This window comes from Hemicordylus capensis, chromosome 2 (genome assembly GCF_027244095.1).
Source record: "Hemicordylus capensis ecotype Gifberg chromosome 2, rHemCap1.1.pri, whole genome shotgun sequence".
NCBI lineage: Eukaryota > Metazoa > Chordata > Lepidosauria > Squamata > Cordylidae > Hemicordylus > Hemicordylus capensis.
This window is the reverse complement of record NC_069658.1, coordinates 300,752,611-301,906,043: the sequence shown is the minus strand read 5'-3', so window position 1 is coordinate 301,906,043 and position 1,153,433 is coordinate 300,752,611. Positions and strand designations below refer to the sequence as shown.

At 44.3% G+C, this 1,153,433-nt stretch overlaps 9 protein-coding genes and 5 long non-coding RNA genes across 33 annotated transcripts in view; 6 read left to right on the top strand and 8 right to left on the bottom strand.

The window, feature by feature from the left end:
- The window catches only part of SEC61A1 (SEC61 translocon subunit alpha 1), a 15,717-nt gene extending 1,603 nt beyond the window's left edge, over nucleotides 1-14,114 (bottom strand). Inside the window, exons 1-11 of one of the 2 annotated variants that reach the window (XM_053297817.1) lie at nucleotides 13,827-14,114; nucleotides 11,588-11,655; nucleotides 10,645-10,710; nucleotides 10,466-10,544; nucleotides 6,928-7,059; nucleotides 6,668-6,777; nucleotides 5,595-5,748; nucleotides 4,033-4,193; nucleotides 3,026-3,223; nucleotides 1,887-2,078; nucleotides 499-575 (exon numbers count right to left, since the gene is read on the bottom strand). In XM_053297817.1, coding sequence (XP_053153792.1) covers nucleotides 499-575; nucleotides 1,887-2,078; nucleotides 3,026-3,223; nucleotides 4,033-4,193; nucleotides 5,595-5,748; nucleotides 6,668-6,777; nucleotides 6,928-7,059; nucleotides 10,466-10,544; nucleotides 10,645-10,710; nucleotides 11,588-11,655; nucleotides 13,827-13,833 — 1,244 coding nt within the window. In that variant the 5' untranslated portion in view covers nucleotides 13,834-14,114. Of the gene's footprint in view, nucleotides 1-498; nucleotides 576-1,886; nucleotides 2,079-3,025; nucleotides 3,224-4,032; nucleotides 4,194-5,594; nucleotides 5,749-6,667; nucleotides 6,778-6,927; nucleotides 7,060-10,465; nucleotides 10,545-10,644; nucleotides 10,711-11,587; nucleotides 11,656-12,269; nucleotides 13,629-13,826 lie in introns of those variants that run through there. The other variant, XM_053297818.1, reaches the window with a different exon arrangement.
- Nucleotides 14,115-66,834: 52,720 nt separating this feature from the next.
- Nucleotides 66,835-137,829, bottom strand: KBTBD12 (kelch repeat and BTB domain containing 12). Of its 5 annotated transcripts, none has more exons than XM_053287882.1 (6): nucleotides 137,781-137,829; nucleotides 121,254-122,439; nucleotides 119,544-119,814; nucleotides 106,831-106,981; nucleotides 85,386-85,583; nucleotides 66,835-67,238 (listed from the first exon to the last, which is right to left on the bottom strand). In XM_053287882.1, the coding sequence occupies exons 2-6, from the start codon at nucleotides 122,321-122,323 to the stop codon at nucleotides 67,069-67,071; spliced, it is 1,860 nt and encodes a 619-aa protein (XP_053143857.1). In that variant the 5' UTR covers nucleotides 122,324-122,439; nucleotides 137,781-137,829; the 3' UTR covers nucleotides 66,835-67,068. The 5 variants fall into 5 exon arrangements, with proteins under 5 accessions (XP_053143857.1, XP_053143856.1, XP_053143855.1 ...); XM_053287881.1 differs by lacking the exon at nucleotides 137,781-137,829 and adding an exon at nucleotides 137,491-137,504; XM_053287880.1 differs by lacking the exon at nucleotides 137,781-137,829 and adding an exon at nucleotides 137,377-137,503.
- Nucleotides 137,830-162,286: 24,457 nt separating this feature from the next.
- LOC128343546 (uncharacterized) lies at nucleotides 162,287-166,382 on the bottom strand. Its single transcript, XR_008315581.1, has 2 exons — nucleotides 166,061-166,382; nucleotides 162,287-162,926 (listed from the first exon to the last, which is right to left on the bottom strand). It is a non-coding gene; the product is annotated as an uncharacterized LOC128343546 (long non-coding RNA).
- MGLL (monoglyceride lipase) lies at nucleotides 165,693-287,470 on the top strand. 3 transcript variants are annotated; one of them, XM_053292778.1, is made up of 8 exons: nucleotides 165,693-165,903; nucleotides 167,497-167,635; nucleotides 189,598-189,704; nucleotides 254,930-255,066; nucleotides 262,306-262,416; nucleotides 265,960-266,049; nucleotides 277,353-277,568; nucleotides 281,079-287,470. In XM_053292778.1, the coding sequence occupies exons 2-8, from the start codon at nucleotides 167,511-167,513 to the stop codon at nucleotides 281,202-281,204; spliced, it is 912 nt and encodes a 303-aa protein (XP_053148753.1). In that variant the 5' UTR covers nucleotides 165,693-165,903; nucleotides 167,497-167,510; the 3' UTR covers nucleotides 281,205-287,470. The 3 variants fall into 3 exon arrangements, with proteins under 3 accessions (XP_053148753.1, XP_053148754.1, XP_053148752.1); XM_053292777.1 differs by lacking the exon at nucleotides 165,693-165,903 and adding an exon at nucleotides 166,451-166,929; XM_053292779.1 differs by lacking the exons at nucleotides 165,693-165,903; nucleotides 262,306-262,416 and adding an exon at nucleotides 166,447-166,929.
- Nucleotides 287,471-313,380: 25,910 nt separating this feature from the next.
- On the bottom strand, nucleotides 313,381-368,443 carry ABTB1 (ankyrin repeat and BTB domain containing 1). Its single transcript, XM_053299671.1, has 12 exons — nucleotides 368,026-368,443; nucleotides 366,537-366,599; nucleotides 364,789-364,844; nucleotides 363,687-363,831; nucleotides 362,991-363,150; nucleotides 353,943-353,988; nucleotides 350,887-351,003; nucleotides 338,760-338,875; nucleotides 328,867-328,965; nucleotides 327,088-327,255; nucleotides 321,915-322,115; nucleotides 313,381-317,870 (listed from the first exon to the last, which is right to left on the bottom strand). The coding sequence occupies exons 1-12, from the start codon at nucleotides 368,079-368,081 to the stop codon at nucleotides 317,664-317,666; spliced, it is 1,434 nt and encodes a 477-aa protein (XP_053155646.1). The 5' UTR covers nucleotides 368,082-368,443; the 3' UTR covers nucleotides 313,381-317,663.
- Nucleotides 368,444-378,192: 9,749 nt separating this feature from the next.
- Nucleotides 378,193-448,668, bottom strand: PODXL2 (podocalyxin like 2). The gene is made up of 8 exons (XM_053293737.1): nucleotides 448,538-448,668; nucleotides 423,332-423,619; nucleotides 410,165-411,105; nucleotides 405,533-405,607; nucleotides 391,835-391,991; nucleotides 388,914-388,975; nucleotides 386,897-387,076; nucleotides 378,193-386,687 (listed from the first exon to the last, which is right to left on the bottom strand). Exons 1-8 carry the CDS (start codon nucleotides 448,581-448,583, stop codon nucleotides 386,478-386,480), a joined length of 1,959 nt encoding a protein of 652 aa, XP_053149712.1. The 5' UTR covers nucleotides 448,584-448,668; the 3' UTR covers nucleotides 378,193-386,477.
- LOC128344152 (uncharacterized) lies at nucleotides 386,597-404,235 on the top strand. Its single transcript, XR_008315698.1, has 3 exons — nucleotides 386,597-386,722; nucleotides 391,361-391,462; nucleotides 403,463-404,235. It is a non-coding gene; the product is annotated as an uncharacterized LOC128344152 (long non-coding RNA).
- LOC128344153 (uncharacterized) lies at nucleotides 448,654-460,789 on the top strand. Its single transcript, XR_008315699.1, has 3 exons — nucleotides 448,654-448,772; nucleotides 456,964-457,150; nucleotides 457,250-460,789. It is a non-coding gene; the product is annotated as an uncharacterized LOC128344153 (long non-coding RNA).
- Nucleotides 460,790-502,747: 41,958 nt separating this feature from the next.
- Nucleotides 502,748-527,700, bottom strand: MCM2 (minichromosome maintenance complex component 2). Its single transcript, XM_053297437.1, has 16 exons — nucleotides 527,550-527,700; nucleotides 526,588-526,778; nucleotides 524,180-524,355; nucleotides 522,889-523,152; nucleotides 520,547-520,766; nucleotides 517,864-518,071; nucleotides 516,868-517,002; nucleotides 515,364-515,555; nucleotides 514,626-514,719; nucleotides 513,083-513,333; nucleotides 512,460-512,586; nucleotides 511,916-512,028; nucleotides 511,283-511,525; nucleotides 509,942-510,124; nucleotides 505,847-506,002; nucleotides 502,748-503,666 (listed from the first exon to the last, which is right to left on the bottom strand). Exons 1-16 carry the CDS (start codon nucleotides 527,553-527,555, stop codon nucleotides 503,556-503,558), a joined length of 2,670 nt encoding a protein of 889 aa, XP_053153412.1. The 5' UTR covers nucleotides 527,556-527,700; the 3' UTR covers nucleotides 502,748-503,555.
- Nucleotides 527,701-527,710: 10 nt separating this feature from the next.
- Nucleotides 527,711-567,998, top strand: TPRA1 (transmembrane protein adipocyte associated 1). 3 transcript variants are annotated; one of them, XM_053297439.1, is made up of 12 exons: nucleotides 532,172-532,932; nucleotides 538,659-538,771; nucleotides 541,204-541,412; nucleotides 541,531-541,663; nucleotides 545,405-545,491; nucleotides 545,718-545,790; nucleotides 549,863-549,942; nucleotides 552,919-553,029; nucleotides 556,364-556,424; nucleotides 557,717-557,819; nucleotides 559,594-559,674; nucleotides 564,643-567,998. In XM_053297439.1, the coding sequence occupies exons 3-12, from the start codon at nucleotides 541,216-541,218 to the stop codon at nucleotides 564,875-564,877; spliced, it is 1,161 nt and encodes a 386-aa protein (XP_053153414.1). In that variant the 5' UTR covers nucleotides 532,172-532,932; nucleotides 538,659-538,771; nucleotides 541,204-541,215; the 3' UTR covers nucleotides 564,878-567,998. The 3 variants fall into 3 exon arrangements, with proteins under 3 accessions (XP_053153415.1, XP_053153414.1, XP_053153413.1); XM_053297440.1 differs by lacking the exons at nucleotides 532,172-532,932; nucleotides 538,659-538,771 and adding an exon at nucleotides 527,711-527,803; XM_053297438.1 differs by lacking the exon at nucleotides 538,659-538,771 and having other exon boundaries at nucleotides 532,175-532,932.
- A 4,940-nt stretch (nucleotides 567,999-572,938) lies between these two features.
- CHCHD6 (coiled-coil-helix-coiled-coil-helix domain containing 6) lies at nucleotides 572,939-893,636 on the top strand. Of its 3 annotated transcripts, XM_053301296.1 has the most exons (9): nucleotides 573,005-573,158; nucleotides 593,814-593,919; nucleotides 594,041-594,164; nucleotides 595,980-596,049; nucleotides 596,616-596,760; nucleotides 714,658-714,741; nucleotides 780,718-780,788; nucleotides 811,920-812,055; nucleotides 893,007-893,636. In XM_053301296.1, the coding sequence occupies exons 3-9, from the start codon at nucleotides 594,065-594,067 to the stop codon at nucleotides 893,028-893,030; spliced, it is 630 nt and encodes a 209-aa protein (XP_053157271.1). In that variant the 5' UTR covers nucleotides 573,005-573,158; nucleotides 593,814-593,919; nucleotides 594,041-594,064; the 3' UTR covers nucleotides 893,031-893,636. The 3 variants fall into 3 exon arrangements, with proteins under 3 accessions (XP_053157270.1, XP_053157269.1, XP_053157271.1); XM_053301295.1 differs by lacking the exons at nucleotides 593,814-593,919; nucleotides 893,007-893,636 and adding an exon at nucleotides 837,781-838,936 and having other exon boundaries at nucleotides 572,939-573,158; XM_053301294.1 differs by lacking the exon at nucleotides 593,814-593,919 and having other exon boundaries at nucleotides 572,941-573,158.
- Nucleotides 893,637-900,540: 6,904 nt separating this feature from the next.
- Nucleotides 900,541-998,260, bottom strand: LOC128341882 (uncharacterized). 2 transcript variants are annotated; one of them, XR_008314633.1, is made up of 6 exons: nucleotides 998,150-998,260; nucleotides 974,611-974,760; nucleotides 972,994-973,107; nucleotides 927,093-927,263; nucleotides 903,201-903,285; nucleotides 900,541-901,533 (listed from the first exon to the last, which is right to left on the bottom strand). It is a non-coding gene; the product is annotated as an uncharacterized LOC128341882 (long non-coding RNA). The 2 variants fall into 2 exon arrangements; XR_008314632.1 differs by lacking the exon at nucleotides 927,093-927,263.
- Nucleotides 998,261-1,092,317: 94,057 nt separating this feature from the next.
- PLXNA1 (plexin A1) overlaps nucleotides 1,092,318-1,153,433 on the top strand; it is a 423,385-nt gene continuing 362,269 nt past the window's right edge. The window contains exon 1 of one of the 7 annotated variants that reach the window (XM_053299219.1): nucleotides 1,092,318-1,092,587. The gene's annotated coding sequence lies outside the window, so the exon portion shown is untranslated. The other 6 variants (XM_053299225.1, XM_053299220.1, XM_053299222.1 and 3 more) reach the window with 6 other exon arrangements.
- LOC128346214 (uncharacterized) lies at nucleotides 1,107,606-1,152,462 on the bottom strand. Of its 2 annotated transcripts, XR_008316847.1 has the most exons (4): nucleotides 1,152,273-1,152,462; nucleotides 1,150,612-1,150,688; nucleotides 1,147,242-1,147,357; nucleotides 1,107,606-1,108,152 (listed from the first exon to the last, which is right to left on the bottom strand). It is a non-coding gene; the product is annotated as an uncharacterized LOC128346214 (long non-coding RNA). The 2 variants fall into 2 exon arrangements; XR_008316846.1 differs by lacking the exon at nucleotides 1,150,612-1,150,688.

Genomic DNA, 1,153,433 nt, shown 5'->3' with positions numbered 1-1,153,433 from the left:
TTGCACCTTCCCACTGAACACCCAGCTGCAAGCTTACAGGTTTGTTCGACCAGTCCCCCATGCTGTTTGAACTAGAAAACTGACTTAAGTGATCCCAGCACACCAGAATCAAACTGTGGGCTGATACTTGAGCGCCTGTCTACCAGCTCTGTGACAAAGGACTTTTGAAATGTACTGGGCAAGAACAGCCTATTTTTAAAGCACTGTAGAGATTTTCCTTTTATGTGTTTACATGTTTAGAGCAGCTCCTTAGGTATTCCCAACTCTAAACAAGAGTTGTCTTCTAAACTAGAAGCTCTTTCTTCCCAAAACTGAAAGTTGATATTCTCAGGAATGGTATATATAAGATTTACACAGATCCAAAGTCTCTATAGCATGCAGGAATCTACAATACTGAAAGGGCACTAAGCTAAGAAAACAACTTACTCCAGAGGGGTCAAACTGGAAACATACATAATTATGGTCTAACTTGGATCATACTGAATGCGTGTAACTCACCTGTTGAGTTCATGAACCATGGAAGTTTCTCTATGACCTCTCATCACCATCTGTTGCTCTTTTAGTTGTTTAGCAACCTGTAAGTCAAAACAACCAAGTAGAGACTTAGTTTATGTCAAGTTCAAGCAATAAAATTGCCTATGAATGAAAAGCATGGAATTCCAATGCTCGTTTTTAAGGGCTATTAAAATGCTATGAACTAGGCTTTCACAATAGCAGTTTAACAAGTAGTTCTAAAAACCAACTAGAGATGTGCACAAATTGGTTCAAACCCTGGCCAGCTCGAAGATGCGACAACAGGTAGGTAGGTAGGTGTGTGTGTGTGTGTGTGTGTGTGTGTGTGTGTGTGTGTGTGTCTGCCTGCCTTTAGGGGTGGGGGAGGATGCACTCTCTCTCGCACCCCCACCGTCTGTCTGCCTGGGAACTGTGCAGGGAACTGGGAACCGCCTGGGATGCACTCTCCCCTGCTGCATGATTTCCAAAAAGCCCATCTGGGCAGCAGCGTACCTCCCTGCTGCTACATTTATTGGATATACCCAGAAGTACTGAATGCACCTACGTGCATGTCATGTTCACACATGTTGGGTGTGCGCAACGTGGACAGGTGCATTCAGTACTTCTGGGTATATCTGGTAAATGTAGCAACGGGGTGGCAGGGAGGTACACTGCCACCCCGACGGGCTTTTCGGCAATCATGCTGTGGGGGGTGCATTCCTGCTGCCGTAGAACCGGCCCTCAATGGTTCTATGCACATCCCTAAAACCAACTTGAAAAGATACAAGATACATATGTTAATGAGAAACATATTTCTACATGCTGCAGACACAGGGCTGGCATCACGGATAGGTCAGGTGATGGGGAGAAGACATGTTTCCACTGGCCAAGCAGTGGAGATGTCCAATGACTCTGCAGTGGTGACAGCAGCTCTTTCTCCCCACCCCCCCACCCCCAAATGCAAGGGAGGTGCCCAGTAAGCTGGTGTTGAGCCTGGTGCAGGCTTTGTGCCCATGGAGAGCACAGAACTTTAGAACAATTCATAGGAATAAATGAACAATCACAGCTTCAAACTTTGCTAGATGCAAGCTCGCAGCTTATCCCTTTTGTCAATAGTTCGCTCAAAAAAAAAGAGAATTGTTCATTTATTCAGGCAAAGAATTACACCGAGTACGAGAGGTAATATGACACCGTAGTGATTTGGAATCAACAGGATCATGCTGGAATCCTCACCTTGTAATATTCCACTCCTACCATAAATCACTTTACATGTATTTAGTGCCAGCAGCATCCCAACTGCACTTTTTGCCAAGTGACAAAAGCAGGAAGAACAGTATAGTTCCCAGGCAGACAAATGAAACAAAAAAACTTTGGTACATATGTGATTTACTTACATCTTTGGCAGAGGAGCCAGAAACTTCAATCCAGGTTTTAGAGAAAAATGCACAGGAACCCAACATAAACACAATGTAAACAACTGCATGGACAGGGTCTTCCAACACCGAACCAAAAGACTCTGGAGGTGACAGATAATAGCAAAGTCCACCCACAGGGTAAGAACGGGCAGGACCTCCAGAGGAAGTATCCTAAAATGAAAGTGCATAATATTAATTATTAAGAGATATATCCCAAAATGCATAGCTATTATGCAGCTACCAATATGGTCACTTCCCGCCTCCCGACGTATGCTCACCCCTGCATGTATAAATACTACTTTTGGTCTACTGCAGGGTTTCTGTATGCATGTGGACAATGAAAGAAAATCAACCACAGCTCCTACAAGACCACCATATGATAGTCGTTCCATGCCAGACCAAACTTAATTTTTTAAGAAGTCGACAGTCAGTCTGCTAGACACTTGAGAACTTTTTTTGTTGACTAACAGTACATACATATTATAAATAATAAAAGCAAACAAGTGTATTTCAATAAGATCGTATCCTTCCCACATACTGGTTTGGGAAGACAAACTGGGAATTCCACCCCCCACCCACTTGCATATTACAGAAATCTGGCAACTTAGATAATCATGTATGCATGAGAATGTGTTGGGAAATTGGATGATTGGTAGATGCATCAGCATCACCCAAACCATTCCTGGATTCTCTTGACCCAGGAAATAATGGATGGGGAAGATTTCTGAAAATTTTAATTCTTTCCTATATTTGGCTGTCAGTTATGGCTGTATTTCTGAACATTTTGGCACTTGGCATTTTACATTGTTTTAACAGATCCTGAGCTTTGAAATGAGCCCACAGTTACTGCTGTAGGTTGCACACATCCCATTTTATGGCCAAAAAAAAGGTACACATTTTACAGAAAAAGTTATCTTGACTGTATTGGGTGGGCAGAGGGATATAGCCTATCACAGAGACAGAATTTTATCTCTGAAAAATATCAACAAAATCAATGCCCAATATATTCCCCATACACCACATTTTTAATCCCATGGAATTATTCATATGGGAGCTGGCAAGAAGACAAATCCATTTAGGCACTAGAACAAAGTACGTCATAAGTAACAGATACTTACAGACCAAGTACCCAGCAGGCTAACCAACAAGTTGCCACTGAAACGAGCAGAGAGCATCTGGGAGATCACATATAAGTTGGACACCAGTGCAGACTGAAGAATAATGGGGATATTGGAGGTGTAGAATAGTTTGATTGGGTAAGTATTGTATTGGCCACGATAACGTGCTGATTTTATAGGGAGGTCCACCCTGAAACCCTAAAGACAGCAAAGATGAGGGATTAATAGAAAAGCAGCGTACCACCTCTACCAGAGGCTCCTGGTAGCTTCAATAAAGTTATCAGGGGATGCTTTCTAGAAGTAAAGAAAATTAAATGCTTGGTGTAAAATAGCTATATCTTTTTAAGGTCAACACTAATTATAAACACATGATGGCACATGAACATGGTAGGCATAGCTGTCACAATGGAAAAAGATTTGCTGTCTCCAGACTAACATTGTATGCAACACAAAAACATTGGAGGGGCAACGTCTGTTGACCTCCCTGCTTTCTTCTGCAATCTACTGTGCCTCCTAAAAATATGGTCCCAAGGGTGCAAGGGACATAGTCTGGGGAAGCACTAGTCTGCAGAGGGAAGGTAAACCGGCAAACATAATCTCCTCCTTGGCACATGCAAACTTTTTTCCAGCACACATGTCAGTCTGGATGTCAGCCATTGTTAGCCAGTACAATTACCAATATCTTTCATCTTACAAGCATGCAATTCTGTTCTTGCTGAAATGAGGTTATGCTTGCAGAAACAAGATTGAGATAAAAATAGATTTTGGCAATGCTTAAAACCATTCATAGCTACTGATAATTTGAACCAAACATTTAAATACAATCTCAACCAGATTTGATTCTAACACACTTAAAAAAAAAGTTATTCAGAGTACGTTATACCTCTTATGTAAACATCTGCACTTCATATTTTGGTGGCATACTAATAATCATTTTGCTTCCAGAACATACATAAAGAACAAAACAAATGGTCTTGTCTTAAACACCATTTCACAATTCCACTTACCTGGAAGTAAATGACAACAGCAAAGACAAATATGGTAGCTATCAGGTTCATAAGGTTAGGGAGATTCTGACGGTAGAAAGCTTCCCGAAGAGCTCTGACTTTATCAGTACGAGTAGCCAGCAGATGAAACAGGGCAATAATGGCTCCTTCAAACTCCATGCCTTAAATAAGAATGTGTAGAACAGATGGTCAGCTGAAGGCAATTTGATGCTTCACTTATTACAATAAACCACAATTAAACAGTTTAAAAATTAGTTTTAATTAAAAGTCTGAGAATGACTTCAGGGTCTTTTTAAAAGCAATCAGAGATGGAGGAGCTTATTTTGACATGGAGCACATTCCAAAGCAAAGAAGGCCTGGTCCTGAGTTGCCAACAGAAAGTGTCAACCAAACCATAACCAAACCTACCCAGATGCAGGCAGCAGGGTTCATGACAAAGGAGGGAGCTCTCTAAAGTTCCTTGGACCCAAGTTGTTAAAGCTTTATAGGTAATAACCAGTAGTTCGCTTAGAAATATATTGGCAGCCAGTGTAATTCTTTTTGGTTATATGGTCCCTTTGGGTTGTCCCAGAAGCACTCCAAGAATAAGATTAATAAAACCTAATTGTCCCCATTGAGATATTCCTGTTTCTTACTCTTAACCATAAAACTAGAGCCAATTCACATAGGCGATATCCTCAATAGCTACAACCCTTCCTCAATCACACACCATACTTGAAGATCTGTTAACATCAGCCGATTTGTGCACAGATTGCAAAAGTCACTGCTGGCAGTATTTCAGAAGCCATTTTTCCAGCCACCATGATTACAGGAACTACTTTGCTACAAATGCAAATATGTCCCTCCAGCAGCTATGGCTGGTGTCTTCTGTGCATTTTTTATAGTGCGACATTTTTTTTGTTGAAAAGCATAACACAGCCACCACGCAACCCCAAGCAAACATGTGTAAGTGCAAGGCCAAGCTGCTCATATGTTGCAGAAATGGACATTGTGAACCAGTCTACATGCTGAAGTTTAGAAAAAACACTAATGGATATATAATAATGAATGGAGATTTTATTTATATGCATATGCAAGTAAAGAGAATTGACTGACAACCAGCATTTTGGCATATACTCAGAAGTCTCACAGATTTGAACTTCCTTACACACAAATGAGTTTAGAAATATACAATCCATTTCTGAAGTATAATTAAGAAAAGTAATGCCCTTCATTTTATCAACTCCCCCCAACATCTAGCCTTATGTAAGAAGACTGGAGTATTCTATCAGAGGGACCCAAGTGAATCACAAAAAGTAGATCTTGAACTGCATGAGTTGAATAATTATTCATTACTAATATATGATGAAATGAAACCATCCAGCAGTTCCACAGAAGCAGCCATCTTAAAACTTGCTTTGTTACAGAGAGGATCTATTTTTTTAAATCCTTAATTTTCTGTATAAGGAAGGCTTTGATTAAAGGTGCAAGTAAAAGGCATGCATTAACGCTTCCCCACTAAGTCAAATATTGTACTATATTACAAACACATTTCCACTCAGCAAGGAACTCAGATGCATTACCTCGGCCAGTGTTCACTGTGGTTGGGCTGAATGCTTTCCATACAATCGTCTCACAGATGTTAGTGGCAATGAAGAGGGAAATGCCAGAGCCAAGACCATAGCCCTTTTGCAACAGCTCATCCAGGAGAAGAACTATCAAACCAGCAACAAAAAGCTGGAAGAACAAATTGAGCGTTTTTCACTTCAAAGCAATCACTTACAAGGCACTATTAATATGCACCTGTGTTGCACTTCATCATGCGTGTCAAGCCATGGGCATTCCCATTTTACAGACAGGTAAAGAAGCCCAAGAACAGCTTTCCAACCTCAAGCAGCAAGTCGATGGCTGAGCAGATACCTGACCCTTCCTGGTCAGGGCAATTGTCAACTGAGCTACAATGGCTCAGTTACAAAGTGCCAAAATGGTAGCCCAGATGTGAAGGCCTAACATAGGAACTTAAATCATTTAAAGTGAAATCAGAGCTTAATAAGCATTAATACATCTCATCTACATATGTAGAAATGTTTCAAAGCAAAACTGCAACAAACCCTGCCTTACATATCAGCACACAGAAGTACTGCACTATTTCTTCTATTAATGTAACTGTCATGCTGTGTGAGATCAGAGGTTTATCTTGTTCTGAAGACCTCCCTTTGGAAGGACGGAACCATGCTCTGAAGCAGGCAAGCATAGCATCAGATGCTTGTTCCTTGCATCTAGCAATGGGTCCATTCCTGGTTATCATGACTAACAGCCATTACAGACCAATCTTCCATAAATTTATTCATATTATTTATATGGCATCTAGAGAGACTGTACTTGACTTAAATTAAATGACAGGCTCTGCCTGTAGGCTCACAATATATCCAGAGATATGACTCTCATGGGGAATACCGTGCCACCAGCTCCCTAATAATAGTGCCGCATAATGGCTGGCGAGAGTATTCAAGATTCTATTAATAATTGTTCAGGCAGATGTGGGGGAGGAGAAACACTTTGTAAGTAACTCTGGCTTAAACCTTTCCAAATGCAAGTGACTGTATAATTCCATGGTACAGTCTAAATGGCACTTCAGGGGCACAATATAAGTTACCTGAATGGTGATAAGCAGACAGATTCCCGCTCCCATCTCCGATGGGTCTCCATACATTCCAGTCATTACATAAACGATAGATTGACCAATGGTGATAATCATGCCAAATACTAGGAAATGAAGTCACAAGAAAAGACTGAATTAACCTAGGCTCCAATACTAAATTTCACAAGAGGAAACCATTCATATTGTCCATTGTCAATATCTGTAAAAGGCATTAGCCGACCTCAAACATAAGCTCTTCAGCATTTGCTACTTACATTTCTGTGCCCCATTGAAGAGTGCTCTGTCTTTTGGAGTATCTCCAACTTCAATTATTTTGGCACCAGCCAGCAACTGCATGATGAGACCAGATGTGACAATGGGAGAAATGCCCAGTTCCATCAGTGTTCCTATTGGATGTAGAAATCAGAATGACAGGCAGAAGTCATTCATCAGTTCATAAAAAAGAAAAAGCTTTATTCCCAGTGCCTCCCACCACATCACTGAATAGATAAATATATGTATTTGGCCATTTTTTGGCCTTTTGGCCAAGATCAAGTGTAGTGTATTTGGCCTTCTCTAGTCAACTGGGAGGAGGAAAAGCTTAAGAGATCTGTGGCTGAAGCTCCATGCCTGGCAATTTTCCAAGTGAGGCATCTTTATACATCATGCCTAAAAGCAATGCTAACTCAAGAAGCCTCACTACCTCATTCCTTAGAAGCAGCGGCCAATAACCAGACCAATGCATGGGGGTTATTTGTCACACAAGGTGTGCATGTGTACATGTGTGAGAGAAAGAGTCAGCAACCTCCCCTTCCTTTTGCAGCCACCTGTGCCCAGGAAGTCAAACCATTAAAGATTAGGGTTTGGTTCACGTTCAAACCAACCCACCCCTTAAACTCTCCAGTTCAGACACCAACTTTAATGTTATTTTAATGCTCCAAGTATTACACTCACACTACAGTAGTATAATATGATTATTCTTCTGCGGACAATTAGGAACTGTGATTCTTCCCTAGGCCTTTTTAAAAATCACATTACTCTGCTTGCAAACCTAAAATTTAAATAATCAAGCATGCAATATGTAATGATTTTTTAATATTTCTGGGAAGAAAAACCAGGCATTCTTTTGAACACTTGAAACAGATTTCAGCTATGCCATGTTTAAAGTTCATATTTGAACAATAGAATAAAATTGAGCACTGGGGTGAGTGTTTACAGAGAAAACACTAAGATAAGGAGTGCAAGCTACAGTTTCAAAAATAGTTAAGAGCTCCATGGCATAAACAAAATCTTGTTTAAATGACATTCAGAATCGCAATGAGCTAATAAATGAGCTAATTAGTCATTTTGTAAACATTTTACCTGTGCATGCTTCAAGCACACTTCTGTTATTTATATTATCGGGCAGGAAGCACATTTGTGTATTGTGAGCCTGGAAGTCCCTGATTCAGATTTTGCCTCAGCCATGAACTACTTTGTTAACCTTAGGAACATAGGAAGCACCCCCCCCCCCCGCTTACACTGAGTCAGACCATTGGTCCATCTAGTTCAGGATTGTCTGCACAGACTGGCAGTGCCTTCTCCAAGGTTGCAGGCAGGAGACTCTCTCAGCCCTATCTTGGAGATGCCAGGGAGGGAACTTGGAACCTTCTTGCTCTTTCCAGAGCAGCCCCATTCACTAAGGGGAATATCTTGCAGTGTTCACATGTAGTCTCCCTTTCAAATGCAAGCCAGCTACTGTCTCAGCCCACCCATATCAACAATATCAATCAATCAATTTATTACAGCCACAGGCCATACAGAGAACATACAAAGATTAAAACAAGATTAAAAGCAAAATATGCCAGCAGTAATATCATACATAATAATCAGGACAAAACAATAGCTCCTAAGAATTAGATCTTAAACAAGATCTTAGTCTAATAGCGACATAAAAGAATTTCGCCACCACCTTAGTAACCTCATTATCATGATCCTCAAGACAAAAATTCAAATAAAAGGAGTCAGCTCTTCCTGGGAATTGCTCTAACAGAGGGAATATGAGTTTTTTCCTAGTATCAGAATAAAGGGAGCAATATAACAGCACATGAGAAACTGTTTCAGGGAGGTCTGCACCACAAGGGCATAGGCCAAAATCTGACGATCCCTTATTAAATCTTTTTTCCAAAAGGGCTGAAGGTAGCACATTCATACGGGCCCTAGTGAAAGCTATCCTAAACTTTAAAAAGTGTAGGGAAGCTAAATATTTAGCACCTCTATTCCCCAAGCGGGGCACGATACCAAAAAATAGAGGAGAGCAGGTCCTATTTCCCCTAGAAACAAGATTCTGGTGTTCAATGTCATGAAGGTGTTGTATAAGTGTAACCTTCGCCTTCTCATTTCCCATGAGTAAAATTTCAGAAGGAGATAGACCCATTTGCAATATTTTGTTGACATATGACAGCCAAGGGCTAGGAAAGGAGTCTCTCCATAGAAACCAAAAATAGGAGGGCTCCTGAATATCCAAGCAAAGTTTAATCCATCTGGTGAAAGTAAGTTCCCATGCTTTAAAAAAATTAGTAAGGGATCCAGATTCCAAACATAATGCTGAATAAGGTACACATCTGGGTACCCCAAAGATAGCCCTAAGGAATAATGATTGAACTATTTTCATCTCTGATGTTACTCCCTGAATCCAAAGTGGGACGCCATAAAGTAACTGAGCTACAATCTTTGCTCGAAAAACTTGGAGAGCCATAGGTATATACTGGCCTCCTCTGGAGTAGTAGAATCGCAGAAGAGCGTTGAGAGTTTTATGAGCAATAGAGATAGAATACAATCTTTGAGATTTCCAGTTAAGATTATATTGGAAATGTATACCAAGGTATTTAAATTTATAAACCTACTCAATATTTTCCTTATTTACCACCCACTTATAAAGTTTCCTAGCTTTAGTGAAAATCAGGACCTTAGATTTCTCATAGTTAATAGATAAGTTATTGTCATTACAATAATGGGCAAAGGCTGCCAGCAATCTAAGGAGACCAAGACGGGTCTGGGACAATAACACCGCATCATCCGCATATAGCAACACTGGCACACGAATGTCGGCCAGTTTCGGGGTGTGTGAATCGACCATTTCTAAACACTGCACTAAATCATTGATAAAAAGATTAAACAATGAAGGGGCCAGAACACAATCCTGCCTGACCCCACGAGTGGCGGGGATTGAATCAATTAGAGCCCCATTGGGAGCATATCTGACTTGGATAGCAGAATTGACACAGAGCTGCATAATCAGGAACAACAATCTTTTGCCCATCAAGGATTTCCCAAGCTTGGACCACAATAATTCCCTAGGAATTAGATCGAATGCAGCTTTTAAATCCATAAAAGCTGTGAAAAGTCTACCTTTGAGAGCACTAGAGTATTTACATGCAAGGTGGTTCAAATCAACAATATAAGGGTAGTACTGACCTACACTACAAGTTTATGGTAAGGATTACTGAGATAAATGTGAAGTGCTTTGGATATTGGATAAAATGCACTATATAAATACCAAGCATTATTTTCTACCCATTTACATAATATATGAGAAAACAAAATCTTGTTTCTCAATTTCTGTATCGAGGCCATGACTGAGCAAAGGTTATGCACATTTAAGTCCCAGTGATTTTAATGTGAAAAGTTAAATATGTTTATAACTCTCTTTCACTGAAGCAAGGAGAATCGGCAAATTATTAAATCGTATAGAGGCACAATCCAGCCAATTCTGATACACAGAACAAAATCTTCTAGTAGATAGCAACATTTATTGCCAAGGAACACGCTTACCTCTGTTTGAAGCCAGGATTACTCTCATCCAGTAGAAAGGATCTGCTGAGTCCGATGACATAATACCAAAAAGGGGAATCTGAATTTCCAAGTAATAAAGAGTAGATAAGTAAATTCAACACAGATTTGGCTCTTTGTTTGTTTAAAACCAAAGGCTTGAAAGAGTATCATGAACATACCTGGCAGCAAACCAAAAATATGAAGAGGGTGATAGCAGTCCATAGCACCTTTTCTTTAAACTGGATCTACAGAAGAGGAGCAATATAAAGATAACTAATCTTAGGAATCATATTTCCTTTACTGGATTCTAGGTTTCAACAGCTCCACCAAACTTTTAATTGAAAGCAAGGAGAAATTAAACCCATGCAAAGAAAAAGCAGGACTGGGAATTCTGATGAAAAGGAACTGTATCCTCACAATTAAGTTTATCCTTTGTAGGACTAGCAGAGATACCAAGATAGCAGTCTTCATGTCAAATCACACATTCACCCAGACTCTGGAGGTAGGTATGTCTGCACAATTAACATGCAGTGTATCCAACACATTTCTCTATCTTCCCCAGCAGGGTAGGGGGCATGCTGGCAGTCTGAGGACAACCTGTCCACTGCTGCCCATGCACACATGTCGGCCACACCCTTTGTGTCGACATCAACATGGGAGGCATGGCCAGCACCCATAAAGGAAGACAAGGGGCTGTCTTCCACTTCTTCCCAACTGGCACTTCACTCGCTGGTTGGGTGTGGGAGGACAGGAGGGTGACCTAGGGGAGGGACGAGCGAGTGTTGTGCAGTGTTCCCTCTAATTTTTTTCATCTGTTTGTGGAATGAGTTTTGTTTGGGGCGGCAGTATCAAGGCAGTGTGTGCACATGTACATTCAGAGTGTGTCTTTCCTGATTCAACCTGAGTGGGATCTAAAGTTAATTGAGGGGCATCAAAAAACTTGTGAGCGGACGAATGTGCACATGCCTTATAGGGACACTGGTGTTGTGGTAGGAGCCCCCAACCCCGGGGACATTTGTTCACACACACACCCTTGTCCAATGGTATCTATGTCACTGATCCTTCCCCTTAGAATTAACTCTTGCAAATATTGCTAAACATGATTATGAGATTAATGCATACCTTTCTTTCTGGCTTTTGAATCTCAGGCAAGATAACACAGAAGGGCTTGATGACTTCAAGAAATTTAACTGCAAAGAAAAATATGAACTTTTTTTTAAAAAAGAAAAGCACATTTTGACTGACAAACCCATTGAATGTTTGCAATTTTGAATGAACCCAAGTTCAAGTCCTGCCTAATCCATGTAGGGACTGAGTAAATCAATTGTGCTCAGCCCCATTTCTGGTTTGAGTTGGCACAAGCGTATTTCCTGCCTCATTCATCTTCAAGACAATAATGGAATGTGAGTCACAACAATTACTCTGATTTGGGGTTTAATGGTATATGCATTTAGGCAGCTATTGGTTCAAGTCTCTTACTTCCAAACGAAATGGCTACCTCCATTAGAACTAATGTGTGGACCTATACCAGAGCTGTGAACACAAAAGCAGTCAGACAAAATGCTATCTTAGCACCTTTTTCTAAGTCAGAAGACTGGCATATTTAAAATCACACAAGTGTTAACCTTCATCCGCCCCCCATCCCCAACAGACTTTGTAAAGTTCCTCCAATATGCACATTGCTGATGTCAGCATTACTATGAAGCTCTACAGGCATTAAAACTAAAGCATCCCATTCAGATTATCCAGTGCCTATCATACAGTCATCCAATAAAAGTATGAAAACTGCTGCTAAATAACTTACTGAGTTCTGTTTTGTACCAGGAACAAAATATGGAAGTAGGAAGAACAGTAGAAATGAAACTACCAGCTCACAAGAAGCTGAGCAGCAACACTGAAACAAATCCTAATGAAACCTTATGAGGCAAATGAAAACCTTGAGCAGGAGTTCCATGAAAGCAGATTTCAGCAGGCCAATGAAATATGTTAGTACAGCACATCATAATAAAACAAATCTCAAAGTTTAAATAAAGAAGGCTGCAACACACACCAATGCTCAAACCCCACCTTTCACTACCCAGTAGAGAGAGACCAAAAGTACTACAATCCCAACCCAGAAACACACTGGGCAACAGTGATGTCTTTTTAAAAAAGGCACAAGATGAACCAGCACCACAGATCAGGCAGCTATTTTAAAAGAATCCTACTAGATAGCTTGGCTGGAGCTCATTGTGGTTTTTGTCAGACAACACTGCCTCTTTACCCATAAATTACAGGCACTGTATGCTAAGAAATATTCCTGTACTGGGAAGCAGAAGAAGAGCTTGCTTGTAAGGAGAGTGTTATTTTCCCACAAACTGTACTTAGATGTGTGTACACAAAACAACTGTTTCCATATATCTGTTCTACATAAGCTACATTTTAAAAATACTTAAGTCACAAGATGACTAGGGGGTTGAGTCAAGGCACTAGTCTCCCATCACACAACATATCACCTGTAACATGGGGATGTTGATAATATTGGTCTACCCGACTATTCTGTTGACAGTCCATGCAGACCTATTTAATTAACACTTACGAGCCACATAAATGAAACTACTACTGTTACATAGTTCTATGCTATGATCAGTCCTCAGTTCAGTGGACATAATCCCTCTACTTCTGAACTCTTAAGGCAAGGGCCCCATAGTCACAGGCCCACACTTGCAACTGATGCTGCCTTATACAGAGTCAGATCCATCTAGGTCAGGATTACCTTCACTGACTGGCAGCAAGCCTCCAGGATCTTCAGTCAGAGGTCTTTCCCAGCCCTACCTGGAGATGTTGGGAATTGAACTGAGGACCTTCTGCATGCAACACATATGCTCTACCACTGAGCTACAACCTGAACACCACATACATAGTTCTGCTCTTCTATGGAACCAGACCATTGGCCCATTTAGTGCAATATTGTCTACATATGATTGCCAAAGGTTCTCAGAGAGGGGTGTTTCCCAGCATTACCTGGAGATGCTGCCATGAATTTAAGCAGCAACTTCTGCATGCAAAGCATGTACTCGACCCCTGAGCTCCAGCCCTTCCTCAAGAGACACAATCTCCTCCTCCCTCCGATTCCTTGCACATTTCAAGCCAGGCGTTCCACACACCCTCCTCTGCCTCCCCCCCGCCGCCATTTCGCCTCCCGCCTCCTTCCTTCTTCCCGATTCCACCCATGGAGGCTCCCCTGCCTGAGCTGCCGCCTTCCTCACGCCCACTGGAAGACGGGCTCCTCTTCCTCCCTTCCCTCCCCACGACACGAACTGAACCACCGACTCGCTGCCCGCCATTCCAAGCGCCAACGTCGCGACCCGCAGACACTCACTCCCCATTTTGGCCGCCCTCGACGCGGAAAAGGGAAGGACGCAGCCGTAACACCAACTCCAGCTCCGTTCTCAAAGAGACACGTCAGTCGATCGAGCCTGCCCGGCCTCCTTCCGCTTCCTGCCACGCACTGGGGGCCGCTAACGAGCGAGCACATCTACGCAAGCCTCCTCCGAGGTTTCGTCCTCAATCGGCCCTTTCTCCCCAGGCAGGACTACAATTCCCAGCATCCTCTTAGGCCTGCAGGCGTTCTCCAAGATGAACGTTGGAGTGGTGCGTCACGATAGCACGTCCTTAGAGAAGAGCCCCGCAAGCCCTCTCCGCGACCGAGCTCTGCTTTGTGCTGCGGGCGGTGGAGCGGCTGCTTGCCTTGTGGGCGTGGTCCAGGCCTGGCTGCTTTGCTAGCGGCCTCTAGTGCTACGGGGTAGAAGAACGTGCCGAGCGATAGCCTTTTCCTTTGCCCTTGGCTTGCTGCTGTGTGAACTGCAGCTTGCTCAGCCGCCATTTTAAAGCATGCATAAAGCATAAAAAAAATCAGCTGCCCAGTCCAAATAGCCAAGATAACGAGCGTTACCCCACAATGGCTGCCTGTTCATAACTAGGGGGCATCATCATTTAATGATCCACGCAGATTGACTTTTATTAGAGAATGTTTAACATATGGTTTACAAAAGCAACAGTGAATAGAATTTCCCAATAAAACATGGCCGCGTACTAACGTATGTGTGGTTGCAATGGTAGCGTGAATGTACGCAAGTTCCTACGGGTTTGGGTAGAGTCCGGTTAAAAGAGTTCAGTGAGAGGAATGTCCAAAAGGTCCAAGGGAGGGACAGATCCCAGCCTCACCTTGCGTGTGGCCGGCAGGGCCGTGCCAGTCTTCTTCTGCCAATTGCAGCCTCTGGGCGTGGGTCCTTGACGGCGGAGGGTCTTCTCCAGGTCCAAGGGGGTCCTCCAGGGGTGTTGTCAGCAGGAGTTCCTGGTGTGGTCAGCCACTGTGCTGGCATGGTTCGTTTAGCATGCAGATATGTTATAGATCACGTTCCCGAGGCGGGAGGTTACATACATACGTACATACATACATGCAGGTCTATTTCATTCTGTGAGAAAACAGTTTATAGTTACAACAACTTACTCTGTTTCGTTTTCCACCCAAACCTTTTATCATTAGTTTATGAAATTCACTGACACCACGAGGTGTGGCACAGATAGTTTTAAAGAGGATTATTATTATTATTATTATTATTATTATTATTACAATTATATCCCGCTCTTCCTCCAAGGAGCCCAGAGTGGTGTACTACATACTTAGGTTTCTCCTCGCAACAACCCTGTGAAGTAGGTTAGGCTGAGAGAGAAGTGACTGGCCCAGAGTCACCCTGCTAGTATCATGGCTGAATGGGCATTTGAACTCGGGTCTCCCTGGTCCTAGTCCAGCACTCTAACCACTACACCACGCTGGCTCCACAATTAGGCAAATTAATGAAGGATAGGGATAACCAAATACTCTGTGGCAGTGTACCTCTTGAAATAAAGTTGCCCACTCTGATGGAAGGGAAGCCTAATCCTGGAGATCCCCTTCCCACCTAATCTCCAGGACTTCTTTCAATAATCAACTGGAAATTCATGCCAATTCCTGGATGATCTGGACCAATCCTGGAGCTTTTTTAGATGGTGACTTTACTTTGTGGGGCATGGGTGCATTCACATAACGGCCTATTTCCCCCAAAGTCCGTGCAATATTTCAGAGAGCACTTCACGATTCAAGTTTTTCCTTCCATATTGTAACCTAGCCCGATTTATATCTGGCGTAAAATAATCCTCATTTTGTGTCGGAGTATCTGTGTTGCCCTGAACGATCAGTAAAGCCTTCAGTTCGTCCCTGGGTCCGCCTTAAGCCAATCAAACAGACACAGTGGGAATCAATTAGAGGCTTGGTTTAATGCTCTGCAGAAGCAGGTAGACAAATGGGGCCCACGCTCCACATTGAATACAAATTGGTTATAGGTGCATCTTACATTTATACAGACAATCTGAATGATGCTGACATAGTATACGTGGCAGTAAAATGGTGGACTAAGTATCTAGTACGTATGCGAATGATTCATTGTTCATCTGGTGATCACTCCTTATTTGGTTACATCCTGTTTTATTAACTTCTCAGCAAAGAATGGTGAGAACCAAGTTTCTTTAGATACAATTTAGTGGAGAGAGATAATCATGTGAGGCCGTGTCCTTGAGCTGGCCTGAGCTGGGCTGGGGTTGCTTTAAGTTAGAATTAGGTTTTCTAAGCAAACTTGGAGATGCTTTGGTATTCTATGTAAAATGGAGTTACTTTGGTTTACTCAAACATGGTATTCTATGTAAAATGGAGTTACTTTGGTTTACTCAAACACATCAGTATCATGGCTGAATGGGCATTTGAACTCGGGTCTCCCTGGTCCTAGTCCAGCACTCTAACCACTACACCACGCTGGCTCCACAATTAGGCAAATTAATGAAGGATAGGGATAACCAAATACTCTGTGGCAGTGTACCTCTTGAAATAAAGTTGCCCACTCTGATGGAAGGGAAGCCTAATCCTGGAGATCCCCTTCCCACCTAATCTCCAGGACTTCTTTCAATAATCAACTGGAAATTCATGCCAATTCCTGGATGATCTGGACCAATCCTGGAGCTTTTTTAGATGGTGACTTTACTTTGTGGGGCATGGGTGCATTCACATAACGGCCTATTTCCCCCAAAGTCCGTGCAATATTTCAGAGAGCACTTCACGATTCAAGTTTTTCCTTCCATATTGTAACCTAGCCCGATTTATATCTGGCGTAAAATAATCCTCATTTTGTGTCGGAGTATCTGTGTTGCCCTGAACGATCAGTAAAGCCTTGCAGTTAACCTGTGGTAAAAGCAGTCTGAAAAAGCTCCTGGGAGTTATTCACACATGGCTTCATGCTGTGGGTAAATGTTGAGCAAAGCCACTTTGAATTACACTTGTGGCATTGAGGGATGCAGCCCCTCCCCTTTGTTCTTGGGTTTTCTTTTGGTGCAGGTTCACATCAGATACCTCCATGTTTTCCTTCTAGCCAATGGGGGGGGGAGAGATTTCTAAAGAGCTATATCTGCATTTCTAAAGAGAGTATCCTTCTTATCATGTTAATGACACTATGTCAATGCCTCTCCCTATTTGCTCCAGAAAAACTTGTTAAAAACTTGTTTAAAAAATGGAAATACATCAAGATAAGCTTGAATTTGGAAGACAAGGCCCGATTTGTGTGTGGAGTGATTCCAAGGATGTTGAATGGACTTCGGGGTAAGTACGTCTGGTGTGTGAATGCACACACTCTCTTCCGGAGGAGATTCGGGGTAACAGCCCTGTCTGTAAAGCCTCCTGGAGGAATGGCAACACTACTCTAAAAGCCAGTTACTTTGGGACAAACAATGAAGGAGGCCTGTTGCCTTCATGCCCTGCATTTGGGCTTCCCAAAAGCATCTGGATGGCCACCTTATGCAGGACTAGGCATAGGTGCAGCTATAATTGAGCAGATGGGTTCAAAGAACCCGGGCCCTCAAGATTCTGAGGGGCCCCCAGCCCCACCACTTCCTATTTTATTCATTATCTTCCTCACTCCAAGGGGCCATAGGGAGATGAGTGAACACAGGCCCCCTCTCCCCTAGCTACACCCTTGGGACTAGATGGAACTAGTAGTCCAGTCTGTGGCATTTGGGTCTGATTTGAGATGAGAGTTAAAATGCTTTACATTTCCACTCATGCTCTGAAAAGAATGGAAATTGCAAGGTAAGGTACCCATCTTAACTTCTGTGCCACGTAAGCTGTAAAGACTGTACAATTTGGTATAAATGATGGCTTTATAAATGAGGCTCCATGCACCCACAATTTGCCTTGGTCTTTCAGCTGGACATTGGGCTGGGGAGGGATGCATCTAGGCAGACATTTAACTGGGGCAGCTTCCCCATCACTTCCTAGAGATGCCCCTGATAAATTTCTGCCTGATGCATCTCTGATCAAGGCACAATGTGGTTATATTATATGCTAATATAATTAAGATGGGGGAGTTGTTTCAGCATTCTAACATTATAAGCTCTGCATTTTCTCTTGGTGATAAAATCTAAATTGTCAGCCCAAACTGCCTCAAAGTTTGCATGCATCAAAAGGGACTACATTTTTATTCAGAGATAAGTCCCAGATAAATAAACGGGGTTCCCCTCCTCAGAAGGGTTCCCCCCTTCTTTGCTTTGCTGAGGGGTTGGTAGGAGGGGGGGAGATAACCCACATTCTTGCCCAGGATCTCTGCTGGTCCTGATTCCTATGTGTATTTACGCAGAAGTAAGCTCCAGTAGAATCAGTGGACTTACTTCCTAGTAATTTATTCCAAGCTTTGCTGAGACACATTGCTTTTCCCTTTGGTGGGGGTGATGGGGTGTGCAAACTGGCTTGGTTAGAGCTAGGCTCGACGCTGAGCTGGCTTGGCTGGAAGGGTTTGAGTTCGAACTGGACCAGCCTCGGTTGGTCCATTCGAACTGAACCAGGCCTGGTTTGAACCGAGCCAGCTTGAAACTCCAGAAGTGAACCCTGTCCTGACTGACAGGCTGGTGAACTCCAGGGCTCAGCCAATCAGCACACCAAGTGGGTGGGACCTAGAGAGCTGTTGGGAGGAAGAAGGGTTTCTTTGTTAGAAGAAGCTGGCTGGAGGTGTAGAGGAGGACATGTGGCTATAAAGGTTGGCTGCAGAAAGATGGCTCTGCATGTCCTGGAAAGCCAGGAGAACAGGAAACTTGAGTTCGCAACCAGAGTTTGGCGAGTTCAATAAAAGGAAACCTGGGCTTTGGCTTCAGGAAGTTAGTCTAGAGAAAAGTTTTAGTCAGACTTTGCGTTAGACTTTCGGTTTCTTTGGTATGTGTTCTGTATATCCCTGATATTGTTCTGTGATTGCTTATCTGTACTGTAAGCTTTTAAGTGTGGTTTTGCATTTTCCTACAAACCTGTTCTTTGCAACTAGGTAACCGTGATTTTTAAAGTGTGCTGCCCCAACATCATTCAGGGTGCTTTTTGAAGTATTCTTGTAACCTCCTAAGTATTCTTAACTGTATATAAAAGCTGAGAAAGCCTCAGACAGAAGTAGTCTGTAGTACTGGAAATAAAGCTGTTTTTCTTTCTGTTCTTTTCTTTTACAAGCCTCTCGCAGTGGGTTTTTAACTCAGAAAAAAAGGGGGGTGAAAGGAGGTTTTACTCTGATGCAAACATCCCTCAGGTGGTCAACAGGTATCAGTTTTCTCACCACGTGCAGGCATGCATATGGAAGATTTTTGTACTTTTCTAATAGCAAAAGAAAGAAAGTTTCCCTGGGATTCCACCCCAAGCCCGCGGGGGTGGGTTATGCTCTGTCGATAGGCGGATGGTGGTGGCAGCCATTTTTGAACCTACCAAAAATTACAGGAAAGTTTTAAGAGAAGCCTTGCCAGAAAGCTCAGCGGGGATGAGTCAGCATTTTTCTTCCCCTCACATGAGCTTGCTCTGAGATAAAGTCTTTAATCTGTTACAAACACACATGGAGATTTTGTACAATCTAAACTAAATAGATTTATTGGTGAAGTACATTTGAGATAGGAAAGGAAGAGGACTGACTCCCCACAGGAGGACCTGAGGAGTCAAGGCAGGGGTCAGGTAACTCTATGAGGCAAGCAGGGACAGGTAAGGAGACTCACCACTTCTATTCCCAATGCCCCTAGTGGTCACTAGGACAGTTGGTGCAAAAGGTCGATGCACTGGAACTCCATCTCCAGCAACATGACTTTGCAGATGTGGGGAACATTATGGACAGGAATAACTCTGTTAGTGATGTTTGAAACAAAAACAAGAATAAAATTTTATTAAAGATGCTTTCTGAGGTTTGTGTACATTACTATTAAGTAGGGCTCTTAACTTGCTTAGTTACACTATTGATGTTGTCTCTTTTTAAAGAGCTTGGTTGTGTTTCACTCAGTACTTGCCCCTGGTGGTGCAGTGGTAAAACTGCCGCCCTGTAACCAGAAGGTTACAAGTTTGATCCTGACCAGGGGCTCAAGGTTGACTCAGCCTTCCATCCTTCCGAGGTCGGTAAAATGAGTACCCAGAATGTTGGGGGCAATATGCTAAATCATTGTAAACCGCTTAGAGAGCTCCGGCTATAAAGCGGTATATAAATGTAAGTGCTATTGCTAGTGCTATTGCTACTTAAAACTTTAATCCACTGCCTTCCTAGAACTGTCCTTTTTACCCAGTCCTTATCAGACTAAAGTTGTTCTTATGACCAACACCAGAGCGGGAAGGACAGGGCAGGGGGAAGGTAGGGTTCAACCTACCTTCCCTCCAGATGATTGCTCTGCTTGTCTTCGGCATACAAGCCACACGATCTGGATCTCTGGAGGCTGGGATGCAACACATTGGAGGATACCCCTGTGAGATGGGTGCTCTAGGTGCCTGTCTCTGTGTGCGCTTGGGCTGCTAGCAGCCCGAGCACATACATGATCCCGGCACTGTGGTTAAGGGTACATCACGCCCTCAACTTTGGCTAAAGCCTGTGCTTCAAAGTGGGGTTAGGCAGGTGGGTAGCACCAGGATCTGCACAGATCCTGGCGCTGCACACAAGCAGCCTAACCCATGCTTGGCTGCCCTAGCCTGGGTTAGGCTGCGCGTAAGAACAGCCTTGCTGTTATTCACCCTGTCTTTGTCACAGATGGTTTTTTATTCGTTAAGTCTAAAGCATCTCCCTTTTGAGACTGCTTCTCACCAGACCCAAAAATCCACTCTTCTCTCTCCACTATTAACTCCCAACTGTCACACTCTAACTGCCACTCGTGATTGAAAGCTTCACTGTGTTCCAAGCTAATTTACATTAAAATAGTTCTCCATGCATTATTTATTTATCTGATTGATCTGATTGATTGATAGACCACCCTTCCAAAAATGGCTCAGAATTTTATTGTATCAAGCAAGCAGGGAGAGGCGCTCCCAGCCAGTGATTCCATACACTGCTGACTGGGGATGCTCTGCCAGGGCTGATGGGCCCTGGCCTTGACATTGGCCCTGCCTCTGATATCTGATGTCCTGCCTGGAGAGGGTCCATTCGGTTGAAGAGTGCATTGGCTTGTCAGCTCAGGGGTGGGGCTTGCGGACATCCTATATAATAAAAGGCTAAGTGAGTGGCCGTGGCTTTGGAACGTTGGGGATCTGCGTCCCTGCCTCCCTGGGCTGTTCTGGGCCTGCGCGAAGCGCAGGCCCAGAAGAGCCCAAGGGACACAGGACCTCAGACACCAGTGTCCCACAGCCACGGGCGGCCATTAGCCGGTGTGTGGCGGCGGGGGAAAGTGAGGAGGCCGAGGCAACCAGAAGCGGCCGCCCTGAAAAAGGCGAGGGCAATGGCGGCGGGGGAAGACCGAGACGGGGGACAGGGAAGCTGGGCGAGGTGGCGGCGAAGCCGCCAACGAGGCCCCTGCCCGCTCACAGCCGCCGCCGCCGCCTGCTCACCCGCCCTCCCAGCTGCCCAAAATCACCTTCCCCGCTCCCCCCAAAAAAAGATTAAGGGCCAAAATGGCCCATGAGAAGGTCGCCGCCCCCGCCTATCGCCCTCCCAGCTGTTGAAGACCACCTTACCCGCTCCAGCCCGAGGGAAAAGAGAGGAGCTCACGAGCAGAGCTCCTCTCTGTGCTAAGTCACTGCTCAAACTGCCGCTATGGACGCAAAGGACGCCTATTGCGTCCATTGCGACAGTATAGGCAGCAGCTTAACACAGAGAATAGTTCTGTTTCCGAGTTCCTCTCTTCTCCTTCGGGCTGGAGCGGGTAAGGTGGGCTCCGGCAGCTGGGTGCGCGGGAGGGCGATAGGCGGGGGCGGCCTTCTCATGGGCGATAGGCGGGGGCGACCTTCTCATGGGCCATTTTGGCCGTTATTCATCCACCCACCCACCCAAAAAAAGTAAAAGCAAAATAAGGAAGAACAAAAACAGAGACAACAACAAAACAAAAAACAAAAAGAGAGAGGGGACGGGGGGGGGGGAAGAGACAGAAAGAGAGAGAGAGAGACAGAAAAGACGGGATAGAAAGCTAGCGCCCGTTATCATAACGGGCTTAAAAATACTAGTGTTTTATAAGGCCTGAACAGAAAGTATTCTTAACAGTACAAACTCTAGGTCAGGATAGTTATGAAACAAGTTGTCATGTGCCCTCCAGTCCCACTTCTCTGTAGGGATCTGCATGAACTGGCATTTGGACGGTTTGGCGGCAGGTGGGGGTTACCTTTAAGTAGCAGGGAGGGTGCCCGTCCCCCCGCACTTTCCCTCCACCTGCGCTGTCGTCAAAACTGCTGGCATGGGGCTGCTGCATACCTCCTTGCAGCCCCAGTCAGCGTCGTGCCAGACGTGGTCAGTGGGTACCCTCCCTGCTCCTTAAAGGTAACCCCCACCCCCCCGCCGATCCAGCTGGATGCTGGACCTTCGAACCGGTTCGGCAGTCCATAAAAGGGCTACCGAACTGGTTCGTGCACATCCCTACCTCTCTGAACAGTGAGAAGTTCAGGATTGGCTGTCCACACAATTACAGGATTACAGGCGGCAGGATCGGCCAGCCACACGATTACTGGCTCTGTCACAGAGCCCAGTAGGGGTGGTGGGGATCGGGGGCAGGGGCATCCTGGGGAGACCCCCAAAACCGGGAAGCTTGTTTTAGCCTCCTGGCGGAGGGTCTCCTTGTGAGTCGCCATGGTGTGGAGCCGCGCTGCAGCATCTCACAATTGGGTAAATGGGGTTAGCGCACTCTGCTAACCTCGTTTAAGGGGGGGGGGGACATTTTTGGAGGTTTGCTGACGCATGGCTCCCATTGCATGGCTCCCATTGCAGCACACGGCCGGGAGTAACTGGGCTAGGCTCCCTTAGCCTGATTTCTCCTGGTCGTGGGAATAGCCTCATCAGCTTGGCCTTTTCATTAACTGCTTTAGCTGGACAGCCAACTTAAAACAGCAAACTTGTAACATTACCTGCTTTGTCCAGCAGGCCTGTAACAATATATACATAAGAACTGATTTGCTGTATCAGTCAAAGTTCATTTAGTCTAGCATTCTGTCTCCAACAAAAGCTAATTTGAGGCTTCTGAGAAACCCCAAATCAGTACAAAATAGTTACAGGGATTCCTTGTAGGTCTTCTCTCCAGCACCTGGGCGTTTTTCAGACAGGGCTTTCAGCTTGCATCTCCTCCAGAATGGAGGGTGTGTGTTCACATATCGGCCAGATCTAACCCGAAGTCCCTGCGAGTTATCAGGGAGCACTTCACATATGATTCCGGTTTTTCATTGCACGGTAGTGTAGCCCGATTTATATCCAGGGTAAACAAATTCACTTTTTGCATCAGTTTTGGGGGCAACTTCGAACTCGAAGTAAAGCCGCACAGTAAACTCATAGTAAAGCCTGTTGTAAACTGGGAAGTTCTGCCCCTGAGCAGGAAGCAGCTGCCATGGCTTGTTGCCATTTATAGATAAGTCCTCCATACATATAGGGAGGTTTTCTTGGTGTTGACCCATAGAAAATTTGCCACATTTCAAGATGAGAATATTTGTAAGGCAAGAAACATTGGAAGTTGCGTGGGTTGGGGTGAGAGATTTGGATCTAGGGTGGAATAGCAATGTATGTACACCAGTTAATGAATTAGTCCAGTTCCTAATTTAAAAAATGTTAAGCTTGTTCTCATGACCCGAGCTGCCTGGGTTACTGTCATCTGGAGTGCTGGGAACCCTGGGGCCCTGGCTGCTCCATTCCTGGATAGTTCAACTTCTCTAACTGGTTTCTTTTTTACCAAGGTGGAACCAGGGGTGCAACTAGGCAATTTTGGAGCCCGGACCGCCCCTGCTGCGAGCCCCCCCACCAACCTACTTTAGCTGGGCTTCCCCCACAGTCCACCCCTGCCATTTTGAGCAGTGAGCCGGGGGAAAGAGTGGCTCCGCAGAGCGGCTGCTCGTGCAGCGCACACTGGGATGCAGGAGGACTTCCTCCTCCCAATCCCAGCTTAGGGCTTGATTGCAATGCTGACCATGTGGGCGTGCGGTGCAGCACACCCAAGACAGCCACTGCTCATGTGTGGGGAAGGCAGGCAAGCTTCTGCCTTCCCCCAGCCCTCTCCAGCCCCGCAGCAAAGGTCGTGAGAATGAGTTTTTAAATCTGGCTTGCAATGGCAAAGAAATGGGTAGTGGGGTTTGTGTGCTACCCTGAGATGTTCAAACCTAATCAGACCGTGGTATATTGAAGGTTGGCAGGACAGTAAAGCTTGCCCTGCTGCTGTCTTATTCCTGATAATTACACACGCATGCACACAGGTTTTCATTGGCCAGTTAACTCCTTTTTGTTTGTGTTGGCACCAGCGGATCCTTTGGCCAAGTATCTAGAGTCCCTCAATTTCATATCAATCCAATAAAAGGAAATCCAAACTCTTATCCATGTTGTATATGACTAGTGAAAGATAACTTTATTTCTCCTCAGGGAGCTCAGCTTGTCTTCCCACAGTGCCACAACTACTGTTTCTTCAAGTTGTGGCCCAGCAGATTGTTTATGCTAGTATCCCTTCTCTGGGAGAGAAGAATAGCTCATAAAAGCAGATTGTGCTATACATGGCCTCAAGCAGCTGTCAGATTTTGAAGGCTGTTGTTGGCTTTTGGAAATAATTCTCAACAAGTGAGGATTTTTGCTTTGTGGGCTCCTGTTTTAATAATTAGAATGACCTGGACAGCCAAGATCTCAACTGAGTGGTAATACCAGACTTGCATATATCACTACTTGTTCTGCCAACTCACTGGCCACTCATTATAGTCAACGTGTGGCCGAACATTGGGCTGACATGTAAACTTTTCACTCTTTTTCCTCCTACAAGCTTGCTTTGCTACAGGCTTTCTACAGGTTTGCTTTATATGGGCATGATTTTGTGGATTGATTGGACAGGGACTGTGTTAGAAAATCTCACCTGATCCCTTCCCAATGGCCTTTTCTTTTGGAGGTGTGGGGGAGGAAAGGCCTAGTGGGTTTGGGGGTTGAAATCACCGGAGTGTGCTCAAACAACCTCCACCCTGAACCAGTACCAGGGCTTTGTTTGGTCTGGGCTCAGGGGAATTACATAGCTGATCCAGCTTTCTTAACAGATCAGTTCTTGGAAAGTGATGCCTGGATATCTGATCTTCAAACCCCCCAACCCACCCCAGCTTGTAAGTAGTGTTTGTATGCTGCCAACCAGAGATTGCATATTTTTCTGGATTCTCATGACATGCCCTGTGAGCACATGTGCCGTGATAATCTTGGATTTACCAGTTACCCAGCATTGTTTTGATTGTGAGAATCAGCCCTATATCTCTTTTCCATTGTTGTCTAGGGAAGCTATTGAAGCTCTGAGCTATTGTTTGGGATTTGTTATGGACCAAATTAGGGTAAGAAAACGGAATTTTATCCAGGCAAGACAGAGATGCTCTCGGTCAAAAACTCCTGATCAGGAACTGGAATGCAACTTGTGCTGAGTGGGATAGCACTCTTGAAGGCACTCTTTCACAGTCATATCACCATTCAAGTATCAGGCCTTGAGGCTGGATATCCAGGTGGAAGCCAAAGGCAGGGATGTAATTGCCCAACTTAAGTTGGAGTATCAGCTGCTCCCATTCCTAGGAACCTGGCCTGGCCATGGTGGTCCTTGCCTTCATCACAAGAATTGCAATGCTCTCTGTGGGGCTGCCTCTGTAAGGTGTTTGGAAACTGCACTGGTCCAAAATGTTGCAACTAAGCTGCTGATTGGGGCAGGTTATAGGGAGCCTGTGGATCCCTTCCTGGAAGAAATACATTAGCTCCCAGTCCATTTCAGGGCACAATTCGGTGCTAATTTTGTTGGAGTTTGTGATTATTTTGCAAAGCACCAAGGAAGGTACCATTCCAGTTACAGAGTGCAGAGTTTAGTTGTTGCAGCTATTTAAGTAACATGCATAGAGATCACTGTAGAGAGTGTAAGTTAAATTGATTTATTGGTGAAGTACATTTGAGATAGGAAAGACCTATCCTATCTATCAGCTACATAATGAATAGGTAGGGAGAGAGAGAATATGTTTCCATCATCTTTCTAGGAGGAAAGGGAGAGGACTGACTCACTACAGGAAGTACCAGGGGAGTCAAAGCAGGGGTCATAGAGCAGAGGCAAGCAGGTACAGGTAAGGAGACCTTCACTAGCTACCTCTACTCCCAATGCCCCTAGTGGTCATTAAGATAGTTGGTGCCAAAGGTCGATGCACTGGATCTCCATCTCCAACAAATTTGAGACTGGGTTACCTGAAGGACGGCCTTCTCCCATATGAGAGATCGAGTATTAAGATATACTGGAGAGGGAGCAGATCTTTCTACATCCTCTGCATTTGGTCAGCATGTGATGTGCATCTAATGGGGACACAGGGGAGAGCCTTCTCTATAGATTTAGACAGATTTCAAATAATTCCTCTGCTGCAAATAAAATATTCCCCTTCTCAAGAGCTTGTCAGTTTCATGTAATGAAACTATGTAACTATTCCCATATAATTACATAGCTGATCCAGCTTTCTTAGCAGATCAGTTCTTGCAAAGCGATGCCTGGATATCTGCTCTTCAAACCACCACCACCACCCCACTTGTAAGTAGTGTTTGTATGCTGCCAACCAGAGATTGCATATTTTTCTGGATTCAGACAGCACCAAGGAGGAAGATGTTCTGGAGGCAGGAAGAAGTTGATCTCTTCCATTTCCTCCTTCCTCAGTAGGCCAACATGATGGAAAGGATAATGGGGAGTACCCTTTCCCCACTATGTCAATATATGAAGAAGTATTGGGTGCTGCCTCTGGTGGAGATCCAGAGGATGGCAGTCCAAGCCTGCTCAAAGTTCAAGTGGGTAAAGGCTGCACACCCAAGTCATGGAACTTCCTCTCAAGGGAAATACGCTTGGCTTTTCACTGCTAGGCTTATACTGTATCTCTGCTTTGCAATTGCCTTTAAAACAAACAAACATTTTTTTCTAAATTTGTGTTTTATCTGCTATTCTTTTCTGCAGTGATGTTTATACTGTTCTTATGAGTTTTTATCTTCTGTTTTTATTGCTAATATCTTAGTTTTTATTTTGTTTTACTGTTTCTATGTGATGTATATAGTTTATTTTAGTGTTATTTTATCAGGTTGTTAGCTGCATTGAATGCTTTAATATAAAATGAAAAGGTGGGATATACATGTTCATAATAGATAGATAGATAGATAGATAGATAGATAGATAGATAGATAGATAGATATGGACCATTCCTACCCCATCTGATCTCCCTTTCCCAGTTTGAATCATCAAACTGGGAAACACATGCACAGACCAAGTTATCAAAAGAATAAAGATGAGCTTGTGAGGTGTGGGCAACCCATTCTGAAAGTGGGCAACCCTGGAAACAAAGTGAAATATCGACACCTTTCTATAAACAATCCTTATTTTCTACGCTACCAGATTAGCCACAGTGGCTTAATAATCTTTATCTGGAGAATTCATGTTTTTGCTCACAGTGGGCCAGTTCAGACAATATGTGACCGGCCCACACAATTAGAAAGGGGATGTTTAGAGGGTGTACCCGTTATGATGTCTTCCATGGGGACGGATGCGGCTGTTAATCAGAATGGCTGCTCTACACACACTAAAGTACTTGTTTAAGCAGTTTTCATGGACAGCCTCACTCTTATGAAGCATGCCAGGAGAGCATTAAGACATCTGCAGAAGACAGCATAATGGGCATGCTCTTAGCACATCCCCTTTCTAATCATGTGGTCTGGTAAGATGTCATCTGAACGGACCCTTTGTAAATAGATTTTATCACACATGGAGGGATGTGGATCATACTAAACACATGCTCACCTTATAAAACTAAGCTTGCTTGCAATCCTATGCACACTTACATGGCAATAAGTCCAGTTGGACTTAACTGGGCTTATTTCTGAGTCAACTTGCATTGGATCATGCTGCACATAGGGTTGCTGACCCTCCAAGATTGGCCTGGAATCTCCATTAGATGACCTTAATTTCCAGGAAAGACTGAAAAGCAACCCTGGAAGTTTTAATTGCCTGATATTGTGAAAAATATTGGGGGGAAATACTAGCATCAGAGTTAGCAGCCCTAGCTTTACGAGAGATATTCTTGTCAGTGATTCTACTTCACTCTATAACATCCATGGCCTACCATAATTGCTGGGCACATTAAACATCTGACAAAATAAATATATTTTTGATTAATCATTGTCTAAGGTGGAATAATTATAGTAATCATCCTGCAGAATCTATTGCTCAATATTTGCAATGTGAGCATTGAATATTTATATGCACATACTTGCACTGATTATTTAATACAAAGGTCCTGGCAGTAATATTCAATTTAGCCACAAGGTGGGAGGACTGTTTAACTTATGAACCCATTGTACTTAAACTTTGCATGAAATATAAACAAGTGTTTGGCATTTGCAATTATTATCCTAATTATGGACTTACATGATAATGGCATCCAGGGATCCCAGCTAAAATCAGTTTCATTTTGTAAGAGCTTTTTGTACACATAATCCTCAGTGGACAAACAGCTTCTTCTGCAGAGGTATGGATCCTTGCCCCAAATCACCACAGCTAAGTTGTACAGAGAGATCTGCTTGCACAGAGCTCTTTATAGAGGAGTAGTCTGAGGGTGAGTTCACATGTAGCGCCAAAGCTGAGGTTCGGTGGAGTAGCTGGAGCCCTGGGGATGTGCATGCATCCTACTTGTGGTCCTGAGAAGCATATGCCGAGATTGGGCATGTCGTATGAAGCTACCATTCTTGGCATATTCTGCCATACTTGTGATATTTTACAAACCCTGTGTAAATCCTGCATGGAGCCAGAGATGCAAGTGCCAAAATACAGACACACTAAGGTCATTCACACAATCAAAAACTTTTTTATCCCGGTTTGGGAGCTATGTGTGCTTCCAATTTTTGTTTGGGTGGAAGCAAGGTAAGAGGAAACCTGGGTAGAAGTGATTGAATGGAAGCAAGGTAGGAGGAAAACCTGGGTAGCTTTTCCTCCTACCTTGCTTCCACACAATCACTTCTACCCAGGTTTTCTCCTATCTTGCTTCCCCACAAGCAAAAATTAGGAGCACACACAGCTCCCAAACTTGGGTAGCACAGGTTTTGATTGTGTTAATTACCTCACATTATTCTGTACTTGCAGAAAAGATTTTGTACACTTTTTTGTTTGTTTGTTTGTTTGCATCAACTATTGCAACAAGTGGATATTTATTTATTTATTTGGGTTAATCCAGGCCTCCTTCATTTACTCAGAGTTAATAGACAATGGGGCTATTCATATGACTGCATGGGCAGGTGGGAAGGCTGACCAACTCACCTTCCCCCCAGATGAGCAACCAAATGTTGCTTGGAGCGTGAAACACGCTCCCAGATGATCTGCACTGTGCCATGCAGCATGGAGCTATGGAGGCCAGGACCTCACATCCTAGCTTCCGGATACCTGACATGTGTGTGTGCATTTGGAGATTCATCTGGGAGACAGGTGCTCTAGGTACCTGTCTCTGTGTTCACTCAGGCTGAACGCAGCCCAAGCAAACACACAATCCTGGAGCCGGGGCTAATGGCACACTCGTGCTTTTAACCCTGGCTAAAAGCCGGGTTAAAATGCTGGGCTAGGCAGCGCTGCCCTGCTGAGATTGGGCCCGATCCCGGCAGTTTTCACATGCAGCCTAACTCAGGATGGCCTTCATTAGCCTGGGTTAGGCTGTGCATGAGAACAGCCTCAAGGAGTGCTCAGGGGATAACATGATCGGAGAGTGGGCTCAGATGGGGTGAGGGGAGGAAGCTGCGAAAAGCTTACCTCCCCCGCAGACAATCCTGTCCATGTTGCTGTGCGGCTGGATCGGAGGCCCCTGCGGCTTTCATAATGTACTGCATGAGTGCGCAGTGCGTAATGGGGAGCCTCCCGATGCCAGTTGGGAGGCTGTTTGTGTGTAGGAGCTGTGCAAAGCCGTGCGGCACTGACACACGAGCATTTAGCCCACTTGTTGAGCACCCTTGCACCCCAAACAGCGGACTCCGTAAGCGGGCTTGCTGCTGCACCATCTCCGGGAGCCACAAGGCTCCCAGTGCTACACACACCGAAAACCAGGCTGGGCTTCCTTAGCCAGGTTTTCGGTGTGCGTGTGAATAACTTCTTTCTGTGGTTATCTTTAAGGTTTGAAGCTGGGTAGCCTGGTTTGCAAACACTGGTTGAATGTATCCAGGGTTAATGTTAACCTAGATGCAGATATAATACTAAATTTAACACAGAAAAGGAAAAGGAAGGGGGAATTCATACAGGAGAGAAGGAGTTTGCAAAAAGTACTTCCAATCTCTTAACCTTGTTGAAGAGATTGGAAAATATTATGTCTGAACCAGGCAAATGTGTGGACCTGTTATTAATTCTAAACAATTTAGACCAGGACTGTCAAATTCCTGGCCCACTGGGCTCCATTGTCTGGCCCCCGAAACAGAGGTGTAGCTAGGGGAGAGGGGGCCTGTGTTTAGCCCTCTCCCCCGCAGCCTCTTGGAGTGAGGAAGATAATGAAGAAAATAGGGAGGAGTGGAGCTGGGGGCCCCTCAAGTGCTGGGTGGCCCGGGTTCTTTGAACCCATCTGCTCAATTATAGCTACACCCATGGGCAGAAAGCCAATCATCACCCTGGAAAAATTGACACCACTGCGGATAAGCCACAGCCAATAATCCCTGTCCGCTACCACTGTATTCCCATCTTCCACCCAAGCCTGCTATGCACCGAAGCAGGTAAAGGTACAGTCTTCCCATCAACTTCTCACTTGCTGTGCCAGCTGGATCCTTCTCCTCACTCCTCCAAGCTGTGCTCAGAAGTGGAAGCATAATTGGAGGGCTTTCTTCCTCCTCCCTGTTGTTACCACACTCCTCCCCCATCGGTCCTTCTGGCTCTTAAGCATGAAGCTGAAGTACAGCAGAGAAACATTTGCTGCTTGCCAGATCTGGGTTAGCCATGGGCTAGATTCTGGGACCATAATGGAATTGTTGGTTTCTGGGGTCCCCTTCCCTCCATTCCTTTGCATATATCAAAGCCTGAACCTTCCTGGGGAGTGGAATCTTTGCTTTGTGGTTGTTTGGTTTTTCCCCTTTGCATTTGTTGACCTGTATCACCAATGAAACTCTGGGACCCACTCTTTTATTTTATTGAAGTTATTTTTGTTTTAACCTTTGTTGTTTTATGTGTGACAAATCTTTTATTATTAATGTTTTAGTATTAACTTTTATTGACATATTATTTTTTGAAGTTATTTTTCTTTTCCTTTGTTATTTTATGTATGACAAATCTTTTATTAAATTTTATTACATAATCTTATTGAAGTTATTTCTGTTTTAGTTCTACATTTTATTTGACATTTCTTTATTACTGTTTTATTATTAATATAGAAATATATTAATATATAAATATGCTTTATTTGACACTTTATTATTATTATAGTATAAATATATTAATATAATACAAATATGCTAAATAAGTTAGTAAATAAATATGGTCATTTTTGGTTGGCACACTATGTGGGCGCCCATCCCCTGGAGGTGCGCTGGAATATCAAATCCATCTCCCCTCAACCTGCTTAAGTTTGACACCCCTGATTTAGACATTATTCTTTTAGGCTTACACTCTTCTCATTTGGAATCGTGAAGAGCAGCAGAAATTTACAAAGTGAATTTCCTGCCTGTTTTTAGAAGTAAAGCTGAAATCAGACCTGTTGTGCACAAAAGCTTTATTTTGCTGTTATCATATTCCACTTGGGCTCCTTGTGCTGTGTAAAATACCTCCCTGGGACACTCAGAAGCAACAAGCTTAATAAATAAAAAGCTGTATTGTATTTCTTCCAATCTCTCTCCAGTTCTTAAAAGACATTTGATATACTAATGTAGCTTATCTCCAGATTGTGCCAATATGGGCTAGAAAATATGTAATAGAAGACTTGCAATAACAGAACTTGATGTATCTCCTGGGCTTTCTTAACAGAAGTATTTATTTATTTATCTTTCATGAACAGGCCAATACAGTGTATCAATAGCAAAGGTTACTACAGGTTGGTTCAGGCAATTCAGGACACTTCGCAGAGCTGCAAAGATCAGTCCTGGAGGTCAAGTCAGTTGCTGACAACAGAGGCTTGATATTGGGTGTACCAGTTTAGAATTTCCAGGTTTTACCTCACGGCTTGTAGGGAAGTGCCAAAACGCAATTCAACATCTGAATCGCCAGCACAATCCCTTTAAAAACAAGGGCATGCACAGATGCCATGTGCATGCCAGCATCGCACTCAGAGGCAGCTGGGCGACGTCCCACTGGCACGTGAAGATATCCAGGAGGAGCGCCGGGATTACAGAAGTGGTGGTGAGTGCGAGGAGGAGCAGGTATGGACCTGCTGTCCTCATTAAAGGGGCTGTGGAAGCCCTCATTTTAAAATGATCATGCCAGCGATTAGGACGCTGAATCACATTTTGGCACATCCCTAACTGCTTGGTCTTTACATTGCTGTTGCTGCTGCTGTACAATCAAGTTGTAGGGCTGTGTGGCATAACTTGAACCTTTGTTGTATTCGTGCTTCTTAAAAGTGCTGGCTAATTAAACAGATGTATTAAACAAGTTTATATATAAAGTCCCTGGCAGGGTTCTTAATACAGGTCTGCAGCATGGTAAGGGTCAGGAAGAGAGAAATGCAGAAGTCTGGAGGTTGGGTTGTCTGTAAGGAGATCATGCTCAGACTTCATTCAGTATAGCTGAATAAAATACAAGGTATCAGTGCTGCTCCAGCACATGTATAGCCAAGGACCTGCAAGGTTGTCTTGTGCTAGATCATCCCCAGTATAAAGGATATAAAGTTCCTCCCAATCCTTCCTGCTGCTGCTTCATACGTTGTTGGAGCATTGATTGCAGAAGGTGTTGATCCAGCCATTAATTTTAATAGGTATTGAATCTTTTGTTGTGAATACTTAATTTCCATTTTACTGTTTTATTTCTTACTGTTTACTTACTGTCTTTACGTCTAGCTGTCCTGAAAGAAAGGCACTCTCTGTGCTCAGAGGCATTACTATCTTTAATATTAGTGGGCAAGTTCAGGAGTGAATTCTGACTTCAAAAACAATTTCTGGGCCTGAGCCATGAGAGCTATGGCTCAGGTTGAGCCCTGCTTCTGCACTTTGGATATTATACTGGCACAGTCATGCCGGTATAGTTAAGATGGAGAGGGTTCTCAACATTATGACAATATAAGCCCTCTATTCTATTGCTTATAAAATTAAAAGTATCCACTCAACCCTTCTGAAACCTTACACATATCAACTAGGGGACAAGGGACACCACCCCTCCAAATTGGTGCAAATCCATTGCAAAATGGCTGGGATACAGCAGTTTATTTATGTAATGCTTAAAAAGAGGGCTCAAAGTGTTGGTGACCCTTTCCCACCACAGATATGAGGCTATTCTTACGAACAGGCAAAACTGGGCTAAGGGAGGCTAGCCTGGTTTTGCCCGGTCGTGTGCTGCAACAGGAGCCATGCAGCTCCCGGTAGCAAGCCTCCCTAAATGCCCCTCCACTTAAACAAGGTTAGCGGAACGAGTAATGAAGACATTGAATTGATAACCCTAACTGGCTTCTGCCTTCTAGGATCAACCATCAACAGTAAAGGATCCAGCAGTCAAGAAATACGCTGTAGACTAGCACTTGGTAGGGTTGCAATGAAGGCCTTGGAAAGGATATTTAGATGCTGTGACATGTCTATACCTACAAAGATTAGAATCATTCGGACCATGGTTTTCCCAGTGACATCTATGGATGCGAAAGCTGGACTTTGAAGAAGCAAGACAGAAAAAGCATTGACGCTTTTGAGCTGTGGTGCTGGAGAAGACTTTTGAGGATACCATGGACAGCCAGGAAAACAAATAAATGGGTCATAGAACAAATCAATCCAAAATTTTCATTCAAGGCACAAATGACGAGGCTGAAACTATCATACTTCGTACATATTATGCGAAAACCCAGCTCCCTCAAGTAATCCATAATGCTGGGAAAAGTTGAAGGAAAGAGAAGAGAACGTCCAGCAGCAAGGTAGATGGACTCAATTACAACAGCAATGAATGCACCACTGAGAGAGCTTAAAGACCAAGTTGAAGACAGATCATCCTGGAGAGAATCTATCTATGCAGTCGCTAAGAGTCGACACCAACTTGACAGCACTTAATCAATTAATCAAAAGCCATTATCCTATCAACCATTTAAATGGAGGCCTGAGGCTTAATGGAGAGAATCTGATCCATCTATGCTCATAGGCTACATCACTTGTATACAACTCTTAAAACTTACTACTTTCTAGACAGACGAAAAAGAGACCGACACCAATAAGTATTATTTAAACATGTCACCATTTATTAAAAGAAGAGCTAGGTCCAAAAGAGCTCATATCAGCTCCCCTCAGCTCAAATGTAGCCAGAGAACAGGTCCTGGAAAGGTTGAGGGAGGGTTGCTGCTCAAGACCTGTGTGTACTGAGTGAAGGTAGGAGGGGGAGGGGGGGAGAAGATTTAAGGGCTCCTATAGGTTTCCAATTCCTATCCCTTAAAAGAGTTGGGATTTTAAGAACTGGGGAACTTTTGTTCTCCAAAGGGTTATAAAGCAGAGTATGAGTCACTATATATAGTAAAAAGGCACAATTCAGAGGGTTAAGGGCTACTATTTTAGTCAGATTGGCTTAAGGCCTATCACTATTTCAAGAGACAGCTCTGTTGATTACACCACCCTGAAGGAAATTAAATCAAGAAGCAGAACTGTGAGGTTTGTGGGAAATTTCTGGGAAGAGAATCTGAAGTTTTGGAAATGGAGTCTAAAGAAATTGTTAAGGTTTTACATCAGAGGTATAGTGCCTAAAAATGGGAAGACGTCACTTAGCCAGCATAGGCAAGATCAAACAGAGCATCAAATCAGATTTTCCTTTTAAAAACACTTGGAAATTCAGTAATCCTGAAACCTCCAGTTTAAGATGAGAGTTAAGATGCTTTACATTTTCACCCATGTGCTAAAGAAAATGGAAATTGCAAGTTAAGGTGCCTATCTTAATTTCTACGCCATAAAAGCTGTAAAGACTTTGTATAGTCTGTTATATGATGATGGCTTTAGAAATGAGGATCCATGTACCCACACTATGCCTTGTTCTTTGACTGAGGAAGGATGCATCCAGGCAGACATTTAACAGGTGCAGCTTCCCCAATCACTTCCTAGAGATGCCCCAGATCAATTTTTGCCTCGTGAATCTCTGATTATGGATGTGCGAACTGGCTCTACCTCGAGCCAATTCAACGTTGAGCCAGACCAGGTCCGGGATTCCAGCCATGCATGGCAGCCTCCAAAATGGCCACTGCCAGCTCAGAAAGGGCTGAAATGGCCCCCGAATGGGCCTTTTTAAGACCAGGAGAGGCTAGGGGGGAAGGGGAACTCCAGGAGTGCCCCCCACAGCAGCCACAGCAGCACCCCCTGAGGCCGCCGGAGGCGGTATGTTAAAAAAAAATCCCACACCCCTTGAGCCGGGTCCAGTTTGGACTCGAGCTGGACCAAGGCCCGACTCGACATGCACAGAACCAGACCAGGCCCAGTTTGGCTCGAGTTTAGTTCTTCTCGAGCTGATTCAGGTTTTCCAGTTTTGTGCACACCCCTGTCTCTTATCATATCAAGGTAAAATGTGGGTGCATGGAGCCTCATTTCTATAGTCATCATCATATACCAGACTGTACATAGTCTATACAGTTTATATGGTGTGGAAGTTAAGATGGGCACCTTAATCTGCAATTTCAATTCTTTTTAGGGCATGAGTGAAAATGTAAAGAATCTTAACTCTCATCGTAAACCGAAGGTTTTGGGATTACTGAATTCACACATACAACTAGTAGAAGGCAGAATAGACAAGTTACAACAGAAGCAGCAGAAGATGGTTGCAGAAATAATTGGCCTCATTTTCCACCCAGTCATTGTACTACCTCTTACTCTCTTTACTTGTGGTCATTAAAAAACACAAGAGGATGCTTTTCTTTCTCCTAGTCGTATGGGAAATGTTGTAAAAACAGACATGTACCAAGTTATATACTATTTAGGTTTTTCACCTATATGAGTACAAGGTCAAACTAATTTCTGAACAGGGATGTGCCATCTTTCTCAGCAAAATAGAGTTGCTAGCCAGCCATTAATATAAAATAGTGCATTATCTTCAGGGGGATGGAGAATAGGAAATTGTCTCTTTCCAAATGACCAGTCGAGTTGTTATTCACTGCGTAATTTGGCAACTTCCTTCATCTGAAAAGCTGCCCAGAGATGTAAGTTTGAGCGGGTATAAACTTGATAGATAGATAGATAGATAGATAGATAGGGGCATTATCTGAATATACTGAAAAGTGGATTATGTGTTTTTAAAAAAATTATTATTCTTTATACACACAGTCAGTCAGGTTAATAATAATAATAATAATAATAATAATAATAATAAAGTATGTATAAACCACCTTTCCTGTGCTTCAAGCAATGCATGACCATTTAAACCATGATAAAATCAAATAAAACAACATACAAAAAATGGTGTGAGGGCCACAGAATAGTAAGAGGGAAAATAAAAAATTGCACCGCTATGCACAATGCCTGTTTCAAGAAATGTGTTTTATATCCCTTCTGAATGGCTGCCAATGAGAGGCTGTAGAAGATCATTCTGTATCCCTGGGGCAACAAATATTGCCCTGCTTCTGGCTGCAACTGTGCTTACCTCACCTGGCAATGGAATCCAAAGCAAGGCCTGACTAGATGCACAGAGTAAGCATGCAGGAGAGGTGGTCCCTAAAGGTCTCAGATTAAATTATTCAAGCACATATTGATGCTTAGTAAATTTGAGGAAGTAATATAACTGGTTGATATGCTTTCAAATTCTGTTAATATTTCTATTCTTCTCTGACCAGGTTTTAATCAGATTGCTACACTAACCTCAAATTAATTATATAAGTAGCCTAATTAACATATCTCCCACCCTCCAAGACTACCACCATTTTGGCTAGAACAGATGATTTTTTTTGGAGCCCAGCAAACTTAATCTGATAGGAGTAATACAATCAGTCTCTTCTGTCGTCCAGTCCCCACTCCTACCCCCAAACAAGAAATGCAAACTTCTAGTAACTGGTTAACAGACATGTGATTCAGGTAGATGCCTCAAAGGAACTCTCAACCCTTGCTTTATCATTAAACTATATATCAGAAATAGTCATACTAGTATCAGAATATTGTTTATTTGTTTAAACTCAAATTGTGATAATGTAATGACAAAACTGACTTCACAGGACTTCAAGAACCCTGCATATGAAACTGACATATACTGAGTTAGACCATTGGTCCATCTAGCTCACTGCTGACTACTCTGGCTAGCACTAGCTTTCCAGGGGCTCGGCAAGGCATATTTACCTGTCCTGCCACAATCTAAGTTCCTTTTAATCCAGTAACAAAAAGTACTGAATTTAGTACCTTCTGTGAGGTCATTCGCATGAACAACCCTACAGTGGTAGGACAAGTATGGCTGGTTGTGTGTAGCGCTGGGATCACTCCCAATCCCAGTGTTCCACCTCTGGGTAGCCCTGCTTTTCTGTCTGAGTGAAAAGTGAGGTAGGAGGATGTGTGTGTGCCTCCTACCTCACACCTGGGTTATGTGCGCACTCGGGCTGCCAGCAGCCAGCCTTTCCATAGAGTCAGGAGAAGGAGTGGTCCAGCAGAAGGAACTTCCCCAATGCATTGTGTTGCTTGTGCAATGCATTGTGGGATTCCTTGTGGCCCAATTCCCTCCCCCCAGCTCCCACTCACCATTGTGCCACTTGGCTGGGAGAGCGGGTGTCAGAGCCCTGTTTGGTAGGTTCCTGTCTTCCACCTAGTGCTCCCCAGTTCCAGCCCCATTGATCGTGTGAATGTCCTTTCTATGTAAAACATATGCTGTACCTTTGACCCATGGCTGAGCCATGGTTCTGTCACAGCAGGTGAGGATACTATCCATTCATTTCACCTCAAACTCCCAAATTAATCTTTTCTGTAGAATCATGATTTGCAGCTAACTATGTTTCAATTTTAACTACGTGGAGAATCTGAGATCCCTTAAACTTCCTATGCTGTTAATTCCCAATCAGCATCATGTATACATATTATTCTCACTGTCTGCCTTTCATTGCACTAACTTAGCCCAAAATTTAAATCCAAAAATACTTTATTTTTGTAATTTTACTTTTATGTCCGAACTCTCTAATCGAGCAATCTTTACTGATTTTCAAGTTTCCTGGCCTTTGCTAACTGAGCCTTTTAAAGTGGAGATTCCATGTTCGAGGAAGTATAGCCTTTCCTAGTATTTTACCAAAAGAGCTCTGTGGAGAAAGTGCTGGGAAAGACTATATTCCCCAGCTCTCTCTGCACTCCTTCCAGGATGACACTCCATTTGCAGCCTTTGCATTATAGGAGCCCCATTGCCACTGGGGAAAATGCAGTCCTGTGTGGTGGGCGTAGTTGCCGCCATGGGATGGCAGGAGGGCTGTGCTGAGTATTTGGCTTTGGCTGAAGCTTTGCACAAGCCTAATAAACAGTTAATCAGAGAGCCACACTTAGAACTGATGGGAGCCACCACTGTCTTGCAGGCCTTGCAAGGAAGAACACTGTCCTTGTCCTTCCTTCTAGAGTGGTACTGGCAGTAGGATCCCTTCCTTGTAAAATTCCTCTGCAAAGCTGGTGAATCTGGCACAGTCCAGCCTTTTCTTTCCCTTTCTCCTCCAGCAAAATCGACACTATAGCCTTCTGCCAACAGCAAAATGAAATATTATGCTCTAATCTTCACCATTAGATGCATGCCTTCTCTGAAGGCTTTCTCAGGTGGGGAAGAAACTAAATTTACTCAAGGTCAAACTTATCATGATCTGGAAGATATTTTCAGATCTTCTGGTGCCTTTTTATTTGGCTGAATTGTAGTGTGTGGGTGTGATTTAGACTGAGTTTGTGGCACTGAAGAGAAGGGGGGGATATTAACTCTCCCCCCCCGCATTGTTTCCCTGACTTAAATTGTCTTTCCAAGCTGTTATTAGCACCAAAAAGACAAGTACAATATGGGTATCTTTTGCCCCACTCCCACTCCCCAACTTGGCTAATTACAGTATCCTAGAGGGGAAAGATATCTCTCCTTCCTCCATTGCTGTGTCCCCAGTCCACATTAATTCTCCCCACATGGCTACTTGTAATCAAAGAAAAAGAAGGGGTGTGATCATGGATCTCTCTTGGCACATAGTTTGGTCCTATTGTAAAGGTAAAGTGTGCCGTCAAGTTGATTTCAACTCCTGGCGCCCACAGAGCCCCGTGGTTTTCTTGGCTGGGCTTATTTCCTTAGTTCTGAGATGACAGAGACATGTGGGGAGCCTTATACATCTTAGGGGTATGACAGCTACTTTTTGTTGGATGTCCTCCAGCTTTCACAGCAGCTAATGGCAAAATGCTATTAATTTCAACTGGGATTGGCTCCGGTCTCCAGAGGGAGATGTATTTTTCAACTAGGTTCTGGAATTTCATCGTTCTTACAGCCAAACAGAAATAGTTGGTCCTAAAAAGCATGACTAACAATTTCTTTGGCTGCATGACTATGAAGATTTATTTTCCTGGTCATGACAGAGACCAGCTGATAAATACACACTGAGTACATTTTCCAAATTCACATGAAAGAAATACTTTAAATCCCTGATCTACTTTGGGTTAGGGAACTGACCAGCCAGAAATGCAGCTCTGAGAAAAATAAGCACATGTTCTTGCAGGCATTGCCAAATCACTTAGGATCTACACATAGAACAGTTTTCCTTCCAATAGAAAAAGTCTTCCAATTAAAAAATGGTCTTATAAACCATTTTACTACACCAAGAGTGAAAAGAACTGAGCAGTTAATGGTACAAATCACATTTCTTAGTGAGGGTCAAAACTTTTTTTTAACTTTAAAGCAGCCAGAGGGGGCTCCAAATCTGATGGGTGCAGTGATCCCAGGGAGGGAGTGTTTAACTAATTAACACAAATAAATTGTGAAAGCTTTCCCCCAGCATCATTTTCCCAATAAAATTTACCCCGCCATACCAAAGCTGGTGGGATAACTATTAACCCTTCTGAGGAAAAAATACAGGACATCTAGACATACATCTTCCACATCACATCCATTTATAAACTAGTTATGGATCCAAATGCAGCATTTCTTCACAAGGAAAAATGCTAGGTATGTTCCTCTCCCCTTGCCCCTTGTTAATTAATTTTGATGTTCTGTTTGTGTTTCCTAGAGGTTTAGGACAGGGAACAGTGCCAACCAATTGGACCAAAGCAAAATGTGGACAAGGTCAGGTAATATAAACATGTCAACATTTTCAGCATCTGAGTTTTGGAATTTTACAACAGACCAGTCTTACTGTGAAGTTTTCCCATAAGATCAACTATTTGGAGTTGGACTGTTCAGATTCTGCTGAGGCTTGACTGAGTGTGGTTGTGGCCAATACTAATAGGAACAGAATAACCTTTCACAATTTTTGAGTCATCAGTAAAGGAAAAGATAATAGAAAGGTACCAATCCTTTGCAACATCCCTCAGCCAAACCATAAAGAACCTATTCCCGCCCACCCCAGGATTGTAAAGTAGAGAGAGGGTGAGAATGAAAGGGATCCCCTGTTTGGGTAGCCCAAAGTTCACTTAATGAAAGAACACTGGAATCCTCAGTGAATGGTTTCGCACAGTCATTAAATAGGATGCTGCAATGTACAGCATCCTATTTAATGACTGTGCAGAACCATTCACTGAGGATTCCAGTGTGTCTAAAGAAACAATATAGAAGCTAAGGACATTTAAGGCTACAAACCTATAGTATGAACACTTACTTGGGAGTAAACCCATTGAACACATTGAGGCTTACATCCCAGTAAAAATGCATACTGTCAGCTGCACATGTGTTTACAACGGTGTCTCAGGGCTTACAGTAACACTGACTTGAAGATTACATCATGTTTGACTCTCTCTGGAATTCTCCTGCTTGCTAATTCAGTTGCTTGACCTGTTATTGTGAAAATAAACAAGGGGGGAGACCTTTAGGCTCTCTTCATCTGTTCCATTCCTTTTGCTGGCATTTTAAAATCCACATGAGTGTGACGAGAGCAGAACTGAACATTGCTTCAATCTGATCTTTCAATTGGCATGTGGCAGGATTTTTCATATCATCATTATTAATAATTGACATAGCACTTTAAAATGTGCTTAATCTTTATCTGTTTTTCCTCACAAAATCACAGAGAGGTAGGTCATTTTTATTCCATTTTTATGACAACACAACTAAGCAACCCATTGCATCTGTCTATGGATGCTGCTGGCCTTAGAACCAGATCTTCTGAGTGATACTTTAGCTATTGAAGCACACTGTGCTGGAATTGCACTTGTGCAATTCCTGATATCAATAGATAGGCCAATACAGTGTGAGAGCACAGAACATTCACAAACATTTCAGCACATCAGACAGGGTTATGTGTATATCATGATTCTGCAGGAATGCAGGAAAAGTACAGAATGTGTTAGTGACTGTAGAAATCAACTTCCTGAGAATCTCAGCCTTCATTAATTATATAATTAGTTATATAAGTATATATAATTTTATTATTGTTATTATTTATTTATTTATTTATTTATTTATTTTACATTTATATCCTGCTCTTCCTCCAAGGAGTCCAGTGCGGTGTACTACATACTTAAGTTTCTCCTCACAACAACCCTGTGAAGTAGGTTAGGCTGAGAGAGAAGTGACTGGCCCAGAGTCACTCAGCAAGTCTCATGGCTGAATGGGGATTTGAACTTGGGTCTCCCTGGTCCTAGTCCAGCATTCTAACCACTGCTAAAAGTAGATGAGCATCAATGACTGACATTTCAGAACTAAAGTGAGGAATAAGATTTTCAGTAGTTGGTCTTAAGTGTCCTTGTCTCCCAAATGCCTAAAGGTAAATTGTGCTGTCGAGTCGGTGTCAACTCTTGGTGACCAAAGAGCCCTGTGGTTGTCTTTGGTAGAATACAGGAGGGGTTTACCATTGCCATCTCCAGCGCAGTATGAGATGATGCCTTTCAGCATCTTCCTATATCGCTGCTGCCCAATATAGGTGTTTCCCATACAGGGGTGTAACTACCATTAGGCAAGTCACATGTGAAGTGAGTGCATGTGTGTATCAGCAAGGGGCCCATTTTAAAATTTTGTCTCTGGGCCCACTCCAGCCTCGTTACGCCCCTGTTCCCATAGTCTGGATAACATACCAGCGGGGATTCAAACCAGCAGCCTCTGGCTTGGTAGTCAAGCCATTTCCCCACTGTGCCACTAGGTGGCTTCCCAATGCTTAGCAACATCAAAATAAATTGTGCACATTAATAAAAATGCAGAATAAACTATCCAAAATAAGAAAGCACAGAAATTTGATTGAGTTACCTAATGCATGTACCACACAAGGCCCAGTCACACATTAAGTTCAACACTCATACGAGTGTATAGTGTACACAAATACACAGCTGTACATAGGTACAGTCATTCACATGTTATGCTGAACATAGGTACAGAAGTATACTTCCTATCTGTACCATGCATTTGAAGGGCCTGTATCCAGGTTCACTTTTAAAATGAACACAGGTACAGTCATTCACACAAACACATGTATGAGTGTACAGACATCTGTACACTTGTACAGCATAATGTCTGAATCGAGTTACAATATTGTTTTTCTAGACACAGTATTTGGATTATTTGGGTTCAGGATTTAAAAAAATTAAATACAGAGTATTTAATTCTCTGAGGGAAGAGAAGGATCCACTTTTAGTGAGTCATTTTTGCTGAAATTAGAATGTTACAGAGGGCCTAAGGAGAGGAGAAGCTGGGTGTGGGGCAGGATAAGGAGTGGAAAGCACGTAGAGAGGGATTCTGGGAAACTGACTGATAGTGAGGCTGTAGTCATGTGGCTGGAGGAAGAGGCTGGAGTAGTCAGTTGGCTAAGAACAGGGCTAGCGCTACCATGAAGCAGGTTGAAGCGGACTGCTTCAGATGGCAGAATGTGGGCCACTTTTCAGCGGTAGCATGGCAGCTCAGCCAGCAACACCCCCAGGACCTGCAGAGAAAGGAAGGCAGGCAGGAAAAATTGCACCACACTGCTTTTCCTTTCCCCTTCTTTATGAAAAAGGAAGGGAGGAGGAGAAAGAAGGAGAAAAGAGAAAGGGACGGGAGGGGTGCCATTTGGTGCTCTACTTTAGGCAGCCAAATGTCATGGGCCAGAACTGCTCGAGAATCTGAGGAAAGAATAGATTGAGGAGGTAGAAGCCTGGTGAAAAGGAAGACAGGGAGAACTGTGGAAAGAAGGGGCAGCTGTGTGGAAATCTCATGCAGGGCCCCATATAAGCAAAGGAGGAAACTATATGCTGTGCATGGGGGGCGGGGGGGAGGCACGAAAGAGGCTGGCCAGTTTGAAACTTTGCAGAAAGCCCAATATAAACAGGAGGTGCAGCATTGTAAGTAGCCAGGCGAGTGAACTTCAGAGGCTCCAGGAACCCAAGAGGCAGAAGGTTGCCCATCCCTGCAAGGGCTCCTCCTGTATCTCTTGAGAGTTACAAAGAGGGAGAATTCTGCCAGTTGTGACTTCTGCTGCATCACAATGACCCGACAAGTGGGCAGTGAGGGCCCTGATCAAAGGGCAAGGTGTGGTGGGGGATTCGTTTCACCTATCGATTGGAATTAACCAGCCCGTTCTTTGGCTGCAGGCTCCTGCTTTATTTTCTTTCAAGCTCTTGAGTTAACTCTCACATATGGTTCCATTTTTTCCTTGAAAGCAAGGAAACATCACAAAGTGGACACTTTTCTAATTAAGATCAAGCCTGTCTTGCTGCTGGCTAATCCTCTCTCTGTTTATTTTATTTCTGCAAACTGCAGGAAAAGAGGCCATTTCCCCCTCCTTTATTTTTATTCAAAGTTACTGACTACATTGCCTGTGTGCAGAAGGCTGGAGCTTGTAAGTCCTCCGAGCACTTGCAGTTTTCAGCCCATGTGACAGCACACCAAACATTAACAACTTATTTATTTATTTATTTATTTTATTACAGTTCTATACCGCCCAAAACTTGCATTTCTGGGCGGTTTGCAATTAAAATTTAAGACATCAAATCACTTAACAATTAAAATCATTTAAAACATTAAAACATTTAAAACCCAGTATTATTATTATTTTTTTTAAAATGTTTTTCTTTCTCTTTTTCTTTCTAGAACCATAGATCTAATTAAAAGCCAGGGTGAATAAATGCATCTTCAGTGCCTTTTCAACTTATACTTAAGCAAGGTCCAAGGAGAGGGCAGAATTCCCCAGGCGCTCTACTCTATTAACTTCAGTGAATAGGTCCCAGTGTATAATTCTTGAGACCTCACACCGTCTAATAAGCGTTCTTTGCGTAATGTCTAGGGCTCAGCAGCGGCCAGATTAGGAAGACTACAAACATATTCTACATGGGAGTCCTGTCACCAGCTGCTTTCCTAATCAAAGCCGAGGTGGTGTGTAGTCTAAATTCAGTTCAGGTATCAGCTAACCAATCACAGCTGCTGAGTTTCTACAGACCACCTTCTGTTTTCTGCTTGTTGCAAACTGTTGGTTCCTGCTACCTATGCATTCTTAAATGACATCATTTGCTATATGTGACATTATAAATGCACACACACACACACACAGAGTAACTCGCTAGCATGCTCACTGTGTTGTTCCTAGGTGTTAATAAATTAACATTTGCATCCAAATGAGGGTAGAGCAGGGCTGCTTATGTACACCCCATGTAGCCTGGATCAAACTGATGCAGGCTGAAATATAACATATGGGGGTGGGGTAGATCTGTTGGATTGGCTTTAGGGGTGCCATATTCCCACTGCTGGACTTTTGCAAGGCCATCTGTGATGCAGTTGTAGATATTGGCACCAAATTCTATCAACTTTTGGCCTTGCACAATAGATTAGATGTCCAGGCTGTTTATAGGTCAACCAAATGAAAACAGATGAACTAGAAAACCACCTTAAGCTGATAGATACTTTAATAATGCAAAGCAATTATGGATTGGTACATATGTAGTCACCAGCTTCAGCAGAGGGAAGAAGAGAAAAGAAGGGAGTGTTCCATCTGACCTTCTCTGCCCTGGAAGTCATCCTGCCCTGGAAGGCAGTGATCAGAGGCGTAACTATAGGGGGGGCAGGGGGGCACATGCCCCGGGCGCCATCTTTTCGGGTCACGTGGGGGGCGCTGCCATGACCAATTTTTTTTTTTTTTTTTGGTTTTTAACCAAAACATGTGTGTCAGTCAGATGTATGCTGGGGGTGGGGGCGGGGTGGGTGGGGCGCAATTTCAGTGCTTGCCCCGGGCGCCGTTTTCCCTAGTTACGCCTCTGCAGGGTTGTCACCAAAGGGGGTCGCCTCTTCAGGAACCAGAATGGCGAGGGCTCTACTCTGCTTGCTGGGAGTAATTTTAGCTGTTTAATTATGTGCCTGAGTGAGGATGTGGACCTGGGGAGAGCGGGGGTGGTTCAGTTAGGGTGGTTATGGGTAGGGGAAGGTATGACGTGGGGCCTCATTTACATCAGAAGATGGGGAGAGTGGTTCAACATCTTATTCTTATCCTTTCTTCTAGCTGTTCCCATAATAGGAGGGTTCTTGGCTGCTTTACCAGCCACCTAATGGCTCAGTGGGGAAATGACTTGATTAGCGAGCCAGAGGTTGCTGGTTCGAATCCCCTATATTGGGCAGCAGCAATATAGGAAGATGCTGAAAGGCATCATCTCATACTGCACCGGAGATGGCAAAGGTAAACCCCTCCTGTATTCTACCAAAGACAACCACAGGGCTCTGGTCGCCAGGAGCCGGCACTGGCTCGACAGCACACTTTACCTTTACCTTTGGCCTGCTGGTGCTGGTGTTTAATGCCAGGTCTGTCTAGGAGACAATCTCTGTCATCCACAATTCAGTTGTGGAGGAAGGGGCACACCTGGTTTGTATTATGGAAACCTGGGCGGGGGAGCTGGGAGAGATTAATCTTTCCCAGCTATGTCCACCTGGGTATTTAGTGCAGTATCAGAATAGCCTGTATGGCCAGGGTGGGGGTTATAAAAGCTCTATTCTCCTCCCTAGGTCCCCTGTCCAAGTGAATGCTGGTTTACAGTGTTTGTACCTGGTGTTGGGCTCTCGGAACAGAGTGGGGATTGTTTTGGTGTACTGCCCACCCTTCTGCCAGCTGTCTCCCTGCCTGATCTGACGGAGGTGGTCTTGGATTTAGTGTTGAGGACTCCCGGAATGATTGTTCTGGGTGACTTCAACATTCATGCTGCAGCTTCTTTGTTTGAAGTGGCTCAGGACTTCATGGCCGCTATGACAACCATGGGGCTGTCCCAATATGTTGTTGGCCCAGCACATGAATTGGGGCACGCTCTGGATCTGTTTTTTTCAACTGGACAGGAGTATGGTGATATGTAATCTATACCCTTGTCATGGTCAGATTACTTCCTTCTGAGGTTTAAAATCTCAGGGTCTACACTACTCAGCAAGGATTGGGGACCTATTAAAATGTTCCACCCCCAGAGACTGATGGACTCCAATGGATACCTGAGGGCTCTGGGGGATTTTCCAGCTGGTTTGGCAGGTGCTCCTGTTGAAGCTCTGGTTCCTCTTGGAATAGAAGGATGGCTTGGGCGGTTGACACGATCGCTCCCACGTGCCCTCTCCCACAAAGCAGAGCCTGTGCAGCACACTGATATACACCTGAGTTAAGGGCAATGAAACAAGCTGGGAGATGGCTGGAATGCAAGTGGAGGAAAACTCGGGATGAGTCTGCGCGAACACAGGTTAGAGCTCACTATCGAGCCTATTCTGTGGCAGTGATGGAACAGAATAAATGTTTTTCTTTCTTTTTCATCTACCATTGCATTCTCTCAATGTCATCCAGTGGGGCTTTCCCGAGTGGTGCAGGGACCTCTTGAAATCTGGCCCTGGGCAAGATGTATTAAACCCCTCGGTCACACACTATGACGCATTTGCACAGCACTCTGTGGGTAAAGTTGCTCGCATTCGCCATGAGTTGGACTCTACACTTGATGCAGGGTCATGGGGAGAAGTGTCCCCAGTGTAACACCTGGTCCAGTTTTGCTGGAGGACTTTCAATTATTGGTGCCCGAGGATATGGACAAGGTGTTTAGTTGAGTTCAGCCGACCACATTCGTGCTTGACCCTTGCCTTTCATGTCTTATTAAATCTAATAGGGAGGGAATCTTTCGCTGGGTCCAGCAGGTTCTAAATGCCTCAGTGAGAGAAGGAGTGGTCCCAACTTCATTGAAGGAAGCTATTGTTCGACCACTTCTAAAGAAACCCAGTCTGGACCCAGAGGATGTAAACAACTATAGGCCTGTGGCCTGTATTCCCTTCCTGGGAGAGATGCTTGAGTGTGTAGTGGCTGGCCAGCTCCAGACACTCTTGGAGGAAATGGATTATCTAGATCAGGCCTGCTCACCTTTGGCCCCCAGCTGTTTTTGTACTACAACTCCCAAAATCCCCAGCCACAGTGGCCAATAGCCAGGAATTATGGGAGCTGTAGGCCAACATCTGCAGGAAGGCCAAAGTTGAGCAGCCCTGATCTAGATCAATTTCAATCTGGCTTCAGGCCTGGCTTTGGAATAGAAACTGCTTTGGTTGCCCTGTGGGATGACCTGTGCAGCGGGGGGGGGGAGTGCACCCCTAGTAATTCTTTTGGATCTCTCAGTCACTTTTGATACCATTGACCATGGTATTTTTTTTTATTTTTTTTTTGATAGGCTGGCCGAGTTGGGTGTGGGACGCACTACTTGAAGTTGATTCTGCTCCTACCTGTCATGGCTCAGACTTCTGACTCAGAAGAGTCAGAGGAGGAACAAGAGGATTCGCCTGCTAGTGAGGGCTCAGAGGCACAGCAACAGGATTTGACAGGGAGACCAGACTCTGGATCTGAGGAATCGGAACAAGTGTCAGACATGAATCCTGATCAGCAGCAGGCTGATCAGGAGGAGGCTGGGATTTCACCTGTCTTGAGAAGACGTCTCAAGAGGAAAGCTCAGTGGGAGACACGCAGGAGCAGGAGATCACAAGAGAAGAAGCAGAAGTGCTGACTCAGGGAAGCCTGATTGGCTGCTGGTTCTCTTGAGCCATATATCAAGCAGTCTGTGATTTCCACCGATGCTGTTAGCAACTTTCGCTGACCGCGGACCGTGTTCTATTTTGAATTATCAACTTTTCCGAATTCCAGTTCGCCCTTGTTCCGTTAATTCCTTGCTCTGGTGTCCTTGTTCTTTTGCATTCCTTGCTCTGTTGTTTTCTTTTCAGTTATTACTCAGTTTTTGTTAGATGGGGTACCTAGTCCAGTTCAGGGGACTTGATTCATTTACTGTTTTCTCTGTGAGCCTTTTTGTTTTCCTTCATGCAGCGTTGCTGCTACTTTCTGTTAACTCACAGGGGGAGTGCTGAAGAGGGTTGTAAATCCTGTTGGGTTAGCCGAGCTAACAGATTCACGACACTACCTCAAGGCCCATTCCCAGAAAGTGGTGCTGGGGGATTACTGCTCAACCCCTTGGCAGTTGTGCTTTGGGGTTCCACAGGGTTCTGTTCTTTCCCCTATGCTGTTTAACATCTACATGAAACTGCTGGGAGAGGTCATCCAGATATTTGGCCTGAGGTGTCATCAGTATTCGGATGACACTCAGTTGTATCTCTGTTTTTCATCAGATGCAGGTGAGGTATCACATTTGGTGACTGTGCTGAATCAGTGCCTGGATAATGGACTGGATGAGGATGAACAAGTTGGGACTCAATCCAGACAAGACAGAAGTAGTGTTGGTCCGTAGTTCCTCTGCCTGGGTGAATTATGTCCAGCCTGTTCTAGATGGGGTTACACTCCCCCTGAAGGACCAGGTTCGCAGTCTGGGGGTGCTCATCAATCAAGCACTATCACTAGAGGCTCAAGGGGCCTCTGTGGCTTGGAGTGCCTTTTATCAGCTTTGGCTGATACCACAGCTGTGACCTTACCTGGATATAGCTTGACCACAGTTACTCACGCTCTGGCAACCTCTCGCTTAGATTACTGCAATGCATTGTATGTGGGGCTGCCTTTGAAAATGGTCCAGGAAGTGCGGCTGGTACAAAGTAGGGTTGCAAGATTATTAACTGGGATTGGATGTTTTGATCATACTATGCCAGTGCTTCGTCAGCTGCGCTGGCTCCCAGTTCATTTCTGGGCCCAATTCAAAGTGCTGTTTTTAACCTTTTAAAGCCCTAAATGGCTTGGGACTGGGTTACCTGAGAGAGCACCTTGCCCCATATGTCCCGACACGGACTTTAAGATCTTCTTTGGAGGCCATGTTCTAAGTGCCCCTACCAAACGAGGTGAGTTGGGTGGCTCCTAGGGAAAGGGCCTTTTTGGTGGTTGCACCCCATATATGGAATAGCCTCCTAAGTGAGGTTTGCCTGGCTTCATCACTTTGTTCTTTTAGATGCCAGGTAAATACCTTTTTGTTCACACAGCCTTCTAAATGTTGGTGTTTTAAATTTGAATTTTAAAATTGACTTTTAAAAGAGTTTTTAAATTGTTTTGTATTGTATTTTGTATTTTTAAAATATGTTTTGATTTCATGTGTTATGTGTTTTTACTTGACGTTTTAATGCTGTGTTGTGAGCCGCCCATAGAACAGTTTGTTATGAGGCGGCTAACAAATAAAGTTTATTATAATAACAACAACAACAACAACTGTTGTAAAAAGATCGCACAGACTGACTACAAACAAAGGCATGACAAGGTAGCAGGGATGATACACTGGAACATCTGCAAAAAATACAAGCTACCTGTAGCCAAAAATTGGTGGGACCATAAAATTGAAAAAGTTGTCAAAAATGAAGATGCAAAAATATTATGGGACTTCCGACTACAAACAGACAAACATCTGCCACACAATACACCAGATATAACTGTAGTCGAGAATAAAGAAAAACAAGTCAAAATAATCAACATAGCAATACCAGGGGATAGCAGAATAGAAGAAAAAGAAATAGAAAAAATCACCAAATACAAAGATCTACAAATTGAAATTGAAAGGCTGTGGCAGAAAAAGACCAAAATTATCCCAGTGGTAATTGGCGCCCTGGGTGCAGTTCCAAAAGACCTTGAAGAGCACCTCAACACCATAGGGGCCACAGAAATCACCATCGGCCAATTACAAAAAGCAGCTTTACTGGGAACAGCCTATATTCTGCGACGATATCTATAACAATTGACAAAATTCTGGCATCCCAGGTCCTTGGGAAGGACTCGATGTCTGGATAAAACAAACCAGTCAATAACACCTGTCTGACTGTGTAAATAAATAATATAATTAATAATAACAACATCTCTCTTTGGGGGGTGGCTTCTGAATGCTCATTGTATAAGTATTATGTGATAATGACTATTTTTATGATACGGTAGTTGTACTTTTTAGAGTCTTGGAACATAAGACTTTGCTTCTTTTAGGCTTATGTCTTGTAGAATTCATGCTCTCCTGAAGTTAGAGGGTATTATTAAATCATTCCATAAAACTCATATAAGGGATGGTATATACCATACAAGGAACTGAAGCCAAAGAAAATAAGGAAGGTGCACCAAAGGATGTGCGGTGTATGCTTTAGTTTCATAAACATCCCTTCCCACATTTGGAATGATACTAAAATGCTAAAAAGTCATCTCCAGCTGAGCGTGATGGGTGGTGAATGGCATCCTTTTGAAAATTGCTGGAAAATAATTTCTCAGGCTCACTTGAAATCCTGAAGGGACAACTCCCAGACATGTGAGGAAAGTGGTTTGGATTTCTGGCCTATTGGGCTTACAGCATTATGATCCATGAATGAAACTGCCAGTTGGCCCTCATAAGCAGCAGCACTGGATCCCTGAATACTGAAGAAGGCTGAGAGAGCAAGTGGACTGTAGCAATTAATTTGTGACCCCTCGTGAGCAGTATCGTATTGAAGGGATGGGATACAAATATTTTAAATAAATTTTGAAAATAAAATATGGGGGTGGGAAGTCTGACTTTCTAAGAGTTATCGTCTAGAAGGATTTATGGTAATGCCCTTTTTGTAGCCCAAAGTATGCATGTTGCATGTGGCACTGAGAATCTGGCAGCTGATCATCAGCAGAGAGAGCCGGTGAGGTGTAGTGGTTGGATTAGGGCTAGAAGACCCAGGTTTAAAACGCTACTCAGTTAAGAAGCTCACTGTGTGACCTTGGACCAGTCACCATCTCCTGGCCTAACCTACTTCTCAGGGATTGTTGTGAGGTTACCAAAAATGGGATGAAATGAATAAATATTGAGGACACACGCAAGCATACCCATGGCTGCAGCATAAATAGTTGCTAGTCATCTTGAATTGTCAAAAGGTAAGGCAAGATATAAATATTTTCAATGCATAACAATGTAAACTCAGGTAATGAAAATGTGATGAAGATTCCTAGGTCCCAGAAGTATGGCGGACACCTCTGGATTTGATTCTAAGTGGTGATCAGCATCTAGTTCAAGGAGTAAGCATTATTGAGCCACTTGGCACTAATAACTACCAACACACATGTAGATGAGGAAATCCACCCACTCCCCTCCAGCTCAGTAACATTTTATCAACCTGTATGTTCAAAAGAAACCACAAGATCCTAGTTTGATATCGGTCTTGGTCTGTATGCTACCTACCTGGAAGTATTTTGAACAAGGCTCAGGAAAATGTCACAATGCAAGCCTATATAATGTAGAAAGGGAAGCAGCACTGATTATCAAAGAAACTAAGGAAAGTGAAGCAACTTCGTCTTTGAAGGTCAATATAGCCTGAGTGAGAGCAGCATAGAAGACCAAAAGGCAGTACTTGATTAAAGGTTACATAGGAAGCTGCCATATACTGAGCCAGACCATTGGTCTATCTCGCTCAGTATTGTCTTCACAGACTGGCAGAATCTTCTGCAAGGTTGCAGGCAGGAATTTCTCTTGGCCCTATCTTGGAGAAGCCAGGGAGGGAACTTGAAACCTTCTGCTCTTCCCAGAGTGGCTCCATCCCCTGAGGGGAATATCTTACAGCTCTCACACATGTAGTCTCCCATTCATATGAAACCAGGGCAGACACTGCTTAGCTATGGAGACAAGTCATCCTTGCTACCACAAGACCAGCTCTCCTGGTCTTGGCCTTGGCAATAGTCTTGGCAATAGAGAGGTTCTGCCATACTCCATGCATGTAGATGTTTCTGTATGTGTGTAGAAAAAACACCCACGAACAGTAACTGCCTGCAACATATGACTCAAATCTATTCCATCATTGTTGGTGCTAATCCAAAAGGATTGAATATTGTTGGTGCTGATCCAAAAATATGGAATCCTAATGCATGTTCTTACTGCCAAACTAACAGAATTCACCTCACATAATTGCACTGTGATTTCTAGACTTCTATAATGCCGTCACAGGGAGGCTTTAAACCAGAACCAGTACCTACAGAACAACTTGCATTGCAAAGGAAATCTGATTCAGTAGAAGAGAACTCTCAGTGGATAGGGAATAGGCAATGGAGATGAAGGAAGGAAGTTGCCTAGCAGTGGCATTATCAGCAATTCAGGCTGCCCATGTGAGAATCCGTTTTCGGTAGGTAGTGATTATGGCTGGATGAGCAATCAGCCTTGTTTGTGCAAATGGAGATTCAGATGTCAAATGGCATAGCTGCTGCTGCAGACTACAGCTTGCTTATCTGCAAAAGTTACAGCAGCAGCTAATGACAAATGGCACATGTATGTTATTTTCAAGTTTAGTTGTACTTTGGCTGCCCCAAACAAGTGCAGCTTCTTGATACAAAGAAACACTTTATAATGTTTAATTCATTTCACACTTTTGCAGCACCATTAGCTATTTTTCCCCCCATTACTTTTTTTGGTTTTAATTTTTGGTTAACAAGAAACAAATGTCAGTATTTTAGGTAAATTAATATGCTTGCTTCGGTCTACTGAGTTTCATTAATAAAATGTTATTTAGGGCTTCTCACACAAATGACATAAAAATCATTGATAGTCATGTTGGTTCATGAGAAAAAATCCAGTAGCCACAGTTCTAGTAATACCTTATTAGGACCAACTAAAATTACATAAAACCTTAAGCAAACTTTCAAATTATCAATCGGGCAGAGAATAGCAGTAAAAGAGTAATATGAGAGTCTTCATATTTGAAAAGCTCAAGATTAATTGTAGGTGGTACACTAGGTAGAGAATCATTAGAAGCCAAACTGGTAGTATTACAGGAGCAGCCATTATGATAAATTATAGCTTCATTATAATTATATAATTATAATTATGTCCTATTATAACTATGGGGGAGCAGCCATTGTTGTCTCTGAACTGTAACTACTGAGCATCATGAATGGGAAGTAATTCCCTGAGGGCCTTGAACAAAGAGATCCAGGTAGTTTAGGTGGTGGTGGGATTCTTGCTCATCCCATTGACCTTGGAGGTGAAGACTCCCATCCTGTCTCTGATGCGTCTATAGTTAGGACGTGCATTGGCACTGGGGAATGGAATGAGGTTTCTGTTGTCAGATGTCGTGTCTGTGCCCACCAGTGTACTGACTGGCAGATTTCTCACAGTAAGTGAAGATGGATGGTTTGAGAGTCCATTTGTGGATTAAATTGCTGGAGGGACCAGTTCTGTAGTATCCAGGAATGTAGACACGCATGAGGAATGATGTGATTGTGGAGGCCATGTAGCCTAATAACTGTTGGATTGTTCAGGCCTGCTGATGCGCTGCTTGTGTTACTCTAGCGGCCAGGGGCGTATCTAGGGTAGGGCAGGCAGGGCACATGCCCTGGGCGCCACTTGAAGGGGGGCGCAAATTCTTAAAATTATTTTTTTTTTAAAGAAATGGCCACCAAAAACAAAATGGCCACTGCACATGCTCAAATGGCCTCTGTGAGGCCCTAGGTCATGCCAGGCCTTGCAGAGGCCATTTGAGCATGCACGGTGGCCATTTTGTTTTCAGCAGCCATTAAAAAAAAATTTTTAAAAATGGCCACAGCACATGCTCAAATGGTCTCTGCGAGGCCCTAGAGGCCAGCAGTGGGAGGGGTAACCTTTGCAGATGCCCCCTGCCCCTGGCCTATAGGTAGCACCCCAAAGGGGCTACAGGTAAAAAATAATACTTTAATATAATATGCCACTGTACACATATTCAGTTTGGCACTATGTACAGAGAATCAGGGCTTGTGAATACTGAGCTGAAGCTTATGAGCTAGGATGGTATTCATTTGCTCTTACTTTGCTTCTTGTGATAAGTGAGTTAAATATGGTGTCTTAATAATATGGCTATTAATGGTGAGTTTGTCTTTGAATCAGTGTGAAATCCTTAGTATTAAGGCCCACTGGGAGTTTCTTGCTCTCTTTCTCTCATTTTAACTGTCTTTCTGAAATATTAGAATATATTCTAAGCAGTGACACAGTTTACTCTGCATAGCCTTTAATTATTTTCAGAGTATCTGGGAAAAGCCAAATTCTCGATTTATTTTTAAAACTTATGTAATAGTGATGCTACAATGCATAGTAGAGAATTAGACAGGCACTTCTGTTTAGTTTTCCAAGTACACCTCCACATAGTATTTGGGTATTTCATGAGCCCCAGCATAGTGAAATTTGTAGTTTTCCAGCAATTTTTGGTCTGGCTACATCCGCTGCTAAATAGTTTTTGAAATTTTAAAAGATTAACGAGCTTGACATATTTTTCAGCTGATATTATAGTAAAGTTATCTGAAAGATGGGTGTCAGATGTTTGGACAGGGGGCGCAATTTCAGTGCTTGTCCTAGACACTATTTTCCCTAGATACGCTTCTGCTAGCGGCTAGAGTGTATATGGCCTGGATCCGTTGTTGAGGTAGGTAAATCATGGAATAGATCTAGAGTGGAAAAGGAGTCCTATGAACTCTATTCATCTGGTGAGGGGTGAATTGGACGTCTGTTGATTGATCTGGAGACCTAGGTGGGTGAGTAGGTCTAGGGTGGTTGTGACTGCTGCCCAGTCATCTAAGTACAGAAATAGTTGGGTGCTCTGTTGTTGTGGAAAGGCTACCACTGGGGCCATGCACTTCATAAATACTCTGGGAGCGGATACTAGGCCAAAGGGTAAGGATTTGAGTCAGTGTGTCCCTTCCAGCTTTGAAACGGAGGTATTTTCGGTGGTGGTAGTATGAATCCTTGAAGTCTAAAGAGACAAACCACATACCTTTCTGGAGAAGTGTGAAGATGATGGGAACCGTGACCATATGGAAACATTTTTGATACATTGTTTCAGTTCTCCGAGGTCCCAAGATTGGCCGGAAGCTGTCATCATTTTGAGGGATGATGAGTAAAAGCCCTCTTCTCAAGGTAGGGGCTGTGGGGATTGGCAGAGATAGAGGGGGGGTGCAGGAAAACTCTAGTGCACAGCCAGTCCTTATGATGGTGAGGACCCATGGATCTGTTGTGATGTTTTCCCATTTTTGACAATAGGGGGGTCCCTGTACTGGTCAAGAGACGATAGGCGGGTTCCTATACTGGTCAAAAGATCATAGTCGTGGTTTTTTTAGAGAAGGGGGTGGATGGTTAGAGTAGTGGTTAGTGGTTAGTGGTTAGAGTGCTGGACTAGGACCGGAGAGACCCCAGTTCAAATCCCCATTCAGCCATGATACTTGCTGGGTAACATTGGGCCAGTCACTTCTCTCTCAGCCTAACCTACTTCACAGGGTTGTTGTGAGAAGAAACTTAAAGTATGTAGTACACCGCTCTGGGCTCTTTAGAGGAAGAGCGGGATATAAATGTACAATGAATGAATGAATGAATGAATGAATGGTTTATGTTTTTGTGTTGAAGTCCTTTGTGTGTTGTAAGGCTGTCTCTTGGTGTACTGGGGGTGCCTTTGGCCTCAAAAGGAGCAATCTGAGGATGAGAATTGGGTAGCGGGTCTTGATGGTTGGTTGCAGGTCCACTGATTGAGTCTGCTGGTATGTAAGGTGGGCGTTTGATAACTCATGAAATGTGCTGTGTTCCCCAGTTTCTGGATTTTCTGTAAGGTACCGTCTGTTTTCTCCCACAAAAGGGCATCCCCATTGAAGGGTAGGTCCTCAATGTGGGAAAAGGCTTCATGGGTGAGTCCAAGGGACTGGAGCCAGGCATGTCACCCAATTGTGATAGATATGGCCATCACCTATCAGGCGCATTCAGCTGAGTGCTTTGCTGAGTATAGTTCTTGTTTAGCCAGGTGTATATCGTCTCCTTCAGGAAGACTTTGGCTGAGTCCTTCTTGTCCTGGGGAATGTGGTCTAAAAACAGGGCCAGCTTTTCCTGCAGGAAGTGGTTATACCTGGCATTATGAGCCTGGTAGTCTGCTATTTTGAAGTGAACCTTTCCAAAGGTGTCCAGTTTCTTGCCTTTGCAGTTAGCTGGTGTAGATGCTGAATGTATTCTGTTTTTGGAAACAGATGTTTCCACCACCAACAAATTGGGGGTGGGTGTTTCTGGAGGAACTTGCCCATTTCCTCTTGTTCTGTGAACACTATAAAAAAAATTCTAGGCGTTTGGTCGGTTGTGGTAGTGAGGACAGCTTCTGCCAACATGCTTTTGCAATTTCCATCAGCGCAGTATTAATGGGCAGAGAGATTAGGGAGCAGGCCTCAGTGTCAATGAGACCAAAGAGCAGGTCTAGTTCTCCCTTGCTTTGTTGTGATTGTTGGACTCCTAGGGAGGTCACCATTCTGGAAATGTAATTTGCATACAATTGATAGTCCTCAGCAGGGAAGCCTAACTTAGGGTCCACCATGAAATGGGGTGGGGTGGGGGGCAAAACCCCCCAAAATGTTATTTCTGAATGGGTGGATTGTCTTCTTCCTCACCCTCAGAGTCATGTGCTGAGCTAGATTCCTTCTCACTCTGATCTACAGGGGTAGGATCTGTGGGCATTGGATATGCCTGGTTTCTCAGGTTGCTGTGGTTCTAGTGGTTTCGGGACTGACAGTGAAGGCTGAGATCCTGGTCCTGGTGCTCTCAGGAGCGATAGTTGTGGGACAATTGGGCAATGAGGAAGTGCTATCAGCTTTGATCATGGTGCCTTCAGTTGCCTATGTGGGAGTGGTCTCTCTGGTTGAGTTTGAGATGGTTCTTTGGGGACTTGGAATATTTGTACAGAGGGCCTGGACAGTGATCTGGATCAGTCTGTATGCTGATGCTGGTGACTCCACTGTTGGTGGATAGGATATGGCTCTCGATACCGATCCGGTGATTTGTAGGAGTCGCGGTCCATCCTGTCATCAGGTTTGTTGGAATGATGATACGGACCTGCTTCCTGGTAATGTCTGTGATCTGGGCGTCTGTCCCAATTCCTGTAGTACTGTTCGGGATAATAACCCGTCTGTGGTCTGGATAGAAGTTGAGCGATAGTAGTTGAGTAGGGCAATATGGTCTGGCACGGGACTGATCATAAGGGTCCCTTCTTTGAACTGAGTTATTTGAGTGTGGAATGCCAGCTGTCGAAATATATAAAGAACAAATCAGAGGATGAGGTTGTTTCAATGTGGGAACCGTTTATACTTTATAATTCAGTGCATGGTTTAACGCCGCATCCGAGATTTGTTTTATCTTTGTAAATAAGGCTACAAGTTCTATATTTTTAACTCTGAGGTATATCCAACTACGTAGATATATTATCTAATGAAAGATTAGAATGAAATGATAAGAGCGGGAGAAGTAGAGTCCAAGTTGATATATTGGTTGGTTGTGAGATGTCTTATGTGCTTTCTTTTCTTTTTTTCTGTGAGTTAGTGTTTGTTTGTTTGTTTTTGATTTGTCTGAAATGAAATGAAATATATATATATATTTAAAGATATGATAGTCAAAGTCAACGGTACTGAGGTACTGGGTGTTGATGTTGAGGCAATTGGAGCCATAGGCTTGAGAGGAAGGCTATGAGATGGGCCCAAGGCCTGGGTGGCTGTGGCATTTGTTTTGTTTGGTAAGACTGTCCGTATAGGGAGCGAACCTGAGGACAGGGATTGAGGACACCACAAAGTTTCCTCCACCAAGCTCTGCATGGTGGCAGACTGTAAGCCACTTGACAGAACTGTAGTGCTTGTTCCCAGAGTGCAATCTGGAGGCCCTGTTTTTGTGAGCCTGTTTGGTAAATTTCAGGCAATGTGGGCACGTGTCTATGATGTGGGCCTCTCCAAGGCAGAACAAACAGTGGTTGTGCCTGTCGGTTGAGGGCAGTTTGGCTCCGCAATGTGAGCACTGCTTGAATGTTACCTTGTTGGCCATATGCCGGAATGGTGATACCCTGACACTGCCCTGGATTCAGTGGGGGTGGGGGACATGAAGGAAAAACAAAATGCAAAACTTGGAGGAACGGAACACTAAAGTAAAGGAAATGTAGTAAAAAGAGAAAAAGAGAGAGGGAAGAGAATAACTAAACCTTTTTTTGCGGCGGTGGTGGTGGGGAGCTTGGAGCAATCCCAAATGGTGTCGATCTGTCAGCGGATGAAGAAAGACTGAGGGAGGGAAAGCCGACACATGTGCATATCGGGAGGGGAGGGGCCAATGGTGGATTACCGCATAGCTAGTATAGGCGGCCGCCTACGGCAGCAAATCTTGAGGAGCGGCATCTTGGAGGGAAACTTTATATATACCGGTATATATATATATAAAAACCTTTATAGATGCTGCTGTGTAGCGGCGGAGGCGCCACCCACCTCCTAAACCATCACAGCAGTTGAGGTCAGGCACTGGCGGCGAAAGAGGTCCTCCCTCAAGCTCGGCTTCCTCACAAATGAGGCAGAGCAGGTGATTTCAGGCCTCTGCACATGCACGCGCAGGTTTGCCTATGGGCAGCCAAAAGATTAATCTGCCTCTGGGAGGGGATACTGCCAAAAGACCTAGAGAGAGAGAAAGAAGCTTGGAGAGATTCTTTCTGATGTGGTCCCTGCGCAGGCGCAGAGCCCAATCATGTAAAGCACAGAGACCACATCAAAGAACCAACATGAGTGCCAGGAAGAAGTTCAGCTTCTGCTGAACTCTTTTAATCTTCATCTTAAGACTGCTATAAACTGCAGACCCTTAGGGCTATAACACCAGGCCTGACTACTACCATCACCAACTTCTTTACCCTTTGCTGCCTGATAACCTTTCTGCGGCTTACCTTTCTGTGGCTTTCAATACTATTGACCATGGTAGCCTTCTATCTGGGGGATTTGGGAATAGGTGGCACTGCTTTGCCGTGGTTCCGTTCCTATTGCTCCGGTAGATTCCAGATGGTGTCGCTTGGAGATAGTTGAGAGCTATTGTATGGTGTCTCTCAGGGCTCCATCCTATCTTCGATGTTTTTCAACATCTACATGAAACCACTGGGTGAGATCATCAGATTTGTAGCTGGGTTTTATCAATATGTTGATGACACTCAAATCTATTTCTCCATGACATCATCATAAGGAAATGACATAACCCCCCTAAATGCCTGACTAAAGGCAGTAATGGACTGGATAAGGGAAAGTACATTGAAGCTGAATCCAAGCAAGATGGAGGTATTCATGGTAAGGGGTCATACTTCAAGGGATGCGATAGATCTTCCTGTTCTGGATGGTAGGGATGTGCATGGAACTGGCGGGGGGATGGCTTTAAGGGCGGGGGAGGATGCACTCCCCCCCCCCCCGCCATGTTTCCCCTGTCAGCGCACAATTCCCTAAGAGCCTGTTGGGGCAGCAGCGTACCTTCCTGCCACCCCGTTCCGACACTAACCAGATGCAACCGGAAGTAGTAGCTTCACCTGATGAGATGCACATGAGCACACAGCATGCACAGTCGCAGCTACTACTTCTGGTTACATCCAGTAAATGTTGGAACGGGGTGGCAGGGAGGTACACTGCTACCTCAATGGGCTTTTTAGGGAATCTTGCGCCGGTGGAGGAAATGTGCATCCTCCCCCACCCTTAAAGCCACCCCACCCCCGCCGTCGAACCTTCAAGCCAGCCAAGGTTTGAATCGGTTTGGAGGCTCGTAAAAGGGCCTCCAAACCAGTCCATGCACATCCCTACTGGATGGGATTGCACTCTCCCCAAAGGAACAGCTATGTAGCTTGTGAGTGCTTCTAAACCCAGCCCTCACTCTGGTTTCTCAGGTTGAGGCTATGGCCAGGAATGCTTTCTATCAGCTTCAGTTGATACAACTACTTCCATTCCTTGAAGATTGTGATCTCAGAACTGTGGTACACTCTCTGGTAACCTTTAGGCTTGACTACTGCAATGCACTCCATACGTGGAGCTGCTTTTGTATGTAGTTCAGAAACTCCAGTTGGTTCAAAATGCAGGGGCTAGATTGGTCTCTGGGGTGTGTCAGGGAGACCATATTAGGCCTGTTGTACAACAATTGCATTGCCTACCAATAGGTTTCCAGGCAAAATATAAAGTTCTGGTGATTACCTTTAAAGCCTAAATGGCTTAGCCTAGGAGAGCACCTTCTTCTGCATGATTCCTACTGCACATTGAGATCATCGAGAGAGGTCCATATCTGTATGCCGCCTGCTTATCTGGCAGTGACTCAGGAGCGGGCCTTCTTCATATTCACTCCTGGGATATGGAATGCGCTCCCTATAGACATTCATGGTTTAACATCTTTGCCACCCTTCAAAAGAGCTCTTAAGACACATTTTTTCAACCAGGCTTTTAGTAATCTTTGAACGTTTTAAAATTTAAAATTGCTGTTTTGAATAGTTTGTTTTATTTTGTTGTTCTTGTGCTTGTTTTTGTGAACTGCTTAGAGCCTTTGGGGTCAGGTGGTATACACATAAAATAAAATAAAATAAAATAAAATAATTCTGTGAATTATTATTTTAATTCTAAAATAAAATTCTGTGAATTATTATTTTAATTCTAAAATAAACTAAACAATTCTCCAGAACTCAAAAGCTTGTTTAAGATTTTGTGTCATTTTGGTTGGTATGACTTCATTTTGGTTGGTATGACTAGAATTTTAGCATAAATAAATGGTGGAGAAGAGTTCAATTAAAGCTACATCTAAAAGCCTGTCCCAACCTCACAACATGCTGTAACTCTTTAGTGTTACCAAGTAACATAGCCCAGGATAACAGCATGAAAGCACATTCTTCTTTTCTTGTAGCATAAGACTATAAAAATGATCTATGAAATAAAATTCACAAGACTTTCTGCATAAGCTACTGACTTTACTCTAGAAAATCAAATTCACACTGCAGTAGCTGTAGGCATGAAGATATTTAGCTCTTTTGAGGGCACACTTCAGCTCTAAGTAATTCTCAGTGCCAGAACAATCAAGGAGCACATCAGGATAGTATTACCAGCGAACTCATGAAAATGCCAGCAGTTTGCAAAGGTTCAGCAGAAAGAATTTGGGTCCGCACTATGCCTAACTACGAACCTTCTGTCTCATTTCTCCCTTCTCCAGTGTTGCTGCTATGTTGCTGCTACTGAATGAAAGGAGTGCCTTTCCCTCTAGCCTCTTCTGTTCACATAGATGTGCAATCTTTTGTTCTTCACAAAGCTTGTACCTAAGGAATGTTTTTAGTAACTATAGTGTGTAAAAGTTGATCTGTATCCTTAGAGCAGACAAAATTCCAAGAAATTTAAAAGCAATCCACTAATAAGAACAAAATGCCCCTGTCTGCAGCCATACTTACTTTACAACATTGGGCTGGTTGAAATTAGGCCGAGTGCCATGTCTGTGGCTGAAAACAACAGCCATGGAAACTGTGTTCCAGTATTCTGCTCCCCACCCCCAATACTTATTCTCATTTATTCTGTTCTCCTGCCAGGAGGGGTAGCCTTCCACAAGGCAAGGTGAGGCAGTCACCTCAGGTGTTGTGTGAGGAGGGAAAAGGGGGGGGTGTGGCAAGTGGCAATCCCTACCCTCAGTGTTCCCTCTGACAGGGATTCCCAGATGTTGCTAACTACAACTCCCAGAATCTCCCGCTACAATGCTTGGGGATTATGGGAGTTATAGTCAACAACATCTAGGAATCCCTGTTAGAGGGAACACTGCCTGCCACCTATGGGCCTCTCTGGTGCCACCAGCCTACTGGGGCATGCTTTTCATTTTCCCATCCTCACCCTGCAGGGGCATGTGCCCCTTCTCTCCACCCATCAATGCGAGTAAGAAATGACTCTGCTGCCACTGCCTGGCTTGGTGCATCATATGAGTATGTTCATCTGCTACCACCACTGCCTTGGCAGCATGGCCTGAGAAAGCTGAGCATCTGCCCACAGATTGAGAGTGGGGTGGCATCTCTCTCTATATATATTTCTCCTGGGTGTGCCATGGAATGTGCGTCCTGGTGCCCAGCTGATTGGCTGGGCAGCGGAGGCGCCTGATTGGCTGAAGCGCACCCAGGAGAATTGGTCGCCGTGGCAGGCCCGGAGGCAGAGGCGAGGTGGTGGCAGGCCCAGCTGCGGTGGCGAGGCTGTGGGCCCGGCGGCGGAGACAGGCCTGGCCGTGGAGGTGAGGCAGCGGCAGGCCCAGCCACGGAGGTGAGGCGGCGAGGTAATGGTGGGCCTGGCCCCAGCGGCAGCACTCAGCCCAGCCTCAGCAGCAGCACTCAGCCCTGCAGTCTGGGCCCGGCACGGGCCGGCAGAAGACTGAGGCAGAAGGTGGGGGGGGGTAGAGGTAGCCAGCCCCAAACAGCGCACAGATGCTCTGTATGGGGTCGGCTAGTTCTCATCTATTATCCTTTGCTTCAGGCAGAAAAATGTCTTGGGTCCCTCCTGCCTACCACACACACACACACTTCTAGCATCAGAAACTGCTTCAGCACCTCCAGTAATGACATATTTTTCTGAACGGCTTACCAAACTCCTTTGTCTCCGACAAGCTAGCCCTGTTTACATGTTATGTTCAACACTCACACAATCTGTGTACACTGTACAGAGTTACAAATCTGTACGCAGGTACAATTATGAACATGTTAAGCTGAACACAGGTACAGCAGTACCCTTGCTATCTGTAACACGCATTTGAGGAACCTTTACCCAGGTTCATTTTAAAAATGAATGCAAGTACAGTCATTCACAAAAAAGCGTGTACAGACATCTGAACACTGGTGCAATGTAATGTCTGAATCAGGAAACTGTTGCCATGAATTCTGTTAGAAAGTAAAGCACTCTCTGCAACCAAAATTATGCACATACAATTCTTTAATTTGCCTAATAACACCAGGTTCCAGTCAGTGGAGTTTCTTGATGCAATTCTTGACACCAGCATGGTGTAGTGGTTAGAGTGCTGGCCTAGGACTGGGGAGACCCGAGTTCAAATCCCCATTCAGCCATGAGACTTGCTGGGTGACTCTGGGCCAGTCACTTCTCTCTCAGCCTTACCTACTTCACAGGGTTGTTGTGAGGAGAAACTTAAGTATGTAGTACACCGCTCTGGGCTCCTTGGAGGAGAGCGGGATATAAAATGTAAAAATAAATTTTTTAAAAATTGGAAACAGATGTGATATTTTTCACGTTTCCCACCTCCACTTAAATAGGGGAGGACTGCTCTGGAGGGTCAGTTTCCTCAGGAGGAGGGAGCATTGGAAACTTTCTGAAATATCTGTTAATTCACAAATATACAGACTGAGCAGGTAAGCAAGAAGTAGGCAGCATCTTCCCTCAACATCCACAACAGCATTCCTGGTGTTCCAGTTTAGAACCGTTTTCTGTTGTCAAATTCACTTTCCCCCCTTTTCAGATCTTTTTACCCACAAAGCACACTTAGACAGGGCCAATCAGTTCCAGAGCTTCTTCCCTCCTTCCAGGTCAGTGGGTGTGAGTGGCCATATATGTGGCTGAGGTGATCTGCTCCCTTGATCAGCCATTAGAAAACATAGTTAAGTCTGGAAAGGAGATTGCTATTAGCATGGTGCCATGGAAACAAAATGCACCACTAATGAGAGCTGCCCCCTCCTTCCCCTGTTTTCTGGGGGGTGAGATAGTGAGTCAGATAAACAGAAAAAGGAGTACAAGAGAGGGAACAGAATGGGGGAACAATAGAGCAGAATATGAGCGACCATCACCTTGCTGAAATTTTTTTTGCAAGCCTATATGACAGTCATACAGGCCACATTTCCCAATGATTTGAAAGTAATGTAGGCAGTCTTTATTTAGAACTAACAGCCACAGTGACAGCAATAGGTAAACAGCCATATTTGCTTTAATGATGTAAGAACAAGTGTATAAAAATAACAATCTGCTTTGCTTTGCTTTGCTAAAGCTCAGCTGGGTTGTCACCTTGACTTCCACATCAAAAAAGCATTAAAAAAAAATCTTGACATCGAAAAGAACAAGTAAAAATAGTAGCTTTTATTGGGTACATTGGTAAGGAATTACTACCATTAGACCTTAAGGAGGTTTTTCTAGGAAGGCATAGGTGAAACAAGTTCCTAAATGCTGTTGATCAAGATAGTCCAACACCATTTATCACTCTCTGGGACCAACAAAGATAGTTACAACATCCCAATCTACCTTTAAAAGGCTGTGAAACATCTCAGTGGCCAGGTATCTTTTGCCTATAGCAGCAATGGGATTCAATATAATATCAGGAAGCATGACTCTGGACCATATGCTAACACTTTCTTTTCTTCCTAGTAATGTCAATATAGAGATGATACAATCCACATGTGAATATTTTGACTGTCAAATGCATCCTACCTACAGAGCACACAGGAAGAAAAGGGTTGAGTCACGAGGATCACAGCCTCACTCCTAGATTCATTCTTTCCCTTCTAGAAAAACACACACACTGATTCAACATGAGCACAGTACTCTCTATCAAGCAAGTTCTAGCACAGTTCCTGCTGCCTTTGTGTGTTTTATGAAACACTGATTGATATTTCAAGGTAAAGTTGATGAGTCATAAACAGAGCTAGGGGAAAACAGTCTTCTCCATCGCTCCTGCTGGAATTGCTGCAGAAAGAGTGATAAAAATGGGCAGGCTACATTTTACAGCCACCATGGGCGGGGGGGGGGGGATGCCACTAAAACCAGCATTAGACTTCACTCTCTTTGTGCCTTCATATCTGTGCTCTTCTCCCTTCTTCACTCTTTAATCTCCCTGACTGCACACTACCACTTTTTTCACACCTATGAATTGCATGGGTACAACTGATGCTATACCTACATTTACAACCCTCCCTCTTCTGTTTCTCTGGCCCAGTGAAAAACCTCAGGGTGAAGAGCAAGTGATGGTGGTCACAACAGAGCACCAGCACGCTTAAAGCGGTGGTGTCAGAGGCAAGACAAAAAGTCAGTCAAGAGGTGGATAATGGATCAAGAAGATCAACTTAGGAGAAACATTCTGAGAATCTTAAAATATTAGCTTCCTAAGGCTGAAAAGAAGATGGTTTTAAGTTTGGACACATTGAGAGGCCAAGCAACAAAATTAGTGAGAAATAGGACATAAGGCCTGACAAAGGGCACAAGGAGCATACAACCAATCCACGACTAAGGAAATATCATTACAGCTGCTGATGACATGCCTGCCTGCTGCTTGCAGAAGGCTTCCTTTATGCTCCATATTGCCAATCAGATTCCAAATTGGGCAGCTAGTTTGGGCACTTTCCAAATTAGCTGTTCAACAGCAGCAAAACGCTTCCGTTCAGGCAAATCACATTCAAAACATAAATAGCAAAGCACCCAGCAGGGGGAGCAGTCTTGCAAAAACCACCCCCCAAAAACAGCAACCTTTTTATGCCGGACATACATTTTATCAATAAATCACAGTGATTAAATCCGAAACAAGGCATCGGAAATGTGAATGGCGCCCTGCTGTCAGCGTAGGGATTGTTCTGTCAAAACATAGGAAGTGTGGAAGCACACTTCAGAGATACTCCATGACCCCGTTGCAAGGTCTAACCTGGAAAGTGCCTAGGAGCAAGAATGTGATCCCCTAGGACTTAAGGTAACCCAAAGCTTTGGTGGTTAAAGCTAGAACACCAACACAGAGTGTTAAGGGACCATGGCTGGAGATCAGATGCTGATATCGCCTTCCAAACTACCAACTGATATTATATGTGATCTAGCTGAGATGACACATCTGGATCCTTTTGGCTGTACACAGGATTTCAAGAAAGAAGGAGTGTTATCTCCAAAACTCCACCATCCACCTTTTGAACCAATTCTACCTGTTCATGAACCTAAAGCTATAGGTTGCCTTCCCTTCAGTCTACTAACAGATGAATGGGCTTGTACTGATTATTAGGGATGTGCACGAACCAGCGTTTGGAGGCAGGGGGTTACCTTTAAGAAGCAGAGAGGGTGCCCATCTCCCCCTGCTGCTTTCCCTTGACCAGCACTGTCTCCAAAAACACTGGTGTGGGGCTGCTGCATACCTCCTTGCAGCCCCAGTCAGCGTCATACCAGAACTGGCTGGTGCTCATGCACACATCACGTATGCACACCAGCCACTTCCGGCACGATGCTGACCAGGGCTGCAAAGAGAGATGCAGAAGGCCCGTGCCAGCGTTTTTGGAGACAGCGCTGGTGGGCGGGGAGCAGTGGGGGGGGATGGGCACCCTCCCTGCTCTTTAAATGTAATCTCCCCACCTCCCGGGAGTGCATGAACCCATTCCAGTACACTTCCTTACTGATTATATCAGTATAAAATGGAGAATCCAGAATGCAGAAATGTTTCTTAATTTTTTATGCACAAACTTATGCTTTAACCAAATGCTTTTACCAGCAGTGGTCCTGGCATCATTTTACTGGGTAAATTAAAGAGTTCATATACCTATATAAAGAGAAGCAACCGTTTAGCACCAAGGGCACTTTAATAAAGGGACTCACTGGACAAGGAGGATGACTGTTTCATCAACAAAACTTGAGTTTCCAGGCCATAAAGATATACAAAAAGAAATTCACTGTACTAAGGGCATGTTGTGGATTCATCTCTTAGGAGTCCAAGAGCCATTGCAAAGTGCAAACCAGTTATACAGGATTATCTGCTTTAAGCCCCTCATCTAAACTGCTAAGAAAATCTGTCTACCTATTGCTCCACTAGATCAGGAGGGGGAGGGATGAGATCTCGTGGGTTCAGTTGTGCGACAAGGCAGACATCATAGCTATCATGCATGAGGGCACGGACAGCCACAACGTTCCACTGGTTTTCCCAAGTGTCCAGTTCTAGGATCTCTTTGGTGATAACTTCATGCCGAGCTGCAACGAAAGAAATAAGGCAGACAAAATTCAAATGAGGCAAAAGAGTCTCTAAACCAATTTCTACCTCTGATGTAAGTAACAATTCCAAAGCTGTTTTGTGCTATTTATTTATTATTATTATTATTATTATTATTATTATTATTATTAAAAGTAGAGTCGACAGTTTGCAAATCACAGACAAGTGGACGCCATCTTGTTTAATGCAGCACGACAGCAGGGCAATTTGTGTAGGAACTCTTGTTAGTACTGTCCCAGCTTGGTCGAAACTAAAGACAAGTGGGATTTGCCACAAATTGTTACAGGATAACAAGGAGGAGGGTTGCTGGTCAGGGCTCCAGCCACCCTGGAGCGGACTTGTAGTGGTATTCAGGCCTTATGGGTGGGGGGAATTACACACGTTTCTTTCCCACTCCCTTAAGACCTTCTTTTACTGTGCTATATAGTGCTAAAGGGTCAGGTTTGGGGCTGGCTACTAGCATTTCATTGCTATATATGGGGGGGGGGGGGATGATTTTGAAGATGGCAAAGAGAAAATTTGTCCTTTTCCCTTTTCTTTCTCCATAAACATAAATGTACTGTATAGTGCAGGGAATGGATTTTTTAACCTCATGCTACACCCAGCCTTAATCCCTCCCATCAAGATCCTTGGTATATGCTGTTACAGTCATGAGCAGGTCAGTTTCCACCCCTTCTCCCTTTGCTCCACTTCTCCGCCCCCCCCCCGCTTTCAGCTGACACCCTGACATTCCATATCTCAACTTCAGTCAGCCTAAGAGTGACAGAAAGCCTCACACAGCCTGCCTGACCTCCATCCTTTAGGCCTCCCTTTTCCTCAGATAGACTTGAAAAAACTAGCTATGCAGGGAGTGATGGGGAGGCAGTGATGGGGAGCGCAGTGATGGGGAGGAGTGATGGGGATAGCTATGCAGGGGGTGATGGGGAGGCAGAAATCCAGGGTTTTTGTCTTAGCACAGCTGTGATTGGTAGCTTGTCACCACTCCACCCCTAAACAAACTTTAGCAGCAAATACAGGAATTCCCCCTTCCAGACAATGAGAGGAGTTATAGTTTGTTTTTTAAAAACAAACACACAAAAACTCTGTGGCCATTCCTCAGCATTCTATCATGTCCTAAAAGGCCAGGGCCATTGTTGAGGTTTTTAAACTTACTGATTCCCTGGGAACTGGACTTCCTGCCAATTGTGTGTCCCCACCCACAGGGTGCAGTCAAGTTGTGCTTGGTTTTTGTTTAGTCAGCAAAGTTCTGTGCACAGGCTTTCCCAGTAAATTACGGTAGATCTGCTGTGCACTGCTGTTCTCATATGCTGATGGGATCTGAGCTGTCGGTGACGGACCAGGAGAGGGATCTTGGGGTTGTGGTGGACAGCTCGTTGAAAGTGTCAACTCAATCTGCGGCAGCTGTGAAAAAGGCCAATTCCATGCTAAGGATCATTAGGAAGGGGATTGAAAATAAAACTGCTAATATTATAATGCCCTTATACAAAACTATGGTGCAGCCACATCTGGAGTACTGCGTACAATTCTGGTCAACACATCTAAAAAAGGACATTGCAGAACTGGAAAAGGTGCAGAAGAGGGCAACCAAGATGATCAGGGGCCTAGAGCACCTTTCTGCTGAGGCAAGGCTACAACAACTGGGGCTCTTTAGTTTAGAAAAAAGATGACTGTGGGGAGACATAATAGAGGTCTATAATCCTCATGGTGTGGAGAAAGTGGATAGAGAGAAATTCTTCTCCCTCTCACATAACACTAGAACCAGCTGTCATCCCATGAAATTGATTGCCAGGAAATCTAGGACACAGGAACATAGGAAACTGCCATATACTGAGTCAGACCATTGGTCTATCTAGCTCAGTATTGTCTTCACAGACTGGCAGTGGCTTCCCCAGGGTTGCAGGCAGGAATCCCTCTCAGCCCTATCTTGGAGAAGCCAGGGAGGGAACTTGAAACCTTCTGCTCTTCCCAGAGCGGCTTCATCCCCTGAGGGGAATATCTTGCAGTGCTCACACATCAAGTCTCCCATTCATATGCAACCAGGGCAGACCCTGCTTAGCTATGGGGACAAGCCATGCTTGCTACCACAAGACCAGCTCTCCAAATGGAAGTGCTTTTTCACATAACGCATAATCAACTAGTGGAATTCTCTGCCACAAGATGTGGTGATAGCCAACAACCTGGATGGCTTTAAGAGGAGTTTGGATAACTTCATGGAGGAGAAGTCTATCTTTGGCTACTAGTTGAAGGGCTATAGGCCACCTCCAGCCTCAAAGGAAGGATGCCTCTGAGTACCAGTTGCAGAGGAGTAACAGCAGGAGAGAGGGCATGTCCTCAACTCCTGCCTGTGGCTTCCAGTGGCATCTGGTGGGCCACTGTGCGAAACAGGATGCTGGACTAGATTGGCCTTGGGCCTGATCCAGCAGGGCTGTTCTTATGTTCTCATATATCCAATAGAAACGGGAGGGAGGGGAGCTGGTCCTGTGGTAGCAAGCATGAAGTGTCCCCTTTGCTAAGCAGGGCCCACCATGGTTTGCATTTGAATGGGAGACTACATGTGAGCACTGTAAAATAGTCCACTCAGGGGATGGGGCCGCTCTGAGAAGAGCATCTGCATGCTTGTATGCAGAAGGTCCCAAGTTCTCTCCCTGGCATCTCTAAGATAGGGCTGAGAGAAAGTGAAACTCCTGCCTGCAACTCTGGAGAAGCTGCTGCCAGTCTGTGTAGACAATACTGAGGTAGATGGAGCAATGGTCTGACTTGGTATAAGGCAGCTTCCTATGTTCCTATGAAACAAAGACTAATTAATCACATGTGCAGGGAGTTGCAAACCACACAGAAGTAAACAATACAAAGCTGGTGTTAATTTGGGAATAGATTCAGCAAGTTACATCTGCATTAACAAATAAATATGTGTGATAGCATAATGCCATCAACCTGATATGTTGTTGTTACAGATCAAACTAAGGGCATCTACACAGGCAAAGATTAATCAGTTTGTTTTAAATTTGCTCCAAACAGAAACCTACATAATCTGCAAGGTATGGTTTATGTATTTGCCACAGTCTCCCCTAGCAGTGGTATATGACACACACAAAAATGTAAGAAAGGCTAAGATGTGTTTTGAGTGTCATTTTGGAGGGTCCAGGCCCTCCAGGCTTTTGGAAAATGGGTGTTGTGGTCTATATTCATTCATTCATTCAATCATTCGATTACTTTACCACCCTCCCCCCGCAATGGCTCAGGGTGGTTTACATTAAAACAAAACAATTAAAACCAATTAACAATTAAAAACAGAAACTATAAAACACCATAAAACAATTAACAGTTAAAACATTCAAAATTCTTAAAAAAACCCTAGAAAACCAGGTTAAAAGTAAAGTGTGCCGTCAAGTCGATTTTGACTCTTGGAGCCCACAGAGCCCTGTGGTTTTCTTTGGTAGAATACAAGAGGGGTTCACCATTGCCTCCTCCCGTGGAGTATGAGATGATGCCTTCCAGCATCTTCCTATATCACTGCTGCCCAATATAGTAGCAGCGCTGGGGATTCGAACTGGCAACCTTCTGCTTGTTAGTCAAGCATTTCCCCACTGCACCATTATCAGCAAGTTAAAAACATTTACAAGAAATTAAAAACCCTGGAAGGCTCTCCTGAAGGCCAACAGTAAATTCAGATTATGGATTTCTGCAGGGAGTGTATTCTACAGCCGGGGAGTAGCTACAGAGAAGACCCGCCTCTGAGTCGCCACCAGACGTACCAGTGGTAACTGGAGACTGGTAACTAGTTAAGGAGACTGGTAACTGGTTAAGTTCATCCTCAGATGAACTTAACATGTAGTGGCAACACTTTTAAGCAGATCTCTTCTGCAGGGTGGGGACAACGTTACTAAAACATCTAGTGCCTCTCTTGCACTTTGTCTGTTTGGAACAACTGATGAATTTGGCAGGAGCTGTTAGAGTCAACTAATCTTGTTAAATCAAAGCCAGTCAGACAATAAGCAACTTTTAACCAAGGCTGAAAAATCTTATGAGAACAAAAGAGTCACCAAGCAAGAGAGAATTCTGTTTCTTTTTTTCTTCCCCCCCTTTTTTAAGACAGCAGGACGGATCGAGAGAAGAGCCATTTATTTTCTAGCATAGAAGCTCGGGGTTTTGACGCTTGTTAACAAAAGACTAGGTTTCTTCCAATAAATGAGAAATACTTTTCATTTCCTCTGTTTTCCCCCTTTTGATTTCAAAGTTAGCTTTTTTCAGTGGGAGACTTTAAGCTGAACTTCTATTACTATGAAAAGAAGATGTGGACAGTTTTTTCCCTCCTTTTCTGCACCCTCTGTTCTGAAGAATGTCTAGTCTAACTAAAACCTGAGGCTCAAGCAGAGTCATTTAATGGAAAAGGAGAACAACTATAACTCTGGGCTTTCACACATCACAAAGCAACAAAGCCTGGCTTCTCACTAAGAGTACACTCAGCAATGAACCACTGCCATGGCCAGTCCCAGCAAAGGTACTAGTCTGTTTATTGCATTCACATTTAACAATTTTAGGAGTTTATAAACATATATTTTGGCGAATACCTAAAAACATAGGCTGGAAGCACCAGGGCTTCTCATGAAGAGCTGGTGCTGCTGTGTTACAGGGTAGTGTAGCTCTGCTGTTCACACACCAGGGGTGGGGGATTTTGTCCCTCTCTCCTGCTCTTAACAATGCTCCTTGCAAGCCAGAAGTAGATCCCTGAGAGATGTGCAATCTCCTGCGGGCAGGAGTTAATCCAGAACACACCAGCAGCAGCAACACCTGAGAGCTCTCTACACAGCAGGCTTTACTGCGAGTTTTCTGCGAGCTCTACTGCAGAAAACTACTGCGAGCTCTACTGCAAACTCAAAATTATCCCAAAACCCCAATGCAAAAAGTAGATTATTTAATCCTGGATATAAATTGGGCTGCACTCTAATGTGCAGTGAAAAACCTGAAGTGTGTTTGAAGTGCTCCCCGATAGCTTGCAGAGACTTTGGGGTAAATCTGCCCAATATGTGAACGCACCGCCTCCATTCTGGAGGAGATGCGAGCTAAAGGGCTTTAAAAGCCCTGTGTGAAAAACTTCCTGGGCAACACCCATGCTTTGAGCACTGGTACTTCTTTAGACTGGGTGTCAACCAACATGTATAAATGGCCCCAGTGAACCATGGTAAATACCGTGTAGAGTTTCCATGGAATTTCATTGTTAAAAGAGGAAACCACTTACCAGGATCTGCCTGGGGCTTCTCTCCAACCTTCATTTGCAATTGCTTTTGATTTTTTGACACATGCCACCCTGCCAAATATTCCCCTGACTCAGGGGCGTAGCAAGGTTGGAGTGGGCCCAGAGACAAGATTTTAAAATGGCCCCCCTCCGCTCACTGAAGCTCAGCTCATAAAGTAAAGAAATCTTAAATGAGGCTGAATAGTGGTAACAAAAAGCATAGTAAAATTTATATATATCTCCTATGTGCCACAATACAACATCATCCGAAATTATGTTTTAAAAGGTTTTGTAAATTGTGGGTGATGCAAGTCATTTAATGGTACTAGAGAAAGACATGCTGTTCTGGTAGCTCCAGGTCTTAACACTCACATCAATTTCGGAGGATGAATACAACTGAAGGAAGCCCAGGCAGGTGTGTGGTTGGGGGAGTCAGTCATGTGACTTGCCTCTGGGGGGACCCCAAGGTGGTGGACCCCCAGACAACTGTCTCCCCTTGCCCTATTATAGTTATGCCCCTGCCCTGACTGACATTGTTTCCTTAACGTCATTGTATGTCTCTTACTGTATTTTGCAAACCAGTTCATACAGTACAATTTTTAAAAAAAAAATTTTACATTTATATCCTGCTCTTCCTCCAAGGAGCCCAGAGCAGTGTACTACAGACTTAAGTTTCTCTTTCACAACAACCCTGTGAAGTAGGTTAGGCTGAGGGAGAAGTGACTGGCCCAGAGTCACCCAGCTAGTATCATGGCTGAATGGGGATTTGAACTTGGGTCTCCCCGGTCCTAGTCTAGCACTCTAACCACTACACCACGCTGGCTCTTATTATACAAAATTATAGACCATTATACAAAAGTAGACAAGAAAAAGTGCTACTCTGCTGCTTTCCAAGCCCATTGGTTATCTTACTTTTTGGAATATCTGGAATAATGAAAGCACTAATTTCTCTGGCAGGGGATCTTTCTTTTTAAATCTTTTTTCATTTTGCATATGTACTGCTAAGCATATTTAGAAGTAAATTACATTGAAATCAGAAAGATTTAATCCCAAACAGATATGGTGAAGGTTGTGATGAAAGTCTCTTTAATACATAAACATATGATTGTATTTAAGGAGACAGTCCTATAAAATCTCAGATTTCTAAGACAATGCTTCATCCCTTTGAAATTTAGGAAGGTGATTTTTTTTTAAAGAATCATTTTATTAAAATGTAGATGGGGGATAAGAATGATATTCTATCTACATGTTTGGTCAGATATTACCAGGGGTATATTTTCAGACTGAAGATACAGCTCAGCTTACATATTCCTGTTTTGAATGTGTCTGATTTGGAACAAAACTCTATAGAAAAGATGCCCTCCAGAGATCCCTCTTGTTATGAAAAATATAGTGTTAATTATGATGCATGTTGTGTGTGGCTTCTTTTTAGCATTTTGGAGGCCAGAAATAATACTGAAATAACAGCCAAATGGTGCAGCCTTAGTGTTACAAACTCAAAGTAAAAATCTCAAAAAACTCCTTAATTAGGTGCAATTCAGGCGCGGCTCATGAACTCTCCTCCGGGGGTGGGGGCGGCGGGCGGCTTCTTTAAGGTAAACGGAGCTGGTGCTCCATGCTGCCCAGCAGCCCCCACAGCGGGGAATCACGTCTGCCACTCACCTGGATGCTGGCGGGGGCTCATGTCCGCGGGAGCCAGGTGAGTGGCGGAGGCGATTCCTCGCCACGGGGGCTGCTGGGCGGCATGGAGCACCAGCTCCGTTTACCTTAAAGAAGCCGCCCGCCACCACCCATCCCCCCGGAGGCACGTTCACGAGCCGCGTCTGGTGCAATTTTAAATGCTGAGTCTTTTCATGTGACAAGAAACATATCCAAGGCCATCAGTGAAATTGCTTCCATACAAATATTACAAGTGGGAAATAATGCTGAGTAGAGATTATATCTCTTTGGATTTTGGAAGGGGGAAAATGCCACTTCTTGCTTAGCTCCCATATAATTTTCCACCAAGTGTCATAAATACATATAATATGAAATCAGACATAGGCTTTATGATACTGTTGAATGTTAATAACAGTTGTATTTTTCCACAGAGACATAGGCAGGCTCCATTTTGGGCTGGCTTGCACAACAAATGGTCACATAAGTTTCCAGGAACAAACCATGTTTCTAAGGACTTTGTCATATGTTTCCTTTGTTTGATGCTCCCACAAGCTGTCATAAAGCTATATTCTGTCTCCATAGGACAGGATATATCTAGGTGGGAGAAATAATGAAATCTGATGCTCTGAAGCAAGGGGAAATGTAAGTGTGGAAGGACAAAGTGCGCAGGTTCTGAAAATTTTAAAAAATGAAAACAAGAACAAGATCCATGGCATGCTGAAAGCACTGCTGTGGGGAAATGAAGCCATGGTGCTGGTACTCACAGTTCTTGTTTGTATGGGTCAGAAGGACTCTTTGCATGGGTCCAGGGTCAAGGTGGGGGGGACACACCAGTACAAATTACTGGGGCCTGGCAGTCTGGAAGGGGGCCTGCCCTGCTGCCACCATGAGGCCGAACCACCGATCTTTAAAATAATTCTAGCCGCCATGTGCGTGGGCAGGGGGTGGGGGGTGAGCCAAGGAAAAAAAAACCTCATGGTGGCGGTGGCGGCAGGCAGAGCGGGAGTGAACACTTGAGCCTGACCGTCTAGCCCAGTGGCCCTTGAGAACTGTGAAGTGCTCCAGCGCGCCTGTGCAGTTTGAACTGAGTGTCAACACTCAATTCAAACTGCACAGGCATGCTGGAACGCCTCGCAGTTCTCAAGGGCCGCTGGATTGGACGGTCAGGCTCAGTGGCAGCTCCTGCTCCGCCCACCACCACTGCCACAGGGGGGTGCTTTACTCACCCCCCGCACATGGTGGCTAGAATTATTTTAAAGATCAGTGGTTTGGCCTTGTGGTGGCAGTAGCAGTGGTGGAGACGGGGGGCCCTCGTGGTGGGGGCCCAGAATTTTTTTTTCACCAGGGCCTGAACCTGCTCTTGGCAACCCTGCATGGGTCTGAAGGGCAGCTGGATATGGCTAAGCATCTATAGAGTTAAATCATTTTAAAAATATAAATATTTTAAAAATGCATAAAATGGCACATGGAAGAGGGAGGAAAATGGTGTCATTCACCATTAACTATTTCACAGGCATTATCCAATAGGTGCCTGTCTTGGAACCAACTCCCCAAAGTGAAGTAACTGTACTACTCCTGCTTTGGTGTAGACTAGGTGAGGCTTAAAATGGACCAACGTTTGTCCAGGTTCTCCGTTTTCATGCTTGTGCCTCTGTTCAAAAGGATAGTTACCTTTATTTTACCATTTAGTGAAAAACTAGCTAGGTTGTGGGGGTCTACAAAGCAGATGTAATATTGGGCTGATGTGAAATTTCAAAGCAGCCCAGCATGGAAATGGTGCTTTCAGAGTGGCACAAGTAGTACCCTGTTTTGTGTGATCACTGTTCTGTCCAGCACTAATAAGGACATTTACATACTTACTTATGTATTTCATTTATATACCACCCATTCAAAAATGACTCAGGGCAGTTCACACTATATATTTTTTATTTTCTATTAGAAGACGTCATTGCTTAATATTCCAAACCACCATATCACCAAAAGTACTCTGCTCAATCTTGTACCCTTTTGTTTGTTAAAGAGGAAGCTCTACCTGTGTGATCAGAAATTTCTCTCTTTAAGCATGAGCCTTATGTTCCAATGCATTTTAATACAAATCTTTTAATTAGATTTATCATTTTAATATTTTTAATGTTACGTTTTAAATGATTTTAATGTTAATGATTTTAACGTTTAAATGATTTTAATTGTTTAATTGATTTAATGTTTAAATGATTTTAATTGTAAACCGTCCAGAGATGCAAGTTTGGGGCAATGTAGAAATACGCAAAATAAAATAAAATAAAATAAAATAAAATAAAATAAAATAAAATAAATATTGCTATTCAGACATTACTTGGCTAGGTTTTGTTGTTACTGTTTATGATTCTTCATTCTGCTTGACTCAGTACTGTCCATTGCATGAAAAGGCTGGCAGCTTGCTTTAGGGTATTGTATAAATATTTAATCTGCTTTTCTTTTCTTTGAAATTGCATTCTATATGTGGTTAGAGTTCACAGTTATCCCTGTGGTCCGACATATCAATTGCTTGGGTGGAGGGTGGGGTAGCTTTCCCTGCTTTCTTCAGGAAGATACCATTTTCAATAAAAACAATTTGGAAGTTAAAAGTCTGACATCATAGCTTCCTTAAATCTCTAGCAAGGTGTCTGTATGTATTTTAGTACAACAGTAATAGAGCTGTCATGTAGTTTTTGATAAGTTCTTCTGGGGAATAGGCCTGCACAGTAGGAAATTGGGATCCTAGTGGTTAAAGCACCCAACAACTTCTTTTATTTGAGTTTTATTTGGTTTTATGCTAGATAAAGTCCTTCAAGCCCCTAAACTGTGATAAGGAACTAAATCCACAAGGCTGGAATTGTAATAAGTAGTTAGATACATTGGAGGTTAAATTACTCTCTTGTGTGCCATAGCCTCTAAGAAAAGCTGTGCTGTCTACAAAAACGTCCAGTTTGTTCTGATATGAGTTTTGATCGAAGCGGACAGAGAGAATAAATGACTTGACCAACATCAAACAGAAAGTCCGGGGCATACAGTATTTGGTAATGATACTCTTAGATCACTAAAGGCTATGAGATGTATGCAAATCTGTATGTGGCCAAGAGCCTCAACAGGAAGTTATTTACACATGGCTTCATGCTGTGGGGTAAATGTTGAGTGAAGCCACTTTGAAGCACACTCGCAACATTGAGGGAAGCAGCCTCTCCCCTCTGTTCTCGGGTTTTGTTTTAATGCAAGTTCACATGGCATGCTTCCATGTTTTCCTTCTAGCCAATGGTGGGGGGGGGAGCTTTCTAAAGAGCTACATCTGCATTTCTAAAGAGAGTATCCCTCTTATCATACTAGTGATGTGCACGGTCCGGAGAAGTCCGGACCAGCACCGAAGGGGGGCCTTGTTTTTAGGGCGGGGAGGGCTTGCTTAGCCCTCCCGCCTCCTTGCCCCCGCCAGCGCCCGTATTTAACAGTATAGGGGCGCTGGAAACCAGCCGCCCCCCCGCCGCCGCCGCCACCACGGCGAAATAACCCCCAAAGCCAGCCAGCCAGCCCTCCCTCCCTCCCAGCTAGCTGCCCGCCCGCCCACCCACCCACCCACTCGCTCACCCACTCACTGGATAAGAAACGAGAGGAGCTCCGGCACAGAGCTCCTCTCGTTCGGAAGGCCTCCTGCAGAATGGCGGCTTGCGCGCCGCAAAGCACGCTGTTCTCCGGAGGCCCGGTCTACCCGCCGGGAAAGGGCCGGGTAGACTGGGCCTCCGATCGCTGAGTAGACCGGGCCTCCGATCGCCGGAGGCCCGGTCTACTCAGCGATCGGAGGCCCGGTCTACCCGCCGGGAAAGGGCCGGGTAGACCGGGCCTCCGATCGCTGAGTAGACCGGGCCTCCGATCGCCGGAGGCCCGGTCTACTCAGCGATCGGCGGCCCGGTCTACCCGGCCCTTTCCCAGCGGGTAGACCGGGCCTCCGATCGCTGGGTAGACCAGGCCTCCGATCGCTGGAGGCCCGGTCTACTCAGCGATCGGAGGCCCGGTCTACCCGGCCCTTTCCCGGCGGGTAGACCGGGCCTCCGGAGAACGGCGTGCTTTGTGGCGCGCATGCGCGCAAGCCGCCATTCTGCAGGAGGCCTTCCGAACGAGAGGAGCTCTGTGCCGGAGCTCCTCTCGTTTCTTATCCAGTGAGCGGGTGAGCGAGCGGGTGGGTGGGTGGGTGGGCGGGCAGCTAGCTGGGAGGGAGGGAGGGCTGGCTGGCTTTGGGGGTTATTTCGCCGTGGTGGCGGCGGCGGCGGGGGGGCGGCTGGTTTCCAGCGCCCCTATACTGTTAAATACGGGCGCTGGCGGGGGCAAGGAGGCGGGAGGGCTAAGCAAGCCCTCCCGCCCTTAAAGGCATACCCCCCCACCCGGACCCGAACCAGGCAGGGCCGGACCGGTCCGGCAGTTCGGCCATTCTTTGGAATGGCCGCCGGACCGGTTCGGGCACACCGCTATATCATACTAATGATTCTACATGAATGCCTCTCCCTATTTGCTCTAGCGTTTTCAGAAAAAGTAGCTTAAAACCAGCATTTTAAAAACCTGGAAGTACACCAAGATAAGCTAGAATTTGCAAGATAAAGCCCGATTTGTGTGTGGGGTGGGTCCAAGGATCTCAAAGGGACTCTGGGGTAAGTTTGACTGGTGTCAGGGGCAGAGCCACCATTGGGCAAACGGGTTCAAAGAACCCGGGCCACGCCCAATCAAGGGCCACACCTCACGGCCCCGACATGCTCCCTGCGTCTGGCATCAGACGTGGGAGTGCTGGTTTAGCTGCCGAGCGGGGGCCACGCAGTCCCTGTTCGGGAATTAAATGGCCGTTGCGTTTGCAGCTCGGCCAGGAGCAGCTCTTCCCTGCCCCTTAGCCCAGGTTTGCAGAGCGAGCGCCGTGGCTACTTGTGAGTAGACCCCCGACTTGGAGGCTTAAAAGCAGCCTCCCAGCTTGGGGGCCTCCCCAGTATACCCTGCGCGCTCACGCAGGGCATACTGGGGCTTCCGGGGGCCGCGCGGCCCCCGAGCTCCCCAGCCCCCGCCGGCTCAGTCTCGGAGTCAGCCATCGTGTGGGCGGCTGATCCGGCCGCCCAGGGCTCCCTGTCCGCTCACCGCTAGGAACCGGGTCTCACTGATTGTGAGACCCGGTCCTATTTTTTTTTCTCTATAGGTCACTTTCCGACTTTTAAAAGCCTTGAAAGAAAAATTAAAGAATGAAAATGTTGCCTTAATGCCAACCTGAATCAATACAGAAAGGCAGCTACATCTCTGCTATGTAAATCATATTCTTTATCGACATACTAAGAGAGTATGCATGTGTGCCTAGTAAATAGTTCCTAAAACCTATAACATATTCATGTAACGGACATTATATAATGTTGTAATACATTTCATTCATATATGCATGCAAACTCCTGTCCATTTTTAAATGTGAGAGTTCTGTATTTTTAGACATGATCAAAGGTAGAGGAGGCTTATCTAGAAAAGATTTCATAACTATGTACTGCCTCATGTTTCCTGAAACTAGTGTTTGCTGTTTCCTTGAGTGGAGCATGTAAATGTGACCACTTGTGCCATGCAGGCACAGACCACCACTGTAATAGCTGTCAGCTTTTGAAGGTCTAGGGATGTAGCTTGGTACGGAAAGGCAATGGAACACATTAGCAAGAGGATTATGCTGCCACTCTGCAATGTCTGCCTTGGAGCTGCTAGGTGTATGGCAAGAGCTTAGCTGTACACTCCCTTGGAAAAACAAGGTAGCTCTTGCCCACTGCATAGCTCTGAATGTTCATTTAAAGAAGATTGCCTCTTGGGGCAGGCAAACCTATAAACTGTAATTGACACAAAGATCCTAATGCAAAACAGCATTGCCGAACCTCCCCACTGGTGGATTTAATATTTCTGAGAATTGGAGGACATCATTATTTGTGGCGCTGGGCTCTAATTGGGGAGGTGGAAGCAGAAAGGAGGAGTGGGAAGAGTTGTGCCAAAACAAAAAGACTGATTGCTCCTTGCCTTAATGTTATCATTCGCTCTATATTAGCAGAATCAGCACAGTGAATAAGGCAATCGCTGTTTTACTGCTTTAATGGGGAAATGATATAGATCCTTGGCTGATGTCAGAGCAAGTTGGAAAAGCGATTCAAGCAGGGTTATGTCAAGCTACTCACAATGAGCTCTCGTAATGCTTCATTTGTGTAATATCATGGGAAGACAGCAATTACTAACGGCAAGGAGGAGCCAATATTAAGCTGGAAACCAAGCACGAAAATTCATAGCTGCACTCTGACACTATGCTCAGTGGAAACCAAACCCCATACCTGCCTCAACCCCATATTACATGGAACCAAGAAGACAAGGATTGAAGAATAGAACAATATCGGACCTCTGAAAAGTATACAGTGTACTGTGCTTGACTGGCCAGCAAACTCGCCTGACCTGACCCCATAGAGAATCTATGGGGCATTGCCAAGAGAAGGATGAGAGACATGAGAAAAAACAATGCAGAATTGCTGAAGGCCGCTAATGAAGCATCCTGGTCTTCCATAATACCTCATCAGTGCCACAGGCTGATAGCATCCATGCCACGCCGCATTGAGGCAGTAATTGCTGCAAAAGGGGCCCAAACCAAGTACTGAATACATATGCATGCTTATACTTTTCAGAGGTCCGATATTGCTCTATTCTTCAATCCTTGTCTTCTTGGTTCCATGTAATATTCTAATTTTCTGAGATTGTGGATTTGGGGTTTTCATGAGCTGTACGCCATGATCATCACAATTATAACAAATTAAGGCTTGACTTATCTCACTTTGCATGTAATGCGTCTGTCTCATATATCAGTTTCACCTTTTAATTTGCATTACTGAAATTAATGGACTTTTGCACGATATTCTAATTTTCTGAGTTTCACCTGTATGCAGCTCTGAAAACAATGGGACTTGAGGAAGTAAAACTGTGGGTTGAGGTGAAGCCAGTGGCTGATATACCAGCAAGGATGCACTGGGCCTTTCCCAGATAGCAGGTTTGACTCTGGGATTAAGAGGGGTGAAATACTGTGAGTTATGTGGTATATAGGATATTTCGAATTTGCCCCAAAACTCAACGCAAAAAAGTGGATTTTTTACCCCAGACATAAATCAGGTTAAGCTCCAATGCACAATTAAAAACTCAAATCATGTATGGAGTGCTACCTGATAGCTTGCAGGGACTTTGACATAAATCTGGACAATATGTGAACACACACCTGCCTTTCCAAAGTAAAATTGTCATCTGGCAGGGTTTCTGGTGCAGCAAGAGATCTGCCAAACTATTTCCTAACTAACAGCAATGCAGCAGGGAAAGGGCTTTTTTTGACACCCTCCCCCTTCTCCAGGAAGCCCTCTGTGCCAACTGAAAATATGTCCCTGAATGCACAGCCGCTTCCTGGGGAAGAGGAGGGCATAAAGATTCCCTTCCCTATTGCACTGTCTGGTGCAATTAGTTGGGAGGTTCTGTTCGGCTCCTTTCTTACTGCACTGGCGCTTCCTTGCTCTGTAAGTCAGGTAATGTCAGCTTCCACAGGGGTCTGAGCTGGAGCTGGCCTTACCCTTTGAAAAGCCACTTGGGATTTTACAATAATAACAAGCTATCAATAATACATTTTAAATCAATACATAAGCTTAGAAGTAGCAGTCAAGGACTCTGGCCACAATTTATTGACTCCTAAATGAGTTATGTGTGCTCATCCTAACTTGGTCGTCTTGACTCTTGGGCCGCACTGATTTAGGACGTCACTACTACACATCTGTACTGCTCACATACAAGTTTTTCTTTCCCCTGAATTAGACTTATATTTTGCAATATTTTCTCCGAAACAGCTCTGAATGCTGAAAAAATTATCTTAGACCATTTATAAAAGGAAATGATGATGAAGGAAAAGGGGAGAGGAAACCGGAGGCTTTACAGACAGGGCTTCTACCCTGAATCTCCTTTGGAAGAGAATGTGTGCATTCACACACCAGCCAAACTTACCCTGAAGTCCCTTCGAGATCCTTGGACCCACCCCACACACAAATCAGGCTTTGTCTTGCAAATTCTAGCTTATCTCAGTATAATTCCGGGTTTTTGAAATGCTGGTTTTAAGCTACTTTTTCTGAAAACACATTGAGCAAATAGGGAGAGGCAATGATGTAGAATCATTAGCATGATAAGAGGGATACTCTCTTTAGAAATGCAGATATAGCTCTTCAGCAACAGGCGTCCTTTGGGCCCAAAGCACCAGTTCGGGCAGAGGCTTTGCAGAGAGAGGAGCTCTGTTTGCGACCTCCTCACTCCTTCTCAGAATCTGGTCTTTGATCGCCCGACTGACGCGGGCCGGGGTTGAGGAGGACTCGGGCAGCTGGGAGGGCGGGAGGGCTGGTGGCGGCGGCGGCAGCGGGAACTCCCAGGCAGAACTCTGGCGCTGGCCAGAGACGGAGGGAACGGGAGGTATGGGGGGGGGAAACGCTAGCGCCCGTTATTGTAACGGGCTAAAAAACACTAGTTTATTCATAAATGATCTAGAAGCAGGGGTAAGCAGCGATGTGGCCAAATTTGCAGATGATACCAAACTCTTCCGGGTAGTGAAATCCAGAACGGATTGTGAGCAGCTCCAAAAGGATCTCTCCAAACTGGGGGAGTGGGTGACAAAATGGCAAATGTGGTTCAGTGTTAGCAAGTGTAAAGTGATGCACATTGGGACGAAAAACCCCAACTTCAAGTATATGCTGATGGGATCTGAGCTGTCAGTGACGGACCAGGAGAGGGATCTTGGGGTTGTGGTGGACAGCTCGTTGAAAGTGTCGACTCAATGTGCGGCAGCTGTGAAAAAGGCAAATTCCATACTAGGGATCATTAGAAAGGGGATTGAAAATAAAATGGCTAACATTATAATGCCCTTTTACAAAACTATGGTGTGACCACACCTGGACTACTGCGTACAATTCTGGTCACCACATCTTTAAAAGGACATTGTTGAACTGGAGAAGGTACAGAAGAGGGCAACCAAGATTATCAGGGGCCTAGAGCACCTTTCTTATGAGGCAAGACTACAACACCTGGGGCTTTTTAGTTTCGAAAAAAGACGACTGCGAGGAGACATGATAGAGGTCTATAAAATCATGCATGGTGTGGAGAAAGTGGAGAGAGATAAATTCTTTTCCCTCTCACACAACACTAGAACCAGGGGTCACTCCATGAAATTGATTGCCAGGAGGTCTAGGACCAACAAACGGAAGTACTTTTTCACACAACGCATGATCCACTTGTGGAACTCTCTGTCACAGGATGTGGTGACAGCCAACAACCTGGATGGCTTTAAGAGGGGTTTGGATGACTTCATGGAGGAGAGGTCTATCAATGGCTACTAGTCAGAGGGCTGTGGGCCACCTCCAGCCTCAAAGGAAGGATGCCTCGAGTACCAGTTGCAGGGGATTAATGGCAGGTGAGAGGGCACGCCCTCAACTCCTGTCTGTGGCTTCAAGCGGCATCTGGTGGGCCACTGTGCGAAACAGGATGCTGGACTAGATGGGCCTTGTGCTTGATCCAGCAGGGCTGTTCTTATGTTCTATTAGCACTGATAGGTCTGTTCTGCATTTGGAGAGAAGAGGCAGAAGAAAAGTTGGGGCTTTTTCCCCCCTCACCCAGCAGCAGCTGGAGAAAGAGCCCCAGCTGTGAATGTAGGCATTCTGGGGTTTAAAAAAAAGTACATATGACACTCTATAGCCCCAAGGGACCATCAAGGATAAGGAGATCCTTCCATGATCCACCACTTGCCTTTGGGCTCTCTGGCCCTTAGTTTCCATACATCACAGGATCTCTTCCCAATCCTCAGCCTGCGCCATGTGAGGCCAGCACTTTTCTATGCCTCACTGAGGCTGGAGTGCAATGGGTGAATTGCTACGACACCAGCCATGCCAGTCACCACCAAAACTGCAATAGATATGCCATGGAAACACAATGATGTACATAAATAGTGCTTTAAAGCTATGCCGTTCCCGGGCTCATTGATAACAGATGAATATGCCTGTTGTGTTTATGATTGTTTTTATGGATTTTCTTTTTAATTTAAATAAGAATGGTGGGAGGAAAATTAGTTTAGAGTCCAGGATACAAGGCTTGACAATCAAGTGGAATGCCTGTGAAGCTCAGTGCAGTTAGAGCCACCACTGTGTGAAAGATGGACACATGTTTTGTAGTGTTCCTCAGCAAAGAATTGGGGAAGCAATTAACCTGACTTGACAGTCATTAATGGTGGATAATATATCTGCCTGTCTGCCATTTCCTTGTGAAAGGAACTGTAGCAACAGCTGCTGTATCTGCTGGGAATACATGTTTATGCGTACTTGATGCCAATGTGTATTTTTAAAAAACCCAACCAACCACCACAGTACTAAATGCGGTGGCTGACACCCTAACTATGAAACCATTGGTGCTACAGGAGAAACATCAGTGCAACACCAGTGTTTCTGAAGACTAACTGTACTGGTGTGTGTGTATGTTTGTGAATTTCAACAGCTTCCCCTTTGCGTAGCCTGATCATAAAGTATTACATAGGTTATGACATGGGTGGGGATTAGGAAAGAGGCTTGATGACTTTTCTTGTAGGATTGGGACCAACAGTTACAGAAGTGGGACATTTATCTGTGGACAATGTAATGTAATTGGGAACCTTACCAATAATGATAACTTAGTATACTTATATTCTGCACATATATAGTACTTACCTTCTTATCAAGCTTCCCATACATGCATCTGAACAGAAAAAGCAATCAATTATAATATCAAGGACAAGGATAGTGTATGCTGTGCTCTGGGAAGAAAAATAGGTCAAATATATTGCTGGTTTTAGTTAAATTGCTACAAGTCTACTCTACAATGATCCACATAAGGGCAAGTGAAGCCTAAACCTCCTCAGTTTGAAGTAAGCTGAGTGTAAGGGCAGGTGCACACCAAATTGCCACTCCCAAGGGTCAAATTATGGTGGCGACAGACCTGTGTATTTAAGTCCAGATCTGCCACAAAAATACTGGAGAGAGTAGAGTAGTTGTTGATTTAAGAAGCAAAAAGAGATTGTGGGTGAAGAGTGCAGAACACTATTTCTATTCTGAAGGGGTTCTGCGGTTGGTAGAATTCAGATGCCCAGCTGGCTCCTAATGCATATCACAAACACAGCCAGATTTTCTCTGGATACATCCAGTACCTGCTCCACGAAATCCCCCACAGATATAGAGCTTTCCTTCTACCGCACCAGCACAAGTAGAGTTGGTCCGCAAGGAAAGGAGGGGATATAGTATGGGAGGTCCATCTCTCCAAAAATTCCCATCAGGATTATAGATCTCCACAGCATCAAGGCATGTCCGTGCCTGTCCTCTGTCTCGACCAACACAGCCAATTCCCCCTGCAAAAGGAGACATACACATCAGTGAGGAGAGCAGAACAAACCAGGGAAATGCATTGTAGGACCAACACAGTCCTACAACTATCTGGATACTTTCTGCCAACTAGGGTTTCCTTGCTTTTGTTCCTGCCTCAACCTCATTTTAGCTTTAGGGTCTGATTTCCTCATCCCTTTACAAAAACAACAGTGCAACATCTGATCTATGTGCATTGGCTTGGGGGAGAGGAGAAGAAAATGGCCTTGGGGGAAATTCACACTGTTGTCCATCCCTTATACAAACTGGAAGGATATTAGTACATGAGCCAGCTGGGGTGGTGGGTACTATTTTGAGGAATGAATGCTCATTATGATTTTTGTTAAGGTCTACACCCCCAGAGATGAAATAGGTGCAATAATTTAAAAATAGGTGCAATAATTTTGAAAATAGGTGAAATAATAAAGATATGGGAAATAGGTGCAATCCAACAACATCTGGGGACCTAAGATCGGGAACTCCTGCTATAGCTCTACCATGGCCTCTCCTCTAAGGGAAATGACATGATCCAGGCTATATAATATCTCTATTCTCAGTCATATAAGAGTAAATAAAAATGCATTGCCTGCCAGAGAGAAAGATGTATATGTTGACGAGATCACATGGAAGCTGACTTAAAAATGGAAATTTGTGCCACAAATTCACCAAACTCTGATAGGCCTCCTCATTGTGATTCTGCTGCTGAACAAAAACGAACTCCACCAATTACCAGTTAATTGAGAGGTCTTAGTTGTGCATCTTGGTGTTGATTGGCTAGGACAGAACTGCAGTGTCCTAGAGGCACCCTTAGTTATGAGCTCACTTATGAGCTACAAATTTTGCACTCTGAAGTGTCAGCATTGTTATTGTTGTTCGGAGCAATATGTCCCATGGTGCATTTAGATTCTCGTAGGTGCTGCACACCTCATAACAAGAAAAGAAACAGATCCAAAGCCTAGTACATCCACAGCTCTAGCAACCCCCCTTTCTCCATGTTTATGGCAGATTCCAAAGTTGTCTTCCTGGATTTTGCTCCAGCAAGAGGTAAGGCATTGTATCTAGATTGCATCCTTTCTTATCCTTGTACAGTTAACTGTGTGTCTCATGGCCTGTTTCAACATTATGACAAAGATGCATTCAAAGTTATCTACAGTCAGCACTTGCCTTTGCAGGGGGGATAAATCAGTACTAGAATTGTGGAACAGAGCAGGAGGACCCTTAAGGAAACTGATAGGCCCAGCTTCCTGACTCCTCCCAGTTTTAGCCAAAGCATGCCCACGTAGACTTCTAAAGTCTTATTCACATTGAATATGTAACCCACATTGAATTTGTAACCTATTTAGCCATTTAGTTGGCTAAATGAGGGGGCCAGGCTTCCTCAGTGGTTCAAGCGCTGGGACAAATGCCAGCATAACACTTGTTATAGCCCTTTTCTTAAAATCCCTAGAACAGTAACCTGATCAAAACTGAGAGGTATATTAGAACTTCAGGTTAGAATCCACATTTTGACTGACTGTGGAACAGTGTCCTTTATTTTAACAAGGCTGTCCTTGAGCAGATGGGTTATGGATTGACGTGTTTCTAAATCCTTTTCCAATGAGCAGTTCTGGGTTTGCAATCCACAGTCTTTAAATTGCAGATATAAATGTATTGACATGACCCAGCAACAATTTTTGCATCCATATCGTTGGATACAATTCCATGTAATGAATACTGATAGTACAGTATTTCCATACCAAAGGGTGTGTGTGTGTGTGTGAGAGAGAGAGAGAGAGAGAGAGAGTGCAAGAGCGCAATTGTAAACATTAAATGACAGCTCAGATTGCCATAGGAGGACCAGATTTTCAACAGGCTCTCAAATATGTCCCTAAATTAGTAACACATTTTGGGTGAGAACAAAACAGATGCTTATTCAGTCTCCAGTCCTTAAATACTACAAGCCAGTGTTGTATGGCAAATGTAGTGAGGTAATTATCCAAACTTGACAAAGTTCTTTCTTACCAGAGAAAATAAAGATTTGTTTTAGGTGGCTTTATTAGGGACTTCCCTATGATGCAATTTTATTTTCTCTGCTCACAATGTGGCAATTTGCCACATAAACAGGCTCATTATAATTAAGTGGTTCAGCAGCATATGGTGGTCTTAGGACTTGATTCAAACCCAGATGACATAGAAATATTCCTGTTTATTTCTAGGCATCAGTTCAAGCTGCAATCACAGCCTCCAGCTATTATCTGTTTAATAGGTAGAGTGCTTTTTTTGAATACTATGCATATTTGTTTCTGGAGTATACTGAATTTGTACTCAACAAATTATCTACTACTAGCTTATCTACTAACTTTGCTTCTTTGGCAGACTCAGCATTCTCTGATTTTGGAACTGGATTCCACAGCTTGAGTAATATGTGCTACATTTTGAAGTTCTTTATATTTCTTTAATTTAGATGTGTGACCAAAAGAAGTACACAGTTATGAAACTGAGAACAATGTGACAGGGAGAGGTTAAAGTGTGAAGCCAATAATTGTAAATTATCGGATGTGGCTGGTTTTCAGATGGGTAAGAGAGTGATATTAAACGTTTTGGTTGCTGTGAAAATTATCCTGGCCTATTGCTGGAAATTGAATTATCTTTCCAAGGTAAAGTAATAGTTACTGAAAGCGCTTGAAATAGTGCATATGGATAAGCTTATAGATCTGGTCCATCAGAGGACTGAGCAAATAGAGCACACTTTTTCTATGTAATATTTTTCTTTTATTGTTTCTGGGAACCAATGCTGTGTGACTTACTCACAATGTATTTTTGTAAAGATGTATCTTTTCAATTGGTATATGAAAAGGGGGGGGGAATGTGAAGGTGTGGGGCTAGAGGTAGAACAATGTTCACTGACAAGAAATACTGTTTCCAAAAATCTTTAATGGGTCATACCACAAGCAGATTTGAACGTGACTTGTCCATTCGCTTTGCTGAGAACGTCAGGCTCTAGGACCTCTCCTGATGAACTACCACAGACACTAGGGGTCTGCACGAACGTTTTATGATGAACCAGTTCGCCTTGATAACAGACCAAACTGGAGGCAGCTTGGTCTGTGATCAAACCAAACCAGACTTGGTTCGGGCAAACTAGTTTGGCAGAATAAGGGGGCCAGGCAGGAGCAGTGAGTGAGTAAGCTGCTTACCTGGCCAGCGCGGCTACCAGCGCCATCATTCATCCTCCCTGCGGCCCCTAGCAGCATGCTCCCCTGACTTTTACTGAGCCACTGGCTCAGCAGTGGCTCAGTTATCGCCTTGGCGCATGCCTTGCACACTTGCGCATGCACGCGTGGAGGCCAGAACTAAGCCACTGAGCTTGGAGCTTGGATAAAATGGGGCGCAAGGAGAATAACTATATGTGCCCCCTGGAGGAGAAAGAGAGTGTGTGTGGGGGGGGTCATAATAAACAAACAGCCTCAAAGAACTTGGCGTTTGGGCCTTGTCTTTTCTCTGAGTCTCAGAGAGGCGCTTCATTTTTCTGAGCTACACTGTGACTGTCCTTGCCTAATCAGCTGGGGATTAGTCAGATGACCAAGAAGAAAAGCTCCTTAACAGTATCTCCCTACAACTGGCTGCAGCCATTCACATGCGCACTGCAGGCTAAGCACTCTCACACTCTGAGGCTGTTCTCACAAGTTGATTAGCCCACACTAGGGCAGCCTAGCCTGGGCTAGGTTTCTTGTGTGGAGCGCCGGGATCCATGCGAATCCTGGTGCTCCCACCCAGCCTCATACCACTTCAGAGCCGAGTTCTTAGCCAAGGTTAAGGGAGGAAGTGCCGGGCTGCCAGGCTTATGTGTCTCCTGAGCGCCACAGAGCTGAGGAGAGACAGAGATGGGCACCACCTAGAGTGCCCATCTGATGGGGAAATCCCCCAAGGCACCGTGTTCATCACGGAGTGCAGTGTGGGATAAGCAGAGGACAGGGGAATGAGTCTTGGGTTCTGTTGTTCCACGCTGCCAGGAGCAGCATGGATTGTCATCTGCGTTGCTCCCAGCAGTGCAGGCCATGTGGGTACACGGCTTGTGCTCAGGAAGCCTAAAGAGGGACTGACTGGGGGAATATAGATTGAACCCTGCCTTCCTACTCCCCACCCACCCCACCTCCCACCAGGTTGTGTGAATGGTCTTCTTCTTTAGGTGGCCACACCCTTGCTAATTAAATGTATACATTTTAAATGTATTTCTTGGTCCCTCACAGTGTTCCCTGTAAGAAGGAATCCCAAATATTGTTGAGCTCCCAGAATCCCTAGCTGCAGTGGGCTTTGGCTGGGGATGCTGGGAGTTGTAGTCAATGGCATCTGGGATTTTCTGTTAGAGGGAATACTGGTCCCTCACTTTGATGAGGCTGTTGGGGGAAAAGAGCAGCCTATCAGGAATGCTGTTAATTGTGTTTGACTGAATTCACTGCTTGGAATATGGAACACCATTTATTTTCCTAATCTCATTTGTCTTCATAGCAAGATAATATAACAGACAACACTAGCTCAATAATATTCCCATTTTACAAACAGGTGACTGAGAGATAGTGGCTTCCTAATGGCCAATGGGTAAATCCAGAATGGAGGTGTACATCCGTGAGCTGATCCAAAGGTCTGTGGAGCCCTAATGTATGCAAAGGACTTTTTTACATACCAGATTTAAACTGGTTTAAGAGTCATTTCTTTCCTGGGGACTGTAGCTCTGAGAAGGAAGGCAAGGGATCTCTAACAGAATGCCACTTCTTCAAACTTACATTCCCAGGATTCAGGGGAGGACGCCATGTTATTATGCTGTGCGTACCATGAGTGTTCATGTGCTTTCGCCTTTCAGCGTGCTGGGAAATTCCCTCCCCCATTGCATGGGGTGGCAGTTCATATCTGGGCTGTGTGTAAAGAAGCAGTTCAGATAAATTGGCCCCCTGCAATGAGAGAAAGGCACCCTGGGCTCTCTGGGAAGTGGGTAAGGATAGGTGTGCTCATGGTGCACACACATCCCTAACACATGGTGTGCCTGCAGACAAAGTATCACCCAGACTGGCCGAATGGCTGTACTGTGCAGATATTCCTATTTGCCCAAATGTGCGTAGGGGCTATATGCATGAATATGGATTGGCATATGCAAGTAACTGCTGTGTGTGCAATTTCCCAGGCTATCCAAAGCAGTCCTTTCTAAAAAGCCAAAACAAGCTTTTTTAAAAAATAAAGCCCTGCTGATCAGCTGTCTAGGACAGAAAACAAGAGGATAGATTCAGTCACTGTCTCTGCTTCCTTTTTCCCACCAAACAGTTGATCAGTAAGGTTTCAGCTTTTCAAAAATAGCTACGCTTGTGTAGCTCTGTGTCTACTGTATGCTTAATTGGACTGGAGCCATAGCAATCTCCAGGGTTGGGGACAACTACAAATATGCAGTATTAGCCATGCAATGAATCACATGATTAACAGGCATAGATCTCCATGTGCACATTGGAACCCATCCACTGAACTTGAATTTCAGAACATGGAAGCATCTTATGTTACAAGGGGCCATAATCTGAAGTATGGAAAGCCTATGCTGAGAAACCTGCTTTGGCAGGGCAGTCAAAAGCATCATGCCCTTGTGTGTTGTAACCCTGGGGATAGAGTTTGAATACCTTCTCATCACAAAACAAGAGTAATTTTTGTGAAATAGTGGGGAATAAACCAATTTCAGTAACTTTTCTAAACCTATAAAATGCATAGGTTTAGAAAAATAAATAGAAAGAAATATGCCCTTTCAAATAAGTCAAGAGTTAATGTTTCATTTACTTGAAAGCTGTACACCTCTGGGAAAGATATTCTGATTCTAAAACATCTGCTCGATTTCTGTGACCTAAATCTGCCATCCAGTTCAAGACACAGCCACTCCGCTCCCCAGTCCCAGCTCAATGCCTGGCAAATATGAAAGTGAAATCAGATGACGTGAATGTTTTAAATGGCCTCACTGTGCACTAGGGATGTGCACAAACCTGTTCGGAGGCCCTTTTACGGGCCTCCAAGCAGGGTCGAAAGACCGTCGGTTGGACCAGTTAGAAGATGCGGGGGGGGAGACCTTTAAGGACTGGGGAAGGTGTTCTCCCCTCCGCCCTGGCTGCGTTCCCCCCCACCGACGCTGCAGTTTAAAAGGGTCTGGCGGGGCAGCAGTGTACCTCCTTCCTCGGACCAGAAGTGACCAGAAGTACCCGGCGTGCATGTGCCCAACATGCACACCTGTGCCGGGTACTTCCAGTCACTTCCAGTCTGAGGAGGCAACGGGGCAGCAGGGAGGTAGGCTGCTGCCCCACTGAACCCTTTTAAACTACAGCCCTGGCGGGGGAAATGCAGTGGGTGGAGAGAGTAACCTCCCAGTCCTTCAAGGTATCCACCCTTCAGCCCCCCCAGCCCCCCCCCCCCCCCGCCGCCAGTTCCGTGCACATCCCTACTGTGCCCGGTCAGCAGTGATGAGCCAGCCCTTCACAAAAGTGACCTTGCAACGGTTTTTTCAGAACAATCAGAGTCCTGGTGCTGACTTAAAGCTGGACATCCAGCCTCTAGATACGGTTCCAATTACTTCATTGTACATGTATAAGCATTAGCTTAAAGTTCTTCAAACACTTCCAGAACCAGTAAGAAAAGCAGGTGACTACTCAAGGGAAAGACTGAGCTTTTGTTCCCATTAGGCTCTGCTCTGTTGCCATGGAAGCCGTCCAGCGTAAATCCTGATATTATCTTCAATGCCACATCACAAAGAACCCTGAATTGAATGTTCTTTCCAGCCTGCAACAAAGGGCCACACCCTCTCATGGATTACTGTGCTGACTATTTGAAAAATGTACCTGAGAGTATGTTTGTACCCAAGGATGTACATTTGTGACATCGCTGAACTTTTTCAGAAGATCAGTTAATAATAGCACATTTACTGTGGAGAATCCAGATGTCTTTTTTCAAAGTAATGCTTCTGGTGTGTAAATTATCGTATTTCTCTAGCATGCAAACAGCAACATGTTGTCTTTGGAAAAGCACCTTTTTCTCTCAACTAATGTGTCTGTCGTGATTATTAGTGCTGTGAAGAATGTGACTTACTATGTCAGCATCTCATGCCATCTTTTGGACTGTAGGTAAAGCAAAGTATAAGACACTGGGTAGCCACTGGCAAATCTTTAATAAAGTGCTGGAGTGAAGGTGTGAAACATTCCCATGCAAGCATACTGTTTGTTAGAGCACAGTATCTGTTAGGGCACAGTATCTCCGTGTCTCCTTCCTCTGTTAGGAGGAAGCATAGCAAGACAGCTCTTGAACCATAAGCACCTACCATATTATTTCACATTGCAATGAAATAATGCCACTGCTGAGATATGATAATCCCCATGGTAATGGGAAGTTATAAGTATATTATTATTATCCTCTATTATTTAATACTAGCTTTAATACACAGAGCAAGTGCACCTCTGCCAGCCCACTCCTTCCCCCCCACGCCCACTTCTCTCCCTCCTCCCGGCCCCCTTCTCCCCCCACCCCACTCGCGAGACTGTAGACCTGAAATGCTGATGCTACCAAAAACAATTAATAATAGTCTTTAAGGTGCCGCAAGACTCTTTGTTGTTTTTGCTGTAACTAACTAATACAGTTACAAGTTAGTGTAGAAACCATCTGAGAACATTCTTCAACATTTCCCCCTGGAAGAAACCCTGCCACAAAGCACCAGTGCTCTGTGAGATGTGCTGGTGCTACTGATGAGTTCCTGACTACCACAACACCATAACTCAGGGGCGGGGGACAGGATTTTGGCGACCTCTGTGTCATCTAAAATGAAGTCTCTGAGGGCTATGTTACCCTCAGGGACATATTTTTGGGTGGCATGAAGGACTTGGGGGAAGGGGGAGTTATCAAAACTCACACACACTCCTGCACAAGTACCCATGCTGAGCTAGTTGATCCCATACTTTTTAGAAAAAAGACTGATGGGAGACATGATGGAGGTCTATAAAATCATGCATGGTGTGGAGAAAGTTGATAGAGGAGGGAATTCCCCCCCTCCTCGCATAACACTATAACCAGGGGTGATCCCATGAAACTGATTGCCAAGAAACATGGGAACGACAAAAGGAAGTACTTTCCCCACACAAACCATAATTTACCTATGGTATTCTCTGCCACAAGATATGGTGACAGCAAACAGTTAACAGCCTGGATGGCTTTAAGAGGGGTTTAGATAAATTCATGGAGGACAGGTTTATCAATGGCTATAGGCCACCTCCAGCCTCAGAGGCAAGATGCCTCTAACCACCAGTTGCAGGGGAGCAACAGCAGGAGAGAGGGCATGCACATACCTCTTGTCTATGGATTTCCCAGAGGCATCTGGTGGTCCACTGTGTGAAAAAGGATGCTGGACTGGATGGGCCTTGGGCCTGATTCAGCAGGCTGTTCTTAGGTTCTTACTGGTACATCTCACAGAGCACAAGTGCTTGTGCTTTGTTAATTAGGATGATGCCCACGAAATCCTCTTCAAAATTTAGTTTCTCTTTAGGAAGAACCATAACATACTATTTGGATTTCAAATTTCCAGCTTCACTTTGAGTTCCTCCTCTGGAAGTAGATATCAGGAGAAGGATGAATCGTCTGATCACTGGCTCCTCCCAGTGCTTCTAGGTTTGTCCTTTCTATATTTTGAGAGAATTTCAATCCAAAGCATGCTTCTTAGTATCAGAAATACTTTCTTTTCCAGTGTGATGAATGAGCCCTTACATTAATTGTTTTCTCTGGAAAATAGTTCAAATGTCACAAAGCAACTACAGCAAACCAGCAGAGAAATTTTTGTGTTATCAAAGCTATTATTGCTTCAGTGATTTCTATATCATGCTTGGGCAGCTCAGCAATCAAAAGCACTGTCACTCTGCAAGTAATGAGTTTCATGGTTTTTAAATTTAACAAAGCTCTGCTTGTAAAATAGATCTTTAAAACAGGAAGGACACAATCATTGTTAAGAAATTGTGATTACACAACAGCGACAGATACAAGAACACAAGACAGTATCAGTTATATGATCTCAACAATCTCAGGATTTCTGTGAGGTGCACCTTGTGCCTTATGTTGTATGGATGGCCACTCTGCAACATGGATGCTACAAGTGAGTGTTGGTGGAACTCCAGAAGCAGGGTTCCCTCTAACAGGGAATCTCTGATGTTTTTGACTACAACTCCCATAATTCCCAACCAAAAGCCATTGCAGCTGGGGATGCTGGGAGTTGTAGTTAACCACATCTGGAATTCCCTGTTAGAGCATTTTCAGACAGCAGGCTTCACTGTGAGTTTACTGCGAATTAAACATTGCCCAAAAAAACCAATGCAAAAAGTGGATTTTTAAAAAATAAATCAGGGTACACTCTAATGTGCAATGAAAATCCTGAATCGTGTGTGAAGTGCTCCCCAACAACTCACAGGGACTTGGGGGTAAATCTGGCCAATATGTGAATACACACCTCCATTCTAGAGGAGATGTGAGCTAAAAGCCCTGTATGAAAAACACCCAGGGCATTTTTCACACAGCAGGCTTTACCACGGGTTCGAAGTTGCCTCCCAAAACTGACACAAAAAATGGATTTTTTTTTTACCCCGTATATAAATCAGGCTACACTCTAAAGCAAAATGAAAAACCCGAATCATGTGCTAAATGCTCACAGGGACTTTGGGGTAAATCTAGCCGATATGTGAATGCACACCAGCATTCCAGAGGAGATGCAAGCTAGAAGCCCTGTGTGGAAAAGCTCCTGGTAGAAGCATGAGAGCTTGTGTGTCTGGCTGTGGAGCAGCCCGTCCCTTCTGTCTGCTTTTATAGTACTGATACTGAGCAGCTGTCTACTTTCTTGCTCAGTAGACTAAAGGAGAAACCACCCACACAATATGGGTGGTGGACACATATGTACCATAGAAGGACATGACCTCAGGCTTTAGATGTGACATGTGGCACGCTAACAAAAAAATGCTCGCTGCCATTGTTGAACTGAGAAACAAACTGTGTCTCCATTGTGCTCCAGTCCAGTACACAGTCTCAGACAACTTTTCCAGCTTGACACAATAAACCAAAATGGAATTTTGCTTCTGAGTCACATCAACTGGCAAATGGCACACAGATCAGGAGGTCCTGTGGTTCCTGCCAAGTTCCCAGCAAACTAGCATAGTCAATTTTCATGTGGCTTTCTGAGGATGAGATCATGAGGTGGTGATGTATGCCCGCTTTCCAGTGGCAAGGAAGATGCAAGGGTGCAGCCAAAATCACTTTGCATATTATGCATGCTACATATTTTTCTCACTTGACTCTGTACTGTATTAAGGAATCCTATCAATGTTGGGTTTTGTTTTCCCACCTTTTGCTTCAGTATATGGTGACATGGGATAGTATTTGATTTAAAAGATTAGCAGGAACAGGGGTGGGGATGGTGAATATGACAGTAAGATATCGGGCACTGCATGTGTGTGTGTATAGTCCTGTTCACTCATTACAAAAACCACTGACATCATACCCAGATGATTGGCTCCTCCAGTGCTCCCTCTGATTGGCTGAGACACTGCTGTCTCTCAGGCGTGGCCGTTCATGGGGACCCCTCCTAGCCATTTCCAGTGGGGAACTACACCCAAGTTTTGAATCTGTGGCCATTTGTCCATGCACCCTGTGCTGTTCCACAGGGCTGCAGTTCTTTGTACAGCCTCTGTGTTCCTGGTGTATATGGCTGGGTCATTGGTGGGACAACTGTGAAATGACCTACACCACAACCAGCAACCTTTGGCCTCTTCAATCTAATGTATCCGTTCAAGACCAGCATTGACAAAAACTACAACGTTAATAAACGTTTTAAAATAACTCACCACTTGTCCATTCCCCACCTTGTTCTATATATGAAGCCTTATGCCATGTCATATGGAGACTATAATAACTTCATTAATTTCAATCACTGAGTTGTATTTTTACTAGTGCTTTATGTGGTGGTTGTTTTTTTTAAACAATGAGAAATGGGGGAAACTCACACAACGGAGTGCAGCAGTTCGTGAGCAAGCAAGAGAAATCTAATCTTTTTCTCATTCTGCCAAAATAATTCACTATTTAATTGATCTTTGGAATACACAATGGGTTTAATAGCTGTAATCTTTTATGTAACATTTCCCATCACTAGTCCTTAACAGCAGTCAAGCTGAGAGTCTTAGCATATACATTGCTCCCTTGTTTTTTGTAAACTGGCTCTGCATAACAGGCTTCATGTGGAAATAAAGGAGAACTAAAGACAGATCTGGCAAGAACTGAACTGGAAAAGCATTTCTATTTGTTATGATTGCTGCTTGGGCTATGAAAGCTGCTTGCTTGGAAGTAAATCCCACTAACATCAATAGGACTAATTCCCAAGTAGGACTGGAACATAAGATGTGTGCTAAACTACACAACTGATGTAACAACAAACCTCAGGTAGCAAGACATGAGTGGGGTAGGGAAGACTAGGAAAAGCAAACAGAGACCCTCATTAACATTTTCCTTCACTTTAATGCCAGGTTTTTCCTTTCTCCTGAAAGTGGTTAGGGTCCTCCTGAACTTTAAGGGAAACATTTCTTACAGCTCTTAATGTTTCAAATTTTGTTCTTGGTAAATCGTTGACTTCAGTGTCGGGCAAACGGAGCAGAACTTTGCTCATTACTTAACACTCTAAGGAACTCCTAATATAAAATGTAGTAATAGGTTTACTTTAGACATGGTATAATTTATTCAAAACAACCCTTCACACAAAAGCAATGAAGCTAAATAAAGTCTCTTCCCCCTTCCTCCCTATTCTAACTTTTCTTTCCAGAGAGATCCCTGGATACCATTTCAAATAAGTATTTTATGATGGAGATATTCAGAATTTAATTGAACCTCACTTAACTGCTTAAAACTTTAAAAAGAAGCTCTCAGCAAGAGCTCCAGGGAAAACTGGATTTTAATGAGGTGGAATTCCAGACTGAGGGGGATAAACAAAGATTCTTTGATTTCCAAATCTTTTCTAATAGGATTTCTTCTTTAATTCCTTCTGTATGTTCTTACTTATAAAAATCAGGGATTACATAACAAACAATGCAGCATGAATGCCCTTAATGGTGAGGCTATATCCGTTGCTGATGACTTATATTTCACAGATTGTCATTCCTTTGGAAGTGTTTGAGCTTGTGCCCTTGGCAAGGCCTATTCTAATTTGCCCACTGCTAGTAATGAGTTTTCACAGACTCAGCTGTGAAGGATTTTTGCCTCTTTTTTTAATGCAAGAGATTAAAATGCATGACCTCAAACAGTGCCTTTCCCCATCTGGTCTTCTTCCAGAAATGGCTCGATTCAATTGGCTCTGTCATTAGGAACACAATACCATTCTTTCTTGGGCTTCTGAACAAATATAGTTATGTTCCTGGGAAAATATGGAGAGAAAGAGCTAAGATCAGTCAAATAACTGTGAATAGGATAAAGGAACCTCAGGAAGTGCTCTTCGTTTCCTTCAAAAGATTACTTGCCATTTAAGGAGCAAGGCAGTCTCAAGGAATTTTAACAAATGCATGAAGACAGGAAATTTGATCAAAGACAGAGCATAGGTTCCCAATTAATAATGCTATCGTATACTACATAACCTAAGCTTGATTCTCACAAGAATTTAGGAACCGTCATATTGGATCAGGTTTACAGCCCGTCTATGCCAGTGCCTTATGGCCAAAAGAGAAATCAGACTAATCTTATGCACTTATTATACTGGCACAATTGTGCCAGTATAGTTAAGCTGGAGAGTGCTTTCAGCATTCCACCATTATAAGCCCTGAACATTCTGTTGCTTAAAAAAACAAAACCATTTGTCCAATCTGCCTGGCCACATTAACTAGAGGACAAGGGACACTGCCCCTGCAAATTTGGTGAAGATCCATTAGAATGTGGCTTAGATAGAGCAGTTTAAAGTTTTTCTCCTTTGAACAGGGGTTTAAAAGGTTGGCGACATATTTTTGGACTGAGGAAGTGCTACTAAAATGTAGTCCATTTGCATAGTTTCAGTCTTTAGACTGCATGCCAGAAAAGTGCTTTTTGTCGCCCTGGGACCCAATTGATTGTTATTTTACAACTGATCCTCAACATTGGGTTTTAAGAGGCCGAAAAATGCAGTTTTCGTGCTTAGCAAGTTTGAGGTTATAGTGCTGCCCACACAAAAAAAGCCCAGCCTCCAGGAATCCCTCAATCCAGGAATCCCATGCGAGGCGCATGGTGCATTTGGGGATTTCCCCACAAGCCAGGCACTCTCTGCACCTGGCTCTGTGTCTATCTGCTTGGCAGCCCAAGCAGAAACATGACTGGGAGCCCAAATAGAAGAGCATGCTTGCACCCTTTTACCTGAGTAAAACCCCCGGTGGGGCAGCACTGGGATCAGCCCCGATGCCAGCGCTTTACACACGAGCAGCCCTACCCTGGTAAGGCTGCACAAGCCCAGGTAGGGCAGCTCGTGTGAACAGCTTTCTAGTTTGGCAACAGTACATGTGAAAGGGATCTACAGTAAGTGCCTCAGTGGACCACTACCAGTTGAACATGAACCAGCAGTGCGATGCAGCTGCTAAGAAAGATAATGCAGACCAGGGCTGCATTAACCAAAGCATAGTGTCCTAATCACAAGCAGTAATAGCTCCACTCTATTCTGTGTGGGTCAGGGGACCGAAAACCAAGTCTTGTGAGAAATGGCTCCAGGAGCTGGGTGTATTTAACTTGGAAAAGAAAAGACGAAGGGGAGCCATATTAGCAGGCTTCTCTGAATGGCTGTCACATAGAAGAAGGGGCTGACTTGTTTTTTGTTGCTCCTGAGGGCAAGATTAGAACTAATAGGTTGAAATTACAAGGAAACAGACTCAGGCTGGACATTAGAAGCAATTTCCCAACGGTGAGAGCTGTTCAGCAGGGAAGCCGTCTGCCTTGTGCGCTAGTGGGCTCTCCTTCACTTGTGGGTTTCAAACAGAGGCTGCAAGTCATTTGTCAGGGACACGGTTAGGGATGGGCACGAACCGAGGTCCATGCACTGTTTCAGTGCAGGTTTAAGGACCTGCTCTCCTCTTTTAAAAAAGATCCAGCTTGCCACTCCCCTCTCCGCGGTGCTGAACCTGTACGTGAACCTAGGTTCGTGCACATCCCTAGACACTGTAGCAGTTTGTCTTTTAAAATTTATTTATTTGTTGCATTTATATCCCGCCCTATATGAAATCTCAGGGCAGTTTCCTGCACTGAGCAGAGTTTGAACAAAAAGACCTCCAAAGTCCCTTCGAACTCTAAAAATGTATTATTCCTTTTTACTTATTACACTTCTATTAGCACTAAACTGCCAAAGCAGCAAAAAAAAAAAAAAAAAAAAAAAGCTCCAACACCCAGGACTGTGGCAATCCACAGTTTCTCTTTTTTCCAAATCGGTGAAACATTTTAATGTCTCAAGGAACCATGGTTAAGGATGGGGCCGTATCTCAATGGCAGAGCATCTGCTTTGCATGCAGATGGACGCAGGTTCAATCCCTGACATCTCCAGGTAGGGCTGGCAGGGGGGACCTGCCTGAAACCTTGGAGAACTGCACTGGCGGTGTAGACAACACTGAGATGCATGGACCAATGGACTAAGCAGCTTCCTATGTTCCATGCAGGCGCGGGCCATGAACGCACCTCCGGGGGGCAGCGGGCGGCTTCTTTAAGTGTAAACGGAGCCGGTGCTCCGTGCCGCCCAGCAGCCCCCGCGGCGGGGAATCTCTTCTGCAACTTACCTGGTTCCCATGGAGACGAGCCCCCGCCAGCGGCCAGGTGAGTGGTGGAGGCGATTCCCCGCTGCGGGGGCTGCTGGGCGGCACAGAACACCAGCTCCGTTTACACTTAAAGAAGCCGCCCGCCACTGCCCCCTGGAGGCGCATTCACGGCCCGCATCTGGTTCCATGGTTCCCAGGAGCATCCTCCCAACAGCTACCAGTCTTCAGCCTGTCAGCTCCTGCTCTTGTGATTCTCACTTCCTCATCACTATCATATTTATTTATTTTTTATTTATTTTTGCATTTATATACCGCCTTTCATTAAAAAGATAACCCCAAGGCGGTTTACAAAAGTTAAAAACATACAATAAAAACACAATAAAAACATCATGTTAAAAGTACAAAAACATATAAAAACAGGCATAAAAACAACACAACAAATACAACAAATAGAAACACAGAGAAGCCGCAGTAGAAAACAATCATGTAAAAGCCTGGGTAAAAAGCCAAGTCTTTACAAGCTTTCTAAAAGCCGTGATGGAGTCCGAGGAACGAATGGCCACTGGGAGAGCATTCCAGAGTCTGGGGGCAGCAACAGAGAAGGCCCTGTCCCGAGTGCACGACAACCGGGCCTCCCTCATTGTCGGCACCCGGAGCAGGGCCCCTTCAGATGTCCTAGTCAAGCGGGCAACAACCCTTGGGAGCAGGCGGTCCCTCAAATACCCTGGGCCCAAACCGTTTAGGGCTTTCATCATATGCATGATGAAGAACTTCACAACCCTGGACAAGAATCTTTTCAGCTTTCTCTTTACAGTGTCATCACCCATCTGTCTGTCTAGCTAGTATTGCCTATAAAGAACAGCTGCAGTATGTGTTTTACATAACTCTACAGGAAACGTAGGCCGCCTCCCCCAGTCAGTGAGTGTGTGGCCCCCACTGCATGTTATATTTGCATGATAGTTCCCCAAGTCCCAGACAATAACACATTGAGGCTATTCTCACGATGGGGGGGGGGGGGGAACTGGGCTAAAGAAGCCCAGCCCAGTTTTTACCCATCGTGAGAACCAGTGGCCTTGCGAGCGAGCCTGGAGGTTCTCTGGGGGCTAGCCTGCCAAAGTAGCCCTCCCCTTAGCCCAGGTTAGCGGAGCATGTATTCCGCTAACCCGGGTTTTCTGATCATGTGCCGCCACGGCGCAGCTCTGTGCCATGGCGACACACGAGGAGACACCCGCCAGGAAGCTGCAAGCAGCCTCCCAGGTTCAGCGGTCTCTCCAGGATGACCTGCGTACTCGCGCAGGGCATCCTGGAACTTCCGGGGGCTGTGCAGCCCCCAATCCCCGCCACCCCTGTCAGCTCAATGACGGAGCTGGCAGTCATGTGGGCGGCTGATCCGGCTGCCCAGCTATGAGCGGCTGCTCGTCTGTGGAGAGAGAGGGGCCCCGCAGAACCCCCTCAGGCGCTTCACACCAATTGTGTGAAGCGCCTCAATATCTAATCTACAATACGTGGATAAGAAGATAAAGCCTTCCAGGAACCTTTACAAACAGGGCTTCTACCTCAAATCTCCTTCAGAAGAGAGTGTGTGCGTTCACACACCAGCCAAACTTATCCCGAAGTCCCTTCAAGATCCTTGGACCCACTCCATAATCAAATTGGGCTTTGTCTTGCGAATTCTAGCTTATCTTGAGGTATTTCCAGTTTTTTTTAAAAAATGCTGGTTTTAAGCTGCTTTTTCTGAAAACACCAGAGCAAATAGGGAGAGGCACTGATGTAGAATCATTAGCATGATAAGGATACTCTCTTTACAAATGCAGATGTACTCCTCCCCCCATGGGCTAGAAGGAAAGCATGTGAACTTGCATCAAAACAAAACCCGAGAGCAGAGGGGAGGGGCTGCTTCCCTCAATGCCGTGGGTGTACTTTGAAGTGGCTTCGCTCAACATTTGCCCCGCAGCATGAAGCCAGGTGTGAATAACTCCATATAGAGGACTAAGCACTTGCTGATATCCCCCTTTAAAACATCTGGGCAGATGCACATCCTAGTGAAAACAAGAAATGAAACAGTTTGTGACCACTGGAAAGCTTCCAACCTACTTTAAATATTAAACATTATTTCAAAATGGTTATACCACTATGAAATGTGACTTGAGGCAAAACTATGGCAATTTGTGGGGAGGCAGTTTGCAGCGGTGTGGGGGAAAATCACTACATCTGCAAGCCAAGCTTCTGCCATGAAGCAGCAGCATCAATAAACCTCAGCAAAAGTGCACCCTTTTCTTTAGTGCAATGTGCCACATTTTTCTTATGTGGTAGAATATTAGTGTCAGCAAATCAGGTCTTTTTCCTCTTCCCTTCTGAACATCAGTGTGGAAACACTTTGTTCCAATATGCTCTTCATCATGCAGAAGGCTGTCAATCTGCTTTGTCACCTATATCCAGAATAGCTCCTTTTATCTTCTCCACCTCTTGGAAGTCTTCAGGGGCTCCCCACCACCCACTCCTGCCTGCTAGTTTGTTCTCAGGCTACTTGTTCCTGAAAAGAACACGGAAACCCACTTTCATCAGCTCCTGACGATTGTCACTGCTACCTCTGCTGCTGCTTCTGTTTCCTAAGCACTTTGGTTTCTTGCCGCTTCAGAGGAATGGCATTCAACAGCATGTTATCACTTCAAGCAACTTCTGAAACTAACCATTCAAGGGTTTTTACAAACAACCAGTAGTCATCTTTCATTTGTGTAATTGTACCAGTTGGTAAAGGGACTGTTATCACTGGATATACATAAGGAGAAGGGTTGTCAGAAAGCTGGGCTTAGCCTGATCAGTGCAGGAGCGTTGACTGTCTTGTCAGAACATAAAAAGATCCCTGCTGGATCAGACCATCTAGCTCAGCACCCTGTTTCTACACAGTGACCAGCCTCACGCTGAACGCAAGGTCAGAATACATTCATTCATTCATTCATTCATTCATTCATTTTTACACTTATATCCGGCTCTTCCTCCAAGGAACTGAGATAAACATGGCTATGTTTATCCTCACAACAATCCTGTGTGGTAGGTTAGGCTGAGGATTAAGTGACTGGCCCAGAGTCACCCAGTTAGTTGAATGGGGATTTGAATTTGGGTCTTTCCAGTCTTAGTCCAGTACTCTAACCACTACGCGATGCTGGTCCCAAATGGCAAACCAAAAGGCAAAAAATAAGGGACACTTACAAAGATGCATGGTTACTTTATCCTGACTTTACATAGAACGAATAAGATGAAAACAAACATACATTCCAAAGTGTGGTTGAAGTGGTCTTCTGAACACACACATTCGCTGCATTCTGACATGTTATCAGGGCAGAGAATATGTTTTCAAATCACTTCCACCTCCATACTTTACAGTGTATGTCTGCTGTTCTCATAAGACTGCCTTCTGAAAGCTGTGATAGCAGTTCTTCTTACTTCTGTGTAAACATGGATTGGGATGCCTGTACGTTATTCTTGTAGGGGGGAAAGCCTCTTCTTTTCCTCCTAATCTTTACTTTTTCCTTTGGTTCTTACTTGAATTAGGCTGTGTCTCAGAGGCATATCTAGGGAAAATAGCGCCTAGGGCAAGCACTGAAATTGCGCCCCCTGTCCAAACATCTGACACCCATCTTTCAGATAACTTTACCATAATATCAGCTGAAAAATACAAGTCAGGCTCATCAGTCTTTTAATATTTCATAAACTATTTAGCAGTGGACGTAGCCAGACCAAAAAATGCTGGAAAACTACGAATTTCAGTATGCTGGGACTCATGAAATACCCAAATACTATGTGGAGGTGTGCTTGGAAAACTAAACAGAAGTGCCTGTGTAATTCTCTGCTATGCATTGTAGCATCACTATTACATACGTTTAAAAATAAATGGAGAATTTGACTTTTCCCAGATACTCTGAAAATAATTAAAGGATATGCAGAGTAAACTGTGTCACTGCTTGGGATATATTCTAGTCTTTCAGAAAGACAGTTAAAATGAGAGAAAGAGAGCAAGAAACTCCCAGTGGGCCTTAATACTAAGGATTTCACACTGATTCAAAGACAAACTCACCATTAATAGCGATATTATTAAGACATCACATTTAACTCTCTTATCACAAGAAGCAAAGTAAGAGCAAATGAATACAATCCTAGCACATAAGCTTCAGCTCAGTATTCACAAGCCCTGATTCTCTGTACATAGTGCCAAACTGAATATGTGTACAGTGACTTATATTATATTGATTTTTTTAAAAAAAAATTACCTGTAGCCCCTTTGGAGGGCTTCCTAAAGGCCATGAGGGGGTATGCAAAGGTTCACCCTCCCCCCGCTGTCCTCTAGGGCCCCACAGGGACCATTTGAGCATGTGCAGTGGCCATTTTAAAAAATATTTTTAAAAAAATGGCCACTGAAAACAAAATGGTCACCGTGCATGCTCAAATGACCTCTGCAAGGCCTGGCGCCCTCCTTCAAGTGGCACCCGTGGAATGTGCCCTACCTGCCCTACCCTAGATACGCCCCTGCTGTGTCTGCACCAACACTCATTGCATTTCATTTTCAGTCCCTCATTAGCTGGAAATATGCTTTGCATATTTCCCATACATGCACACTTCCCTTTCCTAGAAATGCACATTTGGAAATGTCTCTTCTTTGTTAACCAACATGAATTTGGGATATTATGTCTGTGCCCCCCACCCCCCACAACATAAGCAAAACCTTCCAATAATTTTTATGCAGTATACTGAAAAAGAAGATGGGAGGGGACTTTGGCATGATTGAGAAATGACTTGATTCTGGGATTATGAAAGAGCCATGTGTTTAGCTTTTGAAAGCAAACTAAATTAGTAATGTGTAAGGTGAGTGGGTGTAAATTCATATACAACATTTTTAGTTCTTACCCTTCCATAGACTCCAGTAGTTGAATGACATGGAACAGAACAATATCCAGTAAGAGAAACATTGTGAAGCTCATTCTGATGCATAAAGCACTAACACCTCTTTCATGAAATGCAAAATTTTGGATGAGAAAAACAGGAAATGAAGTGACAATTCCTACACAATGGGGCTATTCACATGACGACATGCACGGTAGGGTAGGCAGGGGTGGGTGGGAAAGAAGGCAGAGTTCAGCCCAGGGCCGTAGCTAAGGGAGAGGGGGTCTGTGTTCACCCCTCTCTCCGGAGGCCCCTTGGAGTGAAGGAGATAATGAAGAAAATAGGGAGGGGTGGAGTTGGGGGCCCCTCAGTTGTTGGGGAACCCGGGTTCTTTGAACCCATCCGCTCAATTATACCTACACCCTTGGTTCAACCTACCTTCCCCCAGATGACCGCTCTGAGCCCCTGTGATGTTCAAGCCTCGCACCCACACGACCAGCACTGCCAGGAGCAGCACAGATTACTACCCACTGGGTTTAGTGCCACAGCACTGCCGGGATCCAGGCTGCTTAGGTTTGGGTTTGGCTGCTCATGAGAACAGCCTCAGCATCTTGTTCTTGTAGAATGAGATTCCTTCTTTCGTGAATGTCAGCAGCAGATCATGTGAAAAACGGCTGGTGCTGACACAAACTGAAACTGAAGGCCAAGCATGGATGCTTCCTGTACTTCAGTTTTTGACTAGATTGGTATACCTCTAATGCAAATCCTGCCTATCCCTGTAGTCTGACAGACCCCTTAGCTTTGACCTGAATCTTGCCATTATCTAGTTCTACTTCATGGCCCGAATCTCAATACGCAGACCCAGATTCAATTGCATTTGCAGTTGGGACTACACACGTTAATTCTCCGTGACTTTTAGTTGCTTCCTTCCTCTTTCAGTCAGAAAGTCAGAATGTTTCCGATCATTAAAAATCCCTTGTTTCTTTTTTATTCTCCAAGATGCTTGATAAGAGCCCCTGGTGGCGCAGTGGTAAAACTGCCGCCCTGTAACCAGAAGGTTACAAGTTCGATCCTGACCAGGGGCTCAAGGTTGACTCAGCCTTCCATCCTTCCGAGGTCGGTAAAATGAGTACCCAGAATGTTGGGGGCAATATGCTAAATCATTGTAAACCGCTTAGAGAGCTCCGGCTATAGAGCGGTATATAAATGTAAGTGCTATTGCTAAGTGCTATAACAGAATTGCACCAAAATTCCCATTCAAAATGGAAATGAGTGATAATACCATTTGTAAGATTATCAGAGCTGGATTCTATACCTGTTTTGCCAATTCTCCTATACCTATTTTCTTATGACCCAAAAAGAAGGCTGAATCATTCTTTATTCTTAGATACCAATATGAGATTCTCATAAGGGAAACCCTTTAGGAAGGCTTTCTATTATTACTACCTAAGGGATCCTTTCCTTTTTGTTCCAGTGTATTTTCTTTAACCTACAATACCAAGAGAGAGGGTGAAATCCTTCATTTCATAGAGGCAAATTGCTGGGGAAAATAAAAAGTGGCCACCCTATCTGTTAAAAATCTGTTTGCTCTTACCCAGGACATAAATCTCATTGTTGACTACAGCTGTGCTGAAGCGGTATTTCGAGTACTTCATCGGTGTTCGCTCCGTCCATTTGTCTTGGCCTGGGTCATACTGAAACATTCTGTTGCTTAATCGATCAGGCTCATCGTCAGGAAGATCCATCTGTATGAAATATGACAGCCATATAATAATACAACATTTGGAGCCCTCTGAGCACGCCTGCATGCTATTAATCACAGAAGACAGCTGAGCAGATAAATAACATAAACACATCCATTATAGCTGTGAAGTGATTCATACTTACTAGGCTTTAACAGCACCCATGACTTGTGGCTGGGTACTATATTGTGGAAGGGACGTGAATAACAACACATTTATATTCTGCAGCAAGAGAGCTAAGCATTTGGGTAATAACAAACCATCTATGGACACAGCCTGACAGCACATGGATGGCTCTTTTTACAAGGCTTCTCTGAAGTCTAAAGTAGAAAGTAAAAACCTCTTTATTTTCCCTTGGAGATGGACTTTTGATTCCGTCTGTTAATTCAGGTGACCCACACATTTCCAAGAGGACCTTGGAGGGTTTGTCTAAGAAAAGGGCTTGTCGGATAGTTTATGAATTATATAAAGACATACAAAGTCGGCATATTTCTTTTTTATCTCTCTAATTTGCGCACACACGCGCACACACACATACACACACGTCGTTGTCAAGGAAGCAAGTTAACAAGGTCGTTTCTGGGGCAGGGAGAGCAGGTGGGGGTTGAAGGCAGGGTTGAACCTACCTTCCCCACAGAAGATGACTGATGTACTGTGTGCTGTGTGGCTCACACACCCACAAAATCCACGCTGCTCTGGGCAGCGTGGATCTCTGGAGGCCAGGAAAATGAAGCCCAGCCTCCCGATATCCCCTAATGCACCACGCGAGGAGCAAGGTGCCATTGAGGGATTTCCCCTCAAGCAGCCTGAGCAGACATGCGACCCCGGACCCAGGTAAAAGTTTGCGCTTCCCATGAGCAGTCCTACCGAGGTAGGGCTGCCCAAGCTTGGGTAGGGCTGCTTGTGTGAACAGCCTCTTAGTATGTTGTCTTAAATGGCTATCAAAGAGCAGATTTAGATGAGTTCTAGCTTTTTAACATGTTATCCTGATGTACTGGTGGAGCCTTGGTTGAACTCTTTCTGAGCCACTGCAGTGAAATAGTTAAGAAGAATGGTCTGTTTTAATGAACAAATAAGTAAGAGAGAATGAACTGTAAAGTCATTCATTTAAATTTCACCTCAACACCTGAGGCAAGCCACTTAGCCTCAACCTTCCATTTTTAATGTTGCCAGAACCTACCCAGACTCCAACCCAGAGGAAACCCTCAAGGGCGAAGAGGAGCATTCCCTGGTTGAGACCACTGGCCCTGACCAAAGTTCCCTAGAACCTTTAGACTCCAAGTAGCTGAGGCATGTTGCGCCTCCTTCAGTTGACTCCTTGGAGAAGCCCTGGGGACACAGTGCTCTTAATGGGGCTTATGTCCTATCCCTAAACCCTCTCAATTGCTTCCAGTACCCCAAGAGCAGTGATGACACTGTGCCAAGACTGAGCTCCAGCTCTGGAGGTGGAGTGCTTGCTTGGCTGCTTGGGGCCTCCCTCCCAATGGATCCAGGTCCAGATTTGGGCCAGTCTGAGATCCAGGAAGGTGCAGGGCTCTTGGTTGCTATAAAATCCCTCCATTCAGAGCTAGCTTTTTCTGAGTCAACAGCTCCTTCCTTGAGTTCTGCCTGGACCAAATCGAACACAGACAAATATGGGGATAATAATACTGACTACATTACAGGTCTATCACTGGGATTACTGAGATAATACATGTGAAGTGCAATTCCAGAGCAATTGGCATGTTAGAAGTCAGTTTTGGCCAGCTTATCAAGAAGTCCCCCCACCCAAGTCCTGCTATGCTGCCTCATCATGGTGGGGTGGTGGTGGTATTCCTGGGAGGGAAGAATGAAGTTCGCAGGGAGGTATACTCCCAGTAGGGTCACCCAAAGTGCTAGGGTCATCCCAGATGCCCAGCTAAAGCAGGCACCTATATTAGGCAGCAGCGATGTAGGAAGGTGCGATGTAGGAAGCTAAAGCAGGCACCTATACTAGGCAGCAGCGATGTAGGAAGGTGCTAGAGGCGGACAATCACTTCAGTGACAACAACAAAGGCATCATTTCAGACTGCGTGGGAGGAGGCAATGGTAAACCACTCCTGTATTTGACCAAGAAAACCACATGGATTGACAAAATAGAATGGTTGTTGATGTAGTGCCGGATGATGGGCCCCTAAGGTCGGATGGTACTCAACATGCTACTGAGGAAGAGCTGAGGATCTCTCAGAGTACTGATGACTAAAGCCATTTGGATGTATAGCAGCTGATGTTGCCATTCAGGAAAAGAAAATCCAAAGCTGCAAAGACAGAATTACAATGGGAATGTGGAATGTAAGAAGCATGAATATGGGAAAGCTCGACACAGTGAAAGGTGAAATGAATCAACTACAGATTGACATCTTGGGCATCAGTGAATTAAAATGGACTGGAATGGGACACTTTCAGTCAGAAAATCATACAATTTACTACTCAGAACACAAGAAACAAAGAAGGACTATGTTGCTTTCATAGTCAGGAATGATATAGCAATGACAGTACTTGGGTACAATGCAGTCAGTGACCCACTAATATCAATTAGATTTCATGGGCAACCCTTTAATGTGACAGTTCTTCAAGTCTATGCCCCAACGACTGATGCAGAAGAGGAGGAAGTTGATGAATTTTATGCTCAAGTTCAGTCTGAAATTGACAGAACATGCAAGCAAGATGCGATGCTGGTGGTTGGAGACTGGAATGCCAAAGTTGGAAAAGGTAAGGAGGAAAACACAGTCGGACTGTTTGGCCTAGGAAACAGAAATGAGGCAGGAGAACGACTTATTAGTTTCTGCCAAGCCAATGCTCTCTTCATTGCTAACACATTATTCATACAACCAAAGCGTATGAAGTCCTATACACATGGACTTCACCAGATGGAGTACATAGAAATCAAATTGATTACATTACTGATGCAAGGAGGTGGAAGAGCTCAGTTATAACAGCAACGACATGGCCAGGGGCCGATTGTGGAACAGATCACGAACTTCTCATGTGCAAGTTCCAAGTCAAGCTAAAGTGGAAAAACAAAGCTATCCAGCTTCCATGATATGATCTTGAGAATGTACCCACCATTTTCAAGGAAAACATCAGGAACTGCTTTGAAGTTCTGAACCTCATTGATAGGGAACCAGAGGAACTGTGGAATGAAATCAAAGAAGTTGTTAAGGAGGATGTGAAAAGAGACTGCCAAAGACCAAGCAACAGAAGAAAGCAAAATGGATGAACAGATGGTGGAAATTGTCCAGAAGTGGAGAGAAGCCAAAGTCAAGAAAGATAAAGACCTCTGGAAGGATCCTAATAGGGAATTTCAGAAAGCTGCTAGAAGAGACAAGGAGCAGTACTACAACAACATCTGTAAAGACCCTGAGGATGGAAATAGACATGGAAAAACAAGGAAGGTTTTCCAAAATATCTCTGAACTCAGAACGAGGTTCCAACCTCAAATTGGTATGTTAAGAGATGCCAAAGGACAGAGAGTAACTGATTCAGAGAAGGGCAGATGGAGATGGAAGGAGTATACTGAAAATCTGTACAGCAGGGACGTCAACATCCAAGATACTCTAGAAGATATCCCCTACTTGCAAGAATCTCTAGTATGGGAAAGTGAAATTAGATCAGCACTCCCGTCATTACCAAGTCAGAAGGCTACAGGAGTTGATGGAATAGCTACAGAAATATGGCAAGCAACGGAAGAAGAATTAGTCAAGGCTCTAACCAAATTATGCCAGCAAATTTGGAGAATGACACAATGGCCAACAGATTGGAAGAGGTCAGTCTACATACCCATACCAAAGAAAGGAGACTCAACAGATTGCGTAAACCATCACACAATATCCTTAATTTCACGTATTAGCAGATTAATGCTCAGGATCATCCAACACAGATTAGAGCCCTATGTGGAAAGGGAAATGCCCGATGTTCAAGCTGGTTTCAGAAAAGACGAGGAACAAGAGACATCATTGCTGATGCATGCTGGATAATTGAGAAAACCTAAGAATACAAAAAAGAAATCAATATGTGCTTTATTGACTATAGGAAAGCCTTTGATTGCGTCAACCATGTCAAGTTATGCAATATCCTTAGGAAAATGGGCATTCCGGAACATGTCATTGTTGTAATGAGAAACCTATACACAGGACAGGAAGCCACAGTCCAGACAGAACATGAGGAAACAAACTGGCTCCTGATTGACAAAGGAGTAAGACAAGGCTGTATAATTTCTCCGTATTTATTCAACTTATTTGCTGAACGTATACTGAGAGGCGCTGGATTGGAAGAAGATGAGCATGGTTTTAAAGTTGGAGGAAGAAACATCAAAAACTTGCACTATGCTGATGATACCACTCTGATAGCTGAGAATGCGGATGATCTGCAAGCTCTGGTAATGAAGGTCAAGGAGCACAGTGAAAAAATGGGACTACGACTAAATGTCAAGAAGACTAAACTAATGACAATGGGTACAGCAACCAGCCTCAGAATTGATAATGAAGACAGTGATAGATAGATACTTTATTTATGGCCAATGGCCAAAATACCTGGAAGACACTGAAGTGGTGGATAGCTTCTGCCTTTTAGGATCGACCACCAACTGTAAGGGATCCAGCAGTCAATAAATGCGCTGCAGACTAGCACTTGCTAGGGCTGCAATGAAGGCCTTGGAAAGGATATTTAGAAGCCGTGATGTGTCCACACCTACAAAGATTAGAATCATTCGGACAATGGTTTTCCCCGTGATAGTCTATGGATGCGAAAGCTGGACTTTGAAGTAGTAAGATAGAAGTATTGAGGCTTTTGAACTTTGGTGCTGGATAAGGCTTTTGAGGATACCATGGACAGCCAGGAAAACAAAGAAATGGATAATAGAACAAATCAATCCAGAATTTTCACTTGAGGCACAAATGAATAGGCTGAAACTATCATACTTCGGACCCATAATGCGAAGACCCAGCTCCCTTGAGAAGTCCATAATGCTGGGGAAAGTTGAAGAAAAGAGAACAAAATGACCAGCAGCAAGGTGGATGGACTCGATTACGACAACAATGAATGCACCACTGAGAGACCATAAAGGCCAAGTTGAGGACAGATCGTCCTAGATAGACCACATCTATCTATGTGGTCGCTAAGAGTCGACACCGACTTGACGGCACTTAATCAATCAATCAGTCAATCAATCAAGAAGGACACTGCATGAAAGCACTCTAAGGCCCAATTCTCATGTTACATTTTGTTCTGGCAAAGTTGTCATAACGGGTTTTCACCATGCCTACAATTTGGGAGCATTATATTTAACTGTACCCTCAAATGGTATGATATCGGCCACAAGTACTACCTTGGTGATCCCGGGCCCTAGGGATAGTAAACTGCAATCAATGAGAGCCAGGGCCTTCTCAGTGGTGGCCCCAGCTCTATGGAACGGTCTCCCAGATAATATCAGAGCTCTCCATGACCTGTTGGCTTTCCGTAAGGCATGTAAGACTGAAATGTTCCGTCGGGTGTTTGGTCACTGAGATAGCTGGTTGTAGAGTGATCTTGTAATCCATGGTTACTATGTCATGTGGAATGAGTACTGTATGGGGTTGGGGTTATGACATTATGTAAGATGTATTTTATAGAATTGTGTTGCTGTATATGTTATTGTTTGTAAGCCGCCCTGAGTCCTATGGGAGTAGGACGACATATAAATCTAACTAACTAACTAACTAACTAACTAACTAACTAACTAACTAACTAACTATATATATATATATATATATATATATATATATATATATATATATACATACCAACTCTCACAATTTAAAAACATATGCAGACACAATATTCACCACACAAAACTGACATAGTTGTTTTATCAAGTCAAAAAGTAATGTGAGAATCTAGTCTCAGTTTAGACACATTCCAATGTAAATTAGCTAGTTAGTGCTATAAGTCATGCTGTTGTGTTGTGCAGGGTGGAAAAAGCTCTCTTCCCCATCTTGGCAAATCCTCTTAGTAAATGGAGATAGTGAACACTAATAGGCAATTTGGCTGCACGTTGCCTGAGGCCACCTTGGAATATACAGTATCTTACCTGCAGGCAAAGTGGTGGAGAGAGCTGTTGAAACTGGTTTCTTCTGACTGAATCTAGGAGATTACTTGAAAAGAGCAGTTTGGGGTTGGATTTTGAGGGTCTACATCATTATAGCTGTGACACTACTGACTGTGTGCATGTTTTTTCATTCATATGTTACTTGCTCAATGTGTACACATGTAAGTAAAGAAATATGTACCTTACATTTGTAAGTAAAGAAATCACAATAGATACCTTGAATCTGAAGCACTTTCAGCACCAGAGTAAACTTACCCTGCTAATGGTGTAGTGGTTAGAATGTTGGACTAGGACCATGGAGACCTAAGTTCAAATCCCCATTCAGCCATGGAACTCACTGGGTTACTCTGGGCCATTCACATATCTCTTAGCCTAACCTACCTCACAGGGTTGTTGTGAGGGTAAAACATAACCATGTACAGTGCTCTGGGCTCCCTGGAGGAAGAGCAGGATATAAATGTAATAATAATAATAATAATTATTATTATTATTATTATTATTCTAGGAATGTCTCACTACTCATGGAAGGAGGAGCCTGACATAATATAAATACAGAAACTCACAAAATGTCAGCTCCATACAGACTAAATGATAGATTCTTATTTTCCATCTCAAGGCATGCAAGAATCCAGTTAGTGTTTTGCTACTCAACTAGTGAAAAATTTAAAAATGCAGCTAAGATTCAATCTTGTGTGATTGCAAGGTTAGGAGATTTTACTTTATGTAGGCTATAATATTGCCTTTTAAAAAATCACTACTCAAAAGCACATGGAAGATTTTGCTCTCTGTATAGAAAAAGTTACACCCACCTGATTGCATTTCAAGGTATTTTCAGGCATAAGGTAAATTTGACACCTGAACAGCATTCTCATTCTTTTCGTCTTCATGAAATGCATTCAAAAACATCTGCAGTTTTACTGCAGCTTTGAATCAATATTAGTATATATGTTTGTATGTATATGTTTTTACCACATTTTTATTTCCAGTCCTATGTGTCAAATGAACAACTGGAACTTATAAATAGGTTATTTCAATTAATCATCTCTGATTTGCTGTGAAATGAGAAATATTTATGGGTTGCAATTAACCTCTTGCTGCAAGCAAGGTCAGCATTATACGGACCATAAGAAGAACCCTGCTACATTAGAACATGGTCTGTCTAGTCCAGTATCCCAGAGGTGCCAGCCAGATGTTTACAGGAAGCCAACAAGGCCCACCTCACCTACCTCCCACTACCCAAATCTCCAAGCTGTTTAGTGCGGATCCAGATACCTGCTGGTGGACAAAGCCCAGTTCTATCTTCTATCAGATCCTGCCTCTTCACTCTCTTTTTCACCCAGGACTACTTGTTGCCAGCACTGCTGTTCTGCAGGCTCCCAGAAGCCCCTCTGCTTACGTCTGTGAATACAGGTGTGTAGCTCTCACTCTGAACGTGCTCAGAGCCTCACGGGATCATGGGCTCACTGTTTGTTGGCACATGGGAACAGGTCACTTAGCAGGCAGTGGGACAATCACACCCAGATTCACCAGCTATCAAGCAAATTGAAAGGGGTTTAGCCTCACGGCTTTCCCTCGATTGGGAATGTCTAAGCAGACCCAAGTTAGCTTCTCAGTTAACTTCAAGGTCTCTCTGCCCAGAGAGACTGTCCCTGTTACCTCCCTTCCTTGGTTACCTAAACTTATCATCTCAGCAGGGAACCAGATAGGGCACTGTGAACGCTGCTGCTCTCACCAACAAAAGGACTAACGGGCCATAGGAACTCAGCATTTTGCCTCAGTGCACATTTTGGGCTATAACTGGCCCTGGTTTCATGAGCCAGTGTGCTTCCTTTGGTCACTAAACCTTGGAGCTACCCGCTGTTTGGGAGATTGACCTGACATCTGCCATAACATCTGGCCGTGTCTTGCTCTTCGCGCCATTCCTGCTCTCACCCTCCAGATCAGCCCTCCTCACTGAACCAATCTGCCCAGCATGCCTCACTGCTATAAGAAGCTGGCTACACAAGACCAGACCCCTTTTGGATTTAGCCCTGCTACTAACCCCTGAACAGTGTTCGGTTCTCCGCTGCTTCCTCCCAACTCCTGGTCCGTTCCAGAGGAAAGAGCTCCTTCGGTTGCATCAGAGCCATAAGGAGTGAGGTAGTCTAATAAGCACTGCACCCCTCTGGGCCTCTCCCTCTCCCTGTTCTTCTTTCTCTAGCCAGCCTGGAGTTCAGTTAATTCAGACACCAAGCTCAAATTGCCTCTTTGCAAGTTACCTGGTTAACCTCTGGGATGTATTTTACTAATAACATTGCCATGATCAACTCTTTTTTCTGCTGTACCCCTAAATCCTTATATAAACCTCAACTTACTCTCTCTCAGTTTTCCACAGGACCAGAACTTTGCACAAATTTATTCTGATGTGGGACTACTCCACGCTACCTCACTAATTCCCCCACACAAGCCTGAACGCATTTAGGGGTGTTTCGCCAGTCACTCCAGAGCAACCACTAACATACTGGGCTGCTGCGCCACGAAGGAAACTGAAATTTAACTGCAGAAGATCATGCTTAAAGTGAGTTATGCAAACTTCTTTCTATCTAGGGAGATTTAGATCTGTGAGTTTTACTGGAGTCAAACAAAAGCAGTGTTAGAGCACATGGATCAAGCCGCATTCTAATACAGCTGTTGATAACCCAGATCCTGCTCCACAGATTCTCGGCCTGGGAAACCTGTTACTATTCTCTTTTAGGATGGTTTCGGATATTTTTTTCTAGGTGATTTGCACACTAGTATGGGGCTAGAACTAAAATATTTCACTACATTCAGAGTTCCTACCATGGCAAGTGTTCTACCTGCCCCACCCCACTATAGACACCCATGTATTCAACTTGGGCCTATAGAGCATGTGGGACTACGTTTACCAGCATTCTCCAGAGATCCTAGAGTGTAGCCAGTTTTTCCATTTAAATGCAGAACTTCAATCTTATTTTCCTATATTTCTCTACCAAAGTTTTTTCTTCGCCCCCTCAAAGAGTTTTCTTCTCCCTGTCCAAGGGTTTTCCCTCTCCCCCTACTGTTAAACAGTGTTTCTCTCTCCCTGAAGACATATTTTTCTTCCCCTCAAATGTCTTTCCTTTCCTTGCAAAACATTTATGTGAGGATAGAGTTGCTCCTCAAGGTTCCCCCCTGTCTGCACCCCTGCGCCCTTATCCTGGGGCAGTTGCCCAAAGAAGCCTTGCAATTTCCAGTTTCTCTCCTTTCATATGATAGAGGACTCCAGACATCTCTGTTCACCCAGAGACAACCTTCACCATCCTACTCCCGCAGTCTCCTTATTCTGCTCCCCTCAGCTGATAGGTAAGGAACATGGAGCCTGAAACAGCTCTGGCCCATTCTGTTCGAAGTCTCCTCAACATAGCTTGCAGCTCAAAATAGCTGATACAGTATGTTGATCTATAATCTGTTCTGGATGGAGTTTTGAGACTTCTGAAAGCATTTCTTCCTTGAAAAGCTTACAGTGGCAAATTGGTTGACTCTGTACAAAACCCTGTAATTTTTTGAAAAGACTTCCTAGAGTCACTGGATTAACTGTCAGGCAGAAGTGCTTTCAGACCTCACAAAATTGGCCTAGTGCCACTCTGTACATATGCTATGACAGCTAACAGTCTCATTCTGAAAGTTGCACTTTGGGTGGTGACCGTGGTGTATGTGTGCGTGTTTCTTCACTGCTGTTTACCTCCCATTGCCTCATTAAATGACCCACAGGTCTCCTGGTCTTATTCCTCCTGCATTAAAGGAGTGTTTATGCTGGTATAACTCTTCTGCATTATTTTTGTTCTGCATCAATGGGAGTAATGCAACAAAGCAAAAAGCTCTCTATTTCTCAAAATGCATTTCTGCCTTTTGAATTTGCATTTTTGTATTTTGAGTTCTTGCAGCTGAGTATTTATCATAGCAGAATAACCTCTTGTTTTATAGCTCCTTCCCTCATAGACACAAAGAAATCTTATGTAGATTTAACTAAAGGTTTATTCAAAAACAACTCCATTTTCTCCTCCTCCTTTCCCTCCCTTTTCATTTTTTGACTCCCCCCCCCAAAAGGATCCCCACTGGGACAAACTTCTCAACAACAAAACATACTAGATTACTAGATAGAATACACCTCTCTCAGGCAGAGGCATAACGGGGGGAAACAGCGCCCAGGGCAAGCTCTGCCCCTGAAATTGCGCCCCCCGCCCCCCCCCACACATACCTGCACCCCCCTGGGCTGGCCGGAGTGAGCACGGCGGTGGCGGGCGGCGGCAGATCGCGCGGCGGTGGGCGGCGGGCAGCGGCGGGAATGAGCGTGTCGGTGGCAGGCGGCGGCGGATCGCCCAATGTGGCAGTGGCGGGCGGCGGCGGATCGCCGAGTGCGGCGGTGGCGGGCGGCGGCAGATCGCCCAGTGCGGCAGAGCGATGCCAAGGCCTGCCGCCTGGCCCGGCATTGCTTCCCAACTGCGAGGCGCTTCTGCGCAGTTCATTCTATGAATGTTCATTCTATGAACTGCGCAGGCGCGCCTGTGCAGTTGGGAAGCAATGCCGGGCCAGGCGGCAGGCCTCGGCGTCGCTCTACTGCACTGGGCGATCCACTGCCGCCCGCCACCGCCGCACTGGGCGATCCGCTGCCGCCTGCCACCACCGTACTGGGTGATCTGCTGCCGCCTGCCACCACCACACTGGGCGATCCGCCGCCGCCCGCCACCAACACGCTCACTCCCGCCGCTGCCCGCCACCGCGACGCGCGATCCAGGGGGGGTCAGGGGGCATGCCACTTTTTGGTGCCCCCCCCACGTGACCCACCAGAGTGGCGCCCAGGGCACATGCCCTGCCTGCCCCCCCCTCGTTACGCCCCTGCTCTCAGGTTACAATCCTATGCATATATTATTAAGGAGGTTTTCTGCAAGACTAAGTAATTGTGCTTCCTGCTGCTGCTCTTCCAAATTTAGCACCCAAAACTGTGCAGAAACAATCCAAGACATTTCCGTGCCTGAGGCAAAAAATCTGAACAGCACTACTCCAAGTGATAAAACACAATGAACAAAGTAATTGACAATTTGCTGTCCACTCTCGCAGTCACAGGAGTGCCTACCATCACGGGGAGGGCTCTGCCCTCTTCAGACAAATCCCATTGTAACCATAAGCTGTGGGGCATGCACATGAGTGATGTGGCGGGGGCGGGACTTCCTCTCCCTTTTCCCCACTGTACATGGCTACAATGAGGTGAAATTATAACCTCTGAAATTGCCGATGGTTGTTATAATGAGGAAAGTGTGCACATAAAAATTTCCCTTTGGGGACAGGGATCCATCTTAATTAATTAATTAATTCCCCCCCCCTCTCTCTCTGTAAACCACTTTGGAAACTTTTGTTGAAAAACGGTATATAAATCTTTGCCGTATTCATAATTGGAAAACTTTGCTCTTCTAAGGGCTGGTTTGGATGATACTTCTACTGACCCAAGCACATGCAAGAAGGATATATACATGGGGAGGATGTGTGTGCTCACAGCACATAGACATCTGTATCATGTGAAGTGGGGTCAGTTGGAGAAGTATCATCCAGATTGGCCCTTATGATAATAGAGCCTTTGGAGTCAGGCAGTATATAAACTAAACTAAAACTAAAACACAAGGATCTGCATGTGGGGTTTTTGTTACTGAACTGGGAATCACATGCCTATTGTCAAACAGGATGCAGCCATTGGCAGTGCTGATCCCCAGTTTGGGAGGGCATAGAAAACCACCAAGGCGCCTCTTCCCCTCTCAAAAAGTGAAGAGCACAACAAGCCTTCAGTATTTGGGAGACTGTGCATTAAGAGCCTTATCTGGCACATCAGTTTTTGGACTCGGGTAGATCCCCCTTCATTGGTTTGCTTTTCTCCATTACAGAACTTATTATGTATATATCACATACAAATGAAGTATTTTTAATTCTAGCCAAATTATTCAGCATTTAGACAAAATATAACCATGTGTTTCTAGCACAGGCTTCTCATAATGGATGAATAGATGGGTGAACTCACTTTGTCTCATATAAATGGTGGTTGCTATTGTGTTTTAAATATACATTGATTTTTACAGACATCTGCGCACATGTATTTATGTGCATAGATACATAAAGCAAATATAATGATTAATTCAATATAAAAGAGCAATGAGACATAAACCTACAGGAAGAAGAACTTACCTACACATTTAAATGATAGAAAGTTAATCGTATAAAACTAGCCAAGAGAAAATACATCTTGCACTATTTTCTGCAGATAAGCAAACCAAGGGTTTTCTTGGTTTTCTAAACACAGAAACAAAAATTTTCTAAATACAGACAGAATAGCAAGCAATTAACATTGTTTTCTAAAATGCACACCCTGCCATAATAAGCACAAGTCATATAGGGGAAGTGCACCATATATGCTACAATGCTTAGCAATATCCTCACCTGTGGTGTCCAACCTCCCATTATGTACAGCCTGTTTTTCACTGTTACCACAGCATGACAGGCTAATGGCACTGGAAGAGGAGCCGTGGTTCTCCAGTTATCTTGCTCCATGGAGTACTTTTCCACACAGTTTGTGATGCGGTATTGGTTTTTCAGTTTCATTTGACCTCCTATGACATATAAGTCATTATGGATTGTGCCTAGAGCATATTGCTCACGAAACTGGACAGTACACAGACTTTGCCAAAAGTGATTTCCCCGGCTTTTGAACCTGTAAGAAAGCCTAATATTAGAATTGCCATAGATCATGGATGAATTCTTATAAATTTGTGTCTAATTTCTTTCCTCGTGTGTCATTTTATTTTTCAACAATGTAAAAATGGGCCAAAAGGGACATCAATTTTCAACAAACAGCAGACATGAGCAAACATTTGTCTTGAGTTGATTACATACATAACAGCTTTTGGCTTGCATGCCCGAAGTATATAAGCACACATCCTTGTGTGTGTTATATTTATACTGAGATTCAATATGAAAGGAAGTCTGACATTAACAAAAGTTAGGATAGGAAGTTGATAGCCTTCCTTTTTTAAAGCCCTTTCAAACATAATTGGGAGCCAACCTATAGCTACTATATCTCCCTTGCATTCTGTCTACTGGTGCTAAATTACACTTCCTCACCCCATAGTCCTACAGTTTTTTACCAGCACTTATCTTCTTTTAAAGAGGCAAACATGGAGTGAGTGGTATAAACATTCTTACAGCGCAGTCCTAAAAAGGGTTACTTTCTAATGGAATTCATATCCAAACAATTTTGCTCACAAGCTAAACAAGTTTGTTGAGCTTGGCTGAAGACTGAATAAAGTAGTTACAGTGCTACTTTATTCAGTAGTTATAATGCTATTGAGAAAGCTGAATACATAATACTGAACAGTTAAGCTTTGCAGTGCCCGTGACTAAATAGGGATAAAATAATCAAAGAGCTAGACAATGTGGTAGCCTATAGAATGCTTTGTGGTACATAGAGGGCACTCTAGCCCTGCCCATTATGTTAGCAATGATATGAATGGGCTAACAAATCCAGATTTAGGCCCCAACTGGAAGAAACTCCAGACTGTTACATATGCTTATGGGTAGGCAACCTTTGGCACTCTCTAGCTGTGGTTGAACTACAACTCCCATCACCCCCATCCACAATAAATTGCCTGGGGATGAATTCAGGGAAGAATTCATGGGGGACTGCCATAGAGCAATATGACTTGGTAATAAAAACGTAACCTGCCGGTTCCCATCACATCAGTGAAAGATAAGCAGCAGCAGCAGTAGTATCATTACTTAATAAGCTGGCATTGGTGAGGTGGTTATTAATTATAACTGTTGTTTCCTAAAAAATTATCTGGTGTGGCATTGAATTGGATACAGAGAGTTGCAGTTGTCCAAGGTCCATGACATTTAATCTCTTTTTCACCAGCATTACTACAAAACAATTGATCTGGGGGTAAAAGCCAAATAATTATGCGATCTGTTTGCCAACCTTTTAAATTAGGAAGAAAATTATAAGATTCAAGGAAGAGTTTTAGGCCCCATTGCATTAAATAATGACTGAAAAGGGATAGCTTTTACAGAGTTACTGCTATATACATATTGCAGTTTGAAAGGTTAGAGGGAGGCTGAGCTGTATTTAGTTTATTAAGGTGAGAGGATACAAACCTATAAATTTCAATATTCCTGGTCTTTTGTCTAGACATTTTGGCAGCACTTGCCTCACCCGCCACAATGATATCATTGTTCTCATTAACCACACCGGTGCATACGCATCCCAGACCTTCTCCATATTTTGGAGAGGAAATGAAGTAAGTCTTTTGTGTTGCAGGAGCATAACAGAAGCTGGCATCGGCATAGTTACCATGTCTTGATCTGACACCCTGGGAGTTATTGCCGATGCACAACAGAAGAGTCGTGGTCTCCATACCATAGCGGAGGCTGAGAGCAGGCTTGTTGGATTTCTTGATCATTTCTAATGCTTTCTCGATCATTTCACTGCACTGGGAATTACTCAGGAGCACCGTGTTCCGTTTTCGAGCTTCTACCAGGAACGAAGGGCTTACAAGTGCTAGCCTTACTTGCTTTAGGAGCTCCATTAGATGACCTGCACGTGGTTTCCTGCTGTGGTTAACCCATCTGAGGACTAAGTCCAAAATGCTCTCCTCCCTGGAGACATTAAGATCATCTGATCTGATCAGACTTAGCAACTGCTGTGCTTCAATCTCTAATATTTCTTCATGCAGGCTCACCTCTGCAAAGTGCTGATACAAAAATTTCCCAGCTTGATCAGACAACTCTTCTGCCCCAATGTGCTTTGCAAAGTAATAGATCCCCACACAGTTGGAAGCATCCATGTGGTCCATCATGTACTTCTGACACATGCTAGAAACATCTTCCATCTGCATGAAGTATGCAGTGATGGCCACACTCTGCACGTTGCAGTTAGTGAGGTAGAGTTCAGCAGTGTACATGTAGTGGAGCAGTATGGACACACTTTCTGCTGACATGTCATGTAGTGCCACTTCTTTCTGTGTGCATTCAATCAAGCCGCAGGTAAACATTGCTTTGAAATAGGGGCTGAAAGCAGCCAGCATAAGTTTGTGGCAAGGGAACTTTTCACCTTCAGCCACCAAGACTACATCAATCATTTCCATTAACTCTTTCATACTTTTGATTTGATCCAGTAAATTAAAGCTATGCCGCAGCTTTATTTTTCCCTCAGACGTGTAATCCATTGTAACGCTTTTGTATTGCTATTTTAAAATCTCCTGGGCTTGCTTCAGTTTTGAAAGGACTGTTTGCATGTCTGATTACTGATTACTTTCAATGATATGCCTTCATCATGATGTTTCTGGAAGGGAGGCAAGAAGAAGCATATAATGTTTTATACTTACAAATCTGACAATCAAATTTTACTGTTAGAGTCTAAAGACAGTAAATATTTTGAAAGCCTGAGTTATACATCTTTTATATATACTAAGGAGCACATACAGCATGTTCATTTTCCAGTTGAGCAAAAAATTGTGTTTTCTACCCTAGATTTTGATAACTGAATTAAATATACAGGTCGGGAATCCTTCCGCACTCCCGAAATCCGGAAAGCTCCAAAATCCAGACACCACGCTGGGGGGGGGGGAGGGGAGAGAATGCTTGTAGCTTCAACCTCCTCCAGTTTGCAAGAGCAATCGCTTATGGCCCCTAAACTTGCTGTTGTTGATTCCTCAGCTCATTAGCGATCCTTTTAGCTCTTCCCCTCAGGCTTTACTATCTGCCTTTTGTTTACCTTCCTCTTAAGCTTTGCTCCCAGCAGAGGGGAAGGAAAGGAAAGGGGGGGGGGGAGATGAAAGAAGGTGTTTGTTTTTTTAAAGGTATATATACACAAGAGTTTAGAAGATAATAGGGGCACACAGGAAACAGATGAGTAAATATCTAGCAGAATGAATACAAAAAAACAGGAATAGATGAGAAGAGAAAGAGAGAAATGTTGTCTAGGCTTCAGCAACTGAGAAGAGCCCTCCTTCGGGGCAGAGCCAAGCCAGTTTTGTGAATGAGATCGCACTGCCACTCACACGCTTCTCAAGCCAGTCCGAAAGAGGGGAAGGAGGGCTATAGTATAGTATATTAAATAAACCCTTTAAAAAAAACAACCAGTAACCTTTCATGCCCAAGATATCTCATTTATGAAAATATTCCAAAATCTGGTAAAATCCGAAATCTGGAACACCTCTGGTCCCAAGCAGTCCGGATAAAGGATTCTCGACCTATATCTTAATTTTACATCTGGAATTGATGTATTTTCAATATTTCAGTTGATTGTATTTATTAATATAAAGATTCTGATTTCAAAAAAATACACTAATGCACAGGTTCTCAGACTGTGGGAAAGCTCTCAGACCTCATGGGAGGTTGCAAACAACCTTAAAAGAATTTGGGCATCAGGAGGGAGCTGTCAGGAGGCAAGGGCATGTCTCTGAGGCATGGGGAAACTTGTCTCCCAAGATAAAAATATCTTCTGGCCTCTTGGCCAAAGAAGTACTGCTCCTGTGTCTGCCTCCTGTATCAAAATGTTTGAGAACTCATGCCCTAATCTTAACGTGAATGTTAACCGTTCATGGGGATGTTGAGTGAGTCCCAATATAAAAATCTGGAGTCTTTTGGAATCAAAAGACAAACTCTGCAGCCTTCATGTAATCTAAATTCATATTAGGTTTAGTAGAGCATCCACTAACCTACCTTTATGTCCAAGCCCGCTTAAAAACAAACCGATTTTTTCCTACTTAGCTTCCAAATCCACTGGACATTATGGCAAAAGAACGACAGGAAAAAAGACACCTTGAAAAAAACATTAACTGATGCTGCAACTTTACTTAGACATCTTGTATTTAATATGAATTGTCTTAATGTAAAATCTCAGTTAATTGATCTTTGTTGATTCTAAAGCCCAGGGGAATCAAGCCACAAGCTATATCTCCATTGTATGCACAGATAAAGACCTTTTGTTTGTGGATAGATAAACACCTGTCAAAACCTTAACATCAGATCTTTCCACAAGAATGTACTTCCCTCTAGTTTTGCTGTCTTTTGCAGTAATGAAAGAAGGTAGGGTTGCTATTTGCCCACAACCCCCCCCCCCCCGCCACCCGCCCAACAGTTTCTGGATACAAATTGCCAAAGAGCTATTAATACATGAAAATAAGCCTCCCACTGAGATAACATTTTGTTAATATTTTGCATCAGACATCTTTAATTGAGGGAGCTTCCTAGATAGAGCAGAGAGCTCAACAGCAAATGGAAAAAAGAAGGAAGAGTGCGAGAGGCAAGGAAATAAAAGATTTTTAAGAACATAAAAACAGCCCTGCTGGATCAGGCATAAGGCCTATCTAGTCCAGCACCCTGTTTCACACAGTGGCCCACCAGATGCCTCTGGGGAGCCCACAGGCAAGAGGTATATGCATGCCATCTCTCCTGCTGTTGCTCCCCTGCAACTGGTATTGAGAGGCATCGTGCCATGGGGCTGGAGGTGGCACCCAGCCACCAGAATAGTAGGGATGTGCACGGAACCACGGAGCTGCGGTCCAGCACAGGGGTTGGGGGAGGGTGTACTTACCCGTCCCACCACTTTTCCCCCATCAGTGCACATATTTTAGTAAGCATTTGGGGTGGCAGGGTACCTCCCGCCTACAACCCCACCCTCCTACCTACCTCCACTGTGAAAACTGTCCATTTATTCCTATCCTCTGTTTCCTGTCCTTCAACTAGTTACCAATTCACACATGTACTTGTCCCCTTATCCCATGACTGCTAAGTTTACTCAAGAGTCTTTGGTAGGGAACTTTATCAAAAGCGTTTTGGAAGTCCAAGTATACTATGTCAACTAGATCAACTTTATCCACATGCCTGTTGACACTCTCAAAGAATCCCAAAAGCTTAGTGAGGCAAGACCTGCCCTTGTAGAAGCCGTGCTGGTTCTTCTTCAGCAAGTCCTTTTGTTCTATATGTTTAACAGTTTTGTCCTTAAGTATGCTTTCCATCAATTTAACCGGCACCGAAGTTAAGCTGCTGAGCAGTGTGTAATTTCCCAGATCCCCCCTGGAGGCTTTACAGACAGGGCTTCTACCCAAATCTCCTTCAGAGGAGAGTGTGTGCATTCACACACCAGCCAAACTTATCCCAAAGTCCCTTCGAGATCCTTGGACCCACTCCACACACAAATTGGGCTTTGTCTTGAGAATTCTAGCTTATCTCGGTGTATTTCCAGGTTTTTAAAATGCTGTTTTTAAGCTACTTTTTCTGAAAATGCCAGAGCAAATAGGGAGAGGCACTGACTTAGAATCATTAGCATGATAAGAGGGATACTCTCTTTAGAAATGCAGATGTAGCTCTTTAGTAATCTCCCCCCCCCCCATTGGCTAGAAGGAAAACATGGAGGCATGTGATGTGAACTTGCAAAAACAAAAACTGAGAGCAGAGGGGAGGGGCTGCTTTCCTCAATGCTGCGAGTGTGATTCGAAGTGGCTTCGTTCAACCTTTACCCCTTTTTGAAAATTGGAGTTACATTGGCTACTTTCCAGTCCTCTGGTACAGAGCCTGATTGTAGGGACAAGTTACATATTTTTGCTAGAAGATCAGCAATTCACATTTGAGTTCCTTCAGAATTCTTGGGTGGATGCCATCTGGCCCTGGCGGTTTGTTAATTTTTAGTTTTTCGAGACAGTTTAGAACATCTTCCCTTGTCACCTCATATTGGCCCAGTTCTTCAACATCTAAACCTGAAGAGCTCAATTCTGGAGAGGATATATGGTCAGTATCCTCCACCATGAAGACAGATGCAAAGAGCTCATTCAGCTCTCTGCAATTTCTTTATCCTCCTTAATAATCCCTTTCACACCCTCATTATCTAAGGGTCCAACTGCCTCCCTGGCAGGTTTCCTACTTCTGATATATTTAAAGAAGTTTTTGTTATTCCCCTTGACACTTCTAGCTATATGCTCCTCAGATTCTCCTTTTGCATCCCTTATTGTCTCCTTGCATTTCATTTTCTCTTCATTTGGGCAGGACTTCCAATTTCAAAAGAAGTCTTCTTCCCTTCTATAGCTTCCCTGACTATGCTTGTTAGTGATGCTGGTGTCTTCCTGAACTTAGTGGTATGTTTCCTCCTTCTTGGTAAACATTCCAACTGAGCTACTAATATTGTGGTTTTAAATAAGTTCCATGCTTTCTGGAGTGATTTGACCCTCCTGACTTTCCCTTTCAAGTTCCTTTTTACCAGTCCCCTCATTTTTGCAAAGTTTCCACTTCTGAAGTTCAGCACATCTGTGTTGGACTTCCTTGACAATTCTCCACTTGCAAATATGCTGAATTGGATCACACTATGGTCACTGCTATCCAATGGTTCTGCAACTATGACATCTCTTACCAGGTCCTGGGCACCACTCAGGATTAAGCCCAAGGTCGCCTTTTCTCTGGTTGGTTCCACAACTAACTGTTCTAAGGCACAGTCATTTAGCATGTCTAGAAATTTGGCCTCTCTTTCATTACCTTAATGTGAATTTACCCAGTCTATGTGTGAGTAGTTGAAGACATTCATTATTACTGCCTTGTCTCTCTTTGATGCCTCTCTTGTATGCTTCTCCAAGTCTAGGTTACTCTCAGCATTTTGATCCGGAGGGTGATAGCACATCCCTATTAACACCTTTCCTTTTAGTCCTTGTAATGTTACCCATAATGATTGTGTGGAGGACTGTAGTCCACCTAGGTTTTTCAGCTTATTGGAATTTATCCCTTCTTTGATATATAGTGCTACTCCTCCCCCAATCCTCCCCTCCCTGTCCTTCTGTAGAGTTTATATCCAGGAATAACCATGTCCCTCTGGTTTTCACTCTTCCACCAGGTTTCTGTTACACCCATTATATCTATGTTTTCATTAGTAACCAAGCACTCCAGCTCACCCATCTTCACTCGGAGGCTTCTGGCATTGGTATATAGACACCTATACACCAAGTCCCCCACCTGGTTTTATTTTACTTATTTATTACATTCATAGACCACCTCATCCAAAGGCTCTGGGAGCACAACAAGTATCCCCCTTGCCATCATTTTCTTCTTCATCTTACTCTTATGGGCTAATAATAGCACACCCCATAAATAGATATTAATTGTGAGGCTAGAATGAGTGTGAAGCCATAGTATTTTATTCTTGGACAGTAAGGTTAGCATGGAGGACATTGGCTGCACTATTAAAGATGTGTGATCCAATTTCTGGGTAAAGTAAAACAAACAAACAAAGTCTGATTTGCCCCATGATGCTTTTGGTAATATGCAATCTAATACTATGCATATTTACTTGCAATTGTCCCACTGTGTTCAATGGGACTGACTCCCAAGTACATGTGCCTAGTATTGCAACCATGAGATATTAGTGTGGTTCTTCCTATGTGATCCCACCCCCTCCATGTGATTTTTATATTCATACATAAGGAGGAGCAGCAGATAAAGAAAGTTACTATGACTGAAAGAACATACTGGGAAAGGAATATGGTATATACTTTAGAATGGGGAGAGAAATCTGGGAATTGACCTTGTGAAAAAAAGTGTTTGCCCTCTTGGGTTCTCTCCCTGAGATTTAACTGTTGGACCCTCAGTTCTTCTTCAACTAAAACTACTGGATATTTATAACAGCAGTCCAAAGCAGATCTTTTACAACAACTATTTATTGCCCTGTACTTACTGGAAAAGCGCAGTGCATAGGCTGGTGCAGGGGTGGGGGGGGGGAGAGAAAGAAAAACAAGCACAACTCCCCTGAAGACCTATTTAGTTTGTAGTCCATTTGGGTCTAAGACTGTTCAGATCCCTGAGGAAATCATACTGGTCTGATCACTTACATGGACTTCTGCTGCAAAATGGAGACTGTTTTCCATTTTGCAGCTCTCTTACATGGGTTCAGTTCAAAATTACTGGCCCAGCATATGTCGAGAAAGAGAGGCCGTGCCAAGAGAGCACCTGTTGAGACATCCTCCATGAATGTACTGATACCCTCCTGGCTTGTCCCTTGTTCATCCAAATGGTCCCTAAACATGTAATTAAGAGACATGCTGGGAGGGCACTGGGATATCCATGGAGGACATTCCAATGGGCATGCTCTCAGTGCAGTCTTTCTTTTCTAACAGGGGCTGGGCTAGTATAGTTTGAACCAGTCTCAATTTTTTCTTATTCTAAGGACTTCTGGGTTGGAGGCAGTACATGACAAAAACCCTGAAACTTTGGATCAGATCACGAGACGGAGACCCTAGACCTAAACCAGAAGGTCTCATCCATCAAGGAACTGATGAAATTGGAAAGCTGATGGGAGCAGATTGTAGCTGATGTATAACAGAAGGGTTGCCATCACAGTATCAGCTCTTCCAAGCAAATGTAGAAGAACACCAAATACAATTCTGCACCTTTTTACAAATATTATGTGCTCCTATTAGTGTTGCCAACACTCCAGGATTGACCTAGGTCAAGAAATTGGCATACATTTCCAGATGAATGTTGGAAAGCAATACTGGAGATCTGAATGCTTGATATTGGAGGTGGAGGTGGGGAGACTGGAGAAGAAAAGGGGGGGGGACAGGACTCCAGGATGGGTGCCCCTTCAGTGTAGGGGTATTCCACAGCTCTTACACTCATCTTATAAATAAGACAAATTTTCAGACAGTCCGTACAAAATTCCAAAAACAGTAATACAGTCTCAGTTAAATGTACAAAAACTGGTCTCAGCTAAGAAGCGGAGGATGTGATTGTTAAAATTCAGTCCAGAATAAGTTAAGCCACATTATTGGCTAAGTCTGTGTGAGCAAAAGCCAGCTCAAAAGCAGAGTTAATATGGGTTTATAAATAGGTTGCATATTCTTGGAGAGTAAATGTCCCACATTTCTGCCCTCCTGCCAGTAGGGACATTTATGAGTCTGTGTTGCCTTCTGCTCAAGAATTCAATAGATTCCCTTCTGGCTTCCCTGTTGCTGGAGGCCTGCTCTCTGGGATTAAACGGAGAACAGAACAAGTAAAAGAGAATGGCAGTAAGGAAAGGTAGGGTTGGAATTAGGCTAGCATAAATATTCATAGGTAAGCTGAGAAGTTGGGTTTTTTTAAAGCACCTGACATGTATATGTAAAATTCTCTCTCTCTCTCTCTCTCTCTCTCTGTAATATTGCATTGCACAATATTGCACTGTGCTGCAACTCAAGGCGTGATATAGCCCCTCCATCCTGTTTCCATGGCAAATTGATGAAATAAGGCACAGCGTATTGGGAGGGACATTCTAATGAACAAAATAATATAATATAAAAATGATATTCTGTCAGGTGGTTTAGTAGATTAGAATTTTAGAACCAGTAAAGAAGAATGAGGCATCTTGCAATGGCAAGATTTGAGTCCTTTCTGTTAACTTATTATTATGTATAGCTCATGTTGTCCACAAGTACAGTTATGCCCATGTTAGGTTGCATGCAGGCACCGCAGTACACTTCCTATTTGTATACTGCACTAGTGGGCATCTGTACCCAGGTTTGCTTTTAAAATGAACACAGACAGCTGAACACAGATACAACATAATGCCCAAACAGACTCTAACAGTCATTGACAAAAACAGGTATGAGTGTGTGCAGACAACCAAATGCAGGTGCAACATTCTTCTCTGTCTCAAAAGGACTCACTATCTAAAAAGAAAACATTAAAAAAGAGACACCAGCAACAGCTCCTGGAGAGATGCTACACTGGGGCTGAAAAGGAACAGTTGCACCCTGCCCACCCACCCCCACCCCCACAAAACATAAGAGAGCCAACACTTTGAAAGGTATCTTTTTGCCCCATTAATTTAAGGTATTTATTCTTACTCTACCCCAAGTGTATTTCTTACAGAATAGCTGTGACTTAAACACACTCAGAAACATGTGCTATCTGGATAGATGGGATGGGATGGTGGTGGAAAGGAAGCTAGTGCACATGTGCCCAAACAAATGAAACTTTCTAAAAGGTATCTCCAAAGAAGCAACAAATCTGGGTAGTGATTTATCAGGGCCAAGTACTGTATCAGAAAATGTAGGGATTGTCTCTGATAACTAGGGACAGTTGATGTGTACGATTCTGCTGTTCAACCCACATTGAGAAGATATGCTGTGGAATACAAAATTGTAGATTCTACTTCTGTTTTACACAGGTGATTTGTTCCCTGTGTGCATGGTGTAGTCAAAGCAGAAAAAGAATGCTTGGCTAAATGCAAAATGGTTGTAAGAATTCACTCTAAGATTGGATTTGTTTTTACTCAATCCAGATAATTTCCATAACTGTGAGATATAATAATGCATTGTACAAGTCCTTAATTGTTTTACTTTCTCTCTCCCTGCTAACTCCTTGCTCAGTTGGGATACCATCATTTTCTTAATACACTTTTGCTAAGTCTCACCAGGTTTACAAAACCTGGGTTTAGTGTACTGAATATAAGCACTGGAAATAGCATTCAGCATTTTAATACACCAGAGAGAGAAAAGAAGGCTACAGTCTCCTTTTTTATTGCTTTTATTGGTTGCTCTTTGTATTCTGACAATGTTAATTTTGTTTTCTTTCTAGTGATTCTGTTTTAGTAATTATTAGGGTAGTTAACACAGCATGCTCTCACATTCTTTAACAAAACGCTAGCAGTTGTGCTTTGACAACATTCTGTACATCTGCACTCTAGAAACGCTGTTTGGAAATACTCATACCACTATGCAGAAATATCAAAAATATTTTAAGTAAAGGTAACACCAAAATCTCCTTTGGTGGCTGAGGCTAAGTAACTTTACAGGGACATGCAATCTGAAGGGTGAGCGGAACAAATGGCCCACGTCTGGCTATATGCAGAGTCATTTGCATTGTCCCTTCATCAAGGGGAAACATGTTTATTATGGAACAATCCTGAAACCAGTTGTCAATGAGCCAATTCAGATGATACTTTGTCCATCAGCCCTAGCACATGCAATATGGATATGTGTGTGCCATGAATATGTATGCCTTTCCCCTCCTTCTGTACCAGGATGTCTTCCCCTAATTGAGGCGAGGGGTGCTGTCCAAACCGCTTCTCTATGTGCACTACGACTACTAATTTAACTCCCCACCCTATGTGATTAAGGAAAGACACCCCAGCAGGCCAGAAAGGGGAAAGGACATGTGTGCTCCAGACATAGACTCATCCATAACGTGTGTTCTAGGGCTGGCAGACAAACTAACATCCAGACCAGCCCAATGCCATATATGAAAAGAGTATGAATTACTTCTGTGTTTAATCTTTCTGTCTACGAGAGAAGGATAGGGAACTCCTACTAACATCTTTTCTGGCCACTTACTCCTATGCTACAGAATCTTCTTCATACAAAGAGGGCAAGAAAATATTAGGGATGTCCATAAATTGATGTTTTTGAAAACAAATCACCCCTGATTTGTTTTGCATCCAAATCTACCCCCTCCAAATCACCCTAGATTTGATTTGTATTTGCTTTGATTTGATTCAGATTTGGACCGATCTGGACCACTGAACTTGGGGCCCCATGGGTGCCACCTACCACCCAAATTTCAAGGCAGTGGGACACTTGGTTGATTTTTAATGATTTTTTTAAAAGTTTTTACTTATTTTGAACATTTCCACCACAGAAAACAATGGGGATTTGAAGTTGCCATATCATAACCCTAACACAGACCCCCAGATTTCATTTTTTTTAAAGCTTAGCCCTTGTAGAAGTGGAGTTATGGAGCAAAATGTGCAGTAATTATTTTTGGAGTTTTGAATTATTTGGTGTATAATAACTTTTCCTCATAATGAATCCCTCTGAGGATTCAATGCACACCTTAATTTCTTCTGTTCATTTTGACTATCATTGGACAGTGCCAACTGTCAACTGCCATGTGTCAACTACACACACACACACTGGGGTACTCAGTTTATTTTTTAGGTATTTTTGAATGTTTAGATTCGTTGGTGTCTTCATTACACACCTTCATTTCTTCTGTCCATTTTGACCCCACTGCTTTGCAGATGGGGGTGGGGAACTAGTGGCATTCCATGTTCCAAGTACCCTACAATGGCAGTTGACAGTTGGCACTGTCGAAAAGACAGTTAAAATGAATAGAAGAAATGAAGGCGTGTAATGAATCCTCATAGGGATTCATTGAGAGAAAGTTATTATACACCAAAGAATCCAAACACTTGAAAAATAGTGACCACACATTTGCTCCATAGCTCTACTTCTACAAGGGTTAGAGCTTAGCTTAGCTTAGCTTAGCTTAGCTTAGCTTAGCTTAGCTTAGAAGAAGAAGAAGAAGAAGAAGAAGAAGAAGAAGAAGAAGAAGAAGAAGAAAGCTGCAGAGGCGTAACTATGGGGGGGCAGGGGGGGGCACGTGCCCCGGGCGCCATCTTTTCTGGTCACATGGGGGGCGCCGCCATGACCAAATTTTTAAATTTTTTTTAAAATTTTTGTTAATACAAATGTTTCCTGCTCAGTGCAGCAGTGATGCAGCAGTCAAGGGAGCGCATCGGTGCCCCCTTCCCCACGAGCGGTCCCTTCCGCACCGCCTGCACCCCCCCATTGCTTTGCTGGCGCCTGGCGGCCAGTCAGTGGCCTGGCTTGGTGGCGGCGGCGGGCGCTTGTGAGGAAAAACCTAAGGGGGGGCGTGGTGGGGGGGCGCCATTTCAGTGCTTGCCCCGGGCGCCATTTCCCCTAGTTACGCCTCTGGAAAGCTGGGAATCTAGGGGAATTAATAGGAGGGATCCAAATCTTGAGCTGATTCGAATTGAATCAGGCGCAATTCAATTTGTACCTGAATCTAGCCAATGGACAACAGGGGTAATTTGTTTTGTCTCCAAATCACCCGAATCAGCTAGATTCGGGTACAAATCGATTTGTACCCGAATCAATTTGCACATCCCTTCCGGTAGGTTTTGGAGATCAGGTAATTTTTAAAGCTAAAGTGTCAGGCAGAGCAATGGGCGGCAGCCTCTAAGTGGCTCAGGGCTCAAAGCCAGGACTGGGAGAGTCAGGCAGACAACCCAAAACCAGAGGGCAAAAAATGAAAGAGTCAGCGTCACACTAGGTGTTGGAAATGGGCCAGCTTACTGGACAAAAAGGCACCTTTTTAATGTGGTGATACTCTTTATTTAGCAGGGGGAGAGTAACTGGCCCTATCCACCCCCAGCACAGTACCTCCAGTGACTGTTGCTGGTGTCTATCTCATGTTTCTTTTTAGATTGTGAGCCCTTTGGGGACAGGGATCCATCTTATTTATTGTTTCTCTATGTAAAATGCATTAGAATTTTTTGTTGAAAAATGGTATATAAATATTTGTTGTTGCTGATTACATAAGGTGGGGCTTAGTCAGAACCTGAAGGTTCAAAAGCCTGCTGTAGTGTACCAGGCTGCCACCAGGGGCAGCAACATGCAAAGCCTCAGCCCATGACACAAAACAATAGAAGAGTAAGATTCAGAACATTATTCTAGCAGGTCGCCAGTCAGAGGCGCCAAACTATACTTTAGATAACATGAATTAGTTAGGACTGTTTTTCTTTGCCTGACTGGGGTGCACACCTATGATTAAACATCATTCCGATCAGTGTTCTCTCTAATTTTGTTCATCTGTGTGCAGAATAAGTTTTGTTCTGGGTGGCAGTATCAAGGCAGTGTGTGTGCATGTGCATTCAGAATGGGGCTTTCCCCAACCTGAGCGGGATCTAAAATTAACTGAGCAGACATCCAAATACTTGTGAGCGGGCGCACTTACACATGCCTTAGAGGGAACACTGATTCAGATCTGAAGGAAGCTTTTTGGTTCTTTATAAAGAAAACAGCACCATGGAAGAGACTTTTCATCTACTGTGAAACATTGGGTATGTTTTTGGCCATTGGAGTCTTCAGGATTTGATTAACCTTCAAAGATTTTGAGTGATCTGACACACTGAAGTGAGTTTATTGGCAGGAACCAGATCAGAGGAGCTGATACAGAGTTTTATTGATCTAATCTTAGAGAAGAATGAACTTTTCTCACACTGTCCTGATGATAAAGCTCAAGTGTAAACCATTCAGTGGACTAAAGTCTAAATGAAGATTCAACCTAAATTTCCTTCTTCGTTATTCATGAAGGCTTCAAGTGTCAAAGGGCATTTGATCAGCTCCTGACTTTATATAGATCTGCCTATAATTTTGAAATCAGTAGTAAAGTGCACTGATTTACAGTAATATTTACTGTGGTAGCAAACACCAGTGTAAGGATAATCTCACATATAATTAAAAAGCATATTAAAGATTTTCACTTTTTCATACTGTTGTTCCCAGTTTTCAAAGAGTGATTGTTTTTGAGCAGCTTTTGTTTCCATTAATTACTGTTTTAATTTACCTACTTCCCTAGACTAAACAAACAAACAAACAAACAAATAAAAATAATAGCAACATTGGATCCAATACACTGTCATTTTCTTATGACCATTATATATGTTTGTTTAACAGTCAAACATGTGGCGAATATTAGCATTTACCAGTAAACTTAAGATGGAATAGGCAAAAAATACATGCATTTGCCAATAAGTATCAAAGTCAGTTTAGTGTCTCCAGTAAATATTGAAATGCCATCCTCATTTTCACCATTTGCAGGTAAAAAATATTTATCATGATATGAGTATAAATGTCAAAAAGCAGATTCATTTCACAAAATCTATGATGTTTTTAATGTTTCTTTTATCTAGGGCTCACAAACTATGAGTGGATTCAGATAATCGGACACATGCAATATTTTAATTAAGGTTTATCTAATAAACCTGGATTGGTGCCATAGACAATTACCAAATTTTGATTCCCCCCTCCTTACCATACAGTATTTTTTTCAGGGCTTGCTCCTTCTCTTTAAGGAGAAGTTTGCCTCTAAGCTTGCCGCTCTCTCTGTGCAAGAGCCCTGCTCTTGCAAGAGTGGAGTTACTGAAACTACCACGAGTAAATCATGATTGTGGGTTCTGACATGCATCAAGACCATGGTTAGGACAAACAAACCAGCTTAAAACCTCAGGTTGTAGTTTTACTGTCTGAAATAAACCACTGTTTATTGAGTGAGTGGCACAGATTCAGACATATAAATTAACCACAGCTGGATGAAATAAACCATGGTTCCATGTGCTGTCTGAACTTGTATAGAAAAGAAGCTCCACCAATACCCAATTAATTAACACAAGTGCTACACAAATTTTGGCAGTGGTTCCTGAAAAGGAGCAATTCTGCAGCCACTTCCTCTCATTATCCTTGGTCGGAGAAATCTTACCACTGCATCAGATGTGGTTTTCTTTCCATGGGTAGTATTAGACATGTATATGTAACTTTAGACATTCTATCAGACTCTACTCACAGGTGATAACTGCATTTCAGCAATATAGCAACAACAACCAGGAGCGGAGCCACCACTGGGCGAACGGGTTCAAAGAACCTGGACCGGCACCAATCATGGACTGCACCTCGTGGCCCCGACACACACCCCGTGGGGGTGTTATTTCACTCCTAAACGGGGCCGCACAGCCCTGTTTGTCAATGAAATCAGCCCACACTGCATTGGCAACACAGGCTGGAGCGACTCTCCCTGCCTTTAAAGGCAGGGAGAGTCACGCCTGGCCTCGCTGCCAACGCAGCAGGACTGATCTCCCTCCCAAACGGGGCCATGTGGCCCCGTTTGGGAGGGAGATCAGCCTGCACTGCATTGGTAGCATGGTCGGAACAGATCTCCCTGCCTTTAAAGGCAGGGAGAGTCACTCCAGCCCGCACTGCCCAACGCAGCATGGGCCAATCTCCCTTCAAAACAGGGCCCCGCGGCCCCATTTGGGAGGGAGACCACGCCTCGCGTCTGATGTCAGATGCGAGGGTGGTCCTCTGCATGTGATGTCAGACATGGGGGGCAGGGCTAGGGGGCCATGGTGGTGGCCAAACACAGGCCGCCGCCAGCCTCGCTCCGCACCTGGCAACAAATATTTATATACTGCTTTTCAACAAACATTTCCAAAGTGGTTTACAAAGAGAAATAACAAATACATAAATAAGATGGATCCCTGTCTCCAAAGGGCTCACAAGCTAAAAAGAAACATACAAGATAGACACCAGCAACAGTCACTGTGTTGGTGGTGGATAGGGACCGTTACTCTACCCCTGCTAAATGAAGTAACCACGTTAAAAAGGTGCCTTTTTGCCTAGTTAGCAGGGGTTAAGTATGCATAAGTATAAATATGCATATCTTGCACATCAAGTGTAATCTCACAGTTTGCAGGAAGAAAGTACTTAAATTAAGTTCCATCATTAAATTAAGTTGAAGGGGTGAGTGGAGCAAGTGATGGGGCAAGTGGGAGAAGCCTTGAAAGGCTTACCTCCCCCGCAGACAAGCAGGTCCTTGCCTCTGGGTGGACAGATCGCCGATTCAGATGATCACCGGCTGCTGCTGGTTGCTCCGAGGGTCAGGGTGTTGGGACACCTCACCCCCCCTCCCCAGAGCTCCCATAATGTACTGTGCGAGAGCACGGTGAATTATGGGGATCCCCCCTCCTCTCCCCGAGTCTGCTAACCGCAGCTGCCACAGCTGCCAAACAATTAAAAAACAAGGGTAGGCAAGTGCTCACTTTCTTAGCCTTGTTTTGGAGGGAGGCTCCTCAAGCGGGTTTGCTGCTACGGTGCTGTCAAGATCGGGCCCGATCCCAGCAGTTCATGCATGTGTGCAAAACCAGGCTGGGCTATGTGAATAGCCTCATGGTTTCCCAGAAACTTCCCCGTCAAAGCAGCAATAGGTATTCACTTCAGTTTCTTGGATTGTCCGCGTCCCCCTTGTTAAAGTGTGTGGCACCAGGAACCCAGCTTTTTATATCTGGTGCAGGGTCTCCCTATTGTAACACTTCCTCAGCCTCATACAGACACACTGGTACTAATTTTGTCCTCCAGTGCAGGCATATAAATGTAAAAGACTATTTTGGGTAATTTAATATGCATCTTAAGTATGAGAGTCTAGACTGAATATTCCTAAGAATCTTCTAGCCATCTTTGCCTGCCATGTTAGATTCAAAGACCTCTATATGCAGACATTTTTGTCCCTGTAGAATAACAGGATACTCCTCTCTCTACAGCTCTAGAGGCCATGTTATGGCTTCTAGCCAAGTGTATAACCATCTCGCTGTCACTTAAAACTCAGCCCCAAAGCCAACCACTATCCTAAGCCTCACTTAAGTCCCCTCCTTTCTTATCCATTCCAAAAGCAGAAGCATATTTACCTTTTTTCCCCCCTGTTGTCCTTGATACTTCCGAACGTTTAGTACTTGGGGAAACCATATGGGAGGAGAAAAGAGGCACAAAGAGGGGCTAAAGGACAGAAAGAAAAGCAATACCTTCTGATGTCTCATGTGGATGGAGGAAAAGCCAGGAGATATAAATAGGCTTGGCTCAATAAAAATTGGCTTGGCTGCTCTGTGAGAGACCTGTATTAATATCACACAGAGGGGCACATTGGGACTCTGTGAGGCACTCACGGATTCCTGTAGGAGTTGGCATGTCGCTATAATAATAAATGTTGGGGACTCATTGGTGTGGGACATGACTCCTTATTGCCAAACCATATCACAGACTGCATGGATTTGCAAACATTTTCCCATTTAAAGATATTAGCCCCCATACTCACATGTTATGTGCAATGCACATACAGTCTGTGTTCAGTGAACACATAGATCTGCACACACAGTTATTCACACACCAGGCTGGCTAGGATTATATTTTGTCTGCTGCTGGCCCCCAGCACGTCCCCCTCCTGATGTGCTACATGACTTGCATAATTGTATGCTGGAGGGCTGTTCATCCAAATAACTTCTCTACATGTGTTGTAAACACTATTATTTATCACATCTGCTAGGGGACAAAGTATTGTCTGAACCAGCCTGCAACACACATATGGTAGTACACTTCCTATATGTACTCTGCATTTGAAGGGGTCTGTATCACTTTTAAAATGATTCACTTTTAAAATGAACACATGCACATATTTGGGGGTGAATGACTGTACATGTGTACAGATGCCTGTACACATATTTTATTTATTGATTTGATTTGATTTGATTTGATTTGATTTCTATATCGCTCTTCCAAAAATCGCTCAGGGAAGTTTACACAGAGAAATAACAAACAAATAAGATGGCTCCCTGTCCCCAAAGGATTCACAGTCTGAAAAGAAACACAAGACAGACACCAGCAACAGTCACTGGAGGTACTGTGCTGGGGGAGGGGGATAGGGCCAGTTACTCTCCTCCTGCTAAATAAAGAGAATCACCACATTAAAAGGTGCCTCTTTGCCAAGTAGCAAAGTTACAATTCAATGTCTGAATAGGACTACTATTTCAAGCCTTCTTCAGATGTGATAGAGCTCAGCGATGCTCAGGATTACAGTTTGGAAAGCAGGGAGGAAGTCCCGCCCTGGAGCTGTCACTCACCCCCTCCAGCTGGCTGCTCATGGTTATGGCTCTGTTTGTCTGAAGGGGGAAGTGCCATAACCATGATGGCTGACACTTCTATGGCGCTTCCCCCTTCAAATAAAGGGAGCCATAATCGTGAATGGCAGGCTGGAGGGGTTGAGTGACAGCTCTGGGGCAGGATTTCCTCCCTGCTTTCTGAGATGTAACCATGAGCACCACTGATATAACATCTGAAGAGGGCTGAAGAGGGCTTCAGTTAGAACTAGGACTAGGGACTGAGCTGTAGTAACAGGTGCAAATCACCCATGCTGTTGTGATAGTCTTACTGGGGAAGGATTTTACTACAAATTTTGCTGCTAGAGAGCTGGCGTTGCATATTTGCTAAGGGTCTGAACTACAAATCAGAACTTCTGTAGTGTGAATCTTGCCTCTGTCATAAACTCATCAAGCAGCTTTAGAGAAGCCATAACTTTTCAGCCTCATCTCCAAAGCTGCAATATGGGGTCTGAGCCTTGCAGGTTGTAAGGGTAAGGACGAGATAATATATGAAACGCTTTGAACACTGGAAAGCACTGTACAGAAGTATTATTAGTAAACTCACAGTCAGCATTTTAGTCTGGCTGGATTGAGAGCCAAGGGCCTGGATCCAGTGTTATGACCTCAGGAAACACTGCGTATATTGATTGCATTGTAAACTGTTCATCTGGAAAGGATGGGGGAGGTGGCAACTGAGTCACATATCTAAATAGTGTTGTGGCAATTTAAAGACTAATCTTTAAAATACATAAGACTTCTGCAACACATCTGCCCCTCTGGAATACCTAAACAAATGCTGAGGCTATTCTCATGAACACCCTAACCCAGCCTAGGGAAGCCCGGCCTGGGTTAGGCTGTGTGTGAGAACCGCCAGGATCGGGCCGGGCCCAATCCTGGCAGGCACCACCTAGCCTTGCTTTGTAGCCCAGTTCTTATCCCCAGTGGACTAAGCCCCAGTGGACACAGCGGTGGGTGCTTAGAGCGCCCGTCTCCCAAAGGAATCCCCCAATGCATCATGCCTGTTGCGTGGTGCATTGTGGGATCTCCGGAGGTTGGGACACATTGTACAGTGCAGGCGTGCAGCACAGATCATCTGGGAGTGTGGTCTATGCTCCCAGCAACTTTGCAGCCATTGTCTGGGGAGAAGGGGAGTTTGACCAGCCTTCCCCACCACAACCCGCCCACTGCCCTGCCCCACTTGCCTGGTCATATGAACAACCTCATTGTCTGATCTGTTTTAAGAGCTGACACATATCTTGTTCTTCTGTCTCCCCCTGCCCCACCTTTCCTTTGGAGAAACCCTGCTGCAGACCTGCATGAAGAGCCCTGCCAGGAAACTGCATTATAGCACCCTGTTCAACAAACTTGCTTAGTTACTGATGCCTGTGTGGAGCCTGAAAACAGTAAAAGATCCACAGACTGTACGCTCTCCACCTCAGTTGCCTTGCTTATGTAACTTTATAATGACCGTGTAAGTCTTTGAAAGAAAATGTTAGTTTCAAGATCTATTAATAAAAGAAGATTAAAAATCTATTCATAACTGGAGATTCAAAACGTTAAAGATCAGCTCTGAGGAATTAGCTGTGCAGACACAAAACCTAATTTTATCCCTTGATTCTCACAGGTGCAAGTCAGGAGTAATTCCAATGAAATTAATAAGCCAAATGCAGTGAGTAGAGTTCATTTACACCATCTGGCTCAGTTTAATAATGCCATGAAAACAGCAACAATAGCAGAGACCTTCATTTTGAAGCAAAAAAGCCAGGAGGGGGTAAAGAGTCTAAAGTTAGTCCCACTCAGTTTTTCTTCAAAAGGATACTTAGGTAGTTCTCATAATATTTAAGATCTTGAGGATCCTTCCTTTCATTCTTTTGTATTCAGTTGATTGACCTGTATAGGTTTTCAGAACATTGAAACTGAAATCTGTTTATCAAAATTTGTTCTTCATTTTGGCTTTGTTAAATTCCCTAGAAAGCTAGTAGAGAAAGCTCAAAAATTCTGGGTTGGAATTAATCTATTTTAGCTAATGATAGGTGCATGTTTTTTTGTGCCTGAATAGAGAGAGAATTAGACAAAATGGCAATATTATGTAACAAAAAGGAATGTGAAAAATATTTGTAGATTAGTCTTTCCACACTGCAAGTGGAATAGCCGTATTACGGTACTACGTTAGAAGTGGTGCTGTAGTTTAATCAAAATACCCAAATCTGATACATATATTTTGCTATAGACCACAATGACAGTGTCGGGGAAATGGGAATAAAATAAGACTTTTAGGCTTGAACTTGGGTTACCTCACACTCAGTGAGATTTTAAACCCTTTTCACTGGGCAACCAGCCATCACCATGCTGTTCCACAAACTGTTTCTGAAACTTCTTTCAGTTTAAAAAAATCACCTACCATGCAACAAGGGGAACTGCTTTTCAGAAAGTAAAGGCTCAAAGCCAGAGGCAGATCTTATCTATGGACAAACTGGGCAGTGCTCACCTTAAATTTCTCATTCTGCCATGTTTTCTCTGCCTCCATTTTGTGTGTCTACTGCCTCTCCCTCTGTTGTTCCCTTCTACTCTTGCTCGCAGCCTGCTGCTGCTTTAAGAGTTGTGAGGTGGACAACAGTAGCACCAACCTCAAAGAACAAATGGAAAGCCCCAGATCTTTTAAAATATTAATATTAATAAGATATTATTATGCATGCTCACTTTTGTTTTGCAAAGTGGGTGGTCCTAGGACCACCCTGTCAGAGGGTCTGGGCTGATTTACTCCTCAGGTAGCCAATCAGAGTGCCCAGAGGATGGGGAAGTCTTTTTCTTTTAACTACTCAGAAGAATCCAATCACCATTTTGGTTAGAGAGCAAGTAGGCTGGCTGGCTGTTATAAGTCTGATCTTTTGTGGGCTTCTTTGTTTGTGTTTGTTTGGAGGGGAGGAATGCAACCTCTGCTTTCTCTTCCTTGCTCTCTGATCTGTATGCAAAGCATTATGGCCCATTCCCAAAATGACATGCCATAAAATATTGGAAAGAACAGCAAACTTTAAGACTGTACTAATCAGATTAGAAACTGGCATAAGAAGTCGGAAAGTTATTTTAGGGTATGTGCATGGATTTCTGAGTCCAAACTGCTTTTCAAATAATTGCAGAAGTGGCTTTCCATGGGGGTGTTATGTACAGAAGGAATTGATTCTGTTGGAAGGAAAATAATTTTTAAAATCCATTAGCTATGCAGAGAGCTAACCAGGTTTTTATCTGGATTGTGGCCAATATCTGTAACATTAATATGTCCACTGGCGGGGTATGGTTCATTGGGCAATTATTAAGGAAGTGATCTCTATTTTAAAAAATTGCTTGCTAGGATGGACACCCAGGCTGAACACCATAGGCAGGCAAAGAGTGGCACCCAGCTGTTCAGTAGGCATGGAATAGGGAGAGGGTATCGCCATGCATCTTTGCTTTCCATGGTGTCCTCTAAGTTACAGGAGATGGTTCATAGCTGCAGCAAGCATTATTGAAAAACCTGTGATTATTCTATTTTGTATTATTGTATTTTTGAAATAGGCAAGCAGAGCTGCCCTTGTAACTTCAGAATGCATTTGTTCTCCACTTTTGTAGCTGATCTCTGCTTTACCTGTGGCTTATATAGACTTATTTACTTTTACATGTATAGCCTGTGCTTCCTCCAAGAAGCCCAGAGTGGTGCACATGGTTACATTTATCCTCCCAACAACCCTATGAGGAAGATTATGCTGAGAGATAAGTGTCTGTCACAGAGTCACCCAGTGACCCGGCTTTCTCTGTGTGTGTCCGTGTGTCCCCCACTATCAACTTCACAACGCCTGGACCAATATGAACCAAATCAGGTACAGTTGTAGGGACACCTCAATGGCGTAGTTTGTGATGATGTCATCGACCCCAATCCAAGATGGCAGATGCATGAATATTTGAGGCGCAAGAGATCTAACTTGTGGACCTCAATTTTAATGAAATTTAGTCCAGTTGTGTAGATAGTGAAAGGAAAGTTGCCTGATTAGTTCTTACTAGAACAACTTGATGAAATACTCAGGCAGACAGAGCTGCCCTGGTGACTTCAGGGTGCATTTACTCTCCACAGAAGCAGCCTTTTGTAGCTAGTCTGTGCTTTACTTGTGGCTTGTACCATTCCTTTCCTGTGTATGTGTACTTGTGTTTTATCCTGATACAAATCTACACACTACTGTAGTCCTGTTAAGCACTATAAAGCAACTGATGTTTTTCATATTTCTCTGTATCTCTGCTGATGTACAATTGAGATTTGTGTGCATGTTTGCATTTTGATCCCACTTAGCTGCAAATCTACACTTTGCCAGTCATTGTTAAGGCACCTGCCCAGTCCTGGCTCCACTTCTACAGCTGCCCACAATTGGCTATACCTCTCACTACCAGTGGCTCCACCCATCACCTGTCCTGCCTAGTGGCCCCAGTCCCAGGAACCTCCAGCCGCCACTACCCTAAGCCCCTTTTGGCTAGTAGTGCCAGTTCAGTCCATTGTTCCATGACACTATTATCAGGATGGAATAAGATGCATATACTTTTGTTGTCACTATCTGTAGTAGAAGTTTACAAGGCATCACTGCTGAAACATCCTAGACTTATTCACATAGTCATTTGAATCTAGGTTTAATTGAAGAGACTGTGTGAACCCATGCCATTATGGTTTATGGCCTGAGATTCCCACTTTGGCATGGGTTCCCACAATCGTGCTAATGTTGGTAACCCACTTTGTTTGTTTGTTTGTTTGTTTGTTTGTTTGTTTGTTTCATTTCTATATCACCTAGTATAGAAATCTCTAGGTGGTGTATAGATTAAAACATAATATAAAACAAAACATTTAAAATTCATAAAAACAGATAAAAATCACAATAGATATAAACACACATAAAAATATAAAATTTCAATTTCAATTAAAAGCCTAGGAAAACAGGTATGTCTTTAAGGTCCTCCTAAAAGCAAACAGAGAAGGAAATGCTTTTATTTCAGCAGGAAGCTCATTCCAAAGCCCTGGGGCAGCCACAGAGAAGGCCCGGTCCCAAGCTGCCACCAAACGAGTTGGCAGCAACCGTAACCAGACCTCTCCAGATGATCTTAATAGGCGACAGGATTCACAAAGAAGAAGGCACTCTCTTAAATACCCTGGATCTAAGCCATTAAGGGCCTTATAGGTAATAACCAGCACTTTGCATTTTGTTCAGAAACATATCAGCAGCCAGTGCAGTTCTTTTAGAATCGGTGTTATAATGTCCCTTTGGGTAAACCCAGAAACTAGTCTGGCTGCCGCATTCGGTATCAATTGTAGTTTCTGAACTACGTACAAAGGCAGCCCCACCTAGAGTGCATTGCAGTAATCAAGCCTGGAGGTTACCAACATATGTACCACCATGTTAAGGTCATTTGTCTCCAGAAATGGACGTATCTGGTGTATCAGCTGAAGCTGATAAAAAGCACTCCTGGCCACTGCCTCAACCTGAGAAACCAGGGAGAGTTTGGGATCCAGGAGCACACCCAGACTATGAACCTGATCTTTTAGGGGGAGTGTAACCCCATCCAAATCAGGCAGATCTAAACCATCTCTCGGATCCTGACCCCCTACAGACAGTACCTCTGTCTTGTTAGGATTCAACTTCAGCTTGTTATCTCTCATCCAGGCAAATATTGCCTCCAGGCAGGCACTTAGGGGGGGTCATGCCATTTCCTGATGAAGTTGGTATGGAGAAATCGATCTGGGTGTCATCAGCATATTGATAGCATCCCCAGACCAAACTTCCTGACGATCTTTCCCAGCAGTTTCATGTAGATGTTAAAAAGCATTGGAGACCGTATGGAGCCTTGTGGAACCTCACACTTTAGCTCTCATTTTTCAGAACAACAGTCTCCAAGTGACACCATCTGGAATCTTCCAGAGAGGCTTAGCCCACTCTCCCTGCCCACAAGCAGAATGTTTGCCCTGGGCAGTCGGATCGGCCATCCAAATGACTACCAGCTGCGTGACGGAGCCGGTAGGGGTGGCGGGTATCAGGGGCCACTTGGCCCCTAGAAGTCCCAAGATGCCCTGCAAGAGTCCGTGGGGCATCCTGGGGAGATCCCCGTTTTAGTCTCCTGGAGGGGGTCTGCTCACGAGTCACCGTGGTGTGGAGATGCACCACAGCTGACCCGAAAACCCTGGTTAGTAGAGCACTCACTCTGCTAACCTGGGTTAAGGGGAGGGTTTTTTAGGTGGGCTAGCCGCCAGAGAAGCACCGGGCTCGCCTGCAAGCCCCGTGGTTCTCATGACCTTTCAAATGCAGGCTGGGTTGCATTAGCCCGCTTTTGCGTGGTTGTGTGAGTAGCTTCATTGTGTACTTTGTTCTTGTGTACCCTTTTTGACTTGATAACACATTCTACTGTTTTTATTATCTTTTAGTTACTTTTCTCATTTGGATACTTTTGTGGTTTTTCTAGTACTTTTGAATCCACTTCATTTCCCCTTTTCTCCTTTGTATCTAGCTATATTTAAACCAGGGCTATACAATGCGAACATAGTCCACAGCCCATGCAGAGAGGCCTGCCAAGAGCTTGACAACCTGTCTGTTTTTGCAGTCCTGGGCAAGCATAAAAGGTGTCCCAAGTGGGGAGCCAGACATGGCAGGTGTGCTGTGTTTGAACTGTTGGTTCACAAACTCTGTAGCCATGATTTAAATGAAGCTTATGCTACTGTACAGCATTATTTCTCTATTAAACAGAACAATTGTTGTCCTAGCATTTAACAAGATTGTTTTATCTGCAAAGTTACTTTATTTATAAGGAGGGGTTTTTGCTGGGTTTTTGTTTTTGATCTCTTAGGGAGCATAAAGGTAAAGGTAAAGTGTGCCGTTGAGTCGGTTTCGACTCCTGGCAACCACAGAGCCCTATGGCTGTCTTTGGTAGAATAGGGATTACCATTGCCTCCTCCCATGCAGTATGACATGATGCCTTTCAGCATCTTCCTATATCGCTGCTGCCCGATATTGGTTTTTTCCCCAGACTATGGGAAACATACCAGCAGGGATTTGAACCAGCAACCTCTGGCTTGATAATCAAGTCATTTCCCCGCCATGCCATTAGGTGGCTTGCTCTTAGGGAGTGTACATGTATTTAACCATTCTATTAACTAATAAAATGCAGAAATATTCTGTTGTCCAAACACTGTAGCTAAATTCAGGCCAGCTGAGATACTAGGACCTTAACAGTCTTTATTGAATTGGATGTTAGTAGTGAATGTGTGCTTACTGAGTGTGCCTAATATAGTAACCAGCAGTCAATGTGAAAATGGCCATTTGTAATCTTTCCACCCCCATCCAAAATTTATTTGGACATACACAAAATTCTGTCTGATTTCATGGTAGTAATACTAAGATCCTCTGATATATTCAGCCAACAGCAACAAGAAGAAGAAGTTAGATACACTTAAACCCACTGAAATGAGTGGGCTTGTATCTAACTTGAATTGTGACCAAACTGTTGAAGATTCAGTGCTTACTATTAGATATGCGAGGAGGAGGAGAAAATAAAATAAATAAGACCAGCACAAATTAGATTGGGCCTGGCGGACCAATTGCTATGCTCCATAACATATCCTCTATATCAAAACCAAGGATCCAAGAACCAAAGATTAGGCCTGTGTCCATTTCAAGCTTCTCTGCCAGAGACTCTCGGGTCAGAGGTATGCTGAACTCTTAGTGAACTGGGATTATAAACTACTTTGTCATTGGTGAGAATGTACATTTGATTGATCTTCTGTGTGTAGAATCCAGAAGAAAGAGTTCTGGTATGCAAGGACAAGGCAGTGGAGCAGAATCAGAAATACTAACAGTTCACTGAAGTAGATATTATTTACAGAAAGGCAAGTGCAGTTTGCTTTCAGTGCTCTTGATGCTGGCTGTTTGTTAGCCCTGCCTCTACTCTTGGACTGGAATAAAAGTAACTAAAGCACCATTCAGAAGCTGGCCTGGATCAAGGAATGGTTTAACTAAAAACCACTACACTGTGTTCTATCCCCATCCTAGAAGCCTGCAGACAAATAATTGGCTTGTTAGTTCAAAGCGGTATGTATAACTCTCTACTTTTTGGTCCTCATTCCCACCACTGAGCATTGGCTCCTCCCCTTGGTAACCTTAAGATACCAAGGGGCGGAGCTCAGCAGTAAAGCACATGCCTTGCATACAGAAGGCCCCAAGTACAGTCTCTGGCATCTCCAGTTAAAGGATCTTTGGGAGAAAGGATGGGAAAGTCCTCTGCCTGAGATCTTGGAGAGCAGTTGATAGAGCAGATTGTACTAGACTAGGTAACCATTACCAATGGTCTGACTCGGTGAAAGGCAGTTTCATATGGGCACAATGCTGCAGAGCTTGTGACCCATTTCTTTTATCCCAGTACTGCTTTCATTACTAGCCCTATTCAAACATTATGTTGTACTTGCATTCACATGTCTGTACACACATACATGTTTTTGTGTGAATACTTGTTAGATTAAAACATATCCCAGTTGCATGTGCTCCTTTATGACTCCATAGTATTATATTCTCTCTGTGTGGGCAGGATAGAAATAAGGTCAAAGTAGGAGACAAATGTCACATTGTCACTTGCTCTCAAAAGAACTTAAGCGAAATTTACAGTGCTGCATTATTTCACACATACTTACACAATTTTAAAATAATAATAATGGAAGATGTACATTGCAGTGCAGGGGGAAGGAAGAACGCAATTGCACACATAGAAAAGACAGCTTCAAGGACTGGTGTTCCCAAAATTCTCTGATGGAATCTTTAATAAAACCCAGGCTTTTAATTAGATAATTAATTATATATTGTTTTAATAGTTTGATGGTTTTTAAAAGTTTTAAAGTTGTGTTAAATTTTATATTGTTGTAATGTTTTAACCATTTTATTTGTTGTTTTTACTGTATTGTTGTAAACTGTCCAGAGACTTGTGTTTTGGGCAGTATACAAATATGTCAAATAAATAAATAAATAAATAAATGAAATTATTTTTTTCGCTTTTTAAAATTTTTATTGGTTTTTACAATATCTTAACAATCCCGTTACATCTAATTAAGTAAATATAGACTTCCCACTCACCAATCTGCATGATTCTTTAACTATACAAGTCAACCATTGCTATAGTAATTCAAAATATATATCCTACACATTGCAAACTCGATTTTACTCTACCCAACCTGCTATTATTACTAAATTTCAAACCCTGCTGAAAAATCAATATTAGAAAAATAGTTCTTTAAGTATAGTAAGAATGGTTTCCAATCTTCTTTAAAAGATTCCAAGTTTTCATCCCTTATCAGTACTGTAAGTTTTGCCATCTCAGCATATTCCAAAATTTTTATCAACCAATCTTCTTTTGAGGGCATTTCATTGTCCTTCCATTTCTGCGCATATACTATTCTGGCCACCGTGGTTGCATACATAAAAAATGTTAAGTTTCTTCTGGAAAACTCTCCTTGCGTTATTCCCAGCAGGAAGGATTCTGGCCTCTTAGGAAATGTCATTTTAAAAATTTTCTTCAACTCATTATATATCATATCCCCAAAGGCCTTTGCCTACCCGCAAGACCAACACATATGAAAAAAAGTTCCTTCACAATGTCCACATTTCCAACATTTGTTTGGAACATTTTTATACATTAAAGCTAATTTTTTGGGTGTCAAATACCACCTGTACATCATCTTATAATAATTTTCTTTTAAAGTGCAGAGAACTTTAAATCCATTTTCCATAATTTTTCCCAAGCTGTCATATCTATATTATGACCCACATCTTGAGCCCATTTTATCATAGTCATTTAAACCACTTCATCTTGTCTCCTCCAAAAGCAACAGCTTATACATCTTAGAAACTAATTTTTCATCATTTTCACACAGCTCCTTCTCAAATCTCGACATTTGATCCTCAAATCCAACTTTTAAAGATCCTTCTTATAGATTTCATTTAACTGATGGTACTGAAACCAGTTACTAACCAAATTTTGTACTTCGATTAGGTTTTTTAATTTACAGCCCTTTTCTTGGAAACATAACAAATCCCTATAAGTACCCCATTCAGGTTGCGTATTTATCTTTTTACGTGCTAAAGCTTCAATCGGGGATAGCCATAATGGAGTTTTAGATTCCATCCATTTTTTATATTTTACCCACACTCTCATTAGGCTCCTTCTTACATAGTGATTAAGGAAATCTTTATGTACTTTACTTTTATCATACCACAGATATGAATGCCATCCAAACCTTCTATCGAATCCTTCCAAATCAAGTATTCTGGGATTTCTTAATGTTATCCATTCTTTTAACCATGTCAAACAAACAGCATCAAAATACAACCTTAAGTCTGGCAGGGTAAGACCACCTCTTTCTTTAGCATCTGTTAAATTTTTAAATTTAATTCTTGGGCTTTTCCCTTGCCAAACAAATTTGGTTATGTCCTTTTGCCATTGCTTGAAGCAAGTTAAGGTATTAATTATAGGAATAGTCTGAAAAAGAAACAGCATTTTAGGTAAAACATTCATCTTCACAACTGAAATTCTTCCCATTAAAGATAAGTTCATTCTAGTCCATCTTTGCAAGTCAGTTTTTACTGTATTCCATATTTTGATATAACTATTTAAAAACAACAAAGAGTTTTTGTTTGTCAACCAGGCGCCCAAGTATTTAAAAATGGAATTATTTCTTCATAAATCTGCTCAGCAAAACTGTGTGCAGCAGTGACCAAGAAAACACAGCCTACAGATTAAAAAAAGAATTTTGAAAACTAACGAAAGAGAGAGGGATTGATTCATGGTCCGGGGGGGGGGGCGGGAATCTAGTAAAATAAATAGCGCCTGTTGAGGGAAATCTATCAAACAAAATTCTTTGATACTGATGTGCTTTGAAAATAATCCAGTTGTTGATTTTTATAGAAGATGTAGTCCATGGCTGCAATCCAGCAAGGAACTATCTGCAGTCAGAAGTTGATGTTTGTGCATGGATTGTGCCTCGATGTGCATGCCAAAAGCTGCTAAAAGGATGGGAAACCTCTGTGCCCAGTGATTGTGTCATGAGATCTCAGAATTTCTGGGCAATCTCAATTAAATCACTGAGGTTAACCAGCAAGAACATCCTGGATGTGAGTACGCAGCGCAGGCAAGGTATCCTGCTGACTTTCCTTCTGCCTGGTGGCTTTTACTTCCTTGGGGATACAGTCCTTCTCTGGCCTTCCTTGGGTGTGTGGATGCTACCACTCTTGTTTTGTACAGTTCATTGGTCCTGCTGCGGGCTTCTGACTCCCTGCTGCTATAGTTTTCACAGAAACAGGTCAGCTCTGGAGAAAATGAGGAGGACATCATTACCCTCAGTGATGGTCTTTGAGAGCTGCTTTTTAACTGATTAAATTCCCAGCATGCCTGCAACACTTCTTCAGAAATTGGTGATAACAATTCTCAATATTTATAAACTTTCAAACATGGGCGAGTAGCCCTAGATACATTTCAGCTGTGTTTTTACCTGTGTTGAGGTTTTGTCAAGTTTATATTGTGCAGCTGTTGTCTTAACAGAAGAAAATATCAGTCCCTGGCTTGGAGAAATAGAAGAAACATAATTATGTTATGATGAGCTGGAAAAGAACACACAGAGAAAAATTGGAATGCAAAGCATGATGGATGGTACTTTTGTCAGTTGGGAAAGCAGTAAGAGAGAGCCAGGCTGTACAATAATAACCCTTCCTCAGTGATTGTGTCCAGTTTGGCTGCTGAAATAGGCAACATGCCATCCAGCCCAGAATTACCATTCCTTCCTCCCGCCTTTCATATTATCTGCGGCTCATAAAGTAGGCTATGTAGTCATCACTAGTAATAAAAATCAGAAATAGCATAAATAGGCACTATTGAAAAGCAAGGCTATGAATACTTTGGGAGAGAATGTATGTTTATTCATATGAATTTTATATTTCAAGGGTAATCTGCTTCTTTGTGGACAAATGAATAGCATGTTATGCTTTGAGCCTGGAGCTTTTAATTCCAAACGGCATCTTCCTGGGTAGTGTGACGATCCAAGCTTGCTTGACAAGGCTACAGACATTTCAAAGTATCCAAGTTCATTCTGGGATAGCTCAAAACCTACACAGTTTATCAATCCTACTTGTTATATATGGTGAGGCGATTCTCACAATCTCCCAAAAGCGGGCTAAGGGAGCCTAGCCCACTTTTGGGTGATTGTGTGCTGCAGCGGAAGCTGTGCAGCCCCGGTCCCCGTAGCCCCCACCGGCTCTGTGGCGGAGCCAGCAGTTGTGTGGGTGGCCGATCTGGCCACCCAGGGCTGCCTTGTGATCGTCTGCGGGGAGAACGGGCTAAGCCCACTCTCCCTGCAAACCTCCTTATGGCTCTTCACACTAATCGTGTGAAGAGCCTCATTGTTTACCTGTTACCTAGCTGGCAAAACTATGTGCTGTGCCCTGTGCATTGTGTATGCAGCAAATGGTTAATGGTTCCCCATTCGCCTTTAAAGAACTTCAGAAGAATGTCCAAATACTGGCCAGATTAACCCTGGAGAGGTGAGTTAGTCATTCTTCCCATAGTTATTCATCTGAATTAACATGGAAGATGGGAACCTTCTCTCTGAATGGGCTTTCTGTATTGGCTTTTCCAAGCCCTGCCTCTTCACAGTTGCTAGGACTCCTAGAACATTTATTAGTCCTGTAGGTGGCCACTCTTTCTCCAGTTTTAAGGTTTTAAAAGGAGATGAATAAGAATCTTTTTCTCTAGCCCTATTCACAAATTATATTCAATACATGTACAATCTGTCCACATAGCCTATTAACATGTTATGTTCAACACTCCGACAATAAGTATACAGGAAACAAAGATACAGCTCTGTACACAGGCAGAGCTATTTACACATTGAGGTTGTTCACAGTCACACAACCACACAAGGCTACCTGCCTTCCCTCAGACGACCAGAGCTTGATCAGGGCCCTGCCACCTGCGCGCCCACACAAGCGTATCAGTAGTGAGCCGGGTGCCAATCAGGAGCAGCGGGGAAGGAAGTTGGGCTGCTAGGTCTTCCACAATGCACGATGCAAGCAGTGTGGCACATTGGGAATGCTCAGTGCTGCCTGGCTGCCTCCTGCCCCCTCCAGCTTTATGAACAATGTGGTTGCTGGCAGCCCAGAAGCAGCTGCCAGCAGCACAACCACCAACACAACCAGCAAGTGAGGTTGTGCTTGTCCTCCTCTCTCCCTGTAAATCTGGGTTTGGAATCAGGGCTACCCGAGGGAGGAGTGGCGGGATCGAGAGTGATCCTGGGGCATCTCAGAACCTGCCCTACCTGGGCTAGTCCTGTCTTATCCCGGTAGGGCTGGTCGTGAGGATGACCATATCACGTTGAACACAGGTACAGCAGTACACTTTCTATCAGCACCATACATCAGTACCCAGGTTCACTTTTAAAATGAACAGAGGCACAGTCATCCACACAAACCCATATACCTGTGTACACACATCTGTACATCTGTACAACATAGTGAGGTCGTTCCCACGACCAGCCCTACAAGGATAGGACAGGGCTGCGCTTGATCCCTGTGGGCTCAGCCAGATCGAGCTGGTCATGTGCAGCACTGGCATCGCTCCTGATCCTGCCACTCCACCCCCACATAGCCCTGCTTTTCTACCTGGGCTGAAAGTGAGGTAGGAGGACACACGGGCATCTCCTACCTCATGCACAGGTCGTGTGGGCACTCAGACTGCCGACAGCTCCTTTTGGGCTGCCTGCAGCCATCCTTTCCATAGAGCCGGGGGCGGGGGGTGGGGAGCGGCCTGGCAGCAGGAACTTCCCCAATGCATCATGCTATTTGCATGGTGCTTTGAGGGGTTCCTGGTGGCCTGGCTCCCACTCGCTGCACTGCTCACCGCCATGCTCCTTATCTGGGCATGCAGGTGGCAGAACCCTGTTCGGACTTCAGTCATGTGGGGAGAAGGCGGGTAGGCTACTGCTTCCCTCCCCAGCCCCAGTGGTCATGTGAATGAATTTAAAGTCTGAACAGGGCTACAGTTATTCACACAGTATGTGCACACATACAGTAATATACTTCCTATCTGTACTCTGCATTTGAGGGGGCCTGTACCCAGGTTCATTTTTAAAATGAACACATATACAGTAGGCTTGTGCCCGAAACGTTTCGGAGGCCATTGTAAAGGCCTCCGAAACGTTTCAGCGCTGGGGCGGGATTAGGTGCTTTGGCACCAGCGAAGGTAGTACTTTAAGGGTGGGGGAGGGTGTACTCACCCCCTCCCTGCCGCGTTTCCCCCACCGGTGCTCTGCAAATTTCAAGCCCCTTGGGGCGGCAGCGTTCCTCCCTGCTGCCCTGTTCCCCCCATTGGCCGGAAGTGGCTGAAAGTTGCAAGCGCGCATGTGCCTGTCGTGCACGCGCCCGCCTGTCTGCTATGCGTGCACACACACGACGGGCGCACGCGCGCTCGCAACTTCCGGCCACTTTGGGCCGACGGGGGGAACAGGGCGGCAGGCAGGAACGCTGCCGCCCCGAGGGGCTTGAAATTTGCAGAGCGCTGGTGGGGGAAATGTGGCGGGGTGTGTGTGTGTGAGTACACCCTCCCCCGCCCTTAAAGTACTACCCCCGCCGGTGCCGAAGACCATTCGGGCACATCCCTAATATACAGCTATTCACACAGAAACAAGCACATGTGTACAGACACCTGTATGCATGTCCAACTACATATTGTGCAACAGTTGTGCAGTCAAAAACTTGTTGGATGCTTTGATGTGCCTTGAACAAAGGACTGCAGAACCTGGAACTGTTGAGCCCTGGTTGGCTAATTCAGTGCAAGCGAGGCCAGGAACAAGTAGCAGCCTGCTACTTTTAATCCTATATTGTTTTTCTGCTTTTTCTCTGTATTAGCATATTTGATGTAATCTGACTTTTGGCTAACAGGTGACTAGATTGTACCTAGGTTTTATATAGGAGACTGCCTAGATATTGGGGCTATTCACAGGACTTTCATAATGGGTGGGCTGGGGGGGGGAGAAAGCAGGGTTCAACCTACCTCCCCCCAGATGACCTCTCTGAGTCCCTATAGTGCGCAAGCTGTGCAACCATACGATAGTCATTAACACGGATGACTTTCCATGCTGCTTCGGGCAGCATGGATCAACAGAGGCCGGGACACTGTTATTCTGGCCTCTGGGTATCCCACAGTACTGCTCACTCATCGTCCCCACACCCACCACCCCGCTTCATATTCAGAGAATGTTTGAGAGAAGTTGAAAACAAGACTGTGACTGATGGCCGTGCTCCCAATGCTGATATGTCCACGGGCTATGTCCAGCAGCTGCACATTCAGTGTTTGTGTGAAAGGGCAGGTCCTTCCATATTGTGCTGAACACATGGCTGCTGGGGGGCACAGCTAGATGGTGCATTGGGGGGTTGTGGCCAGCAGTGCTGTCCCACCCCCACCCACCCCCTCTGCATGCTGACTATAGGTGTGGAGCCAGACTTGAGTATAGGGCATGTACCACTATAGGTTGCTCACTCTCTTGTATATCAGCCCACAGGACACTCTGCCATTAGTTTGAAAAAGCCATTCCCTCCCAGGAGTGTATACCACTAGCAGTCTTCTTTAGCTTATGCCCAGAATTGCTCATGGATCTTAAAGCATAGGAGAATCTCTCTTCATGTTACAGCTGCTCTCAGGGGAAACTGTTAGAATCCTAAAGGTCTCCCTCCCACAATTATTCCAACAGGCAGGGAAGGCTGAAGTGGCTTGATGAGGTGGTTCAGCCCTTGTTTTTTCCTCCTGTTCCAGACAAGAGAACAAGCACTGGCAAATCAAAGGAGAGAGAATAGCTCCACGCCTGAGGGAAGGGGGCCCATGCCATTGTCTTACGGCTGGGTTGAGTGTTTTGGAGTTTGTTTGTTTTTCAGCCTTCCGGTGTTTATTGGTGGGAGGGTGACCTTGAGGATTCTGAACATCCATCTCCAACTGTTTCCCATGAGAGCAGTCATATAGCATGTAACTAGTCTCTTCCTTTTCTCCATTGTGCAAAAGCAGCCAGCTGTGTGGCTCAAGGATTGCAAAGCACACATCATGGACAGCACATCACAGTATTGGAGCCAATAGTCATGAGTTGAGCAAGATTCATAAAGACTCACTGTGACATCAGAGGCCTGCAGGCTTCTAATCACATATAAAAACATACAGTTTTAAAGACTTTTTTTCCTTGTGAAATTATGCTGATGATCGCTGTCACCCAGCCCTGAATCTAAGTGACAGTCCACGTAATAAATGTAAATAAATGGAAAGATGTTTTGAAAAATCACCAAAGTGATTGACAGCTTCTTGGTATTCACAAGGCCCCGCCATGGTAACAGGGGAAATGTCACCAGAGAACAGATCTGTTGAACATGTTGTCTGTATCTACAATGCAGAGATTGAGTTCTGCCTTTAGGCACTTTCTTTAGGTCCTCCTCCGGTCTAGGAAACAGTGCTGCTGCCCCTCACAACCTTGTGACAGGGCAGTGGAGCTAACACTGCAACACAGGAAGCTTCTGCAGACTGAAAGACCCTGATGACAACAGGAACACAGGGAACGCACATGGCAGAGGAATGCTCCAAAAACAAATCCTGCAAGATGTCTGTGGATACCCTGCACAAAGAGAAGTTGTTATTCTGCCCTCTAGTGCCCAAACTTCAGCGTCTGCCTTTTCACTACAGTCCACTAAGCACCGCAGTAGCACAGCTTCATTCGTTTTAATTTGGCACATGCAGGAATCTCATCCAAGCCCTACTGAACAAATACAAAACAGTGTTGCCTGTTGGGCTGCATTATTTCACCAAAGTTGAATTCTAGCCTCTTAGGAAATGTGGGGTTTTGTTGTCTTTTTGTCATGGCAATTTAGAATCTAATTCAGATTTCTCTGAATATTTCCTGGAGTTTATTTTGGACTCCCGCCACTGGAAAATTATCTTGTTCAAGCCTCATTGAAATAAATGCAAACTATATAATAACTCAGTGCAGAGTTTTGTCAGGTGGATGCTTTAGGAAAGTATATTAAATGTATTGCCGACAAATTGCAGTGCAGGTGGTATTAATTTGTTTGTTTGTATACCACCCCAAACCTCTGTCTCTGGGCGGTTTACAGCAACACAAAACATTTTTTTTTAAATTAATTTGTTAATATTCCAGTTCCTTTTCTGTTCCTTGCAGAAAGGAATTGACTTGGTATTGATACTGGGCCCCCTGTCTGCACAACTAGTTTTCTGATTTTACAGTGGGTAGAAATGTCTTCTTTATGAGAGACTCTTTCCATGTATTCTTTTTGCTTCTGGTTTAGTGCCAGAGTGATAGTGTAGAAGACAGATATGTAGATGTGCAGTGCCATTAAACATCAGTCAGAGCTTTGCCATTGACTTCACTGTCTTCATTTAAGGGAGTTAACTACTTCCCAATAGGGATTCCCCCACATGTGTTTTTCGCTTAAGGTTAAGACATTGCACATTCACTGTACTTTGTTGCCAAGGACCACCCAGCATCTGTTTAACATAAACCATCACACTCACTGCACACTGTAGTCAAAGGCCACCCAACATCACTCTCGTGGTTCCTACACTGTGACTCCAGCCTCACTAATGAAGTGCAAGCAGTTGCCAAGTGAGGTGTGAGATCCTCTCTAGCTCCTCTGAGACCCAAATGTTTGTTTATGCTTGGAGTGGACCAGTGAATAGAGTGGTCACATGCTTCTGAGCATTTTCAGGATCCGTGCAATATTGTTCTGTGGCCATCCATACATGTTGATGGTACTGATGGGGGGTTCAGGAGGGACATCTCTCCTATTTCTTTGCAGTTTATTTTCTTCTCTAGAGTGGGTGTTTCAGGGTCTTTGATGGATTCCACAAGTGTGTATAGCACTGGGCCTTGAATAAGTGAGAGCTGGCAACAAGTGTTCTTCTGGTAAATGTGACACAAAATCCAAAATGGTTTTTGGACATTATCTTCTGTGGCCCAATTGCTCAACACAACAAAAAAACTCTTGGTTATATTTGTGGAAGCTCTAGGCATCCATCCTTGGTTATTGTCACACATTCCTCTCCATGAAGCAGAGTTCATATGGATCTTGGGGGTGTGTGCATAGGCTTCACGAGTAACACCAGAGGTGCTGAGAGTGACTGCAACTCTTAATCATTTTGGCCCATACCAGGGGTGTAGCTATAATTGAGTGGATGGGTTCAAAGAACCCGGGGGCCCAAGCTCTTGAGGATACCCCCCCCAGCTCCACCCCTCCCTATTTTATTCATGATCTTCCTCACTCTGAGGGGCCACTGGGGAGAGTGGCAAACACAGGCCCCCTCTCCTCGAGCTATGCCCCTGGCCCATACACTTGGCTGTGGGAATTGGCACTCCACGTAGTTTCAGGGTCCTAGTACCAGTGTGTCTTCCATCACAGCCTCTGATTGCCCCTTTGCTGTCTCTCATCAATCTCCAGCAGTCCTCTTGTCCAGAGGCTTGCTTGCTCTTTACTCCTCTTGGGAGATTTCCAGCTGGAGCAGGTAGCTGGCATTCTCCACCTTTGGCGGCCACACTGGTTTCCTGAAGTAAGGATAAGAGAGGGGCATGGGTCATGCCCTGCTCATGGACCCAAGGGTTTGGAGGCGTGCAACTGGATGGTCGGTCATTGCCCTTGCGGTCTCCCATTCATTGCTAGTTAGCTGACTACCCCTCAGGGGCTGGCATAGGAGGTCAAGGGTGGCCCTTTCATGAGGTAAGGTGAGGTGGTCACCTCAGGTAGTGGATTATTGGGGGGCCAGCAAAGCAGCAAGATCCCCCCTGGAGCTTTCCCAGACAGCAGGCTTTACCACGGGTTTTCTGTGACTTCGAAGTTGCCCCCCAAAACTGTTGCAAAAATTGGGTTTTTTAAACCCTGATATAAATTGGGCTGCACTCCTAATGCGTGATGAAAAACCCGAATTGTGTGTGAAGTGCTCCTTGATATCTTGCAAGGACTTTGGAGTAAATTTGGCCGATATGGGAACACACACCTCCATTCTGGAGGAGGTGCAAACTAAAAGCCGGGTGTGAAAAACCTCTTGGTGCTGCCATTGAAGCAGCTCTTGGGGACCAATCTGACCCTTTCAAGCTTCGCAAACAACACAGGGGAAAGAGAGAATGTGGCCGTCATACTCTTTGAATAGCTTAGAAGAAACAACCTTCCCTCTGCTGGCAACCTTCCCTCCATCTCACCTGCTGTGCCACTTTCAAGCTTACCATAGTTAGTTTTGAAAGGGGATGACCCCCACCATGGACATGGGGGAAAGCAGTAGTTTGGCACCTTGCCTCAGGCACCAGAATATCATGGGCTGCCCTTGTCGAAGATCCCCCACAACCTGCCATGGCTCTTCTCCACCTGTTGTCCTGCTGGCTGAGCCCCTAGGGATCAACCCAAAACTTAGTTCAGTCCTTAATGTCTATTCTCTCTTGTTGATTTTGGAATTGATACATGGGCTCCGAAAGCGTCCCCAGGAGTCTGGCTCTTGATTTCCCAGCCATCAAGTCAGTTTACATGTCATTGGAGCTGTCGGTGTTTTCTGCTTGCATGCTGATCCCTCTTCTTCATGCTTCATCACTCCTTGTTTCCAAGCATATTCTTGCCTTCCATTGTCTGCTGTTCATTCTCACTGTTTCCTGGTGCCATAATCAGAGGAATGCACAGCTCATTCTAACCAGTTTAGTTGTTGTCATCCTATCTTGATATTTTCCAGATTTGATGTATTGTTAATACTGCTACTTGCATTCTTCTTTTTCTCATTTCCATTGTCATCATCAGTGAAGCAAATCTTCATGAGCCTATTAAGCAGTTTTGCAAATGGCTTGGCACATGCATCTGATTAAATCCACTTTGCAAATCAAATTATCCTCTTGCAATTAAAGAAGCTGCTGCAGTGAACTAGAGCAGAAGGATCTTATAAAATCTATTTACCTGTGGCTGCCAAAAAGAAATAATCCTTTACAAACTCCTGCTGTGAAAGTGCAGTGACAAGCACAATTCTGTCTTCTCAACCATACCAGCTCATCCAGTGCCCCGCTCTTCACCATAGTCTTTCCTTGCTCTTATTAACTTGTGTTTCTCTTCATTTCTATTTCCTTCCACCGCTGGGAATCTCCCAGTTCCTGCTGTATAGTCCCATCTGACTATGTGCAGTTTTCGTTATTGTGCTAGAAGAAGATTTCCCTCCCCATCATTTAACCACTTAATAGCATGCCCACTTTGGTTCATTCATGCAAATATAAATGTAGTAAGAAATGTTCTTTGCATGCAAGAGGAGTTTGATCCCGGAAGATGCAGTGCAGTCGTAGGTAGTTCATCCTGACCTAGCAAAGCACTTAAGCACCTGCCTCACACACACAAGTGGGCCCCATTTGCATTGCACATGACTTCCCAGCAAATGGCAATCTTAGATATTTAGCTGGATCATCCAGGAGTTCTCTCATACACAAGCAACATCAAGCTCACAGCAAGGCAGGCCCCTCAATGCACAAATTACTTTTTCTAGATACACCATCTGAACTTGAGCTGTCAACAACTGAATCTGTAAAACACAAAATCATCCTCTTTTTTTTTTGCTTCTAATTCTTCTCTCTCTCTCCCCCTGCGCTGCCCTGATGGGTGGATATACAGCTCCATTGTCATTTTTATGGTTTCTCCATTGTCATTTTTATGGCTTCTCAAGGACAAACTCAGCACCCTCAGCAGGGCTAATAGCAGGTTCGTGTGGGACAATTTAGACTGGGGAAATGGTATGGAGGACAGGAGTTAAACACCCTCTTCTCCTGGCACTCCTGCTCTGATTAAATCCAGTCACTCTAGGCAGTTTTTATGCAAGAATCAAAATGTTGGGAAATCCAGTTATAGATTTCCTGCATAACTTGTAGTTTGGCCTTTCATATCAGATATAATCACTATCTTAGGCTGGCAGTTGTGTTTGTTGAGTCTGTACAAGCAGAGTGAGACATCTCTGCACTCCAGGAGTCTCAGAGGTCACATGATGAAAAAGTGCAAGTAATCTCCTAGTCCTCTTTGCTAGCTCTGAATGGCAACGTATATTTTCAAAATGAGCATTGCTAACTAACCTATATGATGTAGTTTTGAGTAAACACCCTCAAATGTACCATTAGGAATTTTTGAGACACCCAGAGATTGCACTGAAATTTCAGCATGTTAAGTAAATGATATAAAGAGGGCTACAGTACAAGATAGCAACCCTTCACTGCATCAGGAGATATCAGAAAGCTAGCTTGTGAGAGTCCAGTGCAGTGTAATAGTTAAGAGTGTGGGACTAGGACCAGTGAGACTCAGGTTCAAATCTCAACTCAGCCATGATGTGCATGCCTACCTCACAGGGTTGTTGTGAGGATAAGATGGAAAGGGGAGAGAACCATGTATGTCATCCTGAGCCCCTTAGAGGAAGGACAAGACAATAAGGAAGGTTTGTCATATTTTTCACCCAAATTTTTAAACTTGACTGTGGTTTTAAATTTTAAGGTTTTCATTTTTAATTTGTTTTATGTTGTAAACCAACCAGAGACAGAAGTTGGTATAGCCAGGAAATAGGAGTGCATCCCCCTTATAACTAAGTCAGAGGCCAATGTGCCTCTACAGCACATTTTACTTCTTTCTTTCTGTTTGTGAAGCACGGGGAGATAAAGAGGTAATTTGATTCACAAAGTAGGTATGGCCACCTTCCCCCAACTCAGTGTATTATGACATCAGCAGGAATTGAAATGATATTTCCATTATGATTCAGTGGAAACTCTCATGTGTGTAGCTGTTTGGGGAACCAGACTTTTGTGGATCATACCAAGAGGCACAAATTATGATCCAGTAATAAATATTATAAACATGCCACTTGTTCAAGGCTGTCATCTGACATGGTTTTGCCACGTGTGCTTCCACAAATTCCATAGAAAGATGAAAGAGTGAACTAGTCCAGCTGTTGTTGCTAACACAAAAATTCCCCATGCAGTTCTCAGCATGTTACCAATGCCAGTATTCATTCATTCATTCAATTTCTATACCGCCCTTCCAAAAGTGGCTCAGGGCGATTTACAGAGAGAGATAACATATACATAAGATGGAACCCTGTCCCCAAAGGGCTCACAATCTAAAAAGAAACATCAGATCGACACCAGCCACAGTCACTGGAGGTACTGTGCTGGGGGTGGATAGCGCCAGTTACTCTCCCCCTGCTAAATAAAGAGAATCGCCTCGTTAAAAAGGTGCCTCTTTGCCAAGTTAGCAGGGGTTAGCTAACCTGTATATTAAGACAGGAATATACATATATTAAGACAGGAAGCTGCCTTATACTCACTCTCACCACTTCTCAACTCAGCTGAATATTGTCTTCACTGACTGGCAGCAAAGCACACGTCTCTTCCAGCCTGTCCTGGATACGCTATTGATTCAGCTCGGGACCTTCTGCATGTAAAGCATGTGTCCCACTACCCCTGACCTACAGCCTCTTCTACAGTAGTCTGACTGGACACAGTTGGGACTCCTCAATCCTTCACTCAGGTAATTTTCTCAGGTGGCCGCTCTTATTTCAGGATTTCAACCAGTTGCCAGCCACCTGCTTCTCATTAATTTCTCCTACAATTATGTCAGAGAACAAAAGGTAAATCTGCAAGGAAATTAATCCAAACTATGCGAAGGTCGATTCTGCATTCTTTGTACCCCCAGGGTTTTCAAGGAAGGAAAGGTATATACAGGGCTATGCTGTTCTAGTATGTAGTAGCTAGGATCCCTTCACAAGGTGGGTTTTTATAGATCTGGAACTTATTACATTTTTATTTTTATACTGCAGGTGTTACATCTACCCCCAATGTAGAAAATGCATATGCAAAACACCTTCTGTCTCCCTGGTCCAGCTCCAACAAGAGCCTCACTCTTTTTTCCACCAGTGAACTGTTCTTTCACATTCTGCATTGCAGCAACAAAGCAGTTCACATGGCAGCTCCGTACCTGTAGTGTACAAGCACACAGTTCATATGCGATACACATGATTGCGTGACTTTATCCATGCTCAGCTCATACCTCTTTATGCAATGACCAGTAGCAATTCCATTGTGAGCAGGTTTATGTATAGGACAAGAGACATGCTATGATCCTGGAAAAAGGTCACTTTTGCAAAGTGTTTGCTCTGTTTTGTTTTCGGCACTTCTGGTTCAGCACACAACTTCTGAACCCAGGGAGCTGACATCTGCACTCACTCTTAGAACACCTGAGCAATGGTAGCTTTTCATATTAAGTAACAAACATTTTAGCCATTCATGGAAGCCTTACAGGTGGATCTCCAGGCTGTGGATGTTCAGTGCAAGGAATGAAGAAGGGTTAATTTCCAGGTCAGGGCTTGGAACTGACTCCTGGGTCATTATGCACATTCCTTTGTTTGCTCCTGTTAGTACAAGATAGGAACTCCTGACTTGACACATATTACAATCCAAAAGCATATATGCGCAAAAGTTGCTTTGACACATTTCCCTGACTTCCCTGAATGTGGAAGTCAAGACTTGCTCTGTTTTAAACAGTGCATCACAGTTACAACTGATTGGCAACAAGTGTCAAAGGCTCTTTTCCACGTTGCATTACAGCCCCTCTCCAACTGATAGATATTTTATTTACAACCCATGGTCAGCTTAGAAAACAATTTTTAAATGGTAGGATAAAGAAATCCTACAAAAGGTTAACAATTGCTAGAAAATGATAAAACATCAGTCACATACAGTACCAATCAAAGACTTAACTAGCAATTGCTAACAATAAATATAAATATAAACTAAAAATTCAGGAAGAACATACACATGAAATAAAAAACTGATGTAACCACATAGCATTAGAACAAAACTTCGCCACCTTATATGTTATGGATGGAGACTGATTCAACTGGAAACCTCACTCTTGCTTATTACAGAAGCCCATGGATTTCTAAGACTTTAGACTATATGGAAGCATGTAATTTTGCTTTCACAATTTATTTGTGAGTAAACAATCCCTTAATGTGATTTTATATAAACGATAAGAAAAGAGGGGAAATCTGCTTTTGATTTCTCTTCATAATTTATGTGGTCTGAGAGTGCTTTTTGCATTTGTTGTATTGTTGTTGATGTTAGCATTTTCATTTCCTCTCGCTGGCTTTTGTTCCCTCTTTGAAATCCACCTGGGCACAGTGCCTAGCGTTTCAAAAACTGTTTACTGCAGTTCTTAAGGTGCCAGAGGCTGTTAGACACTGATAGGTATCTGAAAGAAAAATTAAAGGGCTGCATTATGATAATGAAACAGAGAAGGCTTATCTACTCATATTTTCAGTAGGCTGTGCAAAACATTATCAAAATAAAATAATCAAAACAGAATAAAAGCATAATCAAACATTGTCCAATATTTCATTTTTATAGATCATTATACACATCTTAATGTGTGTAAAAAGATCTTTTAAAGTGCCAATTATACAGTGCATCCCCAGATTTAATCCAGAGATCTCCCTTTCATAGATATTGCATGTGGTCACTTCAGTGTCAAAACAGCTCAAAATGATCTCCCTTGGAACAGCTGAATCAACTAGCAGTTCATAGACAGAGTTAAACCAAAGTCAACTTGTATAGTTCTAGGAATGTTGATATTGGAGTAACCATTGCAGCAACTTTATAAGCATCTCTAATGAAGTACTGTATGTCCCAAACTAAAGGTGATAACTTATTAAACTGCTTGCACTGCCACTTTCCATATGGATGAAACATCAAAAGAGTGCTTTTAGTTAGTGTCTTGGGAGAATAATATCAAAAAGCGCAATCTTGTGAACTTTCCTTTAAACCTTCCAGGCCTTCCCCATTGCCCTTCCTAAGTGTTTCTTATATGTAGTACAATATAAGCCTCTTCTCGTGAGCAGTGAGAAGGGCTAGAGGGCAGGCTGTGGGGAAAGGCTGGTTCAACGTACCTTCTCCACAGACTAGCAGTTCTTCGCCCGCCCAGACAAGCCCCAGCTACTGCCAGTAGCTCTGAGGGTCGGGGTGCATTGCCTTGCGTTGCTCTACCCCTTGGAGCTCCAATAATGCACCGTGAGAGTACGCAGTGCATTATGGGGATCCCCCTCCCTGAGGGGCACAAGCAGCCACAGCTGACACACAGTCAGATAAATGGGGGGCTAGAAGAACGCTCACTCTCCTAACCCCCTTTAGAAGGGTGGCTCCACAAGCAGGTTTGCTGCTGTGGTGCCGCTGAGATCAGCCACACTCCTAGCGGTTCACACCCATGTGCAAAACCAGGCTAGGCTCCCTTAGCCCAGTTTTACACACGCGTGTGAATAGCCTCTGTGTTTAACTGGCAAATACCTAACAGTTTTCAGTGTACACTCCAGCTGTTCTGACCAATATGAGGCAACAATGGTTTTAAAAATCACCCTTTTCACCAATTTCTTTGAAATCTGGATGGTAGCAGGCACCCATTGGGGCACTACCACCTGACCCACTCTTCTGCCCCCAAACCCCCTTTTCTGTCCTGAATCTGCCCAAAAGACATGCCAACTTCAAAAATTCTTTTTAAAAATCACCTTTGCCCAATTTCTTTGAAATCTGGGTGGTAGCTTCCTTGCACCCATTGGGCACTACCACCCACCCCACTCTTGGCTTCGGGACCCTTTAAAAAAAATCCGAATCAATTCAGAAAATTCAGGTACAAATCGAATCTGAGGTGATGGGCAGATTCAGATCCAAAACAAATCGGGGGTGATTCAATTCGGATACAAATTGAAAGAAAAAATTGATTCATGTACATCTCTAATGGCAACTCTTTAGAGAGCATTCCCTAAACAGGATATCACAGTCCAAAAGGCTCTCTTCTGTTACCACCTAACCTCTGATGGCAGAGGTGCCTGGGAAAGGGCTTCTGACCACTTTATTAATGGTACGCTTAGCCCAGTACTGCCTGCTCCAACAGGCAGCATTTTCCTTTTCTGCATACAGTGCATGTCCCTCGTCACTGAGCTACAGCCAGGGCCAGTGTCAGGGACCAGGGTTGCTAGGAAGCTGCCAGGGGGCCCACTGCTGATCTTGGAGACCATCCTGTGCCCATAACCTTTGGGTGGTGGAGGATGATGGGGCAACTTTCCCAGGCCAACCCAGGTAGGAGGGATCCCATGGAGGGCCCCAGAATCCCAGCCCCAGCCCTGCTACAGTTCACTCCAGAGTATTCGTATGCCCTTATTACTGTTAAGTTCGCAGCCACAAACTACTTGAGATAATCCAAATAGTTTGTAGCAGAGTCAGTACTGGATCAGAAAACTTTTCCACAGTTTACACTACACTGTGCTAGCAACACCCTTGTTAGGAATGCCAAAAATTAAAAATAAAATAAAAACCCCTCATGCTGCTGGTGGCTTTACTATTACTAGTAATACTCATAACAACAATTCATCTGGAATCTGCTCAAAAACGGAGAAGCCCTCCCGGTAACAAGGAATACTGCCCTCGCCCCGTTCTGTAGAGTTGCTCCAGTTTGTCCAACTTCACCCAGCAGCAGAGGGAGGAAGCCCGGTGCTGGATTCATTTCCATGAGTCAGTATTTCCCAAACAAGCGCAAGTGAAAGAGGCGCCGCGAGTGCTCCGCTTCCCTTTCAGTCCTCGGCGAGCCGTGTGTGGTGGCGCCGTCCTGAAACGAGGAAGACCCCCCGCCCCAGTCGGCGGCACAGGGTCCCAGGCAGCTGCACTGTTCCAAGCGCGGATTCCCTGGCAAACCAGGCATGCTCCTCCTACACCCGACGACTCAAGGCGGGAGGTCGTGTGCGCGGCGACCACAAGCAGCAATGTGGCTGCCCGTTCCGAAGTGCAGGCGCTCCCCCATGACAGCCCCGCCATGGCCATGCCCAAGAGCCAGGGAGGCCGAGAGGTAGCGCGCCCCCCACTACGCCCCGGGCCACAGGTGCGCGCTGCGAGGCTGGCTGGCTGGCCCAAGACGCCGCCAGCTGCCTCCGTGGCTCCGCCCCCTCCCCCCAGTGCGCCTGCCCTGCCGGCCGGGGAAGGTATTTATTTCTTCTGCCCTAGAATAAACCTGCTAGCGCCTCAGCCGGTTCGCAATGCCTGTATGTGTGTGTGAATAGAGTGATCGGCTCCGCGCCTGGCACTACCACCAGCAACGCCACAAACGCTGCGCGTTCAGCACCTGGAAACAGCCCTCTGCCTCCACCACAACCACCCCTCTCCAAGGCAATGAGCGCCTAGATCCGGTACGGATCGCGCTGCGGAGGTCGCGGCTCCCTTTTTGAATCTTCTTCTTGCTGCTGCTGCTGCAAGCCAGGCTGGCAGACCTCCCCATTCGCCCCATCAAAACGTGCTCGTTGCGGAAGGAAGGCGGGGGTGGGTGGCGGCGGCGGCTTTATTTACCTCATTATTTATTCATTTCTCCGGAATCAGCCCGTGGTGCTCTTGGAAACCTGCGGTGCTTGAGCAGATCTTTCTACGGCTTGGGGAAGTCACCCGTGGGGGGCGGGGGCGGGGTGGGGTGTTTCCCCAACATAGATCTCAACGGAGATGCTCTCTCCTTACCCCACCCCGCTTTCTGCTGCTTCCCCCCTCCTCGCACAGTCGGTGACCAGAGGGAAAGTTCAGTGGCAAGCTGCGGCCAGCCAATCAGCCCGTCGGTAACAGGGGGAGAACTTTCAGTTCAAGTGGCTGTGTTCAAGGTGCCTTTGATGCCTCTTTTCCTCTCGGTGTGTGTGGTGTGTGTGTGCGCGCGCGCGCGCCCCAGCTCGCGTGTGTGCAACCGCTACTGGGAAACGGACTGTTGCTTTCCCGGCTCTTCATCATTCTCACCACCACTGCCACCGCCACCTTTCTTCCTCCTCCTCCTCCCACCCGTCTCTAGCCCACACATTTGCTTAAGAAAAAAAGTGATGAAATGAACAAGAAGTGGTAAATTAATGAAGACCAGTTTCCTGAGAGAGAGAGAGAGGGAGCCGTTGCAAAGCGGAGCGCGGGAGGGGGAGAGCTGAGAACTGAGCGCTGCCAGCCCAGCCCAGCCCCTGTAAAGCACAGGAGCTTGCAAGGAGTGGTGGGAAGTGAGCACTGCTGCTGGTCGTGGCTCAGCCTTTTGCCACGGCGGAGAATTGATCTCGGCTCTAGCCGGGTGCTGAATGTTAGGCAGGGTGTTCCTGCGGCTCGTCGCCGACATGCAAAGAGCTTTATCTGATTGCATTTGACTTGCAATGCCGGCTTCTCTTTGGAATGCAAAACCTTGCACAGGATGAAATCAGGTTTGTTACGACATTATCTTCTAAACGGGCTTTTTCCTCCCCAGTTCCGCAGATGTCAGAAAGGATCATAGCAACAAGGCAGTGTCAGTCACCTCATTACAGTGTCTCTTGTGCTGTTCTTTGAAGAGATTTTTTTTTTAAGGGGGAAATGATGAATCTTTTATGCAGCTGGCTTCTTGTAGCCATACAGGAGCATCACAATTTGCACTTGATTGCAGCTGAAATCCTTTAAAAAAAATAAGATCCGCTTCACTCAACTGATGGAAAATAAATACAGATGGGAAAGTAGGGAGGAAAATACAAGCTGTGATGAGGCGGTGTTGTGGGGTGCTTTTTCTCCCTTCCATCCTTGGAGCATTTTCTCCAAGAAAAATGTGAGTCTTCAATTTGCAAAGCACTTGCAAGGAGCAGATGAGATCCAGCCCAGGTTTGTGTATCTTTGGAAAGTGAAAGAGGTTCTTGGGTAGTATCAGTGGATTTCTGAATTCGCTCTCTTGGATGGGTCCTTCACCTTCTTTCCTGCTGTTTTGCTCAGAAGTGTGTCTTGTTTCTCCCCACACCTCACAGGTCACTCTTCCAGAATGCCAGAGGAAAGTTCCCCAAGGAGGACTCCTCAAAATGTCCCATATCGAGACATTCCACATATAGTCAACGCTGATGGGCAGTACCTTTTCTGTAGATACTGGAAGCCAGCAGCCACACCAAGGTGAGCACTAAGTGGTGCATTGTTGTGAGTGAATAACTAAGGCATCATTTGTTCCATTTCGCTCCTATTTGGACTACTCTAGGCCACCATAGTTGCACAACGGGGAAGTAACTTGCCTAGGGAGCAAGAGGTTGCTGGAATCCCCGCTGGTATGTTTCCCACTGTGGGAAACACCAATATTGGGCAGAAGTGATATAGGAAGATGCTGATGGTAGAACACCAAATGTGTTCTTTGAAGAACAGATCCTTGCTTCAAGCAGCTCCCAGTGCAAGGCATTTGTGCTGGAGTAGCTTTGTTTGTTGAAATATTGTGCTGGCAATGTGCTGGCATAGTTATTGGTAAGCTGTTCCTAAGTACTTGCATGCTGATGCAATAAATGAAAAGCTAGTTATAAATCATACAACCTCCTACTCATTAGAATAAGCCTTCTTGCATGAGTAAAAGTAACTCACATGAGTCTCAAGGGATTGTGCAATTCTGTTTTTTACACAATGAAACTAAATATCATGAAAAAAATACGTGGCTCATGCGTTTCAACATTTAAATAGGCATTCTAAGTGAACAGGTTGGCTTTAAAAACTATGTGAAGGTTTAGGCTGTGCAGTTCTTTCAATTATTTTTAGAACCAGCAAGTCAAAACTTCAGAGCCCTGTTTGAATGGCTATAAATCCCAGTTTAATGGCTTGGGTTTCACATACTGTACATAATTTTCCTCCTCCTAAGTTTACAGAGTCACTTAGATGACTTTTCCTCCTTAGCTTGGCTGTGGGTTTTGGATGAAACTCAGAACCCTGAAAGATACATTCTAGAATAATGGTTAAATTACCAACTAATCAGCCTTTTCAATAATCTCCTTTTCATAATCCCATACAAATAATAGCTTTTTACTTGGATCTTAGGCTTCAGTAAGCATGGATATTGTGTTCTGCATGGACTTAGCTTGTGGATTTTCCTCATTATTAGTTATTGCTCTCTTGTGCCTGTTAGAGTTGATACTGGCTTATTGTGTAAAAATGCTAGCTCTAGCTATGGAAAAGAGTTACGTACAGAAAAGAGTGAGAGTATTGTTCTATTCTTTGTCTTTTCTGCAAGTCAACAGGATAAGCTCTGTTTATTTTTGCAACGCAAGGTGAGAAATCCATTGTAGAAAATGGTTACCCAAGGAATAGTGGAAATTCAGCTTTCCTGTCTCAGTGAATTTTGTAGCTCTCCAACTTCAGGGGTTCAGAAGCTTTGTAAGATGTGCGAAATAACTGGTGCCAGGCTCAAGATAGGAATATAAACAGGGGCGGAGCCACCATTGGGCAAACAGGTTCAAAGAACCCGGGCCGCCAGTGGAAAAGGCTGCCAAAGCCCCATGGCTCGGGCTGCAGAGGCGCCCAGCGTGAACTCCCCCCTCCCACCCCTGGGCCGCAGAGAGCCCGGGCGAACTATCTGCTAGTTATTTCAGGCAGCGCAGACTGCCCGATAGAAAATTTTTCCCTTCCTCTCCCTCTCTGGAGGGAGAGAAAGGGGAAAACGTCCTCTCCGGCAGCTGATGCTGCCTGAAATGACGTGCTGAGAGCTCGTTCGGTCTCTCGGCAGCCCAGGCCATGCCCCCTTTGCATGTCAACTAGCAAATAGTTCACCCGGGCTCTCGGTGGCCCGGGCGTGGGAGGGGGGAGTTCACTCTGGGCTCCTCTGGTGCCCGAGCCATATTCCCATGCGTGTGATGTCACACACACGGGCAAACGTGGAGGGGGCCGCCGAGCAGGGCCGGCTCCGTTCCTGAATATAAAACTTGCATAGTGAGTGAGGACCAGTGATAAAGGATATTGTAGAACTGGAAAAGGTGCAGAAGAGGGCAACCAAAATGATCAGGGGCCTAGAGCACCTTCCTAATAAGGCTAGGCTAAAGCATCTGGGGCTCTTTACCTTGGAAAAGAGGCAACTGAGGGGAGACATGATGAAGGTGTATAAAATTATGAATGGAGTGGAGAGGGTGCACAGAGATAAATTTTTCTCCCTCTCTCACAACACTAGAACCAGGGGTCACCCCATGAAACTGAAGGTTGGGAAATTTAGGACCAACAAGAGGAAGTACTTTTTCACACCACACATAATTAATCTATGGAATTCTTTGTCATGAGATGTGGAGATGGCCACCAGCTTGGATGGCTTTAAAGAGGGCTTAGACAGATTCATGGAGGACAGGTCTATCAATGGCTACTAGTCTGGTGGCTGAGGGCCATCTCCAGCCTCAGAGGCATGATGCATCTAAATACCAGTTGTAGGGGAGCAACAGTAGGAGAGAGGGCATGCACATACCTCTTTCTTGTAGGCTCCCCAGAGGCATCTGGTGGGCCACTGTGTGAAACAGGATGCTGGACTAGATGGGCCTTGGGCCTGATCCAGCGGGACTGTTCTTATGATCCATCTAGCCTAATAACTTGTCTTCAACAGCAGTCATATAAAAGAAGAAGAGAAGCTACAGGGCAAATATGAATAAGTGTTCTTTTTGGTGGTCATTTTTAACATTCAAATTTGTTTATTTGTCTTCATGCTTTATGATCATTGGTTGATGCATCCCTTTAAACATGAAGACAGGTTACTAAGCTGGATGGACTGTTGATCTATGTGAAAGTTTTATTTTCTTCCTGGTTTCAGTTATTTAGCACATGATGTAAAGCTTGTGAACCACAGGCATTATTTGAAGATCCACCAAAACAATTCTTTGAGCAAAACATACTCCTTCCTGATTCTCTCAGGTTGTTGTCCTCAGGCACACAGTTTGTCAGATTGTTCATGAAAAGAATCCAACAGTGTAATTTTGTCTTTGTTTCAGAGCCTGCCTTAAGCTTCTGACCTTTTACCTAGATACAAAACCTGTACAGCCCTTGGGCTTTGTTCTCCTCAACACCCAACTACCAGGCCCTGAAATGGTACTTTTATATAATTTCAGTACCATAGATTTGGTACTTTAAACTGCTTTTTATAGGGTAAGCTAAGAATGTGTGTCCATTTCAGGGGCTAAATCCTAAGATTCCTGTATGAATCAGTGGACAAACCTAGCAAGATTTGGAGCTGTCTTTGAAGCTTATGTCTTGACCAGGCAGCGACCACTTGACGCATGTAGCAGCTCTGGCAAACCCAAAGGGAAAACGTACTGGCATTGCTTGTAACAAGAATTCTAGCATCAGCCAAAAGATTTCCTCTACTGAACAAATTCAGTATCAAAACAAGCTTCTTCTGTGAGACCAGCCTGTCACGTATTATAATGCTAATTAATCATTAACTGCCCACAGTGTTCTTCAGTGAGTTGCAGAATTGCGTTCTCCTTTCATGTTTAATTTCTTAGCAAATTAGTGGTGTTCACATAAGTCTTTGATCAGGAAATGAAAGGACAGTATGGCAGTGAAAGTTGAGAGCTTGGCATTTCATTCCTCCTGGTAGCTTGTCTGTTCTGAGCTCTGCACACACCAAGCGGTTAAATGAGAGCAAGATTGCCCTAGTTTTGTAACACCAAAGTAAATAGAATCAGTGCTGCTCACTTAAAAATGGCTCTTAAGTGTATGGAGCCATTTACATTTAGCCCCTGTTGTATTGTGGATATGGCTGTGTGAGAGGGAGATTGTAGGTTGCTGAGTAATTTGTCAACTGCATCTGACTTTCATGGGATGATCTTGAAATGCTTAGATAAGTGGAGGCCATGCCTGCCTAGCTGTCTTCCAAAGCATTCTTGGTGTCCCTGTTTAACGTTTAGAAGCTGCAGGGCTTTTGTCTAATTTAAAACAAGCAACAGCAATAATATGAAGCTTCCTAGAGTCACTGTTAATCTCATAGGATTTGAAAAATGGACGCGGGACAGTTACATTTCTATTAACTGTAACAAGGGCTTCACATTTCCCTTTCCCTCTTAAGTGCAGGGCTGGTCCACCTTTGGGAGCTGTGTGGGAAACTCAGAAGTTGCTAGATTTCAGACACTTCCTCTGACATGCTAACTTTTGAATTTTTCACACAGCAGCTGTTTCACACACAAACCTCACATGTGAAAATGAAGTGAGAAAGCCACTACATTCAAACTCACAAAGCCAATACACATGGATGTTCAGGAGTGTCCAGTTTGAGGACCTGCAGGTTTAACCTTCAGATGCCTCGCTCAGATAATTTTCCAGGTGCAGGCCTGATGGCGCTCTGTGTCCTAGAATTCCAGATCCTTCTTTCGGGTAAGCAGAATGAAACATTCTGGAAGAAACTACACAAAATGACACAATTTTGCTTAATTTATTCTGGATGTATCATTTGGGTGCTTTCAGAATTTGGAATGCAGAAGTAAGATGGAGGACAAGTAAGAGAGAGTGGTGTATGCTCTGTGGCATAGGAGTCAGAAGCCTTTGAGAGGCATCCAACGCTGTGCAGAATTTAAGAAGCCCCATCCCTGACTTGTCTGAGGCTCCTTTTATTCCTCAGTCAGACACAACGTGCGCCTTTTCAGCCTATTCTCCACAATTACAGGGACTAGAATCTTAAAAGACAAATGTTTTGATTGTGAAACCAAACTGTGTGTTGCATGATGCACACAGTTCTCCTACATAAATGGAGGTACATGGAGCTGAACATTCTCAGATCTCTCTGTCCTACATTCCTTTTGGCCCATCAAAGAAGATGCAGCTTAATAAAAATTATTTGTCACTTGGTGAAGCTTGCAGGGACTTTGGGGTACATTTGGCCAAAATGTGAATGCATCCCCTCCATTCCGGAGGACATGCAGGGTAAAAAGCCGGCTGTGGAAAACTTCTAGGGAGTGTTAGAGCTGAGTCGGGGGAAGGAAGAGCATTGGAAGGAGAGAAGAGACAGAGAAGTGTTAATACTGGGTCTGAAATGGGTAAAGTGTAGGTGAGTATATGGGCTCATTCTCACGACTGTTTTGAAGTGGATAGGAGCCCTGATGGAATATTATGTGGTATGCAGCACGTAATCACCATTTCTGTTGGGCTCTGCAAGCTCCACCAGAGCACTTCACGGCTGACAGTGAGTCTGCTGCTGAAATCTGCTGCTTCAAGTCCTGCCCCTCCATGGAAGATCTTCCAAGGGCTTGGATGCATTCCCAGCATCCTCTTCCCTGCCAGCAGACTGGAAAAGCTTCATGATGTCAGCAGCTGTCTTCCCATTGGCCACAAAGGAGCAGAAAGCTGATGCAGTCCTGCCAAAGCTGCTCAGACTTCAGGAGTATGGAATGTGCTTTGAGGGCTAGTGTGTCCATTGACACCAGCTGCTCTAGGCACAGCTCTCAGTGGTTGTCATGTAAATGAGGGTCTGGTGCATACAGGTAACCCAGGTGGGAGTCGCATGTGGGTTCTCACAACTGGATAGTCGGAGTAGGAGGGCACTGCTCTCTTCACCCTCATTACAATGCTGGGTACAAAATCTGGGTCACCCCGCCACAAGCATCCTGGGCTGGAGGGGGAAGTGTGGGTTCTCACAATCAGGGAAATCTGGGTAGCCCTCCTCCAACCCTGATTTTAGGGGTTGTGAGAATGTCCTATGTGTCTGCAGATTTGTTTTTCATGCAATACAAATACGAATACGACAAATATTTATATACTGCTTTTCAACAAAAGTTCCCAACATGGTTTACATAAATATAAACAGGCTGGCAAACCTGCACCTGCTGGGTGCCACACCCCTTCCAAACTCCCAGTGCATGCCACAAAGAAACATAGATAGTAGTAACACAGAGAGGAAAGCAAGGGTTGCTTTGGAGAAAGTGGATACCAAGCAATGGCACACTATTGGCATTTCCCCCAATATGTTAGAGTGCATGGATTTCTTTGGGGTGTTTCTCCACCTGTGCAAATGTCTAGGTTCCACCTACATAAGCTGTTAAACTTGTTGAACTTGATTTGTGGAAAATATGGCTAAAGTTCCTTTGTAGTGTAATAATATAATCTACTTAATGTGCAATATGGGTGGAGATAACATTGTTTTGCTGGTCATTGACCAAAATAAAGATGGGTTGTCTTATTGAGTTATTTATCATAACAAGAAGCAATGTTTGTTTGTTTTTAAGCAGAGGCCAAATCTCTAATAGCGAGATAGGTATTGTTATCTAATGTAATTAAAGCTATAGCTATGTGGTAAAAGAACAAGTTCAGAATAGTTCAGATTGTTTTGAAGATCAGGTTATTATTAATGCAAGAATGTAGTCGCTCTAACTACATTTAAAAACAAACACTACCCCACACAGTTGCAGATATTCAACCTTAGTTAAACCTGTTCTTTCCAATAAGGTCCTGAAATCTCTGGTTTGCTTTGTGAGCAGAGATATAGGCAATGAGCAGTAAAATACCGAGGTGAATATTCTCTCCTCCCATTTTGGCTGGAGTTCTGTTTTCCAGTATTTGTATGTCATAATGAATCAAGTGCTTCATAAATAGCTACAAATGTTGTGACCATTTTTGGTTGCATAAACCATCTGGTCTTCTGAGGTAAAAACATGCTTCTTTCTTCTGAAGATGTATCTCTGTTGCTTGTTATGTCTAGTCTTCTAAAATGAAGTATTACAGACCATTATGGAGAAAACCCAAATATTTTGAAAACTAGCACACCATTATAAGCAAATACCCCATTTAAGGGGAAAGTCCAGCTTAGGGTTTGCATGAGCAAGAGAGGATTGTTGCATTAGTTCTTTGAAGACTGAACTCTATATCTTATAATGTTTCTAGAGTGTTCTGAGTATTTTGTACATATTTTCAAATTGATTGTAAGCTGCTTGGGTCCTTGTGGGAAAGGTGGGATAAAAGTTTTATCCTATATAATAAGATCCCTGGTGTGCGTCCGTTTCTCGGCCGAAGGATGGTGTCTGCGTCCGTGTCTCCCTCGGCTGTTCTGGGCATGCATGGTGCGCGTGTGCAGAAGAGCCGAGCGAGACAAGGACGCAGGCGCCGGCCACCATGTTGGCCGGTTGGTCAGCCTGGCCGCGGGGAGGGCAGAGGTGGCGGCAACGGGACCGGCCAGGCCGCGGGGAGGGCAGAGGCGGCGGCAACGGGCGGCACTCTTGGCGGTGGGGGCGGAACCGGCCGCGGCGAGGCCAGAGGCGGCAAGTCCGGCCCGACCGCGAGAAGGACAGAGGCGGCGGCGGCAGGTCTGGCCCAACCACGGGGAGGGGGAAGACGGCGACAGTGGGCCCGGCCGCAGGAAGGACAGAGATGGCGGCGGCAGGTTCGGCAAACACAGCAATGGGCATCAATTTTCGAGAGACTAGCGCCCGTTATTTTAACGGGCTGAAAGATACTAGTAAATAAATAAATACTCCAGCTCAGAAGTTACATCTATTTTGGCTTTAAGAAGAAACGTGACAAGCACAAGTACACCTTTGCCCAGTTCAACAAGGCCAAGAGTCCTGTCCCCCTGTTTCCTCCCCTCAACCCCCTCTGACCATTCATTACATGAAGATGAGATACTGTTACTGGTGGTGGTAGAATTGGAGCCCCGAGGAAAACAAATACAGAGGGTGTTTATAATCTGAAAAGGCTTTATAGCTCAAGTTTTTCCTATGCTGATTTAAACTAGTATACTAAATAAATTGATCTGAAATGGTATGCTAAGTAAATACTTGTTCTAGGCCTGCTGAAATACCCTCAGATGAAACTGGTCATAGTACAGTAATACATGTCTTGTGAGGAGCAAATATTTGTGGGCACAGACTAACATTGACGTCAACACCCCAGTCTTTGTACACCTTGTTGACATGAATAGTTCCTGTTTAAGGCCAATCTCTCTCTCTCTCTCAGTATCTGTTTATTCATTTCCCCAGTGTTTCCACATTCCTCTGCACCATGGTGACTGCCTCATCAATTTTCAATAGGATACCTTTTTATGATTTGTTCCTAGTCCAAAGGGAGGGGAGAAAATAAACTAGCTTCAAATAAGAAGGTATCTTAAGGCCTGCTTCTCTTCTTGCTGTAGATGTAGTTCAGACAGCTTCATTAGCCTGATAATTTTTTCCAGTTGTCACAAGAATGCTCCATACAAACAAATCTGTCTTTGTTTTGCACTGGGGAAGCCCATGAAAGAAGGCAAACAAGCTGGTCATGAATAGTCACTCTTATTATTATTACTACATTATCCATTCTGTGTCTTTTGGATACCTGCATGTTTAGGGCCATGCTCAGTGCAAAACATTCTCTCTCTCTCTCTCTCTCTCTCTCTCTCTCTCTCTCTCTCTCTCTCTCTCATAAGAACCAATTTAATATACAACTTTAATAGGACTGACAGAAAACAAAATATGTCTACATACTTGAATGCTGCTTAGATAGTGAATGCTTGGAATGAGACACTTCCTCTGAAGTAAGCAAGCACAAATAGAATTCCAGAAAGGAGGGTGGGGAAATCCATATTCCACAGTATTAAAAAGAGCAAGTTGCTAGTGAACAATACATTTTGCAGAAACATAGCAAATATTTTCCTATAGACTGAAAAGAGTCAAAGTGGTGTTTGCAGTGATGAGGGAGTGAGATGTCTTTATTTAGTAATGTTCTTAGGGCTTATCCACTTCTTCTTACACATTTAAAAATGTTCAGCTTAATATTGCATCTCATACGTTCAACAGAACATTGCATCTCAGTCCAGTATTTGTTAACATCTACATGAAACTGCTGGGAGAGATCATCAGGAGGTTTGGTGAAATGTGTTATCAATATGTTGATGACACCAAGATCTATTTCTCCATACCAACTTAATCTGGAAATGGCATAACTCCTCTAAATGTTTGCCTGGAGGCGATAATGGGCTGGATGAGGGATAACAAACTGAAGTTGAATCCAAATAAGATGGAGGTACTGACTGTAGAGGGTTGGGACATGAGAGAAGGTTTAGATCTGCCTATTCTGGATGGGGTTACGTTCCCCCTGAAAGATCATGTATGTAGTCTGGGAGTGCTTCTGGATCCCGAACTCTCTCTCTGGTTTGTCAGGTTGAGGCAGTGGCCAGGAGCGCCTTTTTTCAGCTTTGGCTAATATGCCAGCTATGTCCATTTCTAGAGGTAAATGACCTTAAAACAGTGATACATGTGCTGGTAACCTCTAGGCTTGACTACTGTAATGCACTCTACATGGGGTTGCCTTTGTACGTAATCCGGAAACTATAACTGGTACAGAATGCAGCAGACAGATTGGTCTCTAGGTCAACCTGAAGGGGCCATATAACACTAACTTTAAAAGAATTGCATTGGCTGCCGATATGTTTCTGAGTGAAATACAAAGTGCTGGTTATTACCTATAAAGCCCTTAACAGCTTAGGTCCAAGAGAATGCCTTCTCTGTCATGAACCCTGTCACCTATTAAGATTATCTGGAGACGTCTGGTTATGGTTTCTGCTGGCTCTTTCAGCGACTCGTGATTGGGTTTTGTCTGTGGCTGTCCCAGGGCTCTGGAGTACACTCCCTCTTGAAATAAGAGCATCTCCTTCTCTGCTTGCTTTTAGGAAGAACCTCAGGAGGTATCTGTTTTCCCAGGCGTTTAACTGAAATTTTAAATTTTTAAATGTTTTTATCTGTTGAGATTGTTTTTTTACTTGTTTTATATTGTTTTACATTAACTATGTTTTAACTTTGTATGCTGCCTAGAGATGTCTGTATCAGGCGGTATAGAAATATGAGACACCATGGCCAAATTACAATAAATTGAATTATGTACTGTATATACTATTCTGGTTACAGAATTTGAGAGTTTTAGTTCAGAATTGCAGATTCTTTGTGAAATGTGATTTCCTTCTTTCATTAGGCTATCAAAGGGTTAATGACACTACAAGGATGGCTTGAACACAAGTCCCTAGTATTACAGATACTGGGCAGGGGATCATTGTAGCCAGATTCCACTTCTGATGTCCATGCAGGTTCAGACCGGCCCACAGGGCAACCGGGCATATTCCTGGTGTGCCCCACCTGCAGAGTGCCCCTGTGCCCCACCGCACGTGGCAGCAGTGAATACTCCCACTTTAAGCACCCATTCTGCTCAAAACCTGACACCCTCCCCACATACATTCCACTGCCCTCTCAGTGCCCCCCGTCCAGCCCTGTGTCCATATAGAAGTTGGAACTTCATGATCACAAGCTCTGTTTTCTGCATCTTTGTTAATAGAAGAGCTAAATAGCTACTTCAGAAGCCTGAAAAATATGTACAAGCTAGGATTCCAAATGCTTTCAAAAGATACTTTTTAACTGGGCTAACTGCTTTGGATAGAGTAGTTTAGCAAGGTCTTCTGGTCCTCAACCAAAAGTCCCTTCATATTATCTTATGGGGTTACTGGTCAAGTCTTCTCTGCCTCCATCTTGCCTATTCTTCTAGGTCTCCATCTTCAACGGGAAGATGGTGCTCATGGCTATGGCTTTCCCAGCTTTTTTGTTGTGGGGGGCCTATTACTGTTCTCTTCTCCTCACATAGCCCCACAAGGCCTTCCAGAGACATTATCTACCAAATGTACCTTTAAACCCTTCCTAGTGGTGACATGTTAGAGAGTCGAGGCGTAGAAGTGGAATTAGGTTGGCTATCTGCTGGGCCACCTTTGCACTGTCATGGATCAAGACTGTTCTACTCTAGTCCCAGGCCAAGTCTTTCTCTCAGAGGCAGTGAAACTGTACAGTTACGTTGAACTCATAAAGCAGATTAGTGTTATGAAATCCTGAAAGTTAAGAAAATACTATCGGTCATCACTACTTGGCCATGAGAAGCAACGAGAAGTCAGTGAAATTAAAGCCAGGATAGAAATGTGCTGATCATATTACTTCTATCAGTACACAACTAGTAATTAGGGATGTGCATGAACCGGTTCGAACCCCTGCCAGCTTGAAGGTTCAATGGCAGGGGGTGGCTTTAAGGACGGGATGGGTGCACTCCCCCCCCCCCGCGCCGTGTTTCCCCCACCGGTGCACAAATTCTCAAGAGCTCGTTGGGGCAGCAGTGTACCTCCCTGCCACCCCGTGCCGCTATTTACAGGATGCACCCGGAAGTAGGAACAGTGACTACACATGTCGCACACGCATGCAGTTGCTGTCCCTAATTCTGGGTACATCCAGTAAACGGTGGCAGGGAGGTATACTGCCATCCTGACAGGCTCTTAAGGACTTGTGCATCGGCGGGGGAAACGTGTGGTGGGGTAAGTGCACCCACTCCTGCCCTTAAAGCCACCCCCCCCGCTGTTGAACCAGCCCCCGCCAGTTCCGTGAACATCCCTACCAGTAATGTGGGTAGTGTATGTTATGCAAACTTTCGAAACTGGATTGTGTGAAATCCCAACAATAGAATGCTTCTGCTTTCATTCTGACCTGTTGCAAAAAATGAAACCAAGAATGGGAATGAATCTTATGAATCAACAGAAAAATGAAACTGGTCATAGTTTGACCTTGCCCATATAAAAGAGCTTAGCAATACCATTAGTGGAATAAAACCTGGGAGTGTATTAGCTTTCTGCCCATTTGTTCAGTTTACTTTGCTAATATCTCACAAACATCAGCAGTTTAGAGTATAGCGTTTTGTGGGACACTATAGCTTCAAAATCATTGCGTGGCGAATAACGGATGCTCTTTTTTGTTTTCTTTTGCAGAGACTTTGTAGCAGTAGCATCTCCACAAATGTGGTTTGGTAGCAGCTGCTTCTTCTGTGTTGCTAATGAGGCAATTTGCTGAGAGCACAGCAAATTGCCCATTTGCTTCTGTCCTCATATGTGTTTGTAAAATGCTTTCCATAAGGACAGTGACCTGTGAATGTTCTCATCTTATCTGTATCCTTTTCCTCCACCACCCTCCCAAGTGTGCAGATAGCACTGTACATAGTCAGGGGTTGGTTGTAAGGCTAGGGTCTCAGCCAGTGATGAAGAACCTCCAGCATTGCTGAAGTGAAGAATATTCAGGGGGTCAACCAATACCCTGAAAGACAGTTCCCATGCCAGTGTGATAGTCACCAGGCTGGTACAAATCCGGCTGGGAGATAGGCTGGGTTTTGTTGGGAGGGTAACATACTCCTCCACCCAAAGCCCCTGCACCTAACCTCAGATCATGAGCACTTGTCTCAGTGAGCATGGATCATATAGGCTAGGAGATTGTTCCCTTGGTTTCTGTGTCAGCCCTCTTCTTAGAGGGGTATAGCGAACAGTTGCCACTCGTCTTTCCAGACTAGAAACAAGACCATGTATGTGAAGCACTTTGAACACCCCTAAAGTGCTTCAGAAGAGCTATATTTTGGGGGGAATTTATTGTATTCTAATCCCCCCTTTCCCCAAAGAGCTCAGGGTAGCATACATTGTTTCTTCTTCAGCCCCACCCATTATCTCTTGTGAGGTAGGGCAGCCTGAGAGATGGTGTGTGTGTGTGTTTGTGTGTTCCAAGGTGGCCCACAGTGAGTGGTCAAATTCACTCCATTACTTTTGTGGCTGAGTGTGGATCATTGTTGTTCCGGGGTTGAACTGGTAAGGGACAATAGCATCTGTTCTGTCTCTCTGCCAGCTGTCCCAATGCTGATGTTCCGCAGAGGGACACAGTTTGCCACCACTGAATGCCCTTTTAGCCTGGGAGTAAGTTTCTCATTCTTAGATTCCTGCTGTGCCTCAGCTGGGGCTGGTCGGGCTGGGGATAAAGCACCCTGGGGCTCTCTGTGACTCCTTCCATGGCGAAAAATGGTAGAGAGCCCTAGTTGTAGGGTGGAAGCAAGGGGAGGGAAGGAGAGTCTGCTCCTTCCATTTGTCCTCCACCCATAATGACTCTTCATGGTTCCCCACTTTTCTGTGTTGCACTAATGAAGAACTCAGGGTTCCTATATGAGCACAATGTTATTGGGAGTGTAGAGGAAGTATCCGTGTATAGTGCAGATCCTGTAGATTTGAAGAACACACATACTGTACTTTAAAAGAAACCCCCAAAAGTATTTTTAAAAAGATCTAAACTAGCAGCTCAATTGCTGGCAACAGGGAAATGAACAGCTGTGTATAAAAAGAGCTGAACATTGCTAAAGTTCCTTAGAGATGGCTTATTGTTGAAGTCCACAAAGTGACTCAAAGTAATTTCTACTTTTCAGCTGGAAATAAATGCATGATGATACTGATCGAGTAGTGGAAGGAAATGAATTGCATTGTAAGGACAGGCCATTGGCTCAAGAACTCAGGCTTATTTTGAATTTCTTTTAATGCCTTATAGCAAATCCATTTGCAGAAAGATTTTGAACTCCATTAATGTGTTTAGATGGCAGCAGCCAGATAAGGAGAAGGTGCTAGATGAAAACAAATTACATTGTTTAAAGATAAGAAAGATTAGTAACCTCTTTTAAGAAAAGTCCCTGACCTAGCAAAATTAGAGGTGACTATATATCTTTTGTGTTTTCTGGGTTTTGAGGCTCAAAGGTGTTAAGTATGGTCCTATCTAAAACTGAGGAGCAGACGTAATTTGCTGGTCTATAAGTATTTTACAGGCTGCAAGAAAAGATTATAATATTTTTTTCCATTGTGCTTCAGTGCCACTTTAAAAGGCTTTAAACATGTCTGTCAAATGGCACAGAGATGTGGTATCTTCATTAAGGGAATGAAAAGCATCGAGGAAGCACTAAGTCATTAAACTCACCTGGAGAGATAAATATCTCGCTAACCTAGTGGTACATTTTTTAAATAAAGTAAAGTATGTCATCGAGTCGGTGTCAACTCCTGTAAACCACAGAGCCCTGTGGTTGTCTTTGGTAGATACAGGAGGGGTTTACCATTGCCGTCTCCCATGCAGTATGAGATGATGCCTTTCAGCATCTTTCCTATATCGCTGCTGCCCGATATAGGTGTTTCTCATAGTCTGGGAAACATACCAGCAGGGATTTGAACTGGCAACCTCTGGCTTGCTAATCAAGTCATTTCACTGCTGTGCCATTAGGTGGCTCCCATTTTTGAAATACATACTGAGAATTTTCATTTCACCCTCTCAAAGAATAGAGCAGGTCAACATTTACTTTAGCAAGGGTTGCTGTAAATGCAAAAAATACCTTGCATTGTAAACCAACATGTTTTCCTGTTTACTGAGAGAGCCTTGGGATACAGAGGACAACATGTTTTCCTCCAGTGGTTTACCATTGCACATGGGTTTGTACATAATTTGCACTTTCATAAATAATGATGGATTGGATAGCAAAACTAATTGCAGTTGATAGATGATTTCCCAGATGTGTGATTTCATTATGACAATGTTGCCTTCACATGTGAAAAAAAATGGACTCAGACTCTAAATGATGGACAAAGCAAATTAGATGTGCCTAAATCTCATTGAAAGAAGTGGGAGGTACAGCCCAACCTTGTGCATGTCCACTCAGAATTAAATCCCACTGAGTTCAATGGGACCTACTCCCAAGTAAGTAAGCATAGGATTGCTGACTTCAGCACTTAACTTCATAGTGAACAGCCCGATCCTAAACACACTTCATTGGAATTGAGTCTCATTGATGCCAGTGATGGAGCTTGATCCATTTTGGCAGCTCTGATTTTCAGTCATTCTTCCAACCACAACTGTCAGGATTTTACTTTTTGGGGAAAAGAAGACTTGGATTTTCAGATTCCAACAAAGACTGCTTTTTGTCCCTGGGACGTTAGAATCAACGCTAATACACTGAAAGGGTTTTGGTGTGTTTTTTGGGTTTTTTGTTTTTTTTGTTGGTGGGGTGGGGGGTGGGGTTGAAGCTGCTGAATTGTGCAACTTCACCTGATTAATCACTCAGTCGCCCAAGTGTAAACCCCAGACTCGGACTTGCCCACAGGGCAACAGGGCATATTCCTGGTGTGCCCTACTTGCCTGGTGCCCCTGCGCCCCAACTCCCACCCTTAATTACCACAACAACTGATGCAGAAGAAGAGGAAGTTGATGAGTTTTATGCTCAAGTTCAGTCTGAAATTGACAGAACATGCAAGCAAGATGCAATGCTGGTGGTTGGAGACTGGAATGCCAAAGTTGGAAAAGGTAAGGAGGAAAACACAGTTGGCCTATATGGCCTAGGAAGCAGAAATGAGGCAGGAGAACGACTTATTAGTTTCTGCCAAGCCAATGATCTCTTCATTGCTAACACATTATTCATACAACTAAAGCAGCGCCTATACACATGGACATCACCAGATAGAGTAAACAGAAATAAAATTGATTACATTATTGGTGCAACAAGATGAAAGAGCTCAGTTATAACAGCAAAAACATGGCGGGGGGCCAATTGTGGAACCAATCACAAACTGCTCATGTGCAAGTTCCAAGTCAAGCTAGAGCGGAAAAACAAAGCTATCCAGTTCCCATGATATGATCTTGAGAATGTACCCACCATTTTCAAGAAGAACATCAGGAACCGCTTTGAAGTTCTGAACCTCATTGATAGGGAACCAGAGGAACTGCAGAATGAAATCAAAGAAGTTGTTAAGGAGGATGTGAAAAGAGACTGCCAAAGACCAAGCAACAGAAGAAAGCAAAATGGATGAACAGACGATGGAAATTGTCCAGAAGTGGAGAGAAGGCAAAGTCAAGAAAGATAAAGACCTCTGGAAGGAACTTAATAGGGAATTTCAGAAAGCTGCTAGAAGAGACAAGAAGCAGTACTACAACAACATCTGTAAAGATGCTGAGGATGGAAATAGACAAGGAAAAAGAAGGCAAGATTAAATGATCTCTGAAATCAGAGGGAGGTTCCAACCTCAAATTGCTATGATAAGGGATGCCAAAGAACAGACAGTAACTGATTCAGAAAAGATCAAACAGAGATAGGAGTATACTGAAAATCTGTTCAGCAGGGGCGTCAACGTCCAAGATAATTGTCTAGAAGATATTACCTACTTGCAAGAACCTCTAGTACGGGAAAGTGAAGTTAGATCAGCACTCCGGTAATTTCCAGGTCAGAAGGCTACAGGAATTGGTGGAATAGCTACAGAAATATGGTAGGCAACAGAAGAAGAACCAGTCAAGGCTCTAACCTAACTATGCCAGCAAATTTGTAGAATAACAGTGGCCAACAGATTGGAAGAGGTCAGTCTACATACTAATACCAAAGAAAGGATAGTTAACAGATTGCGCAAACCATTGCACAATATCCTTTATTTCACATGCTAGCAAAATAATGCTCAGGATCATTCAACGCAGATTAGAGCCCTATGTGGAAAGGGAAATGACAGATGTTCAAGCTGGTTTCAGAAAAGGCTGAGGAACAAGAGACATCATTGCTGATGCATGCTGGATAATTGAGATAGCCAAAGAATACCAGGAAGAAGTCAATATGTGCTTTATTGACTACAGAAAAGCCTTTGATTGCATCGACCATGTCAAGTTATGGAATATCCTTAGGAAAATGGGCATCCCAGAACATCTCATAGTTGTCATGAGAAACCTATACAGAGGACAGGAAGCTCTAGTCCAGATGGAACAAGGTGAAACAGACTGGTTCCTGATCAGCAAAGGAGTAAGACAAGTCTGTATGCTTTCTCCTTCTTTATTCAATTTATATGCTGAACATATACTAAGAGAAGCTGGATTTGAAGAAGGTGAGTGCGGTTTTAAAGTTGGAGGAAGAAACATCAATAACCTGTGCTACACTGATGACACCACTCTGATAGCTAAGAATGCAGATGATCTGCAAGCTCTAGTAATGAAAGTTGAGGAGCACAGTGAAAAAATGGAACTATGATTAAATGTAAAGAAGACTAAACTAATGACAATGGGTACAGCAACTAGCCTCAGAACTGACAATGAAGACATTGAAGTGGTGGATAGCTTCTGCCTTTTAGAATCGACCATCAACAGTAAAGGATCCAGCAGTCAAGAAATACGTCACAGACTAGCACTTGGTAAGGTTGCAATGAAGGCCTTGGAAAGGATATTTAGATGCCATTATGTGTCTACACCTACAAAGACTAGAATTGTTCGGACAATGGTTTTTCCCATGAAACTCTATGGATGTGAAAGCTGGACTTTGAAGAAGCGAGATAGAAAAAGCATTAATGCTTTTGAACTTTGGTGCTGGAGAAGACTTTTGAGGATACCACGAACAGCCAGGAAAACAAACAAATGGATCATAGAACAAATCAATTCAGAATTTTCACTCGAGAAACAAATGACCAGGCTCAAACTATCATACTTCGGACACATTATGTGAAGTTAAGATGAAGGAAAGAGAAGATGAGGACGACCAGCAGCAAGGTGGATGGACTCGATTATGACAGCAGTGAATGCACCACTGAGAGACCTTAAAGGCCAAGTTGACGACAGATCATCCTGGAGATAATCTATCTATGTGGTTGCTTAGAGTTGACACCGACTTGACGGCACTTAATCAATCAATCGACTTCTTGTTGATTTCATTAGTATGTACATGTGCTTTATGTCCACTACTAATCATATTTTTTCTGAAATTTCAGTAATCCTGCATGGACATCTATCCATGTATTTTCTATTTAAATCACTGGGATGTATATGTATATAACTAAAGAATTATAATCATTATTATTACTCATGTAATTGTTATAATCATCTTCAATTGGATGTTGGATGCAGCATGGGCAGGCATAAAATTAGTAGTTCCGAAGTTGTTGGGACTTTTGCACAGTGCCTTTTATAATAAGCTATAATTTCTTTGCTTTCAGTGAAAGAGAGCACCCATAAAGAGTTCTCTCCTTTAAATGAATAACAGCTTGAGGCTTAAGCTAGAATCGGTTTTTTGGCATTGGTGTAGGTGTACATGTATGTTTTGGTTCAGCTGTTGCCAGCTATGTTACTAATGAAGTTTGATTTCCTTTTCTGTTTTCAGTTTGGGTGCAAAATGAATTCCCTTGTTCCCTGAGTTTTGATCACATATTAGAGACCTTTCCTCCACATTGCTGCTGGTTCTAGCTTGGTTCCATCTAGGGAGTGTTGTCTTTTGACTATGTCCTGTTAGTTCCCCCACACACACACATTTTGGCGTAAAGGGGTTTGGGTCTTGTTTATGTGGTTTTAGTGTAGTGCTCCTTGTGATGCACTAATATGAGGGTTGAACTACACGTGACATTAGAAGCATAATTAGAATTCCCTTCTTATTTTTTAGGGATGTGTGAACCGACTAGACCCAGGCCATGCAAATGGCCAGGGCACATGCACGGCGGCCTCCAAAATGGCCACCGCCACCGGAGAAAGGGTTGGAATGGCCCATAAATAGGCCAAAACAGCCCTTAGAAGAACAGGGGGAGGCAGGTGGGAGGAGAGGGAAGCAGTAGAGGACCTCCCCCACTCTGCACTGTGGCAGCACCCACCCACCCCGCAAGGCCACCAGACCCGGCAGTGAATATTTTAAAAAAATATTTATTTATTTATTTGCTTGCTTGCTTTAGAACCCCTGAACTGGCTTGAATTCAAGCTGAGCCAGGGGGGTTGTTTTGGGGCACAAAACCAAACCAGGCAAACTGGTTTGGTGCACACTCCTGTCTACCTTCCCTTTAAGATGCACGCGTGAGCACGTGCACACAGGACTCCAGACCCCCGTGCAGCTTTTTTCAGCAGGCGCTCACCATGCCGCTGCTGTAGCGTGCCGATCCTTCCTTTTATGTTTCCAGTTGCACAGCATGGGATGGCATGCAGGTGGAGGGGGAAAAGCTGAACTGAACCTTCTCCCCTCCCCTGCCTCAAGTCAGATCCTCCTTCCCTCCCCCCCCACCATATTGAACAGGGCCAAGCTGCTTCTTCCTTTCTGCCCTCCCACTGTGCTGCGCCCCAATGGCAAGCCTGAAGGGGAAGATGCTGCTGGCGAGCCACTCCTTCCTCCGCCCCTCCTGTGTGAGGAAGAGTGAGAAAACGAGGGAGGCTTTCTCCCAGCAAGGGAGAGAGGAAGGGAGGAAGTGGGGAGGGGGAGGAGGAGGAGGAAGAAGGAAAGTGGCTACTGAAATATCCTGGTGCCCAGTGCCCAATTCACAAAACAACCCTATTTTCCTGGCGTTTTCATTTTCTTTGCACTTCCCTGCCTCTCACTCAGTTCTCTTGCCCAGGCAGCGCCTCAGGGAGCAGTGGAACAAGTTGGGCTGGGGTGGGTGAGTGGGTAAGGCAGAGGGAGGCTGTTTCCAGTGCCCCTGCTGCAGCATCGCTTGGCGAGTCAGAGGTAGCGTGGGGAGGTGGCTGCATGCCTGGAGCTGGCCCCCAAAGCAGCAGCAGTAGTAACAAAGAGGGAGTGGCCCAGCAGTGCAGTAGTGGGATCCCCACCGCAGCGACCTTGTCCCTGCATGCTCCTTTGACTGAGCTTCCTCTCTTCTGGCGTGCTCTCCAGATTTCCCTCCCTGTCACCCAGGCCCTGGCTGCTTGGGCAGTTAAGGTGGAGTGGAATGAATGGAATGAGTGGAGGATAAAGTCGGGGGAAAGGGGGTTCTGCTTTTCTTCGACATGGTGTTGTTTTGTTATTAGCAATAGCAATAGCACTTACATTTATATACCGCTCTATAGCCGAAGCTCTCTAAGCGGTTTACAATGATTTAGCATATTGCCCCCAACATTCTGGGTACTCATTTTACCGACCTCGGAAGGATGGAAGGCTGAGTCAACCTTGAGCCCCTGGTCAGGATCGAACTTGTAACCTTCTGGTTACAGGGCGCCATTTTTCCACTGCGCCACCAGGGGCAGGGGCAGGGTATTGAAGCCAAACTCTTAAAATTCCATAAAGATAAAATTTATTCTGTCCGAGCTTTTCTGAAGGTAGTGTCTTCTTGAAATGGTGAATGCTTTTGACCTATGCATTAGGGCTCCTGCTTGCTGTACTCTATTCTCTTCTCTGCCGCTTATCAAAATTTGGTAATTCTTAGGGAATAGTGCTAGATTCCTTCAGTAGACAAGATCTGGAATTACTGGATCACTCTGAATTTTCTATTTCTGGAGAGGTTTAATTTTCAAACGGCATATGTCAGAAATGCTATTTTAGAATTATTTTAATTATTACAATGAAATCTTTCAGGTAGATAAGAGATTCTGGCATATGTGCCTATTCATAAGCTTAAATAATATGATTTATTAGTAGTAAATAATATGGCCTAGAAAAATACAGACTAACTCACTGTCATTCCTATTCTGGACTTCAGCTGTGTACATGTGTTAGGGATTATTAGGAATGGGAATGAAAATCAAACGGTCAGGATCATAATGCATTTATAGATATCTTTGACACAGTTGCATTCAGATTTGTGCCCCCACCTTATAAAGTGAGATGAGTGGCAACAAGGAACAGGACCTTCTTGGTTGTGATGCCTTGCCTCTGAAATGAGTCACCTTCTGTCATCCTTCCTTGATGACTTTTAGAAATACGTTTTGACTTGATTACTTTAAAAAGGAGCATGGAAAAACTGCTCTGTAATAAGTTGTAGAAAACAGCAGTCAAAAGATTGAAGCTCCTTCCCCGTTGTTAGGGCTGAGCAAAAGGTAGGGTGCAGCTGGAGCCGCGAGACAGCTGTTGGCTCAGGCAAAGCACAAAGCTCATTCTACTTGGGGATGGGGATCAGAGCCCATCCTGGTTGGAGAGAGCCAGAGAATTCTTTGTTAACTTGGAAGGTTGTGCAGCCCACAGTTCTGGTGGCTCACTACACAGGGCAGCCACCCCAAAAGCCAAGCGATCATGGTTCTACCTGTGCTGGCTCCTGACACCTACACACTGGGCGTTCTCCCTAAAGTCAATTGCTTCTTTCCAAGCACCAAATTAAGGTTGGCTTCTTCTGCTTCTTTGCTGCTCTCTCCTCATGTTTTCTGGCCCTAAAATGGCACCACAAGGTGATTTCCCCCTGCGTATTCTTATAGTAAAAACTTAAGCTAGAATATCTAGAAAAAAGCCAGAAAACAATTTACCATGTGAGAGCCCTTGCACAAGCAGAGCCACACTTGTTTGCATTGTTCATTTAAAATGCTTAGTACTGCATAATCGTGCCGCTGCTACTTCAGATACTCCATGTTATACAACACTGTCCTGTGCAATGTTAGTCATGCTTCTAGGCTTAATAAAATATCATTCTGCTCACTCACTTAAAGTTAGGCATGTTGTTGGCATGTCGGTTATAAATCTGTTTACTACTTTGGCTTTTGCAAGAAGGAGTTGCTGGGGTGTGTTAATACAGTCTGTAGCAACAGCCAGCACAGCGCCAGTTTTCAGGCTGTGCTCAGAGCTGTTTAAGCATAGTTCTAAGGGTGTTTTTTTTTTAAATGAGCATGATTCTGGCATGTGCAAGGGAAGCCTTTCATGTTGCATATACTGGTTTATTCTTGGAACGTGTCAGTTTTTAGAGAGTGTTGCCAACAGTGTCTCAACATCTGGAGATGAAAGGAACTGCAAAAGAACAAGCCCCATGGATTGTGGAGCCCTAAAGGGTCCAAAGGTCTGATGTGCTTCTTTGGCAGTGATGCTCACAATGCCTTGAAGATGACATGGTAAAACTGCAACAGATTCTCAGTAGAGTAGGCCTGGCCTTTGAAGGTGAACACAGACCACCATCCATTAATTGTGATCTGCCAGGTGCTTGACATCCCCACAGTTTTGGCAGACCCAGGCATGTGCAAAAACAAGAGATGGGCCGCCCGACACAGTTGGTGGTCTTCATTTGACTTGGGGAGTCACAGACTGTGCAGGCCTCCTGTACACATTTTCTCAAGTGTTTTGAATAGAGGAAGGGCCATTATACCGTAAGTTCCAAGCAGAGACCAATGAAAATAGAACCTAAGAGGTTCCAACCTCTGTTCCTAACAGAGCCTCTGCTAGATGATCTGGGGACATTTACATATGGATTCAATTCTTCAGCATCTCAGTGTGGTTACAATAAGCAGAGTTAAAATAAGTAAGTAACATTCAGGCTCTGATCCAGTTAACCTGATCTTTTTGATGCCCAGCATACTTGTAAATATCCATGTTGTTGTTTTGTTCTTTTTTAACCATAGCTTTTCTGTCTGTATGTCCCCTGGTTTCTAAGTTAATGCTTTCTATCTTGATGCTCCATTTAGAGGCCTCGTGTTTGTTGCTCACGGTGCTGGAGAACACTGCTGTCGCTATGATGACTTGGCCCAGATGCTGACAGGAATCAACTTTTTTGTATTTGCACATGATCACGGTGAGTGCCACTGAAAGAACAGTGCGTGGTTGAGATAGTAGCAGAATCATAAAGTCAGAAGCTCTTTCAGCCCTTAGAAAATAGAGGCAATACTTTAATTCTAGGTTAATATAAGACACCTGGTATGGCTTTGCCTGTCTACTTTATCTTGTTTGACTGTCAGATGTCAAATGAATGTGTGGTGCAATTGTTTATCGCCAAATCCAGATATGAGGAGAGATGTAGTGTTTACAGAGTGTTATACCAAGATGGAGCTATGTCTGTGTTGTGAAGGGTGGTGGTGGGGACATAAAATTTTCTCTAGAACGGAGTTAAAGTTTGCAAGAAACTTGAGCATTTTGACTTGGATTTCGATGAACCCATTTTTGTTGCATGTGTTCGCTCCTTTGTCTGGTTCCCCACGATTGCATCATGCTTGTAACTGTCCTGGGAAGGTGGAGTTTTGGGAAGAAGGAAGCTGGGTCTGTGTCAGAAGAGGAGCCCTTCTAGATCAGATCAAAGGGCCATCATGGCCAGCATCTTGTTTCCCAGAGTGACCAGATGCCTTTTGGGAGGCCTGCAAGCACGGTGTGAGAGCTGCAGCCCTTTCCTGCAACTGCTCCCTAGCAACTGCTCTTCGGAGGTATTCGGCCTCTGAACATGGAACTTCCATATAGCCTCCAGGGCTGATATCCACTGAGAGACCTATCCTCCACAAGACAGGCTTGTCCTGAAAAAAGCATTCTAGCTGTTAAATTGTCTAAAGGAAGAATATAGGGGGGGAAACACTTTGAAGAAACAGAAAAACGTGTCCTAGTAGATGGTTATCTTGCTTTGAGCAGCTGAAGAAGCAAAGCAAGCCCCCTCACTATTATTATTTTTCCATTTCTCCTTAAATCACATTCTTCCTCCAAGGAGCTCAGGGCATAAGAACATAAGAACAGCCCTGCTGGATCAGGCCCAAGGCCCATCTAGTCCAGCATCCTGTTTCGCACAGTGGCCCACCAGATGCCGCTGGAAGCCACAGGCAGGAGTTGAGGGCATGCCCTCTCCTGCCATTGCTCCCCTGCAACTGGTACTCAGAGGCACACCCTTGAGGCTGGAAGTGGCCCACAGCCCTCCGACTAGTAGCCATTGATAGACCTCTCCTCCATGAAGTCATCCAAACCCCTCTTAAAGCCATCCAGGTTGTTGGCTGTCACCACATCCTGTGGCAGAGAGTTCCACAAGTGGATCACGTGTTGTGTGAAAAAGTACTTCTGTTTGTTGGTCCTAGACCTCCTGGCAATCAATTTCATGGAGTGACCCCTGGTTCTAGTGTTGTGTGAGAGGGGAAAGAATCTCTCTCTCTCCACTTTCTCCACGCCATGCATGATTTTATAAACCTCTATCATGTCTCCCCGCAGTCGTCTTTTTTCTAAACTAAAAAGCCCCAGGTGTTGTAGTCTTGCCTCGTAAGAAAGGTGCTCTAGGCCCCTGATCATCTTGGTTGCCCTCTTCTGTACCTTCTCCAGTTTAACAATGTCCTTTTTAAGATGTGGTGACCCGAATTGTACGCAGTATTCCAAGTGTGGTCGCACCATAGTTTTGTATAAGGGCATTATAATGTTAGCCGTTTTATTTTCAATCCCCTTCCTAATGATCCCTAGCATGGAATTTGCCTTTTTCACAGCTGCCGCACATTGAATAGACACTTTCAACGAGCTGTCAATCACAACCCCAAGATCCCTTTCCTGGTCTGTCACTGACAGCTCAGATCCCATCAGCATATACTTGAAGTTGGGGTTTTTCGTCCCAATGTGCATCACTTTACACTTGCTAACATTGAACCGCATTTGCCATTTTGTCGCCCACTCCCCCAGTTTGGAGAGATCCTTTTGGAGCTGCTCACAATCCGTTTTGGATTTCACTACCCGGAAGAGTTTGGTATCATCTGCAAATTTGGCCACATCGCTGCTTACCCCTGCTTCTAGATCATTTATGAATAAATTAAAAAGCACTGGCCCCAGTACAGATCCCTGGGGGACCCCACTTCTTACTTCCCTCCATTGTGAAAACTCTCTATTTATACCTACCCTCTGTTTTCTGTCTTTCAACCTGTTAGCAATCCACACATGTACTTGTCCCTTTATTCCATGACAGCTAAGTTTCCTCAGGAGTCTTTGATGAGGAACTTTGTCAAAAGCTTTTTGGAAGTCCAGGTAGACTATGTCAACTGGATCACCTTTATCCACATACTTGTTGACACTCTCAAAGAAGTCCAAAAGGTTGGTGAGGCAAGATTTACCTTTGCGGAAGCCATGCTGGCTCACTCCCAGCAGTGCCTGTTCTTCTAGGTGCTTTACAATTTTATCCTTGAGGATGCTTTCCATCAATTTGCCTGGAACGGACGTTAGGCTAACCGGCCTGTAATTTCTCGGATCGCCCCTGGATCCCTTTTTGAAAATCGGTGTTACATTTGCTACTCTCCAGTCCTCTAGTACAGAGCCCGATTTCAGGGATAAGTTAAATATTTTAGCAAGGAGGTCGGCAATTTCACATTTGAGTTCCTTGAGGACTCTTGGATGGATGCCATCCGGCCCTGGTGATTTGTTAGCTTTCAGTTTTTCCAGACAGTTTAGAACATCTTCCCTTGTCACTTCTGTCAGACTCAGCTCTCTAGCCTCCATCCCTAAAAAGCCTGGTTCAGGAACAGGTATATGCTCAGTATCCTCTGCCGTGAAGACAGACGCAAAGAACTCATTCAGTTTCTCGGCAACCTCCATATCCTCCTTAATAATCCCTTTCACTCCCTCATTGTCTAATGGCCCAACCGCCTCCCTGGCAGGTTTCCTGCTTCTGATGTACTTAAAGAAGTTTTTGTTATTCCCCTTGATACTTTTGGCTAAATGTTCCTCAAACTCTCTTTTTGCCTCCCTTATTGTCACCTTGCATTTCTTTTGCCAGAGTTTGTGTTCCTTTCTGTTCTTTTCATTTGGACAGGCCTTCCAATTTTGGAAGGAAGTCTTCTTCCCTTTTATGGTTTCCATGACGGTACCCGTTAGCCATGCTGGCATCCTCCTGGACTTAGTGGTACCTTTCCTCCTTTTGGGTATACAATCTGACTGGGCTTCTAGTATTGTGGTTTTGAGTAAACGCCATGCACTCTGGAGCGAAGTGACTCTCCTGATTTTCCCCCTCAGCTTTCTTTTCACCATACTCCTCATTTTGGAGAAGTTTCCTCTTTTTAAATTTAAAATGTCTGTGTTAGACATCCTTGGTGATTCTCTCCCCGCATGTATGCTGAATTTGATGGCACTGTGGTCACTGTTCCCTAAAGGGTCGATGACACTGACATCACGCACCAGGTCCTGGGTGTCACTCAGAATTAGGTCCAAGGTCGCCTTCTCTCTGGTCGGTTCCATGACCAACTGTTCTAAGGCACAGTCATTTAGCGTATCTAGAAATTTGACCTCTTTGTCCTGACTTGAATGTGAATTTACCCAGTCTATGTGTGGGTAGTTGAAATCACCTATAATTACAGCCCTGCCTCTCCTTGACGCCTCCCTGATTTCCTCCTGCAACTCCCAGTCACTGTCGGCATTTTGATCCGGAGGGCGATAGCATGTCCCAAGTAGCACAATTCCTTTCCGGCCTTGTATAGTCACCCACAGGGTTTCTGTGGAGGACTCCAGTCAACCTAGGTTTTCTAGCTTGTTAGATTCTATCCCTTCTTTAACATACAGTGCTACCCCTCCTCCAAGGCGCCCCTCCCTGTCCTTTCTATAGAGTTTATACCCAGGGATAACAGTGTCCCACCGGTTCTCACTGTTCCACCATGTTTCTGTTATGCCCACTATGTCTATTTCTGCATTAGCAACCAAGCACTCCAGCTCACCCATCTTGGCTTGGAGGCTTCTGGCATTGGCATACAAGCACCTATACACTGAATCTTTCCCCTGATGTATGCTATTCCTTTGACCTGCTGGCACAGCCTCCCGTCTGCTCTTTATGCAGTTCTGCTCCGTCCCCATCTGTTTTATTTGAATTCTTTGCAGCCTCACACTTTAAAGGATGGCTTTTGCCAAACGGGATACTGCCCAGCTCCCATCGGCTGTTCCCCAGGTGTCATTTTAAAAGCTGCTCTGCAACCTTTTTGATTTTAAGCGCCAGCAGTCCAGTTCCATCTTGGTTCAAGTTCAGCCCGTCCCCTTTGTACAGGCCTTGCTTGCCCCAAAATGTGTCCCAGTGCCTAACAAATCTAAAGCCCTCCTCCCGGCACCAATGTCTCATCCACGCATTGAAACCCCTCAGCTCTGCCTGTCTCACTGTACTTGTGCGTGGAACAGGTAGCATTTCTGAGAATGCTACCTTGGGGGTCCTGGATTTCAAAATGCTACCTATCAGCCTAAATTTGGCTTCCAGGACCTCCCGACTGCATTTCCCCACATCGTTGGTGCCAACGTGCATCACGACAGCTGTCTCCTCCCCAGCACTGCCTAGGAGCCTGTCTAGACGCTGCGTAATGTCCGCAACCTTCGCACCAGGCAGGCAAGTCACCGTGTGGTCAACACGCGGGTCACAAACCCATCTCTCTATCCCCCTAATGATCGAATCACCAACTACAAGGAGGCCCCCACCCCCCAGAGGAGTATCCCCTGTGCGAGAGGATATGGGCTCATCGTCCACGGAAGGGGTCCCTTCTAAAGGAGCATTTCCCTCTTCCTCAGACCGATGTCCTCCTCGCCCAAGACCTTCATTCTCCTTGACAGCAGAGGAGCTACCAGCCCTGGAGTGGGATGCCTCTATCACATCCCTGAAGGTCTCATCCACATGCCTCTCTGTCTCCCTGAGCTTCTCCAGATCTGCCACCTTGGTCTCAAGGGAACGGATTTGTTCCCTGAGAGCCAGGAGCTCCTTGCACCGAGCACACACCCACGACTTCTGCCCTTTCATGGCAGTTCATGGTTCTTTCCTATTCTCACTGCCCTGCCCGCCTGTATCCCACAACCACTCTGTAAGGTAGGTTTGGCAGAGGCATAGTGATTGGCCTAGGCTAGGGTCACCCAGTCAGCTTCATGGCTGGGGATTTGGAACATGGTCTCACTGGTCCCAGTTCAGCACTCTAATTGGTACACCATACTGACTCTACATGCAACTGTTTCCTGTTTTTCTCCCAAGGAGAAAGATGATTAAGAATTTTCCTCTACACACCCAACTGCTTCCTTCCAAAGACAGAACGATTCAATTTGCTTTCTAAAACAAGCAGTTGAGAAGCAGTGGTTTTAGAGCCAACGCCTGCAATGTGCTTTCCCTTAAGCATTATACATTGGTACAAGAATGACCCACTCCCCATGCTTCCCCCTCCTCTTAGTTTTTTGACAGCTGGGCATTTTTTATGGGAAAGCCCCCAAATGTTTCTGCAAGTTTAAGGCAGGGACGTGCATTTCTAACCCATGTTTGTCTACCCAGGAAACCCCAATTACTTCATTAGGTTGCCTTATGCCAGAACCATGCAGCTTGACCAATTAAGCTCATAATTCCCCTTAATGACCATCTGGGAGTGTATACTTGGGCTGCATACAGGTTTGAATATATCTCCTCTCCCCACCCCATTTTAATGACACTTAATGGAGGCTATTATGCTTTGAATGGGATACACATTCTATTTCCTGGTCCATTAGAAACCTAAAAGCCTAAAGAAGCCTTTCGTTTTTGTCACTTCTTTGTCTTTAATAAGAATAGGTTGTTAAGCACAAGGATCTTGCCTATTGCACATAAAATTTATCTCCTTGATCAATGAGGGCTTGAAACTTGCTGCTTCTCTGAAATGAAAGATGATTTTTTTTTTCCTGAAGTTCTCACATTATTCAGTTAGCTGCACAAAACAATGTCCGAGACTTCTCAAGCCCAAAGCTAGTAGAGATGAGGAAAAATGCTCTGGACAGTGACTGACCTGCCTACTTTATTGTGCCTATTCATAGAGATCACACTCTTTAAAAAATCTTAAAGGCAGGACCTCCATGAAACTGATGCAAAGGTATCTGGCCTAATTTATCAGAAGCCTGAAATAATCACCTGGCTGCCACTTTGCTCATTTCAGAGCAAAACTAACTCACTGTATGTCAGTGCTATAACAAATTTCAATACAGTTAGCTGTTTTACATATTGCCAAGTGGTTGTCAAAAAGTGAGAAGAGATCGTGCTGTTAATGAGATATCAACAATCTATTCCTAGCATACAGTCCTTGTTGGATGGCCTTTAGCAAGGTTAAATGTAAGGGTACATCACGGTGAACTCCCCCACAGTTTAGCCTCTGCTCCAGTTATGATACTTGTAAAAGTCAGACAGGGAAGCTGCTCAGTTGCTGGACTGAGTATGCCTAGTGACTGCAACATGGCATCTTTTAAGGGCCTGCACGAGAATGCTGGGGCAGGAAGCTTCTTACACCAGACAATCCATCAGAGGCTTCATTTTCCTGAGGGGAAGATTTAGCTTTCAGAAATTTGGGGGAAGTTGCTTGAACCTCTATGCTGCCTCAGCAGGATTTTCATATTATTTTATTACGCACTTGATGGGTGGAAACAGGGAGTGCCCAAGTGGTAATTCTTGAGGCCCATGCTTGCTTCCAGGGAGTCGGACCTTCAAGCGACTTCAAGGAAGCCAACAGAAGTAGCGTGAAAAGGAGCCCCTTGTATGGAAATGTGCCAGTGGGGCAACAGACCTGTCCTGCTTTCTCCCTGCTGCTGAATAGCCTCAGCAACATAAAACTGCAAGGAACCATTCTGAAAAGCTCTGAGGGGCTTATGCGCTAACTTGAGGGGAAAGGGAAAGGAGCAGCACTCTGAATGGAGAGTAGTGGGGGAGGAAAGGTGGCACCGAAGAGAATAAGTGTTAGGGATGGGGTGATTAGAGCAGGAGCAACAGAAGGAAGATCTTGTGAAGATGGTATTGTGTGGCCCTTAGGGCAAACTCAGATGTTCGAAGGCTGTTGGAGGATATGTTTGTGCATACCAGAACTCCATGCTTGAACCATAGCATTTGTAACCTTCTTAGTGTATTGACTGGTCTGACTGCATGAGCAGTCTCCAGAACCAGCAGCTTCCAGGAATGTGCATGAATTCTTGCTGCATGATTGACTAGATCTCTGTGGTAAGTAGTATGCAAATGTTTTAGGCTCTTGTGGATCCACTGCCATGTGAAACCATTTTGGTGGCCTGTACATGGAGAGCGTAAGTTTTGCATTGACCTTTAAAGGAACATTGACTGCATTTGCATTGAACCAAGACATTTTGTGTAAATCTGAGGTTTCCAAGGTTCTTTGTACTTTAGGTTTGGGAGTGTTCTTGCTACTTGTGAGGCCTCTATCTTTATCCTTTTGGTTCTTTATCTTCTTCAGTTTGAAACATACATATTCCCAAGATGTATGCATTAAAGCAAAAATAGATGAGCACTTTATTGGAAAGAGTTACAGTGGAAAGAATGGCACATCTGGAAACTGGGGAAGAATAGAAGCAAATATGCTTGTATTGCACTGCACGATGAGACGTGTGTTCCATCTGTATCTCTTGAATATCTTTTTATGCTAGAGAATAATGGTCTTTTAGCCAAGAGTGATCATTTTCTTTAAAAAAAAAAACAACTCTCTGAGTTAACAATTTCCAAAATAGACTGCTAACAGTTTGCACCTGGTAAAGCTATTTCATTCAGTAATTTTTGTGAGTCAGGATGTATTATCAAGGCATTATACTCTTGTAGATGTTTTTGGATGTGTCACCAAAACCTTGTGTATAGTAAAAAGATTTTTCCCAAATTGACAAGTCACATAGAAGAAAATGGATCAAGACTGCTGCATTTTGTTGTGTGTGAGCTTTTACATTTAAAACACACACAAAAGGAGGAACATTTCTCTTTCACTTCTCACTATCTTGCTCACTTATGCATGAAGCTTCTTTTTATGTTTTTAAATATGGTTTCCAAAGTTCTGGGTTTCTTCTGAGGTTCATTGCAGTTTGGCAAAGTAAACGTTGCTTGGATGACTTTGTTCCTCACTTCCATATGTTCAAATATTTGGATTTATTTGAAGTTGAGCTTTGAGTTGGAATTTCTTTACATAATCACTGTTTCTCCTTTACAGCTGCAACATTCTTACAGCCCTTACATCACTGATATATTCTCTCAGAATTCTTCTACAATTTGGAGCCAATTCTGATGTAATATTTTCTGGGGGGTTTCTCCACCCTGCTCCACATGGAAGTTGGTACATTAAAGCACTTCCTTACAGGTGGCTACACTCCCTAATAGATACAAGTAACCATGTCACATCTAGGTTAGTCCGTTGTCCATTATGGACAATGTTACCCATTTTGACCTAGTTATTTATTTAATGTGTCTTAACACAGTTTTGAACATCAGAAGTTTCCAACAGGTATTTAAAACAATGCCTTCCAGGGGAGGTAGCAGCCACAAGATCAAGACTATGGCCCCCTTCCTCAGCACACACCATAGGGTGCCAGTCCCTCTCTCTCATGCATGCACATGCACATGGCTGCTCTTGAGTGAGGAAAACCAATAGTGCAGGGCCAAGCTATGGGCTTAATATAACAGATAGCTTGTCTGTCAGTGAGAAAAAGTTATCCCCCTTCTCCCTCCCCAGCACCCTCCATCCATTGTCCAGTGCTTCTACTTGGTTTATTTAGAACTTGTATGAACATTAGCTCTGAATTGCGCAGACAGTACACAGGCCTCCTAGCACTGCATTTTTCTTTATAACTCTGAAGCCCAAAATATAAGCGTTGTTTTCCATTCACTGCAATGCCACATCATAGGGAAAGGCGAGGCTGTTCCTTTGAAGAAAAAAAGAAAAATCCTGTCTTCACAGTCTTAAGAAGTTTGCAACTAAAGTATGTATTTCTTTCCCCCAGAGAGTTACCATACTGAGATTTGTCTTTTGCATTTCCTATGAAAGAACCCATCATTAATAAAGTCTTTTCTGTCTTAAAAAAAAATCCGCAGAAACAGTAGGAATTGTACATTTTAGAATATTTGGGATTTTTCAGCAAGGCTATAGTTTTGATCTTGAGACCTCTAAAGGGCCATTGTTGCAGAAAGCAGAGGAGCCTTTTTAATGATGTGTATATATAGCAGTTGAAAGGGCTGATTTACACGAGAAGATTGAAAGAACTAAATTTGTCCAAGCTGTGGGTGGTGAGAATAATGGCTAGATGTGTTTTGATGAATTGCAATTCTGGTATGGTCAGGTTGGCTTTATTACTTCAAGAAAAATGGAATAAGATGCTGTGACTAAAAGTGCAACATTTCTTAGTGCAGCAAGTGCCCCATTATCCAGACCTAAGTTGTCCAAGAAGGCATGTATTCACTACACTCTTTTTTTTATTCTGAAGTAATTAATATAAATACGTACTTGCTGCTGGGTTCTGTTTGCTCTAGTAAGGGTGATGTGGTTTAGCTTTCTCAAGTGCCCTGGGAATCCATTGTGCCATAGTAGTGGGTGAGGAATGGATATGTAGGGGCAACTGTATCATTGACTGAGAGCAGCCTGCTAGGCCACAAGACAGCTGGACTACAGAAGAGTAAAGCTTTATAGTCAATGTATCTGTCATAGAGACTTCTGGTATCCAGTTGGCCCTCTTAACTTTTGGGGGCAGACCATTTTTTCTAGTCCCTTATCCTGACAATAGCACAGAAAAGCAAGAACCTTTGTAGAATTCTGGAGGTCTAGTTATGGTTGCTAAATTGGTTCCGTAGAATCAAATACATAGGGTTCTGTTCAGATACTGTTCAGCCACCAGTTCTTTACGGGAACTTCCTTTTCCAGGTTGAACAGGATCATACCCTATGTATTTTATTCTATGGAACCGATATAGCAACCATAACTAGGCCTCCAGAATTCTGCAAAGGTTCTTGCCTTTCTGTGCTATTGTCAGGGAATTCCCTGTTCTCCATCATGGAATTCCCTGCCCTCTATTCCTCTCCAAACAGGCTCCTGAATCCCCACCGAAAGCCTTCCCTGAGGGTTTGGGGACTCTCAAGAACAGGATGGGACACAGGGAGCTGCAGAACAGTCCAAAATTGGGCAGAAGCACCTTGTGTGAGGGGGAGTCAAGAGTCTCTGCCAGGTTTGCCCAACTTTTGGCAATTCCCTGCATCTCCTGATGCCCCATTCCCAAAGATTCCCTGGTCCTCAGGAGAGGTCAGGAGTCTGCTATGGGAAAGAAACTTATTTCCACAAATGGTGAATAGGATCCAACATGTTGAATACATAAAGACAATGAGGTTGTTCACACAACCTCCTTTCCCGAGGCCGGGGAAGGCTGGAAGGGAGGCAGGCTCACTCCTGCCTTCCCCCACATGATCGCCATTCCCACCTGGCTCACTGCACTGTGCTCCCACATGAGTGCTGCTGTGGTGAGCAGCATGGCAAGAGAAAGGCTGGGGGAAGCACTCCTGGCCTCCAGAAAGCCCACAATGCACCGTGCTGCTCAAGCGGTGCATTGAAGGCATTCTAGAGGCCAGGGCGCCCCTTCCCCCAGCCTTTATGGTAGCTCAGGCTGCCAGCAGCCTGAATGGCGGGGGCTGCAGGCAGTTCATGCTGCCACATGACTGGGTGGTGGGGTAAGAGGGTGCACACACATCCTCTCACCTCACTTTTAGCCCAGGTAAAAAAACTAGGGCTACCTGGCTGGGCAGCACCAGGATCAGGCCTGATCCTGGCGCTTTGCACAAGCAGCCCTACCCATCCATGTAGGGCTGTGCAAGCCTGTGTATGGCTGCTCGTGTTAAGAGCCTTAGTGACTCTTAGTGATAAGAACAGTGGGAAATCCTTGTGCTTCCAACAGTCTTTAGCTGCGTTCCAGAAAGCCCTGCTACTGTACAGCCACCATTTTGGTTTTTTTGTGGGGCTCATGCATGAAACCTGACTGCATGAAATGATTCATTTCAGTAGTTCTGATGGCCATTAATACAAATGTCTTCTAAAAGGGAGTAGACAATTCCTGGAGGATAGGTCTTTCAGTGGCTGTTAGCTAGGATAGCTAAAAAGAATCCCTGTGTCCAGTGGCAGTGGGCATCCAGTTATCAGATACTGGAGAAAAAACTGCTTCCCCTTCATGCCTGGCTTGTAAGCTTCTGGGGGCATCTAACTGGCATTTGATGGAAACAGAATGCTGAATTAGATGAGCTTGGGTCTGATGCAACAGAACTGGATGGAGGATGTGCAACAACTGTGTTCAGATAAGCTCGGAACGGGTTGAGGGACCATCAAGGTTGGTGCCTGTGAAGGGAACAAGACACGAACATGAGAACCTGTTTTGTGTGAGATAATGAGGCTATTCTCACGAGCAGCCTAACCCAGGCTAGGACATCTCAGTGTGGAGTGTGGTGGTCATGTGTGGAGTGCCGTCGTGGTCATTCCCGATACCGGTGCTTCCGTTCCTGATCCTGGTGCTTCCTCCTCACCTAACCCAACCTTTAACCCCCAGTGGGGCCATGTGTGTGTGCAGGCTGAACCGGGCAGTAAGAGCAGCCAGCTGACGGAGGATCCCTCAATGCACCAGACTCCTTCTGTGATGCATTGAGGGATGCCAGAGGACTTACTCCGCCGGCTCCCTGCTCTGTCCCTCACTATGGCATGGCTCATGTGCCGTGCAAGCAGCAGAGCCCGAAAACACAAATTGGTTGTTTGCGAGGAGGCAGACAGGAGCCTGTCTTGCCCCCAGCCCTCCACCCCCAGCATTTTGGGTCGTGTGCACAACCTCAATGTGTTTCGTTCCTTGCTTGGAATATTAACCACAAGAATGTGATGAAAGCTTTCTGATCAGATGTCGACATGATTTTCCTCAGCATTACCCTTCCCTGCCCCCACACACCCCAATTGCGTGTTGCCCAAACATCATTTGCAGCTGAACTCACGTGCTGCTCTTCTGACCTAGTTTAAGGTGACTTGTGCCTCTCCAGGTTCTTAGACCCTGCTCAGTTTTGCCTGCTCTGGTTGCTGCCGCTGCTGTATCCAGCAAACTGATTGAACTGCATTCCGCAGAGCCTATTAAGGAAACCAAACCTTTGGTGCCTTGGATTAGATTTTGCAAGCACCATCCCCACAGGGTGAAGAAATATTTAATTCAGATTAGCCATGCTCTGACCTTTCTCTGCATCTCTTATGATCTTTGGGTCTAGATAGGGCCGCTGAAGCATGATTCAGGCCTTGCTTCGTGCCCTGCATCACAGCAGGATGGATTAATGAAGCAATAATGTAATCCTTAGTTCTTGCAGCTATTAGGAATCAAAGGGGGAGCTTCTAAACCATGCAGAGGTAATTAGAATATTTTATCAGCAAGGAAAGCTTTTAGATAGGTAATTCACAGGCGTGCTGGTTGTTTTATGAGAGCTGTGGAGCCATGCTGCCCTTTTGGGAATTCTCACCCATATCTCATCTACCTCCATGAAAAGGGGGAAAAGGCAGTCATAAACATTTTCCCCCTTTTGAGACAGATGACAAAGCAGGAGATCAGAAATAATGTCAGCCACCAATCTACAATGTCACCATGGGGAAATGTAATCTCCATCAATCTTTTTTTCTTAACCTGTGAAACTGGATGAAGCCAACTGTGGAGGGAGGGCAATTGTTTTTTGTTTTTAATGTAAAAAGCAGTCTGAAATGCTTTGTTTAGATGGTGAAAATGCAAAGCACACATCTTTATATTGTATTGCGCTGTGTTATACAATTGCTGCCAAGAAGAGCTAGAGACAGAAGGTCCCTCTACAATAACCAGGAACAAAATCCCATGAAAGGCTACCAGATGACTATACAGATTGAGCATAACTGGGTTGTCATTTTTCAAACTGTTTCACAAATGCAGGCATTCAAATCATGATGGCTCAGCAAAGCTCTGATATCCACTGGAGATTTGATATAAAATCTGAACAGACAGCATTTCCGTCTGTTATCCCTCCCCATTCCCATTCAGGGATGTTGCATTCACCTCTCTGTATGCAAGTGCTACCGTATTTTACGGACTATAAGACGCTACGGACTATAAGACGCACCTTAATTTTAATCCAGTTTTTCAGAGTTTTAACATATTAAACTGTTAAAACATATAAGACGCACCTGAATTTTGGCAGATATTTTTCGAGGAAAAAAGTGAGTCTTATAGTCCATAAAATACGGTATATGTTCCTTATGTACAGATATATCAAATATCTCCCAAACCAGGGCCTACTGAAGTGATGGTTCAGCCATAGGACAGTTTCATTGCAACTCTGAACTTTATCTGTCTCTCACTTTCAGTCTGCTTTCTTTGGATCTTATGAAGGCAGGATGACAGTGAATCTTGTAATAAGTGGAAACCAGCCAGTTATTAAAGAAAGTGGAGGCTGTTGATGATAGATGAATTGGAATTGAGCCTTCAACCAGACATATCCTTACATTATCCTTGATATGATCCAGTACTTGATATGATCTGGCTCAGTATAACACGATGTGTTCTCAGCACAAAAGCAGGTGCTCTCAAATAATTGCATTGCAGCAGAGATTAAAGTTTGGCTGGGACGCTGCCCAGAAGTATGCATTACCTCATTGACTTGAGTAGGGGGTATGTCCAAATGAATCATTTATGATCTGAGGCCAGTGGAGCCTTAGAGTCAAATTGCTGTTTGCTTCAAGTACCAAAAGGATATTTCAGTCCAGGAATTGCCCCAGTCACGCTCACCACTACTTTTTGTTATGACATACACCACAGAGGAGGTGGATACTTCCCTGAACTGGCTGAGAAGCTCTGAAAAGTACTCATCCCATGGAGGCATGGCCTCATGGACTCTAGTGAGATTTATCTGGGATCTTAAATGGCCAAGTACAAATGCTAATCATCCCTTGGTCCTGATCAATCTCCCTTTCCAACTTGGGCTTCTATATTTTGACTTGGCACTTTATGTATGTTTACACAGTAAATTGTTCTCTGAGGGAAGGCAGGATGCCTCTTTGTCTTAAGGAGGCTATTATTGGACCTTATTTGAAGAAACCTGCATTGAATCCCTCACAGTTAGCTAATTACAGACCTGTCTCTAATCTTGCTAGGTTAGGCAAGGTGATTGAGCAAGTGGTTGCTTCTCAGCTCCAGACACTTTTGGATGACACAGATTATTTAGATCCTTTCCAGACTGGCTTTCAGGTGGGTTATGGGGTTGAGACTACCTTGGTCGGCCTGATGGATGATCTCCAATTGGCGATCAACAGAGGGAATGTGACTGCTGATCCTTTTGGATCTCTCGGCGGCTTTCAATACCATTGACCATGGTATCCTGCTGGGTTGCTTGAAGGAGGTGGGATTGGGTGGCACTGTTTTACAGTGGTTCCGCTCCTACCTCTCTGGCAGATTCCAGGTGGTGTCACTTGGAGACTGTTCTGAAAAGCTAGAGCTAAAGTGTGGGGTTCCACAAGGCTCCATACTGTCTCCAATGCCTTTTAACATCTACATGAAACCGCTGGGAAAGATTGTCAGCAAGTTTGGTCTGGGATGCCATCAATATTCTGAAATAGATGCAGATCTATTTCTCCATACCAGCTTCATCAGGAAATGGCATTCATTTATCTAATTCCATACATAAGTAAATATTGACTTCCCGCTTGCCTATCTGCGTGGTTCACAATAACTATACATATAAACCATTGCTATAATAATTCAAAACATACATACTCCACAATACTACTCGATTTTACCCAACCCAACCTGCTGTTGTTACTATATTTCAAACCCTACTGAAGAGTCCACATTAAGAAAAATAATTCTTTAAGTAAAGCAAAAATGGTTCCCAATCTTCTTTAAAACATTCCAAATTTTTGTCTCTTATAATTGCTGTAAGATTTGCCATCTCAGCATATTCCAAAATTATTATCAACCAGTCTTCTTTCAAGGGCATTTTAGTGTCTTTCCATTTCTGCGCATATACTATCCTGGCCGCCGTGGCTGCATACATTAAAAATGCTAAATTTAGAAGAAATTTAAGAACGCTATGTAGGGGGTCGGGATCTGAGAGATGGCTTAGATCTGCCTGTTCTGGATGGGGTTACAGTCCCTCTAAAAGATCAGGTTGGGAGTGCTCCTGGATCCCAAACTCTTCCTGGTTTCTCAGGTTGTGGCTGTGGCCAGGAGTACTTTTTATCAGCTTCGGCTGATACGCCAGATAAGTCCATTTCTGGAGACAAATGAACTTAACATGGTGGTACATATGCTGGTAACCCCCAGGCTTGACTACTGTAATGCACTCTACATGGGGCTGCCTTTGTACGTAATCCAGAAACTATAACTGGTACAGAATGTGGCAGCCAGATTGGTCTCTGGGTTTACCCAAAGGGACCATATAACACCAATTCTAAAAGAACTGCACTGGCTGCTGATATGTTTCTGAATGAAATACAAAGTGCTGGTTATTACCTATAAAGCCCTTAACAGCTTAGGTCTAGGGTACTTAAGAGAGCGCCTTCTCTGTCGTGAACCCTGTCGCCTATTAATATCATCTGGATAGGTCTGGTTACAGTTGCCGCCAACTTGTTTGGTGATGACTTGGGATAGCCTTTCCTGTGGCTGCGCCAGGGCTTTGGAACACACTCCCTGCTGAAATAAGAGCATCTCCTTCTCTGACTGCTTTTAGGAGGACCCTGAAGACATATCTGTTTACCTAGGCTTTTAACTGAAATTTAAATTTTAGATTTTAATATGTTTTTATCTATTGTGATTTTTATCTGTCTTTATGAATTTTAAATATTCTATATTTTATATTATATTTTAATCTGCACACCGCCTAGGGATTTCTCTATTAGGTGGTATAGAAATTCAACAAATAAATAATGAATGAATTAATTAACAGTATTAACTAAAGTTTTGTGTAGAGGCATTTTAGCTTAAGGTTCAAATTGTCAATGAATTAGCTTAAGGCTTTGCTTGGGAAATGGCCAAGATATAGTTTTAAAGAGGAGAGAGGAGGGAGCAAGGAGATTTAAAGGGGATAGGAAATTAGTATTAACGGTTCTGATCTGTTGGTGTGTCAGGTAGACTTCCTTGCAGGGGGGAGGTAGAAGAAAAGCGGGAGGAAAAAAGGAGGGGGAGCAAAGGGCTACAACTCGAACCCTTGAGAACCAGCACGGCAAAGATCCTTGTGGAGTCTGATTCCAGTTCTGATCCTGTGACCATATGACTGGGCCAGGGGTATTTGTACTCGGGAACATATCCTGGAGGAAAATCACAAGTCAAGCGCCCTGACTGCAGGGGCTGAAACTCGCGTCTAACAAATAAATTCATGTTTACATGAACTAATCAAGTAGGTGTGCTTTTTAAGAAACAAAAGATGGAATGGCTGGTCTAGAAGTGTCTGCAGAGTACTACATGGGTGAACTCAAAAGCATTAAGAGACTGGGTAATCTCTTTCCAGAGAGAGAGAGAGAGGTTTCCTTTTCTGTTAAGGATCCTATCTTTGGGTCTTTCCCAGCTCATTAAGAAGGTGATAGGAGGCTGGAGATGTGCCACGCTTATCTGAGTAGCTGTGAAAGTGATTAGCGAAGCTAATCCCATTGCAAAGGGAGTTAGCTATTTCGCTTGTGGAGGTCTCTTTGACCCGAGTCTGCTCACTAGCTTCCTCCCTTTTTGCAAGAGAGGTCATGAGTGTCTCCCTGCGGTTGGTCGGTCATTTGTTATCCTGACCTTGGGTAGTGCTGCCCCATGTTTGCTTGTGCCAAGCAACCAAACAGTATATGTTGCCAAACATGGGCATGTGCAGAGTTCACGATCCCATGAGCTCAAGTGTCCAAGATGGAGGTTGCAGGCCTGCAACTCCAAATCACATAGAGGGGTGCTGTTTGCAGCCCCAAGGCAAACTGTCTCAATAAGAATGTGAACAGCACAGCATAACAGTACTGCTGGGTAGAGGCAGAATGCTATGAGTACTCTATGAAGTGAATGTGAGGATGCACCCCTAGATGGTGTTCCTGGAGAAGAGGCCTCTCTAGTCCTAATAACATTTTTTTTGCTAATGCTGCCAGCAGATTGCTCAGCCTCTGCCTGAGTAATCTCATCTGTTAATGGGTTTAATCTGTGTGTGCAAACCTGTTCATCATCACGTAGTGTTTCCTTTTTATGTACAAACTATTATTTATACCAAGGGAAAGGATGGCTAAGTTGGCCTTGATGCTGTTACACCCAATTGTAATAATAAGTATGCGCAACTGAAATAGTTGAATATTCTTTCCCTGTTTATTCTTGCCTTCATTTCCCTCCCCTTCTTCTGTTGTCTCCCTTGTGTCTATATGTAGGTTGCAGTGAGCTGTCCTCTCATTCCTTGTGAAGTGCCATATAAGTGGATGACACTTATTAATAATAATAATAATAATAATAATAATAATAATAATAATAAATGAATTTCTGAGCCTACTGAGTTTAGGTTGTGTTGAGGGGTATGAGGAGAAAAATTAAAGTCCCACACAGCAGAGTATGCTCTGGTGGTAAAGATGCTTAGCAATAGCAATAGCAATAGCACTTACATTTATATACCGCTCTATAGCTGGAAACTCTCTAAGCGGTTTAGAATGATTTAGCATATTGCCCCCCAACATTCTGGGTACTCATTAGCCCAGGAGATTATCTGGAGACAGTAGATTGAGTGCAAAAACAAATAAAGATTTATTAAGAAACTAAAGCATCACATACAAATAGAGAGCCACTGAACAACATACTCAAACAGGCACTAGGCTAGCCTTCAACAACAAGTGAACAATTCTGACTCCTTAATTGACAAAGAGAGACCTGTTAACATTTCATCATGCCTCTAGCGGCCCGAAGAGGTTATTGCGGTGCTAAGAGCAATGCTTTAGAATTTTCACTTCTAACAAGATGTTGTTATAAAATATAATAATGATGGCTGACATCTTAATTAACACTGTATGTCTGCAACTGTGCTCCCATTTCAGCAGAGTGGGCTATGGTGTGGGGGGGGTAGGGGGGGCAGCGATTTTTGCCAATCTTCCCTACCACCAGAAGGGCTCTATGCAACCTGCAAATATGTCCTTGAGGGTTGTTCAGCCTTCGGGGACATGGGTGCACAGAAATTCCCTCCACATGTGATCTCCTATGCTACTGAAGTAGGAGTACAGTCACAGTGGCCATGTAGCCTTTGCCTGCACATGCGCAGTGTTAATTAGGATGTCTGCTAGTCACAGCAACAATTTTTGTTTATAGTGACCACCTTGGGCACACGGAAGGTACAAGAGGTATTTTTCAAGGAATGCATTGCAGTGCCTTCTGCTGCCTGAGGATTCAGCTCAAAGTCACTGATGTAACTGTTGGATCAGAGGAGCCCTCTATACTCTCATCTAGCCTGTGTACATGTCAGTTTCTTACATCTGCTCACATGCCTCCCAACATTTCATGGATGATAATGGGAACACCAGAGTGGATGTGGGTGGGGGTTGGTAATCCAAGAGAATAAAGGCCAGCATTTAATGGGAGGGCATGATAGCAGCATTGATTGCATGACAGCAGTTCTGATCACCATACCTCAAAAAGGACAACTGGAAAAGGTGCAGAAGAGGGCAACCAAGATGATCAGGGGTCTAGAGCACCTTCCTTAAGAGGCAAGGCTACAGCCCCTGGGGCTTTTTAGTTTGGAAAAAAGGCTTCTGTGGTGGGAGAGAGACATGATAGAGGTCTATAACTTTATGCATTGAGTGGGTAGAGAAAAATTTTTCTCACACACACACACCACTAGAACCAGGGGTCATCCCATGAAACTGATTGCCAAGAAATTTAGGACTGATAAAAGGAAGTACTTTTTCACACAGTGCATAATTAACCTATGGAATTCTCTGCCATAAGATGTGGTGACAACCACCAGCTTGGATAGCTTTAAAAAGAACTTTGATAAATTCATGGAGGGCAAGTCTAGCAGTGGCTACTAGTTGGTGGCTATAGGCCACCTCCAGCCTCAGAGGCAATATGCCTCTAAATACCAGTTGCAGGGGAGCAACAGCAGGAGAGAGGGCATGCCCTCACCCCTTGCCTATGGACTTCCCAGAGGCATCTAGTGGACATGGTGGCCTGATCAAGCAAAGCTGTTCTTAGCATTTGTAAGGCACAACATTTTGAACAACAAGGGGTACCTGACAAAAGTATCCCTTGGGGGAGACTGATTATTAAGAACTCAGCTTTGATAGAATTGGGCCTTTAAACAATAACTGCTTGATTTTAAATCTAGCCTACCCCACTTCAGGAAACTCAGGAAGAGCATAGAAGTAATATGGCTGAATTCTCAGCCGCTGCCAAAAGGAAGAGATAGACTAGTGCTGATATTGAACTCAGTTGGAATGACTTCTCAGAAAACCTGCTTAGGACCAGCCTGCAAGTATAAGGAGGAAAGAAGCATACTGTGAATAAGGCACAACATTTAAATGAGGAGAGCTATCGTCATAATTTGTCAAGAACTCCAGGCTGTATTTCAGAAATGAGTTTCTTTGAGCCTTTTATTCAGATAATGTTAAGCAGATGTTCACCACTCTCATCTTCATAGTTCCAATATGCAACCCCACACTGCTGTGCTCCATCCCGATCCTGGGTGTTTCCTGTTACCTCTTCCCAGTACCAGCTGAGCACTGGAACTCTTTGCTTTTCCCATTGAAAGAAGCTGTATTTTGCTAGGTCATTCGGAAGATGTCGCAGTCATTCTTGAAGGCAGAAATCACCTGCAGATCTTTTTGCTCTGATAGAATCTTCATACACACACAAATGTGCCTTTTTCTCACTGTGTATAATGTTCCCATGAGGCTCAATGGAGCAACATTGTCAAGCCAAGAATCAGCTGGACCACACAGAACTAAAAATAAAAAGACAATGAAGCGGCAGATACAGCCTGTGCAGCTGACAGTGGAATGAATTCTCAGAAGACAGTCAAGCTTGAGAGTATTGACTTTACTCAGCATGTATTAGCTCCCCTCATTATTTTTGGCAGCAGGTTGAGGATTCAGTTCCAAGTTCCCTGCTGTAACTACTGGATCAGGAGAGCCTTTTATCCTCTTACCTAGCCTGGGGAGTGTGTGGATTCCTGAAATGCGCCCACATACCCTCCAGCATTTCACAGATGAAAACAGGGACACTCCCATGAGCATGTAGTGGGTGAATGGCAGAGAATGGATGGCTAGGGGTGGGCATGGCAATTGTGGGTTGCTCTGTGGTAACCTGGCTTTCTTTTGCCACTGTTTAATTTTCTACACCTTTTCCTGAACTGAACGCTATTTTATAGCTCTGGTTTGGAGAGGGTAATAATCCTAGGTGGGGGAAGGAAATTTGGTCTTATGGAATACTCTGCAAAGAGATGGCACTTTTATTGTCCAAAGCACATGAATTTTGATCTACACACCACACATTTTATAGTATTAGCAGGGCAATAAAAGGGCAACCATCTCATAAGAACAGCCCTGCTGGATCAGGCCCAAGGCCCATCTAGTCCAGCATTCTGTTCCACACAGTGGCCCACAAGGTGCCTCTGAGAAGCCTACAGGCAAGAGCTGAGTGCATTTCCTGCTGTTGCTCCTTTGCAACTGGTATTTTGAGGCCTCTCTCCTATTAGGTTGGAGGTGGCTTATAGCCCTCAGGCAAGTATCTTTGCTAGTCTTGTTCTCTATGAATTTATCTAAGCCCTCAAAGCCACCCAGGCTGTTGGTTGTCACCACATCTTGTGGCAGAGAATTCCATAGGTTACCCCCTTGCATTGATAACTCTGGGGTTTGAAAATGCCAGGGCTAATGTCAGACAAAGAATATATGATATGGAGCGACAAACTGACCAGGGCTTTATTCTTATTGGTGTCCATTTGGGCAACCAAATTCTGAGTTTTAATCCTGCTAGATATCTAAACTCAAAAACAGTGCCAAAATTCTGCAGAGCCTTGACGCAGACACATTGTAACACCCTACAATCCGTTCTGGAAGGGAGACATTTTTTTTAAAACTCTGCAAAGAAGGCAGTTGTCACTGCAACTTGGGAGATATCAAAATGACGGCATATGTGCTCCTTTATTGCCAATTTTATTGAGATATATGGCAGAAATATATAACCCTCTTTATTAGCTGTCATCCAGGTTCTATAGACTTCTTTTATCTCAATTATCTTTTAGCCGACCTGAACGATACAATATCTTATAATGTGGCTAAGTTCTGCTTAATAGCCAATAAGATTCATCAGGAGCTCATTAAGAACTCTATTTAGTTGTTCTGTTCTAATGTTTAACTACCATAGTACAGCCTTTATGGCTGGGCTTCTGTATGTAAGTATCATGATTATACTTGTCTGTGACTAATAAAAGAATTTAATTTAATAGGTTAATTATGCACTGTGCGAAAAGTACTTCCTTTTGTTGGTCCTACATTTCTTGGCAATCAGTTTAATGGGATGACCCCTGGTTCTAGTGTTATGTGAGAGGGATAAAAATTTCTCCCTATCCACGTTCTCCACACATAATTTTATAGACCTCTATCGTGTCTCCCTATAGTTGTCTTTTTTCTAAACTAAAAAGTTCCAGGTGTTGTAGTCTTGCCTCATAAGGAAGGTGCTCTAGTCCCCTGATCTTCTTGGTTGCCATCTTCTGCACCTTTTCCAGTTCTACAGTGTTCATTTTTGAGGTATGGTGACCAGAACTGTACACAGTACTCCAGGTGTGGCTGCACCATAGATTTGTATAAGGGCATTATGATATTTGCAATTTTATTTTCCATCCCCTTCCTAACGATTCCAAGCATGGAATTGGCCTTTTTAATAGCTGCCACACATTGTGTCGACACTTTCAACGAGATGACCACCATGACCCTAAGATCTCAAGAAAAGCAAGAGCAGCAAAATGAAAATGAGTCTAATAAAAATATACATTTAGGTAACAAAAGCAGTGCAGTTAATAAACTAAGCCTCAAAAAGATAACACTGGGAACTACCCTGCCATCTTCTAAGGGAATTTTAGCTGATCTGCTGGAAGAACTGAATTTCACTGCAAGCTAGCAGAGGAAGTCCCAGTAAAAGGAAGGGAGGGCCAACCCCTTTAGGATTGGGGATCACATATGATTCAGAATCTCCAGAGACCTTTTATTCTATAGAAAAGTTCACTAAAGGGAAACTTCAGTGTTTGTCATTTCTGTACTAGGTGTAAAATGGCCAAAGCCTTTCAAATGGAAGTCTAGTTGACCTATTTGTTTACTAAACAATAATATTTTTCTGTTGGCTATACATTAATCTATGTTGCTCATTGGCTTCTCCTTTCACATCTTTGAGATTCCTAACAGGTGGGGAACATAATGCTCTTTTCTCACCATGTGGATGTGTTGTAGTGTGTTATTAAACTTATTGGTCATTTACACATGCAAGTCACCTCTGACATGTATGAACTGGTTCAACACATATGTGTGAACCAGCCCCTATGAAACTGGAATCAGTAGTACTTAAATTTTGCTGTAACAGTAATGGAGTAGTCATGGAAATAACTGAAAGCTTGCCCAGCTGAAAGACAAAGAGGATTTACTTGGCATCATTCACTCTTTACTTCCCCTCTTCTTGTCCTTGCCTTTGGATGAATGTGGAGAGGGAGATTTTTTTGTAAAGAGAAGGAGCAAGATTACATGAGTCCGTGCAGAATACTGTGGTGCCAAAGGGGGGAGGGACAATGGAAAAAGAGTTGATCTTGTTTTGACACCCAATGCTGTGAAGCTTTGTTCTTGACCCAGTCAATACATATCCTGAAAGAGAAATAGGAAGTAGGTTCATTTTACACTTTCAAAATTGCTGCTGTAGGAGGAACAAGGCTTCACTGGTTTCTTAGGAAATTGTTTGCCTATTTTATTTTATTTTTTAAATTCAACTTTCGCGTAGCTTCTGTTTCATAGAACAGCCAAGACAGGGTCTGCTGTGAAGTTGGCCTGTTTTAACAGCAGCAGTGGGGGAAAGAAATGACAGATTGTTAGGTCTGGCTGGCCTGCTAGTGTTTTTTGATAATTATTCTGCTCTCAAGCATGCATATGGAGAGAGAGAGTCACGAGATTGTTCCGTGAGGTAAACTATCTCATCACCAGCTGTTACTTGGACATAGTCACAGTTCTGTTGGCTCTTACATGAGAGCCTTCAGAAGGTATCACACCCGATATCTGTAGAATGGGGAATACAACAACAAAAAGTGGGGGTGGAAGTGGAGAGAAGCCCCATGTTGGAAGGCATGGAGCGTTTTCCCCGTCGTGTTCTTGAGTGCAGTTCCTGGACTCCCAGGGTCAAAATCAGAGAAACACACACTTGCCTCATTAAGACAGGAGGGTATGAAAGGGAAGATCAAGTGGAAGTAGGCTTCACCCCATTCCATGATATTCCTATGGCTGCTATTAGAAAAAACACAAATATTCACAAATACGGTTCGGAAAGTCAGCTCCCAGCCTTCTGTTAGTTTAGCCCTCTGCATGAAACAGATAAAGAAATGGCCAAGAGAAGGCTAAATACAAGGAATGTATAAGATCTTCTTTGAAGCATTTAGAGCAAGCCTCCAGTTTAACTATTACAAGGCTGATTCAGATGATAGTTCCCAACCAGTCTTGGTTCCCGTGTGATTAAGTTGTGGACATGCTGGGAATGCACACATATCTCCCACCCCCGCCCTGCACACCATTCATTCATTGTATTGGAGCATGATTCCTCTGAACTGCCCCTTTCCACATGCTCCAAATATTGTTTTAAAATAATGTTTGTAGTGTCCCCAAATGACTCACAATCTAAAAAGAAACAATAGCCACCAGCAACAGCCATTGGAGGGATGCTGTGCTGGGCTTGGATAGGGCCACTTGCTCTCCCCCTGCTCAGTAAAGAAAATCACTTGTAAAAGGTGCCTCTTTGCTCCTGTTCCCCTGTTAGCAGGGGAACTGCTGGTATTCCTATCCACTTTCAGCCAGTATAATTAAAGCATCAGGTTGCACTGTCAAAGGTCTGTGTCCATTGTCTGGGTTGCAAAGTGACAGCCATGATTATAACCCGGTCAAGAAATCTGCTAACCTGCCTGTAGGCTGGTTCAGACTATACTTTCCAACTGTGCATTAAGACTCCCCCCGATACAAACTGCCCCTTTAATTATATAAAAGCAGTATATAAATATTTGTAGTAGTAGTAGTAAATCTTGCATACTGCTGTAACTCTAAGGAACAATGGCATCGTCACATTACATTGCTGCATCTTGTACAGTGCAGTCCTAGGCATGTTTATTCAGAAGTAAGAGGCACTCTGTTAAATTGAATTCACTCCTGTGGGACACAGAACATAGAGAACTGCCTTATACCCCGTCAGACCACTGGTCTATCTAGCTCAGTCATGTCTACCCAGACTAGCAACGGCTTCTCCAAGGTTGCAGGCAGGAGTCTCTCTCAGTCCTGTCTTGGAGATGCCAGGGAGGGAACTTGGAACCTTCTTCATGCAAGCATGTAGGTGCTCTTCCCAGAGGGGAGTATCTTACAGTGCTCACACATGTAGTCTCCCATTCAAATGCAAGCCACCAAGGCAGACCCTGCTTAATTAAGAGACAATTTCTTCTTGCTATCACATAGGGTTGCAGGCTGAGCCCATTTCTACACACTCATAGCCAGAGATTTAACCCGAACCTCTTGAATGTGAGATTGTCATTTTCCATCAAGCTACACACTCCACATGAGTCAGGCTGCATCCATATGAAGTAAGCCCCAGTGAACATGGTGAATACACAAGAGAAGGAAGGGGAATGGCAGTGGTGGGAAGACCAGTGTGGCTCTTGCTGCAGAACAAATGTATTTTAATTTTATTTATTTTACACATTTTTATTTATTTTACATATTTTTATACCACCCAAAACTTACATCTCTGGGCGGTTTACAACAAAAGCAAAAAGTTAAAACAAATAGCCTCCAAATCATCTTTCCCTGCCAGCTTTTGCCTTGCTGGCAGGCAGAGCCTCTTCTTCCAGTTGGAGGAAAAGCATGGTCTGCTTTGCTAAGAATGCTTTTGACTGCCTCCCTTCCTGAGCAGGCGTGAGCAGTGTGAGTATGATGTCACAGCCCAAATACAGTTTTATTATTCATGTGCTCCTTAGGCAGATCATCGTGCTCAGTAGTGGAGAGACTAAGCCAGAGAGTGAGTAGAAGTGCTGTTCTCTGTTGTTACTACATTTAAGCTGCAGCTCACTCCTCAGTTGATTGGGCCTCAAGCACCAGGAAGGGCCTTCCTCCAAAGCCCCACTCAAAACAGCAACAAGCTTGAAAGCCTCAAGTGGTGATTTGCAGGTTAAAGAAAAGAACCGTTGATAATTGAAACAGGCCGGCTTCCTTTGGCAGCAGAAAATTTGGCAAGTCTTACAGCAGTGGATTATCGTTAAGCAGACCCCCTTTTGTGTGATCTTTGATCACAGTGTAAGGCCAGATGGATTCCAGTTACTTTGGTGTGGTTCTTGCAGATAATAGTTCAGGGAGGAGTTGTCCAGTAGGATTGCTACTGACCAGGAAAAAACAACAATGATTTAACTTATTCTTGTGTCTTTACGAGTGGCTTGATCTACAAAAAAACAGCAAGTGAAGCTTTTCAAAACATGTAGATAAGCATTAGCATTGCTAATATCTATCGATTAACATCAGATTAATCTGATGTCAGCGACAAGAACCAGTAAAGTGTGGGCTTGGTGCAATCCTTTCATCTGCTCCTCCTGTGCTCACATAAGTTCTTCGCCCTGCTCCCAGCTCTTTGACCCAGGTGTTTACATTTGAGGCTGGTATTTGTTTTTCCACCCCAGAAACATGATGCAGCTCTGTCAGCAGTGTGCACAACATTCCCAGCCGCATTATGGTTGTAATGGTTCAGTAGGCTTTTTCCTTTAAAAGGCCAACAGGCGGTCCATAATAATATTTCTGTTTAATTTTATCTGCTGTATGTGTGCATTTTTTAAATTCCTTAGAGATGCACATTATTGGTGCATGCTGATTTGCTGTTCTTTCCATATGCAGACATAGCAACTGTCCTCTCTTCCTAAGAAGGGTAGTGTCCCTCTCTTGGTCCTTTTAGATCTCTCAGCGGCTTTTGACACTATTGATCATGCTATCCTTCTCGACTGTCTGCGTGGATTGGGTATCGGGGGCACTGTCTTACAGTGGTTCCATTTGTACCTTAGTAGGCGTGTCCAATTGGTATGCATTGAGGACAGGTGTTCTGACCCATGATCACTTCTTTATGGAGTTCCCCAGGATTCAGTTCTTGCCCCTATCCTTTTTAACATCTATATGAAGCCGCTGGGTCTGGTCATTTGCCAGTTTGGGATGAGATTCCATCAATACACTGATGATACTTAGCTGTACATTGCTATCCCAGACCATGCTGGGGATGCTGTTTCTGTGCTTGTTCGATGTCTGGAAGCTGTTAAGATCTGGATTACTCAAAATAAGCTCAGACTAAACCCCACTAAGACTGAGCTGCTCTTATTCAGCCCTCATACCGGCCAACAGTTGGATCTAAACCTTTTTTTTTTTTTGATGGGGTGGCACTGTCCCCAAAGGAGCTTGTCTGTGACTTGGGGGTTCTTTTGGACTCACGCCTCCTGCTTGAACAACAGGTGGAGGCTGCGGCTAGAAGTGCATTTGCCCAGCTTCATCTGGTTCGTCAATTACCCCCTTATCTTGATCGGCAGACACTAACGACAGTGACTCATGCCCTTGTCATCTCCTGCTTAGATTACTGTAATGCGCTTTACCTAGGGCTACCTTTGAAGATGATTGGGAAGCTTCAGTGGGTCCGGAATGCAGCAGCTCGCCTACTTATGGGTGCCAAAAGATATGATAGGGTAATACCTCTCCTGCAGTCGCTGCACTGGTTACCCATTTGCTTCCAAATTCAATTCAAAGTCCTGGTTCTTACCTTCAAAGCCTTGCGGGGCTTGGCACCTGTTTACCTACAGAATCGCCTCTCCCATCCAGTTACATCCCATCCTGTTAGATCATTTCATATGGCCTTTTTGTCGGTCCCTGATTTTCGAGAAGTTTGGAGTTCCAGGACCCGCAAAAGGGCTTTTTTGGTTGCTGCCCCACTTCTTTGTCATTCTCTTCCCCTTCAGATTCGTCTAGCCCCCCGCTCTACTGGTCTTTAAATCCTTACTGAAGACCCTTCTTTTCCGCCGGGCATATGCCTTGTAGTTTACTTTATTTCCTTTCCATTATCTATTTTAGTTTGTGCTTTTAATGTAATTTTTATTGTAATTTTTAATGTTACCTTACTTACATGTCATTGTATACCGCTTGGAGTGGGCAGTATATTAAATGCTTCTAATAGATAGATAGATAGATAGATAGATAGATGGATGGATCTCTTATCTTCATTTGGGTCAGCTTGACCATCACTGAGGTGTATGAAACCATGTTATTGGTAACTGAGAGTGTCCCAGAATTGTGCTTGTTGACTCATCACCAAACACTTTTCAATAAAGCGTGGATTCTTTCCAAGATAATTGATCAGTCTTGAAATGCTTAACTGCAGCTGGATTGTGCCCTGTGCCTTTTGCAAATGGTTTGCTTGCAGAACTTGAATTGCAGTTAAAAAAAAGACTCTTTCAAAGTTAGCAGGTATGGAAGTAAGAGTAAGATCTTTGTTTCTAGGAGGAAGGAAGCAGCAGAACCCTCCCCTTTCTTTTGCTTGTTATAGATTGACAATGAGGACATTCATTGTAGAATAGGGAGAGAGTCAAAGGCACTCCCTGCAGAACGGCTTTCCTATCTTTGTGCCTACTAATTTTGAGAGGTTCTCAAGGATTTGCCCCTTTGCTCATCAGAAATGACTACACATATATACAGATAAATTGCCTTTCCTGCTTGTAGTAGCTGAGAAACTTAGCAGGCAAGCTGATATCTTTTATTTACCAACAGAAAAAAGTAGGTCAAGTTAAAAGGATGTTGGTGTAGCTCATTCTCTGATACCTAAGCAGTAATACTTCTCTGCACCTTGTACAGGAGCGGTGCAGCCTTTTCAATTCCATTTAAAGGAAGATATGCAGCTTAAATGTTTGTGTCTTCCTTCACTTAGAAGCATGCTAAATACTTCTGACGTAGTCAGATCACTCTCTATAAAGCACTATGCGTACCGATAGTACTATAAAAGTAGTAATAATGGCCGACATCCTGATTAGCCTTGCATATGTGCAGCCAAAGGAAGCATGTGTGCAGCGGATGAGTTCCCATTTCAGCAGTGCGGGTGCTTGTGTACCCAGGGAGCAATTTCCACGTATCTCTCCTTCCCCTGGAAGCACTCTGTGCAACCCGCAAATATGTAACTGAGGGCTGTGCGACATCTTCAGAAAGAAAAGATGTGTGAGACCAAGACCTGTGTGTCAGTGTTTAATAATGTAGTATAGATCCTATTTCCTGTTGGCTACATTTGGCTGCATATAATTAAACTGAAAACTTTGAGATAGAAATTTCTATACTAGGACCAGTGCTTTTCAATTTATTAATAAATGATCTAGAAGCTGAGGTAAGCAGCAAGGTGGCCAGATTTGTAGCTGACACCAAACTCTTCCGGGTAGTGAAATCCAAAAGAGATTGCAAGGAGCTCCAAAAGGATCTCTCCAAACTGGGAGAGTGGGCAACAAAATGGCAAATGCAGTTCAATATTAGCAAGTGTAAAGTGATGCATATTGGGGCAAAAATCCCCAACTGCCCTTAATACGCTGATGGTGTCTGAGCTGTCGGCGACTGACCAGGAGAGAAATCCTGGGGTCATGGTGGACAGCTCATTTAAAGTATCAACTCAATGTGCCGCAGCTGTGAAAGAGGCCAATTCCATGCTTGGAATCATGGGGATTGAAAATAAAACTGCTAATATTATAATGCCCTTTACAAACTATGGTGTGGCCACATTTAGAGTATTGCAAACAGTTCTGGTCTAAGATGATCAGGGGTCTAGAGCACCTTCCTTATGAGGTAAGCCTACAACACCTGGGACCTTTTAGTTTAGAAAAAAGATGACTGAGGGGAGACATGATAGAGGTCTATAAAATCATGCGTGGTGTGGAGACAGTGGAGAGAGAGATATTTTTCTCCCTCTCTCATAACACTAGAACCAGAGGTCATCTGATGAAACTGATTGCCAAGAAATTTAGGACCAACAAATGGAAGTACTTTTTCATACAACGCATAATCAACCTATGGAATTCTCTGCCACAGGATGTGGGGTCTCCCTGCAGCCTGGATGGCTTTATGAGGGGCTTAGATAAATTCATGGAGGACAGTTCTATCAGTGTCTGCTGGTCTGGTGGCTATACACCAACTCCAGTCTCAGAAGTAAGATGCCTCTAAATACCAGTTGCAGGGGAGCAACAGTAGGAGAGAGGGCATGCTCTCAGCTCTTGCCTGTGGGCTTCCCAGAGGCATCTGGTGGACCACTGTGTGAAACAGAATGCTGGTCTAGATAGGCCTTGAGCCTGATCCAGCAGGGCTGTTCTTACGGTCTTATGAGAGGGGGGGAAACATGAACTGTCTAAAATATTGGCTCAAGATTGCAGCCTACCATTGTTCTGACAATCTTCTCTTCTTGGACTGCAGTAGGTATAAAAGTGTTTGGAGTTTTTTTCTTTATTGTTTATGAGGACATTATTTTTTCATAGCAACAGCATTTCATTAACATGATCAACAAACTGATTTCTCTTTTGTTTACTTGTCAAGAATGCCTGCTTTGAAAGATTGGTTTTAAAAAGGCAAATGCTGGTGTCTCCTCACACATAATACATCTTGACACATTTGTCCTTTTCACGTCAGGAAAACAGGTAGTTTGGGATCTAATCTGGTATGGAGTTGAGCTAAACTAAGCACACTTTGGAAAGCACTAGCTTTGCTAGAAATGGGGAGCTAAAGGAATCTGAAAGTGTACAAATACAAGGACCTGTATTTTCAATAACCAAAGGAGCAGAGCTCTATGCAGTAGACTACATAGACTGCATATTGTTCTTGTTGTTCTGCACAGACCGGTGCAACAGAATGTCCAGTTTAAAGCCATGCACACACCATTCAAAATTATAGTACTGTTGGTTTTTCACTGTGCTTATTCTAGTATAAGAATAAGAAAACTGAAAACTAATAGGTCTGGTTATGGCATTTCTAGAGCACAGCCAAATTTCTGAAGCTTTAACAGTGAATTAATTTGCAAAAGATCCCATCAAAATGTTTATGAGCAACATAAAGCAACTGATCATCTTATTTTATTTGTTTCCTGCTTTATAGCCTGAAGGGTTTTTTTAAAAAAATAAATAAATTGGAAAGCAGCTTACAAAAGACTCTCACAATAACGTTACATTAAATTATAGTATCAAGAACTGAAATAATGTGGTTTCCACATAGCCCTGGGATTATAAGTAGGCCTTGTGCACTGGTACCATGCAGAAGCAGGTGTTCCAAACTTGCACCTCTGTGTGGCAGCCAGCTCTCTAACAGACTCTGAGGAGGGTTCTGAGGCGCCCTTAAAAGAGTATGGAGTCCCGCTGCTGCCTTCTAGCGTCAGCTTGGAAGGTGTGTGGGGAGTGCTTGGAAGTGGAGTCCTTTCCAGGGCTTCCCACATTGAGCTCTATGGAGAAAGTGCTAGAAACCCTGGTACTAGCAAGGCTGTGTGCGTTTTTTGCCTTTGGCTGTTTGGAGCCGAATATTTGCACAGGCTTAATCATAAGACAGAATTTCTGCTCTTGTCCTTGATCTTCCCCAGACCCCCATCACGACTTGGTGTAACTTGTTGTTGGCCATTGCCTTCCAGGCAGGAGCTCCTGCTGAGGAGCTCCTCTGAGGCAAGGAGGTGAGGCTGAACAGTTGGAGCTAACTCAACCCATAATAGGGACAAGTCTTTGTGGTGATTGGCTAGTAAACACTGTCACTCAAGAGGAATTTAAGCTTACGAACCTCCTCTGGAGAGAGTTCCTAAGGGAAGGGCTTTGGAATTGAGTGAAAAGGTGGGTATAAAATTCAGATTCAGACAGGGATGGTTGAGGCTAGAGAGAGGATCTCTGGTTAGGGTTTCTAGAGCAGGACTGAGGGTGGAATTGGAAGGTTGATGGGTAGGTTTTACACACCAGGCATGACTTCTGTACAGCAAGCTTGACTATCAAATGTAAATGCTGGGATTGTATGGCCATTGCCCCTTCTCTGGCTGATGACTGGAGCCAGGGTGCTTTCCAGATTACCCGCTACAACTGTGGCAAAATGCTTCGGCTGGGCAGGATCGAATTAAAGACGATCCACAAAACCTACAATAGAAAATACAGCTACTTTTTTGCAACATTATAGACCTAAATCGCAGCGATAAAATCAGAAACAAGGCATCCGAAATGTGAAGGGCACCCTGCTGATAGCGTAGGGATTGCGGTGTCACAACACAGGAAGAACGGAAGCACACTTAGCAGATAGGTTTTGACGCTGTTGTAGGGGTTAACTGGAAAGTGCCCAGGCTGGTCTTCCTCTGTATGTTGAGTTCCCCTAACGGCAAGGACATACACTGCAGTAGAAGGGACAGTTCCATGCATGCAAAGGGATGTGTACACAAAATCTTTTCCTCCATAGAAGTGAATGAGCAAACTAGCTTGTGTAGTGAAGTGAGGGTTTACAGGGCTTTTGTTTTGTGTACTGGCGCAAGGGATGCACATTATTGGAGAAAATACAGTACTATTTTTTCATATGGCATTCATGGACATATGGCTCATTAAAAAGTGTTATCAGCATGATAATTTTCTTAATTTGTTTAGATATCACAAATGCATTTCCTTGTCTTAAGATTCATATGAAATGAAGGAAGGCACATGTACTTTCAAGCTGTGTGAACAACAGCTTCTAGAAACAGATCTAGTGGTTATGCATTGATTGATTGATTGATTTAATTTCATTTCATTTCTATACTGCCCTTCCAAAAATGGTTCAGGGCGTTTACATTAAAAACAACACTAAAATCAATTAACTGTTAAAATCGAAAACTGTAAAAACCACATAAAACCATTATTAAAATAATTAAAACAGTTCTTAAAACCCTGGAAAACCAGGCCAAACCTTTATGGATTAAAAACAGTTTAAAAACCCTGGAAGGCCAGGCCAAACAGATAGGTTTTAAGGACTCTCCTGAAGGTGTTGTGAACTACACCTGATTTCGCACTCTGTACATGCTCAGAGGGAAAGAGGCAAAGTCACATCATACACAAACTGAATTGGTTCTTGGAGATGGTGACCATGTAGGATCTGGGCGCGCAAACAGAGATAGAGAGAGACACACTCAGAAAGTTCAATGGGCTTTATTATAAAAAGTTGCTCATCAGAACAAAATAAAAACATGTTTCCGATTCAAAGTGTAGTGTAATGTGCCTAACTAACATATGTGTGTGCAATCAGTAATTACAGCTATCTAAAAATCTAACAAATCCTAATAAAGCATTTAGAGAGAAGCAGAGAAGGAAGAAGGAGGAAGGAGGGGGGGGCTTAAGAAGGGGGTAGCAGTGATTAGTAAGGAGGAGGAAAGTAGGGATCCAAGGCTTGTGAAGGCAGCATATTACCAGGATCAGAGGCTTGAGAGCGGTGGGGCTTTCAGCTGAAGGAGAGAGGCTGTAGCTGGGAACAGCAACTTGGGAGTGGTGGTCTGGCTTCTGGTGGTCAAGCAGACAGTTTGCTCAGAGCGAGGCAGAGAGTGAAGGTGCCATGGCTGGGGAAGTCTTGACTTCTCACTACGCAGTGGAAGTCACAGACAGCTCCTGTCCATGGGCAGAGTTCCTGCCTCTAGCTCCGCGGCTTGGGCAGCAAACTCTTGGATTACTCATGAGCAAGTCTTGCTTGTAGGCAGAAGATTGCGTGTAGGCACAAGACTGCTGCTCTCTGTTCAGTAAGCCTCATTCTTTATAGTTGTATCTTCCCTTGATCTCTCATAGAGTCTATTCAAATCTCCTCATCTTTTCCTGGGTCCCCAAAAGGGTGACAATGCTGTTACCTTCTGGATAATGTCTTTTAATTAGTCGGGATATTGTCCAGTCTAGAGAGATCTTAATCTCATCTTCTGTTAGCTGCTATCTTGAGGAGGGGACATTGCCCAAGGCAAATCTGCATCTCTGAGCTGCAAATGGGCATCTTCTCTTGTCCCAGATTTGCTAGACTCATCCCATGAGGTGTTAAGGTGTTAGTAAAGTAAGAATTAAAGTCTATAGGTGTTTTCTTTGTGTGCATTTACCTATGTTGAATTTCTATAGAGAACAATTGGGTATAGCAGAGCAATCATTAACAAAGATTAACATAGATTTCTTGAACAGGAAAGGGGAGATCAGCCCCTGGCCTCTTCCACAGACATTATCTGATAGTGAGTTACATTTTAGCATTTGGATTGTTCTGGCCTGGCTTTTGTGCTTCCTTGAGTACCCATTTCACAATACAATGCTGGATCACCTCTTCCTTCACAAAGCAGTTGAGATCTGGGTGTCAGTTCACCCTGAGTCCAGGCATTTAATTGAACTCTTAATATAAAATGAAATCAGACACAGGCCTGAATTCCATATACTAATGGGCCGGTACCTCTGGGTCTAATATGTTGGGGTGCCCCCAACAAAGGCCAATAGTGAACTCAGATTACGGATTTCTGCTGGGAGTGCATTCCACAGCCCAGGAGCAGCCAAAGAAAAGGTCCGCCTCTGAGTTGCCACCAGATGTATTGGTGGCAACTGAAGATGGACATCCTCAGATGACCTTAATGTGCAGTGGGGATAGTACTGAATTAGGTGCTCTCTAAGATAACTCAGACCTAAGCCGTTCAGGGCTTTAAAGGTAATAACCAGCATTTTGTTTTTTGCCTGGAAACATATTGGCAGCCAGTGCAGCTGTTTCAAAATGGGCATAATATGGTCTCTCCAAGTTGCCCCAGAGACCAATCTGGCTGTTGCATTTTGAATTAACTGAAGTTTCTGAACTACATACAAAGGCAGCCCCATGTAGAGCACACTGCAATAGTCAAACCTGGAGGTTACCATCTGATGCACCACTGTTTTGAGGTTGTTCTCTTCAAGGAATGGCCACAGCTGTCGAATCAGCTGAAGCTGATAGAAAGCACTCCTGGCCATAGCCTCCACCTGAGGCCTGGGTTCAGGAGTACTCCAAAGCTTTATACCTGTTCCTTCCGAGGGAGTGCAGCCCCATCCAGCGCAGGAAGATCTAACTCATCCCTCAGATTCTGAACCCCTACAATGAGCACCTCCATCTTGCTTGGATTCAATCTCAATTTATCTCTCATCCAGCCCATTACTGCCTGTAGGCAAGCATTTGACAGGTGTTTGATATAGGTGCTACTGTGTGGCTTTGTAAGTGGTTCCCCTCAGGGGGATGGAGCCACTGGGAAGGGAAAAAGGTTTCAAGTTCCCTCCCTGGCTTCTCCAAGATAGGGCTGAGAGAGATTCCTGCCTGCAACCTTGGAGAAGCTGCTGCCAGTCTGTGAAGACAATAATGAGCTAGATGGACCAATGGTCTGACTCAGTATATGGCAGCTTCCTACGTATGTTCCTATTTAGGGAATGAATGCCATTTCCTGATGATGGAGATGAAAAGGAGAAGTAGATTTGGGTGTCATAAGCATACTGATAACACCCAGCACCAAATCTCCTGATGACCTCACCTAGCGGTTTCATATACATATTAAAAAGCATTGGTGACAGAATGGAGCCCTGAGAGATTCCCTATAACAGCTCCCATTTTGAGGAGCAGCTGTCACCAAACTCCACCATCTGGAATCTACCTGAGAGGTAGGAGCGGGACCACTGCAAAGCTGTCCCTCCTATCCCCAACTCCTCCAGGCAATCCAGAAGGATAGGAACATAGGAACATAGAAAACTGCCATATACTGAGTCAGACCATTGGTCTATCTAGCTCAGTATTGTCTTCACAGACTGGCAGCAGCTTCTCCAAGGTTGCAGGCAGGAATCTCTCTCAGCCCTATCTTGGAGAAGCCAGGGAGGGAACTGGAAACCTTCTGCTCTTCCCAGAGCGGCTTCATCCCCTGAGGTCGATGGTATTGAACGCTGCTGAGAGATCCAAAAGAACCAGCAGAGTCACACTCCCTCTGTCGATTGCCCTGTAAAGGTCATCCATCAGGGCGACCAAGGCTATCTCAGTCCCATAGCCAGCTCTAAAGCCAGTTTGAAATGGGTCTAGATGATCAGTTTCTTCCAAAACCGCCTGGAGCTGGTCAGCCACCACTCTCTCAATCACCTTGCCCAACCAAGGGAGATTGGAGATTGGCCTGTAACTATCCATCGCTAAGGGGTCCATGGAAGGCTTCTTACGGAGCGGTCTAACCATTTCCTCCTTCAGACAAGGAGGCACCCTACCCTCCCTCAGTGATGCATTTGTGATAATAACCGGGCCACCTCCAACAATCTCCCTGCCAGATAGAAGCAGTCAAGTCGGACAAGGATCCAGAGAACAAATGGTTGGTTGCACCTTTTACTCATAGAATGTTTTTTACCTTGCAACACTGTATTTTCAGTCATTTCAAGATATGAATGTGCGATTCTTTTGTCTTGTAAAAGTAATATGAGAAGTGACCCTGTTTTATGTTTCGCTTTGGATATATTGCCCAGGCTCTCCTTAAGGCTTGGATTAGGGGCTTTCAGTTTTAACTTGTGGTGTAGCAGTTAGAGTGCTGGACTAGGACCAGGGAGACCCGAGTTCAAATTTCCGTTCAGCCATGATACTTGCTGGGTGACTCTGGGCCAGTCACTTCTCTCTCAGCCTAACCTACTTCACAGAGTTGTTGTGAGGAGAAACTTAAGTATGTAGTACACCGCTCTGGGCTCCTTGGAGGAAGAGGGGGATATAAAATATTTTATTATAATAATAATAATAATAATAATAATAATAATAATAATAATAATAATAATAATAAATGAAAGAAAAACAAGTTAAAATAATTGACATAGCAATACAAGGGGATAGCAGAATAGAAGAAAAAGAAATAGAAAAAATCACAAAATACAAAGATCTACAAATTGAAATTGAAAGGCTGTGGCAGAAAAAAACCAAAATAATCCCAGTGGTAATTGGCGCCCTGGGTGCAGTTCCAAAAGACCTTGAAGAGCACCTCAACACCATAGGGGTCACAGAAATCACCATCAGCCAATTACAAAAAGCAGCTTTACTGGGAACAGCCTATATTCTGCAACGATATCTATAACAACAACATTGACAATAAAATTCAGCCATCCCAGGTCCTTGGGAAGGACTCGATGTCTGGATAAAACAAACCAGTTAATAACACCTGTCTGACTGTGTAAACAAGATAATAATAATAATAATAATCTTAATGTGTTATGACAGAATCATCCAGTACCCAGGAGTGTAGTTCTGGACTCTACCTTTTGAATGATGCCTACACAAGCATCGGTCATGTGACCAACTTGTCACTTGAGGCCATAGAGGGGCTTGGGTTTCTTTTCAGACGTAGGTGATAAGGGCTGCAGAACATGCAGAACATGAACAGGCACTAAGAACAAATGCAATAAGAGCCAAAGTCGAAAAATCCACAACAAACAGCAAGTGCCGCCTTTGTATAGAAGCAGATGAAACCATGGACCACCTAATCAGCTGTTGTCAAAAAAGTGCACAGACTGACTACAAACAAAGGCATGACAAGGTAGCAGGGATGATACACTGGAACATCTGCAAAAAATACAAGCTACCTGTAGCCAAAAATTAATGGGTCCATAAAATTGAAAAAGTTGAAGAAAATGAAGATGTAAAAATATTATGGGACTTCCGACTACAAACAGACAAACATCTGCCACATAATACACCAGATATCACTGTAGTCGAGAAGAAAGAAAAACAAGTTAAAATAATCGACATAGCAATACCAGGGGATAGCAGAATAGAAGAAAAAGAAATAGAAAAAAATCACCAAAGATCTACCAATTGAAATGGAAAGGCTGTGGCAGAAAAAGACCCAAATAATCCCAGTGGTAATTGGCGCCCTGGGTGCAATTCCAAAAGACCTTGAAGAGCATCTCAACACCATAGGGGCCACAGAAATCACCACCAGCCAATTACAAAAAGCAGCTTTACTGGGAACAGCCTATATTCTGCGACGATATCTATAACAACAGCAACAACATTGACAATAAAATTCTGGCATCCCAGGTCCTTGGGAAGGACTCGATGTCTGGATAAAACAAACCAGTCAATAACACCTGTCTGACTGTGTAAAATAATAAATAAATAAATAAATAAAATAAAAGCTACCATATAAAATACAAATAAAACAGAGACATATACTAAAAACTGCTCACCTATTAAAAACGTAACTCTGGAGACCATAAGCATCAACTGGATAGTTTCGCTTATAGAAATATACATAATTATATAGATATGCTTCATATGTATATGACATATACATCATATCATATGTTTAAAGAGATATATATAATATGATTTTGTGGGGCTATTAATGTGACCTACTAGGTGGGCAGGTGGGGAGAAGGCTTTGCAAACCTTGCCTTTCCCCCCAGATGAGTGACCTGTCCTTGGTTGGAGCACGAATCGCGTCCCCACATGATCACCCAGCTCTGAGGCTGGGACTTGTTATCCCAGTCTCTGGGGATCCCATGGTGCACTGGGAGATTCCCCCAGGGGACTGGCGTTCTAGATGCCCGTCTCTGTGTCAGCGCGAGCTTCAAGCAGCTCACACTGATACACAATACCGGGAGCCAGGTTAAGGTTGCATTTGCACCCTTAACTTTGGCGAACAGCCGGGCTTTGGCTCTATCTTTAGCATTGCAGCACTGCTGGGAACCACGCGGATCCAGGTGATTCTCACGGGCGAGCAAGCCTGGGATTGGCAGCTTGTGAGAACAGCCTCTCTGTGTGTTTTTCATTTAATGATTCTCTGAGCAAGCCTCATGCTATTTATTTTAGGGATGTGCACAAATGGCTTTGGCGCCTCTGATTCGAGGCACCGAAACAATTCATGTTCCTGCAGCCAAAATGTTCTGGCTGGGGGTGAGCAGTCTCTTTAAGGAGCACGTAAGCGGGTCCTTACCTGCTCCTCCGCTCCCCTGCCGCCATGCTGGTTGCAGCACTGTGTTTCCTGAAAAACTGTGCGCAGTGTGCACAGTCACACAAATTGCATGTACGTGACAACAATGCGCGCAGGCTGCTGGGAACAGGGAAGCAGCCGCGCATGGTTTTTCAGGAGACACAGAGCTGCAACCAGAATGGCAGCAGAACAACAGGTAAGGACCCACTTATCTGCTCCTTAAAGTGACCACTTAACCCCAGCCCCCGTGTGCAGAAAGTATTTCGTGCACATGCCTAATTTATTTATTTATTTGCTGAAGGAAATGTAATGTACAAGCCAATACCTTTCCAGAAAGAACACTTCCACAAGGTGTAAAACATCTTTTCATAAAGTAATAGACAGAGAGATGTGAGGGACAGGGTTCCTCGTGTTGGAAGTGAAGGACTCTGAGCTGTCTCATGCCTCAGTGACATAGGGGGATGGACTAATGAGTCAGAGGGCTAGAGGGGTCAAGACATTGGTCATTCCTCCTCTCTACTGCTCTGACACTATCCCTTTGATATGTAGATTGCTACTCTCAGAGACTTCCTTCCTGCCTCCTTTCCTTCTTCTCTCTCCTCCCTAACACACACGCTTGCCTCTCTTTGCACCATGGATGCAGAGATCTGTCTGCTTCCAACTAGCTAGATAAGAGATATTATCTCTCCACTTTCCTATCTAGAATGGAGTTCTCCAATAAAGACTCCTCATATTGATTTGAAACTATGAACTGGCTCCAAGTTTCTTTTGCTCTTAGCAGACATGGATGCCTGGGCAGACTCCGCTGTGTTTTGCCTCTGTGCATTCTGCTGTAATAGAAGTGTATCTCTTACCAGGGAGAATTCCCAATACCTCGGACCGTCTACTTAGTATAAGTGATTTTAGTTAGTTATATGGGTGATATCGGGGCATCACTAGCATTAGACAAGGGGAGACAGTTGTCTGGGGGCCCCCACTGCCTCAAGGGCCCCCCACAGGCATGTCACATGACTCCCCATCCCCAACCCCCTTTTTCACCCCCTATGAATTAATATTGAGTGTCTTGGAGATTGGCACTTCAGCAGTAGCAGAGAGTCAAGAAAGGGTTAACTTTTCTCCCAGCCCTATTGGTTCTCTTGGCATCTTGTGCTCCTCCCCCGCTTGGAATTTGTATGGAACTGCAGAGCTCAGGAAGCTGGCTGTTGGCTTGCTGGTCTCCCTCCAAGAATGAAAGTAAGAAGACATTTTGTGAAAGTCAACCTTTTGCTGTTTGGTTGGTTGGTTGGTTGGTTGGTTGGTTGGTTGGTTTGTGTGTGATTTGTCCCTTGGTCAAGCTACCATGTTGCTCGTTCTCTCCCCACATCCCCATGAACCATGTGTGTGTGCTGTACATGTAAGAGGAGTCCCATCCTCTGTGTGTGTGTGAGAGAGAGAGTTCTTAAGCTTTTTTAAAACAAACAAAACATTTTCAAAGTATGCCAAACTATTCTAGTGCAAACTTGTAAGAAAAACCCTCCCCATCCCAACAGTATACCTTGTTGTGAAGAAATTACTGCAAAAGTATTAAAAGCTTTGAAAAGAATGGGGTGTCGGGATGCTCTGACAAAATGGATGTTTTTGTTTTTGTTCCTTTTTATTCCTGAAGTTTTATAGCTCTAATCTGGTCTCTCTCTCTGTTGCTTTCTGTCCCCCCCCCACCCTTATTAAAAATATTTATATGCTGCTTTTTTAGCAACAGAGTTCTCACAATGGCTTAAATAGCAAAATATGAGAAAATGGTTCTCTTAACATGTTTCCCCTTTTAAACATTACTACTTTTTTTTTGCTTTGTGCTTGTAGCATGCTCCCCCACCAAAAGTCTATTTTTGTACTGTGTGCCCTTGCTTCAAAATAAGGCTCTGCAAATCAGTTCACAAGAAACTCATTTTTAAATTGCACATGAAATGATTGGTTGTCTTTAAATTCTGCAAAATTGAGGTAACTCCATATATGACATTCTGCTGTCCTGTTTGAAAGCAAAATGGTAGCTTTTCTTTCTGTAGCCTATAGACACACTATTCAGTGTGTGTGTGTGTGTGTGTGTGTGTGTGTGTGTGTGTGTGTGTGTGTATCTACTGTACTCTGCTGAGATAACCAAGATTATAATATAATATAATATAATATAATATAATATAATATAATATAATATAATATAATATAATATAATATAATATAATATAATGTTATAAGTATAAAGGCTAAGGTTACTCTCCAATTCTGATCATCATTTAAAAAAAAAAATCTCAAAGGATAACCTTCTAAAGTCAAAGCTCTAACCATACCAGCAGATCACACACAGAGAGATGTAGGGAATTTATGGTTTTAGACAGGCATAACAGAAGGAAGTGGGAGCCTTTGGTTAGGAGACAATAGAATTTAGTTTAGCAGCTGAGCCAGTAGGACCAGACGATGCTCAGGCACCAGAGGATTCAGTGCACAAAGAAAGATGGTTGAACTACGCATTGATGAAAGTTGTCAAAGGACATGCTTTTCCCAGCGTCTTAATCAGCAGACATATTGCGCCCACACAGGTGCTTCAGTAATATGAAGCAATTACAGTAGGCCCCAGCAGAACAGACATGTATCTTATTTCCAAGCAAAATCAGGAACATACACACATCAGCTGCATTCCATTGCACTGTCACCTCCTCTTACATTTTCTCTGCCCTTACAAATACATCCCTCCTCTGTCTTCTCCTCGATTCTGTCCATCTTCTGCCCTTTGGTCAGAGACTACGTCCCTTCCATGTTCTGTAGTACAACCTACCATAATAGTGACATCAAATTTAATGTTAAATTGGGTTAGCCATAATAGGAAATAGCTTTTTAAAAAAATCTCTTATTTTACCCCATCTTCATCTCCCTCCCCTTAAAAACTTAAGAAGAGCCCTGCTGGTTCAGGACCAAGGCCCAACTAGTCCAGCATCCTGTTTCCCACTGTGGTCCACTAGATGCCACTTCAAAGCCCACAGGCAGGAGCTGAGAAGCATCCTACCTCTGAGGCTGGAGGTGGCCTACAGTCAGACTAGTAGCCATTGATAGACCTCTCTTCTATGAAGTTATCCAAACCCTTCCTAAAGCCATCTAGGTTGTAGGCTGTCACCACATCTTGTGGCAGAGAATTCCACAAGTTGATTATGTGTTGTGTGAAAAAGTACTTCCTTTTTCGTTCCTAAATTTCTTGGCAATCAATTTCATTGGAAGACCTCTGGTTCTACTGTTACGCGAGAGGGGAAAATTTTTCTTTCTATCCACTTTCTCCGCACCATGCATAATTTATCATGTCTCCCTGCAGTCGTCTTTTTTCTAAACTAAATAGTCCCAGGTGTTGTAGCCTTGCCTCATAAGGAAGGTGCTCTGGGCATCTTGGTGGACCTCTTCTGCAGCTTTTCCAGTTCTACAATGTCCTTCTTTGGTATGATGACCAGAATTGTACACATTACTCCAAGTTATCATAGTTTTGGATAAGGGCATTATTAGCAGTTTTATTTTCAGTTCCCTTCCTTATTATCCCTAGCATGGAATTGCCCCTTTTCACAGCTGCTGCACATTGCCCCTTTCTACAGGTGTTGCACATTGAATCAACACTTTCAATGAGTGTCCACCCCAATCCCAAGATCCCTCTCCTGGTTAGTCACTGACAACTCAGATCCCATCAGTGTATATGTGAAGTTGGGAGGGGGGTACCCCAATATCCATCACTTTATACTTGCCAACACTGAACCGCATTTGCCATTTTGTTACCCACACACCCAGTTTGGCGAGATCCTTTTGGAGCTCCTCACAATCTGTTCTGGATTTCACTACCCTAAACAATTTGGTTTAATCTGCAAATTTGGCCACCTCGCTGCTTACCCCAACTTCTAGATCATATGAATAAATAAAAATATACTGGTCCCAGTACAGATCCCTGGGGTACCCCACTTCTTAACTCCTTCCATTGTGAAAACTCTCCATTTATACCTACCCTCTGTTTCCTGTCCTTCAACAAATTAGCAATCCACACATGTACTTCTCCAGTGTTCCCTGTAACAGGGATTTCCAGATGTTATTGACTACAGCTCCCAGAATCTCCAGCTGCAGTGGTATTTGGTCGAGGATTCTGGAAATTGTAGTCAACAACATCTAGGAATCCCTGTTACAGGGAAAAGTATTCTTGTCCCCTTGTCCCATGACTGCTAGGTTTTCTCAGGAGTCTTTGATGAGGAACTTTGTCAAAAGCTTTTTGGAAGTCCAGGTATACTATGTCAACCAGATCACCTTTATCCACACACCTGTTGATACTCTCTCAAAAAAAAAAAAAACCTCCAAAAAGTTGATGAGGCAAGATTTGCAGAAGCCATGTTGGTTCTCCCCCAGCAGGGCCTGTTCCTCCTTGTGCTTTACAATTTTATCCTTGAAGATGCTTTCCATTAATTTGCTCAGAACAGACATTAAGTTAACTGGCCTGTGATTTCCTGGATTGCTCCTGGATCCCTTTTTTATAATTGGTGTTACATTGGCTACTTTCCAGTCCTCCAGTACAGAGCCTGATTGTAGGGATAAGTTATATGTTTCTGCAAGGAGGTCAGCAATTTCACATTTGAGTTCTTTGAGGACTCTTGGATGGATGCCATCCAGCCCTGGCAATTTGCTAGTTTTCAGTTTTTCCAGACAGTTTAGAACATCTTCTCTTGTCATCTCTATCTGACTCAGTTCTTTAGCCTCTGTTCCTGAGAAGCCTGGTTCAGGATCAGGTATACACTCAGTATCCTCTGCCATGAAGACAGATACAAGGAACTCATTTAGCTTCTCTGCAACCTCCATATCCTCCTTAATAATCCCTTTCACTCCCTCATTGTCTAATGGTCCAACCGCCTCCCTGACAGGTTTCCTGCTTCTGATGTATTTAAATAAGTTTTTGTTATTCCCCTTGATGCTTTTAGCTAAATGTTCTTCAAACTCTCTTTTTGCCTCCCTTATTGTCACCTTGCATTTATTTTGTCTGTGTTCCTTTCTGTTTTCCTCATTTGGGCAGGCCTTCCAATTTCGGAAGGAAGTCTTCTTCCCCTTTATAGCTTACTTGACTTTAACTTTTAGCCATGCTGGTATCCTCCCAGTCTTGGTCTTACCTTTGCTCCTTTCTGGTATACATTCTAAATGGGCTTCTACTTATTGTGGTTTTAAATAAAATGCATGCATTCTGGAGTGAAGTGACTCTCTTGATTTTCCCTTTCAGTTTTCTTTTCACCAAGCTCCTCATTTTAGAGAAGTTCCCTTTTCTGAAATTCAGAGTGTCTGTTTTAGACTCCCTTGGTGATACTCTCCTCTCATGTATGCTGAATTTGATCACACTATGATCACTGTTCCCAAAAGGAACACTGACACCATGCACCAGGTCCTGGGTGCCATTTGGGATTAAGTCCAAAATCACCTTCTCTCTGGTTGATCCCATGACCAACTGTTCTAGTCATTCAGCATATCTAGAAATTTGACCTCTTTGTTATTTACCTGACTGTGAATTTACCCAGTCCATGTGTGGGTAATTGAAGTCATCCATTATTACAGCCCTGCCTCTCCTTGACACCTCCCTGATTTCCTCCTACAACTCCCAGTCACTGTTAGCGTTTTGATCCGGAGGGCGATAGCATATCCCCAGAAGCACACTTCCTTTCAGGCCTTGTGTTGTCACCCACAGGGTTTCTGTGGAGGACTCCGGTCCTTCTAGATTTTCTAGCTTGTTAGATTCTATCTCTTCTTTAACATACAGTGCTACTCTACCTCCATGGTGCCCCTCCCTGTCCATTCTATAGAGTTTATATCCAGGGATAACAGTGTCCCATGGGTTCTCACTCTTCTACCATGTTTCTGTTATGCCCACTATATCTATTTCTGTGTTAGCAATCAAGCACTTCAGCTCACCCATCTTGGCTCAGAGGCTTCTGACATGGCATATACTGTAAGCACTTATGCGCTGAATATCCTCTTTCTTCTCCTGTGTTGTCTCTCCTTCCTTGTCTCTCCTGTGTTGAATTTTAGATTGTAAACTACTTATGTACATTTTAAACTCCTCTGGTGCTCCTCTCATATTTTGTAAAGTGCCATGTACATCGATGCTCTATTCAATCAATTAATGAATGAATACACTGTAGTGACTTTCAGCTGCTGTGATTCTATAAATGCAGTTCTGTTGCTATTTAGGAGTTAGTGTATATATTGTATTTATTTGCAGTGATAGAGGGAATATGATGAATATTTATATACTACTTTTCAACCAAAAAAGAAATTTATTCATATTTATATTTATATTTATTTATTTATTATTACACTTTTATACCACCCCAACTCGTGTCTCTGGGTGGTTCACAATGATAAAACAGTTAAAAACACATATAAAAACACATAAAAACAATTAAAAACTAACAATTTAAAAGTCAATCACAGAATTAAAAACCTATTAAAAAGCTGAAAAAGCCTGAGTAAAAAGATGGGTTTTTAAGCATTTTTAAAATACAAGATAGACACCAACAACAGCCTCTGGAGGGATGCTGTGCTGAGGATGGATAGGGCCAGTTGCTTATCCCTTGCTCAATAAAGAGAATCATCACTTAGCTCCTGTATATGGGAATCATACGTGTCTTTGGAAGGATTTGTGCATTTGTTTCTCTCTTCGTAACATGACAATACAGAATCAGGCTGTTATTCATGGATGCATGGACACAAGTCTCCAGTTGCCTTGGATTGGGTGTTCCAGTGGAAGCAGTATGTGGTCTGATGGGGCATAGAGAACATCATTTGCACTGAGAGTGATTTTGACATCAGTTCAAGCATCACATCAAACCATGATTAAGAAACCTTAATTATGGTTTGGCATACTGTCTGGATTGACAACCCCTGTGCAATGTAGTAACCCTTCATACATGCAAGTTGCACAAATAAAAAAATTGTGCATATGATGTTACTTGAGAGTAACCCCATTATTTCCCTTGAATTTATTCTTGTGTAAATGTTGCATAACTTATGGAGCTTGCGTGTATATGACATTACTAGACTGACATACCACTGTGCAGTATGTTAGCCAGTAATGGGGGAAAAGAAACACTACGGGTTAAAACAATCTATTGGGAACTATAGTTTCCATATGAAAGCTGGCTGCATTCATTCAATAAACAGTACTGAGTGAATTGCAGGGTTTTATCTGATTGTGAGTTGGTAGTTGTGGCAGAAGGAGTGTTTTGAACATGAGTTTGGCACACTTTGCATAAGAACACACGAAGCTGTCATATACCAAGTCAGACCATTACCTGGCAGAGGCTTTGGGGAGGAGGTTTTGGGCAGAAGTCTCTCCCAGCCCTACCTGGAGATGCTGCTGGGGCTTGGACCAGGGACCTTCTGCATGCAGCATGGATGCTCTACCCCTGAGCTACAGCCCCATCCCCATCGGGGATTTTTTTGTTTTGCAGAAAGGAATGCTAAACATTCAGGCCAGGTGGCTTGGGAGTAATCAAGCCACCTTAAGTGGCACAGCGGGGAAATGCTTGACTATCAAGCAGAAGGTTGCCGGTTCAGATCCCTGCTGGTACTATATTGGCCAGCAGTGATATAGGAAGATGCTGAAAGGTATCATCTCACACTGCGCGGGAGGAGGCAATGGTACACCCCGCCTGTATTCTACCAAAGACAATCACAGGGCTCTGTGGTCGCCAGGAGTGGACACCGACTCGGCACACTTTACCTTTTACCTTTAGGAGTAATCAAAGACAAATCTGTGATTTAACTCCCTCTCAAGTCCTATTCTCTGGCATATATACTAGAAGATTAGGAGAAGTACCATTGTTTCAAGATGAAAAGGAGCTCTGTGTTTTCTCTGGCTTAAAAAAAAATAAAAATCAAAGTATGAGTGGATTCCTCATTGTAAAATAAATCACAAGAGTTCTCCAGTGTACTTCTGCAACAAACCTTTCTTTCTTAAACTTGCATTTGTAGTAGTTCTCTTTGAAGGAAGAGTTATCAAACATATTGAAAACAATTCTCAAGCACAGTCAGTGAAATCCTATAGAAGAGCTGGAAATGCATGATTTGAAAAGAAATGCAAATATTTTCTAAGTAAGCTGTCATAAGTACCAAGTGGTAGATATTATTTCTCTCTGTCCTTTTGAAAAAACAACACTTTGTCTCAAATTATGTTTCTAGTCGCTCTAAAACTGCAAGATAACACTTTCTTTGACCTTTTTAAAGCTGCCTGTCCACCTCCCCCAGATATTCTAGATTGAAAATAACACAGATATATCTGTCATATCTTTGAAACCTGAGAGTTATGGTCATAATGAACTACTTATGTAAAGGTAAATCTTTCACCATGCCCATAACAGAACAGCACCATGTTGGCCACTTCAGAGCACTATGATTGGAATAAATGTTGCACTGTCAGCAGAGACATATTTCTTATCCACTCAACTATAAAGTAATCCACGTTAAAGAAAATTGGCAATGTGTCGCACCATACATGCTGAAGATGTTGCCTCATAACAGAATATCAGTTTGTTCAGACATAGCACCATGGTATGTGGTTAGGCTCCAAACCATGCCTGAGTTTTTGATGTGCAGGCAAACCATGGTTTTTGTGGTATTCTTTCCTCCTCCTTTCTGCCTTCCCCAAGTGTCAGTGAATGCTGTCCCAGAGAACAGCCTATGAGGGTGACACATATTCCAAACATTGATTCGTCCGTTCAAACGTAATATCAACACACAGTTTGCCCAAACTGTCTATTATATTAATTCTCTTGGGTGTGCCTTGGAATGTGTGTCCCAGAGCCCAGCTGATTGGCTGGGCGGCGGACGCGCTTGATTGGCTGAGGTGCACCCAGGAGGATTGGTTGCCACGGCGGCCGTCCGGCCGTGGAGGCCAGAGGTGGCGGGCTCTGCCTGGCCACAGAGGGGGGAAAGAAAGTGGGGGGAGGCAGAAATGGCAGTGGGGAGGAGAAGTGGCTTGGCCCAGAAGCAGAGACTGGAGCAGAAGGGGAGGGGAAGCGGTAACGGTCGGCCCCAAAGAGCGCACAGATGCTCTGTGCGGAGTCGGCTAGTAGTTTGAAAACCAGCTTCAAATAATGATTTCAAGTCTTGGTTTAGCGGCTTCTTGCAAACCAGGCTTGTCAGATGATGTTGGTTCAAAAAACAACAACCAGCAAACCATAGCTTGATTGTATGTTGAATCTATTTTTATAGCGGATGACTCAATCCGTTTGGAACCAAGCTTCCTAAATGAATTAAAAAGGCGCTGTTGAGAGATGGTAAGAAGTCTCATTCTTTAAAGTAGCTTTGCAAATAAGTTCACAAATCTTTCTAATTCATAAAAGGAATTGACCAGCCTACCTGTCCATACATAACCTGTGATAGTCACATACAGCACATTGCAGGCCAGAAATAAATAAAGAAGCTGTTCTTGTTGGAGATGAACTTCCAGTGCATCGACCTTTTGCACCAACTGTCCTAATGACCATTAAGGGCATTGGGAGTAGAGACAGTGCGTCAGGGTCTCCTTATTTGTCCCTACTCTATGACCCCTGAACTGACTCTGCAGCACTTCCTGTGCTGAGTCACAATCCTTCTGGAGAGCAGATGGAAACATCTCTCTCTCTCTCCTTACCTATGCACTATGTAGTCCTTTAGATTAGGTATAGGTCTTTCCTGTCTAGGTGTATTTAACCAATAAATGTTTAGTGTTTAGTCACATAAGGATCTCCATGTGTTTTCTCTAAAGAGCTGCAATATCCAAACCATCCTTTGCTACCTACTCTGTAACTGGAGTGTGTGCTCATTCCTTAGTGCTCTGCTGTTTTACCTATTGTGGGTAAAAATCAACAACCTCTAACAATTCTCTTCTAAGTTACAGTCTTCACTGCCTGGAGCGCATGCTTACTTAATACTTGCCATAGGTGACCAGACGAGTGGTTGTATTTCAGACCTGTGTTTGAGACAATTCTGAGGCAAACTGTTGAAGGAGCCTGGTGTAAAACCTGGACCTGAGTGGAAGTTCTAAAGGGAAAGTTGCCATAAGTTAGAGCTATAATGTCTCTGTTTTGTGGATTTCTGTTGGGTAAGGAATTTCAGTTATGTCTCAGCATGGCTCCATTCCCTGGCAGTTGGTGGTTCTTATCTATAAATCAGAATATCCCTGCTATAAATGCTTTCAGACCATGCCTGGGTCTTTGCCTAGGCTATAGTCAGACTCTGGTTCTTCCTATATATAACCATTTCCTGCTCTAAATGCTTTCAGACCAGACCTGGAGCTTTGTCTTGGCTAAGATTCTGATTCTTCCTATCTATAAATGCTTTCATGCCCGGCCTGGGTCTTTGCCTTAGCTACAGCCAGTCTCTGGTCTTGCCAGCTCATTTCTTATCTACCTCCTTGTGGCTTCCCTACATTTTGTTCCATCCCCCCCCAACCAGATTCCTCAGTTTAGACCCTTGCCTGCATTCAGCTCTACCTCTGTATTGATGTTCTGTCTTATTTTGATGTGAAACCACATTCTAAGCTCTTTTTAGATCCATTAATGGAGGACTTCATCCTGATCCTGGTCTTAATTATGCCAAGATTTGGACCTTCTGTCCTCTATATGCTTGGATGGCAATGACACAGCACTGACAGCCTCTGAATTTAAGAAAATATCATTAAATTCAGTGACACTAAGACATCCAAAGGGAAATTTTCTGCTCATGTTGCCTTTTACCAGGGGAAAGTGAGTGTGAGTGTGAGTGTGTGTGTGTGTGTCTAACTGTTCATAAATTTTAAAGGTTGGTGAAGAGCCACATGTGTTCCTGCTGAGAATTGCAAAATAAGTACACACACAGGAAGTGTACATACGCAATTGGGTGATCTCTGCTGTCATGATCAGAGGTTTGCACAGATCCAATAAATATATTTTAGAGCAAGGGTCCATGAGCAATACCATAAAACTTCTAGTGTGCCTCTTCTATGTGTTCTAGCCATTTATGTATACAGTACTCATGTGTAATCTGAAATAACTTCAAGGCACACAGATTCAGTGCACACATTTCATTGAAAGATGCGAAGTGTAAAGGCTGATATGCAATACTATTCCGACGTGTAATGTTTTCCACCCCTAAGGCTAGCTCTTGAAATTATTCCCATGGTTACATGCCCATGTAGTTCCACCACAATATTCCATCCATGCAACATATTCAGGGGAAGATCACACAAACTGACTCAATCCTGCCTTTTCTCAAAAGATAAGCTTTGAACAAGTTCTGAAAACTTGCTGTACATTCCAGCAAAATGTTTTCCTAAGTATACATTTCTGAGATTCTAAAAGATATCCAGCAGTTGCAAAACATTACATCAGTACAGTCTCATGGAGACATCAGTTGCCCTTGTTCAGCCTCACAAATTTCCTTTCTAATCTTCCTTGATTCTGTTCACTGAAAGAATTTGCTTTTCAGTTCAGTCTATAATGTTGCTGGTTGCAAGTGAACCTTGCAAATGACCTGTTATTCCGCAGTCTACTTGCTTTAAACATTTTCAGTGGAGACTTTTGCTGTTAGGAAAATAATTTAAGAAAAGATTGTGCATAGTTGCGGTTGATTACCTCAAGACTAAAACTGGCCCACCACATTGATGGGAGTAGGTACTGGCAGTTCTTCTTAAGCTGCTCTCACTGATGGGAATTAATGTCTCTTCTGACACTCAGGATCTTTCTTTTCTTTTTTTTTTAATCCTCAAAAAGAAAAGAAAAACTTGGATCAGATTTACCAGATGAGAGGTTTTCTGTTCCACAGCAAGAAGGCAGAAATTTTAGCCTAGAAAATTGCCTCTTTCCAATTATTCTTTTTCCCCCTACCAAGACAAGAAAACAATAATGTAAGTGTTGTGCAGGCAATGTTCTAAAAATATCTTGGCTCTCCAAAAATGTTTGCCTGGTGGGAGGAGATCCTTCTCAGTGTGTTGTACTGTTTTGTGTGAGGCGGGAGAAGAAAAAGAATCTCGTGAACACTGAAAGGAAATATTGAAGATGATTATGCAGGGGGGTGGGGGGAAGAGTGTGTTTCAGCAAAGAAACACCTGTAATATAAAAAATATAACTGATATAGTGGCCCCTTTGCAGAAAATGGAAGATAAGCCTGCCCAGGTTAATGAAGAAGAAGCCGCTCTGTGCTGACTTCCAGTGGCATCAGCAGCAGTGTGGTGGTGAACGCCAGTATGTGCACAAGGCTGCTTTGGCACACTTAGATTAAATGTGAATTAGAAGTGGCATGTTGAAAAACCAAATCCAGGCTGAATCTGTTGCATGTTGTAGGATTCTTAAGATTGGCTTGCCATGCATGGGCTGACTCAGCTGGAAGTCTGCATGGGCTGGCTTTTTACCATAACTGCCACAGGCTGAAATAGGCAAGAGAGTTGGGTGGAGATGGCTAGAACACATTCAGGGTGTAGCTTTCTGCACTAAGAACTGGTTACTGTATTGCACAATGGAGGGTGTGGGAAGTTTGCTACCTTCTGCTGACACCACACTCCAAGTTGGAAGCCAGCCCTGCAGATTGTTCAGCCCACTCTGGCCTTGCAGTTATTCCAGATAGCCAAATGGACTGGCAGGGGGCTGACAGGCTGAAACACTGCACGCATGAGAAGTGCAGGAGTGAAGGTGCTGATTTTCACATCTGCTCTGCTCAGTAAGAGCTGTGTGTATGTGGTCTTGCCCATGGGAAGCCGGAAGCCCGTCTGTCTGAATCTCAACCAGAGACTTACCTGGCCTGTGCAAGAGCAGGTCTGTTCCTGGTTTTCCTCAGCCTAGTTTCCCCCAAATCTAGGCTGGCATTGAGAGGATGAGGATTAAAGGGATGTTTGCTTGAAATATTGCTTGTATTTGTCTAAGGATGGAGCTGCTCTTTGGCCACTCAGAAAATTCAAGATGTTGACCTAATGGCACTGATGGTCCCCAACCCTAACCCCAGCACAGAACATAGGATGGGAGCTGCCTCATAGTCTTATACCGAGTCAGACCATTGATCCTTCTAGGTCAGTACTGTACTGCCTATGCTGACTGAGAACAATTCTCCAGCCATTACCATCAAGGATCTTTCCCAGCTCTCTTTGAAGATGCCAGGGACTGAACCTGGGACCTTCTACATGCAAAGCATGTGCTCTGCCTCTGAGCTGTGGCATCTCCCTTCCTCCACTGAGCTAAGGCTGGCTCCTAGTGCTGGAGCAAGAATGGCATTGGTTCTTGGAAACTAGCACCACATGGATCCTGTTTCTTTAAGTTTTTATTTTAATCACAAGTGGTTCCCCCCCCCTTTTTTTGGTACACGGCTTTGAGTATTTGTTAAATGTAGGATAGAAAATTGCAAGAATTTTGCTAGCAACTTCACATTGGATGAGATTTTTAATATCTCTGTCTTCTCTTCATTGTTAAAATACGGTTCCCAGATTGATACAGCAAGACAGTTCTCACAAGCAGCCTAACTCGGGCTAGGTTAGGCTGCTTGTGTGCAGTGCCAGGATGCGCATGGATCCCGCACTGCCCGCCTGCCTAACCCAGCTTTTAACCTCAGCCTTTTACTGAGGTTAAGGGTGCAAGCGTGCCCTTCACCCTGGTTCCAAGGTTGTGTGACAGCCCGAGCGGACACAGAGACGGGCACCTAGTGTGCCTTTCACACGGGGGTATCCCCCAATGCACCACACTCAGTGCGCAGTGCATTGTAGGATACATGAAGTGTCCCAGCCTCCAGAGATGGCACAGATTGCGTGGGAGTGTGTTCCGCTCTTCCCACCACCATCGAAGGATCATCGGGGGAGGGGGGGGAGATAAGATTGCCACTGCCTTCCCCCACCCTCTCTGCCTCCTGGATGTGTGCAAAGCCTTAGCATGTGTTCTTCTGTATGTGTCTATTTGCGATGCTTCCTGTGCTCACTAAGAGCACTATTGGCTTTGAAAATCCAACAGAATGCAGTTCTTTGTCTTTTCCGGATGTTGTCAATATGCCCCACCCTTTGCATTTCATCCTGCTTGGGACTGAAGATGGAATCAGCTATGTTTCTTGTTCCACAAATAATTAAACATCATGTATTTTGTTCATCCAGTGTTTCGTGTAACAGCTTCACTCACATAATAAACATTTACTAAATTAAAAAAACAAATCAGACACTTGATTTGTGTGTTTTTATTCTGTAGTGAATTATTTTGACATCACTTAAAATGAATATATGCAGACTTGATCCAGCTGAAACCAGTGACTAAGTTTCCATATCTCTCCTTGCTCCTCATCCTGTGAACTTCAGCTATCCCAACCTCTTTCTTAAATTGTGTATGTCCTCCATAGAGCCCAATGTCAATGTAATCCTAAGGAAATTGCACTCCGGTTTATCCAAACTGCTCATTATCCAAATATTTTGCATGGCTTCCAGGCCATCTGGGAAAGGGAGGTCATACTGTACATATGCATTTTACTTCTTTATTTAAACTTGAAGTAAACATCTGTACAAACAGTGGAAAAGCGGGAAGCAGGAAGTCATGTGTGCTGGATGAAATGTTTGGCTGGCAGTCAGTAGCAAGGGCCCCTTTCCCAGCTCTGGTCTGGTCATTTCATTCACTGAGTCCACTTTCTCCATATGTCTTTGAATTGACAAAATAGTTATTTTATGGAATATTTACAAGGAAATACAAATATTTACAAGGACAGCTCTTTTTGCTACTATTAACATCTCTAGGAAGTAAAGATGAAATATACTGTTCAGCAACCTTGGCTTTTTTTCCCTTGCTTTTTTTAGGAAGGTTCAGCTGGAAATCCAACAAAGATAATAGACTCCCTGTCTCTTATGCACTGTATGACATACTATGCAACAAGCCACGCTTCCAAGAGGAATGCATACTTGCTGCTGCCACGCCCACCAAGAACCCATCCACACATCTACATCTTCGAATGGTGAGGTTGCCCCTTGGCTCTGAAGCTGTGCGTCATCCCTGCTGAGCTGCTCCTGTCATGGGGGATAATGGCAGTAGCAGTGCAGCCGTGATGATGCACAGCTTTGGAGGCATGCAGCAGCCCCCATCGTTGGAAGCTGTGTGGACAGGCTCTTAGTTGATGCGGAAGCAGTGAGTGTGCATCCCTCTTGGCTGGGTGGCTTGCTGAGCAGTAGGTCAGCCATAGAAGTCTCCTGTTGGATTGAATCAAAGACCCCTTTTGTTCAGTATTCTTTTTCCAATGGTGGCCAACTAGGTGCTGCTAAATGATGCCCACAAGTAGAAAGTGAAGTTAACAGCTCTCCCTTGTTGTTTGTCCTCATCACTTGGAACTCATAGCTACCCTGGCTCTGAACATTTAGGTCTACCAGCAGTTATTACTATTAGCTATGTGTTACCTGGCTTCCATACATGTGTGCAGTCACTTTACATCAGCAAATGAAACCCATCTTTGTTCAAAACTACATGTTCTTTGTTGTTACTAAGTGGCATTTGGAAGATTACTTAATGTGGAGTAGTTTACCCTTTGAAAGGCAATATAACATTTTCTCTTACCCTGCTCGGAGCAAGAGCAGGCTATTCTGCAATGCACTGATAGCTGTTGCTACAACCGAGTGGTTTCTGAAAGGTCTCTAGTGGGAATCACAGAACAGTTTTCTGTCCTCACTCCAGGTTATTAAATCAATGGATTCTACAGCTGGTCTAAGTCTTGTCTTGCTGAAGGCCTCTTGTGACATAATTAATAAGTGTCCTCTTATATGTATGAATTCTACTTGGGAAGTTCTTTTTGACAGAAGTGATTAATTGTCTTGCTAGTGGTTCTTCCTTTTTTCAAAGCACAGCATTCAAGCCTTCATAGTGTTTCTTGAATGGAATAAGTTACCTGTTCTCAGCACCGCACGTTGAGTTCTTGCTGCTGCACCAGAATGCCTTAACTTAGACAATAGGATGTGAATTATTTCTCTTTATAAGTGTAACTGATGTTCTTCAAGTAGTCATCTGTGCAACTTCACATCCTGTTGGAGGGTGTAATTTACCTGTGATGAGTTGTTTAAAATTAATTTGCAGAGTAGCAAAGAAGCTAGCCACTCCAGTTACAGAGTAGTATGAAGAGTTTAGTTGTTGCAACTATTTAGAGAAGACACATGGAGATTCTTCGAATCAAATACTAAGTAGATTTATTGGTGAAGTACTGTTTAGATAGGAAAGACCTAATCCTAATCTATAGGCTACATAATGAATAGGTAGGGAGAGAGAGAGATGTTTCCATCTGCTCTCTAAGAGGAAAGGAAGGCATTCTGAATCTCACAGGAAATGCATGAGGAGTCCTATCAGGGGTCATAGAGTAGAGATAAAGCAGGGACAGGTAAGGAGACCCTCACTCACCACCTCTGCTCCCAATGCCCCTAGTGGTCATTAGGATAGTTGGTGCAAAAGGTTGATGCACTGGAACTCTATCTCCAACACATGCACATTCTTCCCTAAGCACATCCTAAAGGGCACTACCTGGTTGCTAGCAGTTAAAAGAACTAATCAAGGAAGTGCTTGCTCTGACTCTTTAGGGAGAGAGCTCCAAAAGGGGGAGGAGAGAGCCAATTCTCCACTAAAGCCCTAGAATTTTTTTGAAGCAGCTCTATGCAGGCACAGATCCCAAGTGAGTAACTGCACTGAGGAGCCCTTGAAGAGCATCAGTTACGGGTAAGCAGCCTGTCTTCCTTTGCACTTGATGATTGGCAGGTTGGCAGTAGATGTGTTAAACTCTATTATTATTATTCTCTTGTTTACACAGTCAGACAGGTGTTATTGACTGGTTTGTTTTATCCAGACATCGAGTCCTTCCCAAGGACCTGGGATGGCTGAATTTTATTGTCAATGTTGTTGCTGTTGTTATATATATCGTCGCAGAATATAGGCTGTTCCCAGTAAAGTTGCTTTTTGTAACTGGCTGATGGTGATTTCTGTGGCTGCTATGGTGTTGAGGTGCTCTTCAAGGTCTTTTGGAACTGCACCCAGGGTGCCAATTACCACTGGGATTATTTTGGTCTTTTTCTTCCACAGCCTTTCAATTTCAATTTGTAGATCTTTGTATTTGGTGATTTTTTCTATTTCTTTTTCTTCTATTCTGCTATCCCCTGGTATTGCTATATCGATTATTTTGACTTGTTTTTCTTTATTCTCGACTACAGTGATATCTGGTGTATTGTGTGGCAGATGTTTGTCTGTTTGTAGTCGGAAGTCCCGTAATATTTTTACATCTTCATTTTCGTCAACTTTTTCAATTTTATGGTCCCACTAATTTTTGGCTACAGGTAGCTTGTATTTTTTGCAGATGTTCCAGTGTATCATCCCTGCTACCTTGTCATGCCTTTGTTTGTAGTCAGTCTGTGTGATCTTTTTACAACAGCTGATTAGGTGGTCCACTGTTTCATCTGCTTCTTTACAAAGGCGGCACTTGCTGTTTGTTGCAGACTTTTCTACTTTTGCTCTTATTGCATTTGTTCTTAGTGCCTGTTCTTGTGCAGCCAGTATTAAACCCTCTGTTTCTTTCTTCAAGTTGCCATTCTTAAGCCACTGCCAGGTCTTGGTGATGTCTGATTTTCCACTTATATTCTGCAAATATTGACCATGCAGTGGCTTCTTTTTCCATTTTTCTGCTCGGTTCTTGACTTGTTCTTTCTTGTAGGCCTGTTTTGTTTCATTGGTGTTGTATAGTTTCTCGTTATTGACCATTTGAAGTGCATCTTCTTCACTGTCCCTTATATATTCTTCAATGCCTCTTTTTTCCTCCTCTACTGTTTGATGGACTTGCAGCATTCCTCTTCCACCTAATCTGCGAGGGAGGTATAGCCTATCGACATCACTGCGGGGGTGCAGAGCATGACTGATGGTCATGATTTTCCTGGTCTTACGATCTAGCATCTCTAGCTCTGCCTGGGTCCAGTCTGCTATTCCTGCAGTGTATCTGATAACAGGTATAGCCCAGGTGTTTATGGCTTGTATGGTGTTCCCGCAATTGAGTTTGGACTTGAGGATTTTTCTAACTCTCCTGATGTATTCACTTCCAATTTTTCTTTTAACTTCAGTGTGTGCAATGTTATCAGCCTGGAGAATACCCAAGTATTTGTAATGTTCTTTCTCTTTCAGGTTCTTGATGTTGCTTCCATTGGGTAGTTCTATTCCTTCTGTTTTTCTTATTTTCCCTCTGTTCATTATTAATGCAGCACACTTGTCTAGTCCAAACTCCATTGCTATATCGCTACTGAATATACGGACAGTGTTTAGCAGTGATTAAATTTCTGACTGGGACTTTCCATAAAACTTCAGATCGTCCATGTACAGCAGATGGTTGATTTGACTTGATGTTTTAGATGTTTGGTATCCGAGGCCTGTTTTGTTTAGTATTTGTGAAAGTGGGGTCATGGCGATTACAAACAACAGAGAGGATAGTGAGTCCCCTTGGAAAATGCCTCTTCTAATGCTAACCTGTCCAAGTGTCTCGCCATTGATTGTTAACTGTGTACTCCACATGCTCATTGCTTTTTTAATAAATATCTGAATGTTTTTGCTGACACCAGTTGTTTCTAAACATTTTAGTATCCATGTGTGAGGCAATGAATCGAAGGCTTTCTTGTAGTCAATCCATACAACACTTAGATTTGTTTTTCTTCTCTTGCAATTTTCTAAAATCATTTTGTCAATCAGCAGCTGGTCTTTTGTGCCTCTGGTGTTCGGGCAAGTTCCTTTCTGTTCAACTGGAAGCTGTTTGTTAGTTAAGAAGTGTTGCATCACTTCATCTGCTATTATTCCAGTTAATAATTTGAACATGGTTGGCAAGCAGGTTATCGGTCTATAATTACTTGGAACTGCACCTTTTGCTGGGTCTTTCATTAGGAGATGAGTTTTCCCAGTTGTTAGCCATTGTTCAATATCACCTCCTTGCAACATGTGATTGAACTGTTTTGATAGTTGTTTATGAAGGCTTGTTAGGTGTTTAAGCCAGAAGCCATGCAGTTCATCGTCGCCTGGCGGAGTCCAATTTTTAATTTTCTTTGCTCTTTCACTTATTAATTCTGGTGTAATTATTAGATCTTGCATTTGTTGGTTACATTTTTTGACCTCTTTCATACAGCCTGCTTTTTTATTATAATCTATTGGATTGTCCCATAATTTCCCCCAGAATTGCACTGTTTCTTCTTTATTTGGTGTTTCTACGTTTCTTGCAGTTTCTCCTTCTGTGCTTTGGTAGAAACGTCTCTGATTCGATTGGAATGGGAGATTCTGCCTGTGTTGTGTAATTCTGGCTTAGTATCTGATAATCTTCTTTGACACTGCTGTTATTTGCTGCTTTATTATTTCCAGGACTTCTCTAATTTTCCTTGAATCGAGGTGGTATTTTTGGATCAGATACTGTTTGGTGTTTTCATTCTTCAGCTTCTTGTCTTTCATATCTTTCAATTTACTAGCATCTGATCTGAGCCTGGAGATTTTATTTTCTAATCTAATCTTCCATTTAGGTGATGTACTGCTTTTTTTTTTTTTTTTTTACAGGTCCACTGATCTTATATCCGAGCTCTTGTGTTGTTATTGTTGCTGCACTGTACATTAGTTGGTTTGTTTCTTGCAAATTCTTGGTTGTTATTTCTGCAAGTGCAGCATTGACATCTTTTAATGCCTGAGCAAGTTGTTTTTTGGCAACTGTTTTTAGAGCTGGAAGTCGAACCCTGGTGGTTGTTTGGTTCATGTGCTCAGTTATTTTTTGCTTTAGTTTTTGTTGCTTTTCTGTTAAACGGCATTTGGATTTTTGAGGTGAAAGCAAAGGGGAGGTTGCCTGGTTTTGATTTTGAAACAGTTCAGCAACAGTGGCATTCTCTATTTCCAACACCTCCTCCACCTGCGCCTGAGCAACTTCTTCAGTTGGTAGTAATTCTTCTTCCATATCTTGACCCTGTGTTACTCTTTGCAGTTCTTCCAGCTCAACTCCTGTGAATACTTTATTTCTTATTATGAATCTTCTCTGGTCTGCTAGCCTTTGTTCTGTTATTTCTGTATCTGGATGCTTCTCTTTCCAAATTTGGTACATTCTTTTTAAATAACCTCTTCTAGTTGGACTAGACTTATAATAGCAGATCATTATTTCCTTCTTGGCATTTTCCGTATATTTTTTTCGGTTAAGCAACGTTTCTTCCAGTAACTTTGCTGTCTTCAGCCCTGGTTGCTCAACTGAAGATCCTGAGTCCTGTTGCCCACTTGCCACCAGATGTCCAGGGACTCCAGCACCTGGCACGGTCCTTGTTGACTCAGGCGACGACCGATCCGGTATAGATTTATTAAAGTTACGTCTCACCATATTATTGATAGGAGAGGCACTCTTTGTCTGGCTCCTCTGGGCGAGGCCTGTCCAGTATGGTTGGACCTCTGGCATAGCTCTCACCTTCCTCAGAGCATGCAAGCCCCACAACCACGCCAAGGTAGTGCCACACTGGGGGATGATGATGATGATGATGATGATGATGATGATGATGATGATTTTATTATTATTATATAAGGCTGTATATAAGGCTGTCTGTATATAAGGTGATACAGAGTAGCAGCAGGTCTGTCTGTGACGTTACATCTGTGTTGGCCTGTTCACATGTGATTGTTATCACCTAATGCTGCCAAGCAATGCATAGGCATGTATCAATCAGACCTGACTTGATCTCAGTTCAAGAACTCACTGGGTGAGTTCTTCACCCAGGAAGTTGTTTATGCTGTCTTGATGTGGCATTGTAGAATTAGAGTCCTGAGACAACTACGTTTGTCTACATAGACAAGCCATATCTCCTTGTTAATTAAGTGTCTTGATTTTTCTCTGTTGGGAAATTTCAGTCAGGAATTCTGTGATCAGCCCTGCTATTGTTTATTTAGATGCTAAAATCAGATCACACACAACCCAGTGTTGGGCATGCATTTAGTAGTAAGTTCTATTGAGCTCAGTGAGATTTTCTATTCAGCGTTCATAAGTTTGCAGCCTTATACCAAGAAGGAAGGTAGATCAGTTAAGATCCTCTGATCTTGCCTGAGGTTCCTGACTGCCCATCAACTCACGTCATCCTCTGATTTACTCCTTGAAGGTATGAATAAGAACTTGAAGTGAATCTAGGCCTTATTTACAATACAAACAGTACAAACTGATGTCAGTTGTATGTCACTTTAACAGCTTCCCCCAAAGTAACTTGGGAATAGTAGTTTGTTGAGATGCTGAAAATTATCTATAAGAAATACCTATTCCTCCCCCCCCCCCCAGAAACTACATATATTGGCCATTAGTTATTCCAGCAAAACTGATTTTGTAAATAGGCCATACGTTTGTTATATTTATACCCAACTTTTCAGCCAAGAACAGCTGCCAAAGTGGCAAACAATTCAAGTGTGCACAAAGATACAATTATAATATAGATGCACAAGGGTGTGTATGTATGATGGAATCTTCTGGTCCCTGGAAGTTAAGGACATAGTTGAGAGTCTAGGTTTTTCCCTCCAGATGGAAGGGGCTGGAGAGGCTGCAGATGGTAAACATGCCAGCCCACAGATTCCAATTCTCCATTGCAGTACACTAAAGAAGTTTTGTTTTGTTTTGTTTTGGCAAAGGGAAATTTGATGCTGAAAAACATGCACACAAACACCCCTCTCATGCTGGATCGTGTTTGATCATGCACAAGAACTGATTAAAAGGTAGCAGCATTTGTAGCTTATGAATGGTAACAATTGGTGCATTCTGGAGAAGTGCAACCACCAGGGAAGGAGAGAGAAGATCACTTACTGTAAAAGAAAGAGAGGTGACAGTGAGGCTGCTGAAGCTAGGAAGTGATAGAATGATCTGTCAGGTTTACCAGTAGAAGGCTCATCATCTAGTATGTATAATTAAACTAAAAAGAGGAAGGGGGGGCTCTAGCAATTAACTCTCTACTTGAGAACAATCTCAGAGGAAGAAGAGAGCTGGGCTATAGGTCCCACCAGTCCTTGGAAGCTGGATGGAACTTCACAGCCTCTGCATAACAAGATATTGAAGAGTGCTACTGCCATGTTCCCTTCTGAATTTAGATGCTAAAATTAGATTTGAAATGCTACTTATGAAGCAGTCACCCAGAGCTCCTTGTTTGACCGACGCTGTAAAGTGTTTTAATTGCAACTTCATCTTTTGGAGAGAGTATTCAAGTGCTGAATTTTGCTGTCATAACATAGCAATTTCTAAGATGCCAGAAACTACATATTTCAGGGCTGGCAAATCCTGCAAAAGGTACATTTGGGACTTCAGTGATGGTACAAATTGCTGCGGATTAAAACTGTGTGCTTCCGGCACATGTTATACTTTACTTGGGAGACTGTAGACCATTTACATGGATTTGAGAATGCAGCCAGAAATAACCCTCATTATTCAAGGTTTGTGAGTAACTACATATTCATCCACCTATAGTGAGTATATTGAACCACCTAATGGTGCAGCGGGAAAATGACTTGATTATCAAGCCAGAGGTTGCTGGTTCAAATCCCCGCTGCTATGTTTCCCAGACTATGGGAAACACCTATATCGGGCAGCAGCGATATAGGAAGATGCTGAAAGGCATCATCTCAGACTGCATGGGAGGAGGCAATGGTAGACCCCTCCTGTATTCTACCAACGAAAACCACAGGGCTCTGTGGTCAACACCAACAACCACAGGAGTCAACACCGACTTGATGGCACACTTTACCTTTATAGTGAGTATAAGGTCTACACAAGAGGTGAGAATGAGGTGGTAGAATACTGAGGCAGTAGGTGGACTAAACAACTTCAGGCTGAGGTGGGGAAATCCAGCTTTGAATGCTCCTCCACATAGATTACACCTTGCAAATAAAAAGCTAGCGGTGCAGGAAGGAATATTCCCTTTTCCTTTTTTCCTTTTTGGAGATAATTTAACATGTGGCAAAAGTGAAAAATGTGGTCCCCCCCCATGTGAAGTGTGAATTGACAGGTCATTCTAGCACCTCATTCCTTGGTGTGTGTAGACTAGGCCTAAGGCTTGACTCCAGGAGTGATGTAGGAAAATGGTGGTGGTTTTTTTTAAGTTCTTCTTTTAGGCCAGAAACTATTAGTCTAAATATGTGTCTAACTAGTCTAAAAGATGAAGGCTGGTGATATTTTGCTGTGATTGTAAGGTTCCCTTATCTGTGTATAGAACAATTGTGGGGGATGTCCATCCATGCTGTTGAAACAACACAAACTATCTAGCTTTGGGCTAATTGCTCCTTTAAAATGCCCTCCTTGAAGTTTCCGTTGCCCAGCGCAGTATAAGTTTTGAGCAGTAGGGTGGTACAGTAGTTTCATTACCGGACTGCTGCTGTTAAATTTAATTTCATCTGGTTTCTCTCTCTCTCTCTCTCTCTCTCTCTGTCACACACACACACACACACACACACACACACACACACACACACACACTTTTTCTTGATGCAAATTCATCAATGTGTGAAACAAAACCATCTAATAAGTGAGTGTGTGTGTGTGTGTGTGTGTGTGTGTGTGTGTGTGTGTTAGGAAAGAGGGAAGGACTTTGCTGCATTCATTTTGGAATTAATTTTAGAATTTATGAGCCGATCTGCATAAAAATCTGAAGTGCGGGCAAAAGAAATGCTGCACCAAATGTTCCTCTGACTGATGACAGAAATTGCTCAGTGCTCTGAATTCCACCCGCACCCCACGCCCTGCCAGCTTGGGTATTCAGCATTTTTCCCTTTGGGAATCAGAGCCACAATGAAGAAGCTGTAATTTTGGCTCAATAATATGGCACTGGGCCACCTATTCAGATCATTTTATCATCAGTGCCTATTGCTGTTCTAGTTCTGTTTCTTAAGGGATAATTATGAATTTCAATAGCCCAGTGAAGCACAGAATCCTTATCTGGCAATAGACATGTGGGGGAGGGCTAATAATTATTTTTCTATTTTTAATTGCATTGGGTCACATTCTTACAATTTGCAATCAGTTCTTATTCAGGCTGTGAACATAGGAAGGTTCCTACTGGTTCAGACCATAGATCCATCTTGTACAGCAACCTGTTCCCCACAGTGGCCAGGCAGCTGCTTCTTGGAAAACCACAACCAAGGCATGAAGTTAGGAGCCCTTCACCACTGTTCCTCCCCCAGCTGCTGGTATTCAGTGAAATATTGCCTCCAGACTGAAAGATAATGAGCTGGGTCTCACGATCAGTGAAACCCGGTTTGGGGAGCTCAGCGGGGAGAGCGGGCTAAGCCCACAATCACTGCAGACGGGATCAGGGTGGGAGCCCTGGGCAGCCAGATCGGCTGCTCACACGATTGCCAGCTCCGTAACGGAGCTGGCGGGGGCTGAGGAGTTCGGGGGCCGCGTGGCCTCCAGAAGCACCAGTATGCCCTGCGCAAGCGTGTAGGGCATACTGGAGAGACCCCTGAGTTGGGAGGCTGCTTTTCAGCCTCTCACCAGGGGTCTACTCATACGTAACCGTGGCGCGGAGCCGCACCGCAGCTACTCACAGTTTAAAAAACCAGATTTGCAGAGCGCTTGCTCTGCAAACCCGGTTTTAGGGGCAGGCTGCTTGAGCGGGTTATCCGCTTAAGAACCACCAGGCTCGCAGCTGAGCCCGGTGGTTCTCCCAATTGTAGAAAATCAGGCTAGTGGAGGCTAGCCCGATTTTCTACAATCATGTTAATAGCCTCTCTATGTCACTTTCTTAGCAAGTAGCCATGCATAGATTTGTTGGAGCTAGGACCCTGGCAGCATCAGGGTCTCCACTACAATGTCTCATAGTGACCACTGAGTGGGGTGGGTTAAGGTCATGGGTACAGATCACAGATTAAGGTCAAGTGCTGGACTCCTCCCCTCTTTGTTCTTCCAGTGTTAGTCTCCATTTTGTCTCTCCAGAGATTGCTTTGGTCTCTCTCTTCAGCCATGAGCTACAGCTGAAATAATCTGCACACTTTTTCATATTTGTTTGTAACCTTTTCTTTAAATACATCCTTGTAGTTCTTCAGTACTAAAGAACTGTCTCAAGACCTCTTGCTTTGCTGCTTTCTCACCAAACTAGTTTTGCTTTTCTCTTTGGGGACTGAACTGCCATTCTTCCCCTACAAGATTCTCTTTCTCCACAAATGTGCCTAATCCCTTTTTAGAGCCACTTTGTTTGTTTGTTAAATTTATAGAGTGCCCCATCCAAAGGCTCTGGGCGATGCACAACAAGTTTAAAAAGACAGAAAAACAAACACCATTTAAAACACACTGCTTAAAACAATTTAAAAACAATTCAAAACCATTTAAAACCAATTAAAATACTTTAAAACAATTTAAAAACCTGGGGGGGCAGGCCAAACAAGTAGGTTTTAAGGGCTCTGTTAAAGGCCAACAGCGAGCCTAAACTGCGGATATCTGCTGGGAGTGCATTCCGTAGACCAGAAGCAGCTACAGAGAAGGCCCAGTTCTGAGTCGCCACCAGACGTACCAATGGTAACTGGAGATGGACCTATCCATGTGATGGGGATCATACAGATCCCCATACACTTAAGCTACTATCTCTCACACCATCCTGTGGCAGGGAATTTTATAAATTATTTATATGTTTATGAGGAAGTACTTTCTTTGTCTGTCCTGAATTGAAAGAGAGGATAGAGGATTGGGTGTGTGTGTGTGTGATTCAGTTTCTCCACACATATTTCCTGTTCAGCTTTAGTCCTATTTTTTTCTAAGCTAAGAAGTCCTATGTGCTTTAACCTCTTGATCATTTTGGCTGCTCTTTACTGTACATTTTCCAGTGCTGTGATACTAATTTTGAGATGGGTGACTATACACAGCTGCACCATAGATTTTATATAAAGACTTTGCAATATTGTCCATCTTATTTTCAGTTCCTTTCCTAATAATAGTGTCAAATTTGCTTTTTTCACAGCTGCCACATACTGAGTTGGTCTTTTCATTGAGCTTGCCAGCACAACTCCAAAATCTCTTTGTCACTGTCAGTTTAGACCTTGTTGGTGTATACAGTATATGACGTTAGAGTGCTTTGTCCCAGTGTGCTTTTGCATTTTCGTTGAAGCTTCTGAGTTGCTGTTAGGAGGTTTTTAATTGATTCATTACTTTTTTTTTTAATCACTGAGGTTTTGTAGAGGGGGTGGGGAGAAAAGCATAAAAGTGGATAGGGATTCAATTTCAGTGGCTGGACTCCAGCAGATGAGATTCAGAAATGCTGTGTTTTATAGTCATGCATCTCTCATGATGGTTATTCCCCTAATACTCCCTTTCCCAGGTTAGGGCGAAATTACTGAAATTGACACGTTATCTTCCCAGCTTCTACTGATTATGTATTTCCTCTCTTTGTACTGCACACATCACCCTTTTGATCATTTCCTTAACTGTCAGGCATTTCCTCTACTCCAGTGTCCAGATTTGTATCAAAACAGCTGCTGTCTTTGAACCAGAAATAAACTTTTAACCTCTCCCAGTCTAATCCACATCTCCTTTCAAGCTAGATGTTCTAGTTACTGACAGTAGAATGTTGGGAGCCAGTAATTTTTATGTAATTCCTGGGGTAGGGATGTGTTTCTGTATGTGTGCATATATACAATGTTTGTGTAGTCATGATAACTGGCAGACATTCTGTCAGACTGCCAGTCACTGAGTTCCTTACTCTGAGCTGTGAAGAGGTGCATCCCAGTCCATCAAGGGAATCCACTCATGGATGCAGGTTTACACTCATGGCAGTCCTTCTGGACCTGTTAAAAACAGGGACTTGAACCCAGGTGTCCCCTTCCCCCTCCAGCAGCTCATCAGCACTGTCAACGTTAGCTAACTTTGACTGCAGCTTACATGTAATGATGATCTGTCTGGGCAAGGTGTGTAGGCAGATCATCTTTACATGTAAGCAGCACTCTTTGATCAGGACCAGAGTGGTCCAGCCTTTTGTTTATATCTTTGTATAGACCAGACAGATATTATGCCATAGGTCCTAACATGATTGTTGCAACACTAGATTATTGAACATTCTGTATATAGAGCTTTCTGTACATGAGCTACATATATAATCTTACATTTTCATTTATCAATGTAGCCCTGCCTAAAGCATCTTTACATGAAAGTTGTTACATCTGATGTAATAGGTTGCTTTTCCATTCCCCTCCACAGTTGGCCATGGGCAGAGTGAAGGAGACCGTATGGTTGTGTCAGACTTCCATGTGTTTGTCAGAGACAGCTTGCAGCACATTGACCTCATGAAGAAAGATCATCCAGGCCTCCCTCTGTTCCTTCTTGGGCACTCCATGGTAAGCATACTCAGCTATCCCTACTTGGCAAAATCTTAGCAACCTGTCAGATAGTAGAGGGCAGGTGTTGTTGTTTTTTTAATTTACTGTGACCTTTTCTGTCTCTTCCCTCCCTAACTTTAATTGTATGTATGTATGTATGTATGTATGTATGTATGTATGTATGTATGCTAAAAGCCATAATTGCGTTAGTCGTTTGTGAACAGACATAATTGTGAGAGATGAATAATGTGTTATACACACACCCCATATCTTATTTCCCCTTGAGCATCAAACAGCTGTCACACTGGAACTTCCAGAAATAGAACGTGGAAGCAAAATGTAAGTCCTCTCAAGCACTTTGTTTTTAAAAGGGAGGCTGTACCCACATGAAGCGTCTCAAGAGCTTGCCCGCAAGCCCTGCCCTGGTGATGATGTGCTCCGGAGCCTCACCCCCCTGCTAAACATACTTACAGTGTGTGTTTGTACAGCAGTAACACTGCAAGCATGAAGAGATTCTTTTCGTGATCTGGAAGTCTGGGGTGCCTATAGCCCTTGAAGAGACCTAGTGATGTCCTGGCTACTCTCTAGACCTCCCCATGGACACCACTCTTCCTAAAATATTAAGAAGCCAAACATTAGGATGGTCCATCCGAAAAGGCTGCTGGACCCAGTGGGATTTCAAAAGGCCTTGGAGGATTTTGACATTGGTGCGGCCGGTGATTCTGTCAATGCCCTGGTGGGAACCTGGAACAGAAACTCAACAGGGCAGTAGACACGATTGCTCCTAAGCGTCCCTTCCGACCTGCTGCAAAAAGGGCCCCTTGGTATACTGAGGAGCTGCGGGGGCTGAAGCGGTTGGGTAGGCGACTAGAGCGCAAGTGGAGGAGAACTCGGTTCGAATCTGACAGGATTCGGCATGTGACCCATTTGAAGGCTTATGCAGTGGGAGTACGCGCAGCAAAAAAGAGATCCTGGTCTGCGTGCATTGCGGCTGCAGGTTCACGCTCGGCGGAGCTATCCCGGGTTGTGAGGAGTTTGGTTTCGCCTCCTTCTACTTCCAATCAGTCCCCGGGGTTGCTCTGCTGTGATGCCTTTAATGGGTTCTTTGCGAATAAGATCTCCTGTATTTGGGCTGACTTGGACTCCACTATTTTTGCAAGGTCTATGGAGGAGGTGTCCAGCAATCCTTCTTGCAGTATTAGATTGGATCAGTTTCAATCTGTGACTCCTGAGGATGTGGACAAGCTGCTTGGGGCGGTGCGGCCTGCCACCTGTTCTCTGGATCCTTGCCCGACTTGGCTGCTTCTATCTAGTAGGGAGATTGTTGGAGATGGCCTAATTAATATCATAAATGCATCGCTGAGGGAGGGTAGGGTGCCCCCCTGCCTGAAGGAGGCAATGATTAGACCACTCTTAAAGAAGCCTTCCCTGGACCCCTTAGCGATGGACAGCTACAGGCCAATCTCCAATCTCCCTTGGTTGGGCAAGGTGATTGAGAGGGTGGTGGCTGACCAGCTCCAGGCAGTCTTGGAGGAAACTGATTATCTAGACCCATTTCAAACTGGCTTTAGAACGGGCTATGGAGTTGAGACAGCCTTGGTCGGCCTGATGGATGACCTTTACCAGGGAATCGACAGAGGGAGTGTGACTCTGCTGGTTCTTCTGGATCTCTCGGCGGCGTTCGATACCATCAACCATGGTATCCTTCTGGATCGCCTGGGGAAGTTGGGGATAGGGGGCACTGCTTTGCAGTGGTTCCGTTCCTATCTCTCGGGCAGATTCCAGATGGTGGAGCTTGGTGATAGATGCTCCTCAAAACGGGAGCTGTTTTATGGAGTCCCTCAGGGCTCCATTCCGTCACCAATGCTTTTTAACATCTACATGAAACCGCTGGGTGAGGTCATCAGGAGGTTTGGTGCTGGGTGTTATCAGTATGCTGATGACACCCAAATCTACTTCTCCTTTTCATCCCCAGAAAATGGCACTCATTCTCTAAATGCCTGCCTACAGGCAGTAATGGGCTGGATGAGGGAGAACAAATTGAAGCTGAATCCAAGCAAGATGGAGGTGCTCATTGTGGGGGTTCAGAATCTAAGGGGTGAGTTAGATCTTCCCGTGCCGGATGGGGTTAGACTCCCCCAGAAGGATCAGGTGCGTAGCTTGGGAGTACTCCTGGACCCAGGCCTCACCCTGGTATCTCAGGTGGAGGCCATGGCCAGGAGTGCTTTCTATCAGCTCCGGCTGATTCGACAGCTGCGCCCATTCCTCAAAGAGGATGACCTCAAAACAGTGGTGCATCAGCTGGTAACCTCCCGGCTTGACTATTGCAATGCGCTCTACGTGGGGCTGCCTTTGTACATACTCCGGAAACTTCAGTTAGTTCAGAATGCGGCAGCCAGATTGGTCTCTGGGGTAACCCAGAGAGACCATATGATGCCTGTTTTGAAACAGTTACACTGGCTGCCGATATGTTTCCGGGCAAAATACAAAGGGCTGGTTATTACCTTTAAAGCCCTGAATGGCTTGGGTCCAAGATATCTTAGAGAGCGCCTTCTTTTACATGATCCCCACCGCACGTTAAGGTCATCTGGGGAAGTCCATCTCCAGATACCACCAGTTCGTTTGGTGGCGACTCAGAGGCGGGCCTTCTCTGTAGCTGCTCCTGGGCTGTGGAATGCACTCCCAGCAGAAATTCGTAATCTCAATTCTTTACTGACCTTCAAGAGAGCCCTTAAAACCCATCTGTTTGGCCTGGCCTTTCAGGGTTTTTAATTTGTTTTAATTGTTTTAATGTTAACCTGGTTTTCAGGGTTTTAATTGGTTTGATTGTTTAATTGTTTAAGATGTTTTTAAATTGGTGTTTATATTTGTATTTTTGTTTTAATAGTTTTTAATGATTTCTGTTTTTTAATTGGAAACCGCCCTGAGCCAGCTTGGAAGGGCGGTATAAAAATCAAATCAAATCAATAAATAAAAGCATATTTTTTTGGTAAGTGTTTTATGCAAATTTAAACTTGTTACTTCCTGAACGGGGGCTGCTTGGGACTCTGATTTGGTTAAAACTATTATTGCCACCCTCTTATTGGCTGCAGCCCAGGAAGTAGCAAAAGGTCCATGCCTCACTTATGCAAGAGATGCTTTAAATGCATAAGGCCACAGGTTCAGTCTCTGGCATCTCCAGTTAACAAGGAGGATTAGGCAGCAAGTAATATGAAAGACCTCACTCTGCCTTAGACTCTGGAGAGTCTCTGCCAGTCAGTGCAGACAATACTGGACTAATGGTCCGACTTAGTATAAGAGTTTTATATATTAACTGACATAGGCGACACAATACGCATGACGGATCTGTGACTGTGTTCCTTTCCAGACCTTCTTTATTGCGTAAAATAAGATTAAAACATGAGAAAACAAACGTAAACACGTCCGCCTCAGTGTTCGATATTCCACTGTTTAAACCCATTCTTATGAAGTTTTAATTGTTTTGATAGTTTAATTGTTTTTTAAGTTGTTTTAAATTGGTATTTATATTTGTATCTCTGTTTTAATTGTTTTTAATGTTTCCTGTTTTAATTGTAAACCGCCCTGAGCCATTTCGGAAGGGCGGTATATAACTCAAATAAATAAATAAAATAAATAAATAAAATTCGCTCATACAGAAGCCTATGCACATATTATGTTCAGTGCATGTACAATTTGTGTGCAGTGAATGTACATACAAATCTGTATGCACATACAGTTATTCTCACTTTATGCTCAACGCTTGTGCAGCAGTACATTTCCTACTGTTACAGTACACATTCTATCTGTATCCTGCATTTCAGGGGGCCTGTCCCTAGATTCATTTCAAACAAAACCATGTATATACACATACAACAAATATTTATATACTGCTTTTCAACAAAAAGTTTCCAAAGTGGGTTGCATAGATATAAATAGATAAATAAAATGTATGCATGTAAAGACCTGAATGCATGTACAATGTACTTTATAAAGAGAGAGAGAGAAAGAATATACTAGCATAGGGCTCTAATAGAGTCCTAAATAACCTGCCAATGACCATTTTCAGGAGAAGAGATATACCCTATTCACCTGTCAAGTCCAGTCAAGGATTGGCTTTATTTATATGTGATGGTACAAGCAGTGATTTGCCAAGGAAACCCAGAATTAATTTCTGATCTATAAGCCAAAAGGGTCCATAGAATGCCATGCCGGGATGCTACCCTTGCCTCTTACCTCTCAATATAATTGCCCTTGTTTGGCACAGCTAAGCAAGGACGAAGAACAACTATCACTGGAAGGCTAATGGCCATTGCTACCTCAGTGGTAGGACTGGAGTAGAAACCCAGCACTGGTAGTCCTTTTCACAGGGAGAACGGGAAGGAAGGCTGCTTGCATTTACCTCCCTGGAGACGGCCAAGCAGGCCATCCTTGGTGTGCTTCCTGCACCCCAAATGAGGAGGGATCCGGGGCTGGAACTTATTATTCCAGCCTCTGGGCTTCCCATAGTGCAAGATATGGCATGGGGAGTGGAGGGACCCGCAAGGATCCCGCTGCTTCTTACAACCAGTCTAATCCTGCCCGGGCTGCCCCAGGCAGGGTTAGGCTGGTCGTGAGAACAGCCTCCTTGTCCAATAAGATCAGGTCGTTAGTTAATGGCCATGGATATATTCTACTCACCAAAAATGATGCCCCCTCTGTCTCTCTGGAATGCTACCATGCTATTGGCCATCTCCATTTCCCATGGCAATGTGCTGCAGAGACAATGATACACTGTGTGAAAATTCATTACCTAGACTCTACATTAAAGCTGAGCCAGGATTAATGATGGGAGTGCTTTGCAACTGGGGGGGTGTTCAAAATAAGAAATTCAGGTCTGGCTTGCAGTGGGGTTTGCCACCTGATGCTAACCAAGTGCCCCTCCCCAAAGGCAAAAAACATTCCTTTAAAGGGGGAGGAGGTAATCAGTGGTGGCAGGGAGGCAGAAAAAGCCTGGCAAAGACCGTCCGGAGCACTCAGGACTGTCCTTTCCATTCAAGAGGACGGAGCCAAGAAGGCCTCTCTTTTGTCACTAGCATATCTTCCTTGCCTCTCTTCTCAAATGTAAGTGAGTTTTTTGGACAAGAGGACTGAAATAATTGTTTTTTGAGGAGATTTTTTCATATTCTTTTTAAAAAGCAAATGATTTTCAGGGTGCGCTGAGGGGATTTTATCTATAACTAATCAGGAAGGAAGGATGTGTTCATTTGCATAAAGACAATTTCTGGTTTGAAACACATGGGATGTCTGTAAAACATGCTTCAAAATTCTTTTTGTAGTTTGCTTTTAAGATCTGTAGCAATAAACAAATTTTTTAATCCTTATCCAAGTAAAGTCATTTATTTATTTAAAAGTTTTTGAGCCACATTTCTGGTATCTTTAAAGGCAAATTCTCCTTACTGCTGCTGTCTAGAAACAGGATAGTGACTTCACAGCTCTATGGAAGATCACCAAGAATTTCCCCTGGCAACTAATTGTTGGTGATTACTGAGTACTTCTAGTTATGATCCAAAGCTGCGTCCACTCTTGAATGGGGCACAGTTTCAGTTATAAGAGAGGGATAGGCCAGAAGCAAGTTCATCACCCAGTTTCCTAGTTGTTAGAACTAGACTTTGGTTGTGCCGGCGGGGGGTGGGGGGTGGGGGGAGAAAATAACTGGAGACAATGCTTAAATGAAAAATACTTTCATGAAATGCCCTATCTCCTGCAGGACTTGGGGAGCAAGGAGTCTTCACTCCTGCCATTGTTATCAGGGCATTTCACTGGGGTAGATGCACAAGGGTGTTCTTGTACAAGTTGTGCAAGGGTATTCTTGACCTTGTGGAATATTTGACTGAGATCAAATGACAGATGGTCAGTTGGCCAGTGTCTTAACCCTTGTCAAACAGCATTATGACTAGTGCCGGTCACCCACATGCAGTGCAGTGGAATGTGGCTAGTTGTGCACCACATGTGCTAATGCATCAGTCTAACCCTGCCTGCACTGTTGTGGAATAGCCCTCTACTGCCACAACCTAAAGTTGCACAAGCACAGTTGCACGACACAAATCCATTATTTCCAATGGACGTTGCATCGTGCAACTGTGCTTGTGCAGTTGTATGTCTCAGCTGAACAGGGCTGTTCTGCAACAGCACAGGTGGGGGTTAGACACACACAGCAGCATGGGTGGTTCTCAACCCCCATTGCTATGACTACGACTATGGATATTTATATACCGATCTTCAACAAAGTTTCACTGTGCTGTATATGGGTGACTGTTTGCTTCTGAGAGAGAAAAATAACGTATCTTTAAAAAGAAACGTTAACAAATAGTTGACATTATTTGGTGATTTTAACTAGCTGACACACTATCCTGTTGTTTTAGTTTCCTCTTTGGCTACTTTAAAGAACCTGTCCGATTTAATCTCTCTCTCTCTCTCTCTTTCAAGTTATGTCATTCATTAATTTATCAGGTCTCTCTTGTTTACATAAATCTGTTTTACTCTGTTTTGATCTTGCCTCTTCTTCTCGCATACTTTTCTATAACATTCATTCTTACTTTTCTTACATATAGGCAACAACAGCCTAGCCTTTTGCAACTCCCCCTCCCACTACTGTTTTACCTTTTAGGTCGCATATGAAGTAAATTCTTCTTTTTGTGCTCACATTTTTGCTTTCACCTCTCTCTTCTAAGCACTGCATAACTAACTTTGCTTGATGTATGGGTTTATTTTGAACTTGATTTAATGATCACGTAATTGCTATGCACCAATTCACAGGATGACGTCCTTTGTACAGTTGTGCTTCTCGGCTGTTAAAGAAGCATTGGGGTGCCTTTTGAAGTACAATCATAAGCTGCTCTGCTGAGATTGGCAGGTGAATTGTACATGTGATCACCCTTGTATCCAATGATTTAAGAGCTGAGATTGCCAGCTTCACAGATACAATGATCACACAGCGGGGCTTCCAAAAAAAAAAAAACCCCCACCAAAAAACCGCTCATTCAACTCAAATGAAACCTGACCTAAATTTGACTCTTCCTGTGTGCAATTGAAAATTCAGGTTAACTGCTTTAGCTTGATTGTAGCTCATCACCAAAGCAAATTGGTAAATTTCCTGGGGCAGGAATCTTGTGTCTGTACCTGCCTGTGGAGTTCTTAGACTCTCCCTTTGCTCAGGTATTCCTCTACAGGTACTCATAACAAATGTCACTTAAAACACTGCTTGTTTTTTTGTTGCAGGGAGGAGCCATTGCCATCCTCACCGCGTCTGAAAGACCAAATGACTTTTCAGGCATGGTACTAATTTCTCCCTTAGTAGTTGCAAGCCCAGAGGCAGCGACACCAATAAAGGTAAAAATCCAAGGCATCAGTTAATTTCTGACATACTAGCTAAATGTCAGCTCAGCTTCAGAGTCTATTCCAGTCAAAAGCTTTTTCTTCCACCAGTCCTTCCCCAGTACATGTGGATTTGTACCAAAAAGGGAATGGATTTCAGACCCCTGTTAAGCAGGAAGGCTCATGGTCAGTGCATGTCACATGCAAAATTGGGTAGCAATGCACAGAAAAGTGGTTTTGGGGAGGTGTGAAATGGAACAGAGAAACAGGAGCAAAACCAAAACTCTTTCCCTTGCTGGTAACTTTTCCCTTGCAGCTCTCATAGGAACATAGGAAGCTGCCATACACTGAGTCAGATCATTGGTCCATCTAGCTCAGTATTATCTACACCAGGGGTTCTCAGTGTTGGGTCTCCAGAAGTTATTGGACTTCAGCTCCCATAATCCCTGCCCCAGTGGCCTTTGGTTGGGGATTATGGGAGTTGAAGTCCAATAACATCTGGGGACCCAACATTGAGAATCCCTGGTCTACACAGACTGGCAGCAGCTTCTCCAAGGTGGCAGGCAGGAATCTCTCTCAGCCCTATCTTGGAGATGCCAGGGAGGGAACTTGGAACCTTCTGCAATTCCCAGAGCGGCTCCATCCCCTAAGGGGAATATCTTACAGTGTTCATATATCAAGTCTCCCTTTCATATGCAACTAGGGTGTACCCTGCTTAGCTAAGGGGACAAGTCATGCTTACTACCACAAGACCAGCTCTGTTCCACTAGCTCTCCTTTCCCAGGCTAGTCAGTGATCACTTTCTTTGCATGCAGAAGGTTCCAGGTTCAGTCCTTGGCATCTCCTGAAAGGCCCCTGACTGAAACCTATGAAGAAATGCTGCCAGTCATTGTAGACACTACAGTACAGAGCCAATAGTTGACTTATTATAAGGCACCTTCAATATGCTTTCCCCTAACAAGGCTCCAGATGATATTTGCCTTTGCAGAGTCCCTGCATGAATGGGAGTCTGCTTTGCATTTATCATTCTGTCTGATAACAGAGATTCTATCAGCCTGGTTGGCATGATTGGTGTTTGAGCATGGGGGTAGGATTGGTTGATTTAGCTTAGCTTAGCTTTGTAATTTAGTCTCAGTATTGCATAACACCCGCTTTTAATTTATATAGATTGCACTGAATTGATGTATACATATAAGTTGGGCCTGAGATGTTTTGTCATAGGAGAAGTAGCAGCCAATCTTATAGCCAGTCCTGGATCTCTTAATGGAAGAAGCCTTTGCATGGCTTCTCCGCTACTTAGAGAGCCCTTTTCCACGATCAGGAGAAAGGGCTCAAAAGGGGCAAGGGGAGGAAGCCTCGAAATGCTTGCCTCCCACGCAGATGGTCTCCCTGCCATTGCCGCGTGGCGGATTGCCTGCCTAGACAACTGCCGGCTGCTCCTGACAGCACGGAGGCTTGGGGGCCGGGAGGAACCCTGGAACAAGTGTGCGGTGCATTATGGGCAGCCTCCCGACGCTGGCCAGAGGCGACATGCAGAGCTGCACAACACCGACACACGGTCAGTTAGTCGGGGTAAGAGCATGCCATTCCTTTAACCCTGGCTAACCGACAGGGCCCCTTACAAGGGTTGCTTCTGCACCACTGGTGGGAGCTACATGGCTCCCAGCAGTTTACACATGCAGCAAAGATCGGGCTTAGGCAACCAAGCCCAGTGTTGGCTGTGCATGTGAACAGCCCCAGAGTCTTTGTATTCAGAATGGGACGTTTTCTTAATCCTCATGAATGTGTCTACGCCCTGTTCTATGGTGCAGTGTGCATCAGCATCTTACTATGTACCATTAAGAAGATACGTTAAGGTGTTCTAAAATGAGCTGGGTCTACCAACGTGGTAGAATCCACTTTGCAACACTCAAAGCTTGTTAAGAGTCCGCTTCTCCCCCAAATTTGTATTTGATTACATGTTATAAAGAGACTTTGTAATGAAAATCCTGTTGTGTCACTGACTTCTGTTCCTCAGGAACTCAGTAAGGCCGTATTGAGATCTCATCACCTCAAGCCAGCACTAAGATCTGAGCTTAGACCAAGTAGAGCAGACAAACACTTTGAGGCTGTTCTCACACGCAGCCAAGACCGGGCTAAGGAAGCCAAGCCTGGTCTTGGCCGCTCGTAATAACCGCCGGCAGCCGTGCAGGGATCTCCAAAATGCACCATACACTTGACCCTCCATGCTGCCGAGGAATGCCGCTGGTGACCATTGTGTGCCCAGCAGGGACTAATGGATCATCTGCAGCGAAGGGAAGTTTTAGCATCCTTCCCCACCGCCCACCGTAATCGTGAGAAAGGGCTTTTTGTCTGCAAAGTAATATGCAAAAGCAAATCCAGAGAGAGCACACATGTGCCTTGATACCAGTGAAAACATCAACTGTGTCAAATGACTTCTAGTTAGGGGACCACACAGACATTCCTGAATGCACATTTATCACCAGTGTCTGCCTCTTGGTCTCAGTGGAGCTGAATGAAACTCATGAGGATTTGGTGCCAAAGAGTGCTCAGTTGACAGTGAGAATATGACTCACATTGCCTGTAAATGTTTCTAAAATTTGTGGATGCTTTGATTTTATCCTTTTATCTTTCCTTTAATGCAGTATAATTTTCTAGTCCATAGCATCTTTGATGCAAGAGAATTAGATAATGTTATGGGGCTGAATACATGTAATGGCTTCAAACCAGGGCACCCAGTTCATTTTGCAGGTAATATTTCTGGATAGATTGTGGCATTTAAATTGGCTAAATGACAAAGGCTTTTGTCATTTGATTATTTGGCTCTTTGGTTTTTTTGGCTATCGTCATTTTCAAGCGATGATCACTTAATTAGAAGGTAATTTTCAAAATATGAGAGGAGAGTTTTAAGTATTGGGCTTGATTGTGAAATGCTGTTAATGGGAGAAAAAAGACATTCCTCTTTCTCTGGCCAGCATCTTCATGCTCCGGCAACTCAGTGCTTTTGCCTTTTAACTCCCAGAGGGCAGGAGGGCAATAGATTTCCTTAATCAATGCATGCACATTTGTTCCTGATTGTTTGTGTCTCCCTGGAGAATGTACTTGTCAGTAAGAGTTGCAGCTTAGGCAACTACTCTAAATCACACAACTTGTGCTGTAGTAGCCTGAAAGAAGAAGGAAATGGTGATGGGAAGGGCAGCAGCAAACAAAATTGGGCTGCACCAAGGCATGAAAAGCTGGCTCAGGATCAGTTTCTTCATCAAGGACTCTGTCTCCCTTGTTATTTTGGTGTCAAGAAGAAATACGGGGGTCCTAAAGTTGGAAAAGGGAGCACAGTTGCATTGTGCTTGCCTTGTAAAATGGTTGTAGGGACCTTGTCTGTCTTTTTTGTGTGTGCTATATTTGGAGTAGACCTGTTTGACATTTAGGGCCAGATTCTGAGCTCCAGTAAAGTGATGGTACTGTGGCACAGCAACAAAGGACCTCAAACAGTTTTTGCCATCTAGTTGCTATAATTCTCTTCTTTACCATCCAAATAACTACATTCATCTCCCTTAGGTTTTTGCAGCTAAAGTGCTTAACTTTGTCCTGCCAAACCTGTCCCTGGGATCTATCGACCCAAATGTTGTTTCCCGGAATAAGAAAGAGGTGAGAATTTTATTGCTCCTGCAAATCATTGCAGTGTTTGTGCTGTTTCCCCAGTGCTGTCCTTGTGTTGTTACCTCATCAGTTGGACTGAACCAGTAGTGTCAAGTTATCTCTTGGTGCAAATGTATAAAATGCTATTAGAGAAAATGGAACATGCCTGCCTACAGACACAAAAGGAGAATTTATCTAGCCCGGGGTGGGCAGACTTGGCCCTCCAGTTGCTGAACTACAACTCCCATCATTCCCAGCCTCAGTTTATTGAAACTACAATTACCATCATCCCCAGTCACAATTTATTGTGTCTGACCAAGGTAGGAGCTGTTGTTCAACAACAGCCAGAGGGCCAAGTTTGCCCACCCCTGATCTGGCCTGAAGTGACTGCATCTCCAGATGCTTTGCACAATATTGTGAACTAGGGAAAATAAATTACAGATGATGGGTCTGAAAGAATCTATTTAATCAATATAGCTGAGGAACTGTCTGTACTCAAGGAACTCCACAAATCAGATATACATCAAACCTGCTCTGAAGCACAACTGACCCTAGCGGCCTGTGAAATACTCTATGTTTTATCTAGTTCCATATGCACTCTAGATAGGTGAGAGCTGGTGTAGTATAGTAGCAAAGAACCTGAACTGCCAATCAGGATTCCCCCAGTTTGAGTCTTGCCTCTGAAGACCATTGGAGTTTTGTGTGGAGTTTAGCAGGGAAGTGTGCAGGGGAGCTTGAAAGGAGGCCACTTGATCACAAGGAGACCAGTGGGAAGAGAAGGTAATTACTGCTTCCTTTTTCATATTATCGGGAAATAAAGTTTGAACTGTATAGCTGACAACTTCAGTTAAGACCTGACATTCAAATAAACAATCTCTAATACTCTAAAATGGTGTTTCTCAACCACACGTCTGTGGACCGGTGCCAGTCGGCAGTGGCCTCCACCGGCTCAAAATTGCTTGGCGGGGCGGGGCGGGGCGGGGGTTACTATTCCTGCTCAATGGGCAGAAGTCATGGATGTGTGCTCATTGCAAGGAGCTCCTGGCTTGCAGGGAACTAGATTGTTCCCTTGAAGCCAAGGTGGCTGATCTGGAGACGCTCAGGGAGGCAGAGAGGTAAGTTCACAAGACCTTTAGGGACATGGTAGAGGCATCCCACTTCCAGGCTGATGGCTTCTCTGCTGTCAAGGAGAATAAAGGCCTTGGGGAAGGACATCATTCTGAGGAAGAGAGAAATGCTCCCTTAGAAGCTCTCTTCTGCTAATGATGAGCCCATATCCACTCACACAGGGAATACTCCTCTGGGGAGGGGGGCACTCCTAGTAGTGGGCAATTTGATTATTAGGGGTTTAGAGAGATGGGTCTGTGACCCATGTGTAGACCACATGGTGACTTGCCTGTCTGGCCGGCGCGGAAGTTGTGGACTTCACCCGGAGTCTAGATAGACTGTTAGGCAGTGTTGGGGGGCGGGTGTCAGCTGTTGTGGTGCACCTCTGCACCAACAATGTTGGGAAATGCAGCCAGAAGGTCCTGGAAGCCAAATTTAGGCTGTTAGGTAGCATATTGAAGTACAGAACCCCCAAGGTAGCATTCTTGGAAATTTTACCTGTTCTACACACAGGGCCAGCAAGACAGGTAGAGCTGAGAGGTCTCAGTGCATGGATGAGACGGTGGTGCCGGGAAGTGGGGTTTAGATTTTTTTAGACACGGATACATTTTGGGTCAAGATGAGCCTGTACAAAAGGGACAGGCTCCACTTGAACCAAGATGGAACCAGATTACTGGCATTTAAAATAAAAAAGATCGCAGAGAAGCTTTTAAAATGACACCTCGGGGACAGCTGACAGGAGCTAGGCAGTATCAGGTTTGGCAAATACCACCCCTTAAGTTGCAAGGGTGTAAATGTTTCAGATAAAACAGAAGGGGACAGAGTAATACTAGATAAAGAGCAGACAGAAGGCTGTGCTAGATGGCCAAAGAGATCAAATGGCCAAAATAAAGATAGCACACACTAGGTAAGAAATTCAGCATATAAGTGTTTATATGCCAATGCCAGATGCCTCTGATCCAAGATGGGCAAGCTGGAGTGCTGAGTTGCTAATGAAAAATAGATATAGTGGGCATAACGGAAACATAGTGGAACAGTGAGAACTGGTGAGACACTGTTATCCCTGGATACCCTATACAAAGGACATGAAGGGGCAAATTGGAAGTGGAGTAGCACAGTATGTTAAAGAAGTGATAGAATCTAACCAGCTAGAAAACCTAGGAGGACCTGAGTCCTCAATAGAAACTCTATGGGTGACAATACAAGGCCTGAATAATAATATTCAAAAACAATGTGAGTGTTCACTATATGCAAGGTTTAATATCAGTGCTGTTTGTTGGCCATTTGCTCTGTAAGTGTCAATCAAGTGAAGACGGGAGGGTGAGGTTTGATCCAGAGGGCGGTAGCACATCCCTAGTACCATACTTCCTTTCAGGCCTGGTCACCACATCTAAAGAAGGAAATTGTAGAACTGGAAAAGGCGCAGAAGAGGGCAACCAAGATGATCTGGGATCTAGAGCACCTTCCTTATGAGGCAAGGCTACAACATCTGGGGCTATTTAGTTTAGAAAAAAGATGACTGCGGGGAGACATGATAGAGGTCTATAAAATCATGCACAGTGTGGAGAAAGTGGATAGAGAACCATTCTTCTCCCTCTCACATAACACTAGAAACCAGGGGTCACCCCATGAAATTGATTGCAAGGAAATCAACTTGTGGAATTCTCTGCCATTAGATGTGGTGACAGCCAACAACCTAGATGGCTTTAAGAGGGGTTTGGATAACTTTATGGAGGAGAGGTCTATCAATGGCTACTAGTTGGAGGGCTATAGGCCACCTCCAGTCTCTCTCTCTTTTTTAAGATTTCTAAAATGCTTTTATTATTAATATAAGTAAAAAACAGAAATGTTATATCTCTGAGATTTCGACAAAAATACAAGTTTACAAACAAGATCTTTTCCATCCAAGAAAAAAAAAAACCAATCATAAGAAAGATACAAAAGTAGTAATATTCTATATAAGAAGTAAAATATATGTAATTAACTAGCCACTCAGAATCCAAATCTAGGCATCCATATAGAATTTTGAGCCTCCCAGGAAACCAGCCGGACAGAGAGAGGAGAAGCAACGTTTCCACACAGGAAAACACTCGTTGTGTTCTGCAGTAAAAATACTTGTCACAAAAATTAAACTGAGAGGTTTTTTAGAAGGTCAAGGATCTTTTTCATCCCAACTTCTCTCTGAACAGCAAAAAAAAAAAAAAAAAAAGGTTCCATACAAAGTAATGAATGATTTATGCAGTGAATATAGGTTCCTTTAATTATGTTGTTCATTAAATTGATGGGCGAATGGAATCCTAAGTAATCTAAAAAGAATCCAAAAGTCTAGAGAAAAAAGCCCCAGAAATATTCAGTATTACTAGAAATCCTTATTCTGGTAGGTCAAGGGCATTGAAAAGCTTCTGTTATAAAGGCCATCTCTAGTCTCAAAGGCAGGATGCCTCTGAGTTCCAGTTGCAGGGGAGTAACAGCAGGAGGGAGGGCATGCCCTCAACTCCTGCCTGTAGGCTTCCAGCGGCATCTGGTGGGCTACTGTGTGAAACAGGATGCTTGGGCCTGAAAAGGATGCCTTGGGCCTGATCCAGCAGGGCTGTTCTTATGTTCTTACCATCAGTGCAGGTAGACTGTAATGACAATAGCAGCTACAGGCAAACCTCATTATCCACGGTTTCAGCATTTACGATTTCGTGTGTCTACTGTCAGGGAATGGGCACCTGACCCTTGGCATATGCAAAGAAGAAGAACAAGAGACTCGGCGTGTCCATGGGTCAGGGGTTGGCGACAGCCGTACTTGAAAAGGGAATCTGGCAAGGATTCCCCTTTACAAGTAAAGGGCTTAGGCTGAAGGAGAGCGAAGGGAAAGGAGGCAGAAAGGAGGGGAGGCGAGGGGCAGCTGCAGCAGCAGGGATTAGGTCGGAGGCGGAGCATTTTACCATCTAAAGTCACCGCAGATGATGAGAGAGATGGCCACAACAGCAGGGATTTCAGAGGAAGCCAATGGTGCGTTTTTCCTTTTAAAATCGCAGCGGAGGAGGCCGCAGAAGCAGGAATCATAGCAGGAGCAGCAGTCATCCCGTGGATGGCAGAAGTAGCAATTGAGACTCCTTCTCCCTCCAAGCCTCTCTTCCAACTGACTGTGCAGGCCGGTCTGGAGCCCACTTCTGGCCCCTCTGAGCACTCCCGCGTAGTAGTAAACCCAAGTAGGCCCTGTATTTTTCCAGCATGGCCAAAGCCTGTGCAAAATCAGTTGCTCTGTAGAAAAGCATCTCCTTGCTGCAGATATCCTCAGGAGTACAAGCTACAGTCCTGCATTTGCAGTCACTAGTAGCACCAAAGGTACTGGCCGTGGCTTCAGCACACTACAGTAGCTACTAAAAAAGTACACAGGAGTGGGGTGGGGGAGAAAAGTGAATAAAACAGCCCAGACTAGCAAAGGATTGCAAGAGAGAGTTGTAGTTTATTGTTAAGATCAACTGAATTGACAGGAAATGGCACCCTGAGGTTTTTAAAAAGCTGGAGAATGAAGCAATCATAGAGTACATACATTCCTATCAGCCTGCATTTCTCTCAGCTACACTGTATGTGTGTGTGGGATTTTTTGTTTTTTTCCCTAAGTTGATGACTGGCTAAGTAGACTACATCATAATGATTAATATGTATTGATGAAGTTCTTATGTTAGAAATGCTAAGTGAATGTCCAGCAACAAAGTACAAACAGGAATTTCACTAGTCGAGTAAAATTAAATATTTAACACACCTAACCTGTTGTATTTAATAGAGGGGACAACACAACAAGTTTTCAGGGGGGGAGGGGTGTATGGGGCTTAGTAGTAGAGCACATGGTCACCATATAGAATATCCCAGCTTCAGTCTTTGAAAGATCTCCTGGGACTTGTATGCACAGCAGTTTTTACCGCGAGTTTACAGGGAGGTTTTACTGTGAACTCAAAGTTGTCCCCTCAAAACTCTGCAATTAGTGTTGTTTTTTACCTCAGATATCAATAGGGCTACACTTTAACGTGCAATGAAAACCCCGAATTGTGTGTGAACTGTTCCCTGATAACTCGCAGGGACTTCGGGGTAAATCTAGCTGTTATGTGAATACACCTTTCCATTCCAGAGGAGATGAGAATGAAAGGGCTTCAAAAGCTCCAATGTGAAAAGTTTCCAGATATTGAGTCTGGCTGGGAAAGATCCCTATCTGAGACCCTGGAGAACCAGTGGTAGTTTAGAAGAAGATACAGCATTGAGCTTAATGGGCCAGCAGAATAACTCTATGAAAGGTGGCTTCTTATAAGTGCTCACACAGCTCAAATGTTAACATACAGCAATCTTCATGAGGCAGTGTTAATGTAGCAAATTTCTTCTAGCAGATATGTTCTCGGAGATCAGTTTGAAGGCTAACGGGGCGGAACTGCACATTATGTTTATTGTGTGCTTAAGATTGACAATTTCTTTTCTTTAACAAAAAGGAATCTCAAAAGGGTCTGATCCAGACTGGGACCATGGAGAAGAGGAGTTTACCCTTTCTCCTTCCCCTATACCATTTTCCTGCTTAAAATTGCCTCTCCGTGCAGTGGTTTGCTGCAAATAGTCACTTTGGGGGCAAATAGCAGTTTTTAGCAGGAAAACAGGGCAGGAGAAAATGGTTAATCCCTTCCCCTTGAACCCAATCTGGATTGGGACCCTCATAGCTGTTTTTCTTAAAAGAATTTGTCACTTAATCACAGCTCTTAATCATGCAGTTAAGTTGGGCTGTTGGTGGAACTAGAATATGCCTGGGATGGAGAAGGGAGACTGTCCATAGTTCCTCTAGCAGAGATGATGCACACCAGAGACATCTTTGTTTTGTATCTCTGTGCACTCCCCTGAACTACCCAAAAGTAGGATTTTTCCTACAATATGTCAACCTTTTCCATCATATGTTGGAAATGCCTTACAACTAAAAAATATTGGCGTACATACTTCGTAGTGCCCCACCAATCCAAGAGTACATAAACCATTGTCTCATCTGCTGACATCAGGTTTCTTCTGAAATGTGACCCATGAAAAGTCTAGCTATTTGACAGAAATAGATCCACAGCTCCTTAGTATCACCTACACTTAAAACCTGCAGAATACAAGTGCAGACTGTGCTGGGAACAGCCATTATTTACATGTTGAATATATTCATCTGCCAGACCAGTTTCTAGTCTCTATAAATATCGTTGGGCTGTCCTCCAAGAATTTCTTGACTTGTTTGTGTTCATAGCAGTTTCATTTTGTTAAGCAAGAACTGAAATGTAAATTGTGGATTTGAGACATTTTGTTTAATTTTTTTCTTGCTTGTAAAATCTGATGCACAACTCCAAATGTATCTCCCATTATGAGTGTAGTTTCAAAGAAGAGCAAGGCCCTTGGATATGTTCATCATCTGCTGTGTGTGACCCTTACTAAGGCTGCATTGTGCAAAGGCTGTACTTTTGGGGTCTTGCCTGCTTTGGAGAGCCTGTGGCCCCAGTCCTGCTCTATTTGCACACTCATTAATGGCCCTTAATCGTAACATGCATCCCACTAGCTAATTCTTGTGAAGAGGGGGGGAGGCTCCTGGAGGAGAGAGCATCCTCACACTCCTGCCTCTACCCTGACAACAGTATTGCCAGCCCATGTCAACGAGACTTTAAAGTGCTGCAGAAGCAGCAAGCACACCTGTCGCTTAGACAGGTGGCTCATTCAGTGGTATGTGAGCCACCTATCCTTCGATAATACCCTAAAAGGATATTTTTCATTTACCATGGATCACAGAGTGGACTGGGCAGCCCTGTCCATGATTATTTGAAACTAGCTTAACCCGCGCAGAGCATCTGCGTGCTAGTACTTGATTGCTCCTCTCACCCCCTTCCACAGCCCCCATCACCTCAGAGATCTCTCCACCTCGCCTGAACCACACTCCTGCTCTTCCTCCACTATCCGGTTGTTTCCATCCCACTCACCATTCTTGGTCACTCCTCCATCCCTTTACTCCATCCCCCTCACCCCTCTTGGTCACAGCTGCAGCGGTGCTGGTGCCTGTTGGCCAAGCTGCAGCCCCCTATCCCCAGAGACCTCCTCCTCCAAGCCCCACTCCTGCTCCTCCCCACAGGAACATCAGCAGCAGTGGTTGACCAGGCCCTTCCTCGCTGCTGCCACTGCCATGTCCGTTCGTTCCCTTCAAGTTACTGACAGGACTGGGACCGTGCCTTGCCTGCCTGCCTCCTTCCGCCAATGGCCTCAGTAGCTCCAAACAGCAGCAGTGGTTGACTGGACCCTTCCTTGCTGCCACCATGGCTGTTCGTTCCCCTCAGGCCACTGACAGGCTCGGGTCTGTCCCTTGCGCTTCTTTCTTTCTCTCTTCCCCTCCCTTCTTTCTTTCTCTCTCTCTCGCTCTCTCTCTCTCCTCTACTCACTCTTCCCCCTGTCTTTCTTCCCTTCCCTTCCCTTCATTTTCTTTCTTTCTCTCTCTCTCTCTCCCTTCCTGAGTTAACAGATCTTGTTTCCTCATCTAATTCTCACAGTGGCAGCTTCTTTCTCCTGAAGGGGCTCTTTCCTCCCTCATAACTCATTACTCCTCTCTTCGCAGACCCCTGCCCACTTTCCTTCTATATATATAGATTCCTCTCCTCTACAATCAAGAACATCTTCCGACCAGTAACAGTTGCATTCCAAATGACCTTAACCATCACAGGCTCCTCCTCCTTATCTGCATATGGAATCCCCACTGCCCAATCACCACGGTGCCACAGGCTTCTCCTCCCTATCTACATATGGAATCCCCACAGCCCAATCACCACGGTGCTTCTGCTCTCACAACCTCCTCCTCTACCCCTGCTAACTAACAAAGAGGCATCTTTCAAAGTGGTGATTCTTTTATATTTAGCAGGGGGAGAGCAACTGGCCCTATCCAACCCCAGCACAGCATCCCTCCAGTGGCTTTTGCTGGTATGTGCCATATGTTTCTTTTTAGCTTGTGAACCCTTTGGGGACAAGGGACAATCTTCTTTATATATTATTTATTTTTCTATGTAAACCGCTTTGAGAACTTTGGTTGACGAGCAGTATATAAATGTAGTAGTAGTAGTAGTAGTAGTAGTAGTAGTAGTATCTGCATATGGAATCCCCACTGCCCAATCACCATGGTTCTTCTGCTCTCACAGGCTCCTCCTCCCTGACTGCCTATCTGCATATGGAATCCCCACTGCCCAATCAGGAACTTCTGCTCATTCTTGTGAGAGCTGCCACACACGGGATTAGCAATGATTATGCCATACACACACACACACACACAAGCTTATCTGGCACAGAACATCTGCACTCTAGGGCTTTATTGCTCACTCACCCCCTCAGCCAGTCTCCCCTCAGCCAGTCCACCCAGTCTCCCCTCAGCCAGTCATCTCCCCTTACCCAGTCTCCCCTCAGACATTAAGCAATGGCATCCGTCGCCACCAGGTCTCCTCGTGATGAGAACAGCTGAGCCGTGGCTTCCCGTCCAGCCTACACAGATGGCTCTCAGTGCACTCCTATGCCCCAGCTCCACCATCCTCCTCACGAGGAGACTCAGCAGAACAGATGCCATTTCTCTATTTCTCTTCTTTCTTTCTTTGCCTCCTCCTCAACCTCCCACCCTTCTCAGCAGCAGCTGCCCTTCCATCAACTCTCTCTTGCCAGAACTCTCACAAGAGCTGCCACACACAGGATTAGCCACGGGTACATCTTAGAGAATTAGATAGATAGATAGATAGATAGATAGATAGATAGATAGATAGATAGATAGATATTTTGTATATTAGTCCTTCAATAGACAATGTTACCTTGATCCTTCAATATACGTTGCACTGTTCGGAATATACACTCTCCTTCCTTTCTTTTCCTCAAATCCCTCCCCATATACAAAGGAAATAAGCTCAGGAGAGCAGCAAAAACCACACTCACTAATTTTGATATCCTAGAACTCTAAACTGCATTGTAATTCACCTTCCAGACAAAATAAATGACAGCTGATCAAAATCTCAGAAGAACCTCCAATTGTTGGAATTATTTTTTTCTAATTCTTAATGTTCCCCAATAGCCACCATATTCACTTGGAACATACCACAAAATAAACATTTCATGTTGTCTTCATACCGTTGGCAAGGATTAATCTTGGGGCTGTTCAGAAGCAGCATTTGTGCAAGCAGCACTACTGCAGTTAGCCCACGGGCTGCAATGGAAACTGAGCAGCCCTAGCGTGCAGAGTTGCTTCTCTGAAGCACTGCACATCATGTAAGCCAGGAACTTCAGTTACCCTAACTTCACATGTACTCTTATGGGGTCTAACATGTCTCTGGATTACCAGCAAAGACATTTGGGGGACATAATGGAAACCTCTCTGCAAATATCGGCTGAATGTGCTACTGCAGTGAAAAAGGCAAATCCAGTGTTAGGCAAGGGCAATGCAATACAGAAAGGAGAGGGAAAGAAAATAGAACACAAATATCAATAATGCCATCATATACCTTTATGGGTAAACCAGGCTTTCATTTCTTCTGCCCCTGAATATTGTGTAGATAATATTGGAGTGGCAATTATCCTCAGTGCTGGAATTTGTTGTTTGTGGAGAGAATATCTTAAGAATTATTCTGCCCTGACAGGTAACCGAGGGCGACAGGAAGGCAAACCCAACATGCATATGAAGCTATAAAGAGAACTCTGAGCTGTGTTCATTGACATAAGGCAAAGGGAGGCAAAAAGAGAGTGTTAAGAAATGAATGCAGAAATGCAGGTGGACAGGAAAGACGGGACTTTTTAAGGTCTTACTGGTTTTTCTTACATCTCCCTCACAAAAAGGCTCCAAAAACTTTCCTCTACATCCTCTGATGTGAGCTACCTTCTTGACCATTTAAAGGTTTTTACTTTAATAAGAATCCAGAGACTGAAAATAGCTACCTAGTTTTCCCCTTTCTTTTCCTTGCTGTACAATTGCATTACATGTCCCCACCATTAATTTCCTGATAATGGTTGGTTTGAGGTTGCTTTGATACATGCTTGTAATCCTCCTTGCATTTCTGTGGGGTTTTTGTATCAGTATAAAACAGGATTGGGAAGAGAAAACAAAGAGAGAGAAAATCCACTTGTCCATCTCCTGCCATTTGTGGCTTTGTATGGGGGTGGCAAAGGGTGCACGTCATATGAATTTGTCTACATTATTTTACTCTGCGGGAAGAGAACGTCTGTCAATCCAGCCACCCACTACTTTGTGATTTTTCTTCCCCCAAGAGTTCTTCATCTGTTGCCTTTTAGTAGGAGAAGCAGCTCGATGCTTTATTGCCTTTGTATGGTGCTGTGTAACACAGCACCATACAAACAACCTGCAGTTTGTCTGCAGCCAGTTGCTAAGTAGCCAGAGGAGCCCAGTGCTTTTGTTTAAATTGGAGAAGAAAAGTCAAATGGGCCTGGGTGAAAATGTCACAGTGCACCCAGCTGCTACAAGAGAGAACTGACAGAATTGCAGGCACTTGCTTTGGTTGTTCCATTAGCCAAAGTTGGTTTTTGTTGTATACCCCTGTGAGCACATTTGCAGGAAGTCACTTCTTTCTAAATCAAAGTTTCCCCTCTGGAGAGTGGAGGAGGCGGGGAGAGGCAAGGTTTTGTACAGTTAAATGCACATAAAGAAATCAGTTGAAAGGTGCCTGGCTACTGTGAAAGAGAGGCTTTCGTGTCTCTAAAGTTTTCCCATAGAAGGTCCTTATGTCAATGAGGTTTTCCAGGGTTTTTTTAGCTGTTTGAATTGGTTTTATTCTGTTTTTATAGTTTTGATTTTAACTGTTAACTTGGTGTAATTGTTTTTATCTTCTTCTTGTAAACCGCCCAGAGCCATCTTGGAAGGGTGGTGTATGAACTTAATAAATAATAAATAATCATATAATCATATCACTTCGTGTATCTGCCCCAACAACAGACCTGTGCCCAAACTGGGCTTCCAGCACTTGCAGGATTCCCCAAGGCTATTGAGGCCCATGTCAGAAGTTGCTGAAGCAGTGTGGCTGCTGTCAAAACTGGGAACTTTGCAAGGCCCTAAGCACATGTGCATTAGAACAGCCTTCATGTCTAATAGAATGTCCTATCTTTAAAGCAAACTATACATCAGGGACTCATTAGGAGCTGGCATTTGCAGTGTAAAATGTTTCTGAAATGATATGCTATCCCAACAGGTTGACTCATACTCTTCAGATCCACTGGTTCACCATGGCGGCATGAAAGTCTCCTTTGTCATCCAACTGTTGAATGCCATTGCCAAAATAGAGCGCTGCCTCCCCAGACTGACTCTCCCCATCCTGGTGCTCCATGGCTCACCTGACAAACTCTGCGACATCAGAGGCTCTTATTTGCTGATGGATACTGCACCGAGTCAGGATAAAACGCTCAAGGTCATCTTGGGTTTTTTGCAGGGTCAGGGGGTTGTTGTTGATAGAGTTGTGAATTGCTCAATGACTCAGTCAGATTCCCTTCAAGCATTTGTGAAAACATTGCAAAGCAAAATGTCACTCTGAGTTAGAGTCCTGCCTGTATAGCTCTGTAACTTCTGCTGGCCCATATAGGGTAAAATCTGGGTTTTAGACCCAGTAGAGTCTTCAGCCTCTCTTGTAAATCCCATTGATGTCCATGGAACTTACTTCCAGGGAGGTGTGTCCAGATTATAAGCTAAAACTGCAACAGCCTTGGTTGCTGGAGTCAGGACCCACCTCTACACTCATTCCCTCTGTCAAGATGCATAGAGGATTTTCCAAAGCCCAAACTAACCAAATGCCATGCCATTTCTGCTCATTTCAAGAATGAACAGTAGATTAACTATTAACCTGTGAGTTAATCTCACACACAGCTGCAGGAACCAAACAAAAACATGGAAATAATAACTTCATGCACCAGTGGAGTAAGTTGCACAGGGCATTGCCAGGGCATCTTCCACTGTGTTTAAAAGTCCCAAACATGATTAAATATTCCCTGTGCTTCACTGGATTTTGAACTTAGTCCATCCTTGAATATACAGGATTTGGTACAGGATGAACTGGTGGAGAAAGAAAATGTGCACAATTTTTCTCCACATCAGAAAGTCTTTTACCAAAGAGCTGTGCATAGATGATGGAGTGAAATGCAGTATGCATAAAGAGGTGAACTTTTTGAGCACCTGTCACTGAAAACCAGTTTTAATGGAACTGATTAAGTTGAAAATTACAAAGTTGGCCTATTTTTACCTAGGAACAGAGAAAGTGTGGCAACATGGTATTGTACAGAGAAGATAAGTGTATATCAGAGATCTGGAAGTGAGGTTTAGGTATTCAGACTGGAAGATAATGTGGTTGGAATTAGTAATGAAAAACAAAGGGAAATAATAAATATCAAAGTTTATTCTGCGGACTTGAGAGAAGATTAATTTAAAATAATGATTGAATGGGGACGAAGCAACATAATACATATAGGTTAATGGCAAGAGGCCCATTCTACACACAGCATAGACAATGTGCAAGTCAAAATGGGGAGAAAGGTAGATATTGAAGAAATCATTGTGGTGGGGGGGGGGGCTGGAGGAAGATCTGGAAACAAAAACACATGGAAGAAAAGGAAGAGGAAAAATGGGCAATGTTTTTATATATTTATTTTAAAAGGGTATGCTGCCTTCTATAGGAATAAAACCAACACAGTTTACAAGAAGACAAAAACATGGTGAGAAATTGAAGTAAAAGCAAAACATAAAAAATAAAAGTAGCATTCAATTACAGATTAAACAAACAAACAAAAAGCAGAGCAGCAGAAACAAAAAAATAATCTCCCCAAGGGCTCAAACTACATTCAAAATCTGGTAGGCCCAAAAGTGATTAGGAACATAGGAAACTGCCATATACTGAGTCAGATCATTGGTCGATCTAGCTCAGTATTGTCTTCACAGACTGGCAGCAGCTTCTCCAAGCTTGCAGGCAGGAATCTCTCTCAGCCCTATCCTGGAGAAGCCAGGCAGGGAACTTGAAACCTTCTGCTCTTCCCAGGGCAGCTTCATCCCCTGAGGGGAATATCTTGCAGTGCTCAGACACCAAGTCTCCCATTCAGATGCAACCAGGGCAGACCCTGCTTAGCTATGGGGACAAGTCATGCTTGCTAGCACAAGACCAACTCTCCTAATGTCTAATCATTGTCAAATGATTAGACATTTGACAAACCAGCACTGGAGCCTGGTGGGCTCCCTGGGAAACCCATTCTACAATACTGACACCACAACTGAGAAGGCCCTGCTCCCAGCACTCACCACAATTCAGGGGGCCGAAGCATACGAAGCAGGGTCTCCAATGTTGAGCAGAGTGCATTGGGTCATTAGGGGAAATTTGACTTATTAAAACATGTTAATGTGCTAATTTCACAAATGCAGTTATATTTAAGCAGAATGATGGCCAAGGTTGCAAGAGGGTAGGGTCATCTTGTGTTAACGATATTCACTTGGAAATTGCACAGAGTCAGTTAAGACCAGGGATAAGGTTTAATACTCAGATGTAACGGCATGTATTACTGCTAGAGGTTCAGATTTTGTATTAGAAATGCAGCCTATCACAGACATGTAAATTGCCAGTCTTCTGGTCACTAATGTTGGGTAAAAATTGCCTTGCAGGGATTAGCAAGACACTTCCCTGCGGTTGTATTTTTTGTTTTATGTTGTTTTGTTTTCCTTGTTAATCAAAAATCATTAATATAGCTGTATGCTGTCAGATTATGCAATTTGGTTCTAATTGGTTAATAAAGTAAATCTGGATAAATTTGCATATGACTAAAACAAATGTTTTGAAAAATGCATTGCACCCCCAGGCCCCAATGAAGATAGGACACGCTTAGTTGGAGTTAAGGGCTACTTTATTATTGTGCAGCGATAACAAACTTGCAACGAGGTCCCTAACTAATCAGAGTGCGGGTACTCCTCCTGTGTGGTGGCCCCTCCTAGTGAAGGCCATCCTACACCAGGGCGAAGGGCCAGGTCCTGATTCGGTCAGGCTCTGTGTCCTGACTTCCTCTCACTGCGAGGCTTCCCCTGCTGACGGGGGAGTGGCCCGACCCACCCCAAACCCAAGCCACCAAAGCTCTGAACCGGTGAGTCGCACCCCCCCCCCCGAGTGGGGGCCATTCCCAGCCCTCTGGGCCACCAAAACCCTGAAGGGCTGTTCCTTGACCACCACCCCCGCAACTGGCCCTCCGGCCAAACACTGATACTGAATCTACCTACCCAACTCCCGCACTCTCCTGCCAAGTGACCAGTTGTTTTACGATGCCTGCCTACAACCCAACTCCTAAGCCTCAGTGAGAAGTAGGCAAAAAAAGCTTGCACCCCAAGCCAATCTGGCGTGACCCAGAAAATTCCTACTTGGCCCCCTCAGCAACCGGCTATCCCTCACTGAGAACTGGGAGGGTGGGTGGGTGCCCCGCTGCTGAGGGACTGAGTAAAATGGTGGCTGCTGGGCAAGTTCCTCCCCACCCCCCTCTCCTGGCTGGCCGGCCCTGGCCATGTGGAGGGGGCCAAGATGGTGGCCGCTGTGCCTGCTTCAGCGGCCGGAGGCACAATCCTGCTTCCCCTGCCTCACCGCGCGGGCGCAGGGGTGGGGAGTGGCATTCTTCCTTTGTATCTTAGAGGAGGTGACTCCCCTTCCCTCTCATGTAGTAGTACACACCAACTCAGAGGAAACATTTGAGTGAGAGGGAAGGGGAGTCACCTCCTCTAAGCTGGTCCCTGCCATCTGCAGTTTTCATAAACACTTATATTAAGAATGTTTTTACAACATTTTTTTTAAAGAGTGTAGTCTGATTAATTGTAGGTGCCTTCTTTGTCTATTTAAAAGATATAAATAGATCATTAATCAATTAAAGCTCTGGTCTTTTAATTTTCCTTTTCTTTCTGGTTGCAGGTGTATGAGGAGGCCTATCATGCTCTCCATAAAGAGCTTCCTGAGGTGACTATGTCTGTTCTTAAGGAAATACAGTCATGGATTGGTCAAAAACTTTCAGCAGCTGAAGGAGCCTGTTGCTCTTAAGAAAAGAAAAGCCACTTTGAGACCTTCTTAAATGATTGTTAGGATATTCTGGAAAGAGAAAGTTTTTTTCCCCCTTTAACCTACCTTTGGAGGAGGAAAGTTCTGTTAAAGGGACTCCTAAAACACGTTGTTTTTAAAGAAACATTCTTATGGCACGGGATGGGGGGTGGGGAGGGAACCATTCAGCCATTTAAAAAAAAGTTGTCCTCTTAGAGGAAGGAGCTGGGAGAGATATCGGTGCAGATTTCCTAGCTGTATGTGCTGCGTAAAGGGACTTCCTCAAATCCCTTTCAAAATCCACAGCACTCTCTACCCCTACCTTTTGTTTTCAAAGGAGTTCCTGAGGTGCTTAGGTAACTTTTATATTGCAATAATCTTTGGAATATTTAGAAGTTTGGCATCTTCCATGTCATTCCGTTTTTACTCTTGCCAGATTATAATTCCTCCCGCCTGCTAATAGGCCCAAAGGAAAGTTATTGCTAAATGAAGATGGAGTTAGAAGGGAAGCTGGGCTGGTGGTGGAGTTTTTCCACATGAAGGGAAAACTTGAAAGCTTCTGGATGAGGTCAGGCCAAATGGTCTCTCAGCCTTAGGGGTCGTGAACAAGCCAGAGCCCATTAGGCCACCATGAACAGCTTTGGACTCTGAAATGACATCGTTTAGAGCTGTTTCATAACCAGCCCCAGAACTGAGTCTACAGAGCAGAGGAATTAATGTAGAATAGTGTATCGAAATCTAAGCACACTAAAGATGCTGCTGCTTCCAAAAACCAAATTTTTCTTCTGTGCAAGAACTGTACTCTGTAAATAACATGTAGGGGCACTTTTCTTGTTAGTTGTGTTACTGGTAATTTAAGATGTAAAGTCAAAAGTTATATTTAAAAGAGAAATATTAAATATAATATATAATGTTTATATAAGTTGCTCAGATGTCTGGAGGTGGAAGGAAGCAGAGTAAGAACTTAATAGAGGGGCTGCTGTCCTTCACCTGCTGGCTCCTTAGAGTACTTCCAGACAGCACAAATTTTAACTTTTGCCATGTTTTAAACTGAGGGCTTAGTTTGGTGGATTTCAGGTGTGTGAAAGCAATTGCCATTTGAAAACAGGGAATAGCCAAGGGTTGCTTGTCCTTAACCTTGCCATTTAAACCCCTCTTCATGAGAAAGGACAGGACAGAAGCCACTTTTCTGCTAATGGCTAGCATTTTTCTCCTATTCCTTTGTTCCGCTCAAGTTTGGAAGGAAATTTGGGGAGTGAGAGAGAGAGACAAACCAAAGTAGCAAGAGGGGTATTCGGCCACAGACAAAGAGCTGGGGTAGGAAGGCCGTGGGTTCTCTGAGTGTTGCATATGGGGCCTTATAGCCTTGACTAGTAGAGCAAAAGTGGGAGATGCAGGCCAGAGGGTTGCGGTATGTACCTGGGGAGAAAATGTGTAGTGCTGTGGGTTGTGACAGGGAGAGCCAGCAGGTGTATGAAAGGTGGGGTGGGAGATATTGAGATATGCTTATAGGAATCTGGATTTGGTGTTTACTCGTGCCGGCAGGGCGTGGGGGTGGTTTGCAGGCAGCAGGGCAATTGAGTGGAATTTCTTCAGTGGGCTATCAGTCTTCACTAGGAGTAGCTGCTTGAGCAAGCCAGGTCACTGCACCAGGAAATCCTGAAGGAGCTGCCCAGGGCTAGTTGAGTATTTGCTATGCAGCTGTCAAACAGTGCTTCCAGGCAGCCCAAACCTGCCATGTTAATTGAAAGGCCCTCCACCCCCAGGTGTTATACAGTGCCTTTCACCATTGATCAGCCAGAAACATTGATTCTTTCCCCCTCATTAGCTGTAGAACAAGCCACAAAGCACTGTTGACCCACTCTCCTGTGTTGAGTGGAAGGGGAAATCTGTTTCTACTTATACCCTTATTCCAACTTTTCACTGAGAGCCCTCATGTGATTCTGCTACAAGAGTAAGTTGTTGGCCCTGCTTGGTCCATGCATATCATGTGTGAGAATATGTACCACTGTGACTTTAGGCTGCTTCAGAAAATGGGGATTTCCCATACAGAAAGCCCTTCCATCTATTTTACGAAGAAGAAGCTGCTATTAGCTCTGGCTTCCCAGAAAATAGCATGTGTGAAACTGGTATGTGAAATCAGCATGTGTGAAGATCTACGTGCAGTTCTCATACATTTTTGTATGTGTGCAGGAAATTTCCAATATTTGAAGCAGCCTTTATTACTAGGCAGCCAATAAGGATCAAATGTGAACTCTGAAGAGAGAGATGGTCTAGTGGATTCCTGAATAGAGTGACCATTCATAATAATTATTTTTACTGGCCTCCTTGCTCAGACACACCCCATATTTATGTGCCTAATAGATAAAAAGAATAGATTCCCTTCCCTTTTATGGGAAGCAGAAAGCACTTTGTTCAAAGGTCCACTGATGAATCCATTTCGCTGCTAGGAGATAGTCTGCAACCTTGTCGCTCAGATTCTGACTTAGGACCAAATGGCAGAGCTCAGCAAATGATCTTAGACACACTAGCAAGGCTAGTCCGTAACCCCAATAAACAGATTGTCAGACCTTTCACTTGTACAGTCATCCCTTGCCAGCTGCGAGGGTTATGTTCTCGCAAAACCCTGCGGTTGTCAAATTTTCAGTTAGCAAGCAATAGGAATCAATGGGAAATGGGGTTACAGGAACCGTGATCATGAAAGCACCTCAAAATCAAGGGGAAATGGTTAAAAATGGCTAAAAATGTTTTTTTTTAAATCCCTAAATATCACCAGGAGTCAGCAAGAGGAATGAGCAGATTTAACCTCTGGAAAAAAATTTAACACCCACCCCCCAAGTAACTCAAATGTACTTTATTAGTTCCACCCCACAGCACATGCAAAGAAATACAGCAGTAAAAACACAGCACCCTGCTCTCCCCAATTCCCCCCAACACATGCTGCACTGTGCAAAGTACAGATACTGTACTGTACGTGTGTACACTCTGTCTCTCGCGTGCGTGCACACACATACACAAGCACACACTTCTCTCTCACCTCCACTTCTCTTCTCTCCTCCATCTCTCTCTGTCTCTTTCCTCCACTTCTCTCCAATGACTCTCTCACCTCCACTTCCCTCTCCTCTCTTTCCCGCCTCTTGCCAGCAAAAATCACACTTCTCGCAAACAAAATCACATGAGAATTGTGGATACTTGAGTCGCGTTTGGCAAAACTGGTAGCAAAATCCCAGTAGCGGATACTCAAAACTGCAGTTGGGAAAACTACGCTAGGTGAGGGATGACCGTATTTTGCCAAGAGCTTCATCATTTTTTAAACTTGCATCTTATTGAGACTGTGCAAGCATACCCCAATCTGCCTATCAAGATTCTAATCATGACTTTGTATGTCATGCTAGCAACATGCATGTTGTACTAGAAAATGAAAACAACCTCCTGCCATAGGCATATGGGTATGACTCATACAGGTCAGGTGTCTTGCAGGAGCCAGATGTCTTTCACCTCATCTTCCAACTTTATATTTAGGTAAAACAAGACAGTATTCCTACAGCTGAGGTTTTGAGCTAGACCAGTGGTCTGTAAATCAAACCCACCCAGATTACAAGTTTCAGTTCCCGCCCCCAAAGCCTGTTCTTTTGGGAGCTGCGAAAGAGAACCTTCCCCCAATCAACAACAAACATCCCCGAATCTAACTAATTAGCTCTGATCTGTTCTCTAATAAGGGTGTGAGTGGCAGAGCTTAACACATTACAAGACCTCAGAAAGAGAAGCACTGTAGGAGTAACAGTTGCCTGATTTGAACAGACTTTTGCAACTTGTGTAGATTATCCAGACAAAAACACTTTACAGACTTGGTTTGGGCATTATGGGATACTTCCAGTACCTTATGACAAGGCCTGGATTAGCTCCCAGTTGCAGATTTTATAAGTCATTGCAACAGCACAGCAGAATGGTCCTAAAAGCTGGAGCAGTAGTAGCAGGGCAGCTATAACTGAGGTCTGTAGATTATTAAACTGGAAATTGAACTGTGGGAGGCCTGTTGTTGTGTATGGATGGCAGGAGGTAGGTCAGCTAGAGAAGTCCAATGAATGAGATACAGTACTGCCCCCTCACCTACTAATAGGATTCTTTGCTCGGTCCATGTGCTGAGGAAATAAGCATATTTCGAGGGTGTTGACTAGCAAAGGTGAAGACCCTTGTGTTGTTTTTAAGGCCTTAAAAGCATCATCTGATGTGCTGCATGCACAGCAATGGATGGCATAGAAATGGAAGCATGTGGGGTGGGTTGCGGTGCGGTGTAATATATTAGAAAGGCAATCATAGTGGAGATTATTCCAAAGATGTAAGCACTAGCTAAATTCTTCACCTATGCAAGTCAATTGGGAGTTTAGCTACAGTGAGAGAAATCTAGGTCAGTGCTACCTGCTTTAGAGAAAATATGAACAAGTGCTTTTAAGAAACTAACCCCTATATACATGCAAGGGCACTGCATTGCTGGTCCCTATTATATACATGGCCAGAGAAAGTTCCACATACAGTGCCTTTCAATAAGCTTGTCTAGAGAATGTGTCTGCTGTAACTCCTGAGCTGTGAAGCAATATATAAAGAAGAGAGGAGCACTAGAAATATATACATATTCAACTCCCAGCAAGGTCATGCAAGCAAGGAAGCAGTTTGAAAATCAGATGCTTTAGCACTGGGGAAACTAGAGCTGCTGTTTGATCATTTTGATAGACTTATCTGTAGGGATAATCCATTTGAGAGGGGGAGTTAGGGAGGTCTTGTTCCTCTTAAGAGCCTTGTAGCAGGCAGAAGCTGCCCCCTACTCCAAGGCTTCCCACAGAGACCTATTAGGCCTTTTTGCTGCCATGGAGCTTTTAAAGGAACAGGAGCCTCCTGCTGAACAGGAGTTGGCCACCTTACACCAAAAGGTTAATACTAACTTCTTTGATGTTGAAAAACAACAAAGGCTTACATTTTTAGCTAGTATAAAGTCCATAAAAGCTCATATGTTTAGCTGTACTTGCTGAAAACCATTGGCAGATCTAAAGCAAGATCCTCACGCTCTTTCAGCTGCAGTTAAGCCACAGTTTAAGCTTGTCCCTGTTGTCATGTTTGACTTCTCTGGTGTTCTAGAGAAGATCAGTCCATGAGTGACACCAGCAACAGCTTTAGGAACTGGAGGGTCTGCTACCGAAAAGAGAGGGCCATATCATAGATGCTCTGTCCTTAGCTGCCTGAGCTGTGGCATCTCTCGTCAGCAGTGTGATGGAGTTAAAAATGAAATGGTGGTGCTCATTTGGGCTTGGTTAGCTGAGATCAGACTACAAGAGTCTAACTTGGTCATCAGCATTAAAACAGCCAAAGGGCTTTGGGACTGCCCTACCTCAGGCCTGCACAACCTGTAACCCACCAAGGTGACTGCAGTCCAGCAATCATATACTGTAGCCTGCAGCCTGCTTGGCAACTTCCCTTTTTTACAATCCTAGACAAGCAACAAAACTTAGATTTTTTCCAGCCTCTGATGGACCACAATAATATGGCAGGTAAACTATATTTGGCTTGGTGGGTCACAAGCAGTGTTCCTTGTAACGGGTATTCCCAGATGTTGTTGGCTGCAATTCTCATCTCCAGCTCCAGTGACCTTTGGCTGGAGATGATGTGAACTATAGTCAACCTCTGGGAATCCCTGTTGCAGGAAACAATGGTCACAAGTTGTATAGGCCTGCCTTCTTAAGGCCCACCCATACTGGCAGCAGAAGAAAATTCATTACAAGAACCATCTACAAAGCTATACATAAAATAGATAAATGCACAGTTTTTGAATATCACAGTGAGCCTGTCTCAGATTCCAGACTGCTGTGCTGGGACCAACAGGGGATTTCCCTTTGAGATCATAGTTCCTTTATGACAGAGCAATAGTTGTCTGTAACTAATGTATATATCATCACCATCTGCACCAGGTATGGCATGACAACCACCCTACACATAACATGTCTTGCACACCGTTTTATAACCAGCCTGCTCTTTTTATATCTGTCACATTGCCACTTTGATGACATAATCTTATTAAGATAACTTATTTTTCCAAGTAATTTCTTAGCCACTGTATCTTCTTTCCTTTGTGGTCCAGCTCACTTAGTACTACACACTCACATACACACTGAAAACACCTGTACTTACAGCAAGGAGAATGTGTACAACTTAGGATTCTTTTGTGGGGGGAATACTATGTATATTGACGCTAATAATAAAGATATGTTTTCTGAGTACAGCATGACTGAGAGAATTTGTATTAATCAATTCATAGCAGCAGATGTGGAAAGCACACTTTGTAAACAAGAAATAACAGTGCTTTCAACCCATTGGATATTTGACCAGTACATCTCAATCTGAGAGAAAGCACATCATTAACTGAAGGAGTGTGAATTGAGGAGACCCTAAAAAATGAATGTTCAGGTTTTCTCTACATACAAAATGTTGTGGAGCTTTGGGAATGCAATAAGAAGCTTAAAACAGGACAGAGGCATTTTCATTCTCTCTTGTTCATGGTGCTGGATTGTGTCCAGCATAGGCTTTTTGTTTTCCTCACAAACAGATGCCATTTTGAAATACAGGGTGCAATTCTGCAAAGATAAAGTTTTTAGAACATGTTTTCATAGGGATGGAAAAAGCATGCGGGACAAGGGATAAATCCTAAAATGGCATTTCTCACAAATTTCATCTTTCTTCTAAGCTTATCAAACGTTCCATGTGCTCCCACAACATAGAAACAATAGATGACATACCAAGTAAGAATGCACCAGTGCAACAAGAAAGCAGCCTAAAAAAAACCTCAACTAACTGCAGTGGGGAAACAGGCAATTTCTGATACCCTTGCCTTCCCCAGAAAGCCCTCTGTGCCACCCAGAAATATGTCCCCAGGGGCCTGTGCAATCCTCAGGGACATATTTTGGGGAGGGGGGTCCTAGATGATCATGATGGAGGTAGCATTAGAATCTGCCTCATTAAAACAAGAAGGCAACCCCTCAAATTAGAAGTCGTTTAATCTGATCCAAACTGGCTATAGATGGCAATACATCCCACTATACCTTTGTGGAGTGTTGCAAGATTCACCACATGGAAAGAAGTGGAAAGCTGGGTCCATTAGTTCTACTTAGACCATCTTGTTAAATACTGAGGCCACCTCCATATATTTAGTAAGAAAGGCAACCACTTGTGTTCAAAGAAAGTCTCTTCACCCACCACATTTTTACATCTGGGAGTTATTTGCACATGGCTTCATGCTGTGGTAAATGCTGAGTAAGGCCAATTCGAATTACACTTGCGGTACTGAGGGAAGCAGCTCCTCCCCTCTGCTCTCGGATTTTGTTTTGGTGCAAGTTCAGGTCAAATGCCTCTGTGTTTTCCTTCTAGCAAATGGGGGGCAGAGATTTCTAAAAAGCTATATCTGCATTTCTAAAGAGAGTATCCCTGTTATGCTAATGATTCTATGTCAATGTCTCCGTATTTGCTCTGGCATTTTCAGAAAACGTTGCTTAAAACCAGCATTTTAAAAACCCGAAAATGCACCAAGATAAGCTAGAATTGGAGAGAGAAAGCCCAATATGTGTGTGGAGTGCTTCCAAGGATCTTGAAGGGACTTTGGGGTAGGTTTGACTGGTGTGTGAACGCACACACTCTCTTCTGAAGGAGATTCGGGGTAACAGCCCTGTCTGTAGAGCCTCCTGGCTCCTGCCAGGAATTAATCCTGATTTTCCCCAGAATTGTTGAGCTAAGAGGCAGCTAGCCAAGTCAGAGAGAGTTGCAAACTGCTAAAAGCAACATTCAGTTCCACTGTAAGGTAAAAGTGAGATGGAGGTGGGAGATAGTATCCCTAAGCAAATCCCAGCAAAATGCATGCACAGTTAGATCAAGCCAGCCCAGCTAAGATGCATGGTGAAATAGCAGAAGGGGCACTAAGTGCAGATAGTGCTAGTAATTTTAACCGTCACTCTATACTCTTAGTAAGGGGTAGTATGTAAGGTGAGAAGTGAAGCCAAAGTCAATTTACTGGGACATTTACTGTGACTTGAAATCTGATTGCTCGGCTTCAAAGGGATGTTGAGAAACCAGCTGCTGAGGAGAAGGGCAGAAACAACAGCATGGAGGGTATAACAACATAGAGGGAAGTTGGCACTAATTTTAGAAAGGACCAGGGGTGAATTTTGAAGGCAGCATAGATCCCTCTGTATCTTGTTTCATTTGTGCTGCAGCTCGCTCAGTACTGCACACTGGCATGCACCCACAAAATACCTGTCCCTGCAGTGAGACGAATCAGATGGAGGCTGTGATTTGTAAAGAACCATGCTTCATTGTACTCAAGCCAGAATTATGAATATGGATGTTTTATCATTTGATAGATCAGTTTCAGTATGTCTTATCCAATAGCTCTGAGATTATAGAACATGACCCAGATCTTGTCAGGCATTTCTGGTCTAGCAAGATGTTTTGAAATCATAGAGTCTAATTAATACCGCATGCTTGTTACAGCAAAACCAAACCCAGCCTCTTCTGTCAAACTTTGGTCCACAGTTCCCTACCATACTTCAATTACCACCTCAAAGTAAAATCCTTCTTCCATATACCACTGTAAAAGACAGGTTATAGGTAATGATGCAGTTTAGATGTCGGCACATGTTTCCAGCCTCCTTATGAACACCAAATACACTATACAGATATCTACACACACACACACCCAAAAATGTGGTGCTTAGTGTGGTTTTTTGATACATCCATTCCTTAATCCAGACCAGCTTTTAAGTAGTGCTATAGGGACAACTTGGTAGAGTCCTAGAGGGGGTGGGCGGGGCAAGAAAGCAGTCTGCATTGCTTTGCTGCATATACAGTCATTTTCGTCATTAAATTCTTAATGCTGTTAATTATATTTCACTGCCTAATCCTTGGGTGCTACAACCCTTTCCTCTCTGGATTCTACACTTAGGAAACTGTGGAAGACTTCCTTGTTTATGTGAACCTTGGGGATAAAGGAGATGCTGTCTGTCTTTTGAATAGCCTTGTGCTGCCATTCTGCGTTGCTTCTGGAATATTTTGTCTATGGTCACTTTCTTAGTTTTATTGCTATTGTTCATATTGGTTTTTAATTTATTTGAGCCTTGCTCAGCACCTTGGAATCTCTGGATGAAAAGTGGTATATAAATGCAAGTATTTAAAAATGCTCATTTATAAAGAGATTAGATTAGACCAAAGGTCCATCTAGTCCAATATTTATCTCCATTGGTGGCCAACCAGATGGCCTGGAAAGCCCACATCCAGGGTGTGATGATGACAGCAGTCAACCCCTGCTGTTTGTTCCCAGCATTTGGTACTCAGAATTCTACTTCATCTGAATGCAAAGTTTCATTTCTGAACTATCATTGCTAATGCACAATGATTGGCCTTCTCTCCACAAATTTGTCTAAGCTTTTTAACAGCCATCTAAACTAGCAGCCATCACCACATATGGGTTGATAAATTATGTAAGTTAATAAGATATTGCGGGGGTGGGGGGTGGAATTTCCTTTTGTTTGTTCTGAACCTACTACTGATTAATTCAGTTGGATCACCCTGGATTCTAGTATTACTACATACTTTTCTGTATTCATCATGCCATCCCCACTGTTCACAATCTTACAGCAATTTTGTTAAAACAGAGTTTAAAACCTTTAACACTGAAAACAATCCATTTTAAAACAATTTTTTTAGGGAAGATATTTCACCCTTACCCTGATCATGTTTTAGATAGGCTGTCAGAACTGTGCACCATAGATTTATAATAACCTTATGATCCTTGCTGTTTTATTTTTAGACTTCATCAGAAGAATATACACAGAGCTAGGATTTTTGTCCCAGCATGCCTCACTTACATTGGTGAAGCAAAGGGAAGGAAATTTTCCTTCCAATATCCTCTTGTTGTACATGTTTCTGCTGTTCAGGAGCAGGTGCAGAATAAAGATGGCAGAAATGATGCTCTAGGACAAAGAAGTTGCCTCAGGCAGCCCCAGCAATCCTAGGTGATTGCATACAGAAAAGGATAAGAATGGGTGGTGTTAGTGGACAAGGAATCCAATCAGAAGATCCCAGCAAGAGCTAGTTTTCCTATCAAACGTGTGTATTTTGGCTTGACAAACTTCACGGCTAGGCAGGACAGGTAAGAAGAGTTCGTTAAGCTCAGAAATTCCAGTATCTATCTGCTGTAAGGAAGAAGAGGACCTTTCACCTAGGATGGTAAAAGTGCTGAAACCCAGCCCTGTCATATTGGCATTTGTTTACACCCCACAGCATTGCAGAAGACTTTCACATTTGGCCTATTGGTCAAGAATGGCCAATGCAATTACATACCAGGTGGATCATATTTATGCCCTGAACATGACCCACCCAGACCTGGTATGTAATTGCGCCATGTTACTACTTTGTCATCTGATACACTTGTTAATTATTTTTTTTACACTGTCCATGGTAGCTCAAAATTCAGAACAATAAGAGCAATGCAGGCACAGAATAGAGCAATTTTGCTCTTTTTCTTTTTTTTGCAGGCAGTTTTTCTTAGACGTTAAGTTATCACCAAGACCACCTGGATGTCTGCAATCTGTTACAGAATATCTGTAATTGTAGATTCCTCTCCCTTTTATATAGAACAATAGTGGAACCACTCTACTTTCTTCAATTTAATTTTTGCTGAGGAGTTTTTACAAATCTCATCCCCAACATGCTATGAGGGTGGAGAACAGCTAGATGCATGTTAAGCACTATTTTGTCTATGTGGAGCTAGAGCAATAGCTGCTTTCAGCTGTCATCTTTTCAGGAGCAGAATAAGAAGAATGAACTTGCATCATCTTCTGTACACCCATGTCCTGAGCTAACCTGAACGCTCTGCCAGGGAAATGATGTCTTGCATTTGAAAGCACATCCTACAATGCCTCTGTAAATGCTTTTAAAGTTTAAGGAAACCTGGTCCTTAAAAAGCAATTCCAGGATCCATAAAATGGTTTGTAAAAAGTGCTTGCAAACCTCATGTTTATCCAGTGGCCAAATAGTGACAAATATCACTTCTTATTCCAGCACATCGTCTATTTATCTTCCTGCTTCCAATTTATGTTCTAATCTGATGTTCATAGGGGAGATTGAGTAGAAAGAAACATCCTCAGGAAGAATGTATGGACTCCAGCATTATTCTCAAAATACATGGGATGTTTTCCCCAAAGTCAATGAGAAAACCTGAAAGTACCCCCCAAATAATTATTCTAGCACTCCTCCAAACATTGTATGGAGGACTGGAAATGGGAAGGGTGATAAGAAGAAGAGAAACTACTAAAATATAGCTATACCTGGGGAAGTTGCAAGAAAATGCAAGCATATTTTCACATGCAGTTGTAAAAGAATACAGCAAGATTTAAAACAAAAATGTAACAAATGTTTTCGAGATGAACAGAATGGCTCATCACCAACCACAGATATATTATACTGTGGCATCCTTGTGCTAGAGGAGAAAGCTCAAGGGTACTGTTTGCATATCTGTTTATGCCAGTACTAATCCCCATGCCTTGATTCCATGTTGCTTTTGGAGGGTAGTCAAAGATGGCTGATGGCAAACTGTTCACAATGCTGTAACTTCATATTTAATACAGGTGCCAGGCTTTGTGGGAAGGTGAGGAGGGTGGTGGCAGGACAGAGTTTCTGTGCTTTAGCAGCTGCGTGACAAATATAAATTTGCAGGTGTAACTCTCCCCATCACAGCAGTCCAGGAAAAGCATCTGCCACTGTGTTTCTTCCTGTTATGAAGTTTTTAAAGGTCCAGAACTTAATTACAAGTTCAAATGTTCATGCAGCCACCATCTTGAATTGGGGTGGATGACATCATCACAAACTAGGGAGAATTGCTGGTCTTGTGGTAGCAAGCATAACTTGTCCCTTTAGCTAAGCAGGGTCCACCCTGGTTGCATTTGAATGGGAGACCACATGTGAGCATATTCCCCGTAGGGGATGGAGCCGCTCTGGGAATTGCAGAAGGTTCCAAGTTCCCTCCCTGGCATCTCCAAGATAGGGCTGAGAGAGATTCCTGCCTGCAACCTTGGAGAAGCTGCTGCCAGTCTATGCAGACAATACTGAGCAAGATGGACCAATGGTCTGACTCAGTATATGGCAGCTTCCTATGTCCCTATGTGTTTGAGGTGTCCCTATGACTGTCCCAAATTTGGTCCAAATCAGTTCCCACTTGCACCATCTTGAATCAGTGTGGATGTGAATCAGGGTGGCATCGTTACAAACTATGTCCTTGAGCCCTATCTGTCCCTACACATGTAGCAAATTTGGTTCAAATCGGTTAGGCGGTTCACAAGTTAGCCAGTTGAGCCTGAAATGTTCATGTGTCTGCCATCATGAATTGAGGTGGATGACATCATCACAAAACATGCCATTGAGGCATCCTTATGTGTCCCTATAGCTGTAGCAAATTTGGTTCAAATCAGTTAGGGAGTTCACCAGTTAGCTCACTTGCACCTCAAACGTTCATGCGGTCACCATCTTGGATCGGTGTGGATGACATCGTCACAAACTATGCCACTGAAGTGTCCTTATGTGTCTGTACCCAATTTGGTTCATATTGGTCCAGGCATTGATAGGGACCCACACACACTCTGAATGCCAGGTGATCTCACAAGCCTACTGGAAAGTAGGCAAACAATGGTAAGCCTACTTGATAAACACCTTTTCCCACCCTCACCCTAGTACAGGTGGCTCCTTTGTCCCTATCTGACCACATATTTCTGAAGCACAATTATTATAACCTCACTAAAAGCGCAGAGCAAGGGACATTGTTAACACACCTTTGAATGGATGCTAAGTATCCACTCCAGCCCACCAACCTGTGCTGTTCAAAATAGCTTTTCAAGAGCAGAGCTGCCTAAAGTGCATATGGGTGCAGCTGGAGTACAAGGGAAAACCATCAAACAAAAACATGCATTTCCAATCTTTTTTGCTACGGCTAGAGGGGGAAAGGGAGTGCAGGAAGGTCTTTTGTCAGAAAGAATAGGGAAGGCCCAAGCTGCTTCATTCTTTCCACATCAGCTTTCACTTCCATTTAGAGGAGAAATCCTGTGGAAAACAAACTAACAGGTTTCTCCAGGGTCAATGGCTTTCCAAGGTGCCACCACCTTTCTTGAAATATAAATGGAGACTGGAACAAACACAGCCCTTTGGCACTGCAGCCAAGGATTTGCACCACTGGGGGAGTGACACAAGATAGTTTGCCTGTGCCCATGGGATCCCCAGAAGCACAAGAAGGCCAGGCACTGGGGTCATTGGTATGCAAAGCTCTGCTGCCCCACTTTCCGGAGCCAGGCACGGCAGCAGCAGCACGCAGACAGGAAGGCATCTATGAATGGGGAAGGCTGTGTATTTGCTATCCTGGCTTTCTGCTTCCACAATGTTTGTTCCCTTTTTAGAGAGTGCTTGAGTGAGAGAGGGGTGTGTGAGACACAGAACGGCTAAGGCGTTGCTGACAGGATACACAGAGGCAGCTGACATTTTCCCAGGGTTGTCGCGAAGCAGCCTTTCCTGCCTGGCAGCTGTTTGGTGAGGCTTCCTTGGGAGCTCTCTCAGGACACAGCCTTGAAGGGACAGCTGCCCTTCTCACGGATAAGATGCCACAATCGGTGTCTTAAAAGCAACTGAGGTCAAAGGCTGAAGAAAGCATAGCTGCCTCTTTGGATGTCCCCACTTACCCCATCTCTGGGCCACTTGTTACAAGCCCAAACTGCGAATCCAGTCCCACTGACCAGTATTCTCAATAATTCTCTTCTTCAGCAGATAAGGGATGATTAAATCTAACAGAGAGAGAGACTCCCCTGCTGGACAGCTGTTTCTTTTGTGTATTTTAGCAACAAGCAGCATCTCCTGCAATAGCTTTTACTCACAAGACTAAAATGTCACAACATTTCTTACATTTCTATGCTGCCCTGTACAAAAAAGTCCCTAGGCGATTCACCATTGAAAAACCATTAAAACATTGGCACAATTAAAACAATTTTTAAAATAAAAATAAAAATGCTAAAACCCAAAGCTTTTAAACTATAAAATAAAAGCTTGGCTTGGAACAGGTTCCAATACTTCACCCAACTCACATATGTTCCTAAAGCAAAATAAGGCACTGTAGGTGTGAGACGCATAACAAAATAAGGGAGGGTGGTTAAATGTGGTCATTTCCAATGAACTAAACGGCAAATGGTTCAAAACCTAACACAGAGAGGGAAGATAGTAGATAAGGTCTCTAAATAGCCTGAAAAGCTCTGAGGAACCCAGGGTGTTTAAAGCCCTCACCCGCAGCCAGGGCTTGCTTGCTTCGGGTTTCAGGGGGCACTTGGCAACATTCCCTTCACATGCTCCTTCCTGGGTGAGTCCCAACAGAGTTGCTGTACTACCACCACATGAAAGCTATGAGCACAGAGGTGGTCTGATGCATCCGAAACGGGCTCTTCGGAGGGCCTTGGGCCTTGACATGCATCCAGTGATGCCAATCCTGCCTGTAAGCCTACATCCTACTCTTAGGCAGGCGTAATTCTGTGTGGGATCTGGTCACTAGAGTTCAACAGCAGGTGGGTTTAAAAAAAAAAGCATTCTGCCATTATCAAGGGTATTGCTTACTGTACAACTATTTGGAGAGCTGAATGTCTGTAACTCTTTGCCCATGTGGGGAGAATATGTGCATTCATCCTTGATGAGAAATCTGGCAGAGAAGAGAAATAGTAAAATTCTCAAGTGAGGAGATACTGTGCAGTATATGTGTGAACCAGCCCTAAGTGGCAACTCTGCCAAGCCTTTTGCAGTGACATAGAGCATGATGCATACGCCTGTGTCACTGCATTAATAAGTAATCATCACTCTCTGAAACTCAAGAAACACCTGTTTGAAGTGCCAAGTCTTGCCACCTCTCTGCTTTGGAAATTCTACAGTGAGCTCAGCAGTTCAAGAAAATCCAGTTGACATAGTATACCTGGACTTTTGACAAAGTTCCTGATGCACACTGGGACAAAAAACCCAACTTCAAGTATATGCTGATGGGATCGGAGCTGTCGGTGTCTGACCAGGAGAGGGATCTTGGGGTCATGGTGGACAGCTTGTTGAAAGTGTTGACTCAATGCGCGGCAGGTGTGAAAAAGGCCAATTCCATGCTAGGGATAATTAGGAAGGCGATTGAAAATAAAACTGCTAATATTACGACGCCCTTATAGAAAACTATGGTGCGGCCACACTTGGAGTACTACATACAGTTCTGATCACCATATCTTAAGAAGGACATTGTAGAACTGGAAAAGGTGCAGAAGAGGGCAACCATGATGACCAGGGGCCCGGAACACCCTCCTTATGAGGCAAGGCTACAACACCTGGGGCTCTTTACTTTGGAAAAGAGACATGATAGAGGAGGGGAGACATGATAGAGGTCTATAAAATCATGCATGGTGTGGAGAAAGTGGATAGAGAGAAATTCTTCTCCCTCTTACATAACACTAGAACCAGGTGTCAACCCATGTAATTGATTGCCAGGAAGTTATGGACCAACAAATGGAAGTACTTTTTCACACAAAGCATAATCAACTTGTGGAATTCTCTGCCACAAGATGTGGTGACAGCTAACAACCTGGATAGATTTAAGAGGAGTTTGGATAACATCATGGAGGAAAGGTCTATCAACAGCTACTAATCAGAGGGCTGTAGGCCACCTCCAGCCTCAGAAACAGGATGCCTCTGAATACTAGTTCCAGGGGAGTAACAGCAGGAAGTTATTCACACATGGCTTCATGCTGTGGGGTAAATGTTGAGCGAAGCCACTTCACATCACACTCGGGGCATTGAGGGAAGCAGCCCCTCCCCTCTGCTCTCGGGTTTTGCTTTTGATGCAAGTTCACATGTTTCCCTCTTGGTTTTCCTTCTAGCCAATGGGGTGGGGGAAGAGTACTAAAGAGCTATATCTGCATTTCTAAAGAGAATATCTTTCTTATCATGCTAATGATTCTACATCAGCACCTCTCCCTATTTATTTGCTCAGGTGTTTTCAGAAAAAGTAGCTTAAAACCAGCATTTTAAAAACCTGGAAATACGTTGAGATAAGCTAGAATTTGCAAGACAAAGCCCGATTTGCGTGTGGAGTGGGTCCAAGGATCTTGAAGGGACTTTGGGGTAAGTTTGGCTGGTGTGTGAACGCACACACTCTCTTCTGAAGGAGATTCGCTGTAGAAGCCTTGTCTGTAAAGCCTCCAAGAGAGAGAGGGCATGCTATCAATTCCTGCCTGTAGGCTCCCAGTGGCATCTGGTGGGCCACTGTGTGAAATAGGATGCTAGATGGGCCTTGGACCTGATCCAGCAGAGCTGTTCTTATGTTCTCTTTGAAGTCTGTGCCACCCAGCTTCATTATTAACCAATCACTCCAAAACCCAAAGATTTAGAGAAGTACGAGCAGATAAAATGAGATAAGAGGTAAGGGGGAAAGTGGAATCCTACCAGACACGGTTTAAAGCATATCCATCCTATTAAATCCTAGAAAATGTACTTGACATACAAATGCCATCTTTCCAATGGAGAACCATACATGAAGGCCATCTAACACAGCAGCAAGGGAATAGGCACACCACTGGTACCTGCATGGTTCAGAGGGACATATTCATTTTGCTGTTGCTCATCATGCAACACTTTAGCTGTCAACACTGCAAAACTTACAAGTGGGCAAGTTGTCTATGTACTGTCCATGATACAGGAACAGGGACTGCATCATTGTATAAGACACTCAGCATCGCATAACACAAGCAAGCATGGACACCACAAAGCATTCTAGAGATTTCAGTCAGTGCTGCCAGCCTAGAATGACTACTAGATGCAAAGAAAGCCAGGGCTTCTGTACCTTTAGTAGATAAGCAGAAGAAGAAATTTCCATCAGCAGGTGCAGCTTTCTCAGCACTGCAAGACACATTGCACCACACGCTGCACCAATTGAAACAGCCTCAACTGTTGAAGGCACAGGGGGATGCTTCACTGTGTTAGACAGCTACATTACTTTTAAAGATGTTTTGCATCCACTGTGAGCTGTATTGAAGATGATGTGAATGCATAGGTGGCCACTGGGAGCAAGGAGCAAGGAACCAAGTTATTTGAACCATCTGTGGATATGCCAGATATGCTCCTTTAGCAACAGAACATTCCCACAAAGAGGAATATGCTTGGCAGATGAAGCTGGATCTGCCATTAGTGAATGCATTTGTAACAGAGTTTGTGGAGAATAGAGTGTCATTTCTATGCAGTGCCTCTGAAGAATGTAACCAAAACACATTGGGCAGAACAGATTGCCATCTCGTTCATGTGCACATTTGGGGACAGGGAGCCATTTTGTTTAATTATTTATATTTAACATCTGGATGGACTCCCCTCCCCTCATTAAAAAAAAACCCCTATGAAACAAATTGGCTGGACTCAGCCACTAATATTCAATTTAAATAAGTGTGGCAGTGAAAGTGACTTGGTTTGAAATTGAGGAACTTGTGTAGAAAAGCAGTATATAAATATATTCATTGCATTTGTATCATGATCTCAAAACTGAGGCGCACTCCCTGGTAACTTCTTGGCTTGACTACTGCAATGTGTTGTACATGGGGCTGCTTTTGTATATCTTTCAGGATCTTCAGTTAGTTCAAAATGGTGCAGCCGGATTGGTCTCTGGGGTTTTTCAGAGAGACCATATTATGCCTGTTTTAAAAAACAGTTGCACCGGCTGCCGATATGCTTCCGGGTGAAATACAAAGTGCTGGTAATTACCTTTCAAGCCCTAAACAGCTTAGGACTGGGTTACCTGGGAGAGCATCTTCTTCAGCATGATCCCCACCACACTTTACGGTCATTGTGAGAAGTCCATCTCCAGCAGCTGCCAGCTTGCCTGGCAGCAGCTTGGGATCGGACCTTCCGTATAGCTGCTCCTGGACTCTGGAATGCACTCCCTATGGATATTAGAGGCTTAAGAGTTTTAGCAGCCTTTTAAAAAGCCCTAAAAACCATATATATTTTAGCCTGGTCATTAGTGAGTACTTACATGATTTTCAACTGGCTTAAAAAATTTTTATAAGTTATTTGCTTTTTAAATCAGTTTTTATATTTGTGAACTGCCTAGAGCCATCTGGGTAAGGTAGTATACAAATCAATCAAATCAAATCAAAAGAACATTGCCCCTGGACATATGGATAAAAGGTCACCATTGCTATTTGGCAACTCCGATATTAACCAGAGGTTTTGCGGCACTGTGCTCTACCACCAGAGCGCCGCTACTTGGCTGGGTGAGTTTACAGAGTCAGAGCTGCAACTTCATGAAATGTGAACTGTAATTAAGGCACTGGAGACTAATTTCAGGTCCTAATAGAACTAAATTTGGCAGTGGAGGCCCTTGAATATTTGGAAGAACTCCAGCCATCTGGATGGACTCCCCTCCTCTCATTAAAAACAACAACTATGAAACAAATTGTTTGGCTGGACACAGCCACTAATATTCAATTAAAATAAGTGTGGCAATGAAAGTGACTTGGTTTGAAATTGAATAGGACTTCAGCCTACAATTTCCTCAGCATCCAAAGGAAATAGCAACATCAGAGCAAAAAAGAATGCTGAAGATAAGGAGGTAAAATCAGACAGTTCATGCTACAAGAAGAACAGGACAACAGTAACGGATCTTTTAAATATTACTTTGGCTTTTAAATCTGTAGAAACATTTTATTCAAGATTCAACATTCTGGAAACACATATTTAGTTAATGTCAAGCATGCACATTAGAACTTTGTACTTCATTTTTAAATTTATTCTAGTTGTAATATTTGGGATGTTGAAAATCTGACTTTTTTTTTTTTTGGTAAGGAAGAAGTAGTGGTAGGGGTGACGAAGGAAGTTGCCTAGGAAAGGATAAGCTATAGATTAATGGGCAGGGTGGGAATCCTGAGGAGGTCAGAAGGCCTTCATCCTAATGACTAGTTTCCTTGCTGACTTTCAGACTTTTGGCACATTTTTCTACCTGCACACTTTTATTTGCAGCTATGAAGTCTCACAACTTTTCAGTTAAAACCAAGATTCTCAGGTGTTACCAGGTGTAGCGGATTTAAGCCCAGCCTTTGACTCAGAGCAAGCCCATATGGCGGCGGGGGGAGGGAATGCTGAATCATTCCCTCCATGTTTGCTCAGCATAGGCTGTCCTTTTAAAAACTGCTTCCTCAGTAGCTGAATTGCTGCCACCACACACTAATTATTACAGGGTTTTCCACCCCACCCCCCAGATCTGGGTGAATGTCCAGGGAGACCCTACTTCCCTTTTCTAAGGGAAAAGTCCAAAAACTATTCATGTGCATCCTACACATGATGAGCACACTTAGTAGAGTGAGTTGCTGAGCAATCAAACTTGAGACATGTTTGCACCTGAGTAAAACCCCTTTTCCTGAGTTAAAAATCTACTCAGATGCAGGTAAAATACAAAAAACAAAAAGAGAAGAAACTTTATTCAAAATACTACAGACTGCTTCTGTCTGAGGCTTTCTCAGCTTTTATTTACATATACACAAAACATTCAGTAGTTGCAAGAATACTTGAAAAAGCACCCTCAGATGATATTGGGCGGCACACTTTAAAAATCATGGTTCCTCAGTTGCAAAGAACATAAACGTAAGAAAATACACAAAAAAAACTCACCACCTTTGAGAGTCTACAGAGACTTTTGCAACTGGCTAGTTGGAAAGAAAGGGCATAGGCTCAGTTTCTCTTAGTTTGTTATGTTACAAATAAAAATACAATAAACCAGTTGTAAGGATTTGCAAAGCACAAAAAGAAATACATCTAACGCACTCTAACAAGCTGTTCCCTTATTAAACCCTTCAGAAGCCCAAAAGCCATAAGAACATAAGAACAGCCCTGCTGGATCAGGCCCAAGGCCCATCTAGTCCAGCATCCTGTTTCGCACAGTGGCCCACCAGATGCCGCTGGAAGCCACAGACAGGAGTTGAGGGCGTGCCCTCTCTCCTGCCATTACTCCCCCGCAACTGGTACTCAGAGGCACCCCGCCCCCGAGGCTGGAGGTGGCCCACAGCCCTCCGACTAAAAGCCATTGATATACCTCTCCTCCATGAAGTCATCCAAACCCCTCTTAAAGCCATCCAGGTTGTCGGCCGTCACCACATCCTGTGGCAGAGAGTTCCACAAGTGGATCACGCGTTGTGTGAAAAAGTACTTCCGTTTGTTGGTCCTAGACCTCCTGGCAATCAATTTCATGGAGTGACCCCTGGTTCTAGTGTTGTGTGAGAGGGAAAAGAATCTCTCTCTCTCCACTTTCTCCACGCCATGCATGATTTTATAGACCTCTATCATGTCTCCCCACAGTCGTCTTTTTTCTAAACTAAAAAGCCCCAGGTGTTGTAGTCTTGCCTCATAAGAAAGGTGCTCTAGGCCCCTGATCATCTTGGTTGCCCTCTTCTGTACCTTCTCCAGTTCAACAATGTCCTTTTTAAGATGTGGTGACCAGAATTGTACACAGTACTCCAAGTGTGGTCGCACCATAGTTTTGTATAAGGGCATTATAATGTTAGCCGTTTTATTTTCAATCCCCTTCCTAATGATCCCTAGCATGGAATTTGCCTTTTTCACAGCTGCCGCACATTGAGTCGACACTTTCAACGAGCTGTCCACCACAACCCCAAGATCCCTCTCCTGGTCCGTGACCGATCCCATTGACCGATCCGTGACTCGGATCCCATTAGCATATACTTGAAGTTGGGGTTTTTCATCCCAATGTGCATCACTTTACACTTGCTAACATTGAACCGCATTTGCCATTTTGTCGCCCACTCGCCCAGTTTGGAGAGATCCTTTTGGAGCTGCTCACAATCCGTTTTGGATTTCACTACCCGGAAGAGTTTGGTATCATCTGCAAATTTGGCCACATCGCTGCTTACCCCTGCTTCTAGATCATTTATGAATAAATTAAAAAGCACCAGTCCCAGTACAGATCCCTGGGGGACACCACTTCTTACTTCCCTCCATTGTGAAAACTCTCCATTTATCCCTACCCTCTGTTTCCTGTCTTTCAACCAGTTAGCAATCCACACCTGTACTTGTCCCTTTATCCCATGACAGCTAAGTTTCCTCAGGAGTCTTTGATGAGGAACTTTGTCAAAAGCTTTTTGGAAGTCCAGGTAGACTATGTCAACTGGATCACCTTTATCCACACACTTGTTGACACTCTCAAAGAAGTCCAAAAGGTTGGTGAGGCAAGATTTACCTTTGTGGAAGCCATGCTGGCTCACTCCCAGCAGGGCCTGTTCTTCTAGGTGCTTTACAATTTTATCCTTGAGGATGCTTTCCATCAATTTGCCCAGAACAGATGTTAGGCTAACCGGCCTGTAATTTCTCGGATCGCCCCGGATCGCTTTTTGAAAATTGGTGTTACATTTGCTACTCTCCAGTCCTCTGGTACAGAGCCCGATTTGAGGGATAAGTTAAATATTTTAGCAAGGAGGTCGGCAATTTCACATTTGAGTTCTTTGAGGACTCTTGGATGTATGCCATCCGGCCCTGGTGATTTGTTAGCTTTCAGTTTTTCCAGACAGTTTAGAACATCATCCCTTGTCACTTCTATCAGATTCAGCTCTCTAGCATCCATCCCTAAAAAGCCTGGTTTAGGAACAGGTATATGCTCAGTATCCTCTGCCGTGAAGACAGACGCAAATAACATTCAGTTTCTCTGCAACCTCCATATCCTCCTTAATACTCCTTTTCACTCCCTCATTGTCTAATGGCCCAACCGCCTCCCTGGCAGGTTTCCTGCTTCTGATGTACTTAAAGAAGTTTTTGTTATTCCCCTTGATACTTTTGGCTAAATGTTCCTCAAACTCTCTTTTTGCCTCCCTTATTGTCACCTTGCATTTCTTTTGCCAGAGTTTGTGTTCCTTTCTGTTCTCTTCATTTGGACAGGCCTTCCAATTTTGGAAGGAAGTCTTCTTCCCTTTTATGGCTTCCTTGACGGTACCCGTTAGCCATGCTGGCATCCTCCTGGACTTAGTGGTACCTTTCCTCCTTTTGGGTATACAATCTAACTGGGCTTCTAGTATTGTGGTTTTGAGTAAACTCCATGCACTCTGGAACGAAGTGACTCTCCTGATTTTCCCCCTCAGCTTTCTTTTTACCATACTTTCTTTTCACCATACTTTCTTTTCACCATACATTTTCACAAATGTTTCCTCTTTTGAAATTTAAAATGTCTGTGTTTGACATCCTTGGTGATTCTCTCCCTGCATGTATGCTGAATTTGATGGCACTGTGGTCACTGTTCCCTAAAGGGTCGATGACACTGACATCACGCACCAGGTCCTGGGTGTCACTCAGAATTAGATCCAAGGTCGCCTTCTCTCTGGTCGGTTCCATGACCAACTGTTCTAAGGCACAGTCATTTAGCGTATCTAGAAATTTGACCTCTTTGTCCTGACTTGAATGTGAATTTACCCAGTCTATGTGTGGGTAGTTGAAATCACCTATAATTACAGCCCTGCCTCTCCTTGACGCCTCCCTGATTTCCTCCTGCAACTCCCAGTCACTGTTGGCATTTTGATCCGGAGGGCGATAGCATGTCCCCAGTAGCATGATTCCTTTCCGGCCTTGTATAGTCACCCACAGGGTTTCTGTGGAGGACTCCAGTCCACCTAGGTTTTCTAGCTTGTTAGATTCTATCCCTTCTTTAACATACAGTGCTACCCCTCCTCCAAGGCGCCCCTCCCTGTCCTTTCTATAGAGTTTATACCCAGGGATAACAGTGTCCCACCGGTTCTCACTGTTCCACCATGTTTTTGTTATGCCCACTATGTCTATTTCTGCGTTAGCAACCAAGCACTCCAGCTCACCCATCTTGGCTCGGAGGCTTCTGGCATTGGCATACAAGCACTTATACACTGAAACTCTCCACTGATGTATGCTATTCTTTTCACTCTTTGACCTGCTGGCACAGCCTCCCATCTGCTCTTTATGCAGTTCTGCTCCATCCCCATCTGTTTTATTTGAATTCTTTGCACCCTCACACTTTAAAGGATGGCTTTTGCCAAACGGGATACTGCCCAGCTCCCATCGGCTGTTTCCCAGGTGTCATTTTAAAAGCTGCTCTGCAGCCTTTTTGATTTTAAGCGCCAGCAGTCTGGTCCATCTTGGTTCAAGTGCAGCCCGTCCCTTTTGTACAGGCCTTGCTTGCCCCCAAATGTGTCCCAGTGCCTAACAAATCTAAAGCCCTCCTCCCGGCACCAACGTCTCATCCACGCATTGAAACCCCTCAGCTCTGTCTGTCTCACTGTACTTGCGCATGGAACAGGTAGCATTTCTGAGAATGCTACCTTGGGGGTCCTGGACTTCAAAATGCTACCTATCAGCCTAAATTTGGCTTCCAGGACCTCCCGACTGCATTTCCCCACATCGTTGGTGCCAACGTGCACCACGACAGCTGTCTCCTCCCCAGCACTGCCTAAAAGCCTGTCTAGACGCTGCGTAATGTCCGCAACCTTCGCACCAGGCAGGCAAGTCACTGTGCGGTCAACACGCAGGTCACAAACCCATCTCTCTATCCCCCTAACGATCGAATCACCAACTACAAGGAGGCCCCCACCCCCCAGAGGAGTATCCCCTGGCTTCCTTCCCCCTTGAAACTCAACCCAAACCCCAGGAGTGATTTCAAGCTTCCTGTAATCCTGTCTCTCAAGGATTGGCTGATGTCCTCCCATGAGAGAATTCTTCAGGCTAGTTTTTGACCATGAGGCAGAAAAAGCTCCATTGCTGTTCCCCACTAAGCCTTCCACCTGTCCTCTCTCACCCCCCTCCTAGCTCCTTCCCTTCTGAGCACAAAGACACACTTCTCTTCCTGCCACAAGGCCCTCAAGGTCCTGCCCACCGTGTGCTGAGTGGCTGTTCTCTAGCCTGTCAGGACAGGGTTCACTTCCAGTTCATTCTTTAAGGTAAGGGAGGGTCGATTGCTACACCAGGTAATAAATTATAAAACCAGATTGTGTGCCTGTGCCTACAACCCTTCATTGCAGGGGATAGTAGACCTCAAACATTGGCTTCGAGGTCATTTAAACAGAAAACACTTTCCGTACAGGAAGGCTTCACCCATTTAAGGAGCTTCCCATCAAGGTGTGTGAAATTTGGCAGCTGCTCTTATCAAAATTAATCCGATAGTATTGTGTTACAGACTTGTTTGACAGGAAACACTGGCAGACAATCTGAGAGGGAAGAAAAAGTTTGACATGACAGAATGCTCAGGTGCAGTCTAAAGAAACGCAAAACATTTCCCTTTCCATACCTCAGGTCAAGAATTATATTAAGGTTTTGCCCAAGTCAAAGTCAAATCAGTCATCCCATATCAGCTTGGCTCTTCGGGTTGGCCTTTAATGGTGGCCGACTGTTGTTGATGTGCACTGTTCCTGCTTTCCCCACTTCCTCTATTATTAGTTGTATCTGCTGCGATACTGTTGGTATTTTTAGTGCTGCTTGGTTTGCTGTTCTCATTGGTTACATGGTTTTGATGGTTTGTTTTGCTTACTTTTTATTATTAGCCTCTTTGGTTCGCTTACAAGAAAATCAAGACATAGATAATTTAAAAATTAAAAATATATAACTTTTATTTTAAATAATTTATGCTTGCTATGTACAGATCATTTTGAATCACTTAAGTGTATTAATCTGCATGAAGCAACTTACAACGTGGATCAGGTAATTTTGGTGGTGGTGCAATCTCTATACTTACACAACATGAACTACAGTGAAGATAAATAATCCAATGCAACTAGTGTGCCACGAGTACATTAATTGCTTGCCCTTCATATGGAATATTGAAGGTGGCTTATGTGTCTCTCTGCTGGAGATTAAATTGGAGAACTGGACTTGCCACCTGTGAGCTTCAGGGTGATCGTAACAGACTTCCTCAAGAGCCACCAGGCCTCCTCTCAGCTGATCTGTGAATGCAGCCACACACAACACTTAAAAATCCTCACCTCTTCAGATCTATATGAGCTTTTGCTAAGAACACCATCTGAAAGTGAGGCCCAGTGATGTTCAGTACACCAAGGTAAGCATAGAGTGAAGGCCTGTGGCTATCAAGTGGCTCAGGCAATGATGCGCTAGATCTACATTTCCAGAAACAGCACACGGTGCAGCACTTGTGATTGTAGCACTTCAGAAGCAAATAGGAATAATCACATTTGAATGCCCCCTCCACATTTAATCTCTGTGCATAAAAATAAGCACCTAATGGAGAAAGCTAGTTTAAAATCCTGCTTGACCTACTAGGCCCTGATGTTTTTTTATTTGAGGAATAATTTTAATCATACAATTCCTACCCATTCTTTTGTGGTGCAACTCTGAAAGGGCTGTATCATATGCTTTTCTGAATGGGTAGATTGGCCCTAATACCCTGGCAACTTCTATCGTATTAGACAGTTAATTAACTTAGCACTATTAGGAGAAGGATGCTATCACCAATTACTGCTATTGTGGACCACCATCACATATTTAAGCTCATCACAAGACTAGGGTTTGCATTCCTGACATTATACAAACCTATATTTGAGAGAGCAAGAGCAAGAGAGAGCACATGTGTGTAAAGGTACACGCACATATGCATAGGTATGCATATGGACTTCATGCATCTGATGAAGTCAACTTGTTAGTCTTGAAGGCACCCTAAGACTCTTGGTTGTTTTCCTTACTGTTGAAGTAGGCATCTTGCCTGTGGATGTGCTGGGCACCCAAATAGGTGGAGGGAGCTGGGCCAGAATGCCCCACGCCCCCCGGCATGTATGATTAAAAAATAAACTGTCTGGAGCCAAGGGATCCACATGCATATTGCCCTTCTGGAGTCTCCAAGCTGTCTACAAAGCGAAACTCAGAAACACAAGCTCCTGGTCACATGAGGCTGGAACACAAGTAGAAGGAAGCTAACAGCCACTTCTGTCCCCTCTCCCCATCTTTTAAGTGACAAGGAAGCATAATTCTTTATAGCTTTAAGAACAAGCGAATAGGAAGAACTGGCCTTAAAGAAAGCGCACCCTTAGGTTTCTCCCTCCACCCAAGTATCTTTTAAACTGGACATTTCCTCTCCCATGCTCTTGCTATGCTAACATCTGAACAGCATAATTTTAACACCCCTGACTACAAAACATTTTGGCCCCAACTCAGCTCTAGTTGTGGGCAGCTGGTCACACCTCTAATCATCTGATTGCCCCAAGATGGGAAATGTGTATCTAAAAATGCATTTGGCCATTTCAGTGGGACCCAGAAGAGCGGCACAATGCAGATGGGGGATATGAATTAGACTGGGGGACTTTCTCAGCAGTGCTCCCTGCTGCACTGTTGCAGGCCAGGAGCACCGACATTAAGACAAAATGACATTAAGCTCTGCAGAACAGGCTTGCAATGGGACAGAGTTGGCCACTGATATTACCAGCTGCATAATCTACAACAGAGAACACCTTGCCTCCTCTTGCTATTTTTGGAATCTTGAGACTGCTACTCTTAAGCAGCCCCCTCTGGTTTGTTCATTTAATTATTCATGTTATTTTAATGCTGTTTCAACAAAGCCTTGGGGTGAAAGCTATGCAAATGAAAGTTCCTTTACCTACTTACCAAGCAAGCAAGTTGAGGACAGTAGTAGCATTGCTTTCTCTTTCAGTCATGCTTTCCCCACAGTAGTTTCACAACTTTGATGCTACTCGGAAGATGGATACTTATACTGAAAATGGAACAACTCAAACTTCCTAATTTTTAAAGCATTTGAGCAGAAGACCTAGGAGAACAATCTTTGTTTCAAGGCACTTTGTGAACTGAAAATGTGAATTAAGGAGAAGTACAAGAAGTGTCTGGACTTTTTTTATTTTCCTTGGACTTAAAAGGTTAACTTTATTTTATGACCTGTATATCCTTTCTTCCAAAATGGAACCCAAGACAATATACACAGCGTTTACAAGCAGTCACCTATTCAGTCACCGATGAAGCCTGATGCTTAGCTTCAGCAAGGGACCTATATCCTGCACCTTTAAGTGATGCCCTAGGCCCTTAGATATAGGCCAGAGATACAATTATAGTTAGAACAAGGGAATAAATCCTACAAACTTTCATGCAACAGAGGCAACCTACATAGACTCCCTTCTGGAGCTGAATTGCAACATTGTCCCTTTTTATAAGGGATCTTCATCAGTTTTAAATTTCACTTCCCAGCCCAAAACTGGCTGCAAAAGCAGCTCACAGTGACTGTAAAATGTTAAAACTAAAATTACAAGGAAGCAGGTTTAGCCTAGATGTCAGGACAATTTTCCCAACAGTGGAATCATCTGCCTCATGCAGTGATGGGCTTTCCTTCACTGGAGATTTTCCAAAAAGAAACTGGAGAGCCACTCTTCAGGAATGCTGTTGCAGATTCCCAAGTAGGGGTTTGGACTAGAAGCACTCCAATTTCATTTCCAATTTTATAATTCCATGAAAATCCAACTCAAAATGCTGAGTGGAGTGGATGGGGTGGGGTATGGGGGAGACAGATTCTCAACCAGTTCTGAGTCCAGGCATGATGGATTGCAGTTACTGTACTACTTCAGACTGCAGCCGGGAACAGCCTTTTGAATCTTCCCCCTTTCTGCAAATAGAAAAACTAGTACATCTAAGAACAATGTTTGAGCCCAGACTGCTCCCTGCTATGCTAAAGTAAAGCAGTGCCTTCGACTCCTGGCGACCACAGAGCCATGTGGTTTTCTTTGGAAGAATACAGAAGAGGAGTCTTAAAGATACAGTTCCCACTTCACCAGCAGTCTGAAGTAATATGCCCATTGTGTCACCTATGTGTAGGCTAGGCCTAAGATAAAGTAGGCAAGAGTTTCTAAGTTACTCTTTGAGAGGAGTTGTGAATTACAAAAGGATGCAAACTGAGAACAGCTACCGAGTCCAGAAAAAAGTCCTGAAAGTACCTTCACTTGTGCCTATCACAGAAAGCATTGCCAGAGAAACAGAAACGAGTTAGCAGAAAGTAGGCAATAACTAGGTTTGCAAATAAAACTACTCAGGTTGCAACTTAACTTTCTACAAACCTGAATGTGTTTTAAGCATCTCTTTTATATGCACCCAAATCTACAGGAGCAGAAATCTCTGTGTATTATCTAATCACAAACTATGAAAACTATGAAGACTAATCACAAACTATGGAAAATGAGGATAAGCCAAATATAGGGTCATGGCAAAAGTGGATTGTTCATGGCACACATACAGAACATACAGTTTGGAGAGTTGTGTTGCGTAAAATGAGAGCGGTTTGTTATATAGCTCTGCAGGGGTGGTGGACCTATTAGGATGGTCCATCCAAAAAGGCTGCTGGACCCAGTGGGATTTCAAAAGGCCTTGGAGGATTTTGACGTTGGTGCGGCTGGTGATTCTATCAATGCCCTGGTGGGAACCTGGAACAGGGAACTCAACAGGGCAGTAGACACGATTGCTCCTAAGTGTCCCTTCCAACCTGCTGCAAAAAGGTCCCCTTGGTATAGTGAGGAGCTGCGGGGGCTGAAGCGGTTGGGTAGGCGACTAGAGCGCAAGTGGAAGAGAACTTGGTTCGAATCTGACAGGATTCGGCATGTGACACATTTGAAGGCTTATGCAGTGGCAGTATACGCAGCAAAAATGAGATCCTGGTCTGCGTGCATTGCGGCTGCAGATTCATGCTCGGCGGAGCTATCCCAGGTTGTGAGGAGTTTGGTTTCTGCTCCTTCTGCTTCTAATTATTCCCTGGAGTTGCTCTCCTGTGGTGCCTTTAATGGGTTCTTTGCAAATAAGATCTCTTGTATTCGGGCCGGCTTGGACTCCACTATTTCTGCAAGGTCTATGGAGGATCCTTCTTGCAGTATTAGATTGGATCAGTTTCAATCTGTGACTCCTGAGAATGTGGACAAGCTGCTTGGGGCGGTGCGGCCTACTACATGTTCTCTGGATCCTTGCCCAACTTAGCTGCTTCTATCCAGCAGGGAAATTGTTGGAGATGGCCTAGTTAATATCATAAATGCATCGCTGAGGGAGGGTAAGGTGCCCCCCTGCCTGAAGGAGGCAATGGTTAGACCACTCTTAAAGAAACCTTCCCTGGACCCCTTAGCGATGGACAGCTACAGGCCAATCTCCAATCTCCCTTGGTTGGGCAAGGTGATTGAGAGGGTGGTGGCCGACCAGCTCCATGCAGTCTTGGAGGAAACTGATGATCTAGACCCATTTCAACCTGGCTTTAGAGCTGGCTATGGGGTTGAGACAGCCTTGGTCGGCCTGACGGATGACCTTGACCGGGTAATCGACAGAGGAAGTGTGACTCTGCTGGTTCTTCTGGATCTCTCTGTGGCGTTCGATACCATCAACCATGGTATCCTTCTGGATCGCCTGGGGGAGTTGGGGATAGGGGAAACTGCTTTGCAGTGGTTCTGTTTCTATCTCTCAGGTAGATTCCAGATGGTGGAGCTTGGTGACAGTTGCTCCTCAAAACAGGAGCTGTTATACGGAGTCCCTCAGGGCTTCATTCTGTCACCAATGCTTTTTAACATCTACATGAAAGCGCTGGGTGAGGTCATCAGGAGGTTTGGTGCTGGGTATGCTGATGACACCCAAATCTACTTCTCCTTTTCATCTTCAAGAAATGGCACTCATTCTCTAAATGCCTTCCTACAGGCAGTAATGGGCTGGATGAGGGAGAACAAATTGAAGCTGAATCCAAGCAAGACAGAGATGCCCATTGTGGAGGCTCAGAATCTGAGGGGTGAGTTAGATCTTCCTGTGCTAGATGGGGTTACACTCCCCCAGAAGGAGCAGGTGCGGAGCTTGGGAGTACCCCTGGACCCAGGCCTCACCCTGGTATCTCAGGTGGAAGCCATGGCCAGGAGTGCTTTCTATCAGCTCCGGCTGATTCGACAGCTGCGCCCATTCCTCAAAGAGGATGACCTCAAAACAGTGGTGCATCAGCTGGTAACCTCCCGGCTTGACTATTGCAATGCGCTCTACATGGGGCTGCCTTTGTACTTAGTCCGGAAACTTCAGTTAGTTCAGAATGCGGCAGCCAGACTGGTCTCTGGGGCAACCTAGAGAGACCATATGATGCCTGTTTTGAAACAGTTACACTGGCTGCCAATATGTTTCTGGGCAAAATACAAAGTGCTGGTTATTACCTTTAAAGCCCTGAATGGCTTGGGTCCAAGATATCTTAGAGAGCGCCTTCTTTTACATGATCCCCACCGCACGTTAAGGTCATTTGGGGAGGTCCGTCTCCAGTTTCCACTGGTTCGTTTGGTGGCGACTCAGAGGCGGGCCTTCTCTGTAGCTGCTCCTGGGCTGTGGAATGCACTCCCAGCAGAAATTCGTAATCTTAATTCTTTACTGTCCTTCAAGAGAGCCCTTAAAACCCATCTGTTTGGCCTGGCCTTTCAGGGTTTTTAATTTGTTTTAATTGTTTTAATGTTAACCTGGTTTTCAGGGTTTTAATTGGTTTGTTTAATTGTTTAAGATGTTTTTAAATTGGTGTTTATATTTGTATTTTTGTTTTAATAGTTTTTAATGATTTCTGTTTTTTAATTGGAAACCGCCCTGAGCCAGCTTGAAAGGGCGGTATAAAAATCAAATCAAATCAATAAATAAAAGCATATTTTTTTGGTAAGTGTTTTATGCAAATTTAAACTTGTTACTTCCTGAACGGGGGCTGCTTGGGACTCTGATTTGGTTAAAATTATTATTGCCACCCTCTTATTGGCTGCAGCCCAGGAAGTAGCAAAAGGTCCATGCCTCACTTATGCAAGAGATGCTTTAAATGCATAAGGCCACAGGTTCAGACTCTGGCATCTCCAGTTAACAAGGAGGATCAGGCAGCAAGTAATATGAAAGACCTCACTCTGCCTTAGACTCTGGAGAGTCTCTGCCAGTCAGTGCAGACAATACTGGACTAATGGTCCGACTTAGTATAAGAGTTTTATATATTAACTGACATAGGCGACACAATACGCATGACGGATCTGTGACTGTGTTCCTTTCCAGATCTTCTTTATTGCGTAAAATAAGATTAAAACATGAGAAAACAAACGTAAACACGTCAGCCTCAGTGTTCGATATTCCGCTGTTTAAACCCATTCTTATGAAGTATAAGAATGTGATTTAAAGAGTGGAATATCGAACACTGAGGCTGACGTGTTTACGTTTGTTTTCTCATGTTTTAATCTTATTTTACGCAATAAAGAAGGTCTGGAAAGGAACATAGTTTTATATATTCAAGAATGTTTTGCCACCAATTGTAAGGGACCAGCATAACCATATATTCCCAAAGTTTACTATCTGTGCTGCTATCTTCTCTATAGAGAATGCTCCCGAACAGTACTAGATAATCAGCAATAATACCTGTCTTACTATTCGCTGCTAGGTGAAGCTGTTTTAGTTTACCCTAGAATAATACAGAACAGCCAGTGTGGCTGTGTAGTAAAGTGCTATGCTTGGACCATGGTGATCTCGACTAAAGTTTCTTCACTGCCCTCCCTGTCATGATTTTCATTGCATAGGCAAATTTGCTCTTACAAACTAGCCTACCTCATTGGGTTGCTGTGAAGATAAAATAATTCCTCATATGCTGGGCAGGTGACAAAATACACAAATGCTGAAGAACAAAATATATCTCCAGAACTGTTCCTTACCACTAGTAGTACTTCAGATGTTTTCTCTGAAAGGACCAGTTAAATGCGATAAGATCTTGACACTCCTCCCCCAGACATTACCACAGAACAGTAGGTGTTGTGAGGTATTGTGAATTAAAGGGGTTGTGAAACAATGCAAATGTTGTCTAAGCATTATATTTCATGATTGTTCCCACAGCACAGAATTAAGCAGCGTCCAAGCTATCCCTGTAAAGCCTACACCACTGTCAGAACAAGCACACTCCCACTTGAAGGTGTCAGAGGAATAAGCGAAAAGGCATTTGTGCAGCATTTGACAGTACTGCACACACCATCATAACCACAGCTATTGTCTGGGAGAGGAGGGGTGAACTGCGGGCAGCAGACAACTCTCACAGCACTTACAATCACTAATGAAGGAACAGAGCACGCAAAACCAGTTTTAGTGAAATATACTCTTTATTGCTGCACACATGCTTATATATTAAGCTTTTAAATATATTATATTGCTGCTCTAAAAATCCTTACATTCTCTTTATTTTTAAAGAACAGCAAAGAAAGGGTGGAGCCAATGTAAACAAAATGGGATCATAAACAGCAAGAAAACATTACTCTTAAATTATCTTTTAATGCAATTATATCAATAGCCAAGATGAATAATTCAGTGTTAGAAATCCATTAAGAGAGAGAGAGAGAGTGTGTGTGTGTAGGTAGGTAATTTTTCACTGTATGTTACATGACTGCTAGTATCCGTTCTCCCTTGCCCTGCTTTGCAAAGGGCAAGGAATGAAATACTACCAGACAGTTGGAGTGATGGGACAATTCATCAAGCAACTGAATTCAGTGACATAGCTACTAAATGCAATCACATTGACAGCCCATTCTGAAGGTATGCAGCATACTTAACAATCTGAGCAGAGCTTTGTTAACTGGAAAAAGCAAAGACGACCATGACTTTTTATTCCTAGGAGTTGATTGGCGCTAAAGAGACAGACTTCATTTCAGTGGAATCCCTGTGCCATGGGATCCCAATGCCATGCTTTTTGTCATTAATTTTCTGTACCCATTTCATTTTTATTCTACTAGGTACATGGAAGAGAAAAATATTAGGGAGCTTCTTGGGATTTCTGTGCCAAAAATCAAGTATCCACGTAAACTCTAAAGGTGAATGCCCAGTGGTTTATTATGTAAAAACGTAAATGGATATAATGAAAAGGTAATATGGTCAATAGGAAGACAAAGGGACAGATTTAATCAACAGAGGAAGAATAAAGGTCATATGACCTCTCCAATATATTGTTCTGCGCAGGTTGCGAATATGACAAAAAATATGAAATGGAGATGATTTATACCTCGCCAGTCCAGATTTCCAGCATTCCAGCATCAAACTTGGTTTTTAAGACTGTCTCTAGTGAAATGCAGAAAACCAGAGCCTTGGCCAGGCCATTACTTTACTAACCCTTCATGACAGACTACTTCAACATGATTTTTGAATAAGCACCATTCCTTTAAGACAGTGGTTCCCAACCAGGGTTCCTCCAGATGTTGTGAGCTACAACTCCCAGCATCCCCAGCCACAATAAATTATCGCTGGGGATGATGGGAGTTGTAGTTCAGCAACATCTAGAGGAACCCTGGTTGGGAACTCCTGCTTTAAGAGGTGAGCCTTCCTTAGCACAAACTCAGGAGACAAGCTGGTATCAGAATCCTAAGCCACTAGGATCAATATAATGGCTTTATTTGTTAAACACTGTTTGGGCCCTTAATATCCCAACAATTTGCTTTACAGCTCTAGACTAGTTTACATGTTGTGAAGGGACAACACATCATCTTGCATGGGCTCAGGAGAGACTCATTTAGAGATGTAGCTTTGCCGCAAGATGCTCTGTGCATTCCAAAAGCAGAGACCAAAGCAGATCAAGTTTAGTTGCCTCAGCAGCCTTCAGGAAATCCCACTTGAAAGAGATTGCATAATACAGAAAACATGTAAGCCTCTGGAAATAGCCAAGATAGCACCAAAATGCATTCAGTTCCACAACTGTAATACTGTGGTGCCATGAGTGTCAAGCTGTAGCATCTGGGACACACAGAAAACGTCTACCTTCTCCACTGCATCTCAGCTCTGACATGAAGCATTTCATGGATACCAACACAGGTTTTGTTGATGGATCTCTTATCTTAGCAGCAGTACCTTCTATCTTAACAACAACTAGCTTCGGAAGAACCCTAACTGTCTACATGGTTGCATAATATCTATCACCTAAGACAGAACAAGAAACCAGATCAGAAGACAGGAAAGAACCCAGAACCCAGTATAAGCATCTCACTTCATTACAGCCTTGACCTTGGAAAGGGAAGCAAACAATTATTATCCTTACTTATTACTGTATGGAAATTTTAAGCAATGAGGCCCCAGTATCACAACTTTTATGCCTCCATTAGTGTTAGTCTACTAGTGTAATTGTAGTAACACTCTACAGCAGTATTTGCATAGGAACAATTATGATCCATATAACTAAAATAAGCCACTCTTTGCTGTTTCACTGTCCAATCTGTAGCTGCTAGCCCTTGGTTCTAGAGAAGCAACACATACAGAGCCCCTGCATGACCTTGGCCAGTGTTAAGATGTTCCCCACACTTCCTTGCTGCATTTTGAAAAATATTCCCCAGCCTCTCTGAATTCATCTTCTTCAGGGGGAGAATGCCCAAGTCTCAAAGAAGTGTTTGGTAGGAAAGCTTAGCAGAGCTTTCTGCATTAAAAATCCACTAAGGCACGGCAGCCCCAGGGGCCATACCATCATGAGTCTTTGCAACAAGCAGATGTGTTCTTAAATTCAGCAGCAGAAAGGGAAAAGAAGGAAAGAAATACTTGAAGTGAAACTGGAACAGACACTATGCAGCCTAGAGTGCCGTTCACGTCACACAGCACCATTTCAGTGGGGAAAGGGAAAGGGAACACACACTACACTATGGGCATTGGCTTGCTACTGCTTTCCTAGATTAAGGTCACCTAAAGCCTAGTCTCTATAGCAGGCTCCCTAGTTCCTACTAATGGGCAGTGCATCATCATGATGGGCTGATAGATGTTAATAGAGGGGTCCATAACTAAAATTAGCTGAGGGTATTTTGGTACCCTTGCCTTGCTCATTAGCAAGCAATATTCACCAGTCCAAAGGGGTCATCTATACAGAATGGGGTGCTGGTGGTGGCAGCACATGTTCCCCATTTGGAGCCCAGATAGGACTCCAGGGCTTTCTCCTACCTTTGTAACCAACCATAACCATCAGCGTGATATAGCCAATTACAGCCTCTGTTAAGGGTCCTAAGCAGACATTAGGAGAGAGAATGTGTGTGTGTGTAGAATGGGATTGTGCACCCTCTCGGAGAGCCATCCCTCCCTCCCATTTGCATAGGGACCTAAATGATATGCATAGAACCCCAACACACAGAAATCAGAACCAAATGGTCTGTAAGCGCCAGTGTTGCAGAACACAGACCATGCTGTTCAGGTCTAATGCAATTTGCTCGGGCCATAAACATTTATGCAAATGTGATATCAAAAGCTTGGATGTCGGGTGTGCTGAGGAGATGGAGCTGGTAAGCATGGCAACAATCCCTTCCCCTTCCCCCACTTAGAATACCAACATCTGCACAGGGCCAAGATCTGCTTCTGTTGCAAGATAAGTTTTCTTTCTTTTGCTGCATCTGCCCATCATAATTGGAATTATGCAAGCACTGACCCTCCCGCTTTTACACACTCCATGGATCTGAAGGTTTTATAGACAATTTCAGGTCATTTCTAAACCATCAAGACCTATGAAATCTAAATGACACTTATGCTTGCAGAGAACAGAAATGTAACTCAAGTTCTTGCTAAGCTTGCACATGTGAGTGACCCGTGTGAAAGCAGCAACACTGCAGTAGTAGTTAGCCAAGTGTGCCTGCACCCAAGACAAAAAGCCAAGCCATGCCATTTGATGGAGCACTGTATTCCTACAAGTATAGCAGAACAGAGAATTAAAAAAAAAAACTGCATGGAGAAGGAACATGAGCTTGCTGAAGACTATGGCAACAATCAGAAAACTAAAGTTCTGGTCTGCTCCAATGTTGAAAATCTGGAAGGTAAGGCTGTAGGATGAAGTAGACACAGCTGTTTTTACAAGGCAAGCAGCTGGCAAATGTAGCTACCATTGCTCAAAGTCAGTGTCCCTGAGGCTCCATAAAAGCGTCTTATCTCCCTGCTTACCCTACAAAATATGGATCATGAAACACAGGCTGATTTATTTCTAACTACCAACTAGCTTGAATTCACCTGCTTTAATTCTCCTTGCAAGCAGCAATGCTCTGCAGGTTGAACCAATGTTCACTAGGTATTTTTAGCATGCAACATTTGGCAGTATTGCAACACAACTGCAACAGAACATTCATTGTTGGGCTTGCAAATCACCCACCAGTGCCATCAGGAGCAAGCTGTGCTGCTTTGGGGGACCTGGTTCTTGGGAAAGAAAAATGAACCAACTTGCAATTGTTGGGATACCAATAAATCAGAAACTAAAACCATGCATAAGAGAGGAAGGGAACTGCAAAACAAAGGGGGTTGGGGGAGGAAGGGAACTGCAAAACTGAAGGAGGGAAAGAGGGCAATGGGGGCGGATATGAGGACAGCATGGAAAACAGAACTCTGACTGATTTGCCATGAAGTCACACAAGGAGATGTCCCAGATTAGCATTCAAGTCCTATGCTGGCCAGAAGATTATCCAGAGCTTCCAGTTTCTGGTTAGCTTCTTCAATGGCACTGTACGTTTGTACGTTGCTGGTTATGTGGAAACGGATGTCATCAACAAGAGGAATGGAGTCCGTCTCCTGCCGTTCCTCCACTGCCTCAGCACTTTCCTTCACCACCACCGCAAACTCTTCAAGCTCCACTAGCTAGGATGAAGAGGCAAGAGACGTAGTAAGGAAATCAGCAGAATGGTAAACACAGGAAAGCCCGTAGCATACAACATTCTGTTTTGCATGTAGATTTCACAATTGTGATAATAAAGAGAGAATGAATTCTGGATCAGAAGGCATAGTTTTGTTACAATACTTTTGTTTGTTTAAATATTGATAGGCTCTCTTCCACTCATGGAAGCCTTCAAAGTGGTATAGAATTCTATATATGATTGATAGACAGAGCCAGGTCAAATGCCTGATGGAATAAGAGCATTTCAGCAATCTGTCCCAATACTCCAATATGGGCACAAACTTCCAAAAAGATGCACATCAAAAATTATAATATTAGTTTCAGAACAGCGTGGGGGTGGGGCGCACCAGTATCAATAATGAAACACCATACATGAAAGGCCGTCTTTTCCACAATGAGGTCTAATTCAACTTTGCTCGACAAGGAGCAGGGAAGCAAGAGAGGCACATCTGAAAATTACAGCCTTGGATGTGAGCTACAATTCTGCCATAAAAACCTTGCAATCAAAAGGCTTCCATATGGGAACTGATTATCATGACTCTTATTGCATCCTCCAGACTGCTCTGCACAAAGCTGCCCTATCCATCCTCCAACCTCCCAGAATCACAGAACCATACAGAAAGCTTATGGGGCACAACATGCATGCAAGGACCGGCCTTGCAGCCATTATATTCCACACCCACTTTAATCAGAGCAAGATTAGGGATCATGGCATCAACTACTTCACTAGCTTTACTCTATTGTGGTTACCGATGCAATTCAAAGCTTAACACTTTCCATAGTGTCCCTAGAAGGCAGAAACAAGTTTTGCCACTGTTAAAAAATTGCAGACAGAAAATGGCCTATGTACAAAGTAAGATCAACCTACATTTCTAGATTCCAATACAAGTGCTTCATCTAAAAGCTAATACTAAAAGCTTCTTGTACTGGTATGACCAATATATAACAAATTCTCAGAATTCTCAACAGTGGAGAAGTGGAAAGCCTGCATTTTTGTTCATGGATCAGTTGGGGGTGTGTGTCAAGCTAATGACACAATCCCCTACTAAATGAGCAAAGAGGCAACTTTTTAGTGGTGATTCTCTTTATTGAGCAAGGAGAGAGCAACTGGCCCTATCCATCTCTAGCACAGCATCCCTCCAGTGGCTGTTGCTGGTGTCTATCTTATATTTCTTTTTTAAAGATGGTGAGCCCTTTGGCGAGTGAGAGCCATTTTATTTATTTATATCTATGTAAACTGCTTTGGGAAACTTTTGTTGAAAAGTGGTATATAAATATTTGTCATATTCATAATAAATTAGTGCTTATTTCTACTGGGAGGGAAAACAGAAATGGAGCTTTTTTAATAAGAGGAACTGTTCAGAAATTATTTTCTTCAGTGTGTTTTCACAGACAGGAATGAATTTCACACCTTTCTCAAAGCCTGGTAAGTAAAGAATCTTGCAGCTCATGTGGGAGTGCTAATTAGAGCCATTTATAAAAATCAGCGAATTGACTGGGCTCCAAAACCCCCAGCAGAAGCAGGATTGTGCCTGCCATGTGGTTCCATCCATATTACTACTGGATAAGTGTGAGGTGAGATGAAAAGGAGAGAGAGTCTACTCAGCTCTTTTTCTGGGGTCCTGAGCTATGTATTATTTCTGCATCTGAAAATCCCTTCATCCTGTTAAGTAACATTAAACAAGCATTGAGCTCAGATGAAATGGGAAATGAGGCTGTAGCTTGGACTCTGGGCCAGTCACTTCTCTCTCAGCCTAACCTACTTCACAGGGTTGTTGTGAGGAGAAACTCAAGTATGTAGTACACTGCTCTGGGCTCCTTGGAGGAAGAGCAGGATAATGTAAAAATAATAAATAAAAAATAAATAAAAATAAATATATACTGTGCACACTGAAGCGCTAGGAAAGAGCCCCATCTGACATCCTGAAGAGCCATTGCTAGATGGCATTCAGTATCTAGACCAGGGATTCTCAACATGTAGTTCCCCAGATGTTACTGGACTTCAGCTCCCATAATCCCCAGCCCCTGTGGCCTTTGGTTGGGAATTATGAGAGTTGAAGTCAAATTACATCTGAGGACCTACACGTTGAGCACCCCTGATCTAGACAATACTGAGCTAGATGAACCAATGGTCTGACTCAGTATAAAGCAGCTTCCTATGTACATAAGTACAGCCCTGCTAGATCAGGACTACCTAGTCCAGCATCTTGTTACACACAGTGGCCCACCAAATGCTTCCGAGAAGCCCACAGGCAAGAGGTGAAGGCATGCCCTCTCTCCTGCTGTTGCTATTCAGAGGGATCTTGCCTCCAAGGCTGGAGGTGGCCTATAGCAGGGATCCTCAATGTTGGGTCCCTAGATGTTCTTGGACTTCAACTCCCAGAATCCCCAGCCAAAGGCCACTGCAGCTGAGTATGCTGGGAGTTGAAGTCCAAGAACATCTGGGGGCCCAACGTTGAGGATCCCTGGCCTATAGCAACCAGACTAGTGGCCATTGATAGAGCTGTCCTCCATGAATTTGTCTAAGCCCCCTTTGAGGCCATCCAATTTCGTGGCCATCTCCACATCCCATGGGCAGAGAATTCCATAGATTAATTATGTGCTGTGTGGAAAAGTACTTAGGAACATAGGAAGCTGCCATATACTGGGTCAGACCATAGGTCCATCTAGCTCAGTATTGTCTACACAGACTGGCAGCAGCTTCTCCAAGTTTGCAGACAGGAATCTCTCTCAGCCCTATCTTGGAGATGCCAGGGAGGGAATTTGGAACCTTCTGCTCTTCCCAGAACAGCTCCATCCCCTGAGAGAAATGTCTTACAGTGTTCATACATCAAGTCACCCATTCATATGCAACCAGAGTGGACCCTGCTTAGCTAAGGGGACAATTCATGCTTGCTATACCACAAGAACAGCTCTCCTCTTGTCACTTTTGTTGGTCCTAAACACTTCCTTTTGTTGGTCCTAAATTTCCTGGCCTTCAGTTTCATGGGATGACCTCTGGTTCTAGTGTTGTGAAAGAGGGAGAAAAATTTCTCTCTGTCCACTCTATGCATAATTTTATACACCTCTATCATGTTTCCCAGTAGTCACCTCTTTCCCAAACTAAAAATCCCCAGATACTGTAGCCTTGCCTCATAAGGAAGGATGTACAATCACATGTTTCACAGAATTTGGCAGGTTTTGCAGAGATTTTCCTCTGAGTGGTCCTGCTTCATAAACAACATGTATGATTCATGTAACAGTGCAAGTGTTCAGAACACTTCATACACATTATTTCATACAACAGTCTTGTTTGGGAGGGTGACATTTATTCTTCTATGACAAGCATATTAAGACAATAGAGGCCTCCTGAAGGCCACCTAGTCAGCTCATGGTGAAGAGGAGGTTTAATACAATGGAGTTCTTGGCTTGTACTCTTGGCTGCTAGGCTACACTGTCTCTGACTCCACCCGTGCAGTCACCATCAAAGGGCTCACAATTGATATGGCTGTCACCAGGGATCCAACCAGTGTGGGCACTCCCTCCATGCCATTAGCTGCTTGCATGAAGCTGTGTCTATGAAGCTCATGCCGGTTTCAATTCATATTTCAAACCCCCTCATTCTGCAGGGAGTTTCCCTGATGTAGTTAAAACTGGCTTGAGCTACGTAGCTGCTAATTCACACAATTCTTACAGGAAACCATCCCACCAGAGGGATGTGTGGAGCACACCTAGCTCAGAGACAGATCTGTGACCCGCAGAAACTTGCAGATCCTTGGACTTGTCCCAAAGCCAGATGCACATATTAACTGGACCGAGAATAGCTTGTGAGAAAGCTTATCTTTCACTGTAACATGGGAAGTAGCTGACCACCTCACTCCTCGTACTCTTCATCATCATAAAGCCCAACTATTAAGAGTATAGGCAACCGCTTGCCTATCTGCTTTAAAGGTACCAGCTAGTGCTTCTATCTTCTATTTGTTGGTTGCCAAACACAGCCCATCCCTAGGGAGAGTTCCCCCCATTACCTTCTCGATGATCTTTGCCATGTACTCTGTGCACTGGTCTTCCAGCCGTGTCAGCTGGAACAGCTTTGCAACCTTCCAGATGTTGACAACACTGTCCTCATCGAGCACCTGGGCCAGGGTTCTCCCACACAGACGTTTGAGCCCAGGCAAGAGATACATGTCTGCGACGCAAAGCACCTCGTAGGCATTCTCAGGAGACAGCTGCTGGGGCAAAATAAATGGGCTCAGCGCCATCAAATCACACCCAATTGCAGTATCATCACTGGCCCAAGGGCTTGGGGATGATAAACTAGTTTAAAAGTGGTCTACACACACACACAAATCTACATGCACAAAGGTTCCTCTTCCTCTGTCTGTCTGTCTCACTCTCTCTCTCTCTCTCTCTCTCACACACACACACACACACACCCCTCTACCTTTAGCTGCTGAAATCTGGGCCAGCTAAAAAGGGGGATGGCAAGTGGAGTTGAGTTTACAGTATCACTTCTGAAAGATGTTCAGGCCTACAAAGGTTTTTAATTGTCAGTCTGTTACCAAGTACACCTTGCTAGGTGGATGTGAAGAGAGGTCCTGACAGTGCACAGAAGAGGTTGCTCTCACTGAGGTTGAAATCACTAAGAGGTTGCTCCCAGCTAGTTTTAGGATTTATAAGTGGACACAGGGAAGAAAGTGATCTGTTAAATACGCTGGAAATGGGCCACTGGTGGCAGCTGTTCTAGAAAGGGACAAACCTTCAGATCTATAGTCAGTTCATGGTGTGGCCAAGAGAGGATTCAGGTCCTAAAGCAGAATGTTGACCTATTTGCTAGCTTCAGCTGTTTACCTTAGGACAGATACTGATACTACTACTACTACTACGTCTTCTACATTTATATCCCACTCTTCCTCCAAGGAGCCCAGAATGGTGTACTTAGGTTTCTCCTCACAACAACCCTGTGAAGTAGGTTAGGCTGAAAGAGAAGTGACTGGCCCAGAGTCACCCAGCAAGTATAATGGCTGAATGGGGATTTGAACTCGGGTCTCCCTGGTCCTAGTCCAGCACTCTAACCACTGCACCACGCTGGCTCACTTGTCTGCTATTATCCAAACAGGATGCTGGACTAAATAGATCTTGAGCATGATCCAGCAGGGCTGTTCTTAAAGGCACGAGGTGTTCCCAGCCCTGTGTTTGCTATGCTAATGCAGCAGCATTTGAAGAGAAGAACCAGCCGACAGGTGTAGAGCCCCTAACTGTTTATCCTGTCTACCAACCAATCCACTTCTGTAAATGCTGCTCCACACAAAACACTGTTCAAGTTACTCAGTGGTAAGGGAAAGGCATTCGCTTTTATCCATGCCTGTTTTCCTGGACTGAACTGTGGCGCTGGAAAGGGATTGCCGGGCTAAATTCTGCTCCTTACTTAAGTAGATGAATGCAACTTTGTGAGCACTGCCCCTTGTGCGTAATGATTCTCATCTGTGTGCATTTTGGTGCTATATACCACCTGCAAATCTTTTGGTAAGTAATGAGCTTGAGAACAAGAATTCATGATCCACTCCAAAGTTCACCTCTATAACCTGAGATGGCACATGACAGCAAAACTCTTTGACAGCTATGCTTCCAACAGGAGCACTGTAAAAATCACACCATGGGTTTAAAATCCACACTTCCAAACTGGGTGAGTGCTTGCTTTGCAATGCAGATGCAACAGACAGCACTCTACCATTCTTCATTCATTCTCCCCTCTTCCAACACAACACAACACCCACTCCTCTGATCCCCACACCATCCATATACATGAAACATACTTTCAACCAATTCAGCCCCAGGAAATCCGGCTTAGTTTTTGCAAGATTCTCACAATGTTTAGAGTTCTCTGGTTTTGTTTGTTCCTTTCACCCACTCATCCAAGTACAAGGAAATACCAGAACTCCAAGACTTATCTGATCATGCTTTTCCACTATTCTTTGTCCCTGCAAATCTTCGATGTTCATTTTAATGGGGACCATGTGTCATTAACCTAAGTCTTATAAGCTGTTTTTCTGCTGTTCATGACTGAAACAGTAAAGCTGTGGTGTGTTTCTCACAATGGTTTGCTGAGTTTGGGTGTGTGTGTGTGTGTACGCACACACTGAATCAGAGGAGTGCCCCTCTGTTGTAGAAATGTTTGCAATATTTCTACTGAACTGGTACAAACTACAGTTGTACAGCACACTTGTACTAGCCACTGTATCAAAGTCTAGCTAGTTAACTCATACACAAAAGGCAGCCATTTAAAGGTATATTTGTACTACAGTATATCTTTACTAGAGAACAGTATGGATGTGCATGCCATCTACCACATCTACACCGTTAAGATATATCTGCCCAATATCCTCTACAGAGACAATCCATGGAAAGTGGTATAGGCACAAAACAGCTTGGTAGTGCAAAAACATGGCACTAGACTGCCGCGGGAAATACATCTTCAAAAAGGTGTTTGGCAAAAACTCTGCAAATCTGATCAGAGGCGCTCATACCCCAGGACTTTGGAGACCCAGCCCATGGCATTCAAGGTCCATGGATTGCATTGGCCTCCTGCTGCCACCCCACACACACCCTGCCGCACCGAACCACACTTATCTTACTTTATTTACTGTAGCTGCCAATGTGTGAGGCGGGGAGGTTGGGGGGTGAGCCGAGCAGGCCTCCCCCGCCCCATGGTGGCAGTGGCCGGAGCGGCCACTTGGCCTGCCTGCCTGCCTCTGTCCAGCGGTCCCTGCAAACTGTGAGGTGCTCCAGCATGCCTGTGCAGAAAGGAGCGCCTTGCAGTTTGCAAGGACAGGCAGGCCCAGCGGCCACCGCCGCCACCATGGGGCAGGGGGGGAGGCCTGCTCGACTCACCCCCCCACCCCACACATTGGCGGCTAAAGTAAAGTAAATAAAGTAAGATAACTGCGGTTTGGCGGGGCAGTGGCAGGGCAGGGCAGCAGCAGGAGGCCCCCCTAAATGCAGGGGAGCCTCTTGGCGGGGGGGGGGGGCATCGCGGCAAGGGCTATCTGGGCACCGGTTTTGCCTAGGTGCCTCCCTGAATGTGATGCCAGGTCTACTACTCTGTTCATTGTTGACATGTTCTAAAGAGAAAGGGTTTGCATTGTTCTACCCAAAATTCAACCCCAGTCCATTGCCACCATGATGAAAAACTTGCAAAACAAGAAAAATATACACAAGTTGTTCTAGTAAGAACTAATCTGCCTAATTTCTTTTCACTACCCCTACAACTGTAGCAAATTTGGTCCAAATCAGTCAGCCCAGTGGTTCCCAAACTGGGAGCCTCCAGATGTTGCTGAACTACAAATCCCATCAGCTCCAGCTACAATTTATTTTGGGTTGGGATGATGGGAGCTGTAGTTCAGCAACATCTGGAGGCTCCCAGTTTCGGAACCCCTGGGTTAGGCAGTTCACAAATGCGTTCACTTGGGCCTCAAACATTCATACATCCACCATCTTGAATTGGGGTGGATGACATCATTACAAGCTATGCCTTTGAGCTGTCCCTATGTGTCCCTACACCTGTAGCAAATTTGGTCCAAATCAGTTAGGTGGTTCACACTTGTGAACCACCTAACTCAGGGAAAGCCAGCCAATGCCTAAAATCCATTGGGAAAAGAAAGCGGCTGCTATTCTTCAGCAGTGGAAGCATTCCTGCTTTCCAGTGACCTCAGACAAGTGTAGTAGAATGGGATTGCTCAGTGCATGACAAAGATGAGATATCTACTTCACACTCAACCTGCTGCTGATGGAAGTCTGCAGTCAAAATTGCTCATGTGTAGTTGATAGAGTATTAACAAGATTCTGGTTTTATAGAAGGACCTTTTCTGCCATGCTCCTTTCTCCACCGGCTCTTTGCCATTCAAGTGCTCAGGTGACACTACAATGAACGACCAATGTTGACAGTTACAATACTTTCATTGCCTGGTGGAAAAAATTTGCATCACAGAAGATGCCAACAGGCGAATAACTATTCTGATAGCAATAGTAATCACCCTGCAGTTTCACATCTAGTATGTGTTTTTTTGAAAATTATCATTAGCAAACACTGCTATCACTCAGAAAACATCCTCAACACTTTCTTTGGAATCCTGTGCTGAAATATGTTACAACCACTCTGCAACATGTGCAGTGTTCACAATGCAGGATTCTGTCCCAATTAAGACATTTAGGAATAAGTTCAACAGCAACTTTGTTATGAATGTGACAATTCAGTGCACAAATATGGTAGGAAATATTTCACCCCTAGCCAACTAGTCATGTATTGGCAGCACCCTCTAGTGGCAAACTATGTGTTATCAGAATTATTCAGATGAGTACCCAGTTGGGAACAGAGCAAGATAGATAAATCACAATGCGCATACACCCCATTAATAAGAAAAGCATGTTAACTTAGAGGAGATATTTTTGACCTGAAAAAGCCACCACTGACATTTATGGATGGTTGCACTGCAATACTGGAGAAGTCCACTTCCAACTTCATGTAAAATGCACACAAGGAATTGGACAGGGTGCCCAAGGCTCATCAAAACAGTTAAAGAGAACACGGAAGTGATATTTAACATACATACAAGGAGCTCCTGCAGAACAATGAGGCTAACACCATGCAGTGAAACCCGAGTATGCTGCTGCATGTGCATAAAACCTTGCTGGCGCTGTTACAGAACACGATAGTTCTGCTCTGACTTACAGTTGCACAAAGGCATTGGAAATAATGGGCTTCATGCAACTGGTTTTGAGCAGCTCTAAGCTGGAGCAGAACCGTCCTGTTCCGCAACAGTGCCAGCAGGGTTTTTTCTTTTTCTTTCCCCATCTCCCCAACACCCGTATGGATGGTGCTGAACTGCCCAGACTTTGCTGTGTGGTGTGTCAACCAGTGACGACTAATAAGCAAGAGGGACTTTGCAAGGACTGGACAGTGAAAGAAAGACGAATTCTGTAGCCCATGCTTGAGACACCTGCAAGTGGTCAGGCTGCATTCATTAAAAGAAGCCCCCTCTGTCTATAGCCCTCTCCATATGCCTTTGCCAAGCCAACAAGCACCAGTGCCAAACAGTGTCAGTTCTCACCTGTCTAGGATATCTCAGGATGAGAGCAATCTGACTAGAATGAACATCCTGCAAACGCACTGCAATCAAAAAGGAGTGAGAAGTCTAGACTCACCTCCGTATCATCACTGTAGATGTAATAGAGAACTCGGATGAAAATCTCTTCTGAAATCTTATGAAGGGTCACAACGGGGATGCTGGGTTGGGTCTGCAACTCCTCACTCTCAGAGAAGTGGTCCTCTAGGAGGGCTTTGAAATAGTCACTGCGGCCACAGAAAAATGCCTGCAAATAAAAGGGGGAAAATAGGCCTGACAGAATGGAAAGCCATCTCCTTGGGTAAAGGCAGTGGTGGGGTTCAGTGACAGGTCTGGGAGCACCTCAGGCACAGCATTACAAGGCAAACACAAAAACAAAAACACACAAGCCCAAATTAACCCTAAAACTAACCTAGGCCCTTTTGGGTTTATCAAGATTTGGTCTGGCATGTATGACCTGACTCCACGTGATCAGGTATGTGTGTGCTGTGAGCACACATATCCTTCCCCACCCCTGGTGCAACAGGGGTCCCCTTCCCTAATCACGTGGGCAGGTGGTTCATCTGAACATCTCCCCTACACGTGGCTCAAATTTAGTATTTAGGCCACATGTAGAGGAGCAGTACGGATGAACCACCTGTTAAGAGAGCTGGAGGGGAGATTTCTTTGTCTAACCCAGCTGCAACAGAAGTGCACATGTAAGGAGAGTACTGCTAATTAATACTGTCTGGAGACATGGAGTTAAAGTTCTAAATTAAGTAGTTTATTTAGGAAATCCATGAGATAGATTAAGGCTTATATGCCTTTCTGCTAGCTGCATACAGAAAGAAGGGAAGGAGAAGGAGGAAGTCCCTCTCCAGGTGAGAGAATGAAACCTGAGACTATCAGTTTAACAAAGGTAGAGTAGAGAAAGCATAGCCAGAGGCAATGCCCTTACTGGCTCTCTCTACCTAACTGTTGTGAAGGGTCGATGCCATCAGGAGCTGTGTCTCAAACATCACCAGCCTATGTGATGTGGGGAGAGGACCCCTGTGCACCAGGAAGGGGTGGGGGAGACATGTACCCATGGCATGTACACATCCTTACTGCATGTTGGCAGCCAGTGGACAAAGTATAATCCTAACTTGCCCAATCCAATATCCAAAAAAGAGGAAATCAAAGCAGCAACACTCTCATAGTGAAGACTGAGTCACAGGATGAATTTCTGCAGCCATACACAAGTAGAAACTGCTAATCAGGATCACAGTGACTGGAAAGTCACCAGTTCAGCAGAGCTGGGACATACAGAAAAGCATGCAGTGACATTCTCATTCACAGACGGAAGCTTCACTTCATGCAGCTGCAGATCTATAATTGCTATTTTCAGTGTCACACAGTACTATAGCTGTATGACTGAGAAACGCAGCCACTGATAAACATTTAATATCCATCTGCCCTGAAAGGTATTGGAAATCCATTTAGCTCGACAACTTTGACACCTATCACAAAACTAAATGTGTTGGATTAAATTCCAAAAGAAGAATTATTTAATTACTAATGCACATTCCCTCAACAACGATTTTTCTACCATGCAGGTTAAAGGAGACTCTGATAAGAGCTAGCAAGTTAATGTTCTGCTACACCAGACATTACTTACTAGACAAAGACCTTGCATATGAATTGCAGTAGGGAAGATTGTGGGGATTGCCGTAGACATTTCCCCCCTGAATCTAGCTTAAAGGAGCAACAGGATACTTGTCAGTCTCTTTTAAAGACAGGGGAGTGTCACTCCACCCTTAGAAAACACACTGGTGAACTCTCTCATGTTGGAGGATGCAACTAAGGAGGAATGGTAGGTTAGGTTAATAGAAGTGCATACCTTGTGGCACAAGAAATTGTAGTTGGCCACCCGGAAACACACATCAGGACAGCTGCTGAAGTTGTCAGTGCTGTCAAATGGCAACTCTCCAAAACCTACCTAAATTAAATTTTTTAAAAAGTTATGTTAGGACTTCTTCTGCATTAGAATTTATCTAGCAAAAGCATGTTTTAAAATTATACCAGACACTGATATTATTTTGTATCTAAACAATAAATCCACAAAATCCTCAGTATTCTAATATCTGGGTGCTGAAGGACTGGCAATCTTCAAAATGTGTCAATAATTAACATTAACCAACCTTTGTAAAACAATCTGTGCCAAGAAAGAACCAATTTCTTTGACTAGGAGCAAAGAGCTTTACGGCCAATGAGAAGGGGAGGGGCAGGCATGCACTTTCAAGAAAGCAGATGTGAACACGGAAATGGAGTCCAATGAAGATTTCTTGCCACATGTCTTTAAACACACACTTGTCTCCCATTAATGTGTGAAGCAACCGAAGTCTGCTGCATACTGAATGCAATATCTGAAAGGGCACACATACACACCCATCTTTCCCCCTAATTAGGCAGCATTAAAATGTTCTACATGTGAGGAAATGGAAGCCACTTCACCCTCCTTTGGCAAGAAGGCAGTGACCATGTTCCAAGTTCAGAAAACATGTATTTTTATTTAAAATATTTCTATACTGCCCAAAACTTGCATCTCTGGGTGGTTTACAATTAAGCAATAATTGTATTGCTTAATTGTAAGCAATAGTTCCAAAGATTTCCAGTATGAAATGAAGAGTCAGGGGAAAGATGGTACTTTTGTATGCCTACAAATGCTAGCAGGCCAAATTGAGGTGCATCTAGGAAATATACAGTGCTTTAGAATATAGTTCAGCTGAAGACTTTTGTAACATAATGAATTAGCAAACAACATATTTTTCTAAACAGACTATAAGCAGCAGTTGTATTTTATCAGTAATAGCATTAGAAGTCTAGTAATTTTACTACACCTGCATTTTGATTCAGGGGTTTATTTATGTTAATCGGGGATGGGGGTGGGATAAGGGCAGAGAGTCAAATATGGCAAATTTTAAAGTGCCAAACTGAGCTTTTAGTTAAAGTTAAGTTTAAGTTCTCTTTAAGTTTTAAGGGGAAAGGGCAACAGGGGCGCATGGATTCTCTTCCATTTGTTAGGTGATTTCAGAGAACAACTTCTTTTCCAATATGATGTTCGTACTCAACATGTGGTAGGAATCAGTGGAACAAGGTTGTCTGAAGGCGGAGGGAGGCAATGCATAAGGGACTGCATATGCCAGCGCTTGTTGGATAAGCTGTGAACATCTTTTCTCCCCCTCACCTCCCACAGTTTCTAACATAAAATCTCACTTGTACAGTTTCCTGGCACAACATCAGAGACGCACATAGTACTTTACGGAAATAGGAGAAGCCAGTGCCCCTATTCCCCAAGCACTTGGTATCTAAGTTGTAGTAGCAATATGAACAGGTTAAAAAAGGGATGGGTAATAGCAGTGCTGTCTTGAGGGTGCTTACAGAAGACCTCGCTTCTTTTACATAGAAAGCTGCCTTAAACTGAGTCAGACCATCTAGCTCAGTATGTATTGCCTACTCCACTTGGCAGCAGCTCTCCAGGATTTCAGACAGGAGTCTGCTCTACTACAAAGGTACCCCCCGCCACACACCTCTCTGCTCAATATTCTAAGCTTTTTTTTTTCTGGAGGAAAACCCATCAAATTGAGGAAACTCATGAGGCCTCTTGACTTTGATCTGGGAGCTATGTGATCTGCAATGAACAGGTAATAAGATTCAGAAGGCTGCAGTACTTTAATAAAGACGAAAGAGAACAATTATGTATTAGCAAAGGTGGAATGGGCTAGTACAGTAGGAAAAAAGGAATCACTTGAAACCCATGGCAATGGCCATCAGTACCGAAAAAGGAATGCTGCCAGGAATAGAGAATGTCAAGATAAAATCTAGAGTTGAAAGGGTCTACATCTAATCCAATTTCCTGTTCAATGCAAGAAATTGAAAGTGTCCCCAACAGATGGCCACCTAGCTTCTGCCTGAAGAACTCCAGAGACAATCTACCCACCTGCCCAAGTAGTAGGTTCCACTGTCAAATTGCTCTTCCCATTAAGCAGTTTCTCCTAATGTTCAACTGAAGTCCAACCTCCAGTAACTTAAGCCCATTCGATCTAGTCCAGCCCTCTGGGTCAGCAAAGCCCTCTGCTTTGGGAAAACCTTTCCGATATTTGAAGAGTATTACCATGTCCCCATGCAATCTTCTTTTCTCGAAGCTAAACATACTCCATTCCTTCAACTTTTCCTGCTACGGCTTGTTTTCTAGCCCTGGCCATCTTCATTGCCCTCCTCTGAACCTGTTCTAATCCATCTACATCCTTTGTGAAGTGCATGAGGCAAATTATTAGTGAGCACACAGAAATGCCATTGATTCAAATGGCAAACAACTTTATGTCATCATCTACCTTCAAAGTCTAGCCACAGTACCTTTAACACATAGCTCCCTCAGACTGGACTGGCAAGGAGAGAGATCCCTAGAATTTGCCTTGAATTTGTACGGTCATAATTATGATTGGACATTACTGGATCTGGACTATGCAGCTTTAGGGTTTTTTGAGCCCTGTGCACTGGAACACCATCAAGAGTCATGGCAGCAGCTACTGGGGCTATTCACACAACTGTGCAGGCAGGAAGGCAGAGTTCAACCTACCTTCCCCCAGATGACTGATCTTCGTTTCTTTGGCATGTGAGCTACGCACCCACATGACCTGCACTTCTGGAAGCAGAGGCCAGGACTAGTTTTCCCAGTCTCCGGAGAGCCCACAAGGCACCATACGATGAGCACAGTGCTTTGCGGGAGGCGCCCATCTCTGTGTCTCCTCAGACTGTGTGCAGCCCAAGGAGACACGTGACCCTGGCAGCTGGGTTAAGGGAGCGCTCACTCTCTTAAACTTGTCTAGGAGCCAAGCTTGGCCGGGGTGGGGTGGGGGGGGGCAGGGTAAGGCTGGGCAGGAGCACTGGCATCTGTGTGGATCCAGGTGCTCCACACGAGCAGCCTAGCCCAGCATCATTATCTGGACACACAAAGACTTCATTGAATGTTTGCCCACCATCATTTCAGGGCATAGTCCTTTGGGGAAAATGCCCCCTAAGAAAGTCTCTTAGTGTTACCTTTTTCAGCATGGATCACAGCCACGGTCTCCCCCAGGCTGCTGCAGCTGCAGTGCCATTTCTTTCTCTGATCTCTCCTTTGAGTGGTTCTGCTGCAGATAGGGCTGCTTGCATGGTACTTTCCCTGCACCTCTGCCTCTCAGCATCCCTCTGTATTTTCTAACAGAGACAGAGTGTGCCAGCAAGCTGGAAGGGGGCTGCTTCCACAGTATTAGCTGCAATGGGTGCGCCTGATAAGGCGGTTTCCCTTCCTCTAGGTGAACACTCTCACCTCTTTCACACACCTACACACCCCACACTACTCAAAGGAGGAGGTGCTTTTCAGATCCTCAAAAATGTTTGCAAAAGTGGTTCTCTGTTTGAACTTAGCCCTCATGGATGCTTACCTCAGGACTCCCTCCCTCCCCCGCCCCACAGCTTTACCTAGGAGCACATCAGGAAAGACGCACTTCCCTTCTTTATGTTCTCATCTAGTAAAGGCCCAGTCTGGGTATCATGTACTGGTTAGGTCATCTGAATTCAGGCATTAATTGATCCTTTAATAAAATGGAATCAGACACAGGCCTGGGTTCCATATAATTCTGGGTTGGCAGCTCTGGGTTGAATGTTGGGGTCAGGTTGTCCCCAACAGGCTTGGCACATACTAGAGACAAGAGACCGCTTTATTAGTGGGAGTAGCTGGCAAGCACCAGCAAATGCGCATTGGGGATGAGATGGGAGCCAAAGCAAAGAGGGGGCCCACAGTGAGCCCATTCAGCATGCTGCAATACCGGGGCCTGGGTAGCTGCATCCCTTTACACTACCCTAACACTGCCTTCCTGACTTCCATTTTATAAGAAGGAACTTGGACTGTGCAGTACAAGTGCTGCAAATGAGTAGCAAATCTGCCCAGAGACATACGCAGGGTATCAATAAAAATAAAAATAAAATAAAATCCATTACATGCATACTGATTTACCCAACATTGTATAGCTGCAATACAGGGATAGGGGAGAAAGGAGAGAGCTGGTTTGGGATTTTTAGCACAGAATTCTATCACTGCAAAGCTTTTCTACTGCTGAGTTATGAAAAGCTGCTATACAATCCAGACTTATGCAGTCACTTAACTTCCTGGATTTTATACTATTTTGTAAATGAAGGCAGATGTATGGAAATTTACAGGGTGTTGGTTTTTAATTTAAAGGAGAGAGAAAAATGGCAAGTGAACTGTGGGAGAAGTAATCTAAATTTAGCCACAAAGGGAATATGGCTTGAGCTCAAGTGTTATTGGTTATACACAACTAATGTAATCAGTTCCATTTGTTGTCTAAAACTTAGGGGACAAATAGCAGCTTGCCTTCTTGTACCTGTTCATTATTGTTTTGCACAGAGGATTTTTTTTTTTAAACACACACACACAATTGGTGACTAATTTCAAGCAAACATGATAACCTGGATAGGTACCAAAGCCTCCTGAAATAAAGCTGTAAAGTACCTTGTACTTCTGAAGTGCCAGATATGCAGACTAATGCTTCAGCTAACATTTAGGAGGAAATATAAAAGAGTATTGTAGGGATAAAGAACCAGAGATAACTATAATCCTGTTAGAGAGAGGATTATACCTGACCTTATTTTGAGAAGAAGGGGTGGGGGTGCGATCTGAAGGCAGGTACAAATTAGACATTACCAATTGGTTATGCTGCACATGTTCCTTCTCCCATCCCCTTTACTTCTGGAGCACAATTCCTGTACTAGTCTTAACCATGGATCATCATGGTTCTTGTTTAGCCCAGTTTCAAACCATGTTTAAGCTTGGCAGAGGGGATTTGAATTCCCAAAGAGAGAGGGCAGAAAAGTGTATGTGATCCTGTCTTAACCATGGTTAACTTTTAGGCTGATAATGTTAGCCATGCTTAAGGATCATCATGGTTCTTGTTTAGTCCAGTTTCAAACCATGTTTAAGCTTGGCAGGGGGTATTTGGATTCCCAAAGAGAGAAGGGAGAAGAGTGCATGTGATCCTGTAGGACACCATGGACAGCCAGGAAAATAAACAAATGGATTATTGAACAAATCAATCCAGAATTTTCACTCAAGACACAGATGACCAGGCTCAAACTATCATACTTTGGACACATTATGCAAAAACACAGCTCCCTTGAGAAGTCCATAATGCTGGGAAAAGTTGAAGGAAAGAGAAGAAGACAACCAGCAGCAAGGTTGTGTTTGCACTATTGTGCAACTATTAAAACTATTTAAATAGTTACCTATTCAAATAGGTAAACTATTGTGTTTTAATAGTTTGATTTTAATTGTTAATTTGTTTTGTTTTTATCATGCTGTGAACCGCTCTGAGCCATTTCGGAAGGGCGGTATATAAATCTAATAAATAGATAAATAAATAAATAAATGTGGATGGACTTGATTACAACAGCAATGAATGCACCACAGAGAGACCTTAAAGGCCAAGTTGAAGACAGATCATCCTGGAGAGAATCTGTCTATGTGGCTGCTAAGTCGACACTGACTTGATGGCACTTAATCAATCAAGGGGAGAAGAAGGAGGAGGAATCTGAAGAATTTACTCATGGTATTTGGTTTCTCCCACTCCCTACCAAAGGAAGAAGAGAGACATGGAAGGAAACCATGAGTACAAAAGAGTGTAACTTTCCATTTGGCAGAAGGCATCTAGGAAAAGAAGATTCTCTCCATACTCACAAGGGCTGACACAGAGGTAATCCAATATATGTCAAATAAAATATCGAATGCAATAAAGTTCTCCTGCCTTAGGGTGAATTTGTTGCAAGAAGCTTATTTTAAGCAAGGAAACCAACAAGCTTTATTAAACTGCTCAGATTTAAAGCCCATAGGAACTCCTTAACATGAAGGCCATTTTAAAATGAGTTTACTTTTGTTCGGATCCAAAAGAAGCAGCAGCAATTTAAAAGGAAGAAAAATATGGAAAAGAGTTTACATAGAATTAAGCACACACAAACAAAAGAGGACTGAGAACCAAAATGCTGCTCAGTGTAACTGATGTGCAGTCACAAGGGGCATGCAGATGGGTATCATTACTTCACACAGCAAGTGTATTTATGCCTTCGTTTTCTCCCACACATTCTCACAAATGAAAAGGGACATCTTATGGACTCTGACATTTCCTTATGCAGATAAGTCTGAGCTCCACCAACATCTGAGACCAAACATATAACCATGTGGGAGGGTGGGGAGTACAAGTCCCCTTTTAAGATGCAAGAACATGCAACAAAAAGCTGACACACAAGAGCACTCACGCATCTACAATATACAACGTAAGTTGCAAGGGGCAAAATGGCCCTTACCACCATAAACAGCTACTATTCTGTGCCAGGGAACAAGAAGAGAGAGAGTTTAATCTACCACTGAGTTATGACAAACATCCAAAACCACGAATCCTATCCCTAGCATCAGAGCAAATTGGATCAGAAGGTCTAAACATAGAGCACACCCAGATATGACTCCAAGGCATAGCTGGTGCTCCCCCCACCAAATATTTCCCATTCCCCTATCTACCATACTGAAACTTTAAAGCAATGTGTCAGACAATACAATTATAATATATTATGGCCCTAGTTAAAAGGCCTCCATTGTTTAAAGAAGTCTCATTCACTCACTTCTCTACCCCCAGAACAAGTAACAGAAACTGGTGCACCCAGATAGGCAGGAGACTCCTCCAGCCTCCCAGGAGCTAGGCCAAGCCCTTAGCTTCCTTCCTAGCCAGGGACTGGGCTGAGTGAGACTATGCATGCACAGTAAGCTCTCCTGAAGATGTCAGCTGAGCTGGTACTGACCTCTCTTCATATCCCAGTCTTGGATAGGAAGAGACAACTAACCTGGAAATCCAAAGCAACAGCATTTTCTAAAAGGATTCTGGCCCATTTTCTGAACAAGTTTGAATATGTCAAACAAGCTTCATTAATGAAGTTCTGCCTTCACACAATCACAAGAACTCTGGTTTAAAAGTTAATCAGGATTAGTGAGCCCTGCAGAGCCAACTGTGAGAACCCAGAATTTCAGGGCAATCCTGGTCAAACTGTTCCAGTTAATCATCATTAACAAGGATAGATCAGATCCTGGTTATCTATCTTGATTAATTACAAGTTAATTATCCATCCCGGTTAGTAATTGTGATTAATTGGACCAGGATTGCCCTGAAATTCTGGGTTCTCAATCGACTCTGCAGGGCTCACTAACCCTAATTAACTTTTAAACCAGGATCCTTGTGAATGTGTGAAGGCAGCCAAGGTAAATAGACTAATGACTCTATAAGTATTCAATGTATAGCAAAATCCTCACTTCTCTAATAACATTCTCTGCCACTCTCTTCACCCCAACAACTAGTTCTAGATTCACTCCAGAATACACCCTTACCTTTTCATTTTTCCTAATATTGCCTCCAGTGTTCTCTAATTTTTTTCATCTGTGCACAGAATGAGTTTTGTTCTGGGCAGGAGTATCAAAGCAGTGTGTGCACATATGCATTCAGAATAGGGCCTTCCTGATTCAACCTGAGTGGGAACTAAAATTAACTGAGCGGATATTAAAAAAACTTGTGAGCGCAGGCATGTGTGCATGCGTTAGAGGTAACACTGATTGCCTCTATAGCATTAGGCACAAGAAACTACGTGTTTTCCTTAGAATGGAAAATAAGATGAAACCCTTGACAACCAAGTTGTAAAGTTGCAAAGTTATCTGAGCTAGCAATACTGCTAATTGCTAAGTGTGTGAGAGACTACATTTCTTGTGCTATTTGTGGTACATTTCTGAAAAGTGGAATAGAAAGGAAGGTTTGGTTAGACTGTCACATCTGGCCAAGAACTGAGCAGGTCAAATGCATGGTACTCCAGTGCAAGGGGGTCTAATCTTTGCTTGGCGAGAGACCATAGCATGTTGTATTACCATGTTTTCCCATAGGTATGAGCAAACCGAACATAAAAACAGAAGATGGCTGCTGTTCTGCATTAAAAATCAGGCACATACCATGCATTTACAAAAACCAGAAGCACTAGTGATGGATTAGGATAGGCATAAAGTAGGGTACCAGTTTTCCCTCTAACAGGTATTCCCAGATGTTGTTGACTACAAGCCCCAGCATCCCCAGCTGCAATAGCCTTTGCTTGGGGATTATGGGAGTTGTAGTCAACAACATCTGGGAATCCCTCTTACAGGGAACACTGTAGGGTATCATCAAAGGGAGAAGGAAAGAGAAAGAAGAAGATCAAAGTAGTGATAGAAAATGGAAGATTAGATCATTTTGAAAATGTAAATACCTTCCTAAGAGAAGACATAATTATCTATGGTTGCTGAAGATTAATTTTGAAACATGCTTGGGTAGTGGACCAATCTGCAACAAAAATTATATTTTCTAGCCAAGTTTCAAGATTTACTTCCCTTGTGTTTCTGCTTATCCTATCTACATGGCAAACTACAGAGAAACAACAGCTACACATGAATGGTGTAAACCAAACACGAGGGAGGGGAATCAGCTTTCTAGCATACTACCTTCTTTTGGAAGGGGGACCGTTCTCTCTTGATTCCAGATGTGCACCTAAAGCACAGAACAGTGTGAGAAGTTCCCATTCAGATATGTTCAAAGAGGATCACCTCTTATGTACAGCTACATGAATACATGAATGCTAAGGGGGTAAATCACCTGTAAGAAGGGAAGGGAGCAGAGAAGAGCAGGGCACCCAGCAGGACTAGGGCCTTCACACCACGGAAACAGGAACTGGCAAAGTTCAACAGTAACCGAGCGGCAATTATTAGGACATCAACAGGAAGTGGGCAGGCAGGGTACTTTGCTGAACCTGAACCATCCCAACAAAAACACAGATCAAGCTAAATAAATAGAAGGAACAAAGAGCAGAAGACCTCAAAAGGTATTTCAGCTCAGTTCTTTCTGACAGTTAACCCTGCTAATTGAGCAAAGAGGTACCTTTTAAAGTGGCGATTCTCTTAGCAGGAGAAGAACATCTGGCCCTATTTAACCTCAACACAATGTCTCTACAGTGGCTGTTGCTGGTGTCAATCTTGAGTTTCTTTTTAGACTGTGAGTCATTTGGGGACAAGGAACCATCTTATTTATTTATCTTTCTATGTAAATCACTTTGAAAACTTGTTGAAAAGTTCATAGAATATATGTATATTCTACAAAAATACATATTCGTGAAAACCAAAAGTGTCTTCCAGTTCCATACCATCTCAAAACAATAAGGTGCCTTCCCTTCTCTCCTTCATTGGTTCCAAGCTTGATAAACACCTCTTGTGTACAGATTCAATGCAGCACAGAATGCACTGCCTTCCTAATATGGTGGTTCCCAAATGCACATTTTTATTATTTTTAAACTATGCTGGTCTATGACCGTAATAAAGCTTGATTTGATTTGATTTTTTTTTAAAAGAAAACATCCAGGGATTTGATCTTTGCAAGGAAGGAACAATTTGGAAATGAAGGATCTTCCTTGCACGATTGAAGATATTTACTATGCAACACAAAGAGCTCACTCAGCCACCTGACAAGTAAGCATGTGCCACTCAGATAAGGAAGCAAGCAACAGTAAGTCCCAAAGTGAGCACAACAGAATACCACATATGATTACAGGGCCCCTGAAGGCTCAAACTGGAAGGCCCCCCAGCAAGGAAAGGGAAGCAAACAAAAACAAAAGAGAACTTCCTACCCTGAGTTCAGCTGGCAGGGCGCAGTCTGCTAGCAAAGCCAGGTCTTCCTGCAGCCGGGAGTTACCTGGGGGTTCAATCGTCAGCACCTTCACACAGGTCCCTGGCTTGGAAGAAACTGGGAGGAGGCAAAAACAAGCAAACAAAAAAAATCCAAAGTAGTATAGAACCTTGAACACTATAGACATTCTCTTTTTAAATAGTCATAAATTGAATTTATCTTCAAAAAAATTCAACATCTTTATGACAATAGTATAGAATGACCCAAATCGTCTCTCTTGCATGCAATTACTAGAACAATAAGCATAACAGAAAAGCTCTCTTCAAACACTGCAAGAGCTGGGGATGCAATATTGGCATACCGAGTTCCAAGGAAGTTGAGGCAAAACAGCCACACATGTGGCACATAAGGGATTGCTCCACTGTCTAAGTCACTTCAGGAGCAATATCCAGACAAAAGGCTTTCCTATGATTAACTATGAGGCTATACTGTGAGTTTGAATTTCTGCCCACAAAAGAGATGCAAAAAGTTGATTCTTTTACTCCGGACACAAATCAGGCTACGCTCCAATGTGCAATTAAAACCCCGAATCCTGTCTGGTATGCTCCACGATAGCTCGCAGGGACTTTGGGGTCAATCTGGCTGATATGTGAACATACACCCTGCATTCTGGAGGAGAAATGAGCTATAAGCCCCAGCTGGAAATGCTCCTCTTGGCAGGAAGCTGAAAGGCAGCTGGAACTCGAAAATGGTCCAAACACACACCGAGAGAAGCTATTCACACGGGCAGGCAAAACCAGGCTAAGGAAGCCCAACCCGGTTTTGTTGGTACGTGTGCAACGCCGGGATTGGATCTGATTCTGGCGGCACCTCAGCAGCAAACCTGCCCTTAGCAAGCACTCTTCTAACCCCATTTCTGTGATCGTCTGACAGCCATGGCTGCTCACAGCCGTAGCTGGCAGACGGCGGAGATCCTGGGCAATTTTGAGGAGGGGAGATCCCCATAATGCACCGTAAGTGCGAGATGCATTATTGGAGCTCGGGGGGCGGGGGAATGCTTCTCGGCACCCTGGCCCTGAGCTATCCGTAGCAGCCGGTAGTTGTCTGAGAGGGCGATCTGCCTGCCAAAGAGAACACTCTTGATTGTCTCTTTAGGGCTTCCTCCCTGCTAACCCTCTAGCCCTTTCTCATTGCTCATGAGAAAGGGCTCAGAATGTGGTTTGAGAGAGATGAGGAAGGAGCTTCCATTTCCTAAAAGAGGCCACTTTCCCAATTTGGGAACAATGTGAACTTCATATTTTAAAACACAACTAAAACTGTGATGAAGTAGATGCATAATATTTGAGACAGGGGTGTAGCTAGGGATTTGCAGAACCAGTCCAGGGGTTTGTGGGTTCAGTTCAGCAGTTCGGGGTCAAACCAACCCCCCCCCAGTTCCGTCTGGACTGGAGCCGAACCCCTGCACAAGTCCACATTTTTTTTAACCTTCAGCCCATTTGGGGGCCTTCCTGTAGGCTATGGGGGGTCCGCAAGGGTTCCCCCTCCCCCCGCCAGCCTCTCACATCACCACCGCGGCCCATCCAGAGCCTCTCTTCTGGCCCATTCGGGCCTCTGTAGATTGGCGCGGTGGCCATTTTGGAGGCCATCACACATGCGCAAATGGCCTCTGCAAGGCCTGGCATGGCCCAGGGCCTCGCAGAGACCATTTGTGCATGCACGGCAGCCATTTATTTATTTTTTAAAGATGGCCACAACTCATGCGCAAATGGTCTCTGTGGGGCCCAGGCCTCGCAGAGGCCATTTGCGCAAGTGCAGCGGCCTCCAAAATGGCCACTGTGCCGATCTACGGAAGCCTAAACAGGCCAGAAAAGAGGATCCGGATGGGCTGCGGCAGTGTTTGAGAGGCCAGCGGGGGGAGGGGGAACCTTCGCGGACTAACCCCCCCCCCCCGCGGCCAGGAAGCCCCTCTAAGTGGCTGAAGGTTAAAAAAATTAAAAAATTCACAAACCCCTCCCAGACCGAGGGGGTTCGAAGGGGTGCCGGTCCGGACCCAAACCAAACCAGGCCAGTCGGTTTTATGCACATCCCTAGGTTTAGCTAGGCGAGAAGAGGCCTGTGTTCACCTCTTTCTCCAGTGGCCCCTCAGAGTGAGAGAGATAATGAAGAAGTTAGGGAGGGGTGGATCTGGGAGGCCCTCAGGAGCTCAGATTCCTTGAACCCATCCGCTCAATTATAGCTACACCCCTGATTTGAGGCAGAAATAGTCACTTAGTGTTGCTCTTACATACTTGTGCACACGATAGCTTCACCTTGTAAACACTGCCTGTGCATTTGCAAGCTCTCTCTACAAGTAGAAGGCTAAGGTTTTTAAAATGAAAGCTAGGATTCTGCAGAAGAGAGTACCCAAGCAATTCTACTCACAGAAGACATGGTTTCAGTCTGAATTTTAAAGTGCCTTAAGGACAACAGTGTAGATTAGAATCAATGCAGCAGAAATGTTTAAGTATAATGAGTTGCATTTAGCAAAATGCCCTCTTGCCCGATCTACATGGCAGCTTAGTTTAATATATTGAGTTACTCAGGTGGTTCTTCTTTCAAATAAGGACCACCTGAGTAACTCAGTATATTGAGCTGCTGTGATCAAAACTAAATCATTGGTATGCATTTATGATGCAGTACTGATTCCAGCATATGATTATTATACCAAATTATTCCTGTGTCTCTTCCCTGCCTCAGCTTTCTACTGTGGTGGTCTTTATTTTAGGGAGCACTGTCTCTTTTGTTAACATTTAAAAAGAAATTGTACAAACTCGCTGTTCTAACACTTTAGGGACTAAGGGATTTATTGAAGTGTAAGCTTTTGTAGCCAATGACTAAATGATCAGTTCACAATTAAAAACTTTGGTTTACACTTCGGAGGCCAACAAGAAAGAGAAAAGCTATCCCTGTGCTGGTTTAACAAGCTAGTATTGCAGCAGAACCAGAACTAGTTTGAGAAGTGTGATTCAGTGGATTTAGAACTTCTCTTATTCCCCCACCTCCTCTGCACTCAGGTGACTCACACCACCAAGAGACATCACTGTTCTTGACATTTTACAGATTACAACACAGGGCTGTCATCATACGACTCCACTCCATGGCATGGTGGGCGAAAGGACACTGCCACTGTATAACTACTTCTCCAGAAAACAACACAGTCACCTGACATGCTCCAGGAAGCTAGCTGGTCTGACTACAGTGTTACCACAGATCCTAGTGGGATAGAGGAATCTACGTCTGCTAGCTGACAAAAAAAGCCACTCCTCTCACAAGGGGAGTGGTTTTTATGCCTTCCAAAATGATACACCATTACCACCAGCACATACCATCAGAAATTATAGCTTTTGTCACTTGAAATTTTGTTCCAATAAGATAGAGGGGGGAGGGATTTGCCCACACTTCTTCCTATGACTTCTCCAAATAGTCCCAGAAGGTGACAAAACTCCTTCCTTGTTCACATAATGGAGTGTTCACATAATGGAGGTTTTCATCTGGATCATAAAATGGTAAAGAGAACGTTTGGTGCTCACCGAAGTAGTAGGTAGGAAGATTAGATTTGTATGGCACAGCAAAACCTAGGTCATATTTGAGTGTGGCAAAGAGCATGTGAAGAGGGGTGATCCACGAAGCATTCCATACTTGAGCTTACCAAAAGACCCTGTGTAAACTTAGTAGTCATGGGATAAAATCACCGGCCCTCCTATGAATTAGTAACTGGTTAAAACTAGTAACAGTAAAGGGTATCATAATGCCCTTTTACAAATCTCTGGTGCCACATTTGGAATACTGCGTGCAGTTCTGGTTACCCCATCTCAGAAATATCGCAGAGCTAGAAAACGTTCAGAAAGGGCAACCAAATGATTAAGGTGCAGGAATACCTGCCCTACAAGGAAAGGCCATAGCATCTGAGCCTTTTTAGTTTAGGGAAATAGATTATTACTAGCTGACCCCGCACAGAGCATCTGTGCGGTCATGCCCTGAGCCTGTGGCATCCCACCCCCCCCAACTCTCACTCACCCTCTCCCCCACATCACAACTCTCTCGCTTGCCCTCCCCCTCTCTCTTGCCTGTGTCGGCCTGTCATTGTCCAACTGTCCTTCAGTCTCCATTTCTCCGCCGGCAGGTGCGGGCGGGCAATAGCAATGCTTTCTAAGGCGGCCAACCGCCAGCCGCTCCCTTCTGCCGAACTCGCTGGCGCTTGCTGATCTGGCCCAACGCAAACTCCCTCCCTCCAACCAACAGCCGACCCCAGCCAGCAAACTTCCTCCTGGCAGCGGGTGTGGCAGGCAGGCACTAACAACGGCCTCCCTGCTGCCCAACCGCTTTCTGCAGCACCCTCGTTCCAGCCTCAAGCTACTTGACGCGTTTTGAGGTGGTTAAAACCACCTCAAAACTGTGGGTGGGTGGTTAAAACCACCCACCCTCTTCTGCCGAATTCCCTGGTGCTTTATGTTGCAGCCCTCCACAAACTCTGTCCCAAGTCCCCAAACTCCCTGCTTCACGACCCCAGCTGGCAAACTCCCTGGCTTTCGCACTGCTCTCCGGCTGCTGCCTTCTCGCTTTCCGAACTCTCACGCTGTCAGCCAATCGCCTCCTCCTCCCTGTCAACCAATCGCCTCCTTTCTGCCAGGTCCCCCCACACGGCCTGTCTTGGAGAATTAATAATATAGATGGAGGATATGATGGAGGTTTATAATGCTATGTGGATTAGAAAAATCCCATCATTATTATGCATGATGTGGGCTAAATGGATTAGGAGAACACCGCCCCCACCCAACCATAATCCTAGAATTTGTGGCCACCCAGGTAAGTTGACTAACAGTAGTTCCAGAACAGACAAGAGAAAGTACTTTCTCACAGAACATATAGTTCATGGAATTCACTGCTACAAAACATGGTGACGGCTACTAACCTAGATAGCTTTAAAAGGGGGATTAGACAAGTTAATGAAGGAGAAATCTGTCAGTGGCTATTGGTAATGATAGGAATGTAGGAAACATAGGAAACTGCCATATACTGAGTCAGACCATTGGTCTATCTAGCTCAGTATTGTCTTCACAGACTGACAGTGGCTTCTCCAAGTTTGCAGGCAGGAATGTCTCTCAGCCCTATCCTGGAGAAGCCAGGCAGGGAACTTGAAACCTTCTGCTCTTCCCAGAGCAGCTTCATCCCCTGAGGGGAATATCTTGCAGTGCTCACACATCAAGTCTCCCATTCAGATGCAACCAGGGCAGACCCTGCTGAGCTATGGGGACAAGTCATGCTTGCTAGCACAAGACCAGCTCTCCTCTCCTGAGGATGATCCTATCAGGGGCATAGCTAGGGGAGAGGGGGCCCGTGTTCATCCCTCTCTTGGGCGGCCCCCCAGAGTGAGGGAGACAATGAAGAAAATAGGGAGGGAAGGAGCTAGAGGGCCCTCAGGAGCTGGGGGCCCGTGTTCTTTGAACCCTTTCATTCAATTATAGCTACGCCCCTGGATCCTATATGAAGCCTCCATATTTAGGTGCAGTATGCCACTGAATATCAGTTACTAGGCAACAAAAAGGAAGGACTACTGCTTTCAGGCTCTGCTTGTGGTTTTCCCCAGAACAAGATGCTGAGCTAGACTGATCCAGCAGAACTCTCCTTATACCCTTAATGTGGAGGTAACCACATACTTGGCTGGATCTCTGCATGACTAATAGCAAGTTGGGTTGCCATGTTCACCAAGGTGAATTAGCATCCTTTCCTCAGGTCTTGTAGCAGACAACTGCTCAGCGTAGTAAGATTTTGTTTTATTACAATCAACAGTCATTTTGTGGGTCCCATTTGGCACCAGATGTAGGGTAAAAAGATTTTAATGAACAGACAACAGAAACAGACAGACCTCATAGTGAGAAAATAGCCTACAAAATCTCATCAGCACAAGCAACTTTCATGAAAGGACAAAACTACTGCGCCAAAGACATGGCAGTTTGATTGTTGCAGTTTTGCCTCGAACCTTACAAAGCACTTTTACAAATAGTCCCACAGAGAAATAGGGAGCCTAGTGACAATTTAAAAGCAAAGGACATGTGTGCATGCAATTGCTCCAAAGGAGGACTGAAACAGCCTTTCTATCTAACCCAAGAGACTCTTAAAAGCAGTAAGAGAGGCATTTTTTGTTTGTTTTAAAGAACAGATCATCATCAAAGGGTTGCAAATCGAAAGCCAGCATCGTGTAGTGGCTAGAGTGCTGGACTAGGACCAGGGAGACCCAAGTTCAAATCCCCATTCAGCCATGATACTTGCTGGGTGATTCTGGGCCAGTCACTTCTCTCTCAGCCTAACCTACTTCACAGGGTTGTTGTGAGGAGAATCCTAAGTATGTAGCACACCGCTCTAGGCTCCTTGGAGGAAGAGTGGGATATAAAATGTAAATTTAAAAAATGTAAATAAAAAACACTTTGATTTGGAGCTTCCAGCTCATTTAGAAGATGGAAGTGTTACTACCTGTAAGTACATAGGTAACACACAAAGACATGCAAGCTGAAGAACAGAGCGTGAATAGAACAGCAGGAGGCTTCCAATGAATTTCCTCCCCACCTACCCCACACTGCATTATGTGTGGCATGTAGTTAATCTAGTAACCAGCAAAACAGTAAACAAACAATTTTTACTATGAGTTCTGTCCACTGTTGCAGAAATGTGGGGAAACAATATCTCCTGTGACAGGTTAAAAGATGCAGCTTGCTTTGACAGTGTGGTATAGATTTAAGGAGAAACAAGACTGTGTGGACCTCATGCCCAAGAGAGCAAAATTGCACTACTTAGATTTTTGAGAGGATTTTACACAAACATAAGTAAGGTCAAAACCAAACATTTGCTGGCAGAAGCAGCAGCAGCAAGATTAATCATTTCACATTTATGAAGGGCAAAGAAAACAGACACTACTTAAAAGAACTAGGAAGCAGCCATACTACTCGCAACATTAAACTTAGTACCAGCAGTATGCCAGATGCATGAAAGGGAGGGGGGGAGACACATGCCTCTGGGCTAGGTGGCCAGATTTGGCTTTTAAAAAGCCAAATTCTGGCTTACAGCCCATTTGACCCACGAGTATACCCCTTAGGTTCTGGCAACTTTGCCTGGGGCACCAGTTCAAAGCCAACTCCTCATCTAGTGGTGCTAAGGAGCTGTTCCTTTTCCGCACACAGGTTAGGGAAGATGAAGGGAGGTTAATGCATTTTGTCTAGCAACTGCAATTAACTTTCCTCTAGTTCTTTCAAACTGGCTGGCTAGGCCAGGGTCGAAGCTGAAGTTTAGTGCTAGAGATAGCAGAGACAGAGGAAATGCAGCGACTTGCTTCATACAAGGTGCTCTAGTCCCAGGGAACAGTCCTATCTCCCTTCCATCCTCACAACCACGGTTCCCTCTAACAAGGATTCCAAGATGTTGTTGACTACAACTCCCAGTATCCCCAACAGTAGTGGCCTTTGGCTGGGGATTCTGGGAGTTGTAGTCAACAACATCTGGGAATCCTTGTTAGAGGGAACATTGCTCACAACCCCCCTCTACCAAGCCCCTTCCCATGCCATCTCAAGGATGAGTGGATAACATGGATATCAACTGACCATAAGAAAAGCCCTGCTGGATCAGATCAACAGTCCATCAAGTCCAGCATCCCATTGTGACCAACAAGGTGCCTTGAAGAGCCTAGAAGCAAGACAAGTTGGCAAATAGCCCTGTCCTGGTGTTGCTTCTCAGCAGCTGGTATATACAGTAGAGCCATACTGCCTCTACATCTGGAGGCAGCGTATAGCTATAAGGACCAGCAATTATTGACAGATGTATTATTAACACCATCCATGTACAGAATGCTTTACCTAGAGTAAAGAGAAAGGTTCCTGTGCCAAAGGCTCACTATCTTCCACTTGTTCTCATTTATCCCTTCTCAAGGCTCTAAATACATCTGCTTGCTTGCATGCAGAAGTTGCCAAGTTCCCTACCTGATAGGGCAGAGAGAGCGAGAGAGAGAGAGAGAGAGAGAGAGAGAGCTGCCTGAAACCTTGGAGAAGCCACTGCCAGTCTGTGTGCAGGCAATACTGAGCTAGATGGACCAATGGTCTGACTCGATATAAGGCAGCTTTCCTAGGTTCCTACAAGAGCTAATTCAGCTGTCCCCTTCCCAGCTTACTTCCACACAAGCACTCATCAGGCACATGCACAAAACAAATGGGTTCCACTCAAACAAACCTTTCCTTTTTCTCCCCACGTGCAGGCACTCAGGTTGTTTACTGAACCAGGCAATAAGGATCCTATTAGTTGGTGGGCACCATAGGTTTACTGATTAACTCAGCTTTGCAGCCCAACATATGCTACTTGGATTCCAATTATTGATTGATTATGTGCCGTCAAGTCAGTGTCGACTCTTAGCGACCACATAGACAGATTCTCTCCAGGATTTGATAAATCAAATTCCAATTATACTTAAGTATAAATTCCCTACTGGGAATGCTACACTTTTTGATTCAAAAGAAAGAGAGGCTTGCTTGAAGGGAAAACCTTTTAGGAGAAAATTTAGCAAATCTTGATCTGAACTAAAAATGTAGCACCTGACATTTATACGAGCAATTACAAAACACTGATGGTAAGTCAGTAACCTCAAACTCTTGTGAGGTATTTCAGTATCATGGCAAACACTGTATCGAAAGGACAACAAGAGACACACAACATAATCCTTATCATGCCCCCAGATCTGCGTTTCTCTTTGAAGATACATTCACACCTAAAGCCTATCTGGGAGGGGGCACAGCTCTTCCCAAGCACAAGCTTTCAAGGATCCCAGTTAGGACTTCAGCTTTGGAGAGTTGCTGCCATTCAAGAATAGACAATACTGGGCTATATGGACCAATGGCCTCATACAGTACAAGACAGCTGTACAAGCAGCCTTAGACCTGCACTTACGGAATTGTTCAAATTTGCTCTAAATATAAGAGCAAATTTATTCTACAAAAATTTATCTCACCTCTCTCACATGATTCAAGACACTTAAAGATAAATGGTAACATGTGCTGTCAAGTCGATTTCAACTCCTGGCGCCCACAGAGCCCTGTGGTTTTCCTTGGTAGAATACAGGAGGGGTTCACCATTGCCTCCTCCCGTGGAGTATGAGATGATGCCTTTCAGCATCTTCCTATATCACTGCTGCCCAATATAGTGCCAGTGGGGATTTGAACAGGCAACCTTCTGTTTGTTAGTCAAGCATTGCCCTGCTGTGCCACTTAAGGTAGTTTCAAGTAGGGATGTGCATGGAACTGGTGGGGGCCGGTTTGACGGCGGTGGGAGGAAGACTTTAAGGGCAGGGGTGGGTGCACTTGCCCCCCACCCGCCACGTTTCCCCCGCCAGTGGGCAAGTCTTTAAGAGGCCATCGAGGCAGCAGCGTACCTCCCTGCTGCCCTGTGCCGCCATTTACCAGATGTAGCTGGAAGCAGGAATTCAGACTAAGGTCCATACACCCGGGCGCTGCACCTTTTAAAAGGGAGTACAGCAGGTCCTTACCTGCTCTCCGCTGTTCCATGCAGCTTCCTGCTGCAGCGTTGCTCCCCACAACAGCCTGTGCGTGGTGTCAGCACAAGCATGCACACGGCCTCCATGTGTGGACCCCATCTGCATGGTCACCATGCTGACCACGCAAATGGCCTCCATGCACGGAGGTCGTGTATGTGCCCGCACCAATGCCACACATGGGCTGTTGGGTGGAGTGATGCCACAGCAGGAAGCTACATGGAGTGGTGGAGCAGGTAAGGACCTGCAATACTCCCTTTAAATGTGCCACTTGGTACTCCCCTCCGTGGCACCTCAGAGCGCTGAACTGGTTCGGCCCTTGCCCGAACCAGTTTGGTGCCAGACCTGTGCACAAACCTCAGTTCGTGCACATCCTTAAAGTCTAGAGCAGGGGTTCCCAACCTGTGGTACTCCAGATGTTCCTGAACTACAATTCCCATCAGCCCCAGCTACAATTTGTTGTGGCTAGGGATTGTGGGAGTTGTAGTGGTTAGAGTGCTGGACTAGGACTGGGGAGACCCGAGTTCAAATCCCCATTCAGCCATGATACTAGCTGGGTGAGTCTGGGCCAGTCACGTCTCTCAGCCTAACCTACTTCACAGGGTTGTTGTGAAAGAGAAACTCAAGTATGTAGTATACCACTCTGGGCTCCTTGGAGGAAGAGTGGGATATAAATATAAAAATAAAATAAAATAAAAAAATAAATAAACCTCTAACCTAGAGAAATGTACCCTGAGATAGTTTTCTATAAGAGGTGGTATACACAGACATACAGTACATAAATCAGGGAGAGAAACGTCTTGAAATTCTAAATGTGTATAAATACTTCTTAATTTGTTTTGCCTTTAAAAGTAAAGTATGCCATCAAGTCGATTGCAACTCCTGGCACCCACAGAGCTCTGTTTTCTTTGGTAGAATACAGGAGCCTTTACTATTTACAAAAAAGGCTTTTCACAAATTTCATTCAATACAAGAAAAAAGCATCCAAAAGAAACAGACATTTATAATTTGCCCAAGGAACATCCTGAGTGCTATCAAACCATGCCGCCTAACCTACTGCTGTAAGTTTCTGGGTGCTACAGAACATTCCCATGAAAGAACAATGCAAGCTTCTTTCATTTGTGCCATGGGCCTGATGAGGAAAAACAACAGTAAATCATGTGGTAAGTGCATATAAGAAAGAAAAAATTAACTTTTATCTGCAGCCTGCCTTCATTTCCATTTGTGAATACTTTATCATTGGACGTTTCTGGGAATACGAGTCCATTGGCACCAATAACCTGAACCTCCAGTGAAGGAAGAACTGAAAGATTTTGCAATTATAGATAGATGCTAAAATATAATCAACTGTTACTAATTCAAGTAGATTTGTGGGTTTTGTGCAACTCATTATCCCTTTAACATGACAACAAAGTGATTTTGTATTACAAACCATCTGCATAGGAAATTAAATTGAAAGGTTCCAAATACATTTCTTGCAATAGTCATATAGGATTGCTTTTCTGTTAAAATATCTGTGCATCCCTGAATTGATCAAGCATCAACATGATGTATATCGTGATAGTGAACTGCACAATTAACTCTACAATACAATTGGATTATCAAATCCAATTCTTACCCTGCAGCAAGATTAACTGGACATGAGGCAAACAACACAAATGCCACCAAAGCATGTTCTGCAGCCCTTATCACCCACATCTGAAAAGAAACCCAAGCCCCTCTATGGCCTCAAGTGACAAGTTGGTCACATGGCCGATGCTTATGTAGGCATCATTCAAAAGGTAGAGTCTAGAACAGGCCTGCTCAACTTAGGCCCCACTGCAGTTTTTGGACTACAACTCCCATAATCCCCAGCCACAGTAAGCAGTAGCCAGGGATTGTGTGAGTTGTAGGCCAACATCTGCAGGAAGGCTGAAGTTGGGCAGCCCTGGTCTAGAACTACACTCCTGGTTGCTGGATGATTATGTCATGACACATTAAGAATATTATTATTATTATTATTATTATTATTACATTTATATCCCGCTCTTCCTCCAAGGAGCCCAGAGTGGTATACTACATACTTGAGTTTCTCTTTCACAACAACCCTGTGAAGTAGGTTAGGCTGAGAGACGTGACTGGCCCAGACTCACCCAGCTAGTATCATGGCTGAATGGGGATTTGAACTCGGGTCTCCCCGGTCCTAGTCCAGCACTCTAACCACTACACCACGCTGGTCTCATAGCAAGGACTTGTCTTGAGCTAACCACTCAATTGTTATATTGGAGATTGTCCTCCAGTATAAGCATAGTGCCCCAACTTAATTTTGCACACCAAGAACCATGTTTGCCACCCCACCAGAACTAGTTTTGATTCTGCACAGGACATGGAGCTGGCCTTCTGCTAATCACTGAACTTGATTGATTGAAAAATTATACAAGTTACTCACAGTCATGCTAAGTTTCCAAAACTCTAGACAGCAACCAAATTTGCTTTTGGCCATTTAGCATGATTCATTAAAACAAAAACAGTGGCTTGTTTCTCCCTTTCGTATAAAGAATGATAGTGCAATGGGGAGGCTTACCAAATTCATACACCTTTTTACACTTGGTTTCCAAATCATCAATGAGATCCTGTAGCCGGCACTGTTTGGCCAATCTTTTGCAGTCACTCACATATTCTACATCAATATCTAGACGACCTGCCGAAAAACAAAAGAGAAGCAGAAACAACATGCCCATTACCCTTTCAATCAGCACCCTTCACCACAGTTATTATTCACTAAGGTCTCTAAAAACAGCAGTATTACATTTAATCTCCAGCACCACCATGTGGCTTAAGGAAGCCTTGTGTTGGTATTCTCTAGAATGGCACACATGCAGCCAGCAAAGCTACTGGTCTTCTGCCACCACTTTTTCAGCTAGGATCATTGCATGATTTTATGGTTGTCATCTGCTGACTCTCTGCTTTTTATTACAGTAAGCTGTTTGTGTTTTTAACCTGATCTTAGCTGTCTTAAGTGGTTCAAAGTAAAACTAGGAAGGCAGGGTACAAGTATTCTTAATAAATATTTTTCAAAGATGTCACCTAAGATAATTCTAATCTTTTACTACTCTCTTTTGTAACTTTTTGTTTGTTTATCATAAATTATAAGTCACTGAGTGCACTGGCAAAAAGGCAGTATATAAATATGGTAAATAAAATACAGTTGTACATGCCCAGATATTAAAAGTGCCCCCCAAAAGATAACATGGAAAGTGTAACATACAAGTCTATTTCTTCTGCAACTAAATTGTTAACATTCACTCTCTTCCAGAGGATTAGCTTGCATATATCCCTCTGTTAAAAACATATGCATGTGTTACACTTTCCAGATCACCTCTTCAATTGCTTCAAGACACACTTGTGAACCCATGTGTTAAAGGAGTAAATAAATGGACAGCTGCTCTAGTAGTCAGGCTCATCTGTACTCTGCGTTCACATAATATCCAAAAAGATGTGGCCAGTATCTGGTGAAAGAAGAGGGCACATCCTTAAATTATGATTAAATACAAGTAGTAGTAAGTTTTCTGCTTACCCCAGTCCAGTGGGTAAGCAGAAATCCACAACGGATTGTGAGGAACTCCAAAAAGACCTCTCCAAACTGGAGGAGTTGGCGACAAAATGGCAAATGCAATTCAAATTAATCAAGTGTAAAGTGATGCACATTGGGACAAAAACTTATATGCTGATGGGATCCGAGTAGGGATGTGCCCAGAACCATTCTGGAGACAATGGGAGTGTTCTCTTAAGGGTGGGGGAGGATGCACTTATCCCTCCCACTGCATTTCTCCCACCAGCGCTCCATTGTATCAAAGCCCCTTGGGGCGGCAGCATAACTCCCTGCCGCCCCGTTGCCATCCTCGGCCACAAGTGGCTTGAAGTACTGGGCGTGCATGTGCCAGTTGTGTGCGTGCGCACCTGTCTGCTGTGCATGTGCGCACACACGATGCGTGCATGGGCGCCCGGTACTTCCGGCCAAGGATGGCAATGGGGCAGCAGGGAGGAATGCTGGCACCCCAAGGGGCTTTGATACAATGGAGCGCCAACGGGGGAAATGCGGCCCGCGGTGGAAATGAAACAAAGTTTGGAAATTTAGGACAGACAAGAGGAAGTACTTTTTCACACAAAGCATAATTAATCTATGGAATTCTTTGCCACGGGATGTGTTGATGGCCACCAGCTTGGATGGCTTTAAAAGGGGCTTAGACAGATTCATGGTGGACATGTCTATCAATGGCTACTAGTCTGGTGGCTGTGGGCCATCTCCAGCCTCAGGGACACAATGCCTCGCAATACCAGTTGCAGGGGAGCAACAGCAGAAGAGAGGGCATGCACATACCTCTTGCCTGTGCTGCCCAGGGGCATCTGGTGAGCCACTGTGTGAAACAGGATGCTGGACTATATGGGCCTTGTGCCTGATCCAGCAGGGCTGTTCTTAAGTTCAGTGTCAAAAGCATGTTAACTTATCACTATATATACTAACAGATTTGGGAAATGGGGAGGGATAGGAAGAATACTGCAAGGGTATATCCATGCTGGTTTTCCCAATCTTTCTTCACCGCCACCTTAATAAACAGGGTTGCAGGAACATGTCAGCCCGGCCTTTTCCTAGTGAGGAAATACACTGACAAATATTTTAGAATTCTGAATAAATGTTCCTTTAAAAAGGGGAAGGTGTGGTGTTATTTTTAAGCTTTTAAAAAATCACCCAAGACTTCTTATAGTGAAGTCCAAGAAAGTGTCTGGTTACAGAGACATCATGGCCCTTCACGCCACTGCATTCCATCTAAAACACTTGTACAAGCAACAGACCCAAAAGCTTGCGTTTTGGGTGGTATAGAAATGTATTAAATGAATGAATGAATGAATAAAAATAGCTGGGGGGGGCAGGGGGGAATTGCATTGCCTGGCCAATTTTTTTTTTAAATACACACATACTCTAGTAAAAGGGCTTGCAGTTTGCAAGCATATTAATGTCTTATCGCTTTGTGACTGTGGTTTTTTTTCCTAGTTCTGCAGTATCATCCCCCACGCTTTCTAATGGGAGAGTTCTTCCGCATTTTCTGGCACATTAATGGATTTTTACGGGGTTTGGGATTTTTGTGGTAGTGTGGCCGAGATCTATAACATACCTGAGAAAATTGCTTGTTTCCATATTTTGTGCTTTGGTCTGGGAGTTTTGTATCTGTGAGCAAGTCAGTGAGGCCCAAGCAGCTTTATATTATAGATGTTTGAAAAATATATTGTTACAGCAGAATCACCATGTTGAGGAACAGTGTCTGGATATTGCACAAATAAGATATATTTGTTCTGATATAAAGAGAGCATCTGGAAAGACCCTTAGAAACTTGGAGGAGGGCAAGGCAAAGAGGTTGGAACTTGTTTGCCTTTTACAAACAACTCCCCTGCGCCTCCAGCTATTATTCCCTGTCACCCCCACCCGCCGCAAATATCCTTTGCCACTTTAGTCCTTGCCAAAAGTTTTAACAATGTGAATACTTAGAACAGGAATATATAGAATTTAATCTGAGCGAGGACCTGCATTTAGATTGCACCAATGATAAATCTAAATATACCACAGCACATGACCAAATTTACCTGTATAGAGGTACTGCAGAAGGGAGCCAAAGGCGGCTGGGTTGATCTATATAAGGAATGAAATTGGTTATTTATAGAGAGGTCGCACAAATACCATTGTTTGAAACAAACACCGATATTAACCAGATCTAAACCAGAAGGCAAAGAGGGCCTATGAGATTCTGTGGTAGAACTGGCCTTGGGAGTGGTAAGCAATGAACAGTTTCTTCCCTCTTCCATAATAACAGCCCTTAGTTCACGACAAAATAAAATACTGTCACTCGATGCATAAATTAAATTGCAGAACTGACCATGAGATATGGCAATGGCCACTAGCTAACTTTTTTGTTTTAAAATGAGATTACTTGAGGAAAATTGATAGTTTCTAAACCCCTGCTAACTGAGCAAAGAGGCACCTTTTAAAGTGGTGATTTTCTTATATTTAGCAGGGGGAGAGCAACTGGCCCTCTCCAACCCCAGCACAGCATCACTCCAGTGGCTGTTGCTGGTATCTACCTTATGTTTCTTTTTAGACTGCGAGCCCTCTGGGGACAGGGGAACATCTTTTTAATGTATTATTTATTTTTCTATGTAAACTGCTTTGAGAATTTTGTTGAAGTGTGGTATATAAATATTTGTAGTAGTTTCTTTACTAGATCTGCAAGTAGCATCATCTAGAGATGATTTAGTGCCCACACTGAAATCTCACTATATTGCTCTGGATCAACATCTCAGAGATTGTCAAAATGCTCTGCAAGGCTATGATGTTAAGAAGCTGAGCAGTTTTAATATCTAGTACATCCTTAAGGCCAGATCTAATGCTTGTGCAGCAGAATAAGAATTGGAAAAGAGGCGACTACAGGGAGACATGATAGAGGTGTATAAAATTAGGCATGGAGCAGAGCAAGTGGATAGAGAAAATTTTCTCCCTCTCTCACAACACTAGAACCAGTGGGGGTGGGGTCATCCCATGTAACTCAAGGCTGGGAAATTTAGGAACAACAAAAGGATGTACTTTTCCACACAGTGCATCATTAGTTATGGAATTCTCTACCACAGAATGTGGTGATGGTCACGAGCTTGGATGGCTTTAAAATGGGCTTGGACAAATTCATGGAGGACAGGTCTATTAATGGCTTCTAGTCTGGTGGCTACAGGACACCTCCAGCCTCAGAGGCACGATGCCTTTCAATACCAGTTGCAGAGGACCAACAAAAGGAGAGATGGTATGCCCTCGACTCTTGTCTGTGGGCTTCTCAGAGGCATCTAGTGGGATACTATGTGAAACAAGATGCTTGAGTAGATAGGCCTTGGGCCTGATTCAGCAGGGCTTTTCTTATGTTCTTAATGTGGTAGAATGGACTGTGCCATTCAGTCTGAAATGGGAAATCACATTAAGTGTTCTGCATATAAAAAGTGTTTTTCCCCCAAATAGAAAGTTAGCATAGCAGTGAGAAGACTGACCAACATGCTAGTTTTACATTCAGATTGTTTTGGATTGTTTTGCTTTGGATTGATATACTGCCCTTCCAAAATGGCTCAGGGCAGTTTACAATTAAAACAAACCACTAAAACAGTAAAGAGCTAAAACAAATTAAACACAATATAACAACAATTAACAATTTAAAAACATTTTAAAACAACAATTAAATAATTACAGTGATTAAAAGTCCCAAAATCGGGTTAGAATATTAAAACCGATTTAAAAACCCTGGAAAGCCAGGCCAAATACGTTTTAAGGGCTCTCCTGAAGGCTAATAGAGAATTCAAATTGGGGATTTCCGCAGGGAGCGCATTCCACAGCCCCGGAGCAGCTATAGAGAAGGCCCACCTCTGAGTCGCCACCAGACAAGCTGGTAGTAACTGGAGACAAACCTCCTCAGATGGCCTTAATGTGCGGTGGGGATCACGCAGAAGAAGTGATGAGGCAGTTTTCCCTACAATCAGGCTCAGTACCAGAGGACTGGAAAGTAGCTAAAGTAACTCATTTTCAAAAAGAGATCTAGGAAACTATCGTTAGTTTAACTTCTGTGCTGGGTAAATTGATAAGGAAAAAACTGTTAAACATATAGAAGAAGAAGAGGCCTTGCTCAAGGAGAAACAGCATGGCTTCTGCAAAGGCAAGTCTTACCTCACTAACCTTTAGGAATTCTTTGAGAATAAAAAACTGAGCACATCCATCCCCTGCGAACTGAGCAAAGAAGCATCTTTTAAAAGTGATTATTCTCTTTACTGAGTATGGGGAGAGCAACTGGCCCGATCCATTCCCAAAAGAGAATCCCTCGATGGCTTTAGCTGGTGTCTGTCTTATGTTTCTTTTTTAGATTGTGAGCCCTTTGGGGACAGAGAGTCATTTTATTTATTTTTCTATCTATGTAAACCACTTTGGGAACTTTTGCTGAAAAGTGGTATATAGTTTGTTTGTTTGACGACCCATGGTCAGCTTACAAATCAATTACAGATAATAAAATACAGAAAATCCTGCAAAAGGTTAACAATTGCTAAATAGTAATAAAACATCAATCACATACAGTACCAATCAGAAACTTAACTAGCAATTGCTAACAATAAAAGTATGAATATAAGACTAAAAGTTCAGGGAGAACATACACATGAAATAAAATGCTGACGTAACCACATAACATTAGAGCAAAACTTCGCCACCTTATATATAACAGGTGGAAATTGATCTGCCCGAAGATAAGAAACACAAAAATCTTCTGAGCATCCTAGAAAAGGTACCAGACAGGGAGATATCAGGGAGCATCTTAGCTCTCTGTAAAACAGGCAGTGGAGCAATACATGTTGGATGGATTCAATCTCTCCATAGCCACAAGGGCAGATTCTATATTCCCTAGGTATTCTCTTCCCACAAGCACAGCCAATGGGAGCATATCATACCTTGCTCTAAAAAAACCCCTCAGATAGCGCGGGTTCTCTAAAGTATGCAAATAAGTAATGGGACCCCTAACAGCAATACATACACCCAACCTCCTTCTTGAGCATTCAGGGATCATAGAGAGCTCATGTTGATTTTCAATATCCAGGATTCTCTGCTTCAAGGCCAGTAGAGCTTGATTATGGCTCAGCAACACCAGATAATCCATGGAAAATCCCAGTGAAAGAATTGCCTGGGCCCATGAGGACTGAAAACCATCAGCCAAAATCACTGAGATCCATCCTTGAGGAAAGAAGTTTATCCTAAGCCAAAAGGCTAGGATCAGCATCCAAGCTCTGGCCTCAATTCTCAGAACACCCAGATCAACTCTCAACATCACAGAAGAAGCACATTTGGGTGCTCTCAAGATTGCCCTAAGAAATTTATTTTGTACAGCTTCCAGGGGTTTATAGGAAGTATAGGGGCCTAACTGCGCACCATACAATAGCTGATTCCTAGCTTTGGCTGCAAACAACTTGAGAGCTGCCGGTATAATCTCGCCTCCTCCAGTATAAAAAAACCTCCGTATAGCCAGGGAACTTCTCTGAGCCATCAAGGTTACATATTCCATATGAGCCTTCCAAGTCCCTCTGGCATGCAAGACACTCCGAGATATTTATAGGTATAAACCTGCTCAAGCTGATTATCTATCGACAAGCGTAATAGTCTGGGTCTTTCTCGCAAAGACCATAACCTTCGACTTCTGATAGTTAATGGAGAGATGGTTGGTTCTACAATAAAGAATGAGACGTTTCAAGGCTCTTCTAGGGCCAACTGGCAATCTGGCCATAATGGCAGCATCATCCGCAAACAATAATAGAAGCATACTTACTCCTGCAATAGACGGAGAATGAAAACTAGAGTCACGTAAACAAGGAGCAAGATCATCTATGTAAACCACTTTGGGAACTTTTGGTGAAAAGTGGTATAAAAATATTTGTTGTATTTGCAATGTCAACAGGTATGTGGATAAAGGTTGACTTAGTATCAAATTGGACTTCAAAAAGCATTAGACAAAGTTCCTCACCAAAGGCGTTTGAGTAAACCTAGCAGTCATGGAATAAGGAGGCAAGTGCATGTGTGAATTAGTAACTGGTTGAAGGAGAGGAAACAGAGGGTAGAAATACACAGACACTTTTTACAATGGGGGAAAGAAAAAAGTGGGGTCCCCCAGAGATCTGTATTGGGACAAGTGCTCTTTAACCTGTTCATAAATGATTTAGAAGTTGGGATAAGCAGTCAAGTGGCCAAATTTGCAGAGGACGCTAAACTATTTTTAGGGTAGTGAAATCCAGAACAGATTGTGAGGAGCTCCAAAAGGATCTCTCCAAACTGGGGGAGCAGGTGACAAAATGGCAAATGCGGTTCAATGTAAGCACGTGTAAAGAGATGCATATTGGGGCAAAAAACCCAACTTTACATAGACAGTGATGGGGTCTGAGCTGTCAGTGACTGAGCAGGAGAGATATAATGGGAGTCATGGTGGATAGCTTGCTGAAAGTGTCAACTTAGTGTGCAGCAGCTGTGAAAGGCATATTCCATGCTAGAGATCATCAGGTCAGGGAGTGAAAATAAAAATGCTAATATTATAATGCCCTTATACAAATCTATGATGCAGCTACATTTGGAGTACTGCGTACAGTTTGGGTCATCATGTCTTAAGAAGGACATTGTAGAACGGGAACAGGTGCAGAAGAGGGCAACCAAGATGATCAGGTGTCCAGAGCACCTTTCTTATGAGGCAGGACTACAGCATCTGGAGCTTTTTAGTTTGGAAAACAGGAGATTATGGGGAAACATTATAGAAGTGTATAAAATTATGTATGAAATAGTAGAGAGAGAGAAACTAGAATCAGGGGTCATCCCGTGAAACTGAAGGCCAGGAAATTTAGAACCAACAAAGAAAGTACTTTTTCACACAAAGCATAATTAATCCATGGAATTCTATGCCATGGGATGTGGTGATGGGCACTAGCTTGGATGGCTTTAAAAGAGGCTTGGATAAATTCATGGAGGAGGACAAGCCTATCAATGGCTACTAGTTTGGTGGCTATAGGCCATCTCCAGCCTCAGAGGCAAGATGCCTCTAAATAACAGTTGTAGGGGAGCAACAGCAAGGGAGTGGGCATGTCCTTACCTCTTTTTGCCTGTGGGCTTCTCAGAGGCATCTGGGGGGCCATTATGTGAAACAGGATGCAGGACTAGATAGGCCTTGGGCCTGATCCAAAAGGCTCTTCTTATGTTTAAAAAATGGCATCCTGTACCTGTAGTCTGAACTGTACAGTTCACTCTACGACCTCAGGATCCCTCCATCACATTCTGTTGCATGTGTAGACCAGCTCCTATATTTGTTATCGGAAACTCTAAGCAAGCATAGGTTGCTAAGCAGAGTTATCTATTCTGTTTTATATCAGAATAGATAATATATGGAGTCCTTTCCTCCAGTAAACTGCCTTTTCAAAAGGCAAGGTAGTATATAATTCCATTCAGAAAGCTCATCTTGGAAAGAATTAGGGCCATGGAAGTAGTGTTCCCTCTAACAGGAATTCCCAGATGTTGTTGACTACAACTCCCAGAATCCCCAGCTGCAATGGCTTTTGCTTGGGGGTTTTGGGAGTTGTAGTCAACAACATCTGGGAATCCCTGTTAGAGGGATCAGTGTATGAAAGAGAAAGGATTAGACATGCTTTAATGTGTTGTGTATTTCTAATCTATTAGGTTGTTGTTTCCCGTGTGCAGTATAAGCTTTCCTAATGTATTATGGCATACAGTATCTACTATGTATATTTATCTCTGTGCCTATACTGCATTGACTATTATTAGGTGGATGTTTTGTAATATGCCCTAGGAATGTTATATTTCTTTAATATCAAAAGGATAAAAATGGAGGGGGTTATATTTGGGAAGAATAGTCATGATACGCCCATTAGTTAAGATAGCTAAATGGAACCTAAATGGCACTATTTTCTCTCTCTATAGAAAAACACAGAGTTATATATGGTAGAAGACCAAGAGTCCATGTTTCAATAGAGAACTCAAGTGGTCTATCTAAAATAAGATAGTAGTTTCTACATACACTGAGAACTTCCTAGGTATTTAGAAGTATGTAAGTGTGTAAATTCCAGGACCTATGAAATATTGAGGGCTCTTGAGCCAGGGTGTCAGTGGGTGGTTTGGTTTTTTCAAAAGGAGAGGAAAATGAAGGAAGAAAGGGGGAGACAGGGAACTGGCCTGTTGAAGCAGCTTATAGTAAATATCCTGGAGGGGCATATGTACTGTGAGGTTAAAGCACTCCCCTTCCTGCTTTGCATACAGGGATGTTTTAAGAGAAAAAACAAGACATATTTTCTGTCCTTTCCTATCATCCAGTATGCCACCAGTGCTATAAAGCAAATTATTACTTCGTTTCAGGGCTAGTAGCCAGCTCCAAACCTAACTAGTGCTATATAGCACAGTATAGAGTCTAGTGCTACATAGCACAGCAGGGGAAGACCTCGAGTGAATGGGAAAGAAAAATTGTGTCATTTTTTTCAGCCTTCCCTTCTGAAATTCCCCTCTAGCTGCAAGGCCTGAACATCACTGCAAGGCTCTTGTTCCAAGCTGGCTGGAACCCTCTCCTCTTAGGAGCTGGGGATACATTGCAACATTGGTTGCAGGTCCCACTTGTACCTCCAAATACAAGATGCTGGGAAACAAGTAGTGAGAATAGCCATTGCATTCCAAATGCTGCTGGTGAGCGTGTAGAGGTATTTGGCTGGCTGCTGCTGTTAGGAACAGAACGCTGGGCTAGATGGGCCCTTCATTTGACTCAGTGTAGCAATTATGTTCTTCAGCAGTGAAAACTCCATGCAGGATTATAAAAACACCAGCTGTTGGCATTAATTTTATCATCATCATCCAAACCATTTGTTTGTTTTCTCTTTAGTACAGGTAATAAATACTTTCATCTATCAGAAATACATGGCCCTGTAACTATACCAGTTCATCTTGTATTCTCTCTTTTTAACCATTTCATATTCCAGATCTGAGCAATACAGACTGTTTTTTCAAGATAAGATAAGATCACAACACACAGCAATGCACTTTAAAAAAAATAACTGCAGTTGGGAAAATACCTGAATAGCTAGCCATCACATACTGTCTCGACAAAGGAGGAAACTAGAATGATTTTCACCCAATATTTACTTTGCAGGATGAAGCCCACAGCTTCTTTTAACTCTACTTCTATTCACCCAGGAAGTAGAAGTGAGTTTTGACTAAAAGTAAAGATGTCTCTAAAAGAATATAGCTCCTTCATGAGTAAATGTGCTGTGTGTGCAATTGGCACATGAGCAAGGTATTTCATGAGTGGCTGTGCACGCACACAAGCACATGTACTTATATACAAACTAGAGCTCAGACATGTAATGAACCATGACAAAGTAATGGAAGAGAGGGTTGTTGTAAGAAACCTGAAAGCTGCATCTTTCAAAGACACAAGTCAAATAGACTGCATAGAATTTTATAATGTTCGCACATAGGGGTGTGCAAGCCAGCTAGACACTGAGCCAGCTTGACTTCAAGCCATCCGGCCCAAGGGTGTTCAGGTTGAGATGAACCAGGTTTGGTTTGGCTCAAACCAGCTCAAAAATCACTGGTAAAGGGGAATCCAGTAAGGATGCCCCGTTACCAGTAAAGGAGGGGACCATGGGGGCTAAAGAAAAAGAGTTGGGGTGGAGGTGAAGTAAAAATTTACCTTCATTTGCCGGTGGCTGTGGCAGTCTCAGGGGTTGCAGCAGGGATTCCCCCCCCCCACCTTGCCAGAGTGGGAAAGCCCATTTTGGGCCTCTAAATGTGCACAACGCCAAAAGAAAATGGCCTCTGTGCAAAGGCCTTTTTTTTTTGCTGGTCTGCACATACAGAGGCCCAAACCTGTCCTGAATCAGGCCTGCCCACCCTGGTGGGGGTGGGGAGTCCCCACTGAAACCCTTAGGAGTGCCACAGCCACTGGCAAATGAAGGTAAATATTTACTTCACTCCCACCCCAACTCTTTTTCTTTAGGCCCCCTCTTGCCCCCTTCCCCTGCACTGGTAAAGGGGAATCCTTACCAGATTCCCCTTTACCAGTACGGCCTCGAACCCCACCCCACCCAGAACCAGGCTTGAATTTGAGCTAAAGCGGGCCCGGTATGGCAATGCACAAAACCGGACCCAGTTTCGAGTCCAGTTCAACTCAAACCAAACCGAGTTTTCTGGCTTTGTACACATCCCTACTCACACACATGTGCACACACACTGCAGATAAAGTTCTCTCATTACGTTTTTAGCCCTCCAGTAAATAACACAAGAAAGAAACTATAGCTACCACCCAAGGGCACTGCTCTGGAATTCTTAAGGAACATGGGCAGTATTTAGTGTGTGTGTGTTTGTTTGTTTTTTAAACATGTTGACTGACATCCAGACTACTGTGTGCATAGAAGAATGTTGTGTGCAAAATACGGGAAGGGCAATTTTTGATGATCAGGGGCTGCCTGTCGCTTCCGGATCTATATCGATCTCTCTCACAAGAGTGCTATCTCCCCCTCCTCCCTTTTAAAAATAACCTTAACAGTTATGAAGAAGAGTTTAATACACAAGTTCTAAGCCTCATTATTATCTGAACGAAAGGCTTTTTTCAAGTATATAATGTACAGAAAACCATTCCGTTAGTAGCGTGTTTAAATGAAACTAGCTTTATGACATGAAGGCTTTCAGAACATAAGCCTGTACTAGTGATTTCCTTTTAACTTTTACATCTGGTTAAGAATTCAAAAACCAACTAAAGGCATATTTGCAAGATATGTTTTTCAACAATCAGTTTTACTGCTAGATGTTCACCAACACTGATCAGTCCCACAGACTTAATAACTTCTCCTCAGCCCATGTTCTATCAACTTACATGGTAGATAAAGGTGGGTGAGGGGGCAAATGAAGAAGCAGTGCAGCAGGCCAAGATGGCACACTGACAGAAGTTTTGTGAGCATGGCCTTGCCCCAGTACCATATTGTTCACTTTCTTCATGGCACAGCTTCTTGCCCATCTTCCTCTGGCAAAATAGAAGTTACAAAAGCACCAGAAATATTCTAGGAAAATCAAAGCATAGGTCTTCTCACCAGTGGGTGTTTCAGTGCTACGACATTTTTCCCCTTCCACTTGGTCTCAAACATTTCTGCAAAATATGCACTTCGGGCACCAAGTATGCAGCGATGGGCACAGAAAGACTTCCCATGGACAATAAAGACAATGTCGCTTTGGTAACCCTGTTCCAGAAGTCTGCAAAGAAAACCACAAAGGCAGCTGTTGTAGAGAGAGCCCTAGGAGGATTGTGGAGAAAAGCCGGATTGGAGAGTTCCACATGCTGGAAGAACTGAACACCTGAAAGCACCTTGTTCTTGGATGGAGACTGAGCTAAAGCTTCACAGATATAAATAACATTGCATATATAACATACTTAATATTTTGAAGACCTTAAGTTGCTTCTCCATTAAAGTTGTTAATAGTTTTTTCTTGTAGATGGTAAATTGTGGCTAGTCAGTTTCAATAATACTTTGGATGGGGTATAAGAGGACAGGGGAAGAAGTTAAATACACATTAAGAACCCTTTTAGATTCGTATGCACTAACAAGGACAAACTTGTTACAGCAAACCTCTCCAAGACAAAACCACCTTTTGAAACAAAACCAAGCCGTCACTCATCCCAGTCACAAGGATGGAAGACCAATTGGAAAAGGGAGAAAGCACACCAGTGCTTAAAGACCCTCACCCCAGAAAGAATACTGTATTGCTGACATTAGGACATATCTGCCTACCGTTGAAGAAAGACATCGTAGTAGTCTCTCTTCATGCACTTTGCTGTGATCTGCTTGTACTCCTTTAACACCCGCCGGATAGCATCACTCAAGGCTCCATATAAACAACGCTCCCCATCAAAAGTGTTTGCTTCACATTTTGCACCTGTACATCAAAACCAATGTGTAATGAGATATGGAATCATATTATAAGTGTCACATAGGAACGCCTCTGTACAACTAAACAATAGACATACTATTTTCTTTTTTAACAAAATGAAACTAAAATTTTTCAGTGGAAGTGGAAACTCAGTCCTCACCACAAGCAGTTTCATATATTTTTCAGGTCTAAACAAGCGTTCATTAAACGAAGCTAATCTTCACTCATAATAATAAGTCTCTTCAAGTTTCTATATTGAGACAATTGCAAGGTTCTTCAGTGAAGGAAAACTGCTGCCCTAATGGTACCCACCAGCTTCAGCAATGTCTACAATATTTTACAAAGGAAGTTTCTGCTACACTCAGAAATAAAAAGGAATTCTTAAAAATACACTGCAAAAGTGTTGTTTAAATTAAAAAAACAGGAAAGGGGCAGAACCTTTCTAAAGAAGCCCAGGAACACCACATGTATGGGATGGGTGGCTGGAGGGGTTAAGACAATTTTCAATCTGTAATAGAATAAATTACACAAAGAAACTTTCCAAAATCTTGATATGAGTCTTCAACAATTGACATTTGCTTTTAGGTCCACAATAGTGCATAACATTCCATCTAGCTGACAAGGTGGTGTTGTTTTTTGGGTTTTTGTTTTTTTTTAAGTTTTCAGCACTGGCTAAAATCCAGTTCTCATACTGCTTTCAGAGTGGTACCAGAGTCCTCTGGAAGTCTAGTCCTGTAAACACCAGTGCCACAAGGGAGAGAGTCTTCCTTGAAAGAAATGTCAAACCATTTGATCAGCATAACCAGCAGATCCAAAATAACTGTGTCACTCCCGATCATTGCAGGACTATACGCTGATTATACTGTGATGCAGCTTCACAGTAACAATTTTACAGAACCACAGAGGAATAACTAGCCACATATACTGAACATACAGAAGAAAGAATATCAACTTCTCTCTTACCATTTGCTAGAAGATACTGTACAAGTTCCTCATGTCCACAGAGACAAGCATAATATCTGTCAAGAAGAGCAAGGAGGTCAGAAACACATCCTTTGAAGCAAAACATAATTGATTTACTGAATGAATATATAGTGTCCCCAAGAGCCCTCTTGTAGCATCAGCCTCACAATCTACTGCAGTGTCGAACTACGTAAGTATTACTTCCTAACAAGAAACTGATGTGGTGCTCTCCACAGTGTTCCAGTATTTTTGCTGTGACAAGGATTATAGCAACTCCAATCCTACCTGGAGGACAGGTCTTAAAACATGGTGCTCATCTCTGTTTCAGAATGCAGCAGCTAGGATTCTTGTGGGAATGTTTCTTGTTTGGGAGCCTGCAACTTCAATTCTGTTTCATCTGCACTGGCTGTTTGTTTCCAGGGGCATGTTATTGCTTTTCAAGCCCTAAATGGCCTGGGGTCAGGTTATTTGAAGGACCGCATCTCCCTGCATTGAACTGCCTCCTGCTCAATTCAGCTTCTGGGGCCTTGCTCTGCGTTCCTCTACCATCAGAAATCCATCTGGCTGCAATGTGCGAGAGGACCTTCTCAGTCATGGTGCCGCACTTGTGGAACTCTGTCCTGAGAGGGCTAGCTGGCCCCCTCACTCTGACATTTTGCCAGCTGGTAAAAACATGTCAGTTTCACCAAAACTTTATCATGGGGTGATGTGTTTTGTTTGCTGCTGCTTTGTATCTTATGGTTATACTGTACATAGTTAATAAAGTTATTATTATTATTACATTTATATCCCACTTTTCCTCCAAGGAGCCCAGAGCGGTCACTACATACTTGAGTTTTCTCCTCACAACAACCCTGTGAAGTAGGTTGGGCTGAGAGAGACGCGACTGGCCCAGAGTCACCCAGCTAGTATCATGGCTGAATGGGGATTCGAACTCAGGTCTCCCTGGTCCTAGTCCAGCACTCTAACCACTACACCACACTGGCTCTCTAAAATAAAATATAAAAAAACAAATCTAATTAAAAGTTTAATTCTTATTATGTCATTTTTATGGTTTTATATTGTTAAATGTTTTGTAAACCGCTTTGATGATTATTTTAATGAAAGGTGGTATATAAATTTAAAAATAAAATCAATAAATAAAAAGCATGCCAACCCTTCCGTAGTCTAACTGCTGCTCTGTCTTGATCTTTGTTATTTGATTATTGTTTTTCATAAAATGATTTTAATAGATTGGGAGCCACCTTAGGGGCATCTGTCAGGGCTATAAGACAGGATACAAATCCTCAGATAGATAAAATAAAAGAGCCCAAGAGCCTCTTCCCAACTTTCTTTTCCTAGGGACTAGAAAGTTGCCCAAGCTATAAGCTATTGTAACACACACACATCAGACAAGAAACTGAGACAGGCATCTAGCAAAGCTCTTTTAAAATGGTCTGGCAGACAGACACATGACTGGCACTGCCCATTTCTTTCTGAATTTTTCCAGTCACCTCCATACACCTTTTAAAGAGCATGAATAGGGGGGGGGGGGTGTCATTTTAAGCTGATGTCAAGATATCCCACTCCTCACACCAAAATGCATTCAAGCAGCCAGAGGTCTTGTTTCAATCCAGGTTTGCACTGGACTGCACTGAGTTCTAATCTGCCTGTATTATATTGCTGTGCGGCTAGGTGTCTTTTAAAGAACAGAAAATACTCAACAGAGCACAGTGGGAAAATGCCTGTCTCAAGGCTAAAGCACTCACAGAGGGGTACTATCCCATTTATCCCGGACATTGATCTCAACATCTCTCTGTTCAAGAAGGTATCTGAAAGAGAAACCAGAGGACAATTTTAACACAGAGAATTCATAAGAATTCATCCAGCCCACTTGCTCATTCACAGCTTCCCCACATCTGAACCCTTTCATGTAGCAAGACTGAAGAAATGCAATGACTTAAGTCTATTACCTCAGACCAGAAAACCAAAACCAGAGAGTTTCTTTTAGCTTGAGTTTGAACACCAACCTTTGGATAACTAACAGCACTTCTACTCCACTTGATTCCCTACAATTTTTCATTAAACAAACATATAGTATTGCCAATCCACACTGTATCATTCAAGACTGGAATTACCCCAGCAACTGTAGAAAGAAAGTGACAAACACAAGCAAGACTTTTCTTACCATATAATCATCATACATACATAGAGTGAGTAAAAGTGTAAATGAACCCTTTTCTTTGGATTGTTAAGAGTGTGCAATTCCCCCTTTCCAATACTGCAGAATGCATCTCCCTCTCTTTCTGTTTTTGCTTTATGAGGGTTTGTGACAAGAATACCCCCATCACACACACATAAACAAACAAGTCCATCCTCCCTAGATCAAGTTTATCCCATCAGTTATGTGGGAACAGGATATTGTATTTGTGGGATATCACGAGCACAACACTAAGAAAAAACACATTTTAAACAAACAACTGGGAAAGCTTTAAAAAGTACATAAATGAAATCAAATGCAGTTAAAATCTTAGGGGAACAATTTCAAATGGAAGGAATAACAACTTCTTCCAAAAAAGGAGAAAAAACCATAATCCTAAGAGACCATTTGCATCTCTCTCCCCCCCCAGCCCCCCCTCCCTGTGTTTTGGTTCTCTAGGGATATCTGAGGTAGTCAGCTGCTTCAGGACAGGAAGCTGAGCTGATAGCTGGGAAGAAGCCTAAGCTGTGCCACCCCCACCCCCCACCACAACTTTGCAAGACCTCTGGTTACAGGCATGAAGCAACATGACCAAGCAACAGAGCTTTGGGGTTAGGAGGCTGACCTCTGTTGCTTGGTCATGTTGCTTCATGCCTGTAACCAGAGGTCTTGCAAAGTTGTCGGGGGGGGGGGGAGGAAAAAACCAGCTTAGGCTTCTTCCCAGCTATCAGCTCAGCTTCCTGTTCTGAAGCAGCTGACTACCTCAGATATCCTAGTGAAACAGTATATACACAGAGAGAGAGAGAGAGACAAATGGTCTCTTAGGATTATGGGTCCCTCCCACTCTTTCTTGGAAGAAGTTGTGTCTCCTTTAAATTGAAGTTGTTCCCCTAATATGCTTAACTGTGTTCTCCTCTTGCCTGTGGTATATTCCCCAACTTAGAGCTTGGGTGGCCAGCTGGCCCAGCCTATGCCTACTCCTCGCCCGCAAGCCCCTCGCAGCTCTCTGTCCCAGGGGAGGCTTCTGCTCCCTTCTCCTGCCTGGGCCCGGGCCTCACCGCACACGGCAGACATCGCCTTTCTTGCAGCTGATGAAGAGGTCGCTGGTGTCCATGGCTCGGCGGAAGGCACCGCATTGACCTGGCCGGGGTGGGGGGGTGGGGCGAGGAAGACTTAGTGAGTAGAAGCCGAGCCGGGGGAAGGCAGCCCAGGAGACGCGGCGGGGGAGTCGGCGGTGCGGCAGCGAATGTCAACACGGCGGAGGGCCTGACACCAGCAAAGCCAGCCCCGCAGTGTCTCCCCGCCCTTCCTAGCAGAACCCAGCTGCACACAGGCCCGCCCCGGCTTTCTGCTCCGAGTCGGTGGCCTGTCTAGAATGCTGGGCGGGCTCTAGAGCTGAAGGGGGCGGGCAGCCACGCGAGAGGGCTGGCTCGGTTGGCCACCCAGCGCTGCCCATTGGCCAGCTGGAAGCCGTACGCGCCGGGCGGGATGCATAGCCGAGGCCCCCGACCTTGTGGTATTCCTGGTGTCTCCTCCTCGTCCCGCCCCGCTTTGGGCTCCGTCCGGCGCGTTTATTAGTCCGCAGTAGTTGTGGAGTGGTAAGCAGCACAGTCTTGCTGGAGGGATACTACTACTGAACTGGCCGTGTTCCTTTGATAGGAGGCGGGATGCCGCGCTTTGTTGTGTATCTTCGTTAGAGCTATTACTTTAATTTCAATACAAACGAAACAGCAGCTGTTCTTAGGGGACAATGAAGACATTCGGACCAGCAGCAAAGCGACGCCCCTTCTCTTTCCACCGCGAGCGCGGGGGGTGCGCCTGCTTTTCCCCCGCCGCGCGCGCCACGGGTGGCGGCCGAGCTGGGGTCTCTTCCCTTGTCGGGGAGGCTGCCGGGCCGGCGCGGGGTTGCTGCAGTGTCGGGGTGGGCGGGGCTGTCGCCCTTCACAGCTCCGCCCTCGTAATCGGGACTTTATCGTTGTAGTGCGCTAGGAGCAGCGTGTCTTCCCCACTGCATGGCAAGCCCCCACAACGGCAGAAGCGGCACCCGGTTTATGCTCTTTCAGATTCAGGCATGATCCCTACCATCTTCCCCACCCTCATTTTGCTTGCAGGTTCTTTTTCAGGTGCCCAGGAAAAGAGATTCTGTCCCCTGACTCCCAACCGCTCCCCCTCCTCCGGAGTCGGACAGAAGACCCACTCACAGTACCCCCCCCCCCCACACACACACCTGAACTTACTTTCTGGGTTGCCTTCGGTGCCGCCGCCACGCCAGGCTCCCCTCACGGCTCTCATTCCTCCTCTACCTTAGTTGCCCCCCAAATACAAGCTTTTGATTCACTAGCTTGGGGGCTTGAGAGTTCCGACATGCAGCTGGCAGCCGCAGACAGACCATCAACATTGCTCTGGGCAGATTGCAGCTAATAGCAGTGGAGAGTGCTGCATTTCACCAAGGAAGAATCAGGCTGGTCCATCGCTCTGATTATAGCAGGATCAGGCCTGGCTTGCCTCTGTCCAAGCAGCCATCTCTGCGGCACCGACGGGGGTTTTGAAGCCCTTTCATTCGCATTTCCTCCGGAATGGAGAAGGCGCGTTTACATGTCGGCTAGATTTACTCCGAAGTCCCTGTTATCGGGGAGTAGTTCACGCAAAATTCGGGTTTTTCACTGTATTATAGTGTAGCCCAATTTATATGGGGTTAAAAAACCAACTATTTGCCGCGGTTTCTTGGGACAACTTCGCGTGCGCAGTAAAGCTTCCCGATAAACTCGGAGTAAAACCTGCTGTGCGCAAAAGCCCCTGGCAAAAGTCAGTTGCTGGAGCGTAGAACAGATCGGGAAGTTCTCCTGACCCTATCGCCATCTGGGCTCCATTTCCCTCTTATCTGTGCTGCTTCAAACTGACTTCAGAGGCAGGCTGCCTGAATGGCTGATTTCTTGTTGCACCTGATAGCTAGTTCTCTCCTCCTCCTCTGGCTGCACCACAGGTTTCTTAAAGGTGGGGCGCGGGAGAGGAGTGGCCCATGGGCATCTGGAGTGGGAGCACTTGTCTTAACCCCCAGTGCGGTTTGCCAGGCGCTCCAGCCAGTGAGACAGGCAACAGGGCTGCCTCACAATGCCTCCGAGGGGCTGACCTTGGCACCCACCTAGCTTCCTGCAAGAGGAAGAGAGGGAAGTTGGAGGGGTCTAGACTTTCTTTTGTGGAAGAGATCTGCCCTGGAATTTGCTGTCAGGCTGCGTCCAGGAATATGTAACTAACAATGATGCCAACACATGTGCAGAGTGCCTCTTAAAATCACCATTAACTGCAGTGTGAGTTTATTTCATTACCATTAACTGCAGAGTACCCTTCCTTCCCCATACACTCACGATTAAAGAGCAAGGATTCAGAGCAGATGGTATCTTCCTTGGCAGGGCAGGGTGGGGTGATGGGAATCCATACCTAAACTTAAGTTGTGCTTCAGTTGTGTCAGGTGTCTCTGGAACCCCAGCTCAGGCCCACAGCCAGCTGGTGGTATGGCGTAGGGATGTGCGAAATGATTTGGGTACAAAATGATTTGTACCCAAATCTGGCCAATTTGGGTGATTTGTAGACAAAATAAATCACCCTTGACATCAATTGCCCAGATTCGGGTACAAAACAAATCACCCTCAATTCGAATCCCACTCTGGGCCACACTTGTGCCACCCCCCTGGGGAGTTATAACTAAGGCTGCTGAAATCCCCATTATTCCCTATGGGAAAAAGCTTAAAGATGCATAAACTTCAAAAATCATTTAAAAATCAGCCCTTTGCCCAATTTCTTTGAAATTTGGGTGGTAGCTTCCACCCATTGGGCACTACCACCCACCCCACTCTTTTAGCCCTGGGACCCTTTTTTCTTACCTGAATCCATTCGTATTTGGAAAATTAGGGTACAAATCGAATCTGGGGTGATTCAGGGGGGCAGATTCAGACCCAAATCGGGTGATTCAATTTGGGTACAAATCAAAATGAAAAAAAATCTATTCATGCACATCCCTAGCATGGTGTGTACCTGCCACATCAAAAAATTATCTTTCTTCCCCAGCCTCACTGACTGTTTTCACTGAACATTTTATAACCTGCCTCCCCTGACTTCTGCAATCCTCCCCCAAAATTTTTGGAAGCTGGTTACAGGCCTCCCCCAGATGAAGTACCATAAGATCAGAGTTTCCACCACCACCACCGCATCCCAAACTCTCCCCACACTTCTTAGCCAACCCCCTCTGCTCTGCCCTCACACCTCGGGTGGTTTTCCCTTTAGGAATGTGGGAGAGACTCAGGAAATACAGCTTCCATGGCTAGTCTAACCTGGTAATCCCACCTCTTCACAGATGCTGTTCCCTGCCTACTGCTCCACCTCACTCCATCCCCACTCCCAGGATCACTAGAGATGGTGGCAGGGAGAGTTCTTGTGTTCTTATGAGTTCTTCAGTGCCCCCCAATATCTCCCCCACACGCAGGAACATAGGAAGCTGCCATATACTGAGTCAGACCATTGGTCCATCTAGCTGAGTATTGTTTACACAGACTGGCAAAAGCTATCCAAGGAGTCTCTCTCTACCCTATGTGGAGATGCCAGGGAGGGAATGTGGAACCTAGTGCATGCAAGCATGCAGATACTCTTCTAAGGGCAGCCCCATCCCCTAAGGGAAATGTCTCACAGTGCTCACATGTAGTCTCCCATTCAAATGCACATGAGGGTGGATCCTGCTTAGCAGAGAGGACAATTCAGGCTTGCTACCACAAGACCAGATCTCCTCCCTGAATGCAGCAAATCAGGGCTACAGGCTCCTCATCAACCGAAGCCCTGCTGTGTCAAGGCAATATCTTTGCAGCCTGAAAAGGGGAATGCAGATTGATCAGTGAGAAGTCACAGTAGCTGAAAGAATTGCATCAGCCAGTTGGGGTGAGTTTTCAGTCTCCGGGATTGCAGTTTTCAGCTAACTTTATTTTTTAAAGAAAAACTATAACAGCTAAAGCAATTATCCTTCCTACCCACCCCATAAGGAGTGTACAGGTAACAGCTGGCAACACACTTCATTTTGAAATTTAGGGAAAATCCCCATTGGGATCCCCCATAGGTGATGGCTCAAGGCTCCCCCTGCGGCTTGTCTTTGCCAGCAGGCAGTACCACTAGAAACACGTAGTTCTGCTGCAGCAGGCAGCACCAGAAACACGTAGTTCTGGTAAGAACTAATCTGTCTACTTTCCTTTCACTATCTCTACAACTGGACTAAATTTGGTCCAAATCAGTTAGGCAGTTCACAAGTTAGCCTACTTGTGCCTCATACATGAAGCCATCTTGAACTGGGGTGGATGACATCACAAACTATGCCTTTGAGGTGTCCCTGTGTGTCCCTACAGCTGTCACAAATTTGGTTCAAATCATTTAGGCAGTCCACAAGTTAGCCCAGTTACACCTCAAATGTTCATGCCGTCACTATCTTAAATGGGGTGGATGACATCATCACAAACTATGCAATTAAGGTGTTCCTATGTGTCACTCACTACAACTGTACCAAATTTGGTTAAAATCGGTAAGATGGTCCACAAGTTAGTCCACTTCTGCCCCAAACGTTTACACATCCACCATCTTGAATCAGCGTGAATCACAAACTGTACTGTTGAGGAACTGTCATAAATCTCTTAGCTTGGCTAACCCAACAGGATTTACAACCCCCTTCAGCACTCCCCCTGTGAGTTAACAGAAAGTAGCAGTGAAGCTGCACAAAGGAAAACAAAAAGGCTCACAAAGTAAATAGTAAATGAATCAAGTCCCCCTGAACTGAACTAGGTACCCACCTCTAACAATAACTGAGTAATAACTGAAAAGAAAACAACAAAGCAAGGAATGAAAAAGCACAAAGGAAACCAGAGCAAAGAATTAACGGAACAAGAGCACAAAGCAGGAAAGAACAGAACAAGGGCAAACTGTTGAGAACTGTTGAGACAAGGGAAAAGTTGAGAATTGAGAAACACGGTCTACAGTCAGTGAAAGTTTCTAACAGCATCAGTAGAAAGCACAGACTGCTTGGTATATGGCTCAAGAGAACCAGCAGCCAATCAGGCTTCCCTGAGTCAGCACTTCTGCTTCCTCTCTTGTGATCGCCTGCGTGTCTCCTACTGAGCTTTCCTCTTGAGACGTCTTCTCAAGACAGGTGAAATCCCAACCTCCTCCTGATCAGCCTGCTGCTGATCAGGATTCATGTCTGACACCTGTTCCGATTCCTCAGCTCCAGAGTCTGGTCTCCCTGCCAAATCCTGTTGCTGTGCCTCTGAGCCCTCACTAGCAGGCAAATCCTCCAGTTCCTCCTCTGGCTCTTCTGAGTCAGAAGTCTGAGCCATGACAGATGTCCCTATGTTTACCTACAACTGTTCCAAATTTGGTTCAAATCAGATCGGTGGTTCACTTGTGCCTTTAATGTTTATACGACCGCAACCTGAAATTGGGGTGGGTGACATCTAGGGACCAGTGCTCCCTCTAACAGGGATTCCCAGACGTTGCTGACTACTGCTCCCAGAATCCCCAGATGCAATGGCTTCTGCTTAGGAATTATGGGAGTTGTAGTCAACATCTTGGAATCCCTGTTAGAGGGAACACTGCTAGAGATGTGCATTAACCCGTTTGGAGGCCCTTTTAAGTGCCTCCAAGCCAGTTTAAGCAACCAGCTGTTAGGGTGGTTCGAAGGGTGGGGTTGCACTTTAAGGGCAGGGGAGGATGCACTTACCCCTCCCTCCACTTTCCCCCCACTGGTGCTCCATTTTTCAAAGCTCCTTTGGGGAGGCAGCATACCTCCCTGCCGCCCTGTCCCCTCTTTGGCTGGAAGGACCAGGCACACACTGTGCTCATGCACATACACAACATGCGCACACACACCTGGTACTTCCAGGCAAAGAGGGAATTTGATAAAAATAATAATTGTTTATTCTCACCCAAATCCTTGATAATCTCAGAAGACAGTGGCACAATACAGCTTCAGGGTACAGGCAACATGTCCTAATAATAAGTCGGAGATCTAGATGTTTTAGCCAAAAGTTGTCTATCTGGTTTTTCCTTGTTTTTCTTCCTTCCTGCCCCCTTGTGTGTCTTCCTGTGTTACTACCCCACCCTTATATCTTGTCTTGGAGTCACTCCCTCAAATTTGTCCCCTTGTTTGTCTTGATATTGATTGGCCAGATGAATTCAGACTATTCTTGACCTATACCCTAATTTGCCAATTATTCTCAGACCATGATTTATGTAGAATTTGTGCAATTGATACAGGTATTTTTGTACTTTAGGTATTTTTATCAAAACCGTACATCAAAGGATGTATCATAAGAGAACCAGAAAGGGACTTCTGTAATTTATGCTCATCCTGTCAATATAAGTCATATCCTCTTGATCCCCTTGATGTAGGATCTCACCCACACCGGGAAAGCTGCCAAGGTGTACCTTGGTGTGGTTTCTGAAATGATTTTGACATATGAAAACTGTTTGAAAAACAAATTATATCTGAAAACAGACTGATAGGCACATTCTTGACTTTGCAGGCCCAGAAGCCTGGTTTTTCCTGAATCTCTTGTCTAGTAGACTGGTCAATTTGGCCATAGAAAATGCCCTTCCTCTATTCTTACAAGGTGAACGGGCAGGCGGGGGTGGGGAGAGAAAGTGGTGGCCAGGGGAGAGAGAGAGAAAGCAGCAGCCTGGGCGGGGGAGAGAAAGCGGCAGCTGGCGGGGGGAGAAAGTGGTGGCCGGAGGAAGGGAGGGAAGACCAGCAGAAGCGTGCGCCACCTCCAACCTGCTGCCTCCACTGCAGGCCAGCGAGAGAGTCCACGTTGCCTCCAACCAGTCTACTCGTGAGGAGGATGGTCAAGCAGGCATGGGAGAGGGCGGCAAAACCCCCTTCTTTGGGCCCGCTTGCCACCCAAATGACTGGTCAGGTCGAGAATGGGGGGAGGGCCGAGAATGAGGGAGGTGGGCAAGAATGGGGAAGAGCCAAGAGAGAAGGGGGAGGGAGGAGGGGGGAGGAGGGGGAGAAGAAAAGGGGGAAACTAGAGGCATAGATGGTCTGCGCTCAGGCCAGCTAGTTGTTATTAATGCTTAAAGTTTTTTACCTATCTACTTTGTATTGCTGGTCAGAGTCTGAAATAAAACTGAACTGAACTTAGGGCAATAGCCCTCTTGTATGTAAGGATTGGGCCCCAACCGTGACAGGAGTGATTCCTCCTCTTTCTCCATCTTCTGTACACCACAATCATGGCCTTTTCTCTTCTTTCTTCTTCACCTGCAGGATTTCTCAGTTGGACTTCACACCTCCATCGGCCTGGCTTGAGGGTATTTGCTGAAGACTGCCTTACAGCTTAAAATGTATAATTTAAGAGTATACTAACATTTAAATAAGGCCTTTCACAAAACCCTTTTGGGTGGGTGGGTTGGAGCGTTAGAGAGCTCCTACTCTAGTAGCAGACAAGCAGAATCTCTGGGTGGGTCAGCAATCCCAGGAAACAGACAATTAAGCCAGGACTGACATCCATTGCTGAAAACTGGCAGCTGGAAGCATGCAAAGTCCTCTAAAGATCTAACAGGCCTTCGCAGCATTCTTTGTAATGCCTGTAAACTGGAAAGTCTTGTTACATTAGCGCTGCCCTCTGATTGGCCACAAAGAAACAAGAGGTGAACCCAGCCCTTCTGAAGCTGCTCCATCATCAGGATCATAGGGTGTGCTTAGCAGAGTGGCACATCTATGATGGCAGCCTCTGTAGCCACAGCTCTCTATTGTTTCCAGTCCTGCTGTGGATCCTGCTCCATGCTAGAAAAGGTAAATGGATACACATTACCCGAAAAGCAAGGTAGGAGAGCTCTCCTCTGCTCCTGCCTTGGTTACGAGCGGGGTACAAAAGCTGGGCTACCCTACTTTGAGGAACCTGGGTTGAAGGCATTTTTGTGAGGTCACACAATAATGTAAACCAGGGGACAAGGTCTCCTCCTATGATGCTGATGATTGTGTGAACAGGCCTAGTGTTTAGTATTTCAGTTGGGTCTCTCAGATGTGTCTCTTTCTCCCTGTATCAAATGTAAACCTCTGGCTTGACTCTGTGAAGGTGGAAAAACAGCTACTTCATTCTCTCTGTGTTCCACTCCTCTCTTGATCAAATCCTTCCCACTTGTTTTCTCTTTCTGAATTTCACTGCTGCTCCCTCCAAATCTCCTATCTTCTTCTTGTTCACTTCTCTCTCTTCAGATAATCCCTCTCCTCAGAATAAACCCTACAGTAGCTCCTCCTGACCAAAAACATTCCACTAGTGGGCTGCATTCACAGCGTAATGACATAACAACAAAGTTATGAGTCTTATGCTCTTTGAAGTCTTTCACTGGGTGAGGGTTATTTTTTTAGTTTGTAAATAATTAAAATATTGCCCCACAAACACTTCCTGAACCAGGAGGAGAAAAATAAACTGCCCTGTATTATTCCCTCTTTCCTGTTGCTGGTGTAGGAGCGAGATAATGGCATGGAAAGAGACCATCCCCCTAGTGTGATTTGCAAGGCTGAGGGAGGATCCTTGCTGACAACCCTGCAGTCTAGTCAGTGAAATTATGCCCCTGCATTGCAGATGGCAGTGGTGGAGGTGCTGTGGAGAGACATTGAGGTCGTGTACATGACCTCACTGGGGAAGGCATGTGGGCTGTGTGGAAAGCAGGAGCTGACCTACCTTCCCTGGCAGATGAGTGAACGCCATCTTCCTTTCCACTGCACCATGCACCCACGTGAGTGGCAGCATAATGAAGGGAAACACTGGGAGCAGGAGCACTCCCCCGCCCCATCTTGCACTGCTCTTGTTAGAGCAGCTTCCGCACTCAAAGTGGCTGCTCCTTCCCCCCAGTTCGCTGCTAGAAATGCCAGCAGGCCGGAGGAAAGCCATTTAGCCCACCTGCAATCACCGGCCAAAATTAAGCGAGCCACAATTTCGCTTAACCTCAGCTAAACATTGGGGTTTAAGAGTGGGGCTTGGCATGGGGGCAGTACTGGGAGCAACCTTGCTTCTGGTGCCGCCTAACCCAGGCTGGGCTACCCTAGCCTGGTTTAAGCTGTGTGTGTGTGTGCATACCCTTAGTGTCTTAGGGCAACCCTGCAGAGTAATCCTGTTTTCTCCCCACTGCAGATTGGGAGGGAGTCACAACCAACCTATTTTATGATCTCCTCATTTGGGCTGGTGACTGAGGGGTTGTCCATTGCTTGATATTTCTTTATGCCCCACATGGAAGTCCTGCCCTTCCTCTGAGTAGTTCAGGATGGCATACCTGATGGCTGGCAACGCCACCTGCTCAAAAACACTCTGTTTAGATACATGTGGTAGGGCTGAGTTTGTGTACTGGACTCGGCCCAGAAAACTGCTTAATTAAGCTCTCTCAATCAAAGCCAGCCCTGCTTTTACATTTGGCAGAAATTGACAGGGAGGCAAAAGGTAAACCATCCAGTTGAAATGGTCTTAATTGGGCATGTCGTCATAGATGATGCTCTTCAGGTAGCATGAGGATTCACCTGACTCATATGCAGCAATCAGGTGAATGGGAAAACAGGGACACGTTGGCAGGTATGCATGTGATGTGACACCTTCAACATCACTAATGGGAGGAGGAAAGATGAGAGGGACTGTCATTCAAGCAACAAGTAAAGCATTAATTCTGTTGCCCTGTCTTTCAGCCCCAGATCTCTTAGTTGGTGCTAATTTGCAGACTTCTGCCCCTGTGAGAAACACAGCAATTGGGATAGTTCAGCATCTTAGTGCAGTTTAAGACATTCTATCGATTGTCATGCCAGGGCAGTGGGAGACTGAGCCCCTCAGTTGAGCATTTCTTGTCTTGAACTGTCATGCCTCGAGGCAACACACAGCCAACCCTAGACGCCTTGCATGATGTGAACATGGAAAACTTGCTCAGCTATGAAATGGACAAGTGACCTTAATCAAGTTGCCTAATCTATTTTACCAACCTAAAACATTATTCTCTGTCCCTTGGAGGAAGGGCATAATAGACATGTAACCAAGTGTCAGGTTCAGATGTTCTCTTGATTATTTCCAATGTGTCCTGTTGGGTCCCAGCACTAAAGCTCATGTAACAGCCAAGTATCATATATTCACACATATTCTACTAGCAACCCATTTGTTGAGACTGGGCTTCAACCAGGAATGTATGCTTAACAGAAAAGAATGGACACAAGGAAGTTCTGGGTTTTGACCAGAAACTTTATTTCAAAAAGTGCCACTGATGTCTAGGGAACATATGCTGGCAAGTAAAATGACAGAAAATAAAATAATCACCTTTTGCAGTATTTAAGACTTTCTTTAAGAAAAGAATCCTGGCTATGCATATTAAGGATACTTTCCAAATGAGGACTAACACTGTCAGACTGCTTAGAAACATAAGATGTGAGGACAAGAAGAAAAGTAATCATGCTTTCCAATTAAATATTTATAACAGGATCATCCAATCACATTTACTTTCAGTTTTATGAGTTGCTTCCCAGTCTCTTGTGCACACACTCTTCAGTTTTCTGTGGGCAATCTTTTAAAAACTCACCAAAAGATGCTATCCAGATACACTGATGGATCAGAACCCACCATCTGGGAATCACTGCAATAGTTTGAATATACACTTCACCCCATCCCTGCTCTCAATGCAATGCAGAAGTCTAGGAGCCAGGATGGTGAGGTTAACAATGGTATTAGAGCATACCATGAACATAAAATAAAAGGACTAGAATAGTATATTCTTCTAGATCAGTATTTCTCAGAAAGAAAAACACATGGTGTGTGTGTATACATATACACATATATATGATTCAAGTTAATCAGAGATCCACAGAAAGCCAATGTCCAAGGCTGATCTTGCCAACAGATATCTGTGTGAGAATCCATGCAAGCTCTCTAGCTGGGACAATCAGAGTTTTCTTCACCAAATGCTAAATTAAGTAAAGTGTACATTTTCTAAGCCAATACATCTGAAAGTCTAAGGCAGCCCAAATAGGACAGTGCTGACAATTATCAAATCCTTCTGAAATCTTCCTAATATATCTTCCTTGTAGGCAATAAGCTACAAATCTATGTGTACTTTTGTTTTTGCAAGGATGTGTTTCCTTAGGGCCTTTCCCCATCCCAGAACATTAAAACATACTGCAATCTATGTCCTGGTTTTCTCCTTTTTCCTGTCAGTTGTCATCCCCAAACTAGGAACAAGACTGAGTGTCGGTGGGTGTACTGTTTCCCTTTTTCTCTCTTGAGTAACAGTTAAGGCCACTTCATACATGTCATTACTTGAATGCAAGAAAAAAAAATGTCTACAATACCTGTACTGTTTTAAAAGGACACCTTTCTTTTTCACTGCACGTACATGAAGATCTGCAAGAAGCTGATCTTGGCCATAGTTTTCCTAGCTTACACATGGCAGGAGAGATGTGAGTGCACTTCTATACAACATGGTTCATGCTTTTTCCTATGTGCAAGTGAAAGCTGCTTTCAATATCGCCAATTTTCTACAGGAAGAGACTTCTGTGTAAGGAATTTTATGCAATGTAGACGAGTCATAGGATTACCCATGATGATCTAACACAGAGGCCTAGTTTTCGCTACTGTGGTGATAAACCTGCACCTCAACTTTAGACAACAGGCAGGCTCACATTTTTGAAAGCTCAGTGAATATACTATATATCCCTGCACACAGAAAATTACATGTCAGTTGTAGGCTAGGCTAGTATCTTCCCTGACATCTAGTTTTCTGGGTCTAGCTCCCCCCCACCCCTTTGGGATGTATTCCATCACAGGAGTTCCTGTCTGCAGCCAAAAGTAGTACTGTCCAAACAGATTTACTACCTTAGCTGCTGTTGGTGACAATTGGGGCTTTGTATGGAATTTCCTACATGCTAGTGTTATTACCTATGTAGCAAATTAGGTACACACCAAAGCTGCTTCTTCATGGATGATATTCTGTAGGAGAGGCTTGACTCCAGAACAGAGACTCACTATGGCAGTTTGTAAACCTATCCTGTACTGAGCCATATCCTGATTTTACTCTGGCTGTTCATTATAAATATTTGCTCACATCATTTAACTACTTCACAAAGCAAGTGTTTACAGAAAATGATCAAATGCAAGGAAAGACTGGAAAAGACAGTTGCTGTTAATGTTACTAGTACCCAGTGATCAATGGCTTCTACAAAGGAGAAGCTCCTTGTTTAATATAAGTTACAGCTACAAGAAAAGAGGATTTCAAGGACCAGAGAGTGGCATTGAAGATTGGATTTCAATATGTAGAGATGATCTAGTAGGCACTGAGAAGTACAGAATGTCATAATTCACTTTGAATCTTCAGTGAAGTCACTGGAATGTCTTTTTAAAAGAGAGTAAGCAAGACGATAGGAGAGTCCAGTAGACATAATCAGGCAAAGGATCACACCCTTGAGAAAGTATTTAAACATCTTACAGGGTTTCTCAACGTGTGGGTCCCCAGATGTTATTGGACTTCAACTCCCATAATCCCCAGCCCCAGCAGCCTTTGGTTGGGAATTATGGGAGCTGAAGTCCAATTACATCTGGGGACCCACACGTTGAGAATCCCTGATCTAGGAGGTGTTTTCTACTGTAAAGAAATCTATTACATACTCATGCCACTTTTAAGGGCACTTGGATTTGGCCCTCCGTTTTCTTCAGTCATATCCCTAAATTCCAAGCATGACCTAACTTCAGCTAGCCACTCCTATCAATGTTGAAAGTAGATCATCAGCAGAGTATGGATGCAATCCATCTCTCTTTGAGGTACATCATGACAATAACCCCAATTATTTTAATCAATTTTGATTGTGCCCTAGGTCCACTGGAATAGCGAGCTTTCCATCTTCCCTGAGGTAACGCTCTCCTGAATCTATGTGAAGAACACATGCTTGCTCTTTCTCCAAAATTCTTGGTTCTGAAGAGGGCATACTGGTTACTAACAAATAGCCCACACAATAGACCTTCCAATAAGGAGTACAAAATAATTATTTTTCTATAACTTTATAAATTCTTCTCTCCAGACCTTTTTATTGTGTAGATTAAAATAAAATTAAAAACTACAAATAAAGGTCAGATGTTTTGACGTACAGATGTCAACTTCAGTGTTCCATATCTCACTGTTTAAAATCCACACTCTTATATCCCAGTTATTCTCCCTAAATCTAATCAAGCACCTGAATGGCATGGGGGGTGGGGGAGAGATGGAGGGGAAGGTGGAAATTAATGACTCGCAGCTTTCCCTGCTTAACACTAACTGACAGAAAAATGGAGGTGGGGGGACTTTGCAGCATGGTGTTCTAGTTAGGCATTCTGTTAAATCAGGAACTATTTAAAGGTCCAGCAAGTTTTCCGCCTCTTCTCTACAGAAAATTCTGTATTGCTTAAAAGTTCACATACTTATGAATCAACAAAAGAAGCTAAAATGTATTGGTAGTATTATTCAGCAATGCTGCCTTTCCCCTACTTTCCATACAATCAGTGATGCAACCAAAAATATTCTATTATGGTTTCAAGGCTGCTTTTTCAGCCATTTGACTAAACATCCCAAATCATCACCGTACTCACAAGTTTAATTTCTAGATATCCTCTGGAAGTGTTATTCTGCAGGCATTTTAAATCCATTTGCACTAAACTGAGCCTTTTCTTCCTTCATAGTTTTCATTACAAAAGCTTCCTATGAGAAATTCTCACACTTCACTGTTCCGATGCAACTTGCCAGGGACCACCACTCAGGTATGAACCTAGTTTTCACATGAGAAAACTTAGGAGACAGTAACTCCTAAACATAATAGTTCTTTCCCCTATAAACATACTAACATTAGCAGACAACTGTACTTCCTTTGCTTTGTTATTTTCTTTCTCTCTCTCTCTCTCTCTGCAAGTGTCTTTAGCAGATGCAAAACACAAAAGAAATGTAGATTTTTGGTTATTGTAAATGTAAATAATTGGTTGTTAACTGTGGGTTAACTCATCTGGGGAGGGAGAGTGACAGACAAGAAAAACTATTTTTAGTTTTTCATTGAATTGGTTTTTCTCAGCCACCACCAGAGGTCAGTGTGGTTCAACATGCATGGCAAAGATGACCACAAACTTACCTCACTGAAGGGGAAATAAAGTAGTCCTCCAGTCCTTTCCTTGTAGGTTGATAATTTTAAGACAAACTCAGCCCTAAGTCTTATGGGGTGAAATTAAAGCCAAAGACAAATATATAGAACTAAAGAAAGATAATGCCAATGCAACAGATTCCTATCAACGTTTTACCTGAATTTTCATTCAATTAGTTAGTAATCAAAACAGAACTTGTGAAGCAACCTGGATTTGACTGTATCCAATGTCCACTATCCACTAAAGACATCATATTATTTTCCCCAAGACATTTCTGGAGGAATGCTTATTAGGTGCTGTAGACCAATCAAGTCCTTCTCATTCCCTTTCATTTGTCTACCTCCAGAGAAGGACAAGAATGTGCACAGACATCATCCTGCATGACAGTTAAGAAATCAGAACTGGCGACTTTTCCATAATAAAGCACCTTTCTTGTGAACAGCCCCCATGTGGTCAATTTTTAAAAATCCATTTTGTGGCTAAGTAGCTTGTCGCATTTAAAACAGCATTTAACCACTGATGAATAACTAGGAGACATCTCCATGTGATACTTTTTTCACATGATTACTAATCAGAATAAGTGTACTGGGATGGCAGCCAAATCATTTTTCATATTAAAGAAATTCACCTATGAACTAGGGGACCTAATATAAGGACCTCAACTGAAAGTTGTCAGCTTTTCTACATGATGTTCCATTTGTGTCGTACTTAAGCTCTAGATTATTTTAAGGGCCTTCTCCTCTCCCTCTGCCACCTCTATGAATGGTTGAAGTGTAAAAGAGTGAGGTAGAGAATCTCTCTGTAGCAAATAAGTTATTTTACGCAACACCATTTAAATCCAAATTAATATAGCATGTTCATGACTGCAGAGATGGTTTATCAACCACTACCTTAAAAAAAATTGTAAGCACTGTATTGCTGTTTATGAATAGTAACAAGAAAGTTCTGAATCAATCAGCCAGAACCTAAGCTTACTATAAAGAAGCTACTTGGGTCCAGTGTATATGGAATGGCAGCCACATGAAGGGCACTAAATTACTCCCTGCAGGAACTGTCTTCACTTGCCAAGCTGTTCACATGCAGCAGGCTGACGCACAGATTGAAGCATATAGACAAAGGTGTGTGGCGGCATGGAGAAGCATTCCTAATCCACAGCACAAATCACTATGGGGAGCAATTTAAAGCAAATTCCATGTACTGGCCATGTGGTGTACACTGGCCCAACATTTCAATCATGTATACAATTACTATGTGGACAAAGAGGCTTCAAGAAGATATATGGTTGGCCCTCCCCTGCACTAAACATGTTCAGCTGGTGGCTGTGAGAGGAACTCATTTTCTAAACACTATAACAGAAGGAGAATTCCATGAGACATGAAAGCAGGTGCAGGTCAGTGGGATTCCAGCTTGATATAAATAAATTGGGCAAATTATTTGAGACTGATCCTAAAAGTGGATAGAGCAAGAAAGTTAAAAATATCTAAGAACTAAATCCAGATTTAATATAGATTTAATAAATCCAGATTTAAACTATGCCAGCCATAGGACCAGAGTAGGAAAGAGGATGAATGGAAAATGGGTGTGTGTGTGTGATGGCAGAAGACTATCCCAGGAAGAATGAAGTGCCAGAAATGCAAAGCCCAAATGCGAGTTGAGGGAGGATACCTTCGCCGCAATCAGCTAGGTGTTAGCAGTTGTAGCTATAGAGGTATAGTTAATTTCCACAGCCTCTATCTTATTCAAGCCTTAAATGATCCTAATTCCAGTGTAACTTATATGGCACCTATTCACCCCTTATGCTGACTCCCCTGCTGTTTCTAAAACTAAGAAGAAAAAGTCACAGGTTGATTATAGGCTGAGTACTACACAAAAAGGAAAGAGCAAAATTGCAATATAACGCCGCCAATCCGACATATCATACGATTTAAGGGGATTTTGTCCTGCTTTGCCTCATCCTTAACATCCACTACCAGCCTAGAGCTTCTTGATCCATTCACAAGATTTTTGTGGCTGCTTGCTCTTAATATGTGAAACCAAAATGCACTGAGTATATTCTTTATTGTAAAAGAACTACAGATTATACCTGCATACACAAAGGATGTACATGCAAAATAATTCTACCCCTTCACTTAACTGCACAATCTACCTCCATGGTTAATGGAGAACTGTGCTATTTTCAAACCAGCTATATTTTGCCCCGAGGGTAGAAGGCAGCTGGCTGCAGAGTAGCACACAGACAGACATTCTGTAACACAACTTGGACAGGGAGCAAAGAATAGCCCAATGGAAAAAGGAAAGATAAATTTAGGGAGGTTGACAGGGTAATGGAAATGGAATGTAGGTTTTTTTTTTTAATGCAAGCAAATAAAAAACTACTGCAAAGAAGACAGTGACTCAGTGCTTTCCAAATCCCTGTTGGATAGGTCAAAATGGAAGGGCCCCATATTGAAGGAGAAAAGAAGTCGTTCAATAAAACAAATTAATCAGGGAGATTGTGAAAGGTCTTTAAAACAGGATAGATAAGCTCCAGTTAGAGATGGCTTAGGTGGCACAGGCCACCAAAAGGGAGGAAGTCCTGAAATGTAAAGTTTGCATAATCTGACTACTCCAGTTGGACTTTAGCTAGAGAAGTATGGTTATTATTAACTTTATCTTGTACATATGTACTTTTTAAAAAAGGCGTTAGCAGTATTTTGCTATGATATTTGTACAGTATTTATGTATGAAATTAAACTGCTTACAAGATTGCTCTAAGTCTGAAGGAGATCAGATTTCAGTTATCAGAGTGAGCTACAGATCAGATGTTAAGATATTTCGGTTACAAGTTCATTGCCAATCCTCATTAAATATACATGGTGTGCGTGTGTATGATGGTTCTCTTACAGACCAAACATTATTAATGGCAACTCAGTTCAGCTAGACAGGCAATAATAAAGCAGGCTGGCTGTTGTTTTCCAAAGTGAGACAAGGAATGGGAGTACTTGTATGTGCATAACATTCTGAGAGAAATGGAACAAAAAAGGTTCAGACCAATTATGAGTTTTGAATATAGACAGCTAAAATTCTGCATATGCAAGTGCTTTTTAAGAAGAGCTTCCAGAGAAGCCTGGGGCATTCAGGCTTGCCCAAGGCATGCCAAAGTCGTATTCATATGAAAGCTCTTGGGTCTAGTTCTGATCTTAAGGGTATTAATGAGCTAACCCTATTGTTACATTCTTCTATTCTTCACATGCAGCAGGGAAAACTAAATCAAAATTTATTCCAAAGATACAGAAGAGGAATTTAGGTTTTTCATCTCTTTCATTCAAGTTCAAACAAATAAGACCAGAGGCAGTAATCAGCTAAGTTGTTACCATAAATGCATTAACTAATGTGAGAGAGACTTCCCAGCCTGAGAAAACGCTTTTAGCTAGTCTCTCTCAAATGCCAGTCCAGGAGTCTTGTTGAGGCAATAGTAGGGATTCAGTCTATATTGGGAATAATTTTCTGAAGTCAGACCAACCAGATCAAGCTAGATTAGTGCTCGGCCAAATCAAGTTCTGCAGTTTCCATGACAAATTTTGGATTCATAAAATAAGTGTGTATTGCAAAAGATTGTAGTAAAGTAAGGTGATAATACAATCTATTCTGTTAGAACCTAAAGCTAGGGAACATTTGATCCCTGTGCAGAATTCATTTGCTCTGCCTAAACATAACCTTTCAGAGAAGTTTAAAAAAATGATCAGCTCACAAAAAACCCATTAGCCCAACCATTTGTACTTAAGTACAACATGACTGACAGCTTGAGCTGAAAGTATGGCAAGCTACTCACTAGACAGAACTGTTACTCATCCTGGATAACAGAGTGAATGGCAAATTGCTAAACTGTCCTACAACACTACATCCCAAGCCTAGACAAGAAAAATATGCACAGTTTTCCTCAGTGTTTCTCCTGCTGCATCTATCTTATGAGGCAGACTGTGAACCCAGCTCTTCCTGTGTGAAGCTGGCTTACTGCCTCCATGATGTCTCCATCATCCAATAAACACCACTCTGGGGCAATCCTAAGCTGTGATGCTTTTTATTTTCCAAACCTTGACCATCCTCAACTGCTACCAAAAAACTAGAGCAAGTGCATTTAAAAGTGATTAAAGCATTGGCGCTACTGACAGCAACACACAATCACGCCCCAACTCCCACCCACCCCCACCCCCCTCTACTCAGGGTGGCCCTTCTGGCTCCAGGACTGTGATGGTGCCTCAGGACCATGATGGGCAGATTCATTTGCAGCCTGGAAAGAAGCTCCTGAGGAGCCACCCTCACCATATGGCCCTTAAGTCAAGCAAGAGTACAGTCAGAAACATGAATTGTCTCCTCTTTTAAAGGTGCGTATCTTCTTCAAACACATCTCCCTCTTCACCCACCCGCTTGTTAATGAGGACATCCCAGCTCTCAGGTCCATTAACAGCTCCACCACCATTCACACTTGGCTTCTTCTCCTGCATTTCTGATTGGCTGTCGCTGGCTACATCCAAGGTGGGATTGTCATGGCAACCATTTTCAACAAAACGCAGCTCCTCACCATGTGACTGGAAGAAAAGAGGGGGAAACAGGAAGTAACAGGGTACATTCTTTTTAATTAATTTATTTGTTCATTCATTTAACATATTTATATACTGCCCAACACTTATGTATCTGGGTGATCTCTGAGAACTGACATCTCAGAGGAAAGATAAACAATCAGGAAGCACACCCCTCAAATATTCTCAGACAAATCAAATACCACAGAACTACATACCATATTCTTCATCTTGGGCAGGCGCCTCTGCCAACAATTGTAAATCAGTCCCATGATAATGATGACGACACAGATTGAACCAATAATGACCAGCACTACAAAGAGCTTCCCATAGTCACTGTGGGTCTGGCTGGGGCGTGATTGGCAACTCGATGTGGTTGTATAGTCCTGGATTCCAATCTAAAAACAAGTTGCAGAAATTGAATTGGAGCGTGCCCTCTTCAAACTTTCACATATTTATTAGGCAGCAAAGGATGCTCAAAACACATTTGACACATAGTGTAAATAGATTGACCCACTCTAGCAAATTGCCCTGTCCTCTCCACAACTTATAAAGGAGAAAAAATAACTATCTTCAAAAACACTTCAGAACTGTTTCAAAACTGTAAACTCATTTCTGCCATTTGAAAAGAGAATAAGAGAAGCATGAAGAGCTCCCTAGCCAACAAGGTCACCACAGAGACTGAATGAGAAAGCTGCCTTTAAACAAGGGAGCAGAAAGTCTTCATGCAAACAGCAGAGTGAGCAGAAATTATATCTTGGTTTATAATAAGAACATAAGAAGAATCTTGCTGGATCAGGCCCAAGGACAACCTGTCCCAACATCCTGTTTCCCACAGTGGCCCACCAGATGCCTCTGGTAAGCCCACAAAGATGAAGGTATGCCCCCTCACCTGCCATTGCTCCCCTGCAACTGGTATCGACATAGTGGGGCCAATCAAACGACCTACTGGGCAGGCGGGGGGAAAGCTTTGAAAACCTTGCCTTTCCCCCAGACAAGTGACCTGTCCTTGGGAGTGCAAAGTGTGCTCCCACATGATTAGCTCTGCTCCTTGCAAAGTAGAGCAAGGTGGATTGCTCTGAAACTGGGATCCGTTATCACAGCCTCTGGTATCCCACAGTGCATTGTGAGCAGAGTGTGATGCACTGGTGTATTCCCCCAGGGAATGGGCAATCTAGGCACCCATCTCTGGGTCAACATGAACTGCAAGCAGCCAGCACTGACACATGATCCCGGGAGTTGGGTGGTCCACATCACATCCCATGATAGCGACTTCCATAGATTAATTATACACTGTCTGAAGTACTTCCTTTTGTTGATCTTAAATTTCTTGCCAATCAATTTTATGGGATGGCCTCTGAACCTAAGAACAGCCCTGCTGGATGAGGGTCAAGGCCCATCTAGTCCAGCATACTGTCACACACAGTGGCCTAACAGATGCCTCCGAGAAGCCCATAGGCAGGGGGTGAGGGCTTGCCCTCCTGCTGTTGCTCGCTGGCAAGGTATTTAGCGGCATCTTGCCTCTGAGGCTGGAGTGGCCTGGTTCTAGTGTTGTAAAAAAGGGAGAAAAAACTTCTCCCTATTCACTTTCTCCATACCATGTATAATTGTATAAATCTTTATCATGTCTCCCCTTAGCTGCTTTTTCCATAAACTAAAAAGCGCCAAATGTTTTAGCCTTTCTTTGTAAGGAAGATCTTCTAAGTCCCTGATCATTTTTGTTGCCCTCTTCTGCATCTTTTCCAGTTCTATAATATCCTTTTTGAGATGTTGTAACCAGAGCTACACAGTATTTCAAATGTGACCACACCATAAATTTATGTTAAGGATTTTGTGATATTAACAGTTTTATTTTCATCATGCTTCAAAGAAGTCCACAGGCAACATTTGTAGAAAGTGAAAACTGGCATTGGTGTAGAAAGTTATCTGCATCCCTCATGCTCTTTTGCAAGGACATGCAGAATCCTAAGAGATTATAAAGGTAGTTCACACATAGCCCTCTAACCAAAACCCACAGAGGAAGGAGAGAATCCACCAATCAGTCACAACTAATAGAAACTGACATTTGGTGACTCAGCAGTTATCAGATAGGAAAGACAGAATTTCTGCTGGAAATTGCTGAGCTGTCAGTTTGCTGTCCTGGGCTCAGAGCCCAGCTAGTTTGGAGCTTGCAGCTAATTTTCCAGGTGGTCAATTTAATTACACTATCTGCTCCAGAACTGAATCAAGTCTTACCTCAGCTAAGCTCTTCCGCATGTAACCTAGTGCCAGGAGAACATCATTTGTTGGGATCACCCCTTGGAAAAAAAACATATTGGGCAGAAAAAACAAAAACAAAATAAGCACTTGTTCAGTATGCTCTGCTTTATATCACTAGCATGTCTAGAAAAATATCACATCTACATTAACGCAACAGTTACTGAGATCTTTCACACATTCAAAAACTGTTCTACCCGAGTTTGGGAGCTGTGTGTGCTCCTAATTTTTGGTTCTGTGGGAGCAAGGTTAGAGGAAAACCTGGGTAGAAGTGATTGTGTGGGAGCAAGGTAGGAAGAAACACTACCTAGGTTTTCTTCCTACCTTGCTTCCAACACAATCACTTCTGCCCAGGTTTTCCTCCTACCTTGCTTCCACACAACTGAAAATTGGGAACATACACAGCTTCCAAAACTGCGCAGAACACAGGTTTTGACTGTGTGGATGACATCACAGTATAATAAGGCAGGATATCCCTTTCATTCCTGGATGCTAGATCTGCTTCAGAATTTTAAAAAAACAAATTTTACAATAGCTTATGATGGGTGTATACAATGGCAAGTGCAGGAGAGCAATAGAATTTAGGAACCAAGGAAGTATGAAGTACACTCCCGCCCCCCAGCACCTTTCATTTTAAATCTGAACTACAGAATCTTCTGTTTTTCAACAATTGTCCCTATTCCCAAATCTGCCAAGATCTCTCAGCCATGACCTATCACCACACTAAAAAAATGGGTTCCTAGTGTAACTGATGGATGAAGCCACTATATGCTTATCAGCTTAACTTTCTTCCCAGATAGGAGACATCTGTATCAGTATCCCTACAATGAAGAGTTTAAAAATCAATTTGTCTGACCTCACATAGGGTGTTCTCCAATCAACCATGGGTAAACTTGGTGAATCCAGGCATCTAGAAGTGGTGTCCTCCATCTCTTTTTGTACCTCTTTTATACTTTCAAAGCAAGATCACCACTTTGTGGAGCAGAGATTATTTCAAGTCCCCAATACTGCCAAGGTGTACAACTAGACTCAGAGACTCACTTCTAGTAACTACCAAAGAGACTGGAACCGACACCAATTGCAGGCCCTGTTTCTCATCACAACAAGAGAGAGATGCCTCTTCTTGAGGGGTGCTGATATTAACATAGGTGACCGGAAAAGCACATGGATTCATACCAGCCATGCAGAAAGTCACCATTTAAAGAGTCAGATTATTTAATAATTACAGTGTTATGTTTTTATGATGCTCTTTACCATTTGTAAATCTCTAGAATTGACCCTAGGGACTTGTTCTCAAAGATGAAAGCAAAAACTCTATTAGACCATTCAGGGCTGTTCCCCAGGTAATTAGTTTAAAAAACAAGACATACTAGAACAGTAGTGTCACCATAAGTGGCGCAGTGGGGAAATGCTTGACTAACAAGCAGAAGGTTGCTGGTTCAAATCCCCACTGGTATGTTTCCCAGACTATGGGAAATGGTATGTTTCTGCTGGTATGTTTGCTGGTTTGCTGGAAACATATGCTGGTATGTTTCCCAGACTATGGGAAACACCTATATTGGGCAGCAGCGATATAGGAAGATGCAGAAAGGCATAATCTCATACTGCACAGGAGGAGGCAATGGTAAACCCCTCCTGCATTCTACCAAAGAAAACCACAGGGGCTCTGTGGGCACCAGCAGTCGAAATCGACTTGATGGCACACTTTACCTTTACCTTTAGTGTCTATCACAATGCTCTGCAACACTCTTCTCTAGAATATGGATAGTAATTCTTTTCCTTGCATAATTATTGGGAAAAGGTTGCCCAGTTACATCTTGGATGCAGGTTCAGATGAAACTTGGAACTTGCCAAAATAATGGGGACTCAACCAACATTCCTCCCCAATTTCCTTTAAATGGATAATGGATATTGCATGCACATAGCCTCTGGTTGCTAGAACTGAGGCCTAACCTAGCAACTAACAAACCACAATGAGAAAAAAGAAGCTGATTCCATTAGGCTGGAGAGACAAAACAGGCATGCCAATAAACACTTTCCTCCAGTCCAAGAAGCTGGTGCTCCTCCTGTGTAAAAGGGAGCTACCACTGCTGTGATTTGTGCTAGAAAATCCTGGGCCCTACTGCCATGGTGGCAGCATGACTGTGTGCTGTCTCCATGGAGACCAGAGTTGCTTGCTTCACTACTGCTGGGTCTGAGAAGTCACAGCAAGACAGCACACAGACACTCATCTCTGTGTATCATCTTTCCATGATAAACAGATAACCTCTCCCTGCTGACACCTCTGTTTTCTCCACTCATTTTGGGCGTGCATACCATTGAGTTGGTTTCACATGACTGGGGGAAACGTATTGCACATATACTGTATTCCAGAATCCATTTTGTCTATCTGTTTCTCTCTGTAACAATAGCTCTTTTAAATCCAGGGAATAGAGTTAAGAAATCTGGCTGGAAATGACATGAGTGTTTTGTGAACAGAAAGTCACATTCTGCTCCAGAAAAGGGACATCAAGGAAGACCTGGAGATAGTACGTAAACACTAACATGTGTAAAGATGTGCATATGTATGTGTGTCTATTGGGGTATGGTGATGCAGGAGAAGAGAGCAGAGCTAAATTAAACGTTGAAGGTCAGAAGATGAGATTCTAATGCAACAGGATAGGAGGATGGCAAAAGACCAAAGAGAGGAGTCATTGAAAAATGACCAAGGAGGAGAGTTACAATCAGTATACGAATGTTATGGCATTGACATTACACATGACACATTACAGAAGGAGCAGTGCAATGTACACCATGAGGGGAGGCTCACAGGAAAAAGACTGAAGTAATACAAAGCAGGGTCAGACACCCTTCAAAGCCCTTTACAGAAAAAAGTACTCTGCTTTTCCACAAGAACTTACCATCCTCTCCTGTTAAGGTCATTAGCAGGTGTTTGTCATTCTCATTGGGTTTGCTTAAGGAGATCAGCCACTGGCTCTGCCATCCATACTCATACCTGAAGAAAGCTTCATCCACCAGGGCCACCAACTGGGGGCCCCTCTCCAGGCGGAACTTCTCCTGAAACAAGGAGCACTTGTCAGTCTGTTAAACAGAAGCCTATGGATCCCATCAGTGCAGACTGTTTCTGTGCCTGCTAACAGAAAGCACCTGTGGTGTTACTGTAGGCTTTCAGGAAAAGAGACTCAGGGCCAAGTCCTAAAGGACATCAGAAAGTATCAGTGACAATTTGCAAACTGCCCTCTCTCCCTCCAATCCTTATTTTCTCCCCCAAAATCCTGCTGTTCAAAGACTTTCCTCTTATGCTCCCCAATAACCCAAATGCTTCCTTCACAAAGTTCACTTCCATCCAAGTTGCTGCCATTGAAAAAATCTAAATACAACTGCAATGGATAGTGCTATTTTTGCAGCCCTAAGCACACAACAATATATTTAACTAATTTCACAGGATTTTGTTACATAATTTGAAGTTTCTGTATGAAGAATTTGGACTTTCCCATTACATAATACCAAAATGGGAGAGTGTCACCTCAAAATTTATTTATTTTATTTTATTTATAAAAAAATGGCTCAGGTAGACGAAGAGCAATGGAGTTTTCCTCTTTGCAGTATCCTGCAACCTCAGCCCCCTGACAAAAATAAAGCATGGTATCACTGCTGGATATATAGCAATCTAGAGAATGGCCTAAAGGTGCCTGAAGTTAAGAACATAAGAACAGCCCTGCTGGATCAGGCCCAAGACCTATCTAGTCCAGATTCCTGTCTCACACAGTGGCCCACCAGATGCCTCTGGGAAGCCCACAAGTAAGAGGTGAGGGCATGCCCAATGGGCCTCTGAGTGTCTGGGTCATGACCCAAGTCATGCAGAGGCCCATTGGGCATGCACAGCGGCCTCTAAAATGGCTGCCACCATGGGGGTGAGGCCCGGAACGGGCCAAAGACCGCCTGAACAAGGTGATTTGATACATAATGGAGGCTGGCAGGGGAGCCTCCGAAGACACTCTACCCTCCGTGGCCTTGGAGAAACCCCCCCAAAGGGGGTGAGTAAAATTTTTTAGTGGTGTTTGGTTCTATATTGGACCATCGAACTGAACTGTTTGCACATCCCTAGCTGGCATGACAACCTCCAGTTAAACCAGTATGAGTATGCTGAAAACTGCCCAGTTCTCATGTACTCCCTCTCTGAGCTCCTTAGAGGATGGGAGATGTACTACTACCACCACCACCACTACTACTATTACTAATACTAATTACAACAACAATAATAAATTTATTGCTGAGACCAAGGAGCCTCAGCAGTTCTGCTCAAACTGCAGGTCAGAGATGCCCCCATGTTACACATCGCTTGGCAGCTCCATCCCCACTTTCCCACTTCTGCCTTTCTATTCTTGTTCAGTTGCCGTGCCAACCTAAAGGCCACCCAGATTATTAATACATGCTAGTGCCATTGGTTACTATGGCAACCTCAAGAACCCAGGGAAGGCATAGGCCTAATTGGAAATGACAAGGAGGAGTTAGGCCTGAGTCACAAAGGCCTATCAGCACCTTGAGGTTATGGATGTGGGCTGATGAAAACTTGTGTTACTAGAGCAAGTTACTAAACCTGACAGAAGGGGAATGTGAAGAGGAGGAAATGGATGTCAGACCACCCCAGGGCACAATCTCTGGACCACCCAGCTAGAATTGTGACAATAATGATAGCTACACAATAGACCAGAGTTCAGCATTCAAGAGAGTTCTACGGCATAGTAGGGAGACAGTGGAAAGTGTTCTGTGACAGGAAATGGAATACTTCCAGCCACATGAGTTGCCCAGAAAGACTTTTTTAAACCAATAGCATTTTTATTTTATTTATTTACATTTATATCCCGCTCTTCCTCCAAGGAGCCCAGAGCGGTGTACTGCACACTTGAGTTTCTCCTCACAACAACCCTGTGAAGTAGGTTAGGCTGAGAGAGAAGTGACTGGCCCAGACTCACCCAGCTAGTATCATGGCTGAATGGGGATTTGAACTCGGGTCTCCCCGGTCCTAGTCCAGCACTCTAACCACTACACCACGCTGGCTTTATTAACACATGTTAATAAATAAATAAGCAACAATCAAGGTGTCTTCCAACCCCACGGGGCCCAACTTCTGAGGACCAAGTGTAAAGGAGAAAATTGAATGAAGTACCCATGTACACAATTTGGCAGATGTGTCCTGCTCACGCTGCACACATGTCCTTATCCCGTGGAGCTGGGTCAGTGGACAAGTATTGTCCGAACTGGCCCAAGGAAAAACAGCAGCACAGCAATCTGGCCCGCTCCCTGTGGGTACAGTGCAGATCGGTACCAACTTGGGCCCAGTTCCCTCTGAGTGAAGTTGAGAAAGCAGATGGTAAATGAGCAGTAATAGAGGCTGATCCTTATGAGTGCCACTAATTCACTTGGGAGACAGGAGGTGGGGAAGCAACCAAGAAGCAACAACAGTTGTGAGAAAGGAGAGCTGCTGCCACCTCCTACTCTCCTGCTAGCCCAGAGTAAGACAGCCAGCAGCTGAGTGTGTAGGTGGCAGCAGCTGCTGCTGCTCACTGGGGGCTCTTTCTCACTTTGGTGGGTACATGAGTGTCAGGGGGGTGAGGAGAAGCAGTAGCAGCAACCTGCTTGCTCAGCCATCAGCTCTCACACTCAAAGCAAGGGAGCCAGCGATACATTCAGCAGGCAGCAGCCACTCTGTTTACCACTTGCTCACTCACCTCTCCCCTGTGGCCAGTTCCAACCATCACCCAGAGAGAGAGGGAGCGTGACACAAGCAAATGGCAGAGTTGTTGCGGAGATAGGGGGTCCACGAGGCTATCTTGCCCTAGATTCCCTCAAAACCTGGTGCTGGCATGGAGTTAAATTCAGTGTGGAGTCAGAACTTTGAGAAAATTTTAGCTTAGACCTCCTTGGAAGATAAGGAAGATAATAGCCAGCATCACTTCTTTGGGCCAATACAAAGTTGAAACATGTCCTCTTAAATGTTTTGGGCAATGATGGCAAATCAGCAGAGGTGTCCAATTCACCATCTGAGATGACCACATCATTGCAACTCATTAGCAGACTGGACCTATAGAAAATCTGAAATACATTTGACTAACTGAGATTTTTGTTTTTAATTTTAATGTTTAATGGTACCGTGTTAGGTCTATCATGAGTAATATAATTTGTCTAGTAGCAATATGTCCAGTAACACAGGAGCATTACTTAAAAGTATAGTGAACTTAAGAAACATTTTGAGATCATATCAAAATGTCCTAATAACTGTTGTAGGTGTGTAGATTATTAAAAAATTATTTTGATAGTTCTTCCCCCTAACTTCTCCATAAACATCCTTTCCAGTTGTATCTTGTCCCATGCTGGGTTCCTGGGAGCCCAGGGTCATAGGTGCCAGGAGACCAAACCAAAGCAGTAGGCTGGCAGGAAATAGAACAGAACCAGGGACTAGTTCTTAGAGCAAGTTCAGGATTTGGAGAGCTCCAACTTTAACAGCGATGAGGCTGAGTGCAAGGCAGATGTTGTTTCAGCCAGGGATTCTCAACGTTGGGTCCCCAGATGTTATTGGACTTCAACTCCCATAATCCCCAGCCCCTGTGGCCTTTGGTTAGGGATTATGGGAGTTGAAGTCCAATAACATCTGGGGACCCAACGTTGAGAATCCCTGATTTAAGCAAAAAGATTTCTGGCTCAGGTCTCTTGCTCCACCCACTCCCCTGCATGGGCTGTCAGATCTTTAATAGGCAGTGCCCTACTCCTCAGATGCTGGCTTCAGTGAGGTTATGGGGATTCCACTCTGGCAGGCTGTTCACAAGAAGAGTCTTGAGGATGCCAGTAGCGGTACTTTCTTTGGGTGCAGCAGAAGGGGTGGAACCAACAGGGCTGGGGCTTCCCATCCCAACTTGTCTTTTGAACCGCCTGAGTCCTTCCTCCACTGAGGGGCTTCTGGACCCAAGGTCACAACAAATTGTTTGCTAAGAGTAATTGCCAACCACCCTTTCTCCCAGTTCAGTGCAAAGCCACATTTCTTGAGTAATGCAGTTAAACAACTCAGTTATACAACTCATATTTCTGTGTTTAAATTATACTACATTGTGTTGATTTATGCTAACTGGAATCAATGTTTATTTTTCTTAAGAAAAACAAAATCTTACAACATATTTAAAGACTGATATAAAATGTCCCCTTCCCTGAAGCTATTTACTGTTCCAATGCAGAATATAAAGCATCAATCTAGATTTAAGAAAGCTGTCATCCTAATAAACTGTGAAGCTGCCTTGAGCAAGGAACTAAAGCAGGGGCATTCAGGCAATTTCAAACCTCAGGGATTTGAATTGCATTTTACATTTTCACTTACTTAACGATGACAAAAATTTTCTTTAAAAATTAGTTTGCGTAGGCTGAAAAATTAAGTTACTTTCCATTAGACAATTTTCTACTTTTCACTAGTGGACCAGGAATAATGAGTTGTGCAGTTTTAAACAGTAGCTGACATCCTGACTAAATTACTGGTCAAGTTAGTGATGACTAATTTGTCCTATGAATTTCAATTGGACTTTTGTTGAGTAATCTGGTCAGGATGTCAGAGAGTTTATACCATAAGTAGCTAACAGCGCCAGAGCTAAATACTAAGCTGTGGAAGCAAAATGTGCTGCCCAGAGTCCATCCATAGCCCCATCACCAGTACAGCAGTTTGTGCTACAGTGTGCATATGTGATCTTGCCTTCAGAAGACTTTGCAACTAATTGGACATCTTAACACAGTCCAAATGTGCACTATTTGGGAGCTTTTTCACCCCTTCCCCAACTCTTCCCAAAACAAACTGCAAAGGAGCCCAAGAACGTTTCAAAAGCTAGGAGTTTAATCAAAGATCTAGCAGGCCATAATCAAGCATGGCCAGCCACACCCTCAGGCTGTGCATATGTTATGCAGGCCTGAGATGGAGATGGTGACATAGAGTCCAAGTTCTCTGGTCACAAGTATCAAATGCCTACTGGGTATTATTTTATACTCCCCAGTGTGACATCACTGTAATTATCTTGAAAGGTCAACCACAGAGTTGCTTCTTATATTACCTTTTAAAGACACAAGAGCACCCTCTCAGCCATGGGTTTCTGAAGAGATGTGAGGAAGTGGGGAAGCAATACATTAAAACATTCCCAGAGTGGTGTATCTGCAACTTCCTTGTGGTCAGATCCCACAATGCTCTGGTAACATTTGATGAGTAAATCCTTGCTGCGATGAAGAGTGTTTTACTATTTTTTTCTACCTGATGTAGATCGATCATTTTAAATTGTGTAAGCCATAGAGGTCATTCACACAATCAAACACTGAGTTCTACCTGGCTTTGGGATCTGTGTGTGCTCCCAATTTTCGGTTGTGTGAAAGCAAGGTAGGAGGAAAACCTAGGCACTGAGCCCATTATCACGATTGAGTGAGAGGGCTAACAGGTGGGTGGGTGCTTAAACTTACCTTTCCTGCAGACAACCGCTCCTCCATTGCTGGGCATGCGCACATCACACACCCAGACAATCCTCCGCTGTCCCAGGCAGTGCAGAAGGTCGGGGGCCAGCACGCATCATCCCGGCCCCTGGAAATCCTATAATGCACCATGTGAGTGTATGGTGCATTGTGAAGAGATCCCCCCAGCACTGGCTGGGAGCCCCAAGTCTCTCAGCCCCAGCTGCAAGCAGCCGGCGCTGACAGACGATCAAGGAAACATGGTTAAGAGAGTGCTAGCTCCCTTAACCTCATTTAAGAGGTGGGGTCCTGAGGAGGATACACTGCTGGCCCGGGACTACCAGTGGTTTTTATGAGCAACCAAGACCAGGCTTGGCTTTCTTGGCCTGGTCTTGGCTGCACATGAGAACAGCCTCATCGTGTGGAAACAAGGTAGGAGGAAAACCTGGGTAGCTTTTCCTTCTACCTTGATTCCACACAATGACAGGTTGCTTACCTGTAACTTGGGTACTTCTAGTGGTCATCTGTGCTCTTACACAAATAGGCTTTGCACCTGTGCAGAGACCTTGTCGGAGCTTCTCCAAGCTAGATTCTCAGCTTTTTGGCGGTTGCCCCGCCCCCTCCGTATATATGCAGCTGCGCGAGCTTCCCTCCTCAGTCTTCTGAGTCTGCTTATCTGAAAGAGACTAGAGAGAGGAGAATGGGTGGGTGTGTAAGAGCAAAGATAACCACTAGAAGAACCCAAGTTACAGGTAAACAACCTGCCGTTCTTCGACATGGTCTCTGTGCTTTACATGAATGGACGCACAGCAAGCTGCACCCAGTGCCAATCTTACCTGGAGGTGGGTCTCAGGAGAAAATAGACTGCAACACTGCCCTGCTAAAGGCCTCATCTCTTTGGGCATGGACGCCCAGGGCATAGTATTGAATGAAGGAATGCTGGGAAGCCCATGTAGCAGCCTGGCAAACTACCTTTTGAGGGATTGAGCTGTCAAATGCCGTGGAAGCTGCAATGGCTGTATTGGAGTGTAGTGGAGTGAGCCCTGATAGATGGCGGTAGTGGTCTTTTTGCAACTTGATAGGCTAGCGTGATTGCACGCACTACCCACCGGGAAATCGTCTGTGATGTAGCCTGCCTGCCCTTATTAGGGCCCGAGTGTAGAATGAAGAGGAACTGGGACGTAGGCCACACAGCAGTTTGGTTCACATAATATGCCAACGCACAGCGGACGTCGAGGGAGTGGAGCCAACCTTGAGCATCATCCGAAGGATTGGGGGGAAAGACAGGTAAGGAAATAGGTTGTGAACTATGGAAAGAGGTGACCACTTTGGGTAGGAAAGCGATATCTGGTCTGAGAACCACCTTGTCTTTATGGAAGGTGAGGTAAGGAGAGTCCACTTGGAGGGCCCATCTGGCGGATGTGATGGCTGTGAGGAACGTGACTTTACAGGTGAGGAAGTCCAAGGCAATTGAGGCTAACGGCTCGAAGGGAGGTTGCATAAGCATGGATAGAACCAAGGTTAGGTCCTAGGCAGGGGCCATGATGGGCGGGTCCGGGTATAAGTGTGAGAGACCTTTGAGGAACTGTTTTATGAGTGGGTCCTAGAACCAAGACGGGGAGTTCACTGGGAAGTGTGCCACAATGGCCGCCAGGTGAACTTGTAGTGATGTTAGTTTGAGCCCCGTCTCCTTGAGAGTGAGGAGGTAGAAACACACGTTGGATGGAGACCTGTGAAGCAGGAATGTGCTGACCGTCCAGGAATTTTAGGAAGCGTGTCCACTTATGGCTGTATGATTTGATGGTGAACGGTTTACAGGCCACCGCCAGGACACACTGCAGGTCTACAGGAAGGGTGGTCTGATCTACCAAGCCTTGAGTTTCAGTTGAGGTAGGTCAGGGTGCAGAATGCATCCGGCTTGTTGAGTGAGGAGGTGAGGGATGTTCAAAGGTGCCTGTAGCAGTGTCTGGAGAGGTGGAGGAGGTGGGGGAACCAAGGCCTCCTGGGCCACCATGGTGTGATGAGGATGCAGTGTGGCCGATCCCGCATGATCTACACGAAGTAGCAGGGATATGGGTGGAAAGATGTAGGCCGAGAGGCCCACCCAAGAGATGGTGAACACATCATCCAGGGAGCGATGTCAGGCTCCTGCTTGGGGAAAAAACAGGTTGCACTGAGCGTTCGTCGCTGAGGCAAACAAATTGATCTGTGGGGTGAATCATAGATGGAACAGGTCTTCCAGCGTGGGACAGTGCATCTGCCACTCGTGTGAGGTTGTACCCTCTCTGCTGAGGGTGTCTACTGTCACACTGGCTGTACCCTGGATGTGAACTGCCATGGGTACGATGTTGTGTTGGATGCACCACGTCCAGAGTTCGATGGAAAGATGGAGTAGAGTCTGTGATGACATGCCCCTCTGGCAGTTGAGATACGCTTTCACTGTGGTATTGTCCATCTGTACAAAAACGGACAAATGGACTATGAGAGGTAGGAAGCTCCTGAGCGCCTTGAAGATGGCGAGATGCTCCAAATAGTTTATGTGATGTGACGATTCTTCCAGGGACCACAGACCTTGGAGGTGGTGATTCTGAGCGTGTGCGCCCCAACCTTCCATGGAGGCATCCATAGTGAGAGAACCAGGCAGAGGCCAAGGGAGAGGAACGGGGCACCCACGGTGAGATTGGCTGGGTTGTTCCACCAGAGCAGGAAGTTCAATGAATGAGGTGGGATTCGAAGAAGATGCCTGGCAGAGTCTGATTGTGGGTAGAATATGTGCAGGAACCAATGCTGGAGTGTCCAGGTCCTGAGGCGAGCATGGGGTAATACCTATGTTGTGTAGGCCATGTGCTCTAGCATCTGTTGTATGACCTGGGCTGACCGGTGAGGGTGCAGCAGTAGGCATGAAGAGAGGTCTAGAATGGCTTGAATTCGCCTGTCTGGAAGGAATATTTTTGCCTGAGCAGAGTCGAAGAGGATGCCCAAGAATTCTATCGTCCTTGTCGGAGAGAATTTGGACTTGCTGAGATTGACCTGAAGGCCCAAGGATGAGAGCAAGGCAATCGTTACCTCTAGGTCCTTCATAAGGGACTGCGGGTTGCTTGCTACTAAAAGCCAATCATCCGGAATTGGAATACCTGAATTCCTTGCTTTTAAAGGTGGGCAACAACCAGGGCCATGCATTTGGTAAAGACCCTGGGCACTGAGGCCAGACCAAATGGGAGTGCCTGGAACTGGTATGTGAAGACCGCTATCTGGAAGCAGAGGTGGCAGCGATGTTGGGGCTGAATGGTGATATGATAGTAGGCATTGTGTAGGTCGATGGAAACGAAACAGTGTCCCTTGTGGAGGAAAGAGAGGATTGTGGGAATAGTGACCATCCTGAATTGTCAGTAGGTGATGTGGTGGTTCAGTTTGTGAAGATCTAGGATGGGACTAAGGGAACCATCCATCTTCGGAACCATGAAGTACTTTGAGTGGAACCCAGGCATGTGAGGATTGCGAATGCGAACCAGTTCTGTGGCATCTTTGGTGAGCAAGGATTGGATCTCTGTGAGGAGTGCAGGAGTGGGTGATGTGGAGACCAGAGGATTGTATGGAGGTGAGGAAAATTCTATGGCTTAGCCAATTCTGATTATCGTCAGGACCTAAGACTCCGTGGATATGCGTTCCCAGGTGTGGATGAAGGGAGAGATCCTGGTGCCCCACCTGGGCCAAGGGGGAAGAGTTATTGTTAGGCTTGAGCCCGAAACGTTTCAGAGGCCATTATAGAGGCCTTCGGAACATTTCGGCTCCGGGGCCATTTCGGCACCAGCCGGGGGGGGGATCCTTTAAGGGGGGGAGTGTGCACTTACCCTTTCCGCCACTCCCCCCCCGCCGGCGCTCCATTTGTACCAAAATCCATGGGGTGGCACCGTACCTCCCTGCCACCCCTTCCCCCCTTCGTTGCCAAAAGTCGCCAGAAGTACTGGCTGTGCACGCGTGCCCGTCTGCTGTGCACGCACGCGCATGCAATGGGAGTGTGCGCAGCTGGTACTTCCGGCGACTTTTGACGACGAAAGGGGGACGGGGCGGCAGGGGGGTACACTGCCGCCCCATGGATTTCGGTACAACCCGAGTGCCAGTGGAGGGAAAGCGGCGGAAGGGGTAAGTGCACTCACCCCTGCCCTTAAGGAGCTACCCCCACTGCCGCCGAAACATGGCTGAGCCGTTTCGAGTTCAAGCCTAGTCATTTTCTCTTGGCAGGGGCCTGAGGTGGTCTAGAGTGCTGCTGCTGTGAGCGGTTGGAGGAGAAAGAGGAGCGCTTTTTGTAGGGCTGATAACGTGACGTCCGAAAGGACCACTCAGGTTGTTGATATTGTGTTTGGGAGCGTGGGAACTGCTGTTGTTGCCAGTGTTGAGGTCTATATGAGCAAAAGGATTGTTGAGGAAGACTCATGGAGTGAGCAGTGTTTCTGAGCCGCTGAATTTTTTGAAGGGTCTCATCAGTTTTGTCTCCAAAAAGGGCCTCACTCTCAAAGGGGAAGTCTTCAATACGAGATCTGGCTTCCAGGGTCAAGCTAGATAAGCGTAGCCATGCGTGCCTTCGGATTGCGAGCGAGGTAGCCATCACCTTGGCTGATCCTTCCGTGGTGTGCCGTATAGCGTGCAGCTCTTGTTTCGTAACTTGGGTGGCCTCAGCTAAGGTTTTCTCTCCCTGGGGGAGATGTTCAAGGAAAGGCGCTAAATGTTCCCAGAGGAAGGTCTGGCAGTGGGCATTATATGCCTGATAGTTAGCTATTTGCACCAACAGAGAGGAGATATAATACAGCCGTCTCCCAAATGCATAGAGCTTACTGCCCTCCTTATCTGGTGGTGTAGATGCTGGGCGTCCTCTGTTCTTTACTAATGAGGATTCTACCACCACGGAATTAGTAGACAGGTGTTGTCAGAGGAAAGCGTCCTCATTTTCATTAACAGCATGTACCCTGTAGAAGTTTTCTAATTTCTTATAGGTCTGAGGGAGGGAACAGGGTTTCTGCCAGCAGGCTTTAGTGATAGCAAGGATGGAGCCTTTAAATGGGAGCGAGACCAGGGGGCGAGTGTCCTCTTCAATGAGTCAGAAAAGCAGATCAGGGTCAGCTTTATCTTGCTGAAAGATCTGGACACCCATAGGTGATGCCATCTGAGATATGTAGTCTGCGTACAATTTGTAATCTTCGGAAGGTGAATTAGACCTGTTTTCAGAAACTAGCTCCTGTGGAGAGGAGCCTAAGGATGTCACCTCAGAGTGAGAGGAATCCAGTCCTGGTTCTTCAGTGTCTGAAGGATGTTCAGAAGAGTCCTCCTCCAATAGTGGAGGCGAAGGAGGCTCTTCCTGAATATTAGGAGCCGGTTTGGACCTGTAGTCCGGGAGTACAGTGGCAGTAGCCGTCTGGACAGGATGGTTCCGCAGCAGAACTCTAGGTGGCAGCAGCGAGGTGGTTAGAGGAGGAGGCAATAGTGGCCTCTCCGTGTGTACCAGGGGTCACATCAGTACCGAAGGTCTCGAATTCGTGTGTAGGGGCGATCAAGATCGATCCCTCGAATTCGACACCGCAACCAAGGCGCTCTGGGTAGATTGGTGCTGAGTCTGATCGCAGGAATCTCATTGGTTCCGATGATAGCTGTGCTTCGGGATCAAATGGTGGTGGCTCTGGCTGTAGGCCTGGTAGCCATAGGTGGGACGGTGTCTATCGTACTCACGGCTGTGGGAGGAGCACTGGTCGAATTCAACCTCGGAACTGTGCTCGGTCCACTGCGAATTATACAGCTGATCCTCCTCCTCTTCCGGGTCCGAGTACTGCTCAGATTCATATACAGGATCGTCCAGACCCGAGGGATACTCCAATTGGTTGTCGAGATCAAGAGCGGTCTCAGGTTCGAACGTCTTGGGTTCAGCAAGGGTGAGAATGGGAGCTTGTACTGGGTGGGACTAGCTTTTGCTTCTTCTTGGGAGGTGGAGGTGGGAGGGGTGGGAGCTTCCTTTTGGGAAGTCGCTCCGAGTCTGGCTCATGACGATTTTTCTTTTTCTTTTTTAGAGTCCAGACCATGGAGTTGGTAGTCTGAGTGGCCAGCTTCGATCCTGAGGTCAACGGGATCAAGATGTCTGCTGGTTCCAAAGCCAAGACTTGAGCCGTAGGCTCTGTAGGCAAGTCCGTCTCAGGCATCGAGATGGCCAGCCCCACAGGGGAAGAAACAGGCTGTGAGCCCAAGACGGGTGGGGAACCAGCAGCCGCCGTTTGCATGGCCTTAGCTGGAGCTAAAGATTTTGTTTTGGCAGAATGCGAGGACTTCAAAGCTTGCTCCCAAAGCCAAGACTTGAGTCTCAAGGCACGGTTTTTCCTGGCCTGTTTAGTAAACTTGGAGCAATGAGCACAGGACTCAACTTTGTGAGCCTCTCCGAGACAAAATAAGCAGTGGTCGTGCCCGACTGTAGAGGAAATCTTGGTGCTACAATGGACACACTGCTTGAATTTAGTGGTCTTGGCCACAGACTGTAAAAGAACGAAAAAATGCCAATCCCAAAGGGCAAGGCATGTGTGTGTGAGGGGAATACTGAGGAAGAAATAAAAATGCTAATGAAGGGGAGAGAAACTGTAAACTTAAATGAGGGAAGGAATACAATAAGGGTTAAGGAAGGGATAGATTTTACTTAGCAAAATCTAGCTCTGAGAAAACTCCAACCGTGTTGATCTGTCTGCGAATGGAGAAAGAATGAGGAGGGAAGCCTGTAGGAATGTGCACGGATCGGTTCGGAGGCCATTCTAAAGGCCTCCAGACCGGTCCGGTCACGGGGTGGTTTTGGTTCGGGTGGGGAGTTTGGGGGGTTCCATCAAGGGCGGGGGGGGGCTTTACTTACCCCTCCCGCGCTTTCCACACACTGCAGCTGTAATTATTCTAATAATCGCTCGTCCGTTGGCGGCTCCTCCGATGGCTCCTCCAGTTAAAAAAATGGCCGCCCCCTTGTAGTCCCGGCCCCCTGCTGCTGCCGCCCCCTTGAAACCCCCTCCCGCCCCCTTGAAGCCCCCTCCCGCCCCCTTAAATCTCGCCCCGGGCCCCGATCGATAACTTCAGAGGCGAGCGGCGGGGAGATATCCTCCCGCCCCCTTCCCTGCCGGGCTCAGGCTGCAAATGACTTTAGGAAGGCTTCTGCGCACGCAGAAGCCTTCCTAAAGTCATTTGCAGCCTGAGCCCGGCAGGGAAGGGAGCGGGAGGATATCTCCCCGCCGCCCGTTTCCCTGCTGGTCTGCAAAGGTAAAAGTACTTTTGCAAAAGTACTTTTACTTTTGCAAAAGTACTTTTACCTTTGCAGACCGGCAGGGAAACGGGCGGCGGGGAGATATCCTCCCGCTCCCTTCCCTGCCGGGCTCAGGCTGCAAATGACTTTAGGAAGGCTTCTGCGTGCGCAGAAGCCTTCCTAAAGTCATTTGCAGCCTGAGCCCGGCAGGGAAGGGGGCGGGAGGATATCTCCCCGCCGCTCGCCTCTGAAGTTATCGATCGGGGCCCGGGGCGAGATTTAAGGGGGAGGGAGGAGGCTTCAAGGGGGCGGGAGGGGGTTTCAAGGGGGCGGCAGCAGCAGGGGGCCGGGACTACAAGGGGGCGGCCATTTTTTTAACTGGAGGAGCCATCGGAGGAGCCGCCAACGGACGAGCGATTATTAGAATAATTACAGCTGCAGTGTGTGGAAAGCGCGGGAGGGGTAAGTAAAGCCCCCCCCCCGCCCTTGATGGAACCCCCCACCCCAGTGCCGGACCGCAGCTCTGCGGTTCCGTGCACACCCCTAGAAGCCTGCGCACCCGCATATATATGGAGGGGGCGGGGCTACCGCCAAACAACTGAGAATCTAGCTTGGGGAAACTCTGACGAGGTCTCTGCACAGGCGCAAAGCCCATTCGTGTAAAGCACAGAGACCATGTCGAAGAATCACTTCTATTCAGGTTCTCCTCTTACCTTGCTTCCACACAACCAAAAATTGGGAGCACACGTAGCTCTCAAACCCAGGTAGAACACGTTTTTGATTATGTAAATGGCCTCATAGTGCTTTTAGCTTTAAGGTTAGGAGGACAGAAATTTAGTAAATGACATACATTAAAAGCTAAGCCACTTACACAGTCAATGTTATCAGACATGTTCAGGATTATGTAGTTTTTGCCTGCCAAGTCGCTCCAATCTTTACAGGTCACCTGAAAAACAAGCAAAAAAAATAACTTGTTTAGTTAATTAGAATTAATCTGGAAGGAATGTGTGCCTGTCATTATGAGCATATAAAGCTGCCATATTCCATCAAACCTTTTGTCCTTCTTGGTCCAATACTGTCTGCTCTAACAGCATCTTTCCAAGGTCTCATGCTGAAAAATTAAGGAGGCTCAGGATGAAGGTAGACATATGAACAGGGGCAGGGGTGTGTGTGTGTGTGTGTGTGCTCATTTTGCTCTGTTCTCATCAACTTCACTCCTATAAACACACATGTACAGCCTGTAGCTCAAATCCTGTCTGCCTCTTCCCAACAATATGCTTCAGGCAGGCTTCTTAAAAAAGAAGGGAGGGGGGAAAAGAAGATCTACATGGATGTTTGATCAAACATTAGTCTGGCAATTTTTTTTAAAAAAAGCTGGTGTACATATTTACTATGTTCTAAACGCTTTTAAAGCTGTCCAAAGAGGGGAAGACATTAGCTTTTTGATCAACACAAGGGGCCAGTCAATCGATGCTGTGAAAATCAAGTTTCAGCTGAAAATCAGAACAGGTTCCCACTGAAGCCTACGAGAGAGTCTAAAATAGCAGTGAGTACATGCTTCCTCAGTGCCCAGTGGGGATAGCATTCACCCCAGGAGCAGACATAAATGCTACAGGAAGCCTGACTCACTCACACTTTTATTTATTTGCACCTATTATTATTGGTGCTTGGTTCCAGGCCTGGGGGCTGCCTCTAATGATCTGCACTCTGCAGCAGAGGAAGGGAGTCTGAGGGAGCTAGTCAGAGCCAAGAGACATAAAAGGAGGGTGGAGCCTCCACACAAGCGCAGAGACCAGGGCCCCTGCTGTGGCCCAGCCGGATGCTGGGTGGAGCACTGCCATCCCGTGCAGGATTATGGGCGGAGTGTGGCTTGCAGGTGCTGCTTACACACTGGTAAGCACCTGCTTATTACTCCCGAGGTGCCTCTTGCTGCCCCGCTCACCCCCCAGTGCTGCCCTCACCTGCCACTCCTGGCAAGAGAAAAATGACCATGTCTAATAGAAATCCGCTGCCGGGGTCTAGAGATTGGTTTCAGAAATGTGGTTCATGGTCCTGTCTTTAACTGAGGTTTGTTTGTTGGGTTCTAGAGACAGGGAGGCTGTTCTCACAAGCAGCTAAGTCTGGGCTTGGATGCCCCTGAGAACCACTGGGATCCACACAGATCCAGACGGTCCTGCAAGCGCCAAACCCAGCGCTGACGCCCAGCTCTTAGCCGAGGTTAAGGGCTCAAATGCACACTTAACCCAGCCGCCAGGATCGTATGTCAGAGCGTGGTGCATTGTTGGATACCCAGAGGCCAGGGCGCTTTGTCTCGACTCTCCAGAGATGGATTGTGTGGGAGCGCAGACGGTGCTCCCAGCAATATTCTGTCGATTCTCGGCGGGGGGGGAGGGGAGGCGAGTGAAGCAAAGCCTTCCACTCACCTGCCAGGTTGGGTGAACAACCGCAGGGTCTTTTGCTGACAGCGCCATAACTTGGGAAAAATCTCACTAGAAAGATATGGCTTGGTGGCTGGAAATTCTTATTCCACAAGGCCATTCAATTTTGCAATTTCAGTCAAAATTATTTATTTATTTATTTACATTTTTAGGCCTCCTTTTCTCTTTTGACTCCAAAACTACATACAAAGAATTAAAATATCAAAACAAAACAACATTTTAAAACAACATTAAAAAACAAAAAACACCACCACCACAAAACCCTATGTTACAGCTAAAACAGAATCAGGAGCAAATAAAACCACAACTATAACAGTGGCTAAAAAGTTATGCTGCTGTTTTTATTGTGTTTTTATAGGATTGTACTGTATGATCATTTTCCACCTGTTGCTTTGAGATATTGTTCTGCTTTATTATTTGTTAGTGTCCTTCAGCTTGTATCTGCCAGGAAGGGGTATTACAGATGGTTAAAATAAACAAAATACAAGGCCAAATTACTTGGCCAACAGAAATATCATAGCCCATTTCATCATTTTGAAAACAACGCAAGTGGCTCCTGTTCATCATGAACAGTTTGACACCTTCCTATTTTCTACCTCTTGATACAGATTGGGTTTTTTGTTTGTTTTATTTTGTTTAGGTTAGGTTCTATACCAAATAACCCTGGAAGCTCACAAAACCAAGTTTCCCTGAAGCTGACTTTAGGTTAAAGCCTGACATATATTTCTGTCAAAATTATTTTTCTAACCTATTACTATAGACTAAAATATGTCCACACAGGCATAACAATAACTCCATAGGGCTTGAAGTACAGTGAAGTGTCTTTGATGAGGAGGCTGGGAAATTAAAATGCATTAGAAACAAATGATGAGAATTCATTTCCCATAGCACGTAAAGTATATCTGTGGAAGAGAAAAGTGTTCCCTCCAATTGAAATGAAGAGCCTCTTATACATGAGTACCATCTACTGGATACTGGAGGAAGCAGCATAATAGTGCATTTCAGAGAACAAATCTCTGATGTGTACAGTGCAAGAGGTACACGGAGCAAAAGAAAAAGGAGAGGACCTCCCCATTCTTCAACCAGAAACTCAAAATGAGAATGTCATGGATCAGGACCTATCAGCACACTAGGGCGGGGTCAGACAGTGAGACCTCTGAGGATGAGGTTCCTGGTCCCCAGGAGTAGGGGTGTGCATGGATTGGTTTGCAGTTTCAGTTTGCCATGAACTGGGCCAGTTCAACCAGTTTGATTGCAAACCACTTCAAACCAGTTTGCACTGGCTTGTCAGTTCGACCGGTCAGTCTGACAGAACCAGTTTGTAGAGTGGCGATTCAGTCTGAATTCAGATCACTAACAGTCCATGCACACCCCTACCCAGGAGATACCTGCACAATAGGGATGTGCACAAATTGTGTTTTGAGATGCAATTTGGAACACATTCTCTGCCCCTTTAAAATGGAGGAGAGCAGGTGCATACCTGCTCCTCCACCACACGCCACCACTTCCTGAATTGGTGGTGCTCCTCCCAGCTATCTTCATACACCAGCAGCACTCTCCCCCAGATGCCCCCGTGTAATGCTGGCACACACATGGCCACTGCGCATGCGTGTGACAGTAACTGGGGGGAGTGCCACCGAAAAAGGAAGACGTGGCAAGTGGAGGAGCAGCAGGTATGCTCCTCCTCTTTTTTGAGGAGGAGCAGGGATCCTCCTCCTGGTCTGCTCTCCTCTCTTGTAAAGGTTCTGGGACTGTGCTGCAAATCACTGTTCAAGTCATGATTCGTGCACATCCCTACTGACTATGCTCTTTGCTTCCTCCTGTGTACTTCTTGTACGGATTTCTGGCTTCTGATCCTCAGCTTCCCCTGAATATGCTTTTTGCTTGCTCCTGAGAACTGATGTGTTTTGACTCCTGGTGTTTGACCTCCTGCTCTGTTGACTACGCTCTGTATAGTTCGACCTCCTGCTCTGTATAGTTATCCTTACCATACAGATATCAAAACCAGCATCCCTGTGGTGAATTTCTGATGTCTAGAAGTTCTTATAGCATGGATCAGTCTCACCACACTGCAAGCTATTGAACCCAGTGTTCCCTCTAAGTTGTGCACATGCGCTCAAACATTTTTAAATGTCTGCTCTGTTAATTTTAGATCCCACTCACGTTTAATCAGGAAGGTCCCATTTGGAATGCGTGTGCACACACACAGCCTTGATACTGCTGCCCAGACCCAAACTCATTCCGCTGACAGACAAAAAAAGTGAGAGAGAGAACACTGGTTGGACCCCCATTTTATACAGTTGGCAGGGATATAGCTCTTCGTGTGATGTAGCCAACCCAGCTGATAAGAACTTGTAAATGTTATAGTATGGTGAGGTGGAGAACTTATAATGAGGGACTGCATATTCTGTGGCATCCCCATGGTAAGAGTACTATTTGCAACAGATGTAAATAGAAAGCCTTGAAGTTGAACAAGCAGTATTTCCTGAAGTCTTCATGAAATGACCACATGCAGCACAGAACATTTCCCCTTTCTGAGTCACGGAAACTAGCAGGGCAACAATCCCTCTCAGTAATGTACGGTCTTTTCTTTAAGCATAACATGACACAAACCTCTCTTTGGATATGGTGTTTGTTCCCAAAGGTTCCTTAAATTCTCATTTGTACAGCCGATAAGCTAGTCCAAGAGGCAGCTGCATTTTTAAAGCAATGGCCTTCATTACTTAAATGTATCACTCTCGTGAGGATCATAATACTTCAGGGACTATGCTTTGAACATTTTTATTGCTTTATTTGCTTCATTGCTGAGTTGTATAGAATTTTGCAATTACTATTTTTTAATCTCAGCCCCTGACTATCTTTGTTTTACATTTCTGACTGATGTCTTTCATGGCCAAGAAAACACTGAGTGATTAAAACATTATTCAAGGGTGTTCATTCTTGCTTTAGCAAGGAGAAAGTATAAAATCACTTTATGCTACTTGTTATTTGTTACCTGTTCCCAACCTTTGAAACAGAATGGGTTATAACTATATATATATAGTTTATCACTCCTAGATCATTACCTCTGGCAAATTCCAGGGTACTCCTGTGGTCCTCACAGCCCCTCGAGTATCTCCAGTCTGTGGTTCAAAGCTCTGTCCCACTGCAGGTGTTGCGTTGACTGGCAGCTTTGTGCTGTTCCGCTTGGGAGTAGCAGTAGGAGCTGGCTTATCAGTCCAGTCCCAGAACCCCACTGAAGAGCTGGGGATTGGTGGGCTGCTTGGTATCCTGGAAACACTCTCAGTTACTTGGGTGCCATCCTCATGAGAGGTGGTTACTAGATCTTCCCTTGTCTGCTCCATTTCAGCTATTCTGGGGGCTTCTGTGGCCACTGTGGAATCTGCTTGCCCCAATCCAGCTCCTGCTGTGGACTTTAGCTTCTCCCCTCTTGTGGTGGTCTCCACTTCTCTTACATCAGCTCTCTCTGTGGCTATTGTTGCTATGATCTCCACTGGTCCCCCTCCTGCTCCTACTGTAGCCACTGGACTTGCTGAAGTAATCCTGATTGGGACCTCCGAGATATCCTGGGGTTCTTCAGGAGTGGCTGACAACATAGAGGACACAGGCAAGAGACTGGGTCCCATGCTGCTCCCGAGGTCAAAGCCAGAGGAAGCATGTTCAGGAGATGCTTCTTCCTCTTGCCTGTCTATAGTTACCTCAGTTACCTCAGTCACTTCCCTCATCCTGCTAGTCATTGTGGAGAAAAGAATGGAGTATAATGAGTCTTGACCAGCTGCTTCAGAAGATGTGACCTTTGATCCTGGGCTGCTCTGAGGAGCTCCCTTTGACTGGTTTATAGGAAGCAGTCCTTCCTCCTCCTCAAGGGCACTGGTGGAAGGTGTTTCAGAGTCAGGCTCAATAGAATCAGATAACTGGTGAAGAGGGGGCACTTCCCAATGGTCTTTGGCCTGAGTCCCATTTCCTTTAGGCAAGCCCTTCTGGGAGGCAAGTGGGATAGCATAATCTGAAAAGAAGTACAAGAGGTCCCATGAGCAAAGATGAGGAAATGGGAAAGTAACCTCTGGAATCTTCTTCCACACTTACCTCTACAGGACACTACACAGATGCAGAATATGCTAACTGGTCTACCATTCCACTCTTAAGTTTGCCTGCTGCCTCAAAATACTTCACAATTTTTTTCCTTTCAGTTCCTTGTATCTGAATTTCCACAGGCAGTTTTACCTTTGACTCACTTTCTTCAAATGTCTCTTCAAAGCACATTTATCTGCAAAGCTACACACTAGTTGAAATGATACATCCTCAACATATATGTGCAACTTTCATTCACCCAAATCAGGCATACTGTACTCATTTTTGTCTCTATGACATTCTTCTACTTTGTCTTATATACTCTTCAGAATAGAAATATATATATTTATGAAGCCCAACATACACTCATCATCATTTAAAAACTGATGTATTGCCAAACATTGATGTCTAGTAGGTTTAGAATCTGCATAATTTGGGCACTGATGCTATTGTATAAGCAGTAGTAGAAGAAAGATCCCAGGTAGGATCTATCTATCTATCTACCACATTTTTATACTTCCTGATATGTACATCTCTAGGCAGTGCACAAAATTTAAAATATTTAAAAGTCACAAATTAAAATACATGACAATAAAAACAACAGAATAAAATCATTATTAAAACAAGTTGTTAAAATTAATTCTGAGAAAACAGGACAGTCTTGAGGTTCTTCCTGAAAACAAACAGAGAAGAAGATGCTCTTATTTCAGCAGGGAGCATATTCCAAAGTCCTAGGGCAGCCACAGAGAAAGCCCAGTCCTGGGTCGCCACCAAATGAGCTGGTGGCAACCATAACCGGACCTCTCCAGAAGATCATAACAGGTGGCAAGGATTATGACAAAGGAGGTGCTCTCTCAAATAGCCTGGACCCAAGCTGTTAAGGGCTTTACAGATAATAACCAGCACTTTGTATTTCACATGGAAACATATTGGCAGCCAGGGCAGTTCTTTTAAAACTGGTGTTATGTGGTCCCTTTGTGTGGTCCCTTCGTGTTGTCCCAGAGACCAATCTGGCTGCCACATTCTGCACCAATTGTAATTTCCGGACTATGTACAAAAGCAGCCCCATGTAGAGTGCATTACAGTAGTCAAGCCTGGAGGTTACCAGCATATTTACCACTGTTTTAAGGTTAATCGCTTCTAGAAATGGACGTAGCTGATGTATCAGCTGAAGGTGATAAAAAGCGCTCCTGTCCACTGCCTCAACCTGAGAAACCAGGAAGAGCTTTGGGTCCAGGAGCATGCCCAAGCTACGTACCTGATCTTTCGGGGGAGTGTAACCCCATCCAGATCAGCCAGATCTAAGCCATCTCTCGAGTCTTGGCTGCACACAGTCAGTAACCCCATCTTATTTGGATTCAACTTCAGTTTGTTATCCCTCATCCAACCCATTACTGCCTCTAGGCAGGCATTCAGGGAAGATATGCCATTTCCTGATGAGGTTGGCACAGAGAAATAGATCTGGGTGTCATCAACATATTGATAACATGCAGCACCAAACCTCCTGACGATCTCTCCCAGCGGTTTCATGTAGATGTTAAAAAGCACTGGAGATAGTATGGAGCCTTGTGGAACTCCACACTTTAGTTCTCGCTTAGCAGATCAACAGTCCCCAAGCAACACCATCTAGAATCTGCCAGAGAGGTAGGAGTGGAACCACTGTAAAACAATGCTTAATGTATGATCTGGGGCTAGCCACAGCTTCAAAATACTTTGTTCCATCAAGGATTCTAGTGGTTTCAGTTTTTAAGAAGCCTTGCATGTGAGGACATGTACATTGTCCTAATGACCATAAACATTTCAAAAATTGAAATCTACCCTGCCCCGCAGGCTCCTCAAGCGGGAATTAATTACTAATCCCCCACCTGGAATCTAAAGGAAACAATAAAATGAGCTGAACTTGCAAGCAATATATTTTTGATTGTAATACACTCCATGAACATTCCATCTCTTGCTAAACATGTTTACTTCTTAGTAAACAATTATAAGGAGATCTTGGCCACGAGGAAGGGCACTGAGGGATAATATAGTACTTTAACAGATATGGGTGGAATCTCCATTTTAATTCCAGTTTCAGCTAATTAAAGAAATGACTCAGCAGTGCAAAGGGCTGTAGGATAGAAACAGTCCAAGAGATCTTAGGGCATGATTCCCATTCTATTGGTCCCTACTTGTGGAACCTTAAGACCTCTCCAGGGTCCATTTTTGCCAAGACACAAGTCTTCCAAGTGAAAATATGTGTGCTGTTCTATTGGTTAACTCTGTACTAACTTTAATATTTCATTATGCCTTAGAAGCAGCTCTGTGAACACCACAGATTTTTTCAGCTGACAAATGTACACACACAAACACACACAGTACCTTATCCAAGAATGTTTTGCCAATCCATGTCCCAAGGGTTTACTAACCCAGATCACAACTTTAATCCAAATTCTGCCCCAGCCAGTGCACAGATGAGATTTGTGCAGTAACTGTATCCTGTAAGCCTGCACCATAGTTCATTAATTCTGTACAAACTCTGGTTACTTGCTCTTCCACAAGCAAGAGGGTGAAAGGTTTCAGATTAATCAGGATGGGTAGAGGGTGGCCTGCTAAAATAAAGAGGCATTATCTGTGCCCAGTGAGAAGGGAACACAAAGGCGGATACAAAGATGACAGGTTAAAGACAAGGTGCAAGAGAACAATTTTGTTTTTTAGTTGCATCACTGCTTTGTTTGCAATCTGCCTGCTGTGCTTTTCAGGCCTGTAACCAACCTCAAAAAATAAATAAATTGGGGTGGGTGGGTGGGTGAGGGGGGGATTGCAGAAGTCAGAAGAGGCAGGTTATAAAATGTTCTGTGAAAACTGTCAGTGAGGCCAGGGAGGAAAGAGAATTTTTTGGTGCTGCATGCACACACCATGCCACCAGCTGTCTATGGGTCTGATGCTTTTGTAAGCCCACTTGTGCTCTAGTTTTCAATTTATAATGCATCCTCCCATTTGAGAATGAATTAAAACAAATATACAGAGTAAGAGAGAAATGGGCTACTGGCTAGGAAGATCTAGAGAAGGAAGATTCAAAAGGTAAGTCTAGCATCTTGTTTCTCCCTAGTTTTCCTCGACAGTGATCTATATACATGCAACAATACCTTCATCTTCCTTATAGCACTATAGCCAATACTACTTCGATTCAACTCATTCTGATCTGGAAGCCATCTTGCCCATTCTTATAACACATATGGGAGTCTACTGTGAGCAAACTGGTGGTAGAAAATGCATTGGGACAAGGGACTAGCACATAATCCATTTTATAAGCCTTTTGTGAGTATGTAGGTTTTCTTTTTTAAAAAGGTCATGGGCTCTTCACAGAATACACTATTTACATGTTTTATTAATATTTAGTCATTTACATTTGTATACTGTTATGGACCGTAGTCAATTTTTGGTGGGTGTTTGATCCAAAGTGGGCAAGGAGAGCTAAGTAGAGCCATTTTGTGCAGTCCAGGGGTGAGACTCTCTTTTTGCTGAGAAAAGGAAGACAACAAACACCTGTGCTTTGTGTATGTATGGCCTTCACTTCTTCCCTTCCAGTCAAAGCAACGAAATCACCAGCACTTGGCTTTTTGTTTTAAATTGGGAGGAGGGAAAGTGAGAGTGAAATTCTGAAACCCTGAAAGTGAGAGCAGACCCCTAGGGCTTGAAACAGTGAGTAGGAGCAGAAGGGAAAGATCTGAGTGGATACTAATGTGGCTTGGAGATATCAGAGATGGAAATATCAACTCTGCAGGCTCTTCTTTTAGTAAGACCCTCTGGACAGCGGGGGGCGGGGAGAGAGAATACTCTGTGAGGCTATACACACAATGGGAGAAAATTGGGCTAGCGAAGGCTAGCCTGATTTTCTCCCATCGTGAGAACCACCAGGCTCAGCTGTGAGCCCGGTGGTTCTTAAGCAGGTCACCCACTTAAGTAGTCCTGCCCTTAAACCGGGTTTGTGGAGCAAGTGCTCCGCAAACCCGGGTTTTCTAATCATGTGTTGCCGCGGAGCAGCTCCACACTGCAGCAACTCATGAGTAGACCCCCAACCGGGAGGCTCAAAAGCAGCCTTCTGGCTCGGGGGTCTCTACAGCATGCCCTGCACACTTGCGCAGGGCATGCTGGAACTTCCGGGGGCCGCACGGCCCCCAATCCCCCCAGCCCCCGCCGTCTCCATAACGGAGCCTGGAGTCGTCTGGGTGGCCGGTTTGGCCACCTGGAGCAGACTGACTGCTCGTGTGTGGAGAGAGCGGGCTAAGCCTTCTCCCCCCGCTAACGCTCCCGAGGTGGATCTCCTTGATCATGAGACCTGCCTCTTTATGTTGGAGCTTGTTTTTGTATGTTCTTTTGCTTACTGCATTTGCTACTGTTTCTTGTAACTGAAACCCTCTAATGAAGTGTGTGCCTTGATTTGATGTTAATGATTGAGTTTTGACGCCACTTGTTCATTTTGCAATAAAAGTTATATGAGGGGAGAAAAGAGTCCTACAATTGTTTGGACTTGGATTCGCTTAACCTAGGGCCATAGGGATTCACTTTGTTGGGCGAGAGGCCCAACAGGGATAAAATATATATTCTCGGCTGGCACGTATCTCCCCCACTCAAGGGTGTCAAATACAAGACAATACCACCCTTGGTTCTGGGATCCCAGAGTAGTGAACAAAATAAAAACAGTAAATAAAACAGCCATAAGATTCCATTAATTTTAATTAAGAAAACATCTTCGTTGCTGTGAACCCCACTGCCCACTGAGATCATCCAGAGAGGAGCATCTGCAGTTGTCACCAGCTCATCCAGGGACTACTCGGGGACAGGTCCTCTCTGTCACAACCCCAAGGCTTGGAATGCACTCCCTGCTGAAATAAGAGCCTTGCCATCTCTGACAGCTTTTTAAAAAATTCTCAAGATGCATTTATTCACCCAAGCCTTTTAACTTAAATTGTGGTTCTAAACTATTTTAAATGTTTTATTTAATGTGTCTTATATTGTTGTAAACCACCCAGAGATATGACTTAAATCATCACACTAAAAATCAACAAACAAGCTACAACCAACTATCTCCTGCTAACTTGGCCAAGAGGCACTTTTTAATGTGGTGATTCTCTTTATTTAGCAGGGGGAGAGTAACTGACCCTATCCACCCCTAGCACAGTACCTCCAGTGACAGTTGCTGGTTTCTATCTTGTGTTGCTTTTTAGATTGTGAGCCCTTTGGGGACAGGGATCCATCTTATTTATTTATAATTTCTCAATTTTGCCCTGGGCCATTTTTGGAAGGGCGGTATAGAAACTGAATAAATAAATAATAAATAAATAATAATAAACTATCATGGAAACAGAGGGAAGCTACTCATTAACCATGCTAATTTGCGTGCCGTATTTTTTATTTCATTCAACACATGTATGTTCAGCACACATCTGTGCACACACATACATACACACACACAGTTATTCACACATTATGTTCAATGCACACCATGTACAGTAGTATACTTACAAATCTGCAATGGCTTATACTCTGCAATTGACGGGATTCACTTTTAAAATGAACACAAAAACATGCATATGTTTACGGAGACCTATATGCACATACATAGCCCTTTCTCACGACCAGTGACATAGCCCTTTCTCACGACCAGCACTCGGAGGGTTTTCTTCATTTTTATGGCAATGACATGGAGGCCACCAAGTCAGAAAAGCTTCCACCTGAACCACACACAAGCTACAGGAGATGTAAGTGAGGGTACTGGAATAAGGCAAAAGCCACAAACAGTTGATGTCAGAGACTTGCTATTCTTATTGAGCCAACTTTGTAGAGCTTATTCATGCCAGTCTACAGTCTGTCAGAGGTTGGCACAGATCCTCTACACATGATGGTGTCAACTCAAAAATAAAAATTTTGGAAATTGCCCACCCTTACCTATCTAAGATAGGATAAACAAAATCCCATCACTGTAAAAAGGAGGATCATAGTGCTCCTTGTAAGAGAAGCAATCTGGCCATCATGGATTTATCCGATTAAACTGAGGGAAATCAAATTAACGAAGAATTGAATTACTGTTAAGTAGAAGCTGCTTAATAAAACTCTAGGCTTTTCCATCAAGAGAATGCTCATTTCTATTATGCTTAGATTCTGAAGTGAACCATAAACTTCATAAAATAATGCAAAGGCTCTATTGTCTACTCCCAATGTTCATTTGATCCTGGGGTGGTATATAATGATATTAATAGTGCATGGAGTGATAAAGAATGAGGATCATTTCTCACATGATACTCTCCTTACACAGAGGTATCTTTACCTAGGGAAATAATGTACACTGACAGTTGTATAGTATGGCAGAAGACTTTAGTGTGCAAGTACAATGAGTGAGGTGCATTGGGAGGAGACCCTGTGAGTTGGGTGCTCTAGGTGCCTGACTCTGAGTGCACTTGGGCTGCATGACCCCAGCCTTTGGGTTGAGGGTGCACTTGTGGTGAAGGCCCAGGGTAATCGTTGGGTTAGTGGGGGTGGAAATGATCCCGGTACTCCACACGAGCAGCCCAACCCAGGCTGGGCTGCGCTAGCCTGGACTGGGCTGCTTGTGTGAATAGCCTTTATGTGTTTCTTTCTAACAGATCCCCATGTAGGGAAAATGCCATGTGCAAAATGGAGTTGAAAATGGACGATAAGATGGTATTAAGGAAGCCGCATGCAATTACCACCGTTGGAATATAGCCAGTGTTCATGCTCTAATCCTGTGTTACAGGGTCTCCAATAGCAATGGGTGATTAGCACCTCTTTTTGAAGACTTCTCTGAAAGAAACATCTGTGTAACTAAAGCAGGGTCCCAATAGAACTTGTAACATTTGGCCACCAATGAGGAATTGTAGTGTTGTCCAACAAATACTGAGTATTTCTTAGAAATGTTACTGTACATTTAAAGCCAGGATACAAAAGAAGCAGTGATGACACACCAACAGTGCCCAGGCAGGGTGCTACTCAGCACTAAGCCTCTTATGTGCTGTATTTACAAGGTGCTTAATTTCATTAATGCTTTGGCTGAAAATGAGATTAAAAGATGTAAATTTGTTGTCAGTCTGCACACAAAAAGCAGATGCTTTTGGTACAAGACAGAGAGAAGGGAATGTTGCAGGAACCTATTAAATAGTGCAGAAACTTCTTATAATACATGAGAAGGAACACTCTCCCTCTTTACCATGCTCACAGCAGATTTGGAGCTAGTTTTAAAGGGTTTAAAATAAAAAGTACATGCAAGGATTAATGCAAGTCCATATATGCACACATTTGGTACTTTTTATAAATAACTTTGGAGTGAAATTGATTAGACCAAAGCTACTTGGGATGTGGTTGAGTCATTTTTACCACTCCATTGATATCTATGGGACATGGGAAAGCAGTTACAAAGAGGAACAAGGAAAACAGAGCAACAGCCTATCTCACCATCCTCTCCATTATGTTTTGTAATTATAAAAGCCACTGATTTTAAATCAGGGCTAGCACTACTACAATGAGAAGGGAGCAAGGAAGAATGAATCAATGCCAAATGTACCTGGAACAATCCTCTATACACAGCCACAGTTTCTCTGTGCTCTCTTCATTTCCATATTATAGCCCAGCACCCGCTTTGTCCAAGAATTTCTCACTGTAAGGGCCACACACATCTATACAGGGTGAATTCGTTCCAGAAGCCAAGATAATGCTCTCACTGAGAGCTTTGATAGATAGAGTCTCAGTGTGAAACAAAACCCAACCCAATATGTTAGGTGGACTTTGGTAGAGAGGAACAATAGATAATCAACCTTCTCTCTCATCTACTGCTCCTGAGTCTTGCCTGGACTAGGAGGCAAAGTACCAATACACCTATACAATAAAGTACACACTAAGCCCCATTCCTTATGTTGATCACCAACACTCATCCATCAGGGATACATGAGAGAACTGCCTCTTTTCTATATGCTTTACAATTGCAAAACAACAAACAAAAACCCCTTTCAACATGTGGTCTCATACAGTCCTACTCCCTCCATTTTCCGGTTATATGCTTACCTCTAGATTCAACAGAGGTCTCTGCCAGGTGAACTGCCTCCCTTATATTTTGTTACACTCATACCTTGCAGAAATTCATTGTGGACAAGTTTGAGAGCTCTTGGTCTAACTGAACACCGCCCCCGCCCCCCTTGCTGCGAGGTCAGTCTGGCTAATTCCTTTTGAGAGAGTATGGTTCCCTTCCCATCTAGCATATGGCTTGGATCACTTATTTCAGCCACCTGGATTGTGCTACTAACCTACTCCTTAAATTGTACAATCAGGTGCCCTCTTTGCTCTTGTTCTCTGCATACAGCATACTATAAATAGGACAATGTGGGCTAATCACCCTAGAGTAGTTTAAGCCTTAAACTTTTAAGGTATGGAGGATTCTGCCCTAGAGAAGGGTGAAGGCTACATAATCTTCCCATCATGATTTTACAATTCCACCATAAGTAGTGGGGGATTAAGTAGGCCCTTACAGTGCATGCCCACCATGGGACTGTATAGCACTATTTGTTATATGTAACATGTTTTCTAAAAGCATTCTCCCAGAGAGAGGGGAAAGAGCTCTTCTGCAAATGACACAGAGCTATTCAGCAGCACGGGGAGGGGGGGAGAAGACAGAGCCAGCGGATGATGACTCAGGGAGACTTAATCCCTCTCCCTTCTTGTGACGGAGGGTAGAATTGGGCTAGCTTCTCCCATCCACCACAGTCAAACAATGAGTTGTTTTATTTCTAGTGCATCTTTTCTTAAGGGAACTGAAAGCTGCTCATGTCTATGACCAACACATCATATAATAAATTATTTGCGTTAAAAGAACATAAATGGAACATGTAAAGTGGTCACACATTCTTATGAAATCCTTGTTTGAAATGCCCAACTCGGAACCATTTATTACATTATCACCTGTTGTAAGAGGACAGCAGCGGAATTCTCATTAAATTTTTGAACATAAATCAGCTTTCAACCTATGCAACAGCCAAGGAAATGAAATGTCACTATGCCATGGAGTTGGTACAAATGCAGTTTTTTGGATGTTGGAGGATTGGGAATGGGCTGCTGCACTTGTGTCCACCCTCTTAGCTTCATAGACATGTCTTAATGAGGAACAGGCTATGGAAGGGACTCCAGTAATTTTACTTTCTATAAACTAAATGATTCCTCCCTATGCTAATGTTCCATGTGGTTGCCATAACTTTTAAGATAGTTCTTATCCTGTGTAGTGACCACATGCATGCAGCACTTCCAGCACTTCTTCCTTCCCAGCATTCCCTTTGGCTATTGGTATCAGTCCATGGGGAAAAGAAGCAGGATAGAGTCAGGTTAGGAGCAATGGGGAGCCATTTTTCTACACGGGCCTTTATTCCAGTGTAGACTCATAGAGGAGAATATTTCCTATTGCGGCACTAATCTGTGGAGTTCCCTAACTTAGGACCTCTGCATGCTTTTAACCAATGTGGTCTACAGAAATGGGGGCCACTTTATAAGGTCCAATCTCTGTCCACCTCCCTCCCATCCCGCCAAGCATTTGCAATGGCAATAATCCAAGTCAGGAGGTGGGCAGGGCCTTTCCTCCCACCTGCTCCAACTTCTGCATCTGGGCAGGTGGCAATGACAGGAAGGGTTCTCTCACACCAGCCACCTTCCTGAAGAGCCAGGCCCATCTGCCTCCCCCCATCCTTTCACAGGCTGCAATTAACTTCAGAAGCCTAAAGAGTTTTTCCTGGGCCAGCCCTCCCTTTCAAGGATGCTGCCATTAGGGATGCTCTGAGCATGGTTCCTGGAAGAAAGGAATTTGCTTCAGGAGCTCTGTTGGTACTTTGGTTGTACTTTGCAGCCAACAAGTCATTCCAGATGTGGCTGACTTCCCACCAGGCCCAATCAGGTCTCACTTCAAAAAGCAAGAGAAGCAAGTGGCTGAATTGTGAAAAAGCAAGCAGGAAGCAACATGAAACAGAGAAATCAGCCTGTGAAAATTCAGAGAAGGAGATGGAGCAGCACAGCAAAGCCTGGAGAAACTGTCCCTGCACTGAGAACAATGGCACTTAATTGAAGGCAATTAAAGCCAAATAAATATCTGAGGTGCAGATGTTGTATACAAGGATGGAATACTCATCAGTTCTTCCTAAAGAACAAATGTTCTAAACCCTTCAATGTCCTGGTAGGTAAGAGGAAGGAGGGGTTTGGGAACGTTAGCAACCAAGCCATAAACACACTTAGAAATTATATGAGTAAGACAGACTTAGAGAACTGCAAGTCTTCATGTTACCTCCAACATAGCCTTTATCCCAGCAGGGGGCTCAGTCAGTAGTGATAAACAACTTGAAATACAATAGCTTTCTAGCTCCAGAATAGAGTAAGAATGGGCAGGTGCCTACTGAGAATGAGATAAAACACAGAAGGCAGCAGGGGAAAGAAAGAGGCTGAGGGTCAGCTTCTCACATTGTACTTAACATGCCCTGCCTGGAAATCAGACCAGGATTGTATAGGATAATCTTATAAGCTTAAAGGAAAACCTGAATATGCTCACCATTTTCCCCATCTTATCCTTCACTTAATGGGCATCTCAGAAGCATGCTCTTAAAGTCAAATGGAAGGTACTGAGGGAGAGGGAGAGTAGAGAACAGACACAAGGAATTTGGAGGACGTGGAATGAGATTTTGCAGCTGCTTCTGCCAAGTTCTAATGCAAGTGTTTCTGCCAAACAACTTGCGCGGATCAGTTGTTCCAAGGGTATCGCAAGAGACAGAAATTAAAAAGGTGATTAGTACTGATGATATTAATAACAATTCAGAAGGGTGTACAAAATTTATTTTCTGAGTTTTTCCAATTCAAAGGCTGTCCCGGAGGTCTGAGGTCCAGAGAAAAGAGAACAGTTTGGACATTTGGCACAAGAGAATTATTTAAAGGGGGAAATGCTGCCATTTTGTGCATAGCATCAACCTCCCGTTTCCCAATAAAAGAAAAAAGAAAAACCTACACCCAATGTTCCTACTGCTTTTTGAACACTGAAAAGGAAGCTCAGGGTTTACATACGTATCATTGGTGCATGAATAAGATAAGATTTCCTCTTGATCTTGGCCACCATCTTTGAAACTTTGCATCATGCATAAGGACGTATGTGATAAGAAGTTCTGAAAAGTACACTAGGCAGAAACCAAACTAAGGTAGTCATGACTAAATCCCATTGAAATTTATAGGACTTAAGTCAGTCATGACTAACTTATCTCATCTATTTTAATGGTGCTAATCATGACTAACTAGTCTGGATGCTGCCTTGCATATTTAGCATATTATATTTCTTTCTCCTGACGAAGAACTGCACTGAATGTTTTGGAGAATCATATGTGGATGGGGAGGGGAAAGTATGAATTAGGTGTCATTAAAATATTTATAAGCCACTTTTTGGTATAAAAATCTCCACATAGGCCTAGAAATGTACTAAAAAGGTCAGACTACTCCAAAGGCTCTCCTAAATAGGGCTGCCTTGGCCTGCTATATGAAGGCCAACAGAGAAGGAGTGGTGCAAGTTTTCCTGGCTAAGGATTTCCACAACTGTGGCACCACTTCAGAGAAGGTGCTGTCCCACATCACCGCCCACTATACTTCATTTTGAACAAGTTGAATGTTACAGACTTCTTTAAATGTAGAGTGCATTGCACTAATCTAATCTGGATATACAGCACAGGAAAACTGAATCAAAATATAAGGGCACCTCTTTCATCAAGTGTCTTTTCCATTTATAAGAAAAGGTAGCCCAACAGCTATACTCACCTTAATGTAGCCTTGTTCCCTTCAGTGGCAAGAGTCCCCTAACACCAAACCTTTCCATCTCAGCCCACCCTCCACTAATTTCTTTGCTTTTTATTTAGAAACTTTATTAAATATATGACAAATATAAAGCCCAATGTGCTTAATTAAACCATTTGAACTAATTTCCTGCTCATAGGAACCTTAAACATTTCTCACAGCCACTGAAGATACAATAGACACTAAAGTGAGGAAGTAGTTGAAAATTCAAGCCCATCCTTCCCTTGTCTAGTCTCACATCAAGGTAAAAGAATAGAGGCTCTTCCAATGAAAGCCTTCAAAGACAAAAACAGGATAAAATAGACTACCTGATGCTGGTCCCACATACAAACTGGAATCATTGTCTCCACCATCTTCCCAAAAATACTGGGACTGAAGGATCTTGGAATCTTCATTCTCCTCACTGGCAAAACCCGAACCAGGTGAGGCTTGTAGAGCACTGGGGACAAGGTCAGGCTCAGATACCTCCAAGTTGGTCTGTTCACTGGAATCCAGAGACTCCTGGTGGAACAGTGTTGTGAAGTCCACCAAAGAAGTTGAGCTTAGACCCTCAGTGCCATGGTCTTCTGACAAAGCAAGGTAAATGCACAAAGAACCTGCAAACAAGGAGAATCAGATCAGCTTTAGAGAATAAGATACACATGGGACCTGAAAGAAAGAAGTCAGAAAAGCTTTTGAAAATGGCCATAGGTTTCTTTGCCCTTAGGAAGAAACAATATTAGATTCAGCATGACTACATTATCCACAGCAACTGCACAATACATAGTGGTGAACTATCTGAGTAAGGATGTCATCATTCTCAGGAACCAATACAGTTTATCCACTGCTGGAAACATGAAAGATTGCTGCAACAGAAACAGAGCCTGCAAGGAAGACTTCTGAACTCCACATAGGAGATGGGTAACCGCACATTTACTGCACTAAAAAGCTATTGTCCAGAAAGGCATTAAGCCGTCTTTAGAGAGATGTTTAAAGGCTGCATATGAATGCAAAAATCCATATAATCAATCAATCAATCAATCAATCAATCAATGTCTCAGTGACAGACGTAGAGGTTCCCAATTTCCAGCTGCAATAGCAAAATGAATTGCCTGTTTATATTGATTTCATAGCCATATAGGTTGGAAAAATAGCCATCATTAAATGTAACACCTGCCAATGATCAAAGCTTCGGCATGTAAACCCTGTTGGCCTTTGAGTCAATATATAGTCCGTGAGAAATAACCTATTCTTTACCTTCTCCTTGGAGCTCCAAACAATGCTTCCCTGTCACAGGTTTTGTTGGTAACACTGGTTCACAGTGCTGCTAACAGAGTTTCTAAACTTACATAAAAACTTACAAAGCTTTGCTATTGTTCAAAATATATTATGTGTTAAAATACAGAGAAGAGGAACAACAATAAATAGAAAAGCTGCCTGAATTAAAATTAGGCAACTTGTTCTAGTAAGAACTAATCTGCCTACTTTCCTTTCACTATCCCTAGACCTGTAGCAAATTTGGTTCAAATCAGTTAGGCAGTTCACAAGCTAGCCTACTTACACTTCAAACGTTCATGCATCCACCATCTTGAAATGGGGTGAATGACATCATCACAAACTACACCCATGAGGTGAACCCTATGTGTCCCTACACCTGTAGTGAATTTGGTCCAAATCATTTCCCACTTGCACGTCAAGGGACTGCCATCTTGAATCAGGGTGGGTGGCATCATTACAAACTACACCTTGAGGTGTCCTTATGTGTCCCTATACCTGTAGCAAATTTTGTTCAAATTGGTTAGGCAGTTCACAAGGTAGTCCAATTGAACCTCAAAAGTTTACGCATCCATCTTCTTGAACTGAGGTGGATGACATCATCACAGACTATGCCATTGAGGTGTCCCTACGTGTCCCCACAACTGTACCTGATTTGGTTCATACTGGTCCAGCCATTGCGAAGTTGATGGGACAAACACACACACACAGAATGCCAGATGATCTCATAAGTCTACTGCAAAGTCTTCATGGTCTTATAGCAACTTTAACTCTCAACTATTCTGAACCTCTAGGTGCCACTATCTGAACAGATGTAAAAGGGGTGAATTGTCAGCAGCTGTCCAAGCTAGACAAACATAAAACCAGTTGGTACATATTAAAAATCAACACAGAGCAGCTGTGAGTGTAGGCATTGGTACCCAAAGCAATTTTTGCATTTCACATACATGTGAAAACACAAGAAAAAAATTACACACTTAATTATTTCTGGAAACGTTTGAGTCTTGCCTAATGTTTAGTCTGCAAGAGCCTTTGAACCAGATTGGCCTTATTTTTGGAAATCTTTAGTACCTCTGCTCTTCTGCTCCTCCCCACAGTGCTTCTCTGCTTAGATCAATAAAATAAAATTAGCTAAATGGAGATCAGCATAGACAAAAGTAAATACCAGAGACAGCAGAAGTATGACAGAAGCAAGCAGCACTGAAAGCAAAAGCACTGCAGCATAAAGCAGCCAACCAAGTCATCTCTGGGCATCCCAAGGGATGGACAAACTCACCAAGTGTTATTTGCACATGGCTGAGTCAGTCAGTCAGTCACTAAGGCCAAGACATCCCAAAATATGCCCCATTATAGAGGATGCAGCATGCCTTTGCAGGTCAGATTATATCCTGCTTGAACACTCTCTCTGAGCTCAGTCTACAAGGAAGATGAAGGAGAGAGAGGGGTGGGGGGGAGAGAGAGAGAACACAGTACTTTGTCTCGGATTTTTCTGTCCTTACACAGCAGCTGTCACTGAGCTATTATTAGCATTACAGCAGCATCCAGAGACCCCCAACTTTTGCTAGGGATTCTCTCTCTCTCTCTCTCTCTCTCTCTCTCTCTCTCTCTCTCTCTCTCTCTCTCCCACACACACACACACACACTCACTCACTACCCCCCCACCACACACACACTCTATACCCAAACAGTTTGATCCTATTCACCTGCTTTAGTCATAAATGTGCAAACAGCCACAACTGGTGGGATCCCTTCTGTGTTCAGCGAAGCAAAGCCATCAGCCACTCCCAACTTACCGAATTCTCAATATAAGAACTGATCTCCAAAAGGCCATAAAGCGCCACACCAAGCTTCCCTGCTGCCCAAGCTATGTAATTGCCCTTGAATTAAACATCTGCCCTGTGGCAAGGGCAGGGCCAGCTTACTTTCCCCGCAGATGGCCGCAGCAGCGTTGCTGGGCACACTCCCCGCACACCCAGCAGTGGGGAGGGTCGGGGACTGGAATGTGCTGCCCCGGCTCCCGGAAGTACCATGATGCACCACACGAGTGTGCACTGCATCATGGGGATCCTCCCTCCCCTTCCCAGGCTCCCCACAGTATGGCATGCAAAACCGGGTTGGGCTCCCTTAGCCCAGTTTTGCACATGTGTGTGAATAGCCTCAAAGTGTTTTGCATGTATCTTTAAAAACTGAAATGTGGAGAGCTAAGACCAGGTCAATAAGGTCTCAGGAAAGAGCCTTGGCCACAAGACAACTTTTCCTTGCCTCCCTGAAGTATTACCAGCGCTACTATAAATACAAGTTGAAATATTAATCTCCCAATACAAATACCTAGGAAAACAGCAGCAGAATTAGTTTCATAACTTTTGGTTAGATACATCTTTTCACTTCTGTACTAGAGGGACACCAATTGGAAATCTTGTTTTCAATATTTATTTAAGCCTGTAGTTAACATAAGAACAGCCCTGCTGGATCAGGCCCAAGGCCCATCTAGTCCAGCATCCTGTTTCACACAGTGGCCCACCAGTTCTCAACCTCTAATATAACAGGATTCCATTTTTTAAAACTAAAAAATACAGTACAGCCACATTTAGTCAGTCAAGAAGGAGTGGTTTACAAACCACCTGGATTAAACCATATTAGCATCAACTCTTACTCATCAATGTTTTATGGTTTCATGTTTTGAAAGTCAATATTCTAGATAAGCTAATAAGACTCTGTCTCCCCAAACATATCTTAGAAATAAGATTTCAGTGCAAGAGCAATTATGGACATGACCTCAAGAATTTCTGCTTCCAGTTAACCAGTCCCACTGGCACCAATTCAGATTTCAAGCTTTTCTTATTTCTCTTCTCCCCTGTGCATGCTCTGTAATAATCCTAACGCTTAATAAAACCAGTCATTTGTGATGAACCTGGCCTTCAGGAGAGCTAATCCCATTAGTGCAAGAGGTTAAGTTCCCAACAGTTTGTTTACCCTCATTTAACACAACTGTTTACCCAGTTTAAACCCTTTAAGATGCATGATCCTGTTTACCAGAATGGTCTACTATCCTTTGCAAAGATAAAATTACACCACCTGAAGAGTGAGCAGTTGTGATAGCACTCTGCTCATCAGGAACCCCTGACTATTTCAAGCGCTCCTGGAAGAATAAATATAAGGAAAGGCTAATACTAACTGCGGCAGAAAGTTTTATTTTGTAGAACTGCTTAGCTTGATGGATTTGAAAACCAAGATTCTTTATTCAAGAGTCACTGCTGAACTATAAAGTATATAATAAATTCCATGAGTGTAGTGTAAGTGCAACACAATCTTCTGATGTTCCATTTTTCAAATTTCCCATACAAGAAATATAGATAATTGTACTATTTGATAGTGCTGTCTATGGACAGCCAGGAAAACAAACAAATGGATCATAGAACAAATCAATCCAGAATTTTTTCACTCAAGGAACAAATGACCAGGCTCAATCATACTTTGGACACATTATGTGAACACCCAGTGTTCTTGAGAAGTCCATAATGCCAGAGTGAGCCAGTGTGGTGTAGTGGTTAGAGTGCTGGACGAGGACTGGGGAGAGTTCAAATCCCCATTCAGCCATGATACTTGCTGGATGACTCTGGGCCAGTCACATCTCTCTCAGCTTAGCCTACTTCACAGGGTTGTTGTGAGGAGAAACTTAACTATGTACTTAACTTAACTATGGGCTCCTTGGAGGAAGAGCGGAATAGAAATGTGAAAAATAAATAATTAAAATGCTGGGGAAAGTTGAAGGAAAAAGAAGACGATGATCAGCATCAAGGTGGATGGACTCAATTACGACAGCAATGAATGCACCGCGAGAGACCTAAAAGGCCAAGCTGAAGACAGATCATCCTGGAGAGAATCTATCTATGTGGTCACGAAGAATCGGCACCAACTTGATGGCACTTCGTTCGTCCATCCATCTTTATATAGCACTATCAATATGCAAAAATTAATGTGTAAAGATTCTCTTGCACAATCTTCATCCTCAGTTGCCACAAAGATCCTCTCCATTTTACAGATGAAGGCCAATAGCTGATAACGTGCCTGACAGTCATGGTCTGAGAATGGATTTGAACCCAGTTCAGGTCTATACTTTCCATTAGTCTACGTTTTTAATCTCCAATTCTGCATACTACTCCTATTCAAGAGAAACTGAATCATCCATCAGTTCCAACAAGTTTTCACCGGGAATAGAGATTCAGAGAATTTATTTAGACATTTATTGGTTATTCTTTTTAATGATCTTATTTAGACTCAAGTTGCCTTTTGGGGGGGGGGGCAGTTTAGAAATTCTACAAATAAAATGCGCCTTGACAAACTGAGCCGAGGAAGGCTTCCAGTCAAGTAAACTAACACTCTTCTGTTTCCTCAATGAGAGACTAGAGGACAAGGGCATAACAACAAGAGCTTTAGTCAGTGCAACGGCCATGTTCCCATGACAAAGCATACTCGCCCATTTTCTGCATGGAGTGCAAAAGCATCCCTTTTCCTCCTCTGGGAGAAAAAGCATCCAACACTATGAATATGCAAGTGGTATAGGGGCAAAGTTGGATGGACAAAGAACTCTCTCAGCTCAAGGGGAGGGTGTGGGATATATACTTCTCTTTGCTTGCCAATGCAGAATATAGTCAGGAAAGTCGATACAGATACAGAATTCTATATGAAACAGATAGACTGGTGACTAGGAAAAAGATTTGGCACTTGCTAATAACTATTCTGGGCCAGACCATTTCTGAAAGAGGAGGAAGCACTAGAGCTTCAGTTTTTAAGCAGAGATGTGCCAATGTGACAGATAAGACAACCAGACAAACTCCCCTGATATTACTTGTGATTATTATAGATCTTGTGTTTACACAGTATTCTTAACATGTTTTAATCCCTGTAGGAAGATCAGATTCTGAACTCCCGAGAACCAACCCAGCCAGCATGCTCAGCATGCAATCTTCCATAACAAATTTTGAGAAACTAGTCTAGATCCAGTGGTGCAGAAACACTCCTATCTGATTGCTGGGTGCCCACATCAACCGTTTACGTGTCAAGATAACCAGGTACCAGAAATTTTCCCAATTCTGACTGGTCACATTTAGCACAAAGAGAGAAGGCAGTCTCCCAACACTCTTCTCTATCAGTTCCTGCCTCCTATGTTCATGGATGTAAGAAATTTTCTGTTTTTAAACCTCCGGGTAGATTTGTATGGAAATAGCATACCCCATCCAAACCAAATAGTCTTTTAATTATTCTACTAGCAAGAACTATTTCTTAACAACAGCCTCCATTGAGTTGTTATGCCCATTTGAAGGTGTGAAAACCAAACATAAACCACAGGGACAAATTACTTTAAAGCCTGAGACTTCCCTGTCTGTCTCAGTCTGGGTTTCCCTTGCTAAGGGTCATAAGACCCTTTTCTAAGAAAGCATGTAACTAGAAATCTAGGCAGTCTCATGCATAAAACATAACTGCAATCTAGGTATCCATTACACAGAACTCACAACACATATAAGAAGCAAAACAAAGGATTACTGAAACGGGTTCCTGTTGTCTCTGCTTGGCTTGGGTGCAGTTTACAGGTTCCCCAGTCCTTTGTTCTGTATATCATAACAAATAATCTAAAAATGGTACTGATCACATGGTTTCTAGGCTACTCCTGACAAAGCAGCTCCAGCCCATCAATGTGTTTCTCATCCAAGCAGCAGTTAGAATCCAAGATGAAGAAGAAAGTTCCTAGCCCATATATATATATATTTTTTTTAATCTAAAATGTTCACCTTGCTATCAGACCAGCACACCTCCAGAACCCAGGGCCAAGAAGAGCTGGGCAAATCATGATGACATACTGAAGCTGAGTTTTCATACCTCTGCCAGGTAACAAAGCCTATTAAAAATTAAATGAGACTCTAACAGAGGGACAGGCACACTAGACAGAATACCCAACTGGTTTCCTGTGAAGGGATACTAATGGAATAGATATGACAACCCATTCACTAAGTGGTAGACAGCCGTAAAACAAAATAAATGCAGCAGACACGGATATTCCAGTTCTGCTGACCACACTGCTGGCACTCAGAATGGAGTTTTGCACCTTTAAAATGGAATCCGGTAATGTCAAACTGACCAAATCTTGGCAATCATGGCCAACATAGACCACGCTTATCATAGGGCCACCACAAAAAAAGCAGCCTGTGTGTGTGTGCCTGCCGAATTGCCTTCCTCCTATTTAAAAGTCCTATCACATCTCAGCTGGGAGGAGAAGATAGGAATGAGAGAAGCTTTATCACAGCTTTAGCAATTGTGGGAATAGCTCACAGAATTCAGCTTGTGAAAGTGGGTGCAGCTGAGGTCAGTCCCCCCTCCCCCCGCCGTAAAATAAGCTACCGGGCAATAAAAAGGAAATCAAATTCAAGCAATGAGAGCAAGAAGACTACAGCAGTAGGACTGTGGCCTGCTTTCTACACAGGATGGCCGTCAAAGAAAGGGAGGCTTGTTCCTCAGGCTAACAGCTGTGAGGAGGTGGGGGAGGCCCATTCCCTAGGGACAGCAGATGCAGGGTGTCCCCCAAGCAGTGGAATAGTAAAAGACTAAGAACAGAGTTCCGGGGAAACACTAGTCTGGCTGTGGAGCCAAAGTGAAGCCTGTCTGAAGGAACCACCTGTCAGGCAAAGGGACTGAACGAGTCAGGAGGCTTAAGGCGGGGGCCATGTGAGGGAACTGGACCGGGGGTGAAGTAGCAAGGGTTAGAGCCAGGAATTTAGTAAAGACCTCAAGAAGAGTCCCTCAGAATTAGAGAACAAAAGGGAAGAATAAGAGAAAGCAGGAAAAACCTGGTTGATTAGAAGGCAGTAGAAGGAATGCTAGTAGGTTGTGTACTTAGGAAAGACCTATGGGCCTAGAAGAGCTACACGTATGAGCAGCACAGCTACTCTAAGCGCTATGCAGAATAATTATATGAACTAAAACAGCACAGTGGCCTGGAAGGCTTCAGCACATAATGCTGAGAGCAAGGTTGAACTTCCCAGTGCTCAGCTGTCTGTGTTAATTCTTTTCCATTTTTGTACAATTAGGATTGCCCACCGTACAACCCTAAAACCGTAAAACCGCAAACAAGCAGCTGCTCAGGACTTCCTCCCTCACCCTCCTAGATCCTAGAGTGTAACTGCATTACACCCAGTGTACCACCAATACCACCATGTTTTCCTTTCCCCCAATTCCTCTTCCTACCCTATTTCTTAGAAGCCATCAACAAAAAATGGTATTTCTACAAATATTTATATGCCAAACTTTTCAACAAAAGTGCTCAAAGCAGTTTACATAGAAAAATAAATAATAAATAAGATGGTTCCCTGTCCCAAAAGGGCTCATAGTCTAAAGGAAATATAAGGTAAGACACCATCAACAACCACAGAAGTACTCATAGGGCTGGCTTCCGGGCAACAGTAATTGGTACAGATGATGGGTCCTGTCTGAGAGCTGAGCTGTATGGTCTATCAAGTGAAATAATAAAATACAGTCTTCCTAAAATATTGCAGCCTCCATTCGAAATCTGCTCAGGTATGTAATTTTTAGCCTACTTTCCAGTAGGCTTATGAGGTCACCCAGCATTTCGCGTTTCCATGTGTGTGCCCCACACCATCAACTTCGCAACGCCTGGACCAATATGAACTAAATCGGGTACGGTTGTAGGGACACATAGGGATGCTTCAATGGCGTAGTTTGTGATGAGGTCATCCACCCCAATTCAAGATGGTTGTCACATAAACATTTGAGGTGCAAGTGGGCTAACTTATGAACCGCCTAACCAATTTGAAACAATTATGCTAAAGCTATAGGGACACATAGGGATGCTCCAGTGGTGTTGTTTGTGATGATGTCATCCACCCCAATCCAAGATGGAGGAAGCATGAACATCTGATACACAAGTGTGCTAACATGTGGACTGTCCAACCAATGTGAACCAAATTTGGTACAGTTGTAGTAAATGACACACAGGGACACCTCAAAGGCATAGTTTGTGATGTCATCCACCCTGATTCAAGATGGCAGACACATAAACATTTGAGGCACAAGTCAGCTAACCTGTAAACCATCTAACTGATTTGAACCAAATTTGCTACAGTTGTAGGGACACATATGGATGCCCCAACGGTGTTGTTTGTGATGTTATCCACCCCGATCCAAGATGGTGGACATGTGAACTACTTAGGTGCAAGTGCACTAACTTGTGGTTTGTCTAACCAATTTGAACCAAATTTGGTACAGTTATAGTGAGTGACACACGGGGAGACCTCAATGGTGCAGTTTGTAATGATTTCATCCTCCCTGATCCAAGATGGTGGACATGTGAACATTTGAGGTGCAGAGGTCCAACTTGTGGACCTCAATTTGAACCAAATTTAGTCCAGTTGTAGGGATAGTGAAAGGAAAGTAGGCAGATTAGTTCTTACTAAAATGACTTGTTAAATATTTTATTTTATTCTTCCATTCTTTCTTTCAAATATGGAACTCGTTTCCTTAATATCCCAGAAACTTCTGGCTGTTCATTCACTGCTTCTAAACTAAAGCACAGCAGCTGAATGGCTGAACTTCCTCTCTACTGGGTATCCCCAGTAAAAATTGCTCCATGTCTGGCAAAAATTAGCCTCTTCCTATTGCTTGTTGGAATCAGTTTCCCAGACCTGTGAGACCATGTTCAGCCTGGATTTCTCTTACATTATTTCTGTTTCCAAATTTAAAAAAAGAAGCCATGTAACTGCCAACAACAACAGCAACAACAAAAGAGAATTTTTTTTAGATTATCTATATATGTAGTTGTTTACAAGAGTGGCAACTTTGCCAAAAATTAAGAGGTCATACAGTAAGCATTTCCCTTGAAAGAATTCTTCCCTCTATCCATAATGAGAGTTTACAAAACGCTAGCCTCAGCTACTGGATATCTGGGAAGCAGCAGGCTGAAAAATCTCATTTGGCTACAGGCTAATGAGCTACAGCTAATAATATAGCTAATAATAATTAGCTACAAGCGAATAACCCCCCTCCCAAACCGTGAAATGAGGATTTAAAACCTCTTTCTTCAGTGGAAGGTAGGAGCACTTTCATCATGGATGACTTATGCTGGACATCTTGCAGCTATGAAGGACCAGGAACTAATGCAGCCTTAAAGCCACGGACCTCACCGCTCTTGCCAGTGTCACAGAAACAGGAGGGTTACCTAAGTTCCCTCAGAAATGCATTTAAATGTCCACTCAAAGAAAATGATAAATATATTTCTGAGGGAGTTTAACAACCCATCATTTCAAAGCCCTTCTTGCAATTTCTAAGCAAGCACAAGGGCCTGAAGTTCTGATTCCATAAATATTTTTTTGAATTTTATCAATTCAATTTAACTTTTATAAATCCAATAAGCAGCCTAAAGGTAAATGAATTTGAAGAGCACGTGTGATTATTTATACATATCAGAAGCCTGGTAATAGATATTAATAAAAGGTATCAATTACAATGTTTCCTTTACTTCACAGCAAGATATTTTGCAATACATAAATGTTTATTCATTATTCAAAAGCTAAGAATCTGTCCTTGATCATGCTAACCGTAAGAAAGTGAAAAGATGTACAACTCCCATATATAAATAGCAGGGTACACTCCTGGGACCCAAAACGAACGGGACAGGGCCCAAATGGTCCTAAAAATAATTTAAATATAAGCCATTGAAATAACTGGACTTCCAGAATGATTTTTCCCCTCATGCACATCCCTAGTAAAGGGTATGCATGCACACACATACACCTGCTGCAGGAGGGGTTCAAAGTCTGGGGGTGCCTGAAGAGATGTGCAAAATTCCACCTTGTCTCAGCACCAGTGTTCCCTGTAACAAGGAATCCCAGATATCGTTGACTACAACTCCCAGCATCCCCACATGCCATGGCCTTTGACTGGGGATGCTAGGAGCTGTAGTCAGCAACATCTGGGATCACCTGTTAGAGCAGTGATTCTCAAACTTGTGTCCTCAGGTGTTATTGGACTTCAACTCCCATAATCCCCAGCCTCAGTGGCCTTTGGTTGGGGATTATGGGAGTTGAAGTCCAATAACACCTGAGGACCCAAGTTTGAGAATCACTGTGTTAGAGGGAACATGGCTCAGCACCTCCCTCCAACCCCCATCGGCCAACCACGCCCATTGCAGGGTTTAAAGGTGATGTAGGCCGAGATGAAGAGCCTTCTCTTCATCTCATCTTTGCAAGGCTTGAAAGGTCACAGCCCACTGCCACCACCTCTTTTGCCTCCTCATTCTGCTCCCCCCGTTCTCCCAAGGCATGATTTGCCCAGCCACCACTATTGCTGCTGTTTCTGCAGCAGCGGCCAGCTCCTCTGTTGTCATCTCCTCCTGGAAGAGGTAAATGAGGCGGCAAGTGCCGAAACTAGATTGTCTCCACATAATTTGTTTTCTCCATTTCTAGCTACAACATCTAGCTAGAGCAGGCTTGAAAGGGAAAACACCGATGGCTGGTGCCGCTCTTGCCTCGCTGCTCTGCTCTACGGGAGCATGCTCTGCTTGCTCACCCACTGCTGCCACTCATGCAACGGCTACCAGCCTCAACATCGTCATCTCCTTCCAGAAGAAGAAATGGAGGAGCCAGGAGCTGTGCTAGGGAAATGCTCCAGCTAGGACAAAGCACAGCCTCTTGTCTCCTTCATTTCCTCTCCAGGGAGGAGACGGCAGAGAAGCTGCTTGGATGGTGGCAGGAAGGCAGAACGAGCTCCAGGAGGTGGAGGAAAGGGGAAAGAGGAGGAAGGGCTGCAACAGTGGGCTGGCAACAGGCAGGTGGGGTGCTAGCCGTAGGAAAGAGCAGGGGAGAATGCCAGCACTTGCCACCACCCCCACACACTTGCCAACTGAGACAACTGTTCGCCTCACCTCATGAAAGGGCCATCCTTGCACTGCGGACATTGCTGGGGCTTCAGGGATGGCACAAAGTTACTTTCCCCTTAACTGGTGTTCCTACTAGACCTTACTGCTGGGGGAAATTCAGCTGCCCACACCTTTCTCTGTAAAAACTCCTGTATCATTGCTGCTCTGTGGATGTGTGTCCACCAGGGGTGTAGTTGAGGGGGGATGCGCAGAGACAGAGCGCCGGTGCTTCTTGGCTTCTCGGGCTGTGAGGGTGGGCTTGGCCATAGGGGCTATCAATTTTTTCTCCCATTTTCAAAAATCTTCACTTAAAAAGAAAGAAAAAGATAACCTATATAAAATTAACAAATACAAAACAAGCAAAACAGCTCACTATTTGCTTCTGCATCCCCTTGAATGACATCTTATACAAAGTTTAAATCACGACAGCATATCTCCCATCAAACAATAATTAGTATTATTAGTAACCAATGTAAAAGTGTTTGAGACCTTTAAGACCACTGTTCCCTCTAAAGCGTGCACACATGTGCATGCTCACAAGTTTTTGGATGTCCAATTTAGATCCCACTCAGGTTGAATCAGGAAGGCCCCATTCTGAGTGATACTTGATACTGGACAACATCCCTTGATACTGCCGCCCAGAACAAAACTCATTTCGCACAGAGATGAAAAAAATTAGAGGGACCACTGTTTCAGACCTAAAATGTTTAACAGCCCCCTCCATGGGGGCTATCATGAAGAGAGCCTACTCTTCCAAATTTGCAAGTACTCCACCAGTACTCACCCACCAGCACTGGACAGAGGCTCTATGCAGTTCATACTTCAATTTTTTTTCAGTGAAATTGACCAGGCTCCCTGCCATCTCTACAGCAAGCCCTGCTGTACTGTAAAACAAGTAATGTTGGAAGAATGGGCTTACACAGCATTACTTTGCAAATAACAAACCACATCTCCAAGCCAAGAGAGCCAATAGCACCACATCCTTTCAGCTTTCAAATTATTGTACTATTGCAGGGGTTCTCAACCTGTGGAATTCTAGATGTTGCTGAACTACAACTCCCATCACCCCCGTACTGTTCCCTCTAAGGCATGCACATGTGTGTGCAACTCACACATTTTCAGATGTCCGCTCAGTTCATTTTAGATCCCGCTCAGGTTGAATCAGGAAGGCCTCACTCTGAATGCCAGTGCGCACACATTGCTTTGATACTGCTGCCCAGAACAAAACTTGTTTTGCACACAGATGAAAAACAATTAGAAAGAACACTGACTCCCAGCCACAATAAATTGTAGCTGCGGTTGATGGGGGTTGTAGTTCAGCAACAGCTGGAGTAGCACAGGTTAGAAACCTCTGTACTATTGCATGACACTTGCAATGGAAGTTCCCTTCCCGCCACCTCACAAATCACTAAAAACTAGGTCGAGACCTGAGGGGGGGAAAGGGAATGCAGTGGTTTAGGAACAATGAATTTGGATTCTCAAAAATGCATGTGTAAGGAAATGTCAATACTGGAGAAAAAGGCTAGTGTGGGAACACTTGAGAATCAACTCCAACCTTTACCAGGAACTAGACAAAAACTACACCCTCCCAGCTTATGAACTAGAACAGGACAGCATCACAGCAACAAGTGTAAATCAGCTGCCCCAAATACATACAAATAAATAAGGCATTTCCTTGAAGAGTAAAAACGATGTCCTCTGGCAAATTCCTGCTACAGAGATATGTAGTACCAAAATAAAAACCATTCCGCCTAGGTCACAAAACAAAGAATGCGGGAAGAGCTGGCCTCATTGTTCAAGTCTGACCTCCTCATGAACAACAGATTTAGTGAAGACAGAGGCAGAGATTTGTCCATAGATGTTGGATCAGTGGCTGCCTGATAAATACGTACAAAAAGGAATGAGAGTGGAGGAGACAGCTACCTACTGCCATGCTAAGTGTGTATTGTTGGGGGCAGGATTCGGTATAAATGGACACAATCCATCGTGCTGTGTGTTACATGTTTTGACTACGCAGAGAAGCCATACAGGAAGACACAGTAGCCTGGAATAAAGTTGGCCCAAAATATTTGGGGGTTTGAGGATTAAAATCCAAATGCCACACCCACTGATGGCAATAAATAATAGTAATCTAAACAGACAGCTTATAGGTACTATTGTCCCTAAATAGTACCAAAAATCTATTGCATGAGGTGAAGTGTCCCGAGTGAAGACTCTCCAACAAGGGAGGAGGACAGAAGACTCCATGCCAACCTGTTTTTCTTTGTATCCAGATTCCATTTAAATGGTTCCCCATTTGTGTGCAAACGTTTGCCCAGCAGATGTTTTTCAAAAATAGGGAGCTAGGTCAAAAAACGGTCACTTATTGATAATCACTTAAGACAGCAGAACAATGATTGGCTAAGGCAAGCATCTGCCATTGGTGCCCCTTTCCTTATAGGCTGTCATTAAAAAAGTGCAGCTGGTAGACAAAGGCAGGGAGAGATATTGAGGAACTCCTGTTAACATAGTTTCAGCTCAGGGAGGAAAAGGAACAATGTGAGGGCAGGACAGAACTTAAAAGTTCTGAATAGCATGGAGAGAGTGATGCATTCTCAGACACATGAACTGATACTCAGATGGCCTTCGAAAGGATTAGACAAGTTTGGACAAGTTTGTGGAGGATAAGTCTGTCAGTGCCTATTAGCCATAATAATGAAGAATGACATCTCTGTGTTTAGAGGCAGTATGCTTCAGATTAAAAAAAAAAGCGGGGGGGGGGGGGGACGGGACGACAAATCATGGGATGGTTGTCACCATCTGCCCTGTTATCTTTCCAAGGTAGCTTGATACTGCTGGAGACAAAGTACTAGGCTAGATAGAGCTTTAGTCTGATCAAGCAAAGAAATTCCTATGTTCTTGCTAGCAGAAGACTGGAAAACTGGCTCAGAATAAGTGCTAAAAACAAACACATTGTCAGCCCACTATTATCTTTTCTCTGCTATTATCTGTGTGCTTTTGCAGAGAATTAGAGAGGGGTGGGAAGAGAGACATTTTTATCCCAGCTCAGATGGCACAGGAGGAGCACATTTAAACAGTGGGGGAAAGCAAAGGGGGGGGGGGAAATCAGGCTGTGTGGAAACTGGGTAGCTCCTTGCAAACATCCGCTCTGATCACTAAAAAAGGACAAAACTCTTCCTTTCACAGGGCTGTTGGAGGTTGGACAACATTTCACAAAAGAACAATTCTATTACAAGGATTATTTGAAAAACAGTCTAACAATCTCTGCCACTCTTATCCAGTTATTGTTTTCTGCAGCACACCACAGTTTGATCCTATAAAAACATTTGTGTCTGCACAAAATTTGTCCCATCATGATTTGTCACATCCCTTCTGCAAGAGCAAAGAAAGCGGGCAGCACACAAACAATGACCAAAAGAAAAAGTGTGTAGGTGTGTGAGCGTGTGTACATGCACATGCGCACCCACATCCACATGCAAGAGGGTGGAAACAAAGCTTCAAAAAACTGCATAGCAAGTGGAGCTTATTTTTAAAAAAATCCAGTTGCCCAATGCATTTCAGCATATGCCTCCTTTGGGTGCAAACAAAACGACTAAAAACTGCATCTATTATTCAATAAATATGAGAATGAAAATCAGTTAAAATGAATTGCTATTTGTGTGGTCTAAAATGAAACTACAGAATATGTTGAGTTTACACTGTTTAATATGCATTTATTCTGCAAAATAATTTTCTCTCCCTAATTTATAGGGGTGTTTTTTCTGTTTCATGTATTTTTATTTATTTGCCTCATTTTAGACAATATAAACAGCAAATAATTTTAACTGATTTTCATTCTCTAGTGTGGTATTTATTGAACAATTTAATATTGAGTGTGTATACACACATGCACACACACACAGTTTTAAAAATTGTTTAGTGCCCCTGAAGAAGGTATATGCCGAAACGTGCTAGGCAACAGAATGGTTTTCAATAAACCCCACGTTCCACACACCCGTCTGAAGCTTTGCTTCTACATTTTTTCATCTGCATTCCATCTGCAGGCAAAGCAGAAGCATGATAAGCCATTCTTCTTTACACAGAAGCAGCATGGTGTGAGACAATTCCAGGAACTCACATAGCTCCTGTACCCAAGCAAATATACCACTTAATGGGCCAACACAATTCCATCCACTAGTAGTACACATCCAATATGCAGATTAGACGCTCATCCAGAATGCAGGTTTGCACCAGGGCAAACACAATCTCAGTGGCTTTCACTGTGCACAAAGAGAGAGCGCAGCATCCTGATAGAACTCTTTTGTCCTTGTCCCAATGAGTGCTCCAGACCGTCTGAGCGTGGTGATTCCCCTACAGGAAATTAGTCCTGCACCCCTATATTTATTCCCCCCTCCTTTTGCTGCCAGTATCTAATTTATTAGTAGAACATTCTGAATGCAGGATTAGGAAGCCCAGCAGAGCAATCACTTCTAATTAGGGCTGCAGAAAACATAGGGGGAGGTCAGCATTCCTCTGGCACAGACCAAACCGTGAGAGAGGCAGGCACCCCACAGAGATTCTAGCACACCCACATTCCCAGGAACCCTGCATATTTTCTGGGCTAGTGGCAAAAAGGGGAAGCAAGTGCTAGCTTAATGACCCATGAAGAACGGCAGGGGACAATCACACACTGCAGCAGGTCATTGGAACTATCTTTGTGATAAACCTGTGCTTTTGTGGGATTATTGCCCAGTCTCTGTCAACCTATAGGACAAAGTTGCCAGCAGGTTTTTCCTATTGCTGTGTGGGAGAAAAAGCATCCTCATCTATCCACTTTTGACGCCAATGTCTATAAGCAGACATCCCAAATAAGGGAGAGGGCAGGGCAGAAAAGGGTATCTACTGATAGGAGTGATCTAGCACCCTTGCAGAAAAACAGCAGAGGGTTAGAACACTCCCTGCCAAGCCTTCAAAATGACCCATGGTGAGAGTTTTGCATGGATACATGCCACCAGGGACCATCTCTGACAGCAGAAGGCAGTGTGCAGGCTTTGGGCCTTGGGCTTGATGGGAAGGAAGAGGAGGGGGAAATAATACTTGCTGAGTGGAAACTGCTCAGCCAGCACAAGGAGCCACCAAGCAAGGGGACTTTAGGGGGCCAGTGCTGGTGTTAAGCCACAAATCCAGCCTCTGTTGCTCAGGGGTTTGCCACCAGTTAATACAGAGGAGAATGTGTGACAAGGAAGGATACACATGCTTGTGCAAGTGAAGAGTGCATAAGTGCCATTTGGTCTACTGGCCGCCTGTAGAGACAGAATGAGGCAGGTTCCCCATCCCAGCCATAGCTTGCTTCATTTGTGAATCTGACCGGACTATATTTAATGTCTGTGACAAACAAACATTATCATCTTGAGACAGCATATTTAAATTACCACTGAGAACTGGGAGCAAATTCACGCAGTCCCTAATTTCAGGACTACATAAACCATTATTCATACTTTTAGCTTGTTTCAATGCTCACATTTTGCCTATTTATCCATAACATCCAACTACACAGTTCCTCATTTCAGGCAGAAAGCAATAATGTATCCTCTGATCTTAACTGTCACCTACATATCTTTCCTCGGGGTATGAATACAGTTATTTAAACTGTTAGTTCCTATAATTAAAAGGAACATTTCCTTAGAAAGACTGACTGCATAGACTTCGCAGCCATCCCATTTTCCTAGGGTTGAACAGCTTAACAAGGAATTATTCAAGCAAACACACACACATACACACAACCCTGAAGGGAGGAAGATGCATTTGATGCCATCTGGAACTTGCAGTACCATATGAATGCAGAATCTAGAATGACCCAGGAAGGAGAACATTTTTCTTCTGTGAAATGACTTTGCAACTACAGTACTCATTCAAATAGATGGAACTAAATACTGACCTGGTTCAAACAGTCATTAGAATCTAGGTTTGATGTGGGTTACCAACGTTAGCATGACTCTGTGAACCCATGACAAGATGGTTTATGGCTCGAGATGAATCTGAGATTCCCACTATGGCATGGGTTCACACAATCATGCTAATGTCAGTAACTCACATTAAACCTAGATTCAAACAATTGTGTGAACCGGCCCCTGTGTAGGAAGACAGTCACACAAATGTTTTCCATACAGCTTAGCTGAGGAGCTTATGCTCTGATATGCCAACACCAATCAGGCTTCCAACCTTAAACACAGTCTGTAGCACATTCTGTCCTGAGTTCCCAAAGTAGCTCTTCCAAGGACATTTTCATTCCTGATCTACAGCTGCCCAGCAGTTTCAGAACTGCTTAGTCCCCAGAGTTAACTTGGGACTGGCCATCTATTGTAGCCAGGGCTGGACTGGGGGCACTGGGAGGGCGGTGAAATGTATGTGGGGAGGGCGCCAGGTTTTGAGCAGAATGGGTAATTAAGGGTGGGAGTCGGGGTGCAGGGGTGCCCCACAGGTGGGGCACACCGGGAATATGCCCTGTTGCCCTGTAGGCCAGGCCAAGCCTGATTGTAGCAAGATCACCCACCATCTCTCATGACCTCTATAGTGGAAAAAAAATCCATGTTCCCAGAGGTAGAAGGAAAAATTGTTCACTCTTTGATCCATCAGAATCTTCAGTGGTTATTAGCTAGCCTCAGAATTTAGCAGACACCAGATTGCAACTGCTGCCTCTCATCACCATAATATTATTTAGGAACCATTACCTGAATGAGCACGCTCAGGAGCTCCAAGGACCAATATCAATCTTGTGCCTGGCAGATGGAGCATCTCATTATGGGAATTCAAAGCACTACTTCTTTCTTTTGAAGAGAGGCACTTACCCTTGCTGGAGTGAAACTGGACAAACCATCCTACTTATTTTTACTTGATAGGGTTATGATGAAGCAGAAGCATTGTGATGATAATTTCTGAAAGAGCAACTGTGTTGGTCTGGTGTTGCAGAAATGCTAAGGCTACAAACTTAAGCCACCTTACTTGAGAGTAAGTCCCACTGAGAAAACAGTAAACATGGGTAGGACTGGGTGCTTATCCTGCAGGGCCACAATACATTAGTCTATTCTTAACCACACAGCTGGAAGGCAGTAACATCTGGAAGCTGACTGAAAATATTTTATCTAGGACATGGCTGTAGGAGGCAACCCAGCCATGCACATTGTATTACCCTACTTAGCAGAGGATGAAAAACAGAGTTTTGTTCATTGTTTTTTCATATATTGTTTCTGTTCATATATAGATTTTGTTCATATATATTTGTACTCTGTTTTATACATGTTGTGTCTTAAATTGTGTACATCGCCTAGATGTACATATCAGATGGTATATAAATATGATAAATAAATAATCATATGGAACAAAAAACAGTGATACTGGTTTTTGTGTTTTAATTTGCAAGTTAATAATCCTATGAGAAATCAGGACTAAGACCCCTAGAGCTATTGTGATGGACCAGCATGGGAGAAATGGTTACAACTTTGGAGAAGCCAGCAAGGAGACAATACACACAGCCCTCTTTCTACCATCCACTGTTGCTGCAGTGGTCTTGTTTATCTAGTCAGGCAGGGTCTGCTTTCCAAAAGGACGCTGCTTTCTCTGGGAAACTTTGGAATCTATTCAACGTGACCATCATATTCAAGAACTTGGAGACATTTCCCCATCTCAGTAAGATAGATCATAAGAATGGAACAGAGTTGCGAGAGACAACTTCTCTGATACACTAAAACTAGGAGTTCCCAATCTTGGGTATCCCCTGCCCACCGCAATGTTGTTGGACTACAACTGCAAAGGTTGGGAACCCATGCAAGGCAGGCATGGGACGACTCCTCCTTTACTTTCTGGCTGTCACTTATATAATCTCTACGTATTTCAAAGAGCAAAAGAGGCTAACTCTCTTCCTAACTGAGAGGTCTGCAGGGTAGGAGCAGGTGTGTTTCAATAGTAAAGTAAAGTTGTGCTGTCGAATCAGTGTTGACTCCTGGCAACCACAGAGCCCTGTGGTTGTCTTTGGTAGAATACAGGAGGGGTTTACCATTGTCATCTCCGGCACAGTATGAGATGATATCTTTCAGCACCTTCCTATATCGCTGCTGCCCAATATAGGTGTTTCCCATAGTCTGGGAAACATAGTCTGGGAAACATGTTTCCCATAGTCTGGGAAACATACCAGCAGGGATTTGAACCAGCAACCTTTTGCTCCCTAGGCAAGTTACTTCCCACTGCGCCATTAGGTGGCCGTTTCAATAATAGAGGTCTACTTAATTTGGAGAGAAAAATAGCACCAGGTTTTTTTGGGTGCAGTCTGAGGCTGAAATGAAATGCACAATTCTCTGTTTGCCTCCCTTCAGCCTAGCACAAGTCCTAAAAATGTATTTGGGGGTGAAAGAGAGAGGGAGCACATTCACTCAGCACTCCCTAGGCCCCAAGCTATTGCTGAAGCCGACGCCCAAGAAGCACCTTGCAGTGACTTCAGGGCTGAAGGACATAAGCAGCTAGCTCAACTTGCCCTTTGCTCCCAAAGACACTGTGGGGCTGGAGTGGTCAGGGGGTGAACATGGCCTGCCCTCTGAGCCAAGAGAAGACTCTGAGATAGCTTCAGAGCCAGAGGGGAGGTGGAGCAAGTTCACACTTATTCACCCCTGTACTCAAGACAGGGAGGGCAAGAGGAAGGAAGTCTTCTTCACTTTGCCCTGTCCCTCCCCATTTCTTTGCAGGTTTGTACTTATCATAGATATACCCACTTGTGAAGTCAAAGCTAGATTTGGATGTTAATGTTAGGTCTGTCGTCCCTCTACAACAGTTGTGGAGAGAAAAATGAGGTAGCAAAATAAAGCATTCAACACATAAGTAGGATAGATATGAAGAAAAATAATGGTTTTGCCAATAGGGGGGGCGGGGACAGCTTTAGAGACTTTTAAAAAGAAAACAAAAATCACGAGATAGCAGAGTTTAAAATATTATAATCTGCAACATACAACAGTTGTAAGAGCTCTGGCTTCAGCTAACTGAACAAGCCCCCTTGCATCAACCAATAGCTCAGCTGCAGAAGTGTTAGAGAACATTTATGAATACTCTTGACTGCTCAGAATGTTGGGGTGTTTTTTTTTTAAGTTTCAACAGGATAGGCCTAAAGAAATATAGGGTTTTTGATACGAAGGGGTTCAAAGAAAGAAAACAAGACTATTAAATAGTAGACAACTATCAGAGTGTGTGAATGACGTACATGGAAGTGTTGTGTGTATAGTCGTGCAAGTTCTGTGAATAGAAATGAGAGAGAGAGAATGAATATGCATGTGTGCTTGGAGGTGCTCCTATTCTAAACATTATTAAAAAGGACTTATACTAAATGGAAAAACATGCAGTCTATAAGCATTTGCACTGGGGCCTTATCAACTAATTGATAGTTGTGTGGGTTGCCTGATTCCTACATCCTTCTAGAACTTGCTGCTGCCTATGGAAAGAGCTGATTTCAACAACAACCAAACATTTATATACTGCTTTTCAACAAACATTCCCAAAGCAGTTTACATAGAGAAAACAATAAATTAATAAGACGGATCCCTGTCCTTTAAGTGGCACAGAGGGAAAATGCTTGTCTAACAAGCAGAAGGTTGCTGGTTCGAATCCCCTATGATATGAAACACCTATATCAGGCAGCAGCGATATAGGAAGATGCCGAAAGGCATCATCTCATACTGCGCGGGAGGAGGCAATGGTAAACCCCTCCTGTTTACAAGACAACCACAGGGTTCTGAGGGCGCCAGGAGTAGAAACCAACTTGACAGCACACTTTACTTTACTGTCCCCAAAGGGCTCACAGTATAAAAAGAAACAGAAGGTAGACACCACCAGCAGCCACTGGAAGGAAGCTGTGCTGGGACTGGATAGGGCCCGTTGCTCTCCCACTGCTAAATATAAGAGAATCACCACTTTAAAAGGTACCTCTTTGCTCAGTTAGCAGGGGCATTTCTCTCTTGTTTTAACCCATCCATCACCAGCTATTATTTGCAGGAAGTCTGAGAATGAAGAAATGCCTTTGCATTCACACAACAGCATCACAAATACTTTTAACAGTTGCATGTCCCCTCATATAGAAGAACTTTTCGATAGGAACCACTTCAGCTTATCCAGAGGTTTTGTTACAGTAGTCAAGAAGTGCCAGTCAGACAGAGATTGAGATGCTTTTCTGCAGAGCCAAGTTAGAAACTGCCCAAGGTCTGCTTGCAAGGATGCATGTCAAGAAACTATGTGCACAGAGAATCACCAAAAAACCTGATCATTTCTATAGTTCTTTGGTGTGGAAAGTGCTTTTTATTTCATCATCTCCTTCCTTCACACAACAGCCAGTGATTAAAACCACTGATGGTCCTGTTTTACAAATCGAGAGCTGACGCTAGAGATATGATGACTTACTAAATGCTATGGCCAAGAAAGAGAGACCCGGAATTTGGTTTTCAATGTCAAGGCTAAGTCACATAATATACCAATGTATATGAACACCAATTCATAGGGTTTCATCACACTACAGAGTCACACCAAGAAGCACAGGTTGGAGACAATGTAAATGGAAGAAGTTTAATGGTTCCCACTGAGTCCTAGGGTACCGAGGAAACAGTCTGCTTCCAGCAAGCTTATTGGTAAAGGTGAAGTGTGCCATCAAGTCAGTTTTGACTCCTAGCGCCCACAGAGCGCTGTGGTTTTCTTTGGTAGATAACAGGAGGGTTTTACCATTGCCTCCTGCTGAGCAGTATGAGATGATGCCTTTCAGCATCTTCCTGTATCGCTGCTGCATGAAATAAGTGTTTCCCATAGTCTGGGTGGGAAACATACCAGTGGGGATTTGAACCGACAACCTTCTGCTTGTTAGTCAAGCATTTCCCTGCTGCGCCACTTAAGGTGGTAAGCATGTTGGTAAAGTTCTGTGAATAAAAATCTGAAATCTGGAGTCACCAACAGCAGAGGATAGATATAATTGCCACATTGTGTCTCTTAATACATTCTAACTTTCTCCCATATAAGTGAATGGTTACAGCTTTCTCCTATGGAAAGCAAGAACAAACTGCACTTGGGGAATTGCCCTCGGCTTATCCAGGGTTCCAGGCAGGGGTCTTTCCCAGCCCTATCTGGAAATGCCAGGGATTGAACCTGGGACCTTCTGCATGCAAAGCAGATGCTCTGCCACTCAGCTACCCCCAGCTCCCTAACACAGCTTCCACTGGACTACAATGACTTATACTACCTCTTTGCAGAAGCAGCCTTTCACTGCAATCAGGAAGATGATGCAATTTACAAGCAGAGGGGCTATCTTTCCTCGTTACAATCCCATCATCCCCAGTCCAGAATGACCAGATGGCTGCCATTCTTCCAGACCCACTCCTACCAAATATTCATTTTTTAAAAACTTTTAAAGATCTAGTATTATGTTCTATTTTCACTACGTAATTTTAGTGTACAAACTGAAGTTGTTCACACTGCCTATTCTATCATTTCTTCTCTCTCTCTTCTACCTTCCCTCAGCTCTCTTCTATCTTTTTCTTTGTTTTCTTTAAAAAGAGGTATCCTTGTCTTTTAATATCTTCAATGAGATTATACAAAATTAGAAACTCAGGCCTCCTACCTATTCTAATTATAATTACTTCTGTACTTAAGCGGCTTTAATTAATACCCCATCCCCTTTTCAAATTTCAAGATTAGACTTTTTAATGCCAGAGATGCAAATTTTATGTCAGTCCACCATTCTGCCATATTTTTAGGAAAACTGAAACATTCTGACAGATGAAATCAAAAGACCCTGGGGGTCGGGGGAGGGAGAGAGAAAGGAAGTGGCTAGAGGTTAGTTCAAAAGATTTTGGACTGCCCTGCCCCTTGACAAAAATACAGCAGTATCCCACCTCAGCTATGGCATGCAAAAAGCAGGCTACAATCAGGGCCATCTTCAATATTCCCAAAGGTCACTTTGTGCATTCCTTTAAAAAAGTTATAACTATTAAAATATACAAAGCAATAACTACTTACAGAGTTCTTATATACATTAATATCCCAATTATATCCAATTTTCCAAAGTTGATAAAGAGGGCTACTTTCCCGCAAAAGTCTCCAATTGTCTAGCATCTCTCAAAGGGATGCATTTAGTTAACTACATTTCAGTCTCCAAATCTTCACTGTCACTTCACTGAAAGGATGGTTAGTTGAATCACATCAGTTCATAGCAATTACACTTTTTGTACTACAAGTACATTCCAGATTAGACTGCAATCTGCTAATAGCCACATGGGAAAACATACTTTCCCCAACATGATGTGTGAACAAGTGACCCTATTCCGCCATACTGCATGTGCCACTTGCGCACACACATGTTCTGTAGACCAGGTTCCACTTCCAGACTCATCCAAAGAGAGTTCTAAGCTAGCTAAACAAGCATACAACCTTTAGTGCAACCCAGGTCTCATGACTTCCCATTCCCATTGTAAAATAAGGCTTAAAATGGAATGCGCAAGAGGTTTATCCTCAGAACAGCCTTCTGAGACAGTTAATATAGGCATAAGTATTATATGGTATGACATGACAGAAATAAGCAGAAAGTTACTGAAATAGCAAAAGGGTTCAATAAAATACACAACTTCACTTTTAAAATGGCAATCTAGAATTGAAGAGTCTACTTTATTATTGTAAGAGGTGTGTGGGTGTGTGCATGTGAGTCTTCATTATGGGGGTGTGAACCAGCGTGTGTCATACGGATCACATAAGTTGGTTGTTTTTTTAACCTTATGATAATGGTGGGTTGGCACAAGAAACACCGCTGCTGCGATCAAAATGGACAAGTGGATATGAGGAACCCTCCTTCCATTTGTGTACCCTTCCACCGATAATAATAACAACAAATTGCCAAGATGCGTGCGTGCCCCCCCCCCCCGCAATGGTATAGCCCTAATGGACGCGAAAGGCAAGCCTTAGGAAAGGGCTGCGATTCCTAGTCTACCCTCCTCCATCTCAATACAAGCTAACCTGCTTCCATCTCTCTGCCCCAGAGCAGCTAAATGCTCAGAGATAGGAACCAGAAGGCCATCTAGCTGCTGCCGTTCGGACCAGATCAGTCACAGTCCCGCCGCCCCACATCTGTTCCTGAGGCTTTTGCTTTGCTGGAATCCCACATGCGGAAGGCGGCTGGACTGGAACCCACGCGGGGTCTTTCTTTGTCCAGGTTGCGTTACTGCATCTTCCCCAACAACTGATCCCACTTGACGTTCAGATAGACACATGTACTAGTTCGGGTTGATATCTTGGGTGTGTGTTTTAAATAATCCCTTTAAAATAAAACAAAAAATAAGAGACTCACCCCAGACCAGAAGCACCCTCAGTGCCCGGCGTGGCAAAGGCTTCATGATGCTTCCACCACCACCACTCCTACACTTCCCGTCCTCCTCCTCCTCTCCTCCTCCTCCTTCAGTCGGACCTGGTTTGTGCAGCTGCTGCCTGCGGGGCTCTGCCCCTCCTCGCCACAGAAAAGACCTCTTTCCCCTGCTGCTGCTGCAGTTCTGGCTCAGAATGCATCGCTCTCGCCCTCCCCGCAAGTGAGTTGCAACTTTCCCCAGCCTCCTCTTGGCTCTTCCTCCCTCCCTCCAGACTGATCCTTACTTTCCAGCTAGCTGCGGACGGGGTGCGAGCTGCGGACGGGGTGGCGGGGCCCGGGTGAGGCGGGGGGAGGAAGAGCGACGATGGCTTCTGTACTGCTCGATCAATGCATGGAAGGCTCTAGTCCAAAACCAGCAGGCAGAAGCAGCACCCAACCGTCAAGTGGATGCTGCTTAGCTCTGTTGGCTGCTTGCCCGGAGTCGATCAGCTCCCTTGCAAACCCGCCGTATGCATCTCTTTTTCCTGGGGTGAAAAATGGGAAGTAAAAGGAAGGGAGTGTCGGGGTGTGCAGGACCAAAAAATAAAAATGGGGGAGGCTTTTAATTTCCAGTTGCAGCGGCTTTGATTCGCCTCCTGAAGCTTCTAAATGCAACCACCTCTCCACGCCCCCCTCTGGTGTCTGAGGCTGCTGAGGATCTCCCCAGTTTCTAAGACGCTGAATTATAAATCGCATGCATTGCGCAGTGGTCTGCATTCCGGCCACTGCCCGGCTACAGCTTCCACCTGGGTCCTAAAGGGAGACGGTACCTGCGCTCACTTATTCCCTGACCAACCTGCGATGCAAAATGTGGGCGGAAACCCGGGGAGCACGACGGGAGATGGCTCACTGCTCTGTCCCACCAACACTTATTATTTTGTTTGTATAATTTCCCAAAGCACTTGACTATATTAGGCTGAAACCTGCTGCGGAAATGTATCTTTGGCATTTGTGAACGAACAAGTAGCTGATCAGATTCACACGACCCAGGTCCTAATTTGAGCCAGGGATAACAAGAGCTTAGCCTCAAAATCTATTTTCAGTGCCAGGGCTTAGCCCCGGAACATATGAAGTAACATCAATTATAGGACTAGCCATGCATTAAAGATTGTTAGCTGCTTACTCATCTGGTTTTTAAGCAGTTAATTAAGCAATTGGCTAAATGTACATATATTTGCATACAGGGGCGTAGCAAGGAGTGGGCCCTTGTCTCTGGAGTGGGCCCAGAAACAAGATTTTAAAATGCCCCCCCCCACCGCCCACTGTAGCTCAGCTCATGGAGTAAAGAAATCTTAAATGAGGCTGAAGTGGTAACAAAAAGCATTGTGTGTGTGTGTGTATACACACACACACACACCTACCTATGTGCCACAATAGATCATCCTAAATTATTTTTAAAAGGTTTTGTAAATTGTGGATGATGCAAGTCATTTAATGGTACTAGAAAAGACATGGAGGCTATTCACATGATGGGAGGAAATCGGAGGCTAGCCCGATTTCCTCCCATCATGAGAACCACCAGGCTCAGCTGTGAGCCCAGTTGTTCTTAAGCGGGTCACCCACTTAAGTAGCCCAGCAGTTAAAGCGGGTTTGCAGAGTGAACGCTCCACAAACCCAGTTTTTCTACTCATGAGTTGCCACGGTGTGGCTCCATGCCATGGCTACTCACAAGGAGACCCCTGACCGGGAGGCTGAAAAGCAGCTTCCCAGCTCGGGGGTCTCTCCAGCATGCCCTGCACACTCGCGCAGGGCATGCTGGAGCTTCCAGAGGCCACGCAACCCCCGAACTCCCCAGCCCCCACTGGCTCCATGACAGAAATGGCAGTCATGTGGGTGGCTCCTGCGGCTGCCCAGAGCAGACTGTCTTCTCGTCTGCGGGGAGAGCAGGCTTAGCCCGCTATCCTCGCAAACCCCCTCATGGCTCTTCTCACGGATTGTGAGAAGAGCCTCATAGTGTTCTGGTAGCTCCAAGTCTTAACACATCAATTTCGGAGGCTGAATACAACTGAAGGAAGCCCAGGCGGTGCGCAGCTGGGGGAGTCAGTCATGTGACTTGCCTCTGGGAGGGGGGCCCAAGGCAGTGGGCCCACAGATAACTGTCTCCCCTTGCCCTATTATAGTTACGCCCCTGTTTGCATATAACAAAATCTTCAATAAGTGTCTTTTTGAAGATATTGGAAGGGCACCGTGCCTCTAGTGTGAAAGACAAATGAAAAATTAACAAACAAAAACTGTAATGCATTTTCATTTGGGAATCTGGAATATAGAAAATTCTCTGCTGTGTTACACTAACACAAAGGCAGGCAAAATCCCTTCAAAAATTAGCAAGTCCAAATCCAAACAGTCGTGGGTAGATGATCCAGATTTGAAATTTGTTGATATACATTTCAAGTGAACGCTGTGAGCAATTGCTGCCACTGGTTGTTATTGCTAGCAGGAAAGTCATAGAGTAATGCCTGCCCTTGTTTGGACCATTATGAGATGGAACCCTTACCAGGACCATCTAACAGCTGGGCTGAAAGGAGAGGAAAAAGAACCTTGTAGAGAGATCCTGAAAGAAGGAACATTGAAAAAGCTTGCTGAAATGAGTTGAACAGAAGAAAGCTGAGAAAAGTTAGAGGAAGAGAAAGAAGCAACAGAATTGGCTGAGCTCAGAGTATATATGTCAGCTGACCAATACCTTGTTTTGTTCACCATGGAACAATCACACATGCATTCCACCCTAAAACAACTGAGTCTAAACAATTGCACAAAATCATTAACAGCTAGACTACACTTTCAAAATAATAATTTTATACAGTCCTGTTGGGAACTATACCACTCCAGACTACAGGTAGATGTTAGTATGCCTGAATGCTCCATGGTAGGGGGGATACCTCTGGATGTAGAAAATTAGCACAGGAGGGAGAAGGCAAGGCTTTTCCCTTAATGTGCTAGTTTTCTGAGAGCAGAGCTTAAAAAACAAAATATTTAGAGAGTTATGGTGGAATTAGTTCCACACACCCCACCCCAATCCAAATACCAAAATAGAATGCAGGAAACTCAGTTGAATTAAGAGGCTGCCTGCTTCTTGCAACTATAACTCACCTCTCCTTCCCCAAAGTCTTAATAACTGGTATATGCATCGCATACTATCCTTGGTTGCTGGCAAAGAGCTGCATATAAGGACAAAACATAAGAACAGCCCTGCTGGATCAGGCCCAAGACCTATCCAGTCCAGCAACCTGTTTCACACAGTGGCCCACCAGTTGCCTCTAAGAAGCCCACAGGCAAGAGGTGAGGGCATGTCCTCTCTCCTACTGTTGTTCCCCTGCAACAGGTATTCAGAGGCCTTTGAGTCTGGAGGTGGTCTATAGTCACCAGAGACTAGTAGCTATTGACAGTAGCCATCACACATAGACTGAGTCAATTCACAGTCAGGTAATGACAAAGAGGTCAAATTTCTAGATACGCTGAATGACTGTGCCCTAGAACAGTTGGTCTTAGAACCAACCAGAGAGAAGATGACCTTGGACTTAATCCTGAGTAGCAGGATTAATCCAGGACCTGGTGCATGATGTCAGTGTCATTGACCCTTTAGGGAACAGTGAACATAGTGCGATCAAATTCAGCATACATGCGGGGAAGGAAGTCTAAAACAGACACTCTGAATTTCAGAAGAGGAAACTTCTCCAAGATGAGGAGTATGGTGAAAAGAAAGCTGAAAGGGAAAATCAGGAGAGTCACTTCGCTCCAGAATGCATGGAGTTTATTCAAAACCACAATACTAGAAGCCCAGTTAGATTATATACCCAAAAGGAGGAAAGGTACCACTAAGTCCAGGAGGATGCCAGCATGGCTAACAGGTAAAATCAAAGAAGCAATGAAAGGGAAGAAGACTTCCTTCTGAAATTGGAAGGTCTGTCCAAATGAAGAGAACAGAAAGGAACACAAACTCTGGCAAAAGAAATGCAAGGTGACAATAAGGGAGGCAAAAAGAGAGTTTGAGGAACATTTAGCTAAAAGCATCAAGGGGAATAACAAAAATTTCTTTAAAGACATCAGATGTAGGAAACCTTCTAGGGAGGCAGTTGGACCATTAGACAATGAGGGAGTGAAAGGGATTATTAAGGAGGATATGGAGGTTGCAGAGAAGCTAAATGAGTTCCTTGCGACTGTCTTCATGGCAGAGGATACTGAGCATATACCTGTTCCTGAACCAGGCTTTTTAGGAATAGAGGCTAAAGAACTGAGTCAGACAGAAGTGACAAGAGATGATGTTCTAAACTATCTGGAAAAACTGAAAACTAGCAAATTGCCAGGGCCAGATGGCATCCATCCAAGAGTCCACAAAGAACTCAAATGTGAAATTGCCGACTTCCTTGTTAAAATATATAACTTATCCCTGCAATCAGGCTCTGTACTGAAGGACCGGGAAATAGCAAATGTAACACCGATTTTCAAAAAGGGATCCAGGAGCGATCCAGGAAATTACCGGCCATTTTAGCTTAATGTCCATTCCAGCAAATTGATGGAAAGCATCCTCAAGGATAAAATTGTAGAAGAACACATAGAAGAAAAAGTCCTGCTGGGAGAGAACCAGCATGGCTTCTACAGAGGTCATTCTTGCCTCAGAAACCTTTTGGAGTTCTTTGAGAGTGTTAACAAGTGTGTGGATCAAGGTGATTCACTTGACATAGTCTACCTGGACTTCCAAAAAGCTTTCGACAAAGTTCCTCATCAAAGACTCCTGAGGAAACTTAGGAGTCATGGAATAAGGGGACAAGTACATGTGTGGATTGCTAACTGGTTGAAGGACAGGAAACAGAGGGTAGGTATAAATGGAGAGTTTTCACAATGGAGGGAAGTAAGTAGTGGGGTCCCCCAGGGATCTGTACTGGGACCGGTGCTTTTTAATTTATTCATAAATGATCTAGAAGCAGGGGTAAGCAGCGATGTGGCCAAATTTGCAGATGATACCAAACTCTTCCGGGTAGTGAAATCCAAAACGGATTGTGAGCAGCTCCAAAAGGATCTCTCCAAACTGGGGGAGTGGGCGACAAAATGGCAAATGCGGTTCAATGTTAGCAAGTGTAAAGTGATGCACATTGGGATGAAAAACCCCAACTTCAAGTATATGCTGATGGGATCCGAGCTGTCGGTGACGGACCAGGAGAGGGATCTTGGGGTTGTGGTTGACAGCTTGTTGAAAGTGTCAACTCAATGTGCGGCAGCTGTGAAAAAGGCAAATTCCATGCTAGGGATCATTAGAAAGGGGATTGAAAATAAAACGGCTAATATTATAATGCCCTTTTACAAAATGATGGTACGGCCACACCTGGAGTACTGCATACAATTCTGGTCACTACATCTAAAAAAGGACATTGTAGAACTGGAAAATGTTCAGAAGAAGGCAACCAAGATGATCAGGGACCTAGAGCACCTTCCTTATGAGGCAAGGCTACAACACCTGGGGCTATTTAGTTTAGAAAAAAGATGACTGTGGGGAGACATGATAGAGGTCTATAAAATTATGCATGGTGTGGAGAAAATGGATAGAGATAAATTCTTCTCCCTCTCACATAACACTAGAACCAGGGGTCATCCCATGAAATTGATTACCAGAAAATTTAGGACCAGCAAACGGAGGTACGTTTTCACACAAAGCATAATCAACTTGTGGAATTCTCTGCCACAAGATGTGGTGACAGCCAACAACCTGGATGGCTTTAAGAAGGGTTTGGATAACTTTATGGAGGAGAGGTCTATCAACAGCTACTAGTCGGAGGACTATAGGCCACCTCCAGCCTCAAAGGCAAGATGCCTCTGAGTACCAGTTGCAGGGGAGTAACAGCAGGAGAGAGGGCATGCCCCCAACTCCTGCCTGTAGGCTTCCAGCGGCATCTGGTGGGCCACTGTGTGAAACAGGATGCTGGACAAGATGGACCTTGGACCTGATCCAGCAGGGCTGTTCTTATGTTCTTATGACATACTTGTCCTCCATAAATTTGTCCAAGCCCTTTCAAAACCATTCAAGCTAGTGGCCATCACCACTTCCCATGGCAGAGAATTCCATACATTAATTATGCACTGTGTGAAAAAGTACTTCCTTTTGGAAGTGCTACATTTCCCAGCCTGCAGTTTCATGGGACGACCCCTGGTACTAGTGTTATGAGAGAGGGAGCAAATTTTCTTGCTGTCCACTCTCTACTCCATGCATAATTTAATACACCTCTATCATGTTTCCCAGTAGTCACCTCTTTTCCAAACTAAAAATCCCCAGATGCTGTAGCCTTCCCTCATAAGGAAGGTGCTTCAGACCCCAAATCATCTTGGTTGCCCTCTTCTGCACCTTTTCCAGTTCTACATTGTCCTTCTTAGGATATGGTGACCAGAACTGCACGCAGTACTTCAAATGTGGCTGCACCATAGATTTGTTTAAGGGCATTATAATATTTGCATTTTTATTTTCAGTCCTCTTCCTAATTATCCTTAGCATGGAATTAGCCTTTACCCCAGCTGCCACCATGACCCCAAAATTTCTCTCCTGGTCAGTCAGCTCAGTGGTACATATGCTGGTAACCTCCAGATTGGATTACTGTAACACGCTCTATGTGGGGCTGCCCTTGTGTGTAGTCCAGAAACTACAGCTGGTTCAGAATGCAGCAGCCAGGTTGGTCTCTGGGTCATCTCGGAGACACTATATTACTCCTGTATTGAAAGATCTACACTGGCTGCCGATAAGTTTCCGGGCTAAATACAAGGTGCTGATTATAACCTATAAAGCCCTAAACGACTTGGGCCCTGGGTATTTAAGAGAACATCTTCTTCGTTATGAACCCCACCACTCATTGAGGTCATCAAGAGAGGTCCGTCTGCCGTTGCCACTGGTTCGTTTAGAGTACCCAGAATGTTGGGGGCAATATGCTAAATAATTGTAAACCGCTTAGAGAGCTCTGGCTATAGAGCGGTATATAAAAGTAAGTGCTATTGCTATTGCTATTGGCTACTTGGGGACGGGCCTTCTCTGCTGCTGCCCCAGAGCTTTGGAATGCGCTTCCTGCTGAAATAAGAGCCTCCTCATCTCTGACAACTTTTAAAAAGTCTTTAAAGATGCACCTATTCACCCAGGCTTTTAATTAAATATTGTTTTAACAGTTTTATCATAATATTAAAATGTTGTTTTAAAATTTTAAATTGTTCTAATGTTTTAACTTTTGCTATGTCTATTTTGTTTTAACTATTGTTTTAAGGGGAGGGGTTGTCATTTATTTTAACTAATGTTTTAGCTTTTTGTTTGTTTGTTGTAAACCACCCAGAGACACAAGTTTTGGGCAGTACAGAAGTGAGTTACATACATACATACATACATACATACATACATACAGCATAACTTTACACTTGCTTACATTGAACCACATTTGCCATTTTGTCGCCCATTCACCCACTTTGGAGAGATCCTTTAGGAGTTCCTTACAATCTGGATTTCACTACTCTAAATAGTTTAGTGTCATCTGCAAATCTGGCCACTTTGCTGGTTATCCCAACTTCTAAACCATATATGAACAAATTAAAGAGCACTGGTCCCAGTACAAATCCTTAGGGAACCCTATTTCTTACTTCCCTCCTTTGTTAAAACTGCCCATTTATTCCTACCCTCTGTTTCCTGTTCTTCAATCAGTTTCCAGTCTGCACACGAACCTGTCCTTTTATCCCATGCTAAGTTTCCTCAAGAGGCTTTGGTGGGGAACTTTGTCAAAAGCTTTTTTTATACTATGTCAACTGGATCATCTTTATCCACATGCCTATTGACCCTCTCAAAGAACTCCAAAAGGTTAGTGAGAAAAGACTTGCCCTTGCAGAAGCCATGCTGGTTCTCCTTCAGCAAGGCTTTTTCTTCTATATGTTTAACCATTTTGTCCTTAAGAAAGATTTCCATCAATTTACCCAGCATAGAAATTAAGCTAACCGACCTGTAATTTCCCGGATCCCCCTTGGATCCCTTTTTGAAAATCAGAGTTACATTAGCTACTCTCCAGCATGCTCTCTAACATATTGCATGCTGGTGAATAGCTACTGTAACTCTGATTTTCAAAAAGGGATCCAGGGGACTCATATAGACTCTAACATTCATATGATGTTAGAGTGCATACACTAGCTACAGGAAGGAATGGGGAGTTTGTGGGAGAGGAAGGAAGTTGGCTCTCTGTTGTATTCTGTCTAGCAGTCCTTTATGCTTTGTTAATTAGACATTTGTCCCAGTGGGGATCCTGTAGAGAGTGTTGGGGGTGGGGTGACAAAGGGAAAGGGAGAGAAAGGAGAAGGGGGGAATGGAGTTGTTTCTGGGATAAAGTCTTAGTTAAACAAACATAAGATTGCTTTTTATTTACAAGGGAAGCAGCTATAAAACATTTGGCGATGAGATTTTGAACCAGCTATGCATGTGAGTATGCAAAGCTTGTGCAGGTTCCTGCATCTTCATTTCTGTGCATCACTGGGCCTACATCCCTGAACTGCTGTATTCTACTATTGCTGCTGCTGGTTGTTTCTCCAGCTTCCTGACATGCACAACCCCTGAAGGTACTTTTTCCTTATCAATCCTGGACTCTGATGTTCACTGGACGCCCACTGCAGCATGTCTCATATTCCACCACCACTTTTTTTTCTTGTCCACCCCAGGAGAACCTGCTCTTCTCTGAGAACAATGGAGGCCCTATTTCTGCAATTACCTCCTCAACATACAGACCCCTGATTTTAGTCCAGCAAAGCAGAAGGCTATATTGCTTCAGTGCCTGGGCCCTGAAGGCCAGAGAATATATACTCATTTGCCCTTTCCTACCAACTTGGAAGGAGATGCCAACCCTTATGAAGCTGCTCTTCAAGCCTTAGATGATCATTTCAACCCTACTTTATTTATTTATCTACTATTATATCTACCTGATATAATCATCTCTAGGCAGTGTACAAAGTTAAAACACAACAAATGTAAAAACAATGTAAAACAGTTTAAATTCATAAAACAGATAAAAACAATCTCAGTAAATAAAAGTAATAAAATTTAAATTTCAGTTAAAAGCCTGGGAAAACAGGATCATCTTGAGAGTTACTTTGAATGTTATTGCTGAATGTTACAAGTTCTATTCTAGATCCAAACTACCTGGTGAATCTCTCGATCAGTATGTCACAACATTGCATGGCTTAAGTGTAGCCTGTGAGTTTGCCAACTTTACTGATGAAATGATCAGGGATCCAGTTGTTATGAAAACAAACAGCTCCAAACTGCATGAAAAACTGCTACTGGAGTGGAATCTTACAATGGATAAAGTCATAGAGATGGTTAGCAAGGTAGAAAAGGCTCTTCACTGTGCCAAATCCTTCTCTGTGGTGATTCCTGAAATCCAGGCTGTTCAGTCTAAATCCTTCTAATTCCAATCTTCTCATATGGCACTGTCCCAGAAAGTGGCAGCACAAGAAAGGAGGATCTACCTCTGCTACCAAAGTGGAGACTCTGCCCACAAAGCCAATTTTGCTCACTGTCCTGCATGGAAAGTCATGTGCAACAGGTGCAAGAAAAGACACTTTGCTAAGGTTAGCTAGTCTGTTGTCTGCGCCATTACTGCTTTACTATATGATGAGGATGGCAGATGAACCACTCCTGACAGCATTATAAGTGTGACAGACTCAAGGCCTGCTTCTCCACATTATCTAGTAAAATTTAATGGCCATGAAGGGCGGGTATTGGCTAATTTTGGTTCTCCGTACACTATCATTTCCCATTTTAACAAGAAACTCCTTACTATATCAGATCTGCACCTGCAGCCTTCAGACATCCACCCATAGGGATATGAAGGTACCCCTATTGCCATAAATGGATATTTCACTGCTGTCTGGGAATGCCAAGGAAGCACTGCAGAAGGGAAAGTGTATGTGTCAAGGAGTCTCAATATAGGGCTGGGAACATCAGAAAGGATAGTGTTAGACAGTTGGACCAAATAGCCCTGCCTGTGCAGACCTGTCTCAGCTGAGGAGGTTTGTTTTTGCAGCCCCAGATCTTCTGAAGCATCTGCTTGTTTGCAGCCTGATTGCTGTCCTATTCCACCTGTGCCTTCTACTGGAGAGCTTGATTTGTTCCACCTGTTCCTAAGGACCAGAGAACTCTTGTGAGAGGGGAGATTTCTGGAGCCCTTGGGAGCATGGATAGGAAGAAGACACACTGGAGGGGGAGCGAACAGTGGAGCTGGTGGACTGCCCGTAGGCGGCCTCCAAAGGGGGCTGGCTATTGGTGCTGGGCCTTCGGTGTGGGACTGGGGTCTGGGGGGAGGTTATATTAAGACGGAGTTGGGGGTTTTGGTTGATGTTTGTTAGTCCTTTTATTGGGTTGTGCCAGGCCTGTGTTTGGGCTCTCTTAGGCAGAGTGACGCGGGGGGTGCGCCCGGCAGCTCTGAGGCAGCTATTACTGTTGTGGTGGGGAACAGAAGAATTGGCGTTGGCAGAGCAGCTGGCCGTTACAGGGGAAGGGAAGCTAGTAATTTAGTAACTGATTCCACTTCCGGCTGCCCTGTCAGCTCTCTGGCCTCGGGGAGCAGTTCCAACTTCCCACAGAACCTAGCCTTGCTCTGCTACAATGCCCGGTTGGTTCAGAATAAGACAGAAATTATCCATGATTTGATCATGGAAGAGGGAGCTGACCTGGCTTGTATAACTGAGACCTGGATGTGGGATGCTAGTGACCCAGTTTGGGCCCAGCTTCTCCCACCGGATTACTCTGTTGTGGAGCAGGCTAGGGGAAGTGGGCGGGGTGTGTGTGGAGTGGCTGTAGTCCATAGAAAATGCAATACCTGTACAACACAACATGAGGAAAGTACCCATAGCATTGCACCAGCCACTTAAAGAGGAGCTTTCAAGACTAACGCATGCTGACATCATAGAACCTGTTGGTTCATGAGAGCAAAGAGGCACCTTTTAAAAGTGGTGATGCTCTTTATTTAGCAGGGGGAGAGCAACTGGCCCTATCCATCCCCAGCACAGCATCCCTCCAGTGGCTGTTGCTGGTGTCTGTCTTATTTTTCTCTTTTAGATTGCGAGCCCTTTGGGGACAGGCAGCCATTTTTTAAATTAAAAAAATCATTTATATATGTATGTATGTATTTATTTATTTATATCTATGTAAACTACTTTGGGAACTTTTGTTGAAAAGCAATATATAAACATTTGTCATATTCGTATTCATCAGAATGGGTCTCTCCCACTGTTTTTGTACGAAAATCAAGCAGTACACTTCGAATGTGCATAGATGTAAGAGATGTGAACTCCAACATGGTAGTGGATTGTCCTCCATTATCTAATATCAATGAAATGCTGCTTACTCTGAAAGAGGCCTCCATGTTCAAAACGTTGGACTTGTTTTCGGCCTATCATCAAATTCCTCTGCTCAAAAGTTCTCACAAATACACAACCTTCAACACCCCAGAGGGACTTTTTCAACTCAAAAGACTGCCCTTTGGATTAGCTTTTGCAGCTTCGGTGTTTCAAAGAATGATTCATGCAATTTTTGGAACTATGGATGGCATCACTTACTCTCAGACTGACATTTTAGTGTATGGAAAAACCATTGAGGAGCATGATGCTAAACTGACACAAGTCTTAAGAACACTCTGTTAACATGAACTTATTATCTCTGCAGAGAAATGTCAATTTTGCACACACTTGGTGACATACTTGGGACACACAATATCTCAGAGTGGCATACATCCCCAAACAGACTTGGTGCTGCCTGCAACCTTGGAGAAGCCGCTGCCAGTCTGTGAAAACAATACTGAGCTAGATAGACCAATGGTCTGACTCGGTATATGGCAGCAGGGGTGTAACTATAATAGGGCAAGGGGAGACAGTTGTCTGGGGGCCCACTGCCTTGGGGGGGCCCCAGAGGCAAGTCACATGACTGACTCCCCCAGCCGCGCACCTGCCCGGGCTTCCTTCAGTTGTATTCATCCTCCAAAACTGATGTGAGTGTTAAGACCTGGAGCTACCAGAACAGCATGTCTTTCTCGAGTACCATGAAATGACATGCATCATTCACAATTTACAAAACCTTTTAAAAAATAATTTAGGATGATGTTCTATTGTGGCACATAGGAGATATATAATAATAATAATAATAATTCAATTTCTGTATCGCCCTTCCAAAAATGGCTCAGGGTGGTTTACAAAGAGAAATAACAAATAAGATGGTAACAAAAAAAAATAAGTTTTTTGTTACCACTATTCAGCCTCATTTAAGCTTCAGTGGGGGGGGGGGATTTTAAAATCTTGTCTCTGGGCCCACAAATTGTAGGACACAATTTGCCTCAAAAGTTGTTCTATTGCATCTTTTAAAAAAAGAATGTAGCATTTAACTGGGATGCATCCTGCAAGGCTAATTTTCAGACTATCAAATTGGCCATTGCTGAAAGCCCTGTTTTCATTTCATTTGACATCAACAGGCAGACTTTTGTATCCACTTATGCTTCTGAATATGGTTTGGGTGCTGTCTTGACCCAGCAAAAAGGGGACAGTTGCCTTTGTTTCCAGAGCACTTACTGCTTCAGAGAAGATGTATTCTGTCATTGAAAAAAAAAAAACTCTAGCATGTTTCTGGGCATTGAAGCACTTCAGGACTTACTTGTGAAGCACTTCAAGACTTACATCTTCAGCCATACATGCACTTAGTGAGTGAGCAATCCCTTCTCAATGAGTTGGTGCTGATGACTGAACGTTTGGTGGTGCCAACCTCCTTACAAGCAAAAGTGATCAAAAGGTCACCTGGGCATGTGCTTGAGTAAAAGGCGAATCAGAGAGTTTCTGGTGGCCAGATATGGACAAAAACATTAAAGATATAATCCTGCACTGTATGGCTTGTGCTGTATCTGACAAGTCACAGAAGATTTTTACCACCCCCTTGACTCCAGTAGAATATCCCAATGGTCCCTGGGGAAAACTTGCTCTCTATATAATGGGGCCTTTTGATAACCAACCTACAAAACAAAGATTTGTTATAGTGATGGTGGATTATTATTCCAGGTGATCAGAAGTTTCATTTGCAGATAACATTAGTATAAAAAGGTGATCCAGTTCATGGCTGCAGTTTTTGCAAGAGAAGGTCTTCCCAAAGAACAAGTGACTGACAATGGGACACAGCTTGCCTCATTTGAAATGGAGTGATATTTGCATAACCATGGGATAAAACAAAATACTATTTCATTGTACCATCCTTGATGGAATGGCTTTGTGGAAATAATGAAGATATTAGAGAAATAAAGTTTACAACAGGATACTATGCAACAACTGCCCTGGAAAGAGGGAATCCATGAAACTATTTGCTTATCGAACTAGTCCTCATTCTACTACAGGAAGATCATCTTTTGAACTGCTGAGAGGATGCAAAACTGCCACCAAACTTACCCAGTGGCAACAACTGATAGGGTTTTCTGTGTCACCTCACCCTAAGGATACAGAGATTCATAATTGGGTAAGGCAGAAACAACAAAAATACAAATTGTATGTGGATCAGAAATGGGGTGCAAAACAGCGAACATTTCAAGTGGGGGACTTTGTTCAAGTACAGCTGCCTTATAAAGTGAGTAAGGGATGTTGTTCCAAATATTCTGGACCAAAACAAATAATTGAAATCCTAAGTGTGTTATATTGGATGATGGAAAGAAATGGAACAGTTCAAGACTTCCAAGCATTTGATCTTGCCTCCAGTTTTGACCTCACGGATTAGGCTGATGAAAGTGATGGACAATCCTCTGTACCAGAAAATCGTCTGTACCACTAACAGCTCCTGTGCCAGAAACCCCAAGAATTAGGAGAAGTGTGTGTGACAGGAGATCAACTAAAAGACTTCAAGACTTTGTCACCAAATTTCAATCAATTCAATTGTTTGTTATAAAGAGGAGGGATGTGTTGTATTCTATCTAGCCATCCTAATTTTATTTATTTATTGTTAAAAAAAATTATACTGCTTTTAATTAAAACAATCTCAAGGTGGTTTACAAAACATTTTTAAAAATATAGGACTATAAACATTACACAATAAAAATATTAGATTGGTGTCATGCCCAGTGGGGTCTCAGTGCCCCACAGTCTCGGAATCCTTGACCCCTTAACAGCAGGGCCTCAGAGTGCTTGAGGGGAGGGGGTCATCATTCATCCTTGTCCTCCTCCTCAGGGCTTTCTGGGTCACCATGACTGCCTCTCTCTGGAGGACTTCACCACTCGCCTTCATCTGCCCCCTCATCGTGGGCTGCCTGCTTTTTAAAAAGCTGCTGGCATCCCAGACATCCCTGGTATCTCCTGCCCCCTCCTACCAGGGCTCCTGCCTCCTTTATTAGCCTCTGAGCCCTCCCCCTTGTTCGCCCCTCCTTTCCCTGGGAGGCGCCTCTCTGATGTCAGCAGGAGGTGCCTCATCCTCAGCCTATTCACGTGGCCACCTGTTGGGATACTTCAGGGCGTTCGGCGTTTCTACCGCCCCTTCACCCTCACCCCAACATGAGGTCCGCGGCCTGAGGTGCAGGCTCTTCCGGTCTCAGGAACTCAGGCACCTCTTTGAGCCCAGTAGGTCTCTCTCTGTGGGGGCTTCCTGCTCTCCAACTTTGGCCTCTCCCTACAGGCCTCTCCCCCTTCTGCTGCTGTATAATTCTCTAAGAGTTTGGTAGCCACCTTCAGAGAGGCGATGCAGTTGTGGACGATCCATGCCCAAGCGTCTGTAGGGGGCCCCTGAGTCAGCTGTTCCAGGATCATATTTCCCATCAGGTGGGTCTCCCGGGCCAACTCTGGCTAAAGCCACTTTAACACTAGCTCCCGTAATTCTGCCACAAAGTCTCGGGGTCAGGTTCCCTTTACAAACTTCAAGGCCCTAAATTTTTGGTGGTAGGTTTCTTTAGTCACATCATAACGGTAGATGATGGCAGCCTTCACCTTCTCATCGTCGCCTACCTCCTTGGCCAGATGGACTGCATGGCCCCCTGGGCAAGTCGTGTCAAATACAGCCCCAGTATGATGGCCCATTGTGCTCTGGGCCATTTGGCTGCCTGGGTGGTTCGCTCGAATGTCATTAGGAATGCCTCTATATCGTCCTCAGGGCTTAGTTTAGTCAGGCAGTACATTGCAGCTATCCCACCTGTGGTCTCCCCTTGCCCGGCCATCAGAGGGGCTGGCTGGTGGGCGGCAATCTCCTCACTGAGCCCCCTTACAATTTCTGTATGGGCAGCTAGCTGCTGGCACATGAGGTTGTGGATTAATGGTTCCTGGCAATCTGTGAACCATTGCCCGAATTGGGTGATGTCCATGGGCACCGTACAGGTGGGGTTTGACATCCTGGTGATTTGCTTTGCTCCTTCCCTGCTTGCACCTCAGCGTACCTGGTCTGGCAGTTTGGCTGCTTCAGATCCCAGATGATCAGTCTCCGTGCCATACCACACAGTCTCGAAATCCTCATCCCCTTAACAGCAAGGCCTCAGAATGCTCAAGGGGAGGGGGTTAGCGTTATTCCTTGTCTTCCTCCTCAGGGCTGCCTGGGTCACTGTGACTGCCTCTCTCCGGAGGTCTTCACCACTCGCCTTAAAAGTTTAAAAAAACGTACACAATGAGACCATAAAATACAGAGCAGCAGCAACAAAATCAAAACTCATATGAAAGCCTGAGTAAAAAGCCAAGAATTCACTTGTTTTCTAAAAACTGTGATGGAGACTGAGGAGTGGATACCCACTGGGAGAGCATTCCAAAGTCTGGGGGCAATAACTGAGAAGGCCCTGTCCAGTGTGCACAACAGCTAAGCCTCCCTCATTGTTGGCACATAGAGTAGAGCCCCCTCCGATTACCTTATCAAGTGGGCAGAAACCCTTGGGAGAAGGTGGTCCCTCAGGTATCTAGGGCCCAAACCATTAAGGGCTTTAAAGATCAAAACCAGCATCTTCAACCCGGAAACAAATTGGCATCCAATGTAGCTCTTTCAAAATGGGTGTAATATTATCCCAACAGGCAGCTCTAGATAAAATCCTACCTGCCACATTTTGCATTAGCTGCAGTTTCTGAATATTCTTCAAGGGCAGCCCCACATAGAGTGTGTAACTGTAATCCAGCAATTATGTGACTAAGGTGACGGTAACTGTGGCCAGATCTGCCTTCTTGAGAATGGGACGCAGCTGGCACACTAGCCGAAGTTATGCAAAGGCACCTCTGACCACCTCTTCCACCTGAGCATTCAAAAACAGAGCCGGGTCCAGCAATACTCCCAAGCTACGTACTTGCTCTTTCAAAGGAGGGGCAAACCCCATCCAGAACCAGTAAAATCCCCTCCTTCCAGTTGGCTCTCCTACTAACCAATAGCACCTCCATAAATCTCAATTTATTCGTCCACATCCTGCCTCCAGCCCGTTCCAGGACATTCACTGCCTCCCTAGGATCAGGTGATGAGGAAAGAGAGAGCTGAGTGTCATCTGCATATTGCTGACAACTCAGTCCAAGTTCCTGGATGACCTCTCCCAGAGGTTTCATGTAGATGTTTAACAGCATGGGGGACGAAACCAAACCCTGTGGGACACTACAGGCCAATGGCCAAGGAGCCAAGCCATAGTCCCCCAGCAACACCTTCTGGACCCTCCCCCCCAAAAAGGACCAAAGCCACTCCAAAGCAGTACCTCCAATCCCTATACACGAGAGTTGGTTTGAGACCATGGTCAGTGGTATCCACGCTGCTGAGAGGTCTAGAAAAACCAACAGGGACACACTCCTCCTGTCAAGCTCCTGGTGTAGGTCATTCACTAGAGTGATCAAGGAAGTTTCAGTCCCATATCCAGGATGGAAGCCAGATTGAAAGGGGTCTAGATAATCCGTATCATCCAAAACCCTCTGTAGCTGGGACACCACCACATGCTCTATCACTTTTCCCAAAAAGGTTAGAAACAGGTCTAAAGTTCACTAGGTTGGAGGGATCAAGGGAGGGCTTTTAAAATAATCAACCAATAACTTTATTACGATATTTGACCAACATAAGGCAAGAAAACATAACACTGGCAGCTGTTGAAGGCTATTAAAATTGAGGGAGTATAAACAATAATAAGACTACAAGATTGCTAAATGGTTAGAGCCTATAAGGTCGTTGGCTGTCATAAGGCAGCCAAAGCAAAGAAACTGTAAGTACCATGAATCAGCAGTTACAGTATAACTATAGGAGGCTAAAAGGTTTTACACATAAAAAGAGATTAGAACTTTTAGTTAGAACTGGGCAAAACTGGTTTGCCCAGTTTGGCAAACTGAACCAGGAAAGGTTCGGTTTTGCCATGCAAACAGACCCCTTGGCTCAGCTCAAATTCGAGCTGGTTTGGGAGTTCTACATTTTTTAAAAAAGTTTTAAACATCTCCCTGCCTCTGGGGAGGTGCTGCCATGGGCATGGGTGGGTCTCCAGTGGTTCCCCCTCTCCCACCCCCCATTCTCTGAAGAGCCATTTCAGTCCATTTGGGGGGCATTCTGGACCTTTCTGACATGTTGGTGGCCATTTTGGAGGCTGCCACACATGTGCCCTGGCCATGACTCAGCCATGCAAATGTAACCAGTGGAGACGCCCCCCCGGAGCAGCAACCCCCAGAGCAGTGAGTTGTTAATTTTTTAAAAATAAACTTGTAGAACCCCTGAACCAGCCACGAGCCAGATCAGGGGGGTTCGGCTTGACCTTGAGCTGAACCAGGCCCGGTCTATATCTCAAGGGCAAACCCTCGAACTGGACCAATTCGATGACAAACCAGCACAAGGTTGAACCAGTTCACACATCCACCATTAGAACTGCATGGGTTAAAACTGTTAAAATTGTGGGATAGTTAAAATCTATAAGTAAAAGCCTATAGAATTTTAAAAAGTGACGGAAGAATTAAAATTGCAAACTAAAAAATTGCAAACGGTCCATCGATTATAGGTGGGGCTCTGTGCTGTATCAAGTCTAGTTAGCATTTACTGGCGGTTGTAGAGGGATTGCAGTCAGAGAGCAATAGGGAGATGAAGAATTGATCAGCGTGGCCAGATAACATAGTCAGTTGTGGGGCTGACAAAAAATTGTGGCTGGGGGTGATAGGAGTTGTAGTTCAGCAACAGCTGGAGAGCCAAGGTTGCCTTCACTGTATTTGGAGATCTATATTATGAAAAATAAATAAAACCCATAGTAGCCTGCAATGTGCAACCCCATTCTTCCCTTTCACAGATCCCGGATAATATATGATGTGGAATCCTAATCCTTAACTGTTTACAAGTCTATTACCAAAATAGCATGCATGATAATTTGAACACTGTCCACCATTGGTGTTATTCCAATCAAGCCTCCCCACTCAGAAACACTGCTTTTGTGCATATACATTGAATGCACTCTCTGCTGAATCAGATATCAGCTTCTGCTGGATGAAGACAACACTGACCTTGTGTGGCTTATCAGCTCTTTTGAGCCACAGCGAAAGTGCTTTCTGTCAGCTTCTTTCAGTTCAAAGTCTTCCAAGAGGCTGAATAAAAGAAAAATGAACTTATTAATGATAGCTGGAGCTGGTTGCACTGGCTAGGTACAGAGTTCTCAAAGTGTTTCCTCAAACAACTCAAAATAAAATAAACAAAGAAATAAACGTTTTTAATAAACTCTTTGCCTTGCAGTCTCATGTGACTATTTCTCCTAGAAGGAAAACGCAAACTGGTGCCAATGGGAGCTTTTCTTCCAGGCAAGTAGCACCTCTGGGAGGGATGATAGGGCCTGGAGCAGGGGCAAGCCCCACTCCCTAACACACAGTGGGTCTGATCCAGATCAGGGCCCTATGTAGCTATTCATCATCTGCAACTCAGTGAAGGAGAAGCCACACACCTCTTTTGCTGCCAGCTTCTTCCTGATGTCCAATTCCTTGGGGGATATTTACATCAGGCCTGCTACAGCTTTAAGGACCAGCAGTCACAGCCAGAAATCTATCCTGCCCCCCTTTTAAAAAATGTAAACTGCTTTAAGAAGCCTAGGCCTGACAGCTAGTATACAAATCAATCAAGTCATAACAACAATAATAGTTACGAGAGAGGAGGAGAAGGGGAGGGGGTCCATATGTAACGCCAAACTGGAGGTATAAGAGGCAGAGGTTGGAACTGCATTATGTCCGAACTCACAAAACTGCGGTTTCAGGCCAAAAGTGACCTCCAGTTTGCCACAGCAAAGTCCTATTTGCACCTTCAGTTTGCACAAAGGTTCGTGGCCAAGACCTGAGGTTTGACCTCCAAGGCATTATGTCCAACTTCGGATGCTGCCATAACTGTGGTTTCATGCCAAATTCCAAAGTGCAGTCATAGAGGCACCGCCGCAGACACGCCAGAGGACGTAGGCTGCTCCATACCTTTGGCGCCTCTCTTGTCCACCTCTCGGGGAACCAGCCCCACCCCTCCTGACACCTATGCTGCTATGGAGTTGCCAGGCATCAGGGATGCCACGACTCCCCATTGCAGCCTTGCCATCCTCTCAATGGGCATTCCCTGTCCCAACTCCGTCCCTTGTTATCCGCAGCAGGTAAGCAGGAGGGAAAGGGGATGACAGGACAGGCACTATGTGCTTTGTTCCCTGATAAGGAATCGACAGTGGTGTATGCCTACAAGCACAAGCACTCCAGGTAGCAACATAAGCAGGGCACCCCATCTCTTGATCTTTGCTGCCTCCTCCCTTACTTTCTTGAGGAATCTCTGAATCAAGGGCATCAGAGCGATGGTTGAGGCATATGGAAGACTACAAATAGAACATTTGTGCTGTAGAAAGAAATAATAATTGACTCTACACTTTGAGAATTCACCAGCGACTGAGGAAAGGTTTAGGATCAGGGTAACGGAGGACAACTGCCTGTTGTATTATATCCAATAATCTTTTGTCTTTAGTTGTTTGGACATTTGTCCCAATGGGGATCCTGTAGAGAGTTTGGGAGATAACTTAAAAAGGGAAAGGGAGGGAGAAGAGAAGGAGAAAATGAAGTTGTTAAATCTGCACAAGTTTTCTTTGTGTGAATGAGGGAAGCAGCTATAAAACACTGCCTTTTGTCCCTGCACACATACATCTCTCTGGCCCATAAAAACTTGCCTGTGTGTACAGCCTCTCTCTGATGTATACATTTCGTGGTCATGCGAGATGAGGCTGTCTCAGTGATGGCCCCCAATATGGAGATTCATCTGACTCCCTACTTGTTACATTTTTGCTAGGTTTATTCTGATGAGTCTTCTCTTATCTTTTGTTTTCTTGTTTTCAGTTGTTTATGCTGAGTTTTAATAATCTGTTTATACAATTCTCTAAGGCGTACTTGTGGCTGATCCCGTGTGTGGCAGCTCTTGCAAGAGTTTGTGAGCAGAAGCACCATGGTGGTTGGGCAGGGGAGATTCCATATGCAGATAGGGAGGAGGAGCCTGTGAGAGCAGAAGCACCATGGTGATTGGGCAGTGGGGATTCCATATGCAGATAGGGAAGAGGAGCCTGTGATAGTTAAGGTCAGTTGGAATGCAACTGTTACTTGTCGGAAGATCTTTTTGATTGTAGAGGAAAGGAATAGATAGATAGATCCAGATCCAGATCCAGATCCAGATCCAGATCCAGATCTAGATATAGATATAGATATAGATATAGATATAGATATAGATATAGATATAGATATAGATATAGATATAGATAGTGGGCAGGGTCTGAGAAGAGAGGGCTCGTGAAGGAGGAAAGAGCCCCTTCAGGAGAAGGAGGCTGCTGTTGTGTGAATTAGATGAGGAGACAAGATAAACAAGATCTATTAACTCAGGAGAAGAGAGAGAGAGAGAGAGAGAAGAAAGAGTAGAGGAGAGAGAAAAAGAAGAGAGGGGAAGAAGGAAGGGTGAGGGACGGGCCTGAGCCTGTCAGCAACCTGAGGGGAACGAGCGGCCATGGCAGCACCTATTGGCAGCAAGGAAGGGCCCAGTCAACCACTGCTGCTGTTGGGGTCTACCGAGGCCATTGGCGAAGGGAGGGAGGCAGGCAAATGACGGGCTCAGGCCTGTCAGCAGCCTGAGGGGAACGAACGGCCATGGTGGTGGCGGCAGCGAGGAAGGGCCCGGTCAACCGCTGCTGCTCCTGTGGAGAGGAGCAGGAGTGGGGCTCAGGTGAGGGTGGGGAGGTCTCTGGGGATAGGGGGCTGCAGCTTAGCCAACAGGGGTCAACAACGCTGCAGCCGTGACCAAGAGGGGTGAGGGGGATGGAGTAAAGCAATGGAAGAATGACCAAGAAGGGTGAGGGGGATGGAAGCAACCAGATGGAGGAGGAGGAGCAGGAGTGTAGCTCAGGTGAGGGTGGAGAGATCTCTGAGGTGAGGGGGGCTGTGGCAGGGGGTGAGGGGAACAATCAACTGCTAGCGTACAGATGCTCTGTGTGGGTTAAGCTTGTCCTAATTATTTTATTTCCCTATTCCAGGTGAATTTTACCTTGCACAGAGGTGAACTCTTCATTTCACCTGAAATGTTGTCCAGGTGAACAGTATTACACAGAGGTAATCAATACCAATGTAGGTGAAGTAGGAGGTTTTACAGACAAAACATCTATCAAACATTTAAAATGTTGACATTTTAGGACAACATCATGCTCCATTAACACTTTCATGGAATCAACCTCAAATTCAAGCAGCTACTTTAGAACATAACAATCAGAAAACAATATCCAGAACTATACTTATGGAGGCAGGGAGTGAGGGGAGCAATCAAGTACTAGTGTTAGTACTAGATACTCTGCGCCGGTTAAGCTAATTTTAATTATATCTTTATGGCTTTAAGGTCTGTTAGCTGCCTTAAATCTGTGATAGAAAAAGGCAGGATATGAACATTTTAAAATAAATAAAAGACCCTTTCTTCCAAACAAGGAAAACTAACAGTACTTTTTGGTCAAGATGGGAGATATCTTCAAAAACAAGACCACATTGTGGTCCATGCTTCAGTGGACCACAGTGAACTAAAGATAAAGCTAATGTATTCATTGTTTAAAAAACCCCAAAAAACCTGCTTTACAACTAGCAGGAAGCAGACATGTAACAGTCATAGTAAATGATACGGATCTACTAGTCCTTCTCTTGCATTACAGAAAAGTGATGCAGTCAGCAACATATGCAGGAAAACCTCATGACATTAGCAATAGGAATGGAGGAATACAAAATTATCCTTTTTGCTCATACTGTGAGTGGCTATGATACAACCAGCTCTATATTTGGAAAGAGTAAAACCTTGATATTCCATGTTCTTAGATATTCAAAAACTATGAAATTAGAATTAAAACACTGAGCAATTAAAATTAAAACAAACACATCGAGCACATCTCAGTTCAATATGGTCAATATGAAAAAAGCAATCAATACATTTACAAAACAATTGCATAAAAATGTTCACAATTACATTTGTTACAATTGCATTCACAATTGAATGATTCCTTCATTTTCAATAAAGCTTAACATCACACAATATAACTCTTTTGTCTATTGTTTTGTTGTTCCTAGAATTTGGATATTTAAAAGAAAATATTGCCCTAGGAAAATCTGAAATGTAAGTCAGTTATAAAGTGGCTGTCACTGCCATAACTGTACATACACTTGAGATGTTGTGCCTTGACCTACTTTGTAAGTTGTGATTTGCTGACATAGGTGTTAATATGGAATTGTGCTGTGTACATTCCTCCATGACAGTATACCTATATTTTGAAATGGTTTTTACTTCATCATCGTATTATATTTTGGGATGAACATGTAAATTATGTAAATCCTAATTCTACCTGAATGGAGGGGCTAAGACCCTAGAATGACAATTGGGTGGCTGAGGAGATATTTTGAGAGAGTGCAGAGATTTCATGTTGGAGGGAGGTTTTGTGTTAATACATTTAAGTCTATGTGATCTCATCATCAGTTCATCTGAGGTGGAGAGGAGATTAAGTTCAAAATGTTATTTGCCTAAATCCATTAGTTATCACAAAACAAAATAGAAATTATGATTAACATACAAACAGCTATCCTTGTGGCCAATGAAGTGGGGTGATGGGGAAGAAGAGAAGAGAAGAGAGAACTGTAGATTTAACTGTAGTTAAAGCCAGACTTAGATCAGCTGATCTCTAGTGCAATAGTCCCTTACATTGTGCATATTTTTGGCCAATTCCTAATGTAGCCACAGCAAATAATGAGATTTAGTAGGTAATATGTTTATCCCCCATCAGACAAAGACAATTTTAAAAATCTAATACCCTAGGACAAGTATGGAAACTGATTAAGAACCTTTCTCTGGGGGCTTTGTACAAAGGACAGTGCAACCAATAGTGGCAAATATATCACTTCTCCCTGGCAACATACCCAGAAGCACTGGTCTCAACAAGGGAATTTGCTGTTCAGGTAAGATGAAGACATGGTTTACAACCCCAGTTTTTAAAGGCCTTCCTTAATAGGTGGAATGTAAGAACTTGGAAGACCTCTTTCAAAATGTGATCAATCCTAATTATCCTGTACCATAAGGTGAAATTAGTGGTCCTCCAAGTCCATGTGAAAATCCCTATCAAACACTGGTTGGCATCCAGACTAATGAAGCCAGTTAGGGTTAGGGTCCCTGACTAACTGCAGCTGTGTGTGTGTGTGTGTGAGAGAGAGAATTTTGATGATTTCTCCCTGAAATGTCTCTAAGGCTGTGCAGCCCTTAAGGACATATTTTTGAGTGGCACAGAACATTTTCAGGGGAAGAGGAGAAAAAATTGGTGGAGCTGAGTTTGTTGAACTCCTCAGTAACATTGGTGCTTCTCCTATAGCACTGGTGCTTCATTCGTCTGAATGTCAGCCACTGCCTTTAATCATTTCCCCACAGTTATTACTTCCTAGCTCCTACTGTTCCATAAAGAGCAGAAGGGGTAATCGCTGAGCAACTAAGACATTTTCTTGTAATTAACTGAAAAGCAGTATTTTTCTTGAGAACTTTTCTTGAAAAGCAGTATAAGTCTCCCCACCCACCCTCCAAAAAACCTAAACACCCAGCAATGACAATGTCAACAGGTTCAACACTGGGAACTATTACACTTTGTTATTTTAAGTCTCCGAGTGTGTATTTGGAGTCAGTGTTCCCTCAAGGCATGTGCATGTGCTCATACACAGAAGTTTTTTGATGTCCTCTCACTTAATTTTAGATCCTGCTCAGATTGAATCAGGAAGGTCCCACTCTGAATATACATGTGCACATACTACCTTGATACTGCCACTCAGAACAAAACTCATTCTGCACACAGATGAAAAAATTTAGAGAGAACACTGTTTGGAGTACAATTATAAACCCGGTGAATCCCCACAAATATTATTATTTGCATCAATGTTTTCAGGATCCTGGAAGATAGGAAATGTGAGAAGGAGTTTATGTAAGTATTATAATCTAAGAAGTAATTATATGTTGGTTTGCTGGTTATCATAATACAGGTGAATCCCGTTATCTGTGGGGGTTCTGTTCTTCTCTACAACTGTGGATAATGGAACTGCAGATAACAAGGCATTGAGGCAATGGGACTTGGGAGGTCCCTGGAGGCCTGAAAAATGGTGGAAAACTGCAAAGAAAGAAAGAAAGAAAGAAAGAAAATAAAAAGAGAGTCCTAAATATGGGAGGTGGGGAGTGTCCTACCGCGGGTCTCCAGCAGTCCAGTAATGCCCCCTAAAAGTCCCAACTGCAACATTTCTCCATGGAAAAATCACAGAAATTTAAACAAAAACAAATGAACGGCAAAATCGCTACTTTCCTCAAAATGGTGGCCTCAGAGGTCATTTCCGACCACCCCGATATCACAGATATGCAGAAATTAACTCTCTCCTCCCCACCATGTTTACCGAGGTCAGGTGTCAATTGCTCAACTGCAGACATGCAGAACCTTGGATACAGGGACTGTGTATAGCGAGGTCCTTCTATAATCATCATACTTTATTGTATTTAGCCATATGCTCTCACAATATGTCAAAATTACAGTATGAACAAACTCTGTTCATCAAATCAATCAGTAATTGTAATAAAATCAGAACAAAAAAAGAATTATAATTCTTTAAAAAGGGATGTAACTGTTAAAATTTGTTAAGTAAAGAACCGTGCAGCCAATAGTTCCACAACAGTATCCTGAGGATGTTGCTGTGTCTGGGCATTGCAGGAAAGAAACAACAACCTAGGAAATGTTTCGTGCTTTGATCAACATACAAAGGACAGATGAGCAAATAGGGAATTACATCTTCCACCTGACTGCAACCAAAGATAGACTTCTACTCTGCCTGTGGGATGCCTAGATATCTTTCTTCAAGGTAAGCAGTAGGCATCACCTGACACCTAAGCTTGGTAACAGCCCTATAGATCTTGGGATACGTTAAGGTCTGAAACTAGAGTGCCATAGAATGGTTCTTCTTAATCTTAGAGGGCTGTGTGCTGGTTATTAGCAAAAGTTAAATCTTTTGGTTATTAAGTTATTCCTGGGTAAAATATATTCAATTTTTCTTTCTTGGTCTAAACATCAATGTGTAAGGAAGGGATTGCAGTGGGCGGGGGGGGGGGTGGAATCCTAAAGCATTTTCAGCTGAGGGTTTGTGTACCACAGTAATCCATTTGTGAAGTGTGGCTACAGAAGTATGAAGTTGCCAGAAACTGTCTTTTCTGTTTGGTAAAGTGTGCCATCAAGTCAGTTTTGACTCCTGGTGCCCACAGAGACCTGTGGTTTTCTTTTGGTAGAATACAGGAGAGGTTTACCATTGCCGCTTCCAAGCAGTATGAGATGATGCCTTTCAGCATCTTCCTATTTTGCTGCTGCCCAATATAACAGCAGCCCTTTAAGTTCTCAAGCACGAGATCTTTCTTAGCAATGCTATCTGGGAACCTTGTTGTTGAAAGTACCAGGGACTGAATCTGGGACTTTGTATTTGCAAAGCACACACTCTACCATTGATTTGACTGAGCACTCTTGACATACTTAATGTATGCAAGATTTAGTGGAAGTAGCAGCAACCCATCTCTTTTAACATGGTTTTAGATGGCAATGATCCTAGCATAAGTACTGGAATAGGGGCCAAGACAATTTTCTGTCCCAAACAGCTGTAGCTGCACAGCCCCAGATGTGGGCCTTAGCATCCTTCACATTCAGCATTGCAGGGGATTTTGGCGCATCTCTTAGCATGCAGCTTCATTACCATTACCATTACCATTACCATTACCATTACCATTACCATTACCATTACCACCACCCCGCCCAAAGATTGCTACCTCAAGCAATTACCTGGCAAAACTGTTGCTATCGCAGGGGAAGGGAAGGATTGCCCCTTAGAGACATTAAGGCCCCTTGCCTGAGTTTTCAGCTTTGATTTTAAACAATACAAAAATAAGCTTCTAAACTTTCTACTTGTGGAGACATAAGGAAAAGTCAGCTACTCAGTAAACAATGAATCTGCTTCTCCATTCCAGTGTTCTGTTTAAGGAACACAAAAACACGGGGATAACTGTCAGGTACTGGGCATTTATTTATAGTTTTATCAAATTCAAATCAGTACTATTACATACATGTAAACATATGAGACTACCTCTGTTTACGTTTTGCATTTCTCACCCCGTCACAACACTTCCTGCTGAAGCAGAATTCACCATGTATGTGTTGGATTCACCTTGTATTGGATTGTTCACCTTGGAGACCTGCTACAGACATGGGTATGGCCCAGCATTCAAATTCTGTCAGTTTCATTCAGCCGCAACACTGCTACAAGGTCCATTGCTTGGGACGGATGTGGTCCTGCCCTACTTGGAATTAGAGATGTGCACGAACTGGTTTGGGGACTCCTTTGGGAAGTGCCAAACTGGCTTGAGCACCCACAGCTGAACCCATTTGGCAGGGAGGGGAGCGGTTCCCTTAAGAAGTAGGTAAGCAGATCTCTACCCGCTCCGCTGCGACTCCACCACTTTTCCAGGTACGGCGCTCGCTCGACAAAAGGCTGCACGTGGCTGTGGCGCTGTTCCCTGCAGGCTGTTTGCGGCGTCGGTACACACATGATTGCCACACATGTGCGATGGCCATGTGCATGCTGACGCTTTGCGCAGGCTGCAGGGAACAGCTCCACAGCCAAGTGCAGCCTTTTGTCAAGCGAGCGCCACGTCCAGAAAAGTGGTGGGGTGGCAGCAGAGCAGGTAAGGACCTGCTTACCTACTTCTTAAGGGAACCACTGTCTGCCTCACCTGCGCCTGCACGAGCTGTTCGGGCACATCCCTACTTGCAACAGCCAAATGCAATCCTAAATCCAAAGCTGTTTGTTTTCCTTTTCCATTTTGTCTTGTGTTAAGGTGTTCTGTGCTTTTGGAAGAAGCACAAATCCAGTGCTCTCCACTGTGGCATCTCAAATGGCAACAATAGCCGTAGTCACTATGCTTCAATGGTGCCATAGATGTGGTGGCTTAGCTTCTTATGTTTTTGGCAAAACAGGAGGACAGAAGCCCTCCTAATTCCACACTTAATTTATGGATTGTTCTTGGCCCATTAAAAATATTTCTACATTAGTTGCCAGCTGTACCATCTGCAGAAATATGTTGATTTGACAGCTAGATGTCTTATGAGGTGAGCAAGTAAGATGCTGGCCAGACGTAACCTCACTGTGGTTTACTTAGCAAACGGACTTCTTCCTTGCTGTAAGAATGCAGCTCTCGGCTGAGCTTTAAAGCTCCCTGCGGAGTTTCAGTCCAAGGCTGTGGGTGTGCCAAGAGACAGCAAACACCATGGTCAAGCTTTTGCTCAGTGTTTAATGGAGATATTAAATCATAATCATAGCAGTAACAACTGCATAATTGATGAAAGATACAGTGTGGAGCTTATCAAGAAACTGGCAAAGAGTTGCTAAGCAGTAAGATTTGCATTGCAAGAAATGGGGGAAATGCTGGGAAGTTTGGCATGAGATCAGACTGCAGCTATGACATGCAACTGTACCATTCAGCTCCATGGTCAAAATAATTAAAACAAACACAGAGGGGAGGAAAGGCTATCAAAGAGAAGGTCAGAGATGAATGGAAGAAAAACCACCATGAGGACTGCAGTAGCTGAGAATGTGGGTTTGCCTTTTAGCATGTGGTGTATGGAGCAGCGGGGAAATGCTTGACTAACAAGCAGAAGGTTGCCGGTTTGAATCCCCGCTGGCACTATATTGGGCAGCAGCGATATAGGAAGATGCTGAAAGGCATCATCTCATACTGCATGGGAGGAGGCAATAGTAAACCCCTCTTGTATCCTACCAAAAGAAAACCACAGGGTTCTGTGGGCGCCAGGAGTCAAAATCAACTGGATGGCACACTTTACCTTTTCTGTGGTGCAGAGAGAAACAGGCAAGGTGTTAGGAAAGATGCAACAATGGTTAGCACACTTGAATGGGGTTAGGGAAGGAGAGGGAGGGAGGAGTCAAAGTCATCCCAAGGTTGTATGTCTGAAAGACAGATAAATTAATAGGATTCCCTACAGCAACAAATGTGTGAATGAGAGGGAAATGTCTTGGCAGAAAGATTTCCATAATATTTGCAAAATAGAGACAGAGACAGAGATAGAGACAGGGGCATGGCAAAGTTGTATTGAGCCCTGGGACAAAAAGTGAAGATGGGCCTCTGGACCCATTCATTCATTCATTCATTCATTCATTCATTCGATTTCATTTCTATACCGCCCTTCCGAAATGGCTCAGGACGGTTTACAATTAAAAACAGAAACCATTAAAACCAATAACAATTAGAACAGAAATATAAATATTAACACCAATTAAAAAACATCTTAAAAACAATTAAACTATCATAACAATTAAAACCCTGAAAACCAGGTTAGCATTAAAACAATTAAAACTAATTAAAAACCTTGAAAGGCCAGGCCAAACAGATGGGTTTTAAGCAGGGGCGAGCCACCATTGGGCGAAAGGGTTCAAAGAACCCAGGCCACCAATGGCGAAAAGCTGCTGAGAGAGCCCCGCCCTGTGTGGCTCGGGCTCCATAGGAGCCCAGAGCGAACTCCTCCCTTCCACGCCGGGGCCGCCAAGAGTCCTGGCGAACACTTGACCAATTACTTCAGGCAGCTCCGACTGCCCAATAGAGCGTTTTTCCCTTCCTTTCCCTCTCTGGAGGGAGAGAAAGGGGGAAAACATCCTATTAGGCAGCCGACCCTGCCTGAAATGATGCAACAAGAGCTCATTCGGGCTCTCGGCAGCCCAGGCCACGCCCCCTTGTCATGTGACTTTGTCATGTACAAGGGGGCGTGGCCTGGGCTGCCGAGAGCCCAAATGGGCTCTCGGCGCATCATTTCAGGCAGGGTCAGCTGCTTAGCGCCTAATAGGACATTTCCCCCTTCCTCTCCCTCCAGAGAGGGAGAGGAAGGGAAAAACATTCTTTAGGGCAGTCAGAGCTGCCTGAAATACGTGGCAGAGAGTTTTCCCGGACTCTCAGCGGCCCAGGAATGGGAGGAGGGAGTTCGTTCTGGGCTCCTACGGAGCCCAAGCCATGCCCCATGCGCATGATGTCACGCGCACGGGCATATTGGAAGGGGCCGCCGAGCAGAGCTAGACACAGACCGCAGCTCGGCTGGCAAAGCACCTGGTTTTAAGGGCTCTCTTGAAGGTTAGTAAAGAATTGAGATTATGAATTTCTGCTGGGAGTGCATTCCACAGCCCAGGAGCAGCCACAGAGAAGGCCTGCCTCTGAGTCGCCACCAAACGAACTGGTGGTAACTGGAGATGGACCTCCTCAGATGACCTTAACGTGCGGTGGAGATCATGTAAAAGAAGGCGCTCTCTAAGGTAACTCAGACCCAAGCCGTTCAGGGCTTTAAAGGTAATAACCAGCACTTTGTATTTTGCCCGGAAACATATCGGCAGCCAGTGCAATTGTTTCAAGACAGGCATAATATGGTCTCTCCAGGTTGCCCCAGAGACCAATCTGGCTGCGGCCTTCTGAACTAATTGAAGTTTCCAGACTATGTACAAAGGCAGCCCCACATAGAGTGCATTGCAATAGTCAAGCCAGGAGGTAACCAGCTGATGCACCACTGTTTTGAGGTCATCCTCTCCAAGGAATGGGCACAGCTGTCGAATCAGCCAAAGCTGATAGAAAGCACTCCTGGCCATGGCCTCCACCTGAGATACCAGGGTGAGGCCTGGGTCCAGGAGTACTCCCAAGCTACGCACCTGCTCCTTCTGGGGGAGTGTAACCCCATCCAGCACAGGAAGATCTAACTCACCCCTCAGATTCTGAACCCCCACAATGAGCACCTCCGTCTTGCTTGGATTCAGCTTCAATTTGTTCTCCCTCATCCAGCCCAATACTGCCTGTAGGCAGGCATTTAGAGAATGAGTGCCATTTCCTGAAGATGAAAAGGAGAAGTAGATTTGGGTGTCATCAGCATAGTGATAACACCCAGCACCAAACCTCCTGATGACCTCACCCAGCGGTTTCATGTAGATGTTAAAAAGCATTGGTGACAGAATGGAGCCCCGAGGGACTCCGTATAACAGCTCCCGTTTTGAGGAGCAACTGTCACCAAGTTCCACCATCTGGAATCTACCTGAGAGATAGGAACGGAACCACTGCAAAGCAGTTTCCCATATCCCCAACTCCCCCAGGCGATCCAGAACGATACCATGGTCAATAGTATCGAACGCCACCGAGAGATCCAGAAGAACCAGCAGAGTCACACTCCCTCTGTCGATTCCCCGGTCAAGGTCATCCGTCAGGCCGACCAAGCAGGGGCGTAACTATAATAGGGCAAGGAGAGACAGTTGTCTGGGGGGCCCCTGCCTTAGGGCCACCCCAGAGGCAAGTCACATGACTGACTCCCCCAGCTGCTCACCCATCCAGTTGTATTCATCCTCCGAAATTGATGTGAGTGTTAAGATCTGGAGCTACCAGAATATAGGGGTGTGTGTGTGTGTACACACACACATACACACACCTATATTCTGGTAGCTCCAGGTATATATATATATATGCTCTATTCACTCATTAAAATCTCACTCACCACTATTCACTCATTAAAATCTTGTCTCTGGGCGCACTCCAACCTTGCTACGCCCCTGCGACCAAGGCTGTCTCAACCCCATAGCCATCTCTAAAGCCAGTTTGAAATGGGTCTAGATCATCAGTTTCCTCCAAGACTGCTTGGAGCTGGTTGGCCACCACCCTCTCAATCATCTTGCCCAGCCAAGGGAGATTGGAGATTGGCCTATAATTATCCATCACTAAGGGGTCCAGGGAAGGCTTCTCTAAGAGCGGACTAACCATTGCCTCCTTCAGTCGGGGGGGGGGACCCTGCCCTCCCTCAGCAATGCATTTATGATATTAACTAGGCCACCTCCAATAGATGGTGGATTGTCATAGATTGAAACTGATCCAATCTAATACTGCAAGAGGGATTGCTGGACACCTCCTCCATAGACCTTGCAGAAATAGTGGAGTCCAAGTTGGCCCAAATGCAGGAGATCTTATTTGCAAAGAACCCATTAAAGGCATTAAAGTGGCCTTCTTCACCTTCCCCCCATATCTTTGCAGTAGAAGAGCAAGCTACCACCCAGCCAGCACCACTAACAAGTATCCACCCTTCTCAGGGGCCCAGGAATAATTGCCCCCCTCTCCATTCAATTGTAGCTACACCCTTAAGAGAAAGTGTGAAGAAATAGATTTCAGTACAGGTGGATCTTGTGATCTGCTGCCCCGACACCCATGGTTTCGCGTATCCGCGGTCAGGCTGTGTGCACCCGACTTCAGTATATGCGGTAAAACAATGGATTAAGATCCACGGATCCTAGGTGGCTAGAAATGATGTTCTGAGGTCATTTCCGGCCACCATTTTGCTTAAAGGAGCCATTTTGAGGCTCTTCTGTTAACCCCCCCACCCCCACACAATTATTCATGGAGAATTGGCCAAATTTGTGATTTGGGGGGCATGGCTTGCCAGCTGGAGACCTGGAGAGCATGGTACGTGGCTTAGGAACATAGGAAGCTGCCATATGCTGAGTCAGGCCATTGGTCCATCTAGCTCAGTATTGTCTGCACAGACTAGCAGCGGCTTCTCCAAGGTTGCAGGCAGGAATCTCTCTCTGCCCTATCTTGGAGCTTTTTTGTTATTATTTTCTCACATTTTAGCCTCTTTTTTTTTTTTTTTTTTTGCCCTCCAGAAACCTAAACCTCAGATCTCCATTCACTCAATGACTCATTATCTGTGGTTTCATTATCCATAGCTTCACCCAAGAATAGAATCCCTGCTGAGAATGAGGTCTACCTGCATAACAAAAGGGGCAGAAAAATTAATGAAAACTAAGGACAATTCCTAGATAGTAAGGAAAAACAGGATGTTATGGAGTGACCCCTGTAAGAACCTAGATAGAGCAGCAGAAATTAGATAACTTTGGGCACAGAGATGGAGCAGGAAAAAAGAAGATGGACCAGGGAAAGGCAGGATCATAGTATAGTGATCCTATCTCTTTTAATCTACATGAAAAGAGAAGAAGAATTCAAGGTGGATAGATTAGGAAGAGCAAGAGCAATGATTGTGTAAGAGCCCCTAGAGCTGGGTTAATTGTGACAGCATGTGCCAACACTGAGATAAGTTAAATTGTTGTGTACAGGAGACAGAGCCTTCTCTTTTTTGCCTACTGGCTCTAGAATAGGGATGTGCACGGAAGCGGTAGTGGTGGGGATAACTTTTAGGTCATGGGAGGATGCACTTACCTCCCTCCATACCACATTTCTCCCGCCGGTGCTTGGTTTCCTAAAAGTCCATCGGGGTGGCAGTGTACCTCCCTGCCGCTCCTTTTACCGTAAGTACTTGACGCGCCTGCGTGTGCTGGGCTCGCACACACACATGCACATCAAGTACTTCCGGAAAGGGGGGCAACGGAGTGGCAGGGAGTTTCGCTGCCGCCCCAATGGACTTTTAGGAAACCAAGCACCAGCGGGGGAAACATGGCGGGGGGTGGTGGTAGTGCATCCTCTCCCACCCTTAAAGGCAGACATCATTTACATCCCTACTCTGGAATGTCTACTCTTTGACATCTGTGGCTGATTTTTTTAAAAACCCCACAAATAAGACCTTTTTATTTGTTCAGGCTTCTACCCTTTAGGGGCTGCTGGGTCTCTCAGCTTTCCTGCGTCTGTCTATCTTTTTTATGCCCCCCCCTGCCACACTTTGGTGTTTTATGGTTTTTACTGTTTAACTAATTTGAAGGTTTTAAATGTGATGTTTATGGAGTTTTATTGTATTTTAACTTTTGTATACCACCTTGGGATGCCTTATAAAAGGCAGTATAAAAATTGATCGATTGATTGATCAATCATATAACTACAAAAATAATTGGAAATGTGCAAAAAGATGTCTTTTCACTCTTCATTTAACCTAAAAATAGTACTCCTGCAGAGGAGGAAAATGTTGGTTGGCCTCACACTTAGGCATACTAGTGTGGTGTATAACAGTATGATATAATCCATCAGTTTTCCTAGAGAAAGTGTGATTGCTTGTTTCACCCCCAGCAGATGGCAGAAATAAAGGAACTAAATCTATTTTCTTCCAATTTAATTTAAAACAAAAACATTTATTTTTGCAATAACCAATTAGATCCTTCTAACTTTTAGGCTACAGCTGGTATTTGGCTTGTATCAGTCACCCCAGGACCACTATACCTGTTGACACAACCACCCATGTGTCTCCAGGACAGTCACCTCAACTAATGTTCAGTATGTGAGTCACAGATAGAACTGGGTCTCACAATCAGTGAGACCCGGTTTTTGGAGTGTTTGCGGGGAGAGCGGGCTAAACCCGCTCTCCCCACACACGAGCGGGGAGGGAGCCGCCCACATGATGGCGATCACACAGGGCATACTGGGGAGACCCCCGGATCCGGGAGGCGGCTTTTCGCCTCCCTTCTGGGGGTCTACTCGTGAGTAGCCATGGTGCGGAGCCGCACCGCAGCTACTCACGATTGGAAAGCCCAGGTTTGCAGAGTGCTCGCTCCGCAAACTCGGGCTTTGGAGAGAGCTAAAAAAGCGGGCTAGCTGCTTGTAAGCCACCGGGCTCACCTGCGAGCCTGGTGGTTTACACGATCAGCCAAAATCAGGCTAGGATCTCCTGGCCCAATTTTGGCTGATCATGAGAATAGCCCCATAGTCTCTTAAGGCCATGTCTACTGTTGTGAACAGCTTGGCTGTCACTAACACAACTGTAGCCAATCAGGCTACTTCCTATTCGTTATCCATGAGATCACATGCATTCGAGAAAGAGGGGGAGAGAGAGAACAAGCATCCCACACAGACTATAATTTAAAGGGCTTTATTGAAACTAGGATTACATTCAGGCAATTAAGCATGCGGACATGCAAACAAAATACTTATTCATTGTAATGCATAGTTCTCAACAGCATTTTAAAATCATTCATCCTCACTGGAAACAGTTAACAGCTAAAAGCAACTTCTGCTCTGAGTACAGTGGAGATACATTCCTGTCTAGTCTGGGCTAGCGGCCAAACTTTGTCTTATCTCTACTGCTGCGTAGCAACAACCCAAAACAATTCCCACAACCCAGCTCTAGCAGCGAAAGGCTTTCCCTCCTACTTTTGCAAGCAGTTTAAGCAGTTTTTTAAAATCACCTCTTCTCCTCTTTAATACAGCTAACGAAGCTTAGCCATGGCAGTTATCTCCAGTTTTGTTCCCAAACAGCCCAAGGTTGCTCCAAACAGAAAGCAGAAAGCCACGCATAGTCTCTGAACTGAGAGTCCAAGGCAGAGAAAGGAAGGGGAGAAGAGAGTTCATTGCTGATGTAGAGAAATATGAGCCAAAGGCAAAGGGAATGAGAGGCAGAGGGATTGAGGGGGAAGAAAAGATGGTGGCCGGGAGCGCAGGCCGAGGCAGACTGCTGTTAGATCATCTAACATGGGCTGAGAGCAGCCCTCCTGGGAAGCAGAGAGTGAAAGGAGAGGAGACAGGATCAGAAAGATATGTTAGTACTGGAAAAATCTAGACTGAAGGCAGTCTCTAGATATAGTATTTACTGGTCCAAGCCGTCTGTATCTTCACAAGGCCATGGGAGGGGAGGAATAACCAGGCAGCTGTGGTATAGTGTCCAAGAATGGCTATGAGGCACAAGTTGCTTCAACAGCCTAAGATCCACATACTAATCCCAAGGCAGGATCAGGGGTCCCCCCCTGCCCAATAAGGCAGACATCCAACTTGCTGGGGTCTGCGTAGGGCTCTTCTCCTAGTGTGCTTGCCTCTCTCTCTTTGGGAGGGGTATATATGCCCCCTATATAACCTGATTTTGATTTGTCGTATCTCAAATCAAAAACAGTCAAATCAAATCTACTAAAGTCTCCATCCTAAGGTAAACAAATCCCTTGGTCTCCCATCATTCACTCTAGTGGGGTCCGGCTAGCATGATTACTGAATTCAGATGGCAACATCCTTGTTTATGCCTAGCTGGACCAGTCTGTGGTCAGTTCCCAAACTTTCATTGGTGCCTTCAATTCCAAGAAATGTTATTTAGAGATAGCATGCAAAGAATTGTTATTAGGAAATAGCATGTAAGAAATGTTATCAGGAGATATATAAAAGCAATTTAGCAGTTACTATGTGAAAGTATGTACTCCATATGCATACATGTACTGATATCTAAAATGTGGTTTTCTAAGACCTTCTAAATATGATTAACATAGCAAGTTTCAAGCTAGTTCTCATGATTGGCATCAGTATAGCACAATGCAAAACAACTCCAAGGCAGGACAGAGTAAATTTCCCTTCTCCTCAGACCTTGACTACAGAATAAACAACTCCATTTCAGTTACTTTGGCTCAGCAGAACCAAAGTTCACACTTCAGTTTCTTGCAAACCAGCCATTTTAGACACAGGCCTGAGCTTTACCTTTTGTAAAACTCTGCTGCTGGTCCCAGTCCCAGGGTGCTCACCACACTACACTCTCTGCAAGGAATTATCTTAACTATTTGGGGTTTCTCCCAAAGAAATACTGGCATTGTTGTAGTGTGAGGGTTCTTGAGCTCTTTTACAAATAATGATCAGTATAAAACTTCAGCATCAGGATTTTTTGGGCAGTTAGAGTACAGTTGTGAACACAGCCTAAAAGCAGTAAAGAAATACTTTTGTCTTATCTAAACTACCATTTAAATGGGGAGCAAACTGAGTTGGTAGCAGGCACGGCTCGTGAACGCACCTCCGGGGTGGTGGTGGCAGGTGGCTTCTTTAAGGTAAACTGAGCCAGTGCTCCGTGCCGCCCAGCAGCCCCCGCGGCGGGGAATCTCCTCCGTCACTCACCTGGTTCCTGCAGAGGTGAGCCCCCACCAGCGGCCAGGTGAGTGGCAGAGGCGATTCCCCGCCACAGGGGCTGCTGGGCAGCACAGAGCTCTGTTTACCTTAAAGAAGCCGCCCCGCCGCCCCGGAGGAGAGTTCACAAGCCGCGCCTGGTTGGTAGTGCAAACAGTTACAAAGTGAAGTATTTTACTGTAAAGATTGCTAGCTTTCCAGGAAAAACAAAAACCTGATCCAATCTTGTGCCTTTACCAGCAGCCTAAGGTCAGAAATCAGCAGGTTAAGCTTTTCAGAGCATGAAGATAAACATTATTGCCTGCCAACATCTGCACATTGAGTTGCTGTTAGAGTCACAGCTACTATGGCAAGTTGAACAGCTGGCAACCTTATTACTGAAGTTACTACTGGTGTAGATTGCTGCGGCTGTTTGAGAGCACAGATTGAATATGCTCTTATTTAAAATAGGTGTTTGTAGATGTAGCTGAAAGTAAGACAGTAATAAAATAATAATATTAAGGAGGAGGAAAAATAATGTGGGCCTACCCAATAGCCCGTTGAGTTGGATCAAGCATATACCATATTTACTTTCATAAAGATTGGCCCTAAACATGTTTTCGTATAAGTTGTACTCTGACCCCTGCTAACTACGCAAAGATGCCCCTTTGGAAGTGGTGGCTCTTATACTTATGTGGATAAATTTGTTGGTACCCTTACAGCTCATTGAAAAAGTGTTTTATGCCTCCTGAAAAGTGATTAAATGAAAAGCAATTGTTCCGTGTATACCTGCATGCCTTTGAGATGTCATCGGGTTTTGAGTGACAGTGGGCTCAATGGAAGAAGACCCAGAAGGACTCCACTGTTGAAAGAAAAACATTAAAAAGCCAGACCGGAATTTGCTAAAATGCATATTGACAAGCCACAATGCTTCTGGGAGAATGGACAGATGAGATAAAAATGGAGCTTTTTGGCAAGTCTCATCAGCTCTATGTCCACAGATGAAAAAAATGAAGATTTCAAAGAAAAGAACACCATACCTACTGTGAAACATGTAGGAGGATCGGTTATGTTTTGGGGCTGCTTTGCTGCATCTGGTATGGAGTGCCTTGAGTCTGTGCAGGGAACAATTAAATCTCAAGACTATCAAGACATTCTGGAGTGAAATGTACTGCTCAGTGTCAGAAAGCTCTGTCTCAGTCGCAGGTCATGGATCCTCCAACAGGATAATGACCGCAAACACACAGCTAAAAGCATCCAAGAATGGCTAAGAACAAAACATTGGGCTATTCTGAAGTGGCCTTCTATGAGCCCTGATTTGAATCCTATTGAACATCTATGGAAAGAACTGAAACATGCAGTCTGGAGAAGGCACCCTTCAAACCTGACACAGCTGGAACAGTTTGCTCAGGAAGAGTGAGCCAAACTACCTGTTGACAGGTGCAGAAGTCTCACTGAGAGCTACAGGAATCGCTTGTTTGCAGTGATTGCCTCTAAAGGTTGTGCAATAAATTATTAGGTTAAGGGTCCCATCATTTTTGTCCATGCCATTTTCATTTGTGTTATTATTTGAAATATTCTCTTGCATCAGAACTCTAAAGCAAAGTTTGATTTTTGTTAAATGTGGAATAAACAATGATGAGTGCCAATTACTTTGTCAGTTTCAGGTTATTTCAGAGACAATTGTGGGTTCTTCTTTTTTCGTGGAGGAGTACCAACACATTTGTCCACGTGTGTAGGTTGCTGCTGGTTTCTCCCTTGTGTTTTATATGCAAACTGTGAACCTTTTGGGCGCCTGGAACCATCTTCTCATTCCTTTTGTTATACAATGGCTCTGAAAACTTTTTTTTAATTAAACAACAGAATATAAATTATTCTAAATAATAAAATAACTTATCTCAGTGGGACTGTAGTAAATGCAACGAGGACTGCTACCTTGCATAGGAACATAGGAAGCTGCCATATACTGGGTCAGACCATAGGTCCATCTAGCTCAGTATTGTCTACACAGACTGGCAGCAGCTTCTCCAAGGTTGCAGACAGGAATCTCTCTCAGCCCTATCTTGGAGATGCCAGGGAAGGAACTTGGAAGGAACCTAGATGCTCTTCCCAGAGCAGCTACATCCCCTATCTTACAGTGCTCACATGTGGTCTCCCATTCAAATGCAACCAGGGCAGACCCTGCTTAGCTAAGGGGACAAGTCATGCTTGCTACCACAAGACCAGCAGATGTGAAGCTAGCTACAACCACCTCATTTAAATTATTGTCTTAAGTGTATCTAACTTTGTCATTGGAAACCTGTGCATGCACACTTCATTGGAAGTATGCTCCATTAGTTACAAGAGGCAGCAGCTAGATCTTTAGTGCAGCTGCACATGATTGTCAGGATTGCTCCTTGCATGCATGGAAGAGTTTCCAACAATGGAGAGGCATATTCGTGCAGGAAGACATCCCCCTAATCACTGTGGGACAGTAGCCCTTATGCTTCATAGCCTAGAGCAAGAGTTCCCAATGTTTAACAAGTGTACCCTTTCTGTTGCAAACCCTCAGCTCAGGTACCCGAGAGGGAGAGGGAGAGGGAGAGAGAGATGCATCCGTGCGTGCATGTCTGACTGCAGTGTGGGGAGGCAGGAAGGCTTCGAGTACACCTTGAAGCCCTTCAAGTACCCCTGTAGTACCCCATTGGGAACCCCTGACCTAGTGTGAGCCCTGCCAGCTTTGATGTGATGCAAAAGGAAACATCTTAGTTATCGCAACTGCAGTGATTAGAAAAGGTGACCAGCAAACCTAATATCACAACTCTAAAGATATGCAGTGGACTCCAGTTAAAACCTTCATGCTGCGTTCTCTGTAAGACAGCCTTTAAGTACGCTGCAGCTGGTAAGGTAGTACATACAAGTTCAAAGCTGCATCTTCTTTCAGTCACAGTTTGCTATTCTTCAAGCTGGAAGGTGCTGAATGCCTGAGATTTCTTGGAGCTAGACGTAGGCAGTTTATTTATTTATTTATTTATTTATTATTTGCCTGTGTAAACCGCCCTGAGCTATTTTTGGAAGGGTGGTATAGAAATTGGATAGATAGATAGATAGATAGATAGATAGATAGATAGATAGAGTACACATTTGTCCTGGCTATATAGAGGGTAAAGTGCCCACAGAAAGGAGGATGCCCCCTTTTCTAGTTTGTATAGACAGACCAATTTTGAAACCCATTTTCACTTTAAAGAGAGTGGAAATGAGTAATCAAATGATCATTCACATTAATTTCCAGACTTGAGAAGTCTTGTTAATGTTGACCTCAGTTGGTGAAAAACGGGGAAGAAGCATAGCTGAGGAAGCAACCATCTGTATATGTTAAAAGAATAAACGAGTATATAGAAATATCACCAATTGCTTTCCCTCCTTTGCTTGTGTAATTCTTTCCATAGTACTGCCAGAGACATATTTGACCTCCTGCTTAGGTTAAGAAAATACACACTTCCAGCCTGAGGTTCTGTCTGGGACAGACAAATCTTTTTTCTTTTTCATTTTATAGCCCGCTCTTCCTGTGAAGTAGGTTAGGCTGAGAGAGAGAAGTGACTGGCCCAGAGTCACCCAGCAAGTCTCATGGCTGAATGGGGATTTGAACTCAGGTCTCCCCGGTCCTAGTCCAGCACTCTAACCACTGCACCACACTGGCTTCCTACACAAGCACAGCCATGGCAGAACTACCAGCCTGTTACTCCCCAGTTCCAATATGCTTTACCTCACGGTTATGTTGGCTTTTTGGAGAATGTTCAAAAGATGAGAATTTCATGTGCAAGCTATGCATTGTGCTAATATAGGATAAGCACACTGAAGTGGGGGAAGAACTGGGAAGGCTAATTCTCAAGATGAGATTTCTCTAACAAGGAGTAAGTCTTTAGGAAAATGATTATTTTTGTAAGGTCGTGTTCTGTAAATTCATCCTGTGTCAGATGTTCTTATGTGTAGCTCTTGCCATTTTAAATGTTTGAATTGCTAACCCCTAGTTCACCAGGGCCCCCTACCACCTAATGGTGCAGTAGGAAATGACTTGACAAGCAAGCCAGAGGTTGCTGGTTCGAATCCACACAGGAATGTTTCTCAGACTATGGGAAACACCTATATTGGGCAGCAGCAATATAGGAAGATGCTGAAAGGCATCATCTCATACTGCGCAGGAGATGGCAATGGTAAACCCCTCCTGTATTCTACCAAAGACAATTGTAAACCACCCTGAGCCATTTTGGAAGGGCAGTATACAGGGGGGGGGGAAAAAACCCAAACAAACCCCCAAACCACAGGGCTCTGTGGTCACGAGGAGTCAACACTGACTCAGTGGCACACTTTACCTTAATCCACCAGAAGATGTATCGGAATCTCTGGCTATTTGATAATTCTTCAACTGCATGAATAGACCCATCTCTACTATTGATTGCCCAATAATGAAAATACATTGAACAAGCAAGAAAAATAATCTTGCATCCCCACTCTCCATAGAATGCACTACCATCTGAACGCAAGCGCAAAGGCACAATATGAAAGTTCTGTTCAGTGTTTTGAAATGGTGCCTTATGTCTAATATAACCATAATTCTGGAAATAAATCATCTAACATGGTTGGGGGTGGGGGAATGGAAAGATTTATTCTGCTTTATGAATTTGTCTCTGTCTCTCTCCCAGAATTATTAGCAGGCATTCAACCTGACTGTATCTGAAGGAGAGAGCAAGACCCACTTAACTAGCTCAGTTGAGACCAGTTGCCATTTGGCTATTGCTCTCTTCATTAGCAGCTATTGCACCTAGCTGGCTTTGAGGGAGAGATGAGGCAGCAAGGCCCACGGTGTTAGCTGCCATTTGACTCCACCTCCTTCCAAACCATCTCTAACGGAAGCCATTCTACTCGGTAGCATCTGAGGGAGGTGCTGTTTTTAATCTCTTTACAGTGTCCAAAACATTTTAGGTGTTTTATAAATCAGTAAAATTTTGCTGCAGCTCTGCTGTACCATAACTTGCTCAGCAACCCAAGTGAGCAAGAAGGGATTTAGTGAGTAGACCCCTAACACATGAAGGGAAGACTCTAAGAACTTGCTTTGGCTTGCAATATACAGGAAAAAAGATGAATACATTTTTGGATTATATTAAGGCCAGAAGATGGACAGGGAGAAGGACGCAGTTATCTTGGCCATTTCCTGGAAGGGAGCTGGCAGGTACTTACCGTGTTACTTCAGTGACTAAAAACTTCTTGAAGTATTCTGTATGAAAACAGACATGTCTCTGTGGAGTTTATGACTCAGGCCCCGAGTATGCATTTACTTTCATTCAAATCCCTCTGCCTTCTACTTTCGCTAAGAGAAATCCGGGTGGGGAAGTACGGAGCCAGGTCGACAGCCAGGGGCTCCTCCCTCCCTTCTCCTTTACATAGAGGGAGTGCTTTTCAGCTTTGTAGAAAGCAGAGGACTCTTCCATATTCTCATATGACTTCACTGACTCAAGATACTGCCGGTGGGAAAAAGCAGAGCACATATATGAATGGCAACTCTAATGCACACTTTTGTTAATGCGCACACACCAGCAACTGTTATCCAGAGAGATGTATAATATAGCTTCTATGCCAGATGGGGGTAAAATCCTTGAGCTCCAAAACTTTCATTTCAAGAAATCAGATCAAAAGTCACAGCCAATGTATACAGCACTACATTACACTAGCTGAGTTGCGGAGGAGGGAGAAGAAAACTCAGCTGTTATAGCAAACACACCAAACAGCTCCTGTCACTGTTAGTCAGCATCAGACAGCCAAAAGCCAATTTTAGTACAGATGCAATTCACTAATATGCAAGGCGGTACAGTCTTTCCAAATAAAGCATTTGCTTACTGCATCATGGAGAATAGGAGGTATTCCACCATTAAATATTTTATTAGCAACTTGCTGTGCTCCGGGAGACTGAAGGTAAGGGAACCACTGCCACTAGCATTACATATATTTAACAGTGTGCTAGATTGTATATCGGGATCTTATGGCACAGTGGTATTAGGCCATATTACACCATACAGAAAATGTTTCTTTCATCCACCCAGGTTTCCATCCAGTTAATATAAACACTTTCCTTGCTTCAGCACACCAGGTTCCAATAGTCTCAAAACAAGGCCCATGTTGATTCTGGGAGGAGGAGATATTTGGCCTGGGAGTTTGTAGTACACAACAGACAGGATATATGATTAATATTTTTATACTGCTTTTTCAAAGTTCCCAAAGCGCTTTACATAAATATAAATAAAATAGCTCCCTGTCCCCAAAGGGCTCACAATCTAAAAAAGAAACATAAGATAGACATCAGCAACAGCCACGGTGTGTGTGTGTTGTGCTGTGGATGGATAGGGCCTGTTGCTCACTCCTCATCTCCCCCTGCTGCCGCCCACCCCCCACAAATGAAGAGAATCACCACTTGGCAGAGCAAGAAAACAGAGAAATAAAAGGAAACTCTGACCCTGCACAGAGCATCTTTGCAGTCGTGCACTGAGTCTGTGGCACTCCACCCCCAACTCTCTTGCTTGCTCTCACCGCCCTCCACAACTCTCTCACCTGCCCCTGCAGCTCTCTTTCCCACTCTCGCTGCCCCTGCTCTCTCCTGCCCGCTCTCGCCCGCCCGTTCTCACCACCCCTGCTCTCTCCCCCAACTCTCTCGCTCTCCCCACAGCCCCCCCTCTTTCTCTCTCTCTGTCCTCTGTCTTTCTATCACTATCTCACAGTCCCTGCTTCCCCCTGCTGCCGCCAGGGACTGTCGCCCGCTCGCCTGACAGCCTCCGAGCTCCCTGCTGCTCCATGGTGCAGCTCAGCGGTTGTCTGTCACCTGCAGCCCCCAGAACCAACTGTGTCCAGCTCCTGAAGCCGCCTCCAAGCTCCCTGCCGCTTCACGGGGCCCTCGAGCCAACTGTCAAAACTGCTTTCCAGCCACCCCGCAAAACTCCCTGCTGCTCTGGAACTATCTCCCCATCAGCCAATCGCCTCCTTTCTGCCACGTCCCCACACATGGCCCGTCTTGGAGAATTAATAATATAGATAAATAGATTGAAGAGCTGACAGAATTAAGATGAGCACTGGAGACTAATCACCATTGCCAGACTGAAGTACAGAAGCTCCTTAGTGTATTTAGTTTTCTGTCCTGCCTTATCCTCAAAGGCTCAGAGTGGGTAATACATAAATAAAATAATTAAAAACAGGTTTATAGCTCATCACTTCCAGGCAGTGCTTGAATTCTGGAGAATAAGCAGGGTGGTGGTGGTACACAATTCCCATTCCCAAGACTCCCCCTAATTTTAGCCACATTATAAAAAGGTACATTGGTACTCACTGTGAAGGTGTCTTCTGGCTGGTGTAGAAGAGGTCACCCAAGCTTGGGATTACATCCCCCCACATGCTCCAAAAGGCAGGAAGTAGTCATACTTGAAGATCCTTAACCCAGTGTATGTGGGCGGATCTCCTCAGTGCTTAAAACAGCTCAAGCTACAGAATGAAAACCACAGAACATAACAGAGAATATACAACAATATACGAACAATAATGCAGAGAAAGACAGAAAAACTGTCCCTCTACAACCAGAACATCAGCTCCAGCCTAACACAACCCGGGCGGGCCTTGGATGACCTCTTCTATACCAACCAGAAGACACCTTCACGGTGAATACCAATGTACCTTTCTCGGCTGGTGTAGGTGGTCACCCAAGCTTGGGACATACCACAGCACCAACCATGGAGCACCAACCGCAGGAGGGAAAATACCCAAGCTGGAGCTACTGAGCTGGAAGGACCCATTGCAGGACCCTCCAACCAAATGCCGCTCTGGCAGCTTGATGTTCATCCCACTTGTAATGCCTTGAAAATGTAAAAGGCGACGACCAAGCAGCTGCCTTGCAAATCTCTTCAAGGGATGCCGGTGAAGATAACACAGCGGAAGTGGCTGCCGATGTAGTTGAGTGTGCCGTCATCTGGCCAGGCACCGGAAGTTTCTGGGCTTCATACACCGTAATGACCCATCAGACCCATCAGACCCAACACCGTAATGACCCAACAGACCCATCGAGCGATAATGGCTGTAGAGACCTTGCATCCCATCTTAGAAGCCTTAAAGGCCACAAAAAGAGCATCTGACTTACAAAAAACCTGCCTCCTGTCAATATATATCTTCAACGCCCACCTGACATCCAGACGGTGCCACTCCTTCTCTGCAGGGTGACGAGCATCCAGAAAAAAAGGAGATAATTAAATGTCTGCCTCACGATTAAACTGAGACTTTACCTTAGGGATCAACGAAGGATCCGGGATAAGTCTCACAGAGTCCTAAGAGAAAATACACAAATTACTCTTAACTGACAGAGCCTGCAATTCAGGAACCCTCCTGGCCGATGTTACAGCTACTAAAAAGGCCACCTTCCAGGACAAAATCTGCAATGACACAGATCAAAGTGGTTCAAATGGCGGAAACTGCAGACCCCGCAACACAATATGCAAATCACATGACGGAAAATGATGGCAGACCGGTGGAGACAACAAAGCTCCCCCCCCCCCCAGAACTTGCGTAGAAGAGGGTGCAGTGCCTGAACGAACAGTGATGAGGAAACAACATCTCGATCAAGCACGCTGCCTGGCGTTTAAGCGTGTTGGGTTTCAGACCCAGCGCAAGGCCAACCTGAAGAAAACCTAGTAATTCCCTCGACCTGCACTTGTCCAGCTGCAGGGAGTGCTTTGCTGTCCAACACAGAAAACTACGCCAAGTCGATTGGTAAATCTTGTTGGCTGAACACTTTCTAGACGCAAGGATGGTAAATCGGACCTTGACACAGCAGATCTGGATGGTCTGGCAATCTGAGTGGATGACCTATGGTCAAGTCGACGATCTTGGAAAACCAAGGTCCTCTGGGCCAAAAAGGCGCAATCAATATCAGGGATGCCCATGACCCCCGCAGCTTCCTGAGGCAATGGGAGAGCAGCGGCACTGGAGGAAATGCATACAGCAGACACGGAGGCCACGGCACCGATAGCGCATCCGACTCTTCTGCCCCCAGCATCGGAAAAACATGAGTAAAACCTCTGAATCTTGGCGTTCTATGCGAACAAGTCTATTTGGGGACACCCCAGCCGCTCTGACAGTCACCAAAATACTTGAGGGTGCAGGCCCCATTCTGCCAGCTGGGTCTCCTGTCATCTTAGCCAATCTGCCCGAATGTTGGAAATTCCATTTACATGATGGCCCAGAATGGATATTAAGTTGTTCTCCGCCCAATCCAACAACTCCACAGACTGAAGGAAAAGAGATCTCGACTTTGTCCCCCCTTGCCTGTTTATGTGTGCCTTGGTTGAGATATTGTCTGTACACACTAAGCTGTTCCTACCCTTCACCAAGGGCGTGAAGGCTTTTAGGGCCAGAAAGACAGCCCGCAGCTCAAGCCAGTTTATGCTATGGAGCGACGCCTCCACCGACCAAAGCCCCTGGGCAGAACTGTTCCAGCAGTGAGCCCCCCAGCCCGATAGGCTGGCATCCATCGTGACCATCACTCTTTCGGGTTCTATGAACAGCTTGCCCTTGTCTAGGTTCCCCGGGCCGTCCAACGAATCAACTCGCGAAGAAACACCTAGAGAGGAATGTTTTTGTCACGCTAGAGAGCAATCCTGTGCTGGTAAGGAAGGAAAGCCCACTGTAAATGGCGTAGATGAAACCTCACCCAAGGCACCGAGTCCATAGCCACCACCATGAGACCCAACAACCTTGCTAGATTAAGAAGGCTAGCCCACAGTCTCGAAGCAATCACACGAGCCAGTGACGATAAGACCTCCATCCGATCCTGTGGCAGAAACAGTTTGCCTACTGAGGGGTCCATTACCATGCCCAGATGACGAAGGCTCTGTGTGGGCATCAGGTGACTCTTGCCCACATTTATCAGAAACCCATGGGCACGTAACACAGACATTGTTCTGGACAGAGCCGATCGAACTGCCCCTTCTTAAGCAAGTTGTCGAGGTAACAATACAGGTGGACCCCCTCGGTGCATAAAGTGGCCACTAGAGGACTAGAACCTTCGTAAAAACTCGGGGGGCTGATGAGAGACCGAAAGGAAGGGCTCTGTACTGATAACGCCCCCCATGTGGCAGAAGCGGAGTATATGTCGACTGAGTGGATGAATGGGGATGTGTAAATAGGCCTCCTGGAGAAGCCATGTAGTCCCCCATCTGCAATGCCTCTGAGATGGTACAAAGGGTTTCCATCCTGAACCTCCTTTTTATCACAAAGCGGTTGACTGGGAGTAGGTTGAGAACTGCCCTGGCCACGTTGATGGATTCTTTCCAAACGGACCAAATGGCGGGCCCCCACTTTGCCTGAGTGGGAGTCAGGACTGCCGCTTGGGGCCCCGCTTCTGGTTTCCGAAAGACTGACGGTTCTGCTGATTGAACCCTCTGCCTGCCTTGGCCTCTAGATCTGTTCCACTGCGATCGAAAAGGCCTAAAAGGCTCCCTCTGACAAAACTGAGGTCTAAACGCCCTGAAGGTTTGCGTCAGTCTACGATTAAAACTCTTGTCCTCCTTCCTAGGGGCTGATGGCAGAGCCCTGCGCTTATCCTTAGTTTCAATGAGGACCTCTTTCAGGGCCTCATCCCCAATTAGCTTCCCCCTAGCATAGGGAACAGCAGCTAAATTAGCCCTAGACGTATTATCAACTTTCCAATATTTCAGCCATATGTTGCGTCTTGCCAGGACACCTGCACTAACCGCACATGCCGAGAATTAAACACTGTCCAGAGTAGCATCCACTGAAAAGGCGGCCGCCCTCTGCAGACGAAGTAGCTTACGCCGCATCTTAGAATGATCAGCGGGAGGGTCATTGGGTAACTCGTCGACCACAAGACCGATGCTCTAGACCAGGCTTCCCCAAACTGCGGTCCTCCAGATGTTGCTGAACTACAACTCCCAGCATCCCTAGCCACAATCTATTGTGGCTAGGGATGCTGGGAGTTGTAGTTCAGCAACATCTGGAGGGCCGCAGTTTGGGGAAGCCTGGTCTAGACACCAAGGATGCAGTGGTGTCAGCTCTGATGGCCATTGCTGAAGCCTCGTGGGTCCTGCGCACTGCAGATTCTGCTTCTCTGTTTCCTGGCTCCTTAAAAGAGAAGTCCCCATCCTTGGGTACCACTATGCTACTAAGTAGGGCCCCAAAGTGAGCATCCGTAAGTGGCACCTTCAGCAAGTCCAGAGTCTCCTCCTCAAAGTTGTACAATTTGCTAGCCAATACCAACATACGCTTTGGGAGTCGCAATAGCCGCCCATTCCTCCTTGATGGTATTAGTAAAGCCCTCAGGTATCAGTGATTTAATCTGCGATGCCTTAGCCTTAGGCAGCACCAAGGAGCCCTTGGACACAGGAGAGACCTGTTCCTCTGTAACTGGCTTCAGATCAAGCACAGCAATAGGCTGGTTAATTAGTGGCTGTTCCCGTCGCCTCCGTTCTGTCCTGGGCTGTTCCAGTCAGGACAGTCCTTCTCTGTGTGTCAGGGGGGCTATCTGAATCGCACCAGCCGCTCGCGGCCTCTCTCCCGCAGTGGTTTGGAGCTTCAGGGCTGAAATGTCATCCGAGTTGGCTCCTGAAATTGCGCGCCCAGAGAGGGGGGCTTCCTCCTCCCTCTCTGAGGATTCCGTGGTGCCAGCAGACTGCCGCGATGAGTGGGCTGCGGCTACCTCTCCTGCACCCGTCACTCACCCGCCTAAAAGGAAAAAGAGCAAGAAAAGCTCAAAAGACAAGCGGCCGGCAGCGCCCAAAGCGGTCAAGGGCAGCATTTCTAAAGCTCCCGTTTTGGCTGAGGGAGAGGGAAACCGGTTGGTCGTTCTCTCCAAGGGACCGAGCGATCCGTCGTCTTCTGTTGCACAAGTCTTTCCCGTCCCTGCCTCCCCACCCCGTTCACCGACTACGGAGCCTCCTGCCAAGCGCTTATGCCCCTCAGCGGGCTCCATTAGCGCAGATGCGCCTGAGGAGGAGATCCCTCCTAGCTTCGCCGTCCTTCTGCGGCGAGTTGTTGCGCAGGAATTCGGGAGGCTGCTTCCCGCCTTGGCGGGGCAACAGACTGGCGTGGCCGCCATTCTGGGCACGCGCGAAGCTGGAACAGTTGCTGCGGCCACCATTTTGGGCCCCTGGGAAGTAGGTGCGGCCAGTGCTCCCGTGCCAGCCGCCTGCCCCAGGGAAATCGGCCCTTCGATTTTGACCCCTTGCGTTCCGGGCAGCACTGTGCCTCGGAGTTTCCAGCCCCTCAGCCCTCCGTCCGGGGGGGGGGTGTCTTTCGGAGGACTCAGAGTCCGACAAGGAGGAGGGCGAGCTCTCGGGGGATGAGGAGGATAATGTTCCTAATCCGCAGGCCCCACACCGCCTGTTTTCGCCCTCTGATTTTCCGGTGCTTCTTCACAAAGCCCGTAAAACTTTAAGGCTGGGGGGAGTGGTTCCTATCCCACAAGATGCGTCCGAAGGGGACCCCGCTGTACTGCCGTCTTTAAAGACGCCCGAAGTGGTGGTGCCCTGTCCTCAACTCTTTTTAGATATCATTCACTCTGAGTGGGACCGTCCTACTGAAAGCAAGGGTCCTCCCCCTGGGGTTAAGCGTCTTTATACAAATGCTAAGGTTGTGATGGATAAGCTCCAGGTGCCTCCTGTGGATGCTGAAGTGGCAGCTCTGGTAACTGGCGCTGTCTTGCCCAGGGATGGGGATGAGGTTTTGCGTAATCATGATGATAAAAAAAATGTGACGCTGCCCTGCGCAGGTCTCATGAGGCCTCTTCCCTGGCTATGCGGGCTTCCATGGCTAATTCAATTTTTGCCCGTGCGTCAGTGCTTGGGGTTAAGGAGCTCCTTTCCCTGGTGCCCCCTGAGTTGCTGGCCCTGAGACAAGGCCTCAACAAATTGCACAAAGCCTCTGCCTTCATGGCCGATAGTTCCTTGGATGTGACACAGATGTCAGCTAGGGCTATGGCCTCAGATGTGACTGTCAGGCACCATTTATGCCTAAAGCATTGGAAAGTAGACCAGAAATCCAGATCCAATCTGGCTAATTCAGCATTTAAGGGGGGCAAGCTTTTGGGGGAAATCTTGGAACCTGTATTGATTGAGGGCAAGGATAAGAAAAAAGCAATGCCTTCTTCAGCGCAGCGTCAGGAACATAAGCAATTTACCTCTAATTCCTCTTCCTACAGGGGCTTCAGGTCCTCCTTTCGTTCCCGACAGGATAGGCAGGACAGATTCTCTTCCTGGAAAAAGCCACAGAATTCCTTTCGGGACAACGCTCAGCCGAGATTTCGTCAGTCCGGTCAACAGCAAAAGCCTGGATTCAAGCGCCCTGCGGCACAATGACTGTCCCCCGGAATCTCAGGTGGGAGGCAGGCTGCAGTTTTTCGCCCAGGCGTGGGCAGCGACTTGCATGGATGCCTGGGTTCGCCAGACCGTAGCTCAAGGTTACAGGTTGGACTTTCTCTTCCAACCTCCTGACCGCTTTCTGACGTCTCCATGCTCCCGTAAGCAAGACAAGCACACCCTGATGTTATCAGCCATCCGCCATCTGGCCGATATTCGGGCAATCGAACAGGTTCCTCCTGAGGAAGTAGGGTATGGCGTTTACTCTATTCTCTTCTTGGTGCCAAAGAAGAATGGGGAATGGAGAGCCATACTAGATCTCAAATTTGTGAACCGGTTCCTCCGAACACGGCGTTTCCGGATGGAGACCCTCTGCTCCATCTTGATGGCTCTTCAGGGGGGCAATTTCCTGTCCTCAGTGGACCTGAAGGAGGCCTACCTTCACGTCCCTATTCACCCCCAGGACAGGAAGTTCCTCCGGTTCGCCTATGCGGGGTCCCATTTTCAGTATCATGCCCTCCCCTTCGGTCTGTTGACTGCGCCACGCGTGTTCACCAAGATCATGGTGGCACTCGTGGCGCATTTGCGGACGAAGGGGATTCACCTGTATCTGTATTTGGACGATCTTTTAATAAGATCGCTGTCCTTCCAGAAGGCCTTGGGGGATGTGGAGGAGACCCTATCGGTTCTTCAAACTCACGGGTTCCTGGTGAATCTCCAAAAGAGCTCCCTTTCTCCTCAGAACCGGATCCAGCATCTCGGGGCCGTAATAGATTCCGTCAAGGGCACGGTTTCCCTAACGCAGGAGAGACGGCGGAGGCTGTCCTCCGCGTGTCGGAGGTCGCGTCTCCGCGCCCAGCCCGATGTTCTCACCCTGAGTCAGTTGCAGGGGATGATGGTATCAACCATAGGAATAGTTCCTTGGGCCCGTCTCCACTCCCGTCCGCTCCAGTGGTTGCTCCTGCCTCTTCAGGACTTGGCGTGCCAGTCCTGGTCCAGGGTCCGTCTGCCTTCCCAGGTTCGGAGATCTCTGGACTGCTGGTTATTGCCAGCTCTGAGCCGGGGTGTCTCCTTCCTACCTGTGAGCCGAATCCTGGTCACGACGGACGCCAGCCTGACAGGGTGGGGCGGTCATTGTCAAAACCAAGTGGCGCAGGGTCTCTGGTCTCCAGAAGAACAGCTCCAATCCATCAATTGGCTGGAACTCAGAGCGATTCGTTACTCTCTGATCCAATTTCTTCCCCTGATTCTCAGCTGTCACGTTCTGGTGAGGACCGACAGCGCGACGGCCAAAGCCCATGTCAACCACCAAGGGGGAACGAGGCACAACCCCTAATGCGCAAGGCCTCTGTGCTCCTGCACTGGGCAGAGAAGAACCTGAGTTCTCTGGAGGCAGCGCACGTCAGCGGAGTGTCCAACACGTTAGCAGACTGGCTCAGCCGGACGCAACTGGACCAAGCAGAATGGGTCTTAGATGAGCAGGTTTTTCAAGCAATCAAGGGAAAGTTCGGAAGTCCTCTGGTGGACTTGTTCGCAACACCAAAGAACGCCAATGTACCCAGGTTCTTCTCCAGGTACCCGTCGCTTGGGGCCGAGGGAATAGACGCTCTGCTAACGCCCTGGCCTCAAGGTCTTCTTTACGCCTTCCCTCCTCCGCCCATCCTTTCCCAAACTGTCACGAGTGGTCAGACAACGGGCGGAGATCATTCTGGTGGCTCCACATTGGCCGCGTCGCCCATGGTTCTCAGATCTGATCGCCTTATCTCTTGCTCCCCCAATGTCACTGGGCTGTCATCCCCATCTTTTGCACCAGGGACCGCTGTTCCATCTGGACCCTCGGTGGCTGAACCTCTATGCGTGGAGATTGAGCGGAGCACACTAGTTGCCTGTGGCTATTCTCCTGCGGTCCATGACACGATCCTCGCATCTAGAAGTCCGCCGACCCTCAGAATATACCAGTCCACCTGGCAGGCGTTTGTGACCTGGTGCGCTTTGGTCAGGGCCAACCCTCGGTCTGCTTCGGTCGGTCAGGTCCTGCGATTTTTGCAGGCCGGGTTGGATAAGGGGCTTAAGCCTGCCACTCTCAGACGGCAGATGTTCACCATATCCTCTACCCTTCAAGTTCCGGGTGTCCCTCCCTTGTCAGGACATCATCATATCCAAAGATTCCTTAAAGGAGCAGCAGCCATCAGGCCCCCTCCGATCCACTGTTTCCCTACATGGGACCTGAATTTAGTTCTCTGAGCACTAGTCAAGCCCCCCTTCGAACCATTGCGAACGGTTCCATTGCGGCTTCTCACCTTTAAGGTTTTGTTTTTAGTGGCCATTACCTCGGCCCATCGAGTATCTGACCTGGGAGCATTATCGGCCAGGAAGGAGTTGTGCCTGGTGTTCTCAGATTATGTCGTGTTACATACTGATCCTACTTACTTTCCTAAAGTTAATTCCCTATTTCACAGGTCCCAGGAGCTGATTCTTCCTTCCATTTGTCCTAAGCCCTCTTCCCCTAAAGAAAAAGAATGGCACACTCTGGATGTCTGCAAAGCAATTAGGATCTATCTGTGGTGTACTAAGGCGTTCAGGGTCACTGACTCACTGTTTGTTTCGTTCAGGGATTGCTCTCTGGGAAGGAAGGTGTCTACTTCTACGCTGGCGCGCTGGATCCCTAAGTGCACACGTCTGGCCTATGCGTCAGCCAAGGTAGCAGAGCCAGAGGGCATAACTGCTCATTCAACTCGCAGTGCTGCATCGTCCGCAGCCCTCGCTACTATGGCACCATTGGCTGATATCTGTAGGGCGGCCACCTGGGCCTCCCTCTCTACCTTTGTGAAATTCTATAAAATCCATGATTGGGCATGCTTCCTTTGGCAGGCGTGTCCTGCAGCGGGTAGTTCCTACGTAGGACCATACTCACGGCTTCCCGCCCCATGTCGTTAGCGGCTATGGTATGTCCCATAATGCTTCAGATGCCATCCTCTTCTGAGGGAGAATGAATTGTTGGCACTTACCTGAATGGTCATTCTCCCCAGAAGTATGGATGGCATCCGACCCACTCGCTCGTTCGTCTGTGGTTCTGTCCATTTCTTGCCTATTTCCATCCTTTGCCATTCCCTGTATATATGTGGGGAGGCTCTGCCCTTTTGGGGTCATTTGTTTACCTGACGGGAGGGCTTTTTCAGTGAGAGAAGTTTCATGATTCCTCTGTTTATCTGTTCAGACTGTTCGTTCGTGATATTTGTTCTGTTCTCTACTTGGCACTGTTCTCTTTTAGCTGGAGCATCGGAGAGCTAGTAATCGACTGAAGCTTGAGGGGATTGCCCCTCCCTCCTGGTAGGAGAGGAAAGCTCTCTGATTGGCCCTGTCTCGGAGCAGGAGGTCGTGTCAACCCATAATGCTTCGGATGCCATCCTCTTCTAAGGGAGAAGAACAGATATGAAATAATTTTTTTAAAATTTCTTTTTTCTTTAGTAACTAGAGAAAACTAATAGTAGTAGAATACCAGGTGAAGAATAGATTGGAAATAGTAAAAAATAATAGGAATATAACAGAAGAAAAGAAGAGGACTAGTAAACAAGGCCAGAGCCAGCGAGCTGTAATGCGAGCCTTCTGGAGCAAAGGCAGGAAGCAGAACTGGGGAGATCCGCCCACATGCACTGGGTTAAGGTTCTTCAAGTATGACTACTTCCTGCCTTTTGGAGCATGTGGGGGGATGTAATCCCAAGCTTGGGTGACCTCCTACACCAGCCGAGAATGCTATGATAGGGGCATAAACAGTAGCCAAGAGAGCTGCCACAGAAGATGAGGCAGCTTGGCCTCCTGCTATAATTGGAGCACTGCTTCCAGTAAATATTTGCTCATGTTTTATAGACTGGTAGAAAGCATTCAACTCTTAGTTTAACTCCCTTCCTAAAAATGCTGGAGGGAAATTGCTGCCTGGGTCTCTGATTCGATTTAGGGGGAAAGGGTAAGGATTTCCAGCCAAAAGAGACATAAAAATGGATTTGAGATTCACATGACCTATGGCAGGCTTTCAAGTATTTTTCCTTGATGAAGTAGGAGATGGGCACACAAAACACTCAGAGAAGGGGGGGGGGGAAGGATTCAAAATATGTATTGTGCAAAACTAAGCCAAATTGGCTGTACATAAAGGCAAGCAGTGAAGCAGTTTCATGCTACTCTTCAGTGATTCTTCCAGAGTATGAGAGTTGCAGCTGTGCATCATTTAAGTGCCCCTAATTCAGTCTTTGAAGAGGGAAGGCGGGGCTTTGACCTGTTTACTGACAGGCTTAATGGGCAGATCAACAATTTGTCTGAAACCTCAGGGGTGTGTGTGTGTGTGAGCGTGCTCTGTAGCAGACCAAAGGATGAGGTTCCCCATTCTAAAAAGAGGGTCACAACCATGTAACATATTTATAGCACCCCACCAAGAATTTCAAGATGGCTCCCTCTCATATTCTCTCAGAGAAGCACAGCCAATACAATGCTATTGCCTTTATTCACAGAAAGCTGCTGCAAAGCACTCATGTTTAGAAATGCAAACCTTCATCCCCCCCGCCATTTAAAACAAATCCCTCCTCTTTTTTCTAGGCAAATATAACAGCCTATAGAAAGGAGGAAAACAAAAGCTAGTTTCTAGCAGCCTCCAAAAGAAGCAATTTAAACCTTTCATACACAAACACATGAATTACTAAGTGCTGCATTACCCAACAACACTGGACTTAGTAGCAGCTTTAGAGGGAAGCTGCTCTTTTGCTTCTTCCCAATGTCTCAAGCTGAACCCACACATTTGAGGAAGATGCCTTTATTGCCTCCATATCTGGGAGACAATTAGCATGGTTTCTCCAGAGGGAAAAATGTCTGGGCTCTGCTTTGGACATTCTAAACAAAGTGTGGGGAGAGGAAGCACAATCCAATCACGCTTCCTCTCCCCAGTGCTTCTTTAGACTATCCAAAGCGACTCCTAGTTACAGAGGTTTCATCGATCTGACAAACGACTCTAACCGATATTCCCCCACCCATTGTTCTGCCCAGATCGGGCCAAATTTCTGACACAGGTCTAGCAAAAACACTATTTTCAGGTCTCATCCAAACAGGGTCAGCCACAATGAAACACAGTTCTGCATAATGAATAACTCAGGTCCATTCTATTCTATTCACAAGTAGAGCTTCCACATCTTTCCTGCTATGCTTGAAGGAATGGCATAGGAAGTTGTCTGGCACAACATCACTATGTGCAGCACAGTTCCAAATTCTTATTCTTTGCAGTTCCAGCAATCCATAGTCCTCAGAAGGCCTGCACAATCAGTTTTCGCTTCACATCACGGCTGAACCTGTTCATCTTGAACAACTCACTGTCATAGAAGGCAGAAAGGTTGTGGATGTTGATCTGGCGAGCCTAGGAGCAGGGAGGGGAGAGACAAGAGAAGCATCCTTCAGACTTTTCCCATACTGAGGCCTTAGTTTCATCACAAATATGGTACATTTCTCCATCTAGCACAAAATACAGGTTCAGAGTTGAAATGGACACATCGGCAGGGCTACAATAATTTTATTTGCTTGGTACCCATCTCATCTCCTCATACCCTGCCGTGAGTTGTTTCATCTATTTAAGAGGGCTGAGCACAGTTGTAGTTGAAAACAGGCACCTGCACTAACTGAGATCCAACGGGATGTACCCAATTAGTCTCTCTAAGCTTTCCTTAGAGCAAACCGATTCTAAAATAATTGCCTAATGAATCCAGTGGAAGGGGAAAACTGTCCTCTATTTATACAACAGTTTGATTTATTTAACATATTTCTATACTGTCCAAAACTTGCATCTCTGGGCAGTTTACAATTAAAATCATTTAAAACATCAAATCAATTAACAATTAAAATCATTTAAAACATTAAGACACATTTAAAACATTTAAAACCCAGTATTAAAATTATTATTTTATTATTTAAAACCATAAATCTAATTAAAAGCCTGGGTGAATAAATGTGTCTTCAGTGCCTTTTTAAAAGTTGCCAGAGATAGGGAGGCTCCTATTTCAACAGAGAGAGCATTCCAAAGTCCAGGGGCAGCAATGGAGAAGGCCTATTCCCGAGTAGCTGCCAGACGAATTGGCGGCACCCACAGACGAACCTCTCCAGATGATCCAGATGGTGGTGGGGCTCATGGCGAAGAAGACGTTCTCTTAAATACCCAGGGCCTAAGCTGTTTTGCAATTTACTTAGCAAAAACTGCTAAAGCAGCATTTGTAAAGGGCAACATCAGTCTTGCTTCTCTTGAAAGGCTTGTTTATGAAGAGCCTTCTACTGAAGTCTGTTTTAAAACAAGCAGGTTAAGCTACCTCTTGTTGGATGATTACTTGAGAGAGAAAATAATATGGCACTAACTCAGAAGCTTGCACACTTGTTCCATTAAACAATGTTTCATAGAGGGGGAAAATGCAAGTGTATAATAGGCTATTCATTAAACATACAGTATTTCAAAATAGTTGTGTAATGCACTGAGGAGCTGGGGTTTACAGTCTGAACAGGGCTATTATAACAACCAATTGTCCTTGATACTCAATTATGTTTCTCAGTTTTAATTCCTTAGATCAGGGCTTCTCAACCTGTGGGTCCCCAGATGTAATTAGACTTCAACTCCCATAATTCCCAACCAAAGGTCACTGGGGCTGGGGATTATGGGAGCTGAAGTCCAATAACATCTGGGGACCCACACGTTGAAAAGCCCTGCCTTAGATGTATTGGTGTAGTAGAGACCCTCCTCTTATATAAGAGGGAGTTTGGAATACTTACACCCTATATAGGTTTTGCAATAGGTTAACCTTGCTCCATAAATAGCTGAAAAAGTCAGCTCCCCTTCCATTTTACTGGCTGAAAAAAGTTCTAGGCAAGTAAGAGACCTTTAATTAGTGTGTCTAATTTTCCGAGATCAATCACACTTCTAAAAGTATTCTCCTCAAGTGGCACATGATACCAAATTCTTCCCTGATAATTCTACACAGCAGCATTCATTTATTATCTTCCCACGAGTACGATATAGTATTCGGCACCCAGTGACAGAAAAGGCACTATTAGAATCTCTCCAAATCCATTGTTTTCTGGAAAATATACCTATCCCCATAAGGCTGCTGCAAGTTCATTATACCCATTTCCAAAATGGCCTCCAGTTGTATTTGAACAGGTGGAACTGCTTAACTAATTCCTCTTCGAAACACCCAGACTGGAATAGAACAGGCTTGAAGAGATTAGTTTTTAATCAGGGTTGAGTTAAAATGTTTGTGAGAATGCCACCTTGTGGCAGCCAAATGAATGCATCATCAGTGGCTAGTTTTATACCTCACCTCTCTGTGTATATTTAGTGCTCCTGTTTGGGTGACGGATAAGCTTCAGTAGGTGTCCAACACACAAACAAGGTGTTGCAAGGGCTAAAGCAAAGCCAATTTTAGTGTCTCAAGCCTTCCTTCAGTACATTTGAACAAGTGCTCACAGCATGAGTTCACTTCAACTCTTAGGAGGTTGGGATGGGTAGGTTTAGGCTTCAAACGCAAATACATACAAGGGGAGAAAGATGCCCCATACCTTCTCAACTAAGTCTTTCTCTGGCACCTCAACGTTATCTTGCTGAGCCCCATAGCGATTCCTCTGATACATCACTTGCTCAGATACCAGCTGTTTCAAAACGAACAGTAGAAGCTCATTGTTATCCCGCCTGAAAGCGAGGTACCGGGCAAAAGTCTGTGAGGGAAAAATACAAAGCAAAGATTAAGAGACACACCAACACATCTAATAGTTGGGATAGGTGTGGGCAGGGAAGCAAGGCATATTCTGTTGCCCTCTCAGTCAACAAAACACTGAGGGAGATTATCCACTAGCCGTTACAAGAATCTCAACACAGTGCTATGTAACCCACCTCCAGGGGCTCAAATACCAAATTCTCAGCAAGAGAATTCTCAGAAGAGAATTTGCAGCACGAGTGGTCAGAAAGGGCTACTCGGTTATGGGGAGGAAGCCTGAAAGCACTTACTTCTCCACAGATGATCATTCCGCCATCCCTGGGTGGGCAAATCGATGAGCACCAGCTGCTGCCGGCAGCTCCAAGAGTCGGGGTGCCGGGATGCCCCCCACCCCCTGGAGCTCCAATAATGCACTGCATGAATCTGTGGTGCATTATGGGGATCCCTCCTCCCCATCCAAGCAGCCATGGCTGACATATAAGCAGCAAGACGGGGTTAGGAAAGCACTTGCTCTCCTAACCCTGTTTTGAGGGGCGGCTTCGTAGGCGGGTTGGCCACCGTGGGTTCCAGTGAGTGACATGCACATGCACAACCGGGCTGGGCTCCCTTAGCCTGGTTTTGCACACGTGTGTGAATAGCCTCACAATGTCCCAGGTCTAAACCATCATTTAAATACACAGCAACCACAAACGTCCTTCAAGCTGAGTCAAGACAGCTAGCAAGGCATCTATGTTTGTATGGCGGCTAGAGTAACATATGCATTTAATTGGAAGATTAATGATCTGCCTTCAGGGAGATTGGTTGATAGAGACTTTGGGTTGTGTGGAGATGGCAGAATTTACAATATGGACAAAGTGGAAATATTTCTTGTTGTATTTAAAGAATTATTTCATTAATATGGATCTTACAGCTGGTTTTGAAGTTTGAAATGCAGGCTGGGTAGACTAATGGTTTTCTTTGTCCTTTAAGTTTTAAATTTGTGGTTGGTTGTCTTCTATTAATATTATAAAAAGATGAAGTTTATAGTTGTTATTTCACAAAAGAGGTGCGCGGGAAGTCCAATTATGTTTTGTTATGTTTGTTATGGATGTTATGGTTATTATTGTTAAAAACCAATAAAAATTAAATATTAAAAAAAAAGACAGCTAGCAAGGGATACCAACTTCCATAAATTTAGACTGCTACCCTAAACAACTTACCCAGGACTAAGCCTCGCTGGATGTAAAGGAACTAACTCCCAAGGAAACATGTCAAGAAGGTTGCTCTAGGTAGCAGTCTCTCTGAATCATACTCCTATTTCAGTTTTCAGTGGGCCAGTTCAGACAAACACCCCGCTCTATGTACGAGGAGGACAGGACATGGTGAGAATGTGCCCACCCTGATGTAACTCAAGGGTGTGCTGGTGCAATCTCACCATGAGGTCTAATCAAGTGTGTGGGGTGTTAATCCAAACTACCCCTCTACTCAGGCTGTAAAACCCTGGATGTTCATTTGAACTGGCCCAGCCTGGGGCTAGGGAAATGAACGAACGGAGGTGCTGAAAAAACCTGTTTGTGCACGAGTTAGGTGCTGGTGCACAGGTTAGGCACCGCAAGGGGGCTGAAGGGGGGTGGGGGACAAGCAAGACCTTTAGAAGCAAACAGAACAGGTCCTTAGCTGCTCTCTGCCACCCCATGGAGCTGCTGCGATAACGCCCCTCCCAACCCCCAAGAGCCCATGTGCGGTGTCGGGATACCATCGGCATGGTGTTACTGACCATGCAAATGGTGTCTGCACATGCACAGACGCCATGGATGTACCAGTGCCGCGTGTGGGTTTTTTTTTTGGGGGGGGGAGTGTCGTCCCAGCAAGAAGCTGTATGAGGCAGCGAAGAGCAGGTAAGGACCTGCTCTACTCCCTTTTAAAAAGGTCCCGCTCACTGTTCTCCCCCCCCTGGCGGCACTGAACTGGTTTGGCCCTCACCCGAACTGGTTTGCCACCGAACCTGTGCATGAACCAAGGTTTGTGCACATTCCTGCCTGGGGCCAGCATCTCAGAGAACACTTCTTCGCATATGAGCTTTACCAGCTGTTAAAGTTATCTACGAGAGACCCTGTTCCAATACTCCTTAGCACAAGGTAAGAACTAGGAGGGTAAGGAGCATAGCCTTCTCAGTTTCAGCTCACTTCCTAGGGAGGCATGCCAGAGCTTTTATACTTTAAAATCTCCTAGTAAGCAGGCAAATGGTGTTTGTTTTTATTCCACTAGGGAAGTGATGTGGGTGGCAGTCTGCAGCGAGATTATTGGTGACTCCAGCAACTGCCACCACTGTTGCTAGCCTCTGCCTCCATGGCCCCCACCTCCTTCCTTATGCTCTCCTCACTGCTGGCAAAGAGCCAGGCTGTGGACTGATGATGTCACTGACCGGGGTGGAGGGAGCAAGGCAGGCTGAGAGAGGTGGGCAGGTGGCTGTGGAGGCAGGCGGTGTGAGGCTCTCCCAGTCCTGGCGCCACGCACAATCTTTCTTTACTGGCATCAGTGCAGGGGGCAGGCAGGCAGGCAACTGTGGAAGTGGGCAGTCCACAGCCCTGGCCCCATGAAGCAGCCTGTGTTCACTGTACACCATCGTCCAATGGTAGTTTCACTTGTTTTATTTGATTCCTACAATTCCAAGGAGGCTTGAATAGTAAAAATGAACATGGGCTTTTTTTGGAAGGAAAATTCATTTATAAAGGGCTAAAGTTCTTGTTCTCTCTTTCATATATATTAAACACACACACACACACACACACACACGTGAAGCAAGCAGTATTTATGAAGCTGCTTGACTCATGATTTCCCTGGAGTTGTGGCTAAAGTCAGTCAGTATAATTTTAACGAACAGTAAAAAAAGAGCAGTAACTCCAGCATAGCTTTTCCAGTGGTTGTTGCTGGTATTTCCCTTGTGACTTTTTAAAAGAATCCCTTTGGGATTGGGAATTATGTTTCCATTACTTTGCAAAGTGAATTGATTTGTGAACATTTTGTTGAAAAACAGTATATAAATATATTTCTTAAGGAAGTATAGTTCTGTCTCAGACAAAAGACAAGAGAAAGATATGAAAAATATGATTTAAGTAAAGGAAAAACAAGGACTTCTTTATTGTCCTAACTGTCCATGACAAAGATCTTTAATTGTTCTAAATGTTAGGCTCACACACCAAAAAGACATTCTGTTACTCACAAGAGTAACACCTTCAACATTCTGGAACATTGTTCTGCGCTCACCACTATAGCAAGACACTAATCCAGAGTAATCTGACTGCCCCATCTTTGTGTGCTACCAGGAGTGATCTAAAAGGGGCTATACACAAGATGACAGACCATCATCTTTCAGTCTCTAGTGTTTCTTATTCCTTGTCTCATAAGGTCATAGGAACATAGGAAACTGCCATATACTGAGTCAGACCATTGGTCTATCTAGCTCAGTATTGTCTTCACAGACTGGCAGCGGCTTCTCCAAGGTTGCTGGCAGGAATATCTCTCAGCCCTGTCTTGGAGGTGCTGCCAGGAAGGGAACTGGGAACCTTCTGCTCTTCCCAGAGCAGCTTCATCCCCTGAGGGGAATATCTTGCAGTGCTCACACATCAAGTCTCCCATTCAGATGCAACCAGGGCAGACTCTGCTTGGCTATGGGGACAAGTCATGCTTGCTACCACAAGACCAGCTCTCCTCTCCCCTTCAGGCTCCTGAAGGATAACTGGTACACCTGTCCTTCACTCCAATAGATATAAAGGTACATTGAACAAATGTTTGGGGATGACCCCCATGCTGGCCTTCTCCAGAGATGGTTATGACCACTGCATTTCAGGTCAACTGTGTTCCCAGCAAAACTGAAGTTCTGGAGGCATCAGTTGTGCATCTCACATGCTTTAAGAAGGACACCAGTCTAGCCAGTCCACAAATGCTAGAGCCCACATACCTTCCGCATGCTCCTCATGACACTGAACTTCTGTGTGTCAATGAAACTTTCCAGCATCACCCTGATGGCCATGTTGACATCATCCTCCACCACATAATCCCGCAGATGCATGCGGGCATGGGCCTCGGCCATTCGGATCACGGATTCAATATGACGCACTGTGATGGGGATACTCCCGGTTGCCTGCAGAAAGAAAGAAGCAACTCAACTGAAAAGAGCTTTCTCTGTGCCTGCTATGCATATTTAGTGCAGTTTTGGGAACTGTAAATTGGTGTACCGTTTTAAAAAACAACAACTCAGTAAAACCAATCCAACAGTAAAAACCAGGAACAACATAAAAGCGAAAAGTTGATGGTGAATAGGGACATATTAAAAACACTGGTTTAAAGACCTTAAAACAGTGGTACATATGCTGGTAACCTCCAGACTTGATTAATGTAATGCGCTCTTTGGTACAGAATGCGACAGCCAGATTGGTCTCTGGGACAACAGGAAGGGACCATATAACACCAGTTTTGAAAACTGCACTGGCTGTCAATATGTTTCGAGGGTGAAATACAAAGTGCTGGTTATTACCTATAAAGCCCTTAACGACTTGGCAACAGGTTATTTGAAAGCGCCTCCTTTGTCATGAACCCTCCCGCCTTTTACGATCTTCTGGAGAGGTCTGGTGGCAACTCAGGACCAGGCTTTCTCTGAGGCTGCGCCAGGGCTTTGGAATATGCTCCTCGCTGAAATAAGAGCACCTCCTTCTCTGTTTGTTTTCAGGAAGACCCTCAAGACTTTCCTGTTCTCGCAAGCTTTTAATTAGGATTTTAATAGTTTGTTTTATATTGTTTCTATCGTGTTTTATGTATTTTAACCTGTGATTTTAATGTTGAGATTTGTACACCGCCTAGAGATTTACATATCAGGTGGTATAAAAATATGACAAATAAATAAATACATAAATAATGAAAGAAGGAAACTGGTTAAGATAGCAGTGCAAGTCAAAGGCATCTTAACACAGAAGGAAGCCCCACCAAGTTCAGACTGCTTACTGTGTCAACAGCTAGGGAGACGCTGCCATCTGCAGGCAGATAACGTGCAGTGTAAACAGTACTCAGGCCTTTAGATTTACCAAATAGTCTCTTAAAAGGTGCATGACCTCCAGACAGGGTAGGAGACAACAGCTCGAATTGTACCACTTGTAAGATGTAAGGAGCAATAGCTCAAGGATACAACACACGCTTGTTATGTATTGGGACTCAGGCTCCATTTCCTGGCATCTTTCTAGTTAAAGCATTCAGAAAGCAAGAATGAACTCTGCCCTCCTCTTAACTTCCCACAGTGGTTGCTTACCATGGATTCTTTCCTGAGTTCACTGTACATCCTTGCCACTTTGTCCTGGTCCATCTGGTTGAGTTTTGGGTGGACTTTTTCCTTAGCATAGATAATGTACTTCTTTAAAATCTCCTGTGGTATGGGTTCTACACCATAAGTATTAGGAAGGATAATCTCTTGAGAATCTCCATTTACAACATCCTTGTTGTTGGGGTGATGTTTGATATGGCTACCAACAACAAATCGAGCCAGCATCTCATCCTGCAACAGATGATTGGAGAGAGGTCATTCACTGAGAGTGGTAATCCAAGGGTAACTTACAGTGGAAATACATCAGATAATTACATAAGAGAGTGTTCAAGTAAACTTGTGCACACGTCCCCAGTCTGAAGGTGTAGGGACAGCTTGACAAGACCTGGGATCTGTTGCTGTGGCCACACTTTTCAAATGTCCATGCCATGGACATGGAGGGGCAAGGGATCACCTTCCCTCCACAACAGCAGAAATATAGCTCCCAGATGACTAGAATACAGATGTCGGGGTGCAGGATCTCTCATTTTCCTTCTCCATGGTTTTTACTGTGCAAGATGGTAGCCAATTCACAAACCTAAAGCTTTGCTCAGGTACAAAATAATCTGCAAAGGCTCATACCTGAACAGGATCCACCGTGTCTCTGACCACACACAGGATATCAAACCGAGAGATGATGGGCTCAGTCAGATCAACGTTTTCTGAGAACGTCAAAGAGGGGTCATAGCGCCCACCTAGGATAAGGAAAGGATCCAGTTTAACAACAGCTGTTGGACACAGGCTTTCCGAATCAAATCTATACTTGCCCCTCCCATGACTTATATTTGTCTCATTCATCACAGGGATAATTTCTTTCTCCTGCCCCCAGGAGAAAGCGAAAAGTTGATGGTGAATAGGGACATATTAAAAACACTGGTTTAAAGACCTTAAAACAGTGGTACATATACTGGTAACCTCCAGACTTGATTACTGTAATGCGCTCTTTGGTACAGAATGCGACAGCCAGATTGGTCTCTGGGACAACAGGAAGGGACCATATAACACCAGTTATTAACTGGTGGCAGAATATCCAAAGAACAGGGAGCTGCAAAGCAACAGCATGCAGCAGTTTTCACAGCTATAGAAAAGTGAGGGCTTTTTATTCCCACAGTTCATCACCACATACCTATGGGGTTGGAAGCAGCAATAACAGTGCAGCGAGCTTGCAGAGATGTGACAATGCCAGCCTTTGAGATGGAGATACTCTGCTGCTCCATGGCTTCATGGATGCTGGTCCTGTCCTGATCATTCATCTGAAAAGAACACAAGAGACGTTCAAGCCCTGGCTGGCTGAATTATGCTTGTGCGCCCCAAAGCACCTCAGCCCTAAAAGGGACATCATCAGAAGTATCTGTGCTTAGCCAGGATTAGGGATTTTTGAGGGCAGGAAACGTCAGTCTGGTTTCAAGTATATTGTTCTCCAAGCACTCAGAAATGCAAGGTTTACTGCAGTTCAACATCATTGATCCATCTACTCTGAAACGCTTGCAGGTCCGATGAAAGAATCTTGCTTCCAGATCGCAGGTTCAAACCTGCAGTCAGGCAGGGCAGTGCACAACCGCAAGCCCAACACCTGTTGCACTCAACCCTCGCCTCAGCCTCCCCAGCCTCATCCTGCAGCTGCTGCTCTTCCCCTTGCCTGGCCTCACCACCCACCAGCTTGCCAAATGAAGAGATTCCAGCTGTTCTGCTTGAAGCTTATCCCAGACCTTGATCTAAACTTTGCCACGTGTCTAAATCAATGCTCACCTTATCGAACTCATCTATCAAGCACACCCCTCTGTCCGCCAGCACCAGGGCTCCTGCCTCCAAGGTCCATTCCTTGCTCACTGGATGCCGCTGCACATAGGCCGTCAGGCCAACAGCAGAAGCCCCCTGGCCAGTGGTGAAGATCGCTCTGCTGGATACTTTCTCCACATATTTGAGGAATTGAGACTTGGCTGTCCCAGGATCTCCACAAAGCAAGACGTTGATGTCACCACGGACTTTATGTTTTCCTCCTAATGAATACAAGACCAAATCGCACATATGCAAAGGTGAATCCAGCTAAATATCTGCCTTCCTGTAAGTGCCAGCACTGCACTCTGGAGAAGCACTGAGGCTCTACACATGATCAATATGTAAAGCCCCATGGGGTTGCGCGGGCAGAGCGGGCTTAGCCTGCTCTCCCCATGCACAAGCAGTTGCCCGCTTCAGCCATCCAGATGAGCAGCTGCTTCGGATGGGCACTCCCGTGCCCGGCCGCGGCTCTCCCTTGGAAGCTCCGGTGGAAGGGGAGCACTGACACACGATGCCCCAGAGCCCCAGGAGGGCACTGCGCAAGTACCTGGTGCCTTCCGGGAGTCCCCCCCACCCTCCACCCCTGTGTGTCAGCTGCGGCTGACATACAACCAAGCAAACAAGGTTAACAGAGCATTCGTTCTGTTAACCTCGTTTAAGGGGAGGGTTTTTTAAAGGTGCGTTAGCCACCATGGAACTACCTGGCCCGCCCACGAGTTCTCATGATGGGAGGAAACCGGGCTGGGCTCCCTTAGCCCGGTTTCCCCCCATCATGAGAATAGCCTCACGATGTTACTGAAGGGGACATGTTAAACAGAATGCAGAATGTTATGCTCCGCTGATGCCTCTCCATCCCACTCAAGAGCCATAGAGTATTTATTTTTACAAACCAATAACCAGAAGAACACAAGACGATCATAAAACAGGAACTGAAAAGATGCACTTGGGTGTTTTGATGATGGGGAGAGAAAGGATCTGTCCCCAGGCAGCTGATCTGCTCCTTAGTACAGAAGAGCATTTCTTACGAAACTCTGGGAATTTTAGGACAGATTCACATGTTGTAACATTTAGGAGGCAGGAGAACCTGTTGTGTCCTTCTGGTGGAAAGTCCAAAGCAGTGATTAATGACTGGCTTCTAAGCCATGAGATAGGTGGACTGCACAGGAAAAGGACAAAGGTAGGCACTTGATCTTTTCAAACAAAAATGTCTGAAGCTATACCTCCAATAAAACTCAACTGTAGAATGTTGGAGAGAATGTCTGCAGCAGCTGCTCATGTAAATGCAATATTGATTACACAGTTTCTTTGACAATTAGCTTGGGGTGTGAACATACTGGTTCAGGCATGAACTGGATAGGTTTGATCGGTTCAGCCTTGAACTGATTCATCAAACCAACCAGCCCAGCCAAACGGTTTGATCGAACCGGTTAGCATACTCCTGGTTCAGCCCAAATTCTGACCGAACCACCCCAACTGGTCTGTGCACATCCCTACAATTAACGTTTCTTCTTACCTGGGTTTTTGGGTTCTCCCCCAAAGAGAGCCAAGGCCAGACCCCGTTTGATGTCTTCATGTCCATAGATAGAAGGAGCAATGCTAGCAAAAATCTGAAAGCAAGAAGCACCAGTTTTCAGGTCATCTTTTGCATAGAATGGCTAGCACTGTATATGTAACATGGGAAAGAATCAAGTTACAGCAGAAAGCTACTCACAAGCTTCTAAAGATGTAGCTTTGGTTCCACCCAAACAGCAAAAGCCACATGCAGGAGGCAAGAAAGCGCATGCACTTAGGAACATAGGAAGCTGCCATATACCAAGTCAGACCATTGGTCTATCTAGCTCAATATTGTCTACACAGACTGACAGTGGCTTCTCCAAGGTTGCAGGCCAGAATCTCCCTCAGCCCTATCTTGGGAGAGAATGTGGGACCTAGATGCTCTTTCCAGAGCGGTTCCATCCCCTAAGGGGAATATCTTACAATGCTCACATGTAGTCTCCCATTCATATGCAACTAGGGCAGACTCTGCTTAGCTAAGGGGACAAGTCATGCATACTACCACAAGACCAGTAGACCAGTACCACAAGTCCAGTAGATATCAGCAACGATCACTGGGGATGGTTGTGTTGGGTAAGGTAGTCATATAGCATTCCTTCAAACAGGTTTTGGACAGATCTCTTATGGTTTAACATCATTTCCTGCTCTGGACTCACGAACAGACGGCTTGAAACAGGGTCTTTGGAAGCCAACTCACTTTCTCTCCAATCTGCTCATCTTTGGAAAGGCCCACAATGATCTTCATGTCCTCATCTGTGAGCTCCCCAACTGCCACCTTGTTGTCTTTCTTGGCAATATGGTTGGCCATGATCACTGTTGCAAATACTGGAAACCCATTGGCAGTGTTCAAAGAACCATCATAATTGTTATGGTATATTCCAGTTAGCTCCTGAAGGAAGAAGAAGAAAAGAAAGACATTCTTTAGCCCTAGGTAGCACAACAGCTCAGGGAGTTGCAGAAGTTAATGGAGGCAGACTTTGTTGGTATATGCATGCAAGTTGACATCATGTATGCACAAAGCAACTGTTTAGGGAATGTTGCTGGCTCTCTTAAATAAATTTAAATTAGCTCATCTGTGAAGAAGTTCTCTGAACCTTCGATTTGTGTGAACACCATTACTTTCTGTGGTGAACTGAGTTTACTTTCTGATTATATTTGTGGAAAGGAAAAAGGTAATTGTATTGCATACAGCACATTCATTCCTATAACTAATCTCTGTAATTTACTGCAAACACTAATGATTCTGATCAATGTAATACTTTTGGCACAATTGCCAAAGGCACAGTTCTGCTGCCAACAAAGCCCTAGGTTCTTTGATACTGAGAGTCTTCATTTCCAAGGAGCTTGAATGTAATGCTGAGTTGGCAGCCAGCATCTGCCGGACTGGCGCATGCATGCATGCATGCATGCGTATTTAGGAAAGGAACGGGTAACCCACCTTCCATTTTCTGTTGCATATTGTAATAGATAAAAAGCCTTCAGCTGCCATTCTGACAGACTGCAGAAAACTACATACTTTCCCCCCCAAGAAGCTATCTTATTTCTTCCAAGTCAATAAGAACCTCTTTCCCAGATTCTATAAATGGGACTAATTATGAGTCTATAAGATAGGTGTGTGTGTGTGTGTGTGTGTGTGTGTGTGTGTGTATGTGACTGATGACGTGTGTTTTCAGTCCAATACAAATCCAATTTAGAGCACAAAGCGGGGGTGGTGATGTCCCAGAAATTCCCCTGCCATCTGCTATCTTGGTTCCAGACAGCGGCCAAAATATACGCACCACCGCTTTAGACCTTAAGTTTTTACAGCCAGATACAAACCAAATTCACAACAGGTGGGAGGGGTCCTAGGGTATTCTAGCGGTGTATTTTTTCTCTAATCTGCTGCCATTCTGAAACAAGATGGTGACTGCTCACATTATAGCCACCACCCCTTTAGAACTCAGGAGTCTATAATCCAATACAAACCAAATTCACAGCATCTTGACAGGCATCTTTTCATTACAGTCCACCATACTGAAAAGGCCTGATTTCCAAGAATGGCGATAATACACTATCAAATGGATTTTATTCTAAACCTTTAATATGGCTTTGACGTTGGAGGAGGAGGAAAGCAGGCTCCATTAGCTCTGCTTAGAAGTACTTGTTAGGGTACTGTCAATGCTTCATTATCTTTTGCATTCCCCTCCCGGCATTGTACTTACAATCTCATCCCCTGGCTTGCAGCTGTCAACCAAGTCAGCAAGAAAAATGGCATCCTTTGAGCGAGGGAGCCTGCCAGCCGCCACTTTTCCAGGGCTCTCCTGGATTTTTATACGTTGGTAGTTCTGGTAGACTGTCTGGAAGAGGCAGCATGTGTTATTTGGCAAGTCAAAGGTGCAACAGAGCCTAAACTTATTATTTGCACAGGGTTACAAAACTGAATGGAAACCAAGTTCTAGAGTAGTCATTACAGATGTTAAAGGATGGGGTCAGTCTAATCAAGGAGGTGTTGCAAGAAAGCATCTTTGGTGGGATCACGAGAGACTTGTGAATGGGACATTCCCCGGTATTTATAAGACCACTGCCTTATAGACCGGATTCTTAATGGGAGAAAACAGTTCAAAGGATTTCTCCCATTTTGGACCTCACTATAAAAAGACTATCAAAATTTAATTCCTGTTTACAAGAACCAGCAGGGCTCCTTATGATTTAAAACAAGGCTGTTTAATCTTCTGCCCATGTGACAAGCCTCCAGAAGAGCTGGCATGTTAGTCTGTAGCTGCAAAGAGATAAGGGATGCTGTGGCACTTTGACTACCCAGAAAGATCACCTAATGTATGAACTTTCCTAGGCAACCTTGTTTGAAACCCTGGAGATGTTTGAAACCTTTGGAATTTATTTATGTATTGCATTTCTATACCATCTGGTATAGAAATATCTAAGGCGGTGTACAAAGTAAAACATAATATAAAACCATTTAAAATTCATAAAAACAGATAAAAATCACAGTAGATAAAAATACACATTAAAATTTAAAATTCTTTTGGTTGTTCTTGAGAATTTAACCCCACCCAACCCCTCTCCATTTTTTTAAAAAAGGCAAAAGCTAGGGATGATTAGAGTTCTAGTCCAATAACATCTGAAAATACATTGAATTCGAAGGTGAGATCATCATTCTATAAATTAAAAAAGGAAACCCTATCCCATGTATCACTTACCTCTTCCATGTTGATCTCAAAGGGTCCAGTAGATTGACACTCTGGGCAAGAGCCTGGTTTTACTTCCTGGTTCTGGGACTGGAAGAAAGGCCCCAGGATGAAACTGCACTTGCTACAATTGTACTTGACCATGCTGAGCTGGGGGAGGACTCCTGTGCAGCTCGTCACCACCCCACTCGTCCGGATCAGCTGGTTCAAATGTAACTGCCTAAGAGGAATGGTAAGAACAATGCTGAGATAGGCAAGAGTCTCTAGCTTCAGAAAGGGAGCCAGCGTGGTGTAGTAGTTAGAGTCCTGGACTAGGGCCGGGGGAGACCCGGGTTCAAATCCCCATTCAGCCATGAGACTAGCTGGGTGACTCTGGGCCAATCACTTCTCTCTCAGCCTAACCTACTTCACAGGGTTGTTGTGAGGAGGGACTCAAGTATGTAGTACACCGCTCTGGGCTCCTTGGAGGAAGAGCGGAATAGAAATGCAAAACAACAACAACAACAACAACTATCGTAGTCTATGGCTCCCAACAGTAAGATTGGAATAGGAATTTTGGAATAGGTACAGTGCCCTGATAGCAAACCCTAATGAAGCCAGTGGAAGCCAGCAGTGTTCTCTCAATTTCTTTAATCTGTGTGCAGAATGATGTTGTTGTTTTTTAATGGAAGCATCAAGGCAATGTGTGCACACATGCATTCAGGGTGGAAACTTCCTGATTCAATCTGAATGGGATCTAAAACTAACTGAGTGGGCATTAAAAAAAACCAACTTATGTTCAGGGACATAGCTAGGAGAGAGGGGGCCCGTGTTTGCCCCTCTCCCCAGCAGCCCCTTCGAGTGAGGGAGATAATGAAGAAAACAGGGAGGAGTGGAGCTGGATCGGGGGGGGGGGAGAGGTTCTTTGAACCCATCTGCTCGATGACAGTCATACCCCTGGAGCCACTCCAGCATGGCACCTTCTCTGCATGGGACCCACATGGCAGGAACCCATCCTTCAGGTCCTCTCTGTCCCATCATTGCCTCAGTACTAGGGGGAACAATACTGCCATAGGGAAGAGCTGCAGCAAGAACTCTTTCCATACAGCTCAAGTTTTCTAAAGTTCATGGTGCAAAAGAATCACACTGGACTCAAGCAGCTTCCACACTTAGGTGTTTGGAAGGTAACTGGAAAGAGAAAAGAACAGCTTGAAGCAGTCAAAACAAGCAGACTGTGGCTAAGAGTTTTAGCAGGAACAAGAACAATAACTACAATGGCATGGACAGGGGTGTGACTAGCGGAGAGGGGGCCCGTGTTCACCCCTCTCCCTGGTGGCCACTCGGAATGAGGAAGATAATGAAGTAAATAGGGAGGGGTGGAGCTGGGGGCCCTGGGTTCTTTGAACCCATCCCCTCATTTATAGTTACACCTTTGCTTGTGTGCATGTGCTCATGGAAGCCACCAGCACCTTTTCTAAGGGTAGGGACTGGGGGGAAAACTCTCAGATGCTGCCAAGGAAATAATATTCCCAGGTTCAATTTCAATATGTGTCTTCTCCATTGCAGCTGCAGTTTCAAAATTCCCACTCTTGCTTCTGCTTACTGACCTAGTAGCCTGTCTTCCAGGCTGCGATCTTCCAGGTCAACTGAGGGTCTCCAAAGGTTTGAATGCAGAAAGTTTGAGAAATATAGGGCTGGTTCAGAAGTTCCAGCAAACTATGGTGTCCGTGAACCTAAGAAGAAGCAAGCCTGCACTTCCCTCCCCTTTCCACCTAATCTGCAGCACAGACCTCAGATGCAAACCTCTTGGCTTGATAAACCATGGTACATGGTTGTCTAGACCCGAGAGCCCCAGTTTAAATATGGTTTACAAACTAGGATGTGAAACCTGGGTGGGGTGGGGAACCATAATTGAATCATGTGAGTCACATGCAGAAAACCCCGATTTTCAGTCCCTGGCATTTCCAGTTAAATGATTCCGAATAGCAGAGGTGGGCAAGACCCGACTGAGACTCTGGAGAGCTGTTGCCTGTCAGAACAGACAATTCTAGGCTAGATGGACCAATGGCCCGGCTCAGGATAAGGCAGCTTCAAGAAGACTTCCTCATTATTGTTTTTCATTCAGAAAAACAGATGTGCAATTTTAGCAACACCAAGAAACTAGAACTTTTAAGAAATCTCAAATTAGAATGCTAATTAAGGCTGCAATCCTACATACTTCCTTTGATGTAAATACTACTGAAACTAGCCTTATTTCTGAGCAAATTGTTACAGATAGAGTGCAAACATGAAATACTGAGATTCTTTTGTTTAGGAAGACTTAGTCCATGAGACAGAATTGCCATTTTAGCATTTATTCCACTTCTTCTTTGCATGCCCTGCCACTACGTTTTTCCTAGTGCCATCACTGAATGCTGACTTGCCACAGCTGATTAGGCAAGTGGACATTTACCAGCCTGGCATACAAGGGCTGTTCACACTAGCTAGCTTTATTTCATAACAATGCTTATCCTCTAAAGCAGAGATTCTCAAACTTGGGTCCCCAGATGTTCTACTACGACTCCCATCACCCCCTGCCACAATGCTAAAAAAAGCCATTGTGGCAGGGGATGATGTGAGTTGTAGTACACTATTACCTGGGGGTCCAAGTCTGAAAACCCCTGCTCTAGAGGCCACAGCAGGGCTGCCCATCACCAAAATCACACTGATTCCTCACCTAAGAGATCGCAGCTCCTCCACCAGAGGCAGATGTGAGATGCGGACATGGATTTCCTGAGCAATCCGGTCATACTTGGGGTACATAGCCAACACAACTTCTTTGGCTGCTTCATCAAAGATTTTCAGCATTTCAGCTGGGGCCTCAGGAAGAAAGTAGGCAAGGACATGTTCCCGGGCAGCCAGGTCTTCATAATTCACCACCAGGCTTTCCCTGTTCTCTGCAAAGAGATGTGAACTTTTGTCATGTTATGAACAATCCTACATACTTCTCCTTCCCACTGTTTTGTGTTTGTTTTTTTTTAAAGTTCACTGAGTGAACTATCACACCCATTGTGCTATGACCTGAAAAGCAACAGTAATGTTTATTCTTCCATTGTCCTGTAAATGTATAGCATGTGATAAGACCTAATTGTAGCAACAACGATATGAACTATTCTGAACATCAGCTGTAACATTTTCTACTTTCCTGGCCAGGAACTATAGAACCCTAAATCTACAATAGATAGAAAGATATAATAGATGTAATCATACTATATAATCATCTTTGAACAATGAAGTAGTGCATTTTTTTAACCAACCTCAATGCTGTCTTAGAAATGGTTCAACACAAACTATAGCCACTTTTAGACAATACACTACGAGACACACCTGCTTTTTACTCATTAAATACTGTAGATTGTTTTTGCTTTGCAAAGGAAATCCAAGAGCTACAGCCTGCTCTTAACAAACCTTCAGCTAGCATGTAAAACTATTAGTTCTGGTTTCTAGATCTGGATTCTTCATTGCAAGACCCAGGAGCCACTGGTAGCTCCCACTGACCCCAAGTGCGGCTTCTCAACTAGTTGCTTGTTAGGTCTGTGTGGAATATTGGGTTGAAGCAGAATATCATTATTTATTATTATTATTATTATTATTATTATTATTATTATTAAGTTTAATTTCTATACCACTTGACTCCAAAGACTCTAGGCGGTTTACAAATACTCCACATGGTCCCCTTGACTTCACACAGAGGCAACTGTTCCCACCAGGCAGTGCTGTGCCAGCACCAATGGGGCTTCTTTTTATCCTGTGAGATCATTTTTATTTGTTTTGTGAATTTCAACTTTTTTATATTGTTTTTACTTTTGTTGTATTTTTTCACTTTGTAAACTGCCTAGAGATGCATATATCAGGCAGTATAGAAATATAATAAAATAAATAATAACCTATCCAACTAATTTTTGAGCATGCAAAGCATTTAACGTGAATTCTTTTGATGCAATCTTTACAATCACCCTGAGTAAGATAAGGTAAACCAGTATTACTGTCCTTATTGCATCTGGGGAGCAAGGGAAAGTGGCTCATCGATGGCTACCTAATGAGTGTATGTCAGAAGTGCGATTCGAACAAGGGTAGTTTTGGTTGCAAAGCAGGTTTTTGGTTTTTTTAGCCCCTCAGCTATACCAGATCATAAACTATCAGTTAATGACCAAGTAAAGGTGAATGTTACCCAGAAAGTTATTCAATAATAAATGTAAGCTCATAGAATAATTTATCCATGGAACAGCAGAGAGGGAAGAAAAATTGAGAAGATGCATGTGCAACAGGCCTAGTTTAGACATAATAATAAACTACAGTTTAGCATAGTAAGGACAAGCAATGGTGAACCTGAAACCACATGATTCTCCCTCCTTTTTCCTATGACTTTGCACATTGGAAGGAGACTTCCACTTTCTGTTTTGAATAAACTGCTGTTTCCTGTTATATCTGAACTCGTGAAACTGCAGCTTATTGTGTGTGTAGTTAACAAAGCAATATCTGAAGCCACTGTTTGAGCCCAGTTGCTTTGAAACAGCCATAGTTTCCCAGCTGTGGGTGCACTTGGAAACTGCAGTTTGTTCAAAATAAAAAATGGAAGCTTCCGTTTCCTCCCTCTGACCCAACTGGACATGAATCTGAGGCTCACCAAGGCTTGTTCTCGTAATGCTAAACCATGGCTTGGCATGATGTCCGAGCCAGACCACCGTCACAGTCACCTATTCCATAAAGACCAGAGGAAAGTCCTAGTACCTCCCAGCAATAAGTACAAGGTGTATTGTGGTAAACAGATTTCCAAGTAGTGGGTTGGGATCCAACTGTGGTGCCAGGTGCCCTGTGAGGAAGTCACCCAGCCTCATTAATGAAACAGCTGGAAAGCACAATACAGGTGGGTTCTACATCAGAAAACAGGAAGATGGTGTGTGTGACTGAATAGTTTCAGTGTGGGTGAGGAAACAACCCTCTCCTCAAAGAAGCAATTGTTCAGAGTAGCCGGCTCTTCCCCGGCTGTTCTTGTCCTTCACTCCCACCCAGCTGTACCTTTGCACATGTCACTGATCCGCTCCTTAAAGACATTGTGGCCATGGTCATCCACATGAGTCTTCAAGAAGTTCTTGAAGCGGTGGTAGATCTCAAGACGAGGAGCTGCCATAGACACCCACTCCCTCACCGAGTGCCCCTTCATGTCTTCCAGGTTCTCAATGCTCTCAATCATGTCCTCATCCTCATCTTCTATGCCATCAGCAGCCCGCTCAGCTAGGCGCCTCTTCCGCAAAGGACGGTCCTCATCTTCATCATCACTCTCTAGAGTTTTATAGTGGAGGGGTGTGTGAGAGGAGAAGACAGATCAGATAATGAAATAATGCAGTTGATGATACTAGCACAACTTTTGCTTTCTTAAGGGGTATCAGATAGGGTGGACAGAGTTCAGACTTGGTCTCGAATTCTGGAACCTTGTGATCTACCAGTCAGTCAGGTGCAAAAGGGTGGATCGAGGACAAAGCCAGTTACCTACTACAACCCCTAAGAAGAATGCTGGGATGACCTGCATATAAGCACAAATCTACATTTGAGTTACTGCAGATCAGTGATTCTAACATAAAATTTTATAAACTGGTCAGCAGAGCAGCACAAAAGCCTGGTTAAAGGGAATCAACTAAAATTTCATTTTACAGGTGAGGACCTTGAGGCCAGGTATTAGCACAAGGCCAGCTGCAGCAGAGACTTCTGTTTCCCACCTGCAGTTGCTCAATCACTGGGAGTCAACAGTCCTTGCCAGTCTTCCCTCCAACAGGGATTCCCAGATGTTGACTACAACTCCCAGAATGCCCAGCTGCAATGGCTTTTGCTTGGGGATTCTGGGAGTTGTAGTCAACAACATCTGGGAATCCCTGTTAGAGGGAACACTGGCCCTTGCCAATCTGCTGCAAATCACCCATAGATCTGCCAATAGATACTGATCACACCTGGCTGCTCCCAATATATGACACAAGTGTGCATGCCAAGCGCTCACACAAAATCCTCTGCATGTAGATATACATAAAGGAGGACTTGGTCTCACACTTATCAGTTTTCCTCTCCTCTAATTAAGCCACTGAGACATACAGTTAGAGATCCAATTTCTGTGGCAAAATTTCCTAGTTCAAACAATGATCTTGTACTCGATATGAAACTAAAAGCCATGCCTTGCAGGCTTACAAAGGAGGCATGCCAGAGAAAGGCTGAGCAAGGTGAACCATACATTGGAGAAAAAGGCAACCAACATCTAGAGGTGTATTATACAGATACTGCATAGCAATCCATGAACAAGAAGCAGGCTTTAAAAACATACCATAAAGCAGACCACTCCGTATGCGGCCCAAACCACGATCCATCTCACGGTCCCTCTGTTTCATAGCTCGATCTGCTGCTTCCCTCTGGCTGGCAGTCAGTTCCTCTATATCTTCATCATCCATAGCCAAGCCCTCCGGTTCATAGACATCCAGCTCTGGAATGGGACGGTAGTCCCTAGATGCCCACACACATCAGTTAAGCAACTGCAGAGCATGAGTGAATTATCCGCTTATTGTGCCGTTCAGCAACAGGCAATAGGAGGCTCATCAGCTAAGCCAAGTTGTGAATTGTGTGCAGACCCTGGTGTTCCCGTTACAAGATAGTTTCCAAAAGCAGCCTGAATGGTACCATCTCCGTTCTATATAAAAAATGGCATCACAGAAACTGTATATCTGGCACTTATCACTTGGTCTTCAAAGTGTTCATGTATGTTCAATTGAAAGAATGTTAGCTTGCTACCATGAAATCTGCAATTTAAGTGTATGCCTAAAGCCTGTATGTGATTTCCAAGTTAACAGAGTTGGAAAATTTTCCTACAGTTCTCAGAGAGCAGAGACGTGTGCCTCCATGTGTCAGAAACCATGCTTAAAGAACTCAGCTGCATCACATATTGGCATGAGGACAGCTAATGGTTCACCCAAAAGAGCACATTTTCCAGAGATAACTCTTAAGTGTTTATACCCTCCCCACTCCTCAAGCAGGGTATCTGCAGATGCAGCCTCCTTCCCTGGGTAAAATACTTTAACTGATCACCTCCAGTTACTACTTGCCTAACTTCAGCAGTCCTTTGTCCATTCTCCCCACAGGCGCTCTCCCCCAGTGCTGCCTAATTTTGTTGTGCAATGACATGGACCATCCCTTCCAACAATCCCTTCTCTGTGCTGCCAAACAGCAGCTACTCTGGGCAATCACACAGAGGCCCCTTGCTTTTTAAGGGCCAGTTCTGACAAACTTGCCAACTACGTGTGGCAGGTTGTGGGGTTGCAGCTGCCTGCCTGGCCCACTGTTGCAATACCGTCTCACTCCAGGGCTGAGAGATGTCTGGATGTGAGAGTTTCAATTTCACAGTTTCTATACATAAGTCACCTTAAATGGCGCAGCAGGGAAATGCTTGACTAATAAACAGGTTGCTGGTTCAAATCCCCGCTGGTACAATATCAGGCAGCAGCGATGTAGGAAGTTGCGGAAAGGCATAATCTCATACTGCACGGGAGGAGGCAATGGCAAACCCCTCCTGTATTCTACCAAAAGAAAACCACAGGGCTCTGTGGGCACCAGGAGTCAAAATCGACTTGAGGGTACACTTTACCTTTTACACGTAAATTCAACACATGCAGGCTTGAATAACATGGCTGAGGGATTAGGTCTACACTTTGGATTTTTTCAAGCACTGGTGATGTGCAAGAGATACCACACAGACATGGATGTCTACCAGGATAGGCATTTGCTGTGGGCAGAGTGGACAAATGTGATTTTGTTCCCCACCACACAATCAAAGCTGACACCTTTGTCAGAATAGGCCTTTAAGAGAAGTTCTACACTTCTTTTGATTCCTGGGTTAGTGTGTGGGACATAAGTAGAACATTTAACAGTAGCATTTTTAACGTACAAGAATGAAAATAAAACCTAACCCTACAAAAAGATTTAAAACAAAAGGATGATAAGGCTGGTATGTACACAAATGAATTAAAAGAGATTCAGAAAGTTGCATCCAGGGGTTACCCCAAATGATATTTCCCAAACCCATGAGGAAAGAGAATGCAGATAGTTGGTATCAACTGGTATCGATTCCTAGACAACAGTACAATACAGATCCTCTGATCCAGCAAAAGGAATCTAAGCACAAGTAACCTTCCACATGTGTTGCCAATGCAGATGTGTATCTGGAAGCAAGTACCCATCATCACTGTGATGCTCACCTGGGCCCTAACAAATTGGCCGGATACATCTTTTGATGTGAATAGACACCTACATGTGCAGCCAAGGCTGCCAGATGTTACATGTTTTGAGCTGATCACAACTACAGCCAGATTGGGGACAATATTCAGAATCTGCACAGCAAAACATTACTAGAGAAGCCTGCCAATTCTTGGTTTACTTTCAGTAATAAACACTGATGAAAACAATGACACAGCTGCTATCATGCCAACAATCATCCATCCATATGATAAACACAAAACAATGAAAGATCCTCTATGATATTTCACCCTTCAAAATAAAGCCAGATTATTTAGTCATGTGCAGATAAATACAACATACTTGCATCTTAGAAGCCAAGGGTTCTAGGACAGCCCAGTTTGCCGTCATGCAAGCGTTCCAAGGTGTCACCTCTATTCTGCCTCCACAGAACCATCTTAAACACAAATGACATGTGAGCATCTAGCCAGAGCAGAGAAAGCCTCCTACCTTTCCATCCCTTCCCCAATCAGCTCCTCCCCATCTTCTTCCTCTTCATCAGGGAGCCCCTCAGCCCCCAGAAGTCCTTCAGATTCATCCTCAAAGGGGGGCAGATCTCTGCCTGGGCTGGAAGTGAAGGCATCTCCTCGCCGAGAGCTGCGTGGAGGGCTGGTGGCTGCATGGGACGACTCTGAAGAATCCTAAGGGAATGTCAGGTGACAAGTTAAGAAGTTACAGCAAATCAGGGGAAGAAGGCCCTTACAACAACACTACAGGAAACGTGGCCACTTTCGAAGCCATAGGCATGCAGAGTAGAAGTCAGACCGACAGAATGTTGGATCAAAGCAGAGCCGTGGTGGATTCTGTGAAAGAGAAGATTCTGCTCCTCAAAACTCAAAAACTGTAAGGAGAGCGAAGGGACATTCTGACAAGAGGGAAAGGAAAATTAGCATAAGCCCGATTTAATTATTATTGTACCCCGGGTGCACTGTACCCGGCTGGAGATCGAAACGGCGCGAGCGAGCCAGGCAGCTACATCTGCCGCCGTCAGAATTAACTCTGTCTCCTAGTTATGTTGCAACAGTATAGCGCTTGTCTCTGCAGGGAAAACAAACGCCGTTCGCCGAGAGCCGCCCGGGCCATGGCGTACATCCCCATGTTAACAAAATGCCCGCCCTCCATCCTGTAAGGAGAAGGGAGACTGTGCCTTTAAGAATAAAGTTCCCATCTGGATGACTGTGGAAAGGGTGCATTGCTAAGAGATATTTAAAACAAAGAACGCCTCTTTCTTCATCATGGTCTTGATTCTTAGAAGGCGAAGCTAAACACCACACAAACCCTTAGGAAAATGCTCAGAGTGGGGATGGGGCAACAAATCTAAACGGGGGAAAAGGAATCTCTGTCCTGAGCATGAACAATCTTTCTTAAAGTCACTAAAGAGGAGACGCCATCCGATTCCAGCAACTACTCACCGCCATCTCTGCTTCTTTCCAACTCGATTCAGGCTTTACAGCAACCCGACAAACTCCTCTAAACTAGAGCAGCCTACAGAGCCCGAATTTTCCGCGCGAAATGGAATCACGTGAGCAAAAAGCCCGCGAAAGCTCATGAATAATGACTGAACGACTGCTGAATATGCAGATAAGGCAACGAATAGCGGAGAGCGTACAATGCATATTAATCAGCACTGAATGACCAGGATGAAGGCTGAGAACCCAGACAAAAGGTGAATGAAGGTTCTTTTCCTCGCTTTTCTTGCCCTTGCCCTGCCGACAAGTGCGGCTTCGTCTAATTTAAGGGTTAACACCTGGCAAGACGGAGAAAGCATACCCCCGATTCCTATACGCGTTTATTCGGAAGTCCCACTAACGTCAGCTGGATGCTGCTGCGTAAACGTACATAGACAGGATCAGACTGTGTGTGTAACAGTACAGTTTAACAGCTTGATCCTTTACCCAGGTGCGCCTAAGCCATTGCTTTGCATGGACTGAAGTGCGCCTAACTCGTAAGAACATAAAAAAGACGTGCTGGATCAGGCCTAAGGCCTATCTAGTCCAGCATCCTGTTTCACACAGTGGCCCACTAGATGCTTTTGGAAGCCCACAGGGAAGAGGGGAGGGCATGCCCTCTCTCCTACCCTTGCTCCCCTGCAACAGGTATTTAGAGGCATCTGAGGCTGGAGATGGCTCACAGCCACCAGACCTGTCCTCCATGAATTTGTCCCAGTCCCTTTTAAAGCCATCGAAACTAGTAGCCATCACCACATCCTGTGGCAAATACTTCGACAGAATAAGTATGTGCTATGTGAAAAAGTACTTCCTCTTGTTGATCCAAAATTTCCCAACCTTCAGTTTCATGCGATGACCCCTGATTCTAGTGTTGTGAGAGATGAAGAAAAATGTATCCCTGTCTACCCTCTCCACTCCATGCATAATTTTATATACCTTGATCATGCCTCCCCTTAGTCACCTCAGCTCCTTTCCAAAGTAAAGAGCCCCAGATGCTGTAGCCTAGCCTCATAAAGAAGATGCTCCAGCCCCCTGGTCATTTCTTTCTTTCTTTCTTTCTTTCTTTCTTTCTTTCTTTCTTTCTTTCTTTCTTTCCCTCTTCAGCACCGTTTCCAGTTCTACAATATGCATCACTTTACACTTGCTTATACTGAACCCAATTTGCCTTTTTGCCGCCCACTTATCCAGTTTGGAGAGATCTTTTTGCAGCTCCTCACAATCTGTTTTGGATTTTACTACTTAGTCAAACTAAACTACTACATAGTTTAGTCAATATGTAAATATGGCCACCGCTGCTTACCCCAACTTCTAGGTCATTTAAGAACACGTTAAAGAGCACTCATCCCAGTACAGCTCCCTGGGGGACCCCACACATCCTACATCCCTCCATTGTGAAAACTGTCCATTTATTCCTACCCTCTGTTTCCTGTTCTTCAACCAGTTACCGCCCCACACATGAATCTGTCCCCTTATCCCATGATTGCTGTTTACTCAAGAGCTTTGAGTGGGGAACTGTGTCAAAAGCTTTTTGAAAGTCAAAGTATACTATGTCAACTAGATCACCTTTATCCACATGCCTGTTGACACTCTCAAAGAACTCCAAAAGATTAGTAAGGCAAGACTTGCCCTTGCAGAAAGCCATGCTGGTTCCCTTCAGCATGGCCTTTTCTTCTACATGTTTAACAATTTTGTCCTTAAGTATGTTTTCCATCAATTTACCTGACACTGAAGTTAAGCTGACTGACCTGTAATTTCCTGGATCCCGCTTGCACCCCCTTTTTGAAAATCAGAGTTGCATTAGCTACTTCCCCATCCTCTGGTACAGAACTTGATTGTAGGGACAAGTTACATATTTTTGCTAGGAGATCAATTTCACATTTGAGTTCCTTCAGAAATCTTGGATGGATGCCATCTGGCCCTGGAGATTTGCTAAATTTTAGTTTTTTCAAGAGAGTTTAGAACATCTTCCCTTGTCACCTCAAATTGGCCCAGTTCTACAGCCACTAAACCCGAGAAGCTCGATTCCGGAGAGGGTATATGGTCAGTATCGTCCGCTGTCAAGACAGATGCAAAGAACTCATTCAGGTTCTCTGCAATCTCCTTATCCTGCTTAATAATCCCTTTCATAATCTAAGGGTCCAACTGCCTCCCTGACAAGTTTTCTGCTTCTGATATATTTAAAGACATTTTTGTTATCCCCCTTGACACTTCTAGCTATATGCTCCTCAAACTCTCTCTTTGCATCCCTTATTGTGTCCTTGCATTTCTTTTGCAAGAGTTTGTGTTCCTTCCTGTTCTGTTCATTTGGGCAGGACTTCCAATTTCTGAAGAAAATCTTCTTCTCTTGTATAACTTCCCTGACTCTGCTTGTTAGCCATGTTGGCGTAGTCATGCTACTTGTTCACCTCCTGAACTTGATGGTAGGGATGTACACGCAACCAGTTCGGAGGCCCTTTATGGGCCTCTAAGCAGGTTCGAAGAACCGGCGATTCCGCTGGTTCAACAGCAGGGGGTGTTTTGCTTTAAGAGTGGGGGAGGGTCCACTTACCCTCCTGCTGCTTTCGCCCCACCAGTGACAGCGTCCATTGTTTGAATAGCCCATTGGGGTGGCAGCGTACCTCCCTGCCGTCCCGTTGCCCCTGTTTTCCAGATATGACTGGAAGTCACTGATGCACACCATGCGCACGCCCGTGCTGGTGTGCACAGGCGCATTGGCGACTTCTGGTCATATCTGGCAAATGGGGGCAAAAGGGTGGCAGGAATGTACACTTTTGCCCCAATGGGCTATTCAAACAACAGATGCCAGCGGGAGCGGTAAGTGCACCCTCCCCCGCTCTTAAAGCGCCACCCTGGCCACCTTCGAGCCTCCCTGCCATGGTTCCGTGCACATCCCTACTTGATGGTACCTTTCCTCCTTCTTGGTATACATTCCAACTGAGCTTCTAGTATTCTGGTTTCAAATATGCCCCATGCTTTCTGGAGTTATCTGATCCTCCTTTCTCACTTTCAGCTTCCTTTTTACCAGTCCCCTCATTTTTGAGAGGTTTCCTGTTCTGAAGTCCAAGGCATCTGTGTTGGACTTCCTTGACTATTCTCCACTTGCATATATGTTGAACAGGGTCAATGTTCCCCAGTGGATTTGCAACTCTGACATTCATTCATTCATTCGATTTCATTCATTCATTCATCTCGCAGCAGGTCCTGGGCACCACTCAGGATTAGGTCCAAGGTCCCCATATCTCTGGTTGGTTCCACGTCTAAATGTTCTAAGGCACAGTCAGTTAGCATGTCTAGAAAATTGGTTTCTCTTTCATCATCTGTATGTGAATTTACCCACTCTATGTGTAGGTAGTTGAAGTCACCCATTATTACTGCCCTGTCTCTCGTTTATGCCTCTCTTGTTTGCTTCTCCTCATAGAACTCATCATAGAATCAAGCTGAACTTTTGGAGGGGAAGCTGTTTTTGTGAGGCACTACCTTGAGAGCTCCCTTAGTGGGTCAAGAAGAGGCCGTTTACTATCTACTAAGTTTCTATTTAGTCTTGTGATTTGAAGGAAGTGTTCTCTATCATTAAAAAAATTCAATTTCCTGCTTTTAGCAATTTGAGACTTAGGTCAAAAACCCCTGTCCTGTATCTGAAAATTGCAAATCATCCGTGCAACCTGATCTGGTGCATTTTACACAGAAGAAAGCCTCCCTAAACCCCATGGGGGATGATGGAGCTTAATGTTAAGTGCACCTAGGATATTGCAGCCTTAATAAGTTTGTTAATAGCCCCACTGGTGGAACTATCTTCTGGCAGTGCCTTTAGTACCTTGTCACACTCTTGAATAAAATATTCCAAGTCAATGAGCTCTGCAAGTTAACCGTGTGAAAAAAGAACTTTGTTTTGTCAATTTTTAACTCACTTGCTTTGCTGCTGTGTTACGATATCATACCACCTGTCAAAGGATCCGAAGGAACCAAAAGAGCATCGAGTTCAGCCTCTTCCTCTCTTTTACATGGAAAGACTATTTCACATGACAGTCCCTTGCTGATTCAGACTACAGTCATTGTGGCACAACTGCCTAAGGAGCAAAAATAAATATGACCAAGCAAGTGAACCAAGCTGCAAATTTAACAGAAAGGTATAATTACAGCCTCTCTCAGATGTTTCTGGTACCAGTTGCTAGCATGTGTGGTATAGTGGTTAGAGTGATGCACTAGGAGCTGGGAGAACCAGGCCAGGTTCAAATTCCCACTCTGCTGTGAAGCTCACTGGGTGATTCTGGGCCAGTCACGATCTCTCAGTCTAATCTACTTCACAGGGTTGTTGTGAGGATGAATGGGGGTGGGGGAGAGTTCCTTGGAAGAAGGATGGGAAAGAAATGTAATTAAAACTGAACGACTGATATGCGTTGCAAGGATTTATACTTAAGATCACTGAATACGGATCAACCTGTTATGTTCATAACTATCAAAGTGATTAAGAATGGAGTTTTTTCTCCCTTACACGGTTGGGTGTGAAGTGGCGGTAAACACAGACCGAAGAGGCAATCGTTGTAGAATAATTATTCACATTTTGTATTAGTTTCGAAAAGAAAGTTGAACTTTGAATTTAACAACAAACTTGGGACAGAATTTAACAACAACCTTCTGGTCTCGCTGCATCAGTAAGCGAGTGCTTCGGATGGGATGGGGCTCGTGTGTAGATCGTAAGGATTTTTGTAACGTTTACAGCTGTATGATCAAAGAGCGTTCCCCACTTGGGGTCAGTAAGTGTGCCACGATACGACTCCTACAAAGGGACTGCGTGTAATTGTGCCTTTAAATCCGTGACATTCCTTCCCTTTGGTCCCGCCTCTCCGCTTCCTCGATTGGCTTTTTTGGTCCCCCTTCTTTCGCTTTTGAGTCCGGCTTCTTTATTTAGACGTCTCGTGGTTGGTTGAAAGATTTCGGCTTCAGGGATCGAGTCTCAATTCGTACATGGAGAGGGAAGAGAATAATCCTCCGCCTTCTCTTTTCTTCCGCGAGGTGGTTACACGTGCTTCCTCTACTGCAAAAACCAAAAAAAACCAAACTCCAGTCTGAGTGCTCCGTAGTCCACGGTACGCCGAGGAGAGCCGGCAAGCGGCGGGACTTTTTTTTGCGGCGGCGGCACAATAGGGCTTATTCACGACGCTCCCCCACACAGACAGCCTCCACCCCTTTTTGGACTTGGGACAGAATCTAGGTGGCTGCAGGATGGCCGGGCCGGAGTCACGAGAATGAGCCCGCGAGAGAGGAAGAGTCCCTGTGCCAGCCCGCGCAGGTGACAAGGAGGCTGCGGGAGCCAGTGGCGTCTCCAGTGGTGAGGGGCAAATATAAGGTAGGGAGCTCCCTTGCCCCAAATAACCTCTCACTAGCAGGGAAGGGGGTGTTGTTATTCCTAGGTCTCCTGGGGTGAGTTTCTTCGAAGTGTTGTCCTCCGGCATAGAAAATGAAGGGTCGCCACTCCTGTCGTGGCTGCTGTCCTGCTTTGAGACTCCCCTCACCGGCGCCGGCCTGCCAAGCAGCTCCCTTTTCTCTGGGAAGCGAAATCCTTAACTCTCTCTTCATCCCTTCCTCTCTAGTCAGCCCTGGTGGTGTTGATGCGATCGCCAAGTGGTCCTTATTACTTAAATACATAAATAACTGTCCCTTATTCTGAAACATTAGCGACTTCAAAATGATGGGAGTGTCCTTCTTTCTGAATACTGGACTCCCCCTGTCATGTTGATCCGATGGCTTTAGTATTGACCTGCTTGGCAGTTTCCTTTCCAGGGTGGGGGAGGAAGAGAGAGGGTTCTGAAGCGCTTTCCTTAAATACGGCCATGGCTTGGAAGGATTATTGTCACCACCCACCCCAAGGCCCCCTCACTATCAAGAACAGGTGGGCTTCTGGAAAGGCATGCCTCTCCCTCCCAATCTGCTCTTCTTACCTATGCAGTTTGTGTCCTTGGTGACTGCTGTGTATTAGAAATCCCCCACCTTCTCTGTAACTAGTGGCATCTACGTTCTGTTTCATTGTTTGAGAGTTTGGAAACTTCTAGTCCTGTTGTGCCTGTGCCCTTCCTCGTGCTGTTGCTGAATGGAGATTTCAGGTGTTGTGCTAATCAAGAGTTCTCGGTAGCCAGCAAGCCCCTTTTGTGTGTTAAAAAGTTAGCATTTCAAAAGGTTCTTGTGGTGGACAGCTGCAGAGGACATTTCAGAGAAGACAGATATTTGTTACCATGAAGACTGAGGGTGATGAGCTCTCTGTGTACAGTTAAAATCAATAATCGAAACGTTATTCTAGCCCACTGCGGTGACGGTGCTTCCCATGTGTTCAAAATTCCAATCCTCTGATGTGGTCAGGATACACTATTCAGGCATAGATCACTGTGTCTAAAGTTATGCTTGGCTGTTGAGCCTACTCTTGTTTCCCCCTCCACCCACTCATGGTAGTTATCTATAGAGGAGATGAGAAAGCCACCCCTCAATTTCCGCTCCTCTTCCTGTCTCCCTCTTACTCAAAAGGCTAATGTTCAAAAGCTCATGAGCAGAATTGCTCCTTGAAACCTTTCCTTGGCATCTCTCTACTGTTTGCTGGATCAGTTGTGTGAGCTAATTAGTATTACATTTTATAGCTGGTGTTTTGGAAGGGTGGGGAGAGGGGCGAATTGACAGACCAAACTGAGTTGCTCTGGCTTATTAAATCCTCAGAGTCCCAGTGGCCCAACATGACAGGAAGTATGATCATTATGACACTTGCATTAAAAATGTATGAGAGCTTCCAACACTCAGTATGATTAAGATTTTGACTGTGCAAGTGTTTTGTTGTACTGATTGCACTGCAGTCAAACCCTAGGTATTCATAATTATTAAGGGAAATCCTCTAAGCATGTTGTTGACAAATAGTTTATTGCCACGTGTGGAGAAGAAAAAAAAAACTTTCAGAGGGAATAAAGCTACAACATTAAGGAAGGACCCATTGTTGTAGTAGATTCCCAACATGTTGCATATATGAGGAGTATGAGAGCTCTGGGTGCTATATTTTAACCTACTTTGCCATGCTGCTGTTGAGATGTGAATTTTAGCTGAAGAAAATCTGGCATATTCAGAGCAAGCTTTTCCAAATAGTTTTATCACATGGATACCTGACTGCAACCCTATTCAGACATTGCATTGTATGTGCATTCAGATGTCTGTATGTGTGTTTATGTGAATGAATGTACATGCATTCATTTTAAAGTCAATATTTAAAATGAAAGGCCTCTTCATATGCAAATACAGGGAGAAGTGTACAAAGACAGGAAGTGTACTAATATGTGCGTGGAACATAATGTGCAAATAACTGTACATGTATATAGATTTGAATGCATGTACACAGTTCACACATTGTTCAGGTGTTGAACATAATGAGTGAATAGGGCTTCGTTGATAGGCAGTGCAATATGCACGCTGATACAGAACAGTCCATGCATTTCCCGGGGGCGGGGGGGGGATCCTGTTCACAACTTTTGAGTAGGTGTGTGTTGTATTGGAGGCCTTGGGTACCTAAATGCTGTATGTCAAGGGATCTGAAAATCTTTCAATAGCAAAACAGCGCTCAGAGGTTACATCTCTTGAGGTTCAGTCATATGTTGTCCAACATAACTCATTCAGCAACAGAAGATGCACTGCTCTTTTATTGTTGGTGTTGCTCACATTTATATCCTGCCCTTTCTCTAAGCCACTCAGAGTAGTATATATGGGATTTACTTACAAAAGCTGAGTCTGTTTACAGGCAAACAAAAAGGCATCTTCCCTGATGAAAATGCTGCTTGTGTATTGCTATTTCTTTTTACAATGTCATGGCTCTCAATGCTTGTTTGAAGTTTAAGGATCTGGTGACATGAACTGAACTGAACAGATGCTCATTGTTGTGAGGCTGAAAAATCCAGTCTCATGAGCTTGTTCTTGAGTAAAATGAGGAAGCAAAACTTCAGAGGGTTAGATAAAAGGCCTTTCTCTGTTTATGAGCATGACTGCTTATTTGCAGAGTACAGATAACTTAGTGCTGTATGTAGTCTCTTAAGCAAAGCTTTGTTGCATTTCTTAGAAGAAATGCCTCTCTTTACTAATCCCAGAGATTTACCTGTATAATTTTAAATTACATCAAGTATGTAAAAGTCAACATTTCACAAAACCTAAACTGTAATATTGTATTAGATTAGCCTTTATTTCCAGTACCTAACCTGAGCCTAGTTTAGGCCTGGATTCTGAAGTAATATTGAGAGCAACTGTGATCAGGGCGCCTCTTCTTTGCAAGGGAGTTACTGCATACAGCGTCGATATCTGTGAGTTGGGAAGGAGATTTAAGGGCAGATTGCAGAGGCATTGCTACCTTCCATTGATTAGTTGACTGAAGTGCATGGGTGGCTGCTTGTTTGGGTTAGTACTTTCCTTAGGAAAGGCAAGAAATACAGCCCATGTGTATTATGAAGGGGGCACCTTGGACATATATTGTTAATTGAAGGGGTGTATACAGAAAATTCAGGCAGTCATGTTGATCCATTAGAAGAAATCCAAACAGGGACAGTAGCATAATATATGATGATAGATCTACTGAAACTCACAAAACATTTCTGAGGCTTTTGTGCTTTTTGAGTTTCACAGAACACTTCTTCGGGCTTTAATTAAAAAAAAAAAGTGGGGGGGGAGGAGAAAATAATACTGCTGGATATACTTTATATTCTGAAGGTAGCAAATCAGAAAAGTTTTTGCAGAGTAGTTTCTTAATCTGTATCCAGTACAAAATATTATAGGATGCATCTAGTATACTGGGCCAAAAACACAATGGCCATTTTCCTTTTAAATATATGGAAACTGGGTGGTGTTCTATGTCTAGTGCTAAATGGAACTCTCAGATCTTTGGTATAAAATGTATGTATACAATATTTTATGTAGGCCTTAACTTTAAACTTCTTCCACTTCTGATTGCAACCTCTAGTGGTTGCTTTTCATTTTAAAAAGGACAAAGGTGTAAAAAGGAGTGGCTCGGCTGGGCTTCCGTATACTTGTTCAGCCAGCAATCCTGTGTGCTGCCACTACATGTGTCTTCTTGAGGTTTGACATGAAAAACCTCAAAAAAGAGCCTCGCCATCCCTGATAACTTTTTACAAGTCTCTAAAGACACATTTATCCATTCAAGCTTTTTAACTAGACTTGTGGTTTTCCATTGTTGTAAGGTTTTAATTTGCTTATGTTGCTGTAAACTGCCCAGAGACGGAGGTTTGGGGCAGTGTATAAATGAACCCCACCGCCCATTGAGATTGTCTGTAGAGGTTCACCTGCAGTTTCTTCTGGCTCGTCAGGTGCATATGTGTAGGGACAGGCCTTCTCTGTTGCTGCCCCAAAACTCTGGAATGTGTTTCTTGGGGTTCTTATTTTTAATCTGGTTTATGTTCTTGTAAACTGCCCAGAGATGGAAGTTTGGGGCGGTCTATAAATTTGAAAAAATAAAAAGATCTGTACCACACTTCCAGTGCATATTTAATCAGAAAAGTCCCTCTGTGCTTAGTGGGGCTTACTTCCTATTAAGTATGTTTTGATTGCTAGCTGCACATTCAGCACAGACTGGAACTTACTTCTGATTTATGTTTTTAAAGCGTTGTGTTGCTCATAAACTTCCCAGTGTCCAAATTTCAACTAATCACAGCTACGTTAATAGAGTTGTGAGTACAGTACATATTCTATATTTCTTGGCAGCACCTTGAATCTGGTGGAGTTTTGGGTTCTTGAGAATCCTGGATTTTAAAGATGTTTTTGATTCAAGATTTTGGCTCCTACCGTTGTGGAAAACAACCTACAGTAGTGGAAAGCCAGCAGTTAGATTCCTTGGAAGGCCACTTGGTGAATGGAAAAGAGCTGCACACCTGCCCAAGAAAGAGGGGGTAGGGAGGAACATGAATAAATGAGGGCAAGGGATTTTGGGGGGGGAATTTTTAATTTTTCAATCTGTTCTAATCTTTACGAATATTTGTTTTCAGAAAAATGGAACCTAAGATTGGAAAATAGGAAGCTGCCATATACTGAGTCAGACCCTATTGGTCTATCTAGCTCAGTATTTTCTTCACAGACTGGCAGTGGCTTTTCCAAGGTTGCAAGCAGGAATCTCTCTCAGCCCTATCTTGGAGATGACGCCAGGGAGGGGACCTTCTGTTCTTCCCAGAGTGGCTCCATCCCCTAAGGGGAATATCTTACAGTGCTCACACTTCTAATCTCCCTTTCATATGCAACCAGGGTGGACCCTGCTTAGCTAACAGGACAAGTCATGCTTGCTACCACAAGACCAGCTCTCTTCTCCCTAAAAATGAAAGAACACATAGGACGCTGTTATATACTGAGTCAGACCATTGGTCTATCTAGCTCAGTATTGTCTTCAGACTGGCAGTGACTTCTTCAAGGTTGCAGGCAGGAATCTCTCTCAGCCCTATCTTGGAGATACCAGAGAGGGAACTTGGAACTTTCTGCATGCAAGCAGGCAGATGCTCTTCCCAGAGCATCTCCATCCCCCGAGGGGAATATCTTACAGTACTCACACTTCTAGTCTCCCATTCATATGCAAGCAGGGTGGACCCTGCTTAGCTAAGGGGACAAGTTGTGCTTCCTTCCACAAGACCAGCTCTCCTGTACACACAAGATTGTAACCAAAGAAAAAACAAAATTAAAACAAGTTGCTATTTATTTAACATATTTGTATACTGCCCACTACCAAAGTCTCTGGGTGGTTCATAACAAAGTTTTTATATGAATGAGTATAGTACATAATAGTCCTATCTCTTGAAGATATTAAAATATTTCAAAACTTATTAGTAATAATAGCATTTTAAAAAGGTATTTCAGTATTAGCATTCTATACAAAATGCCTCACAGGTAAATGTAACAGTTTTACTAAAGAACAAAACCCATAAATTCTTATGCATTTTTAGATGTCACATCAATTTAAGTATCCTTCATTTTGGACCAGAGATACAAATAGTTTTCCAGTGTCTAGAGAGAACAGTATTTTACTTACAACAGATGATCTATCTATCTATATAATTCCCTAAGGTGTACCTGTGGCTAATCCCGTGTGTGGCAGCTCTCACGAGAGTTTACATGCAGAAGCACCATGGTGATGCGGCAGTGTGCCTTCTATATGCAGATAGGGAGGAGGAGTTAAGGTCAGTTGGAATGCAAATGTTACTGGTCAGAAGATGTTCTTGATTGTAGAGAAGAGATATCTGTCTGTATAAAAGGAAATGGGCAGGGGTCTGTGAAGAAAGGGGTCGTGAGGGAGGAAAGAGCCCCTTCAGGAGAGGGAGTCTGCCATTGTGTGAATTATGAGGAAACAAGATGAACAAGATCTGTTAATTCAGGAGGAGGAAGGGAGGAAGAGAGAAAGAAGGAAGGGTGAGGGATGGGCCTGAGGGGAATGAGCTGCCATGGAGGTGGTGTCAGTAAGGAAGGGCCCAGGGATGGGCCCGGGATGGTCAGTGGCCTGAGGGGAACAAGCAGCCGTGGTGGCAGCAGCGAGGAAGGGCCTGGTCAACCGCTGCTCCTGTGGGGAGGAGCAGAACTGGGGCTCGGGTGAGGAGATCTCTGGGGATAGGGGGCTGCAGCTTGGCTTATAGGTGCCAGCAACACTGCAGCCATGACCAAGAAAGGTGAGGGGGATGGAAGCAACGGGATGGAGGAGAAGGAACAGGAGTGCGGCTCAGGTGAGGGTGGAGAGATCTCTGAGGTGAGTGGGGCTGTGGAGGGGGAGAGGGGAGCAATCAAGTACTAGTGCACAGATGTTCTGTGTGGGTTAAGCTAGTTATAACTATTCTCTCAAAGGAGAAGAAACTCAAATGTTGTAATGCAGAATCTTTGTGACAGCCTAGCCCAATCAGTAGCTCTTACTAGTTCCTATATCTCATAATCTACCACACTAGTTTGTGAGGAAGGTAGTTGTGACATTAAGGGGCATTTGGGGCCTGCAGAGAGGATGTGGGAAGGAGGGAAATCACTTGCACTGACTCTCACTTGTGCAAGTACCATTGTAGATGCCACGCTATATTTTTAAAAGGCTCTTTAGCTACTGTTTTAGAAGGATTTGGCTAACATTAAGAGGAAGAGACTGGGCCTTTTGGGTTCACTGCCTAGAGACTTAACTAATTGCCCAGAGAAGTAAGTTGGGGCCAGGGGCCTATAATAGGGCAAGGGGAGACAGTTGTCTGGGGGCCCACTGCCTTGGGGGACCCCTCAGAGGCAAGTCACATGACTGACTCCCCCAGCTGCGCACCCGCCCGGGCTTCCTTCAGTTGTATTCATCCGCTGAAATTGATGTGAGTGTTAAGACCTGGAGCTACCAGAACAGCATGTCTTTCTCTAGTACCATTAAATGACTTGCATCGTCCACAATTTACAAAACCTTAGGATGATGTTCTATTGTGGCACATAGGTTATCTATCTATCTAAATTTTACTATGCTTTTTGTTACCACTATTCAGCCTCATTTAAGATTTCTTTACTTCATGAGCTGAGCTTCAGTGAGGGGGGTGCATTTTAAACTCTTGTCTCTGGGCCCACTCCAACCTTGCTATGCCCCTGGTTGGGGCGGTATATAAATAAATAGAATCCCCTCTAGCTTTCCTCCCCATAATCTGATCACTGACCAGACCCCCCAAATCATCTGCAAAAGTGGGAATGCATCCACATGCAAGTTGTTCAGAATTCAGAGTTTCTGAAGCAAATTTAGAGCATGTGACTTGGAGCTGTCTGATGCCGTCCTCATTTTTGCAAGAGATGAGAATAATTAGCTACCTAGCTAGACTATCTGGAGGCATTTCTGAGCCTGCTGCCCACCGTAGCACTATTCCAGTATCCTAAACAAATCCATTCAATTGTGGCTTCATAGAGCACTCTTGGTGACCAAGAGACATAGAATCTAGAAAACCAGAACTCCACATACAGTACATGAGTGGTGTAATAACCTGTTGGAACTCACACTGAGGAAATGTGTAATGTCTTGCAGAAAGAGAACACTAGGTAAACATGGGGGGCGGGAAATCTTACAACACTTTACTATTCTCCATCCTTGACTGCTGAACACTGTATGTTTACTTACCTGGGAAATGAGCAAAGTGACCTACAAATGAGAGCAGGAAGGTTGTTCATCCATTGTAATAAATAGCAAACATTGAAAAGGATGAGGCGCAGGGGAGGATCAATATTACAGTAGTTGAGCCCAGAACATTGGCTGTAGTTTTAAGTTTCCTGCTTTTCACCAGTAATTGTAACCAGCTACTAAATATGGGTGACGATTGGGGTAGGTGGGGGGCTACTGCTACCACTTGGCTGATTGAGACCACTGCTGAAAGGCTAAAAGAATGCCCAGGTGAACTTGATTTACCACTGCAGGGATGCATTTATTAGCTAATGGCTTTTCCCCCTTCCTGGCTGCCAGGTTCGCAGAACAATCATTGCAGTACTTCAGTGTTACAGGTTCTGACTAGGGTATCGTTTAAATTTGGGGATTAATACATCCTATTCTTTTATTCAGCTGCTTCATGTATAATGGCCTGAGGTAAATTTTGCTTTTTCCTCAGTATCTGTTGCCTCTCTTTTCCAGCACTCTGGCAGGATGTCCCCATTGGTGACTTCTGTGATGAGGTTCTCCATGTATGACAACAACACCAGCCCACCTGACACTACACTAGTGACTGCGTGGGATAATGTTACTTCTGTGCCCTTGACAACGGCCCACTTTGTTAATGACACCAACATTACTTTACCACACAAGTGCTTATTGTTGTTGTACGAGGACATTGGAACATCCAGGTGAGACACTGTTATGGGATGCTGTCTGTTCCTTCTCTTCAGAACGAAACTCTCGGTATGCTCCAATCTGGAACAACTGCATTTTAAAAACCGCTTTATCTCCCTATCTTATTTCTAGGGTTCGTTACTGGGACCTGCTGCTGCTGGTTCCCAATGTGCTTTTCTTTGCATTTCTTCTCTGGAAGCTGCCATCCGCCAGGGCCAAGATCCATGCCACCTCCAGTCCTATCTTTACTACCTTCTACATACTAGTGAGTAAAATCTCTACTTCTTGAGCAAGCCAAGGGGTATTGACACACTTTTGTCTTGCCTGCCTTAAGATCAGACACTTATGTATGTTCATGACATTCTGTGATAAATCTGTATGCTGGGATTTCTCATACTACTTTTGCACAGAAAAAGGATAACCTGGCCCAACTAGAAAACTGATCTGGAAGGTAATTGCAGTCTGCGTGATTCTCTCAACATCAGTATTGGGCAAGCGTTCTGCACTTGCTAAGCCTTCCAGCTGGTTAAAATATCTATTTCTGGATGCAACTGAAATTGGTTCTAGGCCTGTGGGAGCTAGCACATGATAGGGGTCCTCACGCCCAGATCTTAAAGAGCACAAAAACTGTGGAGTGCACTTTCAATAGGGAGGTCACCTACCCAAATAACAGCAATTTTCTTCCTCCATATGCTTCAACCTACCTGTCCCATCCCAAGCAGCCACACTTCATCATTGTCTGTCCCACTAATCTGCCAGGCTCTCTGCCTATATTCTGAGACAACCAGGTTTCATACTTCATAAATCCCTTTCCATATGAAGGTGGCTTTAATGCTTATGAGATGGGGTTAGTGGTTGAGTCCTGGCTAAGAGTCCTGGCTAAGATCTGAACTCCCCTAAAAGGTGTGGAAAATATTCAGGCTTAAAGTTGATAAGTGCCCTATTTATGTGTCTTGCTGTTTAACCTTTCAATCTACCTATCTATTATCGTGTTTAAAAATCAGTATTGGATTGTAGTTTTGATAGTGTAGCCTCTGACACCAGTTTGCTCACCTTGTTTAAATAAAGCTGTGAGGGTGTCCATAACCCACAGGTCCTAGGAGGTAGACTGAGAAGATGTTCCAGAAAGGACGACAACTACGATGGATATTTATATACCGCTTTTCAACAGAAGTTCCCAAAGTGGTTTACATAGAGAAATAAAAATAAATAAAGATGGATCCCTTTCCTCAAAGGGCTCACAATTTAAAAAGAAATATAAGATAGGTACCGGCAATAGCCACTGGAGGGATGCTGTGCTGGGGCAGAATAGGGCCAGTTGTGCTCCTGCTGAATAAAGATAATTGCCACTTTAAAAATATGCCCCTTCTGCTCTCTTACCAAGGAAGAACTGCAGGGCAAGGTGTCTAGAGGTAAGGTTTTTGGAGGTGTGGAATAGAATGGGCAATGGAATAAGAATCTGAAAGAAGGGTAGGTGAAATTGAAGGAAACTTCAGGAAAGGTTAGAGGAAGAAAGGAACTGCAGTACATAAGAACAGCCCTGCTGAATCAGGCCAAAGGCCCATCTAGTCCAGCATCCTGTTTCGCACAGTGGCCCACCAGATGCCGCTGGAAGCCACAGGCAGGAGTTGAGGGCATGCCCTCTCTCCTGCTGTTACTCCCCTGCAACTGGTACTCAGAGGCATTCTGTGGCTGGAGGTGGCCTATAGCCCTCAGACTAGTAGCTGTTGATAGACCTCTCCTCCATGAAGTTATCCAAACCCCTCTTAAAGCCATCCAGGTTGTTGACCGTCACCACATCTGGTGGCAGAGAATTCCACAAGTTGATTATGCGTTGTCTGAAAAAGTACTTCCGTTTGTTGGTCCTAGATTTCCTGGCAAACAATTCCATGGGATGACCCCTGGTTCTAGTGTTATGTGAGAAGGAGAAGATTTTCTCTCTATCCAGTTTCTTCACTTCATGCATGATTTTATAGACCTCTATCATGTCTCCCCGCAGTCATCTTTTTTTTCTAAACTAAAAAGCCCCAGGTGTTGTAGCCTTGCCTCATGAGGAAGGTGCTCTGGGCCCCTGATCATCTTGCTTGCCCTCTTCTGCACCTTTTCCAGTTCTACAATGTCCTCCTCTAGATGTGGTGACCAGAATTTTGCATATCATTTTGGAGTAGCCAGTCAATTCTTTAGCTGAAGATTTCTAGTTTCATTTGAAAATACAGAAGCAAATCCCTCTCCTCTTCCCCCACAAGGTAAAATGTACAAAGAAGCAGGGGGGAAACTTCTTATTTATCTAATGTGTAACAAGACATAAAGGCTATTCTCACAAGCAGCTGCAGCAGGGCAGGAGCGGGAAAACCTGTGTAGCGAGGCTCATGTAGAGCCTTGGGACTGCCCCCACCCCACTGCTCCAGATCAGGGCTATCTAGAAACAAAGCCCAACCTTTAACTTAGGTGGGACTTCACCCCAGTAACCTTACTGCAGCAGCCCCAATCATGTGTGCGATCTGGGCTGTGTGTTGCAGTTCCCAGCAGCCCGGCTTCCTAAATAACACAGAGTGCTGCTTGAAGAGTGGCTGGGAGCTGCAGCATTGCTGCAACAGCCTCTCGGCTTCCCATGCAATGCATTATGGGATACTGGAGGACTTCCTCCTCCAGATCGCAATTGTAGTAAGCTCCACCGAGCCGATCGTGTGGGCACGCGTTGTGGTGGAGCACTATAGCCATTATCTTTGTGTGGTGGAGGGCAGGTATACTCCTGCCTTCCCATCCAGTTGTGAGAATCGCCTTCTACTATGCAAGGTGAGGCATTTGAAGTGGCAGTGTGTGTGGGTCTTGTCTCGAAGCCTTTAAGTGCTGTCAGCAAAACAGCTTAATAGCAACCCTGGATGCATAGTATTCCCTGGTACTCTGAGAGAATAATGTGACAAGCCTGGTATCTTTGGTTTGTTCTGATACATCAGTGGAGAAACCCAGTATATTGGGGCTGGTGCAAAATGCAGTGGTCAGGGAGTTGCCTAACACCGTGATGTGTAAACAATGTATGCGATGTCAGGAAAGCAGCTGCTTATTTCAGGAGCTTTATCTTAGAGAGGAAGGGATTTTTTTTTTTAAACTGATACAGCAATGGAGGTGAAAACAGGATGTACAGTCAGAACAATCCTAGGACACTGGTACAATACAGGATATCCTCGCACACACAGATGGTTGTAAACTCTCATTTACTCTTTCTAGACAGGCTAAGAAGGATTCTGTAAGATGGTGCTAAAGCCTTGACAGTCTTGCTGAAACATTTACTTAACAATGTTATGTTCATCAGCTGAAGAAGACCTGTTTAGCCTGGTCTTCTGGAAAGCGGTGTATGTATTTCTACTGTCTGTACAGCATCTGTCAGTGGGATTAATATATCAGCCATAAAAAGGCCTGGTAGGCAGAGCTTGTTTCTGTTAAGATGAAAATAAAACACCTGTCTATTTCTCAAGGTGAATTGTTTGCTATTCATTTATTTTAAGACATTATTTGTCACCCTTCAAGAAATGTATTTCCGAAGTGACTTAGAAGTTAAAATAATAAAATACAATTTTAAAACATGAGAAAGTAGCATTAAAGCATTTCAGTAAAGAATATTAAAAGCCTGGGAAATAAAAACGTACTTTTGGCATCCTGTGAAGGGCTGTGTGATGTGGAGATCTATTTGATTTGGGGGGCCTGTCCTGCTGCTTCAGGGTGCTTCAGTTCAAAGTTCTGATTCTTAAGGGGGTGGTAATCTGATTCACACACACTTAAGCACTAAGACAGAAGAGATTGTATCAAGATGAGTCCATGGCATTGGAGACCAACCAACCACAGGCGCCCCCACTGGGGAAGGAACAAATGGAAGGTTACCTTAGTAAAAAAAACACCACATAGTGCCTACATATAAGTCTACAGAAAGTCTTCATGGACTGAAGATTTTAAATGCTCTAAAGGAAATTTATTTTCTGCAGCATAATTCCTTGTCGTTGTCTTCTAGGTATTTGTGGTAGCTGTGGTTGGGATTGCTCGGGCTGTTGTCTCCATGACTGTCAGTGCCTCTGCTGCTGCTACAGTTACTGACAAGGTGAGTCTAATATGATGTATAGTTTGACTCTAATCCTGACAGTGAATAGGAGCATACATACAAACAAACCAGTAAGGAATTTGGTAAGAAAGATTTCCTCCTTTCTGCAGAGAGATTTTGTGTGACAGGAAAGCTGTAGTGCCATTGTGCTAACTTCTTTTAGAGGTCCTATTCATCCTGCTGCTTTTTGACTTTGTGTGTCTCTGGCTTGTATATTCTTCTCTAGATCCTTTGGGAAATCACAAGATTCTTCCTTCTGGCTATTGAACTGAGCATGGTGATCCTGGGCCTTGCATTTGGTAAGAATTTCTCCTTGTGCTGCTTGTTACACGTATCCCCTTCCTTAACAAGATGGAGCATGGTGAATATGCCCTGCTTTTACGGGAAAGAGCAAATCCTGCCAGGTGCAAACAGGACTTCAGTTAGACATATTTAAGACTTGAGCTGCTGGGAGAAGTCCGAGTTTCTTTTAGGCCTCTGATTATACATAGGAATGTAAGAAGCTGCCTTATACTGAGTCAAGACCATTGGTCTATCTAGCTAGTATTGTCTACACAGATTGGCAGCGGCTTCTCCAAGGTTGCAGGCAGGAGTTTCTCTCGGCCCTGATTTGGAGATGCCAGGAAAGGAACTTAGTACCTTCTGAATGCGTGCATGCAGATGCTCTTCCCACAGCGTTTCCATTCCCTGAGGGGAATATCTTAGAGTGCTCACACATGTGTTCCATTCAGATGTAAACTAGGATGGACCCTGCTTAGCTAAGGGGACAATTCATGCTTGCTACCACAAGACTCCTCCCATGGCTCCTCCCATCTGTTTCCAGTATGCACACAGATGCAATGCTTTTGTCATGTCATTGTGGCCGAGGAAGGACAGTCAGGCACAGATGCATCTTAAAAACAACTAAGAGCATTTCCAGACAGTTTGCAGTGCTCTAATGTTACCCATTTGTTGCAGGGAATAAAAATGCATTCCTTGAAAACAACCTTTACGTTAGGAGGCTGTCTCCTCTTTCCAATTGGCAGGTGTCATCTATTCAGTAATATTTTATGGTCTGAAAGTGTCACCACCCCTAGATACAGTATGCTCTATTCTGTGATCCACTCCCCCGCCCCCTGTTATTTTATGAGCTCATTAGAAACTCTTAGATACCACTCAGTGTGGGAGTGCTCAAGTATCCTTTAATTTATGCCTATTGTGTGCATTCATGATATTTCATCCTATTGTGAACCTTTTCCTTTTAGCATATGCAGCAGCCTGATCATAAGCAGTGTCCTGAGTCAGACAACTGGTCAATCCAGCTCAGTATTTGTCTCTGCTGACTGACAGTAGCTCTCCAGATTTTCAGATAGATATTTCCCAGCCCTACCATTAGATGCCAAGGATTGAACTTGGGACCTTCTACTTGTAAAGCCTGTGCTCTACCCCTGAGCTACAACCCCTGCCCAGTTACAGCCTTTTTCTTCGTTTGTTGGGGGGGAAAGCTATGATCTCTGTCTTTGCATTTACATTCCCTGCAAAAGTGAAAATGGCAAACATCTGAATAAAAGAAATAAATTTCCTTGTAGAATGGCTGTATCCAATCAATTATATTGTTGTGCAGTTGGTGCTGGAGCAAATGCAGCATTAAAGGAACAGTCTTTTCTAAATGTCTGAACTCTTATTCCATCGAATATTCAAATTATCTGAGACTTGTTCTATATGATTTAGAATGCTGGCTGCACAAATGTATTATTTTAGAGAGGTGAGTGGTTAGACTTATAATATATATAATTTTAGATGTGGGGGAGCTCTTAACCTCCCCACTTGGTGTAGAGCTATATATTACAAGGAACCTGGGTCTTACACTGAAAAAGAGCACTCTTGTGTTGAATCCCCCACCTGATAATGTCTAGTACAACTTACCCTGAATCCTGATGTCCTTATGCCATGTGGGTTTTTTCCCCCCCTTACAGGCAGAGGTGCACCTAGATTTTTTTGGCACCTGGATGTGAGGCTATGGAGGCCGTTCCCCACTGCGGGGCCCCCCTTTATTTATTTTTTAGATATGCTGCTGTCCGACCCCTGCTGCTGCTGTCAGCTCCCGCTGCTATTTCCCCTTCACCGTCGCTCACCACTCACCCCCGGCAGTGGCTGTGGCTGCAGTGGGTGCAGGCGGGCCTCCCCAACTTGCAGACTGACTCCTCGGGCCTGCGACACTCCATAACTCCGCCTTGGGGTTTTCTTTTAATGAAAGGCGGTATAGAAATGTAAAAATAAAAATAAATAAATAAATAAATAACTCCTACTGCACATGCATGAGGCCCAAGGAGGCCAGCAGCGGTGAAGGGGAAATAACGGCCGGGGCGAGGCATCGGGGCTCTGGGGAGCCCCCCCCCCGAGCATTTGGAGGCCCCCTAAGAGGCATGAGGCCACGGACTCCCGCTCCGTGGTCTGTGCCTAAATGCACAGTGTAATGATAATGGTGGTTCCTAGGGATGTGCACGGAACTGGGCGGGGGGTGTTCGAAGGGGTGGGGGGTGTCGGACTTTAAGGGCAGAGGAGGGTACACGTATCCCTCCCCCCATTTTCCCTCTACCGGCGCTCGGTTCCTGTAAAATCCTTTGGGGTGGCAGTGTAGCTCCCTGCCACCCCTTCCCCTCTCCGTCCGGAAGTACCTGGTGCGCTTGTGCATGCCGCACGTGCGCACACATCACATTCACGCGTGAGCCTGTCCGATGTTCATGGGTGCCCGTGTGATGTGTGTGCGTGCATGCATGCCAGGTACTTATAGCCGAAGAGGGGAAGGGGCGGCAGAGAGGTATGCTGCTGCCCCAAAGGATTTTACAGTAACCGAGTGCCAGCAGGGAAAAAGCGGGTGGAGGGGTAGTGCATCCTCCCCTCCCCTTAAAGTCCAAACACCCTCCACCCTTTCAAACATTCAAACTGAACAGGTTTGTGCACATCCCTAGTAGTTCCCCCCCCCACCCCCATTATGAAGGGGGAGGAGAGCATTTGAAGCTGGGATACCATCTTGGTTGGCAGCCCTTTGTTCCTTGAAACAATTCTGCCTGAGATTGCACTATGTGAACATGTCCTTTCCTTGTGCCTGGAAAGGACCTGTCCAGGCACAAGCTGTTCTGCATTGTAAGGATTCACAGCTCGTTCAGGACATAGATGCTGGCTAGCTTAACTTTTCTGGTTCATTTATTCCAGTCAACAAAACATATTAACAGAGGTCGTCTTGGGAGTTTATCTAGAACTACCCATCTCAGTTGTTTCAGGGAAAGAAAGCAGATATATCCTCTCTTCCCAGTCACCTTAGTCTCCCTCTTTCAGCCAGAGGGTCCACTAACAATCCTCTGGATACTCCCAGTTCACCAGTCTCGCTCCCTAGCTAGCTCCCAACCTTGCTGTCCTATAGAGGCTGGGGTCACACACCTTCCCCAGGTGTAGCCTGCAAAGTCCCTCCACTAATGCTGCTGCTTGAGCGTCAGCTACTTTTCCTGTCTGTGCCTTCCAGTTCCCCAGCTGGGGCCTTGCTGCACTACGCACTGCCTACCTGTAACTCTTTAGCTAGAGTACAGTATGAGCTGCATGCTGCTTGCTCTTCAGAAGTTGGATCAGCAGCATTTAGATTGTCCTAATTGTTAAGGGTTAATAGGGCTACTATCTGATTCCTTGCTTCCCAGGCTGGGGTGACATCAAAAGATCCTTCTTAGTTTTTAGATATGTAATTATATCCATATAGTTTCCATGGCTAACAGAGATCAGCCCTTTCCAGTTTGGTGTTGATCCATGAACTGAAACAATAAATACTGAAGTTGCTTAAAAGACATGTGGAGGTTTTAGGAGAATAAACCCTACTATATAAATTGGGCTTGTTTAGTCTCTGCTGAGCCTGAATGAATGAAATTGGGGTTGTTCAGTCTCTGCTGAGCCTGAATGAATGCTAGGCATTCACCAGTGTAGTACTACAGAGAGTCTTGGTTGTTCTAAAGAATGTCAGCAGAGTCCTGACAGATCAGACCAAGGGTTCATCTAACCCAGCACTCTGTTTCCAAGAGTGGCTGATGAGGTGCTTTTGGGAAGGTCATTTGAAGAGCCACCTTGGTTCTTAATGGCTAGCTTATTCACAGAATCGGAGCATTCAGTTTTATTGAGCAGGACAGGAAAGGAAGAGTTGGCTTTCTGTTTTATAAACTGGTAGCACTGTGGTTTCATTTACTCAAGTGCTTTTGAAAGTGAGGCTGACGTTCTGGTTCAAAGGTGTGTAAACTCTGTAAGGGGAGGAACAGGCAAGTACATCTCTAGTTTTCTGTCATCTGCCACAAGGCCAAGAATCTTAGCCCATCAGGATAGTGACTCGTGATATGATCTTTGTTCATTCAGGTCATCTGGAGAGCAAATCAAGTGTCAAGCGTGTGTTGGCTATCACCACGGTACTGTCGCTGGCCTACTCTGTCACCCAGGTAAGCATGAAATGAAGTAGAAGCACCTGCCTTTCTGCTTTTTGTACTTGAGAGAAGGTGACCTCTTTGCTTAGAGACCTATAATGGAATGAGTAGAGAGAAAGATAAGGCAGGATATTTTACATTCTAAGGTGAATTGAGAGAGGAGGAGTCATCTTCAGAACTTAGCAGTGGGAGGCATTGACTTCTGTCGTTTTCACTGAACCTCTGTCTAGGTGGTGCCTTCTCTGGGGTGAAGGATATCCAGCACCTGCTGGTCTCATGCACTGTGGATCTTCAGCCCATTCCAATCTCATGTTTATGTGCACTGTAGATGAAAGGTGATTATGGGGCCTGTGCAGGCTAGGGATGTACACGAACCAGTTCAGAGGCCCTGATCTCTGGACTGGTATGGTGGGGGGGGGGGGCCACTGGCTTACCTTTAAGCAGGAGGGAGGGTGCTCACTCACACCCCGCGTTTTCCCCGCCAGCATTGTGCTGAAAATCTCTGGCATGGGGCAGCAGCGTACCCTCTTGCCACCTCGGTCAGTGTCAGAGCACTGACACTGCACATGTGCGCCAGTGCGCATGTGCACCAGCCACTTCTGGTGCAATAGGATCAAGGGGATATTCTCTTGCAAGAACTAAATTAACATGGTCAATTATCCCCTTCCAAAATGCAAATACTGGATAACTGTACAGCTTAGAAACAAGTGTAATAAACTCATTCTCCCCTCCCCTCACCTCCAGCAGTTATCAGATTCACTAATACCCAAATCATGGAATTTCACTAGTCCAATGTAAACAAATTTTGTTTGTTTGTTGAAAAAGCCTAAGCCTTGTATGATACTTTAGCAGCTTCACCAATAATCTTATTCCATTGGTATTGTGAAATAGCTCCATTTAGCTCTTTCAGAGTCAAGACAGCTGCATGGATTCTAACAAAATTATACAGCATATTATGAGCATGATTGGATCCTGGAATAGAATGATAAAATGTAATGATTTCTGAAATGTCAGATACACTAAGAGCACCAGGGCCAAACCATTTAGAGATTCTATGTTTTATCTGTATATATTGCCAGGCAGCACTAGGTTTTAAATTAAATTTGTCTTGTAACATATGAAACAGTTTAAAGACAGAAGTAGAAGATTTCAGTTTAGATAGACAGAAAATACTGTTATTGGCCCAGTTCAACCAGAATACGGGCCTGCCTCATAGTGATAAATCGTCATCTGTACGGACAAGACTGAAAATACAACAAAAATGTTCCTTCAAGTAGACCTTGTTGCAAGAATAGTTGGACTATACCAAGTAGAGTGTTTCAAATATTTAGAGCCTAATGTTGGTTGGCCAAAAAAAGGTGCCAGTTGCTGGGGCTCGATATTTGCTCATTGTGGAGCATCATGTAATTTGTTGCACTTTTTCCAGTACAAAGCTTGGAAAAAACCAAAACAAGAAAAGAGCTATGGTGTATTTGAAAATTGGGTAAATTGAAGCTCCCTTTCTTCAGGGGCAACTGCAGTTTTTTACAGGAAATTCTAGATTGCTTGCTTTCTCCCCATAAAAAGGATCTGAATAAAACATCATTTCTAAAATAATGAAGGGGAATACGTAGAGGCAGACAATGTAACAAATATATAAATTTAGGAGCAATATAAGGTTTGAGGAACTTAATTTTCTCCAAAAGCCTGAACTGGAGCTTTTCCCAGCACTTAAGGTCTGACTCAGTTTGCTTAAGAAATAGGTCCAAATTGATAGGAACAATGGTCTGAATTCCTTAGAAATTAGTGGGCCAAGATATTTAAAATGGCTATCATTCCATTTAAATCCCCACATATTGTTCTCCTTTTCTATAGTGGTAGAATCCAGCTTTGTGGGGAGCTCTAGTGTTCACAGAAACACCATCTACTATCCAGGTGTCTCTTAGACAGATGCAGAGAGCTGATAGCTACTGAGTAATATGTAGGGATGTTTCTATTTAAGACTATGTTGCTAAAATCTGGAGTTGCTGCACTTGTATTGGAGATGGTCCATCTACAATGGTCCAGCTTTATGCAGATACATCTTATCCATTTGCTTCCAGATACACTTTTTGTACATTAAGTTGGGTTTGCCTTTCCACTGGTAGAAGAGATTTATAGGCTAAAAGCAATATGGTGATAGGAATATGAGGCCTGATATCTTATATCCGACTGCTCTATCCCTTAGAAGTAAGTCCTACTGAATTCCATTGGAATTTATTTTCTAGCAAGTGCCTTTAGCATTGCCCCTTGAAGGCAATTTCAGCTCCTTTTCTTTTTGTCTCCATGCATATCCTGGAAATGCTTATCCAGAGTAAGAACAGTAGTGTACACACTCAATCACAGCTGTTACTTGGGATATCTATATAAATGAATGCTGTAATTAGTTGCAGGTGAAAAGGAAAAGCATTTGGGAATATCCCTTATGTTTGTAGTTGTAAGTACAGAAGGGTGAGTGAGAGAGTTAAGCCTAGAGGATGTCACAGTGTATACATTGTTGGGAGTGTAGTGGAGGAGATGTAAAACCAGGAGGAATCTAACAGAAGCTATAAAACACTGAGGATGTGTGTGGGGGCTCATGGAACACTTGTGGGTTGACAAGGGGCTGAGGAAGATGCAAAAAGGGACAGGGGTAGGGATGTGACATGGGTAGGAGCTTGCCCAGGAAGTGGAAGAGATCAACAATCAGTCCAAAGTTTGTATTGCACATTCTGCTGTGGTTGTCTTTTTGTTCTTCCTGTTCCTTGAGTCATTATAATTGCCTCTGCCCCAAACTCTAGAGCCATCATCTTTCCTCTTGAAATCATAGTATAGTAATGGGTAGTTCTTGGATATGTCAGTATTTCTGAATTGGTGTGCAATGTTGTGTTCTAAATAAGAACAAATGCCTCTTAATACTGCAGAAGTGGGGACATCTTTGTCAGAGGTCACATCCTGATAACCCCCTTACCTTTCTCTCCATCAACTTTTCAGGGAACACTGGAAATCCGTTATCCTGATGCCAGGCTCTCGGCAGAAGACTTCAATATCTATGGTCATGGAGGAAGGCACTTCTGGCTTGCAAGCTCCTGTTTTTTCTTTCTGGTAAGCATAAGGATGGCCCTTTTTGCTTAAATTGAGTAATATGGGTCAACGTATTGCTATTTCTTTAATAATCTATCATTGGGCTGATTCAGACGTAGCCATGTATCATTGTGACTCAGGCATGTTAATCATCTCGGGGAGAGTCCTGTGTTCTCTACCATCAGGTATGCTATCTGCCTTTTTTATGGCTGCTTGCCCCAGTCCAGATAACTGTTCTGTTTGGATGTGTTATGTGTTATGTTTGGATGTGTTTCAGCCACTGGGCAAAATGGTTGAAATAGATAAGATTTTCTCCTTCTCTCTTTGTTGGAATCAGGGATAAGTTCTGTTTTTGTGTCCCATGCTCTGAAACAACTTCTGCTACAACAAATATTTATATTTCAGGTTTGTTTGTTTTTTTAAAAAAATTAGAATACTATAGGAACATAGTAAGCTGCCTTATATTGAGTCAGACAGTTGGTCCATCTAGCTCAGTATTGTCTACACAGACCGGCAGTAGGTTCTCTAAGGTTGCAGGCAGGAATCTCTCCCAGCCCTATCTTGGAGATGCCAGGGAGGGAATCTAGGACATTTTGCATGCAAGCATGCAAATGCTCTTCCCAGAGCAGCCTCATCATCCCCTAAGGGGAATATCTTATGGTGCTCACATATAATTTCCCATTCAAATGTAAACTAGGGTGGACCCTGCTTAGCAAAGGGGACAATTCATGCTTGCTACCACAAGACCAACTCTCCTCTCCAGTTTGAGAGCTACTTAGAAATTACAACCCAGGAGAGAATCTTGTTGGCAAACTATGCACCTGTGCTTCTTACTTGACTGGGCTAAAAATACTAAGAAAAGGGGGAAAAAAACACTATGTGCTGAAACCATTCTTATAACGATAGATTTTTAAAGTCCTGAATGTTTCTTTGCCTGGAGTGTGACAGTGGCTCATTTGAAGAAGAGCCACAGGTGCTTGAGCTCTGACCTGGTGCCTTCTTCCTCTTCTATAATAACTGTGTGGGACTGACACAGGCAGGACATCTGGTGCAATATCAGTGGTGGGTTTCTCTTTCCAGTGCAAAGCGTGGGTAGTTACAGGTAGCCTCTTCCTTTTTTTTTTTTTTTTAATTTCCTCTGGAAGAGCAGTCTCGGTTTGTGGTGGTACAGCAAGGGCAGGCAAGGGCATTGGCATCCTTTGTTGCTGCATGTAGTAATGATGAGGGTAAAGAGGAAGCAGGCCTGTAGCCAGCCTAAAAATTTTGGGGTGGAATCACAAGAGGGTCAGGCTGCCCGCCTATTTTTATTTTATTTATTTATTTAATCATATTTCTATACTGCCTGATATGTACATCTCTGGGTGGTGTACAAAATTTAAAATATTTAAAATTTAGAAATTAAAAGATATAATAAAAACAATAGAATAAAATAGATATTAAAATAAGTTTCAAAATTATTAAAATTAATTCTAATTAAATACCTGCAAAAAAGGAGGGTTTTGAGGTTCCTCCTGAAAACAAACAGAAAAGGAGATGCTCAACCATGCCCATGTACATTCTGTACATACAGTCAGTCTCTCTCTCTCTCTCTCTCTCTCTGAGCCCCAGAAAAAGAGTCACACATCCCATCCCTATAGCCTTTCTTTTTGCTTTGCTAGCAGTAGCCTGCTGCCAGGATCCATCATGGGGAAAGGGAAAGACAGACATAGGCACACACTGACACACACCTACTCATACTACCTGCCTTACCTGTAATGCCCCCTCCCCCGCATAATGACTTGATATCAGTCAAGTCAAGAACACAGTCAGCCACTTGCCCAATATGCCCAGCTGAAGGGAAGAACTAGAAACTAGTCCCCTCTCCTCCTCTGTGTTCTGCTACTCTGAGCTGCAACTGCAGAGTCTCTCTCTCTCTCTCTCAGCAGCATCCGTTGTGTCGGTCATTTCCAGTCTCTCCCGCCATCTCTCTCAGCACCTCAAGCCAGCCTCGCTCACACTGGCCCTTGGAGGAGGCGTGTGGATGGGAGAAGACGGAAGCACAGCCTAGCAGTTGCTTGCTTGCTTGCTTGCTTGCTTGCTTGCTGGGAACGGAAGGAGGAGGAGTGGCTGGAGTGCTGGTGCAGCAGGCTATGAGGCAAGCGATTCTTCTCCCTCCTCAGCTGAGCTCCTGGTGGCTGCTGGGGAGGAAGAAGAATTTGTGGGGGAGGCAGGTGCACTCCATGCCACCATCTGGCTACGGGTCTGAGAGGAAGTGGTGAGGAGTCTTGTCAGAACAGGGGGTTGCTCAGCCCACTAGTTGGTGAGGTGCTCCAGCTGTGCTCTATGTGCTTCTATTTTCCTTCTGAGTGCTGCATCAGAGTCTCTAAAAAATGGACAGAGGGTGTGTGTTGATTATTTTCGTGGCTTTGGCTGATGCTTTAGCTATTGAACCATCATCACACTTCCTTGAATTTCATTTTGGCCCAGTTCATTCAAGAGCTCACAGATTTTCACATGTTTAGTTGTCTCTGCCACAAGTGGTGTTTTGTTTTTGTTTTGCTATTTGCACGTTGCCAGGTTTTTTGTTTATTTTTGGGTAGGGGGGAGGCATTCCTCAGCTATGCTGCCCATTTGGTATTAGTGTGTGGATGTCTTTCAACACCTCCCCCTTCTTTACCATAAGATTTTTGCTTGCAAAATGCCAAGCGTTTCTGTGGCACCTAAGAGGGCCTGAATACTATTTGGCTATTTCTGTGATTGTACATGTACAATAGATGAGGACTGAATTAGAATTGTCACACCAGGGGTATACATACCTAAGATCAAACACTTCTTAAAATTCTAGATTAGTAAGAATATCATTGTAATAATTGTGCTGTAACTATTTACCATATTCTTAAGAATATAGGAACAAACATTCAAAGTGTGGGGGGGAAGTTCATCCTTTAACAGTCCTTAACTATCCTAGTTGTGCATAGAAGCTGGAGGTACAATAGACTTAAACCTTTAGTCAGGTTGCAGGACCACAGCCTGTTTCGGGATTCAACCTTGGAAGGCTGGGGAGATGGGGCACTTCTGGGGATTATGTGTAGAGAGCTTCTCCCCATCACGGGAGCTATCACAATTGGTCCTTGCAAGACTGGGATTTGGGGTGAGAGTATTTTCCAGGGAAGAGGATATAATTCTTGGATACTTTTTAAGCCCTAACACTTCTCGCTGTGAGAGCAAGCACACAACTGCAGTAGTGTAAATGGAAAACCAAGCATATTCGCAGGCTAAAATGTTTTTGGAACATTTGCTGTTTGCTTATTATAAGTGCAACAGCAAAAACCGCCACTATTAATCCAGCTCATCTGCTGCTTTATTTTCTTAACAGATTTATTCATTTGTGGTGATGCTTCCAAAAACTCCATTGAAGGACCGCATTTCTCTGCCATGTAAGTGACTTCATGCTCTTCAAGCCACTATGATTTTAAAATAAGTTTTCATACAATAAAACAAACATTGTGGCCCCATGAATTCTGCTACTGTTAAGACTGCCTTGCATACCCCCACACCTGCTCCTTAAAAAGCCAGAAGTGCAGCTGTGATAGTACAGAATCCATTGGTTTCTGGCCTAGTAAGAGTCCTCCGCAGCCTGGAAATAGAATATTGCAGTAGCCAGTGAGAGGTGTGATCTCCTTCAGCATCAGTGCAATGTAGGGACTAGAGCAGGCCTGCTCAACTTAGGCCCCCCAGCTGTTTTTAGACTACAACTCCCATAATTCCCAGCCACTGTAGCCAATAGCCAGGGATTATGGAAGTTGTAGGCCAACATCTGCAGGAGGGACGAAGTTGAGCAGGCCTGGACTAGAGTGTTTGACAGGGATTGAGAAACTTAGGTTCAAATCCTCACTTGGCCATGGAGCTCACTGGGTGAGCTTGGGCCATTCACTCAGTTGGCCTAATCTACTTCCCAAGGTTGTTTAAAGGATAGAATGGGGGAGAAGAATAATTTACATTGCCTTTGAACTCCTTAGAATAAAAGTGGGATAAAATACATTTTTAAAAATAAGTTGGCCTCAGGGCAAGTGCTATTTGCCCCAGGCAGGAGAGTGGCTAATTGTCCCTCTGCATTTAAGGTAGGTTTTTCACTTGTATCTTTGTAAAGAAATGTTAGTAAGAAATGTGAGTCATTGCCAAATAGAATAGTGTTTGGACTAGCATCTTTGACACTTGCTGCACATATACATCTTCTGCAAAAGCAGATCTGGTCCTACAATATGAAATTTCCCCTGGAGCACTTATTGGATTTTCCTGGAAACCAGTTTCATATCCTGTAAGGACTGTGCTTGATGAGAGAGGCAATCATGCAATTTATATATGTGTTTGCACAAGATAACCTCTTCTTCCCTCCGTGTATGTTTTATGCTTCACACCAGAAATCTTGAGGGACAGTGGCATTCTTTATTAAGAGCTTCTTAAAATTTTATTAAGTGTGGTAGAAAGAATGAATAGACAGGTCTTGTCAGAATGGCTTACAACCTAGTAGATGCAACACGATAGGAAGAAAAAACTCATGTTTGTTAAAGCTACATAGTGAGCAGATGGAATGGCCATGGATGCAGAGCCCGCAGAACTTGTGCTTCAGTGCCCAAATGTGATTCTTCTACCAAATAATGCAGGGTATGTATAGTAGAAGGTATACATGGTCTTAGATTTAACCCTGCTGTCCTTGTCTCTTTTGTAGCAAGGAAGAGTTTCTACGTCTATGCTGGAATTCTTGCTGTGTTGAACCTGGTGCAGGGGCTGGGCAGTGCTCTACTCTGTGCAGGGATCATAGAAGGCTTATGGTATGTATTCTGAGGCTGGATAGACCTCTAACTTCCACTCTGACCTGTAAATGAGTTCTTTGCTTAGTAAGGACAAGGGCTGCCAACTACTTTGACTTGCTAATGTGTATCAGTAGTGATAGTTCTCAGACCTGCTGGGATACAAGAGCTCTACTCTAACCTCTGCATACTGGATAAGAAGCACTTTTAAAAGGTGGTGACTCCCTTTTGCATTGGGCGTCACATTTATATTTTGCATTGCAGGAGCAACTCGCCCAATTCAGCCCAGCTTAGTGTCTCTCCAGTGGCTGATACCTGTTTATGGGTGGTTTCTTTTTTGTATTGTGAGCCATTTAGAGGCAGGGAACCATTCTCTTACCCCATGTAAATTGCTTTGAAAACCATTTTTTGTTGAAAAGTGTCATATACATATTTTTAATAATACTTGTGTGTGTCCCCCTCCCACCACTTTCACCTGCTTATGTACCATCGCTATCTCCAGTTCCCCCCCTTTTTTTTTTTTGCTGCCCCATCTGGGATCGATAATCTCCTCTAGTGATGATCTGTTTCATGCCTACCTCCTGCCCTTCCTCTCTTCTGATGGAAGAGAGAGCTCTGAAGAGTTCCATTCCCAGGTTTCAGACCCTAATGTTTGTCTCTGCCTGCCTTCCATACCAAACGGTCAAGATTTAAGTGTTGATGAGCCATTGAGACTGTGCTTATGATCAGCTTACACTGGGCTAGGAAAGCCAAGCCTGGTCTCTACTGATCGTAAGAACTGCTGGGAACCATGCAGCTCCCAGCGGCAGCACGGTGCAAACCCCGTAGAGAGGCCACCCTCTTAAATGGGGTTGAGAGAGTTTGCGCTTTCTAAGACCTGCTTTTTAATCATCTGCCAGGCCCGGCTGCTTGCAGCTGGGGCTGGGAGATAGTGGGGCTTTTGGTTGGTGTTGGGGGGATCCTCATAATGCACTATGCACTCGTGCAATGCATTATGGGAGTTCATGGGGTGACACTATCCAGCCCCCGACCCTCCACACTGCCGGATACAGCCCGCAATCATCTGGGCAGGTGATCTGCCCACTCGTCAAAGACAGAGGGATTGTTTGCGAGGAGGTAAGTGCTAGCAGCCTTACATCTCACTCTCCCTCGAGCCCTTTCTCACTGATTGTGAGAAAGGGCTCATTGTGTTCTTGTGTCTTAAGAGCTTGCATGGCATCGGGGTATGTTCAGTGATGTACATGTTTGCTAGTGTCTGGGACTGCTTTTACTTTTCTTGTGGCAAGTAAAGAACCCTAAGGAGGTTTGAGTTATTCCACATTTGTTCATCACTACTGCCCAGGTGTCCTTTCAGCAGAGAAGTAATATGATGACTTGCAGCCAAGGGCATTTTTAAAACAAAGTTAGACACTTGTGTAGATCACATGGTACTGCAGAAAGAAACTGAAAACCTGCTGAGTTAGAAGGTGCATCCTCTTGACTAGCTAGCCTGTATGTGTGGCACCTTTTTGTCTTTGAGGAGTTACTAAAGCCCTTTTTGTTGTGAAGCATGCCAATGTTCAGAGAGTATTCATTCTGTCCTTGGGCACCAGGAGACTTGTGAGCCCTTGAAGAAATAAATTCCTGCCTTTACACTGAGACACTGTATTACTTTTCTAACCTTCTTGCCCTGGTGGCGCCTTTCTGGAGGAATGGTTCTTCTTCCTGGATATACCATTGTATGAGTTGCCTAGCAGAAATGATGCCTTCTAGGATTGGATTATAAATACCAGTCTTTCTCCTTGTTTCTTCACAGTTGTGTCGATGCCACCACCTTCCTCTATTTCAGCTTCTTTGCTCCTCTCATCTATGTGGCATTCCTGAAAAGCTTCTTTGGGTAAGTTGCCCATTAAAAAACAAAACAAAACCCCTCACAGAATACTGCTGTTAGGGGGGAAAAATGGTTAAGAGCTTTTTGTTCCAAAAGGGTTTTAGCTCTATAAGATGAAGTTTGTTTGACAGTATTTAATTGCTGCTGCATCTATCTGTCTATCTAAAAAGAGAGTTGGTGGTCACTTACTGGCCAAAAGCCTGGATAAAAATGGCAGTCTTCAATTTCCTCTTCATTTTCTGTTTTTAAATTTATTTATAAGACTTCTGCAAATCATATTGTTTTGCCTTGTGGCTAAAAGTAGAATACAAATAATATAAACTAGCTGAACTGGGCGCAGAGCATCTGTGCCTCTAGTTCTCTTCTCGGCTTTTCTCTCGCCCTTCCTGCCCAATGGCCGCCGCTTGGCTGTTCTCCTGGCTAGCAGTTTCTTTTCCGCACCTGCCTGTCCCCATCGCTATCCAGCAGCTACTCGCACGCTCTCATGAGAGCTGCCACACATGGGATTAGCAACAGGTACGTTTAAGTGAAGAAAATAACAACAACAACAAAAACAAACCAGTCAATAACACCTGTCTGACTGTGTAAACAAGAAATAATAATAACACACACACACACACAATGGAGGGAATAAGGTTTAAAGCAAGCATGCAGCTGGCAAGTTCCATTTGCATGTTACCAGATGGAAGTGGAAGTCATTGAATAGGAGGGGCTTATGGAAAAGTTCACTTTCTCATTTATCCACTGTGTGTGTGTGTGTTTCTCTCTCTCTCTCTCTCGCGCTCTCTGCTTTTTTTTTTTTAGCCTACTTTCCTTAAGGAAAGTAATCTTATGGAATCACCTGGCATTCTGTGTGTGTCTCCCCACTAACTTGGCAATGCCTGGACCAATATGAATCAAATTGGGTATAGTTGTAGGGTCACATAGGAACACCTCAAAGGCATAGTTTGTGATGATTTTATTTATTTATTTACAATATTTCTATACCACCCGAAACTTGCATCTTTGGGTGGTTTACAATTAAAATCATTTAAAACATCAAATCAATTAACAATTATATTATCCACCCTGATTTAAGATGGCAAACCAAGGGTGTAGCTATATTTGAGCAGATGGGTTCAAAGAACCTGAGCTCCCCACCTTCTGAGGAGCCCCCAGCTCCACTCCTCCCTGTTTTCTTCATTATCTCCCTCACTCTGAGGGTCTGCTGGGGAGAGGGTCGAACATGGGCCCCCTCTCCCCTAGTTATGCCCCTGTGGCGGATGTATGAATGTTTGGGGCGCAAGTGGGCTAACTTGTGAACTGACTAACTGATTTGGACCAAATTTAGTTTGGTTGTAGGGATAGTGATAGCAAACTAGGCAGATTAGTTTTCACCAGAACTTGTTTAAACATTTATTAAGTGACTCTGTTCCTCCATCTATGAAATGGGGATGGCATTTAACTTTATCACAGTGATCCAGAAAGATTAGATTCTTAATGTGTATACAAAACCTTACTAAATTCTGAACTGCTGAGAGTTTTTTCTGGATTACTGACAAAATAATTAATGCAAGATACTATGGAGGCAAGTAAATTTCTTTGCTCTTTTATTTTAGGAAGGGGTGTAGATGAAATGGTAAGCAGGAGAGCAGATTTCTGGATCCTCGGTTCAGGAGGTTTTTTTCTTTGAAAGAATAATCACCATCTCTCTCTTTCAGAAAGGCTATTGTAGTTGACTAATTATTGAGCTCAGAGTGCCACCATGTGGCTGCATAGGGGCAATATTGATCTTAACAGCAATACTTGCTGCCAGTAGTTCAGATGGTGCTTAAACTGTGAGGGCTGCAGTAGTTATTTCAGTGCCTCAAATGGCAGTACTCAAACTATGGATTTCAGCCTATATGCTCTGCATGTCTTTATGGGATAAGTATTGACTGTGCATTCTGCAAGGCCAGCTTTCAATTCAGCTTGGGATAAAGGCAGGAGGTATGCCAGAGAAAAATCTATGGGCACCTACTGTGTGTTTAATTAAGTACTGTACTTAGAATAAAGGATGCACACTTCGTGTAATTGGGGTTTTTTAGCTGAATGTGTGTGGGCGTGAATGTTGGTGCTTTCTTGCTTTTGTTTTTAAATGAACACAAGGTTCAAGTGTGTTGCTATATGTGGGATGCAGACAACTCCCTTCCAGCTTTCCAGGCTACCCCTTTTTCTACCCACTGTCCATGTCTGTGGAGATATGACTACATGATCAGAGTTTGCCTAGTTATAATGCTGAGGAGAAAGGCCCTCCTATTACCCAGCTGCCCCAGCCTTGTAGGAAAGGGATTTGCTCTTAAAGGAGCACACAGGTGAGAGGAGGCGGTTCCTTGGCAGTACAGTACCCAGTACCCAATACCATTACAAATGCAATGAATATTTATGTACCGCATTTCAACAGAAGTTCCCAAAGTGATCTACATAGATGTAAACAAGCCAATACACAAAATGGACCTCCAGCAGCTGACCTCCTTGTAGCTTTTCTCAACTGCTTTCCTCTCACCCAGGGCTCCAGGAACAGGAGGGACTCTGGCAGAGAGGAAAGCTGTTGGGGAGAGGTGCTGCAAAGAGATAAGCTGCGGGGTGGGGTGGGTGGGGGAGGAGGGCTCATCTCCTTCTAGCTCGAGCTGCTTGTCTCTCAGCCAGGATCCCTTCTAGTATTCGAGCTCTGGGTGGGAGAAAAACACTTTGAGAGGCACTGCAAAGAGGATGAGAAATAAGTCCACTCCCCTCAGCTCCATGCCCATCTTGCTTTTAAAGTTTGGTCCTGTAGCTCCACTTTCAGTGCAATCAGGCTCAGAAATGTTTAAATTCCGGGGTCTACAGAATGTCATGTGTAGTTTGTTGCTCATATGTACCCATGTACAACCCCTCTGGGGTGCTTAAAAAAAAAAAAAACCTTTAGCAGCAACCACGGACTCATTTCTAAGCATTTTTCTCTGCAACTAGGAAAGCTGGGAGCTTGCATTTACAAAGAGAAAGCAGAGGTTTTTAGGATGCTGGGTTCCATGTTGGCACCAGTTCCTCACAGGCACATGGAATGAACTGTCGTAACTGTAGCAAATAGATAGTATGGCACAGGTGTGGTAGGGGCATTAACACTGAGTAGATGAAACTGTAATGCTGTTTTATGTAGACACCCCCCCCCCCGCTACTGCCTGGGGATTGAAGAACTGAAAGGATACACATGCTGGCCTCTGCCACCAGCCAAAGGGCTAAGGACCACTGTGAGATTACATCCCATTCCTCCCAGGAAAAGCATTGTGGCACAGGAGGAGACCAGCCTGACTCCATCCTTTAGCCAGGGAAGGTGCTGTTGAAGAGAGGTTGCTTATCTCCCCCAGCAGAAAGAATGTTCTGCTCCCCCTGCCTGTAGAGGCAAGGGAAGCAGTCTGACCTCTGCTACTAGCTGAGTATTAAGGGTTGCTGGGATGTTTTTGTATTGTAAGCCGCCTTGGGGAGCATTTTGATTGGAAGGCGGGATCTCGGTCTTCAAATTAAATGTATCCAACATGTACCATCCACATTACAGGGACCCTTTTCATCCTGTGTTAATGGAATCCTAGAACCCAATCATAGAAGTAATATCTAACTGGGTCAGGCAGCAGGTCCTTGTAGGCCAGTGTTCTGTTTTCATTGTCAACCAGCTAGATGTCTCTAGAGACTGACAAGCAGGACCTGACTGTGATAGCCATTCCCAACATCTGATGTTCAGAGGTAAACTGCCTCTGAGCATGGAAGTTCCATTTAACCATTAAAACACTAGCAATGTTTAAACACAACAGCATTGCTGTTCTCCTCCTCCTCCCTATTTATTATCTGTTGAGTCCCATAATTGCACATGGTGTTTTACTTTTTTTTAACAAATTCAATTTTTATTGATTTTAACAATAGCAATATTATCATTCATTAAAAATACACACACACACACACACAAAAAGGTGGACTTCCCGCTCACATTTCTTCGTGAATCATCAACTATAAAATTTACCCTTGCTATAATAATAGTTCAAAACATAAGTTCAAACCCTTACAAACATAATTAATCTAACCAACCTGCGATTTATACTAAATTTCAAACCCTGCTGTCAAGTCCATAGTAGGAAAGTAATTCTTTAGATACAACAAAAATGGTTTCCAATCTTCTTTAAAACATTCCAAGTTTTGATCTCTTAATAGTGCTGTAAGTTTTGCCATTTCCGCATATTCCAAAATTTTTATCAGCCAGTCTTCTTTTGAAGGCAGTTCATTAGACTTCCATTTCTGTGCATATATAATTCTAGCCGCTGTGGAGGCATACATAAAAAATGTTAAATTGGTTGTAGAAATTGCACCTTGCGTTATTCCCAGCAGGAAGGATTCTGGCTTCTTAGGAAATGTCATTTAAAATATTTTCTTTAATTCATTATATATCATATCCCAATAGGCTTTAGCCTTCCCACAGGTCCACCACATATGAAAAAATGTGCCTTCAAAATGTCCACACTTCCAACATTTGTTTGAAACTTACAAATTCAATTGCACGTGGTGTTTTACTAGGGATTGTGGCCGATCCCAGCACTCCCTCGCCAGGTAGCCCAGGGTTTTTACCCAGGCTTTTACCTGGGGGAATGTGTGTGAGCTCAGCCAGGTTCCTAGCCAGGCAGCCCGAGCAGACACAGAGCTGGCTGCCCAGCTGAGGGGGAATCCCTCAATGTACTGTCCTCCTCGCATGGTGCGTTTATAGAAGTCTGGAGGCTGGGCTGCATTTCCCTGGTCTCCAGAACGCTGTGCTGCCAGGAGCAGTGTGGATCATGTGGGTGTGTGAGCTGCACAGCCCATGGAGCAAAGGGGAGGGGAGGTAGGAACGCCACCTTGGTTGAGAACTGGCCTTTAGCTCAGAAAAGTGTACTGCCTAGAAATATGCTTATCCCTCCCACCCCACTGCTTACAGCTTCCTTTTACTGATTTCAGGTCTGAGCCAAAGATCCTCTTCTCCTACAAATGCCAGGTGGATGAGCCTGAAGATGCTGATGTCCACCTCCCGCATGCCTATGGTGTGGCCAAGAAAGAAGGTGTGGATTCTAGCTTCTACTCCAGCACTCAGATTGACACTACAGCATACCTGGATGACATTGCTTCCATGCCCTATCATGTGGGCAGCATCAATAGCATTGATAGCGACCGCTGGAAAGCCATCAACTCCTAAGGCAACTCAGTTTCCTTTTTGAAGAATGCATCTCTCCTAGATCCCACAGATCCATCACAGTTTCCCCTCTGGAACCTTTCATGTGAATGTGTTGTCTTCTCTTTCACTTGAAGATTATTTTTTTAAAGTTTAAATCCAGTGTGGAACATAAAATCATGAACTATGGTCTTCCTGGAAGGACAGCTTTTTATCTGCACAAGAGAACAATCCAGATCAGCTTTATTTGAAAAAAATGTATAAGTGCTGAATCTCCGTGTTCTTGAACATTCCAAATATTCATGGTTGGACATGACTGCAGCCTTCCACTGGTGATAAAACACACATGCCATTGGAGTTTTGAGGGCTCCATGGAGCATATTTATAGCAATCAGTAGGATTGGATAGATGCATTATCGATATTCCATTTGGGGTTTTGGAAAGTTTGGAGCACATTCATGTTCTCAGCAAGCCTAAACTCCCAGCAATAACAGTGTTTGGAAAAGAAGCTGAAGGAGAATGGGACTGTTCCCTGTTAGATGGGTCACTGAAGTTTGGGGGGATTTGTAAGGAGAGAAAACTCTGGGTGCTTTTGATGGAAAGAGCAGTTTGGAGTGAATGACCGAATATTCCTAGAACTCCTCACAAGGAATTTGTAGTAAACATGTGAGTGATATAATATATATCCTTGATATTGTATGAGAGGGAAGAAAAAAAGCCAGCAGGGAAGGGTCTCTGTGGAACTTGTTGCTGTGCAACTGAACTACTGTAATTTGTTGACATGCAGCTGTGAGTTTCATACACTGAATTAAGACTAAATTTTAAAGATAAAGTTTAGCCAAGTGAGAGCTACAGAGAGGTGATTTGCTTTTTGGTGTCAGTAGAACTCCAGAGCAAATGGGACTAGAGATGAAAGAGTTAAAATGGACAGCTCCATGAAGTATTTCAAAAGATAGGGCAAGATAGAAGACCAGTTGGAAATGCTTTGGTAGCCTGTGTGTGAGGCTGTGGGTGATGTTTGGGATAGCACCTAAATGGAATACAGGGTTGCAGTGACTTGGACATCTAAGCTGGAGGCAGGCTGTTCATTGGATACGTTGTTGTGCTCTCCACTGTTCTATGTCATAGGCCTAGATGGATCATACTATTCAATACAGCTTTAGGACCTGGTGACACTTTCTTGCACCTAGCATGGAACTGATTAATCTCTTTTATACTGAAAAACATGACATACTTCTGTCAGAACTGACATCAGGACTTCAGAGGCTTGACTGTGGAATCAGTGCAGTAAAAAAAGTTGTTTTTTTTTAAAAAATAATAATTAATAAGGGTGCTCTTGGTGGGAGAAAGATCTAATACAGGGAATGGTATCATCCTGTAGACAGAAGAAGCAGAATTGGAGGGTTGGTTCTGAACCTGCTTTTGAAGCACATTCATTTTGTGTGCATGGCTTTTATCAGTATTGCTTTATTACTGCCTAGGTAAGTGAAAGATGCAAAAGTAGAAAGGAACATTTACCCTTGTGTAGAATAAGAACACCTGTATTTGAAATGAGGCTGGATAGGGGGTAAAACGGTGATTCAGAGTTCCAGATACTAGGGCAATGAAAGCAAAAACCCAAGAAACACACAGATTTCTCTTTTGCTGCTGCTGTTACTATTTTGTCATTTTAGTAACAAGTGGGCTAGATGTTGATAATAAGGCAGCCCTATAGCACCAATGCATGGATGACAGTTCTTTTGAAATTAGTAAGTCTTACTTTAAAGTCGACACATATAGGATTGAGGCACAAGCTGGGCAAATGCCCTGAGCTTTCCCCACTGTGTTTATGAACATCACTTCCTTCAATCAGCCTGAAGGTTCTACATCTGAGATTTCTGCCTGCCAGCTGCCCTTGGATTAGAAGACAGACGCCTTGATTATATTTTAAGATGGGTTTTAATTTTTTTTCTTTTTAAAGAAATGACATGATTGATTGCATCTCTATTTTGGATGAGTTGTTAATGCAGGTTGACAGAATTGTTGTGGTGGAGATGAGTACTTCCTCTTTAGTTTTGCTATTACCCAGATTCACCTTTTCTAATTTAATACCACACTCCTTTATCCAGATTTACTGCTGTGAGCAATGTTGCCACTTCTGTGGTGAGGTGTTTTACATACTGTGTGGCTTTAGCTTCGTTAGTGCTTATGGTGCCAGGCAGGGATGGGCTGGTAGACTCACTCTGCCTTTGCCTTGCTCCCAAACAACTTGTCATGTGGTGCCCTAGAAGACTGAACTCTGCAAGGGGCAGTTATAGGAGCTTTGAGGTATCCTTGGCTGCTGTAAGAACATCCTTGCCCCATATACAGTTCCTTTTCTTCTTTGTATTCTGTGAAAGTCAGGGATGCTCTGAAAGAAAGCAATACCCACTGGATGCAGGGCTTGAGGCCAAGTGGCAGTGATGTCATATAAGGTTAATTTATTTAAAATATATTTTTACTTAAAAGCATTATAGATGTTCTTTTGCATGGTGGTTAATGCTGTTAACCAGCCAGTGTAGGGACCCTTGGCAGCAAACCATTGTTGTCCCCTTAATTTCCTTGATTACCCACAGCTAAGTATAAGATTGTTTTCTACATTTATTCCATCAGCCTTGAGAAAAAGCAAAGAACCCTGAAGATGAAAATGGATTCTTTGGGCAATGTGTCTCGAGATGAGTCTGAATTTGGGTCATTATTTCCTCACAGCAATGAATCAAATGCTGTTCAGTCATTGGAGCTATGATAAACTCTTCCAGTATAGAATTCTCTTCTCCTTATCCTCTGACATTTTAAGCATCTCCTCTGTTCATCCCACATTGCCTTCTGCTGCTGAGAAGTACCTGCACTAAGTGAAGGGGGTTGTCTCCTTCCAAGCTTTGTCATTTTTGTGTGTGTGTATATAAGATGCCTCCATGGCCAGTACACAATATGGTCCATGAGTAGGGGTGTGTGTGTGAACATGCTGTGTGATGTTGGGAGATTAAAAACAGAGTTATGTATATTTTGTCTGTAAAATAAATGATGTTTGATATAAAAGGAAATATTCTTTCTCTCATGATAGGAGCTCTGTCTGTATTTTTGCTGTCTGTATTTTTGTTTCTAGAATTAAAGAAGACTGCCAACAGTGAGGTGACTTCATTATGAGGGAAAGAAAGGATCAATGGGATTTTCTCTCTCTTTGTATTTGGCTGGATTTTACAGTCCTGGATAGAACGGATCTTTTTTAGCAGTTCAGCATAATTGAGTTGCCTATCTGGCTACAAGGTAGATGGCCCTCAAGGGATTCCTATTCTTTCCCCCCCTTTAAGTATTTCTATATATGTAGCTCCAAGGTGATGTATCTTGGCTGCCTTGTAGCCTTCAGATTTTGCTGTCTGTTACCATCCTATAGTTTATAGAATAAAGCAGCTTTCCCATTTCTGTTTACTAATATTTACCCCATTGCTTCTCTCATAACTCTGCCTTGGGTATTCAATCTTGAATCAGAAAGGCAGGGTATAAGTTTTCTTAATACATAGTATAGTAAATCAGAATGAACTTTTTATATGCTCAGAATCATGAGATCCAGTTCCCAAGTAAGATAGTTTTGTGCCACACAAACTGGACTATTGAACAGGCAACTCAATATTGGATAGACTTTCAGTCCTTACCAATGATCTCTCATATATATATATATATATATATATATATATATATATATATATATATATATATATATATTTTAAAAAACAGGTAAAGTTGGAGAGCATTGTTATAAATGCATTCCAATCCTACATTTTCAGTCAGATGGATCACCCCCAATTGTTTGAGTGGGGGTGAGCCTGAATGAAGCCCCTTTGAGTTCATAGAACTAGTTCCATAATATTTGGATCTGGCTTTCCTCTTCAAGTAAATGGTTTGCTTTTTGGCTTTGCCATTGTATAGAGAGAAGAGCCAGAAATTAATTTCATAATTGCCCCCTTCATTCAGATATAATTCTGTTCTACAAAATGCATGTGGAGTATGCTACTAGGTAGCATAACACACCCAGCCCACAATGGTTTTACTTGTTCCAACTACAGGTTAGCAAACTTGCTTGTTCTGGAATGTATGCATTGAAAAAATAAAACTGAAAACTTGATTTAAATCTGTTTTAAATAAGGTGTATGGTTTTCTTTGGTGATTTAAAAAAATTAATCCCCCCCCCCCGGTGGGGGAGAGAGCCTTTTAAAAATATATCCAAATATACCTTTTTGAATCCAAATTGATGCCAAAGGACAGATAGTAACTGATTCAGAGAAGATCAAACAAAGATGGAAGGAGTATACTGAAAATCTGCACAGCAGAGACATCAACATCCAAGATACTCTAGAAGATATTCCCTACTTGCAAGAAACTCTAGTATGGGAAGATGAAGTTAGATGAGCACTCCGGTCATTACCAAGTTGGAAGGTTACAGGAATGGATGGAATAGCTACAGAAATATGGCAGGAAACAAAAGAAGAATTGGTCAAGGCTCTAACCAAACCATGCCAGCAAATTTGGAGAACGACACAGTGGCCAACAGATTGGGAGAGGTCAGTCTACATACCCATACCAAAGAAAGGAGACATAACAGACAATCGCATGATACCCTTAATTTCACATGCCAGCAAAATAATGCTCAGGATCATCCAATGCAGATTAGAGCCCTACACGGAAAGCAAAATGCAAGATGTTCAAGATGGTTTCAGAAAAGGCCGAAGAACAAGAGACATCATTGCAGATGCATGCTGGATAATTGAGAAAGCCAAAGAATACTAGAAATAAATCAATTTGTGCTTTTTTGACTTCAGAAAAGCCTTTGATTGCATCGACCATGTCAAGTTGTGGAATATCTTTAGGAAAATGGGTGTCCCAGAACACCTCTTGATCTCATGAGAAACCTATACAGAAGACAGGAAGCCACAGTCCAGATGCAACATGGTGAAGCAGACTGGTTCCAGATTGGCAAAGGAGTAAGACAAGGCTGTATACTTTCTCCTTTATTCAACGTATATGCTGAATATATACTGAGAGAAGCTGGAGTGGAAGATGAGTGTGGTTTTAAAGTTGGAGGAAGAAACTTCAATAACTTGTGCTATGCTGATGTCACCACTCTGATAGCTGAGAATGCGGATGATCTGCAAGCTCTAGTAATGAAAGTCAAGGCGCACAGTGAAAAAATGGGACTACAACTAAATGTAAAGAAGACTAAACTAATGACAACCGGTACAGCAACCAGCCTCTGAATTGACAATGAAGAACTTAAAGTGGTGGATAGCTTCTGCCTTTTAGGATCGGAGAGGAGAGCTTGGTCTTGTGGTAGTAAGCGTGACTTGTCCCCTTAGCTAAGCAGGGTCTGCCCTGGTTGCATCTGAATGGGAGACTAGAAGTGTGAGCACTGTAAGATATTCCCCTTAGGGGATGGAGCCGCTCTGGGAAGAGTAGAAGGTTTCAAGTTCCCTCCCTGGCTTCTCCAAGATAGGGCTGAGAGATTCCTGCCTGCAACCTTGGAGAAGCCACTGCCAGTCTGTGAAGACAATACTGAGCTAGACAGACCAATGGTCTGACTCAGTATATGGCAGCTTCCTATGTTCCTATGACCATCAACAGTAAACGATCCGGCAGTCAAGAAATATGCCACAGACTAGCACTTGGTAGGGTTGCAATGAAGGCCTTGGAAAGTATATTTAGGTGCCGTGAAATGTCTACACTTACAAAGATTAGAATAGTTCGGACCATGGTTTTCCCCGACACTCTATGGATGTGAAAGCTGGACTTTGAAGATGCAAGATAGAAAAAGCATTGACGCTTTTGAAGTTTGGTGCTGGAGAAGACTTTTGAGGATACCATGGACAGCCAGGAAAACAAACAAATGGGTCGTAGAACAAATGAATCCCAGAATTTTCACTCAAGGCACAAATGACCAGGCGCAAACTATCGTACTTCCATTCATTCTCTCTCTCTCTCTCTCTCTCTCTCTCTCTCTCTCTCTCTCTCTCTCTCTCTGTGTGTGTGTGTAAACCACCCTGAGTCATTTTTGGAAGGGTGGTATGGAAATAGAATAAATAATAAATAATAATAAATAATACTTTGGACACATTATGTGAAGACCCAGCTCCCTTGAGAAGTCCATAATACTGGGGAAAATTGAAGGAAAGAGAAGAACAGGACAACCAGCAGCCAGGTGGATGGGCTCAATTATGACAGCAGTGAATGCACCACTGAGAGACCTTAAAGGCCAAGTTGAAGGCAGATCATCTTGGAGAGAATCTTTCTATGTGGTCACTAAGAGTCGACATTGACTTGATGGCACTTAATCAATCAATCTATCTATCATGAATCCAAAGACACAGGGGTGTAACAAGGCTGGAGTGGGCCCAGAGACAAAAATTTAAAATGGGCCCCTCACTGACACACACACACACACACACACACACACTCTCTCTCTCTCTCTCTCTCTCTCTCGTCACAATACATAGTCATGTGACTTGCCTCTGGGGGCCCCCTTGAGCCATGGGGGCCCCCAGGCAGCCGCCTCCCCTTGCCTAATAGTAGTTACGCCCCTGCAAAGACATTTTATTTTATAATACTCTTTTGTGTTAAATAAACACTAGAGGATTTCCTTTTTGTAGCTGCTATGGTAATGCACACCAAAGTCCCTTTATAGAGGTAAAAAAAACCCCCTCACTAAACCTACAATTATCTGTTTAAAACATGAAACGGATAAGTGTTCTATTTTGCATTGGAGGTGGGTAGCCTTCATTACAGCATAACAAAACATTTGTGGTTTGGAAACACTCTGAAATTTTGAAAGTGCATTTTTATTTTGGTGCATTGGTGCAATTATAAAGGTGCTTTCCTATTTTGTTGCTAGGAGAATGGTATAAAGAAGGGAGGGCATAGTTTTGAGCAACTGTCACTGCTTCAGCATGGTGGTAAACTCCCTTCTCCCCATTCTGCATACTGGTAACAAACATTACAATTATTTTGTCTGGAATATGCAGGCTTCCTTCTTCAGGCTCATTTCAACATTTATCTACTCTGACAATTGCCAAACTTTGAGTCCATTTTAATTTCTCATTTTTAGTTGAAAAAGAAACTTTTGTCTAATTAAGATGTATCTCCCCACCACCCCCATGGCAGAGAAAGCCTCAAGTATTTATCTGGAAACTTACTATTGCTTCCAAACTGTCTCGGACAATTACTTGAATGACTAACAACATTAGGAATTTTCTTCTAGTAGGCAGCAAGCCTATATTCTACTCAGGACCTGTCATGAGAGCGGCTCTGCCTCCTATTAAGATCACTACTAGCAAACTAGTGCCATCTACTGGCTGGACATATTACAACATGATTTCCACACAGGACCTCCTTTTGTCAGCTACTGCCGTTTCTGCACAGAATGAAGAGGAGTAAGTAGGGTGGTCTCTGAGTCTTGTTCCTGGTTCTGCTCTGTTCGTAAATTCTGGGACTCTGCAAATGTTAGCGTAAGATAACTCTGCAGTCCGCTTCTGTGCTTGTCTGTTCAGAAATAGGTTTCCTGGGATTCAGTGGGGCTTACTCCCAAGTACCCAAAGGAATACAAGTACATCCCCAAAGGAATGCAGCTTTAGTTGGAGGAAGACTATAAACTTTACAGAAACAGCTATGCTTTTTGGAAGGCGTCAGCTCTTGCACAATGTTCCTGTTTTTCTTAAAACGCAAGATGAAACTTAGTGCAAAAATGTCGTGCAAAGTGGCGTGGGCAGATCAGAGTAGCAAAGGACAAGTCCTGAGCAGCAGCACATCCAAGGTCGGCACGGAATGAACTCCACCGCCTGCCCCTGTGAGGTGCAGCACTTGGCTCGTGGCAGCTGAAACAGAAGAACAACCCACTTCCTAGGCGAGGTCCAGCTTCAGACCCGGGAGGCAACAGGGAGCTGCTCCTGGGAGACGCGAAGTCCTTGCCCGTTTTGTCTCCGCCCAGTTGGGAGCCGCGTCTTTGACAGCGCTGCCTGGTCCAGGAAGACTACAGTTCCCAGCATACTCTGCGGCCGGCTTTCAACATCTGGCTGCGCTATTGGACGCGCCATCGGCGACCGCCAACCGGGCGCGAGTTTGTAGGCAGGTAAAGTGGAGCGTGGTGTATGTATCTTGACTTCTGCCCCATCCCGACTAGTGGGCTTTCCCCCTCAGTTATCCTGCTGGCGTTATGGGAGGCAATGGGAGCAGCCACCACGGCAGGAAGGTTTCCTTCGAGTTGGATGAGCATGAGCGAGTGCGGGTGTTGCAGGGAATCCGGGTAAGTACGGCTGGGAGCCTGAAGAAGGGTTGGAATGGAAGGGCTGGAGGGGGAGTCGAATGATCCCTGGGGGAGAAAAGCTGAAGTTTGAGGAGAGAAGATGGTGGTAGGCCTGGAGAGGCGGGCGTGTCTGGTTTTGGGGAGTGATGGGAGAAGTATCTGGGGAGCAGAGGGTTGCAAGATCTAGGGAATATGTGCAGTAAAGACTATTCTGAATGAGAGGCAATTAAACTGCCCTTAGGGTTGCAATAACGTGTGGGGAGGCGGGGCTGGTTAGGAAATGAGATTCTTTATTTGCTTTCACCAGTTCCTTCAGAATAATGTTTGGAGCCTTTTTAATATGGTAAATTTAATGTGACAATCTTTAAGGTTCTACAAGGTATTTTCTCACCCAAAGCTTTGAGAGCATCTTGTGGATTATGAAAGACTTGATGCCAGTGGCAAGTAGCCAATAGCTTCACCACTAATGAATATTTATTTAGCACTTTACTTGTACAAAGTACTTTCCAGTTCTCACCTATTCTTGCAACAATCCTGTGAGTAAAGGCTTTCATGATTTATAGATGTGGAAATGGAATCTGAGAATGGTTTTGTTCCACTGCCACACACATCCTGTGATGACTGAGACCCAGACTTGGATTGGACATAAGAACAGCCCTGCTGGATCAGGCCCAAGGCCCATCTAGTCCAGCATCCTGTTTCACACAGTGGCCCACCAGATGTCTCTGGGAAGCCCCCAGGCAAGAGGTATGTGCATGCCCTCTCTCCTTGTGTTGCTCCCCTGCAACTGGTATTGAGAGGCATCGTGCCACATACTGACCCAGTTCCAAACCCAGTATTATCCACTAGTTTAATCAAGGAAACAAAGTGCATTCTTTTTGCTAATTTTTAAAAAAAGTTCACGAAATGATGGGCCAGTAGAGGTCACCTCTCTTCTCCCTGTCATTAACAGCATAGGGGGAAGCACACAGCTATCAATTAAACTAAAGAACTGAAATTCCAAAAATGGTGCTGTCATATGGAGGTTGAGAGAGAGAAAGAAAAGACAGGACAACACAGTATGGAATCTTTTTCATTGATAACTTTTTATTTCAGTTTTTAAAACTTCTTGTGGTTTTAGCCTGGCATTTCAGCTTGTTTAACCTTATTAATTTTTTATTCTATATTATTAGATAATAGATAATTCTATATTATAACATTTTATTAATTTTGTAAGCTGCCCCAAGCAGTAGTGCACTGAAGGGGCAGGGTATAAATATTTTAAATAATAAATTTTCAATAAGTCCTCTTGATACTTCTGCAAGTGTGTTCCATATAGCGTCACATGTGCTATTTAGGACAAAGCTTATCAAACTTGGGTTCCCAGATGTTGTTGGACTACAATCCCCATCATCCTAAAGGCCTCTGGCTGGGGATGATGGGAGTTGTCAGTCAGTCATTTTTATTTCAGCCATTGACCAGAAACATTATCACAAACAACAACTTAATTTACATAAACTATAAGAAAATTTAGCCACTGAGTTAGATGAATTTCTTTAAAAAAAATTATTGTCACATTTTAATTACAAATACACTGAGTGACCAGGAAATGTCACAAGATAAGGCAAAATAAGATTTGTTGTTCAGTAGTCTCAATATCATCAGACCCACAAGGACAAAGTTGGATGCATAAGGAACCCCCCTGAACTTCCCATAAAGCACCGCTGTAGGGAGTGCGTTTAATCAAGCTAAGGATAGCACCCGCCTAAACTTAGAAAAGGTAATATTATTTAAATATGCAGCAGGTTTCGTGCTGAAAAGCTGATCTCCAAGGTATATACCTTTTGGGATTTTAGCAACTTCAAGCTGTAAATCAGTGTCAGAAATTCATTGTTTAATCAGCTTCCTAGCGCAGTCGTAGCCCAAACTAATAAGCATATCAGGTGAAAACCCATAATATTGGGATTTAGTTTTAACAAGACTCTTCCAAGTAGAGTCAAAATTATCAATTAATACCAAGGGGGCGCCTAATGACAGCATTTATCTATTTATCTATCTATCTATTTATTTATTTAAAATTTACTTATTCTTAAATTTATATACCGCCTTTCATTAAGAAAATCCCAAGGCGGTTTACAGCAAAATTTTAAAACAAGATTGTAAAAAAGACATAATTAAACTATTAAGCTAAAAACATAAAACAAATCTGGTTAAAGATTTAAAACACAAGCATAAAAGCAATACAGAGTACAAAGAGCAGCAGCAGAGACAATCATATAAAAGCCTGGGTAAAAAGCCATGATTTAACATGCTTTCTAAAAGCTGTGATGGAGACTGAGGAGCGAATAGCCACTGGGAGAGCATTCCAGAGTCTGGGGGCAGCAACAGAGAAGGCCCTGTCCTGCATGCATTACAACCAAGCCTCCCTCATTGTTGGCACCCAGAGCAGAGCCCCCTCAGATGACCTCATCAAGCGGGCAGCAACCCTTGGGAGCAGGTGGTCCCTCAGGTATCCCGGGCCCAAACCATTAAGGGCTTTAAAGGTCAAAACCAGCACCTTGAATTTGACCCGGAAACAAACTGGTAGCCAGTGCAACTCTTTCAAAATGGGTGTGATGTGCTCCCACCGGGCAGTTCCAGATAAAACCCTAGCTGCCGCATTTTGCACTAGCTGCAGTTTCCGGATATTCTTCAAGGGCAGCCCAACGTAGAGCGTGTTACAGTAATCCAGCCGTGACGTAACTAAGGCATGGGTAACTGTGGCCAGATCTGCCTTCTGGGGCATAGTGATAATAGGGGACTTTGGCAGTATTATCTATTAATGTAAACAGGGAAGCCAAGACAGGCACCCACAATCCAAATTTTGGCGTATAATCTCAATGTTAATCACTTCCCGGGGCTTTAGCAGGTTTGACTTGTTTTATCAGCTCTTCAATTTCTGTGCAAGAAACGGGGCCAGCTAGGCAAGGAGGAAATATCCACATCCAACCTATAATTTGAGGAATCCGACCCGTCTGTATAAAGAGTAGAAATGCCGCTCCCAGGCCTCATGTGGAACGAGGGAAGAGGGGACCAATGGAGATCTCGCCTGCAGTGTTGTCACCAGACACCAGAATCTGGACTGGTTTTTCAACTTAGCCACAGCAATCAATTCAGACCACTTTGCATGTGTGTGTTGTAGTCTCTTCAACTTTAATAACTTTTTATAAGATTGCTTCTTTAAGGAGAGGGCCTGGACTCCGGATATAAAATCACCCTCAACATAAGTTTAAAAAACTAAGATAAGCTCCTTTTTTGCTGTTCGGCACTCATGATCAAACCAGGGGTGCGAAAAAGTCCTATATCTCTGGCATGGTAATGGACGAGGTTTAGTAAGCAAGGGGGCAAGGAGGCTGATTAATTTGACATGTTGCTTTAACATAGGTGACTCATAAGGCCACGAGCCTGTCCTCCTGAGCGCCTCCCGAAGTATAAGAAGCTCATCAGCATTAAGAAATGATCTAGCCTGGTTTGATAATGGAATAGACCACTTCGTGGCTTGAAAAATAACATGGCAATCTGTATGAGGTGCTAACCTGCTTTCTGCCCTGGAAATATCTTCCCCAGCAATATACAAATGTAAAGGAAAGTGAGCACTCTTAGGATGGGTGATGACCCAGAAATTTCTTATAAGAGGTGCCAAACTGCGAGATACTGCAACATAATCTATTACTGAGGTCTAGAACCCGCCCAGTGAATGTACTCTGCGGGGAAGTCCCTAGGAACTACCCTGTTTAGGATATGTAAGTCCAAGTTATGGAGTAATCTTGAGAAATTTAAACCGTTGGCATTTAAACCGTTGGCATCTTTGGAACATTTAGCTAATAAGGGGAAGGGTGGCTCCACCACAGGAGGATGACAGTGAAATTTATCATAAAGATCATTATCGTCAACCCCAATGCGGGCATTGAAGTCTCCCACAAGAAGCAGATGATGGTTCACCTGAATTAGCGTCTCAGGATTGTGCCAAACCTCCATGGCTATCTCTTGGGGCCCTGTCGGAGGTATATAAACATTTATTAGGACTAGATCTAATTTCCCAAAATTAAGTAGAACAGCTAAAGCACATGAGTTGGGAGGGCCCAAAAGGGTTAACTTACACTGAAGAGTCTGGGAGACAAAAATTGCAAGACCACCCTTTGGTCTACCCCTACCACCCTCAGTTCTAGCCGGGGATAAAAAGGAAGTATAACCAGGAAGGGACGAGTCTCTCTTAACCCAAGTTTCCTCAAACATCAATATTTCATGACAGCTGATAAAAGCTAAAACATCTGGGTCACTTATTCTGTAGTTCAAGCTCGATGGGAGTTGTAGTCCAACAACATCTGGGGACCCAAGTTTGAGAATCTCTGATCTAGGGAAATAAATGTTGTCCATCTGGTGCTCAGGAAAAGCAGTATATCCACAACAGGATGTACTGACTGTACAGGAAGATCCTGAACTCCTGGACTCAAACAAATTGGACTGTAACTGCAAACCAATTCTTTTTCTCTAGCTTTCATCTTATGAGGCCTCAGATATTCTGCTTCCTAAACAACAAAAATAAAATTAATCGATAATGATACATCAGTGTGCATTTTAAGGAGCAGGCATGTATAGAACGGCACGTCCTAAATGGCAAACTGCTGATTATTGCTTGCAAACCCTAAACATTCAAATATGAGAGTGTCTAAAAGTAAACTCTTTATTTATCATAACTATTCTTTGGAGTTAAGCAATATTACTTGTATCAGTTGTAATCTGTGTTCCTCTAATTTTTTTTTTCATCTGTGTGCGGAAGGAATTTTGTTCTGAGTAGCAGTATCAAGACAGTATGTTTGCACATGCATTCAGAATGAGCTCTTCCGGATTCAACCCAGGGCTGGATTAAGCTAGTGCAGGGCTGTAGCATATGTTATAAAGGGGCCCTAAATTTTAAAAATGTACATAAATATCAAAATATAATTTACTTGCATAGTAAAGTAATTCATTGAGTCGTGAATGAATGAATAAAACAAATGAAAAAATATTCTTATTCAAATTCATCCCCAGAGTAAATCTTGCTCTGATAATAACAGCAGATGGTTTTTCCTTGGGTCGGCTTTTTAAAAAGCTAATATTTGAATGTACAATCAGTGGATAAGGCTATTAGCACCTTTCAGGCTACCATGGGCAGGGCAGTGGGACGTGGGCATCACCATCTCATCCAGCATTGTAAGGAAAGCGAGTGTGACAAGAAATTTCCAAGAACCAGGGGCAGATCCAGCAGGAAATTACAGGGGGTGCAACAATAATCCCTCCCATAAAAGACCCCCCCATATAAAATATTGGGGCTTGGATTTTATCTCTCTCTTGCAAATGCACTATGCTAGGGGGTGTCAAATTCAAATCTGGGGGGTGGGCCAGATTAGATTCTGATGCACCTCTGGGGAGCCACACATAGCCTTGCACCTGTCTCACATCACCTTCTGTCTTCCTCCTCCTCTCTGCTCTTTCTCTCATTCCTTTTTTTTTACACACATACACCCCCTTGCTTTGGTGGGGTGAGCGGGGAGAGTAGGCTAAGCCTGTTCTCCCCGCACATGAGCAGGGAGGGAGCCCTGGGCGGCTGGATTGGCCGCCTACATGATTGCTGGCTCTGTGACGGAGCCGGCGGGGGCCGGGGAGCTCGGGGGCCACGTGGTCCTCGGAAGCTCCAGTATGCCCTACATGAGTGCGTGGGGCATACTGGGGAGACCCCCAGAGCCAGGAGGCGGTTTTTCGCCTCACCTCCGGGGGTCACCTTGTGAGTAGCCATGGCACGAAGCTGAGCTGCAGCTACTCATGATCGGAAAGCCCGGGTTTGCAGAGTGCTCACTCGGCAAACCCGGGCTTTGGGGAGGGCTACAACAAGCAGGCTAGCTGCTTGTAAGCCACCCGGAAGCGGAGACTGGGGCAGAAGGTGGCGGGGAAGAGGTAACCGCCGGCCCCAAAGAGCGCACAGATGCTCTGTGTGGGGTCGGCTAGTTAAATATTAAAACTGTAAATCTCATAATTTTGGAAAAGAAAATTACGCTTTGATCAGAAGGGAGAGGGGGAAAGGATAAGGCATCATGGCTCCCTGACACCTGAGATTTATCAAGTCCAGATTTAACATCACCATCTTTTAAAAATATGTTGCAACCTTATACTTCGCTTTATTGCTCAGTGTCAGCCACCCACTCTCAGCTGCCCCCTCCCCACCATTCGCTCACTCTTACAATTACTCTTACAATTGAAGGCAACTTCTGTGTAAACACAGAGATGGAGCGATAGCTGCTATCCAAAAGCCACAGTGGAAAACCCCAACAATACGCTGATAATCTTTCCCTAAGCAGAGACATTATTGAATACAGGAGAAAGAAGAGTATGTTTTGTATGTACATGTTTTATTCTGGCGGTTTTAGATAGTAGTAAGCTGGCTGCCAGGTCTCACCTAGCAGCACAAATGACAGTGCCAACCTTGGTTCGTTTTCAAAACACTACCCTAAAAGTGTCAGCAGCAATACTACAGCTAAGGAAATAAAGGCTAAGAAACTGGAACTCAAAAATATGGAGCTTTGGGTAGGTATTTTAAGAGGCCTTCAACCCAAAACTGAATGGCCATTCGCAGGTATGGCAGGAAGCGGGGTGGCTGCCTTACCAAGAGTCTACCTGAGGGATTCTGAAGCAGGAATCAAAGGGTGCAATGCTATAGCTTCTGCTGATTCATACGAGTTAGCAAACCATGAAACCGCCTCTAACATGGCACAGGTGTTTGCAGGTTTGGGGAAAGGCCGAATACATTACGAATGGGGATAGATAGAGGGATAAGCTGATCACTCCAATAACTGGCAATCCTTCGACTCTGTGTTCTCCTTTACAGATTTTTCTACCCCTCTTTACCGCTTTCTGCCTCAAGTCAATATTATCTTTTTTTTTTTTAAGTCCCATTTTCTTTCTTTCACTCCTTCCTGCGCTTTACACGCGCTTCCAGCCCAATCCTCCTCCTCACCTCCACCACCTCCCCTTCGCTCTTCCTCTGCCTGGACTGTCTTTTTCCCCAGTGGGATGGCCTCTAAGAGCTCCTTCAGCCTACTGGCACTGATGGAGTGCACCGATTACTGCTGGCCCTACCCACCAAAAATCGTGGGAGGCCAAGAGGAAGGCAAGCAAGGTTGCGGCCACCACAGGGGGCCTCGCTGGTGCCGAATGGCCACAGCCCTGAACCCAGCCAAAAATGGCAGCGTGCGGGGACCGGGTGTGACTTGTGCCTTGACTCCCGCCAGCACAGCGGCGGTGATGGCGGCAGAGCAGGGACTGTGGACGCTCTTTGGTGCGGCTGTCTTCCTGCTCAGCTATGTGGCCAATAGCCCTGCTGCTGCGGAGTGCTGGTTTCTGTGACTGGCCTGTCCCATGTCCCTACTTCAAAGCGCTCCCTCGGAAGGGACCTCAACCACCTTCCTCAATGAGGAGCGAGGAGTGACTGCGGCCAAGGTGTGCTGTTTCTGGGAGCCTGCGATCGGCCTGCCCATGTGGCCAATTGGGACACCGGCGCTCCCTTCTCCTCAAGGCGCTCCAAAGTGCTGCTGACCCGCGCTGGGTAAAAATACCCTCAGCGCCAGTTTGGAACCTCACACATGGTTTTTTCCAGGGAGCGAGCAAAAAGCGCTCTCTCCCCTTGCCCAGCAACCGATAGAGCCAAGGGGACCTAATAACCCCTCGGGGGCAGGTGGCGAGGAGGCGGCCACGCACAGGCAATGCCTGGATTGCCCAGGGACTATTCTAACTACCTGTGGACCGGTAGTCCACTCTCCACGGACCGGCACCGGTCTGTGGACTGGCAGCTGAGAAACACCGGTCTATACAGTACAGAAAGAAAATCCACTAATTTGATTTCAAATAGGAAAGCAGAATGTCATATATGGAGTTACCCCAATTTCTTAGACTTTAAGGACAACCAATCATTTTCATGGGCAAGGGAGTTTCTTGTGATGTAATTTGCAAAGTCTTTTTTTGAAGCAAGTATACAAAAATAGACATTTGGTGGGGGAACATGTTACAAGCACAAAGCAAAACAAAACAGCAATGATTCAAAGGGGAAACATGTTGAGAGAGAACCATTTTCTCATATATTGCTATTTAAGCTATTTTGAGAACTCTATTGCTAAAAAAGTAGCATATAAGTATCTTTAATAAGTGGGGTAGGGGGGAGAAAGAAACACACAGAGACCAGATTAGAGCTATAAACAGCCATTTTGTCAGAGCGATTATTTTTTAAAGCTTTTAATACATTTGTACTGACTAATTTCCTCACAAGAAGGCGGAATGGGGAGGGCTTTTCTTACAAATTTGTACTAGAACAATTTTGGCATACTTTGAAAATGTTTTAAAAGAAGAAGCAGCTTAAAACTCACTTTCTCTCACACATGGGGTGACTTATCTCACATGTACACAAACGGTTTATGGGGGTGTTAGGGGAGAGAGAAACTAGGGCTGGAGAGCTGGTCTTGTGGCAGCAAGCATGACTTGTCCCCATAGCTAAGCAGGGTCTGCCCTGGTTGCATCTGATGGGAGACTTGATGTGTGAGCACTGCAAGATATTCCCCTCAGGGGATGAAGCCGCTCTGGGAAGAGCAGAAGGTTTCAAGTTCCCTTCCTGGCTTCTCCAAGATAGGGCTGAGAGAGACTCCTGCCTGCAACCTTGGAGAAGCCGCTGCCAGTCTGTGAAGACAATACTGAGCTAGGTAGACCAATGGTCTGACTCAGTATATGGCAGTTTCCTATGAAACACTTGACCAAGGGGAACAAATCACACACAAACAGAACAAACAGCAAAGGGTTGGCTTATACAAAATATTTTACTTTCCTTCTTCGAGCGAGACCAGCAGCGTCCTTGGCTTTGTAGTTACATACCAGTTCCAAGTGGGGGAGTTGCACAAGACTCCAGCAGAACCAATAAGGCTGGGAGAGGGTAGGACAGAATGAATGAAGCTGCAAGGGCTGGGTAACCAGTGAGCACCGCAATGGCTCTTTTCCCACCTAGGGTGGATTGCTGAAGCAGAGAGGTGAGATCTCCAGACACGAGAGGATATTATAGGAAGGAATAGAAGAAAAGCTTGCAATGCAGACATTTAATATGAGGCCCTTGAAAGTGTGGGGCCTGTAGCAAATGCTACCTTTGCTAATGGGTTAATGCGGCATAGATTCAACCTGAGCGGGATCTAAAACTAACTGAGCGGACATAAAAAAACCCCTTGTGATGCTACCTTTGCTAACGGGTTAATCCGACATAGATTCAAACTGAGCGGGATCTAAAACTAACTGAACGGACATTTAAAAAAAACCCTTGTGAGCACGTGCACGCCTTAGAGGCAACACTGGTTGTAATTGATTGATATCCATTGATTAATATCCACTTTCCCTTCTGCGTTCAGCACAAATGTACTAGCTAAGGGAACTCTTTTAAAGCCTAATAAGCTCTTAGTACATCAGGTCTCTGTGGTTGCCAGGAGTTGACACCGACTCAGTGGCACACTTTACCTTTACATGATCTGAAGGAGTAAACGGTGAATACTTGTAGCAGTTCTCATGCTGCAAATACTTCTGGCATGAGGACCAATCAAAGTATTGGATTAAATAGTACAAAAGAGAAACAAAAGAATAAGACTGCTGTCCTACATACCCTAACCTGGGAGTAAGTCCCAGTGAACACAGTAGGACCTCTCTCCTCTTTTCTCTACAGTTTTTACTACTTCCCCCCTGTTCTTTTTGCTTGCCTGTTTCTGATTAGACATGCAAAGGATTGCTCTGTTTTTTTTTAAAAAAAAAGTAAGGAAAAAGGCAGCGAAGAGAAGGCAGAGATGGGAAACAAAAGCTCTCTAACGACCGCAATACATTTGCTAGTCAAAAACCATTGAAAAATCCCTTGGAAGTATGGATTTAAGATCTGACACAATTATGAGCTTGCTACATATGAAACCCCAAATAGCATGATCCAGCCCCAAACTGGTGGTGGCTCTCCATGGTCTCATGCACAGCCCTTTTTCAGCCTTGTTTTTTAAGGTCTTTTAGTTGGAGATGCCAGGGATAGAATCTGTCATATAAAGCAAGTGCTCTAGTACAGAGCTATGGTAAACATTGAGAGTCTATACAGCAAGGCTGCACGGCTTTGGTTCTCCTATAACTCCCATAATCCTTGTCTATTGGCCACTGTGGCTGGGGATGATGGGAACTGCAGTACAAAAACAGCTGGAGGGCCCAAGTTTTGCAGCCCTGGTCTACATCAAGGAGGGCAACTTCTGTATCCCTAGAGAATTGCAATTAATTTCTGTTAAAGTATATCAATGCACTAGGTGCAAGATTTTTGTGTGGAATTCCTCCTGAGGTTTTTTCTCACCTGTTGCTACTTGTGTGCTTTCATATCTGCTGTTTTCTAGTGTGTGTGTTGCAGCAGGTTTGTTCCATATTGTAGTTTTTATTTGTAAGTTGCTGTTGCAGAAGAGCAAGATATCTGCTTTTTTCAAATAAGTAAATAAGATTCCCAATATGTGTTGAAATATAAAGGGTAATTTGTGTGTGAGAGTGAGAGTGAGAGTGTGTGTGTGGCAGCAGGGGAAGCTACAGTACAGGGAAGCTAATAGCTTGTTACTTTTATTTTGAAATAATATTCAAGAATGTATATTCAGACTCTGACTGTGCAGTGCCAGTGAGCTCCTTCTCCTTTTGAATAGCCACAAACTAGGGGTGTGCACGGTCCGGAATTCCCCCGGTCCGGCATGGGGGGGACTGTTACTTTAAGCTGGGGGGAGGTAGTACTTACCCCCCCCGCCGCCGCTTTTCCATACGTCATGCGCCAGCGACATAGACAAGCGCATGCGCTGCGAAACGAGCATGCGCGCCGCTGGCTCTACTCTCTTTAAGCCTTAAGGAACAACGACAGGGGCAGGGGCGGCAGGGAGGAACTCTGCCGCCCCAAGAAGATTTTTTAAAGGACCAGCGCCGGAGGGGGAAGAGTGGCGGGGGGGGGAGTACTACCCCCCCCCGGTTTAAAGTAACAGTCCCCCGCCCATCCGAACCTCCGGACCGGGGGAATTACGGACCAGTCCGGAGGGCTTTTAAATAGTGCCCGAACCAAAACCATGCACACTACTACCACAAACCTGTGTTCGCAGTTTGCTGTGAGTAACTGCACTCACTGATCCGGTTAGTTTGGGCCTTTCCTGACCCGAGAGCTCCCCTAGTGGTGGTGACTTTTGGTGTTGCCTCAGCAAGTACTGCTGATGTGAGGCCGTTCCTGTTTGTTAACAAATGTAATTGTAGGTGAAGTTTTTGGTAAATAATGAATCTTATCCTTTGTGCAACCATTTTGGTCACTTGAGTGTGGCAAAAGTGGCTGTACTAATATCACAGTCACCTTTTTAGATGGTGGTTGCCCTGACAGCACTGTAGAAGTCCCTCTCATTGAATATTTGTGCCATTATGTATCCAGGCCCTAATATCCTGGTTCTCTCAAAAATGTCTCCCTGCGTTTTTTACTTCTTTATTTTAGTAACTGTTTGTTCTCTGTCTTCCTAAGCTGCCTTTCCATAAAAAAGCAAGGGCTAGAATTTTCACTCACACACACACACACACACACACGCACACACACACACACACACGTATTGAATGTGTAGGGTGACTCTTAGAATTCTCTTTTGGATGTGAGAAAGCTAGGATTATCCTAAGAGCATATTTTTCTTTTATACTTCTTGTTTTCCATCTGAGGAAGTCTAGGCAACCTACAGTGATAAGTTTAGACACTTTCATTTTATACTAGCAGATATTTCTTTAATTGTAGAGGCTGTTATCATGAACAGCCAAGATGGGGCTAGGGAAGGTGTGCAGCTCTCGGCGGCAAACCTGGCTAAGAAGCTGGGCCCTTAAATGAAGTTAAGGGAATGAGTGCGCTCTGTACCCCCATCTAATTGACTGTGTGTCAGCGCTGGCTGCTTTCAGCTAGTGCTGAAACACTGATGGGTGCTGCCCCTCGCTGGGGGATCCCCACTCACGCAGTGTATTGAGGGATATCTGGGGGCCGGGATGACGCATCCCAGACCTTGCACCTCCACACTGCCAGGAGCAGTGGCAGAGCATCTGGGTGCACAGTCCATGCACCCAGCACCAACAGGATGATCATCTGCAGGGGAGGTAAACTTTCCAAGGCTTCCTCCCCGCTGCCCGGCTACTCTCACACTTGATTGTGAGAAATGCTCCATCGTATATTTATTTGGTGGTGTTGTCTTGCCAGTTTTGTTCTGTTTAAATTGCTATCCTTCCACAGTCGTAGAAATGGGTTATGGGGGGGTAGATTTCTAAATAATATTTTAATTTTTTTTCCTGCCAACATTTCTGAAGCAAATGTTTTATAGGGAATGTTCAGTTGCTAACTTCAGCCTTCTAATAATGTCAAAGAGATGGTGAAATGACAAATTTTAAGATCTGTTAAGGAATTCCTTTTACTTGTTATTCCTAAACTCATTTATATTTGGCCCGTCAGTAATTGGCTGTGTTCACACAATCACAGTGATCCTGGTTAAAGAGTTAACCAGGATAGCTGAGCCCTGCAGAGCTGATAATGAGAATCCAGAATTTCTGGAGAATCCTGGTTAAACTGCATTTAACCAAGATCTGAATTTTTGCCCAGAAATTCTGGGTTCTCACAGTCAGCTCTGCAGGGCTCAGCTTATTCTGGTTAACACTTTAACCAGGATTAATGTGATTGTGAGAACTATAGGCATGGTTTCCCTCAAGTACGTTTGCCATTGTTAGCCTATTTTCTTTAAGGAAAGTAAGGTTATGAGCTCATCTGGCTGTGTGTCTATGTCCCATCAACTTTGAAATTCTTGGACCAATATAAACCAAATTGGATACAGTTGTAGGGACACATAGAGACATCTCCAACAGCTTAGTTTGTGATGATGTCATGCATTCTGATTCAAGATGGTGGATGTGTAAATGTTTGAAGCCAAGTGGTCAAACTTGTGAACTGCCTAACCAATTTGAACCACACTTGCCACGGCTGCATTGACACATACAGCCTCAGTGGCGTAGTATGTAATGATGTCATTCAAGATGGTGGACACAAGTGGGCTAACTTATGGATCATCTAACCGATTTGAGTGACACATAGGGACACCTCAGTGGCACAGTTTATGCTGATGTCATCTTTGAGAAGAGGTGGTGTGGCTGTGGTCTGTAAGAACACTGTCTTCCTTATCAGGATCCCTGTTGAGGAATTGGCCTATATCGAGTGTACTTAAGCCTAGGGGGCAAGGATAGATTGGGACTGCTGATGGTGTACAGATAACCCCGTTGTTCAATGGAGTCCTAACTGAGCTGACAGACCTGGTTGCAGGATTGGCATTGGAGTTCCACAGAATATTGGTAGTGGGGGACTTCTGTGTTCACAATGGGACTGGCTTGTCAAAGGTGGCTCACACATAGTGACCATGGTAATTATGGGTCTATCCCAAGTGATCTCTGGACCGATGCATATTGCTGGTCACATGCTTGATTTGATCTTTTAATCTGATCAAGGTGGTGTTCCGTGGATGGGGACTCCTGTTATTTCCCCTTTGCCGTGGATGGACTACCAACTGGTTAAGATAGGACTTGCAATCACAACCCACCTCTAGGATGAAGCACTCATTAAGTTGGTCCACCCGAGAAGGTTTTTGGATCCAATAGGATTCCAGGAAGCCTTGGAAGGGTTTCAAGTTGGCTCTGCTGATGATTCTGTCGATGCTGTGGTGCAAACTTGCAATAATGAACTTGCTAGAGCTGTGGACACAATCACTCCTAAGCATCCTCTCCGGCCTGCTTATCAATTAGCCCTGAAGTATTTGGCAGAGCTGAAGCAGCAAGGTAGATGACTAGAGTGCAAATGGAGAAAGACTCAACTTAAATCTGGCAGGTTACAACGTAGGGTACATCTGAAGATCTATGCTCTGTCAATATGCACGACAAAGAAACAATTCTTTTCTGACCTCATTGCATCCGCAAGTTCATGTCTAGCGAAGTTGTCTAGGGTTGTGAGAGGGCTAGTATGAGCCCCCTCCCCCTTGAATCCAAATTTGGAACCATCGGTTACCCACTGTGATGCTTTTAATGATTTATTCACAGACAAAACCTCTCATATTCAGGCCAAAGTGGATTCTAGAAATATGGTAGAGTCTCTTATGGAGCTAACAGATGATCGGAGATAGTCTGGTAAATGTTCTCTGAGGGAGGGAGGGTAGTATGCCTTCTTGTCTTTAGGAGGCTATCATTAGACCATACTTGAAAAAACCTATATTGGACCCCTCAGAGTTAGGCAACTATAGGCCAATCTCTAATCTCCTGTGGTTTGGCAGGCTGACTGAGAGGGTGGTGACTTCTCAACACCAGACAGTCCTGGAGAAAACTGATTACCTATACCCATTTCAGACTGGCTTTTGGGCAGGCTATGGGGTTTAGACTGCCTTGGTTGGCCTGATCGTGATCTCTGATTAGGTATTGACAGAGGATGTATGATTCTGCTGATCCTTTTCAGTTTCTCAGCAGCTTTCAGTACCATCGACCATGGTATCCTGTGTCGCCTGAGGGAAGTGGGATTAGGTGGCAATGTTTTATAATCTACCTCTCGGGTGGATTCCAGATGGTGTCACTTGGAGACTTTTGCTCTGCAAAATGAGAATTACTGTATGGAGTTCCACAAGACTCTTTACTGTCTCCAGTGCTCTTTAACATCTATATGAAACTGCTGGGGAGGGATTATCAAGAGATTTGGTGCAGGGTGTTATCAATATAGTAAAGTGTTGTTGTAAAGTGGTGTTGTTTTTAAAAGTATTTTAATTGGTTTTAAATAGTTTTAATCATTTTTGAATTGTTTTTATATTGTTTTTAGCATTGTGTTTGAATTGAATTGTGGATTTTATGTCTTTTTAAAAAGTTTTTGTACACTGCCCAGAGCCTCTGGATGGGGCGGTTTATAAATGCAAATAAATAAATAAATAAATAAATACGCTGATGATGATGATGACGCTGATGACTCAGATCTATTTCTCCATATCAACCTCATCAGGAAATTGCATATCTTTACTAAATGCTTGCCTGGAGGTAGTAATAGGCTGGATGAGGGATAAATGCTGATTGTGGGGGTCAAGACCCCAGAGATAGTTTAGATCTGCCTGTACTGTATGGGATTGCACTCCCCCGGAAAGATCAGGTATGTAGCTTGGGAGTGCTCCTGGATCCAAGACTCTCTGGTTTCTCAGACAGAGGAAGTATCCAGGAATGCTTTTTATCAGTTTTGGCTGATTGGTCAGCTGTGCCTATTTCTGGAGGTAAATTACCTTAAAACAGTAGTACATATGCTGGTAATCCCCATGTTTAACTACATGGGGCTGCCTTTGTACATAATCCAGAAACTACAACTGGTACAGAATGCCTTCTCTGTGGTTGCCCCAGGGCTTTGCAACTCACTCCCTGTCAAAATAAGAGCTTCTTCATCTCTGATTGTTTTTCAAAAGACGCTTAAGAAACATCTCTTTGCTCAGTTTTAATTAAAACTAATTTTTAACTGTTTGTTTTGTTCTGTGCAAGTGTGTTTATTTTATTCTGTAATTTGGATCATGTACACTGCGTAGATATTTATATAACACTAGAGAGAGGAGATAAACAAGTGGATTAACTTGTGGACTGACTAACCAATTTGATCTGAATTGGGGTACAGTTGTAGTGAGTGACATATAGGGATAACTCAGTGGTGTAGTTTGTGATGATCATACACCCCAATTCACAGTGCTGGATTTATGATCATTTGAGGCGCAAGTGGGCTAACTTGTGAACTGCCTAACTTATTTGAACCAAATTTGCTACAGGTATAGGGACACATATGGATGGCATAGTTTGTGATGTCATCCACCACAATTCAAGATGATGGATGTGTGAACGTTTAAGATTGATGTGGGCTAACTTGTGAGGATGGTAATTATCAAGATTATAGTGAAAGGAAAGGAAGTAGATTAATTCTTACCAGAACGACTTTTTTTGGTATTCTATTATACTGGCACAATCGTGCCAGTGTAGTTAAGATTAGGAGTGTTTTCAACATTCCTCCATTATAAATCCTGAACATTGTATTGGTTATAGAATCAAAAGTATCCATTCAATCCCCATGGAATTGTGCACACATCAACTAGGGAGCAAGAGACACCACTCCTCCAAATTGCAAATTCAAATTTATAAATCTGTTGCAAAATGGCTGAGATCCAGCAGTTTAAGTTTTTAATTACTAAAAAGAGGTTTCAAAGTGCTGATGACATGTTTTCACAACAGATAATGCATATTTTAATTTAAAAAAAAATCTTTTTAGCATTCTCCCAAAATTCAGGTCCATACTGGACTGGTGCCTTTTGCTGGTTTGAAAAAAAATCAATCTAATGATTTTTGAGTAAATATTCCTGTATGTGATATTGGTTGCTGCACATGATTGGTTGATTGCCCTCAGTTCTTTATCTGAATCATGGTGTGTGGAGCTGTAGTTAAGAACAAGACCTCAGCCACCTTTGTATAGCGCTGAGGATGTCTTACATCGAAACATTTGCTATCTTGCTATTTTGCTACATCTGTGGTTTTGTTGTTAAGTTTTAAAGCTTTTTAATGTTTTCAACTTTTAACTTTCAATTGCGCATTAAAAAAAGGTCATTGAAAAAAGCATTGAGGTGTGGAAATGCATATCTCATCACCCTTATACTGTCTTATTTGAGTGAATATTGTTCAAAATCCATAACAGGGGAAATAACTAAGGGAAAATTAGCTAAGAGCATAACTGAGTCTGCCCACTGAGAATTCTGAAGTTGGGAGGGGCAAGTCCTGGCAATTTCTAGCGAGTGACTTCCTGGTTCTGAACGTAGGTGCCTGATAAGGATAGTCTATGAGCACTCTGGCACTTGTATAGTTAAACAACCTTTTCTCCCCATCACCTTTCCTTACATTTGTTTTCTCCCTTTTCTCCCCATCACCTTTCCTTACATTTGTTTTCTCCCTCTACCCCATTTCTCTCACCCCCACATAAGGGAGGAAGCAAAACCTCTCAGCAAAGCTTGGAATAAATTACTAGCAAGTCCATTGATTCAACTGGAGTTTACTTTTGAGTAAACACTCACAGGAATTGGGACCAGCAGAGATCCTACATGGGTTCTCTTTCCCTCCCTAGATGGCTCTTGAACATGAAGGTTTTTCATCAGAGCCAAACTGCCGGTCAGTATGGAAGCTTCACTTGGCCATACGTAAGAAATGAAACCTGCATATTCACAGGCAGTTTGGCTCTCATGCAGAACCTCCGTGTTCAAGGGCAGTCTACATCACAGTAATAGTTTGTTGGCACTGGGTGGGAATCGTTTCTGGGATTTCCTTGCTGCATTTCTTTGAAGCTTTCTGGAAGCATGTAGCTGAGCACTGTGAGAAAGAGGATGTTGGGCTGGAGTACACATGCCTTTTCCAGCAGCATTTCGATAACTGAACCTGCAAGTCTATGTGCACACCTAGAAGGAAGTAAACACCATTAACTTGCTTCCATATGATGAGGGAAGGGTTAATCCCTAAAAAATGGTGTCTGTGGAGGGAGAACTATGGAATGGTCCTCTTAAAAATGTGAGTGGAAAACAATGTAAAAATCGTGTGAGGAAAGCCCACCATGACCCCACTCAGCACACAGAGTGTTCTCAAATAATCTGATATTAGTCAAAGAATCCCACGGGGCATAAGTATATTTAAAACAAAAATGCCAATAATCCAGCCTCTCCTACTGAAATTAAAAGGACATGTTGAGGAATGCCTAATCTCCTTTTAATTTCAATGAGAGTCCTTTGAGTAAGCCATTATCCTATCGGAGATTAACCATTAAGTGGAAGCCTGAGACTTAAAGGGAAGAAAGCTACTCCGTCTATGCTCAGAGGCTATGTCACTTCTGTACAGGTTTTAAAAAAAGAGACAGATGCTAATAAGTACAGGAGAACCTTGTTGTTCGTGGACCAGCTATTTGCAGTTCCGCGTATTCGTGGGGTGTCACATTGACACCCTATTTCAGTATCTGCAGATATGAAAGGGTTAAAACCCACATATCAGTGGGTCCTAGAGGGCTGGAAGTGACCATGGAGGTCACTTCTGCCCACCATTATGTCTCAGGGTTGGCCCCTTTCCTTACAAAATGGCTGCTTTCCTTGCAAAAATTGACCTTTTAAAACTCCCCCCCCCTTGATTTTTTGTGGTTTTGTGGGGCATTTCGAGGCATTCTCTGGGCACATTGGGGGGACTCCTGGCAACATGCAGACCTTGTGGAACATGCCACAGTAAGTTTTGTTTTTTTTCTGGGTTTTTTTTTGCTATTTTTTGCATGGTTTCCCCCATTTTTCCTCCATCCTGGAACCTAACCCCCCTTTCCCCATAGCAATAATGACTCAATACCCGCAGTTCCGTTACTCGTGGCAGTAGCTGAGGAATGGAACCCCTGCAAGTAACGAGGTTCTTCTGTATCATTAAAAGATTCCACAACTTTATGAAAAGAAGAAGAGGAGCCAAGGCCAGAAAAGCTCATATCGGCTTCTCAGAGCTTTACTGTAACTAGAGAACAGGTCCTGTGGGAAGATGTGGGGAGGGCTGCTACTCAAGGCCTGCGTGTCCTGAGTGAAGGAAGGAGAAAAAGAAGACATAAGAACTCCTGTAGGTTTCCATCCCTTAAAAGAATTGGGGTTTCAAGGATTGTGTATGTAGGGGGCTTTTGTTCTCTAGGGGGTTCATAAAGCAGAGTATGAGTCACTATATATGGTAAAAAGGCGCAATTCAGGTAGGGGGTGTGACTTAGTTGAAGGTGTTATAATGTTTTTGATGTTCAACATCAGGAAGTTCTACCTTGTGGTTTGAGCTCATATGATTATATTATTTGGTAGGTAATTTATAAAATTTCAGTCGAAACAGAACTTTCACAACTTTACAGTTTGGATCTTGATTGCTCTGTTGAACTGAGTGGAGTGTTGCCAAATGTGCAGTTTAAGGAACTATGTGTTGTCAAAGAAAGAAAAAGAGATATGTGCTACTAAAGTGAGGGTGGTATTCTGTGAATTTGAAGATTGATTATGTGCCAAGCCCAATTATTGAGGCTTATGCTATTGGTCTGGAGTAATTTATGTCAAACAAGGCTTACGATACTACAATACCCTCCAAAGAATGCTGATCAAAACCAGCAGCTTTTCAATAGAAAGGAAAATTTTATCTTCCACTTACAGAGAGAGCTTCTGGTGGAGATAACTCCTACCAGAGATCCTTTCCTAATGTCACAGTTCTGCTAATTATAATTAAGATGGGGGAGTTATTTCAGCATTTTAACATTAAAAGCCCTGAATATTCTCTTGGTGATAAATTCTAAATAATCTGTCCTATCTGCCTGGAAGTTTGCAGGTATCAGCTAGGGGACACCACCCATTCAGATCTGGTGCAGAAAGTGGCTAAGCTGCAGCAGTTTAAGAACTGACCCTTAAACTCTAGGAAACAAGTGTTGGCTACTAGGGCTGTTCATTGGGCGCTGCAATCCCAATGAATCTGTAGCATCCCCTGGTGTAGTTCATTACAGTCCTGGTGCTGGGAGGGCCTCTTCTGCAGGAAGCAGAGCCCATGGGGCTGAGAATTTACATAGGGACATTGGAAAAACACATGGGGACATCTGGGAAGTGTACTTCCTTCCAGCGCTATTTCCATGGCTGCGGTGCTCACCCATGCTCTAAAAAAAAATAAAATAAAGGAAATTGCAGGTTAAAGTGCCCATCTTAACTTCCACGCCATATAAGCATAAAGACTTTGTACAGTCTGATACAGGAGGACCTTGTTACTTGTGGATTCAGCATCTGTGGTTTAGCATATCTGTGGTTGGGTAATTGACCTTGGAGGTCATACAGGGGGGGAGGGTTGATGGGTGGGGGGAGGGTTGATGGGTGGGGAGGGTTAATTTGCATTTCTGTGGCTTGGGAGTGGTTGGGAATGACCTTGGAGGTCATTTCTGGCCACAATATTTTGTTCAGGAGCCATTTGGCTCATTTTTAAAAAATTTTTTAAAAATGTGATTTCCTGCCAGAAAATGGTAGAATTGAGACTCTTGGGGAGCATTGTTGGACCACTGGGGACTTGAGGAGCATGGCAGGTAACTTTCCCCCATTTCTAGGGCAATTTTACCCGATTTTAAGATACTTTCTCACCTCTGGGAATCTAATCCCTGCAATTTCATAAAGATTCAGTATTCATGGTTTCATTGTCTTCGACAATTGCAGAGAATGAAACCCCGGCAAATACTGAGGTCCTCCTATATATGATGATGGTTTTAGAAATGAGGTTTCATGCACCCACACTTTGCCTTGATCTTTCAGTTGGCCATTGGGCTGGGGAAGGCAGCCATTTAAAAGGCTCCCTAATCACTTCACTTCCTAGAGATACCCCTGATGAATTTCTGCATGATGCATCTCTGATAAAGGCAAAGTGGGCGCATGGAGCCTCATTTCTAAAGCCACCAATATGTACCAGACTGTACAAAGTCTTTACAGCTTATATGGTGTGGTAGTTAAGTTAACTTGCAAATTCCATTCTTTTTAGGGCATGAGTGAAAACGTAAAGCATCAATACTCAACTTAAACCAAAGGTTTTTGGATTACTGATTTGAGGCATTGCATGACTTGTAACTTCCATATGAGAGATAAAGGTAATAATTTACAAATGATGATTATTTTTGACCTCACATAGGTAGTTTGCGGATCTGTCCAATTGCCTAAACACTGAAATTCCAATAGTTTTCACTTTTCCCTCCTTTTTATTTATGTAAGCTTTCTGAAGATGTAGTGAATCGCATGAAAGAACCTCACCAACTTAAAAGGGACCAACGATCACCATCTTCTTCTCCTTCATCCTTGTTGCAAGCTTCAGAAGGAAAATCTAAGTTGTCTACAGGTATGGTGTGTGTCTGCTGCTTGTGCTATGTAGGGTTTTTACATTATCTGTACCAATGACAGATGGCTGCCTGCCCTGTTTATAGTTCACTTGCATTTCATCAAGGGGTGGGCATTCAAAAAAAAAAATTAATTGCAGTAGTGCATGTTGTTTCTACTTGGAGGCGTACCTCTATACCACACAGGCTGGCCTATGACATTGCCCAGGTTCTGAACATAGTTGCCTTCTGAATAATTAAGTCCATTGACTTCAGTTGGGCTTGCAAATGGATAAAAGATTTGTAGCCTATAATTTAGCACAGTCTACTTGGAACCCATGCATTGTAATGGTTAGGAGAATGAGCTGTCACCTGAGAAGTTCCTGTTTCAAATCCCAGTTCAGCTATACTATTCACCAAGACAAAACCCCTTTTCTTTCAGCCTTTTCTGCCCACCCTGTTTTCTGCAACATGGGGATAATAAGGCCTGTCAACCTTGCATATAATATTCTCATTATTGTTTTGCTTTGGAAGGGCAAAACAATATGTGGAAATGAATACTAAGAGTTCTTTATACTCTGTCACTGGGCCATGATTCTGTGAAAGCATAACTTGTAAGAAGGTAGAGTTGTTGAAGCTGGTGCAATAAACGCTTGATTTTCTTGGTTTTTCTCTCTGAATGAATAATCTGACCCACTGATCTTCAGCTTGTGAGTTGGGACACAAAACTTGGTCACAGGCCAAGCTGGCAGGCTGCATCAAGGAGCAACTATCATTTTCCTGTGGCTTTTGAAAAAAATATTTTCATTTAAAAGAGAAGGGAAAAGAAAAGGTGAAGCAGAAAGAGGGGGATGAAAAGGGATAAGAAGAAGAAGGGGAAAAGAGAGAGAGAGAAAAGCAGGAAAGTGATAATATATAGTTAAAAACAGGGGGGGAAACCTAAAAGGAAGTCCCCATGCACAAAGTTGGGGTTAAAGTGGTTTTTAGTTCTGAAAAGGCTGAAGATGACTGAGCCACCTTGTCAGCACCTTCTTTACCCCCACTCTTTAGAACACCAACAATACCTGTGTTGTGTGTGCTTACAAGACTGTTGTAATGTCCCTTGCCGCATTTAGGGTAAATCTACTGTAACAATGCAGACTGTTATTTCTGGCTGTTTTCATTTTAGAAGAGTGGATATAAGTTGCCTGCTTCTTGGTGCTTGAGGAATGTACCACAGGCATGTAGTGTAGTCCTGTGTGTTCATGAGACAATTCCAGATGTTACCAGCTAGAAAGAAGTAAGGGAATTCTGATGGAGCTCAGCTGTTTCATTCGGTGCTTAATGACTTGTTGCAGTCTCCCCTGAATGGTTTCCTACCTAAGTCAGCTGGTTCTTGATTTCCTCTGTAGTGCCCAAATGTGCATTCTGGTCTCATTTGTCAATTGTCCCTTCAGGATCCTTATTCTTGTTTTAAGGGATCCAGAGTGATTTGTGGATTAGTGAATCAGCTCCTTACTGCCAGAAAGTTGTGTTATATGATAAATTAAATATGGTTCAAAATAAGATGATTGGTTTTACTCCCTAATGTCTCTTGTTGGTTTTCTGTACTTTGTAATGGCCTCTCTACTCTGAAGATGAGCAGTGCACAGCTTTCAAAATGTTTTAAGGCAGTGTAAGAGTTTCAGGAGCTGTATATTCAGCTTTGATGACGAATGTAATTGAGATTTCTTCTGTTTCTTTCTCTTTATCTGGCTCAGCTACTAGCTGAGATTTTGCCTGTTTACCCTTACAGCTCCCATTTTCATTAATATAAGAGATGGACTACTACTTCAATTTTCTTCTTTCCCCTTTTCCAGAGATCCACCCACCAACAGCTGATAACTTGGGTCGGAAGCCCTCTGAGGCAGAGGAGGATCTGTATAAGAGGTGGGATGCCCTTGCTTTATTGGATAGCCATCTAGGTTGCTTTGATCTTTTGAGAACCCACACACATGTTGTGTGCAATGCTGTTCCTTGGTGACTAGTGTTTTTCATGATGGAAAAGTATACACAGGAGACAGAGTTCATGATGCTGTGAATATATTTCACTTTTTGCTGCTTCCATGCTGCCACATTATGCAAGCCCATCCTTGAGGATAATGAAATATTTCTGCGTGCTGGCATTATTGATTACACAAATACTTAGGCATGTATGATTCATTATATGGATAGTTATCCCCTTTTATTCTCCTCCTTGGGTGGTCATTGACCAAACAATTGGAATAATTGGCCATGACTGAAATTTCCATTCCTTGCCTTTTGATTGGAGTTAGCATAAAATTAGCATACCCTCTTTCCTCTTTTTAATTTTATTATAAATAAAGCCCCTTGTGCTTCAGAAATTGCAGTGATTCCACGAGTTGGTAATTGTGCCAGGTAGATCACAGCTCTGTGTTGTTCTGGCCGCGAGAGCTGGGAGCCTGTAGCTGCTGACCACCACTTTTCTTCTACAGGTATGAACAAGAGCAGGCAATGGTTCAAGAGGAGCTGCTCCGCCTGGCCAAAAGAGAGCGGGAGGCAGCCCATGAGAGTCTGAACACAAGTCTTCAGCGGGAGAGAAGCAGCACCAATGAAGAGAAGCAGAAAACAGCCCAACTGGTGAGTGTAAAAAAGACCTACTGCACTAGCACATGTGCATGCTCTCTCTCCCCTTCTTTTCCCCTCCACCTGTGGTAAGATTTGTTGAAGGTCTTTTTCTTGCATGATATCAGCTCAGCATCACAGGATGTCCCAAAGAAGATCTGTTTCAATGTCTTTCCCTGTTCCTGAACCCAGTCCTGCCATTTCATTTTTCCCCAGAGCCATCTTTGCCAGTGCTGCCCCCTCTTCCTATTCCACACTTTCTCTATTGTTGTCAATTTCAGTGGTGGTAACAGCAGCACTTGGGACAAATATCCAGTCCTTCCAATTGAAGAGCCTGATGGGCTTATACCAGTAATTTGGTCCAGCAGAATTGGCCTTCCAAAAGAAGGACTTCCTAAAGAAGAAGGCCTTCCTAGAAGTGTGTGGGCTTTTTCATAAAAGCTCATGAATTATCAAATGGAGCAGGTTCATGGGTATATTACCTACATTTGGACAGAAAGCTGAAGACGACCTGAGAGTCAGTTTATACCCTTTCTTCAGATTCAAAACCTAGTGACAAAGTAGCAGTCAGGGTTAATTTCCTTGGTAGGTGCTTTGCAGTAGGATTGTTGCCTGATTAAAGCAGTGGGAATGGATTTGATGGCATGAGTTTTCGTTGATTGGTTAGTTAATAAATTGGTTAAATTTGCAAATGCAACAGTAGTTCTTAAAACAACATACTTTTTGTTTCAAGGGATGTGGTCATGTGTTGCAGCAAGTGACACATTACAGGAGGCATTCTTGCCCTTCTCTCCATCATTGGAAGGGATGCTTCTTTGAAGAGGCTGTTTGCCTGCTCCAGTCCATAGAAGTACTTTTATTAAGAATAACTTTTAAAAGTTACATATCTGCTGCCTGATTAATGGGAAGCATCTTTTTAGTCTGTCAAAATGTGTTTCATCTCACCAATTTAAATTTTGCAGCTCTACTTCACAACCCGTCCTTGATCAATATAACTAAAAATAGACTTAAAGCAGGAAGAAGAGCTTGATATTCTTTCTAATGCCTGTCTTGACTAATTTAGTAGGGAATAGTGATGGTAAAGGGTGGTCATGTTATAGGAGATATTATGCAGGTGTGGCAAAGGGCCAAAACAGATGTTTGGGACAGCCACTTGTTCATTAAATATGTCTTGCCCCATTCATCTATAAAGCTGGGGGTGGATTGGGGGAGTCTACTACTTCTACTGAAATGTGCAGAGGAAGGTAGTGAAACCTGTTTGCCATTTTAAAGTGGATTTTTCACAACCCAGCACTGAATAAAGTGAGGTGGTTAGGGAGAAAACTGCTTAAAATCAGCAGAGTGCAATGGGTGTGAAGGTGGGAGAGGGGTCAGATTTTGCTCTCCTTCCCCACATGTTTCTTTTAGTATACAAAGCAGACTCTCTCACCTCTGCTTAAAAGGTATGCTTGCCTCATTCACCTATAAACATGTTTGGTTTGCTTTGGACATCTCATTTGGCTTAAGAGAGAAAGAGACTGGCATTAAAGAGTTAACCAAAAGAAAAAAGGGAGTAAATGTCTGAGACAGGTGAAATGTGGGTGAGGCATCATACCTGGCAGCTGCAGTGTTAACTCTATTACCACCATGAAGGTGATAATTTTTTGTGTGAAATGTAATTATAAAGCCCTTGTAGAAAGACGCAGTGACTTATTGTTAAATCCACAAATTAAGCTTGCCTCAGAGATTACACTTAAGTAACCAAGAAGTGTTCTTGCTTGCCTCTTCTCTACGGAAGATTCTCTTTAAAAAGTAATGAGAAGAGGGCTCAAGAAGGAGGGACACATGCCTGCCTCTGGGAAGATTGTGAGTACTGTTGAACCATTTTGAGCACGATGGGAATAGCTGCACTGACCACAGAGATGGAGAGAATTCCAAACTTTGCTCATGACACAATGGCTGATAGGAGGAAAACGACTTAAAGTAGTCTCTCTGGAATTAAAAGAATATGTTAGGCAAATAATTTTCTTCATGTCAGCCATTTAGGTCATTCACACAGTAAAAAACTGTGAGGCTATTCCCACGATCAGCTGAAATCGGGCTAGGGGAGCCTAGCCTGATTTCGAATGATCGTGGCAGCCACCAGGCTTGCAGCCGAGCCCGGTTGCCTCCCAGCGACCCACCTAAGTACCCCTTCCTTTAAACTGGGTTTGAGGAGCAAGCGCTCCGCAAACCCGGTTTTAGTGATTGTGAGTAGCTGTGCTGCGGCTACTCACGAGTAGACTCCCCTGGAGGGGAGGCGAAAAACCACCTCCCAGCTCTGGGGGTCTCTCCAGTATGCCCTGCGCACTCGCGCAGGGCATACTGGAGCTTCCAGGGGCCATGCGGACCCTGAACTCCCCAGCCCCTGCCGGCTCCATCACAGAGCCATCAATCATGTGGGCAGCCGATCTGGCTGCCCAGGGCTCCTGCCCTGCTCGTTTGCGGGGAGAGCAGGCTTGGCCCGCTCTCCCCGCTTCCCTTCCCAAACCAGGTCTCACTAATCGTGAGACCCGGCTCTGTGTTATACCCGTGTTTGGGAGCTGTGTGTGCTCCCAATTATCAGTTGTGTGAAAGCAAGGTAGGAGAAAAATCTGGGTAGAAGTGATTGTGTTGGAAGCAAGGTAGGAGAAAAACCTAGGTAGCTTTTCCTCCTACCTTCCACACAATTGCTTCTACCCAGGTTTTCCTCCTACCTTGCTTCCACACAACCAAAATTTGGGAGAGCACACAGCTCCCAAACCCAGATAGAACAGTTTGGACTGGCAAAATAAGCACTTCTGAGTCATACGTGTAGCAGAGCAAGTAAATTCCCCTTCTTAGAACAAACAGAAGCTTTAGAATAATATCAGGAAGGAGTATTCTAGCAATCTTTAAAAAAAGAGGCCTTTTGTCAACACACAGTTCAACATTTTCAGAGAGCTGTAAAGACGCATTTTTTTAACCATTGGTATTTAAATGGTTAAAGTGTTATTTCAGAAATTTAAACTTTTAACTGATTTCATTTTTGGTTGTGAACCACCTTGAGTCATTTGGATTGTGTGGTGTACAAATAAAATAAGTAAATAAAATAAACATCTGGTGGAGAGGAACATGAGTACAAGTAGGTGAACTAGAGGTCCACAGTGTGAGAATTATCAAGCCAAACAGGCAAGCTACTTAGGTGGAGATTAGTAACACGTTCAAGGAGTTTTTGAACATTTCACTTGAAGATATAAACTCTCTTCTCACCCAGAACTCACAGTTAGCATGTACAGTATGTAGTACTTTTGAATGTTTTGCACACACACCCTCCGACTCAAAATAGGCTGTTTTGAGTATTTCAAGCTTGGAGCAGAACAACCCCCATTTTGATTGAAACGTTTTAATGTTCCAAGTGCCATTTTGGATACATGTCTTTCCCATGATTATTAGTTTTCTGGCACTGGCTCCCAATTGGCTTGTGATCTCCTTGCTTGTTGGTTAGCTTGTTAGCATAGAAATCAAGTGTTGTCATGGACAACTGTGCCCCCATTGGCTGGGGGGGTGGGAGAACGCTTTTGGAGGGAATTTCAAAATATATTCAAAGGAACTGGGAGGTAGAGAGAGCCCTCATAGTCTCTTGAAGAGGATACATCAGGAGGAGAGGCAGGAATCAAGGAAAGTTTGACTTTGTGGTTTTCTTTTCTCAGCACCGAGTATAATATGCTATGTTATTCCTGCTATAACTATCTGATTTTGCTGGATCTCAGATTGACAAAGGAAGTACAGGTGCCTTCCTTCCTTGAGTTGTGGTTTGTTTTGTTCGTGAGATAGTGTTGTGGTGATAAATGGACAGTGGCAGCTGTGTGTGTGTGTGTGTGTGTGTGTGTGTGTGATATTTCTCGATGATTGCTGTGATAAGCTCCGTGTCTGGCCTTGAGACTAATTTGTGCTTTACTCACTGCTCTGCAATCTGCATTCATTGCAAGATATACGCAGTCAAAAAGTGGCTAAAGTTGCTCTAGTTGAGCATATGGCAATGTTTGCTGCTAAGGGTGCTGTTGTGTGACAGCTGTTGCAGTGCTAGGAAGTAAGCAGCCATAATTGTGTGTGAGAGAGCAACAAGAGCCAGTGTGGTGTAGTGTTTAGAGTGCTGGACTAGGACTGGGGAGACCTGAGTTCAAATCCCCATTCAGCCATGAAACTAGCTGGGTGTCTCTGGGCCAGTCACTTCTCTCTCAGCCTAACCTACTTCACAGGGTTGTTGTGAAAGAGAAACTCAAGTATGTAGTACACCGCTCTGGGCTCCTTGGAGGAAGAGTGGGATATAAATGTAACCCCCCCCTGCAAAAAAACCCCCACATACTTGTGTCAATGATGTTACTACAGCGCAGGCACTATGGTTGGCAGTGGGTTCTGAATCGGGGATTCCTATTTGGCCATTTGGACTGTGTTTGAAATGTATGTTCTGTGTTGGGAGGAACAGATTCCCTTTTATGGTGTGCTTCTGCAGTCTTTTTCAAGGCAGGGTTGCAAAATGCATTGCAGTCTGAGTACAGCTTGTTCCGGCCACAGGGAACAATGGGGAAACTTGAAACACCACATTGTTCCCCATGGGTAGCTCCTTGGGACACCTAAGTGGGTTGTGTGGTAGGGCATGATGGGTGCTACCTACCACAAAAGAAATGAGCAAGTGGGCCATTTTTAACCATTTTCCCCAAACTCCCATAGGATCCACATAATGGGGTGTTTCAAGTTTCTCCATTGTTCCCTATGGCTGAAACACTCAAAACATTTTATGATTGATTGATTTGATTTGATTTGTATACCACCCTTCCAAAATGGCTCAGGGCAGTTTCCAATTAAAACAAACCACTAAAACAGTAAAGAGCTAAAACAAATTAAAAAACAACATAACAATTAACAATTTAAAAACAACAATTAAACAATTACAGTGATTAAAACCCCCGAAATTGGGTTTAGAATTTTAAAATAGACCCAATATTAAAACCCTCCAAATTTAGGAAGCTGAGAAAGCTTGGGTGAAAAGATGGGTTTTCAGGTGTTTTTTTAAAATTGCCAGAGATGGGGAGGATCGTATCTCAGCAGGGAGCGCATTCCACAATCTCGGGGCAGCGACCGAGAAGGCCCATTTCTGTGTAGCCACCAAATGGGTCGGTGGTAACTGGAGACGGACCTCCCCAGATGACTTCAATGGGTGGTGGGGCTCATAATGAAGAAGACGCTCTCTTGGATACCCAGGGCCTAAGCCATTTAGGGCTTTGTAAGTTATAACTAGCACTTTGTATTTTGTCCGGAAACCTATTGGCAGCCAGTGTAACTCCATCAGTAAAGGAGTAAAATGGTCTCTCCGAGATGACCCAGAGACCAACCTGGCTGCCGCCTTCTGAACCAACTGAAGTTTCCAGACTACGTACAAAGGTAGCCCCACGTAGAGCGCATTACAAAAGTCAAGTCTGGAGATTACCAACAGATGTATCACAGTTTTGAGGTCATTGATCTCGAGAAACGGGCGCAGCTGGCGTATCAGCTGATAGAAAGCACTCCTGGCCACCACCTCAAACTGAGAAACCAGGGAGAGGTGTGAATCCAGAAGTACTCCCAGACTGCGAACCTTTTCCTTTTGGGGAAGTGTGACCCCATCTAGAACAGGTAGATCAAAATCGTCTCTAGAGTTCTGACCCCGCACAATAAGTACCTCCGTCTTATTTTGGGTTTGTTCTGTTGAAACAACCTGTTCGACCAGTTGTTTGGTGGAACGTTTCGGCCATTTTGCATTGCACTTTGAGCTCAAAACAGAACGCAAAATCCAAAAGCTACAAAGTGAACAGTTATTTGGCTTTAATATCTGGGAAAGTGCCTTAACTTAATCTGTATTAACCAGGGCATTAACTGTAATCCAAATGGACTAATATGGATTTAAAAGTTCTCCTATTTGAGAATTCCTAATACAAATCAATCAGGTTTTATCTTCATTCAGAAAAAGCATTTTTAATCCTTATTAAACAGTCCGTGAATATTTCTTTATACTGAGTGTGGCTAGTAAAGTGACATTGAAATTAATGAAAACCAGAGGCATACATTATTCAGGCAAACTAATTCTAATATTGTTCAAATTGCAGTTCCAGACCCCCCGCAGTCTTCATCTAGGTTAGGCACTGACAATAGCTTTTTGGAGACTTGAAAGTTGTATTACAGGGCTGTCAGTGCCTGTGGTGTGCAATGTTCTCTTCTTCCATTGGTGTATGATGAGTTTTTAGTCAAACTGGTTTTGCAGGTTTTGATAGCAGTTCAAGCTGAGCCCTGGAAAAACTGAAAGAAGCCCCCGGAGGGATGGCCCAAACTGCTGTATACTTTTTGGTGTGGTTGTCAGTGTCTGTCAGCTAGGATATATGATGAGCAGCATGATTTTTTCCCTTTTCACCTCCGTGCTAGGAGTACACTTGGAAGAGCAGATTTTAACAAATATTATTTTTAATACATGAGATGAGTACACAAATGCCCATGTAGCTCCTTGAATACAAGTAAGGGGAAGTATATTTTTCATGGACCAAGCAGATCCTCGTCTAGAATAATTAGACCAGGATCTGCTTGGAATGAGCTTTAGTCAGTTTCACATCTTCCTTGAATTTGGGACTTGGGGTTGGCTCTACCTGAGGGGGAAAAACAGAGCAGCATTTTCTCCACAACAAGACATCTTGCCCCCATTACATTTATATAACTATCAAACTACCAATGCTTGGTTAGGGCTAGTGCCAATGCAATATGCCATTTTGGAGCCTGTTACTCCTGTTGGCATGGTAGCTTGATTGGCTGCCAGACCATTTCTGGGCAGAATTTAAAGTGCTGATTATGCCTTTAAAGCAGGGGTGGGGAACCTTGGCCCTCCAGTTGTTTTTGAACTACAACTCCCACCATCTCCAGCCACAATAATTGTTCCTCATTAACCAAAATTACTTTCAGGTCATACATCTCATCCTTGACAATAATGCCACTTTCATGCTTAACTGCTTAAATAAATGAGTAATTAATGTGTAAATAATTGATTCTCATTATGAGGTGTGATAATTGTGGCTGGGGATGATGGGAGTTGTAGTTCAATAATTGTGGCTGGGGATGATGGGAGTTGTAGTTCAAAAACAGCTGGAGGGCCAAGGTTCCTCACCCCTGCTTTAAAGCCTTAAATAGCTTGGAACCAGGATACCAAAAGGACTGTCTAGTTCTATCCTTCCACTGAACTCAGCAGGGGAAGCCCAAGTGCATGTCCTGCCACTGTTGAAGGTATGGTTGGCACTTGGCGGGCATGCAGGAGGTGGTCTTTGCTGTGATAGTTACCAGGCTCTGGACATCCCTACCTGGGGAGATTTGCCTTGCCCCCTCCCTCCCTTGTGGTTCCAGTGTCAGGTTAAAACACTCTTCTCTTGCCAAGCCAACGATTTCCCTGAGTTATACTCCTCTCTCTTTGGCACTGATGATGTTTTTTTAATCAGCTGTTTGTCTTGTGTTCTTGCGATTGATTGATGTTTAATTTGGTACTTTTTAATGTGTTACATTTTTGTGTATGTGTACACCACATACGTACATATGTGTATGCCTTCCTTTCTAATATGGAAGGGTGAGATATAAATGTTGAAAATAATTAGTAGTGCTCAGACACATTTCCTCTCCTGTGCTCCTCCAAGAGGAGGCAAGTGGCTTCCTCAGGGTACCTGTAAATAGCTGATCAGGCACAATCTGTTTTTTTGTCTTCTGTTCATTTCAGTGGGGCTTGTAAATATGTTCCCTGTGACTTGCCCTTCTGGATTTTAATATGGAAATGTGTCATTTTATTGTATTCTATCCTCCGCCACAAAAGATTCAGACATTATGTCTGAATCTGTCTACAAGTGTACAGATATCTGTACATGTGTTTTTGTGAACGACTGTGCCTGTGTTGATTTTAAAAGTGAACCCGGGTCCCTTCACATGCATCCTACAGATAGGAAGTGTACTGCTGTACCTGTGTTCACCACAGTATGTGAATGACTGTACCATGTACAGATATGTTATACGGGTGTTGAACACAACGTGTGAATGGGCTTAAAGTCTTGATATGTTTTTAAAGGAAGTATTCTTGATCCAGTTCCTATGCTGTCACTGCAGTGTAATGGTGGAGTGCAGTGGTGACATCTGTTATCTGTGGCAAGTTGTCATGCAAGATATTTTCATGCCAGTGCCACCCCTTCTTAAGAACCGCTGGTGTGAGGCTGTCCCACTTGATTCACCTTATGTGGTTGCTCGATAAAGGGAGTTACCACTGTGGTGTGAAGCCCTGCATATTGAAGACGGGTTTTAATGGCAACAATGCCACAGGTCTCGTTGTTCTGTCCCTAACAAGAATCCCATCTTGTTCTGTTACATCTTAAAATGTCGAGACTGACTCTACTGTTGGTTCTCCTTTTTAGGAAGTCTTCATGCTAAGGATCCTCTTCCTACCCCGCTATTGATCCCTCTTTTCATGCACATATCCTTTATCACATAGTGTAGGAGAGTATCCTCTGCATGGGTAATGCTCCATGAAGATAGGCATTATGCAAATCAGTAGGTATCCCAGAATGCTGTGGGAGGGAGACCCAGTTTGGTCCTATCTGGCTCCTGCTAACCAGTCTTGGAAAGCGCTCTTGATCTTCCTGCAATCCTTTGATTTCATAGATAGTCTTCTTCTACTCTTTTCTCTCCCCTTTTGCTTTAGCTATTTAGTCAGTGTGAGAAGGGAGCCTTTTAAAGATTACCCCCCCTGCCCTTAATTGGAAATCACAGCATTTACATGCGATCCGTACTGCACGTTCCACATTATATGCTTTTCTCCGTTTTTTCTTCACTAGGGGTGGTCAGTTCATACCTATGGCTCTCAGGGTGTTCCAAGCCAAAATTGTAGCTCAAATGCTCTTTGGGGCTCCACTATGGATTCAGGGGACACAGTCGGAGATGGAGTCTATTCAGATTTCTCAGAGCTACTTTTAGAGTGTCAAAATGTGTCTCCTATGGCACTTTGTGTCTGGAGTCGGGTTCCTATTCCATTGCCTGTTGGGCTTGGGAGCTTACAATAACTCGCCGGTTTAATTTTTGCCTTGGGTCTCAGGGTTTATTGTATATTCAACTTATGTGGAGGGACAACTTCCCTAACCCTTGGTTATCTGTGGTTACCAAAAAAGTGCTGAGTTTGGGGCTTTCTCCCTCCAGTTTATTGTCCCTGTGTTTTACCAGCGCCAAGGCTATCATGATCCAACATCTTAGAGACATTGAGTACCATCGCCTTGTCTCCTTAGCGAATAGATGCTGCTCTCTCATATATCTTAATATTTCCCTCCCTGCTCGAAATCATCCTGCTAAATATCTCTCCACGCTCCATCTGGTTAAATTGAGGTCAGCCTTTGCAAGAGCCAGGCTGAATGTTTTACCCTCTGCCTTGCTCCTTAGAAGGTTTTGCAAGGATTCCCCTGTTTCGGGGCTATGTTCTTGTGGAGAGGGCTGTTTAGAAACAGTTGCTCATGTGCTTTTGTACTGCCCTCTGTCCTGCGACTCAAGGAAAGAATTATTGACCCCTCAATTTTATCAGTTTCCAGGCAGGCCTGACTCATTTTATCTTAATTTATGTCTTGCTGATGTTAATGTGGGTATTACTGAACTGGTTGCTAAATTTTTATATGGGGCTATGAAATTGACCTCTCGTCATGGGGTTTCCTGAGGCTGATTGTGTATCTTTTAGTTATTTTATGCTGTATATATATCTATGGTAACAGTCTAAAGTTTTTAATTTTGTTTGACTTACGGCCATAAATAAAATGATTGATTGATTGATTGATTGATTTCATAGATTTTCTTCTCTCCCCCTTTTACTTTAGCTATTTAGTCAGTGTGAGAAGGGTCTTTTTAAGATTACCTCCCCCCGCCCTTTTCTTTTTAAAAGGAGGCAAATTCTGCCTCTGCTTTCTTGCTCACCAAGGGCCCAGAGCCATTGACCTGGACTCCCTGCTTTTGTCAGGGGTAGTCCCCATATTAAGGTTACTTGGGACTTTCCTCCCAACCTCCCCCCCGTAAGCAAAGGCAAGTGATGCGCCCTAGTAAAGCCTGCACTAAGATGCCTGATCTGCCAAAGGATCTGCCCAGCCAGTGTCACCTACTCCTGGGACAAAAGCCCAGCCTGCCACTTCATTTCCTCTTGCTGCCTTAACATTGTAGCCCACAGGAGTAATGCTGCATTAGGGGACATTTTGTGCAACCTGGCAGTCTGCAGTCGCCCCAGTTCAATCATTGCAAATCTGATGCCTCTGAGCCCACTATTCACTGCCCCCTCCTACCATATGAGCGTCCAACTGCATCCTCCACCTGCAATGTTTTGATGAACTTGGTCAGTGTGGGAGATGAGGAACGAGCAAACTGTGCCCTCACCATAGCTCTGTACGATCCTCAAGGTCAGGCAGCCATGTTGCTTGCTTCTCCTCACTCTCCCTTCCTTCACAAGGAAATGCTCCTCAGCAATAGGGATGTGCATGGAAACACAGAAGTGTGGTCCGGCACTGGGGGGAGTCTGTCTTTAAGGGGGGTGGTAGTACTTAACCCCCCCCCCCCACCGCTCTTCCCCCTCCGGCGCTGGTGCATTTAAAAATCTTCTTGGGGCAGCAGAGTTCCTCCCTGCCGCCCCTGCCCCCGTCATTGTCCTTTAAGCCTTAAACAGAGAAGAGCTAGCGGCGCGCATGCGCCCTTCGCGGCGCACGTGCTCATCTCCGCTGCTGGCGCGCGCACACCACATATATCATGTGGCGTGCGCGCGCCAGCAGCAGAGACGAGCACGCGTGCTGCGAAGGGCACATGCGCGCCGCTAGCTCTTCTCTGTTTAAGGCTTAAAGGACAACGACGGGGGCAGGGGCGGCAGGGAGGAACTCTGCTGCCCCAAGAAGATTTTTAAATGCACCAGCGCTGGAGGGGGAAGAGCGGCGGGGGGGGGGGAAGTGCCACCCCCCCCCAAAGAGAGACTCCACTGCCCTTCCGAACCTCCAGACCGCCGGAATGCCGAACCGGTCCGGAGGGCTTTTTAATTGTGCCCGAACCGAACCATGCACACTACTACTCAGCAATCTCTCTATTGGGATAAAGGAGAGTTTAAAAAAGCACATCTTGCCTCAAACTCCTAGTTCTGTCCAAGAACTAAGTACTGGACATCCCCTCCTATCCTCCCTAGGGGAATCCCTGGGTCTTGATAGGTCTTGATGGGTCTTGAAAGACCCACCACCCTCCCCTGATTCCAGCCTGGCTTGCACAGCCCTCCGTCAACATGAATGGGGCCACTTTTTGCCACATACCCCAGCTATGAACTGTAAAGGTGGAAATGCATAAAGAAACTAGAGATTCCTCTTCCCAGGTCAGAGGGCCAGTTCTCAGATCCTTTTTCAGTGGCCCACAGTGGGCCTAGGCTCAGAGCACTGATTACTACAGTCGTTCTACTCAGAGCCCCTCAACAGATTACTGCCTTCCACTCCCTCCCCCCACCCCTCACTGATTCACTCTGCCCACCTTGGTCACTTGCTTTCCTCCATCTATTATTTATTTATTTATTTATTTATTTGATTTGATTTGTATACCGCCCTTCCAGAATGGCTCAGGGCGGTTTACAATTAAAAGAAACCACTAAAACAATAAAGAGCTAAAACAAATTAAAAACAATATAACAACAATTAACAATTTAAAAACATTTTAAAACAGTTAAACAATTACAGTGATTAAAAGCCCCGAAATCGGGTTAGAATATTAAAACCGATTTAAAAACCCTGGAAAGCAAGGCCAAACAAATACGTTTTAAGGGCTCTCCTGAAGGCTAATAGGGAATTCAAATTACGGATTTCCGCAGGGAGCGCATTCCACAGCCCCGGAGCAGCTATAGAGAAGGCCCGCCTCTCAGTTGCCACCAGACGAGCTGGTGGTAACAGGAGACGAACCTCCTCAGATGACCTTAATGTGCGGTGGGGATCACGCAGAAGGCGCTCTCTAAGGTAACTTGGGCCTAAGCCGTTCAAGCTTTAAAGGTAATAACCAGCACTTTGTATTTTGCCCAGAAACATATTGGCAGCCAGTGCAATTGTTTCAAAATAGGTGTAATATGGTCTCTCCAGGTTACCCCAGAGACTAATCTGGCTGCCGCATTCTGAACTAATTGAAGTTTTCAAACTACGTACAAAGGCAGCCCCACGTAGAGCGCATTGCAATAGTCAAGCCAGGAGGTTACCAGCTGGTGCATCACTGTTTTGAGGTCATCCTCCTCAAGGAATGGGCGCAGCTGTCGAATCAGCCGAAGCTGATAGAAAGCACTCCTGGCCATGGCCTCCACCTGAGAGACCAGGGTGAGGCCTGGGTCCAGGAGTACTCCCAAGCTGCACACCTGCTCCTTCCGGGGGAGTGTAACCCCATCCAGCACAGGAAGATCTAACTCACTTCTCAGATTCTGAGCCCCCACAATAAGCACCTCCATCTTGCTTGGATTCATCTACTACAACCAGTTCTCTGATGCTTGAGAAGAGCCAGGCAGCTCTGGTTTCCCCCAGTACACGTTCCCTCACTCTGCAGGTCAGGTGCCCTCTTCAGGAAGCCTTGGGCTCTAGAGCATGATTTTGAATGTCATGCTCCTTGTTTCTTAGCAGTATTCCACCTATGGTGAGGATGAGCTTGCATCACCCATGGCTACTTCTTGATTTCTCCCAGTTATCATTGATCTCTTGTTCGATGGTGATTAGTGATCTGGATGCTGAACAATGTGAGGAGGCCCGAAGGAGCAGGCTTCCAGGTGCCTCGTATTGTGCATAGCGGCACACTGGGAAAGAATGACATGTCAGTGGACAGCCTATGGCTTCTCCTGAACTATTAGGAGTTGAAGGTCATGCTATGTATCATTGGAAAGGTTACATGGAGAAATCCTGTGCCCTTGCTGTACCAGTAATTTAGTTAATGCCCTTCTCTTGAACAGGCACTTCAGCTAGAGCAGCAATATTCTGTCTTCACATTCCCGCTTGCAGGTCATAAATCTGAATACAATGGCTGTATTTTAAAAACGATTTTGCTTTGATTGCGCTGAAAGCCGTTTGGCGTTTAATCTGTGTTCTTTACGGTTTTCATCCACTGACTTTTATTACTATTAGTATCTGTGTGAAGCGATGGTTCAGTCTTATTACCCTGTGTGCTTGCCTAGGATCGGAGAATAGACTGCAGACTAAAACCCATCAGGCTTCTGGGCATAATTAATTACTTATTTCATAAGAGGTCCTTTGCTTGAAAAACAGGCTGAAAAGTAAGCCAGAGAGGCACTGAGGTTTTATTAAGGGCTCTCTGTGTTGCAGAATCCTCTGCTGCTTTGGATGAACCAGAAAAAAGGTGCTTCAGGCTTCTTATCTTCTGCAGCATTGCCATGCAGAACACTCCTTTTGTGCCAGGTAAAGTGTGCTGTCAAGTCAGTTTTGACTCCGGGCGCCCACAGAGCCCTGTGGTTTTCTTTGGTAGAATACAGGAGTGGTTTACCGTTGCCGCCTCCTGCGCAGTATGAGATGCCAGGTACGCTGGCACAAACTCTTTGTAAAGGCACTAAGAGCAGTAGGCTTAGTCATGCTTGCGTGTCTACAATATTATTCACTTCCCCTGCCAGTTGGTAAGTGCTATTTACTTATTGTTAGATTTTTATACAGCCTTTCATTATAACAATTTCAAGGCAGTTTACAAAATAAAACTGTATAAAACTTTTATACAGTTCACAGTATAAAACTATAACAATCGCACAACAAAAGTAGTAATTTGGAATATAAAAATACAAATCTAATTAAAAGTTTTTTAAAAATATGTGAAAGGCAGAGTTTGTTCTTGTTAGTGCCTAGCAATGGAGATGCTTTACAGAAAATAAACAGAAGTAAGGACCTCTGTAGAAGGGGGAGGATGAAGGGACCCTGGGGAATCTACCATCCACTCTGGCACTAGGCCTTCTTAGGGTCTCCTTACATAGTGGCTCTGGGGAATCTTGTGAATGAAGGTACAGTATGAGATGCCAGTATGAGATGGTATGAGGTATGAGGCCAGCACCATGTCCCAATCACTCCCAGAACATGATCCCAGGCCCCTCTCAGAATCTCCTTGCCCCTATAGCCGTATTTGAGGCTGAAGGGTGGGGTTGAGCTTGCTTTCCCTTCTCTTTTGGCTCAGACACCATTGGGAGAAGCTTGCCTTGGGATGACCATGGTGAGTCTTGTTGATCTCCCGGGTCCAAGGCACTCTAATCTCTGGGTTTGGGACTTGGCGCAAGCTCACCCTTCAGCCCTGAGCCCAGAATGGCTAGTCAGACAACTTGATATTTTTCAACCAGCCATGGCTGACCATAGGTTGCATTCTTGTATTGCCAGAAATATTCGCAGGCAGCGCACACATGCATCCTTTAGCGTAGGGCAAATGTGTTAGGGTCCTTTAAAAAAAATAATAATAGCAAAAGTGTAAGATCATTACTGTGGGTAGCCCCTCGCCAACTCGGAATCCCCATGATCCTCACCATTTGCATCTGCACACTCAGAATGGAGTTCACAAATAGACTATCATTATTAGAGTCTAGCTGATAATAACTGGTTGACTGTGCTGTAATAATGACCATATACAAGTGGAATATGCTTGTGATATCTTTCCCGTTGAGAACTAAATGGTGTGGGATTCTGGCTATGTGCAAGATCATGTTCACTGGTAGGCAGCGCCTCTTCTAGTCCTGCCAGCTCTGTTCTGAGAGTGGATTTATTCCGTATGTTTGAACGATGTGTAGTGTAATAGAGCCCTGAAACGATCATCTTTATTATTAATTAATCTTTGGTGCCAAAACATGAAGGAGCAAAGCCCCTATCGATATTTTATTGGTTCATTTATTAAACCTGTATACTACCTGATTCCAAAGGCTCTAGGTGGTATGTGTATTGCAGATATGACTACATAGCACCAGCATTTGTTCTCTAATGAAGTATGGGGAGTTGTGACTCCATCGGAAGTTCATGTTCAGAGACAGTATGCTTCAGATTCTGGGGAGAAGAGATGAGGGAGGGTAGTTGCCTTTATGCCCAGCTTATGAGCTTTCCAGAGGCTTCTGACAGGTTATTATTGGGAACAGGATGCTGGATGCAACATCTGATCAAGCAGGAGTCTTTAAGCTTTTATGCACAGCTATCCCTCGCCAATGGCGCTTTTCCCAATTGCAGTTTTGAGTGTCCGCGACTGGGAAATTGTGACTGGTCTCGCTAACCGTGACCTGAGTATCCATGATTTATTGAGATTTTTTAGTGATTTGGTTCCCCCCCTCTATTTGGGGTGGGGTGTTCAGAGGTTCAATCCACTCATTCCTCTTGCTGACCATACCAACTTTTGGATGCCAAAAATCACCTGAAATCCCTTAAAATCATTAAGAATAAGCAAATTGAACCTCTGGAAAATTTTGGAACCCCCTCCCCCCAAAAAATTGCTTGAAGGCACTTTGGAACCCCCCACCCCCACTCAAAATCACTTCATATCATGAGATTTTGAGTGTATTTGGGGGGTTCAACAGATTTTATACAACACTTAGCAAGAATTAATACAATCAATGCTATAACTACCTTTTTAGCCAACTTTCCAGTAGGCTTATGAGATCACCCGGCATTCCATGTGTGTTTGTGTCCCCCCCGCCATCAACTTCACAATGCCTTGACCAATATGAACCAAATCAGGTACAGTTGTAGGGACATATAGGGCGTAGTTTCTGATGATGTCATCTACCCCAATCCAAGATGGCAAATGCGTGAACGTTTAAGGTGCATGTGGGCTAACGTGTGGGTTGTCTAACCTATTTGAACCAAATTAGGTATTGTTGTAGTGAGTGACACACAGGGAGACTTCGATGGCATTGTTAGTAATGATGTCATCCACCCCAATTCAAGATGAGCCGCGTAAACTTTTGAGGCGCAAGTGGGCTAATTTGTGAACAGCCTAACCAATTTGAACCAAATTTACTACAATTGTAAGGATGCATAGGGACACCTCAGTGGCATAATTGAGTATAAAAATAACCATGTACAACGCTCTGAGCTCCTTGGAGGAAGAGCAGGATATAAATGTAAAAAATAATAAATCTGTGATGATGTCATCCACTCTGATTCAAGTTGGTGGACGTGTGAACGTTTGAGGTGCAAGAGGTCTAACTTTTGAGCAACTAACCAGTTTGAACCAAATTTAGACAAAGGGATAGTGAAAGGAGAGTTGGCAGATTAGGTCTTACTAGAACAACTTGTGATGTGGGAAATTTTGAACACTTGGGAGCATCAAACATCAGTACTATATGAAACTGGAGAAAAACATATTGCAGGGAGATCGTGTGACTACCCAACCACCTTTTCCCTGGCAACGAAAAAGGAATGAAGCTTCTCCCACTTCTGCACCTCCCCACTGCCTGATTCCTGTCTCAAGCATGTGGGTAGCGACTTTTAATTAGAACAATTGGGAACATATCACAGGACATTTTTAGCAATCTAATTGTACATGCTGGGTTTTTGTGTGTGAAAAAGGGCAATGTTGTGAATATGGAATTTTAGTAGGTGTTGATAAATGGACAGAGTGTGGAAAATGTAGAGGAGACTTAATAGCCATACTGTTTAGCTCTTGTATTGCCTTCTTGAGTGTTCAGAGCACTCCACATACATTCTGAGAGCTGGTGTAGTGGCTAAGGGATTGAGTTATGAATTGGGAAGTTCAAATCTCACCTCTGCCATGAACTTTCTCACTGGCCTTAGGTAAGCCACTCCATGTCTCGGCCTCTGCTCCCCAGCTAATAATATTCACTCACCCTACAGGGTGGTTGTAAAGAATCACAACAAAACAATATATATGAAACACTTTGAACGCTCTAAAGGGCTAAATGCCAAAGTAGTGTTCCTCTTCGTAAGCCTTAGAACAACCCTGGTAATATAGCTCAGTAGTATTCTCCCCGGATTGCAGATGGGTGTGTGGGGGTGCGGATAGGGGCTGAGGTTGAGGCTGAGAAATGATGACTTGCCTTGGGCCACTGGTGAGTTCATGACTGAGGGTAGGGTTGGAATCTTGTGATTTTTCTTGTAGTCTTGGGTGTGGGTTGAGGGGGAGCTACACATGATGAGGGAAACCTTCCTACCTGCATGCTTCCCTTGTAAGGCTAATGCAGTGTGTGGGTGTTAGGAAGTGTGAGAGAAGGGTGTTTTAGCTGCCCCCCCCCATCCACTAATCCTTCCTTGCAAATGCTCCTTGACTGTTTCTTAATCATTCTTTTCCCCCTTAGCTGGCTCCTAAACCAGAAAAAAGCCCTCTGGGGGAACTTTTGCAGGGGAAACGTTTGCACAGGAGTGGCTAAATATCCCTTCTGCCAAATGATATTCTCTCTCTCGCTCGCTCGCTCGCATGCCTGCCCCACTCTCCCAGCCCCAACCCTAACCCTTTGTCTTGGCATATGCACGTTCAGAACATGTCTGCTGAGATAACCTGTAGCCTCTTTTATTAGCCATTATATTAGCTTATTTTGTCTGTTTTTGAGAGTGAAATTCAGCATGGAGTCTGGGTGCTGCTAGCATCTTGATTCACTGCCAGAATATACCTGCTTAATGATACCAATGCTGTACATTCATCATGAAGGTACTGTGACTTTAGGTGGCAAGGAATGGCCAAACCTGTTCCTGGAGCTTGAGAAGGAGGACCACTCTTTCTTGTGATTAGTTCCTTGATAGTCTCAGTTCTGAGAATTCCAAACATTGTTCTCAGTAGTCTTTCTACAGAATTCTGGTTTCTGTTTTGTTCTGCTTCCTGACCTTTTAAAAACTGTTCTCATGGTTTTGTTTTTAAAAAGCTCGTTAAAGGTAACCTGGAAAGCTGAGATGATCACTTAATCGTATGGTCGCTAGGATTGTGTCTACAATAATTAATACGGTGAGGCTTGCAATCTAATTTGGGAAGCATGCAGTAGTTTGTCTTATGCCCACTGTAGGTAGTTCAATCTCTGCCCAAACCCCGCTTTCCTGTTTGTGCTTAATGAGGATCTTCATTTCCTTTCCCTGCAGTTCCTTGGCTGTTTGAGTATGTTGCTTTGGCCCCTCCTGAAACTTGTGGAGCTGTTGAGCCTGCATAAGAGATCCAGTGTCAGTGGCAGTGGCATTTGAGGCCTAATGGTTTTAAGCAAAACCTTTGAAACAAATCACTGAAGGATGTGGGAGGGAGAGGAAATAAACGCGATTAAGCAAAGGCATCTCATTACAGCTCTAGAAAGGGAGGATTATAGCCTATAAAATAGGAAGATCTCATTTATGGAGGGGTGTACGGATGCCAGTGTTATCAGGATAGAAGGATAGCAAATAGAATAAATGAAATTAATACAATGAAAAGAAGCATTACCCGGATTTAAGAATTGGACTAATGTGATTTCTGTAAAGCCCTGAAGTTCTTATCTCATTTAATCCCTCAGGATAATGGCTTTGTCTGATTTATTGACCAAGAAAGTTCCCCTCATTCTTTCTTCTTTTTCACTTCCAAAAAAATTAATTTGGATGCAGGACAATTTCATAATTGTCCTGAGGGAAAGAGGGTGTTGTCACCTGTGAAAAGCAATTAGACGGAAGCACAGCTGTGGTGTCACTGGTGAGCAACACTTTCTTTTTAATGGATTGAGTGGTGGTGATTTCCTCCTTGTGTCTTCAGCTGTGGTTTGGCAGCTTGTCAGACAGAAATTTCTCTCCTGTGCTCAAGTAGCATTCCTAGGCTTCTGTTCTAGGAATCGGGGTACAACTATGCTTGGAAAACTGAGTTTGCTTTACAATATTTCAGAAACAATCAAATTAGGCTTTTTGAAAAGCTGGAAAGAAAGCTATAGCACTGTATGGACTACTGCCTGGAAATTGTAGTTCCTCTTACCGGATCTGTTTCAATGGGCTTGAAAATACCTAAAGTTTTGGAGTTGCAAAGAATTCTTCATTGGGCAGAATGGTAAGACAGCTGGCTATTGATGCGAGCAGAGCACATTTGGTGACAAAAGTGAATATCTTAATTTTTATGTGTAATGGGTTCACTGACTTAACCCTTTTCTACAGCCTGTGGTAGTTAAACATTTTCTCAATTGTTGAGTCTGTGGAGTCCACCTGTGGGTTCTGTGCTTGTATGGATCCAATCTCTGGGAACATTCTCAAGTTCTGACACTCCGGTCCTTGAAGAGAGGTTCCTGAGGGGTGAGGTGAACAGCTTCTTTCCCAGTTCTCTTCTGACTGCCATGACAGTCGCAGCTTGGAGAAGTTCTCTAGGGCGTTGTTTCCTCAATGGGCACTCTTGACTGTTGCTTCACTTTTCCGATCCTTGGCTGGTTAGGCACTTCTTATATTTTCATCTTCTATGTAGTTTAGTCATTGTCTCTGTAAGGAACTGACCCAGCCAGCTCACTCATTGGAAGGGATTATCGCTGAGTCACCCCTCCCTGTTACCTGGCGAGCTGACTGGGTTTATTATTAATTAAAAATAAAAGAAGAATCTCTGGTAGATTGTATCGCTGCCACCAATCGCTCCTTAGTTTTTTAGATTGTGAGCCCTTTGGGGACAGGGTACCATCTTATTTATGTGTTGTTTGTTTTTCTATGTAAACCGCTTGGAGAACTTTGGTTGAAAAGCGGTATATAAATATTCATAGTAAATAGTAGTAGTAAAAAAGTTTCTATCTAGAAGAGAACGATAAAACCTCCAGTCTCATCTTTACCTTGCTAGCAGGTAAACATTAAAATGTTGTTCCATACACACACACACACACACACACACACACACACACACACACACAAATGGGGCTGTAGCCGGCTGTTTGGGGGCATGTGGACTAGAGGTGCTCCCTCGCCCAACCCCAGAGTCAGTCAAACACTCTGAGGGGGCTTGTAAAAACAAAGAAAACAATTTATTGATATATGTATAAAAGAATAAGCCAGTTCAGGATTTCATGTGTAGCTGTTGCAAATAAAATTAGCTTAGTGGTTACAAGAGTATTCAAAATGCCCAGATGTTCTCAGGCGGTGCTTAATTTGTTAATTTCTAGACTGAAGTTGAAGATAGGTAATTGCAAAAGCAGATACTTGGGGATACAAAGCAACACACACAAAAGAAAACTTTTAACGCAAGTCTTACTAAAACACTTTCTCCTAATTCTAACCTTCTGAAGCCTTATGATTATTATGATTATTATGATTATTTTGATTTCTATACTGCCCTTCCAAAAATGGCTCAGGGCGGTTTACACAGAGAAATAACAAACAAATAAGATGGAACCCTGTCCCCAAAGGGCTCACATTCTAAACAGAAACATAAGATAGACACCAGCAACCGTCACTGGAAGTACTATGCTGGGGGTGGATAGGGCCTTGACTTCCTTCCCTTGGACCTCACCAGGACCTAGGTGAGACCAGGTGCGGCTTGTGAACTCTCCTCCCGCGGAGGCGAGCACCCGCCAGCGGCCAGGTGAGTGGCGGAGGCGATTCCCTGCCTTGGGGGCTGCTGGGTGGCACGGAGCACCAGCTCCATTTACCTTAAAGAAGCCGCCCCCTGCCCTGCCAGAAGAGAGTTCACAAGCTGCACCTGGGTGAGACCAATCCCTGAAAACTCTGACCCAGATTCTCATAGGGTGAGATTTGCAGAACTCGCCCTATGAGAATCTGGCAAGACTCCATTGTTCCCCTCTCACCTTGGCACACACTACTTCATCCCAGAAGACTCTCTGGAGCCCTCTAGTCCTGCCCACCTCGTCAACCAATTGGGTCATGACCTAGGGTCTCCAGTCTGTCAATCAAGGTCAACTCCCTTTTCCCATTTAACTCTATCAGTGCTGGCTGGCTGGCTGCCCACTACAATCTACATCTTGTTTTCTCTGTCTTCGTGTGCACATATAGTGCTGTGATTCATTCATTCATTCATTCATTCATTCATTTAACAAAGTGCTTTGGGTGTATGTGTAAAGTGTGTTTCATTTGTCTTAGTGAAGATCAAAAGTATATTTGTGCTCACTTTGCAAAAACACTTACCAGGCAGGCAACTGCTTCTCAAGCTTTGGAGCTTAACTATGGGAGAACTGGCAGCCACCATTTCAGACTGGCTCATGAATCCCAGTCTATTGAGTTCTGCTGATGATGCCAATTCTAATTTTCAGTGCAGTCTACAACTCCATTTTTTAACCTCCAACTCAAGTCTTCAACGGCCCAGTGCCTAAACAGGCCTCTAAAGAATGATTGAATACAGGCTGTTTTTATTCCCTTTACCCTTTTCAATATGTCATTCAAATGTAAGAAGTCAAAGAAATTCCACATCAGTGATACCACACACTTCGAATAATAATAATCACATAGTGTAATTTGCATATCTGGCACTCTACTAGTAATAATAAAGTTGTCCCTGTCTTAGTGAGTTCACAATCTAAACCATTGTGGCTAGGGATGATGGGAGTTGTACCCAATAACATCCAAGGACCCAAGGTTTGTGTGAACCCTGTGAGCTCATGGCCTGATGCAAATTGTGTCATCTTGTGTTCAAGACAAGATTTTTTCTTGTAGTAAGTACCTCAGCTAGATAGACTACCGAGTTATGTGCTCTTCATTACAATATATATTTTCTTTGTCTGCATAAAGGCAAGATTGCTATATGACCTGACCGTTTCCCCCACAAAGGTAGTATCTGAGTTTCATCTGTTTCAGCATTTTGTCCCATTTTTTCTCTGATCTACAGGACAAGAAGAAACTAAAGGAAAAGGAAAGGTTGTGCCGCCAAGTTGGTGTCGACTCCTGATGCCCACAGAGCCATGTGGTTTTCTTTGGTAGAATACAGGAGGGGTTTACCATTGCCTCCTCCCGTACAGTATGAGATTATGCCTTTCAGCACCTTCCTATATCGCTGCTGCCCGATATAGGAGTTTCCCATATTCTGGGAAACACATATTCTGGGAAATATTCCAGAATTCCCATATTCTGGTAAGCTCACCAGCGGGGATTCGAACCAAAAGCCTCCTGCTCTCTAGGTAGGTTACTTCCCCTACATTAGGTGGCTCAACCTTCCCCTACGTTAGGTGGCTCAACAAGAAATTAAAGTAAAGGTAAAGTTGCGCCATCGAGTTGGTATTGACTCCTGGTGACCACTGAGCCATGTGGTTTTGAGCCCTGTGGTTGTCTTTGGTAGAATACAGGAGGGGTTTACTATTGCCATCTCCAGCGCAGTATGAGATGATGCCTTTCAGCATCTTCCTGTATCGCAGCTGCCTGATACTGGTGTTTCTCATAGTCTGGGAAACATATCATCGGGGATTTGAACCGGCAACCTCATGCTCGCTAGGCACGTTATTTCCCCTCTGCGCCATTAGCCTTGTATAATTGAGGCATGCATATGCACTGGGCCTCAAAGTGGGTGGATGAGATTAGTAATAGGTAGCTTCTGGGTTGTCTGAATAGCTTTCAGGCCTTTGGACTTTCCTTCTAGCCAATACTGCAAATCTGATTGGCTGGCTAAGTGGAAGGTGTGGCCACACAATTTTCATTCTCTTTCTGAGTGCTCAGGGCTGCTTTTACTTTTTCTCCCATTAATTTCTCTCCAATTTCTTCTACCACAAAGCAGCCTCTCTTGCTCCTCTCCTGTAGCAAACCTCTACTGGAACTTGGGGGCTTTGGTATTAAAATACCTTATACTGTCAATGTGAATCTTGGTATAAGCTGCCATTTTATAATTTGGCTCCATCTCCCCAAGTTGCTTTTTTGTGTTGGTAGCACCAGAGGCGCTGGCAAGAATAATAAAAAGTAGCTCCCAGAAGCCTTAAGTTTGTCCACCCGTGCACTACATTATTAGAACTGAACAATTCAGGGAAGAGAGAAATGTTATCTGCTGTTCTGACCTTAAGAGAAGATTGAATAGGATGGTGGCTGGCTTCTGTGGCCACTTTATCTTATGAGCCAGCCAAGCAACTGATTCCTTCCAGATCAGGGGCCACTCTACCAGGGGAATGACTACATCCTCTGCTTTTTCAAGGGCTGTCTCCATTACCAAGTGTGAAGCTGCTACCTGGTCTACGCCTTCCATGTTCATCAAGTGCTGTATCTTGGGTGGGTGGGTGGTTGTGCAGGATTTGGCATAAGGGTCCTTCACATCTTTCCTTCCTTCCTTCCTTCCTTCCGACACTTGCACCTTCCTCCAGGTATGCCAGGTAGCCAATTGCTCATACAGGAGGGTGCATAGAGGCCACAAAGAAGAATATTTTATTTATTTATTTATTTATTTATTTATTTATTTATTTATTGATTTGATTTGATTTGATTTGATTTGATTTGATTTGATTTCTATACCGCCCTTCCAAAAATGGCTCAGGGTGGTTTACACAAAGAAATAATAAATAAATAAAATGGGTTGCTTATCTGTAACTGATGACGAAGGCATGTGCAGTTGCCCAACCCACCCTTCTTCCGTGCTGCAGGTGTTGCTTATTTCAGAGCACAGTCAAGCAAGAGGCGGCTCACTTTACCCTTAGAGGTGTGTATCAAGGACCTGCTTTCAAGGGAAGGGGAGAGCAGTCGTGTCCTCATCCTGCTCAGATGTTTAAAATGCTCCTGTTTAGAATACAGCAAGGAGGGCTCTTCTCTCCCTCCTTTTCCTCATTACATTTGCATGGAGTCATTCTTGCAGGATTGGGTCTAGTCCTATAACCATGATAACAGGGAAGCAGCTTTTCTTGTTCTTCTGTACAGTCCATTGGATTATTAATTATATTAATATTCTAAATTGAGGAAAGGGCTGTGGCTGTTGATGTGAGCATAAAAAACTGCTTGTGCTTGCACAATATTAATGAAAGGTATGAATTTTCTCTTCCCCCATAAGAAATATAGCATTCACATCCATTTAGCAAGGGGTTTCTCCATTAAGCAGAGCTCTTTATTTTGTGGGTAGAATAGAATAACTAAAGAATGGGTAAGAAGCTGGTTCAGCTTCTTTTAAGATGCTGCTGCAACCCACAATTTCTTCTGGACTGCTGACATTGTTAGGCAAATGGATGACTGTAGTATCTTTCCTGATTAATGGATTGTATGCTATTTGAAGTGCAGTATGGTCTGGAGGACCTGAAGAAGCTGTCAGCCTTAGGCTATGTGGGAATGAAGATGGGGAAAGTGAACTCCTGCCTCCTCCGATTATAGCAGCTGTATGAAGTTGCAGTTGGTGCTGGCGCATGGCTCCCTGGCTGGTAGTGACACGCTCTCCTCTGTGTTTTGCCAGTGAATGAGAAGAAAATCCCCTTGGGCAACTGCTGGGCATTGCTTCACCCAGCAGCTGTAATTTGGAAGTTGATTGATTCGCTAAATCTTTTGCCATTCTCACCAGCAACAATTACTTGCTCACTACTCAGTTATTTTGAACAGGTCAGAATTGGGTTTGGTTAACCGGTCCACAGCTTACTACTAAGATGTGTAAGATAAAGGGGTGCTCTGTGTGTGTGTGTGTGTGTGGGGGGGACTGTTGCTAGGTACTTAAAAGATCTGGGGTGTAGGCCCATGGGTGTCCTATTCTCTCCCTCTCTCTCCTCCCCACAACAGGGGCAAGCTGTAGGACTACTCACCACTGGTTCAGCTTTTGGACAGCTGGTACAGGGAATCTGGAGGGTTGCCAAGAGAAAGTGTCCAGGAATCGCCAGGAGTGGAGCAAAGAGTTACACCAGGACCACACAAATCTGTAAGCAGTAGGGCTGCTGTCTGGAGACTGGCCAGCTGGAGCACAGTCTCGGGATCCACCAAGTGATCAAGAACAAGGTGTACTAGAGCAGGGATTCTCAACACTGGGTCCCCAGATGTTATTGGACTTCAACTCCCATAATCCCCAGCACAAGTGGCCTTTGGTTGGGGATTATGGGAGTTGAAGTCCAATAACATCTGGGGACCCCTCCGTTGAGAATCCCTGTACTAGAGCATGGTCAAGTATAAGAGTTGATAAGAGTTGGGTTCTGGCCTGCTGAGGCAAGGTCAGGAGTCTTTTTGTTCTAGGTTGGGAGACAACAGCCTGGCAAGCTTTTGAACCAGCAACTGTGCTGGGCAAGAGCTAAGCTGAAATGAAAGCTAGTAGGCCCCCTGCCCTTCTTCTGACTCCTCAGGCTGTTATCAGTAGCACCTGCTTCTTCCTCTAGAGGAGATCCTCTGGAGGAGGCCTTTGTAGACTGAGCCATTGGGCTGCCAGGCACACACTCCTGCCTCAGTGCTGTCATTCAACCCAAGCGTGGCCCCAGCGCCTCTCCCCTGGGTACTGTTGAGGACAAGGGTGGCTCTCCTCCCCTGTTCCCTCTCAGGCGTGCACACGCTCAAAAGTTTTCTAATGTCCGCTCAGTTAATTTTAGATCCTGCTCAGGTTGAGTCAGGAAGGCCTCACCCGGAATGCATGTGTGCCCACAGTGCCTGGATACTGCCACTCAGAACAAAACTCATTCCGCACAGAGATGAAAAAAATTAGCGGGACCGCTGCTCACCTCTGGAGGAACATTCTGAGTGTACCCTCGCCCAAAGTGGAGCAGGGAGCAGGATCTGAGGGCAGCGTCTCTGCCCATTTGGGTTCTTCTGCAGGAATGCCCAGTGCAGGGGCTTTCTGACCAGTAGGAGCCTCCCACTCCCCATCAATGGGTTCCCTTTTGGACTTGGAGATGGTTTCATGAGTAGGCCCTGCACTGGGAATGACCCTTTTTCCTGGCTCTTCATCCAACTCATCCTCCCTGGAGACCCCAGTAGCCTCAGGGAGGTTCCTGACAACAGGGTCCTGGGTGCAAAGCACCCCCCCCCCCCGATGTTGATGATTAAACTTTTCCAGGTTTTTTGCAGCTGTTAATCACCAACCCCTAACAGAGCAAACTTTGCTAACTGAGCAAAGAGGCACTTTTAAAAAGTGGTGATTCTCTTTATTTAGCAGGGGGAGAGCAACTGGCCCTATCCAGCCCCAGCACAGCATCCCTCCAGTGGCTGTTGCTGGTGTCGATCTTATTGGTTAAAAAGCGGTATATAAATATTGGTCATCATTGCATCATCAAAGCATCCATCAATGTCAGGCAGCACGGAGGACCAGGGCACTACATAATTGATCTGGAGTATGTGCCCAGGTGGCCCTCAGAGGCGGGGAGAAGTAAAGGCACAGGGGATGCTTTCTGCAGTAGTTATAGGGACCCTTTCTTTGTACTTGCAGATGAGTATAAATCACTTTTTGTATAGTTATGACAAGAGAAAGTGCTTCTCTCGAACAACTGCATTGGACACAGAACTATGTCATTCCACTGAAAATCTAGTTAGTTGCAACTCTTAAAACTCCTTTCAGATTCATTGCAGAGCATAGGGGAATTGTATCCTTGAATGCAATAAGACAGCTTTGCAAGTAGGTCTACAGACGTTACCAGTCTACTTGCCCACACACATTTTTGTTAGTCATTTTTGGCACAGCCAGCCAAAAAAAGAAAGAAAGAAAGAAAGCAAAGACAAGAAAAAAAAAGACCAACTTGTCCAGTTTTCAAAAACTTCTCTGATTGGTTGCCTGGAGGTGATTCTTTCTTGCTACAGGCAACCAAATGAGTGGCTATTTATAAGTGTGCAATGATAGTAGGTTAGTGCAGAAGAAGAAGGTTATTGTGCTGGGGCGGAAGCCAGAGATGAGTAAGAGTGAGTGCACGATAACAAAGAGCATTTCCTATCAATCATGCACTAATGAGCTGTCCTTGGAGTTGTCCCGTTCTACCATGGGAGCAGAGAACATTTCAGTGTTCTTTGCATGCAGTCTCTTAAACATTTAGGGAATCTATTAGGATGAAAAGTGTTCAGGCAGTGCTAAATGAGTGTGCTACGGCAGGTTTTCCTTTTAGTACAAGAATGGTACTGTCAGCCCTCATTATTAGAGGGCTCTGGCGAAGGATGGTAGTGAACAACTTTTAGATCCATTAAAACAGTTTGATTGTCAAAGGAAGAACTTCTGGGGAAGGGGGAAAGTGTGAGGTGTGAGGATTGAACTTAAATACCGCCTTAATGTACTATAATTAACCTGTAAAATTAAAAACTCAGCATTTTTTCTCTTGCCCTAGGGAAAAGAAAAGGCATTATCTGGCTGAGGATAAGAGGCTGCCACTCCAACTGCCTCTGTGCTTTTAATTTTCCCAGCTACGAAGAGTGTGATTTGTCAGACATCTGTAGCAATCTCTCTTCTTTGCCTTGAAAAAAATCCTTCTGAGTTTTGCTGCTCTCATCTCCTTTTATCTCCTGACTCTGAAGGTTAATTTGTGTTTGGAGGGTTTGTGCAGATTTCAGCAGCTGATGGTCTCATGAGCTTCCAATTTTTATAGCTGCCTGGGCTGGAGGACATTATCGCTGGGCCTTTTTTCTTTCTTTCATTGTCCCCCCGCCCCCATAATTGCAAGGCTGGAACTGTCTGTGGAGCTGTCTCATTCCTGCTTTTGTTTCAAATCTGCTTTCTTTGCATGTATGTGCACCCACAATGTTTGCTGATATGTAGACTCTATCAACAGCTTAAAATACTAATGGGTACCCTAGTTCATTAGTGAGGAGTTGTAGTTTACTCTCGCCCTGCCTTATGGAAGCATTATTGCATCTTGGAATGAAATTTAATTTCTGCCATGTTTTACTTTATATTTTGCAGTTAATTTATTAGAATATTGTAGGGTTTTAACCAAGCAGATGTTCTGTGGATGGCTACACACATTATGGTCTTTCACTCTATGTTATTTTAGTATATCTCAAAAAGAGTTTTGGGCATGTTCGACTCTATAGATTTCATAAGCAGATACAAAGAAAAGATTTCTGGATTTCTGTGGGAAATCTCTCCTTGTCAGGCTGAGCCATAGGCAGTAGCCTCTGGGTGGTATAAGCCAGGACCTGGGACCAGGAGAGCCAGACCACCAGTTGGGGCCACAGATTTCAGCCAGGAGCCCAAAGTCGGGAGCACCAGAAATCAAGCCAAGTAAACAGTCGGAACTCAAGGGAAAGACAGTTCAAGGAAGTAAGCAGGAAACATACATCAGAAACACATACAAGGAGATCTTGACACTGAGGCAAAGCTGAGTTCAAGGCAGGAAGTTCTTATACAATTCCTGTTTTGGAAGAGAGCCCATGACTAGGTGGGATGAGAGGCTAGGATTCTGATGACTCCAAGACAGCTGCAGTACAACTGTTTGTCACAAGGGGGAGCCTCAACCTAGGCAGAATCTGGTAGATGTAATCACTGGGAGAAAAAACACAGTGCTGTAAAAGAAAAAGAAAAAAAGAAGAGTTCTGTGTGTCGCCCTGCTGCAAGGTGAGTCTGGCCTTCTCCCAGCTTCCTGTCTGAAATGACAGATGTGTGCAGCAATGAATTGAATGTGGGCTTAGCTTTCAGTCTTGCCCATCTTCCCATGCTTCAGAAAGTCTGCCTTTTAAAAGTATACCCCCCACCCCCTGTTCTGGGGATTGGCTAGCATCAATTCAGTCCTAGAATCAATGGAAGACTAGAATCAATGGATTGAAATTACAAGAACATCACAAGTGAGGGCATGACCTGATGAAGAGTATAACTGAAGCTTGGTAGGATGAGACTCATAACTGGAGTATAGTACTTTATAGCTTGTTGAAAAGGAATGGACTCAACACAGCGTGTGGAAGTTGCATTACATGTAAAGATGCAGCTGCACAGAAATCCATGAATCTTCGCATGAAAGCTCTGTTGAAATGTCTGGTAAAAATAGGAGTGAAATAAAAGCAATCAACTACTTGGCCAAGCAGACAACATATAGAGTGCTTTTCAAAACCAAGGTCTCAAACTTTCAAAGAGACATGCTGTAGTAGTAAAAGAGGATCTCAACTAGACATCAGCTGAAAGTCTTAACTCTGCTAAAAATTGGAGGTCCAGTATTTATTTTTTTACCTGTCTTGCTTCCAACTTCAGCTTCCAGAATGGGAGGAGAGCTGGTCTTGTGGTAGCAAGCATGACTTGTCCCCTTTGCTAAGCAGGGTCTGCCCTCATTTGCATATGAATGGGATACTACATGTGAGCACTGTAAGATATCCCCCTTAGGGGATGGGGCTGCTCTGGGAAGTCCAGAAGGTTCCAAGTTCCCTCCTTGGCATCTCCAAGATAGGGCTGAGAGAGACTCGTGCCTGCAACCTTTAAGAAGCTGCAGGCAGTCTGTGTAGACAATATTGAGCTAGATGAACCAATGGTCTGACTCTGTAAATGACAGCTTCCTATGTTCCTAAAGTGGGACAAGGGCTGCTTATCCTGAGCTTAATCCTCACCAACCGGGCAGAACTGGCTGATGAAGTGAAAATAGCAGGAACCCTCAGGGAAATTGATCAAATCCTCGATACCATGAATTCCAAGATAAGGAAAAACTTAAGAAGAAATGTCCTTTATTTTAGGAAAAACTGAAAAGGTGCTGAAGGAACTTCAGGAGGTGAACTTGGGAGTTGCTATCTATAATATCTGAGAACTCCCGGATAAAAGGTCTGGATCTTAAGGTAGTGGAAGTCTGGAGATGAGCAAATGTTTTCTTTATCATGATGGAGGAAAAGGAGCCACTGGGAAAGTACAGACTGGTCAGCTTGACATCATTTGGCATATCAATCTCTTTTTATAGAGGTACTAATTCAGTAGATCTACTACATGGGAATGCAGTGGACATACCGTATCTTGATAGAAGCAAAGCATTTTGTAGTCTTCTGTGATATCCTTGTTGACAAGATGGTAAAATTTGGTCTAGATGACACTACTGTTAGGTGGATTTGCAGGTGGTTGAACAACTGTACCCAACAAGTGCTCATTTAATGCCTCTATGCCAACCTGATGGGTAGGTATCAAGTGTCCTGTGCCTTGTTCTCTTCAGCATCTCCCAAGCTCTTTAATATCTACATGAAAAGGAGTGCTGTGCTGCTGCCTGGAAGTGGTTTAAAGCGATTCCACAGCAGCCCCATCGCTACACCATTGGGGCTGTGTTTTAAGTTGTGCAGCAGCCCTGGTGAATCCGTACCAAGGATAGAGGGCTGCCTGTCATGTTGGCCACTGTGTTCAGTTCTGGGCATTACACTTTAAGGAGGACACTGCTAAACTGGAATAGGTTCAGAGGAGAGCAATAAGCCAAGAAGGGTCCTGAAAACTAAATACTTTAAGGTGTGTTTGGAGAAGAGTAGACTAAGGGAACTATGAATATTTATATATCACTCTTAAACAGATACCAGCAACAGCTACTGGAGGGATGCTGTGCTGGGGCTGGATCAGGCCAATTGCTCTCCCCCTGCTGAATAGAAGAGAATCACCACTTTGAAAGGTGTCTTGTTACTCAGTCAGCAGGGGTGAAGGAGAGGGATATGAGTGACGGTCAGTCATGTTCTCCGCTGCTCCTGAGGGTAAGACTAGAATAGATTACAAGGAAGCAGATTTAGGTTAGGCATCAGGAGGACTTTCCTAACTGTATGGATTGTTAGACATTCTCTAAAGGTTTCCAAACAGAAGCTAGATGGTATTCTGTCAGCAATGCTGTAGCACTTTCCTGCACTGAGCAAGTGGTTGGACTAGAAGACCTCCAAGGTCCCTTCCCTTCCCAAATTCTATGATGGGCAACCACAGACTTGCAGAACCACTTTTTTCCGGCCTCAGCCCTAGAGAAAAATAGGTATGTTTTGGAGTGACCGCAGTTGGGTATTTGTGGATCACCACACTGCTCTAAAATGTTGTATCTTTTTTCACCTCCCTAATTAAGGAGCTCCTGATTAGGCTCTTCTGCTTAAACCTACGAGTGCATTTTGTGCTCTGGGCAACTGACACTCATAGCGTTAGCTAGACAGAGATACTCTGGTATCTTCTTTCGTGGAGAAATTCCAATGAGTTTTTATCTCTTTCTTGATTCCTGGTGGTTCAGGCCACATTTGCTAAATAATTTCCTCTTCTGACAAATATTATGTGAAAGTTATAAGACTGCTCAAGCCTCACTAGGACTGTGTCCTCAAACTCTTCTTTGGCTTACTGGCTTGTTCATTCTGACTGTTTTCCCTAATTAACAACCATCTTTGGGCTCTCTGACAAATCACATAGCAGTGCAGCCAGCCAATGGCTCTCTGATACACATTGTTGCACTCACACTTGACGTCACTGTATACTTTACACCTGAAAAGCAGTGTGTGTGAAGAGGCTCTAAATGCCCTCTGTGTTCTGTGAGAGGCCTCTACCAGACTTGCAATGAAACCATGCAACTTTACACTAGAGAGAGGTTTTCGGGTGTGATAGCTCTTACAAGAGAAGTTTGTGTGTGTGTTGGAATCTACAGGAAACAAATGTGTATGCGGTGAAACTTCTGTGGTGTGTGCTCCTTTCTAGGCTTTAGATGCAATCACATTTACAGCAAAGTTCTCCCACCTTCTGAAGGTGGAATAAAGCCAAGTCCTTCCAGCAAGCTCTGCCTATAGTCTATAGAGGAATTGTAAAGGTTGATGGCAATTACTCCATGCTTGGGGTGGGGCGGGGGGAGATAACTTTCCTCTGTCAACCCTGGTTAGGGAGAATATATGATGGGCTCACAAGAAAGATCAAACTGCATGTGCAATGAAAGGGGGGAAATATGTGTTTGAGGATTAAAGTAAGTTGACTTGAGGAGAAAATTCCACTTTAGGCTTTTCTCACTGTTAATTTTAAGCACAGACTATCATTCTGGCACAGCTGCCAAAGCTGGTGCCAGATACCTGCTCTTGTTTGCTGATCAAGTTTTTCTTATTAGCTTTTTGCTCTCTGCCTCCCTCTCAATTTCTCCCCCTGCCCAAGTTGTAAGATGGTTTTCTTGTGTGCGGTTCTGCCCCTCCCTCACTGGTGGTGTTATCAGGTGTGTGTGCGTGCACGTGCTTGGAGGGTGAGATTGCAAGCGGCACTGTTCTCTGGGATTCTAAGTATCAGACAATGTTTTACACTGCGTCCCATTCTCTAGCAGGCTGGTTGGACATGATGTTGGTGCCTTATCTTCATGCTGACACACACTGGACATTAATAGAAATACATTGCGGAGGCACATGTGTAGAATTTCAAACAGCCTCTCTAGCTGTTGCTTTAGATAGTCTATTGTGTGCTTAACCTCCTTGGGAGAAGTTTTGATGAGAAATGAATCTTAACTCTCTGGTGGCTGGGTGGCTTAAATCCCCCCTCCCCTACTAAACTTATTTTCTGACTAATTGCACAGGCATGCATAGGCATACTTCTATATGTATGTGTTTTGGAGTTTAAAGAGTCTACATCTTTCATTGTATGAGCAGCAGCTAGAATGATTTGCATTCACTTCAGGAAAGGGGTACGCATTCGTGAGGGAGGGCAGGGGCAATGTGGAAATTCTTACAGTCTCATCCGACATGTAAGGCATCTGCATTACATTTTGAGTACGTGCGTGTCTGTCTCGTGCAGGAAACCCACTTAGGACAAGACTCTGAAACTGGCTCCCTTACTCTTGGGGAAATAAACATGCATTTTAATCTGGACACTTCTATCTCATGTATTTTTATATATGGGAGTGTCTTGAGGGTATGTCCAGATAAGCATTTCCCCCATACTTCATCTTATTCCAGATTTATTCCCCACTGTGACAGTACTAGTCATAGAGTATTTCCGCTGCATATGAAATTCCTCTTGGAACTTGAGGTCTCAGAGAAGAGCACATTTTTAAAAAGTTAAGTACTGTATAGTGACAAAGAGGTGAGGCAGAGTCCAGGAAAGGTAATATAAGATTGGACAAAAAAAGGACTGGATAGGAGTAAAGAGAACACATGTATGGTGTTCCAGCTGTACATGTAACTTGGAACTTTGCTTGTACTGGAGGCTAGAATTCTGTCTGTGTTGCCTTCCATCATTTGATAAGAAAAACACTGGACTTCTGTTCTGCATTGATTTGAGACTGAATTCTTGTTTGGGTGCATGCCACATGTGTTTCATAGATCAGTAGCAGAATATTTCAAAGGTGCAATTTGGCTTTTATCAAGACAGAGGTGGCTTATAATGTGACCCATCAGTAATTTCTGGTCCTCATAAAATCTTTTAAAAGCTCTCTGCAAAGTTGAAAATTGGTGAATTTTCCTTTTACATATTTAGAATAATGATAGGAAGTCAGCGAGTACCTGTATCCATATAATATTAGGTGTTTTATAGTCCAGTAATGAAACGTTTGTTAGTGAAATTATAGTGCAAAAACTGTTCTACACCACTCAGTGTGCAGAGATTGGTCGGCATATATGTATGCTCATGTGCAAAATCTTCCCTTACAAACTCTTTGCAAAGCAGAGTGTGTTTAACACTAGTTTCAGTTGACCAGCTCACTTAAATGATGGAAGGGACAATGGAAACATTTATTTGTGTAGCTGGAAATCTTACTTCTTCCTTGCTACAATTAACATAACTCTCCCACAATGGGTGGACTGTACTCATGACCCTGCTTCTGGCTTTTCCTGCCTTATGCCATCTTTGGGGGCAGTCCTAGTTCTGTGCTCCATATTAGCTACAAACCAGCCCCACCTGCTCTGAACACAACTTTACGAGATCTTTCTCCTTGCTAGAAATGACTCCTTGTACTTAAACCTAAGCTCATCGTATATTCCCATTGTGAGGTTTGTCTCTCTCTTTTTAAAGTTGGATTACTTTAAAAAGGGTATCCAAGTTTCATCCTGACTAGAGACTAACAAGCATGGAAGACTTTTCTCATTACAGCCCCCCAGACGAGAAGTCTGTCTCTATGGCTTACTTGATACACTACCTCTCTATTGGCAGGAATGTCACTAGCAAGGTGTACACCATTTGCTAATAACTGGATGAAGACCCCACTAATTCATCTTGAGCAGAATCCTGAACATGGTTCACGGGTAGTGACGCGGTTCTTCTGGCCTTGATCCAGACTGGAACTGGTGATCTAAAGCTGCAGAGCTCTTTATCCCATTTGCAGCCACCTGAGCTATCCTGCCCCATTATTTTATTCAAAGAGATTTATAAGTAATTTGTGTGGGCAGCCATGCTTTACATGTCTGGAGCAAAGTCCCGAAAATTTGAAGCTGAATGTTTAATTTTCATGGTAATGATTCCAGCATGAAGAGTAACTTCTTCCATGTCCCAATTAAGGCAACACCATTAGCCATATCCTTGCTGCAATAATAAAATAAGTTTGTCATTACAGGTTTTTTTTCTGGTGTTAATGAGAAATCTGTTAAGGTGCCTCGAGGGAAGAAACGTTAATAGTCTGGGTTTCCTTTGTTAGGAGCCTGGACAAGGTTGGTGGATATATATGCTCCAGTTGTGCCGGGCGTCCTTCAAAGGACATGTAAAAGATACCGCTGGGAGAGTTCAGGGAGAGCTTGCTGGGTTGGTGGATAAGGTGAGCACCTGAAGGTGTCCCATATTTAGTCTGTCTAGCTAAGTATTGTCTACTTTGATTGGCAGCGATATTTCCCAGGCCTGCTGATCTGAGATATTTTAAGTGCACGTGCTCAAGGCTGAATCTGGGATCTTCTGCATGCAGAACATGTGCTGTGGCCTTCGCCATCCCACGAGTGGTTTACATCCTGTTTGATCCAGAATAAGCATGATAAGTATGTTCCTTATCCTGGTCAGATTCCAGGTGTGTGTGTGTGTGTGTGTGTGTGTGTGTGTGTGTGTGTGTGAGAGAGAGAGAGAGAGAGAGAACGCGTGAGAGTGTTCAGGTGACGATGGTTCTAAGACTGAAGATGAGAAAAGGTTGAATGTTATTCCTAAAAAACAACAAAAGAGTTTATCCCAGCACGTGCTTCCTCCAAGCTGCTTTTGTAAGAGAAGTTTGGTGGGTTGGCATCTGCAAAAAACAAAGGCATATGAATGTAAACTCTTGAGTGCTACACTTCTGTGGTGTTTTATTTGGTCCTATGCAGTTGGAAGCCTGCGGGTGTGGAGATTGGGAGTTAGGTATTCCTAAGAAGTGTTCTTGCTGCTGCCAGTGTGACCAGGAGCGAAGGAAGCAAGGTTCATGTTGTTCTTCAGCAGCTCTATAGAAGACTATATTTCAAAAGATGTGGTTTTCCTTTTCACTGCCTGACAAGCTGCACCTGCTGAATCTCCCTTCTACATCCATATCAGAGGTCCAGGAGCCATGTCCTTCTTGGTGACACTTACGGTGTCCAGATACAGTGTAAGCTTGTCTGATCACTGTTCTGTTCATCTTTCCTTGCATTGACAGAATGGAGCAAGAGCAGAGCCTGCCTCCTAGGCAACTAAAATTCTAATTGTGTTGCTTCTCTAATTTTCCTGCAGGTGTTGCCCTTGAGCTGTAGTGTTCCCACTCAAGGAGTTCAGCCCGTGTATTTCCTTTAGTTAACTAAAAGCTTCAGACTTGGACTAGAATCCGAACCAGCTCTTGCCCTTCTAAGAGGCTAGTGGGTTGGTATATGCTTGTCAAGTGTATAACTTGTTTGTTTAGACCTGTTCCATATAGATATCAGTAGAGTAAACTTCGGATGCTTACGACTGCTTCGCACACAGTGTTTTTCCTCTTTAGGAAAGGAAGAATGGGCACCTAATTATTTTTGAAATGCAGTACAAATTTTTTGTTTTGTTACCAGTATATTGGTTGGGAAATTAATAATAGTTTCTCAGCCCATGTGAATGTAACACAACAATAACTCGTGCATGTGTAATAACAAGTGAATGTGCATGTGTGTGTTCCTACATGCAGCTTAATTCCATGTAGGGGACAAACCTTTAGAACATAAGAATAGCCCTGCTGGATCAGGCCCAAGGCCCATCTAGTCCAGCATCCTGTTTCACACAGTGGCCCACCAGATGCTGCTGGAAGCCTACAGGCAGGAGTTGAGGGCATGCCATCCCTCCTGCTGTTACTCCCCTGCAACTGGTACTCAGAGGCATCCTTCCTTTGAGGCTGGTGGTGGCCCATAGCCCTCTGACTAGTAGCCGTTAGACTTGTTTTACATTTAATTCAGTTAATAGATGCAGTGCGAATCTTGTTTTGGGCCTCTAGTGAAGAGTTTTTTATGCTGGCTAACCTAAGAGCCTTTATTCCCCTTCCTAATCATCATCGTAATAGCATTTGTATAGTGCTTTTTTAATGTGTGAAATACTTTGTGTGTATTATTTTGATGCAATCTTTATATCCACTTGAAAGGTAATTGTTGATTTGCACCAGGGGAGATGAAGCTGAGTGGGAGGGGCTTGCCTAAGGCCTCCAAGTGAGTTCATAGGAGAGAACTGAACTGAAAGGTCCCGATTCACAGCTCAGTCTCTTGGCCCACTACATGACCAAGAGATCATGCAAGAAGATAGCTGCAGGGGAAACTGAAGTGGAGTCTGACAAGCAGGTGCTTGTACTGTCTGGATTTCCCACTAGGGGATTCTTAACCCTTTCAGTGAATCTCAGGTGGCTGGCTGGATTGATTTACAGTGTCTTGGCTATACTCTGAGACCAGCAGTGCACACCTTCAGTTTTCTCTGTATATGGTTTCCATGCAGGCTTTGAGCTCTGTCTGGAATCCAGCTCTTCCTGGTCACACCACTTAAAAGAAATGTATTGTGTTGTTCTTGAACTGAAGGATTTGACAAATGCTTCATTGGTGATGGATGTACCCTTTCCTGGTCTGATCTATTTTCTGATGTGTGCAGAATGTGGTTTGGTTTTTTTGGGGTCAAACTGAGATGTGTTCCACTGGGTGGCAGTAGAGTGATAATGTGGAGCTTTTGCTTGCCAGCCAAAGTATCTGAATTGCATCTCAGATCCTCTTGCATACCAATGAAGTACCTCAAAGGCTTGTCTGGTGCTTAGGGTAATATAGAATATGTCATATTTTTTTAGCCAAATGCAGGTTTGCTGGCAGTCTACCTTTCTCTTGTGCACTTGTGGGTCTAGAATAGGAATTAGAGACTTTGGTGTATCCTCCTTCCTGGTTTCCCCTCGTATTCATACTGCATCCCCCTCTTTGAATGCAGGACTCACCTAAGTAGTACAGGGTGCTAGAGTGGCAGCAGGAAAAAAGTTTACTAATTATCTTACTTGTCCAAATACTCTGAAATGCTTTTAGTTATTCCTAATGAATATGAATGTTGCTTATGATTTTTGGTATGAGTGTTATGGGTCTCTTTGCAAAGCAATTTTCCCCTAGGGGAAAATTGATGCAGGCAAATTGGTCCTCTGATCCTATTGGAGCTTGAGACTCCATGTCTCAACCATGTACCTGCTTCATAGCATCAGCAGTTGATTGTGTGTGAGCAATCATAGCTGGGTGACTGGGCAAGTTTGGAATCAACTTTCTAGTTGGCCAAGGTAGCAGCTGTATCATTGGACTGCCTGAGAGAGCTACACCTTGGTTGCTTCATCTATAACCCAGAGCAGGCCAACAGTTGGTTTTCATCTTACTAGGGCAGGCTGATAACAGCAACATTATTATTTTTTGTGGTGATGCATCCCACTTCTCACCCCTCTTTCCATTATTGATCTTGACTCTATCCCCTCCCATTTTCAACATGGCCGTTTTAGAACATTCTGTATGGACAGCAACAAAACATTGCTGTGAGCCACCTAGAGACTTCGGTAGTGAGCGGTATACTAAATCAATCAATCAATCAATCAATCTTGAATTTTGATGCATATGATGAGCCTTGTATCCACATCATGAAATAGGTGGCACTACGTTTGTGGGGGTGCAGGAGATTGGAAGCTTACAACCAAAACTTACAAGAGTTTACGAGCTGCCCAGACCCTTCCTGGTCTTTAATATTATTTTGCTCCCAGCTCAGACTTGCTAAGTGGCTCTCAAACTTTGTTGCAGTGAGTGTCACAAATTCAAAAGATCATTAAGAGTTCCCTAGATATAACAAAGACAGCGGATTTGTCTGGAAGTGTTAATACTTTCTCTGAGCCCTGGGGCAAATAAACTGACAAAACAAGGAAGGGGTCCTGGCAAAAGGATGGTTCTTAGGAAGCTGAAAGTGGTAAAGGGAGAAAGTTGGCCTTGTGATCCTGCCTCTAATTAGAAAATGAGTATTCTTTTTCTGTGTAAACTGCTTTGAAAACTCTCTTGAAAAGCGGTATATATATATAATGGTAGTAATAGATGACCTTTCACACTTTCAGCAGGCGATGTCAGGAAATGCTAGCATGCACAAAGTTCCAATCTAGGGAACAGAGAGAATGCAACATTATGTGAGTTCATGTTCACTAGGATATTGTATTGACAATATTAAAGATAAGAACTAAGGAGAAAAGGTTTCTGTAAAAAGACTTGCTTAGTTATATAGCTTCTAGTATAGCATATATAGAAGATAAAACATAAGACATCAAAATGTCCTACAGTGGGCTTTATATGAAAGACAATTTGAAGGAGCTTGTTCTTAATTCAAAATCTTACCCACAGCTTTTCCTGAAGCTGCAAAGAGTCAGGTGAGGTGCTGAAGAGCAACCTGATTCATTCATTCATTCATTCATTCAGTAAATTAGTATACTGCCCACTACCGAAATATCTAGGCAGTTTATAGCATAAAACAAACCAAGAATTTAACAAAAGATATAAAAACCAGATTAAAATATCCATAAAAACACCAACTAACTAAAAAGCTTGGCTGAAGAGATGTGTCTTTAGTTGTTTCATCAAAGGGATGGAGCAGCTCTAAACTCAGCAGGAAGTGCATTCCACAGTCCTGGGGCAACTACAGAAAAGGCACACTTTTGAGTCACCACCAGACAAGCTGGTGGCACCCTCAGACGAACCTCCCCTGAAGCTCTTAATAGGTGGTGGGGTTCATAATGAAGAAAGTGTTCTCTTAAATACCATGGGACCAAGCCATTAAGGGCTTTATAGATAACTAGTATTTTTAAGCCTGTTATAATAATGGGCGCTAGCCTTTTTTTGTTCCCCTTTAAGTGTTATTCATCTTTGTATGTGTGTGTGTGTGTGTGTGTGTGTTTTACCTGTCTGTCTGTTTCTCTCTCTGTGTTTCTTTCTCTTTTTCTCTTTATCTTTCTTTTCCTTTTTTTTCTTTTTTCTTTCCTCTCTCCCTTGTTCTGTTGTTGTTGTTGTTGTTTTGCTCTTCCTTTTCCCTTATTTCATTCTTACAGTCGGGCGAACTATAAGCATATTTTGCGAAGAAGAGAGGAGCTCGCGAACAGAGCTCCTCTCTCTGCAAAGCCTCTTCCCGAACTGGTGCTTTGGGCGCAAAGGACGCCTATTGCGTCCTTTGCGTCCATAGCGGCAGTTTGGGCAGTGGCTTTGCACAGAGAGGAGCTCTGTTCGCGAGCTCCTCTTTTCTTCACAAAATATGCTTTTAGTTTGCCCGACTGTCGCGGGCTGGATCGGGTAAGGAGGGCTCGGGTAGCTGGGAGGGCAGTCGGCGGCGGCGGCCGCGGAGGCATTCTCATGGGCCATTTTGGCCCTTAATCATTTGGGGGGGGTGAGGGGAAGGAGAAATCGGGCAGCTGGGAGGGCGGGAGAGCGGGTGGCGGTGGTGGCCGTGGCGGGAAACATTTGGGGCAAGGGCAATTTTGGGGCCAGGCAAGGGCCCCAAAGTCTTCGAGCCGCCTGTCCTTGGCGGCGCCGCCAGGCCTCGGTGGTGGCTTTGCCGCCACCTCGGTCGGCTTCCCCCGCCACCTCTTCCTCCCGCCCGGCTTCGGCAGCGCGGCCAGGCCTTGGCCATGGCTCCGCCGCCGCCTCGGGCGCGCCTCGGCCAGTTTCCCCCGCCGCCTCTTTCCCAGCTTTGCGGGGCTTCATCGGCTTCTTCGGGGCGGCCGCTTCTGGCCGCCCAACATGGCCACCGGGTGCTGGCGGTCGTGTCTCCCTCGATCTGTTCTGAGCATGCGCTTCGTGCATGCCCAGAACAGCCCAAGGAGACACGGACACACGCTTGGTTGTCCACGGACGGACACCACGGGTTTTATTATAGAGGATAATCAGCACTTTGTATGTCTCTATGGGACATCCTGGGGACCAATCTGGCAGCGGCATTCTGGACCGATTGCAGCTTCTGGATTATGTACAAAGGCAGCCCCACGTAGAGTGCATTGCAGTAGTCAAGTCTAGAGGTTACCAGCATGTACACCATTGTCTTAAAATCACTCACTTCCAAGAAGGAGCACAGTTGGCGAACCAATTGAAGCTGATAAAAATAGCAATAGCAATAGCAATAGCACTTACATTTATATACCGCTCTATAGCCAGAGCTCTCTAAGCGGTTTACAATGATGTAGCATATTGCCCCCAACATTCTGGGTACTCATTTTACCGACCTCGGAAGGATGGAAGGCTGAGTCAACCTTGAGCCCCTGGTCAGGATCGAACTTGTAACCTTCTGGTTACAGGGCGGCAGTTTTACCACTGCGCCACCAGGGGCTCTTACTCTAAAATCACTCCTAACCATTGCCTCTACCTGAGCAATGACTCCGGTGGCGGTATCGGGGAGAAGATTGAGTTCAGACGTACTTCCAAACTGCAAACCTGTTCCTTCTGGGGGAGTGTAAATTATGTTTTTTCATTTGAGTTTCTTTGTTCTAAATTTTCTCATGATTAAGCAAATATCATAACTTACATGTTTGCATTCCAGTCCTAACCCCTTATTAATAGAAAACAGGCCATCTTGTCTACATCTTCTTTTGTTTTGTTTTTACTCAACTCAGATATGTTGTTGTGTTTTATGTAGAGCCTTTTATGTAGAAATAAATTCCTTCATTAATCTTCATATTTGAGGAACAGAGAGAACAAATAGATAACTATTATAAAACATCTTGAAAAATACAATCATGGCGTTTCAGGTGAAAAGGTTACAGGTAAGAAGTCATTTTCTAGACCAGAGTTGAATCAAAAGGAAGGAGTAATCGTATTCTTAATACCCATGATAAAATAATGAAGCATACTTGATTCTACCTTTATATGGCTTGGCACTTTGCCTGCACCATTCCTATCAATGAAGGATGAAATTATTAAGGGGAGAAGCCCGACTCTTTTCTGGCAACTGTCTGTGCTTCTTTTCATCATCTTTAAAAAAGAAGCAGCAGAAGGTAGAAACCAGAATCAGCCACTGAAGGGTTGCTATGCTAGGGATTAATAGGACCAGTTCCTCTCCCCCTGCTAAATAAAGAGAATCACCATTTGGAAAGGTGCCTTGCCCATTTGGCTTGGAGGCTTCTGGCATTGGTATATAAACACTTATATGCCGAGTCTCTTACCTGGTGTTGGCATGTGCTATCTCTCTTACCTTCATTTGACCTTTTTGACCAGCTGTTAAGTGTTTCCATCTGCTCTACTTCTGGATCTACTTGGTTCCTTTCTGGTTTATCTGAAGCGTTTGCACCCTCACACAGTAGGGGATTTTGCTTGCCAAACCAGATACCACCCAGTTCCTGTCAGCAATCCCCCCAGGCGTTATTTTAAAAGCTGTTCTGCAAACCTTTTGATTTTAAGTGGCAACAGTCTGGTTCTGTCTTGGTTCAAGTGGAGCCCATCCCTTTTGTACAGGCTTTGCTTGCCCCAAAATGTATCCCAGTGCCTAACAAATCAAAACCTCTCTTCCCTGCATTGCTGAGTCATCCATTCATTGGGACCCTTCAGGTCCACCTGTCTTGTTGGCCCTGTGTGTGAAACAGGTAGCACTTCAGAGAATGCGACCCTGGGGATCCTGGACTTCAGTATGCTACCTAGTGTCGTAAATCTGTTAGCTCGGCTAACCCAACAGGATTTACAACCCCCTTCAGTACTCCCTGGTGAGTTAACAGAAAGCAACAGTGGAACTGCACGAATGAAAAATAAAAGGCTCACAAAGAAAAACAGTAAATGAATTAAGTCCCCTGAACGGAACTAGGTACCTCCCTCTAACAATAACTGAGTAATAAGTGAAAAGAAAACACAGAGCAAGGAATGAAAATAGCAAAGGACGATAGAAGCAAGGAATTAATAGAACAAAGGAGGAAAGCATAAACAAGGCAAACTGGAACTCGGACAAAGTTTTGGAACTCAAATAGCACACTGTCTGCAGCCAGCGAAAAGTTGCAAACAGCATCTGAGCAAATGAGACTGCTAAATATATATGGCTCAAGAGAACCAGCAGCCAATCAGGCTTCCCTGAGTCAGCACTTTGGCGTCCTCTCTTGTGATCTCCTGCGCCTGCGTGACTGCCACTGAGCTTGCCTCTTGAGATGCCTTCTCAAGACAGGTGAAATCCCAAGCTCCTCCCCATCAGAAATCATGTCTGGCAGCTGTTGCGAATCCTCAGCTCCAGAGTCTGGTCTCCCTGCCAAATCCTGTTGCTGTGCCTCTGAGCCCTCACTAGCAGGCGAATCCTCCTGCTCTTACTCTTCTGAGTCAGACGTCTGAGCCATGACACCTAGCAGCCTACATTTGGCTTCCAGTACCTCCTGACTGCATTTACCAACATTGTTGTGCCGATGTGGACCACGACAGCTGACTTCTCCCCAGCACTGCCTAACAGACTATCTAGATACTGAATGGTTAGGTTATTGTCACTTTTGTTTCTGTTTGGCCTGTGGCTACAATAAAAGAACAACAACTACTACTACTACTACTACTACTAGACACTGTGTGACTTCTGCAACCTTCGCACCAGGCAGGCAAGTCACTGTCTACATGAGGGTCACAAACCCATATCTCTATGCTCATAACTATTGAATCACCCACTATAGGAGGCCCTCCCACCCGGAGGAGAATCCTCTGTGCTAGAGGATATGGGTGCATCATCCAAGGAAGGGCCCCTTCCAAGGGAGCATTCCCCTCTTCCTCAGACTGATGTCATCCTTCCCTGAGACCTTCATCCTCCATGACAGCAGAGGAGCTATCAGCCTGGGAGTTGGATGCCTCTATCATAAGAACAGCCCTGCTGGATCAGGCCCAAGGCTCATCTAGTCCAGCATCCTGTTTCACACAGGGCCCCACCAGATGCAGCTGGAAGCCTACAGGCAGGAGTTGAGGGCATGCCCTCTCTCCTGCTGTTACTCCCCTGCAACTGGTACTCAGAGGCATCTTGCCTTTGAGGCTGGAGGTGGCCTATAGCCCTCCGGCTAGTAGCCGATGATGCACCTCTCCTCCATGAAGTTATCCAAACCATCCTTAAAGCCATCCAGGTTGTTGGCTGTCACCACATCTCGTGGCAGAGATGTGGTAACCTGAGGGTCTCATCCACATACTTGTCTGCCTCTCTGAGCTTCTCCAGGGCAGTCACCTTGACTTCGAGGGAACAAACATGTTTCCTGAGATCTAGGAGCTCTTTGCGCTGAGCACACCCCACGACTTCTGCCCTTCCAGGAGACAATCATGCATGCAACAGTCCACTGGGAAGCACCAGCTCCCCTGCTGGCATTCTACCTTCATAATTGGTTTTATTGGCTATTTGGACTATACTGAGCTTGTTTACTTGAAAGTGAATTCTTAGCTGCAGTTGTCAGCTGATTAAAGGTTTTAAGCTCTGTCCGCCAAGAAAACTACAAAAGTACTCACCTCCTTGTGCTGGGTTTCTCATTTGTGATAAAGGGGGCTGCTTGTGTGCCTCCCCGCATACTTATCTGTTAAACTCCATGGCAAACTCCTTGAATATCTGTTAGCAAGGCTCCAGGTATCATAGTTGGCCTGGTCTGAACCTGCTCCCAGTCTGAGCCACCTCAGGAATGTGGCCCCTCCCACAAGCTGTGTGACTTGCCTTCAGCTAATCTTCTACCCACTGTCTCTCTAGACCAGGGCTGCACAACATAAGGTCTGGGGCCCGGATTCGGCCCTCAGGGACTATTTTACTGGCTCCCAGGTATCCTCCAGCAACACAGGAGCTGGAAACTGCCATAGTGCCATCCTGTGCATACTTTCTCAGAAATATGCTCCATGGTGTGAGGCTTAGTCCCATGTAAGCATGCCTAGGGTTGCAGCCTGAAAACAACAATTTAGGGAGAGGAGAGGACTTGGCATTTGTTTGCACTGGCATGCACTCTAGGGACCCCTCTGATTGAGCAGGGACAGGACCTATTCTCTGGCCACTATCCTTGGTTAAAACTATGGGTCCATCGACAGGGGGAATAGATCCACAAGTAATTAATAATATTTAATGTGATAATGTGCTAAAAATTTGTCCTCGGCCCCTGCACACCAAGTTGTAGATGGTTCTGGCCCACCAGGGCATTTGAGTTGTGCAGCCCTGCTCTAGACACAACTGAAACTGAGGCTACCCTTTCAAAAACAAACCCTTAGCCAGTCAGAAATCAAATCCTAGAAAACACTAGCCCTCGTTTTCTTGATTGATCGTTTTATCTTCTCAAGAATGTAAGCTGGGGGAGATTTTGCTGCTTTGCTTGATGGGCTGTGGGCTGCTTTTGGGGAGAAAGACTATCTCCCTTATGCCTTCTTCCTCTTGCTAGAAAAGGAAACCAGAGTTAGAGAAACCACTTGAAAGGTTTAGCTAAGATTAATTCTGGCTGCATAACTGTCGCCTGTAATAACCCTAATGTGCAGCATCCTAAAAACTCTTAATTGGTCTTAGTGTTGGCAGGCCTTACAAGCCCAGCAGATTCTCCAGCAATTCAGCAGCTTTTATGGAGGAAACTAGCCAGAGAGGCAGGAAAGATGAAATGGCTGCCTTATAAATTCTGACTGACCTTGAGAGTCCTCATTTTAACAAGCAGGCAGACCCTGATGAGAGCTGATCTAGATGACAGCGGAAGGGACAAGGGGGCAAGCTCAGGTGTGATTATTTTGGGAAAGAGAAACATAAAAACTCTTGGGGATTTGATGGAAGGTGGTTATCTATTGGTTGTTAATCTGTATTTCATCCCATAAAGGGTATTCAGGGCTCCTAAAAAGCAATAAAATCACAGCGTTTAGTCACAAACAACATATAAGACAATACACATGGCAGCATCCAGACTAAATTAGTTATGACTAAGTCACATTAATTTCAGTAGGACTTAGTTTGTCATGACCAGTGTTCCCGCTAACAGGGATTCCTGGAACTCCCAGAATCCTTAGCCTCAATGGCCTTTGCTTGGGGATTATGGGAGTTGTAGTCAACAATATCTGGGAATCTCTGTTAGAACAAACACTGGTCATGACTAACTTGTCTCTAATCTCAGTGGTGCTTAGTCATGACCAACGAGTCTGGATGCAGCATAGTGATTTATGAATTGTAAATTGGAATGTGTATCCATGATGTTTGTTTTTACCACAGCTGATGGTATGGCATATGGAATAATGTTGGAATGCTTCCGCATGACTTTAATCCTGCAGGATGGGGAAGGCATCCAGTTTTCAAAGATGACATCTGAGCCTACTGACATCATCCTTGGATGCAGATGAGGGAGGAAGGTATTATCTCAGTCACTTGATCTATTGAACAAAGATAGTAATCTGGATGGCAATAGACACACAGTGTGGTGATCTTGCTGCACTAAGTAAGCGGTTATGCTGGAAGCTGCTCAGATTTGCTTCCTGGTAAAACTCACATTGACTTTCTGTTATGTAGCATAGTGAGCTAGAGAGAGAATCCAAGTGTTCCTTCTTGTTTGTGATACTGAGCATAAGGCTGTGGTTTGTGGAGGGTTCGGGGGAGTATGCAAAGCAGTTCATGCCTTTTATTGGGAGGATGTGTGTTCAACTTCGGTTTGCATATCAGAAGTCAAGTTGTGTGTTTATCTTTGGGTAATCTTGGGTCTACTTCAGATAGGGGATAGAGATCACCACAAGAAGCAAATGTCAGTGAGCAGGAAACTGTAACCGATCACTCGCATAATGTCTTGTGATCTATTATTCACCTCTCCAGGATCACAAGTCCAATGTCACAGCAGATGTTGTAGGAACATAATAAGAATGTTTTGCATTTGTATAGCACCCTTTAAGTGCACAATGAATTATTTCTATGTAATCCTTACAATAACCCTATAAAGTAAGCAAGTATTTTCTCCCATATTGCAAAGCAGGAGAGCTGTGCTGTGAGGGAATGACTTACCCAAGGTGGCCTAGTGAATTTGTGGCAGAGATTAGATTTGAACTGGGAGGTTCCTGGTAGGGATGTGTACGGAACCGGCAGGGGCTGGTTCGAAGGCTGGGTGTGTGTGTAATTTTAAGGGCAGGGGAGGGTGCACGTACCTCCCCCCGCACTGGGTTTCCCCCGCTGGCGCTAGCTTAAAAACTGGTCTGGTGAGGTGGCACCATATTTCCCTACCACCCCATCCGCTCCTCGGACTGGAAGTAGTGTGTGTAGTAGTAGTAGTAGTAGTAGTAGTAGTAGTGCGCAAGCGCTACTTCTGGTCCGAGGAGCAGACAGGGCTACAGGGAGGTATGCTGTTGCCCTGCCGGACCAGTTTTTAAGCGAGCACTGGTGGGGGAAATGCGACGGGGGGGTAGGTGCACCTTCTCCCGCCCTTAAAGTTACCTCCCTGCCTTCAAACCCTTCAAACTGCCCGGACCTGTTTGGAGGCACATAAAAGCCTCCAAACAGTTTTGTGCACATCCCTACTCCCTGGTTCATACCTCAGTCTCCAAAACGATTAAGGGATTAGTGCACGTTTCTTATGAGGAAAGCGTATAACATTTGGGGGGTTTTAGTTTAGAAAAAACCTAAGGGGGACATGATTGAGGCTTATAAAATTATGCATGGAGTAGAGAAGGTGAACAGAGGTAGGAAAACGCCTTTCTCCCTCAACAGTAGAATTAGGGGGAACTAATAGCCATTGATAAAATTGTGCTTCAGATTCACTAACCTGATACCATTTGCTGATGTCATGGTTGGAGAGGGCTAGGCTAGGAGATTCAGAGGTAGTTACTTAATAAAATCTTTATTTGTCCCAGACAGCCCTGTTTCTGTTTTACGTACATTACTTTTAAAGTGAAGAAAGATAAGCTATATACCCTCTTCTCCTGTACAATGTCTGTCACTAAGTCTGGTCATTTTGCCAAATCTCTGTTGTCTCGACAGAGATAAGCATGCAAAAATATTGCCGCACTTTGGGCTTTATCCCAGTTCCTAGTTGGGTGTGGATTGCTGCACACACGCAATTGGGATTGCCTCACGTTGAATGCTACCAGTGTGGCATAGAGTGAAGGAGGATTAGGAAAGGGTAAGGGAAAGCATTTATCAAACAATGCTGCAGAGAACGGTTAGAGTGGCACATGAGTGCCATTAGAAAAAGAGGCTGAAGTTTCAGACATCAGGAGGCTGTAGAAGCACAACCACTGTAAAATCTAGCCTGTTTTGCAAATCCAAAGGAGTGCTTGAAATGTGATGTTAATGATAGGCTAAATGCAAGCTGCAAAGAAAACACTTCCTTTGCAAAGGTTTAGGTGGATGATTGGATGCTGTTTTATTCGAATAAGACAATATACCAGTGATGAGATATTCATTGTACTGCTCCAAAGACAAACTTCAAATAACCGCTTTAATGATTAAAAGATATTACAATTACAGATGTTTCCACAAAACATGTAAGCTAAAAAAAAACACAGAGAAAACATTTTGGTGTAATACACCATCTTCAGTGCTCCATTTAGCATGTCAGCTGAAGGCACTGAAATACAGAAGCCGAGAACCGAAAGCAGCTAACAGATAACACAAGAAGGAGGAGAGAGCAGACCTTTCGCAGAGAAGATATTAACTCTTTCAGTGACCAATGTATTTCATGGCTTCTTGTATTCTTGTATTCCTTAACATTAATATTAGGTTTCAGTTGTTCTAGGAACATTGTTTTCTTGATCTTACATCTTATTAAATTCCCTTCAATGACCAATATTGATAATTTTGTTTTAGCCACTTTTCCATTATATTCTTTCATTTGAAATCAATCAATCTTTATTACGGTCATAGACCAGCATAACTTTCATATGTATAACCTTATGGTTTTGTTCAACTTATATTATGCTGCATATCAGCCAGATGTTCTTGGTATCTTTTTATTAGTGGTCTTCCAGTTTCTCCAGTATAGAATGCTGCACATTCCACACATTCAATTTTATACACTATCACCTTCACCTTACACAAACCCTCATCCTCCTCACGGATAGAACAATCCCTCCCTGCACATCTATTATCATACAACTGGGATTTAATTAAATGTTTTAAGGTTTTAGGTGCTGTACAAACAGCCTTAGCTCCATGTCTACTCAAAGTTTTCTGTACCTGCCATGCAAATCTACCTGTTACAAAAGGTATTTTTAAATACCAGCCATCCTTTCACAAACTTTACACCCTTATTACTACATAGTGGAAGTTTATAACCATTAACTTGAACCAACTCTTTAGTCTTTTCCCTAGATGTCACATTGTGTAACTATGACACACCTATAGCCCTTTCTTATGAATGTTATACAATCTGCTCCTTTACAATTCTAGGATGTGCTGAATTACTATTCATTAAAATCTCCTTTTTCATGGGCTTCCTATACTACCGGGTGTGATGGCCTGGTTGTTTTATTATTCTGGATTTTAGCTCTTGTTCTCTGGACTTATTGTTGTTCTTACGGTTTTATGTTTTTAAATTGTTTTGCTCTTATGGTATTCTGTGCCACCTTAGGGAGATTTTTGGATTTGAAAGGCAGAATAGACATTACATAAAATCTGTAGAAATTGGAAAATATTTATTGTTGACAAACCATAGTGTAGTTCTTGGGGATGCAGCCCGGCTTTCTGACATGGGAAAAAATTCAAGACTAGTTGGAGGACTGAATTATTCTGCAAGTCCTCCAACTGCAAGCACTAGATGATATTCATAATGCACCCTAAAGATTCGTTTAGGAATCCTAATGGAAGCCTCCCATTCAGCCCTGTTGATGAAGAAACTTAGCTTTTATAGCAAGTGCAATTAAGGTACTGAAGGGAGAGAAGTCAGCTAGCACAGGAAGATTTTCAGAAGGTGTCTGCAATCCATAATGATGTGGGAATATTGCAAACACTATATGAGACAGGGTGGATCAAATATACTGTGGGGAACATAGAGGTCAGGAACCTGACACTAACGTAAGGAGGAGGATTGTTTGAGAGAACTCCACAGTAGACTTGTGTAGATGTTGAAATATGGGGATAATAAATGCATGGGATGGGCTACTACTCTCACTGGCTCCCCTCCAACTTCTGTGCATTGATCAGTTCTTCTGTACAGAGTCTATATGAGATGCAATTTGTGCCTGAAAAATTGCAGGGTACAGATCTCATAAATAGAAGATGTGAGGCTGTTCTCATGAGCAGCCAAGACAGGGTGAACCGCAGGGAGTCGCACAGCTCCTGGAGGCAGACCCGGCTATGAAGCCTGGCTGTTAAATGAGGATAAGGGACCGTGAACTCCTTTAATGCTGTTTAACTGACCATGTATCAGCACTGGCTGACTTCAGCTGGCACTGACACTGAGGGGTGCCTGCCAATCACCAGGGGGATACTTACCATGCACCAAGCACTGATGCGGTAGCATGCTGGTGCAGCAGCTGGCCATGTGACTGTGCAATCCACATACCTAGCAACTAAAAACTTGTTTGGCCTGGCCTTCCAGGGATTTTAAACAATTTTAAAGTATTTTAATTAGTTTTAAATGGGTTTGAATAGTTTTTAAATTGTGTTTATATTGTTTTAAGCAGTGTGTTTTAAATGGTGTTTGTTTTTATGTCTTTTTAAATTGGTTGTGTACCGCCCAGAGCCTTTGGATGGAGTGGTCTATATATGTAATAAATGAAAAAATAACTGGGACCTGGTCATCTGCAGGGGAGGTAAGCTTCTGTAGCCTTCCTCCCCTTGCACCCTCCCGGCTGGGTGCCTGATTGTGAGAAAGGGCCCTGTATGTCTATAAAGATGCATGCCCATAGGTTCTAGGTAAAATCAATATATGGAGGTTGGGAGTAAGGCCTACAGGCATGATCCTGCTTCCCCTCCAAGTGCCAATTTCCTGTACCTACATGTTTAGTTATCTATACTAATGAAGAGTTCTAAAATAAACCTCTGTGACTTTATAAAATGACTTTTTTTTTGCCCAGTCTAATAAAAAAGGTCCAAGTGATAAATTTTTACTGAGTTCTATAACAAATCTAAAACTAGAGAATAAGGGAGTGAGAAAAGAGTTTGCATGAATGTCTTTATGTAGGGAAGAAGAAAAGTCTCATATTTTTTGGACTATGTAGGCAACAATATTCATGCTTTGTCAGAGGGACAATGTGTTGTGGTGTTTCTCATTGTTGAGTTCTGGTCATGGACTGTAACAAAGATTGTCTTGACCTGAATATTCACATTTCTCTCCTTCCTTTGTCCCTGAGTTGTGTTTTGATTCTCCCTTTTTGTCTGTTAAACAGTGAAGATCATCAAAAGCTTTGACCCCTTTAATCACCTGTAAAGCAGTTGTGAAATGCAAGAGAATATAGTTCTAAGTATTATTCATATTGGCACAGTGCTGGTGCTACTCTTAATAAAGATCAAAAGCACTTATCCTGCACTAGCACAACTGATGCAGAGAATGGATGTGAAGGGTGCCTGATGGGTATGTGTGTTGCTGGTTTTTTATTTCCATTTTGGTCAAATGGGCTATATTTTGTTGTTGTTAGAATCTCCCAGAATTTGGATGTGTGATGCAGAGGACTGGATGGCCAACAGGTACCAACAGGGTCACCCCAATTGGACCGGAGTTGAGGGCCCAAAAGGCCAGGCTCAGGCCTGTGTCTGAAATCATCATTCTGTTGAAAGATTCCCTGATGCCAGGCAGTGGTGAACTTTGAGTGAACTGGTTAATTCCTGAGGAACAGGGGAGATTGCTTGTCCTTTGTTACAACGATTAATTGCTTGGGAAAAGTTGGGAGCAATCCTGCATTTCCTCTGGAAAGTATCCTTGCAATACCTGTGCAGCTTGCTATGTTTGTTACAGTTGTCAAAATTGATTTCTTGTTTCACATTGATTTACATGCAATCACTTTGAAATGTTTTTAGAAATGCACATTAAGTCTGTTTACACACACCAGTTACTTAGATCGGTATTTCTCACTGATTGATTGATTGATTACATGCAGTCAAGTCAGTGTCGACTCTTAGCGACCACATAGATAGATTTTCTCCAGGTTGATCTGTCTTCAACTTGGCCTTTAGGGTCTCTCAGTGGTGCATTCATTGCTGTCGTAATTGAGTCCATCCACCTTGCTGCTGGCCGTCCTCTCCTTCTCTTTCCTTCAACTTTTCCCAGCATTATGGACTTCTCAAGGGAACCAGGTCTTCACATAATGTGTCTGAAGTATGATAGTTTGAGCCTGGTCATTTGTGCCTTGAGTGAAAATTCTAGATTCATATGTTCTACGATCCATTTGTTTGTTTTCCTGGCTGTTCATGGTATCTTCTAAAGTCTTCTCCAGCACCAAAGTTCAAAAGCGTCAATGTTTTTTCTATCTTGCATCTTCAAAGTCCAGCTTTCGCATCCTTAGAGTGTCACGGGAAAAACCATTGTCTGAATGATTCTAATCTGTGTAAGTATAGACATGTCACGGCATCGAAATATCCTTTCCAAGGCATTCATTGCAACCCTACCAAATGCTAGTCTGTGGCATATTTCTTGACTTCTGGATCCTTTACTGTTGATGGTCGATCCTAAAAGGCAGAAGCTATCCACCACTTTAATGTCTTCATTATCAGTTCTGAGGCTGGTTGCTGTACCCGTTGTCATTAGTTTAGTCTTCTTGATATTTGGTTGTAGTCCCATATTTTAACTGTGTTCCTTGACTTTCATTACTAGAGCTTGCAGATAATCCGCATTCTCAGCTATCAGAGTGGTATCATCAGTGAAGCTCAGTTATTGATGTTTCTTCCTCCAACTTTAAAACCATGCTCATCTTCTTCCAATCCAGCCTCTCTCAGTATATGTTCAGCATATAAATTGAATAAAGAAGGATACAGCCTTGTCTTACGCTTTTGCTGATCTGGAACCAATCTGTTTCACCATGTTCAGTCTGGACTGTGGCTTCCTGTCCTGTGTATAGGTTTCTCATGAGGACAATGAGATGTTCTGGGACGCCCATTTTCCTAAGGATATTCCACAAGGATATTCCACAACTAGACATGGTTGTATTTTTCCTTTGACTTCCTAACACCGCTTTGGGGCAGAAGCACCTCAAGTTTGCTCACTCAGCAGAGACAAATCTGCAAAGCTCATAAATGCAGGTTGTCTTGAGAACACAAGAAGAACAATTCCTACCTGATAACAGATTGCAGCATGTAGGAGATGGACCTCAATCTCCTGAAACCCAGCTCTGGCAAACAAACAATTGTCATGAGTTCACAAGTTTTTTGGACACAGGTTAATGGACACTCTTTAGATTCATGACAGACATTGCTATTTTGAACCAACTTTAGGTCCAGATCTAAAGATCAAATGACTATAAGAAACTAGGTTTTTGGACATGACTTCAGCAACCTTTGCTCATCCTAAGAGCTTGCTGCCTAACTGTGTAGCAATTAGCAGAAACTCCTACTGATAGACAAGAGACAGTTCGCAGCTTCTGCTGCAGGGTGGGAAGCTGGAACTACTTTTGTCTATTTCCATTGGCAAACCAGCATGCCTGCTTGAAGCCTGTCTGCTCCGCACACTAGCATTGGACCCAAGTGACGTTCAACTTATTGGCCATGGCGAGACTCGGTAATATGCTTTCCTGGAAGACAACCCAGCCTTTGCCTCCTCACTCCTTTCCCTTACTAAACTCTGGCATTCTGCCACCCCGCTCCCACGCAACCCTCCCTTCTCTTCATTCCTTTCCCTCTATCCTTTGTTAGGTTTGTTAGCTAACACTGAAATCACATGCAACCAACAGTTAATAGTTAGGAATATATGCACTACACTACACTATGATTGACCTTACCTGATCAGCACGATTGCCTTAATAAAGCCCATTGGAACTTAATAAGTGGGTCTGTATTTCCTCCTACTTGTGTGTCCAGATCATACATGGTTGAGTGAACAAGCCTTATTCTCATTGCTAGCTCTGGAGCATACACCGGGTGCAAATCAGGCTTGGCTCATAAGAACATAAGAACCGCCCTGCTGGATCAGGCCCAAGGCCCACCTAGTCCAGCATCCTTTTGCACAGTGGCCCACCAGATGCCGCTGGAAGCCACAGGCAGGAGTTGAGGGCATGCCCTCCCTTCTGCTGTTACTCCCCTGCAACTGGTGCTCAGAGGCATCCTGCCTCTGAGGCTGGAGGTGGCCCACAGCCCTCCTCAAAACTGTACCCTTGATATTTAGCGCACTTGTCATCTTAAGTCACTGGATCTGAGTGCAGCATTTCTGTGGCGACTTTGAAAATGCAGGAGACTGACAAATCAGACCAGGTTTCAAACTTTGTGGGACAGAACTGAAAGAAACAAATATTAGGACTAACTTTCCCTTTCTGTGCTCTCTCTCTTTTAAAACATATATATTGTAGAGTGTGTGTACATGCCTGAGTAGGGGCATATACTACATCCCTGTGTGCAGCCTTGATCTGGTGCAGCCGCTTCCAGATACACTTGCTAGGGATCACTAGCTTGGTCTACACAGCTCAAATTGAATTTGAGAGAGAAGCCTGTTAAGGCCAATAACTCTACAGTCCATTGTTGGGGTCAGTGTGTCTAGAGGAAAGGAAGCTGAGCCAACAGTCTTAAAAGTTATAGAGGAGAGTCATTTTAAGTATGTTCACTTAAATGAAGATGCAGTAGCTTCAGACTCGCTTGGTTTAGTGGGAAGAAAGGAACCATCACTATGCCACAAATGGCTAATGTAGGTATGTGTCAGCTTGTGGGCTAGTAACCTATTTTGTGTGAACTAGTAACTTTTTTGTGAATTTATTTGCAAAGCTATGTGAGTCATTCACCAGTGTGAGTGGCTGGTGTTGTAGTGGGCAAAGAACAGTTAGTGGAGAAGAATGGATGTTTTGCCTTTTTATTAAAAAGCCACAAGTTGTGGCAATGGGACCTCATTATGGGAAGGGAAGTCAGCCTCTTTGTTTGCTTTGGTTCTAGCCGTGTGTGTGTGTGTTCTCTGTTAACGTTCCTAGAATGAGAGAAAATCCCAGCCTGACAAGGCAGCCAGCAGCATGGCTGATGATTAATTGCCCTTTTTAAATTGCAATTATGTCACTCATCAGAACTCGTGAACATTAATTCCCGATTTGCTGCCTGAAGAACTAAACAGAATGAAGGGCTGTTAGACTGCTGGGCTTGCCCCACTTCAGGGACACCAGCAAAATATAAGCAGTGAAAGAAAGGCTTTAATATGATAAATTCTTGTGTTACTCTTTTAAAAAACAAAACAAAAACCAAACTATGTTTGTTATCTTATCTGTATCCTTCCTCTCTTTTCTTCCCCAATTTAAACTGCCTTCATTGAACCTGCTGCTAAAGGCAGACAGGCTACATAGCCAGACTGAGACAGTAGATAGCTTTTCCCAATTCTCTGCTCCTAGTATCTTAAAGTGATCACATTCTCTTGTTACAGTTTCTGGGTTGTCACCTAATCTCAGAGTTAGAGATTTGTAGGGATACATCTGCTCTTAGCAACGGCCTTCTACAATGGCAGGGAGTGTTGTCCTTCCTTCCTTAGTTCTGTTGCTTTATGTGGTGCCTATTTACGGCATACTGAATACTTTAGTACTTGTGATTCTTTTGGGGACTGACATGCAGCAGTGATGTTTTGGTGGTTTGATTGAGCTGTTGGATCAAACTGTTGGATCATAGCTCTATAAACCAATAATTTAAATATTGTAGCAGGGTGTGTAGATTATTGCTTTTCTTGACCAGAGTATGTTCTCTTTTGAAGTTGAATTTTACTTTTGGATAATACAGTTCGACCACAAAAACACTGCGAACTTAAATGTTAGTTCACAATTTTTAAGGTGGGAGAACAGTGTCTAAAAAAAAAGTCTTTTTAAACAAAAGCTAACCCACCCCAAACTAGTCACTTCAATTTTTTAAAAAAGATGATACTTCTAGATACCTCAGATAAATAAATGATGCACATATGCTTGTTCTGTTTTGCTGCATAATTCCTCCTTCCCATGGGCAGATGTATATGAGAATAAACCCAGACAAATTATGGAGGAACTACAGTGGCAAGGAACTGACAGATAGTACACAAGAAACCAAGCCTTATGAAGTTTCAAAGGAAAAGGCTATTTCCAGTTTTGTGGCAAATGCAGTAATTCATGTTTTTTGTGGTGGTGGTCATGACTTTTGGTGCCAGCAGGGCATGGATTAATGAACTGTCCTCTTGCCTCTTCAGGGTATTTGCAGGGTCAGTTGCCTTTCTCTTGTAAACAATAATATAGATGTTCTCCAACTTTGTTGTTACTCATATACAATGCCATGGATATAATCTTGTGAGTCCTTCCCTCCTTCTCAGGAGTGCATTTGAATGTTGTGATCTTTCTAACTTCTTGGTTTTGAAGAAGTAGGTTAACCCTTTCCTTCACCATTTCTTCTTACTAGGTCATATAGTACAGTATAAAACATGAAGATCATTGGAGAGTGACCACAAAGTGCTCTTTAAACACAACTGTATGGGAGCTGCTTTTCCATTAAACAGTCCCATGTAACTGGGACTTTTCAAGTGAATGATGCAACCATGTGGGCAAAGCAGTTTGCTAGGGTCTTTCTTAGGCAACTGGTAACTTGGAATAGTTTTGTCAGTCATGTGGCCACACAGCTATGTGATTAGCACATTGCTAATTTAGAATTCAGATCTCTTTCCAAGACTGATTGCAAGGGGACTCAGGCTGTAACTGGTGTGGGGGGGGGGGTGGGAGACAAGGATGTGTTTTCAAATCAGGTTGAATATAAGTTATGTGTTTCCCCTCCTGCATCCCAGTTTAATTAGTACATAGGGTCTAATGTAGAACAGGGCCTTCATGTACCTGGTTTGGCAGTGCACCTATGGATGACTATACTGGTGAATTGCAAAGGTGCTAACAGGTTAGGGCCACCTATGAATGCATGATTTTAGATTACATTACCAAAACTTGCTTTGAAATCCACCCCCACCCCCCACTTAATGGCTGACATCCAGACGAACAGTGTGCAGGTGCAACAAGGCATTCTTTCATGTGAGAGGGAGGTGTGATTCTTGCCATTTCTCCCCCCACCCTTTTCTCTGCAGCCACCTGAAAATATGTCTCTGAGGGTTGAGGGATGCTCAAACATATGTTTGGGAGGTAGAGGCAGCTCCAGAAGGAAGAGTAGATGGCTAAAAATTCCATCTCCCTCATATGTCAGAAAACCCTGTCATACCTGTGCAGCAGTACTCTCCATCAGCCAGTAATGTGTATTGGCCCTTAGTTACCATGGAAATTGGATTAGTTATAATAAGATACTAACATATTAATAGTCTGTCCCATTTGTTCATGAAAGAGAAGAATATATGAAAGCATTCTCATTGGTAAATATCAATTCTTTTTTGAGAATGATTTTTCATATCTCTTTCAAGTGTTTTGAAGGGCAAATATGGGGAAAATATTTTACTCTACCAGACCAACCGGAATTTAAGGATCCCAGTGAAATCCGTATTTGCTGAATGAGAGAGGAAGGCAGTTTTCATTTTTGGTGTAGTTAGATCTTGAAGAATACAAGACGTGACCACTCTCCGACTTCTAAATTAATTATGATTTCAGATCTTCCTACTTGGTTCATCGAGGTCTAAGAACTGAATTACACTGAAAATGCACTGCTTTATTAGGTGAGCAGTCCAGTTCCATTGTCTGCCTGACACTTCAGCTTTATTGGTTGAATGACAAATTGTTCCTTCTCTAAACCTTTTCATTCAGTAGCATGCCAGGCATGTGCTGGTCTCTTCAAGGTAAGGCAGTTTACTTGAGCTTAGTGTCAGATTATTATGAACCAAAAAGCTTGCCAAATAAACTTGATATAGGTGGAAAGTTGTGCAATATCATGGAAAGCATTTTTTAAACTTTGATATACACAAAAATCTGCTTCTCCCCCACCCTCATTCCCACCTTTCCACCACCTACTGTCTGATCTGCTTGCACTAGATGCATTCAGAATTGAGCCATTTTGCTGCATTAATGGACGTAGTCTGTCATTCTTCATTCTGCTATTGACAGCTTGGTACTTGCTATTCTCTGGATCAGATAAAATACTTTGAATGTTTGTGCTTAACTCGGGCTTCCTTACGTCGGTCCTAATTTTCCTGGTCTTCAGTTTCATGAGCTGGCTCCTGTTTCTAATGTTGTGAGAGGGGGAGAAAAATCTCGCTCTCCACTCTCTCCACACCGTGCATACTTTTAGAGACCTCTATGATGTCTCCCTTCAGTTGCCTTTTTTCTAATCTGAATAGCCTCAGTTGTAGCCTTGCCTCATAAAAACGATGCTCCAGGCCCCTGATCATATTGTGTGCCCCTTTCTGCACCTTCTCCAGTTCTATAATGTCCTGTATAAAGGCATAATAATATGTATTAGCATTTTTATTTTCAATCCCCTTTCCAGTGATCCCGAGCATGAAATTTGTTGCAGTTGCTGCACACGAGTCGACCCCTTCAATGAGTTGCTCAATGAGCTGTCCACAACAACCCAGGATCTGTCTCCTGATCAGTCACTGACAGCCCAGACCACATCAGTGTATATGTGAGGCTGGGTTTTTTTGCCCCAGCATGCATTACACTTGCTTAAATTGAACCTCATTTACCATTTTGTTGCCCACTCTGGAGAGCTCTGTTGCCAGATTTGGCTTTTTTAAAGCCAAATTTTGGGTTACAGCCCATTTGACTCACGAGTATACCCCTGAGGTTCTGGCCACGCTCCTGGAGAGATCCTTTTGGAGCTCCACACAACCTGTTTTGGATTTCACTATCCTAAATAATAATAATAATAAGCCCACAGTGAGGCACTACATTAATAAATATATTACGGATCGGTCGTCACCTGGGTCAACAAGGACCGCACCAGGTGCTGGAGTCCCTGGACATCTGGTGGCAAGTGGGCAACAGGACTCGGGATCTTCAGTTGATCAACCAGGGCTGGAGACTGCAAAGTTACTGGAAGAAACGTCGCTTAACCGAAAAAAAATACGAAAAATGCCAACAAGGAAATAATGATCTGCTATTACAAGTCTAGTCCAACTAGAAGAGGTTATTTAAAAAGAATGTACCAAATTTCGAAAGAGAAGCATCCAGATACAGAAATAACAGAACAAAGGCTAGCAGACCAGAGAAGATTCATAATAAGAAATAAAGTATTCACAGGAGTTGAGCTCGAAGAAGTGCAAAGAGCAACACAGGCTCAAGATATGGAAGAAGAATTACCACCAACTGAAGAAGTTGCTCAGGCGCAGGTGGAGGAGGTGTTGGAAATGGAGGATGCCACTGTTACTGAACTGTTTCAAAATCAAAACCAGGCAACCTCCCCTTTGCCTTCACCTCAAAAACCCGAATGCTGTTTAACAGAAAAGCAACAAGAACTAAAGCAAAAAATAACTGAGCACATGAACCAAACAACCACCAGGGTTCGACTTCCAGCTCTAAAAACAGTTGCCAAAAAACAACTTGCTCAGGCATTAAAATATGTCAATGCTGCACTTGCAGAAATAACAACCAATAATTTGCAAGAAACAAACCGACTAATGTACAGTGCAGCAACAATAACAACACAAGAGCTCGGATATAAAATCAGTGGACCTGGAAAAAAAGAAAGTAGTACATCACCTAAATGGGTTAGGTTAGAAAATAAAATCTCCAGGCTTAGATCAGATGCTAGTAATTGAAAGATATGAAAGACAAGAAGCTGAAGAATGAAAACACCAAACAGTATCTGATCCAAAAATACCACCTCGATTCAAGGAAAATTAGAGAAGTCCTGGAAATAATAAAGTAGCAAATAACAGCAGTGTCAAAGAAGATTAGCAGATACGAAGCCAGAATTACACAACACAGGCAGAATCTCCGATTCTAGTCGAATCAGAGACATTTCTACCAAAGCATAGAAGGAGAAACTGCAAGAAACATGGAAAGACCAAATAAAGAAGAAACAGTGCAATTCTGGGGGAAATTTTGGGTCAATCCAATAATAAAAAAGCAGGCTGGATGAAAGAGGTCAAAAAATGTAACCAACAAATGCAAGATCTCATAATAACACCAGAATTAATAAGTGAAAGAGCAAAGAAAATTAAAAATTGGACTGCTCCAGGCGACGATGAACTGCATGGCTTTTGGCTTAAACACCTAACAAACCTCCATAAACAACTATCAAAATATAGGAGGTGATATTGAACAATGGCTAACAACTGGGAAAACTCATCTCCTAATGAAAGACCCAGCAAAAGGTTCAGTTCCAAGTAATTATAGACCGATAACCTGCCTGCCAACCATGTTCAAATTATTAACTGGAATAATAGCAGATGAAGTGATGCAACACTTATTAACTAATAAGCAGTTTCCAGTTGAACAGAAAGGAAATTGCCTGAACACCAGAGGCGCAAAAGACCAGCTCCTGATTGACAAAATGATTTTAGGAAATGGCAAGAGAAGAAAAACAAATCTAAGTGTTGCATGGATTGACTACAAGAAAGCCTTTGATTCATTGCCTCACACATGGATACTAAAATGTTTAGAAACAACTGGTGTCAGCAAAAACATTCAGATATTTATTTAAAAAGCCATGAGCATGTGGAGTACACAGTTAACAATCAGTGGCGAGACACTTGGACAGGTTAGAATTAGAAGAGGCATTTTCCAAGCGGACTCACTATCCCCTCTGTTGTTTGTAATCGCCATGACCCCACTTTCACAAATACTAAACAAAACAGGCCTCGGATACCAAACATCTAAAACATCCACTAAAATCTGCTGTACATGGATGATCTGAAGTTGTATGGAAAGTCCCAGTCAGAAATAGAATCACTGCTAAACACTGTCCGTATATTCAGTAGCGATATAGCAATGGAGTTTGGACTAGACAAGTGTGCTGCATTAATAATGAAAAGAGGAAAAATAAGAAAAACAGAAGGAATAGAACTGCCCAATGGAAGCAACATCAAGAACCTGGAAGAGAAAGAGCATTACAAATACTTGGGCATACTCCAGGCTGATAACATCGCACACACTGAAGTTAAAAGAAAAATTGGAAGTGAATACATCAGGAGAGTTAGAAAAATCTTCAAGTCCAAACTCAATGGTGGTAACACCATGCACGCCATAAACACCTGGGCTATACCTGTGATCAGATACACTGCAGGAATAATAGACTGGACCCAGGCAGAGCTAGAGACGCTGGATCGTAAGACCAGGAAAATCATGACCATCAATCATGCTCTGCACCCCCGCAGTGATGTCGATAGGCTATACCTCCCTCGCAGCTCAGGTGGAAGAGGAATGCTGCAAGTCCATCAAACAGTAGAGGAGGAGAAAAGAGGCCTTGAAGAATATATCAAGGACAGTGAAGAAGATGCACTTCAAATGGTCAATAATGCGAAACTATTCAACACTAATGAAACAAAGCAAGCCTACAAGAAAGAACAAGTCAAGAACCGAGCAGAAAAATGGAAAAATAAGCCACTGCTTGGTCAATATTTGCACAATATAAGTGGAAAATCAGACATCACCAAGACCTGGCAATGGCTTAAGAATGGCAACTTGAAGAAAGAAACAGAGGGTTTAATATTGGCTGCACAAGAACAGGCACTTAGAACAAATGCAATAAGAGCAAGAGTCGAAAAATCAACAACAAACTGCAAGTGCCGCCTTTGTAAAGAAGCAGATGAAACCGTGGACCACCTAATCAGCTGTTGTAAAAAGATCGCACAGACTGACTACAAACAAAGGGATGACAAGGTAGCAGGGATGATACACTGGAACATCTTCAAAAAATACAAGCTACCTGTAGCCAAAAACTGGTGGGACCATAAAATTGAAAAAGTTGAAGAAAATGAAGATGTAAAAATATTATGGGACTTCCGACTACAAACAGACAAACATCTGCCACACAATACACCAGATATAACTGTAGTCGAGAAGAAAGAAAAACAAGTTAAAATAATCGACATAGCAATACCAGGGGATAGCAGAATAGAAGAAAAAGAAATAGAAAAAATCACCAAATACAAAGATCTACAAATTGAAATTGAAAGGCTGTGGCAGAAAAAGACCAAAATAATCCCAGTGGTAATTGGCACCCTGGGTGCAGTTCCAAAAGACCTTGAAGAGCACCTCAACACCATAGGGGCCACAGAAATCACCATCAGCCAATTACAAAAAGCAACTTTACTGGGAACAGCCTATATTCTGCGACGATATCTATAACAGTAGCAACAACATTGACAATAACATTCAGCCATCCCAGGTCCTTGGGAAGGACTTGATGTCTGGATAAAACAAACCAGTCAATAACACCTGTCTGACTGTGTAAATAAATAAATAAATAATTAAATAATTAATAATAATTTAGTGTCCTCTGCAAATTTGGTCACCTCATTGCTTATCCCAGCTTTTAGATCATTTATGAATAAATTAAAAAGCAGTGGTCCCAGTACAGATTTTTGGGGGACCCTGCTTCCTACTTCCCTCCATTGTGAAAACTATCAATTTATCCTCTCTTTCTGCCTTTAAGCCATTTACCAATCCACCCATAAGCTTGCCCCCTCCTCATCTCCTGACTAAATTCACTCAAGAGCCCTTGACCTGGAACTGTGTTAAAAGCCTTTTAGAAATTCAGGTATACTGTGTCAACAGTATGTGTACTGTTGAAGTTTACTATATCAACCAGGAGGCAGATCTGGCTACAGTTACCCATGTCACGTCACGGCTGGATTACTGTAATGCACTCTACCTGGGGCTGCCCTTGAAGAATGTTTGGAAAATTCAGCTAGTGCTAGGATTTTGTCTGGAGCTACCTGTTTGGATCATATTGCACCCATTCTGAAAGAGCTGCACTGGCTATCAATTTGTATCTGGTTCCAATTCAAGGTGCTGTTTTTGATCTTTAAAGCCCTTAACAATTTGGGTCCTGGATGTCTGAAGGAACACTTGCTCCCAAGTGTTTCTGCCCACTTGATAGGATCATCGGAGGGGGCTCTGCTCCATGTGCCGATGGCGAGAGAGGCTCGACGGTCAAGCACGTAGGACCGGGCCTACTCAGCCAGTTCCCCCAGGCTTTGGAAAGCTCTCCCGGCTGGCATCCACTCCTCAGCCTCCATCATAGTTTTTAGAAAACAAGTAAAGGCATGGCTCTTCACCCAGGCTTTTATATGAGAGTACAGTTTTTACTGCTGCTTCTTTGTGTTTTTTGTGTTGCTGTTTTATATAGGTTTTAAAACTTTTAAATAGAGATGTTATATTTATATTTATATCTAATATATGTACTTATTGTATTTTAAATGTAAATTGTTTTAATTATATTGTAAACCACTCAGGGATTATTTTAATGAAAAGCGGTATAGAAGTTAATTAATTATATTTGTGCACTGCCTCAAACATATGTCTTTGGGCAGTTTGCAGCAACATAAAACAAATAATTATTGTGGTTTTAAATTCTTTCTGGAGTGAATTGGCCCTCTTAGCTTCTCCTATCGGCTTTCTTTTTATCAGTCCCCTCATTTTTTTAGAAGTTTCCTTTTCTGAAGTTTTAAGTGTGCATGGTGGACTTCTCAATTCACATATTTGCTGAACTGGATTGCACAATGATTATTGTTCCCCAAGGGTTTCTTCTCACATCAGGTCCTGAGTACCACTCAGGATTAAGAGTCTGTCTGTCTCTTTCTCTCTCACTCTCACCCTCTACCTGGTTGGAGGTTTTGTGCTTTAATTGCTGTTCATGCAGCATAATGCTGCTTTTTGTGACTGACTAAGCTAGCATTAATTTTTGCTTGTTTCTCCATATTCACAGTGCTAGGAATAGAACCATAGAATTGTAATTCTTAGGCCTGTGTAAAGATTCAGCTTTGAAGCGTCAGTGCCAAATCATCTGCCATTAAAGTGTTTTGGAGCCATGGGAAACCCCCATGGCAAAGCACCAGGAAGGCCTGCATTTCCCAGCACCCATGTGCCTTATCATGGGGTTCCAGCAGTTCCAAATCCCTTTTAACAGCTCTCATTGGTGCTGTGCGTAAAACTGCTCTGTGCAGAACTACGCACTAGGAGCGGCTACATCTCCATAGCGCCACAGGTGATGCGCTTTGGCTTTGATGCTTCGACATTGAATATTTGCACAGGCTTAGTAATTCTTAGTAAGAAGTGAGGGCACATTTTGGGATTAACAGTTCTTTTGTGTGTGTATAATTAACCCTTATCCTGAGTCGTCGTCGTCGTCTTTTTTAAAAAAACTACAACTCTGGAGCAGTATTCCTTGTAACAGGGATTCCCAGGACTACAATTCCCATCATCCCTAGTGACAATGACCTCTGACTGGGAATTATTTATTTATTTAATTAAACTTCTATGCTGCCCAAAGTTTTGTCTCTGGGCGGTTAACATAAAACACATATAAAAGTTAAAACAATGCAACAATTTAAGAACAGCCATAAAATTAAAAACAGACAATTTTAAAAAGCTGGGAAAGCTGTTATGGAAGTTATAGTCAATAATATCTGGGATCCCTGTTACAGGGAACACTGCTCATGAGTAGGACCCTACTCCCAAGTTGTCCCATTGGTTACATTGGATGCCCCCAACTTTTTCAGACCACAGAACCTACAACAATTTAAAATTTTACTTCAGGGGAGATCAGTGGTGTTCCCCACACTCCAAGCATGATGCCTTGTGCAACTGCACAGCTCATTGAGAATGTGAGTTGTTAGCTAAGAAAAATGAACATTTCAAACTCTATGCTAGTAGGAATCAGTGCTTCAGCATCTCACTTCTCAGCATTTCAGTTGAAAGGACACACTGTGAGGCTCTCCACACGAGCAATGTGGAGAGCTTGCAGGGCTTCTGCTGGGAGAGCAGGCTTGATCCGCTCTCCCCACAGACGAGCACGGAGCCTGCCCTGGGTGGCCGGATTGGCTGCCCACATGATTACCAGCTCCATCACAAAGCCAGTAGGGGTGGTGGGGATCAAGGGCCGCCTGGCCCCCGAACGCCCCAGGATGGCCCGCACGAGTGTGTGGGGCATTCTGGGGAGACCCCCAAGGCTGGGAGGTTTGCTGCAGCCTCCCAGTTAGGATCTCCTTGTGAGTTGTCACAGTGCAGAGCTGCGCCATGGCAACTCACGATCAGGGAAACGGGTTTAGCGTAGTGCACACTCCGCTAACCTCGTTTAAAGGGGGGGTGTATTTAGTGTGGTTTGCTGCCAGGAGATGCTTGGCTTCTGTTGCAGCACACAACTGTTGGAAATTGGGCTCCCTTGGCCCACTTTCCAGCGGCCATGAGAATAACCTCTGTGACTGACTTAAAGGCAATCATAAAGTGGGAGTTGCTCAAGTGCATTCTACTGCCCAGTCACCCACAATTGTCACATCTTTTGTTTGGTTTGTTGTCAGCTATCATTGGACACCCACTTATTGTATACACACAAAACCTACATCTTCTATCCATGCAAGCCAATCAGATGACAATGGTTCCTTTTTGTGAAAGTGGTTACATCTCTGGTGGTATGTTTGGCTTGTTGTGTCTCATAGTGCCTAGATAGGTCAAATCCTTGCTCAGAAGAACCTCTGCTAGCTGTACCCTGCCACAGTCCTCAGAGAGCAGGTTCACATGAACACAGCCCTGTACACATAACTTCAGGACTACGGCAGCTCCTTTTTTGGGCTGTGTCCCACTACGAGAAATGGGAAAAGCCCAGAGATGTACTATGGGTGGTTGATTCACTTATGACAGGCTTACTGAAGCTAACTCATCATGGTTCTTGATATTGTGATCCTTTTGGCTTTGTTCTGGTGGCTAAAACCTCTGCTTCTGCAAGGTCAGATGCTTCTGAATGATTTACTTTTCCCAAACATTAGGTCTGACATTGTGGGAGGGGCTGGCTTCATCTGCCCTAACTCGAGAGCACAGAACTATGCAGTAGCTCCGACTATTTTTTCAGACACTACCATCTCTCATGGTCAATTGAGCTTGCAAGGGGAAACAAAACTGAAGTTTCCAAAGAGAAATAGATGCTCTCTCCTATCCCAAATGACTTAATATGAATTAGGATAGAAACTACCCCACAATAGAAAGTCCATTCATTTCTGGGGTGGTCTTTCTCCCAGTTGGCCTAACATGCGGATGGGATAGAAACTAGGTAAAGGTAAAGTGTGCCATCAAGTTGATTTCAACTCGTGGCGCCCACAGAACCTTGTGGTTTTCTTTTGGTAGAATACAGGAAGGGTTTACCATTGCCTCCTCTCGTGCAGTATGAGATGATCGCTTTTCAGCCTCTTCCTGTATTGCTGCTGCCCAATATAGTAGCAGTGGGGATTCAAACTGGCAACCTTCTGCTTTTTAGTCAAGCATTTCTCTGCTGTGCCATTAGTTGGCTTCCTGGGATAGAAACTGCCCCACCACATTAGTGAGTCCATTCATTTTGGGGTTGTTATCTACTCTTTGTCATATTCTAATTAATAACATAAATATCATAACTGATGAGGGACCATACTTGTGGAAATCGTGTGTACCCAAGTGCAGGTAAGAGTATGACAACAAAGGCATAGCTGGGAGTGCAGTGGTTTGCTTGTTTACACACATTTTACAAAGCTGAGGAGAGAAATCTAGCTCAGTGTTTCTCAACCTTTTTGGAGTCAAGGACCACTAAATTCCTCGTGCAGAGTTTCAAGGACCGCTACATTCTTCATGCGCAGTCTCCCAGAGTAGCAGTTAGTAAAGGGGTTTCAAGTTTAAGTTTCTCTCTCTCTCTCTCTCTCTCTCTCTCTCTCTCTCTCTCTCTCTCTCTCTCTCTCTCTCTCACAGACTTCTACACTGTCCAAATCTTGTATCTCTGGGCAGTTTACAATTAAAATAATATAAGCATTAAAATAATTAAATTTGGAATCTTTTGCAAACATGGAATATTAGGGGTTCTCAACCTTGGTTCCCCAGATGTGGGTGGACTTAAACTCCCATAACCCCCAACCACAATGGCATTTGGCCATTATGGCTGGGGATTATAGGAGTTGAAGTCCACCAACATTTGGGGACCCAAGGTTGAGAACCCCTGAATCTAAAAGCCTGGGTGAACAAATATGTCTCCAGTATGTGCGGGGTGGGGGTGCTTGTGATTACTCAATGGAGAGGGGATGTTGGGCCATTAGAAAAATTCAAAGACTACGAAACCAACATACAAGCAAGCTTTTGCATTCCCCAAAACTCTTCATCAGGCTGGATGTCAAGCAAAGCAAAAAGGAGGTGAGGACAGGAGAGCTGGGCAAGTTGTCAGTAGAGCCTGAAGTCTACAGTTTAACCCTCTCTTGATGGAGGTGGAGTTTTAGCCGGAGTTGTGTAGTCGCAGGGCCGGATCCAGACCACGTTGGTCAGGACCACCCACTGAAATTAATTTAGTCATCTCTCATTTGTGTCAATGCTGCTTGGTCATGATCACCTGGCTTGATCTGGATCCTGCTCTTATTTGTGCACTTTGTGAGGCGGACCTAATGAAACCCGCGCAGCTCCTCCAAAACTCCTTAAAAACAGTTACGTGGCAGGCTCTGGGAATGGTTTTTTTTTTTTAATGGTGAAAGAAAACGTAAAGAAGAGCGGTGGGGACCTGGTGTTAAAGGGAAGGGGGCAATTCTGAGATGGCGCGGGGTGTTGTAGTGGTGGATGGCTCGTCTTCCTCGCTGGGGAGACGAGCCACTGTTCAGGGTGGGCGAGGCAATGGTGCATCGGACCGTGCTCAGGTCACCTGGATCCAAGAGCTGCTGCCGCTGTGCTTGCGCACAAGAGTGTGGCAGGTGTTCCCCCATTTTCTCTTGCAGTGCACGCTTCTGTGCCCCCTCCCAACTCCCCTGCATGCGCCAATCACACCAGCCTGCCTTTGGGGCCATGCAGCTCACGTGGTCCCACATGCTGCCCGTACGTCACTGCGAGGCAAGCCGAGGCAGCCCTCCTCCCTCCCTCCACTGCTTAGCCTTCACCGCGGCGTGATCCCGGCCAGAGGTTGTCCCCCCCACCTGGCGAGGTCATAAAGGGGACTGCCATCTTCCACCGGCGGTGCAGACCAGGAGGTTATAGGGGGCCAAGGGACCACAACGCCCCACCAATGCAAGAGGGAAACGGCGTTCCCTCTCAAGGTGCCTTGGCCACAACAGGCAGCTGGTTTTAAATCAGTTGGGATCGGACACGAACCACACTGGGCATCAAATCCCCAGGATCACTTCATTCCAGTGCCATTCATCCAATGACCCTTTTGCATGAATGCACAAAATGGTCTCTTGCCTCTCCCCCGCACCACGCCACCTCCCTCCACCACTTAGCCCTCCTTGGTATGTGTGCTTGCTCCCCCTCCTCGAGGAAGGTCCACTTGCACTCCCTTTCTGTAAAGCCCAAGCCAAGGCGGCACTCCTCTCTCCCTCCACCGCTTAGCCCTCACCACGGCATGATCCCAGCCAGAGGTTCCACCACCTGGCGAGGTCACAAAGGGGACTGCAGACCAGGTGGTTACAGGGGGCTGAGGGACCACAACACCCCACCGATGCAAGAGGGAAACAGGGTTTCCTCTCAAGGCGCCTCGGCCGCAACAGGCAGCTGGGTTTCAATCAATCAACCTTTGGCTGCAAACAATAAGCATGCAAGAACCAGCAGCCCTTCAAGTGACGCCCACTGCCATACCTTTTCCTCAATGCCCCCACACCACATACAGTTTGAAGTTGTAAAGATAAAGATAGCTGTAGGAAGATCTCAGCAGCACGTGGAGGCAAGGCAGAAGCAGGGTCCCATGCCTCCATGATATTCCTCCTTTCCCTCTTCCGTGCCATGTGCAAAATTGAGGAAGTGAGTGCCTTGATGGCAGTTGTTTGCAGGGGGGGGGGGGTTGACTCCCAGTCAGGGACCGGCACTCAACCCTTCGGGGACCGGCAGTGGTCCAGGGACCGGTGGTTGAGAAACTGTGATCTAGATGATGGATAAAAATACACACAGAGGCTATTCCCATGATCACTGGAAAGCAGGCTAAGGGAGCTTAGCCCACTTTCCAGGGATCGTGGGAATCACCAGGCGCGCAGGTGAGCCCAGTGCTCCCAAGGCGGCTGGCCCACCTAATTCCCCCTCCCCTTAAATGAGGGGAGCGCTCCGTTAACCTCATTTGGTTACTTGTGTGTCTCCGTGGCGTGCAGCGACACACAAGTAGACCCCCCACTGGGAGGCTGCAAGCAGTCTCCCGGGCTCGGGGGTCTCTCCAGGATGCCCCACGCGCTTGTGTGGGGCATCCTGGAACTTCCGAGGGCTGCACGACCCCCGATCCCCACAACCCCCGCCAGCTCGTGACGCAGCCAGCAGTTGTGTGGGCGGCCAATCCAGCTGCCCTGGTCTGCCTTTTGATTGTCTGCAGGGAGAGTGGGCTAAGCCCACGTGTGTGTGCGGGCACACACACGTTGAACCATCCCAGACCATTGCCATCCCAGACCATTCTGGACATGTTGTTTCTGTGCATACTCGATGCCTGGAAGCTGTTAAGGTCTGGATGAATCAAAATAAGCTCAGAGTGAATCCTACCAAGACTGAACTACTCTTACTCAGCCCTCGTACTGGCCAACAGTTGGATGTGAACCTTGTTTTAGATGGGGTGGCGCTGCCCCCGAAGAAGCTTGTATGTGACTTGGGAGTCCTTTTGGATTCGCAACTCCTGCTTGAACAGCAGGTGGAGGCTGCAGCCAGAAGTGCTTTTGCCCAGCTCCATTTGATTTGTCAATCATGCCCTTACCTTGATCGGCAAGCATTAATGACAGTGACCCATGCCCTTGTTATCTCCCGCCTAGATTATTGTAACGTCTTCTATCTAGGGTTATCTTTGAGGACGATCGGAAAGCTACAACGGGTCCAGAATTCAGTGGCTCGTTTACTTATGGGTGCCAGAAAATATGACAGGGTAACATCTCTCCTGTAGTCATTGCACTGGTTGCCTATTCGCTACTGAGTTCAATTTAAGGTCCTGGTTTTGACCTTCAAAGCCTTGCGGAGTTTGGCACCTGTTTACCTACAGACCCACCCCTCCCATCCAGTTACATCCTGACTGGTCAGATCTGGTCAGATGGCCCTTTTGTCGGTCCCCGATTTCTGAGAGGTTCGGGGCACTAGGGCCCGTGAAAGGGCCTTCTTGGTTGCCGCCCCACTTCTCTCGAATTCCCTTCCCCTGCAGATTCATTTAGCTCCGTCCTTAAATCTTTATTGAAGACTTTTCTTTTTCACCAGGCTTTTACCCTGTAGTTTATCTATCCCCCACCCCCTTTGTTAGTTACTTTAGTTTTATTTAGAATGTAATTTTAATGCTGTCTTGTTTTGCATGTTTTTGTACACCGCCCAGAGTCTTTGGAGTGGGTGGTATATCAAATGTTTCAAATAAATAAATAAACCTGCCCGTGCGCACCAGATGCCACGCCAGAGTCCACAGGTGCGTCGGATATTTCCGGTCAAATCCGGGCAATGGGGCGGCAGGGAGTTACACTGCCACCTCAATGGGATTTGACTAATACAGATGAGGGCAGGGTCCCTCCCTTGCACCCTCCCCTGCTCTTAAAGTTGGATATCCTCTGCCATCAATCCGGCAGAACCGCTGGTTCCGTGCACATTCCTATTCTATGATAATTTCATATTCAGAGACCATACAGTTTTTTAAACACCAGTTGCTGGGACCAAAGAATGAGTAGCAACAACAGCTTTTTAGGCTTCCTAGAAGCATCCAGTTGGGTACTGTTGGAAACAGCTTGGTGGCCTAGATAGATCAGTGGCCTGGACCAGCAGGGCTCATATTAGAAAAGAGCAGTCTTTCTCCGCAAATGGCAACACATGGTGCAGAAAACAATTGAAAATAACCTTTTTGATGCAAAATACCCTAAAACAGTGATAGATGCATGCCAATGTTAGCCCACCCTTCCTTGTTATCTCCCTCCATCTCAGTGGTGTACTCTCTTCCCAGGCAGTATATTAAATGATTTTATTACAGTTTGCTCTACACACTATATGGAAGCCTTGGAACAGAAGCTTTCTCAAAGCTGTGATACAGAATATTATTATAACTAGCTGGACATCTGACACCAAGGACAGCCCAAATGCTTAGATAAAGATTATTCAACAATTCTGGAAATAAGACTACACTTGGTCTCATGAGCAGCAAACTGCTTCTGCAACAAAAGTCTATTCATGTGTAGATATTGTGTATATCATTATATGGCAGAAAGCCATTAATACTTTCCTAAGGCCTCATCTGAAAGCACAGAGTGATAAAATCTTGAATAGGTATCCAATTTGCCTCTTGTTCCTTGCTGGTACTTACATAGCCAATATGGGTATTTGGAAGATACTTTTGTTGGAGATGATGAAATTCTGCTTATAAAAAGCCCTGCTGGGGAAAGCGTCTTGTTAGGTTTCGGTGATTGTCTCACAAAAATTACAAAAAGGCAAGTTACCACGTTGGAGCAAAATTTCATTGCCTTTAGGTATCTCTTCAGCTTGTAAATTCAAGTCGTGCTCTGTTATACACTTTGGGAATGTGTAGTCTAAAGGTCTTGCTGTCATTGCTTAGGCCTGGTGGCTGACTCGAGACAAGGAAGTCTCAGCCACAGTTTTTCTTGCCTGTATGCCAGCATTAGAAGTACAGTATTACAGAAGCAACTAATACTTTGTGATCAAATTCTCTTTTGAAGGCATTCCATTTGGTGCTAATGTTGATTTAATAAGGTTCCCTCATTTTCTTTCTTTCTTCTTTCCCTCCCTTAATTTGAAATGTCTAATTTTGTGCTTCACAGTTCTGCACACACAAAATTAGTGAGGGAAAGAAGAGCTGGATGGGAGGGAAGAGAGCCCAGAGCTGTGCCAGAAGTTGCCTGGGGAAACTGATTCAATAAAGGGGAAAAGGGGCAGGAGACCTATATGACCACAGATCAGGGCAATGTGAGGGGGTTACTAATGATAAGAAAAGCTTGGTATCTTAAAGTTGAGGAGTTTTCTATTCTCTGTGTGGGAAGGATGCGCCCAAACCAGGCAGAAAATGGAACATCAGATTGTTAATCCTTTAAGTGGGTTTTGCTTTTGATCATGTATATTTAGAGAGTGAGGGAGGTGAGTGAGCCTTCAAAGCCTTTTAATTTAAAGGTAGTTTTGATGTCAGATATTATCTCCCTAAAGAATCTGAGGCAATTGTGTGGGAAAAATAAGGATCCTTTTTTAATTAGCAAACTGTGAATTTTGGTCTTCAAAAGCAGTCTTTTATGATCCACGTTTATTGTCTGCAACTGAGTTGTCCCCCTCACCCCCCCCCCACTCCTTTACCTCTACGTTTTGTTCACTTTGTACTTTTGAAACTGACTGGCAGCCCCAACTATGGAGACAATATGAATAAGTTTAGTATATCTATACAAGCTTCTTTCCCTCATTGTCACTGACCATGTTCACATGAACTGTTACTTCAGTTTAACCCTTAACACATTTTATAAATATCTGAAATTGTGCAGAAAGTTAAAGTGAGGATGAAGCAGAAGTCTGAATGTTCATTCCTGAGCATGTTGACATTGCCAAAAAGGTCCATCGCATCACTGCTGGAAAAAGTATTTTCTCTCTTTACAATGGCTTTTTGTGGGGAAGTAGAAAAAATACATAAAGTGTGAACAAAAGTAAGGCATGCAACCCAACAGTACCTCCCTGTGTTGAGCAAGGGCACCCTGGGAAGATATGTGTGGTGTCAGAGTGCTGGACTAGGACCGGAGAGACCTGAGTTCAAATCCCCATTCAGCCATGATACTTGCTGGGTGACTCTGGGCCAGTCACTTCTCTCTCAGCCTAACCTACACATCTGCAAAAAATACAAGCTACCTGTGGCCAAAAATTGGTGGGACCATAAAATTGAAAAAGTTGTCGAAAATGAAGATGCAAAAATATTATGGGACTTCCGACTACAAACAGACAAATATCTGCCATACAATACACCAGATATAACTGTAGTCGAGAAGAAAGAAAAACAAGTTAAAATAATCGATATAGCAATACCAAGGGATAGCAGAATAGAAGAAAAAGAAATAGAAAAAACCACAAAATACAAAGATCTACAAATTGAAATTGAAAGGCTGTGGCAGAAGAAGACCAAAATAATCCCAGTAGTAATTGGTGCACTAGGTGCAATTCCAAAAGACCTTGAAGAGAGCACCTCAACACCATAGAGGCCACAGAAATCACCATCAGCCAGCTACAGAAAAGCAACTTTATTGGGAACAGCCTATATTCTATGACGATATCTATAATAATAATAATAATAACGACGATATTGATAATAAAATTCAGCTATCCCAGGTCCTTGGGAAGGACTCAATGTCTGGATAAAATAAACCAGTCAATAACTCCTGTCTGTGTAAACAAGAAATAATAAATAAATTTAATATGGAGTGTATCCTACTCTGGTAAAAATCAAATGAACAAATCCTTTGAGGAAAAAGGTTTCATATTCGTTCTTTTTAAAAGGAAGAGTATGTACCCTGAAAGTTTAAACTAGGAGTTCCCAAGAGGGGGTCTTGGGGATACTTGAAGGACTCCCAGGAGGTATTCAGAGCTCTCCTGCCTTTCCACATTGCAACCTTGCTATTTGTCTCCTATCTGAGGATCACCGGCTTGAAGCCCATGGGACACCAGGGATGTGTCCACTGCAGAATGGTGAAGACCCTCCTCCTCAGCTCCTGATTGGATGGCTATGTGCTGAAGCCCTCCCCTCAGCCTGACTGACAGACTTGATAACATTAGCACTGGGCACTCCCATTCAAGTTAATGGAACAAGTTTACTTGTCCCATTAATTTCCATAAGACTGTTTATGAGCAACTTAGTATGGATGGGAGCCAGTGACTGTAGTAGCCTGTCTCCTTAACTGTAACACATTTGTGTGTGTGTGTCATATACACAAATTTACATAAGTATAAGTAAAAGGTTGGGAACCTCTTGTTTAAACTTGTTCCTTGCCTGTTACTTAGTGAAAGCACTGGCAGTGAGGTGGTCTTTCTTTCCTGTGAAAATGGTCATCATGACATGTTGTGAGCTAAATGTACCCAACAAAACAAACTCTGAAACGTGTTTTTTTTAAAGTAATGTTTGAACTAAACACTTAGCAGTTGGGTTAGAGTGATGATACAGCATGTACCAGAACTATGTGAAATGCTGAATCCATGATGAAGGGCAGACTGTCTTCAGCTTTGGGAGCAGAATTGTGCTGCTTTGTTGATTGAAAGTCAAGTTGAAACAAATTTGCTAGCGAGTGGAAGTTCCATAGGGCTCTCAGTAAAGATTTTTGATGTGGTAATAGTTGTGTTTGATGTGGACACCTGTTCATAGCAAACAGAAATAAATCTTTCCATTTACTTTGAATAGGCCACAAAACAGTCATCATATGGCAACAATTCAGTCATTAATGACCTGAGGCTAAACTCATTAATTAGTCTTCCATGTACTTTCTCATTATGCTGTCATTTAGAGGCAAGTAATGTCACACTCAGGGTGACTAAAATGAGGTTTGTGGAGGAGATTATTTCCCTTACCCTTTCTCAATAAATATTGCACATTTAACCATAACAGAATTTGGTATATTTGCTGGAAAATGATTGCTTTACTTTGATGCCTTTGTTTCCCCCCATAGTCCTCGAAATGCTTAAAGCTAGGGTCTCCTTATATAGTTAAATAAAGGGGCGCCTCCCCTTCTTTAAAATGTAGGAAGTTTTTCATTTGATGTCTTTTTAATGTTTTCCAGAGAATCAGCTGACATATAGGCTTGTTCATGACATTTTTTAATTTTTTTTTACGTTTATAGAAAAAGCTGGGTGTACTTTTTAATGTATTGTTTATTAGACGGTCAGTTTGGGGTATATAAAAAAAGAATGTAAGTTATTGAGTGGTCAGAATCTAAGCCAAAACTGAAACACACTCCCTTGCTAGAGTAAAAATGTTCTATGCTACCTTGTCCACCTGGGTATTGCTTCAGTTTGCTTCCAGATGCCAACAGATTTTTTTAATCTCACCTGCTATTCTCTATAAACTAGAGTAGCTAGTTGAACTAAAAGCTACAGAGGGAACTATAGAGGAATATTTTAAACACATAGGCGGCCATGTGCCAAGCCAGACCTGTTAGTTCAGTGTTCTTTATTCCAAGGCCTAGGAGCCAGGGGTGGTTTCCCGTGACCCTGAGTGCAGCTCCCTGACTAATAGTTGCTTAGGCATGTGAAAGGCTTTGATTGAAGCTGAGTACTTTACACAGCTGCCCTGGCACCGTATGGCGGCTGTTATTTCCACCATGCAGTGCTATACTTTGCCCAAAGCCAGTGGGGCTCTTGTAAGGGGAATGGAGCCCTATTTAAGCTCCAGCATCAACTTGGAAGGTGCACAGAGAGCACTAACACTATGGGGGAAATTCTGGGGTGAACTACGCTTCCAGATGCTCCATGTGTACCTTTTAAGATGACGCTGAGAGTCAGGAGGGCTCCATTTCCACCGCTCTGGAAAGCCTCCACCCCCACTGCCAGTGTTGTGAAACATGCAGCACCATGCAGAGGTCCGTGTTGTGGGAAATGTCTCTCACACTGAAGGTTTTTTTGCCAAACTGGCTTGCACTTGAAAAATCGTGAAGATTGCTGTGTTAATGGATGAAGTGTGTTGTCTCTGCAGTACACAGCTCCAGGATGTGATGGAGCATTTGGTTGCCAAGACTTGCCAAGCCCAGTGATCATGATCCCTACCCACCCAATGTTGGGAATGGATGACACTTCCAGACCCAACTATGAACTTTGTTTATTTCATTATATTTGTCCTCCACCCTAAACCTCCATCTCTGGGCAGTTTACAGCAACCACAACTTATCACATCTCACTGTGAGGTTCCAGGAAGGCAAGTGGAGGGCCTTGGTGTTTGGGTGGTCTTCCCATCAGTTTTTTCTGTAAAGGTGGGGGGAACACTCAGAGAGAAAAGAAGACTTCAAGTGAATGACTAGTTAACAGAGTCTACCCTGTTTCCTGGGACCACAATCTATGCTTTCTTAATGAAGGCCTGCTGGCAGGAGATGGGCTGCACCACATAAGAGCCGGGGGAAATGGCAGTAGTCTGAACTTTATCAAGAGGGCTTTAAACTAAATCCTGTGGTGATGGAGATGAAAACCTGACGATAAGTAATAATGATTGGGGGTGTGTGTGGGGTTGCCTAGCAAATTCTGCAATAAAATAACAGAGACATTGGAGCATAATATCCATGGCTTGTGCTATCTATACACTAATGCACAAAGTATGGGACACAAACAAGACGATGACGACGACGACGACTACTACTACTGATATTTATATACCTCTCTACAACCCAAGTTCTCCAAGTGGTTTACATAGAAAAAACAAAAATATAAAGACAAGATTGATCTCCTAGTATGGAATGGTAAATATGACTTGGAACTGCGTACAGCCTCACAAAGGCAGCATGGATGGTGTGGGGTCAGTATTGCTATTTGAGATTGATAAGCTGGTTGAGAAACATGTGTCTTCCTTAAATGATCTCAAGTCTTCAGTGCTGAATGAATTGCATGCTAGAGTATGTGCTGGTATACTCTTGGAACCTCCATCTATCCTCTTTGAAAAATTTTGGAGAATGGGTGAGGTACCACAAGACCAGAGCTGGGCTAATGTTCTCAGTCTTCAAAAAGGAAGATCTCTGAAACTACAGCCAGATTAGTCAATTAAATACAAGGGAGATACTGGAGCAAAATTATAAAGCAGTCAGTATGTAAGAATCTTGATAACAATGCAGTGACTGTAAAAAGTCGGCATTGTATTTCTCAGGAATATATTTTGCCAGCCTAATATTTTGTTCAGGTTATGTGAAAAGAATGTTAGGATTACAGACAACCACAAGCCGAAGGTTGATGTGATTAGTTTGCATTAATGGAACCATAGTTTCTATATTATGAGAAGTAATAGTTCCATTTTAGTCAGATTAGTCAGACAACATCTGAAGTACAATGTCCAGGTTCTGGACACTGTACTTTAAGAAGGATGTAGACGAATTAGAATGGATTCTGAGGAGGGCAGCAAAGATGGTCAGGAATCTGGAAATCAATCCAAGTGAAAAGTTGAAGGAACTGTGTGTGAGAAGAGGAGATAGAGGAGGGGGGGCAACAGGAACCTTTCAAACACCTGAAAATTTGTCAGGTAGAAAGAGGGAAAGACTTGCTCTCTGCTGCCCAGAGGGTAGGACTAAATCTAATGGACTTAAGTTACAGGAGAGTAGATTTCAGTTGAACATTAGCAGAAACTTCTTAATAGTAAGAGCAGTTTGGCAATGCTTCCTTGCTTGCAATATTGCTAAAGAGTGTTCATGATGAGTGAGATTTGTGTGTCTGTGTTTCAAACATTACATTACAAGTGGGAATTTTAAAAACAACAACTTAATTCTTGCATCTGAAATCCTTGCATTTATCCAGCAGAGCTTGTCCCCAGGGACAGAGGCACATACCTTGTTCTTGTATGTTTTTCATATGTAAGTTACAAAATCACAGCCGTACTGTTGCAAAGCAAATAATTTATTTTAATGAAAAATTAGAAACTATGTAATGCAGGAAAATGTTTCACCTCCATGCCCATTCGTTTAATGCAAATGAGTTGTCATCAAGCTGGTTTTGCCGTTCTCATGGGACTGTGGGCGGGATGGTTGTGCTCTTGGCCCCCTTGAGGCAAGCACGGAGGCTGCCATGTCCAAGCAGATGCTCGGAGTGGCATTTTAAGATGCCAGCTCCATACAGCTCCTTCTCAGTTGCTTGGACTGAGCAGGCAGTAAGCAGGTTCTCTGCTTCTTGGCCCTGTAGCAGCTGCTGGAGCGGGGAGAGCGGCAGCTATCTTCAGCTGTGAAGGGACTGGGCTGCTGTGCTGATTCAGCAGTGAATCCTTTTTGACTGCTGTGGTGATTCCACTTCTTCTTGGCTCCAAGTAGGCTGCCAATTTTACTTCTGGGCTATTGCCCATTCAGTTTGGTGGTTCCTTATTGTTTAATTAAGTCATTTTAGTGCTCTTTTTCTTACACCTCAATAGGTCCCCTCCCAAATTTGGTAAATATGATTTATTTGAGTTCTGTTGCTTTCCTCCTTCATTGATTCACTGACCCTTAATTTGGTTACTCCCTGCTCTTTCTTTACAAATCAATTAGTTTTCCTAGTCCTTTAAAATGGCCAATAACAATTGTTAAGTACTGTTACTGTTATTTCATTTTCCTATACAAGCATTTGTGCTCTTTTGCTTATACTTCAATCTGGTTTCGTGTCTCTTTAATAATTATATAATTAACTTCTGTACGGTTGCTTTCTACTTTTTTCTGGCTCATTCCTTGCTTTCGCAGTTAAATGAGTTACAGATAGTTGAACACTGGTGTGCTCAATTGATTCCCTTCCTCCTTAAAATTTGATGAGTAATTTATTTTAGTTGTGTTCCACTTTGAGCAGCTGCATAAATGGCCGGCTCTCTTGCATCCTGGTCAGTCACTGGGGCAAAGGTAGCAGGGTGTTAACTGTACATCAATGGGCTACATCTAAGGAGATGGTTGTGGTAGCTTAAGTATATTGCCAGGTTAACCGCCCACTTTCCTCCACCCTCTTTACTCTTACAGAATATCTGGCTAGTACAGAGTACTTCCCTATCTATATAGAGTAATTTTTTTAAGGTTAGTTTTCTTTCTTAGGAAAAGTTTTACAGCTTCCCTTAAAAGTAGTACTTTGGGATTAATTTGGGGGGTAGTGGGGACTCATCATCTTGCTCTGACTGAGTAGTACTGTTTTGTCAATTGCAGCCCTATCTTTAGGTTGTAGTGGCTGCTCTTTTGTTCTTCCATCATGTGTACCTTTAACAGCTGCATGAAGGGCAGCCATTCAACAAGCACATCTTTCTGCCGTTTCTCTCTGCTGGCTTCACCTTCATCTTGCACCCAGAGATACAGGAAAACTCTCAGTATCTTTTTCCAAACATCAAGCTGTTGTTATACACACACTCTCTCTCTCTCTCTCTCTCTCTCTCTCTCTCTCTCTCTCTATCTATCTATCTATCTATCTCTTCTCCAGCATTCTGGGGCTTCAAAATGCTTCAAATGACTGGGGCTTCAAAACTGGGAAAGTTGTATAACTCTAATCCTTTCCCAGCTGTGTATGCTTGGGTGTTACTTGTACCAAATTCTTAAAAAAACAAACAAACCAAGAAAAAAACAAAACTGACTATCACTGGTCTTGAGCTAATTGCTTGGCTCTCAGTATCAATGTTTTTTCCTCATAAATAAGTATTACTTGGTTGCTTTGAGCTAGTTTGTGCTGGTATTCTTGTTTGAGTTGTTTTAGAAACCCTGATCTGTAGTAACTTAAAGGTGAGTCCCAGTTAGCTTGCTCAGGTGTGCTTTATCATATACCTTCTCCTATAGTTATAATAAACACACACACACTCTATTGACCTGTTGTCTAGCATCTGGGATCTATTATAAGCAATCCTGTGCAGGTGCAGTTGCTGTTTCCCATATTTTGGTAACATATTGTGTATTTAACAGAACAGATTTTTTCAGTTTGTTGCAGTGTAAATTTTTGAAGCCAGATTGCAGTGTAAAGTTAATTTTCATAATATTGGTAATCCTCATTTTCAACCCCTTCTTTTGTATTCCTACCATTTGTTACCTATTCCCAATGCAGGCTGGCAGCCAACACAGAGTTTTGTGGCCTGGGTTGGTGGGGCTGCCTGACCTCCCTTCAGTGGGGTTTCACTCCATGGCTGATAAGATGTTTGGATTTCATTCGGGTGGAACTAACACCCAGTCTGTTGCCCTGGGTTGGGCAGTCCTCTTTATGAGACTGACCCTTATTTTGGATAACCGCACTCTGAATTGTCATGCCTCACTACAGGATTTGTGTTATCTAAAAAATTTTCCCCATTGTAAGCTTTTATTGGTTTTTACAATAGCTTTTACATTTCAGATTACATTCATTTATCTAATTCTACATAAGTAATTATTGACTTCCCACTTGCCTATCTGCGCAGTTCACAATAACTATACATATAAACCGTTGCTATAATAATTCAAAACATACATACAGTGTGACTCGATTTTACCCAACCCAACCTGCTGTTATTACTATATTTCAAATCCTACTGAAAAGTCCATATTGGAAAAATAATTCTTTAAGTAAAGCAAAAATAGTTCCCTATCTTCTTTAAAACATTCCAAATTTTTGTCTCTTATAAGTGCTGTGAGCTTTGCTATCTCAGCATATTCCAAAATTTTTAACAACTAGTCATCTTTTGAGGGCATTTTAGGGTCTTTCCATTTCTGCGTGTATACTATCCTGGCCGCCGTGGTTGCATATATTAAAAATGTTAAGTTTCTTCTGGGGAACTCTCTTTGAGTTATTCCCAGCAGGAAGAATTCTGGCCTCTTAGGAAATGTCTCTTTAAAGATTTTCTTCAACTCATTATATATCATATCCCCAAAAGCCTTTGCCTTCCCGCATGACCACCACATATGGAAAAAAGTTCCTTCACCTTGTCCACATTTCCAACATTTGTTTGAAACATTTTTATACATTAATGCTAATTTTTCAGGGTCAGATACCACCTATACATCATCTAACAGTATAACATGCAGTGAACTTTAAATCAGTTTTCTATAATTTTAAATCAGTTTTCTATAAGTGGCCCTAGTTCATCCAACTGTACGTGTCTTGTCTTTGTTGGGGCCTGGGAGTGCAACACCTCCATGCCATTCGTTTAATGAGTTGCCATCAAGACAAGCTATGATGTGTAGATTTCATGGATCCATGTTGCAGATGGTGGTGGTCTGTCTTTGTGTGACTGCTGCAGGCATGCTTAGCTTCAAACTTCACATACATTTATTGTGCCACCTTCAAATCATAAGCTTGAAATTGAGTTTGAAGCTGAGATAAAGAAATTATACAACCACATTAAGAGACTGTTGGTGCCATCACCAGTCTTCCCTCTAACAAGGATTCCCAGATGTTGTTGACTACAACTCCCAGAATCCCCAGCTGCAGTAGCTTTTGTCAGGGGCATAGCCACTATTGGGTGACAGCATTCAAAGAACCCGGGCCACCTCCCCTCAGGGGCTGTGCCTTGTGGCCCCCAACCCCCCCCTGCATCTGATGTCAGACGCGAGGGGTGTTGATTTAGCTCCCGAGAGGGGCCACGCGGCCCCGTTTGGGAGTTAAATGGCCGGTGCTGCATTTGGAGCTGCTTCTGGCCGCGCAGTGAACACAGAGCTGCCCCTGATCTAGCTCCTGAACGGGGCCATGCGGCCCCATTTGGGAACCAGATCACGCCCCCCGCGTCTGACGATAGAGGTGTATAAAATTATGCATGGAGTAGAGAGTGGACAAAGAAATGTTTCTCCCTCTCTCACAACCCTAGAACCAGGGACCATCCCATGAAATTCAAAGCCAGGAAATTTAGGACCAACAAAAGGAAGTACTTTTTCACACAGCACATAATTAATCTATGGAATTCTCTGCCACAGGATGTGGTGATGGTCACTAGCTTGGATTGCTTTAAAAAGGGCTTGGACAAATTCATGGAGAATAGGTCTATCACTGGCTACTTGTCTGGTGGCTATAGGCCACCTCCAGCCTCAGAGGCACGATGCCTCTCAATACCAGTTGCAGGGGAGAAACAGTAGGAAAGAGGGCATGCCTTCACCTTTTGCCTGTGGGCTTCCCAGAAGCCTCTGGTGGGCCACTGTGTAAAACAGGATGCTGGACTAAATAGGCCTTGGGCCTGATCCAGCTAGGCTGTTCTTAGGTTCTTACCATAACTTGGTATGCTGTTCTCCCAGTTAATGCTGGATAAGGAGTGCATCCAAGCCCTATTCACACATTCTGTTCAACACATGTACAGTCTGTGTACAGCAGGACTGCACAACTTTGGCCTTCCTGCAGGTGTTGGACTACAGCTCCCATCATCTCTGACTATTGGCCACTGTTGGGGATAATGGGAGTTGTAGAACACCAACAGCTGGAGGGCTGAAGTTGTGCAACCCCATGTACAAACAGTTCATATAACAATATGTATGTACAAACAGTTCATACATATTCTACCAATGTACAAGGAGGCCTGTATCCAGGTTAACCTTTTAAATGAATGCAGGTACAGTCATTCATCCAAAAGCATGTACATGTACATGTACACTTGAACACATGGGCATTGTAAAGTCTGAATAGGGCTGCAGCCACAATAGCCTCTCTGACACTGTTTCCAGACTCATTTAGAACACTACCAGTTTGGAAGTTTGGCAGTGTGTGGCACTCACAACAATTTCAAATGCAACCCTAGATTAGCTACTTCTGAAACAATATGCCTCAGGTAAATATGAATGTAACTCATTAAATGGAAAATTTTATTGATTTTTATTGAATTTTGAATTTCATTGAATTTATATACCTCCTAACATCGGAATATCTAATCTTAAACATGCAACTGCAGGATGGATTCCTTATATCAGAACAGAAATGCAATTAGCTGTTCAGCTGTTTTACCTTATCTAAATTAATTCGTTTGGAGGGCAGTGATAATCATGCTTACTATGGGACACGTAATCTTAAATAGTTTGATCAGGAAGTGCTGTATTCGATTTGTGTGCATAGTCTAGGAATTTTGTTCTCCCTGGACTTCTTTACATAGTCTAAGAATTTTAGCTGTTTCAAGGGCTCTTCGTACATAAGAAGTTTTAATCCTAAAAATGGAAAGTGGGAATGTAACAAACAGGTGTCTGGAAATGCATATATTGGGCAGATAAACTCATCAGAGACAAGCTGGACTGAGGCATCCTAAAAAGCATTCACTTGGTGGCATAGCCAGGTTTATTGATGTGTAGTGGTGTAAGAGCCCTTAGCCACACACTGGCCTTGAGTCACTGTCAAGTTACAGGGTGCAGTGTGTATACTTAAGAGGCCAACACTCCGGCTTTCAAAAGCCAGTAGTAGTGTAGCTTCTGACACTGGATATAGATTACATAGAACGCTCTTCCTTCGTTAACATGTGCTTCAGCCTTGAATTTCCCCCTTGATTTCAAAAGTGAATCCTTTACTTTCATCTCACACTCCCCCCCCTGTTAACGCCTATCTCAACATATTGCTGTCTGCATGATTCACTCCTAAGTGGGCCATACAACTGGTCTGGTGTGACTGCAGCAGTAAAAGTGCTTTGTGAATTTCTCTCTCTGTTGCTAAAGCCATAACAGCTTCAGTGGCTCTTTTTAGTCAAGGAAATTAAAGAACAGATATGGAACCATTTTGTGGGCTAGGTATTTATATTTGTTCTTCTTGTAGACTCCTTTTAAATACATCAGTCGACATATTCCTGAGATGGCTTTTATAGACTGTCTGTTTCTCATAGGAAGAGAGCAAGTGTGTGTGTGTGTGTGTGTGTGTGTGCGTGCAGCTGTAATTACTGAACAACTCTGTAGGTATGTTTATAAATAGCAACCGCTATAATAAATGCAGGGGTTTAATTTGAGCTTTCATATCATGTTTAGATCTGGACTGATTCCCTGAAAAAGAAAAACTGCAATCAAATGACTCTGAGTACTATACACTTTTGTCTTCAGATAAATGTATATCTCTGTTGTCTTTTCACAGAAATGGAATGCTAGGAATCTGCATACAGTATTTGCATGACTTTTTAGTGCATGTAAACACATCTTAAGTTTCAACAATGTTTTAGCATTTTAAGTTTGGATTTGGGAAACAGCTCATTCTGTGATTTGAAGCTAACTAGTCAATAACCTTTTTTTACTAACCAAGCCAAGGATCAGCTATTTCTTTCTCAGTGACGAGCTGTCATTTTTGCTGGTGGTTCATTGCGTTAAAGCAATTCTGCTCTGCAGTCATCCCAAGTCACGTTCCTCAGACCCTGTTGTGTGCTATTGCATGCAGGAGAAATTGTACATCTAGCAAACATAAATTGGCATCGAATTCTTGTAGCTGTTAAAAATGTTAAGCACTCGGATAACATGGAAAACTGCTGTTTGCAAATTGTGCTATCAAATGGAAATCAAAATTTTGCTGGCAGTGACATAGATTTGTAAGTTCCTCTTGATACAAGCATGCCCTGGAGAACACACTGTAAAAATAGGACCATGGCTTTACAATTTCCTGAAATCCCCCTTCTTGCTGAATTCACACTCCTTGTGAGTTCATTAGGATACATTTGGCTTCATTAAAAGATGCTTCCTTGCAGCAGTTGCTTATGATCAGAGGTTAGCAGGGAGTTGATAATGCACTCAGCCAAGAACCAAAGCACTCGCTGTCTAGCAAATGCACAGTTGGAAGCAAGACCCCATATGTAAGCATCTGAGTCCCCACTGAGCAGTTATTTGCCTATAAAGGAAAACCATGTTGGATTGGAAGGAGACACCGAGGGCTATATTGGAGTACTAAAGGTCAGGACTGAGGAACAATTGTAGAAATAAAGGTTTGGAAATTACATGTTTGGCCTCTGCTAGACCACATAGGAAGTAAGTGGCATTAGCAGTGAAGTCGCAGACATGGCCTGAAGTGTTTACAGCGTGGCTGTGTAGATTTGAAACCCCTTTAACATCTGCAATGAAAAGAACTGGAAATCTGTTATGTGCAGTCTTAAGGCTGCTTTTATTTGAAGAGTGGCATATTTATTATATTACAGAAATGTGTGTGGATGGCAGTAACTGCTACCTATGGGTAGAACTGGTTGTGTATTTGGGCACTGCTTTGGCCAGTTGTGTCTCGCCCTCTCCTCGTGGTTTTATTCTGAGGAGGGCACAATTGTCATTACATTCCCAGGAAATTTTGAATTTAAGAAGGTAACAGACAAGGAATGCCCTCACTGATGCATCTTCGGTAAAATCCCACAGGACCCAAAGTTGTGTGCATGTTAGGAAAAGAAAATGCACGCTGGAAACAGAAGGGAACGACCAGATGAATCACTTCATCAGTATCACTTCATCAGTCTGAGGCAAAGTAAATGTCAAATCTAGCCATGCTTTCTGCACTTAATTTAATAACAGTGCAAGTATATGTGCAGTATCATAATGCATCATGGTAGCTGGGGCAGGGTTGCCTGCCAGCAGGTACCATAATCAGTAGAGAACGGTATAGAGATGATGGAAATGGAAGAGGGAAGAGGCAGAGACTAAGGGCCAGCTAGATGGGATCAGTCATCCTGACAGGACGACCTATTTAGGTAGTGGTTCTGGAGGACCCCAGACAATAATGGTTCCGTATATTACAAGCAAGGAGAATCAACAGAGAATCCAAGTAGTACTATATGTTAATATTTTAATATGTAGCTTCTAATGTAGCTATATATGTAGCTTCTAATGTAGCTATATATGTAGCTTCTAATGTAGCTATATATGTAGCTTCTAATGTAGCTATATATTTGAAAGCTATCCTAGCTACATAAAATCTAGTTAATCACAACAGGGTTCTTGAAAAATGAATAAGACCTCATAATAGTGGTCACTATATGTCCAATTAAGAGACTTAGATCTGATAATTCATTACCAAAGTACCATATTGTCAATGGATAGCAGATGTATAGACAAATACTCCTGTGTGAGTGCAGTATCACATATTGATTGAGAGATGACATATCCAGTCCATCTTGTAATATTGCCAAATGAGTCTTCTTCAGTGGTAATTATCAAAGAATTCTCATTTCCACTAGTAGTCTCCAGTCCCATCATGGGGATTAAACTGGCAATAGCTTCTCCCTTCCAGCTGAAATTCTTTGATAATGAATGAGGTCGTATTGTTCTCTTTTCATGAATCTTGTTGTGATTTAATTATATTTTATGTAGCTAAGATAGCTTTCAAATACATCGTTTCATTATTAGTATTATATAAAACATTAACATATTGGATTCTCTGTTGATATTGCAATATATTGCTGAATCCAATAAGGTTTTGTGTTTTTCTCCACAAGCAAGGAGAATACCAGGAAAAATACAGGATGGATTATACCAATGGGAGAGAAATGTGGTATGTAGCATATTTTGGTATGCAAAGGTTCGCTTTGCAGACCATGGACAGAGACATATCTTGGTGTGCAAAGTGACCTTGCAACAGGACATAACAATGAGATAACAATGACAGAAACCAAAAAGGAATGCAGAGCCATGATCTCTGAAGATTTCACAGGATTTCCTTACCCAGGCAATGCAGATAATAAAACCATATTGCCCTTTATTAAACTGTAGCCCTAAAGCTGAGTGCATTCTCTTCAGACCACAAGAGTGCTTGTGAGAAGCCTCATAAATGAAGAGAAATTAGATTTCTAATCTTATGATAGCTAGTTTGGCAGGAACATAGGATTTGTTGTAGTGGATTATACCACTGGGCCTCCTGCTCTAGAGTCTTGGGCTTGGGAATTGCTAGTACCTGAAGTATCGGAAGAGGAAAAACAGCAATTATATGAAGCTGTATTGAAGGAGTGTGCGTGAGTGAGTGAGAGAGAGATATATATTATCATTTTGTGCCCCAAAATATGCTAAAATATACCTTACATTATATTTTGTTGTATAAGTACCATTAACTATAACTATTGTGCTGCACATGCTACGTTTTAAGAAGGGTGAGAGCAATCTCTATTGAATGAACAACTACTGTATGTCAACAGCACAAACATATGGTATAGTTCTACTGAGATAAGAAGTAGAAGGTAGTCTGTAAATCTTCCAATTCCTATCAATATATGCTTGGAAATATATGTTTACTTCTTAAACATTAGGAGTAACTTGAGAAGAAGAGGTAAGCTGTAGAAAACCTCTTCAGTTAAAGAATATTTTGGATGTAGAATGTTTGTCACTGGAAAGCCTATGGTGAAATTTGAGTTTTGGGATCTTCAGTTCTGTTTCATATGGGAGCAGAAGATCAATTTGGATGCCTAAGGCTGCTAATACACATGCCTCATTCAAGTCTAACTTGGGCCCTGGTGAGATGTTATTTTCCGCTTTGGGACTGTTCCTGGGAAATTTTTTAAAGAAGTAGGTCGCATGTTTATCTGCCCCTTCCCAGCTCTTCCCTTACACCTTATTGCAGAGAGAAATTGGAGGTGTCTGCATATTTGACTTCAGGGGAACTATATATCCCAGGATCAGGGAGATCCAGTGGTTCAATAAAACACAAAACCTCCAGTTACAATCATGCACTTCTCCTAATAGAGAAGGATGGTCAGGGAAAGATTATGTGAAGAAGTGTGCAAGCCAACATTCATTTCCAGTCTCTCCCTGGATTCAGTTGTATGATGATGGGTTGTTGTGTTTTAAATTGACCCTTTGTTAAAATGATCTCAAGCGACTGTATGCTGTTCTTGCTTTAACACAGAAGGCAATTCTATGAGTGTAGAGCTGATCCTGACAACGGTGTGTGTGAAGATAAATAAAATATAAATAGATAGGAGCAATATGTGGGCTTCTGGGAGAAAGGAGAGTCTACTGCCTAATTTTTCATTCAGCATAGCTATAAGGTTTCTGGAAGTTTTTCATATGTCTCGTATATGACTCAGCTGACAGCCCTGTGTTTGCCGTGGATGGAGGTAGGAAAATGAAGGCCTTTTAATGTGGGTTAAGTGCTGAAAGAACAGCATGAGAGTCTGACTTATTTGGAGATTTAGTTAGGCATTTCAGTCTCACTTTTCATTCAGTATTAAAGTACTGGCTTTGGGCAAAGCTGCTCCAAAAACAATAGAACTGTTGTCCTTGAATCACAATGTGGAATAAGCCTTCACTGCAGCTTTCCATCTTCTATGTTTATAAAAATGTATATATTTGGTATACATTAGAATGGGCAATTTCACCAGAGCTTTACTCCAAAATTGATCCTAGCATGGCCGACTCCTTCTTCCTCATGTCAGCTGTCTGTATCTCTACCTCTCATTATATTTTATACTGACACTGGCTTCACTCTTCCATTTAAGTGAAAGTGTTTGAGAGAAAAGGGAAAAAGACAGATACATAGGAAATAAGGGTCCAGTCACAGCCTTGAAGTTCTCTAATACACATCACCATAGAAACACCTTGGACCATGTGGATTCTTTACAAGGAAAAAATTTCTAATCTTTTCTTATTTACGAAATGAGGTCTGGCCAACAGATAGTCTGCTGTGACAAAGATCCCTTTGACTTTTTCCTGGAGAAGCTATTGGGAGCTACTTGAGGATATTGTGAATGCCCTCTTTACTTCTAAATTATGCTAGGCGAATAGCAGGCTCTTCAGTGTACTGTTTCCTCTTGACCATTTCTCTGTGCTGGGGCACCCCAGGAAACACTCTTCCCCCATTGTACTAGTTCGTATGTTCTTGCTGTGGCGTTAATACCCCTGGGCCTGTGGTGAGGTACTCTTATGCAACAAGCCCAGCTGTGTTATAAAGTAGAACTACAGGTTGCTTACCTGTAACTTTGGTTCTTCTAGTGGTCATCTGTCTTTTTACACCCATGGGCTATGCGCCTGCGCAGAGACCTCGTCAGAACCTAACAAGCTCAATCCTCCTGCTTTGGGCGGGAACACCGGTCCCCAGCTGCTATATGCGGCAGCGCCATTCCTCATCCCTTCAGTTTAGGAGTCCAGCTTCAGTAGACCCAGTGGGGAGGATGAGATGGCATGTAAAAGGACAGATGACCACTAGAAGAACCAAAGTTACGGTTAAGCAACCTGTAGTTCTTTGATGTGGTCTCTGTTTTTTACACCAAAGGGTGCATAATAGTGGTGTGCCTGGACCGGTCCAGAGCCATGCAAAAGGCCTCTGGACCGGTCCAGAATTCGGCTGGACCGGCAGGCGGGGGGAGTGCCGCTTTAAGGGTGGGGGGTAGTACTTATTCCTCCTGCCGCTCTTCCCCCTCTGGCGCTCGACTATAAGGTAATGTTTTTGGGGTGGCAGGGAGGAACCCTGCCGCCCCTGCCCCCATTGTTGGCTGCAAAGCTCCAGAGCAAGTAGAAGCTGGCGCCATGCATGTGCCTGTTGTCGCTGCAGGCGCGTGCGCGCCGCATACGTCGCAAGTGTGAGGGGGAAGAGCAGCGGGAGGGGTAAGTACTACTCCCCCGCCCTTAAAGCGACACTCCCCCCAATGCCGGACCACGCCTCCGTGGTTCCGTGCACATCCTTACTGCATAACAAGCTAGCACACAAGGAGGAGGGAAAAAACAGAAACAATATGTAATCTGCCAGAAGTATTTATTTCAGAAACAAGTACATCAACTGAAAATGAGCCGCCACAGACCTAACTGAGTGCGCCTTAACATTTGCAGGCAACTGCTTATGAGCCAATTTATAGCAAAGTTCAATTGATGAAACTATCCATCTAGACATGGATTGAGCAGAAACTTGTAGACCTTTACGTGGCCCATCAAACAGAATAAACAGGAAGGAGTTTTCCTCTGCTTAGCAGATCTCTGGACACAGGATAACGCCCTAACGTCCAAATGATGTAACCTGCGCTGCGCATCAGAGGAAGGGTTCTGGAAAAACACAGGCAAAGTGAGTGACAAGGAACGATGAAACATAGAGACCACCTTCTGAAGGAATTGGACATCCGGCCTGAGCACAACCTTGTTTGTCCCTGTGAAATTGAAGGTATTGTGTATCAACCCCCTAGGGTCTGCAGTTCACTCAACCTCCTAGTGGAGGTGATGGCCACCAGAAAGGCAACCTTCCAGGTCAGGAGACATGGGTCAATCAAGGCCAAGGGCTCAAAGGGAGGCCATAGCAAGCCAGCCAAAACCACAGACAAGTCCCAGTCTGGTGACATAACAGGGTCATCCAGAAAAACATGGGACAAACCCTTCAGGAAACTTTTAACTAACGGGTCCTTAAACCACAAAAACCGGGGTGTTGAGGAAATGCGCCACAATGGCAGCCAAATTTATTTATTTATTTATTTATTTATTTTTATCTTTATATGTCGCCCTACTCCCATAGGACTCAGGGCTGCTTACAAACAATAACATATACAGCAACACAATTCTATAAAATACATCTTACATAATGTCATAACCCCAACTCCATACAGTACTCATTCCACCTGACATAGAAACCATGGATTACAAGATCACTCTACAACCAGCTGCCTCAGCGACCGAACACCCAACGGAACATTTCAGTCTTACATGCCTTGCAGAAGGCCAACAGATCATGGAGTGCTCTGATATTATCCGGGAGACCGTTCCATAGAGCTGGGGCCACCACTGAGAAGGCCCTGGCTCTTGTTGATTGCATTTTAATATCCCTAGGGCCCAGGATCACCAAGGTATTACTTGTGGCCGATCTCAGGACCCGGCGAGGGACATATTGAACAAGGCGGTCCTGGAGGTATGGAGGGCCCATACCATGTAGGGCTTTAAATGTTAAAGTTAATACCTTAAACCTAACCCGGGCCTCAACCGGCAACCAGTGCAGCTGAAATGGACCTTAAGGAAAAGCAGATATGTACAAACAACCTGCACGGAGGGGTTAAGCACATCAAACCCATGCAGAGAAGCAAAGAAACAGAAGTGAGTTCACTTATGGTCATAGGATTTTCGTGTGGACTGCTTCCTGGCCTCAAGCAAAATGTCCCTGAGTCTCAGCCTGAAGTTGGCTCCAAAGAAGGGGAAAACCCGTAAAAAACAAAACGCCAAGAAAAAATCACTACTACGTGAAAACTAAGAAAGAAAGAAAGAAAAACTAGAAGAGGATAGAGGAGATTCCTACTTGTTGCCGAGCCGCAGATTCTGCGACATCTACTGAAGTGTGGATGATGAAGACTGAAGTGATAAGGAGTAGTGCAGCTGCGTATAGTGGCTGGGGGCGGGGCTCCCACCCAAAGCAGGAGAATTGAGCATGTCTGACGAGGTCTCTCTGCAGGCGCATAGCCCATTGATGTAAAAGACAGAGACCACGTTCAAGAACTTGCAGCATGATCAAGGACACAGTATAGCAAGTCCCCAATCCCTGCCAACCAGCTGCCATGACTGAGATGGATCAGGGGTGAGAGGACTTACTAAACAATGTTTGGTCCCTATTCACATGGTAAATTCTCATACTTGATGAGGGGCAGAGGAACTCACCATGGAGACTCCAGGAGATGGGTGGGGTGCATAGTTTAGTGACAGAGCACATGCTTGGCCTACAGAAATCCCAGGTTCAGTATCCAGCACCTCCTAGTTAAATGATTTCCTTTATGGATTGCCTAACTGGGCTGTGGGATAAGGGACCCTGTACTGTGGATTTGGTATTTTATAGTAGGTAGATTTCAGAAGATGGTACTTGGAGACTTTGACAGCACTCTGTGGCCTTTGGTTTATGGCAGGGGTTCTCCAGCTTGAGTCTCCAGATGTTGTTGCACTTTTAACTCCCATAATCCCCAGCCACAATAACGTTTGGCCATAGTGGCTGGGGATTATGGGAGTTGAAGTCCAACAACATCCAGAGACTCAAGCTGAAGAACCTCTGGTTTATGGGATATCTCAGTGTTCTGACCTTTGCCTTGTGCTACTTAACATTAACATGGAACTGCTGTGGGAGGTCATCATCAGTATACTGATGATACCTGCTTCTGTTTCTCCTTTTCCTTTGATCCAGGCATGGTGATTTGAGATCAGTAATGGGCTACATGTGAGCAAATAAACTGAAGCTTCCAGACAAGAAGGATACATTAATGATGTGCATTGGATAGCCTTGCGGGTAGATGTATTCAATCTGTTCTAGATGAGATTGCCTCCCCGCCCCCCCCCCCCCCCCGCCCCCACTTTAAGGATCAGGTTCTCAGGGTAGGAGTGCTTCTTGATTTGGCCCTGTTCCTGAGTGCTGAGGTGATGGCAGTGGCAAGGAGTGTTTCTCACCAGGCTAGTGTACCAGCTTTGTCTTAGATGGCAAGGATCTGGCTACTGTCATCTATGTTTGCCACAGAGAACATCTTGGTCTTATTGTACTGACTTTATTGACTCCCATTTGACACCATCAGAGTTTGTGATGAGTCCAAAAGACTGGGCCTTCTCATTCATGTTGTGATTTTATGTGTAATCTGATGTGTCTATCTTTTTAGAGAAAAAGGAGCCATAGAAGTGAGCTTTTAAAAAATAAACATAAGTATAGTTTTGGATATTGTTTTCTGATTGTTATGTTTGTTTATTCATTCATTCATTCATTTAACATTTATATCCCGCTCTTCCTCCAAGGAGCCCAGAGCGGTGTACTACATACTTGAGTTTCTCCTCACAACAACCCTGTGAAGTAGGTTAGGCTGAGAGAGAAGTGACTGGTCCAGAATCACCCAGCTAGTATCATGGCTGAATTTGAACTCAGGTCTCCCCGGTCCTAGTCCAGCACTCTAACCACTACACCAAATGTTCTAAAGTAGCTGCTTGAATTTGAATTTGATTCCATGAAAGTGTTAATGGAGCATGATGTCCTAAAAAGTCAACATTTTAAATGTTTGATAGATGTTTTGTCTGTAAAACCTCCTACTTCACCTACATTGGTATTGATTACCTCTGTGCAATATTGTTCACCTGGACAACATTTCAGGTGAAATGAAGAGTTCACCTCTGTGCAAGTTAAAATTCACCTGGAATAGGGAAATAAAATCATTAGGACTAGCTTAACCCACGCAGAGCATCTGTGCGCTAGTACTTGATTGCTCCCCTCACCACCTGCCACAGCCCTCTTCACCTCAGAGATCTCTCCACCCTCACCTGAGCCGCACTCCTGTTCCTCCTCCTCCTCCATCCCGTTGCTTCCATCCCCCTCACCCCTCTTGGTCACTCTTCCATCCCTTTACTCCATCCCCCTCACCCCTCTTGGTCATGGCTGCAGCGTTCCTGGTGCCTATTGGGCAAGCTGCAGCCCCCTATATCCAGAGACCTCCCCACCCTCACCCCACTCCTGCTCCTCCCCAAAGGAGCATCAGCGGTTGACTGGGTCCTTCCTTGCTATCGCCACCGCAATGGCCACTTCTTCCCCTCAGGCCACTGACAGGCCCGGGCCTGTTCCCTGCCTGCCTCCCCAATGGCCTCGGTAGCCCCAAACAGCAGCAGTGGTTGACTGGGCCTTTCCTTGCTGCTGCCTCTGCCATGGCCACTTGTTCCCCTTAGGCCACTGGCAGGCTTGGGCCCGACCCTCACCCTTCCTTATTTCTCTCTTCCCCTCCCTTCTTTTTCTCTCTTTTTCTCTCCTCCACTTGCTTTCCCTCTCTCTTTTCCTTCCCTTCTTTTTTCTTTCTTTCTCTTTCTCTCTCCCTTCATGAGTTAATAGATATTGTTCATCTTGTTTCCTCATCTAATTCGCACAACGGCAGCCTCCTTCTTCTGAAGAGGTTCCTTGCTCCCTCATGACCCCTCTCTCTGTAGACCCCTGCCCACTATCCTTTTATATATAGATTCCTCTCTGCAATAAAAAAAAACTTCCGACCAGTAACAGTTGCTTTCCAACTTACCTTAACCATCACAGGCTCCTTCTCCCTAACTGCATATGGAATTCCCCGCTGCACAATCAGGTGCTTCTGCTTGTGAATTCTCGTGAGAGAGCTGCCACACATGGGATTAGCCATGGGTACACCTTAGAGAACTGTATGTATGTATGTATGTATATTATTCAGCAGATTCCAAATCAGAATCCGAATATCTGGATATATTGATGCTTGTTTAAGTAAAAGTAAATGCTTTGGGTAATAGGACCAACCTGATATGGAAATGTTAGTTTGAAAATAAAATTTTATTAAACTTCTGTCTTGTCATAAAGGTAACTTAATTTATTACATGTTTCAGATGTATAGCTAAAATACTCTTAGTGTACATCAACCCTGTAAGGGTTGACTTGCAACAGATAAGTTTGCACACTCAGTGAGGGCAGAATCACATGGAACCACTGTTTATTTTAACTAAGGTTTATTTAGCAAAGCATATTTAAAAGCTCAACAAAGACATCGAGAGTTCTGAAAACCAAGTCCTGTGAGGAACAGTTGAAGGAGCTGGGTATATATGTATGTATGTATTTATCTATCTATCTATTTATTTATTTAACACATTTGTATACCACCCAAAATGCAAGTCTCTGGGCAGTTTACAACAAAACAGTAAAAACAACAGATAAAAAGATTAAAACATTACAACAATTAAAATTTAAAATGTTAAAACTATTAAAAATACAATTATAACAATATCTTATAAAATTCCTGGGTGAACAAATGCACTTTGACTGCCTTTTAAAAAGTTGTAAGAGATGGGGAGGCTCTTATTTCAGCAGGAAATGTGTTCCAAAGCTTCGGGGCAGCAATAGAGAAGGGCTGTCCCTGAGTAGCCACCAGACTAGCTGGTGGCAACTGCAGATGAACCTTTCCAGATGATCTCAATGGGCGGTGTGGTTCATAGCAAAAAAGACGTTCTCTTAAATAAAGCTGTTTAGGGCTTTATAGGTTATAACCAAAACCTTGAATTTTGCCCAGAAACTTATTGGCAACCAGTGTAGCTCTTTTAAGATAGGAGTGATATGGTCTCTCCAAGATGGCCCAGAGACCAACCTGGCTGCCGCATTCTGGACCAACTGCAGTTTCCGGACTACGTACAAAGGCAGCCCCACATAGAGCGCATTGCCGTAGTCAAGTCTGGAGGTGACCAGCAGATTTTCTACTGTTCTGAGGTCATTTATCTCAAGAAATTGATGGAACTGGTGTATCAGCCAAAGCTGGTAAAAGGTACCTCTGGCCACTGCCTCAACCTGGGACACCAGGGAGAGTTTTGTGTCTAGGAGCACCCCAGTCTCTGAGGAATCCAAGACAGGGTTCTTCAGAAGTGGTCTAATAATTGCTTCCTTAAGGCAAGGAAGCATCCTGTCCTCCCTCAGAGAAGCATTTATGGTGCTTCTGGTATGCTTAGCTTGGATAAGAGAAGCGGAGAGATGACACCCATCTTCAAATAACTGAAGGGCTTTCACAAAGAGGAAGGAGCAGACTTGTTCTCTGTTGCTTCTGAAAGCAGGACTAGAACCAATGGACTGAAAAAAAGCAAGCAGATTTAGGTTGGGCATTAGGAAGAATTTCCTAATACAAGAGCTGTTCAACAGTGGAACAGTCTGCTTGTGCTGTGGGGGTCTCTTGCTCTCTAGAGGTTTTCATAAGAGACATCTGCCAGGGATGTTGTAGCAGTTCCAGGGATACATTGAGCAGGGAGTTATATTAGAAGACACCCAAAGTCCCTTTTAATTCTATCATTTTTGTCATTCTAAACTGGATTGATGCCACAATCGCCAGATTTGGTTTGTTTTGCCATATTGTGGATTGTTCAGGTCCTTACCTCTCATAATCTAGGCTTGCCTCTCTCTACATGAGAGCTGTTCAAGGATAGAACTCCAGAGGCAAACCAAAATTTAAACCATGATTCAGACATGGCATGAGACCAGGACTAGAACAAACCAACTTCAAACCAACTTAGGTTCTGATTGTGGCTTGAGTGCCCAAAATAAACAATGGTTTGTTGTGTAGTGTAGGTTCACACATACAAACTAGCCACAGCTAGGCTAAATAAACCATGGTTCCATATGATGTCCGAACCTGCTTTGCTTTGAATCTACAAATGGCTGTGGATTCTGTTGAGAGCACATCTGGTGACAAACTTGAGTTTGCCTCTTCTTAATATTTCATAAGACCCTTAGGATTAGGGTTAGGCTGCCTTCACTTATTTCTGCAGGATTCTGCATGTGTTAGATGTGGGCACAGAAATGCAAGGCATTTATTCTGTCATTTTATCCCTTCGAAAGGGCTGTATCCTAGAAGGCTATATTTTAGAAACCATTTTGACATTGGTGCATGCTTCTCTACTGACCTTTTGCAACCCAAACAAAGTACTCTGTGTGTGCGCATGCATGCATGTGTCCCCTAGCTGTAAAGAAATAAGCCTGCTCCAATATGGTTTGTTATTATGCTTACCTAGGGACTTTGTTGGAAAGTTTATTTTGTACTATTTGCTTTAGCACAGGGATGCAGCAGTGTTTGGCCAGAGCTTATTATATGGCTCAAGTACTGGCAGAGTTGAAAGCTACCCCTTGTTTGGCCAGAGAATAAAAGAGAAAATGGTGTTTGACTCTTAGCCAAGCAACTTAAGCTTGAAAACTGACAGCTGGTACACTGAATGTGTTATCAGTCAATATTAGTTAATGCAGCTTTTGGTCATGTCTGCCAAGACACAAATGGTAATAAAAGTTTTCATTAATGTCCATTTCTTTATATGGTGTCTTAATCAATATCCCTTGGTTGTTTCCAGTAATGAAGAGTGAGTGAGAGAAATTTGATCTCTTTAATAAATTTCCTCAATTTTTGCTACCCTCTATTTTATTCTCTGTGGAAGGTTTTGAACCTGTCACTTTAGAAAAGGGAGTATTGGTATCTACATATCAAGAGAAGCATCATGAACGGTCTCACTTCTTGGATAATCAAGGGAGATCCCCATAGTTGTCTAAAACTACTTTCCTCTTTTCTGAGGCAACACCAAAATGAGTCAGGAGTGTCCGAGGCAGTGGACCCTGTGATTGCAAGAGTGGATAAGAACATAAGAACAGCCCTGCTGGATCAGGCCCAAGGCCCATCTACTTCAGCATCCTGTTTCACACAGTGGCCCACAAGATGCCTCTGGAAGCCACAGGCAGGAGTTGAGGGCATGCCCTCTCTCCTGCTGTTACTCCCCTGCAACTGGTATTCAGAGGTATCCTGCCTTTGAGGCTGGAGGTGGCCTATAGCCCTCCGACTAGTAGCTGATGATAGACCTCTCCACCATGAAGTGATCCAAACCCCTCTTAAAGCCATTCAGGTTGTTCGCTGTCACCACATCTTGTGGCAGAGAATTCCACAAGTTGATTATGCGTTGTGTGAAAAAGTACCTCCGTTTGCTGGTCCTTGATTTCCTGTCAATCAATTTCATGGGATGACCCCTGGTTCTAGTGTTATGTGAGAGGGAGAAGAATTTCTCTTTCTCCACTTTCTCCACACCATGCATGATTTTATAGACCTCTATCATGTCTTTTTTTTCTAAACTAAAAAAAGTTTAGTTCAGTCTTTTTTTCTAAACGAAATAGCCCCAGGGGTTGTAATCTTACCTCATAAGGAAGGTTCTCTAGGCCCCTGATCATCTTGGTTGGCCTCTTCTGCACCTTTTCCAGTTCTACAATGTCCTTTTTTCGATGTGACCAGAATTGTACGCAGTACTCCAGGTGTGGCTGTACCATCGTTTTGTATAATGGCATTATAATATTAGCTGTTTTATTTTCAGTCCCCTTCCTAATGATCCCTAGCATGGAATTGGCCTTTTTCACAACTGCCGCACATTGAGTCAACACTTTTTACGAGCTGTCCACCATGACACCAAGATCTCTCTCCTGGTCAGTCACCGACAGCTCAGATCCCATCAGCGTATAGTTGAAATTGGGATTTTTCGTCCCAATGTGCATCACTTTACACTTGACAACATTGAACTGCATTTGCCACTTTGTTGCCCATTCACCCAGTTTGGAGAGATCCTTTTGGAGCTCCTCACAATCCATTATGGATTTCACTACCCGAAAGAGTTTGTTATCATCTGCAAATTTGGCCACCTCGCTGCTTACCCCTACTTCTAGATCATTTATTAATAAATTAAAAAGCACCGGACCCAGTACAGATCCCTGGGGAACCCCACTTCTTCCCTCCATTGTGAAAACTCTCTATTTTTACCTACCCTCTGTTTCCTGTCATTCAACCAGTTAGCAATCCACACATGTACTTGTCTCCTTATGCCATGACTGCTAAGTTTCCTTAGGAGTCTTTGATGAGGAACTTTGTCGAAAGCTTTTTGCAAGGCAACTGGATCACCTTGATCCATGCACTTGTTGACACTCTCAAAGAATTCCAAAAGGTTTGTGAGGCAAGATTTTCCTAACTGGCCTGTAATTTCCTGGATCGCCCCTGGATCCGTTTTTGAAAATCAGTGTTACATTTGCTACTTTCCAGTCCTCCGGTACAAAGACTGATTGAAGGAATCTATATATTTAATTTTCTTGGAACATGTGTGCCCAGGATTTGGTGGCGGAACTCTTGCAACACGCTGCGAGAGTTCCAAAGTGAGGACTGAGGAGGAGATGGGGAGGAAAGTGCCACGGGGTGGAGGAGACAGAGGCGGGCAGCAGGCGGGGGGAGAGAAAGGCGGCAGCGGGCGCGGGGAGAGAAAGACCGCAGGCAGCAGGCGTGGGGAGAGAAAAGCCGCGGTGGCAGGCGGACGGGGGAGAGGAAAAACGGCGGCGGCGGGGCCCGTCTTGGCCGCCCGCCGCAGCTCTGTGTGTGGGGAGGAACAGGAGGGGAGGCGGGCTAGAGAGCGCAGGCCGGAGGGAAGGGGAAGAGAGGAGAGACTGGGGCAGGAGGAAGAGAGAGAGGGAAACAGCCGGCCTGAAAGTGCTGCACAGATGCTCTGTGCGGGGTTGGTTAGTAAGATATATTTTAGCAAGGAGGTCGGTAATTTCACATTTGAGTTCTTTGAGGACTCTTGGATGGATGCCATCCGGCCCTGGTGATTTGCTAGTTTTCAGTTTTTCCAGACAGTTTAGAACATCATCTCTTGTCACTTTTATCTGACTCAGTTCTTTAGCCTCCATCTCCGAAAAGCCTGGTTCAGGAACAGGTATTTTCACAGTATCCTCTGCCGTGAAGATGGACGCAAATAACTCATTTAGCTTCTCTGCAACCTCCATATCCTCCTTAATAATCCCTTTCACTCCCTCATTGTCTAATGGTCCAACTGCCTCCTTAGCAGGTTTCCTGCTTCTGATGTTTTTGTTATTTCCCTTGATGCTTTTAGCTAAATGTTCCTCAAACTCTCCTTTCACCTCCCTTATTGTCACATTGCATTTCTTTTGCCAGAGTTTGTGTTCCTTTCTGTTCTCTTCATTTGGACAGGCCTTCCAATTTTGGAAGGAAGTCTTCTTCCCTTTTATCGCTTCTTTGGTGGTACCTGTTAGCCATGCTGGCATCCTCCTGGACTTACTGGTACCTTTCCTCCTTTGGGGTATACAATCCAACTGGGCTTCTAGTATTGTGGTTTTGAGTAAACTCCATGCATTCTGGAGCGAAGTGACTCTCTTGATTTTCCCTTTCAGCTTTCTTTTCACCATACTTCTCATTTTGGAGAAGTTTCCTCTTCTGAAATTCAAAATGTCTGTGTTAGACTTCCTTGGTGATTCTCTCCCCACATGTATGCTGAATTTGATCACACTGAGATCACTGTTCCCTAAAGGATCGATGACACTGGGATCCTGCACCAGGTCCTGGGTGCCACTCAGAATTAAGTCCAAGGTCGCCTTCTCTCTGGTTGGTTCCAAGATCAACTGTTCTAGGGCACAGTCATTCAGTGTATCTAGAAATCTGACCTCTCTGTCATTACCTGACTGTGAATTTACCTAGTCTATGTGTGGGTAATTGAAGTCACCCATTATTACAGCCCTGCCTCTCCTTGACGCCTCCCTGATTTCCTCCTGCTACTCCCAGTCACTGTTTTGATTCAGAGGGTGATAGCACGTCCCCAGTAGCACATTTCCTTTCAGGCTTGTATTGTTACACACAGGGTATCTGTGGAGGACTCCGTTTTCTACCTTGTTAGATTCTATCCCTTCTTTAACATACAGTGCTACTCCACCTGCAAGGCACCCCTCCCTGTCCTTTCTATAGAGTTTATATCCAGGGAGAACAGTGTCCCCCTGGTTCCACCATGTTTTTGTTATGCCCACTAAATCTATTTGTGTGTTAGTAACCAAGCACTCCAGATCCCCCATCTTGGCTCGGAGCCTTCTGGCATTGGCATATAAGCACCTATACACTGAATCTCTAGCCTGGTGTATACTATCTTTCTTTTGACTCTGCTCTTTATGTGGTTCTGCTCTGTGCCCTTCTGTATTATCTGAATCCTTTGCACCCTCGCACTTTAAAGGATGGCATATGCCAAACCGGATACTGCCCAGCTCCTGTTGGCTATTCCCCAGGCGTCATTTTAAAAGCTGCTCTGAAACCTTTTTGATTTTAAGCACCAGCAGTCTGGTTCCAACTTGTATCAAGTGCAGCCTGTCCCTTTTGTACAGGCCTTGCTTGCCCCAAAATGTGTCCCAGTGCCTAACAAATCTAAACCCCTTCTCCCGGCACCAATGTCTCATTCACGCATTGAAACTCCTCAGCTCTTCCTGTCTCACTGTATCTGCGTGTGGAACAGGTAGCATTTCTGAGAATGCTAGCTTGGGGGTTCTGGACTTCAAAACGCTACCTCTCAGCCTAAATTTGGCTTCCAGGACCTCCTGACTTCATTTTCCCACATCGTTGGTGCCGACGTGCAGCACGACAGCTGTCTCCTCCCCAGCACTGCCTAAGAGCCTATCTAGACGCTGTGTGATGTCTGCAACCTTTGCACCAGGCAGACAAGTCACCATGCGGTCAACACTTGGATCACAAACCCATCTCTCTATACCTCTAATGATCGAATCACCCACTACGAGGAGGCCCCCACCCCCTGGAGGAGTATCCCCTGTATGAGGGGATATGGGCTCATTTTCCATGGCAGGGATCCTTTCTAAAGGAGCATTTCCCTCTTCCTCAGACCGATGCCCTGCTTGCCCGAAACCTTCATTCTCCCTGACAGCAGAGGAGCTATCAGCCCTAGAGTGGGATGCCTCTACCACGTCCCTGAAGGACTCATCCGCATGGCTCTGTGACTCTCTGAGCTTCTCCAGATCCGTCACCTTGGTCTTGAGGGAATTAACTTGTTCCCTGAGAGCGAGGCACTCCTTGCACCAAGGACACACCCATGACTTCTGCCCATGGGACAAATAGTCATGCATGTGGCACTCTGTGCAATACATTGGGAAGTGCCCCCTCACCTGCTGACTTTCTATCTTCATACTGGTTTTGGTGGCTGTTTACAGTATTTAGATATAGTTTATTAGAAAGATAGGTCTTAGCTGTAATAGTCAGCTATTTAACTGTCCAAACAGCCTTTCTCAAGAATATGAGGGAGGGATTTGTACTTACCTTCTCTTCTCCTCTGGGTTCCTTGTAATCACCGGTGCTCGTTCCAGGCTCCCCCACACACTTCCTGCTAAACTCCTGCAAAACTCCAACGTCCTGTTTGCTGTGCTCTGTTCGCTATTCTCTAGCGAACGGATAATGTAGATCAAGCAGAACATGGCAGTCCAAAAGTGAATGCAGACTACCTTCTTCAGCGTGTGTTTGTAACCATTCGAGAAGCCACTTCCTTGTTACATCCTTCCAAAGGGTGTGGAGCAGAAGTGTTATAAATTCTTTTACTTGTCACTCGGTTCTATGTGCACTATGATAAGTTATCACTTGCTAAATATATTTCCTCTGTATTGAGATTAATACCATGCACTAGGCAAAGCCCCAAGCCCTCCCTTTCCAGATCTCCCATTTAAAATATATTCCTATTTCTTTGACTCTCTGCTGACATTCCCTCCCGCCCACACACACAATGTTTGTGTGTGTGTGTCTGTCCTTCTCTCTCTCTCTCTCTCTCCTGACAAAACATGGCAAAGTGTATGTCTACACTGCAAATACAGGTATTGTCGAGGCTCTTGTCATGATCAACTTATTTATTGCTAGGTAAACTGCTGTGTGTGCGAGTGTGTGTTTTGTCTTCGTGGGGTCTGAGGGTGGTTTATCCTTGTCCTCTTTGGGGATGGAGGAAATCGGCTCATATACCTGACCTGTAGACATTTAATTCCATCCCAGGTGGTGGTGAGTGAGGAGCAGGAGGTTGGGCAGGCAATATGCAGCCAATTTCCCATAATCTTTCAACCACCTTGGGTAACTTCTCTGTGCTGTTAAAATGACAGCAACTCCTATAAATGGGGAACCGTTTTGTGCCTTTCTGTCAGCTCCAGCTTTGAACTATGGCCAACAAGAACATTTGTCCCACCTTGCCATCTCTCTCAGATAAATAATCGTGATAATAAAGGCCAACCCTCAGAAGAAGTTACCACTTAAAGAATAGGCTGCCAAATGAGTGTAGCCCCAAGAAGTATGGGAGACTCAGCGGCCCTTGACGACAAATGAGTGCTCTGGCTTCCTCATAAACACTTCAGTCTGAAGCCAGGATGTTTATGGGCATGAGAGATGTTTATTGTCTTGTACTTACTCTGCTGCTGCTGGTTATTGCTTAAGTAAAAAATAATAAAAAGGGGTGTGTGTGTGTGTGTTGCAGTTTATTTTGTGAGTAGATTGAGCTCCCTGCATTCTGTGTGGCTACACTGAGAAGTCTGTAAATAATCAGCTTCCTTTGAAAAGTTGCAACAGGACAAAACGAGACTGCATGGCTTTGGTCTGGCTGCAAAAGAAATGTTTAAGTAGAACTAGGATCACCCTGTTAACTGAAAAACATCCAATACAGTCCACAAAGGCAAAATGAGGAGAGAATCTGAGTATTTCTCTGCCTTGGGCTCACAAATCCCTCTGTGTATTGTGTACTTGGGTTTGGTTCATGAGAAAGGTGAGGCTGAACTCAGATGCAGTTTGGGCATCAGCCTCTATACCATGATCACAGTTGCTGGGAAAAGTACAACTGGCTTCCTGCATGTGCAGCTCAGCTCACCCGAACCTTTCTGTGGCTGGTTGTGTGATCACACAATCATATGGGAGAAATTGGCATGGTGAACTGACCTTGAGGGAGACGTTTTAAGCAGTGAGAGAAAATGTGATAGCTCACTTTCTACAGCTTTCATTTTATTTATTACATTTAAGTATTTATTTATCTGAATCCAAGACTAGGTTTTTTCTAAGTTTTTTTTAAAATATTAGAAATTGGAAAGTCTTCTTAAATTCAGAGTCCTGTTCTTTTTGAGAAAATGCAGGTATAACCTCTTTTTAACCTCTGCTTTATAAGGGGGTTATCTTAAATTCAGAGTCGTCTTCGATTTGGGTAAATATGGTATGTTCTACCTTTCTTCTATGGAATTCAAGGCAGTATATACATGGTTCCTGGGTGGTCTCCTGCCCAGGCACTAACCAGATCCAGACTGCCTAGCTTCCGTATTGCATCATGTGACTTCAGACATACTGAAAAGCCTGCAATGAAAAAGAGGGAACATAACTTTTTACCAGGGCAAGAAAAGGTGGATATCAAGTTGCAGCAAGGTATATTTAGATAGGTTATCAGGAAATGTTCCCTAATTGATGAACCTAATTGAGCAGGTAGTCCAGAGACGCTGTAAACTGTGGAATCTCCTTACCAGGGATTTTTTTTAAACTCTCAAACGACAATCACTTCTGTCCTTTGAGGTTTATAATTCTAGGGTATCAAGGAGTTTCAAACACTGCACAACTGGATAAATCTGAAGAGCATAAAGTCTGTGCTATTGTTAAATCACCTTGATTCACTAAAGCCATCTTGGTAGATGGAAACTTGCTATCCTCAGGAAGGTTAGAAGTATAATTCCTTCTGGTGTTTTTTTTTTTTAAGTGTGCCTGGCATGACCCCGTGTTTCATATGCTGTTGCTGATACTGGTCCCTATTGTGCAGGGCCTTGCATAACTCCCTAACTCTGGCAGTTACACAGCTGCCTCTGCTTACAATATGTTTCACTGGGGAAACTATGTGAAATTCATTGTAAGTCGGGTTTTCATACACTTTTTGGTTCACGTTTATATTCTGCTTTGCCGGACAGTAGCCAACTAGGGATTTAGCTTCATTGTTTAAAATGTTGGTCATTTTTAAAGCACACCTTTTTTTCCTTGTGCATGTCATATTAAGAGCAATATTGTTTGGCAGCAGGAGGCCTCCATAAATCACTGACTTTACCGTCTATTTTTCCTTTCTCTTTTTAAAAATCTGCCTATTACCAAGCCTGCAGATTTTGATGCCTGGGTGAGCTCTTCTTTCCACCCACATCCCCCCCCCCAATGTTTTGTTTTCTCCCCACTCCCCAAAAACAACAACAAAAACACACTTGCTTATTTCAAGTATCTTGTTACAATGCACGTACAATTGTTGTTGCTGATCACAGATGCGAGAGCCAGCGTGGTGTAGTGGTTAGAGTGCTGGACTAGGACCGGGGAGACCCGAGTTCAAATCCCCATTCAGCCATGATACTTGCTGGGTGACTCTGGGCCAGTCACTTCTCTCTCAGCCTAACCTACTTCACAGGGTTGTTGTGAGGAGAAACTTAAGTATGTAGTACACCGCTCTGAGCTTCTTGGAGGAAGAGTGGGATATAAATGTTAAATAAGTAAAATGTTAAATAAGTAAATGTGGGATTTTTTTTTGGTGCCATTACATTTTAGAAGGTGTTAATCTAGAAAATTTCTTATTTCTTCCATAAAAACCATTTCCCTAGTTTTTGTGGTGCTTGCAGTTGCTGGAATCCAGCTTAATAGGATCAAATATATAGAGGTCGTTCACACAGCAGGGTGGGGGGGGAGGGTGGGAAGGCTGGTTGAACTAACCATTCCCCCAGACGAGCGCTGGATTTATGCTGGGAGCATGGATCTCAGACGATCCATGCTGGGTGCCGCAGCGTGGAGCTCTGAAGGCCAGGATCATGTGTCCCAGTCTCCAGAGATCCCACAATGCACTGCTTGACATGCACAATGCATTGGGAGATTCCACCAGGAGATGGGTGCTCTAGGCTCCTGTCTCTGCTGGGACTAAACATTGCCCCAGCAAACACACGATCCTGGAGCCCAGGTTAAGGGCTCACTCGAGCCGTTAACCCTGGCTAAGAGCCGGGCTTAGAAGTGGAGCTAGGCAGTGCTGCCCCACCAGGATTGGACCTGATCCTTGCATTTCTCATGCACAGCCTAACCCAGGCTGGGCTTCTCTAGCCTGGCTTGTGTGACCAACTGAACCCTGACATAACAAAAGGGATGGATGGAAGGAATAAAGTTGTCTTCTGTTCTGGTTGTTCAGAACTGAAGTTGACCCTTTTACAAATGTGGTAAACTCCTTTTAACATGAAATAAAAAATTTGGGAGGGCTAAATTAGTTATGCTGATTAGAAATAAAGGAGGAGACAAAAATCTTTGGAATGGCTTGGCAAGGCTGAGAAGCCTGGAATAGTAAGTGGGAGTGCAATCCTCATTTGAAGTCCCTGTTCAATTTCAGACTTCCATGCTAAGTATATAAGAGCTCACCCTACAAGAACGGAATCTATTATGTGTGGAATTTGGCATCTTGAGATTTTCTGCATTCTCTTTTTCTCTTGTTTTCGAAAGCAGATTTTTACTACTCATGATTGTGGAGGAAAGCTTGATACCCTCGTGTCTGTTGTTTGCTGCATTCATATCCTACTGTTCCATGAAAGCACTCAGAGTAGCTTTTCCTTTTTATTTCTGGATGAGGGACATTTTAATAAACAGCACATAGTTGGTCTGTCAATTTTCAGCTGAGCTGTGGTCATTTAGAGAAATTGTCTCCCGAATCACTAGCATCTTGCAGCTACAAGAGGCTACAGAGTTTTCATGGAGGTGATGGAAACTAATTACCTGACCCTGCTTGAGTTTACTTGCTGAAGAAACCCCCTTTTTGTTCAAACTGAGATGCTGCCTTTGCTTATGACTGTAGGAGAAGGAAGACGGTAAGAGGCAGATTTGGAGGAGCAGTGTAGTTTTTATTCAAGAACTCTCCTTTGCATTCACTCCCATTGTTATAAGAATTGTTGTTGTAACTCATGTTGCATCGCTGGTGTGAAAGGAACTGAAATGCAATCCTGCTTGGCTAAGACTTTGTTGGTATTAATTAAAATGGTACTGCCACTTTAAAAAGGAAAGCCTAGTGGGACTCTGGGGGGAAAATAGGGAAGAACACCAGGATAGTTTTAGTGCTGGCTTAGACAGAGAGCAGCAGGCTTGTAGTAGTATCTGCTGAGCTGTGAAGCAAGAAAGGTTTGATTTCCCCCCACAATCTCCTTGCATTGCAGTGTAACATTTTGGTGAGCCAGGCAGGAGGGTAAATTTAACAGACTTCACCCCCAAGAGACGAACTTATCCAGTTTTGGATGAGTTCTACAAGAGGGAATTTCTGAAGTACAAGTACTACAAGAGGGAATTTCTGAAGACCATAATACAGTAAGAGGGGCCTTGTTAAGAACTGCACGGGCAAAAGGCATTTATTTATTTATTTATTTAATTCAATTTCTATACTGCCTTTCCAAAATGGCTCAGGGTGGTTTACAAATAAAACCACCCTGGCTGGTAATGATTTAGAAAGCCTACTTATGGAGGTGAGAGGACTTTGTTATCAACAGCAGGAGGAGCAGTTAAAAGTGTGCGACTCCTTGAGCATTTCTGGGCCAAATCATTCTAAGACGGCAACCAAGAGCCATTTTGCTTTACTCAGATATGTAGTGCAACATTTGAATATTACTGAACAAAGAAAATTAGAAGATGAGGGCCTATCTACATTATTGAAAGATTGCGGAGTTCAGCTCTGCAACTAAAGAGAAGGGACTACAGAAGCAATATCTTGAGAAAATAAAACTCTTAGAAGATAATCTCCAGGGGGAAAAATGGAGGAGATAGACAGGAAACTTTTGGAAGAGAGAAAATCACCTATTGGAGTGGAACCAAAATAGAGGAAAGATTTCAAGATAACTGGACAGATAGGTAACGCTCTGCAAAAGGACAGACGGAGTTTCACCAGCTTGGCCTATCAGATTGAGGGTGAAGTCCAAAAGGATTACAGTGAGGCAGAAATCATAGAAGTTGTAATTAAGGCTATTTCCCCTGCACTTAGCCTCAGAAGCTGTTTGGAAGGGAAAATAGATCTCAGCCTAGCAAAACTGAGACACATTATGAGATCCTACCACTAGGAAAAAGATTCAACAGAGTTGTATTTATCCTTGTCAAAAGCTGTGCAAGAAACACTCCAGGATTTCCTAGTCAGATTAATGGATTTGAGACAAAAAAATTCTGTTTCCATCACAGACTCTGGCTTAAAGGATGACCCTGTTCTTGTACAAAATATGTTACTCCACTCCTTTCTGACAGGACTTAAGAGTGATAATATCCAGATCTTGATGCAACCTCATTTAAAGAACAGCCAGATCACTGATGGCTTTTTATTTTAAAATCTAAACATGGTCTTCTGTAAGGAATGAGAAAAGAACCAGAAAGGGAAGTGGGGCCTGGACTGAGACTGGGAAAACTCTTAACTGTACAACATCTGCATCTAGAACCTCAGCCTGAGGGGAATGCCATATTACCACAGAAGCAAAAGAGCAATCCCTTGCTGAATGAGATGAAGGAACTAAAAGCCAGCCTTGAAGAAATTAAAGGGGATAAAGCTGAAGTCAGCCTTTTAAAGCAAGCTGTTCAGAGTGCAAACCAACATGTAAACTATGGGAATATAAGAGACACTGATAGCCAGCATCAAAGAAGGGGTTGAAGAACCAGCCACAGACTGGACAAGGGGACACATGCAATTATTGTTCCCAGTGTGGAAGTGAGGAACACGGCTACTCAGGTTGTTGTGCCAGGAGGTTACCTCAGAAAAATACTCAGGCAGGAAATGGCGAAAGGTCATTCCAAAGGGACTGCGAGTGACCAATCAGACAGCATGGTCCCAGAATCAAAACAAGCCAGGACCCTGCCTGTACAGCTGGATGTGGCAGGAGCTACTTATGCCTGCCATCTCACCTCTAAGCAGAAAGCCAGAATGATTCACTTGAGGTATGTGTGTGAATGATTTGGTGCTTCCTCAACCAAGTCGAGACCCCAGTTTTGTGGGATATGGGGGCACATGTGACCATGGTGTCTAGCCAGTGGGCAAAGGATAATCTTCCTGGAATTTCCTTGAAGAAGCTTGGAGAACTGGAGCTGAAAACAGCAAATGGGACTCCAGTACCCCATGAGGGATGGATTGAGGCCCAGTTCCAGTTATCCTTAGATGAAGACTTCTTGACTGTTCCTATGCTTGCCAGTTCACATAAAATGGGAGTATGTGATGCTCCATTGAGGATTATTGAGGATGATGTAAAATGTCATAGTAGCAGTTCAACCAGGAAAGCACCTCTAGCCAATTTCTTTACAGAATGAAGCATGCTTTCACACATGTTGACACTGGAAAAGTGGAGATCTGAGTAAACCCCATAACAATTCTGGTCAACTATGTGGCCTTAAGGTGGGGAGAAGGGGATGTATGGGATCCTAAAGAAAATACAATAGATGTGAAGTGCTGGGCCCATATACAGCCTCACCAAGAAAGCCTGGCCATTATATCTGAACCAGATCCATCTCAGTGGCCTGAGGACCCGAACCTTGAAGAAACATTGGTTTGGATACCAAGAGGACCCTGCCAAGTAAATATCCCAACTAGTAACCCCACAAAACATGATATCTTCTTAAGAGGATGGTTGCCACTGGGAAGTCTCCACCAGATAAAGTCTGAAACTTCAGTTGGTTATTCAGGGACTGAAAAAATGTCAAGTAACTTCAGACTCAAGAGCCAATAGCAGCAGGCCTACACATTCTGAACCTCCTCAGATGAAGGAAGAAGAGGAAAATGTGGTTTGAACCGGCTGTGGATCTAAGTTACCTCTCAGACCTACAGAGGGAAGTTAGCTGAACGATGTTGAAAAAAGAATCGGGAGCATTTTCCAGAGATGAGGGAGACCTGAGACAAATTCCCACACCTCAGATGCTTATCAATCTGCATGACCAACCAGTTCAGAAGACATACATCTTAATTCCACACCCATAATATGAATAAGTAAAGGAATATCTTCAAGATCTCCTTAGCATAGCAAAGGTTACATTACAAAATCAAAATCTTCATACTCATCTCCAGTAGTATGTGTTCGGAAGAAAGATGGGAGCCTCCGTTTCTATGTGGACTATCAGGAACTGAACAGGAAGACAATATCAGATAGGTAGCCCATTCTCTGAATTTAGGATGTTGTTAATAGATTAGGGGGCAAAGCTTGGTTCTCTGTTCTGGACCAAGGAAAGGCCTATCACCAAGGGTATATCACTGAACAAAGTCGACACCTGACTGTTTTCATCACTCTCTGCGGGCTATATGAGTGGATCTGGATCCCATTTGGATTGAATGATGCACATGCAGCCTTCCAGAGGTGTATGGAAGAATGCCTAGAAGGACTCTGGTATAACATTTGCATCTCATATTTAGATGCTGTCCTAGTCTATAGTGACACATTTAAAGAATGTAAGAAGGGTGTTACAGCAGCTACAGAAATATGGCATCAAACTCAAAGTTACTAAGTGCAATCTCTTTAAAAGAATCTACTACTGATGTTGTGGGTGCCATTTTACAAGCTGCAGATAGGCAGGAAGAGGGCACTGTATCTTGGGTGACAGCTGTGACCTGCAATCCAGTAGTTGTGGACAAGTTTGAGGAAGGTGTAGACCGTATACTACATCCTATTTTGTGGGGAAAATGAGCAGCCCAGAGAGCAGATCCTGAAATCTCTTATATTCTATGTCATTACACTTTGGGGCATATTGCCCATACTAAAGGAAGTATTATTTTTTTAGCTGTGGGAATGGCATTGATTGTATGTGAACTGAGGGCTTATTATATCAGAGACCAAGGATAGACTGGGACTTCTGTTGGTGTACGGTTCACTCCGCTGCCCAACAGAGTCTCTAACTTAGCTGACTGACTTGATTGTGGCATTGGTGTTGGAGTCTCCCAGACTGATAGTTTTAGGGGACTTTAATGTTCACTTTGGAACCAACTTGTCAGGATCAGGAGTTTATGGCAGCCATGATAACTATGGGCCTATCTCAAGTGGTCTTGGGACCAGCACATGTTGCTGGTTACAGTCTCAGTTTGGTTTTTTTGCTCTGATCAGGATGGTGTTACATGGGTGGGGACTCCTGTGATTTCCCAGCTGTCATGGACAGACCACCATTTGGTTAAGGTTAGCCTCACAGCCACAACCCTCTTCTGCTGGGGTGAAGGAACTATTAGGATGCTCCACCTGAAAAGGCTATTGAATACAATATGATTCCAAGAAGCCTTGGAAGGCTTTAAGGCTGGTTCTGCCAGTTATTCTTTTGGTGCCCTGGTTACAGTTAGGGTTAACCCTAACCCGGGTTACTAGAGCCATATACATTATTGCCTCTAAGTGCCCTCTCTGACTCGCTTCTAAATTAGCACCTTGGTATACAGAAGAACTGTGGGGGCTGAAGTGGCAAGGTAGGTGGCTAGAGCACAAGTGGAGAAAGACTTGTCTCGAATTCAACAGATTATAACACAGAGCACATTTGAAGACCCATGCTCACTTGAACATCCATACCCTACATGGCTTATACGATCTAGCAGGAAGGTTATTTGGGAGGGTCTTGTTGACATCATTAATACTTCTCTGAGGAAAAGCAAATTGTCTCAAGGAGGCAATTATTATACCACTGTTGAAGAAACCTGCATTGGATCCCTCAGAATTTGGCAATTATCGGCCTGTTTCCCATGGTTGGGCAAGGTGATTGAGAGGTTGGTGGCATCTCAGCTCCAGGCATTCATGGAAGAAGCAGATTATTTGGACCCATTTCAAACTGGTTGGGCAATGTGTTTGAGATGGCCTTTGCCGGCCTGTTAGATAAACTCCAATTAGGAATCGACAGGGGAGACTCTGTTGATCCTTTTGGATCTCTCGTAGGCTTTTGATACCATTGACCATGGAATCATCCTGGAGCACCTCAAGGGGTTGTGAGGCACTGCTTTGCAGGGGTTCTGCTCCTACTTCTTGGGTCGTTTTCAGATGGTGTTGCTTGGAGACCATTGCTCTTCAAGAAAAGGTCTATTGTGTGGGGTCCTGCAGGGCTCTATTCTATCTCTGATGCTTTTTAACATCAGCATGAAACTGCTGGGAGAGATCATAAACAGACTTGGCTCAGGGTGTTATCAATATGCTGATGACACCCAAATCTGCTTCATCAGAAAATGGCCTAACATCCCTAAATGCCGGCTTGGAGGTGATAATGGGCTGGATGAGGGCGAACAAATGGGCTGAATCCAAGTAAGATGGAGGTACTCATTGTGGGAGATCGGAATTTAGGGAGTGGCTTAGCTCTGCCTATTCTGGATTGGCATACACTCCCCCAGAAAGAGCTAATATGTAGTCTGGGAGTTTCTGGACCCAAACCTCTTCCTGGTCTCTCTCAGGTTGAGGCAGTGGCCAGGAAGGCTTTCTATCAGCATTGGCTGATACGCCAGCTATGTCCATTTTTTGGAGATCAAATACCTTAAAACAGTGGTGCATATGCTGGTAACATCCCAGCTTGACTATTGCAGTACACTCTGCATTGGACTGTCTTTGTACGTAGTCTGGAAACTGCAATTGGTACATAATGCAGCAGCCAGGTCTGTCTCCAGGATTACCCGAAGAGATCATATTTCACCCATTTTAGAATAACTACACTGGTTGCCAATAAGTTTCCAGGATAAATATAAAGTACTGGTTATTACCTATAAAGCCCTGAATGGCTTGGGTCCATGGTATTTGAAAATGCTGCCTTCTTCATGAACCCTGCCATGTATTAAGATATTAAGTTGTGGTTGCCACCAGCTTGGTTGATAGCAACTCAAAATTGGGCCTTTTCTAGGGTTGTTCTGGGACTTTGGAACATGCTTCTTAATGAAATGAGAGCCTCCCCTTCTCTGGATGTTTTTAAGAAGGACCTGAAAACATACCTGTTTAGTCAGGCTTTTGGTTTGTAGTTTTAAAGTTTGTAGAGTTCTTCTCTGTATTTTAAACTGGAAAATTTGGATAATTATAGGCCAGTCTCCAATCTCCCATGGTTGGGTAAGATAATAGGCCACTCACCCCTACGGAGGTAGGAAGTGGTTGTAAGCCTAAGCTTAATCAGATGGTTGTCCGTCCATTACAATGGGGAAATCACAGGAGTCCACACTCACGAAGCACCACCCTGATCAGAGTAAAAGACCAAATCAAGTGTGTGACCTGCAATGTGCGTCAGTCCAGAGACCACTTGGGATAGACCGATGGTTGTCATGGCTGCTATGAACTCCTGAGCTGCCCTGGACAAGTATGTCCCGAAATGAACCTTGAAGTCCCTCAGTTCCGAAAGTCTGGGAGACTCTTGAAAACAGTGGTGCACCGGCTAGTAACTTCCAGGTTGGACTATTGCAATGTGAGTGATGTAGGGCTGCCCTTTGTGCATAGTTCAGAAACTTCAGTTAGTTCAAAATGTGGCAGCCAGATTGGTCCCTGGAGTATCCTGGAGAGACATCATCATGCCTGTTCTTAAACAGTTGCACTGGCTGCCGATATATTTACAGGCAAAGTACAAAGTGTTGGTTATTACCTTTTAAAGCCCTAAATGGCTTAGGTTTGGGTTACCTAGGAGAGTGCCTTCTCTTCAAGAGCCCTACCTCTCATTAAGATCATTAGGAGGGATCCTTCTTCAGGTGCCACCACTTCATCTGATGGTGACCTGGGATTGGGGCTTCTCAGTTGCCCACCCCCTAAGTTGTAGAATGTGCTCCCTGTGGATATTAGAGGACTGTCTTCTTTGGAGGCCTTCAGGAGAGCCATCTCTTCAGCCTGGCTTTTAATATCTAGTTTTAACTTTAATTTTATTGAGATTTAATCTGTTTTAAATGTTTCTTAATTTTGTTTTGTTCTGTGTTTTTTATTTTAATGTAAACTGCCCTCAGCCACTTCAGGAATGGCGGTATATAAATTGAATAAATAAAATGAAATGAAACTGTTTTAAGTGTTGTGTTTATCGATTGTGAACTGCCCAGAGACTTGTGTATGGGGTGGTATAAACATGTGTTTAATAAATAGATAAGATAAAATAAAGCACAGGTCTGGGAATCAACCTGTGTTAACACAAAAATATAAGACCCTAGTATATCCTGAACTGCATGAGGAAATGGGACATCTTGGTGATAAAAAGGTCTTTGCCTTAGCTATGCAACTATTCTATTGGCCTCACATGAAGAGAGACATTGAACACTATATTACCGACATTTGCAGCTGTGTCAAGCAAAAAGAAACCTCATCACTCTGATAAAGCCCCACTGATGAACATTGTTATTGGAGAGCCTTTTGAGTTCGCTTCTACTGATTTCTTGCATTTAGACAGAAGTAAAGGAGGATATGAATATATCTTAGTTCTGGTTGATCATTTTATGAGATTTGTGCAGGTATATCCTACTAACAATACATCTGGGAGGACAGCAGTGGACAAAATCTTCAATGATCTTATTCTTATGTAAGAATAAGGATGTAAGGAACAGACCTAGCATGCTCACGTGGGAGGAATTATAGCTGAGCCACCCCTCCCTGTTACCTGGAGAGCTGACTGGGTTTAAAGTTTATTAAAAAGAAAACAATCTCTGGAAGATTGTCTTGCTGCCACCAAGCGCTCCTTGGTTAACAGAGTAACATCTGGTGAGAATAGGAATGCTAAAACATCCTGTCCCCTCTTTTCTAGCAAGTAAATATAAAAACGTGTTACCACTTATATATGCTTAAGTGGAGAAATAGCAGGTTTTGCTATCCTGTTGAGGGCATGCGAACTAGAGGCTTCTCCTCCCCACCTCCCCCACCTTTAAAATCTATGCTTGATTTTAAATTGTTTCAACTTTTTGTGTTTGTTTTTAACTTGTTTTTATGTTAATTTTAACTGCCCAGAGACAGAAGTTTGGGACGGTGTACAAGTCTGATAGATAGATTAGATTAGATTAGATTAGATTAGATTAGATTAGGGTCCTTCATTGTAATCTGTCACATCCCTGCCACTTTTTACCACAGGAGCAAGCTTCAGTCACCAATAAACTACAAAAGAAATCAAAGTACCACAAGTGTATTGTGTATCCCAGCTCTAGTGAGTCGGACACTGACTCCGATGCTTCAGATGATAAAGATCATCTTTATTTTGCCCCCCTGCAGGACACATGGTGGATAGCACTCTTGACCATATGCACACATCTCTTCTCCTCCTGATGAACCAGAGCCAACTCCTGCCACCCCTGACCTTTCCAACACTCCAGATCAACCTAAGGATTTACCTGAAGAAGGTGTAGAAAGGCTGGAATTTTCTACTGCAGCTGAGTGTGGGGAGGTGCCAGAGACTTAGTCTGCTGGATGTCATCCAAATGTGGCAGGTTGTCCAGTGAGAGAGAAATGTATTTACCTACCCACATTTATTTACCTATTATGTATTAGGAATGCCCTCCTACCAGCACCTTCCTTCAGCTTTAATACAGGTTGCTGTTCCTTGGTGTTATCCACAAAGTTATTTGTCATATTATTGTCCAGTTCCAGTATTTTGTCCTGGTTGATATGTACTAATGCAAAATGTGGGGTATGCTATTTTTGAAGGAGGGAGAGTGAATGAGAAAGGAATTGAAATACAATCCAGTTTGATTAAGTCTTTGTTGGTATTAATTGTTAATATGGCACAGTCACTTTAAAAAGGAAAGCCTAGTGGAATTCAGGGGAAAGGGAGGGGGAAATCCTAGGATAGTTCTAGTGCTGGCCTAGACAGAGAGCAATGGGCTTTTAAAAGTATCTGCTGAGCTGTGAAGCAATTAAGGTTTGATTTTCTTCACAATCTCCTTGCATTGTGTTGTAACACTGGCATCTTGATGTTTTATGTTTGCTATAAAAGTGACCGCTGTGTTGATCCCAAAGACACATTTAGCACAACATTATTCATATGATAGCTTTAATTGACTAAATATATTCATATTATTTAGCAGCAAGATTTTAAATAATGAGCAATGTTTCTTGCAACAATAACAAAGCAGAATTCTGTGAAGCTCAAAAACGGATGCACGGTTATTTCCATTCATTCTCGATGCATGTAAAAGGTTCCAGTTTCGGTATTCTGGTTCTCAGGTTTGTTTGTTGTTTCCCTATTGTTCATGTGAAAACTAAACTGCTGGAGAACGTTAAATGTGAGAGTATGAAGTACTTGTTGGTCAAATTGAAGGTATTCAGGGGGTTGTGGGTCTTGCTTCAACTCACAAGTATCTGAACTCAACCTTAGTGCTTCCCCCTCCGTTGTTCAGATGTGTGCTTTTGTCTCCTTTGTTTGTTTTTAGTGTTGTTGGGACGGTGCCTTATGAGCACAGTTTGTGTTCTTATCTTTTATCATATCTAATAGTGGTCAAATAATACATATGCAGAGATCAGCATGCCCCCAAGAGATAGGGACAGAATGGTAGCTAGAATGGTGGTCATTCTGGGTCATTGATTCTTTTTTGGCCATTTTTGGACTGTGTTTGAAATGTGTAGGACAGATTCCCTTTTACTGTGTGCTGCAGTATTTTTCAAGGCAGGGGTTGCAAAATGCATTGCAAGTTGCAATGCACAACTTGTGTGTAGTCTGTGAGTGTAGCTTGTTCCAGTCAAAGGGAACAATGGGGAAATTCAAAACACCCCACTGTTCCCCATGAGTAGCTCCTAGGGACACCATAGTGGGTTGGGTGGTAGAGCATGAAGTGTGAGTTGGCAAGTGGAAAAGAAATGGGCAAGCAGGTAATCTTTAACACATTTTAAACTCCCCCCCCCAGACACTATGGGGTTTGGGGGAAAGGTTAAAAATGTGACATTTGATTTATATTATAACAAGCTAGCCAAGAAGTAAGGAGATCACAAGCTAATCAGAAGCCAGTAGCAGAAAACCAATCAGCAAGGGAAAAACAGGTCTCCAAAATGGAGGTCAAAATGCCGAAACATTTCAATTTGAAACAGGATTGTTTTGTTCCGAGCTCGAAACAGGCCCTTTATGTAAAGGGTGTTTCGTTTTGAGCTCAAGACACTTGAAATGGCCCTTGGTGATTCGAAACATTTTGCACATCCCTAATCCATAAGCTTGAACCTCTCAATGCAATGTTTTTGTGTCCCTGTTCAGCACTGTAAGTGCAGACCTTAGGTAGAACTGCAAATCATAAATGTTCAAATTAGAAACAGAACATCCTGCATTTCCATCTCATGTTACCCATCTTTTTTTGCTACTAAAGGTGGTTTACATGAAAAGTGTCTCTGAACCTTTGTTGGCTACCTGTGGTGTCCATACCCTATGAAATTGTAATTTCCACAGCAGCCAGCTTGTTCTATGGACATCATAGGCTTCTGACTTCAGATGGGGAATAAGTAGCAACGTGATGGGAACTCGTAATAAATATCCTGTATTCATACAAAATGTCCCTGATTGCCTAACCCAGATTTGTAGTATTTGATATGGTGAGTATTTCAAATGACACACTCTCTGGGTGTTTCATACATATTTCAAGCATAACAACCACACAACAACAACAACAACAACGTGTGTTTTAGTTCTCTGTAATAACAGCTGGAGGCAAAGTTAAAAGTAGAGCTTTCTCTGAGCAGAATGTTTTGCTGTTCAGTTGCCTTTCTGTCTTAGCCCTCCCATGAGGATCCCTTTAAAATGAGCAAGATATTGAAAACAAGTCTTAAGTTGCAAGTAAAAAAATTTAAAGCTGTGCTCCCTCTAATCTATAATGTAAGTCTTACTCTGAGGTTAGTAACAAGAATGTTCAAGAGGTGCAAGTCGGCATAGCTGTGTTAATACTCCTACCATTTCAGGTGCTCAGTTTTAGATAGTCATCACTTTGCAACGGAAATTTTGCATATGATAATAGTCTCTTGTTGCTTCATTAAATTTTGAGGAAAAGCTGTGATTATTTGGTTTTTAAGTTAAGGATATTCATCTTTCATAGCAGCTTTTCTCACACCATGGAAAGACAACACAATGCATTTCCCTCTCTCCCACAATAGTTGGAGGAATCAAAGTACATTGCTCAGTTGTGGAAATCAGAAGTAGAAAGCTGCTGTTTTTCTCTATCTACTACACTGTGCTGCCTGAGGGCATGCCTTTAATTACCCCAGTCTGAGAGTAGTCTGCCTGATTTAAATTACTGGTGAGATTAAAACAGTTTTGCTGTAAGAAAAATAATGTTGCCCCAATTTTTAATTAATTTTTGAAAGCCCCAATGCATACATTGACTTACAAGGAAGTGATCAAATCACAAGCTTTAACGTTATGCATTTATCTGGTGCTTTGAGTTAACTGCTGTCAATTTTATTGCTGCCCTTACATGGTTGCCATAACAAATGAAGCACGTTTAGTTGGGTCTGGTGCTAGCATGTACCTACTTGTGAACCTTCCTCTCCTGGGTATCTTCAGAGCCCTGCCTACTGAGAAAGTTTTGTCCAGAAGAATACTTGGACTGCTCATGTGGCAGTGCTTTGTGAGACCACTGTTCATATTTCACCAGAGAAGGAGAAGTAGCACTGTATGATGCTACAACTGACACTGGGATAGTGGTGAAATATGGTGGTCAGCAACACTGTTGCTGCTGCCCTGTCAAAGATGAAAGAAATCCATGTCCAGTGGCATGGTGAGAGTAGAGGGTTCACCCAGCCAGTAGCTATCAGTAACTGTCAACAGGGTTACAAAAGGGTGTTGTCAAATGACTGTCCTCTTGAAACAAGATGAAACAAGGCTTTATTCCTCTCTCATGCTCATTATTCCATTGTTTTTGTTGCTATGAAAGGCCAAACTAGATGTGGGGTCTGCTTGCTTGTGTAAATAGCATGTATGGGCCTCCTTATCTGGATCAGAACTATTGTGGGGGAGAGGGGACTTGCACTCCACCCCTTCCTCCACCACCAGGCCCACCTTCCATGTTTTACCACCTCCACCTTTTCAGCTTTGCAGCAGAGGCACCATCCCGCTTTGCTCGCCTACTCCATCCATTGGTGCTATGGCTGCTTGAGATGAGCACAACTGTCTGCTTGCTTGCTTGCCTGTCCATCCACTGCAATGCTGCTCAAGGCAATATTCTGGCATTGAAGCAGGCAGCAGCATCCTTCTTTGCCTGTCGATTCTATCTGTTGGATAGGCAGGTGAGCTGGTTGCTGCCACCCATCTTGAGCAGTAGTGGTGGTAACATAACAGTGGTGACGGCAGGTGGGTGACAGTGGTGACGGCAGGTGGGTAGATAGACAGGCAGCAGTACTGTACCTGCCTCACTTAAATAAGAAACTCTACTTTTGCCCTGCCCCCACAGCCCCTGTGAACAGTGCAGGAGGTAAAAGGCATATAGGGCTTTGTTAAACTGGGTGAATGGAACCCCAGTGTCTTCCCATGTCCCAGGGGGTGAGGCTGGGTTGGAACAGCAGCATGCACAGGAGGAAGAGGACTCCAAAAGGGGAAAGAGTATGTAGGAAGGGTGCACAGAAAAAAAATCATTGTTTGCTTAAGAGCATTGTGTGTGTATATATATGTGTATATATATTTATTTTCAATAATACTGAAATGTTAAAGGGCCTTGCACTCTCTGATTTGCCCTGGGCCCTGCATCCTCCTAGGGACAGCCCTGTAGGTAAGAGTCACCCTCAGGGGCAGAGCCAGCCGAATGGCAGCCGCCTCCTTTTTGGCCTGCCCGGCAACCCCGCCAGTGACACCCCAGAGAGCTCACTTGGGCTATCCCAAGCCTAGGCCACGCCCTGTGTGCATTATGCCACATGCAAAGGGGGCATGGCCTCGCTGGAGGGGGAGAGGAAGGGAAATGCTGTCAGGTAGCAACCTAAATTAGAGGGGGAAGACTGGGGCGGGCAATCAGGCCGTGCCCTCTTTGCACGTGATGTTGTGTGCAATGGGGGCTCCAGCAACCCTTTTCATTGGTGGCCCAGGTTCTTTGAACCCGTTGGCTCAATGATGGTTCCACCCTTGGTCACCAGGTTACAAGAAGTGGAAAGTAGGCTCCATTAAGTCTACTTAGATATACTAGTTATACTTTGTTCTGTTGACACCTTGTTTTGTATTTATTTCTAGTCCCAGGAACTGCAGTGGAAGGAGGAAGAGCTGAAATGGAGAGACACCTTCTATAAGGAACAGTTGGCCCACATTGAGAAGAAGGTGAGGCTGTGTTGTCTCTTATTTTCAGAGGCCAAATGGTAACTGGACCAGACGTCAATTTGAATGGATCTGCAGAGAAGAGAAATGGGAACCATTGTACTGAAACGTGGAACTGTCAGCCCATGTTATATATCCCTTGGGGTTCTCCTCCCATCACACACTGTTAAACTGCTTCACAAGCTGAATCATTTAAGCAACTCACATTTAAAAGATAATTGGTTTTTAACTGGATGAAATTTAAAAGAAAAATACTGGGTTATAATTTACAGTCTCTCTCTCTCTCTACTCTCCCCACCCCCCACTAAGGAGTTTGGTTGAAAGCAAAGTTACCTTTTTAAAAATTTCCTTTGTGAAAAGTCTGTGGCTTAAAAAAAAAACCCTTGCGAAAAGAACCTCAGATCGTTCTATACATATGAATTAAAGTTGTTATTATTAATTTATCTCTGGGGAAACCAACAGATCAAAGTGTGTTGCTGCAAAACACTGTCGGCTACTTTGCTAGATAAGCCTTTGAAATGAACATGATTTAAAGAGATAACATCAAGCATCTTTTCAGCCTGAAATGACCTTTGGAAATCCATTTAGGGATTTGAATCTCTCCCCTAAATGTGGAGCTTGCTTCTCTGTTTAATTGTTTACCATGATGAGTTTTTAAAAATTGATGGCATAAGAATTGGAGCAACCACTGTTCCTCAGGAACTAATGTGTTCTTTCTACTTCCTGGCTAAATGAAACAATTTTCACAGTAGTTAGTTTATTTTTTAAATAAATATGTGAAGAATAATATTCTTTATTATTAAGAATATTAATAACTTTTTGTTTAATTTTATTGTACTATAAAATGTGTAAAATCAATAACATTAAGTGATTAACTATCACTAATACAGCATCCATCTATAATATGTCAAATACATTTAGAATATCAGTGGAAGCCTGTTCCTTGTTTTGGCAATATCTAATAAACTCCTATTTGTGCAGATCTGTTACACTTCTGCCTACCCTCTCTTAGTCTAATGTAGGCTGTCAGGTTTTGCTATAACTGCAAATTACTATAGCTTTGTCTCCCACTTTTCACTGTTGGTATTGCTCTCATTTTTCTAAGTTTTCGCATAACATTAGTCTGGCAGCTGCTAGCATATATGAGATCAATGAGGCACATTTCTTAGACAAGTTTTTAGTTTATGTTAAAAAAAAGAATGTCTAAATTTACATTCATTAATTAAAATATTAATATGTGTTATATTTTAAACTGCATCACTAATTGTGATCCAGTATTGTTTAGCACAAACACATAATCATCATAAGTGGAAAAGGCTGCTGTGTACAAATACAATAAATAAATAAAAGATATACTATCCCAGTTTATACTTTATGTTATTAATTTTATCTGAAGTACATATAATTTTAAGTATTCAAACCATGGCACCAATGAAACATTTAGTTATTACTTTGATTCTTCTAGTGTGCAAACCTGATGGTTTTCAAAAAGACCCCCATTTTAGTCTTCCATTTCTCAACAGTACCTAAAGTTATAACTTTATTTAATTCTATGCCGTAAATCACACCTGCCGTTGCGAATTTACAACTTGAAAACACTTAGACCTCTTGATAGGGTGTTTGGATCTGATTTCTGATGACACAGCATATGTGTGAAGGGATATATGCTTAAATCAGTTATGGCCAATATTTTTGGCAAGTGTGCTACAAGTCCAGAGTATGAGAGAGCCACCATTCTAGTACTGCTGTACATGTTCTAATGCCCCCTCCCATCTAGGTGTGGTTTTGCCTCTAGTCTACTGAGCCAGGGAGTAGACAGCAACACAGTATAGGAGAGGCGGGCTGGAATGCCTCAAATTCCTGTTATCTGTGCCACTTGTAGCTTGTGCCGCAGATTGGTCACCCATGACTTCAGAGAAATTGATTCCCCAAAGGAGAGTGGCATTTGTGCCTTGGTTTTGACTGCTGTCATTCAGTAGCCAGTGACTGTGAGCGGTGTGGCCTGTAGAAATTGGTCAGATGTGGTATGTATCTTCTCCAGATTTAATATGCCATTGTTTCTTGTTTGTTTTCTGTTGCCACTAATGACAAAACATGCTCATGAGCAGGTTCACTTTGTACATTTAGCGACATTTTAATTTGTGTAATTAATTTAAAAAATGAGCGATTAAAGCTACTGTCCAACATTACTGCTTGGGTTTAAATTCCGTTTATGTTTAATGGAGATTGTGTAATGAAATCTCGAGCAATCCACAAGTCATCGCTCTAATTATCACAGTTTGCCCATATGTTCACAGGCAAAAGGATTTCCCGCACATTCAGTTTCTTGGCCTCACACTGTGCCTCTTATTTACATGCGTTTCTCCAGATTTTTGTTTAATAAACTGAAAATGGCTGGGAATATTTATATATGTATCAGTAGTTTATTGCCTACAGGGAATCTGTGTTCAGAGCTGCCCTATGCTCATCAGAATCCTTGTTTGTTTTTTAAATATACTTTCTCTCCCTTTCCCACTTGTGTTCTCTTGCTTCCTTTGCAGATCTAAAGTTGTATTCTTATTCACATTTACTTGGGATTAAATCCCATGGAACACAGTGAGCTGCATGGGAGCAAGCAGTAAATAGGATGTTAAAATAAGATTGTGCTTTAGCTTCTAGAGTTTCACCTGAGAGTTAGTGTGGAAAACCCTTAGCCCTATTTCATGTTGTTAATAGATACTTCCTTTCTCCCAGTCTTCTGTGTAAGGAGCAAGTCAATATTAAGGGTAGATTTTGTTTCCTCCCTTTATGACACTAGATAGTTTTCTGACCCTTAAACACCAGCATTTTGCTGGTAATAAAATAGAAGAATGCCTCCAATTGTTATAGAATGAGTTTAGATTAGAGCCGGAGATGGAGGGTGCTGGCAGAGGAGAGAAATGTTCTTGAAACAGTGTAATAAAGCTTAATTGTATTAGTTTTGAAAAAGATTTTCGATCTTCTCCATGGATAATTTTATTCCTATCATAGTCGGAAAGATGGAAAATGTAGCACCGAACAATCTTTTATATTAGCTGCAGCTTTTATATAATTCTGCTTTCATTTGTTGAATACACAGACCTTGACTTTTTTCCTTTTTTCTTTTGTAGTTGCTGCTTTAGAACTTCTTAATCCGTTTTTTTAAAATCCAGTTCAGTGGGAGACAAGTTGAGGGGGAAACTTCAGAACAGCTGCTGTTTGACTAGATGGTCATGGATGGATGTTCTGGAATTACAAAGCTAAACTCTTCAGGGCGTTTGGGGGAGGTTGGATGGGGGTGAAAGGCAAGGTGGTGATTTAGCATAGAAATTAGAGGCCCAAATCATCCTAGAGGAGAAGAATCTTCCCTCTACCCCATATGTGCTTTTCCAAGGCATGGGTCTGGCTTAGTCCCTGGCTGCATGGATGAACAAAACTGCTCTCTAGTTCTAAACACAAGTCTTTATTGATTTTAGTTGATGTTATTTTAACCTAAGTAAGTATGAGTCTGGGATGCCTCTCTTCAGCTTCATTAACTGTATACATATGAAGCCATTGTCTGTTCTCCCAATAAAAACAAATGCTTGTTCAAAAGGGTGTTAAGGCTCTTTGTCAAAAGGAAATTAATTTCATAAAACTGCCTTTTGGAGATCCTTTCAATTGATGCATCTAATGCCACAGTTCTCAAAGTGTGAGGCAGCCCTTCTTAAGGAGGGACAGGCAGATGAAAGAAATAATTTCTCTCTGTCTCAGAGTCTAGTTTCAGCCCAGTTTGAGGTCTTTTGATTGGCCAAGGATGCAACATAATCCTTGTGTATTTGGTTGATTAACAGTGCTGATGGCATGTGGGACATCCACTTCATCTCTATGCTTCTCTGAAATTTCTTATTCAGGAACTTCAAGCACAATGTGAGCCTATAGTGTCTTTCTTCCTTGATCTGTCTGCCTCTGTGTCAGGGACAAGAATGTTTCTTGCCTGGTCAGCTGAGACATCTGTTTTATGGAGGCCCCAAATGTTCTTCATAGGAGCAAATTTGAAAAGCATTAGAGGCCAGCTAGTTATCCACCCCATCCCTCTAAGACTTAGAGGGTCAGTTGAGTGGTGTATAGATATAAAAATGCATCTGCAGAGAAATGCCACTAAATGCCTCGAGCAAGTGAGCCAACAAAAGTTCACTATTATGCTTAAGATCCCCTAATGTTGTCTTGGTCAGAAAAACTGTTTGTTTGAAAGCCCTTCAGTTATGGGTAACTGTACAATCACATGCCCATTGAGAGAAACTTAATTCACTTCTACAGTTTCTGGATTTACTTGGGTGGCGATGTGTGTGTTTTATATTTTGTATTGGGTGTTTTTTAAGATAACTGAATGTGCTTGGGTCTGTCTATATTTTTATAGGTCGAAATCGTCTGTTTGGTAACGTGTTTCAAATAATTTAAAAGAATTAAAATTGCTAGAGCCACTATATGATATGGGAGTCTGTTTGAAAAACCAAGCATGTTGGCAAACACCATTTATGCAATTACTACCTGACAGGGCGCATAGCATCTGTGCCCCTAGTTTGACTCTCCCCCCCACCCTCAGCCCCATCTCCCTGACTCTGTCTTCCAGCGGGCATCTCTGATGTCCACCTGGCCCACTTCTCTCCTCCCCTGCCCGCGGTTTCTTCTGCCGGTTTCTCTGTCCCCTCCTCTTCCTGGCGGCCCAGCCCCCTTCTGACCCTGGCAGGCATGCAGGGTGCCTCCGGCTCCTCACCGCAGTCACGGCCATTTCTCCCGGCAGCAGCTCAACAGCCTGAGCTCCCACCGCCCAGCCAATCAGCTGGGTGCCAGGACACATCCCCATGGGCACGTTTTCAAGGATTAATTATAAAGATCAGTGATATTAGTGGTTTTATATTGTTTTAAGGTTTGCATTTTTAATCTGTTTTATGTTGTTGTAAACCATCCAGAGATGGAAGTTTGTGGCTGTGTGTGTGTGTGTGTGTGTGTGTGTGTATATACCAGGAAGTTTGATCAAAGCAAAGGGTGGAACAAGGGATACCAGTGCTATTCTCTTGCCCATATTTTTGAGCTGTCAAGACTGAAAGTGGCTAATGTAAAATTGCTGAAGGGTGAAACATTAGGTACACCTAAATCGAATTAACAGTGCCAAGGTGACATTGTTAAGAAGCTAATTACTATAAGGAAACCATACTTTTCACATTATAAAGTATATTGCCTAAAAGCAAGTAAGGTTTTCAGGACAGGATGAAAAAAGATATATGTTAAAAGAACAAATGAACCTGTAGAGAAGTGAGGACGCACAGTTTGTGGGTTAAAACCCTGTATCTGGTGAAGAATTAGATAATCCACAGTTAAGTTCACTTAGAAGTTTGGAACTCCCTCACAAATTAATACCTTTATGGAGGTTATTGTTTGAACTACAATATATGTCATTTAAAGAGGCTGTGACTTTCTTGGGAGCTCTTGTGTAAATGAAGCCAATATGTGCATATGTAACACAAGCTTTGCATTCCATGGGAAATTATTTTATTTTATTTTTAAAATTTATTTAACTAACTAACTAACTAACTAACACACACATTTTTATACTGCCCAAAACACAAGTTCTCTGGGCGGTTTACAACAAGACAATAAAAACAACTAATAAAAAGATTAAAACATTTCAACAATTAAAATTTAAAATATTAAAAGTATTAAAACACAATTAAAACAATATCTAACTAAAAGCCTGGGCGAACAAATGCGTCTTGACTGCCTTTTTAAAAGCTGTAAGAGATGGGGAGGCTCTTATTTCAGCAGGAAGTGTGTTCCAAAGCCGCAGGGCAGCAATGGAGAAGGCCCGTCCCCGAGTAGCCACCAGATGAGCTGGTGGCAACTGCAGACCAACCTCTCCAGATGATCTCAATGGGCAGTGTGGTTCATAGCAAAAAAGATGTTCTCCTAAATACCCAGGGTCCAAGCTGTTTCAGGCTTTATAGGTTATAACCAAAACCTTGAATTTTGCCCGGGAACGTATCTGCAACCAGTGTAGATCTTTTAAGATAGGAGTGATATGGTCTCTCTGAGATGGCCCAGAGACCAACCTGGCTGCCACATTCTGGACCAACTGCATTTTCTGGACTACATACAAAGGCAGTCCCACATAGAGCGCATTGCAGTAGTCCAGTCTAGAGGTGACCAGCAGATGTACTACTGTTCTGAGGTCATTTATCTCAAGAAACGGACGCAGCTGGCGTATCAGCCAAAGCTGATAAAAGGCACTTCTGGCCACTGCTTCAACCTGGGACACCAGCGAGAGTTTTGTGTCCAGAAGCACCCCCAGACTGTGTACCTGTTCCTTCTGGGGAAGTGTGACCCTATCCAGAACTGGCAGATCAAAATCATCTCCTGAGTTTCGACCCTGCACAATAAGTACCTCCATCTTATATGGATTCAGCCTGTTAGCTCTCATCCAGCCCATCACTGGCTCCAGGCAGGCATTTAGGGAAATTATGCCTTCTCCTGATGATGCTGACGTGGAGAAAAAGATTTGGGTGTCATCAGCATACTGATAACACCCTGCACCAAATCTGATGATCTCTCCCAGCGGTTTCATGTAGATCTTAAACAACATTGGAGACAATATGGAGCCCTGAGGGATTTACAAACTGATAACAAAATTATCAGTTTGTTTTATAGAAAAACAGCTGATTCTTACACCCTATTTTATGGGTAGAGGAATCTTTTGTGAACAATTGTGGTGCTAACCCCTTTGAATTCTGCTATTCACTATTTAGAGGTGGAACTTAATTTCTAAAAAAAAAGAGGGGTCAGGGCCCAAGCATTTCAGGGAGCCATGCCCTAACATGCTCTAACATGTATGGGGGTAATCTGCAATTAAAGTAAAACATGCCGTCAAGTTGATTTTGACTCTTGGCACCCACAGAGCCCTGTGGTTTTCTTTGGTAGGGGTTTACCATTGCCTCCTCCCACGCAGTATGAGATGATGCCTTTCAGCATCTTCCTATATCTTGCTGCCTGATATAGTAGCAGCGGGAATTCGAACCAGCGACCTTCTGCTTGTTAGTCAAGCGTTTCCCCGCTGCTCCACTTAAGAGGACTTTTACTCAGTGACAAAAGAGAGGCACTGCATATGTTCAGAGTCAGTTTTCTTACAATACATATTCCAGGGTTGAAAATAGCTTTTGGAGCTGAATCCTGGCACAAATAAAGGCTTTCTCCTGTTAGTTCCATTGAAGATATGGATATCTATTAAAACTGTTTTCATTTATTTTTAAAAACTGACACATTATATGCTTTGGCCATTTTGTGGAGGCAAATCTACGCTTATTCATCTTTTTCTTTTAAGAGCTTGTTTCAGATCAGGTAAGAAAGACTTTGAGGTGGCTGTATATTTACTCATTCCCCTATTCGCAGGTGTAGAAGTTGTCCTTTGTGACACAGGTGGATTTATTGCCAGGAACACTCATCCTGCTTTTCTTTCCCACTGGCTGATGCACACAGACAAGTTCTCAGAAAAGCATATAAGAATTAGGCACATGAAAACCCTCTTAATTTTATGCAAAATGATGTATCTTAATATTGGCATTGGTTTCTTAAAATAGCTCTTTCCGTCACAGAACCTAAGACTTCAGGCAGAGCAAGTGTGGGGGGAAGGGGTAATGTGCATTTCTGGCTGGGCAAGCTATATCCCAGATATTTGATTTCTGAAACAGAAAGGGGGGGCAGGTGGAGGGGCAAACTACTTGTCTGAGGGGTTTCTTGCTGTCCCTCGAGAGCAGGGCTGCTCAACTTCGGCCCTCCTGCAGATGCTGGCCTACAACTCCCATAATCCCTGGCTATTGGCCACTGTGGCTGGGGATAATGGGAGTTGCACTCCAAAAACAACTGGGGGGCCTAAGTTGAGCAGGCTTGCTCTAGAGCCACCCTTGTAAAGGGGCCGTGTTTCCAATAGCATACGATAACTTTTCTTAGTTAGGGTCTGCTAAGGTAGTGAAAGCTAGAAACTAATGTAGAAGTCGCATAGGGCAAATTTATGTGAATCTTAGTGGTTTGCTAATTCCACATTAGCTGAGAAGGAAATGGTTAAAAATGAGCAAATTGTAGTAGGCCAGAAATGATTAATTTGGAGTGGATGTGTGCTGCTTGAGGTCTAAGGGAACTTGCAAGGGATCTCCAGATCTCATACCTGAACTCTTGGCACCTGACCCTAGGAAAAACCGTCCTGTTTCTGACTACTACAGAAATCAAAACAAAATTCATGTCTAGAAACTGGGTAAGGAGCAGGGTGGGGGGAGACCTTTTTTTCTCTTCTCTTCTAGCATGAAAGATGGAGATTGGGCCTGAAGGGTAGACAGATGCTGATACTTGTTGTGGGGAAATGCAGAGACCATCTGCTATCTCAGCTTTGTAAGACACAAAGATTATCCTTCAAAATATTTTACAAATTTAAGCAGGCTGCACAGATGAAACAGCAGATTATTTGTGCTGCAAAAGGACCCCAAGATTTGAATTCACAGGCTACTAAGAATCAGAATAAAGTGAATATCTTCAGGGCTATTTTATTAAATTCAAAAGCTTTTCCACACATTGTACTGTGTGATCCATTGGTATGTCAGAAGTGGATAAAAAAGGCACGGTGCCTTGTGTTGACTAAATTAGCTAGTAGCCTGATGTATGGAGAGTGGGGGTAGTAATATAAGACCCTTGTTTCCCAGACCATTTTTGGTTTATAATGCTACAGAACGTGAGTGTGCGCGCGCACTGAAGCTGTTCCTGGTGATGAGCTGTGCCATGTGCTGGCTTAGTGCCTAGAGGCTGTCAGGACCTGGATGGGCCAAAACAAGCTCAGGCTTAATCACTCCAAGACCAAGTTGCTCTTGTTCAGTTTGCGATCTGGCCATTTGCCGTGTGTGAGTTTATCTCTTGATGGGGTTGTGCTTCCCTTGAGAGATGCGGTTCATGATCTGGGGGTCCTTCTGGACTCGTGGCTCCTGCATGAACAGCAGGTGGAGGCTGTGGCTAGGGGTGCCTTCGGCCAACTTCGGATGGTTCTCCAGTTACAGCCTTTTCTCAACTGGCAGACCCTGGCAACAGTAACTCATGCCTTTGTTACTTCTTGTTTTGGATTACTGTAACTCGCTTTACCTATGGTTGCCTTTGAAAATGATTCGGAAGCTTCAACTAGTCCAGAATGCAGCAGTCCAGCTCCTCATAGGTGGCTGTAGATTTTATAGTGTTACACCTCTTTTATGGTCACTGCACTGGTTGCCTATTCGCTTCCAGATCCAATTTAAAATGCTGGTTCTCACCTATTTATTTATTTTTATTTATGTATTTATCAAATTTGTACACCGCCCCAAACTTTCATCTCTGGGCAGTTAACAATAACATAAAACAAGTTAAAAACACATAGAAAAAATGAGAACAATTTAACCATTTAAAATAAATCAGAGATTAAAACCTAAAGTTTTTTCCAAAAGCTGAGAAAGCTTGGGCAAAAAGCTGGGTTTTCAGGGTTTTTTTTTAAATTGCAAGAGATGGGGAGGATCGTATCTCAGCAGGGAGCACATTCCACAGTCTTGAGGCAGCGACAGAGAAGGCCTGTCTCTGTGTAGCCACCAAACGAGTTGGTGGTAACTGGAGACAGACCTCCTCAGATGTCCTCATTGGGCAGTGGGGCTCGTAGTGAAGAAGACGCTCTCTTAAATACCCAGGACCTAAGCCATTTAGGGCTTTATAAGTTATAACTAACATTTTGTATTTTGTCCGGAAACCTATTGGCAGCCAGTGTAGCTCCATCAGTAAAGGACTAATGTGGTCTCTCCAAGATGACGCAGAGACCAGCCTGGCTGCCGCATTCTGAACCAACTGAAGTTTCTGGACTATGTACAAAGGCAGCCCCACATAGAGCGCATTACAGAAGTCAAGTCTGGAGGTTACCAACAAATGTACCACTGTTTTAAGATCATTGATCTTGAGAAACGGGCGCAACTGGCGTATCAGCTGGAGCTGATAGAAAGCACCCCAGCCACCGCCTCAACCTGAGAAACCAGGGAGAGGTGTGAATCCAGAAGTACTCCCAGACTGCGAACTGTTCCTTTAGGGGAAGTGTGACCCCATCAAGAACAGGTAGATCAAAATCATCTTTAGAGTTCTGACCCCGCACAATAAGTACCTCTGTCTTATCTGGATTCAGCTTCAGTTTATTCTCCCTCATCCAGCCCATTACTACTTCCAGGCATGCATTTAGGGAGGATATGCCAGCTCCTGAAGAAGTTGACATGGAGAAGTAGATTTGGGTGTCATCAGCATACTGGTTACACCCAGCTCCAAATCTGTTCATGATCTCTGCCAGCGGTTTCATGTAGATGTTAAAAAGCATTGGAGAAAGTATGGAGCCTTGAGGGACACCACACTTAAGCTCTGATTTAGAAGAGCAACAATCTCCAATCGACATCAACTGGAATCTGTCCTAGAGGTAGGAGCGTAACCATTGTGCCTCCCACCCCCAACCCCCTCAGACGTTCCAGAAGGATACTATGGTTGATAGTATCATAAGCCGCCAAGATATCCAAAAGGACCAACAGAGTTACACTTCCTCTGTCAATTCCCAATTGGAGATCATCCATCAGGCTGACCAAGGCAGTTTCCACCCCATAGCCCACCTGAAAACCAGTTTGAAATGGGTCTACATAATCAGTTTCCTCCAAGACTGACTGGAGCTGAGAGGCCACCACCCTCTCAATTGCCTTGCCCAGCCATGGGAGGTTGGAAACAGGCCTATAATTGCTCAAATCTGAGGGATCTAATGCAGGCTTCTTTAGAAGAGGTCTAATGATTGCCTCCTTAAGACAAGGAGGCATCATGCCCTCCCTTGGAGAAGCATTTATGAATTTCCACCAGGCTGTCTACAACAGGCTCCCTGCTAGACAGAACAAGTCATGTTGGACAAGGGTCAAGAGAACAAGTGGTAGGCCTCACCACTCCAAGCAGCTTGTCCACATCCTCAGGGATCACAAACTGAAACCAATCCAGTCGAATCACATAAGAGGAGTTGTTGAGCACTTCCATTTCAGACATCAAATTAATTGTGGATTCTCCATCTAGGTTGGCCTGAATCCGAGAGATTTTATCTGCAAAAAACTCTTTAAACACATTGCAGTGGGTAACTGATGACTCCAAATTCTGGTTCAAGGTGGGGGGGCAGATACTAGTCCCTCACAACCCCATACGCACATTCAATATGGTCTGATACCCTAACAGGGACCCTGGTAAGGGAGGTGCTATCCTTATAGACCACAGCCACTCCATCTCCCCGCCCACGTCCCCTCACTTGCTCCTCTACAGAATATCCTGGAGGGAGAAGCTGGGACCAAACTGGATCATTAGCCTCCCCCAATCAAGTCTCAGTAACACATACCAGGTCGGCCCGTCATCCACGATCGAATCATGGATGAGTTCAGGTTTATTTTGGACCAACCTGGCATTGCAGAGGAGCAGGGTAAGGCTATGTAGGTTGTTGGCAGTGCTCCCTGAGGTCAAAGAGCTGGCAGGACATTGAGTGGAGACAGCTATTTAATTTCTGACTACCCTTCCCCTGGAATGGCTTGCTGACCTGCCAACATTACTTCTTTTATTCTCCACTACTACCGGGATAGCTGCCCCTTAGTCGGTGAAGGCGCCCCTTCCCCCCATCTCCGACGAACTCAAACGCATTACAACAGTTTCAATCCAAGTCCAAAAGAGCTTAAAACTGATTAAACAGAAGCCCTCTAGCCTTCGCCCTCATCCTCCCCTGAAGTGGCTCCCCCCAAATGGTGACCCCCTTTGGTGTCACCCCTTCGGTGGTGACCCTGCCGGTGGCTGGCCTGCCACCACAGGCAGCCTTCCTATAAAGCTCAAAGCTGAGCAGGTGACCCGAGGAACTGCTGAGTCACTCAGGGGCTGGTCCCAGTCCTACACACACTCCCCACAGATGTTACCTAGAGGCTGAAGCCCCACAGAGGAAGCAGGAGCAGGCAGGAAACAGCATAAAGAGCCCCCAGCACCTGCCTGTTCTCCCTCCCTCTCCTCTGCTGGGTGTGGCCATGCACGCACACATTGCGGAGACGTGAAGCAAGCGTGCGACGTGCTCGTGTGCAAAAGGCTCCATGCAGCCTTTTGCACTCAAGCGGGAGAAGGGGCGGCAGGGAGGTATCCTGCCACCCCAATTACTACAAAGAATACACGCGCTGGAGGGGGGAAAGCGGTGGGAGGGGTAAGTAAACCCTCCCCCGGCCTTAAAGGAACCCCCCCATCCAAACCAAACTGGCCAGGTCCGGACCGGTCCGAACCAGTCCGGAGGCCTTTAGAATGGCCTCCGGACCAGTCTGGGCCCATCCTTAGCCTCCATCCATGAAGGACCCTGCCTTTCAGTTGGTTGAAATGAATTAAGAAACTGGACAGCATTCTGGTCACACTCACAGTTGTCTCGGTGCTTCGGAAGGTCGTCAAAAGCCATCTTCAGTGATTCTACCTCTCACTTTCTAGATGCTATGTACTGGGTCTAACCACAGGACTGTTCATTTATCTTCCTTCATCCTGTTACTAACTCCAAGTAACTTGTAGAAGCATCCCAGTCTCAGAGTAGACAGAGTCCTCTCTGCTCTGACAAACTGTGAAGATTGTAAATGTAATGGGGGGGGCTGGAAGTTTCACCTCCTCTTGTAACCCTCAGCAGTGCAAATTATCAATCCTGCATGTCCTGCTACCACTGCTTCCAGTGGGAAAAATTAACTCCTTTTTTTGAATACCTCACACAGGACAAATGGTACTTGGGACTCTCATCTTCTACGTACAATGAAGCCGCTTGCCTTACTAAACAGCAAAGACATACCTCCCACCACATGACAGCTTGTGGCTCAGAGGCTATGGCCAGAGTGATAGTGTTTCACTAGCATGCTTGGTTCCCGCATCCATTTGATCCAGTATCAAGGATCTACTATTTGATTGAGAAAGCTCTCTTTGAATCGGATACTGATTTCCATTCATTCATTCATTCATCAATCATATTTTTATACTGCCTGGTAAGTACATATCTAGGCAGTGTACAAAATTTAAAATATTTAAAAGTCACAAATTAAAATGCATGACACAATAACAATAGAATAAAATAGTTATTAAAACAGGTTGTTAAAATTATTAAAATTCTAATTAAAAGCCTGCGAAAGCAGGAGAGTCTTGAGGTTTCTCCTGAAAACAAACAAAGAAGGAGATGCTTTTATTTCAGCAGGGAACATATTCCAAAGCCCAGGGGCAGCCACAGAGAAAGCCCGGTCCTGGGTCAGCACCAAATGAGTAGTGGCAACCATAACCAGACCTCTCCAGAAGATTGGAACAAGTGACAGGGATTATGACAAAGGAGGTGCTCTCTCAAGTAGCCTGGACCCAAGCCATTAAGGGCCGTGCAGTTCTTTTAAAATGGGTGTTATGTGGTCCCTTTGTGTTGTCCCAGAGACCAATCTGGCTGCCACATTCTGTACCAATTGTAGTTTGTGGACTATATACAAAGGCAGCCCCACATAGAGTGCATTACAGTAGTCAAACCGGGAGATTACCAGCATATGATAAACAGAGACGAAAGTTTGGGCGGTATATAAATGTGATGAATAAATAAATAAAAATAAATAAATATGTACCACTGTTTTTAAGATCATTCACCTCTAGAAATGGATGTAGCTGACGTATTAGCCGAAGCTGATAAAAAGCGCTTCTAGCCACTGCCTCAACCCGAGAAACCAGGGAGAGCTTTGGGTCCAGGAGTACTCCCAAGCTACATACCTGATCTTTCAGGGGGAGTGTAACCCCATCCAGAACAGGCAGATCTAAACCATCTCTCAGGTCCCGGCCCCCCACAGTCAGTACCTCTGTCTTATTTGGATTCAACTTCAGTTTGTTATCCCTCATCCAGCCCATTACTGCCTCCAGACAGGCATTTAGAGAAGATATGCCATTTCCTTATGAGGTTGACATGGAGAAGTAAATCTGGGTGTCATCAGCATATTGGTAACACCCAGCACCAAACCTCTTGATGATCTCTCCCAGCCATTTCATGTAGATGTTAAAAATCATTGGAGACAGTATGGAGCCTTGTGGGAATCCACACTTCAGTTCTCTCCAAGCGACACCATCTGGAATCTGCCAGAGAGGTAGGAGTGGAACCACTGTAAAACAGTGCCACCCAATCCCACCTCCTTCAGGCAGTTCAGAAGGATACCATAGTCGATGGAATTGAAAGCTGCAGAGAGATCCAAAAGGATCAGCAGAGTCACACTCCCTTTGTGGACAGCCAGTTGAAGATCATCCATCAGGCCAACCAAGGCAGTCTTGACCCCATAGCCCACTCGAAAGCCAGTTTGAAATTGGTCTAGATAATTTGCATCATCCCAAACTGCCTGGAGCTGAGAGGCCACCACATGCTCAACCACTTTGCTCAACCATGAAAGTTTAGAAACAGGTTTGTAATTAACTAACTCTGAGGGATCCAGTGCAGTTTTCTGCAAAAGTGGTTTAATAATAACTTCCTTGTGACAAGGAGGTCTCCTGCCATCCCTCAGAGAAGCATTTATAATATTTATCAGGCCCTCTCTGATAATATGATTATCAGATGAGATAAGCCAAGTTGGGCCAGGGTCAAGAGAACAAGTTGTAGGATGCACAGTCTGAAGCAGTTTGTCCACTTCCTTGGGAGTCACAAACTGAAAATGATCCAATCTAATCCCATAAGAGGAGTTGCTGACATGATGGAATGTGTTTAACAAATCAGATCCACTGTTTTTCCGTAGGAATTGGCCAACATTGATCCAAAGGATTCCAGTCTAAAACCTGGTTGCACATGCCTAAGGGTTGAAATTGATTGATTGATTGATTGAAGTGCCATCAAGTCGGTGTCGACTCTTAGTGACAACATCTCCAGGATTATCTATCTTCAACTTGGCCTTTAAGGTCTCTCAGTGGTGCATTCATTGCTGTCTTCACATATTGTGTCCACAGTATGATAGTTTGAGCCTGGTTATTTGTGCCTTAAGTGAAAATTCTGGATTGGTTTGTTCTATGATCCATTTGTTTGTTTTCCTTGCTGTCTATGGTATCCTCAAAAGTCTTCTCCAGCACCAAAGTTCAAGTGTCAATACTTTTTCTGTCTTTCTTCTTCAAAGTCTAGCTTTCGCATCCATAGAGTGTCACGAGAAAAACCATTGTCTGAACAATTCTAATCTTTGTAGGTATAGAAACGTCACAGCATCTAAATATCCTTTCCAAGGCTTTCATTGCAACCCTACCAAGTGCTAGTCTGTGGCATATTTCTTGACTTCTGGATCCTTTACTGTTGGTGGTCGATCCTAAAAGGCAGAAGCTATCCACCACTTTAAGGTCTTCATTGTCAGTTCTGAGGCTGGTTGCTGTACCCGTTGTCATTAGTTTAGTCTTCTTGACATTTAGTCGTAGTCCCATTTTTTCACTGTGCTCCTTGACTTTCATTACTAGAGCTTGCAGATCATCCACATTCTCAGCTATCAGAGTGGTCTCATCAGCATAGTGCAGGTTATTGATGTTTCTTCCTCCAACTTTAAAACCACACTCATCTTCTTCTAATCCAGCATCTCTCAGTATATGTTCAGCATATAAATTGAATAAAGAAGGAGAAAGTATACAGCCTTGTCTTACTCCTTTGCTGATCTGGAACCAGTCTGTTTCACCATGTTCAGTCTGGACTGTGGCTTCCTGTCCTGTATATAGGTTTCTCATGAGAGCAATGAGGTGTTCTGGTATGCCCATTTTCCTAAGGATATTCCACAACTTGACATATTGACTTCTTTTTGGTATTCTTTGGCTTTCTCAATTATCCAGCATGCATCAGCAATGATGTCTCTTGTTCCTCAGCCTTTTCTGAAACCAGCTTGAGCATTTGGCATTTCGTTTTCCACGTAGGCTCTAATCTGCGTTGGATGATCCTGAGCATTATTTTGCTAGCATGTGAAATTAAGGATATTGTGCGATGGTTTGCGCAATCTTTTAAGTCTCCTTTCTTTGGTATGGGTATGCAGACTGACCTCTTCATTAATTCATTAGTTTGTTTTTGTCGTCCTCTGTCTCTACATAATGTAAGATGAAGCCCATCTCTTCCTGGTTTAAGCCCTTGAGCCACACTAACTATGCATAAATCCGCAGACTCCCAGTTTGGTCAAGACTCCTCCTGTTCTAATTACTTCTAATTACTGGGTGCTTGCATTGGCTGTTCGATAGAACTCCAATCCCTCCCCACTCAAGGGAACTTGAGGGCTACTTGTCACATACCAAGCCTACTCAACCAAATAAGAAAGGGATAAACCAGTTGTCCCTCACAAATATTCATTTCCAGATGGGAAGATGGCCTTTGAAAAGTAAATACCTTCATCTCTTCACAGATATTCTGACTAGCTTCTATCCGTACTATCATCCTGCTCCTGGACCTAGATGTATGTTTTATGTGGATGGACTTAAAGGATGCCTATTTGTATATAATCATAAGATCCCAACATCAGAAGTACCTTTGCTTTGCCACCTGCACATTCCATTTGACCTGTCCACACTGCTTCACATGCATGGAGGTGGTTTACATAGAAAAATAAATACATAAGATGGTTCCTTGTCCCCAAAAGAACTCATAATCTAAAAAGAAACTCAGGATAGAGACCAACCACCACTACTAGGAGAATGCTGTGCTAGGGTTGGATAGGGCCAGTTGCTCTCCCCCTGCTAAATATAAGCGAATCACAACTTTAAAAGGTTTCTCTTTATTCAGTTAGTTTTCTCTGCTTTCTGCCCATAGTTACTGTCTGGATTGCTTTTTATGGAACCCCTTGTTGAGTGCTTATTTAAGGGATTGTCTTATAGTGGTGTACATGGTTCGGTTCGGGGCCATTAAAAAAGCCTCCAGACCGGTCCGGAATTCCGGCGGTTCGGAAGGGCGGGGGAGTGTCGCTTTAAGGGGGGTGGTAGTACTTCCCCCCACCACCACCACCGCTCTTCCCCCTCCGGCGCTGGTGCTTTTAAAGACCTTCTTGGGGCGGCAGAGTTCCTCCCTGCCGCCCCTGCCCCCGTCGTTGTCCTTCTAAGCCTTAAACGAGAAGAGTTGGCGGTGCGCATGTGCCCTTTGTGGCGCGCATGCTCGTCTCCGCCGCTGACACGCGTGCGCTGCGTGATGTATGCGGCGCGCGCGCCGCGAAGGGCGCATGCGCGCCGCCAGCTCTTCTCGTTTAAGGCTTAGAAGGACAACGACGGGGGCAGGGGCGGCAGGGAGGAACTCTGCCGCCCCAAGAAGGTCTTTAATAGCACCAGCGCCAGAGGAGGGAAGAGCGGTGGGGGGTAAGTACTACCACCACCACCCTTAAAGCAACATTCCCCCCAGTGCCAGACCACCCTTCTGTGGTTCCGTGCACATCCCTATTGTCTTACTTGAATCTTCCACTACTTATTCTAGTATTGCTCTGGGACTTGCCAGTGTACTTGTAAAGCTCATGAACAAACAATTTGAACCTCTGGTTTCACATGACCTGCACTCCTGGATTCCTTCCTTCCTTTCCGTTTCCTCAGCCCAACAAGTTGGTGTGCTCAGACTATAAAATCCTTCTCTCCAAGCTAACCCCTCAGTCTAAACAACTTATTGGTAGGAGTAGTCACAGCAGACTCTACTACTCTTTTCTCTTTGGAAACTGATGCTCCGCTTAGTTGTGACTACACGTTTACCTTTGTCTTCTGGGATGCTGATCTGCTCAACCTTGATTATTTAGAATCACATCCTTCCTGGCAGCTGGCAACCAAGACAACTGCAGAGGTGTCTGATGGGGTAAGTGGGCAGTCATTTGTCTACTGGCTCCATGTTGTGCTCAGTTTCAGTGTTGTCCCCAACCTGAAGAGGACTTTGGTTGAAAGGCAAAGTGTGAGTGCATGGCACGTAAGCTGTGAGCAACCACAACATAGAATCCTGTACAGTACAACATTCTTTTCCATTTGCATGGTATACCGGTTAAGATGGGAATCTTAACTTACCTTGCTTTTTATGTGTGAGAATGAAATTTGAGAAGTCTTATAATCCCAGTGCTAGGACATGCTTGTCCCAGGTGCCTCAGCAATGGGGAATAAATTCCCTCTTTGCTAACACCCACTCCTTTGGTTAACAGTTTCATGCCATTTTGCCCAGGGATGCAAACAATTGTTGAAAAGGGGGAGTTAAAATGTTTAGAAACAGGCCCTTCCATGTCAGCTCAGCAGTGCCCTGAACCCTGGTTATTTTGCACATGCTGAAATACAGAGTAGGTCAGCCAGGTCAACCTACAAATGTTTGCAAGAACAGCATGGAGGAAATAGGTGGTTTCTTCTGGCCACTTTTATTAATTGTAATTTTTTAAAAAGTAAATTGTGTAGTACAGGAAGATTGCAAGGGCAGCTGTATGACTTGGAGAGAGCTGGGGGGTGAGTGGGGATAGGGCCATGCTTACCGCCCCCCCCGCCCTGGTGACAACTGCCACTCTGCATGCGTGACATATAAGTACCATCTCCATTGAATAACATGGGAATTGAAACATAACAATAGAAGTTCACAATGGAACAAAAGACACATCTCAGCAGCATACATTCTCTAAAACCTCTATGCTTCCAGATAGGTAAATTGCAACTATTTTCCACCCATGAACAAAAGTGGTTGGAAACATCCAAGGTGTGTGTGTGTGTATGAGGGGGAGGGAAACCCTCCTTCTTTCAAATTTTAAACGACTGCAATTCAGCCATTTTTCATTGCATTTCTCTGAAATGTGAACAGCTTGTATTCTTTGCTCCCTACATCCTCCATGTAAAATTCTTGATAGGGATAGTGTAAATCATCTTGATTTTGCAAGCGACAGAATTTGTCAGTTTAACAGAGGTTGCTACATACTTTGACATGTAGCCATGCCCTCCACACTATGACATTAGGGAGAAGAGTTCTAGCCTGACCTTCTCTCTGATGTGCTTGTTTTCTGTATGCAGGGCAGTTTCTTGTGAGGATGTGGAGCATTCAGTCATGTGAACCTCCACTTGAAGGCTAATTTACCACCTCAGCAAAAATTAGGTCCTAGATGCCTAGTTCTGATGCTTATTGCTAAGGACTGGGCAGCTACAGGGTAAGCTCCTGAGATATCAGCAAAGCATTTGCAAGAATTGCTTTTTTTAAAAAATGCATACATCTTCCCCTTTGGGTTTGGAGGAATATTGGTAAAGGGGAAGGACAGCCTGGGGAGCGGTTTGGTCCAGAATAAGGGATAATGGAGTTATAATGCCCACAATGTTGTAATGTAAAACATCTTGGGGGTGGGGATCCTGAATCATCATTTTTAAAAAATTGCCCTTCTCAGAATCCACTACCCAAACTCATTTCCCCCAAAGTCAAATCCCATCTTCCCTGAGACCACACACACTATACACACCTACCTACCCAAAGGATTTGTTTTACCTCGTCTACACAACCTCTCTTCCTTCTGTGTGCTGGAGATGGCAACAATATTTTGCATCACCTAGGGGGACAAAGTACCTTGAGCCTGTCCCTGCTTAGAAGATTCTTTCCCACCAAACTATTTCCCTCCCGGCTACAAACTTGCCACTGAGCATGCTTGACACAAGTTCCTTCTCTGTCCATAGGCATATCCTTACCCATAAAAGCCTTGGGCGTGCGTCCGTGCCGCCCGTGTCTTTTTCGCCCGTTCTGGGCATGCGCGGAGATGGGCGGCCATGTTGGACCCGGCCGCCGGTGGGCGACTGGCCCCGATGGCGGCGGCCGCCGCCACGGGAGACCAGAAGGAGCAGAAGCGGCGGGCGGAGAGTGCGGCCGAGGCGGCGGCGGAGCCGCGGCCTCGGCCAAAGGAGTGCGGGCCAAGGAGGCGGTGGCCGTGGCGGGGCGACTGGCTCCGATGGCGGCGGCCGCCGCCACAAGAAACGGCGGGCGGAGAGAGCGCCCGAGGCGGCGGCGGAGGTGTCGGCCCAAGGAGTGTGCCCGAGGGGGGTGAGGCGGCAGCGGGAACCGCCCCCCCACTAGAGCCCGTTATTACAACGGGCTTACACATACTAGTGTGCTATAATTTAAGAACACTAAAAATAAACTGCTGTAACTCAGCCATTTTTCTTTTTTCTTTGAAATTTTGTTTTCCTCACCAAAGAGATCTTCCATAAACAAACTGGTTAGTATACAACCAAGTGTCTCGGTCTTGAACATTCTCTTCTTTATAACAGAGAATTCACCACATCTGAACTGTAGGGCCATTCCTATGGCTCTATAAATAACATATATTTGAGCAGATTTGTTGCTTAAATGCTCTCTTTTTGTCTGGCATGCCTGGACATAAATATCAACAGCAGAAGAGAAAGTACAGTCCTGTTCATTGAAGTGAGGGAAATCCTGTACATTTACTAATTGGGCCAGCAAAGCAAGATGGTTGAACAACATGGTTCATAACAATTGATAGATCTCTACTCTATATTAGCTACTCTTCTGAGGAGTGGGGTGGAGTAACGGAGTGTCTTATTCATTCTAGTAGTTTTGCAGAAATTATTCTCCCCACGCCGATATTTTTTTCTCCACTTAGTCACTTCTGGTATTTTTCTATTGCCATGCATGACAATCCATTTGTGCATTTGTTTCATAAGGTGCGCCAGTCTCCAGGAATAGTGGTATCAGATGCTCTGTAATTTTTTCTCCCTCATTCAGTCCCTATATTTGCTGAGAGAGACTGCTGTGCTCAACCATTGGCTTGGCTTTCAGTGTGGCTTTCAGAGCTCTCTGCTTGAGTTCCCCATTAATGGCTGTTTCACTAAAAGCTTGTAAAGTTTAGTTGTTAATATACCTCAGTGCACCTGCTTTCAAAGACGAGTGAAAGTGATTGGTAATTTGATGAACTCAAAGAACATTTATATTAGGGTAAATAAAATGCGCTAGATGTCATTGCTGCCTGCCTGTCGTTGCGTGTGTGTGTGTGTGTGTTTAGTATTAAGTACTGTGTTGACTGATGTACAGTGCATTACATCAAATTACAAGCAGCTTCTATGCAAACAGCCACTAAAGTGTTTGCTTCCCTTTTGGTCCATGTGATTAGTGCAGAGATGCATTTGGAGCTTGTGTGCTGAAAGAAAAACTGCCTGAGTCTCATGATGTATTTGTTCTCCTGGTTAAGGCTCCTTAGTGCAAGGCAGAAATGGTAGTTATGGAGTGTGTTGGCCTCCTATAAATCAATTCATTGTAGATGTCCTTGTGTAATTAGCTTAGGATTGTGGCAGTACAGTCCCCATCCCCATCACACCATGTTGTGTGCTACAGCAAGCAGCTCAGTGGTCGAGGCACTTGTCTTTATTCCAGGCAGTGATGAGTGAGCGTCCCTAAGTTGATTCAGATTCGCTTCACTAGTTGTCGTTTTTACTGAGCATTCGGAAATGTGTTTGTTTTCTTCAAGTTATCTTCTTGGTTGTAGTGTTGGTGAATGTATATGATGAAGCCATGTTCAGTATATGCATTATGTTTATGTTGCTGGGAACTGTAGTTTGGTTTCACCTATTCTCCACCCACCTCACATCACCAGCCATGGTGGAGGCTGCTTTAATATGAACCCCCCCGCCGTCACCACATACACATAAGTATAGAACACACATGTTGAGGCTCTTCTCACGATCATGAAGAAGGGCCTCTATGGGGTTTGTGAGGAGAGTGGGCTAAGCCCGCTCTCCTCGCAGGTGACCAGCCAGTCTGCTCTGGGTGGCTGCAGCGGCCGCCCACATGACTGTCAGCTCTGTGATGAAGCTGGCGGGGGCTGGGAGAATCGGGGGCCACGTGGCCCCCGGAAGCTCCAGTATGCCCTGCGTGAGCGTGTAGGGCATACTGGAGAGACCCCTGGAACCGGGAGGCAGCTTTTCATCTTCCCTCCGGGGGTCTACTCGTGAGTAGCTGCACCACGGCTACTCACGATTTAAAAAACCGGGTTTGCGGAGCGCTCGCTCTGCAAACCCGGTTTAAGGGGAGGAGTTGTTTGGCGGGTTAACCGCCGGGAGGCAACCGGGCTCGCCTGCAAGCCCGGTGGCTCCCATGATCAGCTGACATCGGGCTAGGCTTCCCTAGCCCGATTTCGGCTGATCATGGGAATAGCCTCATTGTGTTCTATTCAAGATGGTTAACAGCAGTCAGTGAGTTTCATCAAGAATCTAGGATTAACATTAAATAACTGAGTATGCCCCACAACAGCTAGCTCTGGATGCCTGGTTCCTTACCAGTGGCTACACTTGTGGAGAATCTTTAACATTTTGAGCCAAGAAAGAACCTTTTTGTGAAAGGGCACTCAATTCATAATACAGCTGAGCATTATGAACTGGGCAAAGTTCTATACTGAACCAAGTGATTACATACTTTGACCACATCACTGATTCCTGGACCTTATAGATTTGGACCTTTGCTCTCATCAGATGGTCAAGGAGAGTTATTCCATCAGCTTCAGGAAATAAAGGGGGTTGTATATGGAGCTGGCCAGATCTGTAAAACAGGATAGGAAGTATGGTGCTTTAGATGTACCAACTCAGTGGACTTGTGTTTGGAATACAACATTTTTAACTTGTGTATACAGTGTTTTATCATTTGATGATTGCAACTACTGCTTCTTTATATGAACATGTGAAGATGGTGTAATGGGAATAATTTTTCTATTCTATTTCACAAAGTAATGTGTGCAAAGAGGAGCCATGAGGGTAGCCCAAATGACTTGGTTCCTTCTTGCTTCCTTGGAAATGGCAATGTTGGCATTGGATTCATCACATGAAATTGGGCCACTTCCTGTCCTGATCTCATGGTCTTCTCTAGCAAGCCAGGCTGGAGGAGTCTTGCTTTGTCTTTTGCCATAGGGCCCACTTTAACCAAAACTTCAGGTTGTTTCAAACTGCAGGCGACTCCAGAATTTACTACATTTTACCACTTTGAAGCAGGTCTATCATGGTAATTCTCACATAACATTATAATGACAGCTATTGAAGTAAACTGCATAGAGCAACCCCAGTTTATATAAATAGACATGATGACACAACTACTCTACAAGCAGAATAGAAATGACAGTGCAGTGCAGCAAAATGCAGCTGACAACACTGGTTTGAGAGTACAACAGTAGATAATATTGCAACCACTGTGTGGGCATGAGAAGATGAAGGGTGGAGAAATTCACACACAGAATGGTATCAGTAAACTGACTTGAACATGCTTTCCCACATTAATCCTTATTTTTCATGGAAATATCCTAAATGAATGATTGGATTCTTCAACTGTTTAGGACTATATGGGATATGAAGGGTGGGATTGTCAACAGGGTGTACCAAGCTGGTAGTTACACAATCTGTGCAAGGCCAGTGGCAAACCAAATGCAGTCAGTAAGCTTTAAGTCAAAACCAAGTAATCCGCAGAGGAGCATGAGAGATGAGATGCAGGCTATTGTTTTGTTCTTTTCCCATTTTTCATTCAAATAATAATAGTGGCAAGATGTCACACTTAACAGGCTTAATCAAAACTAGCTGGGCCGGGCGCAGAGCATCTGCACCTCTAATTCTCCCTCCCCCCTCCCCCTCCTTCTCCATTTTCCCTCTGTTCTCAGGCTCCCACCCCCGTTTGCATTCCCCACCCGCCCGTTTGCTGCTGCCATTTCCTCCCCACCCACCATTTTCTTTCCTCCCATCGCCCGCAGCCCTGTCCGGTGCTTTCCTCTCTCCCTGCTGGCAGCTCGCTCATGAACCTTCATGAGAGCTGCCACGCATGGGATTAAATTATCTCAGCACCCCCTGCAACTGCTGCCATTTTAATTCTCCACCCACCCATCCACCGTTTTCTTTCCCCCACTCACCCGCAAGCCTCTCCCCCTGCCGCAGGTCACTCGCAACTCTTGCAAGAGCTGCCATGCATGGGATTAGTGACAGGTATGCCGGGGGGGGGGGGGCGGGGGTAACCTATGTCTCAATACAACTAACTCATTGTTCATGCAGGACGTTTGCTAAGAACTAGCCAGTCTCTGTCTTGCCTACAGGTGACCTGAGCCATCAACTCAGCTCTTCACATGTGGTATTTATTATTGATATAGTTATTTAAATATCATTTATTGCATTATTCTTTGTGGTCTACGTGCATCACACTTGGGCACGCACCTGTACAAGTTTTGGATCTTTCTAGAGCTTTATTTTATTTAACTTATTTCTATGCCGCCCAAAACTTGTGTTTCTGGGCGGTTTACAATTAAAGTCATTTAAACATGAAAATAATTAACATTAAAGTTATTTAAAACCCAACATTAAAAGTATTAAAAAATATAAATCTAATCAAAAGCCTGGGTGAACAAAAGTTGCCAGAGATGGGGAGGCTCTTAATTCAACAGGGAGCACATCTCAAAACACAGGAGCAGCAACAGAGAAGGCCCATCTCTGAGTAGCCACTACACAAGCCGGTGGCAAATGTAGCTGAACCTCTCCAGATGTTCTCAACAGGTGATGGGCTTCATGGTAAAGAAAACATTCACTTAAATACCCAGGGCCTAAGTTGTTTAGGACTTTATAGGTAATAACCAGCACCTTGTATTTTGCCCAGAAACTTAGCAGCAGCCAGTGTAGCTCTTGCAACAAAGAATTAATATGGTCTCTCCAAGATAGATGGCACAGAAACCAACCTGGCTGCCAAGCAGGGGCTATTTAGTTTAGAAAAAAGGTGACTGCGAGGAGACATGATAGAAATATATAAAATCATGCAGGGAGTAGAGAAAGTGAATAGAGAGAAATTCTTCTCCCTCTCACATAACACTAGAATCTGGGGTTATCCCATGAAATTTATTGCCGGGAAATTTAGGACCAATAAACGGAATTATTTCACACAACGCATAATCAACTTGTGGAATTCTCTGCCACATGATGTGATGACAGCCAACCACCTGGATGGCTTTAAGAGGGGTTTGGATAACTTCATGGAGGAGAGGTCTATCAATGGCTACTAGTCAGAGGGTTATAGGCCATCTCCAGCCTCAAAGGCAGGATGCCTCTGAGTACCAGTTGCAGGGGAGTAATGGCCAGGGAGTAGAGAGGGAGTAATGCAGGGGAGTAGAGAGGGCATGCCTGCAACTCCTGCCTGTAGGCTTCCAGCAGCATCTGGTTGGCCACTGTGTGAAACAGGATGCTAGACTAGATGGGCTTTGGGCCTGATCCAGCAGGGCTGTTCTTATGTTCTTATATTCTTATTATGTTATATTCTTATTCTGCAGTTGCTGGACTACGAGGTAGCCCCAATAAAGCGCATTGCAGTAGTCCAGCCTAGAGGTTACCAGCATATGTACCACCATTCTGAGGTTGTTCATCTCAAGAAACAGACGCAGCTGGTGTATCAGCCGAAGCTGATAGAAGGCATCTCTGGCCACTGCCTCAACCTGGGACACCAGGGAGAAGTTCAGATCCAGAAGTACTCCCAGACTGTGTACCTGTTCCTTCTGGGGGAGCGTAACCCCTTCCAGAACCGGCAAATCAAAATTGTCCCCCTAGTTCTGACCCCACACAATAAGTACTTCGGTCTTATCTGGATCCAGCCTCAGTTTGTTATCCCTCATCCAGCCCATCACCACCTCCAGTCAGGCATTTAGTTTGGGTATGCCCTCTTCCAATGAGGTTGACATGGAAAAATAGATTTGGGTGTCATCAGCATACTGAGAAGACCCTGCACCAAATCTCCTGATGATCTCTCCTAGCAGCTTCATGTATATCTTGAACAACATTGGAGACAATATGGAGCCATGAGGGACACCATACGAAAGTTCAGATTTTAAAAAGCAACAGTCTCCAAGAGACAAGATCTGGAATCTGCCCATGAAGTAGGAGCAGAACCATCACAAGGCAGTGCCTCGCATCCCCAACCCCCTCAGACGTTCCAGAGGGATACTATGGTCAATAGAACTGAAGGTCACTGAGGGATCCAGAAGGACCAAAAGAGTCACACGCCCTCTATCAATTCTCAGTTGGAGATAACCTCTCAGGTCAACCAAGGCAGTCTCCACACGATAGTCTGCTTGAAAGCCAGTTTCAAATGGGTCTAGATAATCGGTTTCCTCCAATACCGCCTGAAGTTGGGAGGCCACACCATCTCAATCGCTTTCCCCAGCCATGGAAGGCAGGAGACAGGCCTGTAGTTGCTGAATTCTGAGGGATCCAGGGTAGGCTTCTTCAGAAGCAGCCTAATGATTGCTTCCTTGAGACAAGGAGTCATCCTGCCTTCCCTCAGAGAAGCATTTATAATCTCTACCAGGCCTTCTACAACAGCCTCCATTCCAGATAGTATAAGCCAGTATCAAGAGGGCAGATGGTAGGCTGTACCATTCCAAACAATTTGTCTACATTCTCAGGAGTAACAAACTGAAACTGATCCAGGGTAATTACATAAGAGGAGCTGCTGGACACCTCAGCATCAACACTGTAAAAATTGTAGAGTTTGGATCTAAGTTGGCCTGAATACGAGAGATTTTGTCCACAAAAAACTCATTTAAAATGTCGCAACGAGTAATTGTTGGTTCCAAGTATTGATTCAAGGGGTAAGGGGCATGCACTAGCCCCCTCATAACCCTGAATGACTCCTCTGGATGTGAACTTACGGCCTTGATATGGGCAGAGAAGAATTGCTTCTTTGCCACTTGTATTGCCTGAACATAAATCTTCAAATGCACTCTATGTAAGAATTTGTCGGATTAAAGTAGAGTCTTTCTCCACTTGTGCTCTAGTAATCTACCTCACTGCTTCAGCCCCCGTAGTTCTTCCGTATACTAAGGGGCCAATTTTGAAGTGGGTCGAAGAGGACGCTTAGGAGTGATTGTGCCCACTGCCCTGGTGAGTTGGCTGTTCCAGTTCTCCACCAGGGCATCAACCAGGTCACCGGAAGAGTCAACACTAAATTCCTCCAAGGCTTTTCGGAATCCTATTGAATCCAATGACGTTCTTGAGTGGACCATCCTAATGGGCCCCTCACCCCTGCGGAGGTGGGACATGATCATGAGTCCTGATTAACCAGATGGTGGTCCATCAATGACAATTGGGAAATCACAGGAGTCCTCACCCACAGAACACTACCCTGTTCAGAGTGAAAGACCAGATCAAGTATATGACCAGAAACGTGTGTCATATGTGTCAGGTATATGACCAGCAATATGCATCAACATGTGCCAAAACTACTTGGGATAGGCCCCTAGTTGTCATGGCCGCTATGAACTCCTGAGCTACCCCGGACAAATTAGTCCCAAAGTCAACATTGAAGAAGTCCCCCAAGCCCAAGCCTGGGAGACTCCAGTGTCAAGCCCGAGATCAAGTCCATCAGCTCATTTAGAGACTCTGTTGGGAAGCAGGGTGATCGGTACACCAATAGAAGTCCCAGTCTATCCCTGGTCCCCAAACTTAAGTATGCACATTCAGTATGGTCAGAACTTTGACAGAGATCCTGGCAAATGAGATGTTGTTCTTATAGATCACAGCCACTCCACCACCCCACCCATGTCCCCTCCCCTGCTCCTCAACAGAGTACCCTGGAGGGAGAAGCTGGGACCAGACTGGGCCACAGCCTCCCACAACCAAGTCTCTGTGATCGGCCCCCTCATCCAGAATCAGATCATGGATGATTTCAGATTTATTCTGGACCGACCTGGCATTTCAAAGGAGCAAGGTGAGGCTCTGTGGGTGGTTGGCACTGCTCCCCGAGGTCAAAGAGCTGGCCAGACAGCCAGAAGGGGAAACAGCAATTAAGTTTCTGTTTTTCCTTCCGGTGCAATGACCTGCTGACCTGCCAACATTGCTTCTTATATTTCCCCACCACCACTGGAATAGCTGCCCCATAATGGCTGCCAAATAAGGGGAGCTTTACCAAATAAGGAGGAAAGCGTGAGAAAAAGGCTCCCTCTAGCTGACAGCCTACCTTTCCCACAGTCTTTAGCCAACCGCCAAAGTGATTACTTCAGTTACCTTCTTCTGGTTTGCCCTCTATCTACTGACAGAATTTACAAGGATTAGCAAGTAGCTTTCCAATGCTCTCCTATTGTTTTCTTCATTTTATTCTACCTATCCGTCTTTCTCATATTTCCCTCTTAGAGTTTTGTGTGTTCATTTACAATCGTGCCCCCTCCTCTCCCTTTGGCCTCTGCTCCCAGTGCACATCCAAAATACCTTCCACGGACAGGCATTCATCTTGTTTAGCCTGCCTTGGAGAATCACACTGCACAGACTCGTGCTGTCTGCTGCAGTTTCACGAAACAAGCCTGCCGTAACCGGACTGTTAGACTCCATGCTTTGCTGTGGGAGAGAGCTCTCGTAGCAAGCTCCTCTTTTGTTGTTGCGCCTCCTTTAAACACCCCTTATACTGGAACTTAAGGGATCAGCAGCACTAATGTAGTCAGACTCTGGTGTACTTACTAGCCCTGCCGCACCTCCTCTGCAGACCCCATCAGCCCTGCCTATGGCATATGCTGCACCCTTGTTCCTACCGCCAAGGCCTCTCCCTCAAGAGCCCTTGGGCCCGACAGCCCAGAAGCCACAGCCAGCAACACTCTTCACTACTGCCCTGATCCATTTTTTGAAGGGTTGTATAGAAATCTAATAATAATAATAATAATAATAATAATAAATTTCTTGTTTACACAGTCAGACAGGTGTTATTGACTGGTTTGTTTTATCCAGACATCGAGTCCTTCCCAAGGACCTGGGATGGCTGGATTTTATTGTCAATTGTTATAGATATCATTGCAGAATATAGGCTGTTCCCAGTAAAGCTGCTTTTTTTAATTGGCTGATGGTGATTTCTGTGGCCCCTATGGTGTTGAGGTGCTCTTCATGGTCTTTTGGAACTGCACCCAGGGCGCCAATTACCACTGGGATTATTTTGGTCTTTTTCTGCCACACCCTTTCAATTTCAGTTTGTAGATCTTTGTCTTTTGTGATTTTTTTCTATTTCTTTTTCTTCTATTCTGCTATCCCCTGGTATTGCTATGTCGATTATTTTAACTTGTTTTTCTTTCTTCTCGGCTACAGTTATATCTGGTGTATTGTGTGGCAGATGTTTGTCTGTTTGTAGTCGGAAGTCTCATAATATTTTTACATCTTCATTTTCTTCAAATTTTTCAATTTTATGGTCCCACCAATCTTTGGCTACAGGTAGCTTGTATTTTTTGCAGATGTTCCAGTGTATCATCCCTGCTACCTTGTCATGCCTTTGTTTGTAGTCAGTCTGTGCAATTTTTTTACAACAGCTGATTAGGTGGTCCACTGTTTCATCTGCTTCTTTACAAAGGCCATCCAGGACCCAGGGGTGCACCTAGGTGATTTTGGAGCCTGGACCTAAAGGCCTTTGGAGCACCCCCCCCGTAGGCTCCCATCTACAAGTTAACCATCATCACATAAAAGTCTCTAGAGCCCCCCTACCCTCGCTATGCTAAACATCTTCATCACACACATACACCATGACACACACATTATTTTAAACACGTGAATTCTTGATGGCACAATTAGCAACTGAACTCACAAGAACGTAAGAATATAAACAGGTATATTTATGCAAATATGCATTAGCAGAAACATTTCAACATGATGCAACTTAAAATATTCCTATCCCACATGCCCCCCCCACTCCCCACTCTTGCCCCAAGGAGTCCAATTTTTAACTGATCCGAAAAGATTTTTAATTTTTTTCAAAATCCCTCTCCCCCCACCCACCTAAGGCCCCAACCCACAGGCAGCCACACAGCAATAGAAAAGAACTAGTAATAAGAAGTGTAGTTACCGTTTTAATGATTTTGACTCAGCTTGTTGGCTGTTGCTTGCTCGGCTCACTCACTCACTGGCAGCTGCTGCCCAGTGCCTGGCAGGTAACTGCTGATCTGGTGGAGAGTGGAATGCCCCTGATGGCCCCTTCCCTTTACAGCTCTCGCTCTTCGTCGCACTTGCCAGCGTCATCACTGCTGCTGCTGCTCCCTCGGCTCCTTGTAGTGCGTGCAGCATTGCTGTCACGTGGTTGGCTGCTCTTGGCTGCTGCAGCCTGCATGATGGCGGTGCAAGAGGCAGGGGCATGTGTGGTCCATGCAGCTGTCTGAAGTGCCCGCCCACTCCTAAGCAGCAGCAGGAATCCCCTTCGCCTACCTCTACTTTGTCCACAGCAAAGCACACAGCTGCCCCAGCAGTGAGAGGTGGTCTGGCGGGGCCATCTCACTCGGTTTTTGGCATAGCTGAGGCAGCACACAGACAGCACGGCCGCTAGCAGCGGCGCGGCCCCATCTCCACTGAGGCCCCTGGTCCTCCCACACTAAGTAACACTGTGGTGGTGGCACTACTTGTTATTGTTATATTGTTGTTGGCTGACAGGCAGGCCAGGTGGCCACTGGTGGCTGCTGCCATGGAGGGGAGTGTTTGGAGCCCCCCCCCCCAGCGGAGGACCAGGCCAGATCTCCACGGCCCAGTCCTAAGAGCTCCTTCGCCACGACCCATTCCCACTTTAGAACACCATGTAGGTCTCCAAAATAGCTAGAACCTAGACAACCCAAATGTAAAGAACACCCAACACTGGCAAGCCCTAGCACACCAGTTGTGCCTGCTGCTACACCACCTGAAACACTGGCTGCACCTGTGCCGGACCACTCTGTCCCTAAGCTGTTGCCATCAAAACCGCTTCCAGAAGATCCAGGGCTCCCTTTCAATGCAGATTTACATATCTCTAACTCAGATTAGCCGCCTGAGGAAGTGTCAGGTGCTTCACCTAGTAATGAGGTGGTAACAGATGGAGGACACATCCCCCAAAGAATCAAAATATTACATGGAACAATTACTACGTATGTGTTTATCCCTAGGGCTGAATGTTCATCAGCAAGCACCACCCACCGAGAACCCAATTTTTGAACTGATCCAGTCAGACACCCACATTCTGATAGCACTACCTCTGATACCCATGCTGGCCCAGATTGTTAAAGCTACATAGGAAAAGCCAGCATCAGTATCTGCAACCTCCAAAAATTTGGACAACATGTATAGAATCCAACAAAAGGGCACTACCTTCCTGATTAACTCAGTGGTTGTCAAATCTGCACAGTCTCAAAATAGGCATCTACTGTCCATTCCCTTTGATAGAGAAGGAAAGAAATTGGACAGCTTGAGCAAGAAGATCTATTCCACTGCTCGCCTGCTTGTACACGTGGCAAATGACCAAGTGTTGCCAACCTTTCATCCTAGAGAAGTTGGTGCCTTTCCTCAACCAAATTAAGCAAGATCAGAGGGAGGCAGCTCAGGTTTTCCTATATGAGAGTCTCCGTGTTGCCAAAGAGGTGCATTCCTCCAGGCACTGTGTAGACTGTGGATCCTGTTCTTTTGTCATCAACAATCTCTCTGAGGAGAAATGCTTGATTGCGATCGTCTGCTTTGACTCAGGAAGCAAGGGCACGTATTGAGGACTTACCCTTTGATAGAGAGGCACAATTTGGCAAGAAAACCGATGATACTTTGGAAGGGGTCCAGAAATCCTGTTCATCTGCAAAATCAACGGGGTTTTCACAGACCTCGACTTGTACTTCTACAAGTAGAAAGTTCCAATACATGCATCTCACTGCGCAGACTTTCTGCACCACAAGCAGCCACAGCGCAAGGTTTGTGCAGCAACTGCTAGGCCTAACGGCCTCATCGACAACGGTCCTACCTCTTGCCCACCTATTGTTACCAGCTGAGCTTATTCTGCCCACTTTCAGAAGCCTCCCTGGTTGCAACTGCATCTCCAGGCTTGGAGATTGCACTTTTGCTATGCTCAGGAGCTGCACCGCAATGTGAGCTCCCAGTCTATGTTATACATGGGGAAAAGTTGCTTAGTTGGCAGTGGACTGGTTGCCCCTAGATTTGTCCGCAAGCCCCACAAATGGGAAAGGGGATTAGATCCACACTCCCTTGTTCTGTGAGGGGGCGCTGGCTAAGCAGACTCCAGAACTAGCTACTGCAAGTGCCTGGCATTCAAGATCATTTCGGACTTGGAATGAAATCTAAACTCCCCTCTTCCTCTCGTAAGAGAGATAACACCTTTTGTTAACGAAGCACTCAGGCCAGGAAGCGAAGGCAGATAAGACAGCAAACTCCATTGCAATAGTCAGTGATGTAACTTTGAAGAGGTGCCCATCAAAACTCTTGATAGAATTTTTGGGAAGCCCTTCCCAGCACAAGATATTCTTTAAATGCACTGGCACACTCCAATTGTCCTCACAAGCAGCCTTGAATGCCATAGGCAATTCACACACATTCCTACCCAGGAAGGACTAAGACACAATGCATTCCAAAAAAACGGTTGTCTGGGCTCCCCTATTTAGCAGAGTAGGACAAAAGAAATGTGCCCTCAAGGCACATTTTGGGATATAAGTATCCCTAACTCCATGACCCAGTGTGCTTCCTTGCACTGCGAAACATCTCAGTGTTCCCTTGTGCCTCTCATTCTGGATCCCAGCAGACTGCAACAAGAGACTCCAGCAGACCACCCTGGTGTTCCTCACCAGGACAGGTGATATAGCCTCTTGCCCGGCTCCTTCAGGGCTAAACTTATCCTTTTCTCTTATTTCTGAAATCTTGCGCCTCTGTCTTTAAAGTACCTCTCTAACCTGCCCTGGAATTTGCACTCTAAACTAAATATGCCTTACAATAGTCTATTTTTAAACATATTTGCATTGCTTCTACTTTATTTAGTCTTATTATTTTTGCTTTAAATAAACTCCTTTTTGATTTAATTAAAATCTCTCTCTCAAGTCGATTTTCTTGAGTTCATATACTTACACAAATCAAGGCTGATTGTAACTGTCTCCCCTTTTGAGCTAAATTTTCCACATTCACCTGAACTAGTGGATTCAAGCCAATGACCCTTGAGGCAGTTTCATTAACACTATGCATGAGGGCCTTACAGTCATGGTTCCTCTGCACGTTCTTCAGAAATCATTGCAGGCAGGGCCAGATGCCTCATGATCCACCCCCCGCCCCCGATGGCTGAGACAGCCATGGTTCACCACCCTCCTACGGCTGTCACAAGGAACTTACCTACACCTTCCATTGATTCCACACCTGTTGGCGGGGGACCACGACCATCCAGATGTGGACTTGCTATATCTCACTGCCTGGAAGAAAAGAGCATGAATATGGACATGAGAGCATGAATACATTTAGTGTTCAAGTGCAAGCGGTCTTGACAGTTGCCAAAAAAACCCCTCCCACACAAAAAGCATATGCTGCAAAGTGGAAACATTTCACCCATTTTGTGGAATCGAAGGCTGTGCTCCCTACCACGGCTCCTCTCCCACTTATATTGGAGGACCACTTAGCATTACAAGAAAAAGGCCTTGGTCACTCCTCATTTCAGGTCCACTTGGAGGCAGTAGTGGACAAGCACTCAATCTCTTTTCAATCTGCTAAATCTGTTTTCTTACAAACTCATTAAAAGGTTTTTAAGGGCATGTTGCATATGTTCCCAAGTGTTCTCCATCTTGGAATTTATTGTTAGTCCTTAAACAATTAATGAAACTACTTTTCAGGCCCCTAGCAACTTGTAATCTCAAGCTGTTGTCTTTGAAAACTGTTTTTCTTATTATTATTGAAAACCATTTTTCTTATTCTTATCTTTTCTTATTACTCTCATCAGCCAGGAGAGTAAGTGAGTTGAGAGCTCTGCATTCTGATGCTCCAGTATTTAGTCTTTCATAGGGACAAGGTGGTCTTGCAACCAATATTTCCTTTTTGCCTAAGGGTTGTATCAGAGTTTCATTTGGCACAGGACATTTTGCTACCCATGTTCTTCCCTGCACCAAGCACAGAAGCAGAAAGGACCTACCACTCCTTGGAAGTTAGAAGAGCGTTGGCCTTCTACCTGGATAGGACTAATGTTTCCCACAGGTCAAAGGCTGTGTTCATTTCATATGCGGAGCTTACAAAGGGCCTTTCTAATTTCAGAACAAAGGATTGGTGCCCCAGTCAAGGAGACTATATCTTTATTCTGCCAACTTGCCTTGGAGCTGGAGAAATGAGAGCTGGTCTTGTGGTAGCAAGCATGACTTGTCCCCTTAGCTAAGCAGGGTCCACCCTGGTTGCATATGAAAGGGAGACTAGAAGTGTGAGTACTGTAAGATATTCCCCTCAGGGGATGGAGCCGCTCTGGGAAGAGCATCAGAAGATTCCAAGTTCCCTCCCTGGCAGCATCTCCAAGATAGGGCTGAGAGAGTTTCCTGCCTGCAACCTTGGAGAAGCCACTGTCAGTCTGTGAAGACTATACTGAGCTAGATAGACCAATGGTCTGACTCAGTATATGGCAACTTCCTATGTTTCTAGCTGCTGCCTACACCTGTCAGAGCATACTCAGCAAGGGCTATGGCTATATCGATGATCTTCTGCAAATGTGTCTCCCTGACAGACATCTGCAGGGCCGCTACGGGGTCACGCTCAGCTACATTCATTTGCCACTGTGCCCTGGACCTGCACTCGAGATCTCATGCTTCCTTTGGTGCCTCCATTTTGGGCTCTACTCTCCAGTAAGGCTGCATCCTCCATGCAGTTAAGGATGCTTGCTGTTATCCCAACTGTGATGCACTGACTGAAACCATGAAGAGGAAAGGTAGATTTCTTATCTGTAACTCTTTTCTTTCAGTGGTCATCTGTGCATTCATACAACCCACCCTACTTTCAGACTGGGATACTGTTACTTAGTGCTTCAGGTATGCAGCAGTCACTCAGAAAGGGGTAGGCTGTCAACTAGATACTAGAAGAAGCCTTTTCCCGCTCTTTTTTCCTTATTTGGTAAGGCTCTAGAAAGGTCTGAAACTTGGCTCAGCACAGGCGCAAACTCAAGTTTGAATGCACAGAAGACCACTCGAAGAACTAGTTACAGTTAAGAAACCTGCCTCTTCCACCCTTGACAGGCCTAAAATGTGGCTGAATAGATCTTTGAATTGATGGTCCCTGAACTAGGGACTGCAGTGAGGAAGCAACATTTATGTCTATCTTGTTCTGGACCGAGTCACACTTTCTCTGAACCACAGGTTTACAGTCCTCTGAGACCCAGCTTTGCTAGTTGATGCTTAAGTTGCAGGTATCACCAGGGGTGCTATGTATGATACACCTTTTCTGACAGATAAGAATCTGGCCCCATCGTGCCACAGTAACCTCTAGGTTGAGGTACTGTAATATGCTTTAAGTGAAGCTGCAGGACATAAATATTAAATAAATAAAAAATGCCACCAAAGCCCATCTTCAAAATTAAAACTAAAAGCTACAAAGAGGAAGCCCATTTCAAAGAAGCAAAAAATTAATAATGCAGCTGAGCATGGGAGATGAACTTCCAACATTTAAGAGAGGCTGTTGAGCTATTTTGAAATTTATGCACAAAAAGGTTGCTTAGAAGTGCTAAATACATATCATTTATGTACAATGTATTTGTATCATCATTACTTCAGCTTAACTATCAACAGCTTCAGGCTTTAAGTGACAACATGAGTGCCACCTTCATTGCATAGAAACTCACATGATTTTGGTCTCTTGTTCAAATAATTCAATATACATCATACTATAGCAAAGCATTTGATCCCTCCCAGATCTCCAACTGTCTCTGTTTTTGCACATGATAACCTGACAGTGTCTTAATTCAAACTGAGCTCCATCACAACAAATTGGGTGTGAAATTTTAGAGCATTTTTGAAAGGGCAGGCTTCTCACCTTTCTTTCAGGATACATCCCTTTCACTGTGGCTTGGCGGATTTCCAGGGAGTGTCTGGAATATTGACGTTTCCCCAGAATCTTCTGAAAAAAGTAAAAGAATGTGTGGGCAACTCTGTGGAACTGTTTTTTAACATGACAAATAGGCATGTGGATTTTAAAGGCCTGTTTGCTGCAGGTGTGCACAGAACTGTTTTCGGCAGTTTGTTTAGAATCGAACTCAATCACCGATCCATGAACCAATCCGGATGAACCGGCTGGTGCTTCAGTTTGTTAAATGGAACCAGGTCGACCTGGTTTGACAGTCTAAGGTGCTATGCTTGTAAAGGGGAATCTGGCAAGGATTGCCCTTTACATGCAAAGGGGTGGAAGAATCCTTTAAAAATCTTTTAAGGGTGGCTGGGGCAGTGGCGAAGTGGTGAGAGGGCACCTTACCGGTTCCGGTGGCTCCTGTGAACCTCAGCGCTCCACCCCAGCAGCGTGGCCCGCATGACAACGTTACTGTGGGGGGGAGTGCTGGGGTTTAGAGGAGCCACCACTGCTGGTGAGGTCCCTCTCTCCCCCCTGGCCACCCTTAGAAGACTTTTAAAGGATTTCCCCACCTCTTTGCTTGTAAAGGGGAATCCTTTACAGATTCCCTTTTATGAGCACAGCCCCTCGGACCAGTCCATAACAGCACGGAGCCAGCGTGGTGTAGTGGTTAGAGTGCTGGACTAGGACCGGGGAGACCCGAGTTCAAATCCCCATTCAGCCATGATACTAGCTGGGTGACTCTGGGCCAGTCACTTCTCTCTTAGCCTAGCCTACTTCACAGGGTTGCTGTGAAAGAGAAACTTAAGTATGTAGTACACCGCTCTGGGCTCATTAGAGGAAGAGTGGGATATAAATGCAGTAATAATAATAATAATAATAATAATAACAGCCCAGGCCTGGTTTGGTTCAAATTCGGACTGACCGCCTTTGTTTGAGGTCAGTTCAGTTTGAGATTGAACTGGGCCAGTTTAATTCAAACCGGTTCTGTGCACCCCTACTGTTTGCCTTTTCTCTCTCCTTGTGCTTGACTTACTTCCAGTTTTGCTACTGGAAAATTTTGGATATCTATAGCCTGCTTTGTGTGCAGAAAATAATGGCCATTCAAGCAATTACAGGATGTAAAGAAGCAACATCAATAACTCTGTATGTTTGTGTGTGCATGTATACACACACTTGCAGGAGAATGAATACTGATCACAGGGCAAGTACAAGGACGCCATAATATGACTGAGTGTAGGGTATGTATCTTTCAGTATAACAGTGTTTGACTGATTTCCCAAGATTCTGAGAGATTGGTCTGATAGCCAGGAGAGAAATAGGAAAGTGGAAGATGACATACTATTAGGGGTGTGCACAGAACTGGCTGGTCCAGTTCAGTTCGAGACAGGACTTGGATCGGATCGGGCCAGTTCAGTCCAGCACCGCATCAAACCGCCCACCCTACCCCGTTCGGTTCGGTCCAGGGGAGGTTCGTGAACATTTTTTTTTTAAAAAAATTAAATAATTTTTTAAAAAAATTACTTACCTCCTTCGTGAGAGTTGTTGGAGGCAGCGGTGGGGGGGGGTTGGTCTGTGGAGGTTTCCCCTCCCCCCACTGGCCTCCCTTCATGCCTATACCAGCCGTTTGGCCGGCTCTTCAGCTCGTTCAGGCCTGGGTCACACAGAGGCCAATTGTGCAGGCGCAGTGGCCTCCAAAATGGCTGTCGCGTCAGAGGGGGGAAGGCCTCAAAGGGCCAAAGATCTGGCTGAATGACCGGTATAGGTATGAAGGGAGGGCAGCAGGCGGAGGGGGAACCTCTGCAGACCCCTCCGCCGCTTCCAACAACTCCCTCAAAGGGGGTAAGTAAAAAAAAATTTTTTTTTTAAAGTCCGCAAACCCCCTGAACAGTTGGAGGGTGTTCGGTCCAGGGTCAGACTTTGAATGGTCGAACCGAACTGGTTCGATGTCGAACACGTTCAACGTCGAACCTGTTTGCACATCCTTACATATTATTTGTACTTCTAGAGACATGAAATAGACTCAAGCAGATTCTTTTCTTTTCCTTCTTGTATACCCCAATGTAATCTTTCTGTTGGTTTGTTAAAGTGCCATGTAGTATCAAAGAGTGTATGCCTGTCTAGGCATTTCCATGGCTATGATTTGCTTTTCAGTGGAAGATTTAGCAACTTTTTTTAGACTCTTAAGAACATTGGTAGGGCAAGTGCTTTTTCAAAAGGTTTTCTAGACTTTGTTTCTGTTGAAATGCAGAGTAGCATATACTAGGTGGCTATACCTGTTTGGCTCTGAATTAGATACCGTTGCTTAAAAGTACCTTCTACATGGTCTTTGTACTACCACTCATAATCCCCCACAATCCCCTCCTACCCTGATCATCAAAAGATGCCCTTTGATGATGATTAATGGGGGAGTGTTAAAATACTTCGAGGGTTGACTGGTTTCTAAGAGAAATTTTCAAGACTGTAAAGCAGTCATCTGGAACACCTTCATATGTGCCCTTGAAGAAGAGGCAGTATCTGTGCCTTTTAAATGTTCTGAGGCAGATGATACTGCATCATCAGCCCATTTTCCCATTGTTCCACTCTCTTTCCCTGCCTGCTTCAGGGCAGAAGCAGAATCCTGCTGGCCAAACAGGCAGAGGAGGAGTGTGCCTATAGTAAAGTGTGCCATCACGTCAATTTCGACTCCTGGTGCCCACAGAGCCCTGTGGTTTTCGTTGGTAGAATACAGGAGGGGTTTGCCATTGCTATCTCTCATGCCGTATGAGATAATGCCTTTCAGCATGTTCCTATATCGTTGCTGCCTGATATAGTAGCACCGGGGATTCGAACCAGCAACCTTCTGCTTGTTAGTCAAGCATTTCCCCACTGTGCCACTTAAAGTGGGTGCTGTAGTAGATCTGTCAAAATATGGGCAAGGACCTGGGAACCCAACGTTTCCCCCATGCTCTTTACTTAGATTATTTAATGTTTTAGAACCTTGGCAGCTCGTTAACAGTGTAACTGTTTCCGTACACTGTTAGATCCTTAAAAACAAAACAAAAAACTGCCTTCTCTTCCTATATGTTTATCAGCTGAGGTGTGTACTTACACTTTTTTTTAAAAGGTACATTCTTTAATAGTTTCACACCTATATTTTTTTGCTCTCTTGTCTTACCCTAGGGCTCAGTTCAGCTCCTGTCTCTGTAAAGAAACCTTTGCTAGTAGAGATGAGACTTTTGAGTGTTTAGGGAGAATTAAATTATTCCTATGATGGTGTGTTTAGTCTAAATTTGTGGGGCTGTTATAACTATGTATATTGCTTCCTCTTTCCATTCATGCCCCCAGGATGCCCTTGGAAATGAGACTTATCTCTGTATGAATTTCCTGTTTAAGGATATTAAAATACAAAGTACAGTTAAACTACTTGTGTTTTTATCCTCCCTAACAGGCTAACTGTCTCCCATTTTATATGCCCTTTTCACTGTGTAAAGTGAAATACATGGTAAACCGAAAGTACCCATAGATGATGCCCTGCACCAAGATTGGAGTAACAATGTTCAGCAGTGGAATTGCCTCAGTTTGAGTGCATGATTGTGGATTTCCTCCTCAGTTATGCAATTCCCTTGCACTCCAGCTGTGGTATCTGATTTGCATAATCACTGTGTGGTTACATCTCAATAACCCTATAGAGTGAGTGTGTGTGTTATCTGATTGGATGCTGTAATTTCAGTGCTTTCGTTGGCTTATTGAATTGGAGTGTTCAAGCTCTGTGCCAGCAACAAAAACACCTATTCAGTGTCTCATTTCCATTAGAGAAAGTTAGTTAGAATCTAAACATTATATGAAAGAAGAGAAGAAAAGACCTGTGAAATAAAGAATTGGCTGCAAATGCTGAGAAGAGTTATTTTAAAATGATTTATAGGGGCTCAGATTCCAAAGTGGTCTTTCAAAAAATGGCGATCAGATTTGTGTTTACCTTTTACGTGTTATAGGTATTATAGTATTATAGAAATATTATAGGTCTTGTTTGCTTCAGTCATAGTTTCATTTCATTTTCTCTGTAGTACATGTTCTTTCCCCAAGCAAGTGCATTCCATGGGCTTGTCTGCATTTTTGCCTTCTATCTAAATTTGATGTGAATTTAAACAGGCAACTAATCTGCAGCATTTTCCAAAAGCACAGTTGGGGATTTTGATAAACTCCTTTTAACATGTTTAAACTATCCCAGATTGAAAAGGAGACACATTATGGAGCCTTAAACTACAGCATATACATTAAGCCCATGACTGTGTCAATAGATGGGTATGTTGTATGTAGGGAAACCTACAGCTCTCCTTATGCCACCTTTGCCTAAATTCCCTTTTTAAATTTGATATCCTCTAAACATATTCTTAATTGCCCGTTTGGGAGAAGGGGAGAGTAATTTAAAGAAATCTAGTTTGCTTGCAATTTTCTATTAACCATTTTCTTGTCTATTTGCTTTTCACTTGCTTCAGTCAAAACAAAATGTATAGTAAAATCAATACATGGAAGGATGCCTGCTGTCAATTGAAGAACTATTTTGTTTTACAATCGATATTAGAATTTTGAGGCTTGCTTAATGTATTGCTATGAAGATACTCTTCACATTTTATTTTGTTCCTCTGTTGTAAGGATCTGAACAGTTCTCAAAAATCTGCTCCTGAAAAGACTCCTAGCACTTCCACAGAGTTTGCTGTTCCAAGCCTGATTATAGCAACACTTTCACAAGATTCACATGTAATGTTAGAAACATAGGAAGCTGTCATATACTGAGTCAGACCATTGGTCTATCTAGCTCAGTATTGTCTACACAGACTGGCAGTGGCTTCTCCAAGGTTGCAGGCTGGAATTCTCTCAGCCCTCTCTTGGGGATAATGCCAGGGAGGGAACTTGGAACCTTCTGCTCTTCCCAGAGCGGATCCATCCCCTGAGGGGAATATCTTATAGTGCTCACACTTCTAGTCTCCCTTACAATGCAACCAGGGCAGACCCTGTTTAGCTAAGGGGACAAGTCATGCTTGCTACCACAAGACCAGCTCTCCTATGTGCATACAATCAATCTAAGTTCACTCTCCCCACATACAACCAGGGAAGGAGCCATGGGTGGCCGGATCGGCCACCCACACGATTGCTGGCTCTGTGACGGAGCTGGTGGGGGCTGGGGGGAGCGGGGGCCGATCGCCCCCCCCGGAAGCTCCAGCATGCCCTGTGCGAGCACACCCTCAGAGCCGGGAGGCGGCTTTTTGCCACCCCTCCGGGGGTCTCTTCGTGAGTAGCCGTGTCGCGGAGCCGCACCGCAGCTATTCACGATCGGGAAGCCCGGGTTTGCGGAGCGCTCGCTCTGCACACCTGGGCTAAGGGGAGGGCTACAAAAGTGGGCTAGCCGCTTGTAAGCCACCGGGCTTGACTGCGAGCCCGGTGGTTTACACGATCAGCAAAAATCGGGCTAGGCTCTCCTAGCCCAATTTTTGCTGATCGTGAGAATAGCCCCTATTTCTGGTATATGTGTCATTGTTTCAGTAATTTTACTGCTTCTCTGGATAACATTCCTCCTGTTTGGCACTGGCATTTTGCTCAAGTGAACACAGGCTTTTCATTTCATTGAGTTAGGATTTATGAGGTTAAAATCTCATATTTAAGCCAATTTGGAAAACACAGCCACTGCAGAGTCTACTGTGGAGGTGTCCAAAAGCTCTTTTTATGTGATCAGACTGGATCAGTATCGGTTTATGACTCCTGAGGATGCAGACAAGCCACTTGTCTGGTGCACCCTACCACCTGTTCCTTTGATCCTTGCCCAACATGGGTTATACAATCTAATGGAGAGGTTATTGGAGAGGGTCTGGAAAATATAACAATTGCTTCTCTGAGAGAAGGTAGGCTATCTCTCTGACTTAAGGAGGCATTATTAGACAATTTTTGAAGAAACCTCCATTGGATTCCTCATAGTTAGGCAATTGTAGGCCTGTCTCCAACCTCCTGTGGTTGGGGAAGTTGATGGAGAGAGCGGTGGCCTCTCATCTCCAGGCAATCTTGGAGGAGACAGATTGTCTGGACCCATTTCATTCTGGTTTCCAAGCGGTCCTATGGGGTGGAGACTGCCTTGGTTGGCCTGATGGATGATTTCCAACTAGGAATTGAGAGCGGAAGTGTGATTCTGTTAGACCTTTTGAATCTCTCGGCAGCCTTTGATACCTTTGACCACAGTATCCTTCTGAGTTGCCTGAGAGTTGGGACTGGCAAGCACTCTCTTCCAGTGGTCCCACTCATATGTCTCAGGCAGATTTCAGATAGTATCACTAGGAGACTGTTACTCTTCAAAGCAAGAGCTTTTCTGTGGAGTCCCAGAGGGCTCTGTACTGTCTCCAATGCTTTTTAACATCTAAATGAAACTGCTGAGAGAGACAGTCATGAGATTTGGTGCAGGGTTCTATCAGTATGCTGACAACACCCAAATGTATTTCTCCATGTCAGCTTCACCAAAAGATGGCACAACTTCCCAAAATGCCTGCCTGGAGGCAGTAATGCTCTGGATGAGAGATAACAAACTGATGTTGAATCCAAGTAAGATAGAGGTACTTATTGCATGGGGTTGGAACTCAAGAAGAGATTTAGATCTACATGTTCTGGATGGGGTTACACTTCCCCAGAAGGGAACAGGTATGTAGTTTGGAAGTAGTACTGGGTCCAAACCTCTCCTTGGTGTCTCAGGTTGAGGCAGTGACCAGGAGTGCTTTTTATCAACTTCAACTGATTTGCCAGCTACGTCCATTTCTTGAAATAAATTATCGTAAAACAATGGTGCATATGCTAGTAATCTCCAGGCTTGACTACTGCAATGAACTCTATGTTGGGGTGCCTTTGTATGTAATCCAGAAACTACAGTTGGTGCAAAATGTGGCAGCCAGTTTGGTCTCCAGGGCAACCTAAAGAGACCATATTACTCCTACTGACTACCGATATGTTTCCAGGTGAAATACAAAGTCCTGGTTATTACCTATAAAGCCCTTAATGGCTTGAGTCCATGGTATCTAAGGAAGTGCCTCCATCATGAACCTTGCTGCCTACTGACATCATTAGGAGAGGTTGGGTTGTGCTTGCTACTAGCTCATTTGGTGGTAATTCCAAACTGGGACATTTGTCTGGCTGCCCGGGACTTTGGAACACACCCTGTCAGAATAAAGCTTCCCCATCCCTGGTTGCCTCCAAGAAAGCTCTCAAGATACATCTGTTTCTTCAGGCTTTTAGTTTAAAATTTGTCTATATGTTGTGTTAATTGTTTTTATTTGTTTCAATGGTTGGTTGTTCGGTTGGTTGTTTTTAGATTTTTTTAGCCTACTTTTCTTAAGGAAAGTAAGCTTATGAGATCAACCGGCATATTGTGTGTGTGTGTGTGTGTGTGTGTGTGTGTGTGTGTGTGTGTGTGTGTCCCCGCCCCCTGTTTATCAACTTTGCAATGCCTGGACCAATATGGACCAAATTTGGTGCAGTTGTAGGATCACACAGGGACATGTCAATGGCGTAGTTTGTAATGGTGTCATCCACCCCAATTCAAGATGGCGGAAATGTAAATGTTTGAGGTGCAAGCAGGCTAACTTGTGAACCACCTAACTGACTTCAACCAAATTTGCTACAGCTGTAGGGACACATAAAGACAACTCAGTGGTGTTGTTTGTAATGATGTCATCCACCCCATTCAGGATGGTGAACGTATGGATGTTTGAGGTGCAAGTTGGAGGTTTGTTTTATTGTTGTAAACCGCCTTGAGACTTGGGTAGTGGGTGGTATACAAATACGTTAAATAAATAAAGTGGGAACCAATTTGGACCAAATTTGGTACAGTTGTAGGGACACATAGGGACACCTCAAAGGCATAGTTTGTGATGATGTCATCCACCCCATTTGAGGCTCAAGTGGGCTAATTTGTGAACTTCTTAACCGATTTGGACCCAATTTAGTCCAGTTGTAGGGATAGTGAAAGGAAAGTAGGCAGATTAGTTTTTACCAGAACAATTTGTTGAATTTTATGTAAATAGTCTAGAGGAGTTTTATTAGGTGGTTTATAAATCTAATAATAAATATGGGTCAGGAGGCAGAGTAACCTCTGCCAAAACACTTAGTCCAAAGATATACAAGTATTGGAGCTACTGGTTTCAAAGTATTATTATTTTCCTAGCTCACATCAGACCAGTGCATGCAACACAGCTGCCACATGGAGACTGCTTAAATTCTCAGTGGTAGGTTACTCTCTCAGTAAGCACCTGCCCTGCACACACCGTTTTGCTGTAACAAACAAAAGGTTCCCAATTGTTTGGAAGGCTGCTACACATGAATGGGATGATCGTATCAAGCCAATTCTCATAGAGAGCAGACTAAAATGGCTTCTATGTTGCAGTTGCTTGACATACAATGATCCATACACTTGTGTTTGGAAAGCATTCTGGGAATTTTAGCTTATGGTTCCTTTGAGTGACTGTTTAGCTAGTCGTCGCCAAACATTTTGGTAAGGAGACCAACCAGCAGAAAATACTATTGTTATCCAGGATGGATGCCTTCAATTCTATCCCGTCTTAGGAATGGAACTCTTTCCACCTCTGAGCTCTGTTGTCTTGCCTTGTGCTGCAAGCATTTGCATGACCTACCTGCAAGCCTAGCTCGCCAATGAAATTGCAGTTCTAGGCCACGCTCTTTCACAGAAGATTGAATTGGAAAGAGAAGAGCTGCAGGCTTTGTGAGGGAGTGAGCACTTTTTCCTGATAGAAGTTATCTTCCCAAATAGCTGAAAGGAATAAAAAGAGTAGCAAAAATTAAATTGCTTCGTTTATAATTTCCTTTTCTTCCAAGTTTGCCCTTAGCATAGAATTGTGTCTCTTAGATTAAAAAAAAAAGATTTTGAAAAAAGATGCAAAGATGGGAGTGGCTGCCAGGATCTATCAAGCTTCTGGAGTTTTCAGCCCTTTATTACTCACATTTTTTATAATAAAGCACCCTCAACACTCTTCTCTTTCTCCCTCCCCCACCTTCTCACTACAGTGCTCTGAATACGCACACCCACCTCTCCGTCAGATCCATGCAGCCTGTGTCTGGTTCTGTGCCTTTGATGCGCTCTGAAACACAGGCAAAGGAAGGTCTGATCATTTCTCTAAAAACTTGACAGTTTGTGTGACAATCTGTCCACAAATCCACAGGCTTCCTGTCAACTAAATGAGCCTTTGAATATCAGAAGTTTTAGGAGCAGTGCTTGCCGCTTTGCCGGTGTGCTGAGGGGAAACTATAACAAGCTTCATGTGTAACCTGGGAGATGTGCCACATTTTCCTTAATCATTTTGGGGACATCTCATCATTGTTTGGCTGGTTCTCAGCCCTGCATGCGCCAGGGTTATTTAACAAAGCTTGATTGGCTGGATGTTACACAGAGAATAATTTGTAATCCATTGGATTATAACAATGAAATTGGTTGGGATAATATGTCTGGCCATAGTTTACATTTTAAACACTGTGTTTTTAAAAATGTATTTCCCTATAATACTCAACAAACTCATCTTCTGCTCAGTCTTCCCTTGGTGGTGTTCCTCAAATACTTAGCCATCCCGCTTTATTTTGCTCCAGTTTCTTTCAATGTTAGCTGCCATACAGCTATTGACAAATAGCACCTTTGTGTGCGTGCCTATCATGTATGTAGCTGACTTTAAAATGATTATTGGAATGAAACATAACTATCTTCCGTCTTGATCCATCCTTATCTACTGGCACTCACAAAACAGTGCCAGCTTTTGTGGGCACAGAGCTGGGCTTTTAATATGTCACCATCTTTAATCTGGAGTTTATCCTCACTAATACTACTTATTGTGTATTTTTTTAACATTTTGGCCTCTCTTGACTATGTTTCTGTGTGTTTCTAGGGGACTTGGGGCATTTTAAAAATTCAAATGCTCAAAAGTAAATATAGTTAATGTAATGTTCTGTGCTGTGTTGATTATATGGACAAACCAAATTTACTGAAAATGCTTCTTAGTGCAGCAGTAACATTTCAAGAGTTTCAGAACATATTTGTGTGGACTGTTACTTCACTTTTAACAAAACCTTAATGTTGTGAGCTTCTGTACTTTTCTTATTGAGAGAGGAATCAGTAAGATAGGACCAGGACTATGGATTCTAGTGATTCTTTGGTCCCCTCCTCTGCTTGAGGGGAGGCACAAAATGCCAGACTTAGTCATCCCTCTTTATGTCGATCCCATTATTTTCAGTGTTGCTTCCTTCCTTCATACAGTCACTGGCAAATAGCGCCTTTGTATGTGTGCCTATCAAGTAGCTGATTGGAATGAAACATAACTCTCTTCTTCTTCCAGCACCTGGGCTGGAGCCTGATGATGCATCACCACCACTGTACTTACTCTCTCTCTCTCTCTCTCTCTCTCTCTTCCCCCTCCCCAGCATACTTTGCTTCCCTCTTTCCCCTCTCCAGGGTGCGCTCTGCCTGCCTACTAAATCCATCCTTCTTTGGCTCTACCGTTGCTCCAATTTGGTTGCTTGCCTTCCATCTCTCCCTCCCTCCCTCCCTCTCTGGAGAAAGAAGCTCCAAGGAAGAGATTCTTCTGTAAATTAAGTGCTGGAGACAGAGGTGTACCTAAGTAATTTTTGTGCATGGACCTAAATGTCTTTGAAGGCCCCCCTGCTGCAAGTTAAGCATCACTTTTTAACACACAGTTTCTTGAGGGCACAAACCATACCACCCAGGACAAACTAAGGCGGATTTGGGGGGCCCCAGGGTGTGTGGAGGCCCTGGACTTTGGTCCTAAAGTCCAGGGGTAAGAGTACCTCTGGCTGGAGAGACAATGAATTGGTGTGGCAGTGATGCCAAGAGAGGGGCAAAGGAAGAGTGCGCCCTGAGAGCAGGATGCTGGTAAGGGGAAAGAGGAAAGGGGCAGTGTTTTGCCTCACCTGTCCCTCTGTGTGCTGCCACCACTGTTTCCCCAATACCCTACAGAAGTGTCTCTTCCTTTTGAGTTTCCTTCTCCAGCGAGAAGCCAGCAAATGAAAGGTGGTCAAGCAACTGAACTGGAGCGACAGCAATGCCAACAGAGTGATGGGCGCGGTGAAGCCAGATGTGGCAGGTTTGCAGAGTGCGTCCCCCGAGAGAGGACACTGGTATTAAGGCCAGCAAAGTGTGTTTGGGGTGGAGAGGTGCAGGAATGCATCAGTGGGACCAGTGAAGCACAACAGCCAGAAAAGCGGTGGCGGCAGAGAAGAAATAAGATAGTTGCAGAGACCAGCAGCAGGCAGATGAAGTGAGGCCCATGGCGAGGGCAGGATTGGTGCCCACTCTCCCTGCCCCACAGCCCACTTGCTGCCTGAGGCCATTGCCTCATTTCACCTCATGGAGGAGCTGCCCTGATGGATTCTTATTTAATGAGAAATACAAGCTTTAATCCTAAACATTTGGTTCATGTGAATATGATGATTGGCCTGCACAATCTTGTCTGAAGGCTGCTTTCTCACTCTAGGAAAGTTAACTTTTTCTAGAAAGCACAGCAGAACATTTTGAAATACTGTTGCATATAACAGTTAGTGAACATGAGCCTCTTAGTGGGGAAAGAATGGAAGTGTATGTGAATATTACGGAAGTAAGGCAGCCCTCTAAACAACCCTTACAGGCTACTTGAGCTTCTTGGTTCATGTGAACAGAATGTTAGGCATGTACTTAATCGACTAATGGAAAGGGATGGAATTTGTATTCCAATTAACCAAAAATGGGCTGCTTCAAACCATACCCTCCCCAACACACAACTAAAGAGGAGTGCCATCCCCAACACACATTACAAAAGAGTGCCGACAAGTATTTGTAGAGCATGTTTAGGGGCCATTTGGATGAACAGCCCCCACGTGTGAGCAAGAGACTCATTGGGATAAGAACCTCTTTGCTGGATCAGGCCCATTGCCCATCTGTTCCAGCATCCATTTAACTGATATTGTTTTGATTGTTTTAATGTTATTTTTAGAATATTGTTTTTAAAAAATTTAAATTGTGGTTTTTTAAATTTATTGTTTTGTTTTTAACTAATGTTTTACCTTTGTTTTTATCTTGTTGTAAACCGCCCAGAGACATAAGTTTTGGGCAGTATAAAAATATGATCGATAAATAGATAGATAGGTCCTGTTTCACACAGTGGCCCACCAGATGGCTCTCGGGAGCCCACAGGCAAGAGCTGAGGGCATGCCCTCTCTCCTGCTTTTGCTCCCCTGCAACTGGTATTTAGAGGCATCTTGCCTCATAGGCTGGAGGTGCCTATATCCGTGGAGGACATCCCAACAGCCCCCTCTTTGTTTGTGTGGGCTAAGGCCGGTATCATTTGAACCAGCCCAGTGGAGTCACTATTGAATGTCACTCCTTTGAACTCCATTTCTCAGGTGTTCCACCATATTTATTAAGATTAGTCCACACTTGGTACATTATTCTGGAATGTCATCTCAACTTGCCCTGCACTTCTTTAGTGACTAGTTTGGGGCACTCGGATTCTACTTCATGAGTTTATTCCTCATAATATATCTGATCTCTGTCTTATCACACTATGCTCACAGTTCCCTAAAGGTTCCCCTAAAGGGTCTAGATAATGCCTTTAGGGCAGGCTACGGAGTTGAGATGGTGTTGTTCAACATGATAGAGGACCTTTGCCGGGGAATTGACAGAGTGTGACTCTGCTGGTTCGTTTGGATCACTCAACTGCTTTCAATACCATCAACCATTATATCCTTCGGGATCTGCCTGAGGGATTTGGGGATAGGAGGCACTGTTTTACACTTGTTCTGCTCCTATGTCGCAGGTAGATTTCAGATGGTTGTGCTTGGTGACAGTTGCTCTTCAAAATGGGTTCTACTATATGGAGTCACTCAGGGCTCCATTCTGTCGCCAGTGCTTTTTAACATCGTCAGAGCATTTGGTGCTGGGTGTTATCAATATGCTGATGACACCCAAATCTAATTATCCTGGTCATCAATATTAGGAAATGGCATTAGCACCTTAAATGCCTGCCTACAGGCAGTAATGGGTTGGATAAGAGGTAACAAGCTGAGGCTGAATCCATGTAAGATGGAGGTGCTCATTGTTGGGGTTGTAATCTGTGATAGGGGATTGAATTTCCTGTTCTGGATGGGGTTACACTCCCCCAGAAAGAACATAGCTTTTGAGTGCTCTTGGATCTAGGTCTCACACGGGTGTCTCAGGCTGAGGCTATGGCCACGAGTGCTTTTTACTAGCTGTAATTGATGAGACAACTCCACACATTCCTTGAGGAGAGTAACCTAAAAACAATGGTACACCAGCTGGTAACCTCCAGACTGGTCTAATGCAATGTGCTCTATGTAGGGCTGCCTCTGTACGTATTTTGGAAACGTAGTTAGTCCAAAAACTTGGCAGCTGGATTGGTCTCTGGAGTATCCCGTAGTGAGAAAATTATGCCTTTTCTTAAACAGTTGCGCTAGCTGCCAATATGTTTCTGGGCAAAGTACAAAGTGCTGGTTATTATCTTTAAAGTCCTGAATGGCTTAGGTCCGGGTTACCTGAGAGAGCACTTTTCCCTGCTGCTGGGTGAGGACATCTCACGTGGGTTACTCTCCCCAGCATGCTCCAGAAGGCAGGACATATTTAAATTTGAGCCTTTAAGAGGCCCGGGAGGATAGCCCATCCCAGTTTAGTTCATCCTGCAGAACTCCAGAGCGGTCGACCTTGCCTCGCTTCTATCTCCTCGCTATTCTTTGCCTTCGCCACTTATTCCTGCCTCCTCCAACTACTCCCTGCTTTGCCTTCTATCATCCTACCTTATTTACCTGCTATTAAAAAAACAACCACTCTTCTCAACCAGCTGGAAAGTCCCAACCTTGTGCTGGAACAGGATGTGCAGAGTCTCCCTGTCAGCTTGCTTGCTGCCACATTCCAGTGCTGCCTCCCTCAAGGCACCACAGACCGGCTAACCTGGGAGTTCTGCCGCCTTCTCCACTGGAGCAGTTAGCAGTGCAACTGGAGGAGAGCAGGAACACTCTAGCAAGTACCATCAAAACTGGGGATGCTGCGGAGCAGCTGGGGACCCCCCCCCCAGCAGAGGGAGAAACCGCCCACTTCCGAATGCCTCTGTCCCTGGGACGAAAATTGGGCCGAAAGGGATGCTTGAACTTCCAATTTGGGTGTCTATCATCCCTGCAGGTGGAGGAAGGGAGTGCTTTCTTCTTGTCTTTAGTTTCAACTGGGACATCCTTCAGTGCCTCATCACCAAAGAGTTTGGTTGCGGTGAAGTTGACTGCTGAGAGGTTAGAGCAGGAGCCTGAATCCACCTGCCAGTGTTTTAGCCACAGGCTGCGTCTGGCCACTACATTATTGGCCGTAGCCCGGGCCCCGAAACCAACGGTGTCCAGTGCTGCATCAGCAATAAATGCTTCGGCCTTCTGAATTTTAAGGAGAATCTGTCTTTGTCTGGGTGGATCCGGCGGAGGAGACTGGAGAAGTTCATCGGACCAGAGAAGAGATGCTCAAGATATGATAGATGCTGCTATGGAAGCGCAGATGAACAATGAAATACATTCATTGTTCTTCTTGAGTTGAAATTCCATTTTTTTCTCAGCGGGGTCCTTGAGCACTGATTCTCCATCCCTTGGCAAAATTGCCCCCAACGTGTAGTACCACGTGAGCATCAACTGGGGGTGTTTAGAATAATGCTGCCACTGTAGGAACAAAATTATAATGTTTGTTAGCTAGAGTAGTAGTTTTCTGAATGGGAAGTGCCTGCCATTCCTGTCTCACCACCCCTGCAAATGTTTCGAGGAGATAAAAGATCAAGTGAGGAGATAAAATGTTGAGTGAAATAAAAGGTCGAGTGAGGAGGTAGTGGGCAGTACCAACAATTCTCTAGAAGGAGCAGTAGAAGCCCCTTGCAAGTTTTCCACTTGAATGCCCAGGGTATTTAAGGCCCTAACAAATAGGCTGGAGAAGTCCTCAGAGGGAAAGAGCCTGCATGAATGCGATGTGGGCTCTACCTGTTGGCCATCCAACCATTCCCCTTCTTTCTTAGAATCCTCATCAGGATCCAAATCAAGCAGGTGATCCCATGGAATATTTGGGGTCTCAATGGGGCTCATAGGGTCTCGAGGAAGCAGGGGGACTAACGGCCTGCCTGGGTGAGGGTCAAGAGAGTCATAGTAAGAACACAACATCCTACCTGGAACAGATCGGAATTCAACGTCTGGGCCAATACGTTGAAACAACACTTTGGCCACCAACCCAAACCCTGCCAAGCCTCCTAACTCTTCCAGTGTAGGAGGCCATCTCTCTCTCTTCTTCCACTCCTGGGAGGCCTCCATTACAGACAAATGGGTTCTGGATACCATCCTTCATGGTTGCAAGATAGAGTTGATGGCCCATCCCAACAAAAGATTCATGCCCACTCCCCTTTCCAAATCCCACCAGAAACATCTGGCCTTGCAGCAAGCAATCTCTCATCTCCTCAACATCTCGGCAATAGAACCAGTTCCAACACACCAACCTCAACGGGGCATCTACTCCATCCTGTTTATTGTGCCCAAAAGAGACGGCACCCTCAGAGCAGTTTTAGACCTCAAGTACCTGGACAGATGGGTAAGACGCAGGAGATTCAGAATGGAAACGCTCCGCTCCATATCAGAAGCCTTACACCATGGAGACCTCCTAGCATTCATTGACCTCACCAAGGCATATCTTCACATACCCAGACTTCCATCACCTACTCTGTTTTTGTTACAATGGCCACCATTATCAATACACAGCACTTCTATTCAGCCTTTCTTCCATCCCGAGGATCTTCACAAAAGTCCTGGCCCCCTTGGTGGCCCATCTCAGACTCCAAAAGATCAGGTTATTTGCATATTTGAATGATCTGCTCATACAGTCCAGAGGCTCCACGATACAGGACTTGAATACCACCTAGACTATTCTGGCGTCCCACGGTTTCCTTGTCAACACTGCCAAGAGTCACCTGTCACCTTCCAGACAGATCAAGCACCTTGGGGTAATTATAGACATGACACGGGACAAACTCTTCCTACCAAGAGAATGCAAGGACAAAATACTACTTCTGATCCGCCAGATACTCCCTCTCAAGAAGGTATCCATGCTTACTTTGGCCCAACTCCTGGGTCTAATGGCAGCAGTCCCCTGGGCCCGCTTCCACCTTTGCCCTCTACAATGGTTTTTCCTTTCTCCCCAGGGAAAGATTGCCCGAAGACATGAGAAAAGAGTGGCTCTACCCCACCCGGTCAAAGCCTCATTACACCGGTGGCCCCCCCGCCCCCCCCGCATCTGAATCAGGGCAAACCTTTTCTGGATCCTCCCAGGGTAATAGTAACTACAGATGCCAGCCTGTTAGGCTGGGGGGCACATTACCGATCTCACTCAGCCCAGGGCACCTGGATTCCACAAGAATGAGTCTACAGCATCAACTGGCTGGAACTGAGAGCCATCCACCAGGCCCTCATAGCATTCAAGGAACGCATTCTACACACGGACATGTTAGTAGGCACAGACAACACGATGGCAAAAGCCCATGTAAATCGCCAGGGAGGGACTCGATCCAAATCTCTTCACCAGAAGACAGTCCTCCTCATGCACTGGGCCGAACAACACTTCCTGGCTCATCATGTCAACAGTTCGACAAATACTCAGGTGGACTGGCTGAGTTGCTAAGAGCTTCACCCAGCCAAATGGAGACTCGGCCCACAGGTGTTCTCCCACCTCACACAGAGGTTGAGCCACTCAACTGTGGACCTCTTTGCGTCCCATCTCAACACTCAGCTTCCTCGCTTCTTCTCCTGCTTTCCGTGTCACTGTGCGGAAGCAGTGGATGCTATGTCTGCTCTGTGGCCCAAGGAGCTACTATATGCATTTCCCCCAATCCTACTCCTCAACCGCCTACTGCGCCGCATCTGGCTACTCAAAGCACACATCATTCTGGTGGCACCCTACTGGCCACAACGTCCATGGTTCACAGAGAATCTCCACCTAGCAGCGAACTGTCCCTGGTTTCTCCCCAAAACAGATGAACTTCTTATTCAAGGTCTAGTTCTGCATCATGACCCGGCATGGTTCAAGCTTGCCGCATAGCAACTGAACGCAACATCCTCAACTGACTAGGCTACGACCACCAGTTCCTGGACACCATACTCGCAGCCTGACGGTCCTCCACTAACTTCATTTATCAGTCTATGTGATGGGCTTTCATTAGATGGTGTAGACAGCACAAGCTATCACCACTAACATGTTTACTCCCAGAACTCCTCCTGTTCCTTCAGGATGGTCTGGATAAGGGCCTCCAAACAAATACCATCAAATGACATGCAGCGGCCCTGACGTCCCTCCTCTCAGCCTTCAAGAGGAACGACCTGGCCTCACACCCGCATCTTAAGCACTTTCTTAGGGGAGCCACCTTGTCATCCCAGCTGGTGGTCCACAAATTCCCTTCATGGGACCTCTACAAGGTCCTCAGAGTACTTCACGCACTTCCATTTGAACCTATACGTTCCATACCTCTTTGCATATTATCAGTGAAGCTAGCCCTTCTTGATAGCCATCACCTCTGCCAAACGGGTTTCCGTGGTCTGTATCTATCCTCATCTAGTGTCATTTATATCAGTTCACCTAGTGGCCACCTGGGGTTGGGCCTTCTCAGCTGCTGCCTGTAGGTTCTGGAACATGCCTCCCCGTGGATAAACTGGATTATCTTCCTTGGAGGTGTTCAGGAGAGCCTTAAAGACCCATTTTTTTAGTTTGGCTTTTAATGATATCTAGTTTTAATTTTAATGAGTTTTAATCTGGTTTATATGTGTGTATCTTTAAAATTTTATTGTTTTATTTCTGATAATGTGACCTTAGGGGTCCTGGACCAGTATATTACTGAACAGCCTACATTTTGCTTCCATGACCTCCCGACTACATTTCCCAACATCATTGGTTCTGACATACAACATGACAGCTGACTCCTCCCCAGCACTGCCTATCTAGACCCCACGTGACGTTTGCAACCTTCGCTCCAGGCAAGCAAGTCACCTGATGGACTGTGCATGGGCCTCAGGCCCCTCTCTCTATACTCCTAATGATAGAATCACCCACTATTAGGAGGCCCCCACCCCCTGAGGAGTATCCCCTGTGCAAGAGGATATGAGCTCATCATACATGAAAGGGGTCCCTTCTAAGGGAGCGTTTCCCCCTTCTTCAAAATGATGTCCTCCTTCCCTGAGACCTCCATTCTCCGTGACAGCAGAGAAGCCATCAGCCTGGGAGTGGGATGGATTTCCACATGTGGTAGAACCAGATATGCTTGTTGACCTATAAAGTGACTTGTACCTTTTTAGAGAAGTGTATTCAAATAATAATGTTCTTGTGAAAAGTCTGTAAACTGCCTGTTGAAACCCAATCTTGGGCTTTTAAAAAATTCAATACTGACAGTTTTCTACATTTGTAGTACCATATTTGTTGCTACCACTAAGAGTAGTTGTAGAGGCTAGTTTTGTTTTTCCTGTGAAAGTTGTAGAAATGTTTGTGAATTTTTTTTTTTTAATGCAGTTTTCTGTTTTGACTTAACACCCAGCATATGGGTAAGAGAGCCAGTCCTGGATATGGGAACTGCATGTATTAAGCCGTGCTCAGTAATGAAGGTCACTGTGCAGCTTTGGGCAAGTCACTTTCTCTCAGCCTAATCTATGTCACTGGTCCCCGCCCCCGCTTTTCTGGAGAATAGCAGATGCACAAATATAATGAATACATAAGAGCCAATAACTTCACTTTTATTTCAGTGGTGCAGAATAAGTTGTGTGTTAATGTCATAGGTCTAGCTAGCAGCCTCAGGCGAATTACTTTGTATTTTCTCTCCTGCCCTTCACTCTAGAACAGTAAACATAGAGTCTTATTCCATTTCATCTCTGCAACAACCCCCAGTGAGCCTCATGAGATTTGTATCAACGTTTGTTTCCTTGTTCCAAATTCATATTCTCGTCATTAGAAAATATTGGCTCTGTGGAGTTTCAGCAAAAGCAGCATTTGTGTGAGAACAGTAACTGTTGATAGTGTCTATATAGCATTGGGTGGGGTACTAGAAGGAACATGGACACCCTTTAATACTAATCTGAATGCCTTTAATATGGATCCTTGTTGGTATGAGGCATGATGTGTGTTCATCATGGTGCATCTTCACACCTTCATGTGATGTATAACATTCTTATTCCTTGATGTGTACATGTTCTGGAGAATTAGCATAGGTGTTCTATTCTGCTCTTGTTCCCTTCCATAAATTAGGAAGTGCGAATAAGTTGTAACTTAGAGATACATTCCAGCCACCCAAGTGACTAGTCCCTTTCCCCTTTTTCTAGTGTTGCAAATGTAACCCTTCTCTGATCTTGAAGTGAATCCTAATTCAACATTTATAATTTTACATTCGACAAAGGAATGTGCAGGATATTCAGATTCCACGCTAGGCCTTACTCAGTAACACAGAAGGGGAAGTGGATAAGCCCATCCCAAAACAGCAAATAGTAGAGCTTCATTTAGAAGCCTCATGAAATAGTATCCAACCTGCCCCATGACATCATCTGCTATAATATCTTATTTTTGTTTAGTGCTGGAAATAGGCCTCAAAGGGTTCTGGAAATAGGTCTCAAATTCAGAATAATTACCACATTTTATTCTCCCTGCCCTAAGTACTTCCTTGAATGCTGAGAGACATTGAATGACTTGGAAAAATCTACCTCTAGACTTCATTAGCCCTGGCATACTTGCTTTTTGTGCATTTTATGTAAATAATACGTATGTGGGCCCCTGATCTGGATTTTGGCCATGGGGCAGGTACAGGAGCTTGAACTCTACTCCCCACCCCGCCCTTCCACTATGATCTTGATCTAAATCAGCCTCCCCCCGTGTATCCTGTTTTTCTCAAGGAAAAAATTGAATTTCATTAGTAGCTCTTTCTGCCTTATGGGAAATAGCACACACAGAGGCACCTGATCCAGATTGGAACCATGAGGGATTGGATTAAAGTACTCCTACCCCTGCCATGCTCCTAATCTGGATATCTCTCCACAGACATGTGCGTGCACGCATACACATACTCTCTCTCTCTCTCACACTCACTCACTCACTCACTCTCACTCGTTTGGCCCTCAGGCATGCATAACCATGGCCAGGTGTGCCTCCTTCAGGAACCAGAGCATTTTGCACACCAATCTAAGGTGGCTGCAACCTAAGATTCCAGGAGCAAGGCCAAGTCCAAGAGTACTCCCATCCTACAAACCTGATTCTTCAAAGGGAGTGCAACCCCATCCAAAACAGGCTGAATCCCTACTTTTTAAATCAATATCCTTACTGACCTGGCGTACTTCTGTCTTGTCTGGATTAAGCTTAACTGTGCTAGCTGACACATTCAATGCCTTACTGATTTACACCAGTTTAATCTGTTTTACATTAACAATTCTAGATCATACTAATATTAGCTATCTTGGGAGACTCCATATAGATAACACTTAATGCTAAAAGCAGCTGCCTTGAGAGATTTGGAATATTTACACTGGATTTCAATCTACATATTTTTGCCATTCTGCCAATATTATTTTTAAATAGTTGACTATTTCTTTGTGCTCAGAACATTCAAGGTACTGTATAGCTGGCCCAGAACATTAGTGAAGATGATCAGTGCTTCCAAGGATCTTTTGTTCAGAAAGCTGCATTGTAGGAACAGACAATTCATGCTCCCTCACTAGTAATCATCTGAAAACTGCCAGGGAGGTTTTTTATCCCTATAAAGTTGTCCATGCTAGTGTGGTTTTTTTAAAAGTTTAGTTCTAGTATTTTACATTATTACAAATTGCCCATTGCTTCTAGAAATAAATAGGTACTCCAAGATAGTTGACTGGAACTTAGGAAGCAAATGCTTCCTGCAGAAGGCACCCCTGAGGAGATGGCAGCTGCATTTGCTACTGCTGGAGCTTTATCCTAGTGTCGCCTTTTAATGGATTATATTTGTGCTTTCTGAATGACTGCTACAATAATGCCACTAGTTTCAGCACAAAAGTGAAAGAAAGCAACAGCTGTGTAAGGTTGTAAGAGGTCTTAATTTCCAATTTAAATAACCCTGGTTAGCGCTAGGCGGCCTGAAAGCCTTACAGTGGAGACTGACACCCGTGCTGCCTGGTTCTTAATTGCCTTGGTTTTGCTGTCCCGTACGCCCCTCCCTCTAACACACCCTCTCTCTCTCTCTGTTTTGTTACCTCTTAAAGAATGGTATGATATGCTTGCCGGCTATACATGTTGAGGGATACATATTCCTTTCCACTGGTTCTGGGGTCCCATTCTGAATGCAATGGACAGGGGAGGAGAGATTCTAAGTGATGCACCTGTCAGGTGCTAGGCAGATTGCACCATGTAATCCTGCAGCTGTCATCTGCAGTATTTGTCAAGGACTCCACTGGCCTGCTCCATTTCATCAGGGAGATCGCTAGCATTCATCTAGGCTGCTAACATTTCAGCAGCCATTAATCCTCTTTGTATCTTTAAGCACTATGACCACTGACAAGATTCCATACAGCAGCATGTCAAAATATCTCGAGAGAGAGAGCGCTTTGGTGGCTTGTGTGCATGTCTCTCTTTATTTCCAAACAGCCTCTGATCTATTGACTCAAGCCCTAACCTAATGGATAAATCTGTGTTGTGGTGTCAGTATTGTTGTTCAGGTGTGTCCCCCACCCCCCGCTGCTTTAACACAAGAAAAGTGCCTTGCTCTAAATGTGATTAATTTCTTATTTGTCTTGCTCTTGTTCTTCAGTCAAGCTTCTTATATCTCACCTAGAGCAATGTGTATTTTGTAGAGGCAGAATAAAATAGTCTTTGGGATGAGCTGCAAAAGCATTTCTGCACATCTCCTGTTTGCCTGTGAATGAGGCTGATTATGAGCTGCTTCCCATATTATGAAAATTAGCAGGTACATGCTCCAAATAGTTTGTGTAGCTATGGCATTCTCCATACTATGAGAGCGCTATACCCTCTTAATTTTATACACTGTATATAATGCAGGACCAATCATGGCTTTCCCATCTTCAAAGGAATGCAGGTACTTGCTGTTTATATAATGTGTTTATATAATGAGAAGGCTTCCACAACATAAGGACCAGGGTCTTGTCTGGCAAGTAGAAACATCCTGCAGAAACAGCAGATCAGAAAGCCACACTTTGGGTCCGTTCCCTCTTCTTTAAGTGGGCCATCCTTTGTCTTTTCTGAAACTGCCTTACAGCACCACCCTATGCATATTTGCTTAGAAATATTCCTGCGGTGTTCCCAATGAGGCTTTCTCCAACGTAAGGATGCCTAGGATTGCAGCCTAAAAGCAATAGTGATTAGGGCTTGATATCTGTTTGGGACTGACACGTACTCCAGGTGCCGCAGTTACTGAACAGGAACAGGGCCCATTTTCTGGCCACTATGCTTAGTTAAAATTGTGGGTTATCTGACAAGAGAGAAAGATTCACAAGTAACTAATAATTGCTTTCATTAATATTTTTAATTATTAATCTTAATGTCTCAATGCACTTAAAACTGACCTTGCCCCCCAAACACAACATCATGGTTGGTTCTGGCCCACCACGACATTTGAGTTGTGCACCCCAGTGTAAAGGAAGCCTGGCATAGAATAATTTTACAAGTTTTTTTTAATGAACAATTTTCTCCAGGATGTGCCTACTGGAAGAATACGATCTGCATCTCTTATATTTTATGGGTCTCTCTGTGGGTAAGATCAGTGTGTTGCCACTCCGCATATTATGCTTTTGCTGTTTGCAGATTGCAAAATGGCATTGCATGAACATTGGCCCTGAGATATTTGGCTGTTCCAGGCTGTAAAAACATGGACATCAAAACCATACGCTCATTTATTCTAATACAGATATATTAAATGGATAATAGGCCTGTGTTATGTGGTGCCAGTGGTAGCTAGTATCACTTCTGGCACAAATGGCAGCTTTGGAAGGGGCCTTTATTAGGATTTAGGGCAAAGGGATAAACCACATGCCACGGTCCAGTCCTGATTGGGCCTCTCTGTGTCTGCTAGTTCAAATGGGAAGCGGGGGTGGGTGGTGTTGGGAAGAAACGAGCACAGGGCCAAACTACATGTTTAATGTAATTTGTAGTTTGGCCCAGAAAGCAAGTTTTTAAAAAGGAGGTGGGTTGGCGGGGCGGGCAGCGAACATCATAAAATCAAGAGCATGTCCAAAACATCTCCTCAGACCTATGCCTGTTTTCAAAGCTCAACTAGTACCTTCCTCTTCATTCAATCTCTCAAGAGAACTTCTAATAGAAAGGTGATGGATAAATAAGTGGTGGTGATCTTTTCAGGATTTCTGAAAAGGATTACACCATGCTCTTGTACTCTCTATCTCGTATATGCCAAATTCCTTCTATAAAGGAGCATTCCAGCCTGGGAAGAAGCCTGTTAACTTTCCTTTCCCTCCCCCAGTCTTAGGTGGTTTAAATGCCAGGTTCACGCTGGGTCTCAAGTACAACATATTTGTTCCTGTTCTCCATTCCTGTTGCGGTTTCATTGCAGATTGTTGCTGGCTAATGGTATCTGATGGGACTGCTTCCTATTGCCTGCAAAATGTTTCATTTTGGTACCTTCCGTTCTTGCTTACTTTCCCTTCTTTTTGTCATCTTTTTGATCTTGCAAATCCAGGTCCTGTGAGAAATCAGACAGTATGAAATATGAAAATTGCTTGGGAAGTAATTGGAGAAACAGTGAGACTTATGAAACCCATGGAGATAATGCTCACACCTACTTATTCATAATATTTAATTTTTAATGGCAATTTTAATTAATGGAGCACAGGCCTTGCAGTTTTTCAGAGGCAAGTAAGAGACAGCAGGAAACTACAGGACAATGAAAAAAGCGGTACCATTAAAATCTGTGAACTCCACACTGTTGACAGCAGGTTTAGTGTGTACATTTAAGGCTCCAAAGCAAAATAAAATTGACCATTATGTAACAAATAAGCAAATAAAATCTCTCAGCAACTTGCTGCCAAAACGCATTTTGAGGTGAGGGCTCATCTGCGATTTGTCAGTTCCTGAGGCAGATTTTTTTTTAGTTAAAACCTGTGAAAACAATTCCCTGCTGTGGCTTCTTTGTGCAATGTATAAAGATACATCTAACAATAATGCTTTCGTATAGCAAGTTTGAAAGGAAAATCAAAGCATGCTTATATAAGCTGGTTAATTTATGAACTCTGAAAGAGGCAGGAATAGTCACAGAAATATGGACACATCCTGATTGAAGGTGGTGGTGAGGCAGAATGTGAAAAGAATGAGTTACTCTTTGTGTTTTGAGCCCTGGTTTGAGTCCAATGGCAAGGCATTGCAGGTGAATCAGCGAACACAGGAAGAAAACTTTGGGCAGATGTGGTATAGTAGGAAAGAAAGATCAAGAGGAAAAATAAAATGTGAGGTAATCGTGGTAAAAGCTGGAAACATTGGAACATCCAGAAAGGGAATGACATTAAATTATTTTTCTGCCTTACACTTGTTTTATTATTCCTTCTCCCCTTTAGATGCATTATTTAAGTTTGTGTTTATCAATTTAGCTTGTCACTGTTAAAGAGCAAGTTGTAGGATAAATGTTTCCATATGTCAGTTTTTATGTTTCAGAGCGAAGAGTGGCAATACTGTTTGAGCCACGGTTCCTCAGTGCACGTACTTGGGTATCTGGGAGTACACATCTGTCATTCATGCTACATTCCTGCTATAGGAAATGTGCAACAAACACAATTTGATGCAAATTATGGAGCTGCTCTTCAGTCAGAGTTTATTCTCTTGATCCTTAAGCCTATTTGTCTATCATATTTGTATTTTACCCTTCCTTAACATTGTTCACAGTGATGTACATGGTTTGTACATCCTGTTAGATCAGGTTTGAAGAATATATGTGGCCCAGTCAGCATCATGGCTGAAACTTGAATCCAGGTCTCCCTGGATCAAGTATAATACACCATACTTGCTGACTACCTGAGCTTTCATATGGCAGACTACAACACTTAATGAAGAATGTGTATTGGCTGCACCACTGAATCGAATAAAAATAATACAATCACAATCCTATTATGCACTACTCTTTAATATGCCTGTTCTACAGGTGGATGATAGATTTAGGCCCAGTCTATTAGTGGCAAACATAGAGAGAGAAAGCTGTGAAACAACATGTGGCATATTTCAAGGTCAGAAGCAAGTAAATCAACATATGGTTTGGGGAAGGGTGGACTTTGCCTTGGAGGTCTTGGAATTGAAAGGGTTTTGTAGGACAACTAAACTGATTCAGGAAATCCAGATCTGATCTGGAAATTCAGATGGCTGTCCAGTCTTTGCTAGACCTTCAATGAAGAGTCCATCCTTTCCCCCAGGTATTTGATTCCATGGAGAACCAATGGAACCAATAAGAAGCTTCTCCTAATGCTTAACCAAAACCTACTCTCCTAGTCCATTAGATCTAGTCCTGCTCTCTGAGGCAGCAGAGAATAAATCTTTGCCCTCTTTTGTGGTATTTAAAGAGTGCTATCTTGTCCTCCCTAGTCTTTCTTTCCCAGGCTAAACAAAGGTATCTTCATCCTTCTTCATAAGCCTTGTTTTTCAGACCCCTACCCATCTTACAGGAATTCTTTGTGGCTGAATCTTTAGTAACTTCTCTTTTAATGACATTTTTATTATTGTTTTATCAGAGATGAAAACAAAGAGACAAAAGAAAATAAGAAAGAAAGAAAAAGTAAAAAATAGTCAAAGCAATTACAATGATTCTCATTACAGTCTGTATACATCCAGCTGATTTCTTTCCGCCAACATCTCCCACCCCTCCTCTCCCACACTAAAAGATAAATGGCTGCAGAGCTAAAAAAGTTGACAGTATTAACAATAACAAAATTAGTGCTCCTGCTATCTACACAAAGTAATCTGCATTGAGTTTCTTTACAAGCAGAAAACAAATTTCGGATGAGGTACCAAACCCTGTGATATATTGAATAAATGGCTCCCATGTCTGAGAAAAAAAGTCATCACATTTATTCTTAATGTATGCAATAATTTTAGCCATTGATGCATATTCCCAGAGTTTGAGTGGCCAATCATCCAAAGTTGGAATCAGATTTGTTTTCCAACAGGAAGTGTAAAGAATTCTTGCCACCGAGATAATATATAAGGAAAATTCATTGAACTCTGCAGGAATATACGGTTTAGTAAAGTTTAGCATGAAAATTTCCAGAAGAAAATGAAAATCTATATGCAAGATTTGCTGCATCTTCGAATGTATTATTTTCCAAAAAATTTGGACTTGTTTACATGTCCACCACATGTGAGAAAAACTACCTTTCTGTTCCATACACTTCCAGCAGTCCCCAGGATATTCCTTGTCCATCTTTGAGATCATTGCTGGTATAAAATACCAACGTGGGTATATTTTATATCAGTTTTCTCTCAAAGCACTGTTCACTGTAAATTTTATATTCACTTTCCATTGAAATTCCCACTGTTGCATCTCTATTGTTCTGTTAAAATTTTGCATCTATTTTATCATACATGAAATTTTGCAAGTTGTAGGCTCTCCATTGTTCAAATTGTTTTGTATGTTCCTCTCCATGAAAATATATATTCAGTATCGAAGCTACAGGCAACAATGCTGGGCTTATCCTTTTTTTATATACTTATCCCAAACCTTTAATAAACTGTTCCTAATGGAGTGTTTTTTAATTTCTACATCCAGTCTCTTGATGTCTGTCCACAAATATCTATGTAAGCTATTAGTCATGTCTGACCCTTCCATATTTGTTACCCATCCATGTGCAGCCTTGATCCACTCTACAATCCATTTTAAACAACTGGCATGTTAATATAGTTTCAAATTTGGAATGGCTAATCCTCCGCATTCGTTTGCATCTTGCATGATCTTAAATTTGACTCTAGGCTTTTTATTCACCCAAATAAAAGAGTTAACCTGTCTTTGCCATTTGTTTAATGTCTTCTCTTTGATTCTTATTGGTAACATTTGAAATAAAAAGTTAATCTTTGGCAAGACATTCATTTTAATCATTGAAATTCTCCCCAGCCATGAAAGATTTAATTTTTTCCACTTGTTCAGATCAGCCAATGTATTCTTCCATACCTGTGAATAATTATTTTTAAATAAGTCTTTATTTATTGCCGTTAAATTAACCCTCAAATGTTTTACTGGTTTAACACTAAGCTAAAATCATGTTCGTTCTTCTAAGTCTCTCCATTCTTCATCTGTAATATTCCATGTTACCATCTGCATCCTGCTGTTATTCAGTTTATATCCAGAAACCTTCCCATATTGCTGAATCTTCTCCATTACATAGTCCAATTAGACCAGAGGTCCTCAAACTGCGGCCCTCCAGATGTTGCTGAACTACAATTCCTATCATCCCCGACTACAACGTATTGTGGCTGGGATGATGGGAATTGTAGTTCAGCAACATCTGGAGGGCCGCAGTTTGAGGACCCCTGAATTAGACCCTTGGTTTGGTAATTCTTAGTACTATATCGTCTGCATATAACTTTATCTTATGCTCTTGTCTAGCCATCTTAATTCCTGATATTCTTTCCTCCTCCCGGATCTCCCACACCAATGGTTCCAAAGCCAAGATAAACAATAAGGGAGAAAGTGGCCACCCCTGTTTGTACCTTTTGAAACAGCGCATATCTTTGATATTGCCCCATTTACTATTATTTTCACTTTCTGCTCCTGATAGATACTTTGGATCCAAGAAATGAAATTCATCCCACAATTCATCTTTTCCAACACCATAAACATAAATTGCCATTAAAAATTATCAAAGGCCTTCTCAGCATCAAGGAGAACTATCGGTGTTTCCTTTCCTCTTGAAGTAATATTCTGAATGGCATTCAGAATATATCTTAGATTGTCTTTCATATGCCTCTTTGGAACAAATCCAGTCTGATCAAAATGTATTATATCTGCTAAAAATCTCTTCAGTCTTGCTGCCAAAATAGTCACAAAAAGTTTATAATCCACATTCAGTAATGAAATAGGTCTATAGGATTCAGGACGAGTTGGGTCCTCTCCTTCTTTAAGAATCAATGTAATATAAGCTTCTTGCCATTTAGCAGGTATATGGTAACACTGTTGTATTTCATTCATTATCTGAGTCAATGGTTTGACCAGTAAGTCTTAAAAAGACTTATATTAGAGAATGTTTAACACATGGTTTACAAAAGCAGTAGTGAATAGAGTTTCCCGATAAAACACGGCCGCGTACCAACGAATGTGTGGTTGCAAAGGCAGAGAGAATACATCACTGTACGCAAGTCCCTACGGGTTTGGGTAGAGTCCGGTTAAAGGAGTTCAGTAAGCGGAGTGTCCAAAAGGTCCAAGGGAGGGACGAATCCCAGCCTCACCTTGCGTGTGGCCGGCAGGGCCGTGCCAGTCTTCTTCTGCCAATTGCAGCCTCTGGGCGTGGGTCCTTGACGGTGAAGGGTCTTCTCCAGGTCCAGGGGGTCCTCTAGGGGCGTTGTCAGCAGGAGTTCCTGGCGTGGTCAGCCGCTGTGCTTTAATACAATGCCGAAAATCCATCCAGGCCTGGCAACTTATTCAGTTTTAATCCTTGTATCACCACTCTAGTTTATTCCTCTGTAATTGGTTTATTTAGCATCTCTCTTTGTTGCTCAGTAAACACTTTAATTTGTGAATTATCTAAATATTGCTTAATCTTGTCCTTATTTGGTGATTTAGTTTTGTATAGTCGAGAATAATATTCCACAAATTGTTCCAGCATCCCATCCATAGTCGAGATAATTTTTTTGCCATTCCATATTGAAGTAATAGTCTGATTCTCTTGCTCTTTTCTCAATTGGTATGCCAATAATTTATCTGGTTTGTTTGTTTGTTTATTCGATTTCTATACAGCCCTTCCAAAAATGGCTCAGGGCGATTTACACAGAGAAATAATAAATAAATAAGATGGATAAGATGGAATAAATAAGATGGATTACCCTTCTCAAAGTATTTCTGTTTGGTAAAGTTCATTTTTTAAAATAAGTCTCTTTGGCATATTAAATGTACTTGTTTTCGCAGCTCTTTCATTTTATTTATTTATTTATTTTGAAAAATCTTCTCTTTCAGGAACTCCAACCTATCTTGGGCTTCTTTCCCCATAAATTTATCTAGCCATGGTATCCTACCTACTGCATTTCTGGGCTTATTAAAATCAGCTTTCCTGAAATCCAAGGTGCATGTTTGGCTACTCTAAGCTTTTGCTTCCCATAGATAAAGAATTCAAGGATTATTTGGTTACTTGTCTCACTCGCCACATATTTTCACTACTTCAAGCGTATTGATCAATTCCTCCTCATTGATTAGAGTCAAGTCAGTGATAGCTGATTCTTTCATTTCTTTCTCTACTACTGAAAAAGAAAATTGTCAGGAATTTTTGTCACATGAGGCAGGTAGACCAGACCTCCACTCTGGACTTAGTGCATCAGCCCACCTTGGAGGACTGGTCCACCTGCTGATCCTAATTGGTAGATCAGCTTTACCTGGGAAAATGGCACTAGAAACTGCCAGTTTTTCGTTGAAACAGTAGGCTTGGCCACTGTTTTGACAAAAAGTTTCGGCCATTTTGTTTTGAGCTCAAAACAAAATGCAAAATCTTCTTCATGCACACCTCTACTACTAATTCTTGTTTCCTTGAAGTATCTGTAATTTGTTTTAGGAATGCGTCATCCACATCCTCACCTTGATATGGTGGTGTGCTATAGGCTCCAACTGCAATATGATTTTCGTCCAGATGCTCTCCACTGTGCTAATATATTCACTTTCTTGGATTTATTTGCACATTTTGATACATAATGTTAATCTCCTTTCCTTTTTGTTGCCTCCATCCTTTTTGAGCAATTGCTACATTTCTGTCAGTGGAGTCATTCCACCAAGTCTCGGTTATACCTAACAAGTCATATTTACTTTCCATACTAGGGGGTCAAGTCATCTTGTTACATAACTGTCCCAGTTTTTTCTTTGCTTAGTTTAAGGACCATTGTATTAGGCTTCGCCACTTTGAAAGCTTGTCTTTTTAATGCTGAGTGGTGCTGTTCTTAATTTTCAGAATACTGAACTCTACAAGCTGACTTCAGAGCAATACAATGAGGCAGTCACTAATGCAGAAGATCGGATCAGGTAAAAAACTAATTTTTAGCTTTTTCAGCTTTCGTCTTGATGCAGCCTTGGTACATAAAGTAGGAGAGGTGTTTCCATAAAGAGTTAGTGAGATGTTGTACTGAGAGGTACGAGTTGAGAGGAGAGCTGATCTTGTGGTAGCAAGCATGACTTGTCCCCTTAGCTAAGCAGGGTCTGCCCTGGTTGCATATGAATGGGAGACTAGAAGTGTCAGCACTGTAAGATATTCCCCTTAGGGGATGGAGCTGCTCTGGGAAGGGCATCTAGGTTCCAAGTTCCCTCCCTGGTAGCATTTCCAAGATAGGACTGAGAGAGACTTCTGCCTTCAACCTTGGAGAAGCCACTGCCAGTCTGTGAAGACAATACTGAGCTAGATGGACCAATGGTCTGGCTTAGTATATGGCAGCTTCCTATGTTCCTATGAGTTCTTCTCTGGTCCCACCCCATCAAAATTTGCTGTATGTCCAGATGGGGCTGCAAGAGCCAACTGTGCCGCTCTAATTTGTGCTCCTCAGGGATTTTCTAACCAGAGCCAGCCAGAATAGTCCTCCTGCATTAATCTACTTCCAGAAGAATATAATATTGATGAGTAGGAAGAACATCTCCTGGGACTGTGTCAGAAAATGAATCTACACTGGGTCCTGAATCTGTCATCTCTGACTTTATGAGGGATTTATCTTATATACCATTGCCCAGCTGGCCAAAGATGAGAACTGCAGAGAAACCAGCAAAGAGGTCTCTTAATAATAGGCCAAAGCAGGCAATGTAGTTCTCTATGACCTCTATAAAAACTTCCAGGTCAGGCTTGCAAACTCGTGCATTCCTCACTGCTGAACCTAAAGGTCTCTGTTCTGTCCTTCTAGGTCTCTCTGCTGCTTTTGATCTAGCTGATCATGGTCTCTTACTGGATTCCCGATATGCCTTAGGTTTGCATGACTGTGTCCTCAGATTGTTCTCTTCCTGCCTGTTTAATCATTCTTTCAGAGTTTCCACAGGGACACATACTCTCTTTCCTCTCCATCAGGATTCCTCAGGGCTCAGTTCTTGGATCCTTGCTATTGTTTCTCTACCTGCTGTTCTATTCCATACTGTAACTAAGCTCAAGTACATGTAACTGAAACATTTTCTATTATTCTCTTGCTTACCTCTACTTCTGTTATTTCCTTGTGTCCATATTTAGATTGTGAGCCCATTGGGGCTTTGTACGGTACCATGCACATGAGTGGGGGGAGGATTCTGTGTCTCCTGTCCCTCTGAAAGGCTGTATCATAAGAACACTGCTGGATCAGACCATGGCTGAATGGGGATTTGAACTCAGGTTACCTCGGTCCTAGTCCAACACTCTAACCAGTGCACCACACTGGAAAGCTAGTTCAATTCCTCATCTTTGCCTAGCCTTACCTTGGCTCCTGCCTCAGCTTTTGCTTCTTCTTTTTTTCACCCCAGTCCTCTCAAATGTGACAGGAACCAGATTTGACTGACTAGCAATATGGACACTTTGTAGTCGTCATGTGGGATGTGTATATTACCCACATATAGACTGGGTAAATTCACAGTCAGGTAATGACAGAGAGGTCAAATTCCTAGATATGCTGAATGACTGTGCCCTAGAACAGTTGGTCTTAGAACCAACCAGAGAGAAGGTGACCTTGGACTTAATTCTGAGTGGCATCCAGGACCTGGTGCAGGATGCCAGTGTCATCAACCCTTTAGGGAACAGTGACCACAGTGCCATCAAATTTAGGATACATGCGGGGAGAGAATCACCAAGGAAGACTAACACAGACATTTTGAATTTCAGAAGAGGAAACTTCTCCAAAATGAGGAGTATGGTGAAAAGAAAGCTGAAAGGGAAAAATCAGGAGATTCACTTCGCTCCAGAATGCATGGAGTTTACTCAAAACCACAATACTAGGAGACCAGTTAGATTGTATACCCCAAAGGAGGAAAGGTACCAGTAAGTCCAGGAGGATGCCAGCATGGCTAACAGGTACCGTCAAGGAAGCCATAAAAGGGAAGACTTCCTTCCAAAATTGGAAGGCGTGCCCAAATGAAGAGAACAGAAAGGAACACAAACTCTGGCAAAAGAAATGCAATGTGACAATAAGGGAGGCGAAAAGAGAGTTTGAGGAACATTTAGCTAAAAGCATCAAGGGAAATAACAAAACATCAGAAGCAGGAAACCTGCTAAGGAGGCAGTTGGACCATTAGACAATGAGGGAATGAAAGGGATTATTAAGGAGGATATGGAGATTGCAGAGAGGTTAAATGAGTTATTTGCATCCTTCTTCACGGCAGAGGATACTGAGCATATACATGTTCCTGAACCATGCTTTTTAGGGATGGAGGCAAAAGAACTGAGTCAGATAGAAGTGGCAAGAGATGATGTTCTAAACTGTCTGAAAAAACTGAAAACTAGCAAATCACCAGGGCCGGATGGCATCAATCCAATATTACTCAAAGAACTCAAATGTGAAATTGCTGGCCTCCTTGCTAAAATACATAACTTATTTCTGCAATTGGGCTCTGTACCAGAGGACTGGAAAGTAACAAATGTAACACTGATTTTCAAAAAGGGATCCCGGGGGAGATCCGGAAAATTACAGGCCAGTTAGGTAAATCTTCCCTCACAAACATTTTGGAGTTCTTTGAGAGTGTCAACAAGTGTGTGGATCAAGGTGATCCAATTGACATAGTATACTTGGACTTCCAAAAAACTTTTGACAAAGTTCCTCATAAAGACTCCTGAGGAAACTTAGCAGTCATGGGATAAGGGGACAACTACATGTGTGGATTGCTAACTGGTTGAAAGACAGGAAACAGAGGGTAGGTATAAATGGAGAGTTTTCACAATGGAGCGAAGTAAGAAGTGGGGTCCCCCAGGGATCTGTACTGGGAACGATGCTTTTTAATTTATTCATAAATGATCTAGAAGCAGGGGTAAGCAGTGAGGTGGCCAAATGTGCAGATGATACCAAACTCTTTCGGGTAGTGAAATCCATAATGGATTGTGAGGAGCTCCAAAAGGATCTCTCCAAACTGGGGGAGTGGGTGACAAAGTGGCAAATGCGGTTCAATGTTAGCAAGTGTAAAGTGATGCACATTGGGATGAAAAACCCCAACTTAAAGTATACGCTGATGGGATCTGAGCTGTCAGTGACTGACCAGGAGAGGGATCTTGGGGTGGTGGTGGACAGTTTGTTAAAAGTGTCGACTCAATGTGCAGCAGTTGTGGAAAAGGGCAATTCCATGCTAGGGATCATTAGGAAGGGGATTGAAAATAAAACAGCTAATATTATAATGCCCTTATACAAAACTATGGTACGGCTACACCTGGACTACTTTGTACAATTCTGGTCACCATATCTAAAAAAGGACATTGTAGATCAGGAAATGTTGCAGAAGAGGCCAACCAAGATGATCAGGGGCCTAGAGCACCTTCCTTACGAGGCAAGGCTACAACACCTGGGGCTATTTCGTTTAGAAAAAAAGACGACTGTGGGGAGACATCATAGAGGACTATAAAATCATGCATGGTGTGGAGAAGGTGGATAGAGATAAATTCTTCTCCCTTTCACATAACACTAGAACCAGGGGTGATTGCCAGGAAATCTAGGACCAACAAACGGAAGTACTTTTTCACACAATGCATAATCAACGTGGAATTTTCTGCCACAAGATGTGGTGACAGCCAACATCATGAATGGCTTTAAGAGGTGTTTGGATAACTTTATGGAGGAGAGGTCAATAATCGGCTACTAGTTGAAGGGCTATTGGCCACCTCCAGCCTCAAAGGCAGGATGCCTCTGAGTACCCGTTGCAGGAGAGTAACATCAGGAGAGAGGGCATGCCCTCAACTCCTGCCTGTGGCTTACAGCGGCATCTGGTGTGGCACTGTGTGAAACGCTCTATAAATGCTCTATGCTCTTCTCCTCCAGGAGAGGTGGACCTTTCATTCATGTGCAGTTGGAGATCATGAGGCTTGCCCCTCCTGGAACACATGTTTGCTCCAGATACATGTTGTGGCATCTTGCAGAGTGTACCTCTATTAGTGTACCTCAGTGACTTATGTCACTGAGTTGTATTATGTGCAGTAACCCTTAAGGAGTAAAATTGAATAGAAAATTAAGAGTTTGCACTTTTGGGGTGCTAGAATGGTTGTGCAACAGGCAAATCAATGGTGACAAATCAGACTTTAGGTGTTAATTAATATAACTTGAGCTACATTTCTTAAAACACTATTTTTATCTTGATACAAAGATGTTTCTGATACTTTGTGCCATCTTTTTGTCGCTTTTATCTTCTAACCCCATTTATAGGATAGTAATGTTGTCTAATGTAGTATTCTAATAATGTTCTAATAGATGAAAATAAACTCACCTTTTTGAGGATTTGTCATTGTTGATAAGGCTAGAACATAATCTACAGTACAATCTAGTGAGCAACTAGTTTAGTTTAGTTTAGTTTAGTTTAGTTTAGTTTAGTTTAGTTTAGTTTAGTTTAGTTTAGTTTAGTTTAAACAGTACAGTTTAGTGAGAACCAGTGTGGTATATTGATTAGAGTGTAGGACTAGGAACAAGGAGATCAAAATTCAAATCCCCGTTCAGCCATGAAACACATGGGTTATTCTGGGCCAGTCAATTTCATCGCTCATCCTAAACTACTTTGTTTTGCTATGAGGATAAACATAACCATATTACATCTTTCTGGGCTCCTTGGAAGGAGAGTGGGATATAAATGTACAAACAAACAAAATGGTTGTAATTGAGTAAACTGAAAGAGAGATGACAAAAGTAGAAAAGGTCTAGGCCAGTGGTTCTTATTGTGGGGTCTGCCAGATGTTGCTGAACTTCCTGCATCCCCAGCCATAATTTATTGTGGCTAAGGATGCTGGGAGTTGTAGTTGAGCAACATCTGGCAGGCCCCAGATGCTGAGAGAGTTTTGATGGTTTCCTCCCAGCAGGGGCCATGCCTCTGGGTATTAACTGAGGAAGATGAGTCACAACAGCAGTCTCTAGGAATTAGCTGCTTATTCACTCCAGCATGTAGCTTAGGGTTCAAAATGAATCCTACGAATTGTGGGCCAATGTGTCTTATGAGCCACAGACTAGCAGGCCCCTCATGCAGGCCAACAATATACAGAAGACTGTTGTGCTAAATGTCCATTTGTGCTGCATTTGCTGCTCATTGTGATTGGCTTGTCAATGCATCACTTCTGGATTGACTTGGACAACCAGGCAGTAGGCCTGGACATGCTGGAGTTTCAAAACAGGCAGGAAAAGGGGGGAAACTCTCACGCGTAACTAAACTTGCTGACACATTGCATACATTTTTAGAATATGTGCTATTAAAAAAAAACTTGTGTTGAAATAAGTATTTCAAAAGTTGGAAAGCAGTAATTAAGTTATGACAACCTTTTCTCCAGTTGTTTTCAATCGTGGAACACAGGAAGATGATATTGAAGCCAAGTATGTTTCCAGAAATATGTTGCTAGTTGCCAGGAAAACAATAATTAGAAATATGCAAGTTCTTTAGGATTTCCTACAGGAAGAGATTAAGATCCTAGGCTATGTCCTCTATTTGCGCTTCTTGGTTGTGCCAAGACTTTTTATGAAGGCCTTCAGTTGCATTCCTTTGGGTAATAATCTGATATCTCTTCATTTTCTTATTAGATAGCAGACTTGCAACCACACATTAACATCTGGCATAACAAGGCGTTTCTCAAAAAGTCAAGATAGTTAAAGACTTCCTGGTATTTCAGCAAGAAAATATTTTAATCAAGAGCCTAGAAAATGTCCTTCACCATACCCAGCTCTTAATTCTTTTGCAGCAGTTGCCAAGTGTTCCTTCCAAATGAGCCCTGTAACAATATTCTCTGTTACAGACACAAGAAGATTTCAACTTCTACCACTTTATAGTCATATTGGCTTCCTTGGTTTCTCATTGTCCACTCATTCTGTTCTACAATCATTTATTTACGGATGAAGCCAGAAAATCTGATCTACCTTCCAGTGGTGGATCATAACTTTGACATTTGAAGGAAGATTGTTCTGGGATGGGAATCAGGTGGTGTGGCGTGGGGGCTAAAAATGTGAGCCTGGAGCTGAGAAGGCCCTGATTTAAACCCCACCTCTTCAACAAACATAGTAAGTGGTTTTAGGCATACTATCATCTCTCAGCCTCAGTTCCCCTTCAGCAATATGGGATGGCTGCCTTACTTTACAGGGTTGTTGTGAAAATTAATGAGCTAATGTATATGAAGTGTTTTGTGTTTTATTGTTTGCTATTTCTAAAGGACTGGCAATATGCACACTTTTCTTACTTGTGACACACGTCTAAATGTCCAAAGTAGTAATCTAGTGAAGGACACAAAACAGTAAATCCTGTCTCAAAGGTTGATAATGCTTTTTGAAATGTAGATTGGAGAGCACTTTTAATAATAAAAGTTTAAGTATTATCTCATCATTGATTTATTCAAATTGGAAATAAAAAATGTAGGGCTTATTTTATACAGACTGTCAACCAGTAGTGTGGCCACCATGAAGCAAGGGGAGACCAAAGTGCCAGGGCACCTCCTCACCTCCCCAGTGGTGCAGCAGCAGCTGCAGCCACTGTTGGTGGGTGTCATATGTGTTCGCCCCCTTCTTCTGTGGGTGGATGCCATGCCTACCCGCTCTCTATTGTTACTGGTGGACACCACTGGGCACTGCACCTGCCCCCACTCCATGCATATACATGACCCGTCCATCCGGCGAGCACTTTCATCACTTGACCATTAAGCGAACAAGGGAGAGAAAAGAAGCACCTAGCTGGACCAGCGCAGAAAGTGCTCACTGACTGGATGGGTTGCACATCCTTGCCTGGTACTGGCAATGCCATTTTCATCAGCATGCTGATGTAGTGCAAAGGTCATGGCTGGCATGGGGTAGCATACCCAGTGGTGGAGGGATGGTGACAAGGTGTGGGCATAGTGCCCACTCTTCCATCCTATCCCGGAGCCACTGCCAGCCTTCTTACACCCCTGCTATGAGTAATTATAAGCTTATCTGAGAGCCTGTCTGGATAGGTGTTTTAAGTACACTTTCTTGCTGACTCTTTAGGATCATTAGAAGTTGTATTTCTCTAGTAGACTCCACCTTGTTCCCACCAGAGATAGTAAATCTATTCTTATTTGCATGATCACACATCACTTCACACTTTGATTCAGCTGACATCTGTCAAAATCTTCTCGATCCTGTTGACTCTTTTGTGTGCTAACTTCCAATTCAGCCTTTTTAATGTGTAAACTATGTTAGTTCAGAAGGTGTTGTTCCAGGGTAATTCATAATGTAACCTGACCCATAGAGAGTTATAATTGATCCCTTAAAATCATGTATTCCTTGATTTTAGCAAGGCTGTACTAGCAGAAAGAGGTCACTGAGTTGCCCTCTTTGTGCCTCTTGTTCAATAAAAGGAGTTGAGACTAGCTTCCAGCCTTATGCTCCATTGACATAAACACAGCTGCTTTTATCAAAAGTGTGATAGGAAATTAGTTCTCTCTCTCCCCAGTTCCAATGCTACCACCCACTTACCATTACTCATGGTGAATTACTAGAATGAATCCCTCCTTTCCTTGCATATATACATTAAAGGTGCTTCTGTTTTTGTCACCTTCTGCCAGACTCTGTCTTTATATGTGTCATTCACTCTGCTTGGATACACTAGAAACAGAATTTTCTCCCCAGTGAACAGCAACTCCTGCTTTTAAGAAACCAAATGGCAGCATGAGTAGAAGAGGCACGAATTATGGAGGCTGTTTCCTTGGCATTGCTAAGCTTCTGTAGCATCCCTTTCCATTCATTTTCTAGTCCTCTCAACCATCTGCAGCTCTGGCACAAGTGGCCTAGTGCATTAAAGGGCTTTTATTTCCTCTGAATGAATAATGCTAACTGGTATTTATGACAGCACTTCACCATTTCAGAGTGTTGTGCAGAACTCGGCTAACAAGGCCACACAATAAAGTGTTCCTTTGAGGTTTATGGACAATTCTTGCTTTTTCTTTGAGAAGAGAGCAAACCACACAGAAAGGAAATGAAGAGACTTTTGCAGAGGCACCTAGCAAAGCCATGGTCAGTGTGTTATCCCATGGCCAGAGCTGGAGGAAGGGCATCAGTCAATCCACAGGTGGTTGGATCCAGTGTTTTCTTCCTTTATTCCTGAACTTCTATCCTCTGTGATTTGCAGAATCTTGAAAACATTCCCTCCCTTCTGCATTTTCACTTTACTTCTGTGTTGGATGTTCTCCAGCCTCTGTCTTTTCCCAGAGAAGAGTCCCTAGCAACAGGAGTCTACCAAGCAGCACCTAGAAAACGAGCAGCTTTTTGCCACCTTCCTTGATGTGCCCTTGTTGCACACATGCTGTGTTGGTTTGGAGAGCTGCCACGGAACACATTGTCTGCTTGATTTTATTACAATGGCTGTATTATTTTGTGTGTGTACGTGTTAACCAGTGGAATTAAAGGCTGGGGACTTAGATCTAAACACACATACACTCTCTCGCACACATTCTGCTGTTTAGCAAACTCTCCACACCAGTGATCACCCACAAAAGAAGAAGCGTGTAAATAAAAGGCCAGTGCTCCCCACATTTTACTTCACTCCCTGTTCTTTTCTCAGTGCTCAGAGAGCCATGACGCAGACTAGGTTTAGAGAAGACAACTTGTTAATCCCCTCCCTGCTACGGAGAATAAAATGGCATTTCATTCCCAGCTCTATTAACGTGCTCGCTCCTGGGATAAAACAAGACTCCCAAAAGGCTGTGGCCAATTTTTTTCCTCCTGCTTCGTCTTTGTCTTCTTTTGAGTGTTACATTTAGATTAGCTTCTGAGGATTAAATGTTTTTACAGTTCCTGAATCTGTTAAGGGGGTGGCAGCAGGTGGGGAGGGGGAGATCATTGAAGATGTTGCGGCTTAGCACAGGTGCTCCTGATGGATCCTGCAAAAGCTGTTTTGAAATTTCATCTCTTTGGTGAAATATGACTTTTCTTAGTTTTTAAAAAAAATGGAAACAGGAACCTCTGTGAAAGGGTATGGACATCGTACCCCCACCCCTCACGCATAATGCTAGCATAAACTTTGTGGGGTTTGCAGGTGGTTTGGAGGATTAATGAGTTATTAGAAGATAAATATTGTATTGACAAAAATAACTTTCTTCAGATATCTGCTTCCTTTATGAGCTTCTGAAACTGCTTACCAAGAGCTCTGTTGTTTTGCACACCTAGCTAGAGTGCTTCTCACTCTGTGCAATTTTTTTATTGATGTTCATTTAAAGAATGCCCTTATCTTATTGTCCCAGTAGAGATCAGCCTTGAATTCAAAGCAGCGTTCCAGTGGATAGGCTGCCAGAGAGATTTACTTCATATGGGATCAGATATCTGTGAGTTCCATTTAATGATCCTAGGATCTTTAAACTTAATGGCCGTGAGTATTTAAAGTTATTATGTTGGAGAAAGTGACATGTGGTATGTATCCCCATGGGCTCTGTACAGAAAGGAACATTGAACAGACTTTAACACAGAGACATAAGGTAAAAGGCTTCTTGTAGGCTCTAAAGTTGAAACAGTGAATTATGTCTACCATTTTTTTTAAAAAAGCAAAAAGCCCTGGTGCACTTCTCACCTTGCAGCAGATTCCACCCCACCCCCAAGCATTGCATTTATTTATTTTATTATTTATTTATTAAAACATTTTTATACCGCCCAAAACTTACGTCTCTGGGCAGTTTACAACAGAATAAAAACAAAGTAAAACATTCATTAAGACAAAAATGGGGGGGGAGGTGCTTGCATATGAATTGGTATTTATTTTATATCATCTAATTACATCTCAAAAATATTTAACTTTTATTGCTCTTGGAATATAGTTACCTAACGAATGTGCTGGATGAATTCTATCCACACTGTATTCTTGAGGCAGTCATATACGCAGCCTTGTAGCACTGGAAGGATGCTGACGAAATCAATGTGAAAGATTCCTAGAGTAATACTGTATGTTGTAAAAAATAATATAATCCTGGCTTGTGACAGTTTTTTTCCAGCCAAGAATACAACTCACCAAACAATAGTAAAATTAGCCTCTAAGGTTGATTGATAGAAAAGCATGAGAAAATGGGGGGATATTGGTGAGAGGAGAGAAGAAATGGCCTCGCACTGTTGTTGTTTTTTTAAAAGGGATGTGCACAAGAACTCTAACAGGGATCTGCACAAACCTTTTACAGGCCTCTGAACAAGTTCTAACACTGGGAGGTTCGAAGGTGGGGAGTTGTCAGACTTTAAGGGTGGGGGAGTGTGTACTAATCCCTCCCTCCACTCCCCCCCCCACTCCGGCACTTGGTTTTTGTAAAGTCCGTCAGGGCGGCAGCGTACCTTCCTGCTGCCCCATCACTTCTTCGTACCTGGCGTGGTATTTCCGGCCAAAGAGGGAATGGGGCAGCAGTGAGGTACACTGCTGCCTTGAAGGCTTTTACAAAAACCGAGTGCTGGCAGGGGGAAAGCGGAGGGAGGGGTGCATGGATGTAATTACGATTGGGCAATGGGAGACTGTTGTCTGGGGGTCCCACTGCCTTGAGGGGCTCCTCAGAGACATGTCACATGACTCCCACCTGCCCAGCCACAAGTCCCCTCACTCAGCCAGTCCCCCTTGCCCTGTTCGCCCTCTCTCCTACTTGCCCTCCTGGCTGGCAATCTAAGCAGCCTGCAAGCTGCTAGAGCTCCTTCTCTCTCCGCCTCTCAGCTGATCTGCGGGTGGGCGAGCGCTTCTAGAGAAACTTCGGTGCAGGCCTCCCTGAAGCCTGAACTCTGGTGCTGGCAGGCAGCAAGGAAGGAAGGAAGGAGGCAGGCAGAGCGGCCAGCACTGGCTGCCCTTACCCACCACAGTTTTCTGCAGACCCTCTGCCCAGCCCAGCCAGCCCAGCCTTTGCCAGTAATGGAGGTAGAATGTGAATTTCTTTTTGTGGTTACCCTCCCCCCACCCCAGTATTTAGGGATCTGCTTGCTTGCTGTAGGGCTTTGATGCTGTAGGGCTTTGATATAGGCCTTTTGCTGTAGGGGGAGAGACTGAGAAGTCTCTGAATATTTAATTTGAAACATATTGGAAAATTTGCTGGCTTTTTTTTTTTACTATCTAAAAAGTCCTGTAAGTGGTTTATTTCATGGCAGAAAATTACAAAATCTTCTGGAACAAACAATATTATATTATATTCATTCATTCATTCATTCATAAATGCACTTATGTTCAAGTAGTTTTGCAACCCAGAGGGTCTGAGTGAGAACTGTGAAGCATGTGTTGTGCCTTTATTTTATTTTGTTTTTCTTTAGAAATGCCAAGCTGGTTGAACATGTCCAAAAACCTCATTCACACTATTTACACTGTATGTCATCAGTCAGTATGATTCTGTAATGATATGGAATGTTAAGGAGGCCCTGCACATGCTGATTTGCCCCCCACCCCACACCCCACTAGGGATGACCCTGCTTCTGAGCACCTGCAGAGAGTGGTTTTTATCTCAGTACAGTGAGAGACCAAAACTAGCCCTACTTCCACATTGGGGAGCAGGGAGAATGACTTTTAGGACAGAGGGCGTAACTTCAGGAGCTCCTTGAGCCCCAGCATGTCTCATCTATCTTAAAATTTTACCAAGAAGAAGCAGATTCCTCATTCTCCCCTCCCCTCTTTTTCTCCTGAGGAATGGTGCTAATTCTTGCTCTTTTCTTTATTTCTCCCTACCTATCTTCCTTGCTTCAGTGGGATTCACTGGTCTCCTATACAGAGCAAAATATGCTGGGAGCACAAATTAGTTTGGTTCGGTTTACATCCCTGAGCATGTGCAATCCTCTATGCACTTACCAGGGAAGGATCTCAGACTGTTGAATGCATGGAGTTTATTTTTAAGTAGACATGCTTTTTTGCCAGTAAGTCCTTTAGGTTTCAATGAAATGCATTTCCAGCTAAATGTGATTAGATTTGCTGCCTGAGGCTGCAATTCTCTACACACTTACCTGGGACTTTTACACATAGCAGGCTTTACTGCGAAATTGAAGTTGTCCCAAAGAACCAATGAAAAATAGTGTTGTTTTTACTCTGGATATAAATCAGGCTACCCTCTTAATGAGCAGTGAAAAACATGAATTGTGTGTGAACTGCTCTCCAATAACTCGCAGAGACTTCAGGGTAAATCTGGCCGACATGTGAATGCAGCACCTCCATTCCAGAGGAGATGTGTGTTGAAGGGCTTTAAAAGCCCTTTGTGAAAAACCTCCTGGAATCAAACTTTACTGAATTTGTTCTGAATTCTGAGAAAGCATACATAGGCTCACACTGCGTGGTTGAAAGTCTCCTTCGCTAATCTGCAGCAAGGGGCCCATTTTAATAATTAGTGTTTCTAGTGTGTTCTAGGCATTACAAGTAGCACAAATATACAGTATTCAATGTATATCACTATATATTGTGAAGTGTGCATGTGTGTATTCAATGAAATGTATTTCCAGGCAACATACTTATTTTGAAATATCAGACTTAAATCCTTGGGGGCCTGGGGTGTACGGAGGCCCTGGACTTTGAGGGGGGGGGGCATTTTAAAATCTCGTCTCTGGGCCCAATCCAACTTTGCTACGCCCCTGGAGGAGTTGAGTGCACCCTCCTCCACCCTTAAAGTTTGACCTCCATCCCAGTCTTCGAACCACCCCTGCCCGGTTCCGTGCACATCCCTAAAACATCCCTAAATTCTAATGTGGGTAAATGAACAACTATTTTTATTTATTTTATGTATACATACATACATACATACATACCACTTTGTAACAAAAAGTTCACAAAGCAATTTACATAGGAAAAGATTGGTTCCCTATCCCAAAAGGGCTCACAGTCTAAAAAGAATCATAAGTTGTAGAGGGATGCTGTACTGGATTTGGATAGGCCCTGTTAAATATAAGAGAATCACCGCTTTAAAGGGCTCCTCTTTGCTAGGATAGCAGAAAACTATTCTGTAATTCTTGAAAACTAAGTGCTGTACAAAAGCCCAGCAATTATGCTCTCATGTACAAAACAGGTTGAAATTGCTCTGGGAATGAGGAAGAGGGGAGGTGTGTTGCTCATCATGGCACTATCTGATAGGTAATTATTATTGATTTTATTTATTTATCATATTTATATACCGTCTGATGTGTTTATTTTTAGGCGGTGTACACAATTTAGAACACTAAGTATAAAACAGACTAAAAATCATTAAAACAATTTCACAGAATAGAAAGACAAAACAATTTAATGGGATAAAAACAATTAGACAGTTTAAAATCACTTTCAATTAAAAGCTTGAGAAAACAGGTGTGTCTTAAGGGTTTTCCTAAAAGCAAACAGAGATGGAGATGCTCTTATTTTGACAGGAAGCATATTATAAGGGTTGCCTCAAAATGTGAACACACTTAGGATAGTAATGCTGGCTACACTTCTAGGGGCTAGCTTTTCCTTTTTTTGGTCCAGCTTGAAGCTCTACAAAATACCCGAGTAACTGATCTATTGGACACACACACACACACACACACACACACTACAGGAAGAGACAAAGTAGGTTCCAGCCTATAGACGCTTGTAACAATAAGCTTTCGGATAGGGATGTGCATGGAACCATGCACTCCCAGGAGAGTCGGGGGGGGTTACTTTAAGGGGCAGGAAAGGTGCCTCCTACCTGCCCATCCCTTCCCTGCCTCTTTCCCTCACATCGCCTCTTTCCCCCACACACTCTCCCCAAAAGTGTGGGCGCAGGGCTGCAGTGATCTTCCTTGCAACCCCATTCAGTGTCGGCATGCCATGCACACATGTGTCGGCCATTTGCGTGGTGATGTTGAACGGGACTGCAAGACAGAACACTACAGCCCTGCATCCACACTTTTTGGGAGAGCACCGACATGGGGAAAGTGGCAGGGCAGGTAGGAGGCACCCTGCCTGCCCCTTAAAGTACCCCCCCCCCAAATCCTCTGAACCAGTTCAGCACTCCAGGAAAGGAGTGCCGAGCCGATTCCATGTACATCCCTACTTTCTGATGCAACAAGGACCCAACTTACTATTTTTGCTTCAATTAAATAGCTTCCCATTTGTTGTGATTCTAAAACTCCACTCCTTCGAGGGAGGGTGGAATAAACACTGAAGGCAAGATTATTATCTAAATACATTGTATATAGTGACCAGAAGCTAGGGGCACCAAATAAATATTAAATAGTAGTAGAAATTTTAATGGTGGTCAGGCTTTGGTCTGGCTCTATGTTAGGATGTTGCCTGGAGGCTCTGGTTGTGGAGCATACAGATGAGGATCGAACAGACCAGAGACAGCTAATGCGGTCAAGGCAGACTGAGGTCACATGCTGGATAAGATAGACAAATAGAAGGACCCAGAGGCAGAAGTTGTGGCCATGGCCACTTGGGTGGTCAAGTACTGACAAGGCAAATCTATGCTGTGGCTTAGTAAAGTACGATTGCTGAGGAACTCAAGCCCAGAACATCTGCTGTATAGGGCTAGGCCCCTCTGCTGGTTCTGGCCATTTTGTGGGTGGCACTGCACATACTGATAATTCCCTCTTCCTGCAAGTAGCTGTGGTGGTGGACAAAGTATGGTGCCTGAGCCCTGCTGGCGGATACCCTAGTTCAAGATCCTTGACACTTTACATTGTTAATATTTTAAGTTTATTAAAGAGAACCAGTTGCTGAGGACAAATGCACAATTCAAAAGGAGACATTTAGGCATGTAACATTTGCAGCTCTGCAATGCACACCCTAGGATATTTATAGAGACAGAGAACGTTGTTTAGATGTTTAACCAAGGAGGGTAATTTTTAAGGAGTCTTTTTTAATAAGCTTCACTTTGATGCTTCATTAGTAGCCTTTTTAGGGCCAGGAAGAAAACACATTTCTGTTTTGAGATGCGTAGAAGAGAGGGTGTTGTCCCATACTTTGGGTCTAACTGGTAACTGTATTTGGGATTACAGATGTTTACCACCTGGTGATATGGGCTAGTTTGATGTTTCCCAGTTACTGGGCCTAGAGCTAGAATTATTTCTTCTCATTCCCCAAGGCAAAGAATCAACAACACAAGTGCATTATATTAATTTTATCTTCACTCTCAGTCCTCAAAGTGCTTCACTGCCACAAGCCACATTAAAAGAAATGGAGCTTGCACTTGATTAGCAACGTAAGGAGTACAGTTTTAACATTTGGCTTCAGCTCTTTTTTCCAGCTTTATGATTCCAGTTCCTCTCAAGCACACCTTTCTTTCCAGAAAAGAAATCTATCTCTCCTCACTTCACTTACTTTAAATATGGTATTCAAATGATTGACACTTGTGAATCTGCACATTTATATTGCATCTAAACCAGGACTCTTTTGTTCTACTAGTTGTTGATGCTTAGCAAGTATAGGTGTCACAGCGAAAGTTGCCCAATTGTAATATAACTGTAGAAAAATACAGTTGCTCCTCATGGGAATGCATCTTAATCCTTAAACAGGCACTGCCATCTATATAATTAATTCTCCAAGATGTGCAGGTCCTGGATGCGTGGGGATGCATGGCAGAACTCTCGCGAGAGTGGCGGCACCACTCACAAGAGTTCCAGCCTTTTGGTGGAAGACAAGCACTGCGCACGAGAGGAGGCAACAGGCGCAGAGGAGTTTGGCCGGTTCGGGAAGTGGCAGGGAGTTTGGCAGCTGGGGGCGGCTGGCGGTTGGCCACTTTTGAAAGCGGCAGGGATTTTGGCAGCTGAGGGCGGCTGGTAGTTGGCCGCTTTGGGAAGTCACAGGGAGTTTGGGGGCTGGAGGCAGCTGGCGGGGGGTTGCTTCGGGAAGCAGCAGGGAGTGGCTGGCAGTTAGCCGAAGGAGTTTGGGGGCTGGGGGCGGCTGGCCGCATGAGGGCACTTCGGGAAGCAGCAAGAGATGGAGGAGTTTGGCCACTTCAGGAAGGGCCGCATGAGGTAGGAGGTGGCTGGCCGGCCCAAACAGCAAGTGTACTACTGCACAGATGCTCTGTGTGAGGTCAGCTAGTAATGAAGTAGAAAGAATGTGCCTTCTAAAGTGCCAGATTTTCCTCCTATGTGATGTTCTAACACTTGCCACTATTTTGAGCACTTATATTTGATTGTTGAGTACTGCCCTCACCCAGTGTTTACACGGTTGATGTGTGTTGATGTGTGATTTAAGATATAAGGTGGATGGTGTCAATAAGGTGGATGGTGTCAGTGTGCTTTCAGAGGTGGATCTTATTTTCAAACCCTTCTTGCTAAGGTCCCAAAGCATAGTCTAAAAGCACATGATGCAGCAATCTTGCTAAAGCTAACGATGTTTGGGTCTAGTCATTGGCTGGATGAGAGGCCACTTGTAACCCTATGTATACTGCCTTGAGTTGCATGATGGAAGAAAGGTAGGATATAAACTACCTTATATATAGTTTATATATAAAATCTACGACACTGAAATAAATACTCTATTGGGTTCAGGGTCCTTAAATTTCAAGCAAGACAGAAAGGATAATGCATTGCAGTCCTTGATTGGTAATATCCGTTAGGGATGTGTAGAACGTTCCAAAATCAGAACATTCCGCCTTGAAACAGGCCATTTCAAGTGTTCCAAGCTTGGAACAGAACACCCCTAAAAAGGGGGGCCAGTTCTGAACTCTGAACGACCCATTCAGAGCAGTGTTCTCTCTAATTTTTTACATCTGTGTGTGGAATGAGTTTTGTTCTGGGCAGCAGTATCAAGGCAGTGTGTGCACATGCATTCAGAGTGAGGCCTTCCTGATTCATTCAACCTGAGCAGGATCTAAAATTAACTGAGCGGACATAAAAAAATGTGTGAGCATACACAAGCCTTAGAGGGAACAGTGATTCAGAGGCAGATGTTCCGACCCCGTTCTCAGCACCATTTTTTATCCAATATGGTGCACAGAATGAGGTCAGAATGTCCCTATGGAATGGGGTCATTCTGATGGAACAACTGGCTCAACCAGTTGTTCTGACTGAATGTTTCGTGAATTTTGCGTTCCGTTCCAAGCTTGGAGCGGAACGCAAAATGTTTTTCATGCACACTCCTACTATCTATCTATTCATGAAATGTGTACTTATTTATAAAGAATTACAGCAAGACTGGTATATAAAAGAATCATAGTGAGACTGCTATAGGTGAGGGGGTTATGTAGCCGGAAAAACATGGCTGCTTATACTGGAACACTTTATATTTCAATGTTTTTAGTAAACCTTATTTAAATCTGCCCCAATATACTAAGGAAGGAACTTCTTAAACTTCTTTGCTTTCCTACACAAAATTCTTCTTACAGTAGCCATTGTGGATGCATTTTGGGAGTGAGATATATTTTTAGTGATGGTGAAGTTTGATTAGAAGCTGGAATCATTTGGGAATTCTTCCCAAAAAGAATAGCAAAATTAAAGATGTCAAAAGCAATAAGGCCTGAAAAAACTCTTGTTGCTAGTGATTTAATAGCCTGTTGGCTAATTAGCAGCCCAAGGCAAAGCTGAGGTAACATTAAACAATCTGGTCATTAATTCAGCAACCACTGATTTCAAGGGCATTGTTTTCTATTTTGAACATTAATGGTACCGTATTCGTGATTTTCAATTATGCACTCAGTGTGCATGTGTGATGCTTCTATTCTGGAGAGTTAAGTTTTCTCCTAAGTAGTAGGGTTGAACAGGATAGATCAAGGCTAAATCATAAGTATTTTATATGTGTAGTCTTTTAATGGGAAGAAATTATGATTCCTAGGACAGCATCCCCAAAGATATAATTGTCATAGCATAGCTTTTCTGAGAAGATTCCCCCACAGAGCTGTCCATACACTGTTTAATTGATGGTATTTGAACCCTTCCATTCTTGTAAAGGAAAAAAGTATTATGGCCCTGCGAAATACTTCTACTCTCAGTTAATAGCCAAAGTTCTTCAGATTGTCCTGTAAATATAATTCTGATTCATTAATGCTGATCCCAGATGTTATGGAGCCAGTTGTGATTTAGGGTTACAAATTCTGTCCCTCTCTCCAAATTTCTGGACGTCCTTACTGAGTTTCTAGCAGTATAATCAAGCAGGATTTGGGATTCCTGCAGCTTGCTGTCTGGTAAAATAAATCTAAGGCTCTTGATTTCTCCCCATAAGATAGTAATCTTCAGTCTGATCTCAGCATGCCAAGACTTGCTGAATGTAGTGAGTGGAGAGTAGTCTTTTATATTCCTCTCTTGAGCTCCGTGTTGCCTTGTGAAAATACCACTTATACATGGAGAAGAAATGTACACTCTCTGGGTTCAGGTCAGATTGGCAAAACCGAAATGTAAGATACTTTTTAGGTCCAGAAAGGTAATCTGCTTTGCTATCCTTTAATTTGTTTTTCCACAGAGAGAGAGTTGCTTCTTGTGTAGACTGGATCTGATTGTAAAGATCACTGATAGAAAGAAAGTGGACTTACCTGGTTGTTGGCACCATTTAATTTGAACACTTCAAATTTTTATATAGTGTTTTAAGTATGCTTTCAAATATTCCTGCATTTTCCCCCAGTTAAGGGAAGTTTTAGACAAGCCTCATCAGGGCCAGTTTCCTTTTGAAGTGAGAGCATAGAGTGAAAGCATGCATTATTAGTCCCCAAACAGCATCAGCATGCTGCAGTTCCAAAAGCTGCTTCTGCCCGCCTGATTTGTTTTAACTTGGGCTTTGCTGAATTTTCAGGTACAAATGTTTTCTATGAAAAGGGCTTGGGGACAGAAATGTTAACCAAATGCCCACAAAAGCTCCCATTGGTTCAGTGAGCTTCCCTGCAGGTGCTGCTACACTTCTATTAAAAACAAGTCGACCCTGTTGGGTATGCAATCCCAGCCAATTAGAGATTAATGTAGAGAGCATGAAAATATCAAGGTATCACAAAGACTTGGCCCAAGCTACCCACCCCCAGTGCCTGAGGCAGCTTGGCAAGCCAGCAACCCATACCTATTCCCGTGACTGGCAAAGTGTGCCATGCACCAGTTTCCTCCAACCCACATATCCACCTCAAGGGTGCACATAGCATACTGTGCATCAATCCAGTCTCCACTCACAGACCCACCCCAGTGTGTGTGGGGTGTACATCAATTTGCCCTTATGATCTCATCTTATTTGGTGGCAGCAGTTACTGCTGCTCTTGATCCTACTGAGGTTTTTTTAACACTTCCTTCCTTTTGAAAAGGCAGTGAGAGATGAATGAACTCAGCTGGAGGAGGAATATTAGCATCCCTACTACCACCAGATCTGGTAGGAATGAGGCAACCCCATCAACACTCTTCCACCAATCTGCCTTAGGAGGTGGCTGCCCCGCCACACCTCATTTGTGGGCTGGCCTTCATATCATGCAACTTACTTACTTACTTACTTATTAATTTATTATGCCGCTCTGTAGTCGCCAGAAGTTGACACCAACTTGACGGCAGTTTATCTTTACCAGGTGGTTCACAAAGACAACCAAAGAAGTTATTATGACAGGAATTAAAATTTAAAAAAACATTCAAAAATTACAGCAATTAAAAATTGTAAACATTCAGAGATTTTCAAAAAGAGATCCAGGGGTGATCCAGGAAATTACAGGCCAGTTAGCTTAACGTCCATCCCAGGCAAATTGATGGAAAGCATCCTCAAGGATAAAATTGTAAAGCTCATAGAAGAATAGGCCCTGCTTGGAGAGAACCAGCATGGCTTCTGCAAAGGTAAATCTTGCCTCACAAACCTTTTGGAGATCTTTGAGCGTGTCAAAAAGTGTGTGGATCAAGGTGATCCAGTTGACATAGTATACCTGGACTTCCAAAAAGCTTTCACCAAAGTTCCTCATAAAAGACTCTTGAGGAAACTTAGCAGTTATGGCATTAGGGGACAAGTACGTGTTTGGATTGCATCAGTGTTCTAGAAGTAGGGGTAAGCAGTGAGGTGGCCGAATTTGCAGATGATACCAAACTCTTTTGGGTGGTAAAATCCAAAATGGATTGTGAGGAGCTCCAAAAGCTCCTCACTCTCCAAACTGGGTGAGTGGGCGACAAAATGGCAAATGTGGTTCAGTGTTTGCAAGTGTAAAGTGATACACATTGGGACGAAAAACCCCAACTTGAAGTATATGCTGATGGGATCTGAGCTGTCAGAGACTAACAAGGAGAGGGATCTTGGTGTTGTGGGGGTCAGCTTGTTGAAAATGTTGGCTCAATGTGTGGCAGGTGTGGGAAAAGGGCAGTTCCATGCTAGCGATCATTAGGAAGGGGATTGAAAATAAAACAGCTAATATTATAATGCCCTTATACAAAACTATGGTGTGGCCACACCTGGAGTACTGCATACAATTCTGGTCACCACATCTCAAAAAGGACGTTGTAGAACTGGAAAAGGTGCAGAAAAGGGCAACCAAGATTATCAAGGGCCTAAAGCACCTTTCTTATGAAACAAGGCTTAAACACCTGGGCCTATTTAGTTTAGAAAAAAGACGACTGCGAGGAGACATGATAGAGGTCTTTAAAATCATGAATGGTGTGGAGAAAGTAGATAGAGATAAATTCTTCTCCCTCTAGCATAACACTAGAATCAGAGGTCATCCCATGAAATTGATTGCCAGGAAATTTAGGAACAACCAACAGAAGTACTTTTCCACACAATGCATAATCAACTTGTGGAATTTTCTGCCACAAGATGTGGTGACAGCCAACAACCTGGATGACTTTAAGAGGGGTTTGGATAACTTCATGGAGGAGAGGTCTATCAATGGCTACTAGTTGGAGGGCTATAGGCTATCTCCAGCCTCAGAGGCAAGATGCCTCTGAATCCCTGTTGCAGGGGAGTAACAGCAGGAGAGAGGGCATGCCTTCAACTCCTGCCTGTAGGCACCCAGTGGCATCTGGTGGGCAGGATCCTATACTGTATATGGGATCCTATATGTGAAACAGGATCCTGTACTAGATGGGCCATTGGCCTGATCCAGCAGGGCTGTTCTTAGGTTCTTATGCTTTTAAAAAGGCATAATATGGTCTCTCCGACACACCCCCGGAGATCAATCTAGTCGCTGTATTTTGAACCAACGGAAGTTTCCAAACTACATACAAATGTAGCCCCACATAGAGCACACTGTTGTAGTCTAGCCTAGAGGTTACCAAAGAATGCACCACAGTTCTGAGATCACTATCTTCAAGGAACAGATGCAGCTGTCGGAGCAATAAAAGTTGATAAGAATAAAGCGCTCCTGGCCATAGCCTCTAACCCTGAAGCGCTCCTGGCCATAGCCTTAACGTGAGGAACCAGAGTGAGGCCTGGGTCCAGAAGCCTATAAGGTAATTTGTCTGAAAGGTCAGTTTTAAAAATCAAATTTAAAAGGCCTGAATGAACAGAAAGGTCTTTACTTGTTGACTAAAAGAACAAAGCGATTATGCCAGGCGAACCTCACTGGGGATGCTGTTCCATAAACGGCTTGCAACCACCAAAAAGGCCTTCCCCCTTCTCTTCCTGCACTGTGCAGTAGGAACGTGTGAACAGGTTTGTTTCCTAACCTGTTCAACATCAAACCACTTCAGTTCGATGGTTCGATATCAGACTGCCCCGCCCCTGGTCTTTTTGTGGGGGAGCGGTTTCCTAAGTTCTTTTTAAAAAACATTTTAATTTACTCACCCCATCCAGGAGGCTTCTCTGAAGGTTCCCTCTCTCCATGCTGACCTCTGTTAATACCCAAATTGCCCATTTTGGGCAGTCTTCGTCCCATTCCAGGCCTTACTCCTGTGGCGGCGACCATTTTGGAGGCATGTGCATGCCAATCGGCATGTGCAGCGGCCTCCAAAATGGACGCTGCCACAGGGGGTGAGGCCTGGAATGGGCTGAAGACCGCCCAAACCAGGCGATTTTGGACTTAACAGAGGCCGGCAAGGGACAGGGGAACTTCTAGAGGAGATACACAGCCCCGCGGCCTCAGAGAATTCCCCCCCCCCAGAGGAGGTGAGTAAATAAAAAGAAAATTATTGTGGTTATTGTTATTTATTAATCATGAACCCACCCCGAACCGAACTGGAGGAGGTTCAGGGGTGGCAAAACCAAACATGGCCGGTTTGAGTGAGGTCTGGACATGAACCGAAGTGGGTAACTCAGTTTTGTGCACACCTCTAACTGTGCAGCGGGGCATTGAAATGATCAGAGCAGTGCAAAACAAGCATGTCAATTCCACAAAGGAGACTGGTGCACAGAAGCCAGCTTCTGCACACCTACTATTTACTGGATAAAGAGCCATGGCTTAAATGTGATGTGCAACAAATTGCACATTCACATGACAATGAGTGGGATGTGCAACTAGATAGCCTTCCTCATTCACAGTCTGAGAAATTAGTATCCAGATATGCATCCTTTTAAAAGCAATGCAGTGTAGGAAGACCACATCCACACTTGGATGTGTTTCAAGTTGTTGAATGTAACTGTTTATAGTGTTGGGGTGGGGAAGGGACTAGATTTGCTAATGTCATTTATAGAATTATGTTCCGCTACAAATGTAGTGAACTGTTGACAATGGGTACAGCCACCACCCTCAGCATTGATAATGAAGACATTGAAGTGGTGGATAGCTTCTGCCTTTTAGGATCAACCATCAACAGTAAAGGATCCAGCAGTCAAGAAATACGCTGCAGACGAGCACTTGGTAGGGTTACAATGAAAGCCTTGGAAAGGATATTTAGATGCCGTGACATGTCTATACCTACAAAGATTAGAATCATTTGGACCATGGTTTTCCCCGTGGCACTCTATGGATACGAATGCTGGTCTTTGAAGAAGCAAGATAGAAAAAGCATTGACTCTTTTGAACTTTGGTGCTGGAGAAGACTTTTGAGGATACCATGGACAGCCAGGTAAACAAACAAATGGATAATAGAACAAATCAAACCAGAATTTTCACTCAAGGCATAAATGACCAGGCTCAAACTATCATACTTCAAACACATTATGTGAAAACCCAGCTCCCTTGAGAAGTCCATAATGCTGGGAAAAGTTGAAGGAAAGAGAAGAACAGGACAAGCAGCAGCCAGGTGGATGGACTCAATTATGACAGCAGTGAATGCACCACTGAGAGACCTTAAAGGCCAAGTTGAAGATAGATCATCCTGGAGAGCTCTTAGCTATGTGGTCTCTAAGAGTCAACACCGACTTGATGGCACTTAATCAATCAATCAATCAATCAATCAATCAACAAATGTAGTCACTGCTAGCTCTGTTCCTCCTAACACATTTTAGTTTATACACACCATGTTCATATTTTAATATTTCCATAAAAGAGGGTGTAGTGTTGTTTGTGTTCTTTTTAGCTCATACTTGTCAACTTGGTTTATCCTCCAGTATACCTTAATCCATGTGTGTATACAGTATATGCCGATCACTTTCTCAGACTACATCACACAACTGCTGTAGTGGGATGTAGGCAATGCAAGCTTAAGCCCAACAAACTGGCTAGGCTTCAGGACACTGCAGCCATTTGTCTCCTTACTTACTACCTTATTTTTCTGTGCTTTGAGGGATTTTAGCCAACTTCCTTCTGTGATTCAGGCAGTTGTCTCCATCAACAGGGGTCTGACTCATTCTTGTTTGACTTCCAGTGTAGTCAGAGACCATGTTGTTGCTAACTTTAGATTTTTCAGCTCTGGTAGTCAAACTTGAGAACTTAGTGTCTTTGGCTTAAACGGTATGTGGTGTTTGTAGGCATGAGAGCTTGTTCATTTAACTCCACTGCGGCATGGCATGGAAACGAATATGCTGCAGTTTTTCTTCCCTCTTCAGAATCCAGGAGATTAGGAACCTTGCCAGTTTTGAACTGTATATGGGGAATTCTACAGAGAGGAATTTTAGTCCTGTGCAAAAATGAAAATAAATATTTCCTTGTAAAACACAATGTTGCCTTCTATATCAACAGTGATTGCCAATGAAGTCTATTCACCCACTTGGACTTGAAAGAGAAGAATGCCCACACATATCTTTAACTTTTCATGTTAGTGAACAGAAGGTTGAGATGCTCTGTGATTGTTGTCAAATGTCACTGCAGGTCCCCTTGCAACCCTGCTTGCTCTGTGCACTTAGATGGCTCTAAAAGAAGAAGGGTTGTAAATCAGAAGTTTCTCTGTGAGATATTTGTCCTGTAGCAGCTGCTGGATCTTTTTTTTTAACTTCTCCCATTTGCATTTAGCATCTAGGTGAGTCTCATGGGGACATATGAAAAGAGCAGATTTCTAAATCTGTAGAACAGATTTATTGCCAGCATGGACTGCCATACAGTAATCCACTACTTAGCTGTTAGAACTTGCAGCTATTTGGAGTTCATTCAAAGAGCTTAGGTTGTGTTGTGGAATCCAGTAAAACATTTTGGAGAATTTGCTTGCAAGGCTTAATATGAGCTAGGACTTCCTAGAGCTTCACCTGTTACCTGTTTTCAGTGTGATGTCTTTGGTTGTCCATCATCAACAGTTTTTGTCATTTATTGCAGAAACAAATAATGAAGTGACTCAATAATCACTTCCCTGCTTGGTTAGTATATTTTTCAAGGGGCATATTGCAGCAAATACTGTTCAGGTGTATGGGTAAGGATAGAACTAACTAGTTACAATTTGTAAATGAATTTTTAAACCAAGAATGTTGATCCAGGAAAGTCTGGTATTAAGCAAATACCTAGATCAGGAAACTTTTGATTTGGAGAAAGGTTTAGATATCAGATCTAGGACTTAAAAGTAGTTGTGTTATGATGGGAAACATGGAGTTTGAAACTGGAAAAGCAGGATTACAGAGTCCTCCCACTACTGAGAAATGTGGGTGTTTGGGGCATGAATACTAAGGATAATGTTTCTCCCAAAGTGGTACATGCAGTTCTGGGTACTCGATATTTATCATTTATTTATTTATTTTTACACTTCTATCCCGCTCTTCCAAAGTCATTTTTATCCTCACAATAACCCTGTGAGGTAGATTAGGCTGAGAGATACATGACTGGCCCAGAGTCAACCAGTGATGGTGGTGGTTCAGATTGATTTAGGTAGCAAAAAGAAAAGAAACTTGTGTCATGTGAAAGACAAGTACCTAGCCATGTTTCCTATCCAGAACCATTATGATAATGAAGGTCAATCAATATTAACCTCCCATTCCCAGGTTTAAAGTTAGTGTAGTCTGGAAGAGAGTGAGTTCAAACTGTACAACAAGAGTGTACCCAACAAGGGCCATGTCCAGAGGCATTTTGGGATGTGCTGCCAGGCCAGCCCAAGACTTCCTAGATATTTAAGAGCAGGAACACATGGGGATGCTGCAGCTGGCTGCAATCCCCATTCACATGTGCAAGCACTTGCCACACACTGCTCATACACACCACATTAACTTTGAGGTGCATCTATCACCCATAATTAAACAGGGGCTTCTGCCACCTTGTCTTCCACAAATATATTTAAAACCTCCCTTCCTTGTGAAGTGTTCTCTCAGTCTAGCCCTCATTTGTGATATGCATCCTTGGGCTTTTATCCCTGATGGAGCAGACACTTCTCTTTCCCTTCTGTTCCTTACATCCAAATCCATGATTTCTTTTCCATAGCAGGCAGACTGCCAGACACAATTGGCTGAATAACTGGCAAGCAACTGCTGCTCTGCCTTGTGGCTGCATCCTTACTCCTTCTAAAGCTTGGATGCCACAAATTGGTTTTAGCCAGCAATTGTAAATACAGACCGGCTCTGTGTACACTGGGATGAAACAGCATGTTCTTGATTGATTGGGCCATCTGACTCCCACTTCCAAAAATGCAGTCGTTGGAAATTGACAGTGAAGATGCTTGCTTTAACTTCCAAGACACTTGGTGCTTCCTCCCTGCATTTTAAATCTCCACAGTAAGACAAATCTGCCGAGACAAATAAATGCAGCTCTTGGCTAGAGCAGCCATTACCTGCCACAGCAAAGCAGTTGGGAAAGGGTTAAAGAGAGAACCTCCTCTGAGCCACTACATTGGCCCTGATTAAGATGAATGTCTAATTCACTCTCACTGTCCTTACTGCTGCCAGTAATAAAAAGCGTGCTTCACATATTCACCCCACTGCAGACATTTCTCTTAAATTAAATATCAAGAGGACATATAATAGCATGATTCCACGCCAAGCCAATATCATCAGATTGATGTCAACAGTGATAACAGAGGAAAGATAAGTTGATGAGATTTTGTTTATGAAATAAAGGGAGTGCATGGAGAGGAAGAGGGGATTTCAGGATTTTGTAACTTTCTGTGTATCAAAATGTAGTGAGATCATTTTTTTACTCTGTACTTTTCTCAAGAGATGTCAGATAGAAGGAAATCCTTAGTTGCATTAAAACACATCTTACCTTTATTTTAGTTTTCACCATTGCATCCCACCTTTCCTTCAAGGAATTTAAAATAGTATGCATGGGTTATCCCATTTTTTATTTTTGCAATAGCCCTATTGAGAAAAAGGTCACTAATTGTATGTTATTGCCAAGTGCAGATATGAAACCAGTTCTAAGTCTGAATATGGAGGAAAATTAAAGCCATGAGACTGCAAGTGTCTAGCAGAGGGATGTTTGCTTGAATATGTAGGAAGTTGTCCTGAAAAGGTGGAGAGGAAAGTTTCAGGACCTGCATCAGCTTTGTCCTTTGCAATCTAGCCCATAGTTTTCCAAGCGTGTGTGTGTGTGTGCACGTGTGCACATGTGCACACACACACGCACACAGACACACACACTATTAAATGTTACAGGCTACTCCAGACAGTGCCTTACATCCAGACTAAATTACTCATGAGTACTCCCAGTCCCATTAATTTCAATGGGAGTACTCAGTGCTAATTTTCTGAATCCTGTCAGTCAAGCTGAGGGGAGGGATAGACTGGCTTCAGCACGTAGCCAGCCAATCAGGAACAGAGTAGGAGTGTCTTCACCCTCCGCCATCCCCTTTTGCAGCGGACACATTGCTGAGAAGGTTTTGGCTTCAAGCTGACGATCTTCAGATGTGGAGCAAATCAAGCAACTACATCAAAGGGAGGCAGAAGGGTACCGAGTACCCCGTGGGAGCCCTTCAAGTAGTACCCCTTGTTGAAGACTTCTGATCTAGCTCACTGAATCACCACTGTTGCCCTTACAAATTAAATCTTACAATGGTGTGTTGCTCTGGCCTCAGTTCCATCCTCTTGGGCTGTATTGTATGTCAAGATACAGATTTGTGGTGCTCCCAACATGCAGATTTGCTTTTTCCAAGCAGCAGAACCCCTTATAGAACATTTACATCCATCTCCAAGTGATGTGGCTACAGAAATGAAACTACAGTTTGACCAAATACAGTAGGGCCAAATGAGGGAGGCTGTCCTGGAATTGGAGAAATGCTATCTTCCGCAACCTTTCTTGCCCTTCTTACCTAATGCGAGTACTAATTTGAATGAAAGGTGGGAATCGGAAAGTTTGGAACTCAGTGATTCATTGTTTAATTAGTGAGACATCAAGCCAAGTGTGGTTAATCCCAGAAGAGGCCTGGAATTAACAGCCAATCTCCTCAGCTCTGTACTGTGGGTCAGCAACTATATTAAGGGCAAATGTAAGACATGCACAGTATGTCTTACGTCACATCCCTAACCAAGCCACACATGTCCTCCTGTACCTATAACAATTTGCTGGAGCAGGGAATGAGGTTTTGTAATGCCTAGTTAATTGGAGATTGCCTGCTGTGTAATACCTCCTGCTTACCTGTGCTACTCTCTAGAGCAGTGGTATTCAGGCACTTCAGCCACCTGGGAAATGATATATGTCATCCCACACTTCAAGTCCCTGTCTCTTGGATGCAGGTTGTAGCAGATGTGTGGACCTTACTGCTTTCTTTCTAGCATTTTGTAATGTTGCCTTTAGCCATGTGCTGACTCCTCTGCCTTCCTTTCATGGGATCCCCCCGTTTCAACCTCTGTATGCTGCAAAAACACACAGTTTCCCAGTCTTATCTTTCCATCCATCTGTCTGTCTTTACAATTTGGTGGTAACCCACTTACTGAAAATCAAGTTTATATACACTAGTTAAAAATCCAAGTTTAGAACCTGGTCATTAAATAACATTACATATGATAAGATAATGCACCCATAGTACCCTAAACATCTGATGGAATAGGAGGATTGTTATCTGCTTATATAGAATACCTGTAGTGTTGGACTTTGGGCCTCCCTGGGGAAAGAATTACACAGAACTAGAGCTACAACAGAGAAAGCTCTGCTTTTCATTAATTACTTCACTAAGATCAATGGATTGGTCCCAGATATCTGAAAGCCCACCTGATCTCAAATGAATCTTTCCCTCTTACAAGATCTTCTAGGTGGCTCTGCGCTGTGTGCCAACACTTACTAAAGTTTGGTTGTCATTCATGTTGAACAGGGCTTTCTAAGTTGTTGTGCTCAGGCCACAGACTTCCTTTCCTGAGGAGACCCACTCCCTCACTTCCCTCATGGCCTGTTTCAGGCAGGTGCTCTCTTTATCCAAGCTTCTGAGCTATGTGAGGACCCTGGTGGTCATTTTAAAGTTATCCTGCTCCTGCACTTTTGTGTTTAGCTTGTGTTTTGTTGTTGTTGTTTTTTACTCTTTCTAGCTGTTGCTAATTTATATTGTTGGGAGCTGCCTTGGAGTCTATGTGTTGCAACAACAAATTTAGTGATGTAAGAAGATAGAATCTCAGAAGCTGGATCTCCTCAAAAGATATTACTGGTAGCATTCATATTGGAAAAAGGATTTAATATATGCAGTTCCCAGACTGAAACTAGTTGAGATAACTATTTCCAAAATCCAACAGGTAGGCAGTGCAGCTATATCAAAATTAATCAGGAGATCCAAATAGGTCAGTACCTACATCAAAATAGGTCACTATATTCTGTGCTAGCTGGTGCTTCCAAACACTTTGAAAAGACTTCTGAGGTATAGCATGTTACAGTAGTCAGTCCTCAGTGTCGCAAAAGCATGGATGACCAAGGCTAGGTCCCTATTTTCCACAAAAAGTCAAAGTTGGGTTAATCAGCTGGTTAAAGGACATTCCAGGCCTCAGCCATGACCTGAACTTCCAGCCAGAAGACTTGAGTTCAGCATAATATCTAAAGCTTTTAGTGAATACTTTGAGTGAAAGAGTTGCCAGAAGAAGGGTTGGGGAGAAAACTTCAGGTAAAAAGTAATCTTTCTCCCTGTGAATAACTGTCAAGTGAATCCCAAACTGGTGGTAGAAGCAGATCCATTTATCTCTTAGAAATCGTGAAGTTAGATCACGAATTAGATGGTTATAGAACAGAGACAGCATTACACTAACATCACATTTCCAACTTCTCATGAAGTTACAAACTGTTCTGCTAGATTTTTTTTAGAAAAAACAAACTTTCTGAGTCAGAAAATCTAATCTTAAGAGTCTTAACTTTCCCAATGAATAGAGGGATTTTGTGGTATTTCCTGACCTAGTTCTGTTTGGAATTGTTTCTAAGGGGCTCATTCAGATGATTAGAATGATATTAAAATTGCAGTGACAGAACAAAATACCAACCTTATGAGTTTCTGATGCTCCCTGTTAAGTTCTTTCTTATTCCAAAGTTTTGGAAGACATTTCTTAGGATTTTATCTCTGTGAAACAATGAACTCCCTTCCTAGGGGTGACCTTCTCCTCCAAGAACAGGAGTTAGTGAGAAGCAGTGAGAACTGAAATCTGTTGACTATGGCTGAGCAAAAGGCAGTTATATTGCCATTAATATTGATTCTTGGAATGGAATGCATGGCAGGCAGCTGCTGATAAATGCCAGGGTCTTGCCCTTGAGTTTCTGGATTGAGACTGAAACAGCAATACAGAAGAAAGTCCCAGTAAAACCTTTTCAGGAGGAGGGAAAACTAAGAACCTTTTCAGCTTTTAACCCGACCCCCTAGATTCTCTCCATGGCAAGACTTTCAGTTCTTGTAATCTGCTGTGCCCCTGAACATATGAAGAAAGTAATCAGTCTACTGGAGATCCCACATTTATTAGATTTTATTTGGATGCTACGATATCTTTCTGAGGACTCACCTTATTGGTCAAGCGGAGGGAATTAGCATTTATAAGTGCTATAAGACAACATATGAAGTTGTATAAGGCAACATATGAAGTTGTATTTTACCAAGTCAAACCAGTGATCCATCTAGCCCAGGACACTGATTGCAGCAGCTATCTAGGATTTCAGATAAGGATTTTCCCACCATTACCTAGAGATGCTAGAGACTGAACCTGGGACATTCTTCATTGCAGTGTATGTGGTTTGCCACTGCACCTATGGCCTTTCCCTGAAATGTAATGGACACATGGTAAGGTCAGTTGTGTTACTTATCAGCAGTGATGCCACAGGCACTGTCAGGAACTCAAGAGCTTGAGCCAGAAGCCCCTGGGTCTGAAACTGAAATCTAGCTCAGGGGTTCCCAACAGAGGGTACTTGTACCCCTAGGGGAACTTGAAAAGGCTCTTGAGGGGTGTACTTAGAGCCCTTCTGCCTCCCCACTCTGCAGCTGTGCTATTTGTTCCCCATCTGAGGACCACTGACTTGAAATCGACACATCCTCAGCAATGTGCCCACTGCAAAAGGGGGAGGAGGATGGTCACCTGCTCCTGATTGGCTGGCTAGATGCTGAAGCTCAGCATACTCTTCCCCTCAGCCCGACAGGCTTCAGAAAATTAGCACCTAGTGCTCCCATTGAAATTAATAGGTTTACTTGTCCTATTAATTTCAACAAGACTTCTTATGAACAACTTACTGTGGATGTGAACCGGTGATTGTAGTCGCCTCTCTCATAACTATAACATTTCAGTTTGTGTGCATGCACGCTCTTGCTCTCGCTCTCGCTCTCGTGCTCTTTCGCTCTCTGGAATACCTGAGCTGAAGGTTTGCAACAGAAGGGGTAAATGTGTTTTAAAAGTTTGGGAACCCCTAGCTTAGCTGAACTGAAAAAGGGAAGGACTGTGATAGTCATTGTACCTTCCAGTGTAGAATGTGAAGCCATGGCCTTGGCATTAGCACAACATTGTTGAAATAAATCAGTAGTTTTGTTGTTTTTTTCCCCCTGTGTCCCCCAGGCGAAGAAACACACAGCCTATATGTGGAAACTTGCAGGCAGATATCTTGAAGTGCTACAATGAAAACAAACATCAAGTGCTCAACTGCTCAGAACTGGTGAAGGAGTATCAACGCTGCGTTAGGCTAGCACAAAAGGTAACTGGAGTTTTCTTGCCAACTTTACTTTTATTTACTTTTATTTTGCTTTTCCTCAGGGAATTTTCTTCCCTCGTTACTGCAGTGTGCCTGGTGATGGCAAGGGTAATCAGGACGCCCCCCTTCTATCTAAATCTTCCTTGTTGTTCCAAGCACTGATATTTGGCTAATTCACATACTATATTTGCGACTATCATATAACACATGTGCTGTGTGAATCAGCTATCACACTAATAAGAAAAGCTAAAATTGATGCTAGCAAGTTGTATTAATTATTCCAGTAGCATATGCAAGCTTTGAAAATCTATGTTTCCATTCATTGCAATAAATCTATGAAGTAGGTTAGGATCATAGGGAGTGTCTTACCCATGGCTGCCCAGTGGGATATAACTGCAACTAACAAACAAAGAAGGATGAGGCAACATTTTTGTGGGAGAGGCCAGGCCATATGAGACCCCCAGGATGGGTAATAGTCAATGTAAGAGGGGGCTGGAAGCAGGTAGCTAGTTTGGCTGGACTCAGGTTGCAGGACCTTGGATAGTTCCGAGGCTGGCAACTTGTTCCAGTGAATATCAAAGCCAGACTAAACTGTTTATATATGGAAGAAGATCCTGCAGTAGGGATGTGCCTGAACCAGTTCTGCCCCTCCTTAGGGAAGCGCAGAACCGGCTCAGGTGCCCGCATCCAAAGTGGTTCGTTGTGGTGGGGAATCAGTTCCTTTAAAAACCAGGTAAGCAGGAGCTTACCTGCTTCTCCACCACCCCACTACTTTTCCGGGCATGGCGCTCACTTTCAAAAAAGCCACGTGTGGCTGCAGCACTGTTCGCAGGCATATATATATATATATATATTCACACACACACACCCCTGAGCTGAAGGTTTGCGGTTTGCAACAAAAGGGGTGAAGTTGTTTTGGGAACCCGTGGCTTAGCTCAACTGAAATTGGGAAGGATTTCTGGGTGCATCATTTGCTTTCCAAAAGGCTGTGCATGACTACATTGCTGCTCCCAGCAGCCTGCATATGTCGTTGGTATGCACATGGCCACTGCACATGCCAGTGCATTGGGGAAGGTGCAGTGGCTATTGGCACACACATGGCCACCACGCATGGGCAGCAGTCATGTGTATACCAATGCCATGTCTAGGCTGCTGGGAGCCATATGACAACTGCACCAGGCTCTTTACAAAGTGAGCGCTGCGCCCGGAAAAGTGGTGAGGTGGCAGAGGAACAGGTAAGGAACTGTTTCCCTGGTTTTTAAAGGAACCAAGCCCTGTGGCTGCCCAAGCCAGCTCGGGCACATCTCTGTCCTGCAGAACTAATTAATCTCTTTCTCCCCTTGATAATGACCTTTTCTTTAAAAGGGGCCATGCTTCTGCTCAGAGCTTTTCACTTCTACAGTGCTCAGAGACCTCATGATAGTCCTCTGGCAAACAAGGCTGGATGACAGTATCCAGGACAGGTTTCTGGGGGACTCTGCTTGAAACCTTGGGGGAACTAGGCTGTTTACTCTGGGGTCTGAGTCCTGAGGTTGTTTTCCCAACAATTTGCATAGACTTTGACCATATATTTAGACTTCTTAAGCCTTTTGATCAGGCAAGATAATTACTATGTTAGAGCATTCTGGGAGCCTTGAGTTCTTGTCTCTAAACCTATTCAGAGATAATATTGTATGTGCGTACAGATGTCTGTACACATGTACATATTTTTGTATGAATGACTGTTCATGTGTTCACTTTAAAAGTGAACCTGGGTACAGGCCTTCTCAGTTGCAAGGTACAGTTAGGAAATGTACTGCTGTACGTGCATTGAACATATGTACATGCATACAGATCTGGATATGCATACACCGTACATGGTTTGTATGTACATTGAGCATAACATGTGATTAGGCTTTCTGTCTTTTAGGGAATTAGAGACTCTGAGGACCATGTCATATGTTACTTTTTCTAACATGGAAAATACATGCATTTTGTACCACATACATGGTGATACATGTCCACATGCATGGTGATCTTCTGGCTGCACTTGCATAGATCATAGAATAGTTGATGGCTGCCTGAGCAGTGTATACACAGCCAAAAGGTGCGCTCACTGCCATGCACATGTTACAAAATATAATGCCTTTCCATAACACAGAGATTAATCTCTGTGTCCACGGGGGAAAGGCATATAAAGTGATCCTGAGAATAGATGTTTAAATAGCTAGGATAGACAGGAAAATTCAGTGTCTCAGTTCCAGTGCCAAGCTACAGGCAACCAGGTCTCAATTTGTATCCCCATATTCCATCTTTTCAGCTGGGTGAAACCTGAGGATGGATTTGCCTGAAGCTGACCTTACTTGGAGCACTTCTAAATACATGGGCAAGGATCACAGAATATATCTTCCATAAACACCACAATGATATTGGATTGCTGAAGAATTTAAAAATATTATGTGAAATGTTCAATGTGAAGTAGGAGGCTATAGCATCATCTGTTTGTAGGCTATGCTAATCTAACCAAGTATTTCCTTGGAGGCTGTCATGGTTCATATAATGGAACTTCAGATTTTCAAAGGAGCAATGCGTTCTTGCAGGCTGGAGCCTGAGGTGATTTCATGAGGGGTGGGGTTCACGTGAAAGGGGGAAAGATTTAGGGTGTGTGAAGAGAGCCTCCTTCCTTTCCGTTAACATTGTGAAGGGGAAGCTGTATGCCTGATTTAAGCAGAACATGAAACCAACTGCCAGCCAGCTCTCAGAAGAAGCCCCGACAGAAGGAGATGGGAAATTGTCAGGATATATTAGCTCAAATGTTGTTGCAAGTCCTGATGGATTTTCTTCCTTCCTGTTTACAGAGAAGGTCTTTGTATGTCTACAAATCAGCAAGGTTAAGGCTGCCAGGGAAAGGGCTTTTCTCTGGTATCTTTTGAAGTCCCCAGCTCCCAAAACATGTGCCTTTCTTTTTCTTCCTTGGCTTTAAAAGTAAAGCAGGCCACGCATCAGGGCTGCACAATCCTTTTCCCCAAGTAGCTCTCTACAGAACATGCCTCCTCCCTTGCCAACCTCGGATATGCATGCCTTTCCTCCTGCCTCCCTGTAAATCAGGCTTGTAGCCTTTTGCGGGGAGGGGGAAAGTATATCTTTAGCAAATGCATTTACCGATACATCTATATAGCACACAGTGCAGGAGGAATGTGATTACCAAAGAAGACAGATTGCATTAAACTTCAGCATATTTGCAGGCTGCTGCTCCAACCCGCTTGAGAAAGGGGCTGGGAAGCTGCCAGCCAGAAACCCCAGCCTGACATTATTACAGAATAAATTTGAAGCTGAGTGACTAGTAACAGCAGAGGGCACTGAGAGATCCTATTAACTTGAAGGGGTTTGGTGTTTTTTATTTCTTACTTTTGTACCTTTTTTTTTTTTTTTGGCATAAACCCACCACCCAGACTAGGCTTGATAGTTCCTTGAGAGTTCCATGTATCTATCATATGCCCTGCTGGAGCAATTGTTCCTTTGTGTAACCGAGAACTAGTAGAAGGAGATGCTGATTCTATATTGAAAGCCATTTTACATTGATTTGGGGTCGTGGTGGACAGCTCGTTGAAAGTGTCGACTCAGTGTGTGGCAGCTGTGAAAAAGGCCAATTCCATGCTAGGGATCATTAAGAAGGGGATTGAAAATAAAGCTGATAATATTATAATGCCCTTATACAAAACTGTGGTGCGGCCACACCTGGAGTACTGTGTACAATTCTGGTCACCACATCTTAAAAAAGGACATTGTAGAACTGGAAAAGGTGCAGGAAAGGGCAACCAAGATGATCAGGGACCTAGAGCACCTTTCTTATGAGGCAAGGCTACAACACCTGGAGTTTAAAGACGTCTGTGGGGAGACGATAGTGGGCTACAAAATCATGAATGGTGTGGAGAAAGTGGATAGAGAGAAATTCTTCTCCCTCTCACATAACACTAGAACCAGGGGTCGTCCCATGAAATTGATTGCCGGGAAATTTAGGACCAGAAAACGAAAGTAATTTTTCACACAATACATAATCAACTTGTGGAATTCTCTGCCACAAGATGTGGTGACAGCCAACAACATGGATAGCTTTAAGAGGGGTTTGGATAACTTCATGGAGGAAAGGTCTATCAACGGCTACTAGTCGGAGGGCTATAGGCCACCTCCAGCCTCAAGGGCAGGGTGCCTCTGAGTACCAGTTGCAGGGGAGTAACAGCAGGAGAGAGGGCATGCCCTCAACTCCTACCTGTAGGCTTCCAGTGGCATCTGGTGGGCCACTGTGTAAAACAGGATGTTGGACTAGATGGGCCTTGGGCCTGATCCAGCAGGGCTGTTCTTTTGTTCTTATGATTCGCTACAGGGGACAGCAAGATGGCAGGAAAAACTTTTGTTGTTTTTGTTTGGGTTTTTCCCTCCCCTAAAGACTACTACTGAGCAGGTAGCTATGTGCGATGAGATGCATGCTCAGCAGGGATGCCACAAAAGATCATGAAATTCAAAGCTTGTCATTTGAGGGAGCCTAAAATGTGCTGTGAATTCCTTTTTCTCCTACCAGTCAAAAGCTTGCAGCAGGTTTCCTGTCCCATCTCACCATCTGTGAAGACAGTTTTGAGGGCAACAAAATATGTCAGGAATGGTGCGGGAGGGGTAGGGAAGGAAGAGACATGGGGACTAAGGGCCTCATATCTATTTCTCTCTCAGCTGTGAATGGGTGGGTTGCAATGGGAACAGGGTTTTGTCAGTGCCATCAAGACTGTAAATCTTCTTGATTCAGTCCCCAGTTTGTTGTTGCAGTCTAAAACTATGGTTTCATATTATATAGCTCCACTATCATGTATGTGTAATGTCTGTACGATACTAGGCAACATAACTCTGGCCTCTATGGCCTCTCACAGTTTGGGAAGCTGCTGCAATGACCCAGACAGACAGCTGACATCCTGGTCTCCTGAGCCAGAGGAAAGAAAGGCCTTAGGCTGGGGTGGCGTCAGAGCACTCTGCCCTGGTACTCGTAGGTGGGCAGAGGAGGTTCTCTTATCTAGTACCAGCAGGCTAAGAACAAGGATTGAGTATTCTGAGTAAAATAATAAGCTAGCTAGTCATAGGAGGTGCTGACTTTGACAGCATTAAGTCTTCAGAATTTCCAGACTTTGTAATTCAAATCAGATATCCAAAGAAGCCATTTGAATCTGAGGAGAATACCCAAGAAAAATGGTTGTAGGGCAGGGTGGGCATTAGGTAGGTTAGGAGCTACCTAATGCAAATGTAGTTCCCAGGCTTACCTGAAGTAGCTCTCCAGACCTTTGAGCTTCCCTTTTCATCAATACTGCAGATCTGATTGGCTAGCTGAGTGGGGGGCACACAATTTTCATTCACTTTCTCTCTCTTCTGGTACTCAGTTTGCTTGTTATTTCTTTCCCATTCATTTTTCTCTGTTTTCTTCCCCCACAAAAGCAGCCTCTCTTGCTTCTCTTCTGTAGCAAATTCAGTCTCCCTTCCCTCCCCCACCCAAACATGTATCTCCAGTACTTCCCAAACAACTAGCTTCTGTTCAACCTTCATGCGAGACTTGCTCAATAGAAGGCTAGACCGAAATGGAGGGGGGTAGACAAAAAACAAAGAGTGGATTTTTCTGTATAATGGAAAATGTGGGCACTCTGAACCTCAGTTTTCCCTGTTTCTGAAATGGGGCTATGAGTAAGAATGCTGACACAATTTATTGAGGCTCTACACACGATCCGTGTGTAGAGCCTGGGAGGGTTCTGCGGGGAGAGTGGGCTTAGCCCACTCTCCCCACGGATGAGCAGTCATGAAGCCCTGGGCGGCTGGATCAGCCACCCACATGACTACTGGCTACGTCATGGAGCTGGGGGGGGCTGGGGGGATTGGGGCCCCCCGGAAGACCCAGGATGCCCCTCGTGGGTACACAGGCCATTCTGGGGGGACTCTCAATACTGGGAGGCTGCTTGTAGTCAGGGGTCTACTCATGTGTCGCCACACACCACGGCGGCACACTAGCCGGAAAACGGAGCACCTGCTTTGTTAACCTCGTTTGCTCTGGTGCGCATGTGCCCGTGCATGCAAGAGAAAGTAACTCTCAGAAGTCTGCTCACTCTTCTAGGAGAAGAGGAATTCTATTTTAGCTTATTAAAAGTGTGGGAAAGCCTTTGGGTCACCTGCATTGTACCAAAGTGGAAGTGCAGTTATATCAGTTGACTTGCAATGTTATATAGTTCCTATGGAGGTTATAAGAAGTTGTTGTTTTTTCTCTCAGGGACTCTCTTAAGCAACCCAGACTGGTGCATATGAAGTGTGCTATTGCCTCCTGCCCCAAAGACAGGCATGTTTAAGCACTCAGTGGTGGAAAGCCAGTCTTGAGGTGGCTAGCATGAACTGTTCCCTTTGCTAAGCAGGGTTTGTCTGGGTTTATAATTGGATGAGTGACTACATGTGAGCATTTTCTGCTGTAAGATATTCCCCTTAGGGAATGGAGCTGCAGCTCAGCGGTAGTGCTTGCGTGTGGAAGGTCCCAGTTTCAGTCCCCAACATCTCCAGGTAGGGCACCTGCCAGCCAGTATAAACAATACTAAGCTAGATGGACCAATGGTCTGACTTGATATAAGGCAGCTTCCTATGTTCCCAGGCTCACTCAGAGTCAAAGTTCCATTTGATTCATGGATACCTTCCTTATTCACACACATCAAATGTGTTGAGTTTGTGTGCAGTGAAAGAGGTTTGTGTTCTCCTCATCCACTTGATGCACGGCACAACTGCTGCCCTCCACAGCTGCTTCAGCTCTATGCATTGTTGGGGTGGGGCTTACACACGTAGAAACCAATGCATCCTGCCCACCCAATGTTGAGGGTGGATCACACTGATCTTTTCTTTCAATCTTTACAAAGTTACTTTCAAGTCATGTTGTGAACCTGGTGGTAAGACATGCATGGCCCCGGTCCTCTACTCTACACACTTGGAGACTAGTATGAATCAGGTTCATATGACTGGCTTCTGTCTACTTCCAATTAGAAGTACTTCCAATAAGCAGCTTGCCAAGAATATGAGCTTGCAGTTGTCTAGTTGAGAGACAAATATGTCAGCTGACTGACTTCACACTACTCAGACTCTTTGAAGGTTGTTCTCTTCCCCTTTCATGAACTGGAATGAATATCTAATTAGTTTTTATTTAAAAGATCAGCTATTTTAAAAGACCCCCTTCCTCCGAAACTGTGCCATGTGGGCAGAATAGCTCACGCTGTTATCACAGGAGGACTGAAATTTGAGGGAAAGTCTCACAAAACACAGCTGGCATATACTTGGATTGTATGGAATACCTCTTTAGCATATAGACACATGTCCATCTACATAAATATGGATCTATCAAGGTTTCAAAATAATCTTTTTTCTACTCCTCGTAACAGGAGGAGAATTAAGGGTTGTGACACAATTTCATTCACTTCTCTGTGGTTTGCATTTCTTACAAGGTTGACCAGAACGTTTATGGCTAATATATAGCATATAGTATGTAATATTTGAATGCAAATTTTTTAAAGCATACATGAGAGCACCCACAGCTTGCATAAAAAAAAGATGCAGTTAATTTCTGAATAATAGCCCAGATTGTTGATAAAGGCTCTTGGAGTTCTGCTCTAAAAACACAAATTCTGTAACCAAAGCCCCAAATCTGCTGTTCTATTGAGTTATGCAAATTGAGCAGACGTGAATAGATTTTGTTAAAATTTGCATACTTGCATAATTTGCACAGCTGCAGTTTTGTTTATTATAAACAAATGTTTATTATAAAATTTGCAACTTTCTGTTTTTGTCAGACTTGGAAGGAAAATTCAACCCTGTAAAAAGGTCTCTGAAAGCAGCATAAAATAAGAGTACTTTTTCCTCCTTGATCTGAAGTGGCCTGTCAGATACCATCATTCCACTAACAATCTTCTTCACCCTATTCTGATTTTAATGAAATGTAACAGCAAAAGCCGTGTGGCTTGACTGACCTCCAACTGCCATATCCCAAATAAAATTCTACCCACAACTAAATAGTGACAGCTACCTCATGGCAAACTACCCAGTCCACATTGAAAATCTCCTTGTTTTATTTGGAGATAGGTGTCCTATTTAAGTTAAAAAAAAATTGCTCTGCATTTTCCCCACTGATAATTAAAATACTTGAAATCTGAATCCAAAGCCCCCTGTCTGGGCAGAACCACATGCAGCCTATCCAGACCACCTTTTGCTCTCTGAATGTCTCTTAAGTGATCAGCAAATATTCCTGGATATCAAAGAATATATTCCAACCTATTTTATTAATTTATGAAAACATATTCCTGATAATGAACTTAGTAAGGCTCAGCCACTTCTGAACAGATAGTTTGTACAATAGAATATCTCACACGCAGAGGCACTCTAACCCCCGGACCTTGGGGCCCCAGCCCGTGGCCTCCAAAGCCTGGGAGGCCCACTGCCACCACCTTAAGACCCCCGCCACCGCTGCGACACTGTCTTCAAACTGCGCAAGCACACCACAGCACTTTGCAGTTCTAAGAGGCTGCCGAGCCGAAGGGTCAACCATGGGCAGTGGGCCCATCACTGCCGCAACAGGCAGGGAGGAGGGCTCGCAGCAGGGGAGAAGGCTTGTTGGGGGGCGACACTCGCAGCATGGGTGGTCCAGGCACCCAATTTGCCTGGGTGCGTCACTGCTCACATGGCCTCATTCTGTGGGGCTAAGTCAGCTGCAAGATGGTGACAGCTTTAACCACTGAAGCTGCATCAGATGCCACATATGTGGAAAGTGCTTCTAGCACAAGATTCTAGTCTAAAGGGAGAGGTGAAGCAGCAAAGTCCTCCCTCCATCTCCTTGCCTAGGGCCAACTGCCATTTAGCTTTTCCCCTCAAAAGCTGTGCACATCTGCAGCCATTTCACCTCAGCATCCGCAGGAGAAATGAGTCTTCAAGGCCCCCATTATTGCCTCAGTTAAGACCACCTGCCATTTGACTCTTTCCCTCTAAGAACTGCCTCATGCCGTGGCCATGGTGCCTGCATTTGCTTATTTTCCTCTTCCCTTTCTCTACCGCCTTTGAATTCTGTCTATTAAATTGTAAGCCATTGCTTTAAAATTGGGAACTGCCTTGGGTGCATTGGCAGAATGAGCATATATAAATGTAGGAAGGAGATAAACAGATCATAATGTTTTGACTGCATGTGTGTAATATTTCAGTGCTTGTGCATGTTGTATACATGCGATGGAAGCTGAGATCAGCTGCAGCGTCTCTGCAAGTTCATGCAGTGAAATAGATTGGACATGTGATGATAATCAAATATCATGCTCTACACCGGGTGTTCTGCACATCAAAGTAGACTCTGTGTACATTTGAACGCAGGAAGCTGCCTTATTCCAAGTCAGTTTATTGATCCATCTCACTTAGTCCTGTCTACACTGACTGGTAGTGGCTCTCCAAGGTTTCAGGCAGGAGTTTCTCCCTTCCCTACCAGGAGATGCCAGGGATTGAACCTGGGACTTTCTGCATACAAAGCAGATGGCTCTAAGCTATGGCCCCATCCCCAGCTGACAACACAATTGAATCACTTTTCCTCCCAAGAGTGGTTGACATGCTATGCAATGGTACATGGGCCTAATAATGCTGCATGCATGCAAGTTGCACAAATGCAAAATTTGAGCAAATGACATTACATTACCATTATTTTTAGTGGGTTTACTCCTGTGTAACATCAGTGGACAATTAGTGTGCATGCAAAGCTACTAGACTGACATACCATTGTGCTGTATGTCCACTGAATATTGATGTTTTGATCCCAAGTCAAAATGCAGTAGATCTTTTTTTAAAAGTTCTGAAACTCTTTGACAATTGGAAGTTTCTCTGTTAGTACAGGAGCAGCAAAACCTATCAGTTTTCACTCTGGGAAGATTGCAATATACCATTTTCTGCTTCCATACTGTTTTTGCAGTGATGTGAACATGTGGCTAACCAATTTCAGCATAATCTCTTTGCATACTGCATATGTGTTCACAGGATCGCATAAGAAGTAAGCAGGAAATGCTGCATTACAATTGATCCTTGTCTCCAGGATAATTAGTTTTAAGGCATCAGCCACCTGTGAATAAGGTCTTAGTGCATCTATGAATCTACTGCAACATGGTTATTTGGAGGAAATCTCTTTTGGTTCTGGGTTGTTGTTTTTTAATCCTTCTTTCTTCCATCCTGTATTTGGGCAAATGCTGTGGTGAGAACACTATTGGAGGAGTTTATGACTCAATAAATGGCCCCCCACAAGGGAATGAGTGAAGAGGCTGCAAACAGCAAGCAGCTGCTGTTTATTTAGTCATAAACACTGAGGAGAGCATTACTGGATTAACTGTACCCAGGCGTTCTCCTGGCCTGTTTATTTGCAGAGGTGAAAATAATCCACATTGTGCTTCTAATTGTAAAGGATGAAGTGCAGTAGATGGGTTATTGTTTTAATTCCCTAAGGCAGAGGTTCCTAGTTCTGATGCACCTCAGATCAGTCCATATGCAAAAGCTTTTTGTATGTCCTGATATTCATTGATGGATAAACTAAAAATATGGAGCTGCCTAAAAGGACATAAACTGCCATCTTAATATATGAGGCATGTCCAAGAGTAAAATGCTGGCCTACTTAAAATGGAAATGGCTGCTGCATTCACCCAGTATTTACGAAGCTAGAGGCATAAGTTCTTCATTTTCTTTCTATTGCTGAGCTTTGCATAGGACTGGTGTTCTTACAAACTGGCATAGCAATATTATTAACCTGTCCAAACTGCTTCACAGATGTATTGCACAATCTATATAGATCCCAAATGCTTCATTTTCTCAAGGAAAGATTGCAGTAAGACTTTCCGAGCGAGAAGGTCTTCTGAGGTCTCACCCTTGGCCTTGATCAGCCAGAATTCCATCGTTTTTCTCTCACTTCTTTCATACCCTGAATCAAGAGGGCTAAATCAATACCCTTGTTGTTAAGAGTGCACGTTAGCACACTCAGATGGCCAAGGATTCCCCATGCCCCCACTCTTGTTCAGCATGGGATATCCCTTTCCTGTCTGTTCTATGTCAAATGTGAAAAGGATTAATATCTTCGTACCACTGAGAAATGACAGAGAGTGTTTACAAGACCAACTACTGCCAGTTTAATACCTGGCTGCATATAGAGTTGTGGCAGGTGGTGTTGAGTCATTGGTATCTACACCAAAATTATAACTCTTATCTTCATCCCAGTCACTTATATGGGATGTTTCACACATTATGCTCTCATCTCCTTGTTCCAGGATGACTGTGCCTGCATGATAGATGCATTTGTAAAATTCACATGGTGCATTTTTGAAATGTACAATTAAAATATCTTGCATTTTATCTTTTAAAAAATGTAATACAGGTTGGCCTTGGTATCCGCAGGAGTTGGTTCCCCAGTTCTAGTGCAGATAATGAAGCCGTGGATACCGAGTCATTGGGCAATGGAGAAAGGGGAGATAGCTTCTCGAAGGTCACAGAAGAGGCAAAAACCCAGTGAAAATGACCCTAGAAATGCAGGGGGAAATAGTGTACCATGCTACGTGGGTCCCAGTGGTCCAGCAATGCCCCCCAAGAGACTCAATTCCACCATTTTTTGGCTGAAAATTGCAGGGTTTTAACATTTCCCCGCTTTAAAAATGAACCACAAAATGGCTCCTGCGCTCAAAATGGCAGCTGGAAATAACCTTTGAGGTCATTTCCGGCCACTGACGATACACAGATTTAACACCACCACCCCCCTTTTCCACATATGCCAATTACGGGTGCCAATTACCCGACCGCAGATATGTGAATAACAGGATTCTCCTGTATGTGGAACAGCTCTGTGTGATCTTTGTTTCAGGATTTATAATTTTATTTCTTTTCAACAAAAATTAAAATTAAGAACCAAAATATGTACATTAAAACATGCAAAGACAAATACAAACTATATCATCAGCAGTACTTCATCGGCCAGCAGAATAATGCAACACACCAAACTAAGCTGTATCACACTTGGAGATTAAGAGCCTGCTTGGGAAGAAGTGTTTTAAAAGCCATTCTAAACTGGTGCAGGTGCTCAAATCTCATGCATCTCAAGTGGTAATGAATCTCATAAATGTGTGCAGTGGCAACAGAAAATCTCTCTATTGCTTGTTGAAGAAATTCCAGCCTCTGAAGGAGGTAGCATAAACATTAGAGATTAATTACTGGAATTCGGTGATTGGGGGTGTTCATAGGGGAGTGGGCAATTCCTCAGGTAGCCTGGACCCAGGTAGTATAGGGCTTCACTGGTAACACCCCCCAAGGAAACTCTGGCTTCCAGCAGGGGCAGATTAATATTTTGGCTGCCCATAGGCAGCCAAGGATTTCCACCCCAGGGACAAGAGTAATGGGGCTGGAGGGGGAGGGAAACTTATTTCTGCCCTTTTACCCTTAAAATGCTGCAGATGGAGGCTCCATCTGCCTTCTAAACCATCACAGGAGGTGAGGTTGGGCACTGGAGGGCAACGACGAAAGGAGTCCTCCCTCAAGCCCAACTTACTTGCAAATGAGACAGAGTGGGCAATTTCAGGCCTCTACGCATGCGCAAGGGCCCGGAATCGCCCGCCCTGCCTCATTTGCGAGTAAGTCGGGCTTGAGGGAGGACCTCTTTTGTCGTTGCCCTCCAGTACCCAACCTCACCTCCTGTGATGGTTTAGGAGTCGGGTGGAGCCCCTGCCCCGCTACACAGCAGCATTTTTAAAGGTTAAAAGGAAATTAAAAATATACACAGTTTCCCTCCAAGATGCCACTCCCCAAGATTTGCCGCCTATACTACCTATGCGGTAATCTGCCATTGGCTTCCAGTAGAAGCAAACTTGTAAGATTTGGACAAGCATTTGCTCATGCATGCATATTCTACACATTTGTGCCTTTGGAATTACTTAGGGGGATTTAGCGCAAAATCAGATATGCTAGTGTAAATAACAAACAACTGCAGTCTGGGCACAGGCAAATGCCATCGTTAAGGTATCCCAGAGGAGCAAAAGACTTGAGACTCAAGGCTTTTGAAACAAGGAAAGTTTACTGAAAAAGCAGCGGCACAGTGTTAAAAGTGGTATTTGACAAACCAGTTGTGCAGGGAGTGAAGGCAGCTCCCAGGGACTAGATAAGGAGGAAAGGGGAGTGAGGGCTGTAATAATCTAGTGGGTGGCAGATGTTGGAATGTGGACATTCAGTTTACAGTAAGCCTGTAAGGATATGTTATGCCTTGGCATTTTACAAGTAAATGGTGTCTTTTGTTTTCAAAAGCCTTGCCTCTGAGGCCATGCTTTTCCAAGAATACCCTAAGGTTGTTTTGCTTCTTTCTAGGATGAAGTTAATTTGTTATTCACACGTGCAACTTCAGTTCTGAGAAGACTCTTCTGAGTTGGCCCCAACACATAATACACACATGTGCAGCATACTCATATGTGAGTAAGTGTGGTCACAAGCCAAGACTTTGAAATTAGCCTAGAACAAATTGGGTACCAGCAGAGCTCTTCCGATATTCATATTATATGTTCCTGCTGATGAATCCCCATCATCAGTCTGGCTATTGCATTGTGAACTAACCAAAGTTTCCAGACAGCTTTAACAGGCAGCCCTGTATGTAGCATATTGCAGTCAAGTGGCTATCAGATCATGCATCGCAGAAAATATGCATCAGGTGTATCAAATGAAACTGATACCACACACTCCTGGCCACAGATTCCATCTGAGAATCCAGGAGGTGCCCCAGATCGAGGACCATTCCTAAGCTGCAGCCTTACTCTTTCTTGGGAGATGCAACCCTATTCAAGATAGGGAATTCTGCCACTTGCCTAGGTTTAGGACCACTCAACTAAGCAACCCTGTCTTTTTCTGGCTTCAGTCCATTCCATCATCAACTGTAAGCAGTCATTTCAGTATGATACTGCCATACCTTGTTCACATGAAAAGAGGAAAAAGGGCTGTGGGTCATAGGCCTGATGGTGATGCTCTCCAAAAACTCTTGATGATCCCTCTCAGCAGTTTCATGTAGATATTAACAAGCATGGGAGTCAGACCCCGCATGAGAACTGCTGCAGGGAGGAACTGTCTCTTAGAATCTCCTTCTGGACTCTCCCAGTAGGCAGAAGTGGGTCTACTGCAAAGTTGTATCTCCTAATCTCAACCTATGAAGTCGATCCAGAAAGATACCATGGTTGATGGTACTGAAAATTGCCTATAGGATCTGGAGAATCAACAGCATTCCATTCTCATTATTTCTGTCCTTGTGAAGGTAGTCAAACTGGGAGAACAAAGCAGTTTGTACTGAACTGGCCATAAACCAGACTAAAATGACTCCAGATAATCTCATATCAACCAGGAGTGCCTGGAGTTGCTTATTCATAGTCCATTTGACCACCTTGGTCAGAAATGAGAAATTGGCTTGTAGCTTGCCAACTGATGGGCACCAATTGACAGTTTTTTTAACCATGATCTCACTACTGCCTCTTTCAAATTAGCGGAAACAAAACTCTCTCTTAAGGAAACATTGATCAAGCAGGCCAGGTGTTTCTTCTGGCTCTTCAGTAGTAACCAAGATAGATATGGTCGAGTGAGACATGTAGGGAAACAGAATCAAGCACCTTATCTGTATCTTTGGGTGTCATTGAAGTGCATCTAATACAATCTAAATAGAGGACAATAACTCTGCTATTGATTCCTAAACAATGATATTGGCAAGGTCGGAGCAGATGCAAGTGACTTTTGCCTCCAAAAAAGTCTTCAGAACTATCGCAATGCTTACTGAATCCTTGAATCTAACCCTTCCGTAGAAATGAGGGGCACATTGTGTAAGAGTTCTTTAGCCACCTAGAAAAACTCAGCAGAATGAAATTGCATGGACACAACCGTGGCTGTAAAAGAGCAGTTAAATTTCTTTGCTGCCATTTAGAATATGAAATAGGCCTTCACATTCGCCATGCATTTTCCTCCACGAGCATTCAAGCCAGAGTTTCCTGATGGCAATAAATTACAGGATGTTCAAAGCTTTCATGTAAGTTCTAAGTGCTATCTTACTCTCTGTATAGGCACTCCTGCGGGCTTCTGTGCTCCTTCCTAACCCAGTCTTAACATCTATGTGCACGCCCAGCATGATTGCGTGAGCTTTGCAGTGGTCAGTTTTTGCATTCCAAGAAGAACCCATCCTTTTTCGTTTATTCCTTTTGTGTCAGCTGAGGAAAAGAGTTCAAGTGCTGGCTGGCAGGTGGCATAAAAACAAAAGGAAGGTCCCTGCTTGGTGTGCGTACAGAGAATACAATCATTGCTCTGAAAAGAGTGGTTTCGCAGCTGCTGGGCAGTCAGCTAATGCAGGTCATTACAGCATGTATCTAAGCCCTTCTTAAAGCCATCCAAGCTGGCGGCTGTCACCACACCTTGTGGCAGAGAATTCCATATGTTAATATGAGGAGGAGGACAGTGTCCTTCCATAGGAGGAAGAGGGGCTGTTAACTTGGAGATATAGTCTTGGTGGGCGGGGAACACCCATGGCTTGAAGAAACCACGGGTCAACTCACTTTCAGGTGAAGAAACCTAAAAACACATTTTCTATGGAAGGTTGGGGCCGATATAGATAAAGGTGTATCACTGCCCATAACATGGTACATCCATACCCACTCAGTGCCTCTCTGAGCTGTTGGTCTAACTTTTCTACAACTATCAAAGAAAGTTACAATTATTACTAGCAGTTAGGGTACTGACTGAAAAATCATTTTCTGAATGGGCCAAGATGAAACAGCTAGAAACTTCCAAACACTACTCCAAACATGGATAGATAGGAATCAGTAACCAAAGAGTCTAAATCCTTTCATAATCCCTTAGCACAAGCAAAACTATCTACTTGGAAAAACGAAGCATTTAGATGTGAGGGGAAAAGGAACAAGAGATATTTCAGCAAACAATTCTTCAGTGGACTCTCAAGAGGTGAACGATGAATCCAGCATGTTTCCAATTTCTATTACTTGTGTTATGAGGACTTAAGAAGCTTAGATGCTGCTTTCTGAAGTTATAGCAGAGGTTAGCTTCATTTTATAAAAGTAGTAATAACAACAGGCAGAACATTTTCAGGGCTATGTTCACATTCCAAGGAAGGTTACAGCCATTTGGCTACTGACCTTGTGCTTCTAGGAGTATAGTTGATAACAACTGTTTAAATTCTCTTCCAATTTGCCCTTCTATTTTACACAAATGACCATTGTTTAGTAAAGCTTCCCTAAACAGTTTTGGAGATTATCCAGAAATGGTTGGATTTGTTTACTATATCACAAACACACCACTGGCCTGTAACATTCAGGCTAACGTGAAAGCTGCTTCTGGGGAGAGGCACAAGGAACTGCTGGGTAACCACCATACCAGACATTTCTCAGTTCTGTCCTCTGCTTACTAGGAAGCAGCAGTAGCAGAGGCAGCATTTCTTGTTGAGGGTAGATTGTGGGGTGTGGGGAGGAATGACGACACATGCCTGCTAATATTAATTATAAAATTATATAATATTAATTATAATTAATTGTAAAATTAATTATACCTTGAACGTAGTCTGGAAACTGCAGTTGGTTCAGAACGCAGCAGCCAGGTTGGTCTCTGGGTCATCTAGGAGAGACCATGTTACTCCTGTGTTGAAGGAATTGCACTGGCTACCAATACATTTCTGGGCAAAATACAAAGTTCTGGTCATTATCTATAAAGCCCTAAACAGCTTAAGCCCTGGGTATTTAAGAGAACGTCTTCTTTGCCATGAGCCCCACTACTTGCCAGGATCATCTGGAGAGGTTCGCCTGCGGCTGCCGCCAACTCATCTAGCGGCTACTCGGGAAAGGGCCTTCTCTGTTGCAGCCCCTGGACTTTGGAATGCACTCCCTGTAGAAATAAGAGCCTCCCCATCTGTGGCAACTTTTTAAAAGGTACTGAAGACACACATTCACCCAGGCTTTTAATTAGATTTATAGTTTTAAATAATTTTAATGCTGGGGTTTAAATGTTTTTAATCTTTTAAATGATTTTAATTGTTAATTGATTTGATGTTTAAAATAATATTAATTGTAAACCACCCAGAGACTCAAGTTTTAGGTGGTATAGAAATATTTTAAATAAATAAAAGATAGGCTCAGCGGGGATGCATTTTTCTTCAGGTCGGGGGAAGAGAGACACGTGGCAGAGGATACAAATGGGGTTTTCTGTGTTGCTTCAGGTACAGTAATAGTTAATCCTGCTGATAAAGGTCTGGGTGGGGGATTTGTTGTCTAGGACAATAGGATCAATTGTCTGATGAAGACAGGACTTACAGTCACTAGTGATCTCCACAGGTGTGCTTGACTTATTAAAAGGGTCTCTCTGGAGGCTTCTGCATCTGAATGGCTTCCAGATAGCTTTGGAGGATTATTTAAAAGTGATTTAACCAGTTCATTTGTTAAAACAATATGAACATAGGGAACTGTCTTATACCGAGTCAGACCATTGGTCATTCTAGCTCCGTATTGTCTACACAAACTGGCAGCGGTCACAGTGCTCACATGTAGTCTCCCATTCCAGTGCAGCTTTCTGCACTTTCGTCCCAAGTTCCCCCATGTGGCACCAACACATCCACATGTGCGGTCACCATGTGTGTGCTAGCACCACACAGAGACTTGGGACAAGCGCTTCCTCAGCAGTAGAGAGCATGTAAGGACCTGCTCTCCTCTTTCTTAAAGCTCCTGCTCCCCACTCCCCTCCTTACGGCGCCAAACCAGTGCTCGAACTGGTTTGTGCACACCCTTACCTTGTAGACAGAAGTGCCCAAATATGCAAGGATACATGATTAGATGTTTCAAATCTGTTCATCCTTCACCATTTTGTGAGGCCTTTTGGCCACCTAAGAAGTCTGCTGTATAGGAGGTATTTCCTAACAGTCTTCTAACATTTTCCTAAGTAGTTTCGTGCTGTTACTCTCAGCTGCATCATCTTAGACTAGCCTAAGTAACGTTTCTCTAATTAATGTTGAAACCCTTCAAATGCAGGTATAAAAAGATATGAGGCAGGTAATAAGCTTCTAAGGGCTGATGTGCACAACTTTGAGTTAGCTCCATTGCCTCTCTGTGACCTTCAGCAAGGTACTTATACCACGGTTTCTACATCTTTAGAGTGCTTTTAGGATCTATGAAAGGGCCTTAATGAATGCAAAGTGTTCTTAGAATTTATTTGCAACTCGGCCCACATGCTAGGATTTGAACTTATTACCTTTCATAATAGAAATCAGACTTCTAATGCAGAGTCTTTAGTAACCTAATGTTGTAACAGGCATTGACTCCCTTGTAAAGAGGGACTGGTCTGCCCCTGTCACAACGGATTTTGGAATACAGGGAAATGTAAAGCTTCTAAAAACAACAACAACAACAACAAGGTGTTCTGGTCTGTCTTGGTGCTGTCTGAAATGTTAGTGTAAATCACAGTGTAAAGTTATTTTTTCTAAGCTCATACATTGTAAAGGTATTCATATGCACAGCCTAACTCAGGCTAGGGCAGCCCAGCCTGGTGTAGGCTGCGTGTGTGAAGCACTGGGAGTAAAGTCACTCCTGTTTCTGACCCTGAGCCAAACCTGACTTTTTAACCCGGCCTTTAACCGAGATTAAGCAAACCCTGTAATTCACTTAACCTTGGCCGTTGATCATCTGGGTGATCGCCTCCAGGTTAAATGGCTTCCCCATGGCCGGCTGCCATTTTCATCAGCGAGCCAAGGGGGAGGAGGAGCTGCGCTCGTGCCCTGCGGCGCCCTGGGATGCCAGAGGGGGGAGTCCTCCCACACCCAGCATTTCCCTTTGCTGTGTCAGAACTCATGTGGGCACGTGGCATGGCAAAGGGAATAGCGATGATGCTTATCTGCGGGGGGATTGCAGGCGAGCTACTGGCTCCCCCCCCCACCTCCAGCCCCGAGGAGTGTGCAGCTGAGGTCATGTGCGTGACCTCAGTATGTATCAAATGAGTCTGATGATTGTAGGTGGCTTCTTAGATGAAGCTGGGAAATGGTTAAAGATGATGCTTTGAAATCTTCCTTTTTAAAAATTAAAAATGTGTACTTCTCCCTATAAAACTCAACACCATTACTTCTGTTCTTCACGCTTTTGTTTCCCCCCTGCCAGCTTCTCTTTCTGTCACTAGAATTACCTTCTACTCATCTGGCTGTGAATGTTTCCTCTCAGACTATCAGTCCATTCCACTGTCCCCAAAGAGTGAGTCGGTTTAGTTCACCAAGCAGATCATCTATTGGGTCACACAGTCAGGAAGAGCAAGCGAGGCCAGACAAACCCTGACTGAAACAGGGGAATTGATTTATTTTGTTGGGTATTTATAATGTTTCTTCCCAAGCTGACATCCTGTGCAACCAGATGTCTCCATATCCTTCAAAAATGTCAGTCTACTGTGAATGTTCCTGCAACTGTTTTAATTAAAAGAACGTGATTGCATAATCTCTTAAAAGAACAAACTTGATGTTGAGGGGTGAAGCTGATCCATTAGCTATAAAATGCAGTTGCTGGCATTTTAGCTTCTTCTGTTTCCTACAAGGCATAACATGAGCTTCATCCCTGACCATGCTTTGGAGGATTGACTTTCTAGGGAAGAAGAGGAATCTTTCTCTCTTGTCCATTCAGTTATTACCCTTTGTGATTATACTACTATATGTCCAGGCTGAGCTGAATCATTCACTTTTCTAAGGGCATTCCATAGTTTTTGAAAATAAATAATACCCAGCCAGGTTTCATACAGTAAATTAATAGGCTTCAGATGCTTGTCTCCTTTCCAGCCTGCTGAACCTCCCATTCCCCTTTCCAGGGAGTTAAATGTTCTCTGTGGAACAATGTAGGCAAATTGAACAAAATGCACATTCAGAAATAGCAAAATGTTGACATGATGTGTTTCCTGAATTCAAAAAAGTCTGGTTGAGTTTTTTCCTTAAATTTATTTCTATTTTATCTTATTCTGCTTAGTGCCCTTCACATTGTTTCCTACCCATGACAGTGTCATCCTCATATTGTTTCCTCTTATTTTAAAACTTCATAGCATATCAAGGATGTATACCGCTGTCATAGCACAAACTTCTACTTTGGCTGTGTTCTCACAATCACGGACACAATTCTGCCTAAAGAGTTAACCCGGATTGTTGAGCCTCGCAAAGCTGGTTGTGAGGGTGCAGGTTCCCCAGGCAATCCTGGTTAAGCTGCATTTCACCAGGATTGATAACCAGGATTATCCTGGTGAAATGCAGTTTGACCAAGATTGCCTGGGAAATCTGCACCCTCACAACCAGCTTCACAGGGCTCAGCAGTCCTGGTTAACGCTTTAATAAGTACCACCACCATGATTGTGAGAACTCAGCCTTTGTCTTTTGCTTATGAGATATGTGGGTCTGGTAGTAGCATTTTCCACCTTAACAGAAGTATGCATTATTCCTTGACACTGTTTTGAAAATATAGTGAGCTTCTCAGTAGTACTGGAATGCGTACAAGTAGCATTGCAAATATATCATTTGGGTAGACTAAACGTTGCTCAGATAAATGTCCCAATTTTTAAAATGGTATTAGCAGCCCTAGGAGATTCAGTATCCGGAGAAGACTTGGGATTTCAGGGACAGGAGGCTTATTGTAATTTAACTGCTTTCACCATGATGATCTGTGTATCTTTTATAAACCGTGTAACAGAGCTCAATGGCTGAAAAGGCATTTGTTAGCACAACTCTAGCATAAGCAAAAGAGAAGTGGAACTCAGAGCCAAGTTGCTTAGGAAGTGATATAAAGAGGACTTGCCCAGCAATTCTGTATGCTGTGTGTGTATGTATTTTATTTTTCTAGTGGATTGAAAAACATGGAACATTTTCATGTAAACAGGTAAGAGCTCAACACAATAAGCCTCTGTTTTATTGTTGAGACTGGAGCAGCCCTGGCAGTTTCAATTCACAATGTATTTTATGGTCAGAGTACTTCAGGAAGTACTCTGAAAAGGGATATGGCATCAGAATGTAGACCTGATCAAGTGCAACAGGTCATAAAGAAATGTATACATTCACACATAACAGGCATGAGACATCTGAGAGCTGCTTCACACATGACACTTTTTCTGACACATGTATACCAGCATGTAAAAATACATTTCCATCTGGAAGCTGCTGAGTGTTGCAAGGGAGCAGGTAAGCTTACAGTCTAAAGTGCAAGTAGTGTTCATTGCCAAGAAGACTGTCCTTGGGGGAAGGGATAGAAGGAAGGAGCAGAAAACCATTCTGGAGGTGAATAAAGCTTGGAGAGATCCAGCAGAGCAGGTAGCAGGACAAGAAGGCAGGCCCGAATATACTGCTATGAAAGCAAGATGACATCCTTTTGCATAGCAATAGCACTTACATTTATATACCGCTCTATAGCTGGAAGCTCTCTAAGCGGTTTACAATGATTTAGCATATTGCCCCCCAACATTCTGGGTACTCATTTTACCGACCTCGGAAGGATGGAAGGCTGAGTCAACCTTGAGCCCCTGGTCAGGATCGAACTTGTAACCTTCTGGTTACAGGGCGGCAGTTTTACCACTGCGCCACCAGGGGCTCATTAGAATCAACAATGAATTAGCATAGACAATGAATCCTTGCATGGCAACCATGTTTACATCAGTAGAAAAGCCTCTTCATGTCTAATCCCAGCTAGGTGTTCCCTGTGTGAAGAGGACTAGAGAATCTGGGGAGTCTATCTATCTATCTATCTGGCATACCCTTCATTAATCCCATGCATGGCAACTCTCACGAGAGTTCGCAAGCAGCCGCTGGATAGTGGCAGGGGTGAGCGGGCAGCGAGGGAAAGCGGTGGCCATGCCAGCAGTGAGGGAAAATGGCAGCTAGGTTAGCTGGCCGGCCGGCAGGTAATGAGGGAAAGCATGGGCGGGCGATGAGGGAAAGCGGAAAGCGCCACCAGAGGGCGATGAGAGAAAGCAGATGGGGGGAGAATGGACTGGGGCTAAAGGAGGGGAGAACGGACTTGGGCTTAAGGGAGGGGGAAGAACGGATGGGGCTGGAGGGAGGGGGAAGAACAGACTGGGGCTGGAGCGAGAGGGGAGAACGGACTGGGGCTGGAGGGAGGGAGGGAACTGACTGGGCCTTGAAGGTGGGGGGAGAACGGATTGGGCCTGGAGGGAGGGAGGGAACGGACTTGGCCTGGAGAGAGGGGAGAGAATGGACTGGGCCTGAAGGGAGCAGGGGGAGAATGGACTGTGGCTGAAGGGGGGAGAAAGGACTGGGGCTGATGATGAAATGAAGATGGCAGGAGAGACATGGAGAACTAGGGGCGCAGATGCTCTGTGCCAGACCTGCTAGTCTGTTCTATTGTATGAAAGAAAATTATATACAGTATTGTACACAATAACTTAAGTCATAAGACTCCTGTAGAATAGGTCAGTGCACTGGTTTCAGTGACTAGAATAGGAAAGGTGGGTTCAGCAGTAGGAAGGCAGTGACGGGGCCATTTCAAGCATGGCAAAGTTCTTACACAGAAAGCACTTCAGCGTATAAAACATGCATATTACATTTACTAATCTACACACATTGCATGTGATTTCCTTTACTAACTAAAGCTACCTTCTCATGAATGTCTAACCACTTGTTTTGCTGCTGGAACAAACACTGGACATGTTCCTACCAATGCAGGACCTGCAGTCCAGTATTAAATTGCATTCAATTACTACTTAAATTTCCAGCAGCAGTTGGGGTTTTTTGTATGTCCCAGGAGATCTACCATTAAGAAGCCAGTACTAGTGGTACCAGGATTCAGAGTAACTGCTGGTGTTCTTCCAGACTGAAATTGTTGGTTAGAGCATCCTTTTCAAAGGCAGTATCCTTCAAGTTCCCTGCTAATTGTGGGAGAATTGGATGGCCACAATATTTTGTTTTCTTAAACTTCACGGAAGCATTCCAGAGGAGTTAAATCTCAGAAGAAACGTTACATGAATGCCAGAAATGAAGCAGTTAACACTTAGTTGTCACAAGAGCATAATCCAGAGTGAACTAAAAATAGTTCAAACAGAGCCACTACATTCTCTTTGTCCAGATATGTGGAGGACAGGGATATCAAGAAGAATGAATTATCCGTTTGTCTATAGCAGGTATAATATTGTATGCTTTATGTCCAGCATTTTGCTTGAATTTATGGTCTGTTGTTTTATTCTTTGGGCTCTGATTGGTTTCTCCCCCCGCCCCCACTTTTCTATAGGATTGTTTGGTTCTACTAGATGCTTGAAGAGCCGTAATTTCTCTGTAGAATTGTAGCTGGCTCTCCCTTGGTGTGGCAGTAAATCCCCTTGCAAATGCCTGGCACTGGTGGTGGTTCAAGGGCTGTGAGGAGTTAAAGTGAGGCTAATACGTCATCGTTGCTTAAGCCTCTCACCAAATGCAGAAAGTCATAATCTTGACACAAATTAGGTTTTCTTAAAAGTTTGGGGTGAGCAAACAGTTTGGCCACTTTTAAGCTGCTTAATCTATGGCTTTCTCCCACACGATTGCTTCTGCTACTTTCTACTTATCTGCTATAGCTTTGACCAAGATAAATCTTTGTTTCTACCCAATAGAATAAAATCAATGAGAAGGAGAAAATATAGATCCTTGTGTGTTGTGTTGTGTGTGTGTGTGTGTGTGTGTGTGTGTGTGAGAGAGAGAGAGAGAGAGAGCGCACCGCAAGCACGCACACATCTATTTGCCTCACTCTTCTTTCATGTTTTCAAATGTTGGGAATCATGCCTCTTTCCCCCCCAGAAACTATAATTTGTTTTGAAACGACTGTTTTATGACCAGACATTTTCCGATGCATAACCTGTCACTAATCTTTGCAGGACCAGACTCTGGGAGCTGGTATGAACCACCCTGTCAGGGTTTCTTGTGTTAAAAGAAATGTTGATAGTTTGAAAGTGGCCTCTGATATTGCTTCTTACGCCCTTCATAGGGTGTCTGGTCTAATTATTTCACGTGTGAGCAGTGTAAGCATTTGGGACCAGCAGAAACCACTGTAGTTGCTGATTGTAGCAGAGCAAAGCATCTATTCCTGCTGATCAGCAGGATTCATGGCTAGCTGTCAACTAGATGTCGGTTTCTTGGTAGTTTGTTGTTGAGACATGTTGTCAAACGTAGACAACCCATAACTGAGGGTGGCATGGAGGAGAAGAATTTCATAAACTAGGTCTTCTGAAGTGTTATGGTGCCTGGGGCAGAAATTATTTTTGTCAATTTTCTCTTTAGCAATGTAAATACTTTGTTATCCTTTCTATCCGGGACATCTAGTCACAGTATCCCTCCATCTGTTGACTGGTGGAAAGAGGAGGTACTGGATATCCCTTATGGTTGGCAACCCTGCTGTGTTGCATGGAGAGCATCACATTTCCATTGCACATAGAGAAGGAGGCTAAACATCCTAACGCCATAATACTCATCCAGGGATCATCATTCTAGCTGTCTCTCCTTCTTTGAAATGTTGATTTGCCAGAATGCTTGACCCACTTGTTTGACCCAGTATGACAATCTCTGTTTTTCCAGGGTCACCTCTTTGTATTCTGCATTTTGAACTTATCAGTTTCTTTTTCAGGCCAGTGCACAGTTGTTCCTTCTGTCTGTCTGTATGCCTGGCTCTGCCTTTGCTATCCTTTGTGCTTTACCTGTCATCATCCTCTTTCTATCTTCTCTCTCTTCCTCGCCTGCCCTTTCTGGTCCTTTTCTTTTCTACCTTTCATTGTTATAACTGCATTGGAGCTGACATTAGAAGTGACACAAACCTGGCAGTTTGGAAAGAGGAGACTACCATTTCCTGAGAGGCTGAGATGAAGCTCGGTGTGTATCTTAGTTTAAATATGCACCATCAAATATTTATTTATATTTATTTATTTATTTATTTATTTATCAGTCATATTTGTCTGTTAAATAAATATTTATTCATCAAATATGGTTGCTCAGAGGAACAAGGAAATTTTTGAGCTCTGGGACCAATGTAACACAGGGCATTGTTTTGCATTCCCTGTGTGCCCCATGTAAAACCAGCACACACAAGAAAGCTGTGCTGACCATGTCTGTCACCTAGTACAGATGTGAGAACCAGGAGCAGAGCCCAGATTCTCATAAGTATGTTGGCATAAATTCCTCCTCCATTGAGGAGGAACTTAAGTTAACTTAAGTTCCTCCTCTTCCATGATGGAGTTCCTCCTCCATTGTTTGCAGTTTTGAATGACTTTAACACTGCTTATCTTAACTGTATAACTACCTGAAATATATGTAGATCTTGGACAATGTAGAGCCATCAGTGTGCTAGGAGCTGTGCAGAACCACAAGCACATTGCAGTTCTTACCTAGAGACAGCACAGTTTGAATAAAATAACAGCGGGGCTTCTTCATCTTCATACTAAAAAAGCAAATGCTAACCTGATGCATTATAATCTCCACCCTCTTCATTCCAGTGTTTAACAAACATTGCATTACCTATCTCTATTGTTATATCTAAAAGTGCATAGGAGCTTTCACACTTTACATTCTATTAAAGACTTGAGGATTCATCCTGAAGTTTTTGCTTGCATGCCAGTCCTCTAGAACTGGAGAAATTCCTTAGAAATTCGTTCTCATTATAACAGTCATTGCTTTGCTGACATAGATGACCTCCTCTCTCATTCCAGTCCTCAATTCCTTAATTCCATTGGGAATCGTGTTCAGTTCTATGGAATAAGAATAAATCTGGACAAAAGTACACCTTCACTGTACAAGAAACCAGGTGTCTTGGGTTCAACATCTCTTCAAAATGGCTGAGTATTTATGACAACAAATGGAAAAAAATAAGGACTATGCTGTTGGAACTAGACGTGAGCAAATCCTATGATTATGAAATATAAAATCATAGAGAGACTTGTAGGTTACCTGGCCTATGCTTTTCAGTGTTCTAAAATGAAATATGTACCGCTAAGATTAAAATGTATCAAATTGAAAGCTGATTTTTCTTTTAGTGACACATATATTCAGTATTTAGTACATTTGCTCGATAATTTGTCTAGCTTTAAATTGCATGCAAAGCAAAGAGTAAAAACACCAAAGATAGCAGTAGATACTACTTTGATTCATGGGGCTATAGTAACAAAAAGGGGTACACGATCACACTCCCTTTTAGCAGGACATGTAACATTCAACATTCATTGCCTTAGTGTCTATTATTTACTTTCGACCCAAGGCCATTTTATCTGACTCAATGTTTGTTGTTCATCAACTTTGGAACATCAGCATAACACACATGGCCACAGTCAATACAAAATGTAATCCTGCTGCTCCCCCTTCCAGATTAATCAATCCTACTAACGTATGGGGGTCAATCATTTACACCCCTCATGTGAGTTCATCCTATATAACCCTGGAGCCTGCTACACTCACCTTATGGTTACACCCATCATCCTCTTATGGATGTCTCTTGTAATGGACCCCGTAGTGAAGTTACCTCTTGGATCAGTCGACAAGTTACCCAATGATTTCTTCCCACCTGGGTGGCAGCTGTACCAGTTTTGTCAGGAAGCTGTTGGGGCGTATTGGGATGATGATGATGATCTTTGTACTCTGCATTGCTTTTATGCTTTTGTTTTAAAATTTTAATCAGATTTGTTTAATATTTTGCACTTAATATTTTAATTGTGTCTTTTTTACACTCTTGTTTTTAAATTTTGCTGTAAACCGCCTTGAGATTGTTTTAATGAAAGGCGGTATATAAATTTAACAATAAATAAATAAATATAAATATAAATAATTATCATGTAACAGCTTCCAGAGAAATATATAAATTTTTGATCACAATTGATACTTGGCCTGCTTTATTCCAAGCGACTTATCATATGGCACAGACTGAGTGGGAGGCTCAACAAGCTCCCCTCCTCAGGGACAAACTTGGGAAGTTTTACCAACTCTGAACCTCCATTTTGAGTTGGGAGGAAATTCACTTTTAACACAATTGCAATTACATACTGACACAAACCCTAACGTAACAGTAAACTGGGCTTTGTGGCAAGTAGGAGAATACCACCGATTAGTGAGTACAACTTTACTCCATATCATCAGAGCAGAGCAAAAACAGTTGTGGTATCACGTAAATTGTATCATGTGGGGAACTTCCCCAGTTCAGAGTTATATAGCTAAACTTCACTCATGGTTACTCCTACCTATAGAGTACCGTGGGGCAAATGCTCCAACTATTGAAGCGAATGTTCAGCCTGAAAAGGCAAGACCCATTACATACACCACACTAACTGGAGCAGTTAGTAGATCAAGATCTAAATTTAACCTTGGGACTTCTTGCCACTACAGGAAAACAGTTAGGAAGTTCTCCCCTTCACCTAGGAGCCAATCTAAATCACCTCCCAGAAAGTAAGGGAGGGGAAGGAGCCCATGAGGCAGGAAAACTGAAGGGTGTCTATAACAATCCTGCCGCACCTTTTAACAAAGATTGGATTATACCTGACATTCAAACACTTCACTTAGATCCCGAAATAGGAACACAGGAAGTTGCTATCTCCTGAGTCAGACCGTTGGCCCATCTAGCTCAGTATTGTCTACACAGACTGACAACGACTTCTCCAAGGTTGCAGGGAGGAATCTCTCTCAGCCTTATCTTGGAGAAGCCAGGGAGTGAACTTGGAACCTAGATGCTCTTCCCAGAGCAGCTCCATCCCCTAAGGGGAATAGCTTACAGTGCTCACACTTCTAGTCTCCCATCCATATGCAACCAGGGCAGACCCTGCTTAGCTAAGGGTACAAGTCATGCTTGATAACAGGTGCTGGAAATATGTATTCCCAATTAGGTTTTGGCCTAAGAGAGTTTCCTTTAGATCCAGGGATCAAGGGTTACACCCAAATACCCAGAATACATTGAGGAACATAAGGGATTGGTGAAAGAATATTTAACTAAATTGTATACCTATGGAGTCCTTTACAAAAGAGAATCCAGACATATACTGTGGTTTATTGATAAACTTTATCCTTGGGAGCTGATTATCTCCTGTCAGCAAAATCACCCAACCATGAGGACAAGTCGGGAAATGGATGCAGAGTACCAGGCAGAGGGATTCAGCAAATTAGGAGAAAAGATTTTGGTTGGATGATCCCCAAGCATCCAGACATGACTCCCAAGGAAGTGGAACAGTGGCTGCTAGACCTAAACCACTTCTTCCAATGGCTGTCAACCAAGCCAGTGAAGGAACAATTTGAGATTTTAAAACAAAGAGTGGAACAATACATGTTAAAAAATTGGCTTCAACAGAATCCCTCTCCAGTTATTCAAAGAGCAAAGGAGATTTTTACTCAAGAACAAGATCAAGAGGCATGCCAGACATACCAAGAATATGTCGCCAGAATGAATCCATTTAAAACATCATTTTGAAATGATGTTTTCAGAATAAAGGGCACTCAGGCACTGCCCACTTTTGACCACCCAGATTACAATATAAAGCAGTGAGAGTTGCCAGACCTTCCCGCTCCGTCTCCAGAACTACTGAAAATCAGTTCACCCAAGACTTTACTAGGCAGGCCAGAACTGCCTTCAACAACCTTAAAGAAATCCCAAACCAGGGAAAGAAACTACACTGACTGCACCGCAAGGCAACAAACCAACCCAGGTGAGCCCAGCAGTGGCTATTACTATCTTCACTCAGATATTATAGTTCCTAGTGGGACTGGAGTACCTTGAAAGTGTTGGCACAATGTGCAGCAGCTGTGAAAAAGGCCAGTTCCATGCTTGAAATCATTAGGGAAGGGACTGAAAATAAAACTGCTAATGGCATACTACCCTAACACAAATCTATGGTGTGGCCACATTTGGAGTACAGTGTACGGTTCTGTTCATCATACCTCAAAAACCACAGTGCAGAACTGGAGAAGGTGCAGAAGAGGGCAACCAAGATGATCAGGGGCCTGGAGTACCTTCCTTACAATTAAGGCTACAACACCTGGAGCTTTTTAGTTTAAAAAAAAGATGACTGAGAGGCGACATGATAGAAATCCATAAAATTATGCATGGTGTGGAGAGAGTAGAGACAGAGACTTTTTTTTCACTCTTGCTTAACACTAGTACCAGGGGTCATCCCATGAAAATGATTGCCAAGATGTTTTGGACCACCAAAAGGAATTACTTTTTCATTTGATGCATAATTAACCTATGGAATTCTATGCCACAAGATGTGGTGACAGCCACCTAAGCCTAAGAAGGGCTTAGATAAATTAATGGAGGACAAGCCTATCAATGGCTACTAGTCTGAGGGCTGCAGCGGAACACAGTCATAGAAGGGGGGCACGCCCTCAGCTCTTGCCTGTGGGTTTTCAAGAGGCATCTGGTGGGCCACTGTGTGCAACAGGATGCTGGACTAGATAGGCCTTGGGCCTGATACAGCAGGGCTGTTCTTATGTTCTTAGGACTGTTCTTTGTCGCATACACAAATTAATTTTTTTTTAAAAAAAAACTCTCCTGGTAAAATTAAGGATGTGTTTGATCAGATGACTCATATCTGGTATGGCAAGCTCAGGAACCATGTACATTTTCCCCTGAGCCAGTTTTCAGTCATAGTGCAGTATTCACAGTAACCTACTCACTGCTGAGTTGTGTTCATTTAAAGAGTGGGGCTGAGCCACTTGTTTAGCAGTGCCTGGCAGTTCTTTGCAGCAATTTACAAGAGGAAATTAAAGATAACTGTAGTGTATTACGTGGAAACCTAGGTATTGTTTTAGTTTGGCTGAATGTAATTATTGAAATGGAAGTTTGGCAGAACATCAGGTTTTGACTGTTGCAAAATGTGCTGTGGGAACTTTAATGGCTAGAAGGGTTTCAAAAACCCTTTTCCAGGGTCTGCTGTAGATTTAGAGACTGACTATGTTTCCAGCGTGTTTTTAGGACGGGCTTAGAATCTCATTGTGAGATTCCCAGCAACCTATATTCTCGGAAGCAATGAGGGGCAGCTATAGTTGGGAAGGAGAGTGCAGGAAGGAATTTCCCTGATAGGCTACTTGCAGGTTTATATATATTCTGCAATTCTGTACTATGCCAGCAAATACATTATATTGAATGTAGAATACATCATCTGTTCCCCTCAGCTTTCACTATTTAAAGAGAGAGAGAGAAAGATTTCTAACCTTTACTTTGGAGTTCATCATTACAATGATGAGCCAGGGCAGCGTAGTGGTTAGGGTGTTGGACTAGGACCAGGAAGACCCGGGTTCTAATCCCCATTCAGCCATGCAACTGACTGGGTGACTCTGGGCCAGTCATGTATCTCTCATCCGAAACCTACCTCACAGGGTTGTTGTGAGGATAAAAATAACCATGTACACCTCTCTGAGCTACTCAAAGAAAGAGTGGGATAGAAGTGTAAAAATAATAAATAAATAAATAAATATTACTTGAGGACTACCAGGTGGAATTTTAGAAGATGCGAGTGGGCTATGAACAGCATTCCCTACAGCGATGGAACACAGCTTCAGTGCCCTGAAACACTCTTTGCCCCTTCCCATTATGAGCAGAAGCAGAAGAAATTAAAACAAAGCAAGTATGCAAATTTGCTTCACTTGGATTTTACATATTACACCATTCAGTTTTTCATTGAAAAGAAAGCAGATATTTTAATGTTTTCAATTATTACCAAAGAATCCACCCATTCGTAGTGCATAACTTGAGTTTACTTAATGCAGAATTCTTCCCCAGCGCAGCTCTGGTTATTCCTTTTTGAGCAACAGCTTCTTTCCTAGATGCCTAGAAGACGGCTTCCTGGCTAGAAGGAAAAAACCACAGCTGCAGAGGGCCAGAGTTTTACTCTAGATTGGCCTATTTTATACCAGCCTCTTAAAGACATTACACTGTAACAAAACTCGGACAGAAAGTGCTTTGATTGGCGATAAAAGTTTGCAGGCAGGAAATCATTCCATAAAAATGCTCAGCCTAAATACAAAGGCGTTTCTATTTTGTTTGCTTTCTCAGTTATTTCTAATTTATGAATACAAAATTATCATGAAAGATGATGTTTGGAATGTTTCATTCTCTTTTGATCTTGATAGGTTTTGTTGAATCATCATCTCTTTGCCCATGGCTGACCTTGATTAATTTAATCAGGAGACAGTTGCTTTTCTTGCTCATGATATTTTAGTGGCAGGAGAACAAAGGAGAAATTGGCAGGATATTCATAGAGGGGGGAAACCATAGTTCAGCAGTAGAGCATCTGCTTTGCATGCAGAAGGTCCTGGGTTCAACCATTGGCAGAATCTCCGGGTAGGTCAGAGAGAGACTCCAGCCTGAAACCCTGGAGATCTGCTGCCAATCAGCACGGTACAGTATGCCAATCCACACTGAGCTAGATGAACCAATGAAATGTGACTCTGTATGAGGCAGCTGCCTTTGTAATCGCCATTTGTGTGCTGATTTACTTGACGATTGCTAATAATTGTCAGATTATTTTTTTTCTAAGTACAATTAGACGGAATTAACGGAAGATGATATTGTGATATCCATTTGGGGCAGGGGTGTGTGTGTCACTAAAGGCTCATATTCAATAACAATGACATAGATATCACATCCAGTAAGATGTATGAGGATTGTGGCAAATCTCTATAACTATAATTGCCAAGGAAATTCCAGCCCACAACAGGAGAGTTAAGCCCACACTGTCCCTGAAGTAAAGGCATGAACTGCTAAAGGCAAAGAAAAGGCTATAATGTTAATTCACTGTAGACCATTGGTACCCAACCTCTGGTCGTGGACCATTGGTGGTCTGTGAGGTTACTGCAGGTGGTCCATCCTGCTGTCACTGATGGGGCAGGGAGATGAGGCTGGAGGCAGGAAGAGTTGTGCAGGTGAGCATTGGCGGCCACTCTTTAATTCTTCTGCCGCAGGGGCCAGCGGCTGGGGCTGAAGGTGGCAGAGAAGAAGGTGGTGGTGGTGGCAGCATCTCATGGGGATGGGAACATGATGCCGGAGCAGTTGCTTTGCCCAACACATGCCTGCACAGCTCTGCTTGCCTCCAGCCTCATCTGGAGGCGGAGGCGGCAGAGGAGGAGGAGGAGGAGAAAGAGGTGGGAGGGCGCTGCTTGGAGCTGTTGGGGTGTGTGGTGGCTCTGTAATGGCAATAGTGGTGGCTGCTGCCACCACCACCATCCAAAAATAAAATGTTTTTTAAAATTGTAGTGCCTAATGGCACCATGAAAAAATGAGGCCTATGTGCAAGCCTATGTGGTTTGTTTATGTGGTGGTTCACAAAAGCTTTCAATTACTATGCAGTGATCCACATAAAGGAAAAGCTTGGGAACTGCTATTGTAGACTAAGGGGAGACTCGGCTATGGTGGCATGTCTAGGTGGGCCGTGAAATTTTTCAGGGAAAGGGCAAAAAATTACATTGCCAACTTCAGAAAGGAGTTTCCTAAGAGGCTTAGGAGACTAAGCAAAGGTTTTGGCCTGTCATCTATAATCCAGGACCTAGGCAAGCGCCATAGATGATGATGATGATTAATTCAATTTCTGTACTGCACTCAAGGTGGTTTACACAGAGAAATAAACAAATAAGATGGATCCCTGTCCCAAAACGGCTCACAATCTAAAAAGAAACATAAGACAGACAGACACCAGCAACAGTCACTGGAGGTACTGTGCTGGGGATGGATAGGGCCAGTTACTCTCCCCTTGCTAAATAAAGAGAATCGCCAGATTAAAAAGGTGCCTCTTTGCCAAGTTAGCAGGGGATGAAAGAAAGGTAGGAGTTCCCTAGGATTGTCATGCTGAAGTAGCTATTATCTAATTAGCTAGCCAGCTTGCCATTGACTTGCGTGCCCTAGCAAGACCCCCATCTCATTGCTGCAACCTTGCATTCATTCATAAGTCTGTTTTCCATCTTGGCCCATCTCACATGGCCCCTTGGCCACTTTGCTGCCATATTGCATGGCCTTGCAAGGACCCCCATCTCAGTGGGGAGAGGAAACAAAAAGTCATAAAAGGAAGGGAAGGTGGAAGGAAACATTCTTTTAGCCAGAGTATTTTTAGATTCTCCTTATGAAGCAGCTACTTTCAGAAACCGGAATTAACTCTCCAGGACCTCTCAGAGCCTCTCGGCTCTGACTTCAGAACTCTCAATGGACAAAGTCACTGATCTGCATCCTTAGTTGATTTTTACCAAGTTGTTATGGGGATTTCAGAGGCTAAACTCAGGAAATGTTTTTTAAAAACATTTAAGAGACATTTAAAAAATAAGAAATGTTATCTGATGGCAAAAAGTAACCAATACAGTGGTCCCTCGACTTATGAAGTTAATCCGTTCCGAATGCACATTCGTAGGTCGAAAAGTTCGTAAGTCGAAAAGCGGTTTCCCATAGGAATGCATTGGAAACGGATTAATTCGTTCCGGAGCCTAGGAAAAAGACCCAGACACCCAGTTTTATGTGCAAAACTCTTTATCAAGTGCACTTTAAAGGCATGCAAAATGCAAACTCTGCAAACTCCTGCGGAGCATTGCTCGCTATGGGGCAACGACCACATTATCAAAATTCGTAAGTCGAGGAAACCGCATCTAAAACCGCCAACGGTTTTCCATTTGGATGTCGAAAAATTCGTAAGTGTGCGGCCACTTTTTCCTTTCGTAAGTCGAAAAATTCGGTTGTCGAGTAGTTCGTAAGTCGAGGGACCACTGTACTTGTTTTCTAGTGTTTAGGGGTCAGTTTTGGGATGGCTGTATCTCAGCCACTTTACTTCAGATCTGACCAGATTTGGAGGGATGGTATCACCTAGTAGACATCTTCAAATGTTCAGGCAGATTGGACAGATGGTTTAGATGTTATGACCAATAGAATGTTAAGGACTTACAGTGACAGAATGTTGCAGTTCCTCCTCATCTTAACTATACTGGCACTACTTTCCCAATATAATTATGTAACCTGTTATCTTGCCCCACTTGGCTTATTTCATCTGGCAATTGTACTATCAGAGAGGGTCTGGCAAATAAATATGCTTCTCTGAGGGAGGGCAGGATGCCTCCTTGCCTTAAGGAGAGGCTGTTGTTAAACCATTAGGGAGGGGAGCTCGTCTTGTGGTAGCAAGCATGACTTGTCCCCTTAACTAAGCAGGGTCCACCCTGGTTGCATATGAATGGGAGACTGCATGTGTGACCACTGTAAGATATTCCCCTCAGGGGATGGAGCCGCCCTGGGAAGAGCATCTAGGTTCCAAGTTCCCTCCCTGGCTTCTCCAAGATAAGGCTGAGAGAGATTCCTGCCTGCAACCTTGGAGAAGTCGCTGCCACTGTAAGATATTCCCCTTAGAGAAGCTGCTGCCAGTCTGTGTAGACAATACTGAGCTAGATAGACCAATTGTCTGATTCAGTATATGGCAGCTTCCTATGTTCCTGTGACCTTACTTAAAGAAACCTGCATTGGATCCCTTGGAGTTAGACCCATCTCCAGTCTTCCATGGTTGGGCAAAGTGATTGAGCAGGTGGTGGCCTCTCAGCTCCAGGTAGTCTTGCAGGAAACAGATTGCAGTCCCACAAGGTTCCATACGGTCTCCAATGCTTGTCAACATCTACATCAGGGATTCTCAAACTTGGGTCCTCAGGTGTTATTGGACTTCAACTCCCATAATCCCCAGCCTCAGTGGCCTTTGGTTGGGGATTATGGGAGTTGAAGTCCAATAACACCTGAGGAACCAAGTTTGAGAATCACTGATCTACATGAAGCCACTGGGAGAGATCATCAGGAGATTTGGTGCAGTGTGTTATCAATATGCTGATGAAACCCAAATCTATTTCTCCATAGCAACCTCCTTGGGAAATGGCATAACTGTAAGATATTCCTCTCAGGGCATGGAGCTGCTCCAGGAAAAGCAGAAGGTTCCAAGTTCCCTTCCTGGCTTCTCCAAGATAGGGATGAGAGAGATTCTTCCCTGCAACCTTGGAGGAGCCGCTGCCAGTCTGTGAAGAAAATACTGAGCTAGATAAACCAATGGTCTGACTCAGTATATGGCAGCTTCCTATGTTCGTAACTTCCTGAAACACCTGCCTGGAGGTGGTAGTGGACTGAATGAGAGATAACAAACTAAAGTTGAATCCAGATAAGACAGAAGTACTGATTGTGGGCTGTCAGGACTCAAAAGATGGTTTAAATCTTCCTGTTCTAGATGGGTTACACTCCCCTAGAAGGAACAAATGCGTAGCCTAGGAGTGCTCCTAGATCCCAAACTCTCTGGTTTCTCACATCAACAGAATAAAAAGTTAAAACAATTTCATGGGATAAAAACAATTAAATAGTTTAAAATTACTTTCAGTTAAAAGCATTAAAAAACAGATGTGTCTTGGGGGTCTTCCTAAAAGCAAATAGAGATGGAGATGGTCTTATTTTGACACAGAGCATATTCCAAAGCCACAGAGAAGGCCTGGTCCCAAGTCACCCCCAGACAAGCCAGTGGCAGCTGTAACCGGACCTCTCCAGATGATCTTAATAGACAACAGGATTCATGACAAAGGAGGCGTTTTCTTAAGTACCCTGGACCCAAGTCATTGAGGGCTTTGTAGGTAATAACCAATACTTCGTATTTTGTTCTGAAACATATCGGCAGCCAGTGCAGTTCCTATAAAATCAGTGTTATATGTTCCCCTCGGGTTGTCCTAGGCTTGACTTCAGGTTGTAGTCAAGCCTGGAGGTTACCAGCATATGCAACACTGTTTTATTGTCATTTACCTACAGAAATGGGCATAGCTGATGTATCAGCCAAAGCTGATAAAAAACCACTCCTGGCCACTGTCTAAACCTGAGAAATGATTTTAAAACAGTGGTACGTATGCTCGTAACCTCCAGGCTTGACTACTGTAATGTGGGGCTGCCTTTGTACGTAGTCCAGAAACTAGAATTGGTGCAGAATGTGGCAGCCAGACTGGTTTCTGGGACAACTCAAAGGGACCATAGAATGATTTTAAAAGAACTGCACTGGCTGCTGCTATGTTTATGAGCAAAATACGAAGTGCTGATTATTACCAGTATTTAGGAGAGTGCCTCCTTTATCATGAACGCTGCCACCTATTAAGATCATCTGTGGAGGTCCGGTTACATTTGCCACCAGCTTGTTTGGTGGCTACTTAGGACCGGGCTTTCTCTGTGACTGCCCCAGGGTTTGGAATACACTTCCTGTCAAAATAAGAACTTCTCCATCTATGGCTGCTTTTAAAAAGACCCTCAAGATAAACCTGTTTTCTCAGGCTTTTAGTTAAAATTAATTTTAAATTGTTCTTGTAAAACTGTTTTAATTGTTTTTATTTTGTTTTTACATAATTTTCAGTCATACACACCACCTAGGGATGCACATCTCAGGCAGTATATAAATGTGATTAAATGAATGAACTGTATCTTTAATTTCCACAACTATCCTCTCACACCTTCACCTCTCAGGCTACAACACTTGGGGATTTTTAATTTAGAATAAAGGTGACTGACACGGGGACATGATAGAGGCCTATAAAATTATGCATAGTGTGGAGAGGGAGAGAGATTTTTGGTGATGGGTGATTGAGACTAATAAAATTATTCATGATGTGGAGAAAATGGATTGAGGGTGATTTTTCTCTGACACGTGAAACTGCTTGGTAGACGATGGACAAAAGAAAGTATGTCTACTGCCGCGAGACTTTGGTTTGGAGCGGTATATAAATGTATTAGATAGATAGATAGATAGGTAGGTAGATAGGTAGATAGATAGATAGATAGATAGATAGATAGATAGATAGATAGATAGATAGATAGATAAGGAATTTGCTGTCACAAGATGTGATGGTGGCTTTAAAAGAGGATTAGATACATCCACGGAGGACAAGTTTATCAGTGGCTGCTAGTTGCGATGGCTACATACTACCTCCCAGTTCAGAAGCAGTATGCCGCTGACTACCAGTTGCAGAGGAGCAGTGGTGGGAGAGGACTGTTACCTTCATCTCTTATGTGTGAGCTTCCTAGAAGCATCTGGTTGGTCACTGTGGAAAACAGGATGCTCGCCTGGGTAGACCTTTGGTCTGATCTAACAGGACTCTTCCTACTATATTCTGAGAGCAGGTTCATGCAAAAAGGTGATTGGGTTGTGTGATGTTTATATGACAAGTTATATTTACTGTCTCTATCTATCTATGCATCCATTCAGATTTAGGTTGTTCTTTTAGAAGTGCATCCACTCTGTTTCCATTGCGTGCGTGTGTGCGTGAGTGTGTGAAATAATAGTCCTCTCTATGCCTCATTCAAAGCACTTAAAGCATCGACTTCTCATATAGTCAAATTACTGTGCAGGGACTGGAGTGGAAATGTAATGTGGGAGCATAGTTGTAATGAACGAGGAATCCACTATTTATTTGTTTGTTTGTTTATTACATTTATTTTCCGCTCTTTCTCTAAAGAGCCCAGAGTGTTGTACATGGTTATGTTTATCCTCACAACAACCCTGTGAGGTAGGTTAGGCTGAGAGATATGTGACTGGCCCAGACTCACCCAGTGAGTTTCATGGCTGAATGGGGATTTAAACTCAGATCTCCCCCATCCTAGTCCAACACACTAACCACTACACCACAATATTCACATATTGTAAAGGTTTTAAACTTCTATTGGAATACCCCCAAGTTAAGTTGACTCTAAATCTCTAGGGCCTTTGGTGATTGACCCAAGGTCTACTGAGATTGGAGACTATGGTATTAACTTCTCTGGATCTTGCATATCATGTAGATAATCTGAAAATCCAGGTAAGTCAGAGAAGCAGTTATTTGTTCAACCTTCATGCATGAAATGGTTTTCCTTTAAAATGTTTTTCCCCTTTATCAGTTATTCATTGAAGAGTCTCTTTGCATCTGTAGCATTTTGAAGGGTAGCTATTATTTTACCATTTTAATTTTCCCAGCTGTTCAAATAATTGTTTTAACCTCTCCGTGTCTGAAAGCATAGTGCATTCTGCATCTCCATTGGTCTGCATTGTAATTGTTCCATTTCATTTTTATAGCTCTCAAGTCTATTTTTCCCTTATCCCTCCTCCCTAGAGAATTTTGCTGTGAATTACTCTTTTTTTTTTATTCTGAGAATGTTGGGGTGGTCTGGGAATACAGAATGGGGTGTCAAGGATTCAGATTCCAACCCTAAGGTTGGTTGATTTCGGTTTTGAACTTTCCCAGATCCAGAATATTTGGATTAGGGAACAATATGTTTTTTGTATATGTTTTTAACTTGTTTTATACTATTGTTAACCGCCCAGAGATGAAAGTTTGGGGTGGAGTACAAATTTGATAAACAAATAATTAAATAAAACAAAAATAAAGAAATTTTAAAATGCTTGATTGATTTGACATGTTTCTATACTGCCCAAAACTTGTGTCTCTGGGCAGGTTACAATTAAATTCATTTCAACATTAAATCAATTAAAATTAAACAATTAAAATAATTATTAAATTTAGTTATTAATTAGCTAAATTAAAAACATTGCAATCATTAATATTAAAATAATTTAAAACCTAGTATTAAAACTATAAATCTAATTAAAAGCCTGGATGAATAAATATATCTTCAGTACCTTTTAAAAAGTTGCCAGAGATGGGGAGACTTATTTCAACAGGGAGTGCATTCCAAAGGCCAAGAGCAGCAACAGAGAAGGCCCATTCCCAAGTAGCCGCCAAACAAGTTGGCGGCAAACACAGGCGAGCCTCTCTAGATGATCTTAACAGGTGGTGGGGCTCATGGTGAAGAAGATGTTATCTTAAATACCCAGGACCTAAGCTGTTTAGGGCTTTGTAGGTAATAACCAGCACCTTGTATTTTGCCCAGAAATGTATCAGCAGCCAGTGCAGTTCTTTCAACACAGCAGTAATAGGGTCTCTCCTAGATGACCCAGAGATCAGTCTAGCCGCTGCATTCTCAAACAACTGTAGTTTCCGGACTATGTACAAAGGCAGCCCCACATACAGGTGAAACTCGGAAAATTATAATATTGTGCAAAAGTCCATTAATTTCAGTAATGCAAATTAAAAGGTGAAACTGATATATGAGACAGACGCATTACATGTAAAGCGAGATAAGTCAAGCCTTAATTTGTTATAATTGTGATGATCATGGCGTACAGCTCATGAAAACCCCAAATCCACAATCTCAGAAAATTAGAATATTACATGGAACCAAGAAGACAAGGATTGAAGAATAGAACAATATCGGACCTCTAAAAAGTATAAGCATGCATATGTATTCAGTACTTGGTTTGGGCCCCTTTTGCAGCAATTACTGCCTCAATGCGGCGTGGCATGGATGCTATCAGCCTGTGGCACTGATGAGGTATTATGGAAGACCAGGATGCTTCATTAGCGGCCTTCAGCAATTCTGCATTGTTTGGTCTCATGTCTCTCATCCTTCTCTTGGCAATGCCCCATAGATTCTCTATGGGGTCAGGTCAGGCGAGTTTGCTGGCCAGTCAAGCACAGTATACTGTATACTTTTCAGAGGTCCGATATTGTTCTATTCTTCAATCCTTGTCTTCTTGGTTCCATGTAATATTCTAATTTTCTGAGATTGTAGATTTGGGGTTTTCATGAGCTGTACGCCATGATCATCACAATTATAACAAATTAAGGCTTGACTTATCTCGCTTTGCATGTAATGCGTCTGTCTCATATATCAGTTTCACCTTTTAATTTGCATTACTGAAATTAATGGACTTCTGCACGATATTCTAATTTTCCGAGTTTCACCTGTAGAGCACATTGCAGAAATCCAGCCTAGAGGTTACCAGCATATGTACCACTGCTTTGAGGTTGTTCATCTCAAGAAACGGACACAGCTGGCGTATCAGCCGGAGCTGATAAAAAGCACCTCTGGCCACCACCTCAGCCTGGGATACCAGGGAGAGGTTTGGATCCAGAACCACCCCCAGATTGTGTACCTGTTTCTTCCGGGGGAGCGTGACCCCATCCAGAACCATCTCCTGAGTTCCCGCCCTGCACAATAAGTACCTTCATCTTACCTGGATTCGGCCTCAGTTTGTTATCCCTCATCGAGCCCATTACTGTATCCAGACAGGCATTTAGGGAGGTTATGCCTTCTCCTGATGATGTTGACATGGAGAAATAGATTTGGGTGTCATCAGCATATTGATAACACCCTGCACCAAATCTGATTATCTCTCCCAGCAGTTTCATATAGATATTGAACAACATTGGAGACAATATGGAGCCCTAAGGGACACCATGTGAAAGTTCAGATTTTGAAGAACAACAGTCTCCAAGAGACACCATCTGGAATCTGCCTGTGAGGTAGATGCGGAACCACTGCAAAGCAGTGCCTCCCACCCCCAACCCCCTCAAACGTTCCAGAAGAATACCATGGTCGATAGTATTGAAGGCCACTGAGAGATCCAAGAGAACCAACAGAGTCACACTCCCCCTGTCAATTCCCCATTGGAGATCACCCATCAGGCTGACCAAGCCAGTCTCCACCCCATAGGCTGCCCGAAAGCCAGTTTGAAATGGGTCTAGATAATCAGTTTCCTCCAAAACCACCTGGAGCTGGGGGACCACCACCTTCTCAGTCACCTTGCCCAGCCATGGAGGGTTTGAGACAGATTAAAGTTGCTTAGCTCTGAGGGATCCAAGGCAGACTTTTTCAGAAGCAATCTAATGATTGCCTCTAAGACAAGAAGGCATCCTGCCCTCCCTCAGAGATGCATTTATAATCATGACTAGGCCCTCTACAACAGCCGCGCTGCCAGATAGTATAAGCCATGTCTGGAAAGGATCAAGAGAGCAGGTAGTAGGTCACACCATTCCAAGCAACTTGTCTACATCCTCAGGAGTCACAAACTGAAACTGATTCAGAGTCATCATATAAGAGGAGTTGCTGCACACTTCAGCATCAGACACTGTAACAATTGTGGAGTTTGAATCCAAGTTGGCCCAAACAAAATATCCCCCCCCCACAAAAAACCCATTAAAAATGTCATAACAAGTAATTGTTGGTTCCAAGTACTGGTTCAAGGGGGAAGGGGCACACACTAGTCCCTTCACAACTCTGAACAACTCTGCTGGACATGAACTTGCAGACGCAATACAGGCGGAAAAGAATCATTTATTTGATGCACATATTGCCTGAGTTTTATGTAATAATCTGTCGGATTCAAATCGAATCATTCTCCACTTGCACTCCAGTCATCTACCTTGCTGCTTCAGCCCCTGTAGTTCCTCTGTATACCAAGGGGCCAGTTTTGAAGCAGGTTGGAGAGGATGATTAGGAGCAATCGTGTCCACTGCCCTAGTGAGTTGATTGTTCCAATTCTCCATCAGAGTGTCGACAGGGTCACCGGCAGAGCCAACACTAAATCCCTCCAAGGCTTCTCTTAGTCCGATTGGATCCAATAACCTTCTCAGGTGGACCATTCTAATGGGCCCCTTGCCCCTGCAGAGGTGGAACGTGGTCATGAGTCCAACCTTAACCAGCTGGTGGTCTGTCCATGAACACCACCCTGTTCAGAGTGAAAGACCAGATCCAGTTCTCCACCAGGGCATCAACAGGATTGCCGGCAGAGCCGACACTAAATCTTTCCAAAGCTTCTTGAAATCCTATTGGATCCAATAACCTTCTCGGGCAGACCATCCTAATAGGCCCTTCAGCCCTGAGAAGGTGGGAAGTGATTGTGAGTCCAACCTTAACTGGATGGTGGTCCGTCCATGACAATGGGGAAATCACTGGAGTTCCCACCCATGGAAGATCAAATCAAGCATGTGACCAGCAGTGTGTGTTGGTCCTGAGATCACTTGGGATAGGCCCATAGTTGTCATGGCCGCTATGAACACCTGAAGTGCCCCAGACAAATTGGTCCCGAAATGAACATTGAAGTCCCCCCCGCCCCACCACCACAAGCCTGGGGGACTCCAACATCAAGTCCGAGACCAAGTCTGTCAACTCAGTTAGGGTCTCTGTTGATCAGTACACCAACAGAAGTCCCAGTCTATCCCTGGTCCCCAAACTTAAGTATATACATTCAATATGGTCAGACACTTCAACAGGGATCCTGGCAAGGGAGATGTTATTCTTATAGATCACAGCCACTCCACCTCCCTGTCCATGTCCCCTCCCCTGCTCCTCAACAGGATACCCTGGAGGGGGAAGCTGGGACCAGACTGAGCCATTAGCCTCCCTCCTCCAAGTCTCTGTGATGCATACCAGGTCTGCCCCTTCATCCAGAAGCAAATCATGGATGATTTCAGATTTATTCTGGACCGATCTGGCATTACAAAGGAGCAAGGTGAGGCTTGCAAATAAAATCTCTCACATTCGGGCTGATCTGGACTCCAGTATTTCTGCAGGGCAAGTTATGTGGATGTCCTGCAATCCCTCTTACAAGATTAGATTAGATTAGATTCCGTTTGTGACTCCTGAGGATTTGGACAAGGTGCTTGGAGTGGTACGGACTACAACCTGTTCTTTGGATCCCTGTCCAACATGGCTGATTTCATCTTGCAGGGAGGTTGTTGGAGCTAGCCTAGTTGATATCATTAATACTTCACTGAGTTAGGGCAGGATACCACCTTGTTTGAAGGAGGTTAGACCTCTTTTTAAGAAGCCTGCCCTGCATCCCCTGTCCTACCCTGATGGATAATTATAGGCCAGTCTCCAACCTCCCATGGTTGGAAAGATGATTGAGAGGGTGGTGCTGACCAGCTCCAAGCGGTCTTGGAGGAAACTGATTATCTAGACCCATTTAGGGGTCTACACCTTGCTTTAGGGCAGGCTATGGGGTTGAGACGGCCTTGTTCAACCTGATAAATGACGTTCGCCAGAGAATTGACAGAGGGGGTGTGACTCTGCTGGTTCTTTTGGATCTCTCAGTGGTTTTCTGTACCATCTTCCACAGTATCCTTCTAGATTGCCTGAGGGATTTAGGGATAGTAGGCACTGTTTTACAGTGGTTCTGTTCCTATGCCTCAGGAAGATTTCAGATGGTGGCGCTTGGTGACAGTTGTTCTTCAAAATGAGAGCTACTATATGGAGTTCCTCAGGGCTCCATTCTGTCACCAATGATTTTAAACATCTACATGAAATGGTGATGTCATCCGGGCATTTGGTGCAGGGTGTAACCAATATGCTGATGACACCCAGATCTATTTATCCTTGTCATCAATATCAGGAAATGACATTAGCCCATTAAATGCCTGTCTAAAGGCAGTACTGGGCTGGATGAAACATGTGTAGACTGCATGGTTACTTGCCTGCCTGCTGCGAAGATTGCGGATATCATGCTGCATCTAGGTAAGCTTTTAGACAGTGCTGGAGAGGAGACAGCTGTTGTGGTGCACCAACCATGTTGGGAAATGCAGTTGGGAGGTCCTGGAAGCCAAATGTAGGCTGCTAGGTAGTAGTAGTTGTTTATTTACGATCTTACAAACAGCAATAGAAACAGAATATACTCCGTAAAGAGAGAAAAACTGAAACAAAAGCTAAAATGTTATCACATACATAAAATCAAGAACCTTTGGCAGTAGCTGATTGCTGTGCTCTAGCCTCTCTTAATTTGGTCAAAATATAACAGAATTTGGCAACCGCCAAGGATATTGTTGGGTCCCTATCTCCTAATAAACATGTAAGAATCGTCTCCTCCGAGTGGCTTTTGAGACCTTTCAGGTACTGGGATAAAAATAAATCTCTTTCAGCGATATAAAGCGGTCAATGTAACAGTGAATGCTTCAATGTTTCGGGAGCAGATCCGCAAGGGCATAGTCTCTCATCATAGGGTTTTCTCTCAAATTTCCCTGATAACATCGCTGAGGGTAGGGCATTCAGGCGAGCTCTTGTAAACGCCCAGCGGAGTTTTGGTGAATAGATTGTGTAAAAATAAGAGGCTATGGCCCAATCTTTCTTAGCGCTTAGCAGTTGTGGAGGCCTATTTATAGAGGCCATTTCCTCCTGAAAGTTTATGTCCCTGAGCCTTTGTTTAACTAGGCGTTTTGCCGTTGACTCGCCATACTCTAACAATTATGCTGGGCAGAAGCCAATCTTCTGGAGTCTCTCCTCAACCTCAACTGCCTTACACCAACGGGGTTGTGGGATAGCAGGAAGGAGGTTAGGTATAAGTCCTACCGGGTAAAGATAAGTCTTTATCCAATACAGGAAGGAGGTTAGGTATAAGTCCTACCGGGTAAAGATAAGTCTTTATCCAATGCAGGATGATAAGAAGCCAGGCCCTAGTCTCCAATTTCAAAATCCCAGTCTCCAGCCGTATTAAAGAGTTCAGGATGCATTTTGGTACCCCCGACAGAGATCTCAGAAATCCCGATTGGACTTTTTTTAAAGCTTGTAGGTCTTTTAACGGTCTAACCTGAACCCCATATAGCAGCTGAGGTATCACTTTGGCCTGAAAGGCTTTATTCGCTGCCGGAATGTAGCCACCACCTTGTGCCCAGAAAAATTTCCTAATTGCCATAGAAGATCGGGTAGCATTCAATTTAGTGGCATTGGTGTGCATAGAAGTACCCCCATTGAACTGAAACACCACTCCCAGGTATCTGTAAGACTTCACCTGCTCTACTCTAGCTCCACCTATAGACCATCTGAAGATCCGTTGCTTCTTTGCAAATCTCACAATTTTGGTTTTGGTATAATTAATTTCCAAATATTCCTCTTTGCAGAGCAGAATCAAGCATTCTAGCGCTCTTTTTAGGCCGACTCTGGTCTGTGACAATAAGGCCGTGTCATCTGCATACATGAGGATAGGTAAACACCTATTCCCTGTCTTTGGTGCATGAGTTTCAACTTGCCGTAGGTGGATGATTAGGCCGTTTACGTAGGAATTGAAAAGAGCTGGTGCTAATATGCATCCCTGCTGGAACCCCCTTCCTACAGGGATCTCTCTGGATAATTGGCCATTATGGTCACATTTTACTCACAGGCTTGTGTTCTCATAGAGTTTATATATTAGAGTTAGCAATCTCTTATCAATAGAAGAATTTGCGAGTTTCTCTCAGAGAGCATCCCTGGATATTGAGTCAAAGGCTCTCTTAAAATCTCTCTTTAGCTGTCCAATCAAATCCTCCAGTTCTTCAGTGGTAACTGGAGGCCATACAGGCAATTCCTCCGGGGGGGATGCTGGGCCGAAATGGAGAGATTAAGTGTACTTGTGGGGCAACATAGATTTTAGTGAAATGGTTTACCAATTTTTCCTCCGGGATTGAAATTTGTCTAGGGAACGAATTAACCCTGGATACTAAGCGCCAGAAACTGGCTTCATCCTTATTATTAAGGGCCATTATAAGTTCTAACCACTGTCTTTCTTTCAAGGCCTCCTTTCTGGCTCTTATCAGAGACTTGTAACTTCCCTTATACTGTTTGAATTTCGTGTCTAGGGATAAGGTATTATTTATTTTACGGTCAGCAGAGAGTTGTAGCAGTACTTTTTCCGCCTTTTTTACAGGGACTTTATTGCGATGAGCAATTAATGTCTCGAACGGGTTTTGAGTCTATTTCCAGAACCACAGGAGTTCCCTCCTCCACACTAGCAACATCCTTTTGTATACGTCTCTCTATCAGAGACGAGTGCGCCGGAGAATCGATGATTGCTACATCAATCCAGGAATCCCAAGGGAGTGAAGTATTTGATAAGTGCAGGCTGCGGGAGTAAGGGGGCTTCTGAGCCACGTTCTCATCCAGCTGTAGATCTAATGCAAGTGTGTTACTGTGTTGTACCAGAGCAAGATCTTTCTCTATTGGGCCTGCACCTATCTTTCTCTCATTGTCAACGCTAGGATTATCAGCTTTGTTAGTTACTTGGGGCTTTATTTTAAGCGGAGCTGTCAGATCCACCCTTGGGGAGGAAAACTGTAGGCAGTCATTAGTGTTCATTGGACTTAATCGGTTCACTTTGGTATCTGCCACACATTGGCTCCTGGAAGAACCAGGAGGGATTTTCGGGATATTCACTTCTAACCCCCAATCTTCTCTGATTCCTCTATATGCTGCAAGTATGTCCTTTATATTACCTGCATGTCTGAGGGAGACAGGGCTCTGCTTTTTTTATGATTTTCTTCGTCTTCCCCCAGCTCTCAAACAGTAAGCCTGGTAATGCTGCTAGGTAGCATACTGAAGTCCAGGACCCCCAGGATAGCATTCTCTGAAGTGCTACCTGTTCCACACACAGGGACAGCGAGACAGGCAAAGCTGAGGGGTCTCAATGCGTGGATGAGATGGTGGTGCCAGGAGGAAGCGTTTAGATTCATTAGGCACTGGGATACATTTTGGGGGAAGGGAAGCCTGTACAAAAGGGACAGGCTCCACTTGAACCAAGATGGAACCAGACTGCTGGCGCTTAAAATCAAGAAGGTCGCAGAGCAGCTTTTAAAATGTCACCTGGGGGATTGCCAGCAGGAACTGGGTGGTATCTGCTTTGGGCAGCAAAATCCCCTAAGGTGTGAGGGTGAATATGTTTCAGATAAACCAGAAGTAGAGGCATAGTAGAGGCAGGAGTTGAGCATAAGGAAACACAGGACAGCTTGCCAAATAGGTCAAATGATGTAAGGGTGATTACACACACCAACACCAGGTGAGGGACCCGGCGTATAGGTGTCTATATACCAATGCCAGAAGCCTCCGAGCCAAGATGGGTGAGCAGATGGGCGTAATGGAAACCTGGTGGAATGGTGAGAACCAGTGGGACAGTGTTATACCTGGGTATAAACTCTATAGAAGAGACAGGGAGGGGAGGATTGGGGAGGAGTGGCACTGTTTATCAAAGAAGGGATAGTTTCTAACAAGCAAGAAAACCTAGGTGGACCGGAATCCTCCACAGAATCATTATGGGTAACATTACGAGGACTGAAAGGAAATGTGTTACTAGGGACATGCTATTGCCCTCCGGATCAAAGCACTGAGAGTGACCTGGAGTTGGAGAAACAAATAAGAGAGGCGTCAAAGAGAGACAGGGCAGTAATAATGGATGACTTCAACTACCCACACATAGACTGGGTAAATTCACATTCAGGTAATGACAAAGAGGCCAGATTCCTGGACATGCTAAATGACTGTGCCTTAGAACAGTTAGTCGTGGAACCAACCAAAGAGATGGCATGGCGACTTCTAATTTAATCCTGTGGTGTCCAGGATTTGGTGCAAGATGTCAGAGTTGCAGAACCATTGGGTACCAGTGACCATAGTATGATCCAATTCAGCTACTAGTCTGACTACTAGTCTGGTGGCTATAGGCCACCAAGTTTGATACTTGCCTCTAAGTTGCAAGGAAGCAACAGCAAGAGAGAGGGCATGCCCCCACCTCTTGCCTGTGAACTTCTCAGAGGCATCTGGTGGGCCACTGTGTGAAACAGGATGCTGGGCTAGATAGGCCATGGGCCTGATCCAGCTGGGCTTTTTTTATGTTCTTAAGAATCCTGTGGTCTACAAGATTCTTTAAGGGAGAAGCAGCTTGTTAAGTTACTATCCAGTAGGGTCCTACAAAGGCAGGAACTTCCTTCTCATCTCCCTATTAACAACTCAGAGATGGCCTGACCCTAATTAATTGATAATGAGAATGTTAAAACAACCATCAGAAAATCACTGAGCATGGCTCTGAATTTATTATCTTATAGAATAGTTATAGAATAGAGTAGAAGTAGGACTTCTTGTGACAGGGACCCTTTAAGACTTTGGAACGTTTCCTGAGGAGATGCTGCAGAACAATTTCCTTTTATTCTTTGCAAAGACATGTAAAACATGTCTTTTTAAAGTGGCCTTTGGGCCATGACATGCTGTTTAATGGTTTGGCTTTATTCTGGTTTTATGCTATTGATATAAGATTTCAGTGAGCCATTTTAGATCTTCTTACAAGGCTTATATTGTTAGCGACCTCAAGAATGGGATGAAGTGTGTTACAAATATTTAAATAAAGAACACAAACAGATCCTTCCACTTTGGTTGTTTCTAGCAATTTAAGCAACCTTTGAGGACTTGCTACTGGCCTTTACCCTAGTTTGCTGCTCATCCTATCTTATTCTGTCTGCTTATGCTCACAGTAAGCATTTAGGACAGGTCTTGACCTAGCTTTTCTGCACAATTAAAGAGGTAGCTAATTAGTGACAAATAGGGCTAATGTATACATCTACCCCAGGGCCAAATTAACGATTATGCTAATTACACTTCTGTGCAGGACCCAAATAAATTGGAATCCCTGCTGTGTAATTATTTGTAGCCAATATGCCTGTCCTTTTCTCTATGCAGACCTGCTTTTTTAAAATCCACACAGTTTTTCTACTATGGTAACTGATGTCTCATCAAGTGACAAAGGGATGATGTCCAAATTCCTAAACACAGTGGCATTCTAGTAGCCTGATTGGTTTGATGAGCAGGGTGGCCATCCTGCTATGGATTACAGTTGAGTGATGGATACAGAAAGGTAGGAAAGGGGAGCTGGCTTTATATCTGTGTTTATAACACACACATCTGGCAGATTTAGAGGCACATTGAGGCAATATAGAATTGCACTGAAAACCATGCATTGTGTGCTAAATTACATTATTAAATGTGTAACACTGATGACTTAGCATATAGCACCTGGATTCCCTGTGCAATCCTATAATGCTTAAATATGCCCCTTAATCTTTCAAAAGAATCATAAGATGTAACAATCTTTTTGCTTTCCTGCTGTCCTTAGTTGCATTGGCCAGACCAGGCAATAGGCGAGAGGAAGCTTCCTTGGGCCAAATTACCTGTAACCCACTGTTTGAGTTGCTGCCTTCCTTTCAGCTCTCTTGGCAAACATGCTGCCCAAGCATCTCTTGCCCAGAGCTTTCCACAGATAAAAGTTGGAAACAAGTTGCTGTGACAGATTGTTTGGACCCCATTGCTATATTTCAGCATCCTCTTCCCCTCTCAGTATGGCTTTTCTTCTACTTGTGTGTGTTAAAAGACATTCCATGAGTGATTTATATTTCATCAAATTGAGCGTGAAATATCTGACTGCAAAACCTATCAATCTGATTCCTATCTCTCTCTATTTCTTTAATTAGGGAAGCCCTGCTGAAAAATGTACCCATCATCTACTGAGAAATGGTGTGTTCCTAGACCCTTGGCATAAATCTTGAGTTATTCAAGTGCCAAAATGCTGTCAGAACTGACAGATCTTAGAAAAATACACCCATAGGCAGAATACTATCCATTATTCTAGCACAGAGCAGTGGGCAGTAAGGAAAATCGGCAGCGAATGTGTCTTTATCAAGTTTAATTGGTTTTTCCATTGATAAAAGCGGCACATCCATTAAGGGAAGGGAGCCCATCCAGCACTTTGAACTTTCCATACCAGAGTTGAAGGATTTCAGTCTTGTCTGCTTACATAAGACATGGGTCTCTATTGGCTTTGCTCTGTATAGCACAGCACTGTCTACAAAGAAGGCTGCTGGTCTGTACTTGGTGGATGACCATGTTAAAACAAGCCTGAAGGAATTACTCTACCTTCGCAGGGGAAGTTGGATCCAATTTTGTTCTGGAAACTTGGGAGATGCAAATGTATTCTAACTTTCTGAGACTACTATGCAAGTTTAAAACTCTTGGATTTATAGCAAGATTATTGTGGTCATCATAATAAGTAGTGAATTAGAGAGAGGGAAGGATGTAAACACCAAAATGGAAAGAGAAGAGTGACTGTTCAGAGTGGTACAGTAACAATAGGGAAGAACCATTCTGAAATGGTTAGAACCTGCACAGGTTATCCCCAAGATTGTGCCATTTGTGGGATAGAATGAATTCATTTACGGAGTGTTTCCAGTGATAGCAATACTCCTGGCAACTTGTTCAATCACCTGCACCATCCTTAATTGTGGAGCTCCTGTGGAGGTTACCTTGCTGTGGCTGAAGCCTGTTACTCTTCACTTTATGAAGACTTTTATTGAAATAAATAGTGCCGTAAAGTTAACAGCAAAGTGCATTACTTCTTGTTTTTGCTCATGTCAACTATTGGAAATAATTGATCACTTTATTTTAATGCAATAAAAATCATAGAGCCTTCTGGATTGTCTGCGGGATTTCCCTGCCTAAGAAAGTCCTAAGAATTTCTTACTATGCTGCTTTTGGTTTTTATCTTGCTTGGCAAAACTCCAGTTCCCATTGCATAAATAATGCAAAACACAAGCAAGGTCATTTGCAGATACTGATTTGCCTACTCAACTGCTCAGCTTTCACTTCTATTTACATACTGCATCATACTCTGTAATGTCAGTAGGAGTCCTCCCAGCCGTACTGCTAGAGATGGACAGTGTTGTAAGCCCCAGCTTAATCCAGATGAAGAGTCCAGTTTAGTTAGATTGCCTACTACCATGCAATCACTACTAGTTAACTAAATGGTATTATCTGAACCATTTTGGCTTCTGTCTATTGTACTGCCTAGGATTTGAGCATTCAATATATCTTTTTCAATTGTACTTTTTTTTTAATTTTGAAGACTTCGTTCTTTGGGACAGATACAATTACTAAAGCATGGTGAATTCTTTCTTTTTGCTTTAAAAATGTTTTGAGATAATCAGTAATACAGCAAATAATTATTGTAACTTATGGAAGTGTTACAATCGCAGTGGAATGTTGACCTCATTGGCTTATCCAATAACAATATATGCCAAGGCCATATCTGAACTGATTATTGTGCTAGCTAGCTCAGGTATGTTGGTTAGGAGTGACACAGCTAATGCATCTTTCTTTTTAAAAACAGCAATATGCATGAGATCTGGGGTAAACATTTCTCAAAGATTAATGAGAAATTGAATATAATAGAGCCCAGTGGCGGGAGCCAGGGCCCGGGTTCTGCCCCGTCCCCGATGGTGCTTGCGTGTGATGTCACGTTCACGTGGCCCGATTGCTTAAGGAGCTGCACAAGCCCTCCAGAGCACATTCTCAGCCAGCGTTTGATGGCTGGGTGCATTTATTTCCCTTTCTCTCCCTGAGACCGGGCCACAGCCACATGTGCATGATGTCATGCGCAAAAATGCATGGGGGCTCACATGAGCCCTCCAGAGCTTATGTTCTTATATTCTTTCCCTTCCTCTAGCGAGGATGAGAAGGGGAAATAAATGCACCCAGCCAGCAAATACCGGCTGGGAATAAACTCTGGAGGGTTCACACAGTCCTTCCGTGACTTGTGGCTGGGTTCTTTGAACCCGTCCGCTCAATGGTGGCTCTATTTCTCTTCTCTCAGGTTGAACCCCCCTGCCCCTATTTTAAGCTTGTATCTGTACAGGTTAGATTCTAGAGATTGGATGTATCCTCTGTTAGAAGTTACATGATCCCTGTGTTCAGACTATGCTACTCCAGTCAGATGCATGCATGGGCAGTGTACCAAAGAAGTGAAATTAGCTTAGGATTCTGCTGAACAATTTCATCCCCGTTTTTCTGGAAATGGGTCTCATGCCTCTACTTCAGCATCCAAATGGGGATTCCTGTGCAAACATGCCCTTAGAATTTTATTTATTTATCATTAAATTTTTCTACCACCTTTCATTAAAACAATCTCAAGGGGGTTTACAAAACATTTAAAACAATTTATGACTATAAAACAGTTACATAATAAAAGTATTAAATTGGAATATAAAAATACACATCTAATTAAAAGTTTAAAAACCATATACAATAGGACCATAAAATACAGAGCAGCAGCAACAAAAACAACACTCGTTTAAAAGCCTGGGTAAGAAGCCAAGATTTCACTTGCTTTCTAAAAACTCTGATTTTAGGCAGGGATCTGTGACCAGAAATCCTCTGTTGTCACGCGAAAAGCAGCTGGTCTCAAATGGAGAACCATGCCAGTCTTGCGAACCGTGTTCGTTGCCGAGTGTTTTCCATTTCCTTTTAGTGATCCTAGTTAGCTACAGAAGTTCTTTTTGATCAACAAGTTAAGTAGCTTCAAAATGTTTGTAGATTGATATTCTGTGTTTCTGTTTTTAATGCACCCCTTCCTTTCTGACCCAGCTCTGTAAAATTCACTTTCTTGTTGATCTTTCTCATGGCTTACTCTAGCATGCTAGGCACATTTTGTGCAGTGTCAATAAATGTGTGCTGTGTGAAACATGTTTTTGTGTTGTAAGGCATATGGAGTTTAATAGGAGCCAGGTTGCTTCTTTAAAAGAAATAAAAATGAGGAAAAGAAATAGAAAATGAAGATGAATACAGTATTGTTTCCTTTCAGTCCTCATAATCTTATAGTAATATGTTATGGGATTACTTTGTTGACTAGTCAAAGGCATTTGACACATATTGAACTCTATTTGAACAATATATGTAGGTATACAATATTTACTTAGCAGTACAAAACAATCTCAGAAAAGAAGAATTTCATATTTCCCCTTCCCTCTCTATTTTGCTTACAAAAAGTGCTGGGCCAAGGAGGGGGTGGTACACTGGTAGCTGCTTGTGCTGTGGTATGGGGGTGAGGGTGGGAGCTTAGAATAATCCCTGATCCACCTTCCTGCCTGCCTTCCCATCCTTTTTTCGTGCATCCTGATCCCAGCTTTTGTCTGGACAGATTATTTTATTTTATTTTATTTATTTAACATATTTATATACCACCCAAAATGCAAGTCTCTAGCACTGACCTTTGCATGTTTTCTCTCATGGACAGACTGCTCTTTCTTATTAGGCAACAACATCATATTGATTGATGATTCATCCAATTAAGGCTCCTGTTGCCATGCTTGCTTGAACCTCACACCTCCACCTTTCTCTGCAGAATGAGTCTCTTGCCCAGGATACACTTTCACACACCTGGTGTCCTCCATAATCTCTTGTCAGCATTCTGCTTCTTGGTCACTGGAGATCAAAATGTGTTTTTGTCAAATGCAATTTTGTGTTTTTTTACCACATAACAGTGTCTAGAATAAAAGGCTGTTACTGTCATTTTAGATTTTTGAGAGAAGGTTGAATACAAATGTGCTTGACAGGTTTAGATTTGGGGCGGGGGGGGCAGACTCTTTTCACCGTCTTGGTGGATGTGACATTCGGAACCTGCTCAGGGTGAATAACATGATCCTATGGCCAAGCTTCTCATCACTTTGTTTGACCTCACCCACCAGTTTTGAAACTGTTTTCCTGGTTTAATATTTCCTATGGAACCTTGCTAGGAATTACTTTGCAAATTTAGCCTCTGTGAGTAGCTTCCCAAAGTGGTCTTGACTCTAGCCTATTGGCATCAGATCAGCCAGTTCCCTAGCAAGTAGTATTTAAACCAGATTGCATAGCAGTTTTTGTTTTCCCAAAGCCGTGTACAGTACTTCCTTTAATTGAGCTCTGTGAGTCAATGTCTGCATAGCTCCTCAGGATTCTTGTCTTGCAAAGGGCTCTATAAATATGTATTGTACTGTAGGTATGAGCTCTCAACTCTGCAGGTGCTGGGAGGGGGAACAAACAGCATTCAGCGAGAGACTGTGTCTCCAGGGACAATGGAAACATGATGGCACAGGGAATTATGGGAACGGGAATCAGGTTTAGCTGCCTTGAGCATCACCTTTTTAATAAAGCAGCTATTTATAGAGTCGGCTGAGGCATTGTCAAGCAGATTGTTAAATTAATATTTACATACTAGCTTCATTGTCCCCCTCTCCCACCCCCCCAAAAAAGATCACATTTGCATTAGTACATGGACCTGAAGTGCAAGACTCCATTTTCCAGGCACAAAACCAGTTCAATAGGCAGACATACAATGTGGTTTGCAGTATGGACTTGAAAGCCATTCTAGATGAGCGTCTTGCCTCACAGTACCTGGTATGCTCCTAACATGCGCCTCCTTTCTCTCTGCATCTTTTCCATTCCTTCCTATACCCCATCCTCCCCAGGCCTCTCCCCTAGGCCAACTGTGCTTTCAGTGGAAGCCATTCAAAACCCACCTTGGTTCTTATGAGGGAGAGAGTCTGAGGCTCATCTGGCAAGAGGGAGAGAGAGAAAGAGAATGCTGACAAGACAGACAACATTTTTGCCTAGCAATTCCTATTTAATCTCTGCCCTTTGGGGGAAGAGACTAAAATTGTCAATGAATCGTGGGTAATTTGGAAGTCGACAGACAAAACGGAATGTGGGGAAGGTGGTGACTTAACCCAGATGCGAAATCCCTGTCCCTATTTGCATCTTGTTGAAAGCATTTGCACTGTGAAAGGCTTTTGGTTTTTATACCTTTTAGCATAAATGAGCCAGCAGCGAGAATAATTGCTGTTCACTGGAGCTGTGTGGAATTCAGCAGACTCTGCACACCTGGATAAGCAGTTTAAACTTCTGTGTCTGTGTTTCAAGGCAAGAGAGTTATCTGGCTGTTAGAGATTCCTGACTCTGCTACATGCTTGCCTGGTGATCTTGAACAAGTTGTTTAACTTCTGTCTTCTCCTTTTATCTCTCTCTAAATGAAAATACTACATTGCAGGGACTGAGGGCTGCTGAGACTTTTGCTGGAAAGCAATAACCAAAGCATTGTGGAAAGTGGTATTTGCACCACTTTTTCTCTGGAGGTGACTGAGGTCAGGGTTTTGTCCCTTGGCTACCTTTTGTTACTTGATCCATGCATCAGTAACCTCTAGATTGTAATACACTTTATGTACACTGTTTCCTAACCTTTTTCACCCCAAGGGATATTTACACTCCACACACCCCACACCCCACAACACAGAAACCACCACACATTTTTTAATATTTATTTATTTATTTATTATTGTTACCATCCTCTTCTTTACTTTTATATTATCTGTATTCTTATTTGTAGCCTGCCCTCATGTCTCTCCGGGAGCTGACTCACCCCATAATGCACTGGGGGGGGGAGTGTCCCTCCCAGTGTATAAGGGAGCGAGTCAGCTCCAAAAGATGAGAGTTTACACTTCCTGCTGACTTGACTTAGAGCATGTCAGCGTGGCACACTCGGGAGCATCTTACAGTGCACTGGTTGGAAAACACTTCCCTAGAAGGAGGTTAGGAAACTCCAACCAGTGCAGAATGTGGCAGCCTGTCTATTGATAAAAGCAAAACAAAGGAAGAGCTCTCCTTTGATGTTGTGTCCTTTCCCAATGTGTTCTGGGAAGGAAAGTGGAGGTGGCTGGGGAGCAAGCAGTGTTTCTCACGTTTCTGCCTGCAAAAGTGGCAGGTTTTTCAGCATTAAAAGCAAGAAATTAACACTGAATCAGCATCCCCATTGCTGAAATTCCAGTGAATTGCTGAGGTTGAATACTTCAACTCTAGGTCTTTACACACAGAAGCTCACTGTGCCATCCATCATCATTACTGGATAGCTTCCTGACTAAATTAGTTATGACTAAGCACCGTTGAAAGCAATGAGAGCAGTTAGTCATAACTAATTTAAGTCCCACTAATTTCAATGTGAAAATGCCTAGCTTAGTCCAGATGCTACCACTGAGCGCACTGCTTTTCAACAAAAATATTCCCAAAGCAGTTTACATCGTGAAGAAATAAGAAAATGGTTTCCTCAAAGGGGCTCAAAATCTTTATATTAAAAAAAGGCAAGGAAGATGATTTGTGTGTGTGTTTATGAGTGGGCACGCACATTCCCATATTGCACAGAGGACCACTCTAAGAGCATCAGTTACAGATCAGCAGCCGTGATCTTCCACCTAAAGCTTGCCAATATGGCAACCCAAAATGTATTTTAGAACATTTCCCATATCACACAACAGATGGATTTTCTTTGCTTATAGAACCACGGGTTGCTTGGAAAGGTTGCCAAACATGTATGGAGTGTTTTTCATGAGTGCTTAAGCCAGCCCCTACCCCCACCCCCAGATGTAGAGGTGGGGGGCATAATGTGTCAGAGGTCATGGTTTATAGTAAGCTTCAGCTCTTGAACCTCTCATTTTACAAATTAAACAATGGATGGCTTATTAAATCACCACATTGGTTCAGTAGTCTTTTCATCAGATTTGGGCTCCCTATTGTCCACTTAACTGGACATTCCCCAGTGGACCAAGGGCACACACACTTCTTAGCTGTCTTAAAACAGTACTCTGTAAAGCGCAGCTCTCTTAGTTCTTGCTTTTTTAATATATCTGTTGCTGAATTGTCTGGGGAAGGAGAGTGTGACATAAGGCACATAATAAATTGATGGACATACCAGGGAGACTAGTGGGTTGGTGAGAGAAAGAGGTCTTGGGGTGCCCAGAAAGTGTGGCTACTAATGAGGTATAGATGCCTGTTTTGCCTGTTTGTTAATTAGTAGACACAGTGGAAGCTTTCATCATAGAGCTTTGAGCAGTACAGCAAGAAAGGGATGCTGTTTTATGTTTGGGAACCAGGGAGGGAGGACAGTTGCAGGATGGGCTTTGTGGTTAAGGCACAAACCTGGATGTCAGGAGACTGTAGCTGAAGCACTTCTGAGGGCTCTGATTTACTGTTTGATCCAGGGAAAATCGCTTCACCTCTGACTTGTTTTTTCCATTTCTAAAGTGGTGCATTAATTTTCAGCTTGGCAGCTTATACATGCATTGCTATATCCGGGCCCCAATAGTTCACTGGGGGATTGAGAAGATACATTCGTTCATGCTTTGTAAAAGCAATTAAAGAGTTATTTTTAAATGGTCAGCGCTAGGGAAGGTTGATGGAGTATGAGTGTATTGCTCTGCAAATAAGTTTGAGCCATCAAAGGAGACTACCATGGCATTTCTGCTTACCTTTTCCTATGGAGGTGCAGCTGCTGCTGCTTGGGGCTATCAAGTACATTTCTCTGAGATAGGCTAGGGAACAGAGGTAGGTTTTGATATGGAGAATGAATGTCATAAGGGGGAAACCAGCTAAGTGGAGATAGTGTCTTCTGGTGTGTTAGAGAAACACACCTTGAGTGAGGAAGTTTTGCCAGCCAATGATGGTATATCTACACCAGGCCTGCTCAACTTCAGCCCTCCTGCAGATGTTGGCCTACAACTCCCATAATCCCTGGCTATTGGCCACTGTGGCTGGGGATTATGGGAGTTGTAGTCTACAAACAGCTAGGGGGGCCAAAGTGGAGCAGGCCTAATCTACACAGTCTCATCCATGCCCTCCGTCTTGTTTGCTTTCACATTGATTCAAAAATATGCCGGACCCAAAAAACTGCAAACCCCTTCATTGTTTCCTTCTTTATTTCTCTAAAGAGGAAAGGAGGGGAGGGAAATCCCACTGTGACTGTGGCAAACATATACAAATACGGTCACGGTGGGATTTCTCTCCCCTCCTTTCCTCTTTTTCGATTGATTCCGTGATTGCCCTTGTTTGTGTTTTGGTTTCTTTATTTCTCTGGCAGAAATAAATAAGGAGAGCCAGCGTGGTGTAGTGGTTAGAGTGCTGGGCTAGGACCGGGGAGACCCAAGTTCAAATCCCCATTCAGCCATGATACTTGCTGAGTGACTCTGGGCCAGTCACTTCTCTCTCAGCCTAACCTACTTCACAGGGTTGTTGTGAGCAGAAACTTATGTATGTCGTACACTGCTCTGGGCTCCTTGGAGGAAAAGCGGGATATAAAACGTAAAAAATAAGAAATAAATAAATAAGAAAAGCTTTCTGTATTCCATCAGAGAAGTGACTTCACTGGCCAAGGTGATAACCCAAGCAAGTACCAAGTTCCTAGATCAAGTTGTAGTTTGTTTATTGTCAGATTTATATACCACCTTTCATAAAACTATCCTAAGGTGGTTTAGAAAAGTTAATGTAATAAAATTCCATAAAATCACATTAAAATATTTAAATTAATTAAAACCATAAAGACATATTTATTTCTCCTAGGCCTACCCGTCGCTAATCCCGTGTGTGGCAGCTCTCGCAAGAGTTTGCGAGCAGCTGCCGGACTAGCAACAGGTGCAGGGAGAGAGAATGGTGGCCGGCTGGCGGGGAGGGAGAGCACCCGCACCTGGGTCGGCCAGTGGGCAAAGAGGCCAGGAGGAGGAGGAGGCCAGAGGTGGCGGTGAGCCGACCTGGCCCTGGCCCAGCCGCTGGAGGAGGTGGTCTGCTGACTTGGCCCAGCCACCTACCTGCCAGGAGGGGGTGGGTTGGAGGAGGTGGCTGGCCAGCTTTCTGGCCGGCCCGCAAGCCATAAAGCATGGGGTGGGGGAGAGAGGAAGCGGGCTAGCCCGCCGGCTCATCAGAAAGTGTGAGGAGGGGGGCAAGAAGCGAGCAGGGGGAGCGGCCAGCCAGAAAGCCAGGCATGCTGGCATGGGCGGGGGGGGGGGGGAGCAGTGGTGTCTGGGTCGGCCGGAGGCACAGATGCTCTGTGCCCAGCCCAGCTAGTAAAGACATAAAACACCCCAAACAGCCATAAACATGTGTGTATATATGCAGTGCCATCCATGTACATGGCCCTTTACAACAGGTAAGAGTACAGGTCCCTGCCCCCGGAGGCTCACAATTTAGATATAGACACAGAAAAGACAACCAGCGGGAGGGAGGAAGTGGGGGGAGAAGATGTGGTCATTTCATGTACATCAGGCCTGCTCAACTTTGGCCCTCCTGCAGATGTTGGCCTACAATTCCCATAATCCCTGGCTATTGGCTGCTGTGGCTGAGAATTATGGGAGTTGTAGTCCAAAAACAGCTGGGGGGCCTAAGTTGAGCAGGCCTGATGTACATGAACTTAGGGGTTCATTTTTGCGAAAGAGAAAAATGCAACGAAACCTAAGAACTCCTAGAACTAGAATATATCCTTGCCATAATTCAGTGAAAGATTCAATGTCTCCAAGTCTTGATCACCCATACAGAGATGCAGACAGTTTCCTCTTGGATCCTTAAACTCCTGAGCCCAAAAGTACTTTTCAAAGTGCTTTATTATTGGTGTGTGCATGTGACATGGAATGTAGCTGCATCAGAGCCTGGGGTTAAAAAATTCATATGTTGTTCATACCTGCATTTGGGCTGGACTAAGGAAACAGCTACTGCCTCCTGCTAGTATTTGTACTCAGGAAAGAGTTCTTCAGACTGAGTACAGTCAAACTCATTTCTAAGCCTATGATCTCTGTAACATCTGTACCACTATTGAGTATGCTAGAAGACTGACAGCTGAATTTGCTGATCTGATGGTGTCGTCATCCTTGAAGATGCTTCTGAAAAGATGCAGGATTAGAGCTGTGAGTGTACTTACAGATATGTATATGTTTGCAAAGAGCTGTATTTTTGAGTATCCATTAGAGCACACATTCACACAGCTAGATAGCTAGGAACACATTCCTAAAATAACTGCTACATTCACAGGCATATGGTTACTCACCTGCCTGTATTGCATGCACATACGGACATACACAGCCAGATTTCCCCAACATAAACGTTTCCAATATAGCTGAAACACACAGTGACATTGTTTGCCCAGTCACTAGCAAATGCACGGTGTTATTGTGTGGGCCTTGAAAGCCCCAGTACTTTATTCTCTGCAGACTGAATGGCAGCTGCGGGTAATAATAACACAAGATTTTAAAAGCCAACATTATAGGGGCATTTACAGCCCACTGAGAGTGAAATCTGTGTGGCTGAGCCATGTCTCTAGTGATCCTTCAGGGTCCCCATCCCCCGCCCCCCACTCCCCGCTGCACTTGATAGGGAAATGATGGGCAATCCTCGAGAAATGGCCACCGCAGCGCTCATGAAAGGGGGAGAAAGTTGTCTGGACCTACGCCACAATAAGTGGAGTGGGACAAATGAAAAGGCTTTCTGCAAATCAAATTGCTGCCTTGTCCTCTTTGTGTGAGGGATGGGTGGTTGGTTGGTGAGGTGAGGTGGGGTATTCTGATTATTTTCTTTGCAGCCCAATAAAAAAAGCAGAGGCTGGATTATTTCAGTGTTGTCAGCTTTGATTGCTGTAATTCAAGGTCTCCTGCTGAGAGCTCCTAGTTAGTAACTCCCTTGGCACTTTGGGTTTGGGTTTGGAAACCAAGGTGATCCATTGAAGGCCACCCATGAACATGCCCACACAAGAATGCAGTAGGAATTGAGCTGCTGGCTCTCTTGCAAAGCCAAATAATGTGGTTTGCTTCTTTTCCGTTCCCACAGTGACTTCTCTTATGTTTGTAGAAATCAGCTGTAAATACTGGGGGGATACCTGTTAAATATTCTGAATATGTCTGCAGCACTGCTTGTGTGCAAAGGGCTATTTATGCTCCTGGAGGCATTTTTATCCCCATTTTACAGATAGGGAGCTCTAGCTGAGTGACAACACCGAGTGAGTTCAAGACAAAGCTGGGCTTTCTTTCAGTGCTACAGCTGCTGTATCCTGCTGACTCTCAAATGCTGAGTTTTATGTTGCCTGTACAACAAGGGAGCAAGGAAGAGAGAGGCCCATTTTTAGCATGCTTGGAGTTGTCCTATCACACTGATAGGGGATGTCAATGGAGGAGAACTCCTTGCAAATTTATCTGTATCTATACAGATAGATGGGCGCACACACACGGGCGCACACACACGGGCGCACACACACAGACACACACACACACACACACACACAGAGACGCACACTCTTTCAACATAACATAATTGGTTGTCAACACTACTATTGTGGTGATGCAATCCAAAGACTGGCAGAGAATGCAGGAGAGAACCAACACCTTTCAGAGATGGAAACTAATTGACTTATGTGAAAATGTTTTTTTCCACACACAAGTTAACAAGGGTAATTTTTGCCTCATTTAATGATTAATGAACTCCTGAATTAACACACAATTAGATCTTTCAAAACAATAGGTATTTTGAAGCCACATGGTTTCTTTGTTCTTTTCCGTGTGGGAGTTACATTCCCCATGTCATGTCCCTGGAATGAATGGAAAATGGTCTGTGGAAGCTTCCATTCAGACACTCTTTACAGTAGTAGTGAAATGCAGACCCCTGAATGCTTCATCTTCTTTAACTTTGGAAGTGTAACTAGCACTATCATTAGTCTTGAAAAAAGAAACAGCTATTTTCAGGCACCGGTTCTCCTTGACGAAGTTAGTTATAGAAGTTAATGTTAGCATCTGGGACAAGGATCTGAAACATCTTTAAATATGGGAAGAAAAGGCACCTAATGGTTCTGCCCTAGCTCAGACTACTTTTTCCTCTCTGAGCAAGGTGTTTAACTGTTCTATTTTTATTTTATCCATCATAGCTCATGAGGATATTTAATATCTACACTTCAATTTTCTTCATCCTTTAAAAACTGCATACTTAAAATGATATTAAGATGAGTTTTCAGACCTGGTCAAAGTTGCAAAATATTTAGTGCTGACTCCTCCCTTCCTCACCCATCACCTTCGGGTGGGTGCGGGGGGAGAACCTAGCCCTAAAAGAGAGATTTTTAAATGTGTTCAAAATATTTGTAACAGTGGCAAGTCTGGGATTAAATAAATGCAGCCGAGGGCAGGGCGGGGGGTGGGGTTCAGTGAGAAAACTGTGCAGAAGTTTTAAATATCCCCTACCTCTTAAATATCCCCTACCTCTGTGCTGTGAGTACAGTCCTAGTCACAGCCTTGCACATCTGCTGCTCATGGGTAAAGTCAAGCCAGTATGGTTAGAGTTCTGGACCAGGACTGGACAGACTTACATTCAAATTCCTGCTCAACTATGAAGCTCATTGGATGAGCTTGGGCCAATAACTCTTCCACAGGTTTGCTGTAAGGATTTTTTTTTTTTTAAGGAATACCTTGTGTATGATGCTTTGACCTCTTTGGAGGATGGGTGGGATATATAAATGCAAGTAATAAAAAATATGAATAGTAATATACGCTGACACATTTAGCATTACCAGTATTTTGGCCTGAGATGCTAAAGATCCTAAGTGTTTACATTTCATTCCTGACATCTTCTCCAAAGAGGGATTTTGCATTTCCCCTCATTTACTCTTACCACCTGCTTTAATAGTCCCAGTCTCTTTCTAGAAGGAAAGTGTTCTTCCCCAATTATGTAGCCAAGAACAGAAATGGAACAGGCAGATCCTGGCAGGTTTTTGAAGAACAGGCTGACAAGACTACAGTTTAAGATTGATTTTCAGGGGCTTGGAGAGAAGGTTACACTCCATGTACACATGGGAATGAAATCTCTACATTAGCACAGCAAGGGGAGAGTGAGCCCATGTTCATTACATGGGTGGCCTCCCCTCTCTCTCCGGTGGTCCCCCAGTGGTGCATGCACGCTCATGCGCACACACCCCACTCACAAACAGCTCCACCTATCCTCCAATCGGCGGAAAGGAGCCTGGCCGATGCAAGAAGCAGGTGCACAGGACTCATCGCCACCACCAGCCACCTTGTTTGGTGTCTGGTCCGGCTCTACACCACCTCCTTGCATCAGCCAGGCTCCTGGCCAATAGAAGGAGGGCGTTAATGGGGCCCATTGCTGCTGCCAGCCACCCCCTTCAGCACCTAGCCAGCTCTGCGCCACTGCTTGCATTGGTCAGGAGCCCAGCCAATGCAAGGATGGTAGGCATGGGGCCCATCGCTGCCACCTCCTTCAATGGCTGGCCCAGCTCTGTGACTCCTCGCATCAGCCAGGCTCCCAGCTAATGGAAGGAGGGCACGCTGGCAGCCCATTGCCGCTGCCACCAGCCGCCTCCTTCAGGAACCCAGCCAATGCAAGGAGGAGGTGCAAAACCCAGCTAGCTGCCAAGGGAGGTAGCTGGCGGACACAGGGCATGATGGGTTCTTCTTTGAACCCATCTGCTCTATAACAGCTCCACCCCTACTACATGCATTACAGCAAATGACAAATATATATATACTGCTCTTCAAACCAAGTTCTCAAAGTGGTTTCCATAGAAAAATAAACCATCCATGAATAAGATGGCTCCCTGTCCCCAAAGGGCTCACAATCTAAAAAGAAACACAAGGCAGTTACTAGCCACAGCCACTGGAGGGATGCGGTGCTGGGCTTGGATAGGGCCTGTTGCTCTCCCCCTGCAAAATGTAAGAGAATCACCACTTTAAAAGGAGTCTCTATGCTCAGTTAGGAGGGGTGCTGAATCACTGCTGAATGTTGTTGTGTGGTGTTGATACTTTGCTAAATGTTGTCCAATCCTGCCTTGCCCTTTGCTCCTGGTGGAGGCCAGCCTCCTTTCAAAACCAGCCCTTGCAAGCTTTGAAAGTGGTGCAGGGAACAGGGAGGAAGAACAGTTGCCAGCAGCCCCTTCTTCTCTTGTGCTGCTTACAAGCTTTGCAAGGAGTTCAAGGAGAGGTGCTCCTTACAAGGCTTGCAAAAACCAAACAGGTCCCCAAATGCTGCTCCGATGGCAGTGACGGAAGACATCTTGCTGTCCCAATCATCTGGCAGCTGCCTTGCCTCACCTTATGAAAGGACTGCCCCTGATGGTATTTGTCTTGTCCCCACACCTTAAATTATCCGGGGCAACTGGAATATGTGGAGGGGCTGTCACACACTTTTGTTAGCAGCTCTCACACTTCTTCCTTTTCCATGTTCTATGTTACTTCTTCAGATCATGTTACATCATATTGTACAAAAGTTAGAACATCATGTTGCCTATTGGACGAATTATAATTAAGTCTCTCTTCAAACCCAAGTTGTGGCCTGGGGAAATAGACAAGGGTAGACTGCCAGGGTGCCTGCTTCAAAGAATGTCTCACACTTTTTGAGGGGTAATTCATTTGTGAAGAAATGCCTTCTTCAGGCCAGAATACCATTTCTGCCGGGGTAATGCCACTTGTGAGTGGGACTAGTCACCTGGATATTTCCTGTCTGGTTGTAATGTGGCCAGCAGGGGAGAGTGATGATTGACCCTATCCATGCCCATTCAGATGCATACTACAGCCACGTGGAATCACACCGTGGGGAAGTGGCTCCCATACCACTGGGCAGAGGCTTATGCCGCTGGTTTGAAGTTGTTAAATACTTTGCGGGGGAAATGAGTGGGACCATATTGAGCACTCTGGCAAGGTGCTTTAAAAATGGCAAGGACCTAACAAGGGACAATGCCTGTGAGGAAAGTGTATGGTAATATTTCCTGTTTCTGCATTGTTAGTGGGGTCGTGGGAGGGTGGGGACAGAGGGAGAAGGGAAGCTTATTGATTGTTAGAAGTCTTTTGTAAGTTTTTGATAAACAATACATAATAAAAGAGAATGGCAAGGATAACTCTGAAACAGACTGTGGGGCCTGTTTTTTGCTAGAGACTTTCTATCAATAGCGCTGATATATTCCCAGTTGACAACTTCCTCCCTTCTCTCTGCCTCTGGGGCTCCTGCTTCAGTATGACTTGGTTCCAAATAAACAATACTTTTCTGGCAGATAACTGGACACCCAAGCAGTTGCTCTGGTATCTATCACAAACAGACATACGCTACACAGTGAAGGAAATTACAAGCAACTAGTGCCATTTGTAAAAAAAAACAGGTGGGGGGGAGGAAGAAAAATCTGTCCCAGCCATGTCCAGAAGATACAAATGCTGTATATTTATTTTTTAAGTGTATCTTTTTATTCTAGCTTTGTATATTTTAAACTGTTCACTTTAAGCAACTCACCTCATGTTGCTTGTTTCTAAAAGACTGCTACCAGATTAACCACTGCCAAACTCTGCCAAATTATGCTTCTCTAATTGGCAGCTTAAAATCAAGAAAAAGGGGAAATGAGAGGACTGTTAGTGATTAATACCTGCATTGTCCATCCTAGTAATCAGAGAAAGCACTGCACCACAAAACTGGAGACAGAACAACAGTAGTGGAAACAAAGGTTCTAATCCTGGGAAGGGACTTAGAGGTCCTTATTTGTTTTGACACACACACAAGTTTGAGGATAGGAACATTACTATAGGTTGGGCACTACTTTTCTTCTTTATATACATAGCGTTGTATTCAAGCCTACCTTTGTGTCTCTTTCTCCCCATTATTATTTTTAGTCACATAGCATATGATTATATATAAGTGGTTGGTTATTCATCACAAAAAATAAATTTGCACCTTTACTGAAGAGTGAAAATGATTTGTTCCGTGCCTGACTGGGATCTATGCAAAAGAATTGTGATTATATTTCTTACCATCTTTCTGAACTGTACAAGCTACTACTTAGCTGTTAATTTTCATACAATATAATCCTTTTCTTATGCGAAGTGCTTTACCATCTTTTCTCAGTCACTCCCACAACCACTCTACAAAGTAGGTCCTTCTCATTCTAGTTTTACACTTTGGGCATTGAGACAGGGAAGGGGACTTGCCTAGTGAGCCTGAGGCGGATCTGAGGCTTAAACCCACAATTGCTTCTTATGCTGCATTTACAGTAGAAGAGCCCAGGCACTTTAAAGTCATGACTGTTCCTGGAGGTAGGTGCCCATGTAATGCAATAATTACTAGGCCTGTGCACGGCCCAGAAAGTCTGATTCTGCTGACCCAACAGTGGCCCTGTCAGGCTGAAGATAGGACAATGTGGTCAGATCCTCCTCCCTTGCTGCCACCGGTGCTGCCCCCTCCTCTCCTTTGCCTCTCCACAGCATCGCAGCACCTCCCCCGCCCTGCCCCCACCCCCAGTGCCCATTCCAGAATGGGGAATGCAGCCTGTGACCAGGTGGGGTCGTGGGAAAGGCTGCAGGGCACACTCTTTGCTCTGGCGGGAGCACTGAAGGAGCTGCCTTGCCGTCTGCAGCTTATGTTTTAAAGTCGAGAAGAAAAAAAGATCCCTTTTGCTTTTCCTCGAGGACTTGAGAGTGGCATGGGTGCTTCTGGGAGTGGTCGGTTTTTCCCCTTGAGGCTGCAGCCGTTTGCATTTCCAGCTGTCGGAGGTTCTGCTGTCATGACAGAGCTCCTTCTGACAACAGGGCAAGTTGGGTCCAGCAGCTCTGTCAGACCCAACATGATACAAAGTTCTAATAATTGCAGTACGCACATCACTCTTGAGAAAGGGGCAATGAAAGAAACTCTGGAAACAGCTCAAGAGTTCACAAGGCTTCTTTAAGAGTCGGGTCTGTGGATTGTAATTTTCCCGTGTTATAATGTATGTATCTTCAGATATTTGGTGTGACTTGCCATAGCACACTCGTCTCTCTAAAAAGCAACCCTAAATGTCAAAATCTTTCCTGAGAGACATTTGTTTCAGATGCATAACATGTGCGCTCTTCATAAATAGAGTTTAAACTTAGCAGTAACCCAGTTTGTCATCTTGCTCATATCATAATCTTGACAGGATTAGTCTGCTGCATTCCTATCCTTGGCTAGCTCTGCTCTCCCAGGACCCATCAGGGAGGATTTGGGAGCATGGTGGGCAAGGCCATCTAACTTGCTTTGCCTGTCTGTTTCCATGCAGTTCTTGACCATCTGGGCTACGTATGATGGATGGAAATGCCCAGGTAGCTCAATTTCTAGGCTTCTGGAGCTGAATGAAGATTTAGCAGGGGCCTGATTATAGTTAGTCCAGCTCAGAGAAAACATCATAGTTCCAGTTGTTTTGCTTTTACAGATGAATTACTTTCCTTAAAACAAAATATAAATGTAAGTTCACCTATGGGGCACAGCCTCTAGCTTCAGACCCACTAATATTGATGACAATCTGTTTTATCATGGCAATAGTAGGAACACCTTCCTTTGGTACCTGTGGATAGAGGCTCTGCAGTGTATGCTCTCAGATGAGCATAGCTTCCATCTTTGCTGATACACACACACACACACACACACACACACACACACACACACACACACTTACTTTCTCTCTCCGCCAAGGAGAAGAGGGAGCAACATCGGCACCTGTAGGCAGTAGATGAATACGGCTATCATACAAATGAAATTACTGGCTGCCGAATGGCAACAGCGTAATGAAAATGTGAACTGTTAAACAAATAAAGGCAGTCGAGCTCATAATACTGCTGGGTGAAATTTCACTATATCACTGAGCAGAAATAGAATTAGGAACACCATCCAAGGATATTCCTCTTCTGTGCCGACCCCCACCTCACCCACCCACCCTCCGCATTCACTATATGAGTCTGAAGTGAGAAAGTGGCTATTCTTGCTTGAGGTTTAGAAATGTCAGCCAACAGGAGCCAAGAAATGAAACACACAAGACTTTCAAAGACATTTAAATAGAAACCAGCTGAGCTGGAGAGCAACACCAGCAAATGTACCTTAGATCCCCAACTCAAATGTTACCAGAGAAAGCAGTTTGAAAAAAAAATGTTTAGTGATAATATTTTCTTCCACTGCTACTACTGTAGAGAAGCTACATTCTCTAGAATCTAGTATTTGAGGGATTCCCACCTTTAGTTCATTTTAAAATGAGGTAAATGCCATCAGTTTGAGCTGTATTGGGGCAATTGTGGCGGGTGGGGAGACCCTTTCAAGGCTGCTGCCCTTGCCCCTTGTTTACCCTATTGCTGCCTCAGGAAAATGAGAGAGAGAAGGCCCTTAACACCCCACACTAATGTAGAGAGAGATTGTCTTCCCCTTCGCTCAGAGCCCTCTGGGTGTGTGCATGTCCTCCAGACATGCACATAAGAACATACATAAGAACAGCCCTGCTGGATCAGGCCCATGGCCCGTCTAGTCCAGCTTCCTGTTTCACACAGTGGCTCACCAGATGACACTGGGAGCCTACAGGCAGGAGTTGAGGGCATGCCTTCTCTCCTGCTGTTACTCCCCTGCAACTGGGATTCAGAGGCATCTTGCCTTTGAGGCTGGAGGTGACCTATAGCCCTCAGACTAGTAGCAGTTGATAGAACTCTCCTACATGATGTTATCCAAACCCCTCTTAAAGCCATCCAGGTTGTTGGCTGTCACCACTCTTGTGGCAGAGAATTCTACAAGTTGATTATGCGTTGTGTGAAACAGTACTTCCGTTGGTTGGTCCTAAATTTCCTGGCAATCAGTTTCATGGGATGACCCCGGGTTCTAGTGTTATGTGAGAGGGAGAAAAAATTCTCTCTATCCACTTCCTCCACACCATGCATGATTTTATAGACCTCTATCATGTCTCCCCGCAGTTGTCTTTTTTCTAAACTAAAAAGCCTCAGGTGTTGTAGCCTTACCTCATAAGGAAGGTGCTCTAGGCCCCTGATCATCTTGGTTGCCCTCTTCTGCACCTTTTCCAGTTCTACAATATCCTTCTTTAGATGTGGTGCCCTAAACAGCTTAGGGCCTGGGTATATAAAAGAACATCTTCTTTACCATGAGCTCTGCCGAGGAGAGCTGGTCTTGTGGTAGCAAGCATGACTTGTCCCCATAGCTAAGCAGGGTCTGCCCTGCTTGCATATGAATGGGAGACTTGATGTGTGAGCACTGCAAGATAGTCCCCTCAGGGGATGAAGCCACTGTGGGAAGAGCATAAGGTTTCAAGTTCCCTTCCTGGCTTCTCCAAGATAGGGCTGAGAGAGATTCCTGCCTGCAACCTTGGAGAAGCCACTGCCAGTCTGTGAAGACAATACTGAGCTAGATAGACCAATGGTCTGACTCAGTATATGGCAGTTTCCTATGTTCCTAAGATCATCCAGAGAAGTTTGCCTGCAGCTGCCGCCAACTCATTTAGTGGCTACTCGGGAAAGGGCCTTCTCTGTTGCTGCTCCTGGACTTTGGAATGTGCTCCCTGTTGAAATAAGAGCCTCCCCATCTCTGGCAACTTTTAAAATGCTTTGAAGACACATTTATTCACCCAGGCTTTTAATTAGATATACAGTTTTAAATTTTAATGTTGGTTTTAAATGATTTTAATGTTTAAATGATTTTAATTGTCCAATTGATTTAGTTTTGCTTTTAATTGTTTTGTTTTTATTTTGTTGTAAACGGTCCTGAGCCATTTTTGGAAGGGCGGTATATAAATAAATTAATTAAATAAATAAATAATATATGTATGTGTGTCTATATTTGTGGACAGAGATATTTATGTGTTTTTAATTTATACTCTTCTTTCTTTATATTGAATTCCAAGGCAGATTCTATTAAACAATGTAAAATGAAATGCAATGCAATATGAACTGCATCAGAACAGCAGCAGATGTTTGTTTGTGTAATTATATTTATATACCGCCTGACTTGTGTATCTCTAGGTGGTGTATACAACTTAAAACAACAAATATACAAGTTCTAGTAAGAACTAATCAGCCTACTTTCCTTTCACTGTCTCTACAGTGGACTAAATTTGGTTCAAATTGAGGCCCACAAGTTAGATCTCTTGCATCTCTAATGCTCATGCATCCGTCATCTTGGATCAGCATGGATGACATCATTACAAACTATACTATTGAGGTGTCCCTGTGTATCACTCACTACAACTGTATCAAATCTGGTTCAAATCGGTTGGACAGTCCTAAAATTAGTGCACTTGTGCTTCAAAAGTTCACATGTCCACCACCTTGAATCGGGGTGGGTGACATCACAAATGACACCATAGGGGTCATCCCTATGTGTCCATACAGCAGTAGCAAATTTGGTTCAAATCGGTTAGACTGTCCACAAGTTAGTACACTTGCGCCTCAGATGTTTGTGTCTGCCATTTTGAATTGGGTTGTCTGACATTGTCACAGTCTACGCCATTGAGGTGTCCCTATGTGTCACTCACTGCAACTGTACCCAGTTTGGCTCAAATGGGTTAGACAGTCCACAAATTAGCGGCTTGCACCTCAGATGTTCACGTGGCCACTATTGTGAATTGGAGTGGATGACATCACCACACACCATGCCATTGGGGCATCCCTATGTGTCCCTACAGCTGTAGGAAATTTGGTTCAAATCGGTTAAGCGGTTCACAAGTTAGCCCACTTGTGCCTGCAAAGTTTACACGTCCACCATCTTGAATCGGTGTGGATGACATCATCACAGACTATACCACTGAGGTGTCCCTGTGTGTCACTCACTGCAACTGTACCCAATTTGGTTCATATTCGTCCATGCGTCGCAAAGTTGATGGTGTGGGGTGGAGGAGGCGGGGAGGCACACGGACACACATACAGAATGCTGGGTGATCTCATAAGCCTACTGGAAAGTAGGCTAAAAACAGAGTAAAAACAAAACAATTTCACAGAATAAAAAAGTTAAAACAATTTCATGGGATAAAAACAATTAAAAGCTTTAAAATTCATTTCAGTTAAAATCCTGAGAAACCAGGTGTGTCTTGACAGTCTTTCTAATTAGAGATGGAGATGCTCTAATTTTGACAGGGAGCATATTCCAAAGGCCTGGGGCAGCCACAGAGAAGGCTCAATCCCAATTCAGCACCAAACAAGTCAGTGGCAACCATAACCGGACCTCTCCAGATGATCTTAATAGGCTGCAGGGTTCATGACAAAGAAGGTGTTCTCTTAAATACACTGGACCCAAGCCATTGAAGGCTTTATAGGTAATAACCAGCACTTTTTCTTTTACTCAAAAACATGTCGGCAGCCAGTGAAATTCTTTTAAAATCAATGTTATGCAGTTGTTAGCCTGTTTGGGGGCTCCCAGTAGCATCCCTGTACATGATTTGGGACTACAGGCTTGTTGTTTCCATTTTGGACTCTCTGAACTCATGGGATCATGGCTCACCATTTGCTTACATGAACTAGCTCACAAGGGTATGTTGCTTAGCAGGCAGCATGGGGACGGTAACTCCAGGTCAAGCCTAACTCACAACTGAAAGAGGACACTTCCTCATGCTATCCTCTCTGATTCCTAGCACAGATATATAGATGTGATGTTCATAAATCTCGCTTGGGAAAGTTGCCATCTTCCAGCCTCCATTTCCCCAGCCTACACCCATGCAAATGTGTACACCATCACTGAGTTATTGAGAATGCTTGTAGCATTCTGCACTTTAAATTCTCCCAGTATTTCTCCTTGCCCTTTATTCTGTGACCTATTTTGGGTTGCACAGTACATAAATGAGGTTCTATTGTGTCACTGGGTGAAATTCTTTTTCTTTTTGCCTCTGGAAAGGAGAGTATTACTTCCATTGTTGCTGCTAGCAGAGGTCTTAGTCATAAATACTTCTAAAGCCCCTTTTAATCCCCTTAAAACTAGAGTGGAATCTGTGCAGGTTTTCATTATTCCACTTTAGAAAACATCATGTACCAACTGGATTCCTTTATCCCTCCTGGGGTCCGAGAGGACTCAAGGAAGGGGAGCGCTAATCCAATTGTACTAGGAAGGTGTAGTCAAGGTTCTCTCCTCTGCTTTATGAACTATTTATTTCTGTTTCTGTGAAATAGGTGGTGATTATTGTTGTGTTTATAGCGAGATGTGGGAACACTGTATGTGCTATAAAAGAGAGAGGACAACTGCATTTTAAAGCAATTTTGGCTGGTTGTAGTGGAGACATTTCAGACCACTAGAGACAAACCAACCTGTCACTGAAGCTGTTATAATCCCATTTCCTTTTGTCACATTACCACCTGCTGGACTTCAAAGTTTCACCTGTGATCAGTTATTAGTACTGCCTCAGGACGGGGGTTCTGATGGTTAGTATAGTATTCTGCCATGTGAGAGATTTCCCCCATCGTTTCCCTTCTCACTTGAGCTGTCTGCATTCTTTGTACAGGTCAGGGGGCGGGTTTTTAACTTCACTGGCGCAAGTGATGACTTGCACATGCTTAGGCTGGAGATACACAGTAGTTTTCCCCAGAGGACTGAAATAATTTTGAAAGATGGAGGGCTACTGTAGTGTGTACTCCTCTAACCTTTTCCTCCAGGACATGTTTTGCTGTGCTTTGTATTGTGTATAAGCTGCAAAACCTGTGTGATCAGAAACAACAGTAACACAAAAGAAATGTGTGTACATCATGGGAAATAATGACTCTCAAACTACTTCCAACTATTTAAAAAACTATTGTCCGTCTCCGGTAGGTGCCATTCTTTGCTTTCAAAAAGCTGAAGCCAAATCATATGTATTCCCCCGCTGACCCCATGTGGAAGTGGCTTTTCCCACTTCTCACCTCCATTCAGAGCAGTGCTGTACGCAGCACCCAAGAGGGCCCCTTAAAGAGAACTGGAGCCGTGGCACAAATTCTAGGGATGTGCACAAAGCGTTTTGTGGACATCCTGGGGCAGTGGCGAGTGGGCCTTTTAAAAGGAGGAAGGCAGGCCTTACCTGCCCCTCCGGTTCAGCTCCACTGCTTCCCGCCACCCCAGAGCAGCACTGTTTGTATGAAGCAGCCAGGCTCTGTTTGCCAGCTGCATTTGCTTAGGAACAGGAAGCTCCCTGTTCCCAGCAGGAAATGGTGTCTGAGCATGTGTTGCCATCTTGAGTATTCACTGTTGCTGGCCACTCAAGATGGCATCTGCACATGCTCAGATGTCATTTCCTGCTGGAAACAGGAAATGTTCCTGTTCCTAAGCAAATGCAGCTGATAAACAGAGAGCCCGGCTGATTCATACAAACAGCGCCTCTTTTGCGGGGTGGGGGGTGGCGGAACTGAAGCAGAGGGACAGGTAAGATTAGGGGTGTGCACGGACCGGTCCAGAGGCCATTATAGAGGCCTCCAAACTGGTTCAAACGTGGTGCAGTTTGGCGGTTCCGCACCCAGGGGGGATTCTTTAAGGGCAGGGGATGCACTTACCCTCTCACCACTTTTCCCCCGCCAGCACTCCTTTTTTAAAGCAGTTTTTGGGGCAGCAGTGTTCCTCCCTGTCGCCCCTGCCCTTGTTTTCAGCCAGAAGTGGCCGGAAGTACCATTGCACTTCATTGCAAGTACATTGCGCGTGCACACATACACATATCAGGCAGGCGCACGTTGTGCGGGTGTGTGTGACGCACGCATGGTACTTCCAGCCGAAAAAGGGGGCCAGGGAGACAAGGAGGTATGCTGCTGCCCCAAAAACTGCTTTTAAAAAGGCGCTCCGGCGGGGGGGGGGAGCAGTGGGATGGGTAAGTGCACCCCTCGCCCTTAAAGAACCACCCCCCTGGTGCCGAACCATGGAGGCACGGTTCCATGCACACCACTAGGTAAGACCTGCCTTCCTCCTTTTAAAGTGCCAGCTTGCCCCCAGCCGAAACAATTTGGCTGGGGCAGCTTGAAGCGTTTCACCACTTGGAAATAGAGGTGCCCAAATGCTTCAAGGACATCCCTAAAAAAGTAACCGTAATGTCCAAGAAGGTGTCCTTCCCAGCACTTCCCCCAGATAACTTTTTAAAACAAAATTTTATGATTGTTTTATGAGTTAGGTTTTTTTTTTTACATTGCTCACCACCTGGGCTCCCAGGATGAAGAGAAACATAGGCATGTAAATAATCAATAAAATGGGAGCAAAGGAAAGATATAGTATGAATATGAATATGAATACGACTAATATTTATATATCACTTTTCAACCAAAGTTCCCAAAACAGTTTACATAGATATAGAGACATAAATCACATTGAACGTAGTAGGAACAACCACCTTCTTTGCTGCTTTTCTCTTTGTACCTCCCTTGCCAAAGGTATGTGGGATCTTCATCTGAAATACAAGCAATGTCAGCCTAGCCTGGTGGGACTTTCTTAATAGTAGAAACAAGATTAAATGCAATTAACATTCATTTAGCAAAAATATCTCCCCGTATTGATGCCAGTGTTAATTAGCAGTCATCCTCTCCGTGGTGACCCTTTGCAGAATCGTAGTCATTCTTTTCATCCCCCGTGCTTTCCAGCTTGTGTCCATAATGGAGGTTTTGTTCCTTGCAATGAGTCATTGGAGGAGGCTGCTTTTGGAAGAAGGACTGGAGTCCAGGCATGGGTGTCGTTATTGAACAGTTTTCTGGGAATTGCCAAGGTTCACAATCAGTGAAAAATACTTCCTATGAATAGCCTAATGATTCAGGCTCTCTCTGGGTGATAACAGTGATCAGAGCGATTGTCCCAGGGGAATCAATATGTTATAATGCATGTACAGGTGAAGCTTAGAATAGCTAGAGATTAGCAGATGATTTGAATTGCTCTCTGGAGTACAGGTGATGAGAGGTGTAGTTGTAGAGCTCCCCACTTTTTAAGTCTCCAAGAAAATAAAAGGATTCAACAAGGAGACTCTCGATTTATTAAGTAAAAGTCCATCTTGATTCATCCAGTACAACTGGGTAGCTGCTATGGATAAGATGCACCAGCAGTCTCTGTGGCATTCAGAACACAAAGAAACATCATCATCACCAGTGCAGTATCCAGCTGATGTTCTAAATCAGATGATCAGGGACCCATTTATGGATGGATTTGCTGGAGGTTGCACTGAAAGACTGCAGCAAGAATGAAAGTCATTTTACAGAGTTCAGTGAAATGTAAGCACATGATCTTCTCAAGGGTGAGAGTGACAAAGGTGGAAAACATTCTTAGGTGAAAGATACAGCATGTGTTGAAAGAAACGACCATAAGGTATGTTAACAGGGAGATTTTTCACCTAAGAATTCTTCCAGGCCTCCAAATCGCTGTGACCTCAGGCAAAAGAAGCAGCAAGCATCCCGGGCAATCCATGTGTGACAAGGCAAAACAAAGCCCGTGTATTATAAATCTCTCTGGATTCAGTTCTGTGGTCCAAACAATCTTCCATCCAAAGTCTTCTCTGCCTAGTTTTCTGGCCCAAGCTACCCTTCTGTAACTTTCCACAGACTTTTTTTTTTTTTTTTAAACTGAAGTGAAAAACAATTGTGGAAGGAAGGGTGCTTAACCCTTTCTCTTCAGGCAAAACTCTTTCCTAAAATTAATCATCCCTAGAGTTGTCCCCCCCCCCATGGGGGAAAATGATACAGATACATAGATGTGCATCTTTTCTTTTGCAGAGGGAAAAGCAGCCTAAGGGGAAAATAGTGATCAGGAAAAATAGATATAGGGGTAAATGTGCATGTACAGTGCTACATGCAAGATTTTAGGATTTTGTAGCAGCTTTTTGATTTTTTTTAAAAAAACAGTGGGACGTTGTAAACAACTGCATACTAACATGTAATTTAGTCCGCACTGCAGTGGCAATTCTGTGAGGCTGTGGGCTTGGCTGCCCTTGTGCAGTGCCTGATCCCGACTCTGCCTTGGTCCAAGACCTGGAATTTACCCCAGGCTTTAACCAGGTTTGGAGTCGTGTGTATGTGCGGGCTACAGGCAGCCCCCCCCGCCCCCACACACAGAGCCAGGTGGCAAGAGTGATTGACTGAGGGAGGATCCCTCAGTGTACGGCGCTCCTGGCTCCCTGCTCCTGCTCTGGCTCCCTGCTCTGCCGCTTGCCATGGCACCGACCATGTGTTGGGTGAGCGGCAGAGCCAAGAGGCCGAAGTTGATTGTGTGCGGGAAGACCCTGACAGCCCTCCACCCCGCCCACTTATTTAGTCATGTGTAGATCTTTGTGTCTAGGCGATAGCGCTTTCGGTTGAAGGCAGGGGTTTTGTGATTGAATGCTCCTCCATATAAAAAGGTTCTCTTTATGTGGATAAAACTAGAATCCTTCCCATGACTAAAGCCATCCCATGGCTTAGAGATTACGGGAAGAAACTTTGTGCAACAGTGGAATTACTTGGTTGCTGGGTCCCCTTTTCCCTTCACTCCAGTGAGTGGTCTGTGAGCATCCTGATTGCTCACACAGGTGCACAGACTACAGCAACGCAATCTGGTTGCTGTGCCTCAAGCTACAAGTATCTGTGAGCAGAGGTGTGGTTCTATACACTATGACCTTGTGATGTGTCATAGAGAATTATGAGATGTAATGTATGAAGTTAAATTTAAAAAAAAAAAAAAAAAGGTTAATGAATGTGCAGGCTGCCTCAGAATGCAAGACTTCCATATCTTCCATGGGAGTTTCTACTTCTCTACTAGTTTCCACACTAAAGAATCTAGCAAATGCTGTTCAGGGCTGAAGAGGGGAGGAAGGGGTCAACTGAAGTTTTGGTGAGTGTGATGGCAATCACGCGTCTTCAAGCAGATGGCTTCAGCATTGCCCAAATACTCATCCACATTCTTGCTGCAGCTACCAAGGGACAGCTTTTTACTCACTTGTGAGTGTGTCTAATGGCTGGGAGAACATGGAAGATAAGCAACATTAGAGAGAGAGAAGTAATTGTTCTACAGATCAAGTATAGCCTTGGGAAACTCTTCTTTAAAAGTAGCATCAATCGTGCCAATTGAAAAGGGAAGTTGGTTCCACGGCCACATCCCATGGTGCTTTGCAAGCTTAACATATCCCCTAAATTATTTCTGAGAAAATTAAGAAATACCTCAAGCAAGCAAATAAATAAATAAACAAACAAAAGAAAGCAAGGGGGAAAGGACAAGCTAAGTTTGTTAGAGCTGGTTTTTTCTAGGGTTCGATTTCTGGCTGGCCAGTTCTGGACAGGGCAGTTTTTCAGTTGTGCCTATAGAGACAGAGGGTGGGGGGTTAGCTCCAGTTGAGTCACACAGCTTGTGGGAGGGGCCACATTCCTGAGGTGGCTCAGTTTGAAAGCAGCTCTTGAGAAGACAAGGCTCAGACCAGGGATGTTTTGCTACCCGGAGTTTTGCATGGAGTTTAGCAGGGAAGTGTGCAGGGAGGCACACAAGCATCCGCCCTTTATCACAAAGGAGACACTCAAGGAGAAGGTAAGTACTACCCCACATTTGAATGATTTTTTTGGAGGACAGAGCTTGAAACCTTTAATTACCTGACAACTGCAGCTAAAACCTTGCTTTCAAGTAAACAAGCTCTAAATATTCTAAACAGCTAATGAAATCTGTCATGAAGGTAAAATGCCAGCAGTGGAGGGGATGCTTCCCAGTGTATCTCACGGAGTATTGCATGTATGATTATCTGCCTAAGGGGCAGAAGTTGTGGGTGTGCACTCAGCAAAGAGCTCCTGGCTCGCAGGGAACAAGTTAAAGTCACCTCAGAGCCAAGGCGACTGATCTGGAGAAGCTCAAGGAGGCAGAGAGGTATGTGGGTGAGACCCTCAGGGACATGAAGGTCTCAGGTAAGGAGGACATTAGTCTGAGGAAGAGAGGAATGCTCCTTGAGAAGGGATCCCTTCCTTGGGTAATGCGCCCATCCTATCACACAAAGCATACACCGGTGTTTTGGGGCCTCCTAGTAGTGGGTGATTCGATTGTTAGGGGCATAGAGAGATGGGTTTGTGAACCTTCACTACCTGGTGCGAAGGTTGCAGATGTCACACAGCATCTAGATAGGGTGCTAGTTGCTGGTAGGGAGGAGTCAGGCAGTCAGGTGCTCCTGGAAGCCAAATTTAGGCTGCTAGGTAGCATATTGAAGTCCAGGATTTCCAGGATATCGCTCTCTGAAGTGCTATCTGTTCCATGTGCTGGGCCAGTGAGACAGGCGGGGCTGAGGGGTCTCGATGTGTGGATGAGACGGTGGTGCCAAGAAGAGGGGTTTTGATTTGTTGAGCACTGGGATACATTTTGGGGCAAGCAAAGCCTGTACAAAAGGGATGGGCTCCATATGAACCAAGATGGAACCAGACTGCTGATGCTTAAAATAAAAAAGGTTGCTGAGCAGCTTTTAAAATGATGCCTGGGGGATTGCCAAAGGAACTGGGTGGTATCTCGTTTGGCAAGCAAAATTCCCTAAGGTGCAGGGGTGCAAACGTTTCAGATAAACCAGAAGGGGACAGAGTAAAACCAGGCCTAGAGGAGACAAAAAGCTGGTCAGAAAGGTCAAATGACAGTAAGGGAGATAGCACACGCCAACTCCAGGTAAGAGACTCAGCGGATAGGTGTCTATATACCAATGCCAGAAGCCTCTGAGCTAAGAAGGGTGAGCTGGAGTGCTTGGTTGCTAATAAAAACATAGAAAAAGTGGACATAACGGAAACCTGGTGGAACTGTGCGAACCAGTGGGACAGTGTTATACCTGGGTATACATTCTACAGAAAGGACAGGGGGAGGTGGATCGGGGGTATATATTAAAGAAGGGATAGACTGCATCAAGGTAGACAACCCTGGAGGACCGGAGTCCTCCACAGAATCACTATGGGTGACAATATGAGGCCTGAAAGGAAATGTGTTACTAGGGACATGCTATCACCCTCCAGATAAAAACTTTGAGAGCGACCTGAAGTTGGAGAAGCAAATCAGAGAGGCATCAAAGAGAGACAGAGTGGTAATAATGGGTGACTTCAATTACCCATAGATTGGATAAATTCACATGCGGGTATTGATAAAGAGGCCACATTTATAGACATGCTATATGACTGACCCTTAGAACAGTTGGCCGCAGAACCAACCAGAGAGAAGGCAACCTTGGACTTAATCCTGAGTGGTACCCAGAACCTGGTGTGAGATGTCAGAGTTGTGGAACCATTACCTTTGTGAGCCCAATATGTCTTTTAAGATGAGGGGGAAATAGCAATTAGTGCTTCCATCCATGTTGTTCTTAGATGTAATTTTATCAAACCTCCATTGGGAATGGCTTCTACTAATTGTAGTACAATCAACTGCAGCTTTTGTTCTCAGAGACCTTTTGGGATAAGAATTCTGGATTAAGAAGCCAGTGCCTGTTTTCAGTCACCAATAAATTGACGTGCTTATTATTTGATGATTCTGTGCTGAAATCTTTTTGATCAATTGATATGTAAACTTCAACATCTCTCATCACCAAATCTCTGCCTATAGTTTTCAGTCAGAAGAATGTTATTTTTTGACATGTGACAGTTGATACTCTTTCACCAGTCTGTAAGTAGATGAACGAAATTATCAGAAATTTCAGAGACAACGTATTTTCTAGAAAGGAAAACCAACAGCCAGATTTTAATTTTTATAAAGTTCTATTAAAATACCACAAAAATAATAAACAGATTCATATTCTCTCTCTCTCTCTCTCTCTCTCTCTCTCTCACACACACACACACACACACACACACACACACACACACAAAATCAGGAGAGTGATTTAAGTTTGTTTCACTTCTTCAACTGTAATGGGTTGATAAAGGAGCATTTGATGTTCTGGTGCCAATGTCCATAAATTGGCCTCATCCAGACATTTAGTAATCACATTTGTATTTTGTAAGTAAGTGTGAGTAAAAATTCATACGTTGGTCAGCAATCTCATTCAATTTATATGTTTTGCTCCTGTCCTTAATAGCAAGTGCAGATAACCTACCATTATCTAACTTCTTCTTCAGCCTATTTGCCAGTTGTCTGAAGTTTTTATCCCCAAATCAGAAGAATTGCTGCCTCAAATAAACTATGGCTGAATGCACTTTAGGAATATCCAGAAACTTCTCTAATCTCTGCTTGCAAGACCATCATTGCACTGAGTTCACTAATACAATTACCTCTAAGGATTATGGGTGTACAGGTCGATTAGCTAGGGAATTAATCCGCCACAAATTGGGGGCGATTCACTGATTCGTTCACTAATCGAATCGCCCCCCTATTTGTGCTGATCGATTCGCTAGAGTTTCGTTTAGCGGATACCATTTTGTCTCCATGTTCTTTAATCACTGATTGGTCTCCTGGCACGGGCTTCCGATTGGCTTAAGATCTCCTTGCTTCTTGGTTGGCTAGTTGTCTTTCACATCAAGTGGTGTCATCAGACACTGTGCCCCCATTGGCTGGGGGAGAGGCCAAGGAGGGATTTTCAAAATGTATAAAGGGGGCTGCTTGGAGGCAGAGAGAGCCATTGCTTTTGTGCCTCAGGAGAGTAGAGAACTCTGATAGAGACATAGAGAGACTGCAACAGCACTGAGGAGAGCAGAGAGACTATGGTGTAGGCCTGCCTGCCTGGCCCAGCAGTGAGTGGAGAGACAGAGTGCCTCTCTCTCTCTCTCTCTCTCTCTCTCTCTTTTAAACCTTTTAATTGCAGTGCCTGCCAACTGCTTTATTCCTCCCCCCACCACACACACACACCTGTTTTTCTTATTTGTACCAGCAGCACCAGTGCCTTTAACTGGGTGCTGCTTGGAATTTTATTCTCTTACTAGCTGACATGGTGCAGACCATCTGCACCCCTAGTTTGCCCTGCCTCCCCCGCACTTCAGCCCCAGTGCATTCTCTCCCCCCCCCAGTGCATTCTCCTTCCGTGGCCGGCCTGGCCGCCACTTGCCCTCTGCAGCCGGCCACCGCTTTCCCTCCTCCACTGCTTCCTTCTGCCTGCTGTTTTCTCGGCCAGCTGGCCACCACCGGTTTTTTTCCAGGCCAACCGGCGCCACCGCCATTTTCTCCCCTGTCCCCGTGGCTAAATGAAAGCTGCTTGCGAACTCTTGCAAGAACTGCCACACTTGGGATTAGTCACGGGTACGTCTTAGAGAAATAAATATATAGATTGTTGCTTCTAGCCAGCCCCAGCCCCAGTGGCTTTAATAACTGGTGTGTTGCTGTGTGTGTACTACAGTCCCGTTCTCCCCCCACCCCATTATTTTAAAATACTACCAGCAGCCCAGTGGCTTAACTGAGTGCTGTTTGGTATTTATATTTCCCTGTGTGATTTTTCTCTTTCATTGCTTGTAGCCATGAGCCCTCCCCCTTTAATAATTGGGGTGCTGTAATCCTCCCCCCGCAATTTTATTTAAATTGTACAAGCAGCACCAGTGCCTTTAACTGGGTGCTGCTTTGAATTTTATTCCTTCCCCCCCCCCCCCTTAATATCTGGGATGTGCTGTGGATGTGGGTTTTTACTAGTGAATCTAATCACAAAAATCAATTCGTACACACCCCTACTAAAGACCGCTTATAGGCATCCTACAGAATTGCTAACAGCAGTGAACCGTTTTTGTTTAATTCAAAGTATTGATGGATTTTGGCTTTAAATTTCTGTACTGAGCTTTGTCACTTAAACAATAAGAGACTGAGTCACCAAATCTACATAGCCCAGCTTTTAAACTTTAGTGGGTTAGAACCCATTGATCTTAAATTAATAGTAATAGTAAAAATTACTGATAAAAGTGCCACTCTATACTTTCAGCATTTCAAATTAATTTCCCCTGTAGATCTCAGGATTTATAGGAAGCAGGTTGTGATGTTCCTCAAGACAGACATTGTGCTCTCTTTTTCTAGTCTTGCTGCAAATCATGTCTCTCTGCATTCCACGTTAACTTGGTCATTCAGCAGATGAATACGGCAATGGCCTATCTCTTCTCTTTCTCTTTTTCTCAGGAGCTGTTGGTCCATTTTGATTAAAGCCCAGCTGTCAGCAAAGTGCAGAACACAGGGGACCAGAGAAGCTCTTGAAAGCCCAGCATCCTCTTGGATTCATGCTGATGCAAATGAGTGCCTTCTGTCCGCAGTGGTCCAGGAAAGAACCATGATTCCATATCCAGATGCCTGCATGTATCAGTCTTAATGGATTAATCTTAATTGACTTGAAGAGGAGGGCCTTGGGTTTGAGGAAGTAATTTACTGAAAAATGTACATCGCTGTCATTATCCCTCTTTTGGCAAGAGAAGAATTCCCACAGAGAGATTTCATTCCTGTTGTGGTATGCAAGCCAGAGACCTCCTCAAAAAAATAAAAGAGGAAAAAAATGGTAGTTTAACTTTTTAGTTTCTCTGTTACCTGGCCTGTCTTTCATGAGATGCTGCCTTTGTCCTTGTTCTTCCGAACAAGGCATCTGAGGAAATTAGGGAAATGCCAGAGCTGCACTTGTTAGAGCTAAATTACTTTGTATGCGTATGTATGTTTGTATGTGAGAGAAAGTGGGAGTGAGCCGGAGACCTCAGCAGAGGCCTTCCTCCCCTTTGCCTCTAAATCTCGCTCCTAAGAACAATAAAGAATGTTTACTGGTCACTGTGTGCTGTCATATGTTTTTTGGATCCGGAAGTTCTACAGTGTCTCCTCCTCACCCTCCTTGTTGCTGCCCCCAAAGTCAGACTTGATCATCTTCCAGTCATTGTTGAAAATAGAAACAGTTCATAGGAACATCAGAAGCTACTGAGTCAGGCCATTGACCCATCTACCTCTGCATTGTCCACAACTGACTGACAGCGGCTCTCCAAGGTCTCAGGCGTATCTAGAGAGGCCCTATCCCAGCCCTATCTAGAGAGAGGCCCTTTCCCAGCCCTATCTAGAGAGGCCAAGGATTGAACCTGGGCCCTTCTGCATGCAAAGCAGGTGCTATTCCACTGAGCTGTTGTCCCTTCCCTTAAGGGGGATATCTTACAGAGAGTGCTCACATGTAGTCACCCATCCAAATGCAAACCAAGGCAAATGTTGCTTGTCAAAGGGGACAAGGCAAACCTTGCTTGCCATGTTCACTACTGCAAGACTGGCTTAATCCCATAAGGGGAGGTTCCAGACAATGGCTGGCATTCTGACTCATGAAGCCCTTGAAGAAGGACATTGTCCTAGTGCAAAGCTATTACATTAGCAGCATGCGCGATGTCTGGAGCTTGCATTCCAGATTAGTGCTGTGCAGTTGCACTAATGCTTCCACCACAATTGTGTTTTAAAGGGAACTTTTGCACAAGGGTGCTATAAAGCAATTCTGAAAATCTCCATTGTATAACCAGAGAGCACACACTTTTGCAGTGAACTCAATAGGCATGGCTGGGCAGTTCTTACTTATTCGTGCAATTCCCGTATTCAGGCCCTTTTCTAGCCTGTAGTGTCTAGTGGCTTTCTTCTTGCTGATCAGTTGAGTGGAATGGAATCCTTCAGCACCCACGTTTTGCAGGATCAGAATCCATGAAAAGGATAGTGTAGAGCAGGGTTTCTCAACTTGTGGGTCCCCAGATGTTATTGGACGTCAACTCCTATAATCCCCAGTGGCCTTTGGTTGGCAATTATGGGAGTTGAAGTCCAGTTACATCTGGGGACCCACACGTTGAGAAGCCCTAGTGTAGAGGGTACAACAGCAATAATAAACTAAAGTGGGGTGGGGTGGGGTGGGATTGGAAGAGTTTCATCCACTGTTGGCTTGCCTAGGTCTGCCAGTCTCCCCAGATACAACTGACTCAACTGGATATTGCTCACAGTTGCCTGGGAAGCAGGGAAGTTTCCCCCCACTAGGATAAACCATATATTTGTACCATATATTTTTCTTATCCTAAAGATAGAATCTTATCCTGTTTTGTTTGTTGGGCTTCAAGATTTTAATACGGCTTTTCAGCAAATGTTTTCAAGCAGTACATAAGGAAAGTACAGTAATTATAATAATATAAAAGCAGAAAAAGTCAAATAAAAGAACAATTTATACCTATAAACCAAAGAAGAAAATCAATCAAAAACCATACAAGTTGCAGATTCCCAACTACATATGGATTAACTCCCAAAAGAACACCAACAAAGCTACATTTTTGCCTCTCTGGGGAATATTATAACAGAAGCAGCCAAATGAAACTAGCCTATAGAAGGGGGTGTTCCAGTACTCTGGGCTTGTAGAGACCAATCTGGCCTGTGAAGAAGTTGGAAGGGTCATTTGAGGGGAGGGCCATTTGAGAGGAAATGGTTTGCCCTCCTAGTTGCGTGCGTGCGTGTGTGTGTGTGCAATGCATAGGTTGAGCTGGAAGGAGTCAAGAAGAAGCTCTCATCTTCTTAGAAAGTGTACTTTCATACTCACTGCAGCCAGGGGCCTGGAGGATTCCTGGGGTGCAAATCCCCTTTGCAGGCACTTAGTATTTGCTTGAATGGGAGTACATCCTTACCCCTCCCTCCCCAGGCTGGCTTTGACCTCCAATTTGCATTCCAGCAGCTCTAAATTGTGAGGATTAGGATGCCAGGGCTGTTTTATCTGGCTGCCTTGGACAATTTTCCCCTTAGGCAAGTGTAATACATTTTCCATGTTCTTTATATAATGAGCTTTATTTACCAAATTGGCAATTCCTCTGTTGAGAAATAACTGATTACGGCATTCAAGGAGCTGCTGTCATCTCAAGATATGCAGGTGTCTGTGGAACATAAACAGATGTGATCGTTCAGAAAATGAACCCAATTCAATAGAGGGGGGGCTAATCCAGACATAAAAACTCTTCAGCTTGGTTCAGACAGACGTGGGCAAGGTGCATCACAACTGCTCTGCTGCTCCAGGCAGAATCTGAGCATTAACCTTCAAGGCTTTGTGAATGGAGCCTCCTTGACAAAAGGACTGTGCATAGTTTGTCCCCATGTCTGCTGCAGGGCCACCTAATTGGAAATCTTGGGAGGGGGCGTAATTGAAAGACAGTCATCCTGAACAGAGACATTACAGCGACCTAGTGCAAGCCTCAGATGTGCAAGAGAGAAATAAAAATGGGGCAAATAAACAAAAAGCCTCAAAGGATGTAGTTTGTTCAACTCTGTCAGTCCACTAATGCAGGCTTCTTAAACCATCAAGAGGAGAAAATGTTATCGGTCCCTCTTATTTCTAGCCCTGTTCAGGCATTATGTTGTATGAATGTACAAATGTCTGCACACTGGTATATTTTTGTGTGTCAATGATGGTACCTGTGTTCCTTTTAAAAGTTAACCTGGGGGCAGGTCTCTCAAATGTATGCTATGGACAGGAAGCGTACTGCTGTACCTGTATTTGAGACACTTGTACTTGTGTACAAATCTGTACCTGTGTGCACTGTACACTCATACGAGTATTCAACATAATGTCATACAAGTGTTCAACATAATAGCATTTCTGCAGGAGCAGAGTTAGTGGTGTCCCAATGCATTAAAGGAACACAGGCCCATAGTGCTGGGCCCTTGGGGGGTGGCACCTTTGCCAGTTCCCCATCCACCATAGGGGAGGAGAGCTAGTCTTGTGGTAGCAAGCAAGACTTGCCCCCTTAGCTAAGCAGGGTCCGCCCTGGTTGCTTATGAAATGGAGACTAGAAGTGTGAGTACTGTAAGATACTCTCCTCAGGGGATGGAGCCGCTCTGCGAAGAGCATCAGAAGGTTCCAAGTTTCCTCCCTGGCTTCTCCGATAGGGCTGAGAGAGATTTCTGCCTGCAACCATGGAGAAGCTGCTGCCAGTCTGTGAAGACAATACTGAGCTAGATAGACCAATGGTCTGACTCAGTATATGACAGCTTTCCATGTTCCACCTCTCCCCCCAGCTCCATGCTGCTGCTTCCCTCTGCCGTGCTCCTTCCCCCTGCTGCTGCTGCACTCCACAGCATTCCTGCTGCTCGGGGTCTGACCCTGAGCTGACTGGGAATGGAGGGCGCATGCACACACTCTTTCCCCATCTGGTTAGGGGTCAGCTTTTGAGCCAAGCAGTGAGGAAGTGGTGGTGGGCAGCAAGAGCGCAGCACTGCTGGGGATGGGAAGTGCAGTGTGCGGCATGCCACCATCGATGGTAAGCGCAGCAAGCCAATTGGAGGGGCTGCCACCTCAGCGGGGGAGGCTCTAGACTGCTGCATCGGGATCACTAGTTTCAACAAAAGCCCCCTTTCTCCTTGCTATGCCTGTTGGAGCTAACAAAGGTTTGAGGGACCAATAACATAATGTCATGCATGGAACAGGTCCCACAGCTAGGCAGAAGAGTCCATGGTTTGTATGCATGCATGGATACATACATAAGGTCATGTAGGTTTTAACTGAGGGCTGCTCAACTTCAGTCCTCCAACTTTTTTTGGACTACAACTCTCATCTGTAACAACTCTTGTCATTTGGCCTTCAGATCTCATCTGCAGGAGGGCCCAAGCTGAGCAACCCTGTTCTAACTACTACTTCATAGAGAGGAAGGAGAAAGTGGGCAAGTGGACAGCAATGGTAATAATCAGAAGAAAAGGTGGAGAACAGGACAGGGTTGGGGGTTTCCTTCCCAGTATGATGTAGGGATGTGCACAGAACCCTTTATGGGCCTCTGAACTGGTTTGAACGGCAGGCAGTTCAGCCGGTTCGAGGGGTGGGTGGGTTCTGCTTTAAGGGCGGGTTAGGGTGCATTTACCTCTCCCTCTGCTTCTCCCCCCGCCCACCGGCGCTCCATGTTTTAAAAGTCCACCGGGGTGGTAGTGTACCTCCCTGCCGCTCCCTGCCGCTCCATTGTCGCCTTTACCGGAAGGAGGCAGAAGTATCTGATGCACTTGTGCGTGCCGGACGTGTTTGCGGGCACAGCACGGGCGTGCGCCGGCACGTTGGATACTTCTACCTACTTCCGGAAATATCTATTATAATAGATATTTATATACTGTTTTTCAACAAAAAGTTCTCAGAATTGTTTTCACATAGCAAAAGGTATGAGAAAATGGCTCCCTATTCCCGAAAGGCTTACAATCTACACACACCACCACCACTACTACCACTACCACCACCACCAGCTGCCACCGAAAAGATGCTATTCTGGAGTTGGATAGGGACAGTTGCTCTCGCTCTGCTAAATATAAGAGAGTCACCACTTAAAAGATGCCTCTTTGCCCAGTTAGCAGGAGTTAAACACTCAAGCAGCAAAAATACGTTTCACCAAATAGGTAGGTTTTCCTATCATGCAGCTGCAATCACAACTGATATAAATTGGCCCAGTCTGCACTGACAGTAGGCCTCAGAAGCACACACAAAATTGGCACATGACAGAATTCTGCATTGTCTATCAACCTGAAGAGTAAGGCAAATGAGAGAGCAAGAGACTAGTCTGTACCATCAGCATACAGAATAGCACACTTACTGGGGAGAGGACTAAATCCACATTTCTGTGTTTCACATAGCAACTAACATTTCCGAAGGATCTTTTGAGAAGGTTTGTTACATTTCCATGGAGAAATGTTTATGTTTCAGAAAAGTGTGTCCCCATATAAAGGTAAAGTGTGCCATCAAGTCAGTTTTGACTCCTGGCACCCACAGAGCCCTGTGGTTTTCTTTGGTAGAATATGGGCGGGGGGGGTGTGCTACCATTGCCTCCTCCCATGCAGTATGAGATGTTGCCTTTCAGCATCTTCCTGTATCACTGCGGGTACCAGCAGGGATTCAAACCAGCGGGGTCCGAATAGTATCAGCAGGGATTCAAACCTTCAACCTTCTGCTTGTCAGTCAAGCATTTCCCCGCTGCGCCATCTACGGTGACATGTCCCCATACACTGTGTAGAAACGGTAGAGAGAGAAGTGCAGGTGGAATTAGATATTGAGTTGTGTATATATTTAAACAGTTATATTTAAATTCTGTATATATGTAAATAGTTCAAATCAATGATAGATTAATTGATGTGATTAACTGATCAGGGACTGGTTGCAAATTATAAACCGAGGTCTGATTAATCAGAACTGATTATCTGAGTTCTCCCATGGCCACTTGTAGGATCCAGCTGGTTGTCGGCTATTTCCTTCTTCCTCTTCCAGTCTTCATTTTTCTATTTTCTTTTGCTTCTGGAGCAATCAGCAGGGCCATTCCCAAACAGCAGGCTCTTCCGTGGGATTAAGAAGGGTGAAATATTGCAAGTTAAGGGGCATATAGAATATTTCAAATTTATCCAAAAACCCAGTGCAAAAAGTGGATATTTTTTACCCTGGACATAAATCTGGCTAAGCTCCAATTCACAATTAAAAGCCCAAATCATGTATGGAGTGCTCCCCAATAGCTTGCAAGGACTTTGGTGTAAATCTGGATGAAATGTTAATGCACACCTGCCCTTCCAAAGCAAAATCACTGTCTGACAGAGTACCAGGCCTGAGTATGCATTACCTGCTAACTGGACAAAAGGCCACCTTTTAAATGGTGGCTGTCTTATAATTTAGAAGAGGGAGAGCTGTCCATATTAAATCTAGCATAAAGGCTGTTCACACAACCGAGGCAGGATGGGCGGTTGTGGGAGGAAAGCTGTGCTGTTACCTTTCTGTCAGATGATCTCCTTGCCCTCCCTGCCACCTCCTAGCCGCGCAGTTCAGCCATGCACATGAGTGGCTCTCCAGAGCCCGGGAGAATCCGTCCCAGCTTCTGGGAATCTCACAATGCACCGCGTGACGAGCACAGTTTATTTGGGGAATCCCCCACCACATGGGCGCAAGCAGCCCGAGCAAACACACAATCCTAGCTGCGGGGTTAAGGGCACACTTGCGCCTTTAACTCTGGCTAATGGCTGGGGACACAAGTTGGGTCAGGTGGGCTGGTAACGCTGGGATCCACGCAGATCCCTGTGCTTCACATGTGCAGCCTGACCCAGGCTGGGTCACTTTTCCAGTGGCTGCTGCTCTTTTGTGTTTCTTTTCAGGTTGTGAGCCCCTTTGGGACAGGGAACCCTTTTCTCATACCCTTTGCTATATAAGCAGCCTGGAGAACCGCTTTTGTTGAAAAGTTTATATATATATATATATATATATATATATATATATATATATATATATATATTTGAAATAATTATAATAAGAAGACAGTAATTTTGAGCATTTCCCATAGGGCGCAATGAGCCAAATCCCACTTCAGTGTCCTGCAGGCAAATGTATAGGCTACAGCATCTAACACATGCTAATGTTATGTGTGTAGGGAGATTTTCATATGGGAAAGATTCAAACATCTGATTCCACTAATTGCAGTCTGAAGTGGTACTGTCCAGCAATAAGCACATCACATGAGTGAACGGTTTTATAGCTGCGTCCCTCAGAAACCCGAAGTACTCTTTACTTGGTTCAACTAAGATTTTATTCAGCAACAACCATTTTTCTCCTCCTTTCCTTCCTGACTCCACCCTCATACTCTCTTCAGGATCCCCACTGGGACAACCTTCTAAAATCACAAAACAGAAAAGACTACTAGATAGAATACAACATGAACTGATCGTGTGCTTTAGCTCTGGCTTGATACATCCGTGATGACCCACAGATTGCTTAGCTCACTGAGTAATATATTATTTGGTGCCCAATCCCTTACAAACATCCTAGATAAAGTATGAGCCACCATCCCAGAATATGACCTAAGCACAGCAGGTCAGAAGTTCCCAGTGAGATTATTTAAAGATTGAATACAAGGGAAAAAAGAGACAGATTTTGAGTAAGCAGCAGAAGCTCTTTAATAAGACTAAAAGCATTTTGAGGTGCCAATGTGCCAGGGCATTGACTGCATCCATACAGATGACCATTTACCAAGCAGTAACTTAGCCTCATATGTGTAACTTAGTAAACTATTCATTTGTATTCTCTGCCAGGTTGGGAGAGAAATCTTGGCACACTTGAACACCTGATCAGAGTGGTTACATGCACGCAGTGGTAAATTACCACTTGAAAAGTGGTTGCCTGTATTCACCCACTGTAAACACTGAATTTGTGATCTTGCATAAAACCAAAACTAATTGCCTCTTGTTGATAGTTCATGCTTGATTTTATGAGATGCTTTATTTAATATCTCTGTGTTCATATTTTTTCTATCAACTCAACTGTATTTGTGAAGAAGGCTGTTGCTGATTCTCTCATCTTTTTTTAGGAGGAGTTTTGTGTAGCTGAAAAGGGGAGACTTATTCCCTATTTTACAGTTGACTGAATTTTACGGTCTCATGCTGTGCCTCCTTTCCCAGGCAGAGTTTTTCATTTGGATTCTTGTGGTATCCGAGGTGGCGTTTTATACCTGAAGTGGGTAAAAGAACTTGCCTGCAATACCATTACGAGGATTTAAAATGGGCTCAGCTTCAGTTGAATGTAGTGGCATCTGCAGACACTCAGCCCACTCATGATCAGATCCACAGTGTGGTGCGGTGTCTTCTCACAATGACTGGCACCAAGTGCAAGCAGTACACACTCCCATGGAACCTCCCTTCTTCCATGCTGATAGAAATGCATCTGTTAAAGAACATGCTGTAAGGGAAGAATGGCAGTTCAGTCCCCAAATAGCAGAGCAAAACCAGCTTTATCTAGCTCAGTATTGTCTACACAGACTGGCAGCAGCTTCTCCAAGGTTTCAGGCAGGGATCTCTCTCAGCCCTGTCTTAGAAATGTCAGGGAAGGAACCTGAAACCTAGATGCTCTTCCCAGAGAGGCTCCATCCCCTAAGGGAGATATCTTTTAGTGCTCACATATCAAGTCTCCCTTTCGTATGCAACCAGGGTAGACCCTGCTTAGCTTAAGGGGGAAGGTCATACTTGCTACCACAAGACCAGCTCTCTTCACAAGACCAGTTCTTTAGTACTGAAGAACTACAAGGATTTATTTTTAAAAAGGGTTACAAACACATGTGGAAAAGCCTGCAGCTTAATTTCAGCTGTAGCTCATGGCTGAAGAGAGAGACCAAAACAAACAGCCATCTCTGGAGAGACAAAATGGAGACTAACATGGGAAGAACAAAGAGGGGAGGAGTCCAGCACTTTTATCGATGACCCTAACTGCCCTCCCCCTGCCCCCCAGCCAGGGAGACACAGTTGAGAGCTGATGCTGCCAGGGTCCTAGCTCCAAAACATGCACCTCTCTACATGCCATGGCCTTTAATGAGTCTGAGAAGAACAACTGCAATTTTGACAGGCTTACAGCTTGACCCTCAAGAAATCTATTGGAAATCTAGTTCTTTGCTTTCACTTGCACTTCTGTTCCATGTCAATGTGCTTAGGATGGTTGCCCTACACTACCTGCATCTTCATCATTGCCTAGTGCAATATTGGTCTGGATACTGCTGGATTCTTCTTCTTCTTTAAAACACTCCTTACCAAACTTTAGGGTAGTGTACATAGTCAATCCAACCACTTTAAGTGGCACTGCGGGGACATGCTTGACTAGCAAGCAGAAGGTTGCTGGTTCAAATCCCTGCTGCTACTATATTGGGTAGCAGCGATATAGGAAGATGTTGAAAGGCATCATCTCATACTGCATGGGAGGAAGCAATGGTAAACCCCTCCTGTATTCTACCAAATAAAACCACAGGGCTCTGTGGGCGCCAGAAGACGACACTGTCTCAATGGCACACTTTACCTTTATGTAGTCAATCCACTGCTCAGTAGCTAGAGGCAAAAAGGGCAGAATATTTTCTTAGGGCCAATTTGATAGAACATCAGCAATGCATGCACACGGCTCTTGATAGCTTCTTTTTGGTTGCTAATTGTAGCCACAATGGGTCCTGATTTGGGTTGGTGCCATGGTATAGGGGGAGATGGGGTTTTACCCATTCCCGCATACCACATCCACAATCCAAATCACCCCCATGAAGTGGCTGCTAGCTATGGAGTACAAAACATATAGCCACCCATACTATGCCTCTGTGCTTTCCCCTTCATGGCTTATACTAGATTCAGGGGGATGGGATGGAGCCACAGTATGGGAGGAAATAGTTTTCAAAAACCCTGATCCCATCAGAACCCTGATCCAAACTACCTTCCTCTCACACAGCTGATTGATATCAAGGACTTTATTCATGCATGTCCAGTTTCACTTCTAGTATGGACTTCAGAATCTTGAAAATCTTTCATTTTTAGAAAACTGATTTTCTGACCCATGTGGTTTTATAACACAGCTGGTGCCTTTCTGGGCTTGTGTACCTTTGCGAGCATCCAGTGCCATCGGGTACACTTGGCTAGTTGTTTATCTCAAGTCAGCAGTGATGTCTGATCCATGTTGCGAACACTGGTATGAAAATTGGTGCAGGAAAAGGTTACATATGGAAAACATTGATTGTAGAGAAGCAATTTGAATCAGATAAGTGAGCTAACCTGCACATGCAAATATGACAATAAGTTTGAAGCAAATGTTAGTCTTGATTGGGATAAACATGCCGCTTGCTTAATGGCAGCAACCTACCTAAAGACATATACTGCAGGCACTGTAAGAATAGCACACCTAATAGACACTTTCTTGGTTTGTATGTTTTTAATGACCAACGAGCCTCTTTCAGCAGTGAAAAGTTTTATGAAAAACTTAGGGCCCAAACAGACTTTCTAGGAATCCACTTGGAGGAAGGAAGGAAGACATCCATGCACTAGTGAAAGAAGAGCCTTTGACTGCAGACTGCTGCTGTTGCAGGATTTGTTTGTGATCATTGTTAATGGCCTCCCACTATGGCTTTTGCCCAAAGGCATTGCCTAGTTAGTGTGCCTGCATCTGACAAAGGAATCATGATAATCCTTAATAGCCAAAGAAGATCGGTTTTATTATGAGAGGCTGAGCTTTGGGGAGCCTGGAATGAAAGCAGCAAGATGATAAGCTGAAGCACTTTGGGTACAGCAGGGTTTGCTCTCCCGGAACATGAACATGGTTGCTGACTTATGGAAGTGTCCTGCTGCCCTGCCAACTCTATCTAATGCACTATTTGCATATTTTCAAATAAACCAAATATGACAGAGACATCAATGATTTCTCCCCCAAAGGAAGCTGGAACTGAAAGTAATATTGCAGCCCTAGGACTTCATGGACTGCCCCTCTCCTTGCTGCTAAACTGCAGCACTGAAAGGGCTACAGCTGTAAGAAATTGCAGCAACAAGAGCTACAGCTATAAGCTGTAAGGCACAAATTGCTGGAATTGTGCCTTGGAAATAACATAAGAACAGCCCTGCTGGAGCAGGCCCAAGGCCTATCTAGTCTAGCATCCTGTTTCACACAGTGGTCCACCAGATGCCTCTGGGAAGCCCACAGGCAAGAGCTGAGGGTATGCCCGCTTTCCTGCTGTTGCTCCCCTGCAACTGGTATTCAGAGGCATTTTGTCTCTGAGGCTGGAGGCTATAGCCACCAGACTAGTAGCCAGGGCAGAGCCACCATTGCGCAGGGGGGTTCAAAGAACCCGGGCCACTGTGCACAGCAACCACACCCCCAGCACATTATGTCAGATGCAGGGGGCATAGCCACATTAGCAAACATTGCTGCACACCCCGTTTGCGAGTAAACTTCGGCCAGCGCCGTATTTGCAGTGTGGCCCGGAGCACCTCTCCCTGCTTGCAAAAGCAGAGAGATGCATTCTAGCCAGGCTGGGGACCCAGCATGAGTGGGAACCCAACAGGACGTGGCTGGGTGGGGAGCCCTGGTGTCTGCTACTGCTAGTAGCCATTGGTAGACCTGTCCTCCATGAATTTGTCCAAGCCCATTTTAAAGCCATCTAAGCTAGTGGCCATCAACAGATCCTGTGGCAAAGAATTCCATAGATTAACTACACGCTGTATGAAAAAGTACTTCCTTTTATCAGTCCTAAATTTCCCAGCCTTCAGTTTCATGGGATGACATCTGTTTCTAGTGCTGTTAGTGAGGGAGAAACATTTCTCACTGTCCATTTTGTCTGCTCCATACATAATTTTATACACCTCTATCATATCTACCAGTAGTCACCTCTTTTCCAAACTAATTTTTTAAAAACCCAGATGCTGTAGCCTTGCCTCATAAAGAAGGAGCTCCAGGACCCTGATCCATCTTGGTTGCCCTCTTCTGCACCTTTTCCAGTTCTACAATGTCCATCTTAAAATACGGTGAACAGAACTGTATGCAGTACTCCAAATGTGGCCGTACCATCAATTTATATAAGGGCATTATAATATTAGCATTTTAATTTTCAATCCCCCTTCTAATTACCCATGGCATGAAATTTGCCTTTTTCATAGCTGTAGTGCACTGAGTCGACACTTGAAATGAGCTGTCCATCACGACCCCAGGATCTCTCTCCTGGTCAGTCACAGATAGCTCAAACCACATTTGTGTATATGTGTAGTTGGGTTTTTTTGCCCCATTGTGCATCACTTTACACCTTCAGCCAAAGAGCTGGCTCAGATATAGAGTCCAGCTTGCAAATAAGTCTGTTGAAGAAAAAGGAGGAAAGGGATGTACAAAAAGATCTTGCTCACTGATTATGAGATGATAATGAACGTTTCAAGCTTTCGTGATTCCTTACATTATGCATCTTCACTCACTTATTTAATGTACTGTTTTTTGGGTTTTTTTTCCCTCACCTGGGCTATGTTGCCTTATGGAGGTTTGGGGGTTGGGACGTGTTGTCCCAGCCCCCGGAAATCCCACAGTGCACCACACGAGTGTGCAGTGCATTTTGAAGATCCCCACGGTGCTGGCCAGGAGCCTACTCCTGCGTCAGCACCACATAGCACTGATACACGAGTAGTTAGCCCAGATTAAGGGTGCAAGCACACCTTTAACCTGGCTGACTGGCCGGCTACTTTGGTGGGTTTGCTGCCGAAGCGCCGCTGGGAGCTGTGTGGCTCCTGACGATTCTCATGGGCAGGCAAACCCAGTCTTGGGTGCTTGTGAGAACTGCCTCATTGGCTACCAGTCTTGATTACTATGGGCTGCCTCCAGGCTAAGAGGTAGGATGCCCCTGAATACCAGGTGCAGGGGAGCAACGGCTGGAGGGGGAGCAGGCCTTCATCTCTTGCCTGTGGGCTTCCCAGAGGCATCTGGTGGGCCACTGTGTGGAACAGGATGCTGGACGCCTTGGGTCTGATCCAACAAGGCTCTTCTTATGTTTTTATGTTAATGTATATAGTTTAAAAATGAAGGGGAGGGAGGCAGAGAAACAACTGCACAGAAATTAGAAGGCAAGAGTGGAAAGAAACGGGGAGAAAATAAAAGAAAAAATGGTGTGTGTGTGTATGTGTGTGTGTGTGTGTGTGTGTGTGAAGGCTAAGGGCATATCTGTTTGGAGAAAGGAAGGTGTCAGTGGAAAAGGTAGCCAGATCCTACACACACTGCGTGTCCACTGGCAGCCCCAGTTTTTAAGTTGTCAGTGGCAACTGAGTGATTGATGTTTGCACCCTTAGTTTGTCTTTGGCCATCATTAGAAAACACTCACACGCACCTCAGTGGTGTTCATTGTACGTTTAGCCTTAGAGAAAGCATTGCAGTTTTTGATGCCTCTTCATTACTACTGCCATTTTCTCTTTGTTGCTTCAGTTTCAGCTCATTTCTTTAGTTTGTTTGGGCTGTATGTCTGGTATTGTCTTGTATGTTGCACAGTCTCCTGGGGGCTGGACAGTCTGCTATGATTCAGGTATCTTCCCTGCTTGTTTCTTCATCTTCCCTTGTGCTGAAGTTGCTCTGTGCTAAGAATTACGCCACATCTCCCTCCTGTGTGGGGCTCTAATTATATTGGTTGAGAGTGGTTAGCAGTGCAGCCTGGGGCAGACCCAAAGTTAACTAGCAAAGCAGGTCTCAAGGGCTCCATATGGGCCATGTCCCTTGCATTTAAATGATATGTAACTCTAGAGTGTTTGCATTGTGCTGACCATCTGTAAAGGATTTCCCTTTGTATTATTTGGTTGGGAAGAAGAGCAAATATGCAAACTTTCCTCACCATGCTACCTGTAAGCTCTCCATCTCCCTCTGGATCTCAGAGCAACTTCATTATCACCAGAATTTTGTCAGCTCATGAATGCTTTATGAGAAGCTTGGACAAATGCAGGGAGGATGGACCTCTATCAATGCCTGTTAACCCCGATAGCTAAATGTGACCTCTGTGTTCCGAGGCCCTGTCCTTCTGAACACTCTTGGGGCTAACAATGTCACCTTCTTGGCCTCCTTATGGGCTTCCTAGAGGCATCTGACTGGCCACAGCTAAAAGCAGTCTGCTGGACCTGCTGGGCCTTTGGACTGAGCCAGGATGGCTCTTCGTAGGGCCCTTAGGGAATATTCTAGGAGGAAAGAAGGAAGTACTACAATGGATTTTCCTCTTAATTCCAGGAGCAGGATCCAGACTAAGGTAGTCATGACTGAGTCCCATTGAAATTGATGGAATTTGAGCCAGTCATACCTACTGTAACTTGCCTTATTTCCATCAATGGTGCTTTGTCATGACTCAGGCCAGATCCTGCTGCCCCAGGTGTGTCATCTTAGCCTCAAGTGGGGCTGTTGCTGTGACTCTCCTTCCCGTGGACCCCACCCCCACCCCAGTTACAGTCAGATCTAGGCAAGTGATTTGGACCAAAACCCAAGTTGGCTTCACAGAAAGGAAGGAATCTTGGGCTGTGCGTTAAACCTTCCTCCTTGCAAATCTCAAATGCCAAGTTGGTGAATAATAGTGTAGGAAGAAAGATACTTCTCTCCAGACCTTTTTTTTTTAATTGCATAAATTAAAACATAAAAAGAGGGAATTGCAACAAAGAACAGACATTTCAATGTATATACATCCACTTCAGTGTTCTATATCCCAACAAAGAAATTAGGGAAATCTTAAAGTACATACAGGTAGGTTATTAAAGGGTTCAAATAACATTTTATGTCATACCCTCCCTCTTCTAGGTTTTTTCTCTCTCAGTGTCAGTGATAACCAGGTATAGCTGTGAGTCATCAACCTTCCCCTCCTCTCTCTCCTCCCCCATTTGTTATGTATTAGCCAGGTGTTTAATTAGATTGGGGGAAATCTTGGATGCAAGTGTGGATTTTAAACAGTGGGATATAGAACACTGAAGCTGATGTATATACATTGAAACGTCTGTTGCAATTTATTCTTTTTATGTCTTAATTTACACAATAAAAATGCTCTGGAGAGAAGTATTGTAGCAGATCCATTATGCGTATTGCGTCGCCATTATATCAATTAAAATAAGATATGCTGCTAGAAACTGGGGACAGTTGGGAGGCTGTTCAGTTAGAACATGTTGCCTTCACTTCTAGCCTCACCCCTTAGACTGAGTTTAGAAAACAAAAGTATTGGTTTTCCATGAAGCAAGCACTCCTATTATGGCTGCTGCACTAGCAGAGCACCTAAACAAAGTCACTGATGCAAACTTGTTTGCTGATGTGACCCTGTTTGTGAATGCTTCAACCTCTGGTCCAATAAAAAGCTGAAGCCAGATTATAAAATGGAAAGAGGGCCTAGTGACAGCGGGGTCTATAATGCTCCCAGACTAAGCACCCAAAGGATATCTTCCTTGAAGAATCTTGTACCATGGGAAATCCTTGCACTGTCCTTCCTGACATCATCTGGTGAGTTGAGCCAGAGCCCAGCACATACAGAAATTGTGTACTGTAGTAATTTTCAACCAATTACATTGGCCCTGCTTAGTGCAGTTTAAAAAGCCAGCAGATTGCATTGAATTTCAGTGCTCTAATTCAGTTAATTGCAGGCAACTTTCACCACTCCTGTGGGTAGAGTTCCTTATTAGCATAGCAATTGACTCCCTCTAAAGTCTGTGCAAACCTCCCTTTGCAAAATTATTGCCTTTGTAACACTGTAACAATGAAACATTTGTTTACAAAGCAATTAACTTCTGCAGCAGAAAAGAAACCAAACCCACAATGGGCTTGTTCACAAGTTACAGTGCGTGGTCTGATTTGCTCGTAATTTCCCTTTGCTAAAATGACAAGGTACCAGACTGAATTTCCATAACATCTGAACAAACCGTTTGCGCAGGAAGCCTGCTTAGATTTATTCACACCCTTCCCTTTCTCTCTTTCACACATAAACACAGAGGCGGATTAGGGATCAGGTCCGTGGCTTCCTCTATTGGGGGGGGCCCTCCTCAGAGCCCCGCCACTGCAACACTTCCGCATGCCCACTGCTGCACCACCGATATATGTCATCCATTCCTCACTGGGTTGGAGGCGGTGAGCAGTTGAGTGGAGCAGGCCTCACCCTGGTGGTCGTGGTGGACCATGGGCGCAGCAACTGGTCGGCCTGTTGGTGAGCGCACCTGTGCAGTGAATATCGAGCACGAGCATGTGACGCTCCTCACTGCGCAGGCACGCCTGCCGACAGGCCAACTAGCCACTGAGTCTGCAGGCCGCTACCACCACTACTAGTGGGAGGCCTGCTCCACTCAGCCACTCACCCCCCCCCACCTCACCCCTGGTGGGGCGGTGGTGGGTGAAGGGCAGCGGCGAGTGCAGGGCAGCAGTGGGGCAGGCACGGGGAAGCAGTGCAGTGGTGGGGCTCTGGGGAGGCCCCCCCCCTACTGGCAGGAGCAGCAGTGGCAGTAGCCTCAGATTTAAAAAAATTAATGGGGGCCCTTGTGGCGGCAGGGACCTCCAAAGCCCTTCAGGTCTGGGCTACCTTTTGCCCTAGGTGCGCCACTGGACACACAAACACATCTTCCTCAGCAACTAGAACTTTGCCATCTCAACACCCTGCAAGGTTAGCAAATGCTTGCTTAGGAATGGGTTGCACTTTACACTTGCCAGTGTTTCCACCTTTAGCACAACCTGTTGCTAATGTGTTCTTTATTAGCCTCCATGGCCTAGACCAGGAGTGGCTTGGCCTTGCAGGATCTTCTTTGTTTTTATTAGAAGCCTGAGGTTCACCAGCTGGAGCCAGCCAGATGCAAAGTAAGTATCTCAGGAGGACAGACACAGAAGCTATTCCCACAATAAAAAACCCTGGTGGCTAGGGAGCACTGGTGGGGAGGCAAGAGCCTTCCTGCCTCCCTCACACGAGCCGATGGTTGCTAGAACTCCACTGTGCCGCATACCCACCCAATCCGCATGGCGGAGCTGAATACATTGGGATCTTGAGGAGGAAGTCCTCCAGTACCACACAATGCATTGCATAGGAAACTGAGAAGCTTCTTGTGGCAATGCAGCAGCTCCTGGCTTCCTGGACGCTCTTTAAGCAGCACTCTGTGATCCTCAGGGAGCTGGGATGCTGGGAGCTGCAGAAACAGCCTTGATTGCACACATGATTGGGGCTTGCAAGGTTAGATGAGGCTTTGGCCCTTTAACCTTCCTTAAAGGGTAGGCTAAACCACAGAGTAGCCCTGCTCTGGAGCAGCAGGGTGGGAGCTGGTTCCGAGGCTCCACAAGAGCCTCACAACCAAGGATTTCCTGCTCCTGCCCTGCTGCAGCTGGTCATGAGAATGGTCTTATAGATTTATAATTAAGAAACAGGATGCTTCTGAGCAGTTGCTTCGTCCACTAACTGAGCTCACAGTCCCTTCACACAAAACCCCACTACTGGTTCCCTCCAAAACATTCTTGGTGAATGTTCTGTCTCATGCCACACATGTACATTCCTTACACACAATATGGCATCATCACATCACTCCTACTCCATGTCATTGGTGGCCACTAGTTTAAAATAATAACAGTCAAGTGGTGAATCTTGGAAGAAGAAGTAAAAGTAAAAATGGAAGTAAAAACAGGGTCTGGCCAGTATAGAAGGAACAACTTGAGGCTAGAGCAGGCCTGCTCAACTTCGGCCCTCCTGCAGATGTTGGCCTACAACTCCCATAATCCCTGGCTATTGGCCCCTGTGGCTGGGGCTTATGGGAGTTGTAGTCCAAAAACAGCTGGGGGGCCTAAGTTGAGCAGGCCTGGGCTAGAGGTTAGATGCAGCCAAAGTCCTGTTTACAGAAATTCCATGATGAAAAGATTTGACCCAGCCAATTGGGAGGCCAGCTAAGGGTCAACCAGTGCCCAAGGATGTTCAGCTGTCCCAATGGTCCCACTTTTCAAAGGTAAGAAAAATAGCTTAATATGTAGTCCCTAATTTGTGAAATGAAGACTCTCAAGCTAAGTGACCTGCTTTCTAATCTCACATCTTCCAGCACCTTCCATAAACAGAAAGCAATCGACTGAAGAGAAGCCCAATGCTAACATCACACGTATATCATGTTTGCATGTGTCTGAGCAGCAGCTGATAGCCTGTGGCCCACAGGTTAATAGTACAGACTGGAAACAATATCAGATTAGAAAGGACACAGAAGAATTGAATTGATTGGGTTTTGGTCAGCAGTTATATTGGCAGGGGACAACACTGGGGAGGGAATTGGCAGTTGAAAGGCCAGTGCCCCATTACCTTTCCCCAGAACAATCTGCTGCTAAGTTCCATTGTCCCAAATGCCATTCTAGTCCCAAACTGTTTGGTTGGGTTGCTAACTGGGAATTGACCAGCAACTCTCAGAGGATTAGATTTGACCTAATGATCTCCTGTTGCTGATATCATCAAGTGCCGCCAGGAAGCTTTACAGATAGGGCTACTGTCCCTGAATCTCCTTCGGAAGGAGAGTGTGTGTGTTCACACTCCAGCCAGACTTATCCCGAAGTCTCTTCAAGATCCTTGGACCCACTCCATAATCAAATTGGGCTTTGTCTTGCATATTCTAGCTTATCTTGGTGTATTTTCAAATTTTTTTAATGCTGGTTTTAACCTACTTTTTCTGAAAATGCTGGAGCAAATAGGGAGAGGCACTGATGTAGAATCATTAGCATGATAAAAGGGATACTCTCTTTAGAAATGCAGATATAGCTCATTAGTAATCCCCCCCCCCGCCATTGGCTAGAAAGAAAATACAGAGGCATGCCATGGGAACTTGCATCAAAACAAAACCTGAGAGCAGAAGGGAGGGGGGGCTTCCGTCAATGCCGCGCGAGAGAGAAGCCATGTGCAAATAACTCCCAGTAGTTGGAATAAAAGAGCCCCCAACCCCCCAATCCATTAGTGGATTGGAAAGGTTTAGAAAATTATTGGGTTACATAAAAGAAATCCCATCGAGTGCCATTCAACAGCGATGGAGAGGTTATGAGCATAACCCACCTCCATGCAATGCTAGATAGGAAACTTATTGCAAGGTTCCCTGGGACTTCTCCCCTTCCCACTTATTTTAAAGGAGCACAACTGAGCTCTTCTTCTTATTGGCTGCCTGGGCATCATCAAACTGAGCTTGCTTTTTATCTTAGGCGAAAAGGGAGTGCCGCAGTAAGGCAGAATTAGCAAAACAACATTAAAAATAAGCACAGCTATTAATTTTAATGGGCTCCTTGTGTTATGACCACTATAAAGTGAGTAAACAGGGAATCCTGCCAGTTCTGTCACATATTCTTCCACTGAAGGGAAAGCTCTTTTGCTTTTTGATAATGCCATGATTGGGCTTGGCTTGTTTGTGAGCATGTGTGTGTCTGAGAGAGAATTAATTTCTTTTGGTTGTCTTCAGCAATTAAGAAATCTGGCTGACTTCTTAACACTGTGGCCAAACACTGAAAACAAGGGGCAAATACTAGTTCAGGATATAGCTGAAATCCTATCAGCTGAAAATAAAGACTTCCAGAATGTAGAGCAATGACTCTTTAAAGGCTGCTGGAATGAAAAGGGTGTTTAAATTCCTGTTTATTTTATCTGGCAACTCTGTAGGTGGTGATGGTTGGTCTTGAGTTGTTGTTTCTCTTACTTTCCCCTCATTTTCCAGTTTGCTATTGCTGGCTACCCACTGGAACTGCTTTGGACTGCAATTTATTGGATTAAACTGATCGATGCTATGCATCTGTGAGGACCAGTGTTGAGCATTGAATCCAATTGGCTGCTACAGCTCCAGCAGGTTTCCAAAAGCTTCGTGCTGCCATGAGATTTGTGCTGTTCTTCGCATTTTTCTCCCTGCCCCTGCCTCAGTGCAGCACAATACTGGCAGGGAGAGACCCACCAGCTGAGGGCGGGGGGAGGAGGATGACGACACTGTGGTTTGAGGCGAAGCTTGAGATGGGCAGTGTGTGAGAGTTGTGGTGACGTTTGGATCTGCGGCTCAGGAGGCCACCATGCAAGTGTTGCTTGAGATAAATATTGAGAACATATATAATACTCCTGGACTTCTATTCCGTAGCATCAGTCTTGAAGGCAATCCCCAAAGCAAGTGATGTCTGACAGGTTCTTTGTTTTCATTTTGTTACAAGGGAAGCAGGCTAAAAGAGAGGAGCAGGAAGGGCTCGTTGGAAAGTCTGAATGCTAGAAAGCCTCCATTTTGCTCTTGCCCTCTGAAAGGCTGTGTTGATGATGTCCATGCAGAGGAGTATCTAGGGAAAATAGCGCCTAGGGCAAACACTGAAATTGCGCCCCCTGTCCAAGCATCTGACACCCATCTTTTAGATAACTTTACCATAATATCAGCTGAAAAATACAAGTCAAGCTCGTTAATCTTTTAATATTTCAAAAATTATTTAGCAGTGGACTTAGCCAGACCAAAAAATGCTGGAAAACTACAAATTTCAGTATGTGGGGGCTCATGAAATACCCAAAAACTATGTGGAGATGTACTTGGAAAACTAAACAGAAGTGCCTGTCTAATTCTCTACTATGCATTGTAGCATCACTATTACATAAGTTTTAAAAATCAATGGAGAATTTGACTTTTCCCAGATACTCTGTAAATAATTAAAGGATATGCAGAGTAAACTGTGTCACTGCTTGGAATATATTCTAGTCTTTCAGAAAGACAGTTAAAATGAGAGAAAGAGAGCAAGAAACTCCCAGTGGGCCTTAATATTAAGGGTTTCACACCGATTCAAAGACAAACTCACCATTAATAGCCATATTAGCAAGACATCACATTTAACTCACTTATCACAAGAAGCAAAGTAAGAGCAAATGAATACAATCCTAGCTCTTAAGCGTCAGCTCAGTATTCACAAGCCCTGATTCTCTGTACATAGTGCCAATCTGAATATGTGTACAGTGTCTTATATTATATATTTTTTATTATCATTTTTACCCGTAGCCCCTTCGAGGGGCTTCCTAAAGGCTGGGGGGGGGTTGCAAAGATTCCCCCTCACCCCGCTGGCCTCTGGGGCCTCGCAGGGACCATTTGAGCATGTGCAGTGGCTGTTTTTAAAAATAATCTTTCTTTTTTTAAAAAAAGGCCACTGAAAACAAAATGGCCACCGCGCATGCTCAAATGGCCTCTGCAAAGCCTGGCATGACCTAGAGCCTCACAGAGGCCATTTGAGCATGCACGGTGGCCATTTTGTTTTTGGCAACCATATTTTTTTTAAAAAAATTAATTTTACAAAATGGCGCCCCCTTCAAGTGGCACCTGGGGCACGTGCCCTGCCTGCCCTACCCCTAGATACGCCCCTGTGTCCATGGCTCCTAGAGGCTTTGGGCAAATCAGTTCATGCCTTTCTCTTGGTTGTTTGAGCATTGAGTAAACCACCCCTGCAATGCCTCTAATTGTGACATTGCTGGGATCCTTTGAAGAGTCCTTGTAACTCTCCATACATTGATACCTTAGGATTATTTATGGAACAGTTTTGGGTAATATGTTCCTGTTGCTTTAAGAAGTACTTCTTGGTTATGGAGTTATTTGCTGGAATGTAAGCTATGAGTCAGTAGTTTTGCAACCAGTCTGCTGGTTGTGTTTGCTTTGGGCAGGCCAAACCCAGACTTGTCCTAAAGTCTGTATTTGCCCAAATAGAAGACAACTCTTAATTTAAGACGACTCTGTCAAAATTGACTTGATGGCCCACTTTACCTTTACCCTCTTTAAAAGTACTACACTGGTGAAGTACATTTGAGATAGGAATGACCTTTCCTATCTATTCAGCTACATAACAAATAGGTAGGAAAAGAGAGTGAGAGAGATGTTTCCATCTTCTCCCTAGGAGGAAAGGAAGAGGACTGACTCACTACAGGAAGTACCTAAGGAGTCAAAGCAGGGGTCATAGAGTAGAGGCAAGCAGGGACAGGTAAGGAAACCCTCACTATCTACCTCTACTCTCAATGCCCCTAGTGGTCATTAGGATACTTGGTGCAAAAGGTTGATGCACTGGAATGGCATATCCAACAGTACTACTACGGTAGGTTAAAATAAATAAATAAACCAAATAAACCAACCGGGGGGGATAGGGAGAGAAGGCACTCCTTGTCCTATTTCTTCTAGGGCCAGCCCTGCATAGATGTAATGGAAGATTGTATATAATTTAGACAACATAACAGTATATTCCTAACCCGATGTTGAAAACTCCAAAACAATAGCAGTTTGATTGTCATGTCTCAGAGATGTGAATTGGCAGAGAAAAAGAGCCATAGTATCTTAATCCTGGCTGAAAGGATACAAGCATGACAACCAGGCAGGTAGCATGCATTGCTGGTGAGTTGCTGAGGCTGATGGGTTAGTCTTGAAACTTCTAATGTGGTGCTTGGGAACACAAAAATGTAATGGACCTGTACTTTGGGTCTTTGTGAGGAGCAATTTTATAGGGTCATAGGGCCGATTCAGTCATCATGTGGACTCAAGGCTAAATGTCAGTCTCATACAACATTTCCTAGTAATTGGAGCATGTGCTACCCGGTTCCTGCCCATGTGCAGGAAGAATTTTACTTCAGCCTAATGTAGGAATAATCCAAGATTGGTTGTGATAGCCAAACTGACTGATCTTGGTTTATTCCAGATTTGCTCAACTTTGGCTCCCCAGCTATTTTTGGACTACAACTCCCATAATCCCCAGCCACAGTGGCCAATAGCCAGGGATTATGGGACTTGTAGGCCAACATTTGCAGAGGGCCAAAGCTGAGCAGCTGATCTTGGTTTATTCTACTTACTTGAAACCCATTTCAGATATTAAGCCTACTTCAAACCATTCCCATTTCAATTTATTTCAAGTAAGTTGGTTAGAATAAACCAAGACCAGTTGGTTCAGACACTACAACCAATCTTGCTTTGTTCCTGACCCTCAGTTGGAAGTAGAATTCTTCTGAGTCATAAGAATTAAAAGATTAAAAGATTGTGTGTTGCCGTGGTGCGGCTCCATGCCGCAGCAACTCAAGAGTAGCCTCCTGTCTGGGAGCAAGCCTTCCGGCATCGGGAGGCTCCCTACAAGGAGCTGTGCACTTGTGCAGTGCCTTATGGAACTTCTGGGGCCTAGGAGACCCCCAAACCCCACCACCCCAACTAGCTCTGTGACAGAGCCGGTAATCGTCTGGGCAACCGATCTGGCCACCCAGGGAGGGCTCCCTGCTCGTCTGTGGGGAGAGTGTGTCAAACCCCATTCAGGTGCTACACACAGATCGTGTGCAGAGCCTTACTGTCTGAATGACATGAAACTCCCAGAGCAAACCATGAAAGATAGAAACATGCCATTTTCACAGGTAGGTTCCAGACCTCATCCAGACTGCCAGAAAAACCGAAAATCTCGGAACAAATTCTTATTTTTTCATAAAGTGTGGGGAAACTCTCCCATTATAAATACATGGGGAATGATACCTTCTGACAAACTTTAGCAGTTTTCTCAGGTACTTTTAGAAACAGAAATTCCACTTACACAGAATTATTTTTTTAAGCTATGTTTTTTCAATTCTCTACTTTTTCATGAATGTCAGATTTCCACTAAAATTGCTTAAGAAATAGAAAAACACACAAAAAATTGCAATACCATTACGTCCTCAAAAGAAAGCACCTCTTCTACTCATCAAGGAATGAAGGGAAAGTGCAGAGTCATTTTGTGGTAGAGGAGGAATGCTTGCAAGATGCAAGCCCTTTTACTAGTATGCATGTGGATAAGTGATATGGTGGAAAGGTCTGAAAATCCAGATGTTCTGGCCCTGAGTGTTATACAAGATCGTACTAATGAGGGGAACTGTAGCCTTGCATAATCAATTAATTGCTGTTCTGAGATACTGCCTGGGAAGATGAGGGTTCTAAGCAAATAGCTGAAATGACATCCACTAATGGCTGCCAGGATTTTAATAGCACAGCACTAGAAAAAAGCAGAAGTTCCATCTATACTGTTGTAGCGAATTAAGTGCTCGGCTCAGGGGTGTAACTATAATAGGGCAAGGGGAAACAGTTGTCTGGGGGCCCACTGCCTTGGGGGGCCCCCAGAGGCAAGTCACATGACTGACTCCCCCAGCCGCGCAGCCGCACGGGCTTCCTTCAGTTGTATTCATCCTCCCAAATTGATGTGAGTGTTAAGACCTGGAGCTACCAGAACAGCATATCTTTCTCTACTATGCTTTTACTATGCTTTTAAATAATTTTACTATGCTTTTTGTTACCACTATTCAGCCTCATTTAAGATTTCTTTACTTCATGAGCTGAGCTTCAGTGAGGGGGGCCCATTTTAAAATCTTGTCTCTGGGCCCACTCCAACCTTGCTAGCCTGTGCTCCCTTGCAGCATTTAAAGCTCACATACCTTATCAGAGAAGGTAAAAGGAAAAAATGTGGATAATATGAAATAATTTCACAAGTTTTTTTCCAATATTGGATCGATTCAGAGTCATCACTTGGGCAGAGTTTTTGAACAGTTAAGCCTGTTTTAGGATTATGGTTGATGTATATCTCAGAATTTTTGAATGGAACAGATGATTGTATACTAATGTATTATAAAATAATGTCTGCACCTTTTTACTTTATAATAATATGTTTTTTTAAAAAGCCTTCAGCTTGACAGACATTTTGGAGTCATGATCCTATTCCTGGTATGCTCTTAGGACTGTGATTGTACTTGATTTAAACACATAGCTGTCATAAAATAGATCAAAGACAGACAAAAACAAAGAGATGAAAATGGATAATAAAAATTCTATGAAGTTTTTAAAAAAGGAGTGTTGCTGCAGAGAAGGAAGAACTTCCAACTGAGTGCTTAAAGAAGGCACCAAAAGGTAGAATACATTTAGAAAGGAGGTCAAGTTAACGGAGTCAGAGCAACACTGACTTCAGCCAATTTCTCCCAAGAAAGGTGAATTTTGAGGGGGATTTGAAAGAGAAGAGGTGGCACAACATATATGTTTTTTGGAGGGGGGTCTAGGCAAGGGAGGGTGCGGAAGCAAAAGGACCTCAGAAAGCTAAGAGGTGGAATTGTGGGAGGAGCAGAAAGGCATCCCCAGGGTTATAACAGGAGGCAGGTCTGAGAAGGCAAGACCACAGGTAGCTTTAGAGGTCAGGAAAATAAGTTGATAGCAATAGCACTTACATTTATATACCGCTCTATAGCTGGAAGCTCTCTAAGTGGTTTACAATGATACCGACCTTGGAAGGATGGAAGGCTGAGTCAACCTTGAGCCCCTGGTCAGGATCGAACTTGTAACCTTCTGGTTACAGGGCAGCAGTTTTACCACTGCACCACCAGGGGCTATATACATATATACATATAGTGTATATGGAAGGGACTGTAAAGCCAGTGAAGGGATTTGAAGAGGAGTGTCTCATGATCTGAGCCATGGGATGGGAGAGGTGAGTGGTTTGGCAGCTGAGTTTTGGATAGAGGTGAAAGGACTGAGATGTAACAAGGGAAGGCTGCAATTGTCAGGGAAGGAGATTACCAGAGCAGGAAGCAGAGCTTTAGCTGAGTGAGTGGGGAGTGGTAGACAGATTTGAGCTGTTATATAGTAATAAGTGATGTGGCAACACGTGGGTCGTTAGGATCAAAGGAGAGGAAGGAATCAAAGATCATGAGGTTGCCTGCCTAATCAGCAGGCTGAATGGTGATGTTGATGGAAGATATGGAGAGTGATTAGGAAGAGGAAGACACAAACAGAGTTGTCAAAAGGAATTCTACACATGTCCAGCACTGAAGGCCTTTATAAACAGAGAACTTGGGGGAAGACATCTTACAAGTTTCTTTTGATCTGGATGAACGTTCAGGTTACACAGAGAGAGTCATACCCAGATTTGTAGAGAGTACACTGAACAGGCAGCTGCAGCCAGTTGCAGCTTCCTGACTGGGTAGTCTGTATCATGTATCCTATCGACAAATATCAGTTTGTCACATTCACATTTTACACTATAAGAGGTACACTTACAACATCATGTGTGTGAAGAGGCCCTTGGGGTACTTGTGCAGGAAAAGATATTCCTGGCACTGACACACTTGGACACCAAGATTTGGATGATGTTATCTGAGGGGAAACACAGGCAGCAGAACCCCAGACCAACATAGTGCAGACAGATGGCTAATGGGGGCATGATAAAGATTTATATAATTGCTAGCTGACCCACACAGAGCATCTGTGCGCGTTTTTGGGCAGGCTGTTCCCCCCTCCCTCCTGCCCCACTTTCCATTCCCCTCCCTCCCTCCTGCTGCACTCTCTTGCCTCCCTCCCCCTCCCTCCTCCCTCCTGCCCCACTCTCTTGCCCCCTCCCCCTCCCTCCTGCCCCACTCTCTTGCCCCCTTCCCCCTCCTTCCTGCCCCGCTCTCTTGCCCCCCTCCCTCCTGCCCCACTCTCTCTTTCCCACTCACCTCCTTTCCAGTCTCTCTGCTGCTTCCCCACCACTTTCTCGTCCCGCTGGCCGTCCCGCCACCGCCTCCCGCCCCTGGCAGCCAGGCCGGGCTTTGCCGCCGCCACCTCCCGCTTACCCAGGACGGCTTGGCCTGGCCAGACCAGGTCATCCCACAGCTGCCTCCCGGCAGCCAGCCGAGGTCACCTCCTCAGGCCGTTTTGCTGCCCGCTACCACCATCCTCCACCATTTTTTTGGCCCCAAATTCTCGCCCAATGCCAGGAACGAGAGTTCCACCACCAAATCCTGGGCACGCATGCTGGCTAAGAGAATTAAATATATAGATACATGGTGTGAAGCAAGTGGAAGGAGATTAGTTTTTGTCCATTTAATAATGGCAGGTCAGAATTATCCAGCAAAATTAATTGGTAGTAGATTCAGAACTCTTTCACACAGTGCATAACTAATGGATGGAAATGGCTGCCACAAATTGTGGTGACAACCACTAGTTTAAGGGGATTAGACAAATTCATGGAGGATAAGTCTATCACTGGTTATTAGTCAAAATGGCTGCTTGGAACCTCCAAGTTCAGAGGCAGTATATTTTATTTATTTATTTAACTTATATACTGCCCAAACTTTAATCTCTGGGTGGTTAACAACAACATAAAAACAAATATAAAAGGTTAAAGGAGTTTAACAATTTAAAAACAGTATAAAATTAAAACAGTATAAAGTTAAAACTACAAATTTAAAAAGCTGAAAAAGCTTGAGTGAAGAGTTGGGTCTTCAGATGTTTTTTAAAAATAGTCAGGGATGGGGAGGATCACATCTCAGCAGGGAGCGCATTCCACAATCTCGGGGCAGCAATCGAGAGGGCCCGTCTTTGTGTGGCCACCAGACGAGCTGGCGGTAACTAGAGACGGACATCCTCAAGTGACTTCAGTGGGCGGTGGGGCACAAAACGAAGAAGGCGTTCTCTTAAATACCCAGGGCCTAAGCGGTTTAGGGCTTTATAAGTTATAACTAGCACGTTGTTTTCTGTCCGGAAACCAACTGGCAGCCAGTGTAGCTCAATCAACAAGGGAGTAATGTGGTCTCTCCAAGATGACCCGGAGACCAACCTGGCTGAATATTACGGAATATCCAACTGATATCACTGATATTCAACCTGGCTGAATATCACTGAATACCAGTTGGAGATAACAGTAGAAGATGGTATTGCCTTCATCTCCTGCTTGTGCGTGTCCTGGAGGCATCTGATTGGCCACTGAGGGAACTAGGATGCTGAACTAGACTGGTCTTTCATTTGATCCAGCAGGACTCTTCTTAAGTTCCTATTGGATCAAGCAAATAGCAGACCCCATGCTGGTGAACTACCAGTATTCATTCAGCCCAGCACATATATGGTATTGTGGGACGAGAGGTGCGAGAAACTTTGCTGCCCCCCAAGACTTGTGCTACTGTGCACTTTGATTTTTTTGGTTATATTTGAGTTACTTTGTTATATTTTGTTATAAGTCTATTTTTGAATTAGCATAGATAACTAGCAGATCCATAATATTAAGCAATTCTCCTTCAGCGAGGTAGTCAAAATACTAGAATTTTCAGCTAGACCTTAAGCTTGTATATTTTGAGCATTAAAGTAATGTGTGATGTTCTGTAATCCCCCTCCACTATTGGTCCACCTCCCTTCCCCAGAAAGCACAATACTTAAGAATAATCGGCTTCAGGGCGCAGGAGATCACAGTGTAGATAATGACACTTGGTTTCATCTGGAGTCTGATTCATATCAGACTTGCAGTGACTACTTGAAATTGCTGTGCAGATAGTGCAGGTTGGCTCTTTGCCCATGGCCAACAGGTTGAGGTATGCCACCCTCCTGTGTAGGATTAAGCTTCTTGGTTGCACACACTCTGCAAGACAGCATTTTGGGCCATCTGCCAGACACAGAAAATCTTGCATGCCATCGTAATATATTTTGGGTGAGAGAGGGCATGCCCTCCGCTCTTGCCTGTGGGCTTCCCAGAGGCATCTGGTGGACCACGGTGTAAAACTGGATGCTGCACTAGAAAGGCCTTGGGCCTGATCCAGCTGGGCTGTTCTTATGTTCTTATGAATTATAGGTGATGTACAAAGAGTTTAGTTATGCACCTGGTGGTGGCTGCACATTATTTATTTTATGTATTTTAATTTAAGATACTTTAGACTGCTTTTTTATTTAACACATATGCAAAATGGTGCATAATAAATACAATAAGATTAGTTGAAATGAAAACACATCAAAATTTGGCATAGATTAAAACAGCACTAAAACAATTGTTTCTAAAAGGCATGGAAGAATTAAAGGTCTTTGCCTGATACCTAAAAGACAACAACATAGGTATCAAGTTGACCTCCCTGGGGAGAGAACACCGCAAGCAGGGTGCCATAGCTGAGAGGACCCTCTCCCTGGTTGCCACTCACCTCATCTCGGAACGTGGAGCACCCGAGAAGGGCCTCTGAAGAGCAGGGTGGCACAAGGTATTGGAGTGCCTGAGGCAAGGCACCAAACGCCATGTGGCCCTGCTCTTCCTGTTGGGGCCAACTCTGCCTCTGCAGCATGTAAAGAGGCTGTGGGTTGAGGAGAAGAGGCTGCTTATTGGCTGCCACCTCTTGTTGCCCTGGGCACCCTCTCAAAGGTCACATCACTCCCAATCTGCCCCTTGGGGATGGGGAACAAACTCCGCCAACCTTCCTCCTCTCCCCTCACTCCTTGTAAAGGTCTACAAGGGCCATATCCTACCATGCAAGCCTTTGCAAGAGCTTGGGGAGAGGAGAGAAGTTGCTGACATCATCCCCTTATCCTTGCTCCATGTCCCAAAGGCTTACAGAGCTTGGACCATCTGAACCATGCAAGCGTTGGGAGCACAAAGCTCTCTTCCCCACCAGTTCTTTACCTGGTGTTGGTGGCGGCAGCTGCTGCCACTGTCCTTACCCTCCTCCTCCACCACTCTCTTATTGCCACCTCCCATCAGAGGGCAGGACACTGGAATGGCAGGAAGTGCCTTTTATCACTCTCTACTGCTCAGGTGTCTCCCGCTCCTGCCTTTTGAATAGGCAGCGAGGAAGAGGAGGAGTGCGGGTGAAGTGGCTGGTAGGTGGAGGTTCCAATCCACCGCCAGCATCAATCCGTTACCTAAGGCAGGGGTTCTCAATGTTGGGTCCCCAGATGTTTTTGGACTTCAACTCCCATAATCCCCAGCCCCAGTGGCCTTTGGTTTGGGATTATGGGAGTTGAAGTCTAATAATATCTGGGGACCCAACGTTGAGAATCCCTGATCTAAGGCAACCACCATACCCTGTCTCACTAACCAACCTTCCCGATGGGTAAGAACATGTGGAAGGAAGTGTTCTTTCAGGTACCCAGGTCCCATGCTGTGAAAGGCTTTAGAGGAAAGCACCTATCACTTCAAACTGCTGAGATCATCGAACATTGGGGGATACAAGTATGGCTTTTACATGGCAATCAGTTGCTGGAAAGCTATGGCCAAATCCCCAGTGACACTGAGCGAGGTGAATATGTTTTGCATTTTACTGTCTCAGTGGTTGTTTTAATACGTGCTTTTGTTTTGAGCTCTTATTACCTGCCTCTAAGCTTTTGCTTTGGGGCAGGGTAGGGATGCAAATAAAATAGTGAAATTTAACAGTGCAGAACCATTCTGAAAATAGGAGGGAGGAAAAAAACAACACAGACTAGTTTCAAACAAAGCTCCAGCCTCCACAGAAGCATGGAATGAAGCAGGAGTTCTATTGTCAAAACATTCCCACACAACTGCCGATTCTTAAGTGTGATTTTGCTCCTCCTGTCATGCACGCCGGGAAGGGAGAAGGGAGACAGGCAACGATGCTTCTTCCCTCACCAAGGGAGCCTGCTGCCTACACAGCCATATACTCTTTGTTTGAGAAGAGAAGAGGTACACACAATTTCTGTTAAGCAAACAATGGAGTTCACAGAAAGGTCAAAGAAGCAAACTGAAGCATGTGGCGACCTTCCCCATTGGTGAATCTTCAAAACATTAGCTTTAATACACCTCTCAACAATCCCCAACACTTATTTTCACGCTGCGGCATTGCAAATGTGTTTATTTGTATAGCTGTACAATTTATCACTTCCAAAATACATATTTATTTCAGCCAAGGGTCTTGTGGCACCTTAAAGATTAACACATTTATTGTGGCTAAAGCCTTCGTGGGCCAGAGCCCAGCCTGTCAGATGCGTGAAGTGGTAACCTCATTAGATAGGAATATCTACCATGAATATATAGATGGAGGCAGGTGTATGTGTGTATAAAGTGAGCCCCAAATGCCAATGGATATTATTATTATAGAATATGTAGTGTGTCTCACCACAACCTGTGGAGTATATAGGTTGTAATGGAATCTTCACATTTAGCCCAGTTCAGTCCAGCAGTTTGCACATGGGTAGAGAGATGACATCTGTCTGTACATGTCTGAGTTTCTTCTGGGGGCAGTGGATGTCCCCTTCATAGGGCTAAAGCTGGTGCCTTCCATATTTACTTTCCACAGGGGCTGTGTTGGAATATTCAGAATGGCAAATTCTGTTCATGATAACAAAGCTATGAGATCTCAAAAGTAACGAAAACATTGGCCCTTTTCAGATGTTATTTGAAGGATAAGGACACACACATGTGACAGAGGGAAATGGCACTGCCTTTGTAGGGTTCCAGATTGTATGGAGAGAGCCTTCCACACATTCAGATGTTCAGGGTTCAGGAAATCCACTAGTCTACTAGTCTGTGACAAGTGAAAAATAATGCCTGATGAATAATGGGCCAACATAGGTCAACGAGCAAAAGTTTTTTGTCTGGCTGGTGAACAGAGTCAACATTTCTTGGTAGGGATGTACAAACAGGTTCGACGTTGAACCTGTTCGACGTTGAACCTGTTCGGGGTTGAACCGAGCCATCCCGTTTGGTCTGACCCCGGACCAAACAGCCTTTGACTGTTCAGCGGGGGGTGGGGAGTTGTGGACTTTTCTTTTAAAAAAAAATTTTTTTTACTTACCCCCTTCGGGGGAGTTGTTGGAGGCAGCAGGGGCATCTGTGGATGTTTCCCCTCCCTCCGCCAGCCTCCCTTTTTGCCACCACTGACCGTTCGGCTGGCTCTTCAGCCCATTCGGGCCTTTCCTCTCCGGCGTGGCGGCTATTTTTGAGGCTGCCGCGCCTGTGCAATTGGCCTCTGTGTGGCCTGGGGCCAAGAGCTGGCCGAACGGCCGGTGGCAACGAAAAGGGAGGCCAGTGGGGGGAAGGGGAACCTCCGCTGACCCCACCACCACTTTCAACAACTCCCCCAAAGGGGGTAAGTTAAAAAAATTAAGTATCTTTATTATTATTTAAAGAAAAAATGTTCGCCAATCCCCCTGGACTGAACTGAACAGTGGGGTTCGAGGGGGTGCCAGACCGAACTGGCAGTCTCGAACCGAACCAGGCCAGCCAGTTCCGTGCACACCCCTACCCTGAGGATGTTGTAATGCAAGTGCAGAGATCAGGGGAGGAAGGAACTTGGGGCCACAGGGCCACTCCCTCCCCCTTACATGCCTTCCTCTAGCCTTCAAATGAGAAGAGTTGAGGCAATGACCCAGGAGGTGCAGGTGGATGAGCCCCCTGAATAAGAAGTTTGGTTGACATGAACAACTGGTACCCAAAAATAAGAAAGCAGGTACTTTGCCTACTAAATCAGTTCAAGTGCTGAACCAATGAATCAAATCAACTTAGCATTCAAATGTCATTCGCCTAGTAGCAATCCCAAAAAGGAGCTACTGAACCCCCCCCCACACACACACACCTAGCAGGGCTCCTATGGCCCTAACCACTACATGCAAAAGAAATGTAGCAGATAAAGCTCTTCTCATCAGTAAGTCTGCCGGATGAGAAAGGTTTCACCTGCTGAATGCCTGGTTTGCATGCAGCTCTTAAAGATGTGGGAACACTACCAAAAATAAAGGTGGCTGTAGTAGCTAATATAATCATAGTGACAATGCTACCACATCATGGAATGGCTCCCTCGGGGGCCAGTGAGACTGCCTGGCAGCTTCATTGATCCCCATGGAAATTACCAGCATATAGATTCCTGCAATGATATCCAGGAGGGAGGGCAGCACTGAAGGTAGTCTACCTGGATTTAAAGCGTGGCAATACTCACCAGAATGGCAAGAGGTTGTGCCTATTTTTAAACCTGCCAGAATTTGTACTGCCTCCTCCTAGTGTGGCATCCTTAGGGCCTGATGAGGTTTCTGCAGCACACCACCAACACAGCATGTCAGGCAATTTAATCAATCCCAGAAGGAGCCATCAGCTTCTTTCTAAAGTGCTCTGAGAAGACTGAATGATCTCTAGCTGTATTAAAAAGCATGCCCAATTGGAGAGTAAACAACAGCTTTACTGTCATCCTAGTGTCTTCAATGAAGTCCTGAGGTCTACTTCAGTGTGGCAAAAATAAGGCTATAACCCTATGCACACTTACTTGGGTGTAACTCCTCTTGTACTCAGTAGGGTTTACCTCTTTAAAAAATCATGGAATCAGGGAGCAGCTATCAATGTGTTGTTTGGGGACGTAAGAAATTAATTGTGACCTGTCCTCTTAGAAACAGCCCAGCTCCCCGCTCCCTTAGGCTAGGATAAACCCCGCTGCAGCCCTCTATTTAGAGCCTTGCTAGGAAGCCATGTAGACCCTGTTTAATAATCCTGTAATGTTATCTACACCTGTGTAGACTACTGAAATTTAGTATAGTCAAGGTTCATCACACAACACAGTGAAAATGCTTCACTGGTTGCACCATTGCCTGAAGTGGAAGAACCAGAATGCTCATAAATGCCTTTGTCATATAGCCTAAGCTGAATTTGTGCTTGTCTGGATAACAGGTATTGGGTTGTTTTGCTCATGACGATGCATTAGATTATTATGATTATGATTATTTATCATATTTTTGTACTGCCTTATATATACTGTACATCTCTAGGCGGTGTACAAAATTTAAAAACAATATACCAGTCACCGATTAAAATCTACAAAACACAATAAAAACAAAAGCATAAAACAGTTATTAAAACAAATTAATATGGTAGTACAATACTCACTTCCTCTCCAGTGATACTGATCTACCCAAGATACGATAAATGGGTTGGTAGCCATTCCAGTCTATAGCCATAATGGCTGGGACAGGTTGCACATATGCAGTAGCATGCAAGCCGCTGAGATGTTGCTGTGGATGCTGATTTGTAAGCAGCATCAGCAACGCCAGAAACAGAAAGCGCACAAACCCAGATGTACTTCTGGATTCTCAGTCTGATTCTGGCATTGGTTCAGCGTGTAAGCAAATAGTTGTATCTCTGTAACACTGCATGTAAGCTCTGTGACATTGCAACAGATACTGAGGCACAACTTTGGGGTTAACAGGATGAGGCCTGGATTGCCATGTCCAGGTGTAACCTGGAATGGCTGGTGTTGCTGCAGTGCTTTACCTTGCCTCTGCTATTTCTTCCACACTGGACTTACTGAAAAGCCAGAAATCCAGAAAAAGACTTACTGAAAAGAAGGAATTCTGACATTAGTAGCTGAAGATTGCTGGTAGAGAAGAGAGGCTGGAATGATCCTCAGCTGCTATCTGACTTGATTGCCCTTCTTCTCATCTTCCTCCTGCCCTTTCTTCCAGAATATCAGTTTCCTTCTGGGAAATACTGGAACAGGTGTGTATCCTCTGTTGACAAGAGTCAGAGACTGACATCTAGATGAATGAAGCACCAGTATTTCTCAAGAGTTCAGCTAACTCAACTCCACTGCTCATAAAGTCGGTGGTGGGGGCAGGATGTTGACAACCTCCTGTTCTTCCAGAAACATTCGATGCCACCCAAAAATACGTCCTTGAGGACCATGGAACACTCAGGGACATATATTTTGGCAGCAAGAGTTACTGAAGTTCACACACCCACCCACACACATGCACACATGCAAGCACCAGTGTAGTCAGTGTTAGTCTGGAGCTCTTCAGAAGCACTGGTGCTACACCAGTGCTTCTTCCATAACACAAGTGGTTCTTTAGTCTGGAATTCAGTCGATGTCCACAACTGGACTATCATCTCTAAAAACTGAGCTTTCTTTTTTTAAAGTGACCAGACAAGCCCTTGTTTGTAATTTTTGTGTGTGTTTGGCCCCAGAACTATTAAAATGGCAACCCTGATGGTAGGTTTTCCTCTCCAACAACAATGGTTCAACAAATTATTTAAAGAATTGAACATTCCTTCTACGTTGGAAGTAGTTTTTTTTAAATATTTTTTTCAAGCTGAGGTTCTCATGACTTTGATTTATGAGTCCCATAGTGTAGTGTAGGCTTTAAGGAGCCCTGGCAATCATGAGACTTGTCATAAAATCATGAGGCTCTTCATAAGAGTTGACAGCTTTGGATGTTTCACTTTAAATAGCTTGTGAAACTCCTGGAGGCCTGGATTGCCAGCCCCCCAAAGCAGGGAAAATCCCTAACCCTAACCCTAACCCCAGTGAAAGGGTGTAGTTTGAAATGTCATCAGCATACCAAACTATTGATCTAGTATATACCAATTGGTACATTTCCTGTGAATCTCTTTAACAGCCACATATACAAATGAAACTTCCCTATGTTTATTGAATCTACAAAACCTGTTTGCAGAGATTCCTTGGGATACTGACCTGTCCGCTTATACTTGCAATGTGCATTGACAATAACAATAATGAATAGTATTTATTACTCTGGTTTTAATACCACAAGTTACCTAATTCCACTGCTATGTTTATTTGCACAAAATCAGAATCATAATGTCTGATAGCCATACCAGTTCTGCTTCACCACATTAATAGCTTAAGAATAATAGGAAAGGATTCCAGGAACAAGCCATAACAACAGTTTTATCAATATTGTTCGTTTAGCAGGGGAGAAGAAGCAAAGTGATATTGGAAGGACTGGTAAGAGCTCTGCCTACTCAAAGTTAGCTTCTTAGGTGTGTTGCAAAGTTTTTTAAAAAAACAAACCACTTTGAAGCTAGAGACCTGGAAAAACTTGTGGTTCCAACTCTTGATTCTAATTTAACATGTATCCAGGGCCGGCTCTAGACATGCAGGGGCTATGACAAAGTGGCAACTGGTTGGCCCTCCTTCCTTTACCATGGCAGTGGATACACGTTTCTTTCATTTTCAGCTGGTCAGCAGCAGCAATAGCATTCTAGTACTGTGAGACTAGACAGCGAGTCAATGCTGGGTTATTAATTTATTTATCATATTTGTAAACCGCCGTTTGAGTGTGTTAGGCAGTGTACATTATTTTAAAATATAGCAAAAATAAAAACGGCACAATAAAAGCAATGCTTAGCCTGAATATTCAATTATACTTCTACAAAGACAGCACTGTTCCCAGAAAGACAAGGTATGGTGAAGCTATGGCTGTACTAAACTAAGAAAGCCATCTTATGCCTCCTGATTAGGTAGTCAGTCCTGGTAGCAGTAAGCACTGCGGCCAACATGATGGGCAACGTTCTGAGGAGGTAAAGGACCCTTCAGGGATGCTGTACAACTTCAAAGGCAGCTCCAACAGTGTAGCAATGAGGCTGTTAGGGAGAGAATTTAAAAGTGCTTCCAGGTAGCAGCACAGCCCTCCTTTTATTGAAAATACTGGAAGGAGTTGGGCAGCAATCCTGTCAAAGCAGTCCCTGCAGGCCAAATCACACTCCTGTTCCTCTGGCAGCTTCCTGCCGGTGGGCTATCCCTTTCATAAGAGGGCCAGTCTACTGGGGAGGACCATGGGGTTGTCAGCAATAGATCTCTTGGACTGCATGCTCACGAGTTGAGCTAACCCAACAAAGGGGCCCCTGCTTGTGTGGGCCCCCCAACTCTTCATGGCAGAAGAACAGAAGCACTGCAGCACCCCCTTCCCTGTGAAGCCTTGCATGCACCCAAAGGAGATTTTGACACTCCGTGTGTCAGAGCCTGGCTGTGTGTGCAGACAGGGGGAACACTGGGTGTGTGGACAGATCTTTAAACCCATTCAAAATTTCCAGGTTCAGTCTGGTGTTGCACTGATCTGCTGGTGTGGAAAATAGTGAGAGAGCGGAGGACCGATTTCCAGGAACCCCAGGAGAGCGGAATCACCATTTGGGGCCACAAGCAAGGGTGCACATGCTCACATAGGTGGACAGGCTGGCGGGAGTGAGCTTGGTCAGCTATTTGGCGGCAGTCGCCAAGACAGGGAGAGCAGTCGCTGGGGTATCCGTCCCTGTGGCTTCCCTCCATACAGCAACCTGGCTCGATATAGAGCCCCCATGGCCTGACACTCTCGTGAGAGTGCCCATGGGGAAGGGGTTGTTTTATCATCACACATTATTAGAGATTTTGCTTGGCAGTTCTCCCCTCTCCCCTCTGACGGTTCTTCTCATACGTTGTGAAGGGGTGTTTCCATGGCCTGGCACTCTCTTGAGTGAGCGTGGTCTGTCCTGGGCCATAAGAACATAAGAATAGCTCTGCTGGATCAGGCCCAAGGCCCATCTAGTCCTCGCTCCTTTCACTGCAGCAGTGCCGATCCTGTTGCCTGGCCCTGCTCATGAGTAAGCCTAGGGACCAGTGTTCTCTCTAATTTTTTGATCTTTACACAGAATGAGTTTTGTTCTGGGTGGCAGTATCAAGGCAGTGTGTGCACACCTGCATTCAGAATGGGGCCTTCCTGATTCAACCTGAGTGGGATCTAAAATTAACTGAGCAGACATCAAAAAGCCTGTGAGTGCGTGCACATTTGCACGCCTTAGAAGGAACACTGCTAGGGACTGCAAACCCCCAAAGTGGAAGGCCCCCCTTCCCCAACCTTACTGTGGAAAAAATAGAACTTGGCTGCTCAAGAATCCCTGGTTGGGACTGCCTTTTAAACCTGACTCCGTGTATCCCCCTCCACCAGCTGTTTTCCCCCCTCCCAGAGCTGTGGTGGCATGCCCTGCTCATGTTGCCATATGGGGTGTTTGTGCTTGTAAACATACATCATTGTCACCATTCTAGGGGAGTAAAGCACTTAGTGGCTGTCTTGGCATCTCATCCCCTTTCCCTCCTGCTTTCCAGGTAGGGGGAGCAAGGGACAAAATCAGAATGTCCCTGTGTGACTGTGCCATGTACCAGGGTGTCAGGCTTGGGATGGACAGGTGACAGGAGAAGTGGGGCTCTGCTCAGAGAGGCGGCCAGCGAGAAGCGCCACAGCCATGGAGCAGCCATGATCCTGGGTGTGTCTACGCCGCCATCTCTATGATTGCAGTTTGAAAATCAGCATGAAGCCAGTGTTACGGGGGCATCCAGGATTGGACATGACACTTTGGCGGCCAAACCAGTGGTCGAACCTTTGTGCAAACCGAAGATTCAAATCGGAGTTTGGTGAGGCAAACCTCAGGTTGCTTTTGGCTCAAACCGCAGTTTCACGTATTTGTATGCCCCATTAAACTCTAGTTTCCTGTTATGTCTGAATTCAGCCAGTGTTAAAGTAGAGGCAGACACTGGATATTTCCATTGTGACAACAGAAGAGGTGTATAAAAATGTGAGAGAGAGCAGATTTAAATGGATAAGAGAAAGTGGTTTGTGGTATGCACAGGCTCTTCGTCATACTCCCAAGATGTCAAAAACAGAATGAATGAATGAATGAGAATCTTTTGCAGACAATGCATGCATTTTTCAAATCTATCTCCACATAACATCCCCCCCAATATTTTATGCTGTTTATACCTCTTGATTATATGCACTCAAGTTAATTTTGTATAAGAATACTCTTCTTACTTTTTAGTTTGTAATTATAAGTTTAAGTCACTTGTGCTTAAGCCATTGCTTTTGTTCTTATTATATGCATAAAAATTAAGGCACTTTAAAAAGTGTATCTCTGCAAGCAAGAAAGCTAGTAATTTGTGTTTTTGATAATGTAAAGAAAGTTTTAATTCTTAGAATTCTAATTTTAGCACTAGTCCCTATTTGTTTTGTCCTACAGTATTGGCAACCACCATGGAATTAATGTGCTATTTTTATAGGATTACCAGTCTTCTACATGGGCCTTGCCACTGGGCATTAGCCTCAGCCAGCAAAGTTTGGATGCCATTGACGGGTAGGAAATGTCTGTTATAGTATGTTACTGTAGGAGTTGTGTCACCTGAATTGTTTAGCCTCGGGCACCAGGTGCTGGGTGCTGGGCTAGGACCGGGGAGACCCGAGTTCAAATCCCCATTCAGCCATGATACTAGCTGGGTGACTCTGGGCCAGTCACTTCTCTCTCAGCCTAACCTACTTCACAGGGTTGTTGTGAGGAGAAACCGAAGTATGTAGTACACCGCTCTGGGCTCCTTGGAGGAAGAGCGGGATATAAAATGAAATGAAATGAAATGAAATGAAATGAAATAAAATAAAATAAATACCCTTCCTTTCTACTATCGCTTGACATAAGGCTATGCATCATATATCCACTACAAAACTCTCTCTTTCTGTCCTTTGAGAACTACTAGTAATAGCTAGATTGATACTGTTTTCTATCCTTTGACCATGGTTTCCATTCCATTGTCTTTCCTCCCACCAAAGAAGAAACTGATGGATCTGCCCCACAGCAGAGCTGATTTTGGGCTCCTCTGTTCTTTTTGATCACAAAGGAACACAGAGGATGCATGAAACAGCTGATGTTGACGGAGCATTACAAGATATTTTCCACAGGGTAAACATGTTTTCTAAGATGAGGAAAGAGATGTGTTGTGTTTACCACAGCAGTGGGGGCAGGGAGGGTGGGAAGAATATTCTCTGCGCATTCTCTCCACAGCCCTGTTGCCCTCTCCTATTCAGAAGACTGACTCTCCTGCCTGCCTGGAGCTGTTCACTGCCCCTTATTATTATGGGAGGCACACTTATATCACATTGTTCTCCTGAACTACCCACCAATTAGGAGCAACAAACGATCTATTTATATGCACACAATTCAGAGGGATAGACACACTTGTACAAAGCAAGAGACCACACGCACGCGCACACATACACATATACAGACAACAAACTCACACAAATATGAGACAGGGTCTGCTTCCTTAATTATCTCCTGGAAGCCAAAACAATTAGAACTCGTTGCTTTCCCCCCCATTTTTATTGTTCTTGGCAAAAAAAGGTTAATTAAACTCTGAAAATATCCTTTTTTCCCTAAGCATGAGACTGTTAATTTTCTCTTTATATTTGTATTTAATTAATTCCTGCAAAGACTCCAACTATTTTTTTAATATAATTTCTCCCTTTGTTTCTCACTCTCTCTCCTTCCCTCCCTCCCTCCCTCCCTCTTCCCTCTCTCCCTCTCTCTCCCTCATTGTTAATCCTCCCATATTCAGGGTTTCCCTCCTCCCTTTTCTGTCTTCCCCAGATTTGAAATTCTATTACCATTTCAGAAGGCAGGCGTTTGAAGAGAAAATTGAATACCCGTCCAGTCTTGATAAGAAGGGACACATGGTACTAGCAGCAATTTGTGAAGCTTTTTTTTTTTTAACAGAGACCCCCCTCTTCCCTTCCCATTCATAATGCTTGTAATGTGTAAGGGGGAGGGGGATTAAAAAGTGTGTGTGTGTGTGTGTGTGTGAAAGAGGAGGTGATGGGGTGGTGGCGTGGGCTGAAATAGAATGAATTGTCACATCTCTCTTTGAATTAGCATTCTCTGTCTTCTTTCTTTCCAAAGTAAATGTGTCATGGCAACAAGGCGTTGTACTTCTGCCTGGTGCTCTGTGGATAACATACTATGGCTTCCATGACAAGCTTTGGAGGGATCTGCCTGCATTCCCTCTGGTCCAAATAACCCCCTTTCCCCCTTTGTTATTTCTGGAAGCGCTCTCTCTCTTTCTCTCCCTCCCGCCCCGCCCCATACAGCGACACAAGTCAGGAGCCAGTGCTGACCATCTCCCTTCCTTTCATGGCAATAGGTGACTGGTAATGCATTAAAGTTATAAAATAACTGAACCTTATTCTGTGACCTGCTGTACCTCTGGGTGATATGTCATAGTCCTCCTCCTGTCTGCCTCGCTTGGTCTCCCCAGAGGATGCCAGATTAAAAAGCAGCATGCTTCTCCTGCCATGCTCCCACAGATCCCATAATGTATACCTATGTTTATCTTGCTCAGGAGTAAATATTCTAAGTTTTCTGCAAATGGGGATTAGGATCACCGATGCGTTGTTAAAGTAATGCTCTCTAACTCTAAAGATGATCAGGAGCCTAGAGCACCATTCTTATGAGGCAAGGCTACAACACCTGGGACTATTTAGTTTAGAAAAAAGACGACTGTGGGGAGACATGATAGAGTTCTATAAAATCATGCATGGTGTGGAGAAAGTGGATAGGGAGAAATTCTTCTCCCTCTCCCATAACACTAGAACCAGGGGTCATTCCATGAAATTGATTGCCAGGAAATCTAGGACCAACAAACAGAAGTACTTTTTCACACAACGCATAATCAACTTGTGGAATTCTCTGCAACGAGATGTGGTGACAGCCAACAACCTGGATAGTTTTAAGAGGGGTTTGGATAACTTCATGGAGGAGAGGTCAATCATCGGCTACTAGTCGGAGGGCTATAGGCCAAGTCCAGCCTCAGAGGCAGAGTGCCTCTGAGTACCAGTTGAAGGGGAGTAACAGCAGGAGAGAATGCATACCCTCAACCCCTGCCTGTGGCTTCCAGCGGCATCTGGTGGGTCACTGTGTGGAAACCGGATGCTGGACTAGATGGGCCTTGGGCCTGATCCAGCAAGGCTATTCTTATGTTCTTAACTTAGGGCCATTTTAAAGAGTCCATGCACAGGGAGGAAACCAGGCCTACTTTCCAGATAGTGGTGTTTTTAGCTAACCATGCTGCAGTAGGCATCCTAAGGTTTTGGGGTATTCTGATAAGCCTGTGCCAGCCTAGAATGTTATCCTGAAGCCTAAGGGTAAATTGGTAGACTAGGCCCATCATGTGTTATTGTGGAACTGCAAATACTCAAATATGTCTGATTTGCATAGTTATTTAACCAACACATTCAATTTAATTCAGTTCAGTGAGGAGACCTCGAGGCTTTACACACAGAGGTTTTACTTCAAATGCTCTCTGGAATGGAGTGTGTCAGTCCACATATTAGCTGCATTTACCCCGATGTCTCTGTGGGCTGTCAGGGACCAGTGCACACCCGACTCTGCTTCCCCCTGAATTACTGTTAAGAATTATTGTGCATTCTTGCTTGGCCTGAACTATGTCTGGGGTAATAAGATTCTCTGTTTGCATCAGCTTTTTTCCCTTTTTAAAAACCGAACTTTCTGGTATTCCCCACAGCTTCTCTCAAGATGTGTGGAGTGGCCATTGACAGTAATTTGGCTTTTTTCAAAACTCAATGAAGGGGAGTTTGACAGCTGTGTTGGGTATGGCCAGGTTTGCTCCAAATGATTTGCAATTGTGAGCGCTGGGGGTGGGGGACACAGAGTTCAGTTTGGGTGCCAGCTATTATTACTTCCCATCTCCCAAGCACTGGGCAAAATGCTGTCTGAATCCAACCGAAAGCCAAGCGAGGGGGCTGGAAAGGGGGGGAAACCGCCCCCTCCCTCCTCAGAGGATCTGCTGACACTGCCGCTGGGCCACTACAGAGCAAGAGGAGGAGGGGAGATAATATAACAACCATAATCCGGGCCAGGAGGGGGGTCTGGCTCTCGTCTCCTCCTCAGTGCAGCGAACATGGAGGGGGAGGGGGGAGGGGAGTGGCCATAGTGAATCCCTTAAATTGTCACTTCCGTCTTCCTCCTGCTGCTCCTGCTCCTCCTCTTCTTCTTCCTCCTCCTCCTCGCCGTCATCCTCCCACCGAGCCTGATTCACACCAACTTCCACACAGGCCGTGGCGAACCAGATTGATAAACACCTCACACACCGACCAACCCCGAGAGGGGATGGAGGAAGGGATCGAGCAAGTGGAGGGGGGCCTTCTCGGCGGTGGATGGGTTCTTCTCAGCCACTGTCACTGCCTCCCTCTAGGGGTGTGCATGGAACCGCAGAGCTGCGGTCCGGCACTGGGGTGGGGGATTCCATTAAGGGCGGGGGGGCTTTACTTACCCCTCCCAACAATGGCACCGTATTTACTTGAGCAATTGGGCGGCAGGATACCTCCCTGCCGCCCCCTTCAAACCCAGCTTGGCCGGCGGCCGCCCCCTTCAATCCCTCTGCCACCCCCAATCCCCCTGCTGCCCCCTTCAATCCCGTTCTCAATAGAAATCGGGCAGCAAGATAACTCCCTGCCGCCCCTTTGCCGGCTTGGCTTCAAAAGGCCAAGGCTTTAAAAGCCTTTTGAAGCCAAGCCGGCAAAGGGGCGGCAGGGAGTTATCCTGCCGCCCGTTTTCTAAAAGGCTCCTTTTAGAAATCGGGCAGCAGGATAACTCCCTGCCGCCCCTTTGCCTGCTCAAAAGCCAAGCAAAAGGCTTCTTAAAAGCCTTTTGAAGCCAAGCCGGCAAAGGGGCGGCAGGGAGTTATCCTGCCGCCCGATATCTATTGAGAACGGGATTGAAGGGGGCGGAAGGGGGATTGGGGGCAGCAGAGGGATTGAAGGGGGTGGCCGCCGGCCAAGCTGGGTTTGAAGGGGGCGGCAGGGAGGTATCCTGCCGCCCGTTTTTTAGTTCTTAACGGAGCCAAGCGGGGATTGAAGCAGGCAGCAGGGAGGTATCCTGCCGCCCGATTGCTCAAGTAAATACGGCGCCATTGTTGGGAGGGGTAAGTAAAGCCCCCCCTGCCCTTAATGGAACCCCCCCACCCAAAACTTACCGAACCGCCCATGTCCGGACCGGTCTGGAGGCCTGTAGAATGGCCTCCGGACCGGTCCGTGCACATCCCTCCCTCCCTCCGTGTACACGATCGGGGCACGACAGGGATGGGATCGTTTGGGCCACGGTGAGTCGGTACTGAGGAGGGAGGGGAGAGGGAGAGAGAAGGAGCCTGCGTGAATGTGAGTGTTGCTCTAGCTCCCTCTGTCAAACTAACACCAACAACAAAAATGTCTCTTGCCTGTGATTGGTTGGAGAAAAAACCCAGAGCAAGCTGTAGGAACACACACAGGAAAAAGATTGTAGGGATTGCTGAGAGGAGCTGGCCCTATGTGAACTGACTATTTAATCCCCCCAATCAAACATATTGCGAATCTGCTGCAAAGCAGATTCGCTCTTCAGATACCCCGCAGCATGAAGGCATGTGTGAATAACACTCTGGTATATCTCTTCAGTTCAGTGAGGGTTCTGGACTAGGCTCCCACAATACCTCTCCCCACCCCCGCCCCACCCAAACTACAGCTCTGGTGAACATGACACATCTCTCTGGATTCACAACTGTTCGCTTAATGCAAAGCTTTACTTGGCTGCCTGTTTAGACCTGGCTTGTACAAAAGGTGTAACTCAGTGGCAGAGCAGGCCCTTGGTATACAGATGTTCACAGGTTCAGTCCCCAGGATCTCCTGGTAGGGATGAGAAGGACTCTTGTCTGAAGCCCTGGAGAGCTGCTGCTAGTCAGTGAAGACAATATTGGGCTAGATGGATCAAAGGTCAGACTCAGCAGAAGGCAGCTTCCCCGTTCATATATTATTACATAGCATATATCAAGACAATATAAAATGCAGTGTCCTGAATGCAAGAAATAATCAACTAAATTTACAGTGAGCCAAATGTTCTGTCAACATCTACCACAGCATTTTGAAACTGTAAGATTGTCCAGTATTGATTATTCTCTCAAAATACAATATAAAGCATGCCACTTTACACTAGAAAGTGTATACATTCTGGCGTCTCTCTGCTTGGCATAGCTTTCAACCTCTTCCATAACCACAACATGCAAATATTCAAAAGCCAACTTCTATCCCTGTTCTCACTTCTGCTCTTGAACAGGATAATGCCTGCTTGCCCCATGCTGTTCACCGGTTCTTCCCCAACTTCTGTGCATTCAGTGGGAAAGGGTTTTATGTACTGTATATAGTATTCAATTGTATGTGGGTTGGCTCTTCCACATGATTAGGACTCATGCATGATCAGGATTCACAATTGCACATATAGCTACAGATGCATAGGGTGAGGCCAATGAATGCACGGAGATCAGAAGGGGAGGAGCCAGTAAATGGGATCCCACTTCCCAATGGCCCATTACCTGAATGCATGGAGTGAAGGTGAGAACAGGACTGACCATATTAGGAAGTTCTGCTGAAAGGACTACCACTGCTTTCTGAGGAGGATTGTGTGCTTTCTGGGCACACACAAAATTTGGAATTGGGTGACAGGAATTTTCCAAGAACTTTGATTTTCTTTTCTTTTTTAAAAAGATCATTCATAGTCTCCCTACCTAGTTCCTTTTGACTGTAATTACCACAACGGCTTGGGAAGAAACCACAGAGAAGGGGCACCCAGACTGCTCCATTAACGAATAAATCAGTCCTATGTTCTGCTCTGATGCTGTGCAGATGTTTGGTGAAATGGATGTTTGGGAGGGGAGTGGCAGGCTCTGTCCCACATCTACACATGTATATCAGAATGTATGAAGAAAGTTCCTGCATATGACCAGGTCTCTACCAGGAACAATGGTAGGGTTCTCAGTTGCAGGGAGAGGTCCCTAAGCATGTGCACACAGAACTTTCTGCTGACATTTTGATAGATGAGTGTAGGTTGGAGGAGCATAGGTTGGAGGATGCCCAGTGTTTCCTCTCTCTGCACAATCATTGTTTCCCAACTGGACATCTGTAAGGGGCTATGATTCCTAAGAACTAGACAGCCTAACATGATTCCTGTGAACTATGATTCATAAGAACTAGACAGTCCTCAGTGTGTGTGCCTTATAACAATGACGCAGTTCAGGAATAACCTCCCGTGCTGGACAGGTTGCCCTCTTGAAATCTGCCCCAAACCCAAGAAGGGCATTTCTTCCCAATATCTGGAAACATTTCATTTGGGAGTAGATGGTGGTTCACATTTTGCTGTTGTAGGAAACAAAGTGTCAGGGAATGTATTTGAACATTGAGATAAAAGTTATCATTTTTTATATTTACTATTTTAAAATGTTGATATGCTGGATAGTCTCTGGTTGGTGAATGGATGATATGATCTCTCTGTTGGGAATTGCTGTTTTGAGACTACTCCAGGTATACAGCTATGCTCTGACTACATGCTGTGGATTGCATATTAACTGCTTGTCTCACAGTTCTGGTCATCAAATCCAGGCCTGTTGCTCTCTTTCAGTGTCCAGATATTGGTACAGGCATGAGAATCTCTCCAAATATCTGAGTGCTCAATTCCCACCACTTATTTCCCTAACAGTTTTCTTTCCAAATAAGCTTACACTTAGGGAAGTGAGAAGTTCACCCTGGCTGTGCCAAGTCTGAACACATAAAAGGTGCCAAGTCAAGTTTTTTCCATTGCTTTTGATCCGCTCAGGATGAAGAGCTTCCGTTCTTGCTGCACACACCCTCTCCCTTTATTTACACACTCTTCCTTTATTGACTGGACTCTCATCAATGATATACAGCTGTTGTCTCAGCCAGCAAAATTGTCAGCCCTAAGGAGAAGCTGGGCTTCTGCTGTTTGAGTCTCACACTTGAATTCTGCTGACAACACACCACAACAGACAGGTCTGAGGCTTCTATTTGGATACTTTCCTGATTATTTCCTGTGGCATCATATTGTTAGTAACCTCGACTCTCTTAGTATAGCAGAATAGATTCCATCCCATCTGGTTTAATTCTGGGAGGAAGTGCTTCATAGAAGGGGCCCTCAACCCCATTCTTCCAGCATCTAATCAGGCGGAAAGAGGTTCAATTAGGCTGTGAGTGGACCTTCCACTGCCACAACTCCAAGACAGCAAGAAAGAGAGGAAGGCTCTCAACAATATATTTTACATGTATAATCAATGACAAGCGCTTGCCCAATGGAATGACATTTTACAAATAAACATTGCTCTCATTGGCCAGCACTTTATTCATTCTAGCCAATGACAACAATATTCCAATCTACACAAAATGGAAATGTGTGGGGCTAATATTTCTAACTGAGGATATCCTTACATGGAGGAATGAATACACACACACACCTGTCACTGGACAGAAAAAGGAAATACAATCTCCAATTTTCTTTATTAAAGGTAAACACTGGTGTATTTGTAAATAGCAGAGGTGCCAAATGCTGCCTGAGCTGATGGCATACACACAGCCTCTAAAGAAAAATGGTTTTAAAAGTTAAACATGTAGAGGATGGTGGCAATGCTTAGTACCTAACAGCATGAATAGGTGCGAAAGAACTTGTGTAATGATGTTATGGGCATCATCCAGTCTTGGAATGACACTCCTATTGCAAAGTGGGTACAATTTTCTCTATTGCAAATGTAACAATAAACGGGTTTCAGAAACATCTATTAGAGTAAATGCTGGGATACTATGATTCTCCCACAATGGGAGTGATTCTAGGTGGATGTCTGACTGGTTGAATCACAGCTGCAAGGTCCCCTGTGAAAAGGTCAGTGCATCTGGAAAGGTCCACAATATTGTAAAGGAAAACCTGGTGGTGGTATTATACCACAATGCAAGGAGATTGTGGGGGTGGGGGGGAATCAAAATTTTAGTCCACTAGCTAGCTTGGATGGCTTCAAAAGGGGCTTAGATAAATTCATGGAGGACAGGTCTATCAATGGCTACTAGTCTGGTGGCTATAGACCATCTCCAGCCTCAGAGGCAGGATGTCTCTGTAAATACCAGTTGCAGGTGAGCAACAGCAAGAGAGAGGGCATGCCTTCACCTCTTGCTTGTGGGCTTTCGAGAGGCATCTGGTGGGTCACTGAGTGAAACAGGATGCTAGACCTGATAGGCCTTGGGCCTGATCCAGCAGGGCTCTTCTTATGTAGTATTTCACAGCTTGGCAGACACTTGTACAAGCTTGTAGGTCTCTGTCACTCTAGGCCTACACTAGAACACTTCTGGGGTTTCCCCCTCTTTTCCCAGAGTTCCACTAGGCATTCCTTTTTAAAGTGACAGTACCAAGAAATAGGGATGTGTGAAATGATTTGTACCCGGATATGGCTGATTTGGGTGATCTGTAGAGAAAACAAATCACTCCCATGCTCAATTGCCCAGATTTGGGTACAAAACAAATCACCCTAGATTTGGACCTGAAAAATTCAGAGATTTGGACCTCCCTTTTGTGGCCAAAGAGGTTTGAGTGGTAGTTCCCAATGGGTGGAAGCTGCCACACAAATTTCAAAGAAATTGGGCAAAGGAGTGATTTTTAAAGAATTTTTGAAGTTGGCGCGTCTTTAAGCTTTTTCCCATAGGGAATAATGGGGATTTCAGCAGCCTTATAGCTCCATGTGGGGAGCACCAGGGTGGCCCAGAGTGGGTTGTGGTGGATGGAAGTGCCCAATGGGTGCATGGTAGCTACCAACCATATTTCAAATAAATTGGGCAATGGGTGATGTTCATTTTTTAAGTTCACATGTCTTTAAGATTTTTCCCCATAGGGAATAATGGGGATTTCATCAGCGTTAGTTATAACTTCCCAGCAGAGGTGCTCTTACCCCTGGACTTCCAGGCCAAAGTCCAGGGCCTCCACAGCCCCTGGGGGGCCCCAAATTCTCTTTCGTCTGTCCCAGATGATGTGGTCGACCAGCAGAGCTTGATGATGCTTAATTTGCAGGGGGGGGGGTTCCAAAAGCTTTTAGGTCCAGTTTCTAAAATTACCTAGGTGCACCTCTGCTCCGGGGGGGGGGGCAGGGTGGCCCAGAGCAGGTTATGGTGAGAGGTTGTGCCCAATGGGTCAATGAAGCTATCACCCATATTTTAAAGAAATTGGGCAAAGGGTTTTTTTTAAAAAAAATTGAAGTTGGCATGTCTTTGTGGCAGATTCGGTGCAGAAAAGGGGTTTTGGAAGCAGAAGAGTGGGTCAGGTGGTAGTGCCCCAATGAGTGCAAGGAAGCTACCACCCAGATTTCAAATATATTGGTGAAGGGGGTGGTTTTTATTCCCCCCCTGAAGTTTGTGCATCTTTAAGTTTTTCCCCCATAGGGGGTTCTCCAGAGCAGGTTGTGGTGTAGTGCACATAGGGTGCCAACCACCCCCCGAACAACAAGCCCATGGGGCACTGGGTTTTGTTGTTTTCAATGTCTGAGGTATTCTGAGAGTTGATTCTCTGGTAGTATATGTGAGTGGACCAACAAACACCTTAACCAATACCTTAATACCAACTAAGTCTTAACCATGTTGGATTGCATTTCAATTCTTTTCACAGTGTGCCACCACTACTAATCCCATGCAATGGCCAGTACTGTGAATATGCCCATCTGCAGAAAAATTCCTGTGGGTCTTTTCTGCATAATTGTGCAGCTGATGTAGAACTGAGCTCTGGAACAATGCAAATTATATTAGAAAGCTGCACAACAATATGCAGCTGGTGCAAAACCAACTTGTGAATTCGCATCTATTGTAGTTCCACCAGGAGAGGCGTAGGGAGCTTGGCCGCAGCTGGAGGACTTCCTCTGGTGGCTCCCCTGCCCCCTAGCCTTTACCATTGTGTGTGTGTCCCAAGCTACGCCTCCTGCCTCTGATGTCAGATGCAAGGGGGTGGGGCCAGTGCTGAGGTCGGGGCCCATCAGCCCCAGCAGAGCTTCCCTTCCCCAGTCAGAGGTTCGTGGAGGCAGGGAAAAGAGCTCCCAGTCAGTGATGCCGCGAACTGCTGGCTGGGGAAGAGAAGCTCTGCCAGGGTTGATGAGCCCTGTCCTCGGCATTGGCCCTGCCCCCTTGCATCTGATGTCACATGCAAGGGGTGGGGCCAGTGCCTGGGAGAGAGTCAGTTTGGACCATCTCCCATCCCTCCCCAGTCAGCCTTTCATTGAAAAGCTGGCTGGCTGGGCTTTCCCCCCCAGCACAGCCAGCATTTCAGTGAAACACTGGCTTGGGAGAAGAGGGGTGTACTGTGCCCTCCTGCAAGGACAAGTGCTTTGTTCACTGGCTGGGTCGGGGGGAGCAAAGGGGTACCTTGGCAGACCCCCCCAGACCCTGACAGCTAGGGGATGATCATCCTCCTTTGCTCCATGATCCCTATGCCCCTGGGCTATACTAGTTTGATAGTGTGGTAATGAGGAAGCCACGAATAGTTTCATGGTTCTTCATCAGAGAGATTTTGTAGCATTGGTCTGGGAATGGAAAATGTGGAATGATGAAACAAAAACATGTGCAGAAGCATGAGTGGTTGCATACATCAGTGATACCCAACCCATGTGCTGTGGCGTGCTAGTGTACCTCAGAAGAACACTGGCTGGTGTGCTTCGGCTGTCTTGCTCTGAAGTTTAAATTTAAACTCACCGCTTTTGAATCTGTGTGAGGAACCCACCCTGACACCCCTCTCAAGTCCTGGGAGGTGATTTGTTTTTATATTGTTTTATAACAATTTAGTCTCCAGGTTCTGGGAATTTATTCAGTTTTTACTTTCTTTCGCTGCCACCATATAATGACTTATTACCCTGCTTTCAGTACTCAGCACCTTGGTTACGTAGCCTCGTGAGCGCAGGATAGGCATATATGTTCAGTATAAAAATGAAACAAAACTTGAGGTGTAGAACAAAATAGGAATAAGTTTGTTATTTACAATAGATTGGAATAAAGATTTCTGCAAGGCAGGGCACATGAACTTCTCTACAAAGTTGTTAAGTATATCAGCTTAACTCTCTGAGTGGTTTTTCTTTCTTGATAAAATGTAATGTTTGGGGAGGCGAGATAACTGGGACAGAGGTAAATAAAACTTGGTTTGTAGACTTAGTGAATTTTCTCAGACTTTCCTATCTGTCACCAGGAGGTTTCACTTCTGGGCACCTTTCACATTCAAGGTTTCTTTCCCAGGCTTAACACTCTCCACTTTTAGAGTACTGCCCCAGTGTACTGCTGGTTCCATAGTCTCCACACATTCACCAAACAAGTCTCGCACAAACTCCTGAACAATCTCTCTGCTACACTCTGTCCAACCTCTCACTCCTAACAATCAGCACCAACTCTCCTACTCCAACACCAACTCCAACTGCTAACCAACTGTCCTCATTTAAATCCTTCCCCCTGAACATTCCATGCCTGGTTACTATGGCAACTCACACACTCACTCTCCAGCTCCTACATGTACATTCCATCACAAGCTGACTTGCTCCATAATAATTAATGCACTGGTAAGGACAGTGAGAAGTTTAAAATGGGTCCTTCCCCGTGCATAAGGGAGTGAATTTAAGCTCCCTGCCTTTTGAGCCGGTTTGCTCCTCCTTCCTGGAGCCTTATGGGGCAAATCAGCTCCAACAGGGATGCAACGGAGGGCTATGAATAAGAATAAAAATTAAATAAGGATAAAGAGGGTGTAGTATGCTAAAATAAATAAAAATAACACACATCAGCTTTGCCAGCACAAAATAAAGGTATGTGTGTTGGGGGGCAGTGTGTGTGCGCACACACACACACACACACACACACACACACACACACACACACAATGTAAATGTGCCTCAGGATAGAAGAAGGTTAGGAAACACTAGCCCTAGTTGCATGTTACGTTGAACACAGGTATTGCGGTACAATTCCTATCTATATCATACATTTGATGGGCCTGTACTCAAGTTCACTTTTAACATGAATGCAGGTAAAGTTGCTCTTCACACAAGCACATGTACAGAAATCTGTACACTTGTACAACACTGGCTTACACCATGCATGCATCAAGGGTTGCTATGTTGCTGAAGAAGTGGTAGGCTTGACTAGTGAGTACTCAGAGATAATGTACTCTCCAACAACTGAGAGGAGAAAGAGGTAGATGTATACTTAGTATATTTATTTTAAGTGACTCAAACCTAAGGGATGGTAGCTACCTAGCTGGATGTGTGAGCCATTTCCATGGGTTGTATTAACATGCTGAACTGCAGAACTTTTGAAATATAACTTCAACATATGCACTTCCCTACGTCCAAAAATATATACTAGCTGACCAGGCACAGAGCATCTGCACCCCTAGTTCTCCCTGTCTCTCCCCCCTTCAGCCCCATTTCCCCCCTTCAGCCCCATTCCCCCACTTCAGCCTCATTTTGTTCCCCCTCAGTGGCCAGGCTTCTCCTTCCTGCTCAGTGGCCAGCCAGCCGGCCTGGCCTCTAGTTCGCCGCTGCTGTCACCATCTTCTTCCTTGCCTGCCTCTGCTGCCGTTTCCCCGCAGCCTCCCTCGCTGTTCCCCCCGTGCTTCGCCTGCCCTTCACCATTGCCACCATTTTCTTCCTGACCGGCCGTCTGTCCTCTTCCCCCCCCCCCCCACCAGCCACGCCGCCACTTGCCAGTGTTTTGTTTCTCTACCAGCCAACTGGCCAGCTGCCACATCCACCACCATTTCCTTCCTGGCCATCCTGTCACTATCCTGTACTCTCGTGAGAGCTGCCACACATGGGATTAGCGACGGATACACCTAGGAGATATATATATATATATATATATATATATATATATATATATATATATATATAAAGATTCTCACATATACAAATTATAGATATGTAATTTTTTGGTCATATATTTTCTTAGTTTTCACACCCAAGGTTTGAGCTCCAAATCCAATGTAAGGGCCAGTCCATAAGACTTTTTTTTGGTGTACCATCACCCATTGGTTCTTTAAGCCCAGCTACAACTGTATTTGCAGTGGACCAGTTGTCTGAACTGCAGAGGTCACCATCTGGCCTACCAGCATCAACCTTCCAAAGGCAAGACAGACAAAATGGAGCCAAAGCAAAACATTCTCCTAGCATCACCCTTCCATCTGTAAAATGGAAATAAAAATGTCACAGTGACTGTAAAAATGAAGGCAATGGATTGCCTAGCATCTTGCACATTACACAGCATTCCATAAAACATAAAGCAACACTGCACCCATGTAGGATAGATTTTTCTTTCCTTATATAAAACTGGACACTATTAGTGTCCAGTTTTATAATGTATGATAGCTTCCCAGGAATGAATGCATCTTTGAAATACAACATATGGTTGGGGAAATAGCCTTCTTAAGACCAAAGCAAGAACAAGCATCAGTGCCAGGAACTGAACTCAGTCCCCTTTCATCTTGTGACAGCTTCCTAACCACATGAGCATCATCCCCTTAGTTTCCTTCCCTCTCCTCTCTACCAGACACCAAATCACAAGCAAAGGGAGTGGGAAGGTTGAACTGCTGGCAACCCTCCCTCGCCCACTTCCCCATTCTCGAAGAGAGCTCTGGCCATCGGGAGGATGTATAAAAACAACTTGCTTGGTGTGAGTGAGCCCATTTATGAGCTGGCAGGGAGACAGATGGTGCCCTGAATAGCTGCCAACATTCTAGGGAAAGGCTCCTCAGGTGTACAGAAGAAGCTGTCCTGCCTGTGGGGTTGATTTTTCAATCCTGGGGAGAGGTACAGAAAGAAATGTGTCTGTCCAGGCTGGGGTTAGTGCCTGCCTGTACTGAAACACTTGACACTTGGAATCCTAAGCTGACAGTAGCACATACACTGCCCTACATACTGTGTCTGGTTTTCCTGCTTTTCCATGCAGGGTATCTGTGTGTGTCATCTCAGCTAGCATAGCAGAAGTGCTTTAGAAATGTATTTGAAGCCCAAAGGGGATTAGTGCTTCCTGCTGGCCTGTAAAGTGACACTTGTGACAGAAGTCCAGCAGAATCTGGTGTGTAGTATGTGTTACTGCTTATTTGGCTAGGTGAGATCATCTGATTGCCTTTGGTTTTTACAGGTCCTATCGTGAAAGGGACCTGGCAGCTCATGGACTAACTGCACTGAATATCTCAGGACAATTTGGTGCAAGTAACAGCATGAGTGTGCATATGCATGTGCATACATGTGCATGCACATGCACACACACACACACACAGGCTCCTAATCCCTTTCTTCCGCACCTGCCCTGCCATGTCTGTGGCTTATTGAGCCCCAATGGAACAAATAATGGACAAAGTTGTACAGATCCAGAACTGGCTCTGTTTACAAGCTTCCTCAGCAGATCAGTCAAAAACTCACTTTATTGTATTGCCCCCTGAGAATTGTAGTTCTTGGCATCAGCCGTGACTGAGAAGCACTTGGAACTTTGATCCCCTTCCACCCACTACGCACCAAAACAAATGTATTTGGGAACAAGAGAGGGTTTTAGATTTGGGTTAGAGACATAAAATGTTTGCAAGAGACAATGAAGAGAACTGACTAAATAGATAAAAGATATTTCTCAAGCAAAAGGCTGCTTGGTTGGGAGTTCTGTCTGGTCACGTAGTTCACAGCAATCAATGAGAGTTTTGATGAAAGTTGGAGATTAATATTAAAGAACTTATACGCATGTGCCTACAAAGCAGCTGACTTTGTGGTTTATATAGCTTCACAGTGATGGAGGGTTTCTGAGGGGTTCATTCAGGTCAATATTAAAACATGTCAAAGAACATGTATTTGAACATTAGAGGACGTGCATGCACCTACAAAGCGACCTGGTCAGACTGAATGCAGACCATTATGCACATGTGCAGAATCTCATGTTACATTCTGAGCCAGAGAATGACTGTTGGAGGAAATGATACTCTGTATGTAACACAGCCAAGCACTATAAGCTGGGCAAATTCATATTTCAAATGACATAATTGCAAGAGTCAGCACCCTCTCCAGAGGTCATCACCAGTACTGCTGCCAGCTTGGCATGTCTTAAATTGACCTCATACTGGCTCCTTGAGGTAGAGCATTCTTATCCTCATTCCTGGTGTAGACAACACTGAGCTAGATGGGCCACTGATCTGACTTGATATACAGCAGCTTCCTGTGTTACCCTCTTCCGAAGGACTGCACAGTCCCACAACTGTCCATTACTCTGTCCAAAAGTAAAGGGCCCTGCTTCCCTGACTGCACTTTGCAATCACCTTACAGAAGTACATTCTCTATTAAGAGCCTTATATGCATCTGCAAAAGTTATTAAAGCACACTATCACAGTTCCCCCCCCCACCAATTCACTGATTGTGTAAAAAGAGCTCTAGGTGCCTAGTTTACAAGAGGATGAATAGCTACTGATCTCTCTCACACACTGCAAACACTGGTGTATATGAGCAAGTGAATGCATTTCCTCTTCTGCTCTGTTTCTGTGTGTAGAAAAGAAAAAAATGCCATTTGTAAAAGGGGGTGTACATTTCCGTCTTTTAAATGTGTCAGAAGCCTATTCTAAACTTTGACCAGCAGATGGCAGTCATGCCTCCGCAGATTTTCATTGCTCTGTTTCCCCACGTTTTGTATCAGTGTTTTGCCTCCTTTCATTTGTCCTTTTCCCTTCTCTTTGTTTGGTTTCCTTCCATATTGCACTTAGCTTTTCTCTGCAGAGACCTGTCCTGTGGAAAGACCTCTGGTTCCATTCTCACATTTTAGACTTGCACTTCTTATAACCGCCAACAGACTGATCTGATTATTTCCTTTGCCATAGCCAATGCAGCATTTAGGGCTTGGTCAGTCTGAGTGACTCACCAGAAAGTACCAGTTTTCAGGGAAGCATCCCAAAGAGGCACTTTTTAATCACAAATTGACCATGCTTACTGCATCATTTCATTTCATGAATGTCTACAGTAGCTTATTAGATTCTTAGTACCGAATCCACTCAAGTAATGTAGTAATAATGATGAGACAGAGAGAAAAATGTAATAAGAAAGCAAATTAGAAAATTGAAATCAGTTGCAGGTATACATGCTTGCCCATTAACTCAACTCCAGCTATTGTAGAGGCAGATTAACACTCCTCGTGAATACAGGAGGCTTCTGCAGACACTGACTACACGTTTTCAGACATATTTCTACAAATAATGCAAAAAATAGTCTTGCCCTGGAATAGACTGAAAGTCTACACCACCAGCACAGTAATTGTTTGATCCCCTGTTGGATGTCAAAAGATGTCCAGCTATTTGAGCTATTAAAACAGTGCTGGAGGATTTAGCGTGTTTATAAAGGTTTATTGACTCTGTTTTAGACCACTTGGGCTTTAGTGCTAGCATTAATTCACCAGCAGAGCGATGTTCAGAGCTGCAGCTACTTTATCTGGTGGGTCCTACCTGGACTAAAAGCATTCTGTGGACATTGCTGAATGAGATCAGATATCAAACTGGGCAACACCCCTCCAGATCCCTGACCATGACTGAAGGAGACACTGTCCCGGTGATGACCCAGCCTTGAGGTCTTCATAATCCAAACCAGACATTATAAAAGGCTTCGGTATTCTATGAGATGTGGTAGGAATGCAGGCATCCTCAAGAGAGCTCTTGTCCTAATCAAATTTGCTTCTGTCATAGTTTTGGATATGATAATGCTGTGACAGAAAAATATGTTTTCTGGTGGCTGTACTAATATTTGGACAATTTCAGCGTTAGAAATTATTTCATATTGCTCACAAAACTGGATGGAACCTGATTTTGCTGAGCCAGGTGATTGACCATGGATTCCTGTGTGAATACCCATGGATTTGCTGCCAGACTTCCCAGCTGGGCCTTTATGCTTATCCATATATTTCTTCCTACATCTACTTTGCCTTCTTGTGAAGAGCCCTCCATGGTTTCAAGGACCTCCATCCTGCGTGAGCCTGTCTGGCCTCTCGGGCCCTGTCCCCCTGCTGACTAACGAATGGCTGGTGGTGGGTATGTGGTGACAGAGCCTCTCCCTGGTGGCGCCCGGGCTTTAGAATTCCTTGCCTCCAGAGGCTCAAGTGGACCCCCTCCTTGAGGACATTTAACAAAGACCTCACTGTTTTTAGGGGGTTTGGATGATGAATGAACCGCTTATCTCCCTGTGCTACTGAGGCTGTGCTGTGTTGTTTGCATGCTTTATTTCAGGGATGTGCTCGAAATGCAATATGGCATCCAAATCACAGGCACATCCCTTTAGAAATAGGGGCTTATGCAGCCCCTTGAAAATGGAGGAGAGCCCATACCAGCTCCTGCTCTGATTTTCGCCGTGGCTGTCATCCTGGTGTTCCCCCCAGCTATGCCCATGCACTGGCGGGGCGTCTCCCAGCTACCCCTGTGCGACGTTGGCCTGCACTTTGGCTCCGCACATGCGTGGCGGCCATTTTGCTGGGTCGGCATCAATTGTTTAGAGTGATCTGTTGTTCCAATGGAAATGTTGCTAACCACCTTGAATGTCCCTTCAGTGGAAATGACAGTATATAAACAAACAAATGGCCAAACAAATAGTTTAAGATGAAGAGCCACGGTTGTTCCTTTGATATCCACCAGTGTATCACATAGGAATTAATGTATCCAAGACCCGTGACTCCTCCTACCAGCAAGAAAGGCCTGCTTCTGGGTTCAGGCAGTTCTTTCCTCGGAACAGTGATTCTCGGGGCCCAGTCCTGTTTCATAATCCTGCCACCAGAGCCACATGAGGGGCTCACGGAGCCTGCGACTGTGAACTAGATGGCTTGTTTCTAGTTCAGAAAAATATCTTCATGCGTTATGTTAGACTGAGCATAGCCTATCCTGATCAGTGAAATACCGAGGCAGAAATGTGTTTTACAGTTGCTTTTGCCTGATTGACTAAGCACATGTGCTTTTCTGCTTCTGGTACATAAAATCCTGCTGGCTTAAGCATAAATGTCCTGTCCTGTGATTATTCTGGAAATACAGTCATCGTGCTACTCAGTGTCATGCCCTTTGGTCCCATTGCACCCCATTGCTACTGTGCTTTGGTTTAAAAGACAGTAGTATTAAAAAAAAAAGAGTGGTGGTTGAGCTGGGAAAGCTTGGAGGGGTGTCAAGGAGTGCATCAGTTTCAAGAGTACTTCTAACTTGGAAAGCAGATTTTGGTTATTACCTCCCTGGACATGTGGTAAAGCAGGGTCAGGTACTACCCTTGGGGTGTCCATGTGAAATCTGGTGGCCCCTGCCAGGGCATTTTTCACACAGGGCTTTTAGCTCTCGCATCTCCTCCAGAATGGAAGGTGTGTGTTCACACATCGACCAGATTTACCCTGAAGTCCCTGCAAGCTGTTGGGGAGCACTTCATACATGATTCGGGTTCTTTGTTGTGCATTAGAGTGAAGCCCAATTTATACCCAGGGTAAAAAAAAAAAATCCACTTTTTGCATCAGGTTTTTTGGGCAACTTCGAACTTACAGTAAAACCGCGCAGTATACTCATGATAAAACATGCTGTGTGGAAGATGCCCTGGTTTGCATTTGAAGTCCATCTAATTATTATTATTATTATATTACATTTATATCCTGCTCTTCCTCCAAGGAGCCCAGAAACTACATACTTAAGTTTCTCCTTCACAACAAACCTGTGAAGTAGGCTAGGCTGAGAGAGAAGTAACTGGCCCAGAGTCACCCAGCTAGTATTATGGCTGAATGGGGATTTGAACTCAGATCTCCCCGGTCCTAGTCCAGCACTCTAACCACTACGCCACGCTGGCTCTCTAATAATCGCAAGTGGCCTGCTTGAGTAAAAAAGGAGAGCAGCTCATGCTTTCTGAGCAGCCTGCGTTCGTGACGGGCACCAAGTGTGATTTGTTCATCACTAGGATTGCGGCTGAATTACGGTTTGCTGCTACTGCTGTTTGGAGTGAGTCATCTTCGATTGCCAGTTTTGCTTTATGGAACCTCAGGACCTCTGCTGATCTGAAACTGGGATTCCCAAGGCAGAAGGATAGCAACTGGATGCAGATCAGAGCATGGCTTTGCTGTTTCTCCCTGGAGCCGGCGCTCAGTCATGCCTTCTCATCCCATTGTAACCTGGCCATTCTGCAGGGGCGTTCAGAAGACGCTGAACTGCAAAAGCTGCCAAACCCTTAGAGATGGCATTTCCCACCCCCCAACCCACCCCACCGTTTCCTCCATACAGAATGCTGAATAAATCAAGATGGCTTGGACTGAGCTGAAGTGAAATATTCCTTGTTTCCTTGCCCAGATTTGCTGTTTCGTTCCAGCTCTAAGGCACTGGCCCATATTGCACATTTGAATTTAAAAGCAGACGTGCACTTGGGCTTTTTTCTTCTTCTTTTAACTAATGAAACAGGGTGGTGGGAGGGAGAGATATTTGAAAAGAAAAGCATCCGTCTCACTTCTGTGTCAGACTATCTTTCCACATAATTTCTCATTAATAGGAAATGTAACCCTTTGCACACTTTGCTAAGTGGAGCAACATCCTTTCGCTAGGTGCTTGCGCTTGGAAGCATAACTGAGTCAGTAGAGAGGGCATGTGGGTGAAGGTCCATGTGGATAAGATGGGTGAGGGGTAAAACAGGGGAAGCACAGCCTTCTGTGGTTTGAACCAGCAGACTAGTTTCTGCTTTTATCAGCCAAAGAAGAACTGTGGTTACAGCACTGCTGCTGACCAGTTGTGTGTGTGTGTGTGTGCGCGCGTGCGCGTGTAGGGTGTGGAATGAGTCATTTCTTTCATCGCGAGGTTAACCGTGCCTGGTCACCATTATAAGCACTTTAAGATCACCCAGTGGCAATCAGTGCTAAGTGTGGTTATTTTATTTTCTTTCTGCTAGCTCAGGTTAGATCTTTGTAGCGTCCTGAATGAGACTCAAGAATGTAACAGTCTGTGTAAGTGTTAGGACTGAAAGAAACATTTTCTTGCTAAAAGGATAATCTCTGTCTTGGTCTCTGTCAGCACAAAGGGTTCACCACAGATTGGCTGATTGGTTCTAAAAAAAAAAGTCACTCACATTTCTCCAAAAGAATCCAGGTTGGATAACGATAACAACAATTAAAGCAATCAAAATATCAATACAGATCAATAAACTGCCATGAGACATTGGTATGGGGCAGTATACAAATGTCATAAATAAGTAAAATTAAAATAAATAAAATAAAGGGGGGGAATAACAATGTCTAAATCAGACACTTAAAGATGGGACCAGGCAGGCTTCCCTGTGGAGGACTTTCTACAAAATTGGCACCACTACGGTAAAGGCCCTGCCCTTCGTATCCACCTCATTGCTTCAGTCATTGCAGGTAGAGGGAGCAGGACAGGATCTCTGTCTCTGATGTTGATTAGAGTGTACAGGAACAAACATAGAAGAGAATGCACCCAACCATTTAGGGGCTAATGGTAAGAACCAGCACCTTGAATTAAGCCTGGAAATGAAGAGGAAGCCAATGAAGATTGAACAAGAAGGAGTTATACCGCTACCACTGCTAATACCACTGCTTGGCCAGTTCCGTGATGGTGAGAGGTATCCTTCCACTTGTGCTCCAAGGTGCATTTGGCCTGTGTGTTCTACAAAGCCAAATGTTTATCTTACACTCACTGTACAAACCCCTTCCTTTTGTAGATGTCTGTAAGATTAAGTCAAGATCTTCAGTGCTGGGGTGCTGCTGTTCTTGGGCTTGTTGCTGCCTCACAGGTACACTGCACTACCGGGTGTAGAGTTGCTGAAGCTATTTCCGGATACGCCCCCCCCCTCAATTTTCTTCACATTATAAAGCCCTTTAAATCTCCAGGATTGCTTTCAGGAGTCACCTGGAGATGGATGTCAGTTCCCAAGGACTCCAGGCCTATCCTGGCAGGCTGGCAACCCTAAAAACGTGCCTGTCTTATACTAAGGGACAAAGTGGAGACACAGGCAAGCACAGGCATATCTTTGGTCATTTGTCTCTGCTTAGCCTGAATCTGTCCTCCTCATTTTACAGCCAAAGGCAACAATGATGTACCTCAATGACAGGGCACTGAACAGGACTTGTGTGGAAGGGAACAAGCCCTTGCCCACGCCCTGCATGTTTGCAATCTAAAAGTCACTACCACAAGGAAAGGGAAAAGAACATCAAAGGTCTTTTGGCTAAGATCAAGTGTGTGTGTGTGTGTGTAGATATCAAAGGGAGAAGGGAAGAGAAGCCAGAAACCTGTGACCTGTGCCTGTATTGTGTATGAATGATGCAATCTTTTAATCGCTGCCAATTCAGGGCCTCATGTGCCCATTGATTGTGTTACAGCTATGAGGGGAAGTTTGTTCTCTCAAAATTATTCTCTAATCTAAATGGGGCTGTATCTGATCCACCACCCAATGAGACTAGCCAGGACTTTTTTTCCTAATGAAGTTAGAATTTGCAGTGATAAATAGCAGAGGCAGCCCACCAGGGAGAAAGAGGCTGCATTTTATTTATTCCATTTATATCCCACTGCTTGATGCAGAAAATCCAGAGCTAGAGCATCTCCAACAGATGGCTGTCCAGCTTTAGCCTGAAAACCTTCAGAAAGAGAGACCCTCCCCAGTAAATTTGTTTCATTATTGAACTGTTAAGACATTTCTCCTAATATACAACCCGAATCTACCCTTGGAAAACTTAAGCCCCTCTGGGGCAACAGAAAACATGTCTTTGCTCTTTTGTGTGTGACAGCCCATCAGATTTTTGAAGAGTGCTATCCTGTCCCCCTCAGCCTTCTTTTCACCGGGCTAAACATATTTTGTTCTTTTAACCTTTCCGTACATGACTTGTTTTCCAGACCCCTGATCGTCTTCATCGTCCTCCTCTGAAAGTCTGACTAGTGCAGAATAAATTGAACTCTTACTTTGCATTATCTGGAAACTATGATCCTATTAATTCAGCCTAAAATTGCATTTGCCTTTTTTGCAGCTGCATCACACTGCTCCCCCTGACAATATATGCTACAGCCAAGTCATGTGTTCTCCCATTCTATATCTGTGAATTTCGTTTTTTATTTTTGCCTAACTGCTGAACTTTGCTTTTGTCACTGAATGTCATTTTCAGCCCAGTGTTCCATTCTGTCAAGGTCATATTGAATGTTATTCTTGTCTTCTAAGGAGCTACCCCCTCCCATTTATGTGTCATAGGCAAATTCGATGGGGATTCCCTCCACTTCTTCATCTAAGTAAGCCACTGATAAAAATGTAGCAGAGTAACAGGACCAGGACAGACAGAGAACCCACTTGGAACCTGCCTCCAGTCTGATGAGAAACCATTGCTGAGCATGAGCACTCATTGAGCAGGTTTATATTCTCCGGTTTATATTTACCTCCCCTTGGACTATTCCCAATGAGCTGACCTTCAGAAAAGGATGCATGATATAAATTGACTAGTGGAGTGGGAGAAGAAAAACTGGATCCCTAAAGGCCTTTTGCCATTGGGTACATTTTTCTATAATGTACAATAATTCTTGTTTTACTCAAGTTGTCAAGGGTTCGGTGTCAAGCCCAGTGTTCAGTGTCAAATCAGCTTCGGAACAGGTGGGACTTGATGCCTGCCTGTAACAACCCCCTGAAGAGCCATTTCAACAACTGAGTGGAGCCAGAAGATCACCAGATGATGGATGTGCCTGGCAACCCACTCTATCAAAAGCTAGGGTGAGGGCTGGTCTAGAGTAATCACAGAGAAACACACACCTGCCTTCTACTGAGTCAGACCTTTGGTCCATCTAGCTCAGTATTGTCTGCACTGACTGAAAGCAGCTCCCCAAAGTTTTGGGCAGGAGGCTCTCTCCCTGCCTTATCTGAAGATGCCAGGGATTTAACCTGGGACTTTCTGTATGCCAAGCCGATGCTCTGAGCTATGACCCCATCCCCCAACACCCCCACCCACCTCCCCCATTTCAAGCCGAGATACTCCCTAGTATTCTTAACCACGTCCCATTCTAAGCTCATGGAGGTGCTACACACATGGCCATGTGACTGTGTACTACTTGTGGGAAAGTCTTCATGCGGTGCCCCCTCCCTCCGCACCAATCCTTCATAAGCCTGTCAGATAATCCCCGGGCACAACCTTCTGCATTTGTTGGGAGGTGCCATAATTTTCAGCCAGTAGAAAGCTGACTCCTAGGTAACTAGGAGTTCCTTACAAGCTCAGGTTGGGATTCAGCACATAGGAAGTTGCCTTATACTGAGTCAGATCCTTGGTTCATCTAGCTCAGTACTGTCTACACCAGGGCTGCTCAACTTCAGCCCTCCTGCAGATGTGGGCTTACAATTCCCATAATCCCAGGCTTTGGGCCACTGTGGCTGGGGATTGTGGGAGATGTAGTCCAAAATCAGCAGTGGGGCCTAAACTGAGCAGGCCTGGAGACAGCAGCTCTCCAAGGTTACAGGCTGGAGTCTCTCCCAGCCCTCTCTAGAGATGCCAGGGAGGGAACCTGGGATCTTCCGCATGCAATCCTGCCGATCTTTTCCCACTGAGCAATGGCCCCATAGGGGAACTCTTACAGTGCTCATGTGTAGCCTCCCATCAAACCAAGGCAGACTCTGCTTAGCAAAGGGGATGATCCATGCTCACTACCACAAGACCAGCTCTCTTCCCACATGCTTGCTTTTGGGGAGCCTTTCCCCATGGCCACAACATGACAAGGGGTCGTTTGAATGGGCCCTGAATTGGAGCTACAAAAGAACGGCATACATAATACAGACACAAGTGCAGTGCTTCTGATTTAAGCCTTTTCCTCGGAACTCCCACTCCATCACGCAATGTGTATTGTTCTTGCTGCAAATTGCTGCAGTGTGGATTTATTTCTACCGACCTGCTTCTTGAACAGACCTCTTAATCACGGCATTGCGCTAGGTGGTAATTATTTTATTATTCATTTAACAGGTGAATATTTCTACAGGGCCTTAACAAGGCCAGGTTTCTGTTGTGTGTGCTGACTTGGGAAAGGAGCGCAAATAGTGCTGCTTTTTCTGTGGTGCTTTCGGGAGTTCAGGCATGTTATGGTGTTTAAAACAATCATTTTAAATAGAAAGCCATTGAGCTTTAGCAGCCAAGAGTGCTCTCAAGGGTCTAAGGGGGCAGGCAAGGAAATGCCAAATGTCAGGGGAGAATTGTTTACAAGTCCCCAATGATTTTCCAGCCTGGCAGATGGATGCTGACATTTCTCAGAATCAAAATACTGGTACATGTGTGTGAGTACACGTATGGGCATGGTGTGAAGACAGAGCAGCAAGGGGAAAAGAGAACAAATGGAGAGGGAAGCGCGGAATATGAGAGGGAAAGGGAGAAAGCCAAGGGGGGAATGAAGCAGAAACGTACAAAAGAACAGACAAATCAATAACACGTTCATATTACAGCAATGGTCAAATGCATTTGGTTCCAGGATTGGGCTTGAATTTCAGCCAGAGCAGCCCCACCCCCCCTTGTAGGATGTGTGTTGAAAGAACTGAAGTTGTAATGGGAGTTCTAAGGCTTGAAGGAGCAACTTCCAAGAAGGTTTGAGTTCCAGAACTTGCTAAAGCAAGACTGCAGGGGCTTCACTGATCACCTACTGGATGCCCTCCTGGCTCCCCTTCCCAATTCTGATGATGATGGCTGCCATGACAAGACCCAGGGAAGAAGCCAGAAGTCACACTTCTGCATCAGGAACGGCTTTTGGCTCCTGTCAGGAATTGCTGAGACTTGTTCACAAGCAGAGGCGTAACTAGGGAAAATAGCGCCTAGGGCAAGCACTGAAATTGCGCCCCTGTCCAAACAGGAATGATGGGACTTGTAGTCAACAATATCTGGAAATCCCTGTTAAAAGGAACACTGTACCATCTTGACATGGTTGTTGATCAAAACCTGAGAACATGAGCCATCTCTGTAAAAGACTTAGAACAACAGTCAGGAGTTATGCAAGGATTCCAAGTGTCATTTTCTCTGTCTCCTCTCATTCTTTTTTAAAAACATGTCTTTGTCCTAGAGGATCACCTGCCCAAATAGCCACTAGCAAAATAGGGGAAGAAGAATGTGGTGGTGGTGGTGGTGTCTATAAACCAGTGAATGATTCCTGCCAGCCTTTGTCTTATGATGACTGTTGGCTCATGATGGGGTATATGTGCATTCACCACACCAGTGTTTACTTTGACACCAAGAGGGAGGAGGATACATTAGTTTGCCACACTAGACAGAGGCATTTGCAACAGGAGCAGACAGCCAAGTTCTGCCAGGGCCAAAATGAGCCCCTGCCAGACTAAGAAATCATTGTAATTTGCCCCTTCCTGTTACAAGCTGTGTGCTGTTCTTTTATTATTGACTCTAACTCTCAAATATCCCAGTCATGGATGGAAAATTCACGGTCAATTTACAAGAGACACATTTTCTACATGGAAGTTTCTTCTGTGAAGGTGTTGTGCAGAAACCCATGTGTAGTGACCGCCAGGGGCATAGCAAGGTTGGAATGGGCCAAGACGAGATTTTAAAATGGGCCCCCAGCCCCTCAGAGTCCAGGGCCTCCACACACCCCAGGTCCCCAAGGATTTAAGTCTGATATTTCAAAATAAGTATGCTGCCTGGAAATACATTTCATTGAATACACACATGCACACTTCACAGTATATAGTGATATACATTGAGTACTATATATTTGTGCGACTTTTAATGCCTAGAACACACTAGCAATGCTAATTATTAAAATGGGCCCCTTGCTGCAGATTAGCAAAGGAGACTTTCAACCATGCAGGGTGAGCCTATGTTTGTTTTCTCAGAATTCTGAACCAATTCAGTAAAGTTTGATTCCAGGAGGTTTTTCACACAAGGCTTTTAAAGCCCTTTAACACACATCTCCTCTGGAATAGAGGTGCTGCATTCACATGTTGGCCAGATTTACCCTGAAGTCCCTGCAAGTTATTGGAGAGCAGTTCACACACAAGAAAAATAAAATAAAAGCACCACACATGCTTCACAGTTCTCTCTCAGACCTTCTGGGTTGCAAAACAACTTGAATGTAAATGCATTTATGAATGAATAAATAAATAAATAAATAATTTGTTCCAGAAGTGTTTGTAATTTTCTGACATGAAACAAGCCACTTATAGGCCTTTTTAGATAGTTTTTGTTTTTAAAACCAGCACATTTTTCAGTCTGTTTAAAATTAAATATTCAGAGACTTCTCAGTCTCACCCCACCCCCCATATCAAAGCCCTATGGCAAGCAGATCCTTATATTGGTGGGGGGGGTTAACCACAAAAAGGAATTCACAGACTACCTGGCAAAGGCTGTACTGGATGTTCTGGGCAGAGGGTCTGCTGCAGGGAACTCTGTCAGCCTCCTTCCTGGCTTCCTGCCTCCCTTGGGGCCCGCCGAGTTCAGGCTTCAGGGAGGCCTACTCGGAGGCCTCTCTGGAAGCCCCGCCCACCCACCAATCAGCTGAGAGGCGGGGAGAGAATAGCTCTGCAGTTTGCAGGCTGCTCCGATCCTAGGCCTCGCCGATCCTAGGCTGGAGCTGGAGGCAAGTGGCTGAGGGGCCCTGGGGCTGGGCAGGTGGGCAATGGGGTGAGGGTGGCAGGAACTGGCATGGTGCCCCCACCTCAGTGGTGCCTAGGGCACGTGCCCTGCCTGCCCCCCCCCAGTTCCGCCTATGTTCGCAAGGCACCAGGGCAGTGGGGAGGTCTGGACGTGTGCATGGTGCTCAGGGGCTGCTAGACTTATACCCAGGAGGGTTTGCAGCTTGAGTGGGGACAGACAGCTGTGAAGGGGCTCCACTTTAGAGGAGTTGTCACGACCTGTGCTGGGCAAGGTGAGGAGGAGCATCATCATCATAACATTTTGTACGCCATCTCCTTCTTTCTACAGCAACTAATAAGAGAATTAGGTGTCCAACAGCCCTGCTACGCTCAGTGTTTTCATGTGCACAGACTGTGCCTGAACTCATTTAGCTTCTCTGCAAGATGCTTATCCTCCTTAATAATACCTTTCACTCCATCATCTAATGGTCCAAACCCCTACTCCTGGCACCACTGTCTCATCCATGCATTGAGACCCCTCAGCTCTACCTGTTTTACTGGCCCTGCATTTGGAACAGATATCATTTCAGATAACACTATCCTGAGCATCCTGGACTTCTATATGCTACCTAGCAGCCTACGTTTGGCTTCCAGGACCTCCAAATTGTATTTCCCAACATTGTTAGTACCAACGTGCACCATGACAGCTGACTCCTTCTCAGCACTGCCTATCTAGATGCTGTATGACATACACAGCTTTTGTACCAGGTAGGCAAGTTACCATGCAGTCTATATGCAGTTCACAAACCCATCACTCTATGCCCCAATAATCAAATCACCCACTATTAGAAGGTCCCCAACCCCTGGAGGACTATCCTCTCTGCAAGAGATATGGGTGCATCACCCATGGAAGGGGTCCCTTCTAAGGAAGCATTTCCCACCTCCTCAGATTGATGTCCTCGTTCTCTGAGACCTTCATTCTCCATGACAGCAGAGGAGCTGTCAGCCTGGGCGTGGGATGCCTCTATCACATCCCTGAGGGTCTCATCCACAGAGCGCTAATCCCCACCCTCTGTCTCTCTAGGCACAACTGAAACTGCTCTGTCAAAAACAAACCTCTAGCCATCCAGAAATCAAATCTTAGAAAAGACTAGCCCTAACAAACCTACCTTGTCCTTTCCCCCTTGTTTTCTTGATGATTTATTTATTTGCTTGCTTGCTCACTTTCTTCTTTGGGCAAGAAAACAAATGTTTGCTGCCTCCCCTTGTCTCCTCAAGGGCTGCTTCCAAACGGAACCACCTCAGGAATGACCTATCCCAAGATAGGCTCCATTTGATGGGCACAATGCCTACACAATTTGCATGAAGGAAAAGAAGAGACCGATGGCAAAGCTCACACCTGGTTCTCGACACTCAGCAAAGGACCACCCTTTTTTTGGATCTTGAAGAAGTTTGAGGACAGAAAACACAAAAGAATGTCAAGAACAAAGGGATCTACAAGAGCCAACACAAAACAGGCAGAGACAGGAAGCCAAACATTGGCATAACATGCAGGACTGCATCTGTTGTACTCCACGTGTCTACTGCCATCTGAGAAGTTATTAACAAGGATTAATTGTGGCCTGCCTGGCCCTGGCCTGATTCAGTTCCACTCCCCCCTCTTTCTGGCTCCCTCCTAAACTTACAGGGTCCCTAATGGACTGAGCAGGTAATTTATGCACACAGCAATGTGGGGAGCGGCTTGCTGATTGGCAGCATTGCCATTGGGCACCTGTGCCTAGTCTGAGGCAATAAATAATCCTATCAGCCATGCTCCATCAAACAGGATATTAGGAGGAGATTGTTAATTCCCTTTAAGGATGTTGTGGTACTGCATTATTGTCACCTGTGCTGGTGATGGTTTAAGTCTTCTCAGGCGTCTTCCTGGGGTTCAGCCTGAAAACAGTATACAGATTGTATGCCACTGATCTGTATGAATAATGCTGTCGGAGCTGCCAGATCAGAAGAGTTGTAAATCAGATCCGCAGGAGTGCCATTTAGAGAGAGAGGCCATTTCAGACCACATGTGATGATTATTCAGGAGCACTTGCATCTTTGGTTATCCGGAGGAATTAAAAAAGAAGAAGAAGCAATAAATGCTCTTAAAATGCACACCTGTTTTGCATTGTACTCTTGACTACATCAAGCATTGAGTTTTGCAGGGAATCTTGCCCTCCTCCACTGAAACTTGAAATAGGTCCCCGCAGATCAATAATCTAATGCTCCTTTGCTGCTTACAATTACCCAGTTTTCAGGCAGTCTTCTACAGAAGCCCACATGGCTAAAGGCAGGTGGGCTCCCTTAGTGCACACACTGTTTTTCTCAATTCACACAACCCTTCCTGTCTTAGACCACTAGCTTAAGAAGAGAAGATAGTAAACAAAACTCCTGCACTGGGATGAAAGACCTTGAAACAAACAACAGGTGGTGGGGGAAATAAAGAAGAGTGAGGTGCCTCTCCAGGGACCCATAGCAAGCCTCTCTCCCAACAACCCAGCTCCCTCTATAAATCATGGCTCTCCTCCTAGCCAGCCAGCCAGCTCCTCTGGGATTCAGGGGGTTGCTTCTATAAGAGCAGATGGCCTCCACAGTTTCGAGCACAGATCTGTCAAAAGGACGGATACGTTTCCTAATTACTAACACCACAATTTAAATGTCTAGAAGATCCACTGATTGCCATTACATCTTGTTACATTGCAGCTTACACGGCACGTGACTACAAGAGGCATTTGCCTCACGCCTGTGGAAGCAAAACCGCGTTGCTGGCGTGTCATTCAGAACCCTAGTAAATGTGCAAAGACATATGTTTCTGCAATCTGCTTGGTGTGTCTCTGTGTGTGTGTGAGCGCGAGCGCTTTGGCACTTGCTGATTCAGCGCTTGCCCTCTTTGCCTTAGCCCTGTATGCTTTTGCTCCCTCCTTGCCCAGTTAAACCTTCGCACCTATGCATACTTGTTACCAGGTGTTGCTTCCACTCTCCTTCCCCAAGTTAGGGACTCTTCCCAGCTGCAAACCTATGTCCCAGGAGGTGGGGAAACAGAGTGTGAAGCTAACATATGAGCCCTCATGCTGAAGGGCAGAATAAACATTTTCAAAATAAAACAAAACAACTCTATCTGAACTCAAGGCATTTGGGCTCATTTTGTGTCTGATATGGGAAAGAAACATGAGGCATCAACCATATCATAATAATGGCTCTATTGTATGATTTACAAATAGGTTCAGCCTGGGAGATAAGGTGTTATTAATTCTGCTCCCTCCAATAAACTGTCTGGACTGGTACCCCAGCCTAAATCATTTGCCATGAGGAAGAAGAAGCTGGATAACCTCATAGCCTCTCTGTGCTTCTTTTGATGGCTTTCCCCCATTCATAGACCTTTTTTAAAGGTCTGAGATTCTCATTAACTGGAGAAGAGGGACAGATATCCCAAACAATCCAGCCTTTACCATCATGCCTGAAATATTTTCATATGTATGCAAAATAGTACTTTCCTGTGTGCAGATTAGGCTTACTGGATCAGAACATCAAAAGGACATAATAAGAGTAATCTGAAGTCTATGCTGTGACCTCCAAAAGAATAGTTTTATGTAACAGGCACCACTGTGTTCTGTACAAGTGCGTGTGCGTGTGCGTGTGTGTGTGTGTGTGTGAGAGAGAGAGAGAGAGAGAGAGAGAGTGAGCAAGCAGGCAAATCAATGGATCTGTCTGTTAAACACTAACTGGTTTTCACAGCACTTAAGTCCTACAGAAAGAGATTCCAAATATTTTATTATGGATAATGTCCAGTGTCACTTAATGGCCCTGGATTAACCCAATATGGGTTTTCATTGGCTGACATTCTGACTAAATTACTCAGTAATAATACTCAGGATTTACTTTAAAGGCTTCCTAAATTTCAATACGGCCTCCTCTCATAAATTTAGTCAGGATGTCAGCCATTATGTTAAAGAAATGCCTGACAGAATAGTAGTCAAGTGATGGCTGATAATCAAATCTGATACTTTTTGTTGGCTTGTTTAAGTAAAGCTAAGAAATTCTCTGTACCTTAGCAGTGATATTCCTATGCATTTACTGGATAATATATAATTAAATTATCCAGTACATGCCTTCTGCTGCCATTATGTAAGGAGAACATCAATGGCATTTTGTCGTTATTGAGGGCACCTTGTCAGCAGAACACCCTGAGAATTACCTTATTGCCTCCACCAACTACAGCTGACAGCCCATCCACCAAGACCTTTGATTTAGTTTTGGGTCTTGATCTGCATTGGGAACGGTTTCCCCAGAGAAAGAAATGCTTTATGAAGACTTATACTGAATATATTCTCCACACAACTGGGTATTTGTGTGTGCTCAGAATTAGAATCTGAAATCTCAGGGTTTCTCCCTGCTCCCTAAGGCAATCAGTCTTTCTCATCCTTCCAATGAGAATTAAATTTTGCATTCAGGTCAGTGTGTTATTCACTTTTCACAAGAAAACTTGAAAGGAAGGTGTGGAAATAATTCAAGAGGCACATTCCAACACTCTTGCTAATGGGGTTGTTACCACAAGGGCTGGAGAAAGGGGTCAACGTTAATGGAGATCAAGTTAATGCTGGAAGAAATAGGTGGGCAGAACAAGTTGATTTTATGCCATGTGGTTAATTAGGCATGTGGGTGGGGAGGGACCTGATTCAGCTAAAATAATGGTAGCCTCACCTTTCTTCCTGGGCTTGAAATAAAACCTTCAGACCTGCATTCAACACCAAACTAATGCCACAAATAATCTCAGATCCACAAGATCTTTTCAAATCTGTTCCATACTGTAGTGAATTTAAGCCCAGCCTTTGTCTCAGAGCAAGCCCACATGAGGGAAAGAAAAATGCTGAATCATTCCCTCCATGTTTGCTCAACAAAGGCTGTTACTTTAAACTATTCCTTTAGTAGTCCAATCACTGCCACCACACCCACTCTATAAAAGAGTTTATCCCCCCCCCCCCGGGGTGTGGGCCAAATTCCAGGAAAACTCTCCTTTTCTTTACCAATGAAAAAATACAAAAACCCCTCCATGTGCAGCTTCCACATGGAGCCGGGTCTCATGATCAGTGAGACCCAGTTTTGGAGGATGCGTGGGGAGAGCGGGCTAAGCCCGCTGTCCCCGCACACAAGCAGGGAGCGAGCCCTGGGCAGCCAGGTCGGCCGCCCACACAATTGCCAGCCCTGTTACAGAGCCGGCGGGGGCTGGGGAGCTCGGGGGCTGAGCAGCCCCCGGAAGCTCCAGTATGCCCTGTGTGAGTCCACAGGGAATACTGGGTAGACCCCTGGAGCCGGAAGGCAGCTTTTTCCCTCCCCTGTGGGGGTCTACTTGTGAGTAACTGTGGCGCAGAACTGCGCTGCGGCTACTCACGATCTGTAAAACCAAGTTTGCAGAGCACTCGCTCTGCAAACCTGGTTATAGGGCAGGGGTACTTAGGTGGATTACCTGCCTAGGAACCACTGGGGTCACAGCTGAGCCCAGTGGTTCACACGATGGGGCAAAATCGGGCTAGCTTCCGCTAGCCCGATTTAGCCCCATCGTTTGAATAGCGTCACCGTGAGAAAACGTGGTAGGTTGCTAAGCAATTAACATTGAGGCATGTTTGCACCAGAGTAAAACCCCTTTTCCTGAGTTAAAAATCCACTCAGAGGCAGGTAAAATACAAAGAAGAAAAAGAGAAAACTTTATTCACAATACTACAGACTGCTTCAGTCTGAGGCTTTCTCAGCTTTTAGTTACAAGTAAAGATGTTCAGTGGTTACAATAATACTTTTTAAAAGGCACCCCTGTTGCAAGGAACAAGGGATATCTGAACTTTTATAGCACTTTTAAAGGTTACAGAGACTTTTGCAGCACCCCTGGATGGATAGAAAGAGTGCAGGCTAGTGCTTCTTAGTTTGTTATGTTACAGATAAAACTCAGTAGACCTGTTGTAAGGATTTGCAAAGCACAAAAAGAAAAGCAATCCAATGCGCTCTAACTACAAACTATTCCCCCACTAAGCCTTCCCGGAGCCAAAACCCTGGCTTCTTTCCTTGAACTCACCAAAGCTATTGCAGAGGATTCAAGTTTCCTGGCTTTCCCTGGATCTGGAGAGATTCCCCTGCAGCCAGACTGCTCATGGCTGCTCTCCAGCTAGCTTCCAACCCCCCTTGAAACTCAACCCAAACTCTGGGAGAGATTTAAAGCTTCCTGCAATCCTGTCTCTCAAGGATCTGCAGATGTCTTTCCATGAGAGAATTCTTCAGGCTAGCTTTTGACCATGAGGCAGCAAAAGCTCCATTGCTGCTCCTCACTAAGCCTTCCGCCCGTCCCCTCTCATCCCCCTCCTAGCGCCTTCTGAGAACAAAGACACACTTCTCTTCCTGCCGCAAGGCCCTCTAGTTCCCGCCCACCGTGTGCTGAGTGGCTGATCCCCACCAGAGGTCACTGCCTGTCAGTCAGGACAGGGTTCACTTCTTGTTCACTCTTTAGGGTAAGGGAGGGCCGATTGCTACACATACATATTACAAGGCCTGCCAACTTTTCTCTGGTAGTGCTCTTACACCTTCTTCATATGTGTGGTATATCCTAACTGGGCAAAAAGGCACCTTTTAAAGTGATAGTTCTTTTATATTTAGCAAAGGAGATAGCAATTTTTCCTATTCAATCTGTCATTGCCTTCTTTGAGTGACTGTTGTTGACGTCAGCGGTGTAGGGAGCTTGCCAGTGCCCCCTACCTTATTGCACCGGCCACGCCTCCTGCCTCAACATTAGATGCAGGGGGTTCGGCCAGCACCTGGAAGGGGGGTATGCAGCCTCTCTCCTGCTCCTTCTGAGCCGGCAAGTGAAGGGCCAACTGGGTCCTTGCTTTCTTGTCCATGCTCCAAGTGAGGGAGAAATAGAAAGCACCCAGCTGGGAAGGAGCAGCAGAGGTGCTGCACCTTACATTGCCAGCTGACAAGCGTTTCATTCTCCAGTTGGGTGCAGGAGGAGGACAAAGGCGGTGGTGGGAGGGGCGAGGGGTTGCTGTGTCACCTCCACCCACCCACCCCATCGGCAGCCCAGGGACATTTGTTCTCCCATGTCTAATGGTGGCTATGCCACTGGTTGGTGTCTCTCTTTTGTTTCTTTTTATATGGTGAGCCTCTTTACGGCAAAGAACCTTTTTCTCATTCTTGTTCCTGTTTCTTTTGCTACATAAGCCATGTTGAACCTTTTGTTGAAAAGCAGCATGTAAATATTTTTCACAATAACAACCAATTTATGAGTTGTTTTCTTCTTGATGTGCAGCTATAATGATGGGGAAAATTTTCACTGACTAAAGTTGCTCCTGCCATGGTTGTTAAAGGTGCAGGAGCCCTGACAGGAAAAAAATTGGCAACCTCACTGCTTGCTTATCCTAAGGCCTTTGTCTCCTCCCTGTCACTGTATTAACTCTATGAGGCTTCCCCCAAGGCAGTGTGGCAGCACATAATTCAACAGTGAGGCTGTTCTCATGAGTAGCCAAGACTGTGCTAGGGCAGCTAAGCCCGGGCTGCCCTGCCTAAGGAGCATGCCCTTAACCCGGGCTAACTGCTCTTGTCTCAGCGCCGGCTGCTCCCAGCTGGTGCTGACAGAGGAGCGGGCATTCGCGCAGTGTATTGTGGGATTTCTGGGGACCAGGACAGCACGTCCCGGCCCCTGTACCTCCACACTGCCTGGGGCAGCAGCGGCCTGTCTGGGTTTGCGATCTGTGGGCTCAGCAACTCTTCTGGATCATCTGCGGGGAAAGTAAGCTGTGCTGCCTTCCCTGCTGCCTGCCCTCAAGCCCGCTCATGGGATCGTGAGAAAGGACTCGGTGTTCCACTGGTGTAATCTAGTCATTCAGCCTTAGTTATTCAGCTTGCAGGGGTTCTGAACCTGGAGTCCATGGGATAGGTCCGGGGGGGGGGGTCCATGGAAAATTAAATATATTATTAAAGGTAGCTCCTTCGAAACACCATTTGCAATCAAATACATTACATGTTTTATTTTTCTTGAATTTTAATTCTACCTATACTGTTGACAAGAGACACCAGAGTGTGACATGCTGTCCTGTTCCTAGCCTTTCCCAGCAATGCATATGAAAAGGGCCCAGTACTACCTCTCAATAGTTTGCTGCTTTTCTGTCAGTGTTCCCCTGTTCCAGTTCTGGAACCCCACTGAAGTCTCGTAGGCTAATATGGCCATTTGAGCATTTCACCCCATCCCACACACACCCCAAACAAGGCCCACAGAATCAAGCAATTTTTATCTCTTTTGGAAGTATATCTGTCCTTACTAAATTGAACGTCCTCAGTGCAGGGGGGCGGGTAATATTTATGCACTGCTGTTCTCTTAAAAGTATCCAAAGTGGTTTACAATAAAAACCATCCAACGGAAACAATAAAAACAAAAGATCAAATCTGACAAACGTAGTAGTAGCTGCCAGAGTCAGCAGAGCAGTTAAAAATTCAGGAGGGGCAGGGATTAGATAAAAGCAGTAGAAACACACATCACCTGCTAAAAGCCTTGGAGAATTAAAAAGGAAGGAAAGAAAAAGGGCTTTATCTGTTCTCTAAAAGATAACTGCTTGGGCAGGATATGTTAGAAACAATAATAATAATAAGATCTAAAATTTGAGCCTGGGGTGCCCAAACCTGTTAGGGTTCATAGGCAGGCTACTTCTATATATATTTGATAGGAAAGACTATCATAAAGACTATCCGAGTTGCAGGGTGGTCAGAGAGAGAGAGAGTCTTGGGAAGGAGGAGGAGGAGGAGGAGGAAGTCATTCCCAGGAAGTTCCTGAGTACATTCTGTCAAGTAGGGATCATAGAAGCAGAGATAAAGCAGGAAAGAGAAGGAGACCCTAGCTGACTATCTCTTCTCCTAGGGCCCCTTGTGGTAATTAGGGCTATTGGTACAAAAGGTTGATGCCATCTGGAGATGGATCTCCAATAGGATATTCTACAGACAAGGCTCCACTAATAAAAGGGCCTCTGCCCGGCTGCCAGCTGCTCACCTGTCAAAAGTGGGAACACCACTTTTGAAGGACCTCCAAAGCAGATCTTAAAAACCAGTGGGGTTCATATGGGAGAAGGCACTCCTGGTCCCAAGCCATTTAAGGCTGCAAAAGTAAAAAATGGCACCTTTTGTTGCACCCAGCAACATACAGGTAGCTAATAACACAGGTAAAATATGCTCATTCAGGCACAGATTATTAACTAGCTGCCATATTCTGAACAAATTGTTGTTCCTGACAAATATGACAAAGAACTATTTCCAGGACTTTAGTGACTAGGACTTCCATGGACAATGGTGATAAAGCCCAAATGAAAGTTCTCAGTACTGATATTTTCTCCAGGATAAAGTAAACCTGACAAATGTCTCGTGACCCATCTAGGTAGAAATATGGATATATATTTTATTAGATCTATAGAAGCTAGAATTTCCTTTTGAATTGGGAAAGGCAGACCACCAATCAGTTTTAAATCCCAGCCATTGACGTGTTTCTTGGGAACTGATTGGTGGTTAAAAATATAGTCAGTCAGTCAAACAAGCAAACAAACTTCCATGGCATCTTTTGAGATGGGTGCAAAATTGTTAATGTGCCTATAAGAGCAGCACCCATACAGGCTTTTTACTGGTAAGAAAGAAAAATCTCTATTTTACTCTATCCATTGGGGCCAGCTTGTCCACCCCACCCCCAGAGTGACAGTGGAAAGTCAGTTCACGGAGAAGCGCTTCACATAATTGGTGTGAAGCACCATTAGGGTGAGTGCAGGGAGAGCAGGCTTAGCCCGCTCTCCCCGCACACGGGCAGGGAGCTGTACCAGGGAGGCCGGATTGGCCGCCCACACAATTGCCGGCTCCGTCACGGAGTCGGGAGGGGAGGCAGAGATTGGGGGCCAGCCAGCCCCTGGAAGTTTCGGCATGCCCTGTGCAAGTGCATGGGGCATTCTGGAGAGACCCCTGGGAATAGGAGGCTTGTTTTAGCCCCCCAACAGGGGTCTCCCAATGCATTACTGCGGTGTGGACCTGCGCCGCGGCAGCACTAAATGGGGTTAGCGGAGTGCTTGCTCATGCTAACCTCATTCATGGGGAGGGGTGATTTTGGAAGTTTGCTGCTGGGAGCTGCACGGTTCCCGTGGCAGCAGACCACCAGGAGAAATTGGGCTAGGCTCCTTTAGCCCGATCTCTCCTGGTTGTGGGAATAGCTTTGGCGTCTTCCAGTGAGATGAGGACTCAAAATAACTCCTCTCCCAATTGTAGGACTGTCTTTGCGAAGCCCAGGACAATAATAGTGTTTGGTCCCCCATGACATATCAGTGTTGTTCTGGCCCTGTCATAACTAGAAGTGTCTCTGTTACTGCGCTGCAGTGTGGGGGCCTCTGTAGGCATGGGGCCTTGGGCAACTCTAGCCCTATCCTTCAGACAGCCCTGCCCAATTGTTAGAAGGAGTGACTGAGAACTATGGTACTCAAAAGAACATTGTGTTCCTTATCCATCTCGAGAATGCCAAATGTCCTCTGTCTCTTGGTTTTGTGCTGGATTTGAAATGTACCATTCTTGAAAGTGAAATTCCCCTCATCTTTTGAACTAGGCCTCTTCCTATTGTTGTCTCCTTTTGGGGCCTTTTTACTGGTTTCCATTTGGCCTGCCTTAGCCTCCATCTTAAAGGTATAGAGAGTTGTATCACTTAATGGCATCTTCTTGGTTGGTGGGAGGGAATCTCAACATCCTGTGGATCTCCCTCCCCAGCCTAATGGGAAATCTGGCAGTGGAAAGTTCCTCAGAGGTCTTCTGAAGGCAAACTTGCATCTTAGTCTTTTTTAGTGCAAGCAAGCAGAGCAGGGCTGGAAGGAGAAGGGGCTATTGAACATTGGGATATATATTCTACACAAAGAAAGAAGCCAATTAAAAAGTCAGACAGCTCTTAGAGCAGTGTAGTTTAGTGGTGAAAGTGCTGGATTAGGGCCAGTTGCTTTCTGACACCCTTGTTACAAGCATTAAATGGGAAGAGAACTATGTTATATATATCAGGATGAGATAAAGATGCAATATATACAATAGGGAAGCTCTGGTGGAAATGGCAGAAGTTGTGAGATGAATCCTGCCCTCCTCCTCTAAAGCAAGATTAACCAAGGAGTAGTCTTTTACTTTAGATTAACTCAGCATCTTGGCTTACCTCCCAGCTCTGAAAGAAGAAACATCTTGCTCCCAGACCGCCTTCCCATTAAAAAGCCAATGTGGTTGTGCTACACAGCTGTCAAGCGCAATATGAAAGCTTGAGGTGGAATGGAGGTTTCATTAATGGTGCCTGGTTTTCAAAGCACCAAACTGTCCTCTCATCACTGAGGCAGGTCCCAGAGGAATGATGCCCTTTTTGAAGGCAAGCAATTATCTTCCAGGCAAGAACATCCTCTTCGTTCTTGTCTGCTGCTATGCTTTCTCTTACCCTTGGCTTTGTGAACTTTGGGGTTTGAACCCAGGTCTCTTCAGGCATGGAGGCACATGAGCTCTGTGTGCCGTCTGCTTCAGCCCTTGTTTTCTTCTCCCCAGGCTGTATATCGGACGAAGCTCCTCCGGGGGGGGGGAGGGGGATGCATTCTGATGGCTCAGCACTTCTCCCCTTGTGCTGGAGCAGAAAGGGGGAGTATTTTTAGCAGTTTGGTTCTCGCAAACAGTAATTGGTTTCTGAGGGTTTTGCTGTATATTCCTGATTGTACTTCACAGTTTGCTACACAGGAAAATGTGTTCTTTTCCCTGCTCAGCTCCTTTGGCGGTTTTTGTTTAAGCGGGTAACTCTATTGCGAGGTTGGATGGCATCCATGCAGACTGCCGGATCAGCAGACACCAGGCCTCATTAAAAGCTTTTCTTCCCAACCTAATAGCAGCCCTCTCCTCACTCCTCCAGAGCCCCCTCTGCCAACACACGTACACACGCTCACTTCTTCACATCCTCCCTCCTAATCATACTTCTAGCAGCTGGGACCAGAAAGCATAAATTACAGACTTCTCAGCTGTCCAACTGCCAGCCAAGCACCTTTTAGTGACTCCCAACCAGGTGCTGTGGGGGCAGCTGTCCATTCCACCATGCGCCAATAGTCACTGCTTGCTTGCCTGGCTTTCTCCTTTTCCTGGGACACACCTTCAGGAATGAATGGCTGTGAGGAGTTCTAGGAATATTTTGACAAAACCAGAGGGTGTGCTTTTAGCAAGCAAATGAGATTCTCTCTATACCTTGAAAAGTCACCTGTTTAATGCTATACTTAGCATCCAGGGTCAAATCACACATTATTATTATTATTATTATTATTATTATTATTACATTTATATCCCGCTCTTCCTCCAAGGAGCCCAGAGCGGTGTACTACATACTTGAGTTTCTCTTTCACAACAACCCTGAGAAGTAAGGTTAGGCTGAGAGAGAAGTGACTGGCCCAGAGTCACCCAGCTAGTTTCAAGGCTGAATGGAGATTTGAACTCAGGTCTCCCCGGTCCTAGTCCAGCACTCTAACCATTACACCACGAGACCCATGATTGGCTCTCGATGCCCAATGTTTTTCCTTTTGCTCCAGTGCAACTGAAGAGGGATGCTGATTTGCTGCAGAAGTGGTGAGCAGGAGAGGATGTTTTACTCTTTCTCCTCCTCATGGCTCCACAATCAAAATTGTCCCTCCAAAGATGCGATTAGCTCCAAGGTGGCAAAAACAAAGATACAGATGCTGTTCCTGTAGTTTTCCCTTGTGAGGTAACAGGCAATAGCAGCATCAGAGGTCAATTTAGATCAGTCAAATGGTTTGTGTGGAGGGGAAGAGTTAAACATCCCCTCCTGTTCAATGTGACCCACAGTGTAGCCCCATATAGCTGAATATGAGTAAAAGAAAAAACTTGTGGAGATCTGATCAAGGATATCCTCCATCATGTTTGGCTTGGCAGATTACTAAAACGGGTAGAACAGTTAAGCTGACTGTGTTGGTGGGGAGCAGCCTGATATAATGTACGTTTACTGAGAAGGAAGCCTCATGTTCAAATGGGCTTACTCCAAGGTAAGTGTCCATAAGACTGCAGCCTTAGACAGCCACAGTCCTCAGCTGTTAGGTGGAATTCAACACACCACCAAAAGGAAATATTTCTGGCCCAAATAAAAGTGGATAAATGGAGAGGAACAGGAGTGCAAATTGCAAACATCAAATGCCTCTATTAAGTAATAATTAGGGGTTGTTGGGTGTTTTTGCCCAAGAGGGAAAATTGGATCTGCATCATTGTCCTTTGTATGTATGAAAGGGTATTTTTAAAAGTTACTAAGGAAACTGTTGGCTGAAACGTGTCTGACTCTAATCATCATCATAGTAATCATAATAATAAACTTTTTGTTAGCTGCCCCATAACAAATTGTTCTCTGGGAGGCTCACAACACAGCATTACAACATCAAATAAAAACACATAACACATTAACTCACAACAGACCAAAAACGGGGGGGGGGGTTAAAAATATAATGCAAAGCAATTTAAAAAATTAAATCAGTTTTAAAAATCAAATTTAAAAAATAAAAATGTAAAAGGCCTGAGTGAACAAAAAGGTCTTTACCTGGCATCTAAAAGAACAAAGTGATGAAGCTAGGTGGACCTCACTGGGGAGGCTATTCCATAAACAGGGTGCAACCACCAAAGAGTGTCTATCCCTAGTAGTCACCCCCACCTCATCTTGTTTGGTGGGGCACTCGGAGCAGGGCCTCTGAAGAGCTTAAAGTCCAAGTCAGAACATATGGGGCAAGGCACTCTTTCAGGAAACCCAGTCCCAAGCCATTTAGGGCTTTAAAGTCAAAACCAGAACTTTGAATTGGGCCCAGAAGTGGGTTAGGAGGCAGTGGAGCTCATGTAATATGATCAAAATGTCCAGTCCCAGTTAATAATCTTGCAGCCCTATTTTGTACCAGCTGCAGTTTCTGGCTGTTTTCAAAGGCAGCCCCCACATACAATGCAGTGCAGTAATCCAAACAGGAGGTTACCAGAGCATGAGTAACTGTGACCAAGCTATCTCTATTCAGATAAAGTCACAGTTGGCGTGTCAGCCAAAGATGATAAAAGTTGTTTGGAGCCACAGAGACCACTTGAGCCTCTAGCAACAGTGCTGGGTTGATGAGCACCCCCAAACTGCGAACCTGGTCCTTCAGGAGGAGTACAACCCCATCTAGAACAGGCTGAACATCATTCACCTGGATAAGGAAACACCGACCAGCAGTACTTCTGTCTTGTCTGGATCTTGTCTCAGTGTGTTCACCCTCATCCAGTCCATTACTGCATCCAGGCACTCACCACCTCACCTGCGTCTGATGAAAAAGAGACACACAGCTGAGTGTCATCCCCATACTGATGACACCTCAGGCCAAATCTTCGAATGACCTCTCCCAGCGGTTTCATGTATATGTTAAACAGCATAGGGGAAAGAATGGAACCCTGTGGAACACCAAAGCACCACTGCCAAGGGGTTGAGCAGTAATCCCCCACTAGGGATGTGCATGGAACCAGTTCAAATGGTGGCCAGTTCTGCCGGTTCGATGGCGGAGGGTGCTGCTTTAAGAGTGGGGGAGGGTGCACTTACCCCCTCCCTCTGCTCTTCCCCCACCAGTGCTCCTTTACCTCCTTCTGCCCCATTGCCCCCATTTACCGGATACAACCGGAAGTATCCAACATCCCTGCGTGCGCCAGACATGGGCGTGTGCACGTCGTGCCATCACATGCGCAGGCACGCCAGATACTCCTAGTTGTATCTGGTAAATAGGGGCAACGGGGCGGCAGGGAGGTATGCTGCTGCCCCAATGGACTTTAGAAAAAAGGAGTGCTGGCAGGGGAAGAGTGGAGGGAGGGGTAAGTGCACCCCCTGCTCTTAAAGCAGCACACACCCCCACCATCGAACCACCCCCGCTTGGTTCCGTGCACATCCCTATGCCCCAGCACCACCTTTTGGAAACGGGCCTTGAGATAGGAGCAGACCAACTCCAAACAATGCCTCCCACACCCAACCCAGCCAGCCTATCCACAAAGATACCATGGTCAATGGTATCGAAAGCCACTGAGAGATGCAAAAGAATTAATAGGTTGCACTCCCCTGTCTCTCTCTACACAGGTCATACCATAGGGCAACCAAAGCAGTTTCTGTTCCAAAGCCAGGCCTGAAGCCTGATTGAAATGGACCTAGATAATCCATTTTCTCCAAAAGTGTCTGGAACCTGTCAGCCACTACACACTCAAGCTCCTTGTCCAGAAAGGGAATACTGGCCACAGACCTATAGTTGTGTACATCCTCTGGGTCCAGACTGAGTGGTCGAATAATAGTTTCCTTCAATGGAGCTGGGAGCACTCCCTCTCTCAAAGATGTATTTAGAACCTACTGGGCCCAGCTAAAAATCCCCTCCCTACTAGATTTAATAAGCCATGAAGGGCAAGGGTCAAGCAAGCATGTGATTGGCAAACTCAACTAAATACCTTGTCCACAACCTCGGGCACCAATAATTGAAACTCCTCCAGCAAAAATGGACCAGGTGTTACTCTGGGGACACCTCTCCCAATGAGCCTGGATCAGTTGTAGAGTCCAACTCATGGTGAATGCAAGCGACTTTACCCTCAAAGTGCTATGCAAATGTGTCACAGTATGCTACAAGATTTCTAATACATCTTGCCTGGGGCCAGATTTCAAGAGGCCCCACGCCACCTGGAAAAGCCCCACTGGATGATATTGAGAGGATGCAATGGGGAAAAACATTTCTTGTGTTCCATCACTGCCACAGAATAGGCTCAATAGTGAGCTTTAACCTGTTTTCACGCAGACTCACCCCGTGTTTTCCTCCACTTGCATTCCAGCCATCTCCCAGCTTGCTTCATCGCTCAGGCAGGCAGACAACTGACAGCAAGGTGGGCGGTACACCAACACAATCCCCACTCTGCCCTGAGAGCCCAACACCAGGGCTCCCAGGACAGGGGGCCTAGGGAGGAAAATAGAGCTTTTATAAGTTACATCACCCCCACCACCACCAGCCCTCCAGGCTATTCTGATCCTGCACTAAATACTCAGGTGGACACAGCTGGGAAAGACTAATCTCTTCCAGCTTCCCTGCCCACCAGGTTTCCATAATACAAACCAAGTCGGCCCCTTCATTCACAATTAAATCATGGATGATAGAGATATTATTCTGGACTGACCTGGCATTAAACAGCAGCACCAGCAGGCCAAAGGACAAGCTGGTAAAGCAGTCAGGAACCCTCCCATGATGAGAACAACCAGAAGAAGGGATAGGAATAAGATGTTGAACCACTCTCCCCATCTTCTGAAGTAAATGAGGCCCCACACCATACCTTCCCCTACCCATAACCACTCTAATTGAAACATCCCCATCTCTCCCCAGGTTCATATCCTCACTGTTGGAACACTGGAAGTTCTAGAAGAACAAAGGATTTATAATATGCCAAAGACATATTTGCCAAAGACAAATGGAACCCTCACGGTTGGCAAGGGACAATTGTGGTATCCAATGTATTCCAATATTCACAAATATTGGAATACATTGGATACTACAATTGTCCCTCGCCAACCGCGAGGGTTCCATTCCTGGAAATCCTCATGGTTGGCTAATTCATGTTAGGTGAGACACTGACATGAATGGGAAACAGGAGGTTAGGGGAATCGCGAGCTGGAAAGTACCTAAAAATAAAGAAAAATCTTGAAAAAACTGCCCCCTGATCCCCGGAAATCATCCCCTGATCCCCAGAAATCATCCCCTGACCCCTGGAAATGGCTCCCTGAGCCCCCCCAAATTGCCCCCAAACTTGCAAAAATTGCTCCCGAACCTTCAGAAATGACCCCCCAAAACTGTTCAAATAGTTGAAAAAAGGTGCCAAACAGCTAATACTCAGGTGGTGACAATTTCCCAATTGCGGATACTCAAATCCACGATTGGGAAACCCGCAATTGACAAGGAACGACTGTATAAGTTATGTATTATCACAAGCCTATATTACTACCTTTAAGTACCCGGCGTTGCTTGGGCTTATTGTGTGAGTTTCTCTTTGTTATTGCATCCATAAGTTTTGTGGATATACCCATTGTATATCTATCTGTCTGCGCGAGGAGGTTGTCAGGGTTCCCAGGTACCCTATGTTGGGTACCCTATGTTACCCTATGTTAATTGTAGGGTCATAGGATGTCTCTTTGCAACGTTTGGTCCCGACAGCTCAAAGGGTGTGGGAATGTATAGAGAACAGACAAACAGACATTCAAAACTCTCTCTCTCTCTCTCTCTCTCTCTATATATATATCTTATTCTTATGTTCTAAATGTGCTAAAATATAAGAATACTCAAGTTCATTTATGTGGGTAGTTATTTTATGGGCCCTTATTTATTTGGATTGTGCTATTTATGTATAATTATATAACTAATTGATAAGTAATTATTAATTAGTATATGCATTTGATGTTTGTAATTTGCACTCCTGATCCTCTCCATTAATCAAGATGGACTTCCTCATAGGATTCCTTCATAACTGATATTGATGGATATTTATCTAAGATGCAACATGAGCGCTTCAGTATGTCTATGTATACACTAGAAATATGATTAGAAATACAGGCCAACATGATGTTAACATTTCATGTTAACATTCATGTTAGTTAACATGTTGTTGTTGCTAATTCATGATAACATCTACCAAGGAATGCTTGCATGTCTGGCAACTGGACAACAGAGAAGTCTGGAATATCTGCATGTCTGCAGAGGATTCTGGGACATGATCCAGGGCACACACAGTTCATAGAGAGCCCAGGCCCCAACATAGCATCCATACTTTAGTGATTATGTTATGGCCAGCGTGACCAAAGTTAGTGGACTGGACCCAGAATTTGGTTCAGAACTCAGCTCAGAGAGGCATTGGTGCAAGGCCTCATTCAACTCTGAATGAACTAATCAATACACAGCATCCAGGTCTCATGACTTGCTTTTGGAACAAATGGTAATTGCTTTGTGAAGGTAGGGGCAATGGAGCATTGTTTCACAATGTTTTTGCAGTGTGTAATCAAGAGACACAATGGCTAGGCTCATTTTCCTGTCTCACACATATCCAAATGCTATTACTGTGGAATGCCTTTACAGATGCATGTTAGGAAGATGTACACACAACAAGCAATTTGGATCTGTTATGGCCCAGGCCACTCATATTGGACCAGAACACATAGCCTAGTGGGCCAGGCTGAGGCCTGTGTCTTTGCCAGCAATTCCATTGAGAGATTCCCTGTTGCAAAGAATCACTGCACTCCTTGCAACAGGAGTTCAATGGAGTGAAATGATTAACTCCTAAAACTGTCTGAGCTTTGCTCTCAGGTAGTGACTTTGGAAGAGCCATAGGTTAATCCCATCTTTCTCTGACAGAATGTTTACCATGTTTGATATCACCCCTATTGTTTTACTTTAGTCAGATGCATTGACTAACTAGTCTCACACATATAGCTTTGCTTCTTCTTTCATAACACCTTCAGCTTTACACCCTAGGTAGATGTACACAAAAGAAAATGATTTAATTGCTGTATCACACATTTAGATTCTTTCTATATACCTTTGACTGTTAACATTCTTTGGGGCCAGGAGTCTGCCCTCTCAAGCAAAGACAAAACAACAGCTGAAGAAATGCAGATGTTTGGAGAACACAAGGATACAATGTTTTCTGATAGCAGCTAACAGGAGATGGAACCAGATCCTGTTTACCCTGGACTGACCTAATATCCTGAACTGATCAATAATTGTCAGAAGATAAGATCTAGAGGAGAACAGCAATTTACACTTTTGAGATTCATGACAGATCAAAAGGACCAGTTTGTATAAAAAGGGGCCTCCAAGACATGGCAAACCAGCAAGCTTTGCCTAACCAGCAGATCTTTGCCCATGCGCACATCCCAAGTGCCTGCTGTCTAACTGCAGAGCTAGCAGAGGCCTGGGACCTGCAGACAAGAGACTGCTCAGTGATTCTTGCCACAGGGTGAAGAATCAAGGGCTAACTCTGTCTGTGAAATCCAGCACCAGCTTTTTTTTCATCTGACGCCTCATCGTCCCCAAGTCTCGGGCCCTAGCTGCGTGCACTTGCTGCCCCATGCCAGATTCTGGTAAATATGCTGCTTCTATAGCCTTGGTCTCCACTTCCCTTCCCCTTTGCCCCCTCCCTCCTCCCTCTACTAACTCCTGATTCCCAACCATCCAATTCCTGAGTGCCTTCCTTACTTTCCCCCACTTCCTTTTTCGATTTATCTCTGATTTGTGTTAGGTTTTAGGAAGATTTAATACTGACTTTACATGCATCCACACAATTATGATAGTTAGGAACACTGGGTTGTTATTACTAGCTATGATTGAAAAATTACTAGTAGCTCTGATTGGTTGTTCTGTTTTCTGCTCAGTTAAGTAGATGCTGTTGCTCTTTTATACTCAATAAAGTCCACTGAATTATTTGAGAGTGTTTTGGTCTTCTTTCTACTTTTGTGCCCAGACTATACATGGTTACTTTGTGACACTGGTGAATGAACTGGTCACTTTGTGACACTGGTGAAACAAGCCTAATTTCATATGCTAGCTCTGGAACATATCTAGTGTACAAATCAGGCTTGGCTCAAAACATAAGTGCACAACATCATTCCATGAATGATAGTATTCCATGAATGTCTTCCAGTTGGAAGACTACTCTGTGAAGAGCAGACACAGCTGAAGAGGTGAGCAAGCTTTTCTAAACACCTAGCCTTTCCCCCCTTCAAACTAGCTAACAGGAAAAGGGGAGATCTTCAGGGGCTAGTTTCTCTGTAAGGGATAAGTCTTAGTATGCCTCTCTCTCTCTCTCTCTCTGTATGTATGTATGTATGTGTGTTATTTGCCAGGGCTAGCATTTGCCAGGGCTAGCAAACTCCAGTGTTTTTGTTTGTCCCTGCCTAGAGGGGATGGAGTCAGCTAGGGCTGGGGGAGGCCCCACATTCCTTTGACATTCCTTTGACATTCCTTTGACTCACATCCTGTGTCTCAGTTGGAAGACTACTCTCTACTCTCTACATAAGAGGTGAAGGCCTGAGAGCATAGCCAACAGGGATAGCAAACAGGGTGTTGGAGTTTTGCAGGAGTTTAGTGGGAAGTGTGCGGTGGAGCCTGGAACAAGCCCCCGAGATCACAAGGAGCCTGGTGGAGAAGAGAAAGTAAGTACAAATCCCTCCCTCATATCCCTCATATTCTTAGGAAAGGCTGTTTGGACAGTTAAATAGCTGACCATTACAGCTGAGACCTATCCTTCTAATAAACTATCTAAGAAACAGATAATAATAAACAGATAATAAACTACTTCTAATAAACTATTTCTAAATACTGTAAAAAGTCAACAAAAACAGTATGAAGATAGAAAGTCAGCAGGGGAAGGGGAATTTCCCAGTATTGCACAGAGTGCCATGTGTATGACTATTTGCCCCATGGGCAGAAGTTATGGGTGTGTGCTCGGTGCAAGGAGCTCCTCTGCTGTCAGAGAGAATGAAGGTCTCGGGCAAGGAGGACATCAGTCTGAGGAAAAGGGAAATGCTCCTTTAGAAGGGACCCCTTCCGTGGATGATGAGCCCATATCCTCTCACATAGGGGATACTCCTCCGTGGGGTGGGGGCCTCCTTGCAGTGGGTGATTCAATCATTAGAGGTATAGAGAGATGGGTTTGTGACCCGCTTGTTGACTGCACGGTGACTTGCCTGCCTGGTGCGAAGGTTGCGGACATCACACAGTGTCTAGATAGGCTCTTAGGCAGTGCTGGGGAGGATACAGCTGTCGTGGTGCGCGTCGGCACCAACAATGTGGGGAAATGTAGTCGAGAGGTCCTGGAAGCCAAATTTAGGCTGATCAGTAGCATATTGAAGTCTAGGACCACCAAGGTAGCATTCTCAGAAATGCTACCTGTTCCACGTGCAGGTACATTGAGACAGGCAGAGCTGAGGGGTTTCAATGTGTGGATGAGATGTTGGTGCCGGGAGGAGGAGTTTAGATTTGTTAGGCACTGGGATACATTTTGGGGAAAGCAAGGCCTGTACAAAAGAGATGGGCTGCACTTGAACCAAGATGGAACCAGACTGCCGGCGCTTAAAATAAAAAAGGTTGCAGAGCAGCTTTTAAAATGATGCCTGGGGAACAGCCGATGGGAGCTAGGCAGTATCTTGTTTGACAAAAACCATCCTTTAAAGTGAGAGGGTGCAAAGGTTTCAAATAAAACAGAAGGGGACAGAGGAGAACCACATAAAAAGCAGACAGAAGCCTGTGCCAGCTGTTCAAAGAGTCAAAAGAAAGATAGCATACATCAGGTGAGAGATTCAGCATATAGGTGCTTACAGTATATGCCAATGCCAGAAGGCTTCAAGCCAAGATGGGTGAGCTGGAGTGCTTGGTTGCTAATGCAGAAATAGATATACTGGGCATAACAGAAACATGGTGGAACAGTGAGAACCAGTGGGACACTGTTCTCCCTGGATATAAACTCTATAGAAAGGACAGAGAGGGGCGCCTTGGAGGTGGAGTAGCACTGTATGTTAACGAAGTGATAGAATCTAACAAGTTAGAAAACCTAGGTGAACTGGAGTCCTCCACAGAAACCCTGTGGGTGACAATACAAGGCCTGAAAGGGAACCTGCTACTGGGGACGTGCTATCATCCTCCAGATCAAAACACTGACAGTGACAGGAGGAAATCAGGGAGGCGTCAAGGAGAGGCAGGGCTGTAATAATAGGTGACTTCAATTACCCACACATAGACTGGGTAAATTCACAGTCAGGTAATGACAGAGAGGTCAGATTTCTAGATATGCTGAATGACTGTGCCCTAGAACAGTTGGTCTTGGAATCAACCAGAGAGAAGGTGACCTTGTACTTAATCCTGAGTGGCACCCAGGACCTGGTGTGTGATGTCAATATCATCGACCCTTTAGGGAACAGTGACCAAAGTGTGATGAAATTCAGCATACATGTGGGGAGATAACCACCAAGGAAGTCTAACACAGACATTTTGAATTTCAGAAGAGGAAACTTCTCCAAAATGAGGAGTATGGTGAAAAGAAAGCTGAAAGGGAAAAGCAGGAGATTCACTTTGTTCCAGAGTGCATGGAGTTTACTTAAAACCACAATACTAGAAGCTCAGTTAGAAAGGAGAAAAGGTACCACTAAGTCCAGGAGGATGCCAGCATGGCTAACAGGTACCGTCAAGGAAGCCATAAAAGGGAAGAAGACTTCCTTCCAAAATTGGAAGGCCTGTCCAAATGAAGAGAACAGAAAGGAACACAAACTCTGGCAAAAGAAATGCAAGGTGACAATAAGGGAGCCGAAAAGAGAGTTCGAGGACCATTTAGCCAAAAGTATCAAGGGAAATAACAAAAACTTCTTTAAGTACATCAGAAGCAGGAAACCTGCCAGGGAGGCGGATGGACCATTAGACAATGAGGGGTGAAAGGGATTATCAAGAAGGATATGGAGGTTGCAGAGAAGCTATATGAGTTCTTTGCATCCATCTTCATGGCAGAGGATACTGAGCATATACCTGTTCCTGAACCAGGCTTTTTAGGGATGGAGGCTAAAGAACTGAGTCAGATAGAAGTGACAAGAGATGAAGTTCTAAACTGTCTGGAAAAACTGAAAACTAACAAATCGGCAGGGCCGGATGGCATCCATCCAAGAGTCCTCAAAGAACTCAAATGTGAAATTGCTGACCTCCTTGCTAAAATATATAATATATTCCTGCAATCGGGCTCTGTACCAGAGGACTGGAAAGTAGCAAATGTAACACTGATTTTCAAAAAGGGATCCAGGGGTTATCTGGGAAATTACAGGCCGGTTAGGCTAACGTCCCTTCCAGGCAAATTGATGGAAAGCATCCTCAAATAAAATTGTAAAGCACATAGAAGAACAAGCCCTGCTGGGAGAGAACCAGTATGGCTTCCACAAAGGTAAATCTTGCCTCACAAACCTTTTGGAGTTCTTTGAGAGTGTCAACAAGTGTGTGGATCAAGGTGATCCAGTTGACATAGTATACCTGGACTTCCAAAAAGCTTTTGACATAGTTCCTCATCAAGACTCCTGAGGAAACTTGGCGGTCATGAGATAAGGGGACAAGTACATGTGTGGATTGCTAATGCTAACTGGTTGAAATACAGGAAACAGAGGGTAGATATAAATGGAGAGTTTTCACAATGGAAGGAAATAAGATTGGGGTTGCCCAGGGATCTGTACTGGGACTGGTGCTTTTTAATTTATTCATAAATGAACTAGAAGCAGGGGTAAGCAGCGAGGTGGCCAAATTTGCAGATGATACCAAACTCTTTCGGGTAGTGAAATACAAAACTGATTGTGAGCAGTTCCAAAAGAATCTCTCCAAACTGGGTGAGTGGGCAAAAAACTGGCAAATGCGGTTCAGTGTTGGCAAGTGTAAATTGATGCACATTGGGACAAAAAAACCCCAACTTCAAGTATACGCTGATGGGATCTGAGCTGTCGGTGACGGATCAGGAGAGGGATCTTGGGGTGGTGGACCGCTCGTTGAAAATGTCGACTCAATGTGCAGCAGCTGTGAAAAAGGCCAATTCCATGCTAGGGATAATTAGGAGGGGGACTGAAAATAAAATGGCTAATATTATAATGCTCTTATACAAAACTATGGTGCGGCCACACCTGGAGTACTGCGTACAGTTCTGGTCACCACATCTAAAAAGGACATTGTAGAACTGGAAAAGGTGCAGAAGAGGGCAACCAAGATGATCAGGGGCCTAGAGCACCTTTCTTACGAGGCAAGAGTACAACACCTGGGGCTTTTTAGTTTAGAAAAAAGATAACTGCAGGGAGACATGATAGAGACAGTAGCGTCTATAAAATCATGCATGGTGTGGAGAAAGTGAATAGAGAGAAGTTCTTCTCCCTCTCACATAACACTAGAACCAGGGGTCATCCCATGAAATTGATTGCCAGGAAATCTAGGACCAACAAACGGAAATACTTTATCACACAATGCATAATCAACTTGTGGAATTCTTTGCCACAAGATGTGGTGACATCTAGTGATGTGCACAGACCACGGAGGCACGGTCCGACGCCTGGGGTGTGTGTGTTGCTTTAAGGCTGGGGGGGTTATACTTACCCCTCCTGCTGCTTTTCCCCCTCTGGCACTCCATTTTCAAGTAAAATCTTTGGGGAGGCAGTGGTCCTCCCGGCTGCCCCTGCCCCCTTGTTGTCTGCAAAATGCAGAAGTAAATCCCACACATGTGCCTTCCGCCGTGCCCGCCGCCATGTGCGCAAGCGCCGCACGTGTCACAGTGACGTGCCTGACGCGTGCGGCTGCGGGCAGCAACAACCCCCCGGTGACGGTCCGTTGGACTGCTGGACCAGCGAACCAGTTCACAGGCGTCCAACATGGCCTGCGAACCGGTTCGTGCACATCCCTAGTGACAGCCAACAACCTGAATGGCTTTAAGAGGGGTTTGGATAACTTCATGGAGGAGAGGTCTATCAACGGCTACTAGTCGGAGGGCTGTGGGCCACCTCCAGCCTCAAAGGCAGGATGCCTCTGAGTACCAGATGCAGGGAAGTAACAGCAGGAGAGAGGGCATGCCCTCAACTCCTACCTGTGGCTTCCGGCGGCATCTGGTGGGCCACTGTGTGAAACAGGATGCTGGACTAGATGGGCCTTGTGCCTGATCCAGCAGGGCTGTTCTTATGTAATGGAGAGTGGAGGCATGGAGGGGCACGGAGCAGAGAGTTGAAACCTTGTTTTGAATTCCATTTTGAGTTCAGTTGTAGAAAATGTACACACACTGCTGAGTTGTTTGTTTGCTCCACACTTCAGTCTCCTGTGGCATCATTTTATAAAGTTTGCAACAGTAAGTATTACATGGTGAAAGAGAAACTGAAAGTAGCACAGCTATACAAAGAAAACAACCAATTCAAATCTCCAGGAAAGTTAGTGTTTGAAGTAAATGCTGCAGAGAATTGCAAAAGTTGGAAACAAAGATTGGAGTTGTGCTCCATTGCATGTGGAGCAGATAAGAAAGACGAGAGACTTTAGTCTGTACTCTTTCTTCATGTGGTGAGTGAATAAGCGAGAGAGGTTTTTAATATTTTTCAGGTTGATGACAATGCAGATAAGGAAAACATCCAAGTTTTGATTAATAAATTGGAAACATAACTGCACATCCAGAATAAATGTTATATATGAAAAGCACACATTTTGTACAAGAATGTAGAGTGGAGGAGAAATCATAGACCCAATTGTGATTGATTTAAAGCTATGGATGTTGGTACTTGCATGAATTACTTTTTTAAATTTATAAAATAGTTTATTTTAAAAATCACACTGTGTGTGGCATAAAGTCAGGCAGACTGAGGGCCAAATGAAGCATAACATGATTGGAATTTCTGGTGTCTTTGTCTTTTTCAAAAGCGGCCATGGGGACCCGACCCCCACTCTAGATCAGGGCTGCACTACAAGTGATTTTCTAACCCTTTCCTCCTGTGCCTGGCCCTAATCTAAATCAGCTCCCTCCAGAGCTGCTGTTGGCCATGGAAGCCAATATTCATTCATTCATTTAACATATTTGTATACTGCCCAAAACACAAGTCTCTGGATGGTTTACAACAAAACAATAACAACAACAGCAAGTAAAAAGGTTAAAACGTTACAACAAATTCAAACTTAAAATGTTAAAACTATTAAAAAATCATCAAACTATTAAAACTGTATATAATTTTAAACAGTATCTAATTTCAAACTAGTATCTGCGTTGTACAGATACAGAGCCTCTGGATGGGGCGGTTTATAAATGAAATAAATAAATAAACAAACAAACAAACAAACAAATAAATAAATCAAGCAAGCAAGCAAGCCTGGGTGAACAGATGTGTCTTGACTGCCTTTTTAGAAGTTGTAAAAGATGAGGAGGCTCTTATTTCAGCAGGGAGCACGTTCCAAAGCCTTGGGGCAGCAGTGGAAAAGGCCCATCCCCGAGAAGCCACCAGACGAGCCGGTGGCAACTGCAGACGAACCTCTCTCAATGATCTCAATAGGCGGTGTGGTTCATAGTGAAGAAGATGTTCTCTTAAATACCCAGGGCCCAAGCTGTTTAGGATTTTATAGGTTATAACCAAGACCTTGCATTTTGCTGGAAACATATCGGCAACCAGTGTAGAACTTCTAGGATAGGAGTGATATGGTATCTCTGAGATTACCCAGAGACCAACCTGGCTGATGCATTCTGGACCAACTGCAGTTTCTGGACTACATACAAAAAGTGCATTGCAGTAGCCCCACAAAAAACACATTGCAGTAGTCAAGTCTGGAGGTGACCAGCAGATGTACTGCTGTTCTGAGGTCATTTATCTCAAGAAACGGGCACAGCTAGCATATCAGCCAAAGCTAATAAAAGGCACCACTGGCCACTGCCTCAATCTGAGACACCAGGGAGAGGTTTGTGTCCAAAAGCACCCCCCAGACTGCATACCTGTTCATTCTGGGGAAGTGTGATCCCATCCAGAACTGGCAGATCAAAATCATCACTCAAGTTCCGACCCCGCACAGCAAGTACCTCTGTCTTATCTGGATTCAGTCTCAGTTTATCTCTCATCCAGCCCATCACCACCTCCAGGCAGGCATTTAAGGAGGTTATGCCTTCTCCTGAGGATGTTGACATGGAGAAAAAGATTTGGGTGTCATCAGAATATTGATAACACCCTGCACCAAATCTCCTGATGATCTCTCCCAGTGGTTTCATGTAGATGTTAAGCAACATCGGAGACAATATGGAGCCCTGAGGGACATCATACCGAAGTTCACATTTTGAAGAACAGCAGTCCCTGAGGGACACCATCTGGAATCTGCCTGAGAGGCAGGAGTGGAACCACTGCTTGCCCCTGCAAAGGGGAGTCCCTCACCCCTGCAAAGATGGGGTGTGACTGTGAGTCCAATCTTAACCAGCTGGTGGTCCGTCCACAACAAGTCACCACCTATGGAAGACCATCCTGATCAGAATGAAAGACCAGAATAAGCATGTGACCAGCAACACATGTCAGTCCTGAGACCCCTTGGGATAGGCCCATAGTTGTCATGGCTGCTATGAACTCCTGAGCTGCCCCAGACAGATTGGTCTCAAAGCGGACATTGAAGTCCCTCAGCACCACAAGCCTGGGGGACTCCAACTCCAAACCCGAGACCAAGTCTGTCAGCTCAGTTGGGCTGACATTGGGCAGTGGGGCGATTGGTACACCAGCAGAAGTCCCAGTCTATCCCTGTTCCCCAAACTTAGGTACACACATTCAGTATGGTCAGGCACTTCAACAGGGATCCTGGTCAGGGAGAGCTTATTCTTATAGACCCACATCCCCACTCCTGCTCTTCAACAGAATACCCTGGAGGAAGAAGCTAAGACCAGACTTGGTCACCAGCCTCCCGCAACCACGTCTCTGTAATACATACCAGGTCTGCCCCTTCTTCATCCAGAATCAAATCATGGATGGTTTCTGACTTATTCTGGACAGACCTGGCATTACAGAGGAGCAAGGTGAGGGTCTGTGGGAGGTTGGCACTGCTCCCCACGGTCAAAGAGCTGGCAGGGCAGCCAGAAAGGGGATCACCTAATAGATTTCTGACTTCCCTTCCCCTTTAATGACTCGCTGACCTACCAACTTTACCTCTTCTAATCCCCACCTCCGGAATAGCCACTCTCATAGTCAGTGAACCCACCCCCTGACTCCCCATCCCCAGACAAACCAAGAGACATCTGAAACACCCGGGACCTAAAAACAACAGAAACCAAAATAATACCACCTGGCCCCTGCCCTCATTGTCCCCCAAAGTAGCTTCCCCAAAGGGGTGACCCCCTTTGGTGTCACCCCTTTGGTGGCGACCCTGTCAGTGATGGGCCCGCCACCACAGGGCAGCAGCCCTTTTATAAGCCCAGAAAGATGGCTAGTCTGGGCAGATGGTCCTCAGGAACTGCTGACTCACCGCCCCCCCCCTGGCCCCGATCCCACACAGCCTCACCCACAGGGCAGCAGCAACAGCCCCACATGTTAGGGGGCACACAGGCTGGCAGGCTGACAACAGTGGATGAGAGCAATACAGGCTCTCACCACTGGGCAGAAGCCACCTCTGGGAAGTAGATGTTAAGATGTCTTCCTCCCTGCAAGGCTTCTGGCAACGTCTGGCATCTTCAGATACCTGAAGATGGCTATCATGTCTTTCCTTACATCTTCTCTTCCCCAGGCTAAACAACATACTCAGTTCTTTCAACTGGGGACTTGGTTTAAAGACCCCTCACCATCTTTGTTACCTTCCTCTGAACCCATTACAGTTTATCAACATCCTTCTTAAAATGTGAAACCCAGAATTGGATGCGGTGGTTCACATGATCCAGAGCAAACCACCTGTTTTTTTTTTCCCCACGGCAAGGTTTTAGAGGCAAAGTAAGCTTTGCTTGCTGCTCTGACCTCATTAGGTATTCAACAGGGAAAGCCCAACCATATAGATGAATTAGGCAGTTGCCTAGGGCACCAAGGTTTAAAGGGTGCCAAATTAGTTGGAAGAGAATTTCTCTCTCTCTTTAATATTCTAGATAAATAAAAATCATAGCTGGAACATTCTGTACATATTCTTTGTTATCTGAAACACCGCAAAAGGCATGTACAACTCATCAAAATAAAAAGTATTTAAAAGAACTTTAAATGCTGCACCACCAGAGAGCCCCTGGTGGCACAGTGGTAAAACTGCCGCCCTGTAACCAGAAGGTTGCAAGTTCAATCCTGACCAGGGGCTCAAGGTTGACTCACCCTTCCATCCTTCTGAGGTCGGTAAAATGAGTACCCAGAATGTTGGGGGCAATATGCTAAAAATCATTGTAAACCGCTTAGAGAGCTCTGGCTATAGAGCGGTATATAAATGTAAGTGCTATTGCTATTGCTAAATGAAAAACTCTTAGACTGTGAAAAACTTAGTGCATTTAATTCTAAATATTTATATATTCCTCCTGAATTTCAAAAGCACACTTTTTGCAATGTAATTGTTTTGGAATAAGTAGTACATTGCAGGCAATAATTTGCAACTACTTAACTTGGATTAAGTAGCTACCTATGCATATTTTGTTGCAAAATACATGTATTGTTATTGCAAAATGGACAATAATATTGTTACTAGGACCCTTTTTCTTTAGTTACCTTATTATTACTTCTCTATTTTCTGCTAAAATAATGTGTCAGCCTTAGGAGTCTGGACTGTCAGAATTAGGTACTATGGTAAGTATGTCAGCAGCATATGTCAGCTTTGGGTGTGAAAAGGAAATGCACACACAATTAGTCCTAGACAGTAATCAATGTGGCATTGAATGAAAGGCACAACACTTTAATAGGCTATTTCAGTTTGCCAGGATCATTAACATATTTCCATTTATACTCAATTTTTAGCAGAATTTTTTTAAAGTGTGAGCTACTGTGTGGTTTACCCTATGCAATATAATTGTGTCAGGATTAATGAAAAAAAAACCAATTAAAATATCTTCTTGTTTTTATATTCATTTTGAATGCCAAGTAAATACGTGTAAAAGTCCATTCTCATTTTTCTCTGTATTGAATGTAAGGTAAGGTAAAGTGTGCTTTCGAGTCGATGTCGACTCCTGGTGCCCACAGAGCCCTGTGGTTCTCTTTGGCAGAATACAGGAGGGGTTCACCACTGCCATCTCTCATGCAGTATGAGATGATGCCTTTCAGCATCTTCCTATATCGCTACTGCCCGATATAGGTACCAGCGGTGATTTGAACCAGCAACCTCATACTTGCTAGGCAAGTCAATGTGTGTGGGGGGGGGGGCGCGGACCACTGAAGTCATATTCTGCTTAGAGCTCAAGGGCTCCAAAGCCCTTTAGCCTGCCCTCCTTGCAAAGAATTTCAGACTAGGCGCTTCACCTTCTCTGAGGTAGCTTTGCACCAGCTCACACTGCGCATGACACAGCAGTTTGGCCCATCTAGCATCTCCCTCCTGCCATCAAATGTCCATCTATAGACAGGCTTTAGCCTTGCTTAGGTCAGAGGCCAGATTGGTGAGAGGCTGTCTGGCAACACCAGCCAGGCCCCACTTATAATCTGTCAGGGTTTGTCCTGGCATCTCCCGGGGGCAGAACTCTTTATATCAAAAGCTGGCAATGCTTACTGGTCCTTCTTATACAAATGGAAACCCATGACTTTACATTGTATGGAAGGGTTTTTATGAAGCATACGTTTTGCAGGGATGAGGGAGCAAAGAAGAGCCTTAAACACCAAACAGCGAATGCTTCTTAGCTAACAGAACATTAGAGTTCGATTACAATGATAAAAGTAGGAGTGGGGTTTTTTTTAGAAGCCATGCTGTCCTGCCAGCAGATTGCTGTATAACAGCCTGTTGGTTCCCAGCAGCTGCTCTTATTCATTTATCAATAAGCACCAACTATTGCTTTGATTGGAAAATCCTCTCTAACTCTCTGTCTTCTTCTCTTAATCTCCTGCCTGGTCTTGGTTCGCTTGCCCGCTCTAAGCCTTGTCACAAAAACTCTTATGATAACTGTGATCCAGCAGTTCTGAGCCCTTTGTGGGCCAGATTGGCTTCTGCAATGTGAGTTTTGGCAGCAGCTACTGCATCTGTTTGTTATTTCAACCCCTTTCCCACTCCCTCTGCCCCAAACTCCCAGCTTCCCAATGATGGCTGCAGCCAATTCATTTGGTTGAATCAGAGCAGGTCCTGCTGGCTGGTTCCGGCAGCCATATTTAAACCTGGCAGCTGAATTGGCTGACCTGCCATATTGGAGATTATTGTTACTACAGCATAAGGGGATGTTACAGGAATTAGGTAGGGCAGCATAAAAGAGAAAGTTTATTGTGAAGCATGGAATGATGAAACCATTTTTAAAAGAATGGCAACACAAGTCAGGGTAAGATCTTGCGGCTCTCATATAGGCTGGTGCTTCAGGGAATTCAGGTCTTGTTTATGCTGTTGATTTGTGGCGTATTAAATATCTATGAAGCATATTGAATATCTATCTCAAGTCTGGCTTGCCATTCTGTTGCCCATCTCAGACCGAAGAGTCAGTAAACAGCATACAGTGCAACAAGGCAAGAGTGGCCTGAACATTACGAGAAGTTCTCAAACTTACAACACAATTGGTTCCTGAAAACCATGTCTTAAGTCAATTGTCATAACTCAGCTCCTATTTTCTCATAGGAAACAATGTTATGAATGAGGGTTTGGTACCTGAGCCAAGGCCAGATACCCTATTTTGTTCTGCTGGGCGCTTTTTCAGCCGAGAGAGAGAGAGAGAGAGAGAGAGAGAGAGAGAGAGAGAGAGAGAGAGAGAGAGAGTCTCAGCTAAAGTCCCGCAGTGAGTTTCATGACTGAATGAGGAATGCAAGTCCCCCAATCCTAGTCTTAACGCTCTAATCACTACACCACACCAGTTCTCGGCTGTGTGCGTATTGGCTGCAGGAGAAAGATGATGCAGGAGACAAAGGAGATTCGTTTTTAGGTTGAAGCAAACTAGTGGAGAGGAGAGAATTGGATATCTTTAAGAGAGTGTGAAAGGTCTAATTATCAAAAATGTGGGGATGCTGTGGGCCCAAGTACCTCGCAACACCTCTGTAAGGAAGAGAGGAAGAGAGAAGAGTGGCAGGATTGTCCATGCAAAATCTGGTATCGGTAGGTATATATTCAGAATTTCTTCTAAAAATACAAAAAATTACAATTAAAAAGCAATCTTTCCCTGAGTCTATTTTAGTGTGAACAGTAGTGAATTCAACTAAATTTAAGTGGCAGGGCAAGGGTGGTGGTGGAAGAAAAAGAAAGAGCAGAGAGGAGGAGGAAGACAGAAGATGGTGTGAGGTGGGTGCAAGGCTGTGTGTGGCTCCCCAGAGGTGCATCAGAATCTAATCTGGCCTGCCCCCAGATTTGAGTTGGACACCCCCTGGCATAGGGCATTTGCAAGAGAGAGATAAAATCCAAGCCCCAATATTTTATATGGGGGGGTGGAATTCCTGTTGCAGCCCCTGTAATTTCCTGCTGGATCTGTCCCGGTGGGTAGGAAGTGGAATGTGGGCTGGGAATGGGCCAGGCTCTCTCCTGCTCACTGTTGGAGCATAAGAGCTAAGCATGCAGAAGGAGGAGCAGAAGCAGCAGTGGTAGCAATGGAGGGAATATCCTGGCTGGCAAGTCATCCAGTCCCTTCACAACTTCAGCTGCTGCAGCAGCTGCCGCCAGTACAGCCAGTCTCAATGATAATTTGAACCTGAGCTGCCATTGTCACTTCCTCCTCCTCTAGCCCATGCACCAACAGCCATCTTGCGGAGCTTCCCTTCCCTTCCAAGTGTTTATTTCTTTATTTAACAAATTTTTATACCGCCCAAAACACAAGTTCTCTGGGCGGTTTACCACACAATAAAAGCAACCAACAATTAAAATTTAAAAAGTTAAAAATATGAAAACACAATTAAAACACAAGTGTTATGAAGTTGGAATACAGTTGTAAAATTGAAACAAGGTGGCAATTTCAAACATCTTAAGTGTCATTCAGCTTAACTCAGAGTGTCTTAAGTCGAGGACTGTGTGTATTTATTTATTTATTTTACAATATTTTCCTCCCACCTCTTCAACAACCTCAAGGTAGCTTACAACATTCAATTAAAAACAATAAATTAAAACAAAATAATACAATAACTAAAAGCTCAATAGAAGATTGTATAAAGATATCCAGAGGAGCCATTCTCAGTTATCAAATTGCACATAAAGGGTGGGGGGCACATTAAGAAGGATTAACAGCAACCTTTAATAGATACGTCTTTAAACAATCATGGAAGCAAGGCACCAAGGGGACAAAGGAGGGAGTTCCAAAACGTGCAGTGGTGGCTGGTGCAGCTGCCACCAGGGTAGTGGGGTGGGAGACACTTTTAAGTGTAAACCAGTAGGTGCTTACTTCACGTACCGCCACACCTGAAAGCTCTTCCCAGCAGTGCCATGCTGCCTAGCAACCACTGCGGCAGAGGATCGACTGCACCACTCAGCTGGCCTCTGCACAAGCATGGAGGCCATTTGCTGGCCATGGAAATGGCTTCTGCCAGCTGCGTGGTGGAGCTGAATGGCGGAGTGGGTCCTGGGTAGGGATGTTCACGAACAGGTTCGGAGACCCTTTTATGGGCCTCTGAACCAGTTCAAACATTGCCCAGCTTGAGGGTTTAACAGTGGGGGGGGTGGGTGGCTTTAATGGTGGAGGAGGATGCACTTACCCCCCGCCGTGTTTCCCCCACTGGCACACTTCTCGCTAGAAGCCCGTCGAGGTGGCAGCATACTTTCCTGCCGCCCCGCTCCAATGTTATCAGGAAGTACCTGGACATAGCAGTGGCAATTGTGCACCTCACTCGTGCTCGCGCGCACGTGTCACAGCTTCTACTTCTGGGTATTTCCCGATAACGTTGGAGTGAGGCGACAGGGAGGTATGCTGCCACCCCAATGGGCTTCTAGTGAGACGTTCGCTGGCGGGGGGAACATGGCAGGGGGGTAAGTGCATCCTCCCCTGCCCTTAAAGCCACCACCACCCCACCATCGAACTGGCCCCCGCCAGTTCTGTGCACATCCCTAGTCTTGGGCAGTGCACCACTGCTGGAAAGAGCCTTTGGGTGCAGCGGTACAGGAGGTAAGCACCTACTAATTTACCCTTGTAGGTACCTCCCGCCACCGCCCTGGTGGCACCCACGCCAGCCGCCACTGATAACCTGAGTGCTGCACATGAGAAGCCTCTCTCTGAACTGTCCCTTCGAAAAGTTGGGATACACAAGGAGGGCAACTTGCCGACAGAGGGCTGAAATTCCATATTAACTGACCTTGGTCAATATAGATCTCTGCCTTCTCTTGCCCATCCCTTGGCACATGTGTCCTTTATTTTAGTGCTGAAGATTATGCCCTTGGGTTGATAAAGCAGTCTGGTTTATTCCACCTCATTTGTACCCGTTGCCTTTCCCCTTTTTGTATTTGTTATGCAGCTATGTTCCTATGCAGATTTTCTAGCCCATGTCGTGTGAGGTGATCTGGAATGGCTGTGATCACACTGTTTTTGTATAATGCAAGTATGACTCTTGGGAGGGGAAAAGCCCTTTTTGGAGGACAAATCCCTGGAGGTCCTTCCAGGAGCAGTTATTTTAAATTTGGACAAGTAGTCAGTGGCTTGGGGTGAATAATACAAACAGGAGTATGCTATGTTTGGAGGTATTTTGTTTTTCTCAATACAAAATTGGTTTTGTATTGGTACTTAAAAGCAGTTTCCCCAGGAAGTTATCCAGACATGGCTTCATGCCACGGGGTATCCAAAGAGCAAATCTGCTTCGCAGCAGATTTGCAGCTGTTTATTTCAGGGGATTAAATGGACTGTGCATATAGGGTCGGCTCCTCTCGAGAGACATTCTTTGTTGTTAGTTTGACAGTTGACGTTCCGCAAGATTGACTAGTCAAAACAACCGAACGCTAAACCTGAATCTGCTGAATCTGACCCAGATCTTTGCTGATTTTTATAATGAATTTGCCTTCATTACTGCCTTCATCACCTCACTATCCTTTTGGGGATAGGGCTGATTAACCATCTAAATGAGTGAGCAAATGCAGCAGTAACCCTCATCACATGTTGGGCTAGGATGACAGTGAGTGGTTTTGGTGTAGTCTTCACAAAGTCTTCACTTGGCACTCTGCACTGGGATACATAGGAAGCTCTGCGTGCTTCCTGTGCCTCTATATCACATCATGCAGCGCTCTCTCTAGTAGCATCTCTCCGTCTTGACCTGGGAAGCCCTCACTGCTTTCTCTGCAGGCAGAAGAGAATTTAATGGGCTGTTTAGTTATGGCCTCCATATACTAAAGCTGGACATGTGTCACCGCTGCTTTGTCATCTTCTTCTTTTAACATAGACCAATAGGAACTGCTGGGGAGCTCCGAAGAGCCAACAGATGGGAGTGAGCCTCAGACATTACTGTTTTGGCTAGGATTCAAACACAGAGGGGGTACTGATGCATGTTCCACTGCAAATGTATTTCCTTTGGCTTTTACAGAGAGGTTCAGTGTAAGAGCATTGCTTGTACAGGGTCTAGCATTAGGAATGAAAACTAGTATTGTGTTGTAAGCTGCCTTGAGCACTTGGGAAAGGTAGATATACATACAAAATAAGAATTTAAATAAAATAGAGTTACTTGCTGCCTTCTTCTGGTAGGTTTTCTCCCTGTGCTTTTAATTACTACATGATGGGCAGAAACTCAGCTGGTGCTGTTTTTGCTGACACAGATGTAGCAATGGGGAGAAGCTTCACGTGTTGAATTTTTGCTTGTTATGTAAGCCACAGGAGCCCTGCTGGGCGGTGGGGAAGAGAATATAATCTATCCCAACGTCTAAGACACTATTCATTATAGAAACAAAGCAGGTGTGAATAAATTCATATGCACTTGTCTGTAAGAGGGGAGGAGGTTGTTTTATTAAGGTGTGTGTGTGTGCGGGGGGAGGGCTCTCTCCCCACCCCCACAGGCAACTCAGAGTGCAGTTCCTGTGGATTGTTTTGGATTTTATGCTTGACTTGCGTCTTTGCTCTGAATGATTTGTAAAAGGTGCCTAGAGCCACTAGGGAGAGGCAATTCTGAAAAATCTGAATAAATCCATCAGTCTACTGAGCCACAGCATCCTTGAACTATACCAGGAGAAAGTGGGCTTTTAAAGAATTAGGCCAAATGTGCATATCGGTGTTGTATATTTTTCCTTATACAACGTACGCCATCGTTTTTTCTCCAATAAGGAGAAAAGAGGAGGTTGAGGGAGAAGATTGCTGGGCATCAAACATAGACAACTCCCAGGAGAGCTGGATTGCCCTATTTATGCACATTTTAAAGCTACTTCCTTCTTCTTTGCTGGGTGAGGGGAGTCTTCTCAGCTGCTCCCTGCACAACTGAGCATACTTTGGAATACTGAAAAACCCAGTTCCTTCCTAGCAGCTTCGGGAAAAAGGTAGACCTCCATGTGCCTTCCATCCAGCCTGACCTCCCAGCAAGCAGGTTCCTGATTTTTTAAAATCTCCTTATAAAATCATTATATGTTTTAAAGCCTCATGGCACCTGATAACCCCAAGGCCTCTGGGCATTTTTTCAAAAAACACACCACACTTTCTTTTCTAACTGTAAAACACTATGTGATGGTAAAATACAGGCAGAGTTCAGACCTCAGCTCTGCTGCTTCTCTCTGCTCTGGGTCTAGCTCAATCTTGTGCTGCTCTTGAGAGGACATTAGAGCAGAAGAGGCCTGCTGGATGAGACCAAAGGTCCTACTAGTCCAGCATTCTGCTTCCCATATATTTATGTACTAGCTTTAAGCAGATCATCTGGAGAGGTCTGACTCCGGTTGCCACAACTCATTTGAGAGCCCCTGGTGGCGCAATGGTAAAACTGCTGCCCTGTAACCAGAAGGTTACAAGTTCGATCCTGACCAGGAGCTCAAGGTTGACTCAGCCCTCCATCCTTCCGAGGTCGGTAAAGAGCGGTATATAAATGTAAGTGCTATTGCTATTGCTATTGCTATTTGGTGGCAACTCAGGACCGGGCCTTTTCTGTGGCTGCCTCAGGGCTTTGGAACACGCGCTCGGCTGAAATAAGAGCATCTCCTTCTCTGTTTGCTTTTAGGAGGACTCTGAAGACATACTTGTTTCCCCAGGCCTTCAACTGAGATTCAATTTTTAAATTTTAATGTGTTTTAAACATGTTTTTATCTAGTTTTTATCTTATGGATTTTAAATGTGGTATATTTTGTTTTAATTCTGCACGCCACCTAGAGATTTTTATACTAGGCGGTATATAAATTCAACAAACAAACAAACAAATACGTGGCGTTGCTCCAGCTTATGGTGTGAGTTTCTCTGTTATTGCATCCATATCCATTTTGTGGATATACCCGTTGTCTGTCTGTCTGTATGAGGTGGTTGTCAGGGTTTCTAGGAACTCGTAGGGTCCTAGGAAGTCACTTTGCCAAGTTTGGTGCTGATAGCTCAAAGGGTGTGGGAATGTAGAGAGAACAGATAGACAGACAAACAAACATATCTATATCTATAAATAAATTATTTTTTGGTTGAAGAGTGGATATAAATATTTGTAGCAGCTGTCATCACCGTAGCCTAGCATCCTGCTCCCCATATAGGGCAACGAGAAGCTGACAGAAAGCCCAACAAGGCACAGAGCCTGAAGGCAAGAGCTCTCTCCTGCTGCTGCTGCTTCTGCTGCTGCTCCCAGCATCCCCCTGGTTCCCATTGCCTCTGAAGCAGCATCTCGCCATCATGGCCAAGAGCATCTGGAGGAGGGGGAAGTAGTAGACACAGTAAAAGCAACTGCTGTTCCACGTTCTTCTGACCATGAATCCAGGAGGGGCAACTGCCTTCTTTTCCCACCTCCCACCCCAGCTCAGCCCCCACAGGCACCCATGCTCATGACTAACTCAGTGGCATAGCAAGACTGGAGGCAGCCTGGGAGCAAAGGGTGAAGCTCAGCCCCTCACTGGCTGCTTGCCCCTCTTTGCTCGCCATCTTCACTCGCCAACTTGCCACTCACCCCCTTTGCTCACCCCCCACTTTGCTCGCCACTTACCACTCACCGCCTACCCCACCCACCAGGCCACTCTCACCCCAGCTGCCAGCAAAACCAGACCTACTTAAAGGGACCGCCTGTTCTTGGGGCCGTGCTGGTGTGCAGTTGGGGTGAGTGCAGCCTGCCAGTGGTGCAGTGGTGGTGGTGGTGAGGGGGCTGTGAAGGTGGGGGCAGGCATCCTAGGGGAGGTGACGAGCATGGTAGCCCTCGGGCACCCATGAGCACCTCTGGCCCCAGTGCACTGCATGCCCTTGGCCAGTAGTCAAGCTATGCCACTTGACTATAGCAATAGCAATAGCACTTACATTTATATACTGCTCTATAGCTGGAAGCTCTCTAAGCGGTTTACAATGATTTAGCATATTGCCCCCCAACATTTCTGGGTACTCATTTTACCGACCTCGGAAGGATGGAAGGCTGAGTCAACCTTGAGCCCCTGGTCAGGATCGAACTTGTAACCTTCTGGTTACAGGGCGGCAGTTTTACCACTGCGCCACCAGGGGCACTGCGCCACCAGGGGCACCAGGGACTAACTGACTAGTAATACTACAAATGTTTTCATATCAACAAAAATTCTCAAAGAGGCTTGTACAGGAAAACAATAACTAACTAACCAGTAAATAAGATGGTTCCCTATCCCAAAAGGGCTCACAATCTTTAAAATAAAGAGACAAATCACGAGGGAGACACCAGCAACCAGCACAGGAGTGATGCTGTGCTGCCTCAAAGAGAGCCAGATGTTCTCCCCACCTAAATATAAATATAAGAGAGTTGGCACTTTAAAAGTTGCATTTTTGCTCAGTTAGCAGGGGAGAGCTACAGATAGACCTGTCCTCCATCCCTATGAACCAGGGGCGTAGCAAGGTTGGAGTGGGCCCAGAGACAAGATTTTAAAATGCCCCCACCCAAAGTCCAGGGCCTCCGCACACCCCAGGCCCCCAAGGATTTAAGTCTGATATTCCAAAATAAGTATGCTGCCTGCAAATACATTTCACTGAATACACACACACACGTCACAATATATAGTGATATACATTGAGTACTATACATTTGTATTACTTTTAATGCCTAGAACACACTAGAAAGATGAATTATTAAAATGGGCCCCTCGCTGCAGATTAGCAAAGGAGACTTTCAACCATGCAGGGTGAACCTATGTTTGTTTTCCCAGAATTCTGAACAAATTCAGTCAAGTTTGATTGCAGGAGGTTTTTCACAGGAGGCTTTTAAAGCCCTTTAAGACACATCTCCTCTGGAATGGAGGTGCTGCATTCACATGTTGGCCAGATTTACCCTGAAGTCCCTGCAAGTTATTGGGGAGCAGTTCACACACAAGAAAAATAAAATAAAAGCACCACACATGCTTCACAGTTCTCACTCAGACCTTCTGGGTTGCAAAACAACTTGAACATAAGTGCATTTTTATAAATGAATGAATGAATACATAAAATTAATAAAATACTGTTCCAGAAGTTTTTGCAATTTTCTGCCATGAAACAAGCCACTTATAGGACTTTTTAGATAGTTTTTTTAAGTCAGCAAATTTTCCAAGCTGTTTCAAAATAAATATTCAGAGACTTCTCGGTCCCTCCCCCACCCCATATCCAAGCCCTATGGCAAGCAGATCCCTATATATGGGGGGTGGGGGTGGGAAAGGTAACCACAAAAAGGAGTTCACACTCTACCTGGCAAATGCTGGTCTGGGTTAAGCAGTGCAGCAAGGGGTCTTCTGCTGCAGAGAACACTCTGGCTGCCTCCTCCTTCCTGGCTGGCTTGGGCCCTACTCGAGTTCAGGCTTCACTGCGGCCTACACGGAGGCCTCCGTGGAAGCCCCGCCCACCCGCCGATCAGCTGAGAGGCGGGAGAAAAGGAGCTCTTTGCAGCTTGCCTGCTGCCTGGATTGCCGGCCAGCAGAACAAGCAGGAGAGACGGCGAAGAGGGCAAGTGGCTGAGAGGCTATGGGGCTGGGCAGGGGGCAATGGGGAGTCACGTGAGGTGCCTCTGGGGTGCCCCTCCAGGCAGTGGGGCCCCCAGACAACTGTCTCCCCTTGCCCTATCATTGTTACGTGCCTGCTATGAACATGAGGGACATTCTTGTGGGGTGGAACCTGCTTGAACACCTTAAAGAGGCCTGTGATACTTCCAGTACTCTCCGGCCATTAAATGTGCCAACATGAGGATGGAAATAGACTTTCCAAAAAAGACAGAGATGCCTCCAGTGTCAAGTCCCATGACAAGTTGTTCTCTCTTCCCCCTGTAATGTCTAATTGAATTTACCTCATGTCATGGCATCATTACACTAAACATTTCTATACTTCTGTCAGTAGCAGCCGGTGCTGTGGAACAGGAGCAGGGCAGCAAACTACAATACAGAGGGGGAGGGGAGAACTCCACACAGGGTTGCTTAGAAGAAGAAGAAAGATCTGAGGTGACCCAGAGTTAATCTGCAGTTCTTTCTTTGCCAAGATAGATACTGACCAAGTGTGACTCCCTCCCCCTTTCTGCGCACCTCTGGATTTGTGTGTGTGTTTATGTGTGTGCCACTTAATGTTGACTAGCTTTTGTTTGGCCCCTCCATGCAACATCTTCCTTCTTGCTGCCAACATGTCACTGTCAGGGTTGCTCAACCAGCGCAGAGCCAAACTCAGCGTGATGTCTCTCCTTTATGTTTCCATCTTTGGGGAACTGGGTGTAATACTCTGTACTGTTTGAAGCAGGTTTACTGCAGTGCGTACACTGGATAACATGCGGAGACCATCCCAGTACATGGGGATTAGGCTTCCTCTCTGCTGTGTTCCCACTGGGTAGGGCAAATGTACAACTCTTACATTTCTGGAAAAAGAAAGATGGAATCTATTACTGTGAAGGAAACTGCCTTCATAACCAGATCATTGTAGTCGCTGAACATTTTTGCTCATGTTGATGATGGGACTTTTTATGTTTTCCAATCCATTGCCATTCTTGGGGCTGTCTCTAGCTTTTGCCAGGTCACAGGTAAGAATAATTTGTAGGCCTCCTTAATAGTGAATCAACATGGTTCCAGCCTGCCAGAACCAGAAGAGTCTCTGTTGCTGTGCTGCATTATGGAGCTCCTATCAGCGTGGGAGCCAGGGTGAACCCCACAGCCCTGTCCTTAAGACAGACCTGGCCATAGTGAAAGGTTGGAATATTAGTTTGACAAGAAAAGTGGTGATGAACAAACAGTAAGCTTGTTCACACAATCGTTTGAATCTAGGTTTAATATGGGTTAACAATATTGAAGTGATTGTGTGAGCCCATACAAAGGTGGTTTATGGCTCGAGATTCCCACTTTGGCATGGGTTCACACAATCACTTCAATGTTAGTAATCCACATTAAACCTAGATTCAGATGACTGTGTGAACAAGGTCATTAGCTAGCAAACAGGCATATTCTAGAAGGCTAGGTATTGCTTGGTAGTAGAAAGAGAATAGCAAATGCCAAGACATCTTGCTGGTTTAGTGGTGTATAGAGATTGCTGCTGTTGGTTTATTTGTTAAGAAATATAGTTGTCATTCATGTATGAATTGATGTACAAGTTATGAAAGAAGCACAATCCCAGCCCAAAGCATTTTCAGGGTAAAACACAAACTACAGGAAAAAGGAAGAATGGCATGAATGGGAAAAGACCCATCACATACGTACCTTGGCACCAATCTAGTGAATCTAAGAGAAACACCACAATGTGGGATACGATACATATCAGCGCAGCTGCAGCATGAGAAAGGCTGTTTTCACATGCAGAACTCCCTTCTAGATCAGGACACATATCTGTGGTAATGGTGGTTGGGAGGAGGTTGTAGAAAAAGAATATCCAGGACAGGTATGAAAAACAGGAACATGAAGTTTGATATTTACATCCATAATGAGAGTTTCTTATACATAGTTGTATTCAAATTGTGAAACACCACTCCGGAGCAGCAGGACCTGACTATATAGTATTTGCTTTATGTGTTGATTTATTTTCAAAGTTTTTAATCTTACAGTAATTTCATAGGAACCTTACAGACTAATGTTTTAGCAATTTTATAGCTCCTTTATCGCTTTTTCAGACATTCATAGTTTTTAATCTTCTTGTAATTTCATAGTAGCCTTACAGTCTTTATGCTAATAAGCAAATATGCTGCTGCGCTAATGTTGCTTTTGTCTGCTTTTAATTGCTTTTAATATTACCTGTTACATGCTTCTTTTACCTTGTGCTGGTCTGAGACCGTAATGAAGACTGAGTGATTGATTTTAAAATTGTGTTATATATTGCCTTTCTTGCTGGAGCAATTCAGCAACTTACAATAAGAGCAGAATCATACAACAATAAAATCATGAAAATATAACCAAAACCTATACACAACCACCATACAAAGTAGTATCCAAGTAATAAAATGAGCAAAAACAAAAAGAGACCCAGAAATCCAGTGAGTCAAAACCCCCAAACCTATATAAAACTAGATGCAGCCAGCAACTAAAGAACTCCATCATGAAATCACCCCACCTTGAAGCATTACAAAAGGGGGAAAAAGTGGGGGAGGAAAGATTCAGTTTCAGTTTGGTGGCTAAAAGAGAAGATCATGAGGGCCACATGGGGCACTGTGGGAAGGGCATCCCTCAAAGTTGGTACCACCACCAAAAAGTACTGAAGTCAGCAAGGATACCTGGAACAGATCCTCAATTTACAATTGGAGTGTATGGGAAGGTACTTATGGGTAAAGGTATGAGTACAGTAGGCGGTCAGGAAGAAACTTTTCTGGCTAGGAGTTTGTGTGGAAGTATGTTATGCCAGTTGCTTTTTGGAGCAAGATGACTGATGTTGACTAACCACAATGGTTCCGATGTAGTGTGGCAGTTTTCAGGGGCACAATCCACTAGGAAATTCTACTCCAGTGGAAGTTTCACTGAAGGAAAGCAAAGCATGAGTGATGGAGCATATGCAGGAGAACTTCCTGATGCTGTGCTTCCTAAGCCATGTGGTTCTCTTCTTTGTAACAACTTCTATTACAAGGGGTTACTGGGTATGGCAGAAGCACTAGTTTGATTTTTTTGTTGCTATTCTTTTCCCTAAGGGGGGCTGAATGCTTTTGTTTTGGCAGGACCATTCTCTGCGGATGAAACAATTCAATAGTTTGTCTGGGTCTTTAAAGTAGTAGGAGAAATTGGTGATTTATCAGGACTAGGGAGTGAGGAAGGCACAGCCAGATATTCTGAATGCTTGAGATATCCTCAAGTTGAAAAGGATTCTGGAAGAATCCTCAAGTTGAAAAGGATTCTGGAAGATACATGTTCTGATATTTTGAATACTTCCTGCTTCTTTTTTGTATGAGTAACATTGTGTAGGATGTTTAAACCTGAACAGCTATGCCCTTCAATAAAAAGATTAGGACACATGTGTTCACAATCGCATCTCTAATGAGCCAAGTAGATAAAAACACAATTTCACACCAGAAATGCAGAGCTGAAATGATGCAAACCTCCTCTTGTAAATGAATATGTTCAATTTTTGTTCATACACTGTTAACTGGAAGTTTAGTTTCTGTAGTCCTTTTATTACTGAACAAATGTGTGAACTGCATGGAAAGAAGAATGAGAAACCTATTCAGTGTTTAAGCTCTCCTGAGCGTCCTGGAAATGTGGAACATAAGGCCAAAGGGTTACTAGTAGCTTCTCAAATCCAGGTCCCAAGATGCTGCAGGCAGGTGCATAACTTTGAGTATTATTGATTATGTCTTCACTGCACAGGTTTCCACATAATGTCCCCCTGAGTTCCCAAAGGCCTATCCCAGCATGCACTGGACTCACAGCAAAGTCTGTGATGAGCTCTCGGGGGAAGTTTATCCTTTGGTTGTTCTGAATTGCTGATCAGGAACATAGAGGGCATGTCCTCAAAAGATGGCAACGCAGCCTTCACAAGATCCTGAGCATGAAACTGATGCACCCAGAAAGCCTTCATCAAATAATCACCCAGGAGACCATGATGGGAATAAAATATTGTTCTGTAATTGTAAAACAATCATACTAGCAATCTTGAAGGCATATTAAAATGACTGCTGGAACATGCTTGTGATTCCAAACAGTGGCTTACATTCTCCACACTATTGTGCCCTCTTTAGCAATCCAAGAATGCATGCTGGTTCCTTGGAACTGCAAAGCCTGTCCACATTGCTAGTGAAGGCAGAGATGCTCTATTGCCACTAAAGATCGTGACATTGCTGTAGTGACAATTCTCCCTTTGGGAATGATGGAAGAATCAGATGCATAGCAATGGAGCCTCTCCGCCTTAGTTAGGAGCTTGCATGGGGTTTGGGAGTTGCATGGAACCAGCATGCACACCCCACTTTTGGATTGGTGGGGTGCTAAGCAGAATATAAACTGGTATAAACTGGCTGTGCAGGCTTCCTTCTTGCTTGAAGGGCAGCCCACAGAGCCAATCATGGAGGGAGAGAGGGAGGAGCTTCCTTCCTCAACTCCAGTCCGGCCCAATACAGCTTCCAGTGCTGCATTCGGATGCAACGGAGACTCTGTGACCCTTGGTTTTGAGCAGCGAAACTCACTACAAACTGAGGGTTCAGTTTGGAGTCTCCAGAACTAAACGTCTGGTCACACAACGGATGGGACCAGAGTTGCACTTGTTAGGACATGATGGTAAGGAAACCTCAGGTCCCTGCAGCTCCAGTTCCCCATTATGTGTGCAGTCACAGAGTTCAATGAGACTTACTCTTACATGCATAGGACTGCAGCTCATGACTCATTAAACAGCCGCTGTGGAGGCCTTAGCCATTTCTGAGTAATTTGTGCTGGATCTGCAGATGGGAAGTTCAAAACCCTGAGGATGAACACATGCCTCAGAAAAATTAAGTGATGCACCTATAATGGGAAATGGAATAGGAGGGAGAAGAACAAGAGAAACAGATGTACACTTTGCTCCTCCTCATCTCCAACTCTCTAAAGATTAGTGCTCTCCAACATTTCACAAATGAAAATAGGGTTGTTATAAAATACAATTGTAACAATCGTACCCAAGCCTCCCCAACCCCACTATTACACATTGCTGAAGACTAGATTCCACCTGCGTCCTGCTATATGCTTTGCACTGCAGCATGGCTTAGTATTGTGTGCACTCATTTACATGGAGCACTAGACACGTGATGCATCCACCCTTCTTCTTGGAGATTTAGTGTTTAAAGATTCTGGGGAGGGATTGATTGATTGATTTGATTTCTATACCGCCCTTCCAAAATGGCTCAGGGCGGTTCACACAGAGAAATAACAAATAAGTAAGATAAACAAAATGGATCCCTGTCCCCAAAGGGCTCACAATCTAAAAGAAACGTAAGACAGACACCAGCAACAGTCACTGGAAATACTGTGCTGGGGGTGGATAGGGCCACCCCCAGATATGAACCCCAGATTTGAATCCAGAAGAATGACCATTTTAGTAACTTGCATGGGGGGGGGGAACTGAACAAGGTATCCCCAAGAGACAAAAATAGGGACAGTGATTTAAGAGAGACAGATGCCAGATGCCAGAAAAGAGGGACTGTCTCTTGTAAATGGGGACAGCGGGGGAGTCTATGCAGCATCAGCAGTGGTGCTTCTCATAGCACTGGTATGACTGGAGCCACCATTTTAAATCCTCCACAATGCCCTGGATGTAATGTCACTCCAGGAAGGAGAAGTGAAAGGACCCACTGGCAGTGTAGTTGATATGAAAGTGGGCCCTCCCAGGAATCCTGGGCCTTTGACATTTGCCCAAGGATGCCACGTGCTGGTACTGTCCCCCAATTTCACCTCTGATATGATCTAGAGAGTCAGAAATTTGTGGAAAGAGCTGCTACAAGGTCAGAGTTATAGTAGAGGGAGGGGTAAGAATAGAAACATTCTTCTGAGAAATAAGCATTTATGAGAGAGATCCACTTCCTGAATGAGAGTGGACAGGTCTATCCATGGCTACTAGTCTGGTGGCTATAGGCCACCTCCAGCCTCAGAGGCAAGATGATTCTAAGTACCAGTTGCATGGGAGCAACAGCAAGAGAGAGGGCATGCCTTCATCCACCTCTTGCCTGTGAGCTTCTCAGAAGCATCTGGTGGGCCACTGTGTGAAACCGGATCCTGGACTAAATAGGCCTTGGGCCGGATCCAGCAGGGCTGTTCTTGTGTTCTTATGAGAGTGGGCATTTGTCAGATGATCATTTATTCAGAATTGTTTTTTATTTTATTTTATTTTATTTATGATGCAGAGACTAAGGGCTTTGTAAGCAGCAGATGAACATGCTGTATTTTATTACAGGCTGTTCAATAGCCGCTTTTTATTTTATGGCTTATTAAGTGGTTTAATTTACCCTGGGCAGGTTGCTAATCGCCACTATGACTTGGCAGAGATTATGCTATGCTGGGCTTTCCCTTTTGTTCATACAGCTGCAACATTTGCTCCCTTTAGCATTTTACCCAGAAAGACTGCAGCAACCACATGTTTACTAGGGATGTGTCATGGCTACAGAAAGTGACATGGAGGTGGGGTCAGATTTCTGAGCCAGCAATCAGGAGGATTAACTTCCCAGTGAATCTTGGTGAGAGCTAAGAAGGCCAAAATAAGGCTTGCTGCCAACATTCTGAATTTCCTACAAGGAAAGCATTTCTGTACAGTAGGACAGAAAACCATGTGTGACAATTACAAACACCTCTGTTTGGAGATGTGCACATGCTAGGAAGCTACAGTTGGCCTTGACTTCCCAGCAGATGTTCATGGGGCACATACCCAGCAAAACAGTTGTGTGCCGTCATCACATGTAGATACTTAAATGTGACTTTCATCCTTCCCCCTACACAGCAGTCCTTTTGAGAAGGAAACTGGAGGTTGCAAGGCTATCCCACCTGCCACGCCGGGACTCACCAACTGGCCCCTCTGCCTCCTGTGGCGATTCCAGCCTGATGGGGAGCAGCCTGCGTGTCTGCTGCCAAGTTCTAGCTGGCTGGTTGCCAGCCCCCAGCTAGCTGAGCAGAAACACCGGTCGCTGCCCTGGGAGTTGTTTGTGAGAGGAGTGGCTTTTGGGGCTTGCTAGCTTAAAAGCAAGGAGGCTCACCAAAGGTGTAGCTGCCGGGTCACCTGTAGGCGGCCGCCGAAGCTGGCTGCCAAAGGGGGCCGGCCTTTGGGGCCGGGTCTTCGAGGGTGGGACTGATGGCTGGGGGGGTTGGGTTTGCCAGGCCTTTTGCAGATATGTGTTTGGGCTCTCTTGAGTGGGATGGTGCTGGGGGTGCACCTGGCGGTTTTGGGGTAGCTCTTACTGTAGTGGTTGGGAATAGAAGAATTGGCACTGGGAGAGCAGCTGGCCATTACAGGGGAAGGGAAATCAGCAATTTAGTAACTGTTTCCACTTCCAACTGTTCTGTCAACTCTCACGCCTCGGGGAGCAGCTCCAACGACCCACAGAATCTGGTCTTTCTCCTCTGCAATGCCAAGTCAGGTCAGAATAAGACTGAAATTGTCCACAATTTGATCATGAATGATGGAGCTGACCTGGCATGTATAATTGAGACCTGGTTGGGGGTGGTGAGTAGTCCAGTGTGGGCTCAGTTTCTCCCACCAGGTTACTCTGTCGTGGAGCAGGCTAGAGGGCATGGGCAGGGGTGTGTGTAGAGTGGCTGTGGTCCCTAAGAATACCATTTCCCTTACCAGGGCCCCTGTGAGACAGTTGACTTATATTGAGTGCATATTTCTGTGGCTGGGATCTAGGGATAGATTGGGGATTCTGTTGGTGTACCGTCCACCCCGCTGCCCAACTGACTCCCTAACTGAGCTGATGGAGCTGGTCGTGGAGTTGGTGTTGGAGTCTCCTAGACTTTTGGTGCTGGGGGACTTCAATATCCACTTTGGAGCTGGCTTGTCTGGTGTGGCTCAGGAGTTCATAGAGGCCATGACAACTATGGACCTATCCCAATTAGTTTCTGAACCAACTCATGTTGCCAGCCACACACTTGATTTGGTCTTTTTTTTGGAGCAGGGGGTTGTTCCATGGGTGGGGGATCTGGTTGTTTCCCCATTGTCATGGATGGACCACTACCTGGTTAAAGTTGGTCTCACAGCCACAATCCACGCCTGCAGGGGTGGTGGACCTATTAGGATGGTCCGTCCAAAAAGGCTGCTGGACCCAGTAGGATTTCAAAAGGTCTTGGAGGATTTTGACATTGGTGCGGCCGGTGATTCTGTCGATGCCCTGGTAGGAACCTGGAACAGGGAACTCACCAGGGCAGTAGACATGATTGCTCCTAAGCGTCCCTTCCAACCTGCTTCAAAAATGGCCCCTTGGTATACTGAGGAGTTGTGGGGGCTGAAGCGGTTGGGTAGGCAACTAGAACGCAAGTGGAGGAGAACTCTGTTTGAATCTGACAGGATACAGCATGTGACCCACTTGAAGACTTATGTGGTGGCGGTGAGTGCAGAGAAAAAGAGATTCTGGTCTGCGTGCATTGCGGCTGCAGGTTCGTGCTCAGCAGAGCTATCCCGGGTTGTGAGGAGTTTGGTTTCTGCTCCTTCTACCTCAAATCAGTCCCTAGGGTCGTTCTTCTGTGATGCTTTTAATGGGTTCTTTGCGAATAAGATCTCCTGCATTCAGGCCGACTTGGACTCCACTATTTCTGCAAGGTCTGTGGAGGAGGTGTCCAGCAATCCCTCTTGCAGTATTAGATTGGATCAGTTTCAATCTATGACTCCTGAGGATGTGGACAAGCTACTTGGGGCAGTGCAGCCTACCACCTGTTCTCTGGATCCTTGCCCAACTTGTCTGCTTTTATCTAGCAGGAAGATTGTTGGAGGTGGCCTAGTTAATATCATAAATGCATTGCTGAGGGAGGGTAGGGTGCCCCCTTGTCTGAAGGAGGCAATAGTTAGACCACTCTTAAAGAAGCCTTCCCTGGACCCCTTAGTGATGGATAGTTACAGGCCAATCTCCAATCTCCCTTGGTTGGACAAGGTGATTGAGAGGGTGGTGGCCGACCAGCTTCAGGAAGTTTTAGAGGGAAATTACTATCTAGACCTATTTCAAACTGGCTTTAGGGCTGGCCATGGGGTTGAGACGGGCTTGGTCAGCCTGATGGATGACCTTTACCGGGGTATCGACAGAGGGAGTGTGACTCTGCTAGTTCTTCTGGATCTTTCGGCGGTGTTCGATACCATTGACCATGATATCCTTCTGGATCACCTGGGGGAGTTGGGGATAGGGGGCACTGCTTTGCTGTGGTTTCACTCCTATCTCTCAGGTAGATTCCAGATGGTGGAGCTTGGTGACAGTTGCTCCTCAAAATGGGAGCTATTATATGGGCTCCATTCTGTCACCAATGCTTTTTATATCTACATGAAACCGCTGGGTGAGGTCATCAGGAGATTTGGTGCTGGATGTTATCAGTTTGCTGATGACACCCCCAAATCTACTTTTCCTTTTCATCTTCAGGAAATGGCACTCATTCTCTAAATGCCTGTCTGCAGGCAGTAATGGGATGGATGAAGGATAACAAATTGGATGCAAAGCAAGATGGAGGTGCTCATTGTGGGGGCTCAGAATCTGAGGGGTGAGTTAGATCTTCCTGTACTGGATGGGGTTACACTCCCCCAGAAGGAGCAGGTGCTCAGCTTGGGAGTACTCCCGGACCCAGGCCTCACCCTGGTATCTCAGGTGGAGGCCATGGCCAGGAGTGCTTTCTATCAGCTTCGGCTGATTCAACAGCTGCGCCCATTCCTTGAAGAGGATGACCTCAAAACAGTGGTGCATCAGCTGGTAACCTCCAGGCTTGACTATTGCAATGGACTCTATGTACTGCTGCCTCTGTACGTAGCTGCCTCTGTACATAGTCTGGAAACTTCAGTTAGTTCAGAATGCGGCAGCCAAATTGGTCTCTGGGGTAACCCGGAGAGACCATATTATGCCTGTTTTGAAACAGTTGCACTGGCTGCCAATATGTTTCCGAGCAAAATACAAAGTGCTGGTTAAGAACATAAGAACAGCCCTGCTGGATCAGGCCCAAGCCCCATCTAGTCCAGCATCCTGTTTCGCACAGAGGCCCACCAGATGCCACTGGAAGCCACAGGCAGGAGTTGAGGGCATGCCCTTTCTCCTTTTGTTACTCCCCTGCAACTGGTACTCAGAGGCACTCTGCCTTTGAGGCTGGAGGTGGCCCACAACCCTCCGACTAGTAGCCATTGATAGACCTCTCCTCCATGAAGTTATCCAAACCCTTCTTAAAGCCATCCAGGTTGTTGGCTGTCACCACATCTTGTTACAGAGAATTCCACAAGTGGATTATGCATTGTGTAAAAAAGTACATCCGTTTATTGGTCCTAGATTTCCTGGCAATCAATTTCATGGGATGACCCCTGGTTCTAGTGTTATGTGAGAGGGAGAAGAATTTCTCTCTATCGACTTTCTCCACAGCATGCATGATTTTATAGACCTCTATCATGTCTCCCCACAGTTGTCTTTTTTCTAAACTAAATAGCCCCAGGTATTGTAGCCTTGCCTCATAAGGAAGGTTCTCTAGGCCCCTGATCATCTTGGTTGCCCTCTTCTGCACCTTCCCCTGTTCTACAATGTCCTTTTTTAGATGTGGTGACCAGAATTGTACACAGTACTCCAAGTGTAGTTGCACCATAGTTTTGTATCAGCCTATTATGGTTATTACCTTTAAAGCCCTGAATGGCTTTGTTCCGATTTATCATAGAGAGCGCCTTCTTCTGCATGACCCCACCGCACGTTAAGGTCATCTGAGGGCAGGGGCGTAACTATAATAGGGCAAGGGGAGACAGTTGTCTGGGGGCCCACTGCCTTGGGGGCCACCCGGAGGCAAGTCACATGACTGACTCTCCCAGCCGCGCACCTGCCCAGGATTCCTCCAGTTGTATTCATCCTCCGAAACTGTTGTTGTTGTTGTTATTACATTTATATCCCGCTCTTCCTCCAAGGAGCCCAGAGCGGTGTATTACATACTTAAGTTTCTCTTTCACAACAACCCTGTGAAGTAGGCTAGGCTGAGAGAGAAGTGACTGGCCCAGAGTCACCCAGCTAGTATTATGGCTGAATGGGAATTTGAACTCGGGTCTCCCCGGTCCTAGTCCAGCACTCTAACCACTACACCACGCTGGAGCATGTCTTTCTCTAGTACCATTAAATGACTTGCATCGTCCACAATTGACAAAACCTTAAAAAAAAATAATTTAGGATGATGTTCTATTGTGGCTCATAGGAGATATATATATATATATATATGCTTTTTGTTACCACGATTCAGCCTCATTTAAGATTTCTTTACTTCATGAGCTGAGCTTCGGGTGTGGGGGGGTGCATTTTAAAATCTTGTCTCTGGGCCCACTCCAACCTTGCTACGCCCCTGTCTGAGGGGGTCCGTCTCCAGTTACCACCGGTTCATCCAGTGGTGACTCAGAGGCGGGCCTTCTCTGTAGCTGCTCCTGGGCTGTGGAATGCACTCCTGACAGAAATCCATAATTCAAAATCATTACCGTCCTTCAGGAGAACCCTTAAAACCTATCTGTTTGGCCTGTTTCCAAGGTTTTTAATGATTGAAAAATTGTTTTTAAATTGTTTTTAAATGGTTGTCCTGGTTCTCCAGGGTTTTTTAGCTGTTGAATAGTTTAATTGGTTTTATTTTGTTTTTATAGTTTTGATTTTAACTGTCAACTGGTTTTAATTGTTTTTCCTTGTTGTAAACTGCCCTGAGCCACTTTGGAAGGGTGGTATATAAATCGGAAAACAAACAAACAAGCAAGCAAGCAAGCCCATGTTTGAGTTTGCTTTGGTCAGTTTAAAAGCTGGAATTTGTTGTCCTTTCCCCATATTGGAATGAGTCTCTCCCAGGGAATCAGGCTGTTACCTTTGAGGAGGAATCTTGCTTAGGGATCAGCTAGATGCTTGGGAGATTGGTGGTCACAGATAGGGGAGCTTCACTGTTGTGCTTCTGACACATCTTACTGGCAAGGCTGACACCATTATGACATGCTGCAGCTGCTGAGGCTGCAATGGAAAATGGAAGACCAAAATGGGGGGAGCAGGGCTTATGAACCCTTTCCCCTCATGTAAAACTGACAACTGACCTCCTCAAGCTGCTTTTACCTTTGCAAGGGGAAAGATACAGATACTACCCTACTAGAACAAAATTCTTGAATGTCGCAGTTCTGGGTGCCATGTTGACAGACAGCCTTGCCCTCTTTGAGTAAAACGCTCAACATTTTCTTTGCATTCACAAAGCATCATGAATATTGGGATAGGGGTGGGGAGGAATGGGGATAGGATTTCTTCCAACAAAAGCTTCCTGTGCCTGCTATAATTGTAGGAGCAGTTATCCAGTTTTAGTGTGGGCAAAGCAATAGCAGGAGCCAATCAGGTCAGTATGACCTGTGGCAGGTAATGAGCCAGACAGCTTGACTGGTCTCTCTCTCTCTTTCTTTTGTGCTAAGATGATTCACAGACCATTCAGGATTGTTTGTCTTTTTCAGATTTGCACATTAAGATTTTCACATTGAATTTTGTATCCAGCAGAGAATTTGGATTCCTACCCCTGCCCAGAACACGTTTTTAACAGCCTCAGTGTTGTGGAGATGTATTTGAGAGCAAGCGGGCAGTCCTTACAAGTAGCTCCAGTATTCAGTGCACCAGCTTTTGTTGTCTCACATATACCTCCTCCTCGTGTTCTCATATACTGCATCTTTCATCTCACACAAGGCCAGCCCAAGCAGTCCTGAAACAGAGAATTAGCATTTCCTTTCAGTGTCGTTGTAAACAATACAAACTTAAATTTAACCATTTAATAGTTTAATTAATCCTTAACCTCTAATCTAAGAACAAAGGAGGAAAGGCAAGGCAGGCTACCTGAGGCAAACAGAAAGCGGAAATCAAATATAAGGCAGGAATTTTTATGGCCATCTTTTAAAAAAACTGCCCTCTTTGATGCCAAGGTGAGATCATTCATATTTATGAAAAGCACATATAAAGCAGAAATAAAATATATCTAGTGGATGGTACTAACTTGTTTTTTGTTCTGCTGCCAGATTAACTGGGCCAAGTTTATTATGAAAGCACTGGTCAGATTGTCTCCTTTGGGAGCTGAACAACTTCTGAGCTTCAGCTTGCAAAACAGATAATGAGTGTGTGTGTGTGTGTGTGTATGAGAGAGAGAGAGTGATATGTGCCAGAAGCTCTTCAAACCAAAGTGACTCAGATACTGCTTTTACTTGTATACTTTTTACAGGAATTAAAAACCTCTAATCAATCCAGAACAGAAGCTTTTTCGCTTATATCCTCTCTGCCTTGGAATAAATTGCCACTCTGTTCCCCATACAATGCAACAGAAACTCAGGGCTCTCCTGTCAGTGCTGCAACTGAAGCTCCTTCTTCTATAGCAATGCTTTTCACTTCTATTGCACTTTTTGTCTTGCATGCAGAATTATCTAAACATTATTTAATCAAGCTTTACCTTACAGATCTCATTGAATTAATCTGGCATGGCCATAAAAGAACCCACACAGAGAGAGGCTCACTGTGAGGAAGCTGGAGAATCTATTTTCTACATTAATATAGAGTGGGACTTCCCTTACTTTTTATTTCATATCAGAGAATTGTCTAGCTGGTGGTTGGGTTTTTTTGACATTTTGGGACCTATGTTGTCTTAAAATAAAGGGTAAACTTCATGTCGTATGACATGAACCTCAGATAGGTGTCAACTCTTTAAAATAAGAGATATCTGGAAATGTTAATGTAGGTCAGTAGAAACACCAGTCTGAAATATTTTATCCTTTCAAAATCCATATCAGCAGGCAGCAACAAAAGTTTTCTTCCAAAAGCTCCTTTGGCAATGGCTAAAACCAAAATGGATGACCAGAATGGCAGTTTATTATTTATTCATCGATCTATCCATCCATCCATTCATTTATTTTTACATTTATATCCCACTCTTCCTCCAAGGAGCCCAGAGCAGTGTACATGGTTATGTTTACAACTCTGTGATGTTGGTTAGGCCGAGAGGTAGGTTTGTTGTGTGTGGTAAATCAATGCAAGATTGTAAATGCTCTAAACATTCTCTCCAGCCACTGACTGTATCAATGTGTTATAAAACAGTTAACATGTTATTGAAATTTCAGTTCATTATTAAAAGTATAGTGGTTTCTTTGAGGTTTAATAACCATGTAATTGATGGTACCTATTCCACTTCTAAACCTTGGCAAATATGTTTTCATAATTGGTTAGTATTTATTTAACATCTTATTAAATTTAATGAGTTTGATTAATAGGTACATAGGGGCTTTGTTTTTTTAATGTCTATATGAATTCTTAAAGATGACTTCTGATAGACTGCAATCAGGAGGCTTAATTGCCTAGGAAGGTATTGAGGGTAGAGGTCAGTTAGGAAAACAACTAGTGGCACTTTCTTTCTAGGTTTGGATGGATGGCACTGATGGCAGGAACTTTCATTTTGAAGCAATCAGTGGTCACTGCTTGACTTGGGTTCCATCCAACTCTTGCACGGAGAGCTATCTTTTATGCAATGCAATGGTTGTAAGAAAGAATTGTCATATATATATATATATATATATATATATATATATATATATATATATATCTCACACTAATGTTACAGGGCACAGTCCAGCTGAACGTAACCACAGCTAATTTCCATTGATTTCAACACATACTTAACTCTCACACTGAAATCAATGCTTAACTTGGCTGGGTAGTGTTCACAGTTATGCAAATGCAAACAAGCACTATCAGTCGCCACAGGTGTGATGGCATGCATGCCCAGAATTGAGAATGGGCAAGACAAGACTGCAGAATGTACCAGCTTGTAGTTAGCTGAAAATACTGAGAGGCTGTCGTTTTATTGGACATCTTTGTCTACATATTTATTGAAGAAATTGATCCTGTTTGTCAATAACTTAACACAATTTAAAGGCCAGATAGCAGTTCTCCCTGTGAAAATTAGCCCTTGAAATATTACGATATCTAATTAAATATATGGCCTACTTATCTCATAGGCTCATGTTTTAAAAGTACTTCTTTAATCACAGCCATTAATGAGCTTCTGGGCAAGGGACAGGAAGTCTGTCCGAGGTTTGGTGGTGGATGTCATGAGCGTTCAGAGGAAGGCAGCCATTATGATCACTACTAGCAAATGCTAGTGCCACCTACTGGTTGGACATATTACAATAACATCTCCACACAAGGGACAATCCCATATGAAATTGTCTTATACTCAGAGACGCTCTAACCCCCAAACCTTGGGGACCTGGCCCATGGCCTCCAAGATCCCGGGTGGGCTCCAATGGACTGAGGGGCCTTTGGGGGGCCTCCTCCTGCCACCCCACACATGCCATGCTGCCGCCCCGCCACACCAAACCGCCAAAAGTAACCTTACTTTAGCCACCAATGTGCATGGCCGGGGAGGGGAGGGTAGAGCCGAGCAGGCCTCCTCCCGCCCTTAGGTGGTGGAGGGTGGAGCAGCTGCTGGGCCTGTCTGTCTGGCCCAGTGGTCCTTGCATACCTGCGTAGGAAGTGCACCTGTGTAGGAAGGAGCGCCTCGCAATTTGAAAAGACCGCTGGGCCAGGCAGGCAGGCCCAGCAGTCACTCTGCCTACCACCGCTACCATAGGGCAGGGGAAGGCCTGCTTGCCCCCCCCCCCCCCGGCCACGCACATTGGTAGCTAAAGTAAGGTAAGTTTTGGCAGTTCACAGTGGGGCAGGGGCAGGGGCAGGGGCAGGGTGGCAGCAGGAGCCCCCCCCAATGCAGGGGGGCCTTGCAGTGGGGGTGGTTTGGGCACCAGCTTCGCCTAGGTGCGCCACTGCTTATATTGAGGCAGGCTAATAAGAAATTGTCTTATACTGAGGTCCATCTAACTCACTACTGCCTGCATTGGCAGGAGATGGTGCTTCCACAATTCCCCCCCATTATTGTGAAACAGGGAAATGGTGGAAGTGCTGCTAATGAGACTGCCTTATTTGACCAGAAAAGGAGAGCTGGTCTTGTGGTAGAAAGTATGACTTGACACCTTAGCTAAGCAGGGACCACCCTGGTTGCATATGAAAGGAGACTAGAAGTGTGAACACTGTAAGATATTCTGTTTAGGGGATGGAGCCGCTCTGGGAAGAGCATCTAGGTTCCAAGTTCCCTCCCTGGCATCTCCAGATAGGGCTGAGAGACTCCTGCCTGCAACCTTAGAGAAACCACTGCCAGTCTGGGTAGATAAACTGAGCTAGATGGACCAAATGGTCTGACTCAGTAGAAGGCAGCTTCCTATGTTCCTATGACCAGTGTTGGGGCTGCATTCCAAGGCTGCAGCCGCACTAGGGCACAGTGTTATGGAGGTGTAATGCTGCACATCACGTTGGCAAATGTTTCCTGTGCTTGTGCTAAGGTCAATAAAGGTCTTTTGGGAAGCCCACTGGCTGAGGGGAGGTGGCCACACAGAGCAACTTTAATGAATTGTGAAGAACTGATGTCACTGGTTGGTGGCAAATTCCCCTCCTCCCCATGTTATTGGGTGTAACAGTCTGCTAGAGGCTAGAGCACCTTTCTTATGAGATAAGGTTACAACACCTGGGGCTTTTTAGTTTAGAAAAAAGACAACTGTGGTGAAACATGATAGAGGTCTATAAAATCATGCATGGTCTGGAGAAAGTGGATAGGGAGAAATTCTTCTCCCTCTCACATAACACTAGAACCAGGGGTCATCCCATGAAATTGATTGCCAGGAAATTTATTTATTTATTTATTTATTTGATTTCTATACCGCCCTTCCAAAAATGGCTCAGGGCGGTTCACACAGAGAAATAACAAATAAATAAGATAAACAAAGTAGACCCCTGTCCCCAAAGGGCTCACAATCTAAAAAGAAACATAAGATAGACACCAGCAATAGTCACTGGAAGTACTGTGCAGGGAATTGATAGGGCCAGTTACTCTCCCCCTGCTAAATAAAGAGAATCACCACATTAAAAGGTGCCTCTTTGCCAAGTTAGCAGGGGTGTTAATTTAGGACCAACAAACAGAGGTACTTCTTCAAACAACACATAATCAACTTGTGGAATTCTCTGCCAGAAGATGTGGTGACAGCCAACAACCTGGATGGATTTGAGGGTGGTTTGGATAACTCCAGGGAGGAGAGGTCTATCATCGGCTACTAGTCGGAGGGCTATAGGCCACCTCCAACCTCAAAGACAGGATGCCTCTCAGTACCAGTTGCAGGGGAGTAACAGCAGGAGAGAGGGCATGACCTCAACTCCTGCCTGTAGGCTTCCAGCTGCATCTGGTGGGCCACTGTGTGAAACAGAATGCTGGACTAGGTGGGCCTTGGGCATGATCCAGCAGGGCTGTTCTTATGTTCTTATTCTTATTCCCAAACCCCAAAGCAATCAGACACCCGTACAATTTTTATGAATTTTTGAAATTTATTTTTATTTTTTTCTCATAGGGTATAATGGAACTTGAACCAGATGATTATTCCCTATTGTGGAGCACCCATGGTTTCCAACAACCACGCAAACCCTGAAGCAACCGGACCCCCCTATGATTTTTTATGAATATTTGAAATATTTTCAATTATTTTCCTCATAGGGTATAATGGGACCCAAACCAGCCCATATCCCCTATTATAGAGCATCTAGGGGCACAAAAGTGGGGTGGGTGGTAGACACCCATGGGTGCCTACCACCCACAAAGCTTCAAGGCAATAGGACACTCCTCTGATTATTGGTAAATTTTAAAATTATTTTGGAATTCCTCATAGGGAATAATGAGGATTGCAGCAAATGTATAGCTTCACGTCGGGGGGAAGGGGTGTCCTAAAGTGGATTGTGGTGGGTGGTAGTGCCCAAAGGGGGGCCAGAAAGCTATCAGAATAATTTGAAAGGAATTAGGCAAAAGGTTGATTTTTAAGTGATTTTTGAAGTTTATGCATCTTTAAGGCTTTTCTCCATAAAGAAGCATGGAGGTGTCAGCAAATGTATAGCTTCACGATGGGGGCAAAGGGGTGGCCCAGAGCAGAGTGCGGTGGGTGGTAGTGCCCAAGGGGGTCAGGAAGCTATCAGAATTATTTGAAAGGAATTGGGCAAAGGGCTGGTTTTTAAGTGATTTTTGAAGTTTATGTGTCTTTAAGGCTAGCAATGAGAATGGATTCATGGTTTGTCATTGAAAATCTCAGAAACAACAAAACCCAGTACCCCATGGGTTAGCAACCCATGGGGGTTGTTGACACCCTCGCTCTGGGCCACCCCAGCACCCCACAAGTGCAGTTATGGGGCTGCTGAAACCTCCATTCTTCCCTATGGAGAAAAACCTTAAAGCCACTTGTGGGGTGCTGGGGTGGCCCAGAGTGAGTAGTAGTGTAGTGAACAGAGGGTGCTAACCACCCCCATGAGTTGCTAACCCATGGGGTTAGCTGGGTTTTGTTAGCTGGGTTTTGTTAGGGTTTTGTTGTTTCTGAGGTGTTCTGAGTGTAGATTCTTTGGTAGCATATAAGATTTTCAATGACAAACCATGAATCCACTCTCATTGCTAACCTTAAAGACACATAAACTTCAAAAATCACTTAAAAACCAGCCTTTTGCCCAACACTACTAAACCATGATGTCCTAACTAATATTAGCACAAACGGGAGCAAAATCCCAACAATAGTCACATGAGGTTAATAAGCACAAACCACATTCATAAAAGAGAGGAAACTGGTTACAGAGAGATTAAAGATCAATCGATCACATAGTGAAACTTGGTTGATGTTTCTAGAGCTTTCTGAAGATGCTTGCACAATGACTTTTGATGACTAGAAGATGTTGCTTGAATGAACAGACATGGTTGGTGGCTGTTGTCTAGGACACATCTACTACTACTACTACTACTACTACTACTACTATGAATATTTACACTACTCACATCTCATATATGGAAAAGAAAGCATCAGAGGAGACAGCAGCTGAGTTTTGTAGCTGGCTGGAAAGAGACTTGGAGCGTATCAAGTGGATGTTGTGTGTTTTCAGAGGAGTGGAATTGTTGCCGATTTATAGAGCAGTACAATATGTCTGAGAACTTGCCTCCTCCCTTTTCCATGAGGCTAGGTGAGGCAGTTGCCTCGGGCAGCAGATTATTGGGGCACCAGTGAGGCAGCAAGATGCCCTCCTAGCCCTCACTTTAAGTGGGGGGAAGAGTAAGCAAGGAAGGAGGGTGTGTGCATGGTGGGATGGCATCTGGCACCCTGCCCCAGGTGCACAGAAGTCTAGAGCCACGTATATACATTATCTGTATATAAACAGATATCACAGAAACACTACTATTATCTGAGCCCAAGTTATCTGCTGTAGTGACTGCCTCAGAAATTTCCTCCTGCTTGGGGAAAGTGGGGAGCCACATGTGTGAAACAATATTGAAGGGTCTTCACATCCATGAATTTTGCATGCAGGAACTTCAGCACGTACAAAGCAGCACTCAGTCTGTAGGAGCAAAATGGAACCCAAAATGCTGTTGCACAATTAGCATGAGCAACAGCCTATTTTCTCTCCTGCATGAAGCTTCTCAGCTATTTTCAGTGATTCCTCAGATGTAACCATCCGCATGATTTCAGTCATGCTCCATTCTACATATTTGAGGAAGCAGAGCTATTTTGCATTCTCCTCACTCAAGCAGTTTCCCATTCATTTCTGCTTTTCCAGCCTCAGTAAATTCTTCACTGTGATCCTGTAGTGATGTCAAAACACTGCATTTTGCAACATCACAAGCAGACGTCAGCACTGCATGGTGCCAGGCAATTTCCTGGTTGTGTGTGTGTGTGTGTGTGTGTGAGAGAGAGAGAGAGAGAGAGAGAGAGAGAGAGAGAGAGAGAGAGAGAATCTTGCTGCCAGGCGCATGACAGCCTTGCTTGAATCCAGGGTCTGATGATAAGAGAGAAGCTGCTGACTGGTTCCCTGTTTCCGTTTGTAGACCAAGTCATCTCCATTCCCAACATTTGAAATGTAGCCCTTCTCCTAGAAATTTTTAGTAATGTTTTAAATATTGGTACCTTAAAAAATCAAGACATCTATTTTACCAAAGTACTTTTGGAGGCAGGGCCGGATTGTGATATGCTGAGGCCCTAAACAATATCACACTCCATCTTAAGTGGCACAGCAGGGAAATGCTTGACTAACAAGCAGAAGGTTGCCAGTTCGAATCCCCGCTGGTACTACATAGGGCAGCAGCGATATAGGAAAGATGCTGAAAGGCATCATCTGATACTGAGCGGGAGGAGGCAATGGTACACCCCTCCTGTATTCTACCAAAGAAACCCACAGGGCTCTGTGGGCACCAGGTGTCGAAATCAACTTGATGGCACACTTTATCTTTAAGCTATGTCAAACTTAAAAGGCCCTATAATATTACAAAATGGGTCAGAAGCCCTTTCCCAGCACGTCACTCACCCCACCTGCTGCGCTGCTCACGGTTACAGTAGCATTCGTCTGAAGGAGCAGATTCTGCCTGTAACCATGATGGTGGGCATTGGGCTAACCTGGGCCCTGGTCTAATAAAATTTTGATATAATTTACAATTATTTCTGCATAGATTTATAAATGCAATATGAAAAATAATTGTGTAGCCATATAGATATATGTTTGTCCTGTCAGAATGATAATGCCAGTTTTAGAGTCTTTTTCCCCTTTGTTTTTTCAACCAATTATGTAAAACTTGAAATTTGGTCATTGTTTTGGTATCCAGAGACCCCTCATAATATAGGGTTGCTAGGTCCAGATGGCAAAAAAAGTCAATATCCATTACCCAAAAAGTGGAAATAGAGGATTCTCTTCACTAAAAAAAGTCTCCACTTTGCATAAAAATTGCATATGTTCATTGGTATTATATATGCACATTATAATAAAAATTAGATAATTTGAGAATAAATACAACTGTGAAGCTGATGATTGCTGTGAAGCTGATGACCAGGCGAGCTGTATGTCTGCTCAGTCTGCTGTCTGGTGCTGAGTCTCAAGGCCCCTGCTTCTTAACTGTGAATTCATCTCCTGGTTAGGTTTACCCCACACACAGTCCTCTGTCATCCCCTGCTCCCACTGCATCACCCAGCCTGCTCTCCAAAGCCAGGCCAGCAACTTCACCTCCTGGCTTGAGGCAGGCAGCCAGTTAGCTATCGAACCAGCCTCTTTGCATGCTGTCGCAGTGGTGCATGCACGGTTTCCCACTCACTTGCTGAGGGCATGCCTTCTCTCTTGCTGTTGCTCCTCTACAACTGGTATTTAGAGGCATCATGCCTCTAGGGCTGGAGGTGGCTTATAGCCCTCAGACTAGAAGCCATTGATAGACTTGTCCTCCATGAATTTATCCAAACCCCTCTAAAAGCCATCCAGTTTGTTGGTTGTCACCACAGCTTGTGGCAGAGAATTCCACAAGTTGATTATGCATTGTGTGAAAAAGTACTTCCGTTGGTTGGTCCTAGATTTCCTGGCCATCAATTTCATGGGATGACCCCTGGTTCTAGTGTTATGTGAGAGGGAGAAGAATGTCTCTTTCTCCACTTTCTCCACAGCATGCATGATTTTATAGACTTCTATCATGTCACCCCTCAGTCATCTTTATTCTAAACTAAAAAAGCCCCAGGTGTTGTAGCCTTACCTTCTAAGGAAGGCACTCTAGGCCCCTGATCATCTTGGTTGTCCTTGTCTGCAACCTTCTCTAGTTCTATAATGTCTTTTTTGAGGTATGGTGACCAGAACTGCACACGGTACTCCAAATGTGGCCGCACTATAAATTTGTATAAGGGCATGATAATATTAGTAGTTATTTTCAATCCCCTTCCTAATGATCCCTAGCATGGAATGGCCTTTTTCACAGCTGCCGCACATTGTGTCAACTCTTTCAATTAGCTGTCCACCACCACAACCCCAAGATCCCTCTCCTGGTCAGTCACTGACAGCTCAGAACCCATCAGCATATATGTGAGGTTGGGGTTTTTTGCCCCAATATGCATCACTTTACACTTGCTTACATTGAACCACATCTGCCATTTTATTGCCCACTCCCACAGTTTGAAGAGATCCTTCTGGAGCTCCTCGTAAAGCACTGGTCCCAGTACAGATCCCTGAGGGACCTCACTTCTGACTTCCCACAATTGTGAATACTGTCAATTTATTCCTACCCTCTGTTTTCTGTCCTTCAACCAGTTACCAGTCCACACATGGACCTGTCCCCTTATCCTATGACAGCTACATTTTCTCCAGAGTCTTTAATAAGGAACTTCGTCAAAGGTTTTTTGAAAGTCCAAGAATACTATGTCAACTAGATCATCTTTATTGACACGCCTGTTGACACTCTCAAATAACTCCAGAAGGTTGGTGAAGCACGATTTTCCTTTGCAGAAGCCATGCTGTTTCTCTTTCAGCAGGGCCTGTTCTTCTATATGTTTATCAGTTGTATCAATGAGAATGCTTTCCATCAATTTGCCTGGCACAGACGTTAACCAGCCTGTAATTTCAGATCTCCACTGGATCCCTTTTTGAAAATCAGTGTTACACTGGCTACTTTCCAGTCCTCTGGTATGGAGCCTGATTGTAGGGATGAGTTAAATTTTTGCAAGGAGGCCGGCAATTTCACATTTAATTTCTGGAAGGGCTCTTGGGTGGATGCCATCTGCCCTGGCAATTTGTTAATTTTTAGTTTTTCTAGACAGTTTAGAACATCATCTCTCTGTTTGACTCAGTTCTTTAGCCACTGTCCCCTAGAAGCTCGGTTCTGGCACAGGTATACACAGTATCCTCTGCTGTGATGCAAACAACCCGTTTAGCTTCTCTGCAATCTCCATATCCTCCTTAATAATCCCTTTCACTCCCTCGTTATCTAATGGACCAACCACAGGTTTCCTCCTTCTGATCTATTTAAATAAGTTTCTGTTATTCCCTTTGATATTTCTATCTAAATGTTCCTCAAACTCTCTTTTTGCCTCCATTCTTGTCTCCTTGCATTTTTTTTTGCCAGTGTTTGTGTTCCTTTCTGTGGAGGACCCCAGTCTTCTTAGATTTTCTAGCTTGTCAGATGCTATCCCTTCTTTAACATACAGTGCTACTCCATGTCTCCCCCCCACCCCTCCCTGTCTTTTCTATTGAGTTTATATCCAGGAATAACGGTGTCCCACTGGTTCTCACTGTTCACCATGTTTCCGTTACGCCCACTACCTCTATGACCTTGATTGGCCTTTCCGTAATCAACAGAGCAATGCAGTCTGTTTGTTGCTTCAACTTTGATCTCCAGCTATTGACCCTGAGTTGGAGGACACACTGTCCAAGTCGAGATTCATGTGCAGCTGCCCACCACTTCTGTTTAGCCCTGACAATGTGCTTCCACCCAGCTTTTCTTAATTGTAGCTCCTCTTGTCCCATACAAAGGCCTTTGGCAGACTTGAAAGTAATAAAGAAAAAGAGTATGGTGCCTGCATCAACGGTGCCTGATGGATACATTGGAGAATCAGTGTTTTGGGGTTACCTATGGCAACTTTCACCCTGATGCTAACTCTGCTGCCTTATGCACTCTATGAAGTCTATATGAAAACAGCAGTGAAGATAGCAATGAATTGCTAAAATCAGCAATAAACCCCAAATGTTTAGTTAATCCTATGATCCTTTGGGGGGGGAGGGGAGGGGGTAGATCACTGGAAGTTCAAGGAAACATCTGTGATTAATTGTCCAGATGCAGAAAGAGTTACCATATGCCTGTCTACTAAGCGCCCTACATCAAACACCATGGCTTATCTCGCTTGCTCTCTGTCGGTGGATGACTTGTGTCTCTGATGTATGACAGTGACAGACCTCTGGATTGTTTATTTTAAGAAACAGTTGCTAGCTCCCATTGTTTGGTGTTGTCTAGTGGGCCTCTGAAAGGATAATGGCTATTTTGTAATTAATTGGGAAGTCACAAGCTGATTTGGGTGAGCAATTAAACATTCCATCCACACAAGCATGGAATAAAGTTGTCATCTCTAAGGCTGCTGTAAATGGCAGTGTAGAAATAAGGATGACAATAGGGTTTAGCAGTGTTATTTAGAGAAGAGATAGTGGGCTATAGTTTTACAGCAACTAACAAAACAAAACTCTGTGTGTGTGCGAGAGAGGGGGGATATTGTGCTCATGTTTGGGTATGTCGGCTTCTGTTGAGATCTTGGGCTATGTCTCGGGGCCGCTTCCTGCAGTACATTTAGAATATATAAGGCTGGTTCACACATACATGTTGATCACAGCATAAAGCAGCGACTTGCATGTGTCAATGAGCCAACATGGATAATCAGTCACCACAAGTAGAACTTTCATATAAAATCAGACACAATAAGCCTCTTCAGACATTGGGGCTGTTCTCATGTGCAGCCTAACCCAGGCTAGGGAAGGGTTAGGCTGTGCTTGAGAACTGCTGGGATCAGGCCCGATCCTGGCAGGGCAGTGCTGCCTACCTCAGTTTTTTAACCTGGCCATTAGTCAAGGTTAAGGGAGTGAGCACTGCCAGAACCCAGGCTTGCTGCTCGTGTGCAAGCTAGGCTGCTTGAAGCCCAGTCGCATACAGAGATGGGCGCCTAGAGTGCCCATCTCCTGGGGGGGATACTCCAATGCACTGTGATTGGCGTGCAGTGTATTGTGGGATTCCCAGAGGCCAAGATGCATCATTACGGCCTCCGGAGCTCCACGCTGCAGCACACAGCACGGATCATCTGGAAGCACAGTCCGTGCTCCCAGAGACATACCACCACTCGTCTGGGGGGAAGGGGAGTAAAACCAGCCTTCTGCCTGCCTGACCCGCCTGCCCAGTCGTATGAATGTCTTCATTATATGGCATGTGTTTTTGTGTGAATGACATTAAATACATTCATTTTTAAAGTGAACAGGCCCCCTCAAATGCAGGATGGATACAGGAAGTGTACTGTTGTATACCCATTTAACATACTGGCTGACATGCTGTGCAAGGGTATTTTGACCCAGTAATGTTGCAGGTACCCAAGTTGCACAAGTGCAAATATTGCACAAATGAAATCATGGGCTTACTCATATGTAACATTTGTCCAATTTTTGCACATGCGTGCATGCAGCATTTATTCACAAGCTGAAAGTGACAATGTTAAAAAAAAATCAAGGGGTGAGAATAATTTAAGATCCATGAATCTGAATTTAAGATCCATGAATAATTTAAGATCCATAGCATGGGGTTGGGGGACACAAATTGGTTTCTGAACGGAAACACATTGGACAAAACTTTGGAAACTGGTTGGAGAATAAGCTGCTTCTCTCAGAAATATATACTTTTCCAGGAACAAAACACATAGGACATTGGGAGATATGTGAATTGATCTCCGAGTTTTTAAACATGTTAAATACTGATGTGGACATTAATGATCAATGCTATCATCTGATTCAGGCCAGGGAATATTTTTATTCCTTTCTCCATGCATTCTCCCACCCCCCACCCACCCCGCAATTTTCTCAATCTGAATTGCCCTCCCTCAAGTTGCTATTTTACCCTATGAGGCAAAATTTAAAGGTACCATATAGGCACCTATAGGTTTTCCTTTGTGGAAGAAATGGCAGCTTTGGCAATTTGGACCACGAAAATGGTTCAGTGGAGAAAGATATTTTTTTAAAATCTCTCCCAGAGCCACAGCCCAGATCCAAACAGCATCCCCTCCCTGCTGTCATGACTGCATTTCTAATTTTTAAAAGCCATCAGAAATCGATTCACAAATTTCCTGATGTCTCAGCTGAGAAGACCTACTTGTTAAACTAACACGGGAAATGGCCATAGGAAGTGAGACACCGTTAAGAGAAGGTGCCTGTCTTAACAAGGCCTGATATTTGACTGTCTTGATTTGCATGGATGATGACTGAGGTGTGTACTTGTGTTTGTGTAGCTCAAGGTTAAGGAACAACCAGAGTATTTAATACAGATTATGGAACATTTCCCTTTTGTAAAATTCTCTTGTAAATATGAAGTGAAATGCAATTTATTTATGCTAAGCAGCCATTGTTATTCAAACACAATGAAATTTAGTCTGTGGTGTTCAGTTTTCAGCTACCCTCAGTATCGGGCAAGTGGAAGCCTCATTATTGAGGTAGAAGGAGGGGATTTCTCTGGGGGATTCAGAGCTGCCATTTAAAGGGAAACAGCCATCTTCTGCTTTTTCAAATTATATATTTTCTGCTCTCCGCTGTTAATCATTATCATTTGGACTGCAAAAATGTGTGAAACATCTTGTCTTCGTGTTTGTCTCGTGCTAACTGATCACCCGCATGGCCCTATATAAATAATAATAACAACCGTATTAGTACATATGGTGTTTGCTTTGCCTCCTAAACACTTTGCAAATATTCCCTGACTGCTAATCCTTTGCATACCTTCTGTGAACCAACTATTATCTCCACTGCAGTATAATATGCAAGAGCAAGCATTTGCAAGCTATATCATGGATGGGCCACGGGACAAACAAAAAGAGCTACAGTATTTGGAGCTTCCTATGATTAGCTAACACAAATAATTTAGCTGATAGCACTCATGGTCAGGCAAAAAATACCACCTGCCAGTTTGTTTCCAGGCTCAGTTTGAAGTGGTGATCTTGACCATTAAATCCCTAAACAGCCTGGGGCCTGGGTATCTGAGTAAACCACCTACTACAACACTAACTGCCTATGAGCTGAGGTCTTCTTCAGAGGCCATTCTCCAGATGCCCCTACCTTCAGAGAACAGGTGGGTGGTGGCCAGAAATAGGCCCTTTTCTGCAGTGGCACTCTGTTGTGAAACTCCCTCTGTGAACTTATTTGCCCAGAACCTTCTTTACTCTCCTTCAGGTGCCAGCTGATGTCCATCATTTTCTCTCAGGCCTTAATGGCTTTTTATGAAATCTGATGCCTTGTAATTGTCTTATATTTGCTGTTTTAATCCTTTTTTTTTTAACCTTAAAATATCTTTTAAAAATATTTTTAAACCTTTTATTTTTTTATTCTTTAAAAAAAATTATTAGCCTACTTTCCAGTAGGCTTATGAGATCACCCAGCATTCTGTGTGTGTGTCTGTGTGTGTCTCCTCCCGCCCATCAACTTTGCAATGCCTGGGCCAATATGAAACAAATTTGATAGAATTGTAGTGAGTGACACACAGGGACATCTCAACAGAATAGTTTGTGATGATGTCATCCACCCCAGTTCAAGATGGTGGATGTGTAAACGTTTGAGGCACAAGTGGGCTAACTTGTGAACTGCCTAACTGATTTGAACAATGGTGTAGACTGTAATGATGCCATCCACCCAATTCAAGATGGTGGACACATGAACATGTGAGGTGCAATTGGGCTAACTTATGAACTGCCTAACTGACCTGAACCAAATTTGCTACAGGTGTGGGGACACATAGGGATGGCTCAAGGGCATAGTTTCTAATGATGTCATCCACCTTGATTCAAGATGGCAGACTCGTGAACATTTGAGGTGCAAGTGGGAACCAATTTGGAACAAATTTGGTAGCTATAGGTAGTTATACCAAATTTGGTAGTTATACCTCAAGCACATAATTTGTGATGATGTCATCCACCCCAATTCAAGATGAACATCCAATTCACCCCAATTCACATGAACATTTGAGGCGCAAGTGAGCTAACTTGTGAACTGCCTAAACAATTTGGGCCAAATTTAGTCCAGTTCTTGGGATAGTGAAAGGAAAGTAGGCAGATTAGTTCTCACTAAAGCAACTTGTTTAATCTATTGTTTTATTCTGTTGCTTTGATTCCTGTTTGTGTTTTTATATTCTATTCTATTTTAATGTTTTCATTTTAAGCCACTATGAAGCTGCAAAAGGTAAGATACAAAGACCTGGCATAACATAAATAAAAATAGATGGGATCAGGGCCAAGTGCTCCTGAGCCCGAGAACCTTTAGGGAAGCCAAAGAACATGGTCGTGTTTATGTAGAAGTAAATCTGGAGCTTAGTAAATCTGGAGCTTACTGGAGCTTAGTAAGTATGTTGAGGATTGTACTGCATGGGATCGTCCACTGGCCCTCAGTACTGTCCTTCAGCTCAACAAGCTGGTGAGGACACAGTTGCCCTCAGGGTCATGAGTCTAACAGGTATTTATGCACTTGGCTTCTGGATGTGTCCTGCAGTGCATTCTTTGTCCACACAAGGTGCAATGGCTCCATCCAACAGGCCATGCCAGTGAGTGACCTACGAGAACCCACAGCGCACCCTGGAGTCCTCTGCAATGTGTCGGGGTTCTAAAGCCGATGGGTTGATTAAACTCTATTACAGTAGAGGACAGAACAGTTCACTGATTTAGAAAATGGTTATCCTGCTCTTCAGACAACAGCCGTTCAGAGCAGCTGTTGTGTCTCTTGAAAGTTGTATAATAATGGGGACATATGGCATTGCCTCGTACTGAGTCAGACTGTTGGTCCATCAGCATGGCCTGCTCTGATTGGCAGCAGCTCTCCAGGGTCTCAGGCAGAGGTCTTTCCCATCACCTGCTCCCTGCTCCTTTCAGGGGAGTGGCCGCTGGGGCTCGGACTTGAGACATTCTGCATGCAGAGCATGTGCTCTTCTGTCACTGAGCTGTGGCCCCCTCCTTTTACAGCACCTGCGGCTTTGCCCATCTCTATCTGAAGCACTTCTTTGCTGGCACAAAAAGAAGGGCTGGTGCAGTTTCCCCCGCAGGGACTGAAGGAATAATCCTCAAAACACTCATATCGCTGAGTACCAATGTCTTTCTCTTTCTGAGTTAGTTATTCCCAAAGCCTACATTACATTTTCACACAGAGAATGGCTTCCCTGAGTGCAGAAGTGCTCCCCTGTTAGGAAGTCAGAATGTGGGAAGCTCCCCTGATTAAGCCGCCTGTTAATTGCTGCTGGAATCAACTCCTACAAGAAGACATCATCCCTGGGATTAAGAGAGGAGTGTTTCCTGTTGCTGGACATTGTCTTCCTTTCTGGTGCTCCTGTTGCTTCATATGGAAATATTGTTCTGCAATATAGCAGCCTTATGCAAGGGAATTGTCTGAAGTAATGGTTTTTATATTTCAATGTAGTATTTGTCATATCTTTTATTGGAATGAAATTAAGATGAAATTAGAAATGAAAATAACTTTAATTACGAATGGCATGATTCAGTCTGTTGTAAATCCCCTGGCATAATATTGTGCCATAAAAGTGCTATTTTCTGATAACTATTATTAAAATTAATGTGCTTCAAGTGCTAATACTGCAGGCATACATTGTCTCTCAGATTCTCTCACTAAGGTGCTTAAAGATGCTGGGGGCATGTTGTGAATTCTGTCAGTCACCTCTGTGGCTTTGTACAAGTGCAGTAGGTTTCAGGAGGCTGGCATAATAATAGAACTACGTGTGTTTTACACAGCTCCTTTCATTTGTAAAGGGCTTTGCAAGCTTCCTTGTGTGTTCCCTCACAGTATCTTCCAGAGGCAGGTCACTAGTACTACTATCCCCATTTTAATGATATGGACCTGAGGCTGAGGGAGAGTGATTTGCCCAGAGTCACACACAATGCATTCATGTTGGAGATGGAGCATGTGTCCAGATGGAGCATGTGCCCAGTTCTCTGTCCCCAAGAACATGTTGGCCGCCTTGTCGATTGTGGTCTGTCTGTCTGGGGCTTCTGCTTCAGTAATCACTGCTATCATAGAATTGGATATGATATCATTTTGTATGTCCATTTCATAGACAAAAAACCGAGGCATGAATACCCTCCAGCATTTCCCAAGTGCAAATAGGGACCATCTCTTCTCTTCTCAGACCACAGCCTGAATTCCCATTCCCCAGACACTGGAATGTTGAACCAGTTTGGATGATGCTCCTGAAAGCCCTCTAAAAGCATGAGGCAAAAGCATGAGTCTAATTGTGTGAGGGATATTTTGCCTGACCTTTCAATAGGAATTTAAATACTACTTTAATGTGGTATTGGAACTGTGTGTTCAGGTGCAGTTTGTCTGCACCACCTCCCTCCTGCACAATTGGGCAGTAGCAGGATAGCATGTGGTTATGGAGGGAGACCTGCATGGCCGTGCACCTCCCCAACACATTTAAAGAAATAGTTGGAGCATCATGCAAACCAACTCAACATCAGAAGTTTTCTTGTACTGCCGTATGTGGTGACCATAATATGCTATCCTTTAAAAACACTCCAGTTTTAAAGAATGTTTAATAGAACTAACCGACCCGCACAGCGCATCTGCGTGCTCTTTTGGGCTGGCTGTCCCCCCCTCCTGCCCCACTCTCTCTTGCCCTCCCTCCCCCGCCTCACTCTCTCCTGCCCCCTCCCCCACCCTCCTGCCCCTCTCTCTTGCCCCCTCCCCCTCCTGCCCCACTCTCTCTTGCCCCCACCCTCCTGCTCCCTCCCCCTCTCTTGCCCCCCTCCCCTGCCCCCCTCTCTCATGCTGCCATCTTCCACTTCTCTTGTCTTCCCTCCTGTTCCGTTCCTCTCATCCCTGCCCCACACCCCCACCCACACTATGCAACTTCCAGCTGGACCTCACCGCCGCCACAGCCAGGTCCTCCTTATTGGGCTGCAGAGGGCCAAAAAGGGCCCCACCACCGTTCCTCCTCCTGGGTGGCGACCTGGGAAGTCCCGCTGCCCGTTTACCTCCCACCTTGGCCTCCAACGGGCGCCAGGACTGTGCCCTGCCACCTCCAAGCTGCCCCACTTGCTTCCCTGCCCCCTTGCCCTCTCACCGGCACCTCCTCTCCCCTCGCCTGGGTCTGGCCATCGCCACCTCTTCCTCCTCCTTACCCGAGACAGCCTGGCCTGTCCAGGCCAGGCCGTCCCGCCACCTCCACCTCCCAGTGGCCAGCTGAGGCTGCCTCCTCAGGCTGTTTTGCGGCCCCCTGCTGCCGCCATTTTCTTTTGCCCGCAACTCTTGCCCAAGGCCGGGAACTCGTTTTATCAAGACATTGAGTCCTTCCCAAGGACCTGGGATGGCTGACATTTATTATCAAAGTTGTTGCTGTTATTCTAGATATCATCGCAGAATATAGGTTGTTCCTAGTAAAGTTGCTTTTTGTAATTGGCTGATAGTGATTTCTGTGGCCCCTATGGTTTTGAGGTGCTCTTCAAGGTCTTTTGGAATTCCACCTAGGGTGACAGTTACCACTGGGATTATTTTGGTCTTCTTTTGCCACACTCTTTCAATTTCAGTTTGTAGAACTTTGTATTTGGTGATTTTTTTCTATTTCTTTTTCTTCTATTCTGCTATCCCCTGGTATTGTTATGTTGATTATTTTAACTTGTTTTTCTTTCTTCTCAACTACAGTTATATCTGATGTATTGTGTGGCAGATGTTTGTCTGTTTGTAGTCGGAAGTCCCATAATATTTTTGCATCTTCATTTTCTACAACTTTTTCAATTTTATGATCTCACCTATCTTTGGCTACAGGTAGCTTGTATTTTTTGCAGATGTTCCAGTGTATCATCCCTGCTACCTTGTCATGCCTTTGTTTGTAGTCAGTCTATGCGATCTTTTTACAACAGCTGATTAGGTGGCCCACTGTTTCATCTGCTTCTTTACAAATGCAGCACTTGCTGTTTGTTGTTGATTTTTCAACTTTTGCTCTTATCGCATTTGTTCTTAGTGCCTGTTCTTGTGCAGCCAGTATTAAACCTTCAGTTTCTTGCTTCAAGTTGCCATTCTTAAGCCATTGCCAGGTCTTGGTGATGTCTGATTTTCCAGTTATATTGTGCAAATATTGACCATACAGTGGCTTATTTTTCCATTTTTCTGCTCGGTTCTTGACTTGTTCTTTCTTGTAGGCCTGCTTTGTTTCATTGGTGTTGAATAGTTTCTCGTTATTGACCATTTTAAGTGCATCTTATTCAATTTCTAAAATGGCTCAGGGCGGTTTATACAGAGAAATAACAAATAAATAAGATGGATTCCTGTCCCCAAAGGGCTCACAATCTAGCTCTTAGTGTTCAATCAAGAAAGAGTCAGCTTAGCTGCAGCCTGACTCTACTCATGTGATTTCAGTGAAAAGAGGGTGTTTGTTCTTTTAGTTAAAGATATACTAGAAAAACCTAGTTATCATAGTTGAGCCCGCAGCTGAACTGAACCTCACCAACTGCAGCATGTAAAATGGCAGGCTGTGTCGTTTATCCTTTAGTGTTCATGTGTGCGAGCTTACATGCATATGCACAAGAATCAGGATTGATCCATTTCCTACTCAGATATTTACTTGAAATTCGAGGGAAGGAGCTGAAACATCAAGAATGACAATTCTAGTGCATGTGTGCATGCATTAACATTTTTTAAGGCACCCCCAAATTAACTGCCAAGTAGGGACAGTGATGATTATTCATTTTCTGGGCACCAGAAAATAGGAGCTGTTTCTAATAAGTAGGGAGCATTGGAGCATATGGTCATGGAGACTATAAGCATGGTTCTGGAGCACTTGTGGCAGCAAAAGAACCACTTACTCGGATAGAGTGTCTAAAAACTACAAGTGTTACTGAGGGCTCAGGGCCTAGTTTTGCTTAAGACATTTATGAGAGGCCAAGTATCTGTGTGATGATTTTGACAATACTTTCCCCAACTGTCCCTGGTCCCACATGATTAAGATATGAGGGTGCCATGAGCACACATATAACCCCCCGCCCAGTGCATCATTCCTTAATCGCATGAGGCATCCAAACTGCCCCCTACACGTTTGCCAAATAGTACTTCAAGAGCAGGGGCGTAACTATAATAGGGCAAGGGGAGACAGTTGTCTGGGGGCCCAATGACTTGGGGGGGGCCCAGAGGCAAGTCACAAGACTGACTCCCCCAGCCGCGCACCTGTCGGGGCTTCCTTCAGTTGTATTCATCCTCCGAAACTGATGTGAGTGTTAAGACCTGGAGCTACAGCATGTCTTTCTCTAGTACCGTTAAATGTCTTGCATTGTCCACAATTTAAAAAACCTTTAAAAAAATAATTTAGGATGATGTTTTTATTTATTTATTTATTTATTTATTTATTTATTTATTTTTACATTTCTATACCGCCTTTCGTTAAAAACAACCCCAAGGCAGTTTACAAAAATTAAAACATACAATAAAAAAGCAGTAAAAACATCAAGCTAAAAACATATAAAAACAGGCATAAAAACAATACAACAGATAAAAACACACCGAAGCAGCAGTAAAAACGATTATGTAAAAGCCTGGGTAAAAAGCCAAGTCTTTACAAGCTTTCTAAAAGCCGTGATGGAGTCCGAGGAACGAATGGCCACTGGGAGAGCATTCCAGAGTCTAGGAGCAGCAACAGAGAAGGCCCTGTCCCGAGTGCACAACAGCCGGGCCTCTCTCATTGTCGGCACCCGGAGCAGGGCCCCCTCAGATGTCCTCGTCAAGCGGGCAGAAACCCTTGGGAGCAGGCGGTTCCTCAAATACCCCAGGCCCAAACCGTTAAGGGCTTTAAAGGTCAAAACCAGCACCTTGAATTGGACCCGGAAACGAACCGGCAGCCAGTGCAGCTCTTTCAAAATGGGGGTGATATGTTCCAAACGGGCAGCTCCGGATAAAACCCTTGCTGCCGCGTTTTGAACTAGCTGCAGTTTCCGGATATTCTTCAAGGGCAGCCCCACGTAGAGCGCGTTACAGTAATCCAGCCGTGACGTGACTAAGGCATGGGTAACCGTGGCCAGATCTGCCTTCTCGAGAAAGGGACGCAGCTGGCGCACTAGCCGAAGCCATGCAAAGGCACCCCTGGCCACCGCCTCCACCTGAGCTTCGAAAAGCAGAGCCGGGTCCAGTAGTACCCCCAAGCTGCGTACTTGCTCCTTCAAGGGGAGTGCAACCCCATTCAGAACCGGTAAAATCTCCTCATCCCGATTGGCTCTCCTACTGACCAACAGTACCTCCGTCTTATCCGGATTCAATTTCAGTTTGTTAGCCCACATCCAACCCATCACGGCCTCCAGCCCCCGATTCAGGACATCCACCGCCTCCCTAGGATCAGATGACAAGGAGAGATAGAGCTGAGTGTCATCCGCATATTGCTGACAACTCAGTCCAAATCCCCGGATGACCTCTCCCAGTGGCTTCATGTAGATGTTAAACAGCATGGGGGACAAGACCGATCCCTGCAGGACCCCACAGGCCAACGGCTACGGGACCGAGCAGTAGTCCCCCAGCACCACCTTCTGGACCCTCCCCTCAAGAAAGGACCGGAACCACCGCAACGCAGTGCCTCCAATTCCCATACTCGAGAGGCGGCCCAGAAGGATACCATGGTCAATGTTATCAAACGCCGCCGAGAGGTCCAGCAGAACCAACAGGGACGCACTCCCCCTGTCTAGTTCCCGGCGCAGGTCATCCACTAGAGCGACCAAGGCAGTCTCAGTCCCATACCCGGGGCGAAAGCCAGATTGAAAAGGGTCCAGATAATCCGTATCATCCAAGACCCTCTGCAGCTGGGATGCCACCACACGCTCCATCACCTTGACCAAAAAGGGAAGGTTAGACAGAGGTCTATAGTTGTCCAGGTTGGAGGGATCAAGGGAGGGCTTTTTTAATAGTGGTCTTACCACTGCCTCCTTGAGGCATGATGGCATCCTGCCCTCCCTTAATGAAGCATTAACGATCACCTCCAGCCATCTGCCTGTCCCATCCCTGGCAGCTTTTATTAGCCATGAAAGGCAAGGGTCAAGAGCGCACGAAGTTGCCCGCACGCTCCCCAGGATCTTGTCCACATCCTCAGGCCGAACCAACTGAAAAGAATCCAACACAATGGGACCAGATGGTACCAGAGGCCCGTCTGCCGGAACTGCCAGAACTCTGGAGTCCAGGTCAGCACGGATGCAAGCGACTTTATCTGCAAAGCGACAGGCAAACCGATCACAAAGAGCTGTAGATGACTCCTCCCCCATTATCTGGGGGGATGTGTGGAGCAAGGTTTTTAACACACGAAACAGCTCTGTTTGTCTGCACTGAGCAGACGCAATGGAGGCGGAGAAAAAGCATTTCTTCGCCGCCCCCACCGCCACAAAGTAGTCCCTAAAATGGGCTCTAGCTCGTGTTTGGTCGGATTCGTGATGACTCTTCCTCCACCATCGTTCCAGCCGTCGTCCGAGTTGCTTCATCGCCCTAAGCTCCAAGGAAAACCAAGGAGCAGAACGGGCTCCACCAAGCCGGAGAGGGCGTTTAGGGGCAACCGTGTCAACAGCCCGGGCCATCTCCCCATTCCAGAGATCAACCAGGGCCTCGACAGGGTCACCAGCTCTGGACACTGGAAACTCCCCGAGGGCCGTCTGAAATCCAAGTGGATCCATAAGCCTCCAGGGGCGGACCATCCTAATAGGCCCACCACCCCTGCAGAGGGCAGATGGAGCAGTCAAACTAAACCCCACCAGATGATGATCTGTCCATGACAAAGGAGTGGTCTTAAATTCCCCCACCTCCAGATCATTTATTTCCCGGTCTGCAAAAACCAGATCCAGAGTGTGTCCCACCACGTGGGTAGGGCCCGATACCAATTGAGACAGGCCCATGGTTGCCATGGAGGCCATGAAATCCTGAGCCGCACCCACTAGGGGGGCCTCAGCGTGGACATTGAAATCCCCAAAACAATAAGCCTGGGGGAACCCAAAGCCACCTCCGAGACCACCCCCGCCAGCTCAGGTAGGGAGACTGAAGTGCAGCGGGGTGGTCGGTACACCAGCAGAATCCCCAGCCTATCTCGGAGGCCCACCCTCAAGGACAAACACTCAAAATTCTGAGATTGCCTGACCGGGCACCTGGAAACGGGAAGAGTCTCTCGAAAGATGACTGCAACGCCTCCTCCCCGACCCTCGAGGCGGGGCTGTTGCACTATCTGGAAACCTGGAGGGCAGAGCTGAGAGAGACTAACCCCGCCCAGCGCATCTAACCAGGTCTCCGTCACACATACCAGGTCAGCGCGCTCATCCACAATCAAATCGTGGATGAGGGAGGTTTTTGCATTAACTGACCTGGCATTCAGCAGCAGCACCCTAATCCTCGAAGGAGTGTTCACAGAGCTCCCTAGGGTCAGAGGGTTGGGAGAAGGGCCGGAAAAAGGAACAGGCCTCAATTGCCTGGACCGATTTCCCCTGTAACGGCCTGCCCAACTCCCACCGCCATACCTCCCTCTGCCCACTACCCGTGATATTTCTGCCCCCACTCCAGACCCAGTTTTTCCTTCTCCCAGACACATCTCCCCAGACTAACCCACCACAGCTTCTTGGCTTAATAAAAACCAGAACCAGACTTGCGTAATCTCCTGCTGGCTTCTTAATTGCGGGAAGACAGATCTTCAGGGCAGAAGGAGAGAGATCTTCTAGGCCCCAGGCAGCTCGCCCCATGGCAGAGAGCCACAAGGACGAGAGACCTTGGGCCAGCCTGCCCTACATAGCAGCAGCAAAAGCCCCAGCAGCAGCCCAAGGAGATGTTACACACCTGAGGAAAGGTGGGGCAGAGACAAATACAACACAAGAAGTCAGTGCCCCACCCATGCTGTTCCTTCTGTCTTCTTCCCTCTGTTCTATTCTGGCACGTAGGATGGATGGATAGATAAGATAGATAGAAATTTTACTATGCTTTTTGTTACCACTATTCAGCCTCATTTAAGATTTCTTTACTTCATGAGCTGAGCTTCAGTGGGAGGGGCCCATTTTAAAATCTTGTCTCTGGGCCCACTCCAACCTTGCTACGCCCCTGTTCTAGAGCATGTAGATGAGTGGTTCAAATGAATTGTGCTCCCACTTGATTAAGGAATGATGCACTGGGAGGAAGACATGCACTCACAAAGCTCTCATGTCTCAATCACATGAGAACAGGGCCAGTAGGAAAGTATTGCCTGAATCAGCCCAAAATGTGGTTTTCCTGAATCCTACCATAATTCCTTAGCCATTGGGAAAGCCTCTCTGTGAAAAGCCTCTCTCTTTGTTCCCATGGCTACATCTCTGGCTTGCTTTATTATACTTCATAAATCCTTTAGTCTGGGCCTCATAACCTTGATTTCTTGGCAGGCCCCACATCTGGTGTGTGCTGTATGTTGGCAACACTTCCCAAATAACATTGACATAGTTGTGGTATGGAGGCAAGAAAGAATCAAACATGACATTACATAGGATTCTTGGCAGAATTAGTGTCACCTGCAACAGAGCCTTTGGATGGGGCTGTATAGAAATGTAATTACACACACACACACACACGTCTGAGGTGAGCAATACCCCTGTTGAGGCTATCAAATAGGGTGATGGGTCGTAGGAGGTGTTTCTCCTCCTGGTTCTATCAAATATAATGTGCTTTTTATTCTGTTAAATGTGCTTTGGGAATGGAAAGGTGCTAATGTGTCATAAAACAAAATGCCTTATTATAAATTCTTATTCATAATTATCAATTACTGCCTTCCAGATTGAATAATGTGTGGCTTGAAAATCCTCTCCCCACACAAGCACACCTTCCACTTATTTACATTTTTTTCTCTATCTCTCCTTAATTTTGTATTTTCTTTAAAGTGAACGAGAAGATATATTGGCTGATGAAGTGAACATTGGTTATCAGCACTGGCAGTCAATCAACAAATGAAGCCTAGTTCTTCAAGGTGTTTGTATGTGAATGGTGCTAATGGAATCACAGTGATATGTTCTTTCAAGACAACTTCCTGTATGGTATTCGGTATAAAGAGGCTAAACTTTCCCTTTGGGGATCTGACCAGGGCTCTTTCCAGATTAGCTGCTCAACAGCAGCGAAATGCTTCTGTTCAGGCAAACCACATTCAATACATAAATAGCAAAGCGCCCAGCAGGGGGAGCAGTCTCATGAAAACTAACAACCCCCCCAAACAGCAACTTTTAAACGCCGGATATACATCATAGCACTATATCGCAGCAATTAAATTCGGAACAAGGCATTGGAAATATGAACAGCATCCTGCTGTCAGCGTGGGGACTGTGGTGTCACAACACAGGAAGTGTGGAAGCACACTTCAGATATTCGTTGTGACCCCATTGCAGGGTGTAATCTGGAAGGCGCCTGGAAGTTACCGTTGTAATAGAATATCCTCTGAAAAAAATAAGCCAGGAGGAGGATGGTGATTGCTGCTGTAAGTGTGATGGCCAAGATAACGTGAGCAATCTTCCATCCTTCAAATAACAGGGCTGATTTGCATCCTGAATCCAAGCTCCCACATTAGTTTACAAAACAAGCAGGGGTGGAGCTATAATAGGGCAAATGGGTTCAAATAACCTGTTGTGCCCTGCGTCCAGGAGCCTCTGAGCATCCGGGAGGAACTGCTGAGCTCCCCATGGCCGAGGCTCCCACCACCGCATGCATGTTGGGTACTTCCGGTCACTACTGGTCCGATGAGGCAACAGGGTGGCAGGGAGGTATGCTGCCACCCCAATGGACCCTTTTAAAGTGTAGCGCCGGCAGGGGAAATGTAAGAGCACCCTCCTCTGCCCTCAAAGGGATCCCCCCCACCTCCCCCGCCGCCGCCAGTTCTGTGCACATCCCTAGCAGCCAGCCAGCTGGAAGGGGGAGGAGAATGTATGGGAGGAGAAGTGAGTGTGTGTGCACTCATGATTGTGCACGCCACTACAGGGGTGTCGCTGCAGGTGGGGAGGCTCTGGTGTCTACTCTGTGAACACAAGACCACTCTCCCCTCCGTATACCCCTGAAAACAAGCTCTAGAATTTGAATCCTTCCAGTTCCTGCCATGCTCTGCTGTTTTTTCCTGTGCTCTTGTCCGTCTCTGAACCATGTTGCCAGTGCCGCCCACACATTTGTGTCCTATGCTTGGTTTTGTATGCTGGCCATTTCAAAGTATCATACACAACAAAAGGAAAGCCCAGAGGATATTGATCCATATTCTGGTCCCTTATCTATACTTTTGTCACTGCAGCCAATGTTTTAGATTTCCCAGCAGTGTTCTGCACATGCAAGCACCATGTGCTTAAAAAACCGAAAATGCAAAGTAATAAAATGGTGGCAGTTATTAGAAAGAGACCACTCTTTCTATTACACTCAGGAGCAATAAGAAAGAGACAGGATGCAGTAGTTCCCCTGCTAACTGAGCAAAGAGGCACCTTTTTGAAGTGCTGATTCTCTTTCTTTAGCGGGGGGGGGGAGCAACTGGCCCTATCCATCTCCAACACAGCATCCCTCCAGTGGCTGTTGCTGATGTCTATCTTATGTTTCTTTTTTAGATTGTGAGCCCTTTGGGGACAAGGAGCCATTCCATTTATTTATTTTTATTTCTCTGTGTAAACTGCTTTGGGAACTTTTCTTGAAGTGAGCTATCTGCTTTTTGTGGAGGAAGGAATGGAAACTCTTCTTCTGAAGTGGGTGCAGTTTGTACTCGCTGGACTATCTATTATCTATTACCAAAGAGCGATGGTATGTGTCGAGATATACTTGAATGACAGGAAGGGTTGTAACCACATTCAAAAGCCATTGCTTTTTAACTATGACCCAGCTTTCACTCACACATACCTACACAATCAGCAGTGATAATGACAGTGTGCGAGTGAGAATTTAAGAGAAAGGCTGCTTTTTCTTTTTCTTTTAAATAAAGTGAATACTTGCTTTTAGTTTTAGAAAGAACAATGGAAACCAGAAGGAGAATGTTTCTGCAGAAACCCTAGCAAGCAAAGAAGTAAATGACACAAATGTGCAAGAATGTGTAATGAAGCCCTTGCATATTATTATTATTATTATTATTATTATTATTATTATTATTAATAGCCCACCATTTGTTTTTAGCAAAGAACACTTAAAAAGGCATAACCAGCAAAAGATTACAGATTAATGCAAACATTTTGAAATGAAAAGCAGCCTCAATGGGCTGTGATTCTGACTGGAGAAGGAGCAGTAGTGGGAGGGATAATTAACCCTTTCCCCACCTGCCTTTTCTTTTCTCATGAAGCTCCAGATGCATGCCTACCACTGTTCCCTCTAACAGAGATTTCCAGATGTTGTTCACTACAACTCCCAGCATCCCCAGCTGCAATGACCTTTGGCTGGGGATTATGGGAGTTGTAGTCCACAACATCTGGGAATCCCTGTTAAAGGGAACACTGATGCCTTCCCTGGTCAAAACACATTTAGAGCCCCCGTGGTGAGGGGGAAGTACCTTGAGGGGTATGTTATACCACAAATGATGTTAGGTACAGTAGAGATGAAGTAGCACAAGGTGATGCATTGCATCATGAATTACATGGTAGTATGTTACAAGAAAGAGAAGGCAGAGATGGGGCCATAGCACAATGGAAGAGCATCTCCTTTGCATGCAGAAGGTCCCAGGTTTACTCCCTGACATCTCCAGGTACGGCTGGGACAGACTCCTGCCTGAAACCAGCTGCTGCCAGTCTGTGTAGACAATACTGAGCTAGATGGACCAATGGCCTGACTTAGAATAAGGCAGGTTCCTATGTTCCTTACTTAGAAGGGGAACCACATCAGCAAAGGACAATTACTGCTATGCTATGAACATAAGAACAGCCCTGCTGGCAGAGGCATATCTAGGGAAAATAGTGCCTAGAGCAAGCACTGAAATTGCGCCCCCTGTCCAAATATCTGACACCCATCTTTCAGATAACTTTACCATAATATCAGCCCAAAAATACAAGTCAAGCTCATTAATCTTTTAATATTTCAAAAACTATTTAGCAGTGGACGTAGCCAGACCAAAAAATGCTGGAAAACTACAAATTTCAGTATGGTGGGGCTCATGAAATACCCAAATACGATGTGGATGTGTACTTGGAAAACTAAACAGAAGTGCCTGTCCAATTCTCTACTATGCACTGTAGCATCACTATTACATAAGTTTTAAAAATAAATGGAGAATTTGACTTTTCCCAGATACTCTGAAAATATTTAAAGGATATGCAGAGTAAACTGTGTCACTGCTTGGAATATATTCTAGTATTTCAGAAAGAAAGTTAAAATGAGAGAAAGAGAGCAAGAAACTCCCAGTGGGCCTTCATACTAAGGATTTCACACTGATTCAAAGACAAACTCACCATATTAGCCATATTATTAAAACATCACATTTAACTCACTTATCACAAGAAGCAAAGTAAGAGCAAATGAATACAATCCTAGCTCATAAGCTTCAGCTCAGTATTCACAAGCCCTGATTCTCTGTACATAGTGTCCAACTGAATATGTGTACAGTGACTTATATTATATTAATTTTTTTTAAAAAAAATTACCTGTAGCCCCTTTTGGGGGGCTTCCTAAAGGCCATGGGGGGGTCTGCAAAGGTTATCCCTCCCCCCGCTGGCCCCTAGGGCCTCACAGGATCATTTGAGCATGTGCGGTGGCCATTTTTTAAAATAACTGTTGTTTTAAAAAATGGCCACTGAAAACAAAATGGCCACTGCGCATGCTCAAATGGCCTCTGCAAGTCCTGGCATGGCCTAGGGCCTCACGGAGGCCATTTGAGCATGTGCAGTGGCCATTTTGTTTCCAGTGTCCTTAAATATTTTTTTTTAAATGGCACCCCCCTTCAAGTGGTGGCTGGGGCATGTGCCCTGCCTGCCCCACCATAGATACACTCCGGCCTGCTGGATCAGACACAAACCCCATCTAGTCCAGCATCCTGTTTCACACAATGGCCCACCAGATGCTGCTGGAAGCCTACAGGCAGGAGTTGAGTTAATGCCCTCTCTCCTGCTGCTACTCCCCTGCAACTGGTAATCAGAGGCATCCTGCCTTTGAGGCTGGAGGTGGCCTATAGCCCTCCGACTAGTAGCTGTTGATAGACCTCTCCTCCATGAAGTTATCCAAACCCCTCTTAAAGCCATCCAGGTTGTTGGCTGTATGTTGCCTCATGGACTAGGATGCCTTCCAGAGGTCTCTTTTTACAATTATTCAACTGTGTTGTTAGCTAGTTGTGAATAGCTAGATAGCACAGGCTTGTAGGCCTAATCTTGGTAGGAAAAAGTTGAGACACTGAGGAATGTCTGTTGGCAGCAAGCAGGAGAATTTCAGGCATTGATTAGTTTGGGCTCAGCAGATAATTGCCCAGACCCTCTGGGAACAAGATGGTTTTCTTTGCCATCAGCTCTTCCTTGCCAATATTTTTTACTTGGCAGTAAGTATTTTTATTTTGAGTTCCCTCTCTGGTTTCTAATCTTCCCAGTAGTACGGCAGCATAGTGAACCATACACCAACATCCTAGGGTGGTGTTAAGCTCTCTTTTACCTAAAGTGGGATTAAGAAAGCCCTCAGCAACTACAGATTAGGCAGAATGGCTCTAAGGGCTTTGCTCAATTAGATCTGTCGTGTTCACACATAACTTCCCATCCCCTGCCTTCAGCCGTTCCCAACCTCAGCACCCTGGCAGAACTATTAGTTTATGCCTAAATAAAACATAGTGTCTAACTACAAAATCTCAGTATTCATATATTATGAATTAGTAGCTTCTGCTTTCCAACCACTGAAGAGATCTAAGAGGTCTTTTTCAAAGTTCAGCTGCAATTCTGTAGTTGCGAATCGCTCCTTCTGTTCACTGAATTGTGGCAGTCCTCATATGAACTACACCACAGGCACGCTTTTGAGTGGAGTAGACTTGTGACCCATTGAAAAAAGAAATGAGAAGGGTGTCTAAAGCTTTCCTTCATGCCCTACATTGACCTGAAAGCTATATTTGGGGGGTGGGATTTTATTTTAGTTTTTGCTACATTCAGTGGATCTTTGTGTGTGTGCCTTTTCTTATAACATATGGCTTGGCTGACTATCTTGACTGATCTACAGACTGTAGATAATAACTGTAGACTACAGTTATTTGTTCTAGAGAAACTTTTGGTGTGCTTTGTTCACCCAGCAATCTCTCAGTGGGCATGCTGTGTGCTGTGGATTATATTGAACTTAACCACCACCCAGTCCCTTCCAGGCCTATGGTTCTCTGATTTAAAATGCCCGTTGATATCTGTAGGGTCAGAGCATGAATTGCCACCGGCGTCAGTTCCATTTTGCCTTCCAACACATGTCCAGTGGCATAAATGTAAGGCACATTTGTTTGCTCCCCATCACTGACAGGGATTTTCCCTTTTTTCTCATTGATCTTCACTCCAACTTTTTTCTTGTGCATGCATCCCTTCCTATAGCAAGCCATTGAGGAGAAAACAGGAAGTTTTCTCTCATCCCTCTAAAGTGAAGCCCACACTATCAGAGGACCAGAGACTAAGTAGCCTCTGTAATATGTGGCTTCCCCATGTTGCTACAATACAGGGGTGTAGTATGGTGGCAATCCTGGGGCAGAATGTAAGTATAGGTGACCCCCCACCTGTCTTCACTGATGCTCACCTATAGGACAGAAGGAAGCACCTGGTTGGTGGAGCGCTTTATTTGCTGCCCTGTTGACAGCCATGCCCCCCAGCACCAGGTGTCAGAAGCACACCTTGAGTCAATTTGCCAGATGGGTGCTCAAGGAAGTAGACACTCATCTGGTGAGCAAAGGGCTCCACTGGCTGGCACAGAGAAGACTATGTCTGTGCTCTGTTGCTGACCACGCCCATTGGTGCACCACATCAGTGTGCTTCTGACACATCGTGCCAAGGGCATCATGGCCAGAATGATTCATTGCCCATCACTCTCTCCTTGCTGGTGAGCACATGTGAAGTGCTTACCAGCTGAGAGAGACTGACGGGCAGCATATCCATTGGCCACTGGGTATGCTAGAAGGCAGGGAGGCCTCATTTGACCCCCGGTCAGCGGTGGCTGAGGGATATTTGTCCCCCTTCCTGCTCTATAGTTGCCACACACCTGCTTCAGTAATATCAGAAGCAGCCCCCTAATCAAATGGAGTGAGCCTTATATGGCCTGTTCTGCCCTTCAAAGGAACACATTTAGGTTGGGAGGAGCCCGGCTTGGCACTGTGATCCAGTTCTCCCTTGCATGTTCACGTACCACAGACTGAACATCTCATTAGGGTGACCCCTTGTATGCCTATCATGAATGTGCATGCAACATAATGTCGCATTTGAGCAGAGATCTTGTTTTAGGAGAACATCTCTTCTGTCAAACACCCTTCTACTTAACTCGACTAGACAGACAGATGCAAAGCATGACTTAAGTTGAGACTTTGTTTTGGCAACATTACTAGGAGCAGACTGATAGGAACAGCAGTGCCCTGGGGAGATGGAGCATGATCCCATACATATACATAGGAGGGAAAGGAGTAACGAAGCAGCTGTTCAGAGGTTGGGAATGTATCTCATGTAGGGCTGCCGTCTCTCTCATAGTCCAAGAGTATACGTTATAGCTGTTCTGTTGAGGCTAATCAGGTCTAAGTCTGTTCAGTGACTGCCTGGGAACCTCGTGTATACCCTTGAGTTCTATGTCAAATGAAAGGTGGGACGTAAATAAATATCATTGTGGGGGTGGGAGAAGAGTGTAATGATGGAAGAAAAGTCAGCTACTGTTTATTTGCATATGTGAAGTAAAACATTTCCTTTCACCTGGCATGAGAGCTCATCTTAATTCTGGACAAAGCAAAACAGCTGTGTAGCAACTACCGCCCCCTACCAATAGGCAGACTTGGACACAGGTCCTGCACAGATCATTTTACTTAGCGGAGCCATCCCCACCCCAGCCCTGGTGTGGTTAGTAGGAGAGATAGCACAGGCTGCTCCAGTATTTATAGAGAACACTTTTAACCTGACATACTCCTCCTGCTCATGACTAATTCATTCTGAAAGAGGGACCTGTCCAGCTCACTTAGAGCATCTTTGCTAAGAACATGCTGCAACACATTATATTTGAATTAAGGTGTCTTTTGAATTATGCTTCTTAATCATAGTGAAATTTCACCATAGGCAGGTGAGCAGCATCACAGAGCCAACAAAGAATTAAGAGCAGCGGTGCATGGCAGGGTGGCAGGGAGGAGAGCATAAGGAAGCACTGCTTCTCAGTGGCTTGGCTCATGGCACATGCCTTGGCTCGAGGCATGCCTTCGAACTGGAATTCCTTCCTTCTCTGGGCTGATGATGGCTTGTTAAAATAAGGTTAGGCACATTCAAGGAAGAGAAGCCTGTTGCTGATTATGAGCCATGCGAGCTGCATGGACATCCATAATCAAGGGCAGCATACCTCGGCATGCCATGTGCAAGGGCAAACCACCGTATGAATGGTTTAGAGACAGTGGCTCATATATTCTACACGGAGCTGTCGTCTAAGCAACAGGGCTGCTTGCTGCTTCCGCGGCACTTTAAACCCCACCAGTGCAGCTGGTGAAGGCAGGGAGGCTCCATGCCAATTAAGGGGTGCCTCCTTGCACAGCACTCCCACTGCTATCTCTATTATTCCCAGCAGGAGCAGCAGCTGGAGTGTGGCGACCCCCTCCTTACTAGCCATGGAGCCTCCCTGTCTTCACAAGCCGCCCCAGTGGGGTTTAAAGTGCCACAGAAGCAGCAAGCACCCCTGTCACTGAGCTAGGAGGTTTGTTGTATGGTAGGTGAGCCAGTGGCTGACATGAGGGGAAGCAGAGCCCTGCTGGTGGTGGGCAGGGCTGGCATATGTAGCTGCAGCCTTGCCTGCCACCAATTGTGCACACATGATGATGCCTTGGCAGCATGCTCTAGCCCCTCCCGGGGCTGTGCGCAACTCCGTCCACCCCAGCAGCCTTCATGAGCTAGGGTTAGGGAGTGGCCCTGGCAAATACAGTCACAGCCTAGAATAAGCACAGTCAGGGAGAGGGAGATTCAGGAGGGACAGGGCTTCTTAAAAGATATACTGCTCACATATATTGCAGGATGACGCTTGGTCTCATCCAGCAAAGTAATGCTGAAATCTTTAGGGACTACTGCTAGTCTCTTTAGATGCCACAGACAGGGTGGCCAAAGAGCATGTAGTCAGACTTCCGTATTCAGGACCTCTTTTCCCTGCATGGCTACTTGGCCTCCGTTACTGTCTCCATTAGAGATGTGCATGAATCGTATTTTGTGATTCAATCTCAAACTGAGTTGCAAAATATTCAAATCGATTCATCGAAACAGCGGCTATTGCCGATTTTCTACCATTGTGAGAACCACGAGGCTCAGCTGCAAGCCCGGTGGTTCTTAAGCGGGTCACCCGCTTAAGTAGCCCGGTGCTTAAACCGGGTTTGCGGAGCAAGCGCTCTGCATACCCGTTTTTTGCAATCGTGAGTTGCCACACCAGGGCTCCGTGCTGTGGTAACTCACGAGTAGACCCCCAACCAAGAGGCTTAAAAGCAGCCTCCTGGCTCAGGGGTCTCTCCAGCATGCCCTGTGTGCTCGCGCAGGGCATGCTGGAGCTTCCGGGGGCCGCACAGCCCCCGAACTCCCCAGCCCCTGCCAGCTCCATGATGGAGCCAGCAGTCATGTGGGCGGCGGCTGCAGCCAGCAGACTAAACCCTCCCCAGGTGGCTCCCACGGATCGTGGGAACCACTTCCATGACAGAAAACCAATGAGCAAGGGGAAAACAGCCCTCCAAAATGGTGCTTGCTACTTGAATCACTTGAATCGATTCAAGCTTGAATCGGGGCTGATTTGATTTGAACTCAAATCAGGCCTTTTATTCCAGAGGTGAATCAATTTGGGTTTGACTCACTAGAATCACCCCAATTTGAGCTCGAATAAATCTGACTCGAATCGATTTGCACATCTCTAATTAATATTCTCATACCCATACAGCATACTCTTGTCATTTCCCCAAATGCCTTCTCTTGCCATTGCATTCTTGGTAAATAATTTAAAATTGTGTATAATCACAGTTATCAGATTATGGGTGGGTGGTTGTGGTGGGAAGCATGCATATTGTGTGATAGGGATGTGCAAACTGGCTCGACCTCGAGCTGGTTTGAAATTGAACTGGCCCGATTCGAGGGCTCAACCTTGAGCTGAACCAGGCCTGGTTTGGTTCAGCATGAGGTTGAGCCAAACCCCCCAGGCCAGTTTGGGCCTGGTTGGGGGTGCTATTGATGTTTTTGGAGGGGGAAGGCAGACTTACCTCAACTGCAGGCTTTTGTGACCTTGTGTGTGGGGGAGTGCTGCGGCTGCAGGGGGGAGGGGTCTCGGTCATGACCCCGGACATGGAAATGGCCTGTGTTCATGCTCAGCAGCCTCCTAAATGGCTGCCGCATGCTGAGAGAGGCCCCAAACAGGCCTGAAATGGGCCTGCCACAGGGAGGCTGGCGAGGGGAGAGGGAACTGCCAGAGACACACCCCACGGTTTCAGCACGGTTTCAACCCCACCAGAAGCCACAGAAGCCCACAGAAGTGGTAAGTCTGCCTCCCCCCCCACAAATAACATCAATAGCACCCCCAAACTAGGTCTAAACCTGCTCAAATTCGAACCGAGCTGGGCCCCTCTTTCAGAGTGACAAAACCGAACATGACTGGTCCAGTTGGTGTCCGGTTTGAACTCCAACCAAACTGGGCAAACTGGTTTTGTGCATATCCCAGGGGCAGAGCCACCAGCGAGAGGACCCTCAGGGGCTACGCCTCGTGCCCCAGACATGCCCCCTGCATCTGATGTCAGATGCGGGTGGCATGATTTAGCTCCCAAATGGGGCCTAGAGTTAGGGGCATTTGGGAGGCCCTTTGGGAGTTAGATTGGCCAGCACTGCGTTTGCAGCATGGCCAGAGCGACTCTCCCAGCCTTCTAAAGGCAGGGAGAGCTGCTCCTGGCTGCACTGCAAATGCAGCGCTGGCTGATCTAGCTCGCAAACGGGGCCACGTGGCCCCTTTTGGAAGCGAAACCTCACCCCTGCGTCTGATGTCAGATGTGGGGGTGTGGCTAAACAATCCCTGAGTCAGATGTCAGACACAGCGGGCGGGTTGGGGGGGGGCCACAGCACCGGATGCCAGGCTGCTGCTGACCTCCCTCCACACCTGGCACATCCCTACTGTGTGAGCTTGTGCAAAATGGGCAGATTTGCATAAACTGCATTGATTTGCATAATTTATGTTGAACATATAATTGAAATGTTTTCTTGCCATCATCTTCCACCAAGGGTGTCCTTGGTGTTAAATTTGGAATCATTATTATTAGACAGTAATGCAATCAACGTGCAGCACATTGAAGTGCCATTGATTTTGGGAGAGTAAAGCACAGTCTTGACTCTCTCCTCCTCCTCCTCCTCCTCCTCTCTCTCTCTCTCTCTCTCTCTCTCACTGAAATCAGTGGGACTTCAGGATGCTTAACTTTGGCTGAATTGTGCTCTTAGGTGTGGAACATTAACCCCTCTAAGCCACAGGGGAAAAACAGACTTGGGATAGCCCGATGCTGCAGGTTCATAGGGAGATGGTTTGGGTAGAACTGTAACAAAAGGTCTGTTTTAACACAGTACCTGCTAATTCCCCTTTCTACACTGCCAGCCCAGACCTTTTTATGAATCCCAACGGCTCTTTAAAACACCATTAACTATCCTAGCTTTGCTTATGCTGATTGCGGAAAAGCTGAGATGGTAAACTTGCATCCTCCGCCTCGGAACACAGGTGTCACAAAGATTTAAGCGTGCAGCTGACAGCACCAGTGTTCCTTCGAGGCGGGAGGAATAAGCCCTTTCCAGTTACTGCACCAGCTCATGTGCTGAAGCATGAAATGCTGTTAATACTGGAGCAATTAGCTCTTGGCAATAGCAAACGGATTGGAGAATGACAGTGGCAGCACCTAGCCTGGGAGCAAGGGAGGCTTTATTCTTGAGAGAGAGAGAGAGAGAGAGAGAGAGAGATTCCTTTAAGGGACAATGCCCTTAAACACAGCATTGTCCTCGACTGAACCCTGCTGCAGACAATTAGCCTCCACATCTAGGCCTCCTCAAGCACATGGCCCCATGTTTACAGAGGCCTAGTGTGCATAGGGATCAGAGTGAGGGGCCTGCCATGTAGAGCTGCAAATGAGGAACACCAGTTTTGAATCCTGCTTTGTCCTGCAAGCAGAAAACTAACACATCTAGCCTAGTCCTCTGGAATGTTGGTTTTCTATTAGCAGGGAATTTTTTAATAGATAGGAGCATGAAAAATGTGATTTCCTCACTTGCAGGCTGAAGCACCTGTAGCTCAGTGTCAGAGCACCTGCTCTGCATGCAGAAGGTATCAGGTTTAATCCCTGGCATATTCAGACAGAGCTGTCTGACACCTGAAACTAGCTGCTAGATAGTCCTGGACCAGTGGTTTGACTCAATATAAGGCAGCTTCCAAGGTTATTTATTTTACATGCATTTTAAAAATGTACTTCCCACCTATCCTTTCTGAAGAAAAGATGCACAAGATGGCCAACAAACATTAAAATGTGCGATAAAACAATGAAAATAATCTGAACAGCAAAAATTAGTGTGTGTGTGTGTGGGGGGGGTGGAATCAGAGAAAAACAGGAGAGTAGACCATACCATAGAATGGTAGAAGGTTGGAGCTAGGAGGAACCTTGGAAGTCTTCTAGTCCAACCCCCTGCTCATTGCAGGAAGTGGCACAGTCCTTCCTAACATCTGATTCTATTGCAATTGTAGACCAGGCCATAATCTTAAGATCTTGTTTCTTTTTGCACATTGGGCCAAACTACATGAGATGCTAGAAATCCATGGCTGAATCTCCTGCCATTTTTATTTTTACCTTAAAGCAGCTACTGGGTGCTCCAATTTTGATTGCTGAGAAGTAAGGTTCAACTCCTCCCTTCACACAATTTTCTGATCTAAATTGCCCTCCCTGATGCTTCTATGAGTCCAGAAGAAGAAGAAAATTCCACCAACAGGGGCACCGCTGGGGGGACCAGGTCAGTGTGCTCACTCTCTTAGAGGGCCCCATGATGTTCCCCAAGGGAAAACAGGTGCCCTTTTATCTTTCTTGAATAGCTTGGCCTAGAGTTCTGAAAATTGGCACAGATGTAGAACAGGTTATCACCAGGACTCTGTGTATTGATTTTGAAGCAGATTGGCCAACTTGTTGATTTTTAAACTTTTTTTAAAAAAATCCAAAACATTCCTATAAGTGACTTGTTTCAAGGCAGAAAATTACAAAAACTTCTGGAAATGAAGCCCCCCACCCCACCCCACAGACTATCATTCCATCCCCACATGGAGGAATTTGCCCATTGCCTTGATAAAAAAGTGCAACATGCTGCTCTTTTGCCCAATCCTTTACATTTCCAGAATGGCTTGGCCTAGAGTTCTGAAACTGGGCACAGATGTAGGACAAGTTAGAAAGACTCTGTGTATTGATTTTGAAGAAGCTCAGTCAATCTGTTGATTTTTAATTGTTTTTTTAATTTAAAAAAAACTTCAAAAAAAAGTCCTGTAAGTAGCTTATTTCATGGTAGAAAACTAATTCTGGAACTAAAGCCTCCTCTTGGACCACCATTCCAGGTCCCATGCGAAGGATACTACCCTTTGCCTTTATAATAGAAGTGCAACCGGGCCCCACCTTTTGCCTAACCCTTTACATTTTGAGAATGGCGGGTCTTAAAATTCTGAATTTAGGCACACAGGTAGTGCAAGATGGTAAGATGCTGTGTATTTTTATTTCAAGGAAATTGGTCAATCCTATGATTTTTAATGATTTCCCCCCACTGTAGTAAAGCTGCCAGAAAGAGTTATCTCTATCCATAGAGTACTTCACACCTATGATGTAACAAACTATTAACCCCTGCTAACTGAGGAAAGAGACACTTTTTAAAGTGGCGAGTCTCTTATATTTAGCAGCATTATAATGATATTTATATAATTATATTATATTATATTTATATTTAGCAGCCCTTATAAATTATATTTATATAATTATATTATATAATTATATTATATTTATATTCAGCAGCCCTATCCAACTCCAGCACAGCATCTCTCCAGTGGCTGTTGCTGGTATCTGCCTTATGTTTTTTTTAAGATTGTGAGCCGTTTGGGGACAGGCACCCATCTTATTTATGTATTATTTATTTTTATCTGTAAACTGCTTAAAGAACTTTGGTTGAAGAGCAGTTTATAAATATTCGTCATCATCGTAGTAGTATTACATCTGAATAAACAAACTTTTTTTAAAAAAAATGCATTATGTTCAAGTCAGTTTGTGATCCAGAAGGTTTGCATGAGAACTGTGAAGTAAGAGGCATGTGTTACGGTTTTAATTTATCTTCCTTATGAATGCACAATATGTCCAAGTTGGTTTTGTGTTTGAACTGTGGAACAAGGAACACATGTTGTGTCCCAGTTAGTTTGTGAATGATCAAGAAGCTGTGTGAACCCATTGGGGCTTGTGTAGTTTGTTTGTTTGTTTGTTTGTTTGTTTGTTTGTTTGTGTGTTTGTAAATTCATTCTGGCCCAGATTTGTGGGTTTGTGGTGAATGATCAATAAGATGTATGGATCCTTTGGGGATTGTGCAGTCATTCTCCCCACTCCCCCTGCATGCAAATGTACTCTGGCCCAGACATTGGGGTTTCTGGTGAAATGCATATATACGGAGAGGATACTTATGTTGCAGGGGAGGCCACATAAACTCATTAGATCCAGGGTCCAAAATTACCTCACTGCACCTCTAATTACCAAGCCACCAATTATTACTGGTGTCTAAACTAGTCCACTATTTATTTATTTGAAAGTATAGCCAACTCCAACCATGAAGCTCACTGTGTACTTTTTGCTGGATTAACAATTTGGATTAATTGTTGCTGGATTAACAAACAAATATAAAGATCCTGTTCAAATGCATTTAAAATAAATTTGGTCAGGCAAAACACGGCAAATACAAAAAGTTGTCAACTTCTGTGCAAATGAAGCCAACAGTGCTGTGATTGCAAGAGAACTATATAAGGATAATAGTATGCACAAATGAGGGTTTGCAACATTGCTGGATTAATGTTGCGAATGGAGTCCATTCGCTCCTCGGACTCCATCACAGTTTTTAGAAAGCTGGTTAAATCTTGGCTTTTTATCCAGGCCTTTACATGATTGTTTTATTGCTGCTTCTGCGTGTTTTTATCCATGTATAGTTTTTGTGTTTGTATATTATATATTTTAAATCAGATTTTTTTCCATATTTTTAGCTAAATACTTTAAACTGTCATTTTTATTATATGTGTTTTAACTTTTGTAAACTGCCTTGGGATTGTTTTTAATGAAAGGTGGTATATAAATTTAACAATAAATACATTAAAAAATAAATTAATACTTTATTACTAAATTGGAAATGCAAGAAGCAAGGCCTGTAGGAAAAAACCAAAAACATTACACTATGGAGTTGCATACTGGTGGCGCTACTTGTGGTCAACAGTGCTAGTCAAGTAAAAACTAGGAGATTAAATTGAAAGAGGGGACCCATGTATGATTATACTTTCTATGCATGTGGGAATGCTATGTTGCTTGGATGTATATATTAATTAACAAAGCTATATATGAAATGTATAAGTTGACCGCCCGCCTGTAGAGTTCTCAGTGATTTCACATTGTACCCAGAGATACTGCATACAGTAGGTTATATTGATATGTGATAAAGATTTGCTTCTATATAGTTATTTGATGCACTGCATTTTAAAAATCATTTCTATGCATATTTGCATTTGGAGATTATGTGAATCCATACATTTGTAGTCAAGAGAGTCAGATAGTGCGTACGTTTATGTTACTCTGTTTTTAGCATTCCTCCACGTCCTTCTTATACTTTTGGTAGCAGTATAAAACCTGGCATGCCTTGCACATGCTATTTAGCCAGTTAGACTATTTGGGTAGAAGATAGAAAGGTGTTTCACACAACGCGTGCGAAGCACCTGACAGGGTTCTGTGGGGAGAACTGCAGGGATTGGGGGCCTTGAGGCTGCAGGGCTGCAGCGATCGAGCTGCAGGGATCGGGGGCTGCAGGGATTGGGGGCCGTGAGGCCCCCAGAAGTTCCAGGATGCCCCGCGTGAGTGCACAGGCATCCTGGAGAGACCCATGAGCCCAGGATGCTTGGGGGTCTACTCGTGTGTCACTGCGCGCCACGGTGACACATGAGCAAAGAAATGTGGTTAACGGCATGCTTGCTCCGTTAAACTCATTTAAGGGGAGGGTGTTCTAGGCGGGCTAGCCGCCTTGGGAGCACCGGTCTCGCCTTCAAGCCCGGTGGTTCCCACAATCGATGGAAAGTGGGCTAAGCTCCCTTAGCCCTCTTTCCATCGGTCATGGGAATAGCCTCAGATTCTGCCTGGCCTGAACTCTTCTGTGTGCTGAACTAGATTGTCTGAGATGACTCCAGAATGTTTTGATATGGAAGCTGGATCAGTGGACTATGGATTCCCCCCCCAAAGACTAAATTCAATGTGATTGTTTAATGTATTCAATGTGATTTTTTAAAAATGTTATTTTTAGAATACTCTCAGACGTGGCAGGCAGAACTTGACTACCACAGCAGAGCCCTAGAGAGGAAGCCACTCTTAGAGCCCACTGTCTGGAGTTTTTCCTGTTAAGATACAGACATTTTGTAAACTGCAGCTGTGGTGGGACTCACAGAACACATTTTCTCTTGTGCCTAGTTTCAACCCCCTGCTGTTCTCAATTGTCTCATGAAAAGCAAATTAAAGCCTGCTAGGCCCTCATGTTTTATTCCTGTCACTGAAACCATGCCGATGAAATAAAAAATTAAGAGCACACATTGCAACGTAGCCTGCATTTTCCAGAGATTTGAGAGGATAGGGTTGTCCTCTCCAGCTGGCTGGGATGTAAGATGCTAACTTGTTCTGGCTTGGGAATGGGTGGGTCCATCCATCCTGAACATCTGAGTGAACTGTTAGCTACAGCACAGCTTCCTGAATCTAGAAATGTCAGTGCAATGTCTAACAGCTATGGTTATCTGAAATATGCAGCCGCAGATGTAGTCTGTGCCCATTGGGTCTTATAATTAGGATTGCTGGGTTTGAGCAATTTGCTTATCAACAAAAAAGAGGGCCAGCAAATGGTATGTGTGAAAGATTTATTTTCCTAAGCTGACTTTTCCATTGCATGTAGGTATAGGTAGTGATTGTAGTGGAGACTCATATAGATCCCCCATCCTAAACTGCTGGTCGTGGGGATTCATATAGATCACCTATCCTAAAGAGCACTTGAGGCTAAGGGCAGTGGTGAGTGTTAGTCTCTTGAATAAAAACAAAACAGTAATAATATAAAAAGATAAAACCAACAGTAATACCACCGCAGTAAAAGCGACAGCACCCCAGAAAGCTAATCACAATTAAGCAATCTATTAAACAGCCAAAGTAATTTAAGGGGGGAAAGCCACAAGGAAGTTATCCAATCCCATATGCCTTGTGGAATAGCTGTTGTTACTGGGCATCTGAAGGAAAATGTGGAGGCCATACCACTTTTTTTGACCCACAGTGGGACAAAATTCCACAGTGTTGCCATCACCACTGAAGAACACCCTGTTCTAGTAGCTACCTGGACCCTGCTACCTGGAACAGCTACCCTGTTCTAGTAGTGGATGGGTGGAGAAGGTACGGGGGCTTGGATTTTGTCAGCCTGTCTTCTTGGTCTCGGCCTGGAGATATATCACAGTCTCCCCACCCACTCCAGCGCAGCTTGGATATCCAGAAGATCGGCTCAGCTTAGCTGTTCTGCTGTTTGCTACTTTGATTCTCTTGAGTGCCTGACAGATTCTACCTGTGGTCACTAATTTCATCTGCCCAGCTTGGAGCCACCTGTGAGAAGGGTGACTCTGAGTGTTGGGGTGCTTATATGGACAGAGGGAGCACTGGTGGCACGGCCGGCTGTAGGTGGCTGACCTGTAGGTGGCCGCCCAAGCTGGCCACCAAAGGGAGCCAGCCTTTAGTGCCAGGCCTTCAGTGTGGGACTGAGGTCTGGGCGGGAGGTTATATTAAGGCAGGGTTGGAGGTCTGGGCTAAAGTTTGTCAGTCCTCCTTTTAGTGGGTTGTGACAGACCTTTTGCTGCCATGTGTTTGGGCTCCCTTGGGAAGGGCGATGTGGACGGCTCTGGCAGCTCTGGGGAGCTATTACTGTTGTGGTGCAGAATAGAAGAATTGGCGTTGGCAGAGCAACTGGCTGTTACAGGGGAAGGAAACTAGTAATTCAGTAACTGTTTCCACTTCTAGCTGCCCTATGAGCTTTCGGGCCTCAGGGAACAGTTCCAACTGCCCACAGAACCTGGCCATGTTCCTCTGCAATGCCAGGTCAGTTCAGAATAAGATGGAAATCATCGCATTTTAAAATTTGTATTGATTTTTACAATACCTTAACAATCAGTTACACTTAATTAAGTAAATATTGACTTCCCGCTTGCCAATCTGCGCGGTTCTTGTTAACTATACATATAAGCCATTGCTATAATAGTACAAAACATATATACTCCATCTTACAATTCTATTTTTCCCTACCCAACCTGCTGTAATTACTAAATTTCAAACCCTGCTGAAAGGTCCATGTTAGAAAAATAGTTCTTTAAGTAAAGCAAGAAAGGTTCCCAATCTTCTGTGAAACATTCCAAGTTTTCATCCCTTATAAGTGTTGTAAGTTTTGCCATCTCTGCATATTCCAAAATTTTTATCAACCAGTCTTCTTTTGAAGGCATTTTATTGTAAGGTAGGCTCCCTCATCCATGAACAAGTCATGGATGATTATTTCACAATAAAATTGTGAGCCGACCTGGCTTGTATAACTGAAACTAAGATGGGGGAGACTAGTGGCCCAGTTTGGGCCCAGCTTCTCCCACCAGGCTACTCTGTTGTGGAACAGGCTAGGAGAATGGGCAGTGTGGTGGTGGTGGTGGAGTGACTGTGGTCCATAAGAATACTATCTCCCTTACCAGGGTCCCTGTGAGACAGTTGACTTATATTTATATATTTCAGGCTGGGAACTAGGGATAGATTAGGGATTCTGTTGATGTACCATCCACACCGCTGCCCAACTGACTCCCTAACTGAGCGGACGGAGCTGTTCTCATGGTTAGTGTTGGAGTCACCCAGATATTTAGTGCTGGGGGACTTCAATATCCACTTTGAGGCTGACTTGTCTGGTGCAGCTCAGGAGTGCATAGCAGTCATGACAATTATGGGCCTAAGCGTCCCTTCTGACCTCCTTTAAAAGTGGCCCCTTGGCATACAGAGGAGTTGCAGGCTCTGAAGCAGCAAGGTAGGTGACTGGAACGCAAGTGGAGGAGAACTCGACTTGAATTCGACAGGACACAGCATAGACCCCATTTGAAGGTTTATGTGGAAGTGGTGCGTACAGCAAAAAACCAATTCTGGTCTGCATGCATTGCTTCTGCAGGTTCGCGTTCAGCAGAGTTGACCCGGGTTGTGAAGAGTTCCATTTCGAACCAGTCCCTGGAGACTATGTTCTGCCGTGATGCTTTTAATGGGTTGAGGAAAAATCTTTTGTATTTGGGCCGACTTGGACTCCACTGTTTTTGCAGAATCTATTAAGGTGGTGTCCAGCAATCCCTCTTGCAGTATTAGACTGGATCAGTTTCAATCTGTGATGCCGAGGACGTGAACAAACTACTTGGGGTGGTGTGGCCTACCACTTGTTCTCTGGAACCTTGCCCGACTTGGCTGCTTCTGTTTAGCAAGGAAATCGTTGGAGATGGCCTAGTTAATATCATTAACTCATCGCTGAGGGAGGGTAGGATGCCTCCTTGTTTGAAGGAGGTAATTATTAGACCACTTCTTAAGAAGCCTTCCCTAGATCCCTCAGCGATGGATGGTTATAGGCCAGTCTCCAATCTCCCATGGTTGGACAAAGTGATTGAGAGGGTGGGGGCTAACCAGCTCCAGGCAGTTTTGGAGGAAACCAATTATCTAGACCCGTGTCAAACTGGTTTTAGAGCAGATTATGGAGTTGAGATGGCCTTGGTTGGCCTGTTGGATGACCTTTACCATGGAATCAACAAAGGGTGTGTGACTCTGTCGGTTCTTTTGGATCTTATATTCTATACCATCAACCATGGTATCTTTCTGGATCGCCTGGGGGAGTTGGGGATAGGAGGCACTGCTTTGCAGTGGTTCTGTTCCTATTTCTTAGGCAGATTCCAGATGCTGGAGCTTGGTGACAGTTGCTTTTCGAAATGTAAGCTATCATATGGAGTCCCTCAGGGCTCCATTCTGTCAACAGTGCTTTTTAATATCAACATGAAACCTCTGGGTGAGGTCATCAGAAGATTTGGTGCAGGATCTGATGACACCCAAATCTATTTTTCCTTATCATCAATCATCATCATCATCATCATCATCATCATCATCATCATGAAATAGCATTCATTCCCTAAATGCCTGCCTATGGGCAGTAATGGGCTGGATGAAGGACAACAAATTGAAGCTGAATCCAAGCAAGATGGAGGTGCTAATTTTTGGGGATCGGAATTTGAGGGATGAGTTAGATCTTCCTGTTCTGGATGGGGTCACACTCCCCTAGAAGGGGCTGCCTTTGTACGTAGTTGGGAAACTACGTAGTTCAAAACGCAGCAGCCAGACTGGTCTCTGGGGTATTATGCCTGTTCTCAAACAGTTGCGTTGGCTGCCAATATGTTTCCAGGCAAAATACAAAGTACTTGTTATCATCTTTAAAGCCCTGAATGGCTTAGGTCCGGGTTACCCTAGAAAGCACTTTCTTCTGTATGATCCCCATTGCACATTGAGGTAATCCGGAGAAATCCGTCTCCAGTTACCAATGGCACATCTGGTGGCGACTCAGAACCAGGCCTTCTCTGACACTGCTCCTGGCCTGTGGAATGCACTCTGGCAGATATCCATTGTTTGGGCTCATTGCTGGCCTTCAAGAGAGCCCTAAAAACTTTCTGGTTTGACCTGGCCTTCCAAAGTTTTTTAATTGTTCTTAAGTATTTTTAATTGGTTTTAAAAGGCTATGAACTGTTTTAAATTTGTTTTTATTGTTTTAACCTGTTTGTTTTAAATGGTATTTGTTCTTGTATTTTACTAATGCACTGCCCACAGTCTTTGGATGGGGCAATATAGAAATGTAATAAATAATAATAATACTAATAATAGCTACCTGTCTCTCCTCAGAAGTTAATGGCACCTACAGCAGCATCTCAAATAATGAACCAAGTGTTCAGTACATATTGGTGATGGCAACAGCCCCAAGTAATTTAGGGCTGCCTTTAAAGTGACAGCTAGCAGGTAGCTTGGCCCAAGTCCCAAACTTACATTTTGCTTAGCTGGATGCCTAGACTATTTTTCCAGTACTTCTGCTGCTGGGAAGGGTCAGAAGTGCAGAACTGCACAAATTATCTATCTATCTATCTATCTATCTATCTATCTATCTATCTATCTATCATATTTCTATACAGCCTGACATGTAAGACAAATATAAAAGCAGGATAAAATGATTAAAATAATGTTATGATATAAAACCAATTAAAATTAATTAAAAGCCTGAGAAAACAGGTGTGTCTTAAGGGTCTTTTTAAAAAACAGCTAGAAATAGAGAAACTCTGTCTTTAACCAGGAGCGCATTCCAGTGCCCCGGGCTGCCACAGAGAAGGCCTGGTCCCGAGTAGCCACCAAACGAGCCAGTGGTAGCTGTAACCAGACTTCCCCAGGTAATCTTAATAAGTGGGAGGGTTCATTAAAAGGAGATTTAAATAGCTCTAAACACCTCTTAAATAGCTCTTAAATACCCTGGACTCAAGCCATTAAGGGCTTTAGAAGTGATAACCAGCACTGTGTATTTTATTTGGAAGCATATAGGCACCAGTGCAGTTCTTTTAAGATGGGCGTTATATGGTCTCTTTGGTCTCACGGCAGCTGGTACTTCTGGCCACTTCCGGCCGAGGAGGGGGAAGGGGCGGCAGGGAGGTATGCTGCCACCCCGAAGGTTTTTACCCGCAACGCGCGCCAGCAGGGTAAAAGCGGCGGGAAGGGTAAGTGCACCCTCCCCTGCCCTTAAAGCGGCACTCCGGACGGCATCAAACAGCCCCTCCGCGGTTCTGTGCACATCCCTATAGTCTACAATCAAGTCATGGATTATCTCAGATTTATTTTGGACTGTTAACTCTTATCTCTAGTTTCCCTTCACCTGTAGCTGCTTGTTGACCTGCTAGTTCCCCACCACCACTGGAATAGCCTCCACAGAGTCACCTCCTGTCTACCCATCTCTGGACAACCCAAGACACATTCCTACACTAGGCCCAACTATATGGGCTGTCTGTACCGAAGAAAGATGGGTACAGGTGGAGGCTGACACCACATTTTGGCCTTAAGCAAAATCTGAAGCAAATTTTGAGGTCCTTCCTCAAGAGAAACAGCTGAAGAATTCAAAAGAGAAGTCAAAATAATTATTATAAGATCCAACTGGTACAAATTTCGAGCGGCAGTTTACATATACCTAGAAACAGGTAAGTAATTTTAATTTTCTCAATGTAGCCTCTGTGCAGCCGCAAAAACAGGAGACTAAAAAGTAACATGCCACAGATGATGGACATAGCTTTGAAAAACAGATCTACTGACCATTCAGCCTATGTATCTATTGCACAGTGGTTTACAAAGAATATTGCTTTACAACACAGGATTGGGGAACCAGGGCGAAGTGGCCCTAAAAAAGGCCACTTTTTTAGACCATGAAGTGGCCCTAAAAAGACCACGAAGTGGCCCTAAAAAGGCCTAAAAAAGGTCATACCTGATACCCAAAAACGTTCTCATAATGGACAAGTAATGCTGCCAGTTGGTTTGTTTTAATTCAGTTCAGCCTATCTTTGCCAGCTACAGAAGTCATTTTATTCATTCACAATATAAAACATACATAGATTTCAACAACAGGGCCAGCCCCACCATGAAGCAGGGCAAGATGGGCCACTTCAGGAGGCAACAGACTGTGATCAGTTTTCAGGGATGACACAGCACAGACCCCCCCCCGCCAAGCCTGCCATGGGGGCTCATTGCTTTAACAATGGCCTATAGAGGAAAGAAGACAAAATGGTGCTACACTGAGTTCCCTTCTCTCTTCCTAATAGAAAGGAAGGAAGGAGGGGAGATTTGAAAGAAGGATTGTGGGGGAGATTAGTAAAGGAAAGGCAAGGAAGGTAGTGCCAATTGGTGCTCTGTACGGGGGTGGAGCCAACACTGGGCAGAAAGCACAGACTGCCCAATGGGGAGGGGATGGCAGCTGCCCAGTAGGGTTGCCCACCACCTAGGCTGCCCATTACCTGCCTCCACAGCCATCTGACCCCCTCCCTCCATCAGTGCCAACAAAGAACCACCATGCATGGGGACAGGAATGTGGGAGCTACCCACCCAACCTCTTCGCTCCCTCTGCCCTTGTCAGTGCTGGCAAAGCTGATGAAGGCTAATGATATCACTGCCCGGCATGAGTCACTGGGTGGTGATGTCATTAGACCATGCAAGGGTGATGGGAGGGAGGCCAGAGGGTGGTTGCGGAGGTGGGTGGTGTGTAGCTCCCCAACCCTGGTCCATGGCCGCTGGTTCTTTGCTGGTGCCAGCAAAGGATGGGGGGGGGGAGGCAGGCAGGCAGCTGTGGAGCAGTAAAAGGCAGCAAAGGGCAGGCAGGCAGCTGTGGAGGCCAATAGTGGCAGGAGCCACCAAAAACATCTAGCCATGGACCACTGCCCACACCACTACATTACTGGCTCTGCTTCAGGCAGCAAAATGTCATGGGCTAGCACTTTTAAACAAATTCACATTTGTAACAAATGAACCATAATAACTCAGTGGGGCTGCTTTTCTCCCCACTCTCACCTGTAGGAGGGCAGGCAGCCCTGCAACCAGGTATGACGGGCTTTGTGGCTCAAATGTTTCACTATTCTGCTCAGTGCTGAAGCAATGGAAAAGGTTGAGGTCTTTCTAGTAGTTACACCCTCCTGGAATAATAGGGTGGTTAGTATAGAAACAAATCAGAAAAGCAAACATTTCCAAGAAAAACATATTCATGACTCTGAGCAGGAAGGCATCTGATACTGTGAGACTGAATGCAACTTCTTTTGACTTTACCATCTTGCAAGATAAGGCCCCTTGTAGTGACATTATTTCCTGAGATGGTGTTCTTAATACTTTGGTTTTGGTACAGATCTACAGCGCATAACATGAACGTTAAATAAATGTGTGTGTGCACAATGCTGTAGAGTCTTATTTCTGTGACAGTAGATGGCACTCTTTCTATGAAAATGATCTCCATGTGTGCTTAACATTTCTTCATGCATCTCGTAACACATTTCTCTGTAACCAGCATTCTAAGCTCTGCACTAGTTAGAGAGAAATGAGACCCAGAGAAAGGGAGGAACCAAAACATAAAGAAATGTGTACTTTCCTGGGTGGACCATTGCACATAATTGGAATTTCCTGTTATCTTCAGTCTTGCTGGACTTTTCTTCTTCTCATCTCATTGCACAAGAGACAGCCCTTCAACAAGCTGTTCTGGTGGTGAACAGTTCTTGGCGACAGATAGGCACAACTCTTGTCTCCTCTGCCTTTGAGAAGGATGTTCCATCTCTTCTTGCCTCATATTCCAGGAATTCTGTTTCGGAGCATTCCAGAATTGTATTGGCCAGCTAAGGGTAAGACTGTGAGGGAAAGGTTCTGTGTCAGCCTTCAGCTTTAGTACTCTCTCGAAATAACTAGGCCATCTCCAGCTGCTGACTTGGTAAATACTTGCCCTCCCTTTCTCAGCTTTTGTGATTTAATCACTTCCTTTTCAAAATTCATATTCTGCATTATTTCAAGAACTCTAGGCAGCTCACCAGGGAGGGATGGTGGGTTTATGCCTTCCCACATAATCTAAAGCCATTCATCTTATTCTCTCTCTCTAGGGGCTGGGCTTCCTATAAACTCTCCTCCTTCCCTATAGGGGCCTCCTTCCCTATAGAAGCTCAGGAGTCTGCTAAGGGAAGGATGAACTGTGTGGCTTAACCAGGCCACACAGGAGGGGTTTTCATCTAGCTAAGTTTTGACTGATGGTGTTGGGATATCCAGGCACACCCTCTTATTTTTCATAGTCCATTTAGTACTGTGTCTTGTGCTTATGCCTGTGGCACTTTAGAGAGCATGCTTCAGGCCCATTACATGGTGTCATTCTCTTCTTCTCCAGTGCCATGAGAATAAACACTGGTGACTGAGCCTTTACAATGCATTTGATAACTTTGAAGAGTATTTCCTCTGATCAGAAAATATTGGTCTAAAGCTAGAGAGTATTTACTCTAGAAATTAATATTGGGGCATAAGCCTGCCAGGAATTTGTTTGTTCCATTTATTTACCACTTTTCATCCATTATGGAACTCAAGATGGTGTACCTGAGGTTCTGTGACGGTCAGCCATCCAGACACAGGCCAAATCCAACCTACTTAGCTTCATCAAAGTGGCTGTGTCATGTGCTTAGACCACGCCCTGGGACCCTCCACAAGTTTTGCTCTCCTAACTGAACAAAGAGGTACATTTTAAAGTGGTGAGTTTTGTATATTTAGCAGGAGGAGAGCAACTCTCCCTATCCAACCCCAGCACAGCATCCGTCCAGTGTTTGTTGCTGGTGTCTACCTTTATTTTTCCTTTTAGATTGTGAGTCCTCTGGGGACAGGGAATCATCCTATTTATTTATTAATTATCTTTGAGCACTTTTGGCAACAAGTGTTATAGAAGAAGAGGAGGACGAGGAGGACGAGGAGGAGGAGGTGGTGGAGGAAGAAGGGAGGAGGAGGAGGAGGACAAAGAAGAAGGAGGAGGAGGAGGAGGAGAACAAAGAAGGAGGAGGAGGAGGACAAAGAAGAAGAAGAAGAAGAAGTACAAAGAAGAAGAAGAAGGACAAAGAAGAAGAAGAAGGATGACGAAGAAGAAGAAGGACAAAGAAGAAGAAGAAGGACAAAGAAGAAGAAGAAGGACGAAGAAGAAGAAGAAGGAAGAAGAAGGACGATGAAGAAGAAGAAGGACAAGAAGAAGAAGAAGGAGGAGGATGAAGAAGAAGAAGAAGGACGAAGAAGAAGAAGAAGAAGAAGAAGAAGAAGAAGAAGAACAAAGAAGCAGAAGAAGAAGGACGAAGAAGAACAAAGAAGCAGAAGAAGAAGGACGAAGAAGAAGAAGAAGAAGGATGAAGAAGAAGAAGCTGCTGCTGCTGCTTTTCCTCAGACGTGTGTGAGCTGGTAGTTACTCAAGGGAAATGCACTCTATACATGCTCAGAGGCATTCTTATGACTTCACTTCAGAGTTTGGAGGCTGCGAATAAGCTTTAAGAATGAGCCCTGGCAAAAACAAAGATTTATTTATTTATTTATTTATTTATTACATTTATAAACCTGGCAAAAACTAAGCTTTACTTACTTACTTACTTATTACATTTATAAACCGCCCCATCCAGAGGCTCTGGCCATGGCTACTGGGTTTTTTGTTTTTGTTTGTTCTTTGCCTTCCTGAGCCAGCATAGCCTGAGTTCCTGCAAACTAAATGCAAAGAGGGCCACTCAAAATCTTCATTTTTCTGGGTCCATAAATAACTGAGAGTGATCATTTTAAGCTGTGAAGGCCAGCTTAGAAGAAACAAAGTGCAAGGGTACGTGTTTATGCACACCAGAACCCACAGGCATATATCCGATATGAGATTTATTAGAGCCAGCTGAGAGTCAGAAAGAGGCTAGAAGGATAACGAAGATGCCTGCTTCTCAGTGGTAAGTATGTGAAGCTTGAAGCTGAAACCAGGATGCATTTTTAATGATGCATGCAGCAGGCAAGGGCTGAGTTTCTTTAACTAAGACTAGGCAATGAATACAGGCTCTGCGAACTGTCTAGTGTGCCACAAATGCATTATTTACACCAGCTTCTTCTTTATCCATTTTAATTTTAAATGGGCTTCACAGACTGATCTAAGGAGAGAATAAACTACTCCCGTCCATCCACATGTTGCACGGAGCGGGAGGGGGGGTGTCCAGGGGGCAGGCAAACACCATTAAGGGATCTGGCTCCTGTCCTGCCACCGGCTTGCAAGAAGACCCGGCTGGTCTGAGGTTGTGGAACAGATGGTGACTGGAACTGGGGTCAGCAACAACAGAAGACAGATTGCTGGGAATATGCATGTTGATAGTCATGCAAATGTAATGGGAACAAAGGGCAGGTTTGTGTGAGGGGTAGAACTGGCAACTTGCTGTCAGACCACCTGCACTTTATACAGCATTTGCCATTTATCCTTGCCGTGTAAAGTCAATGTGCTGCAGTGGAGCGAATGTTGGCTTTGGGATGCGGGAGACAACTCAGGATCAAAAGCTGTCTTTTGCCAGAAGGCTTTCTGGGTGGCCTTAGACCTGTCGGTTGTTCCCAGTGAATGTACTTGCACAGCATTGTTGTAATGAGGATAACAAGCCTGCTTGGAGTCTTACGATGAAGATAGTAAGATGGTTTGGAGTGGGTTGTGGTTTGGAATGAGTGGATTAATCGAGGGCTGGGTGGGGGGAGCTGATGGGTGGGTGACTGTGGTGGGGAATGGAACTGGGTGACCTTTGGGTTCCCTTTGGCCCTGTGAAGGATCTCTGCAAGACCCGGCCCTGAGTGTTGGAGACAAGGTGAGGGAAACAGAAATGAATAATGTGTAGACATCTTACCCAATCTAAATGAGATGCAGGCAAGCCTTCTTGATCAAATTGTTTATCAAATTGTCCCCCAAATTGTTTTCTGCCCTCAAACAAAAGAGGCAATTACAATATGAAGAGCCTAGCCTCAGCCAGTGCTGCTTTGAGACACAGCTTCATAAGATGGACTATTGGCCCATCTAGCCCAGGACTGTCAACTTTGACTGGCGGTGGCTCTCCACTTAGGAACCTTTCCCAGGTCCTGAGATCCTTTTCAACTGGAGTTGCCAGGGATTGAACTGGGGACATTTGGCATGCAAAGCATGTGCTCCTCCACTGAGTTATGGCTCCTCTGTCATATAGGGTGGCTAACTGAGGTATCCAAAACTGAAAACAGATGGGAATTGGTTCAGGGTGGAGAGGACTTAGGAAAGGAGGATGGAAACCAAGCAACACTCAAATACCCTGGAGTCAACCTTGTGAACACGGGATTTTTTTCTAATTGGTGGGACAGAACTCATTCTACAGGAACATATAGCATATAGCAGGGATTCTCAACGTTGGGTCCCCAGATGTTATTGGACTCCCATAATCCCTAACCAAAGGCCACTGGGGCTGGGGATTATGGGAGTTGAAGTCCAATAACATCTGGGGACCCAACATTGAGAATCCATGGCATATAGTAGCTTGGAGGGAATTTTTGGCAGAGAACAGGTTAACCTTCCCTCTCCTTGTGAAGAGAGCGGGTTAACTTTCCCTCTCCTTTTACGCTTTGGCCCCAACCTGGATTGTGGCCCCCATGGCTGTGTATTGTTTCTCTTTCTCTCATAAAGAGAGCTGGCCAATTTTAAGCATGTAGAATCCAATTGCATTTAACGTAGCATGTAGCTGGGCCCTCATGGAAATGGGTTAAGATTGTGAGCTATTTACCGGGAAGACCCAGGCTTATCTTGCTTCTGCCCTGAACTCACTAGGTGGCCTTTGGTTAGACATTGAGGCTATTCTCATGCACACCCTCACCCAGCCTAAAGAAGCCCAGCCTGGGTTAGGTGGCATGTTAGAACAGCAGGGATAAGGCCCAATTCTGGCAGGGCAGTGCTGCCTAGTTCTACTTTCAAATCCAGCTCTTAGCTAGGGCTGCTTGAGCAAGCCCTTAACTCAGGTTCCAGGATGGTGTGTTCGCTGGGGCTATGTTTAGCCCCAGCAGACACAGTGATGGGTGCTTAGAGCACCCATCTCCTGGGGGAATCCCCCAATGTATTGCACATGTAACACAGTGCATTCTGGGATGTCCTGAGGCCAGAATACATTGTCCTGGCCTCTGGAGCTCTGTGTTGCAACACACAGTGTGGATCATCTGGGAGTGTGCTCTGAGCTTCCAGCAACTTTACAGCCATTGTCTGAGGGGAAGGTGACTTTAACCAGCCTTCTCTGCCGCCGCCCACTGTCCTGCCTGCCTTGTCGTGTGGACGACCTCTGTATTATCTCAATTTCAGCCCTTCAGCTTTAGAGAACAGTATGGAAAGCTAAAATCATATGTGCTGTCAATGGAATATCTTCTCCTTCTGGGCTATGATAACGCTATGGTGATCCTTAAGAGGTGAATTATTGATATGAAATGCTGGACAGATTTAAGCCAGGCACCAAGCTTCGTAAGACTTGGAGCCACCAAGCCCTCAAAAACCAGCTAAATACCCATATGACCTGATATATCCTGCACACAGAAGAGCCCTGACATTGGCTCAGCTGGATGTGCTGCTCTCTGCAGTACTAGAGGGTAGGTATAGGAGAGTTCCTTATTTGGAGACACTGTGCCCTTGTGGAAGTGGGGATATTGAGACAGTTGGCCATGCGCTTCAGTATTCTTTCTATCACGAGTTGCGTTCCAAATAGATTGATCCTCTCATTCTTAGATACCCTGACAATAAGAATACCATCTCCCTTACCAGGATCCCTGTCAGGGATTTGGCCTATACTGAATGTGTGTACCTAAGCCTAGGGACCAGGGATAGATTGGGACTTCTGCTGGTGTACCGATCACCCTGCTGCCCAGTGGAGTCCCTAATTGAGATGACGGACCTGGTTTCTGAGTTGGCATTGGAGTTGCCCAGATTGTTGTTGGTGGGGGACTTTAATGTTCATTTTGGGACCGGGTTGTCAGGGGCGGCTCAAGAGTTCATAGCGACCATGACAACTGTGGGTCTATCCCAATTGGTTTCTGGTCTGACACATGATGCTGGTCACACACTCGATTTGGTCTTTACTCCCATCAGGGAGGTGTTCTGTAGGTAGAGACTCCTGTCATCTCTCCATTGTTATGGATGGATCACCATCTGATTAAGGTAGAACTTACAGCCATGACCCACCTCTGCAGGGGTGAAGGACCTATTAGATTGGTCCGCCCAAGGAGATTACTGGATCCAGTAGTATTCCAAGAAGCCTTGGAGGGGTTTCGGGTTGGCTCTGCTAATGATTCTGTCGGTGCTCTGGAACAAAGATGGAATAATGAACAGCTCCTAAGTGTCCTCTCTGACTTGCTTTAAATACCAGCCTTGTGGTATTCGGATGAGTTACGGGAGCTGAAATGGTGAGGTAGATGATTAGAGCGCAAGCGGTGTGAGTCTGATCGGGCACAACACAGAGCATATTTGAAGACCTATGCTTTGGCAGTATGGGCAAAAAAGAAGCAGTTCTTTTCTGCCTGCATTGCTTCCGCAAATTCACGTCCAGCTAAGTTGTCTAGGATTGTGAGGGGGCTCGTAAGTACCCCCTTCCCCTTAAATTTAAACTTGGAACCATCAGTCACTCACTTTGACGTCTTTAATAACTTTTTTTGGATAAAATCTCTCCAATTAAGGCTGAGCTGGATTCCTTAGTTACTGCAGAGTCTACTGTGGAGGTGTCCAGCAACTCCTCTAATGGGATTAGATTGGATCACTTTCAGTTTGTGATTCCTGAGGAAGTGGATGAACTGCTTTGGACTGTGCGTCCTACAACCTGCGTTCTTGACCCTTGCCCAACTTGGCTTATTGCATCAGATAATCATATTTTCAGAGAGGGTCTGGTTAACATTATAAATGCTTCTCTGAGGGAGGGCAGGATGCCTCCTTGTCTTAAGGAGGCTATTATTAGACCTCTCTTGAAGAAAGCTACGCTGGATCCCTCAGAGTTAGCTAATTACAGACCTGTTTCTAATGTTCCATGGTTGGGCAAGGTGGTTGAATGGGTGGTGGCCTTTCAGCTGCAGGCAGTTTTGGATGATGCAGATTATCTAGACCCATTTCAAACTGGCTTTCATGTGGGCTATGGGGTTGAGACTGCCTTGGTCAGCCTGATGGATTATCTCCAATTGGCTCTTGACAGAGGGAGTGTGAGACTGCTGGTCCTTTTGGATCTCTCGGTGGCTTTCGATACCATCAACCATGGTATCCTGCCTGGGAGAGGTGGGATTTGGTGGCACTGTCTTACAGTGGTTCCGCTCCTACCTCTCTGGCAGATTCCAGATGGTGTCACTGGGAGACTGTTGTTCCGCTAAGCAAGAACTGAAGTGTGGAGTCCCACAAGGCTCCATACTGTCTCCAGTGATTTTTAACATCTACATGAAACTGCTGGGAGAGATAATCAAGAGGTTTGATGCTGGGTGTTACCAATATGCTGATGACACCCAGATTTACTTTTCCATGCCGACCTCATCAGGAAATGGCATATTTCCCCTAAATGCCTGCCTGGAGACAGTAATGGGCTGAATGAGGTATAACAAATTGAAGTTGAATCCAAATAAGACAGAGGTACTGACTGTGTGTGTGTAGGGGTGGGGGGACAGGACCTGAGAGATGGTTTAGATCTGCCTGTTCTAGATGGGGTTACATTCCCCTTGAAAGATCAGGTATGTAGCTTGGGAGTGCTCCTGGACCCAAAGCTCTCCCTGGTTTTTCAAGTGGAGGTGGTGGCCAGGAGCGCTTTTTATCAGCTTCGGTTGATACATCAGCTACGTCCATTTCTAGAGATGAATGACCTTAAAACAGTGGTACATATGCTGGTAACCTCCAGGCTTGACAACTGTAATGTGCCCTATGTGGGGCTGCCTTTTTACGTAGTCCAGAAACTACAATTGGTACAGAAGGCGGCAGCCAGACTGATCTCTGGGACAACACAAAGGTAACCTGTAACACAAGTTCTAAAAGAACTGTACTGGCTGCCAATATGTTTCTGGGTGAAATACAAAGTGCTGGTTATTACTTATAAAGCCCTTAATGGCTTGGGTCCAGGCTCTCTGAGAGAGCTCCTTCTTTGTCATAATCCCTGCCACCTGTTACGATCTTCTGGAGGGGTCCAGTTACAGTTGCCACTGGCTCATTTGGTGGCGGCCAAGGACCAGGCTTTTTCTGTGGCTGCCACAGGGCTGTGGAATAAGCTTCCTGCTGAAATAAGAACATCTCCTTCTCTGTTTGTTTTCAGGAAGAATCTCAAGATCCTCCTGTTCTTTCAGGCTTTTAATTAGAATTAATTTAAATAATTTAAATAATTTTTAAAAACTTGTTTTAATATTTTTATTCTTTTGTTTTATTGTCATGTATTTTAATTTGTGACTTTTAAATATTTTAAATTTTGTACACTGCCTAGAGATACACATATCAGGTAGTATAAAAATATGATTAAATAAATAAATAAATAAATAAATAAATAAATTTATTTGGATGAATTCTATATAAACATATTTCTTTCTGATAAACACACTTATGTCTCACACTCAGTAGCCAAATTCTGTACAGCTGCGATTAAAATTCACTCGTGGTGTGTCAGAAACGGTCAATTTTAATTGTCCCTCCTTTTTATTTTTAATTTTGTTTTATCCTATATTTTTAATCTCAATCTTCTATGTAGTGGATTTTTAATATGTATATGTATGTATGTGTTTATACTGATATCTACCCTCAGGGTAGATTTATTTGATCTGGATTGTGTATTTGATCAAAGATCGCAATAAACTGAACTGAACTGATAACAGTATTTCACTGGACTGACTTACAAGGTTGTAATGAGATCATGAATGTGGAGAGTTTGGGACATTCACTAATGCACTATGCAACATGCAGTATTATTGCTAAAGTGGATTGAGGGTCTGCTTAGAGCCAGAATGGTGGGATACACATTTGTAAAATAAATAAACTGATTTTTTTAAAATGCTGTAAGGAAGGGATATAAAGAACTGATTTCAAGAACTGTTATTTCCCACCTTGCAGATGCAGGGATACCCTACATCCATAATGAGGATTGCCTTCAGGCATGCACAGAGTGCATTTCTCTCACCAGCATTAGCCTCTGCTGTGCTCATGGCATTTGCTTTTTTGCCCTTTTTTTTGGATTGGAACCTTCTTCCGACTTGAATTTTTAAATGCAGGAGCAAGGTGTGGAGGATGAGAGGATGAGAATTAAAAAAAGAAATCAACTGCTATTCATGTATGTGCCAAAAGGTACCAGTTGTCCATGCTCAAACCATAATTAGCTTTTAAAAGCTGTCAGCTTTTAAATAAGTGGACTTCCTCCCCAGCACCCTTCATATACACAGCACATTGTCCACTGTCTTAGTCATGGCAATGCTATACTGCTGTGGGTGCACTGGAGATCTTTAAGGGTCAGGTTAGTTATAAGTGTAGGAATTGTATAGAAAATGCCAGATTGTATAGAAAATAGTTAAACTGCAATGCAGATGTAGCCTGACACAAAAACTCTGAGCAATATTCCTGACCTTCGTTAGGTGGTGGTTTACCAATGGTTCTTCCTTAGGCAAATAGTGAAGGCACCAAGATTTACTGTTTGGTGTTGTCCCTGAGTGTTGTCTTGTTGGAGGAAGGGGTAGTTCTCACCATCCTGTGCCTGTAGTTCCAAGTAGTTAGAGCACACATCTCCTCCTTATCTTTCAGACTTTGGTCAAGGAGGAGTCAGGCTCTTGGCTTTTGGTTTGGCACCATGGTGAGAGAGGCTGGATTTGATTTATCAAGCGATGTCAGATACATTTAGAAGGGGCAGATCCGACACAGCCACTTAGGCTGCAGGGTGGGATATGAAAGCTCCAGTTGTTTTAAAAATGCAGGATCAGATCCTGTGGCTGGAGGTGGGAGTTGGGGGACAGTGATTGCCAGGGACCTGGAGATAATAGCTGATGAACATGATGCTAATCTAACTAGCTTTTCCAGCGACTGTAAGGTGCAGGGATGTCAAGTTGATGGCCTGGAAAATAGACTTAGATTAAGAAATATCAGTATAGAAAGTCATTCCTGTCTGACAGCTGCAGGGTAGCCTAGATGAAATGGGCAGGGTATTCTTCAGGAAATTGACAGGTTCCTGGGTCACACTGGCTGCTAATTGGCCCGTTTCCCATCAGTCACAGGTATAGCATTGACTAGACCAGGAGGACAATATTTGCCTTTCAGATCAATCCTAAGGTGGGGGAGCAAGAGGGGAGAGGAAATCCCTAAAAGGCTTTCATCTTCTTTTGCCCTCCCTTTGGTGTATTGCTGTTGGTCTGGATGAAATTATTGAGCAAATACTGATTAACTATAGCCAAATCTGAAAATGAAGGCTGAATGGACACATTATGGTTCCAAACACATAGAGGCTGTTCTCATGAGCAGCCAGGCCCAGGTTTAAGGAGCCAAGGCTGGGCTTGGCTGCCCGTGAGAACCGTCTGGATCTGCATGAACCCTCAATGGTGCTACGGTGGTAAACCCAGTGCCGAAGCCTGGCTCTTAGCTGTTAAAGGTGCAAACGTGCCCTTAACCTGGCGCCTGGGATCATGTGTCAGTGCAAGCTGCTTGCCGCTTGTGCTGACACAGAGACAGGTGCCTAGAGCACCCTTCCCCTAGGGGGATCCCTCAGTGCACTGTGCTTGGTGGGATTTGCGGAGGCTGGGATAAGAAGTCTTGGCCTCTGTTAGTTAACCTGCACTGCTCTCAGCAGCAGTGGACATGCTGCTGGGGCTCGGATCAGTCATCTGGGGGAAGGTAGGTCAAACCCCACTTCCTTCCCTCCCACTCGCCTGCCTGACTGTGCATGTGTGGTCATGTAAATAGCCCCATAGTCTAAATACAGAATTTCAGAATGTATAACTGAGATAGAATCTTTCCCCAGCTTAAGTTCCCCCTCCCTCCCTCCCTCCCTCCCTCCCTCCCTCCCTCCCTCCATCCATCCATCCATCCATCCATCTATCTATCTATCTATCTATCTATCTATCTATCTATCTATCTATCTATCTCTCTATCATTAGGTAATCCGTCTTTCTAGACCAGGGCTGATTGCTCTGGCTGGTAGCAAATCACCCAGGTTCCAGGCAGAGATCTTTCTCAGCCTTGCTGCTTAAGGTCTTTTTAGCTGGAGATACTAGGACCAGAACTTGAGACATCCTACATGCAGAGCAGATACAGTATTACTGAGCTACAGGTCATCTTCCTAGTCTTCTGCTAGTGCTCGGTGTGTCTTCTTAGGGCAGAGCTACATGTTACATATGAACACATTACATACATGTTACATACCACTTTTGTTGCACTTGTCAGGTGGGTGACCTTGTAATTCAGTGCAGCCTGTAAAAGGTATGTTGTCATCCTGGAAAACACACAAAAAATCCCAAAACTTATGTAGGCGTTCTTGGTTTGTGTGGATTGAACTATTTATTTGGTTTAAGCAATACTGCTTTTTAAAAAAATCTGCTTAAAAAAAAACTACTCTAAGTTATAATGCTCTTTAATTTTCCACTCTAACTTTGCTTATTTTGACTGCCTGCAAAATGAGACAGTCCTTTTCTTCCTGATAAGAAGCTGGTTTATCTTTAAGCATGTCCCAGTGAAAGACACCAAATAACCCAACCAGCCTAAATGGCCTTTAAACAAACTCGCTTTGAGGAAATAGAATCCATTTGCTTAATATGTGGAAAATCCCCATGTCTGTAATCAAACCAAGCCAAGTCCAGAAGCCTTCCTCTCCCCATTGGCTCCTCTTGACTCTTCTCCCTTCCTTCAGCATAAACTGAGAATCCTTGAACAATCCTCTTGTTTTATGACCCAGCATGGGGAGAACACAAAACTCTCCTGATGTAATTAACGATACTGCAGACTGCCCACTAAGGGCTCTAATAGAAAATTCCACATTTCAAGGAACATAAGCACAGCAGGCGAAAAGAAGAAACCATTCCATCAGCCCTGAGCTGTTGCGACTGAAAGGGCAGCTGTAACGGGAACAGCAGAGCTTCAGATCATGTGTGTAAAGAAGACAGTAAACCGCTTCCTTGTACATCCTGGCCACCATGTACAGAGGACTAGGGAAAAATGGCTGACCTGGGGAATTGGTGGTAGGAAATAGGAAAGCTCCTTGTGTTGGTGTTTATCATCTAAAATTCAAGCAAACCTGGCAGAAACACTTTCTGCCCTAAATGTTCTTCTCCTTAGGTATGTATGGACTAGTTTTGGGTGCTCTGTGGTGAGGTGAAAGCGCTTTGCACATGATCAAAAGCATTCTCCTATTTCATATATGCCAGAGTTAAGTTCTGCAATTGAAAACAGGTTCCAGGGGCTAAGCCCCAGTGAATTTAGACTTAAGTCCTGTCCAATCTCATCTTGTATGCTTGGATAGCATGTTTTGCTGGTTTGGCCTAGGTTGCATTTGCAGCTGTGCTCCCCTAGAAAATGACTCTATTCATAACATGTTTTAATTTCAGTCGATATTCTCAAGAGCTCTGCAGACACATTTTGTTATCCTGGCTGTCATGAAGAGTTGTTGAAACCTCCAGAAACACACACGCACAAACAAACAAACAAACAAACACACAGACACACCTCTGACAGAACCTCAGTTTGGACATTCTTCCCAATTCCCTCGGCTGTCTGGAGCTGCATTTCCATCTCCGTGTCCCTTGGTGCAACAGTCATAAGCACATAAGGCGGAGAGGAAAAAGGAATAGGCGGAGGTGCTTGTGTTTCTGAGGAGTGTCTGTGTTCTTTCTTCACCTGAGGCTAGCAGCTGCCTCCCTTTCAGTAAGAGCCCGATTCGAACCACTTGGTTCAGCTTTTGGCCAGGTCTGTTCAACTCTGATTGCCCTGTGTCAGAAGGTGCTTAAATAATATTCTGGTTAATCTCTGGAGAATCATCCAGATCTCACAAGTAAGTTCTAGAGAATCATCCAAATCTCACAGGCAAGCCTGTATGGAGAGAGTGGATAGGAGAAAATATTTTCTGTCTCCCTCATAATATTTACAACTGTGAAATCAATATTTTATTTCTTTCTCTCAAACTGGAATTGTGCGTTTATGTACGCACATGAGTGAGTGTGCAGGTGTGTCACAGTCAAACAATAACAATTACTGGCAGTACGTATAGCACAAGAAGAAGAACTTTGTGTAATCATAAGCAACTTATGAATTAATTACCACAAGATATTGATTGATTGATTGAAAATTTCTTGTATACAGAGTCTCCGCCAAAGACTCTAGGACTAGGTGGTGAACAACAACAATACCAATTTTTAAAAAAATTAAAGGGCAAATGCCTGGCAAAACAGGTAGGTCTTAAGAAGGGCCTTAAAAGGAACTAAGGAGGGGGCTGAGCAAATCTGATGGGGAAGACTGTTCCAAAGAAGATATGGTGGTTGCTGTTAGCTTAGACATTGTAAACCACCCTGAGCCATTTTGGAAGGGCGGTATACAAATCAAATCAAATCAAATCAAATCAAATCAAATCAAATCAAATCAAATAAATAAATAAATAAATAATAGACAGCTTTTAAAAAAATGATTAGACAAGTCCACGGAGGAGAAGCCTATTTATTGCTATTATCTATGATAACTGTACAAAACCTCCATGTTTGAATGCAGTATACCTGATTCTAGACAAGCAACAAGGGATAGCCAACCTCTTCTTGTCCTGTTGGTGAGCTCCCACAGTCAGCCACAACTGGCTTACTACTGTTGCATGGGAGACTACATGTTGAAAATAGACTGCTACAAGGGTTCTCAAACTTGGGTCGTGATATGTTGTTGGACTACAGCTCCCATCATCTCTTCAGCCATTGTGGCTGGGGAGGATAGGAGCTGTGGCCCAGCAACAAATGGGGACCCAAGTTTGAGAACCCCTGGACTGCTGAACCAGAATAACATTGGTCTTCTCCAGTATAAGAATCCAGTCGAGTACTTCTTATTCTTATCCCCTCAGGGGATGGAGCCGCCACTCTGGGAAGAGCAGAAGGTTCCAAGTTCCCTCCCTGGCATTCCAAGATAGGGCTGAGAGAGATTCCTGCCTACAACCTTGGAGAAGCTGCTGCCAGTCTGTGGAGACAATACTGAGCTAGATGGACCAATGGTCTGACCCGGTATAAGGCAGCTTCCTATGTTCCTGTGTATGCAGAGTAGCTACTAGGAACATAGCTATTTATATATGTGGGCCCTGGATATGTTCTGACAGTGGCCTCAAGGCAATTATTGTGCCTCGGTTATCCCCAGCTGAAGCACCCGGAGAGAGTGAGCGTTATGTCTTGGCTCTTGAGGATGAATGAGTAAAAAGATGCATTTCCAAACCACTAACTGCATAAATGTGGTTTTTGAAAAAGCCTTGGTTTTAGTTTAGAGGGCCGTTTTACACATTGATTTGGGCTGCATTCCAAGTGGAGATGAGTGTCCCCTCTGCACCTTTAGCTGGGCTTAGGCACATTACACTGCAGCATAGCACAGACCCCCTGATTTTGAAAACAGGCATAATTTTCTTCAAGGCGCATTTTAACATATATAAAACTTGTTTCCATAGAGGCAGCAAGGGCTGTGCTTCACATCCAGCATTTTCTGCCGGAAACTGCTGTTTGCCAGCATTTATGCTATCTCTGTAAAAGGAAGATAAAATTCCACACACTATTCTCCTTTCTTGTACTGCATCATGGGCTAGGGAACCTCCACCAGCAATTCACAGATTGAGTGAGGACCTACCAACAGGGCAAGGGAAACCCTGAGGTGGATCTCCAGATTGCTGCTGGGGATCCAGGATGCAGGAGGACTCAGGGGAAGTGTGTGTAGGTGGGTTGTGTGGGTAGCCTTCTAAAGAGATTCCATGCCCACATATATCATTCATTCCCTTAGCCAAGAGCCTGGGAGCAGTTTCCCTATGCCAGTGTTTACCAGTAGGTAGCAAGCCCTTGTCTTCTGTGTAGCTTCAGGAACAAGGTCCGGGCCCAGGGTTGCCATATTCTAGCTTTCCAAATCCAGGTGCCTAATTTGCATATTATGTGAATTGGCTGGAAAATAATTTTTGAGCAGAATAGTGATTGCACGTTCGGCTTCCTAACTCTGCTTCTGCAAGGGCTAGAGCTTAGCCTTTTCTTTTTTAAAATAAAAGCTGAAATCTGGGCAAATCTGGGTGGGCTAAGCAATCTGGGTGAGATGCTTAAAATCCGGGTGAAACTGGGAATTCTGGGGGGGATGGCAACTCTAGGCCCAGCTTATTATCCCTGAACCTCCTGCAGCACCACCTACCTGTCTGAAAACACACCAACAAGGTGGTGAAACACAGAGATAGGCAGTAGCCTCTGGGTAGGGGGAGCACCCAGCCAGGGTAGGAGAGCTAGGCACATGCCTGACTGGTGGTCACGTAAACCCAAGCAACAAGACAGAAGGACAGGAGAGTGATTGTGTGGGAGGAGGTGGGAGCTGGGCAAGATGGCTGTTTATCCACTCTCAGTCACATGCGAGGGAGAGAACCTGGGTAGGGCGCACTCCCCCTTCCCAGCAACCGCCTCCTACATGGTCACTCTCCTATCTTCCCATCCAGCTCCCCGGGCCTGACTGAATACTCCTACCCAGGTCGGGATCAAGTGAACACAAGCCTAATGTGTGTGTGTTGTGCGTGTTGGCTCCTCTGCAGAGCCTGGCTGTGTGAGCAGCGTGCTGTTCGAGTAGAGCGGTGAGCAACTGCGGCTCACCCCCACCTCCTCTTTTCCTTGCTCTCTTATGGGTCTCACCAGGGTTTTCCACAGAGCATTCTTTACAACAGTGCCCAGTAAAGCGTAAGCTGCTCCTGCTGACAGCTAAAGATAAAGGGAAATGGGCACAATGCTCTTCAGTGAACCTTGGTGCTGTCAAGTTACATAGGAACATAGGAAGTTGCCTTCTACCGAGTCAGACCATTGGTCCATCTCGCTCAGTACTGTCTACACAGACTGGCAGTGGCTTCTCCAAGGTTGCAGGCAGGAGTCTCTCAGCCCTATCTGGAGATGCCAGGGAAGGAACCTGGAATCTTCTGCATGCAGGTGCACTTCCCAGAGCGGCCCCATCCCCTAAGGGGAATCTCTTACGGTGCTCACACATGTAGTTTCCCATTGAAATGCAGACCAGGGTGGACCCTGCTCAGCAAAGGGAACAATTCATGCTTGCTGCCACAAGACCAGCTCTCCTCCCATACGTTCATTTTAATGCAGTTAAAGATAGCTCCCCCCACCCCCGCGCCAGTGTTAAATGGCTGTTAAAGAGGTTTCCTGCAGAAGCCCTGTAGTGCTGCGGAGATGGAAGAGGGAGCACTTTAACAGAATGAGCAGTCCAGCATGTCTCTTGCTTGACTCTGCAAAGCAGAGATGCTCATGGTACCTTATGAGGCTCCCAAAGCTTAGATTGCACCAAGGCCTACACCACCCTTACTCTGATGCAGTTTCTCCCGTATCACAATGTATGATGAAGGCTTTGTTCCCATTCTCCTGATTACTACTGTTCTCAGTTCTTTTTTAGTAAAAACATTTCAAAATCACCCATCACAAAATGAAACTTCATTCCTGAGTATCTTTGTGGTCATAGAGAAAGAAGAACCAGAAATACTGAAGATGGTTTTACCAGATTTCCATTTCAAAGCAGCATTTCCATGAGTTGTGAAGTCACTGGTTCCCATTTCTTAGCATAATTAGAGGGAAGCCAGTAAGCACTGTGATTTTTGATGAAGATAAGCAAAGTCATCTTTCTGCTTCCAGTATTTCTACCAGAGACAAACAGGAGCACTGAAACTGATATTGTCTTCATTGGGCCTTTCCTTCATGCCAGCTAGCCTGGAGTATGTGAAAGACCTGGAGCATGACTGATTGTATTGATCTGAGATGCCTCGTCAGTTAAAGGTGAATGGGAAAGCAGGTTTTTTAAAGAGGAATGTGGCTTCAGCTTGAAAACTGGGGAAATGGGCAAACTGGAAAAAACCTATAATGGAATACATTTGGAAACCATATGGGCCCCTGTCAAAGACCACTGATTACAATAGAAAGGTCCTTGGGGATTTCCTTTAGCATGGAAGGTAATACTGTTCTACCACCTAGAGGAACTTCAGCATGAGTGAACAGACAGCTGAGGCTAGAGGTTCTGCATTCACAAAGATACAGAAGGCCAATGCTTTTCTGATGTATGTTGCAGGAATAACATAGGGCTGCTGCTGCTGCTACTACTACTACTACTGCTTCTACTACTATTACTACTACTACTACTATTTATTCAATTTCTATACCGCCCTTCCAAAAATGGCTCAGGGAGGTTTACAGAGAGAAATAATAAATAAATAAGATGGATCCCTGTCTCCAAAGGGCTCACAATCTAAAAAGCAACATCCGATAGACCCCAGCAACAGTAACTGGAGATACTGTGCTGGGGGTGGATAAGGCCAGTTACTCTCCCCCTGCTAAATAAAGAGAATCACCACATTAAAAGGTGCCTCTTTGCAAAGTTAGCAGGGGATACTACTACTACCACTACTAAAATCAAATAAATCAAATAAATAAATAAATACTACTACTAACAGGGGTACTACTAAAGGTAAAGTGTGTCATCAAGTCGGTGTCAACTCCTGGGGACCACAGAGCCCTGTAGAATATTCTTTTGTAGAATACAGGAGGGGTTTACCACTGCCATCTCCCACACAGTATGAGATCATGCCTTTCAGCATCTTCCTATATCGCTGCTGCCCGATATAGTACCAGCGGGGATTCGAACCAGCAACCTTCTGCTTGTTAGTCAAGCATTTCCCCGCTGCGCCATTAGTGGCTGCCATGTCAAGTAGTCCTCCTGAATTCATGAACAGATCCATGCTGGGGAAGGGGTCCATAGAGGAGAAGGGTAGGATATAAATAAGATAAACACACACTCTAAGGTAAAGTAAAGTGTGCCGCTGAGTCGGTGTCGACTCCTGGTGACCACAGAGCCCTGTGGTTGTCTTTGGTAGAATACAGGAGGGGTTTACTATTGCCATCTCCTGCGCAGTATGATATGATGCCTTTCAGCATCTTTCTATATCGCTGCTGCCCGATATACAGTAGGTGTTTCCCATAGTCTGGGAAACATACCAGCAGGGATTCGAACCAGCAACTTCTGGCTTGTTAGTCAAGTCATACTACTACTACTACTACTACTACTACTTACATACTACATACTACTACTACTACTAGAGCCCCTGGTGGCGCAGTGGTAAAACTGCTGCCCTGTAACCAGAAGGTTACAAGTTCGATCCTGACCAGGGGCTCAAGGTTGACTCAGCCTTCCATCCTTCCGAGGTCGGTAAAATGAGTACCCAGAATGTTGGGGGCAATATGCTAAATCATTGTAAACCGCTTAGAGAGCTTCCAGCTATAGAGCGGTATATAAATGTAAGTGCTATTGGTATTGCTACTACGACGTCGACGATGTCGATGACAACAAATATCCATATACCACTTTTCAACAAAAGTTCTCAAAGTGATTTACATGGGAAAATAAATAACCAATACTTAAGGTAGTTTTCTGTCCCCAAAGGGCTCAGAATCTAAAATGAAACATAAGATACCATCAACAGCCACTGGTGACTAGAGAAACGCTGCTCTGGGGTTGGATATGGACAGTTGCTCTCCCCCTGATAAATTTAAGAGCATCACCACTTAAAAGGTACCGTTTGCTCAGTAGGATGTATTCAAGAATATAGGAGTCTGATGCTGAAATATTTTAAACCAACATTCCTTTCTCAAACCTATGCAATGTAGTTTCTCATCTGCCCACATTCCTGTTTGACAATGGGCACACACACATACACAGCCCTTGTTCCCCCATCACCATGGAGCTAAATTCTCTAGCATATGGAATATTATATTTCATATTTGAAACAGGCTCTGCCATTACTCTAAGAGTGTGTCTGCAAAAGCATGCCTTGTATGTTTAGCTTACTTTCCAGTAGGCTTATGAGATCACCTGACATTCCATATGTATGTCCATCCCTATTTCCATGTGTGAGTCCCTTCCCATCAACTTCACAATGCCTGGACCAATATGAAACAAATTGGGTACAGTTGCAGTGACATATAGGGACACCTCAACGGTGTAGTTTGTGATTATGTCTTCCACCCCGATCCAAGATCGTGGACGTGTGAACATTTGAGGTGCAAGTGGACTAACTTGTGGACTGTTTAACCTATTTGAAACAAATTTGGTACAGTTGTACTGAGTGATACATAGGGACACCTCAGTGGTATAGTTTGTAATGATGTCATCCACCCTTATCTAAGATGGCAGATGCATTAATGTTTTAAGCACAAGAGGGCTAATTTGTGGACTGCCTAACCATTCGAACAAATTTGGTACAATTGTAATGAGTGACACACAGGGATAGCTCAACGGAATGGTTTGCGATAATATCATCAACCCTAATTCAAGATGTTGGATGCGTGAACATTTGAGGCACAGTTGGGCTAACTTGTGAACCGCCTAACTGATCTGAACCAAATTTGCTACAGGTGTGGGGACACATAAGGAAGGCTCATGAACATAGTCTGTAATGATGTCATACACTCTGATTCAAGATGGCAGACATGTGAACATTTGAGGTGCAATGGGAACCAATTTGGAACCAATTTGGTACAGTAATAGGGACACATAGGGAAACCTCAAACACATAGTTGTGATGATATCATCCACCCCAATTCAAGATGGTGGATGCATGAACATTTGAGGCACAAGTGGGCACAAGTGGGCTAATGCATAAACTGCCTAACCAATTTGGACCAAATTTAGTCCAGTTGTAGGGATAGTGGAAGGAAGTAGGCAGATTATTCTTACGACTTGTTTCAATTCAGTTTCAGTCTGCCCCTTATTGCCTTAGCACATGTGTTTCCTATACCAGTGCATACCCTCCATTTCCCCACAATCATCATTATACCCATATGCACTGGGAAGTAGCTATTGCTCAGTGTTAATAATGCACATTCTTTGTGTCCTGAAGGTCCCGGATTCAAGCCCTGCTATCTCTAGTTAGGGCTGGAAAGGATCTTTGTCTGAAATTCTTATCTGTCAGTGTAGACAATACCTAATGGACAATGATCTGACTCAGTATGAGGCAGCTCCATATATTCCGAGTTCGAGCAACATTAAAAGGGATGGGTGGGATTAAATTCAGAATAATAAAGTTTCTCAAGTTGTGTAAGGAACCAATCTAGTTTAGAAGTATTCTCATACATAAACAGCTTTAAAATGTAGGAGCAGTGAAAAAAACATAGGCTTAAGTACTTAAATGGAAGAGGGTTTGACAATAACCAGGAATGGAGCCATCATGAGACCTCTGTTCAGACTAATTTTAGGAAATGTTGAGAGAGAGAAAACGATGTGTGTGGGTGGGGGAAGAGAAAGTAGATCACAATTTAGTGTCCAATCATTCATTCAATGGAGTATGAAGTATGCCAGGAATCAGCACACCTGAGGATTCTGGGAAATAGTTGTGTTTTCTTTTTGCCTTGGGAACTACCAGCATGAAATAGCAGTGTGGGGAGGTAGCACCCGTCACAAAATGGCAGTTTGTACCTGGAGTCCACACTGAGTTGAGGACACAACTTTACTTTCTTTTTACAAAAGTATACATCAACAGAATAAGGGAGTTTAGCATCAAACCCAATGAATTCACTTGTTACAACTGAAAATCTTGCTACAGGACAGGAAGGGAGGAAGAGAGGTTTCTTTGTGGGGGAGAATGAGGGAAGAGAAAGTAAAAGCGACCTTGAGCACCCCAAAGGAGAGAGATTAAAAATGGTGTAGCCATGCTTCCACTTGTTAGTCAGTCAAAGATGCAGTATTGGCCGTAAGGGAGAGAGAAGCCAGCCCAAACATCTGGAGAGACTTTAGATAAGTCCAGGAACTACCAGTAAGCTCCTGAGGTACTTAATACCCACTGCTGAAGTATACCATCTCCTTATACTATCAATAGTGGCAAACTGTATGGGGAAACAAGAAGTTCTGGTAAGAACTAATCTGCCTGTTTTCCTTTCACTATAATCTTAATTGATAATTACCATCTTCACAACTTAGCCCACTTCAACCTCAAATGTTCATGCATGCACCATATTAAATTGGGGTTGATAACATCTTCGCAAGCTACACTGTTGCTACAACAGTACCAAATTTGGTCCAAATCAGTTAGGCGGTTCACAGGTTAGCCCACTTATGCCTCAAATGTCCACGCATCCACCATCTTGAATTAGCATGGATGACATCATCACAAACTATGCTGTTGAGGTCTCCCTATGTGTCCCTACAGCTGTACCAAATTTGGTTCAAATTGGTCCAGGTGTGGCCAAGTTGATAGGGACACGGACACACACAAAGCTGGGTGATCTCATAAGCTTACTTTCCTAAAGGAAAGTAGGCTTTAAAAAATCACCCTAACTCTAACAACCTGGGAGTTATCCAGACATGGCTTTATGCTGCGGGGTATCCAAAGAGCGAATCTGCTTCACAGTAGATTCACAGCTGTTTAGTTTGGGTGATTAGATGCGCTGTTCACATAGGGTCGGTTCTTGCCCGCATTCCCTGCGGATGTTTTTCCTGTGTGTGTTCCCACAGCTTGCTCTGGGGTTTATCTCCAACCAGTCACATCCCAGGAGGAGGCAAGAGATGCCTCCCTTCATTATTACTTTTTTTTTTTTAGTTTGACAAGGCAACGTTCCACAAGATTGACTAGTCAAAACAACAGAACACTTAGCCCAAACCTGCTGAATCTGACCCAAATCTTTGCTGATTTTTACAATGAGCTTGCCTTTGTGACTGCCTTCACCACCTCATGTATCCGCCCCCACCCCAGACCATTTAAGAGGCTGTGGAAGTTTAAGTAGAAATCATTGCTTTCTCTCTGTGATAAAGAAAAATACAGCCTCATGGAATCAGCTCAAAGGGCTCAGGTTACATCGAAGCTGTAGTCTCCATTGTTAAGCTTCCAGGCATCCTCCAACAACATCTGCATATGTTAAGCTTTCCTATCTGCCTGATTTGCAACATCTATGTTCCTATGGTGACCAGGCTTCAATAAGATGAAGCCAGAAATTCATATATGAATTAAAAGTAGCCAAAAAACTAGAATAGCACTAGCAAAGATCTTGTACATGTTGAAAGCATAGGAGGACCCACATTTTGCATTCCCATTAGTGTTTGCGTTTAATTCCAGGAATTTCTCCCTCCCCCTCCCCTTCTGGACTCCCTCCACAGAATTTCACCAATCTGCCACAACCCCTCCACCCACCCCCAGTGCTCACATTTGCAGATCACTCAAAGAGCAGACCATACCATACACAACTGTCAAACTCCCCTTCATTTAGCCTTGTGGATGATTGTCGAGAAAAGTTGCCAAGCAGCAGCTTCTGCTGACACTTGGCATTCTGCTAGTTCACCCAAGTCTCCAGTTCCTTGCAAAATGTGAGACTCTCCCCTTGCCTTCAAATATTTTTGGAAACTGACCTGGCAAGGAGTGATCTGCTCAATAATTCAGCAAGTGGAGGGTGGGGGCGGCACACGGGGGGGGGAGAGAGAAGGAGAAGCAGCTTTTATTGGTTGGAGATAGTCACTCCTGCTGCCAGCCCCCTCCCTTCCGCAGGCACGGCATAGGGCGGGTGTTAGGAGTTAGGATGCATTAGGACAGCCTCGCTGAACTGATCTGCTGAACTGACAAAGTGGGGAGGGAGCAATGGCTGGGTTTGGGGGCAGGCAGGCAAGGCTTCACTCCTGCTCTTCTGATCCCCAGTGAAAAGTCCCTCCTGAGCTGCAGGCTCTTTCTGAAGCTGATCGGTGCTGCTTGAAGTTTAAAAAAACAACAACAAAAAACAACCCACAAAAGTGCAAGTTTTGGGGGGGAAAGCCGAATTATTGGCAATGGCCCCTCCACACATCATGCGAGAAACGGTGGGGCATACCAGAAAGCTCGGGTTCCCCCCCACAAAAGCTGCCGCAAATAGAGGATTTTTTTTTTAAACCCCGGACATAATTTGGGCTAAGCTAGAATATGCAGCAGTAATTGGGGGAAAGCAGAATCTTGTGAAAACTGGTCCCTGATAGCCCGTAGTGACTTAGGGGTAAATCCAGCTGATATGTGGACTCACACCCTCCATTCCGGAGTAGATGCATACTAAAAGCCATGTGTGTAAAAGTCCCAGGGAACAGGACATTGCTTCCTTGCTTCACAATGAAAAGGTAGTCAGTAGGTTCTAAGCTGCAGAGAATGTTTTTGAAAAGCCCAGTAAAGGAAGCACAATGGACTCACTTTCCACACTGGGGAACTCTAGATAATTAAGCCACAGCAGGAGCTCTAATATTGCTGGGGTCCTCCTCTTTTGAGTACTTATCATGATGTGTAATCCAGCCCTGACTGCAGCCTAACTGTTGCCAAGCTGTAACTGAGGCTGAGAATATTCTCAGTGGAAAGGATTGTTTCCCACACAAGGCAGCCCCTATGGAATTTTCCTGCCCGCACGTTTCCCGATCTTTAGCGGTCAGGGTATTTGTTGCCAAGATCCGTTGCCTCGGTTTCAAATCCACTGTCTTTAACCTCTTTGTGAAAATATTAGCTAGGTGTGGCGGAAAGTGTGTGTGTCAGGGGATTGGCTTTAAAACTAGAACATATCTGGAATTCCTGGGTTCTTTTCCAAGCTCTGTCACTTAATAAAGATGCAAGCACATGTTAGTGTTACACTCCAGACTAGGCAAAATCCAACATGTATTTGTCAACAGCATATATACAGAGGCCTGCACACTGTCCGCTTTCCCCCTTCCTTTCCCAGAGTTCCTCTTTTCCTTTGCAGCTTGTTTCTTAAAGAGACAGTATCATATTTGCAATTATAACTTATATTTTTATAACCAAAGATAAAGATAAGGTGTCACATTAACGTGTGGCATATGCCCCATAGATCTTTGCCTCTTTGGGTTAAAGGGACTTCCTCTGTTCATGGGTGATTTTACCTACATTGTGTAAGTTATGTGGCAATCCTTCAGCTTCTTCTTTACTTCTAAAGTGGATTGAGGGTGCAGTCCTATGTATGCTTGTCTGAGAGTAAGCCCTGCTGAATACATCTGAAATTGCTTCCAAGTAAACTGGCATGCAGTTGCACTGGATGTACATTATTATAGCTCAGTGCCAATGGTTTGGTCTCTTAGTGAGCCTTGGCTTCATTCATCCCAATATAGCCATGGTGGTCAACTAGTTTTGCCAGCAACTGCTTTTACAAGGTAGCGTGGTAGCCCACTTACTACCAAGTTCAATTGTCACAGATACTGTACTTGTGTTCCACATCCCACTTTTGCCTCAGAGTTTGGCAACTGGAGAGTGTCTAGTGACACCACGCAGAGTCCAGATTTGGCCCACAGCCCCCCAATTACTGACCTTGTCTAGTGTATAAAGAGCAGTGGGGCCCTGCAGGACTCATGGAAACGCAATGCCCATGATACTAATTTTGCTGGAAAATATGGCTGATCCAATGTTACTGTGGTGCTTGTCTCTGCAAGATCCAAAATATGCAGCCTTTCTCACTACACCATCCTGCAATTTATAATACATCTTGAAATTAAAGAAAAAAGTAAAACCACCTAAAAATGCAATTCATCATAGAGGGGTTAAGGGACCCTGTTAAGAACCCCTTGCACTGCTGAAAGTACAAATAGTGTCACCAAGGCTTTAATAATAAATGCATACCCTTTTTGAAGTTTTGCTAAGAAAAAGTTGTGAACAGGAACTGACTGTTGGAAAAATGTCATTGTTGAATGAAACCCCCTCTCACCCTTTCTAATGAAACAACACCCCCCACCTTTCACTGAGTTTGTAGCTTCCTCCTACATCTGATCTAGTGACTAGCTTTATAGAGTCAAATGTCTGGCTGTGCAGATTGCTTGCCCCCTGAGGAATTATCAGCTATATGAGAATCACTGTGCTTTTTGTTTGAGCATGTTTAAGCAGATCCATCTCTTCATCCTCCCTGCACTCCCCTATCCTCATCCTGACCCTGCTAACAGCTTTGGGGTGTGTGTGTGTATGCATGCATGTGTACACACACACACACACACACACACACACACAGTTCTGTCCACTCAGAGGTCATGCCCAGTGTGGGAAGCACTTGTTAAATTATGCCTACTACAGGACAGACCTGTAACCAGAGAACGTGAGACCAAGGTGCCCCTATCTAAAAAATACAGAAAGCCGGAGAGTTTATAAGGGGATTGCTAGAATATTTCCAAATTCCCTTCCTTCTCCCTTACAAGTTTAAGAGCTTTCTCTGTCTCAGTAACTCCCCCGAGAGACCAAAGCAGAAGCCTCTTTAGATGTGAATACGGGACAAGTGTTTAATGTGAAAAGAGTTCACCTAAATTCAGCCTCCGAAAATGAAGGGGGGGAAACAATTAAGAGTGATGGAGGGGGTAACCCGACACCGTCCGCTTCCCTTTACTCAGAATTGGTTCATTAGTTCTTTTCTCCTCTGTCTTGAAAGCTTTTAAGTCTAGGCGCCGTAATCTATACACAAATAAGCAATGTGACCAAAATGAGAGAGAGGCACGCACACTCACCTGAAAGAGAACATGCTGAATCAAGGCTCTTCAAAGCAGCTACAATCAGACAGGTATTAAATTTTGCGTCTTCAGGCGGATGTGCTGAAGGGAAGGGAGGGAGGAAGCCCTACTTAGTGGACTAAATCTGCTGAGTTGCTGGGAATCTGGCCTGGGTTTCAAGCCGCGCTTGGCTTTGTTGCAAGCTCCAACCAACAGGGCCTCCAGGCTTTTAGCTCTTGCCCTTCATTGCTGAAACAAGACCCCCTACGGAGGAGCACTGAACAGTTGCTGTAAGGGAAGCAGAGACTGAGGCCTCTGTGACTTTACCTTTTCACATATTTGTACATATCTTGGGGTGCGGGGAGGGCAAATTCAAGATTTCTGTAGGATGGGAAAAGTTTCTGTTGGGACAAGATTCTCACATAACGTCCACATTTCAGAGTTGCAAATAGGGGTGTGTGTGTGTGGTCTCAGAGAATCTGTCAGAAGTCATTATCACCTCTGCATCCCATCCCATCCTGTTGACATTGATGAGGGAGGAGGGTTCTTCTCTGTTCCTCTGTGTTGTATTCATTTACTCAGCAAGAGAATATCTTGTCCTGGCTAAAACAGTTCACAACCGTTTCCTCTTTTCAAGCTGAAGAATGTTTAATCTCACAATGGATCTGGTTATGCTTCATACAGAATAGCTGCAACTCAGACACATTCAGAAACTTTTATGACCTTGACAGACAGTTATGGGTGGTGGAGGAAAGAAAGCTTGTGCACACTTATGCAGGAAATGTTCAAAAAGACATCTTCAAAATCTCTCCAAGAGGCAAAACAGGGACAAAATCTCGGATAGTGACTTACCAGGGATGGGTACCAGAAAATAGGAACTGTAGTGTATTGATAGTTGGAACAAATGTATATTCTCAGCAAGGCATTAATCTATGCTCTTGGAATTGTAGAGAAGCAAGCAATGTGTTTTTACAGCATTTGTTATGAGGTATGAAAAAGTATCCACTGCAGTGTAACCAACACAGATCAAAGAATAGCCTCTTGAATCAAAGGAACGTTGCCCTTTGGCATGGCCACTTAGTACAGAGGCCTATTTAACTTATTATATTGGAACAATTAATAATAGAATTTATATTTCTAGGCTTGAAAACTTAAATTTAGTCAGCATGTGCAGTAATGACTGCCTCAAGTAGGAGGCTAAGATTAGGGCACCAAAAGGTCTCTTTTGACTTGGATTTAGACTGATCTGGAGATCTTCAGTAGTTTACTGCTTCTTTCCCCTGAACCTCCTCCTCTCCTCACTTACCTTTATTGTTGCTCTGACAGCTGCTGAAGGGAAGGATGTTATCAAGAAATCTGTCTTCTATTTCCTTGAGTTTCTTGGGGCCCTAGACTTGTAATGCATGCCATTAGGAAAAAGAGGACAGAACTGTATCTTGGGGAAGCTGGTTAGCACCTAAACACGTTTTCTTGATCAATAGCTACCAACTATGTAGCTAGCCCCTCTTGCTTGATCATAGTTATTACTACTGACATACTGACCAGGGTGCTTGTGCAACACATGTTATATTGTTATAAAATGATGCTGATAAACTGCTCAAGCTTCACTATGTGCTTACCAAGCATCAATTATTTCAATGGGATGTAGGGGTTAACACTCAGTTGGGATCCACAAGGGGGAAAGTGACTTAGCGGAGCAAGTTGGCTGCTTTTCTTTAGAAAACAATGTCATTTCCACAGAATTATGTAAAAGCTTGTTGAAGGTTGCGTGGCTGTAACGGAGAAGCCTCCATCTAAGCTGTGATAAACTTAGTCATACTATTGGGTGCAGACTAATAAACAGTGATAGAGACAAATTAATTTCTCCCAGCAGATGAAAGAGAAGTGGGAAGGCCAAGAGGGAGAGCTAGAGCTGACCAATTGGAGAAGGACTGAATTCTAGAGGCAACATTATTTCTGAACTGATAAGAAGGGTGTCAGAAAGGAGCAGCATGTTAGAAAAAGAATGGAGATGATAAAAGTGGCTGGCACTCAGTGCACTTCTAAAAGACAAATAATCAACTGAAACTGTCAATTAATCTTTTTTTATGGCTTTTATGATTTTTCATCCTTATAATTTTATCTTTGAGTTAAGTGAATTGAGTGCTGCTGAAAGATGCTGAACTGACAGCTCTGAAGCATAAAAGCCTTGAGTCCATCTGCAAAAGAGGCATGCTGTGGGCAGCCGAGGGCAGTGCATTTCCCTCTCCATCCCCCTTTCTCCATGTCCTAGGGACCTCTGATATCGGGTACAAAATGGCAGCTGCTCCAACTTCCAACATAGGACTGCAGTTGTCTCTGGATCTATGAGAGAGTAACATGAGGCATTCTTTGCATTGACTTGCAGAGAGGGCTCTGTAAAAGAGAGTTCTAGAACATGCCAAGTTGTTACCCACAGGTGACTTTTATAGTGTAGCCTTCTAACTGACCCTTAGGGTAATGCTGACATCTGAATGTTTTTGAATTGGCCTGACTAGGGTTTTATTTTGACAGGCTACTGGTGGCCTTAGAGATACAGAATGAGCATCTTAAAAATCTGCACACACATGTATAGTATAGTGTTCATTTATGTATTTAAGCATACCTACCCCACCTTTGGCCACCTTAAGTGGTGCAGTGGGGAAATGCTTGACTAACAGGCAGAAGGTTGCCAGTTTGAATCCCCGCTGGTACTATATTAGGCAGCAGCGGTATAGGAAGATGCTGAAAGGCATCATCTCATACTGCATGGGAGGAGGCAATGTTAAACCTCTCCTGTATTCTACCAAAGAAAACCACAGGGCTCTGTGGGTGCCAGGAGTCGAAATTGACTTGATGGCACACTTTACCTTTACCTTTTACCCCACCTTTGAATTAGATATTTTAAAGGCAATATACTAGATTGGTTTTGTGTTTATTTTATCACACAAGCCAATTACAAAAATAAAACAATGAAAAAGAAGCACCAGAGTGCATCTAAAAGGGAAAAGAGTGGCTGGTGGGAACAGGGTGTGGGTGGATTCCAGCTGCCTTCCCCTATCCCGGTTGTGTCATCTCCCTCTGTGGTTGTTTTGCTAGCTGCCTGGACTGTAAAGAGCTGTCCAGCTCTTGTCAGCTCTTCATTTTATTTTATCTCTCTGCTTATAATTTTTATTTGTATTTTTAATATCATTTAATTGTACCTCACTTTGGGAATCTGAAAGGACTGAAAAGCAGGCTGGAAACAGGAAAATAACCAAATAAATACATAGGTGAATGCAAAGTCATAAAGAGAAATAGAATAGCACAATCTAAAAGGCACGGACCAAGAAAAACATGCTCACTTGGTGCTTAAAACTTATAAGAATAAGCACCAGGCAAACAGTTCTGGGAGGGCATTCCAAAGCAGGGTGTCGTTGTTACATGGTGTCGCATTGTTACATGGTGTCCCTTCGGGACCTGTAGGCACAGTTATAAAACAAGCAGTTTTCCAAAGGAAAGTCACAAAAGCAAGTTCAAATAAAATATATATTTCATTGAATACAAGGCAGAGGATTAACTGTAATGCTAATGAGTTCCCCATGTGACTTAGGACACTTAGATGGATATGTCCAGGCTTAATACTTTACCTTTGCTACGACTATGAATATATGGTTATGGCTATAATAGACGGGGAAGGGATGGGGTGGTGTTTGGTTTGTTTAGTGGGAAGAATCAGTGAAGGGAAACAGCCGGCCCCAAAGCTGTTACCACTATTCAGCCTCATTTAAGATTCCTTTACTTCATGAGCTGAGCTTCAGTGTGTGTGTGGGGGGGGAGCATTTTAAAATCTTGTCTCTGGACCCACTCCAACCTTGCTACGCTCCTCCTGCAAGTGGGAGGGGTTGATACAAGAACTGGCCAGGAGAGGGGAGAGAGAAGGAGAAGGGACCGCAAAGTGCTTGGGGAGAGATGGAAGGGGAAGCTGGTGGGAATCTTTCAGTGGCGGAGGCAAAGGTGGAGAAGAGAGGATCCTGAAAAAGCTGAGGGAAAGGAGGAGAGAGAGGGAGATGCTGGCAAAAAGGAACCAGCAGGAAGACTGGGGGCCTCCAGGAGGGGACCCCAAGAGAGGTGGGGGAAGGAGAGAAATCGGTAGGATTAGGAAGAACCAGAGGGAAGACGGGGCTTCCAGAACTGGACTCTGGAAGAGTATGGGAAAGAGGGGAGAAAGCTGCTGGTAAGGTCTGGAGGTGGAGAAGAAGAACAGCCTAAAAGGGAGGGGGAGAGGGAGAACAGCTTTCCTTACTATAGAGAGGCTGCCTGCTTCCCAATAAAAGGCAACTCTAGGGACTGAGCGGCAATGGAGAAGTAGGCAGCTCCCTGTGCTGTTGGAGGTTGCCAAGGAGGAGGAGAGGCAATCATGGTTTGAGGTTTGCTAGGGACAGGAGGCATGCCAGCTGAAAGAACAAAGAACGGAAGCAACAAAAGGGCTGTGTGAGCAAGCTTAGTGGGGACACCCAATCAGTGTTCCAAGCCGTGTGTGTGTGTGTGCACATAATTTTTTTTAATGTCCACTCAGTTAATTTTAGATCCCACTCAGGCTGAATCTGGAAGGCCCCACTCTGAATGCATGTGCGCCCACATTGCCTTGATGCTGCCGCCCAGAATAAAACTCCTTCCGCGCACAGATGAAGAAAAATTAGAGAGAACACTGTACCCAATGTCTGTCCCTGGCTGGTGGATTCAACTAAAGGCTGTTTTCCTGGGGTTTCTGCCCAGGCAGAAGAATGGATTCAAAGGGGCTAGACTGAATAATAGGATTACCTGGGATGCCAAATGTTGAATTAAAAGGTCTAGGGGATTTGTTGACTTTAAGGCTCATGCAGATCCACCTGATTACAACTCCGCCCCTGCTTCTAGCCCAGAGTTATCCTCCTATCTGATGCTTCCTGGCCTGTTGCTGACTCTGGCATGTGGATATCAGGGAGTACAATGGTGTGGGAGGTGCCAACTCTTCAGGGGGGTTGGGTTCTGAGGGCACCATTTTGAAGGGCTCAGGTTGTTTGGGGGAGACTGCAATATTGGGGATCTTTCAGGTTCTGACCCAGTGTTGGGACAAGGGACTGGGTCTAGTTCTGGTTTTCTCTCCTCAGGATCAGATTCAGAGTCACTATTTGGGGGGGGGGGTTATGACAGCTGGATCCTTATTGCACTCCCTACTTTCTCTTGATATACAAAGAAGGAACTACTATAGTCCTGAGTATACTGATTGTTCTTCCTGCTGAGACACCATCCAAGGCTAATCAAGGGACTGACAAATGAATAATGAGGATGGGTAGGAGGGATCAGAGGTAGTGGAGGTACAAGCAGGGTGAAGCTGTAGTGATTCTGGTAAAGGCTTCAGTAGAGAAATTACTTAGTGGTTGCCTTAGCAACTGAAATATGCTTTAGGCTCTCTACCTTAACCAGCAAAATTACTGGCCCAGTGGGTGCAGCAGAGGGCAGCTGCAGCCATTCTCCTGAGAGCTTGGCCCTGTGGACAAATATTCCATGTTGTCAATTTATGATACAGCCTTAATTCTGCTGGATGGGCAATCTGGAATATGCTGTTGTAGCAAATTAAAGCCTTTGTCTCAGAGCAGCTCATGTGAGGGGAAAAAATTGCTGAATCATCCCTGGTGAGCTGCCTAGCTAGGCTTCTCCTAATCTATATTTCCAGTATAATTTAAATGCTGCCACCACCACCACTCTTATCGACAGAGCTTGAACGTCCCTGGGCTCGGAGTGGAATCCCAGGGGAAACTCTCTTTATGTTGCTATTGGATAAATACAAAAACCTTCCACGTGTAGGCTTACATGTAATGAGAAAGTGGAGCACTTGAGGATGCTTTTGCACCAGAGAAATCCCCCTTCCGCCCCACCTTTTCCTGAGTTAAAAGTTAACTCTGAGAGGCTTGTAAAAGAAAAGAACAATAAAAAACAGTTTTATTCAATTAGTAGATACTGCTTCCATCTGAGGCTTCTAGCTTTCTTAGATTTGCTCAAAAATACTTAGTAGGTTACAAAAATAGGTTGTTCCAGGCCACTTAAATGTTTATAGAATCTTTTGCAATGCCCTAGGTAGGGTGGGAGTAGGCTAGTGTTTCTTATTTTATTTACATTACAGGTAAACAATAATAGAACAGTATCAGGAATATGGAAAAGCAAACACATACAAAGAAATATAAATTCCTAACGCACAGTCTGACTAAACAAACTGTTCCCTATGCTGAATTCCCTTTTCCTTGAACTCTCCCAATTCCTGTTGAGAATCAAGCTTCCTGCACTCCTTTCTTTCAAGGATCTACAGAGTTATACCATGAGAGAATTTTGTTGTTGAAAATTATTATATTTTAATTATTATTAATGCATAGCCAAAATGTCTATGTTCTATGAAAAATGAACATTTAAATGTTCAGAACCTCCCCCTCCCTGAGCCTTTCCTTTATAAAGTAAAGTTTATAAAATTTATATATTGTTTTCTTGGTGACTGTTTTATTACAGTTGTTAGCTACCTTGGGAGTCCACTTTTAAGACAAAAAGGTGGGATATAAATATTTTAATAAATAGATAGTATAAAAATGTCTTGGATCCTTATTTTTCTACAGTCTGCTTTTAATTGGAAGAAAGTCCCATTTAAGCAATACGGTAATTTGCTTCCTAGGAAATGAACTTCAGAACTCAGCCTAACCCATCTCCATAAAAATTAGGGGGAGATGACCTGTACTTTAGCCGAATTATTTATACAATAGAAAAATTACAAATGAATCTGATTTTGTAGTGTTGGGCTATTGCTGGAAAAACGAGTATCCTCCTCCTGGTTTGGATGTGGGAGATGGGACTTTGATTTAGCTGAGCAGTTGCACTTTGGCAAACATTTGGGATGGATCTTGACCAAGGTGATCCCGTTTACTCTAGAAAACCTCGCTGTGTAAATGTTGTGAAGGTGGTATAACATGGTATAAAAAGCAGACCAGAGCCAATTTTGAAATCAGCTCTGCATTCTATGCAACCTCTTAATTCAACTGAGAAATCGGATTGAAGAATTCCTTCTCAAAACCACCTGTTCTTTGGCTACTGTCCTAAAAATCCTGCGTAGAAGTAAGCTGCACATAATTATATGAGGCTTACTTTTAAGAAGGCCTACTTAAGAACAGGATGTAAGCCTCAGACAGTTTCCACATTTTAAAAATAGGTGTGTGATGATCATCCTCGCTACCTTCGGTCGGAGCTGGAAAAAGATGCACAACATTAAGCGCTGGTGGTGGTGAACGCCAATCTGCTTTTCGTCTTGATTGCCAAGCCAGATTCGAGTGCATTGAAATGCTAAGCAGTTTTCTGCATAGTGGGGGCTAATGGTCAAAACCGGAGACGCCTCACGACTAGGATTCAGCGCTGTCTGTACGCGGGCATTGCCGCTTTTAAGGTTTCTCTGCCGGCATTGCCCTTTTAACAAAGTGCCGGCCTCCTTTGGCTTCTGGGCCTCCCTTCCCCTGTCCTTCGTTCTCTTCTCTCCTCCTCCTCTCCTCTCGCGCGTTGTACTGCACAGATCTGGGCTCCCTCTAGAGGCGAACGCCGGCGAAGCAACCGTAGTGGCAGCAGCCCCTTTGAATGTGTGTCTCAGTCTGTCTCCCTGGGAAGTCAGATCGAGGCTGGAGTTCCATTGGAACCCTGCGCTGCATTCCATTCCATTCATGCTGGGCAGCGGCGGCAGCAGCAGCAGCAACAACAGAAAAACGAGCAAGGCACGGAGCCCTGAATTGCAGCGGGGGCGGGGGCTGTTTGGTGTGGAATGTAATTATGGCAGGCACATCCGAAGCAAGCTCCGATTCAAGCTGTAAGTCACAACATCTAACTTTCCTCCTTTGGCTCTCCCAGGATACGCATTTCCCCCCCTTTGAAGCAGTGATTGTGCAGACAGAGAAAGACACGAAAAAGGTGGTTGCAAAGGGAGGGCGAGCGGATCGCAACGCCTTTACCCGTTGTTTCCCCAGCTTGGCTCCGCAATAGTTGCGCCCCATAGAAGGGAGCGACACATTTCCACACGTAGAAACACAGGGAGATGTTCCGCCTCTCTTCGCTCCGGGGAAGCCTGCTGCTTTGCTGGGGGAAGATTTGCAGCTCCGCACGCGGTGAAGCCCAGCTTTATTTATTTATTTTTGCATGCGGGAGGAAAGCGGAGTTTGCTGGATTCTTTTGCATGGGTGGGATCGTTGCCGTTGCGCTGCTGTTATTTGGTGTATTTTGTGTGTGCGAGTGCTGTGTGTTCACGGTGCTGGGAGATCGTAAAGTAGGGAAAGCGCGTGAGAGATACACACGGAAATGTGGAATGGGGGTGGGGAGAGAAAGGAAGAGGCTCATCGCCTGGCCAAAAATGATCCGCGGGAATGATGTGGTTGGGAGGCTTTCCCCAGGGAGATCGGCTTCAGGAAGAGACTGGATGGGTCTCTCCCCATAAAAAGGTGGCAGGCAGGCTTGGTGCGGAAAGAGTTGACAATGAGAGAGACGTGAAGAACCTTTGCAATTAAAAGTGTGTGGAGAGAACGAGGGATTCGGCAGCGTTTTGCGATTGACTGAAAGGGCGTGTGTGTGTAGTTCGCGGTGGCGATTGTGGGGGACATGGAAAGGACTGGAATGGATCAGCATGTGGTTGTAATAGCTACGCTCGGAATAGATGCGCGGCGGGGAAGGAAATCGGGGTGGGGTGGGGGGCGGCGGCGAAGAGAGGAGAGCCCTTTCTTGAAAAGCTCCGGATGCTTTAAAATGTGCCGTCGCTGGTTCCCTGCATGAGGAGGGCTGAGGGAGAGAAACTCTCCCCTCGCCATGCCTCGGCCAAGGGAAAAGGTAGGAAAGGAGCTCGCAGTCAGGGAGGGAGGGGGGAACTACTGCAGAGCTGAGCGAGGACGGCGGATAGTGGAGTGTGTGTGTGTCTCTGTGTGCGCGCCGCGTGGAGCTCCTGCTGCTGCCGCTGCCAGCCTTTTCCGCATTTACCTTGCGTTTGTAGATTATTTTTCAGGAGCTGCTGCCTGCGGCTGCCTCCGCCTTGTTCGGATCGCGAGCAGGAGAGGCAAGGGGGGGGGGAGCTGGGGGCAAAGCCTCACAGGGGGCTTCACAAGCTGTATTGCATCCTTTCCTCTCCCTCCCTCCCTCCCTTTCCTGGGGGCTTAGAGGGAGAGAGAAAGGGACCCCCCCCTTTGGATAGACGCCGTCTTTTCTGGCTTAGGAGGCTGACAAGGAGGCTTAGGAGGCTGACATCGCTTCGCAGTGCGAAAGTGACTCAACTCCCCAGTCATCCTCGGAGGCGCAGTGGACCCGGCGGAGACTTGTCGTGTCATTTCCACCAGCAATTTCCCTTCACCTCGGTCGGAAAGGGAAAAGTTTGATCCGAACGATTTTCTGTTTCCCCCGGGGGACGGGCAAGGCAGAAAGGACACCCAAGTACAAGTAGGATCCTGCACATAGGAGAGACCGAAACGGCCCAGCCTATGCAGTCCATAGCCGATCTAAAGACCTGGATAGATCTCCTTCTCCCCCCCCCCCCCCCCGCGCGTTTTCGTGTCGTCGTCCATTCCGCCGGCCCCACCCGCTCCTCCCCATTCATCCTTCGAGGTGCCTGAAGTTGAAGAACTTTGCCTGGAGAGCGTGCCATTCGTCGGGCATATCTGGGAAACCCCGGAGTGTCCTTGCTGCGGATCGAAAGCTTAGGTGGGCTTCTGCGGTGCTGCTCCCGTGGGCTGAGGCTGATAAGAGGGTGAAGCTAAACGAGAGGGGCCCTTCTGGGGTGCGTGCCTAACTACTGCACCCTGGGACGGATGCCTTGTGTCCGGAATCTCGTTTTCTCTGCCGGAGGCTTTCCTCTGCTGCCCTCCTTGCTAGCTTGCCTCCAAGAGGAAGCAGCCTTTTGCTCGCTTGTCAACTTCCCTGCCGAATGGGAGCCAGACTCTACTATCGGCCACGGGTCCAGAGACTTTTTTCTGTGCCTTCATTGGAATTGGGGTGGTGGAGGGGTGGGTCTTTCTATAACAGAGCAGTTTGCTAATAGCCCCCTACCCTTTCTTGTCTGGAGAAGAGAGCGAGCCAGGGAGCTTTCACACTGGAATGGTGTGAGGATTTAGGAACCTTTATACTGTGCCTGGAAAAACATACAGCACCGTCTTAAGGGTTATTCATTCATGAATTATTCTTGCTGATTATGGTGTAGTTTAGGAAAGGCTCTGATGCTCTGCCACCCAACAGCAAGCCTCCTTGCACATATGATAAATATAGCTCCATAGAATGAATGGGGGGTGGGATATGTAGGTGTTATTCATAATGCATATGTATAAGCCCTTTGCAGTAAACGAGACGGAGGTTGTAAACCACCCCAAACCCTTTGGGGAAAAAGGGCAAATATCTAAATAAATAAGTAATACATGGATCAAATAATCCCACGGATGCAGAGTCTAGCAAAACTAGTTCTTGCTTGTATGTTTGTTTTGCAGAATTGCTTTTGTATAACCACTGTGCTAGTGATTGTGTCCTCTGTGTGTATGTGATACAGATAAAAAATCAGGGTCTAATGCACATACGCAAGGCTCTGGTGTCTTGGAGTGAAGCGCTTTGCAAATATTCAGATGTGGGCTGGGTCTAGTCAATGAGTGAGTATGTGACCCCTTCTTGTTCTTCAGATTTGTACATATGCTAGCTCTTTGCTTTCTGTTCAGTGAAATTCTTTCTCCTCATCTTTGCAGTGTGTGTATCTACATTGCTTAAGTGTCTACAGTGATGGTCTCTGACTGGAGCAAAGCGGGAGGAGGGGTAAGCAGAGTTCTGTGGTTACAGAGTTAATCTGGTTAAGGATCAGCTGAATCGGGGGAGAGTGCAGGATTTAACTTTCTAACTTAAACTCCCTCTTTCCCCAAGCCTGTGTGCTTTGAAGGGTAGCATCCTCAGTATTATACAAATTAACATTTTCACTCATCCTTTTAGAGAGCTGGCAGGGAAGAAAAGTTCAGATCAGAAATTGTCTTTAGGAAACAGTTTCCCTCTTGCTTAAGATGAAATCTGTAAGCAAACAGACCTCTTAGAATACAGTTTATTATCACCCTTTCAGTAGAATAAAAATTATGCATCTATTTTCACAAAAGGTGGGGGATGTGCAAGGGAACAAGAGCACAGGCTATTGACTGCATCAAAGGTTATTCGTTTGAAAACACCATTTCCCTCTGTATATCATCTAATTGCTTCCTGAACAATCTCAAGGTCTTTTGTATGTACTCAGTGGGTAAAATGAGTGACTCGATATATCTCGTTCAAGACACTGGTGACCAAATTGTGCAGAGTGAGGAAGTCAAAGAAAATTAGCAGGCCAAAAAAACCCTCAAAAGCTGATGCAGAGATAATTTCTTAAGTGGTTACAAAAAGAAGAGTGGTTTTCCTTTCTTTTTAAAGAAAATTCTTTTGCTTCAGACTCTGTTTTCATAGTTCAACTTGTTTTATATTAGTAAATTACAGTGCTAGCAGCGCTGAGACAATATCGAGGCTGTGTGGGTGGGAAGGAAGTTTGGATCCAAAATATGTGATCGTGTAACAGAGAGCTCAAGGCTGTGGAGAATGCTAGATGGTAATCCACTGCACCCCATTTTGGATCTGTATTTTTGTTTTGGATCCTGCCAATGCCTTCCTTAAATCAGATCTGTCTATTTGGATTAAGATCCTAGTGTGCACAATACATGGATATATTCTTTTCTGGTAGATTTTACAAAAACTATAGCCAGAGGACGATTCTTGCTTTTCACAGTTGGATTACTAGGTTTTCTGTCCTATATAATCAGTGACATAGGAAGATTTTTATGAACCCTAGACAAAACATCCAACACACACACACACCCCGGTGCCCCCCCCCCAAAAAAAATTAAAGCTGTCTCATTCAAAGTTATAGTCAGATAGTTTTAATACCCTTTTTGGGGATCTGGAATACTTGTTTCAGCAGCAGCATCCTAATGTCCATATATTTAGGAGAGGGGTCATATCTCCATGGTAGAACATGTGCATGACATGCAGAAGGTCTTGGGTTCAGTTTCTTGAATCTCCCATTAAAAGTATTTCAGGTAGTCATTTTTTGGAAGATCTCTGCCTGGGACCCTGGAGAACTGCCACTGATCAAAATACACAGTACCGGCTTCATGAACCAGTGGTCTCAAGTGGTACAAGGCTGCTCAATAAAATAATAATGTCCAATAAAATAATAATTTAACTTTAAGAAGACACTTGAAATACATAGTATGTGGAAAGCAAAATGTTGTTTATTTTTCAAGATGCTCCCATATTAGCTAATCCAGAAGTTCTCATAGAAGTGGTTTTGATAAAATGTGAGGATTTATTTGTTTTATTTATTCATTGCATTTTTATACTGTCCAAATCAATGTTCTCTAGGTGAAGTTGGTGAAGAGCAATGAAATAGGAAAAATTTTGAGGTGGCAAGAAATTCTGGTAAAACTTTGAGAAAGGTGGCTTACTGCTATTTGGTGGAAGCAATGGTGGGTTTTCTTTTTACTTTTTAAAAAAAACTTTTTACAGCCTTTGCACATGATAGCCCTAGCCCTCTTCTCAGTGGCCAGCTCTGTCTGGCTGCCGTTCCAATTTCCAGAATTCCCCTGGAAAAAACCAGTGGCAGGATGGAGCCAACCATCAGGAAGAAGTCTAGCACAAGTTCTAGTGCTGCTTTTGCCACCACCTGCAAAGTCACAGTATAAAAAGAAAAGACACATAGGCACCGCATAAAGTAGTTTTTTTAAAAAAGGAGAAAAGGGCACCATCACTGTCTCCACTAACCAGTAGTAAGCTGCTTCCCACAGAACTTAAAGAATGATGTGTGCCCATCCCTTGAAAATGCCAAAATCTCCCCCCCCCTTTTCCTGCCTCAGAATGGGGTATGTTCAGATCAGTACTAGGCATGATGGAGGGGCGGTTCAGGCCATTCAAACTGTGGTTTAAACCACACTTTTTAAAGTCTAAAGTTTAAACTTAGTTGAAACCCCACACAGGCTGTTTTGGTCCCATGTAATAATGCAGTGCTGAGGATGCCTTGCAGGCAGGTGGGGCCAGACCACTGTTCCTTCTAAGGCATGTGCATGTGTGCGCGCTCAAGTTTTCTGATGTGCGCTCAGTTAATTTTAGATCCCGCTCAGGTTGAATTAGGAAGGCCCCACTCTGAATGATACTGCTGCCCAGAACAAGACTCATGCCGCACAGAGATGAAAAAAATTAGAGGGACCACTGGGCCAGACCAGTTCACTCTTGCTTCTTCACATGTGAAAGGCTGCTGCTAGAACAGTACATGTGAACTGATCTGTTGTGTCATTCCAAAGGAAAAGATCTGGGGGTAAAAGCCATTGTCTAATCTGGGAGGAAATGCCATTGGGGTGAGAAGTTGTTGATAATTTCTCAGGCCTCTCCCCCCCCCCCATTTTCTTCACCTGAAATTTTGGTGGGGGGTAATGGGAGGGGCATTTCAAATCCGCTTTCTTTATAATTATTTTTAATTATGGGTTTTATGATGAAAAGTCACTGGCTGACATCCAGACTAAGTTATTCAGTATTACTACTCGGGCGACTACAGTACTTCATTTCAGTAGTAATTTCAGGAGTAATTTAGTTTGGATTTCAACCATGATTGTATTGTCAAAATCCATATTCCTTCCCAAATCAGAAAGTGTTCATGCTGTTTTGTTGGTGTTAGTTACTACTAGTTTTTAAATTTTAGCATATGAAAGCTATGGTTTTCATCCTGGCCCTAAATATGTAAACAAATCCCACTGATTCCAGTAGGACTTATTTCCAAGAAAGTAAAATACAGGATTGCAACTGTCATAATTAAATTTTAGAATTCGTTGCGTATATATTCTATGATATTATAAGATATTTTATTACTGAGTATGTGATTTATGGTTTATATAGTGCCATCCATGTGCATGATGTTTTACTGGGGTGTGGATGTGTGTGGAAAAGATCTTCCCTTGAGAAGCTATATATAAAAACCAATCTATACACCTCCCAAACAAGCAGTATTCTTGACCCTTGTCCTATCTGCCTATGCTTTCTGTGGTCCTGTATATATGAATATGCCTATATCTGTTGTAAAATTAGTTATAACTATTGTTTTTTGGAATAGGAACTGCCAACAGTTGAGTGCTGCTTCTTAAAATATCATTTTAGATCATGGGATTCTAGAAGTATACCATATCAAAGTGTTTTTTGTGAGTGGATGAGTGTATAGGCTTTTTTCATGTGTAAGCTGTGAGTGACTGGCTTAAATTAAGTATAATAAGCTAAGCATTTCTGTGATTTAAAAATTGGTATATGGGAAGCAAATTCAGCGTACCTTAGGCATAGGTTTTCTGTGGTGGTGATTGTGTGTGACAGTAGGGAGAGGCCTAAGTATTTTCTCTTCCCAGCCTCTTGACATGGTGGACTGGTTCAGGGGATATTTTGTTCCCCCTCACACTGTTCCTTAGCTGTGTGGAGACATGGTTTGTCTGAATTGCCTCTCTACACACGGTCCAGAGTAGTATTCAGAGCATAGGTAGAGGGGTGATTCGGACAAGCTCTCCCCAAGTGATTAAGCAGTGTTGTGCTGTGAGAGAAAACATGTATTCTCAGGCCATTGTCCCCTTTAAATCATGTAGGCAAACTACCACCCCAACTGGCCAACTTGTGTTTTTCTGGGGCTAGATGGTAGGAACAGACATGCATGTGAGTCTGGATTGTACTTCAGAAGGCAAAACTGCAAATCTTGCTTCTGTCTATAGTCTGAAGCGTTTATCTTTGCTAAAAGAAGAAGGGGTTGGTCTAGTGGTAGTGATAGGGGGTATGGGGAGGAGAAACAAACCTTCCTAACGAAAGTGTTGGGCTTTGTGGGGAGGCCGTTGAAGGCTTAGAGCTGTTGCTGCTTAATGTTTAACCAGGCTAAACAGCTTAAATGCGACCCCGTCTGGTGTTTGTCTCTTTCTCTCCTCCCCCGCTGTTGCAAGAAAAGACTCCCCTCCCCTCTCCAAAAGAAGAGACTTGGAGCAAGAACTGAAACGAGCACCCAGGGCTTTTGCTTCCAGACCTTATGAGAACAGAGCAGATTTCAGGGGGAGTTGGGGGGGTCTTGGTCCCAAACTGGTGATGAACACTGCACTCGGTTTATGGCCTTTGTCGCTTGTGTCTGGAACAGGGCTTTGACTCCACCTGAATAAAGGATTTTCGATTGAGGAGCCCTGCTGTTTGTTTCTGATGCCGGCAAATGCCCCCTGGAGTCAGTGTGAGTCCTGCTTGCAGGATGCAGTTATTGGCGTAGCATCTGACTCAATTTATTTTGAACCACATCACTATCCCTAACAGTCCTCTTTGTAATAAAACAAATGCACACAGAGGCCCAGAGGCACTAATTACCTATCTGAGATGCTTCTACCAAACCGACATCCATGGAAATTTAGCTGCCCTGCAGAACGTATACAGTTATCCTCACAGCACCTCTGAAAGATAGCACTGTGTTGTTTTCTTTGTTTTGTACACTCTGAAGTGAGGCCTAATAGTGCTGCTTTCCTTTGCTAAGGAGAAGTTTAGATAGATAGGTAGACAGATGCCTTGCAGGTTCATCTGTTGCTGACTCTAAGGCCACTGTTGTGATCATGGATTGCAGTTTGCTCTACGTTGGATTGCCCTTCCTGACTGCCTGGAGGCTTCCGTTCAGTGATCCATTTTACATGGCATCCCCTCTCCTGATAGGTGTCCGTCAGGGTTCAGAGGAGGTGATTGTCAGGAGTGTCAGGGTTCAGGGGAGGACTGATAGAGGACAGGCAGGGTTTGGAGGATGTTCAGTAAGGTCTCCATTGGAGATCTTACCGGAGGAGGAGGAGAAGGAGCCCGCCCTAAGCCTGAGTCCCAGATCTTGACAATAGCCCTCTAGATCCTCCAGAGCTAGAGCAGCTACTGCTGGTTGCCCCTTGTATGAGCCCTGGAGCGCTGGGGATAGGCCTGTGCCAAGTCAGATTGGTAAAATTGGACATGGTCCGATTTTACTGAAATCAGAGGGGTTTGGAGAGAGTCCAAACCCAAACTTGCATGGCCAAGTTTGGATTGCACTTTTCCGACCCCCTTCTGAAAAAAATGGAGCTTATCAGAGCTCCAAATGTTAGCGAGTCTAGGGGTTTTTTGGTGGGGTGTTTTTTTTTTTGGTAGTGATCATGGCTGGGGAAAAATAAACCCTATCCTGCCCTCTATCGGCCCACCTGTGTGACCTCCCCCCACCCCCCGTTTTTAAACAGTTTTTGCCGATTGTGACTCACAATCGGCTGGTTTCTGGGTTTCTCCTGCGATCCTCTGATGTTACAACACTTCACCTTGGATTATCTGGTTTACCACTTCCCCTGTGACACTGTGGTGTTATGTTGCTTTTCTTCTGGGTTCGCAGTGAGTATCTGCGGTTACTTAATCCCCGCCCCCCAGGTTTGTCCGATCCTGATCCTGATCCTGGCCCCACCCTCACCCCCGACATTCAGAAGGGTCCCAAGGACCCTGAACTCACATTTGCGGGGTTGGACCCAATCCCGACTTTTACGTTTGTACACAGGCCTAACTGGGGATCCCGGCAAGGCTCCTGCCTGCCTCTTCTTTAGAACCCCCACCATCACCTTTAAGTCTCTAGGAGTGGAGGTGATACTGCCCCAAGGTTGGGTTCCAGCTTCAGAGTATGTAACTGGCTGCTTGGAGTCTCTCTCCCAATGTGCCTACTTGGGAGGAGGGGAAGGCTAGCTCAAGAGCTGACCTGAATATCCAGGAAGGGATGCTGCTCTTACTGGCCATAAACACCTTCACTTGACCCCTGCTAACTGAGCAAAGAGGGATCTTTTAAAAGTAGTGATTCTCTTATGTTTAGCACGGGGAGAGCAACTGTCTCTCTCCGACCCCAGCATAGCATCCTTCCAGTGGTTGCTGCTGGTGCCTGTCTTGTGTTTCTTTTTAGATTGTGAACCCTTTGGGGAAAGGGAGTCTTTCTATTTTTTTGTGTAAACTGCTCTGAGAACTTTTGCTGAAAAATGGTATATAAATATTCATCGTAGTAGTAGTAGTAGTAATTGGAGCCATCCTTTTGCTGTTCAGTAGCTGCATTTGAGAGTTCTTGCCTCCTCCAGCTCCCTCACTTGGCCCAGGTTTGGACAGTGACCTACAGGGAGTCTATTGCACCAGAGCTTCTTCTTTGGCATTCCTGTTTTCTAGGGGCAAGCAAGGTGCCCACTTAGGAGACTCCCTTCTGCCCGGTGTCCTAGCTGAGAGTGGTTCCACACTTTATACCTCAAGTGTGTTTGCTGCAGGTACACTGAGGTTTCCACCAGTTATGAATGACAGATGCACATCCTTGTACGCACATGTCAGGGATCCATCTGGGGTTCTCATGCACATATGCACACATCTGTTATCCACACTTCACATGTTTGATATGGCAATACCCATGTAATACAATGTGTTACGCTGATATGATTTCTGCATAAGGTGGGCTGCACTAAGATCTGCTGAGACTGAAGGACTGACTGGTGCTCCTGGGGTTTTCATCTTCTGCTCTAGTATGCGTTATAAAATACACATGCTACAGAACCACATGGAACTGGTTTGGCTAACTGATTGTCCTGCAGTTACTGTTGTGTGGCTAACCTTAGCTGGGTTGTGGTATGTGATTATGGTATATGGCAGGGCTGCTCAACTTCAGCCCACAGATGTTGGCATACAGTTCTCATAATCCCTGGCTATTGGCCACTGTGGCTGGGGATTATGGGAGTTGTAGTCCAAAAACAGCTGAGGGGCCTCAGTTGAGCAAGCCTGGTGTATGGTATTTGGTGTGGTGTGATGTGGTGCAGTGACTGGCCTGATGGATTTGGTTGTAGGAAATCTGGGTTGAAATTATCACACAGCTGTGACATTCACTGGATAGTCTTGAGTAAGTCTCTTTCTTCTAGTCTGACTTACCTCACAGGATTGTTGTGAGGCTAAAATGCTGCTCTGAAGTCATTGAAGGAAGGTCATAATATAAAATATAACTAATGTATTATTTTTTATTTAAAATCTTGCATCATTGGAGAGATGGGAATAGTTTTATGAGTTTCAGACTTTGTTCCAGGGAACCATGACTTCCTCAGTGTAAAGAACAGTAATGGTAGACAAGCCTGAAATTCAGTTTCAGTTCCTGAAATTCGGTTTCTTCCACCAGTATAAATCACCCACTTCAGTGTGGGTCTGCAGGTGAGTGTTCATATGCGGTGTTAGTGAGGCTTTCTGGGTCTGGCCAGTGTCCCACATGAACTGAATATGCACTGTAGAATCTTCACCAGCTCTCAGGGGTTCTGATGTGGAAAATGTTCCCTGATAATAGAAAGTTGGAAACCATTGGATAACATGGTTTTCTGTACCTTTCTAGCCCTACAGGTCTTTGATTCTAGAAAAATATATTGGAAGAATGCAACACAGCTGTTTCATTGCCTTCCTTTAACTCATCTCTTAAACCAACATTAAAAAGTGTTAATAGCAATTAATCTGTGCTAAGTGATCTTTTGAGTAAGTCCAGAAGTGGACAATGGTAACTTTAATCTGCATAAACCCTTTGGGTGAGAAAGGCATATGAAGATTACATTTTTTCTGATTAATGACCTTGTGGATGCTTTTCTCGTTCTGGCCTGTCTCTGATATCCGGAGACATTCTTCTAGTGGTGCTACTGCAGCTTGTGTGATGATCAGATGTGTGTAAACACACACAACTTGTTTGTCTGGATACATTGGGAGGGTTGTTAGATCAGAAGCTTTTTTTGTGACACGAGGTTGAAGTAGTAGGTAAAGGAAGATGTGGTTAACAAATTCAGTTCATTTCAAGCGTGTGTAATACCTTTCCACAAAGGAGGTGTTTTGACCTGCTAAGAGGAGGCGGGTCTAGTTTCACCCTGTGAAGAGCAGCCGCTCAGCACTTCTAGGGATGGTCAATCAGTGTGTTTAGAAAAGAGCTAAGAAACCACGCTGCTGCTGCTGCGGCTCAAATAAAAAGCTCGGTCATGTCCGTGCACTTCCTCCTGGAACAGCCATTACTTTTGGATGATGTGTTTCTGTTCCAGCTTGACCTTTGCTGCTGTTGCTTTTATGCCATCCCCTGCTCCCAGGTCCTTTAAACCTCAGGCAAATGTCTCCTTGATAGAGAAGAAATGTTAACGGACCATCAAGAGTTTAATTTAAAATAAGGAACATATACATTAGAGGCTTTGTTCCTGATTTAGTAGGGGGCCTGAAAAAAGCACCTGTCCAACCTCCTCTTTGTTCTCTGTAGAACAAAATGCTCAGATTCTCTTCCAGTTGCCTAAACAGTCACTGTGCATTAGATGTCAAGCCTCAACCCAAATTAAGTGTGAAAATGTAGGGTTTTTCCATTTCTTTTTTTGGTGACTGATACTAGAGTCCTATTCAGACATTAGAGTCAGTCACATGACCCAGTCAGCTGGTGGGGGAGGGCTGGGCAGTGACCGGTGTGGTGAGCGGGAGGTGGGGGAAAGGCAGCTAGGCCTCCAGAAATCCCACAATTCACTGTGCAAGTAGCGTGGTGCACTGGGATATGGTAGGTATGGCAGCTGGCAGCCCACTTGTCCACACAACTGGGCAGGGAGGTAGGAGGCACGAACCTTCTACCTCACTTTTTGCTTGGGTTTCAAAGCTGGGCTACCTGGCTGAGGAACACCGTGATTGGGGGTGATCCCGGTGCTTCTCACGACCAGACCTACCTGGGTTAGCATTGCCCTACCTGGGTAGGGCTGATCTTGAGAACAGCCTCGTTATGTTGTATCTGTGTTCAGATGTCTGTATGAATATGTACCTGTGTTGATTTAAAAAGTGAACCTGGGTACAGGTTCCTCAGAGGCATGGTACAGATAGGAAGTGTACTTACTGATGTACCTGCATTGAACATAACATGTGAGTAACTGTACATGCATACAGATCTGTACCTGTTTACATTGTACATAAATTGTATAAATGGGAATAGGACTCACTTACAACAAACAAGGTTTTACCATTGCCAAGACTATCTGTGCCCTTTGCTTGAGGTGTTTCATTTCTCTCCCATTATAACCTTTGTGAAGGAAGTGCCAGATGGAGTAAATAGTTAAGGAAGGTTTGCTTATTTGTCGTTGGGGAACTGAGGCACAGCTAAAAGAGACGGGAGGAATTATTCCTTGATTATATTCAATTATTTTCCCTCCTGCATCCACATATTCAAACTTTGAAAGTAGGCTGCCTCTCTGAACCTACCCTTTTGTGAATTCTGCTTTGCTTTAGTCCAGTTTGAAAATGTTGCCCCCATCTTGAATGGGAAGTGGCACAAGGTACCTGCTGTGTCCCCTTCTTTTCTTTCTTTCCGCTTACCGCTTGCTACAGCTGGCAGGCAAAAGAGGCAGGGGAATAGAATGCAGCAATGACAAGACAGGAGACACTGTTCCCACTGTGGGTATTTTGTCTCCTGCCCTGGCAGTAGGGATGTGCACGGAACTGGTTTGGAGGCGCTTTATGAGCCTCCAAATCGGTTCAAAGAACCAGCTGTTCTGCCAGTTCGAAGGAGGTGGGGGTGCCACTTTAAGAGTGGGGGAGGGTGCACTTATCCCTCCCGCTGCTTTTCTTCCTCTGGCGTCCTTTGTTAAGAAAGCTGATTGGGGCAAACCTAAATTTCAAGGCAGTGGGACACTTGGTTGATTTTTAATTAATTATTTTAGTTTTTACTGATTTTGAACATTTCCGCTATAGGAAATAATGGGGATTCAACGTTGCCAGATCCTAACCCTGACACGGTTCTCCAGCTTTCATTTTTTTAAAAAAGGTAAGCTCTAGCCCTTGTAGAAGTGGTGTTATGCAGCAAAATGTGCAGTCATCATTTTTCAAGAGTTCGGATTCTTTTGTATATAATAACTTTTGCTCATAATGAATCCCTATGAGGATTCATTGCACACCTTCATTTTTTCTGTTCATTTTGACAGTTGGCACTGTCATGGGAGGAAAGTTGGTTTTGTGGTAGCAAACATGACTTGCCCCCTTAGCTAAGCAGGGTCCACCCTGGTTACAAATGAATGGGAGACTTGATGTGTGAGCACTGTGAGATATTCCCCTCAGGGGATGGAGCCGCTCTGGGAAGAGCATCAGAAGGTTCCAAGTTCCCTCCCTGGCAGCATCTCCAAGATAGGGCTGAGAGAGATTCCTGCCTGCAACCTTGGAGAAGCCACTGCCAGCCTGTGAAGACAATCATGAGGTAGATAGACCAATGGTCTGACTCAGTATACGGCAGCTTCCTATGTTCCATTGTCCAAAAGATAGTCAAAATGAATAGAAGAAATGGAGGTGTGTAATGAATCCTCATAGGGATTCATTGAGGGAAAGTTATTATACACCAAAGAATCCAAAAACTAAAATAGTGACCACATATTTTGCTCCATAACTCCACTTCTACAAAGGCTAGAGCTTAGCTTTTTAAAATATGAAAGCTGGGAATCTGGGGAAATTAATAGGAGGGATCCGAATCTCAAATCGATTTGAATCGAATCAGGCATGATTTGATTTGGATCCGAATCTAGCCAATGGACCACAAGGGTGATTCCCCCCCCCCAAATCACCCGAATCAGCTAGATTCAGGTACAAATTGATTTGTACTCGAATCAGTTTGCGTATCCCTAGCTATGACTGTGTTTGGAGGCTCCTGTGTTGAAAATGCTTCATAACCCTAAGCATTAAGCCCAAACATGCTATGAAGCAGCCTGTCCAGTAGAACTATATTGACTTTTTCTGGTTCTTCATGAATTCTTTTAAATGGTTCCTCAATTTTCCTCATATGTCCCCTAGAATAAAAGCTGTTGTTGCATTTCATGAAACTAGCCAACCCACACAGAGCGTCTGTGCGCTCTTTGGGGCTGGCTGTTCCCTTCTCTCTCCTGCCCCACACTCTTGCCTCTCTTCCCCTCCCTCCCACCCCAGTCTCTCCTGCCCTCCCTCCCCTCCCCCTGCTCCTCTCTCCTGCCCTCTCCCCTGGCCCCACTCCCCCCTGCCCTCCCCCTCCCTCTTGCCCTCCCCCTCCCCTTTGCCCACACCCTCCCCCTGCATTTTTAAAAGTTCTACTTACCTGGCTGCCGCCACCATTCCTCCTCCCGGGTGGCAAACTGGAAAGTCCCGCCGCCCAGTTCCCTCCCACCCCAGTCTCCCGCGGGCTCCGCCTGGCCGAGAGCCGCCTCCACGGCCTGTCCCGCTGGTGGGCCCGCCACACCAAGTGCTGCCTCCGCGGCCTGTCCCGCTGGCGTGCCCGCTGTCACCGCTTGCCAGTCCTTGCCACCTCTCCCCCCACTCCCACCTTCTGCCCCAGTATCGGGGCCAGCCGCCGGCTGCCTGCCGGCCGCCCACCCGCCAGCCGCCCGCCTCACCACCTCGGCCCTCAGCTGGGTCCGCCACCGCTTTGCCACGGCCGGACTGGGCCCCCGGCCCCCACCTTTCGCTAGGCCGGGCCCGCCAGTGGCCATGGCTCGCAGTGGCCAATTCTCCTCCTCCTGGGTGTGCCAGCCAATCAGGTGCCTCCACAGCCCAGCCAATCAGCTGGGCTGCCAGGACGCATTTTCCCTGGCACACCCAGGAGAAATAAATATAGATAGATAGATAGATAGATAGTTTCATGGTCTCTACTGATTGGCCTTGAGTTTGTGTTTACAAGGTCTCAAGTTTTACTACCAGTTTTCAGTGCCAGGTCTTGGTATGGAATATGAGTATAATAATAATGATAATGATAATAAAAATAATTTAATGTTATGTTACGTTATGGTTATGTTATGTTATGGAAAGGACCATGGGCAAGGGGTAGAACATGTGCTTTTCATGCAGAAGGCCCTAAGTTCAACCCCTGATATCTCCAGGGAGGGTTGGGAAAGACACCTCTCTGAGACCTGGGAGAGCTAATGCCAGTCATTGTAGTCCTCGTGCTTCTCTTTAGCTGCTGTAGTAGTCTGCCTTGTGAAAGCCGACAGCTTGCAGAGCAGCCTGCGGGCTCTCCCTTGGCCCCCACCTCCTTTTGCTATCTCACACATATCCAATCTGCTGGCCAAGTTGGCACTGAGACTGAGGAGAAGTAGTAATCCAATTTGGGCATTTTAACTGCACTTTGCTAACTGTGCCGCTGGCCAAAGCTGGGGAACTTTAATCTGCCTAATGACCTTGGCTTCAGGGACCGGCAAGCTGACTGATAGTCATTTGTTATATTTATTTGCTTTTACTTTCCTGTAGCTGTTGGGGTTAGGGATGGATTTGATGCTCCTCTTGCGGGGTAGCCAGGGTCCGGTTGCTTGCGGCATGTTGCTTGCCAGGGTCTGGTTGCAAGTGGCATCCTGCAAAAGGGAGAACAGAAAAGTGCAGGTTTCTTGTAGCTTCATTTTTACCACCCTTCTGTCTTATTCTTCCTCCCCTCCCCCTGTTTATTTTCTGTAGAGACAGCATCGCCAGGCAAGTCAGTTTTGCAATATATTATTATTTTCAGGAATGCTCAGCCAAGAAAAATAAAGTGTCTTTCTCTTCCTTTGGTTGCCTACTGTTAATGTACAAAATACAGGGGTGGTAATTGCATTAAAATGTATATAATTATACCATAGGAAAAAAAAGAATCTTGTTAATTGCATGGGTGTTTTGAACTGATAAGTGTTGAGTGATTCATGTTTTCTTAGGAGTTCACTAAAGCAGAGCTGTCCTCCACAATGGGAGAGGCTTGTTTTCATATCACTCAGAGGCAGTGAACGAAACACAGGATCTGAGCTGCCTTTGCTAGCTCTTAAGTTCGGTCCACTGCACCGGTGGTAGTTCTGTGGTTGGAAGTCAATCCTGCAAGTTACTAAGTGCTCAGGCACTTAGGGCCAAAGTAGACATGACAGGGAGCTACATTGGTTGCTCATATGTTGACAAATAAAGCAGGTCTCCCCTGTCCCCTTTCCTACAAGAGAAGGTGCATGTGGGTAAGGGGAGCTGAACCCAGCACCCTCTGCTTCCTCTGGCTTTCATTTCCCATACTGCTGATGCAGATGGACATAGTATTGGAGCAGGGCTGGAGAGAAGGGCCTGAAACAATAGAGTGCAGCAAGGCAGAAGAGGGGAAGGGGGAGGGTTTATCTACCTCACCCATGTGCACTTGTGATGTGAAAACTACACCGCCCTCCCTGATTTCGGCCTCAGTAGGGCAGACGTGAATAAACAAATCTGGCTATCACTGTCATGTCTGTGTGACTCTTAAGCACATGTTTCAAGAGAGTAGTCCTACAGTCTCCTCTCCCTACAGAGGAGAGGAGATCTGGTCTTGTGGTAGCAAGCATGACTTGTCCCCTTAGCTAAGCAGGGTCTGCCCTGGTTGCATATGAATGGGAGACTAGAAATGTGAGCATTGTAAGATATTCCCCTCGGGATGGAGCCGCCACTCTGGGAAGAGCAGAAGGTTCCCAGTTCCCTCCCTGGCATCTCCGAGACAGGGGGGAGAGAGAGAGAGAGAGATTCCTGCCTGCAACCTTGGAGAAACTGCTGCCAGTCTGTGTAGACAATACTGAGCTAGATGGACCAATGGTCTGACTCAGTATATGGCAGCTTCGTATGTTTCTATGTACTGACTACACTGACTGGTTCTACACTGTAGGACTTTCAGTGGATTACAAATGTATTTGATAAAATCTCTGGTTTAAATCAGCCACATTGAGCCCTGACCACACATTATGTTCAATGCATGTACAAACCATGCATTTGAGGGACCCTGTACCCAGATTCATGGTTAACAATTTTTACAGCATAATGTACACTTCCAACATGAATGCATGTACAAGTCATTCACAAGCATGTACATGCGTACAGATATCTATATACAAGTACAATATAAGTTCTGATACATATGTAATGTAAATTAGATACATATACATGTTGCAACACCTCAGCGAAGGCGCCTTTGTGAGAATCCTGAAAGAAAATGTGAACTCATTTGAAGCTGAATAAATAAATGTTACCATTCATTTGGTGGGTGGGGTAGAAAAAGCTCTCTTGTAGTTTCTTCTTGAATTAAATTTTGGAATATGAATTGTGATCAGTTAGAACACCAGAACCAAACTGGCTTCAAAAACAAGTTCAAGATCCCTCAGTAGTGTAAGATCAAAATATAAAAGCACTTTGAAGTTTATTTCTGCTGTATGTTATCAACTTTAGTTATTTCTAACTTTTTTCAGTAGAGGGAAAGCTGCAGTTATTTCATCCTGCATTGTAAATTGTCAGTTGGTTTGGATACAAAGGGGGAGGAAACATCATCTTTGAATTGTTGATTTCCCCCCACTGCCACATTTGTCTCAGGAAGGAGAAGGAGGTTGGGGAATGATTATTTTCTGTGTACAGTCCTTCAGGAGAACGGAGTGCTGGTGTCTTTGCTTGTTGTCCCCCAAGTAAAGCTCCACCAAGTAAATGAGGAAAGGAGAGATACATTTTAATCTGTGACTAAAGTTTCCATCAATTAATCAGTGTGGCAAATCAGTTATATTTTTAAAATGATGATCTTTCAAGGTTGTACAGTCTCATCCCCAGTGTGACAGTGCAACTCTTTCCACTTGGGGGGGGGGGAAGCGCACATTAGTATTTGTCTATCCTTCACACACTCACACAGTATGACTGTCCCACTTCCTTTATGGCAGGCAGAGGAATCTATTTTTTGCCTGCCTCTTTTCTCCCTGGTGCTATTAATGGAACTGCTCCCAGGGACTTGGTGGGACCCCGAGCTACGTTTTAGGCTTGTGTGGGCTATCTTTTAGGCTATCTTAAATGGAGCAGTCCACCTTCATAATAAATGTGTCCAAAGCTTTGGCTGTGGAAAGAACTGAATGTAGAGGTTAAAGTTCAAAAACAAAATAAGATTTTATATGAGAGTTTAGGGGTACAGAAAAGAGAAAAATAATGGTGATTAAGCAATAATATTTAACTAGCAATAAACCAACAACTTATAAAGACTAGGAGTCGGATCTCATGATCAGTGAGACCCGGTTTAGAAGGGTGTGCGGGCAGGGTCCACGAGCAGGGAGGGAGCCCTGGGCGGCTGAATCGGCCGCCCACATGATTGCCAGCTCCGTGATGGAGCCGGCGGGGGATGGGGAGCTCGGGGGCTACATGGCCTCCAGAAGCTCCAGTATGCCCTGCGCTCCGGAGACCTGGTTTTAGGGCAGGGGTACTTAGACGGGTTACCCGCCTAGGAACCACCGGGCTCGCAGCTGATCCCGGTGGTTCACATGATGGGGCAAAATCGGGCCTCTGCTAGCCCAATTTTGCCCCATCGTGTGAATAGCCTCTAAGTTATTGGCTATTTTTAGACCACTTTTGAAGAAACCTGCTTTGGATCCCTCAGAGTTAGCTTATTACAGACCTGTTTCTGTAATTACAAGGTGATTGAGTGGGCAAGGTGATTGAGCGGGTGGTTTCCTCTCAACTCTAGGCAGTTTTGGATGGTGCAGATTATCTAGACTAATTTCAAACTGGTTTTTGTGTGGGCCTTGGGGTTAAGACTGCCTTGGTCAGCCTGATGGATGATCTCCAACTGGATATTGACAGAGGGAGTGTGACTCTGTGGATCCTTTTGGATCTCTTGGTGGCTTTTGATACCATCGGCCATGGTATCCTTCTGGACTGCCTGGGGGAGGTAGAATTGGGTGGCACTGTTATACAGTGGTTCTGCTCCTACCTCTCTGGTAGATTCCAGATGGTGTTGCTTGGAGACTGTTGGGAGTGTTCCTGGACCCAAGGCTCTCCCTGGTTTCTCAGGTTGAGGCATTGTCCGGGAGTGCTTTTTATCAGCTTTGGCTGATACGTCAACTACGTCCATTTCTGGAGGTAAATGACCTTAAAACAGTGGTACATATGCTGGTAATCTCCAGGCTTGACTATTGTAATGCACTCTATGTGGGGCTGCCTTTGTATGTAGTCTGGAAACTACAATTGGTACAGAATGCGGCAGTCAGATGGGTCTCCGGGACAACATGAAGGGACCACCACATAACATTGATATTAAAAGAACTGCACTGGCTTCTGCTATGTTTCCGGGTAAAATAAAGTGTTGGTTATTACCTATAAATCCCTCAATGGCTTGAGCCCAGGATTTTTAAGGGAGCGCCCTCTTTGTGATAATCTTTGCTGCCTAGTACAACCTTCGGGAGAGATCTGGTTACAGTTGCCACTGGCTCGTCTGGTGGTGACCTGGGACCAGGCTTTCTCTGTGGCTGCCCCTGGCCTTTGGAATATGCTCCCTACTGAAATAAGAGCATCTCCGTTGTTTGTTTTCAGGAAGACCCTCAAGGGAGAGCTGGTCTTGTGGTAGCAAGCATGACTTGTCCCCATAGCTAAGCAGGGTCTGCCCTGGTTGCATATGAATGTGAGACTTGATGTGTGAACACCGCAAGATATTCCCCTCAGGGGATGAAGCTGCTCTGGAAAGAGCAGAAGGTTTCCAGTTCCCTCCTTGGCTTCTCCAAGATAGGGCTGAGAGAGATTCCTGCCTGCAACCTTGGAGAAGCCGCTGCCAGTCTGTGAAGACAATACTGAGCTGGATAGACCAATGGTCTGACTCAGTATATGGCAGTTTCCTAGGTTCCTATGAGTCACCTGTTCTTGCAGGCTTTTAATTAGAACTAGCTGAACTGGGCGCAGAGCATTTGTGCCTCTAGTTCTCCCGCTTCCCCCTCCCCCTGCTTTCTCCCCCTCCACTCACTGGCAGCTGGGCCCAGAGAGGGAGGCTTCATTGCCCTCTCCGCCGCCTGCTTGGTCGTTCTCCAGTGCGGGCCAACCTGGTGCTCCGTGCTTCATATTTTGGCCCCAGAGAGGCTGTGCTGTCCTCTCCGCTGCCCTCCTGTACTTTACATTCAGCCCCAATGTATTCCTTTGGGCCGGCAAGCAGGCTGGAGAGGGAGGCTGCGTTGCCCACCCGCCACATTCAGCCCCACTGTGGGCAATCCATCCTTTGGGCCAGCCTAATATAAAACATAATTTTTTAAAGTGATTGTTTGTATTGTGTTTTGTGGATTTTAATCAGTGACTTTTTATATTATGTTAAACTTTGCACACCGCCTAGAGATGTACACATCAGGCGGTATAAAAATGTGATAAATAAAAATGATAAAATAAGTTATGGCTCACAAGGAGTTAATTTTGGCGTTAGTTTTTGAATTAGGTTCACTCAAGGCTGGCTAGAGAGAAACGAACAGATTTGGATTTTAGGAGAAATGAGGGGAAAGGTAAGCAGCCTTTTAGGGATAGGGTTTACATACCACCTCACTCCTTACAACGGACATGCGTCGAAACCTTGCAGCTCAGTCTTTACCCAGAGGCTTCTCTTTTCTGGGGCAGGAAGGCAGTAACAGGAGTCCAGGAGCCAAACATAAATCAAAAAATGAATGGGAGCTTGCAACCACGAGTGCTGGGCAGACCAGGATAGGGAAAGCCGGTGCGGAGGTATATAGGTCAAGGCAGGGCAAAATGGAAGTGCCGATGGCAAGATGTGGAAAAAGAGTGGTGGTTCCGAGGTACGCAGACAGCGCTGACCCAGAAGACACACTGAGTCTTCACCAGTTATAGGCAGATTCCTGCCTGAGGGTGTTATGCTAAACGCACCTTTCAAACACAGACAAAGGACAGGACAGTGCCGTTGTGCTGTTCAAGAGTGAAAAGTAAACTTCGAGGACAAAAGTGAGTTTCTTCTTGGACAAAGGCTAGGGAAGGTCTGAAGAAATCCATATGGGGAGAGGCCAAATGATCATATCAAAGTTTATCTCTTGAGTCTGTCAGAATATCTGTAAGTAACTAAAATGCAAACAAGCAGACTCCAGGGCCTTGAGCTAGTCCTTCACATGCTCATTAGCAAAGGAGATGACCTGTTGTTTCTTATCACTCCTTCTTAAGGAGGTGCTATCTTGATTTAATTCGTTCTGCTAACATGGGGAGAATTCTTGGCTTATTCTTTAAAGTTTCTTTTAAAGAATAGTTCTTGATTAAATCCTGTCTGCTTCAGCTCCCCGCCTGTTGAGTAATCAGGGGGTGACCACGCATAGGGAGGCCCTCCTGCAGTCTTTGTGCTTTGAACTTGACCTTTGTGTTTCTTCTCCCAAGCCAAAGTGACATGCCTTTTGAGTTAGCTACAGGCGAAACAAAGTGAAGAACTCATGGTCCCATGAAATCCAAACAGTGGTAACTACAGGCTTGTAGTTCCAAATATACAGGGGTGTTTTTGGGGGGAGCCCCCGAACAGGCGCCTATCGTAACAGTGGCCCAGTTTCAACTGCTTTCCTCTTAGGCATCAGTGCTGGGGTGGGGTGGGGTTCCACTTCCACCTATATCCTTCTCAACCCACCTTCATGGGGGCTAGCTCAGTATTGTCGACATTGATTGACTGGCTTTCTGGAGTTGCAGTCTTTCCCTGCCCAACCTGGATAATGCTAAGGATTGAACCTGGGACCTTCTGCATACAAAGCATTTGACTGGTCTTCTACTGCTCAGTGGCCTCTCTTCCAAACATGGGAATGTGGGAAGCTGCCTTGTTACTGAGTCAGGCCATTGATCTCTCTAAGGTAGTATTGTCTACACTGACTGTCCAGTTTTCAGACAGGAGTCTTTCCCAGTCCTATCTAGAGATGTCAAGAATTGAACCTGGGACCTTCTGCATGTAAAGTAGGTGCGATTCCACTGAGCGGTGGCTGTATTCCCTTGTGAGGCCTTTTATGCTCTTGGGTGCATTGGCATGGTGACATGACTCTTCCCATTATGCCACGGAAAGTGATGATCCTGTCTTGCTGGGAACTGCTGCCCTGTCCTAGTCCCTGTTGCCTTCTGTCTGGGGGCCTGGCTGTGGTGGCAGCATCTGGCAGAGAGGGGAAACCTTGATGCTGGATCAGCATGTCTGTAACACTAAGTGACTTTTGTGGAATCTTAAATACTAGCACATTTATTGTAGCATAAGGTTTTGTGCATTATAGTCCACTTCATCAGATCTAAGAAGTGTTATCCTCAGTTGACAGGTAGGAACATAGGAAGCTGCCAGATACTGAGTCAGACCATTGGTCTATCTAGCTCAGTATTGTCTTCACAGACTGGCGGCAGCAGCTTCTCCAAGGTTGCAGGCAGGAATCTCTCTCAGCCCGTAGGTGTGTGTATGTACACATGTGTGCGCGCCCACACACAGACACAAAGAGAAAAAGAAAGAAAGAGAAAGAAAGAAAGTAAACAGTGAGGCCAAATGTTTATGAAATGTACAGTCTGCGACAATTCTGTGGAAATAAATAAGCACAGTGGCAATTCACAGCTGCAGTAATGGCTGATAACAAAAGCACTTCAGCTCAGTTTCAGTTAATTAACCCTGTAATGTGGCAGGAACTCATAATCCTGATTCAGACCTGTGTGTAGTAAAGTGCACTTTGAAACAATCACCTGGAAAAGACCGGTGAGTCACTCAAATCAAATCAGAGTGTTTAGTGTCCGGACTGCAATAACAGGCAAGACTAAGCAGGAGATGACTTTGGTCTAAAATTTTACCACCTGGTCCCATGACCCCCTTCAAATCTCTACTCCATGTGGATAAGAAATGTTTGATAACTCTTCAGGTCCAGATACTGGGCTTTTAAAAAATATTTTGTGGAGGATGAGAGAAAGTAAGAGTGTCAAAGTGTAATTTTGTTTTCAAGTCCAGAATACACTTCATTGCCTCTTGACCTCCAGTTCCAAATTCATGATAACCACACTCATTTATTTATATAGTTAATAGCAATAAAATGAATCGGAATCAGATCTCAGTATTCTAGAAACCACTTCAACCCTGGTTATTTGGCTACTGTCGTCCGCCTGGTGCATTATAGGTTATTCTCCTCATTCGTTTGGAGCTTCTTGTAGTTAGCTTTTTGTTGAGGAGGTAACCTCCTGAAGAGAATGGTTTAGTTATCCAGTGATGAAAGAGATTGTGCTCTTTCTGTTACTGGCTGAAAGTAGGTACAATACCAAGATAGCAATTTGTAGAATCATAGATTTGAGAAGGGGGGAAATAGGCCACCTTCTCTTCCTAGATAAATTACAGTGCAAAGTGGGGCTTGAAGAGTTCTTGGTGAGTTAGACAAGAGGCCAAGCTTTAGAGCAGGGCCTGCTCTAGGTTTCAGAGAGCCCTCGTTAAACTGCCCTCCAAGGGCACTCTCCTATCTTAGGGCTCCCCTAAAGTTTGTGATGGGGCTCACTTTGAGAGGAGGCAACAACTGAGCAACTGCCTTGGCCAAGAGTTGCTCCACCACCACCACCACCACCACACAAAGGCTAAGAGCACAGAGGTGGCCTCAGGGATTGGCAGTGGGGACCTTCAGAGGGTCCTGGGCTTTCAGCAGTTGAGCAATAGTTCTAGCCCCTGGTGCCAATCCTCCTGCTTTAGCTTATTTTCCTTGCCTTAATAAAAATGACCTCTACCCAGAGTGAGCTCTGCCTAAGACATTTAGTTGTGATTCACATGGTTCTGATTCTGTTTGAAAGTTCAGAGCACTCCAATATGCGGAAGATTGCAAAAGGACCCAAATTCGTACCCCTACGCTCTGGAAGTAGCTACTCCACACAGATCAATCTGCAATCCAGCCTTAAGCTTCCAAATAGTATGGAATCCATTGATGTGTCTACAGGAGGGGACCTTGAATGTCCCCTCCTTAAATTCTTACAATTTAAACATTTCCTTTTTCTAGCCCTTCCACCACCACTTCCAGCGCTACAGGCTCTCTTCCATAACAGGTTATGATCTATAAATGCCCTGGCTGATATCCAGACTAACAAAAGTGCTTGTGCTTTTGAAGAGTTCCAAACTCATGTTGCACTGGCACTCGTGAGGGGATGGGATTTCAGCAATCTCCCCTTCCCTTAGAAGCGCTCTGTGCCACCCAAAAATATGTGCCACCCAAAAATATGAGGGGCATATTTTTGAGTGGCACAAAGTGCTTCTGGGGGGAGGAAGGTAATCAAAATTCCTACCTACCCTCCTCCATTAGAACTCTTCAGAAGCATCGGTGCTTCTCCTGTAGTACCAGTGCTTCATTTGTCCAGATGTCAGCCCCTGTCTCCAGTCTATGTGACTGAAACTGCTTGTTCTGTCATGGTATCCCCAGGAAAGCTCTAGGGGTTGTTTCGGAAGGCTGCTGAGAATTCTGTTAGAATCCCAATTCTCTAAATTTCCCTGAACTGCAATCTCCAGGGTTCCTTGTTTGGAAAACGTGGCAATAATTAAATTGGTATGGAGCATCTTTATACAAAGGTGGTATGGAATAGGGGTTAAGAAAATGAGCTGTGAGTTGAAAATTCTTGTTCAGATTTCAGCTCCGCCACAAACAGTCTGTCCCCTAGCTGTAATGCATGGATAATAAAACTGGCATTGGGTTGTTTTGAGGATGAGAGAGAGAGAGAGAGAGAGAGAGAGAGAAGTAAATCAAATTAAGATTTACAGGAGGGGTTTACCATTGCCATCTCCCGAGCAGTATGAGATGATGCCTTTCAGCATCTTCCTATATCGCTGCTGCCCGATATAGGTGTTTCCCATAGTCTGGGAAACATACCAGCAGGGATTCGAACCTGCAACCTCTGGCTTGCTAATCAAGTCATTTCCCTGCTGTGCCATTAGGTGGTACTAAGGCTATAATCCCGGGCTGTACAACTGAGTCCCTCCAGCTGTTCTTGGACTATAACTTCCATCATTCCATCATTCTCAGACACAGTGGCCAATGATGAGGGGGGTTGTAGTCCAAGAACAGTTCAAGGACTGAAGTTTTGAAGCCCTGCTGTAATTAATGCACCGTTACTTGGGGGTAAGCACCTGTGAACCTGATGGGATTTACTTCCAAGGAGACATGATTAGGATTGCACTGCATGTGTGTGAACTATATTATTATTATTATTATTTCTTGTTTACACAGTCAGACAGGTGTTATTGACTGGTTTGTCAATCCAGACATCGAGTCCTTCCCAAGGACCTGGGATGGCTGAATTTTATCATCAATACTGTTGGTTATTATAGATATCGTCACAAAATATAGGCTGTTCCCAGTAAAGTTGCTTTTTGTAATTGGCTGATGGTGATTTCTGTGGCCCCTACAGTGTTGAGGTGCTCTTCAAGTTGTTTTGGAATTGCACCTAGGGTGCCAATTACCGCTGGGATTATTTTGGTCTTTTTCTGCCACAGCCTTTCAATTTCAATTTGTAGATCTTTGTATTTTGTGATTTTTTTCTATTTCTTTTTCTTCTATTCTGCTATCCCCTGGTATTGCTATGTCGATTATTTTAACTTGTTTTTCTTCCTTCTTGACTCCAGTTATATCTGGTGTATTGTGTGGCAGATGTTTGTCTGTTTGTATTTTTCTTATTTTATTTTATTTTATTTTATTTTTTATTTTATTTATTTATTTATTTATTTATTTATTTATTTATTTATTTCATGTGTAGTGCAGAGCTGCACAGAATGTGTAGGGGTGGGGTGTGGGGTGGAGAAGACTGAAGATGTTGTATATAGAAATACCTTCCTGTGAAATCCTCTTTAAGTGTTTTTCCCTCCTCTGCATTTCCTCTTCCTGCCTTAGTCATTTCCATTCCTCGAAGTGCAGTCATACAAACAAGAGTTTTGCTTTGAATGTGTTAGGCTCTGATCCTCAAAGCACTCCTGGGAGCTCTGTTGACTTGACCTGCTCTTCAGAGGCATGATTGCTTCCATCCATGATGTTGCAAAAATGGGGTTGTCACCTCCGGTGGGAGAACAAGCCGCGAGACACTCTCTTAGAAAGCCAAAAACCTGTTTTTCAGTCTGATGCCTCCAGCGAAATAGTGCGGTGGGGGTAGGGAGGGAAGAGAGGCAGTGGAACATACCAGAGATTGCTGGAACTGTTTCCAAATCAGGATGTTTAAAGTGTCCTCTGTGTGTGTGTGTGTGTGTGTGCACACGCATGTGCACGCATTAGTTTTTTTTAAATTTAAATTTAAGTTTAGTGCAAGCTGCAAATATGTCTGCCTTTAACAATATAGTTCCTAGCTCAGCCACATTGATGGCAGTTGTGACTAAGTACAGTCCCTGCCTCAGAATACTTTCCCCACATTGTATTGATTGGCGGGTACTGTATTGTATGGCTTCCTTTTGGCTTCAGTGAAAGATGTGAGCATTCAAGAATGTGTGGTTCACTGTTCAGTGCTCTACTATATATATAAGCAATGAAGTATAATACATTTCATTGCTTACCAGTTCTCACTCATCACATTGAGAAAGGATGATTTGAAAAGTACAGGCAACTTAGGGATGCTAAGACAGCCAAAAGGTTGTTGGGGGAAATGGGGGTAAAAAGAAGTTCTGTGGCTTGTCGTATCTTCATGCGACAGTCTTAAGAAGAAGACAAACCTTGTAAACTCTCCATTTTCAATGCCATCTGTGTTCATGGGATCAGGACATGGGATGGGGCCACCATTGGGCTTGTATGGTGGCGTTTTTGCTACACGTACATCAGTATTACACTGGTGTTCCCTGAAGCAAACATGTAACACGTGGCCAGTTCACATGATTGGATCGCCAGAGGAGTGTCTATGGATACTTACAAATGTATGTATTATTTATTATTATTATTTATTAGATTTCTATACCGCCCTTCCAAAAATGGCTCAGGGTGGTTTACACAGAGAGATAAACAGAGAGATGTACTCATGTGCTGTTCATATATGTGTTTTCTGCAAGAAATACTTCTGCATGCAGCAAATACATGCAGCAAACATGTTTGGAACTGCACTATGAGACTTTGCCGGTGATTTGTGGATCAGGTGCTAAGCCCTATCCTTCAGACTGCCTTGATATGCTGTGACTATGGGATGTAGCCTGGGGCAGATATGAAAGTGTAGGTGCATATGCTGTGTGGTGATGCAACATGAAATGGGCTGAATTCACACCTTCATGAACATTGCTTGATTGAGCTCTTGAATTTACTGTAGTCATAACAAAGATGCCTTTCAGGGTTTAGGATATGGACTGAAAACCTCCTCGTCACAATCAGTGATCCCGAGGTCCCAGAGGAAGCTTCCATTCTACCCCATTGCAATGAGTGGGATTCAGCTTTCTTGTAGTCTTTGGTTGGGATACTGATGGGTCATAACTGATTTGATGTCCACTCTATCCATCACTCTTGTAATAAGAATATAACATCCAAAGGGATCAAAGCAGCTACTGAATCAGCTTTTAAAAACTGTGGCTCCTTCCTATTCCTATGCAGGAAGTAAAAATGTCCATTAGCAAGGGAAGGAGAGCGTTCCTATTGTCTAGAGCCTGGTTCTCCTCACAGTGGCAGGTTAGTAGAGGTAGACCACAGAGGGAAATTTAGGATAGTGAGAAGATTTCAAAGGAGTTAAGACCAGGCTGCGGGAATAGGGATGTATGTGTGTCTAGGGTGGGGGGATCTAGCTTGCAGTGGGAACTTGGAAATACCTTGAGAGTTGCAGCAGACGGTGATATATTTTAATCTGAATGGAATTTGAACCATAAACCTAATGTGGAGGTTAAAATAGTAGGAGAAGGTGAACCATGGCACCTTCTCCTGCCATTTTAACCAGTCTTACAGAACGTTGAATTTCATGAGATCTCAGTAGGTGGCTTGTGGTCTCTCATTAAGAGCATATGGATCTTGGGATCATTTCTTCCATGACCTTGGCATTCCCGTGGAAGTCAGCATGCAAGGCATTTTACTATGGCTCCATTTGGACTCATTGTGCTTATGCCTGTTTTTTATTGGTTGCTGCTGGCAGCCCTGCTGGAGAGAAAACGAAGATCGCGTCACACTCTTGAAACACAGTTTTCCTTCCCTTTGTTTTGTTGCTGTTGGAACACTTTCAGACATTTCTCTCTCCCTCTCCCCCTTTTTCTTGCGGTGTAGTGAGACTCCACAAGCTCTTCAGTTATCTCACTGCCTGCAGCTTTCTCAGGCTAACTCCTCCTTCTGCAATTAAAAACTTTTGCTATATTGTAGGACTTGAACTTTGAAGTGAAAAGTGGCTCCAAGTCCTCACTTGAATTTGGCCCTTCCTTCACTGCAGATAGAAGCATCTTGTGCTTTGGCAAATCTGAAGCTGGCTTCTGGCCAAAACAAGGCCTGTAAGGAAAGCTGCAGGGGAGAATCCGGCAAAATAAAGCATTTTCTGCAGCGGTCTGATATTAACTGTGGGGAAGAGGAGAATCTTATCTAAAACAGATATAGTTATGTCCTGCATTTTTAAATGCATCTGCCTGTGACAGCAAACAGCACCCTTCCCTGTGAGGCATTTGCACAGCGCTGCTAAAAGCTGAACTGGTCTTTTGGTCACAGTCTGGGAGCCTTGGTCACTCCAAACAACTGCAAAGCTGTGAAGCGGGAGGGTACAATTTTCAACAAAGGATTGACAGGTGGGAACCCTTCCACTGCAGATGCTTCCACCCTGCAACCTCCTCCCATCATAGAATCATAAGCCTCATGTAGATGTTATAACTCCCCCCGCCGCCGGCAGGGTCAAGGGGAAGGGAGTCTGGCCTCTGCCGCATCAGTCATCAGCATGCCCTATGGCGGGGCTTGCCTGAAGAGGGAAAAGCCCAAAGTGTGATTGCCGGCACATCCCTGATTGTGAGATCGACAAGTTCCACAATCACAGAAGCACCCACCATCACACTCTGAAGATCTCCCCTCTTCAGACAAGCCCCGTTGTAAGCGTGTGTGGTGGGGTGATGATTGACGCAGTGGGGGGCAGGACTTCCTCCCCCTTTGCTCCGCTGTACACGGCTGCAGCAGGGCGATTTTTTAAAACGCCTGAATGAGGCGATCGAATCATTGAATTTTAGAACTGGAAGGGGCCTTGGAGGTCTTCTAGTCCAACCCCCTGCTTAGGGCCAGAAACCGCTACAGCATCCTTGACAGATGTGATTGAGAACCTCTAGAGAGGGAGAGAGCGTGAGGCAGACTGTTTCACTGTCAAGCAGCTTTTACAGTGAGGGAGTTCTTCCTAATGTCTAGCCTAAACCTGCTTCCTTGTGTGGTTTCCACCCATTGATTCTAGCCCTGCCCTCCGGAACAGCACAGAACAAGTCCATTTCTTCTTCTGCATAACAACCCTTCTGGATATGTATTTACTGTGTCACAGGGAAATGTGGAGGAGGGGAAACATCTGCAAATTGCACTCCCCCCCCCCGACTCAACGGCACACTTTACCTCCTCCCTGCCCCACCCCCACCTCCCGTTGCTGTGCAGATCTGCTGTTGACTCCAGCAGACCTAGTAGATCTTCTGCCAAATATCTAGTTGGGCCCTAAAATCCAAATTGCTTTGAATCTGGATTTTCATGGTTCAGGTGGGTACTCAGTCACAGGGGGAATTGGCAGCATACTGGCTAGTTATAACCCCAGTGCTCCGTAGCCACACCCCTGCTCTCTCCACACACAGGGTTAACTGCACTGTGAAGTAGGGAAGTGCTGTACCTGGGGAGATTTTCTCCCTATGATCTGGAATGCTGGCTGTGCCCCCCCCCCCCATTTCTTGGATCCTGAGAAAATGGGAAGTGCATTGGCCATGATTACAGATTAGTTCCCTTCACTGAAGAGCCTGCCTTTTCCTCGATAATTCGAGCACTGTGGGCTTCGGTGTAATATTGCATCATATAAATTGATGTAGGATTGTCGTGTTGTTAAAGCTGGATTTCGTGAATCATATTGCAGTCGTTTCCGTGCAGGCTTTTGATCCCTTGAGCATGGCAAGTTCACGATTAGACTTCTGTTTACCTACTTAAGCATCATGCTTGTCTTCTGACCTTTCCAGACCAAGGCTGCCAGTGAGTGGAGACATACTGTTAATGAGAGAAACTTAGAATGACTGGGGTAGGGACTGGGGTGCTGCTGAGGCAAGCTGGCAGATGGGAACAGAACCTGTTGGGCTGCAGCTGATTCTCCTCCTGTGCAGTGTCAAAGACCATGCTTCTGGTGAGCCTCTTTGAAAAAGGATTTGGAAGGAGAAAATGATAGTCATAAATGTTGTTTAGAGTTCTGTGTTTCTGTCCTGTATTACTTCCACAAAGAAACTCAAGGAGGTGCTTCACGCGATCGGTGTGAAGTGCTGGAGGGGGTTCTGTGGAGAGAGCGGACTTAGCCCATTCTCCCCACAGACGATCAAGAGGCAACCCTGGGCGGCTGGAATGGCCGCCCACACGACTGCCAGCTCCGTCATGGAGCCAGTGAGGGCTGCGGGGATTGGGGGCTGCATGGCCCTCGGAAGTTCCAGGATACCACCTGTGAGTGTGTGGGGCATCCTGGAGAGACCCCCGAGCCTGGGAGGTTGCTTGAAGCCTCCCGGTTGGGGGTCTACTCATGTGCTGTCGCACGCCGCAGCAACACATGAGCAAAAAGATGAGTTTAATGGAATGCTTGCTCCGTTAACCTCTTCTAAGGGGAGGGGTAATTAGGTGGGTTAGCCGCCTTGGGAGCACTGGGCTCTCCTGCGAGCCCGGTGGTTCCCAAGATCCCTGGAAAGCGGGCTAAGCTCCCTTAGCCCGCTTTTCAGTGACTGTGAGAATAGCTTTAAGGTGGTGTACCTAGGATTTCCCTCTAGACACTGACCAGACCCAGACCTCTTTAGCTTCAGCAAAGTTGCTGCATCATGTACTCTGTGACTTTACCCTGTAGATGGTAGTAGATCCCTTCCTGCTTATAAATATAGTGCTGTTGAAAGTATTGATTATAGTAGATCCCTTCCTGCTTATAAATATAGCATTATTGGAAGTGTTGGGTTATGGACACAGTTGCATCACTGGCAACTCTTTTGTGGGAGAATTTCTTCCTGGGTACTTCCGAGTTCACGTCTGTATATTTCCGAGTTCATGGCTGCAACGTCTCTCATTTTATTATTTTTACAAACCTGATTACTGCTAAATCATTTGTGATCCTTTCCAGGGGCTGAGATTATTTTTGAGCACTTGGAAACCCTGAGTCTTATTTATCTGAGAAAGTCCATGAGAATGATCAAGCTGTATTTGATTAGGAAAGAATAACCACAATATGGTTTTCCCCCTGTCTGGAGATCATCACAATGGGATCAGGCACTGAGCATGCTCAAGGCAGACCGGATATTCAATGAAGCAGTTCCTCCCACTGTCTGGTGCCTTCCCCAGTTCCGGTCTGTCTTGCTCAAGGCTGGTCGTATCGGGATATTGCTCTGACCTGATTCTTCTCTCCTTCCCCCCTAGCTTGCTTTTTATGTGTTGTTCCCAGTTGTGCAAGGGTGGGAAGGAGCTGCCTTAGTAATTTTCTTCTTTTTTCCGCCAAACTACCTAAATTAGCTTTTTATTTTTTGCAATTTGGCTGATTGTTTTTCCTTTGTTTTTTATTGTTTGCTTTCGTTATCTGCGCTCTCCATTCTACGGCTTGGTGACATGTGGAGGAGCTCCTTCAGGGCTCCTTATCGGAGAGCGCTTTGGCACCCCATCTACCAGCCCTCCCTCCGCTGCCCTCCTCGGGCACCCCAGCTACTTCGGGGATGGCCAGTCCCGCTTCGGCGGTGGCTCCTCCCCCACCGCAGTTGCTCTTGCCGCGTAAGCTCGGCAAAAGGAGCAAGTCTGGCAAGGACAATGGCGCGAAGGCTAAAAAGCCGAAAAAACTTTCAGACTCAGTGCGGCTGAGCGAGCGCTTGCTCATACAAGCCGTCTGCAAGCGCTCCTGCCGCACCAAGGAGCGCAAAGCCAAACGGAGCAAAAGTGACTCTCGCCGTTCCGGTGAGTCTGTTTCCCTTAGCACCTCACCCGTGCTTGATGGGGGTGGCGGTCCAGTGGCTCTCCTCCCTCCCTCTATCCCATCCGGCTCTGGCACGGGGGAGAACGTGTCCCGCCCGGTCATTGAGGAGCCCGTCGAGCCTGTTCTGCTGTCGGCTGCTCAGGTTACAGGCACAGCACCTCTGCTCCCGGCAGCCCTAACAGGGACTGCCTCAGGGTCTTCCCCCTCCCCGCTCCCAGCAGACGTGGCTAACTGGCCCAAGTCCTTTTTCCTCTCTGAGTGCCTGCCTTTGATTCCGGTTTCCCAAGGGAGTTCAGTACCTGTTCTCTCTGCCGCTGCTCAGCCACCCTCTGCCCCAGCCGGTCCTTCCTACAGCCTGCGCAGGTGCCTTTCCTCCTCTTCGCCGGCTTCCAGTCCACGCAGGGATGCCATCCCTATTACAGAGAGAGGTCGATTTGCGCCTAAACTGCCCGCCCCCAGACACAAGAGATGCAGGTCCCCCTCCTCTTCCTCGGAGTCTGATATGGGGCCCATCCTTCCCAAGAGCCCCAGTGGAGGTGGTGACCGGCCGCTCCCAGTGGCACCTGGTCCACTCCCAATTCCCACGCTCCCTCCCCCCATTCTGGTTCCCTCGCATAACCTGCCTGGGAAGCCTGACTTAGAAATTCCTACTCGCCCAGACGGGGAGTCCGAAAAGGAGGAGGGTGAGCTATCTGAGGAAGAGGCTGCCCCTGCACCTGTGGTGTCTGTTCGCCTGTTTTCCTCTCAGGATTTTGACGTTATTCTATCTAAAGCTAAAAGAGCCGTTAAAGACATTTCGTCAGCAGATGTGGTCCCACCTTCTGAGTTTGACCAGGAGGTATTCCCCTCTTCCTCGGGGGTGGTTTCTTTGGTTCCCTTCCCTACCCTGTTTAAACAGGTGATGTTGGCAGAATGGCAAAATCCCACTTCCTGTAGACCTATTGGGTCACTCACTGCCCAAGAAGCACTATACCTTGTCATCGGAAATTTCGGCCCTACTGCCCACCCCTAGGGTGGACCCCACCCCCCCGTGGTCCAGATGGTGTCCGCTCTTTGCTTAACACGGAGAGTCAGGAACAACTCAAATCTACAGAAGACAAAAAGAATGATGCCCTATTGAAAAAGTCTCATGAGGCGACGTCCACAGTAATTAAAGCGGCCACAGCCAACTCTGTCTTTGCCAGGGCGTCCATCCTCTGGTCCAAGCGGCTCGCTGCCCTGGTTCCTCCTGGTCACACACAACTGCATCAGGGTCTTAACAAACTGGCTAAGGCGGCGGCCTTCATGGCGGATTCTAGTCTAGACTGCGTTCAGTATGCCTCTCGGACCCTAGCAACAGGAGTGGCCTTGCGCCGATCCTTATGGCTTAAGGGCTGGCAGGTCGATTCTAAATCTAAAATGGCCTTGCAAGCCTCCCCCATTCGGGTTCTTATCTCTTTGGTACCCCTCTAGAGCCAATTCTGGTCGATTCCAAGGACCAGAAGAAAGTGATGCCGACCATCAAACGGGATTTCCGCAGGTCTCGTTGTGGCCAGAACTCCTTTCGTAACTACAGACAGACGCAGTTCCAGTCCTCCTTTCGCTCGGGAGACCATAGACAACCCTCTTTCAGAGGATTCAACAGGCCCCAGGGGCAGGGGCTCCCTCAGACATCAAGGTGGCAAGGTCTCCAACTCCTCCAACCAATTTCCTAAGAGACAATGACTACATGGCCATTGGGGGCAGACCGCAACTTTTCACTCTCACCTGGCACCCAAGACCAGTGGGTACTCGATGCAGTATCCAAAGGCTACGCTATAGATCTTACCCATTCTCCTCGAGACTCTTTCTTTGCCACCCCGCGATTCAGACGCCCCGAGAAACATCATCTGATGCTCCAGGCGATTCGTCATCTTCACACGATCCGGGCAATCGAGCCAGTACCCTACACAGAAGAATGTTCTGGCATCTGCTCGCTTCTCTTTCTGGTCCCCGAAAAGGACAGGTCCTGGAGGGCGGTGCTGAATCTTCGGCAACTCAACAGGATCGTAAAGAAGCGGAAGTTCCGCTTGGAGTCCCTTCAGGCTATCAAACAGGCCATTCTTCCTCGGGATTTCCTGGCATCCTTGGACCTCTCGGAGACTTACCTCCATGTCCCAATCCTCCAGGAACACAGACGCTTCCTCCGGTTTTCCTACGATGGTCTCCATTGCCAATATCGTGCTCTCCCGTTCGGCCTGTTGTCAGCCCCTCGGGTCTTCATGAAGATAATGGCAGCCCTCATAGCCCAGCTGGGCCTTCAATGGGTCTGCATCCATCCCTATCTGCACGACCTGCTCATCCAGGCGCCGTCATTTCAGACCGCCATCCTCCACGTTCAGTACACTCTGGACTGCCTGAGGGACCATGGCTTTGTTGTGAATCGAGCCAAGAGCCACTTACTTCCCTCTCAGACCCTCCAGCACCTCGAAGCGGTATTCCATACCATTCCTGCCCTGGTCACTCTCCTAGAAGACAGGAGAATCAAACTCTCATCCATCCTTCTTCCCCTCCTCCAGGCGGAATTGGGGGACCTGATGCTCCTGGCTCAAATCTTGGGGATGATGACAGCGGCAGTGGATTGCGTTCCTTGGGCCAGATGACACTCCAGACCCCTGCAATGGTTGTTCCTGCCTCATCAAGACGACATCTCATCTTGCGTGCGGGTCCTAGTGACCCTTCCCCACAAAGTCCGACTCTCCTTCCAGTGGTGGCTTTCTTCTGCCCTGAAAAAGGGCCTGACCTTCACAGAACCTATCAGGACCTTGATTACCTCAGACACCAGCCGCACGGGATGGGGGGCGATTTGCAAGGGTCGCCTTGCCCAGGGATCCTGGACCTCGGTAGAGAGTTCCTGGAGCATCAATCACCTGGAACTTCGGGCCGCCAGGCTAGCCCTTTGGGCGTTTCAGGATCTGATCCGGGGTGCACATGTTCTCCTCAGGACGGACAACACTACCACCATGGCTCATATCAACCACCAGGGGGGCACCAGATCCAAAGGCCTAATGAAGGAAGCGGACCTCCTCTTCGAGTGGGCAGAAAGAAGCATCCTCTTCATTAGGTCAGTACATCTGAGCGGGGTGCACAACACGCAGGCGGACTGGCTGAGTCGTCAGTCGGTCGACCCATCTGAGTGGATGCTAAACCCTCAGGTCTTCCATCAGGTCACGCGGCGCATGGGCACTCCTCTGATCGACCTGTTTGCCTCTCCCCTCAACTCTCACCTTCCCAAGTTCTATTCAAGGTTCCACTCTCTGTCCGCTCTGGGCACAGATGCCATCACGAGCCCCTGGCCGGCGGGACTCCTTTACGCCTTTCCTCCCATTCCGATATTAGGCCAGGTGGTCAGGAAGATCCGAATGGAACGTGCAGAAGTCATCTTGATTGTGCCCCTTTGGCCCAGGAGAGCGTGGTTCGCGGACCTGGTCAACCTGGCAGTAGCCCAGCCGTGGCGGCTGCCTCTGCGTGCGGATTTTCTTCTCCAGGGACCAATTTCCCATCCAAACCCGGCATGGTTTCAACTCTGCGCATGGAGGTTGAGCGCAGCAACCTGATCTCCGAGGGGTATTCATCCCAGGTCCTCAATACTATCCTGGCCTCTCGCCATCCTTCCACACAGCGCATATATCAGGCATCGTGGGCGGGCTTTTCTGGATGGGCTCGAGCCAGGAATCTCGACCCCCTCTCGGCAGGGGTACCGCAAGTTCTGGATTTCCTGCAAGCAGGTCTGGCCCTTCACCTTAAGCCCTCCACCCTTCGTAGACAAATGTCGGCATTATCATCAGTCCTGAAGATTTCGGACTCGGGCACCCAATCCCTACACCCTCACATTTCCCGGTTCCTTAAAGGGGCTTCCAACCTGGCCCCGCCTCCGGTTCCACGTTTTCCATCCTGGAACCTCAACAAGGTGCTCAATGCCTTGACGGCTCCCCCTTTCGAACCCCTGCATTTGATCCCTCTGAAACTCTTGTCTTACAAGACCTTATTCTTGGTTGCCATTACGTCCGCCCGTCGGGTCTCGGAATTGGGGGCTCTGTCGGCACGCAAGGAGCTTTGTGTTTTCCTCCCGGAGGAAGTGAAGTTGACTTTAGACCCTACCTTCCTTCCTAAGGTTAATTCAGTTTTTCACCGGGCGCAGGAGGTAATTCTCCCGTCCTTCTGCCCTAACCCCTCACATCCTACGGAGGTTCGCTGGCATAAGCTGGACATTTGCTGTGCCCTTCACTTTTATGTTAGATGAACTAAAGATATCAGGGAGTCAGACATTCTCTTCGTCTCCTTTTCCTCTCATAACCTAGGCCAGCATCCCTCCTCCTTGGTGTCTTGGATTCGGGCTTGCATCAGGATGGCTTACGAGAGTCTTGGTCTGCATCCTCTGCAGGGGATTATGGCGCACTCCACCCGCAGCGTGGCAGTCTCTGCGGCTTTCTCAACCCAGGCGTCCCTGGCGGATATCTGTAGAGCTGCTACCTGGAGCTCCGTGTCGCCCTTCATCTGACACTATAAGATTCATTCCTTCCTGGAATCACAGGCGGCATTTGGCCGTAGGGTCCTCCAGCAGGTGGTCTAACATCCTCCCCCCGCCCAGGACCTCTCTCCAAGTTACTGCTTGGGTATGTCCCATTGTGATGATCTCCAGACAGGGGGGAAAGGAACATTGGGTCCTACCTTGTGAAGGGTCCTTTTTCCCTGATCTGGAGATCATCAGCCCCTCCTGGATGTTCCTGCTGTTGTCTGTAATGTATAGTCTGACGCTGTGGGAAGGGTCTCGTATTTGGGTGGAGACAGTCTCCAGGGTCACAGTTCTCCTTTTCCCTATTCCTGTCCTCTGTTTGGCTTCTGACTGTTGGCTGTTTTCCGTCCTTCCCTGTTTTTAACATGTTCTTTGTAGCAGAGCAAACGCTAGTTCTTCTCACCGTTTGCATTAATTCTGGAACTGGGGAGGGCACCAGACGGTGGGAGGAACTGCTTCGTTGAATATCCGGTCTGTCTTGAGCATGCTCAGTGCCTGATCCCATTGTGATGATCTCCAGATCAGGGAAAAAGGACCCTTCACAAGGTAGGACCCTATGTTCCTTTTTCTTATAGTGTCTCTGAAATGTACACCTATCTAGACTTGTAATAGATGAATACACATTGGTGATAGTGAAGAAATCATTCACAATTCTGAGTGTGTGAGTGCATGCACAGGCTTGGGGGGTAACTACAGCGGCTATTGACTGGGATAGAAGGGCAATATGTACACTTTAGCATGTTAATCTGTGAGATTATGAAGCTCTCACAAGCACCATGGGGCTGGAAGGGTTAAGGGCAGCTTGCTTGAGCACAAAGAACCAGCCAGAGCATTCCTAAGCCTGTCTCTCTCTCAACTCTCTTGTCTATCTTGAGAGCAACAGCCTGCAGGCACTGGAAAAGGTTAATATCACAATTGGTGTGAAGAAACTCCATGGCCCATGAGCCTGAATGGAATCGAAGGGCCCTTTGTGTCCCCTGCTAACCACTTTAGCAGCATTGTAGGATCTGGCTGCTCCAGGGACTGCTTCCTGTTGTGGTGTCTTCCCGAGATGTTCAGGTTCCTTCATGATTTGCTGAAGCTGTGTCAGTTTATATATTGGCCAGGCATGCTGTTGGAAAAGCCAGAACGTGTGCAGGCACAGTTTGCCTTCCAGATCTCTAAAGCTACAGACCAAAAAGTAATGTTTATTCTTCTTTTGAAGAGCCAGGCGTTGTTAGATGTGTGAATATAAGACATGTCTTTAAATGGCACCACATACTAGAGGTTTTCACAGCATGAAAACCAGTTTTTCACATTTTTTTACCACCACGAACCACTGGTGGTATTCACTTATCAAAGAAGGAAACAAACCCCCAGTGATTTCAGCCAAGATTATGGACCAAGGGTACTAGCTATAGAGAGAATGAAAAGTGTCTGTATGTTGGGTCCCATACAGTAATATTCAGTAGAATTTACATAGTTTCTTCCCTAGTGTTCAAAACAGTCAGGAAGTTGTTGTTGATTGGGACTTATTTTTGTGACAAGGCTCTGGGTCAAGATGCTGACTCTAAGCCCTGGTGGAATGTTCTGGTAAAGAACCCACAGCCTCCCTCTCATTGTGCATTGGTAGTAACAAGGTAGGTGTGTGTGTGTGTGTGTGTGTGTGTGTGTGTGTGTGTGTGTGGGGCGGCATGGGTTCCCTGTCTCACAACTGTCATGAGAACAAAAACATAGATGAAATAGTCAACGTAGCAGTGGTGGGGTGAATTCTGCCAGCATCATCTAGAAATGAGGCTGCCACCTTTTTAATTTTTTCAGGTCCCCTGTGTCTTTTGAGAGCTGTGTGACAGGCAGAGTAACAAGTACAGCTTTTTCCATCACTGCACCTGTATGTTTGGGTGTACAGCAGCTGCTGTACACTTGCTTAAGTCACAGCATTCTGTTGGATTGGGTGGGGGGCGGGAGTGGCACTTGGCCGTGGGAACATCTAGCTGCTCACTGGGGACATGCAAGAGGTGTTTGAGAGGTTTATTCCTAGAACTTATACAGCCCTGGTGCTGTGCTGTGATTGGCTATGGAGTTAGTTGGAATCCTATTCTCTGAGATGATTTGGGGGCAAAGGAAGAGAGACTTTAGGGCTGATGTCTGAGGCTCTCCATTGTCTGAAGAGGAATGCTATCGTTTGCATTCCCTATTTTTTAGGCATAAGAGTTTGTAGGCATCAGGGGAAGGAGTGAGCCCTGAGTAGAGTTGCCATGCCTCCTGAAATTCCAGGTTCCACTGGATTTTAAGCATCTCACACAGATTGCTTAGCCCACCCAGATTCGCCCGGATTTCAGTTTTCATTTTTTTAAAAAAGAAAAGCTAAGCTCTAGCCCTTTTAGAAGCAGAGTTATGGAGCAAAACGGGCAGTCACTATTCTGCTCAAAAATTATTTTCAAGCCAATTTACATAATATGCAAATTAGGCACCCGGTTTTGGAAAGCCAGAATATGGCAACCCTAGCCCTGAGGGAGTAATAATTAAGCTCTGCTCCTCCCTGCCACACCCCCAGCTCTACTCATATTTGCTCCTTAAATGGATGCCGTAATGCTAGCAGAAGGGTTCAGCTAGGCCAGCCATTGCTGCGGTATCACATCGCCAGTGTAAATCCACTATTTCTGACACTTCTTTGTGTTCCGCTGTTGCAGGGGTTTTATGGAGTGGTTTTATGGTTGTGATCTTGTCCCACCAGATAGGCATAACTCAAGGACAGGATGACACTGTTAGTTGCTACATTGTAGTGCCTCATTTAATGACTAAGATAACAATCTTTAACTAGCATAAACCATTGTTGTTTGTGCAGGTAAGGGAAATCTGAGACCCAGGCGAGAAGTACTTTGGTAGGGAAGCATGCCCTTGGATAACAGAGGCCTCTCTCTTCACCTCTGTGGTTTGTGCGGAATGAACATATTGTATAAGCTGTAATGAATTCACAGTCCTTCAGCAGTGTTGTTTCATAGCTAGCATCCTGGAGTGATTGCATATGCGTGCTAGAGTAGAAGACCGTGGAATACACTACAAAGGTCAACAAGCCAGAGAGAAGAGATTGTTGGTTTTGAATAAAAACTCTGAGTGAATAACTTCGCTTAACATCTTTGTGTCCCTGGACTGTGGAGAGAAACCCTCCAGTTCTAATCAGTGGAGACAGCATCCTCCTTTCTCTTAAGCATGACTGGTGATGGTGGTGCTTTCTAGCTGTTGTTCCGCCTTCCAGCCACACAGCCTCCCTCCCCCATTTTCTTTGTTGCATGTCTAAAGGAACTGGAAATGACAGGAAGATTGTGATTGCTTCTGACAGATGTTTGGGGTATGATTTGTGTCACAAGGTGCCCAACGGTTGCCCTTGTTCTCCTGTCATACTTCGGCAAGGCAAAGCCCTTTCGAGCAAGAATGGGGTGGGGGTGGGGAATGGAGGGGTCTGCTCTAGTTCAGACATTCTGCCCTGCTGGTAGCCATTATTAAAGCAGCCCAGCTGTTTGGCAAAAGGTCAAGGCTGGAGATGCTTACAGAGTTGCTGGAGTGGATGGTATATATTGAGAGAGCAGGCTTGCTGATTGCAGTGCCCAAAAGTTATTCCTGCACCACAGCTGCCTGTTTTTTCATCTGCCATTTCCCCAAGAGGCATTCATGTAACTTGACTCTATAGAGCAACTCTGTGTGTATGCATAGGTACAGCGTGTCTTGGCAAGCATGCCTGATGGCTCATGAGATGCTATGCAGGGTATGCCCTAGGTGAGTGCATCTTTATGATTCCTTGGATTCTGAAGTCACCGCTTTCACCATCTTAGCTGAAATCTGCTGAAATATAATATGAAGCAATTTACCTAAGATAGCAAAGTATATACGGCAAGGCTATCATAAAGGCAAGGCACGTGGCCAAATGTAGTTGTGGTTCGGAAATAAAATCTATCACACATAAACAGCAAGTCCTTTAAGCCGTAGTAAAGTGATAATTCTTAACAGGACTCATGCCAGGCGTTTCTGCATGAATCGCCCAATATTAGATGTCTGATAGCTAATCTGTACACAAATGCAACCATTGCTTTAATCACCAGTTCATTCGTATTGACCCAATAAAAATGCCTCTTTCCTGTGATATAAAATTACTTCTTGCTTAAAGCTAAGTTCAGTGGTTTGAAGATTTCGCTGTCTGAATATACAGGTAGTAGCAGTAGGGCTGTAGAAAGAAGATGAAGGACCACAGGAAAGGATTGGAGTTTGAGATAATATATTTGGCAAACACCCATTCAGTGTTCTTTCTAATTTTTTTCATCTGTGTGCGGAATTTTTGTTCTGGGCGGCAGTATCAAGGCAATGTGTGCTCACGTGCACTCACAATGGGGCCTTCCTGATTCAACCTGAGCGGGATCTAAAATTAACTGAGTGGATATCAAAAAACGTGTGAGCGCACACCTTAGAGGGAACACTGTACCCATTCACAAAGGGTATGCAAATGACCAGTAGGGCGGGTGGGCGGGCGGAGGATGGTGGGGAAAAGTAGGGATTGGACCTACCTTCCCCTCAGACAGTGGTCGTTTGTCCCTTCGGTGTGCCACCGCACACCCACATGATCCGCTGTGCCCGGCAGTGCTGTGCCTAGCAGCATCCCGGCCTCTGGGAATCCCACACTCATCGCACAGTACCTTGGGGACCTCTCCCCCCGCCCCCACCGGGAGCTGGGCGCTCTAGGTGCCCAGCTCTCTGTATGCTCAGGCTGTGTGCATCCTGAGCAGACACACAACCCTGGTGCTGGGGTTAAGGGCCCTTAACTGGCGCCCTTAACCCTGGCTAAAGTGTCGTGTAAAATGTTGGGTTGGGCAGGAGGGCAGCACTGGCATCGGGCTTGATTGCAGCAGTGCAAATGAGCAGCCCAACCCAAGCTGGATTCTGGATTCTGAATTTAAGGTGACACCCACCCCCATTTCTAACATCAAAGAACTTGGGGGGAAACATAGTCTTGGAGGATTGTTGGAGTTAGGGAAAATCTCCAGTATGGGATACCAGTACATCCTCACCAAATTTCTATTCCTAATTGCTTTCTCCTCCAATTGCAAACCATTTTATGGCAAGAGCTGGCGATGACACTTTGAGGCCTGGAAGCCAGGTCTGTGCAATTCTAGTGTGGTTAGCCAGCCACGCTACCCGGGCCACTGCCCTTTGTCTACCCAGGTCATGCTTGGGAATATCTTTTGGTAGTACCTGAATCTAAGGTGATGCTGTAACGGAATCTTAGCTGCTTCTGTAGTTTAGGACAGAGCTGTATTCTTGGCACCTGCTCTGTTTGCTTGCCAGTCAAACTGTGAGCATATATTTTACCATACTTGGATTAAAAGTTGGAATGGCCACCAGGGCCAGGTGAGTGCATAGAGCTGCTTTCTGCTGAGTCACACCATTGCGCCCTCTAGCTCAGTATTGTCTGCTCTGACTGGCTGCAGTTCCCCGGGGTTTCAGGTGTGATTTCCCCCAGTACTACCTGGAGATATCAGGGATTTAATGTGCGACCCTTGTCTGCAAAGCCACAAGAGTGCTTCCATTTGTATTCCTCCTGCGCTGGCTGTACAGAGCAGCCAAAATGTCTGAAGAGGGCTATTGTCCACCAGCATAGGACTAGCAAGATATTGAATGAAAGTAGCAGGATGGTGATATAAAAAGACCTGCTCAGCAAACATTTGTCACTCGTTTAAAATGCACATGTGAACAGTTATTACTTGTAGAACATACAACATACTAAGGTTGTTCTCGTGACCAGCTGCAGCAGGGCAGAAGCAGGAAAACCTGGGTTGCGAGGCTCGTGAGGAGCCTCAGAAGCCGCCCCTGCCCTGCTGCTCCTGAGCAGGGCCACTCGTTTTTTTAATCTACCCTTTAACTAAGGTTAAAGGGCCAAAGCCCCACCTAACCTTGGCAGCCTCGATCGTGTGTGTGATCGGAGCTGTGTTCTGCAGCTCCCAGCAGCCTGGCTCCCTGAAGATCGCCCTGGAAGCTGGGAACTGCAGCATTGTGATCAGTCTCTTGGCTTTCCACGCAATGCATTGTGGGATACCGGAGGACTTCCTCCTCCAGATGCCCAGTGTATTCAGCTCCGCTGTGCCGATTGTGTGGGCACACGGGTGGCAGAGCACAAGGGTTAGTGTGCTTATTTTGGGGGAGGTAGTATACTCCTGCCTTCCCCCAGCTGTCCCTAGCCACCAGGGATTGTGCTTGTGTGCACAACCTCACTATGTGTGAAGGCATCCCCTGACTATTTGGTAGGACCTGTTTCTCTGGCAGTATCATCAGGTATGCAGCAGTAGCAAGGTGGTGCTCAGCATTCTGGTGTTTAGTTTATCCTGTTAATGGAGACGAGAGTCTCCTGTCTGATGAGGAGTAGGCCTTGTTGGTGAGACTGTGTGTGGGCTGAGGTTGGTTCTGGTTCTGGCTTAAAGGTAAAGTGTGCTGTCAAGTCGGTGCTGACTCCTCGTGACCACAGAGCCATGTGGGGTTTTTTTGGTAGAATACAGGAGGGGTTTAACATTGCCTCCTCCCAGGCAGTATGAGATTATGCCTTTCAGCACCTTCCTATATCGCCGCTGCCCGATATAGTACTAGTGTGGATTCGAACCAGCAACCCTGCTGCACCTTACAGCTCACCTGAGTCAGAAGGTGCACACAGGTGAGCTGAAGCTGACCTGTCTTATCTATCTATCTAATTTGTACACCGCCCCAAACTTTCGTCTCTGGGCGGTTAACAATAGTATAAAACAAGTTTTAAAATATACAAAAAACTTAAAACAATTTAACAATTAAAAAATAAACCAGATATTAAAACCTAAAAAATTTAGGAAGCTGAGAAAGCTTGGGTGAAAAGATGGGTTTTCAGGTGTTTTTTGAAAATTGCCAGAGATGGGGAGGATCGTATCTCAGCAGGGAGCGCATTCCACAATCTCGGGGCAGCAGCCGAGAAGGCCCGTCTCTGTGTAGCCACCAAATGAGTTGGCTGTAACTGGAGACGGACCTTCTCAGATGACCTCAATAGGTGGTGGGGCTTGTAATGAAGAAGACGCTCTCTTGGATACCCAGGGCCTAAGCCGTTTAGGTCTTTAAGGTCTGGTGTTTAGTTTATCCTGTTAATGGAGATGAGAGTCTCCAGTCTGATGAGGAGTAGGCCTTGTTGGTGAGGCTGTGTGTGGGCTGAGGTTGGTTCTGGTTCTGGCTTAAAGGTAAAGTGTGCTGTCAAGTCAGTGCCAACTCCTCGTGACCACAGAGCCATGTGGTTTAACTAGCACTTTGTATTTTGCCCGGAAACCTATGCATATATATCTGTGTAAACCGCTGTGGGGAACTTTTGTTGAAAAGCGGTATATAAATATCCGTCGTATTCTTACTTGTACAGTATTTGTAATGTTTCCAGCTGAAAGGCTGTGTAGATAGAGGACAGAGCAGATAATCCATGAGCGGCTTCATATGTGAAATTAGTAGATTCTCTCTTGCCATAGAGTGGAATGAAGGGCTCCTGCTTTGCCTGTCCCAGCCTATGATCGGATCCGTTTCCCCTCTTGTGACTTTCGTTCCTCCTCATTAAGCAGGGAAAGAATTGCTGCTGAGTTTGCTGTCCAGATCCTTGTTAGGCCTCCTCCCCCAGCTCTGGTCTATGGGAACTCTGTCCAGAGAGGCTTCATGAATAGGTAGAGAATACCAGAGGCAAAGTGGACTCATCGCATGACTGAAGAGTGAGAGGGTGAGTCCCTCTGGGAAACTCTTGAGGCTGTGGAATGTGTTTTTATGTAGAGGGAAAATATTTCAGTTCGTGCTGAAACTGCCAGGGAGCCTCTTGTCCAAACAGAATAGTTGTCTGTAGGAAAATACTAGTCAAACCCCCTCACTTGGCTTCTCTAGAGAAGCTGCCTTCTGACATGCCTTTTGCATTTCTTAACTGGCCTTTGGGAAGGAAATCTGGGGAGTTGCAACAGGAAGGCAAATATTGTGAAGATTCCTTCCTAGGGCTTATTCACACATTATGAAACAACTAACTAAATGTTTCAAAGAATCCAGTAGTCTGTGTTTAATCAGCTAAGAGAGACCGTAAGCCACAGCCTTCTTGGTTGTCCTTTGGAGAAGTCTGTGTGCAGATATAAATAGAGCACCATGAGCACAGCTGGCAATATATTAATACATACTTAACAGACATACCATCATATGCCTCTCATTTACTTTTATCAGAGTCTTGTGACCAACTTTGGTGTTGCTCACTTATTTTACAGCATCATAGATATCACTATTGGTATGCCAGTGAACGTTGTGATAATTAGCGGGTTAAATAGGACCTCATTACACTGGATATACTGAACCTGCGCTATAAAGAAATTCTTATGTTTGTGTGCTTGTACAGACAGTCCTCGACAGTCTAAGGTCGTTCACATAACCGCGCAGGGGGTGGGTTGGCAGGGAGGCAGGCTCCTCCCTGCACACAATCACCCTTCCCCTAAAAGCTCTGCTGCTCACGCAACACATGAGCGGCGTTTCCACGGGTGGCAAGCAGCCTGAGCATTCACATGACTGGGGAGTGGGGTAAAAGGGCGCGCCTGCACCCTTCTACCTCACTTTCAGCCTGGATTAAAAAAACAACACCCAGGCTATCTCGGTGCAGAGCACTGGGATCAGGACTGATCCTGGTGCTCCACAGAGTCAACCTTACCCGAGTAGGGTTGTGAAAGCCTGTAGGGCTGGTCGTGTGAACAACCTCTCTGAGTTAAGATGAATGGCACAAGGTGGTTGTAAGTTGCCACCATTTCAACTTTAAAGCTGTGTTTCAACTTTACAACTCTTGCTGCAGGAGGAGAGGCTCCACTAGATGACTGCTGGTGCATGGGCTTGAGGAGCAGGAGGCAGCAGTGGTGGTGTCTCAGGCTCACATAGTCATCGAGACATAGTTATGGAGTCACTGGCAGTCTTGGTGGCAAGTGCTGCTGCATCTAAGCCTGTGGAGGAATTGGTGAGCTTGCTCATTCAAGAGGTGCCCCCCGCTGCCACTGATGCTGATTCTGTTCCTCTTACTCCAGGCTCAGCTGCTGTGCTGTGACAGCAAGAGGGAAAGAGCTTGGCTCATTCCCGGCCCACACTCCACTTCCTGCCCACCCTCCTTCCTTCCATAAGTGTTGCCCAGGAGGATGAGGAGATGGAGGCAGACTGCTCAGTTGCCTCCCTTCTTCCCATTGAAAAGGGAGAAAGAGCCAGGAAGAAACTGGCAAGGGTGAGGAACTTCTGTTTTGCCACCATCAATTTCTCTGTTGCATGACTGCAATCTGGAACTGACACACCAACAGCTTTGACAGCAGCAGGTGTGGGGGAAAGTATCCAGCCTTGGTTCAGGAACCAAACCCCAATCTATAACATAGGAAAACAGGTTCTGTGTTCCAACTTAAGACACAGTTTTCATGAATCAGTTGTGTTGTAAGTCAAAGGTCTTCCTATATATGGTAACAGTGACTGAGAGCTGGTGTAGACATAATGCTTCCAAAATTTTAATTATGGTTATTGGTTCAGAAAAGGTCTGAGATATTGTGTTTCCCCTGTGCTGGAGCTCATCATTGATGAGTTGAGTACTGAGCGTGCTCAAGAGACAGGACTGTAAACCTGTAGAGGAAGTTCCTGTCACCAGGAGGCGCCTATATCCCAGTTCTGGTCCCATCTTGCTCGAGATTGCAGGTCACGGAGAGAGCTCAAACTTTTACAGCTTTCTTTCTTCTTCTTTCCCTCCTCATTAGATTGTGCAAGGGTGGGAAAGGAGCTGCTTTAGGCCATTTATTTCTTCAAATTCTAAACACCTTTTTTCTTTTTACTGCATTTGGTCTAATTGGCTTCTTTAGCATTCTTTTGTTAATTTACCTCCCCTCTTGGAGCTTTTTTATTCTCGCTCCCACCATGGAGGTTACATATGCGGAGGAGCTTCTAGGGGGATCCCTTTCTGAAGCCCCCCCCCCCCCCCCGCTCACCAAACCTAAAATGCTGACCTTGCTCATCGAGGAAAAACCGGCTTCTCCTCCTCTGCCCGATCATCCACCACTCAGAGAAGCAGTGGCACAGCCTGATATAGCTCTAGCCCCTCCAAAAGCCACCCCAAAGAGAAAACACTTGGCTAATGAGCCTCCAAAAAAGAAAAAGAAAAAGTCTCCTTCATCTGTGTGACTGAGTGAGAGGCTGCTCATCAAAGACCTTTGCTGGAGGACAAAGCCGTGGCTGAAAAGCAGCACTACAAAGAAAACTAAAACTGGGGCCAATGACCAGGGCCCTTTGGGCGATCCCCTGGCATCCATTACCGCACTTGGCCCGATCCTGCCGGGCATTTACTCTCTTTTGTTCTTAGTTCCGGAAAAAGATGGGTCCTGGAGGGCAGTCCTGGACCTCATATGCCTGAACAGATTCATAAGGAAAAAGAAGTTCAGGATGGAGTCCTTACACACTATCAAGGAGGCCATTTGTCCATTAGAGACTTCCTAGCCTCAGTGGACCTCTCAGAAGCATATTTCCACAATCCCATCCTTCCACAACACAGGAGTTTCCTATGGTTCATCTACAACAGGCCTGCTCAACTTAGGCCCCCCAGCTGTTTTTGGACTACAACTCCCATAATTCTCAGCCACAGCAGCCAATAGCCAGGGATTATGGGAATTGTAGGCCAACATCTGCAGGAGAGCCGAAGTCTACAAGAACCAGCACTGTCAGTACAGAGCTCTTCCCCTTGGGCTCTCATTTGCACCCTGGGTCTTCACGAAGGTCAATAGCTCATCTCTGCCTCCAGGGGATGCACATTCACGTCTCCTTTGAAGACCTACTGATTTGGTCTCCCTCATTCCTACAAGCCCACTCAGCAGTGCATCTATCCCTTCAATGCCTCAAGGACCATGGGTTCATCATGAACAGGGAAAAGAGCCACCTCATACCATCACAAACTCTCCAACATCTGGGCGCCTTCTTCGACACTGCTCGGGCGTTGATTTCCTTACCAGTGGACTGTCAGGAAAAGATTGTTTCATTTCTCTGACCGCTCCTTCGGGCCCCATCAGCAGACCGGATGCTCCTCTTACAAGTGTTGGGCTCCATGATAGCCTGCATGGAGTGCACCCCATGGTCCAGGTGGCATTCGTGTCCTCTTCAGTTGCTTCTCTTTCCCCATCAGGACACGATCATGGCCTGCACCCACCCAAATCAGGCAGTGCTGCTGCCCAGATTGGTTCACCAATCTTTCCGGTGGTGGCTTTCTCCAGCCACATTGGAGGCTCTTCATCTAACAATCCCCCAGAAGACCCTTGTCATGATGGACACCCGCCTCAGGGGCTGGGGATCCCATTGCCAAGGTCACCTGGTCCAGGGCTCATAGTCAGCAACAGAGCAGAAGAACATCAATTGGCTGAAACTCAGGGCGCCAGACTAGAGCTTCTGGCTTTCTGTCAACTCATACAGGGAACCCATGTCCTGATCCGGATGGACAAGGTCACTACAAAAGCTCATATAAATCACCAGGGTGGCTCAAGATCCAAGGCTCTAGTGATGGAGTCCGATCACCTTTTTCTGTGGGCACACCTCCTCTTCATCGCTGCGGAGCACTTCAGAGGAATAGACAACGAGCAAGTGGATTGGCTCATTTGCCAAAAGGTGGAAACTTCATCTGAGGTATTCCATCAGATAACAACTTACCTGGGCGAACCTCTCATAGATCTTTTCATGTCTCAACCAATCAACTTTCATGCTTTTTCACTAGTTCCCACTCTCATCTGTCTGAAGCAACTGATGCCCTCACGGCAAGATGGCCCTGTGCCCTCCTCTACGCATTCCTGTCAATGGCTGTCATCACCAAAGTCCTCAACAGATTGATTGCCGAATGGGCACAGCTGATTATGATAATGCCTCACTGACCCAGGAGGCCTTGGTTCTCTGACCTAGTACTTTTATCGACTTGCCCTCCATGACACCTCCCTCTTTGAAAGATCTGCTTGCTCAGGGGCTCGTTACTTCCCGAACCAGAATGGCTGCAACTCTGCACATGGGTATTGAGTGCTCAAGATTAGTGTGTAATGGTTACCCTTGCCTGGTACAGGACACAGTCTTGGCCTTTCACCGTCCGTCCACTCAGCAGATATACCAAGCTACCTGGGCGGCGTTCTCCAGATGGGCCTACAGGAAACATCTGAATCTCCTCTCTGCTGGAGTTCAGGAGGTTCTCTCTTTCTTTCAAGCCGGCTTGGACCTTCACCTACAGCCCAAGACCCTCAAGAGACAGGCTTCCACCCTAGCCTCCATTCTCGACATCTCAGATCCTGGCTCCACCTCTCTCCACCCCATATCTCCCGCTTCCTCAGGGGGGCATTGAATCTCACTTTCTCCCATCCAGTGGTTCTCCTCCTGGAATCTGAAGGTCCTCAGCGTGCTCACTCGGCCTCCTTTTGAGCCCCTCTCGAACAACCTAAAACTTCTATCCTCCAAGGTCTTATTCCTTGTGCCCATAACTTCGGCCCGCAGGGTATCAGAGCTTGGGGCTCTCTCATTCCACAAAGAACAGTTCTTCTTCCAACTGGATGCTGTCATCCTTAGGTTAGACCCTTTCTTCCTGCCCAAGATAAACTCTTCCTTTTACCGGTCGCAGGATGTTGTCCTCCCTTTCTTCCGCCCTTCCCAAGTTCACCAGAGAGAGAAATTGTGGCACAAACTTGATGTGCACAGAGCACTCCAGATATACCTCAGATGCACAGCCAAATTCTGCAAGTCAAATTCACTCTTTGTGGCCTTAATTTATCCAGGGCGACCCTGTCATGTTGGCTCAAGGAGTGCATCAAGCTTTCTTACAAAGCACTGAATCTTCCCATTCCAGGTGGGATCACAGCACACTCTGCTTGGAGCGCTGCCACTTCAGCAGCCCTCTCTGCTCATACTCCATTGATAGACATATGCAGGGCCGCCCTGTGGTCCTCCATTACACCTTTCATTCGCCATTACAAATATCCTCCTTCTCTGCACCACAGGCTGCCTTTGACTGCACAGTATTACAACAAGTAGCCTAGTACATCTCCCTCCCACAGTCATCCAGTCTGGGCATGTCCCATCAATGATGAACTCCCGCACAGGGGGAAAAGGAGCATTGGTCTCACCATGAAGAGTTCTTTCCCCCGGTGTCTGGAGCTCATCATGCCCGCTCGGATGTACTTTCAACAAAAATCTTCTCTTCGCCTATCTGACAGGCTGGGGTGTCTCTGACACATAGTTTGGGCAGAGTCCGCTCCTAGGGTGCATAGTTTCAGTATTGCCCCCTTTGTTTCTTGTGTATGTTTTTCTTCTTCCTTCTAATCCTGTTTGTTCTCTACTCCCTCGACACATTTCTGATGATCCAAATGGCTCTTCTCTCACGTGCCGCTCTTTGCTACAGTCCCGGAACTGGGATATAGGTGCCTCCTGGCGGCAGGAAGTTCCTCTACAAGTTTACAGTCCTGTCTCTCGAGCATGCTCAGTACTCAACCCATCAATAATGAGCTCCAGACACAGGGAAAAAGAACCCTTCACGGTAAGACCAATGTTTCATTCTCCTTCTCCTCAAATACTCTCCTCTCTCTTGCAAATTCCTTCTATCCTTAACCATGACTAAAGATTCTGTCAGCCGTAATTAACATTAACCAAGGTTTGATCTTAACCAGGATTTGGAACCTTGTTTCATTCCCATACTGCACAGAAGGCAGGTTCTTGGCAAATCACCTATTAGGGAACAGAATACCATAGGATACCATGTGTTGTCATGTATCAACAGTACTCTCATTTACAGAAACCTGTAATGGCAACTAGTTGGAAGGTGGTATGACATACCACCTTGTATATATTGGCTGTTTCTTGCCTACTTTTGCTTTTTTGATGCAAGATGGTCTCTCCATTCAGTATCTGTTCTCTTTTCAATCTGGAGAGACATTCATTTCTCGCTGCCTCTTGTTAATCTAATAGGCCTCTTTATTTCTCCGATAATGAAGTAGGAGATTAGGATACTTTATTGCATGCCCTTTTAAAATGCTATATAATGGGTTTCCTTTCAACTAAACAGTTTTCTTTTTCTTTCTTCTTAAAAAAAATCTGTTCATTACCTGAGTTATAAAACTTTGCTCAGTTGAGGTGCTGCATTGTTCGATAAGCAGAAGCCTGAGGCTTCCATAAATCTGTCATCTGAGTCCTCTCTTCTCATTATCTTTAGAGTGCAAGAGCTGCCTGTAGAGACTACAGGTTCCAGCATGCAGTGCCACAGTGGAAAGCCAAGATAAAGAGACAAATGTTCTTACAGTGTACACAAGTCCCATCTATTTAGATGGTATGTAGCAGACACTTGTGTCACCTAATGGCGCAGCGGGGAAATGGCTTGACTAGCAAGCTAGAGGTTGCCAGTTCAATTCACCACTTGTATGTTTCCCAGATTATGGGAAACACCTATATCGGGCAGCAGTGATGTAGGAAGATACGGAAATGCATCATCTCATACTGCGCGGGAGATGGCAATGGTAAACCTCTCTTGTATTTTACCGAAGACAACCACAGGGCTCTGTGGTCACCAGGAGTCGACACCAACTGGACGGCACACTTTACCTTTTACCTAACAAACACTTGGGCTACCAGCTCTTGCACTGTAGGATGTTCAGCATTGTGCTTCTGTGCTGGAAGGTGTCCTCTTGGAGTTCCTTCAGTTTCTTTATTAATTATTTCTTAGCTAAATTAAATGAAAACTAGCTGGGCCGGGTGCAGAGCACCTGCGCCTCCGTCAGCCCACCCACCTCTGCTGCCTTTTCCCCCCTCCACACGGCCTGCCTGGCTTTTTGGCTGGCTAGCTGGCCTGCTCCCCCCCCCCCATGCTTTCTGCATGGCGGGCCAACTGGCCCCGCTTCTTTTCCTCCCCACTTCTCCCCACCCCATGTGCTTTCTGGATGGCGGGCCAGCCAGAAAGCTGGCCTCCCACCTCCTCCCACTGGCTGGGCTGGCCTGCCAGCTGGGCTGGCCCGCTGCCTTCTCCTGCTTCCGCTGGCCGTGCTGGCCATGCCGGCCCACTGCCGCCACCTTCTCCTCCTCTTTGCGGCCAGGCTGGCCCACCGCCGCCGCCTCCTCCTGATGGTGGCCTGGCCTGCCACCGCCTCCTGCCCCCACCGCCTGGGCTGTCCCGCTGCTGCCTCCTCCAGCCGGCATTGCTATTTTCTCCCCTGTCCCCATCGCTATCCTATCTGGCAGCTGCTTGCGAAGTCTCACGAGAGATGCCACACATGGGATTAGTGATGGGTACGTTAAAGAGAATTAAATATATTAGATGGCATTCTTCCTTGTGTTACTTAGGGTACTTCCAGGTGGTGCTGTGTTCCTGAAACAACTACAAATTGACTTTGCAAACCAGTGTGATCCCTGATCACATCATGTGGTGGTCATCTACATTGTAATTAGAATAATGGTGAGAGGAAGTCTCTTGCTTCACTTCCTTTTTTTCTGATAATGAACAAGCTGGCTCTTTTCTCTGCTGGTTTCATTGAAAGAAGCAAGATGTGAAATACATCCTAAGTTTTTCCTTAAGTAGCACTAAAGTTGCTCCTGGTACAGACTTTCTGTGAAATGTTTCACACACACCTCCCCCCCGCTCCCCGCAAAAAAAATTCCATTGTTATGTAGGCATTTGTCTTATAGACCAAGATTCACTAACTTCAGTTAGTCCCCAGAAGATATGGATTTACTGTTTTCTGTCTAGGTCAATATGTGGTCCATGTGAGGGAGGATGACTAATAAATTCATCCTTGGATAAATATTCTGCTTGTCTGAGTTGCAAGTTCTTGAAGTTACCATGCTGAGTCAGACATTGCTCCTGCAAAATATTAGCCCAGACATTATGAGTGCCAGCTGTGCACGTGCTTACAACTGCAAAAGTGTGATGGCCAGCACTTCCGTGAGCACAGCCTGAATCACCTGAGGTTGCAGCTCACAGAAGCACCTGCAATTGTGCTTATGACACCTTCCCCTTCAGGCAAATGGGATTGTAAGCATGAATGGGCCAGCTGCCGGGGGTGAGTGGCAGCGCGGGGCAGAACTTCCTCCCCACTTTTGCAGTTGTAAGCGTGAGCGTGGCTGGCACTCATGTTTGAAGAGGGCGAATGAGGTCCTTCTTAGACCTCTAGTTTTTAAACTCACAGATGTTTCACAAGTTGTATTTTAAGCCTTATTTTTCTGCCAAGTAATGTCCAGAAACACCTTAAAAATTAAAGCTGCTGTCATGCTGTGAATCGACAGTAGTAACATCTCAAAAGAACCAATTATATGACTTGTGATAAAATAAAAGGCACCATAGGGAATACTATGTATTGGGTTGATACCTATTTTGCTTTTGTACCTGTTGAAAGGGTTGTTAATATGTTAACTAGGCAGGTGTTATAGGTGGACTATATGAAATATTTTATTTATTTATCTTTATTTTATTTTATTTTTTGCATTTATATACTGCCATTTGTTCTTGGTGTGATTATAATAAACAGTGCTAAAAACCTGGCGTAATCTAGCAGTCTTGTCTAACATATAATGGCTAGTTTAACACTTGCCAGTAAAATTGCTTTGATCATTGATTGGTTGATTGATTTATTAAGTGCTGTCTTATAGATACTAGAACAGTATCCGGGATGTACAAAGCACACACCAAAGAAACAGAAATTCTAATGCCAAGTCTGACTAAACAAATTTCCCCCTAGACTGAACTTCCCAAAGCCAAAGTCCAGGCTTCCTTTTTTCTTGAATTCACCAAACGCCGGTTGAGATTCAAGCCCCTGCAGTTCTGTCTTCAATAGCTGCAGCCATCCTCCTGCAACCATCCTCCATGGCTACATGTGTTCTTCTCTTCTCTAACAAAGACTTGCCTTTCTCGTTCCCAGAATTCCCCCAAATCACTCTCTAGGTCCCACCAAACTGGTGTACTGATTGGCTGCCCTGGAGTTCACCAGCGTGTCAGTCAAGACAAGGGTTCACTCCCCGTTAACTCTTTAGGGGGAGGGGTGGCTGATCATTACAGAAGGATACCACTTTGCAGATCTGAAGTTTCTACTGATATTGGCAACAATGAAAATGCGGTGGTGGGGAATGGCATTACTCTTTTAATCTGCACATAGAAATCAGTTAAAGTTAAGAGGATGATTTACAATTTAGTAGAAATTTATGTCTTCTAATTTCTAATAACTACATAGACTTTTAGAACAGTAAAAAAGAAGTAGAGCTTTATAATCTAATATAAAGTTGACTGAGATGCAGAATTGGCAGGGAGCATGTGAAAAGGCCAGTGTTTCACTTTTAGTCGACTCTCATGGTATTTTTCTTTGTAAGAGCTCTAGTGTTGGCCTTCAACTTTGAAATGATTCCCAGCTCAAACATATTCTCATTAGCCATCTTGGGCAGATCTCTATCTGTTTGTCTCAGCTCCCCATATGTCATATTTTAATGGCACTAATGATCCACATCATAGAATTGTAAAATTGGTTGGGATAAGGGTTATGATTAAGCACTGTGCACAATAATATGCTATATAAATAATGAGCAACAGTGTATACAAGTGAATCTTGTTCTCTGCAGCGGTTTTGTTCTGTCCTACAGCCACAGATAACAGAACCACAGATAACGGGGCATTGTGGCAATGGGAATGGGGGGCAGTTAGGTTCCTGGAGGCTGGAAAATGGGCAAACCCCCGGCAAAAAATAGTGAAATAAAGTGCCCTACCAAGCTTTCTGGGTCTCCAGCTGTGCTGTCCAGGAATGCCCCCCCATCACCCCCCTTTTCCCGTGAAAAATTGCAGGAATCTCCCCCCCTTAAAAACGAGTCACTAAATCACTCCTTTTCTCAAAATGGGTCACTGGGAATAAAAATTAACACTTCTGAAACCTCCCCCTCCCCCCTGTGTATGCCAAGATCGGGTGTCAATTACCTGACCACAGATGTGGGATCCAGGAATAGTGAGGTTTGCTTGTACATGTGAAACAGGCGCCGGTGGGTGGATTAGCCAAGGCCATGGCTTCATGTCCTTGTCCTTGTAATGGGATTCCAAAATTGCTGCTCTCTAAAAATGTTTCTGAAGTGATCACTCACCAGATTAGAAGTGACTTTCTGTAGGCAGCGTGAAGGTTTTTAATATTCAGAATATATGGTGGTGAGTCGGCTATAAACTCCCTTCCTTGCTTCATTGTGGAGCTTGATGTGCAGATCTGTAGAGAGAAAGCACATCCCTATAAACTCCCATTTTATTGGATTTTTGATCAAAATAATATATTGCTCTTACTGTATATTGACCCTTTAATGTTTTGGTCCTCATCTGCGGTAGAAATGAAGTATAAGAACATGCAACTGCGTTTGCTCAAATTCGACTTGCTGCACTTGTCTCCCCCATTCCTTCCCTATCTCTGTTGGTTTTTACTCTTGCCTTGGCTCCCCCACCTCCATCTAAATGTAGATTTTAAACTCTTTGGGGGCTGAATGTTTGTGCTATTTATGTATTTATCTCTCTCTATATTTCTCTAAGGCGTACCTGTCGCTAATCCCATGTGTGGCAGCTCTCGCGAGAGTTCGTGAGCGAGCTGCTGACAGGAGGAGAGGAAAGTGGCGGTGGCGGACAGGCTTGCAGGCGAGGGGGAAAAGAAAACGGTGGGCATGGGAGAAAATGGAAGTGGCAGGCGGGGGAAGAAAGTAGCGGTGGGAGGGGAATGAAAATGATGGCAGGAGGCGGGGCTGAGAGCAGAGGGAAAACCAAGGGGGGGGAAGAGGGGGGAGAACTAGAGGCGCAGATGCTCTGCGCCAGGCCCAGCTAGTTAATTATATTTCTATACTGTCTACTCAACATATTAAAAGATACCCTATGAACATTAATTGAACCATATCATACTCCTGCAGATATGAGTTGCTCCCTTCTGGGGGCAAATGGAGCACAGCAAAGTGCCATGAACTTCTCTGAGCACCACATTGCCCTGGGCAGAGATTATGCTCACACATCATATTTTTCCTCCATATCCAAGAGTGATGCTAGAAAGATCATGCAGGGCAAAGTAGGAGGAAAACAGGAAGTAAACTGGGTCTTTCAGGCTCCATCTATAAATGGTGCAGGTGGGTTGTGAGCCCCAATTTGACTTGGGGCAAGCTCAAAAGGTGTTTTGCCTGACTTGAATGGGGTTGCTTTATTTAAGAGGTGGACAGTTTGCATTTTGAGCTACCTTTGAATTCATATTGTTGATGGGAGGAGGAGGAGGAGTGTGCAGATCTAGGAATGAAGGGGGAAAGTGGGGATTGGAAGCCTCAATGTGAGTTTGAGGAGCACCCCAGATCTCTTAGCCACGGAGACTGAGCAACGTTACGTCTACAATGAACTTTGAAGCAGCTACACTGCTTCAAAAGTGTATAGAACCATTGTTTTCAATTCTTCAGAGATAACAGTTCCACTTTGTTCTCCACTAGTCAGACCTCATATAGAATACTGTGTCCTGTTCTGTGTTCCACACTTTGAGAAAGATGTAGACAAATTGGAATGAGTTCTAGAGAGGAGTAGTGAAGAAGGAAAGGAGTCGAAAACAAATCCCATAGGGAGATGTTGAGGGCGCTTATATTTAGTCTTGAGTAGGGAAGACTGAGTTATCTGTCTAGTCTGGATTTCCTGTATGGAGCAGGATGTTGGACTTCACGATATGCTTCTATGATCCTATATGTTACAAGACCTGAATGTTATATTGACTTCTCTTCAGCTTGAGAGGGAGGAGGGGCACTGGGATTGGGTGAGCAGTCATCCTCCATATCTTTATTAGAAAGCAAGTGGGATGCTGGCATTTATAGGGCAGGTCAATGAATTTCCAGTGAGACCCTCTTTTGAAGTTTGTGTGTATTGGCGGAGGTTAGACAGGCAGAGTTTCCAGCCCAGCATAGTTCACAGAGCGGCTGTGATCAGAAGCTGAAACAATATGTGCCTCTTGGCCACTTTTGAAGGTGGAGCTATTAGCAGATTTCCTTTGCAGCCAGGGATAAAAGGAAGATGATTGGATCTGTCGGCCATGTGGCTGTTGGGCCAGGTTTTCATCTGATGTCAAGTTTACTGCTCCATATGTATGTGAGTCAAACAGCGTGCGCTCGCTCTCTCTCTCTCTCTCTCTCTCTCTCTCTCCCCCTCCCCCCCCCCACTGTTTAAATGAAATACATGAAAACAAACGTTCCCAAGACAGTTGGGAGCCTCAACACATGCTCTTATGCTTTGCCGTCCCTTGCCTCTTGGCTTGCCGCTCTGTTCCGTTGTATTGCTGCTGGCTTGAGTGACTGCAGAGGAGACCTTTTTTTTTTTTGCCTCTCAGGAAGTTTGGCACTGTTTACTTTTTTGTCCGGTCAGAATAATGGAATGTATTTTTAGGTCTCTTTGCCTTGCTCTCTGAATTGGCACTAACATGCTGAGTGAAATGGCTTTGGGTAAACTTTATTTATTTTCTGCTCTGATTTAAATATATAATGCAGTCCATTTCAGGCCTGGGCTCAGCTCCAAGGCGTCTGCCGAGAGGGTTTGCAAAGTCCTGTAACCATGGTGGCCATGTTTGTGGACGGGAATTGACTTCCTGTTGGCAAGCATACTGCCAGCTAGCTAATAGGGATGGTGCTCCCAGGCAGAGTGTGCAGTTCCATAGGTTGGGGTGTGGCTGTAATTACAGCAAGTTGTACATGATGGGGGAGAAAGCTATCACAGGGGAATCCTAGAGAAGACTCTGAGAGCCAGTTCACACCCTCGCCCTGCTGCATTCTTGAATCATGCTCTCACTGTAGTCAAAAGTTTCTAGTATGTGAACTGTGTTCAGACATGCAGTTTTTGCCACTTCCATCACTTCAGATGGGGATAGAAATTTTTCTTACCAGGGCACTCATCCTGTTAGGTGCACCTCAGTATTCTCATATTCTGCAGCGTAGTGTGCAGAAGCCATCAAAAGGGATTGAAAGTAAAGAGTGGAAGTTTGATTTAAATCCAGAATGATTTGGGTTGCCCAGGTCTGAATCAAATTAAGTGGGGGGGGGGATCAGGCTCTGTAGTGATTGAATGATGGGGAAGGCGCTGTATTCGGGTGCAGAGAAACCTGGCCAATCAAGTTTTGCTTCTACTTAGAGACTTATTCTTGTGTACCAGGAAAAATAGAGTGTGGTGTTGCCTGCTCTTTCCCTTAATTTTGAGCAATAGGCATGCTGCATCCTGTGATTTCCAGGGAGGCCTCTAGGTCTTCCCATAGTATATCAGTCTCCCCAAAAACTAAATTGCCAAGAAAATAATTCTTTTTTCAAGCAGACCCTTCCCCTTTCCTGGCCATGTCAGCAAACTCATGCACAATGAGGCTAATGATCTGTCTAGTTTCACTCTGCTGGGGGCTGAAATACTATTTGCCGCAAAAGCAGAACTTGCAGGGATGGGAGATGGAACAGTGTGGGTGCTGAAACCCTATGTCCTTACCACTTAGATTTTTGTCAAACTCCATCTGGTTTCTGAAACTTTAGTAGGCTCTATTCAGCAAGCTTGAGAGCTAGAAACTTGTTTTAAAAGAATGAAAGCTGAGAATTTTCATAATGCCAAATTCTGTACTTGTACAGTAGCCACATGAAAACCTAGGATGCACACAGCTCTGCCTATACTCTGTCTTGCTTTCTTTTTCCTACTTTTACTCTTTCCCCCTCACCTTTCCAGTTTCCCCTTTCCTAGAAATGTGTTTTCTAAGGCTGTTTCTACTAAGTGGCCATCTTCTCCACCCCCCCACCCCCCGCTACTGATCTCAGCCTCCGCTCCGATATTATTTACTCCAGCTTTTATAAGTGTTCCTTGAAATATAAACAGTGATAGACTAGAAATACATTAAAGAGAAGAACTGGCAAATTTTGCTGAAGGAACATTGCTTCCCTTCAGCAATATTTATCTATAGCTCTGTTTGCATGACATCGATCTCCCACTTCTCATTTGCTTAATCTAGCATCTTCTGCTGAGCGCTCTCTCTCTCTCTCCCTGTCCTCCTTTCTGTGGTTTACGGTTATTATTTGATGGGTCTGTTTTAGACTGTACATTCTTTGTGATCACTGTGGTTCCAAAGTGCTGGGCTGCAGTAACCCTGCCAGGCTGCCAGCATAGTGGTGTAAGGGGCAATGTGCTACAGAGGACTTTCAGGTCTGAAGCAGAAAGTCACACAAAGGCCAAATCCACTGTGGGTCCATTCCTTTTTGTTTTGTTTTGTTTTGAATGTAGTTTGTAAATTTGAGGAGCTGTGACTGAAACTTCTGACAAACTTTACTACAGAGGAGTTTTAGGAGGCTCCATTTTGCTTGAGTTTTCTTGAGAATGGGTTTACCCAATTCCTGACTTCATAGGTTGTACTAAGTAGGCTAGTGGATCCCAAACTGGGAGTCTCCCATCATCCCCAGCAATAAATCATTCCCATCATCCCTACAATAAATTGTGCCTGGGGCTGATGGGAGTAGATCAGCAACACCTGGAAGTCCCCAGGTTGGGAAGCACTGCTATAGAGAATTGTGTACGGATTGACATTATGGATTAAAATCATTCATTTGTAATCATGAGGGACTTGTACAGTGCTTCAGGTACTGTCCACTGAGCCAGAATACTGTCTCTAAGTATTAAAATAAATCCTAAATCAAGTTTACAGAATGCATGGAATTGTTAGAATAAATACATTGTAATATATTACATTACATGATGTTTTGCCATCTGAAGACCCTGTGAAGGAACATCTGGTTGCCAAAGGCAACCCTGGAGGGCTCATTAAAATCCCAGTAGCTGTTGGGACTGACCACCTGGAGGTGGGATGTCTAAACTTTGATGCAGATGACAGCAGCGAACTCTTTAGAGAACTTGGCCTAACCTGAGCATTGTGAGCCTGGGCTATTAAGAAACTGGTTTCCAGATGGAATTCGAAGATGGATGCATGAATGACAAAAGGCTGAATTGTGATTTGTTTGAGAAGAACTTCAAACTGCTAAGCTAGTCAAGAGGGACTAGAGCCCTGCAGCTGAAGATCTGGCTGGTTATTCCAAATCAGTGTGTCAACTTCAGCCTCCTATCTCTGCAGCTTCTCATTGACTGCAGAGCTCCATGTGAGGCTCTCCTACCTGTCTGTTCTCTCTCCCATCTTGTCCTTCCCTTGCAGATTCCTTCATCTGGCCTTCTCCTCTTCCCTTCCTCTAGACCACTTAGGCTTCTAACCCTGCTTTTCTAGATGTACTCCCCCCCCCCCAATTTTCCTAGACCTGCTGTGCCTTTTTCAGATTCTGTGTACTGTATTCTCTTCCTTAGGCCTTCCTGCCCTTTCTTCCCTAAGCCTTTTTGCCTGACTTGCCCTTCTTTAGGAGCTGAGGCAATTCAGCCAATGACATCCAGAGACCTCCCCCGCCCCACCCCGCCTCCCCTCTGTGTTATGGCAGCAATACAGCCAATCACTGCCGGAGCTTTTCCAATGCCATCTCAAAATCCCTATTCACATGTTATGTTCAGAGCACGTACAATCTGTGTACACATACAGATCTGTATGCATGTGCTGTCATTCACACATTATGTTCAACATGTATAGCAGTACATACTGCCATTAATGTGATAACACGTACATGTGTACAGACATTTGAACACACGTACAATGTAATGTCTGAATAGGGCTAAAATCGCTTCATGCATGGCAATATAAATTCCCATGGCAATCTCAGCAAAGGAGAGAGTTGACATGAGGATCTGTGGATTTAAGAGCTGTTGCATTATCAGAAGCGATTATGACAGAAGAAGCTGCACCTGTTAAACTTTTCCTTGCCATGCAGCTAATAAACATGCAAGGCTCCTCTTTTATATGAGTGGTAGAGAAGTAAAATTTACCAATTTGGAAGCTTTATGATAGCAGTAGTAACCCAGACTAGTAGAGATGCTTTGTCTCCCATTAGGTCTTCAAATCATTGCTTTCGAAATGTTATAAGAGAAAAGAAGACTTGCCCCTGCCCAATGTGTGTTAGCGTTAGGGGGTCTTCTGAGCAACCTTGGCGGGGACCTGTGAGGCCTGTGGTTCATTACCTGTGGTTCATTACACTGATATCAAATGAAAGTTGTTATTTAGGCGTGCAATTCAGTTGTTAAGCTTTCCTTCGTGCTTAGCAATCCGCACCCTGCTGCTGTAGGGATAAGATTAGCTACTTAGCTCAATCAAAGTGATACAAACCGACTTGATGGAAACGAGTCAGACAGATTATACTGGATGGGATAGACCACCTGCCACAAAACTCCATTAGAAA

Bases quoted from the DNA above. Each gene is read 5' to 3' on its own strand.
- MCM2 (XM_053297437.1), bottom strand. The intron at 513,334-514,625 runs GTAAGAAGAAAC...TGTATTCATTAG, and splicing joins GGGAGAACCCAAAAACCCAG to GAGGAAAACATAAAGTCCGT. The intron at 512,587-513,082 runs GTGAGCATTGAT...TGTTCTTTTCAG, and splicing joins TGATAGATGAGTTCGATAAG to ATGAATGATCAGGACAGGAC.
- MGLL (XM_053292777.1), top strand. The intron at 262,417-265,959 runs GTAAAAATCCAA...CATCTCCCTTAG, and splicing joins AGGCAGCGACACCAATAAAG to GTTTTTGCAGCTAAAGTGCT. The intron at 266,050-277,352 runs GTGAGAATTTTA...CTATCCCAACAG, and splicing joins TTTCCCGGAATAAGAAAGAG to GTTGACTCATACTCTTCAGA.
- CHCHD6 (XM_053301294.1), top strand. From the start codon at position 573,069: ATGGGAGGCAATGGGAGCAGCCACCACGGCAGGAAGGTTTCCTTCGAG. The intron at 594,165-595,979 runs GTATGGTGTGTG...CCCCTTTTCCAG, and splicing joins AAAATCTAAGTTGTCTACAG to AGATCCACCCACCAACAGCT. The intron at 780,789-811,919 runs GTAAAAAACTAA...TGTGTCCCCCAG, and splicing joins AATGCAGAAGATCGGATCAG to GCGAAGAAACACACAGCCTA.
- PODXL2 (XM_053293737.1), bottom strand. From the start codon at position 448,583: ATGAAGCCTTTGCCACGCCGGGCACTGAGGGTGCTTCTGGTCTGGG. The intron at 405,608-410,164 runs GTAATGATCTAG...CTTGTTTTTCAG, and splicing joins TACCCTGGAATTTGCCAGAG to GTGACCTGTAAAGATTGGAG. The intron at 387,077-388,913 runs GTAAGACTTGAT...ACTTGTTTTTAG, and splicing joins TGCGGAAGAGCTTAGCTGAG to ATTGGAATCCAGGACTATAC.
- ABTB1 (XM_053299671.1), bottom strand. From the start codon at position 368,081: ATGGACACCAGCGACCTCTTCATCAGCTGCAAGAAAGGCGATGTCTGC. The intron at 351,004-353,942 runs GTAAATTTGGTC...GTTTTTCGGCAG, and splicing joins TCTGCAGTACCTCTATACAG to GTCGTCTAGATATTGATGTA. The intron at 322,116-327,087 runs GTGAGTCTAGAC...TTGCCCCAGCAG, and splicing joins TCTACAGTGATGATACGGAG to CTGTCTCCTGAGAATGCCTA.
- TPRA1 (XM_053297440.1), top strand. From the start codon at position 541,216: ATGTCCCCATTGGTGACTTCTGTGATGAGGTTCTCCATGTATGACAAC. The intron at 541,664-545,404 runs GTGAGTAAAATC...GTTGTCTTCTAG, and splicing joins TTACTACCTTCTACATACTA to GTATTTGTGGTAGCTGTGGT. The intron at 556,425-557,716 runs GTAAGTGACTTC...TCTCTTTTGTAG, and splicing joins GGACCGCATTTCTCTGCCAT to CAAGGAAGAGTTTCTACGTC.
- KBTBD12 (XM_053287882.1), bottom strand. From the start codon at position 122,323: ATGGATTACACGTCTGAGGGAAAAATAAAGCTGCGGCATAGCTTTAAT. The intron at 119,815-121,253 runs GTTTGTATCCTC...GCTTTCTTACAG, and splicing joins AGGAATATTGAAATTTATAG to GTTCAAAAGCCGGGGAAATC. The intron at 106,982-119,543 runs GTGAGGATATTG...TATTTCATACAG, and splicing joins TGGGAGGTTGGACACCACAG to ATGGATCTTCCTGACGATGA.